The 968,461-nt window shown below is 43.1% G+C and overlaps 1 protein-coding gene and 1 long non-coding RNA gene across 8 annotated transcripts; one reads left to right on the plus strand and one right to left on the minus strand.

Annotated features, from left to right (window-relative positions):
• The first annotated feature begins 1,561 nt into the window (after window positions 1-1,561).
• Window positions 1,562-900,330, plus strand: LOC122934283. Of its 6 annotated transcripts, none has more exons than XR_006388647.1 (10): window positions 1,562-1,735; window positions 119,529-119,631; window positions 205,263-205,368; window positions 375,028-375,140; window positions 502,419-502,492; window positions 574,198-574,269; window positions 620,868-621,019; window positions 817,589-818,015; window positions 848,750-848,883; window positions 899,810-900,330. It is a non-coding gene; the product is annotated as an uncharacterized LOC122934283 (long non-coding RNA). The 6 variants fall into 6 exon arrangements; XR_006388650.1 differs by lacking the exons at window positions 817,589-818,015; window positions 848,750-848,883; window positions 899,810-900,330 and adding exons at window positions 519,571-519,733; window positions 627,267-627,418; window positions 627,996-628,715; XR_006388648.1 differs by lacking the exon at window positions 848,750-848,883.
• BCL2L11 (BCL2 like 11) lies at window positions 791,361-860,576 on the minus strand. Of its 2 annotated transcripts, XM_044289632.1 has the most exons (5): window positions 860,380-860,576; window positions 858,224-858,614; window positions 852,527-852,630; window positions 793,664-793,707; window positions 791,361-791,459 (listed from the first exon to the last, which is right to left on the minus strand). In XM_044289632.1, exons 2-4 carry the CDS (start codon window positions 858,597-858,599, stop codon window positions 793,699-793,701), a joined length of 489 nt encoding a protein of 162 aa, XP_044145567.1. In that variant the 5' UTR covers window positions 858,600-858,614; window positions 860,380-860,576; the 3' UTR covers window positions 791,361-791,459; window positions 793,664-793,698. The 2 variants fall into 2 exon arrangements, with proteins under 2 accessions (XP_044145567.1, XP_044145566.1); XM_044289631.1 differs by lacking the exons at window positions 791,361-791,459; window positions 793,664-793,707 and adding an exon at window positions 846,574-847,745.
• Window positions 900,331-968,461: the final 68,131 nt, after the last annotated feature.

Genomic DNA, 968,461 nt, shown 5'->3' on the forward strand with positions numbered 1-968,461 from the left:
TCGATGAGGGCAGCGTAGAAACACCATTTACACCTAAATTTTGGTGTAATGGTGTCTAAAAAGTCACAAATTCACAACTATGGGTAATTTTTATCCCATAGACATCCATTGGTATCTGCACAGACGGATCCGCACCTATAATGCAAACGATTGTATCCGTTCAGAACGGATCTGTTTGCACTATGAAGAACAAAGTCAAAACGGATCCGTCCTGACTTACATTGAAAGTCAATGGGGAATAGATCCGTTTTTTAATTGCACCATATTGTGTCAGTGAAAACGGATCCGCTTCCATTGACTTACATTGTAAGTCAGGACGGATCCGTTTGGCTCCGCATCGCCAGGCGGACACCAAAACGCTGCAAGCAGCGTTTTGGTGTCCGCATCCAGAGCGGAATGGCGGCTGAACGGAGCCAAACTGATGCATTCTAAACAGATCCTTATCCATTCAGAATGCATTGGGGCTGAACTGATCCGTTTTGAACCGTTTGTGAGATCCCTAAAACGGATGTCACAAACGGAATTCAAAACGCCAGTGTGAAAGTAACCTAAGAGATGTTGTTTGTAAACGTTCATTTTTTTATCAGGCACATGAAAAACGCATGAAAACTGATTGCACCCGCGCAGAAGAAATTGAAACACTGAAAGCAATCGCAGACAAAACTGACTGACCTTGCTTGCTAAATGGTACGGGTTTCACTAAACGCATCCTGACACAAGCCATATCTTTTGTGTAAAAAAGAGGTATAAAAGTCCAGCTACACAGTGACATGTGTAAGGTAACACAAAAGGGTATGGCTACATGTGTCCTAACGTGTTCTAATAGTGTCGCAATTCCACATGTTGCAACTGTGACAGTTGCAGGAAAATCCGACTTGGGTGGCTCTTTTGTAACCGTCACGTCGCAGTCACAGCATGTGCCATAGTGACAGCATTGAAATTCATTCCATGAAATGTCCCCATGTAGCCGGACGCTAAAGGGGGCACTACAATTTACTGAAAGTTAGGACAGGTGACAACATGGTAGACATTATGGATGTCACAGAGGTTGTCACTAGGGATGGGTGAACTTGTGTTTTCAAGTTCGATGTACAAGGTTCGGGTTATCTAAAAATTCCATTATGAATTCCGCTACTGCGGACCACAAGTTATGGGCTGTGGTAGCGGAATCCATAAAGGAATTCTTAGATAGCCCAAACTTTGTACGCCGAACTTGAAAACACAAGTTCGCCCATCCCTAGTTGTCACCCACTAGGGTATATACCACAGCAACAGCACCCACAGTATTACCACAGGTGCAAGCACCGGGAGACGCCAGGCTGTGCTCTTTTATAACTTAGTGCACATCATGTCCTATTTTCCATGTTACTACATTGAAAATGCAGAGTTTTAATATTTATGTATTCACTATTATCACGAACAGATTTAGTGTGGCAGACATATCGCCACAGATAGTTCTATGACCGTGCACAGCTCCTGCTTACTGCCGGCACATCCCCTCCCAGAAAAGCGCGCCATCATGCAGCGCTCGGGAGCGCGCCCCAGTGGGTGTGAGGGGGAGCGCGCCTCTGTGACAGCTCCAGGCTGCCTGTTGACAGCTCACTGCAGGGAACTGCCAGTCAGGGAACTTCCAAGCAGCTGTGCAGCTTTCCATGGCACTGGCTCTCATACAGCCTGCACTATGCACAGCTCGTCCACTGCAAGGCAGTCCTGTCACCACCCAGCCCCTGTGCAGGTAAGTACTCCAGTGGGTGATAACCATGTGGTATGTACTGCAGTGTGCTAAAGTAATGCAATCCTACTGAACGTAGAGCAGGTATTAAAGGGTGCATGATGAAAGCTCTCTCTCTATATAGCTGGGAATTGTACTGAAAAGCATTGCTGGGAGTTGTAGTCCTAGTCCTTTGGCACCTGGAGAGAAATTATGTCTATATATAGAGGGAGAGAGAACTTTCTTGTAAAGTTCACAGCTTGATGCTTCTCTCAGGTAACAGAAGTGACCTACCTGCTCCTGGATTCTCCACTAATACTTTGCAGGATATTTTGGAATATAAAATGACATAAATGTTTAATTGCTTGTAAAATCTTTTATTTCTCCACACGTTTTTCTCTCCTATTTATTACATTGCCATGACTGCTCGCCCGATACCAACGTTTGCCTGGGCTGGCGCCAGTGATAGGTTCTCTTCTTTCCTGTCGGGTTCATTTAAAATTGCTGTTTCACTTAGAGAAAAAAACTGCAAAGAGGAAGTGTATGTGCGGTAGATGGAGAGCGATCAGAGACTTGTCTGACTCTACTCAAACTTCCTGTTTCTTTTTAAAGCTTAATTCTGAAATTCAAATAAAGCTGAAGTGATGCCGGTGGGTAACCGCAGAAGGGGTTACGTGACAACCTGTTGCTGTCACGTGACCTGTTTTGGCGCCACTTACAAAGTAGACTGCTGCATCCTCTCCGTGGTACTTGCCTGTAATAGTGCCCTCTTATGTGCCACGTGCTGATGGAATGTGGTGGCTGTAAGTGGCAGCTTTGTGTATGGCTTGGGTGATGGATGTGGTGTACTGTACGGTTGTATATGACAAGCCCTCCAAAAACCCAAGGTCATATATAGAGGAGGGAAGGGATCTGACTCACTAAGAATTGACATAATAAAGGTTTGTATGAGAAACATAACTCACCCTTGTTTTCACAATATTGTATACTGTACTCTTCATAATTAGAGGGTTGACATCAAATCTGGGGATGTCCTTTCTTATATCAGTAACATTTCATAGAGAGAGGAGATTACACATACAGCACATCAGACCCTTTCACTTTTTTCTCATTTTATTATGTTGCAGCCTTGTGCAAAAATTTTAACAAAAGTTCACATTTTCCTCTTCATTCTGCCCTCAATACCCCATAATACCAAAATGAATACAGAATGTTACAAATCTTTGCTGATTTATGGAAAAGGAAAAACTAAAATCAGTATTCAGACCCACTCAGGGCTAATAGCAGCGAACACAGCCTCAAGTCTTCTTGGGTGTGATGTCACAAGGTTTACACACATGGATTTGGAGATTTTTTGCCATTCTTCTCTGCAGATCCTCTCAAGCTCTGTCAGGTTGGATGGAGACCGTCGGTGGACAGCCATTTTCAGGTCTCTACAGAGATGTTTCATTGGGTTCACATCAGGGCTCTGGCTGGGTCAGTCAAGGACTTTCACAGAGTTGTCCCTAAGCCACTCCTGTGTTGTCTTGGCTGTGTGGTTAGGGTCATTGTCTTGTTGGAGGGTAAACCACCAGCCTGTCTGAGGTCCTGAGCACTTTGGATCAGGTTTCCATTACCGTAAGTATATTTCTGTATTAACTGTGACCAGTTTCCCTGTCCCAACTGCTGAAAAACACCCCCACAGAATGATGCTGCCACCTCCATGCTTCACTCTACTGGTCAGTGCCTGGTTTCCTCCAAACATGACACTTAGAACTGAGGCCAAAACTTTCTTGGTTTCATTAGACCAGAGAGTCTTTCACAGTCTTGAGTATTTTAGGTGTTTTTTTTTTTTTGCAAACTTTCTTGTGTCCTTTCCTAAGGAAAAAAAATAAAAATTAAATATATATATATATATATATATATATATATAAAAAATACAATGCATCAGCACTCTGCAAACACAAATAACGTACAATAATGCCATAGTTATAGAAAATATTCTGGTGATAATGCTACGCTTATTTTGTAAATTTGAGATTCCATAACGGCCACTATAAAATTCAGGGAGTGCAGGTTCCGCATTCATATTGGATCCACTCTGCTTTTTATCATTTTTGGTGCCAAATGGCCTCCATTAAATTCAGGGAATGCAGGTACCAACATGCATGCTGAGCCTACTCTTTACCTCTCCTGGTGCCAGATGATAAAAAGCAGAGTGGACCCAGCATGCATGTGGAACCTGCACTCCCTGAATTGTATGGTAGCTGTCATGGCACATAACAGGTAGAATTTAGTGTTAAGTTCCCGTCTTACAGAGATCTCCTTGACGTGTGGCAGACGGGCCCAAATAATTTTGTACAAAATGTATTTGCCAAGAATCTCAAATTTACAAAATAAGCGTAGCATTAGCACCAGAATACTTTCTATAACTATGGCATTATTGTACTTTATTTGTGTTTGCAGAGTGCTGTTGCATTGTCTTTTTTGCTTTACGTTTCTAGCCATGGCAGCGTGCACCTGCGCATTGGGATGTGCTGACTGACCCCCTTTTTTCTTTTACTGAGGAGAGGCTTCTTTCTGGCCACACTGCCATAAAGCCCAGATTGGTGGAGGGCCGCAGTGATGGTTGACCTTCTGGAAGTTTCTCCCATCTGCACCCAGGATCAATCCAGAGTGACCATTTGGTTTTTCCTTACTTCTCTTACCAAGGCCCTTCTTCCCTGATTACTTAGTTTAGTGCGGAAACCAGCTTTAATAAGAGCCTTGGTTGCTCCAAACTTTTTCCATTTAAGAATTATGAATACATATGTCCATCTAAAATGTAAGTTTTTCCATTTTAATAAATTTGCAAGAAAAATCTAAAATTCTGTTTTCACAGTCTCACTATGGGGCATTGTGTGTAGATGTTCTGCAATAACTCTGGCACGAGAACTACATAGCTCTGTCCATTGCCCAGTGGATGTTGCTGGTTATACCCTTTAACTTCAGTGGGAGCAATGCAGCAGTCACCAGCTCTATCCTGTACATAAAGAACAGAGCTGTGTCATTTCAGAGCCAGAGCTACTGCAGCTACTACAGAACAGCTTGTTGCTGGGGGTGTGAGGTGTCAGATCCCCACCAATCAGATAGTGATGCCCTATCCATAGTTCCTGTCTTACCAGATGTGATGTGACACCCAAACGATAGACAAAGTTAGTCGGCATCTCCTGCAAGTATGAAGTAAATTTGCAGGTATGCCTTGCCATGGCTGAAACTTCACAAATAAAGGCAAAAGAAAACACAGGACCTTTGGTGACGTCACTGCACTCATCACATGGTCTATCACCATGGTGATGGCCATGTGATGAGCGCAGTGACGTCACCAAAGGTCCTTTTCTCCCAGATCCTCAAAGAAGAAGAAAGAAGACAAGCCGGGCTGCGTGAACAAGTGGATGAGGTGAGTTTATTTTATTCTAATTATTTTTTAACCCCTCCATCCCTAATTTACTTAGCATTCTGTATTAAGAATGCTATTATTTTCCCTTATAACCATGTTATAAGTGAAAATAATAATGATCGGGTCCCCATCCCGATCGTCACCTAGAAACCATGCGTGAAATTTTCACATAGCCCCATTCACTTCTATGGGGCCTGCGTTGCATGAAAAACACACAATATAGAGCATGCTGCGATTTTCAAGCAACGCACAAGTGGTGCGTGAAAATCACTGCTCATGTGCACAGCCCCATAGAAATAAATGGGTCCGGATTCAGTGCGGGTGCAATGCGTTCACCTCACACATTGCACCCGCGCGGAAAACTCGCCCAAACACAGAATATATGGACCAATAATATATTCCCTATATAAAATGAATATGAGGTACTTAGCAAATATATTTTGATCAAAATAATTTGTGCCAATCCACTATGGCAAGGTGACCTGATTCTGGATGGAACCTACTCTATGATATCTCTCTCTGTGGCAGCAGGCACAGCATACATGTGGAGCAGAGTGCTGTTGGATTGCATTTACTTTACTTCTACATTTTTTTATTTATTATATAGTGACTTGTACAGTGGGAGATATGATTATACATTTGTAGATGAACATGATATGTCATAGTGACTCTTTAGGTTAGGGTGTTAACATGGTTGCCTGGACAATAATCTTAGTTTTACATAGGCTTAGAATAGCATAAAAAAAAGGAAAACTCACCTCAGAGATGCTCCACTTTTGAAGCTTAGTAAGTCCCCTTTCTTTTCGCAGGCGATGCCTGTCCAGTCAGTCACTGGCCAATGGAGCGCAGCCTCTCCATTCATATCTGTGGGAGTTCTGGAGATAGCCGAGCGCAGTACTCAGCTGTCTCCAGAACTCAACAAAATGAATGGAGTGTCTGCCCGCATGACGGACTGGACGCTCCATTCATTTTGGCATGCCCCACGAGATACGGGGTTCTTGTTCTCCTGATTGGTGGAGGACACAGGACTGCCATCGATCTAATAGTTATCCCCCATGGTGTAGATAGGGGATAACGTCATATAGCCAGAATAGCAGTTTTAGACTATATTTGTAAGAAAACTGCATGTCTGCCACCTAGTGGCATCTTCATGCAAAGCATTTAGTGGTGGTTTTCACTATGGTTCTACTGCCCTTTTTATGCTAATACACCGTGGTCAGATGTTTATTTTTAAGTTAGAGATGAGCGAATCAATTTGTACAAATTGATTCGTTCATCAGAGCAGTGAGGGGCTGTCCACGCTGCTGAAGGGGCTCCTCCTGCTGTTTGATTGACATCAAATATCATGCCTTGCTCCGAGTAGCACAGAGACTCTACTGCCGCTACCGGAACAACAACTGTGCATGCGTCACTACACGTCTGGGTGCAGGGGGATATTTACCAAAATAACTGTGCCAGAATTCTGGGTCAATTTGCACCCAAAAAATGAGCATACATGGCTTCTATTGTATTGATGTGGTTCCAAGAGGGGATTGCTTGGTGTGAAGGGGCCAGGCTTAAGATGTGTCAATGTGTGACAAAAATGTTATGCAAAATAAGGCTACTTTCACACTTGCGTTCGGGGCTCTGCTTGTGAGTTCCATTTGAAGGCTCTCACAAGCGGCCCCGAACGGATCCGTCCAGCCCTAATGCATTCTGAGTGGATGCGGATCCGCTCAGAATGCATCAGTCTGGCACCGTTGGTCCTCCGCTCCGCTCAGCAGGCGGACACCGGATGTCCGCCTGGCCGTGCGGAGGCAAACGGATCCGTCCAGACTTACAATGTAAGTCAATGGGGACGGATCCGTTTGAAGTTGATACAGTATGGCTCAATTTTCAAACGGATCCGTCCCCCATTGACTTTCAATGTAAAGTCAAAAGGGATCCGTTTGCACTATCATGGTATTGCAAACGGATCCGTTCTGAACGGATCTAAGCGTTTGCATTATAGGATACCAGACGGATCCGCACCTAAACGCAGGTGTGAAAGTAGCCTAAGCCAACTAAGGCCTCATGCACACGACAGTATTTTTTCACGGTCCGCAAAAACGGGGTCCGTAGGTCCGTGATTCGTGACTGTTTTTTCGTCCGTGGGTCTTCCTTGATTTTTGGAGGATCTACGGACATGAAAAAAAAGTCGTTTTGGTGTCCGCCTGGCCTTGCGGAGCCAAATGGATCCGTCCTGAATTACAATGCAAGTCAATGGGGACGGATCCGTTTGACATTGACACAATATGGTGCAATTGCAAACAGATCCGTCCCCCATTGACTTTTAATGTAAAGTCAGGAGTCCCTTTTATACCATCGGATCGGAGTTTTCTCCAATCCGATGGTATATTTTAACTTGAAGCGTCCCCATCACCATGGGAACGCCTCTATGTTAGAATATACTGTCGGATATGAGCTAGATCGTGAAACTCAGATCCGACAGTATATTCTAACACAGAGGCGTTCCCATGGTGATGGGGACGCTTCAGGTTAGAATATACTAAAAAACTGTGTACATGAGTTAACTCATTGGTAGCCAGTGGGCCCCCCCTCCCTCCCCTGTAGTTAACTCATTGGTAGCCAGTGGGCCCCCCCCTCCCCTGTAGTTAACTCATTGGTAGCCAGTGGGCCCCCCCTCCCTCCCCTGTAGTTAACTCGTTGGTGGCCAGTGGGCCCCCCCTCCCTCCCCTGTAGTTAACTCGTTGGTGGCCAGTGGGCCCTCTCCCTCCCCTGTAGTTAACTCGTTGGTGGCCAGTGGGCCCTCTCCCCTCCCTCCCCCTCCTAATTCAAATCTCCCCCCCTATCATTGGTGGCAGTGGAGAGTACCGATCGGAGTCCCAGTTTAATCGCTGGGGCTCCGATCGGTAACCATGGCAACTGGGACGCTACTGCAGTCCCGGTTGCCATGGTTACTTAGCAATTTGTAGAAGCATCATACTTACCTGCGAGCTGCAATGCCTGTGTCCGGCCGGGAGTTCCTCCTACTGGTAAGTGACAGATCATTAAAGGGGTTGTCCCACTTTGCTTTTTTAATCTTATCAGCAGTAGATGTCCTGATAACTTCCTGGTTCTCAGGCAGTTGAGTGAAGGCCACGCCTCCTCATGACTCACCCTGCGTGCTCGTTCATGTGTATGAGTCATCCACATGGAGCCGTATGTGAGGTCCCGCCCCCCCCCCCCAGTATAATAAACATTGAGTGCGGCCCCCCCCCAGTATAATATACATTTAGTGCGCCCCCCCAGTATAATATACATTCAGTGCGGCCACCCCCCCCCCCCCAGTATAATATACATTCAGTGCGGCCACCCCCCCCCCAGTATAATATACATTCAGTGCGGCCACCCCCCCCCCCCAGTATAATATACATTCAGTGCGGACCCCCCCAGTATAATAAACATTGGTGGCGCAGTGGGAAGTGCCAATGAGGGTTAAAAAAATAAATAAATAATTAACTCACCTCCTCCAATTGATTGCGCAGCTGCCGGTCTCCTGTTCTATCTTTAGGACCTGTGAAAGGACCTTTGGTGACATCACTGTGGTCATCACATGGTACATCATATGATCCATCACCATGGTAATGGACCATGTGATTAGCTCAGTGACGTCACCACAGGTCCTGAAGATAGAACAGGAGACCGGCAGCTGTGCGATCAATTGGTGGAGGTGAGTTAATTTTTTATTTATTTTTTTAACCCTCATTGGCACTTCCCACTGCGCCACCAATGTATATTATACTGGGGGGGGCGCACTGAATGTATATTATACTGGGGGGGGGGTGGCCGCACTGAATGTATATTATACTGGGGGGGGGGGGTGGCCGCACTGAATGTATATTATACTGGGGGGGGGGGGGGGGGTGGCCGCACTGAATGTATATTATACTGGGGGGGGGGCGCACTGAATGTATATTATACTGGGGGGGGTGGCCGCACGGAATGTATATTATACTGGGGGGGGGGGGGGGCGCACTGCGCCACCAATGTTAATACAAATGCAGGAGGTGGGTGCCGGAGTGAAATAGCCGGCACCCGACCTCTATGATAGGGGGCTGCGATCAGCGGCAGTTAACCCCTAAGGTCCCGCTCCCTGTCATAGAGGTCGGGTGCCGGCTATTTGATTCCGGCACCCGCCTGCTGTATTTGCGCATGCGCGGGCGTGCGCGTACTTGTAAGAATGGAGAGGCGGCCCGAGTACTGGTTCAGCTGTTGTGCGCAGGCGCGGCACAGCGATGCGGCCGGACGAAAGAGGCCGTATCCATGGGATACAGAAAACAACAAAGGAATCGCTTTACATGATTTTTTGAATGAAAGGTAGCTTTTGGATAATAACATGGATAGGAAGATATGTTGTGTGGGGGTAAATAGATTAGATAAAACCTATTTTATGAAGTGGGACAACCCCTTTAAGCAATGCACCGCACAGACCTGTCACTTACCAGTAGGAGGAGCTCCCGGCCGGACACAGACATCGCTGCTCGCAGGTAAGTATGATGCTTCTACAAATTGCTAAGTAACCATGGCAACCGGGACTGCAGTAGCGTCCCGGTTGCCATGGTTACCGATCGGAGCCCCAGCGATTAAACTGGGACTCCGATCGGTACTCTCCACTGCCACCAATGATAGGCTGGGAGATTTTAATTAGGAGGGGGAGGGAGGGGAGAGGGCCCACTTGCCACCAACGAGTTAACTACAGGGGAGGGGGGGGCTAGCCACCAACGAGTTAACTACAGGGGAGGGAGGGGGCCCAATGGCTACCAACGAGTTAACTACAGGGGAGGGGGGGGGGGCTGGCTACCAACGAGTTAACTACAGGGGAGGGAGGGGGGGCGGCCGCACTGGCTACCAATGAGTTAACTACAGGGGAGGGAGGGAGGGGGGGGCCGGCCGCACTGGCCACCAATGTGTTAACTACAGGGGGGGAGGGGGGGCAGTCATGTACACAGTTCTTTTAGTATATTCTAACCTGAAGCGTCCCCATCACTATGGGAACGCCTCTGTGTTAGAATATACTGTCGGATCTGAAAAAGCTTTTATGCAGACGGATCTTCGGATCCGTCTATATGAAAGTAACCTACGGCCACAGATCACGGACACGGATGCCAATCTTGTGTGCATCCGTGTTCTTTCACGGACCCATTGACTTGAATGGGTCCGTGAACGTTGTCCGTCAAAAAAATAGGACAGGTCATATTTTTTTGACGGACAGGATACACGGATCACGGTCTCGGCTGCAAAATGGTGCATTTTCCGATTTTTCCACGCACCCATTGAAAGTCAATGAATCCGCAAAAAAAAACGGAAAACGGCCACGGATGCACACAACGGTCGTGTGCATAAGGCCTAATAAGTGATTTTCTATTTTCTATTATCCATCATACAGCGTGAGCCACTATAATAAATCTGGAGCATCTTTAGACTGTTCTGGTCTGCGTAAATCATTGTATTAGTAAGTTTGCCCCATAGGCCCCTTTAAGACAAGCGAGTTCCACGCTCCGGACTCGCAGCGTGAGTATGCATCAGCTCCCCTCCTGAACTCCCAGTACTGACTGGGTCGCATAGCATTATATTGATTTATGATGCTATGTAACCCCTAGAGTTTTGGAATGTATTGGATAACACTGATATGATGCTGTCAGTGTTATCCAATACATTCCAGAACTGTAAGGGCGGTTTCACACGAGCGGATGCCGTGCGTGTCATCCGCAGCGTGAAAGACAGCCAAGCCCCACTCCGGACAGCAGAGACACGGAGCAGTAACATGACTGATAATGCTCTTTGCCTCTCTGTGACCTTTTTACTACAAAGGTTCTATAATTTGCGGCCTGGCTGAACAGATGCAGACAGCAAATGGATGATGTGTGCTGTCCGTTTACTTGCAGACCCACTGAAATGAATAGGTCTGTGTGAGATTCGCAAAAAGTGTGTATCATACACAGACCAAAAATACGGTCATGTGCATGAAGCCTTAAAGGTGTTGTCCAGGTTTTTGGACTTGTTTAACTGTCAACCCCAGCCTGTTGCTCCTGATAAAAAATCCTAATTACCTTCTCCTAGCCACTCTGTCCTGGCTCCCTTCAGAGGATTTCCAGATGGACAGGATTATGTGCGCCGCCAATGTCTAGCTTGGGGACGTGTCACAGCTGAGGCCAGGGACGTAGCTATAGGGGAAGCAGGCGAAGGAGGCTGTGGGGCTCAGTCAGTTGTAGTTACGGCACTGACTGAGGCCAGTCATTGGCTGTAGTGGTGCATGTAACCCCATCCATCCAGAAGTTTACAGGATGGGAACTGGAAGACTACTGAAGTGATCCATGGATTCAGGTGAGTACCGCAGCCTGGAAATGACAAATGTCCAAAAAGCCGGATAAACCCTTTAAATCATATTAACACTTGTATGGGTGTTTGTTACAGTAAAGTTATGAAAATGGCAGGACTTTTTTTAGTTACTTTTCTGCTCGGGCTTTATTAGTATAAAGTGATTTAGAGGTTAATCTTAAAAGTAAATATTAAAGCAATCTAAGTTTACTTTTGGATTGGTCTCCCTGCACACAGCATAAAACCACATGAGAACTGTAGATTATTACTCAGGTTTCCCATGTGATATAGTTTACTTAGGGAATTGCTATTTTTCCTTACAAGGTTAGTAACATAACCTTATAGTCCTGTTATCGCTAAATGATATAATAAATATATAATAATGAAGAATAACATTTAATTCGAAACGCGTTGGAGTAACTTTGGTCCTCCTAACTATCTATACCTCAAACTGTGACGTCACACAGCGCTCCGTGCGAGCGCAAGCGAGCACATTTTTTAATTAGAGCTGTGCCGCCGGCCGGGTCAAGCTCAGTGAAAGTAATAGGGTCTAGCCTCCCGAATCCCCCTCATGTTAATGTGAGAGCAAGAGAAAAAGCATGAATATACAGTCGAATAAACAAGAACCCAGAAACAGGTAATTACCCATATGGAATTGTATAGCTATTGTATATTGTGTGTCAAAGGAACTGACAGATGAGTGGACAGGTTGTGCATCGCGCAGTACCATAGTATAATATACAGTACAGACCAAAAGTTTGGACACACCTTCTCATTCAAAGAGTTTTCTTTATTTTCGTGACTATGAAAATTGTAGATTCACACTGAAGGCATCAAAACTATGAATTAACACATGTGGAATTATATACATAACAAAAAAGTGTGAAACAACTGAAAATATGTCATATTCTAGGTCCTTCAAAGTAGCCACCTTTTGCTTTGATTACTGCTTTGCACACTCTTGGCATTCTCTTGATGAGCTTCAAGAGGTAGTCACCTGAAATGGTTTTCACTTCACAGGTGTGTCCTGTCAGGTTTAATAAGTGGGATTTCTTGCCTTATAAATGGGGTTGGGACCATCAGTTGCGTTGTGGAGAAGTTAGGTGGATACACAGCTGATAAAAAACGAGTGACCATCATTACTTTAAGAAATGAAGGTCAGTCAGTCCAAAAAATTGGGAAAACTTTAAAAGTGTCCACAAGTGCAGTCACAAAAACCATCAAGCGCTACAAAGAAACTAGCTCAGGGCTCTTTCACACTTGCGTTGTTCTGTTCCGGCATAGAGTTCCGTCGTCGGGGCTCTATGCCGGAAAAATCCTGATCAGGATTATCCCAATGCATTCTGAATGGAGAGAAATCCGTTCAGGATGCATCAGGATGTCTTCAGTTCAGGACCGGAACGTTTTTTGGCCGGAGAAAATACCGCAGCATGCTGCGCTTTTTGCTCCGGCCAAAAATCCTGAACACTTGCCGCAAGGCCGGGTCTGGAATTAATGCCCATTGAAAGGCATTAATCCGGATCCGGCCTTAAGCTAAACGTTGTTTCGGCGCATTACCAGATCCGACGTTTAGCTTTTTCTGAATGGTTACCATGGCTAACAGGACGCTAAAGTCCTGTTTGCCATGGTAAAGTGTAGTGGGGAGCGGGGGAGCAGTATACTTACTGTCCGTACGGCTCCCGGGGCGCTTCAGAGTGACGTCAGGGCGCCCCACGCGCATGGATGAAGTGATAGCATGGATCACGTCATCCATGCGCATGGGGCGCTCTGACGTCATTCTGTTTGTTTTAAAACTCTTTTTATTGTTTTATCAGCCAATAAAAATATACATATTGACACTTGGATACAAATGATACAAGTCTGAGACACAGATACAAGATGTCATAATGCGTATCAAAAATAACTGACATTTTCCATAGTCTGGTAACATATCCAAGTACGTGAAATAGGTCATCACATATATTCAGAATATTCAGTGAACATCAACATACAAAACAAATAGTAGTGGACAAACACAGGTAGGCGGAGTGAGGTAAGATAAAGGGAAAAGTAGCAGGGGGGGGGGGTAAAACAAGTAGTTGGTGCATAAGGTAATCCCATTAACCTTGGAACCTCGCCATGTTAAGGACAGTCAGATGTTATAATCTTGTTTCTTGTAAGTCTCATCCATATGAACTCAGAATTGCTCACCTTCATGCAAGGGCCGACATTCAAGTATATTTAAGTATATTTAGTAATATCCTATCCAAAGCAATCAATTTAGAGTAAATCGTCTATAAGATCTCCAGGGGTTCCAAATAGCCTCAAATTTAAGTGGGGATCCAGAGTCCCAATGTACTATCTACTCAAGTCTACATATCTGATCACATTTGACAAACCATTTCTGGATTGGAGGTATTTCCTGCTGTTTCCAGCATGTCGCAATGAGAAGTCTAGCAGAGGCCAGCAAAGCCGCACACAAAATTCTTATGTTCTTTGGACCCTTTATATCATTATACAAACCAAACAGGCAAAGTTTTGGGGTCACAGGGACGTGCATCCCACTCATTTTTGATAAAACTCCACATACTGCTTCCCAAAAGGGCACTACTTGGTCACAAGACCACCAAATGTGTGCATGAGTACCCACTTCTTTATTACACCTCCAACACAAGGGGCTTGTAGTAGCAGGAAACATACGGTCTCTGACGTCATTCTGGAATGCCCCGGGAGCCGCATGGACGGTAAGTATACTGCTCTCCCGCTCCCCACTACTACTATGGCAACAAGGACTTTAATAGCGTCCTGGCTGCTATAGTAACACTGAACGCAGTTTGAAGACAGATCAGTATTCAAATGCTTTCAGTTCACTTGTGGTGTTACGGATCCGGCGGGCACTTCCGGCAAATGGAGTACACAACGGATCCGGACAACGCAAGTGTGAAAGAGCCCTCACATGCGGACCGCCCCAGGAAAGGAAGACCAAGAGTCACCTCTGCTGCGGAGGATAAATTCATCCGAGTCACCAGCCTCAGAAATCGCAGGTTAACAGCAGCTCAGATTAGAGATCAGGTCAATGCCACACAGAGTTCTAGCAGCAGACACATCTCTAGAACGACTGTTTTTTTTGGGAAACTTTTCCATTTTAACCCATTTTCTCCAGTGATAAAGTAAGGGTTAACTGCCAAACAAAACTCAATATTGGTTGCCCTGATTCTGTAGTTTGCGAAAACACCCCATATGTGGTCCTAAACTACCGTATTTTTCGCCCCATAAGACGCACTTTCCCCCCCCCCAAAAAAAATCAGGGGGAAATGCCCCTGCGTCTTATGGGGCGAATGCTGACAATTTAACATCGCTGGATGCGATGTAGAGTGAGCGGGGGCCGGGGAGGGACTTGGAGGAGGAGCTGGGGGCCGGGAATAGCGGCGGGGCGGTGCAATCAATGTACTATAGCCCCCCTCGCCGCTCCGGTATACTAATATTATATGTCTTATTCAATTAAAATGTATTAGATATGCCCCCTCACTCCTGGGCGAGCTGATCCGTGGATGGCACAGTTAAGGGGGGGGGGGTCTGTGGATGCCACTGTTATGGGCTGGGGGCTGTGGATGGCACTGTTATGGGGTGGGGGGTCTGTGGATGGCACATATATAACAGTGCCATCCACAGATCCCCCCTGTAACAGTGCCATCCATAGATCCCCCCCTGTAACAGTGTGTCAGTCATCCACAGATCCCCCCATAACAGTGTCCGTCATCCACAGATCCCCCCCATAACAGTGTCCGTCATCCACAGATCCCCCCATAACAGTGTCCGTCATCCACAGATCCCCCCCATAACAGTGTCTGTCATCCACAGATCCCCCCCATAACAGTGTCCTTCACAGATCCCCAGTAATAGTGCCACCCACAGACCACCATTAGTTCCAAACCCACCAAAAGCACACCTTTTGGTTAAAAATATTTTTTTTCGTATTTTCCTCCGTCTTATGGGCCGGTGCGTCTTATAGGACCAAAAATACGGTACTGTTTGGTCAAACGGGAGGACATAGAAGGAGGGGAACGCCATATGGGTTTTGGAAGGCAGATTTTGCAGGACTGGTTTTGTTTATACCATGTCCCATTTCAAGCCCCCCGTTGCACCCCTAGAATAGAAATTCCAAAAAAGTCCATCTAAGAAAGTACTCCATCTAAGAAAGTACACCCCTCAACGTATTTAAAACTGGGTTTACAAACATTGTTAACCCTTTAGGTGTTCCACAAGAGTTAATGGCAGATGGAGAAACAATTTTGGAATTTCAATTTTTTAGGAAAATTTTCCATTCTAACCAATTTTTATCAGTAATAAAGTAAGGGTTCACTGCCAAACAAAACTCAATATGGGTTGCCCTGATTCTTTAGTTTGCAGAAACACCCCATATTTGGTCGTAAACTACTATTTGGCTAAACGGCAGGACATAGAAGAAGGGGAACGCCATATGGTTTTTGGAAGGCAGATTTTGCTGGACTGGTTTATTTACACCATGTACCCTTTCAAGCCCCCTGATGCACCCCTAGAGTAGAAACTCCATAAAAGTGACCCCATCTAGGAAACTATGGGATAAGGTGCTTGTTGTTTTGGGACTATTTTAGGGTAAATATGCTTTTTGGTTGCTCTATATTACACTTTTTTGAGGCAAGGTAACAAAAAAATAAAATTCTAAAATTGTTTCTACATTCGCTATTAAGTTTTGTGGAACACCTAAAGGGATAACAAAGTTTGTAAAGTAACTTTTGAATACCTTGAGGGGTGTAATTTCTTAGATGGGGTCATTTTTTTGAAGTTTCTAGTCTAGGCTACATCAGGGGGGCTTCTAATGGGACATGGTGTAAATAAACCAGTCCATCAAAATCTGCCTTCCAGAAACCATATGGCGTTCCCTTCGTTCTATGCCCTGCCGTGTGGCTATATAGCCATTTACGACCACATATGGGGTGTTTCTGCAAACTACAGAGGCAATAAATATTTAGTTTTGTTTGGCTGTTAACCCTTGCTTTATTACTGGAAAAAAAGGATTCAAATGGAAATTTTGCAAAACAATTGGTTTTTTGGCACCGTTTTTATTTTATATTTTTAACGCTGTTCATCCGAGGGGTTTGGTCAAATGTTATTTTTATAGGGCAGATTCTTACGGACGCGGCGATACCTAATACGTCTACATTCTAAAATGTATTTAGATTTTACACTATATTATCATTTTAGGAACAAAAAAAAATTATTTTTGGATCTCCATAGCCTGGGAGCTACAGTTTTTTTTTTTTTTTTTTTTTTTGGGCAACTATCTAATGTAGGGGCTCATTTTTTTCAGGATGAGATGGCGGTTTTATTGACACTAATTGGGGGTGCATATGACATTTTAATTGCTCGCTATTGCACTTTTTGTGATGTTAGGTGACAAAAAATTGCTTTTTTTTATGCTGTTCATCCGGGGAGGCGGGGGGTTCGGTTAAATGTTATTTTTATAGCTCGTTTTTACAGACGTGGTAATGCCCATTATATATAGCTCTCAGACTTTGGAGTCACTAAGCAGGCATCCTCAAACTGCGGCCCTCCAGATGTTGTAAAACTACAATCCTACCATGCCCTGCTGATAGCTGTAGGTTGTCTGGTCATGCTGGGAGTTATAGTTTTACAACATCTGGAGGGCCGCAGTTTGAGGATGCCTGCACTAAAACTAATATTTTTGGGAAAAAAAATAGTTTCCGTGTCTCCAAAGTCTGAGAGCCATAGTTTTTTGTGTTCTCTAGGGGACTGTTGAGGATTATATATGACAGCCCCCTGTAAGAGATCGGGTGGTGCCAGGCAGCAGGGGGCAGTTATGTACACAGTTCTTAGTATATTATAACTTGAAGCGTCCCCATCACCATGGGAACGCCACTGTGTTAGAATATACTGTTGGATCTGAGTTTTCACGATCTGGAAAACTCAGATCTGAAAAAGCTGTTATGCAGACGGATCCATTCTGGACGAATACCATCGTTTGCATTATTGGTGCGGATCCCTCTGTGCAGATACCAGACGGATCCACACCGGACGCAAATGTGAAAGTAGCCTAACTTATGTACCATACATTCATTCCCACGTAATTTCTGAAAATGTACTTCTATCCATTTACCTGTGAATGAGTAAATGTGTATTCTTGTCTTAGCCAGTAGTTGTTTATCTAGTCGATGCCTGGTAAGCCATGGTCTTTCACTTGCCATACCTACATTAGTCAATTGAGCTGTATTGTGTATGGCTGTGTCTGTACGTTTCATTTGTGCACCTTATTTTCTTATGCTTAGTATAGAACTAAGTTTGGCTATAATGTACAAAAATGTGCAAACTTTAGTTTGGAAGATCTTTTCCTATATGCAGAGCATGTAATGGCTGTTGTATAGGGAGAATATGGGTGGGAGCCTCGTAATGAACTTATTGCTACATTTTATGAATCAGTATTGCAGTATGACACGTTAGCTTTTACTACTGACCACAAGCAGGGACTGAAACAAGTTGACAATGAACATCCAACCACCCTGCTAAACCAAACCCACAAAACTTCAAACAGCATAAAGTAGACTGGATCTTATCTCCTCACTTCTTAATTTTCTGCTCTGAATTATAGAATCTCTCGCAATAAAGTAAAAACAAAAATTAGCTATTACCGTGTCAAGGCCAAAATATAGCTCATTGGATTGGGCGTACAAATATGTGGTTTCTTCTTTGTGCAGGTATTGTACAAAAATTGGTTGATTGTTAAGCTTTGCCATTTATCATGTAGATTGTAAGCCCTCACGGTCAGGGCCCTCTCTCCTTCTGTACCAGTCTGTAACTCGTCTCGTTTATGCTTAGTGCACTTTGTTTGTATTATGTATGTACATCCCTTATCATATGTACAGCACTATGGAATGGCGCTTTAATAATAAATAATAATAATAATTTATACTGTAGGTTTGTAGTTTCACAGTGCATTTGGTAGGTAGAGGTCACTGGAAGATGTTTGATGATGTTTTCTCGCAAGTAAAAGTTATTTGCATCTAAGTTTTATTCACTATGACTACTGGAAAGCCATGAAGGGGGGTGAACCCTGCTGGAATGTCACAGACATTGTTTTCCTGACTGTATCAATTATCAGTGTATCATATACCACAAGAGTGCTGCAGACAATCACTGGTCTTGTGTCATATACAGCTAAGTCCACTGATTGGCTGCAGTACTCAATTGCCGTATTAGGAACGTCACCGGTGGAGCCAAGAAGGTGATGTTACAGCTACAGCGCTGGGAAGAGGGTATACAAATAATCTTTTAATAAGCTCTGCCTCTAATGCCACCAGATGTAAGGCAGCTATCCTATAAGTCAATGTTTGACCTTCTGAAACGCCTTGAGACATGACTTGGATAATAATTAAGCCTGCATCTCATCTGCAGGCAGCTGTTTCCGGGTGATTGGCCCTCATCAGTGCATAGCAGAGAGTACTGGCTTAATTGGGTGAGAGGCCTAGGTCAGGATTTTGGGAATGCAATATTACCTTATGGAGAGCGCCTTAAACGGCATTAGAGGCAGAGCTTGGTAAGAGCTCATTTGCATCCCTTTCTTCCCAGAATTGACAGAGGAGCTTGTATGGCCTATAAGACTCTTTAGGCCTTTTAAGGCGCTATGCATAAGGAACTACAGCACTGGGAAGGATCAGAGGGAGGGATTGGTGAATATATATATTTTTTTATTATTCTAACTTTTTTTAACTAGGGTAACCCTTTTAACAAGGGCTTACTAGCCATAGATATTACAGGGAATTTTCCCTGTTGCAACGTTATTCTGCCTGCGATGGGGATGCAACCAAATGGAACAGAATGCATTTTGGCGCTTTCCGTTCAGTTCAGTTTTGTCCCCATTGACAATGAATGGGGACAAAACGGAAGCGTTTTCTTCCACTATGAGATCCTATGACGGAACTTAATAACGGAATTGAAAACGCTGGTGTGAAAGTAGCCTTAGAGACAATTAGGGGAGCAGCTATTGATGGCCATCACAGAAGGACAAGCTTTTTGGAAAGTATTTTGCGCTACACTATGGTATTTACCAACTTGTATTGGCCCCACTTGTGTTGCCCCTACTTCTGTCAATTTCAACCCCACCTACATCATTGGGGCCACAATTTTTATTTATTTTTTCCAGGGCTACTTTAAGTTCCCAGTCTGCCCCTGCCTTTTAAGCTCTGATTATGTGAGTTTGTCCTGGACTGGGATAGTTCTAGGTTTTCTCTATGTGAAATACTTATAAGATGCAGATTAGAGCCGTATTTGCCATAAGTCATTTTGTGTATCATTATTTCTCTTTGATCTATGCTTTAAGTTCATATAGTCTTGACTTGATACCAAGAAAGGCTGCTTTCACACTAGCGTTCGCTGGTCCGCTCGTGAGCTCCGTTTGAAGGAGCTCACGAGCGGACCCGAACGCAGCCGTCCAGCCCTGATGCAGTCTGAATGGAGGCGGATCCGCTCAGACTGCATCAGTCTGGCGGCGTTCAGCCTCCGCTCCGCTCGCCTCCGCACGGACAGGCGGACAGCTGAACGCTGCTTGCAGCGTTCGGGTGTCCGCCTGGCCGTTCGGAGGCGTGCGGATCCGTGCGGATCCGTCCAGACTTTCAATGTAAGTCAATGGGGACGGATCCGTTTGAAGATGCCACAATGTGGCTCAATCTTCAAGCGGATCCGTCCCCCATTGACTTTACATTGAAAGTCTGGACGGATCCGTACTAGGCTATTTTCACACTTAGCTGTTCTATGCTAAAAATAATGCAGACGGATCCGTTCTGAACGGAGCCTCCGTCTGCATTATTATGAGCGGATCCGTTCAGAACGGATCCGCCCGAACGCTAGTGTGAAAGTAGCCTAAAGTACATACAAATACTTGCCAGCACAACATATACTCCTATTTTAGTTTAGTTAATATTGAAAACTAAATGGGGGCAGTAAAATGAACCTCTCCTAGTTCCAGTAAGTGCTGGGGTGTATTTTTTAAAGCTCAGGAAGTGGTTGCCTATAGTACTGTATTGATAACTAGTATAGGTTCAGTTATGTAGCTTCTGTAAATCAAAAGGATTCAAACCTACCCTTACTGCAAGGTAGAGATCAGTTTACTTCCTTTTTAATATATATGATATTGGAGGGCGGCAGTCAGAATGAGGTTAGTGCTTCAATCAGATAGCAAATCTGTTCAAATGTATGTAAAAAAAATTGTGTAATTCTTGAATTTTTTTGACAAAATGATGTGTAGATACCTTTTTAGAGGGAAGTGAAAAGCATATACTACAGTAGTTGCAGGGTCGGATTGACCATAGACCTTACAGGGAAATTTCCTGGTAGGCCGATGCCCTGGGGGCCGGCCAAGCCTTCCTCACTGCAACTTGACGGGGTTCATAAGAACTCTCGGCAGTAATTAACGCTTTTAGATTTAGGCACTCATGTACCAGGCCAGTGACCGCACATGCCCTCCTAAGTTCAACTGCTCTGGCCCACATGTCACATTCACTTTAAGCCCCCTGCTCCATATCTCAATCAGAGACCGCAAAAGGAGAAGGATAGAAAATGGCAGCTATTGGTGGCCACCACAAAGGGACAACTTTTGGGGCAGTATATATACTGTAGTATATAAGCAAGCAAAAAATGACACAGCAGCACTAGTCCAATAGCACAGGTGCAAAATCCTCCCAGCTGCAGGCTCAACGGCTAACAGATAGATATACGTTCAAAAGATGAGGCAGCACTCCAGAAGTAAAGTGAAAGAATAATGGACCCTTTATTGACCCCTCTGCAACGTTTCAACCGCTCAATGCAGTCTTTATCAAGCATAAAACATGGTGTCTCACAGGGGTATATACAGGGGCGTACATAGAAATCATTGGGCCCCATAGCAAGAATCTGAATTGGGCCCCCTAATTCCACCCACTACCCATCCCTGGCCCATCCCACCACCTGCCCTTTTGTGTTTTTTTTCCGTTAAGGCGCTCACCGTACAGGTTCTTTTTTTTAATAGTGCAGACATTTTCGGCCGCGGCAATACATAATATGATTTTTTTTATTGTTTATATATTTTTATATGTAAAATTGGGGTGATTTAAATGTTTAATATAGCAGTGTTTGTTTTGTTTGTTTTTTTACTTTTTTTTTAAACTATTAATCTATACATTTTTTTACTATTAATTGATCGTGGGACCTGAGGAGTTAAATTACTAGGGGGTGGTGCACTGTCCTGAGTCCTCTGAATAATAATGAGCCTTATAGAATAGTGTTCCCCAACCCTGCAGAAACTCTGCTTTCTGCTGCCCTCTTCCCCCCACTAACCCCCCCCCCCCCCCATGACACAGTACTCCAAATTAGCAATTAAACTGCAGAGTTCATTGGGGAGGGGAAGGGGGGCGGGGGGCTGGGGCACACTGTCCTCCTAAATCCTCTATATAATAACCCTTTTAGAACAGTGCCCCCCCAAACCTGCAGGAACTCTTCTTGCTGCTGCGCTGCCCTTATCCCACAATACCCATCCCTCACCACACCCTATGAATTTTTTTAAACGTAGAGTCTGTCACTCACTGCTGTGAGTGTACAACTTACTTTGTCCTTGGTGGCAGATTTGCAGTGGCACGCAACAGGCAAGGGGCATGCCATCGATGCTGGGGGCTGGTTGTAGTTGGGATGGGACTTGGGTCTCAGTGGAACTGGTGGCAGTATGAGGCAGGTGGTGGCAGTGGCAGTGGCAGCTGCAGCGCGTGACGTGAGCGCGGTAAGCACAAGACTGCCGTCCTGCCCATCCAGCCACCTGCACAGTTCTGCTCTGATCTGCTGCTGTCTTCTGAGCCTGCGACTCGCACACTGGCCAATCAGCAACAGGAGATTTGCACCACTAAATGCTGATTGGCCAGTGCAGTGCGAGTGCCCAGCAAACAGAAGAGAATGAGCGGCATTGCAGTATGTCACTGGCTGGGTCGAGAGGGAGGGGGGGCTGAGCAGAGGGAAAGCAGGGCCCGCCCAAGCTTTAGATAGGGACGGAAGACTGTGGCAATGATGAATACAAAACTACAGACATAGGGGCGAAGCCTTCCATGCACTCCGGGCCCCCCCTTGCCATGGGCCCCATAGCAGCTGCGTGCGCTGCCTATATTGGCGGTACGCCACTGGGTATATATACCCAGAATACATAGCAGCAAATAAAGTGACAATCAATTAATAAATAATGCAATCTATAAATAAGTGTTAAAATACATACAATATATTCATACAGTGATCAGTGTATCAATAATATAGTTTACATGATTGTGTTCAAATGTGCAAATCAACAATATTCATGATTAGTACAGACATATACTATAAACTGTGTAAATTGAACTCATTAGGGCAGTGTTACATCACCTGTGCATAAGTGTCAGCAATAGCTATAATTAATAAAAAATAAAAACTCGCTCAGCGGAGACAGACTAGCGGCGCCAAAATCCGCGTCCTCCAAGTCAGATTGCGCATATCCAGAAACCTAGCAACCGCAACTCAAACGGACAGAGACAGGAAACGCCACCAGAGTCACGTGATTGATCACCTGACCATCCACATGACTCGTGCAGTCATCGCGAGACCAAGCCGAGAGCAGCGCTTGGATTCGCCACGCCAGCGGGGAAGGGCAAGCGCACACAGGCCAACAACACCAGTGATACTGGCGTCGTTGCCCCAGCAACAGCCGGCCGCACACCGCAGGCAAAGCGAATACCGGCCAGAAAAAAGGAGTCACAACTTCAAGGAGAGGGGGAAACAGAAGGCACGAAAGAAAAGAAAAGGGAGAAAACTGTACTATATGGCTATAATGAGATGGTATTTTGCGCTATGGTATTGCTAACCCCACCTACCTGTGTTGCCATGCCATCTGTCAATTTGGACCTGCCTACATGGGGCCATTTTTATTTTTTCCAGGGCCATTTTAAGCTCCCAGTCCGCCCCTGAGTAGATGGATCAAAATATTTGGGTACATGACAAAAAAGTACTTTCATTTAAAAAACTACATAAAGACATGATGCATTAAATGGACACCAGTTGTAAAGTAGTTTTTTGTCTACATATTCATACAGATTCCATTGAGTTCTATTAAAGTTCAGCTAATTTGACAGTTCTAAACTGTTGGCAGCACTAGGTAAATTCTCCTCTTGCAAATGTCCAAGGTGGGGCTTCAGTAGGGAGTGATATCTCTTAACTGAGTTGATTCATAGCTGTTCCCTTCTCAATGAAGAGAGAACTTTGCAGTGAAGTTCCATCCTGGGTACTTGCAGGAGGAGAAACTGGCAGAATAAAACTTTATATTCACACTGCTACTGATGAGAAAACCTCCATAAAGGTATGTTTGTACTGGTCTCCCCAGCCCCTACCTAGTGCTGTCAACAGTTTAGCATAGTCAAAAGTACTGACAGACTCCCTTAAAGTATAACTGTCGTATTTCTTTCTTTTTTTTTTTTTTGGAGTATTGGATTGTGGTGATTAATATCACCTTGGTGGCCCTATTTCAACTTTTCACTGTGTATTCAATTACCCCTTAATTCCACATTTTTGTTTCCTGTACTGCTTATTTTTAACTGTGCTTAAAATAGGGTTGCTAGGCATCTATCTGTTGATAGACTGAGCACGCAGCGTGCAGGGTCACATTACTGACAGCCAGATATTGTAAGTAATCGATTAAAGCCAGGTCCTCCCCAGCAGCTGATAACAGTGCCTGGGCTGTGTGCACTTCTCCCTGTCGCTGTGCTTGGCAGACGCTCCCTCACTCAGCAGAGCTGGAGAATGCAGAGTCGAAGCAGCACAGACCAGGGAAGGGAGATCTGCCATCTGCTCAGTGTATAAATGAAAGCAACATGTGGTAAGAGGACCCCTTTGTGCTGCAGGAGATTAACCCTTTAGGGGGGGGGCCTCTGGTTAGTGACACTTTTGGGGGGCTATTATTACTGGCTAGTGCATGTGAGGAGCTCAATGCATTGTGGGTAGTGAGGGCAGGCGGGATTAGCCTCAGGGCGAGGGCAGTGGCGGCCATCTTAACTGAATAGTGAAATTGCAGTTTTATGCAGACTGGTTGCTAAGGGCTGAATCTTATTAAATATGGGGTAAGTCAGTCTAATAGTAACTGATTCTGGAATATCATATTATTAGTAACTACATAGATAAAAATTAAAATTAGGGTCTAAATGTGACAGTTATCCTTTAAAACAGGAGTTGTATAAATCCATATGTAATATGCTTCTGCTAGTGTCCATTATAGCAAGTCAGAATTTTACATATGGCTGTGTGATGAGGTGCGGTGAATCAGAGCCCTATAAACGTCAAACTGAGCTCTGACCCTCTGACACCACAGAAACTTTGGCAAACCACCAAAATAAAAAACTAAATAAATAAAAAAAACTCAAAAATGTTTACCATCAAATTGCCTTTCCAACTACCACCTTCCCTGCTCTGATATTACAAGTAGTCCACTGTGTTGTCCTGGTCATAGTGATGACATGTCCGTGTGGTTGCAACAACTATTTACTGTAGGCCTTAGTGACATTCATTGCAGTAGTGTATCTATTGGATGATGACAAGACATGCAACATCATTGTGGTATTGTCTTTGCACCATAAAATGCTGCTTAGGCAGAGTGCTAAATCTACTTAAAGAGACCGTTCCTGTATGGAACTAACTTTTGAAATTACTTTTGTCCTCTCGGAAGACCCACGAGTTGGATCAAATCCTGCTATAAGCCTTCAATAGTGTTATGCCAATACTAGCAAAACCACACAAGGTGAACCTCCATTTGGAGCCTATCACATCCAGTTTATTCCCTGGACTTACTTGCCCTATGCTGCGCCCTTCTTTTGTGTTTACACCGTAAACCCTCACTTTCTCACTGATGGCGTTCCTGTATGCACACTTACTGAAAGAACACCATGGTATGGAGACTTATTGCCAATGCTCCATGGGAAATTAATATTCAGAGAGGTATGTCCCAAGGAAGAGAACCACTGCGCCAGTGCCACCTCTTGGAAGTAGCTCCTTATGAGAGCCACTTCCAATCTGTGGCGCTGGTGAGATGATTCTTTTTCTTGGGTGATATCTTTTTGCACCAGAGAATGCAGAAAATGATTGCCACAGTCTATTACCACTTTTTTCTGTACATTGAGATGGAAGGTGGTTGTAAAACCAGACAGGTCCTAGAAACTTTAGAATAAAAACTTGGAGAAACACATAATAGGGAAGGAATAGGTTTCACTTAATTTGTATTGTAGGCATGAGCGTGTGGTGAGGGAGGAATGTACTGAGACCTAGCATAGGCAGTTGCCCTGACATTGCATTCTTTACATTCTTTCCTTTTTCCCATACAATATCATAAGCCAAACAGTAAACAAGATCACTGTGCCAATAGGCAGAACCTGAATGCATTCTTGTCATACAAGGGAACTTGTGCTGCTTCTTAAAAAGAGATGGCATATATGAACTTATTGTTATACTTGTATTTTTTACATGAATGCAGAAGTTCAGCATTCTGATAGTTACATCCATTAGATATGGTGATTAAATGCATTTTCAGAAATTGATTACAAACATGTGCCTACTGAAGTTTTCCAACAGCATTTAGTACAATATATTAACGATGTATTTCCATCATCCACAGAATATTCCATAAATGCCTGCTAGGTCCTCAAAATGAACTACATCTCCTTAAAATCTCCACTACATTATGGCACCACAGCTGTTAAGGGTCTGTATGTTGGGATCAGCTTATTGCTAGGCCTTATTGAATTAAAAAGAGTTAAGGTGATGGAGCCACTTTAATGTGCCTGTCACTAGGTGATGCGCTATTATTCATGGCCAACAGGATTTGTAAAACATATGTGGACAACTGACCATAACATCTAATACGAGTATGATGGAAATCTCATTCAATAGTCATGGGAGCTGGTTCCTCGTTTCCAGCTTTAACATCCTCCACTCGTCTAGGATGGATTTCCATAAGATTTTGCAGTATTAATGTGGGAATTCGAACCCACTCGGCCAAGGAGCATTTGTGAGGTCAAGCACTGATGTTGGATGAAGTTGTGGACCGCTATTTGCAGTCCGCAGCATGGGCATGGGGCACAGACGTTTGTGTGCATGAGCCCCAAAACATGGAGCCTTCTCAGATGCTGAAGGGGCGCCATAGTCTATTTTACACAACAGACATCCACTGGCAGTGTCTCCAGTCACAGACATCTAAACCCCCCAGATATCATTGTCTCTTGGAACCATGCATCTAAAAGCTCATTTACCAGGAGTGGGTTACGGTCACCAAATGGCCCTCCCACAACTAGATCACAGGAGCTGTTTGGTTGTCCCAGGCCTGACATAGTAAAGTTCCTATTAAGCCCTTCATCAGAAGCATCACAATATTATAACAGACAGCAATAGTGAACTATTGCAGTCTATAGTATAAGTGAACTAATGATTGCATGTTCAGACCCCTATAGGGATTAAAAATAAAGTACAAAAGGAAAACAAAGCAAGTTTTTAAAACTATAAACAAAATAATAAAAAATTCAAATCACCACCTTACACATTTTTACAAATATAAATAAAAAATAAATAAACAAACATAATTGGGATTGACGCATATGAAAATGCCAGAAATAAAGAAATAAAAAGTATTTATCCAACACAATGAACACTGTATGTAAACGCTGCCGATGTTCCCCAATTTACCAATGTGGTCCCGGGCTCCGTGTTCAGCGGTGATCAGCTGCCGTGTTTCCTCATACACCGCTGCAGTCCTGGGCTCTGTCCTTGCAGGCATACACTCCACCGTTTCCTTCCAGCCCCGGGAACTGCATGCTTTCCAACCTGCTCCCTGTAGCACTTCCTTAAGGGCCGGCGCACATCACTTCCTGTGATTTATGGGTTTACCACATGTGAGCGTGCTGACCAATCCTAGCCCTCTTGCACCTATATAAGTGCTCCAGCCTCCCTCCCAGGTGCCTGAACGTCAAAGGTCCTTGTGTCCTGTAAAGGTTGCTGTTGTCCGTGCTGGTGTTCCTGGATACCTGTCCCATGCTGGTGTTAATGGATACCTGTCCCATGCTGGTGTTTCTGGACTCAGTTACCTGTTTGATCCTTGCCTGCTTTGCCTCGACTCTCCTTTATACCTGACCTGTACTTGTGCTGCCCGCTCTGACCGATTGATTGGTTGACTTCGCCACTGCCCGATCCTTAGGTCCTGCACTGTCGCACCAGGTTACGACTCAGCCTGCTGAGTATGGCTGTACCTCTGGTACATTGCACTGGTACCCCCTGGTCTACCTGGACCAGCTTCCTCATGTGCCAATCCTCCTCAAGAGGTAGCCATGGGGCATTCCCCTCAGAAAGTCTATCCCCACCTTTAGGGGTACTGCGAAGAATGAAGGGTTTACTTAGACAAATCCCTTAGAGAAGGTTGGTCACATGGCACAGTGGGTTCACACCCGCTGGTTCATGATTCACTATAATGGAAAATAAATCTAAATGCCCAGTTTGCTGTTTTTAGTAGGTTCAGCACCCAGAAAGATTAAGAAAAGGTAAGCAATAACTCATGCAAAAGGGTTTCAATAAAAACTACAACTTGCCGCCACAAAAAAAGAGCCCTTAGGCTCGTATTTTCTTTTCGTGTCAGTTCCGTTTTTTTGTGTGGACTGTATACGGAACCATTCATTTCAATGGGTCCGCAAAAAAAAGGCATTTACTCTGTGTGCATTCCGTTTCCATATGTCCTTATTTCTGTTCCGCAAAGAAATAGAACATGTCCTATTATTGTCCGCATTACGGACAGGGATAGTACTGTTCTATTAGGGGCTGGCTGTTCCGTTCTGCAAAATACGGAATGCACACGGACATCATCTGTATATTTTGCGGACTGCAAAATACATACGGTAGTGTGCATGAGGCCTTACACAGTGTCAGAATATGGCGAAAGGTAGTGATAGGTAAGGCTTTGGGTCACGAATTATGCTGAGTTGAGTGTCCTAAATATCTCTAAAAACATCTCTATTTAAACCTGTTTCTTAACTGTGACCTTCAGACTTTTTTCTGTTTGGAAAGTGATTTTGTTTTTTGTAATTGATCCTTCTTTTGATATGGAAATCTAGATCCATACAGTGTTTCTATGACAATCGTGAATTAACAAACAATGGGAAAGGAAGTCACAAGGACTCTGGAGAAGAGATACTGTTGGATTTGAACTTCAGAAATAAGAAATGTAATTTTTTTTTCTTCTGACATGTATTTGTATTCCCCATGAAATAATCCTAGATTGTCTTTTCTCATAACCTGGTGTTGTGCTGTTCCTCTGTTATTCCTCCTGCATATTTCTGAATACATTGACAGCAGAACATTAGCATTCCTCCTTGTCAGAAGGATGTGTCCCCAGTATCAGAGTAATGCCTCATTCACACATCAGTATTTGGTCAGTGATTTCCATCAGTGATTGTGAGCCAAAACCAGGATTGGAGCCTCCACAGAACCAAGGTCTAAGGGAAAGATCTGCGCCTGTTCTGTGTTTAGAGCCGCATCTGGTTTTGGCTCAAAATCACTGATGGAAATCACTGACCAAACACTGACGTGTGAACGAGGCATAAGAAGCAATGCCCCCATCCCCAAATACAAGCATTTACTAAAACAGACATGTTAGGAGAGCTGCCAGGCCCTCTTTAATGTAAATTTGAACTTATTATTGCTTATATATTTCATTGCATAGCCCTTTGGTTGGTTCTGGCGCTGTGCAGATGTCTAATATTGGTAGAAGTAACTAATGAAGGCAATCATAAACCATCATGGAAGAGAATGTCTGACGTCTCTATGACCTGACAGAAGTTTTTATCTTCAACCCCCTGACAGAAGACAGCATAAACTAGTGACGGAGACCATGAATAAAACACTGGGTCGCTTACATAATTATTTTTTTGGGATCTATCTGTTTTTATTTATTTATTTCAGTTGAGATCTCCATTGTGAGCCAGGCGCTGGAGTCCTGATACTCATGAGCTTCTAAAGATACTGTATTTAGCAATTCTCTTCCTATACCATACATAGAAGAAAGCTGCCAATTTGCAGGTGGGGGCAGTCAGAAACAAATAAAAATGAGGGTGTCTGAGTTGGTGGCACTGTACCGTGTGGACTCCAGTTCTCATCTTGTGCTCATTACAGATTTTGAGAAAACACCTGGGTCAAAACAATTAAGTGACCCAGCATTTTAATTAGAGCCTCTGGGCGGGCATCATAAACCTGGTGACATGTTCCCTTTAACAGTTCATGAACATGGCACAGCTATGTGCAGGAGGCTGTACGATGGCATATATTGATATGACTCCATATGCCTCTGTACCATGCTTTGTCCAGTGCTGTATGGTGGAAATAATCTTCCTCAGAGCAGTGACTGTATTAAATCCGAGGCTTTTGTAGGTACAGTAAGAGCTCATCTGCTTCAGTGGGTGCCGTGTTACGGTATGTCCATACGGTATGCAGGAGGCCTGTGCATAAAATTTTGAATTTACTTAGAATCTTACTCTGCATCAATGCCCTATACAACATGAAATATGAAAAGGAGGTTTTGTTTTATAGTTTCTCTATCTTAGAATTCAAGGACCAAGAAGAAGCACAGATAAGAGCGTAGCATCTGTGATCTGCTTTTTCACAGAGATGAACTGTAATAGCACTATGAAATTGATGAAGCCACCCTAAATTAGGGCATTTAAGATACACTCTGGTGTGCCAAATCAATGTACCCCCCCAGGGGTTAATAGCCACGCGTGGCCGAGAGACTAGACACTGACACAGAAGTTGGTAAAAGCAATCTCTAACTTTAATTACATGGGGGTAAGCGTATATACATTTTCAGAAGAGGGCAGTCCTCACTGAGGCTAAAACATTGTTTCATTGGTCAAAAAGGAAGAAGAGATAAGAGAGAGGAGATAGCACCCTGGCTTCTGCGCACTGGGTCCTACTTTGGAATGTGAACTAATGTAAACATCTGGTTACCATCGCCATTTTGTAATGGAGTTTATTCTAACAAGAATACTGCCTACGTCATATGTGACACTTCAAAGAGGTGCTTCTCTATAGGCAGTGAATAATATATACATATCATCAAGCCATATGATTGGCTTACGCATTCCACCACACTCTATTAGACACCTGTAGAAAGATGAGAAATCAGACACTTCCCACAGCACAGCTCTTTGCCCCCCTCTCTCTCCTCTCCAGTCTTGAAACAAAGAGGGGGGTGGGTGGGCACTTGGAAGTAGAAAAAGTTAACTCATTACAATCCTAGATATACAAAATATAGAATAAAATTCACACATCTTTAACAGTCCCCCCTTGAATTTCATTCTTTCCCTAAACCTAAACATCTCACCCAATGCACCGCCTCCTCTTCACCAGCTTCCACGACAAGCCATACCTAGCGAACAGCCTCCCGTGACACTGGATTTGAGCAAGGGGAAGTCAGATGATCTTTCCCTAACTGGCGTTGACATTATATGGGGGACTAGAGGTCGTCAGTGCTCCTGATTTTCATACAAAGTATGAAAAATTGTATGTTTTCATACAATTTTTCCATATTCTTTTGAGTCATGATCAACAGTCACACAAGGGAAAACCAGTCTCAACACTTCCTTGAAATCAATCCAATTATGCTTTTCTTTGAGCTTCACTGTGCTTGTGGTCAACAACACTCAGAATGGACCATCAAACCAGGGTTTTGGGACTTTTCTAACGTGTCTTTTTCTACCACCCAATCTCCACACACAAGTGGGTGGGTTCCTGGTACTTTATCAAAACCTGGAAGTGAAGCAAAAACTCAAAAATGTACTTTAGTCAAATGCTTATACAAAACTGATCACATAATCTGTCAGACAACCATGTTGCATCTGGAGCTGCTGTGGGAAGTAAAATCCTATTCTAGGGGCTGACCCAAAAAGGACCTTATAGGGACAAAGGCCTGTCTCACGGTTAGGCGTATACCTTACTAAAAGAGGGCTACCAGCAGGCACTCTATTAAGGCTTTGAATCTTTAACTTAGTGTCCCGTTCAGTTTCTTTTTCCTACTCTACTGCTGCTTTGTGGATGGTACAAAGCATGTAAGGCCTGTCCTACACCCAAAACCTTCGTCATCTCCTGCATCACTTCACCTGTGAAGTGAACACCTGTGTCACTTTCAATGATCTAAGGTACCCCATACTTGCACACAACTTCGGCCATAATCTTCTTTACTTCTTTGGATACGGTTTTGGCCATCCTGAAAACAAGTCATCACATATCAATACATACTCATACATGCCCACCTTGGATATTTGAAGGTAGTCTGCAAACGTTGAAACAGATACAAAAAGCAAGACGTGTTTCTTGGGTACCTTAACCACCTTGCCCACGTTGTTCTGGGCACAAACCATTTATCCTTGAGTATGTCTGACTGTTACAGTGCTGAACCCTGGGGCGTACCATATGCTACGTACTAAATCACACATAGCAGTTTTTGTCTGGTGCATCACTCCATGGGTTGCCTGTGCCATTGTGGAGTAGAGGGACCTGGGAAGGTAAAGTTTCCCTTCTTATTTGTAGTCCCCCCTTTTTCATCCACCAGTCCCTTTCCTCCTTCCCCATCTTGTTCTGTAAGGTCTTAAGAACTTTCGGGAGACAGGAGGAGTTATTTCAGGGACCTGAACTGTGGCCACTTAAGACAGGGGTCTGCTTAGGTAATTTGGCAGCCATCTTTGCCGCCTGATCTGCCGTGGCTTTCCCCTTTGCGTCCTCTGCATCTGTTTACAGTGGCCTTTCGTTGCTATCATCACCCCTCATGTTAGTGACAAGAGGGCTTCCATCAGAGACCTCACTGCTTCCCCATTTTCGATGGGTTTACCTGAAGCGATCAAGGAGTCTCTGGCTTTCCATATGGGCCCATAGTCATGGGCTATCCCAAAGCACACCTGGAATCAGTGTAAATGGTGGCTGGTTTTCCATCTGCATATCTGCAAGCCATCTCCAGAGTCTTTTAGCTCCACTTCTGAGCAGACATGTGTGGTAGTTCACGTTTAATCACCACTGCCCAACCTGTGTAGTACCTGCCATCCTGGCCATACCTCGATCCATCCACAAAGAGCACATGATCTAGAGTACCTAATGGCTGATTTACCAAATCCCACTACCTCTTGTGACATCATCTGCAAACAGTCAGGAGCCTCTTCCTTTGAATCTGAAAGAAAAGTTTAAAGTGCGGTGCCCTAACTCTTCCCTCCTCCCTTGATCCAGAGGCAACAGGGTGGCTGGGTCCAAAGTATTACACCTTTGGAGAGCAACATTGTCAGGCAACAAAATGGAACAATAATGGGCAACAAAACAATCATTTGGATTGTACGTTGATGAGGATAGATGTAATATCACCATCACTTTGTGGTTCAGAACTATCTCAGAGCTTTCATCAAGCATAGCTAGTACAACTACTACAGCTCTGATGCAGACAGGGGCACCTCTGGCCACGGGGTCAAGTCTGTGTCATGGAACCATGAACCAGACGTACAACAGAGATAGGTGGAATAAGAAGGCTTTATTGAAAATCAAGCCGTAGCTAAAGTCCAAACGGATGGCTAAACTGAAGCAGGGTCTTGCGTAGACGGAGGTCAGGAACCAGGAGGGTAGTCAGACGTAGCCAGGATCAGGAACCAACGGGGTAGTCAGACGAAGCCAGGATCGGGAACCAACGGGGTAGTCAGACGAGGCCAGGATCAGGAACCAGAAGCAGCAGCAGTCTTTGAAGCATGTGCACACAGGAGGACCAAGCAAGGAACTGAAGCCACAGACCTTCTATATATATGAGCTAGGCATCCAGCTCCTCCCAGTGGGAAGGAGGAGCCGCAGGGTGGGAGGCTACAAGAAACCCAGAAACCAAGATGGCCGCCAGCACATGTCAAACGAAGGAGAACAGTGAGAAGGTAAGACCATGACAGTACCTCCCCCTCAAGGGCCCCTCCTCCGCGGAGTAAGGAACGGTTTCAGAGGGAAGCGTGCGTGGAAGGCTCGGAGCAACGCAGGAGCATGGACATCTGTGGAGGGAACCCAGGAACGCTCCTCTGGACCATAACCACGCCAATGGACCAAAAACTGCAACCGACCGCGGACCAGGCGTGAGTCCAGGATATTGCTCACCTCATATTCCTCACGATTGCCCACTTGGACCGGACGGGGCCGAGGAACCGAGGAAGTGAAACGATTACACACCAATGGCTTCAACAGGGAGACATGAAACACGTTGGAGATCCGCATGCCAGGAGGAAGCGCAAGGGCATAGGCTACCGGGTTTACCCTGTGAAGCACTCGGAAGGGACCAACAAAGCGAGGCGCCAGCTTGGGAGTGGGCACTCGAAGGTTGAGGTTGCGGGTGGACAACCATACACGGTCTCCGACCTGGTAGGAAGGAGCGGGCGCTCGTCTGCGATTAGCCTGGAGTCTCTGGCGTTGCTCAGAGACCTCAAGGGACCTCTGGATCTGTACCCAAGAAGTACGTAGGACGGAAAGGTGATCCTCCACAGCCGGAGTATCCTGGGGAGAGAATACCTCCGGTAACACGGCAGGTTGGAACCCATAATTGGCCATGAAGGGAGACGTCCCAGAGGAAGAGTTCACCGCCGTGTTCCTGGCAAACTCAGCCCAAGGCAGGAGGTCAACCCAATTGTCTTGGTGATCGGAGACATAGCAACGAAGGAATTGCTCCAAGGCCTGATTGGATCGTTCTGCGGCCCCATTGGACTGAGGGTGGTAGGCCGAGGAGAAAGAGAGATGAATCCCCAACTGGGAGCAAAAGGCGCGCCAGAACCTGGACACAAACTGACTCCCCCGATCCGACACAATCTCCTTGGGCAAACCGTGCAACCGGAAGACCTCCCTGGCAAAAATCGAGGCCAACTCTTGTGCAGAGGGTAACTTCTTGAGAGGAACACAGTGGCACATTTTGGAAAACCGATCCACAATCATGAGAATGACCGTATGGCCTCGGGATGCAGGAAGGTCCACAATGAAATCCATCCCCAGGTGTGACCATGGACGCTCCCCGGTGGCTATGGGTTGCAAAAGGCCCAACGGAAGGTGCCGAGGGGACTTACTCTGGGCACAAACGGAGCATGCCGCTACATATGCGGCGATGTCGGAACGTAGAGAAGGCCACCAGAACAGACGTGAAACCGCCCAGGACAGCTGATTCTTTCCAGGGTGCCCCGCGGCCTTGGAGTTATGGTAGGTTCGCAACAACCGAGTGCGCAACTCCTCAGGCACAAAACATCTGCCGTTGGGTCTCCCAGAGGGAGCACCAGATTGAGCCGCCAAAATCTGCTCACCCAGAGGAGAGGTCAGGCTGGTGCGGATAGCAGCCAGGATCTGATTCGGGGGTATGACCGTAGTCGGAATCGACTCCTCCCCGGACAGCTCGGAGTACTGCCGTGATAAGGCATCCGCTCTGATGTTCTTGGAGCCGGGTAGGTAGGAGACCACGTAATTAAAACGTGACAAGAACAGAGCCCATCTGGCCTGACGTGGTGTCAATCTCTTGGCCTCAGAGAGGTAGGTCAGATTCTTGTGGTCCGTCAGGATGAGAACCGGAACCACCGAGCCCTCGAGCAAGTGCCTCCATTCTTTAAGGGCCTGCACGATGGCCAATAACTCCCTGTCACCAATCTGATAGTTGCACTCCGCGGAAGACAGTTTCCGGGAGTAAAACCCACAAGGAAGCAGAGGACCCTCTGGTGTTCTACGCTGAGACAGGAGGGCGCCTACTCCCGTCTCAGACGCGTCCACCTCGAGGACAAAAGGCAACCCAGGGTTGGGATGCGACAGAATCGGAGCCGACACAAAGGCGGACTTTAGAGCCTCAAAAGCTCGGATGGCCTCGAGCGGCCAGACCTGAGGATTACTGCCCTTCCTGGTCAGATCCGTGAGAGGCTTGGCTAGCATGGAAAAGTCCCTGATGAACTTCCGATAATAATTGGCGAAGCCCAAAAAGCGCTGCAGGGCACGAAGCCCACTGGGCTGGGGCCACTGTAAGACAGCCGAAACCTTCTCAGGATCCATGGAGAACCCCTCAGCGGAAATGATGTAACCTAAGAAGGTTACCTGGGATCGGTGAAATTCGCATTTCTCAAGCTTACCGAACAGCTTGTTCTCTCGTAAGCGTTGCAACACTCGTCTGACATCCAGAATGTGGGCCTCCATGGATGCAGAATATACCAAGATGTCATCCAAATAGACCACCACACACTGCTGCAACAGGTCACGGAAAACATCGTTGATGAATTCCTGGAAGACTGCGGGCGCATTGCACAACCCAAAGGGCATAACCAAGGATTCATAATGACCGGTCCTGGTGTTAAACGCGGTCTTCCACTCATCGCCCGCCTTGATCCTTACCAGGTTATATGCCGCCCTCAGGTCGAGTTTGGTAAAGACCGTGGCCCCTTTGAGGCGATCGAACAGCTCGGAAATCAAGGGTATCGGGTAAGCATTCTTGATCGTGATGCGATTGAGACCCCTGTAGTCGATGCAAGGCCTCAACTCACCGCCCTTCTTTTTCACAAAGAAAAATCCAGCCCCTGCCGGGGACGAGGATTTGCGAATGTGTCCGCGTGAAAGCGCCTCCCTCACGTACTCCTCCATGGCCTCATTCTCCGCTACCGACAGTGGATAGACTTTGCCACGAGGAGGAACGGCACCAGATTGTAACTCTATGGCACAATCGTATGGGCGGTGCGGAGGTAGGGCAACCGCACGCACCTTATCGAATACATCCCGGTACTCCTCGTATTCAGGAGGCAACAGAGAGTCCGAGGAAGTACACAGCAACTTGACAGGCCCATGGATGCAACTAGCCCCACACTGCGGTGACCACGAGAGGATCTCGGCCGATCTCCAATCGAAAGTCGGATTATGCTTCTGGAGCCAGGGGTACCCCAAGACCACCGAGTAGTGTGGAGACGAAATAACCTGGAGACAGACCGACTCTCTGTGAACGGCACCAATGGCCATCCCCACTGGAAGGGTCTCCTGAGTCACGTGTGGCGGCAGAAGGGGTCTGCCGTCTATCGCCTCAAGAGCCAGTGGGGAACCTCGAGGCTGCAGAGGAATGGAATTGGCGGCGGCGAACACACTATCAATGAACAAGCCACCAGCACCAGAGTCCACCAACGCCTGGGTCGTCACCGAGCCCCCGACCCAGGAGAGGACAACAGTAATCAGTGGTTTGTCAACACGGGAAACCGGGGACGAGGAGACTCCACCCAAGATCTGCCCCCGACAGGATCTCAGGTGCGAGCGTTTCCCGGACGGTTCGGACATGCCAACCGAAAATGCCCACCGAGACCACAGTACATGCATCGGCCCTCGCGTCTCCGGAGTACCCTCTCCCCCTCGGACAGGCGAGCAACCCCCAGCTGCATGGGTTGACCCCCAGACCAGTCATCCCCAGGAGGCGTGGGAGGAGAGGGAGGCACGGGTGGGACAGCAAACGTAGGCGCCAATCTGTTAGAAGGCCTCCGCAGGCTCTCCTTAAAGGAAGGTCTCTCCCTGAGTCTGGTGTCAATCAAAATCAGGAAAGAAATAAGGGACTCGAGCTCCACTGGTAGGTCCTTGGCTGCAATCTCATCCTTCAAGGCATCCGAGAGACCATGAGAGAAAGCAGCGACCAGAGCCTCATTATTCCAGCCCACCTCTGCTGCCAGGGTACGAAACTCAATGGCGTATTCAGCTACGGATCGTGAACCCTGTCTGATGGACATAAGGAGCTTCGCAGCAGAGGCAGCACGAGCCGGCACATCGAATACCTTCCGAAGAGAAGCAACAAAACCGGAAAACTCGGCAACCACCGGATTGTTGTTCTCCCATAAAGGGCTGGCCCAGGCCAAGGCCTTGTCCGAGAGCAGCGAGATCAAGAAGCCCACCTTTGATCTCTCAGTAGGAAAGGCATGTGGCAGCAACTCGAAATAAATGGCCACCTGGTTAAGGAAACCTCGGCACTGAGTTGGCTCTCCCCCAAAGCGCTGTGGAAGGGGGGCAGAACCGGTCATACCCCGAAACACCGCAGGTGCAGCAACAGGTGTCGGGGTAGACTCTGGCGCAACAACCGGAGCGGCAGTAGGAGCGGGCCCAGGAGCGACAACCGACCCATCGGCAACGGAAGCTAAATGAGCCGTGCGTTCAAGCAGGGTTTGTAACGCCACAGCGAACCGACCCAACAGGTGATCCTGCTGATCAAGTCTGGCAACCAGCGTAGGTAGCGAGGATGGCCCTGTACCGTCAGAATTCATGGCTTGGTCCTAATGTCATGGAACCATGAACCAGACGTACAACAGAGATAGGTGGAATAAGAAGGCTTTATTGAAAATCAAGCCGTAGCTAAAGTCCAAACGGATGGCTAAACTGAAGCAGGGTCTTGCGTAGACGGAGGTCAGGAACCAGGAGGGTAGTCAGACGTAGCCAGGATCAGGAACCAACGGGGTAGTCAGACGAAGCCAGGATCGGGAACCAACGGGGTAGTCAGACGAGGCCAGGATCAGGAACCAGAAGCAGCAGCAGTCTTTGAAGCATGTGCACACAGGAGGACCAAGCAAGGAACTGAAGCCACAGACCTTCTATATATATGAGCTAGGCATCCAGCTCCTCCCAGTGGGAAGGAGGAGCCGCAGGGTGGGAGGCTACAAGAAACCCAGAAACCAAGATGGCCGCCAGCACATGTCAAACGAAGGAGAACAGTGAGAAGGTAAGACCATGACAGTCTGACTGAATAATATGCTACGGGGCGTTATTGCTGGCCATGCAGTTGGGTGAGGACTGCTGAGTCATGGCCACTCACTTCATAATAATACAATCTAAATGTAATAATCTGATAGGCTCAGTGTGGGGGAACACAAAATTGCCAGTTCTAGGCATAAAAACAAACAAAAAAAAAACATCTACCACCTCATCTGTGAGGCAGTAGGGACTAAAGGACAAATCAATCACAGTGGAGTGAGTAGGGGTAATGGGAACCTGGGCCGACAAGGTGTCTGTGTGTGTTGGGCACGATGTGGGTGTTAGAAACTGTGGCTTCATTAACCATCCACTGGTGAGTGGTTTGTACCATCCAATGGTGAGTGGTTTGCTTTTCTCAGCTTCTGGGAGTACTGATACAAACATGGACCAGGGAATTTTATCACTAATGGCCAACCAACAAAGTTCTTGGTCGTTGAGGGCACCTGTAAGCGTCACAGTGCCGTCCTCCTGATGTGAGATACCAGCATGTACTTTTGCAAACAAATCTGCACCTAGGAGGCAACAAGGCGTGTTACCACTGACCAGCAAACGGGCAAGCGCATCTTGGTTAGGGGCAAATCTAATATGGATGGTTTCTGTTGAAAAAAAAAAAAAGGGGCGTACTACTTTCCCATCCACTTCTACCCAAAGGCTGGTGTCCTTGGAGAGTAAATCAGGGGAGGCCATGTTTGCTGTGCACAACTGTCTTGGCTGCTCCAGTATCAATCAAAAACGGGACTACTTCTTTATCACCCAGAGTGAGGGATATCATTGGGCCAGACTGAATCTGCTAAAAAATAAATAAAAGTAGAGCCGATACTGGATTTCCTGTTTCCTAATCTTGATCTAACTCCCCCCCCCCCCCTGTCTGTGTTCTCCTTATGACAAAAAAAACATGGGTGTCTGTGGGGACGGACAGTGATCCGGGCATGGTCAACATAGAATACAATCCTCTCGTGTGGTGTGGACGAGGAGTACGAAACACAGCACAACACTCTCTCTTCTGGGATCTGGGTCCCACAGACTCTGCAGGCCCACCATAGGGTGGCAGACTTACTTTTTCCCTCACTTCAATGAGGCGTTTGACATCAGGGCTGAAGCAATGCCAAAGGAACACTACCTATGGTTGGCACCACTGAACCACCCAATGCCGCTTGATGTTACTCTGCATTTTGGCTTACAGAAGTATCCAACTTTTCCTATCGCAGAATTAATAGACTGGAAAACAAAACAGGACTTCTCATCTTCCATGGGAGTGTCTGTAACTAGGGGATGGGCACAAGGGCTGTCGTCTGTAACGTCCGCCCCTATCCTGTCCCTCCGCTTTGAGTCATCTAAGTCCACCCCCTTCAGTCGGACGCTGTGGTCCTCCTTCTTTCTGTCATTAGTGCCCCAGCCGCTCATGAGAACAGAGCTCTGATGTGAAGCACAACACTTAACATGTAACACGTAACTTCAAACATTGAAATAAAAAGATCGGACAATACAGACATGAACACACAAAGGGCCCATAAGAAACTTTTCATTGACTTCAATTTGAAAATAAAATAAATAAATAAATATGTACAGCTTGCTGTTGGCATCAATAAAAACCCCAAAACTTCCAAGAAAAATAAAATAAAATACTCAATGCACATATTATTTTTTTTTTAAAATACCGTACTCCATACGCATTTATATTTTCATGTTTTCATGTACTCATTTTCACAAGCAGCTCATAACCACGCCCTCATACATAAAAACTGAATTGCATTCACAGCTCTGCTAAAAACCTCCATCAGTCTTCACACATATTTGCCTCAATTACAACTCAAAGCCACACCCATTCACATTCCACTGAATCATTTATGTCTTCCAACCCACATTGTTTCATCCCAAAACTTGCAGCACAGACAAACACAGCTTTCCTGGAAACAGATAGCCACACCACACCCAGGATTGCTGATGGTCTGTCGCTGTAAGACAATATACATGTTATAATCATACAGTCATTTTGTTAAAAGCTGGATTCCCACAGTACCCTGCTTGGGAAAGAAGAAAGAAAAAAAGAAAATTATTGAACAATTCTTTGTCTTGTATAATATATTACACATCACTTACTCTGCATCATTCCCTCATTCCCTCCCCCCTCTTTCCTTCGCCTGCTCCCCTCATCTCAGGAATGTTTCTGTTAAGGTGGGGGAAGTGAGTCTCTGTAGCTCACACTGGATACAACACCTATCCATTAACTGACCATCTTTTACTGCTGTAATCTCTAGGATATTCCCTATTTAAACACACACATATCATTAGGGTAACAAAACTTAACCGGTTCGTTTCGGAACATTTAACACAAGCGCCGTTCTGATTGCAGACACTGGGGCACTTTCTTTCTTTCTTGTTAATGCCATCAATTAACATCCTGACATTGCTCTGTTTTCTTCACGCATTAGAACTCCCCCCCCCCTCAAAATCACGGGAGTTCTGATGCCCACAGTCTGTAAGCTCTAACTTCACAGATTCTTACAGATCTTCATCCCTGTTGCCAGGGGGCGACCTCTGTCCGAGTCTACACTTTCTCTAACATTCTTTTTCACATTTTAACTTTCAATTTTTCCCTCGCTACTAGCTAGGGGCTGTATTTTCTCCTTCTTCATAATACTGGCACTGACCCATATCAAAACAACAGTATTTCAGACTGACACACACACAAAACAGAGGAGTGATCAGCACCTTTAACCCTTTCCTCTGCAGACAAAGGATTCACCCTCCCCTCTGGTTGGCTCAAATCTGACTATCCCGTCTGACTAGTCAGCTGGGACTCCCCGCACGTCTTCCCCAAGACCAGGGGTCAGATGGGCTCCGTCGCATCTTCCTGGGGTCAGGTCAGGTGGAGAATATCTCCGCAGTCTTCCCTTATCTCAAGGATCTAAGGGTCATACGGCTCCACGCCTCTTCCTAAGGTCAGGTCAGGTGGAGAATATCTCCGCAGTCTTCCCTTATCTCAAGGATCTAAGGATCATACGGCTCCACGCCTCTCCCTGCCAGGTCAGCCGGAGTTTACTTTGTCCTACACCTCGGCGCTACAGCGCCCCCTTCCCAACCAGGAGGTTACTGTCCCCTCCCTTTGTCTGTGGCTTTACCATCTGTGCTCAACTCACTCCTCACATAAATCACATACACACACAAAACATATACACACCAGAGTGATCTATCATTTCAGACTATTGGTTCTATAGACTCCAAGCTTTCAGCATTACAGCCGACTACTATACTTACATGGGTACCACCTCACAGCAGACTGAGCTATCTGAGCATGACGAAGTAACTAAGAGAAAGGCAGATGAGATAAAAAGTTTTCTCACCTTTCTTTGAGGTTGCAATCCTCTCTCCTCTGCCGTTCATCAAGCTCAGGGGCCCGTCTTGTCAGCTGTCTGATGCTACGTTCGCTCAGAGTCCCATCTGGGGTGCCATTTGATGAAGCCGCCCTAAATTAGGGCATTTAAGATACACTCTGGTGTGCCAAATCAATGTACCCCCCCCCAGGGGTTAATATCCACGCGTGGCTGAGAAACTAGACACTGACACAGAAGTTGGTCAAAGCAATTTCTAACTTTAATTACATGGGGGTAAGCGTATATACATTTTCAGAAGAGAGCAGTCCTCACTGAGGCTAAAACATTGTTTCATTGGTCAAAAAGGAAGAAGAGATAAGAGAGAGGAGATAGCACCCTGGCTTCTGCGCACTGGGTCCTACTTTGGAATGTGAACTAATGTAAACATCTGGTTACCATCACCATTTTGTAATGGAGTTTATTCTAACAAGAATACTGCCTACGTCATATGTGACACTTCAAAGAGGTGCTTCTCTATAGGCAGTGAATAATATATACATATCATCAAGCCATATGATTGGCTTACGCATTCCACCACACTCTATTAGACACCTGTAGAAAGATGAGAAATCAGACACTTCCCACAGCACAGCTCTTTGCCCCCCTCTCTCTCCTCTCCAGTCTTGAAACAAAGAGGGGGGTGGGTGGGCACTTGGAAGTAGAAAAAGTTAACTCATTACAATCCTAGATATACAAAATATAGAATAAAATTCACACATCTTTAACAAAATAATCATGAAATAATCACGAGCAAGAATAAAAACTGATAAAATGGGAAAAAACATTTATTGACAAATTCAGTTTCTACACATTCACTTAATTTCATAATTTAACATTTTCCTTTGAGTAATCAAATTTGCCAGAATCCTGGTTAACTACACTTTAGACCCCTTTCACACGGGCGAGTATTCCGCGCGGATGCAATGCGTGAGTTGAACACATTGCACCCGCACTGAATACCGACCCATTCATTTCTATGGGGCTGTTCACATGAGCGGTGATTTTCACGCATCACTTATGCGTTGCGTGAAAATCGCAGCATGCTCCTCTTTGTGCGTTGCGGTGCGATAATCCACGCAACGCAGGTCCCATAGAAGTGAATGAGGTTGCGTGAAAATTGCAAGTATCCGCAAGCAAGTGCGGATGCGGTGCGATTTTCACGCACAGTTGCTAGGAGACGATCTGGATGGAGACCCGATCATTATTATATTCCCTTATAACATGGTTATAAGGGAAAATAATAGCATTCTGAATACAGAATGCATAGTAAAATAGCGCTGGAGGGTTAAAAAAATAATAATAATATTTAACTCACCTTAATCCACTTGCTCGCGTAGCCGGCATCTCCTTCTGTCTTCATCTTAGCTTTTTGTAGCAACAAGGACCTTTGGTAATGTCACAGTCATCACATGATCCATCACATGATCTTTTACCATGGTTGGTGATGGATCATGTGATGATTGTGACGTCACCAAAGGTCCTTGCTGCTACAAAAAGCTAAGATGAAGACAGAAGGAGATGCCGGCTACGCGAGCAAGTGGACTAAGGTGAGTTAAATTATTTTTTATATTTTTTAACCCCTCCAGAGCTATTGTACTATGCATTCTGTATTCAGAATGCTATTATTTTCCCTTATAACCATGTTATAAGTGCATATCAGTGCATATCTGCCTGATCAGCACCTGGGGATTATTCTTTGCGCTTTTTTTTTTTTTTTTTCCACATCTGTGTTTGATTTTTTGAGTTCTCTCTCTCTCTTAGTGTCAGTTTAGATTTTTGCACGAACGTGCCATCTGCGTGCGTGCATTTTGCAGAGCACTATAGCACCATTTGCCTCACACAGTACAACAGATCTCCGTCGCATAGAGTTAATCAGGTTGTTGATTGTGGCCTGTGGAATGTTGGTCCACTCCTCTTCAAAAGCTGTGCGAAGTTGCAGAATATTGGCAGAAACTGGAATACGCTGATCCAGAGCATCCCAAACATACTCAATGGGTGACATGTCCGGTGAGTATGCTGGCCATGCAAGAACTGGGATGTTTTCAGCTTCCAGGAATTGTGTACAGATCCTTGCAAGATGGGGCCGTGCATTATCATGCTGCAACATGAGGTGATGGTCGTGGATGAATGGCACAACAATGGGCCTCAGGGTCCCATCACGGTATCTCTGTGCATTCAAAATGCCATCAATAAAATGCACCTGTTTTCATTGTCCATAACATACGCCTGCCCATACTATAACCCCACCGCCACCATGGGCCACTCAATCCACAACGTTGATGTCAGCAAACCGCTCACCCACACGACACCACACATGCTGTCTGCCATCTGCACTGAACAGTGAAAACCGGGACTCATCCGTGAACAGAACGCCTCTCCAACATGCCAGACACCATTGAATGTGAGCATTTGCCCACTCAAGTTGGTTACACAGTCAGGTCCAGACCCCGATGAGGATGACGAGCATGCAGATGAGCTTCCCTGAGACGGTTTCTGACAGTTTGTGCAGAAATTCTTTGGTTATGCAAACCGATTGTTGCTGCAGATGTCCGGGTGGCTGGTCTCAGATGATCATAGAGGTGAACATGCTGGATGTAGAGGTCCTGCGCAGGTGTGGTTACACGTGGTCTGCAGTTGTGAGGCCGGTTGGATGTACTGCCAAATTCTCTGAAACGCCTTTGGAGACAGCTTATGGTAGAGAAATGAACATTCATTGCACGGGCAACAGCTCTGGTAGACATTCCTGCAGTCAGCATGCCAATTGCACGCTCCCACAAACGTTGCGACATCTGTGGCATTGTGCTGTGTGATCAAACTGCACATTTCAGAGTGGGCTTTTATGGTGAGCAGTCTAAGGCACACCTGTGCAATATTCATGCTGTCTAATCAGCACCTTGATATGCCACACCTGTGAGGTGGGATGGATTATTTTGGCAAAGAAGAAGTGCTCACTAACACAGATTTAGACAGATTTGTGAACAATATTTGAGAGTAATGGGTCTTTTGTGTATGTAGAAAATGTTTCAGATCTTTGAGTTCAGCTCATGCAAAATGGGAGCAAAACGAAAGTGTTTTGTTTATATTTTTGGCCAGTATATATATAATATATATAATGTTTAGCATATAACTCGATAATCAAATTCCACTAAAAGCTACAAAAAAAACCTTTGCAGGTGTTGGTGGCCAAAGGTAAGACAAAGAAAACCACCCAGTGGAATTATGTTAAAAAAACTAATTCTTTGAAAATAAAACCAACAGATACAAACATCCTGCTTCTACTAATTGTGGTTAGCAATACACAACGTCGGTTAGTCTAGAGTCTAGTTTCAAACAGCGTAGGCAGAACTGTACGGTGTACAAAAAGAGCTGGCTCCAAATCTAGTATCCCATATTAAAGTACAGTGCCACTTTTCATTCACATAGACTCTGTAGCCACACAGTCTATCAATGTAAGATCTCTTATCTCATGTTGCTTCATTAGTACTATAAGGCCTCATGCACACGACCGTTGTGTGCATCTGTGGCCGTTGTGCTGTTTTCAGTTTTTTTTTTTCACGGACCCATTGAATTTCAATGGGTCAGTGGAAAAATCGGAAAATGCACCGTTTTGCAGCCGAGACCGTGATCCGTGTATCCTGCCCGTCCCAAAAATATGACCTGTCCTATTTTTTTGACGGACAACGGTTCACGGACCCATTCAAGTCAATGGGTCCGTGAAAGAACACGGATGCACACAAGATTGGCATCCGTGGCCGTAGGTTACTTTCATACAGACGGATCCGAAGATCCGTCTGCATAAAAGCTTTTTCAGAAGCTGAGTTTTCACTTCCCACATGGTGATGGGGACGCTTCTAGTTAGAATATACAGCGAACTGTGTACATGACTGCCCCCTGCTGCCTGGCAGCACCCGATCTCTTGCAGGGGGCCGTGATCCGTACAATTAACCCCTCAGGTGCTGCACCTGAAGGGGTTAATTGTGCGTATCATAGCCCCCTGTAAGAGATCCGGGGCTGCCAGGCAGCAGGGGGCAGACCCCCCTCCCTCCCCAGTTTAAATATGAGTTTTCACGATGTAACTCATATCCGACAGTATATTCTAACATAGAGGCGTTCCCATGGTGATGGGGACGCTTCAAGTTAAAATATACCATCGGATTGGAGAAAACTCCGATCAGATGGTATAAAGGGACTCCAGACTTTACATTGAAAGTCAATGGGTACGGATCCGTTTGCAATTGCACCATATTGTGTCAACGTCAAACGGATCCGTCCCCATTGACTTGCATTGTAATTCAGGACGGATCCGTTTGGCTCCGCACGGCCAGGCGGACACCAAAACAACTTTTTTTTCATGTCCGTGGATCCTCCAAAAATCAAGGAAGACCCACGGACGAAAAAACGGTCACGGATCACGGACCAACGGAACCCCGTTTTGCGGACCGTGAAAAAATACTGTTGTGTGCATGAGGCCCTAGCAAGATGTTATCGACAGATCTGCTATTCTTTTTAGGATGAGTTCTGCAGCATTTTTGTTGCGACTTTCCAGTGTCGAATTCCGCACTGAAAATCTGCAGCAGTACAGTGTAATTCAAGCTAATGGTATTTTACAAGACCCATTCGAAAAAAATAAAAGTGGAAATATGTTCAAATTTTCAACATGCTCTATGAGTTGCAATCTAAATAGTGAAATCCACAACCAAAACCCACATATAACCCATGGATTTTTCGGCAGATTTGAGACTGAAGCCGCATGCACACGACCATGGTGTGTTTTGCGGTCCGCAAATCGTGGATCTGCAAAACACGGATGGCGTCTGTGCGCGTTCTGCAATTTGCGGAATGGCACGGACAGCCTTCAATAAAAATGCCTATTCTTATCCGCAAAGCGCAGACAAGAATAGGACATGTTTTTTTTTTGCGGGGCCACGGAACGGATCAACGGATGCGGACAGCACACGGAGTGCTATCCGCATCTTTTGCGGCCCCATTGAAGTGAATGGGTCTGCACCCGAGCCGCACCTGTGTGAATGGGTCCGCACCTGTGTGAATGAGCCCTAACTGATGCAACAGGATCCGTTTTTTCACAGGTCACTATCTGTGATTTAGCCTCGCTCACGCCTGTTCTAAAATTGTGGGCGTGGCCTGGGCGGGGAAGGGGGTGGGCCGGCAGGCTCGTCTCAGTCACCATCTTCTACGCCTGTTTTAGGCATAAGAAAATAGTATAAATGGAAGACCACTTCGAAGCAGTCTTACATTTACCTAATGCCGGCAGCCTGCCACAGTAAGCAAAAGATTCATACTTACTTGTTCCCAGCCAATCCTCTTGGGCTAGTTTCACACTAGCACTATGTATCAGGCAGGCAAATATGCCGATTCTGTGCAGTGGTTATTATAGTTAATTAATGCGGAGGGAGATGTTCAAACTTCTGGCAATGCAGAGAGATTCGGCAGGGAGGGAACAGCATGTCGGATACTTAGCGCTAGTGTGAAACTAGCCTTACAGTCCCCAGCTTGTTTGCTTCTGATGCAGCATGCAGCTTGTGGACACGTCACTGCTGATGTCAGTCATTGGCTGCAGCAGAGCATGTGACCATGCACATACTGCACCATGAGTAAACAAGCCAGGGACTGGAATATGGACACATTGAAGCCATAACAGAGGAGCGGAGCGTCATGGAGCATTAATGGAGTTGTGTCACTTCAGCAAATAGCATTTATTATGTAGAGAAAGTTAATACAAGGCATTTACTATTGTATTGTTATTCTCCATATTGCCTCCTTTGCTGTTTTAAATCATTTTTCCGTCACATTGTACACTGCTTGTTTCCATGGTTACGACCACTCTGCAATCCATCAGCGGTGGCTGTACTTGCACACTATAGAAAAAAGCACCAGCCTGTGAGAGCTCCAACGGTCCCGGCCACTAGAGAGGCCGATGCTTTTTCCTATAGTGTACAAGCATGACCACTGCTGATGGATTGCAGGGTGGTCAAAACCATGGATACGAGCAGCGTATGATGTGATAAAAAAAAAAAATGAATCCAGCCAGCAAAGGAAGCAATATGGAGAATCACAATACATTAGTAAGTGGCTTCTATTAACTTTCTCTACATGATAAATGCCACTTGCTGAAGTGAGACAACCTCTTTAAGTATGAATCTTTTGGTTACTGAGTCAGGCTGCCGGCATTAGGTTAGCCCGTAATGCTGACAGCCCCTTTAAAGGTATATACACACAGTGCTCAGATTTTTTGTGGAAAATATGCAGTGTGATACAGTACTAGATTTTCTAAATCTCCTGTACAGTATACAGTGTGGACATTTTCTTTGTGGAAATTGACCTGAGCTGCAGATTTTGAAATCTGCAACATGTCATTTGTTTGTGCTGATTTTCAGTGCAGATTTCATCCTTTACAATACAAAGGGTGAGATCTAGGATGAATCCACATGAAATTTGCAGCGGAATCCTCAAATAGCACATATGGCTTTTGGTGTGTAAACACAGTGAAAAACCTCATCAAAATCTGTGCAGAAAATCTGCATAATCTATACTGCTGTGTACATATATCCTTAGACTGGTCATACACATTACCGTGGGTCCACATCACGTTTTATACCTCCATTTGACGTATACGTTAAAAAAAAAAGGATACAAAACCGCTGCACACTACGTTCTTGTATCCTACACAGTCCAGTTAAAAAAAACTTATACTTTTTTTACAATGGTAAACAGTATATATATATATATATATATATATATAATTTTTTATTTTATTTTTACAGTAGAACACTGTGTTGAACGGATGCTACTTTATGGCATTAGTCTGAGGCATCCATTTAACGTATACGTTTTTTGTATATATTAAAAGGCTGGGAAAAACGTGATGTGAACCCAGTCTCAGGCTACTTTCACACTAGCGTTCGGGTTTCCGTTCGTGAGCTCCGTTTGAAGGAGCTCACGAGCGGACCCGAACGCAGCCGTCCAGCCCTGATGCAGTCTGAATGGATGCGGATCCGCTCAGACTGCATCAGTCTGGCGGCGTTCAGCCTCCGCTCCGCTCGCCTCCGCACGGACAGGCGGACAGCTGAACGCTGCTTGCAGCGTTCGGGTGTCCGCCTGGCCGTGCGGAGGCGTGCGGATCCGTCCAGACTTACAATGTAAGTCAATGGGGACGGATCCGTTTGAAGATGCCACAATGTGGCTCAATCTTCAAGCGGATCCGTCCCCCATTGACTTTACATTGAAAGTCTGGACGGATCCGTACTAGGCTATTTTCACACTTAGCTGTTCTATGCTAAAAATAATGCAGACGGATCCGTACTGAACGGAGCCTCCGTCTGCATTATTATGGGCAGGGGCGTAACGATCGCGGTCGCAGGGAGTGCGACTGCGACCGGGCCCGGCGGGGGGAGGGGCCCGCTGTACTAACATGTAATGAAGCGCTGTGACGGGGCCCAGCATGAAGTACAGTGACAATGCCGGGCCCCCATCAGGGCGCTCCATTACATGTTTACATAGGCGTGCGCATAGGTTCGTCACCTCCGTGCTCACTGCCCTAGTCCCCTGTCTGTTATGCTGGCTGCCGCCGCCCACCGCACATAAATTAATCTACAATACCTGGCTGTGAGCTGCCGGCGGGCGGCGGCTAGTATTCACATAGGGGGGCGGAGTCCTGGACCCAGCTGACGCAGAGAGGGAGCAGTACGGGTCATGCTGTGCGGCGCAGGAGGAGTTGACGTCACGTCACGCTGCATCTGTGTGCCTGAGCCTCGCGCGCCTGCTAGCTGGTGAGGTGAGGGCATATAAAAAATAAGTATGTTCCATTGTACCCCCCTGTCCCACAGTGCTATGCCTTCTCTATTGTCCCCTGTATTACCCTGATACCCCTCAGTTATATAATATATCTGAGTGGTATCAGGGTAAATTATACAGGGGGCAATATAACTAGGGTTATCAGGGTAACATGAGGGGTAATATAACTGAGGAGGGCTAGGCTACTATCAGGCATTATACAGGGGTAATATAACTTATCTTACCCCTCACCCCTGTATTATGTCTTGATAGCCCTCCTCAGTTATATTACCACTGTATAATGTACCCTGATAGCTACCCCTCAGTTATATTACCCCAGTATAATGTACCATGATACCCCTCAGTTATATAATATAACTGAGGGGTATCAGGTTAAATTATACATTATTATACAGGGGGAATATAACTAAGGGCTATCAGGGGACATTATACAGGGGGTAATATAACTGAGGGGTATCAGGGTAAATAATACAGGGGGTAATATAACTAAGGGGTATCAGGGGATATTATTATACACGGGTAATATAACTGAGGAGGGCTATCGGGACATTATACCTGTGTATAATCTCCTTGATAGCCCTCCTCAGTTATATTACCCCTGTATAATGTACCCTGATAACCCTTAGTTATATTACCCCCTGTATTATTTACCCTGATACCCCTCAGTTATATTACCACCTGTATAATGTCCCCTGATAGCCCTTCTCAGTCATATATCATCAACAGGTCCTCCATAACAGTGTGTCATCCACAGATCCCCCATAACAGTGTGCCATCCACAGATCCCCCATAACAGTGTGCCATCCACAGATCCCCCATAACAGTGTGTCATCCACAGATCCCCCATAACAGTGTGCCATCCACAGATCCCCCATAACAGTGTGCCATCCACAGATCCCCCATAACAGTGTGCCATCCACAGATCCCCCATAACAGTGTGCCATCCACAGATCCCCCATAACAGTGTGCCATCCACAGATCCCCCATAACAGTGTGCCATCCACAGATCCCCCCATAACAGTGCGTCATCCACAGATCCCCCCATAACAGTGCGTCATCCACAGATCCCCCCATAACAGTGCGTCATCCACAGATCCCCCCATAACAGTGCGTCATCCACAGATCCCCCCATAACAGTGCGTCATCCACAGATCCTCCCATAACAGTGCGTCATCCACAGATCCTCCCATAACAGTGCGTCATCCACAGATCCTCCCATAACAGTGCGTCATCCACAGATCCCCCCATAACAGTGCACCTGCGCACTGAGGAGAGACTGAAAGGAGGGGAAGATCCGCGGAAGGAAGCAGAGGACGGCGCAGCAGACGACTGAATAGCTTTTTTTGTAAGTAAATTATTTTATTATAGTGCTGAAACTGCTTTAAACTATAAAGAAAAGTTTTGGAGAGCGTTTCTCTCTTTCTCAGGTCTGAAGCAATACCGAGGAAGAAAGGAAAACTCTTGAAAGCTTGTCTTTTAAGTATTAGGTTGGTACAATAAAAAGGTATCTCTGCGTACAGCAATACTCGTATTTTGTAATCTTATTTATATATACTTATTTTGTTTTTTTCAGTGGTATGATTAAGTGGTGAAAATTATTAGTGCCCCCCCCCCAGTTTTGACTGTGCCCCCTATATATTGTTCCTAGAGTCGCCACTGCGCAGAGGCGAGTCACAGCAACGCTAGGCTGAGGCCTGGCCTGTGTGTGTATGTATATATATATATATATATATATATATATATACATATATATATATATATATATATATATATATACACGGGCGTGTGTGTTTGTACTTTATGGTGCACACCCTAATGCAATAGGCTGCGCACGCCTATGCATGTTTAATATGAAGCAAGGTGGGGGAGGTTTGCGCAGAGGGGGGGGGAGGAGGAAGAGGGGGGACGCGCGCACTCACTCACTCACATACAGTCCGCCCGGCATTTCTTGTCACTGCCAGGCTGTATCCAGATCATCAGTGAAGCAGGCGCTGCTGGCTGTGGGAGGAGCTCTGAAGGCCCGGGAAACTGCCTTCAGCACAGCCAGCAGTGCCATGTGAGTGTGGCAGCGCAACACCAGGGAAGAGGGTAAGTATGTGTTTTTTTATTTTCTTTTCCTAACACTGCAGACTGGGGGCAAAGGGGAAGGGGGTTGATGGGCACAACTAGAGTGAGGGGGCACAAAAGTGGGCATCTCTACTGAGGGGGCACCTAATATGTCATAACTACTGTGAGGGGGGCACATATAAAGGCATAACTATGAGGGGGCACATATATCAACTACTGTGAGGGGGGCACATAATCTAGCATAACCACTGTGAGGGGCACATATGTGGGCATATTTAATGTGAGGGGCACATAATCTGGCATAACCACTGTAGGGGGGCACATATCTGGTCATAACTACTGTGAGGGGCACATAATCTGGCATAACTACTGTGAGGGGTAACATATCTGGCCATATCCACTGTGAGGGGCACATATCTGGGCATAACCACTGTGAGCGGGCACATATCTGGGCAAACCCCTGTGAGCGGGCACATATCTGGGCATATCCACTGTGAGGGGGAACTTATCTGGGCATAACTACTTTGAGGGGGCACATATCTGGCATAAATACCATGAGGGGGCACATATTTGGCATAACTACTGTGAGGGGGCACATATTTGGCATAACTACTGTGAGGGACACATATCTGGGCATAACTACTGTGACAGGAACAAAGGTAGGCATAACTGCTGTGAGGGGCCACAAGAAGGACATAACTTTTGTGAAGGGACCACAAGGTGGGCTTAATTACTGTGAAAGGCCACAAGGTGGGCATTAGTACTGTGAGGGGCCACAATGTAGACATTAGTACTGTGTGGTTGCACTTAGGGGAAATGTCCTAAATTACCCTGCTATACATTGGCATAGCTCAGTCTACCAGGCCAGCACAGCGCCCCCTGCTGGTAGTTTCATAGGGGCAGTCACCATCCCTTCCTTATGTGATTATTCTTTTTTTCTCTATCACCACAGGAACCTTGTTCTGGATCCAGCGGACATCACGCCGACGCCAGAGACACCCTGGATGAGGTAGGACCAGATTTTATTAGGACTGGGTGAGTGTAGCCATGCATTGGGCTTAGGGCTCTTTAACACGAGCGGATCCCGTGTGGCTAAACTGCTGTGTGAAAGAAAGCCAAGCCCCGCTCCGGACAGCAGAGACACGGAGCAGTAACATGACTGATAATGCTCTTTGCCTCTCTGTGATCGTTTTGCTACAAAATCACGGTGACAACTTTATCTCATTGTGATTTTGTAGTAAAAAGGTCACAGAGAGGCACGGAGCTGTCTCTGCTGTCCGGAATGGGGCTTGGCTCTCATTCACGCAGCGGACTAGCCGCACGGGAAAGAGCCCTTAGTAAGAAATTCTGCCGCTTCTTTGTATAAATGGGGGGGGGGGGGCCCCGATCCAAAGTTTGCACTGGGGCCCATAACACTCTAGTTACGCCACTGATTATGGGCGGATCCGTTCAGAACGGATCCGCCCGAACGCTAGTGTGAAAGTAGCCTCAGATGTACCCAGAAGTGAGCAGCACATGCACACCCTGTATCTGTGCTTCTCAGGTAGTAGCAGCAGAGCCGATGTGATTGCTACTCAGAGCAACGATGCAAGTACAAGATTGGCAGGCAAGATGTCTGGCCCTGTCAGTCAAGAGGGGGGGGGGGGGTAGTCTTTTGAAAGCGGGGTCAATCTGTCACTGCTCAAGGCTGATTTTTGATTTTTTTAATCAGGAGCTCGGTGCTGGGCCTGGAACAGTTTTTGTTCAGGTGAGTTTATTATTTGATTATGTCTGGCCCAGTGGAAATTACTGTCCACTCTTGGACCTTGAAGACTCTTTTTCTTTTGATGTAGTGTTTGTCCCATTCTGCTTTCTCCCCTGCCCACAAAACACCCTCCCCATGCCTCTTTTTCCTAAAATTAGGGAGGGCGGTGTAAAATGTTAACTGCGACTAGAAAAGTCAAAATTGAATTGAGAATTTGTAAATCCAATGGATGTTTTTTTACGTAAAAAAAAAACTATGGGGAGAATAAGAAATTTCATCCTATGCCCTTGGGAATTAGTAGCTATGAAGGGTTTATTAGAACTGTGAGACAGTTGCGCCACCTTCTGGTGGCTTAAGGGTATATGTCTACTTGCTTTTCCACTAACGCTTTTTGGAAATTAGGAATTTTCTGAACCAGTATGGAACATGAAGAAAAAGTGTTTTTTTACTTTATTTATTTTATTTTATAACATGATTCATAGCAATATCTACCTTTTTTATTTATTTCTATTGGTTATATTGAGTAATCTAATATGAAAATAGACTTGTTTTCCTTTATAAAAATTAATCAGACCCCCTGCCATCAGTCCCCAACACCCTTCGTTCCCCCTGTGCATCAGTAATCGAGTAATCGTTTCAGCCCTAGTGCCAACATATTCTGCTGTGCTGTACAGATATCACTATCTCAGACACAATCTACCCACACTGTAGTTTTGCCCACATTGTACCTGCCTTTTAGTAGTTATTCCCACATTGTGCCCCCAAACAGTAGTTATGCACACATAGTGCACCCTTTTAGTAGTAATCAGGGTGGATAAAAATCATTGATCGGATTTTTTTTAATTTAAATCAGATTTTTTTTATATAAAATGCTTTTTGAGGAAAATATAGAACCATCCATAGGTTATTTCATCATGAAATAAAGATTAGTTTTCTAATTATGTAGAATAAGGCTGTACGTGGACTCCCATATTGTTGAATGGATTAGGCAGTGGCTGAGGGACAAACAACAGGGGGTTGTAGTCAATGGAGTATATTCAGACCATGGTGTTGTTACCAGTGGGGTACCTCAGGGATCTGTTCTGGGGCCCATATTATTTAATATCTTTATCAGCGAAATTGCAGAAGGTCTCGATGGTAAGGTGTGTCTTTTTGCTGATGACACAAAGATTTTTAACAGGGTTGATGTTCCTAGAGGGATACACCAAATGGAAAAAGATTAAAGGACCTTAACATGTATAGCTTGGAAGAAAGACGAGACAGAGGGGATATGATAGAAACTTTTAAATACATAAAGGGAATCAACAAGGTAAAAAATGAGAGAATATTTAAAAGAAGAAAAACTGCTACAAGAGGACATAGTTTTAAGTTAGAGGGGCAAAAGTTTAAAAGTAATATCAGGAAGTATTACTTTACTGAGAGAGTAGTGGATGCATGGAATAGCCTTCCTGCAGAAGTGGTAGCTGCAAATACAGTGGAGGAGTTTAAGCATGCATGGGATAGGCATAAGGCCATCCTTCATATAAGATAGGGCCAGGGGCTATCCATAGTATTCAGTATATTGGGCAGACTAGATGGGCCAAATGGTTCTTATCTGCCTTATCTGTCATGCTCTTTCAGAGGTTTTTGTAAGATTATTGGGCAGTTTCTCGGCCTACAAGATATTATCACAGATGCTTGGTTTACTTTTGCAGTTCTCAAAACTGAATGTGACTCAGCAGAGATCACATGCCTCTTCACAGCAAAAATGTTATAACATGAACTGAGTTGAGGAAAATACCTTAATCCTAACTTCTACAAAACTATGAATGCAGAATCAACTTATTCATCTACTTGCATATTATAAGTTATACCAGCAAGAATTAGTATTTATGTAGAAAACTATGATTTATATCAAGCCTTACTGACGTGATTTAAATAGTGATTTAAATCAAATCCACCCTGGTAGTAATGCCCACATTGTGCCCCCCCTTTTAGTAGTTATGCCTTAATTGTGCCCCCTTTTAGTAATAATGCCCACATTGTGTCCCCCTTTTAGTAGTGCAACCTCTGTTAAAATAAAAAACTGTACTCACCTGGCTGTTCCCCTGATGATCTGATCACATCCTGTGCTTCTCAGCAGGCACAATGCATTCATACACACATCGTATGCCCGAGAATCAGCCTGTGCTTCTCCTACACAGCCCAGCAGAGCGATTTGTGTATGACCACATTGTGCGCAGGGAGGTCCTGCTCTCAACTATTGCATTAGGGTGTGCACCCTAAAGCACAAACACACACGCCGCTCGCACATGTGTATGTATGTATATATATATTATATACACATACACACATATATATATATATACACAAATACATGCATGCAGCCTTAAAGCCTGTAAATAACTGAAAAGTTTTCTTCTACTGCAGCTACTGCTTCTGCTCTGCATGCCCACCTTGTGTTTGACAGTGACTTTAGAGTCTTCAACTGAGTTCCCACTTCTTGAGAAATCTTCTTCATTGCAGCATTTCTCGCAGGACTTTCCTCCATGAAGGCATAGAGTCTGCATCATGCCAAAGAAGTCAAACACTGTTCTGTTTTGTCTACTTGAGGTGCATGCATCAACTAGGACAAGGTTTAAACAATGTGCATAGCAGTGAACATAGAGTATTTCATAGTTTTTTCTTTACATTTCATCTGAACACCTGCAGTGCATCCAGACATAGTAGATGCTCCATCAAAGCACACAGAGATCACTGATGACCAGTCAGTTTTAATCATTTCAAGAACATTATTTATTTGGTCAAAAATCGACTTTATCAGCAACATACTCAGGCACAGTGTTAGCCACCGAGTCTGAGGTATTGGCTTTTTTTGGTTTCTTGATAACAAACCGATGCATATTTTGGAATTCTGTAGCTCACAATTACTGTTTTAAGGATAACAGACTGTGTATATCTTCCAAGTTTAAAACGGTCAGAAAAATCTGTATTTGAATCTAAACTATCAATCAGTAGTAGGCAGTAGACATTTGACCCTTTAACCCTTTCGCTACCAGCGCCGTACATGTACCAGATGGCAGGCCAACATAAGAAATGAGCAAAATGCAAATCAATTTTCATTTTTTAATTCCTTTATAGTTCAAAATGAAAAATTTAAAAACATAATTTATAAGGTCATTTATGAGCCTTAAAATGATGATCAAAAATAAAAAAAGTAAAAAAAATATAAAAAATAAAAAATATATAAAAGTTTAAATCACCCCCCTTTCCTTATAATAAAAAAAAACTAAATAACCCTAAATATAAACATCCTGGGTATCACTGCGACTGAAAACGCCCATAATATTAAAATCTAAAATAAGGGTCAAAATGGCCGATTTGCCATTTTTTCAATGCTTCTCTTACCCAAAATAATTAAATAAAATGTGATCCAAAAGTCATGCATACTTCCTCTGCCACACATGAACAGGGCAATATACTTGATCTAGTCTTCTTCCGTCACTGCTCAGTCTCAAACTTTAGTAACTTATCCTTTATACTTTCTGACCACAATCTTCTTTCATTTACCATAAAGACCTTTCACTTTTCTCATGACAATCCTACTTTTCACACTTACAGAAACCTACACACCATTAACTGCCAGCAACTTATTAACAACCTACAACTAGCTCCCAATCACTTCTCTCCCCTGTCCAGACTTGGCTGCCAATCATTACAACCAGACCCTCAAAACCACCCTAGATGAAGTTGCTCCAATATCAATCCGACCCTCTCGACACAGAAGACAGCAACCCTGGCATACACCTGAAACACGTTTTCTCCAGCGCTGCTCCAGATGTGCAGAACGCTTATGGAGAAAATCGCGAATATCAGCAGACTTTCTCCATTATAAATTTGTGACAGTTTCATACAGCAGACACATGCAGCTAATGTCCACGATTAGCGGTAATGCTTACTGTGGATATTTAACCACTCATATGTAGTGGTCAAATGGTACCACCATCTGAGAAGGCGGGTCAGGTGAGCTTTTCCCCAGCAGAGATCGAGGAAAGCACCCTGTTTTTAGTATATCCCAGTTCAGGCCAGCAAGTGGCACCACTGAACTGGGATATAGTGATTTCTGTACAGAATAATGGAGCGAAGTCAATTTTTCTGTACAAGTTGCAATCTGATGATTGCAAGTTGTGGTCCACTTGGGGACCCAACAAAAAATATTTTTTTTTTTGAAAAACATAAAAAATATATAAAAAACTTCAATCACCCCCCCTTCCACAAAATCAAAATAGAAATAAAAATGAACTAATAAAAAAGCATCATGGGCATCGCAACGTGCGAAAACGACCATACTACTAAAATACTAAAAAGTCATCCCATACGGTGAATGGCCTGATGGAAAAAAAAAGGCAGAATCACAGTTTTTTCATCACTTTATCTCCAAAAAATGGAATAAAAAGTGATCAAAAAGTCAAACACAACCCAAAATGGTATTATCAAAAACTGCAGATCGTCCCTCAAAAATTGAGCCCCCACACATCTCCGTAGACATAATTATAAAAAAGTTTTTTTTCAGTATTAAAATGCAAGAAAAACTATACATATGTGGTATCGCTGGATTTATACTGACCTAGAGAACGAAGAGCTCAGTTTTGCTGCATACTGGATTCCGTAAAAAACAGTAAAACTGTGGCAGAATTGCTTTTTGTTCCAATTCCACCCCATCTGGAATTTTTTCCAACTTCCCAGTACATCCTATGCAATATTAAATGGTGGCAAGCTCTCATATTGTCACGACCCTTGGACATGGTCGTGACTCTTAGAGCCGCATGCAGTTGCCAGCGGCCAGGTTGGTTGTTTACCACAGGTGAGGGCTGTTAGTTGGTAGCCTCACGTGCGGTTGCCGCTGGCAACGTGGTGTTGTTGGCAGCGTAGCAGCCTGAGCTTGTTGCTAGGCGGCCCACTGTCAATGCATGCGGTTGCCTCTGGCAACGTGGTGTTGTTGGCAGTGTAGCAGCCTGAGCTTGTTGCTAGGCGGCTCACTGTCAATGCATGTGGTTGCCTCGGGCAACGTGTGTTTATATGTGTGCACATTCCCTGTTTGGTGTGCACAGGGTTTGAGTTGTATGCACTTCCCCTTTAAGTTGATGTCTTCCCTTCCCTGGTGTTGGAAGGGTTAACTTCCTTCCTAGGTGTGACCTCAGGCCTTCTTATATGTTGGTGTGGTGGAGCCTGAAGGTCAGTTTGATTTTGTTGTCAGCTTGGTGTGGAGCTCTGCTCCTGGGCTGCTTGTGATTAAGTCTGTGTGAGTCACCCTTATTTATTATTCTGTCACGGTGGGGAGTGGGGAAAACCCCCCACCGTGCAATAGCTGAGTCTGCAACGCCAGATAGCAAGGAACAGGGAGCAGGTCACCTCCTAACGTAACCCTGAGCTCTCCCTAGACTCCTGACTAACTGACCTTCAGGCTCCACCACACCAACATATAAGGAGGCCTGAGGTCACACCCACCACACCTACCAGACACACCTAGGAAGGAAGTTAACCCTTCCAACACCAGGGAAGGGAAGACATCAACTTAAAGGGGAAGTGCATACAACTCAAACCCTGTGCACACCAAACAGGGAATGTGCACACATATAAACACATGTTGCCCGAGGCAACCGCATGCATTGACAGTGAGCCGCCTAGCAACAAGCTCAGGCTGCTACACTGCCAACATCACCACGTTGCCAGAGGCAACCGCATGCATTGACAGTGGGCCGCCTAACAACAAGCTCAGGCTGCTACGCTGCCAACAACACCACGTTGCAGCAGCAACCGCACGTGAGGCTGCCAATTAACAGCCCTCACCTGTGGTAAACAACCAACCTGGCCGCTGGCAACTGCATGCGGCTCTAAGAGTCACGACCATGTCCAAGGGTCGTGACACATATAGCTATGTGAACAGAAAAATAAAAAAGTTATGGCTCTGGGAAGGCAGAAACCTTTTTAAACAAAAACAGAAAATCGCCACGTCAGGAAAGGGTTAAAGACGATACCAAAATGGCGATGGTCAGACAGGGGCAGGCAATAGTGCCTCCCTGAATACTGCTCAAATGACAATCAGAAAAAAACTAAGAGGGGCAGTGAACTAAGTAAAACATGAAACTTTATTGATTATAGGGAGATAAAACCAGCCCCTACAGACAAACAACATGTACACCATACACAGAGGTACACTGATAGGATGGCGGGAACACAGAGGCGCCAATCCTGTCTAGGTGTACTGTGTGTGGTGGGCAAGACCACTGGTGGTAGGTCGGGTATGGCTATGTTGAGGAAGGTAAACTAGCCCTGTTGCCTCCCTACTTGGCCTGGTCCGACCCTACTAGGTAATCCACGGGACGGGGTCCAAAAAAGCCCCGCAAGGGGTGGCCCCGACTGGAACTCTCGTCCTGTGTAAATGACCCTAATGAGGCCCTAGACACAGGGAGAGTGCAGGCAGTCCGAATGCTGACAGCCTGAGCCGTAGAAAAATAGACTATACACAATGTTAAACACAACATATAACCCCGCCACCAAAAACCTGATTGAGGAGTAGAGTGACGGTGGTGCTAATGCGTCCCGACGCGTTTCCTCCCAGGAAAACCCAGGATTCATCAGGGGACACTGCAGGCAGGTTGACTGAGTCTGCAGATAACATAAAACATACAAAATGTACAATAAATAGCGTGACATAAAGATAGGCCCCCATAATTTCTGTCCCAAAGGGGTATGGAAGGCTAGTCACTTACATATGCGTGGCAACGGTCGGCGTATGGCTCTGAAGGCCACCAGCAAGCTAAGATCCAGGGTGGTGGTATCTGCTGTGGTGGAGTGACCGGCAGTTGCTGGGGCGTGTGCTGCCCCTTTATAAAGGCTGTAGGGCCAAGTGAGATGCTGCAAACGTCATCCTGCGCCTCCGGATGACGTGGTTAGTGGAGAGGGTAAGTCGGACCGGAAAAAGCGCGCATGCGCAGATGCGCACGCGAAAAACGCGCGCATGCGCAAATGCGCCACAGTGCGCTCCAAGATGGAACGCACAGACGTGTCTTCACCTTGTGACCAGTGAAGAGAGTAGTCCGGTCACCTGAGGTGCGCATGCGCAAATGCACACCAGTGCGCTCCAAAGTGGAACGCACAGACGTACCTCCGCCTTACAGAAAGACTAGCTAGTCAGGCGGTATGAGCGCAAGATTTTACATGCGCATAAACGTATTCCTGCACTATAAAAGCCCACATGGGGAGCACAGGCGTCCCTCCACACAAGGTGGCCAGCACGCTGCGCCCACCATGGGAAAGCAGACTACTACAGGGGCCAATTATTGCGTGACCAGCGCAGAAGGCACTAGTCCACCCCTGATGGCGAGGTGGGCCTGATAGGGCCATTAGGTCAGGTAGTGCAGCATCACACAGGAGCATGAACAGCCGCTCCCACAGGCTGCATCCTCCCTTCTCCCACCCGCCCCCCACCCATATCGGGGTGATGGGGGCGAGGGGAGGGAATAGCCTCCAAATGATTAGTAACAGGAACACCCAGTTCACGACTTTCCTTCCTATCTTTGTTTTTAAAAACAAAGATAGGAAGGAAAGTCGTGAACTGGGTGTTCCTGTCGACATACTCAAAGACGTCCATCTCCTATTTAACCTCGATCGTATGCCACCCAATGCCGAGGGACTAGGACCCTTTACACCACTAAAAAATAAAAGTGTCAGGATGCCCCCGATGGGTGACGTCTCCTGTGTGGACGTGTTCTTACAACACGTCACCACAGAGTTATCGACCATCCACCGTCGTCTGCCCCGCTTCAATTGCAGCAGGGAGGAGAGGTTGGCAATCACAGAGTTGGAAAGCGATAAGAACATTGTTATCAAACCCTCCGATAAGGGGGGCGACATCGTTGTGATGGATGTGTTGGATTATAAAAAAATGTGCCTAGCTATCTTGGAGGATGAGACGGGGTATGAAATTCTTACCAACAACCCCACCCCCAACCTACAGGGGATCCTGAGGGACCTTCTGGGTAAGGCAAAGGGAGCCTCCTTGATCAGTGGCGAGGAATACGACTTTCTGTACCCTCTCCACCCGGTCACGGCTACCTTTTATTGCCTGCCTAAAGTGCATAAAGAGACCACCCCCATGAGGGAACGCCCGATTGTGTCAGGGGTGGGGAGTTTGTCCCAAAACTGTGGGATTTATGTGGACAAAATACTGCGCCGTTTTTTTATTTTATTTATTTTTTTTTTTTTTTGAGTTTCAAAATATTTTTATTCTGAATCATGAGCAGAAAATACAAAAGATACATAAACCCCACACTGGGGTACTTGCCATACAGCCAAAAATGAAAACACAGTTAAGTACCATCAATATAGGGGGAGGAAGGGGGAAGGGAAAAGAAAAGTAAGACGGTAAGGTAAGTAGTGGGAAGGGGTAGGGGATGGGAAGAAAAACCTACGACCCAGATACAAATACTGTATATAAACACTGTATAGCCCTAAGCACTATTAGGACGAAAAGCCTCTAAATTTTTTCCATGGGGACCATGTGGCTTCAAACACATGTGATCTCTTGGTTTCCCACCCAGCAATTTGCTCCAATCTGTAGAGCGCATCACATTTCGCAGTCCACTGGGAGATAGAAGGGGCTCTGCTACTCTTCCAGTTAAAGGCTATGAGAACCCTAGCAGCGGCTAATAATTGACCCAGCAAAGCAATGATATGTCTATTCCCTTTAAAGTCACCCATCAACCCCAACAGACACCCTTTAGCTGAAGGTAAAAACTGTATCCCACTAATCTGTGAACATATAGTACATATCCTTTTCCAGTACTTGACAATATCAGGACACGTCCACCATATATGCACTAGCGAACCTTCTGCGTTAAGACATCTCCAACATCTGGAGTCACATTCTGGGTATATAAGATGCAATCTACGGGGTGTGAAGTACCATCTTGTAATCACCTTGTAAAGCTTCTGCAATTTGACACATCTAGATACCTTTGGTGTGATTGAGCATATCTGTCTCACCTCCCTATCTGAGAAATGTATATCTAGATCTTTTTCCCATTTGCTAATGAAGCCATATGTGCCAGGTCTGATCTGGGAGACCAACACAGCATATAGCCGCGAGACTTTTTTCAAAGGAGGGACCTTAGCGAGGACCATTTGCTCAAATTGAGTTGTAGAGGCTGACGCGGAAATTTTCTTTTTTCCCAAATACTGTTTAATGTATAATTTATGAATAAATGATAACTTTTGTAATTTAGGATGGCTGTCCTAACCCTCTATTAAATGACCTGTCGGATCCAATAAGTCAACCAATTGAAATGACAACTCCGTAAGATCACCTGGCAAAGTAGAGCCAAATAGATCTCCAGAGCTCCATAGGATGTCTCTAATCTGAAGCACCGGCGACACCTCGTGGCTTGAAAGTAGCACCCCTGATAGATCGGAGCGCCACAGGTTCAAAGTGTTCTTTGTCGTGAGGCTAAGTGTTCTAATCTGCTGAGGCATATCTCTAGGGGGAGAGAGAAGAAATGATCTCAGAGGGAGTTTCCTATCACCTGCTTCTGCTAGGATGTCAAGTCTATTTTCCAGGCCTCTAATCCATTCCAAGCATCTCATCCCTTGAATCGCCCTATAGTATTCTGCCATATCCGGCAGCCCCCATCTTATTAGGCTGAATCGTCGTCGCATGTGGAATACGAGGTCTGGATTTTTTCCAAAGAAATCAGGAAAAACATTGTCTCAGCTGGACAAAAAAAAGATTTTGGCAAGTGAATTGGGAGTACTAGCATGTGATACAGGATTTTGGGGACTAACACCGATTTTATCAATGTGCGTCTTCCAAACCACGAGGTGAAGGGAATACACCACGCATCAATAGTGGCTGATATTGATCTATGGAGATTACTGAAATTCTCCTCAAATAGTTCTTCAGGATCCGAGGTCAAGTTTACTCCTAAAAATTTTATAGAACGTGTTGTCCAGCCATATGCATATTGCCTTTCCAGTGTCATCTGTAAGTCACTACCAGCTGTAACATTTAAAGCTTGGGACTTCGAGGGATTGATAAGGAAATTAGACAATTTCCCAAACCTCTGGAATAGTTCCTGTACTGCAGGAAACGCCTCCAAAGGATTGGTTAGTATGACCAAAAGGTCATCGGCGAAAGCCGCCAACTGGTGAGAGGTATTTCCCACCCTCATACCCTGGATTCTATCCTCCTGACGGATCGCCTGAAATAAGCATTCCACCACAAGGATAAAGAGCAGGGGAGACAAGGGGCATCCTTGCCGTGTGCCGTTGCCAATGGTAAAGCTGGGAGATAGGGTGCCGTTAACCATCACTCTAGCCGTGGGGGAAGCATACATAGCCATTGTGGCAGCAATGAACTGTTGCGGAATCCCAAACTTAGCCAAGGCCAGACGCATAAAAAGCCAATCAATACGATCAAATGCTTTTTCTGCGTCTGTCCCCAGGAGAACCAAAGGAATGGATTTCTCCCTAGCTTGGTGTATAACATTCACAATCCTAACAGTGTTCATCCTACCTTCCCTGCCAGCCACAAAACCCACCTGTTCAGCATTAATTAAATTGGGTAAGAAAGGTTGCAACCTAAGAGCTAGCATCTTGGCATATAGCTTCAGGTCTGCATTCAAAAGCAAGATAGGCCTGTAGCTGGCGCAGGAGGAAGGATCCTTACCCTCTTTTGGCAAGATAGTTATAAGGGCCGACAACATTTGTGATGGTAGCGGATTACCCTTGTACACCTCATTGTATACAGCCAGCATCCTAGGTAGCAACAATGTTGAGAAAGTAGCATAGTAACCCGCAGTTAATCCATCTGGCCCAGGACACTTATGTCTAGGGACCGTACTTAGTGCCTTATTCAATTCCAGCAACGTGAATGGTTGAGCCAGGGACAGGGCTTGAACATGGGAAATGACCGGGAGGCGTAACTCTGATAGCCACTTTTTAATGTCTACTGCTCTTCCAGCAATGTCCGCTTCGCTATCATTCTTCCTAAGATTATATAGGGAGCTATAATAATTGCAAAACTGTTTTGCTATAAGATCAGTAGACATAAGAGTTTTAGCTGAGGCATCCTTAATAGAGTGTATATACGATTTGACTCTACGTTTTTTCAGACTTGACATCATAAACTTCGATGCCTTGTCCCCATGTGCGTAGTATTTGAACTGCGCCGACAAAGTTTGGCCACCCGGTTATTCAGCACATTCTTAAGCTCTGCCCTCAATTTATTTAGTCTATCTAGGACTTCCGGCGTCATCCGTTTCTTGTGCAATACTTCCAGTTTTTGAATCTGGTCCTGCAACAACACAATAGAGGCTTCCCTCTTTTTTTTTATATGTGCATTCAATGCAATGAAATGCCCTCTCACAACTGCCCTGTGGGCCTCCCAGACCAGACCCGGCGACATATCCTCCGTCTCATTTAAACTGAAGTATTCTTCCAAATGTCTACTGATGCCTTTAACATATTCCTGTTTGCTCAACAAGGTCTCATCCAATCTCCAAGTGAACTGCGTTCTGGGTAGGGACTTAATCCTCATTGTCAGATATACCGGAGCATGATCCGACAGCAGGATATTGCCTATTGACGTTTGATAGCAATCACCCAAAGACCCTGGGGTGACAAACATGTAATCCAACCTCTGGTAGGACACATGTGCCACTGAATAGTAGGTATAATCCTTTGAATTAGGGTTCATAGCCCTCCATTCATCCACTAAACCTAAGTCAGCTAACTTTTTCTTAATTCTCCTGATGGTAACCTGGGACATTGCCGAGGAGCCTGTTGATGTGTCTAGCTGGGGATTTAAAGCCACATTAATATCTCCTCCTACCACTACAGTACCTTCAGCGAATTCCTGCAGTTTAGTCAATGTTTTTTCCATCCATAGTGCCTGAGCTACGTTGGGGGCATACAAATTGCCTATAGTGATTTTCTGATTACCTAATGACCCTTTCAAAAACAAATATCGACCTTCTTCTTCATCTTGGAGGGTTGAATGCACCACCAGCGGCACATTTTTGTGAATCGCTATAGAAACCCCTTTTGAGGCTCCAGAAGAAGATGTACCATGGAACCATTGATTGTATATCATATGAGAAAGGCGCGGAACATGGTCTCTCTTAAAATGGGTTTCTTGCAAGAGGGCAATGCTCACTTTTTTCCTGTTAAGAAGCTGACAAATTTGAGTACGTTTGGGTGGTGCATTCAATCCTCTCACATTATATGTACATATTTTTAATTCAGCCATAGTGTACCCATGGTAATCTTCTCTCGTTCATAGTACCTCGAGCCGGTAAACCTACTGGTTATTGCCTGGGGCGTAGGAGGGAGGGGAAGAAAAGGGAGGAAAAAAGAGAACTGGGGATCACATACAAAACATATAAAACACATTGAGATTTCCAGAGATAAAACCTCAAAAACCCACTGTCTGCTCCCAACAGTACATTCGGAACTAAGCAACGCTACTGTGGGCATCTATAGGGGGTAGAGAGGACCAAGAAACGGGTCCTATGTGTGAATAACGAGTATCATGACATAAATGGTAAAACATAGTCATAAAATAAAAAAAAATAAAAAAACATAGTGAAGTCACCTTAGTGAAATCACCCTGCAGCCGACCGGAAGAGAGCGCATGTAAGGCGGTGCTCACACTGCCGCACCATAGCTACAAATTCCTTTCCAACTGGGAAGGGTTAAACTTTAGGAGTAACTGAACTCCTAATTGGTCAATATAACAGTCAACCCACTGGATCATAGGCGACAATACCGGCCCAGATCGGCCCATTAAGAAAGTCCCATACCAGATGCATAACTTAGAAGAGACTTCTCACTCAGTGTCCATTCCTGGAGTAGCCAGCAAGGGGTCTCCGGACCTCCTCCCCCTGCGGCGTTCCTTCGGGCGGCTCACCTGGATCCACGGTTCTCCTCCTGGTAAGTCCGGTAAATCGGTCAAATCCCTGGCCGCATGCCAGTTCGGGACCTCAACCGAGCCCACTCCCAGAACATCACAGACTAAAGGAATGTCCGCAGGTGATCGCACTGTTAACTTTCTGCCGGGTGCGTTTATCAGCAGGCCAAAAGGGTGAAGCCAGCGATAGGTGATGCTCTTGTTCCTCAAGATGTCCAAGAGAGGTTTCAGCAATCTTCTTTTTTGTAGGGTAATTGGTGACAAATCCTGGAAAATCTGTACCTCCACATCCCCATAAGGAATCGATTTCTTAGCTCTGGCTGCTCTCATTATCTGGTCTTTGGACAAAAAGCTAGACAGCCGGCAAATCACATCTCTTGGGGGCTCCCCCTGTTTCGGGGGGGGGGACGCAAAGCCCTGTGAATCCTATCCATAGTGAGATCTCCCACAGAATCGGGGCCCACCAGAGCTGTGAACATCTCGGTCACCGCGTCACGCAAGGCTTCAGGCCCTATCTCTTCTGGTAGGCCTTTCAGCCTGATATTATTGCGGCGGCCGCGGTTGTCCTGATCCTCCACCATCTCATACAGGTGGTTAATATGGGCCTGTGTTCTGTCCAAACAGGTTGCCACCGCCGCGCTGTGCAGAACATGCGCCTCTTGTCGGCTTTCAACCCCTTCCACCGTCTCCTTCACTTGCCTTAGATCTTTCTTAAAGTCCTGTAGGTCTTTTCGGAGAGGGGAAATAGTGTCAGCCAGGAGTTCCTTCATAAATTTACGAGATAGCGGCAGATTGTCACCTTCCCGCTCCTGTTCATGATCGCTGTCTCTGTCAGATTCGGCCGAAGCCTCCGATGCTGCAGGAGTTTCCGCTCTCGGCGCCATCTTGGAAGCCTGCTTGCCTCCCGCCATGCTCTGCTTGCGGACAAATTTATCCATCTCTCCGTGCCTAGAGGCGGATTTGTTCGGTCCTGGTGTGTCCTTGGACCTATCTCTAAGCGTCTTGCCCATTTTCTGGCTTGGATCTGTGCAAAAGAACCTCGTTTTCACCGGACCCAGAGCAGAGCTCACAACGACATGTGTGTCTCGCTCTGCTGCCAAAGCATCCCTGCGCCCTTTTGTAACATCTCTGCCGTCCTACATCAGGGACACTGGAGACCTATTGGGGAAACTTGAAGATTTGTGTATTGAACCACACTGGTTCCTGGCCTCTGTGGATGTGGAGGCTCTTTATTCCTCCATTCCACACGAGCAGGGTCTCGCAGCAAGCCATCATTTCCTCAAGACTAGGGGCCTACAGTTTAGCCAACACAACACCTTCACTCTTGAACTGTTAAGGTTTATCTTGGAGAGTAACTTCTTTCAGTTCGATGGACGTATCTACCACCAGCTCAGGGGCACCGCGATGGGCAGCTCTTGTGCACCATCATACGCTAACTTGCTCCTGGGCTGGTGGGAGGAGTTCGTGGTGTTTGCCGAACCGCCACCATGGTTTGCCGGCAGGATCGCTCTCTGGTCACGCTACATCGACGATATCTTCGTGCTGTGGAGCGGACCAGAGAGCGATTTCGAGATTTTTGTCTCTGAACTGAACATCAACAGCTTTGGCTTGAGGTTTACCTCACTGATTGTTGAAGATTGCCTCCCGTTCCTGGACATTGTCATATGTAGGGACGGCAGGGGCGGGCTCAGTACTTCAATATACCGCAAACCCACCTCCACCAACTCCCTCCTCAGGTGGGAGAGTTACCACCCTGTGCCTCTCAAAAGGGGTATCCCAACCGGACAGTACTTGAGACTTAAACGCAACTGTTCCGAATCCAACGATTTCAGATGCCACGCAAAGGATCTGAGATCGAGATTCCGGGAAAGGGGATACCCTGACAGTACCCTGAGAGTGGCGTATGAAAAAACGAAATTGCGTACGCGGACTGAACTCCTCCACCCGCCAACGAGCGAAGCGAAGGAATCTCAAAGTACTGTCCGGTTGATTGGAACCTTTGACACAGCGGCCACCCAGGTAAGGCGGATTCTAACACGACACTGGGGGACACTCTTGATGGACCCAGACCTCTCGGAAGTGTTGAACCCCAGTGTCTCATTGTCCTTTCGGAGAGGCAGGAACCTCCGTGACAGACTAGTGCATAGCCACTTCTCTCCATCAACAAAACCGCCGACGTGGCTAAACACATCTGTGGCTGGGTGCCACAGATGTGGACATTGTAGCTTTTGTGGTAGTCTCTCACAGGGAAGGTCTTTTGTTGGTGAACCATCAAACACCGTCTATCAGATTAAGGGTTTTATGAACTGCCGCACGAGTGGCGTGATCTATCTGGCCACCTGCATATGCGGACTTCGGTATGTGGGCAAAACCTTTAGGGAATTGCGCAAACGCATGGGGGAACATCTCGGGGACATCCGAAATAATAAAGACACCCCCATAGCACATCATGTGCAGACATGCCATGACGGACGTACCTCAGCCATCTGTTTTATGGCCATAGAACGGGTGCCTAAACCTGTCCGGGGGGGAGACTGGAATAGGCGCTTGCTGCAAAGGGAGTGCTGGTGGATTTTTACCTTGAAGACAGTTGCCCCCCATGGCCTCAATGAGCAACTTAACTTCAGTTGCTTTCTCTGAATTCCCCTTGTTCCTCTTTTCTCGTCCCAATATAGGGACTTCCAGACATTTAACCCCTGTGGATTTGTGGTCCTATAGGGGAATGGCAGGCATATACTGCCACCATCCCCATTCTTAAGAGGGATGGGTTGGGTGGGCTCCCTCTGGACCCAAGAGCAGTGCTTTCTGCTCCCCTCCCCATACCCCTGACTATTACTAATACTCCTTATCATTTGGAGGCTATTCCCTCCCCTCGCCCCCGTCACCCCGATATGGGTGGGGGGCGGGTGGGAGAAGGGAGGATGCAGCCTGTGGGAGCGGCTGTTCATGCTCCTGTGTGATGCTGCACTACCTGACCTAATGGCCCTATCAGGCCCACCTCGCCATCAGGGGTGGACTAGTGCCTTCTGCGCTGGTCACGCAATAATTGGCCCCTTTAGTAGTCTGCTTTCCCATGGTGGGCGCAGCGTGCTAGCCACCTTGTGTGGAGGGACGCCTGTGCTCCCCATGTGGGCTTTTATAGTGCAGGAATACGTTTGTGCGCATGTAAAATCTTGCGCTCATACCGCCTGACTAGCTAGTCTTTCTGTAAGGCGGAGGTACGTCTGTGCGTTCCACTTTGGAGCGCACTGGTGTGCATTTGCGCATGCGCGCCTCAGGTGACCGGACTACTCTCTTCACTGGTCACAAGGTGAAGACACGTCTGTGCGTTCCATCTTGGAGCGCACTGTGGCGCATTTGCGCATGCGCGCGTTTTTGCGCATTTGCACATGCGCGCGTTTTTCGCGTGCGCATGCGCGCTTTTTCCGGTCCGACTTACCCTCTCCACTAACCACGTCATCTGGAGGCGCAGTATGACGTTTGCAGCATCTCACTTGGCCCTACAGCCTTTATAAAGGGGCAGCACACGCCCCAGCAACTGCCGGTCACTCCACCACAGCGGATACCACCACCCTGGATCTTAGCTTGCTGGTGGCCTTCAGAGCCATACGCCGACCGTTGCCACGCATATGTAAGTGACTAGCCTTCCATACCCCTTTGGGACAGAAATTATGGGGGCCTATCTTTATGTCACGCTATTTATTGTACATTTTGTATGTTTTATGTTATCTGCAGACTCAGTCAACCTGCCTGCAGTGTCCCCTGATGAATCCTGGGTTTTCCTGGGAGGAAACGCGTCGGGACGCATTAGCACCACCGTCACTCTACTCCTCAATCAGGTTTTTGGTGGCGGGGTTATATGTTGTGTTTAACATTGTGTATAGTCTATTTTTCTACGGCTCAGGCTGTCAGCATTCGGACTGCCTGCACTCTCCCTGTGTCTAGGGCCTCATTAGGGTCATTTACACAGGACGAGAGTTCCAGTCGGGGCCACCCCTTGCGGGGCTTTTTTGGACCCCGTCCCGTGGATTACCTAGTAGGGTCGGACCAGGCCAAGTAGGGAGGCAACAGGGCTAGTTTACCTTCCTCAACATAGCCATACCCGACCTACCACCAGTGGTCTTGCCCACCACACACAGTACACCTAGACGGGATTGGCACCTCTGTGTTCCCGCCATCCTATCAGTGTACCTCTGTGTATGGTGTACATGTTGTTTGTCTGTAGGGGCTGGTTTTATCTCCCTATAATCAATAAAGTTTCATGTTTTACTTAGTTCACTGCCCCTCTTAGTTTTTTTCTTAAAGACGATACCACCGACAAATATAGTTGTGTGGTGGAGAAAGGTGGACATGGTTGTCAACAGTCCATCAAGGCAACTGCAATCATCTCGTTGTGTGCTTTGAGGAAATACAGTATATAGATTTTGAGAGTGGACTTACTTTTCAAGGAGGGTAATCCTTGAATTTTTCAGGATGTTACTGTCACGCCCGTGTGTGGGAGGGAGACACCACACCGGACGAAGAAGGAGAGGGAACAAGGCCTGAAAACAAGGGAAGAAAGAAGGACACCTCCTATTCAAATCCCTAGTCACAGTCCTGACTGGCTATCAGTATGAACAGACCCCAAAGGTAGGTGAGTTCATATGCAGGAGTACCTGAAGTCCTAACTCGCCCTATAAGACCCTCGCGATAGTGACAGGACTGAGACTACCTGTTCCTCTAGTAAGGAAGGACAACCAGGAGTCTCCCTCAGGCCTACAACAAAGTGCAGGGGAAAAACAACACACAGATAAACCAAAATAAAATGCAAAAGGGAAAAGAAACACCTAACTTTTTAGTAGCTATGGCAGCAACAGGAACTCAGCTGAGAACCAAACACCAGCAGAACACAGATACCACTGAAGCTATAAACCACACAGCATTGTGGGAGAAGCAACTATAAATAAGGAAATTTAAAGAGGACCTTTCATCGGTCCAAACATTGCAAGATAATTATCAGGCTACATAGAGCAACGCCCAGGGATCTCACTGCACTTACTTTATCCCTGGGCGCTGCTCCGTTCGCCCGCTGTGTCCTCTGGTATCTTCACTGAATTGGTTTGACTAGGCGGAGTCTGCCCTGTTTCACCCTGGGCGTTCCTTCTCCCGTCCAATCGCAGCGTAGATCTCACAGCCTGGGAGTTTTTTTTTCTCCCAATTTAGTGATGATACCAGAGGACACAGCGGGCGAACGGAGCGGCGCCCAGGGATAATAGTAAGTGCAGTGAGATCCCTGGGCACAGCTCTAGGTAGCCTGATAATTATCTTGCAATGTTTGAACCGATGAAAGGTTCTCTTTAAATTACCACAATAGCAACACCTGGAGGTTAGAGGTGTATATCAGAAACAGCACAGACGTCTATTGATCCACAAGGTAACCTGTCAGACCAAAGCACGTGTTGCCAGTCTCGCAGACGTCTGTATGTTTCGATATGTCTTTGACAGTTTTTTTTTTCATTTCCAGCTTAAAACCAGATTTTTGGTCTTCCTAGTTCTGGTAATGTTGTAAAGATTTGTGCATGTAAATTAAGGTCTAAGTGGTATGTATGAACTCTGCACATGTTGAAAGTTTATTTTTAGAAGATATGGTGAATATATGGTAACTTTCTGCTTGGGTTACACTTTTGTAAGCTCTTGTGAGCAGGGCCCTCACTCCTAGTGTTTCAGTTGTATATTTGCCAGTTATGTTATGATGTCTTTTGTTTTGTACATGAACCATCTGAATTTGTAAAGTGCTGCGGAATATGGTGGCGCTATTAAAAATTAAGATTATTATTATTATTGCCCACTAACATCAACTTATTTGCAGTTTTTATGAAAAATTACATTTTTAAGGCAAAGGTACTTAAAGGTGTTTCTGAGTATAAATTGCTAAGTGCCATTTTGATAAAGCGTTTGATGTCTAAGGTCAGAAAACATATAATACGGCCGAAGTAGTCCAGGGCTGTGGAGTCGGTAGATAAATGCTCCGACTCCGACTCCTCAGTTTTTTGTACTTCCGACTCCGACTCCCCGACTCCGACTCCTCTGTATTTAATATGCGAATGTATTTTATACATTCCTTGAAGGAAAGAAAGGAAACATACATGTCATTACCAAATGACTACTGGCTGGGAAGCCAACAGTCTACTGTATTGAACAGTTTAAGCAAAAGACAAACACAATGAAAACAACAGTTTTATTCATTTTTTTTATCAAGTGGCTGGATAGTAGCAGCAGGCATAAACATCAGGAACTTTACAAGTTAAAAAATACAAACCACATTATTTGGTTGTTTTAGAACAAAAACAAAGCTTATCTATATGAACCAAAAACAAAATCTGTAAAACCTAGAAATGGTTTATATTAATCTTCTTCACATCACTGAACGCGTTTGTTTTGCGGTTACGTGAGGCACTGCATGCATTGGCCTTTATTCTTACAGTAGAGAAGTCATTAATTATAACTGTTTATGAATTCGGACATTTAAACTTGCTTTTTTTTTTTTTATTCCAATTTAAATTTAGTCGGAGTCGGTTCATTTTTTGCCGACTCCGACTCCGACTCCAGGTACCCAAAATTGACTCCGACTCCGACTCCTCGACTTTGACTCCGACTCCGACTCCACAGCCCTACGAAGTACACTGGAATATTCTACTCACAATGGGGGCCATTTATCAAAGGCTGGTGTTTTACAAGGGTCTTTGATATGCTGCCGGCTGCTGGAGGATGCACTTAATTTATGACGAGGCACAGACCTAGTCTCAGGTGCATTCTCCAGCAGTCCGTGCGCCTAGACTGAGTAAATTTCAGTTGTCATTCACACCAGTAAACTGGTGTAAATCACAGTGACTGTTCCAGGGTAGATGACCCAGTCCGAAGCACACCCCATCCACCCCCCCTTTCAGAAATTGGTTAGGGTGGTGTAGAAATGCCGTTTGTGCAAAAATTTAAAGGGAACCTGTCATCGGGATTTTGTGTATAGAGCTGAGGACATGGGTTGCTAGATGGCCACTAGCACATCCGCAATACCCAGTCCCCATAGCTCTGTGTGCTTTTATTGTGTAAAAAACCCTGATTTGATACATATGCAAATTAACCTGAGATGAGTCCTGTCCCTGACTCCTCTCACATACAGGACTCATCTCAGGTTAATTTGCATATGTATCAAATCAGGGTTTTTTACACAATAAAAGCACACAGAGCTATGGGGACTGGGTATTGCGATGTGCTAGCGGCGATCTAGCAACCCATGTCCTCAGCTCTATACACAAAATCCCGGTGACAGGTTCCCTTTAAGGGGCAATTGCGTTCAAAATGCCACAAAACTTTTATTTGTGACTTTGTTACTACAGTTTCTGGCGTAGGGGGTCGTGATAAATGACCTTAATGACGTATTTACTTCTGATGAGAGTACAGTATGAAGACTATAGATTGCTGTATAATTCATTTTTGATGGGTTTGTAACTTCAAGCTCCCCTGAGAACATGCCAGATATTTTAACGGAGCTTCCAAAATGTATTCTAGGAATTGTAACTTATTATGAAATAGGTAAATACGTAAGTGTAATAAGAGAATACTATGGATTTTATGTTTTCATGTGGTACACCCCATGTTCCCATTGTCAGATTTTATCAGATGGAAAGAAGTGAAGGAAATAACTAAATTTTTTTGAAAGTGGGGACTGTTTCTAAACAGTCATATAATAATTTATACCACTGAGCATGCAAGTATCTGGGAAACCACTTTGTTAATAACATGATACTTAGTTTATCATTAATCACATGAACTCTAATCCATGGAAGACAAACAAAATGGAGGTTGTTAATCAACGTCTACTGGGAATTACACTGGTGAAAAGGATGGCAGATTTATCATAGGAATTGAACAAAGCTTCCAGATCAAATGGCTGTCCGTAAGATACAGCACTGTTTTCAGACGGCACAGTACCAGGGGCATGCCGGGATCTCATTACCTGGAATGTCAGACCAAGACTTCTGCTGGGAGTCGTGTCCTTTCCATACAAATGTACAAATAATTTAGAAATAAAGGAACCTACTAATATACTTTATTTTTCAAAACTGTGTGGATTGTCCTATTTCAGTTCCTGTCCCGCAGTCCCAAAAGTTAGACCAACCTATAAGAAAAAACTCACATATAATGTATAGATAACACTGGAGTCTAGTATAATATACTGAGCCAACCCAAAAACACATGTTACAAAGTACATGTTACTTTGAGTGAACCTACAGTTCTCACAATTTTCATGCTGATGTATACCTAGGGCTGTGACATTTTTTTTCCCTGCCAGTTGGGTGTTTGGGAGAGAGGTTGTATCTGACCTCCTTACATGAGGTCTCCCCCCCGCTCCTGTACACTTGTGCCTTTTGTTTCATATATTGTTTGTTATGTGATCATGTCTCAATAAATTACATATATTTTATATGTGTGTCTCCCACTTTTCTTTGGGGTTATTGGTTCTGTTTTTGGGTTGGCTCCGCAGTCCCAAAAGTCCTGTGCTGATGAGCTTTGACGTCCATCTCAGATGATGCAGCGACAGAGAAAGTGGCTAGGGTAGCTAATGTACTGAGGCAGAGAAGCCAGCCTCATCATCATGTCCCCGAAACATGGGGAGAGGGAGGAAGCGCTCTGCCTGAACATCCCAGCATAACAGCAGCAGCACAGGACTTCTGGGGTCATGACACTGGCACTGAAATAGGATGATCCATGCACTTTTGAAAAATATAAGGACAGATTCATTATTCTCTTTGTACATTTATGGAATTTTAAAACCAGAAAAATGCACTTTTTATCATTAATGTTCAAAAGTGGCATAAATAGGGCATGATATTGCCCCCAAAAATATAATAATCTCCATTATTTTAAATTTAAGCCTGATTATCAATTGTTTTCAAATTCTTTTTAATTTATTTTTCTGGAGATAACTTTAGTTATCATTTTGCTGTACATGTAACTTACTGATTAAAAGGGTTATGTAAGACTTAAAAACAACTCTGAGAGTGGCTGACCTGCAATGGGGTCCATACTTACTTGGTCCCCGCTTCTGGATTCCGGCACCATTGCTCCACGGCCGTTTCTGCAGTTGACGGGCATCTCGTGATCTCTGCAGCCAATCATTGACCTAGTGACATGCTGAAGGGTTACAGGTCACCACTGCGTTGAGTGATTGGCGCAATGGAGCTGGAATCCATAGGCGGGAACGAGGTAAGTATGAACCCACATTTTCATGGAAAAATAGTTTTAATTACATATTTTTGTCTATATAAATACACTTTATTAACATTTATGGGGTCGTTTATCAAACTGGTGTAAAGTAGTTGCTCATAGCGACCAATCAGAATCCACATTCAATTTTTGGCAGCTCCTTTGGAAAATGAAAGGTGGAATCTGATTGGTTGCCATGGGCAACTAAGCCAGTTCTCCTTTACACCAGTTTGATAAATGACCCCATACATTTTTTTTTACTCTCACTAGGGAACTTAGCTTTTATATTGCAGTGGTATATATTGTCTTCCAGGGCATTGTAACAGCGACAGGCTGTCTATTAGGCTGTGTCTGTGCCAAAGTGTAATTTCGTAACCATACAGTCATGACAGACCAAAGGAATTGTGTTTGCAAGGGGGGAGGCTATATTGTGCAGGCACGACCACCACTGATGAATTTCAGGGTGGTCTGTAACCATGGAAACGAGCAGTGTATAATGTGATTGAAAAATTAATTCGGCCAGCAAAGGAGGCAATATGGATGATAACACTACATTAGTAAGTGCCTTGTATTCACTTCCTCTACATGATAAATGCTATTTGCTAAAGTGAGAAAACTCCTCCTAAATCCTGACTTAGGCCTCTCACCCAGTTAAGCCAGTACTTTCTGCTCTTTACTAATAAGGGGCAATCATCTTGAAACGGCCTTCTGCAGATGAGGTGCTGGCATATTTAATATCAGAGTCATGTCTCAAGGCCTGCTTAAAGGGCTAAACATTGCCTTATAGGATAGGTGCCTTGCCTCTGCTGGCATTAGAGGCAGAGCTCATTAAGAGCTCATTCGTATCCCTTTCTTCCCAAACTTGTTAATTGCTGTCCGCGTCCGTTGTTCCGTTCTGTGGCCCCGCAAAAAATATAGAGCATGTCCTATTTTTGTCCGCAACCGAGGACAAGAATAGGTATTCTCTATATTTCTCCAGCCATGTGCGTGTTTTGAGGATCTGCAATTTGCGGACCACAAACCACTTACAGTCGTGTGAATGTAGCCTTAGGCCTAGTTCACACTTTTGGTTTAGGCTAACAATCACTGATGGAAATAACTGAAGAGTCAACTAGGCCTTAGGCCTCCTGCACATGACTGTATCTTTTATGCAATCCATAAACTACATATCCGCAAAATACTGATACTGCCTGTGTGCATCCCCACAAAACAGTCAAGAATAGGTGAGTTCTGTAATTTGTGGATGGATGTGGGGCACCACATGGATGACTCCCATGTGTCTTGTGCATTTATTTCTGGCCCCATAGAAATGAATGGATCCACGTGTGATCAACAAATAATGCACGGTTGTGTGCATTGAGCCTTTACCAACAGGTATAGTGTATCTTAGAGCTACACAGGTTTAGTTTTCTGATGACTGTCATGTCGCTGCCTCGCAACCTTGTTCACTGCTATCGCTATAGGTGTGATGTAGTAGTGCAGTCTTATGTCACACCACCACAAGTCGCCTTATGCTACTTTCACACTAGGTTGTAATTGTGACAGCGTGTTTCTCAGTATTTCATTTGGATTCTGAATACAAAACAATGAAATATTTTTGTATTTTCATAGCACTTATTTCGTCTTCTAACTTCTTTTTCCTTATAGTGTGGAGTACACAGCATCTGCTTGATAGCTAGCACTTGGTCATGCATTGGATGTACAGTGCTAAAGTTTGTATGGTCACTTGCCAGCTTAGCTTGGCCTGTCGGGTGGCTTGGTTTACATGGGAGCTTTAGAAGGAAGGTCTGCACCATCTGGCTAGTGTTAATAGTTACAACTACAGCAGTTTTCACATAGTCAAAGAAATTGCTGACCAGCACTTTTCTTAGAGAGTGCAGGTGGCTGGTAGTTTTTTTCCTACTTTATCAAAGTGTCAGGATGCACCAGATCCACATCTGAGCTATGACTCAGAAGGCCTGAGGTCAGTTGTGGTTTTCCCTCATAGATTAGCAGTAAGAAGTGAACACTGAACAAGAAAAACAGGTGGGATATTTAGAGGCAAGGATACATTTATACCCAAAGAGATACGGTACTTAAAATAACTTTTCTAGCGTTAGTCATCCTTCACTGGTAAATTAACAAGGTCTGACCCATCAGAACTGTCATGATAATCGTTTGCACAAGTTCTCATAAATATATTAACATAAGGCCTCTTGCACACGAACATTGTGCATCTGTTCCGTGCATTGGGGACTGCAATTTGCAGTCCCCAATGCACGGGCAGCGTCCGTGCGGTGGACGGGACAGATCGAGACCCATTCAACTTGAATGGGTCCATGATCCGCCGGCACCGCAAAAAAATAGAGCAAGTTCATTTTTTTTGCAGTGCGGAGGCACGGACAGAAACCCCACAGAAGCACAACGTAGTGCTACAGTGGGGTTCCGATCCGTGCTTCGGTTCCACATCTCCATGATTGCGGACCTATTCAAGTGAAAGGGTCCGCATCCATGATGCGGAGTGCACACGGGCCAGTGCCCGTGTATTGCAGACCAGCCGTATGCGGGCCGCAATACGGCCACGGGCACACAACGTTCGTGTGCAAGAGGCCTAAAACACATACCTTAAAAAACACAATTGACAACTTCTTTTGGTTAATAAAAAGACAGCAATGTTTATTAAGGTAACCCAAGATACAACCGTATTCTAATTTAATAAATAATTGAAATCCATAAATTTCCCAAATTTTATATAACCACAAGTCCACCCAGCCATTGCTGGGCGACTATATTCCTCTAAGGGTTCATGCACACAAACGTATTTTCTTTCCGTGTCCGTTCCGTTTTTTTTGCGGACTGTATGCGGAACCATTAATTTCAATAGGTCCGCGAAAAAAAATGAAGGTACTCTGTGTGCATTCCATTTCCGCATGTCAGTATATCCGTTCCGCAAAAAATAGAACATGTTCTAATATTGTCTGCATTACGGACAAGGATAATACTGTTCTATTAGGGGCCAGCTATTCCGTTCTGCAAAATACGGAATCCACACGGATGTCATCTGTATTTTTTGCGGACCACAAAATATATAAGATCGTGTGCATGAGCTCTAACAAACATTGGGACAAGGAGCATTAAAAACAGGTAGGGAGTAGGATTGAGTGAACACCTGGAAGTTCGGGTTCGCCGGGTTCAGCCGAACTTCGCCGCAAAGTTCAGGTTCAGTACCCGAACTTGACCCCGAACCCCATTAAAGGCACTAAAATGGCTCTAAAAAAGTAATAGAAAGGGCTAGAGGGCTGCAAAAGGAAGTAAAATAGGGGTAAGAGCAGGACAATTGCCCTGCAAACAATTGTGGATAGTGAAATTAATAAAGTAAAAAATGATGATCTTGTTTCTTGAACTAGGAAGCGTAAGGTCAAAGTGGAGTAGGAGGTTGAGGAGGCAGTGGACGTGGTGGTGTAGGTTGAAGCGGTGGTATTTAAAAAAAAAAATTTTTTATAAATTTGGGAAGACCCCAAAACATTGGGAAATATAAAAAAGAAAACAAAGAGAAAGTGCGCTGGAGTATAACAATGGCTGGTGCGGCCTGTATACTTGTCTATTCTGCACAAGGTACGGACAAGTCCTGTGGGATCCATGCCTGGTTCATTTTAATGAACGTGAGCTTGTCCACATTGGCTGTGGACCGGAGGCTGCGCTTGTCTGTGATCACCCCCCCCTCCCGTGCTGAACACATGTTCGGACAATACACTGGCTGCAGGGCAGGCCAGCACCTTCAAGGCGTAAAGGGCAAGCTCAGGTCATGTGCCCAATTTGGAGACCCAGAAGTTGAATAGGGCAGACCCATTAGTCAGTACGTGTAGGCGTGTGCACACGCACTGTTCCACCATGTTGCTGAAATGCTGCCTCCTGCTAAGACGTTCCATATCAGCTGGTGGTGCTAGTTATTGTGGCGTGCTGACAAAGCTTTTCCACATTTCGACCATGCTAACCCTCCCTTCTGAGGTGCTGGCGGTGCCCTAGCTGGGTTGGCGACTTCCTCCTCCTCTGCCTTCGCCTTGTGCTTCCACTTAGTCCCCGGTATCATGTGGGAATGCCATCAGCAGCGTGTACTCGCGTATCTTCCGATCATGCTCCGGTGACGGAATTAAGGACGGCATGTTGTCCTTGTAGCGGGGATCCCGCAGGGTGGCCACCCAGTAATCAGCACTGATAATGTGGGCAACTCAGTGGTCGTTGCGCAGGCACTGCAGCATGTAGTCACTCATGTGTGCCAGGCTGCCCATAGGCAACGACAAGCTGTCCTCTGTGGGAGGTATATCGACTGTGTCCTCTTTATTCCCCTAGTCATGCTCCAGTGATGCCCATGAGCTGCTTTGGGTGCCATCCTGCTGTAAACACTGTTCCTCCTCATCATCATCCTCCTCATCGTCCTGTGCCCTGGCTGGACAATCATGTAGCTGGCCTCTGTTGGTGCACTAACCCACTTGTGAATGACTGGCCTATAACCATGGAAATTATCCCTCTTCCTCCTGTGCCACGTCCTCTTCCATCATCACCCAAAGCGTTTTTTCAAGGAGACATAGAAGTGGGATAATAACGCTGAGGACTGCGTCATCGCCACTGGCCATGGTGGTGGAGTACTCGAAACAGAGCAACACGGCACACACGTCCTGCATGGAGGCCCACTCAGTGGTGAAGTGGTGTCTGCAGAGCCACTCACCCGCGCGTGATGCAGCTGAAACTCCAATATCGCCTGCTGCTGCTCACACAGACTCTCCAGCATCTGCAAGGTGGAGTTCCACCTTGTTGGCACATCGCATATGAGGCAGTGAGCGGGAAAGCTTAAGTTATGCTGCAGCGCAGACAGGCGAGCAGCAGCTGGGTGAGAACGCCGAAAGCGCGCACAGACGGACCGCACTTTTTGCAGCAGCTCTGACATATCGGGGTAATTTTTCAGGAACCTCTGCACCACCAAATTCAGCACATGCGCCAGGCAAGGGATGTGCGTCAAACCGGCTAGGCCCAGAGCTGCTACGAGATTTTGCCCATTATCGCACACCACCAGGCCAGGCTTGAGGTTCAGTGGCACCAACCACTCATCGGTCTGTTGTTCTATGCCCGTCCACAGCTCCTGCGCGGTGTGGATTTTTCCCCCCAAACAGATGAGTTTCAAAACAGCCTGCTGTCGTTTCCCCCTGGCTGTGCTGAAGTTGGTGGTGAAGATGTTACGCTGACCAGATGAGGAGGCGGTAGAGGAGGAGGAGGCAACAGGAGGCAAAGAGGAAACATCCTGCAATCCTCGGTGGTGGAAGGACATGCGCCAAACTGCTATCCGCCTCAGGCCTCGCGCCACTGCATTTACCCAGTGTGCAGTAAGAGAGATATAACGTCCCTGCTCGTGCTTATTGATCCACATATCGGTCGTTATGTGGACCTTGCCACAGATGGTGTTGTGCAGTGTACACTTAACTTTGTCCGCCACTTGGTTGTGCAGGGCGGGGATGGCTCTCCTGGAAAAGTAGTGGCGGCTGGGAACCACGTACTGTGGGACAGCCACCGCCATAGTTTTTTTTTAAAGTCTCCGTCTCCACCAGACTGAATGACAGCATTTCAAAGGACAGGAATTTTTAAATGCTGGCATTTAGAGCCAGGGATCGCGGATGGTTAGTGGGGTACTGCCTCTTTGTCTCCAGTGTTTGGGAGATGGACAGCTGAACGCTGCCATGGGACATTGTGGAGATACTTGGTGACGGTGACGGACGTGGTGGCGTTGCTGCCACATCCTCTGTTTGCGGGGTGGCAAGTGCCACTGTCACTCCAGAGGGGGAGGAAGAGGTCGAGACTGCAGCAGAAGAGGGACCAGGAGGAGCCTGAGATCTTTAGTGTTTTTTTAGGTGTTTACTCCACTGCAGCTCGTGCTTTGCATTTAGATGCCTGGTCATGCAGGTGGTGCTCAGGTTTAGAACATTTATGCTTGTCGTCAGCACATTGTCTGAAGAACTGCCACGCCAGGGTACTCCTTGGAGCTGGCTTTGGTGTGCTCAGTCCCTGGGTGCGGTGGGCAGTAGCAGGCGTACTGACTAGGGGACAGCCACTCTGATTTTACACCCTGCTCCCTCTTTTGCTGTGCTGGTGGCTCTGTGCGACCACCAGCTCTTCCTCCGAACTGTACACGTCACTCGCATGACCTTGATTCCATGTGGGGTCTAGGACCTCATCATCCTCCACATCATCTTCCACCCACTCTTCACCCCTGCCCTCCTTGCCGGTCTGCACAGTGCAGACAGACGCAGCAGTTGGCACCTGTGTTTCGTCATAATCAGAGATGTGCTGCGGTGGTCCTCCCATGTCCACATCCTGAAACATAAGTGGTTGGGCATCAGTGCACTCAATCTCTTCTACTTATGGAGCAGGGCTATGTGGATGGCCCTGGGAAACCCTGCTAGCAGAGTCATCAAAAAGCAGAAGAGACTGCTCCATGACTTGGGGCTCAGACTGCTTGGCTGATTTGCAAGGGGGTGAGGTGAAAGACAGATGCCCATTGGCTGCAGGTGCCAATTCTGCGCTTTCAGCAGGGGACCAGGTGGGAGACAATGTGAAGGAACTGGAGGCACTGTCAGCCACCCAATCTACTACCGCCTCTACTTGATCTGGCCTCACCATTCGTACACCGGTATTCGGGCCTACAAAATAATGCTGAACGTTCTGTCGCTTACGTGCACCTGAGGAAGGTGTTTCATTTGGGCGTGTAGCTGGCACAGATTGACCACGTGCTCTCCCTGCAACAGGAGCTGCACCAACCCCAGCAGCACCACGACCAGGGCCACATCCCTTATTTGATGCTTATTTGATGCTCTCTTCATTCTTTGAGGTCACCCACTGAACTAACAGACAGATTAAAAGGGCTTCTGTCAGCCCACTAAACCGTTTTTTTTTTTTTTTGGGTTAATAATGATCCCTACACTGCGAGCTCCCTATACATAAGCTAAATATTCATTTTTGTTCAGTAGATTTTGTTAAAAAGCAATTTTTATAATATGTAAATTACCTTGCTACCAGCAAGTAGGGCGGCTACTTGCTGGTAGCAGCCGCATCCTCCTCTCATAATGACGCCCCCTCCGCTGTGTGGTTGACAGGGCCAGGGAACGGGATCGTTCTCTGCTGGCCCTGTTTGAATTCAAAATATCGCGCCTGCGCCGTACCTGTCTTTAATCGGCGCAGGCGCACTGAGAGGCGGCCGATCTCTAGGCCGCTCCATCCTCAATGCGCCTGCGCCGGGTGTAGATGTGACGTCATTGAGGATGGAGCGGCCGAGAGAGCGGCCGCCTCTCAGTGCGCCTGCGCCGATTAAAGACAGGTACGGCGCAGGCGCGATATTTTGAAATCAAACAGGGCCAGCAGAGAACGATCCCGTTCCCTGGCCCTGTCAATCACACAGCGGAGGGGGCATCATTATGAGAGGAGAATGCGGCTGCTACCAGCAAGTAGCCGCCCTACTTGCTGGTAGCAAGGTAATTTACATATTATAAAAATTGCTTTTTAACAAAATCTACTGAACAAAAATTAATATTTAGCTTATGTATAGGGAGCTCGCAGTGTAGGGATTATTATTAACCCCAAAAAAACGGTTTAGTGGGCTGACAGAAGCCCTTTAACTATATTATTTTTCCTGTCACGTATACAGTGTAGGTGTACATCACGCAATAAAATGGGTATATGACGTGCGCAAAACAAACAGACGGATTAACTATATCAAATTCCCTGTCACGTATGCAGTGCAGGTGTACTTCACGCAATAAATGGGTATATGACGTGCACCTAACTAACAGACGGATTAACTATATCAATTTCCCTGTCACGTATGCAGTGCAGGGGTGCTTCATGTAATAAATGGGTATATGAAGTGCAAATAACTAACAGATGGATTAACTATTATATTTGTGTGTCAGGGGTACAAAGTACAATGGTGTATTGAACCCACCAACAAAATCACTGTAGGTCACCCACAGAATTAACAGCCAGATTTATGATTAGCTTTCTGTGTCAGGGCTGCAAAGATGGTGTATTGCACCCACAAAAAATCACACTAACACTGTCCCTCACTTCAGCTGCCTGCTTTCTGTCCCTTCACTACGGTGCCACACATGATCCAGCTTAGGGTCCATTCACACGTCCATGGTGTGTTGCGGACCCGCAAATTGCGGATCCGCAACACACCCGGCCGGCACCCGCTATAGAAATGCCTATTTTTGTTTGCAGCTGCGGACAAGAATAGGACATGTTCTATCTTTTGCGGAGCTGCGGACCGGAAGTTCGGGGCCGAAACTCGGATGTTCGGGGCCGCGCTCCGCAAATGCGGAAGCAGAGAGCACATAGTGTGCTCTCCGCTTCACGTCCGGGCCCATAGAGAATGAATGGGTCCGCACCCGTTCTGCAAAATTGCGGAACAGGTGTGGACCCTTTTGCAGACGTGTGAATGGACCCCTTTATAGAGGCTGGGTCACATGATGCACCGGCCAATCACAGCCATGCCATTAGTAGGCATTGCTGTGATAAATTCTAAGGGCACACAGCTTAAAAGCTTGTTGACTGGCTGCCCTGCAGTCTTTCAACAAGCCTTATTAAATGCCCGAACACCGAACTCGAACCAGAACTTTTCCGGCAAAGTTCGGGTTTGCGTCCGGGTACCAAAAATCGTAAAGTTCGGTACAGTTCGGGTTTGCTCGACACTAGAAGAGAGGGGCGCTGTTCCTCAGAGCTTCTCCAACTGCCTGGCAACTCAGGCGGCAGCAGCAGGGAGGCTGTGCACAATGATAACATATAGCCCCTAACCTGGGAGCCAAACTATTTGGAGGAGAGTAAGGGAAGGAACTGTGTCATCATGAGTCCCCCAAACGATGTGCACTGGGGGCCTAGCCAGTCTTAAAGAGGACCTTTCACTAGAATAAAAAATCTAAATTAACTATACAGACATGGAGAGTGGCGCCCAGGGATCTCCCTGCACTTACTTTTATACCTGGGCGCCGCTCCGTTCTCCCGGTATAGTTAGTTTCGATTTTTTATTCTAGTGAAAGGTCCTCTTTAAATAATAGTTTCTATAAATCAAAATCCTTCAAATACAGTGCAAGGCCAATAGGGGGCGATCTAAAACTGTATATAACATCTCTAGTGTTGTGTATGAGAGAAACTAGATTTTTTATATTTATAATGCCAAGTCATGAAAGGACAATGACTCCAGCCATACATATAACCGTATTAAGTTAAAACGTCTATTTAGTGTTTTTTGTATTAAAATATATTTTAAAGGGGCTCAATACTTTTTCCACAGTAAATACAAGTAAAGAAACGGGTTAGTTCTGATGAGAAGTATTATTATTGTTACTAGTTATTTTACATTTATATTACCCATGTGGACAAGTAAATGCTCCTTCAGCCAGGCCCTTAAATGCGCCTCCAGGTTTCTGCTATTATCACCACGTAGGATATTCTCCATATAACTATAACTATATACTTCTCCATATTCTCCATATAACTATATACTTCTTCAAAGAAATCCGACTCAAAAAGAAATGAATATTTTACCACTCTGTAAGGGTTCATTCACACGTCCGTTGTTTCTTTCCTGATCTGTTCCGTTTTTTGCTGAACAGATCTGGACCAGATCTGGACCCATTCATTTTCAATGGGTCCTGAAAAAAAATCTGACATTGTGCTGTCCGTTTTTTTTCAGGACCCATTGAAAATGAATGGGTCCAGATCTGGTCCAGATCTGTTCAGCAAAAAACGGAACAGATCAGGAAACAAACAACGGACGTGTGAATGGACCCTAAAGGCTTAGTGCTATAATCTAGAGGAGCATTACACCATAGGCAGAGTCTGTATCTCAATGAAGCATCAGGGAAGTTAATTGCATTAGCATTTGAGTCTATGAGAATTTCACAATTTTCCTATGGATCCCTGCCATATATGCCACTATCTGGCTCTCCTGATCCACATGTGCTCCTGGGTACATGTATGGCGCTGGGTGGGAAAGGGTTAAATTAAATGATATCTATTATTATGCCTTGAATTTTATTCTCATAAAATGGAAGTCTTGATACCAGTATAAACCAAGCCTAGGTAATCCTGAGGATGGGCCACTGCTTTTGGGTTGCATGTTGGTCGTAACTAGGATTGAGCGAATCGAACTCCACAAAGTAGGATTGATCCGAACTTCAGGGAAAATTCGATTTGCCGCTAAGCCGAATTTCCTTGTGTTTTGTGGTAGTGAATCAATTTTCCCTGAATGGCGGTAAATTTTTTAAAAAAAATCATACTTACCTAATCCGTTTGAGCACAAAGAGCCGGCCGCCGTCATCTTGACGTCATGGCGGTCCACGCTAGATTTCGCGCTAGATCTTCAATCAAGTTGGTGGTGTCTGGCTGTTCGCAATCAAGTGGATGAGGTAAGTATGATTTTATCATTTTTTTTTATTTTGCACTGTATTATTGCTGTCAGATGAGGCATCTGAGGGGTACAATGACGGGGGGGGGACGGGGGGGGGACAGGGGGGGGGGGTGCAATCGCTCCCTGTTATTGCAACCACTACTTACAAAGAAATGTGTTTCGTGACAAAGTAATTCAAATGTTTTCATTACTTCGCTCTTCACTAGTCGTAACCATGGAAATGAACAGTGTATAATGTAATTGAAAAAGGAATCAAATCAGTAAAGAAGGCAATATGGATAACAAAATAACAGTACATTAGACAGTGCCTGTACTTGATAAATGCCATTTGCTGAAGTGAGACAACCCCTTTTAATTTAACCCCTTAAGGACATAGGACGTACCGGTACGCCCTATTTCCCGAGTCCTTAAGGACACAGGACGTACCGATACGTCCTGACTTAAAATCGTCATTCCGGCGCCGCGGGGGTTAATCGGAACGGGACGCCGGCTGAAATCATTCAGCCGCCATCCCGTAACAATGCAGGGGGGGGGGGGATATAATTTGACCCCCCCGTATCGGCGATCGCAGAAAACCGCAGGTCAATTCAGACCTGCGGTTTTCTGCGTTTCCGGTCCATTCAGGTGTCCTGTGACCCGATGAACCGGAAAAAGACTGCGATCGGTGGCGTAATTATACACCACCAATTGCAGTCCGAGGATTTGAGGAGGCGGTGCTGGCCCTGGTGCTGAACACTGCTGTCCAGGGTGCTGATTGGTGCAGGGGAGAGAGGCGCGAGATTCAAACTTCCTGCGCTCCTCTCTCCCCTCCTCTTCCTGTCCAGCTCCCTGACCGTGCAGCATCGTCCAGCACCAGCTCCTGTGTCCCCCTAATCGGCATCCATCACCCTCCTGCACCCATCGCCACCCAGGTAGGTTAGGGTCAGTGAGGGAGAGGCACCGTTAGGCAGGGAAAGAAGGGAAAAGTAAGTTAGGAAAAAAAAAAAAAAAGTACTTTTATTCCAAACTTCCATCTATCCATCTAACCCTAACCCAGACCCCCTTTCTGCCACTTGCCCCCCCCCCCCAACCAGCCCCCCCATCCGGAAATGTCTGCATTATTCCGATAATGCAGCATGTCCACCCGAGGTGATCCTGCCTATGACCGGCTGTATAAGATACGGCCGGTCATCGATCACTTTGGGGTCACATTTCAGCAGGCCTACGTACCTGGAAGGGAGGTCGCGGTTGATGAGTCTCTCGTTGCGTTCAAGGGGAGACTCAGTTTCCGCCAATATATTCCCACAAAGCGGGCGAGGTATGGCGTGAAGCTATACAAAATTTGTGAGAGTACCTCAGGGTACACTTACAAATTTCGTGTGTACGAGGGGCGAGATTCCCGTATTCAACCCCCAGAATGTCCCCCCACTCTGGGTGTTAGCGGGAAACTCGTGTGGGACCTTATGTACCCACTGCTGGATAAGGGTTACCACTTGTACGTGGATAACTTTTATACCAGCATTCCCTTGTTCAGGTCCCTTGCCGCCAGATCCACGTTCACTTGTGGGACCGTGCGGAAAAATCAACGCTGCCTCTCTGCCTACCCCCTCCAGGTACCTATCCCCAGGGGTGAGACCCGTGCACTTACCAGTGGAAACCTGTTGCTGGTCAGGTATAAGGACAAGAGGGATGTCCTTATGCTGTCCACAATCCACGGTAACAGCACCACCCCAGTCTCTGTGCGAGGTACCACGGCAACGGTCCTCAAGCCCGATTGTATCGTCGACTACAATCGGTATATGGGAGGAGTTGATCTCTCCGATCAAGTCCTCACGCCATATAACGCCATGCGCAAAACCCGGGCATGGTACAAAAAAGTTGCGGTCTACTTGGTGTAGGTTGCCATGTACAACTCTTTTGTACTATCCCGAAGCGCTGGCAGCACAGGGACATTCCTCCAATTCTATGAGGCAGTCCTCAAGGACCTGATCTTTTCGGACCAGGAAAGAGCAGGCCGGAGTACCTCGGGAACTGGAGGCGTCCGGATCGTCCCTGGCCAACACTTTCCAGGTGTGGTCCCCCATACTGGAAAGAAGGGACGAACCCCAAAAAAGTGCAGAGTGTGTCACAAGAGGGGGATACGGAAGGACACCACTACTCAATGTGACACGTGCCCCGATCATCCGGGCCTCTGCATTATCGATTGCTTCAGGGAGTATCACACTTCCATGGAGTACTAAATTTGTATAATCCCCAACAGTCCACTAGAGAACATAAAACACTATGGCTCTCAGACTTTGGAGACACAGAAACTATTTTTCTTTCCCCCAAAAATATTAGTTTTAGTGCAGGCATCCTCAAACTGCGGCCCTCCAGATGTTGTAAAACTATAACTCCCAGCATGCCCAGACAACCTACAGCCATCAGCAGGGCATGGTGGGAATTGTAGTTTTACAACATCTGGAGGGCCGCAGTTTTAGGATGCCTGCTTAGTGTCTCCAAAGTCTGAGAGCCATACATATTGGGCATCGTCGCGTGCGTAAAAGTCGTCGCTATAAAAATAACCTTTGACCAAACGCCTCGGATGAACGGTGTTAAAAATATAAAATAAAAACTGTGCCAAAACACCCATTTTTGGGCAAAATTTCAATTTGAATCCATTTTGCCGGTAATAAAGCAAGGGTTAACAGCCAAACAAAACTAAATATTTATTGCCCCGATTCTGTAGTTTGCAGAAACACCCTATATGTGGTCGTAAATGGCTATATAGCCGCACGGCAGGGCATAGAACGAAGGGAACTCCATACGGTTTCTGGAAGGCAGATTTTGATGGACAGTTTTTTTTTTGACACCATGTCCCATTAGAAGCCCCCCCTGATGTAGCCTAGACTAGAAACTCCAAAAAAGTGACCCCATCTAAGAAACTACACCCCTCAAGGTATTCAAAAGTTACTTTACAATCTATGTTAACCCTTTAGGTGTTCCACAAAACTAAATAGCGAATGTAGAAACAATTTTAGAATTTTTTGTTACATTGCCTCAAAAAAGAGTAATATAGAGCAACCAAAAATCAAATTTACCCCAAAAATAGTCCCAAAACAACAACCACCTTATCCCGTAGTTTCCTAGATTGGGTCACTTTTATGGAGTTTCTACTCATGGGGTGCATCAGGGGGCTTGAAAGGGTACATGGTGTAAATAAACCAGTCCAGCAAAATCTGCCTTCCAAAAACCATATGACGTTCCCCTTCTTCTATGTCCTACCGTTTAGCCAAATAGTAGTTTACGACCACATATGGGATGTTTCTGCAAACTACAGAATCAGGGCAACCCATTTTGAGTGTTGTTTGGCAGTTAACCCTTGTTTTACTCCTGGAAAAAATTGATTATATTGGAAAATTTTCCAAAAAATTGAAATTTCAAAATTGTTTCTCCATCTGCCATTAACTCTTGTGGAACACCTAAAGGGTTAACAAAGTTTGTAAACCCAGTTTTGAATACCTTAAGGGGTGTACTTTCTTAGATGGAGTCACTTTTTTGAAATTTCTATTCTAGGGGTGGAACAGGGGGCTTCAAATGGGACATGGTATAAACGAAACCAGTCCTGCAAAATCTGCCTTCCAAAACCCATATGGTGTTCCCCTCCCTCTATGTGCTACCGTTCGGCCAAACAGTAGTTTACGACCACATATGGGGTGTTTCTGCAAACTACAGAATCAGGGCAACCCATTTTGAGTGTTGTTTGGCAATTAACCCTTGTTTTACTCCTGGAAAAAATTGATTATATTGGAAAATTTTCCCAAAAATAGAAATTTCTAAATTGTTTCTCCATCTGCCATTAACTCTTGTGGAAGACCTAAAGGGTTAATAAAGTTTGAAAAAACTGTTTTGAATACCTTGAGGGGTGTAGTTTTTAGAATGGGGTCATTTTTGGGAGGTTTCTATTATCTAAGCCTCACAATATGACTTCAAACCTGAACTGGTCCATAAAAAGTGGGATTTTGAAGATTTCTGAAAAATTTCAAAACTTGCTTCTAAACTTCTAAGCCTTGTAACATCCCCAAAAAATAAAATATCATTCCCAAAATGCTACAAACATGAAGTAGACATATGGGGAATGTAAAGTCATCACAATTTTTGGGGGTATTACTATGTATTACAGAAGTAGAGAAACTGAAACTTTGAAATTTGCTAATTTTTTTTAAAAAATTGTAAAAATTGTATTTTTTAATGCAAAAAATTAACTTTTTGGACCCAATTTTAGCAGTGTCATGAAGTACAATATGTGACGAAAAAACAATCTCAGAATGGCCTGGATAAGTCAAAGCGTTTTAAAGTTATGAGCACTTAAAGTGACACTGGTCAGATTTGCAAAAAATGGCCTGGTCCTTAAGGTGAAAATGAGCCTGGTCCTTAAGGTGTTAATGTACTGCACAAGTGTTAGGGCTCATTCAGACGACCGTATCCATTTTGCAGTCTGTAAAACACAGATACCGGGCGTGATGCGGAATGAAACGGCCAACCCTATGATAGAAATGTCTATTCTAGTCTGCAATTGCGGACAAAAATAGGACATGTTCTATCTTTTTTCCCCATTGAAATGAATGGGTCTGCACCCATTTGGCAAAAGTACCATTAGTGGCCCATGGAGAAGAATAGTATTGTGTAAAGATACAAATAGGCATTTCTAATGCTGTAATGATTTGACCCTGTTGACCACACCATCAGTATTTACGGCCGTGAAACCACTGCACTAGGCTTCAGGGATACGTCCATGTCCAGATTTCAGTCTACAAAAAATGGATCCGCAAAATACTAATATTTTCATGTGTCTTCTGTATTTTTCTTACTCTCATCAATAGAAAAGACTATTCCTATCTACAATGCAGACAATAATAGAACATGTTCTATAATTTGTGGAACAGTCAAACCGATCCGCCAAATATATGAATATGTGCATGGCGCTATAGAAAAGAATGGGTCATTGTACTATGCTCAAAAATGTGGATAGCACATGGATGAAAAATACATTTGTGTGCATGAGGCTTTAGTGTTTAGGCTGGGTTCACACTTGAGCGTTGCGCAAACGCGCGTTTTACGCGCGTTTTTGACGCGCATTTTTATGCGCGTTTTTGTAATAGTAAACGCGCGTTTGACGCGCGTTTGTGTGATTCACTACAGTGTCCTATGGCCACAAACGCCCCAAAAGTCGCTCATGTACTTTTTGGAGCGTCGGGCGTTTTACAGCGCGATCGTACGCGCTGTAAAACGCCCAAGTGTGAACCATTCCCATAGGGAATCATTGGTTTCTCCTTGTTGAGCGTTTTACAGCGCGTAGGAACGCGCTGTAAAACGCTCAGGTGTGAACCCAGCCTGAAAGGGAACCTCTCACCTAGAAAATGCATATTAAACCGCCAGCAGTACCTTATTGCAGCCTGTAGCATGATTATAAAAGTGTCTGTGTCTTTTCTGTGCAATGCAGCAAAAGTCTGAAAGACTTTTATTCAACTGGCCACACTATGTAAATGATAGTCCTGTAGTCAAGAGGGCCCCTCCCCGTTGCTTTTGGTTGATATGATGTCCAATTCCTTCACTGCCGGACGCTTGAACGTAGTCTGGCGCATATGCAGGCTCTCGAGTGCCTGAGCATTGAGCTTTTGAAAACTACCTCACAGCGGAGTGGGACAATGTGCAGGCGCTGGCATTGCAGCGACACAGTACACGCAGAAAACTACATTCATGCGTCCAGTAGTAAAGGAAATCCTATCAATCAAAAGGAAAGGGGGCGGGCACGCTTGACTGCAGACAGAAAGACCGCTGCCCCCTTGACTTCAAGACTATCATTTACATTGTATGGCCAGTTGAATAGTTAAAAAGTCTTCTTTCAGACTTTTGCTGCATTGCACAGAAAAGACACAGAGACCTTTATAATCATGCTACAGGCTGCAATAAGGTACTGTTGGCGGTTTAATATGCATTAGACAGGTTCCCTTTAAACATAATGACAAACATTTGTAATGCGCTTTTCTCACAGGGACTCAAAGTGCAGGGATAGTTGTGTGGCTGGGGCGACTCTCTGGGAAGTTAGTGGATGCCGTATAGGCGCTCAACCCCAACACACAATTTCTTAGGAAGCAAATTTGCTATTTTTGGGGTGTGGGAGGACGCCCACGCAAACACAGTAGGAACATATAACCTAAATTTAGATGTTGTCCCTGATCGGATTTGAACTCAGGACCCCTGCGTTAACCAGATAGCCACCATGCTGCCCAGGCTTAAGATGTATTCATATACACATTGTGACTTTACAATGGAGGCCACAATGTGCCAAATCTGTCCAAACAGGGACACATTAACTTGTAGCAGTCCCTTGGGACCCTATCAAGGTTTCTGCTGTTTTATGGCAAGAAAAATGCTGCATATTGCACTATTTTTGCCATCAAAAGTGGGCAGAACATACCCTGAATGTATCACAATTTTGTGTATTGTATTTTTACAACGTTGTTTTGTTGTTTTTTTTTTTTTACTGAACCATAGAAAGCAAGTGAATCCAAAATACGGCTATAGGAAAGAAAAATATATTTAATGTATCAGTTGTCTAAACCAGGGATGGGCAAACTGCGGCTCTCCAGCTGTTGTAAAACTACAAATCCCATCATGCCTTGCTGTAGGCTGATACCTGTAGGCAGACTGGGCATACTGAGAGTTGTAGTTTTACAACAGCTGGAGAGTCACAGTTTGCCTATCCCTGGTCTAAACCTTTGTGCTTGGAATAAACCAGCCAGGTAGCAGGATGCAGCAGAGCATGTAGCACAGTCTGTTCAGAAATAATATGTACAGTTTGATAAATCTCCCCCTTTGCCCTGTGCATTTCCCATTTCTAATAACCTATAACATTTTACTTAACTAAGCAACATGCAAAGTGATTACTCCCAAATTTCCAAATGACATTTGGCTGGTGAATTGCTTTATATCACTGTGTTTCTTGGAAACAGCGGAATTATAAAGCTTAACAAAAAGAAAAATGAAGCGTAAGTCATTAAAGAAAGTCCCTGGGATGCACAGGCTTGATGTGTGAGATGATCGAACGGCCTCCTTGTTACCCTCCTCTTTTATGTCTCACATTACACATTGCTCTTTGCACGTATTGTGCTCTGTTTCAACAGCTTGTAAAAATCAATGCGTTGTGAAGATTTGAATCTTTTTCTGTGCTGGTGAAGACATGAATATTGCTAGAGCCAGGTCATCATGCACACATATTTCCTTTCCCTGGGAAAGCTGCTAATAATGTATTTCTTCCTTCTTCATAGAATGACACAGAGGGCTCATATGTCATAAAAAAATATTACACAAATCAACACTGGCTGAATATTATCTTTATTTGCATCCATTTGTGATCAGGCTTAATGTCAACATACACTACTCACAAAAAATTTGGGATATTTGGCTTGTGGGTGAAATTTTAGGATGAACCTAAATGCACTCTAACCTCTACAGGTGAACTTAATGTGACCTTCTTTTTGTATGCACATGTCCAACTGTTCAGTGTGTCAGTACTTTTTGCACAGTTTGCTTTTTCTCTAACAAGAAGCTTAATGGCAACATTCACAGCATTTGTTTGATCCATGAATCGCCCAATAAATGTGCTGGTTCAATTAGCATTGGTATTTAAACAGTCCTCCTTATCATGCTGTTACCCTTTTTGACATCATGAGACCAAGACAACACCTAACAATTGATCAACAATTACCTTGCCATTCCGAGGCTTCAAGCAGGATGTTCTCAGACAGAAGTGGTTACTGAGCTTAGAGTGTCACATAGTGTCATCAGCAGGTTGCACCAGAGATACAGAGAGACTGGAAGAGTCACAGAAAGGCATGGAAGTGGACATCCTTTGGCCACATCCCACACTGATGACCATTTCATTGTGAACAATGCCCTGTGGAACCGGATGATGAATGCATCACAACTCCAGGCACATTTAATGGAGGTGAGAGGCACCCAAGTGTCACATCAGGCCATTTGAAACCGTTTACATTAGTGTGATCTATGTGCTAGATGACCTGCAACGGTCCCTGACCTACGCTGGACGAGGGACCAGTAGGCCTCAGTGCTGTTTACTGATGAAAGTCGATTCACGCTGAGCAGAAATGATGGCCACCAACGATGTGGGAGATGTCAAGCAGAGCTCTATGCATCAGCCACTATATACCTTGGGTGGTGGTGGTGTTACAGTGTGGGCAGGTGTGTCTAGTCATTATAGAATTGCCCTACACTTTAATGATACAGTGACAAGCCTATACTACTTGACAAGCCCAGTCATTGTGCCTCTGTATGAACAACACAGGCCTAATTTCATCTTCATAGACTACAATGTGCCAGTTCTTCGAGGTTGCATCGTTAGGGTACCTCAAATTGAGTGGCCTGCACTTTCTCCATACCTAATTCCCATTGAAAACTTATGGGATAAGCTGAGTCACCGTGTAGAGGCTTGTAACTCTGTATCCCAGAACCTCAATGTCCTGAGGGCCGCCTTTCAAGAACAAGTCGGATGCCACGCCTCAGCAGACAAAAGGTCGACTTGTAAACAGCATTATATGTAGTTGTCAAGTTTTTCAGACTTTGACATTTTTTGTGGGGGTATACCCACCACTGTTGTTGGCTTTTCTTTCAATAAATTGAGATGAGGAAATCACCATTGCATGCTTCTACTTAAATGCCCTACTTTCATTATATAATATCACTGTAGAATTAACTTTTTACTTTTCCATAAATTTCATTAAAGCCAAATATCCCTAACTTTTTGTGAGTAGTGTATGTAAGTCTCCTGTCTAAAATGATCAAAACACAATTTTTTTCAGTTTATTCCTTAGGGTCCATGTGCTTGGTGTGGCCTGACCACAGAGTCGAGATGCACATCCTGCAGCCCAGGCATTGTTTATGGACATCCTTAGTCTACCAAATTTATTTTTTAAAGATTAGCAGATCTATTCTTTCATGCCATTCTCAGGACCACCATCAGGGATAAAATGTGCTCTACCTCAGCTATCAGCTCTCACCTGGCAACCAATAATTATCTAATTTTGCCTTTAATAGACAGGCCTTATATAATATGCAGTAATGTGAGAATGGGCTTTAAGTATTCTTTTCCAACCTAGTGCCCTTCCAAGTATGTAGTATGAGCCCAAAGAATGCTGTAGTAATGCTAATGCTTTGATATGCCTTGCCAGCTACGAGACCTTATATAAACAGGGTTGTACAAATCATATCCAGTTATTTGAATTTACCACAAGTGGATGCCAATTAAGGACCCCAGAACTAAATTTCAATTGTCACAGCAAAGGGTCTGAATACTTATGTCCAAAATCCGGCGCCTGCACAGTACACTGCCCATAGTAAGTTAAGTAACATCCAGGCCCGAAGGTGATGCCCCGGATTTTGGCTGCAGAAAATAAATGATGTCACAAGCATACAGGGCTGGTCGAATAATACACAGGGGAGGAGTTAGGTGTGGGGGGGGGGGGGGCCTGGGCACTTGCAGCAAACGAGCCGACCCTGGGCACTTGCGATGACTCATTTGCATATCTTTAAACCTTGATTTTTTGCACTTTGGAGACTCTCACAAATGAAACAAAGGTAACATTAGTGTTGTGTACTTGTATCACACAAAATGCCTTTTCTTGTCCGCAACGCCTGCAGCGTTTTCCTTCCGGCCGATTCTCTGCCAGGTTGGTCCTTATTATACCGGAAGTTAATGGGGCCGGATGGAGACATTCAAGCTTCCGGCAATTCCGGAATGCAGAGAGATCTGGCAGGCTGTTCCATGCTGAACCCCTAGTGCTAGTGTGAAACTAGCCTAGAGGGGATAAAGTGCAGATTGATGGGGCAAAACATGATTTAGTAAAAAAATTTTGCACAAGGCTGCAATGTAACAAAATGTGAAAAAGTGAAAGGGTCTGAATACTTTACAAATGCATTGTATACCATCTGTTGGACACATTTTATCACATACTTATATCTAGTAATAAATAAGCATTCTGTTCCGTTTTTTTTTTTTTTTGCGGATAGTTTGGGGACCCATTCATTTCAATGGGTCAGCAAAAAAATGCTGATAGTTCTTCCGTTTGTGTTCCGCATCCGTTATCTGTGTTTCCCTTCAGCAAAAAATATTTAGTGCATGTCCTACTTTTTTCACATTTGCGGACAAGGATAGGCATTTATTACAGGGAAGGGAAAAAAGGCGATAAGGCATTCTTCAGATACATAAATGAAAAAAGGAAACTAAAACAAGGAATTACACAATTAAAAACAAAAGAAGGAAGGTATATGGAAGAAGATAAAGAACTAGCTGACTGCCTCAATGAATACTTCTGTTCAGTATTTACGAAGGAAAATGAAGGAAAAGGACCTCAGTTAGGAAAGAAGACTAATTAATCTTTTGATGCATGTGTCTTTACAGAGGAAGAGGTTCTAAGTCAGCTGTCTAAAATCAATACAAATAAGTCACAGGGGCCTGATGGGATACACCCAAAGTTATTAAAAGAGCTCAGCGGTGAACTAGCAAAACCATTAACAGATTTATTTAACCAATCACTGGCAACAAGAGTCGTCCCAGAAGATTGGAAATTAGCAAATGTTGTGCCAATTCACAATAAAGGTAGTAGGGAGGAATCGGGCACTATACCATACTTAAGGAGAGGATTGTGGAACATCTGAAATCCCATGGATTGAAAGATGAAAAACAGCATGGGTTTACTTCAGGGAGATCATGTCAAACTAATCTTATTGATTTTTTTGATTGGGTGACTAAAACAATAGATGGCGGAGGTGCAGTAGACATCGCTTATCTAGACTTCAGTAAGGCTTTCGATACTGTCCCACACAGAAAGCTTATCAATAAATTGCAGTCTTTGGGCTTGGACTCCCATATTGTTGAATGGATTAGGCAGTGGCTGAGGAACAGGCAACAGAGGGTTGTAGTCAATGGAGTATATTCAGACCAAGGTCTTGTTACCAGTGGGGTACCTCAGGGATCTGTTCTGGGACCCATATTGTTTAATATCTTTATCAGCGAAATTGCAGAAGGCCTCGATGGTAAGGTGTGTCTTTTTGCTGATGACACAAAGATTTGTAACAGGGTTGATGTTCCTGGAGGGATACACCAAATGGAAAAGGATTTAGGAAAACTAGAGGAATGGTCAAAAATCTGGCAACTAGAATTTAATGTGGATAAGTGCAAAATAATGCACCTGGAGCGTAAAAACCCAAGAGCAGAATATAAAATCAGTGATACAGTCCTAACCTCAGTATCTGAGGAAAGGGATTTAGGGGTCATTATTTCAGAAGACTTAAAGGTAGGCAGACAATGTCATAGAGCAGCAGGAAATGCTAGCAGAATGCTTGGGTGTATAGGGAGAGGCATTACTAGTAGAAAGAGGGAGGTGCTCATTCCACTCTACAGAGCACTAGTGAGACCTCATTTGGAGTATTGTGCTCAGTACTGGAGACCATATCTCCAGAAGGATATTGATACTTTGGAGAGAGTTCAGAGAAGAGCTACTAAACTAGTACATGGATTGCAGGATAAAACTTACCAGGAAAGATTAAAGGACCTTAACATGTATAGCTTGGAAGAAAGACGAGACAGAGTAGATATGATAGAAACTTTTAAATACATAAAGGGAATCAACAAGGTAAAAGAGGAGAGAATATTTAAAAGAAGAAAAACTTCTACAAGAGGACATAGTTTTAAATTAGCGGGGCAAAGGTTTAAAAGTAATATCAGGAAGTATTACTTTACTGAGAGAGTAGTGGATGCATGGAATAGCCTTCATGCAGAAGTGGTAGCTGCAAATACAGTGAAGGAGTTTAAGCATGCATGAGATAGGCATAAGGCCATCCTTCATATAAGATAGGGCCAGGGGCTATCCATAGTACTTAGTATATTGGGCAGACTAGATGGGCCAAATGGTTCTTATCTGCCGACACATTCTATGTTTCTATGTTTCTATCTGTGGGAAAAAACGGATCCTCCCCAAAAAACGGATGCCGCATCCGTTTTTTTTTTTAGCGGACGCAAAAAACAACTGTCGTGTGCATAAGGCCTTAAAAGAATGGAGAGGTCAGTAAGATTTATCGTAGGTACACTTCAAGTGGGAGAGACAGAATCTAAAAAAGGCCAGAAAATCACATTGTATGATTTTTAAATAATTAATTTGCATTTTATTGCATGAAATAAGTATTTCATGCAATAAAATGTAAGACTAGGGGGCCTGGGCACTTGCAGCAAACGAGCCAACCCTGGGCACTTGCGATGACTCATTTGCTTATCTTTAAACCTTGATTTTTGGCACTTTGGAGACTCTCACAAATGAAACAAAGGTAACATTAGTGTTGTGTACTTGTGTCCAACACAGCTTTATAATCAGTTTAAGGGTCCATTCACACGTCTGTATGTGTTTTGCGGACCGCACATCGCCGCCATTCTCATAGGAAATGTATTTTCTTGTCCGTTTTCCTTCCGGCCAATTCTCAGCATATTTGCCAGGTTGGTCCTCATTATACCGGTAGTTAATGGGGCCAGATGGAGACATTCAAGCTTCCGGCAGTGCCGGAATGCAGAGAAATCTGTCAAGCTGTTCCATGCTGAACCCCTAGTGCTAGTGTGAAACTAGCCTAGGGGGGATCAAGTGCAAAGAAAAAGGGGGTCAGTCAGCACATCCCAATGCGCAGGGGCACGTTGCTATGGCTTAAAACAACACTGTAAAACAAAACATGCAATGCAACAGCTCTCTGCAAACCAAATAAGGTACAAAAATGCATAATAACTGCTAGTGCTATACTTAGAAATTAAAGATGCTTGGCAAATAATTTTGTACAAAATTATTTGTGCCCGTCTGCCGCACGTCAAGGTGATCTCCGGGTTCCTAACACTAAATTCTGCCTGTTATATGCCATGACGGCTACCATACAATTCAGGGAGTGTAGGTTCCACATGCATGCTGGGCCTGCTTTAATTGCTGTCCTCTTTGGTGCCAAAATGGCCTCCATTATATCCAAGGAATGCAGGTACCAACATGCATGAATTGTATGGTAGCCGTCATGGCACATAACAAGTATATTTTAGTGTTAGGAACCTGTCTTACAGAGATTGCCCTGACGTGCGGCAGACGGCCTCAAATAATTTTGTACAAAATCATTTGCCAAGCATCTCTAATTTATAAGTATAGCATTAGCAATTATTATGCATTTTTGTACTTTATTTGGTTTGCAGAGAGCTGTTGCATTGCATGTTTTGTTTTATAGGGGGGAGGGATAAAGTGCAGATTGATGGGGCAAAACATGATTTTAAATTTTTTTTAGCACAAGGCTGCAATATAACAAAATGTGAAAAAAGTTAAAGGGTCTGAATACTTTACAAATGCATTGTATACCATCTGTTGGACACATTTTAGCACATACTTATATCTAGTAATAAATAAGCATTTTATACACACAGTGGGGAAAATAAGTATTTCATACACTGGTGATTTAGCAAATTTTCCCACCTACAAAGAATGGAGAGGTCTGTAATTTTTATCGTAGGTACACTTCAAGTGGGAAAGACAGAATCTAAAAAAGACTATAAAATCACATTGTATGAGTTTTAAATAATTCATTAGCATTTTATTGCATGAAATAAGTATTTGATCACCTACGCTCCGGCAAGAATTCTGGCTCTCACAGACCTGTTAGTTTTTCTTTAAGAAGCCCTCCTACTCTGCACTCATTACCTGTATTAAAGGCACCTGTCCACACACTCAATCAATCACACTCCAAACCTTCCACCATGGCCAAGACCAAAGATCTGTCTAAAGGGGCCAGGGACAAAATTGTAGACCTGCACAAGGCTGGGATGGGCAACAGGACAATAGGCAAGCAGCTTGGTGAGAAGGCAACAACTGTTGGTGCAATTATTAGAAAATGGAAGAAACACAAGATGACTGTCAATCCTCCTTGGTATGGGGCTCCATGCAAGATCTTGCCTCGTGGAGTAAGGGTGATTCTGAAAAAGGTCAGGAATCAGCCCAGAACTACATGGGAGGACCTGGTCAATGACCTTAAAGAGGACCTTTCATTTATTTTATTTTTTTAGTTTAGATAAATACCTTTACTTGCTGCCACCTTGCCTGTTTTTTTCACAGCCAGGGAGAAAAAAAAAAGCTCACTTTCTCCCTGGCTGTGTCACTCTCCGCTGTGATTGGATCGCGGCACAGCCAGGGAGAAGGAGACGCCCCTTGAGAAACCCGGGCATCTCCTCCTCCCTGTACCGATGCTCAATATTAACATACTGAGCGGGAAAACTGCAGGGGGCACAGCGGGGCGTAGGAGTGATATTTGAAATAAAAACAGGCAGGGTGGCAGCATCAGCAGGGGTTACCACGCAAGTAAAGGTATTTATCTAAACTAAAAAAAAAATACATGAAAGGTCCTCTTTAAGGGAGCTGGGACCACAGACTCAAAAGCTACGGTTAGTAAGACACTACACCGTTAAGGATTAAAATATTGCAGTGCACATAAGGTCTTCCCTGCTCACACCAGCACTTGTCCAGGCCCGTTTAAAGATCAACAATGACCATCTGGATGGTCCAGGGGAGGCATAGGAGAAGTTCATGTGGTCTGATGAGACCAAAATAGAACCTTTTGGTATCAACTCCACTCGCCGTGTTTGGAGGAAGAAGAAGGATGAGTACTTGATGAGAACACCATCCCAACTGTGACTCATGAGGGTGGAAACATCATACTTTGGGGGTGCAAAAGGAACAGGACGACTTGGGAGTGGCCTAGCCAGTCTCCAGACCTGAACCCAATCAAAAATCTTTGGAGGGAGCTGAGACTCAATGTAACCCAGTGACACCCCCGAAACTTGAAAGATCTGGAGAAGATTTGTATGGACGAGTGGGCCAAAATCCATGCTGCAATGTGGGCAAACTTGGTCAAGAACTACAGGAAATGTGTTATGACCAGAGGCTGTGGATCCTCTGTGTCAGCTGATAGAGGACTGGGAATTAGTCCAATATTGCTGACTGCTGACTCTTGGAGTCGGGACCCTGGTGTCTACACCTGTTACCTTGAATGCAGCTACCTGCAGTAGTGTGAACAGAGTCCAACAAAGGCAGAATAAAGGAACAGATGGTCTTTACTGGCAGACAGTATTCAAAAGTCACTTCACAGATACAGGCAACACAAAGTTCAGAGCAATATAGCGTGCAGATATAAGCAGTCTCATAGGCAGTGCAGGATCTAGATCCCGGCAGACTTACAGGAGGAGATGGGCAGATGCCTAGTCAGGCAGTGCAGATATAAGAGGTCTCATTGTCAGGCAGTGCAGGGTCTGGATCCAGGCAGACTTACAGGAGGAGATGGGCAGACGCGTAGTCAGGCAGTGCAGAGGTCTATAATCCAGGTGATCCAATAAACAGACGGCAGGCAGATGCGTAGTCAAATGAAGCGGAGGTCAAAATCCAGGAAATCCAATAAACAGACACAGTGGGACGCTTCAGCGGGAGTCAAGAGGTACAACAACCATGCTTGGGCACTTCATGATGAGTGAAGCTGCCTTAAATACATATAGTCCCGCCTTTAGGTGGGGATGGTAATCAGGAACCAGCTGCCTACTCCTATAAAAAAGGGAGAGGTGCGCACGCGCGTGCTATAGCGCATCAGATGACACCTGGCAGAGAGGATGGATGCGGCGGTATGCTGGCGGGCACCTGCGACTCCTACAAGGTAAGCCAGTACTGGGACCCATAGTGCTGCGATGTGCAGACAGCGATCTGCCACCCTGCAGTGGAGACGCAGATCCCATACTGACAAAATGTTTATAATTGCAAATTGTTTCTGTACCAAATATTAAGTTTTGTTTTTTCTATTGTATCAAATACTTATTTCATGCAATAAAATGCTAATTAATTATGAAAAAATCGTACAGTGTGATTTTCAATTTTTTTATTTTTATTCTGTCTCTCACAGTTGAAGTGTACCTACAATAAAAATGACAGACCTTTCCATTTTTTGTAGGTGGGAAAATTTCTAATTGTTAGGAAAAATGCCTTAGGTACCTACTTATCTCTCTCTCTTTATATATATATATATATATATATATAAATATATATATATATATATTGTGGGGATTCGCTCTGGTAGACAGGACAAGCGGACGCAGTATAGAGGCAAAGACCAGTTTGTAACTCAAAAACGTAAGCGTTTTATTCACACTTATGGCAACAAAACAGTGTTCGTTCACACCTTGACAGTTCATACAGCAAAAGAGTCACCTGTTATCCTAGGTATTAGTTCACACTCGATCGGCATTATTCAGGACAGAGCAGACCTCCGAAACTCAGGCCTCCAGCCTAGCACACAGCTCAGGTCCTAATCCAGCAATTGCCAGAGCTCCTCTGTCAGAGAGAGAGGTAATTACCACCAGCTGGCACTGCTGGCTGGGTTTTTTATATAGGCCAGTCATGACCCGGCCTGGAACGTGGGGAGTAGTCACCCACCCAGCACTTTGACTACTCCCTGTAAAAGCCGTCCCGGATCAGCTACTACAGCTATACTAAATAGCAAGGTGTCAAACAGCAACTGCTGCTGACACATGAAAATTGGCTCTTACTCCAACGAGGCTAGGAACCTTGGTGACACATACATTCCATCAACGACGTTCCCTTGCGCCTTCCTACAATATATATACACTGCCTGTCCCCCAAAAAAGTCGCTACCAAAAAAAAGCCTTTAGCTTTGATTACGGCACAGATTTGCTGTGGCATTGTTTTGAGAAGCTTCTGCAATGTGACATGATTTATTTCCATCCAGTGTTGCATTCATTTTTCACCAAGATCTTGCATTGATGATGGTAGTCTGACTGCTGCGCAATGCCTTCTCCAGCACATCCCAAAGATTCTCAATGGGGTTAAGGTCTGGACTCTGTGGTGGCCAATCCATGTGTGAAAATGATGTCTCATTCTCCCTGAACAACTCTTTCACAATTTGAGCCCGATGAATCCTGGTATTGTCATCTTGGAATATGCCGATGCCATCAGGAAAGAAAAAAATCTATTAATGGAATAACCTGGTCATTCAGTATGTTCAGGTAGTCAGCTGACCTCATTCTTGAAGCACATACTGTTGCTGAACCTAGACTAGACCAACTGCAGCAACCCCAGATCATAGCACTGCCCCCACAGGCTTGTACAGTAGGCACTAGGCATGATGGGTGCATCACTTCATCTGCCTCTCTTCTTACCCTGATGCGCCTATCACTCTGGAACAGGGTAAATCTGGACTTATCAGACCACATGACCTTCTTCCATTGCTCCAGAGTCTAATCTTTAGGCTCCCTAGCAAATTGAAGCCTTTTTTTCTGATTTGCCTTACTGATTAGTGGTTTTCTTTCGGCTACACAGCTGTTTAGTCCCAGTCCCTTGAGTTCCCTTCACATTGTGCGTGTGGAAATGCTCTTACTTTCACTATTAAACATAGCTCTGAGTTCTACTGTTGTTTTTCTTCGATTTGATTTCACCAAACATTTATGTGATCCCCGGTCACGATCATTCAGGATTTTTTTCCTGCCACATTTCTTCCTCGAATACGATTGGTCCGCACTATTCTTCCAGTTTTTAATAATGCGTTGGACAGTTCTTGACCCAATTTTAGGGCTCTTTCACACCTGCGTTCTTTTCTTCCGGCATAGAGTTCCGTCGTCGGGGCTCTATGCCGGAAGAATCCTGATCAGTTTTATCCTAATGCATTCTGAATGGAGAGAAATCCGTTCAGGATGCATCAGGATGTCTTCAGTTCCGGACTGGAACGTTTTTTGGCCGGAGAAAATACCACAGCATGCTGCGCTTTTTGCTCCGGCCAAAAATCCTGAACACTTGCCGCAAGGCCGGATCCGGAATTAATGCCCATTGAAAGGCATTGATCCGGATCCAGCCTTAAGCTAAACGTCGTTTCGGCGCATTGCCGGATCCGACGTTTAGCTTTTTCTGAATGGTTACCATGGCTGCCGGGACGCTAAAGTCCTGACAGCCATGGTAAAGTGTAGTGGGGAGCGGGGGAGCAGTATACTTACCGTCCGTGCGGCTCCCGAGGCGCTTCAGAGTGACGTCAGGGCGCCCCAGGCGCATGGATGACGTGATCGCATGGCACGTCATCCATGCGCATGGGGTGCTCTGACGTCATTCTGGAGCGCCCCGGGAGCCGCACGGACTGTAAGTATACTGTTCCCCCGCTCCCCGCTACTACTATGGCAACCAGGACTTTAATAGCGTCCTGGCTGCCATAGTAACACTGAAAGCATTTGAAGACGGATCCATCTTCAAATGCTTTCAGTACACTTGCGTTTTTCCGGATCCGGCGTGTAATTCCGGCAAGTGGAGTACACGCCGGATTCGGACAACGCAAGTGTGAAAGAGGTCTTAGTAGTTTCTGCATCTCCTTAGATGTTTTCTCTGCTTGATGCATGCCAATCATTTGACCCTTCTCAAACAGACTAACATCTTTTCCACGACCACAACATGGTTGTTTAAGAAATGAGAAGCAACTCATTGCACTAGTTGGGGTTAAATAACTTATTGCCAGCTGAAAGATAATCACCCATGCAGTAATTATCCAATAAGAGGATCATAACTATTTGTATTTAAACCCAGGTGGCGACTTTGTTTTTGGACAGGCAATGTATATACATACAGTATCTCACAAAAGTTAGTACACCCTTCATATTTTTGTAAATATTTTATTATATCCTTTCGTGGGACGATGCTGAAGATATGACACTTTGATACAATGTAAAGTAGTCAGTGTACGACTTGTATAACTGTAAATTTGGTGTGCCCTCAAAATAACTCACAAAGCTATTAATGTCTAAACTGCTGGCAACAAAGGGAAGTACACCTCTTAAGTGACAATAGCCAAATTGTGCCCAATTAGTCATTTTTCCTCCCCGGTGTCATGTGACTTATTAGTGTTGCAAGGTCTCAGGTGTGAATGGGGAGCAGGTGTGTTACATTTGGTGTTATCGCTCTCACACCCACTCATACTGGTCACTGGAAGTTCAACATGGCACCTCATGGCAAAGAACTCTCTGAGGATCAGAAAAACAGAATTATTGCTCTACATAAAAATGGCCTGGGCTATAAGAAGATTGCCAACACCCTGAAACTGGGCTGCAGCACGGTGGCCAAGACCATGCTGCAGTTTAACAAGACAGGTTCCACTCAGAACAGGTTTCACCATGGTCGACCAAAGGAATTGATTACACATGCTCAGCATCATATCCAGAGGTTGTCTTTTCAAAATAGATGTATGAGTGCTGCCAGCATTTCTGCAGAGATTAAAGGGGTGGGGGTAAGCCTGTCAGTGCTCAGACCATACTCCACACACTGCATCGAATTGGTCTGCATGGCTGTCATCCCAGAAGGAAGCGTCTTCTAAACATGATGCACAAGAAAGCTTGCAAACAGTTTGCTAAAGACAAGCAGACTGAGGACATGGATTACTGGAACCGTGTCCTGGGGTCTGATGAGACCAAGATAAACGTATTTGGTTCATATGGTGTCACGTGTGTGTGGCGGCAACCAGGTGAGGAGTACACAGACAAGTGTGTCTTGCCTACAGTCAAGCATGGTGGTGGGAGTGTCATGGTTTGGGGCTGCTGGCTGTGGGGAGCTTTATTGAGGGAACCATGAATGCCAACATGTACTGTTACATACTGAAGCAGTGCATGATCCCCTCCCTTCGGAAACTGGACCGCAGGGCAATTACTCCAACATGATAACGACCTCAAACACACCTCCAAGATGACCACTGCCTTGCTAAAGAAACTGAGGATAAAGATGCTGGACTGGCCAAGCATGTCTCCATACGTAAACCCTATTAAGTATCTGTGGGGCATCCTCAAACAGAAGGTGGATGAGAGCAAGGTCTCTAACATCTACCAGCTCCATGATGTCATCATGGAGGAGTGGAAGAGGATTCCAGTGGCGACCTGTGAAGCCACACAAAATATTGACACACATGGCCTAAGGATAACTTCACAAGCGTCAGATTATTGTGGAAGAAAATTTCTGTAAACCTGTTCCATTCACCTGAAACACATGGATTTCTGCAAGCCCCATTCAGATGAATGTAACTGGGTTTTAGTCGCTGAAAATTTCTAGGGCTCATGCACACAACCGTTCTGTGTTTTGCGGTCTGCAAATTGCAGAATGAAACGGGTGGTCCATAATAGAAATGCCTATTCTTGTCCACAAAACCGACAAGAATTTTTTTTGCGGCCCCACGGAACAGAGCAACCTTTGCAGCCCCATTGAAGTCAATGGGATCGCATCTGAGCCTCAAAAAATGCGGCTTGGATGTGGAACCAAACAATGTTCGTGTGCATGTACCCAAAATCTTCAGCATGTGAACTTCCCTAATGCTGTTGAGAGTCTGAAAATAAATGTCAAATAAACATGCTTTGGACCTCTAGTACAGACGTGTTGTCTGCAGTGATGTCACCTAACCATGTTGGACAGTCCTCCTCCTGTGGCCATATCTCAAACTTTTGCACTCCACCTTATGAAATCACACATTGTGCAGATATCATAATGTAATAATTTATTGAAAGATGGAAAGTAGATTAAGATGTTATTATGCTTTAAGAGATTTTTATGAAATATCTGTACCTTATTTCCCCCTTTCTAGTTCTGTCCAGTACACAGAGTAGCAGTAACATTTTATTCAGTGCTTTATCAGAATCAAAAATACATTGCTCTGGATCGTGTTTGCACTGTTTTCACATTTTGGCTGAGATTCCCAAACTACTGGACTCAAAATGTTTTTTTTTTCTTTTACACACTGACTTCTGGCCAAAAGCAGTAAATGATGCCAGAATAATCAAGATCTGAACCGATGATAGGATGCAGCTGGAACAAGGCAGTAATTCTGACATTGGTTAACATCAGATATTTTTAGGATCAGTAGTTTTAACAGATTGTGCTTTCTTCTAACAAAAGGTGTTGCATGCTAAAAGTCATATTTATGATTCCAAGCCAGTGGTTTTATCTCCTTGTATTTGTTGTTGAAGTAATAAAACTACTGCTTATCATGTGGTCCATTTTTAACACAATGATTTAAGGTCCTATCACATGGGCAGATTATTGTTTGATAAACACTCATTAGTGATCATTTGGCAGTGTAATACTGCTGCCGATTACGCGTTTGTTCATCAAGTAATTGGGCTCTTTTAACATGTAAAAAAATCCTGGTTTGCCAGCGGCAGATCACGCTATGTAATAGGCGCTCTGCTGCCGGTTAACAATGAGATAGTAGAGGGGCAAGCAATGCATTAGTGATTGCTCATCCCTATACTGAGAAGGAGATCACTGCATGTAATAGCGGCGGTCTCCTCCTCTAGCGAGCAGGCAAAACGCCTGCTCTGTCTGCCTGTGTAAGGCTACTTTCACACTAGCGTTCGATCGGATCCGTTCTGAACGGATCCGATCATAATAATGCAGACGGAGGCTCCGTTCAGAACGGATCCGTCTGCATTATTTTTAGCATATAACAGCTAAGTGTGAAAATAGCCTCGTACGGATCCGTCCAGACTTTCAATGTAAAGTCAATGGGGGACGGATCCGCCTGAAGATTGAGCCATATTGTGGCATCTTCAAACGGATCCGTCCCCATTGACTTACATTGTAAGTCTGGGCGGATCCGCACGCCTCCGCACGGCCAGGCGGACACCCGAACGCTGCAAGCAGCGTTCAGCTGTCCGCCTGTCCGTGCGGAGGCGAGCGGAGCGGAGGCTGAACGCCGCCAGACTGATGCAGTCTGAGCGGATCCGCTCCATTCAGACTGCATCAGGGCTGGACGGCTGCGTTCGGGTCCACTCGTGAGCTCCTTCAAACGGAGCTCACGAGCGGACCGACGAACGCTAGTGTGAAAGTAGCCTAATAGGGCCCTTAAGGTCCTTTTACATGGACTGATAATCAGGCCAATTATTGAGGATGAGCATTGTATAAACACTCGTTCCTGATAATTGGTCTGTTCTAGGCAGGGTGGATTTGATTTAAATCAAACTGATTTAAATAACGATTTAAATCACTAGTCAGCAAGGCTTGATTTAAATCATAGTTTTATACATAAAGACTAATTCTTGCTGGTATAACTTATAATATGCAAGTAGATGAAGATTTTTAGAAATCATATTAGTTTGATTAGGTTGATTCTGTATTCATAGGTTTGTAGAAGTTAGGATTAAGGTATTTTTCTCAACTCTGTTCATGTTATAACATTTTTGCTGTGAAGAAGAGGCATGTGATCTCTGCTGAGTCAAATTCAGTTTTGAGAACTGCAAAGGTAAACCAAGCATCTGTGATAATATCTTGTAGGGAGAGAAACTGCCCAATAATCTCACAAAAACCTCTGGAAGAGCATGCCATTGTGAATAGATTAATGGAATTTATTTACCCAAAAAATTAAACATATACAGCCTTATTCTACATAATTAAAAAAAAGAATCTTTATTTAATGATGGAATAACCTTTGGATGGTAATATGTTTGCCTCAAAAAGCATTTTATATATAAAAAAATCTGATTTAAATAAAAAAAATCTGATTTTTTTTATAAAAAAAATAAAAAATCATAGATTTTTATCCACCCTGGTTCTAGGATTGTCTCACACTGCTGGGGTTCTGTCGGATGTTACTGGAATGCCCGTCGGCCCCATTGCTTATAATGGTGTCTGATGGACATCTGGACGCTACCCAGCAAATATGCAGGGCAAATTCCACTGCACGCAAAGAGCTCTGGCCAGAACAGCCTTCCAGATCTACTGCCATCAGTGTGAAAGAGGCCTAAAAGGTGCAGACAATTACCCAATGAACGAACAAACACTTGTTTGTCAGGTGATCATTTTGTTCGGCCGGCACCAAAACTCATTGTTTCTGTGCAGCAGATCATGCTGTGTAAACAATAATCTGCTGCATCGGAGCAATGATTTCCTATGGAGACAAGCAATCACTGTAGCTTGTCCCATGCAGCCCTCATCTCTGCTACCAATCCGGCAATTATCAGGAACGTCTGGTTTGTTCCTAAAACCTGCCTGAAATATTGGTCCATATGAAAGACCTTTTATTCAGATCGATTATCAGTCCAGTTATCATGAATAAGCATTTGTATAAACACTCGTTCCTGATAATTGTCCTGTTTAAAACGCTCCAGGAATCACCTGGTGAACAAGTAAACGCACCACAAATAATTGTTTCTGTGCAGCAGGTCATGCTGTCACAACAGCAATCTGTTGTCTAGGTACAATGTGTTCTCAATGGGAACAAGCCATCATTGTAGCAATAGCTTGTCCCCATACAGCAGAACTTATTGCTGCATGTGAATGCAGCCCTCATCTCGGCTAGTGATCAGTCAGTTATTGGGTACATCTGGTTCATTCCTGATAATTGCCTGATATGTATTAGTCTGTATAAAAGGACATTTAAAGGACCATTTTCTGCACAGAAAGAATGATTTTTTTTATTTTTTTTTGCGCTGGCAGAACAACAAGATCACCTGATGAACGAGCATCGGGTGATTGCCAGCATCTTTTACATCTTTTATCAGAAACGAGTCTTTATACAAATGTTCATCCCCGATAATCAGCCTGATTAGTGGACTGTGATAAAGCACCTTCAAATTGTGATTGGACGTTTCTAGCTATGTGACACAGGTAGATGAGAGACAACAAATAGATGGAGTAATATGTCAGTTTATGAGATCCCTGCATAGGTGTCACAGGTGCTATAAGACTCAAAGGCTATGGTTTAGTAGGGTGCATGAATGTTGTTAAACGTTGTAACGGTAAGATAGTGTCATTCTGCTATCTGACATTACTATATGGGGTTCTCCCCATATAGGAGGCATACATGACATGACTGTTGATCCCTTAGTTGGAATAATTGAGACTTCCCTAGTGGTCCAGGTTAGTGTGTGTTAATGTCATCAGTTTTGGTGGTCTAGATTAATGGAGGGGGTAATAGCCACATCCCTGGTGGTCTAGACTGGTAGATACCTTGTGGTATAGTGGTTTACATACCTTATAGGCTCCAACTAAAGATATTGCTATGTTCTGGCTCTGATAGGATGCTGCACATGATTTTCATGTCACATTCAGGTTACCTTTCTGCCCTGAACTGATTTAACACATGAGTGTCGAGCAGGGAGAGAGAAGACTGTTTGGCTATGGACAGCCATCTATGATCAGACAGAGTACTTTATGAGCTTAAAGAGGATCGGTCTTCATATTATCATGTAAATAGCTGGCAGGGTAAGGCATACTGATGGCATGTAAGAGCGCTATTTTTCCTATGTGTTGCTCCGTACCCCCGCTGTGCCCCATGTTCTGGTTTCAGTCCTGTACCACCAGTACAGGGAGGAGACTACCCTGTTTCTCAATAGGCATCTCCTTCTCCCTGGCTGTGAGCTGGTCAATTGCAGCGGAGAGTGTCACAGCCAGGGAGAAGGTGAGTTTATTTTTCTCTGGCTGTTACGCTATCTGCTGCAATTGGCCAGCTCATAGCCAGGGAGACCTGCCACCGGTCTATAAAATGTAGACACTTTTTCAGCAAAATAGTCCGGAAAGGTGCAGTTTATTCTACTGTCAGCAAGACTGTGGCCGCATAACCAACTTTGGTATAGGGTGCTTTTAATTCCAGTTGCACCTCTGGATATTTTGTTCTAACATTTTAATATAAATTACTGTATGTCAATCCTTGCATTATTTATTTGCACAGGAATAGTGAGGATGATGCAGCCTGTTTCTATGTAACATAATTAACAGTCATAGAGTGATTACAGCCTGGGCTCAGATCTGTTCAATGTCTATTTAAAATCATTGTAAATTTACATTACAAGGTAGGAAAGCTGCAGATATGCTTTTACATTTCTTAACTCCTTAACCCCTTAAGGACACAGGGCGTACAGGTACGCCCTTGTGCCCTGGTACTTAAGGACACAGGGTGTACATGTACGCCCTGTGTATTTTCGATCACCGCCGCGCGGCGGGCGGTGATCGGAACCCCGTGCCTGCTCAAATCATTGAGCAGGCACTTGGGGCAAATGCGTCGGGGGGTCCGGTGACCCCCCCATGTATGCGATCGCAGAAAACCGCAGGTCAATTCAGACCTGAGGTTTTCTGCGTTTCTGCGATAACCCGGAACAGGATGGTGATGGTGGTGTGATTTCACCCCACCAATCACCATCCAGCGATCCTCAGGCTCGCTTTCTGATTGTTCTGTGGGCGGTCCGGCGTGATATTCAAAAGAGGCAGGCGCTCCTCTCCTCCTCCTTTTGTGTTTCGGAGCCGGAGGAGAGAGGAGCTGCCTGCACGTGTCTGCCACCGCTGCCAGCACCCCGATCTGTGCCCCCAGGACCCGATCTCTGCCCCCAGCACCCCATCAGGTACATAGGGAAAGTTTGGGTTAGGCAGGGGAAAAAAAGGGAAAGGTAGTTTTTTGAACTTTGATTGCATCACCTTTTTTGGGTGCTTTTTTTTTTTTTGTGTACGCTGACTGTGGCCGGCACTTAGCTCCTGTTAGCGCATCGCACACCCCACCGCTGATCAACTTCGGACGGTTAATCAGCGGTTTTGAATTTTTTTCCCCACATTTTTTGCCCTTTTTTAGTTAGTTTATATATTTTTTTCTGTTAGTTTTAGGGTGAGTTCGTGAACACCCGTGCCCCCACACACACGACCACCAAATAAAGAGTTACACACACGCACATATACACGTAGACACACACTCCCCTATGGCCTGTCGGACGTTCTCGGCCGAGGAGGCATACGCCCAGCTTGCCTCCGACTCCGAGAGTCCCAGTGAGGATGGCCCCACATTCTAGCGATGATGATGAGCCCCCAGGGCAGCAGAGACGCCGCCAGGCGGAGCAAGGGGACCGCCATGTTAGGGACCCTGTGGCCCACACTAGTACGAGCAGCTCTGGGGCTCATACTGGTTTCCCGGCCCACCAGTTAAATCCACCGGAGCACCCTGCCGGTGAACTAGTATGGTGTAGCCCAGAGCGATACAAGCCCGTGATTCCTGATTTTGTAGGCCAATCAGGAATCCAGATTTCCACAGTAGGCTACACTGAATATGACTTTTTTTGTCATTTTTTTCAGTGACCCACTGGTAAATCTGATGGTGGAGCAGACGAATCTGTACGCCCAACAGTTCGTCGCTCAACACCCGGGCTCCTTTTTGGCCAGGCCCGGTGGCTGGACGCCGGTCAGTGCAGCCGAAATGACATTTTGGGGCCTCGTGCTGCATATGGGCCTGGTCAAGAAACCCAGTGCCAGGCTGTACTGGAGTGGGGACATCCTATACCAGACCCCACTTTACAGTACGGCCATGACACGCTCCCGGTTTGAGGCCTTCATTCCGATAATGCAGCATGTCCCCCCCCCCGAGGTGATCCTGCCCATGACCGTCTGTATAAGATACGGCCGGTCATCGATCACTTTGGGGCCAAATTCATGGAGTCCTATGTACCTGGAAGGGAGGTCGTGGTTGATGAGTCTCTCCTTGCGTTCAAGGGGAGACTCATTTTCCGCCAGTATGTGCCTTCCAAGCGGGCGAGGTATGGCGTGAAGCTATACAAAATTTGTGAGAGTACTTCAGGGTACACTTACAAATTTTGTGCATGCGAGCGGCGAGATTCCCGGATTCAACCCCCAGAATGTCCCCCCACTCTGGGTGTTACCGGGAAACTTGTGTGGGACCTTATGCACCCACTGCTGGATAAGGGTTACCACCTGTACGTGGATAACTTTTATACCAGTATCCCCTTGTTCCAGTCCCTTGCCGCCAGATCCACTTCCGCTTGTGGGACCGTGCGGAAAAATCAACGCGGCCTCCCTGCCCACCCCCTCCAGGTACCTATCCCCAGGGGTGAGACCCGTGCCCTTACCACTGGAAACCTGTTGCTGGTCAGGTATAAGGACAAGAGGGATGTCCTTATGCTGTCCACAATTCATGGTAACGGCATCACCCCTGTCCCTGTGCGAGGTACCGCGGAAACGGTCCTCAAGCCCGATTGTATCGTCGACTACAATCGGTATATGGGAGGAGTTGATCTCTCGGATCAAGTCCTCAAGCCATATAATGCCATGCGCAAAACCCGGGCATGGTGCAAAAAAGTTGCGGTCTACTTGGTACAGGTTGCCATGTACAACTCTTTTGTACTATCCCGAAGCGCTGGCAGCACAGGGACATTCCTCCAGTTCTATGAGGCAGTCCTCAAGGCCCTGATCTTTTCGGACTGGGAAAGAGCAGGCCGGAGTACCTCAGGATCTGTAGGTGCCCGGATCGTCCCTGGCCAACACTTTCCAGGTGTGATCCCCCATACTGGAAAGAAGGGATGAACCCAAAAAAGTGCAGAGTGTGTCGCAGGAGGGGGATACGAAAGGACACGATCATCCGGGCCTCTGCATTGACGGTTGCTTCAGGGAGTATCACACTTCCATGGAGTACTAAATTTATATCCCAATTTAGCACTGACATCGGATAAAAAAAAAAATGGTTCTCAGACTTGAGACACCCAAAAAAACTAAAATAATTTATTAAAAGTAGACATATTAGGTATTGCCGCGTCAGTAATAATCTCCTCTATAAAAATGCCCCATGACCTAACCCCCCAGATTAACACGGTCCAGAAAAACAAAAAAAGGTGCAAAAAAAGTTTTTTTTTGTCACCTTACATAATAAAAAGTTTAATAGCAAGCGATCAAAAAGTCATATAGCCCCCAAAATAGTGCCAATAAAACCGTCGTCTCATCCTGCAAAAAATGAGCCCCCACATAAGATAATCAGATAAAATAAAAAAAATAGAAAATGACTCTTAGACTTTAGAGATACCCAAAAAAAAATTGTATCAAAAAAGATAATATAGTCTAAAACCTAAATAATTGTAAAAAAAGTTGACTTATTAGGTATCGCCGCGTCCGTAAGAATCTCCTCTATAAAAATACCCCATGACCCAACCCCCCAGATTAACACAGTCAAAAAAAAATAATAAATAGGTGCAAAAAATTTTTTTTTTGTCACCTTACATAACAAAAAGTTTAATAGCAAGCGATCAAAAAGTCATATAGCCCCCAAAATAGTGCCAATAAAACCGTCCGCTCATCGCGCAAAAAATGAGCCCCCACATAAGATAATTGGATAAAAGAAAATAAAAAAAATTACACTTGGACTTGGACTTGGACTAGAGATACCCAAAAAAAAAATTGTATCAAAAAAGATAATATAGTCAAAAACCTAAATAATTGTAAAAAAAAAGTAGACTTATTAGGTATTGCCGCGTCCCTAAGAATCTCCTCTATAAAAATATCCCATGACCTAACTCCCCAGATTAACACGGTTAAAAAGAAAAAAAAAAAAACTGTGCCAAAACCGCTATTTTGGGAACTTTTCCATTTCAATCCGTTTTTTCCGGTAACAAAACAAGGGTTAACAACCAAACAAAAGTTAAAATGTATTACCCTGATACTGCAGTTTACAGAAACGCCACATTTGTGGTCGTAAACTGCTGTATTAGTAAAAGGGAGGCCGCAAAAGGAAAGGACCTACATGGTTTCTGGAAGGCCGATTTTGATGGCCTTTTTTATTGACACCATATTTCTTTTGAAGCCCCCCTGATGCCCCCCTAGAGTAAAAACTCCCTAAAAGTGACCCCATCTAAGAAACTACACCCCTCAAGGTATTCAAAACTGATTATACAAACTTTATTAACGCTTTAGGTGTTCCTCAACAGTTAATGGCAAATGGAGATGAAATATCAGAATTTCAATTTTTGGTAACCTTGCCTCACAAAAATGTAATATAGAGCAACCAAAAAAATGGTTGCTATATATTACAGTAGTTTACGGACACATATGGGGTGTTTCTGTAAACGGCAGAGTCAGGGCAATATAGATACAGTCTTGTTTGGCTGTTAACCCTTGCTTTGTTAGTGGAAACAATTGGTTAAAATGAAATATTAGACAAAAAAAATGAAATTCTCAAATTTCATCCCCATTTGCCAATAACTCTTGTGCAACACCTAAAGGGTTAACAACGTATGTAAAATCAGTTTTGAATACCTTTAGGGGTGTAGTTTCTTAGATGGGGTCATTTTTGGGTGGTTTCTATTATGTAAGCCTCGCAAAGCGACTTCAGACCTGAACTGGTCTCTAAAAATTGGGTTTTTGTAAATTTCTGAAAAATTTCAAGATTTGCTTCTAAACTTCTAAGCCTTATAACGTCCCCAAAAAATAAAATATAATTCCCAAAATAATTCAAACATAAAGTAGACATATGGGGAATGTAAAGTCATCACAATTTTTGGGGGTATTACTATGTATTACAGAAGTAGAGAAACTGAAACTTTGAAATTTGCTAATTTTTCCAAATTTTTGTTAAATTTTGTATTTTTGGGTGCAAAAAAAATATTTTTTTTTTACTTCATTTTACCAGTGTCATGAAGTACAATATGTGACGAAAAAACTATGTCAGAACGGCCTGGATAAGTCAAAGCGTTTTAAAGTTATCAGCACTTAAAGTGACACTGGTCAGATTTGCAAAAAATGGCCTGGTCCTAAGGTGTAATAAGGCTGTGTCCCTAAGGGGTTAAGGACCAGGCTCATTTTCACCTTAAGGACCAGGCCATTTTTTGCAAATCTGACCAGTGTCACTTTATGTGGTGATAACTTTAAAACGCTTTGACTCATCCAGGCCATTGTGAGATTGTTTTTTCATCACATATTGTACTTCATTACAAAATGGAGTAAAAAATTATAATTTTTATTTATAAAAAATTCCAAATTTACCCAAAATTTGGAAAAATTGGCAAATTTCAAAGTTTCCATTTCTCTACCTCTATAATACATAGTAATACCTACACAAATAGTTATTGATTTACATTCCCCATATGTCTACTTCATGTTTGGATCATTTTGGGAATGACATTTTATTTTTAGAAGGCTTAGAAGTTTAGAAGCAAATCTTAAAATTTTTCAGAAATTTTCAAAAATCCAGTTTTTAAGGACCAGTTCAGGTCTGAAGTCACTTTGGGAGGCTTACATAATAGAAACCCCTCAAGGTATTCAAAACTGATTTTACAAACGTCGTTAACCCTTTAGATGTTCCACAAGAGTTAATGGCAAATGGAGATAACATTTTAGAATTTCTATTTTTATGGCAAATATTATATTTTAATCCATTTTTTCCATTAACAAAGCAAGGTTTAACAGCCAAACAAAACTCAATATTTATTGCCCTGATTCTGTAGTTTGCAGAAACACCCCATATGTGGCCGTAAACTACTGTACGGCACACGGTAGGGCATAGAGGGAAAGGTGCGCCGTGTGGTTTTTGGAAGGCAGATTTTGCTGGACTGGTTTATTTACACCATGTCCCATTTGAAGCCCCCCTGATGCACCCCTAGAGTAGAAACTCCATAAAAGTGACCCCATCTAAGAAACTACACCAATCAAGTTATTCAAAACTGATTTTACAAACTTTGTTAACCCTTTTGGTGTTCGACAAGAGTTATTGGCAAATGGAGATGAAATTTCTGAATTACGATTTTTTTGTCACATTTTCCATTTTTTATCGTTTTTTTTCCAGTAACAAAGCAAGGGTTAACAGCCAAACAAAACTCAATATTTATTGCCCTGATTCTGTAGTTTGCAGAAACACCCCATATGTGGCTTTAAACTACTGTACAGGCACACGGTAGGGCATAGAGGGAAAGGTGCACCGTGTGGTTTTTGGAAGGCAGATTTTGCTGGACTGGTTTATTTACACCATGTCCCATTTGAAGCCCCCCTGATTCACCCCTAGAGTAGAAACTCCCTAAAAGTGACCCCATCTATGAAACTACACCCTTCAAGGTATTCAAAACTGATTTTACATACGTCGTTAACCCTTTAGGTGGCAGTTTTGTTGGGATTATTTTTAGAGTACATATGATTTTTGGTTGTTCTATATTACATTTTTGTGATGCAAAATTACCAAAAATAGAAATTCTGAAATGTAATCTCCATTTGCCATAAACTGTTGAGGAACACCTAAAGGGTTACATTTTTTTGTAAAATTAGTTTGGAATACCTTGAGGGGTTTAGTTTCTTAGATGGGGTCACTTTTATGGGTTTTTCAAATCGGACATGGTGCTCAAAAAAAAGGCCATCAAAATCTGCCTGCCAGAAACCATACGGTGTTCCTTTCCTTCTGCGCCCTGCCGTTTGTTCATACAGCAGTTTACGACCACACATGGGGTGTTTCTGTAAACTGCAGAATCAGTGTAATAAATATTAAGTTTCATTATTATTATGTTCATCTGAGGGGTTAGGTCATGGGATACCTAATATGTCTATATTTTTTAGTTTTACAAAATAATATTTTTGAAAAAACTATTTTTTTTCTTTTGTTGTCTCAAGTCTGAGAACCATAGTTTTTTTCCGATTGTCAGTGGCTAAATTGAATTAAAATTGGGGAAGAGGATTATAAATTTAGTACTCCATGGAAGTGTGGTACTCCCTGAAGCAACCATCAATGCGGAGGCCCGGATGATCGGGCACGTGTCACACTGAGTGGTGGTGTCCTTCCGTATCCCCTCCTGTTACACACTCTGCACTTTTTTTGGAACCGTCCCTTCTTTCCAGTATGGGGGACCACACCTGGAAAGTGTTGGCCAGGGATGATCCGGGCACCTCCAGTTCCCGAGGTACTCCGGCCTGCTCTTTCCCGGTCAGAAAAGATCAGGGCCTTGAGGACTGCCTCACAGAACTGCAGGAATTTCCTTGTGTTGCCAACGCTCCAGGACAGCACAAAAGAGTTGTACAAGGCAACCTGTACCAAGTAGACCGCAACTTTTTTGTACCATGTGTGGGTTTCGCACATGGCATTATATGGCTTGAGGACTTGATCAGAGAGATTAACTCCTCCCATATACCGATAGTAGTCGATGATACAATTGGGCTTGAGGACTATTGCCGCAGTACTTCGCACAGGGACAGGGGTAATGCAATACCGTGAATTGTGGACAGTACAAGGACATCCCTCTTGTCGTTATATCTGACCAGCAACAAGTTTCCCCTGGTAAAGGCACGGGTCTCACCCCTGGGTATAGGTACCTGGAGTGGGTGGGCAGGGAGGCCGCATTGATTTTTCCGCACGGTCCCACAAGCGGACGTGGATCTGGCGGCGAGGGATTGGAACAAGGGGATACTAGTATAAAATTTATCCACTTACAAGCGGTAACCTTTATCTAGCAGTGGGTGCATAAGGTCCCACACAAGTTTCCCGCTAACACCCAGAGTGGGGGGACATTCTGGGGGTTGAATAAGGGAATCTCGCCTCGCGTACACGCAAAACTTGTACGTGTACACTGTGGTACTCTCACAAAGTTTGTACAGCTTCACGCAATACCTAACCAGCTTAGAGGGAACATAGTGGCGGAAAATGAGTCTCCCCTTGAAAGCAATGAGAGACTCATCAACCGCGACCTCCCTTCCAGGTACATAGGCCTCCAAAAATTTTGCCCCAAAGTGATCGGTGATCGGCCTGATTTTGTACAGGTGTTCATAGGCAGGATCACCTTGGGGGGGACATGCTCCATTATATGCATAATGCAGGCATTTCCGGATGGCCTCAAACCAGGTACGTGTCATGGCCGTACTGTAAAGTGGGGTCTAGTAGAGGACGTCTCCACTCCAGTAATACCTGACACTGTTTTTTTTTGACTAGGCCCATGTGCAGCATGAGGCCCCAAAACGTCCTCATCTCGGCTGCACTGACCGGAGTACAGCCACCGGCCCTAGCCAAAAAGGAGCCCAGGTGTTGAGCAATGAACTGTTGGGCGTACAGGTTTGTTTGCTCCACCATCAGATTCACAAAGTGGTCACTGAAAAAAAGACTAAAATAGTCATAATCAGTGAAGCCCACTGTGGGAATCTGGATTCCTGCTTGGCCAGCAAAATCAGAAATCACGGGCTCAAAATGCTCTGGGGTACACCAGACAAGTTTACCGGTAGGGGGCTCAGGTGGACTTATCTGGTGGGCTGGAAAACTAGTACGAGCCCCAGAGCTGCTCGTACTAGTGTGGGCCACAGGGTTCCTGGCATGGCAGTCCCCTTGCTCCGCCTGGTGGCGTCTCTGCCGCCTTGGGGGCTCATCATCATCACTAGATGATGAGGAGAACGTGAATGACAAGAGGAAAGTGGGGTCATCCTCGTCCTCACTGGGACTCTCTCTTAAGTACCAGGACATCAGGGTGTACCTGTACGCCCTGTGTCCATAACAGGTTAATGGAGCACTCAATGTGGGTGTTAGGTGGGAAATGTCTTCTCTACCACTAATTAATTTCCAAGATTTCTTAATTTCACACTGAGTACAAAAATGTTAACACTAATTGGTAAAATTCTTTGAGTTGTTTTATATTATATTGATATTGGCCAGTTGTTGTAGAGTAGGACGATTGTCCACAGTAGTCAGATGTTCAATTGATTTGCAGAATTCAATCATTATACTGCGTACTCATTTATCTGTATCAACAAATACATTTGAATGTCATTTCTTATAGGACCCACCATGATACAGAACATGAAGCCTTTCCCGAACAAAAAACCTGATCCCTCATTAGATGGAAATACCGACAAAACCACGAAGAGAATGTTTCAGATGAGGTAATAATGACAGCAGTTTTCCCATACTTAAATTTTGAGGTTTGATGTCTGGTTATATTTCATATTCATTATTTAGAGTCTTTATATATTCATGATTCAGAAGTCTTTTTACAACTGCTTTATATTACAGTAATAGTTGATGTCAGAAACTGACTTTAACAGATAAATTACAATGTACTCATCCTGAAGTTAACTGCTATGGACACTTTTAGACCAGTTGTATACTTAATTGCATCCATTTAGAGCTAAAAATCATTTTTGGAATAGTTTCTATTAAGCATTTTGGACTGTTTCATAGTTTAACTTGTTCATAAATCTTAGCTTAGAAGTTCGTTCAGGAGAGAGAGAAAGGTTGACGACCGCCAGTGTGATGGATTTGCTAGTACATAGCGGTCAAATAGTCTAACTTTTTAGTAAAAAGATTTTTCAAAAATGATATTTGTAAAAGTATATATAAACGCATCCTTAGCCTTTAAAGTGGAATTTGTTGAGCGTTTATGATATGCTGTTGTTTCATCAATAATATATAAATTCTAAAGTATGACATTTATAGAGGTTGACCAGCATTTTACTATTGATGTCCTATCTTCAGGAAAGGGAATCAGTATCTGATCTGGTCCAACACCTCGCAGCCCCACTGATTAGCTGCTTCTAGATAGCTGTCCATTGTGTAGTGGTTGGAGCTGGTTACTATATTTACTTCAGTGAATGTTATATTGTAATAGTTACCAGGTTCATCTTCCAGCGCCATTGATCAGTTGATCAATGGGAATGTGGGTTGTTGGACCCTTGCCATTCCGTTGGCCTGTTGTGAGGATAGGCAATCAATGCTTAAATCCTGGACAGCCTCGTTAAGGCTAGTTTCACACTGCTGGCAGGAGCTCCAGCAGACTGTTATGGCAGAAAACAGCTTGCCGTAGCTCTCTGAATCCGACGTTGTCAGACGGTACCTGAATGCCTGCAGGACCCAATTATAGTAAAAAAATGCCGGGATTTGATCGCACAAATGGTGATGCCTTCTGGATTTTTTTCCGACCCTTTGGCCTACCTGGGTCCGTAGACCACGAGAATAGGACATATTCTATAATTTGTGGAACAGACATATCAATGCTGGCATACGCATGTATCGGTGTTTCACGGACCTGCGGTTTGCGGACAGCAAAACAGATACAATCATGTGCATGAGGATCTATAATCAGTGCGGTCCATCAGGTGACTTTCATTTCCATCATTTGATGGAGATGGCACTTCCATTATTGTAATTGTTCTCTTTCTAGAATGGACAGTTTTGTGATTATTATAATTTATTTTGTGGCAATTATTTTATTGTAATTGCTAAAAAAATATAAAATGTCCTGGTATGTATAGAAAAAAAGCTCCCATACAATGTATTGGTGCATATATATATATATATATATATAAATAGTAAGAAGAAACAGTAAATCACTGTAAATGAAAATTAGGTAAAAACAAGAGTTCTACATAGAAAAGAACCTACTGTTATACTATTCTCAGTTATCAAAATTCTGTAGTTTCTATAAGTTTAAAAGGGTATTCCGAGATCAGACCTCGTCTTAACAATCAACCCCTTGCCACAGAAGCTTAAAAATACTCATTGATTCCTACTCATTGCCATCACTACCTTGGGCCTTACTGACCAAGCTTTTGTCTTTCTTTTTTCATTGTTGCCTTCCAAGAGCGATAACTTTTTTTATTTTTCCGTCTATGTAGCTGTATGAGGGCTTGTATTTTATGGGACAAGTTTTTAATGGTGTCTTTTTGGGATACTCATAACTTTCTGATTAACTTTTATTAACGCTTTCTGGGAGGGAAATGGGAAAAAAACTGCAATACTGCAACTGAGTTTTTACATTATATAATTTTAGGCATTCATTTTTCGGTATAAACAACATCATATCTTTATTCTCTGGGTCAGTACATTTACAGCGATACAAAATATAGCAATTTAGCAATTCTGCCTTTTTTTCATTTTTTTTTTACGGTGTTCACCACAGGGGATAATTTACATGATATTTGTGTAGTGCAGGTTTTTACAGACGCGGCGATACCAAACATGTCGGGGACATTTTATTTTTTTTATTGAAAAACTTATTTTCAATGGAAAAAAAGCATATTTTTAAATTAGATTTTTTTGTACTTTTTTTTACCACTGGGACTTTTTTTTTTGACCACAAGGGGACTATAACAGGCAATATTTAGATTGCTTTTAAAATACAATGCACTATCCCTGTAGTTCATTGTATTTTAATGTCAGTGCTATACTGAAATTGACCAGCAGGCTGCGCCAGAGAGGCACAGCCTGCTGGAAAACACTCAAGACAAGCTTGGGGTCTATACCAGGCCCCAGCCAGCTTTTAAGGGAACCTGTGACAAGGATTTTGTGTATAGAGCTGAGGACATGGGTTGCTAGATGGCCGGTAGCACATCTGCAATATCCAGTCCCCATATCTCTATGTGCTTTTATTGTGTAAAAAACTCTGATTTGATAGATATGCAAATTACCTGAGATGTGTACTGTCCGCGAGATGAGTCCAGCGTGAAGGAGCCCAGCACCGCCCCGCATCCTCAGATTCACCTCCTTGCTCCCCGACATGAGAAAGCTAGAGCACCGTAATCTCGCGATGCACAATCTAGCACATGCGCAGTGTCATCATAGTGTTCCTTCCCTGTGCTGGCATCAGCCTCAGGGAACGAACTGCGCATGCGCCAGCTCGTGCATCGCGAGATTACGGCGCTCTAGCTTTCTGACGTGGAGGAGCAAGGAGGAGGGGACAGGACACATCTCAGGTTAATTTGCATATCTATCAAATAGTTTTTTTTGCACAATAAAAGCACATAGAGCTATGGGGACTGGATATTGTGGATGTGCTAGTGGAGATCTAGCAACCCATGTCCTCAGCTCTACACACAAAATCCCAGTGACAGGTTCCCTTTAACACACATTGGCACCCTGCAATCGCATTTTCAGGGGGCCAATGGAAGACAGAGGGAGCCCGCTCCCTCTGTCACTGCTTACATGCAGTGGGCACCATTGCCTGCGGCATGTAAGGGGTTTGTCCAGGCTGTTAGAGCAGGAGCACGGCTCTCATGTGGGAGCTGAGCCTCTGCTCTCTAACGCCATGAAAATTCAGTAGCCCAGCCTAAGGCCCCTTAGTGACCGCCGTAAAACGAAGGGGTTAAATACCCAGGGACCCCTAGCCATTGGTTTGGGAAGGATTTGGAAGCACACACACTGGCCCTTTAAGAGGCCAGAGGTGAGCGCGTGGGCATCCCAAGGGGGCAGAGGCTGGAGTACCAGGGAAAAGCATGGAGGCAGCAGCATGGTGTGTAGTGTGGTGTCTGTACCCACAGTGGAGAGCAGGGCAGCGTTGGCCATGGGCAGCTGTTCTAACAGCTGTCATCAAAGCCAAAGGGGCTACTTTGAAGAATCTAAAATAAAACTTATTCCGGTTTGTTCAATGCTTTTGTTTACTATTTAGTTCCATATGTGTCCCTTCATGGTTTTCATGTCTTCAATATGAATCTACAATGTAGAAAATAAAAATACAAGAAAAACCATGGAATGAAAAGGTGTGGGGCAGAAAACCAGTCAGTATCTGAAGTGGCCACCATTTGCCTCACGCAGTGCAACACATCTCCGTCGCATAGAGTAGATCAGGTTGTTGATTGTGACCTGTGGAATGTTGGTCCACTCCTTTTTCAATAGCTGTGCGAAGTTGCAGAATATTGACAGGAACTGGAACACCCTGTCATATACGCCAGAGCAGCCCAAACATGTTCAATGGGTTACATGTCCGGTGAGTATGCTGGCCATGCAAGAACTGAGATGTTTTCAGCTTCCAGGAATTGTGTGCAATTGTGTGCAGATCCAAGCAATATGGGGCCGTGCATTATCATGCTGCAACATGAGGTGATGGTCGTGGATGAATGGCACAATCTCTGTTCATTCAAAATGCCATCAATAAAATGCACCTGTGTTCGTTGTACATAACATACGCCTGCCCATACTATAACCCCACCGCCACCATGGCCACTCAATCCATAACGTTGACGTCAGCAAACCGCTCACCCACACGAACCCACACACGCTGTCTGTCATCTGCCCTGAACAGTGAAAACCGAAACTCATCCGTGAACAAAACGCCTCTCCAACGGCCAGACGCCATCGAATGTGAGAATTTGCCTACTTAAGTCGGTTACAATGACGAACTGCAGTCAGGTCCAGACCCCGATGAGGATGACGAGCATGCAGATGAGCTTTTCTGAGACGGTTTCTGACAGTTTGTGCAGAAATTCTTTGGTTATGCAAACCGATTGTTGCTGCAGCTGTCCGGGTGGCTGGTCTCAGATGATCATGGAGGTGAACATGCTGGATGTGGAGGTCCTAGGCTGGTGTGGTTACACTTGGTCTGCGGTTGTGAGGCCGGTTGGATGTACTGGCAAATTCTCTGAAACACCTTTGGAGACAGTTTATGGTAGAGAAATGAACATTCACTGCACGGGCAACAGCTCTGGTAGACATTCCTGTAGTCAGCATGCCAATTGCACGCTCCCTCCAACGTTTTCAACATCTGTGGCATTGTGCTGTGTGATCAAACTGCACATTTCAGAGTGGCCTTTTATGCTGTCTAATCATCACCTTTATATGCCACACCTGTGAGGTGGGATGGATTATCTTGGCAAAGGAGAAGTGCTCACTAACACAGATTTAGACAGATTTGTGAACAATATTTGAGAGTAATGGGTCTTTTTTTGTATGTAGAAAATGTTTCAGATCTTTGAATTCAGCTCATGCAAAATGGGAGAAAAACTAAAAGCGTTGCGTTTATATATTTGTTCAGTATATATCTGTATGCTAAAACTTGTAACAGCTCCTGTGCCAAAGGCATAGACAGACAACCCTGGCTGACCTGAAGGCCTTTTTTAGGCCCCCGGCTGCAATTGCAACCCATTGGCAACCCACGAATGGCCCCTGAGTGTGAACAACCCCTTTAAAGGGGTTGTGTCACTTCAGCAAATAGCATTTATTATGTAGAGAAAGTTAGTACAAGGCACTTACTAATGTATATTATGTTGATATCCATATTGCTTCCTTTGTTAGCTAGATTCACTTTTACATATCGTTATACATTGCTCGTTTCCATGTTTACGACCACCCTATAATCCAAGCTTGCACACTATAGAGAAAAGCTCTGGGCTCTCTGGTGGCTGGGACCGTGGGAGCTCACATAGGCTGGTGCTTTTTTCTATAGTTTCCAATCACGACCACCTCTGATGGATTGCACAGTGGTCATAACCATGGAAACAAGCAGCGTATAATGTGATGGAAAAATGAATCCAGCTAGCAAAGGAGGCAGTATGGACAATCACAATACATTCGTTTAGTAAGTGCCTTGTAATACCTTTCTCTACATAATAAATGCTATTTGCTGAAGTGACACAACCCCTTTAAGGCTTCCATTGCATACATACAGACATATTTGTTTGGGAACTTCGTGGATATCTGCAAATCTACTGAAGGCTCAGAAAATTTATTGTGCCTAAAATGTTTTTTATTACAGACAGACCTCACCCTGTTTTGGGAAAAGTTGATTGTGTGACTGAGACGAGCTGGCCTCAGTTTTCCCGAGCAGATCATTTAACTCATCTGGCTGTGATCTTCAGCACTTGGAAGCCGATTTTACTCGGAGGCCAGGAGTATTAAATGTGATTTCTTCTTCCAAGTATATATATCATTTTAAATGCAAAGTGTAGACTTCTCTGAGCATTTCACCTTCGCAGCTCTAATGAGGCTGTGTTTTTTATGCATGACATGAAGTGACCTTGGCAGCAGCATTTTAAACCAAGTTTGGCCTGGGTCATTGTAAATTGGATCATGTTCCTAGTGATGCCTACATTTTACAGAATGAAATGTTTAACGGGATGTTCAGTGGACTTAATGTAATTTACTACCACTGGGTAACACCTAATATTTACCTTTTTTCACTCTTGATCTTTACCTCAGTTCAAATAGAGTAAATAACTATAGTTTACCTGCTTTGTCTAATGGGAATAGAAAAAAGTCCGGAATTATGAAATAAAAAATAAAGTTACTGACTGTGAGCTATGAGGATCCCAGTGGGCCGGAAACGGAAAAGCGGAGTGATTACACATTGTCCATTACTATTGCTCTTCAGGTGTTTTAGAAGATAATAAAGAAGAACCTTTTAAACACTCTTTGAGTGCCGGTAAATACCTTTCCAGTTCTTAAGGTGGGTTTAGATGTGCTGATGGAGGGGCCGATTGTCAGCAAGGAAGCGTTCCTTTCTGACAGTCGGCTGGTCGCTCAGTGAAAGAGACCTTTGCATTTACATGCAGTGATCTCCTTCACAGTATGAGGAGGAGGGATTGCTATTATAATCCCTCATCCCCAGCTTGATCTGCTGCTCAGGAACGATGATTGGAGTGCTTTGCTCGCTCATCGGATGATCGGTGGCGCATGTAGATGGCCAGATTATCAGGAACGAGTCGTTTAAAATAATCTGGATGATTATCGGTTCTTCTAAATCCACCTTTATTTCATACTACTACAGCACTTGGGAGATTGGTGGAGACCTGTACACTATGAAGAGGTGAGCTGGCTATTTGTTTCCTATGATTCAGTGGAATTGGCTTTTATTCCTGTCCGGTTTCATCTTCTTCCCACTGCAATTCTGTTTCTTCAGATTGGCTGCTGGGAATAACACAAGCCCACCATTACAGCAATGATAGAATGATTATCTGTGGCAACCAAAGTGAGGGTCAGCTGGAACACAGACCATGGATCAGAACTAAAGAGGTTGTTCTATTTGAACATTAATGGCATATCGAAATGATATGCCATGAATGTCTGATAGGTGCTGGTCCCACAGTCGTACCTGCTAGTACACTATACGGACAAAAGTATTGGGACATATGTCTTAATTAAATTCAGGTGCTTTATTTAGTCTCATTGCACGAAGTGTATAAAATCCAGGCCCTAGCCATGCACTCTGCCTTTACAAACATTTGTGAAAGAGTGGGTTGTTCTAAAAAGCTCTCTGAAACCGAGCGTGGTCCTTTAATAGGATACTTTGTTGCAACATGTCAGTTCATGAAATTTCTTCCCTCCTAGATATTCCACAATCAACTGTGAGAGGTATTATTGCAAAGTGGAAGTGTTCAGAAAACACACCAACTCTATGTAAAGACCATGTAAAGTTATAGAGTAAGGTCATCGAATGCTGAGGAGTACATGGCATAAAATCCAGCAATGTTCTGATAACTCAGTAATTGCAGACATGCAAACTCTGTCTATCATTAGCATCAGCACAAAACTGTGTGCTGGGAGCTTCATGGCTAAGCAGCTGCATGAAAGCCTCACATCACCAAGTACAGGGTAGTGAATCGGATGGAGTGGTGTAAAAGCATTCCGCTACTGGACTATGGAGCACTATGGATGAATCACACTTCTCTATCTGGCAGTCTAATGGATAATTCTAGGTTGGGCAACTGCCAGGAGAATGTTACCTTTCTGACTGCATTGTGCCAGCTGAAAAGTTTTGTGCAGGAGGAATAATGCTATGAGGTTGTTTTTCTCACAAGTGCAGTGTAATGACGAGTACTTGTTCCATTGACTTGATTGGAGCGATTGCTTGCCATGACACTATGCCGCCGCCAGAGGAGACGACGGGTAAATGCCAGAAAGTATGGAGTGTCACCTCCTCTTCAAACAGTTGATTGGACCCCCACCGAGCAGATATTGGTGACCTGAGGATCCTCAGGATAGGTCATGAATATAAATCATTACACAACCTCTTTAAGACTTTCAATAAAAGCTATTGGGGTCATTTATCAAACTGGTGTAAAGTAGAACTGGCTTAGTTGCCCATAGCAACCAATCAGATTCCACCTTTCATTTTTGACAGCTACTTTGGAAAATGAAAAGTTGAATCTGATTGGTTGCTATGGGCAACTAAGCAAGTTGGGGGTCCTAGGTTCAAATCCAACCAAGGACAACATCTGCATGGGGTTTGTATGTTCTCTCCATGTTTGCGTCCTCCGGGTTTTCCGGTTTCCTCCCACACTCCAAATACATACTGATAGGGACCTTAGATTGTGAGCCCCATTGGGGACAGTTGGATGCTAATGTCTGTAAAGCGCTGCGGAATATGGTAGCCCTATCTAACTGTGTATAATAAATAAAATGTTTTTAAAAAAAAAGCTCAGAACAGGTACAATGCATTTGGGAGTTGTGCCACCATTAAATGGATCCACCTACTCGCCTGGGTTTTGAGGTTTTCTAGTCCCTAGTAACCAGCTAAGGTGTGATATCTTGTCTGACTACTTGTGTACCGTTGTTAGCCCAGTGGTCCTTGATAGCGCTGCTGCTCCTACTCACGGGCACAGGCGCCAGGCTCCCTCTTTGCCTCCTGCTGCCATGCTCTGTGCTGACAAGCGCAGGCAGCAGGTAGCTTAACTGTTGCATCTGTGCTACATGCCAGAGTTTACTTCCCGCTGGAGACCTGTACTGTTCTTAGGGCTTGTGCAGTACGCCGACCTGCAGGGTATTGCGATGTGAGGTCACGGTTAATAGGCATACAAGGGTTGCTCTGGGTTACTCACAGTTTGTAGTGGGACCCTGGGAAGGCGTAGAGCAGTGATGGAGAGGCTGGCACAGAAGTCCTCTGGGGCACTCTCTGTATGTAGGGACCAGGCCTGATGTTGGGTGAGGAGCCCTGGATGTTGCAGATATTTAATGTGCCGGGGGCAAGGTCCCTTTAAGATTCGTGATGCCAGTGCCTGTAACAGTGGCACACCAGTTGATAGTGGTAATAATGGAGGAACACGATGTTGTTGTGAACCAAACTTTCTTTTACTGAAACAGTTAACTTTGTACAGTTTAAGTTCAGTTCCACTTGGCAGCAGCAGTTATAAGCAGGCTTACACAATAATGGCAGGTACACTGTTCTTTGCAAGATACTCAGAGGATAAAAATAACACTTACAGACCAGGCTGCACTTTTCCTCAGAAATCCTGTGCACTATTCCTCAGAACTCCTGGCTGTCTCAATCCCAAGGCCTGTATGCCCTTATGCTGGCTTTATCCTTGGCAGAAAACTTCCTCAGGTATATATCCCTTGCTTTAGGTAAATACTCCTTCTGCCCTTCAGCCTTCAGGTGGGCTGCTTACTCTTCTGCTCTGCTCTGCACTTTGCTTTGTGGGAACTGCAGGTTACTCAAGAGGCAATCTCTTCTCTTGGTGACAATCTTCTGAGCTAACTCTGGCTCTTTATCCTCAGGCAGGCTAGAACTGCATCCACTAGCCTCCTGGTGGCAACTAGAAGCCTGGGCTGTCTAGCTGCATGTCAGGAGGATGCCCTCAGCTTCTCTCTGGCTAAGGTGCACTCTCACTTCTGTCTCTCCACAGACTCCTGACTACACAGACTGACCCCTCCCTGTCTGGGCCTCATTTTATATATTAGGGGCTCCCTATCTCCCTCTAGTGTCTAGGATGCTTAACTACACCCTAATCGGCCTGCTACACACATATCACAGGGAAGAATACACATAAAAGCATATGACTATATTAAAATGGACCATTAAATATACTGCCACTGTCCCTTAGGAGTAGGAGTACCACGTGGCCCAATTAACCCTTGTGTAGTGCCCACATTTACCTAGTGGGACACTACACTTGCATGGGTGTGTCTTTCCTCCCTTGTGAGGCAGCACATACATGCCCTCTGCCTCACCAGCCTATGGCTAGATTGAAGGAGGTATTTAAAGTCAGTTGGAGCGCAGGCGTAGATGCATGGAGACTAAACATTGACTCTAGAAGCATCTGAGTGTTTTCACATGCGCAGGAGAGAAGCGGGTCTAGCATAAGCGCAACAATCACACACCAGTACGGAATCTTCTAAGTTGGGGCGCAGGCGCAAAGAAGAATCAGGACGACTCAAAGAATAAACTAAGATCAAATACATGCGCAATCAGCACTGGAGGCTCACGTAGTGTTTAAGTCCTGTGACTGCGCAATAGAGGATATACAGAAGTTGCAATGTCCAATTCCCAGCGCCTGCGCGAGAAATACGTAAGCATTCATTGGAGGTATAGTATGCTTATAAGCCCCTCTCTGATAGGCCAATAGGAAATATAGCGATTTAATGAATACTTAGTGGCCAGTCAGACTGCAACATCATCAAAAGGAAGTTTTAAATGTTCCGGTCATGCCCCTTCCACTAGCAGACTGCCCGAACCCCTGAAGACGCCAAGTGTTTGGGGGCAGAGCGAAATAGTGCATGTGTTTTAGACAGCTTATGTCTGCATCTAACAACCAGCGATTAATATACAGTGCCATATAGACTGGGAGGCCTGTTTTAGAGAGTGTTCCCCTGAGACCGCGAGTGACTACACACTGTCAATACAACAGTGCAAGTATCAGTATCAGCTTATAGCACTCACTATAGGGAAGAAGTGAAGAGATAGCGAGGCCGGGTAGACACTTGAACCTCCAGTCAACCTTGTCGCGCTATTATGAGAATACAGTTTAAGTAATCAAATCGCATACAGAGCTGATCATTTTAAAGTGTGAGTTTAATATAGTGTTTTATTAAAAGACAATAAATGTTATGTTTTATATTAAGTAATATTCACATGTGTAAACCCAGAGACAATCATTGGTCCATGTGACCATTTGTAAATGTGCAAGTATGAAGGGTGTCTTAACAGTGTCTCACTCACAGCAGCAAAGTCTGAATGGATGTTGTAGCAGATTACCCTAGAGAGGTATTCCCAGCACAGACAAGGGGCATATCACTAGAATATGCCCCCATTGTCTGATAGGTGCGGGTCCCTTGAATGGAGCTTAACCCCGCCCACGCTAGTTGATACTTGTCGTGATGTCACTCGGCCAGTGGTAAACAGTGAGAAGGCCGCGCCGCTGCCTACTCAAACAGCTGATCGGCGGGGGTCCCAGGTGTAGGACCCCCACCGATCAGAAGCTGATCGATAGATCATCAGTTAAAACAAAGTGCAGAACCCCTTTAAGTAACAAGCTGTTTGCAGATACACCCTGATTTAAGGTACTGCACAAGCAGGGGTACTTTATAATGAGCTTGTTGTTAAGTGACCCTTCTTGCAAGTAGGGATTGTCCAAAGTGTAAAAATCCTTTAAACATTTAGAACACATTAGTATGAGCAAGTCTAAATGTCAAAAATTGCCTCCTTTTCATTTCTGTGCCTAGTGACCTAGAAAAATTAATGCTGCCACATTGCTTGACATACAGTAGCAGCCAGTACAGCGATACAGTAGTAGAAAATGCTGTTTCATGCAGTGCACAATACCTGTGGGAGTGCTTCATTTTGATGACTTGTAGTGAATTGGTTTCACTAAGAATCACATAACCACTTTGATAAATGATAAATATCTAAGCCCCCTCACACCGGGTGTAAGGCAGAGTAATTTTGAACCAAATACTGGTAGTATTTTGTGTATCATGATGTAAAAATGAAAGAGGCTGATTTCGATCATATTGTCAAAGTGAATAACAGAAATGATCTTTGCGGCACTCCTTGCTAGACATCTGTTATATTGTAATAAGGCTCTTATTAAATGGTTTTCATCTGGTTAACAGTAACCATTCGTAACTGCTACATGAACAGAGACATTCTTAATTTGTATTTTAGGCATATGGTATGCTGATTAAAGGGGTTTTACCAGATAAAAAAAAAAAGGTCACCGAGCATAAAATAAACCAAAACTCCTTTAAATTTCCCCCTGGTCGAGCAGCGATGGCATCACTGCGCACGTGACTACTTAGGCCACTGATTGGCTGCATTGGTCAATGAATAATGAATGGCACGTAATTGCTGCGGGTTCAGTAAGGACCAAAGTGGTAGGACATTTGAAGTGCCTACCTAATAAACTTTCTTAAAGTGCCTACTAATAAACTTTCTTAAAACCTATTCTAAATGTGTCCAAATGCAATTTGGAATCCGTACACTCCTACAACGTTGACATGACAGTGGTGTACTGATGCATGGATTCAAGTGGGGCCATTGCTAGGGATGTACAGGCAGGATCACACATTCCTGCTTCGTCAAACTTTATTGGAGTGGGCCAAGCTATGTGAGCTTCTGCCCTTCGCACAGCTAAAAGTACATGTGTGGTATGCAAGGCTTTGACTGAGTGGAGTGCATGCAGAACAGGAGTTCTACACATAGCATATCACTGATCCTGCCTGTACATGTAATGTATGCTCCTGTCTGTACATCATTTACAGCCCCACATAGGAATCCACACACCAAAACAAAATTAAAGTACCATAATTTTTCACCCCATAAGACGTACCCCCCCCCCCCCGCTCATTAGTACCAGAGGACCGGGAAGCAGTACTCTGTACTCTGCCGTCAGCTATGCTGTAACTGCGCACGCACAGCATGCCCCTTCTTCGTGCCCCCTGTAGATGACCCCATAGTACTCCTCTGCCCCTTCCCCATAGTACCCACCATAATGTGTCCCAGTATAAAATGCTACTGTACAGAGCCCCCCATATAAAATACCCCTCCTTTGTGGCCTCAGTAGATGCCCCTATAGTGCCCACCAATAATGTGCCAGTAAGAAGTGCCCCCAATCATGTGCCAGTAAAATGTGCCCCCATAGATGCCCCAATCATATGCCCCTGTAATGTGCCAGTAACAAGAGGCCCCCCTAATGTGCCAGTAACAAGAGGCCCCCCTAATGTGCCAGTAACAAGAGGCCCCCCTAATGTGCCAGTAACAAGAGCCCCCCCAATGTGCCAGTAACAAGAGCCCCCCAATGTGCCAGTAACAAGAGCCCCCCTAATGTGCCAGTAACAAGAGCCCCCTAATGTGCCAGTAACAAGAGGCCCCCCTAATGTTCCAGTAAAAGGAGCCCCCCAATGTGCCAGTAACAAGAGGCCCCCCCAATGTGCCAGTAACAAGAGGCCCCCCAATGTGCCAGTAACAAGAGCCCCCCTTATGTGCCAGTAACAAGAGGCCCCCTAATGTGCCAGTAACAAGAGGCCCCCCTAATGTGCCACTAACAAGAGCCCCCCTAATGTGCCAGTAACAAGAACCCCCCAATGTGCCAGTAACAAGAGCCCCCCTAATGTGCCAGTAACAAGAGCCCCCCTAATGTGCCAGTAACAAGAGGCCCCCGTAATGTGCCAGTAACAAGAGCCCCCCGTAATGTGCCAGTAACAAGAGCCCCCCTAATGTGCCAGTAACAAGAGCCCCCGTTATGTGCCAGTAACAAGAGGCCCCCCTAATGTGCCAGTAACAAGAGCCCCCCTAATGTGCCAGTAACAAGAGCCCCCCCAATGTGCCAGTAACAAGAGCACCCCAATGTGCCAGTAACAAGAGCCGCCCTAATGTGCCAGTAACAAGAGCCCCCCTAATGTGCCAGTAACAAGAGGCCCCCCTAATGTGCCAGTAACAAGAATCCCCCCTAATGTTCCAGTAACAAGAGGCCCCCCTAATGTGCCAGTAACAAGAGGCCCCCCTAATATGCCAGTAACAAGAGGCCCCCCTAATGTGCCAGTAACAAGAGGCCCCCCCAATGTGCCAGTAACAAGAGGCCCCCCCAATGTGCCAGTAACAAGAGGCCCCCCCAATGTGCCAGTAACAAGAGCCCCCCTTATGTGCCAGTAACAAGAAGCCCCCTAATGTGCCAGTAACAAGAGGCCCCCCTAATGTGCCAGTAACAAGAGCCCCCCAATGTGCCAGTAACAAGAGCCCCCCCAATGTGCCAGTAACAAGAACCCCCCCAATGTGCCAGTAACAAGAGCCCCCCTTATGTGCCAGTAACAAGAGGCCCCCTAATGTGCCAGTAACAAGAGCCCCCCCAATGTGCCAGTAACAAGAGCCCCCCTTATGTGCCAGTAACAAGAGCCCCCCCTAATGTGCCAGTAACAAGAGGCCCCCCCTATTGTGCCAGTAACAAGAGGCCCCCCAATGTGCCAGTAACAAGAGCCCCCCTAATGTGCCAGTAACAAGAGCCCCCCTAATGTGCCAGTAACAAGAGCCCCCCTTATGTGCCAGTAACAAGAGGCCCCCCTAATCTGCTAGTAACAAGAGGCCCCCCCTATTGTGCCAGTAACAAGAGGCCCCCCTATTGTGCCAGTAACAAGAGCCCCCCTAATGTTCCAGTAACAAGAGCCCCCCGTAATGTGCCAGTAACAAGAGCCCCCCTAATGTGCCAGTAACAAGAGCCCCCTTATGTGCCAGTAACAAGAGGCCCCCTAATGTGCCAGTAACAAGAGGGCCCCCCCTATTGTGCCAGTAACAAGAGGCCCCCCTAATGTGCCAGTAACAAGAGCCCCCCTAATGTGCCAGAAACAAGAGCCCCCCTAATGTGCCAGTAACAAGAGGCCCTCCTAATGTTCCAGTAACAAGAGCCCCCCTAATGTGCCAGTAACAAGAGGCCCCCCTAATGTGCCAGTAACAAGAGGCCCCCCCAATGTGCCAGTAACAAGAGGCCCCCCAATGTGCCAGTAACAAGAGGCCCCCCCAATGTGCCAGTAACAAGAGCCCCCCTTATGTGCCAGTAACAAGAGGCCCCCTAATGTGCCAGTAACAAGAGCCCCCCAAATGTGCCAGTAACAAGAGCCCCCCTTATGTGCCAGTAACAAGAGCCCCCCTAATGTGCCAGTAACAAGAGGCCCACCTATTGTGCCAGTAACAAGAGGCCCCCCAATGTGCCAGTAACAAGAGCCCCCTAATGTGCCAGTAACAAGAGCCCCCCCAATGTGCCAGTAACAAGAGCCCCCCTAATGTGCCAGTAACAAGAGCCCCCCTTATGTGCCAGTAACAAGAGGCCCCCCTAATCTGCCAGTAACAAGAGGCCCCCCCTATTGTGCCAGTAACAAGAGGCCCCCCTATTGTGCCAGTAACAAGAGCCCCCCTAATGTTCCAGTAAAAAGAGGCCCCCCAATGTGCCACTAACAAGAGCCCCCTAATGTGCCAGTAACAAGAGCCTCCCTAATGTGCCAGTAACAAGAGCCTCCCTAATGTGCCAGTAACAAGAGCCTCCCTAATGTGCCAGTAACAAGAGGCCCCCCTAATGTGCCAGTAACAAGAGGCTCCCCTAATGTGCCAGTAACAAGAGGCCCCCCTAATGCGCCAGTAACAAGAGGCCCCCCTAATGTGCCAGTAACAAGAGCCCCCCCAATGTGCCAGTAACAAGAACCCCCCCAATGTGCCAGTAACAAGAGCCCCCCTAATGTGCCAGTAACAAGAGCCCCCCTAATGTGCCAGTAACAAGAGCCCCCCTAATGTGCCAGTAACAAGATGCCCACCAATGTGCCAGTAACAAGAGCCCCCCTAATGTGCCAGTAACAAAAGCCCCCCTAATGTGCCAGTAACAAGAGCCCCCCTTATGTGCCAGTAACAAGAGGCCCCCCTAATGTGCCAGTAACAAGAGGCCCCCCTTTTGTGCCAGTAACAAGAGGCCCCCCTAATGTGCCAGTAACAAGAGGCCCCCTAATGTGCCAGTAACAAGAGGCCCCCTAATGTGCCAGTAACAAGAGCCCCCCCCCAATGTGCCAGTAACAAGAACCCCCCCCAATGTGCCAGTAACAGGAGCCCCCCTAATGTGCCAGTAACAAAAGCCCCCCTAATGTGCCAGTAACAAGAGGCCCCCCCAATGTGCCAGTAACAAGAGCCCCCCTAATGTGCCAGTAACAAGAGCCCCCCTAATGTGCCAGTAACAAGAGCCCACCTTATGTACCAGTAACAAGAGGCCCCCCTATTGTGCCAGTAACAAGAGGGCCCCCCTAATGTGCCAGTAACAAAAGCCCTTCTAATGTTCCAGTAACAAGAGGCCCCCCCAATGTGCCAGTAACAAGAGCCCCCCTAATGTGCCAGTAACAAGAGCCTCCCTAATGTGCCAGTAACAAGAGCCTCCCTAATGTGCCAGTAACAAAAGCCCACCTAATGTGCCAGTAACAAGAGGCCCCCCTAATGTGCCAGTAACAAGAGGCCCCCCTAATGTGCCAGTAACAAGAGGCCCCCCTAATGTGCCAGTAACAAGAGGCCCCTCTAATGTGCCAGTAACTAGAGGCCCCGCCTAAACGCCAGTAACACTATTGTACATATCAAAAAATAAAAAATAAACACCTATGCTTACCTCTATGTCAGCGATGCGATGCAGGCCTCTTCCGGCCTGTGTCCCGTGCTGTACGGCTCAGGCGGTGTGATGACGTCATTGCGCCGCCTGCGTCGGCCTCCGAAACACGCCTCTCCCTCCCCTGCCCTTTCGCTCTCACAGCACAGCCATCTGTATCGCTGTCCTGAGGATGGCGATACAGATGACTATGGAGGTGAGCACTTCCACAATGGAAGAGCTCATCTCCCTGTGCCCTGTGGCCGCCACCCCCAATTCTGAGCAGCTCGGGTGGGGGGGCAATTGCTCCGTTGCCCCCCCCGGATCCGCCAGTGTTCTATAAAGGGCTGGTATCTGTGTTTTGTGGACCTCAAAACAGGCTACGGTCGTGTGCATGAGCACTTAAAATAGGTTTTAATAAGGTTTATAAAAAAATTTAAGTACACTTTAAAAGTCAAACAAGTTTTTTGTGTGTGTATTATAGTCCCCTGCTTTGTGCTCTTGGAAACAAAGAATCTCCAGTATCCTTCTCCCTCCCTAGCTTTCTAGCTACTTTTAGTTTAAACCCTTCTAACCATCATGGAATTCAGATCTGCAGGCAGTGTGCTGATCCTTTAGTGGTGTTGTGATTGTCCAGCAGTTAATCGTCTGTGTACAGGCAGTACTGCAGTGTACAGTATAGGAGAGGGACAGAGCAAGAACTTGAACCCGTGATGAGACAGAAAACAGGCTACTTCAAACTCCCATTAGATGATGCCATTAAAAGGCTATTTGATGTAAATCCAGTTTCTTGAACACATGGTGATCGGCTGTTATTGCCAGGAAAGTTCGTAATTGTCCACACATCTCCCCTAGAGCATCTCCTGCAGGTGAATTGTATTATCACAAGCTGATTGGCTTATAGAGAAGGGCCAAGTAGAGCACCCTCTTTTTCACATCCATAAACCCTAATACTGCTGCAGTTATTGATCACAACTGTGCGTAACTGCAGCCAACACTGGTGGTGCTGTCACATGTTCAGGTTTTTGATGCAGTTTTTCAAGCTAAAACCAGGAGTGTATGGGTGCTGCCATGTGTTCAGGCTTTTTGATGCAGTTTTTAAAGCCAAAATCAGGTGTGGATCATAACAGGAGAGAAAGTATAAGGCTGGGTTCACACCTGAGCGTTTTACAGCGCGTTCCTACGCGCTGTAAAACGCACAACAGGCAAGAACCAATGATTCCCTATGGTCATGGATCACACCTGGGCGTTTTACAGCGCGTACGATCGCGCTGTAAAACGCCCGACGCTCAAACAAGTACAGGAGCTTTTTTTGGCGCGTTTGACGCGCGTTTGGGCCATAGACTCTTTGGACAACACTGCTGTCAATCACCCAAACGCGCGTCAAACGCGCGTTTACTATTACAAAAAACGCGCATAAAAACGCGCGACAAAATCGCGCATAAAAACGCGCGTTTGCGAAAACCTGAACGTGTAGAAGTACCTTTTTTTTCAAAAAAGAGAAGTACTATTTGTCTTTGATACTAAGGGTACAGCCAAATGTTTTTGGCTTCCAAAACTGCATCAAGATACCTGCATGCTGTACCGTTAGGCCCCTTTCACACAGGCGAGTATTCCACGCGGATGCGATGCGAGAGGTGAACGCATTGCACCCGCACTGAATACCGACCCATTCATTTCTATGGGGCTGTTCGCATGAGCGGGGATTTTCACGCATCACTTATGCGTTGCGTGGAAATCGCAGCATGCTCCTCTTTGTGCGTTGCGGTGCGATAATTCACGCAACGCAGGCCCCATAGAAGTGAATGGGGTTGCGTGAAAATCACGCACGGTTGCTAGGAGACGATCGGGATGGAGACCCGATCATTATTATTTTCCCTTATAACATGGTTATAAGGGAAAATAATAGCATTCTGAATACAGAATGCATAGTACAATAGCGCTGGAGGGGTTAAAAAATAAAATAAATGATTTAACTCACCTTAGACCACTTGTTCGCGTAGCCCGGCTTCTCCTTCTGTCTCCTTTGCTGAACAGGACCTGGGGTGAGCATTAATTACATGAGCAGGACCTGTGATGACGTCACTCCGGTCATCACATGTTCCATCACCATGGTAAAAGATCATGTGATGGACCATGTGATGACCGGAGTGACGTCATCACAGGTCCTGTTCATGTAATGAATGCTCACCCCAGGTCCTGTTCAGCAAAGGAGACAGAAGGAGATGCCGGGCTACGCGAACAAGTGGACTAAGGTGAGTTAATTAATTTTAAATTTTTTTTTAACCCCTCCAGTGCTATTTGACTATGCATTCTGTATTCAGAATTCTATTATTTTCCCTTATAACCATGTTATAAGGGAAAATAATACAATCTACAGAACACCGATCCCAGACCCGAACTTCTGTGAAGAAGTTCGGCTTTGGGTACCAAACATGCACGATTTTTTTCACGCGAGTGAAAAACGCATTACAGTGTTTTGCACTTGCGCAGAAAAATCGTGGGTATTCCCGCAAAGCACCCGCACATTTTCCCGCAACGCCCGTGTGAAAGAGGCCTAACTCTTCCTTTATGATCCACTCCTGATTTAGCTTCAAAAACTGCATAAAAAAACAAAGGGGGGGGGGGGGCACACCCTAAAAGCCCCCTGCTAATCAGCAAATAAGACCGCTGCATTTACATGCAGCGACCTCATCCACAGTATGGGGAGGAGCGATCACTAATGCCATTGCTTGACCCCATACAGAATCATTGTTTTCCAGCAGTAGACCGTGATTAGACAGCACTGCCAGCAAATGATAGTTTAGGTGACCGCTTGAACAATTCTGTTAACCGATAAATGAACACATGCAGCCTTGGCATGGCCACGCCGAAAGACCCTGCGCTCTATTTAAACCTCTTCCTGGCCATACACCAGTGCCAGTGATAGTTTCTGACTCACTAGCTGTGTTCCAGGTTCCTTGTTCCTATGCTTAGTGGATTGCTTGTTCCTCTGACCCTGGCTTGTCTTCTGAACACTTTCTGTCTCTCATTGGTACTGTATAGCTTGTCTGGTTCTAACCCATTTCATGTGGTATTGTGGTATTCTGTTTGTATGACTTTGTTAGACTGTCTCTGCATTTAAATAGCGTAGGAGTCGTCGACCAGTTCTTGTCTAGCTATCTAGGGGTTGTACTACAAGAAGGCAGGGAAAGCAGGCTTGGTTCCTGCCTTAGGGCTCATTCTCCTGATTTGTCCCTACCTACAGTCGTTACAGCAGCGAAACGTTTTTCAGAACGCTGTGCCTCAAGGCCCAAAATAGCTGTTTCCTGAAGGAATTCAACAGAGACCATAGTAGTTTAATAAATTGCAGTGATCATGACTGCAAAGATTGCATAGTGTATTTACGTACCAGTGTGCATATAGACTGCCGTAGGTAAATCTTAAAATAAAATATTTAAATACGTACATTCATAGATTTATTATATAAATGCAGCACACACAAGTTTTTTTTGTAGGCATTTTTTTTATTTATTGCAGCATGCTCTGGTTGTGGCTGTTCCCCCCTGTCATTGATGTTTCTGTCCTATAGACATCCATTGTTTTCACCTTGCTTGAAAAAACTGCAAGTACTGTATCTAGTTGTGTTTTTTATTAATAATGTTTTTGTATAGCATTTTTTGTAACAATACTTTTTTCCTTACTGATATAAAGGGGGAATTAACTTAAGAGGGAGTATACGCCTTCCTTTATTAAAATGCAAGTCATGGAAAAGAAGCCAATAAAAACACCATGTCTTCTCGCTATTTGGCAAAAAAAACACTACAAAATTGCTGCACAAATTAGGTGTCTTTGTATTCCTTTTTTGGGCCAAATATAATGCTATGACAAAAACAGTGTAGCAGCACTCTATAAACTCATGCAAATAGCCATAGCCTTTTTTGTGGTCCGCAAATGGCAGATCCGCAAAACACAGATACCGGCAGAGAGACTGCAGCCATTTTCTTTTCAATCCTTCACAAATGTCCTATCCTTGTCCACAAAACAGACACACATCATGGACGTGTGCTGTCCGTGTCCTCCACTGACAGCAAACATACCCATTGATTTTACTTTGTATGTTCACACATTGGTGGTTTTCCACTGAACGTGAGTCAGTGGAAAAATAATGGAGATATGCACCATTTTGGTCTGTGATGTGCACCAAACACGCCCATTGAAGTCTATGTGTCCATGAAAATCATTGACACACAAACAGCAAACAAAATATAGCAGTACACTGTTATACACGCAAGCAATAGAACTAGGGAATATAGATTATTCTGGTTTACTCTGGTACAGTGGGTACATTTTTGATCTTTTTTGCTTAATCTAAAAGCACTCCCCACCCATCTACCCATGGCTTCTAGGCAGACTATAAGTATAGCTGGTTCCTACACTGCCCTGAACATTGTAGGTTTAAATTAGGCCCAAGAGAGGCAGTTCTGTTAGTGTTAGATACCCACCTGCAGAAGCCACCTTGGTGTTGATAGATGGTCTCGACACATGTTTGATCAAAAATGTGCATAAAGAGCTCATGTATAGTAGGTTTAGTATCACTTTATTCCAGAATAATCCCTAATCCCTTCTTCTATTGTTTGCATTTATAAGAGTGTGCTGCCATATTTTCTTTGCTATTTGTATGTTAGCTTTATGAATGTGCACTTGTGAATTTGGATGTGCTAGTCTAAATTTTCTTGCAAAGACTGACACAACATGTACGGCATCTACCATTGGTAGATGATTCTCTTGAAATTACTTTTTATCTGAGCATGGAATACAGATGACGCATGGGAGGAAAAACAGACCCATGGACCAAACATGGGTTCTTCACGGACATCTTTACGGATGAAACACAGATTTTCCACAGACATCAAGCAGACGCAGAATGTGACCGAGGCCTTAGATTGAAGATATCATTGGCTCTACACTGAGCTGCTGGTTGTCTTTCTGGTTTGTCTATTCCTTGGCCGTAACAGCTGTTCTTGCTGGGAGAAGCTCTGTGTGGCCATTTATTTAGTATTACATGGCTCCCATTCAAATGAATAGTCAACCATTTATTGCATGATTGTGTACAATCCAACCTATCGTTACGCTCTGGCTCACAGGGTGAGGTCTCTATACCCTGTATACCCTAATAGGACATATAGAAAAGGGTTGCTGCGCAGTAATGGGGTCATTTATTGTACCCCTATATCTGGCGGTGGATCCGCTGAAGTTCTAAAGAGACGCCGGCCTCTACGCCGACGCATCCAGCACCAGTCTAAATGTAAAACAGCTTCCTTGCTGGCTTACATTTAGACCATTTTCTACGCCTAACACAGGCCCACACCACATCCACTTTTTTAGACCTGGCGTGAGCGGGGAAGAATCGCAGATTGCGGCACAAACAAACTTTGTGCCTCAATCTGCGCCAGAAATACGCCTAATATAGGCGTATTTCTGGATAATAGATGACCCCCTAAATGTTTATCTCTTAATTCTTCACCACTTGATCTAATGAGTAAATGCATTAATGTAATGCAAAGTGGTAAACACCAAACCCATCAGAACGTCTGCACATTGTGAAGTTCAAACGGGAAGGAAAAAGTACAGTGCCTTCTTATAGTACTTATATCCGTGTCCAAATCCCAGCAAGAATGCAGATGAGATTTTGTATTTTCTCCCCGTCAATAAATTACTGCACCTGCCAGATATTATTCCTGAGTGTGCCATTTATATAGCTGTATTGAGACCTCTATGTTATGCCAGCGCTGCTTTGCCTTTAACACATTTGCACAGACTGACATCAAGAACAGTGATTCGGCCACCTCGGTCACGACACAGTGCAGCTGCCTGGAGATATCTCAATAGTAAATCATGTTTCATCACACAATAGCTTTCCCTGCTGAGGATTATATTGCATGAACTATTTAACTCATTGGAGTGGAGTTTATAAAACTTTCCATAAACCTATTTAATGACTTTCAATACCTCGTCTAGGAAGTTTTACTCCTCTGAGCAACTGTCTGTCTTGTCCCTCTGAATGCCAGTGTGCACTCCCCATCGAATTGTGGACCTATTGACTTAAATGGCTACGTGATCCATATGATGCGGCGAAACATAGAACATGTTGTAACTTTCGTGGTGCGGAGGCACGGACCCTGGAGTACACTTCCGTCTGTTTCTGTGTGCTTCCGGGTCCAGCGGTCCCACAGTTGTGTGAATGGGGCTTAAAAATGAATCCGCTTACAATATGCAAACATGATTAAAATTCTTGGTAACCATTCTCCATTTTTGGTTAATACTGTATGTGCACGCCATACCCTGCTAATTGCTGTATACAGTGGCTCATCATTCCTAAAGCCGACCATACACATCACAAAACCACCAATACCTGAAGACAGCCCCGTAATCCGTAAATATTGCCATTGCTAGAATCTCTGGTCACTGCTTATCTCGGATCCTTGTTTTCGCTAGAGGCAGATGTCAGAAGATTGTTACTCTACCTATACATTTAAATTTGCTACGGTTATTGGTTTTCAATCAATGGGTTTGGCAGACGTAAATTTAATGTTATTCACTGGTGTCTACCTAGTGAGGGTCAGTTCTGTGTGTTGCCCTTGACCAGTTACACGACCCCACTCGATGATGGAAGTGAAGAGGCAGACCTGTGGCAATGAACTTGTAACAAATTTTACCAAAACAGGGGCACAGCGCTTGATGGTTGAAATCACAGTAGGTACAAGGCTTAGTAGTTATAAAGTCTATTAAAGGCACAGAGCTGGCGTGTAACTCCTGCTGTGGCAGTTTTTACAGGGCCCACACCGGGGGCTAGACAGCAGCCAGGCATGGCAGGAGGAGTCCACGGCTATTCAATATTTTCATACAGGCCTCGCCACCCGTGGAGCACTACTCCAGAAAGTGGCCGTATCCCATTATAGTCAATGGGGTCCGATGGTGACCAGCAGTATTCGGCTAGGCTGGATCAGTTGAACAGAGGTGTGGACCTACGCTTACACACTCACTCCAGTCAGATGCCACAAGCTGGAAGAAGTACCTCAGGGGAACAAAGGCTAGGTGAGTATATACAGTCAGGTCCATTAATATTGGGACATCAACACAATTGTAAATTTTTTGGCTCTATACACCGCCACAATGGATTTGAAATGAAACGAACAAGATGTGCTTTACCTGCAGACTGTCAGCTTTAATTTGAGAGTATTACATCCAAATAAGGTGAACGGTGTAGGAATTACAACAGTTTGCATATGTGCCTCCCACTTGTTAAGGAACCAAAAGTAATGGGACAATTGGCTTCTCAGCTGTTCCATGGCCAGGTGTGTGTTATTATCCCAATTACAATGAGCAGATAAAAGGTCCAGAGTACATTTCTAGTGTGCTATTTGCATTTGGAATCTGTTGCTGGCAACTCTCAATTCTTTCCCTGGTGAAGAAAACACCCTTCACAACAGTTGGCCAGATCAAGAACACTCTCCAGGAGGTAGGTGTATGTGTGTCAAAGTCAACAATCAAGAGAAGACTTCACCAGAGTGAATACAGAGGGTTCACCGCAAGATGTAAACCATTGGTAAGCCTCAAAAACAGAAAGACCAGATTAGAGTTTGCCAAACAATATCTAAAAAAGCCTACACAGTTCTGGAACAACATCCTATGGACAGATGAGACCAAGATTAACTTGTACCAGAGTGATGGGAAGAGAAGAGTATGGAGAAGGAAAGGAACTGCTCATGATCCTAAGCATACCACCTCATTAGTGAAGCATGGTGGTTGTAGTGTCACAGCATGGGCATGTATGGCTGCCAATGGAACTGGTTCTCTTGTATTTATTGATAATGTGACTGCTGACAAAAGCAGCAGGATGAATTCTAAAGTGTTTCGGGCAATATTATCTGCTCATATTCAGCCAAATGCTTCAGAACTCATTGGATGGCGCTTCACAGTGCAGATGGACAATGACCCAAGGCATACTGCAAAAGCAACCAAAGAGTTTTTTAAGGGAAAGAAATGGGATGTTATGCAATGGCCAAGTCAATCACCTGACGAGTCCGATTGAGCATTCATTTCACTTGCTGAAGGAAAAATGCCCCGAGAACAAGCAGGAACTGAAGACAGTTGCAGTAGAGGCCTGGCAGAGCATCACCAGGGATGAAACCCAGCGTCTGGTGATGTCTATGTGTTCCAGACTTCAGGCTGTAATTGACTGCATTGGATTTGCAAGCAAGTATTAAAAAGTGAAAGTTTGATTTATAATTATTATTCTGTCCCATTACTTTTGATTCCTTAACAAGTACATATGCAAACTGTTGTAATTCCTACACCGTTCACCTGATTTGGATGTAAATAACCTCAAATTAAAGCTGACAGCCTGCAGTTAAAGAACATCTTGTTAGTTTAATTTTAAATCTATTGTGGTGGTGCATAGAGACAAAAATGTTAGAATTGTGTTGATGTCCCAATATTTATGGACCTGACTGTATATATTTTAAGCCTCATCAACATTTAATTTCAGTAGTGCTTCAGGGGTCAATAATTCCTGTCCAGTCAAGGAAGAAGATTCAGTCACATTAATGTAAACGATGCATACAGGTGAGTATACATTGTATACATTGATATGTACACTGTGCGTACAGTAGCTGCTGATTTATTAGGTAGATGCTTTGCTTCCACATCTCGTTTGATATTTTGCATGTTTCTGAGTTCAGAGAGTCAGCGCGAGTAAAGTGTGTAGCATGGGATTTGTCTTTTAAATGTTCATACTCTTTGTACTGCTGGAATGGATTGAGTGTACTTTTCAATCCAAACTTTTTGGCAGCCAGTGTGGGTGCACCTGCAAATGTATTTGTCCAGCTGGCGGCATTCCATGTAATCTTCTGCATTCAGTCACAGCTTCAAAAAAAACGTTCACAGCAATAATGGCCCGAGTAAGCAGACGCTATCTTAAAAGGGGATGCTTTATTTCATTGATCACCTCCTAATGACTATGATAATGGGTTATCTGCTAGTGATATCCCTGTGCAGTTCTAGGATTGTGATTTGCAAGGAATAATAAGCCAAAACCATGTGGTCATTCTTATGTTTCAGATTCTTTTTTTTTTTTCTAACGGGGAGTGATTTGTTCAGCTACATTTAGCAGTAAAGCTGCAAATTTCACAATAACTATAAATCAGAATAAAAGCCTATTTACAATGTCCAAATGTGGAAAATGAGGGATTGCATGTTATGAGCGGGGCAGCCTTCTAGATACATGTATTTTACAACCTGCATTGGGAGGGGAATAAAGGCAAACTGTTGGGAAGCATGTATGAGGCTAAAAGGGTTCGCTGGGCTATTTATTAAAAGTGATGATTTGTTTGCATTTTCGTTTTTAACCCTCCCTGCCTTCCTGGAGCCATAACTTTTTTTATTTTTTCATTCACATTGCAGTTATGACGGCTTGTTTTTTTGGGGACAAGTTGCACTTTCTAATGGCACCATTTATTATGGCATATTATGTAGTGGGGAGCTGCAAAAAAAATCCAAAATGGACTGAAACTGGGAAAAAAAATTCCAACATAGTTTTATTTTGTTTTTTACGTGTTCACAATGCAGTAAAACTGACCCTTCATTCTACAGTTTAGTACCACATTTGTGTAATTTTTTTTTGTGTCTTAATACTTAGAAAAATATACCTGAAAAAAAAGATTTTTCCTTTGGATTGCCATATTCTGACGCCCATAACTTTGTTATATTTGCGTCTATAGAGCTGTATTAGGGCTCATTTTTTGCGGGACGATCTGTAGTTTTCAGTGATACAATTTTGGGATGTGTTGGGGTGTGTTTGCCTTTTTGTTCAATTTTTTGGGGAAGTAAAGCAACGAAAAACAGCAAATTGGCTGTTTTGATTTTTTTTCCCATTACGCCATTCACAGTATAGGATAAATAAATTTATGTGCAAATTATTTTTAATTTTAATTGATTATTTATTTTTATTATAGCGAAAAGAAGGTGATGTATATTTGTATGTATTTGTATTTTTTTTATATTTTTAAAAACCTTTTTCCCTCTTTTTAATACACTTATATTAAAGGGAACCTGTCACCGGGATTTTGTGTATAGAGCTGAGGACATGGGTTGCTAGAAGGCTGCTAGCACATCCGCAATACCCAGTCCCTATTGGTCTGTGTGCTTTTATTATATAAAAAAAAGATCTGCAAATTAACCTGAGATGAGTCCTGTACGTGAGATGAGTCAGGGACAGGACTCATCTCAGGTTAATTTGCATATGTATCAAATTGGTTTTTTTTACACAATAAAAGCACACAGAGCTATGGGGACAAGGTATTGTGGATGTGTTAGCGGCCATCTTGCAGCCCATGTTCTCAGCTCTATACACAAAATCCCGGTGACAGGTTCCCTTTAAATGTATTGTGAGTGTTCATATTGTCTCCTTTGCTGGCTTGAATTATTTTTTCATCACATAATATACTGCTCGTATCCAGTGATTACGACCAGTCCAGCAGTGGTGGCCATGCTTGTACACTATAGGAAAAACCACCAGCCTATGTACATTCCGACAGTCCCAGCCATCAGAGAGGCCGGTGCCTTTTTCTATAATGTGCAAGCTCGACCACCACTGCTGGATTGCTTGGTGGTCGTAACCCCTGGATACGAGCAGTGTATAATGTGATGGAAAAATAAATCAAGAAAGCAAAGGAAGAAATATGGACAATCACAATGTTAGTAAGTGCCTTTTATTAACTTTTTCTACAAGATAAGTTCCATTTGCTGAACTTAGCGGACTTTATCCTGCCCTCATTAGATCACTTGTCCCATAGACTGCAATGAATTACCATTGCAGCCTAGGGGACATTCAATACTTTCCTATGGAGCCTTGCCAATCAGGCCACTATTGCTGTGGTAGCCTTGGACCCTTCAGAGTGACTGAGGCTACTACAGAAAACTAATGACTTCCCCGATTGCCATGCGGGGGAAACATTTGGGCCCTGGGAGCACAGCGCTCTTGGGAAAAGCTACCTCAGATGCCATGATCACAATTGATTAAGGCATCTAAGCGGTTTAAAACAGCAAAACCCAGCGACTATGCTCCGCTCTGGAGTGGGTGCCATCTTTAAAGACCCGCCTTCTGCCATACATGTACAAAGCTAGTAGGGAAGGTGTTAAAACGTACCCGTACCTTGCTCTGCCAATTTTTACGTCCCTGCTGTACTCATTTAGGCTATTGGCTTTCCTTACCAGGCCCTGAAATGTGTGCTTCTTTTCCTGTTCAGTTTTATTAGCAGAGCGTAGGATGGGTAAAAGTGTTAACTAAGTGATCCTTATGGCCTTATAAAAAGGCCAGTTTTTGTAAATAGACCGGAGAACCCATTTCATATTTTTTTTAAATAGCTTTACCTGTGTCAGAACAATACATATTGTTTATTTTAATCTTCAAAAAGACTCTGTAAGCAGTTTTGACCATAAAAAACTGCTGACAGTGTTAGGTAGGGACTGGTAAAAGCAGGTCAATTATACCTTTAGGTGGCTTTCATTATCAGGTGTAGTGTGAATATGATCTCTTATTCTGCTGTCTGTTACTGATGCAACTGCTCAGAAGGAGGTCCCTCACTGGAAAGTACTGTCTGTAGTCAACTGCTTCACAACCTCCCCCCTCTGCGCTGAGTGACAGCTGTAGTGGTCTCCTGTATGGATGCTGCAGCTTTCACTCAGAGCATAGGCCAGGGGTTGTGAAGCAGCTAAATTCAGAGAGCACTTCACAGTAAACCACCTGGGCCCTGGCAAAAGAACATTTGCATCACTCCCAATAAATAAAAGCTGTCCTGGTCTCCTTAGCCCCTACCTAGCGCTGTCAGCAGTTTTTCATGTTCAAAACTAATGACAGACTCCCTTTAACGTACGCAGATGAGACCCCTTTATCATCCAACTTTAGCCCTACACATATAACTGCTGTAGTCATCCTTGATTCCTCAATAATCTGCAAGTTTTGGCTTTGCTTTAGATTGCAGTGCTATTTAAATTTTTTTTAAAGGAAATAGTTCCAGCGAATAAAATCCCCAAAAACTTTATTTCTTCTTTTAAAATGACAGTACAGTTTATAACGCTATATTTATGCAGGCTGAAGCATTTAGACCAGTCTTCTGACTCGTTTCAAACAGCACTCTTTTGCATCCATTGCTCCTAGATGCTCATTTGCATATACTAAAACATCATTTTTCTCAGCAATGTGGACACATATCAACATGAGGCCAACACAGATGCCTTCAGCTGCCAAACGCACATGCAACAGATCAGCCAGTTTCATAGGTACAAATCTGCTGACAGATGCCCTTTAAAGGGAACCTGTCACCGGGATTTTGTGTATAGAGCTGAGGACATGGGTTGCTAGATGGCCACTAGCACATCCGCAATACCCAGTCCCCATAGCTCTGTGTGCTTTTATTGTGTAAAAAAATTCTATCCCTGACTCATCACACGTACAGGACTCATCTCAGGTTAATTTGCATATGTATTAAACCGTCTTTTTTTTTAACAATAAAAGCACACAGAGCTATGGGGACTGGGTGTTGCGGATGTGCTAGCGGCCATCTAGCAACCCATTTCCTCAGCTCTATACACAAAATCCTGGCGACAGGTTCCCTTTAAGACAACTTATCCCCTATCTACAGGACTTAGGTAGCTTAAGTAGCCTAATTTGCATGGCAGCATGCAAAAGTATTCAGATCAGATAATACCAAACCTATAAGGTTAAGGCTTGACCACATAAAAGGGTGGCGTTGCTGCCGCAGTTCTGTATTTTCAATTGTGAACTACCATCCTTTGGAGTAAAACAAGCAGTATTATTCCATGACAGTGGACAGATAAACATTGGTCCAGGTTTAGAGTATCTGCATACGAGTGAAGAACAGAAAACAGAAGATCTGAGCAGTTTTCTGTATCAGATCCACACCAAAAACTATGTTACTTGCGGTTTTTACTGCAAATTTGAAGCAGAATTTGTGAAGTACTTACAATTGCATTGAAAGGGGTGAAATCTGCACCAAAAGTCATACAAAGAATTGACAAGAGAGTATAATTGAAGAATTAAAAATCTTTTTTAGGGAGAATAATCATTCCGCGAGTAGGTTAATCGTTTGGGATACTGCTAAAGCATACTTGAGAGGATTGCTTTTTAAAAAAGTGAACTACTGGAAAAAAACCATTAGGGAAAGGGGGACCGTACTGGAAAAAAAAGTTCAAGAAGCAGGAATAACATGCGTAAAACACCCTACTGAACATAATAAGAAAATATGGGAGGAAGAACAGGAAAAGTTAAAGTTATATCAAATGGAGAGAAGCAGGAAAGAACTACTTTTCCAAGGGATTCGGTTAGCCTCAGAGGGAGAAAAAGTTGGTAAAGTTTTGGCAAGCATAGTGAGAAATCAAAGCGGGAAATCTTGGATAGGGGCGATTAAAGATAAAATGGGCATAATAATTAATACACCAGAAGGAATTAAAGAAGTGTTCCTGGAATATTTCCAAGAGTTATATAAGTCCAAGGCACAATACTCAATACAAGATCTAGAGTTATACCTAGACCAGATTCCCCTCAGAGAGATATCCCAGGCCCAAAAAGAATTTTTAGAAAAATAAATATCGATGGCGGAAATAAATGAGGTTTTGGGGCAGGTGAAATCTGAAAAAGCACCAGGATGCGATGGGCTTCCTTTTGAAATATATAAAACTTTCTCCCAGGTGCTAGTACCCGAATTAAAAACAACATTGGATGAGGCTAAAAAAATTGGGGATCTACCAGATTCTATGAAAGAGGCAATTATTACATTAATTCCAAAAAAGGGTAAAGAACAATTACACCCTGGATCATACAGGCCAATATCTCTCTTAAACACGGATGTTAAAATTTTGGCAAAAGTTTTGGCCGATAGGTTATCAAAAGTGGTTAAAAGTGTAATAAATGAAGATCAAACTGGTTTTATACCCGGTAGAACGATACATTCAAATATAAGAAGGCTGTTTCTAAATATTGAAGCCAATAGATCAGAAGTGGGGGAGAAAGCGGTACTTTCACTAGACGCCCAAAAGGCATTTGACTGTATTGAATGGGAATATTTATGGATAGTACTAAAAAGGGTCGGTATAGGGGAGGGATTTATAAGGTGGATACAGTTAATATATCACAATCCTAGGGCCAGAGTGATGGTGGACGAGAGCTTGTCCCTGCCCCTATATCGGGGCACTAGGCAGGGATGCCCTCTCTCTCCACTATAATTCGCTATTGCGATTGAACCTTTGGCATGCATAATAAGAAGTGATAGGGAGATTAAAGGTTTTCATTATGAGGGTGGGGAGGAAAAGTTGCTAATGTATGCAGATGACATTTTGTTATTTATGCACAATACTGGGGATCAGTTCAATAGAGTTATAGATATAATAGATAACTTTTTTTTTTTTCAGGATTAAATATTAATTGGGGGAAATCACATATGCTGATGTTGGGAGATGCACAACCACAGGGGGATTTAAAGGTGCAGGTGCTTGGTAAACAGGAAAACTTTAAATATTTAGGGATACAAATTTCTGGAAATGTTGAAGAATATGAAATATTAAATGTACTCCCCCTTTTGAAAGAACTTAGGGCCAAAGTACATATCTGGCGAAGACTACCGATGTCAATACAGGGTCGTGTAAATTTAATAAAAATGGTTTTCCTCCCTAAAATACTCTATGTCCTTCAAAATGCCCCAGTTAGGTTGCCGCAGGGTACTTTTAGACTATTTGATAGCTTAATGGGAGATTTTCTTTGGAAAGGTATGATCCCCAGAATAAAGAGAGAGATACTCCAGCTTCCAGTGAGCGAAGGTGGATTAGCCGTTCCGAATTGTTTTTTTTATTATTTAATTACACAATATGGTCATATAAAAGCTAGTTTAGATGGTTTAGTGGGTAGGCAGGTACTAAATAGATTGGGGTGGAAAGAAGAATGGAATTACTTAAAGATGTTGGAATCAGGTACACTTGGTAGAAATAATATCGGAAATAGAGTTTTAAACTTATTGGAATACATATGGGTGGAAATTAAAAAAATATTAGAGATTAAAGGGATTTTGCACTATACACCTATTTGGAAAAATATCTATCTTAAGGAACTGCAAGGGATTAAGGCGTATATAGATTGGGAAAAATGGGGTGAAATACTTAAACCTGATATTTGAACAGGGTAAACTGAAAGACTTCAATATAATGGTTAGAGAGTTTGGTATACCGCAAAAGGACATATATAAATATTTCCAGCTTAGGAATGCATTGCGTACAGTTATGCAAGAGGATAAATATAAGATGGAAACATCTGATACATTGCACAATTTCACTAACGTGGGTGAAAGAGGAGGAGCAACGGCTAAAAGATATAGGATATTGATGAAGGGAAAAAAGAAACGGATTATAATACCTGCCAGAAAAAAATTGGAAAATGAACTCCGATTTTTTTCGGAAGAAAAATGGAATGATGCTTTAAAAAGCTACGCGGGAGTTTCTAATAGGGGCTCACATAAGATCTCACCATTTTTCGTAGTTCATAGGCTGCATCGATCCCCATGGATATTGAAAAGAATTGGACAGAAATAACAGATACTGTATACCTAATTTTGACGGTTCAAATATCAGAAGATCCCATGACTTGTATCTTGGGGGCAACCGAACATCTGAGGCTAAATAGAGACACACGAATGGTCTTGAGTAAGGTGCTATTTCAAGCTAGACTCCTTATACTTAAGAAATGGGTAGGGGCGGACCCTCCAACAGTGGGACAGTGGAGAAAAACAGTGGACAACCTGATTAAAGCAGAACGAGCGATGGAGGGCCATAGTAGAAAAGTAAAAAGTGTCGATGAAATATGGAAGAACTGGTTACTTTAGGGCTGGATAGATAGATTGAGTGTTTTTTTTTTTTTTGTTTTTAATTTTATCACGCGTCTCCCTCTCCCCCTCCCCATAAGGGTGGTAAGTGGGTGGGTAAATGGGGAATGAAGATATTTGTTTATGTATAGGAAAAACTGGTATGTTTTGGATATACTAAAAATGTAATTTTTTTAATGTTGAAACTTTTTCTGTTCTGTTGAGATGATGGAAATAAAGAGATATTTAAAAAAAAAAAAAATCCACACAACATGTCAATTTCCACATGGAAGAATAAAGCCAAATATACATAATCTCATACACTTTGCAGGTACTGCATTACTCTATGGTTTTCCGTGCGTAATCCGTAAGCAAAACATTCTGTAGGGACCCTCAGTTTTAGGTTTTCTCCTCCACTAGTATCAAGCCGTATTATTAGATTTGTCATAATTTAAAATGATGGGAAATTATCGCATCAACAGAATTTTCTAGGTGGATTAGTAGATTTTTCATATAAAGGTTTTGAAAACCTGAACCTTCTTTGCATAACTTGCAGATTAGTGTTGTGCCTCTCTATTCCTCCCACAGTTGTCTACCACTCCTTTATTCTCTTGACTTTGCAAATTAGTTCATATCAGCCAAACCAGAAATGCCCGTGTGTAGACAGTAGAGTTTTGGGGTTATAACCCCTCATCATTACAGAGCAGGGTACTAGTTGGCTGGATGAGATGCCTTAGATACAGCTTAAGGGGGTATGGTTTCTCACTGGGGAGACACGATGGTGTATGGAGACTGTCAGGAATATGGATTATCGTTTAATGGCAGCCATGATTTTCATTTAATTCACCTTAGTCCGTGTACATGCAAAATAAGTTCTCACTTCAACCCTCGGCTTGTCAGATAGCAGAGGTAGTGAACTCCACAGGGGTCCTGGCTTCAAGCAAGCCACTTGTTTACAAATTCACACGTCCTCCAGTCGGCTAGGAACCGAGATGATCTGACAGGAATAATCTCTCAGCATGAGGTATAAGCCATTCCCCAGGTCAATCAAATCTAGCAGACAGCATGGAACCGGCGATTTATAAGGAATTATGAATCGCCCAGTCATCACAGGCACAAACCGGATACATATTTGTGTCCCTGTGGCCACGATGAACAGGCCCGTGGTCTTAGTGTGGTGGTGGGAGGCCACGGAGGGGAGATATACATATCTCTCCACAGAAACCCAATGACTGGACCATGTTTGGTACTTGTAGCCGGAACCCAGGTGGGTCTGTTGGTCCCAGAACCATCCCCCTTTCACCTTCTGGTCTGGAGCTATGAACCCTAAAGGGTTTTGTGGGTCAGTAAGCTGCCAGAATCAGCAGGGGAGGGGGGACCCTTCCCAGAGGTGGGAAGAGGAGGGGCCTGCTACAGTCACATCGTGATTATTAGTATCTTGCTCCTGAGTAAGGGGTTTTATATAACCCCGAAACACGTAGAGCTTCATTTATTAAAGTATATGAAGAAACTTATTTCAAGATTGGATGTACTGATTTCTAATTCGGAGACCACAACAAGCAGACTCGGCCGGAGGGGTACTGTCTAAGGTAATTTACCTTACACCTGTTTGACAGCCCCCCAGTGAAGTGAGTAATAACTGCCTTACAAGATTTACTTGTTTCCTTAAGTGAATCCCAGCGATCCTGGCCAGGGGGGTATACTGTCCTAGGTACTTGCGACTACTTACCTATGTGACAGCCCCCCTAGTGAAGTGAGTAGTCCTGTTCACTTCAGGTTACAATCACCTACTTTTACTTATTTGTGCTCCTTTTCCTGGCAGCCTTACTTGGGGGGGTCACTGTCGCAGGTGCATTTATACCTGCTTGACAGCCCCCCATCGAAGTAAGTCATTACTTATCACTATTTACGGCTATTACGGATTATTCGATAATTCGTCCCTTTTAGAGATATTGTTATACCTAATTGCGCTTATATATTTTGTTAGTTTTATGTTTGTGGGGATTAGGCGCTATCTATGTGTATTTAGAAGTTTTGATGGTCATTAACACTATAGACCAAATCCTACACATATATATTTTTTTCTCTTTTGTTAATCCTGTTTGTACCATACTACCTGTATTTGTAACCTCAGACCACTGTATATATTCTTTGTGTATATTGTGTTATCTAGTGTGCCCCTGCCAGTGTTTTGCTTGGGATGGACCTGGGGCGGCCTGTGTCTAAGTACATGGCCGCTGACACCCCGAGATCCGATGCCCCAGAATGTGATGTCATGTCCACCCCTGTTGATACTGTTATTGTTCATAACATGCCTGTTGATGGGGATGTGGGGGGGGGGGGGGTGTAATGTGTCCCTCTCCCCTCAGTGGGGAGGGGGTCATTCAAGCCAGCTGTGCTGAGGCCCCAGGGTGTGACCAGCAAGCAGGCTGGGACCTGTTGTTCTCAGGTGTGGCTAGTGAGGGGACAAGCAAGGGTCGGACAGCTGCGGAGGAGGATGCCAATGAGGTAAGGGCTGTCCCAGGAGAAGTAGGGCTCCCAGGTAAAGGCTCAGTGCAGGATTCCTCCACAACCGGGATGTCAGAGGGCCAGGTTAGTCCGTCTGGACTGGCGACTTGGTCGGAAGCCAAGGGGAAACAGGCACTATAGCGGTGGCAGCAGCCATAGCTGCTGTCACGCGCAGTGGGAGTGTTGGGGCCCTCAGGGCCCCTCAGTGGTCTGATGAATTTTCCCCTTCCGACCAAGTGGCTGCCGAGTCAGATGGTGGCCGGGAGACAGGTCCCGGGCACCTGACAGAGGACGTGGCAGTTTCGTCTATTCTGGCCATGTCCGGTCAGGGGTTTCAGGTGGTGTTAGTGGCTGACGCCAGCCTAAACGCTTTCAAGGAGCAAGCGGCACTGCCTCCCTTACACTCAGACCTCGAGCGGGTGGTCAGGGACCAAGGACGGCTGTGGCAGGTCCAGCAGGGCACACCGCAGGAGACCTGCAGTTAGTAGAACTGACAGGGGAGGTGGCAGTCTCATCTATTCTGACCATGTCCCACCAGGGGTTTCAGCTGGTGTTAGGAGCTAGTGCCAGCTTCAAAGCTCTCACGGAACAGGTGGCACAGTCTCCCTTGGACTCAGACCTCCAGAGGGCGGTCTGGGACCAAGGATGGTTGTGCTGGGAAACAGTCCAGCAGGGCTCATCGGAGGTGTGGCCTAGGGACCGACAATTCGTTGTACCTTATCCGTTCAGGGCGGAGTTTTTGTGGATTGCGCACGAGATTCTGATGGCACAATACCCAGGGGCCACTAAGTCAGAGGTCTGGACGGGAGACGTAGCCACCCCTGGGGTGTCGGTCATCGAGTGTGTCATGCACTTCCAGGAAAAGGTGCAGGCCTTGTCTCGGTTAGTGCATGACAGTATAGGGCAGGCCCAGACCGACCAGGAGCGGGGGTGTGACCAGATTGCTTGTGAGAGGACCGACCAGATAGGTCAGCAAGCGTGGATGCTGGTTCCCGTACCTCAGGACAAGCTTCAAGCGGCCTGGGATGGCCCATACCTGGCGCACCAGTGGCTCAATGCCAGGATGTACCTGGTCACCCTGGACCATGCCCGGGGGAAGGCAGAAGGGCACGGAAGGCAGAAGGCCTTGCCCGTGAACCCGATGCAGGCGCATCATGAGCGGGAGGCAGGTGCCCTCCCAGAATGCCACCATCTTCCTGTGACCTTCTGGTCTGGAGCTATGAACCCTAAAGAGTTTTGTGGGTCAGTGAGCTGCCAGAATCAGCAGGGAGAGGGGGAAACCTTCCCATAGGCGAGAAGAGGAGGGGACGGCTACAGTTTAACAGGCTTGTGCCAGCAAGCGGGCACTTCTTTCTCTGAAGGAGGGTCACATCAGGCCATGTGTTTAGAGGGACCTGCAACCATGTGATCACAGGGATCACTGCCCTCCATGTGACTACAGCAAAGGACTAACTCTAGACAAAATTGTCTTTTGTAACCTGAGCCATGCTGAAACGCAAATATTATATTTATATATATTTTATAAATCAGTAATCCATGCTAACAACTGATTTGAAAGTGGCCAGCATTTTTGGTACTAATTTTCTTTGCCAATACAGATTTGGACTTTTTTTTAAATTGTAAGTGAAGCTTTTAGGAATCTCTCCTGCTAAGAATGGATTCAAAAAAGGTGTCAAAAGCAATAAAATCACCATAACCGCAAATAGTGCATACAGCATAAGGCCTCTTTCACACGACCGTATGGCTTTTTCAGTGTTTTGCGGGCCGTTTTTCACGGATCCGTTTTTTGTTTCTGTTGTGTTTCTAATCTGTTTTTCTGTATGGCATATACAGTATACAGTAATTACATAAAAAAAAATTGGGCTGGGCATAACATTATTTTTTTTTGAACAATAGGTTTTTTATTCAGTTATAGAATAGGTTACAAGTACAAAATGAGGTAGTACATGAAAGTAGGGTATGGTTCCGCAAATACTGAATAGATACAGAAGACATACGGATACATTTCCGTATGTGTTCCGTTTGTTTGCGAACTTATTGACTTGAATGGAGCCACAGAACGTGATTTGCGGGCAATAATAGGACATGTTCTATCTTTCAACGAACGGAAAAACGGAAATACTGAAACAATGCATACAGAGTACATTGTCCTTTTTTTGCAGAACCATTGAAATTAATGACTGTACCATGTTTGGACTCTACTTGTAGTCAGCCTGTAAACGGAAAAAAAAAACGGTCGTGTGAAAGAGGCCTAAAAGTGATATACTGTAGAAAGAAAGCTAGATTCTTAGCTGCCTTTCATTTTTTGGGCTTGGATTTTTAACTTTTGTGCTGCCAATGATCTTCATTTATGGATGAAAACATGGAAATCAATTCATTGCTAATAGAAAATGTGTTTAAAGTTGTGTTTTCTCCTGCAATCAAAAGCTAAAGTGCACTAAATATATTTTAATAGTTCCAAACAATGTTTCTCAGTGTTAGGCTTCATGCACATGACCCAATTGATATTTTGTTCCGTAAACCACAAATCCACAAAATACTTATACGTTCCTTGTGCATTCTGAAGTTTTTTCACTCCCATTAATAAAAATGCCCTTTCCTGTCTGAAAAATGGACCAGAATAGGACACAAATGGCCAGACGAATCTGCCAAAAACATGGATATATGTATGGACGCATAGAAATAAATACATTGTGTGCTATCTGAAAAAAAAAAAATACGTTTTAAAATAAAATTTAAATCACCCTAATTTCACAATGTTAAATATAAAAATAAATAAACAATAAAAAAATAAACATAACAGGCATTACCAGATCTGATAATGTCCAAACTATTAAAATATAAAAATAATATTCCTGCACGGTAACAGAGGAAAAATTTAAATGCAATATTTGTGGTCCCCTTGTCCTTCATTTGCATCGAGGTATCACACAAGCTAAAGCAAAGTGAATGGGGAGGAATGATCACTACCACAGTCATTCCTCCTTCATTTAGTTTTATTTAGCATTGGTATAGCCCATCCCTGATTACACAGGGAGATGTGCTGACAATAATTGTACATCTTTCATACTGATAAAATATGCAAATCAGCCAACGAGTGATTAGTTGTTTATCGGTTGATTGGCAGCACAATTATACAGGCTAGAAATAAGGAATGAGTGTTCCTATGAACACTTGTTCCCAGTAATTGTCCTGAATATTGTGAATTGTATTAGGGGCGTAAAGGGTTTTTCCGGTAAAAATGATTTTTTTTTTACAAATTCCAGAAGGATAGCCAAATGAAACTGAAGAGTTATACTTACCTTCACCTCACCGCTCCAGTCCTCCGCATTGCCACCACTGCCTTTGTCTTCCAGTCCATGCGCAGTTTTCACCTAGCAGTGCATGAACATAGTCACATGCTCCTCTCCAGTAAATGAATGGCTATAGCGGTGATGTGCCCGCAAGCATCATGTCAACCTGAAGCCAATAATTGACTGCAGTGGTGTGCATTCACTTGGGTACAAATACAGCGTTTTCTTCAACTCTATCCACAAGTGTTCGATTAGGTTGAGATATAGGGACTCTGGTGGCCAATGCAGCACCTCTACTTTATTGTCATTGAACTATTTCTTCCCCAATACTATGTCATCCTTTTCATACCCATAGTACTCGTAGGATACTCACATATAGCTCATCATTGAGACCACCATCGATCCTGGTCAAGTATCCTTTGGCTGTGAAACAACCCCATATCATCAGGCTTCCTCCAATGAAATTGACATTTCTTTTAATTTCTCAATCCATTAGCCCCCTTTTCCTTTGTTTCTTCCAGACCCACTTGCACCCAGTCTATTGACTTTCATCTAATTTCTCCAAATCACCCATTTCAAATCTTCTACTGTGCACTGTTTGTACTTTTATGCAAACTCCAGCATAACTTGAGTGGCTTCTTATGATGATATTGAAATCAAGGCTTCTTAACCTTTTTTGGGGCTACCATTCCAGACTTGTTTAATGCACACTGCACGGTGCATGTATAGACGTCTGTTCACTATTATGAAGCATACAAGCCACCTCCACTGTCATTTTTGACGCTCCAGAATTGATAGACCTTGTGATGAGGTGACGTGTTGACTCCAATATTTTACCTGGACGTCCACCTCTTGGCTTTGGAATGGATGGATGGACTTCATTTCATATTCTTCCAACTGCCCTGGCACTCATGTGATGCAGTTTGGCAATTTTCTTGGTCGAGATACCGCTATCGATGAGCTGGATGATGCTGTTTCTCTTTTCTTGAGAATTCTTCTTCATGGCTTTTCCTGGATTCGAACCAGTGACCTTTCGCTTGACAATCAACCTAATAACACATGGAGCTATTAGGGAATGTGAGAACAGGTTGTAATTAGCAATGAGTGAACTTCCGTTTTTGAAGTTCGAGTTAGCGTTCGTGTTTACGCTGAATTGCGTTATGGATTTTGTAACCACGGAACATAATACGTACCACGGAACATAATACAGCATAACAGATCTGTACGGATCCATTATGCTGGCAATAGACTTCTATTATGACAGAATGCCTCTAAAGGCATTCCGTTAAGCATTCCGCCCTTGAATTGCGTTATAGTCTGTGGTAACGGAATCCATAACGCAATTCACCATATACCCGAACCTGAACCCGAACTTCAAAACTTGACGTTTGCTCATCCCTAGTTGTAATTTGTAGTATACAAAGAAAAAGGAACTCAGATACACAGACAACCTAATACACAAGTGTCTAGGCTAGATGCTGGGGACAGGTCACCTCCTAGCACATCCCTGACTTCTCTCCCTATGCTGCTAAGCCCACATTCAGACCTTGATGGTAGGAATGAAGTGTCCTCGTGCCTGGACTGCAAACACCCTAGGATCCCTGAGATGGTGAAAGGGAAGAAGGGGCAGAAGACACACAAATAGCCTAGACCGCAAACAACGCAAACAGAAATCAAACTTATCTGAGCTGGAACAGACAATCCTTCCTTCCTTGAATCCAAGGCCAGACTGAAATCTATACCCCGCACGGCCCTCTGGGATTGAAGGCAATTTAAGCCAATGACCCCACCCAGAGCACCAGAAGGAAGGCGGATCCAGCATGATTCCAAAACAAACAAAAGGTTAGACACGTGCTGCCAATCTGACAGACCTCCGCACACCGTCTGAGCAAGGCATGACAGAATGTTCCACCACCAGGAGCAAAGCAGTAAGAATGCATTTACATGACAAGAATCTGCTTAACTAATCATATACTAAATAGTTGCAAGTCCAATTTATCTATGAGATAGCCAAGATAATTGTCTATAAAATAATGGTAGTCTCATGTTCAAAGCTGTAGTGGATGGCAAGGTATGGAGCCTGAAAGTCAAAAGTTCAAAACATTGTTACCCTTTTCCTCATCAGTGTATATTTTTGCCACATAATACAGGGAGTGCAGAATTATTAGGCAAGTTGTATTTTTGAGGATTAATTTTATTATTGAACAACAACCATGTTCTCAATGAACCCAAAAAACTCATTAATATCAAAGCTGAATATTTTTGGAAGTAGTTTTTAGTTTGTTTTCAGTTTTAGCTATTTTAGGGGGATATCTGTGTGTGCAGGTGACTATTACTGTGCATAATTATTAGACAACTTAACGAAAAACAAATATATACCCATTTCAATTATTTATTTTTACCAGTGAAACCAATATAACATCTCAACATTCACAAATATACATTTCTGACATTCAAAACCAAAACAAAAACAAATCAGTGACCAATATAGCCACCTTTCTTTGCAAGGACACTCAAAAGCCTGCCATCCATGGATTCTGTCAGTGTTTTGATCTGTTCACCATCAACATTGCGTGTAGCAGCAACCACAGCCTCCCAGACACTGTTCAGAGAGGTGTACTGTTTTCCCTCCTTGTAAATCTCACATTTGATGATGGACCACAGGTTCTCAATGGGGTTCAGATCAGGTGAACAAGGAGGCCATGTCATTAGATTTTCTTCTTTTATACCCTTTCTTGCCAGCCACGCTGTGGAGTACTTGGACACGTGTGATGGAGCATTGTCCTGCATGAAAATCATGTTTTTCTTGAAGGATGCAGACTTCTTCCTGTACCACTGCTTGAAGAAGGTGTCTTCCAGAAACTGGCAGTAGGACTGGGAGTTGAGCTTGACTCCATCCTCAACCCGAAAAGGCCCCACAAGCTCATCTTTGATGATACCAGCCCAAACCAGTACTCCACCTCCACCTTGCTGGCGTCTGAGTCGGACTGGAGCTCTCTGCCCTTTACTAATCCAGCCACGGGCCCATCCATCTGGCCCATCAAGACTCACTCTCATTTCATCAGTCCATAAAACCTTAGAAAAATCAGTCTTGAGATATTTCTTGGCCCAGTCTTGACGTTTCAGCTTGTGTGTCTTGTTCAGTGGTGGTCGTCTTTCAGCCTTTCTTACCTTGGCTATGTTTCTGAGTATTGCACACCTTGTGCTTTTGGGCACTCCAGTGATGTTGCAGCTCTGAAATATGGCCAAACTGGTGGCAAGTGGCATCTTGGCAGCTGCACGCTTGACTTTTCTCAGTTCATGGGCAGTTATTTTGCTCCTTGGTTTTTCCACACGCTTCTTGCGACCCTGTTGACTATTTTGAATGAAACGCTTGATTGTTCGATGATCACGCTTCAGAAGCTTTGCAATTTTAAGAGTGCTGCATCCCTCTGCAAGATATCTCACTATTTTTGACTTTTCTGAGCCTGTCAAGTCCTTCTTTTGACCCATTTTGCCAAAGGAAAGGAAGTTGCCTAATAATTATGCACACCTGATATAGGGTGTTGATGTCATTAGACCACACCCCTTCTCATTACAGAGATGCACATCACCTAATATGCTTAATTGGTAGTAGGCTTTCGAGCCTATACAGCTTGGAGTAAGACAACATGCATAAAGAGGATGATGTGGTCAAAATACTCATTTGCCTAATAATTCTGCACTCCCTGTATGTCCCCCAAGAGGACGAGGACTTTTTAATTTTTTAATTTAAATTTTATTGTGTTTTACATTTTTTTCATATAATTTCTGCCCAAGTGGTCACTGAAACACCTTTGGTAGACAATGAGGCTTTTTTTTGCACTATTTCCAGTGTGTGCCCCATGCCCGTGCTGCGAACCGCAAATAGCGGTCTGCAATGCCCAGGCATCGTCCCTGTGCACGCCGTGTGTGGTAGCGGACCCATTGACTTGAATGGGTCCACAATCCGCTAGAGATGGTCTGCACTGCAAAAAAACAGGACATGTTCTATTTTTTTGCGTTGCAGAGGCATGGACCGAAATTCCACGGAAGCACTTTGTAGTGCTTCCGAGGACTTTCGATTTGTGCCTCTGCTCCATTCTGTATCTTGAAGATTGCAGAGCCATCCAAGTCAATGGGTCCGCATCAATGATATGGAGTGCACACGAGCGGTGCCTGTATATTGTGGATCCGCTGTTTGTGGTCTGCAATACGAGCACAGGGCACACGCTCATGTGCATGAGCCCTTACTGGGGCATCCAAAGAAGCTCCAGTTACAGGGGACACCAGCCTGCTTGTGGGGGCTTTGTACAAGGCAGAGCTGACCAGGATCTACTGACCCTGCAGCTCCTTTTCCCCCAGGACACCTTGTGATCATGTGATTGCCGGGTTCAAACTGTATTGCGCTCATTCAGAGCTATGCCACTTATCTGAGGAGAAGGCAGAAGTGCTGGTAAAACGCTTCTGTCTTCTCTTTCGGCTCCCCTGCTGCCACTGACAGATGCGGACCTTCGGATTAGGAGCAGCAGGCTCACATATCTGCCATGAGCAACTGCGTGCCCCTCTGATCAGTCACTATTATATTCCAGACAGGTCCATAAAAAAAAAAGACATGTATTTCATGTAAATATATTTGTTGTATGTACCGTATTTTAGAAATTTGGTTCTGTAAACATGTGATCTATAGACGTACCCAGAAGAAAAACTACATATAGCTTTTCCAATAAAAGCCTATTGAGATGTTAACCACCTCAGCTCCCCTAGCTTAAACCCCCTTAATGACAGACCACTTTTCACAATTCTGCACTACACTACTTTCACGGGTTATTGCTTGGTCATACAACTTACCACCCAAATGAATTTTACCTCCTTTTCTTCTCACTAATAGAGCTTTCATTTGGTGGTATTTAATTGCTGCTGACATTTTAAATTTTTTGAATATTAATCAAAATTGACCGAATTTTTTTTTTCACTTTCTGTTTATTGTTCTGCATGTCTTTGATAAAAAAAAAATGCAATAAGTGTATATTTATTGGTTTGGGTAAAAGTTATATCGTTTACAAACTTTGGTGCAAAAATGTGAATTTACGCACTTTGACTTTCTGAGCACCTGTCAGGTTCTACAATGCCCAGACAGTAGAAACACCCCACAAATTACCCCATTTCGGAAAGTAGACACCCTAAGGTATTCGCTGATGGGCATAGTGAGTTCATGGAAGTTTTTATTTTTTGTCACAAGTTAGCGGAAAATGAATAATTTTTTTAACTTGTGACAAAAATAAAATTTTACATGAACTCACCATACCCCTCACGGAATACCTTGGGGTGTCTTCTTTCCAAAATGGGGTCACTTGTGGGGTATTTATACTGCCCTGGCATTTTAGGGGACCTAAAGCTTGAGAAGTGTTTTGGGGTGTTTTGGGGTGTATTTTTACATATACCTATGCTGGGTGAGAGAAATATCTTTGTCAAATGACAACTTTGTATAAAAAATGGTAAAAGTTGTCTTTTAGAGAGATATTTCTCTCACCCAGCATGGGTATATGTAAAAAGACACCCCAAAACACATTGCCCTACTTCTCCTGAGTACGGCGATACCACATGTGTGACACTTTTTTGCAGCCTAGGTGCGCAAAGGGCCCCAAATTCCAATGAGTACCTTTTAGGAGGGAATTTTTAGGCATTTGGATTCCAGACTTCTTCTCACGCTTTAGGGCCCCTAAAATGCCAGAACAGTATAAATACCCCACTAACTTGTGACAAAAAATAAAATCACACATGAACTCACCATACCCCTCACGGAATCCAAATGCGTAAACATTTTTAGACATTTATATTCCAGACTTCTTCTCACGCTTTAGGGCCCCTAAAATGCCAGGGCAGTATTAATACCCCATAAGTGACCCCATTTTGGAAAGAAGACACCCCAAGGTATTCCGTGAGGGGCATGGCGACTTTCTAGAATTTTTATTAAGTTAGCAGAAAATGATTTTGTAAGAGAAAAAAAAAAGCTAACTTGTGCCAAAAAAAATAATATTCTAGGAACTCGCCATGCCCCTCACGGAATACCTTAGGGTGTCTTCTTTCCAAAATGGGGTCACTTATGGGGTATTTATACTGCCCTGGCATTTTAGGGGCCCTAAAGCGTGAGAAGAAGTCTGGACTATAAATGTCTAAAAATTTTTACGCATTTGGATTCCGTGAGGGATATGGTGAGTTCATGTGAGATTTTATTTATTGTCACAAGTTAGTGGAAAATGAGACTTTGTAAGAAAAAAAAAAAATAATAATCTTCTATGAACTCGCCATGCCCCTCAAAAGTGATCTTTATAGCGCCACAGCGAATTTATGGTGTTTTTGCAGTGATCAGAAAAAAAAATTCTGTCACTGCGGTGGGGTGGACTGAACGCAAGTGTGCGCACAAGATCAGGCCTGATCGGGCGAACACTGTGTTTTTTGTAGAGCCTATAGAACATGTCCTATTCTTATCCGCAATTGCGGACAAGAAAAGGCATTTTCTATATAGTTCTGGCAATGTGCGGATCCGCAAAATGCGGAAAGCACATTGCCGGTGTCCATGTTTTGCAGATCCGCATGTCTGTGTTTTCCGGATCCGTGGATCCACGGATCCGCAAAACACATACGGACGTCTGAATGGAGCCTTACAGGGGGGTGATCAATGACTTGGGGTTAATAAGGGTTTAATAAGTGACAAGGGGGGGTGTAGTGTGTGCGCGTTCACAGGAAATCTCGCCTCTCGCGTCCAAGAGGAATAGCAGGGCCGCCGCCAGGACGCAATCCTGCGTTCGGCGGTCCTGAGGCGGTTAAATTAATTACAATAATTGTTAGCAAATGCAATGCATCTATAAAATGTATTTTGAACAAAATATTTGTTTTGTTAACCATTAATGTTTATTCTTTTTAACTTTACCCTAACTTTATGTAGAACATTTTGCCATGCTGAGGTTATATTGAAGGCAGCTACAAACCAAACAGGCAAAAGGGAGATTATAAAGCAGTAAAATACACTTCCCAGTAATTGGGCTGTAAGTCATGAACTTGAGGGTTATAAATGATTTCCACAAATTATTCTCGCTAAGTGGGGCCAAGATCAACGGCAGTTAGCCACTTAATAACAACAGGTCTATTTCCTATTATAGCTCATTGTGAAGATATCATTACATTAAATGAAGCGTTACATTTGAACTTTCCACATGCGGGGTTGCCCATTTAGATGTAATCCATCTTTTTCAAGATATTTAGTTCTGAGCTATGTCAGCTCCATTAAAGCAATCAAATGAAAAAGTAAGGATGTCCTATGTAAAGTTAAATTTTTTAAATTTTTACATTACAAATAAACACTTCAATAACTTATTAAACAAAAACTAAAATTTACACTGTTTTGGCAGTGGGTGTGTAACCACTGAGGTGACCAACAGATTTTGGCTAAACCTATGAGCGTTATCCTGGCAGTCCCTTGGTATTCATCCTTTAAGGAGCGCGCATGTACACACTAAGGGCAGAAAGGAGAGACCGAGTTGGCGATGTAGGTCAGGACCTGAAAGACAAGACAAATTGGAGAAAGCAACAGAAGACTGATGGGTCCGGTCTGCCAGGAAGCAGCAGGAGAGGTAAGTGGAACAACACCTATGCCCATCCGTCTCTTCTTTGGTCTGGACAGTTGCAGGAACATATTTAGCAGGATAGGAACATCAATATTCTCGGCAGGCTCCCAAGATCTCCCCTCAAGTCCACAGTCCTTCCAGTGAGTCCGGAAGAATGTATTACCTCTTCATGCTCAGACTATTCTTAATTTCGTACCCCCTTCCATACTGACAGGAGTAGAAGCGAAGCAGACCCTCTGGAGTACAGATTTAACATGACTGGTTTAAGGAGAGATGCATGAAAGAATTTAGAAATACATAGGGATGCAGGAAGGCATTATAGGAGACTGTATTGTATTGTTTTAACACCCTGAAAGGAGCAATGAAGCACGTCGCCAGTTTGCACGATGGCCCTTTGGGTCAAATGTTTCCTGAGGAAAGCGGAGCCCTGTCTCCAGGAGAAAATTGAGGTGGAGCCTTGTGCTTGCTATCAGTGATCTTCTTTATGTGAGCAGAGGCATGTAGCAGGGATGTTCTCATCTCAAGCCAAATTTGAGTGAAGTTGCTGACAGTAAAGTCAGCTGACTGGAACCCTAGAAGAAACAGGAAACAAAAGAGGCATCCTCAGTTGATGACCATAAAGGATGAAGAAAGTGGTCTTACTGGAGGCTCACTAGATTGGTTGTATGAAACCTCAGCCCAGGGAAGCAAGGTGGCCCAGCCATTACGACTTGCCAATGTGCAGTGTCACAGATAGTTGATCAGGATCTGATTGATCCGTTCCACCAGTCCATTGAACTGCAGGTGATAGGCAGAGAAAAAGGCCAATTCAGCTTCCATCTGCTTTTTTGGCCACAGGGACAAATGACATGTCAGACAGCATGTCTTTCCTCTGGACAGGAGCAACTGCAGGCCCGAACAGCAACTTCTTGATTGGTCAGATATGATGTAACTCAGGAAGGGCAGAGAAGTTTTTTCAAAGATTCACTTTTCAAACAAAGTGTAATGTCTCTCTAAGGCACTGAAGGACTGTGCAAACATGTTTCTGGTGTGAGATCAGTCAGGTGAAGAGACAAGATGTTATCCAAGTAGACCGCTACGTGGGTATATAAGGGATCACAGAAAAACGTCAGGAGCGTTACTAAGACCAAAGGGCATGACCAAGTATTTGTAGTGCCTGTCACAAGTGTTGAAAGTGGTCTTCCACTTATCACCTTCTTGTTGCCGGATTAGATTATAAGCTACTTGAAGAACCAACTTGGTAAATATTCATTAATTCCAAAACAAAAACCAGAGGGTGACCCATCCTACTTCTTGACAAAAAAAAAATCTAGGCCCTGCTGGCGAAGTGCAGGACGATAAGAGAGCCATAAGGGAGATGTGGTGGCAAAGTCTCTGCCTCATTTTGATCAAATATGTCAATATAATTGGTGTAGGCCCTTAAGATTCTGGGTAACTTCAGGAGCACTACCAGACAGTACAGTAGCCAGACAAGAAGTGTGACAGACAGAACCCCAACGCAGAATATGCCTAGAGTTCCAGTTGACAGGACTATGTAAATGGAGCTATGGCAGTCCTAGCCATAGGGGACAAGTAGACATTGGTAAAATATAAAAAATCCTCTCTGAATTGCATCTTCTCACTTGAAACTCCATGGGTACAGTGAGGTACTATATAGATTCCAGGAACAATGGCATTCAGTGTAGAACCACAGAGTTAACCAACAGATTTTGCTTTGGGCTAAGCCTAAGGCTACTTTCACAATTGCGGCAGAGGGATCCGAGAAGCAGTTCCATCGCTGACAGAGTGATCCGGCAATCTGCATTCAAATGGACAGCATTTGTAGACGGATCCGGATGCGGATCCGTCTTACAAATGCATTGCAAGAACAGATCCGGAGAAACTGATCCGTTATATATTTTTTTCACATTTTTCAATGTAAAATTTTCAATGTAAATTAATTCCGGCAACTGATCTGGAATTTTGGATGGAGATAATAATGCAGCATGTTGCGGTATTTCCTCCATCCAAAACGCCGTTCAGTGACTGAACTGAAGACATCCTGATGCATCCTGAACGGATTTCTCTCCATTTAGAATGCATGGGGATAAAACTGATCAGTTCTTTTCCGGTATTGAGCCCCTATGACGGAACTCGGTGCCGGAAAAGAAAAACGCTAGTGTGAAAGTTTACTAAGGGTGTTATCCTGGCAGTCCCCTGGTATTCACCCTTAAACCTCTATACAGGAACCGGAACTTCATTAGTGGGAAGGTAACAGGCTGCCACCACCTGGAGTAGTCTCTGTGTGGTTGACAGCTAATCCAGGGGGTCAGAGACACTGATGTGTAGCACTGAGGGAGCAGGCAAAATCATAGAGACAGGCCTAGGTCAGGGCAGATGGAGTATATGCAATACGGTAAACTGTTTGAGGTCAGAAAAGGCAGCAAAGGATCAATACAGAGATCAGGCATGAGTCAGGTCACATAGCAGAGGTTCATAATCCAGGAATCAGGCAGAAATTGGTACAAGGGCAGACGAACAGATGCAGCACGCTACTACAGAGAACTAGTAAGCTAGACAATCTAGTGTAAGTATCTTAAGTACCTAAAGGTGACCAGCCGTGTGCTGGGGTGAATTAGGATGCACATGCACATACCCTTTAGGTGCCAGAGGGAGCATTTGCGTGCCCTAAAAGCACAAGGGAGAAGCCTAGTTGGCAAGGGCCTGCAGGAAAAGACAAACAGGAGAGTTTCTTTGGCCGGACCCACCAGTGAGAAGTAGCAGAAGACCGAAGAGTCAGGGCCACCAGGAAGTAGCAGAAGGGGTAAGCGTAATGGCACTTATCAGGGATAGTGGCCAACAGCGGGTATGGGCCACTAATATAACAGGTAAATGTGGCTAAAATGCCTGATATTGTTTCCACCAGCATTTATCAACGCCAACATAACAAATGCCTAAAGGGAACCAGTCACCATGAATATACAGAGCAGTCAGCTGGCAACACGTTATAGAGCAGATGCTGAGCAGATTGATATATAGTTGTAAGAGGTAAAAATCTGTATAAGTTTTATTTTGTTGATTTAAATTCCTGCTCATTCTGGGCTATTGAAGTCAAGGAGGCGGTCCTATAAGTGATTGACAGCCTTCACTGTTATGATTGTGCATATAGAGACATCTCTACCAGTCTCCATTCACAACTGGGCAGCTAATCGAAAATCCACAGTGTATCAACTATGTGTAAGTATGTATCAGTTGTGGTGATGAGTACAGTATAAGTGCTGGGAGGCGTGTATATCCCACCCAGATACCTCAGCTGGGTGAGATAACTGAAATCCAGAAAGCTGCAGTGGTTTCAGTAAAGTGTAGTTTGCTGAGACAGTTTTGTCTAGATGTTGTTCTGGGCTGGATTTCATGTGGGCTGGGGGATAGGTTTAGTAGTGGGATCTGCCAGTCCACACCCTTCCACTACATGTATTGTCTTTTGCCGGAGGTGATCGCAGGTGAGGCCTGCTGCTGTAATCAAGTTGGGATAAACCAACCCTCTGTGTATGACTTGGAGAGAGAAAGGCTGAGGAAGCCTGAGAGAAAGTGGAACCTTAGAGGCTGAGGGGCCACGAGGATTTGTAAAGCCTGAAGTTTGGGGGACCCAGCGACCCCTACGGAAAGAGGGTTGCACAGTCAGAGTTGGGAGGACTTCTGGATCATCTCATCCCAAGGGTGCTGGTGTGATCACAGCCTGGAGGCTGTGTCATGGTCTTACCTTCTTGCCGTTCTCCTTCGTTTGACATGTGCTGGCGGCCATCTTGGTTTCTGGGTTTCTTGTAGCCTCCCACCCTGCGGCTTCTCCTTCCCACTGGGAGGAGCTGGATGCCTAGCTCATATATATAGCAGAGAAAAAAGGGGGTCAGTCAGCACATCCCAAAGCGCAGGGGCACGTTGCTATGGCTGAGAACAAGACTGTTAAACAAAACAAGGAATGCAACAGCTCACTGCAAACCAAATAAAGTACAAAATTGCATCATAATATCAAATGCTGAACTAATAAGTTAGAGATATTTGGCAAATCGTTTTGTACAAAATTATTTGAGCCCGTCTGCCGATCGTCAAGGCAATCTCTAGTTAGACGGGTTCCTAACACTAAATATATCTGTTATGTGCCATAGCAGCTATCATACAATTCAGAAAGTGCAGGTTCCACTTACATGCTGGATCCGCCTGAATTTCCGTCATTTTCGGTGCCAAAATGGCCTCCACTATATCCAGGGAAAGCAGTCACCAGCATGCACGCCGGGCCCACTCCACACCACCCCCGGCGCCACATGGTCACCAAGGACTGCAATGAGAGTCCACACACTATCTCTCTCCTGGTGCCATGTGGCTTCAGTGAGTGATGGGGAGTAGGCCAGGCTACATACTAACACTCATTAAAATCAACCTGTGGGACAAACGAGCTGGTCAGGAGTGCACGACTAAAGAGGCAGCCACACCTCCAGCACAAACTGCAGAGAAAAAAGGGGGTCAGTCAGCACATCCCAAAGCGCAGGGGCACGTTGCTATGGCTGAGAACAAGACTGTTAAACAAAACAAGGAATGCAACAGCTCACTGCAAACCAAATAAAGTACAAAATTGCATCATAATATCAAATGCTGAACTAATAAGTTAGAGATATTTGGCAAATCGTTTTGTACAAAATTATTTGAGCCCGTCTGCCGATCGTCAAGGCAATCTCTAGTTAGACGGGTTCCTAACACTAAATATATCTGTTATGTGCCATAGCAGCTATCATACAATTCAGAAAGTGCAGGTTCCACTTACATGCTGGATCCGCCTGAATTTCCGTCATTTTCGGTGCCAAAATGGCCTCCACTATATCCAGGGAAAGCAGTCACCAGCATGCACGCCGGGCCCACTCCACACCACCCCCGGCGCCACATGGTCACCAAGGACTGCAATGAGAGCTCATATATATAGGAGGTCTGTGGCTTCAGTTCCTTGCTTGGTCCTCCTGTGTTCACATGCTTCTAAGACTGCTGCTGCTTCTGGTTCCTGATCCTGGCTTCGTCTGACTACCCTGCTGGTTCCTGATCCAGGCTTCGTCTGACTACCCTGCTGGTTCCTGATCCAGGCTTCGTCTGACTACCCTTCTGGTTCCTGACCTCCGGCTTCGCAAGACCCTGCTTCGGTTTAGCCATCCGTTTGGACTTTTGCCTTACAGCTTGATTTTCAATAAAGCCTTCTTATTTCCACTTATCTCTTGTTATACGTCTGGTTCATGGTTCCATGACATTAGGACCAAGCCATGAATTCTGACGGTACAGGGCCATCCTCGCTACCTACGCTGGTTGCCAGACTTGATCAGCAGGATCACCTGTTGGGTCGGTTCGCTGTGGCGTTGCAAACCCTGCTTGAACGCACGGCTCATTTAGCTTCCGTTGCCGATGGGTCGGTTGTCGCTCCTGGGCCCGCTCCTACTGCCGCTCCGGTTGTTGCGCCAGAGTCTACCCCGACACCTGTTGCTGCGCCTGCGGTGTTTCGGGGTATGACCGGTTCTGCCCCCCTTCCACAGCGCTTTGGGGGAGAGCCAACTCAGTGCCGAGGTTTCCTTAACCAGGTGGGCATTTATTTCGAGTTGCTGCCACATGCCTTTCCTACTGAGAGATCAAAGGTGGGCTTCTTGATCTCGCTGCTCTCGGACAAGGCCTTGGCCTGGGCCAGCCCTTTATGGGAGAACAACAATCCGGTGGTTGCCGAGTTTTCCGGTTTTGTTGCTTCTCTTCGGAAGGTATTCGATGTGCCGGCTCGTGCTGCCTCTGCTGCGAAGCTCCTTATGTCCATCAGACAGGGTTCACGATCCGTAGCTGAATACGCCATTGAGTTTCGTACCCTGGCAGCAGAGGTGGGCTGGAATAATGAGGCTCTGGTCGCTGCTTTCTCTCATGGACTCTCGGATGCCTTGAAGGATGAGGTTGCAGCTAAGGACCTACCAGTGGAGCTCGAGTCTCTTATTTCTTTCCTGATTTTGATTGACACCAGACTCAGGGAGAGACCTTCCTTTAAGGAGAGCCTGCGGAGGTCTTCTAACAGATTGGCGCCTACGTTTGCTGTCCCACCCGTGCCTCCCTCTCCTCCCACGCCTCCTGGGGATGACTTGTCTGGGGGTGAACCCATGCAGCTGGGGTTTGCTCGCCTGTCCGAGGGGGAGAGGGTACTCCGGAGACGCGAGGGCCGATGCATGTACTGTGGTCTCGGTGGGCATTTTCGGTTGGCATGCCCGAACCGTCCGGGAAACGCTCGCACCTGAGATCCTGTCGGGGGCAGATCTTGGGTGGAGTCTCCTCGTCCCCGGTTTCCCGTGTTGACAAACCACTGATTACTGTTGTCCTCTCCTGGGTCGGGGGCTCGGTGACGACCCAGGCGTTGGTGGACTCTGGTGCTGGTGGTTTGTTCATTGATAGTGTGTTCGCTGCCGCCAATTCCATTCCTCTGCAGCCTCGAGGTTCCCCACTGGCTCTTGAGGCGATAGACGGCAGACCCCTTCTGCCGCCACACGTGACTCAGGAGACCCTTCCAGTGGGGATGGCCATTGGTGCCGTTCACAGAGAGTCGGTCTGTCTCCAGGTTATTTCGTCTCCACACTACTCGGTGGTCTTGGGGTACCCCTGGCTCCAGAAGCATAATCCGACTTTCGATTGGAGATCGGCCGAGATCCTCTCGTGGTCACCGCAGTGTGGGGCTAGTTGCATCCATGGGCCTGTCAAGTTGCTGTGTACTTCCTCGGACTCTCTGTTGCCTCCTGAATACGAGGAGTACCGGGATGTATTCGATAAGGTGCGTGCGGTTGCCCTACCTCCGCACCGCCCATACGATTGTGCCATAGAGTTACAATCTGGTGCCGTTCCTCCTCGTGGCAAAGTCTATCCACTGTCGGTAGCGGAGAATGAGGCCATGGAGGAGTACGTGAGGGAGGCGCTTTCACGCGGACACATTCGCAAATCCTCGTCCCCGGCAGGGGCTGGATTTTTCTTTGTGAAAAAGAAGGGCGGTGAGTTGAGGCCTTGCATCGATTACAGGGGTCTCAATCGCATCACGATCAAGAACGCTTACCCGATACCCTTGATTTCCGAGCTGTTCGATCGCCTCAAAGGGGCCACGGTCTTTACCAAACTCGACCTGAGGGCGGCATATAACCTGGTAAGGATCAAGGCGGGCGATGAGTGGAAGACCGCGTTTAACACCAGGACCGGTCATTATGAATCCTTGGTTATGCCCTTTGGGTTGTGCAATGCGCCCGCAGTCTTCCAGGAATTCATCAACGATGTTTTCCGTGACCTGTTGCAGCAGTGTGTGGTGGTCTATTTGGATGACATCTTGGTATATTCTGAATCCATGGAGGCCCACATTCTGGATGTCAGACGAGTGTTGCAACGATTACGAGAGAACAAGCTGTTCGGTAAGCTTGAGAAATGCGAATTTCACCGATCCCAGGTAACCTTCTTAGGTTACATCATTTCCGCTGAGGGGTTCTCCATGGATCCTGAGAAGGTTTCGGCTGTCTTACAGTGGCCCCAGCCCAGTGGTCTTCGTGCCCTGCAGCGCTTTTTGGGCTTCGCCAATTATTATCGGAAGTTCATCAGGGACTTTTCCATGCTAGCCAAGCCTCTCACGGATCTGACCAGGAAGGGCAGTAATCCCCAGGTCTGGCCGCTCTAGGCCATCCGAGCTTTTGAGGCTCTAAAGTCCGCCTTTGTGTCGGCTCCGATTCTGTCGCATCCCAACCCTGGGTTGCCTTTTGTCCTCGAGGTGGACGCGTCTGAGACGGGAGTAGGCGCTCTCCTGTCTCAGCGTAGAACACCAGAGGGTCCTCTGCTTCCTTGTGGGTTTTACTCCCGGAAACTGTCTTCCGCGGAGTGCAACTATCAGATTGGTGACAGGGAGTTATTGGCCATCGTGCAGGCCCTTAAAGAATGGAGGCACTTGCTCGAGGGCTCGGTGGTTCCGGTTCTCATCCTGACGGACCACAAGAATCTGACCTACCTCTCTGAGGCCAAGAGATTGACACCACGTCAGGCCAGATGGGCTCTGTTCTTGTCACGTTTTAATTACGTGGTCTCCTACCTACCCGGTTCCAAGAACATCAGAGCGGATGCCTTATCACGGCAGTACTCCGAGCTGTCCGGGGAGGAGTCGATTCCGACTTCGGTCATACCTCCGAATCAGATCCTGGCCGCCATTCGCACCAGCCTGACCTCTCCCCTGGGTGAGCAGATTTTGGCGGCTCAATCTGGTGCTCCCTCTGGGAGACCCAACGGCAGATGTTTTGTGCCTGAGGAGTTGCGCACTCGGTTGTTGCGAACCTACCATAACTCCAAGGCCGCGGGGCATCCTGGAAAGAATCAGCTGTCCTGGGCTGTTTCACGTCTGTTCTGGTGGCCTTCTCTACGTTCCGACATCGCCGCATATGTAGCGGCATGCTCCGTTTGTGCCCAGAGTAAGTCCCCTCGGCACCTTCCGTTGGGCCTTTTGCAACCCATAGCCACCGGGGAGCGTCCATGGTCACACCTGGGGATGGATTTCATTGTGGACCTCCCTGCATCCCGAGGCCATACGGTCATTCTCATGATTGTGGATCGGTTTTCCAAAATGTGCCACTGTGTTCCTCTCAAGAAGTTACCCTCTGCACAAGAGTTGGCCTCGATTTTTGCCAGGGAGGTCTTCCGGTTGCACGGTTTGCCCAAGGAGATTGTGTCGGATCGGGGGAGTCAGTTTGTGTCCAGGTTCTGGCGCGCCTTTTGCTCCCAGTTGGGGATTCATCTCTCTTTCTCCTCGGCCTACCACCCTCAGTCCAATGGGGCCGCAGAACGATCCAATCAGGCCTTGGAGCAATTCCTTCGTTGCTATGTCTCCGATCACCAAGACAATTAGGTTGACCTCCTGCCTTGGGCTGAGTTTGCCAGGAACACGGCGGTGAACTCTTCCTCTGGGACGTCTCCCTTCATGGCCAATTATGGGTTCCAACCTGCCGTGTTACCGGAGGTATTCTCTCCCCAGGATATTCCGGCTGTGGAGGATCACCTTTCCGTCCTACGTGCTTCTTGGGTACAGATCCAGAGGTCCCTTGAGGTCTCTGCGCAGCGCCAGAGACTCCAGGCTGATCGCAGACGAGCGCCCGCTCCTTCCTACCAGGTCGGAGACCGCGTATGGTTGTCCACCCGCAACCTCAACCTTCGAGTGCCCACTCCCAAGCTGGCGCCTCGCTTTGTTGGTCCCTTCCGAGTGCTTCGCAGGGTAAACCCGGTAGCCTATGCCCTTGCGCTTCCTCCTGGCATGCGGATCTCCAACGTGTTTCATGTCTCCCTGTTGAAGCCACTGGTGTGTAATCGTTTCACTTCCTCGGTTCCTCGGCCTCGTCCGGTCCAAGTGGGCAATCATGAGGAGTATGAGGTGAGCAATATCCTGGACTCACGCCTGGTCCGCGGTCGGGTGCAGTTTTTGGTCCATTGGCGTGGTTATGGTCCAGAGGAGCGTTCCTGGGTTCCCTCCGCAGATGTCCATGCTCCTGCCTTGCTCCGAGCCTTCCACGCACGCTTCCCTCAGAAACCGTTCTTTCCCTTGAGGGGGAGGTACTGTCATGGTCTTACCTTCTTGCTGTTCTCCTTCGTTTGACATGTGCTGGCGGCCATCTTGGTTTCTGGGTTTCTTGTAGCCTCCCACCCTGCGGCTTCTCCTTCCCACTGGGAGGAGCTGGATGCCTAGCTCATATATATAGGAGGTCTGTGGCTTCAGTTCCTTGCTTGGTCCTCCTGTGTTCACATGCTTCTAAGACTGCTGCTGCTTCTGGTTCCTGATCCTGGCTTCGTCTGACTACCCTGCTGGTTCCTGATCCAGGCTTCGTCTGACTACCCTGCTGGTTCCTGATCCAGGCTTCGTCTGACTACCCTTCTGGTTCCTGACCTCCGGCTTCGCAAGACCCTGCTTCGGTTTAGCCATCCGTTTGGACTTTTGCCTTACAGCTTGATTTTCAATAAAGCCTTCTTATTTCCACTTATCTCTTGTTATACGTCTGGTTCATGGTTCCATGACAGGCTGCTGGACCGTATATGGCTGAGGAAGCCAGATCTAATCCTGTGTGTGAATGGCGCTCTATAGGCGAGACAGAGACAACACATGTATTAAGTAGAGCCTAGAGGGGCAGATGTTTATTTTCGATGTTTGTGTGTGATGGTGCTAAAGTGCCGAAATAAAGCACCTTTTATGACTTGAACCCTGTTGCCAGAGGAGAAGTCTGTGATTGCGACTCCCTGAGAGAGAGCGATCCCTTACACAGTATATATAGTAAGTACATCCAAGCAGATAAGAAAGGCCAAAGAAAATGGCACAAAAATGAAAAAGTGCTGTGTGTGAATTCATCTTAAAAGGGCAGTTTAGACTACTTTCACATTTGCCTCACAGCTCTCCGGTAGGCTGTTCCAGCAGAGAATGCTGGGAATCAGCCGGACCAAAACCATTGTTTTTTTGTCTGGCCAAATCCTGGCATATTTGATGGGGAGTGGCCAGATCTCCTCCGGATCCCATTATAGTCAATGGGGTCCAGCAAACAGACAGCCCTATCCGACAATGCTAGATCCAGAGAACTGGAACAGCCTGCCAGAGAGCTGTGCAGCAGATGTAAAACTAGCTGTAGTTGGTGATGACATATCCCTAGAATATGACATTGGTAATTATCTGACATAGCACTCACCAAGCCTTAGAAGAAAGTGGATTTTCAGTGCACCTGAAGGGGCTGTTTTGCACAGTCCTGCACAGTCAATGGGTGGGAGAGCAGTTGTGTATGGAATAACCCAACTCATTGAAGTCCCTGGGTTCTTGTTATTGATGACGTTCATAGAGGTTGGCTTTTCTCTAAACATATTGTTGTGATATATCTTATGGATATGCCACAACCTTATTAAAAAAAGAGTAGAAGAAAATGAGATGCAGCAGCAGCACGACCAGGGTAAGTAAGTTTTCACAAATTTAGGGTCCATTCACACGACCATATGTACGGATCCGTAGCCGTTTCGCAATTTTGCGGAAGGTCTGCGGATCCAATCATTTCTATGGGCCCTCAAAAGATGTGGACAGCACACCGTGTGCTGTCCGCATCCGTTATTCCATACCGCAGCTCCGCAGAAAAGATAGAATATGTCCTATTCCCTATTCTTATCCGCAATCGCACATGGCCGGTGTCCGTGTTTTGCGGATCCGCAAATTGCGGATCCGCAAAGCACTACGGCCGTCTGAATGGGCCCTTAGATGTAAATTGATTTATTTCAAGTTGTTATTTCAACTAACGTGTTTCAGGGCCGCACCAGCCCCTCATCAGACCAAAGTTGTGTCTGGACAACTTGAAATAAATCAGTCTGAAAGTGAGAAGCTCTTCTGTAAGGACCCATCTCTGCATATGACAGCCCTACCTATGAAGTGCTCTCCTTGTCTTTAAAAAAAAAAAAAAAAAAGCACATTTAATAAGTATTCATACCAAGTGAAAAGGAAAAGTCTGCAAAGCTTTTCCTAATGTATTTTGTTAAGTGCGCCAATAGTACATATTTAATGGTTTTTAATCAGCGTTGGACTGGCTCATTAGAGTACCATAGGGCCTAGGCTCTGATACCACAGTGGGACCTAAAAAAAACTATTCCTAGCTTCCTTTGGAGCCAATAACTTGCCACTAGGGTCTATTTCTTTATATCGAAACATATTGCACTTTATTGATGGTATGGGGGATGGGCCCTGAGAATAATTTTGTCTGGTGCACCCTTGGAATCCCAGTCTGACCCAGCTTTTAAATGACAAAAAAACAACTAAGGAAACACAGTAAAAATGTCAGCAGCTTTGTGTCATTATGGGAATTTACTACAACTGCTAATGTCCACCAGAATTCTGTGGTAATATACTGTGTGCACAGCATTATTAAATAAAAGCTATGTATGTACGTTTTCATTTCCTCCTTTTTCAGTGGCTCCAATGGGAAAGATCTCGCACTGATCTATTTCCGTGAGAAAATATTTTTGTCAGAGTGCATTTGGCAAGGGTTATAAATTTCTTTTAGCAATTGCCCGTGGGAAAAATGTATTTGTTCATCTCGATTACTTAAGATAAGCGTAAGGCTATGCTGCTAGTAACATAAGTGTATTGCTACAACACATATCACTTGCCCGGATGCGCAGCAATGAAGGTAGGAATATCCTATTCTTCTATATTTTTTATGATTTTGCTAATATTATCCCTGCTTATCCTCCGATGGAACTCATACTAGTGTTTTTTTTTATATGGAAAAATGTATCTGATAATATGTAATGAACAAGTTTGATAATTTGCCTTGTTTTGTAAATTATCAAACATATTGCTCCAAAGTTGTCATTTTGGAGAAGATATGGCCACTATACTGATATGCCTGGTTTAGCAAATGCTTGTATTCCCCATAAAATAACAATGTTGGGGCACTTTTTCTTAGAACTTTGCATAGGGCTGTTCCTCTTTTATCACTCTTGGAAATGCATGCATAAACTAATAACTGGGTGCAACTCTTTAGCACTGACTGATCAGTGTCTTAGTGTGGTGGGACACAAGGGGAGTGGTAACACCTTCTTTATTTTATACATTTCCAGGAGGAATAACAGCCTAGAGTTGTAAGGAATGATGCTCCAGAATTTTATGGGGAACGCCAGTATTCACTAAAGCAGATGTTTCAGGAGAAAGGACAGGTCATTATTTAAATCATTGAAAATCATGTATGTAATGTTAGCATTACCTTCAGGAGCAGTTGGTTTGTGGACAAGTACTGACCTAGCCTTCATTACATCCTTAATGTGTTCACTAAGGGCGTAAGGAAACCTAGTTTAGTTTCCCATAGGAACCAATCAGATACCACCTTTCATTTTCCAAAGGAGTTCCGAAAAATAAAAGCTGGAATCTGATTGGTGGCTATGGGCAACTAAGCCAGTTATCTTTTACACCAGTTCTGATAAATCTCCCATAAAGGGGTTATACCATGATTGATGTAAAAAATGTAAATTTTGACATCATATAGTACAGTCGTGGCCAAAAGTTTTGAGAATGACACAAATATTAGTTTTCACAAAGTTTGCTGCTAAACTGCTTTTAGATCTTTGTTTCAGTTGTTTCTGTGATGTAGTGAAATATAATTACACGCACTTCATACGTTTCAAAGGCTTTTATCGACAATTACATGACATTTATGCAAAGAGTCAGTATTTGCAGTGTTGGCCCTTCTTTTTTAGGACCTCTGCAATTCGACTGGGCATGCTCTCAATCAACTTCTGGGCCAATTCCTGACTGATAGCAACCCATTCTTTCATAATCACTTCTTGGAGTTAGTCAGAATTAGTGGGTTTTTCTTTGTCCACCTGCCTCTTGAGTATTGACCACAAGTTCTCAATGGGATTAAGATCTGTGGAGTTTCCAGGCCATGGACCCAAAATGTCAACGTTTTGGTCCCCGAGCCACTTAGTTATCACTTTTGCCTTATGGCACGGTGCTTCATCGTGCTGGAAAATGCATTGTTCTTCACCAAACTGTTGTTTGATTGTTGGAAGGAGTTGCTGTTGGAGGGTGTTTTGGTATCATTCTTTATTCATGGCTGTGTTTTGGGGCAAAATTGTGAGTGAGCCCACTCCCATGGATGAGAAGCAACCCCACACATGAATGGTCTCAGGATGCTTTACTGTTGGCATGACACAGGACTGATGGTAGCACTCACCTTTTCTTCTCCGGACAAGCCTTTTTCCTGATGCCCCAAACAATGGGAAAGAGGCTTCAGAGGAGAATATGACTTTGCCCCAGTCCTCAGCAGTCCATTCACCATATTTTCTGCAGAGATCAATCTGTCCCTGATTTTTTTAAAAGAGATTTAAGAGAAGTGTCCTTTTACTGCCCTTCTTGACACCAGGCCATCTTCCAAAAGTCTTTGCATCACTGTGCGTACAGATGCGCTCACACCTGCCTGCTGCCATTCCTGAGCAAGCTCTGCACTGGTGGCACTCCGATCCTGTAGCTGAATCCTCTTTAAGAGACGATCCTGGCGCTTGCTGGACTTTCTTGCTTGCCCTGAAGCCTTCTTAACAAGAATTGAACCTCTTTCCTTGAAGTTCTTGATGATTCTATACATTTTTGATTGAGGTGCAATCTTAGTAGCCACAATATCCTTTCCTGTGAAGCCATTTTTATGCAATGATGGCTGCACGCGTTTCTTTGCAGGCCACCATGGTTAACAATGGAAGAACAATGATTTCAAGCATCACCCTCCTTTTAACACGTCAAGTATGCCATTTTAACCCAATCAGCCTGACATAAGTCATGGGGGGGGGGGGGGGGGTAATGGGGGGGGGGGGGGGGTTGTACCTGCACAGACTTTCTCTATCCAATCAATGCTGCCATTTTCAGTCTGTGCAGGTACACCCCCTCCCAACTTGTTAACTCCCCTCTGTAACCTTATTGAAGGCTAATAGCAATTAATTCATAACTCCTGGTACAAATAATAAAGGAATGGCACAACATAGAGACATAAGAATAGATGTTCCAGAATTATTATTAAATGGGGAATGCCTGAAGCTGTTAAAACAAGAATGTAAGGAGTGGGGACAGGTCCTCTTTAAAAGTCCCTGGATTAGCACCTGGTAGGCTCTCCATTTTTAGTCTGAAACACTAGCACACAGGAACAGAGCATATGAGCAATCAGCCCACTGCTAATCTCCCCCAGGCAGTGGAAGGGAGAAACAGAGCATTGCATCCTGTTTTTAGGGCTCTTTCACATCGGATGGCTATTTCAATGTTTTGCGGTCCGTTTTTCACGGATCCGTTGTTCCGCTTTTTTGTTTCCGTTCCGTTTTTCCATTCTGTTTTTCCGTATGGCATATAGTGTATACAGTAATTCCATAGAAAAAATTGGGCTGGGCATAACATTTCCCGCCAAAACGTTACGGATACGGAAGACATACGGATGCATTTCCGTATGTGTTCAGTTTTTTTTGCGGACCCATTGACTTGAATGGAGCCACGGAACGTGATTTGCGGGCAATAATAGAACATGTTCTATCTTTCAACGGAATGGAAAAACTGAAATACGGAAACGGAATGCATACGGAGTACATTTTGTATATGGAACGCCAAAAACGGCCCACAAAACGGGGAAAAAAAACGGTAGTGTGAAAGAGGTCTAAGGATGCTGTTGCATCACCAGGGTGGAATAGCTCAGTTGTGTGTTTCTCCCGGTGCGGCCGTGCCGAGGCTGAAGATCACATAGCTGGAGCTCAGACAGGTACGTTTATGACAGAGACATTTTACCATTTCAGTAATAAAAATTAACTCATTTAGAACTTGATGGCAGCAATGCATCTCTAAAAAGTTGGGACGTGCCATGTCTACCATTGTGCAGCATCTCCTATTATTTTAACAACAGTCTGGGAAGTGAAGAGACCAATTGCTGGAGATTTGGGAGAGGAATGTTGTCCTATTGTTGTCTGATATAGGATTCTAGCTGCTCAACAGTACTGAGTCTTCTTTGCTGGATTTTTTGTTTCATGATGTGCCAAATGTTTTCTAGTAATGAAAGGTCTAGACTGCAGACAGGCCAGTTCAGCACCCAGACTCTTCTTCTGTAAAGCCATGCTGTTGTGATGGATGCAGTATGTGGTTTAAAATTGTCTTACTGAAATATGCAAACTCTTCCCTGAAAGAGACGTCTGGATGGGAGCATACAATATGTTGTTCTAAAACCTCTGTATACTGTTCAGCATTAATAATGCTTTTCCAGATGTGTACGCTGCCCACACTGTTATGGAAGCCCAGGTTGCTTTGATAACAGCCTTCAGCTTATCTTCATTGTTGAGTCTGGTGTCTCTCATCTTCCTCTTGACAATACCCCATAAATTCTCTATGGGGTTTAGGTCAGGCAAGTTTGCTGGCCAATCAAGCACAGTGATACTGTGTTTATTAAACCAGGTATTGTTACTTTTGGCAGTGTGAGTAGGTGCAAATTTCTGCTTAAATATGAAATCAGCATCTCCATAAAGCTTGTCAGCAGAGGGAAGCATGAAATGCTTTAACATTTTCAGGTAGACAGCTGCGCTGACTTTGTAGTGGACCAACACCAGCATATGACATGGCACCCCAAACCATCACTGCCTGTGGAAACTTCACAGTGGACCAAAAGCATCTTGGATTGTGTGCCTCTCCACTCTTCCTCCAGACTCTGGGACCTTGATTTATAAGTGAAATGCAAAATTAACTTTAATCGGAAAACAAGACTATGGACCATTGGGCAGCTGTCCAGTTCTTTTTCTGCTTAGCCCAGGTAAGATGCTTCTGACATTGTCGCTGGGTCATGAGTGGCTTGACGCAATAAATGTGACAGTTGTAGCCCATGTTCTGGATAAGTCTGTGTGTGGTGGCTCTTGAAGCACTAACTCCCAACTGCAGCCAACTTCTTGGGAATCTCCTCCAAATTCTTGGATAACCTTTTCTTGACAATGCTTTCAATGCTATGGTTATCCCTGTTGCTTGTGCACCTTTTTCTACCACAATTTTTTCTTCCACTCAACTGTCCATTAATATGCTTGGGTACAGCCCTCTGTGAACAGCCAGCTTTTTTAGCAGAGACGTTTTGTGGCTTACCCTCTATGTGGAAGGAGTCAATGACTGTCTTCTGGACAACTGTCAAGTCAGCAGTCTTCACTATGATTGTGTAGCCTACTGAACCAGACTGAGGGACTATTTAAAGACTCGGGAAACCTTTGAAGGTGTTTTGTGTTGAGTAGCTGATTAGAGTGTGACACCTAGAGTCTGCAATATTGACATTTTTCACATTATTCTAATTTTCTGAGATACTTTTTTTTTTTTCCATTAGCTGTAAGTCATAATCTGGCAGAGTAAGTGTATCATAGGCCCGGGCGGTTTACCCATTTTGGGCCCCCTTACTCTATTTGCCCTGACCATCGCCTCTTTCACATTGCGCCCCATGTTTATTTTTTTCTGGTAAATATTAAAGAAAATGATGCCATTTTAATAGTGTCATTGCCCATATACCCCTGAGGACGCCAGGGATCTAGCAAAACATTTTCAGGGCAATGTATGAAGCGATTTTAGAAGACAGCTATCGTCAGTGCTGATAACTAAACTGCACAATCAATGGGATTTATAAATGAAAAGGAAGCAATAGATAAGGAATTAGTGGTGAAAGTGCACATAACTGCATCCATTTTGCAGGAGTGAACAAACAGAATATTACACTATGATAGCTAGTTGGGTTTATAGTGGTCAAAGAATTTTTAATAAAATGAAGAGTGTTTTTTTTTAAATTACAGGTTATAGGATAAATATAATTTGGGTGCTGTTAGCTGTACGGCTGACAGTTTTTTTTTAGAAGGACCTAATACCCTTCATTTATCTGGATCAGATTTGTTTAATTGATGTATATAGTATAACACCTCCAGCCCCTCATAGTGTATAATGAATAACACACCACATGCAGTGTACAGTGTACAGGGTGGGCCATTTATATGGATACACCTTAATAAAATGGGAATGGTTGGTGATATTAACTTCCTGTTTGTGGCACATTAGTATATGTGAGGGGGAAACTTTTCAAGATGGGTGGTGACCATGGCGGCCATTTTGAAGTCAGCCATTTTGAATCCAACTTTTGTTTTTTCAATAGAAAGAGGGTCATGTGACAAATCAAACTTATTGGGAATTTCCCAAGAAAAACAATGGTTTTAACGTAACTTTATTCTTTCATGAGTTATTTACAAGTTTCTGACCACTTATAAAATGTGTTCAATGTGCTGCCCATTGTGTTGGATTGTCAATGCAACCCTCTTCTCCCACTCTTCACACACTGATAGCAACACCGCAGGAGAAATGCTGTGAAGATACGAGATGTGCAGCACCTGAAACTACGGATACTGGAAGCCTGTGCTAGCATTTCTCCTGCGGTGTTGCTATCAGTGTGTGAAGAGTGGGAGAAGAGGGTTGCATTGACAATCACGTGACACAGGTGCAACTGCCAAGGGTCGATCTATTTGACGCACTAAATCTCTTGCGCCCCTACACACAGGCCTCAGATTGAGCCTCGATCACACCCTGACACAGCCTCTCATGTTCCCCAACACGCTGCCACCATCTATGGCATTTAAATCAATACACCGATTAATTAAGGGCTCATAGAAAACCCCACAGCGCCCCACTTGCAAGCAAGCAAGCAAATACACGGTAACTCAAACCGCACTCATACAATTAATAAAATGTAGGTTACTGGGCTCGTTCAGGGCACAAGTCAAAAGCATTTAATATGTGCTTTAATGTACTAAAAAGGTACAGTACTTAGTTACAAAAAGTTTAAAGAAATAAGACATACATAAACGTGCACAAAACAGTATAAAAATAAAAGGATAAAAAACAGAAAGGTTTTTACTCAACGAATTGTGTGGTCGGAGTTCCTTCTGGTTTCCGGGGACAGAAGGAAAGTGGAGCACAACCCAATGCTGATCGGATCCCCAAATTGTGTCAAAAGAAATGTTCCCAGTAGTTAATTTTTATCCCCATTCAGCAGAGGGTGGAGCTGAGAGGAGTCTCCCTCCTATTCTGTCCCAGCCTTTTGGGATGGCCCTCATTACCTGTGCATGCTCCACCTCTCTTACTCAGCTGGTAGACATAAAAAAAATATTTGTAAAACATGGTTTCCCGTCCACACTGATGGATATTCGGGACCCAACAAGTTTTAATAAAGTATATTATATCCGGCTGATTTTGATACCACACATGACCGGTGTGGTTGTCCCAGAAGGTGAGATACTGGTTATGTGGAAATTCTGGCTATCAGGAATGGGATGTTTAGACCCCCTACTATGCCCACATCACGCGGAATACAATGATCCGAATTAATAATACGTGAGTTGTATCAGAGATGAGTTATTGCTTATGAGATATTTTCTTCATACCCTGGCACTGTATTTGAAAATCTTCTGGACTCCTGCGGGGTGAGGTTCCAGGCTGTCTGAGTGGCTGCATTTCCAGGAGGAAGGGGTCACTCAAAGAACCCCGAAACGCGTATGGTCTAATACCCTGTACCTGCATGCTGGAAAAATAGCTCCCCTGGACTTCCAAGAATTCATCAGCTGTGACTAAGAGCGACGAACACCGGAGGAATCCTAATAAAGCCAACTGCTCTTCAGTTCACAATTCTTTATTCTGTCATAGTTTTTTAAGGAGGGTTTGGTTGTCATTTTATCATGAATCAGTAAAAGCTAGTCAGGCAAATTGTGACAGTCACTTAGAGATATGTAATAGACCAAAGAGTAAAACCAAGAAATAACATAATAAAAGGCTAAAACTTCCAGAAATGTCCACTCAACACTATGAATCCTATGCTTACACAGTAAATACTACCTTGGCACTTGCCTTTTACTAATTTTTGGCAAAAAATCATATTTTCTATTGGCCTTTATTAAAAAAAATATTGAGCCATACTGTCACAAAGGGTTAACAGTTTTTCTAACTGTGTGACTGGTACTTTCACGTTCACTTTGTGACGGTCATCTAATAATCTTCTCTCTAAACTACTAAGAGGTCGCAAACACTTATTTAAGCCACATTCTTATCAGTAAGATAAGAACTGAGCTATAATGAGCAGAGATAAGGAGTCCATCTGCTCCCCAGATGACGGAAAAGACCACAGGCTGCTACTACAGTATCTCAGCTCTGTAGACAAAAAAGAATTATAAACCAATAAAAAAAGATTTTTGCTCAAAATAAGCACAATGCAATAATAATAAAAATCAATGCCCCGCAAAGGTGTACATAGCCTTTAAGTGCAATAGTTAAATTGTTAATTCATTGTGATTTTAAACTATTTGTATGGGGAACTAGTAAGTTCTTTAGAAGCCCCCAAAACACCAAGATACAGAAAATACACACATACCTGATCGTTACAACAATATCTATGCTAAAGCAAAAAATACAAAGATCAGCTATAGGGGAAGCAGGGGGAAGCTGCTGCTTTGTGGCTGAACTCGGAAGGGGCCCACCCAGAATAAGGACTAAAATATTTTATTATCAGGGCCCCCTCAACAGTATTATACAATGACATTATATACAGTGACACTGTAGGAAGCAGACTTTGTTTGCAGGGCCTCGTCTGAGAGAGCAATCTTTATAAGCCACAGAAGTGAGCGTTGCACAAGCGGAGAGTTTTGCTAAGAAGTTTCTGGTGGGGGGCAGCCCTGTTCAAAAATTTGCTGCGGGGCTCAGTTATTTCTAGTTACGCCATTGACTTTTCAGTAAAATTCTGGAGAGGTCATTTGATATAGGTCTTTGGTTTGCTTTTCAGCTTTGAGGTTAACTGGCCTTGGATCTATTTGGTCTCAGTAATATATCTTCTTTAACCAGTGGCATAACTAGAAATGACTGGGTCCCACAGCAAATTTTTGAACAGCTAGTCAAAATTGCTCTCTCAGACGAGGCATTTTAGCCGCTCCATCTATTTCCTACACTGTCTATGTATATAATGTAATTTTATAATGTTGTTGAGGGGGTCCTGACAATAAAATCTTTTAGTCCTCCTCCTGGGTGGGTCCCTTCTCAGTTTGGGCCCCAAAGCAGCCGCTTCCCTTATAGCTTTGCCCCTGTCTTTAACCTATCTGGATTTACAGTATCTATTTCACTTATAGTCTCCAGTCACACGTTCGCAATTCTGTTTCGCATTTTGCGGAATGGAATTGCAGACCCATTCATTTCTATGGGGCCGTACGATGTGCTGCCCGGATCCAGAAATGCGGATCCGCACTTCCGGGGTCCGCAATTCCGTTCCTGAAAAAACATGTCCTATTGCAATTGCGGCCAAGATTAGGCTTTTTCTATTATAGTGCCGGCAATGTGCGGTCCGCAAAATGCGGAACGCACATTGCCGGTGTCCGTGTTTTGTGGATCCGCAAAACACATATGGATGTTTGAATGGAACCTTAATGTAACAGCCTATTATTTACTCAATCTGGTGCATGTTGTTAGTAAGCTGAAGCAGAAAATAAGGCATGGTTGGTGATATATATGGTCTTCTTGGCCTAGAAAGATGTTTTAGTGCTCCTTCCTTTTTTTGTTTGACAGCCCAGTACATACAGCATCCTCAATGTAGTTCACTGGAGACCTGCGGGCAGGTCTGTAGCTATGAAGTCTGCCAGTAATACACATGCATTGAGGAGAAAGTCCATCTCTTTGTCATGCTTGTATGTGCTTTGCTATATTACAGTATGTCCAGAATAAAAAAGAGGGGATAACAGTTTAAATCTATAGACTATTTACTTTGCAGAGGCTGTGTGCGCAGTGAAGCACATGACGCTGGTATGGGCTATTGTGCTCACTCACAAGCCGATCCCCGACCATACCCCCGAATAATGACACATACACCAGGTTGGAATGAATTGGCCACAGCAGCCGTGTGTTAATACATAAATTAAAACTTTCCTTGAAAATATCTAATACCCAACCCATATGCAACGGCATATGACAACATTCTCCCCCCCAACATGTATAACATATAAAACCTATTAATGACGAGGGAGGTCCTCAAAGCCCCAAAATGTTTAATATAGGAAACCTTAAACCGCGGGATACTCCATTTTTTCCCCCCAGCCGATAAGCGCCAGCTCGGAGGCACCACTGATTGACCTAAAACCCCAGTTCTGCAAATACCAACCATGGGAGTCCAGCCCCAACCATGGAGCCCTCCCATCCTCCATAACCTGTTATTCCACCAACTCCGAGGACCTTCCGCCACCTAGACTGCCGTAACTCTAAACTTGTACTCCCTTCTGCTGTGACCTGAAAAACAAAAAACAACCTCCTCCAACCACAGACAATAATAACAATGACTAGAAACAATAATTATTTAGGGAGGGTGAGTGGTAGCTGCTTGATATATTATCCCTGTCTGCCCTATCTTTTCCTAAAATGGCTGCCACCTCTCTCTTGCCACCCCTATTTAAAAGCCCCCCTTCCTTAATCCACCCCTCACTTTTGAACCCCCCAATCCTGACCTGGCAGGAGTTCGATGACGCCCCACCTGCGTCATGCCGGGCCTCCCCGCAGGCTACGCCCTCTAGTCCAGCCACACTTGACGCTGGTATGGGCTATCGTGCTCACTCACAAGCCTACCCCCCACCATACCCCCGAATAACGACACATACACCAGGTTGGAATGAACTGGCCACAGCAGCCGTTTATTAATACATAAATTAAAACTTTCCTTGAAAATATATAATAACCAATCCATATGCAACGGCATATGACAACATTCTCCCCCCAACATATGTATAACATATAAAACGTATTAATGGCGAGGGAGGTCCTCGAAGCCCCAAAATGTTTAATATACAAAACCTTAATCCGCGGGGTACTCCATCTTTTGCCCCCAGCCGATGAGCGCCAGCTCGGTGGCACCACTGATGGACCTAAAACCCCAGCCCCGCAAATACCAACCATGGGAGTCAAGCTGCAACCATGGAGCCCTCCCATCCTCCATAACCTGTTATTCCACCAATTTCGAGGACCTCCCACCGCCAAGAATGCCCGTGCTTGAGACCTTAAGCATGAGTGTCCCTCCAAATTCCTTATGCTGTTTCAATGCCTCCTTGCAAACCCAAGTTCCACAGATCCATACTGATCGTATTTAGATGCTCTCCATCACTCCGCCAAAACGCTCCAGAGCCTTGTTCCAACTCAGCATGGCGCACAACCACGGCACCATTCCTTAACATGAATCTTCCCACTGCCCGGTTGACCTTTATCCATACCACATAGCACAACCTGCTGCCCCAGTGTTGCTCCCCAAAAGGCATTTTGCTACTTTAGATAGAGTGATTGCTCCCTTTCTTTGGAACAAGTCTTCTCCCAGAATAGCGAGATCTACCCTCCAGGCGTCTTGCCTGCGGGGAGGGCTTGCCTTACCAAACCTGTATATGTATTACGTGGCGGTTCAGCTGAGCTATGCGGCATGGTGGGTAAGGGCCGACTCGGGTAATCCGGCAGTAGTGTTAGAGGCTGCTTTGTTGGGGTCTTATGAGGCACTTACGAACCTGGTGTATAGGAGGGGGGCTAGATCTACAGGACACTACACACAATCGATGGCTGCTGTGGTGCAGATGTGGGTAAAATGGGGGCAGAGATGTAACCCTGAAGAGAAGGATATCATTTGGTCACCATATTTGCCTTTGTGGAGAAACGGGATGCTTCCGGAGATGTTCTCCTTAATAGAGTTTGAATTCTGGCCTCAGAGGGGGGTGCGTTACCTTACCCAGTTATATGACAAGGGCCTCTTTAGTCCCTTTGCTAGTTTGAAACAAGAATTTAATTTGCCCCAGCGCTGTTTATTCAGATACTTTCAACTCAGACATGCCTGTCAGGCTCAGTTTGGTAGAGGACCTTTAAATCTGAAGTGTGGTCCCATTGAGGCGGCGGTTAGGAGGGTTCCTTTGGTCAAACCTGTGTCGACCCTGTATGCGTCCCTGATGTCGTTGCAGGACTCCCCCATAGATAGAGCGTTTGTTAGATGGAAAAGGGATATTGGAGATCTAGAAGATGCACATGTTAAAGAAGTTAGCTGTACATGGAGATCTACAGTGGTAGGTGCTAGGGATCAATTGATTCAGGTTAAGTGGCTCCATAGGATTTATTATACTCCTGCGAGGTTATTTAAAATGGGGAAATTGCCAAACCCTCACTGCACTAGATGTGGACATGAAAATGGTTATTTTTTACATATGGTTTGGCAGTGTCCGATTATCCATAGCTTCTGGGAGGAGGTTCATAAATATTTGAATGATAAACTGGGCTTTCCTAATGTATGTACTGAGCTCACTGGTTTGTTGGGGGTAGTTAATGAGATCGTTCCCACTAAATTTGGCAGAAAGCTGTATAGAATACTCCTATATTATGCTAGGAAGGTTATCCTTCTTAACTGGAAAATCCTAAGTTTCCTACGCTGCAACAATGGGTGCGTTTAGTTAATGCTGATCTTGAACTATATAAATTTGTGTATGAGAAAAGAGGGATCCCTGACCGCTTCATGGAGATATGGGACCCATGGATTGGAGCTCAAACTTTGGTACCATAGATGTTGGACTGTTTGTTTCCGACCAATGAAGGTGTGTGTGACTGAGTGTGTGAGTGTGCAGTACCTCTTACTAGCCTTAAAGCATAGTGTGTTGGGTATGGTTTCTCCTCAACCGGATATTTTCTTCAGACCCGAATGCGGGTCATGAGGAGCGGTCATGATTATTCCCATATCTATGATTTGTACTGGACTCGATTGATGATTGTCTGTATCGATGTGCTGTTATGCTTTTTGTTAAATCAATTAATAAAAAGATACTATTAAAAAAAAAAAAAAAAAAAACACAACCTGGCACTGTGTATAGTACAATCCTGCACCCTAAGCTTCACCCTGTCCTAATAGAGGTCAACGTCCTCCTGGAACAAACCACCCGGTCTCCGAACACTCCCGCTGACTAATTCCCCTAGACGCAGAGCCCCAAAGTAGGCCAAAGAGAAGGCCAGCCTAAATGACGCCAATTCAAAACCTGACTTGCAAACCGTCCCTGCATGTATGCCTAAATCCAACAACAATGCAAACGAAACCGGGCGCCTATCAATCTCACTATTCTTTTGATGCCTCCAGCCCTTTAATGCCTGAGCCACTAAAAAACGCTTAATGACATCCGGCAAGCCTCGTAAGCGACAACCGAAAGCCACACCTGCCACCAACCTGTTCAGCTTCGCTATGGACCAACCTTCATCCTTGAAGTGACCTAAAAACAGTAACATGGTTGGCTCTACGTCACCGCCCGCAGCATCCACATCAACACCTAATGTGTTACACCAACGTTCCCAATAGCCCCACACCCTACCGTATGCGTCCCACATATTCAGGGCCAATGAAGACCATATCAACCTTGCTACCATTCCTCCAGCAGGTCCCAAAAACAGGTCGGGCAGGAGAGGGGGAACTCCTCTGCCTCTGGCACTAGCATCTGAAAACGCTCCCACTGGAAACGAGAAAGCGCATCAGCTATGCAATTTTTAACCCCTGGAACATGACCTGCCACCACCCACGCATTCAGCGGTCTTTGAGCTCTATGTAATGGAGGACTACAAAGCACACACCCTCACTTCCTGAAAACCATCTCAGTGTCTCTGCTGCTATAGAAGGGCTTAACATAACAACCAGCAGTGGACATCAACTTAGCAGGAAGGGAGACCTCAGTGGCCAGCAATTTAAAGCATTTTTAAAAGGTTAAGACAGCATTTTTGTTACATAAAATGTTTTATATTTTTGCTGTTAAGGACATTGGTAACAGATAAACATAAGTTGTGAAAGTACAGTGACCATTTAAGCTTTATTTTGTTCAGCTTCTCCAATATTACAATTTTGTGCATATAAATATCTCACATAAGTTGGAAAATGGGATTTGCTTTTAGGTGTTTCCCTGTTTCTTTAAATGGGGTTTCCCGAGACTTTTATATTCTCCTAGGCTGCAGCGCTGGCCAATCGCAGCGCACAGCTCACAGCCTGGGAGAAAAAAACCTCCCAGGCTGTAAGCTGTGCGCTGCGATTGGCCAGCACTACAGCCTAGGAAAAGGAGACGCCCACAGGACAAGGGAAGACCCGCCTACTATAACTTAAGGAGCAAAGGTACCGGAGCATATAACGGGAGAACGGAGCGGCGCCCAGGGATAATAGTAAGTGCAGTGAGATCCCCGGGTGCCGCTCTATATGGCAGCATACTCAGTTCACATAGTTTATACAAGTGAAAGGTCCTCTTTAAGGACCAGGCCATTTTTAAAAAATCTGACCAGTGTCACTTTATGTGGTGATAACTTTAAAACGCTTTGACTTATCCAAGCCATTCTGAGATTGTTTTTTCGTCACATATAGTACCGTATTTTTCGCCCTATAAGACACACTCCCCCCCCCCCCCCAAAAGTGGGACGGAAATAGAAGTGCGTCTTATAGGGCGAATGCTGCATTTTTCTGAATTTTCAGTGATACGCCGCGATGCCGCGCGGTGGGTGTATCAGCTGAGAGGGAGGAGGGGCTGGGGACCGGCATCTGCTTTTATATTTACAGCGGGGCCCGTGCAGTGACTGTATTCTACTACACGGGCCCCGCTCACTGTATATAATCTTATCTATAATTGTAGGCATTGTTAATATATAAAAGTTCAGGGTAATCAGCGCCTGTATACTTACAAGTGCTCGTAGCAGAGAGGAGGGAGGAGGCAGGCCGGGAGGACGGGCGGCTGGCAGTGTGAGTCACAACGCCACGCGCCTGCGCCGCCCACTTTATGAATGAAGCATGCGGCGTGGACGCAAAACGTAGTGACTCACGCTGCCAGCGCCCGTCCTCCCGGCCTGCCTCCTCCCTCCTCTCTGCTAAGAGCGCTTGTAAGTACGATATACAGGCACTGATTACCTTGAACTTTTATATATTAACAATGCCTACAATTATAGATAAGATTATATACAGTGAGCGGGGCCCGTGTAGTAGAATACAGTCACTGCAAGGGCCCCGCTGTCATTACAAAAAAACCAGATGCGACCCCCACCCCCTGTACTGGGGGTCATTCACACCGCAGGGACTCTATTATGGGGGGATCTGTGGATAACACATAGCATAAGATGCTATATATGTGTCACCCACAGATCCCCCCATAACTGTGCCACCCAAAGATCCCCCATAACAGTGCCACCCACAGATCCCCCATAACAGTGCCACCCACAGATCCCCATAACAGTGCCACCCACAGATCCCCCATAACAGTGTCACCCACAGATCCCCCATAACAGTGTCACCCACAGATCCCCCATAACAGTGTCACCCACAGATCCCCCATAACAGTGTCACCCACAGATCCACCATAATAGTGTCATTCACAGACCACCATTAGTTCAAAACCCACCAAAAGCACACCTTTTGGTTCAAAATTGTTATTTTCTTATTTTCCTCCTCAAAAACCTAGGTGCGTCTTATGGGCCGGTGCGTCTTATAGGGCGAAAAATACGGTACTTCATGACACTGGTAAAATGGAGTCTAAAAAATTATTTTTTATTTATAAAAAAATTGTAAATTTCCTAGTTTCAATTTCTCTACTTCTACAATACATAATAATACCTCCAAAAATAGTTATTACTTTACAATCCCCATATGTCTACTTCATGTTTGGATCATTTTGGGAATGCCATTTAATTTTTGGGGGATGTTACAAAGCTTAGAAGTTTAGAACTGATTTTACAAATGTTGTTAACCCGTAAGGTGTTCCACAAGGGTTAATGGCAAATGGACTAAAATTTTCAGAATTTAGATTTTTGGGCAAATTTTTTATTTTAATCAATTTTTTTCAGTAACAGAGCAAGGGTTAACAGCCAAACAAAACTCAATATTTATGGCCCTGATTCTGTAGTTTGCAGAAACACCCCATATGTGGTTGTAAACTACTGTACGGGCACACAGTAGGGCGTAGAGGGAAAGGAGTGCTGTGTGGTTTTTGGAAGGCAGATTTTGCTGGACTGGTTTATTTACACCATGTCCCATTTAAAGCCACCCTGATGCACCCCTAGAGTAGAAACACCATAAAAGTAAGCCCATCTAGGAAACTACACCCCTCAAGGTATTCAAAACAGATTTTTACAAACTTTGTTAACCCTTTAGGTGTTCCACAAGAGTTATTGGCAAATGGATATGAAATTTAAGAATTAAAATTTTTGGGCACATTTTCCATTTTAATCCATTTTGTCCCATAACAAAGCAAGGGTTAACAGCCAAACAAAACTCAATATTTATTGCCCTGATTCTGTAGTTTGCAGAAACAACCCATATGGGGTCATTAACTACTGTACAGGCACACGGTAGGACGTAGAGGGAAAGGTGCACTGTGTGGTTTTTGGAAGGCAGAAATTTTGCTGAACTGGTTTATTTACACCATGTCCCATTTAAAGCCCGCTGATGCACCCCCAGAGTAGAAACTCCATAAAAGTGACCCCATTTTGGAAACTACGGGATAAGGTGGCAGTTTTTTGGGGACTATTTTAAGGGTACATATGATTTTTGGTTGCTCTACATTTTTGTGAGGCAAGGTTACCAAAAATTAAAATTCTGAAATTTCATCTCCATTTGCCATAAACTGTTGAGGAATACCTAAAGGGTTAAAAAAGTTTGTAAAATCAGTTTTGAATACCTTGAGGGGTGTAGTTTCTTAGATAGGGTCACTTTTATGGAGTTTCTACTCTAGGGGTGCATCAGGGGTTCTTCAAATGGGACATGGTGCAGAAAAAAAAGGCCATAAAAATCTGCTTTCCAGAAACCATATGGCGTTCCTTTCCTTCTGCGCCCTGCCGTTTGGTCATACAGCAGTTTACGACCACATATGGGGTGTTTCTGTAAACTGCAGGATCAGGGTAATCAATATAACGTTTTGTTTGGCTGTTAACCCTTGCTTTGTTACTGGAAAAAACTGATTTAAATTGAAAATATGGCCAAAAATAGCAGTTTTTGCATAGTTTTAATTAAGTTTTTTTTTACCCTGTTCATCTGAGGGGTTAGGTCATGGGGTATTTTTATAGAGCAGATTCTTACGGACACAGCAAAACCTAATATGTATAATTTTTTTTTTTTTTTACAAAATAATATTTTTGAGAAAACAAATCTTTCTGTTTTAGTGTCTCAAGTCTGAGAACCATAATTTTTGTCCGATTGTCAGTGGTTAAATGGAATTAAAATTGGGGAAGGGGATTAAAAATGTAGTACTTCATGGAACTCCCTGAAGCAATTGTTAATGCAGAGGCCCGGATGATTGGGGCACGTGTAACACTGAGTGGTGGTGTCCTTCCGTATCCTCCTCCTGTGACATACTCTGCACTTTTTTGGGGACAGTCCCTTCTTTCCAGTATGGGGGACCACACCTGGAAATTGTTGGCCAGGGACGATCCGGGCGCCTCCAGTTCCCGAGGTACTACTGCCTGCTCTTTCCCGGTCAGAAAAGATCAGGGCCTTGAGGACTGCCTCATAGAACTGGAGGAATTTCCCTGTGTTGCCAGCTCTCCGGGACATCACAAAAGAGTTACAAGGCAACCTGTATCAAGTAGACCGCAACTTTTTTGTACCATGCCCGCGTTTTGCACATGGCGTTATATGGCTTGAGGACTTGATCAGAGAGATCAACTCCTTGTAGTCGACGATACAATCGGGCTTGAGGACCGTTGCACAGGGACAGGGATGATGCCGTTACCGTGAATTGTGGACAGTACAAGGACATCCCTGCTGTCCTTATATCTGACCAGCAACAGGTTTTCACTGGTAAGGGCACGGGTCTAACCCCTGGGGGATAGGTACCTGGAGGGGGCGGGTAGGGAGGCCGCGTAGATTTTTCCGCACTGTCCCACAAGCGGACGTGGATCTGGCGGCGAGGGACTGGAACAAGGGGATACTAGTATCAAAGTTATCCACGTACAGGTGGTAACCCTTATCTAGCAGTGGGTACATAAGGCCTCACACAAGTTTCCCGCTAACACCCAGAGTGGGGGAACATTCTGGGGGGTTCAATACGGGAATCTTGCCCCTCGTACATACGAAACTTGTAAGTGTACCTGAGGTACTCTCACAAAGTTTGTACAGCTTCACGCCATACCTCGCCCGCTTAGAGGGAACATACTGGCAGAAAATGAGTCTCCCCTTGAAAGCAATAAGAGACTCATCAACTGCAACCTCCTTTCCAGGTACATAGGCCTCCAAAAATGTGGCCCCGAAGTGATCGATGACCTGCCTGATTTTGTACAGGCGGTCATAGGCAGGATCACCTCAGGAGGACATGCTGCATTATCTGCATAATGCAGGCATTTCCGAATGGCTTCAAACCGGGTACGTGTCATGGGCGTACTGTAAAGTGGGGTCTGGTAGAGGACGTCCCCACTCCAGTAATGCCTTCCACTGTGATCTTTGGCTAGACCCATGTGCAGCACAAGGCCCCAAAACGTCATCATCTTGGCTGCACTGACCAGGGTCCAGCCTCCGGACCTATCTAAAAAGTAGCCCGGGTGTTGAGCAATGAACTGTTGGGCGTACAAGTTTGTTTTCTCCACCATCAGATTCACAAAGTGGTTGAAAAAAATACTAAAATAGTCATATTCAGTGAAGCCCACTGTAGGAATCTGGATTCCTGATTGGCCAACAAAATCAGGAATCACAGGCTCAAAATGCTCTGGGGTACACCAGGCAAGTTCACCGGTAGGGGGCTCAGGTGGACTTATCTGGTGGGCCGGAAAACTAGTACGAGACCCAAAGCTGCTCGTACTAGGGTGGGCCACAGGGTCCCTGGCATGGCGGTCCCCTTGCTCCGCCTGGCGGCGTCTCCGCTGCCTTGGGGGCTCATCATCATCGCTAGATGATGAGGAGATCGCGGATGACAAGAAAAAAGTGGGGTCATCCTCGTCCTCACTGGGGCTCTTGGATTCGGAGGCAAGCAGGACGTATGCCTCCTCGGCCGAGAACATCCGGCGGGCCGAACGGGAGTGTGTGTGTGTGCGCGTGCGTGGGAAACTTTATTCAGTGTGCGTGTGTGTGGGGGACGGGTGTTCGCGTACTTTGCCCTACACCTAACAGAAAAAAAAAAATATTTGAAATTACCAAAAAGTTTAAAAGAAAAAAAAAAAGATTCAAACACACTGACCAGCGGTATGAAGCTGATCAGCGGTGGGGTGGGCGATTCGCTAACAGTGGCTGGACGCTAAGAGTGACAGCCACAGTCAGCTTATGAAAAAAAATAAAACACTTGCGCCCCAAGGGGGCGGGGGTACAAGCTGCAGCACCCCTAGGGGGTCTGGGGTCACACAGCTGAGTGCTGTGGATCCCAGACACCCGAACCGGGTGCTACAACACAATAAAAAAACTTTTTTTTCCCCCCAACTCTCCCTCACTATCCCTGCCTAATCTACCTCTCCCAACCTCCCAAATATGCCTATTTGTGCCTGATGGCACAGTAGTCAGAGCTCCTCTCTCTTTCCGCTCAACGGACGTGTATGAGCGGGGAGAGGAGCTCCGGCAATTCAAATTTGCCGCTGCTCCCGCCCACCTGCCAAGCTAGCCAATCAGAGGCGATGGTTGGTTGCCAGGGATGGGACTAGAAGCCTGTTGTGGCAGTGTTGTTTTATTTTTCATTTTAAATTTATTTGTTCCTTACGTTTATTTTTTATTTTACACTTTGTGTCCACCAAAAGGTCACATAAGACCCTTGAGGGACATTTAACATTACATTTTATTTTGGCTGATTTGTCCTGTAAGTGACATAGTATTCCCAGTTACAGGAGAATACAGCTCCCAGAGAGATTGTACAGGGCTGTACAATGTCACTACAGAGCTTGCGCAGCCACATGACCACTCGGACTGAAGGAAGAGGCAGCATAGCCGCTTCCTGATCGATATACACAGCGCTCGTTGACCACTATCTATAAAGCAATGGGAAAGGCAAAGACTGTGAAAAACTGTCCTTACCTTCTCTATGGGGAACCCTGCTGTCAGTAATAGCCAACCCCCCCCCCCCCCCCCCCACTCCTGCTGGTGCACAATTAGTGTGCAACTGCAATCTATGCAAGGACATTTTAAAACATCCGTGCAAAGATGAAGGACAACCGTCCAGATGTACTGTATATAGTCAACAGGCGGTCATGGGTTAACATTAGTTCTTATGGCTTAAAATAAATTTTTGAAGGCAAAAGGCTTCTCATTTTTTCTTAAATTTTTAATAATACTTGCTATAGGGAATTTACAAGGTTTAAGTGGTTGGCAGAAAAAGGGTATTTGCTACATTCATCAGATCATCTCCTCTAGTGATATAAGAGGCTTCCTGTCCCTTCAGCTTGAATTTAGTTTATATCAAAAATGAGTTGTTTCGGTTTTTACAGCTTCGTCATGCTATAGAAAATGAGCCTGTAGACTTTTGAAACGAAACCACTCTGAGGAATAAATTTAGTTTGAAACCTTACTTAAAAAGCAGGAGAAAATGTATCTCTATGCTTTATTATATATTATCTTCTATGACCAAATAATCTATATTTCAAATAAAATGGTGGTTCTTGGACTCCATGGAATCTTTAGCAGTGTAGCATAAAGTAAAACAAAATACACACTAGGGCATATTTACTAAGCCTGTAGATGTCATAAACTTAGACAAGCAATCTAGACCTGCATCAGATGATTCACAATAACTATTGGTTGGTTTACTTTGAGAAATAATTTTATGCCAGGATTGTGGTACTGTTTTTGGCACAAAACATTGCACCTTAGCCCCTGCCTTTTTCCTATGAAGCCACACACGCTTTTCCAGTAAGCCTTGTACCCTTTTTTGGCTGGGTGCAGAAATTTTCTCTGAACCTACATACCCCAACTTGCGTCACTTTTTGACAAAATTTACAGAAAAGTCTAGGTGCGCTCCTATTAATAAATCCTGTAGACAGAACTGTTCTCTTCATCTAAATTATTTCAAATTAGGTATGCAAACGAAAGATACCTGTCTGAGATGCAATTCTTCCCCCCTTGTGACCTAGTCCATATTTTGTAGCATTGCCGAAAACTATATCGAAATTGGGACTTTATAATACAATTTATATGCAAGCTACAGCTACACAAGGTTGGGATGAACATTTTTTTTTACAGCTTCCTGACTTTGCATGTGTAGCCCACCTCGGAAAATTATCCACACCGTTATCAACAATTACAGAATTTCAAATATACTGTATGTCAATCTGAAATTTAAAAAAATATATTATTTTATGCAACAGTGATATCCTATACATCAAACTTGTGAGCCCCCCCCCCCCCCCTTAGAATTTAATAACTGATTTGGCACCCTATAAATATACTTGCATACATACATTATACCTACACTCCCTCACAACATTAAATCCATCCATTTCTAGGAGTGCACAGACCATTCAGCTTGTGCACTGCCAGGAAGGGGGAGACCTGAGGCGTGGACAACACACAGCTAATTTTCCCTGCCTTTTTGCACCCTCGAAATACAAATAGATTTGTATTATCAGTACCAATACAATATTGAATTCACACTGTCTCCAAGTAGCACTTGCGCCTATATTGCAAAGTACAGGCCCTCACTCGGTTGGGAGCAAATGTTAGCATCACCACCGTTATAAATTCTTCAAATATTTTTATATATTTATAGTGTATCTCTGATTTGAAATTTTCTGTATGCTTTATACTTATATAATGCAGAAATACACAGCCTTTTCTCATCCATGGACCACATTGAACCCATTAAACTGGAATGAACCAATTCTAAGGGCCACAGAATAAAACTTGAGGGGGTATCACCATATGAGACATTAATGCTACATATATGCCATCAATGTCTAATTGCTGGTTCCACTTCCTGGACTCCTGCCTATTAGGAGAATGGGGGTACCCATTCACAATCCAGAAAGGAAGAGATCATGCATGAATGTGGCTCTTTCCATTGTCTCCCCCAAAAAATGAAACTATAATGAACATGCCACATGACTAACTCTTCACCTCATCTATGTGTTTATGGGAGTGCCACATAGGGGTTTACAGAGGATTACAGAAACGGACACACAGTGCACACACAGTACATCATTTGTACTTATCTGGCACTGCTCCCATGCTACGCAGCCACCAGACACAGAGAAGTATGTTTTTGTAACTGGATGGTTTGGAGGTGCATAGAATGGTAGTGTGGGCTGCATGTGGCCCCCAGGCTGCAGGTTGTTCATCCCTGATATAATGTATACATGGTGAACCAAGTATTTAAGTGTATGTTTCTCTTAACACTAATTAGTTAGAAAGGAGAAATAACTATAACAAGGGGGCATTCACCATATATAGAGGAAAGGTTACACCAAAATAGAAGAGGGTTCTTTACTGTAAGAACATTGAGACAATGGTACTTTCTGCCAGAGGAGATTGTCATGATGAACCTACTAGGGAAAGAAAGTTCCAGGGGAGAGCAGCACTACAATTACTTCAATAGGTGTTTTCAGAGAATTAGTCCTCAAGGGTGTAGTGGGTGCAAGCAGTGTCGAACCCTGTCCTATAGTCCCAGACAGTGAAGTTCAAAAAGTAAAACTGCAGCACTCCTACCATTCTAGGCAAAGCGGTTATTTTTTTTATTAGGCATCAATACAAGGTGATGTTTCGACTCGCCTGAGTCTTTTTCAAGCTTGAAAAAGACCCAGGAGAGATGAAATGTCGCCTTGTATTGATACCTAATTAATAAATAACCACATTGCCTTGAATTAGAGGAGTGCTGCAGTTTTACTATTTAAACATTCCTACTATGGAGGCAGACCACACAACTGGCGCTGAACTCCTTCTGTTTCGTGACATAGATCCATTGCATTTTCTACAGCTGCCAAAACAATTTTTAAGGCTTTCATTTATCTCAAAGGTAGCTGTATAAATTCCAATGCACTGAGCTCCCCCTATTGGTGACGGAAGGCAGAAAGTTTTATTATGCACTATATGAGATAAAGCAGAGGATTTCGAGTTCTGTGGGGAGATTTATTGTTGTATTTATGCCAGCTATCTGGTGTAAATACATAGAGAAATATGGTGTTCACAATGAGCTCCATATTTATAAAGCACCTGCATACTACGGTTTGCTTTGGGGCCCTATGAGATCTGTGTATGCCCATTCCAGGATACCTTATTTGAGAATAACAGTAAGTTATCATTACTAGATTTCCGTAGAAGGGTCTTGGATCCAGGAAGTTATTCTGTTTGTCAGATTTGGAAAGAAGAACCTGGAAGGAATGGTTTTCCATAATATGAAGAAAAATGACTGTAACTTTAAAGTTCTGAAGGTTTTTCTTCTGAACTTACAAGCTGTGGGGGGAATTTATTAAGTGCTGGACTCCAGAATTCTCATTCCAAAAGGATGGCATGTAAAAACTGGAGTAGCATTTCTAGACAAAAGGTAGGTTTAGAGTTACTTTAAATTCATATATATAAAAAAAAAAAAAAAAAAAAGCGTGCAGCATTTGATAAATTTCACACAAACTAAGTGATTGCAGACTTAAGCAAAACTGATTTTAAAAATTCCCCTCATGATGAATTCCCCCTATCTTTCTATTGTCACTCTTACAGTCATTATGCTTGTCAGTTCTTTTATCTCCACCATTCAGTCTATTCTATATTTCATCATGACCATAGAAGAAGGTTGCTTACTGTAAGAGCATTAAATGACCCTTTAGATGAGATGATACAGCACAGGCGTTCCTCCCCGACAATCGCCCGCTCATCAGCGGAGGAGACAGCTGCATTTAAATTTCACGCACACAATCTCTCACGCCCCTACACACAGGCCTCAGATTGAACCTAGATCACACCCTGAAACAACCTTTCATGCACGTCAACACGCTGCCACCATCTGTGACATATAAATGAATATACCAATTAATTAGGGGCTCATAGAAAACCCCATACCACCCCACTTGCAAGCAGGCTCACAGTAGCACAGGCCACACTTATAGCAAATACAAACTGGATTCCAAAAAAGTTGGGACACTAAACAAATTGTGAATAAAAACTGGTAAAAATAAAAAATTGAAATGGGTATATATTTGTTTTTTGTTAAGTTGCCTAATAATTATGTACAGTAATAGTCACCTGCACACACAGATATCCCCCTAAAATAGCTAAAACTAAAAACAAACTAAAAACTACTTCCAAAAATATTCAGCTTTGATATTAACCCCTTCACGTCTGCAATCTGTATATATACGTGATAGCTGCACATACCCCGTGCAGCTACCACGTATATAAACGTTCTGGCAGCTCTTTAATCCAAGCGCTGCAAAGCGCTTGGATTAAAGCTTCTGCCCCTGCCCTGTATGCTGTCACGGACAGCATACAGTGCAGTAATGCCGGCAAGGGACCAATCAGAGTGGCCCCTTGCCGGCAATCGATCCGATTGGTTAGTCTGTGCAGACTAACCAATCGGATCGCGGCAGTGATAAAATGCCGGTTTCAGGCTCTGATCTGCGCTCTATGCTGACACTCTCCTGTAACCCCTATAGATGCCGCGGTTGCGGCATCCATGGGGTTAACAGAGGGAGGGAGCTCCCTCTCTCCACCATCGGGGCTGCAGCGCTGTGATTGCAGCACCCGATGGTTGCCATGGCAAAGGCGTCCAGTGCTGCCACCTACAGGCAATCTGGAAGTACTATACTTTGGAATGCAAGAGCATTGCAAAGTATAGTACAACTATCAGCCCCACTGGATCTTCAAGATCCAAGAGGGAACTGATAAAAAAAGTGAAAATAATAAAAGTAAAAATAAATAAATAAATAAAATGTAAATTAGAAAAAAGAAATTGCCTTTTCCTATAAAAAAATGAAAAAATAAAATAAAATACACATATTAGGTGTCGCCGCGTCCGTAACGACCATCTCTATAAATATATCACATGATAGACCCCGTCCGATAAACACCATAAAAATAAAATTAAAAAAACAGTGCCAAAAAAGCCAATTGTCACCTTACATCACAAAAAGTGCAACAGCAAACGATCAAAAAGGCTTATGACCCCCAAAATAGTACCAATCAAACCGTCACCTCGTCCCGCAAAAAATGATACCCTATTTAAGACAATAGCCCAAAAAATAAAAAAGCTATGGCTCTCAGACTATAGAGACACTAAAACATCATTTTTTGGGTTTCAAAAATGCTATTATTGTGTAAAACTTAAATAAATAAGAAAAAGTATACATATTAGGTATTGCCACGTCCGTAACGATCTTCTCTATAAAACTATCATATGACCTAACTCCTCAGATGAATGCTGTAAAAATAAATAAATGAAAACTGTTCCAAAACAGCAAATTTTGGGGTCACCTTGCCCCATAAAGTGTAATAATGAATGATCAAAAAATCCTATGTACCCAAAAATGGTACCAATAAAAACCTCAACGCTTTCTGCAAAAAACGAGCCCCTGCACAAGATGATCGGCACAAAAATAAAAAACATATGGCGTTCAGAAAACCAATCCAGCACAATTTACCTTCCAAAAACCGTATGGCATTCCTTTCCTTCTGCGCCCTGCCGTGTGCCCGTACAGCAGTTTACGACCACATGTGGGGTGTTTATGTAAACCGCGGAATCAGGGTAATAAATTATGAGTTTTGTTTGGCTGTTAACTCTCAATGTGTTAAAGAAAAAAAAAATTATAAAATGGAAAATCTGCCAAAAATGTGAAATTTTGAAATTTCATCCCCCTTTTCCTTTAATTCTTGTGGAACGCCTAAAGGGTTAACAAATTTTTTAAAATCAGTTTTGAGTAACTTGAGGGGTGTAGTTTCTACAATGGGGTCATTTATGGGGGTTTCCACTATGTAAGCCCCACAAAGTGACTTCAGACCTGAACTGGTCCTTAAAAAGTGGGTTTTGGAAATTTTCTTAAAAATTGTAAGAATTGCTTCTAAACTTCTAAGCCTTCTAACGTCCTAAAAAAATAAAATGACATTTCCAAAATGATGCCAACATAAAGTAGACATATGGGGAATGTTAAGTAATAAATATTTTATTAGATATGACTTTCTGTTTTAGAAGCAGAGAAATTGAAATTTGGAAAATTGTGAATTTTTCCAAATTTTTGGTAAATTTGGGATTTTTTCATAAATAAAGGTGAAATATATTGACTCAAATATATGACTGTCATGAAGTACAATGTGTCACGAGAAAACAATCTCAGAATGGCATGGATAAGTAAAAGTGTTCCAAAGCTATTACCACATAAAGTGACGCATGTCCGATTTGAAAATTTTGACCTGGACATTGGGGCATCAATGACCCTTGGTCATGAAAGGGTTAATGAGTTTTTTGGGTTCATTGAGAACATGGTTGTTGTTCAATAATAAAATTAATCCTCAAAAATACAACTTGCCTAATAATTCTGCACTCCCTGTAGTGTCCCAACTTTTTTGGAATCCGGTTTGTACACGGTAACGCACACCGCACTCACACTTAAAAATGGAGGTTACTGGGATCATTCAGGGTACAAGGCAAAACCATTAAAGATGTGATTTAATGTACTAAAATGGTACAGTACTTAATTACAAATACCTAAAGAAAAAAGAGACATACATAAACGTGCACGAGACAGTTATAAAAATAAAAGGATAAAAACAGAAAGGTTCTTACTAGTGAATTGGGTGATTAGAGTCTGTTCTGATTCCGGGGACAGGAGGACGTGGAACACAACCCAATGTTAATCGGGTTCCCAAATTGTGTCAATGGAATGTTTTCAATTGTTCATTATAATCGCCATTCAGTAGAGGGTGGAGCTGAAGGGGTCTCCCTCTCATTCTCGACCCAGCCTTCTGGGCAGGCACTCATTACCTGTGCATGCTCCACCTCACTTACTCAGCTGGCAGACATTAAATATTAATAAAACATGACTTCCCATCCACACTAATGAATATTTAGGCCCAACATGTTTTAATAATGTATATTTCATAAGGCTGATCATTCTGATACCACATATGACCGATGTAGGGGTCCCAGAAGGTGAGATTATGTGGGAATGCTGGCTGTCGGGTGGAATGTTTGGACTCCCTACGATGCCCCCATTATACACAATGCAATGATTACATTAATTAATAAGCGAGTTGTACCAGAGATGAGTTATTGCTTATGTGATATTGTCTTCATCTTCTGGTACTCTATCTGAAAAGCTTCTGGACCCCTGTCGTGGAGGTGCTCTTCTCTCACAGTGTCTACATTTCCAGTGTCTAGCATCTTCATTACCATTTGCAAAGGGCTGTTTTTTTAATATTCAAGTGGAGTCACACGACATGGATATAAAAACATACACAGATGATAAAGTTATGAGAAAGGTTGTCAATTTCTCACACTTCATAAATGTGGCATAAAAGTTATCTACTCCGAAATACGGGGAAACTGTTCACTCTGCTTCTGAAAGTGGTGCAGGAAGGCACACCTCTCAAATTGTTGCAGTATTTTGCCCAAATCCCTGCATGCGATAGCACTTGCAACATTTCCACACCATAAACCTGGAGCACCCCATAATTGATAAAAGTTCCCCCACATGTGCATTTGACCAAACCACACATACATGTTATAGAGGATTATCGCTTATATGCATTTGGGAATGGTTGCTCAGCTGACAACTGTCTCCTATGCATGCGTACTTGAAGTGGGTGATAACTTTGGACAGTTTCTTTTTGTTAGAAGCATACCAGACCATATGCTAAATACAGTATCCACTTCTGGGTCAGTGATTAATCAGCTGTAATCTGTAGAGGTATTGAGCATTGAGTGTCAAATTTCTTCTGCAGTGCCACCACTGACAAAAAAAATAATGGCACTTTTCCCATATAAATGTATTAGTGGGTAGAGATGGCCAGAACACATGCGATCTGCCATCTTAACTAAAAAGTCAGGCGAGGCACAGGTAAGTCCTTACCTGTGCCTGTGCGTGAGCCGGTCTGAAATGAAATGCGGTCTCCGGGAGCAGGCAGTTCCGATCCATTTCTTGCTTTGGCTTCAAAAACTGCATTAAAAAAACTGAAAGTGGAAATCCAAGCTAATGTTACAACTGCAAGTTGCATATATGGTGCAGATTTTCAGCAGTTGAATTGCATTCCGAAAATCCAAAGCATTTATAGTGACAGCAAAGTGGATTAAAAAAAAAAAAATGTCAGCCACATGCTGCAGGGTGTGTTTATTTGGTTACTCTTTATAGTGTATTTGGTAATAAATGTTCCAACCCAAAATAAAACCTGACTTTTTATGTTTGAATGCAAGTAATGGCTTACTTTCTCCCAAGGTTTCCATCTGATTCCCCTTACAATCGACACTTTTCCATGTAGTTTTTGAGTTTACTACAGAAATCCTATGGTGTCCATATGTTTCTCTGCAACTTTAAAGGAAAAATCAATGAGTACTGTAAGCCTAATCATTATGTTGGTGACATGTGATTTTACTGTTACAACATCTAGTTAACTTTTCCACAGCTCTGTTAACATTATTTCCTTTGCATATAGAAATATTAAGGGTTTCTCTGTCTCTCTCTCTCTCTCTAGCCCACACTTGGCTGGTTACTGGAAGTGCAGAGATCCAAAAGCCATGGGAACTTGACCAGTCACAGTCAGAAGTATGACAAGAATCGTCGAGAGGAAGTGATGGTGGGTGAGTCAGCATGACTAATTTCTTTCATTATAAGTTTGATTTTTTTTTTTCCTTTTTGAGCTTGTAGGTGTAAATGCTTATTAAAAAGAAATACAGTTAGTTCTACAGCCTTGGATATCAGGATCTGCCTGTAGATTTTTGGAAATTACAGAGTTGGAGTCATCCAGTGGGTATGTAGATTTGTATGATGCTGGTGGACAGGTTGTTTTATTTGAAATGTAGTACTTTATTGCTTTGTAACTTTATTGTAGTGTTGTCCTAGTAGCTACATTGTAGCATCACATTTGTCACAGTTTGTGTCATTGATGCAATGGATATTGGATTTGAATGAAGTCTCGCTCTGACATACAAGCCTTGAACAAATATTCACACCTTGTATATAGTTTCTCAGATATACAAAGTTGCTTTATGTGTTATTTTTTGTGAACAGCTTTGTCCTGCTGGATCTACATTTCCTTATTGTGTTGTGCAGTTTGACTTCTGTGGTGATATACTAAAAGATATAAAAATTGTAAAAGTACAATGGCCCAGATTCACTGATGTGTCTGCACCAAAAATCTATCTAAAAAGTGGCACAGTATGGTGCATCTAGGTTTTTAGACAGATTTTTGGCTAAAACACATTAGTAAATCTGAGCCAATTTGTTTACGGTGGCATATGCATCATAGGAGCGAAATAGAGCCATTTTCTAGCACTTCACGTTATTGGCTGGAGGTATATACTACTGTTTGGACAATGGCAGTTGATGGTAGTGAACTTTTATTATACTGCAGTTTGGAGACCAGAAGTGCTCATATACCACCGTTGCAATGTCACCACATCATTGCTTTGGGACCATGATTCCAGGACTTTTTATTCAAGGGATCACAAAAATATGCCATATGTACTGTACACTTACAGTAGATTGTTTTTAGGACATGTAAACATGGTCTTTCTCTGTACTCTTGTGACCCACTCGAGTGTATGAGTTTTCTTTCTATTTAAGAGAAAGGGTGAATATTAAACTCTAAGAATAGACATAGCATTGACCTTCATCACTTCCCTCACAACTTTTCAAGCAGTCAGGACTTTGGTATGTGTTTTTCATGGAATGTATTCACCTTATAGCCAGACTGTGGTGACTGATGTAAGTCTCTCATCCAATGTTCCAGAATTAATCATGACTAGATCAGCAGAATACCAGATGACGGAATCCAAGAGAATTATTGTATCATTGTGATTCCTCTCATTGTAAGGCCTCATGCACATGAGGATCAGTTTTTTCCCCCCACAGATCCCTTGTAATAAATGCCTATCCTTGTCCACAAATATGAAAAAAGTAGGACATGCACTATTTTTTTTGCTGAAGGGAAACACGGACAACAGATGCGGAACACATATGGAATACCATAAGTTTAAAATGGTGGGTAGAATGAACACCATATTTATGAAGCACCTGTTCCACTTTATTGACATAGAAGCTGGATATAGTGGGTGAGGCCAAGGGTGACTTTATTACAATTAATTTGTAATTAAAATTTTGTCGGCTTAATTTAAAAAAAGGTAAATTTATCAGAAATATAGGGTTTTGCGCTTTGCATTCATCAATGATTGATGCACACATGCCTGGAAACTTTGTGGCGCAGGGAGGCCCATACTAAGTTTTGGGGCCAAAAAGTGAATCCAACACTTTAACTCTTCAAATGTGCTTTATTTTTTACATAGCAGTAACTTGCAGGTATAATCCCTCCACCATAACAGCAGTTGACGCGTTTCGAACAAGTAAGTTCTAGTTCTTAAGGTTAGCTCTTAGGTTTAGTTTTGGGGCCCTCTGCATACAGCTCACACATACTGTAATATTGACAGACGTTGCAAATATAATAAATTTTCCACATTATATAATCAGCGTCCACATGCTGTAATACTGACATACAGTGCCCTCTAAATACTGACATGCAGTTCACGCAGACTGCTACTAAGCGTAATGGTGTACACATGTACTCATGCTTTCATATGGTTTCATCCTGTTATGAGTTTCCTTACAATTGCCCGCTGGTTCATTCTGCACCTGTCATTTCACTAAATATTTCATCTGAAGTGCTGTGAGTCTATACACACACCACTGACGATCATCAACCAAGCACTGGGAAGTGGCAATGGAATATTTGAGATGTTTCCAGCTGTCAGCACTCTGGCCCACATTTACTTTGTGGCTGCACCTGAATTCTGGTTTATTGTGCTCCAAAATCTGGCACCTTTGTGGTAGAATATTTCACAGAGACATATTCATGAAGCAAATTAGCCAAAAGAATAATAGGTCTCACTTAATGAGGTGGGCATGTCTTAGCCGGAAAGGGGCATGGGAATGTAATAGGTGGTAGAAAGTTAGACAAAAGTTTTGAGCTGTACACCAGATTGGTCATTCAGCCGGAGCCACTGTGATATTTCAAGATTCTTTAAAAAGGCATTCAGAAAAATACTGAATATTTTAATATACTAAGCATCATTTAAAACTATTTTCTGGTACAGAAATTTAAGGCGGATTGGTCATAGACCTTACAGCGAAATTTTCTGGTGGGCTGATGCCCAGGGAGCCGACCAACCCCCCCATCTCTGCCTCTGGCTGGGTACATAATAAACTATCAGTGGTAATTAACTCTGTGAGAATCTGATACTTATGTACCCAGCCAGTGACATACCGTCCTGAATTGAACCGCATCTCACCTCCTAAGTGTCCTGCTCCATATCTTAATCAGAGACAGCTGGCGGAGAAGGAGAGAGAAAATGGCTGCTATTGATGGCCAACTCAGAGGGACAGTTTTTGGTCCAATATGCTGTGGTATGTAGTATTTTGCGCTATGATATTGCAGACCCCCCTACTTTTGTTGCTTGTTGCCCCGCCTCCTGTCAAGTTAGACCCTCCTACAACATGGAGCCACTTTTAGATATTTTTTTCCAGGGCCACTTTAGGTTCCCAATCCGCCCCTGGTGACAGATACCCTTAGCAAATCTACTGGATCACTTCCTTGAAGTGGGTTCTGGTATTCATGGGGTCCTGGCTCTGCCTGCCCCCTGGCGCTAATTGCAATAGGAAAAAAGCTGTCAACCAGGGGCGGAGAGGGCTGGGTTGCACACTGTATATTAAATAGCGAAAGGGCCAGTTGTGTTTAGTACAGATATTAGCAAAATGCTAGGTCACTTTCTGGAGTGGACGAGCCATTTTGCTAGTTGTATCTGTCACTAGTTTATGATGTTATTAAAGGGCAGCATAAAACTGTTGACAGATTCCCTTGAATTTAGACTGTATTAGCAGTACAATATCAGTCAATCACCATAAAAAGGGTGTTCAGAGACCTGTCCCTCAATGTCCCTGTTAAGCCCTATATTGTACACTTTATTTAGGGATACATATATACTTTAAGTTAAGGTTACACTGAATATATTTCTAAGTCGTTGTAATTTACCCCTCCTCAGTCCTCTTTATTTTGGAGCTAGTTTTGTTTAGTATTAATTCCATCTACTGTATGTGTGGATGCATTTTTTTTTTTTTTATAGTAAAGATCTTCTAGTAATAGTGATTTGCATTGCTCAAGACAAAGAATTCTGAATTGAATCTGCAAACACCTGAATTTATTCACTTAAACCTCACACCCACTCACTGAGATCGGTATTACTGGTAATATCACAGCATTTACTGGCAGAGTTTGATAGTTTCATTTCATATCATTAAAATGACTTTATTTTCTGATGATAACATTACTTGGCAAAAATACAGATTTTTTTTTTGTCCTTTACTGATGCAGCATAATGCTCAAACTGGTGTGTAAAGCAAACCATCATCGAAACAATAGGGCAGATTTAGTAAGACGCTATGTTCATGCAGCTTAATTATGCTGCATATTACAACTGATTACTATTGATTTTAATTGGCAAAAAACATGGCCATGTGCATGTGGCTGTATTTTTATGCAGCTGTTTTCAAATTTCAAAAACGACATGTTTCTTGTATAACATATTTTCACTGTGTTCCCCACTGAATGCACCGTACTCGGAGGCAGATTAGTCTACTGATTTTATTTTTAGGTCACACTGGGGCAGAGATGCTAAAGTTATTCACAGTGGTTGATGCTGGATACATTTTGCACATGTTTAGACATTTTTGTCTAACTTCATGCTCTTGAGTCACTTTTTTACACCAAAATTTTGATGCAGTGTTGTGCATTTTAAGCCATGTCTCTTTCTAATAAACCACACCCTTTGGCAATACATGATTAAAACATATGTTTTGTGATATGTATGACATATTTTTGTGCAAATTGAGCAAGAATGTTGGCACATTAAGCTTAGTAAATCTGCCCCAATGTCTTCTTTTCTGGTCATCATTACACTGGCTACAAGAACACTCCTATGATGACAAAATATAAATGACTTGCCTAAGAATCCACAACAGATGTCAACATTTTTACCACTAGCAGACGGTACATTGACTATGTACACCCTGTCGGTACACATTTAACTTTGCAAGGATGTTCCGGAACCTCTTTAATCATAAATTGAGGGCTGAAATAGGGTCGGATGAGGCCCTGTGGCAGAGTATTGGTGGTAAATTGGAATCCATCTGGACCCCACCTGAGCCCCTTAGCAGTGACAAGAAATCTTCGGGATTTATGGAGCAGGATAAGACAGCCACCACTTTAGACTTCAAAATAGAGAGCCACACACATTCATGGTCATCACTCCATCTGCCAAACAATATTTGATATGGTCAATAAATGGCTAGGAAGGATAGATGATGGAGGCCACAGTTCAACATGCCTTCAAAACAGCATGTAATCAGTTATTTTTAGTTTGTAATTGTCTTAGCAATCTGTTTAAAGTCAAATGCCTTTTCTAATTATAGCTTATATAACAAAATTACTTAAAGGCACTTAAAGTAACTAGCCTCATGATCATCTGCAGTGAGATAGAGATTGGCCTTTCCTACAGGTTGCCATTCTAGGTCGTTGGTTTATTGTGGAATTCCAATTATCAACTCAGCTTAATTGGTTGATTTTGTGTCTTAGAATTGTGTCTCAATGTGCGTTCTGCATTTGAGATGCAGTGGATGACTAGTTTTCTCATTCAACCACCCTGTTTCTTGGCTGTCTTCTTTAAGAACTCTGCAGTTCCGAAGTCAAGGTAAAGAAGTTGGGATTAAAGTGTAAGGAGCACTAAAGGTGAGTCCAAATGTTGAAATCAAATTGCTGCAAAATAATGGAACTTGGACAGTAACAGGTGAACTCCCCCTCATTCTAGGGCTTGTTTTAGACTAGCACATTCATTCCAGGAAACACGTTCCATGTGTGAGTGGTATTTCTGAGTCTGAACGCTGTTCCTGTAAAATTAACTCACAATATTATTATGTGATAACAGTTCAGTAGATTTTTGTTGAGACTGGAATTCACAACATCATAAATCATTATAATGTTGCGAGTTCACTTCACAGGAGCAGAGTACAGGCCAGGAAATACCGCTTACATACAGAGCATGTTTCCCGGAATAAATGAGCTCTGCTGAAACTAGAATATGGCCCAAGCAGATAAAAGTGTAGTTTATAAAAATAATATATTGTAAGATTTCAAAATGGGTTGTCTGCTATTACAATATATGGATGCCCTAGAGCTGTGATTGCTAATCTCCGGCACTCCAGCTGTGGTAGAACTACAACCCTCAAGATGCACACTTGCTTGGCTGTTCTTAGAACTCCATAGAAATGAATGGAGCATGCTGGGAGTCATAATTTCACCACAAATGGAGTGCCGGATGTTAGCCATCACTACCCTAGAGGTTCCCCCAACACCTTTAAAATATGTGTATAAATGTTTTTCAAGGTTCAGATGGGACTATGGGTGGAATCACGAGGACACACAGTCTCCTGGATTTCCTGTTACTAATCACATTGAAGAATTGTAAGACTGCCTCACCCAGTTTCTTAAAAGGAACAATAGATTGTATTCAACTGCACAGCAAATCATCAGACCTCAGACATAGTGCCCCTTTAAAGCAGACTTTGCCAATTTAAACAGTTTTCACAGCTGTGTCTTCAAGGGAGGGAATACTGCCAAACTGAAGCACCATTAGTCTTCTCAGAATTTCATGAAGTGGAGATAGTTTATTTGTGCATCCTGTCAAGATGCCGAATATTACTCCTGACCAACATACACTTGGTATAGTGGGGCAGAATTCTGGCACCACATTTTTTAACGGATGATTCACGCTACCATCTTTGGTCCGGCAAACACAGTCCATGTGTTGGCTGTATCTCCCAGACTGACTTTAGTTCCCCTCACCCAAACTGACTTCATCATAGTGTTTTATGATACAATCAGTTCCTATTGGATTGCAGGTCTATTGTACTGTACTCACATAACCATGTGAATACAGTACAATAGATCTTCAATCCAATAGGAACTGACTGTATCATAAAACATTATGATGCAGTCAGTGGAACCACAGTCAATAGCTGATGCTATGTGATAAATCTGCCGCTCCTTTAAACTGTGTAGTCTTAGCGCCCTATTAGACAACATGATTTTCAGGCCAGCTGCCAAGCACACATACAACAAGTCAGCCAGTTTCATAGCTATAAATCTGCTGACAGATGTCCTGTTAGTTATCACTGTCTAAATATTTCACGGCACTCCAGAGGGATTCCAATCGATTTCTTTTTATTACACCTTGTGCAGCAACGTTTCAACCTAACGGTCTTTATCAAGCTCCCAATACACAGGTAACACAGTGAACATTAAATACAGTCCCATAGCCCCGCATTGGTTCCTGCTAGGCCCTTCCCATTAACCCTCCCTTTACTTTCCTAAAACAACATTCACATATTGCCCACTCCATAATCTATCTAAAACAACATATACTTTTGTCTGTCACATTACCATGCTGCAGGAGATTCTGCCTTCTTTATTCGGGTGCATATTCATGCTTTCGTTTTCCCATGTGTTCTCGGCGTCCCTGTATGCCTACTGCGCCTGTGCGGCATCGTCACTTCCGCCCTTCCATGCGTACTTCCGCCAGGCTATGCCCAGCTTTCGAATCATGTGATTCTGTCGCTCTGGTGACGTATTATCATATGATCGTACATCGATCATTTATCTAAATGTCATTAGATGTTCAGGCTCAGTTACCCTAGATATTTAAACATTATAGGCAGGACGAGACCTGTGGTTTCATGGTGCGGGCCGTCTGGTGCATATCAAATACAAGCCGATGTTTTATCAAACTATCAGCTGTACCATTTCACTACTATTCAATTGCTATTAAGAGGCTGCAGCTATCGGGTCCATAATTACATCCCTAATGCATCAGCATTTTCTTATTACATCTCCAACACTTCAGAATGAATCTCATGGCGTTCTATTCCCAGGTTATTCTTGCAGGTTTGCCATCATTCATCCAGTGGCTGGTGTATAGAGCTAGCGTTCTAGGGGTGGTTAGCCCCCAGTCCACCGGCTCATCCAGTCCCATACTGTCATTCATTCTTATAGGAAAAGTTCCAATGGGAGCACATAGGGTAGCCCCTCCTTACGGGGAGTCACCCTCATCCTCTCATGACTTCCTGATATTTTATGGCTAATCCTGCTACATTTTTAATAACCTCCAGCGCCATTTCACTCAATTTACAGAGAAATTCTCAAATTATAGGATATCAAGGACTGGGTCCTTCTAGCTGCAGTCTCAAAAGGCATAAAAAAAGACGTTTTATATATGGTGCAAACCTTAACAGACCCGCATCACCACCAGAGGACCCGTTCAACTATTTCCCATGCTTCCTTATCAATTATAGGCCTTTCATTTAGAGGTATCGCAAGCGTCAAGAGGCGGTTCTCCCACAGCATGTATGTAGACACCATCTATAGACAAAAGAAAAGGTTTTATTAAATGAACTCTTACCATAAAAATGGAGACATAGGCAAATAAAAAGAAAAAAAAGAAAAAAGGAGTTAGATATTGTACATCTATATATGTATACATAAAACCGGCTATTCAGCCTAATGTCTTTTACGCACAACCCAGTAGAGAGTCAGAAAAGATTGAAATGGACTTGCATAATTTCTTCAGGCGTATTAAACTTAAGGTACACTTTTGCGAAATGGCGCCTGTAGATGATAAGGAGATACATAACGAGATCCTTTCACTTAAAAGCGTGGGCCTCTTTCTCAAAAGTGACTTCCAACCACCAATGTATAATAAAGCTATTGAGACCTTTGTCTCCCTTGTCAGACTGGAGATTGAAAAACTTAAGAGATCGAAAATAGATCCTAATGTCACCAATCTGACAAGGGGAGAGAAAGTAGCTTTAAAAACCCTGAAAAATAGAAGGGAAATCACTATCAAAAGGGCAGATAAGGGAGGAGCCACCGTGGTAATGGACACAGAGAAGTATAAAATGGAGGTGATGAGACAAGTGAATGACAAGGAGATATACAAACCTCTAAGTCAAGATCCAAAATGGACCATTATACGCAAGATCAGACTATTGGCGGATAATGCATTCGCGAATGACCTGATTGATGCAAATTTACATACTTACCTTGTGCCTCAGAACCCGGTGACTCCTCTCTTATATATCCTCCCTAAAATACATAAAGGGTTGATAGACCCGCCAGGTCGCCCCATTGTGTCGGGCATGGGGTCAGTCTTTTCCAATGCAGCAACTTTTTTGGATAAAGTTTTAAGATCCTATGCAATGGAAGCTAAATCTTATGTGAAAGATACCACAGATTTTCTGTTAAAAATTGATACACTGGAATTTCAAGAGGGAGATTTTTTGGTTTCATTTGATGTAACCAGCCTCTATACCAGTATCGATCATGAACTGGGATTGGAGGCAGTCAAATGGGCCCTGGAAAGGTCGGATTTTGGGTCTGACACTAAATCATTTTTAATCTCCCTACTTGAAATTCTACTGTATCATAATTATTTTTTGTTTGAGGACGTGTTTTATGAGCAATGTCGGGGCACCGCGATGGGGTCCAACGTGGCCCCGACATATGCGAATATATACATGTCGAAAATGGAGGAGACGTCTATATACCCATCCACCTTCTACAGTAATGTGAGAGGGTGGATGCGGTATATAGACGATATTTTCCTTATATGGAATGGTACAGAAGAAAAACTACAGGAATTTCATGGTTACATTAACCAGTTGCATGATCAATTGAAATTTACAAAAGTGTATTCAGTGGAATCATTACAATTTTTAGACACGTTGGTCTATGTAAGGGAAGGTAAATTAGAAACCGATCTCTTTATTAAGCCAACGGATAGGAACAGCATGTTACGCTTTGATAGTGCACACCCTAGGAGGTCGGTGGAGTCTTTACCGTTTAGCCAGTTCCTGCGAGCGAGAAGAATAGTGTCTGAAGAAAGTCTGGTAGATGATAGATTGGAAAAAATGGGACAGAGATTTAGGGAAAGGAAATATCCCAAAAAATTGATAGATAGACATTTGGAAAAAGCCAGAAACACCAATCGACAGCAATTACTAGTCAATACAACAAAGAGAGAAGGAAAAACAGGCAGGATTCCATTTGTATCAACCTACAGTAAAATAAGTAATCGCATCTCAGGCATATTAAGACACAACTGGCATATATTGACACATTCTTTCCCTAATGTAATTGAGTTCCAATCCCCCCCACTGATGTCATACAAGAGGCCTAGAAACCTCAAGGATAGCCTGACATCAGCGGATGTTAAAACTAAGAAAAAAGAGGTTGGCAGAAGGGGGTGTTACCCTTGCTTGGGTTGCTGTAATTGCGGCAACCTAATCAAGGGTGACTCCTTCTGCCACCCTAGAACAGGGAAGAAATACGACATTAGAGGACACTACACGTGTAACACAGATTTCGCTATTTATAGCTTGCAGTGTCCATGTGGCCTTCTTTATATAGGCGAGACGACGCAGCCCTGTAAGAACAGGATAAATCAACATCGGTACACTATACGCAAGCTACTAGCGAAAAAAGAAAAAGAAAAAAATCAGCTAAGTCTAGACTGTGATGAGGAAACGGAGCTACCAGTGCCTGAGCACTTTTGGAAATATAGACATAATGTCTCTCAATTGAGATATAGGATCATTGATAATGTTCCAACTTTAAGGAGGGGTGGTGATAGGGAGAAGCTGCTAAAACAAAAAGAGCTAAGGTGGATTTATGAGTTGGAAACAATGGAACCTAAGGGCCTGAATAGGGAATTTAAGGTTGGTTCCCTTTTCTGACTCTCTACTGGGTTGTGCGTAAAAGACATTAGGCTGAATAGCCGGTTTTATGTATACATATATAGATGTACAATATCTAACTCCTTTTTTCTTTTTTTTCTTTTTATTTGCCTATGTCTCCATTTTTATGGTAAGAGTTCATTTAATAAAACCTTTTCTTTTGTCTATAGATGGTGTCTACATACATGCTGTGGGAGAACCGCCTCTTGACGCTTGCGATACCTCTAAATGAAAGGCCTATAATTGATAAGGAAGCATGGGAAATAGTTGAACGGGTCCTCTGGTGGTGATGCGGGTCTGTTAAGGTTTGCACCATATATAAAACGTCTTTTTTTATGCCTTTTGAGACTGCAGCTAGAAGGACCCAGTCCTTGATATCCTATAATTTGAGAATTTCTCTGTAAATTGAGTGAAATGGCGCTGGAGGTTATTAAAAATGTAGCAGGATTAGCCATAAAATATCAGGAAGTCATGAGAGGATGAGGGTGACTCCCCGTAAGGAGGGGCTACCCTATGTGCTCCCATTGGAACTTTTCCTATAAGAATGAATGACAGTATGGGACTGGATGAGCCGGTGGACTGGGGGCTAACCACCCCTAGAACGCTAGCTCTATACACCAGCCACTGGATGAATGATGGCAAACCTGCAAGAATAACCTGGGAATAGAACGCCATGAGATTCATTCTGAAGTGTTGGAGATGTAATAAGAAAATGCTGATGCATTAGGGATGTAATTATGGACCCGATAGCTGCAGCCTCTTAATAGCAATTGAATAGTAGTGAAATGGTACAGCTGATAGTTTGATAAAACATCGGCTTGTATTTGATATGCACCAGACGGCCCGCACCATGAAACCACAGGTCTCGTCCTGCCTATAATGTTTAAATATCTAGGGTAACTGAGCCTGAACATCTAATGACATTTAGATAAATGATCGATGTACGATCATATGATAATACGTCACCAGAGCGACAGAATCACATGATTCGAAAGCTGGGCATAGCCTGGCGGAAGTACGCATGGAAGGGCGGAAGTGACGATGCCGCACAGGCGCAGTAGGCATACAGGGACGCCGAGAACACATGGGAAAACGAAAGCATGAATATGCACCCGAATAAAGAAGGCAGAATCTCCTGCAGCATGGTAATGTGACAGACAAAAGTATATGTTGTTTTAGATAGATTATGGAGTGGGCAATATGTGAATGTTGTTTTAGGAAAGTAAAGGGAGGGTTAATGGGAAGGGCCTAGCAGGAACCAATGCGGGGCTATGGGACTGTATTTAATGTTCACTGTGTTACCTGTGTATTGGGAGCTTGATAAAGACCGTTAGGTTGAAACGTTGCTGCACAAGGTGTAATAAAAAGAAATCGATTGGAATCCCTCTGGAGTGCCGTGGCTTATTCTACACTGTTAACTATTGGAATCCTAGGACCAGGATTTAATGTTGCAGGCACCACCACGTACTGGAGTAACTATAATAATAGTGAGTAGTGCTGTCTTATTGTCTATTTCTTGTCTAAATATTTCAGCACTTTTACATGGGTCAACACACTGGACAGCAATCAGAAACGATAATCTAACTCATGTAAATAGACAATATTAGTAAATCTGCCCTAATGTCTTTCAATAGAATTATAGATTGTTAATACAATGCATTTGGAAACTTCTTCAGATCTTTTTTTCAAACCCTTTTTACAGAACACTTTTTTGAACTTTCTGTTGTGTCAAAGTAAAAAAATTCAATTTATCCCCTATTACTTTGCACTCAGCCTCCTTTAATGAGAAAGTGAGAACAGAACTTAATGTTTGCAAATTAGAAATGAAAAATTAAAATTTCACATGGGCATAAGTATTTAGACCCTTTGCTGTAACACTTCAAATTTAGCTGTGGGGGCCTCCCATTTCTCTTGATCATCTTTGAGTTGTTTCTACACATTTATTGGTGTCTACTTGTGGTTCCCAAGAGCACAGTGGCCTCCATAATTCTTAAATGGAAGAAGTTTGGAACATCCAGAGCTGGCCACCCATCCAAACTAAGTAATCAGGGTAAAAGGGCCTTGGTAAAAGAGGTGACCAAGAACCCAATGGTCACTCTTGCTGAGCTCAAAAGGTCTTGTGTGCAGACAGGAGAAACTTCAAGAAAGTCCAGCATTCCACAAATCTTGGTTTTATGTCAGGGTGTCCAGAACGAAGCCTCTCCTCAATAAAAGGCACATGAAAGTTTGCAAAAAGCCCCTAAGGGTCACAGACTGTGAGAACCAAGATTCTCTGGTCTTATGAAACCAAAATTGAACTTTTTGGCCTCAATTCTAAGCGTTATGTTTGGAGGAAACCAGGCTATGCCCAATACCCTCTCTACAGTGAAGCTAAGGTCAAGGCAGCATCATGTTGTGTGGGAGTGTTTTAACACTCAGTTAGAACACAGACAATGGTCAGAGTTGAGGGAAAGTGAAATGGGGCAAAGTACCGAGATATTCTTAAAGGTGTTCTCCGGGAATTACAAAAAGGAAAATACTTGAATATTACTTTATTATAAATATCTTCCCAAATACCTTTCATTAGTTATAATGGCTTGTTTTGTCTGGGGAGCATTCGTTAGGAGAAATAAAATTGCCTCCATCCTATTAGTACACACAAAACCTGTCCTAATCACACAAGAGGACAAGCTACTTCACTGAGCTAAAGAGCTGCCTCAGCCTCCTCTCTGCTCTGCTTGTCAGGGATTATGAATACAGTTTAATATGATCTTCAGATGAATCTCTGTAGGAATGGAGTTCATGAGGAGACATGAAGTACAGAGAGGAGGGTGGGATGTGGCTGATGAGCAGCAGCACTTGTATGCAGTCTCCGTTACCACAGTCTCTCCTGTCCATCCTCTCTGTACTTCATGTCTCCTCATGAACTCCATTCCCACAGAGATTTAGCTGAAGATTATATTAAACTGTATTCAGGATCATAATCCCTGACAAGTAACTTGTCCTCCTGTGTGATTAGGACAGGTTTTGTATGTACTAATAGGATGGCGGCTATTTTATTTCTCCTGATGATTGCTCCCCAGATAAAACGGGCTGTTATAACTAATGAAAGGTATTTGGGAATATATTTATAATAAAGTAATATTTAAGTATTTTCATTTTCTTAATTCCCGGAGAACCCCTCTAATGAAAGCGTAATCCAGTGTGCTCTGGAACTCGGATTTCCTTCCAACAATGTGTCTCATGTGTCTAAACCTTGTGGCAGCATACCCAAGAATACTGGAGGGTGTAATCACTGTCAAAGTTGCTTTAACTAAGCCCTGAGTAAAAGGTCTGACTATTTATGTCAATGCAAGATTAGTTTTCCCTTTTCAATAAATTAGCGGAGATTTCGAACATTCTGGCCGTTGTTTTGGTCCGCATCCGAGCCGCAGTTTTGGCTGCTCGGATGCGGACCCATTCACTTCAATGGGGCCGCAAAAGATGCGGACAGCACTCCGTGTGCTGTCCACATCCGTTGCTCCGTTTCGTGGTCCGCAAAAAAATATATAATCTGTCATATTCTTGTCTGCGCTTTGTGGACAAGAATATGCAGTTATATTAAAGGCTGTCCGTGCCGTTCCGCAAATTGCGGACCGCAAAACACACAACGGTCGTGTGCATGTAGCCTTATTATGTGGTATTGAGTGAAAAATGATGGGTAAAAAATTACATTTTATTTTTTTACATTTTAGCACAAGATCTGAAGACTTTCCGAATGCAATGTACTGTCACTGATGACACCATTCCCTAGTTTGGGTCATTGGTGCACAGAAACTTCAACCTCTGTTTGATGGATAAAAACGCATGCATTCTAAACCTGTGAGGTCTTTAATTACTTGGCATACCTTTCAAAATGTTGGATATTCAAAGGGCTTTTGATCTTAAACACTTTATGCTCTTCACCAGTCTTTCATTTAAAATGACCACAAGAAGTTATTTGAATATATAAACTTTCATAATCAGTGTCATTTTGAGAATCGAAAAACCCAGAAGGATTATAGTAAAAAGAGTGGGACGCAAAAAAATAACAACTCATACTTCCATGAACCCACTGAATTAGATTTATCAAAACAGGTGCAAAGGAAAACTGAGTTAGTTCCCCATAGCAACCACTCAGATTGATCCTTTAAGCTCTGAGAAATGAAAGGTGGAATTTTTGCTATGGGTAGCTAAGCCAGTTTTCCTTTGCACCTTTTTTGATCAATCTCCCCCATTGTGTCCATTTTTGCTTTACTATCCTTTTCCGACCAATTTGTGTTTATGTATCAGAACGTAAGATCCTTTAACAGTCATTCAAAATTGGCAGTTAGCCTAGGGCTAGGCTATTCATGCATTGGTGGCCACTTGCAAGTGATGCTATGTAGTTCCTGTTGTCCTTAAGGCTCCATTCAGACGTCCGTAGAATGGGTCTGCATCCGTTTCACAATTATCCGGAACGGGTGCGGACCCATTCATTCTCTATGGGGGCCGGCAGAGATGCGGAGAGCGCACTATGTGCTTTCCGCATTTCCGGAGAGCGGCCCCGATCTTCAGGTCCGCAGCTCTGCAAGAAAATAGAGCATGTCCTATTCTTGTCCGCAATTCCTTCAATGTGTGCCACTGTATAGCCAGAAAACATGTCAGCTGTTTGGCATAGTGGTAACAAGAAATCCTGTATACCACGTGGTATACTTTTTTGTGGTTGCCCACTGTATGAGAAAGTGCAGTTCTCTTCACACTCCTGTGCAGTAATGAAAGGTATGCCAGAGCATACTACCCCGACAGAGGCCATAGTTAAATGGCTTTCTGTGAATATGCGACCAACTTAAAAACATTTTAGATGCCTGAATAACCCTGCACTGGTGCTTGATGCACCCAAGTTATGTACAGATGCCAGCCTCTACATAACTTAGGTGCATCCACCGCCGGCCTAAATCCCTTGCTTCCTTGGCGTAGATTTAGATAATTTTCTGTGCCTAAAACAAGCATAAAAATGATAAATGAGATGCGCTGGCCTGCCCCCTTTGCCACCCACGCCAGTCCCTCCTTTTTTTGTAACTGGTGTATGTCGCGTGGATGGGGAAGAAGTCGCAGATATGGCCGCAAATTCCCTTTGCGATCGAATCTGCATCAGATATACACCAAACATTGGCGTATATCTATTCATAAATTACCCCCTTTATATCTTAGATTAACTTAAATGGGGGGCCTACATTATGACTACATTTGGCATATATGGCAGGAGCTTATGTCAGTGCTATGTAATGGTTTTAGCCAATATTGAAACATGCATGTCATCATTGTATGCTCCTCTCCCCTCTGACTTAGAGGATGGTCCCTGCATTACTTCTATATGTCTTTCAGACAGTGGCACTCAGACCATACAACACAGAACAGCTATATATTTCATGATATGGGCTTCAGTGGTGCTGTATGGTGCCCCAGGGGGAGTTTATCAGTCACTCCCTAGCAATCAAATAAGTACTGCTGCTTAGAGAAAAGAAAGGTCCTAAGTGGACAATTCCTTTGAAGTTTATGGCTTAAAAATTAAGTTCTTACTATTTTCACACTGTGAATGAATGAGAGGATGTAATGTGGTGAGTAGTGTTCTCAGTACTGGGTCCAGCTGGCAGCATTTACATATGCTGTATAATTTGTGAACTGCGGCCTGAAGCTTTAAATTCATTTTGTCTCAATTGGCATTGGCACCTTGTGCCTGGAACTCAGCATATCCATATCCCATATTTCATTGACGACTCTAAACATTTCCTTCTGTGCATGTGTGAATGTGCGACCAACTTAAGAACGCAACGTCCTAGATGAACCTAACAGCTGCCAAGGAACTACATTCCATTTCTAGTGGATGCTGTTATTCGTCTACCTCTGTGTGTAAAGGAAGCTCCTCAAAATTGTAGACTCAAGATGAACCAAACTCAAATGGTGATATAAAAGGAATTTCTGATTCTTTTTTTTTTGTGCCAGTCACCTTGGCGATTTTGATGTTAGAATCAGATAGACACGCTCATAGGCTTTCCCTGTGAACATGTGCATGCTTAATATTTTAGTAGCGCTCAATAAATCTGTAATTTTTCATTAAAGGTACACTATAGCCACACATCCATGTTTTCTGAAGCAGTTTTTGTAGCCAAAACCAGGTGTGGATCATAAAGGGGCGGTAGTATAAATGAACGAATACTACCTCAACCCTTTTTTCTTTTTTTTTAATCTATTACCGGCCATGGCTCAAAAAACTACGTAAAAAAACCTGAACATGTAAATCCAGCCTCAGGTTTGTTATGCAGTTTTTTAAGACAAAATGAGCCTTGGACCATAAAAGAAGAGAATATATTCATGACAGATATTGCTTGTCATTTTTTTTAATCCACTCCGAGTTTTGGCTGTAAAAGCTGCATCAAAAAACCTGAACATCTGGCCATAGCCTCAGTTGCCTGGCCAGGAGATTTCAGCCTGCATACCATGTGTCAGTGTCCTGTCAGGTAAGAGACAGGTTTTTAGTTTATTTACGGTATATCAAACAAAACTTTTTAAATGTAACAGATATAACATGACATTAAAAAAACATAAACCTGGCAGCAGTGTACAAGGCAGTGATGAGCCAGCCAGATCTGCAGCTTATTGAGAGCAGTAGTGTTTTATTTCACTTTTTGACTTATTCTAGTCCCCAGGACTGAAGGGGATATTCCCATCTCAGACATTGATGGCATATCACTAGGATATGCCATCAAAGTTAGATAGGTCCAGGCCCCACCTCTGGGACCCACTTCTGTCTCCAGAAAACGCCCCTTCAAAGTGAAGGAGAAAACACTGCAAAAGTGCGACCATCCTCCATTCACCTCTATGAAAATTCTGAAAATAGCTGAGCACTGGCTTGGCTATTTCTGGCAGTCCTATAGCAGTGAATGGAGACCACACCCCATGCAAATGCATTTTGTTCTCCTTCACTTTGGGGTTGCCGTTCACTAGATAGGAGCGGGTCAGGTGGTGGGACTAACACATATCTGACATTGTTGGCAAATCCTAACAATATGGCATTAATGTCTGAGATAGGCAAACCCCTTTAAACCTGTGATCTTTTGATCGCTTGGAATACACAAAATAATACTCCTGTATTACAGTGCATAGTCATTATGGCAGACAGGTTATAGGCATGATATAACAGCGGCCAATACATGTCAGGTCCTGGGGCCTTTCAGAAGGCTACCGGTTGCCGTGCCAAGTACTTGGCACCTCATAATTGCATTTGCGGGGTCAAGTGGAGAGGGAAGGGGGATGGGAGTGGTGGCTGTAGGAATGATGGTGGTTGTAGTACTCATGGTGGCTATGGTCCTCTCTGGGGCTTCCTGGGACTAGTTCACAGTGAATGGAGAGGAGCACCCTTTATTCCCCCTGGGACACACCCTGGTGATGATCTCCTGCATAGTGGTGGATCAGGGTGCTGGGTAGATAGAACTGGCATAAGATGCAGTGTGACACTGTAGCAATACAGGTATTGGCCCATGCAAGGATGAGGCCACTTTTTTCATAAACAACAGTTCTTTACTGACAGTGACAGCAAAATGCAAATACATGTGCAATAGAGCAGGAACGGGTACACTGACACCACTTATGCAGTGGGTCAGGATATGGGTGGTTAATAGTCTATAGTTTGTTCGTGACGCCAATTGCAGCGTGCGCAGGGTACTATCACAGGGCCCTCCCAAGGTATTATAACGCACGTCCCAGGATAGGAATGCCAGAGTGGTGTGATTGGCTATAATGTCTGTGTGGTGATGATAATGGTCTCAAGAGTTTCTCCTACCTGGGTATGGCTGGACTCCTGGCTCCTAGTTCACTTGCAATAAATTGAGTGTAGTGATAGTAGAAGTAATAGAGGAATTTTGCAGCAGAAATTGATGTCCAGACCTTTAGGTGAAGTTCAAACTTTTCTTTACTGAGGATAACTTGAATCCAAACAGAATACAACTTTGGTCTTTGGTACCAGCAGGTTTTGGCAATGCTTTGGTCCTGGAACTCTGGAGATTGTCTGCTTTCTTGTAATCCAGCTGAGGCTGCAGGGCTCAGACTAGGGATGTGATCAGTGTCTCAGCCGAGACAAGATCCTTGCTTTCTTCCCTATACAGGGGGACTCCTAGACACACACCCTACCCCTAGCAGGGGGTGGGCTACACTGACTCTAACTTCCTTCTCCACCCAAGGTGCAGGATGTGGGAACAGCCCACACCTCCACAGAGGGGAAGCTAAGCTGGAATGAACCATTCCAGCCTAGATGTACTAAATTGTAACTAGTTCCTTACCAATCCATTGCTGCCACCTGCTGGTGAACATGGAAAATTACAAGGAAATTTACATTTAACATATTTTTTATTGCACAGTTGTGAAGACATGAGCAAAATCATATCAGATGACAAATGTAAAGGCTCTTAACAGATAGTAGCGGGGTAGAGGCGTGTAGTAACACAACTCTGGGGTGTTACACATGCACTCACAGTAGTCATCACAATTAAGATAACGTAAGGACCGTCAGATCCTGCACAGGTAGTGGACATGCCTGGATATTTCCCTCTCTGAGACAGTCTTCTAGTATCTGTACTTTCTCTTTTTCAGCCACAGGGGTGCAATATCTCTTGCAGCTTTCAGCTCTACACACTTTCTTTGTAAAACCATGGGGCAGCCCCCCTCTTTGACAGACTAAGTTCTGTTCCTTTTCATGTTGTTGTTCTCATAGTAAATGGTATCACAGGTTTCCTCTAAGGGATGTAGTTTCTTCATACAGATGACTAATATAGCTCTATTCCTCATAAAAAAGGACTCTTGGCATTAGCGTACTATTTAAAAACGAGATGTGCAATCTACACAATAACTTTGTCCTTGACTTGCTTGAATTTATTTTAACCAATAACTTCCTTTTCAACGCACGGTTCTACCACCAGCTCAGGGGGACGGCTATGGGGAGCCCCTGTGCCCCGAACCTATGCCAATCTCTTCCTAGGCTGGTGGGAGGATAATGTAGTGTTTCCAGATCACCAGATGTGGTGGAGCAAGAAGATATCATTTTGGATGTGCTACATTGACGACCTCTTTGTAATCCAGAAGGGAGGGGTTGATGAATTTGCAAGCCTGATTAATGAACCATAACCAAATAGGGATGAAATTTACTTACAAGATTCAGCATGAGACAATCACATTTCTGGACGTCAGTGTACACAAACAACAAGATAGGTTAATGACCACCATTTTTAGAAAAGCGACAGTCACGAACTCGATACTACACTGGGAAAGTTACCATCATTTGGCACTTAAAAGAGGTATCCATAGAGGACAATACATAACTCTGGGTGCGGAGGAATTGCTTGGATCCCAAAATGTTCTATGGGGAGGCCAGAAAACTATCCGGTAGGTTTCGGGATAGGGGCTATCCTAAACCAACCCTAAAAAAAGCCTTTAAACGCGCATCACAACAGAACCGTAGTAGTCTTCTGGTCCCCCATTTGTCTGATATCAACTTTTGATGTTGCCAACACTCAAGTGAGGGAGGTCCTGAATAGATTCTGGCCCATTTTATCTATGGACCTGGATCTATCGGATGTGGTGACAGATCATCCAAGCATCACTTACCTTAAAGGAAAGAGTCTAAAGAACAGGCTTGTTCATAGACATTATGTGCCACCAACCAAAACAGGAACTTGGCTTGATCGCACACCTATCGTTATTTTCAAATGCGGTTCTTGTAAGGCCTGTGAGTTCATTTCGACTTCGAAAGCTATCACCTGCTCTGTGACCAATCAGGTTTTTGAAGTGAGAGTCTTTGTGAACTGTTGGAGTAGAGGGGCAATCTACATCTGCCAATGTCCTTGCCCAAAGGACTATATTGGCAAGACAATTAGGGAGTTGAGGAGGATTTGTGAGCATGTGAATGATGTCCACAAAAAGAACATTACACCTGTGGCATCTCATGTTCTAGAAGCCCATGGCGGGGACTCATGATCCCTGAAATGTTCAGTGTTGGAACTTGTACCCCAGTCTCCCGGAAAATCCTCCAGAAGGAATCGGAGTGGATATACCGGTTCCAGTCCCAGTCCCCAATGGGTCTCAACGAGAGACTTACCTTTAGCTGTTTTCTGTAATGACATGCTCATTACATCAGGCTCCCCCTTTTCTTCTCCTCCCATCTATTTAGAGTTAGCCCATAGGTCTGCTCCATCTTAAATAAATGGCGTGACATTTTGACTTTTTGAGTTTCGTAACCGCGCCTGAGATGCGAGAAGCATCCAAACCTCTGTTAATAACACTGGAGGACATTATCATTTCTCTAGTCACACTATCACCCTGTATTCTAAATGGTTACATTGACGGTCTATGGTGATCCTGTGAATTATATGTTCCCTCACAGGTTGTGACACCTATATGATATATCCCATTATTGGACATCTTATGCCCCACTATATACACTAACCATATATGACCAACGTCCACTAGACAGCTCCTATCATTTTTGATACCATTAGTTTTATTTTCCATCCTTGAAGCCAAATGGAGTTGTCTATTTACCCCCTACTATGTGTGAGCCATCTTGTCCCACTCAACCAGTCGCACGTTATGGTCCCCACTTTCGGTGTCTGCGTTCCACCTGCCGGAAGTTGAGGTGAAATTCAGACATCGCGGGACCGGCTGTAATTATGACCGTTGCCTGCATGGATATACAAGCACAAAATGACTGAAGCAGGGGATTCATCCCTCCACTACCTTTGTGTACTCGTTTGGAGGGATTGGCACAATATGTCTAATGATTATTTATTTCTTTGTTGACGTTTACAGCCTGTGCGTTCTACCCACAGGAATCGGATGGTGGAGCGCATGAGGTGACCGGAAGGAGGGGGGTCGGCACCCTTAGCGGTCTAGGCAGGAATATCTGATTATAAATATGACGTTGTGAGGGCCATTTGAATGTTTTAGCATGTGAGGATACCAAGGTGTGGTTAGACAGCACTGAATGATGGCTTATGTAAGTAGTTTGGCATATATTTTTACTTGCTAAACTAGCCGTGGGTGACATTGTTAGTGTATTTACCAATATGTTTACAGACACTGTGGCAGTAATGGTACTCCTTTTGGGGTTACTTTATCTGCGTGAAATATCCTATCTGACGAGATATATACTGTATATACTATCAAGAGGAAGTATTACTCTAGGTCCCAGTGATATGCCTGTAAGTTACATTACTATTTTGGAACCTCTGCATTATTGGTGTAGCAGGACTTCAGGAATCTCTCTGTTTTTTCATTTACAGATGCACGCCCTGCTCATCGACTGGACGTTCTTGATGGGACTGTCATCTTGGTCACTCACCGGTCACAGTAGCCATCAGTGAAGCTTGACCTTATCTACAAGTTTCATTATTATACAAACATACCACCCTTGTAATATCTTTATTATCCTCCTTTTTTCATTCTTTCCATCCTTATACCTATATGGTTTTATACCCGTATCTTGAGTAGGGACTCACCTATTGTATTAACACCCTGAGGAACCCCTTCATGGGGGAAACGCATTGGGGTAGTAGCACCGTTTGGGATACTGGGACTCATGTAGGGGTTGAAATACCGGTCCTAGGCACTAGTATCCTCTTATAGGGTATTCTGGGTAAATGTAGGGTGTTGAACCCGCTAGGGAAATTCAGGGTCTGGTAGCTCAGATACGAGGACAGGGAGTCCCCACCATTAGGGGCCATCCCTGGGCTGAGGAATAGGATAGGGTCTTCTAGGGAAAGAATTCCCTACTCTCCACCTGATACTCATCCCTATTATCTGAAGTATATGAATTATATCTGATCTGAATGTGACATCACTGACCGTCACCTTATTTTTTTTTTTTTTTTTTTGGGGGGGGTATCCATTTTAATAATAATTAATAAAATATTATTATGTTTTAATGGGTTGTTTTTGCTGGAGTTCAGATGACTAATCTGTCTCACAAGTATGCCAGGATCCCAGTTCTCCCAGGGAAAGTATTATGGAGTCTAGCAGCTAGATGCAGATTTAACTCCACATTCTTTAGTCATGCACCTCTCCTCTCACAGGCTGATACACTCCAAAATTATTAATTGGTTCCTCAGAGGCTAGGTTTATGGCTTTCTCAAGCTGGCTGTATAATTTCCCCCTCCAGACTTCTTCTAGCTCTTTCCCCTCTCACTACCTTATCTCGATAGCATCCACCAATCTAAGCCAATCCCTATGGGTAGGTTGTAAGCAGACCCACCTAGCACCTGAATATCGAATGGAAATTAACCCTTTTAAAGCCTATAGAAAGGAAACATACAATACTATATTTCCCACACATTTTTAACTGTTTTAGCAGGGGAATACTGCATAGCCTCTCAAATGCTACGGTCGCATCTAGGAGTTAAACTGCTGTGATCAGAGTTATCTCTGATTCCAGCAGTGAGAGCCATTACCTGCTGCATAATACAGCTGAAACAAGCAGATTATAGCATAGGCCCAGCTACAGATCCCATGCTATTGCCATTACGTATCATTATGGCCCAAAGCATTAACTTCCAGTACTTTTTGATGTAATAGTACATCAGTGAGGTAGAAGTGGTAAATAGGTTGTCCGTAAAGGACATTTATCACCTATCCACAAGATAGGTGATACATGTCTAGTTGCTGTAAGCCCCATTACTGGGATCTCCACTTTTCATTACAACAGGGGTTCTGAACTCCTCATTCAATCCCTACCTCACAACTGCAGTTTGGAGAAGTTTATAAATCACCAGGGATATTACTAGTGGTATTATGCCAAAAAGTGTGAAGTAGAGATGTAGAAATTTGACAGTGCTTGATAGAGGCACATTATAAGATCTTTTGACAGCAGCTACTATTTCTTCCAAAAAAACATCATAGAAACAGGTCAGAAATGTATAATTTTGTAGTTGAAGGGATAGAAAGGCTGAGCTGAAACTTTGGAGGACTTTGTTTTTTTAGAACTCTCCTCACAGAGGCATGGTTAGCTACAGGCTGCTGAAAGACTGTATCTTACACTTAATGACAGTATAGCAAAATTTACTCAAAGTCTGTGCTTTACTTTTTAAGGTTTCTTCTCAATCTTTTTCAATATGCATCATGAATATATCTGTGTTGCATAGTTGAGTACAGCAAAAATCTCACAAAAACGTTTTTGCGCTAAAAATCTAGTGAAGTTTGGGGGTAATTTATTAAGACTGGTGTTTTAGACAACGGTCTTAATAAACCCCTGCGCTGGTGGTGGATCCGCCGTGTTACAGTATGTAGAGGCACTGGCCTCTCCATAACTTCGGTGCATTCAGCATCGGTCTTAATGTAAGTCAGCTTCCTTGCAGGCTTACATTAAGACCATTTTCTATGACTAAAACGGGCATAGAAAATGATGAAATGAGACAGGTCTCCCAGCCCATCCCCTTACCTGCCCATGCCACGTCAACTTTGCACCTCAATCTGCGACAGAAATGTGCCTAATGTAGCTGTATTTCTGATCATTAATGACACCTTTATCTTTAAACTACTAAGTCGGTATAATAGAGATTTACCTTTTCATGATATAGCACAAGTGGCATAGAACAAAACCCTGTATACACATAAGCATGTAACAGTGTATATCATTTTTACTCCATCTGATAATGAAGCAAAACTGCAGCTCACACGATACAGCAGTAGGAATGGCAAAAGTCTTGTAGAGGAAAAACACTCAAAGGAAAAAAAACGCCAATGGGCATACTGATAATGATGGTAAGATATGTCACTGCTTTAACCGAGTCACTAACTTTTAGTAGGCTGGAGGAAAAAGTGACAGTAATGTTGTCACAGAATTTTTTTTTGCAATACACTAGCAAAATAAGACTTGCCAAAATATACTGTGAATTAACTGATTGGACTATAGTGGTACTTTATGTGTACTACTAGGTTACTGCTACTCCCATCCCTATGTCCTAGTAAAAAACAGACCTTTGGCAACACTTCAATCAAGTCCTCTCCTTCTTCCTTTCATGTCTTCTCCAGGATAAGAAACTGTACCCCCAAAACCTACAGTAATGTCAATTGCCTCTCATGTACCTAACCAAGCACATTTTCTGTTGAAGAAAGCTCTTGGCTTGGCTAATATTCTTAGTCAAGTTATTATAAAGTGTCAGACACTGACCGTAGAGTAGCTACCTCCTTTACGTGGTACTACGGAGACAGCTGTCTTTCTTTTTGAACAGAGCTAATCTGCATATACTTTTTCCCAAGGAGCATTGCCTGGCCCATAAGACACCCTATGCCAGCTCTGGCGCTCTCCTGAAGGAGAGACACCACCCTGAGATCCTCTAAATTCTCAAATGGTAGTCCTTACTGTTAGCCCCTTCAATGACTGCTCATCACACAGAGGATGCAGTTCAAAGCCCCAACATTAAAGCTAGCCATACAGATAAGATAGAGTCTCATTCGGCCAACAGCTGTTTCTGCCGATTCCATTGTACACTTGCACACTCCGCTCAGCATGCACACTTATTTAAGTGGAGTTAGCAGAATGCTTAGCAACCGTGGCAACAAAGGCTTGGACATGTTGAAAACCTCCTCTCTTCTGCCAAACTTGTAACATGGCCTAAGGTCTGTACTCGACTGCTCTCCCATTCCCCCACCACTTTTATCTATTTAATTTTAACTATCTATTTCTTGTGTGGTCAGCTCTTTTTTTTTTTTTTTTCTATTGTCTCAGATTTGGGGCATTTACTCTTGTAAATAGTAATAGTAGTGGTAATATAATTTTAATACTGTCAGCAGAAGATGGCAATTAAATGTACTGTACTTTGAACAAATATTGCATAAATCAATACTACAAGTAAATATAACAGAACTCTTTCTCCCCCTTTCTTCTCCATAGACTTCTATGGGCTACACAGGTCTGTATCACTCTTATTGCAGCTCACACCTCCTAATCCTCCCCCTCTTCATAGACTTCTATGGGTAGCAGAGCACCGCAGCTGATCAGCAGAAATGCTAAGATTCAGACCCCATCAATCTGATATGGATGACCCATTCTCAATACTGTAGATAATCTGTATTGTACTCTCTGTACACTTTTCATAAGTTTGTGTGTGTGTATATGACTATCTGATTCCTTCTACTGCTTTTAGTTTGGTCTCATCTTGACTATCACTGATATTTTTCATCACTCAATGCTCTACTCCTCTGTTCCCCTAATTTTCTATTTATTCAAACAAATTACAAAAAAGTGTGCCAGTACAAAGAAATACCACCTTCTGTGTACCAATGCAAAAATGCTCCCTTATGTGTGCCAGTACAAAAATACACCTTTTTAGTGTCCCAGTACAACCAATGTCCCTATAGTGTTCCCTCCATTTATAATAATGCTGCCCATAGTGGCCCAACAGCATGCTGAAAAATAAAAATAATAAACTCAAATACTTCCATGCGGCTGTCAGTGATGTGGTGCAGGACACAGGTCTCTTCTGTCTTTGTCCTGAGCTTCAGACACTGCCTGTGCGAGCCTCTGATAGGGTACAGGCAAGAAAGATCGCTCCCGTGGCCTGTCGCAGCATTGAGGACGGTGATACAGTAGTTAAGCGCTTCCACAATGGAAGTGCTAATTGCCCTGCCACCTTGTCCCTAGGTGGAGCCCTCTGAGGCAGTCGCTTCACCTCACCTTGTTGGCAGTGCGCCCCTGAATGCATGCGTAATATGTCACCCTAGAACGAAAACAATGATGTTTCACTGTATTGATAAGATTAATCAGTGCTGCAAGTACAACTTCTTACAACAATGATTCTTTAAATGGCTGCCTATTCGTGTTGGCTTGTAGCCTCTTGTTATTATTTTTTATCTATCTATGGGGAGATATTACCGAGTTTCATAATGTGCGCTTGTGCGTGTATGCTGAGAGTTTGAAATTTGAGCACATTGTAAGGTTCATGCTAGTCCTGACAGAGCAATGTCTGATGACTTGGCAAATAATAACTGCTCAAATGTTTGCCAATGTTCTCAGAGTTGGCCGCAAAAGCATAATTATGTAAATGTGTGCCTATTAGGAATCTTTGTGTTGCACAACTTCACCTGCTACACCCATAGTAGTTCTAGAGGTAACCTAAAATGATATTAGACTTAAAGGGGTATTCCTGTTGGTTGAAGTTACCCCCTATCCACAGAATAGAGGACAACTATTAGATCGGTGTGGGTTCTTACTGCTGAGATCAGCCCTTAATCAGCCCTCCTGAAATGAATGGAGCGGCCAGTCGCACATGCTCATGGCCGCTCCATTCATTTCTATGAGAGTTTTTAGACTTTTTAGTAGTTCACAAGAAATCATTAGATTGCTTCTCTCATAGACCCTAATGCATTAGCATTGGAGTCTGTGAGAATTACACTATGTTCCTATGGAGCCCTGTCACAGGCAGGCCGTCCATAGGAATTTATGTGTGGCAGCCTTGGATCATTCAGGGAGGACTAAGGCTACCGCACACACTATCTGAATCCTCCGACCCTCACTAGGTGGAGCCGGTGCATGACCAGGAGCACACACTCCCAGTTTTTGGTCACATTTGACAACGGCATCTGAGGGGTTAAATGTGTGCAAACGCCATTATCATCGATCGTATACATTAGCCATGTGTGCCTGCTGTTTAAAAAAACAGCAGGCATCTGGCGGCTATGGCACCCACTGCAAACGCAAACAGGCGCATTTTTAAATACCCGACTGCCTCACATAAATTTACTTTGGCAGGTGGGATTGCAGGTGTAATCACAATTCAAAGTGCAGGTTTCAGAGCCTCTTTTCAGTGGGTGTAGGAGAGACCATAACCTTGTCTGTGGGAGGAACTGGGACCTCCTCCCCTCAGTGGTCTGCAGGTCAGTGTAAGACACCAGCCCTGGTTGGTGTACTGCAGGGAGTCTTGGGCACACAAGTAGCTTTGCAATCCACCCAAGGCCTTGTTCAGCATGGTAGACTGGTGGGCTAAAGTAGTTTCTTGCTGAGTGGCAGGAGGGTCACTAGCCGTGTCTTACCACACCTAGCACTTGGGCTCTGCTAAACAGCTGGTGCTTAGGTAAGAATTGAAAACAATCTTCCACATATACGAGTAGGAATAACTCAGTTTCAATAAATGCAGTTTGGGATTAACTCAGTCAGTGGGTTTCAATTCAGTCTAAAATAGCTCAGTCTATGGCAATTTCAGCTATTGATGGGGTGGAGTATGTTTTTAAACTTCCTTTATTGTCATTTACTTCCCACCACCTCTGCTTTAGATGGATTAAACAGAACACTGCCTTCAAATGTCACTGCCCAGAGTTCTGTCAAAGCAAAAACTTTACTAAACCCTATACGCTAAGTTTCATTGTACACTTACACATAGATATAATATTCTCAAATATTTGTTCAATACATTTGTTGACTTAACACATTAAATAAACAATGGCAATCAATATTTTTCAATGGTATTGGATGGCATTTGTCACGTGATAACAATGTAACATGTATCACATCCTTATAGTAACACATAAAATAAAAACATTTGTTTGGGTATCTTTTCATTCGTTTATATCTTCATCAATAAGAACTTTCTAACCAATAATATCAGTTTGATTATACACCCTTGATTATTGATACTAACAATTAACACCATTAATATTACACATTTATTCAGGATATACTCAGTGTTGTATATTGGTTCATACTTTCTATCCTTTGGTATTTTGTTTGCTGATGTACCCAGTTTTCCCTGTGTTATATCATTAGTTATGACACATATAATAATATATATTTACAATGCATTTGACACACATATACTGAGTGTATGTGCCATATCATGTGTATGCTGTGTGAAGACACATCCTATAAAACAAAAAAACCTTAAAGGGGTATTTCCAGCACAGACAATGGGGGAATATCGCTAGGATATGCCCACATCATCTGATAGGTGTGGGTCCCACCTCTGGGACCCGCACCTACAAAGAGAACGGAGCAGGGAGAGTTGTGGCTGGAGGACCCCAGATTTTCCCAGGGTCTGTCCACCACCAAGCGCTGCTTCCCGCTGCTCCCATAAAAGTGAATGGGAGCTCACCGCGCACGCGCATTCCCTGCTCCCATTCATTTCTATGGGGCAGAAGGATGCTCATCTATTTTTAGCGGCCCCATAGAAATGAATGGAGGGTGGTTGCGCATGCGCAGTGCACCCTCCGTTCATTTCCCGGCTCCGTTCTCATTGTATCAGACAGTGCCGGCATATCCTAGCAATATGCCCCTATTGTCTGTGATGGGAATACCCCTTTAATCTTCTTTCTTCATTGGGGTGGCTTGTATTTAAGGGAGGAGAAAAGGGGTTGTCTTTGTGTCCTGTATTGTCCACCTTTTCTCCTCCCTCCCCTCTATGTTATCTAAGTCCACCCATTTTGGTTGGGTTGTGTGATCCTTCCTCTTCCAGTCTCCTTAGCACAATATGAGGTCACACGAATGGTCCACATATAATGAGTAACAAACATAACAACCAATGTATAATTAAAGAGGACCTTTCACAAAAAAAAAAAAAATTAACTAAAGACATAGCGTTACTTACATGCCCCCCGTATTGCTTAATCATGAATTCATTTTTCTTTCTGTGACCCCGTTTGTCTGCGCTGCCCCCCGGAATATTTCCTGCCTTTTATGCTAATGAGCAGGGCGTGTCAATCTTCTCCCTGGCACGGAGCGCATCTAATCAGCGCGCTCCGCTCTTAGCCAGGGAGAAGACGTTCCAGTTTTCGCGAGATTCTCCGGCTCCGGATAGATGAAATCGCTCCAGTTCTTGAGACTCTCGCGAGAACTGGAACGTCTTCTCCCTGGCTAAGAGCGGAGCACGCTGATTGGATGTGCTCCGTGGCAGAGAGAAGAATGATGGCACGACCGGGAGAACTTTTAACGCCAGCCCATTTGAGCCGAGCTCATTAGCATACAAGGCTGGAAATATTTTGGGGGGCAGCGCGGACAAACGGGGGCACAGAAAGAAAAATGAATTCATGATGAAGCAATACCGGGGGCATGTAAGTAACGCTATGTCTTTAGTTTAATTATTTTTTTGGGGTGAAAGGTCCTCTTTAAACAGACATAGAAACAGACAAACATAAAGGGTCCAATTCACACACATCTGAGTTCTTTAAACTCATAAGGAATCCCTTGGAGCTGGAATAAAACAAAACACCCATTCACATTACATAACACATATATAACATTATAAAAATGTAAGTGGTTCCTTTACTCAATTTATACATTCAATTGTTGCTTGCTGTTAATATGCCTTATTATTGTTAGTATGCACATTCCTTTTTTGTTACATCACTCGCAGCTAAGCAGCCCCCACTGTCTGCCTGCATAGAAGTACCCAGATTTCCTGTAAATTTACATCCCATTCACACACAGCTATTCATAGCCACACCCAGAATTGGACTAAGGCCAGGCACACATGAGTGAGTTGAATGCGAGGACAGGGCAGGACTGGGGATAAAAACCAGCCCTGGAAAAAGTTGCATACCAGCCCCACAGCATTGCGTCATTATTTATTTGTTTATAATAGGAGAAAGCATTCATTTTAAAACGCGTGTGTAAACGCGAATATGAACTTTGCCCCACGATAGCTCTTTTCTAGAACCCCCATAAAAAATTACAATTACTTGGCTTGGCCCTTGGGGATCTCGGACGCCACTTCAGCACTTTGGCCGGGGGCTCGGCGGAGCTGATGTTGTGTTTTATCCTAATGACAAAGATTTCATAATAAGGATTTGGAGAAGGGGCAGAGGGATAGCAAAGCAGGGGGAGGCTGGTGCTGCTACTAGGGGGTCATACCATGGGGGAGTAATAAAGCCCACCATAATGTCCCCCCCAGTAGTAATAATTCTCCTTATAATGTGCAAAACATACCCCTTTGTAATGCCCCCAGTTGAGCTAATGTTCCCATAATGTGCCAATATAAAATACCCCTTCTCAGTGCCCCCGTAGATGACCCCCATAGTGCTCCTCCCCTTCCCCATAGTACCCGCCATAATGTGTCCCAGTATAAAATGCCCCTATACAGAGCCCCCATATAAAATACCCCTTCTTTTTTAGCCTCAGTAGATGCCCCTATAGTGCCCCCCAATAATCTGCCAGTAAGATGTGCCCCCATAGATGCCCCCATAGATGCCCCCAATCATGTGCCAGTAGCCAGAGCCCCCCCATATCATGTGTCAGTAGCCCCCCCTTATGTGTCAGTAGCCCCCCTTATGTGCCAGTAGTCACCCCTTATGTGCCAGTAGCCCCCCTTATGTGCCAGTAGCCCCCCTTATCATGTGCCAGTAGCCCCCTTATAGCCAATAGCCCCTTATGTGCCAGTAGCCCCCCTTATGTGCCAATAGCCCCCCTTATGTGCCAGTAGTCCCCCTTATGTGCCAGTAGCCCCCCTTATCATGTGCCAGCCCAGTAGTCCCCCCTTATCATGTGCCAGCCCAGTAGTCCTCTCTTATCATGTGCCAGCCCCGTAGTCCTCCCTTATCATGTGCCAGCCCAGTAGTCCCCTCTTATCATGTGCCAACCCAGCCCAGTAGTCCCCCCTTATCATGTTCCAGCCCAGACCAGTTATCATGTGCCAGGCCAGCCCAGTAGTCCCCCCTTATCATGTGCCAGGCCAGCCCAGTAGTCCCCCCTTATCATGTGCCAGGCCAGCCCAGTAGTCCCCCCTTATCATGTGCCAGGCCAGCCCAGTAGTCCCCCCTTATTATGTGCCAGCCCAGCCCAGTAGTCCCCCCTTATCATGTGCCAGCCCAGCCCAGTAGTCCCCCCTTATCATGTGCCAGCCCAGCCCAGTAGTCCCCCCTTATCATGTGCCAGCCCAGTATTGTACCTATATAAAAAAAAAAAGAAAACACTAATACTTACCTCCAGCGATGCGATTGCGATGCAGGCCTCTTCCAGCCTGTGTCCCTCGCTATACGGCTCAGGCGGCGTCACCTGCACCGGCCTCTGATAGGCTGCCAGCACTAGGCCGGCAGCCTATCAGTGGAACAGGAAGGGACACACCTCTCCCTCCCCTGCCGCAGCACAGGCATCTGTATCGCAGTTCTGAGGACGGCAATACAGATGACTATGGAGATGAGCGCTTCCACAATGGAAGCGCTCATCTCCTGCTCTGCCCTGCCGCCCCCCACTTGTCACCAGGGCCGCAGGCCAGTCCGGCCCTGTGCGAGGACCCTGCTGCGTGTGTCAGTACGAGGTCCTGTTCTAGCCTCCCCTCTTCTGACAGGATCACACAGTATTATACTGATTCAAAATGCTGTGTAACCCTTAGAGTCCTGAAATCTATTCTATTACACTGATTCAGTAGATTTCAGGACTCTCTAAAGGTTACACTGTGTTATAAATCAGTATAATGCTGTGCAATCCTGTCGGAAGAGGAGAGGCCAGAATGGGACCTTGCACTGACAGACATTGTGAGTTCCTTGCATTCACCTTTCTCATGTGTGTTTGGCCTAAGAGAGAGAGAAACATATTATAAACCCAATTGCTCATTTCTTTAAATAATGCACATTCTTATTATCTTCTCTCCTACAAACAGAAAGTTATGCAGACAGATGCAAAACCGATTATTCGAGACAAAACATAAAAAGTGCATATAAAAGAATAACAAAATCAATACACTGCCACATAGAATTAATCATTATATAAGGGATATCCCATATTATATACAGTCATCTTTAAAATCACTTATCATATAAGTACAATGGTAATACACATATATAAGTACAGTTTTCTCAATTCTTTCCCCTCTCTCTCTCTCTCTCTCTCTCTCTCTCTCTTTCTCTCTCTCATTCTCACATATCACACATAAGATCTTCACTCTGTTTAACAATGCAACATTTCAAGTCTTCATTACTTATTTAACTCATTACTGCATTTTCCCTCATATCAGCATACTTTTAGTTAGTTAACCCATGAATATTTCCATTTTTTCTCAGTCACTAGTGCAAGTCATGAATCTACTGCACTAGGGCACTGAAAGCTTAATACACAGATGCTTTTTCGTGATGTTCGCTAAATACCTAATTAGTTGGATGAACTCCAGTATCTACAGTCTGCAGATTTTCAATACCCCAATTCCTGCAGACTATCTAACTGTGTCAATGATCTCTAAGGATATATATTTAGCCACTTGTAGAGCTCCAATGTGATAGCCTATGCTGTCACTGTTCTCTTGTCTATGGATGTCCAGGTCCCAACCTCAATGACAAGAGACAATCAAACCAAACCAACTCTTTGTATCGTCTTATAAACAATAAGCATATTTTTTGCCCAAATCCCACTTCTGACACCAAATGTATTATTGTGAGATCTGAGGTTCGGGGAAAAATACAGTTAACACAATTTTGGTTCAAAAAGAGTTTGCTAAACTATGATAAAAAATATATATACAAAGATAACGTAAAGTAACAGTCACTGAAAGTAGTCAAAACAAATGAGTGAACTCCACATTAACCACCGCCCAACATGGCGCTCAGCTGATGCCTATATGATACAAAGACAGGTCATGGTAGCAAGACACATCCTACCCGGATGATTTCTTCAATGAAGCTGAGCTCTTTGTTCCATAGCTAAGTGTTTTCTAATCTCTTGCCCCCTCCTAGCCCTACCTAAAGGTCAGTACGCATTTACAGTTACTTCATACTGCAGGAATACGGCCGGGTATCAGACATCTCTAACCAACTACATTACACAAAATTAAAGGGGAAGGGCCATTATACAAATACCAACTTACATTACATACATTATCGAATAGATCTGTTAGAGCTGATGAGGCTGGTGTACTTAGTTTAAAAATCAATGTCAGAATGGCTGTATAATCCTTTTTGTAGGCTTCAAAATGAACATTTTAGAAGTTCAGCTGGAGAGTTAGAGTGCTCATGAGTCAGTGCATTCCTGGGCTAAACTCAGTCATCACCCTCCTAGCCCAACTGAGGTGCTGCAGTTTGTTCTAGCCAGAATGACTTTTCTTCAGCCGCTGGGGAGGAGGTACACTCAAAGGAGCTTGTCCATTATGTTAGGTGGTGGAAATTGAATTTATCTCATGGAAACATTTTGACTTTGTGTTATGGCAGTCAGTTATTTTCATATCAAGTGTGAACACTTTCAAAGAGCATTATGCAACCGTTGTGACCTGTATTTGCAAATTAGGTACAACAGCTTTATCAGCTCTAAGAGATCTGTTTAATAATATATGCATTTCGTAATGTGAAAACATACCATAGAGGCAGTCCATGTGGCTAATATAAGACCTTTAGGAAGAGAGGGGCAAACACTGGTTGGTACTATCCCTTTTACTGGTGAGTGGCAAATGTGCAGTTCTTCTTTGGAAGAACTGTATTGTAAGCAAATAAAGCATGAAAAATTGGCCCAAGGGTCATGTAAAGGTTGTCTTGGGGGAAAAAAAACCCCACCAGGCCCTTCTATCTTGGTTGGAAAGACACAGAAATATGGTGAGGGTCAATTTTGATCTTTGTCATGGGGTCCGCTTTCTAAACCTTCTGATGTTTAATGGTTACTTTTAAAAAAACTTCCCTACATCCAGAAAGTTTCAAAAGAACCTCTTTATTTAATATGAAAACTAGTTAAAGGGATGTGTCCCTGCTCAGGGACATGTCCTTTCTGCTGCTGCTGCTCTCTCCCTGTTACTGTTACAGCTAACAGTAGATCCAGTTGGTGGCAGTTGAAGAACGGAACTGAGCATGAGCGTCTAAAGCAGTGTTACTGATGTGAATGGAGAAATATGGAAAAGAACAAGTAGGTGACACTATACTAAATTTTGAATTACATGCAATTACAAAAGTAAGCAGATCCAGGAGCTGGTATACAAAATGTGGAATATTTTTTGTGGGATAACCCCCTTAATATATGCAACTTTTAACTTTAAGCACTGTATTTACCTTTTGATGACAACACCACATAACCTAAAGGGGTTATCCGGGCTTTTAATATTGAAGACTTATCCTGAGCATAGATTATCAATATCAGATCGGCTGGGTCCGACACCCGGCACCCCAGCCGTTCAGCTTTATGAGGAGACGGCGCCGCAGTGTGCACATGCCGTCTTCCTTCTCTCTTCCTGCTCACTGCTGCTTTGCCATAGACATAGCAGCAGCAGCTGAGGATAGGATAGGTCATCAGTATTAAAAGCCCGGAGAACCCCTTTAACTACTTGCCTTCTGACTAACAACGTTATACATTGTCGAGGTCGGCTGTTAAATGTAACCTGGCGTATAAAAGAGCCCCCTTTGCCAGTGGTGCGCCACCAAATATGTATTGCCATCCTCAGGACAATGATACAGTTAGGTCCCTGCCCCAACTTTCCATCTGATAGGCTACAGGCACTAGGCCTTGAGTCTATCAAAGCTCGGCATAGGTAGCCTGCCTGAGCCAGGCAGCTTACAGCTCAGGAACCGGACTGTAGGAGACCTGCACCGCATCTCTGACAGCCGCATGGACGTAAGTATTTGAGTTTATTGCTTTTTAATTTGAGATCATGCTTTTGGGCCACCATGGTGGGGGGGGGGGGTACCATGGGGGCATCTGCTAGGGGCACTAAATAGGGGCATTTTGTACTGGCACACATGCATGATGAGCTTGATGGCACAGTCAAACTCACCTGACTTCCCGAATTTGGAAGCACTACTTCTGCATTCAGATGCATGCTAGGGAAACCTGTGACATCATTACTGTTTCCTGTATATAGGGAGCTTGGAGGCACATAGAGAGGAATGCTTGTCTATACAAATCACTGATGTTTACATTAGATCAGTGATCAGCAGAAAAGGATATACCAGTACTTCTTGCTAACCTGTGCCCATAATATAAGTAAAGAAAAAAAACATTTAATAAAAACGGCAAAATTAAAAAAAACATTAATTCCAATAAATATGAATAAATGAAATAGGGGACAAAAATAAACAAATTGAAAAAGCCCCTCTCTTCCAAAAAAGTGCACGTCTCCGAACAAACATGCTGAAATTTTAGATATCCTGCATTACACAACCATGTATTGCATGGGCATCCAGTACTCTGGTATTAAAACGTTCTTGAATGTGTGCTATGTAAAACATAATAATTGCTGTAGAGCACCTGGTGTGTTGTCCCCAGAAAAATGTAAAATTGTACCAGGGCTTTAAGGTTTGAGACCGTTAAGGTGAAGCAAGCAATGAAGCAGGGCTTGCAGCAGAGTTTTCCTTTAATATTACATTTGTGGGCATGCCTGTGAAAATAAAGGATGGGGTTATGAAAATAGGCACTGATGCTATACCACAGTGACCATATAGTGGTAGGTACTAGTTCTACACAGGCACACCACAGCGCATATAAGTGATTACAGCACAGTTATTCCCAATGTGCTCACATACATCTAGAGTATATCTCACACAGTGCTAGAGTATATCTATTTTTTCACATTGGATCATAGACACTGGCTGGTCTGGTGTGTCTCCTTCTATGCACCCCCTGAAGCCAATTAAAGTCAATTTCCCACGTGGATTGCTATCCCTAACCCTCACCCTACAGAATGCACACAGCTGTACAAAATGCATACAACCTTAGTGAACTATTCCTATATACAAATCTCTCATGAAAACGTCCTCAGACTGTACAGAATGAACCCGATCCCTGTTAATGCATAGACGGTCCCAGGCTGTACAATCAGTTCAGCAATCCAGGTACTGATTTACCATGATCTTTTTCTTTTAACAAAAAGTACTGCAACCATTTGTGATCCCAGACTCAATGTTCTTGACTTTCTTCTCATATCCTCTTCTCTTTGGCCCAAGAGAATAAAACTTACATGAAGCAGACTCAGCCTGCTGCACCTGGGATTCACCCACGCACTCTGTTGGCCAGGAGGAGACGAAGTAGACATATGGCATCTGCCAAAACAGCATCATCTATGCATAATAGTATCCTCACTGAGATTCTTAGCCTTGACAGCAATCTTCTTTAGGATGAAAATTAATTGATATCCACTCCGGTTTTAAATAATAAGAAAACCTCATGTCTCCTGCTGCAAAGAAAAAAAAAAAAAGAATCCAAGTACTATATTTTGGGGTAGACTTAGCGTACGACCACACGGTCTGGTTTCTGCATACAGTTTTGAAGGCCAAAATCAAGAGTGGATCATAAATGGAGAATAAAGGTACTTTCACACTAGCATTTTTCTTTTCCGGCACTGAGTTCCGTCAAAAGGGCTCAATGCCAGAAAAGAACTGATCAGGCATATCCCCATGCATTCTGAATGGAGTGTTATCCGTTCAGGATGCATCAGGATGCCTTCAGTTCAGTCTTTTTGACTAATCAGGCAAAAGATAAAACAGCAGCATGCTATGGTTTTATCTCCGGCCCAAAAAACTGAAGACTTGCCTGAATGCCGAATCCGGCATTTTTTTTCCATAGGAATGTATTAGTGCCGGATCCGGTATTTAAAATACCAGAATGCCGGATCCGTCCTTCCGGTCTGCACATGCGCAGATGCCGGATCTGTTTTGCCGGATGACACCGGAAAGACGGATCCGGCATTTCAGGATCCTGATTAGTCTTACAAATGCCATCAGTTGGCATACGTTTTGCTGGGCAGGAAGTCGCCGGAACTGCTTTGCCGGATCACTCTGCCGCAAGTGTGAAAGTAGCCTTAGGCCCCTTTCACATGGGCGAGTTTTCCGTGCGGGTGCAATGCGTGCGGTGAACGCATTGCACCCGCACTGAATCCTGACCCATTCATTTCTATGGGGCTGTTCACATGAGCGGTGATTTTCACGCATCACTTGTTGAGTGAAAATCGCAGCATGCTCTATAATGTGCATTGCGATGCGATAATCCACGCAACGCAGGCCCCATAGAAGTGAATGGGGTGCGTGAAAATCGCATAGTATCCACAAGCAAGTGCGGATGCGGTGCGATTTTCACGCACGGTTGCTAGGAGACGATCGGGATGGAGACCCGATCATTAATATTTTCCCTTATAACATGGTTATAAGGGAAAATAATAGCATTCTGAATACAGAATGCACAGTAAAACAGCGCTGGAGGGGTTAAAAGATAATAATAATATTTAACTCACCTTAGTCCACTTGATCGCGAAGCCCGTCATCTCCTTGTGTCTCCTTTGTTGAATAGGACCTGTGGTGAGCATTAAATACAGGTAAAGGACCTTTGATGACGTCACTCCGGTCATCACATGGTACGTCACATGGTACGCAACGCGCCCACCTCTTATACGGGCCAAAAATAAGACGCCCGTGTGAAAGAGGCCTTACAGGTACAACTTCTCTTCTTTTTTTTTTATTCACTACTGGTTTTGCTTTCAAAACGGCATGCAAAAATGTAACCATGTGGTTGTACCCTGAGAAGCAAAAAATAATAAAAAAAATCACTGCTAGAATGAAAATTGAAATAGGTGAAATAGGCCTGAAACAACCTCAGTTATAAAAGGTGGTGCTGAGTGAATTGTAGTATGCGAAGTGGAATTTGATACGAATTTCAGGAAACATCTGATTTCTTTGCACTTCGTGGTAACGAATCAATTATCCCTGAAATGGCGGGGGAAAAAAACATTCTCACCTCATCCATTTGCACGCAAAAATGCCGCTGTGGCCATCTTGATTGAAAATACCACGTGAAATTTCTTTATGAAATTCGGCAAAGCAACTGAATCAAAGTTTTCATAATTTTGCTAATCTCTAAAGAAAGGGTTAAAAATTCTAATTATCAGAAGGCAAGAAAATTGTGGCTCTGCTTTGAAAATGAGGACATTAGTAAACCCATATTTGGAATATAATATAAAAGCAGAATGTTTATATACTGGCGACTTTTGAGGGGCTTCAAGTTATACTGATTTTTATTTAATGTTTTATGTTAATTTAGTTGAAACCTGCAGTTTTTTTTCTTTATATGAAGTCTAAATGCTAATCTAAAGACTAACGGGGTTATTAGTCTTTAGTTACTAACCGTTATTTTAGACGCGGCCTTAATAACCCCTGCGCTGGCAGTGGATCCGCTGAAGTTATGTGAAGGCGTCTACATAACTTCGGCACATCCTCCACCAGTCCTAATCTTCGCCAGCTTCCTTGCTGGTGTAGATTTAGAACATTTTCTACACCTAAAGAAAATGATACACGAGACGGGCCTGGTGGCCTGCCCCCTTCCCTGCCAGGCCCCTGTTTTCAGAACTTGCATGAGCTGTGAAAAGTCACAGATTGTGGTGCAAATAACTTTTGCACCGAAATATGCAACACATATACGCCAGGAAAGCCCAAAGGCATATGCCACCACCCCAAAAAAAGAAAAAATATATTGAAGACAGTATAGCTGTAAAAAACTTTTTCGACAACATGACAGGCTAAGAAGATACACCATTCCAGAGTGGATAGTGGATATTACGTTATAATTATTTAACTTTGTAAACCATACCACCTAACCAAATAGTAGTAGTACTAATTCTACCAGGCACTGAACAGTACAGGTAAATCTCAGTCAGGGTTCGATTATAAAACATAGTTTTTACAAACACATTTTAAAAGCTATAACAGCCATAAGGAGTAATCTGAGTGCACCATCACCAAGACAGTCCTTGCAGGAACACGTCTAAACCCGCATACAACTATAACTGATCAGTATTCGTGATAAATGGGATATGAATAAAGCCTGTATCTTAGGGTACTTTCACACTATCGTTTTTATTTTCCGGCGCTGAGTTCCATCCTAGGGGCTCAATACCGGAAAAGAACGGATCAGTTTTATCCCCATGCATTCTGAATGGTGAGCAATCCGTTCAGGATGCATCAGGATGTCATCAGTTCAGTCACTGAATGGCGTTTTGGACGGAGGAAATAAAACAGCATGCTGCACTATTATCTCTGTCCAAAATTCCAGATTAGTTGCCGGAATGCTTGATCCGGCATTCATTTACATTGAAATGTATTAGTGCCGGATCCGGCATTAAAAATACCGCAATGTCAGATCTGTTCTTGCATTGCATTTGTGAGACGGATCCGGATCCATCTCTGTTAGAAATTTGTACACGTATTTTATGAATATATAGATGCAATAGGAACCAGACAATGAAATTTGAACAGCATGTTATAGAACACAATACTATATATATACTATTATAGACTCTATAGGCACCAAGCCATGAATGTTTCTGTTTAAAGGACACCTGTCAACAGCTGAAGGCATCTGTGTTGGTCCCATGTTCATTTGTGCCCTCATCATTAGTCCTAGAGGCTCTACTCTCTCTCTGCAACTGCTGTGTCCTTTGCACTTTGATTGACTGGACCAGGTGTGAGCATATATACACTGTCTGGCCCTGGCAGTTAATGTACAGAGGGTGCTGCATTTCCTGAAACAGTAGAACCTCTAGGAGTAATGACAACGTCCCCATTGCTCCTAGAGGCTCATTTGCATATACAAAAACATAATTTTTCTAAGCAATGCTGGCACATATGAGCAAGGGGCAAACACAGATGTCTTCAACTGCCAAGTGCACATGCAACAGGTCAGCCAGTTTCATAGGTACAAAACTACTGACAGCTGGCAAAAATTGACAACTAATGTTTATTTTTTATTTTTTATATACTGAGAAAATCCATACGGTCGTGTGCAAGAGGCCTTACAGGAAATACTCTTTGGGTAACATGCATGCAAATGAGCTCTCCTCCTGCTGGTAAAAAAGCTGGCTCTAGTATAACCTAGTGGAGGTAGCTATCCGTGAAGTCCGAGTCACTCTAGTATACCCGGCCTGTTCATGTATTAAATGGTTGGCCATTAATGACCCCACGTTGTCCTGATAAGGGGCAAGAACCCTGAAGCAATTGTCTAAACATGGGTGTCTCTGCCTGCCAGACGATACTGTGGCTTGGCTTGAATGCTTAGTCATGTCTCAAAGAGAACCTGTCACCTTGAACATGGTGTCTGAGCTGAAGGCAGCATGTTATAGAACAGATTGATATATAGTTTCATGGGAAAAGATATAGTATAACTTTTAATTTGCTCATTCATTTCCATGCTCATTTCATGCTCAGTCAAGGAGGCAGCCCAATTACAGATTTACAGCCTTCCCCATATCACTGAGTATACAGAGATAGCTGTCAGTCACTGATAGGACCGCCTCCTTGACTTCAAAGTCCAGAATGAGCAGGAATTTAAATGAATGAAATACAAGTTATTCTGAATATTTTCCTTTAAAACTTTATATAAATCTTCTCAGTTCCTCCTGCTCTATAACCTGCTGCCTGCAGATTACTTTGCATGGTAACAGGTAACCTTTAAGGTTCTTTAATGGGTCAGACATTGATTTAAAACATGGCTTCCTACAGGTTGCATTACAGCAGTGTTCCTCAACTCCAGTCCTCAGAGCCCACCTGCCGATCATGATTTGAGAATATCCCACAGAATGAATACCTGTGGTAAGCCCAGATGCACTGATGCTAATTATATCACCTGCTCAATACTAAGGAAATCCTGAAACCATGACCAGTAGGTGGGCCCTGAGGACCAGAGTTGAGGAACCCTGCATTACAGAGAGCTATGTTTCATATCTTCTTACCAAGGAAGACTCCCTGCACCAGCTGGTAGTTAACATGTGTTCTGCATAACATGTAAGGCTGGTTCTCCTTGGACTTTGGAGATTCTTGAAGTCTGGCAGTGCTCCAGTGGCCTCTACAGAAAAGAAATGAATCTTGAACTGCAATGATTAGTTTTCAGTTTGATAACAGTCTTGCCTTTATCAACAAAGAGGGGGTCAGCGAGGTGTTTAGAAGCTAGTAATAATATAAAACTTGTGAAGAATTGCCAGTGAAACATTATAGTGCAGAGCTGTTCTCTGTTATTATAGCATGACATTAATAATAGAGCACAGGCATTTTTTATGTGTTACATGACACTCCAGGCATAACCTTCATGTCACAGTTAATGTTTGCCCCGGGTGACAAAGACCTTGAGTTTGATTTGGAAAACTGCTAGTAAGCAGTGGGACAGTACAAGCAGCCAATGCAAACACTTGTCTAATGCATCTCACGTTCAGTGTTTTGGTGTTTTACTATCTTGTATGTTATTGTCTCGCTATTTGGCAGTTAAAATGAAATACTCCCTCTGTTTGAGCTTTACATAAACGGTACACATTGCGGGGCTTAGTGGTTTTGGATGAATTGTAGTAACCAGATACATTAGTGTGTCAGACCAGTGCCAATAGTAACAAAACCAAAATGAGTGACACTTTGACCTCCATATTCCCCAATCTCTTTTATCTATGCTGCATGAGTCATTACTTTTGAAGTTTGTTTAATGAAAATTAACCTGTGTTTTATCAGAAAGTTAGCACACATTTCTGCAGCTGATTCTGAATTTAGGGTCTTTCGTTGTGTGTATTACTAAGGCCTCATGCACACGACCGTTGTTTTGTTCCGCATCTGAGCCACAGTTTTTGTGGCTTGGATGCGGACCCATTCACCTCAATGGGGCCGCAAAAGATGCACACAGCACTCCGTGTGCTGGCCGCATCCGTTGCTCCGTTCCGTGGTCCGCCCCAAAAATATAACCTGTCCTATTCTTGTCCGTTTAGCGGACAAGAATAGGCAGTTATATCAATGGCTGTCCGTGCCGTTCCGCAAATTGCGGAAGGCATACGGATGACATCTGTGCTTTGCGGATCCGCAATTTGCGGACCGCAAAACACACAACGGTCATGTGCATGAGGCCTTACAGTGACTGTGTATAGAAAATGCTAGACTACTGCAGTGTCAAGCTGGAGTTCCTTGGGCCCCAAATGATGTTAAGGCTCACTGTCAATGTATATAGTACATATGCTTATTCACCTTTGATCTCATTGCATAAATAATAGACATTAGTGGTAAATGATTGGCTGTAAAGACAACTTCAAGATAAAGCTGTTGGACCTTAGGTTCCTTGTTGTATTAGAAATATATTACTGTGTCATGGGCATGGCCTACCAGAAGACCCTGTGTCACGGCGGTGTCTTGGTTGTTGTAGTTCGCCGTAACACGTCTGCCATGCATGAAGTTGCCTGAGACAACGTGTTGTTCTGCATGTTTGTGCACTGCTCCCTTTATCTTTGTTCATTCCCAGTCTGGTGTGTGGGGGGTTAAGGTGTGGCTCTAGGAGTGTTCTGGGTATGGTCTTATGGCTCTACTTATTCTGGTGCTGTGAGCGTGAAGTCAGTGGTATTCCTGCCTTGGTTGGTTATGGAGCTTTACTCCTGTCTGGATATTCCATCTGTCCAGTATGAGGGCCACCTATTTAGACATTGATGTCTCTCCTATTTCCTCCCCTTGTTTCTATGTCCTTTACCCATCCTCACCTGTTTTGTTTGGTGTGTTTTATGTTCTGAGTGTGTGGTTATGTCTAGTGTTTGTCTGTGCCTTTAATGAATGATAGGGCTCCTGGGTTTCACAAGACAGTGAGCAGCTCTGCCTGGTGCCACCATGTGTCCTGTCTGCATAGGGGTCCAGGTAGTTATTGGTGTTAGTGTTCCACCCTGTTGCAGTGGCAGGTAAGTGCTTGTTGTTCCGGTGTGTTGTTGTATCACTGGGTTCTTACCTGCCAATCCAGTTGCTGTTCACTGTCTTCCCCTATCTTTGCTGCTCGGCCTGTGGAGATTCCTGTTCATCCGTGTTGTAGAGGAACAGGTCGTCTCTAGTTCCTGACCTTAATTTCAGGAATCATCAGGGGGACTCAGGGTCCGAGGTTCCTGTGTATGAGCCCTCCTACCATCTGGGTCCGCTCATACGGATAGGAGTCTGGGCTAGGATCAGGGTTGCAATAGGAGGTGACCTGCTCCCTTATCCCGGCATCCAGGCCTAGTTTCTATTCCCATCTCCCACGATGTTCGATGGAGAGTTTCCCCCACTCCCCACCATGACACCTGTGGACTACTGGCTTTGTACATTGGGCATGGATTAACATTTTATATTTACTTTGATATATTTTTGATCTATGTCTAGATGAATAGTCAGTAATTGCCAAGGTGTCATCCCCTGAATAAAACCTATCTCACAGCGCTGGTACATTTTCCCAAATAATGTACAGTAATTATCCTAGTATTTGATTTACCCAAACTAAATGGTTTATCCAAAACATTCATTACATATTTAAGATCCTCAGTGCCCCCAATATAAAATATGTAAAAGCCCCCCCCCCCCCATATTAGGGCTGAGTGATTTTTGCAAAAATAATGATAATAATCTTGATTATTTTTGCATTAAGAAGGACCTGTCGCCTCTTCTGACATGTCAGTTTTAGTAACTACTTGCATTCCCCATGTAAATAATTAGGGAGAATATTTTCTTATGCCTTTATGTTGTGCTATTCCTGCATTATTCCTGCTAGAGGTTTACAAATAAATTGCCAGCAGTCTGCAGAAAAGGTACTGCTGGGTGTTACAAGTAGCGGGTGTGTCTGACTGTGTCCATTCAGTGCAGCTGGTGTCAAACAGGCAGGGTCACACCCCCAACTGGTAACACCAATCTGTACCTTTTACTCCAAGCTGCTGACAATTCATTCATAACTTCTAGAAGAAATAACAGGAATGGCGCAACATAGAGTCATAAAAATAAATGCTCTAGAATTATTACATGGGTTATGCTAGTAGTAACTACAACAGACATGTGACGTAACAGTACGTCATGGCGGCAAGTGACTTGCCGCATTTTTACGTACTATTACGTCATGGTGATCGGGCGGGCACTGATGCGCGCCCGATCACTGCAGGGGCCCAGCAGTCCCTGATAGCCGGGCCCCTGCTGTATCTGCCGGCATTGCTGTAAAAGCCGATGCCAGTGGATTAACCCCTTCCATGCCTCGGTCAGCGCGGCATAGAAGGTGCATGCATCGGGTGAGGGAGCCCATTGGGTCCCCGTACTGCTGTGGCAGGGACCCGATGGTCGAGAAGGCAGCCCGATGCCGTACAGAGGCTGCCCAATGCCTTGCACTGCATCGAAACCTGCCTTCTACGGAGGCCGAGGAGATCCAGCCCCAGGCTGCGTTTCATAGGCAACCTGTTAGTGTATTACTCTGTGTCATACACTAACAGGCAATGCATTACAATACAGATGTATTGTAATGCATTGTATACGGGATCAGACCCTCAAAAGTTGAAGTCCCAGAGTGGGACAGAAAAAAAAAAAACATAAATAAATAAAATGCCCCTTTCCCCTGATTTTATAATAAATAAAAAGAAAAAAAAAAGAAAACACACATATCCACAGGTATCACCGCGTCCATATATCACATGATCCACCCATCCGATAAACACCATAAAAAAATAAAATAAAAACTGTCAAAAAAAGCCATTTTTGTCACCTTACATCACAAAAAGTGCAACATCAAGCGATCAAAAAGGTGAATGTCCCACAAAATGGTACCAATAAAACCGTCACCTCATCCCACAATAAAATGAGCCCCTACATAAGCTCAAAAAAATAAAAAAAACTATAGCGCTCAGAACATAGAGACATTAAAATATCTTTTTTTTCAGAAAAGGCTATTATTGTGTTAAAGTGAAATAAATAAAAAAGATTGTTAGGTGACATTTGGTTGATTAGCGAAGTGCCACACAATTTATTATTTAAAAGGCTAAGGATGGTAATCAAACATTACAGCAGCAGAATTTTCACTTATTTAATTTTGGATGATGATAATCAGCAAATTATTATATCGACAATCTAATTAGTAATTATATCAAAAGCTGAAAACCACATTGTGGCGACAGCTCAACGCTAGTCCTTGCCAGTCATTCTCTATTTACGTCCTCATGTACCTACACAGATAGCGATTGATAAAGATCTATTTAGGTTCGAAAAGTGGGATGTTATCATACTTCTTGTTCTACATGTTGAAATAAATGCACACTTGATTAAGCATCACTTGATAAATACTTTGGATTGCCTACTATTATATGAGCACAAGACATTGATGTTTTGGCACGCAGGCCTTCCACAAGTTGTAGGCCTTTCCTACTAGTATATGAATAGGTCATCAATGTATCCAATCAGCACCAATATTAATTATACAGAGTGCGGACTTTGTAAAAAATAGACTGTCAGCAGTCTGGTTTTATATCTGAAATCTCCCCTGAAGCATGGCTCACACCTGAACACTCTAAGTCTAGACTAAGTCTATAACAATGATGCCCTATCCTTAAGCTGGCTGTAGATGAAGCAGCATCATTGGCAACTGTTACCAGTCAGTAGATTGTTTCCAATACGTTGCCAGGTTGGTCTAAATTGCAGCGAGTCCCAAATGTGAAGTGGGTCCTTATTGACAAAAATCAGTACGTGTATGGGGGACTGCGCAAAGTTCAAAACCAATAAAGTTGTTGTACAATTGAGCCTTCCACCTTCTTCCAGCAAGCACACACCAGTTACCTTTGGGTGGCACTTCTTATTCAAACACCCTGTGAGACATCAAGACAGACGCATACATAGTGAAGCACTGTAGCAGCCAGTTGTACCTGCCTTTCGATGATATACTCACAAGCGTATAGATAATATAGGCGCATCAAAGATAAGCCGATCAGTAGTTCCTGTGAGGGTTTTTTTTCATCACACTCCCTGCAAACCATTCAATATACCCCTGATGGATCCATTTGGAGTGAAACCCGGGTCGGGCAGGAGCATGGATCGATGCCTATTTTACAATTGCGCATTTTATTGTGTTTAAATGTGAGTATAATAAACCATTTTTATGAATTTTAACTACGGATCTTCACTATGGGAGCAATCCTGAATGGTTTGCAGGGAGTGTGATGAAAGAAAACCCTTACAGGTACTACTCATTGGTTACTGATCGATATTTTCCATGATTTGTGGCTTAAGACGGCTATTCACATGAGAGGGTTATCAGCCAGAATGCAGACTTTGATTTGTGGGATGCAGATCTGTTGTTCGACAACTACATCACCCAAAAAACAACCATAAACTCTAAAACAGCAGATCAGCTTTCAACAGATATCTGCCGTTGGGTCGCATTTGTCATGATGGAAATAATTACACTATTTCACTATTACATATTAAAAATACAGATGCATCAGAAAAAAAGGGTCTAAAGTTGACCTTTTAGAGAGTATGTGGTTGTTTCTGAAGAGTGTTGTACAATGACATGGCTAACATTGGCCATCTGGTGCAGAGGCCCTGGATTTTTTTTTGTCATCATTGGATAAGCATCATGTTCAGGTGTATCCAGAAGTGTATAACAGGGTTAGGAGAGTATTGGACCTGCCACAATTATTGTTTGTTAGTGGCAAAGTGTTGGCACAGTTACTATCATGTTAACCTTTGCCTTGACTTGGGGCACTATCTGTTCTATACATTTTGTGCTGGCACTCTGGGGACACCATAACTCAGCAAACTATGTAATATACTTATTTAGAGGGGAACTAATTGGGCCCTGTCAAGGGAACTATAGGTGTGTCCTTTCTTACCTGTCCTCTTGACTGAGATGAGTGGCACAAGATGACCAGATTCCAAAAAAAGACTTTGCATTACTCTGTTCAATGTAGGGACTAATGTAAAAATATTTTTTATTTTTTTCAAAAGATGGTCACCTTGCGCCACTCATCTCTGAATATGTCATGCCAAGTGGAAAGATAAGGAAGGACACATCTATACCAGCATGGCACAGTTATTTCTTGGGGGAATTGTCTGGGCACAATTACATATGGGAGCACTATCTATTTGGCACAGTTTTTTTTTGGGGGGGGGGGGGGAACTATCTGCTGTGCACATTTATTATATGGGATACTTTGGAGGCACAGTTACTGTCTAGGTACTACTCTTTCACAATTACTTTCTTAATGTCATATGTGTGGCACCTCTACAGTCTGGGCCACTACCTGTTCACAATTTTCTGGTGAAATACTGTATATTTTTTATTCTATTTTCTGGGGCAGTAGGTTTTTAGGGGCATTATCTGTATGCCAATGTTATTTTTGAGAACATTATCTGTGTAGAATTGGTATTTCTGCAGAAAATGTGCATGTTGAGGGCACTAAGGCAGCACAGCAGGCAAACACTTGTGGATACACACACCCAGGCACTTACTGTGCTCCTTCAATTCAGTTGCATTGGCATTTTGTTCCTCAAGTGGCCTTGTTTACACAGTAAACCTCTGGAGCCATGATTGTATATAGGAGTGACAATGGCAGATGCTGGTGGGTGGAATAGATGTATGATCATATCGACAACCTATAGAAACTGAAACTACGTTTGTGTAGGTGGGGGATTAACACTACTATCCCAGTCAACAAGGAAACCTACATATGAACTTGTTGGGTTGCTACTACAAAAACTCCACTCATAAAGGCAAACATAGTATACAGCATTACCACCCCATCAGCTATGACTTATAGCCCAGTTAATGTACAGTAGCTTCATAGGAAAATCAAATGCTCTTCTGCATTATTTTTTAATTTATATAGATAGCTGGATCACACAGTTATACAACTTTTTACACAAACAGCCCTCAAATAGCGGCAGCACAGTGCAGACCAACAGACACAGATTCAGCACAGGACCATTTTAAGGGTGCAGCCACATGGCATGGAATTTCTGCTGAAGATTTTGCTGTGTTTCAGCAACAAAAAATGCTATTTGTTATGGATTTTTCAGTGGGCTTGGTGCTGCTCTCACCCCATGCATTGCAAAGGACAAAATCAATGTTGGACATCCGCAGCATAAATTAACATGCTGGAGACAGGTCATTTTATGCTGCAGAAGCTTTTTTTTCCGCCATGTGGGAGTGACGTTTTTCAAAATTTCACCCCCTTTGCTAGTACTATAGTAGACTGCAGATTTGGCACATATGTGGATGCACTCTTATGCTTTACACCTAGCTAATCCAGTGCCTGTGCACCCACCGGGCAGGTTGGCTGCCACAATGCTGCTTTGTCCATTATTTTCACCACCACTCCAGAATTATTCACACTAACAATTCCAAAACTTTTCTAATGAGCAGGATGTAGTTTTGTGCATGGCGCCTAGTTATAACATACTGGACTCCATATTTTGTTCCAGTATGTGGAAAAATATCAGTGCATTGCATAACAGTCATAAGCATAGACAAAAGGGTTTGGAGTGGCAAGTATACATGGGGGCTGGTTGAAGCCAGGGTGCCATTGGCACAAGCAGTTATAGTGGGTTTAAAAATGTTAATAAAACTAGGATACAAGGGCATGGATGTCATGTTATCCATCAGCCACAGTATGGGCGCGGTGCAGACTGATTATAGGCTGCTGAACTATAAATTCAAATAGAAGAATGTGTATTTTTTTTAAATTTGTGTGGGACAATCATAAAACTAAATGAGGTTTTCAGCTTAGCCTTCATTCATATCACATCTAAGGCTACTTTCACCGCTTGTGAGTTCCGTTTGAAGGCTCTCAAAAGCGGCCCTGAACGGATCCGTACAGCCCCAATGCATTCTGAGTGGATGCGGATCCGCTCAGAATGCATCAGTTTGGCACCGTTTGGCCTCCGCTCCGCTCAGCAGGCGGACACCCGAACGCAGCTTGCAGCGTTTTCGTGTCCGCCTGGCCGTGCGGAGCCAAACGGATCCGTCCAGACTTACAATGCAAGTCAATGGGGACGGATCCGTTTGACGTTGACACAATATGGTGCAATTTCAAACGGATCCGTCCCCCTTTGACTTTCAATGTAAAGTCAGGAGTCCCTATTAATATACCATCAGATCGGAGTTTTCTCCGATCCGATGGTATATTTTAACTTGAAGCGTCCCCATCACCATATAACATCGTAAACCTCAGATCCAACAGTATATTCTAACACAGAGGCGTTCCCATGGTGATGGGGACGCTTCATGTTAGAATATACTGAGAACTGTGTACATGACTGCAGACCCCCCTCCTCCTGTAATTAACTTATTAGTGGCCAGTGCGGCCCCCCCTCCCTCCCCAGTATTAATTGTAGCCAGTGCGGCCCCCCTCCGTCTATATTCATCGGTGGCCAGTGCGGATTCCCAGTATTAAATATGACCAGTGCGGCCTCCCCCTCCCTCCCTCCCCAGTATTAAATATGACCAGTGCGGCCTCCCTCCCTGTATATTCATTGGTGGCCGGCCAGTGCGGATTCCAAGTATTGTGACCAGTGCGGCCTCCCCTCTCCCCCCCCCTAATTAAAATCCCCCCCCCCAATCATTGGTGGCAGCGGAAAGTAGCGATCGGAGTCCCAGTTTAAATCGCTGGGGCTCCGATCGGTTACCATGGCAGCCAAGACGCTATTGCAGTCTTGGCTGCCATGGTTACTTAGCAATAAATACAAGCATTATACTTACCTGAAGAGCTGCGATGTCTGACCGGCCGGCGCTCCTCCTACTGGTAAGTGACAGGTCTGTGCTATAGGCAATGCGTCGCACAGACCTTTCACTTACCAGTAGGAGGAGCTCCCGGCCGGACACAGACATCGCAGCTCTTCAGCAAGTATAATGCTTGTATTTATTGCCAAGTAACCATGGCAGCCAAGACTGTAATAGCGTCTTGGCTGCCATGGTAACCGATCGGAGCCCCAGCGATTTAAACTGGGACTCCGATCGGTACTATCCGCTGCCACTAATGATGGGGGGGGGGGGATTTTAATTAGGGGGGGGGGGAGAGGGGAGGCCGCACTGGTCACAATACTTGGAATCCGCACTGGCCGGCCACCAATGAATATAGAGGGAGGGAGGCCGCACTGGTCATATTTAATACTGGGGAGGGAGGGGGAGGCCGCACTGGTCATATTTAATACTGGGAATCCGCACTGGCCACCGATGAATATAGAGGGAGGGGGGCCGCACTGGTTACAATTAATACTGGGGAGGGAGGGGGGGCCGCACTGGCCACCAATAAGTTAAATACAGGAGGGGGGGGGGGTCTGCCCCCTGCTGCCTGGCAGCATCTGCCAGGCAGCAGGGGGCAGTCATGTACACAGTTCTCAGTATATTCTAACTTGAAGCGTCCCCATCACCATGGGAACGCTTCTGTGTTTAGAATATACTGTCGGATCTGAGTTTTCCGAAGTGAAAAATCAGATCTGAAATAAACAGTTATGCAAACAGATCCGTTCTGAACGGATGCAAGCGTTTGCATTATAGGAGCGGATCCGTCTGTGCAGACATCAGACGGATCCGCTCCTAACGCAAGTGTGAAAGTAGCCTAAGCCTTGTACCAGACATTTATGTGGGACACTGACACTTGCTGCCTATACCACACAGTATAATATTGTTACAGTTGGCTCTGTAAAAATCCATGGTCTGATATGCTTTCCTACGCTTACCACCGTTGGGTGAATTAGGGCCTATTGTCAAGTATTGCATATGCACCTGTAGCTTTCCCCGCACATCCACTATATAAAAAAAAACTACTTGGACATAAGAATGCTGTCAGGATAGTATGTGTTTGTAATAGTAAAGCAAGAAAAAATGGACATACGGATATGTCATTCTGTTTGTGCAAACTGTCCAGCTACACTACAGGGTTCAAAAGGTAGGGGGCGTCTTTAACCTTAAAAGCTGCTTCCTGCTATCTGTCTGTAAAGGACTAGTTCAGTGATGGTGAACCTGTTACAGACTGAGTGCCCAAACTGTAACCCAAAACCCACTCATTTATCACAAAGTGCCAACACGGCAATTTAGCCTGAATACTACAGTCCAATAGAGTATATCTTCCATGTACTTCATCATTTAGCTTTAATAGCCTGCCTACATTCAATGCCCTGCCTGCGCTGATGAATGGCAGGAAAAGTCTAAGGCATATTGGTACACCACCGACTTTCCAGGGTGCGGGTGCCCACAGAGAGGGCTCTGAGTGCTGCCTCTGGCACCCGTGCCATAGGTTCGCCAACACTGGACTAGTTGATGAAATGTATGACTCTTAGTTATTGGTAGATTGTTTGAGAGACATAAGAGCTATCAGAGAAGAAGGGGCCGCCATACTGTTCTTTCCCTGGAGTCCTCTGCTGTCTGTGTCTGCCTCTGAGAAATACAATTTACAGTTAGATTAATACTATAAGCCTGTTATGTGCCATGCAACTATAAGTCTATAGATGGATAATTATATAGCATATTTTGACTGTACTTTGTATTTGGTTGATTTATTGTCCAGTCAAATATTTTTTCAAGGGCGTTTGTCAACAGATTTTTACCTATGAAACTGACTGACCTGTTGCATGTGCGCTTGGCAGCTGAAGGCATCTATGTTGGTCCCATGTTCATATGTGCCCGCATTGCTGAGAAAAATGAAGTTTTAATATATGCAAATGAGACTCTAGGAGCAACGGGGGCGTTGCTGTTACTCCTAGAAGCTCAGCTCTCTCTGAAACTGCCGCGCCCCCTGCACTTTGGTTAACAGGGCAGTGAAAATATCATCATGCCTTGTCCTGTCAATCAAAGTGCAGAGGGCACAGCAGTTGCATAGTGAGCTGAAACTTTAGGAGGAACGGTAACACCCTCATTGCACCTATATGCATATATAACATTTTCTCAGCTCTGCAGGCACATATGAATACGGGAGCAACACAGATGCCCTCAGCTGCCAAGGGGTTGTCGGGGCTTTTTATATTGATGACCTATCCTTAGGACACCCGACTCTGGGCACCCCCGCTGATCAGCTGTATGAAGAGATGGCGTGCACAGAGTGCATATGTCGTCTCCTGCCTCTCTTCCTGAGTACAAGAACCACTTTTTTGTCTTGCTTAGGAATGCCTGTATTTACCTAAACAGAAAAAAATCTTCACATAAATGGTATCACCAAATCTGTAATGACCCATGCAATAGGATTATCACAGTATATATCCTTATACAGTGAACACAGTAAAAAAAAAAAAAAAAATTACTGTTTTTGTTTGTTCTCTCCCCCAAAAAGTCAGTGATCAAATAGTCTTATGTACCCCTCAACTCATGCTGCATAAAAGAAGCCCTCATACTGCTTGAAGGAAAATTAAAAAAAGGTATGGGTCTTTGAATGCTGCAACACAAAAGCAAATTATTTTCAAAAACACAATTTTTTCTGTAGACAAGCATAAAATATTATATACATATGGCATTGTCATAATCGTCCTCAGCCATAGAATAAATCTATCGTGTCATTTATGCCGCACAGTGAACGCCATAAAAACAAAACCCAAATTAATTTTTGTACAAAATATGCCACATCCTTAAAAGGTTAACATTTTCATGTTATACTCATTTAAGAAAAAACTTAACTTATAGGAGTTTAGGGTTAAGTGACGGAATAAAGTAAATGTGGAGGCTGGGCCACTTTAAATGTTATTGTGGGTGGAAAACATGGAAATTCCCCATAACAAATAGCACAGCTTTAAGATAAAACCTGAGTAACCTTCCCAGATGACATATGATTTGCAGATGCGTCGATGCTGTCTTTTCAATATTTCTTACATATTTAGGGGGAGTTTTTACTGTAAAAATAAATAAAAATTTCGCAGCAATGGTGGTGATAAGATTAGATAAGACCACCATCACATATTTCCTTCCACTCTGGTTATGTGAACTTTGACTTAAAAGAGCTATACACGCCATTTGGTTTCCCTTGACCTTTCCCTGTGATTTTTTTTAAGGGTTTGAAGATGATTGAATGCTGCCATAGAGAATCGACATATCATAACATCTGTAATTTAAGTTGCATCATATAGCTTTGAGGCACCCATCGTTTTGTTTGTCAGTCTCCCAATTGTATGCCAGATATGTATATATATATATATATATATTACATAAAATCTATGCCATAACCAATACTCATATGGCATACTTCAGCCTCTTATACCCAGTTACGTTTGTGTACAGAAAAGGTTCCTGATGTATACTTCAATTATCTGTATGATAGTTTGCATGATGTTTCAATGCAGGTAGCTTAGGTAGCAATATGATCAGACTGGAAAAATACTTTTCATCCGTCCAGTCAGTTTCCCTTAAAGGGGTTATGCCATAACTGATGTAAACAATTTAAATCCGGCATCATATAGTACATGACCATTCCTTTCTAACAAAACTAGAACCAACCCTACATCGGACTTGGGTCCAGAGATGGCCACATTCACTGCTCCAATTGCTCTGCTAGATTATCTTCAGTCTGGCAGCTCAGGGAGTGTGTCCTTTCTGCTGCAGCTCTCGCCCTGTAACCTCCACAGCTTCTAACAGAACATATGGCTGGGGGCAGTTGAAGATCTCAACTGAGCACGTTCAACCAGCTCAGTGAGATGGACAAAAAATGAAAAGAACAAACAGCAGGTGCCGCTATACAGTTACAGTTTATTAAACAGCTATACTAAGTGGCTATGCAAAATTTTAAATTACGTGCAATTACAAAAGTATTTAGATACAGTTGCTGGATTGAAAAACGTAGAATATTTGTCGTGAGACAACCCATTTAACCCTTTAGCTACCAGAGCCGTACATGTACGGTGCTGGAGCCATGGGTAAACATACCTGGACGACAGGTCCCCGCTTTTTCAAAGAGTAGAGACCTGCGGCTAATTACTGTGATTGACATTAAAGCCTTTAGATGCCGTGATCAAGTGTGATAAAAAAAATCTAAATCCCGGAAGCGCGACTTCTTACCGGCATCCTCTGCAGCCAATGAGGATGACGGTAATTGAATTCAATACACTGGGTCTCTCTGAAGAGACCCAGGTTATTGAAGCTACAATTCTTATTTTGGCCAGCAGGTGGCAGGCCAACATAAGAAATTAGCAATTCTCCTCTCATCATGGATCTATAATAAAAAATAAGTTTTGTAGCCTCAAACATGAATAAAAAATTGAATACATAAATAACAAAAAATATAAACATCATGGGCATCACCACGTCCGAAAACGGCGATACCATTAAAATATGAAAACACGGCGAATGGCGTAACAGAAAAAAAGGGTAAAAATGGCAGATTCATCATTTTTTCATTGCTTCTCTTACCCCCCAAAAATGTTATGAAATGTGATCAAAAAGTCACACATAATCCAAAATGGTATCAATAAAAACTACAGATTGTCCCGCAAAAAATGAATCCCCACACAGCTAAGTAGATATAACTATAAAAAAGTCATGGGGGTTAGAATATGTTGATGTAATTTGTTTTCAAAGTTTACATTTATTTTTACATTATTTAAACATAAAAAACCTATACATATGTGGTATCGTTGTAATCATACTGACCTAGAGAATGAAGGGCACAGGTCAGTTTTGCCGCAAAAGGCACGCTGTAGGAACAAGACCCATAAAACGGTGGAGGGATATTTTTATATTTCCAATTCCGCTCCATTTTGGATTTTTTTTTCATGCTTCCCACTACATTGTATGCCATATTAAATGGTGGCATTAAAAAATACAACTTGTCCCGCAAAAAATAAACCCTTATATGGATTTGTAAGCAAAAAAATAATCAGAATAGTCATGGCTCAAGGAAGATAGGGAAGAAAAATGGAAACGCAAAAACACCTAAGGGTTAAAAAAGAAAAGCATTAATTCCAAATTCTAAAGAATGGGTGAAGGAACCAATCAAGTGACGTGCAGCATTTTTCTGTCAAGCCATGTCTCTAACCTTTCTCCCATAGAGTTTACAAGATTGTAGAGAAAGGAACTCTCAAGAGTCATTCGAGGGCCACAGGTATCTATGGTGGGCTATGTTCAAGCATGGCCACTTCTCTACTAATTTCTATCGGATGAGTGGCTGGCCTGATTTTGAGGACCTATGTTCTGGGGGTGGAAATCACCATTTTATTGTTATAGCAGCCTCCTTCTCACAGTGAACCTTCCGCTCGATTTGAGGGGTGGGGACAGGCAGTTTCATGCAGTCATATTGAAATAAGTGAGGGCAGACACTGATGTGAACTCTTCACTATTACTCCTCATGTGCATAGCAGATCTGACCTGCTGCGGGCAGGCTAACAGATAGCATATCAGCTTCCTCATCCCTTCTCCACCATCCCCACTTGTTGTCTCAATGCTGTCTTTTAAAAATCATTTTCCTGGTTCTTCTCCATCTCCCTCCTCTCCCCAGTGGGTAAATATCAAGCTGCCAGAACAGTTACACACTGCAGATCTTTCATCTATTTGCCCTTCTCCTCTCCTGTTAATTGCAGCTAATACAGTCCTTGGGATAAGTAAAGCTGATCCTCCATGACCAGAGTAGCTGTGAGTCTCAGGACATGTAGGGGAGTTTGTCCTGTGCTCCCTCTCGTTCTGCAGAAAGATATCCCTGCTGAACAGTGAGAGGGACACAAACCTCCTGGCACAGATGCTGCACCCTAAAATCTGGATCACAGTTCTGCTGGTAAGACTTTGCCTGGTTGTCAGCTCCTCCTGTGCCCACATCTTCATCTAATGGACAATGCTTTACCCCATTGCTCTCACACTCATTTTCTCAACTCTTGCTGCTTGGTGGTGAGTTGCTCTTGCTGAACCAGCTACCGATTATTGTAAATTGAGAACCTGCTACAGAAGTGACCAGGGGCATCCACCTAAGAGGCATCCTGCAGCTGGAACCCCTCAGCTCCATGACTAAACAGGACTTCATAAGCGACTCTATACTATTCAATGGACAACCCTACTATGTAGCTGAGCTCCACTTACTCACCACCCAGACGTACATAAAATATACACAGCTCTCCCAGGACAGCATCTGAACTCTGGGACTGTCACTTGGGATGCACTGTATTCTTAGTTTTATTTTGACGGCTTTGTGCAATCAGGCTTATTTTTGTGCAATCAATCAATCAATTTCTAAGGGCCCAACAGTTTAAGGCTCCATTCACACGTCTGTAATGTGTTTTGCGGCTCCGCGAATTCGCAAAACATGCATAGCGGCAATGTGCGTTCCGCATTTTGCGGACCGCACATTGCTGGCACTAATAGAATATGCCTATTCTTGTTCGCAATTGCAGACAAGAATAGGACATGTTCTAGTTTTTTCGGGAACGGAAATGCGGACCCAGAAGTGCGGGTTTCCGCTTTTCCGGAGCAGGGCGGCACATTGTGCGGCCCCATAGAAATGAATGGGTCCGCAATGCTGAACAAAATTGCGGACGTGTGAATGAACCCTAAGGGGAACTACAGGCCCCGCTTTTTCTTAGGCTACTTTCACACTTGCGCTTGATCGGATCCGTTCTGAACGGATCCGATCATATTAATGCAGACGGAGGCTCCGTTCAGTACGGATCCGTCTGCATTAATAACTCCGAAAAATTTCGCAAGTGCGCAAGTAGCCTGAGCGGATCCGTTCAGACTTTCAATGTAAAGTCAATGGGGGACGGATCCGCTTGAAGATTGAGCCATATGGTGACATCTTCAAGCGGATCCGTTCCCATTGACTTACATTGTAAGTCTGAACGGATCCGCTCGCCTCCGCACGGCCAGGCGGACACCCGAACGCTGCAAGCAGCGTTCAGCTGTCCGCCTGTCCGTGCGGAGGCGAGCGGAGCGGAGGCTGAACGCCGCCAGACTGATGCAGTCTGAGCGGATCCGCGTCCATTCAGACTGCATCAGGGCTGGACGGAGGCGTTTGGGTCCGCTCGTGAGCTCCTTCAAACGGAGCTCACGAACGGACCCATGAACGCTAGTGTGAAAGTAGCCTTATTAATGACAGACTCTCTATTGACAGACGCTTTATTTATATAGCATATCACCATATTCCACAGCGCCTTACAATTCAGAGGGTTCACTTTCAAAGCAAAAGATATCACAAAGTTACTGGCTAATATACAACTGAAACACTAGGAGTCAGGGCCCTACTCGCAAGAACTTATATGAGGAAGTAGAGGTGACACAAGAGGTAGTTGATTGTAGTTGATTGTTATATGAAAAGGTCCAGCCATCTTTGTACTGAAAGGAGTGGTGTAGGCCGATCTGCTTGTGCTGGTGCTTTGGGTTTGGAGATTACTGTCAGAAAATCGAGTTCAGATCTGAAGAGTTGGTGGAGGCGGGTTAGTGAGTCAGTTTAGGAAAATGTGATAAGCCTGCCTGAAAAGATGTGTTTTTAAAGCACCTTTGAAGGTAAGGAAGTTGGGAATTGACCTGATATTTCAGGGCACAGCATTCAAGAAAAGTCTTCAAGACAGGAGTGAGAGGTACGAATTATGGAGGATGTTAATCTTAGATCACTGGCAGTATGCTGTTTGTTGAGCACATTGTTTTTATTAGTTTGAGGTGTATGTTGTAAATCAGTGGCTTGTGTAAAAGTGACATTTATTGAATACTTGTAACTACATTTGATGAAAAGCTGGTTAGAGTGACTTGTTCTGAAAGTGATTGTAGTGACACGGCCATTTTATTACACTGCTGTAGTAATTGCTGCCAGTTGCCTCTAGGGGGAGACATTTATTAACAAATTGACTACTTTTTCACGTACACCCAGAATTCTTATATTTAATGTACAAGAACACGGCAAACATATGAACGGATCAGATCAATGTTTTGTAATGTTTGAGTTGCAGTTTCCTTTTGTACTTTCCATCCTTCATGCATAAAACGAACTATAAAAATATCTCTAATATTTGGAAATGAATGTGCTTTATATTACTATTTTGCCTGTGCATCAAGTTTTACATTAAAAGTAGACGTTATTTTATGCTGATGCTTAAAACACAATATGGGTATTTTTCTTGTGTATTTGACGCTACACAACATGCTATTACTGGCAAACAACAAATGCTTCCTGAAAAAATGAATTCATAAAGTGTATTAATTAATACATAGCTGTAAACTAAAAGCGAAAGGAGCTCTATTTGTTCTTGAACTTGGTATTTTCCCCTAGTGTTCCTTCTAATTCACCACTGTTTGTATCAGTTTAGGCAAATCATTTTACATCCACGTGTTTTATAAAGCTACTACTACAATTATTTTTTTTTTTACATTTTTAATATAGTGCTCATTGCTTATCTGTAAATAATCATGAATAGTGGCTATTAATCTATCCTGAAGTTGGCAATCTAATTTTCTAAGATTTAATAACCAAAGTGCATTTGTCATGTAATTTATGCAGCACAAAAATGCCTCTGAACTAATTAAGGACTATGTCGCCCATGAGACCACTTAAAGTAGCTATTTACCCTCATACGTGAAAATGAAAAAAATTCAAGTTTCTAAGCATATGACACATAATGATGAACATATGTTTCAACATTTCTCAATTTGAGGGATAGGGCAGTGCGCTGGACAATTAAAAATAAAATTTCCAGCTGCAGGGTTCAAAAGGACAGAGTTATGACGAATTCCAACGCTGAAAATTATGAATAGTCTACCAGCAGCTATTATTGGAACTACTTATCTATTTTCACAGAGCTTCCATAAACTACAGCCATCTTTATTTTACTAATTCAGTTTAGTTTAAATAACCAATTAAACAACAAGTTCACAGTATTATTTACCATGCCTGTTTGGCATCATTATACATCTATCCTTTCTTTGTCGTAAGTGACGTATTACGTATTATTTTACAGGCAAATGGCACAAATGTTCAGATAGGTATCATAGTATGCAGAAGAGTGAACAGTGAATTCACAAATTCAGCTCCACTACACGTTTATCGTGTTAATACTTTCCCCACGGTGAGGGAATCCTCCCGAATGCGAAGTATTGTATTTGCATGTCTGTAGAATGAGTAGATGATGCCGATCACAAGAAATTCCAACTGCTAATACCACAACCATGCACACTGCAGAAATAAACTTCTACAATAGAATGTGTCTTTGCAAGTCAGTAATTATTTAGTGTAAGATAGAAATGTGTACAGACCAGTTACTCATCTCCAGTACAGCTCAGTGTTATTCACTATGAATGCGTACAGTAGTCGGACATTACACCATATATGTGGTAAGGTAAAATCGAGTCAGTGCTCATTTTACAATGTATTCACAAATATACCATTCTAGTTTTACAAGGAAAATTCAGTTTTACGACTTTGAAGTACGAGCCAAATATTTTTTAATAGTAATTAATAATTGCAGAGAAGTAGAGAAAACATGCCTCAAGCATTAATAGTACGAATACGTTGAACGTAGTTTAGTTATCGGGAACTGGGGTACTTTATAAGAAATGTCTAAACTTTATGAGACGTATTTATGCAATTTCCACACTTCTGATAGAAATCTGTGCTTTCATATTTATTAATGGTAATTGTATATTTTTATCTGCACGAAAACGACATAAAACTAACACAATGACGAATACTTAAGTGACATTGTCCGCATACATGTAGAATATTATGTACATGCCACAAACTCTCACAGAGAAAGTGAAAAGAAAGTGGAGAGAAAGTTAGAATAAATTTTAACCTCCCAAAAATTAGTTTAAAACACATAAGTAAAAAATGCCAGTAACTTACACAGCCAATATGTTAATACAGTAAAGGATATATGACCTCACGTTAACTGTAATTATGCAACATACAGAAAAGAAACTTATCGTGTTCAAACTATCTTATCTGAAGGCTTGAAATGAGCAACAGTAGATACAGAAATCGTAATCTGTGTGATCTGTAAGGTTCAGATTAGTAATAGCACATCTCTGTATCGTTCCTGTACGTCTCATTGAAGCTATTGATATATGCATTCGGCAGTGATGATTCGGCAGTGGAATATTCTGTGCACAGGGTGAAAATATTACGAGGATTAATCATAACAATCTCACGGAAAGAGAGCCAGGTTTCATTTGACAAAATCTAAACATAATCGTAACCCTCCGTTTTGATTTTGTTGAGATATGACATCTTTTAAATATGAATATTACTGATTTTAGCACAAATTTGTCCCTTTGTTGTTGCGACACTTACATCTTGTTACCATTTAAAAAGGAATAGTGTTTTCTCATGTACACGTGGTGTCATATCTCAATACGTCTATGCAAAGTGCTTGTGGGTATACATTTCACTAGTTGTCGTAATACTAATACTTTTCACTAGTAAAAGTATTGCAAATGCTAGCGAGCGACACTTGAACAGGAAAACCTTCCCCAATATGACACGCTCATTCTACTATGTGTGAAAAATAACCTTCTAAAACAGAAGCTGAGCATTACAATATGACTCTCGTGGTATCTTCATTGCTCCAAAAAAAAAAAAAATCCATAAAATCAAGAATAAAAGTAAATCTATCAGTTCTGACAAAATGAAAAAAAAAAAAAAAAAAAAGTAAAATAGAGTGGTGATAAGAGCCGTCAGACTGGATATTCTACATACAGTGTCTGTATGTAGATAATATTAATATATATTGACACACCCCAACCATTTCTTGTCTCCTATGTTTTTTGATTTTTACAGACTTCCCATACACATTTTGTTTTGTTTTACATTTAATGTGTTCAGTCTGAGCCCCAGGAGCAGCACTCCTTTCCTTCCTGTAAAATTCCCATTAATTCTTTGACATTTGCCGTAACATATTGGTCACTTTGCATTATGTCTCTTCCATATTTTGAGGGGGCATTAGAGAAGAAGTAAGCCAAGGGCTGTATCGTATATTCAGCCTCACGATTGAGACATTCATTATATGTTTGTGAAAGGTACTGAAAATAGTGCTGTGGTTGTGTTAAAATTGGGCAAAAAATGAATATTAGTAGAATGTAAGTAACGTGTTTAAAGAGCTTTTCCCATTAGGGAATCTAATTCACTGAAAAAGGGTGTGCTGCCAGAGCTGGACAGTGTGTGTAAATCCAGGTACAACCCTCTTACGTATTTTTTTTCAAACAGTTAAGGGTGTATTAGACTTGCAGATTTTCTGGCATGTGATCACTAGCGAGCGTTCCTAAGAACTAATACTGCCTCCAAATGCTTGATGAGTTGGGCAGTTGCAATTTTTTAGCATGCTTTAAAATTATAATGATGCCAGTGGCAGATTGCACTGTGTAAAAGTGATCTGCCACCGACTCACCGTTGCCTGGATGGGGATGAACGATGGCATAATACACTCTTTAAAGTGGTTGTCCCATTAAGACAACTCATCCCCTATCCACAGGTTAGGGGATAAGTGTCTGACTGCTGGGACCCCCGCTGATCACTAGAACGTGGCCCTGTGTTTCCATGTTTGAATTGAGCAGTGAACACGCATACATGCTGCCCTTTAATACAGCTCTGTGGGTCAATTGAGGTGAATGAAGTGGCAGAGTGACTGCATGTGATTCACATGGAGGAACACGGGCCCCTGCTCTAGTAATTGCTGGGGGTCTCAGCAGTCGAATAGACTCTTAGGGTACTTTCACACTAGCGTTTTTCTTTTCCGGTATTGAGTTCCGTCCTGGGGGCTCAATAACAGAACAAAACTGATCAGTTTTATCCTAATGCATTCTGTATGGAGAGCAATCTGTTTAGTATGCATCAGTTCAGTCCCGCTTACGTTTTTTGGCTGGAGAAAATACAGCAGCATACTGCAGTTTTCTCTCCGGCCAAAAATCCTGAAATTAAATGTATTAGTGCCGGATCCGGCATTAAGTGTTCCGGCAAAACGGATCCGGTTTTCTGGTCTGCACATGCGTAGACCTTTTAAAATGCAAAAAATATATATATATATATATATACCGGATCCATTTGACAAATGCCATCCGTTTGCGTCAGGATTGCCGGATCCAGCAGGCAGTTCCAGCGACGGAACTGCCTGCCGGAATCCTCTGCCGCAAGTGTGAAAGTACCCTTATTCCCTATCCTGTGCATAGGGGATAAGTTGTTGTAATTGGACAACCCCAGTAAATATATTTCTTTAAGTAAAGGTCTAGTAGGTCTATGCAAATTGTAAGTAAGGAATCGTAAACCGATGTGATCTAAGTGCAAATAAAAAATAAATAGTGTGCCTCTTCCTCTCGCTCTATCTACATATTGTACTGATGTGAGCTATAGTGTATCCTTAAAAAAAAATAAGAAAAACTATTCTTGTCTAAAGCGACTTCTAGCTTATTACATGTATGTTGTAATACCTTGTTTTAAACTGAAGATATAGGTCATTTTGTGATTAAAATATATATGTAAAAATGATGTGAAAATGCAGCATATGTGTGTGCAACCTACTGTCTCTGCAAGGTTTTGGTCTCCATCTCAGAGGCCTGGATTTTGTTCTTTCTTCCCAGCAGATGTAGACGCACGTTCTATAAAATCCCCCATACACCGGCCGTTGATCTCTGAAGTCTTGCTGGCCTCGTGGTTCCCGAGAATTATGTGGCACTTTTCAATGTGAATTCAGAGTAGAAAATGCAGCTGGATTCCTGATAACAGTTTTATATGTTGTATATGTAAATTAGAATTTAAGACTGTGTGATAAGTAGGATGTAAGTGGGTTGCATCCCGCATGCCTTCCCTTGTGCATTTATTCCATTACCTGTGGTTAATGCACAGTAACGTTCCCCTGACTTTTCACTGATTTCGTTCTTAGTCACTGGAAAGGCTGTGACCTATACGTTGTGAGTCTCTCGATTCAGCTCTATGTATGATGCGGCTGACCATGCGCTGTTAGATCTTGCGTTACTAGTCCCCCAGGACTAGTATTGCAGGGACCTAATGCATGTGCACTGGCCAGCAGCTGGCAGGTATACGGTAAATCACATTTTTGTCTCTTTACAGTAAAATGCTTGTGGCTTTCATCAGTCTGGTATAAATACATTGTGTTTCATATTCTCGACACTGCGCGGAATACAAGCTTCCTGAATAAAAGCTTTTTTGGTTCTAGTGCCTAAATAGCTCTATGGTGACAAACACATATCTGTTCTTGATGTCTTCCTTTGCTTCATTGCTGAGATATTACATTTATAGCAAATGGTGTGGATTTCTGTACAGACAGGTCTGTTGTGAAAGTGACTGTCTTCATTACTTTCTAAAAAACTTGTAGTTTCACAGCGTTCACATCATTGGTGTAACGCTTTAACTTTATTTTCTTTTATTTTGTTTCTGTTTTGTCAAGTGCCAAAAAAATCTTATAACAGCAGGTATCAAAGTTCTGTCATAGGCACAGAGGTCCCTATTTACAGACCACGGTTTTGGTTCTGTGTCCGTGCAGTAAGCAGGGTTCTTCTACTGTATCTTGGAAGTCAACTTGGATCTATGTACTGGGATTGGTTTTCTTATCATACTTATGTACTAGGCTTGTTTCTGTAACCATACTTATGTATTGAGCTTCAACCTGTTTTAGATCTGTTTGAGACTTGGTTCTTTCATCATATCTATGCAGTAAGCTTGGTTCTGTTATTATATTCTTGGCTTTGAACGTGTACTGTAGTAGAATAATCTAAATTCTGCACTTATTGCGTTACCAAATGTACACTCTTAACTCATGTAAAGAGGGGGTTGACTAAGGCACAGGAAATGTGATTGCCATTTCCCTTGCCCTACACTCCCCCACCCCTTACCCTCGTGAGGCTTACCTTAAAGGGGTTGTCTCACAAATAATATTCTACAATTTTTAAACCAGCACTTAGATCTGAATACTTTTGTAATTGCCATAAAAAATGAGTTATTCGATGAAATCTATCTGTATAGCGCCACCTGTTGGTTGCTCTTTTTCTAATTCTTTGTCCTACTGAGATGAAAGCACATGCTCAGTTCTATCCTTCAATTGCCCCTAGCTACAGCATACAGGCTCTGAGAAAAGACGCTCCCCCTGATCTGCCAGATTGAAATAAATCTAGCAGAACAATTGGAGCAATTAATGGGGAGATCTCTGGATTCATGTGAGGTACAGGGCTGGTTCTAGCTTCATTTTTTACATTAATCATGGGATAACCCCTTTAACTGTATAGCCTGCACACCTCCAATTCCTACCAACTCATTTGTGTCAAAAACTATTCCTTCGAGCCCCCAGACACATTGCAGTTAAAGTGGGCACACATTGGTGTGAAATCAGCCTATGGCATCATGCACACAGCTGTATTATTGCTCTCTGCAAATTTGCATAAAACCATAATATAACACTCATATAAGTTTATGGAGCCATAATATACCTCCATATGCCTCTTAATTTAAACAGATGCACATAAATATACTTTTTCTGCCTGATTCTTATGAAATCTAAAAGAGACTGTGGCATGCTTAATAGGGTGCCATATTATGGAGAAATTATCTCTGTAATACTTGCAAAGGCTTCATAGAGTATTATAGAAATAGTATGGAGCTGTGCAGTCTCTATGTGCTGCTGCACATGCCCCATGGACACAGCTCTGATGTTTGCAAGATCCCTTAGACAAATACATCCTCTGAAGTTTATGAAAAGCGAAAATATTGGCCCTCCCGAAGATGTCAGAAGAGGCATGGAAGAATAGTATAATCATATGCTGGAGTCCAGCAGTACAATAAACTGTTTCTTTATGTTGTTGTTGTTATTTCAGTTATTATAACCCCAATTCTGGTTACAATGGCATGGCCCAGTCTGAACAGCACAAAACAGGAAGTGTATTTTGTGCATTCTTGTGGTCAGTGTTAATAGTGCAGCATGTCAGAACTCATCTTGTGCAGATCGCTAGAAAGGGAAATAGAAAGAGACAACAAAAATATATATATTTTTTCAAACAATGCTTGTCACACCTATTGCACTTTTCATTTTTAGTAGTTTTGATACATCTCCCTCATTGTCTCTCGCTGAGTAATCTACAAGACTTAATCTGCTGAGATAAATAGGGAAATTACGTATTTCTGTCTCAGCAAGTGGTTGTCACTTTTTACATCTATTCAACTATCAGCCTAAGAAACTAATTAGACTATATTGCCTACATCAACACTTTTTTGGAATAGAGCTCACTATGACTACATGGACTTGAATGGGTAGTAGTTTCCATGTATTTAACCCATCAGTTATTTTAAAGGGTAACTGTCATTTTTTCATCCAAAAATTTATTTTGGCATATGTTACTGCTGCAGCAGCATTATGCATAAAGCAATCTTTAGTTTCTTCACATACTACTGTTACTGTTTTCCTTGAGTGTTTCCCTTAGTTACGGCTGTTTAAACATTTACAATATGAGGACCTTCTCTAGATGGCTCCTCTGCCAGTTCTCTGAGGCGAAAACTGCTTTCCCTCACTTCCCATACACACTTGCTGTTGCCAGCAGTTACCTGACAGCCAATCAGATTGGATTACTAAGAGACACGCCTCCTCACTCTGAAGCCTAATGCAGGCATGCAGTGTGAAGGACCGCCCCTCTGTCTTCTGTTTATACTAAAAGGAAGTCCGACAAGCCCTAGCAACAGTCTTTTAACCACCTCCGGACCACCTAACGCAGATTCGTGTTCCGGAGGTGGCAGCCCTGCGCACAGTCACGCATATATGCGTCATCTCGCGAGACGCGAGATTTCCTGTGAACGCGCGCACACAGGCGCGCGCGCTCACAGGAACGGAAGGTAAGCGAGTGGATCTCCAGCCTGCCAGCGGCGATCGCTCGCTGGCAGGCTGGAGATCCGAATTTTTTAACCCCTAACAGGTATATTAGACGCTGTTTTCATAACAGCGTCTAATATACCTCCTACCTGGTCCTCTGGTGGTCCCTTTTGTTAGGATCGACCACCAGAGGACTCAGGTAGGTCAGTACAGTCGCACCAAACACCACACTACACTACACTACACCCCCCCCCGTCACTTATTAACCCCTTATAAACCCCTGATCACCCATGATCACCCCATATAAACTCCCTGATCACCCCCCTGTCATTGATCACCGCCCTGTCATTGATCACCCCCCTGTCAGGCTCCGTTCAGACGTCCGTATGATTTTTACGGATCCACGGATACATGGATCGGATCCGCAAAAAGCATACGGACGTCAGAATGGAGCCTTACAGGGGGGTGATCAATGACAGGCGGGTGATCACCCATATACACTCCCTGATCACCCCCTGTCATTGATCACCCCCCTGTCATTGATCACTCCCCTGTAAGGCTCCATTCAGACGTCCGCATGATTTTTACGGATCCACGGATACATGGATCGGATCCGCAAAAAGCATACGGACGTCAGAATGGAGCCTTACAGGGGGTGATCAATGACAGGCGGGTGATCACCCATATACACTCCCTGATCAACCCCCTGTCATTGATAACCCCCCTGTAAGGCTCCATTCAGACGTCAGCATGCGTTTTGTGGATCCGATCCATGTATCCATGGATCCGTAAAAAATCATGCGGATGTCTGAATGGAGCCTTACAGGGGGGGTGATCAGTGACAGGGGGGTGATCACCCTGATTACCCTGATCACCCCCTGTCATTGATAACCCCCCTGTAAGGCTCCATTCAGACGTCCGCATGCGTTCTGTGGATCCGATCCATGTATCCATGGATCCGTAAAAAATCATGCGGATGTCTGAATGGAGCCTTACAGGGGGGGTGATCAGTGACAGGGGGGTGATCACCCTGATTACCCTGATCACCCCCTGTCATTGATAACCCCCCTGTAAGGCTCCATTCAGACGTCCACATGTGTTTTGTGGATCCGATCCATGTATCCATGGATCCGTAAAAAATCATGCGGATGTCTGAATGGAGCCTTACAGGGGGGGTGATCAATGACAGGGGGGTGATCAGGGAGTCTATATGGGTGATCACCCCCCTGTCATTGATCACCCCCCTGTCATTGATCACCCCCCCCCCCCCCCCCCCGGTAAGGCTCCATTCAGACATTTTTTTTGGCACAAGTTAGCGGAAATTTTTTGTTTGTTTTTGTTTTTGTTTTTTCTTACTAAGTCTCATATTCCACTAACTTGTGTCAAAAAATAAAATCTCACATGGACGCACCATACCCCTCACGGAATCCAAATGCGTAAACATTTTTAGACATTTATATTCCAGACTTCTTCTCACGCTTTAGGGCCCCTAAAAAGCCAGGGCAGTATAAATACCCCACATGTGACCCCATTTCGGAAAGAAGACACCCCAAGGTATTCCGTGAGGGGCATATTGAGTCCATGAAAGATTGAAATTTTTGTCCTAAGTTAGCGGAAAGTGAGACTTTGTGAGAAAAAAACAAAAAAAAATCAATATCCGCTAACTTATGCAAAAAAAAGAAAAAATTCTAGGAACTCGCCATGCCCCTCATTAAATACCTTGGGGTGTCTTCTTTGCAAAGTGGGGTCACATGTGGGGTATTTATACTGCCCTGGCTTTTTAGGGGCCCGAAAGTGTGAGAAGAAGTCTGGGATCCAAATGTCTAAAAATGCCCTCCTAAAAGGAATTTGGGCCCCTTTGCGCATCTAGGCTGCAAAAAAGTGTCACACATGTGGTATCGCCGTACTCAGGAGAAGTTGGGGAATGTGTTTTGGGGTGTCATTTTACATATACCCATGCTGGGTGAGAAAAATATCTTGGTCAAATGCCAACTTTGTATAAAAAAATGGGAAAAGTTGTCTTTTGCCAAGATATTTCTCTCACCCAGCATGGGTATATGTAAAATGACACCCCAAAACACATTCCCCAACTTCTCCTGAGTACGGCGATACCAGATGTGTCACACTTTTTTGCTGCCAAGGTGGGCAAAGGGGCACATATTCCAAAGTGCACCTTTTGGATTTCACCGGTCATTTTTTACACATTTTGATTGCAAAGTTCTTCTCACACATTTGGGCCCCTAAATTGCCAGGGCAGTATAACTACGCCACAAGTGACCCCATTTTGGAAAGAAGACACCCCAAGGTATTCCGTGAGGGGCATGGCAAGTTTTTAGAATTTTTTATTTTTTGTCGCAAGTTAGTGGAATATGAGACTTTGTAAGAAAAAATAAAAAAAATAAAATCATCATCATTTTCCGCTAACTTGTGACAAAAAATAAAAAGTTCTATGAACTCACTATGCCCATCAGCGAATACCTTAGGGTGTCTACTTTCCGAAATGGGGTCATTTGTGGGGGTTTTCTACTGTTTGGGCATTGTAGAACCTCAGGAATCATGACAGGTGCTCAGAAAGTCAGAGCTGTTTCAAAAAGCGGAAATTCACATTTTTGTACCATAGTTTGTAAATGCTATAACTTTTACCCAAACCATTTTTTTTTTGCCCAAACATTTTTTTTTTATCAAAGACATGTAGAACAATAAATTTGGCGAAAAATGTATATATGGATGTCGTTTTTTTTGCAAAATTTTACAGCTGAAAGTGAAAAATGTCATTTTTTTGCAAAAAAATCGTTACATTTTGATTAATAACAAAAAAAGTAAAAATGTCAGCAGCAATAAAATACCACCAAATGAAAGCTCCATTAGTGAGAAGAAAAGGAGGTAAAATTCATTTGGGTGGTAAGTTGCATGACCGAGCGATAAACGGTGAAAGGAGTGTAGTGCCGAAGTGTAAAAAGTGCTCTGGTCATGAAGGGGGTTTCACCTAGCGGGGCTGAAGTGGTTAAGGTAGCAGTGGAAAGGAACAGATCTTTTGACAATCATTGAGAGACTAACTTAGGTAAACATGCCTAGCTCTAATAAACTAGCAAATAAAGAAAAATATGACAGTTACCCTTTAAGCCTTAATGAAAAGGCCAATTTTATCTATTTTATGTACATGCTGTTCCAGTGGCATCAACTTTTTCCCCCGTTAGACTACAAAAATTATTTTCCCTTTTTAGTGGCAAATAGTCTTCTCTTGGTTTCCATTGTCTTTCCTTTTTATTTCACCAGGTGTCATCCTAAATGTAAAAAAATGATTTTTTACACTGTGTTTGTTTTTCTTTATTAGAGGTTCATTTACAAGGATAAACATTCAGAATAATGTGACAATGGAGCTTTGTTAAGTTTGGTTAGACTTACAAAACCACTTGGTCATGTGAGTGCATAGTGCAGAGGTGCAAAACATTTTTTTGGGAAGAGGGCTACAATTTTATAATGTCCCTCTTCCAAGGGCCGTTAAAAAAAAACAACTTAAAGGAGTATTCCCATCTGACATGTATTGACATTATAAATAGACATCACAGATTGTAAGCTCTTTCGGGCAGGGCCCTGACTCCTAGTGTTTCAGTTGTATATTAGCCAGTTACTTTTGTTTTGTACATAAACCCTGTGAATTTGTAAAACAATGTGGAATATGTTGGCGCTATATAAATAAATATTATTATTATAATATGCCATGGAGCTTCCATTCATCTAGAGAATGGGGGTCCTTTACTACCTCATTTGGTACTCTATAGTGAGTGAGCCTAATGGGGCTTGTGAGAAACAGAAAAATGTTTAATATACCTTGTAACAAGGTTCTGCAATCTCTGGCACTCCAACTATTGTGGATGGAACATACAGGGAGTTGTAGTTTCACAATAACTGGAGTACTGGAGAATGCAGACCCTGGCCTATAAACTACATTGGGGAGAGCTACATACACAATCTTCTGTTTCTCTCTGGAGTACTGAACAGAGAAGAGTCCCAAATACGTGGGTGCCAACAGTTGCTTATTCACTATAGAGGCTAACTGTACAACTACTGAGCTTCTTCTGCTTCCTGACATGTACTGTAACCGCTTTTTTTTGCTGCCATCACTAGGGGGCCTTGGTGCAAAAAGATTTCCAAGGCATTTGTTAAGTTCAATTATATCTGTATAAGTTCTTATGCACTGAACTCACCCTAGTTTTGGCCATAGACTGCCACTTTTATTACATTATGTGAAAGGAGGCAAGTATTTTATAGCTGTATAGGGAAGCTTTATCAATGTATTTATGGTACAGAACCCTGGGGGGGAGGGATATTTTATGGGATCATATGATATCTGTGTACACCCCTGGGTGCCAAAGATGGTTCAAAACACAGAATTGCATCACCCAACATATGGCACCAGGTTGCGCACCCCTGGTCTACAGTGTAAAGATACATAAGGTTCTTGTGGGCCTTCTCTTGTAGGTGTTCAGGGTATCTGACTACAAGTAATATATACTCTAGAGTGCTATTAAAAAAATGAAACACAGCACTCTAGAAGACCCCTTAATGGTCTCTGTAAAAGAGTGTATAGGAGATTAAAGAACCATAGCAAAGCATTGTGGCACGTCATGAGTTTTACATTATTTCCTTTACCTTGTAAATGATGTTACATAGAGTCCCATGGAGTTTAAGTAGCGCTATAGAACTATACTAAACATTGTAAAGATGAAACATAAGACATTCTGCTTTGTCATTTTACTTTTCTCCTTTAGTGCAGTAATTTATGATACAAAAAAATTAAATATACTGTGCCATCATTCAGAACTGACCTTTTCTTTCGATGAAAACATAAGCATTGTTTACGGCCGTACCTAATCTGTTCACTAATCTGCCAGAAACTCCAGTCAGCATGTAACAAGTAGACAGCAGCTTAGTGTGCCCCTCTATATTTATTTTCTTGGCTTTCTTCCAAAGTTGCTGGCTCTGTTAAACATGTAACCATTAACCCTTAGCAGCACTCAGTAGCAAATAATTGCCATTCCATGGTGCTGTATATAACTTTCTTTACAAAGATTTTTTTCTCTTAAAAAACAAGAAGCAGCTAGTGTTATTTTGACTGGCCTAACGCAACAAAATCACATTTCCATAATGCTACAAATTCCATTAGAGATGAGCGAAGTTTTGAAAAATTTGATTCGGTAGCTTTGCCGAAGTTCCTCAGGAAATTTGATTAGTTGCAAATTAATTTGTGATGAATTACTATAAATCAAGTATACACAGGCCAGGCCACTCACTTTAGGATACGGCCACACAGAGTGGGCTGGTTGTGGCCATGCTGGCTGCGGTGAAGAACCGTGCAGCCAATTAGCCAGCAGCTGCCTTTCATTTAATAAACTGTATACGACTGTATAGTCGTTCTTCATTGTTAATGGCCACTGCTGGCATACCAACTTCTCCAACCCCAGCGCCCTCCTGCCCTACAGGTGAGAGCCCTTCTTCTGCCATCTTCTTTTCCATCTTTTCCACATAATCTAATATCAATGAGAATATGTCATCAGGAACATCCAGCTCCTCCTCTCTCTGTATTTTGCTGACTTTTCTAGGAAGTAATGCCAGCAAGATGAGGATGGTCATCGTTAAGACTTGGCCCCCTTAAGGCGTGCAGACTGCATGGTATTGGCTGACATGCCAGTCACTGGAATAATAAAGACTTACATCTTATTGGTATTGAATTCTTCTATTAATCATTTTAGCAACACTGTCCCTAGCACATGAGTGCTTGTCACATCTCTCCCTATGCTCAGTTCACAGGACCATGATGGAGACATCTTTACATTGATGACAGTAGGACTCGGTTGACTTGTAGGAAAAATGATGCCACATTTTTTAGGGTACAGGGTCACAGTCCAGGACCAACGCCTGAAAACTCTAAATCTTCTAGCTATCTTCCTTCACCATTCCGGATATTAGATCTAGATGTTCACCAGAGCTTGCTGCTTGGCCAGTTGGACTTGGCTGCTAGAGTCAAAAGAAGCCACATAGCAGATAAGGGGTTAAACCTGAACACAAGAAGGGGAATCAACACCAAGAGAAACAATTGCAGTCTAATTAGTATTCAAAAAGTTAATCCAAATTCTAGCTTAGTTCAGTACACAGGAAGATCAAACAAAAATGCAGCAGTGTTCTGAACACAAACAACTAACAGGAGCCAGGACAAAGCCACAGGCAAAGACAGCAATGATGGCGAAACTTATATCCCCCGCCCTGCTCTGGGATTGGATGCCGGGCCAGAGACATTAGTGGCTTGACTTTCAGGCTCACAGGTAGGTTGTCCAGTTGGAGCTTGGTTGGTCATCGTAACAACCCTTCTAAAACAGCCATGGACTGGATCATGGCTAGGTAATTTCCTGCTGATTTTAAAGTGGATTCCTGGTGCACAATGTAAGGTCTCTACCATATCTCCATAGAGGTCCAATTTCAGATGGAGGCACACAGAGTTTTTATCTGTTTTATTCAGCAAAATAAAAAAAATTGTGGAATGCTCCATTGGAGCTCTGGGTCTTGCTTTTAGGAGAGAATATCTGAGCTTACAAAGAGAGTCAGATAGGGCGTGTATGGTAGTGCACTCAGACTATACAGCTCCATACTAAATAACCGAACAGGCTCAGTACACGGCTATACAGGCTTTGTGCACAGAGAATTGTGTATGAGAAAACCCCATTGATGCAATGCGTAAAAAGTCAGTACCGATTGGTTACATAGTTACATACAGTAGTTAATACGGTTGAAAAAAGACATAAGTCCATCATGTTCAACTAAGGGATAGGTGGGGACGCGAATACTAGAAGGAAGTGAGTCTCAGATTTCTACACATTTTCATAAGCATTAATGTAATTTACTTTAAAAAATCCATCTAAGGCTACTTTCACACTAGCGTTCTGCTGTCCGCTCGTGAGCTCCGTTTGAAGGAGCTCACGACCGGAGCAGAACGCTTTCGTCCAGCCCTGATGCAGTCTGAATGGATGCGGATCCGCTCAGACTTCATCAGTCTGGCGGCGTTCAGCCTCCGCTCCGCTCGCCTCCGCACGGCCAGGCGGACAGCTGAACGCTGCTTGCAGCGTTCGGGTGTCCGCCTGGCCGTGCGGAGGCGTGCGGATCCGTCCAGACTTACAATGTAAGTCAATGGGAACGGATCCGCTTGAAGATGACACCATATGGCTCAATCTTCAAGCGGATCCGTCCCCCATTGACTTTACATTGAAAGTCTGAACGGATCCGCTCAGGCTACTCTCGCACTTAGAAATTTTTCTAAGTTATTAATGCAGACGGATCCGTACTGAACGGAGCCTCCGTCTGAATTAATATGATCGGATCCGTTCAGAACGGATCCGATCAAGCGCAAGTGTGAAAGTAGCCTAAACCCTTTTTGAAACTGTCCACTGTTCCTGCTGTGACCACGTCCTGAGGAAGTCTATTCTAGATTCACAGTTCTTACAGTAAAGAAGTTTTGACGCTTGTGGAGACTGAACTTTTTCTTCTCCAGTCGGAGGCAGTGCCCCCTTGTCTTTTGAGGACATTTGACATGGAACAGTTTTTCTCCGTATTTTTTGTATTGCCCATTTATATATTTGTATAGGTTAATCATGTCCCTCCTTAGACGTCTCCTCTCAAGACTAAATAAATGTAATTCTTTTAATCTTTCTTCATAACTAAGACCCTCCATGCCCCTTATCAGTTTAGTCGCTCTCCTCTGTACTTTTTCCAACTGCAGAGCGTCCTTTCTATGGACTGGTGCTCAGAACTGAACTGCATATTCCAGATGACGCCGCACCAATGCTTTGTAAAGTGGGAATATTACATCCCTGCCCCGTGAGTCCATGCCTCGTTTAACGCATGACAATATCCTGGTGGCCTTAGAAGCAGCTGATTGACATTGTATGCTGTTATTTAACCTACCATCTACAAGGACACCCAAATCCTTCTCTATAGGTGACTCTCCAAGTGTTACATCCCCTAGGACATATGAATCCTTTTCTATAAGTGACTCTCCCAGTGTTACATCCCCTAGGTCTAGGACATGTGATGCACAAAGATTATTACTACCAAGATGCATAACTTTACATTTATCCACATTTAACCTCATTTGTCAAGTTGATGCCCAATAACTTAGAGTGTTCAAGTCAGCTTGTATTTTATGGACATCTTCCCTAGACCGCTCAGTACTACATAGCTTAGTGTCATCTGCAAAAATAGAAATAGTGCTAATAATCCCATCCTTGATATCATTAATAAATAAATTAAATAATAGAGGACCCAGCACTGAACCTTGGGGCACACCACTTATAACCTGGAACTATTCTGAATAGGAATTATTGACCACAACTCTCTGGACATGGTCCTTCAACAAGTTTTTAGTACAATGACAAACTATACTTTTCAAGCCTATAGACCTTACTTTACCTATTAAACGTCTATGAGGGACAGTATCAAAAGCCTTTGCAATATCCAGAAACACTACATCCACAGCCACCCCTCTGTCCAGGCTACTACTCACCTCCTCATAAAAACAAATCAGGTTAGTCTGACAACTTCTGTCCTTGGTAAACCCATGTTGGTTATCACTTATAATATTATTTTGAATATGGGCACCACGTTTGCCTTGCGCCAATCACTTGACACTGTACCAGTACCTAGATAATCTTTAAAAATTATTAAGCAGGGGCACATCAATGATTGAACTAAGCTCTTTAAGAACTCTTGGGTGTAATCCATCTGGACCTGGAGCCTTGTTCACATTTAACTTATTTAACTTAGCTTGGACCATATCTAACAGTTAGCCAATTGAGTATATTACTGGATGAACTAACATCCCCAGCACCACAGATATCAGCTCCTTTCTTTTCTTTTGTATATACAGAGCCAGAAAATATAACCATCATCTTTGCAGCCCCATTCACCCAAGAATATACATCCTTTTTATGATACAGTAAAAAAATTAAAATTATTTTCAAATTTAAATAAAAAAGGATTTGAATAGTTTCCCTACCTATTCAAATCCCTTTTTCTTTAAATTAGAAAATTTCTCATACAAATTCCTCCCATTTGATTGTCTAAGCATTTTAATTTCTTTGGCCGTTATTGAAGAAAGATGGTCAGAGAGGGAGGTTACTTCATATCTATCATTCTACTGAGGTCTATCATAGTGTGACCAAAGATGAACCAATGAAAATTGGTCTCCTGAGACTCCCCAAGGCAGAAAACCGATAAATTATCCTCTGCTGATATGCTGGCTTCTTGCTTTGTTGAACAAGTGGTGAGTGTGCCGGCATACATACATAATTCCTCTGGGTAGCCATCTTATATGCTTCTGGCCTATGTAAAAAAGCTGTGAACTCTCATCTTTCTGAAGCCTGGGTCGCCTATGATATAGATGGACACTTTTATTACCACTACTCTGTAAGGCCAGCAATAAAAGGTCATAAAAGCTACACCAGGCCCAGCTCATCCTGTCCAAGATCAGCTCGCTGTCAAGCCTGGCTGGAGCGTGACGTCATTAATTTCCAGGTCTGGTTTGAGGAGAGCTAATAGCCCTTAATTAGCTCTGGGCATAAAACCAGTCCACTTTCATATTTCATTTATGAATCAACTTATGCCCTTTCTGACACCAGATCCAGGCTCTACAGAGTATTGTGGTTAATTGGGTATCAAATATGACTAGAGGATGTGATTCCTTAGCTGACCTATGGGTGGTAGAAGAACTACAGGTCCCAGCATTACAGTGTGTGGTCTCATTCTGTAGGTAAATAAATAAGGATCGCAAATATGTATTCTGTATAAAAATATGCTGATGTATCAGGGAGATACGGGCTTAAGTATAATCCTCATTGTAGGAACTGAACTTTGATGGGGTCATAAAACACTTGGAGGCCAATCCCTAGGATTGACAGTCACTCTGCTGCCATTGGCTGACAGGAGTAAGTCTCCTGCCCATGGCAGAGTTCATAAAAATCCATGCACAAGGACAGAGGAGAGAGACCCATGGAACATCACCAGACACTTAATTGGACATTGACGGCGTATCCCTGTATCAGAAGAACTTTGAGGGTCTCCCCTGATACATACTGAAAAGGGGTTTGCAAGGATTCAAAAGGACATATGAACGACCATCTGAAACCCTGCAGAGAAACTAAGTATTCTTTCATCTTTTTCCCTTTCATTTGAACTGTCGTGATTATTTATATTGTTATTATTATTCTGTAGATTTATAGTCATTTTCATTAGACTTGTCTGCACTGCTTTTTACCGCTTATTAAAGATTATAAAATCTAAATAGCCAAGTCTTCCATATTCTAAGCTGCTGAACAACGTACCTTGCCTTTGAGGAGACGTTACCAGGTAGTTAGTTAAATTGCATTTAGGAATTGTAGCTGGGGGTGATTGACTCTGGTTGGTCAGTAAGTGATATCCGGTTCATCCACTGATCTGTGTGATAGTGAATGACCCGGATAGTCGGCTCGTGGACCGGGAACCCACGTGGTGGCAGTTACCGAAGTGTAGTGGGGGGTGTTAGCCGAGTGGTAATACCCCGGTCACGTGAGGTCTCTGTGTGTGCGCAGACTCCGTCACAGACCACTACGTCACAGCTGTGGGATCCGGAGCGGTCGGATCCATAGTTCGTGACATTTTTATGGTGGCAGCTTACGGGATTCTGTATGCTTAGAATATTAGTGCATGAAGTTGTGTCCATAACTCTGTACTAAAGGATTGAAAAATTCTGGAAGACGAAGCACAGTGCATTAGTTTTGATAGAATAATAATTCACGACAGTACCCTCCCCTCTCTCTTGTTTTCTGTCCTATCTTTTATTTGGCAATAATGTCCGAATCCGTGAATTATGACGTCCTGAGCGTGGCTGATATCACAGCTCTGTGTGAGCACAAAGGCATCCAAGTATATGGGAAAAATAAGACTGTCCTCATCCAGGAGTTATGTGCACGGAGGAGTCAAGAGTCATCCCTGCAGGATTCAGAGAATGGAGGAGACTCTGGGGCCCCTGAGCCAGGTGACCCCTTCCAGAATGAGGATGATGAACTGGGAGGAGGACAGCCTGCTGGGGCTTGCAGTCCTCTAGCTGGACATAACTCTGTCTCTATGCCATCCCAAAATGGTCTGGACCAACTAATGCTTAGTAACCCGGACTTATATTTTCGGCTGCTGGAGGCACGTCGGGCAGAGCGCCAGGCTGAGCGCGAGGCTGCAGAACGGGAAGCTGTCCGCAGGCATGAACTGGACATGGCCCGAGTACAGCTTCAGGGGTCCGACCGGCATGCCACATCCACAGGCCCATCCCTGATGGTCAAGCCAAAACTGCCTGTGATGGAGTCTGAGAACTGTGACATTGATCTTTTCCTGCATGCTTTTGAAACCTCATGCCAGCAGTACCAGGTACCAGAGCCACAGTGGGCGGGACATCTAATGTCCGCACTGAAGGGCAAAGCTATGGAGGCCCTGGTCGGACTACCATTAGCAGAGCGTACCAGTTACGCGGTCATCAAAAAGGCTATTCTGGTCAAGTACCAGCTGACTCCAGAGACTTACCGTTTACGGTTCCGGTCCCTGCGGAGAGGGCCCGGAGATACTTTTATGGACCATCTGGGCAAGTTGCAGACCACCTTCCAACAGTGGTCGGATCCCCTCACAGAGGACACCAAGCAGTCCCTGGCGGATCTGATGGTCCGAGAACAGTTTGTCTCCAATTGCCCCACAGATGTGCAAAAATATGTATGTGAGCACAAGCCGAAGAGTGCGCGAGAGGCGGCTGAGCTAGCCGATGAATACGTCGCCATGCCCAGCACTCGGGCATTCAAAGACACTCTGTCCCGTCTGGGAGGAACCTCTTCATCTGCTTCTTCCTCACGGCCAGCTTTGTCGGTTCCTGTCCAGCGACCCTTTCACAGGCCTGCACAAAGACCGGAAGGAGTCAAGCCAGCACCGACAGACGCGCGCAAGTGCTATGCGTGCGGCAAGCCAGGACACCTCAGCCACTCGTGCCCGGAGAAGAAGACAGCACCTCCTGGCAAGCTTGCCCGCAACCCATCATCTGTGCTGTTAGTGAATGGAGCTGCAAGACACACCGCAGACAACCTACAGTCGGTTACTGTGGGCAACCGGTGCACCACAGGCTTCCGCGATACAGGAGCCGAAGTCACACTAGTTCGGCCTGAACTAGTGGATGACACAGACCTTATTCCCGGCAAAAGCCTCACCATCACGGGAGTTGGGGGGGTGAGCCCTAATGTTCCCCTAGCTCGTGTTTTCCTTGATTGGGGGGCTGGGAGTGGAGTAAGGGAGGTGGGAGTCTCTGCGGAGATCCCCACAAATGTTTTATTAGGCACTGACCTAGGACGATTGGTCTCGTGCTACGTACCCCCTGGAAGCACACAGGACTCACCCGTCCCTATGGAGGTCCCTGGACATCCCGAGGTACTGTGCAAGGATGTTTGCGTAACATCAGATAACCTTGGGGATGGACCGCGGGAGGTGGGAGGTGGGGTGTGTGGGAGCAGTTCTCCTATGACAGGAGATGTAGAGGGGATGGCGGGTGTATGTACACAGGTAGCGGACATGTGTTTAACTGATTCAAGTTGTGCAAATGTTAAATGTGATGACATTATTGTACCTGTGTTGCCCGTCACTCGCAGGGCTGCAAAAGCCACAGCGGAACGCTCCATTGGGGAAGAGCAAGTGGAAGTGTCCCCTTCCACCGGTTCGGACCCCGTGGACTTAACCGCGTCAGAGCCTCAGCCACTGTCCCTGTTCGCCACAGGACAGCTGGCTGGGACTTGTAGTGCCGCCTTTGAGCAGGCCCTGCGAGATGACCCTACCTTGGAGCAGCTAAGAGGGTTAGCTGCCAGCCCTCCCACTGAGGGAGACAAATACCGAGTGTGTTGGGACAATGGGAAACTGTATAAGGAGGACATCTCCCACAGTGACAGTAGGGTGGGGCCACTCAAGAGGCAGCTCATTGTACCTGTGCAGTTCAGGGAACAATTACTGCAAGTGGCTCATGAGATCCCCTTAGCTGGTCACCTGGGAATAACCAAAACAAAGTCCCGGGTGATGCAGAATTTTTTCTGGCCTGGCCTCGGGGCAGATGTCGCCAAGTACTGCAGGTCCTGCGACATCTGTCAGCGAGTTGGCAAAGCAGGAGACCGTCACCGAGCTCCATTGAATCCCTTACCAATAATTGATGAACCCTTCAGGAGGGTGGCCGTGGACATCATTGGTCCACTGGCCATCCCCAGCAGTTCGGGTAAACGGTTCATATTAACCCTGGTGGATTACGCGACGCGCTACCCGGAAGCAGTGGCGTTATCCTCCATTAGGGCGGACAAGGTTGCAGACGCCCTGCTGGGGATCTTCACGAGAGTGGGGTTCCCAGCTGAGCTTCTCAGCGACCAAGGACCTCAGTTCATGTCTGAACTAATGCAGGGGCTCTGTAGGAAAATACAGGTGAACCATATCGTAGCCAGCCCTTACCACCCACAAACAAACGGCCTCTGTGAGCGCTTCAACGGGACGTTGAAGCAGATGCTGAAGACGTTCGTGGAGGCGCAAGGGAAGGACTGGGAACGATATCTACCTCACCTGCTATTTGCCTACAGAGAGGTTCCCCAGGAGTCAACCGGGTTTTCGCCCTTCGAACTCCTGTATGGTCGACGAGTAAGAGGTCCCCTAGACCTAATCAGAGAGTCTTGGGAAGGCAGGGTTGCCGGAACTGAAGTCTCTGTAGTAGACTATGTCCTCAGGTTCCGAGACAAAATGGAGTCGCTGGTAGGTCTGGTACAGGAGAATATGGTGCAGGCCCAAAGCAAACAGAAGCAGTGGTATAACCGCACGGCCCGAGAGAGAATCTACCAGGAGGGGCAGAAGGTCTATGTCCTGCTGCCAATGCGGCAAAACAAACTGCAAGCTGCATGGGAAGGGCCGTACCCCATTGTCAAATGTCTGAGTAAGGTAAATTATGTGGTGGGCCTTGGAGAGGGAGGTAGGAGACAGAAGACGTTTCACGTCAACATGCTCAAGGAGCATCACGAGAGAACGCCACATGTTATGCCGGTTTGCAGCCTGCCCGAAAGGGAGGAGGCCGACCCCCTACTAGATCTGCTAGCTGACACTCGAGAGTTGGAGGTGGACTTAACCCTCAACCCTCAACTCTCGTCCCAGCAGAGATCTCAGCTCTTAGAAGTGTTGACGGCTCACCGTGACACTTTTACAGGGAAACCCGGGAGAACACACCTTGCAGTCCATCATGTGGACACAGGTACACATGCTCCCACAAAGCAGTCCGCCTACCGTGTCTCACTGGAGGTCCAGGCAGACCTCAGGAGAGAGATCGAGGAGATGAAGCAGCTCGGGGTCATTCAGAAATCCCACAGCGCTTGGGCCTCACCGGTGGTTCTGGTCCCGAAGAAAGATCAGACAACCAGGTTCTGTGTGGATTATCGGAAACTGAATGCCATCACAACCTCGGATGCTTACCCCATGCCCAGGATTGATGAACTGTTAGATAAGTTGGCAGGAGCCAGCTACCTGACAATCATGGACCTGAGCAGGGGGTATTGGCAGATTCCCCTGACCTCGGAGGCTCAGGAGAAGTCGGCCTTCATCACCCCTTTCGGCTTATACGAATTTACTGTAATGCCGTTTGGGATGAAGAATGCGCCAGCCACCTTTCAAAGGCTTGTGAATGACTTGCTGGAAGGACTAGAAGAATGTGCTGTCGCCTATTTAGACGACATTGCCGTGTATAGCCCCACGTGGAAGGAGCATCTGGTGCACCTGTCGCAAGTACTGGACAAACTTGCTGCGGCTGGACTAACTGTTAAGCCTAGCAAGTGCCAGCTGGGCATGAATGAGGTCACTTACTTAGGCCACAGAGTAGGAGGAGGCACACTGAGGCCGGAAATAGAGAAGGTGAAAGCCATTACGAGATGGCCAACACCTCTCACCAAGAAGCAGGTCATGTCTTTCTTGGGAACGGCCGGGTACTATAGGAAGTTCATCCCGAACTATAGCGCCCTGGCCAAGCCTCTGACAGACTTGACCAAGAAGAAGCTGCCCAGGATGGTGTCATGGACGCCGGAATGCGAGCAAGGCTTCCAGGCCCTGAAGGATGCACTAGCCAGTGCTCCTGTGCTTCAGGCCCCAGATTTCACTCGGAAGTTTGTGGTCCACACGGATGCTTCCGCCTTTGGTCTGGGTGCAGTCCTGAGTCAGGTGAACCAGGCCGGGGAGGAGCATCCTGTACTATACCTGAGCCGTAAGTTACTGGCCAGGGAGACCAGCTACTCCACAATAGAGAAGGAGTGTTTAGCTATTGTGTGGTCCCTGCAAAAGCTACAACACTACCTGTATGGACGCAATTTCACGGTGGTCACTGATCACAATCCCCTCAGCTGGTTGGCACGTCTCGCAGGAGACAATGCGAAACTGCTGAGATGGAGCCTGATTTTGCAGCAGTACAACTTCACCGTGCAGCACAGAAAAGGTAGTTTACATGGAAATGCCGACGGGTTGTCGCGGCAGGGAGAATCGGCCGGAGACGGCTGGGTTGCTGTGGAATAGGCTTGTGGCCATTTCCCCAGGCAACCTTTTAAAAGAGGGAGGTGTGCCGGCATACATACATAATTCCTCTGGGTAGCCATCTTATATGCTTCTGGCCTATGTAAAAAAGCTGTGAACTCTCATCTTTCTGAAGCCTGGGTCGCCTATGATATAGATGGACACTTTTATTACCACTACTCTGTAAGGCCAGCAATAAAAGGTCATAAAAGCTACACCAGGCCCAGCTCATCCTGTCCAAGATCAGCTCGCTGTCAAGCCTGGCTGGAGCGTGACGTCATTAATTTCCAGGTCTGGTTTGAGGAGAGCTAATAGCCCTTAATTAGCTCTGGGCATAAAACCAGTCCACTTTCATATTTCATTTATGAATCAACTTATGCCCTTTCTGACACCAGATCCAGGCTCTACAGAGTATTGTGGTTAATTGGGTATCAAATATGACTAGAGGATGTGATTCCTTAGCTGACCTATGGGTGGTAGAAGAACTACAGGTCCCAGCATTACAGTGTGTGGTCTCATTCTGTAGGTAAATAAATAAGGATCGCAAATATGTATTCTGTATAAAAATATGCTGATGTATCAGGGAGATACGGGCTTAAGTATAATCCTCATTGTAGGAACTGAACTTTGATGGGGTCATAAAACACTTGGAGGCCAATCCCTAGGATTGACAGTCACTCTGCTGCCATTGGCTGACAGGAGTAAGTCTCCTGCCCATGGCAGAGTTCATAAAAATCCATGCACAAGGACAGAGGAGAGAGACCCATGGAACATCACCAGACACTTAATTGGACATTGACGGCGTATCCCTGTATCAGAAGAACTTTGAGGGTCTCCCCTGATACATACTGAAAAGGGGTTTGCAAGGATTCAAAAGGACATATGAACGACCATCTGAAACCCTGCAGAGAAACTAAGTATTCTTTCATCTTTTTCCCTTTCATTTGAACTGTCGTGATTATTTATATTGTTATTATTATTCTGTAGATTTATAGTCATTTTCATTAGACTTGTCTGCACTGCTTTTTACCGCTTATTAAAGATTATAAAATCTAAATAGCCAAGTCTTCCATATTCTAAGCTGCTGAACAACGTACCTTGCCTTTGAGGAGACGTTACCAGGTAGTTAGTTAAATTGCATTTAGGAATTGTAGCTGGGGGTGATTGACTCTGGTTGGTCAGTAAGTGATATCCGGTTCATCCACTGATCTGTGTGATAGTGAATGACCCGGATAGTCGGCTCGTGGACCGGGAACCCACGTGGTGGCAGTTACCGAAGTGTAGTGGGGGGTGTTAGCCGAGTGGTAATACCCCGGTCACGTGAGGTCTCTGTGTGTGCGCAGACTCCGTCACAGACCACTACGTCACAGCTGTGGGATCCGGAGCGGTCGGATCCATAGTTCGTGACAGTGAGAGTTCATGGTATACCAGAAAACATTGTGTCTAAGATGGGTTCAAGGTTTGTAGGCAGGTTTTGAAAAGTTTTCTGTGATAATTTAGGCTGAGCTTCTTTACTGCCTGTCACCCACAAAATAATGGTCAGACCGAGAAGGTAAACCAGACGTTGAAGCAATATCTCCAATGTTTTGTTTCAGAGTTACATGATGAGTGGCCTCAGTTTGTGCTGTGGGCAAAGTTTGCATATAACAATTTGTAGCATGCATTCATCAATGTCTCTCTGTTTATCTGTAATTATGGTTTTCATTCCAAAGCATCTTCATTAGCTGGTAATGTGGGTTTTGTAATTTCTTAGTTGAGACAGAGGATCAAGATACTACTTTCTTTGTGTAATAAGAATTATGGGGCTATGAGTTCAACTGTTCTTTGTTCTAAATGCAAGTCTGATCACAGGCCACTTAATTTCAAGATGGGAGAGTCACATCTACGTTTTCCTTTCCGATTTTGAGATCCAGCAGAGGACCTCAAAACCAGAGGAAAACGCATCTGTTTGAATAATACAACCACTCTTGACTTACATGTTTTTTTATGCCGGATCAAGCATGTTCAGTTTCCCATGCCGAAAACAAAAGCGCTTCTTCCAGCCGTTTGTTGTCCAGCATGGGAATGCAACAAACCGGAACGGAATGTATTCTGGTGCACTTCATTCTGGTTTGTTCAATTTTGTCCCCATTGACATTGAATTGGGATAAAACTGAAGTGTTTTCCTCCAATTTTGAGATCCTCTGCAGATGTGAAAGTAGCCTACGAAAAATCAATTCAGTCTGATTTTTTTTCAGGACCCATTAAAAAAGAATGGGTCCAGATCTGGTCCAGATCTGTTCAGCAAAAAACGGAACAGATCAGGAAAGAAACAACGGACGTGTGAATGGACCCTTGTGTTGGACTTGACTTAACGCATAAGAATACCCAAGACCTTTCAGTGCTCCCTTTTTAAGCCCTCTAGTTGTTCTTATCCATGGTCAGCCTGAGTAACATCCTTGACTGTGGCGTGGCAGACAGCTCCATTGCCCTGTTGAATGGTTATGGTCTGGAGGAAAGGTCCTGGAACCAGCTAAACATTCCTGCTGATTGATGAGTCCTTCATACTGCCAATAAACCCAGGATTAAGGGCTCTTCAGCCCTCCTTGAAGGGTGGATAATATTATGAGCAACAGAAATATCCTGTTTACTAGCATTGTTGTTGCAGTTGCTATGCAGCTGCCTTATATTTGAGTCTGGGTTAAGTTATCTCCTAGCTTGGCCTGGCTAATTTAGGGTGGAGCCGTTAATTGTTTAGCCTTTATGTGTCCAGGTGTTTTGCTTCTCTGGTTAATGGGGATAGTATATGCTCTGCCCATTCATTTCCAGATTCAGTACCTTATTCTTGTTTGTGGTCTTCTATCATTGTATCCTGGAACTTGTGCTCCTCTGGTCTTTGATTGTTTTCAGCGATGAAGGTTATCTGTTTGTAAAGTTATTTTTTTCTTGGCTGTCTTGCTGTTTGTTTTGTTTTTTCAAAACAGGGCCAGTTCAGTATATCTTTATGTTTATTCACTGTCATTGATCTGCTCTAAACTTGTATTTCCTTACTATCGCCCATCTATTTCATTGTCAAACTCAAACACAAATTGCCATTCTGTGGATTACAAAATCTGCACGATGGGTCAGTTTCCACAAGGAATATTTAAGCAAATCCAGATTTAAAGTTTGCAGCAAATCTGTTAGGGTGGGATGAGCCCTAAGAGTTATAATGTGATGATAGTGGTGTATTAATATAGTGAACAATAATTCAGCTGCATTTGAAGGACATTACATATTCACTTGTCCCTTGGGAGTTTTAAACCGTTTCTGATCTGCTAATTTTCTGTTAGAAATAACTGAAATGGCACCAGACTGGTGCCATCTAGGCAACATGTCAGAATCTATATAAACTGGATGCAGGTGTCACAAAGAGGGGGAGGGGATGGTGCACCACTGATTCCACCCACACCCCTGTCCCTGCCTACTTGCACTATCTGTCCTAGGTAATGGAGCATAACAGGGCGGCATTCCCTAGCCTTGGTAAGTGCGGAGGGACAAACAATACAGACAAACATAGAATGGCCAACAAGCCGAGTCATAACCAGGAGATAACTACATTACTAGAGGATAAGCAAAGACGGGTCAAAAACAAGCCAAAGTAAAAAAACAGGAGAAGTAAGGCAGGCACAAGGAGCAAGCAAGGATGGAGACGATAAACCAGTCAGGAGTCAAAAGCCACGGAATCACAATAAGGAACACTGGATAGGACCTTATTCACAGACAGCCTGTGACCAGCAGGTTGCCTGTATATATAGTGGGGAAGAGGAGTCATGTGACGTGGCCAACGCCACATAACTCATTCCCCAGCAAGAGGATCTATGTGACGTGGCCAATGCCACATAACTCATTCCCCAGCAAGAGGATCTATGTGACGTGGTCAGCGCCACATGACTCATTCCCCTACAACGTGCCTAGTGCTCAGCTCAGCGCTCGGACTCCTTACAGTTGCCATGGGAGTGGAGGACGCCAACCGCGCTAAGGAGGTGAGTGCGGCCGGGTCCTCCCTGCCCCCTGTTGCTGTGGAGACAAGGACACAGCACACATCCTCTCTCCGTACTAGCCGCAGGGAGCGCGCGGCACTAAGGAGGGAGAACGTGAAGCTGACGCCTTGTGACAGTACCCCCCCCTTTTATGAAGAGCCACCGGACCCAAAGTCACCAGAGATTGTTTGACAGGATAATCATGATGAAACTTTTTAATCATCCTAGTCGCATGAATTCTATTCACTGGTACCCAGGACCTTTCCTCAGGTCCCTAACCATTTCAATGAATTAGGTATTGAAATGAGTTTCAAACTCTCCTGACGTCAATGATTTTAGAAATGACAAACTCATTTTGATCATTCACCTGTACCAGGGTGGGGCTGCCTGCGATGGAATTACAGGCGAAATGTACAGTATTTCTTAAGCAATGATTTGTGAAATACATGGTGAATACGGAACTAATCTGGCACAATAAGGAACACTGGATAGGACCTTATTCACAGGCAACCTGTGGCCAGCATGTTGCCTGTATATATAGTGGGGAAGAGGAGTCAGGTGACGTGGCCAGCACCACATGACTCATTCCCCAGCAAGAGGAGTCATGTGACGTGGCCAGCGTCACATGACTCATTCCCCTGCAACCAGCCGAGTGCTCAGCTCAGCGCTCAGACTCCTTACAGTTGCCATGGGAGTGGAGGATGCTGACTGCGCTAAGGAGGTGAGTGCGGCCAGGTCCTCTCTGCCCCCTGTTGCTGTGGGGACGAGGACGCAGCACACGTCCTCTCTTTATACTAGCCGCAGGGCGCCGGCGGCACTGAGGAGGGAGAACATGAAGTCGGCCTCGTGACAGCAGGAGTCCATTTTGTGTAGCGAGTTCAGAGAGAGAGCAGCAGAATAGAGAGCTATGTTGTCACGGCACTGACAGCGATACCCAATGTGTGCAGGACTCTAGACAGAACCTAGATATAGAACCTAGATACTACTCATTTAGGAAAGGTATCATTTCAATAATAAACCCGTTTTGTTTACGTTTTATGCCCTATGTCTTGTCTACAATTTTTTCTGTAAATCTTTGAAAACGCATCTTGTTATAACTGACTTTGTTCCATTAAAAATAACTATTTATTTTTAATTGTTTCCTTTCGCTCTAAAATATTAAAGGGAATCTGTCATCAGGTTTTAGCATATTAAGCTGTTACCATTGCAATGTTCAATAAACTACCTTCTTTCCAGCAAGGGTCTTTTTTCTTTAAATAAAAAAGCGATTTTTCAGTTATGTTAATGAACTTTCAAGGTGCCCAGAGGGGCGTTATTTCTCTCCTCTAGAGCCCAGTAACGCCCCCCTGCAGTGCCCAGCCCGCCTCCTCATAAATACATTTCCTCCCACAGCTGAGCTGAACGGCGCCCCCCTCCGGTACGCATATAATATATTCAACATAAGAACCTTGCTTCATCCTTTCTTGCGCATGAAATCTCACGCAGCTGCAGTATCGCCGACTGCCTGCGCCTGTCCGATCCTACAGCTCCTGAGGGCAACAGCGATATTTCATGTGCAAGAAAGGATGAAGCAAGGTTCGTATGTTGAATAAATTATATGACGTAGCAGAGGGGGCAGTGCCATTTAGTTCGCATATGGATGGAAATTTATTTATGAGGAGGCGGGCTGGACACTGCAGGGGTGGCATTACTGGGCTCTAGAGGTGAGGAATAACACCCCTCTGGGCACCTTGAAGGTTCATTAGCATAACCGAAAAATCGCTTTTGTTAATCTAAATGACAACATGAAAAAAAGAATGAAGACCCTTGCTGGAAAGAAGATAGTTTATTGAACATTGCAATGGTAACAGCTTAATATGCTAAAACCTGATGACAGATTTCCTTTAACAGCCCTGCTGAAGGCTGATTGCTTTAGGCTGTTTGGGCATGCTGGAAGTTGTAGTTTTGCAACAGCTGGAGGGCCGCAGGTTGAGCATGCCTATTCTAGTGTTATGGTTAAGATTTAATTGTATGACGATTGTATATGTATGGGGACTGTCCAATCAGATGTGGGTCATCTGAGAAGAGATTTTTGTGTCCAGGAAAGTGACCAATAGGTCTTTGGCATAGAACCCAAGTGTTACAGTAAAATAGGTCATAGGCGATCGATAAGATAGCAAGTTGATGCTTAATTGACAGAAAATTGTCAATTACAGTATCAAAATCCCTGATCCTCAGGTTTAGGCTACATGCACACGCAAAAAAACAACGGATGAAATCCGTATGCCATCCGTTTTTTTTTTTTTTTTGTGGATCCATTGTAACGATGCCTAAAACGGACAAGAATAGGACATGTCATTTTTTTTGCGGGGCTATGGAATGGACATACGGATGCGGATAGCACATGGTGTGCTGTCTGCATTTTTTGCAGACCCATTGAAATGAATGGGTCTGCATCCTATCCGCAAAAAAACACGGAACGAACACAGAAACAAACAACGTTCGTGTGCATGTAGCCTTAGTGTGGTTGTTTTTACGAACCTGGTAGCAGCAAGTAGGGTGTGGGAAGTTAATGCTTTGATTGATTCTCAACACCCATATATTGTCACAGCCGTGTTACGCAGACAGGCTCTTTCCGGCAGGCGTCGGTGTTACCAGTAGCAACTGAAGGTGGTTGCACCGGAGTTAGCTTGGCTGTGGGCGCAGTACATTACATTTTGGTGGCAGCGGTAGGATTGTTGTTTAATTGTTTCAGAGTGTCAGTCGTATGCGTTTAACACCATACAACTGAAAAAAATGAAAATTTTATTTTTTTTCCTCTTAGGCCTCTTTCACAGGGGCGTTATGTTTTGTTGCCCGGATAAGATGTGGGCACGATGCGGGAAAATGCACTATTTTTCCACGGGAGTGCAAAACATTGTAATGCGTTTTGCACGTGCGTGAGAAAAATCGGCATGTTTGGTACCGAAACCCGAACTTCTTCACGGAAGTTCGGGTTTGGGTTAGGTGTTCTATAGATTGTATTATTTTCCCTTATAACATGGTTATAAGGGAAAATAATAGCATTCTTAATACAGAATGCATAGTACAATAGGGCTGGAGGGGTTAAAAAAAATATTATATAATTTAACTAACTTAATCCACTTGATCGCGCAGCCCGGCTTCTCTTCTGTCTTCTTTCTTCAGGACCTGGGTAAAGGACCTGTGATGACGTCACTGCGCTCATCACATGATCTTTTTTTTACCATGGTGATAGATCATGTGACGGACCATGTGATGAGCGCAGTGACATCATCACAGGTCCTTTTCCCAGGTCCTGAAGAAAGAATACAGAAGAGAAGCCAGCTGCACGATCAAGTGGATTAAGGTGATTTAAATAATTTAAAAAAAATTATTTAGCCCCTCCAGCCCTATTGTACTATGCATTCTGTATTAAGAATGCTATTATTTTCCCTTATAACCATTTTATAAGGGAAAATAATAATGATCGGGTCTCCATCCCGATCATCTCCTAGCAACCGTGCGTGAAAATCGCACCGCATCCGCACTTGCTTGCGGATGCTTACGTTTTTCACGCAGTTCCATTCACTTCTATGGGGCCTGCGTCGCGTGAAAAACTCACTATAGAGCATGCTGCACCGCTCATGTGCACAGCCCCATAGAAATGAATGGGTCCGGATTCAGTGCGGGTGTCACGAGGGTGTCAAGACCCACGCCTGACTCCGTTATACCCGGGGTCAGGAAGTCGCAGCGGTTGGCTGCGCGCTCTATGTAAGATAGGGCTGTTTCCTTATGGTAGCTTTCTGGGTTTGCTTTGCAACCCTTTTTGGCTCACTCAGGGATCCGTAACTCCTTCTCCTCAGCTGTTCCTTGTCCAGCACTCCCAACCTCCTTATATTCCCCTCTCACACTTCTCTGGTTGCCAGATATAGAGCTTCCTGCCTGGACTTCTATACTGACCCACTGGAGCTGTGTTGCTGCGTTCTCTGGTTGTTGGTCCAGAACGTTTCCCTCCAGATCCCTGTTGGACCTTTGTGGACTGCTGTGGTCGCCCACCTGGGTTTATGTGTTTGTCTGTATTGTCTGTCCTCTCCCTGGTGTTTTCCTCTTAGTGTCAGTGTTGCGGACTAGCGATCCCACCGGCCCGTTCACTATCTAGGGCTCATTTTAGGGAAGAGGTTTAGGCACGTGATCGCCGCACCGGTGAGGAACCCGTCTAGGGACGTCAGGGCAGTCAGGTGCCAGCCGCAAGGTGAGTCAGGGGTCACCACCTTTCCCTCTCCCTTGGGAAGGGCTTTCCCTTTTCCCTCCCTGTGCGTGACGCCGGTCATTACAGTGGGTGCAATGCATTCACCTCACGCATTGCACCCGCGCGGAAAACTCGCCCGTGTGAAAGGGGCCTTAAAAGAACAGACACATGCGTTTATTTGAATAATACATAGCGGCTGAAATGTTCCCTTCCTTTTCTCTGTTATTCTGTCTATCTTTAATTTGGCTCTTGAGGAAAGCACACTGTAAACAGAGATGGTGCTGGCATTGTTGGGCATCGTAGCCCGCTGATCCTCCCCAATCCTGGCCCTTTGTCACACTAGGAAGCTAAGTAGCAGTGGGCTCTGACTAACCTGAAGGATTAGCTAAGGGAGGAGCGCGCTGCTGAACGAACTGCTGAACGCTCTGAACGTATTGCTGCTGAGGAACGTGCGGAACGAGCTGCTGCTCGCCAACATGAGCTGAACATGGAGCAAATGAACATGAACCAGACGATCATTAAGCCAAAGTTACCAGAAATAGATAAGAATGATGAGGATATTGAACCGTTTCTGAGAGCTTTTCAATCGGCTTGTCACAATTATGCAATCGCAGATGTACAGTACGCTGGTCACCCTATGTCTACCCTGAAAGGCAGAGCCAGAGACGCACTGCTAGAGCAACGCGGTACATTTTTGGAAATCAGAAACTGTTTAAAACTCCCAAGGGGCAAGTGAATACAGTATGTCATGTCTCTGAAATGTAGCTGAATTTAAATGGCTGTGTATGTATGTGTGTCAGCAAAATCTCACGGACATGTGCTATATTGTTTACTATATTAATACACCACTATCATTACAGTTAGGCCGTTCCGTTTTTTGTGGTCTGCGGAACGGAACAGGCGGCCCATTGTAGAAATGGACAAGAATAGGACATGTTATATTCTTTTGCGGGGCTACGTAACGGAGCAACGGATGCGGACAGCACGCGGAGTTCTGTCCGCATCTTTTGCAGCCCCATTGAAGTGAATGGGTCCACACCCGAGCCGCAAAAACTGCAGCTCGGATGCGGACCAGGACAACGGTCGGGTGCATGAGGCCTTAAGGCTACTTTCACACTCGCATTCGATGCAGATCCGTCATGGATCTGCACAAACGCTTCAGTTCAGATAATACAACCGCATGCATCCGTTCAGAACGGATCCGTTTGTATTATCTGTAACAGCCAAAACATTTCTATTGTGCCATAATGTGTCAGTGAAAACGGATCCATCCCCATTGACTTGATTGTGTGTCAGGACGGATCCGTTTGCCTCCTCATCGTCAGGCAGACACCAAAACTTCGGCCTCCAGTGCGGAATGGAGGCGGAACGGAGGCAAACTGATACATTCTGAACGGATCCTGATACATGCATTAGGGCAAACTGATCCGTTTTGGACCGCTTGTGAGAGCCCTGAATGGATCTCACAAACGGAGACCAAAACGCCAGTGTGAAAGTAGCCTAAGTCTTACTATATTTTCTTGTATGTTTAGTTTAGTCGAGCAGCAGTTTAAAGATCTGCTATCCAGTGACTTGACCTGAACAAATAACTGCTGATGAGTACGTTTTTAAACAATGTGCCTCTTGTCCCCTTTGAGTCTTACTTAGTACAATGTCATTGTAACTGACTGAATTGCCCGGGGCTACTCCTGTCAGATTACTTTTACTTTAATAGTTCATTTCCTGTGCTTATTACCTATTGCAGACATTTCCAAACTGGAACTTTTTGATTTGTACATAGAACATCTCAAACAATTCAAATGACCAATTATTTTACCTAACACAACTTTGAAATCATTTAGGCAGGTGGGAAAAATTCTGCAAAGTAAGAATGCTTTCAAAAATAAAAGGGCTACCGTAATATTTTATTTTTATTAATTAACAAAATGCAAAGAGAATGAACAAAGAGGAATATAAATCAAATTGATATTTGGTGTGACCACCCATTGCCTTTAAAACCAAATCAATTCCTCTAGGTACACTTGCACAGTCTGCACAGTTTCTGTCCAGATTTATCAAGGACGCCTCGTCATAAATTAGGAATGGCCTCTGGTAGTTTGTGCTCCTGAAGTAAAATTTCACTCTTCACTGCCAGAAAACTGGCATAAAAGCAGATAAATGTGGCAGGGCCACTAGCCCCGTCATGCCTACTTTTTGGGAAAGTGGCAAAGGCAGCAGAGAAGCGCTATTTGCACAGAAATTTTACAGTTACTTTTTCATGTTAGAATTTGTGACAATATATGATAAATTAGACCTATAGGCTGTATGTTTGCGGTTGTTGTCCTGTTGTCCCAGAATAAGGCCTCATGCACACGACAGTATTTTTTCGCAGTCCGCAAAAACTAGGTCCGTGATCCGTGACCGTTTTTTCGTCTGTGGGTCTTCCTTGATTTTTGGAGGATCCACGGACATGAAAAAAAAGTCGTTTTGGTGTCCACCTGGCCGTGCGGAGCCAAACGGATCTGTCCTGAATTACAATGCAAGTCAATGGGGACGGATCCGTTTGACATTGACACAATATGGTGCAATTGCAAACGGATCCGTCCCCCATTGTCTTTTAATGTAAAGTCAGGAGTCCCTTTATACCATCGGATTGGAGTTTTCTCCAATCCGATGGTATATTTTAACTTGAAGCGTCCCCATCACCATGGGAACGCCTCTATGTTAGAATATACTGTCGGATATGAGTTACATCGTGAAACTCAGATCCGACAGTATATTCTAACACAGAGGTGATGGGGACGCTTCAGGTTAGAATATACAAAAAAACTGTGTACATGACTGCCCCCTGCTGCCTGGCAGGTGCTGCCAGGCAGCAGGGGGCAGACCCCCCCCCCTTTTTTTAACTCATTGGTGGCTAGTGGACCCCCCCTCCCTCCCCTGTAATTAACTCGTTGGTAGCCAGCCCCCCCTCCCTCCCCTGTAGTTAACTCATTGGTGGCCAGTGGGCCCGCCCTCCCTCCCCTGTAGTTAACTCGTTGGTGGCCAGTGGGCCCTCTCCCCTCCCTCCCCCTCCTAATTAAAATCTCCCCCCCTATAATTGGTGGCAGTGGAGAGTACTGATCGGAGTCCCAGTTTAATCGCTGGGGCTCCGATCGGTAACCATGGCAACCGGGACGCTACTGCAGTCCCAGTTGCCATGGTTACTTAGCAATTTGTAGAAGCATCATACTTACCTGCGAGCTGCGATGTCTGTGTCCGGCCGGGAGCTCCTCCTACTGGTAAGTGACAGATCATTAGGCAATGCACTGCACAGACCTGTCACTTACCAGTGGGAGGAGCTCCCGGCCGGACACAGACATCGCAGCTCACAAGTAAGTATGATGCTTCTACAAATTGCTAAGTAACCATGGCAACCGGGACTGCAGTAGCGTCCCGGTTGCCATGGTTACCGATCAGAGCCCCAGCGATTAAACTGGGACTCCGATCGGTACTCTCCACTGCCACCAATGATAGGGGGGAGATTTGAATTAGCAGGGGGAGGGAGGGGAGAGGGCTCACTGGCCACCAACGAGTTAACTACAGGGGAGGGAGGGGGGGTCTGGCTACCAATGAGTTAACTACAGGGGAGGGGGGGGGCCCACTGGCTACCAATGAGTTAACTACAGGGGAGGGAGGGGGGGGGCCGGCTGCACTGGCCTCCAATCTGTTAACTACAGGGGGGCAGGGGGCAGTCATGTATACAGTTCTTTTAGTATATTCTAACCTGAAGCGTCCCCATCACTATGGGAACGCCTCTGTGTTAGAATATACTGTCGGATCTGAGTTTTCACAAGTGAAAACTCAGTTCTGAAAAAGCTTTTATGCAGACGGATCTTCGGATCCGTCTGTATGAAAGTAACCTACAGCCACGGATCACAGACACGGATGCCAATCTTGTGTGCATCCGTGTTCTTTCATGGACCCATTGACTTGAATGGGTCCGTGAACCGTTGTCCGTCAAAAAAATAGGACAGGTCATTTTTTTTGACGGACAGGATACACGGATCACAGTCTCGGCTGCAAAACGGTGCATTTTCTGATTTTTCCACGGACCCATTGAAAGTCAATGGGTCAGCGAAAAAAACAGAAAACGGCACAACGGCCACGGATGCACACAACGGTCGTGTGCATGAGGCCTAAATGTAAAGCCAGTCAGATGCCTCCCTGATAGTATAACATGATGTACTGTTCAAACTCATTTGAACAAGGGCAAAGAAATGGGCAACATTGAGGACTGCAGAGGCAGTGGTTGGCAAGGAAACTTAGTGCAGCAGATGATCATGCATTTCACAATATTATAAATTCAAGAAGTAATAAAGCCAAACATCTGACCATAACACCTCATCTATATGATTTTGTTGAACATCTCATTGCAAAAATAGGAGCATTAATATGAAGTTGAATCCCCTTTTGTGGCAATCACTGCCTGTACTCTTCTTGGAATGCTTTCTCCAAGGCCTTGGATTGAGTGTGTGTGTGTGTGTGTGTGTGTGTGTGTGTGTGTAAATTTGTGACAGTTCAGCATATGTGAGGTCTGGTACTGGTGTATGAGAAGGTTTGGCTTGCAATTCTTATAATTCATCTAAATGGTGTTCAGTGGGGTTGAGGTTAGGGCGCTATGCAGCCCTCCACAATAAACTTGTCAATCAATGTCTTTATGGATCTCTTTTTGTGGGCAGGGCACAGCTGGGACAGGAAAGAGCTTTCCCCAAACGGTTGCCAGTGGGAGCATATCACTGGAAATAAAGGCCCTAGCCTAAACCTCGAAAAACAGTTCCATGCCATTACATTAGCACTAGTCCACCAAATTTTACAATAGTCACTAAGCATTCTTGTTCTAACGACATCCACCAAATCCAGAGTCGTCCATCAGACTGCTACATGCTCCAAAGAACATGTTTCCAGAGTCCAATGGCAGTGTGCTCTACAGCATGAAAGCCAATTTGGCTAACATCTGGAGCTGGTGTTTTTGCTATAGAAAATGCTGCAAAAAACCCCAGAAAAAAACAGATGTCCACATTTTTTGTTGTATTACTTACTTACTGAATATACAGTACTGTGAAAAGCATATGTCTTTCATCTACTGCACTAAGTTTCCTTGGCTGTGGTGACTGTGTCTATGGTCCTAAGCATTGCCCGTTTATTTGTGCTTCTTGAAAGAGCTTGGACAGCACATGCAATACCACCAGGGAGGCATCTGATTGGCTCCAGAAAAATGGCACTAAAGACTATGTGTGAAACTATTCTTCAAAAGTGTATAAATAGTGTCCAGTAAAAGGAAAGGAGCCTTCTAACCTAATTCTGTAACTCAACAAGTCATTGTGAAATGGCCATGTTGAAGTGTAAGGCTGGGTTCACACCTGAGCGTTTTACAGCGCGTTCCTACGCGCTGTAAAACGCTCAACAAGGAGAAACCAATGATTCCCTATGGGAATGGTTCACACTTGGGCGTTTTACAGCGCGTACGATCGCGCTGTAAAACGCCCGACGCTCCAAAAAGTACATGAGCGACTTTTGGGGCGTTTGTGGCCATAGGACACTGTAGTGAATCACACAAACGCGCGTCAAACGCGCGTTTACTATTACAAAAACGTGCATAAAAATGCGCGTCAAAAACGCGCGTAAAACGCGCGTTTGCGCAACGCTCAAGTGTGAACCCAGCCTTAGTATGAAGCAGAGCTAACATGTTCCCACCTGTTTACCTAAGGTGGAGAACAGGCTACGTGCTATATGGCCAAGATGGTGGCTTAGGGGAGAGGGGTAGTCTTTTTAGTGTAGGAAGCAAGATCAAGGATATAAAATAAGATGAAGTATACTTTTTTTTCCCTGTTTTTTGGATGCCATAGTTTTGACCCAGGATGAAGCATCACAGTAATGATTGCAGTATACTACTGTGTATTCTTACTGCATCAAAATTTTTGGGCAAAAAAAAAATCAAGCCAGAAACACAATATGCTTGTTAACCATGTCAGTAGTTACAGTGAAGCTAGATTATATTAAGCATTTGACGTGTGATAGCGACATGAATCTTTCAACTTTAGTGTAAGCATGTATTTTCCAGCATAGCTTTACATGATCACTTTATTAAGTATGTTTTTCTTGTCAGCCCTAGATTACTACGGTTTCTGACAGTGGCAGGCGTTTTTTTTTTCGTAGCAGCAATATCCCGAAAGCCTCACATTTTCTCCTAATATATACTAGAGAACTACATAGCAACTTATGACAAAAAAACTTAACAATTGCTGCTTGACATTGCACACCTGACGTCCCTGCGAACAAGCGGATTGGCCTCTCTGATAAAAGTCAGATGCGTGTTATGATTAATGCCAATTGTTTTCACCGGAGTGTAACGCTATACTTTTTATGGCCATCTGACAAAGTATTGAATCACATGCCAGTCACCTCTGAGAGTTGGAAGGTTTCACAGAACTTTATCTTGAGTGAGTTTAAGAAAGTGCGCTATCACGTTCCCCCTCTGGGCCATTTACTGCAGCGTGAAACACTAGGAGGAAGTCAGCTGCATGAGGTGTTTAATACAAATTAGGAGGGAATTAGAGAGGATTTTAACAGTAAGACTCTACTTATGTAATTTAATAGTTGGGATTTTGCCAACTACATTAAAATGTCAGTTTCACTGCTGTCACTCATAGTGAAATAGGCACATTCTGTCAAATACGTTATCGCTTATACTGCAGGTCATGTATAAACATTTTTACCTCCAGGTCAGACTTAGGGTTCTTTCGCACAGAGATTTTTTGCTAATGTTTTTACTCTTGTGTTTTTTTGTGGATTTTTGTGCACCTGCATTTTTGGGTTCATTTCTTTTCATTAAAAAAGCCAGCTCCAGATGCTAGCTGAAAGTCAGTCCTGTTTTTCATAATTACGTGGCATGCTGTCTCCCTGGCTTCTTTTCAAAAGTGCCACTTGTTTCTTTTCAGGTGGTTTTACATAATCTTCAAAAACGCCATGATGAAAATGTACTAATGTGTCTGTGCCTAAAAGCTGTCTAAAAAGTGGCACAATTTGGCCCAACTATGGTTTGTACACATTTTCTGGCTTATCAGAAAGGGTGGAGCATCACAGGAAGGGAAACATGGCCTAGGATGCTCCACAATTATGGCCTAAAATTCTAGTTCGAAGTAAGCCAGGCAGTAGTTGGTATAGAGAAACTGTGTCACTACAATTTAGACGGCGTGCAGGTAAACATTGAAGAGGACACAGTTTTTACAGTTTTAGGTTATGTCAGTGGCGGTTAAAAGAAGAGGTATTATCCTCACAGTATGTTATTTATTATTGCCCAGATCTCGAGGAGTATATTGCCCAGTAATTCACTTGCTAGTCCTGTAGTTCTGATAAATTAGTGTTGCATTTTTTGTAATAACACATTGGTTTTGTTTCCCTAACTTGTGTCCCCGATGTCTAGCCTTGTTGATCCTTTGGCCATACCTTATTTTTGATGATCCAGTGGTTTAGTTGATCTCTAGTATCAACCTTTGACATCTAATGTGAATGAATATCTCTAGTCTTTCTTTGACAGTAGGCTAAGTATAATCAGTATGGAGCCTTCTTCATAATGAATGCATCCGTTTTTTTAAATCCAAAAGCTATTGATGTCTTACACTAGTCACTTTTATAGAAAAGTTATCATATTCCTCAGATATCTTTTTATCAGTTTGCACAGGAGATGGATTTACAACAATTTTGTGTTTAACTTTTTGAATATTTGAAACATGAATCAGAGTCTTTTACCAGAGATTGCAATTTCTAATAATACATAAGACACAGTCAACAAAAGAGCATTAGCCAAAATTATTTATTTTTCTAAATAAAACTTCATTACTTACCATGGTGAATATAAATATAGTTATAATGCAAGGATTGTGTAGATTTGAGTCTGCCAACCACAGTGTCGAAGAGGGATGCCTAGAGCTCACCAGTAAAATACATTCTGGTTGGCCACTATGTATCCACATGCAATTATCATCTCACCTCAAGCAGTTTTAGAACAAAGACATGCAAAGTTTGTGGAAATCCATAAAACTAGTCTGAATACAGGGCAGGCAGCAGAGCGTCAGATTCAGTAAACAGGCAGGGATCAATACACAGGCACACAAATAGTAAGACAATCTTAGTCACTAGTAACTAGAAAAACCTTGGGGAAGGTGCCTTAAATAAACAGAAGTGTCCAGCCATTGGCTAGAATTAACTATAGCTATAGGCATGATGGGTGCATCACTTCATCTGCCTCTCTTCTTACCCTGATGTGCCCATCACTCTGGAACAGGGTAAATCTGGACTCATCAGACCACATGACCTTTTTCCATTGCTCCAGAGTCCAATCTTTATGCTCCCTAGCAAAGTGAAGCCTTTTTTCTGGTTTGCCGCACTGATTAGTGGTTTTCTTACGGCTACACAGCTGTTCAGTCCCAATCCCTTGAGTTCCCTTTGCATCGTGTGTGTGGAAATGCTTTTACTTTCACTATTAAACATAGCCCTGAGTTCTACTGTTGTTTTTCTTAGATTTGATTTCACTAAACGTTTAAGTGATCACCAATCACGATCATTCAGGATTTTTCCCACCACATTTCTCCCTCGAATACGATGGGTCTCCACTATCCTTCCAGTTTTTAATAATGCGTTGGACAGTTCTTAACCCAATTTTAGTCGTTTCTGCAATCTCCTTAGATGTTTTCTCTGCTTGATGCATGCCAATGATTTGACCCTTCTCAAACAGACTGACATTTTTTCTACGAGATATGTCTTTCGACCTGGTTGTTTAAGAAATGAGAAGCAACTCATTGCACCAGTTGGGGTTAAATAACTTGTTGCCAGCTGAAAGATAATCGCCCATGAAAAAAAAAAAAAAAAAACTATAGCTGCTGGCCCGTTAAGAGTCGGGAAGCACCGAGAAGCATAGGAAAGGAAGACAGCTGAGACACATGGCGCCCATGCCCACCCAAAGGTGTGGGCATGGACTGCCTTTGCAACACAATAAAAGAACTAAAAATGTTTGCTATGTTTTGTAAAAGGTTGACCTTTAGGAGCAGCCTTCCACTGCAGTCACTGACTATTGTGTCATTTTACAAGAAAATTTAGACTAGCACATCAGAAGTCATAGATGCACATCCATAAAGCTAGCATGAAAACAGCAAACAAAAAACGTATGGCAGCACATCATAATTGTGTAATTTTGTCATGTGCATGCATATACACTTGTTACACCGAAATTGCGTGCTTTGGATTGCATAATCTGGCAATAAAATGAAAGATGCTAACCACATTATTCTCTAAAATGTATAGAAGTTCTGTAAATGTGTGTATATTTTTATCTACTGTAAATTGAGGGTTATAAGGAGAAGTGACTAAGGGTTGGTTGAAACATTCAATCTGCTTTCTTTTTGTCATCTACAGCTTAATTTCCAGTTATCACATTGATATATATATATATATATATATATATATATATATTAATTCTAATATAAGCATACACGTACCCACATTTTACATTAATCTTTCTTAATAACTGATCTAGCTATATGCAAATAGTTAAACAGTAATTTAATCAGTCAGATTTTATTATTTGTGCTGTATATTTGTGGACTGTAATCACTTCCGTTCTTATCGTTTTGGAATTTTTATTGCTGAGAATTATGATCTGCTTTTATTTACTTTGGTTACATATCTCAAGCCAAAAATACCGATTTGACAGATTCCTGAACTGTGTACAGTCATACTTTGGTAACCTTTGGTCTTTGTTCTCTAGATGTCATTTTTATTGAAAGCACCATTAATTTCAGGGCGCTGCACATTTAAAATGGGGTACAAATATATAATATAAAGCACCAGAAGTACAAATAGCGTGAACAGATTAATACAGATACAAACAGTAAATACCTTTCTTCATCTCTCCTTTCCCCTGTCCTCTCCTACTTGCAGCCAATTACTGACACGTCCATCTCTCTCACTATACAGAGAAGTCTCAGATTAAATCTCTGTGCACTGCTCTAGTGAGGTGTATTGCATTAAGAAAAAAAGACAATGCAGCAGCACTCTGCAAACACAAAGAAAATACAATAATGCCATAATTATAGAAAACATCCTGGTGCTAATGCAAAGCTTATTTTGCAAATTTGAGATTCTTGGCAAGTACAGAGTGCTGTTGCTTTGTCTTTTTTTCTTTGTGTTTCTAGCCATGGCAGTGTGCACCTGCACATTGGGATGTGCTGACTGACCCCCCTTTTTTTTTGCAGTTGTGTATTGTATCAAGTTACATCCACAGTAGCCAAAACCTACAACATGCAACAAGCCAGAAAGTAAAAAAAAAAAAAAAAAAAAGTGCTAAAATGCCAGTAGCAAAAGAACACTACTGACATATTTCCCATAGACCTTCAGCTAACATCTGAAGCTGACATTTTTATACCCCAAAAAATGCAAGTGTACAAAATGCGACTGAAGTGCACAAGAAGGCCAGCAAAAATTATGTATGAAAGCAGAGCAGATTTTTTAGCCAAACACAGCCGTGGAAACAGAAGTGTCATTCTTTCCTTTATATTGTACCTTTCTTTTTCAGGATGATTTTTGCTCATTAATGGAGCCAATGTAAAGGTTTTATGTTTGCTTCACCTTTCGGACATTGTTAATTGTATGTCTACACAGTCAAACATCGCAAAAACGTTATCAGTGCAGTTTTTTGACATATTAAAGAGGTCCTTTCAGCACTCCTGACATGCCTATTTTAATAGCTACATGCATTCCGCATGTTATAACAATTCTGGAACATCTATTCCTATGGCTCTGTGTTATGCCATTCCTTTATTATTTGTACTATAAGTTATGAATGAATTGCTATTAGCCTTCAGTAAGGGTACAGAGGGGTGTTACCCAGTAGGGGGTGGGTACCTGCACAGTCTGAAAATGGCAGCACCGATTAGATAGTGTCAGACTGTGCAGGTACACACCCCCAACTGGTAACCCTTACTGAAGGCTAATAGCAATTCATTCATAACATCTAGTAAAAATATTAAAGGAATAGCACAACATAGAGCCATAAGTATAGATGCTCCAGAATTGTTATTACATGGGGAATGCCTGAAGCTATTAAAACAGGCATGTCAGGAGTGGTGACAGATCCTCTTTAAGGTTTTGACTCCAGCACCCTCCCCACCTATTCCCCATTTCGTGTACAAACCTCCAATCCTGCGGTTGCCTCCAATGCTCTGACGCCTATTACTGTATCTGCTCAGTTATACTGTATATTGCCTCCAACTACTATACTATAGAAGACCAAATGAAAAACTCCAGCAACAGAATTATTGCCTCTGAAAACTTTATTCCATATATCTAGTGGTCCAATAGTGTCCCTTTTAGGCCCGACCCAGCAATGGGACAGTTTTATTAGACCATTTCCACATACCCAGAATGTCTTCTTTTTTTGTCCTGATACCTTAAATTGCTTCTACCTGTTTCCCATGTAATAATTGAAAGGGGTTGACCCATCTAGGGCATTGATGGCATATCGCTATTACATACCAGCAATGTCTGATTGGTGTGGGTCCCACCTCTGAGACACGCTCCTAATAAGAGAACAGGGCCCTCAAAGTGAAAGAGAGTGGGCCCATCTCTCCATTAACTGCTATGTGACTACAGGAACTAGCCGAGCCAGTGCTCAGTTATATTCAGAACTCCCATAGTGGCAAACAGAGGGTGACTGCACATGCAGGGCTGTTCTCTGTTCACTTTAGGGGTCCTGTTTTCAAAATAGGAGCTGGTTCCAGAGGTGGGACCAGCACCTATCTGATGTTGATGGCATATCCTAGCTAGATGCCATCGATTTCCCAGGTTAAAGTCCATATTAATTGAGATGACTTAATGTATGCAAATAGAAGGAATGTGGCATCTTTCATGTCTTTCTCTAAAATCTTTGTCGAAGTGAGCATAATTTGTTTTCAAAACCACAGAAGGTCTGTGCTTGTAATTTATGGCATGTGTTTTGAATATGAGTTTAAAATTAGCCATTCATAACATTTCTGAGAATTTTAAAAGCATTGTAGATTTATTTAAATTAATTTCTCCTGTTTCAGCTATTTTGCCCTTGCTTGTCACTAAACAGCACATGGTTATAGATTTTGCGAAAATGAAATATAAGAGAGAGATTTTGTGGTTCTTCAGATGGATATCCTTACTTGTTAAAAGAGTCCCTTGACAATGAGCTGATGACAGTGCGCCTCTCCTAGGACCCTCGTCTGTGGGGGAACCTGGCAGTAAGGCCTTAGTTACACATTGGTGTTTTGGTCAGTGTTTGATCAGTGATTTTTTTTTATCAGTGATTGTTAGCCACAACCAGGTGTGGAGCCTACACAGATAAGGTTTAATGGAAAGATTTGTACCTGTTAGATATATATTTTATTTCATTTTTTAAAGCAACTCCACATATATACAGTATATATACAGTACATCTGTAAAATATTTAAAGTATAAACTTGTGGGCACTAGCATAAGAAATCCTATAGTGCACACAACATTTATCTAACCCCGGCGCTAAATGTTCACACACAATGATGATATTGCACATGATGCCTGTCCCAATGGCACTATTCCGAAACACTACCCCAATGTTCATAAGCTATATCGTGAAGGTGTATGTAGTAGTGCAAATGTGCACTGACCTCTATGCTGTGATCACAGCTGATGGTCTATGGAATAGATGGCATGTGAAATTAGCAACAATGTTGTGCAATGCAGATATGTTTTTGAATACATTAAATAGTAGAAACAAATATAATGGGGATATAATTGAGTATAGACACATATGCCTAAGAAAAACATCCACTTTTCATCTTGTACAGGAATATAGTGATAACTTTTATACATTTCAAAATTTTTGCTGATTAAGGGTTTGAATAAGGGTGAATGTTAAAAAGAGACAAATAGGGAATTACAATCTAAGAAAGAACAACAAACCGTTAGAAATCTACAGGAGAATAATCAAATAATTTTCCACCCAACAAACAAAGGGGGAGTGATAGTGGTAATTAATAGAACTTTTTACCATGAAGAAAAAGTTAAAAGGTGACACTTTGGTACAGGGTCGGACTGACAACTCATGGGGCCCCGGGCAATAGGAGATTATGGGGCCCCTGTGTCCCCGCCCACCCTCAAGCTACACCCACACACAGCCCTACCCACATATCACGCCGCGCTGGCTCCAGGCTCATGTGGGCCCTTGGGCGATAAAGTCTCAGTGGGCCCCCCTATACAGTGATAACTCTCTGAGTACAGATAATCTAGTAGATGTCACCTGCAGTCCTATTTAACAACACAGATAACACAGCGATGGCTATCCGAGTACAGAAAATGTTGTAGTGTTACCTGCAGTCCTATGTAAAACCACAGATAACACTAGTGCAAGATAATGTGGTAGTGTTTCCTGCAGTGCTATGTAAAAACACAGATAACACTAGTCCTGGTAATGTTGTAGTGTTACCTGCAGTCCTATGTAAAACCACAGATAACACTAGTGTAGATCATGTGGTAGTGTTACATACGTCCTTAGTGTGCCTCCCTGTGTCTCTCCCATGGACTCCATGCTGGCGGCGCTGCCGTCTCTTCCATCTACTTCTTCTTGCCCCGCACAGAACGTCCTGATGCAGCTGCGTCAAGACATTGGAACACTGTGGTGACACACACAGGGAGAGACACACATACACACAGGGACAGACACACACACACACACAGGGACAGAGACACACAGGGAGAGACACACACACAGGGACAGACACACGGCTAGGCCTCACCACACTCCAGCCAGGCTCCTCTCCATACAGGAGAACACAGTGTCACTAGTGGAGAGGAGCAGGGTTACTAGTGAGATGACAGGAGGAGGGGGACCAGGGTCACTAGTGGGGTGACAGGAGGAGAGGAAGCAGGGTCACTAGGGGAGACAGGAGGAGGGGAGAGCAGGGTTACTAGTGGGGTGACAGGAGGAGGGGAAGCAGGGTCACTAGTGGGGTGACAGGAGGAGGGGGAAGCAGGGTCACTAGTGGGGTGACAGGAGGAGGTTGGAGCAGGGTCACTAGTGGGGAGACAGGAGGAGGAGGAATCAGGGTCACTAGTGGGGTGACAGGAGGAGGCGGGAGCAGGGTTACTAGTAGGGTGACAAGAGGAGAGGGGGCAGAGAACTGTGAGACTGGACGGAACCATGATTGGGGGATGGGGGAATCACTTACTTGAAGACTGACAGGCCGGCTGCCACAAAAACATGGCGGGGGGGGGGGGGGGGGTCACAGGACCAGGGTCAGCTTTTCTCTCTGACCAGTCCAGTCACATGAGTCTGCGGCTCCACCGGGTTCTTGGGCAGCACGCCCCACTCTACTTAATACTGCCACTTCCGGGAGCCGGCCCCTCCTCCTTCCAGCTCTTGCCGACTTCCCCTGCCTGACCCAATTTGTATCGCCAATACCCAACCAATAACAAAGCTCCTTGCTGTAAGGAGCTTTGTTATTGGTTATTTCAGGCACAGTTCACAGCTCTCACTGTGCTGATGAATGTGGGGAATTTTTCCAGGGAGTAAAATGTATTATTTATTAAAAGTTATTGCGACCTCTGGCTGCAGGAGTGAGCGGGCCCTCTAGTGGCCACGGGCCCTCGGTCCATGCCTGAGTGCCCGAATGGTCAGTCCGCCCCAGCTTTGGTAAAATTTATAGGAGACTTAAAATGATTGGCAAAAAAGGGTAAGGAGCAAAGCATATTGACTAAACACAAAGCTGGTTTTATTTAAAATTGTGCTCCTAAAAAAATTGATACTCATATATAGATTATAGAAGGGGTTGAGTGGAAGGGATCATATATTTTGGGGACCCTAGATGTATCATCACTGTATACCATTATTGATATGCCCAAAGGCTTGGAGGCAGTACATTTCTTTTTGGGACAAGATTTGAATTTATAAGAACTACAGGTCAGAACTAATTTATAGAGGAATTTATGTTACATTTATTTCAGAAATGCCATGTTACATTTATTTCAGAAATGCCATGGGTATCAGTTTCATGTTTGGCTATGCCAACCTGTACACATTCTGGTCCTTAGGTGGCATTTCTTGGGTGATATTTCTTTTCATTTCAGATATTATTGTTTTTTCAGTGGGGGAATTCCTAGATGATATACAGAATTTGTTTTCTCTGAAATGTAGCCCCTGTATATGTGGACTTTTGGCATTTGACTATTTTGTAGAGAACAATAGGGTATTAACTAAATGTTGCCTTAAACCAGTTGATTCGAACAGTTATATTATGTTGACTAGCTGTCATCTACTATCTTGGCTTCTCAATATTCCTAAGAGACAATTCATGCAATTTAGGAGAAATTCTGATTATTTCTGATAAACGATTATAATGAAGATCAGGTCCATAAATTGTTGAAAGAAATTGAAGAGAGAAATTGTATGAGGGTTGGAGTGCTACGTTCATTCACTTATACCTTTGAGTACATTGTTCTGTGTTTATATTCCTTTAAGAAATTGTCTACACGAGTCTTGGAGGTATTTGGTTCAGTCACAGGTAAAGAGTCCATGAACACACATAAATTACGGTACACATTATGCAACATTATAAGATTGGAAAAGTGTGAGGATTTATTTGTTTAACTATGTAATTTAGGGGTGACAGGTTCCCTTTAAGGCCTAAAATAGGCAAATTGTTAAGGAGTTACAGTTGTTTGTAAGTTATTGAACGGGCAAGAGTGTTTTTTAATGGAGAATGTTTTATATATAACTATAAGTATTACTATAGGTATTGAGACTGCAGAAAAACTTGAAAACCCTAAAAGAGGAAATAAAAGAAAGGAAACACCGTAAATACATTCGTGATAAATCAGACTTTGATACCAACCGTATATATAATTGGAGAAATAGACAGAGCTATCCTATAAGAAACACGATATATACGGATTATTCAGAATCTGAAACATCTGGCACCGAAAGTATAAATAATCAAGACTCCAAAAATAGGGGGGGAACGAAAAGAAAGGTGCGTTATAACAGATTCAGAAACCAGAAAAAAACTGGGAATCCTAAAGATAATATATCAGAATGTATTCGGCCTCAATCAAGTGGGGCGTCCTCATTTTTGGGTGGTTTTGTATTCTCCAATGCAAATATGGGGGCTCAGAACAAGACAGATCAGGTGATCTCAGTGAGATCCAAAACACCTTCCGTTATTCCGACCCCCCCCCAGAAACAACATCATCAGTACCCATACATGCAAGTATAAGTTGCACAAGTACTGTAGTACAACAAAATCAGGGCCAAATTGTGCCAGGACAATCAAATCTATTTGCCACACCACCTATAGCCCCTCTTTTTTTAGGACAGAACAATGTCCAACTCAGGGACAGGGACAAGTGGGGGTACAACATGAAATAGCCCAGAATGGGAATGTGGATTCTACCCAAATCATAAATCTTTCAGCACAGTTTCTTACAAAAGCACAAGTCACCTTATTGAAAAAAGGATTAACATTCACGCCAGTGCCGAATTTTAATAAATTCAACTGGATAAAAGATATAAATCTCTTTGCATGTAAATTAGCACTGTATAAACAATTTTCCAGTACAAACATAGAGACTGGAAAACTTATCCAGAAAAAACAACAAGCCTTAGAAATTTTGGAGAGCCTACAGTTGGAGAGTAAGGGCTTGAGTGTGGAGATCACACCTCCATTGACAGACCTAAAACCCAGATCCAAATGGACTCCCCCCTTTTCACAGTTTCAAAAGATCGAGACCTTTGTACAGTTGGTGTCTCAGGACATTAATAAATTAAAAACAAATAAGGACCTCACCCCTGGGAATTTAACAGAGGAAGAAGAAGTGCATTGAATGAACTGAGAACCAACAAGGATATAATTGTGAAATCGAGTGACAAGGGGGGTAACATAGTTATCTTGGACAGGGATGACTATGAAGGTATGGTGAATAAGTTGTTAATGGATAAGGAAGTGTACCAGACCTTACAGGAAAATCCAGCCAGGAAATACCTGGAGGATCTTAAAGGGATCTTGAAATCAGCTAGAGATAGCACTTGCGACGAGACGGAACAAGGGAGCGCACAGGATATACGTCAGCAGACGCTTCCTGTTTGCGATCGCATGTACTGACTGGAGTGAATGACTGGTGATTGGCCGTAAGGGATAGGAGGGCGGAACCTTGGAAAGCATAAAGGGAGGTCTTAGCGAGCGCGCGCATCCACATACCCCACATGCCCTGACGAAGCCACAGTACGTGGCGAAACATGTCGGGAGGGGTGGTATAGTGCGGCTACATTTTAGACAAGTGTGAATGAGAAAAGTCTAGTGGATGCCCAATGAGCAGCATAGTTGGTTAGAGTAGAACAGAGTGAGGGACAAGGTATAGAGTAGTGCCATATTGACCTCTATCAACAGAAATAGAGGAAACAGTATAGCCATATTAGGGAAACAAGTATAGTGAGCAGAGTGTTAATCTGTAGATTGTTACAAATAGTGGCAACCTCTAAGGGGTAGCAACACTGTCATTTAAATTGTAACCCTCTGTACAGGGGTTAGACAGTGGAGGCTCTCTGCAGGTCTGACGCAATCACTATTTAGGTGGTGGAGCCCTTTACAAGGGAACGCCAGAACATACTAATATGATCACAATATCAGAGTGAATACCAACCCTAGGAATAAGTTGGATGGAATAAACCAACTTGGGACCCTCACAGAATAAATGTGAACAGATCACTACGACTCCAATCGGAATAAAATGTTCCCTATGCACTCCACAGACATTTAGGTGCGAAAATTGGTTGTGGGTAGCAACCAGTAGCAATAGAAATTATCTCATATTCCACTGGTTACTGACAATTTTAATTGTTTTCCCCTTTTTGTGTGTCTTTTGGATTTTTTAAATAAACTAATAAAGATATGTTAGGGACCCCTAAAGGGATTTATAGTCCCACAGACTATTGCAGCATTAATATTGGTGTATTGGATGCAAATTCTATATATTCACATTAATAACATATTTTAAAAAAGCCTTTTATATTGTGATTTAACTCTAAATGAAGGGAAAATGAAGGGGAATCAATCTATATAACTAGTCAAAAATATGACATTTGAAATGTCACACTACATCCTTCATCTCTGGTTTAAAAAAAAAACATTTTTTTTCAGTCTGTATATGATGTAAATACCTTTTTGTAAAACCACAGAATGTTTCTCTCTTAGTATTGTTTCATAGTACCTTTGATGAAAAGATTAAAATCTTTCACTCGAGCAGATTTATTTCACAACATTTCTTAAGATTTTTGGCACAAGCTCCATGCTGTGCTGCTCTGACGTGTTCCATTTTGTATGAGGATGGATTGCTATAGGATAACATTAAGGTCTCATAATGGACTTTAGAAAAGCAGAGTCATGATGTGCTATATATAACTTTAAAGGAGTTGTCCCACTTCAGCAAATGGCATGTATCATGTAGAGAAAGTTAATACAAGGCACTTACTAATGTATAGCGATTGTCCATATTTCCTCCTTTGCTGGCTTCATTAATTTTACATCCCATTATAGACTGCTCATTTCCAGGGGTTACGACCACCATGTGATCCATCAGCAGTGGCCGTGCTTGCACATGATAGAACAGAGCTCTGGCCTATGCATACTCCTGCAGTCCCAGCTACTAGAGAGGGTGGCAACTTTTCCTATAGTGTGCAAGCACAACCACCACTGCTGGATTGCAGGATGGTCATAACCCCTGGAAACGAGCAGTGTATAATGCAATGGAAAAATGAATCCAGCCAGCAAAGGAGGCAATATGGATAAAACCAATACATTAGTAAATGCCTTGTATTAACTTTCTCTACATGATAAATGCCATTAACTGAAGTGAGACAACCCTTTAAGGATACCATTCATTTTGTAATTTTTTTTATGCCATCCATGTTCTAACAGCCATAACTTTATATTAATATTGCTGTGAGACTTTTTTCAGGGCAATAAGTAGTTTTTTTGGCCCAATTTTAGGTTGCATATTTTTTAATGGCCGAAATGCAGAAAAAAAAGCTATGTTAACATCATTTTATCAGTTGTTATGGTTATTAGCATGCCAAATATGCAAAATAATTGTAAACATTTTTTGCATTTTCAACTTTTTTTTTTCTAGCCTTACTAGATCATGTCATTTTTTGTCCCCTGACTGGCACTTTGGAAGACTGTTCTCTGGGATTTATATATTGATGATCTCTCCTCGGTATTGACCATTGATTTCTCATTGCTAGGGGTTTGACACCCTGGCTCCCCTGCCTATCAGATCTTTTCTGAGTATCTGTAGTTTCACCTGGCATTACACAGTACTGTTCGTTATGTAGTGGACAGCACCATTGAAGTGAATGAGAGTAGCGCTGAAGTTGCCAGCTCCGTTCACTATGCAGCAGAAACAGCTGTATAGTTTGCTACCAGAGATGCTGCTGAACAATTGCAGGCAGTGACTGGGATGAGCCTCCCTAGCATCGCGGGTGACATTAGGGAAGCTTGTCGTGGTCTGCTATCGGCCTCGGTGCCGGATGTTTTCATTCACGTGACAGGGAGATGCATCGGCGGCCGTGCGGGTGTCGGGGAGCAGGTAAGTACATTGTTTGTGAGGGGCCCAGGCATATGGGGGGGCCATTTCAGGGGTCGGATAACCCCTTTAAGACATCCATGATGGGCATTTTACAAAAGTGCTTTAGGGACGTTAACCAGGTCTCTGGCTCCCCATATTAAAGGAGTGATTGCTTTCTTAAAGGGAGTCTGTCACCACATTTGAGCATATTAGACTGATCAAATAGCGTTATATGTGCCACCGAGAACTTAAAACCGGTACCTTTGTTGTATCTAATGGATTTTTCTTTCAGCCAAAAATGAACTTTTAAGATTCTATAAATGCGCCCTCTCAAGTGCCCAGGGCGGCGTCTCAATCGTCCGAGCCCAAGGCAGCACCTCCTCAATGGCTCATAACCCTGCCCTCCGTGTGCTTTACTCTCCTCCTCTCTCCTTTTCCACTGCGCCCGCTAGGAATTTGACCGCGCAGCCGCAGTGGAAAAGGAGAGAGGAGGAGAATAAACGGGCGAGCAGAGGCACACGGAGGGCGGAGTTTTGAGCCGTTGAGGAGGTGCTGCCTGGGGCTCGGACGATTGAGACGCCGCCCTGGGCACTTGAGAGGGCGCATTTACAGAATCTTAAAAGTTCATTTTTGGCTGAAAGAAAACTCTGTGGTGACAGACTCCCTTTAAAGTTAATGTAAAATCAGAAAAATATATAATAATTTATTCAAATTTATACCGGTAGTGTTTATTTTTTATTTATTCATATAAAAAACTTGAATTATTTCGTATTTTACTTTGGTTTCTAAAGCACACTCAATATGCTGATGTTTCCTGCTCTCTGCAGCTCACTTCAGCTTTGCTGTGTAGACTGGGACGGTCTTTTGTAATGCTGAAGGCTTAGAAAAGGTAGGTTAAAAATACTATATACAATACATAAATAAATAAGGCTATGTGTCCCTGCTACTTCCTTGTCTCTGGGAAAGGAACCTATATACCACTTCCTGAATACTGTAATAGTCTATTGATATTTCTTTATCAACTTCTCCCTTTATTGCAGCTACAACAAAGCACACCCCAAATGACCATCATATAGACAATTCAAGAAGGGAGTGTATATTGCCAGTATATCTGCTCCAAGTACATTTTTAAAAATAAAAATTAAACACCCACATGTTTAAATAATAATAAACATTCTCTTTCATATACTTTCATTAAGTTCTGTATGACACAAAAGTTATGTAAAAACACTTCAAATATAAGGCAAACAAGTAAACTGTTCGATGATCTGTCATTATGCTTGTTTTTAAAAGACTTTTGTAACAATGTAGCGAAGATAAAAGAAGTATGCGGCACTCACCGAAGCACGTGAATATGTATCTCTTTATTCAGTCCTCAACATATGGACGAACAGGTGGGGTTATAAGGCGGACACGCTCCTGCAGATGAATGACGGCTACGGCCGTTTCGCGCAATGTATAGCGCTTCTTCTGGCCGCTACGGCCGTTTCGCGCAATGTATAGCGCTTCTTCTGGCCGCTGATCGTCAGGGCGCAATACTGCGCCATATATAAGCGACGCCCGTCAGCCGGCATTTAAAAGACTTTTGTACCATGTGATTCATAAAAGATTAATGTAATATTTTGATATTTTAACTGTGCATTGGTTCATATATAAACCCATAAACGATTACATTAAATATACTTGCCAAATATTGTATAAGTCCCTTTTGTGCTACCAAAACAGCTGTGACCTGTCAAGGCATGGGGAAATATTTTAAGACTGGTGTTTCTTCGGTGTTTATACTGTTAAGAAAAAAAACATTAAGCCTGATAGCATTGACAATCCAACACAATGGGCAGCACATTGAACACATTTTATAAGTGGTCAGAAACTTGTAAATAACTCATGAAAGAATAAAGTTACGTTAAAACCAATTGTTTTTCTTGTGGAATTCCCAATAAGTTTGATGTGTCACATGACCCTCTTCCTATTGAAAAAAACAAAAGTTAGATTCAAAATGGCCGACTTCAAAATGGCCGCCATGGTCACCACTCATCTTGAAAAGTTTCCCCCGTCACATATACTAATGTGCCACAAACAGGAAGTTAATATCACCAATCATTCCCATTTTATTAAGGTGTATCCATATACATGGCCCACCCTGTATATTAATATATGTGTAACGCCCCTGCAAGCATTTGCATGCAGTCGGAATCTGGAAGTCGATGTGCAGTGTTACGCTGGACATCTCAGTGATCCTACAAAATTTTGCAGCGTAAACCCAATATCTCATATTCAGTGAGTTATGGAATTTGGAAATCGCATAATTGTGTCACTTCCATTGCATGCAGCCTGCAAGAGGGATGCCCCAAATCCGGCTGAGCATTGCCCCACTTCTGAAGCACTGCTCCCAGGGAAACATCTGGTCTTGTACTGCCCCTACCAGGTGATCTCTAAATTTGGTATATGAAGGAGGGATCTGGATGACCTCAGCGTCCACTGCACTGTGAGGACTACCGTTGCCCAACACCAAAGAATGGCATATTACACCAGTCAGACACTCTTGTCCTAAGCCAGGGGATGGTGACCCAGACTTTTAGGGTGGCTTCTAGAAAAGACTTATGCCCTTCAGGTAACCTCTTAGTGAAAGTAATGCTCTGGGGCCCAACAGCCCAAAGAAGCTCTTCACCCTTCCCAAACCATCAAGGACAGGAAACAGGAACTAAGGTAGTAGGGGGTGTTCATCTACAAGATCTCTGAAGGTGTCCTGTGGTATGTGACATCAAGACATTAGCAGCAGATCCTTTGAGTCCTGTGAACGGCAAGGTTGGGCCTTCATGACTTTTTATTAAAGAGCATCCCACAGAACCTCGATCAGATTGAGATCTGGTGAATTTGGAGGCCAAGTCAACATTTTGAACTAATTGTCATCTTCTTCAAACCTTTCCTGAACACTGTTTGCAGTGTGGCAGGATGCATTATCCTTCCGAAAGAGGCTACTACAATTAGGGATTGATGTTGCCACAAATGGGCATTCCTGGTCTGCAACAGGGTTTTGACAGCTTGTACATGTCAGGGTAATGTCCAAGGAATCCCAGGACCCAAGGTTTTCTAACAGAACACTGCCCAGAGCATCATACTTCCTCCACTGGTGTATCTTTTTCCCATAGTGACATCCTGGTGCCATTTCTTCACCATGTAAGTGACATCATCATACCAGTCTGGATAAAACTGACCCTGGTTTAATCAAGTTTAATCTTTTGGGGAGTATGTAAAAAGAAACTGGGCCCCAGACAGGGTGACCTTATTCTATTGTACGATATAACACGATGGTTCTATCATTTAGAAAGTCTTAGCCCTTGAGGTCTCAATAAAGGCTTTACATACTCTTATTTTTTTATAAAATAAAAAAAAAGCATTAGAGATCTGCAGACATCCTTAATACATATTTATGTGAATTCATATGCCCAGCCAATTCAAAAAGTGTATTGACAATTTTTCGGGCAATCCAGCAGGATAAAGGACTCTATCAAAACTACCAATATAATCAAGATCAAATCAGAGTGCTTGTAATGTAAAGAATATGAAATTAAATATTGATCATACGAGATACACATATCTGTGTACAAATTCTAGAGAAAGTTAATGTTGTATAATGAAAACAATTAAATTGCCTTACTTACTTAAAAGTAAGTCTTATGACAGGTAGTACGATGTAGAAAAATATGTAAGAAAAGAAATTGCATGCTTACTCACAAATATCAATGTAACATTTATGTTACTGTGATCTAAATACAATCTATTACAATAAATATAACTAATACCAATGGTATAAATAAGTACGTAGGAAAGCATAGAAATTATGACAAACCTCTTTTGTTACATCTTAGCCCTAAGACGGCAATATGCGCAGAGGCGCAGAGGCGCATACGGCTATAATATTCTGATTCTAAGTCCTCAGATAAGCACAGTAGTGAATAGAAAGATTGACACTGACTTCTCAGTCCCATGACATGCGTAGTGGGGTGCGGGAATTTCACCTTGAGAATCAAATTTAAATAACAGGCGCAGTGCGTCAGCTGACAGTAAGAATCTAAGAGTCTAACTCCACTGACAGGCGCAGAAGCATCCACCCGCTTCAGAGTCTAATTTCACAGACAGGCGCAGTTACGCCTGTAAAGGAGCACGTTACGCACGTCCAGGAGCATCCCCCTGTGGGCAATACATCAGCAGTGAGGGATAGACTCGGCCAGAGCATGCTAGAGTGCAGCAGCAGGAGCTGTAATGCAGCGTTGTGCAGTGCTCCAGACAGAAAAACAACTGATCACAGGATTAGCTGTTTCTGCCCAGCAGGACAGGGGCCGCAAACCTTGGCTTTGGGGGGCCGCTGGTTGAGCACCCCTGCTCTAGCGTATTATTAGGATTGCCCATGTAGCCAACATATCACTTAAAGGGACAATTTATACAGAAAGGTGTATTATTTTAAAACTCATTATTCCCCCTAGAAAACATTTTTTATTTTTTTTGTAAATTCTTTATTTTCAGAATTTTTCAATCAAGATACAGACAAACAGTAGCCTGTTAGCCATAGATTGGAATTACACCAAGCCAATGGCACAAGTACATAAGCATTACAGATAACAATTACTTAAAGTAACATCACATAGCCATATGTGGTAGCTCATGCTATAGCAATGATTGCGGACTCCTGTATAACTCCTAGAAGCATAAGAGATTGACCAAGTGACAGCCTAGTGGAGTATCTAGGGGAGCTATGGCTGCCTGGATAATATGCACATTTATACATTATAGAGGAATGAAGAGAAAGAAAAAGGAAAATGGGGGTATAAATAGAGGAAAAAGAAGAGAAGAGGGGAGGAGTGGGGGGGGGGGGGGAGAAGAGAGACAATGTTAGAAAACAATTTTTATTTTATTTTTTAGAATGTTTGACAGTTTTTCTTTTACCATTTCTGCAGTACTATGCTATTGTAAATTAAATGCAAAATATTTTCCTTTTCTAACAGCACAAATGATAAGACCTAAATCGGTAATTTGTTGTCAGTTTACTTGTGCTACGAGAGGAAGGTGTTATTTCACTTGCTGTTCACTTGATAGGCCTTGATAAAGATGTCCACAGAAGAGCATTGCATTGATTAGTGTAAAGTGTGATGTTTTAATTGAGTCACTCACCCATTCCCTCCTGGCTGCATTGATGTTCTGAGAAAGTTAAGCCACATTGTTCACAGTGCTAAAAGTCCAAATAAAGAGGAAGTACAAGAAGTGAAATACATGGAGTTACTTTAATAAAATTATATCTGGCAAATCCTCCACCCTTTAAAAAATACTGAGAATATATACATATAGGCTGCGGTCCCTGATTCCACCACATCAACTTTGTATAACTGACTGTTCATTTGGTGCCTAATATATCCCACCCAAGGACTTCTTCTTCTGTTTAGTGTGATAGGTAGGTGCTGCCCCCCCCCCCCCCCATTATTATTAGTTTACACATTCTTAAATAGCTCAGACAAGCCCTGCAATAACTTAAAATACAAAATAATCTTTTACTCACCCATTCTTCAGCGTCATTCAAGCTGCAGTGGGGACGTGCCAGCATATGGCATATAACTTAACAGTCTAACACTGAGGACAGTGATTTGCTGTAGCAGTGATTTTCTGTATACCTGGATGTCACTCTGTGCACGTCACTGATACAGCGATGAGCCCAGTGACGTGCAGGTATACAGAATGTGGCTACTGCTGCCAAGCACTGTCCTCAGCATTAGACCACTGAGGACATTGATTGGCTGCAGCAGTCACATGCCATATGCCAGCACATCCCCTCTGCAGTTTGGGTATTAGATGATTTTTTAAGTTTAAGCTGGGCTTATCCAATATTTTTAATTATCTTGGTCAACCTCTTTCACATTGCAGTAATTTTCTAACACTGTATTTTAACCCCTTCCCGACATATGACGTTCCCGCATCTTGACGTAATAGTACGTCATGGTGATCGGGCGGGCACTGGAGTGGTGTGCGCCCGATCACTGCAGGGGCCCGACAGTCCCTGATAGCCAAGCCCCTGCTGTATCCACCGGCATCACTGTAAAAGCCGATGCCAGCGGATTAACCCCTTTTATGCCGTGGTCGTCGCTGACTGCGGCATAGAAGGGGTTTGCAGAGGGTGAGGGAGCCCATCGGGTCCCCGCGCTGCTGTGATGGGGTCCCAATGGATGACAAGGCAGCCTTGCACGACATCGGTACCTGTCTTCTATGGGGGCCGAGGAGATCCAGCCCCAGACTGAGTCTCCTAGGCTACCTGTTAGTGTATTACTCTGTGTAATACACTAACAGGTAATGCATTACAATACAGATGTATTGTAATTACAATACAGATGTATTGTAATGCATTGCAGAGGGGATCAGACCCTCAAAATTTGAAGTCCCAGAGTGGGACAAAAATAAAGCTTAAAAAAAGCTAAAAAAAAAAGTGTTTTTAATAATAAAAATTAAGTTTCACATAAAAAAATTAAAAAACAGCCCTTTCCCCTGATTTTATAATAAAAAAATAGAAAAAAAGAAAAATACACACATATTAGGTATCACAGCGTCTGTAACGACCGGTTCTATAAATGTATCACATGATCCACCCTGTCCGATAAACACCATAAAAAATAAAATAAAAACTGTCAAAAAACACCAAGTGATCAAAAATGCATATGCACCCCAAAATAGTACTAATCAAACCATCGTCCTGCAAAAATTTAGACCCTACCTAAGAAAATCGCAATATATATATATATATCTGTCAAAACATGGAGACACTAAAATATGATTTGTCTTTGTTTCAAAACTGCTATTATTGTGTTGAAGTGAAATAAAAAAATAAATAAATACACATTAGGTATTGTTGCGTCCGTCACAACCTTCTCTATAAAAATATCACATGACCTAACCCCTCAGGTAAATACCGTTAAAAAAAAAGGAGCAATGCCATTTTTTTGTCACCTAACATCCCATAAAGTGAAACACCAAGTGATCAAAAAGGCATATCCCCTCCAAAATAGTACCAAACGGTCACCTCATCCCGCAAAAAATTAGACCCTACCTTAGACAATCGGTCCCAAAATAAAAAAGCTATGGCTCTCGAACTATGGAGATGCTAAAACATCATTTTTTTTTTTAAATGCTATTATTGTGTAAACCTTAAATAAGAAAAAGTATGTATATTAGGTATTGCCACGTCCGTAACTATCTGCTCTATAAAAATATCACATGACCTAACCCCTCAGATGAACGCTGTAAAAGTAAATAAAAACTGCCAAAATTAACAATTTTTTGGTCATCTTGCCCCCATAAAGTGTGATAATGAATGATCAAAAAATCATATGTACCCAAAAATGGTACCAATAAAACTCACTTTTTGGGGGTTTCTACTGTAAGGGTACATCAGGGGGGGATTTCAAATGGGACATGGCATCTAAAAACCAGTCCAGCAAAATCTGCCTTCCAAAAACCATATAGCGCTCCTTTTCTTCTGATCCCTGCCGTGTGCCCTTACATCAGTTTACAACCACATGTGGGGTGTTTCTGTAAACCGCAGAATCAGGGTAATAAATATTGAGTTTTGTTTGGCTGTTAACACTCGATATGTTAAAGAAAAAAAATTGATTAAAATGGAAAATTGGCAAAATAGTGAAATTTAGAAATTTCATCTCCATTTTCCTTTAATTCTTGTGGAACACTTAAAGGGTTAACAAAGTTTGTAAAATCAGTTCTGAATACCTTGTGGGGTTTAGTTTCTAAAATGGGGTCATTTTTGGTCAGTTTTCTAAGACTTCTGACGTCCTAACAAAATAAAATGGCATTTACAAAATGATGCCAATATAAAGTAGACATATGGGGAATGTTAAGTATCACTTTCTGTTTTAAAAGCAGAGAAATTAAAAATTTTAAAATTGTGAATTTTCAAAAGTTTTGGTAAATTTGGTATTTATTTATAAATAAACGTGAAATATATTGACTCAAATTTATGACTATCCCGAGGTACAATATGTAACGAGAAAACAATCTCAGAATGGCTTGGATAAATAAAAGTGTTCCAAATCTATTACCACATAAAGTGACACATGACAGATTTGCAAAAAATGACCTGGGCAGAAGGGTGAAAACTGGCCTGGGGTAGAACGGGTTAAGCAAAAAATAGTCAAAATATGGGGCAACTGGTGCAGGACTGGCTGTCAATCACAGATGCCCCAACATGGGTAACATGGACACAACATAATCCAACACACATTTCCATAATGTTCATGTACACCCAGTTGCAGGAAAGAGGTTTTAAAATAAAAATGCAAGCGCAGAATACTTTTTTATGGGGCTACAGTCTGAAGCTCAACAAGAGACCAGAGCATTTAATTCTATAACCTCGGTGCTTTCATTATTTTACTTTAATGTGGTTTATTCACACAATGATTTATCATATAGGGGCTTAGTAATTGTCTTTGCTCTTGTGTGGTCTGTGATTTAACTGAACAAAGCTTAGAGTTTTATAAATGTGTCATTAAACAAGCTGGCACTAAGAGCAGAGATAAGTGAAGGAGTACAATTCTGTGGACTTCATAGATAAAAGATACCAGGAGTTATTTCACTAGGCCTTTATCTGAAAGTTCCTGTGTGGTCTTAAAACAGTGGCTAAGGCAAACTAATTGAGTAGAGACTAGTTACATGCACAGAATTAGATGATACAGTGTAGATAAGGCAGGTATTTTTAACTTTACAATTTTTCTCAACTTCAAAAGATGTGATGTGTTGGTAGGAAATTCTAAAATTCTATACAAGAGTCATCAATCCAATTCTTTGGTCAAAAATTATTTATTCTGACATTACAAATATTACAAACTTAAGACACTATTCATGGTAGGAACTTGGATAATGCGTGGTAGAAACAAAAGGCTATCAATTTCTTTGTAACAGTTATTGTAGATCAGTAGGTAGTCAGCAAGTCTTAAAGGGATTGTCTCATTTAGACAACTTATCCCCTAAATACAGAATAAGGCATAAGTGTCTGACCAATGGGGCCTTTGCCAATCACAGTAATGGGGGCCCATGCTCCCCTTTTGAATGTAGGGACAGACACGCATGTGTGCCAAACTCTCCATTTACCAATCATGGGACTGCCGGAGATTATTGAGTACATGTGCTTTGCCATCTCCCGCAGTCCTATGCAGTGGAAAGGATTGGTAGCGCATATGCGTGACTGCAGCTCCATTCAAACAGAGGAATATGGGCCCCCAAGATTGGCAGGGTCTCCAGCTGTTGGTCCCTTGCCAGTCAGACACGTAGGCCCTATAATGTGGATAGGTGATAAGTTTTGTTAATGGAACAATCCCTTTAATGATTACCATGCCAAAAACACTATTCAAACATCATTGCAAATAATTACACTGTAAAAGGCCCTAATAATACCTCCAAACATTGACCATTAACAGTATCATCATAGTGACTCAGTTATATTATCATACTGTAACTGATTAAATAACAATGTGCAAAGACCAATATGACTTCTATACTGTGGAAATATAGCAGCAGGTACCAGTTCTACACAGGCACTCTACCATGTAAGTGACTACAGTACAGTCAAATCCAGTCATTACTTGTGATGTCTTTTTTAATAGGAGCCATTTACTATTCCTGTATTTTCCATCTGGCCCAGACAGCCATGAAGACTTCTTCCAAAAATAATAGTGCCAGATGATGCAGATTATGCCCCACTCAGCAATAGTGCCATCTACAGGAGATAAAAAGTTTGTATAGAAGGAGCATAACAATCTGAAATACGTGCATCACTATTCAGCTTTACCCATGTCTATTAATCGATGTTCCTGCTTTTGCAATTGCAGGGAGGCTGACATGTGCCAGCTGCATTGTGTTTGGCTTTGCCCGGCTCAGCCTGACCTGATCAGAGAGAAAAAAAATTGTTAAAATGTAAACAAAAAAGTGAGAAACGAGAGAAAGAATTCTGGGTCCTATGGGACTTCTGAGTGTCATGTACAAAGTTGCAGGGCACTTTCAATTCAGCTAGAATAGATCCAGAATGGTCAGTTGAATCATATCCAAATCTAATTTTGAGTAATCTGCTCATCTCTAACTAGCACCCTAAGGCTGCTTCAGGTAGGAGGATTTGTGGAAAATTAATACATATCTGGAAAGAGTGTTTGAGAACTACTGCCTTTTTTATTGCACATTATTTCACACATGTATTTGAATTCCTTTTTCTGATGGATTTTTTTTAATGATTTTTGATTTCTTGATGAAACTTTGATTAGAATTTATATTTTTATGGATTAACTGTAGATGTAATTGTGGATTACAGTGTTGATGCCTCCTACTAGATCAACTGAGAAGGAAAACCAGGACATATTAACCAATTGATAACCCATGTGCTCTTAGCTTTAATCAAATTTGTCTGGATTAACTGCTGCATCCATGTAAATATTGTAACTCTTTTTTATTAACTACCTAAAATGACGCCATTTGTGCACTGCACCACAGACCTGTTTTTCACCTATAGCAATCGCATGTTCGACATCCTTACGGGTGGCACATGGCACTCGGATACCTGAAGGCCTTACAATAGGGCTGAAACGCACACTAGCTGGATGGTCGCAAAAACAATATAAAGGACATATCAATACTGGCAGAAAAAAAGATACTCCTCTGTGGATGACAGGAACTGAACACTGAGGGTCAGGGAAGGAGGAAATGATCTAGCAATGGAGTGGATGTTAGGTATGGCATACAGGTAAATGGTAGCTGAAATGGAGCAATACTGAACTAAATTTGAATACAAACCAGCAATATCCGGAACTATGCAACAGCAACTGCAAGCAAAACAACACATTACACTCTGCTTAACAAAAAATACCAGAAAACATAGAATACACACTAAACTAGAAAAAGGATGGAGTAACATAATCTGGAAGGAAAAGCACATGGCAGACAATTTTCCAGACTTGTTTGGATCTAATAAGCTCAGTTGTAGCACTCCCCGTAATAAACCAGGCAAGGCTAGATGATAACCAAAGTTAAATTCTGATACAAAACAGTTGCATATCAACTGCCCAAACAAAGTTAGTAACTAGGTTAACTTGAAGCAATAGACAGAACCCTATTTCCCTTAACACTACCATCTTTTGAACTACACATTAAAGGCCTAACTACGTACTATGTTTGCACTTTATTGGATAAACTGTTATTATAAGTACTATATTCTACTCGAGCAACTAGAAATATAAACACTTTAATATTTTTCATGTGGATTAATTGTATATTGTGCAACGTTTAATGCAAAAACAAATTTATTTTATTAACCTTTTAACACCTAATGTCATACATGCATACATGTATGGCATGATTGTGCCTGGACTTGTATGGAGCGGGCCTCTACGGGGAATCTGCTCCATACACTGCGGGTGTCAGCAGTATAATACAGCAGGCACTCGGCTACAATGACATAGAACAGCAATCACACCGAACCCTGTCATTTAACCCCTCAGATGCCGCATTCTAAAACAATCTTGGAATCTGTGAGGTTAGGTAGAGGGTTGCAGCTCACTCTGCCTTTCAATAGGAGCCCTGGCAGTAAAATTATGGGGCCCTAATCGGTTACCATGAAAGGCTGGGCCCTGCTGGAGGTTCCCAGGGCTGCCTTGATAAGCTTCCTGCTAAGCTGTGCACGAGGATCAGATGCCATTCATTCTAATAGATCTGTATTGGGGTCAATGAGACAAGGGATCAAAAGATCACAGGTTCTAGTCCCCTGAGGGGTTTTAAAGTTATTGCGAAAAAAGTTTTAAAAAAAAACATAAAAATAGTTTAAATCCCCTTTCACAATTTTACATTTAAAAATATATAAACAATAAAAAATAAAGATATCAGGTATTACCACATCCGAAAATATCTGAACTATTAAAATCTTTTCCTGTGCAGTGTATACCATAACGTAAAAAAAAGAATAAAAACGCAATTCATCATTTTTTAGTCACCTTGTCCCCGCAAAAAAGTTGAATAACAGTGATCAAATAACGGAAGTGTGAACTTGGCCTTACCATTATCTTGGACTATAATCTGCAGTAGTACATGAGTCCAGATGACCATTTTTTATTTTCCTTTTCTCCTGTTTTCCTGCTGACAGCACTCAAAGCAGCACTTAAAAATACAGTCTGGATTGCTGTACCATGCTAACATAATGGAGAGGACTCATGTGCGTGTGCATAGCAGTCTAACAATGTAAGGCTACTTTCACACTTGCGCTTGATCGGATCCGTTCTGAACGGATCCGATCATATTAATGCAGACGGAGGCTCCGTTCAGTACGGATCCGTCTGCATTAATAACTTAGAAAAATTTCTAAGTGCGAAAGTAGCCTGAGCGGATCCGTTCAGACTTTCAATGTAAAGTCAATGGGGGACGGATCCGCTTGAAGATTGAGCCATATGGTGTCATCTTCAAGCGGATCCGTTCCCATTGACTTACATTGTAAGTCTGGACGGATCCGCACGCCTCCGCACGGCCAGGCGGACAGCTGAACGCTGCAAGCAGCGTTCAGCTGTCCGCCTGGCCGTGCGGAGGCGAGCGGAGCGGAGGCTGAACGCCGCCAGACTGATGCAGTCGCTAGTGTGAAAGTAGCGGACAGCAGAACGCTAGTGTGAAAGTAGCCTAATTCAGTACAGCTTTAATCCTGACAGTGGAGAAACAGGGAGCAGTAGGAAAATTAAAACAATAGCAATCTGGGCTCCTTATGTATAGTTCTACTCATGTATTACTGCAGATAATAGTCCATGATTGTGGTGACGGATTCCATTTAAGATCTTTCTCTTTTTTTTTCTTTAGGTTGGCCAAGGGAAAAATTTAAGGCAAAATTATTTGATCTGTTCCCTCATAGAAAGGGGTATGGAGTTCAGTTTTTTTACTTTTCACAATCTCTACTAAGCAACTGTCTTGGTGGCAGTCGGCTGTCGAATAAATCTAAGAAATATGCTGATACAGTAAAGAAAATCAGGTATATTCAAATTAGAAAGGTTTGCATGTTGTTAAACCTCTGAAAGAAAAAAAAAAGTGGGCAATGAGCTTGGAATATGTTTTAACCACTTCCCATCTGGACCATTTGCCCCCTTCCTGACCAGGCCTAATTTTGCAAATATGACATATCTCACTTTATGTGGTAATAACTTTGGAATGCCTTTACTTATCCAAGTCATTCAGAGATTGTTTTCTCATGACACATTGTACTTCATGATAGTCATAAATTTGAGTCAAAACATTTCACCTTTATTTATGAAAAAATCCAAAATTTACCAAAGTATTTGAAAAATTCGCAATTTTCAGAATTTCAATTTTAAAATTGATTTTGCTAACTTTGTTAACCCTTTAGGCGTTCCACAAGAATTAAAAGAAAATGGAGATCAAATTAAAAAAATTCACTTTTTTGGCAGATTTTCCATTTTAATTAAATTTTTTCTTTAACACATTGATGGTTAACTGCCAAACAAAACTAAATATTTATTACCCAGATTCTGCGGTTTACAGAAACACATTATTTCACTTTAACACAATAATAGCATTTTTGAAACCAAAAAAATGATGTTTTAGTGTCTCCATGTTCTGAGAGCTATATATTTTTTTATTTTTTGAGAGATTTTCTTATGTAGGGGCTCATTTTGTGCGGGATGAGGTGACGATTTTATTGGCACCATTTTGTGGGACATACGCCTTTTTGATCACTTGGTATTGCACTTTTTGTGATGCAAGGTGACAAAAATAGCTTTTTTTTACAGTTATTTTTTTTGTTAATGGTATTTATCAGACTAGGTCAATCATGTGATATATTAATAGAGCCGACCGTCACGGACGCGGCAATACCAAATATGTCTATTTTATTTTTTCTATTTTTAACTTATTTTTTTTATTCCTTACTTGGGAAAAAAAAAATTAACACTTTATTTTAATATTTTTTATTTTACATTTTTTGTCCCCCATAAGGTCATACAAGACCTCTGGGGGACATTTACTTCACCTTTTTTTTTTTCTTCCCACTGTTGATTTCTCCTGTAACTGGGGCTTACATAGTAGCCCCAGTTACAGGAGAAATACACCCCCCCAGAGAGGCTGTACAGCGCAATACAGCACTGTCCAGCCTCAGTGCAGGCTGATCGAGGTCTCTGAAAGACCTCACACAGCTCCTGCACTCTCTGGTCTTGGCGATCACGACCGCCGGGCCGGAACAGGAAGCACATATGCTGTGAAGATAAGAGATGTGCAGCACCTGAAACTACGGATACTGGAAGCCTGTGCTAGCATTTCTCCTGCGGTGTTGCTATCAGTGTGTGAAGAGTGGGAGAAGAGGGTTGCATTGACAATCCAACACAATGGACAGCACAGTGAACACATTTTATAAGTGGTCAGAAACTTGAAAATAACTCATGAAAGAATAAAGTTATGTTAAAACCAAGCACACCATTGTTTTTCTTGTGAAATTCCCAATAAGTTTGACGTGTCACATGACCCTCTTCCTATTGAAAAAACAAAAGTTGGATTCAAAATGGCCGACTTCAAAATGGCCCCATGGTCACCACCCATCTTGAAAAGTTTCCCCCCTCACATATACTGATGTGCCACAAATAGGAAGTTAATATCACCAACCATCCCCATTTTATTAAGGTGTATCCATATAAATGGCCCACCCTGTAGTTTACCTGATTAAATAGCAGTTTTTCCCTTGCTGATCCAAGGCTCCATTCCCAAGTTATAATACTTTTTAATAATATGCAAATTAGACATTTGGTGCATCGCCAATATTCTCATTGCAACCAAATGTGCTCTGCCATGGACTGTCCCTGTCAATCAAACCAGTTAGTGGGGGCTGTCCACATAAAGGAGCTGAGCTTGGTTGCAATAAAGGGCAGCAGTGGCACCCTCATTGCAACAAGCAACTAATTTACATGTTAAGAAAAAGTTTCTTAACTCGGGAATGGAGCCTCAGATCAAAAATAGAAAACCAGCTTTTTAATCAGGTGAACTGCATCTATGTGTGTGGAAATTGTATATAGTGAACTACCGTATTTTTCGCCCTATAAGACGCACCTGCCCATTAGACCTCAGATCAGACCCTCAATCTGACTCCCAATGTTAATAAGACCCTCAAGCAGACCTCAGCTAAGACCCCAGTAAGACCTCAGATCAGATCCCCAATCAGACCTCAGATCAGACCCCAAAGTGAATAACCCCCAATCAGACCTCGGATCACTGGACCTTTTTTGAATTATTGACTGGGGGCAGCTTTTGAATAGCCATATGCTTTAGTGCACTCCATTAGGTCTTCATCTTTGTATCGTTAGATCCACCTCAGCGTTATACATTAGATATCATCTTTATGATACCTTATTGAGATAGTGGGGGGTCCGCCTGATTCATACTAGCCATAGGTGGTTCAATACCCCTCTCCACTCCTTTAATCTCTTTATCCCCTGGTGATTCTGGGGCTTAGTTTAACTACAGACGAAACGCGTAGGAATTATTCCTGCCCTAGGGGTCCACACCAAACTAGTGCCCTTAGACAGGGACGTCTAGGGTCTCTAATATTGTAGGGCCAGGTTCTGGACGGGTCGCCCTGGGTCGGGCCATAGGGTATTCTAGGCTTGACAGGGCTTTCTAGGGTCAGTGAGTCTCATCTGGACCCTGCCCACAAGTCAAATTGATCTCTGGAACCACATCACAACATCCGGGTGATCCCCATCCACTGGTAAGACCATTCCTTTTATTGTGTGGAATATTTACCGGATTTGGTGAAATGTGTTCCTTGCTCATGTGGGTGTGACCATGCACCTACGGTCCCCCATGACGATATTATTTGTTGTGCGTGAATTCTGTTTGTGACACATTTGTGGTGTGTACACACTTGGCACTATATGTAATGTTCGTATCTTTTTATCATAGTATTCATTAAACGTTAAGTTTTAGACTGCACTACCTCTCGTTCTCTTCTCATCATGGCACAGAACAATGGTATTGGTATATGTTTTTTGAACTACATCTATGTGTCTGTGCAAATTGAAGATGGAAATTGTAGATGGTGAACTACAATATTTTTCGCTCTATATCTGACTCCCAATGTTAATTAGACTCTCAATCAGACCTCAACTCAGACCCCAATGTTAATAAGACCCCAGTAAAGACCTCAGATCAGATCCCCAATCAGACCTCAGATCAGATCCCAAAGTGAATAACCCCCAATCAGATCAGATGCCCAATATGAATGACTCCCAGACTTCAGATAACAGCTCTATTATAAATAAACCTTCCCTTATTCAGACCTCAGATCAGTCCCCCAAATGTGATTGACCCCCACAGCTCAGATAACAGCCCCATTATAAAAAGCCTCCCCCCATTAAGACCTCAGATCACCCCCCACCCCCCGAATGTGAATGACCCCCAGACCTCAGTTTAGACTGCCTTGCACATAGCAAATAAAATACAAAATCAACATACCTCACCTGCTCCGGACGCTGCTGCCTCCGCTCATAGAATCCAGCTCTCTTCTCCTCCTGCCACACTCTCTGCTGTGACCCGACACGCACAGCGTGAAGTCACAGAGCGCTGACGTCCTCACGCTGTGCACAGTTACGACAGAGATGGAGGTAGAGGACCAGGAAGCTGTGAGTACAGAGCCTGGGAAGCACTGCATTCACCGCTACCTGGTCCTCCGGTACTAATGAGCGCTTCATTAGTATATTCACTCCATAAGATGCACTGCCATTTTCCCCACATTTTTGAGGGGGGGGGGGGTGTATCTTTTGGGGAAAAAAATATGGTAAATATATTGTGCCAGAAAATATTCACTGATGTTTGACTTTCAGATACACTGTGGAAAGAGGGTAATATGAACTTTGGTACTCAGTTGAGGGCCTTAGAAGCTGGTGTCTTTTATCTCACATGATTTTTCTAAAATAACATACCGCATGATAAAGCAGCTTGTTGATCTTTAGCAGAAATGTGATAAATTAGAGGACAAGCATAGACAGAACAATGTTAGAATAATGGGTATCCCTGAGAGGGAGGATGGTAATGATATGGTGTTTTTTTATTGAGAAACCTGGTTGTGACTTTTTTCTAAGCAACCTTTTCAACAGAGCATGCTCACAGGTTATTGGTGAGAAGTGATTCCAGGGGCAACCCCAAGACCAATCCCGTAATTATTTGAGTTATAAACCACTGCAATAATGAGACATCGTTGAGGAAGACTAGGCAAGCAGGTGACTGCAAATATATTGGTCAGAGAATTCATTTTTTCCCAAACTTCTCAGGCTCAATTCAGAAAATGAGATTTGAATATCGGGACAGTAGGAAAAGGTTAAGAGAAATGAACTTAAAGGCGTTATCCAAAGTCTTAAACATGCCCCTAATGCTGGGCCCCTCATATAGATTATATTTACACCGATCCCTGGCACCCACTTCGTTCCTGATCCACGCATGGCCGCCACTGCATCTCCTGTGCGTGGATCAAAACATCCGGCAATGGGGGGAGCAGCCAACAGCAAGTCGCACCGGGGACAAGCCTCCCTAGCATCACCCGCGAAACCAGGTAGGCTCGTCCCCGTTGCAGCCTGTTATTGGCTGCTCCTTTCTTGGCTGGATGTTTTGATCCATGCGGCGGGGAGATGCAGGGGTGGCCGTGCGGGGATCCAGAATGACGCAGGTGCCAGGTAGAAGAGTAAGTATAATCTATATGAGGGCCCTAAGCATTGGAGGGTATGTTTTAGACTTTGGATAATCCCTTTAAAATACGGTATGCATTACTCTAAAATGGTATGTTATTTCTCTTTACTGTACTAATATGGTTGGAGCTGTATAGGAACGCTATAGTGCACAGATTCAGAAGGTGTACTGCTTTGGGGGATTTGTGTAGGGAAGGAGGGGAGTTGAGTGTGTGTGGGGGAGGGAGACACATTTCCTTTTTGTTCTGTTAAATGACTTTAACTAGGATTGTTTACTGGAATCTACGTGTCTCCAGTGATAATTTAAAAAGAATGCTGACTAAACATAGCAATTAGTCCTTTTTTGCCAGTAATTAGCTGTTTGGCCGAGACTTATTGCATGAGGAAGACAGTGTCTCGTCTGAGATTTCCATGGGCAAAACGTCACTTTTGCTTCTCAACAAGTTGTATCCATATTTATTAATACAAATGGTTTCTTTTGTGTTAATCCAGAAACAAACAGACAATGAGGGGATGTGTATTGTCCTTTATAGCCTTTAAACTTGAATAACATAAAATAACATCGAAAATAACCACCAAAATGTTTAAAAAATATATGTTTACCATATAAAGGTGGAATCTGATTGGTTGCTATGGGCAACTAAGTCAGTTCTACTTTATACCAGTTTGATAAATGACCTCGAAGGTTATTTTCTGATGACACATTTCCTTAAACTGGATGCCTCGTTTAAGTGTATGAAGTTCACTGTGCAATTTCCTAATTGTGTTCTGCTTATAGGCAATTTTTTTAATTTAGCAATCATCTCAAAACTGAATGGTATGGCATTAAAAAAATAATAATGGGCTGAATGTTCTGCTAGTTTAGAGTAGTTTGATAGCAATGGTATGATTGATCTTTTATGTCATAAATTTACTAGCATAAGTCCATTATGGTGTTTTTGAGAGCCCATGGTACATTTTCTAGAATGTACTTGATCTTTGGCAATTTAATGATGGATTTCTACAATCATGTGATTCACTATAAAGTAAAGTATGAAATCGCTCTTTGTTTCTTTCAGCTCTAGGCTGAAAAGTAATAACTGGAAACTTAAAGGGTTTGGTCATTTCTGGGCTACTGTTGATCAGTGTCTTTGTGAGTAGATTATATAGCACTAAGGCTACATGCACACGACCGTATGTGTTTTGCGGTCCGCAAATTGCATCCGTATGCCATTATTATTTTTTTGCGGATCCATTGTAACAATGCCTAAAACGGACAAGAATAGGACATGTTTTATTTTTTTTGTGGGGCTACGGAACGGACATACTGATGCGGACAGCACACGATGTGTTGTCTGCTTTTTTTGCAGACCCATTGAAATGAATGGGTCCGCATCCTATCCGCAAAAACAAACAGAACGGACAAGGAAACAAACAACGTTTGTGTACATGTCAGGGCTCCAGATGGCGACTAAAATGGTCGCTAATGCGACTTAGAATTGCAAAATGGCGACAAGACTTTGTAGTCTTGTCGCCATTTGCGCCTAGACCATCTGCTGCTCTTTCATCAAACATTGCGCTTCACACATCGAATCTCTATCGCCAGCCTGGCCAGAATAGCCACAAACCTCATCCTTCAACAATCAGGTGTCCGGTCGCATGCAGGTGAAATACTTTGGCTAATCTGGCACTCCTGCATTGTGATAGGCTGTCCCCAATGGTTGGGCGGGGCTTGGCATGGCGGGCGTTTTGATGAACAGCGCAAATAGGCTGTAGTATCCGGTCACTATCAGGGCGTTTGTGTGAATGTGAGGGAGCCTCGGTGGTCACAGTTCCTGGGCTCTCAGTGCCTGGAGTGGGCAGATTTGGACGGAGCAGAGTGCTTGATCCCATGCTGAGACTTTCTAAGGCAGCCTGTAGCTGGTGCAGGTACAGGTAGTGTTCTCCTGGGCAGTGCCCTGTGCAGGGGGTGGGCAGCAGGCCTGTAGTGGCAGCACATGTCTGCCCAGTCACCATGGCAGGGGTCATTGAAGGGTATATGAAGGCAATTACCTGGCACTTTCATGGCATGCTGGCGGAAGGATCTTTAATTCTATATATCTGTGTGACCAGGCTCTGAGGCTGCTGCAGTGGCCAGTCCTCTGCCTCAGTGTGACTTGGAGGAAGTGGAGGAAGAGTACTGGACAAGCAGGTGGGGAGGAAAGCTCAGTGACATCATGTGCAATATCTCAGGGAGCGAGTCACATTACCCTGGCCTTGTGTGGAGAGCTCCATGTCTGTGCAGATGTGCCGTCACTAACTACTACTGTATACCTTATTATAGAGAAGCCATGGGGGTAATGTATCTAGTAGAGGGGCTCCTGCCAGTCACAGACCGCCTGGCCCTGACCCCCCCCCCCCCCCCACTTGTGTGTATCTTTCACCGTAGTTATGCCCCAGGTCATTGAAGGACTGGTGAAGACATCTTTATGTATAGACTGCTAGGTATCGGGGAACCCCTCCAATAATGAAAAAGTGGCCCCATACCCTATGGCAGGGATGGCCAACCTGCGTTTTCCAGAAGTTGTAAAACTACAATTGCCACCATGCCCTGCTGTAGGCTGATAGCTGTAGACTGTCTGGGCATGCGGGGAGTTGTAGTTTTGGAACAGTTGGAGAGCCTCAGGTCGGGTATCCCTGCCCTATGGAGCTCCCTGAAATAAATGCAGCAGCAGGTAGTGTATGCACGTGCCACCCGATTCATTCTCTATTGGACTGCTAGGGATAACTGAGGACAGTGCTTGGCTATTTCTGGTGGTACGACCCCCAAAGTGAACGAGGGCTCACCATGTATTGACTTTTATGGGAGTGCTGGAACTTCCATAGAGGTGAATGGAGAGGTGATCGTGCTTGCGTAGTTCACTGTCCATTCACTTCTATGGGAGTTCTGGAAATAGCCGAGAGCGCCTGCCGCACATGCGTGGTGCTCTCTTATTAATTTTGGGGGCCATGTTCTAGAGATAGGTGGGAAACTGAGTAGGCTGTAGCTTATAAAAACCCATGCTCCTTAGCATCCCAGCTATATTATATGTATTTTAAATTTGGCAACTAAATTTTTCAGGTTAGGAGCCAATGGCTCCTTGAGACTTTTTTTAGTCTGGAGCCCTGCATGTAGCCTTACTAATATAATCTTTGTTAGTATCCTGCACCACTTCCTATATTTCATAAGGTATTCCACCTTGTTGGGCAAATGTTTTGTGGTGTCCACACAGAAATCCTGTCCATAAAATGGCTGCTGATGGATGGTCATGTGACCAGGCACTATCACTCAGTCTCTTCCATTAAAATACACTGCACCTGCACTAAACTCTCAACATTGCAAATGCAGATGGTAGATGTGGTGTATTTGAGTGGGGAAGGCTGAGTGATGAGCCTGGAGTTATTTGTGCCTGGTTACTTGACCCTCCATCAGCAGCCATCTTATGGACAGGCCTCCTGGGTGGACAGCAAAGAGGTTTTGCCCAACAAGGGGACATGACTTATTAAATATAGCAAACAGAACAGAAAACCAACAAAAGCTCTATTAGTAAGTGTTTATATAGCCATCTTACATACACATGACTTGTCTGTTTTAGTAACTATTTGCATTCCCCATGTAATAACAATTCTGGAACATCTATTCTTATGCCTCTATGTTGTGCCATTACTTTATTGTTCCTGATAGAAGTTTACAAGTAAATTGTTAGCAGTCTGAGTGTTACCAGTAGTGGGTGTGTCTGACTCTGTCCAATCAGTACTTCTGGTGTCACACTGTGCAGGGACACCCAGTTGTACCTTACTTCAAGCTGCTGACCATTCATTCATAGCCTTCTAGTAGAAATAATAAAGGAATGGCGCAACATTGAGACATAAGAATAGACGTTCCAGAATTGTTATTACATGGGGGATGCAACAGACATGTCTGGAGATGTGAAAGGTCCTCTTTAACTTTAGAATTTCATTTTTTTAAAATAATAATTTGGCTCTGGTATGCGATTCATTTAAAGAGTTTTTGAAAGGCAAGTTTATTTCCTTTGCAGCAAAGATTACCCCGTAGGATACCAAACAGGGTCACAAATCCCAGCGCCGTATAGCTATGGTGCTCTTATCAGGTTTTATTATGTTCAAAAAGGTTAAACTTAACAAAAATAAAAATAATAGACTTATTGGGTATCGCTACGTCCGTAACAACCTGCTCTATAAAAATATCACATTATATGCCCCCTCAGGTTAATGCTGTAAGAAAAAAAAAATGAAAAAAAAAAACCTGTGCCATTTTTTTCACCTTGCCTCACAAAAAGTGTAATACCAAGCGATCAAAAAGTCTAATGTAAAATGGTACCAATGGAAACGTCAACTTATCCCACAAAAAATGAACCCCCACATAAGATAATCACAAAAAAAAAAACGATGGCATCCGTAAACCAATCCATCAAAATCTGCGCTGCAAAAGCAATTTGGCGAGTCCTGCCATGTGCCCCCACAGAAGTCTATGGGGTCTTGCCGTATTCAGGAGGAGGTGGGTAACAAATTATGGGGTGCGTTTTTTCCTGTTACCACTTGTGAAAATAAGAAAATTTGGGACTAAAGCAACATTTTCTTGGAAAGAAACTTTTCATTTTCACAGTCAAATGTTTCCAAATTCTGTAAAATACTTAGGGGGTTAAAGTGCTCAGTACTCCCCTTAATATATTCTTTAAGGGGCTAGTTTCCAAAATCGGGTCACTTTTTGAGGGTTTCCACTGTAGGTATACGTCAGGGTCTCTTCAAATACAAAATGATGCCTAAAAAACATTCTAGCAAAATGTGCCTCCAGAATCCATGATGCGCTTCTTTCCTTGTGACTACTGCCACAAGCCCATAGGGCAGTTTACCACCACATTTTGGATACTTCTGTAAACTGCAGAATCAGAGCAATGCATATTGAAGTTTTTTTTTGCTGTTAATCCTTGCTGTGTTGCAAGAAAAAATATTAACATAAAAAAATCTACCAAAAAAGTGAAATTTCACCTCCATTTTCCTTTAACTCTTGTGGAACAGTTTTGAATAATTTGAGAGGTGTAGTTTCTAAAATGGGGTCATTTATGGGTGGTTTCCATTACGTAAGCCCCTCAAGATTACTTTATAACTAAATGCTTCAAAAAATGGTTTTGACAATTTGGTTGAAAATTTGAAAATGGCTTCTAAACTTCTAATCTTGAAGTACAATGTGTCACGAGAAAACATTCTCAGAAATGCTTGGATAAGTAAAAGCGTGACACATGTCAGATTTGCAAAAATCAGCCTGGGATTTAAGGTGAAAAGTGGCTTGCAAACCCCCCCTCCCATCCATTCTGTCAGACCTGCTAAGGGAAGATGACTTACCTGCTTCAGACTCTTTCTCCTTCTCCTGCAAGCCTGGGCTCCATCTATGTCAACATCTGGTTTCACATCGCCACAGCCAATCACTGGCCACGGCTGTGTCTGGCTGTTGCGGTGTCAAATCGGATTTTGATAACTATGAAGCTCAGCGGAGCATTGTAGGCTTGAAGAAGGAGGAGCGGGAAGCTGGCGCCGAGAAGCAGGTCATATTCCCTTTGCATGTCTGGCAGAATGGGAGGTTTGCCAACCCTCCCCCCCATTCTTGCACAACCCTTTTAAGTCTACCTGCACACAATGCGGATTATGTGCTAATGTATTCATTGTACTAATCTTTGCACATGTATTTTTTAGGCTCATATCATTTGTTATATACAGTTGTATACTTTATATGCACTGGCGATTGCTTTATTATATATTTTTTGTCTGATTTAGGTATTTAATACTAAATAGGGGTTGATTGTGTGGAAGGTGTGAGGTGCGTACTTACTAACGATCTTTGCTGCACTCTTACCGCCTGAATTGTTTTTAATGGTTTTTCATTTTTTGTGATCATATTCTGGATATTAATACATTTTGGGACCTAATCATGTGACTTCTTGGTGTGCGCCATTTTTTTCATGTGCCCTTTATTATAACAGATTTTGGAGTGTGTATGACTTTTTTTATTCACTTTTTTGGGGAGGCAAAGTAATGAAAAAATGACAAATTGGCCAGTTTATTTTATTTTTTATTTTAGAGGGGTCAGCTCTGAACCTGGACATACCCATAATTTCACCAAGGCAGCCCCCCTGACTTGAGCATTGGAGCAGTTCATGCTTCCTATCCTGATCTCTAGTGTATTCAAATGCTTCTCTCAATATGCTAGGGATCAGGATAGGAACGAACTCCTGAATCCCAAAAATAAATCGCGTGGTCATGAAGAAAATATTATCCGTATCATCTCTACCTTTGATACAGTAAATAAGGAATTTAGAGACATTTTCAGTGAATACTGGCCTATACTGAGAATGGATTGGGCCTCTCTAATACGGTCCCTCTACGCAGGGACGGCTCCACCAGTAAGGTGACTTAGGCAGTCGCCTAGGGCGCCATTTAGCAGGGGGCGCCCGTTGAGGTAAAAAAAAAAAAAAATTGGTTATGTAGGTTTGGGCCGGCCGGCGGCGCCCCTCATGCTGCGCCTCCTGAGTGGCCGGCTCAGTGCTGCGCAGCCTGCCTGCGCCTGCTGTGTTGTTAATGTAGCGTGGCCGAGCTCTGTTCGGTCCGGGGTACAGGAGCATTTGTTTCCTGTACCCGGTCGGACTGAAAGGAAGTGCACACTAAGTGAGCACTTCCTGTCAGTCCGGCCGGGTACAGGAAACAAAAGCTCCTGTACCGCGGACCGAACAGAGCTCGGCCACGCTACATTAGAGGTGACAAGGGGGAGGAAATGAGAGTGACGGGGGGGGGAGTAGAATGAGAGTGACAAGGGAGGGGGGGTAGAATGAGAGTGACAAGGGAGGGGGGGTAGAATGAGAGTGACAAGGGGGGGTAGAATGAGAGTGACAAGGGAGGGAGGGAGAAGAGAGTGACAAGGGAGGGGGGAGAAGAGAGTGACAAGGGGGGGGGGAGAGTGACAAGGGAGTCCCCAGAGCCAGACTGCAGCCAGAGACCAGATCATCTTATTGTCCTGGTGGTAAGTAGACAAGGCAATGTGTTTAATATTTAATTATTTAATTATTAATACTACATTGGAAACTAATTTACCTCACATTTAGGGTCCATTCACACATCCGTGTGTGTTTTGCAGATCGACAAAACACGGACAGCGGCAATGTGCGTTCCGCATTTTGCGGACCGCACATTGCCGGCACTAAGAGAATATGCCTATTCTTGTCCGCTATTGGGGACAAGAATAGGACATGTACTATTTTTTTCAGGATCGGAATTGCGGATCCGGGTCCGCAATTCCGGATCTGATAAGGGAGGGGGGCGTCAATTTTTATCTTGCCTAGGGCGGCAAAAATCCTTGCACCGGCCCTGCCTCTACGTCCGTATATTACTTTTCATAAAGGAAAGAGTCTGCGGGACCGTCTTGTACATAGCCACTATTCCAGCCAAAAACAGATGGGCACTTGGCTAGACCGTAAGCCTTTGGGATGTTTAACCACTTTCCGTCAGCCCATAGGATATAAACGTCCTATGGGTGGATCTCTATTTCTGAATGGACGTTTTAAAACGTCCGTTCAGAAACTGCAGCTGCACGCTAATCGTGCAGCTGCTGATCGGGTTGCCCGCTGTCAGTGACAGCAGGGCAACCCAGAGAGAAGGCAGGGACAGTGCCCAGGTGTCCCTGCCTTCTAGATTGCTGCATACACAGCGCTCACCGAGCGCTGTGTATGCAGAGCAGGAAGCGCTATGCGCTTCCTGTTCCGGCCCGGCGGTCATGTGACCTCGATCAGCCCTGCACTGAGGCTGTACAGCGCTGTATTGCGATGTACAGCCTCTCTGGGGGGTGTATTTTTCCTGTAACTGGGGCTACTATGTCAGCCCCAGTTACAGGAGAAATCAACAGTAAAAAAAAAAGAAAAAGTGAAGTAAATGTCCCCCAGAGGTCTTGTATGACCTTATGGGGGACAAAAAGTGTAAAAAAATAAATAAATAAAGGGTTGAAAAAATAAAATAAAAAAAACTTTCACATGTAAAAAAAAAAGTCCCCAAGTAAGGAATAATTATTTTTTTTTTTAAATAGAAAAAATAAAATATTTGGTATTGCCGCGTCCGTAAAAACCAGCTCTATAAAAATATCACATGACCTAACCCCTCGGGTGAACACCGTAAAAAAAAAAAAAAAAACGCGTATGTCCCACAAAATGGTACCAATAAAACCGTCACCTCATCCCGCAAAAAATGAGCCCCTACATAAGAAAATCTCTAAAAAAAATATAAAAACTATAGCTCTTACAACATGGAGACACTAAAACATCATTTTTTTTGGTTTCAAAAATGCTATTATTGTGTTAAAGTGAAACAAATAAAAAAAAGTATACATATTAGGTATTGCCGCGTCCGTAAAAACCAGCTCTATAAAAATATCACATGAGCTAACCCCTCAGGTGAACACCGTAAAAAAAAAAAAATGTGTCAAAACAAGCAATTTTTGTCACCTTACATCACAAAAGGTGCAACACCAAGTGATCAAAAACACGTATGTCCCACAAAATGGTACCAATAAAACAGTCACCTCATCCCGTAAAAAATGAGCCCCTACATAAGAAAATCTCTAAAAAATAAAAAAAAACTATAGCTCTCAGAACATGGACACATTAAAACATAATTTTTTGTTTCAAAAATGCTATTATTGCGTAAAACTTTAATGAATGAGAAAAAGTATACATATTGGGTATTGCCACGTCCGTAACAATCTGCTCTATAAAAATGTCGCTTGACTGAACCCCTCAGGTGAACGCTGTAAAAATAAATAAATAAATAGAAACTGTGCTAAAACAACCAATTTTTGGGTCACCTTGCCCCATAAAGTGTTATAATGAATGATCAAAAAATCATATGTACCCAAAAATAGTACTAATAAAACTGGCACCTTATCCCCTAGTTTCCAAAATGGGGTCACTTCTTGGGAGTTTCTACTGTAAGGGTGCATCAGGGGGCTTCAAATGGGACATGGCATCTAAAAACCATGTGGAGTTCCTTTTCTTCTGCGCCCTGCCGTGTGGCCATACAGCAGTTTATGACCACATGTGGGGTGTTTCTGTAAACCGCAGAATCTGGGTAATAAATATTGAGTTTTGTTTGGCTGTTAACCATCGATCTGTTAAAGAAAAAATTTGATTAAAATGGAAAATCTGCCCAAAAAGTGAATTTTAAAAATTTGATCTCCATTTTCCTTTAATTCTTGTGGAACGCCTAAAGGGTTAACAAAGTTTGTAAAATCGGTTTTGAATACCTTGAGGGGTGTAGTTTCTACAATGGGGTCATTTATGGGGGTATCCACTATGTAAGCCCCACAAAGTGACTTCAGACCTGAACTGGTCCTTAAAAAGTGGGTTTTGGCAATTTTCTAAAAAATTTGAAGAATTGCTTCTAAACTTCTAAGCCTTCTAACGTCCTAAAAAAATAAAATGACATTTCCAAAATGATGCCAACATAAAGTAGACATATGGGGAATGTTGAGTAATAAATATTTTATGAGGTATCACTTTCTGTTTTAAAAGCAGAGAAATAGAAATTTAGAAAATTGCGAATTTTTCAAATTTTTGGGTAAATTTGGGATTTTTTCATAAATAAAAGTGAAATATTTTGACTCAAATTTATGACTATCATGAAGCACAATGTGTCATGAGAAAACAATCTCTGAATGACTTGGATAAATAAAGGCGTTCCAAAGTTATTACCACATAAAGTGAGATATGTCAGTTTTGCTAAATTAGGCCTGGTCAGGAAGGGGGCAAATGGCCCAGATGGGAAGTGGTTAAATGTGGCAGATGTAAGGCCTGTAGGTTCATATCCAATATCAAGATCAATACCTGTTCCACTACCGGCCAAAAGTATGTCATCAGGGATTTTGTTAACTGTAAAAGTAAGGGCGTTATCTACTTATGCCAATGTCCATGTCCAAAAGACTATATAGGCAAAACATAAGAAGAGTGTGTGAACACATTAATAATGTCATCAGAAAAAATAATACACCAGTAGCTAACCATGTGTTGAAAGTACATGGAGGTAGATCTGAGGTTCTCAGATTCTCGGCAATGGTAGCGGTTCAACAATCCCAAAGAGGAGGTCTATGCATAAGGGGCGATGAAACTGGATGTGAACAATGACGCGGTAAGCGTGATAATAGAATATCTCTGTTGAAATTGTGGTAGTCCGTAGTAACAAAGGGGCTTCCATTCACATATTATTTGCTTCATATACAATTATATTTCTTTTTATTGTTTTGGCTGCAGTACATTTAGCAGTGGGGGTAATTATGTAACACTCATACATATTAGGGATCGACCGATTATCGGTTTTACTGATATTATCGGCCGATATTAAGGATTTTTAACGTTATCGGTATCGGGATCTATTTTGCCGATATACCGATATCGTATTGGGAACAAGGATCGCGCTGCTGTCAGCGCTCTCTGTGTTCCCTCAGCAGCACAGGGGAGAAGGAAGCTGTGTCTCCCTTCCCCCTGTGCTGCTGCTGCCACCAATAAGGGGAGGGAGGTCAAGAGCAGGGGAGGGGCTGTGGCCACTGCGCCACCAATGATGATAAGTCTCTCATTAATTCATATACAGGAGGCGGGTGCTGGCTGCAGAATCACGTAGCCGGCTCCCGACCTCTATGAGCGGTAGCTGTGATCCGCGGCAGTTAACCCCTCAGGTGCCGCATGTCTGACTACTTACTAGTGGTTGGTGCACTAAGGCTACTTTCACACTTGCGGCAGTGTGATCTGGCGGGCAGTTCCGTCGTCGGAACTGCCCGCCGGATCCGCCGATCTGGGTGTGACTGAAAGCATTTGTGAGACCGATCCGGATTGTTCTCACAAATGCATTGCAAGAACGGATCCGTCTCTCCGCTTGTCATGCGGACAGACGGGTCTGTCTTGTATTTTTTTTCTCACATTTTTACCGGTCTGCGCATGTGCAGGCTGGAAGGACGGATCTGGCATTCCGGTATTTTGAATTCCTATGGGGAAAAATGCCGGCATTCAGGCAAGTCTTCAGTTTTTTTCGCTGGAGATAAAACCGTAGCATGCTACGGTTTTATCTTTTGCGTGATCAGTCAAAACGACTGATCTGAAGACATCCTGATGCATCCTGAACTGATTACTCTCCATTCAGAATGCATGGGGATATAACTGATCAGTTCTTTTCTGGTATAGAGCCCCTATGAAAAGAAAAATGCTAGTGTGAAAGTACCCTAAGTATTGTTGTAAACTTGTGACCTCACAGCACTAACACTACTGTCTCTCTCAGATCTGCAAAATACTGCATACAAGGGCTGCTGGGGAGGTTCTTATATAGTAAGGGGTAGGCAACTTTCCTATTGGTTGCTAGGGATATTGCTAAGCTCAGACAAAGACATTGCAGCCTTCTCATTGGCCCACAAGCAAGAAGGGAGGTTACTGTTGAAATCTTGAAAATTCATATATCACTATATTCTAAATATTTGCGAATTCTCGAAGTGCCGATATTCGTGATTAATATTCGCTATTCCAATATTCGAGCAAAACACTAGCACCGATTATATCAGCGCTTCTGATAAATGCTTCCACTATCTGTGGAACGCAGTTCCAGAAAGTGGAACGCATTTGCGTTCCATTGACCGGACTTCCGCCATTCAGGAGACACACGCGGAGCTGGCGTGTGCTCTATTAGCCGAAAGTACAGCGCATAAGCTAGCGGTATATGAAGGGGTAAAATTATGCTCCGGAGACACATCCATATTGGGGAAGGACCCCAGAGCAATGGACATAATAGTAACCCGCCGAACATATACGTGAGAGGTCCTTTGGACCACTATCTGTTATTTATCTATTACATATATTCTTGGACTAATCAATCACTGGCGTAGCTCTTAAGCATATTGCAATAGGGGGAGTGTACCCTTATAGTATACCAGTTCGGGAATTGGCAGGTTTGTAGAAACTTGTCTGCGATCTGAAGCCACTGTTCAGTTGTAGGATGTGGGATGTAATCCTCGTGCAGTGCCTCCTACAAGGCACGACAAGTATCACAGACTATGCTGGATATCGTTGAAATTCCCAGCGATGAATGCAACGATGACAGACTTTCTCTGGTAGCAAGAAACCTGTGACAAAATAAAAAAAATGTACATAAATATATTTTTTTTATAGAGCTGTAAAAAAACAACAATTAGGACAATCCTTACCTTATTGTCACCATTAGTCTCTCTGCAGGAGTAATTGCCCTTCTGTAGCGGGTATCCTGTCTTTCAAGGCTTGTTTCAAATGCACTGCAGTAGCTGGTCAAAACTCTCGATAGTCATGCACATATAATTGAAAAAAAATTCAGGATTACCACGAAGCTCCAAATACACGTCTGAAAATACGCCTCTGGTCACGCGTTTGGAAGTTATCGGGTGGACCCAATACCGGCGTCTTCTTCTTTCCTGGGCGCGTCTTTTCCATCTCGCTTTCAGTATAAGTAACAGCAATCGCATGTGTACGTATGTGTGCAGGCAACTTGTTCCTAATACACAAAGAGCCAAAATGGATTACCTACTTAAATACACTGTAAAAGTTGGTAGACACTCCTTCTTATTACAAAACGGATCCACTAAACGGAAGCCAAAATGGAAACAAATGTAACCAACGGATCAGACGGATCAGTTTAAACGCATCCGTCTGTAAAGAGGGATGTACTGTTCGTCTCCTTTTTGTCAGGTGTGTGACGAATCTCTTTCAAATGCATTTCAAACAGATTCGTGAAAAGTAGCCTTACAGTTGTTACCAGATGTGGAACTATGTGTATTAGGTCTGGTTGGGATTTAGAGAATAAGGTATTGTGATGTGATAACCAGGATTATTTTCACAGGGGTGGTAAAATACGTGCTGTCAAATACATCCTGGAAAATAACCATTTGCCGTATAATACTGTATGAGAAACATATTAAGAGGTATACTCTCCATTTTCCACTGGAAACATGGATATCCTGGGCCAAGATATATCACCCACATGCATGCTACTTTTTCATTTAAATGAATAAATCTAAGTATTTTTTTCTTTCTCTTCTACTGTTAACGTGTATGTCATCTCCCCTCCATATGTTGTGGAGGGTGGGCTCTGTGGTGGTGGTTGTGGTTGTAAGGCAGAAACCTGAGAAGGGGACACCTTTTTTAACTACCATATCATTTTGATATGTGTATATTATACGTTAATATTTTCTGATTTTAAACTCATGCTTTGTATTTGATATGACGTGTACATAATGAACAGAGTATTTTAACATGTACAGTCAGGCTGTAATTGACCGCAAAGGATTTGCAACCAAGTATTAAAAAGTGAAAGTTTGATTTATGATTATTATTATGTCTAGAGTTGAGCGAACACCTGGATGTTCGGGTTCGAGAAGTTCGGCCGAACATCCCGGAAATGTTCGGGTTCGGGATCCGAACCCGATCCGAACTTCGTCCCGAACCCGAACCCCATTGAAGTCAATGGGGACCCGAACTTTTCGGCACTAAAAAGGCTGTAAAACAGCCCAGGAAAGAGCTAGAGGGCTGCAAAAGGCAGCAACATGTAGGTAAATCCCCTGCAAACAAATGTGGATAGGGAAATGAATTAAAATAAAAATTAAATAAATAAAAATTAACCAAAATCAATTGGAGAGAGGTTCCATAGCAGAGAATCTGGCTTCCCGTCACCCACCACTGGAACAGTCCATTCTCAGATATTTAGGCCCCGGCACCCAGGCAGAGGAGAGAGGTCCCGTAACAGAGAATCTGTCTTCATGTCAGCAGAGAATTAGTCTGCATGTCATAGCAGAGAATGAGGCTTCACGTCAGCCACCACTGCAACAGTCCATTGGCATATATTTAGGCCCAGCACACACACAGGCAGAGGAGAGAGGTCCCGTAACAGAGAATCTGGCTTCATGTCAGCAGAGAATCAGTCTGCATGTCATAGCAGAGAATCAGGCTTCACGTCAGCCACCACTGCAACAGTCCATTGTCATAAATTTAGGCCCAGCACCCAGGCAGAGGAGAGAGGTCCCGTAACAGAGAATCTGGCTTCATGTCAGCAGAGAATCAGGCTTCACGTCACCCACCACTGTAAGAGTCAATTTTCATAAATTTAGGCCCAGAACCCAGGCAGAGGAGAAAGGTCCCGTAACAGACAATCTGGCTTCATGTCAGCAGAGAATCAGTCTTCATATCATAGCAGAGAATCAGGCTTCACGTCACCCACCACTGTAAGAGTCAATTTTCATAAATTTAGGCCCAGAACCCAGGCAGAGGAGAAAGGTCCCGTAACAGACAATCTGGCTTCATGTCAGCAGAGAATCAGTCTTCATATCATAGCAGAGAATCAGGCTTCACGTCACCCACCACTGTAAGAGTCAATTTTCATAAATTTAGGCCCAGAACCCAGGCAGAGGAGAAAGGTCCCGTAACAGACAATCTGGCTTCATGTCAGCAGAGAATCAGTCTTCATATCATAGCAGAGAATCAGGCTTCACGTCACCCACCACTGTAAGAGTCAATTTTCATAAATTTAGGCCCAGAACCCAGGCAGAGGAGAAAGGTCCCGTAACAGACAATCTGGCTTCATGTCAGCAGAGAATCAGTCTTCATATCATAGCAGAGAATCAGGCTTCACGTCACCCACCACTGTAAGAGTCAATTTTCATAAATTTAGGCCCAGAACCCAGGTAGAGGAGAAAGGTCCCGTAACAGACAATCTGGCTTCATGACAGCAGAGAATCAGTCTGCATGTCATAGCAGAGAATCAGGCTTCACGTCAGCCACCACTGCAACAGTCCATTGTCATAAATTTAGGCCCAGCACCCAGGCAGAGGAGAGAGGTCCCGTAACAGAGGATCTGGCTTCATGTCAGCAGAGAATCAGTCTGCATGTCATAGCAGAGAATGAGGCTTCACGTCAGCCACCACTGCAACAGTCCATTGGCATATATTTAGGCCCAGCACACACACAGGCAGAGGAGAGAGGTCCCGTAACAGACAATCTGGCTTCATGTCAGCAGAGAATTAGTCTGCATGTCATAGCAGAGAATGAGGCTTCACGTCACCCACCACTGCAACAGTCCATTGGCATATATTCAGGCCCAGCACCCAGGCAGAGGAGAGAGGTCCCGTAACAGAGGATCTGGCTTCATGTCAGCAGAGAATCAGTCTGCATGTCATAGCAGAGAATCAGGCTTCACGTCAGCCACCACTGCAACAGTCCATTGTCATAAATTTAGGCCCAGCACCCAGGCAGAGGAGAGAGGTCCCGTAACAGAGGATCTGGCTTCATGTCAGCAGAGAATCAGTCTGCATGTCATAGCAGAGAATCAGGCTTCACGTCAGCCACCACTGCAACAGTCCATTGTCATAAATTTAGGCCCAGCACCCAGGCAGAGGAGAGAGGTCCCGTAACAGACAATCTGGCTTCATGTCAGCAGAGAATTAGTCTGCATGTCATAGCAGAGAATCAGGCTTCATGTCAGCCACCACTGCAACAGTCCATTGGCATATATTTAGGCCTAGCACACAGGCAGAGGAGAGGTTCATTCAACTTTGGGTAGCATCGCAATATAATGGTAAAATGAAAATAAAAATAGGATTGAATGAGGAAGTGCCCTGGAGTCCAATAATATATGGTTATGGGGAGGTAGTTAATGTCTAATCTGGACAAGGGACGGACAGGTCCTGTGGGATCCATGCCTGGTTCATTTTTATGAACGTCAGCTTGTCCACATTGGCTGTAGACAGGCGGCTGCGTTTGTCTGTAATGACGCCCCCTGCCGTGCTGAATACACGTTCAGACAAAACGCTGGCTGCCGGGCAGGCCAGCACCTCCAAGGCATAAAAGGCTAGCTCTGGCCACGTGGACAATTTAGAGACCCAGAAGTTGAATGGGGCCGAACCATCAGTCAGTACGTGGAGGGGTGTGCACACGTACTGTTCCACCATGTTAGTGAAATGTTGCCTCCTGCTAACACGTTGCGTATCAGGTGGTGGTGCAGTTAGCTGTGGCGTGTTGACAAAAGTTTTCCACATCTCTGCCATGCTAACCCTGCCCTCAGAGGAGCTGGCCGTGACACAGCTGCCTTGGCGACCTCTTGCTCCTCCTCTGCCTTGGCCTTGGGCTTCCACTTGTTCCCCTGTGACATTTGGGAATGCTCTCAGTAGCGCGTCTACCAACGTGCGCTTGTACTCGCGCATCTTCCTATCACGCTCCAGTGCAGGAAGTAAGGTGGGCACATTGTCTTTGTAGCGTGGATCCAGCAGGGTGGCAACCCAGTAGTCCGCACAGGTTAAAATGTGGGCAACTCTGCTGTCGTTGCGCAGGCACTGCAGCATGTAGTCGCTCATGTGTGCCAGGCTGCCCAGGGGTAAGGACAAGCTGTCCTCTGTGGGAGGCGTATCGTCATCGTCCTGCCTTTCCCCCCAGCCACGCACCAGTGATGGACCCGAGCTGCGTTGGGTGCCACCCCGCTGTGACCATGCTTCATCCTCATCCTCCTCCACCTCCTCCTCATCCTCGTCCTCCTCGTCCTCCAGTAGTGGGCCCTGGCTGGCCACATTTGTACCTGGCCTCTGCTGTTGCAAAAAACCTCCCTCTGAGTCACTTCGAAGAGACTGGCCTGAAAGTGCTAAAAATGACCCCTCTTCCTCATCCTCCTCCTCCTCCTCCTGGGCCACCTCCTGTTCCATCATCGCCCTAAGTGTTTTCTCAAGGAGACATAGAAGTGGTATTGTAACGCTGATAACGGTGTCATCGCCACTGGCCATGTTGGTGGAGTACTCGAAACAGCGCAACAGGGCACACAGGTCTCGCATGGAGGCCCAGTCATTGGTGGTGAAGTGGTGCTGTTCTGTAGTGCGACTGACCCGTGCGTGCTGCAGCTGAAACTCCACTATGGCCTGCTGCTGCTCGCACAGTCTGTCCAGCATGTGCAAGGTGGAGTTCCACCTGGTGGGCACGTCGCATATGAGGCGGTGAGCGGGAAGGCCGAAGTTACGCTGTAGCGCAGACAGGCGAGCAGCGGCAGGATGTGAACGCCGGAAGCGCGAACAGACGGCCCGCACTTTATGCAGCAGCTCTGACATGTCGGGGTAGTTGTGAATGAACTTCTGCACCACCAAATTCAGCACATGCGCCAAGCAAGGGATGTGCGTCAAATTGGCTAGTCCCAGAGCTGCAACGAGATTTCGCCCATTATCACACACCACCAGGCCGGGCTTGAGGCTCACCGGCAGCAACCACTCGTCGGTCTGTTGTTCAATACCCCGCCACAACTCCTGTGCGGTGTGGGGCCTGTCCCCCAAACATATGAGTTTCAGAATGGCCTGCTGACGTTTACCCCGGGCTGTGCTGAAGTTGGTGGTGAAGGTGTGTGGCTGACTGGATGAGCAGGTGGAAGAAGAGGAGGAGGAAGCCGAGAAGGAGGAGGTGGCAACAGGAGGCAAAGAATGTTGCCCTGCGATCCTTGGCGGCGGCAGGACGTGCGCCAAACAGCTCTCCGCCTGGGGCCCAGCTGCCACTACATTTACCCAGTGTGCAGTTAGGGAGATATAGCGTCCCTGGCCGTGCTTACTGGTCCACGTATCTGTGGTTAGGTGGACCTTGCTACAGATGGCGTTGCGCAGTGCACACTTGATTTTATCGGATACTTGGTTGTGCAGGGAAGGCACGGCTCTCTTGGAGAAGTAGTGCCGGCTGGGAACAACATACTGTGGGACAGCAAGCGACATGAGCTGTTTGAAGCTGTCTGTGTCCACCAGCCTAAATGACAGCATTTCATAGGCCAGTAGTTTAGAAATGCTGGCATTCAGGGCCAGGGATCGAGGGTGGCTAGGTGGGAATTTACGCTTTCTATCAAATGTTTGTGAGATGGAGAGCTGAACGCTGGCGTGTGACATGGTTGAGACGCTTGGTGACGGAGGTGGTGGTGTTGGTGGTACATCCCCTGTTTGCTGGGCGGCAGGTGCCAACGTTCCTCCAGAGGCGGAGGAAGAGGCCGAGGCGGCAGCAGCAGAATAGGCCGAGGCGGCAGCAGCAGAAGAGGTAGCAGGGGGAGCCTGAGTGACTTCCTTGGTTTTAAGGTGTTTACTCCACTGCAGTTCATGCTTTGCATGCAGGTGCCTGGTCATGCAGGTTGTGCTCAGGTTCAGAACGTTAATGCCTCGCTTCAGGCTCTGATGGCACAGCGTGCAAACCACTCGGGTCTTGTCGTCAGCACATTGTTTGAAGAAGTGCCATGCCAGGGAACTCCTTGAAGCTGCCTTTGGGGTGCTCGGTCCCAGATGGCGGCGGTCAGTAGCAGGCGGAGTCTCTTGGCGGCGGGTGTTCTGCTTTTGCCCACTGCTCCCTCTTTTGCTACGCTGTTGGCTCGGTCTCACCACTGCCTCTTCCTCCGAACTGTGAAAGTCAGTGGCACGACCTTCATTCCATGTGGGGTCTAGGACCTCATCGTCCCCTGCATCGTCTTCCACCCAGTCTTGATCCCTGACCTCCTGTTCAGTCTGCACACTGCAGAAAGACGCAGCAGTTGGCACCTGTGTTTCGTCATCATCAGAGACATGCTGAGGTGGTATTCCCATGTCCTCATCATCAGGAAACATAAGTGGTTGTGCGTCAGTGCATTCTATGTCTTTCACCGCTGGGGAAGGGCTAGGTGGATGCCCTTGGGAAACCCTGCCAGCGGAGTCTTCAAACAGCATAAGAGACTGCTGCATAACTTGAGGCTGAGACAGTTTCCCTGGTATGCATGGGGGTGATGTGACAGACTGATGGGGTTGGTTTTCAGGCGCCATCTGTGCGCTTTCTGCAGAAGACTGGGTGGGAGATAATGTGAACGTGCTGGATCCACTGTCGGCCACCCAATTGACTAATGCCTGTACCTGCTCAGGCCTTACCATCCTTAGAACGGCATTGGGCCCCACCATATATCGCTGTAAATTCTGGCGGCTACTGGGACCTGAGGTAGTTGGTACACTAGGACGTGTGGATGTGGCAGAACGGCCACGTCCTCTCCCAGCACCAGAGGGTCCACTAACACCACCACGACCATGTCCACGTCCGCGTCCCTTACTAGATGTTTTTCTCATTGTTATGGTTCACCACAACAACAAATATATTATTTGGCCCAATGTATTGTATTCAAATTCAGCGGGATATAAATTTGAGGCCTAGTATTTAGGCGCTGGGTGACCGGTATGGATTTAGTGACAGAATTAGACTTGGAAATGCACAGAAGCGTGTGTGTGAAGTTATTCTGAATGACCCAATGTGCACCTTGAATATTATATACCCTTTTTGGGATAGATTTCAAATAGCTCTGATATAGCAGGAACCACTAAATTATGAAATTGCTAAATTGGGAATTGTACTTCAACCCAGAACAAAAAATGTGCTTTGACGGGCACTAAATAACTTTCCCAGCTACAACAGGACAGCGGTAACGAGAGATTTAGAGGGATTTAAATTTGAGGCCTAGTATTTAGGCGCTGGGTGACAGGTATGGGTTTAGTGACAGAATTAGACTTGGAAATACACAGTAGCGGGTGTGTGTGAAGTTATTCTGAATGACCCAATGTGCACCTTCAATATTATATACCCTTTTTGGGATAGATTTCAAATAGCTCTGATATAGCAGGAACCACTAAATTATGAAATTGCTAAATTGGGAATTGTACTTCAACCCAGAACAAAAAATGTGCTTTGACGGACACTAAATAACTTTCCCAGCTACAACAGGACAGCGGTAACGAGAGATTTAGAGGGATTTAAATTTGAGGCCTAGTATTTAGGCGCTGGGTGACAGGTATGGGTTTAGTGACAGAATTAGACTTGGAAATGCACAGAAGCGTGTGTGTGAAGTTATTCTGAATGACCCTATGTGCACCTTCAATATTATATACCCTTTTAGGGATAGATTTCAAATAGCTCTGATATAGCAGAAACCACTAAATTATGAAATTGCTAAATTGGGAATTGTACTTCAACCCAGAACAAAAAATGTGCTTTGACGGACACTAAATATCTTGCCCAGCAACAACAGTACAGCGGTGGGTAACGAGAGATTTAGAGGGATTTAAATTTGAGGCCTAGTATTTAGGCGCTGGGTCACCGGTATGGATTTAGTGACAGAATTAGACTTGGAAATGCACAGAAGCGTGTGTGTGAAGTTATTCTGAATGACCCTATGTGCACCTTCAATATTATATACCCTTTTAGGGATAGATTTCAAATAGCTCTGATATAGCAGAAACCACTAAATTATGAAATTGCTAAATTGGGAATTGTACTTCAACCCAGAACAAAAAATGTGCTTTGACGGACACTAAATATCTTGCCCAGCAACAACAGTACAGCGGTGGGTAACGAGAGATTTAGAGGGATTTAAATTTGAGGCCTAGTATTTAGGCGCTGGGTCACCGGTATGGATTTAGTGACAGAATTAGACTTGGAAATGCACAGAAGCGTGTGTGTGAAGTTATTCTGAATGACCCTATGTGCACCTTCAATATTATATACCCTTTTAGGGATAGATTTCAAATAGCTCTGATATAGCAGAAACCACTAAATTATGAAATTGCTAAATTGGGAATTGTACTTCAACCCAGAACAAAAAATGTGCTTTGACGGACACTAAATATCTTGCCCAGCAACAACAGTACAGCGGTGGGTAACGAGAGATTTAGAGGGATTTAAATTTGAGGCCTAGTATTTAGGCGCTGGGTCACCGGTATGGATTTAGTGACAGAATTAGACTTGGAAATGCACAGAAGCGTGTGTGTGAAGTTATTCTGAATGACCCTATGTGCACCTTCAATATTATATACCCTTTTAGGGATAGATTTCAAATAGCTCTGATATAGCAGAAACCACTAAATTATGAAATTGCTAAATTGGGAATTGTACTTCAACCCAGAACAAAAAATGTGCTTTGACGGACACTAAATATCTTGCCCAGCAACAACAGTACAGCGGTGGGTAACGAGAGATTTAGAGGGATTTAAATTTGAGGCCTAGTATTTAGGCGCTGGGTCACCGGTATGGATTTAGTGACAGAATTAGACTTGGAAATGCACAGAAGCGTGTGTGTGAAGTTATTCTGAATGACCCTATGTGCACCTTCAATATTATATACCCTTTTAGGGATAGATTTCAAATAGCTCTGATATAGCAGAAACCACTAAATTATGAAATTGCTAAATTGGGAATTGTACTTCAACCCAGAACAAAAAATGTGCTTTGACGGACACTAAATATCTTGCCCAGCAACAACAGTACAGCGGTGGGTAACGAGAGATTTAGAGGGATTTAAATTTGAGGCCTAGTATTTAGGCGCTGGGTCACCGGTATGGATTTAGTGACAGAATTAGACTTGGAAATGCACAGAAGCGTGTGTGTGAAGTTATTCTGAATGACCCTATGTGCACCTTCAATATTATATACCCTTTTAGGGATAGATTTCAAATAGCTCTGATATAGCAGAAACCACTAAATTATGAAATTGCTAAATTGGGAATTGTACTTCAACCCAGAACAAAAAATGTGCTTTGACGGACACTAAATATCTTGCCCAGCAACAACAGTACAGCGGTGGGTAACGAGAGATTTAGAGGGATTTAAATTTGAGGCCTAGTATTTAGGCGCTGGGTCACCGGTATGGATTTAGTGACAGAATTAGACTTGGAAATGCACAGAAGCGTGTGTGTGAAGTTATTCTGAATGACCCTATGTGCACCTTCAATATTATATACCCTTTTAGGGATAGATTTCAAATAGCTCTGATATAGCAGAAACCACTAAATTATGAAATTGCTAAATTGGGAATTGTACTTCAACCCAGAACAAAAAATGTGCTTTGACGGACACTAAATATCTTGCCCAGCAACAACAGTACAGCGGTAACGAGAGATTTAGAGGGATTTAAATTTGAGGCCTAGTATTTAGGCGCTGGGTGACAGGTATGGGTTTAGTGACAGAATTAGACTTGGAAATACACAGTAGCGGGTGTGTGTGAAGTTATTCTGAATGACCCAATGTGCACCTTCAATATTATATACCCTTTTAGGGATAGATTCCAAATAGCTCTGATATAGCAGGAACCACTAAATTATGAAATTGCTAAATTGGGAATTGTATTTCAACCCAGAACAAGAAATGTGCTTGAACGGACACTAAATAACTCGCCCAGCTACAGCACTAGGGACAGATTTAGCTGGATATAAATTTGAGGCCTAGTATTTAGGCGCTGGGTGACCGGTATGGATTTAGTGACAGAATTAGACTGGGATATGGCCAAAAAATAAACAGACTATTGCTGGTTAAATGCACTTGGTGTGACAGCTTCACCCTGATGTAGGCTTTAGCCAAAAAACAACCACACCATTGAGGGTTAAATGCACTTGGTGACAGGCGCAGCTTGCCCCTGATTTTGTATATGGCCAAAAAATGAACAGACTATTGCTGGTTAAATGCACTTGGTGTCACAGCTTCACCCTGATGTAGGCTTTAGCCAAAAAACAACCACACCATTGAGGGTTAAATGCACTTGGTGACAGGCGCAGCTTGCCCCTGATTTTGTATATGGCCAAAAAATGAACAGACTATTGCTGGTTAAATGCACTTGGTGTGACAGCTTCACCCTGATGTAGGCTTTAGCCAAAAAACAACCACACCATTGAGGGTTAAATGCACTTGGTCGCAGCTTGTGCTGGCGCACCACAAGACACAAAATGGCCGCCGATCACCCCAGAAAAATGAGACTGACAAACGGTCTGTGCAGCCTAAAAACAGTGAGCAATTGAGGATCAGCAGCTCAATGATCCACAGCTGCAGATCGATCAGTTAATCAAGTCCTTTGGAGGAGTTAATCTGCCTAATCTCGCCCTACTGTCGCAGCCGCAACCTCTCCCTACGCTAATCAGAGCAGAGTGACGGGCGGCGCTATGTGACTCCAGCTTAAATAGAGGCTGGGTCACATGGTGCTCTGGCCAATCACAGCCATGCCAATAGTAGGCATGGCTGTGATGGCCTCTTGGGGCAAGTAGTATGACGCTTGTTGATTGGCTGCTTTGCAGCCTTTCAAAAAGCGCCAAGAAAGCGTCACAAAAGCGCCAAGAAAGCGACGAACACCGAACCCGAACCCGGACTTTTACGAAAATGTCCGGGTTCGGGTCCGTGTCACGGACACCCCAAAATTCGGTACGAACCCGAACTATACAGTTCGAGTTCGCTCATCCCTAATTATGTCCCATTACTTTTGGTTCCTTAACAAGTGGGAGGCACATATGCAAACTGTTGTAATTCCTACACCGTTCCCCTGATTTGGATGTAAATACCCTCAAATTAAAGCTGACAGTCTGCAGTTAAAGTACATCTTGTTTGTTTCATTTCAAATACATTGTGGTGGTGTATAGAGCCAAAAATGTTACAATTGTGTCGATGTCCCAATATTTATGGACCTGACTGTAATTTTTTTTTTTTTTAAAGGTACCCAAGCATAGTAATAGTGATCTTCTCAGTAGCCACACACCGTAATAGTGTCCCTTTTAGGCACCATTTAGTAATAATAACCAACCTTTGTACAGTAATACCTCTTTTGTGTCCCCAGGCCATTACTCAGATTGCTACTATTCTGCCTTCCTCTTTTGTATATGTTCCTTCCCCTAACACAGATTGCTCCTAGTGCCCCTCTCTCTTACATACTACTCCCCCATCCACATAAACTGCTCCCTATGCCGCCTTACAATTGACTCTACCACCCCTAACAGGAAGCTATACACTGATTGATCAGCTTTCTCTTTTCTTTCTGCACTGATCATAAAGACGAGTGCATGGAGGATATAGGGAGATAGTTTCTGCAGCACATCCCAGTTCTAAAGGGTAAAGATTAGGAAGCCTGCAGGAGCAGACTTTTCTTGACTACAGAGAGTGAAGAGTTTTAAGCTGCTTGCGGGTGGGTTACCAAAGCCAGGGGGCTATGGCGAGTTGCCCAGTTTTTTTTATACTTGCATTTAAAGGGCTTGTCCTAGATAATTCAAAATCTCAGACAATGCCTTAAATAGCTTAAAAACCAGTGAACCCCTTTTTCCAGCAGCGTTTTCTGCAGTGTCAGCCTGGTCCTCCTCGTGCTATTTGTAGACACAGCAGTGAGCAATGCAGACAATCACTGCCCTGAGCTGTAAGCTGACTAATTGAACTATCTTTGATAATCCCTTCAACCATCTCACGGCGTGCTTCCCCGTTATTATTGTAGACTCGATAGTTTATTTTACATAAAATAAATTTTTCAACACCCACACTCCGTCATGATTATGAGCCACACATCAAGCTATAATGTTGCATCATTTTGCATACTCTCGGTAAACCATGTTTATGGTCTCTGATTATACAGAGTGAAGGGCTATTGCTATGCATTATTTCAGTGTTAGGAGCATGAAACAATAAAACAAAAAATGGCTGAGTTTTTATGTGGGTTTCATGTAACAGGCAACAGTATCTAGACTTGTTTCAGGTGTTGGCTTCAATATAATATTTCAGTTTCTAATGTGAAAAAAACTGTATTATCATTTACTTATCCAGATGCACGCTGCCTAGAGTGACAATTAAAGGTGTTGTCTTATCTCATACAGTGATGGCATATAGCTACAATTGAAAGATTTCCCTCGATTACAATTAATGAACAATTATTTTGTTAGCGATATGAGGGGGGGGGGGGGGGCAGGCCCTTCTCTTCTGTTTCCATCCATGTTTCCAGGCAAACAGTTTCTTTGGCATACACAGAGGTGCACTGGATAGTGTGCTTGCTGTGCATGCCAGGGAAGCAACATATCTTGGACAGACTTAGCAGCGGCCTGGGCCCCACAAAGTTTCTCTGGCACTGCTCCTATTCATGGGAGTCCCAAGAGAACATGTTTCAAAGTGTGCTGGGAGTCCCATCAGTAGGGCAGTGTGTTGTACCCTTTAGCAAACTAGCAGCTGGAAGGGATAGGAGTACTTCCACCAGCTTGAGCTTCCTTTAAATGGAAGTACTACCCATCCTTGGAAAATAAGACTATTTTAATGCCTTTTGGGAGAATCGCCCTTCTATGCAGGGGAATACACTTAGCAATGTATAATACACTGAATAGGAAATGAAATGTTTTTAGCAGGATATTACAGGACGAACACCACCATCAAGAGCTGCTTTTAGTAGGTTTTGCAACATTCATTTCATAAAGTTTATTACAAAAATTTGTTGGAATATATTGTACACCATGAATTTTTTTAGTAGTTATTAAAACAATATATTTCTGCTTCTATCCTTAAAAAAACAAACAAACCACTGTACAATGTACTGTCATGTAGAAATACATCGGTAGATACCAGTAAGTTATGCATGTGAAGAATTCGATTGAGCTTTTTACTCCGAGAAAACCCTTCCATTGACAACAGTTGAGCTGCTGGCTTACTACTAGTAATGTTTCTGCCATAAAGCGGGTCCTGAGTTTGAGACTTGCAGAGACAATGTGAAAGAAGAGCTCCTTTCCCAGGGCAGATTACACTATAGACATTTAGCTTATTATTCTAGGTACTGTACCTCATTAGGGCTGTTTTTCATTTTTTGTTCCTGCAATTTTTTTTATCTTATATAATCTGTTATTGGCAATGTGTATCTTCTTGCCCGGCAATATTGCAGCAGTTCCTGACTTTCTACAGTCTTTTTTTAAATATAAATGCTGTCAATAGGCCTCAATATAAAACTTTTCCTCTGGAAAGATATGATGCATATGTTAAATCAGCATTTGTGGCTTTTTTATGTCACACTAATGTCTTGAGACCTCAATTACAGAGTACTGAAAATTGAAAAATTGAAATATGAATTTATGCAGTATACGGCATTTTTATTAGTGCTATAACATGTATTAGTGTATAACAAGTTTAGTGCTATTGTATTCTTGTATGAAGAACTGGATACATTCCCCCTAATTTTGAAAGATATCATTCTGATATATTTGTTTTGAAGTAAGCGTTACTTTTCAGGAATTATTCTGTATGATGAAGTAGTGGAGAAAGTGAAGAATTTTATTACTGAGAGGTTTCTAAATGTGTCATTTTCCCCTGATACAGCCACAGATTATATACCTGTGGGCATAGTGATTTGAAGAAGAAAAATCCCTAAAAGCAAATGTTCTTTGTGTGTCACAGATTAAGCATCAAAGACGTACTGTGTATGGCTGTTAAAGAATGCCGCATAATAATGTTTCCTTTTTGAATATATTTGTATTGCAAATATTACAGCTGTAGTACAGAACAGAATGAAAACTAGTTTGGGATCTATAGACTAGAAAAGTGGTGCACCGCTTGCCAACATTAGGGAGCCTATTTGCCACTGTGCCAAATGTCAGTACTAAAGTGGAAGCCTGGAAGAGACATTCTAAGTGTTCTGTTAATCCAAAAAACAGATGCTGGTTCACAACCAAAGTAGATGATGAAATTATAATACGTTTGTGGGCCTCAAAAATAGGTGGGGCCTAAAACAAAAGGATAAAATTAATAGGTTAAAAAACTATGCAACATTATAAAGCGTTGCCTAGGTTGTTAGTAGGCCTTAGTAAGTACTTTATGTATTTGAAAGAATTACAAAAATTACAGATACAAACAAGAGGTCCCTAATCATATTGCATTCATAAATGTCATCTACAATAACTTTAGCTTGGCCTCCAAGTGCTAACATCATTGTTACAATGGCCCATATAGAAATCAAATGATGGAGCTATTTTTGTGGCCTATCTTGCAAGGTAAATAAATCTGCATGTTTGCAATATTCTGTTCGCTAAATCTGTCCAACCCTTATAAGCATCTACCTGTCATAAATGATAATTTCATAAAATATGGAAAAGAGAAAAATGCACAAAATAATTATTCCCAGTGTATCTTATCGTAAATGAAACTGTTTACTGTCATTTTTGTTGCTTTTTATAAAAAAAGATTCGAGCTACACGCCTCTTTCTCATATACTATTGTTTTTGAAAACCAAAGTTTTTGTTGAAACACGGTTTCAGTATTAATATCACACCACAAGTTTGAGGTGTCATTTAGTGTCAAAAGCATAACAAACAGATCGAAAAATATATCTCTTGTTATTCTTTTCGATGTAGGTAGCTGGTATATGAAATTAGTGTTTCAGCAGGGGGTCGAACGCCAGTCGTCTTTTTAACTAATTTAACCGTGGCGATATACAAGCACGGTATTATAATGAGCTAGTGTGTTTCTTGTTGGAGTAAATAGACTGTGCACTAATATTGATGGTGTAATATAATTGTACTGCAGTATATGCACTGTACGGTGTATTTTAAATAAACCTCAAACTTATGAATTACAAAAACTATTATTTACACAGAGCTGAACTCCTCAAACTTGCAGTGCTGAAAATGGTGGTGGAATGAAAGTATTATTATCACTTTATATACATGCACATTGATTTAGTGTTGTCAAAAATCATGTATGAGGGACCTCTTGATCGTTTAACTATGGTCAGCTATTTTTATTCTACAATTATGCAGAATTATGTAACGGAGCTGAATTTGAAGACCTTGTCAGTTGTTTTATATTTACTTTTGTTGTATGTGAAGTCGTTTTTTATTTAGCTGCAGTTGTAGAATTTGTTTTGTTTATCTGTTCGTTTCAAAAGCACAGTGGAGCACATGTATAAAGACTGCATCTGGTGGATTTTTTTGTCTCATGATGTATACAGTATATGCTACACATGCATATAAGTAACACATCTAAAAAAAATGTTTATATTTAATTCCTAGTTATAGAACAACTTGATGCCTATGGCACAAGTATATGCATAATACAGCCCCTAAGTTTTGTATACATGGGTTACTATATTTTCAACAGCTTTACAGTCAGCATCGGACTGGCCCACCAGAGTACCAGACAATGCTCCAGTGGGACCAGGCTCTGATACCATAGCGGGCCCCAAAATTCCAGAGAAAAAAAGCTATTGAAGTTGCCGTTGGAGACAATTGCCACTAGGGCTTATTATTTTGAAGGAAAACCTATTAGACTTTATTGATGATAATGAGGGTTGAGCCGTGAGAATAATTTACTCTGGTGGGCCCAAAGAACCCCAGTGTTTAACCCTGTTTCCAGTGATCGTATTAAGGAACAGAGGTTAAACACAGTTACACGCAGATATGACACACACTGGAGTCAGTATCTACAATAAGTTTCTGTGGCTTTTGCATAGGTGTATTTTTGAAAACAGAACATTTTAAGGCCCACAGAGAAGCAGATGTAGCTGATAAGAGCAGGGGCTGCATTATTATCATATAAACATTCATTATATTTATTATATTTCTGTTTTGCTGCTCCAGTTATTATTGGGTGTGTTCAGTGAGACGGAAAGGTTGTTGGTTTTTATATGTCACATAAGATAGCAACAAAAAAAAAAAAAATACTAAATGAAGAACTTTCTGTACTCTTAAAACCAGCAACATTAACTGTTTATTCTCCTTTTGAAGTGATACGTGGGCAGTGTTAACCATGAGTGACTGCAGTATTCCAGAGCTCTGAAACAGTAGTTCAGCTAGGGGATAGAGATGTTTTCTCAGATGAACACTTTTTGATGTATACTTAAGATATTTTACTGCTGCCAGCAACTGGCAGTGCAATATTTGGGGTGAATGATTAAGAAGAAGGGTAGTTATTAATTTGGTATATGGTATAAAAAGAAGTAAAATAAGTCATTAGGCTGTGGTATCCGAGCACTGGTGAGTACGTTGCATAGATTTCAGGAATACTTTAAGATAGATGTATTTACGAAGACATAATATACTGATTTGGATGAAAATGTTTTCAGATCTGGTGATCTTGTGTGGGCATTTTACTGCATCTCCTGTCAGTGACACCTACGGTCAGCGTGAGATGACTGCTAATGGAAAGAATCCATTGTAAATGACTGCCAATCAAATGAGCATAAGAATGGATGGTTGGATGCATAGGACAAATTTTAGAGGCTTTGACCAAAGGCGGCCATACACATCAACAACTATTGAATGGATGATCACCTGGTGAACAATCATTATGCCATGTACATGTTAGTTTATATTGGCAGTTAGAGATGTTTAGGCTGACCACACATATTCAGTGATCCTAGATGAGGGATCAGCAATCTTTCTGGGAATCTTCTATCATGAATTTTTTTGGGGGTGGACTACTGACTATTAGACCAAAATGTTAAACACTTCCAACTTGTTTATAATAGCGGTCTGTCCCATATTGATTGATTTTAGAGTGTTAAAGGAGTTATCCCATGATTAATATAAAAAATTAAAATCAGACATCATATAGTACATGACAATCTCTTTCTAACAAAGCTAGAACCAGCCCTGTACCTCACATGGATCCAGAAATCTCCCCATGCATTGCTCTGCTAGAGTTATATCAAGCTGGCAGCTGAAAGGGAGTGTCTTTTCAGCTGCAGCTCAGGGGGCGTGTCTCCTGTAGGACCTCTCTCCCTATCACAGCTCAAGGGGAGTGTCTTTTCTGCTGCAGCTAAGGGGGCGTGTCTCAGTTCTCCCTATCACATCTCAGGAGACAGTTGAAGAATGAAATTAAGCATGTGTGGCCATCTCAGTGAGCAGGACAAAGAAATAAGAAAAAAAACAAACAGCAGGTGGCGGTACACACATACATTTTATTGAATAACTCAGTGGCTATGCTAAATTTTTATTAAATGCAAATATAAAAGAATTCATATCCAGATGCTGGTTTGAAAACTGTAAAATATTTTTTGTGGGACAGTCCATTTAAACATCTACAGTGTTCACATAGAAGGGATGCCTGTGAAACTAATGATATATATGAACTATAAAGTGTACTGTGGACTTCGTCCTAAAATATTGTGGAAAATATTGCTCTTCAAATGGGAAGTACTGTATCTTCACCATACAACTGTTCCTCAGCTTGTGAACAAACTGTATGCCTTTAGTTCAATGTGCATAATAAATTAGGGCAATCTAGTAACTTTTTTATTTCTTGGCAGTAGCACTGAAAATATTGATTTACAGGACCCAGGCCCTAGTTTTTATGCCAACCAGGAAATGGCATTGTGTATTCACCTGTGTTCATATGGGTTTCAGCTTGGTATGTTGCTTAGTTAGGCTTGGCCTACACAACATTTTTCATGTATGTTTCCCTATATGCCAAGAAACCCTGCTGACAAATATATCTAAAGTGCCAATACACTATCATGAGCAAACAGTACACTGTTTGTAAAGAGTATTCTTTTATCATACATTTGGTGGTGAATGCAAGTATCCCTAATCTAGTCAACTCCACTTCTCAATGCATCTGTATGTGAAATTAAAAATTCTTCCACACTGTACAATTTTTCAATAGGAACCAATGGCAAATATATAGAACTGTATGCAAATATAGTTGCATTCATCTGGGTGTATGTTCAGCAAAATTCTGCTTGAACTTGCCAAATGGAGTGTTAGGCCTCATGTATCCATATTTGGATTTCCAAAATACGGATTTTGTGGATTTTGCAGGTTGTGGATTTTTCTCACTCCCATCAATAGAAAGGATAGGTTAGGATATAATATGTTCTATAAGGCTGTGTCCACCAATCTGGCAGGCTATTACATTAGCCTGTTCCATCATAAACACCAGCTGTCGGCTGGATACTGCATGCATCGGTATTTTTTGTGGCCAAAAGCCAGAAAATGTCCTGATTACCGCCAGAACCTAATATAGTCAATGGGGATCTGGTGGTAAACGGTTGTGTCTGGCAATGCCGGATACATGAGCTCCGATACCTTGACCATATTAGGCAACCGGATTCCCAATGCAACAGGCTGATTTGCATAAAAAAAATGGATCTGTTAAAAAACACTGATTTGCACATGGCCCCATAGCAATGAATAGGTCAGTGTGCAGATAGCACACGGATGAAAAATACGTTCATGTGCGCAAGGCCTTGGTTGTAAATTTAGCATTATTGATTGTGATTGTGCGTAACAATTGCTGGTCTTGGAGGCAGATACTATAGGGATGAACAAATGCTCTGTACAGTGTAATATAATGTTTTCTGTGTTATACATGTATTCGTTCCACATTACAATGAATGTAGTTAGATGTCTGAAAGCCCCATTCAGATAAATTGAACAGTAACATGAATTTCTGCACCAAATCTGCCGCGTGTGACTGTAACTGTTTCTTTTATGGACATGGTTAATTCTTTGTGTAAAGATCTGGTTTGCATGCTGTCCTATGGAAAATCACAGATAGCGCAATGAGTTGTGCTACTAACTGACAAACATGGCTGCACTGGTTTCATCTAAAATGATATTATTTACAATATTACTAATAGATTTTTGGGGTAATGCTAATTGATTTTGGGGTATTGTTTCATGTGGTGCAGTTTTGAGAAATATGTCTAATTCAACATTAGCATCTTTATAGGAGTGGACAGCTGTCCTTAAATATTATAGTGATATATAGTGCATTAGACATATGAGGATATACATACGGCAGTACTCCTTTAGTTTGTGCAGCGTTACCCCTTTGTGTGCACATGGCCACAGTGATTATTTGCATTATTTAGCCGGGAACAGTGTAAAGAATAAGACATCTACAATGACTTCCTGCCCTGTCATTACATGCTCTGTGTACAGCACTCATTGGAAGGCAGTGGCGTTTTTAGATTTTGGGTTGTCGGTGAAGCAAAATATTTGTTCCCTTCCTCTTCAAGTTAAACCAAGAAATATAGGATGACGACTTTGTTTGTGTGTTAATTTATCTTATCTCTGCCTTTCTAAATACATACAAATAGCTCAGACTGAAACTTGATGGCTTGATGGTGATAATAAAATAGCTGCAATGGGGAATTTTTTTTTCATTAAAAATGTTCTTTCACAACCCACTCAGTTTCGGTAGGAAAATTGTTTAACCTTTTCTAAAGTCACTACTGTGAAAACAGCATATGTCTTTTGAAGTGGAAGACAACTTGCTTTAACATGGACTCGCCATAAAAACATAACCATGAGTTGCAGGTTTTGCTTCTGCATGTATTTCTGTTTAGTTCACTTCAGTATATGGGAGGACATTAGAAGGAATCTACGTCCACAATCCGCTTGGTGTTTCCTATTACATTGAACAATTTTAGCAGCAAATATAGCAACGATTGGTAATGTTCAAAGTAGAGGTTTTATGAGAATGGAGTGAAATTGCAGAGGAGATGTAGGAAAGTCTAATTGTTTTTGCTGCAAATTGTTAAAAAAAATTAAAATTTACGGATTATACTTTGATTATGCAAAAACACACACACACACACACATATATATATGTACTCTGTGTATGCTCATTTTGTAATGTATCTATGTCTCTGTTTACTGTATAGCAGTTTTTATGATTGTGTGTATTGAACTATGTGTGTATATACTTGTGAGTATATATATATATGTGTGTGTGTATCTGAATGCATATTAAGTATATTTGTGTATCTATATGTACTGTATATATGGGGTGTGTGTATATATATATATATATATATATATATATTTACACTGTATATACATATACGTGTGTCCTTGTGTTAGTGAATGTACAATATGTTTGGCTGTGTTGTGCATGATGGCAAAAAACACTAAATATTCCAGTCTTTCACATACATGTGCTTTAATAACTATTTAATGATCATTTTACTTACCTTGATCCACTGATAAATTTGACTACTTTATAGATAATCATTAACCTTGTACTTATTTAAAAGGTCCTTATTTAACAATACCAGTATATAACTGACATTTACCACGGTGGACACCTTATGAACCAGTTTTTACCTAGGTATTTCCATGCATCAGTCAGATGTAGAAGTGATGAATTCGTAAGGCCACAGGTAGACCTACAAAATTGTGTCCTACACAAAAGAAACAGATGTCAATTTCAGCTCTGCTCTATACCTGTAAATATCATTATATTTGCATTTGTGTATCCTCTTATGCAAACGGCCCAATAACAGTTGTATATACCAAAATGGTAATTTATCACTATATGTAACCCAAGGGAAGCATTACTAAATTCATCTTCTGGTATTGTAGTAAAATACAGACTGCACCTTCACTTTGGAAAACTCATATTACGTTTCTTTATACCCAGTCTGCATTCTGCTTCTTTAGACATGAGCAACAATTAGTGCCTGGCAAACAAACTCGCACACGTTTCCATTTTCCTTCTGATTGGCCGCACTTATTTTTTTTACTGGCCTTTGGCTGATGACTCGACTTCCTTGCCAAGTCTCACTTTTATGACTTGTACTTAAAGCTAGCTTGAGGAGGATCCCCAGTGTAATGATATGTTAGCTCTTTCTTCCAAACGGTTAAACATTTGAAACATTTATCTGGTTATTCAAATGAGGACTTGTCGTCTTAGTTTTAGAAACTGTTTTTTCAGAAGCCAGTGCAGGCGTGGATCAGAGATCTGGGAAATAGTGTGGGCAGCTTCCTATGTCTGAAGTTACTAGTCATAATGCAGATTTCAAGGTCAACAGCAGCATTGTATGAGTAGGTTACACCTAGCCACACATTACCTCTCTGTTGCCTGTGCTGCTTGCTTTGTCTCCTTCCTATTTATGATCTGTACATTATTTTATGAGGTCGACCTAAATATTGCTAAAATTGTATTTCAACATAAAGAAGCAGAAGAGGTTTTTGTTTTCTGCTATGTCTTCTGTAGAACATTCTGTGACTTTCCCAGCTCCCTCAAATTGTTCTTGCTGGTCTTCGCAGCTTGCTTCCTGTGTGAGGTTAGCTTGTTTACCGTATAGAAGGAGCTATTTTTGATCACATTTTTTGCCAATAACTAATTTGAATCTATAAACCAGAGTTTATTCTGTTTCTCTCACTCTGAATCATTACGGACCAGCAGCAAAATATGTTTACCCCTTTTGTTCACATGCCGCCGGCACAGGCTGACAAACAAGAGCTGCAGACTCATTTTATGACTTCTCAAATGATTCATTTAACTGTAGGTTTAATAGAACTTATTACGTGTTGTTGCACGCCGCAAGTCACCTTTCTATCTCTGTGCGATGACAAAGGATCCGTCAGAGTAATAGTCTTTTAAAAGCAGTCATTTGAAAATGGCAGACAGTCAATTAGTAAATGTAGTTTACATATTGGTAATAAACGTGGCTACAGTAGGTTTGAAAAAGTACAAATATGTTTAAAAAAACCTGTTTTTGAGAATAACTGAATACGGGTTATTTTTATAATTTACTGTACATACAATGCATTTTCTATACCGTGACTCTGATTTTAGTGGTGCACATTATCTTCTGAGGGCAAGATACTTGTAAAGCAGCCAATGATAGTAATGTTTAGAACAAAAGTAGAAGAGGTTTTTTTTTTTATAAAACGAAGCCTTTGACAACAGACTGAAAAGGGTCATTTCAAAAGCTACATAATTACAGTGTGCGTGTGTATATATGTGTGTGTATATATATATATATATATTTATGGACTTTACATTTTATGCTTTAATGTTCAAGCAATGCAGTCTCCAATTAATACTACAATACAATGCCTGAATAATTCCTTTTTATAGTATCCAACAAATACTACCTTTTAATACCCAAATAAAACTGCCATTCAGTGTCCATACACTACCATACAATGTGTTAGTAATGCCTCCGTACAATATTAAAATAATGATACCATACAGTGCATTTGCAGCTAGAACTACTACCAGTGTTCTGGGAAGGCTTTCTATAAGATTTTATAGTGTGTCTGTGGGGCTTTTGGCATATTCATTCAGAAGAGCATTTGTGAGGTCAGACACTGATGTTGGACTAGAGTGCCTTGCATTCTCCATTGTAGTTCATCCCAAATATTTCTGATGGAGTCGAAGTCAGGGCTCTGTGCAGGTCGGTCAACCTTGTCTCACCCAACCTTGTCTTTATGGACCTTGCTTTGGGCACTAGGACACAGGCACAGGAACAGAAAAGAGCTTTCCCCAGACTGTTTCCACAAAGTTGGAAGCATACAATTGTCCAAAATGTCTTCATATGCTAAAGCATTAAGATTTCCCTTCAATGGAACGAAGGGGCCTAGGCCAAACACTAACTTAAAATCCCATAGCATAGACGGCACAATGCAGTCAGGCATGTAACATTCTCCTAGTATTTGCCAAAACCAGATTCATCCATTAGACTTACAGATATAGAACCATGATTTACCAACAGTCCTCCAGAGTCTAGTGGTGGTGTGCTTTACACCGCTTCATCCGTGCTTGGCTTAGTGATGTAAGACTTGTGTGCAGCTGCTCGGCCATGGAAACCGATTCCATAAGGTTCCTGGCACACGGTTTTTGTGGAGAGGTTACAAACTCTGCAGAGCCTGTTGGCTTTTGGTCACTATGCGCCTCAGCACTTGGTGACTCCGCTCTGTAACCTTACGTGGTCTGCCACCTCATGACTGAGTTTCTGTGGTTCATAACACTTCCACTTTGCAGTAATACCACTCAAAGTTGAATATGGAATATCTAGGAGGGAAGAAATTTCACAGACTGACTTGTTACAATGGTAGCATCCATTACAGCACCATTTTTTAATTCAGTGAGCTTTTTAGAACGACCAATTCTTTCACAAATGGTTGTAAACACAGACTGTATGGCCAGGACCTTTATTTTATACAGCTCTGGCAATGGGACTGAATGAAACACCTGAATTCAATTATTCAGATGTGTGTTCCAATACCTTTTGTCCACATAGTGTATGTACAGTATATATGCATTTTAGTCAGCCACCAATTGTGCAAGTTCTCCCACTTAAAAAGATGAGAGAGGCCTGTAATTTTCATCATAGGTATACCTCAACTATGAGAGAAAAAAATAATAATCCATAAAATCACATTGTCTGATTTTTAAAGAATTTATTTGCAAATTATGGTGGAAAATAAGTATTTGGTCAATAACAAAAGTTCATCTCAATACTTTGTTATATACCCTTTGTTGGCAATAACAGAGGTCAAACGTTTTCTGTAAGTCTTTAAAAGGTTTTCACACACTGTTGCTGGTATTTTGGCCCATTCCTCCATGCAGATCTCCTCTAGAGCAGTGATGTTTTGGGGCTGTTACTGGGCAACACAGACTTTCAACTTCCTCCAAAGGTTTTCTATGGGGTTATGATCTGGAGACTGGCTAGGCCACTCCAGGACCTTGAAATGCTTCTTATGAAGCCACTCCTTCGTTGCCCGGGCGGTGTGTTTGGGATCATGTTGAAAGACCCAGCCACTTTTCAGCTTCAATACCCTTGCTGATAGAAGGAGGTTTTCACTCAAAATCTCACGATGCATGGCCCCATTCATTATTTCCTTTACACGGATCAGTCGCCCTGGTCCCTTTGCAGAAAAACAGCCCCAAAGCAAGATTTTTCCACCCCCATGCTTCACAGTAGGTATGGGATTCTTTGGATGCAACTCAGCATTCTTTCTCCTCCAAACACGACGAGTTGAGTTTTTACCAAAAAGTTCTACTTTGGTTTCATCTGAACATATGACATTCTTCCAATCTTCTTCTGGATCATCCAAATGCTCTCTAGCAAACTTCAGACGGGACGGACATGTACTGGCTTAAGCAGGGGGGCACTGCCGGATTTGAGTCCCTGGCGGTATAGTGTTTTACTGATAGTAGCCTTTTTACTCTGGTCCCAGCTCTCTGCAGGTCATTCACTAGGTCCCCCTCCCCCCCCCCCCATGTGGTTCTAGGATTTTTGTGATCATTTTGACCCCATGGGGTGAGATCTTGCGTGGAGCCCCAGATCGAGGGAGATTATCAGTGGTCTTGTATGTCTTCCATTTTCTAATAATTGCTCGCACAGTTGATTTCTTCACACCGAGCTGCTTGCCTATTGCAGATTCAGTCTTCCCAGCCTGATGCAGGGCTACAATTTTGTTTCTGGTGTCCTTCGACAGCTCTTTGGGATTGGCCATAGTGGAGTTTGGAGTGTGACTGTTTGAGGTTGTGGACAGGTGTCTTTTATACTGATAACAAGTCCAAACAGGGGCCATTAATACAGGTAACGAGTGGAGGACAGAGGAGCCTCTTAAAGAAGAAGTTACAGGTCTGTGAGAGCCAGAAATCTTGTTTGTTTGTAGGTGACCAAATACTTATTTTACCAAGGCATTTACCAATTAATTCTTTAGAAATCCTACAATGTGATTTCCTGTATTCTTTCCCCCCATTCTGTCTCTCATAGTTGAAGTGTACCTATGATGAAAATTACAGGCCTCTCTCATCTTTTTAAGTGGAAAAACTTGCACAATTGGTGGCTGACTAAATACGTTTTAGCCTTTTTGCCCCACTGTGTATATATATATATATATATATATATATATATATACATATATATAAAATGATCAGTGCCAAAATCCCCAGTGGTCTAGAGCAAAGACTGCATTACTTGTAAGGCCTCATTTTTACTTGTGTAGTTTTGGCAATTAGTATTTTAAACTACAACCAGGAATAGACTATACTGAAATAAAAATTGTAAGGGAAAGATTAGTCCCTCTTTCATGTTTTAGATACACTCCTGAAAACAACTGAAAACACTGACCAATATAAACCTGCTTGACACCATAAAGAGGACCTGTCACCATTACTGGCTTGTCTGTTTTATCAAATACTGTTATTTCCAATGAAGTAACAATTCTGAAGCATTTTTCTAAGAGCTCTGTGTTGTGCTGTTCAATTGTTATTCCTCCTAGACATGTAGGACTACACTGAAAGCTGAGTGTTACCATAGAGGTCTGTCCCTACACAGTCTGATACTGTCAGAAAAGATTGTGCAAGGACACCCCCCCAACTGGTAATACCTAGTTGTCAATATATTCTTGCAGGAATAACAGAGAATCAGCACAACATGAAATTGGAACAGTGTTTCCAAAAATTTTATTTAATAGGAATGACAAGTATTTACTAAAAGAGATATACCAGGAATGGTGAGAGATACTCTTTAAAGCTCTAGCTTCCTGTCATGTCCTGTTGTAATAGGACGCTGAGTAAAATCAACATGTCTCACACTAATCAGATTCATCTGGCTCTTCCTCCCCCGTAATGATCATACAGATCATTGCAAAGCAGTAGACAGATGAGGCTGCACAGCTGTAATTTAACACCCACAGATTTCTCTTTATTGTTGGACAGATAATTCGGTGTAAATCATCGTTCTTCCTGCGTACTGGAAGATGGTGCAGCAGAATGTCTGTTCGCTCTACTCTTTTAAGTTGATCCTGGAGGAGTCCCTATGAAACAAAGGCCCTATGGCAGTATCCAGTGAGTCACTCCCAATAAAATCTTCTCATAGAGTATTCCTGGCAGCAAGAGATTCATTCGAAGAAGCTTTCCACTTACTGGTCTATGATTGGATGTACATGATAGCATCACATAGTGCATACATGTGGATAGTTTTTAGTGGGCTCACAGGTTTTAAAAATGTACCATTTTTACTTCTTCGTATCCTCTGAATTGCAGATCATTTCACTAATTGCCATTTACCATACATGAAACAATGCAAAAGTAAAACCATTGAGAATGAGATCTGTAGGTGTCACCAGGCCACCAGCATGATCCATGAGAAAAGGCATATGAAAAAAATGTCCAAGGTACATATTTCTACTAACACATGAAGACAAGTTGTCTTGTGGTGTATTTTTAATGCTAACAGCAGTAATCATCCCAGCTATCAGAACTGTGGTTACACCTACCTACCTTAAGCCTACATATACTAACACATCTGGCTGAATGTCTTATTTTGATGTCTTCTACCAGTCTTGTGTGATATGTGCATTTCTGTGAAAATTCAATGCACGTGTGAAATGTCATGTTTTCACCAGAGGAACTGTGGTACGCAGTGATAGTCTGAGGAGAGAGCAGATATCCCACCCAAAAAAAGCTTATTATTCATCCAAGCCTCCTGTGCCCTGTGCCCTACTGTCACCCTTGAAAATATTTACTAGAAAATGGAGGAGCTTCACAAAAGAGTTGATGGATGAAATTCTGCATTCTGAGAGTAACAGATAAATTATAATTTAGGAAGATGAGATGCTAGGTTATAGACAGGAGACAGTATGAAGGATGGTAAGAAGAGCAGAGCTGGATAGGCACACACCTGTGCACTAGAATGAGTCAGCCGTGCGTCAGCTGATGCAATCGTTCACAATTCACTTGTCCTTTTCTGACATGCACTCTCTATACTTCTGTGTAGGAAAACCCCATAGCAGCACTGCAATGACCAAAATTACTGCTTTTAGCTACTTTTAGTGAAGACTGATCTCATCTCTCAGAACAGATGTTGAGATCTTCTTTCTCATAGTTTTGAAATATCATGACCACATGGTCACACGTTGGAAGGCTTGAGTCTTTAAAATAGCACAATATAAATAAAGCCAATAAATGTGTCTATGTACTGACCAGTCACAAACCGTGCAGTCTACTTCAAAGTGCAGTACAATGTGTGTGAATGATGTTATAACAAACACCTTTCACTTATAACATAAAAATACATACACTAGTGTTGGAACACTTCCATATTAGGGTACTTTCACACTTGCGGCAGGATGTATCCGACAGGCTGTTCACCCTGTCGGATCTATTCTTCTGCTATTTTGCCGTGCTGCCGGACTGCCGCTCTGTCCCCATTGACTATAATGGGGACGGGGGCGGAGCTCCGATGCAGTACAGCAGTTCGCGGTGAGAGGCCACTGGATTAAAAAGTCGGACATTCAGGACTTTTAGTCCGGCGGCCTTTCGCCGTGCACTGCCGTGCTGCGCCGGAGCTCCGCCCCCGTCCCCATTATAGTCAATGGGGACGGAGCGGCGCCACGGCGAAATAGCGGAAGGACGGATCCAACAGGGTGAACAGCCTGTTGGATCCGTCCTGCCACAAGTGTGAAAGTAGCCTAAGGCCTCATGCACATGACCATGTCCGTATTTTGGTCTGCCAACCACAGATCCACGAAATACAGACCCCTTCCATACTCAAATCTCCAGAAATGACAATTCTTGTCTGCAGCACAGAGTACAATACGACATGTTCTATAATTTATGGAATGGCCACACAGATCCACCAAAAATATGGATGTGGCCCCTCAAATGAATGGGGCACTATATGTGGATAACATGTGGATGAAAAATACAAACCGGATTCCAAAAAAGTTGGGACACTAAACAAATTGTGAATAAAAACTGAATGCAATGATGTGGAGATGGCAAATGTCAATATTTTATTTGTAATAGAACATAGATGACAAATCAAACGTTTAATCCGAGTAAATGTATAATTTTAAAGGAAAAATACGTTGATTCAAGTTTTCACTGTGTCAACAAATCCCAAAAAAGTTGGGACAAGTAGCAATAAGAGGCTGGAAAAAAGTTAATTTGAGCATAACGAAGAGCTGGAAGACCAAGTAACATTAATTAGGTCAATTGGCAACATGATTGGGTATAAAAAGAGCTTCTCAAAGTGGCAGTGTCTCTCAGAAGCCAAGATGGGTAAAGGATCACCAATTCCCACAATGTTGCGCAGAAAGATAGTGAAGCAATATCAGAAAGGTCTTACCCAGCCAAAAATTGCAAAGACTTTGCATCTATCATCATCAACTGTGCATAACATCATCCGAAGATTCAGAGAATCTGGAACAATCTCTGTGCGTAAGGGTCAAGGCCGTAAAACCATACTGGATACCCGTGATCTCCGGGCCCTTAAACGACACTGCACCACAAACAGGAATGCTACTGTAAAGGAAATCACAGAATGGGCTCAGGAATACTTCCAGAAACCATTGTCAGTGAACACAATCCACCGTGCCATCCGCCGTTGCCAGCTGAAACTCTACAGTGCAAAGAAGAAGCCATTTCTAAGCAAGATCCACAAGCTCAGGTGTTTTCACTGGGCCAGGGATCATTTAAAATGGAGTGTGGCAAAATGGAAGACTGTTCTGTGGTCAGACGAGTCACGATTCGAAGTTCTTTTTGGAAATCTGGGACGCCATGTCATCCGGACCAAAGAGGACAAGGACAACCCAAGTTATTATCAACGCTCAGTTCAGAAGCCTGCATCTCTGATGGTATGGGGTTGCATGAGTGCATGTGGCATGGGCAGCTTGCATGTCTGGAAAGGCACCATCAATGCAGAAAAATATATTCAGGTTCTAGAACAACATATGCTCCCACCCAGACGTCATCTCTTTCAGGGAAGACCCTGCATTTTTTAACAAGATAACGCCAGACCACATTTTGCATCAATCACAACATCATGGCTGCGTAGGAGAAGGATCCGGGTACTGAAATGGCCAGTCTGCAGTACAGATCTTTCACCTATAGAGAACATTTGGCGCATCATAAAGAGGAAGGTGCAACAAAAAAGGCCCAAGACGATTGAACAGTTAGAGGCCTGTATTAGACAAGAATGGGAGAGCATTCCTATTTCTGAACTTGAGAAACTGGTCTCCTCGGTCCCCAGACGTCTGTTGAGTGTTGTAAGAAGAAGGGGAGATGCCACACAGTGGTGAAAATGGCCTTGTCCCAACTTTTTGGGGATTTGTTGGCACCATGAAATTCTGATTCAACATATTTTTCGATTAAAATGGTACATTTTCTCAGTTTAAACTTTTGTTCCAGGATTTATGTTCTATTCTGAATAAAATATTTGAGGTTGGCACCTCCACATCATTGCATTCAGTTTTTATTCACGATTTGTATAGTGTCCCAACTTTTTTGGAATCCGGTTTGTACATTCATGTGCATGAAGCCTTACACCTACAGGAGCTTTTATGACTTCTGATTCTAAATCCATAGGCATTGATATGTTGTTGGCCTCCTTTGCAGCTAAAACAGCTTCCATTCTTTTTGGAAAGCTTCCTACAAGATTTTGGAGTGTGACTGTAGGAATTTTTGCCCACTCATCCAAAAGAGCATTTGTGAGGTCAGAAAATGATGTTGAACAAGAGAACCTGGTTTGTAATCTCTGTTCTATTTCATTCCAATGGTGTTCAATGGGGTTGAGGTCAGGGCCTAGTGTGGGCCAGTCAAGCTCTTACACATCAAACTGACCGAACCTGGCCTTTATGGACCATGTATTTTGCACTGGGGCAGAGCTATGCTGTAACAGAAAAGGGCCTTCTCCAAACTGGTCCCAAAAAGTTGGAAGCGTACAATTGTCCAAAGTGTCTTGGTACTGTATGCTGAAGCGTTACAGTTCCCCTTCATTGAAACTAAACAATCCCATAGCATTATCCTTCCTCAGCAAAAGTTTACAGCTGGCACAATGTTGTCAGGCAGGTAACGTTCTTCTGGCATTCGCCAAACCCAGACTTGTCCATCAGACTGCCAGATAGAGAAGTGTGATTCATCACTCCGGATCATTGGCGACTTTTGTGCCCTATGCACCTCAGCACTCAACGACCCTGCTTTGTAATTGTATGTGGTCTGCCAGTACGTGGCCCATTTTTGTGGTTCCTAAATGCTTCTACTTTGCAATAATACCACTCACAGCTGAATTATCTAGGAGGGAAGAAACAATGACATCCTATTACTGTACTACAGTCGAACTTAGTGAGCTTGACCCATTCTTTGACCCATTCATATAAACTGCATGATACCTGAGGCTCCAGTTACACATCTTTATGCTGGGGTTTTGTAATTTATTATTATTACCTTTCAGATGCACCTTTTGCTAATTCTCTCTATTATTTTGCAGGTACTATGATGTTTTGTAGCAGGGAAAGGATATTGGACATATGGAGCGACAGGAAGAACACCCCAGAGTAAGAACCAACAGATAACATGGCAGTTCAGACATTCTTCTTTAAGGTAGGTACATCTGTCACATACTTCGTTAGAAGTCAGACTCTAGTATAAAGCACATCCAGTAGAAAAATTCAAGATTTATTCAACCACAGTGGCACAGTGAGGCGACGTTTCGGCTCAAATGACAGAGCCTTTCTTAAGCATCAAACATAAGTGTAACATAGAATATAAATAGGTGTACATAATTGAGGGGTGGAACAATCAATTAATACAATCAATGTGATAAAAATGTATATAAAAACATAATTTCTGATAAATAATACAAAAATATAAGTGATATAAATGGTGATACAAAGCTAGATATAAAGTATAATCAAAAATTACACAGTGATATAACATAATATCCATGTAAATATAAGTGGCGCCAATTTCTATCAGCTAATGTGTGTAAACATAATTACATTAATTTAAAAATAGGAGGAGCAAACGATGGGAAAAATGACATACCACATGTAGACAGCATATTGACCCATGTCCGCCATGGCCAACATTGGCGTCTATCACTAGGAAGTGCGCAGGCGTCAGGATGCATCTCAGCAGAGTGACATCACGCTACGTGCAAAACAGGCACGTCGCCTGAGTCGGACACAGCGAGACCGGAAGAATCCGTCAGTCTTCCAACGCGCATGCCCACATGGAATCATGTGTGGAAGCGCCACGTTGGATACTGGCAAAATGACCCAAAGTTATAAAGTATGTAATATACATGGCTCATGGGAGGCAAAGAAAGGAGCCGGACACCCCTGCCAAGGGGGTACAGTATCCTTGTATTGGGCATGCAATATAAGCATAATCGGCATTCCCATGTCAATCATGCATACAAATGCCGCCCCAGCCACACCAGTTTCCAAAAGGATCGAATGGCACTACAGCTTCAAAAAATATGTTTTACCAACTGCACCACGTGTTCACAGAATGAAGTACAGCACACCGCTGTCGCTGGTGCAGCAAAATACTTGTTAGTCGTAATCTGTAGTAGAAAAAATTGCTGCACACAGCTAGTTCAATTTGCCATTGATCAGTGAAATTTATTATTCACAATTATTTCATGTTGCATACATGATCCAGTGGATGCCCATATATCTCAGAGTCACATTGCATGAGTACCGTACGTTTCGGCCTATTTCGGTCTTCTTCAGCGGTATATGATCTGGCAGTGACGGTGGGCAGATGCGCCAGCAAAGCGCTCCGTACAGTGTTAGAATGTATTGGCTCCGACGAGCCAAAGTTATTACTTCGCGAAGTCTCGCTAGACTTCGCATAATAACTTCAGAAATGTAGTTATACTGTGAAAAACTATTTCCCAAACTCTGGTTCGGTTACAAGTAGTGCTTTGGAACTGAACCCGAGTTCGGGAAATGTTTTTTTCAGTCCGTTGGTATTAAGGATTCGTACTACCATGTATACGGTGGAAAATGTGTTATAAGTAAAAATGGAATACTGGAAATAAATGGATTGTGCATTGAGTGTACTTGTATGAGGAGGTCAGAGGATGACAACATTTTAGAGATTAAATGACTGGCAACATAGAAAATCAGACACAAATCCAAAAAGATAACAAAACATGAACTGAAAAGTATAAGCTCAAAAAGAGAAAATGCATCCAGGAGGATACTAGGGGTAATCAGAGAAGTTTGACATACAATCGTATGCCGAACCTGAACCAATTGCAGAGAAAATAATTGTCCACCTATGGACATTGGTAACCAGAAAGTAAGGAAGAGGAACCTCATTTAACTAGAGTGCAATAAAATCATAAGACATAAGGCACTAAATAAGCCCAGTGTGACAACATGAAGCAGCATAGGGTGAAACATAATTTAAACAGCCGGTGTCATAACTTTTTAAGCACATCTACCTTGATTGGAAGCACAGGACATGTCAAACCCCACTACCTCAGTAGAATCAGAGCATTCATCAACATAGACAGGTAATTTAATGTGGCCATGAGAGAACCAAAACCATGGGCACATTAAACCCAAAAAGGAGTAGAAATACTCAATTTATAGAACCTCATTCAACGATTAGGTGAGCGGCGTGGCGGCACTACTTTCCATTCCTTGGCGAGAGGAGTAGCAGACTGCAGATCCAAAGCAGGAGATGAGGGCGATGATCTGGGTAGTCTGGGATCCAAAAGCCCCCATTCATGGAGCAGCTTCAGAGCTTTTGTTGGAGAGTCCAGCATTATGGTGGAACCATATCGGTTAAAAAGGAGTTTCACCGGAAACCCCCGGCGATATGGTATACCGTCGTCACGGAGAGCTTTGGTAATTGAGGCAAACTCGTGGCGGCGAGCCAGTGTCTCTGCGGGAAGGTCAGCAAATAGCTTAATGTCACGGAATCTTTCTGGAAGATCTGGAGCTTCTCTTGCCACCTTCTCTAGAAGTGGTAAAAAGGAATCCGGAGAATGACATCCCTTGGAGATGTAGCAGAAATGGTCTTGGGCTTAGGAAGCCTATGTACCTGGTCTATGATGAAGTCAGCTGGTGAGGCAGTTGGAATGAGCGCCACGTAAAAATCTATAAGAAACTCAGCTTACGGATTCAGGAATTCTGCGAAAGTGGACATTGTTGCGGCGTGTCCTGTCTTTTATGTCAGCCAACTTAGAGTACAGCGCACTTGTTCTTCTAAGGCATTACTATGATACACAAGACTGTTGTGAGCTTCTAAAAACTCTGCCATCTTATTCTCTAAATGAGAGGTTCTGTCACCAATACCTTGAATTTATTTTTGTAAAAAAATAAGCAAAAAGCAGTTTGGATATCCAGCTGCAGGGAGGCTCTAAACTCCACAAGAAGTGCCCTCAAAGTTCCTTCAGTTACAGGCTGTGCTGTGGTATCAGAGGAGGTGGCATAGGGAAGAATAAAGCTCTAAAGGGTGGCATGTGGAGCTATGTTGTAGCAAAGGTGGTGAATGGGTTATAGCCTGTGCTTCATGTGGGAGTGGGGTTTGATCTGCAAAGCTGTCTCCCTTACCCTGCAGAGTGCCGATGGCTGCTTTGTGTGAAGCCTTGTTCTCAGGAGGGGAGCGCTCTGCAATGTTTCCCAGTAGCTGAATGCCTTCATCAAAGGGAGAGGTGTCCATGTGTTCAGGGGAGGGCATCTTGTGTTCTGGCCGACTGCACTCCTCATCAGTGCAATGTTGGAACCGTGTGGAGGGGAAAAACTCTGTCATTTTAGCAGGTTCACCTTTCTTGTTTGTCTTGCCCATGATGCCAGAGCAGGGGTAGAGCAGAACAGGGTCCTCTATGCAGGACAATAAGTTGTTTGAGCTGGGTTGTGAGGTTCTGGAGCCACAGAGCTATGCAACAAGCATCTCACTCCATGTGCTGCAGTCCACGCCTCCATTACTGTATTTTCATCAAAACTACAGTGGAACACTATGGATCCTAAAAGATCTGTTGCACATCATTGATGCAACATAGCTGTGCAGATTCATTTGTGAACAGAGCCTTCTTCATCCATTTTGAGCCTTGATACTTATTCAGGGTGTGTAAAGAATTGTTGGATCCCATACTGATGTCAAAGGGGCTCCTCAGCTCTGACAGTGGCACTACCATATGCCTACCATTGCTTATTATCTGAAATTAGAACTAGATATTGGTGCTTAGATGAGGAGTGGTTTCACAGTGCCCCTCTACTTAAGGGTCTCATAGAAAAGCCTTGCTGTGTCTGTTTGATGGATATAGCACAGATGCTATTTTTTTTTTGTTTTTATGTAATGACTTAGCAGTTGCACATGTAATTGTATATACTCTAGAGAGACTTTCATATTAGGCCATAGATCATGATGTGGAATGGTTGTAGCATAGACTCAGTCTTAACTCTGTCGCTGCCAGGGGTCTTTGGACATTTTTAACCTTTGGTTACCAGGATAATTTGTATAAATAAAAATTAAATTACAAAATTTTAAAATCATACCTCCTAACTCCCCCATACCCAAATATTTTTCAAAATACAAGTTTTTAAACACAAACACCTTCATGTAATTTTGCATAAAAAATAATAATTTGATATTATTGGGTAAAAATGTGACTCATGAGAAAGTTATAAGCACACCTAAAAAATAAAAGTTCAGCATGTGCAAAGTTCATACATACAACATGGGCTTACATTTACATGAACATATTTTCATAAAATCACCAGAAATGGGAAGAGCAAAAATCTGGTTTTAAGCTGTAAATTTGAAAAAGGCAGCAACCTATAAAATACAGGGACTACAATCCTTGAAAACTAAGTGCACTCCCAAAAAATATAGCTTTTGCTGAAAGTAAACAACCTGATGATTTTAGTTTTATTGACTTACTGCTGACAACCATGCCCGCTTCATGTATTTTGTGACAAAAGTTAACATTTGCAACTAAAGCTTGGGCTCTTAAAAAAAATCTAAAACAGAGGCCATTCAATATTTAGCAGTGATCCACAAATGTATCAAAGATATGTATACTGTACATAACCGACAGCTACTATGTTACCAAAATCGACATTTTCTGAGAGCACAAAACCTATTGTGTATACAAATATAACCCAGTGATTAATGCACACAACCACCTTCATGCAACTTGCAGCAAACTGTTATTATAAGCAAAAACTGGACAAAAATGTAAATGTACAACTAAAATGCATCATCCACTAGCAGAGACCTTTTGATAAATAAAATATACTCTGCATAAAACGCATCTATATTCAGTGCTGCAAAATGCAGAAACCACAGGAATGCACAAGCCAACATTGGGAATATGACATACTATATCATTTTCCATCTTCCTATAATAGATAAATAGATTAATAGATTAGTTAAGTTCACTTCCAGAAGCTTTATTGACACAACACATGTTCCTCCTGGAGTCCCTCAGAACATCCATTACAGTGCCATAACTGGTTCTGGGTGTGTTGCATCTACAATATGGGCACGAAAAAGCACCTGTATTATACCCATGTGTCAAGTATCCGAATACGTCTTGATCATTTATGGTGTCTAGGCTTGAGTGAATCAAGATTCATTCAAACACTTCGGTTTTAATGACTGTCAAATGGCCATTTTATTGCAGACTATGGTTGCAATTTTTTTTTAATGGGCTGTGAATAACACCCTTCAAAAAAATAGGAAGTATCCCATTTAGTACATTTTCAGGGACCGTCGACCCACATACAATTCAAGAGGCAGTTTTAATTGCCATTATTCAGAAAGACATCTATGAAATAAACATGTAACAATTATTTTTTTGCCTTTTTAGCAGCTGTTTTACTGTCATATAAATGAAGTGCAACTCCATAGTGATGCAGAATGAAAGAAACTAAAAAGTAATAGTGTTTTGTTTGGGTAACCACTGCACTTTACAAAATCTCTTCAAAATTGCTAATTTACAAATTCTGACTAACAACTAGACAAATGATCTTGGTTGTGAATAAGAGACTGATGTGATCTCTTCACTATATGTTCATTAGTATATAATCTGTTTCATAGTTACACAGCTATTGATGTTGAAGTAACACAAAAGTTCATCAAGTTCAACCCATCATTATTGATAGAGGTGAAATGTTGGAAGTCTGGCAAAGAGGTGATTCATTATTCTGGGTTTTGGAAGATAGCCTATGTAATCTATTTAATAGGACTGGTCACCATCGTTATGATAAAAAAAAACTAGCAATTGGAAAACTAATTCCTCAAGGGGTTCTTCTAGACTGGGGACTGCTTTTCATATGGCCAGTCAGGGTACAGAGACTAAGGCTGGGTTCACACCTCAGCGTTTTACAGCGCGTTCCTACGCGCTGTAAAACGCTCAACAAGGAGAAACCAATGATTCCCTATGGGAATGGTTCACACTTGGGCGTTTTACAGCGCGTACGATCGCGCTGTAAAACGCCCGACGCTCCAAAAAGTACATGAGCGACTTTTGGGGCGTTTGTGGCCATAGGACACTGTAGTGAATCACACAAACGCGCGTCAAACGCGCGTTTACTATTACAAAAACGCGCATAAAAATGCGCGTTTGCGCAACGCTCAAGTGTGAACCCAGCCTAAAAAAAGACTCACCTGTCAACAGCGCTCTGGTTCCAGCACCAATCTCCTTCTCCTTTGCTTCTGGTCCCCATTGACCCAGATGCGATGTGCCATCTACATCACAGCTGCCAGTCCATGGCCTCAGCTGTAGCTTTGGTTGGTCAGCAGCAGTGACGTGCATGTAGACAGCACCTCACACTTCCAGTGCAGCAGGAACCAGAAGCAGAGAAGGGACTGCACTGCAGCAGGACGCTGGTGACACCTAAGTCTGGACTGTAAAATCTTTAGACAATACAGCTTTGACGTATGTTAGTAATTACCTTGGGATAAAAAGTTGCACTAAGTGTCGGGCTGCAATCTAAATTCCTTTATTTATTTTCATAGCCCTGATATGTAGTTTGCAGCCTGCTTGTAGTTTCATACTTTTCTTATGTGGTGATGTCCATCACAGTAATACATGCTGGCTATGTGTACCTGTGTATGCTGTCTTCCCCAGCAAACTGATTTGTGCATGCTTTCTTCCCCTTCTCCTCTACAACCTGCATGAGCTGGCATCATAGGGTACAACCACATGGCACTATTGTGTCACAGGCCGCAGATGCCTCTAATTAAAGGGAACCTGTCACCGGGATTTTGGGTATAGAGCTGAGGACATGGGCTGCTAGATGGCCGCTAGCACATCCGCAATACCCAGTCCCCATAGCTCTGGGTGCTTTTATTGTGTATAAAACCCGATTTTATATATATGCAAATTAGGCCTCTTTCACACTGCAGTATGTCCATTTCAGTGTTTTGCGGTCCGTTTTTCACGGATCCATTGTTCAGTTTTTTTTGCTCCCGTTGTGGTTCCGTTTCTGTTCCGTTTTTCCGTATGGCATATACAGTATACAGTAATTACATAGAAAAAATTGGGCTGGGCATAACATTTTCAATAGATGGTTCAGAAAAAACGGAACGGAAACGGAAGACATACGGATGCATTTCCGTATGTGTTCCGTTTTTTTTGCGGACCCATTGACTTGAATGGATTCACGGACCGTGATTTGCGGGCAATAATAGGACATGTTCTATCTTTCAACGGAACGGAAAAACGGAAATACGGAAACAGAATGCATACGGAACACATTCAGTTTTTTTTTTGCGGAACCATTGAAATGAATGGTTCCATATACGGACCGTATACGAAACGCAAAAAACGGACCGCAAAACGAAAAAAAAAACCGGTAGTGTGAAAGAGGCCTTAACCTGAGATGAGTCAGAGCTTGAAAATATGACTCTTTTCTGGTCACACGGGTAAGATATGACTCTTTTATGTTAATTTGCATATGTATCAAATCGTTTTTTTTTTTTACACAATAAAAGCACAGAGAGCTTTGGGGACTGGGTATTGCGGATCTAGCAGCCCATGTCCTCGGCTCTATACACAAAATCCCGGTGACAGGTTCCCTTTAAACTGAAGAGACTGCACAGTACGGCTGCACGGTAAGCAAGGGGCCGCCATGCCATTAACAACGATACAGTGCGGTCTTTATTAGTTAAATAAGAGGCAACTATGATGCGATTGGCTGTGTGGTACTTGACCGCAGCACGGACATATTCTGAACGACTGTACCCTTAGTATCTTCTGTCCCTTATCCTCTATATGAACAGATCCTGCTGTCATCTCTAAGGCTACTTTCACACTGGCGTTTTGGCTTTCTGTTTCGAGATCCGTTCAGGGCTCTCACAAGCGGTCCAAAACGGATCAGTTTTGCCCTAATGCATTCTGAATGGAAAAGGATCCGCTCAGGATGCATCAGTTTGCCTCCGATCAGTCATCATTCTGCTCTGGAGGCGGACACCAAAATGCTGTCTGAGCCAAATTGATCTGTCCTAGCACACCATGTAATTTAATAGAGATGGATCAGTTTTCTCTGACACAATTTGGCACAATTGGAAAAAGGAATTGACACTGCAAATGTGTTGCAATTGTTGCTGCAGATTTGCCACATGGAAAATGTTAAATCTGCAGTGGATATTCACCACATAAATTGACATACTGCAGATTTGCATTGTTTTTGCATTTTCATTTTTCCCCCGATCTTCCTCGAGCTATAACTTTTTTAGTTTTCCATGCACATAGCTGTATAAGGGCTTATTTTTTGCGGGACAAGTTGTACTTGCTAATGTCACCATTTAATATGGCATACAATGTAGTGAGAAGTGAGAAACAAATTCAAATGAGGGGGAATTGAAAAAAAAACGCAATTCCTCCAGCGTTTTACGGGGTTCGTTCCCATGGAGTTCCGTTTTCGGCAAAAATGAGTCTGTGACCGTCATTCTCTGGGTCAGTACGATTACAACTATACTACATATATACATATATATAGTTGTTTTTTATAAATAATGTAAAAATTAATTGAAACTTGATAATTTGTTTTTATTTTTTACATCACCATATTGTGACCCCCATAACTTTTTTTATACCTATAACTACTGAGCTGTATTGGGGGCTCATTTTCTGCGGGACAAATGTTTTTTATTGATACCATTTTGGAGTGTGTGTGACTTTTTGATGACATTTTATCACTTTTTCTGGGTAAGAGAAGCAATGAAAAAATTGGCAATTTTGACCCATTTTTCCGTTACGCCATTCACCATATTGGAAAAATATTTTGTCAGTACGGGCGTTTTCAGTCGCAGTGATGTCCATGATGTTTATATTTTTTGTTATTTATGTATTTTTTTTTATTCTACAGAAAGGGGGATTTCAATTTTTTTACTTTTTTATGCTTTTGAAGCTCGTATTTGAGCCTACAAAATCATTTTTTTTTAAAATACTGAACAATTATTGGTCTTTTAGACCCATTATTTGAGCAGAATTTCTAATTTCTTATGTTGGCCTGCCACCAGGTGGCCAACGTAAGAATTGCAGATTCAATACCCTGGGTCTTTTCAGAGAGACCCAGCGCATTCAAATCAATTACTGGCATCCTCATTGGCCACAGAGGATCCTGGTACGAAGCCCTTGATCATGGCATCTAAAGGCTTTAGGCTACTTTCACACTTGCTGCAGAGTGATCAGGCAGGCAGTTCCGTCGCTGGACCTGCCTGCCAGATCCATCAAAACGTATGCCAACTAATGGCATTTGTAAGACTGATCAGGATCCTGATCCGTCTTACAAATGCATTGAAATGCCGCTTCCGTCTTTCTGGTCTCATCAGGAAAAACAAATCCGGCATTTATTTTTTTCCCCTTTTTTTTCTGGTCTTTTTTTCAAAGGACGGATCCGGCATTCCAGTTTTTTTAATACATTCCTATGGAAAAAAAAAAAAACAGAATCCGGCACTCAGACAAGTGTTCAGTTTTTTTGGCCGCAGATAAAACTGTAGCAAGCAGCAGTTTTATCTCTGTCCTGATCAGTCAAAAAGACTGAACTGAAGACATCCTAATTTGCTCTCCATTCAGAATGCATGGGGATAAAACTGATCAGTTCTTTTCCGGAATAGAGCCCCTAGGACGGAACTTTATGACGGAAAACAAGAACATAAATGTGAAAGTACCCTTAATGACATGTAATAAGGCATATAATAACAATTCTGGAGCACTTATTCTTTTGGCTTTATGTTGTGCCATTCCTTTATTATTTCTAGTAGAAGTTATGACTAAATTTCTAACAGTCCACAGTAGGGGTACAGAGGGGTGTTAACCAGTTGGGGGTGTGTACCTGACTCTATCCAATCAGTGCTGCCATTGTCAGACAGTGCAGGGACACATTCCCTGGTTACCACCCCTCTGTACCCTTACTGCTGGCAATTTATTCCTAACTTCTAGTTGAATTAATAAAGTAATGGTACAACATAGAGTCATAAGGATAGATGCTCCAGAAGTGTTATTACATGGGGAATGCATGCAGCTATTAAAACAGCCATGTCAGGAGTGGGGACAGGTCCTCTTTAAGACACTATTCATTTGCTGAACACAAATCGGTGGAGTCAGAGCTTAGAGAGCCTAGGAGGGGTGTTTTCTATGGAGCCCCTGCCTGTAGGGCTTCATAGGAAACTATTAAAATGATCATAGACTCCAACGCTAGTGCTGTATGGGAACTATAACAAAATTGTAAATAATAATAATAATAACGTTTCTTTAAATAAAAAAATATAAAAATTCAAATCACCCCCTTTCCGCAAAATAAGAATAAAAAAGTTATAAATCAATTAATAAAAGTAAACACCCGTACTACCAAAATTTAAAAGTATTAATCCCATACAGAAAAAGGCAAAAAAAAAAAAGGGGGGCCTATTTTTGGGTCGCTTCTACTCCCACAAAAAATTATATTAAAAGTTAACAAAAGTTGAACAGACTCTAGAATGTTATCAATGAATAGTACAGATCACACTGCAAAAAATGAGCCCTCATACAGCTCCACACACATAACAACTTTTTTAAACAATTTTTTTAGTAACAAATCGCAAGAAAAACTATACATATGTGGTATTGCCGGAATTCGTACTGACCTAGAAAATGAAATTACGTTATTTTTTTTCCAATTCCACCCCATTTGGATTTTTTTTCCCACTTCCTACTACATTCTATATAATATCAAATGATGGCATTAGAAAGTACATGTCTCGCAAAAAACAAGCCCTCATACAGCTATGATAATGGAAGCGCCAATCGAAAACGCGAAGACAAAAAAAACTGTGGGATACAAGGGGTTAATTATTAGCTAAGGAGGCATTTACTTTTTCACATACAGTGGGGAAGTATTTGATTAGATTACATTAGTGATTTTAAAAGTTACAGAGGTCTGTAATTTTTTATCGTACACTTCAACTGTGAGTGACAGTTAAAAAATAATAAAATTAATAAAATAAAAAAATCCTGGAAATCCCATTGTATGATTTTTAAATAATTAATTTACATTTTATTGCATGAAATAAGTATTTGATCACCTACTAACCAGCAAGAATTCGGGCTCTCACAGACCTGTTAGTTTTTCTTTAAGAAGCCTTCCTACTCTGCATTACCTGTATTAATTGCACCTGTTTGAACATGTTACCTATATAAAAGACACCTGTCCACACCCTCAATCACACTCCAACCTCTCCACAATGGCCAAGACCAAAGAGCTGTCTAAGGACACCAGGAAAAAAATTGTAGACCTGCACAAGTCTGGGATGGGCTACAGGACAAGCGGCTTGTTGAGAAGGCAGCAACTGTTTCAAATATTAGAAAATGGAAGAAACACAAGATGACTGTCAATCTTCCTCGGTCTGGGGCTCCATGCAAGATCTTGCCTCGTGGGGTAAGGATGATTCTGAGAAAGGTCAGGAATTAGCCCAGAACTACATTGGAGGACCTGGTCAATGACCTGAAGAGAGCTGGGACCACAGTCTCAAAGATTACCGTTAGTAAAACACTACACCGTCATGGAGTAAAATCCTGCAGGGCATGCAAGGTCCCCCTGCTGATACCAACACATGTCCAGGCCCATTTCAAGTTCACCAATGACCATCTGAATGATCCAGAGGAGGCATGGGAGAAGGTCATGTGGTCAGATGAGCCCAAAATAGAACTTTTTGGTATCAACTCCACTCGCCATGTTTGGAGGAAGACAAAGCATGAGTACAAACCTAAGAACACCGTCCCAACTGTGAAGCATGGGGGCGGAAACATCATACTTTGGGTGTTCTTTTCTGCAAAGGGGACAGGACGACTGCACCGTATTGAAGGGAGAATGGATGGGACCATTTATCACAAGATTTTGGCCAACAACCTCCTTCCCTCAGTAAGAGCATTAAAGAGTGGGCTAGCCAGTCTCCAGACCTGAACCCAATCGAATATTTTTGGAGGGAGCTGAAACTCAATGTAGCCCAGCAACAGCCCCGAAACCTGAAAGATCTGGAAAAGATCTGTATGGAGGAGTGGACCAACATCCTTGCTGCAGTGTGTGAAAACTTTGTCAACAACTACAGGAAACGTCTGACCTCTGTTATTGCAAACATAGATTTCTGTACCATGTATTAAGTTCTGTTTTTCTATTATATCAAATACTTGCAATCAAATGCAAATTAATTATGTAAAAATCCTACAATGTGATTTTCTCAAAAATTTTTTTTTTTATTCTGTCTCTCACAGTTCAAGTGTACCTGCGATAAAAATTACAGTCCTCTCCATTCTTTGTAGGTGGAAAAACGTGCAAAATTGCCAGTGTATCTAATACTTATTTTCCCCACTCTAGGGTATAGGCTGAGGAGCATTTTTTTCTTCAATAAATGAAATCATCATTTATAAAGAGCATCTTGGATTCACTTAGGTTATGTTTGTCTCATATTAAAAGTAGTTTAATTATCTGAAACATTCAGGTGTGACAAGTATGCAAAAATAGAAGAAATTGGGAAGAGGCAAATACTTTTTCACAGTACTGCATATATCTCCAATCCCATTATCTCCCTCTCAGTCCTATTCTATCTTATTTATTGATATGTTGCATCTTTATGTACAAGGCAATAGCAAGGGGATTACCACTAAATGCTGTGGGCACCTGTACTTGCTATTGTTTCAAGTAGCAAGTACTGGTGAAGCACAGCAGTTACTGAGATAGAGCCGTCTGTATTACCATTAGATTTTGTTACTTGTTTAAAGAGTAACTGTACTTTTGATATATCCTAGTTTAGGTGGGGATTCAAGTGCTGAAACTGTTGACTATAGTTTAACCCCTTTCCGACATCCGCCATACATGTACGGCGGATATTGGATTTTAAAAGACGGCTCCCGCCCTGGAGAGGAGTGAGCGCCTTGGCCGTTGGGTTCCTGCTGTGTCATACAGCAGACACCCGTTGCTAATGTCTGCGATCGGTGCTAATTCTGAAAGCGGACATTTAACCCCTTAGATACCTGGGCTGAAATCAGGGAAAATGTTCATTCATAGTAATGAGCCTAAGCCTGTACTAGGCTTCCAGGTTCATTACTTGTATATTACAGCTCAGGCCAGCAGGTGGCAGCACTGAGGGGTAATACTGTGATTTCTGTACAGAATAATAGGGCATATTGCATTATTCTCTACAAATTTCAATCTGATGATTGGGTCCTATTGGGGACCTAGCAAAAAGTAAAAAAAAAAAAAGGAACTTTTGAATCATAAAAAAAAATAAATCAAATCACCACACCCCCTTTCCCTAAAATAAAAATAAATAAACAATAGAAAAAATATATCATGGGCATGACAGCTTGCAAAAACACCTGTACTATTAAAATATTGAAAAAGTATCTCATACTGTGGCGTAATGGAAAAAATAATTCAAATGTCAGATTTGCCATTTTTTCATTACTTTACTTCCCCCAAAAAATAATCAAAAAGTCACCCCAAAATGGTATTACTAAAAACTATAGAACGTCCCACTAAAAATGGGCCCTCACACATCTCCGTAGACATAACTATAAAAAAAAAGTAATGTGGATCACAATACAGTGATGAAATTTTTTTTTTCAAAGGTTTTGCTGTCAGTATTAAAATGCAAGAAAAACTATACAAGTGTGGTACGTCCAAACCGCCCTCCAAAAAAAACTCTTTGTGAACCTACCCTTGAGTATGCAAAATCTAATATCTGTACAATGTGAGATTTGGCATTACGAGAATATATGCCATGGTGTACAGCAGAACATAGTAGATAGTAAGAAAAATCTATTTCATGTATTTAATTCAGCTGTTAGATTTTGTTGGCTATCATTCTGATACCATCTTACATTTTATTACTGAAGTCTTACCAGCAGTGTTACATTTGTTGACTTCAGTCACAGTGCTAAGCCTAACCAGCTGGTGTGCTTTGTTTCACGAAGACAAGCCATGAGCCAAAAGAGAAATATTAAATAAGAAACGCCCAAGGGCAAGCAGCAAGATGGTATACACTGAAGAAACCAAAAGACTAAAAAATAATAATAAAAGCATTGTGTACTGCAGCCTGGGATTACCGTCCGTGACATTATGCTCCTGGGTTTAGATGACAGAAGGATGGAAAATTTTAATACCTTTAACTGATTGTATGCTGAAAGCAACTTTAAACCAAACATCTACAGTACAGTGTAAAGACTGCTTTTTGTGGCAGTGAATATGTTAACACACGGAGGCTAGCTACAATAATCAGGAGGTTATAATCGGTTTGTGCTGACACAGAATATGCTCTGCTTGGAAATTGGAAATCTTTTTCAGTCTAGAAGTTCACAAAATTCTGTTGTTGAATAAACAGTCATAAATCTTTGGCAGGAAGAAAGACTGCTCCTACTTGAGTTACCAGCTTCTACCATGTCAGCTGAACATTTTAGTGGCAAAAGAAGTAACTTTCTTTTAAAATATGGGTCACACTGGGGATGCATGCATACAGCTCAAGATGGAAAATACTTGACTTCTGATTTCCCCAAATCCTGCTCATCTCAAAGCAGCTCTCTATAGCAGCTATCACCCTGTTTCGTATCATGCTTCTTCCTGCACATCGGGGCACCCGCTGGATGGCTCATGGTAATTATAAACAGTCTCAGACAGCCGTGAAAGGAGATTTCTGTTATTCACGATGGAGCTGGCCCGCTCACAGACTTCAGCCACGCAGCAGGCCTAATGTGGACCAGACCCGCTTCAGTCCAGTGCCCTTGATGGTCAATTATCTCTCCCCACGCTCCTAGCCTAGACCCTGATTAGCATAGCTTACAGGAGTCTATTTTCTCTGAGAGCATGAATGATTCACAGAAAACCATCTATAGCCAACAGAGCCCCTCTTCAGAGCGTGAATTTGAACCCTATTACCTAAGTACTCTCCTGACCCTATTCTCCTGGCAAGGTCTCAAGACTTACTGGCATCCAAACTGTCTAAGACTTCAACTGCTATACCTAAGTCCCTGAGAAGTAATCTTTAAGCCATTAGCAAGCACCAAGATTCCCTAGATTACAAGGTGAAGGCCACTATACGGAAAGCCAGGCAAAACTCTACAGTTGGGGTTGATCTAGGAGGGAGAACTGTAGAATTCAGGGCCTCCCTGAACATATGACCAATTTCCCACAAGTGGTGCTGAATCTACTCTAAACATTGATCCCAAATATGGAAATCAATAGGGCACACAGAGCTCTAGCTGCACCACACAAAGATGGATCCCCACGTGAGATAGTAGCGATACCTCACTTTTATTCAGTGAAGGAAAAAGTTATGCAAGCTACATGCGGCGTGACTCTATTACCATTGTGGGCCATAAGGTCCAGATTTTTGTGGATATATCGCATGGGGCTATTCAAAGATGCCAAGCTCTTAAACCTTCAATGGGCCTTCCCATTATAATTGTGTTTCTCCTACATTAACCAACCATATAAATTTTCGACCTTCTTTATTATCTAAGTTAGTATCACAGGTTATGAGGTCTTTTATTATGGGGGTGACTGTAACTTAGCATTAGGCCCCTCACTCTAAGTCTTATCCTGACTGATAATACCCTCAGCCTGGCTATCATTTCACAGAGTTACTATTCGATTAAGACTTAGTCAGTGTATTGCAAATCCCCCCCTTCCCCCACTGCAATGGATTATACCTTTTTTTTCTGCCACTCATCATATGTATTCCCAGAAAGACCATTTTTACTCATACTGTCCTGTTACCTAAACTCTTAAAAGCTAAAATTGCTTTGGCTACTTTTTCAGATCATTCTTCATACCTTATCGAATTCCTGACTTCCTTTCTTGCACTTCTCCATATATATGGTGGCTGAGTGAATCCCCCCTTTCTAGCAAGATGGTTTGCAAGAAGGCTCTCTCTTTTTTGGAAGAGCTCTTTGTGCTTAACCATCCTGTTCATACTTCTCATATCAACAATTGGGAGACTCATAGGCAGTGGCGAGGGGTAGACTCATTCAGTTCTAAAGTTAAGGCATCACATAGAGTACAGCTTCAAAAAAGAGAACACAACTACCATTCCCTCCTACAAAGTCATAAGTGAATCCGTCCTTAGACATTCTGAAGGAGATTACAGCAGATTAATATGGAAACTGAGAAACAGCTCCGGTGATCTAAATTCTGTTGTTCCGCCTTGGGCAATAAACATGGTAACTCCTAGATATACCCTAACCACGCTTCCTAAATTGTGTTTGGCTGATACTTGAGTCAGAACCCCAACTGCATTGCTCATTTTTCTGGACAGTTGTATCCTGACTTACAGTGCCTTGCAAAAGTATTCACCCCCCTTGACTTTTTCCGTATTTTGTTACATTACAGCATTAAGTTCAATGTTTTGTTAATCTGAATTTTATGTGATGGATCAGAACATGATAGTCTAAGTTGGTCAAGTGAAATGAGAAACATATATAAATTAAACTACTGTTTAGAAATAGAAAAGTTGGCATGTGCCTGTGTATTAACCCCCTTTGTTAGAAAGCCCATAAAAAGCTCAGGTGCAACCGATTACCTTCAGAAGTCACATAATTAGTTAAATGATGTCCATCTGTGTGCAATCTAAGTGTCACATGATCTGTCATTACATATACACATCTTTTTTGAAAGGCCCCAGAGGCTGCAACACCTAAGCAAGAGGCAAACACTGACATGAAGACCAAGGAACTCTCCAAACAAGTAAGGGACAATGTTATTGAGAAGTACAAGTCAGGGTTAGGTTATAAAAAAATATCCAAATCTTTGATGAATCCCAGGAGCACCATCAAATCTATCATAACCAAATGGAAAGAACATGGCACAACACAAACCTGCCAAGAGACGGGCGTCCACCAAAACTCACGGACCGGGCAAGGAGGGCATTAATCAGAGAGGCAGCACAGAAACCTAAAGTAACCCTGGAGGAGCTGCAGAGTTCCAGAGCAGAGACTGGAGTATCTGTACATAGGACGACAATAAGCCGTACGCTCCATAGAGTTGGGCTTTATGGCAGAGTGGCCAGAAGAAAGCCATTAATTCCAGCTAAAAATGAAAAGGCACATTGTGAGTTTGCGAAAAGGCATGTGAGAGACTCCCAAAATGTATGGAGGAAGGTGCTCTGGTCTGATGAGACTAAAATTGAACTTTTCGGCCATCAAATAAAACGCTATTTCTGGTGCAAACCCAACACATCACATCATCCAACGAACACCAGTGAAACATGGTGGTGGCAGCATCATGCTGTGTGGATGCTTTTCAGCAGCCGGGACTGGAAAACGAGTCAGAGTTGAGGCAAAGATGGACGGTGCTAAATACATGGATATTCTTGAGCAAAACCTGTATCACTCTGTGCGTGATTTGAGGCTAGGACGGAGGTTCGCCTTCCAGCAGGACAATGACCCCAAACACACTGCTAAAGCAACACTTGAGTGGTTTAAGGGGAAACATGTAAATGTGTTGGAATGGCCTAGTCAAAGCCCTGATCACAATCCAATAGAAAATCTGTGGTCAGACTTAAAGATTGCTGTTCACAAGCACAGACCATCCAACTTGAATGAGCTGGAGCAGTTTTACAAGACGGAATGGGCAAAAATTCCAGTGGTAATATGTGGCAAGCTCATAGAGACTTATCCAAAGTGACTTGGAGCTGTGATTGTCGCAAAAAGTGGCTCTACAAAGTATTGACTTTAGGGGGATGAATAGTTATACACATTGACTTATTTTGTCCTACTTGTTGTTTGCTTTTACAATAAAAAATAAAAAAATCTTCAAAGTTGTGGGCATGTTCTGTAAATTAAATGATGCAAATCCTCAAACAATCCATGTTAATTCCAGGTTGTGAGGCACCAAAATATGAGGCACTGTATATTCCAACACTGATGTTTTTTCCATCAATCTAGCGACTTCCCTCATAGGTGGCTTAACCAATCCACGATTACTCGCTGAATATGGAGTTTACTGGAGAGGAGGTAAGCAATTCTATCCTGGTGCTGAGACCATCTAAGTCCCCTGGCCCAGATGTTTTTTTATGTATTTTTTATTGGTATTATAAAAGATTCCAGTCTGTGCTGATGGAACCCTTGGTCAGGATTTTCATTTCTTGCAGGAAGGGGGAGACGTCTTCCTCAGTTGGCCAATGCACCCTTCATACACGTTTCCTTTCTATTCTTTGGTCCTTTTATTCTTCTCCAGCAGAGCATGTCTGCATCAGGGGATATGAATCTGCACTGATCAATATAAGGCAGGGCACGAGGCAGGGTTGCCCTATGTCACCCCTGCCTTTTGCCTTAGCTATCGAATCCCTAGCTCGACTAATCTGTTCTGATCCAAACAGGCTTTCATATAGGAGGTGAGGAACAGAAATGTGCTTTATTTGCTGATAATGTTCTTTAGTTCTTCCCCTCACTTCCTAATCTCTTTCTCTTCCTTGATTTATTTGGCAGGTTGGCAGGTTTATCGGTGAATCACTAAATCCCTGGCATGTAAGATTAATTTACCTGACCTGGTTGTTCAGCTTTTACAACAGAACTTTGACTTTCACTGGAGACCGAATAGCTTTCCCTATCTAGCAGTACATATTTCCAGAACTTTGATATTTTTTTTATATAGGGTTAATTATCCACCCCTCATATGCCGACAAGAACAGGACCTTAGACAATGGTCCTAGTTCAATTTGTCATGATTAGAGATGATTAGCGCTGTAAAATGACCCGGTTACCCCAAATCCTTTATTTGTTCCTCACACTTCCTATTCCTATCTCTTGTAGGATTTTGAATAGTCTTCAGAGCAAGCTCCTGCAGTTTATTTGGTAGGGAAAATGTCACCAGATTCCTCAAAGGAACCTTTATGCTACCCACCCCTCTGGAGGGTTAGGGGTTCTCAATCTCATCAAGTATTTTCATGCAGCCTAACTGACTCACAGCTGACTCACAGCTGTATTCTCCCATCACTATTTACCCCTATGGGCGAGTATAGAGTCTCTCTTGTGGTGTAAACCTAGTGTTCGACCTGCCATTTTATCACCTGTCCTCTCTGGTGCTTTGGATCAATGGGATAGGTTAGCAAGGAGGCATGTCATGATTTCCCCCCATGGTCCACTGTCTAATCTTTTTGGCAATCTGGCCTTTCCTCCGGGACTTAGTTCTGGGGATTTCCACTGATGGCTTTCTAAAGGGTTAACTAGAGTTATTGACTTTGTGGATAGATTAGGTTATCTCGGATGCTGGAATATTTCACTTTCAATTTTTTATTAGTTGAGTTGTGTGTAGTAGGGAGGTTTTTTTCACTGAATGGTAACTCTATTTTTTAGGTACAAAATGATATGCTAATTAAAACAGCCACAGCTTTTTTTGGGGGTTTGCAAAGTTCCTGATCACACCCTCCATCCCAACCCCCCTTACTGCCTGCAGTCTCCACTAGAGGGGACATGGATGTGGAGACTCAAAATTTAGACAAAGGCAAGCAGTGTTATAAAATAAAAAAAGATGCTTTAGGGCTCATGCACACAAACATATTTTTTCTGTGTCTGTTGTGTTTTTTTTCCAGCCCATATGCGGAACCATTCACTTCAATGCAGCTGCAAAAAAATTCAAATGAGTCTCTGTGCATTCCATGTCAGTTTGTCCACATGGCCGTTCCACAAAAAAACAGAACATGTCGTATTATTGTCCTCTATTGCAGACAAGGTTATGACTGTTCTATTAGGAGTCGGCCCTTCCATTCTGCAAAATGCTGAATGCACATGGCCAGTATAGCCGTGTTTTGCAAATTCGCATTTTGCGGACCACAAAACATCCAACGCTCGTGTGCATAAGCCCTTACTACATCTGTCTGAGCCCGATGTTCCAGTACTGCTGCTTTAGTGCTTCCTGTCTATGTTTTCTGGCACCACAGCAATCACTCGCCTCAGCAGTCATGTTACATAGTCTGGCACACAATTCCTGCAGAGAGACTGCAGTTAAGAGTAAATAAGTATGCATTTAATTGCAGTATATCATTTTAATGAATGTGGACCATTTTGTAGCTATATGTTTAACTTTTTTCTTTAACTTTGCTTTTATCAGGAAATTCGGGGGAAAATTCATAAAATTGGTAATTAATTTATTACTACAAAGGAAAAGTAGAAAAGAAAATTTAGGCCTCATGCAACATAACTTTAGCTTTTATCCGTGTGCTATGCACGGTTTTTTGAACACTGACCCATTTGTTTCTATAGGGCCATGTGCACATCCGTATTTTTTTGTCGATCCATGTGGTCATTCCGCACATTTTAGAACATGTCTGTGTCTGTATGGGAGACGAGAGTAGTTCTTTCTATTGATTGGAGTGAGACAAATGTGGAATGCGCACAGAAGATATCTGTATTATAGACACTGCCATGTACACGAAGCCTTAGGCTAATAAAAGTGGTTTTGTACTCTGTTTTATTTTGAAGCACTTATTTCCAAGTCTAAGTGCTGTTTTTTTTTTTTAACAATCAGCAAGAAGTTAACAATTATTTTCATTAGCTAACCACATGAACATGAAGTTTTAGCTCAGCTGTGCGATGGCTGATATGTGGCACACTACTATTACCATTAAAGGGGTTGTCTCACTTCAGCAAATTACATTTATCATGTAGACTAAAGTAATACAAGGCACTTACTAATGTATTGTGATTGTCCATATTGCTTCCTTTGCTAGCTTGATTCATTTTTCTGTCACATTTTACACTGTTTGTTTCCATGGTTATGACCACCCTGCAATCCAGTAGTGGATTACTGGGTGGTCATAACCATGGAAACGAGCAGTCTATAATGTGATGGAAAAATCAATCCGGCCAGCAAAGGAGACAATATGGAAAATAACAGTACATTAGTAAGTGCCTTGTAACATTCTCTACATGATAAAGGCCATTTTGCTGAAGTGAGACAACTCCTTTAACCATGTTCCCAACTCAAACACATTTAGGTATCACCCCCCTCTGCACTAGAAAACTGGTATTGAAATCTCATTGTGTAATGAATGCTGTAGTAGCACTAAATTTTGCAACTTTTTGGGGGGTTCTGGGCACTGCTCACTACTTTTCAAAGTAGCATGTGGTGGTGTGGAGCCGACTTAAGCGGCTCGTCACACTTATTGTAATCTACTCCGGGAATCTAGCATAGATTATAGCGGAAATCTACACCAACTCCCTAGCCAATGTAGTTTCGACTTTGGCGAACGGACCTGCAGAAGTGTGCCACAAATATTAATTATTATTTCTGGTGCATCTGATGAAAGTGGAGGAGAGATTAAGGACAATTTCTCATGACTGTATTCAGTCTGTGACATACGTTCCGGGTTGACAGCTGTATTCCCCAGGTTAAACACTTTTCTTGTGACATGAAGTGATTATAATGATTTATAATGCTGTGTGATCCCTCCCGACTTCGGAGCTACTGAACTTTGCTTGCAAAATGTCATGATTACAATTCAGTACAGCCGAGCTCAGGCTGAAATTCACAATCATTATAAGGCCCCTTTCACAACGGCGAGTATTCTGCGCGGGTGCAATGCGTGAGTTGAACGCATTGCACCCACACTGAATCCTGACCCATTCATTTCTATGGGGCTGTGCACACGAGCGGTGATTTTCACGCATCACTTGTGCGTTGTGTGAAAATCACGCATGGGGTGAATGGGGCGTGCGGATGCGGTGCGATTTTCACACATGGTTGCTAGGTGACGATCAGGCTGGGGACCCAATCTGTATTATTTTCCCTTATAACATGGTTATAATAGCATTCTGAATACAGAATGCAAAGTAAAATATTGATGGAGGGGTTAAAAATAAAAAATATTAACTCACCGAGTCCACTTGATCGCGTAGTTGCAGATCTCTGTCTTCTTCTGTAATGTTGAGCTGCCGGCTAATGACCTGTGGTGACGTCACATCACATGATCCAATCACATGGTCCCTCACCATGGTGAGGAACCATGTGATGGGACCATGTGATGAGCACAGTGACATCATCAAAGGTCCTATTCCTGTGCACAGCAAAGAAGAAGACAGAAGAGAAGCCAGGCTGCGCGATCAAGTGGACTAAGGCGAGTTAAATTTTTTTCATTTTTTTTAACCCCTCCAGCCTTATTGTACTATGCATGCTGTATTAAGAATGCTATTATTTTCCCTTATAACCATGTTATAAGGGAAAATAATACAATCTACAGAACACCTAACTCAAACCCGAACTTCTGTGAAGAAGTTCGGGTTTGGGTACCAAACTGTCACGGCTGGCTATGGGGAAAACCCTCAGCCGTGCGATGCCAGAAGATGTTAGGCTGCTCGGCCAGGACGACAGGATTAGGGAGCAGGTCACCTCCTAAAGCGTCCCTAACCTGACCCTAACTCCTAGGTGCATGGGCCGACCTTGAAGGTAGGAGGGCCCATACTCAGGAACCTCGGATCCCTAACTCACCCTACGACCGGTCCCTGAACTAGGAGTCAAGGTAAGACGGCCTGTTCCTTCTGAACACGGAGGAACAGGGGTCTCACTGTCCAAGCTACAAGGAATGGGGAAACACATACAACATACAGATATGACAGGTGAACAACTAGTTCCACACGTACCTGTCACAGCAACGCTGACTGGAACCCATGCATACACTACTAATGTCCACAGAACAACTAGAGGACACCGCACACATAACACACAGGTAAACAGGACATCCGTAGTTGCAATAAACAGAGACAAAAGGAAAACATCAACTGAACATCAAGACATAAACCTCACAGATAAACCTAAGAGTCACAGTTAGTTTATGACCACAAGGGTGGCCCCCACTGGCAGATGGAGAAGTAACCAGGAGGATATCTCCAGCAAGCATGGCTGAAGCACATTCTCTGACTACTGCCTTCCACTGAGGCTTTATAGGGCCAAGAAGCCACACCCACAGTCAGACACACCCAGGGTTCACACAGAAAGAAGGGAGTTAACCCTTCCTACACCAGGCAGGGTAGTGAAGCCACACAAAGGGAAAAGCACACAAACACACTCACCTCTTACCGCCGGCAACGGCATGCGTGGCAACCGTGTTCTGAAGAACAGCCAGCAGGCCAAGACACTGCCACCACATGCACACAACACCAGACGTTGCCGCGGACAACCGCAAGTGAAGGGAGGTGTCTAAGTGCATACAAAACATAACCTCGTGCACAACAAACAGACAAAGGAAGTGCACACAAACACACGTTGCCAAGGGCAACCGCACGCATGCCTGTTGTCCGCGGCAACCGCACCTGAGGCAAACCACTAAGTGCCCCCAGCTGCGGTTGACACAACACCAAACCGCGGGCAACTGCATGCAGCTCCCAAGGAGTCACGACCATGACCAAGGGTCGTGACACAAACATGCCGATTTTTCTCACGCGCGTGCAAAACGCATTACAATGTTTTGCACTCACGTGGAAAAATCGTGCATTTTCCCACAATGCACCCGCATCTTATCCGGGCAAAAAACATGACACCTGTGTGAAAGAGGCCTAACAAGCAGTGTTAAGCCTGTGAAATATAGCTGTCACACGGACTGAATACATGCATGTGAAATTATCATAAAAACGAGTATTAGACCATTGGCTTCCTGAAACTCTATATTATGCCTAGATTTTAAAAAATACTTCCATCATACATCATGAGATACAGGTCACATTTTTTTCACATCTCCAGAATTGTATGGATTCCGTATTTTCGTGATGAAAAAAGATTAAGTATAGATGACCTTAAAGTGTTAAGACTTATTTGCCATTTGTACTCCTTGGTCTCTTTCTATTTTTACCATTGAATGTATTTCTAATTGCCTGGAGTATTCGATAAGCCTAGATTTTAGACACCAAATTCAAACTTATGCTGTTTTGGATTATTTGCCATCCAGGGAAAGAAACCTTTGGAAAGTAAAGTGACATAAATATTTTTAAAAATATTCCTTAAAAATACGTAATACCCACACGCTATGGTTAACCGTGGATTTAACTGCGAACTCGGCCTTTGCACATCTTTTTATTGTACTATTGTACTTCTGTAAGTCCTGGCCCTTTTTATATGTTTACCCATTAATATTAGACAAAAGACACCCAAAAAAACTGAAAATTGCAGTATTACTAGAGATTTTTTGACAGATTCCAGAGATATAATATTATACAGACCCAAAGATTTACTCAGTTTTTCAAAAATTAGTCTTACAATTTACCATTATCAGATCAGATTTCTTTAGTCTCGATCAGATGAAAAATGTAATTTGCAAACTGCTTTACTACAGGAAAAGAAATGACATTCAAAGTTGTGGTGAATGTGTTTTGTGCAGAAGCCAGAAGATCCCTGGAGATTGGAAAATAATGCAAATGTTGAAATCAACAAAGGCCAAAAAGACAAACCAAGAAAATGTATTGGGTGAAGGGAAATGAATAATATTCCTTTGACCTCTCGCTGCTAAGAGTTATCTTAAAGGAAAAGGCACCAATTGGACTTAAGAAAATATTTATCATATCTTTATTTTTATTTTCACCAGCAAAGTGAAATATAACAATAACAAAAGGGCAAACATGCCCCGTAAATCGAGGAGGCATACATATTACAGCGTATACATGAACCGTGAGCATGTTAAACAACACACAAAGGGACAGACTATTTGATAAGCCATGAATCAGGAGAATAAGGGCGACAGCGGCTAGAGAAGGCGCAAAAAACCTAAGGCACTGAATAAACTCAATGGGAAGTGTACATTCATTACTGTCCATCCAAAATGCACAGACACAGACACACCTTATAGGCCCATAAGTATGAAAATATTAGTTGCATAGGGTAAACCTCATACAGGCGACAATCATACATAGGTCAAGTCAACTAGATCTCGACCGACACCAGTCCATCCAGGGGCCCCATGTAACCAGAAATGTATCATGTGAGAGAGTCTCCCAGCTTGATAATTCTTCAAACCTGCAGATCTCGTTTACTCTAAACATCCAATCTGAAATGGAAGGGTCTCTTTCAGAAAGCCAATTCAGAGGAACCAGTAGTTTAGCCGCAGCCAGTAAGTGGGCCAATAAAGAGCGCTTGTGAAGGGGAGAATCTGTTGAGGGAACATTAAGGAGCACCAGAGAAAGAGAGAGTTTGGGACCTGGAGGGATGATCTGTTGCAGAAGACCACCAAGCCCGGACCAAAATGGTGCAATGCCATTGCACGACCACCAAATTTGAAATAGCGTACCGACAGCCTTGTGGCATCTCCAACAAATCGGGGGTATACTCAAATCAATTTTGTGCATCACGTCTGGGGAACGGTACCATTTAGTTGTCAATTTGAAGTAATTCTCCTGAATTCTGATGCACCTAGAGAATCCATGAGAATTCCTCAGGATCAGTGAAACCTCCTCATCTGAAAAGGTAACCCCAAGCTCCTTTTCCCAATGCCCAATGAGGGGGGGTCTAGATTGAATACCCTCCAACAGTAACTTATTATAAAGCAGAGAAACTAATTTCCTCGTCGGTCTGGAGGAGACCACAAGTACATCATACCACGAGGAGACGAAGTGCTTATTGGCAGATCTCAAATATTGCTGACATATGAAAGAGAAATGTGTGTAATGTAAGGAGGTCCATCTCCTGAACGGTGGTGATGCCTGGAGGTCAGATAAGGTAGGGATCTTCCTCCCTGCGAGTATTTTACCTAAAGAAGTATTTTCGAAAGCATCCTAGATACACAGATCATCAGAGTAATTTGGGTCAAGACAGTACGGCAGCAGGCGCAAAGGCATGACAGGGGAGGAGCTAGAAGTGAATTTAAATTTGGAGGTTTGCATGTGCCAAGAGTGGAGATGACCTTTGAGTAGGGGGAAAAAATCTAAATCTTGTTAGCGATCCGACTTGACCAACCATAGCTCAGATGGCTTGAGCAAAAAACGTACGATCTGGCAAGCCAATTTCGTGACATTGGGGTTTTGCAACTCTATTAGCAAGCACAATTGGATTGCCTGATAATAAAGTTTTGCGTCTGGTAGGCCAAAACCCCCTTTATGTTTGGGAAGGATCAGCTGGGCATGTGACAATCTCGGACAAGCTTGCTTCCAGGCGAAGCCTGATATAATCTTACGTAGGGACAGAAAGAAGGAATCAGGTAAGTAAATGGTTAATGTTTGAAGAAGAAAAAGTACTTTGGGTAAAATATACGTCTTGATGATGTTCTTACGTCCCATCCAAGAAACAAAGGGAATATCTAATTTTTTTTATTGGTCTTTGATGTTAGTGAGGAAGGGGGAATAGTTGAGAGAGTAGGCCTGATCAATTCGGGCTGATATGTTCACTCCCAGGTAAGAGATGTGTGAAGTCGCCCACAGAAAAGGGGAAATCCCGGGACAAGGAGGATATAAGAGTCGGGGACTCGAATTCCCAGGGCTGTGCATTTAGAAAGGTTTATTTTGAAGTTAGATAGTTGTCCAAATGAGTCAAATAAGCTAAGCACAATTGGGAACGCCTTGGCAGGGTCAGGCAGGAGAAGTAACATATCGGCGAATGCCGCTACTTTATAGGTCAGACGTCCCACTTTCAAACCTACAATGCCATCCTCTTGTCTGATCGCCTGAAGTAATGTCTCCAAACACAAAATAAATAGACAGGGGGAAAGTGGGCACCCCTGTCTAGTGCCATTGGCAATGGGAAATGAGGAGGACAGGATCCCATTAATTCTGACCCGCGCCTGAGGCGAGGAGTAAAGGGACAGCACCGCACGGACAAAGGAAGGAGGGAAGCCAAATTTAAGCAAAGAGGATTCCATAAACCTCCAGTCTACTCGATCAAACGCCTTCTCAGCATCAGTGCTGAGAAGGGTGAGCTGTGTGTTGTTAGCTAGAGCGTATTCGATGGCGTGCAATACCCTAACAGTGCCGTCCCTACACTCCCAGACCCCAACAAAACCCGCTTGATCCAAGTGAATCAGTCTCCAGGAGAGGGCTAATACTGTGAGCGAGAATCTTTGCCCATAATTTAGTATCTGCATTAAGCAGAGAGATAGGGCGATAACTGGAAGGAAGGGACGGGTCTTTCCCCTCCTTAGGGAGCACCACAATGTGAGCCTCCAAGGACTGGACAGACATAGGGGAGCCAGAGAGTAAGGAGTTGAAATAAAGAACCAGTTGAGGACCTAGAACCGGGAGGAACTTTTTAAAATATGAAATCGGGAGCCTGTCTGGGCCGGGGCTCTTACCCGGAGGGATAGAGGATAGGACCTTCTCAACTTCTTCCAAGGAGAAAGGTGAAGTCAGGGACACCCTATCAGCATCAGACAGGACCGGTAACTTCAGGGAGGACAAAAATTCTGAGGTCTGCCGCATGCGGTCTACTATATCTACTGTGGTTTCCCCTTGACATATGTTATAAAGGGAATGATAATATGTGGTGAAGACATTAGCAATATCCCCCGTGGCAGACACCTTGTTACCGCCAATCGAGTGCATGGACTTAATATGGGCTTGCTCAGACCTTTTCTTAATCATGGCGGACATGATTTTGTTGCCCTTATCGCCATGAGCATATTGCCTATGCCTCAGTCTAACAAAAGCATTCTCAGCTTTCGCATTAAGGAGAGATTGCAAGTCATTCCGTAGGGACACAAGTTGGGCATGAGCCCTAAGGGCCAGGGATTTCTTATGTGTACATTCTAAGACCGCTATCTTAGACAGAAGAGCGTTAATGTCTGCTACTTGCTTCTTCTTAATGAATGAGCCCAACAAGATCAGTTCCCCCCGGATAACAGCTTTATGCGCCTCCTAAATTGAAGCCGGAGAGGCCTCAGAGGAGGGACTTAAGAAAATATTTACACCCCCTCCCCCCTTAAAGAGCCAAACCAATTTTGGTTGTGCCATTCTTGTTTTTTCAGCCATCCTTCAAATAGTCATATGTATTTTATCTTGGCAATGAGGATTGGACCAACTATCGGGAATGAGCTTTTGTACAGATTCTTGCTCCTGATAATTGCCCCAGGTAAATATGCCACCTATCACCCAATTTTATGCAGCACACAAAATTATTGTTTGTGGGCAGAACATTACCCTGTGTAAACTGGGATCTATATGCGGATGAATGGTCACAATAGTGTTTATACATCCCTGTACAGAGGAAATGATTGTTGCATGAAAATACAGCTATCATCTCCACTCAACAATTAGGCAATTATCAGGAATGTTCAGTTTGTTTCTGATAATTGCCTGTGCATTGACCCATGTAATATTGCTTTTACTGAAAACACAAATGGGCAGCAAAAAAACCTAAAAGATATCATTCACCTAAATGGCACCTAAATAGATATTGGTGTGAAACTCAGAGCATGGTCATTTCAACATGCTGCTTATTAAAAGTTATACACACCATTTGCACATATCTGCTCTGAAATAAGGAGATGTGAATATCTCTATAGAATAACATTAAGTCTGTATCCTGTCCCTGACCCACACGGACAGTAGATGCTGTCAGTTTATGGCGTATGCATCCAGGATCATACCAATGTTACATCACTATAATATCACTATAAAGCATAACTATAAAGTTTTAAAAAATTATTTTTACCACTTTGATCGCTCTTATTTGAATGTTGCACCCAGTAATCTTTCCTGTAACATGAGCCTACAGTCTAGCTACTCTTTCCAGCAAGGTTACAGTCTGCTTCATAAAGATGCCATGTGTTGCAATGAAAAACTTAAAAAACCTAGTAAAATGTAGAAGGTGAGATCTTGGCCTTGGCTGTCAGACAGATAACGTGCAAGACAGCTTCTTTTTGCTGAGCAGGAGGAAAGTGCCCTGTATGTTATGTGGCTCTGATGGGATTGATCAGATCTGCTTAAGCTCTCCGACTTTTGTGCATCACCACAAGCCAGTCCCTTGATTCAAACCATATGGCGAGACTAAAAATAATACAAATGATTTCTCTATCAATAGGAAGGACTAATGTTGCTTTAATTACTGCAGCAATGAGCCGGGCTCTTCCAAATAAACACTCCGCTATAAATATGCCACAGCGTTTTTGTACCTTTGCCTGACTAGCATAACAACTGGCTTACAATAAAATACACATTACACAACACACACTGCCTTCATTTTGTATATAAACTGAAGTTTTGCAAGGCAAATAAACAGATAGCGTATGATGGTTTGGTAAATGAGGCAGGCTTTGGCATCGTACAGCAGAAACTGATTGAAGGTTCTCTGGGATTGTCCTAGGGATAGGTCATCAGTGTTTGATCGATGGAGGTCTGCTACAACCTGACTTTGAGTCAATCACAAGAGAATTTTTCCCATATTACAGCTGCTGCTTGGTATGCCCACTCACTGTTGACAGCATGAAAGAGCAGCATGGAGCACTATCCTTGACATCAAAACCCTGTGGTACTGTATGTTATCCATTTAATTACTGTCTGGACTTCTTTTGACTTTTTGTGGTATTTCTTTTTTACATTACATACAATGAAAAAACAAGCTGCCGTCATTAAGTTAGAATCAAACATACAGTTACGGCTGAAAGTGTTGGCACCCCTGAAATGTTTCCAGAAAATGAAGTATTTCTCCCATATTGCAATTACACATGTTTTGTTATACACATGTTTATTTACTTTGTGTGTACTGGAACAACACAAAAAACTAACAAAGAAAAAAAGGCAAATTGGACATAATTTCACACAAAACGTCAAAAATGGGCAGGACAAAATTGTTGGCACTTTTTCAAAATTGTGGGTAAACAACTTTGTTTCAAGCATGTGATGCTCGTTCAAAGTCACCTGTGGCAAGTAACAGGTGTGGGCAATATAAAAATCACACCTGAAAAAGTGTGTCTGTGTGTGCCACACTGGGGAACAGAAAGAGGAGAAGAGAGTTGTTTGAGGACTTGAGAATCAAAATTGTTGGAGGTCTGGTTAGCTGAGATTAAGCTGTTTCATATATAGGGGTCCTACTTTGACGCACCACAAATTGGGGGGGAGGGAGGGGAGGGTTTTCTAAATGTTATGAAAAGACGAGTGGAATATATTTATATATAATTACTTGGGTCACTAAGAATTGAGAGATTGTAAAAACTTTTATATTGTAAACGTTTTGTAGTTTTCCCAATAAATTTTTTTTGGAAAAAAAAAAAAAAAAAAAAAAAAGAGAATCAAAATTGTGAAAAAATTTTACAATCTCAAACTTACAAGTCCATCTCCAGAGATCTTGATGTTCCTTTATCAATGGTACATAACATAATCAAGAAGTTTACAACCCATGGCACTGTAGCTTATCTTCCTGGATGAGGACTGGAGAGAAAAATCATGGACAGGTGGCAACGCCGCAAATAGTCCGGATGGTGGATATGGAGCCCCAGTCAAGTTCCAAAGAAATTCAAGCTTCCCTGCAGGCTCAGGGTGCATCAGGGTCAGCTCAAACTATCCGTCGACATTTGAATGAAATGAAACGCTATGGCAGGAGACCCAGGAGGACCCCACTGCTGACACAGAGACATAGAAAATCTAGACTGCAGTTTGCCAAAATGTACAGTACAGACCAAAAGTTTGGACACACCTTCTCATTCAAAGAGTTTTCTTTATTTTCATGACTATGAAAATTGTAGATTCACACTGAAGGCATCAAAACTATGAATTAACACATGTGGAATTATTTTGTAGAATGTATACAAGCCCACCCGCGCTCCCGAACTCACTCAACACTACGTATCAATCAAGGAATTGCTGCTAGGTTCACTGCCACGGTCTGCTGCTGTGACCGTTATATTGAAATGTCACCAAGGTCTGATTTGAATACAAGTCAGAATCGGAACCTGCGCTGATTCGGATACGAGCACGAATTTAAAGTGATGGGTAGATATACAAGGGAAGGGATAATCGCGATAATGTTCTAAGTGATTACCAAAATATGGGTTGGATCAGATGGGGTTAAGTACTCCTAGTGTCAATAAACTAGTAGTTGTCATGGGAACAATAGCCTATTTACTTTCAGGACTGACAAACCTTACCATCCCTGACGAAGGAGCCCGACTGGCTCAGAAACGCGTCGGATTGAACTTGTCCCCTGAAGGCTTCCATACTCAGTGCGGTGACGTCACACGCCAAGTTCCCGGACTTCAACTGGGGTTCCCTCGCGTGAGTGATTTGCTGCCGGCCGGGGCACCACCTACGCTAGAGGTTGAGCCTGAAGGTACCCGGATGCAAACTTCTCTGATCCAACAAGAAGGACACTCCATGGACACATTGCCTGTTAAAGAAGGTAATCACTTAGAACATTATCGCGAATATCCCTTCCCTTGTATATCTACCCATCACTTTAAATTCGTGCTCGTATCCGAATCAGCGCAGGTTCCGATTCTGACTTGTATTCAAATCAGACCTTGGTGACATGTGGAATTATATACATAACAAAAAAGTGTGAAACAACTGAAAATATGTCATATTCTAGGTTCTTCAAAGTAGCCACCTTTTGCTTTGATTACTGCTTTGCACACTCTTGGCATTCTCTTGATGAGCTTCAAGAGGTAGTCACCTGAAATGGTCTTCCAACAGTCTTGAAGGGGTTCCCAGAGATGCTTAGCACTTGTTGGCCCTTTTGCCTTCACTCTGTGGTCCAGCTCACCCCAAACCATCTCGATTGGGTTCAGGTCCAGTGACTGTGGAGGCCAGGTCATCTGGCGCAGCACCCCATCACTCTCCTTCATGGTCAAATAGCCCTTACACAGCCTGGAGATGTGTTTGGGGTCATTGTCCTGTTGAAAAATAAATGATGATCCAACTAAACGCAAACCGGATGGAATAGCATGCCGCTGCAAGATGCTGTGGTAGCCATGCTGGTTCAGTATGCCTTCAATTTTGAATAAATCCCCAACAGTGTCACCAGCAAAGCACCCCCACACCATCACACCTCCTTCTCCATGCTTCACGGTGGGATCCAGGCATGTAGAGTCCATCCGTTCACCTTTTCTGCGTCGCACAAAGACACGGTGGTTGGAACCAGCTGTGTATCCACCTGACTTCACAACGCAACTGGTGGTGCCAACCCCATTTATAAGGCAAGAAATCCCACTTATTAAACCTGACAGGGCACACCTGTGAAGTGAAAACCATCTCAGGTGACTACCTCTTGAAGCTCATCAAGAGAATGCCAAGAGTGTGCAAAGCAGTAATCAAAGCAAAAGGTGGCTACTTTGAAGAACCTAGAATATGACATATTTTCAGTTGTTTCACACTTTTTTGTTATGTATATAATTCCACATGTGTTAATTCATAGTTTTGATGCCTTCAGTGTGAATCTACAATTTTCATAGTCGTGAAAATAAAGAAAACTCTTTGAATGAGAAGGTGTGTCCAAACTTTTGGTCTGTACTGTATGTGAGTAAGCCAAAATCCTTCCGGGAAAATGTCTTGTGGACAGATCAGACCAAGATACAGCTTTTTGGTAAAGCACATCATTCTACTGTTTACCGAAAACGGAAAGAACACAGTACCTACAGTCAAATATGGTGGATGTTCAAAGATGTTTTGGGGTTGTTTTGCTGCCTCTGGCACTGGGTGCCTTGACTATGTGCAAGGCATAATGAAATCTGAAGATTACCAAAGGATTTTGGGTCGCAATGTAGCTCTCAGTGTCAGAAACCTGGGTTTGTGTCCTAGGTCATGGGTTTACCAGCCGGACAATGACCCCAAACAAACTTCAGGAAGCACCCAGAAATGGATGGGAACAAAGCCATGGAGAGTTCTGTATAACAAAAAAATAATTTGCTCAGTATATAAAAGTGGAATGGACCTGGACTGGACATTGTTTAGTGATTTTCTGTAATCTACCATATATCTGTGTCACACAGGTCTTTTTATAACCCCTTAAGTGGTTATCCAATGATTAATTTAAAAGGTTAAGATCAGACATCATATAGTGCATGCCTTTCTAACAAAGCTAGAACCAGCCCTATATTTCACATGGATCCAAGCTCGCAGTTTAGGAGGCATGTTCTTTTTAGGGGGCATGTTCTTTCTGAGGCAGATCTCTCCTATCACAGGAGGCAGTTGAAGGATGGAACTGAGCATGTGCATCCACGTCAGTAGGTGGACAGAGAAGTAAGAAAAATAACAAACAGTAAGTGGTGCTAGGCAGATTTATTGAATAACTCACTGGCTATACTACATTTTTTAATTACAGTGGCGTACAAAAAAGTGTGGGCACACCTGGTCAAAATTACTGTTACTGTGAAGAAGTTGGAGATGAAATGATCTCCAAAAGGTATACAGTTCAAAATGACACATTCCCTTTGTATTTTAAGCAAAAACAATTTTTATTTTCATCTTTTACATTTTTAAAATAACAAAAAAGAAAGAGCCTAAAGAAAAACTTTGGACACCCTGCGTGGTTAGTACCTAGTAGGATCCCCTTTGACAAGTATCACATCTTGTAAACGCTGCAATTTGCTTGAATACATTCTTTCCTCTACCCATGAAATGTTCCCCATGCCATTTGCTGCAACACAGTCTCAAAGCATGATTCTTCCCCCTCCATGCTTAATGGTTGGAGTGGCATTTTTTTCAGGAAATTGTGTTCCCTTTTTTCGCCAAACTTGCTTTGACCAAAGAGTTCAATTTTAACCTCACTTGTCCAAAAGGACTTGTTTCCAAAATGCATCAAACTTGTTTAGATGTTGTCTTGCAAATTTACAATGCTGAATTTTGTGGTGAGGATGTAGGAAAGGTTTTCTTCTGATGACTCTTCCATGTAGGCCATATTTGAGCAGGTACCAAAGTAAATCACTGCAAGGTGCAAAGACCACTTGCAACTTGTAATGGTGAAGATATTCTTGCTTTAATGGAAATATGCAACACACAACTAATTTCGGGGATTACACTTTCTCTTCATCACGTAAAATGCCTATATACCTATAAGCCCCATATAGCACTGCAGCCAATCACTGGCTTCACCGGTTATATGGTATGACACCATTGAGGTCAGTAATTGGCTTCAGCAGTGATAAAGTAAATTAACCATTAAATATGGCCTGTCTGACCCAGGAAGAAGTGCAGCACAGTATTAAAAAGATTAAAATAGACAGATCAAAAGGTCCCAATGGCAATAACCCCCCTCATCCTAAGATAATTAAATAATGTAATATACAGACCCTTATTTCTAATATTTAAGAAATCTGTAATGACAAGGTCTGTTCTTTCCAGCCTCTTTTTTATTGAGAAGTAAACATCAAACATAGAGTATGTAGCTCAGCCAAATGGAACAGGTGCAAACTAGAGCATCAGTGGTCTAAGCCATACAGTAGACAATGTACAGTTCTGAATCGCAAGGAGAAATATCATTTCAAGCTCAATGATATACCAGAACCATAGTAATAAAAAATAAAGGGTAAAGTGGGAAGTTTAGTGTAAGTTGAGGGAAACTGGGTGTCTCCTCCCTGGGTCAGTGCAAGCATAACATACTGAGGCAAAAGGGAGCCAAGACATTGAGCAAGTAGTATGCTATAGTCCTTAGATAACAGTTAGAAAAGAACCATATCGCCACAAAAGAATGCCTCCTCCATGGCAGCATGAAAGGAAGCATGATCCTCTCTACTACAAGTATCTCTGCAACAGGTTCTGTTCTAAGTGACTGGCGCATAGCAAATGTTAAGCCAGTATTCAAAAAGGGGTCAAAAACAGAGCCTGGAAACTATAGGCCGGTAAGTTAAGTTATTGATAGCAAACAAGTTTAAGGTTTTCTATGATATGATATCCTCTCAGTGAAAATATGTGTATAACATAGTGCACAGGTTTATGAGAGATTGGTCCCGTCAAAATAATCTAATCATTTTTTTTATGAGGAAGTAAGTTCTAGACTGGATCGGGATGGGTCACTGGATATATCTTGACTTCTCCAAAGCATTTGATACTGTGCCACATAAAAGGTTAGTATATAAAATGCGAATGATTGGGCCTAGGGGAAAATGTCTGTGTGTGGGTAAGTAACTGGCTCAGTGATAGAAAATAAAGGGTGGTTATTAACAGTACACACTCAGATTAGGACACCTAGGTCAGTATTGGGCTCTATTTAAAGGTAACTTGTCACTATGACAATGCAGTGTAATCTGCTAGCAGCATGTTATAGAGCAGGAGGAGCTGAGCAGAATCATATACATCAGGAGTGGGCAACCTGCGGCACTCCAGCTGTTGTGAAACTACAATTTCCTGTTTCACAACATGTGGAGTCCCACAGGTTGCCCACCCCTAATATATAGTTTTGTTTGAATGGATTCAGTATAATTTGTTTTTCATTTAAAGGCAACCTGTCACTGGGATTTTGTGTATAGAGCTGAGGACATGGGTTGCTAGATGACCGCTAGCACATCCACAATATCTATTCCCCATAGCTTTGTGTGCTTTTATTGTGTAAAAAAAACCGATTTGATACATATGCAAATTAACCTGAGATGAGTCCTGTCCTTTACATGAGTCAGGGACAGGACTCTTCGCAGGTTAATTTGCATATGTATAAGATATTTTTTACACAATAAAAGCACCCAGAGCTATGGGGACTGGGTATTGCGGATGTGCTAGCAGCCGTCTAGCAGCCCATGTCCTCAGCTCTATACACAAAATCCTGGTGACAGGTTCCCTTTAAATGAAAAACAAATTATACTGAATGGAGAGGATGGTGGAGATAGGTAGGTTAGCTTTAGGTCCCGTGCCACTTTGAGAGACCGCGACGAGGTGCGCGGGCTCTGGTTTGTTCTTGATATAAGAATGTATTGGTGAAAGTCTAATTTTAATATCAATGTGAGGGTTTAGCCATATATTGTCAATTGCATATACAGGGAGTGCAGAATTATTAGGCAAATGAGTATTTTGACCACATCATCCTCTTTATGCATGTTGTCTTACTCCAAGCTGTATAGGCTCGAAAGCCTACTACCAATTAAGCATATTAGGTGATGTGCATCTCTGTAATGAGAAGGGGTGTGGTCTAATGACATCAACACCCTATATCAGGTGTGCATAATTATTTTTCCTTTGGCAAAATGGGTCAAAAGAAGGACTTGACATGCTCAGAAAAGTCAAAAATAGTGAGATATCTTGCAGAGGGATGCAGCACTCTTAAAATTGCAAAGCTTCTGAAGCGTGATCATCGAACAATCAAGCGTTTCATTCAAAATAGTCAACAGGGTTGCAAGAAGCGTGTGGAAAAACCAAGGCGCAAAATAACTGCCCATGAACTGAGAAAAGTCAAGCGTGCAGCTGCCAAGATGCCACTTGCCACCAGTTTGGCCATATTTCAGAGCTGCAACATCACTGGAGTGCCCAAAAGCACAAGGTGTGCAATACTCAGAGACATGGCCAAGGTAAGAAAGGCTGAAAGACGACCACCACTGAACAAGACACACAAGCTGAAACGTCAAGACTGGGCCAAGAAATATCTCAAGACTGATTTTTCTAAGGTTTTATGGACTGATGAAATGAGAGTGAGTCTTGATGGGCCAGATGGATGGGCCCGTGGCTAGATTGGTAAAGGGCAGAGAGCTCCAGTCCGACTCAGACGCCAGCAAGGTGGAGGTGGAGTACTGGTTTGGGCTGGTATCATCAAAGATGAGCTTGTGGGGCCTTTTCGGGTTGAGGATGGAGTCAAGCTCAACTCCCAGTCCTACTGCCAGTTTCTGGAAGACACCTTCTTCAAGCAGTGGTACAGGAAGAAGTCTGCATCCTTCAAGAAAAACATGATTTTCATGCAGGACAATGTTCCATCACACACGTCCAAGTACTCCACAGCGTGGCTGGCAAGAAAGGGTATAAAAGAAGAAAATCTAATGACATGGCCTCCTTGTTCACCTGATCTGAACCCCATTGAGAACCTGTGGTCCATCATCAAATGTGAGATTTACAAGGAGGGAAAACAGTACACCTCTCTGAACAGTGTCTGGGAGGCTGTGGTTGCTGCTGCACGCAATGTTGATGGTGAACAGATCAAAACACTGACAGAATCCATGGATGGCAGGCTTTTGAGTGTCCTTGCAAAGAAAGGTGGCTATATTGGTCACTGATTTGTTTTTGTTTTGTTTTTGAATGTCAGAAATGTATATTTGTGAATGTTGAGATGTTATATTGGTTTCACTGGTAAAAATAAATAATTGAAATGGGTATATATTTGTTTTTTGTTAAGTTGCCTAAAAATTATGCACAGTAATAGTTACCTGCACACACAGATATCCCCCTAAAATAGCTAAAACTAAAAACAAACTAAAAACTACTTCCAAAAATATTCAGCTTTGATATTAATGAGTTTTTTGGGTTCATTGAGAAAATGGTTGTTGTTCAATAATAAAATTAATCCTCAAAAATACAACTTGCCTTATAATTCTGCACTCCCTGTACCTAATGCACTAATTTATGTCCACTTTTTCTTTTATATAATTAATTACATCCACACATTTGGCTATCCTGTTAAGGATGTCCTTGTGGTACATGTGGTCCGCTGCAGGCATCCTCCATTGTATGCAACTTTGCTGGGTATTGCAGTTTGCAATGGATCACACATGCAGGATTTGCTCCCCTGGTTAGGAATGTGCAACAGCATTTTTCTGCCTTTCAATACCATTTTTTTGTGTAGGATGTTTTTATGGCACATGTGGCCCCCTGCGGGCATACTCAATTGTATGCATTTTTGCTGGGGATCGCTGTTAGCTACATATCACATGTGCAGGACTTGCTCCCCCAGTTAGAAGTGTGCAACAGCATATGGGGTTTGGAACATCTCCTGCTTTGTAAGACCACTTTTTTTTTTTATTGACAATTTTTATTGTTTTGTCAAGAAATTAAATATAGCCAATATAGCCATATATTGCATAGTATCAAATAAAGTCATACAGATAGTAGCCACATATAAAGGTAATAGATACATATCATGCTCGGTGTAAACCGAAGAGCATAGGCAAGGTGGTGTATATAGACAATAACATGACAGTAACAACAGTTAAACATGGGAATCTGGAGTATTTACTATGGTAAGTGTACAACTTGTGGTAAAGCAAGTTTCCTGTATCTCAGGTGAGGTAGAGTGGAGTATAGGGGGGTGTCATGGGAAGTTCCTATAACTTTTCCAGGGCGACCATATCTGGAGGAAGGTAGGCCTTGTCCTTAATTCCCAGTGAGAGATTTCCTCAAATCTATATATCTGGTCGACCTTATTGACCCAATGATCTAACTTTGGGGTTTCAGGGGAGAGCCAGTGGGAGGGCAAGAGCAATCTGGCAGCTGCCAATAGTAAAGAGAAGAGAGAAACCTTGTGTAAGTTTGTTCCTCCCACACCGAGAGTAAGCAAGACGAGTTCAGGGGTGCAGGGAAAGAAGGTTTTGCAGATCTGATTGCTAATTTTTACTATTTCAGACCACCAGGCTTTGATAGGCTCACAAGACCACCAGACATGGAAGTAGGTACCTTTTTTCTGTGGAGTATCTCCAACAGATATCTGGAGATCCTGGTCTATAAAGGCAAGTCTTGTCAGGGGTTCTGTACCAGTGTAGAAGAATTGTATAACTGTTTTCTTGGATGCAGATGCATCTAGAGATCTGGTGTGGTGCGAGCAAGATTTTTGCTGTTTCAGAGATTGAGAAGGTCCTCTTTAAGTCCCTCTTAACAAGTAAGAGGGGAGCGCCAAAGCCCCGCTACTCGCCGAGAACCACCTCCAGACCTTCAATGTATTACGATCATGGAGTTAGGTATCGAGCTAGGTGATGGAGGTGGTCTGTCAGCCAGCAGGAGGGCCCGGGCAGGGGTGTTGAGGAAAGTGTTCTCCAAAACAATCCATGTCCATGTTTTATGGGGGGGGGGGGGGCTTCTAATCCAGTCCACTGTCCTGGAGAGCTGGATGGCCTTCATGTAGGTTTCAGGATCAGGCAAACCAATACCTCTGTGAGCTCTAGGCTTGGTAAGTGTATCAAGTCATATACGTGGGCTTTTCCCCTGCCATATAAATTTGCGGATCATCTTATTCAGGGTGATAAAATAGGAATTGGGGATTTCAATAGGGAGAACTTGCATCAGGTAGGTTAATCTTGGGATTACCAGAGGCATAAGGATGTTCTTCCTCCCGAACCAAGACATGTATAGGAAGTCCAAAGAGTCCAACTGGGCAGCCATTGAAAGTAGAAGGGGTTTGTAATTTATTTTAAATAAATCAGATAAACAGGGAGTGAGATTCATCCCTAGGTATGTTAGTTGTTGGGTGTGCCAGTAAATGGGGAGTTCTTCTGGAGGAATGAGAGAGCAGGGGGTGAGAGGCCAACATGTAGCACCTGAGATTTGGAGGGGTTCACTTTAAAGTTAGATAGAGAGCCAAAATGGCTAAGTATCGAGAGGATGGTGTTCATGGCTTTACAGGGGTTAGTTGTAAGGATCAGTAAATCATCTGCGAAAGCAGCAAGTTTAAACTCACAACCTTCCACAGATAGGCCTCTAATTTTATTTTCTTGTCTGAGAGCTTGCAAGAGGGTCTCCATCACTAGGACAAAGAGGAGAGGGGAAAGTGGGCATCCCTGTCTAGTACCATTCCTGATTGGGAATGGAGAGGATAAGATTCCATTGACCGATACGGACGCCGAAGAGTGGGTGTACATAGAGAACACTGCATTGATATAGGGTTCGGGGATCATAAATCTAGACAAGGTCAATTTGATGTAGGACCAGTCTACCCTGTCGAATGCTTTTTTCAGCGTCCGTGCCGATCAAGACCAGTGGGGTGGATTTGTGAGTAGCGTAGTATAGGGCATTTAAGACTTTTGTGGTGTTGTCTTTCCCTTCCCGACCCCTGACAAATCCCACTTGATCAAAAAGGATCAAGCTGGGTAGAAGGTCCTGTAATCTGGTGGCAAGCATCTTGGCTAACAATTTAAGGTCTACGTTGAGTAGTGAGATGGGACGGTAATTGGAACACATTGATGGGTCCTTGCCCTCTTTCGGGGTGATTGTGATGGTGGCTCTAGTCATATCAGTGGAGATGGAGTGGTTCGCTAAAGAGAGATTACATATGGGTAGAAGGAAGGGAAGGAGGGAGTTTCTGAAAGCCGAACAATATGATAAAGGGAGGTTGTCGGGGCCTGGGCATTTACCTTTAGGGGTGGAATTGACAGCCAATGTCAACTCAGAGATTGTAAATGGTTTTATTAGGGAGTCCCGCTGGGATATTGTAAGGGTCGGGAGTCTGAGGGATTTCAGGAATGAGTCGATATTGGCTTCTCTCCCCTGGGAGGGATCTGGGGGTCTAAAGGTAGGTAGATTATACAGTGACTCATAGAAAAGCTTGAATTGCTCAGCAAATTCTTCAGCTTTAAATGAAAGATCTCCCTGGGGAGATTTGATGCTCTGGATGTGACGGGATCCTCTTCTCTGTTTGATTCGCTGCATCATAAATTTTGATGTTTTGTTACCGTGGGCGAAGAACTTCTGTTGGGCAGACAGAAAATACTTGGCCGAACGTTCATTCAGAAGGTTCTTCAATTCGGTTCTAAGAGAAGAGATTTCCGCCAGCTGCTGAGCAAGTAGTGATTGCTTATGGGCTTTTACTAAAACGTGTATTCTTGACAACAGAGTTGTGTATTTTTTTTCAGTTTCCTTTTTAAGGAAAGAGCAGAGGCCAATTAACCTACCTCTAATATAGGCTTTGTGGGCATCCCACAAAACCTGGGGGGATACGTCTGGGGTGTGGTTGGTAGAGAAGAAGTCGTCTAGGAAAGCGGAGATTTGGGATTTGTGATTGGGGTTACCCAGCAAGGACTCATTGAACCTCCAATTAATATTCTTACCCGGCCTGCAAGCAGGACGAACATCACAGTATACTGGGGAGTGATCCGAGAGAGTCATATCGCCAATCTTGGCTGAGGAGCAGGATTGCAGGAGTTCTCTTGAAATAAAGATGTAGTCTATCCTGCTATATGAATTATTTGCTGAGGAATAAAAAGAGTAGTCAAGTGAGTTAGGATTGAGACAGCGCCAAGTATCCAGTACCCCCAGATTAAAAAGTTTGGTTTGTAGTAACTTGAGAGCTCTTGAGGGGATAGAAGATCTCCTGGAGAAGGTATCTATGAGAGGGTTGAGGGCCAGGTTAAAGTCACCTGCTATAATCAATATCCCTTCTCTATGAGCTTCTATTAGTGAAAAGAGGGAGGAGAGCCAAGTAACTTGGTCCTTATTTGGAGCGTATACATTAACCAGTGTGAATAAGGTATGCCCTATTAGGCCCTTTAGGAGAAGGTATCTACCTTCATGGTCCTGAATGTGTGATTTATATTAGAAGGCTAGCCCTTTATGAAAGCCAATACTAACCCCCCTCGAGGCTATCGAACACCTCTCCTTATTCAAATGTGAGAGAATTTGGCATCTCTATGATGGTGACCTCAGCCCTTTAACATTATACGAAACTATTCTAAGGTCATTCATGATGTGGGGTGAGGGTTGAGGAAAGGAATGCAGAAATTAGTCTGGCCATGTTGATATAGTCGGTTGGCGAGAGGGGGAGGAGGGTGCCATCGCGAGGAGAGGAAGGTTCGAGCAACCAACCAGGAGAGTGGTACCTCGGTCTGTTTCCAGACCACCCATGTCTAAGAACCAAAGTGAAGATATCAGAAACATTAGCGCATGACATATTAAATAGGAGCGCGTGCTGATCATAGAGTGGAGAGCAGCACAACTCCCAATGGGGGATAAACATTATACAAAACATTACAGTGATGTATTTTAAGAGTAAGGGAGGTGAGAGGCAAAAGATCAGAAAAGGTAAGGAGAGAAGGAGAAGGAGGGTGGTTATACTGTATCATGGTGTATCGCTCTTGTTTAAGATGTTTAAGGATCCAGAAAAGGATCAGAGGAGGAGTATCAGAAGAGTGAGAAGAATGGAGGAGTGACAGGAAGAGGATTAAGAGAAGGCAGCAGATGAATTTGGGGTGATATGGCCCCAATGGAGGGGTAATGAACCAGCTGAGAGGAGATCATCTCATTCTCCCATTGTGAGCCTTTTGGGTGTTGATTTGGAGTTTCCTCTTCTGCCCCTTTGAGGTTTAGGGGTTTGCTGTTTTTCCCAGAGCTCAAGAGGTGGGAGGTTAGGCAGGGTATCCAAGTCCTGGACAGGGTCCCAGTTCTGTATTTCTAGCGGTTCAATCCCCAGATGCTCAAATACTTGACCCAAGTCCTGTATAAATCTTAGACCTTGGTTGAAATGTTGCACGCTTTAGGCTAGGATTACTGTAAAAATCTCTAACTGATCTCTAGTTCACTGATTTACTACTGTACTTCCACCACACCAAAATTTCTGGTTCATCTGGTTAAAAAAAAAAAAAATTCTATTTTTCCAAACAAAAGGGAAGCTGGGTTTGAGGGAGCACAGAATGGGTAAAAGGTAGGAGGAATTGAGGGTAATATAGAGCAAAACCTACACAGTGTTATACAAAAAAAAGGAAAGAACTTGTTTCTCCCATCAGCACAGAACATGCAAACAAAAAGAATAAACAGGACTACAGAGGGACAGGCCCTAGACATCATGAAGTCTAAGTTTATCTCAATAGACATCCCAAGGAGTCCATGTCTTTGAGAATTTATCTATATTGAGTCATGGTCAAGTGCTGTGCGGTATTTCAAGAATTGTAGGTAGAGATGAGCGAATCCAACCTGACAAAGTTGAATTCAATCCAAATTTCAGGAAAACTTAGATTTGCAACGAATGCAAATTTCCTCACCCTTCGCGGTAACTAATTGCAATTTTCCTAAAATGGCGCTACACATGTGAGGACTGAGGACATGGACAGACATGTGAAGGCTCTAGGGAGACCTATTAGAATAACCTCTATGTTTGAAAAAAAAAATGAAAAAAGGATTTATAAGTGCAGGGAAAGGATAGGGAGGAATCATTTCACTGCATCTTAGTGCGGGGAGAGACGTCAGAAGGCGCTAGGGACATTGATAGGAAAGTGATTTACAAGTGCAGGGAACGATTCTTTGGGGATCCAAATAGTCATTAGACAGCTCTGTTATTCCAGCTTTTTGTTATTGGGCTGCAAGTATTATGTTGGAAAGCCTTTAGTGGCTTATATCTTAGTATGTTATTGAGTGCGACAAGAAAAATATATACGCATTTCACTTCTGCAGTTATTTCTGTTAAAAGAGTATAGGGGCGTATTACAGTAAAAAAAGAAAAATATATTCTCAGTGCATTTCTGCAGTTAATTCTGGTTAAAGCGTATAAAGGCGTATTTCAGTAAAATAAGAAAAATATACCATATTTTTCGCCCCATAAGACTGAGTTTTCTTTCTTCCAAAGTGGGGGGAAAATGCCTGTGTGTCTTATGGGGCGAATACTAATGAAGCGCTTCCATTTTGGAAGCGTTTTCTTAGTACCAGAGGACCGGGAAGCGGTGAAGGATCTGAGAAGTGATACTCACTGCTTCCTGGTCCTCCGCTCGGCTGTCTGCTGTGCAGGGCTGCGCACCATATGACCTCACTGTGCGCAGCCTTCACTGCTGACAGCCGAGAACCTGGAAGTAGAGAGAAATTGCTAGTGGTGAGGCGCAGGAGAGGAAAAAATATTTTTTTTTTTGAGCTGATGGCTGACATGGGGGGCATGATGGCTGACATGTGGCATGGTGGCTGACATGAGGGCATGATGGCTGACATGGGGGCATGATGGCTGACATGGAGACATGATGGCTGACATGGGGGGATGATGGCTGACATGGAGACATGATGGCTGACATGGGGGGCTGATGGCTTACATGGGGGGCTGATCTGAGGCATTGGGGGTCTGATCTGAGGTCTAATTAACATTGGGGGTCTGATTGGGGCTGTGAACTGAGGTCTGATTAACATTGGGGGTCTGATTGCTGGTCTGACATGAGGTGTAATGGAAAATATCCATGGTGCCACACCAACAATTTGACAAAATACACCAGTTTCTTCTGGCTATCTGCCTCACCTACTATTCTGATGCTGTTACCCGCCTGATGCCACACATCTGATGCCAAGTGCTCCTTTTTTCACCCACCATCTTCAGCAGGTACTGGTATTGCCATCCACCTCCCAGTATGTCACCTTGCCACTCTGTGGCCTCCTGATGCTGCCGCCACCTCTAGACTCTATAATTGTGTCACTCTGTGGCTTACTCTTGCTGCTGCAACCTCCAGACTCTGTCATTGTGCCGCTCTGTGGCCTCCTCCTGATGATGCTGCTGCTGCCGCCACCTTCAGACTCTGTCATTGGGCCAATCTGTGGTCTCCTCATACTGCTTTCACCTCACCACTATGTCATAGGTCCACTGTGTGGATTTCTCATGCTGTTCCCACCCTCCCCACTTCATGATTGGTCCACTATTTTGGCTTGGCTGATATCATCATTTATTTGACCTTTCTTCTGATCTGTCAGAAGGAAGGAAAAACGAGACGCACAACGGATCCTGTCTGTGTAGCAGCTTTAAGGCCTGTATGGTTCCATCAGAAATGGCTTATGATTTGGTAGCCAAAAGCAGGAGTGGGTATAAAACACAGAAGACATGTAAATATCCCATTCATGTGTCATCTCTGTTTTTTTGCCTTCGGAAATACCGATGGATTTTTTAGCAAATGCTGTCCGAGTGAAAGCGTATGCTCCACAGACAGGATCTGTTTTTACTGGGTAATTGTTCTGACGGATCAGAGAATGGGGAAAATTAATCAGTGACGACAACACAAACTTACTGCTGACAGATTGCAGCAAAAATGTTGCCTCTTTCCAGAATGGAATAATTACTGAGTATTCCCAGAAGATATGAAAAAGAGAACAGCTCCTTCAGTAGCATTGTCAACAGGTATCCAGTAGCACCTGAATAAATTATGAAGTAATTCAGGGGTGTGAAAACATGTCATCATTATCTTCATCTGATTTTCCCTAGAATTCCTGAATGCCCTGGACCAAATCTTTTTATGTGACTCTAGCTAGATAACCTCACCTAACCATTTCTTCCATAGTATATCATATAAGGCTAAATTCACATATACACTGTGAACTCTGTCAGCCTAATCCAGTAGAGAAACAAACTGATGAAGTTTACCATATCCAGCAATGACGGATAGGGCTGCACAGTGCGATTCCCATTGATTACAATGGGATCTGATGGGCATCTGGCTATTTTGTGGCATAAATGCATGCACACCTTTTCGTCTGGCTGAAAGCTGGCATTTATGCTGGGAAATGTCTGGATGCCTGTCGGATCCCATTGTAGTCTTTGGGTACCCAGCAGTGTGTGCGGCCCTATACGGCTATGCTGTAAACAGTGAACGCCATTAGTCTGTTCTTCTGCTGGATCATGCTGCTGGAGTTCACATTGCATATGTGAACTTAGCCTAAAGACTCCTTTACATGGCCCAATGTAGCAAGAGATTGTCAGTAAAGAAGCATTCCTTCCCGACAATCACCTGCTTGTTTAGGACCCTTTACACGTAGGGACACTTTCTGGTGATAATCAGCCAGTGTAAAGGTGCTGCCGATTACCCAATGAATGAGTGAAACTGTAATTTGTATCTTTCATGCAGTCACCTAAATTATTGTTTGCCAGCAGCAGAGATAGTGCTGTCCAAACAGCACTCTGCTTCCGGCAAACAATGATTCTGTATGGGTACAAGTGATGGCATTAGTAAATGCAGCTTTCTCCTTCACTGATGAGCAAACGATTGTCGGGAAGGAATGCTTCCTTCCTGACAATCATCTGCTCAATTGAGCCGTGTAAAGAGGCCTTTAGTGAAGGAGACTGTTGCATTTACATGCAGCCATCGCCTCCACAGTATGCAGAGGAGCAATTACTAATGCCATTGCTTGTCCCCGTACAGAATCATTGTTTGCCAGCAGCAGAGTGCTGCTTAGACATTACTATCTCTGCTGCAGGCGAATGATGATTTAGGTGTCCGCATAAACAATCCTATTACCCAATAAACGTGCTGCCGATTACCTGTTCATCGGGTAATAGGCAGCACCTTTACACTGGCAGATTATGGATCACAAGCGTCCGTACGAGCACTCATTAGCGATAATCTGCCTGAAAATTCGTCATTGTAAAGAGCCCTTAAGGTTGCTTTTATTTGGGGGTAAACTGATGTGTTCAGCTGTGTGAAATAAGACCTTTTGTAGAAGGGCCATGGGGGTCATTTATTATCCAGAAATATGCCTATATTAGTTGTATTTCTAGCGCAGATTGCAGCACAAAGTTTATTTGCGCCACATTCTGCAACTTTCCTCGCTCACGCCAGGAGTAAAAAAGTGGGCATGGCAGGGAAGTGGGCCCGTCTCATTCATCATTTTGCACTCTTGTTTTATACATAGTAAATGGTCAAAATGTAAGACAGCAAGGAAGCTATCTTACATTTAGACCGATGCTGGATACTCCAAAGTTATGTAGAGGCCGGCGACTCTTCATAACGTTGACGGATCAACCTCCAGCTATAGGCATTATAAAGACCAGCGTCTAAAGTGCCGGTCTTAATAAATAACCCCCATGTGTATACATATTTGTTCTAAAGAAGTAACGGAGGTCAGAGTTAAAGACCTAGACATTTGCCAATAGTAAGTTATTTGATGATAATGGAAAGTTTCATTTGGAGAGAACTAGTATTTTGTTGTGAGGTCCTTCCAAGAAAATAATCCACCGGAAGACGTATCTAACAAGTCTATTAAATGAAATAAACCCAATGTGAGCCAAGGCTTATCCAGGAATGAGGTCATACTGTCAGGGATATTAGGGGTATATAGAAAAGGTGTAAGACGAGACCAAAGAGTAGCTAATTCATTCCACACCTATTGCAAATCTCCCTAGTGAAAGCAATAGGTCCAAGTAAAGCATGTTGAGGTATATTGTGTATCGAGTAAAGGAATAAAGGCCCCTCAATGCCTGTACAAAAGGCCTCCTAAAGCCAAATTGCTTTAAGGTGCAGGACATAGAAGACCAGTCTAAACGATCAAAGGCCTTTTCTGCAAGAAGGGCCTCCAGTTCTCCCCTCTTAGCTGCATCAACAAAATCCATGACTTGATCCTTATGAAAGGTGAGGTACTCATCAACATAAGCCGTTATCTAGTAATTTGGTTTAAATCTTTTTTTAAACCTGGAGATTTTCCCCCAGGAAGCTCCTTAACCACCCCGGCCAGCTCCTTAGCTGTAACCATTTGGTTCAAGTGAGACAGTGCTTCTGTGAGTAGTATCGGTATTGAGTATTTGTATTCATCAAGCTCTCTATTTCTCTCATTCTCATCTAATGGAAGTGTAGGAGAGAGTAGAGCAATGCATGGTAAATATAATACAACTAAGCTATGTGGGAGGGTTCATAATAAAGGGAGTCCTCTGATTATCCCTTATTGAGTTCAGGATGGAGTCGGCCATGTGGTCCCTTAGTTGTCTAGCCAGTAGTGTATGTACCTTGTTGCCGAACTCAAAAATGAATTGTCTGATATATATATATATATGAGTATCATTTGTTCGACCTTGTTTAGAGATAACGTTTTTAGTTCGCTACTTAGATTAATACTGTAGCTCCTTTAAAAAGTGATCTAGAATGCCAAATACTAAATTCCCTTCCCACCTTTCACAGCTGTCTTTTACATTCCTGGTTACTACCAAAAAAGGAAAACAAAACCTTACAGTGAGGTTCTTTGGACAGACTAGAGGGAATTACCCACCCACCATTTATATAGCACATGTACATATGCATATTTAATGTCATATTTTCCGGGTTGCGACATTATAGTCAATGGGGCCGGAAGGCAATGCAGTGGCTTCTGGGAATGCCGGATCCAGACTGTCCTAAAAGTCTACCGGAGATGGTAAACGCTAGTGTGAAACTAGCCTTAAACAAAACATGTGCCAAAAGGACACACTTCTGACATGCTATACATGATCATGGACGCATCAAAGATGCACAAAAGTGTTCAGATCATGCATAGTCATTATATGTATAAATATATGCTAATTACTCTGGGTCCAGGACTCTGCCACAGAAACACCATATTATTTGCATATGTACATTGGCCAGAACCACTTATGTATCATAAACTATACAGAATAATGCTACTGTATATAGAAAAGTGCTTGGCAGATACCTAGATTCAGGTGTTCAATGCAATAGCAAATTTGCTACTGGTGTCTGCATTTTGTGGTTCTTATCTATTCGTGGGTGAGTAAGAAGTTCAATTGGCTCTTAAGGTGGACTAACAGGCTTTTAAAGATTCTCTGTCGGCATGATCAACCCCAGTAAACCAGGCATACTGCTTGGTAGGGTTGATAATACTGATTAAACTCTACCTTTCTTTTGTCTGTATTAGGACACCAGGGGCATTCTTACTCAGACACCAAAGGCCAGACATGTGACATTCATGGACATGTTCTCACACATCAGTACACCCACTGTACCTGAGTGGCTCACCCACCTTTTTACCCACTCAACCAGACACCCACCTCCCAACAATGTGTTCACTTTTCTGCCTAGTTACCCCCAGCTACTCAGTGGCTGGATAGCACTGCAAGCCAGTAAATACTGCCATCTGTTGGGGGTGGTATGCTCGATCCGTAGGATTGTTAGGGAAAAGCAGTGTGGAAAGTGACAGATCTTAACTTTACAGACACCACCTGCATGTCAATGGCAGTGTTGAGAAGACTGTATCACAAAGAATAATTGCTCTGCTCATTAAAGGGGGCTTCCAGTTAAATAATGGCAGTCAAACTTACTGCATTATAAAAGTCTGAAGATGATGTTCTGGGTGCATTTTGACTCCTGTAGTGTAATTGCGATCTGTGACCCACACACTTTGTTTACATCTCAGTGCAAGACCTTATTTATTGTTTTGGTCAGTTATTTCCATCAGTGATTGTGAGCCAAAACCAGGAGTGGAGGATACACAGAGATAAGATATAAGAGAAAGATATGCACCAGTTCTGGGTTTAGACTCACATCTGTTTTTGGCTCACAATCACTGATGGAAATCATTGACTGAACACTGGCTGTGTGAAAAAGGCCCAAAACTCATGGGAAGTGTCTGTAGCATTAGGTTTTTGCCTTTCCTTCCCCTCCCAGTTTGAACATCACAGATTCAAGTCTGCTTGAAGCTCTGCTCGTAAAACCCTGGAGAATGAGCAGAACATTGCCCTGAGAGGCAAGGTCACTTATGATGTGTCTACAGGGCAGATCCTTGCAAGCCTTGCCATGCTTCAGATGTAGACGTGATATTTTCCGCTGTGCTAGTTCCCTGTGCCAATGACATCACATGACCGCAATGGAGTACAGGAAAATAGGGCATTATATAGATAAACAATCATTATTACTAAGACCTATGTGTATTACTATGTGTGTTGTTTCCTGTCAACTGATGCTGAAAATACCCCTTTAGCAGGGCTTCCTCCCTACAAACTCTTTTGCCTTAATGTACTATGAATGCCTGAGGTGGGAATAGAGTTTCAGGCCATTGGGACTACCATATAGTTGCCCATGAATGCACAGTCACTCCTCTGTGATCATCTCCTGTTAGCAATAACAGTTCATTCAGCATAAATAGTTTAGGCAAGGAAACCTCCTAAAGCTATTGTCTATTAAAACACGTCTTGAAATGAGTCTTGTACAATTTAGGTTTGTAACATTTCATGCAAACTCCTACTTTCTCTGTTAAACCAGTGCATATTAACAGTATCCTCTGATAGAATAGTATTCAGTATAATCACGCTGACACTTTGATCTTGACATTAATTTATCTGTCACTTAGATGTGATTTTATCTTTTGTTAAAGTCTTGGAAAACATCTCAAAGTTAAATAAGAAGCTGCAGGTCGCTGGCCAAGGTCCATGACTTCAGTGCCTGGGGGGCTCTCATAAACTCTTCAAAAGTCAGACTTTTTTAATGTCATGATATTGTAGCTGTGATTATAGATATCTTTATTAAACATAAAATACAAATTTTACCATTAAATATTGTAGAATACGACACTTGAGAGTATTTATATTTGCACTTATTTTAATTAATGAAATTAATGTGCATGAGCCAGTTTTTTATCTCAGGGTATTCCCTGACATATGCCAGTAAATAAATTGTCACGGACGTACTGAGACATACGGATGTCCCCGCGACAGTGGGTGACAGAAGATCTCTGAGACTGGCAACACGTGCTTTGATCTGACAGGTTTCCTTGTGGATCAATAGACTTCTGTGCTGTTTCTGACTCTGGCCACACCTCTAACCTCCAGGTGTCGCTATTGTGGTCATTTAACTTTCTTTATTTTTAGTTGCTTCTCCCACAATGCTGTGCGGTTTATAGCTACAGTGGTATCTGTGGTCTGCTGGTATTTGGTTCTCGGCTGAGTTCCTGTTGCTGCCATAGCTACTGGAAAGTTAAGTGTTTCCTTTCCCTTTTGAATTTTGTTTTGGTTTATATGTGTTTTTTTTTTCCTGCCCTTTGTTGTAGGCCTGAGGGAGACTCCTGGTCATCCTTCTTTTCTGGAGGAACAGGTAGTCTCAGTCATGTCACTATCGCAAGGGTCTTATAGGGCGAGTTTGGACTCTAGGTACTCCTGCGTATGAACTCACCTACCTTTGGAGCCTGTTCATACTGATAGCCAGTCAGGACTGTGACTAGGGATTTGACTAGGAGTTGTCCTTCTTTCTTCCCTTGCTTTTCAGGCCTTGTTCCTTACATAGAAACATAGAATGTGTCGGCAGATAAGAACCATTTGGCCCATCTAGTCTGCCCAATATACTGAATACTATGAATAGCCCTTGGCCCTATCTTATATGAATAATGGCCCTTTGCCTATCCCATGCATGCTTAAACTCCCTCACTGTATTCGCAGCTACCACTTCTGCAGGAAGGCTATTCCATGCATCCACTACTCTCTCAGTAAAGTAATACTTCCTGATATTACTTTTAAACCTTTGCCCCTCTAATTTAAAACTATTTCCTCTTGTAGCAGTTTTTCTTCTTTTAAATATTGTCTCCTCTTTTTCCTTGTTGATTCCCTTTATATATTTAAAGTTTCTATCATATCCTCTCTGTCTCGTCTTTCTTCCAAGCTATACATGTTAAGGTCCTTTAATCTTTCCTGGTAAGTTTTATCCTGCAATCCATGTACCAGTTTAGTAGCTCTTCTCTGAACTCTCTGCAAAGTATCAATATCCTTCTGGAGATATGTTTGCCAGTACTGAGCACAATACTCCAAATGAGGTGTCACTAGTGCTCTGTAGAGCACCCCCCTCTTTCTATTGGTAATGCCTCTCCCTATACACCCAAGCATTCTGCTAGCATTTCCTGCTGCTCTATGACATTGTCTGTCTACCTTTAAGTCTTCTGAAATAATGACCCCTAAATCCTCTTCCTCAGATACTGAGGTTAGGACTGTATCACTGATTTTATATTCTGCTCTTGGCATTATCTTGCACTTATCAACATTAAATTTTAGTTGTAATAAAGAAAGAATGGGCACTCTTATAACTGGACCACAAAGTTAGCAAAACAACACTAATTTATTGATAGCAGTATAGATATATACAATCAGTAGTCCCCATACATACTGTAAGTAAAATATATCCTAAACAGATCTTAGCCCTTAAAATATGTATTAAAATAGAATATAAAAAATAATAAAATATCAGGTGGTATCAATAACTGATATAGCTAATAAAAGATTGTAGGAGGCTTGGTATTCTGGCAAAAAATGAAATATGGAGCAAGGGCTGACCAGGTTGCATACAGACTAGCAAACTGACTGAACTCAAATGGTTACAGCGGTAGCTAGTGCCGAGTATGTTTCCACAAATAAAATAAAGTACAATTGCATAAATAAATACATATAATCCAACAGTGCATAAGTGTAGGTGCCCCCCAAAAAAAAGGTGAATCGATATTCTCAGTAAATTAGTGGTAAAAAAGCTTAATAGTGCAAATAAGGTAAATAACTATACAATAGGTATCAAAAATAGCAGTGCTCAAAACATAATAGTATTCAGAACCGTGTAAGATCATACAGTGTCTCCGGAGACTCGGCAATGGTAGGAGACAGTCTCTCTCCCTAATTGTTCTATTCCTAGGGCTCAGTCTTTCTATGATGTTATAGAATATCTCCTGGGAATTGACTTAATATTTCAGTATTAAATCCAGGGAATAAAAAATTGCAGTACAGCAAATATCTGGTTAAACAGACTTCAGAATTCAGCGGCAATGGTGCGGTATATTTGAGCAGCGGTACATGCGCATATATTACTATTGTTACTCACGTACAGTCCTGGTGTGAATTCAGGGTAGACTTTCTCTTTGGGCAGCAAGTTGAGAAGCTGCCTAACTGCTGGGTACAAAACCTGTGCAGGTTAGTCTTATGATTTTGCAGTCTTGTGCAAGAGCGGATGGTTTGGTCTCACCCGTAGACAGCTGCTATATCCAAAGGGGCCGCAATTCCATTATCCTAAAAAGTGCTTTCTTAGTCCAGCATATATGATCAAACATATGATCAAACTGTTATAGTTGAAAATTAGCCGGTTTTTTGTCAGGTCCAAATTCCTCCACGCCAGACGCGTTTCGAAGTTTATCCACCTTCTTCTTCAGTGGCTTAGTTGGATCTGACTAGTTTGCCGGCTATTTATTCATTTTGGCTTCCCAAGGGACTCTATAGTAAACCCGAGATGGATCTGAAAGGCCTGGATTTCACAAGTGTGATTGTCCATATGTTGCGGTATTCGTGTGGTTCATCTGCATTTTTTTGCATACAAACTTTTTTTGTTGTATGTAATCTTAAGTTAACCAGCACCAATAATCATATCTCATTTTTGTTATAACTAGTTGCCTTTACTTTTTATATGGATAATTAAATCAGATGACATAATGCCTCATTCAATGACCCATATTCTCAAGTAGGGGTGCACCGAAATTTCGGCAGCCGAAAATATCGGCCGAAAATGCACCTAATCTGTTTCTGCCGATAGTTGTACATATCGGCCGGAAATAGCGGGGAGGGACTGGGAGGAGGAGCTGGGGGCCGGTGCGTTCACTGTGCTCCGGCCCCCAGCTCCAGTAGTTATAAAATGTGTGCAATTAATAAGCATACTATTCATGAGGCCCCCTCTGCAGTAGAACAGCCACATCCTACTCACAGGGCTGTCATCTTAATGCTGGCCGACCGGGCAGACGAGCGGCAGCGTCACGACTGACGTCACATGCCTGCGCCGCCTCCTTCATTCAGAAAGTAGGCCGGGCACATGACGTCAGTTGTGACGCTGCCGCTCCTCTGCCCAGCCGGCCAGCATTAAGATGACAGCCCTGTGAGTAGGATGTGGCTGTATTGAATGTTCTACTACAGAGGGGGCCTCATGAATAGAATGCTTATTAATTGCACACATTTTATAACTACTGGAGCTGGGGGCCGGAGAACAGTGAACGCACCGGCCCCCAGCTCCTCCTCCCAGTCCCTCCCCGCTATTTTCTATTAATTGTACACATTTTATAATAACTAGTCTGTACTGGAGCGGCAATAAGGGGGGGGGGGTTCTGTGGATGGCACTGTTATGGGGTGGGTGGGGGTCTGTGGATGGCACTGTTATGAGGTGGGGGGGTCTGTGGATGGCACTGTTATGGGGTGGGTGGGGGTCTGTGGATGGCACTGTTATGGGGTGGGTGGGGGTCTGTGGATGGCACTGTTATGGGGTCGGTGGGGGTCTGTGGATGGCACTGTTATGGGGTGGGTGGGGGTCTGTGGATGGCACTGTTATGGGGTGGGTGGGGGTCTGTGGATGGCACTGTTATGGGGTGGGTGGGGGTCTGTGGATGGCACTGTTATGGGGTGGGTGGGTAATATGATTTATTAAATTCATGAAAAAGAATTATTAATAAAATCATTTAAAAAAAAGTATTTTAAAAGTATTTGGGCAAAAAGGCAGTTTCGGTTTCGGTCAAGGGGTATCCTGAATTTTCGGTTTCGGTTTCGGACCAGAATTTTCATTTCGGTGCACCCCTATTCTCAAGAGCATATTGCTGCATTTGCTATAGAATACATACAGTTTAATACAGTCTATAAAATATGTTTACAGAAATCTGAAGCATAAAATAAAAATAAAATAATATACAGTAGGGACCCATGGTATTTTATTCCTACTAAAAAGTGTTAGACATTTCTTATATGGTTGCTCTATCAGCAAGTCTTTATTTGCACTTCAAATGAGTGGTGATATTATATTCCCTTATATGTTAAAATGGTCAAAAAGTATTTTATTAAAAATATATATTTATTAGTATGTTAAAATAAAATTAAATCCATTTGGTATAGAACGGGCATCTGTGATAGGTCTAAAATATGTAAAATATTCCAGGGTGTACACTTATATGTGGATATATAGAGTAAATTTGAGAGTGACACAGAAGCAGTTCCAAACAGAGAAATTGGATACCAATGGGGGTCATCACTTCGGATGGTTTGGGTAAGTAGAAGGTGTCGGTTAATAGATGGAATAGGGGTGGAGACCTGCAGCCCAGGAGGGGTCATAGTGCTGCTAAACAGCCCGACTAGTACCCCTCGTTGGCCGAAGGCGTCCAACCCACTATAGGAACCCAAATATTTCCAATTCGGCATTTAGCCCAGCGGGAGCCAGACTGCCGAATTCGAAAATCCTTCTGGACTCAGCCCTGGACATTCGGGCAATGTGGTTGCCTCCCCTCCAATGGCGCTCTATCTGTTCGAATGCTGCAAATGTTAGGGTCTTCGGATCTTGATTGTGTGTCAATTTAAAATGTTTGGATAGTACATGTTTTTCGTAGCCATTTTTGATATTGTTTATATGTTCCGCTATCCTAATTTTTAGGGGTCTTTTGGTCCTGCCAATATATTGTTTAGCACATGGGCATTCAATAATATAAATGACGTTTGAGCTATTACATGTAAGAAGATTCTTTATCTCGACTGAAAAAGTATTTTGTGTTGAGCTCACTCGTGTAGTCTTTTTTGCAAAAGACGTGTTCCTACAGTTAACACAGCACCCACATCTATAGAACCCGCTCCTTTTTAACCATTTATTAATGGATCCGGTTTCTCTTATCTGCTTTTTAATAGATGGCTCTATTTTCAGACCCAGGTTAGGGGCCTTCGTATAGATTATCCCCGATGTTGGAGGAATCTAGGGGCCTATAATTTTATCCTTCTGGATTAGGTGCCAATGGTTTTTAATGCTTTTCTCAATTTTCTTATGTTGTGCATTATAAGGCAATATTATGCGGAATTTGTTATCATTAATGGGCTTGTCAGCCTTCTTTTGGTTAGCTTCAAAAAACTTTTTCCTATCCATCATTCTAACTTTTTGCAGAGCATTTTCAACTACTATCTCTTTCGCCAAAAATGTGTTCTTTATAATAATAGCCTCTTCCTCAAATTCTACCTGGTTTGTGCAGTTCCTTTTGATTCTATGGAACTGGCCAATAGGTATATTCAATAGCCAGGAGGGCAGATGACAGCTAGAAAAGAGGATAAAGCTATTCTTAGCTACCTTTTTCTGAAAGGTAGTACATACATAGTGATCCTTCTGAGTCGTAATCCGTAAATCCAAAAACTCAGTATATTCTTGATTTATGTTAGAGGAGAAATTGAGATTATATTCATTCATATTGATTTCTTCCAAGAAGGTGTGGAGGCTAGATACATCCCCCTGCCAAATGAAAATGATGTCATCGATGTACCGCTGCCAGAGCACCAGATCCGACCCCAGCCTTGGTATGATGGTCTCCTGTTCCCATTGTGCCATAAAAAGGTTGGCATAGCTGGGGGCAAATCTGGTGCCCATGGCAGTGCCCCGAATCTGAAGGTAATATGCCCACTCAAAGAAAAAATAGTTGTGCGTTAGTATATGTCGCACACCCTCTGCCAAGAAATCAATTTGTTTCTCTTTGAGGTTTCCATAGTTCCTCAACTGTGATTTCATGCTGTTTGTACCCTGTTCATGGTCAATCACGGTATAGAGTGATTGAACATCCAAGGTCCCTATCAGCCAGTGTGGCTCCACCTTCAGGTTTTCCAGAATCTGGACAATCTGGGTGGTATCCTTGAGATAGGCTGGAGTACTTTTCACTGTTGGCTGAATGAGTTGGTCTATGTATTGGGACAAGTTGGATGTCAAGGACTCTATACCCGAGATTATGGGACAACCTGGCGGGTCTGTCATACTTTTGTGTATTTTAGGCAGGCAGTAGAACACGGGTAGCCTCTGCTGTGTCCCTAAAATGAAATCAGATTCCTGCTTAGAAAGTAGTCCATCCTCAAGTCCTCTATTACAGTATTGGTTCAGTATCTCTGAGAATTCTTCTGTAGGGTCCTTCCTCAATCTCTTATAAGTTGTTGTATCTGCGAGTTGTCTCAGGCACTCCACATTATATTTAGTTGTTTCTAGAAGAACAATCGCTCCGCCTTTGTCAGCGGGGCGAATGGTAAGGTTATTTAATTTTTGTAGTTCCTTAATAGCTTTAATCTCCTGTGTGGTAAAATTATTTCTCCTCCTCTGTTTGTCAGATACCTTTCTCAGGTCTGTCTACATTTCTTCTAAAGGTAGCTATCTCTGCGCCAATCTCCTGTCTTGGAAACTTTTTTGATTTTGGTTTCAAAGATGTATATTTAACCTCTTCATTCCCATACTCGTCTGCATTCGTTAGTATCAGATTTTTCAAAAAGTATTTTTTCAGACAGAGTTTCCTCACAAATTTCTCTATACCCACATAGTGTCTAAAAAATGGTTGTGATTTAATGACTCAAATCTATTATTTACCGGGATATTGTACCTGGGGGGATGGGTGTCACTATTCAGATAGCCCAAAGGTCTGATGGTTACGTCTCCCTCTTGTGAATTATTTCTATAGTTATGTCCCTCCGTTGGTTTAGTGTTAAATCTATGTTTTTTTATGAATTATTTCTGACTCCATTTTATCCAAGCTTCTGCATAGGCGTTCCTGCCATATAGCTAATTCATCGTTAGCTGGCAGTTTATCCACCACAATTTTAATTTGATTTATTCTCTCAGTTAGCTCTTCTAGTATTTTACACCTCCTTTTTATGATGAGTTATGTCAGCATTACTGATTGAGAGAGTAGCAGCGCTTCCCACTCTTGATTGAATTCCTCATTGCATAGATCCTGTGCAGGAGTTTTGGATAGCATTAGTCCCTTAGGAATTCTCTTATCCTCAATACATAGTTTCAGCGAGTTGATTTCCCACTGCTGTCTAAGTTGTTTGAGCAGCAGTGGTTCAAGTTCTCTGAATATCTCTTCTATGGATTTCTCTCCTCCAGTAGCATTTGAGTCATAGATAGTTAAATCATCAAACCTATAGGTTTCAACTTTAAGTCGTTTGCTTTCTATGTGGTTCCAGATATCCATCATTGAATCGGAGGGAGCTCTGTCCTATTTGGGTACGTCAAATAATAAGTATATAGATAAGGTAAAGGACGGCTCACCTTCTCGCTCAAGATGGCAAGGTGCACCACACTGATGTCGTACCCTAATCACCAAAGAAACAATTGTAATAAAGAAAGAATGGGCACTCTTATAACTGGTAAATTCACAGCCTGATGAACGTTTAAAAATAAGAAATAAAACCTTTATTTCAAGTTCGTTTAAAAAGGGGGCAAAAAGCCTATATGTCACAGTCTGTGACCATCAGGCAACCAGTCACCGAACGACACAGAGAAGGGTAACAAATAACTCCTCTGTATAACCGAGGGACTGGGCTAAAACACCCGACTTGTTAGCCAGTGATTGCTAATAGGTGACAAGTCAGGAATGAGGACACGGTAGCCAGTGTGAATGGATGCCGTGTGTTTAGTATAAGTGATCCTATTGGGTGTACTTGCAGATGTGGTTGTACCTCCTATTTTATAGGTTGTATAATGCTAAATGTGGTAGGTCGCACTGCCTCTACCAGAGTGGGGTCTCTATGGACTTAAATACAATCTGAAATGGTGCAGTATTAACACCAGCCTATTAATATAGCCTGACGCCAATATATAGGTCACAGCCACACACCTACAGCCAATATGTTTTGGCTACATCCAGTCACTCATAGCCAGTATATTTTGGCTCCATCCACACAGCAATAGCCAGTATATTTTGGCTCCATCCATTCATCACATGCACACTCTGAGGCTGTTGGTTAAAATCTCGCATCTAGTGCAACCCTGCCTACAGAGCCGTGTCCTAATAAATAGCAACAGCTCTACGCGTTTCCACGTGACTTGTACTTGCCACGTATCTTCAGGACCTAGTTTTGTGCTTATGTCAAGACTAACAAGCCGCACTGTAGTGTGCTATGGCTTTGGCGTTGTAATGGCCGCACGCGGCCGATAGAGCGCCGAGTTCATATGGCCGAAGCCCTGATTTTAGAGCTGCTGCATCTGACCTAAGAGGCCGATTCATGAATCGGGGTTATCCACAATTCACTTTGAAAAAAGCTTTCCATCACTCTATGAGTACAGATCGTACCTGGGTCTTGGTTCCAAAACCAAGAAGCAGTGAGGACTCCACACCCAGAATTGTTGCAACCTTTGATAAGGCTCATAAAAATGTTCGTGACATTTTACAAAATCATTGGTCCATTTTGCAATCAGACCCAGATATTGGGGAGCTAATTCCGGATTATCCCTCAATTACGTACCGATGTAGTTCTAACTTACGTGACCATTTGGTACACAGTTTATACACACAACCTAAGCCTGAGACCTGGTTGAAAAATACCTTAAAGGGCACCTTTCCCTGTGGCTCATGTATTATGTGCAGGAACATCCTGAGAGGTGGATTTTTCACTAGCCACACAACAGGTAAAAGGTATAATATGCGCTCGTTCATCAGATGTACTTCTGTAGGTATTGTGTATTTAATCAGTTGCCAATGTGGGTCACAATACGTCGGCAAAACAAGGCGCGAATTGAGACGCAGATTTGGTGAACATATGTCTGATATCCGGAACAAGCGGGACACATCAGTGGCACGACATGTATGTGAGATGCATGACGGTGACCCTGATGTGTTGAGAGTACAGGGGATTGAACAAGTGAAGATATCAATCTGTGGAGGGGACATCGATATACCCTTACTAAGAAAAGAAGCCATGTGGACATATAAGTTGCAGACAGTTCAACCACAAGGGTTAAATGAGGCCATATAATATGCCAGCTTCATCTGATGTATGAGGCTATATCATATACCAGCTTCAGTTGACGTATCAGCCCCACTTAAACAGGAAGATGTGCCTGATCCCACATGAGAGCTGCACGTTCCTGCCCCGTATACTGCTCCATGATATGATATACTTACTTTCTCCATCATTTTCGTTGCTGTGTCTGTGTATATGCAGATAGATACCTATGTATACACTTTATATGCCTGCTGCGACTTGCAGTGTAACTATAAGAACATGGATTGACTTAGGTTGCCCCTCCCCGCTGGTGCTACATGAGTCAGATGGGGAGCGGTACCTACTCGTTCGGTTAATTAATATTCTGGTGGGTGTCCATCAGCGAAGATGCTCTGTATCAAGTGACATATATGGGCCGCGATCTATATTCCCCCATGAACCGCGCTGTGCGCTATATTTGCTGGGAAGGGCTGGAATCATTACGGCATCGGCCGGTCAGAGGGCGGAACCATTGAGCCCGCCCCTACTTCTGATTGGAGGTGTTACCGGCACACCCTCCCTGCTAGGTGGGGCTTCGGCCATATGAACTCGGCGTTCTATCGGCCGCGTGCGGCCATTACAACGCCAAAGCCATAGCACACTACAGTGCGGCTTGTTAGTTTTGACATAAGCACAAAACTAGCTCCTGAAGATACGTGGCAAGTACAAGTCACGTGGAAACGCGTAGAGCTGTTGCTATTTATTAGGACACGGCTCTGTAGGTAGGGTTGCACTAGATGCGAGATTTTAACCAACAGCCTCAGAGTGTGCATGTGATGAATGGATGGAGCCAAAATATACTGGCTATTGCTGTGTGGATGGAGCCAAAATATACTGGCTATGAGTGACTGGATGTAGCCAAAACATATAGGCTGTAGGTGTGTGGCTGTGACCTATATATTGGCGTCATGCTATATTAATAGGCTGGTCTGAATACTGCACCATTTCAGAGTGTATTTAAGTCCATAGAGACCCCACTCTGGTAGAGGCAGTGCGACCTACCACATTTAGCATTATACAACCTATAAAGTAGGAGGTACAACCACATCTGCAAGTACACTCAATAGGATCACTTATACTAAACACACGGCATCCATTCACACTGGCTACCGTGTCCTCATTCCTAACTTGTCACCTATTAGCAATCACTGGCTAACAAGTCGGGTGTTTTAGCCCAGTTCCTCGACTATACAGAATAGTTATTTGTTACCCTTCTCTGTGTCGTTCGGTGACTGGTTGCCTGATGGTCACAGACTGTGACATATAGGCTTTTTGCCCCCTTTTTAAACGAACTTGAAATAAAGGTTTTATTTCTTATTTTTAAACGTTCATCAGGCTGTGAATTTACCAGTTATAAGAGTGCCCATTCTTTCTTTATTACAATTGTTTCTTTGGTGATTAGGGTACGACATCAGTGTGGTGCACCTTGCCATCTTGAGCGAGAAGGTGAGCCGTCCTTTACCTTATCTATATTAAATTTTAGTTGCCAGATTTTTGACCATTCCTCTAGTTTTCCTAAATCCTTTTCCATTTGGTGTATTCCTCCAGGAACATCAACCCTGTTACAAATCTTTGTGTCATCAGCAAAAATACACACCTACTATCGAGGCCTTCTGCGATTTCGCTGATAAAGATATTAAACAACATGGGTCCCAGAACAGATCCCTGAGGTACCCCATTGGTAAAAAGACTATGGTCTGAATATACTCCATTGACTACAACCCTCTGTTGTCTGTCCCTTAGCCACTGCCTAATCCATTCAACAATATGGGAGTCCAAGCACAAAGACTGCAATTTATTGATAAGCCTTCTATGTGGTACAGTATCAAAAGCCTTACTAAAGTCTAGATAAGCGATGTCTACTGCACCTCCGGCATCTATTATTTTAGTCACCCAATCAAAAACATCTATAAGATTAGTTTGACATGATCTTCCTGAAGTAAACCCATGCTTTTTTTCATCTTTCAATCCATGGGATTTTAGATTTTCCACAATCCTCTCATTAAGTATGGTTTCCATTAATTTCCCCATTTGATGTCAGGCTTACCTGCCTATAGTTGCCCGATTCCTCCCTACTACCTTTCTTGTGAATGGGCACAACATTTGCTAATTTCCAATCTTCTGGGATGACTCCTGTTACCAGTGATTGGTTAAATAAATCTGTTAATGATTTTGCTAGTTCACCGCTAAGCTCTTTTAATAGCTTTGGGTGTATCCCATCAGGACCCTGTGACTTATTTGTTTTCCTTTGTAAAAATTGAACAGAAGTATTCATTGAAGCAGTCAGCTAGTTCTTTATCTGCTTCCATATACCTTCCTTCTTTTGTTAATTTGTTAATTCCTTGTTTTAGTTTCCTTTTTTCATTTATGTATCTGAAGAATGTTGTATCACCTTTTTTCACTGACTGAGCTAATTTCTCTTCTGCCTGTGCTTTAGAAGCTTTTATAACTTGTTTGGCCTCTCTCTGCCGAATCTTATAAATTTGCCTGTTATCCTCATTTTTTTAAAATAATTACTAAATGCAATTTATTTATTTTTTTTATGATTTTTGCCACTTCTGTTGAGTACCACAGTGGTCTCAGTGGTCTCTTCCCTTTTTTTTTTTTTTTTGCTTTTACTGACAAGCCTAATGCAATTATCTGTTGCCTTTAATAGTGCCACTTTTAAAAAGTCCCATTTCTGCTGGACTCAATTGAAACTGTTCCAATTTGATAGGGACTCGTATACCACTAATCGAATTTTAGAAAGTCAGTTTTTTTAAAATCTAAAACTTTAGTTTTTGTGTGGTGTGATCCCAAGCTTTCCCCTACAGTAATATCAGATACCAAATTCCCATTTGTGAATATTAAATCTAAAATGGCCTCCTTCCGGGTTGGCTCCTCAACTACTTGCTGTAGAGATAATCCCAGTAGGGAATTTAGAATATCTGTACTCCTGGCAGAACTAGCTATATTTGTTTTCCAGTTTACATCAGGAAGATTAAAGTCTCCTATAGTGATAACTTCCCCTTTCAATTTCATTTTAGCTATTTGCTCAGCTAGTAGATCATCTAATTCTTCGACTTGGCTAGGTGGTCTATATATCACACCTACACAAGTTACCTTATGATTATCAAGCTGCAAGATAACCTAAACTGACTCTAAATTCGTCTCGCTAACTTGTATTAAATTAGATTTTATGCTATCTTTCACATACAGGGCCACCCCCCCTTTCTTGCCTTCTCTGTCTTTCCTATATATAGAGAACCCTGGTATTGTTATATCCCAGTCATTACTCCTATTTAACCATGTCTCAGTAACAGTCACTAAATCTATATTCTCAGATGCCATTATAGACTCAAGTTCATTGATCTTACTCCCTAAACTGCGAGCATTTGTAGACAAGACTCTGAGCTTCTCATTTCTCAAATAGTTCCTTGTTCCCTCTCCTTCTTTGTCCAGTGTGGTGTCTCCCGCCCACACACGGGCATGACTCAAATGTTTAATCATATACTTAAGAATAGTGATACATGCTGGCACTTGGCTGGTGTAGTCCCAATCAGACATAGCACTGGTTGGCATAATTGCATGTATGGCCCAGTTACAGCATTATTTTCTGTCTGTGACATTTCTGGAATTTGGCAGACATCTGTCTCTCCCGAGTCCCACATGCACATTTATGAGCTTGTTTGTGTTGTAAATATTCATTTTACCGAATCCCTCTCCACCTTGACATCATCTGTTCGGAGCTTTCCATTAGATGTCAGCTGAACCCACTGTCCTTGTTATGTTTGCCCAACAATACACTAATCTGCATGGGGGTCTTAACTAGCATGCACATTGTATGCTATATTTTCTTACTCCATTTAAAGGGGTTTTCCACAAGTTCAATATTGATGGTCTTATCCTCAAGTAAGTCATCAATACCAATGGTTGGGGGTCTGACTCCTGGAACCCCACCGACCAGCTAGACTAGTGACATCATGTTCATTGGTCACAAGGCCTATACACTGTGTAGTCCCATTAAAGTGAATGAGCCTAGTCTGCAATTCTAAGCACAACCACTATTACAATGTACAGCAGTGTGCTTGGTATGATGTCAGGTGGCTGCAGCACGGCCTCTTTAAACAGCTGTTGGTGGGGAGCAAGGAGTCATACCCCCACTGATCAGATATTGATGACTTATCCTGAGCATAGGCCATCAATACTGAACTCCTGAAAATATATATTTAATAAATATGACCTCAACTAGTTTGTTAGGCTACATTCACACGACTGTGACTGTGTAATCGGCAGTTTTTTTTTACGGCCGTCACATAGCCATTTTCAGAACCATTGCAGTCCATGGGGGCTATTCACATGGTGTTTTTTTAACACCCAGCAAATAGAGGTTGTCAAAATATAGGACATGTCCTATTTTTGTCAATTTTTACAGCCAGATGGATCCCATTGAAATTAATTGAACCATTTTAACGGCCGCTTAGACAAAAGTGCACACATCAATCGGCCATTAAAAGGATACACTAATGCAATATCGCCCTTTAGTGGGTTAAAAAAAATTACTTACCTCATCCACTTGCATGCGTAGAGGCAGTCGCTTTCTTGATTTTGAAGGACCTGCCGAAGGATCTGCGCTCAAGCTTGATTTCATCACCACGTGATCATGCTGATGACCACATTATAGCTGGGGATTACTATGGGGGACATTGGGGGTCACTATGGGGGACATTATTTCCTCTGGGGGCCACAATGGGGGACATTATTACTGCTGGGAGCCACCTTGGGGGACAATATTACTGCTGGGAGCTACTAGGGAGGATTATGTATACTGTAGGGGTTGGGATTGTATAAAAAAAAAAAAAAAGCCAATGAAATTCATCTATTTTTAACAGCCATGAAAACGGATGCAAAATGGCTAGTAAAAACGGAAAGATGGCCAGAAAATGGATTCATAGGTGGTTGAAAAATGGCCATGAAAAACTGACAGTGTGTCTGTACTTAATGTGTTATTTTTTTTACTCTCGTGTAAATGTAGCCTAAAGAGACAGTGTCTACTTTACAATAACAGAAATTTGGAACTTTTAAAAAATCACATATTGCACCATATTACAATGGTGGTTCATGGCCAATACGCATAGGTGCTGGCATCCTGTGTGTTAATTAGGGCCATTGTTCATGTATATCTCCTATGCTGCAGTACTACAAGGGTTCTCCTCCTCTTATTCTGTGAGCTGCTGCGTGGCTGTTGCCATTTGCTAATCAGCTTCTGCTATATAGCTGTGTTGCTGACCCCATTTCCTTGCTTGAACAGTTGGTCTTTACAAATCTTGCTTGGTCTCTCTAGCTTGCTGGAGCCTGTAAGAGATGTATTATCCATTTGTCTACCTGATTCCTGGTTCCTGACCTGTGCCTGTTCACCATACTGCTCCTTTGTCGCCTTCCTTGACCTTTAGACTTTTTCATGGGTTCGCAAAAACCCTGCAAGCCATGACATCTGACAGTTTCCTGACTACATATTTGTCTGTTTCCAGTGGGTCAGTGGCCAGCCACACATGACTATTCCAAGAGGTAGCGGCCTGGTGGCTGCCCTTTATCAAAGGCCAGGTCCCTATATATAGGTTAAAGGGTGAAAACCAGGGGACCGCTATGATATCGCTCTCAGAATTAGCCCAAAGTCAGATCAGTTGGCACATTGGATCCACATTCATAAATTTGGGCCATTGTATCCTTATGAACGTGCAGCCATTCCCACATAAAAAAAAATCTGCTGGTCTCCTGCCATCCCTCCACCACTATAATTCCTATTGTACTGTACATGATTTCTTTTTATTACTTGATAAAACATGTTATGTTTTCATTATGTAAACGAGGTGGCATAGCTTTTCCTTTTCCTGTCCAGTCAGACAGGATTAATTTGTATTGTCCAGGCTCACATATAAAGGTAAAGGGTATTGTGTACTTTATTTCCCTCCCTTTTCAGAGCAGATTTTATGGATGATTGAGGAAATTAAGTTTAGTTACAAATGAAATGATGTCCATAATTAGTGAACAGACTACTATTATAGTTGAAGAAATACCACAAATATCACATACAACATTTATGCAATTTTTTGTGTTTTATTTACACACACATTACCTTTCAAATGTATTCAACATAAAATAGTGTATGTACATTGGTAAAGTTTTACTAATTCTGTCTAAGGGCTCATGCACACAACCGCGTCATGTTTTGCGGTCCACAAATTGTGGATCCGCAAAACACAGATGCCTCAATTTGCGGAACAGAATAGGTAGCCCATAATAGAAATGCCTATTCTTGTCCTCAAAATGGACAAGAATAGGACATGTTTAATTTTTTTTGTAGCCCCATGGAATGGCACATGTAGTGCTGTCTGCATCTTTTGTGGCCCCATTGAAGTGAACGGGTCCGCATCTGAGCCAAACAATGTTCGTGTGCATGAGCCTTAAAATGTATAAACTCAGGCAGTCTTAAACGGCACCAGATTTATCATAGTGCCTCAGGCTGGATGATAAATCTGGTGAAGGCATAGACACTTTTCTCTAATTTTATACCACCTATTGGTTGGCCTACTTGAAAACAGAGGGACACTTTTATTAAGACGCCGATCTTTATAAACCCCTAAGCTGGTGGTGGATCTGCTGGAGTTATGAAGAGGCACCAGTTCTAAATGTTCTTCCACACCTGAAACAGGTTCCCCACCCACGCCATGCCCAATTTTTTGTTTGGTGTGAATGGGTAGAAATTGCAGATTGCGGTACAGGTAGCTGTTGCGCCACAATCCGCGGCTGAAATATGCCTAATATAGGTGTATTTGAGCTTAATAAATGGCCCCTAGAATTTTTCTGTGCAAAATGTTGCATCTTAAACCACACATTTCTTGCAGTCACACCCTTTTGAATATAATTTGACACAAAACAGATTAAATATGGTGTATTTAATGCCTTAAAGGGGTTGTGCAGCTGGTACACATTGATGACCTATCCTCAGTCCGACTCCTGGTACCCTGGTTAATCAGCTGTTTGAAGAGGAGGCTGAGATCATGCTAGTTCTTCTTCCTAATCAAGAGTACAATGCGTGTTGTCTCACTTGAAATGGTGGTGAAAAATAATTACAATGGCTGGTCCCATTCAAGTGAATGGGATGAATGCATATAATTACACTGCACCACTTAGATGAGCAAGATGATTCACGTGTAAACTTGAAGAGAAAGCAGCGCTAGCACATGTGTATCCCCCTCTTGAAACAGCTGATTCGGGGGTACCAGGAGTTGGACCCCTGCCAATTAGATGTTGATGATCTATCCTGAGGATAGGTCATCAATTTGCACCACCTGCACATCTTTAAGTGTCAAATTAATGTTTGCTATATCTGTATATTAAATAGAATTCTCCTCTGGGGCGGAGCCTAACTGTTGAACAAGACGGAGATCTGAGAGAGAGTTCCCGACTCATGGACATGTGCCTCTCATCAAATACACGCCGGAGACATTTATAAAATGGTCAAAATTCCCAAAATTTCTCAGGAGAAAATTGGCGGCATCCCCAGTTCATTCAGGCATATGGGCAGGACTCTGAGGGAGAAGAGGAGGAAGATGGAGATTGCACACAGTGCCTTGGAGAAGCTGCACAAGCAGAAGACAGCAGCGCAATTACAAAATCCTATTTCAAAGCCACCCTGTCTCAGGCCATGGCCCAGCTGATCCAAGAAATAAGGGAATTAAGGCAAGACATGAGGGCTCTGGGGCATCAGGTGGACAGATTGGAAAACAATCAGGGCCTAGTAATTGCACACAGCGCGGCTCTAGTACAATCATTTGAAGCCCAGATTAATTCGCTAAACAATGCCTACCTTATGATCGAGGATCAAGAAAACAGAAGCAGACAGAAAAACGTCGGGATAAAAGGGCTGTCCGAGTCGGTGTTGCCAGAGGAGCTGGAAACTGATGCCACAAAGCTTTTCATAGACCTCCTAGGCGAGGATAGAGCAGAAACCATTATTATTTAAAGAATTCACCGCTTTCTCCGTCCCACACCTCAACAGGGAGAACCACCCAGAGACGTTATATGTGGGTTGTTGAGCTTCAGGGACACCACAGACATTTTACAAGCTTCACGTGAAAAGGAGCTAAGGTATTAGTGCTCCTTTTTCAAGATGTAGCCTGTGACAACCACCCACCAATCCCGTTGTACTATGCCACAGTTGTCATACAGGTCTCGTCCGCTAGAGACTTCTGGAGGTGAATCCACTGTGAGCACAGTAAACGATCGATTTCATGCAGGAAACCAACTTAATGTGCTGCCACCACTCTTCGTATTAAATTGGGGCGAAGAGACTCAGGCTATCTATTCCTAAAGGTAAGAAACAGTTATTTTCAACTTAGCTAACAAATCAACAACTTATAAAAATAAGACAATTCAGTAGTATGTCTCTTCTGAGGAAAGAGTTCTTAGCATAGACCAAATAAACAGGTAACAAGGGCAAAACTGGAACGATTAAATCTTTAGTTTTATTATTAAAGCTATACACATAGAAACATAGAATGTGTCGGCAGATAAGAACCATTTGGCCCATCTAGTCTGCCCAATATACTAAATACTATGGATAGCCCCTGGCCCTATCTTATATGAAGGATGGCCTTATGCCTATCCCATGCATGCTTAAACTCCTTCACTGTATTTACAGCTACCACTTCTGCAGGAAGGCTATTCCATGCATCCACTACTCTCTCAGTAAAGTAATACTTCCTGATATTACTTTTAAACCTTTGCCCCGCTAATTTAAAACTATGTCCTCTTGTAGCAGTTTTTCTTCTTTTAAATATTCTCTCCTCTTTTACCTTGTTGATTCCCTTTATGTATTTAAAAGTTTCTATCATATCTCCTCTGTCTCGTCTTTCTTCCAAGCTATACATGTTAAGGTCCTTTAATCTTTCCTATTAAGTTTTATCCTGCAATCCATGTACCAGTTTAGTAGCTCTTCTCTGAACTCTCTCCAAAGTATCAATATCCTTCTGGAGATATGGTCTCCAGTACTGAGCACAATAAATACTCCAAATAAGGTCTCACTAGTGCTCTGTAAAGCGGCATGAGCACCTCCCTCTTTCTACTAGTAATGCCTCTCCCTATACACCCAAGCATTCTGCTAGCATTTCCTGCTGCTCTATGACATTGTCTGCCTACCTTTAAGTCTTCTGAAATAATGACCCCTAAATCCCTTTCCTCAGATACTGAGGTTAGGACTGTATCACTGATTTTATATTCTGCTCTTGGGTTTTTACGCCCTAGGTGCATTATTTTGCACTTATCCACATTAAATTTTAGTTGCCAGATTTTTGACCATTCCTCTAGTTTTCCTAAATCCTTTTCCATTTGGTGTATCCCTCCAAAAACATCAACCCTGTTACAAATCTTTTTGTCATCAGCAAAAAGACACAACTTACCATCAAGGCCTTCTGCAATTTCGCTGATAAAGATATTACCAATATGGGTCCCACAACAGATCCCTGAGGTACCCCACTGGTAACAAGACCTTGGTCTGAATATACTCCATTGACTACAACCCTCTGTTGCCTGTCCCTCAGCCACTGCCTAATCCAGTGTTTCCCAACCAGTGTGCCTCCAGCTGTTGCAAAACTACAACTCCCAGCATGCCCGCACAGCCAAAGGCTGTCAAGGCATTCTGGGAGTTGTAGTTTTGCAACAGCTGGAGGCACACTGGTTGGGAAACACTGGCCTAATCCATTCAACAATATGGGGTCGAAGCCCAAAGACTGCAATTTATTGATAAGCTTTCTGTGTGGGACAGTATCGAAAGCCTTACTGAAGTCTAGATAAGCGATGTCTACTGCACCTCCACCATCTATTGTTTTAGTCACCCAATCAAAAAAATCTATAAGATTAGTTTGACATGATCCCCCTGAAGTAAACTCATGCTGTTTTTCATCTTTCAATCCATGGGATTTTAGATGTTCCACAATCCTCTCCTTAAGTATGGTTTCCATTAATTTCCCCACTATTGATGTCAGGCTTACTGGCCTATAGTTGCCCGATTCCTCCCTACTACCTTTCTTGTGAATGGGCACAACATTTGCTAATTTCCAATCTTCTGGGACGACTCCTGTTGCCAGTGATTGGTTAAATAAATCTGTTAATGGTTTTGCTAGTTCACCGCTGAGCTCTTTTAATAGCTTTGGGTGTATCCCATCAGGCCCTTGTGACTTATTTGTATTGATTTTAGACAGCTGACTTAGAACCTCTTCCTCTGTAAAGACACATGCATCAAAAGATTAATTAGTCTTCTTTCCTAACTGAGGTCCTTTTCCTTCATTTTCCTTCGTAAATACTGAACAGAAGTATTCATTGAGGCAGTCAGCTAGTTCTTTATCTTCTTCCATATACCTTCCTTCTATTGTTTTTAATTTTGTAATTCATTGTTTTAGTTTCCTTTTTTCATTTATGTATCTGAAGAATGCCTTATCGCCTTTTTCCACTGACTGAGCTAATTTCTCTTCTGCCTGTGCTTTAGAAGCTCTTATAACTTGTTTGGCCTCTCTCTGCCTAATCTTGTAAATTAGCTTGTCATCCTAGTTTTTTTTTTTTATAATTCCTAAATGCTATCTTTTTGTTTTTAATGATTTTGGCCACTTCTGCTGAGTACTACATTGGTCTTTTCCTTTTTTTGCTTTTACTGACAAGCCTAATGCAATTTTCTGTTGCCTTCAATAGTGCCTCTTTTAAGTAGTCCCATTTCTCCTGGACTCCAATGAAACTGTTCCAATCTAATAGGGACTTGTATACCACTAATCTAATTTTAGAAAAGTCAGTTTTTCTAAAATCTAAAACTTTTGTTTTTGTGTGGTGTGACTCAGTCACTGTACTCATAGTAAACCACACTGACTGGTGATCCCCTACAGTAATATCATATACCAAATTCCCATTTGTGAATACTAAATCTAAAATGGCCTCCTTCCGGGTTGGTTCCTCAACTACTTGTTGTAGAGATAATCCCAGTAGGGAATTTAGAATATCTGTACTCCTGGCAGAACTAGCTATTTTGGTTTTCCAGTTTACATCAGGAAGATTGAAGTCTCCCATAATGATAACTTCCCCCTTCAATGTCATTTTAGCTATTTCCTCAACTAGTAGATCATCTAATTCTTTGACTTGGCTAGGTGGTCTATATATCACACCTACACAAGTTACCTTATGATTATCAAGCTGCAAGGTAACCCAAACTGACTCTAAATTGTTCTCGCTAACTTGTATCAAATTAGATTTTATGCTGTCTTTCACATACAGGGCCACCCCTCCCCCTTCTTGCCTTCTCTGTCTTTCCTGTATAGAGAGAACCCTGGTATTGATATATCCCAGTCATTACTCCCCTTGAACCACGTCTCAGTAACAGAAAGATACATTAAAATTTACAGGTAAATATACCTGCCAATTGAACAGAATGGTTGGATAGAAATAAGTAAGAGATGAAAGGGAATAGAATGTTCGTCAGATGGTAGATGAAGGACCAGGACCTGAGTGGGTCACTGTGTTTTACCCACTCTGGAGCTGGGGGTGGCTATGACACGCACAAGTCCAGCCTTGGGTAATTGGAAAAGGGGCAGTTCTTGCCCCAGAGAGAAAAAATCGAGCAGAATCCTTGCTTTGCCAGTTTCTCCATACCCATAGGTCAAATTAAGAAAAATATTTATTTTTATATTTATAATCAATAGAACTTTACGAATCATCTGATACCAAATATGACTGGAATACAATACCGTGTGCCTGAGAACCTTTATATCTCGAAGCAGGAATCTCTGATTTGCTTGCGGATTTCCTGGAAAGTGTATTAGAATAACCTCAACCATTTCGGAACAGATTGTTCATTTTGTATTTTCCTAACCCATGAAATATGAAGTAAATATAGGGAAAATATACAATCTATGGATTGGAGGTGACTTTAAGGTCATCTCCCTTCTTGTACCAACCAGCTGCGTGATAAGGATCTGTCATTCCCTCTTGAAGTTTCTGACCAGGTTTAAGGGTGTTAAGACCCCTGCTGTGCTGGGGCCGCTCAGACTAGAGAGAGGGCACTTTTATAGGGTTTTGTCAAGATAATATCAGTTTGATGGATACTTAACCTGGCAGGGGTTTCTCCTAGGGCCAGGAAGAATCTTTTTGAGATGGGAAGGTGAATTAACTTCAGGGTTGAGAGAGTTTTAACTCTTTGTGTGAATGAGAGGGCTCTTTTGATTCTGTAATTTTAAAACAGGATGCATTCGCGATTTCTTTGGTAATCAGTATTGCCGAGATTGCGAAGCGTCACATAGCCCCTTCAATATTAGCTAAACGCCGCGCCCTTAAGCCACTTGCTGACCACCTGCTGCGAAATCAAAAATTGTTATACAGGTGGCTATTTCTCTTTGGGCTCACCTTTACTAAAAATGGATGCCGCTGTGTTGTACGCATGGTCCAGGATTTGGACGCTGTTTGGAGTGTATTAGACATTCTGCCTCAGCCCATAGAGCCCTGGTTCGTGGTTGATATTACCTTATCTAAGCTACCCACCTTGGAGCCCTGGGAGGTAGTCTCCAAACACAAAGCCTCCAACAGCAAGAGACGCTTAGATTGAACTACAATCCATCTCTCTCCCCAACATAGTTTCTGAGACAGCAGAAATTGGCGGTATTAATGGAGTCCAATCATACACATCAGACCCTTATTAGTTTTATTAGTGCTATCTCTGAGGAATTTCCAAGCACCTCCAGCTATTCCCAAGTCTTTTAGCTTTGTCACCTATATACACAGCGGAATGTCCAAAAAATATACAGAGAACTTTGCGACGTTCATTTCCAGAAGAGACTTACATAAGGCACTTCATCCATCCATGCTGATGTCTGGGACCCGGGCAACTGCCTACAATGTCTATACAATTGTATAGTCTCTTCTATGCACTGCATGCAGAGTCTCACAGAGAGCTTCTGCTACCAGTAACAGAAGTTTTACCATAGTAATCTGTGAACTAAACTATCAATATTCCATCATATACGTCTCCTGCATTATCCCTTTTTCCTACTATTAATACCTGTTTTGTGTCTGTGAGATTGGATGGTGGGGGAAATATGTTTTAAAGTTGATTCTGGCATGCCTCATCCCCCCCCCCCCCCCCCTTATTTTATTGTTTCCTTTTTCTTGTATCAAACAGGAATATCTGTCTTAAAGGCATGGGAGTGAGGAACCAGGTTAGGATGATTTTCCATCACTGCAGGCCCCCACACACCCTTATACAGTGGTCTAACTCTGAGACCACTCAGGTTCTATTTCTCTTTGCGCTGTGGTATCCACTATGTAATGCGGAGCCTGGCGTTACTAGCAAACTATTAGTCTACACGTTCCAGAATGTTCTAATATGTTTTTTTGTTCCTGTTTCACTTCTCTGAAATCCAAACCGACTACTACAACTAGTCCTATATGGGGTCCATGAACAGAACTACCTTTAATGCCAGGGGCCTCAATACCCCACAAAAAAGGTCACAGATCCTCACTCTCTTGAGGAAAAACAAGACTGACATCTGTTTCCTACAAGAGACTCATATTAATGTAGGCAAAATCCCCAGAATTTCTCCCACACACTTCTCGCAGTGGTTCCATTGCACATACCAGACAGCCTCTAGAGGTGTTAGTATTGCAGTCGGAAAACAGGTACCTTTCAGCAGGATCCAGAAGGCCAATTCCTCTTTATCAAGGGGAAAATTGGACAAGCCCTAATATCGCTGGCGGGTCTTTATGCCCCCAACATTCATCAACACAGATGAATTCAATCTACTCTCTCCAGGTTCCATGATTTTGCTGAGGAAATTAAAATAATAGTAGGTGACCTTATTGTTTCGCTGAACCCTTTATAAGATTCCTCATCAGGTACCCGTCCTATAAAATCTTAGCAGGTATCCAAAGATACTGCGAGACAATCATCTACTTGACTGGAGAACACTTAATACTACTGACAAAGATTATACAGTCCATTGCTCATACTAGAGGATAGATTACATATTGATATCAGAGGCACACATAGATATGATACGCCGTTCCACAATTGGAACTATTACTGTCTCAGACCACGCCCCGGTGACCACCTCACTCTCCTTCGCCAATCTGCCAACTCGAGAGTGGATGTGGCGTTTAAAGGGAACCTGTCACCGGGATTTTGTGCATAGAGCTGAGGACATGGGCTGCTAGATGGCCGCTAGCACATCCGCAATACCCAGTCCCCATAGCTCTCTGTGCTTTTATTGTGTAAAAAAAACAATTTGATACATATGCAAATTAACCTGAGATGAGTCCTGTACATGAGATGAGTCAGGGACAGGACTCATTTCAGGGTAATTTGCATATGTATCAAATCGTTTTTTTTTACACAATAAAAGCACACAGAGCTATGGGGACTGGGTATTGCGGATGTGCTAGCGGCCATCTAGTAACCCATGTCCTCAGCTCTATGCACAAAATCCCGGTGACAGGTTCCCTTTAAATGAGACCCTTTTAGATACAGATAAACATTTAGCAGATATTTCCTATAAATTATCTCATTACTTCCAAGACAATAAACCTCTGATACCTCCCAGACCATAGTCTGGGAAGCCCACAAGGCATTCATACGTGGAGAATTTATAGCGTTAGGTTCTAAACTTAAAAAAGACAAACAAAAAAAACTTAACCCCCTATTGTGTCAAATCGCATCTATAGAAACTATTCAGAAAAGATCTAAAGTGACACTAGCCCAAAAAGAACTCCTTTCTTTAAGGCAAAAACTGAAAGAGCTTCTCAACATAAAATGCGCAAAAGTTTATCAATATGCCAAATTTAAGCAATACATGCATGGAGACAAAGGAAATAAATTGATGGCTTATTAAAAAGCGTAATGATATGGTTAACACCTTTTGGAAAGCCTTTCTCGACATGATAAAAACTAAATGGAATCTAAGGATCAAGATGGATCCGGAGGTACTATTATTTCATGCTGGGCGATCAGAGGAATCTTCAAAAATTCCGCCAGCTTTTCATGTGTTGATTTTGGCTTCCAAGAGGTGTCTATTAAGCCATTGGTACCAGTGATGGAAGAAGTAAAAAGAGAAAAGGGTCCAGCTCGATTAAAATGTTACCTTTATTTTTCAGTGAAGATAAAAGCCAGTTACACTCCAGTTACATGTTTCGGATCAGGGACAATAGCGATCCTTCCTCATGACGTCATGAGGAAGGATTGCTATTGTCCATGATCTGAAACATGAAACTGGAGTGTAACTGGCTTTTATCTGCACTGAAAAATAATTTTAATCGAGCTGGACCCTTTTCTCCTTTTACTCATGTAACGCCGTGGTTCCTGGTCTGGTCCGTGCTCGGTGTGACAGGATTTGAGCACGCCTACATTTTTTCTCTCTGCCTACCAGTGATGGAAGAAGTGGTGCAGTAAACTACAAATTGCATGATACTTGAACGAATAGAGGCAGAACAGGCTAAGAGGAAAATGACAGTACCCTTTTTCAAGAAGTGGAGACAGTACATGGAGGGGTTAATGTCAGACCAAGAAATAATAACACATGTGACGCCGTTTATACATACAGAATGGTATTTAAAGTTGAAGCCTACAGATTCTTGGTACCAGATACATAAAAAGCTCTTATCACCACTTTGAATACCATGACGATGGAAATAGACAGGATCTGTTATCGGCCGTTATCTCTAACTGATTGATATTGAAGGGAGAGACTGCCGAAAATGGGTCCTTAGACTAATAAGTGTTGATTCGGATATTTTGGGATTCAATATGCCACATCAAAAAGAAAAGAAAAATTCAAGACCATGATGTATTTGAGATGGGGGGTTAGTAAGATTTTGGGAGGGTGGGAGGGAGAATAGGAGGGAAGGTGTAAGGGGGTTAAGGAAAAAAAATCCAATTATCTTCCCCTCCTGAAGAAGATTAAAAACCAGTTACATTCTTTGGTACTGCCATGGGTGTCTTGGATAGGACGTAAAAACCTTCTACAAACGTATATTGTTCCAAAGCTTCTATACTTATTACAAATGGTTCCCATCCACCTTCCACAGTATTTTTTCACACAGGTCAGATCTACCTTCATAACCTTTCTCTGGAAGGGTAAAAACCCAGAAGAGCATATCACAAACTGATAAAGGATCGCACCCAAGGCGGTGATGGACTGCCTGATTTACGCCTCTACTATAAGGCTATACAATTGAAAAGGTGGCTTCAGCTATGTGTTCCAAAATATAGGACGTTAGGATCCAACATTGAGTTAGAGCTTTTATCGGACAGACAATGTGCAGGGCTCTGGGGTCTTGCTGACCCATCAGTAGTCCCAGAGGGCCTTACTAAAAGAATATGCTTAAATATATGCTGAAAACACCCTGACACTACCCTCTTTTCTAACCCCCCCCCCCCGAAGAACCTGCCAGCAGAATACATTCCCTATTTACTGCAACCATCTACTTCTGACACCCCTCACTTTTGGAAACATCTGAAAAATATCTCAATCTCATCACTTATGACGGACATCAAGGCTAAAAACGACATACCCCTCTTTTGTTCCCAAGTTATTAAAGATAATAACTTTTTAGCCAGACAGGAACTCAGTTGCTCATGTGAGATACTGGTCACCAAATACAATACCACTTCAGCTCCAACATGGTTCGATAAGCTTCCCCTTCAGAGACACACCATTTCTCTTTTGTACAAGTCGCTGTCACCCAAAAAAGCAGTTTGCTATGATTTCTTTTACACCTGTATTTTGATAGGGTAGATCTTGAGATATATTTATGGATGCAGTTGTTATGGACAAGGGGTACCAAATACAGTGGATATAAAAAGTCTACACACCCCTAAAATGTCAGGTTTCTGTGTTATTAAAAAATGAGACAAAGATAAATAATTTCAGAACTTTTTCCACCTTTAATGTGACCTATAAACTGTACCACTCAATTGAAAAACAAACGGATATAATTTAGGTGGAGGGAAGAAAACAAAAAAAACTAAAATAATGTGGTTGCATAAGTGTGCACACTCTCTTATAACTGGGGATGTAGCTGTGTTCAGAATGAAAATCATGTTAAATAGGAGTCAGCATACACCTGCCATTATTTAAAGTGCCTCAGATTAACCCCAAATAAAGTCCAGCTAGTGGGTCTTTCCTGAAATTTTCTTAGTCGCATCCTACAGCAAAAGCCATGGTCCACAGAGAGCTTCCAAAGCATCAGAGGGATCTCATTGTTAAAAGGTATCAGGAGAAGGATACAAAAGAATTTCCAAGGCATTAGATATACCATGGAACATATACAGTCATCATCAAGTGGAGAAAATATGGCACAACAGTGACATTACCAAGAACTGGACGTCCCTCCAAAATTGATGAAGAGAAGAAAACCGGTCTGGGAGGCTACCAAGAGGCCTAAAGCAACATTAAAGGAGCTGCAGGAATATCTGGCAAGTACTGGCTGTGCGGTACATGTGACAACAATTTCCCGTATTCTTCTTATGTCTGGGCTATGGGGTAGAGGGGCAAGACGAAAGCCTTTTCTTACAAAGAAAAACATCCAAGCCAGGCTACATTTTGCAAAAACACATCTGAAGTCTCCCAAAAGCATGTGGGAAAAGGTGTTATGGCTTGATGAAACCAAGGTTGAACTTTTTGACCATAATTCCAAAAGATATGTTTGGCCCAAAAACAGTACTGCACATCACCAAAAGAACACCATACCCACAGTGAAGCATGGTGGTGGCAGCATCATGCTTTGGGGCTGTTTGTCTTCAGCTGGAACTGGGGCCTTAGTTAAGCTAGAGGGAATTATGAACAGCTCCAAATACCAGTCAATATTGGCACAAAACCTTCAGGCTTCTGCTAGAAAGCTGAACATGAAGAGGAACTTTATCTTTCAGCATGACAACGACCCAAAGCATACATCCAAATCAACAAAGGAATGGCTTCACCAGAAGAAGATTAAAGTTTTGGAATGGCCCAGCCAGAATCAAATTTGAAAATCTGTGGGGTGATCTGAAGAGCAGTGTGCACAGGAGATGCCCTCACAATCTGACAGATTTGGATTGTTTTTGCAAAGAAGAGTGGGCAAATCTTGCCAAATCAAAATGGGCCTTGCTGACTCATACCCCAAAAGACTGAGTGCTGTAATAAAATCAAAAGGTGCTTCAACAAAGTATTATTTTATTTTTATATTTTTTTCTTCCCTCTGCCTAAAAGATTTCAGTTTGTTTTTCAATTGGTTTGTACAGTTTATAGGTCACATTAAAGGTGGAAAAGGTTGTGAAAAGATTTAGGCTACTTTCACACCTTCATTAACCACCTCCGGACCGCCTAACGCAGATTCGCGTTCCGGAGGTGGCAGCCCTGCGCACAGTCACGCATATATGCGTCATCTCGCGAGACGCGAGATTTCCTGTGAACGCGCGCACACAGGCGTGCGCGCTCACAGGAACGGAAGGTAAGCGAGTGGATCTCCAGCCTGCCAGCGGCGATCGCTCGCTGGCAGGCTGGAGATCCGAATTTTTTAACCCCTAACAGGTATATTAGACGCTGTTTTCATAACAGCGTCTAATATACCTCCTACCTGGTCCTCTGGTGGTCCCTTTTGTTAGGATCGACCACCAGAGGACTCAGGTAGGTCAGTACAGTCGCACCAAACACCACACTACACTACACTACACCCCCCCCCCCGTCACTTATTAACCCCTTATAAACCCCTGATCACCCATGATCACCCCATATAAACTCCCTGATCACCCCCCTGTCATTGATCACCGCCCTGTCATTGATCACCCCCCTGTCAGGCTCCGTTCAGACGTCCGTATGATTTTTACGGATCCACGGATACATGGATCGGATCCGCAAAACGCATACGGACGTCTAAATGGAGCCTTACAGGGGGGTGATCAATGACAGGCGGGTGATCACCCATATACACTCCCTGATCACCCCCTGTCATTGATCACCCCCCTGTCATTGATCACCCCCCTGTAAGGCTCCATTCAGACGTCCGCATGATTTTTACGGATCCATGGATACATGGACCGGATCCGCAAAACACATGCGGACGTCTGAATGGAGCCTTACAGGGGGTGATCAATGACAGGCGGGTGATCACCCATATACACTCCCTGATCACCCCCCTGTCATTTATCACCCCCCTGTAAGGCTCCATTCAGACGTCCGCATGTGTTTTGTGAATCCGATCCATGTATCCATGGATCCGTAAAAAATCATGCGGATGTCTGAATGGAGCCTTACAGGGGGGGTGATCAGTGACAGGGGGGTGATCACCCTGATCACCCCCTGTCATTGATAACCCCCCTGTAAGGCTCCATTCAGACGTCCGCATGTGTTTTGTGGATCCGATCCATGTATCCATGGATCCGTAAAAAATCATGCGGATGTCTGAATGGAGCCTTACAGGGGGGGTGATCAGTGACAGGGGGGTGATCCGGGAGTCTATATGGGTGATTACCCCCCTGTCATTGATCACCCCCCTGTCATTGATCACCCCCCTGTCATTGATCACCCCCCCTGTCATTGATCACCCCCCCCCCCCCCCCTGTAAGGCTCCATTCAGACATTTTTTTGGCACAAGTTAGCGGAAATATATATATTTTTTTGTTTGTTTTTTCTTACTAAGTCTCATATTCTACTAACTTGTGTCAAAAAATAAAATCTCACATGGACGCACCATACCCCTCACGGAATCCAAATGCGTAAACATTTTTAGACATTTATATTCCAGACTTCTTCTCACGCTTTAGGGCCCCTAAAAAGCCAGGGCAGTATAAATACCCCACATGTGACCCCATTTCGGAAAGAAGACACCCCAAGGTATTCGCTGAGAGGCATATTGAGTCCATGAAAGATTGAAATTTTTGTCCTAAGTTAGCGGAAAGTGAGACTTTGTGAGAAAAAAACCAAAAAAATCAATTTCCGCTAACTTATGCAAAAAATAAAAAATTTCTAGGAACTCGCCAGGCCCCTCATTGAATACCTTGGGGTGTCTTCTTTCCAAAGTGGGGTCACATGTGGGGTATTTATACTGCCCTGGCTTTTTAGGGGCCCGAAAGTGTGAGAAGAAGTCTGGGATCCAAATGTCTAAAAATGCCCTCCTAAAAGGAATTTGGGCCCCTTTGCGCATCTAGGCTGCAAAAAAGTGTCACACATCTGGTATCGCCGTACTCAGGAGAAGTTGGGCAATGTGTTTTGGGGTGTCATTTTACATATACCCATGCTGGGTGAGAAAAATATCTTGGTCAAATGCCAACTTTGTATAAAAAAAATGGGAAAAGTTGTCTTTTGCCAAGATATTTCTCTCATCTAGCATGGGTATATGTAAAATGACACCCCAAAACACATTCCCCAACTTCTCCTGAGTACGGCGATACCAGATGTGTCACACTTTTTTGCTGCCAAGGTGGGCAAAGGGGCACATATTCCAAAGTGCACCTTTCAGATTTTGCAGGCCATTTTTTACACATTTTGATTGCAAGGTACTTCTCACACATTTGGGCCCCTAAATTGCCAGGGCAGTATAACTACGCCACAAGTGACCCCATTTTGGAAAGAAGACACCCCAAGGTATTCCGTGAGGGGCATGGCGAGTTCCTAGAATCTTTTATTTTTTGTCGCAAGTTAGTGGAATATGAGACTATGTAAGGAAAAAAGAGAAAAAAAAAAATCATCATTTTCCGCTAACTTGTGACAAAAAATAAAAAATTCTAGGAACTCGCCATGCCCCTCACGGAATACCTTGGGGTGTCTTCTTTCCAAAATGGGGTCACTTGTGGCGTAGTTATACTGCCCTGGCAATTTAGGGGCCCAAATGTGTGAGAAGTACCTTGCAATCAAAATGTGTAAAAAATGGCCTGCAAAATCTGAAAGGTGCACTTTGGAATATGTGCCCCTTTGCCCACCTTGGCAGCAAAAAAGTGTGACACATCTGGTATCGCCGTACTCAGGAGAAGTTGGGGAATGTGTTTTGGGGTGTCATTTTACATATACCCATGCTGGATGAGAGAAATATCTTGGCAAAAGACAACTTTTCCCATTTTTTTATACAAAGTTGGCATTTGACCAAGATATTTTTCTCACCCAGCATGGGTATATGTAAAATGACACCCCAAAACACATTCCCCAACTTCTCCTGAGTACGGCGATACCAGATGTGTGACACTTTTTTGCTGCCAAGGTGGGCAAAGGGGCACATATTCCAAAGTGCACCTTTTGGATTTCACCGGTCATTTTTTACACATTTTGATTGCAAAGTTCTTCTCACACATTTGGGCCCCTAAATTGCCAGGGCAGTATAACTACGCCACAAGTGACCCCATTTTGGAAAGAAGACACCCCAAGGTATTCCGTAAGGGGCATGGCGAGTTCCTAGAATTTTTTATTTTTTGTCGCAAGTTAGTGGAATATGATACTTTGTAAGAAAAAATAAAAAAAATAAAATCATCATCATTTTCCGCTAACTTGTGACAAAAAATAAAAAGTTCTATGAACTCACTATGCCCATCAGCGAATACCTTAGGGTGTCTACTTTCCGAAATGGGGTCATTTGTGGGGGTTTTCTACTGTTTGGGCATTGTAGAACCTCAGGAATCATGACAGGTGCTCAGAAAGTCAGAGCTGTTTCAAAAAGCGGAAATTCACATTTTTGTACCATAGTTTGTAAACGCTATAACTTTTACCCAAACCATTTTTTTTTTTGCCCAAACATTTTTTTTTTATCAAAGACATGTAGAACAATAAATTTGGTGAAAAATTTATATATGGATGTCGTTTTTTTTGCAAAATTTTACAGCTGAAAGTGAAACACGTGCAGCCATCATTGCGTTGCATAAAAATGGCTTCACAGGCAAGGATATTGTGGCTACTAAGAATGCACCTCAATCAACAATTTATAGGATCATCAAGAACTTCAAGGAAAGAGGTTCAATTCTTGTTAAGAAGGCTTCACAGCGTCCAAGAAAGTCCAGCAAGCGCCAGGATCATTTCCTAAAGAGGATTCAGCTGCGGGATTGGAGTGCCACCGGTGCAGAGCTTGCTCAGGAATGGCAGCAGGCAGGTGTGAGCGCATCTGCACGTACAGTGAGGTGAAGACTTTTGGAAGATGGCCTGGTGTCAAGAAGGGCAGCAAAGAAGCCACTCCAAAAAAACATCAGGAACAGATTGATCTTCTGCAGAAAATATGGTGAATGGACTGCTGAGGACTGGGGCAAAGTCATATTCTCTGATGAAGCCTCTTTCCAATTGTTTGGGGCATCAGGAAAAAGGCTTGTCCGGAGAAGAAAAAGTGAGCGCTACCATCAGTCCTGTGTCATGCCAACAGTAAAGCATCCTGAGACCATTCATGTGTGGGGTTGCTTCTCATCCAAGGGAGTGGGCTCACTCACAATTTTGCCCAAAACACAGCCATGAATAAAGAATGGTACCAAAACACCCTCCAACAGCAACTTCTTCCAACAATTCAACAACAGTTATGTAAAAAACAATGCATTTTCCAGCACGATGGAGCACCTAGCGATAAGGCAAAAGTGATAACTAAGTGGCTCGGGGACCAAAATGTTGACATTTTGGGTCCATGGCCTGGAAACTCCCCGGATCTTAATCCCATTGAGAACTTGTGATCAATCCTCAAGAGGCAGGTGGACAAACAAAAACCCAATTCTGACTAGAAGTGATTATGAAAGAATTGGTTGCTATCAGTCAGGACTTGGCCCAGAAGTTGATTCAGAGCATGCCCAGTCGAATTGCAGAGGTCCTGAAAAAGAAGGGCCAACACTGCAAATACTGACTTTTTGCATAAATGTCATGTAATTGTCGATAAAAGCCTTTGAAACGTATGAAGTGCGTGTAATTATATTTCACTACATCACAGAAACAACTGAAACAAAGATCTAAAAGCAGTTCAGCAGCAAATTTTGTGAAAACTAATATTTGTTTCATTCTCAAAACTTTTGGCCACGACTGTACATCTACCAGAGAGGCTGAACAGCATTATACAGCACTTTTCAGTGCAGGGTTGACCATAGTCTATGGAAGGCCCGACCTCTCCCGCACTCCCCCACCTCGGCGGTCACATGACAGCCAGGCCAGAGCAGGAAGTTGCACATTACTTCCTTAGCTGTATACACGGTGCTTGTTTAGCGGTGTTCATACAGCGATCTAGAAGGCAGGATCAAACATGAACGATCCCTGCCTTCTCTATGGGATGCCCTGCTGTCATTGACAGCGGACCCCAGCACACAGCTGCATGATTAGCGTGCAGCTGTGATCCCTGAAAAGATGTGCCAGAACTTCCTTTTAGAGATAAACCTGTCTGCCCAGGACATTTATAGTCTATGGGTGGTCGGGAAGTGGTTAAGTATAATGAGGTTGGCTTTTGGATCCCCAGTCCGGCTACATTTGGCAAAAATGCTAAGAATCGGCTGGACACCAACGGTTGTGGTTTGTGTCCGGCCAATTCTCGTCATTCTCTACTGGAACTGGTGGCCGGATGGCAGTGCTTTAGATGTGAAAGTAGCCTAAGTGCAACGTTTCATATCTCTGACCTTTTTACAGGCAGATTTTTATGATTGCAATTTACTCATTTTGGGCTAAAAATAATTTTTTAATTGGTCTTTATTAACAATATTGAACCATTCTGTCACAAAGGGTTATCTGTTTGTCTAGCTGTGTGAATGGTACTTTCACTTTGTGCTGGTCATTTCAGCTCATTTAAATTACTAAAAGGACATAAACACTTATTTAAGCCACATTATCATCAGTAAGATAAGAATTTAAGTATAATGAGTGCTTCTAAGGTCAGAGATAAGGAGACGTCAGCTGAGCTGCCTGATGTAACAGAGTGGAAATTCAAAGCCTGCTACTAGAAAAACTAAAGGCTGCACAGAGACAGGGGTTGAACAGTTTTAATAACGACCAATTGAAAAAATTATTTTTAACTCAAAATGAGAATAATGCAATAATTAATATATTGCCCCCAAAGGTGTACATAGCCTTTAAGCGTTGTGGACAGTTGGTGGTTTGCAAACCTTAACGGGGTTGTCCAGGTTTTACTTATTGATGATATATCCTTGGGATAAGTTCAATTCTGACTCCCAGCAACCCTGTTGATCAACTGTTTGCATGAGCTCCGTTGCCAGAAAGTCGCACAGGATCTACATAGCTTTGTCTGTTGTGTAGTGATCAGGGTTGGTTATTAAAGTGTTGCTCCGATTCACTTGATAGTAAGCAGCACTGAGGTAACCAGATGTTGGACCCCTGCCATTCTGATATTGATGACCTAGAGATTTGTCATCAATATAAAAAACTCCCTTTAAGTGCTATATTTATTGAAGGGAAAATTCTGGTTTACTACAGAAGTATGCCGATAAAAACAGTGAATGCATGAAGCCAAGTGGACCAGCCACCTTATATCACATTCAAGCAGAATTGTGCCAACATGTGATGAAGACCAGATGTTCACATCTTCCTTTGCCTTTGAGCAAGTCCAGAGCAGAGTTAACATTTACAATTCCCGATTTAAAGAATAGGGTGTCAGATCACTGTCTACATGCTTCTACAGTTTATTGGCATGAAGTTACAATTTCCAGGTCATATATATGTATTGTTCGTAATGTATTTATGAGTTATTCCGTCTTGCCAGGCCATATACTGTATTGGATTTATAGATGTTATAGATTAATCTGAACATGTTTAAAGTTAGAAAATGATATATTACCTATGTCTGTGACAAAAACAAAACTGATATATGTTATACATTCAGAGGCGACTTAATCAGGCACGTCTTAATGTATCCCACTGTACCCTAAGAATTGGCGAAATCCTTTATAGTACAACTACAACAAGGTGCATCTGGCCCATTTTGATCTAATTTCCTCACATTGTTGCTGTACATTCGTTCTATAAATCTTCTGTTCCACTACAACCTGTTCCAGTGAGCACTGAGGCCTCATCACAGCATTGTATATGCAACGGACTGCCTCCCCCTAGGCCCCTCTACATAAAAACGTTTCCCAGGTGTAGGAATGCTGAGTGGTATAGTGCGGCCTAAATATCTCTTTATGTGTGTCACGGTTCTCCTACCTGGATACTGCTGGACCCTAGGCTTTGGCTCCAAAGCAAATAACAGGGGGAATAATTGAGGGATTGGAAAGAATAACTTGAGTTCAGACCTTGTATGTAGTTGAACAGCAGCTTTACTTTGCATAAATGTTCTCCAAAACGGTTTACAGACTTTGTCTTGGTCCTAGCAGGCTTTAGCATGAAACTGGCAGGCGAACTCCACACTGCTATATCTGTTTCTCTCTGTCTCTGCTGTACTGACAGGCTGACTGTATGACTTTGCTTCTTCTTGTATGCTGCACTTCTCTTTGTATGGTCTGTCTCTAGATTAGGCCAGGGAACTTTCCTCCTGGCTCCTGAGGCTCTAAGCTTTGGCTTCCATGGCCAGCAGAGCTGAGGGTGCTCTGGCTGGCTTGGGCATGTCCAGCAGGGAAGTGCCCCTGCACACCTGTCCCCTAGCAGGGGATAAGCTAGACTGATCTTAACCTGTCCCCTCCCTTCCTGTAAGAAATAGGACTCGCCCAGTTCTCTCCAGAGGATCGTTAGAATGGAATGGTAGGTTTAATTCTATCTAGATCAGGGGTGCACAACCTGCGGCCCGCGGGCCGCATGCGGCCCCAAGAGCCATGGTTTGCGGCCCCCACCCTGCTTGGCAGAAACCAGCTGATCCTGCAATCAGCTGTGTTTCTGCACAGAGCGCCGCACAGCAGATGGATCACAGGTTTTGCTCCTGCACTGTAGCAGGAGCAGAAAGGGTCCCCGACTATTAGTGAGAGCGGGAAAGCCAAGGAGAAGACAGAAGCGCTTTATTAGCGCTTCTGCCTTCTCCTCTATGAGCGCTCTGCAGTGTAGACCCAGGAACAGGGGAGCGCTGCCCTGGTACAAAGCCTCCGCAGCAGGCTGGCTTCCCTGTAACTGGGGCTCCTTTGGATGCTCCAGTTACAGTGGAAATAGTACAAAAAAAAGTCACTTATTGTCTCCCAAAGGTCTTTCAGTGACCTCTTGGGGACAAATTATGTGGTAAAAATATATTTAAAAAAAAAAAGTTACAAAATGATTTTAAAAATTTGAAAACAAAATAAATTAAAAAATAAAATAAAAAGGAAAAAGTGCTTAATAAAAGAGAGTGTTTACTGTCCCACCACAGTTTTTTTTATGAAAAAGTGCAAAATTTAAAAAAGTGACAGTGTCCCCCAAGGTCTTTTTATGACCTCTTGGGGGACATATTATGTAGCAGAAATTTATTAAGTTATAAAAAAAAATTATACATAAAAGAAAAAACACCCACACCAATCAAAACCGTCACCATTACCGCCCCATTCATGTGAAACTTTTTATATTATATAGCAAAATACAAAAAATAGAGAACTAATTATAATAATTTATTTTGGTGTCAGTTTGCATATTTAAAGAATAAGGAGCTATAGTTTGAAAAAATATATACTTTTTAAAAACGTTTTGTACAGTTTCCCCCAAATAAAAATTGTTGCAAAAATGATCTTGGCAGTCCAACAAATAAGATAGTTAAAACCATTTGAACCACCACGCGCACTAAATCACAAAAAAGTGTCTGGTCATTAAGGCCTTTTCGGGCCTGGTCATTCAAGCGTTAACCAATAGGCGCCTTCCCCACTAGCAAGGTAATGTTTGGGATTGGCAGGAAATGGTAATAACCAGTGACCTCCGTCCTCTGCAGTGAAGGAAAACGCTGATTTATAAATAGGAGGCAGGATGGAAGGAAATGTCACCACTTTTCTGGTAAAAATGATTTTTAACAAGTTCCTGCAGCATGGCCTCTGAAATAGAAAATTCACAATTACCTGCTCCACTCCACTCTGGTCCTCTGCGCTGCCTCCATCTTCCGGTTCCTGCTCTGTTTACACCTGACAGTGCATGGCCATGGTCACTTGCACGGCTCCAGTCAATGACTGGCTTCAGCAGTGACACGCTGCTTGTGACCACATCACCGCCTAAGCCAGTCATTGGCTGGAGTGGTGTATGACCATATCCATGCACTGCCAGGTGTAAACAGTGGGGGCAGTTCGAAGGACCAGAGCGGTGGGGAGCAGGTAAGTATAACTCTTCGGTTCCAGGGGCTATGCTGCAGCACGATATTTGGGACAATTACTGGGAACAGGTGTTCATAAGGAGCGCTCATATCTTATATCTGGCCGGTATAATCGTGCAGCTGATCAGTTGATAAACAAGGAATTGCTCATTTTTCGGCTGATTTGCATATTTTATTAGGATGAAAGATGTCCGATTATCTGCAGCACGACTGTGATCACTCCTCCCCAGTCACTTTGCACTGGCTTGCGTAATAGGCAGATGAGTGCCAATCAACATTTTTTTATTTGCGGCCCCTTGAAATAGAGCGATGTGACAATGCGGCCCCCAGACCAAAAAAGGTTGTGCACCCCTGATCTAGATACAGCTCTGCCGTGTTTGCTGCCACCTCCTGGTGAACCAGATACATTACATATTAACATAACAATTGCGTAACAAAATAGGAATGCACATTGTGGAGGACCTGGAATAAATACACAAAATGACATTTTGTTAGACCAATAAAGACAGTAGTAGGGTGCAGAAGTGGCAACACCACTCTGGGGCGTTGCATATAGAGCCTGTGCTTGCTATTACGGACAAGGTCAATTCACTTCAATAATACTGAGCAGCACCTAGGCTACGTGACTTATGAACATGACGTCCCTGTCCTAGGAAGAGGCTGCATTGCTCAATGGAAAACCACTGCCTCTTCAAACAATAGATCAGCAGTTAACACGTATGGCGTACACACATGAACTTTCCCAAATAACATTTACCTAAATAAATAATGCAGGTCCTAAATAAATTGTAAAAATTTTGCTCAGATAAGTTGTGCATGAAGTAGTGTCTGAGCACTGTATGGCATCATTTAACTGGACACTGTATGTAGTCATTATTCTGGGCACTCTATGGCTCTATTCATGTAGACCGTGCATGTACTATTAAATGTGGCACTAAGTGCACTATTTATCTACATATCAGTCTATGTCACTGCATACAGTACCCAGTTATATAATGACTAGTAGTAACCGTGTCATAAAGCATCCAGATAAATAGTGCATACATTCTTGTTTCTGGATGTTATATTACTAGTGTTACCATGTAGTTATATGCTGTTAGACATGATTTATCTGGATACTGTATGGCACTAATTTCCTGGATGCTTTGTGGTTATGATTTATCAGGTGCTGTGTGGCACTATTTATCATGACAGTGTATGCACGTTTTACTCTGTTCTACTGACAATCCCTTTACAAAAAAAAGTCACAAAAAAAAAGTCACGTGTGTTAAAAATTCTAAATTTTCTCCTATAGTAGTGATTCTTAGGTGGGTAAAAATAGGTAAGAGCACAATTCTAGCTCTCACATGGATTGTTTTACATCTCTCCAAGACCCTTGAATGGCACGTACGTGTACTGATACAGCGGTGCATCTGTAATTATCATGTATGTCTTGCATGATCATATGATGTCAGAAGAGAAAACAAATAGCCACAGTTCAGTCTTCAGAAAACATTTTGCGTAACTTTATATTGATGAATATTTTATTCGTCTTCTCTTGGATGGAGAGGTACAGTCACTTGAACGCATCAATGTAAAAGTTAGAGTGGTGTCAGTCTTATGGCACTTTCTTGCAGCCCTGTGGCACCTGCTCTGTGCCCATCTCTCAGCTCTCGCCTTTTCCTGACCTACCACAAGTCACCGCTGCCTGCATTTCCAATATAACAAGAGCCCTTGAAGTCACTGTCTGCCCAGCAACCTCAGCTTCTAGGCCTTCAAGATGGCTTTCATTACTACTACACTGTGATGGGAAAACAAATGATATCAGCCACCACACCCTAATCCCCTTCTAGTAGGGTCACATAGCCACACACCATGCTACGGTGCAGAAGCTGTCCATCTGTGGTGGCCATCAATAGCTGCACATTCTGTCCTCCACCACTTGTCTTTAATTAAGATAGGTAGCCTTCAGCTGCCATGCCCTGCTGCAGAATGCAACTGTATCACCATCCTGAGGACAGCCATACAATTGAATTTAGGAGGGCATCATGAGTACCTGATTTTTTCAGCACTACTTACTGCTGAGAGAATCAGAATATTATGAACTTGGGCAGCAGCAGTAAAGAAGGCTTGAGCGGCCACGTGGGCATCAGCCCACTGGGAAATTTTCCTGTAGGGTCTATGGCCAGTCTGCCCCTGAAAATGATGATGACTTGTTCCCATAACTAGCATGCCCAGCTCACTTTTCCAAAGTCCATCCTGTCATTCAGTCTTAAAGGAGAAATGCAATATTTTACAAAATTCCCCAGTTAAGGCCCCATGCACACGGCCGTGTTTCACGGCCGTGTGCGGGCCGTGGAACCGCGGCCTGGATCCCTCCTGAGAGCAGGAGCGCACGGCGTCACTGGTTGCTATGACGCCGTGCGCTCCCTGCTGCCGCCACAGTACAGTAATACACTGGTATGATCTATACCAGTGTATTACTGTACTGTGCCGGCAGCAGGGAGCGCACGGCGTCATAGCAACCAGTGACGCCGTGCGCTCCTGCTCTCAGGAGGGATCCAGGCCGCGGTTCCACGGCCCGCACACGGCTGTGAAACACGGCCGTGTGCATGGGGCCTTAGAGAATGTGTTACCAGGTTTGTGCTGTCCTTTCCGAGGGCAGAGAACCTGATGAAAGAGCTGGGTCCTGTACTTGTATTGACCCATTAATTTCCTAGGTTTGAACCCGACAAAGGACAACATCTGCATAGAGTTTGTATGTTCTCCCCGTGTTTGCGTGGGTTTCCTCCAACACTCCAAAGACATACTGATAGGGACCTTAGATTGTGAGCCCTATTGGGGACAGCAGGATACTAGTGTCTGTAAGGAGCTGCGGAATATGTCAGCGCTATATAAGTGTATAAAATAAATAAATAAGCACATTTTTTTTTCTTATCTGTTTCTATTTTCTAAGGGTCCATTCACACGTCCACAATATTTTTTTCCGGATTTTGCGGACCCATTCATTTTGCGGACCCATTTCATGTGCTGTCCACATCCGCATTTCCAGATCCGCACTTCCGGATCCGCAATTCTGTTCTGTCCTATTTTCTATTATAGTGCCGGCGATGTGCGGTCCGCAAATTGCAGAACGCACATTGCTGGTGTCCGTGTTTTGCGGACGTGTGAATGGACCCTAACTGTAGATTTTTTCATTCTATTTCCTGAACATGACCATGGGGGGCAGCCATCTTGCCTAAGCTGTTAACCGCATTTAGAGATATGCTTTACGGCAGCGACAATGCACAGGAGCTGACCTTACTGACTTCTACGAAAGAGTTTTCTAGACATGCTATGTGGCTTATGCAGAGGTCATTGTACAAGGAGTAGATTAGCGTTGGCAATGACCAGTTGTGAATTATAGATCCTGTGTGTTAGATCTGTATTTTAGATTCTTTGTCTTTGATGACAGCTTTGCACACTCATGCAGTAGTCAACTTGATTCTTTATCCTACAGCCTTGGAGGACTTCCCTGAAGTACTCATTGGCTGCTTATCCTTCACCTAGAGGTCCAAATAATCCAAAACCATCTCATTGGGTTAAGGTCTGGCAGTTGTGGAGGACATGTTATCTGACACAGCACTCCATTTACCTTTTTGGTCAAAGCCTTTACGTAGCCTGGAGGTGTGTTTGGGGTCATTGTCCAGTTGAAAAACAAATGATGGTCCCACTTAGTACAAATCAGATGGGAAAGCATACAATGCTGTGATAGCCATGCTGTTTAAGTGTGTCTTAAATTTTTTATAAATCACTAACAGTGTCACCTGCAAAGCACTCCCACACCATCACACCTCCTCCTTCATTCTTCACTGTGGGAACCACACATGTAGCAACCATCCGCTCACCTTTTCTGTGTCTTACAAAGACATGGGAGTTGGACCCAAAAACCTCAAATTTTGATTCATTGGACTAAAGTACAGATTTCCATTCTCTAATGTCCATTCCTTGTGTTTCTTGGTCTAAGGTTATTTTCACACTTGCGTTTGGTGCGGATCCGTCTGGTATCTGCACAGACGGATCCGCACCTGTAATGCAAACTCTTGTTTCCGTTCAGAACGGATCCGTTTGCATTATTCTTTTAAAAAAAATGATCTGCCCTGACTTAGATTGAAAGTCAATGGGGGACGATCCGTTTTTTTAACTGCATCATATTGTGTCAGTGAAAACAGATCCGTCCCCATTGTCAGGACGGATCCGTTTGGCTCCGCATCGTCAGGCGGACACCAAAACGCTGCAAGCAGCAATTGGGTGTCACATCCAGAGCGGAATGGAGGCGGAAAGCAGCCAAACTGATGCATTCTGAATGGATCCTTATCCATTCAGAATGCATTGGGGCTGAACTGATCCGTTTTGAAACGTTTGTGAGATCCCTGAAACGGATCCTGCAAACGGAATTCAAAACGCCAGTGTGAAAGTAGCCTAAGCAGTTCTCTTCTTTATCCTGTTCCCCAGTAGTGTCTTCTTTGTAGCAATTCAGCCATAAATACCTGATTCTCTCAGTCTCCTCTGAACAGTTGATGTTGAAATATGCTTGGTGCCTGATCTATGCAAAGCATTTATGTGGCCTCTAATTTGGGATGTTGTTGATTTATTGTTTCTGAGGCTTGTATCAGCTGTGAACTTACCTTCTGCAGCACAGGTAACTCTTAGGTTATTTTTACATGGGTGTGCTCACTCCAGGAAACATGCTCGGTGTGAGCGTTATTTCCTGGCCTTTACACTGCTCCTGTGAGACAGAATCATGGCGGTGCAATGTTTTATAATGCTGTGGGTTCCTGCCCAACCTCTGCTGTATTGAACTGTACTAACAGCTTTTTGTGAGTACCATTCATTGTAGCGGAGGTCAGGCAGGAACCAACAGCATTATAGATCATTATAAATCCATTTCACAGGAGCAACATTCAGGCTGGTAAATAATGTTAAAACACAGATTATGTTTCCCGGCATGACCTCTCTCATCTGAACCTAACCTTATTCTTCCTTTCTGGGGCAGTCCTCATGAGAGCCAGTTTCATCATAGCTTTCGATGGCTTTTATGATACAAAATAAGCCTCTAAGAGCTTTTTTTATTGGGCAGTGGAGGAAACACTTTTAAACCCTCTTGTGGCAAGACCCAATGTCTCCTGTGTATGGTGATAATGATGAAAGGTGACATGTACAGTGATGTGTTAGTTGATCGTTTTTAAGGCTTAGTGGCCTGTGTAAAATTGCAGAATGTTAGGATTTTTTTTTTAAATATTGTTGTCATGGTAGAGAATGGTGGAGCCCTTAACTCACCTGCACCACTGTCCATACCTAATTGCATAATCCATCCAAAGTGGACGGCCCACAACTGGACATCAGTCCCTTCCTGATTGGATGCCTCGCAAGTCCTAATGACAGGGGGCAACTAGACGGCAGTCCGTAACTTGGAGTAAGTGCAGTAAGGACAGACCAGACATACAACAGAACGTGAACGGACCGAGTCAAATACCAGGAGAGCAACGAAGTACAAATGGAGCAAGCAGAGAATAGTCAGGAGAAGCTGGGGTCAGAAATGCCAGGAGAGTCGCAAAGTACCAAAGGAGTCATCAAAGGATCGTCAAGAGGAAGCTAGGGTCAGAATACCAGGAGAGCAGCAAAAGTACACAAGGAGCAGGCAGAAGATCGTCGGATATCAGTAGTAGGTAAGTATGCCAGGTCAGACACAATTGCAGGTGGAACCTAAATAACAAGCAACCTATGGCCAGCAGGCTGCTTGTTAAATACTGAATAGCAGGGATCATGTGACGTGGCCAGCGTCACATGACTCACCCTGCTGCATACAGCTGAGCACCGAGTGCCCATCTCGGTGCTCAGACTTACTCTGATTGCTGGGGGAACCGAGGACGCCGGCCGCGCTTAGGAGACGTGCGCGGCCAGGTCTGTCCTGCCCCCTATCACCTAGGAGATGAGGACGGTGCACACGTCATCTCTCCTGCACAGAGGCAGGACGCCGCCGGCGCGGTGGAGAGTGAGCGCATCGTCAGCGCCCCATGACACCTATGAGGGAAAATATAAATGGAGAAAATAATAAACAATTACAGACAGGGAACACCAGGACTAGATCAGAATCCAGAAGCAAAGTCAAAATCGGGCCAGAGTCTAAACCAGAGAGATACGTCAAAACCAAGACAAGATACAAACACTTGCAAATGCCAGACAGGGTCAGAGCCAGGCACCCGAGGGGTTAATTGTGCGTACCATAGCCCCCTGTAAGAGATCAGGTGCTGCCAGGCAGCAGGGGCCAGACCCCCTCTCCCTCCCCATTATTAAATTCATTGGTGGCCAGTGCAACCCCCCTCCCTCCCCAGTATTAAATTCATTGGTGGCCAGTGCAGCCCCCCTCCCTCTCTCCCTCCCCAGTATTAAATTAATTGGTTGCCAGTGCGCCCCCCCCCATCCCCCCCTAATTAAAATCACCCCGATCATTGGTGGCAGCGGAGAGTTCTGATCGGAGTCCCATTTTAATCGCTGAGGCTCCGATCGGTTACCATGGCAGCCAGGACGCTACTGCAGTCCTGGCTGCCTTGGTTACTTAGCAATTTTAGAAGCATTATACTTATCTGCGCTGTCTATGGCCGGCCGTGCTCCTCCTACTGGTAAGTGACAGGTCTGTGCTATAAGCAATGCGCCACACAGACCTTTCACTTACCAGTAAGAGGAATGACCGGCCGGCCGGCCACAGACAGCGCAGGTAAGTATAATGCTTCTAAAATTGCTAAGTAACCATGGCAGCCAGGACTGCAGTAGCGTCCTGGCTGCCATGGTAACCGATCGGAGCCCCAGCGATTAAACTGGGACTCCGATTGGAACTCTCCGCTGCCATCAATGATGGGGGCGATTTTAATTGGGGGAGGGGAGGCCGCACTGGTCACCAATGAATTTAATACAGGGGAGGGAGGGAGGGGGGTCCGCACTGGCCACCAATGAATTTAATACAGGGGAGGGAGGGGGGCCACACTGGCCACCAATTCATTTAAAACTGGGGAGGGAGGGGGGTCACCTGAGGGGTTTATTGTGCTGATCACAGCCCCCTGTAAGAGATCGGGTGCTGCCAGGCAGCAGGGGGCAGTTATGTACACAGTTCTTAGTATATTCTAACTTGAAGCGTCCCCATCACCATGGGAACGCCTCTGTGTTAGAATATACTGTGAAAACTCAGATCTGAAAAAGCTGTTATGCAGACGGATCCGTTCTGAAAGGATGCAAGCGTTTGCATTATTGGTGCGGATCCGTCTGTGCAGATACCAGACAGATCCGCACCGAACACAAGTGTGAAAGTAGCCTTACTGGGGAGACGGTTATGTGGCTCGATAGAGGATGGGCCGCGCAGAAATATCATTCTACCTTTTCTAGTTTTTCTAGAGGCGTGACAGTTCTAATTCATAGTCGGATTGATTTTGTTGATTTTTGTCCTCTGTTGACAAGCAGGGCAGATATGTGTTTCTATATGGGAAGCTTACTGGAAGATTATGTATTTTGGCCTTTAATTATATTTCCCCACCCTTTTCTCTTGAAATAATTAATTCTTTGTTAACTTTTATTGATTGCTGGCCAGAGTGTCCTTCAATAGTTAATGGGGATTTTAATTGTGTTATAAACCCAGGGATTGATAGGATTTCAATGGACGTTAATGCCCAGACTCCTGTACAAGGGTCCCCCTTAGCTCGATTCTGTCAGGAATCAGGCTTTGTCTATGTATGGGGCCTTGTAGGTGGGGGGAAGAGCGTGTACTCCTGTGTAAGTGAATCTGGGAACTCCATGTTCAGGATAGATCTGGCCCTGATAAATGAAAAATTATTCTAGATGCATAAAGCGCATGAAATATGAGGCCAGGGCTCTTTCGGACCATGTACCGTTCTATCTTGAGATATCCATGGACGATAATTAAACCCTAATTGGATTTCCTTAATGCATAATCACAAAATGATTGAACAGGATATTGTCCGGATTTGGGATAGTAATTATAACTCAGCAAAATTCTATTGGTATGGGATGCATTTAAGGCTTTTATGAGGGGGGTATTTCTTAGTAATATTTCTAATTTAAGAAAGGGGTATGGTATAAAGGAGAGAGAATTAAAAGATGCAGCGGCAGATGCCTTGATGGAATTCTCCAGAAATAAAACAGGAGAAAACAGGGAAATTATGGAGAATGTAAGTCAGGAGTATTCTAACTTCCTCCTGGATAAGGCTCAGCAGAGGCTATTTTTTAAGGGAAAATATTTTTGCTTAATCAGGTCGCCCAGGGAAATTATTGGCTAGGGTGATGTCAAATCGGGATATAAAAAAATAAATAAATAAAAAATGAGATATTAAGTATTTGTTTATCTGAGTGAAAAATGGAAGATCATGTGTATAAAAAAAGGAACATTTGTTAGGCAAATCAGATAATAATATTCCAGATTAAATAATTGATGACTACTTGGATTCCATCTCCCTACCGATCCTTGCGGGATCTCAAAAATAATCTCTTGATCTTGAACTTTCCCTGCAGGAGTTAGAGGCAGCAATAAAAGCCTACTCTGGAAATTCCTCCCCTGGTTCAGATGGATTCCCATATGAACTCTATCGTAAATACATGGAGGTTATCCTCCGTTGTTTATTGAGTGTCTTTACTGAATCACTGGAGGAAGGCATCTTTCCTGAGTCAATGTTAGAAGCTGAGCTAATATTAATATTTAAAAAAGGCAGGCAAGGATCCCCTGGACATGGAGTCTTACAGGCCGATTTCACTATTAAATACGGATGTTAAGCTTTTCTCAAGGGTTCTGGCTATGAGGCTCGCTAAGGTTATTACATCAATTGTACATCTTGATCAGAATGGTTTTATTCCCAATAAAGGCACACATTACAATCTCCATTGTCTGTTTGAGAATCTACAGTATTCCGGGGATGGGGGGGGGGGGTTTGGGAAAGAAAGCGTGTAAGACTTAAACTCAAATATTTTTATAAGCCAATTGAAAAAGGAGGGCTGAACTTTCCATATTTCAAGGGCTATTTTATATCTGCACAGTTATGGCTATAGTGTCAATGGAAGAATAACTCATTATATAGGACTTTGGTCAGTAGATCTGGTTATGATAACATGTTTACGTTACTAGAATCTGGGCAGTTATCTAATGTGCGACAGGACTATGATGAGACAAGGAAACTTTTTAGTAAGTCCTGGCACACTATTAGAGGCTAGTAGAGGATCACCATTGGCAAAAAATAATATTTCTTATCTTGCACAGGTGGTGAGAAAAGGAGATATACTTTTGTTTTTGGAGTTATCACAAAGAGAGAATAAAACAAATCTATCGTGGTTTAGGTATTTTCAGATTCATTCGGCACTTTCTAGTCTTAAAGAAAAATATTTGTTAGATATAGACATCTTGACACCCTTAAATGGATTAATAGAGAATTTAGGTCACAATGTTAAGATTGTCCACGGTGTGAGTCACCTGGGGCTAATTATTTGCACATGTCTTCGTTTTGCACAGACCTAAAAGAGTATTGGAGAGTAATTGATACGGGTATTACTGAAAAATTGAAAGTAGTGATCCCTTTTAAGGTTGAATGCTGGATTTTGGGTGATCTTTCCAAGGTAAATTGCCATAAAGATAAAAAAATGCTTTGGTCAAAAGTAATGTTTTTGGAAGGACTTTTGATTACACGGGTATGGTTTTCACGGAATACGCCACGCCTAAACTCATGGTTAAACTTGGTTAATAAGATCAAGAGATATGAGAAGGTTCTGTATAAATAAAGAAATATAGAGGAAAATGGACCAGGTTATGTTGTGCGTAGAAATATTAGTCTTCCTCCCTCAACTCCTCAGTTAGAGAGACGCATCGCTTAGGGGAGGATGGGCAAGGGAGGGTATTAAATGAAGAAAAGTAATAATGATGTTGATATGTATATGTCTGTAAAATGAATTGTTGGATTCTAATAAAATATTAGAAAAAAGAAATGTTATAAGCACATGTAGCTATCAATTATATATCTGTAATGCATGAGAAAGTTGACATGACTTTTTTCATTGGTAAATTTTCTGCTGTCGTTATTGCTGTTCACAGCCCAAAATGTTGTAGTGTGAAAAAGAATAATTGAAGAACTGAGGGTCCATTGTGTACTTGTTTCCTTTGCTGTGTCCTTGGCTGAAACAAACCTGCCACATGTCAACATACCTTAATACAGACATAGGTATGAGACACAAGGGTACATGTGCTGGAATGAACCAATTGTTTTTTTTATTCAATTGTATCATCATCATCAATGTGGAATACTGGAAAAGGTAGGATTTCTGGTTTTTGTAGCAGGTGGCCTATTTTCAAACTTTAGGCAGTCACTCCTGTAGAAGTAAAGAATCTAGTCATTTCCTCATGATAGCTGCCATCTGCTTGGATTCTAAGAGTAACATCTTCACAAACTTTTTACAAGTAGGACTCATCCTGGCTGCTGCAATTCAGTGGTTTATGCAGAATAAAACAGCCTTGATAATATTTATGCCGTCATAATTATTTATGTAGAGAGGCTAGTTGAGTTTCATAGAAAATAATGGTATTTATGGTGTTGTTCCTGTGCGGTGTGGGAGGGTTCCACTTCACTGGGAGCAGCTGATAAGAAGTCAGTCTCACACAGCTGTAACAGAGTATTATATTATTTTCTCCAAAGTACTACAATGTTTTAAGGTTGAAATCACTCTCAAATCTTTGTCAGATGGAGCGATGAGTATGTTTTGTACTGAATAGTAGAGAGTTTGTTTGTTCTCCACATGTTTGTGTGGATTTCCTCCTGGCACTCCGGTTTCTCCCATACTCCAAAGACATACTGATAGGGATGTCTTTAAAACGCTATGGAATATGTCAGCTGTGACGAATACCACACCTCGTGCCCTCTTGACGTCAACTACGTTGAGCTCACGAGACGCGGTATTGTCCCTGGTTACCAAAAATGTGTCGTTACGCCCTCCGGGAGGAGCAGGTAAGGTCAGGTCGGTACAGTTTACACACACACCTCCTGTCCACGCGGACACAGAGAGGCAACGAGCTGAGAGAGCCTTTTCACTGCCGCAGTGAAAACAGCTCTGTCTCATCCCGGGAAATCTGCCACCAGCTTTTCATTTGATATAAGACCGGTCCGCTAACTGGATTATATATGGCGAGAAACCAACCCGCGGTAGCTTATAACTAGGCCAAGATTAAATTATATATTTAATCGCTGTAAGGGAACACTAGATTGAACACAATATACACAGAGAATATAAACAGTGGTCTGAGGTTACAGATACAGATTATATGGGTACAACAGGGTTAAGTAGTGTAAAAGTCAATTACTGGGTAGATTAAAGTTCCTTTGGGTCATAAAGGGGGCTTCAGTCACGTGGGGTCGGTGATGTCAGCGGTTTTCAGGTCTCTCCAAACACATTTACATGGTGTGACTCCCTTTCAGAGAAAGACACGGCCGCTTGCTGGCACAAGCCTTTTAACTTTGACACTCAGATGACTGGGAGGGTGGAAACTTATTTTGCATGTACACGGAACATGCCAAGAGGTGAATCAAATGACAATCAGGGCTGGGTCTTTGAAGCAGGGCCCTCCTGTGGAGTTCACTACCTCCACTATCTGTCAGCAAATGGGGGTGTGAGGACATGGCTAACAGTAAATATTAATCCATATTCGTCACATCAGCGCTATATAAGTGAGTAAAATAAATAAAACAGTAGTAAAAGACTCCACATTGGCAGCATCCTGGCACGCTGGGCACAATAGATGAGATGGACACATGACCTGTTCATATGCATAGACTCTTTACAATTTAAATAGTTCCTGTGGGTCCATGTTATACGAATAGGCACTCTTCTTAGGCATTGTAATATGACATGCCATGGAGCATAAACTTGAAATGACACAAAGGTATATTTTGTGGACAGTGGTATGGATCAGTATCAGTATTTTATATCTGTATATATTCTTTTAATAATACAGACCTATACATCTCTATATAAAAAATATACAGGCCTATATTATAATGAACCTATCTGGACACATTATTGTCTTCCAGCACAGAAAAAAGTAGGCATAGCGTTTTATAAGTTTGCATTCATTTTGACATTATACTATACTGTTTTAGTTTTTATTAAAGGGGTTTTCCAGGGTCTAGATATTGATGACCTATCCCCAGTCATTAATATCAGATTGATTGCAGTTGGACACCATGGACACCAGGGACCTCCACTGATCATCTTTACTATCATAACTAGGGATGAGCGAATCGACTTTGGATGAAACATCTGAAGTCGATTTGCATAAAAATCAATTTCAATGCTATACGGAGCGAGCGCACTGTACAGTATTAGAATCTATTGGCTCTGATGGACCGAAGTTATTACTTTTCGAAGTCTCGCGAGACTTCGCATAATAACTTCAGAAATTGATTTATACAGTAAAAAAAAAAATCCCGTACTCGGGTTCAGTTCCAAGTGGTACCTTGGAACCGAACCCTAGTTCAGGAAATGTTTTTTTGCAGTATAAATCAATTTCTGAAGAAACTTTGCAAAGTAATAACTTTGGGCTCATTTGAGTCAATGCATTCTTATACTGTACTGAGCTCACTCCGTACATTATTGAAGCAAAGTTTTATGCAAAATTAGCTCATCCCTAATCATAACTACCACTTTGAATAGAACTGGAAGTGGTAACTGCAGCTCAGCTCCCATTCCGGGGATTGGATTAATTTCGCAACCCTATACCTGCAATGTATTGCCCAGCAGACACGTGCCTCGTTGGGGAATATGCACCTGCTATACCAGTTCTTTATACCAATAGATTGATATGCCCAAGAGTACTGTATATGAGAACATTGCAGAACATTTAATTACAATAAGCTTTAATAAAGCTCATTGGGGACATTTATCATTTAAAATAGCTTTCATGTTTTAAAGTTTTAAAGGCTAGGTACACCTTCGGGGGACAATTTTTTTTATGATTGCATTTACTCATTTTGGCATAAAAATCCTTTTTTCAATTGGTCTTTATTAAAAATATTGAACAGTTCTGTCAAAAAGGGTTAACTGTTTTTCTAGCTGTGTGAACGGTACTTTCAGTTTCACTTTGTGCCTGTCATTTAATAACCCTTATCTCTATATTAGTAAAAAGCCACATTTAATCAGTAAGATAAGAATTATTGAGCTTTAAGGTGTGTTTATAAGGTCACAGATCAGGGATAAGGAGCCCATCATCTCCCTGCCTGACGGAGCAGAGAGAAAATCCAGATCCTGCTAGTAGATAAACTCAGAGCTATGCAGGGAAAACGGCTCATCATTTTTTAATAAAGTCTAATTGAAAAAATTATTTTTAGCTTGAAATAAAAAAAAATGCCACCAAAGATGTACATAGCCTTTAAGTCTGGTTTTGCATTGTGTGATTGACCGAATTTATGAAATAGTGCATAGTTTTCATGCATTTGGTGCAACTGCAGTATGCTAAATGACTTAATCATACAGTCCTGATCAAAAGTTTAAGACCACTTAAAAAATGGCAAGAAATCATATTTAGCATGGCTGGATCTTAACACGGTTCCAAGTAGAGCTTCAACATGCAACAAGAAGAAATAAGAGTGAGACAAATCATTTTTTTGAGCATTAAATTAATTGAAAATAACAATTAAACTGAAACAGGCTGTTTTTCAGCTGATCTAAATTTTAGGACCACATGCCTTTAAAAGGCCAAATCTGTGCAAAGATGTGGATTCATTGTCATTTTCTTTCAGGTAGTCACATGTTGTGATGGCAAAGGCAAAAAAAAACTCTCCCCTTTTGAACGTGGTTGGGTTGTTGAACTGCATAAGCAGGGTCTCTCGCAGCGCTCCATAGCTGCTGAGGTGGGACGCAGTAAGTGAGTCATTTGGAATTTCTTAAATGATCGTGAGGGTTATGGAACAAAAAAGTCAAGTGGAAGACCCCAAAAAAATTCATCAGCACTGAGCCGGAGGATCCAATTGGCTGTCAGTCAAGACACTGGCCGATCCTCGACCCAAATTAAGGCCCTTACTGGTGCTGACTGCAGCCCCATAACCATCAGATGGCATCTGAGACTGAAGGGCTTCAAAAACAAAAAACGTCTTCAAAGACCTTGTCTCCTTGAACTTCACAGAACTGCTCGTTTGGACTTTGCAAGAGAGCACCAAACATGGGACATTGAAAGGTGGAAGAAAGTTTTATTCTCTGATGAGAAAAAATTTAGCCTTGATGGTCCTGATGGTTTCCAACATTACTGGCATGACAAGCAGATCCCACCTCAAATGTTTTCTACGCGCCACAGTGAAGGGGGCGCCCTAATGGTCTGGGGTGCTTTTTCCTTCAGTGGAACAATGGAGCTTCAGGAATTGCAGGGGCGTCAAACGGCCGCTGGCTATGTGCAGATGTTGCAGAGAGCATTCCTCATGACTGAGGGCCCTCGTCAGTGTGGTAGCGACTGGGTTTTTCAACAGGACAACGCTACAGTACACAATGCCTGCAGGACAAGGGACTTCTTCCAGGAGAATAACATCACTGTTTTGGCCCATCCTGCATATTCCCCTGATCTGAATCCAATTGAGAACCTTTGGGGATGGATGGCAAGGGAAGTTTACAAAAATGGACAACATTTCCAGACAGTAGATGGCCTTCGTGCAGCCGTCTTCACCACTTGGAGAAATGTTCCCACTCACCTCATGGAAACGCTTGCATCAAGCATGCCGAAACACATTTTTGAATTGATAAACAATAACGGAGGAGCTACTCATTACTGAGTTCATGTTTGGAAGTTGGATTTCTGTTTTGGGGGGGTTTAGTTTTTTTTGGGAGGTGTGGTCCTAAACTTTTGATCAGCTAAAAACAGCCTGTTTCAGTTTATTCTTTGTTTTCATTAAATTGAATGCTCAAAAAATGTTTTGTCTCACTCCCATTTCTTCTTGTTGCATGTTGAATCTCTACTTGGAACCTTGTTAAGATCCAGCCATGCTAAATATGATTTTTTGCCATTTTTCAAGTGGTCTTAAACTTTTGATCAGGACTGTATAACAACAAGGGGCTACTTGCTGTTGGATGCAACTTTTCTGGGACATTTCAAGTGTTGCAGATAGTAAACCTGCCATAATCCAGGTCTAATCTCACACGGCTCATGCACACAACTCTATCTATTTTTACGGTACGAAAAATAAAAATCTGCAAAAAAAGATGACATCCTTGTGATGTCCGTGTTACATTCGTTTTTTGTGTGGATCCAACAATGCCTGTCTTCAAAAGGGACAAGAATATGACATGTTCTATTTTTTGGCGTAACGGACATGCGGAAATGGAATGCACACTTGGTAATTTGTTTGTGGCCCATATGCAGAACCATTAATTTCATTGGGGCCGCAAGAAAAAGGAACGGACATAGACAAAACATATGTTCGTATGCATGAGCCCTTAGGGTGCATTCAAACAACCTAATTTCTGGGTCCGCATCTATCCCACAATTTTGCATAACGACTGCGGACCCATTTATTTCAATGGGGCTGCAAAAGATGCGGACAGCACACAGACAGTTCCGCTCTGCGTCCCTGCCAAAAATATAGAAGCAAAATGCGGAATGCACATGACTGGTACCCATTTTTCGCGGCTTTACAATTTGTGGACCGCAAAACACTTACGGTCGTGTGAATGTACCATTAAACATAGGCCACTTTGAAAAATAGCATGTCTCCTAAATGTCTCAGAAATGTTTCAAATAAGTTGCAATTGGCATGTCTTGCAACCTTCGTACACCAAAAACCTGAAGTATCTTGTTTCATAAATGCCCCCCATTAACTGTAAAGTATAAATAAAAAAAATAAGAACAAATCTGTTAATTATAGAAATCAAACTTCCCAGTTTTAGCCTTTGTAATATAATGCAGGTGGTTTATGTGGTGAAAGTAAGCGAATCAATAGTTGTTATAGAGTCAGAGAAAAGTGTCTAATCCTGCACCAGATTTATTATCTTCCATCCTGAGCCCCTGTGATACATCTGGTGCAGGTCTAGACAGCCTGTCTAATCTTATGCCATTTTTAGGATTAGTTAATCTGGGCATATGTGTTAAAACTGTTTGTAGGAAAAGTGGTGACAAAAATTAAGGTGATAGCAATACATGGCAAAAACCAATTTGCTACATATGCAAATTAACCTGAGATGAGTCCTGTCCCTGAGATGAGTCAGGGACAGAACTCATCTCAGGTTAATTTGCATATGTATCAAATCAGGTTTTTTTACACAATAAAAGCACACAGAGCTATGGGGACTGGGTATTGCGCGTGTGCTATCAGCCATCTAGCAACCCATGTCCTCAGCTCTATACACAAAATCCCGGTGACAGGTTCCCTTTAAAGAAGGATTCCAGGATTTTTTTCTTTGCCTATATAGTGCAGGATAGGCCATTATTAAAGAATACGATAGAGGCTCTTAAATATGCCTTGTGTATACCAGTTTTATTTGGTGTACCATTTGTGGGTTGTCATCATGCCTGGCTGCACTGCCAGGGCAGCCATGACAGATCAGTCACACAGAACTACTGCCCCCTCACACTGCACAGCACAGTGTCAATGAGCCTGCCTGCCCTCTGTGCCCTGTTATGCCCCCCTCCTCCCAACAGCTCTTACATGCAGGATGCAGGGAAACCAGTATGAAGCTACATTTCATAGAACTACACTGGACAGTCAGCACATACAGATAGTACAGGCAGTGTGAGTATGGAGGTTTTATATAACTGCAGCTAATCACTTACTATATAGCTATACTCCTACTCTTTTAGATATGGGAGACCCGACATCTTCAACAAAATATAGAGATATACAGGGAAACATGAGGAGAGAGGCCTCACAGCTGCTAGGAGGAATTTGATAGCTAATGGAAGTGAGCTGCATGTGAGAGATCGAGTTCCTTTTGGGCTGCTGGTCAGACATGAGGTCACATGACCAGGTTCCCATAATGAAAAGGTTCAAAATCTATGTATACAACTGAATTAGGGTAAAACAAAATACACTGCTAGAATATTGGTGGAGTGCGTGGAACGCTTCGTTAATTGCTACGGACGAACCCGATTCGTTCTCATATTATCATTAATGTGGCCCAGGGAATGCCTTTACTGCGTTATTAAAATGTAGTCATTATGATGAGGGCAGATTAAGATAGCTGCTGGTATCACAAAACCATATTTTTCTCGTGCATGCACATTTAGTGGAGGTGGTGGCGCATGAGCGAATATACTTCATTACGAATTCAATCCCGGATTTTTTATGATTGTTTCCTGGTTTCGGATTCGTAATAAAGTATATTCTATCATGCTCCAGCACTCACAGTAGTAGCACATCTGCAAGATTAAGATGGTCTCACAGTACCAGTCCAGAAGTTATCTAAATTGCCCTCATTGTAATGAATACTTTCTAACAGTGTAGTAAAGGTATTGCCTGGGCCACAATCAAGGTAATCTGATGAACGATTCAGGTTTGTCCATAGCAGTAGGAACCGATTCGCTTATCACTACTTTGTACATTTGTCCACAATGTTTTATTACAGTCTGTATAAGACAAAAGTACATAACAGATGAGTACAAATAATCAAATCCTAATCATATAAGAATAATCGTTAACATGACATTGTAATGTAGTGTTAATGTCATCAATAAGAGGAACAAAATAATCATCTCACAGTTGTGATATCGTTTAATGACTTACTGATTGTCACGATCCCTACTCAATAGGTCACGTCACTGGGGTGAATTATACTAGTGAGCTCATCAAGTTACCACAGAAATTCCCACCCACGTATTTGAGATGACGGAATTATGTTAACTTACTCCCCTAGATTCTAACACCCCAATATTTTCTATCACAATAGCTGCCACCACCTATACTATAAGGCAATAGGGGCCTATACTCAGATATTCTCTCAACCCAAATTGTACACAGTAACACAGGTTATCTATATGGGACCTAAAATCTTCTGAAACACAACTGGTAACGTTATTCCCTCAGAAAGAGCAAGTTCTATAAGACCACAAGGAAGGGACTTATTAATGTTTAAATTTAATACACAATAGTGCAGTGCAATACAAAAAGAAAGTGTCAGATAAAAGATAAAAACAAAATATACATACAATAACAATGCAGTGAACAGATAAAATAAACGGGATAAAATGCTGACTATTAGCTTACTGAGATGCAGCAGTTATAGTCCGGATGTGGGGACCAGGGCCGTCTTTACCGCGGGGCAATATTTCCCCCCCTTAGGGGCTAGGATTTTTTTCATCCCTGGTCCTATTCACCCTGATAGAGCTCTATCAGGGTGAATAGGACTTCACACTGTCCCTGCTGCTCTGTGCGCACAGCATCAGGGATGTTACCATGGCAGCCAGGGCTTCAGTAGCGTCCTGGCTGCCATGGTAACCGATCGGAGCCCCAGGATTACACAGCTGGGGCTCCAATCAGAAGCTGCCACTGCACCACCAATGAGGGGGAGGGGAGGGGACCCTGTGGCCACTGCCACCAATGAGGGGGAGGGGACCCTGTGGCCACTGCCACCAATGATTTTAATACTGGGGAGGTTGGGGGGGGCGCCCTGCGCCACCAATGATAATTACCCCTTTATACAGGAGGCGGATACTGGCAGATCAGCGGCAGTTAACCCCTCAGGTGCCGCACCTAATACTTAACTAAGTCCGAACCCAGGAAAAGTAGACTTTAACACATAATACAGGAGGCGCAGCTCCCTGTAAGGGGCAGGATGTCGGCAATGCAATTCTGCTGCCGGCACCCGCCTCCTGTATTATGTGTTAAAGTCTACTTTTCCTGGGTTCGGACTTAGTTAAGTATTAGGCTACACAGAGCGGCACACAGCGATGTCCCAGCACTTACTATTAGGCCTGGGCACCGCTCCGTTCTCCTGCTGTGCCCCATTACTGTCTCCTCTCCTGCTCCACATGCTAATTATTATTGGAGCGATAGGGAGGAGACATCAGCTTCTCTAGAGAAGCTGATGTCTCCTCCCCATCGCTCCGATAGTAGTAAGCATGTGGAGCAGGAGAGGAGACAGTAATGGGACACAGCGGGCGAACGGAGCGGCGCCCAGGAATAATGGTGAGTGCTGGGCGCCGCTCTGTGTAGGAAAAGTCCTACCTCCCCCCCTCTCAACCCATTGGCAGCAGCACAGGGGGAGGGAGGACAGCTTCCTTCTCCCCTGTGCTGCTGAGGGAACATGAGTGCGCCAAGAGCAGCGCGCTCATGTTCAGAGATACTAGACTGCACAGAAGTGCAGCCCAGTATTGAAGAAATGGAAATCCCGGTATCGTATTCCCGCAACAACCCTATTACCAAGTTTGGCACATTGTGGTGCCATTTTATTACCCAAGGTAGTTCAGATGTGTTGTAGATAAATGTGCATTTGAGATTCAACCTTGTCACTGATTCAATCTTTGTCCTTCATAGTTGGATGTCTAAGTCAGTCGTAGAATATTAGCCACATAATTTATTACATCAACCAATCCTCTAGTTAAATCTGCTGAGTTTGCTGAGAAGACATAGGTGGTAAGTCTGAATGACCAGGGGTTAGTGACTATTACACTGTCAGCTGGCTGGGAAAGCACTGGATGAGCCTAATCCAGGAGCCTGGGGAATTAGGAGAAGCTGTTGTTTCTCCTAATTCCTGCAGGGGTTTACATACAGTATGGAGGAAAACCCATGTGATGCAACTGGTACCAAGTTTATCAGGAGCCTGCAACATTGATAAATCAAGAAGGTGCAGGTGCTTGATATTGGGAGGACCCACTGATAACTGTATATGAGTTTGCCACTAGACACTGATTGAAGACATGAGTAACCAGTCGAGGATAATGGGGTTTGTCACTAGGTTAGGTGACGTCATAAGCCATGTGTTTAATATAACAATCCAAATCTATAACTAGAGCACCTAACTGGTGTCTGTGGTTTGATCTGTTGTCCATTTGGTAATAGACAAGAAGAGTCACCTCTCTTGATATTTCTTTTTTAGTAAATACTTGTATTCTCCACGAAATAACAATTCTCAAGCATCTATTCTTAAAACTCTGCATAGTCCTCCTATAAATTTTTGAGTAAATAAATAGCTGGAGGCTACCAGTTGGATATAACACAACACCTGTCCATGTGTTATGTCTGGTATTCTAGCCTAACTCTATTGAAGGTAATAGGGCAGAGCTGCAATACCACACACAACCTGTGGACAGGGGTGGCCATGCGTTTGGAAGAAAGATTTTAGGATATGCTGTCACTTGGGGAGTCCATCTTCTGCAACCCCCGCAAACACAGAGTGATGGCATAATCTAGCAATATGCCATCATTTTTCCTAGAGAGGAAAAACCCTTTAAGATGTTAATAAACCAAACATGTTGATAGCCCGTGTGCAACAGCATTATGCACATTCCAAAGAACATCTATAGGACCACTTAACAAGAGGAAGCGATCTTTCAGCATCCGATTGTTGACCATTTCCACACAGGAGATTTTCTTACACTGCTCAAAGGAATACAGACTGAGAAACGTAAGCAGTATAGCCACTGTTGGTAAGGCTTCACTTTAACTACGTCAAAGTATGTAGATAATCTTGTTAAGATATGTATTTTCTTTAAGGAAAAAAAAAAAACACTTTTTCCACTACGTTTGTTGGTTTATATTCTCTCCTGTAGACTTGTCAGATTTACTGTAAAATGTAGCATTTAAAGTTCACATTCAGTTCTCTCAGCTGTAACCTGTTAAGAGCAGATGTGCCAGTGATTTCATGGAAATGGTCCCTAATGGTATATTTTTCCATGAACACTTTTTTTTTCCATTGCTTATGTTTATAATTAGTTTTCAGGAAGCTGTTCAGCATATCAAGGAAATGATTATAAGAGAGGTTAAGCCTAAAAACTATTGTAAACAATATGGCAACGTAAATATTTTTTTCCGGAGTTATAGATATTGATGGTCATCAATATCAGAATTGGTGGGGGGGACAACACCTGTAACTGTCCCTCAATCAGCTGTCACCTGCAGCTGTGGTACTAGCCAGGAAATAAATACTGTACGTATGGATCCAGAGCAACTCGGTTTCTCTCATCTATTAAGTGAGATACAGTATGAGATGCACGGGATGGGGTGAGTTCAGGATAATTTATGAACTGCAAATATGATTTCACTTTACTCAGAGTGATCTTTGTGCAGTAGAGCGGAACGTCTCATCTATTATTAAATCATTGGTAAAAGGGGTTGTCTCATCATGGACAATTGTTAGGATATGCCCCCATTGTCTTATAGGTGCGGGTCCCACCGCTGGGATTCAAACCTATATCGAGAATCGAGCCCCGCAAGTGAAGGAGGGGGCGCACTTTGCATGCGCAGCCGCCCTCCATTCATTTTCTATGGGATCGGCGAAAATAGCTCCCATTCACTTCCATGGGGAGCTGGCTTGGTGGTGGCTGGAGCTCCAGCCACCACCTTGCGGGGCTCAGTTCTCGACATAGGTGCATATCCTAGTGATACACCCCATTGTCCATGATACGACAACCCCTTTAATAAAAATTGCCATATATTTCTAAGGCTACTTTCACACCAACGTTTTTGCTGGATCCATCATAGATCAGCAAAAACGATTCCATCACGATAATACAACCGTCTGCATCCGTTATGAACGGATCCGGTTGTATTATCTTTAACATGGCCATGACGGATCCGTCATGAACACCATTGAAAGTCAATGGGGGACGGATCCGTTTTCTATTGTGTCAGAGAAAACGGATCCGTCACTATTGACTTACATTGTGATTCATGACTGATCCATCTTGCTCCGTCCTACATCGCGGACAGAGGCAGCGTTATTGTGTCCGCGATAGGGACTCAACCAAACAGAATGGAATGCTTTTCTGGTGCATTCCGTTTTGTTCAGTTCAGTTTTGTCCCTATTGACAATGAATGGAGACAAAACGGAAGAGTTTTCCTCCTCTATAGAGGTCCTATGACGGATCTCAATAGCGGAAAGGGAAAGTGCAGATGTGAAAGCCTAAATCAGAAGTTGATTGTTGCAGTGAAAGCGGAAAAGGCCTTTTTCACATCTTTGTTATCATCTCTGGCTGCCTCTTCCAGTAGAGTGCCCACTGGCCCCATTGACTATTATGGGATCCGGCAGAAATCCAGTCACCACCCAACAAATATGCCGGGATTTGGTCAGACAAAAACCGCAACAATAGCATGCCAAATGAGCATTCATACAATTTATTTTTTTACATTTATGATTTTTTTTCCCTAATACATCTCATTACAAGACTACCTCCAAACCAATACACCAGGAAAAGAGAGAAAGACGAAGAGATAGAAAAATATTAGAAACAAAGTATATATGATAAATCAGGAGATCAGGAGACATAGGACCTCCTCTGATCAGGGGTGTACCTATAGGGGAAGCAGGGGACATGGCAGACACGGGGCCCAGGAGGAGGACTCAATTTTGACTAGCCACAGGAGTGGGGGGTTGCAGAGGAGGAGGGGGTTGCGAGGAAGTTTCTGGGCAGGCCCATTCAAAATATTTGCTGTGGGGCCCAGTCATTTCTAGTTATGCCACTGGATCTGATATTGATGAACTATCCTGAGGGTAGGGCATCAGTTTTAAAATCTCAGACAACCCCTTTAAAGAGGTTGTCTCATTTTACCGTTACTAGATGAGACCTAGTCCCAACCACCAGCCGGCCGGGAAAGAGTTCTCGTGCTCACTGTTTTGTTAGCTCCTATTGCAGTGCATAGAAGTTATGGAAACAGTGTAGCATAGCAAGCTATGCTGTTTCCCTAACTTGTAGACAGTATAACTTGCTGTGCTACGTTGTTTCCGATGCTCAGCAGGGGTTATGACCACCCTGTAATCCTTCAGTGGTGGCTGTGCTTGCACAGTATAGGCAAAAAGTGCCAGCCTTTATGGTGGCTGGGACCGTGAGAGCGCATATAGGCATGCATGCACAGCAACTCCTGTCCCCAAAAATGAGTGATGTATAATGTGATAGAAAAATGAATCAAGCCAACAAAGGAGGCAATATGGGCAATCACAATACATTAGTAAGTTCCTTTGTCTACATGATAAATGGCCTTTGCTAAAGCGAGACAACCCCTTTAAGCTTTCTTTTGACCCATCATAAATCCATCAGCAATGGAAGCCTTGATGCCAGTGTAGTTATGTCTCCAGCAGTGTGTAGTTCTGAAGTGCTAAGAGACACATTGCTAGCACCTCTCATCTTCAGCTGGTAAAAAGGGGGTCCATTTGTTACCTATGTCTTTCAAAGGTATAATCGAGGGGGTGTTGAATCAAGACAGTCCCTTTAACAGATAGCCCCACTATCATGAATAATACAAAAAAATAAGCAAGACATATAAGGTAATGATTAACTGTGGTTTACTTTAGGAAAGGGACATTGTTTTATTTAAAAGACATCTATTACCTATTCCTGCAGAGAACCAGATGCTGCATATCCAATACTCATGCTGAAGATTAATGGTAGGTCATCAATTACCTCCCAGTCCACAAGTAGTAGTTGTAAAGTCAAAGTTAGACAGAATGGATGAAAAATAACTGACTTAATGTGCTGTAGATGTACCGTAAATAACAAAAGGCACTTTCCTTAGTAAAGAGGTAAAGTTTCCACTAGTTACCACTAACTTTTAAACTTTGCAGACTCATTGGCATATTGTGTCACTCTCTGTGCATCAGAATTCAAACCTTAGTATTTATAGGTGACCTACAATAAGAAATGCATGAAAGACCCTTAGTTAAAAATTTAAAGCTAGTGAATATAATTTTATAATACTTCTTTGTTGAGATATAGTCACTATATACTATGATTTTCAGATATTTGCTGTTTTGAATTTTTGTCAGGTACAGTAATGTGATGAATGAGCCTTTGTGTTGCCTAAAATCACCACAAATCATACACTGTGGGGATTACCTGGCTCCATTCCAGTAAGGCTCCATTCACACGTCCGTGATGGGTTGCGGACCCGCAAATTGCGGGTTTGCAACACACCAGCCCGGCACCCCCATAGAAATGCCTATTCTTGTCCGCAAGCTGCAGACAAGAATAGGACATGTTCTATCTTTTGCGGAGCTGCGGACCCAAAGATCGGACGTGTGAATGGAGCCTAACGACCTTCTGTCCTTGCAGACACTGGGGGAGATTTATCAAAACTGGTGTAAACGAAAACTGGTTTAGTTGCCCACAGCAACCTATCAGATTTCACCTCCTTCTCCTTCCAGGTGCTTTGTAAAATGAAAGGTCGAATCTGATTGGTTGCTTGCTATGGGCAATAAAGCCAATTTTCTTTTACACCAGTTTTGACAAATCTCCGTCAATGTATATTGTACTGCATAGCCAGCCTGGATATTTTTTCTTTCATAGAGTAACACAGAGGGGATCAATAAGTATAAGCAATATATGGCAGCTCACTGTTATACATGCAAACAATGGAAATGGGAGTTAATCTGAATTGTATCATTACTATACTTACTGTACATGAAAAAAGTTACTTGCTTACATTTCTAATCAAAATTGTATCAGCCCTATCTACCAACGACAAGGTGGCTTCTACAGATGGGTACCTACCACTAAAAGACTTGCCTCTCCTGGGCCTAACTTAAGCCTACAAAATACAGGGCGATGTAGGAACCAGCTGTGTATGTACTCACCTTAAATCCCTGGGCAGATGAACAGGAGTGTTAAAAGGAGGCACCCGCCCTTCAAACACACGGCAAGAGAGTTTAGACTGGCACACCTAAAATCACAGGTGCACATCCTAAAGCTAACATGCAGACTAGGGATGAGCGGTTTAATGCTGTATGGAGATCCGTCTCTGTTCAGCATTAAGATGTAAAGTCAGTTATTCCCGAAGTATCGCAAGACATTTGTGAATAGCTTCGGTATTTGATTTTTAAACTGGAAAACCATTTTAAAACTTTGGATCCAAGTTTTAAAATGGTTTTCCAGTTTAAAAATTAAATTATTCACTGCAAGACTTAACTAACTTAGGGAATAACTGACTTTACCTTTTTATAGGCCATACATTTTAATGCTGTACGGGCACAGCATTAATCTGAAGTTTTGAGCGAAGGGACTTCGGATTTAGAATCCGAAGCTCACTTCACTCATCCTTAATGTAGACAGCAAACAAGCAAAATTTGTCAGCACACTGTTGTACATGCAAACAATAGCAATAGAGGTTAATCTGAATTGCATCATTACTATACTCATAGTCTAAATTCTCTTGTGGTATGTTTAGTAAAAGTTTGGCCAGATAAGACTGTGCAGCACTGGACCCCATTGACTAAAATAGGATCCGGTCTGGATTTGGACAGTTTTTGGAATGAGTGTATGAAGGGCAATATCTGGCACATGAAGGGCAATATCCAGCTAGGCCAGATCTGGCCTGCTGGAGTTCCCCATATCTGGCATTGCCGCATACTGCTGTTTACAGGTGGATCCCCATAAATTGTAATGGGATCAGATGGTCCAGATCTAGCCACTTTCCAGCATAAATGCCGGGTTTCGGCCAGACAAATACTGTTGCAGTTTTTGTATGGCCAACAGCTGCCATTTATGCTGGAACAGCCTACAAAAAGGGCTGTGTGATCACCTAAATGTAGTGTGAACCTAGAGTACAAGAAGTTACACAAGACTTGAGTATGCAGAGCCGAGAATAGCACTGGGCCCTCTATCCAATGAGCCTGGTATTTGCCTAACCTTGACCCAGTTAGGATGGTGACCATGTTATATTAGCCCACCATGTTAACTGGGAACATCTGACTATCTAATGTGTATTGGGTGTCCCAACTCTCCCCAATGTCAGATTTTATCTACTAAGGATGGGCAGCAGTCGCAACCTAGGAGTCTTAGACCTGGCACAAACCTCACAAGCGGATACATATGACTGGACAGCTCTAGACAAACCTGGACACTAGTTCCTTGGTGGCACTAATGCCCGAATGCTGACTAAAAACAGAATTGTGGCATTCACCTAGCAGTCAGAGACACAAATGACCAGGGACAAACAACTTATCTTTAGGGGATTGTACTGGAGCCAAGTGTTGTCCTGCAGTAATTTTGGTCTTCAGATCGGAGGAGACCGAAGCCACAATGATACCGGCCGGCAAAATGGGTTCTGTTGGAGTATCAGGAGATTGAAAGGCACAAAAACTCCGGGATAGGGCATCCGCTTTGACATTTTTACTTCCTGGCCTGAAAGTAATGCCAAAATTAAAGCGGGTAAAGAATAATGCCCACCTAGCCTGTCTGGGATTCAAACATTTAGCAGTTTCCAAAAACATTAAATTCTTATGGTCAGTAATTGCTGTAATTCGATGTTGAGCCCCCTCCAAAAAATGCTGCCATTCCTAAAAAGCCCATTTAATAGCAAGTAACTCTGAATTACCAATGTCATAATTTCTCTCATTATATAATTTAAGGTAAGCTCAATGACACAGCAGAAACAACAGAAAGCATAGAATTAAACTGTTGTTGCTGGGCAGGAGTCTCGACCAATCACAGCCAGCCTCACACACAGCAGGAGTTTTTACCAATCACAGCCAGCCTCACACACAGATTATGTGGGAAATTCCCCTAGCAGGAGCTGCTGGAATAATTATTCACCAGAGAGAGGAGCTGAACAGACACACACTCCACTGAAAGCTGTGTTTTATGGAAGCAAGAGGCCAAAATAGGTATTTAAAACAGTTATATAATGTTCCTACTGTTAATATAGTGATTAGAACTGTATACTGAACTAGTTATATATGTGTTTACTTACAGTTCCACCAATTGCAAACTACAAAGTTGACAATTGCAACTATTTAAATTCCATATTGCAATTCAAATTGCATACAATCATACCAGATCATACTCAACCAATCTAAAAATAGTTACTGCTAACTACACACTGCAAATTGAGACCAAATTCAGCAAGTAGAACTATTAGTTAGACCTCAGATATACCTGTCAGAGAGATCATAAAGTGCTTAAATAACTTAAAGTGAGAGTACAGATGCTCAAGAAAGAAATATATCCACCATTTTATGTTGAATGACAAGATTGAACAGTTGAGCCATCATCTTATGCATATCTATTTCAACAGGTGTTATGTACATGGACTATCTGCTGCGGAGGCGGCAGTGTTATATATGAAGAAAAGTTGAAGTTAATAAAGAAGTTATTTTAAGCATTTGGTGTGCTCTTTAAACCTACTGTTTCCATAGAACGGCTCTAGAGGAATTACAGAGTAATAGACAGTCTGGTTAGACTAAAAGTCAGAGATATCAAAATTCTTTTAATGCCACAGCGCAAAAGGCACTTCAAAGTGCTGTGCCTACCACAAAAATATATCCTAAAAATGAAGATTCCTGCACTCTAAAAATACACTTCTCACTCCTTACGATGTCTAAAAATGTCATTGACAAAATTTTGGAAAACCGCCGGAGCGTTACTTAAACCAAACGTCATCACCAAATATTTATAATGACCCTCAGGGGTATTAAAGGCCATTTTCCACTCATCTCCCTCCTTAATTCGAATAAGATTATAGGCCCCCTTGAGATCAAGTTTAGTGAACCAGTTAGCTCCAAGAACTTGGTTAAACAGGTCTGGAATTAACGGCAAAGAGTACTGATTCTTAATAGTAATCTTATTTAACTCTCTATAATCAATACACAGTCTCTATTCACTGCCCTTTTTGGCAGCAAAGAAAAACCCCGCCCTCATAGGAGACACCGAGGGTCTCCTTCAAGTTGTTCCTCATAGACTTCCGTTCCGGACCAGACAAATTATAAATACGACTCCTAGGGTACTTGGATCCCGGAACAAGGTTGATGGCACAGTCATATGGTCTATGAGGGGAAAGGAAATCAGCCTCGGACATGGAAAAAACATCAGCAGTCACTAATGTATGTGGGAAGAGAGTTTGACTCCGCAGTGACTCCAGCCTGAATCACAGGTCGACAGCATGAATCACATTTCACCCCCCATTTTTCTAATTCACCCGTGTGCCAGTTGATGACTGGATTATGAACCTGGAGCCAAGGTATACCCAGAACTACTTCCACGGGTAAATTATTGAAAATCAAAAAAGAAGTACACTCCGTATGACAGACCCCCACAGTAAAGGTCACCTCCGGAATACAATATTCTACTGTCCCACCCACTAAAGGCGTGAAATCAATAGCAATAATATAAATGGGGTTAGCCAGGGAAAGAGCAAAATTATGGTCAATAAAATTAGAGACGGACCTAGAATCAATAAATGCCTTCTCAGAACCTTTACTAGAGCCAAAAGAAATAACCACAGGTAACAGTACCTTTTCTTTAACCACTTTCGGGAGTACCTTATCCTTCTGGGCGTCAGGACGTGGAGATCTCCTGGAAGGAGAAACTTTCGGACATTGCCGTAACCAGTGATCCGATTCTCGGCAATAAAAGTAGGCACCTTTTGATGTCTCAGATCCTTCCTGGTCATTCTGAGCTGCATGGGCTTTTATAGAAGATTCTCCAATTGGACTCTCAAGAGAGAGGAGTAAGGTTTCACCACCACCTGTGGAGACATCAGTTGTTCTCTTTGTCTTTCCCTAATTCGTCGGTCCAGTCTAACAGCTAAAGTTGTCGTCTGTTCTAAGGTGTCAGGGAGTGGGTAACTGACCAACATTTCCTTCAAGTCTTCAGAGAGCTTGAACTGAAATCTAAGCGCTGGATCATTCCAACCAGAGGAAACACACCATTTCCGGAATTTGGTGCAATATTCCTCCACAGGTCTGTCTCCCTGACTAAGAGACTTTAATTAAGACGTGGCTACAGTCGCCTTATCAGGTTCATCGTAGAGTACACTTAAAGCCTGAAAAAACACTTAAACAGTAGCTGGGCAAGAGGAATCCGTGGGGAGAGCGTAAGCCCATTCTTGTGGGTCTCCCTGCAACAAAGAGATAATAATGCCTACTCTCTGTTGTTCGGAAACCGAATAGTGTGGGCGTAGACGAAAATAAAGCTTGCAGCTCTCTTTAAATGTCAAAAAAAATTCTTATCCCCTGAAAAACGGTCAGGCAGCTTAACATTAGGTTCAATATTCTGAGTGGAAAAGGCAGCTACAGATGGGGCTTGAAGCAATCCCTGCTGCTGTAGCCTCTCCGTCGATTCCTGCACCATTTGGGCGAGACTATGTACCTGATCCGTAAGGCCTGTGATTCTGTCACGCAAGGTAGGGATGAGTGCAGCCCTAACCTCCACCCACAGCGCTGTCCCTGCCTACTTGCACAGCACGTCCTAACCGACGGCGTACAACTGGGAGGCAGTCCCTAGCTTACATACGTGCAGGGACCTAATAAAAGGAACAACACAGAGTGTACACAATAGAGAGACAGCTCACACAGAAGCAAGGCTTCCCAGGCCGGCACAGAATAACAATGGGCCAAGGTCAAAGATGGGAGGGTACACAAGCACACAATAAACTATAATGCCAAGTGAGTACAAGCCAAGGTCACCAGATCAGGGTCTAATACGAACCGAGGTCAGGAGCTAAGAGTTCGCATCAATACAGGTGGTAGAACCAAGTCACAGTCAAATACAAGCCGAGGTCAAAAGGTAGAAGTCGCACACACATGAATCACCAGATATGAAGTAGGTTACCTGTTTAAATAGGTCCTCTAGATGGGTCATGTGACGTGGCCAGCATCACAAGACCCATGTACCGCATCTCAGTACAGCTGAGCACCGATTCATTAACATTGGCGCTCAGTTCCCCAGCTGCTCGTTGTCTAGGGGTTGGGGGACGCCGGCCATGCTGAGAAATCGTGCACAGCCGGGTCCTCCCCACCCCATTGTCACCATGGAGACCTTACTAGCGGGATGCCGACGGTGCTGCAGGGGAAGAGCACGTCGCCGGCTCCCCGTTACAGTTAGTCTATAGAAACTAACCAATCAGAGCGCTTGGTCCCTTGCCGGCTTCCCTGGTGTCTCTGCTCTCGGGGAGAGAGGAGACTCCAGAGCTGTGACACTTTATGGTGTCACAGCCCCGGTAAGCAGTTTGGACGTGACTGTACGTCCAAATTCGCTAAGTTACTTACGATTTGGACATACAGTTATGTTCAAATGCGTGAACGGGTTAAATCTCTCGAGTGGATGTTTGTCTTTGTGGCAAAACAACATTTGAAGAATTTGTTCTGTTACCAGAATGAGTCTAGTCTTGGGATAGTGTGACAAAAGATCACAGTGTTGTAGTCTGCACCAAAGATATGTTTTCTAATCCAGCCATTAATTTACCCAGGCAAACTAGCTTTTCTGCCAGAAGTTCTATTTCCCATATATATTTTACATAGTGTTTTTAGTTATCAGAAAATAAATATGATCATTAACCAAGTGAAGATGAGGCTAAAACAAGCTTCATCAATCCTGGAATTTGAATGAAACCTCAGAGGAAATTAATCTAAAAGCTTTTGCATGGTTGGATGGCTGGCTGCCATGTTCAATTCCATTTCGGGTGAACCAAACCATGCAGGCAGTGTGATGAGTTATTGCATTACAAGTTATACTTCAATGTGTGATTGTCTTACACAGCAGTCGTGGCAAATTTCACTAACAATTACAGACAGATTTCATTTCAGATACTAATGTAGATGCTGGCCTTTTGCCTAAAGCTCATGTATATAAGAGAAAAAATATTGTATTTGTAAAGCAGCAAATGGTTATGATGAGATTGCCTTGTACCGCTGGGAATGATCGGCTTCATCGGTTTTGGGGACATTGTTGTTTCATTTTTCAGACCTCTTATAAACTTAAAAAAATGGTTATTCCAGGAAAAATGCATATTTCCATGTGGTTACTGGACGCTGAAGATCACATCCAGACTTTATTAATCACTGGGTGAGGTTTTTGTTAATTCTGAACAATAATAAAATAGGGAGTTTGTTATACCTGCTGGTTTGGGGGTCACACTGCAAATGGCCTTAGGGAGCCCTCAGAGTAAGTAAACCAAACATAAGCTAATTCCTAATAAATTATGTGGATTATATAAATGTGATTTAATTGCATTTGTGCTGCCTTCAATTATTTGCTGTGCTGCTAAGAAAAAGCTCATCCTATTACTGTTGACAGTTTTATGGTATTCTTATTATGTACTTCAAATAAAGAGGTTCTCTAGTTTTCTTTAAAGGGGTTGTCCTTAGTGTTTTATACAGACCTATCCTCAGGATAGGTCATGAGTATCTGCTTGTTTGAGGCTCCTCACCGATCAGCTGTTAAAACAGACTGCTGCACTCCAGTGATCTCCATATCGACAGACATAGCAGTACTACTAGTTTTGGAAATACAGTTGTTCAATCCATAAAGTGACGGTGCCAGCAGTGTTAGGCCCTAGCCTGCTGTCTTCCTTCGACAATAGTTCAGGTTTATTCATCATGTCTTGGTGAATAAACCTGAACTATTGTTGAAGGAAGACACAGAGGGCTGCAGCACTCCAGTGAACGCCACAGCCTCTTCCTAGGCCAGTGACATCACTCACATGGCCTAGGCACAGTCTGAAGGGGCTGAACTGCGATACCAAGCGCAGCTGCTGTCCAATGGACGGCACTGTGCTTGGTAAGCCGAGAGGTGGCCGCATCTCTCAGCTGATCGACAGAGGTGGCAGGAGTCAGACCCCCACAAATCACATACTGAGTATAGGTCTACAGTAGTGATGAGCGAAGCAAGCTTTGGATGCTACATCCGAAGTCACTTCGCTCACAACTTATGATTAATCCTGTGTGGAGATCAATCTCTGTAAAGCATTAAAATGTACTGGCTACGATGAACCGAAGTAAGTTATTCGCGAATTTGTGCGAGACTTTGTTGAATAACTTTGAGTGGAAAACCACTTTAAAACTTTGAACTGAACTCAGCTTAGGTTCCCAGGTACAAGACAATAAATATCTTTTATGACATTTCTAACGTTTTCATCAATGGACTGTATAACCAAAGGTGGATCTGTACTTTTAAACCATTATTATTCACTCAGCACCTTTACAATGAAAGAGGTTGTCCTGAGAGGAAAAAAAAAGGCAAGTTAAAAAATCAACATACCAGTCCCCTGCCATTCCTATTCAAATGTTTCCTGGGTTTCCCTCTGGTCTCTGCTTCCTGGTCCATCTTTACACGGATTGTAGACCACTTAGCCAATGACTGCCTGAGGCAAGTCACCACTGGGACCAATGATTGACTCAATAGTCACATTTCTTGTATTGAGAGAGACCAAAAAGTAAAGGGCGGTGGGGGGGACTCATAAAGTAATGGGGGCACCAGAGATAGGCAAAGAGGCAGGAGAGGATATAGCCTGAGAGCCTTTGATCAGCTCATCTGTTCTAGCCCATGAGGTGAATACAGAGGCAGAGGGGAGCTTGGATTGTGAGCGAAGCCGTTCAGTGCTCTATTTAATCTAGCTGTAGTTTTGCTCAATGCCAGTTATTGTTCATTTCCATGGTTTGTCTGTCTGTGCATTTGTGAGTTCATTTGTGTTTATGCAACTACTGTTTTACCTTCCCCATTGTATTTGCTACTGTGTATGACCTTGGACTGCTTCCTGATTATTCTCCTGTCTTTTGTTATTTTGCTATTTCTTTCTCTTGGGTTGACCCAGCTTGTCTCTGTTGTGGATACTAGTTATATTGATTTGGCTTTGACATTTTCCTCTCTGGTTCTAACCCCACGAAAACCCTACCTCTTGGCAGCTATCTTATGATTCGAACCTAGGATTCATACCAGCAGCAGGACGCACTCTGCTTGAACTACTTTAGGTTCCTGAGTGGGATTGCCCTTTATTCGGGTGGGCGTTCCACTGTGACAGGTTTATTTATAATCCCATATAACGATAGTTACACAGAGCAAAAAAAACAAAAAAAAAAAACACGATGAGTCAGAAGACTTTGTCTTTCACATCTCTACATATACAGACGTGGACAAAATTGTTGGTACCCTTTGGTCAATGAAAGAAAAAGTCACAATGGTCACAGAAATAACTTTAATCTGACAAAAGTAATAATAAATTAAAATTCTATAAATGTTAACCAATGAAAGTCAGACATTGTTTTTCAACCATGCTTCAACAGAATTATGTAAAAAAATAAACTCATGAAACAGGCATGGACAAAAATGATGGTACCCCTAGAAAACACAGAACATAATGTGACCAAAGGGACATGTTAATTCAAGGTGTGTCCACTAATTAGCATCACAGGTGTCTACAACCTTGTAATCAGCCATTGGGCCTATATATATGGCTCCAGGTAATCACTGTGTTGTTTGGTGATATGGTGTGTACCACACTCGACATGGACCAGAGGAAGCAAAGGAAAGAGCTGTCTCAAGAGATCAGAAAGAAAATTATAGACAAGCATGTTAAAGGTAAAGGCTATAAGACCATCTCCAAGCAACTAGATGTTCCTGTGAGTACAGTTGCACATATTATTCATAAGTTTAAGATCCATGGGACTGTAGCCAACCTCCCTGGACGTGGCCGCAGGAGGAAAATTGATGACAAATCTAAGAGACGGATAATCCGAATGGTAACAAAAGAGCCTAGAAAGACTTCTAAAGAGATTCAAGGTGAACTTCATGCTCAAGGAACATCAGTGTCAGATCGCACCATCCGTCGTTGTTTGAGCCAAAGTGGACTACATGGGAGACGACCAAGGAGGACACCATTGTTGAAAACGAATCATAAAAAAGCAAGACTGGAATATGCCAAACTACATGTTGACAAGCCACAAAGCTTCTGGGAGAATGTCCTGTGGACAGATGAGACAAAAATCGAAGTTTTTGCCAAGGCACATCAGCTGTATGTTCACAGACGAAAAAATGAAGCATATCAAGAAAAGAACACTGTCCCTACTGTGAAACATGGAGGAGGCTCTGTTATGTTCTGGGGCTGCTTTGCTGCGTCTGGCACAGGGTGTCTTGAATCTGTGCAGGGTACAATGAAATCTCAAGACTATCAAGGAATTCTAGAGAGAAATGTACTAGCCAGTGTCAGAAAGCTTGGTCTCAGTCGCAGGTCATGGGTCTTGCAACAGGACAATGACCCAAAACACACCGCTAAAAACACCCAAGAATGGCTAAGAGGAAAAAATTGGACTATTCTAAAGTGGCCTTCTATGAGCCCTGACCTCAATCCTATTGAGCATCTTTGGAAGGAGCTGAAACATGCAGTCTGGAAAAGGCACCCTTCAAACCGGACACAACTGGAGCAGTTTGCTCATGAGGAGTGGGCCAAAATACCTGCTGAGAGGTGCAGATGTCTCATTGACAGTTACAGGAAGCGTTTGATTGCAGTGATTGCCTCAAAAGGTTGCGCAACAAAATATTAAGTTAGGGGTACCATCATTTTTGTCCATGCCTGTTTCATGAGTTTATTTTTTTACATAATTCTGTTGAAGCATGGTTGAAAAACAATGTCTGACTTTCATTGGTTAACATTTATAGAATTTTAATTTATTATTACTTTTGTCAGATTAAAGTTATTTCTGTGACCATTGTGACTTTTTCTTTCATTGACCAAAGGGTACCAACAATTTTGTCCACGTCTGTATACTGTAGGCATATAGCAGAGAGGCAGGCAAAGTTTTTACTTCTAGCTTGGTGCCTGTAATTTTCTCACCATGGGAAATTCCTGACCCATTAAGGAAGTTGGATAAAATGATCTTCTCTGTACTGAAGTTCTCTATTGCATTTCAAGATGTTTGAAAGCTATATCTAATTTCTTTGAGAATCTATATGATAAGACAGTTTTTTTTTTACATAGCATCCGATAATGTGCAGAGAATGAGGAGATCTTTTTTGAATGCTGTTATGACAGCAGAAGTGATCTAGTGGCTGCAAAAAGTGTACATAGTAATTAGTCTATGCCTTTCACTCAACAGCTCATTACTCATGCTGTAAAACCATGTGTCATGTATCTGCTGCCCAGGGCAGCTAGAGCAAAGTCGTTTTTCTGTGCCAAACTGTATATCAGCCAGCATTTATTTGACAGTTCGTTACAAGAAAATTCAGCTTTGTTGGAGCCACGATTCAGGTTTATGTGTCTCCTTGTGAAAAAAAAAATGAAACCCTGAGACCCCGGCGTCTATACAGCTGCTCGAAACAGTTTGTATTGTGTCAACATTGTAATCGTATATCCCAAAGATTTGATTTAGAGCATGTGCCAGGAAAAAGAGATGAAAATATCATGAAAAGAAGTGGCCCTGACCATGAAAAAGCTTAATGATGCATGTGAATTGGATATTGTATGGACTATAGTAGCGGCCATACAGTCACGATGCAGCATGCTGGTGTATTTGTGGTTGTACTGTGTTCGCGTTCACCCTCTCAGCAGCACAGAAACTATTAACCTGGTGATCATTTTCTTCTCTTGGTTTACCAAAAGTTTAGATATAATGGTACTTAGCAAATAACAAAGATGCTGCCCTGGTGATCTGACTGGCTCTATATTAAATATCTGTACATTTTCAGGTGTATTGATGAGTCTACTTTGCAAGATGTATAACTAAGTTTGTTACATTTAATGTCACCGGCTACACTACTGGAAATGTGTGTTTGCATAGTGAATACAATTTCCTTTTAGATTTCCTCTTATTATGATAGATAATGTCCTGTGTTATGTTCTCATGTTGTTAGCCAGTATCATTCAGTTATGATGGTGACGGTTTTATGAGCATAGAAAGAAGAGGACAAAGAATACCAATAAATGCAAATAGGGTTGGAAGGCATTATATGGAAATGTGTAATTTATTTCATTTTGGTTTATTTTATCAGATTTTCCTGTATAGATTATAAATAACAACTATGGATTTAAAGAGCACATATTTTATATTTATAAAACCTTCTGTGGGTGGGAGCAGGTTGAAGACGCTTCCTTCCTGTATTACCTGTATAGTCAGTACAGCAAGGTATATGCGCTTAACTGTTGAAAAAATTACTGCAATTGACAGAGCAATCTCATAGATTTTTACAATCTCCAGGCAATGATGGAGTACAGAGGTTATATAGATGCTCACCTGTCTATTGTCATGTAAGGTGCTCTAAGTATGAACTGACTCACCCAGTCAGATGAAAGTGTAAAAAGGGTTAAATTGGTAGACTGGCACACTGTATCTGGCGATCAAGTGGAGGACAAACAGGCGGTAGTTGAAATAGACGATAATTTACTCCGGCGCATTGCTTATAGCATTAGCAATGCGCCGCACAGACCTATGAGAAGAAAGAGCGCCCGGCGGCCATGGCGCACGTGAGCTATAAGCATTAGCAATGTGCCGCACAGACAGAAGAAGGAGCACCCGGGCGGCCACGGCGCACGTGAGTATAATGCTGCTCACTGACATACTATGGCAGCCAGGACTTCAGTAGCGTCTTGGCTGCCATGGTAACCGATCGGAGCCCCAGCATTACACTGCTGGGACTCCGATCGGAACTGCCGTTCCATGGTCATATTGCAGTCTGGCGATATAGCCGATATGCACAAAATCCATATCGTGGCACAAATTTATATTGCATATCGCCTATATTGCCTATACCGCCCACCCCTAACACTAACCTCTACCAATCTAACCCTTTTTAATGATGGAATGCAGCTCCTCCCCCAGAGATCAGCTAGTTTCAGACAGGGCCTTAGCTGTGTGTATAGTGTTGCCATCCTGCCTTATCTAGGCCTCCAGCAGTAAAAGAGAGCCAATTAAATTCAGATACAAAAAAAGCCCTTAAAAATGGACAGATGGTCAGAAAATTCATGCACATTTGGTTTAAAAATGTCCATCAAAAACCGACACGTGTCCAATTTTCATGGCTGTTTTTTTTTTTTCACTGTCATGTGATCGTAGCCTTAGTTTCAGTGTTGGTGGCTGCTGCGGACAGCTGATCTGTGGGAGTTTCAGACTCCTCACTGATCTGATATTGATGGCCTAACCTGAGGATAGGTCATCAATATCTATAAGGGCTCATGCACAGGACCACATGTATTTTGTGGTCCGTATAACACGGGTCCTCAAAAAATACGGATGATGTCCATGTGCTTTCCGTATTTTGCAGAATGGAACAGCTGGCCCCTAATAGAATGGTCCTATCCTTGTCCATAATGCGGACAATAATAGGACACGTTCTATTTTTCTGTGGAACGGTCATTCTTTTCCGTTTTTTGTGTCCCCATTGAAGTGAATAGTTCCGCATACGGGCCGCAAAAAAAAAAAAACGGACATGGAAACAAAATATGTTCGTGTGCATGAGCCCTTAAAAAACTGATTACATTTTGTTTTACCATGCAGCAAAACTTGTTAAAACCAGATTAAATGTGGATCCAAATATGTACAGTATATTGCTTAAAATATAAAAGATTAACAGCACCAGGTCATTCATGAAATTCCCATTATAGGTTATTAAGTTTAGTTATTATACCCTAGGCCGTGTTTTTCAACGTCTGATAAACCTTACTGAAAATGAGCAAGCTACTTATTAACACTGGCTCTATGTTATTTTCATACATTTTCTTCTACTATTTATCAGTTTTACGATATATATAATCAAAGCAGTCGTATATGTGCCACTTAAAGTTACATTAATTTCAGGTGTCTTCAAACATTTTTGGATAATTTGTGTCCCTTAGGGCTCATGCACACAGCCGTAACCGTTTTTGCAGGCTGCAAATTGCCGATTCGCAAAATACGGATACCGGCCATGTGCATTCCATATTTTGCAGAACACAACGTCTGGCTCATAACAGAACAGTACTATCCTTGTCCGTAATGCAGACAATAATAGGACATGTTCAATATTTTTGCGGGTGCCATGGAACGGACAAACATTGTGATGTCTGCATCTTTTGTGGCCCTATTGAAGTGAAAGGGTCCACGTCCGACCTGCAAAAAATGTGGATCAAATTCAGACAAAAAATACGTTTGTGTGCATGCGCTCGGCCTCTTCTGCCTAGAAATGCCAACTTCAATCTTATTTTAACAGCCAGTCTATCCTGTTACATCTCTAATTGGTTAAAGGGGTTGTCCAGCCAATGCACCTTATGTGTGCCCCTTAGAAAGAAAACACTGAAATGTCTGTGGCTCCACTGTGCCCACACTGCTGCCCTGTTCCTAGCTGCTTCCAGTCCCCACAGAACCAGGAAGTGGTTTGGTCTCATAACCACTGAGGCCAGTCATAGGCCTCAGTGGTCACATCTGCTTGAACAATACACTACCCTTTACTGGAGTAAGATGGTAAAAAAAAAAAAAAAAGTGTTAGTGATAGATCTGGAGTGAAACTAATTAACATTGCCACTGAACAAAGAAAGGAAAGTGAGCACAGAAACTGGTGTAAATAATGAGTGAAATCTACAATTGCCACAAGCTGCCATAGATTTCAGTCTGGCACACAGACTGCCAAAGGAGGCATTTAATTTATGACAATGCCTGCGAATCGCAAATGAATTGCCTACTTCGGGGGTGCAGGCTCTACTAAGACTGGCGAAGCACACATTGGTCTTAATCAGGGCCAGAGTGTGAGTGAGCACGAAATAGAGCAGTACTGCTAAAATTAGGGATCGACCGTTATTGATTTTTTAGAGCCGATACCGATAATCTGTGAACTTTCAGGCTGATAGCCGATAATTTATACTGATATTCTGTGAATTTTCATTTTTGAAAAAAAAATAAAAAAATCCTACACAAATCTGCTGAAAATGAATATGTTTATTGTTAACGTGTATATTTTTATTTTTTTGTAAATCTTTCCTTTTCATGTATACTTAATATTTACTTTTTTTTTTCCTTTTTTTGATTTTTACTAACTATTAGCCCCCTTAAGGACTAGAGCCCTTGTCCTATTCACCCTGATAGAGCTCTATCAGGGTGAATAGGACCTCACACTCTCCCTGCTGCCCTGTGCATAGTACACACAGCAGCAGGGAGCAGACTATGGCAGCCAGGGCTTCAGTAGCGTCCTGGCTGCCATGGTAACCGATCAGAGTCCCAGGATTACACTGCTGGGGCTCCGATTAGAAGCTGCCACTGCTACCAATGAGGAGGAGGGGTGAGGGGACTCTGTGGCCACTGCCACCAATTATTAATACTGGGGGGCTTGGGTGGCCCAATGTCTTTAATACTGGGTTGGGGGGGGGGGGCACTGCGCCACCAATGTCTAATACTGGGGTTGGGGGTGGGGGGGCGCACTCCACCACCAATGAAGATAATTCTCTCATTAATTCATATACAGGAGGCGGGAGCTGGCTGCAGAATCACATAGCCAGCTCCCGACCTCTATGAGCGGTAGCAGCGATCCGCGGCAGTTAACCCCTCAGGTGCCGCACTTGAGGGGCTATCTGCCGCGGATCGCAGCTACTTGTCATAGAGGCCGGGAGCTGGCTATGTGATTCTGCAGCCAGCTCCCGCCTCCTGTATATGAATTAATGAGAGGGTTATCTTCGTTGGTGGTGCAGTGGCCACAGCCCCTCCTCTTCTCCTCTCATTGGTAGCAGCAGCGGCACAGGGGGGAGAGAGATGCTGCTTCCTTCTCCCCAGTGCTGCTGAGGGAACACGGATCGCGCTGTCAGCAGCGAGATCCGTATTCCCGATTCGTTATCGGAATATCAGCAAAATAGATGCTGATACTGACAACGTTCAAAATCCTGAATATCGGTCGATAATATCTGTAAAACCGATAATCGGTCGATCCTTAGCTAAAATAACTTGAATATCTTGCCCAAACAGGAGACTCAGTTCTGTTAGAGTGCTTATAGAGCAGGGCTGGCCAACCTGCAGCTCTCCAGCTGTTGTAAAACTACAATTCCCACCATGCCCTGCTGTAGGCTGATAGCTGTAGGCTGTCTGGGCATGCTGGGAGTTTTGTAAGAGCTGGAGAGCCGCAGGTTGGCCATTCCTGCTATAGAAGGAACTTGTTTATTGTCACAGCAACATGGCACCATTTCAAGCATTCAGCCTCTGTGGTGTGAGATAATTGAGGGGAAAAAGTGGCAAGAGAAATGTGAGCTAGCAGATTTGGACTGTGACCGGGCCACAAATCCACTGTATGTAGGGCATATATAACAACTTCAAATTCATGATTTAGGAAGAAGGAAATGAAAATGAACTCCTGGCGTTTTCATTTTTCTCAGGAGGTATTGTTTAAATTCCAGTTTGTCTCCCTACAAATCTCATGTCATTTTTAATGCCCTGCATTCGAAAATATTTGCAAACAAATTACATTTAAAAATGACTAAAGCCTTGATTTTACCAGAAGAATGTTTTTTTTTTTTGGTGTATAATTCATAAAACTGGAGATCCTTTCATAAAGACGGCCTTTTTATACATGCCACAGTATCGTATATGGATAGCAGAGATGGGGGTTCGACAGGCTGGCTTCAATAAAAAATAAACAGGTTGTCTTCATAAGAAAGTTTGAGGAAAGTTGTTTTAGATGGTTTAGACCAGGGATGCCCAACCTGCGGGCCTCCAGCTGTTGAAAAACTACAACTTCCATCATCTCTGGACAGCCTACAGCCATCAGGGCAGGCTGGTAGTTGTAGTTTTGCAACAGCTGGAGGGCCGCAGGTTGGGCATCCCCTGTTTAGACCATTTCTTGTTACAACACCAATTCTAAAAATGAATGACCATTCTGTGCCTTATGTTAGCCTGCAATTTATGAATGGCTGTACAAGCAACAATGCTTGCGGCTTTTTATCAGTTAAAAATGTAATTTTCAGAATATGCTTTTCATTACCATTTTGCTAAGATACCACAAAATGTCATCCTGTAATACTAGGTAACATGTTGCATTACCAATCTGGAATTACATTAATAATCCCTTTATGTGGATTACACAAAAAAGTCTTTTAAACCTCTCAGCAGAAACTAAACTTCATAAACTCCCCGGTGTTTTTCTGTTCTGATCTTGCTGTTTAATTAAAGTTAACCATTTTTTTCTTCATTGCAGATCTAGGAACCCAAGGACTGACTAGGATTATGAAGCTAGCCAAACTCACAAGCGAGAGGAAGACGGAAAACAATGTAAGTCCAGGTTCTTTGATGAGTCCCCTGTGGTTATGTCTAGCATAGCATATCCTTTTTATATAAGCTTGTTTAATGGAATTACAGAAAATACTAGTTTGTATTTTACTTCCTTTAACCTGCTTTGATGTTTGTAAATGTGTGACACAAGCAGAATCGAGCTGTTCGTGATGACCGAGTACCTCAAGTCAAGTAATAAATTTAATCGACTGTGCTGTAATGCAATGAAATTATGAGTAGTCAACTTAGCCAAGCTGTTAACTTATTCTGTTGAATTAATGACGCTTTGCAACATTGACTGTCTTCCTCTGGTGAGAGCTCATGAACACAATTTACTGGAATATATTACTGGGCAAACTGATCAAGTAGAATATTAAAGGGGCAGCATCAACCACAAGTTCCTCCTGTAATGTCTTTCATTTTGTTGATTTATTGATTTCTATAAAACATATTTCTGTGATGCCCTATTTGCAGGGCCGGTGCAAGGATTTTTGCCAACACAAGCGAAGCTACATTTTGGCGCCCCCCCCCCCCCCTCGCTTCTCCTCTCTGTGGTCCTGGTTTCTTCTCTCTGCTTCAGACAATGGCTGGTTTAAGGACAATATTTTTCGCCCTCTAAGACACACCTAGGTTTTAGAGGAGGATAATAAGAAAAAAATATTTTCCATTACACCTCAGGTCAGACCAGCAATCAGACCCCCAATGTTAATCAGACCTCAGCTCACAGCCCCAATCAGACCCTCAATGTTAATCAGACCTCAGATCAGAACGCCATGTCAGACATCAGCCCCCAATGTCAGCCATCAGACCCCATGTTACATTTCTCCCCCTTCATGTCACATTTTTCCGCCCTCCCCCAGGGTGCGCCCTAAGGCGACCGCTTGGTCTGCCTTATGGTAGCACCGGCCCTGCCTATTTGCATAATACGCAGAGTTTAAGAGTTGGATTCAGTTCATTTGGATGGCACTATGAACTAACTTAACTGAATATATCTTGAAGTGTTGACGGTGAAGCTATACCCAGTCTAATATAATAGGATAAATGTATGGGTTACCAACCAGCACCACATTGGCCATCCAATTAAAGAGTTATTCCCATTCAGACACAAATTATATCCATAGGATACACCATAAATGTCCCATAGGTGCAGGCGCCAACTTTGGGTCATGTATCTCAAGAACAGAATGGTGGCTACACATGCACGGTTTTCTCCATCCTCGTCAAAATTGCTTAATGTGCTTACTTACCTAATTTCAAGACTCCCATAAAAGTGAATGGAGGAAGCAATGCATGCGTGGCCATCTCTCTATTCACGGTGGCGCGAGACAGGAGATGGGTGTGGTTTAATCTAACTAAAACATGTCCCAGCATAACATGAAGTTTGCAGACTGTTAGCAAAAAAATCCAAGCATGGCTTATAGCAACATTTAAAGGTTTATTGCTTTATTGTTTTGTAGTAAAAGTTAAAATAAAATGTCAAATCTATGAAAAAGAATTTTTCTGAGAACAGGTGTATCTTTTTTGTTTTTGTTTGTTTGTTAATGTATGTATACTAATGCCAGAAGCCTGACTAATAAAACTGGGGAGCTGGAATTAGTGATGTGTGAGTAGAACTATTGCATAGTGGGAATAACTGAGACATGGCTGGATGATAGCTATGACTGGGCAGTTAATGTACAAGGTTGTACAGTCTGTTTAGAAAGGATCGTCAAAACTGGAGAGGGGGAGGGGTTTGCCTTTATGTAAAGTCTTGTCTAAAGCCCACACTCGGTGAAGATATAAGTGAGGGACATGAACATGTGGAGTCACTGTGGGTAGAGATACATGGAGCTAAAAACTACAATAAATTACTAATAGGAGTTTACGATAAAGCACCTAATATACCAGACACACAGAAAATCTGCTACTAAACGAGATAGACGAAGCGGCAAATCATAATGAGGTGGTTATTATGGGGGACTTCAACTTCCCAGATATAGACTGGGAAACTGAAACTTGTATATCTCATAAAGGAAACAGGTTCTTGGCAATAACCAAAGACAATTACCTCTCCCAACTGGTTCAGGACCCGACTAGAGGGACGGCCATACTGAACTTATTATTAGCCAATAGGCCCGACAGAACAACAGACGTGCAGGTTGGGGGACACCTGGGAAATAGTGACCATATCATAATAACCTTCCAATTGTCATTCAAAAGAGCGTTTCTACAGGGAGGAACAAAAATACCAAACTTCAAAAAAGCTAAATTTAGCCAACTAAGAGAGGCCATAGATCTAACTAACTGGGACAAAGTCCTCAAAAATAAAAATACAGCCACAAAATGGGATATCATTAAATTCCTAAAATCTCATTGTGAGAAGTACATACCGTATGGGAATAAAAGGTTAAAGGGATTCTGTCATCAGATTTTACCCCTATAACCTAAAGATATCCTCATGTCCGGACTAAGAAGAAGAATCCTAAGCTGGCCTTATTAAAAGTCACTGAGGCTCTATTTGTCCAAAAAACTGGTTTTTATAACCTGCCAATCACTTACTTAAGGTGCCCAAGGGGAGGTCCGTTAATACAGGGTGCCCGTCCGCACCCCTGGCCGTCCGGTGCCCAGCGCCGCCTTCCGTCTTCATCGCCGCCTTCTACAGCTCAGCGCCGCCCCTGCAATCCTCTCGTCCCTTTGCCAGATCCCGCGCCTGCGCACTAGGCTCGGCCAATCTGCAGGTCATATTAGGGTTGAGCGAAGTGCGCATAACGTCGGCACATGCGCACTTCGCTCAATGAAGCCGCTGCCAGGAGTCCGCACGGGCGCATCAGGCCGAGCCTAGTGCACAGGCGCGGGATCTGGCAAAGGGACGGGAGGATTGCAGGGGCGACGCTGAGCTGTAGAAGGCGGCGATGAAGACGGAAGGCGGCGCTGGGCACCGGACGGCCAGGGCCGGCCTTTGGGGTGTGCGGGCTGTGCGGCCGCACAGGGCGCCATAGCAACAGGGGCGCTGGGCGGCTGACAGCCCGCCGTGAACTAAGTCTCTACTCTACTCACGATTATTCTGCGACTGTCTGCGGGCGGCCGGCTAACACAGCGCTCAAAGCGCACGGTCTGGACAATTGAGGAGTGAGGAGGGGGTGGGGCCCGCGGCCGCTCTGCTGCCTGGCTGGCCTGCCTGTCTTTTTAAGAGAGCAGACCAGTGGCTGCTAGAGCGTAACTGCCGCACAGGCACGTCTTCCCTTTTGACATTGCCACTGAGCTCCGCCCCCAGAGAGAAGACTGAGCGCCAGCCAGCAGCCACAGCAAGGAAGCAGCACTACAATCTACACAGGCACAGCAAAAGAACAAGTAGGTATTTGGAGAAATGTGCCATGGGGGCTGGGGGGGGGCAGAAATGTGCCATGGGGGGGGCAGAAATGTGCCATGGGGCTGGGGGGGGGGGCAGAAATGTGCCATGAGGGCTGGGGGGCAGAAATGTGCCATGGGGGCTGGGGGGGCAGAAATGTGCCATGGGGGCTGGGGGGGCAGAAATGTGCCATGGGGGCTGGGGGGGGCAGAAATGTGCCATGGAGGCTGGGGGGGAGGCAGAGATGTGCCATAGGGGCTGAGGGGGCAGAGATGTGCCATGGGGGCTGGGGGGGGGGGCAGAGATGTGCCATGGGGGCTGGGGGGGCAGAAATGTGCCATGGGGGCTGGGGGGGGAACAGTTGTGCTGATGCTGCAGTGCCCATCTGGAGGGGAGAAATGTGCCATGGGGGAGGGGGGACAGAGATGTGCTGGTGCTGCCCATCTGGAGGGGAGAAATGTGCCATGGTGACTGGGGGGGGGGTGCTGCTGCCAGCCCACTGGCCCATGGAGTGGGAGAAGTGTGCAATGGGGGAGGGGGGGCTCAGAGAGGACTCAGGGGGGGCTCATAGAGGACAGGGGGGCAGTGTGCTTTCCTGCTACTACATCAACCCCCCCCCCAAGGAATTTTGGGGGCCATTGAGGGTTGGACTTTAACTCCTTGCTGCTGATGTTGAGTGTGCACATAGCCACCAATCATGTAACTGATGTGCTCTCCCCCAGCACATCAGTTACCTTTAGGAGGGGGAAATATGATTGGTGGCTATGTGCACACTCCGCATCATCCAACCTCTAATGCCCCCCAAAATGCCCAGTGGGGGGGGGGAGGGGTATGACAGGCAGGAGGAGCAATGTGTATACGGGCCCTTGCACTTCACTCGCTCAGCTGTGCTTGCATACATATCGTGCCCTGTGTCCACTGTCCTGTGCCCACTCTGCTAAAGCCTGGCATAGCCCAGCTATGCCCAGCTTTACCAAAGCAGACAGACAGGAACTGTGATGTGATCATATTTATTGTAGGTATGTGTGTGTGTCCGTCCCTGTGTCTGTGTGTCTCTTCCTGTGTGTCACCATCACCATGCCCACAGTGTTCCTATGTCTTGACGCAGCTGCATCAGGACGTTCTCTGCGGAGGAAGAAGGAAGAGGAGGCAGCGCCGCCAGCAGGGAGTCCATGCGATAGACACAGGAAGGCACACTAAGGACGAAGGTAACACTACCACATTATCAGCACTAGTGTTATCTGTGGTGTTACATAGGACTGCAGGTAACACATTTTTTCCTCTTTGTATGTGTTTATGCGACCAGGTGTAAGAAGGGGGGGGGGGGGGGCGCCACAAGGTTAGCTCGCACAGGGCGCCTGAAAACCTAAGGCCGGCCCTGCGGACGGCGAGGGGTGCGGACGGGCACCCTGTAAAACGGACCTCCCCTTGGGCACCTTAAGTTACTGATTGGCAGGTTATAAAGACCTGTTTTTTGGACAAATAGAGCCTCAGTGACTTTTAATAAGGCCAGCTTAGGATTCTTCTTCTTAGTCCGGACATGAGGATATCTTTAGGTTATAGGGGTAAAATCTGATGACAGAATCCCTTTAAGGAACAAAAATAAACCAATGTGGATAAATTGAACTTTAAAGAAAGCAATAAATGACAAAAAGAAAGCATATAAATCACTAAAACAGGAGTGTTACACGGAAGAACTGAAAAACTATAAGGAAAAAAATAGAACATGTAAAAAACAAATAAAAGTGGCCAAACTAGAGATCGAGAGATTAATTGCAAAAAAGAGTAAAACTAATCCTAAAATGTTCTTCAATTATGTGAATGTTAAAAAGTATAAATCTCAAGGTGTTGGCCCTTTAAAGAGTAATGAGGGGGGAGTCGCAGAGAGCGACGAGGAGAAAGAAAAGCTGTTAAATATTTTTTTCTCCAATGTATTCACTGAGGAAAATAAACTGTCAGAGGACATGCAGAATGTTAAAATAAATTCCCCTTTAAAAGTGTCCTGTCTGACCCAGGAAGAAGTACATCAGCGACTTAGCAGAGCTGGAGAAGGTCCAGAGGAGGGCAACTACATTACCCTGAAAGATTATCAAAATTAGGGTTATTCACTTTAGAAAAAAGACGACTAAGGGGAGATCTAATTAATATGTATAAATATATCAGGGGACAGTACAGAGATCTATCCCATCATCTATTCAGTCCCAGGACTGTGACTGTGACGAGGGGGCATCCTCTGCGTCTGGAGGAAAGAAGGTTTGTACACAAACATAGAAAAGGATTCTTTACGGTAAGAGCAGTGAGACTATGGAACTCTCTGCCTGAGGAGGTGGTGATGGTGAGTACAATAAAGGAATTCAAGAGGAGTCTGGATGTATTTCTGGAGTGTAATAATATTACAGGCTATAGCTACTAGAGAGGTGTCGTTGATCCAGGGAGTTATTCTGATTGCCTGATTGGAGTCAGGAAGGAATTTTTTATTCCCCTATAGTGGGGAAAGTTGGCTTCTACCTCACAGCTTTTTTTTTTTGCCTCTGGATCTAGAGTTGTTGCAATACCAAAAAAAGAAACCCAAAAAGCCACGTGCATTCCGCATTTTAAAAAATGGCGAATCGCGCATTTTTATTATTTTTTTTCTGTTCCGGCGTTCACCACCTTTTTTTTTTTTTTTTTTTTTTATATTTTAATAGTTTGGACTTTTCTGATGTGGTGATATGTAATATGTTTATTATTTATATATTTTATATGTGAAATTGGGAAAAGGGGGTGATTTATACTTAATATTTTGGTGGGGGTTTTTTTTACTTTTTTTTTTTTTTTTTTTTACACGTTTTATTTAATAACTATTTCCCCCCTTAGGGGCTAGAACCTGGGATCTTTCATCCCTTGTCCTATTCAGCCTGATAGAGATCTATCAGGGTGAATAGAACTTCACACTGTCCCTGCTGCTCTGTGCTTTGTGCACACAGCATCAGGGATGTTACCATGGCAGCCAGGGCTTCTGTAGCGTCCTGGCTGCCATGGTAACCGTTCGGAGCCCCAGGCTTACACAGCTGGGGCTCCGATCAGAAGCTGCCACTGCACCACCAATGAGGGGGAGGGGAGAGGACCCTGTGCCCACTGCCACCAATGATTTTAATACTGGGGGGTTGAGAGGGGCCAGCGCACTGTGCCACCAATGATTTTAATGGGATGGGGCGTTGATAATTACCCCTTTATACAGGAGGCGGGTACTGGCAGATCAGCGGCAGTTAAACCCTTAGGTGCCGCACCTGAGGGGTTAACTGCCGCTGATCGCAGCTCCCTGTCAGGGGCAGGGTGCCAGTAATGCGATTCTGCTGCCGGCACCTGCCTCCTGTATTGTGTTAAAGACTGACTGACTACTTTTCCTGGGTCCAGACTAAGTTTCAGGCTACACAGAGCGGCGCCCAGCGATGTCCCAGCACTCACCATTATTCCTGGGCGCCGCTCCGTTCACCCGCATCGGAGCGATGGGGAGGAGACATCAGCTTCACTAGTGGGTGTTCCTTCTCCCTGGCTGTAGCGCTGTCCAATCGCAGCGAAGGGAGAAGGAACGCCCACTAGTGAAGCTGCTGTCTCCTCCACATCGCTCCGATAGTAATCAGCAGCATGTGGAGCAGGAGAGGAGACAGTAATGGGGCACTGCGGGCGAACGGAGCGGCGCCCAGGACTTATAGTAAGTGCTGGGACATCGCTGGGTGCCGCTCTGTGTGGGAATAGTCCTATCATTGGTGGCGCAGTGCGCCCGCCCCTCTCTTCTCATTGGTGGCGCAGTGCGCCCGCCCCTCCTCCGCCCATCTCTCCTCATTGGTGGCAGCGGCAGCAGCAGCACAGGGGGGGAGGGAGGAGGACAGCTTCCTTCTCCCCGTGCTGCTGAGAGAACATGAGCGCACCGATAGCAGCGCGCTCATGTTCAGAGATACTAGGCAGCCCAGTATTGAAAAAACGGAAATCCCGGTATCGTATCAATACCGGGACAAAAGTATCGATTGGGTATAGAAATTTCGATACCCGCAACAACCCTATCTAGATCAACTTGCAGGATAACAGGCAGAACTGGATGGACAAATGTCTTTTTTCGGCCTTATGTACTATGTTACTATGTTATTATGTCCATCAAGATGGAAGTACACATTAAAACAGCATTGCATTTTCAGACATGTGTCATCTATGGGCATTAAACAGGGTCTCTAGCTCCAGGTCTTTATAGAACTCTAATCCAAAGTATTGTTTCAATGCTCACCACCCCCATTGGAATTGGCTGAGCTATGGGGATATCTTGCTCTAAATTGTTGTCAGATTCCAAGTGTCTCACTGCTGATAACTTTTTTCGGCTTGAGTGCTCAGCACCCTCGAGCATTTTAAAATTACACAGAACTAAGTGTTTTATTGTAGTATTACTATAAGTGCCAAGTCTCTGTGGCAGTCATTCCAAGTAGTATGTACTTTTACCCTTCTCCAAGGTACTGAAGCCCGGGAGTCATGACTGTTATTGATGCTGGTGGGAACAAGTTATTTGGAAACTGTGAGACTTAATGGTATTGGAACCCAACAGTATTGTTACCTACATTTGGTTTTTTTGGAATTTATTTTCAGAAAGGTCATATAATATTTGGTCAACTGCCAGAACCTTTTCAGTACGAATGGAAATATGCAATTTGAAACTAAAATAATCCATAAAATAGTATTAATGGCTCCCACAGTACCCAATAACTAAACACAGTGACTTCAGATTAAGATAGTATCAGATCTCTGTATACAAAGCATATTAAGGGTACTTTCACCCTTGCAGCAGGACGGATCCGGCAGGCTGGTCTCCCTGTCGGATCCGTCCTTCCGCTGTTTCGCCGGACCGTCGTTCTGTCCCCATTGACTATAATGGGGACAGGGGCGGAGCTCCGGCGCAGAACGGCGAAAGCCGCCGGACTAAAAAGTCGGACATGCAGGACTTTTTAGTCCGGCAGCTTTTGCCGTGCACCGCCGTGCTGCGCCAGGGCTCCGTTCCCATTATAGTCAATAGCGACGGAGTGGCGGTCCGGCGATACGGTGAAACAGCGGAAGGACGGATCTGACAGGGAGACCAGCCTGCCGGATCCGTCCTGCCGCAAGTGTGAAAGTACCCTTACTGGTATAATGGCTTTGATGAACACTGATGATTACAAAATATGGCCTAAACATTAAAGTGTAGCACTCATTACACTGGTAACGATTGTCCAGAGAAGGGGCTTTAGTGTTCTGACATCCTGCTCTGTATCGAGTTCAGGAATTGAATGACATTTTATATATATATATAAATATATATATATATATATATATATATATATATATCCATGTGTGCTGGTTTTACAGCTCAATACCTTGTATATTATTCTTCATAGGCTAAGTTTGCAGAGTTGTAACATTTCCTAGACTTCAAGCATTGCTGTTAATTACTTTGAATTTAAATTTACACTCCTCCTCACAGGTATTGGGTATCTTACAACTCGAAAACAGTGTCACGCCTGGTCACAGGTTTTTTGTGGCATAGCAGCTCGGCCCTATTCACTTCAGTGGAGCTCAGATGCAATGCTGCACACAATGGAGGGGCAGATGACATAGTAAAGGAAGGCTAAAAACCCAATGAGGAAGAAGTCAATTTTTTATTAATGCAATCAGAATAACTCCCCGGATCAACAACCCATCTGTAGTAGCTGTAACATGTAATATTATTACATTCCAGAAATACATCCAGGCCCCTCTTCAACTCTTTTAGTGAACTCACCATCACCACCTCCTCAGGGAGACAGTTCCATAGTCTCACTGCTCTTACAGTAAAGATTCCTCTTCTATGTTTGTGCACAAACCTTCTTTCCTCCAGACGCAGAGGATGTCCCCTCGTCACAGTGCTGGGGATAAATAGATGATATTTTTTACATAGTTATTAGATCTCCCCTCAGTCGTCTTTTTTTCTAAAGTGAATAACCATAATTTTGATAATCTTTCAGGGTACTGTAGTCCCACCATTCCAGTTATTACCTTAGTTGCCCTCCTCTGAACCCTCTCCAGCTCTGCTATGTCTGCCTTGTTCACAGGAGCCCAGAACTGTACACAGTACTCCATGTGTGGTCTGACTAGTGATTTGTAAAGTGGCAGAACCATGTTTTTGCCACGTGCATCTGTGTCCCTTTTGATATACCCCATGATCCTATTGGCCTTGGCAGCAGCTGCCTGACACATACATTTAGTTTGTACTGGTGACTTGCATTATTCCTTCCCATGTGCATAACTTTACATTTGTCAGTGTTAAACATCATCTGCCACTTCTCTGTCCAAGACTGCAATCTATCCAGAGCCATCTGTAGCAGTATACTGTCCTCTTCCGTGTTGATTACTTTACACAGTTTAGTGGCATCTGCAAAAAATTATATTTTACTGTTCAAGCCTTCTACAAGATCATCAATAAATATATTGAAGAGAATAGGGCCCAATACTGACCCCTGAGGTACCCCACTAGTGACAGTGACCCAATCTGAGTATGTACCGTTAATAACCACCCTCTGTTTGCTATCCTTACCCACATACAGATGTTTTCTCCCAGTCCGAGCATTCTCATTTTATATACTAACCTTTTATGCGGTACAGTGTCAAATGCTTTGGAGAAGTCCAGATATACGACATCCATTGATTCGCCGCGGTCAAGTCTAGAACTTACCTCCTCATAGAAACTAAATTAGTTTGGCATGACCGATCCCTCACGAAGCCATTCTGATATGGCGTTATTTGCTTATTTTCATTGAGATACTCCAAGATAGCATCTTTAGAAAACCTTGACAGATGTTAACACCTTAGTGACCAGCCAGTTTTGGGCCTTATTCACCAAGCATTTTTCTTCCTTTTTTTTATCTTCGCCTTCCAAGAGCGATAGCTTTTTTATTTTTCCATCTATGTAGCTGTATGAGGGCTTGTTTTTTTGTGGGACAAGTTGTAGTTAATGGTGGCATTTTGGGGTGCTTATAACTTTCTGATTAATTTTTATTAACTCTTTCTGGGAGGGAGATGATATACGGTATAAATTTTGCAGCGTTCTTTTTTTGCATAAATATATTTTTATTCTCTGGGTCAGTACCATTACAGCTATAACAAATACAATTTTTTTTTTATGTTTTACTAGAAGCATAGAATGTTTCAGCAGATAAGAACCATTTGGCCCATCTAGTCTGCCCAATATACTGAGTACTATGATTAGCCCTTGTCCCTATCTTATATGAAGGATGGACTTATGCCTATCCCATGCATGCTTGAACTCCTTCACTGTATTTGCAGTTACCAATTCTGCATAAAGGCTATCCTATTTTTGTGTAATAAAGCCCTTTTTTTTTGTTAAAGAAAACATTTTTTTTACATTGCCGCATCCCAATTCTGGCATTTTTTAAATGTTTTTTTACAGAGTTCACCATAGGGGATAATGTACGGGATATTTTTTTAGTGCAGGTTGTTACAGAAGTGGCAATATTAAACATGTATTTATAAAACAAGCGTATTTTCAATGGAAAAAATGAATTTTATTTAAGAAATGTTTTTGTAGTCCTAAAAGGGAACTTAAAATATCTTTTCATTTCATAACGCCTACATTTAGCAGCCATTTCCTGCAGCATGTAAGGGGTTAAACAGCCCGGATCGGTGCTCCTGCTGGCAAGACTGTTAGAGCAGGAGCACGGCTCTCATGTGAGAGCCAAGCCCCCGGTCTCCGGTGCACGGGGGACCTGTGCTGTGCTTAGACTATGCCACAGTGAAAAAGTGGAGGCCTAGCCTGAGGCCCCTTAGCGACCACCATAAAAAGGCATATGGGTGGTCACTAAGGGGTTAAACTTACTAGCCTATAGTTTCTGGGCTTAGTTTTTGTCCCCTTTTTGAATATTGACACCACCAGAGGTCGCAATAACGCCTGTACAAGTGTCATAGACGCCAATTCAGGCCATTTTACTCCCAGGAAAAAGATTCATGCATATTTTTACGCATGGTCGTTTTCTAGTCAGGAGCGCTGTATCAGAAGCTGCCAGGTCCGGCACACGTAAAGCCCTGCCCATCTCGCAAGAAGCCCCACCCCTCACAGACATCTCTCTTACCAGGAGCAGCTCTAGACTACATTGTGGTTACAGGACCTTTGGTGATGTCACAGTCACGTGATCAGCCATGTGTGTGGGAGAAGTTAGGGGAACACAGGCTCGTGTAGGTTTGTGTAGGACTGTGCTGGTGGAGAATTCAGAGGTACTTTATGTATGGAAGGTGTCTTTAAAGCAGGGCTATGTCAGTGTAACCAGTCTACTGTGCAGTTTTCTGTGTGTAATGTGCACACAGTAGTTCTATCTGTGTAATGGACATGTAGCAGAGCTGTGTGTGCAATGTATATATAGTAAAATATATGTGTAATGGGCATGTGGTAGAGCTGTGTATGTAATATGTATTGTAGGGATTTTTTCTGGTAGGCAGGGTAAGCGGACACAACACAGAGGCAAGACCTGATCAGTGTTTATTCACACCAAAACAAGCAGAAAAGGAAAAACAACACTTTACTTGGTGTTAATTCACACAGCAAAATTACACAAATCACCTGGCACCTGCTCTCATGCGGCTCTCAGCCTGGCAGCGTGGAAGGTCTACTCAACTCCCATAACATAGAGATTCCACAGCTCCAGTATCACTTGGCGAATCACACCACACCCAGCTGAGCTGCTGGCTGGGTTTTTAAACCCCAGCCCAAAACCTGGCCTGGACAAGGGGAACAGCCACCGACCCTGCTCTTTGGCTGCTCCCAATAAGAACTGGCCCGGATTGGCTTTACAGCCACACTAAGTAAAAACAGTGTCAGCGAGCACTAGCTGCCGCTGACACACAAAATTACTGGTTCTTATCTCACCGAGGCCAGGAACCTCGGTGACACGTACCTTCCGTCAATGACGGACCCCTGCGTCTTCCGACAGTATACAGTAGTGTCATGTGGGCGCTGTGTATGGCAGCGTCAGGTGGGCACTGTGTATGGCAGCATCAGGCGGGCGCTGTGTATGGCAGTATTAGGTGGGCGCTGTGTATGGCAGCATTAGGCGGGCGCTGTGTATGGCAGTATTAGGTGGGTGCTGTGTATGGCAGTGTCAGGTGGGCGCTGTGTATGGCAGCATTAGGTGGGCGCTGTGTATGGCAGCATCAAGTGGGCGCTGTGTATGGCAGCAGTGGTCTTATGTTTAGTGTATGATGTTGGATAAATGTAAAATTGTCTACATTTATTTCTGCATGGTAGACTAGCAATGGTTTCCCTGCAGAAATATCAGCCTCATAACGTTATGTAGGCCTATGCATTATATATATGAATTACCGCAAAATTCGTACTCCTCCTCGGCTAAAATACTCCTGAAAATTGTTAAGAGCAGTATTTTTACTCTTCTGGAAAAAATGTAGTGCGACCTCTGGGCACCACATTTGCTAAGCGCCAATCCTGTGGGACAGACCCTCTCATATTTTAAAGGGAACCTGTCACCTGGATTTTGGGTATAGAGCTGAGGACATGGGCTGCTAGATGGCCGCTAGCACATCCGCAATACCCAGTCCCCATAGCTCTGTGTGCTTTTATTGTGTCACAAAAACTATTTTATGTATATGTATATGAGGCAAGTAAGAAGCCCAAGGAGCTGTTACTAAAGTTTCTGGAGCCGAGCCACGCCCACTGTGAAGGAGACCAGCACCACCCCGCATACTCTGAATCTCCTCCTTGCTCCCCAACGTCACAATGCTAGAGAGCCGTAATCTCGCAATGTGCGAGCTAGCGCATGTGCAGTTGGCTCCCTGAGGCTGATGCCAACACGGGGAAGGAACACTATGCCGACACTGCGCATGCACTAGCTCACGAATCGCAAGATCACGGCGCTCTAGCTTTGTGATGTCAAGGAGCAAGGAGGAGAGTCGAAGAATGCGTGGTGGTGCTGGGCTCCTTCACAGTGGGTATAGCTGGGTTCAAAGTCAGAGAACGCTGGACTCATCTCTCAAGCATTGAGGAGACAGGACTTATCTAAGGTTAATTTACATGTCTATAAAATCGTTTTTTGACACAATAAAAGCACAGAGAGTTATGGGGACTGGGTACTATTGCGGATGTGCTAGCGGCGATCTAGCAGCTCATGTCCCCAGCTCTATACCCAAAATCCAGGTGACAGGTTCCCTTTAAATAAGGGTCTGTCTATTAGATTGTATGTACCAAATGACCGGCTTGATATAAAGTAAAACACTTTATTGTATTAATATTCCATATGTATTAACTCTAAAACATCATAAAAAAACCTCTTAAAATACATAAAATCAAACCATTGAAATATATTGCATATATAACTGTGTATTCATACACGGTCACGGTCCCTCTATCTTACTGCAGTGCGGAGCTCACGTACTGCTATGTTATAATATCGAAAAGTTTATCTTATAGCTTAGAGCCACATAATGATCTTCATGTTACTATGAACAATCCTCGATAGTTTTTCAAGTTGGGATACAGCTACAATGTCTCCTATTTGTATCATTGAAAGGTTTTAGGCTCTTACCGCACCTTGAATGCCCCGATGTCTCTAGGTATACATACGTGTTGGGCGGCTTTCAGTTCCTGGTATTCAAACACCCGCAGGTGTCAGTAATTTTGCAGGTGTTACTGCTCCATCCTGCGCTAGTGCCGGCACTTTCTGACGTAGCGCTCGTGGATCTTTGATGCTTATTGGAGGTATTGGAGGTAATCTGTCTTTGCAGATAATATGCTTGAAACACTGTGGTGGTCTTTTTCCAGGTTTTTAAAAAATATAAATTGATATCGCATTGAAGTATTTACCAGACGCGATTCGAAACCTAACATGGTTTCTTCCTCAGTTGTGCTAGTTGTAATCAGAAAGAGCAACAGAACCACCTTTTATACCATGGTGATTCACAAAACTGGACCGGATTAAATTTCACTGGTATGATTGCTAAAATCTGGGACCGGACCATGTGAGAATAATATATTATTCTGATATTGCGTTTTTTTTTTTTGGGAGTTTTTTTATGCAAAGATACATTACATTTAACATATTGGAAATGTGACATATATTACATATGTACTGGATCTATTGCGGTACATACTTTCCATATCACATCTCTCTGTTAAAACATTGCATGGATGCACTTTCTATTTAAGAGACCGACACCATCAGAGGCTTTTAAAGGGAATCTTGTCACCTGCTTTTACCATTTTAAGCTGTCACCATCGCTATGTTCACTAAAGTACCTTATTTCCAGCAGTCGGCAGTTTTCTGTCGGCGGCCAGAAAACTTGCGCAGGCGCAGTACCACCTGCGCCTGCACGATCATCAACCTCCTGAGGGCAACAGCCTCAAAAGTCTCACTGGGCATGCGCTGAGCCCAGTGATGTAACCTGAGCACTGTTACCCTGAGGAGGTTGATGATCCCGCAGGCGGTACTGCGCCTGTGCGAGTTTTCTGGCCGCCGACAGGAAGAAGGACGGGGCATTTCTAGAAGGTAGACTATGACTTGGGGAGGGGGCAGAACCGTTTGCCGGGGCTGTGGGAGGTTATTTGAGGATCAGGAGGCGTTCTTGGGCACTGCAGGGGGTGTCACTGGGCACCGGAGAAGGAAAAAAACGCCCCTCTGGGCACCTTGGAGCCTCATTAGCATATCATAAAAAGCGCTTTTATATCAAAAGGACAAAACAAAATAAAGTAAAAAGAAGACTGCTGGAAATTGGCAAGATTTACCCACTCTTCTTTGCAAAAACACTCCAAATCTGTCAGATTGCGAGGGCATCTCCTGTACACAGCCCATTGAGATCACCCCACAGATTTTCAATCAGATTCAGGTCTGGGCTCTGGCTGGGCCATTCCAAAACTTCTTCTGGTGAAGCCATTGCTTTGTTGATTTGGATGTATGCTTTGGGTCGTCGTCATGCTGAAAGATAAAGTTCCTCTTCATGTTCAGCTTTCTAGCAGAAGCCTGAAGGTTTTGTGCCAATATTGACTGGTATTTGGAACTGTTCATAATTTCCTCTAGCTTAACTAAGGCCCCAGTTAGAGCTGAAGAAAAACAGCCCCAAGGCATGATGCTGCCACCACCATGCTTCACTGTGGGTATGGTGTTCTTTTGGTGATGTGCAGTGTTGTTTTTGGGCCAAAAATATCTTTTGGAATTATGGCCAAAAAGTTCAACCTTGGTTTCATCAAATCATAACACCTTTTCCCACATGCTTTTGGGAGACTTCAGATGTGTTTTTGCAAAATGTAGCCTGGCTTGGATGTTTTTCTTCATAAGAAAAGGCTTTCGTCTTGCCACTCTACCCCATAGCCCAGACATAAGAAGAATACGGGAGATTGTTGTCACATGTACCACACAGCCAGTACTTGCCAGATATTCCTGCCTCTCCTTTAATGTTGCTGTAGGCCTCTTGGTAGCCTCCCAGACCAGTTTTCTTCTCGACTTTTCATCAATTTTGGAGGGACGTTCAGGTCTTGGTAATGTCACTGTTGTGCCATATTTTCTGTCTTCACTGTGTTCCATGGTATATCTAATGCCTTGGAAATTCTTTTTTTACCCTTCTCCTGACTGATACCTTTTAACAATAAGATCCCTCTGATGTTTTGGAAGCTCTCTGTGAACCATGGCTTTTGCTGTGTGATGCGACTAAAAAAATTTCAGGAAAGACCAACTAGAGCAGCTGAACTTTATTTGGGGTTAATCAGAGGCACTTTAAATGATGGCAGGTGTCTGCTGACTCCTATTTAACATGATTTTCAATGTGAATGCTTAATTCTGAACACAGCTACATGAGGGTGTGCCCAGTTATAAGAGGGTGTGCACACCTATGCAACCACATTATTTTAGTTATTTTTTTTGTTTTCTTCCCTCCACCTAAAAGATTTCAGTTTGTGTGGAAAAAGTTCTGAAATGATTTATCTTTGTCTCATTTTTTATTTATTTTTTACAGCATAGAAACCTGACATTTTAACTAGGGTGTGTAGACTTTTTATATCCACTGTATATACATACTATTTTCAAAAAAGTGAACTCTGGGAATACGAATTATACTGACATCGCTGAGAAACTTTTCTATATTATAACATAGCAGTACGTGAGCTCTGCACTGCAGTAAGATAGAGGGACCGTGACCGTGTATGAACACACATCTATATATGCAATATATGTCAATGGTTTTATTTTATGTATTGTAAGAATATCGTTTTTTATGATGTTTTAGAGGTAATGCATATGGAATATTAATGCAATAAAGTGTTTTACTTTATATCAAGCCGTTCATTTAGTACATACAAGGTATATATATATATATGTTAGGTGGACTAGCAGACTGAGCTATACTTCGGTGAGCATTCCATTGTACATACTGTCTATTACATTGCTTAATTCTCTTAGGATACAAGGGTGTATGCTATCTGGATTCGGTAATTGGTGTGATTGGTCTGTTTTTATTAGAAACCGGCTATTATTCTAATGCTAGTGAACTCCTAAATAAAGTAAATAATGGTTAAGACAAACTATATGTGCTGTGATTATGTGCACTGGTCAGTAAAAATATAGCATTACATTTTCTGTTGTAAATATGTATAAAGGCCAAAAATCATTTAGATAGATGTAGATATTAACAATGGAAATTAAACAATGAAAAATGTAATAAAGAATACATGTTACATAATTTTTAGTCTATATTGGTCTTGCAGGCTCTGACATGTATGGTTTCAGCATCCAGGAAAACAAATAAAAATGTCCAGCACTGAGATGAATTAAAAGTCTTTGTGGCAGAAATAAGTAATCAAAGCCGTCTGGTCCAAGTGAAGAGGATAAGGAAAGAGAACGTCTACATCAAAGGAGACATCACTGGATGTAAGAGGCAGACGGGGAAGATTCCCATGGTGCTGAACAGATCTGTGCTAAAGGCAGAGATCTGTTCAAAGTGTGATTGAAATACAGTGCAGTACACTATAAAGTGTACTTTACTGTATTATACAGACATCAGACCCACTGGATCTTCAAGAACCAAGTGGGTCTGGGTAAAAAAAAAAAATGTTAAAAAAGTAAATTAAAAAAAAACTTTTATCCCTGATAAAAAAAATAATAATTCCCTATTTTATATATCACCGCGTCCATAACGACCCGATCTATAAAACGGTCATGTTACATTCCCCGCACGGTGAACGCCATAAAAATAAAAACTATGATGAAATTAACATTTTGCTCGCCTTACTTCCAAGAAAAGGTAATAAAAGTGATCAAAAAAGTCGTATGTACGCCAAAATAGTACCATTCAAACCGTCGTCTCATCCCGCAAAAAAATTAGCCCCTACATGAGACAATGGCCCAAAAAATTACAAAACTATGGCTCTCAGACTATGGAGACACTAAAACAAGTTTTTTGGGTTTAAAAAATATTATTGTGTAAAACCTTAATAAATAAAAAAAAGGTACACATATTAGGTATTTCCGTGTCCGTAAGAACCTGCTCTATAAAAATATCATATGATCTAACCCCTCAGGTGAACAACATAAAAATAAAAATGGTGTCAAAAAAGCTATAATTTTGTCACCTTACATCACAAAAAGTGTAATAGCAAGCGATCAAAAAGGTATATGCAAGCCCAAAATCTTACCATGATTGCATACTCATCCTGCAAAAAATGAGACCCTAACTAAGACAATCGCCCAAAAAATAAAAAAAATATATGGCTCTCAGACTATGGAGACTCTAAAATGATTTTTTTTGTTTACAAAATGATGATATTGTGTAAAACTTAAATAAATTTTAAAAAAGTAAACATATTAGGTATCCCTGTGTCCGTAACAACGTGCTCTATAAAAATAGTACATGATCTAATCTGTCAGATGAACGTTGTAAATAGTAAAACATAAAAACAGTGCCAAAACAGGTGTTTTTTGGCAAATTTTCCATTTTAATAAATTTTTTTCCCGTAACAAAGCAAGGGTTAACAGCCAAACAAAACTCAATATTTATTGCCCTGATTCTTTAGTTTACAGAAACACCCCATATGTGGTCTTAAACCTCTGTACGGGCACACAGCAGGGCGCAGAAGGAAAGGAATGCCATATGGATTTTGGAAGGCAGTTTTTGCTGGACTTGTTTTTTTGACACCATGTTAACCCTGTAAGTGTTCCACAAGAGTCAATGGCAAATGGAGATGAAATTTCAGAATTTCAATTTTTTGTTACTTTGCTTCACAAAAAGTGTAATATAGAGCAACCAAAAATCATATGTACCCTAAAATAGTACCAAAAAAATTGCCACCTTATCCCGTAGTTTCTAAAATGGGGTCACGTTTTTGGAGTTTCTACTCTAGGGGTGCATCAGGTGACTTCAAATGGGACATGGTGTAAATAAACCAGTCCAGCGAAATCTGCCTTCCAAAAACCACACGGCGTTCCTATCCCTCTACGCCCTGACGTGGGGCCGTAGAGTGGTGTACGACCACATATCGGGTATTTCTGTAAACCGCAGAGTCAGGGCAATAAATATTGAGTTTTGTTTGGCTGTTAACCCTTCCTTTGTTAGTGGAAAAAAGGGGCTGCGTCCTTAAGGGGTTAAACCATTTTCTACTCCTAAAACAGGCGTAGAAAATGGTAAATGAGACGGGCCTGCCAGCCCACCCCCGTTTCCTGCCCTGAAATACGCATAATTTAGGCTTATTTCAGTATAGTAAATGAAACTCTATGTTACTTCAACCTACTTAAGAAATACAGGTGGTGTCCTGAGGATACAGTTATAACTTGGTTCCGGTATCTGATGAAGATTAATTAACATGCAATGGTTTTTGGGTACCACTACACATTTTGCATTGGGCCCAGGATCTTAAAGTTATGCCACTTTTCATAGATCGTCTGCTCAATTTGTAAAGATAGCAAATCACTGATTAGAGCATTTTCTTAAAGACCCTTTAGAAAAGTAATGTCTGGATGACAGGGCTGTGACTAATACTGCCCAGCTTTATAGCACTATATATTGAACAGACAGGTACCTATTGATTTGAAAGCAAACTGAAGGAAAACTAAGCAGAAATCAAATTTACTTGCTTTACCTAGAATGTGTTTCTCAAAGTTCATGTTTGGCCGGCAGAAGAGAGGGGTGAACTAAGGTCACAAGAAAAGCCTCTAACGACTGACTAAGCAGCACAATTTTATCTTTCAAAGAAGGCTTGTTGTTTTTTTTCCTTTCGAGGCAGACGACACAGTGTGTTTCTTGCTTAGCTTTACGGGATGTTCTGCAGCCTCCAGTGGACAGAAGTTTGATGTGGTTTATGACATCATTCCTGTATGTCCCAGTGTCCACAAAAGGATTTGTTGTCTGCCCTATCATATGAGATTCAATAGGAGAAAATAAAAAAAGGTTGAGTAGTTCCACCAGGGCTATAGGCCCTGGGGAAAAGGCGCCAGAGGAATGGAGAAGATGTTAGTGTAACTAGAGAAAAAAGTATAAAATATAAAATAGCACCACAATCTAAGTGCCGTTCAGTAACTATTTAGGGAAGGCAGCACAAGTGTTATAGGGAGGTGAAAAAATATTTTTCAATCCCAATAGACAAATACCAGTGATGGGTGAACCTAGTCTGGTGGTTCCAAAGCAACTAAATGGATCCAACCGGACGTGATTCAAAAAAGAGAAAACACTATAGGAGGCGCCACTCCCAAGAGTATGGAGGAGATAGGTGTGGTAGGTAGTGCCCCCTTTAACCGGAGGATGGTGATGCAACAGAATATTCTCCTAAAAGGAGATTTGTGATTCTGAGAGTTAGAGTACTCACTTCACAGGGGGGTTAGTCACAGGATAAAGCTCAAGACACCCGTGACTAACTGCCCCCCTGGCCAAACTGCATTGGTCAGATGGTATCAATGCAGTTTATTGCAATAAAATATGCCAACGCGTTTCGGAGGTCTCACAATCCTCCTTCTTCAGGGGTCTTCTAACAGAGGTCTCCAGTACTTCAAGAAGAACTTCTGTTAGAAGACCCCTGAAGAAGGAGGATTGTGAGAACTCCGAAAAGCGTTGGAATTTTATATTTCAATAAACTGCATTGATCAGAAGCCTTGTCATTGGCTGCCATGAATTGATACCATCTGACATGCGATCCTGACCAGGGGGGCAGTTAGTCACGGGTGTCTTGAGCTTTATTTTAGAATCCTCAGGATGCTGGACACTTCTTTTTCTATAGACAGGTTCCCTTTAACATGTATTTTTTGTTGGGGGGGGGGGGGGTGCAGGTAGTTGATTGTGGGGAAAAAGCAATTCTTTTGTTACTTTTTCCGTTTTTCTTTTTTACTTTGTTCACCAGGCAGTTTAAATAACATATATATATATATATATATATATATATATATATATATATATGTGTGTGTGAAACTCGAAAAATTTGATTATCGTGCAAAGTTCAATTATTTCAGTAATGCAACTTAAAAGGTGAAACTAACATATGAAATAGACTCATTACATGCAAAGCAAGATATTTCAAGTCTTTATTTGTTCTAATTTGGATGATTATGGCTTAAAGCTTATGAAACCCCAAAGTCACAATTTGGAGGTACCCTTTGCTCAGGGGTATGGATTAATTAGCTGACTAGAGTGTGACACTTTGAGCCTAGAATATTGAACCTTTTCACAAAATGTTAGCTGCATTAATGCAATTCCTTTTACTTTGCATTACTGAAATAAATGGACTTTTGAACAATATTCAAATTTTTCGAGTTTCACCTGTATGTATATATATATATATATATATATATACATATACACACAAAAGTATTTGGACAAGTACACATTACACCATAGGCATTAATATAAAGTTTGTCATCTCCTTTGAATTCAGAGCAGTCTGATTTGAAGTTATTTGGGAGCAGCACCTATGCAAGTAGACAAACAAGGCAAGTTTGTGAGCGTTCTCCTATTTGATTTCCAGTGTGTGTTTGTATTAAGTGAGTGACTTAAGATTAAGTGACTTGAGATTCAGCGACTTTAGGAAGGGACTACAGCAAGTCAGTTGCTCACAATTGCACTGTATTGTATTTTTTCTTTCTATTTTCTAGCGTAATCCCCATTAGTATGTGTTGCATTATTGACAACGCAGGGGTACAGATAGGGCGATCTGTCACAAAGACCGGGATTGTCGACCGGTGTGTTGTCTTCCAGGTGCTTGAGTTCGACATATCGTAGATCGGATTGACAGATTATTGGGAGGGGCTGGTGAACATCCAGCAGTCATGGTCCAGATTGGAACCAATGACAAAGTTAGAAGTAGGTGGAGTGTCCTTAAAAGTGATTTTAGGGATTTAGGTCACAAACTTCGGGCAAGGAGAATTGTACTGACTTCTCTGTCGGCTACAGGCTCTAAATTAGGGATGGGCTGCACCTCAATGGGGAAGGTGCAGCTGTTTTGTGGGAGAAGATGTCTAGATGGTTGGAGGAGTGTTTAAACTAGGGACTGGGGAGGGTAATTACATTATAGGAGGAGAAGATGGAGACCTCGGGCGTGGTAATGAAACTAGGGGAAGAATGGAAGGAGGGGATTGTGGGGATTCGCTCTGGTAGGCAGGTTAGCGGACGCAGTATAGAGGCAACAACAAAGTCTTTGAATTAAACCAGGCATCCTCAAACTGCGGCCCTCCAGCTGTTGTAAAACTACAACTCCCACAATGCCCTGCTGTAGGTGGATACCTGTAGGCTGTTCGGACATGCTGGGAGTTGTAGTTTTGCAACAGCTGGAGGGCCGCAGTTTGAGGATGCCTGAATTAAACAGTTCAGTGTTTATTCACACATTAGGTAAATGACAAAACAATAAGTCCGCTACAAGGAAAACAGTCACCTTGTGATTCTGGTGTTCGTTCACACCATGCGGTAAACAAGAAGTCCTTGGACAAAGCTGAATCCATCTGCTTTCAAACCAACAAGGTAGCAGGCCTTAATCCAGTCCCAAACTCCCAGGTCCCAACACAGAGACTGACAGAGCTCCACTGTCAGAGAGGAGTAATCTACTCCCAGTAAGAGCCGTCCCGGATTAGCTTTTCACGCTATGCTAACTAGTAACGTGTCAAACAGCATTAGCTACCACTGACACCTGAAAATATTTGCTCTCTCTTCACCGAGGCCAGGAACACATACCTTCCGTCAACGACGGACTCTTGCGCCTTCCTACATACGTCCCCCCTTTGTTCAACCCTGAGGGGGTGAACACTTGCCAAACGAGTTTCCCTGCAGGCGGCCTGCCCTGTGTTCCACTGAGAACTTGAAGTTCTGTAATGACAAGAACCATCTGGTGACCAGAGCATTCCTATCTTTGGCCTGGCTCATCCACTTGAGAGGGGAGTGGTCAGTCACCAGACGGAACTTTCTCCCCAACAGATAATAGCGGAGAGACTCGAGAGCCCATTTGATGACCAGGCACTCTCTCTCCACTATACTGTACCTAGTCTCGGCTGGGGTGAGTTTGCGGCTCAGGAAACCAATGGGATGTTCCTCCCCATTGATTTCCTGAGAGAGTACAGATCCGAGGCCCACTTCAGAGGCATCGGTCTGTACCACAAACCCCCTCTTTAAGTCGGATGTTACCAAAACCGGTGACCCGCACAAGACTGACTGCAATGCAGAAAAAGCCTCTTCCACCTGGTCATTCCAGTGGACCATCACTGACTTCCTTCCCTTTAAAGGCCCTGTTAACAGAGCCGTTAAGTGGCAAAATGGGGAACGAACCTCATATAATAGCCCACTATTTCCAGGAACGACCTTACTTGCCCAATGACGTACCCCAGGTACTTAGTCTCCCCTAATCCTATCGTGCATTTCTTTGGGGTTTTTTGGTTTACCTCGGTGACACATACCTTCCATCAATGACGGACCCTTGCAGATTCCTACAGTATACTAATGCCAGAAGCCTGACTAATAAAACTGGTAAACTGCAATTAGTAATGTGTGAGGAGGACTATGACATAGTGGGAATAACTTAGACATGGCTGGATGATAGCTATGACTGGGTGGTTAATGTACAGGGTTACAGTCTGTTGAGAGAGGATCATCAAAACCGGAGTGGGGGAGGGATTTGCCTTTATGTAAAGTCTTGTCTAAAGAACACACTCTGGGAAGTGAGGGACATGAGCATATTGGGTCACTGTGGGTAGAAATAAATGGTGGCAAAAACAATAATAAAATGCTGATAGGTGTTTATTATACGCCACCTAATATACCAGAGTCCACAGAAAATCTACTACTAAACGAGATAGATGAGGCAGCAAACCATTAGGTCATTATTATAGGGGACTTCAACTACCCATATATAGACTGGTAAACTTGGCAATAACCAAAGACAATTACCTTTTCCAACTAGAAGGATGGCCATACTGGACTTAGTAGTAACCAATAGACCTGAGAGAACAACAGATGTGCAGGTTGGGGGACACCTGGGAAATAGTGACCATAAAACAATAACCTTCCAATTGTCATAAAAAATATAAATAAAATAGCCAACTAACTGGGACAAAGTTCTTAAAAAATAAAAATAAAATACAGCCACAAAATGGGATATTTTTTTAAGCATCCTAAACTCTAAATGTGAGAGGTACATACCTTTATGGGAATAAAAGGGTGAGGATCAAGAAAAAAACAATGTGGCTAAATAGAATTGTAAAGAAAGCAATAAATGACAAAAATAAAGCATTTCGGTAGGAGACGCCCACAGTTCATTTCGGCCCTTAAAAATCCTGACAATAAAGTGGTCACTGACCCATCAGTAATCAGTAAAATAGTGGGAGACTATTACAAATCTTTGTATGAAGATCGGTCTACTGCTAGTTTAGTTGACACCCTTTTAGATAAGGTACAATTACCATCGCTCACACAAGAACAGGTAGCACAGCTGAATGCAGGTATAACCATAGAAGAACTCCAGGTAGTTATTCGCCATCTGGGTAACTATAAAGCCCCAGGCCCTGATGGGTTCACAGGGGAGTATTACAAAGCGCTGCTCACCCAGGTATCCCCAGTTCTTCTGAGTCTCTATAACGCGGTGCTAGAGGGAAGGGCGCTCCCTGATAGAGAGAACATGTCTTACATTAAGCTGTTGCCCAAGGCAGGTAAGGATCCACTAGACCCAGGGTCTTACAGACCCATTTCTCTCATTAATGTTGACACGAAAATACTGTCCAAGGTTATGGCTGACCGTTTGGCGTCTATGTTGCCGGCTCTGATTGCCCCTGAACAGGTAGGATTTGTGCAGGGGAGATCCTGGACAGGGTCAGCCAGGACCTGGGGGAGGGAGAGACCCCAGCCATGCTCACCATTGATGCTGAAAAAGCTTTTAGTAATGTTAGGTGGGCATGGCTGGAGGTGGTATTGGATAAAATGGAATTTGTTGGGAAGTTTAGGATTTTTTTGTCCAGACTTTACGAAAACCCCAAAGCAAGAGTATGCACACAGGGTTTCCTTTCAAATCCTTTTCCCTTACAGAAAGGCACGCGCCAGGGTTGTCCCTTATCACCCCTCCTCTTCAATTTAGCCAGTCCGACCTTTTTGAGGGGATCAGGGTGGGCAAAAAAAATCTGAAAACAGCTTTATTTGCTGATGACATTATTCTTTTTCTGGCTAGGCCAAATGAACATATAGAGTGGATATTTGAGGAATTGAAGGTGTTTGGCACATATTCAGGGTACCGAGTAAATATGGCCAAATGCGAACTATTAACTTTGTTTCCAGATACCAGGGGCTCACAGCGGTGGGTAGCGAAGCTCCCTATCACCAGGGCCAAGGCGCATATTACATATTTGGGCATCAAGGTAGGGAAGCAGCCTCACTCCCTATATCAACTGAACTTTCCATCATTGATCTCTAAGATATTGGCAGACCTAGATAGATGGATCAACCTCCCGCTTTCTCTGGTAGGGCGTTGCCATCTAATAAAAATGATGGGGATGTCCAGGTTGTTGTACCCGTTGCAAACCATCCCACTTCTGCTTAGACATGCTGATATACAACAGTTAGAAAGGGGCTTCTCAAGATTCTTGTGGAGAGGAAAAAGGCCACGTATTTCCCTGGACAAGTTGAAACTGAGAAGGGAGCATGGGGGACTGAATTTTCCTGATGTGAGGGGTTACAACTTAACGTGCCTGAGTCGCCATCTGCTAGACTGGGCTAATAAGACATCCTACTATTCTAACTTGAAAGTGGAAATGCAATTGGCCTCACCATGGGATCTCATGGCTTTGGTGCACGCTAGCGTACCCAAGCTTCCGGCCTTTGTCAAGAGGTCACTTATATTGAGAGACACGATCCTCGCGTGGAAAATGTTGAGAAAACTGTTTCAATTGCCTTATCAATTTTCCAAGCATCTCCAGCTGTCTAAAAACCCAGGATTTCAGATGGGCGGAAATAGTAGGCTATTTGACAAGTGGGTCCAGAAAGGGATAACTAAGATGGGTGACCTGTTTAGAGAAGGGGAGGATCGTTGGGCTACTCTACAGGAGCTAGGAGAAAGATGGGGATTGCAGGAACTAGATTTCCTATCCTATATGCAGGTTAGGAGCTATAGTAAAAGCCTTGTCAGCGATCTGTCCCGGGAATGGACCCGGAATGAGTTTGATCTCTTCCTCAAGACTTCGGTTAGACCCACAATTTCCTCTTTATATCAGTTACTGAGGGACAAAAGGAGATCTAAGGATAGGAAAAAATATTTGACAAATGGAAAGTTCTGTTGGGTGAGGAAAATGTATATCAGCACATATGTTCGGGTTTGGCTGACTTGTATTGTGCGGTTATAAATGAACAGTGGCATGAGACACAGTTCAAAATATTGCACCGTGCAATTTATGGCTTTAATATCCCAGGCAAAAAAGGCAATACGAACAGGTTGATGACATGTCCCAAGTGTAAGCTAGGTGGGTCGGATCTATTTCATGGGCTTTGGGCTTGCCCATCACTGGCTGATTTTTGGTCACAGATGAGTAAGATACTAGGTGATGTTAGTAGTTTCAAAGGGAAAATCTCTCCAATGTTGGCTATCACGCATACAAGTGTCCAATCCAATTTATCTACAGGGAAGGACGGGGAAGGTGGAACCTTACATTTAGTACCGTTGGGTCATAACCTCTTGATAGTAGCAAAGCGTTGTATATTGAAGTTGTGGTTGGAATCAGCAGTTCCATCACGGGACATGGTCATTTCTCAACTAAAACATGTGTTCCACCTAGATTGGCTTAAAGCCCTAAACAATAGGGAACTTCTGGGGAGAAAACTTTATCAGGGGTGGAAGAAGTTTCTGATTGTTTACATTCCTGTTTCATAGTACCCTTGATTTATGTTTCCATTCAAGTTAACATCCTGGTATCTGATGGAGGACTTAAAAGATGGCCTAGGGGTTCTGAAAGTAGACTGAGTTGGGCTGAGTACTTTAGGTAGCTAGACTTGATTTATTGGGGTAGAGGGCGTTTCAATGGGCAAAGAGCAGAGAGGGTCGGGAGAGGGGAAGGGATAGACTGAGGTAGACTTAGGGGGAAAGGGATTGGGGGGTAGGGAGGGATGGGTAACGGGATGTTCTAATTTTGTGGCACAGGCAATTGTTTCCGGTGCATATGGTTGATTATCTATTGTATGTTGATATTCTTCATATTACTGCCAAATACTGATGTAAAATTGACATGATCTATGGTATGTCGATGCTGTCATACTTATGGAGGAAAATAACGAAAAACCAATAAAGAATTGTGAGGGAAAAAAAAAGAAAGAAAGCATTTCAATCACTATGGCAGGAGGGTAGTGAGGAAGTATTGAAAAACTATAAGGAAAGAAATAGAATATGTAAAAGACAAATAAAAGCAACCAAACTGGAGACAGAGAGATTCATTGCCAAAGAAAGTAAAACTAGCCCTAAAATGTTCTTCAGTTATATAAATTGAAAAAGTATAAATCTGAAGGTGTTGGCCCTTTACAGAGTGATGAGGGTGGAGTTGCAGACAGCGATGAGGAAAAAAGCAAAGCTATTAAATATTTTTTTCCACTGTATTCACTGAGGAAAATAAACTGTCAGATGAAATCCAGAATGTAAAAGTATATTCCCCATTAAAAGTGCCCTGACTGACCCAGGAAGAAGTACAGTGGTGTCTTAAAAAGATTAAATAAACAAATCGCTGGGACCAGATGGCATATACCCCCCTCCCCCCATATCCTAACTAAACCTTTACATAAACTTTTAATATGTTGTCCATAATGCCCTAATAAAATTATCTCTAATATGCTTTAGTTCTTAATTTTCTATTTTTACTACACTTTTCCCTACCTAAAGCGCACAATTCCCTTGTGTGCTTAAAACTCTGTTCTCTGTACACCACTGAAAGCTCAGCGGTGTACGGAGAACATTTTAATCAATGGGGCCACAGCAGCGCTGTGAGTACGGGCAGGAGCAGCAATGTGCTCCCTGGACGATTACTAATTTTTGGCATAGCACATGGGTACCCTGTACCCATGTACTATGCCAGGATTAGCTGAGCGGAGCAGGCTCTTGCTTCTGCCTGCTTTGCTAAGCTAAAAAGCAGGAGTGTACAGAGAACAGAGTTTTAAGCGCACCAGGGAATGGTGCGCTTTAGGTAGGAAAAAGTGTAGTAAAAATAGAAAATGTATAAATAAAGTATATTAGAGATAGCTTTATTAGGGCATTAGGGACAACATATTAAAAGTTTATGTACAGGTTTAGTTACTCTTTAAGTAATATCATAGCCAGACCCTTATTTCTGATATTTAGGGACTCTATGTTGACAGGGAGTGTTCCACAGGATTGGCGCTTAGAAAATGTGGTGCCAATATTCAAAAAGCAATAGAATATGACGACTTGGAGCATGCAGATATTACGGTAAAATGCAGTCTAAAATTTACAAAAAATGGTGCACAACAATGGTAAATGTAATTGACAATATATGGCTAAACCCTCACACTGATATAAAAATTAGACTTTTGCCAATATATTCTCATATGAAGAACATACCGGAGCCCGTGCACCCTGTCAAGGTATCTCAAAGTGGCACGGGACCTAATGCTAATCTACCTGTGCCGTATGGGCAATTACAGGGGCATAAGGTCAGACACACAGCGAACAACTCCCAGTTACCTCCATTGTGAAATCACACATACAATGGGGGGAGGGAGGAGGCTGTGAGTTCCACCTATCACTGACTCATGTGATGCAGGCTGCACAGGTGCACCTAAATGTTACCCATAGATCAAAATCAAGGCACATTCAAACCTGGAATTGCCACACCTTCAGGCATGCATGTACAAACAGAATAACAGAATAATGTGGTCTTAAAAGGCAGAAAATTCTCAAAAAACTGTTATCAGTTTTTCTCAGGCAGGTTTATGATGGTTATATGATGAGGCATCAGACCTCCAACCCGTGAATATTTCCCTGTGCAACGAATATCCGGTTTGCTTCTGATCAGGAGTTAAATAACCCGCCCAGACTTAACATAGGTTGTTAAATATCTGACAACTTTGTATCCCCACACATACTTATAGGGCTTTTTGGGGGTGGGCGCATATTGTCTCTCAAGATCCAATTGGAACAATCCTGGTATTTCTTAGCAGGCCTTGGGAAACATGTTTGTCAAGATACAGTTGAAACTTTGTTAAACAATACTGGTATCTGCTATATACAATACATGAAAAGGGTTATTTTCCATTGAACAGGTTTACTCTACATGCTAATAAGTTGAATGACTTATCATAGGTGAGATGTTAAATAGCCTTTTGTTAAGGGAGGCTGCTACTGTGTCCAGCAACTGGCAAAGTTGTGAGATGTGCTAATTCAGGGTATTGTATTCCACAAGAGATGAGGCTTGAATAATCTATGTCTAATCTGTGATGTATCAAAAGTAAGATTAGGAAAAATCGAAAAATCCCTTTCAAACCAACCATTGATCCCAACTTTTATATGTATATAAAAACGGGATCACTGTATGTTTTCCTCCATCTAAGGCCTTGTGTGTGTGCATATATATATATATATATATATATATATATATATACAGTACAGACCAAAAGTTTGGACACACCTTCTCATTCAAAGAGTTTTCTTTATTTTTATGACTATGAAAATTGTAGATTTACACTGAAGGCATCAAAACTATGAATTAACACATGTGGAATTATATACATAACAAAAAAGTGTGAAACAACTGAAAATATGTCATATTCTAGGTTCTTCATAGTAGCCACCTTTTGCTTTGATTGCTGCTTTGCACACTCTTGGCATTCTCTTGATGAGCTTTAAGAGGTAGTCACCTTAAATGGTCTTCCAACAGTCTTGAAGGAGTTCCCAGAGATGCTTAGCACTTGTTGGCCCTTTTGCCTTCTCTCTGCGGTCCAGCTCACCCCAAACCATCTAGATTGGGTTCAGGTCCGGTGACTATGAAGGCCAGGTCATCTGGCGCAGCACCCCATCACTCTCCTTCATGGTCAAATAGCCCGTACACAGCCTGGAGGTGTGTTTGGGGTCATTGTCCTGTTGAAAAATAAATGCTGGTCCAACTAAACGCATACCGGATGGAATAGCATGCAGCTGCAAGATGCTGTGGTAGCCATGCTGGTTCAGTATGCCTTCAATTTTGAATAAATCCCCAACAGTGTCACCAGCAAAGCACCCCCACACCATCACACCTTCTCCTCCATGCTTCACGGTGGGAACCAGGCATGTAGAGTCCATCCGTTCACCTTTTCTGCGTCGCACAAAGACACGGTGGTTGGAACCAAAGATCTCAAATTTGGACTCATCAGACCAAAGCACAGTCTAATGTCCATTCCTTGTGTTCTTTAGCCCGAACAAGTCTCTTCTGCTTGTCCTTAGCAGTGGTTTCCTAGCAGACATTCTACCATGAAGGCCTGATTCACACAGTCTCCTCTTAACAGTTGTCTTAGAGATGTGTCTGCTGCTAGAACTCTGTGTGGCATTGACCTGGTCTCTAATCTGAGCTGCTGTTAACCTGCGATTTCTGAGGCTGGTGACTCGGATGAACTTATCCTCCGCAGCAGAGGTCACTCTTGGTCTTCCTTTCCTGGGGCGGTCCGCATGTGAGCCAGTTTCTTTGTAGCACTTAATGGTTTTTGTGACTGCACTTGGGGACACTTTCAAAGTTTTTCCAATTTTCCGGACTGACTGACCTTCATTTCTTAAAGTAATGATGGCCACTAGTTTTTCTTTACTTAGCTGCTTTTTTCTTGCCATAATACTTATTCTAACAGTCTATTCAGTAGGACTATCAGCTGTGTATCCACCTGACTTCTCCACAACGCAACTGATGGTCCCAACCCCATTTATAAGGCAAGAAATCCCACTTATTAAACCTGACAGGGCACACCTGTGAAGTGAAAACCATTTCAGGTGACTACCTCTTGAAGTACATCAAGAGAATGCCAAGAGTGTGCAAAGCAGTAATCAAAGCAAAAGGTGGCTACTTTGAAGAACCTAGAATATGACATATTTTCAGTTGTTTCACACTTTTTTGTTATGTATATAATTCCACATGTGTTAATTCATAGTTTTGATGCCTTCAGTGTGAATCTACAATTTTCATAGTCATGAAAATAAAGAAAACTATTTGAATGAGAAGGTGTGTCCAAACTTTTGGTCTGTACTGTATAGTTAGTGTGTGTGTGACACATGAAGACACTAAAGACTATGAAGGAGATAAAAAAAAAACTTCTGTGTAATTTGGCGCACAGTAGGAGAAAATCTCCTGCATAGTGAAAAGAGAGAGAAGAAAGAAAAGTAAGAAAAAACACAAAACATATGGCATGCAAGCTCTACACATAGGATATTCGGGTTAGACCTTTTACTGGGCTAACCCCGCCCTCCATGGCACATGGCTGCCCAGTAATATTACAGATAGGCAGGTACATTCCACCTCATGGATTGACCAATAAAAATACTTTTTAGAACTGGAAGGTACACAATCGCACATTTCCTGAGAGTGCCGGTGGGTGGTGCTCAAACTCTCACCATCCACTACCACACCCAGAACATGCGCAAATGCTCCCAAATGAATCAGCCTTTTTTTAAACAAATGTGTCCCTAATCGGACAACATCTATTTAATCTGGTACAAATATGCTACTGACCCGCAGTGAACCTCTGTTAGACATGGTTCCGAAAGGGGGGATCAGTCCCTGAGGAAGGTCTTTTAAAACAGGGTCGAACAAGAAAGGTGATATAGCATTCACATGGACACCAGTCCCACCAACCAATGTTTCATGTTGGGGCGCCCATGGTTCAGTGAGACCGGCATCAGCGTGCTATAACCCACCTTTGCTGATGAGGACCCGCTGGTAGCTTTTACTAAGAACATTGCTCTCAGAGCCAGCAGCCATTAGATCCCTCTCAAACCAACGGTGGCAGCTTTCACATGGGAAGTAGGGACCAAAGTGCTGATTTATATAATTTCGTAATCAGGTCAGACCTTACACAGGGAGGCATATACAAAATAAACCTACATACCATTCCTAAGCTAAAAAGAAAGTCCACTATAGTCATCCTATGCTTAATAAAACTTTCCACGACAGTTCTCTCCTCTCTTTAATATGTCCCCTGTGTTCTTTGAGTCTCTTGCTGAATCTTCGGTTTCCTCAGCTTGCCCTCGTCGATTGTGATACTCTTTGGGTGTCATTGCCTCCATGATGATGCTCCATCCCTCGGTTCGATTCTTCGGGGAGTTGACTCTGAGCGAGGTCCTGATGTGGTAAGGTGTGGCATGGTGATGAACGTTTAGTTGGACATCCTTTCCATCAAAGACATAGGTTGATCTGTGGTGCACTGAAGTACAGTGATCTTTTCCATATGGGCCTGGACTTTATCACTGGTATCTGCAGTCCTCTCCTATAAACTCACAGAAAACCCCCCTAAGAAGCTAAAAGATAATCCAGCGCCATCTATTCCTGTAAGATGAGGGTTGGGTTGATGCACCTGTTGGCAAGGGAAACAAGAGCGAAATATCATCATAATCAATGTTTAATTTCTCAATCAGTTTTGCCACATATTCCTCTTGTATCTGCTGCAAGTCTCTAGGCATCAGAATTAATGGACTCATTGTCCATGGGGTTGGGAAGGATCTGCCCATCCAAATACTACTCCTCCCTTTGACCATAAACCGTTAGCGTCTTTGGTCAACACTTGAATCTTTGCTGCCTTTGCATATATTGTTCTACTGGGCTGTGCAGACTGTACAATAGGCTGATTAGCATGCTCAGACAAAACCTGTTCCTCAGGTTCTGTGAAGCCAGGAACCTGTGGTAGAGTCAAGTGTGTGCATATCTCATCATCTGATTCTGTTGTTAATTTTGTTACTACAGGGTACAATGGCACATATGGGTGTGGGACAGGAGTTGGAGTCACAATTGGGGTTTTATTTTGCTGTCTTGTATTTGAACTGCACAAGTCAGTCCAAAACTTTTGCACAGATAGCCATGCTTGGCCGCAAGTTTTTATATACATTTTATTCCAGTAAGGGTCTCCTTTGTACCATGGAAAAGTGTCTATGTCATTTAGACATAGGCCCTTGATCATGGCCATATGGAAGTCTGAAAAAGACCCTTCTTTTGGGAACGGGTCAGTACATTTCATTCCTTCTGTCCATTTACACATATTATCAACCCAAGGATCAGTATAAAATGGACCTAAACACCACTGGACAAACATTTTTGGACTTTCCCCCAATTAATTTTTAGGAGACAGTTTCACCATAGAGCGATTTGCAGCAGATTTAGGAACATAATTTTCAGTTCTAAATGTAAAATTCTGTGTTTTTTTGTGATCCTCCTTACCATAAGAATTGCCAATTTTTACTTAGCTAAAATATACAGTGAGATCAGCTGAATTTGAAGGTTTATCAAAGGATGATTATGTTTGTGTTTAGTTTTTTCAAACCCCATATGCTGTTGCGCATTACTGACCGGGGAAGCAAATCCTGTACATGTGATCCGTTGCTAACAGCAATCCCCAGCAAAAATGCATACAATGGAGGATGCCCGCAGCGGACCACATATACCACAAAGACATACTACACAGGATAGCCAAATGTTTGCATGTGATTAGCTATATAAAACCGAAATGTATTTTAAAAAATGGTGCAATTGACAATATATGGCTAAACCCTCACACTGATATTAAAATGAGACTTTCGCCAATATATTCTTATATCAAGAACATACCAGAGCCAGTGCACCCCATCAAGGTATCCTTAAGTGGCTAGTGATGAGCGGCAGGGGTCATATTCGAATTTGCAATATTTTGCGATAATTTTGTAGAATATTCGTCGAATATTCACAAATTTGAATATTCGTTATATTCTACAATTTTGTTACTCAAAAAATCGGCAAGGTAATGATTGCGTAATATGCAAAAATACAAATTTTCGTAATGAAAATTTTCGGAATGCTCATTTTTATCGAAAATTTTTCAATTGCTGAGTAAAAACATGATTCCTCCCTGCTTCTTACTTGTGGGTCAATGAGTCATTGGCCCACAAGCAACTTAAGCAGGGAGGAATCATGACTTTAGATGGGAAAAATGACTAATATTCTAGAAAACGAATACATAGCACTTTATCGAATATATTCATTTTTCGAATATTCGTAATATTGTAAAACAAGAATATATAGCAATATAGCGAATATAAAAAAAAAACGAATATAGAGCAATTTTGCTAATATGGTGCTATAATCTTCTTTGTCTAATAGTTGTAATCATCTCAAGTTTAGATTGGAAAAAAAATTACAACTATTAAAAATAAAAAATTATAGCACTATATTAGCTAAATTGCTCTAGATTCGTTTTTTTTATAATATTTGCTATATTGCTATATAGTACAGAGATCTCTCCCATCATCTATTCCCCAGAACTGTGACTGTGACAAGGGGACACCCTCTGTGTCTAGAGGAAAAAAGGTTTGTACACAAACATAGAAGAGGATTCTTTACGGTAAGAGCAGTGAGACTATGGCACTCTCTGCCTGAGGAGGTGGTGATGATGAGTTCACTAAAAGAGTTCAAGAGGGGCCTGAATGTATTTCTGGAGTGTAATAATATTACAAGCTATAGCTACTAGAGATGGGTCGTTGATCCAGGTAGTTATTCTGATTGCCTGATTGAAGTCAGGAAGGTATAGTTTTTCCCCTAAAGTGAGGAAAATTGGCTTCTACCTCACAGGGTTTTTTGCCTTCCTCTGGATCAGCTTGCTGGATAAAAAGCTAGCTGAAGGACCTGGCATCGCTTGGGTATATTTAATCTATTTAATTTAATGTTTGTGTATGTCGATAAAAGATATAGACAGTATCCTCCCATAACAGTACCCCACACTTTAACACTGACCCCCCCCCCCCCACAGTGCTCCATCTCCTTAAAATGGGACCTCCACAGCACTTCACATTGACCTTCACAGAAGCCTGCCCCTTTAACAGTGAGTTTAATAGCATACCACCCCCTTGACAATGACCTCCACAGGGGCTCGCCCCCTTAACAGTGGCCTTTACAGCAATCTGCCCCTTAACACTGACCATTATAGCGGACCATCCCCTTAACTGTGACCTCCACAGCAGCCTGCCCCTAGGGTGGCCAGAGGTCCAGTTTTAGGCCGGACAGTCCGGTTTTCAGACTCCCTGTCCTCCGTCTGATGCAGGGCCTGGACTGACACAGGGATATCTTTTTGAACAGCTCATTCTCAGACAGCAGCACTGTGCTGTCTGAACGTGAGCTGCAGGGAGAAAGTCACCCTTACTCCCACCCCTTCAGCTGACAGAAGTAGATTTTTAACTTCATTTTTTCAATCTCTGTCGGCTGAGGAGTGGGAGGGTGTGTGGTCTAATTGGATCAGGGGCGTGTCCTTTTGAACAGCTCACTCCAGGACAGCAGCACTATGCTGTCTGAGTGTGAGCTGCAGGGAGAAATTCACCATCCCTCCCACCTCTGCAGCTGACAGAAGTAGATTTTTAACTTCATTTTTTCAATCTCTGTCGGCTGAGGAGTGGGAGGGTGTGTGGTCTAATTGGATCAGGGGCGTGTCCCTTTGAACAGCTCACTCTAAGACAGCAGCACTGTGCTGTCTGAGTGTGAGCTGCAAGGAGAAATTCAACCTCCCTCCAACCTCTGCAGCTGACAGAAGTAGATTTTTAACTTAATTTTTTCAATCCCTGTTGGCTGAGGAGTGGGAGGGTGCGTGGCCTACCGAATCGGAGGCGTGGCTTAGCGGGACCTAGAAGTTGATTTTTAACTCCAATTTTTCAATCCCTGTGGGAGTGGCTTAACTAGATTAGGGGCGTGTCCTTTTGAACAGCTCACTCTAAGACAGCAGCACTGTGCTGTCTGAGTGTGAGCTGCAGAGAGAAAGTCACCCTCCCTCCCACCCCTGCAGCTGACAGAAGTAGATTTTTACCTTAATTTTTTCAATCCCTGTTGGCTGAAGAGTGGGAGTGGGCGTGGCCTAATCAGATCAGGGCATGGCTTAGCGGGGACTGGGGGCGGGGTTTTAAGTTCATCTTTTGAGGGTGAACACATTGTGGCAGAGGGCGTGTCTGGGCTCCTTCCTGCAAGATTGATGCCCCTCTGGGCACCTTACTGGCTCATTTGCATACCACATAAACTGGATTTTTAGAGGATAAAAACATCTATTGCTGGAACAAAGGCACATCTTGATATAATTTACTGTGTATATAAGTGCTATTAGGCCATGGCTTTACTTCAATCGCTATTATCCTGGTGACAGATTTCCTTTAAAGCTGACCTACAGCAGTGAAGATAAATGGCTGGGTTGTTATGGAAACCTGGAGTAAAACTGTGTATGTGGAGGCTGGAGGACCTGCGAGCTTCTATTGGCTGATAAGGGTCATGTGATCAAGCTTCTATTGGCTAATGCCTTTTGGGGAATATCTCGGAACTGTACATCCTAGAGAGCTGAGACCCGCTCTAAAACCTTCCCAGACACCCGATGTACCTGTGTGCCAAATTTCGTGATTGTAAATGCGACTGTGCGGATTCCTTTAGCGGACATACATACATACACACAGTCAACTTTATATCTTATATTCTAATGCATTCTGAATGGAAAAAGTTCTGCTCAGAATGCATCAGTTCAGTCTCCATTCCGCTTTGGAGACGGACACCAAAACGCTGCCTGCATCTGTCTGATGAAACTGAGCCAATGTAAGTCAATGACACACAATGTAAGTCAATGGGGACGGATCCGTTTTCACTGACACAATCTGGCACAATAGAAAACTGATCCGTCCTCCATTGACTTTCAATAGTGTTCAAGACGGATCCGTTTTGGCTATATTAAAGATAATACAAACGTGGTCTGCCACTTCATGGCTGAGCCCTGCGGTTCCTAAATGCTTTTACTTTCAGAAATAACAATCACAGTTGATTGTAAACATCTAGGACCTCTTTAGAATTACCCATGCTTGTAAAGGCAGATTGCATGGCTAGGGGCTTCATTTTATACACAATGAGACTGAATGCTTTTCTCCACATAGTTCCACTTTATAGAGAAAAAATTGCTTTATTTTCTTACTTTTTTAAAATAAACTTCTATCCTTTTATTATTCATTTTTTCAGTCCCACTAGTGAATGTTGCAATGCAATCATTTGATTGCTTTTATAATGCATTGCTCTGCCTTGTTTACTAGTGCATTATAGCCTGTCAGACTGTACAGATATTCGGCTGCCTGTGGCACAGCCTAATAGGCAAACAGTTATGGCAGGTTTGGGGGTCTTTGTTAGGCCCCTAGCTGCTATGGCAATGCATTAGCACTCGCAAGGGAGATGGGGACGCAGGGAGCCTCCTCCCTTTGTCTAGGTGTTATATCCAATTCTGCCAATTGCAGTGAGGGCCTGGGTGTCAGTCAGTGAAATATTTAAATAATTGTATAGAGCAGTGATGGTGAACCTCTTAGAGACCGAGTGCCCAAACTGCAACCCCAAACCCACTATTTATCGCAAAGTGCCAACACGGCAATTTAACCTGAACATCAATATCATATATCTTCCATGTACGTTATCATTTAGCTATAATAACCTGCCTACATTCAATGTGCTGCCTGTGCTGTTCATAGCATGTCCTGCACTGATTAATGGCAGGAAAAGTCTATGGTATATTGGTACACTATAGACTTTCTGCAGGTTGCGGGTGCCCACAGAGAGGGCTCTGAGTGTCGCATCTGGCACCCGTGCCATAGGTTCGCCACCACTGGTATAGAGTATAAATAAGTATATATACATATTACTATGTTGCTTTTCTTTTACCAGTGTTATACTTGGATTATTTCTCATCTCTGGAATATACAGGAAATTAGGATATACATAAATAGATGAAAGGCCAGTAAAATACTATGACTCTGTTTTACCACACTTTCATACACCACATGAAAAGCGATAAATGTCTATTTTTTTAATGCAGCATGTGCCTCTAAGGAAACACATCCAGGACTATTTTGGGTGTCGTATTTAGAGGTGATGTCATTTATTTCATTAGTCTAATTTGGTATCCTGTATATTTTTTTAGCATTATTATACAGTATATTAACATCCTCCAGACCACTGCTTACTTGAAGGGTCGCTAAAACCCAAATGTAACTTTTTCCCAAATGTACTAAGGAGGTAAAATAAATTTGGTTAATCTGCAATGCTATTAAAAATAAAATTACTTCATCCTATCATTACCAACAGCCGACTCCCTAGCCACATCCTAAGTATAGTGTTGCAACAGAACAGATCAACCACCTAACATTCAAATAGAACTTATAGTGCAGGGGTACTCAAGTGCTCTTTTGGGGCTGCCATCGAGTGAAGGTCCACACTGCAAGAAAAAAAAAAAAAGTGACAGCATCAGTGGTGGGTCGGGCTCTGAATGTTATTTTCTAACATTAATCCCTGCCTCTAATCCTACTCAATCCCCTTACAATAGTGGTGCCCCTTAATGCCCCCACTAGATGGTAATGATGCCCATTTAGTAACTCCCACAGCCTATGATAGCCCCCTTAGTGCCCCCATGCAGTATGAGGCTTCTAAGTGTCCCTTTCACAGCAGAATAATTCCTTATGTGCCCCCACACCGAATGAGACCCTCTTAAATGACCAAACACAAAGTGGTGTGCTCTAAGTGACCCACACACAGTGATGTCCACTTAAGTGACTTCCACACAGTATGATGCCCTCTTAAGTGCCCTTCACAGTGATGCCCCCCTCATAGTGCATATCAATGCCCCCATAAATGCCCCCCACTGAGTGATACTCTCCATTGCCTACAATTTAACCACCTCAGCTCCCCTAGCTTAAACCCCCTTAATGACCAGACCACTTTTTACAATTCTGCACTACACTACTTTCACGGTTTTTTGCTCGGTCATACAACTTACCACCCAAATGAATTGTACCTCCTTTTCTTCTCACTAATAGATATTTCATTTGGTGGTATTTCATTGCTGCTGACATTTTAACTTTTTTTGATATTAATCAAAATTGACCAAAATTTTTGCAAAAAAATGAAATTTTTCACTTTTTCAAATAAAACTACATTTCTATATAAAATGTTCTCTAAATTTATTGTTCTACATGTCTTTGATAAAAAAAAAATGCAATAAGTGTATATTTATTGGTTTGGGTAAAAGTTATAGCGTTTACAAACTATGGTGCAAATAAATTAATTTACGCACTTTGACTTTCTGAGCACCTGTTATGTTTCCTGAGGTTCTACAATGCCCAGACAGTATAAACACCCCACAAATGACCCCATTTTGGAAAGTAGACACCCTAAGGTATTCGCTGATGGGCATAGTGAGTTCATGGAAGTTTTTATTTTTTGTCACAAGTTAGTGGAAAATGATTTTTTTTTGTATTTATTTTTTTTCTTACGCATTTGGATTCCAAACTACTTCTCACGCTTTAGGGCCCCTAAAATGCCAGGGCAGTATAAATACCCCACAAGTGACCCCATTTTGGAAAGAAGACACCCTAAGGTATTCTGTGAGGGGCATGGCAAGTTCATATAATTATTTTTATTTTTTTGGCACAAGTTAGCAGAAAATTATTATTTTTTTCTTAAAAAGTCTCATATTCCACTAACTTGTGACCAAATTTTTTTTTTTACATGAACTCGCCATGCCCCTCACGGAATACCTTGGGGTGTCTTCTTTCCAAAATGGGGTCACATCTGGCCCTGGCATTTTAGGGGCCCTAAAGCGTGAGAAGAAGTCTGGAATCCAAATGTCTAAAAATGCTCTCCAAAAAGGTACTCATTGGAATTTGGGCCCCTTTGCGCACCTAGGCTGCAAAAAAGTGTCACACATGTGGAATCACCGTACTCAGAAGAAGTAGGGCAATGTGGTTTGGGGTGTATTTTTACATATACCCATACTGTGTGTGAGAAATATCTCTGTAAATGACAACTTTTTACATTTTTTTATACAAATTTGTCATTTGACAGAGATATTTCTCTCACCCAGCATGGGTATATGTAACAATACATGCGGAAAGCACATTGCCGGTGTCAGTGTTTTGCAGATTGGATCCGCCGATCCAGGGGGGTGATCAATGACAGGGGGGTGATCAGGGAGTCTATATGGGGTGATCAGTGGTTAATAAGGGGTTAATAAGTGACAGGGAGGGGTGTAGTGTAGTGTGGTGATTGGTGCTACTTACAGAGCTGCCTGTGTCCTCTGGTGGTCGATCCAAGCAAAAGGGACCACCAGAGGACCAGGTAGCAGGTATATTAGATGCTGTTAACAAAACAGCGTCTAATATACCTTTTTGGGGTTAAAAAAAATCGCATCTACAGCCTGCCAGCGAATGATCGCTGCTGGCAGGCTGTAGATCAACTTCTCAGCTTAGCGTTGCTGTGAACGTGCGCGTTCACGCGAAATCTCACCTCTCGCGAGATGACGCGCCGATGAGTCTAGGAGGAATAACCCGGCCGCCCGCAGGACGCATCCCTGCGTTAGGCAGTCGGGAGGAGGTTAAATGCTCACCTACTCCACTGTCATCTCTCTGCTTCTCCATTGGTAGCAACTTTGTGCATTCCGCATTAAGCCACAGACAGCACAGAGCGGAGCAGACCTGCAGTTCAAAGTGTTTTCTAAGCCACTGCGCAGGGAAAACTTAGAAGGGGACACAACACTAAATCAATGCTGCAGCCCAATCATTCTCAGAATCAGTGGGGGTCCTAAAGGTTGAGCACCACCGATCATTATGCCATCATTCAACGGGAACCTTGTCAATAGGTTTTTGTTCCCTAAACCACAAACATGTTTAACTATTGGAGTTTAAGGTACTAATTGTGCCGCTGTAACTATAACTAGTGGTCAAAACATTGCCATTTCTCTGAATGTTATTCAGCTGTAACTAGGGGTCATAACATTGCATGTCTCTGTATTTCTTCAGGTAAATGGAAGTTGGGCTGCGAGAACTCTCCACAACCACTGCACAGCATATGGGGCTTTCTGCTTCCGGCTCCATCCACTGTATTTCTTCCAGCCCCAGTGGCTGCCTAGAACAGCTGATTGGTGAGGGTGCCGATCAGTGCCTAGAACCCATTTTAAAATGAAACATTGAATGTGGATGCTGTGGCTACACCTGTTTGCCAACAACAGTAGACAAAGCTGAATTCAGACCTTTCACTTTTAGTCAATATTTATAACAAAAAAATATTTAAAATGTTCTTGCACTTTAAAAAAACGTTTGCTATGTCATAGGGACATAGCAAGGTTTTCAGAGGGGTTCCTACTGCTGAGACCCCCACCAATCAGTAAAGCAAGAAGAATGAAGTGCTCACACAGAGCTCAGCAGGAGACAGACTGGAGACTCATGTTTTTTAGCCAAACACATGGAAAGTATCAGTCTTAATTGCACTTTTCTTTCCTTTTAGATCCACTCATGGCTTTGACTCAAACATGATCAAAAATTGCAACAAACATTTCACGTAAAGCTGCATTTGTGAGTACAGCCTTAAAGGGGTCATACAGCTCTTTATAAGTGATGGCCTATGCTCTGATCATGGTACATGTTTGTTATGCATCTGTCACGAGGGTGTCAAGAGCCACGTCTGACTCCGTTATACCCGGGGTCAGGAAGTCGCAGCGGGTGGCTGCGCGCTCTATGTCTAAAGATCACGTTGTTTCTTAGTGATTGTTTTCTGTGTTTGCCTTGCTATCCTTTTTGTCTCACTCAGGGATCCGTAGCTTCTCCTCCTCAGCTGTTTCTTGTCTGCCACTCCCAACCTCCTTATATTCTCCTCTCACACTTCTCTAGTTGCCAGTTATAGAGCTTCCTGCCTGGACTTCTATACTGACCCACTGGAGCTGTGAATCCTGGTTGTTGTTCCAGAGTGCTACCCTCCGGATCCCTGTTGGGCTTTTTGTTGTCTCCTGTTGTCGCCCACCTGGGATTATATGTTGAGTCTGTATTGTCTGTCCTCCCCTTGGTGTTTTTCTTTAGAGCTAGTGGTGCGGACTAGTGTTCCCACCGCCCTGTTCACTATCTAGGGCTCATCTTAGGGAAAGCCAGGGTTTTAGGCACGTGATCGGCGTACGGGTGAGGAACCCATCTAGGGACGTCAGGGCAGCCAGGTGCCAGCCGCAAGGTGAGTCAGGGGTCACCACCTTCCCTCTCACTTTGGCAGGGCCTTCCTCTTTCCCTCCCTCTGTGTCACGTATGTGATAGTCACGCCGATCATGATATTATAACTGGCCCTTATTTTTTGGGAGGAAAAAAAAAAAAAAATTTTTTTTTTCTCTCTACTTAGAATCCAATATGGATCCTATTGCTGCTTTGGCAAAACAGCTTCAAGGCCTGTCTTTGGAGGTGGCAGGATTGAAGGCGTCTGTCCTCCAACAACAGCAGCAAATGCAGCAGACCGCAAGCCCAGCGGTTGCTATGGGTAACCAGGTTGTTACAGAACCCAAGGTTGTTCTTCCTGACAGATTTTCTGGGGGAAGGGACAAATTTGTGACGTTCCGTGAGGCCTGCAAATTATATTTTAAGCTGCGCCCTTACTCCTCAGGTAATGAAGAACAGCGGGTGGGGATTGTTATTTCCCTGCTTCAGGGGGACCCGCAATCCTGGGCGTTCTCATTACCCCCTGGTTCCCAGGCTCTCCGGTCAGTGGAGGTTTTTTTTGGGGCTTTGGGTCTCATATATGATGACCCTGACCGAGTCGCCCTGGCTGAGTCGAAGTTACGGAGACTCCTACAGGGAGATCGGCCAGCAGAGGAATATTGCTCAGAGTTCCGTAGGTGGGCTACGGATACTCAGTGGAACGACCCGGCTCTCAGGAGTCAGTTCTGCTCTGGGTTATCTGAAAGGGTTAAGGATGCGCTGGCGCTGTATGAGACCCCCCTTTCCCTTGATGCTGTGATGTCCCTCTCTATCAGAATAGATAGACGTCTTAGGGAGAGATCGAAAATTCCTGAGCAATTGGTAACCTCTCCCAAGCAGCAGTTAGTCTGTACTGACTTAGATGAGCCTATGCAGCTAGGAGGAACTTCTCGTCAGGTCCGTCCTCCTGAGGTTCGCCGTAGGTGGGGGGCTTGTTTTTTCTGTGGGGGGAGGGGTCATTTCATTAATGTCTGTCCCTCCTTTCTCAAAAACAAAAGACCGTCTGAAAACTACTAACCCCAGGCTGTGCGGAGGATGTCAGCCGGGGGGTATACGTTTTCTCCATACGAACATCTCAATTTGTGTTGCCAGCGGTTATTGTTTTTGGTGTTAAGACGGAGTCTATTTCTTTTTTTCTAGACAGTGGAGCAGGGGTAAATTTGATAGATGCCCATTTTGCCCGCACTATGGGTTTGTCTCTCTGTACGCTGCAGAGACCTATTCCCATATTCGCTATTGATTCTGCTCCTCTGTCTCAGAGAAACCTCACTCACATTGTCCATAACTTACACCTTCGGGTAGGGGACCACCATAATGAGTGTCTTTCATGTTACGTTCTGGAGGGCCTTCCCTCTCCTGTGGTATTGGGTCTTCCCTGGTTAGTAGCGCACAATCCAGTGGTGGATTGGCAGGCCAGGGAGATATTGGAGTGGAGTGAGCATTGCAGAGAGAATTGCTTAAATAACAATTGCTTAATTGCCTCCATAGCTTCCCTACCTACATTTATTTCAGACTTTGAGGACGTTTTTTCTGAAAAGGGTTGTCAGAAGCTACCACCTCATCGTCCTTATGATTGCCCGGTTAACCTGATTCCCGGTGCAAAATTACCCAAGTCCAGGTTGTATAATCTTTCGGGTCCCGAGAGACAAGCCATGAAAGATTATATCTCCGAGAGTCTGGCTAAGGGACACATCAGACCCTCTTCTTCACCCGTGGCTGCAGGGTTTTTCTTTGTTAAAAAGAAAGATGGGGGCCTGCGTCCTTGCCTAGATTTCCGTGAGCTAAACCGGATAACCATCCGAGACCCATACCCTCTTCCTCTCATTCCTGACCTTTTTAATCAGATTGCGGGTGCTAGATGGTTCTCCAAACTTGATCTTAGGGGGGCCTACAATCTGATTCGTATCAAGGAAGGGGATGAGTGGAAGACAGCTTTTAACACCCCTGAGGGGCATTATGAAAATTTAGTCATGCCTTTCGGTCTGACCAATGCCCCTGCTGTCTTCCAACATTTCATTAATGATATTTTTAGTCATCTCATCGGCAGGTTTGTAGTCATATACCTAGATGATATCTTAATTTATTCGGCTGATCTGAAAACACATGAAGTACATGTCAGGCAAGTACTGCAGGTCCTACGGACGAATAAATTATATGCGAAAATTGAAAAATGTGTCTTCGCCGTTCAGGAAATACAGTTCCTGGGATATCTATTATCTGCTTCAGGTTTCCATATGGATCCTAGGAAGGTCCAGGCAATTTTAGATTGGGATCTTCCTGAGAACCTTAAAGCTCTACAACGGTTTTTGGGTTTCGCAAATTTCTATAGAAAGTTCATTAAAAATTATTCAGTGATCGTTAAACCCCTTACTGACATGACTAGGAAGGGGACTGATTTTTCTAAATGGTCTGACGCCGCTAAAATTGCATTTTCCTCTCTAAAAGAGAGATTTACCTCAGCACCTGTTCTAATTCAACCTGATGCCTCCCAGCCTTTTATTGTTGAAGTAGATGCGTCAGAGGTGGGAGTGGGGGCTGTATTGTCTCAGGGTCCGTCTCCTGGCAAATGGCGTCCTTGCGCTTTCTTTTCCAAAAAGTTATCTACAGCAGAAAAGAACTATGATATTGGAAATAGGGAACTGTTGGCGATTAAACTGGCGTTTGAAGAGTGGCGTCACTTCTTAGAGGGAGCAATCCACCCCGTCACGGTGATTACGGATCACAAAAACCTTCTGTACCTAGAATCGGCTAAGCGTCTCACCCCTAGACAAGCTAGGTGGTCGCTATTCTTTACCAGATTTAACTTTGGAATCACCTATCGTCCTGGGGCAAAAAATACCAAGGCAGACGCATTATCTCGTAGTTTCCCTCGGCCTCTTGCCCCTCAGAGAAATTGTTTGTACCGTTAAACCTGCGTCTTGAATTATTAAAGGAACATCATAATTCGGCACTTGCTGGGCACCCGGGTAGTAAAGCAACCTTGGAGCTATTGTCTCGTCGTTTTTGGTGGCCAAGGTTGCGTCAGGATGTAATGGATTTCGTGTCTACTTGTTCTACTTGTGCACGCGTGAAAGTCTCTCATACACGTCCAGCAGGGTCTTTATTGCCACTTTTCATCCCCAATAGGCCATGGACACATCTGTCAATGGATTTCATCACTGACTTACCGTTGTCTGCGGGTAAAACAGTTATCTTGGTAGTAGTAGACAGGTTTAGCAAAATGGTACACTTTATTGCGCTACCGGCACTTCCTAATGCTAAGACTCTTGCTCAGGTGTTTATCAGTGAAATCGTGAAGCTTCACGGGGTCCCTTCCGATGTGGTTTCGGATCGGGGAACCCAGTTTATTTCTAAGTTTTGGAAAGCTTTTTGTTCCCGTTTGGGGGTACACTTGTCCTTTTCCTCAGCTTTCCATCCTCAGTCGAATGGACAGACTGAGCGTACCAACCAAAACCTAGAAACATATTTAAGGTGTTTTGTGTCTGAAAACCAAGAGGTGTGGTCATCATATTTACCGTTAGCCGAGTTTGCCATAAATAATCGCTGTCAGGAATCCACTGGCAAGTCACCATTTCTTGGTGCATACTGTTTTCATCCCCAATTTTGTACTTTCAAAGAGGGGGGGTCTTCTGGGGTTCCCGAAGAGGAACGGTTTTCTTCATCTCTTTCATCGGTATGGCAGAAGGTGCAAGCTAACTTGAAAAATATGAGTGGTAAATATAAATGCATGGCCGATAAGAAACGGTCGCCAGGTCCGGACCTAGGAGTGAATGACTATGTGTGGTTGTCTACTAGGAATATTAAGTTGAAGGTTCCCTCTTGGAAACTGGGCCCTAGGTTCATTGGTCCTTATAAAATAGTAGCCGTCATTAACCCTGTGGCTTTTCGCCTGGAGCTACCTCAGACTTTTAAGATCCATAACGTCTTCCATAAGTCGTTACTCAAGAAGTATGTTCCACCTCTAGAACCATCACCGCTGCCACCTCCTCCTGTTATTGTGGATGGTAATCTGGAGTTTCAAATATCCAGAATTGTTGATTCTCGTCAGGTCCGCCGCTCTCTTCAGTATCTGGTGCATTGGAGGGGTTACGGTCCCGAGGATAGAATGTGGGTTCCAGCGTCAGAGGTAAACGCCAACAGGTTAATTCAGGCTTTCCATGCCTCTCATCCTGAGAGACCTGGTCCTGAGTGTCCGTGAAAGGGGGGCTACTGTCACGAGGGTGTCAAGAACCACGTCTGACTCCATTATACCCGGGGTCAGGAAGTCGCAGCGGGTGGCTGCGCGCTCTATGTCTAAAGATCACGTTGTTTCTTAGTGATTGTTTTCTGTGTTTGCCTTGCTATCCTTTTTGTCTCACTCAGGGATCCGTAGCTTCTCCTCCTCAGCTGTTTCTTGTTTGCCACTCCCAACCTCCTTATATTCTCCTCTCACACTTCTCTAGTTGCCAGTTATAGAGCTTCCTGCCTGGACTTCTATACTGACCCACTGGAGCTGTGAATCCTGGTTGTTGTTCCAGAGTGCTACCCTCCGGATCCCTGTTGGGCTTTTTGTTGTCTCCTGTTGTCGCCCACCTGGGATTATATGTTGAGTCTGTATTGTCTGTCCTCCCCTTGGTGTTTTCCTTTAGAGCTAGTGGTGCGGACTAGTGTTCCCACCGCCCTGTTCACTATCTAGGGCTCATCTTAGGGAAAGCCAGGGTTTTAGGCACGTGATCGGCGTACGGGTGAGGAACCTGTCTAGGGACGTCAGGGCAGCCAGGTGCCAGCCGCAAGGTGAGTCAGGGGTCACCACCTTCCCTCTCACTTGGGCCGGGCCTTCCTCTTTCCCTCCCTATGTGTCACGTATGTGATAGTCACGCCGATCGTGATATTATAACTGGGGACCAGGGTGTTTTGGGAACCCATCAGCCCAGAATTAAGTAGGTTGTGGCAGCAAATTGTGTGTTTGGGGTATGTGGACGATGTTTGGGTGTGCTAAATGCCCAATTTGCAACCTATGTGGGATATGCAGTGGCTCTCATGTTACTTGCTGTTAATGAAGCACTGACACAAAACATGTTTATTCTCTGACCTGTTAGAAAGGTACATGATGTAATCTGTAGTAAAGGTGATTTTCTTAGAAAGGACTGTGAGTTATAACCTCCCTTCTGATCCTCAATTGTGTCATCTGACCAATGCTCTGACTTTCCAAATAACATAGCATCTTAAAGGGAACCTGTCATGTGGATATTTGATTATAATCTAACTAATTATATACAATCATTAACTACTAAAAAGTGCCTTAGATGGATTCACTTACTGGTGTGACAGATGGTTACCTCATAATATACACACAAAGATGCCTCATGCTAATGAGCTGATTCGAGTCCGGCGTGATGTCATTGAGTCCAGCGTATATTTAATTCAGAGCTATAGCCACTCCCCTGCCCACCTGCTGCTGATTCCTATGGAAACAAACTGTCATTCAGCAGCAGGTGGGCGGGGAGAGTCAGGAGCTCATGAATATTCATGACTCATCATTATCAGCTGGAGCTTTTCAATACAAGATGTTGGCAGATTGACTGGGTCAATTAAAGAAAGTGACCCAGCATTGTGCTAAGAGAATCAGTCACTTATTTATGTTGCCCTTAGTTAGGACACCATAAAACTGGTATCAGGTTCCCTTTAAGTGTAAACAGAAAGTCAGTTTCTCTATGTATTCCTATGGGATCCTTAATGTCAGTGCCATAGGAATAAATAGATAAATAACTGACTTCCTGTCTTGTGTCAGTTGGAGATCAGAGAGTTTTTCACACGACACAGCTAAGAATCAGAAGGGAGGTTATAACTCACAAATTACCTTCCCTACAGTTTGCTTCATGTACCATTTGAACAGGCCAGAGAATAAACATTTTTGTGCTATCTGGCATAGACATTTCTGAGAATTCCTTTCTGTGTGCAGGGGGGAGCATTATCCAGCAGTAAAATGCAATTTTTAAGCCCTTCCACAAGAGGCAGGATGTCCTGCACCACTGAGCTGTTAGTGTCCTTCGTGTCATTACTAGGGGTGACCAACAATCTTATTATGCGATAGTTCCCCAGATCATCACCAGCAGTGAGAGCAATGTGTCACTCCACAGCAAAGGCAGGATTGACGTGCTCACCACGAGACCTCCATATTGGAACCCGACAGTCGTCGGATCCCCAACAGAACAGCAGTTAGTTCCAGATCATGGCAGTCCAGGTTTCTCGATCATCAATTCAAATGATGGCAACAGTGGTTTGCTGTCAATGTCAGAACAGATAATGGCTGCCATGACACCAAATTATCTTCTGCTTAGCGCCAGAAATGTTCCTAGCAGAGACAGGAGCCTCTCTGAAGGTGCCACCTGTGTCTGGATGGGGGGTAACAAAACTATGGGAGCTGCTCGTGCATGTATGCGGATCAAACAATCCTCTCTACTAATGGTCTTTCTCTTGTGGCAAGATACATTGTCTTATCAGACCACACTTGTAATCTTTTACCTATCTGCCTAATCTGACATTTCTATCTGGGTACCTTATTTTTGTCAGCGAGTGTATTTAGTTCTGGAATGACCATTGTAACATGAAACTGCTGTAACTTCAAACCAACTCTGTGGAAAAGTGGTTACTGTCTTATAGCCTCAAATTGTCAACCTAAAATAAGAAAAAATCAAGATTAAAGATAAATAATGAAATAACTACCAAAAAAGTCAGAAACAGTTGCAGAAAAGTGGAGCGTCTTCTGAGTATTGTATAGTATTCACAGTGACGCAGTGTACCAGAAAAATACAATAGAGCTTAAAATGTTTAAAATTGCTAAAAACAAAAGGGAAAAAAACTATTGTTTTTCTCTCTAGAAAACGGTTTGTTATGCTACAAAATAAAAATAACTGGTGTTGCTGCATTTGTAAGGAACAGTACTATAAAATAATAGTATTTAACCCACACGTTGGATGGGTTGATAAAAAAGAATCTATGCAACAATGCCAGAAATGCTGTTTTATTTTGCAAAAGTACTAAAAATTTAATAAAACTATATGTTTGGTATCGCTGTATGCATACTGACCTGCAAAATAAACCAGTTAAAACATTGTAAAAATGAAACCCTAAGGCCCCTTTCACACAAGCGAGTTTTCCACGCGGGTGCAATGCATGACGTGAATGCATAGCACCCGCACTGAATCCTGACTCATTAACCACCTCCGGACCGCCTAACGCAGATGTGCGGTCCGGAGGTGGCAGCCCTGCGCACAGTCACGCATATATGCGTCATCTCGCGAGACGCGAGATTTCCTGTGAACGCGCGCACACTGGCGCGCGCGCGCGCTCACAGGAACGGAACGCAAGCGAGTGGATCTCCAGCCTGCCACCGGCGATCGATCGCTGGCAGGCTGGAGATCCGAATTTTTTAACCCCTAACAGGTATATTAGACGCTGTTTTCATAACAGCGTCTAATATACCTCCTACCTGGTCCTCTGGTGGTCCCTTTTGTTAGGATCGACCACCAGAGGACTCAGGTAGGTCAGTACAGTCGCACCAAACACCACACTACACTACACCCCCCCCCCGTCACTTATTAACCCCTTATAAACCCCTGATCACCCATGATCACCCCATATAAACTCCCTGATCACCCCCCTGTCATTGATCACCGCCCTGTCATTGATCCCCCCCCTGTCAGGCTCCGTTCAGACGTCCGTATGATTTTTACGGATCCACGGATACATGGATCGGATCCGCAAAACGCATACGGACGTCTAAATGGAGCCTTACAGGGGGGTGATCAATGACAGGCGGGTGATCACCCATATACACTCCCTGATCACCCCCTGTCATTGATCACCCCCCTGTCATTGATCACCCCCCTGTAAGGCTCCATTCAGACGTCCGCATGATTTTTACGGATCCATGTATACATGGATCGGATCCGCAAAACACATGCGGACGTCTGAATGGAGCCTTACAGGGGGTGATCAATGACAGGCGGGTGATCACCCATATACACTCCCTGATCACCCCCCTGTCATTGATCACCCCCCTGTAAGGCTCCATTCAGACGTCCGCATGTGTTTTGTGGATCCGATCCATGTATCCATGGATCCGTAAAAATCATGCGGACGTCTGAAAGGAGCGTTACAGGGGGGTGATCAATGACAGGCGGGTGATCACCCATATACACTCCCTGATCACCCCCCCTGTAAGGCTCCATTCAGACATCCGCATGATTTTTACGGATACATGGATACATGGATCGGATCCGCAAAACACATGCGGACGTCTGAATGGAGCCTTACAGGGGGTGATCAATGACAGGCGGGTGATCACCCATATACACTCCCTGATCACCCCCCTGTCATTGATCACCCACCTGTAAGGCTCCATTCAGACGTCCGCATGTGTTTTGTGGATCCGATCCATGTATCCATGGATCCGTAAAAAATCATGCGGATGTCTGAATGGAGCCTTACAGGGGGGGTGATCAGTGACAGGGGGGTGATCACCCTGATCACCCCCTGTCATTGATAACCCCCCTGTAAGGCTCCATTCAGACGTCCGCATGTGTTTTGCGGATCCGATCCATGGATCCGTAAAAATTATACGGACGTCTGAATGGAGCCTTACCAGGGGGGTGATCAATGACAGGGGGGTGATCCGGGAGTCTATATGGGTGATTACCCCCCTGTCATTGATCACCCCCCTGTCATTGATCACCCCCCCTGTCATTGATCACCCCCCTGTCATTGATCACCCCCACCTGTAAGGCTCCATTCAGACATTTTTTTTGGCACAAGTTAGCGGAAATTTTTTGTTTGTTTTTGTTTTTTCTTACTAAGTCTCATATTCTACTAACTTGTGTCAAAAAATAAAATCTCCCATGAACTCACCATACCCCTCACGGAATCCAAATGCGTAAACATTTTTAGACATTTATATTCCAGACTTCTTCTCACGCTTTAGGGCCCCTAAAAAGCCAGGGCAGTATAAATACCCCACATGTGACCCCATTTCGGAAAGAAGACACCCCAAGGTATTCGCTGAGGGGCATATTGAGTCCATGAAAGATTGAAATTTTTGTCCTAAGTTAGCGGAAAGTGAGACTTTGTGAGAAAAAAACCAAAAAAATCAATTTCCGCTAACTTATGCAAAAAATAAAAAATTTCTAGGAACTCGCCAGGCCCCTCATTGAATACCTTGGGGTGTCTTCTTTCCAAAGTGGGGGTCACATGTGGGGTATTTATACTGCCCTGGCTTTTTAGGGGCCCGAAAGTGTGAGAAGAAGTCTGGGATCCAAATGTCTAAAAATGCCCTCCTAAAAGGAATTTGGGCCCCTTTGCGCATCTAGGCTGCAAAAAAGTGTCACACATCTGGTATCGCCGTACTCAGGAGAAGTTGGGGAATGTGTTTTGTGGTGTCATTTTACATATACCCATGCTGGGTGAGAAAAATATCTTGGTCAAATGCCAACTTTGTATAAAAAAATAGGGGAAGTTGTCTTTTGCCAAGATATTTCTCTCACCCAGCATGGTTATATGTAAAATGGCACCCCAAAACACATTCCCCAACTTCTCCTGAGTACGGCAATACCAGATGTGTGACACTTTTTTGCAGCCAAGGTGGGCAAAGGGGCGCATATTCCAAAGTGCACCTTTCGGATTTCACAGGCCATTTTTTACAGATTTTGATTGCAAGGTACTTCTTACACATTTGGGCCCCTAAATTGCCAGGGCAGTATAACTACGCCACAAGTGACCCCATTTTGGAAAGAAGACACCCCAAGGTATTCCGTGAGGGGCACGGCGAGTTCCTAGAATTTTTTATTTTTTGTCACAAGTTAGCGGAAAATGATGATTTTTCTTTTTTTTTTCTTTTTTCCTTACAAAGTCTCATATTCCACTAACTTGCGACAAAAAATAAAAGATTCTAGGAACTCGCCATGCCCCTCACGGAATACCTTGGGGTGTCTTCTTTCCAAAATGGGGTCACTTGTGGCGTAGTTATACTGCCCTGGCAATTTAGGGGCCCAAATGTGTGAGAAGAACTTTGCAATCAAAATGTGTAAAAAATGACCGGTGAAATCCAAAAGGTGCACTTTGGAATATGTGCCCCTTTGCCCACCTTGGCAGCAAAAAAGTGTCACACATCTGGTATCGCCGTACTCAGGAGAAGTTGGGGAATGTGTTTTGGGGTGTCATTTCACATATACCCATGCTGGATGAGAGAAATATCTTGGCAAAAGACAACTTTTCCCATTTTTTTATACAAAGTTGGCATTTGACCAAGATATTTTTCTCATCCAGCATGGGTATATGTAAAATGACACCCCAAAACACATTCCCCAACTTCTCCTGAGTACGACGATACCAGATGTGTAACACTTTTTTGCTGCCAAGGTGGGCAAAGGGGCACATATTCCAAAGTGCACCTTTTGGATTTCACCGGTAATTTTTTACACATTTTGATTGCAAAGTTCTTCTCACACATTTGGGCCCCTAAATTGCCAGGGCAGTATAACTACGCCACAAGTGACCCCATTTTGGAAAGAAGACACCCCAAGGTATTCCGTGAGGGGCATGGCGAGTTCCTAGAATTTTTTATTTTTTGTCGCAAGTTAGTGGAATATGAGACTTTGTAAGGAAAAAAGAGAAAAAAAAAAATCATCATTTTCCGCTAACTTGTGACAAAAAATAAAAAATTCTAGGAACTCGCCATGCCCCTCACGGAATACCTTGGGGTGTCTTCTTTCCAAAATGGGGTCACTTGTGGCGTAGTTATACTGCCCTGGCAATTTAGGGGCCCAAATGTGTGAGAAGTACCTTGCAATCAAAATGTGTAAAAAATGGCCTGCAAAATCTGAAAGGTGCACTTTGGAATATGTGCCCCTTTGCCCACCTTGGCAGCAAAAAAGTGTGACACATCTGGTATCGCCGTACTCAGGAGAAGTTGGGGAATGTGTTTTGGGGTGTCATTTTACATATACCCATGCTGGATGAGAGAAATATCTTGGCAAAAGACAACTTTTCCCATTTTTTTATACAAAGTTGGCATTTGACCAAGATATTTTTCTCACCCAGCATGGGTATATGTAAAATGACACCCCAAAACACATTCCCCAACTTCTCCTGAGTACGACGATACCAGATGTGTAACACTTTTTTGCTGCCAAGGTGGGCAAAGGGGCACATATTCCAAAGTGCACCTTTTGGATTTCACCGGTCATTTTTTACACATTTTGATTGCAAAGTTCTTCTCACACATTTGGGCCCCTAAATTGCCAGGGCAGTATAACTACGCCACAAGTGACCCCATTTTGGAAAGAAGACACCCCAAGGTATTCCGTGAGGGGCATGGCGAGTTCCTAGAATTTTTTATTTTTTGTCGCAAGTTAGTGGAATATGAGACTTTGTAAGAAAAAAAAAAAAATAATAATCATCATCATTTTCCGCTAACTTGTGACAAAAAATAAAAAGTTCTATGAACTCACTATGCCCATCAGCGAATACCTTAGGGTGTCTACTTTCCGAAATGGGGTCATTTGTGGGGGTTTTCTACTGTTTGGGCATTGTAGAACCTCAGGAATCATGACAGGTGCTCAGAAAGTCAGAGCTGTTTCAAAAAGCGGAAATTCACATTTTTGTACCATAGTTTGTAAATGCTATAACTTTTACCCAAACCATTTTTTTTTTTTGCCCAAACATTTTTTTTTATCAAAGACATGTAGAACAATAAATTTGGCGAAAAATTTATATATGGATGTCGTTTTTTTTGCAAAATTTTACAGCTGAAAGTGAAAAATGTCATTTTTTTGCAAAAAAATCGTTACATTTTGATTAATAACAAAAAAAGTAAAAATGTCAGCAGCAATAAAATACCACCAAATGAAAGCTCCATTAGTTAGAAGAAAAGGAGGTAAAATTCATTTGGGTGGTAAGTTGCATGACCGAGCGATAAACGGTGAAAGGAGTGTAGTGCCGAAGTGTAAAAAGTGCTCTGGTCATGAAGGGGGTTTCACCTAGCGGGGCTGAAGTGGTTAATTTCAATGGGTCTGTGTACATGAGCGTTTTTTTCACTCATCAGTTCTGCGTTGCGTGAAAAACACAGCATGTTTAGTTTTTCACACAGCCCTGCCCCATAGAAGTGAATGGGGCTTCAGTGAAAAACGCATTGCATCCGCGAGCAAGTGCGGATGCATTGCGTTTTTCAATGATGGTTGCTAGGAGATGATGTTTGTAAAACTTCCGTTTTTTTATCACGCGCGTGAAAAACGCATTGCACCTGCGCGGAAAAAGGTGAGCAACTTAACGCAATCGCAGGCAAAACTGAACTTGCTTGCAAAGTGGTGCGAATTTTTCTGAACGCATCTGGACCTAATCCGTCACGCTCGCGTGAAAGAGACCTAAAGATCACACCCAAATAGCAAAATTGCTGTTTTTTGCAAACCTCTACCAAAAAATGCTTAGATATGATGCAAGCAGGTTAACATTGAAGAGGACCTGGTGCTTGCACGAACGCTACGGCCTCTTCAAATAGCTTGTTGGTGGATGTGCCAGTTGTCGGACCCGGACCTATCCTGAGGATAGATCATCAGTACCTAAGCACTGCACAACCCCTTTAATCAATACATTATATGTACCTTAAATTGTTCTATTAAAAGTACATGTCATTCTGCAATAAAAAAAAATCTATCAATAACTCTACATTGAGGAAAGATAAAAAAAAAAAAAAAAAGTTAAGGCCTTTGACTTGCAAGGATGAAAAAAGACTGCCAGGTCTCTAGGGCCCAAGGTAAATGGGTCATTAAGGGGTTAAGCTCTCTTTATATTTTATCATTTTTCTGTACATATATCGTGGTTTTAAAAAGATTTTTGAGTCAAGCCCATCACCTCCTACACTAACTAAATTCTGTTTGCAAAGACATAAAAAATAAATCAGTTACTTTTTTAAGAGCTTATTTTTTGACGTTTGAAGTGGAGAGCGTGTGGTTTTTCTTTCAGCTGACTTCAACAGCTTCTCTCCATCTCTTTGGCACGAACATCCTTTTGGGTCACAGAAGACTGCTGCAGCACACCGGTACTAGGGAGAGGCTAGCAAACCAAACCAGATGATCTGTGTCTGGTCTGCAGTACCCAGCTCACAGCTATGTGCCCAGACATGTCCACGAGGTGTTAAAAGACCTGCCTTTAATCTGAACACTCGGTTATCACTTGTCGAGGTTTTACCCTTGTTCTTTGGCATTGAATAAATATCCAACCTGCTTAACTGTTTTATGCCTGAGACAAAAGCCAGATCTGACTATATATGACAGACCTACTTAACAAAGGAAAGTTTTATTGAAAACATAAGGATGAATTGGATTAAGCAGTTGAACGTCTTAGATTTCATAGCACTCACCAGAAGTAAAATATTGATGACCTATCCTCACTTCAGCTGTATGAAGTCATCAGTCACATGGCCTAGGCGCGGCTCAGTCCTCAAGGTAATAGGCCTGAGCTGCAGTACCAAACACAGCCTCTATACAATGTACGGTGTCGTCCTTAGTCTGCTGTAAGGATGCCACAGAGCTCCCGCTTTCAAACAGCTGATCAGCAGAGTTGCCAGGCGTTGGAACCCTGCTGATCTGATATTGATGAACCATTCCATGCATTGGTCATCAGTATTGTACTCCCTGAAAACACCTCTAAAGGGGGCTGTTGCTAAAGTGCTCCTGATCTTTGCCTGATAAATCATTATAGAATCAAGTATATTCCCTTTTAAATCACTGTGATTTTCTTCCCATGGCTTATACTGCAACTGTCCTGAATTTTAAGTACATATGTTAACAATGTGGCTGGTCATGACTATTCCTAAGTAGTTCCTTCCTTGTCCAGCCCTCTTGGGGTCCATTTATATGCATGGCCATAACCAGTGCCAATCAAATATATAACAAATGGATCAGGACACTTTTAAAGAGGTGTTGCAAACCAATGCATACTGCATGAAGGACAAGATTTAGATTAATCCAATTGGTCAGAGCCATCATTGTAGCTCCAGTATTTAGACTCCTGTAGACACAACCTGACTCATTCACTGACTCATTCACTTTAAGGCTGCGTTCATACCTGAGCGTTCGGGATGGAGCGCTCTTTATGCGCGATTGTATGCGCGTTTACAATCGCGGCTCCAGAACAAGCGAACGCCCATTGTCGCGCGTTCCCGGAAGTCTATGTACGGGAACGCGTGACAAGACGCCCCAAAGAAGCTCCTGTACTTCTTGGGGCGTCGGGCGTTTTACAGCGCGATCGTACGCGCTGTAGAACGCTCAGGTGAGAACCATTCCCATAGGGAATCATTGGTTCTTGCCCGTTGAGCGTTTTACATCGTGTAGGAACGCGCTGTAAAACGCTCAGGTCTGAACCCAGTCTAAGGCTGAAACTACAGAAAAATGGCATTAAAAAAAGTAAAAGCTATAAGGTGCCAGAATCTCTACAAGAGAATATATCATAAGCTAATACTGATGACACCCCAATAATTGGAGATATTCTTTAAAGGCGCGTTCACATATAACAGCTGTAACCAGGCAGTTATTTGTAGAAGGAGTCAGACACAAAATATTGATGCCACCGGACACATAGGAAACAATGATCTCAGTGGTGATCAGTTTGTCTCCAGTGCTTTTGAACTGCACTGGAGGGAAAAGACTGGACAGCCATACTTATGTGAACTGACCCTGATATAAAACTATGAATGAAGACATTATTGTGTAGGTTTATCTATACCTTCAGTTTAAACACGCTTGGGCTAAAATAATGAGCAATGGCACCATGTGCAGAGCTGAACATAAAAGTTCTCTGGCTGCCATGATGCCTGTCTACAATTACCAAATCCTATGTGTTGTGTCCTATAGGCAAGATACCGTATTTCATTCAGTAAGGGAGCTCTTATTAAATATAGTTTAAAGTGTGATCTCTACATGCAGTATACATAAAATGACATTTGCTGATTTGTCAGCTCATAAAATGTTCTAAGTTGTTTTTTATCAGTTAGCATAAGCATACTTTTTCCTGTACACATGTCACCTGTGTAAGGGTACTTTCACACTAGCGTTATTCTTTTCCGGCATTGAGTTCCGTCCTAGGGGCTCAATACCGGAAAAAATCGCTTCAGTTTTGTCCTAATGCATTCTGAATGGAAAGCAATCCGTTCAGCATGCATCAGGATGTCTTCAGTTCAGTCCCTTTACAGTATTTGGCCAGAGAAAATACTGCAGCATGCTGCGGTATTTTCTCCGGCCAACATTCCAGAACACTTGCCGGAATGCCGGATCAATTCCCATTGAAATGTATTAATGCCGGATCCGGTACCAAATGTTCTGGAAAACCGGATCCGGTTTCCCGGTGGCAGACTTTTAAAAATGCGGAAAAAATAAATACCAGATACGTTTTTCCGGATGACACCGAAGAGATGGATCCGGAATTTCAATGCATTTGTCACACGGATCCGCATCTGTCTACAAATGATACCCGTTTGCATACGGATTTCCGGATCCGGCAGGCAGTTCCGGCAACGGAACTGCCTGCCGGATCCTCACAAGGCAAGTGTGAAAGTACTTTAAGAAAAAATGGGTACCGACCGAACTGTCTCTCCGTACACTACCACATTGTGTGTGTGGGCACATATTCTGGTCGCTGCAAGCGGCCATTACTCTGCCCACTCAGAGTTGCCAATGACCAAAAGATTCAGTATAACTTGTATTTCATTCACCGAAATCCTTGCTCTTTATAGGCTCAGTAGTCCAGTGGGCGGAACTACTTAGTGATTGACAGTTATCCCTGCGTGTCATACAAGGACGCCAGTCAGTCTCTGATCAGACCGCCCCGGACTTCTAAGCATAGAAAGAGCAGGGATTTAAAGAGGATCTGTCACCTCTCCTGACATGTCTGTTTTGCATCTATTCCTATGACTCTGTACTGTACCCTTCTTCTATTATTAATGCTAGAAGTTTATTGCACACAGTAGTAATTCATTTATAAACCTCTAGTGGGAATAAAGGAATGCCACAACATAGAGTCATAAGAATTGTTGTTACATTGGGAATACAAGTAGTTACTAAACAGACAGGTCAGAGGAGGTGACAGGTCTTCTTTAAATCCCTGTTCTTTCTATGCTTAGAAGTCCAGTGGGTGGTCTTATGAGTGCTGACTGTCGTCCTTGAGTGACATACATGCAGAGATAACTGTCAGGACATATATACAGAGCGGTCCTCTTTATATAAATAAATGACTAAATCTTTTTCCCAGAAAATATTTATCAATCTGGTCAGCTCCTCCTGATAGGATTGCATGTTAAGCGTGACAGACTCACTTTAAAGAGAACCTGTCAACATAAATTGCAGTGCAATCTGCAGGCAGCATGCTATAGAGCAGGAAAAACTAAGCATATTGATATATAATTGTCATAGATTTAGTAAAACTTTGAATCTCTGCTTTTTCTGAACTTAAGACAGCCCTCATGTACACCTATCAGTGATTGGCAGCATTGTCTGTTTAAAGCCTCATTCACACGTCAGTGATTTCGAGCCAAAACCAGGTGCGGCTCTAGACACAGAAGAGGTGCAGATCTTTCCCTTATACCTTATGTCTGTGGAGGCTCCAGTCCTGGTTTTGGCTCACAATCACTGATGGAAATCACTGACCAAAACACTGACGTGTGAATGAGGCTTAAGTCTGTATACAGAGATAGTTATCAATCACTGAGAACACCTTTGCATATAACTATCAGTGACTGACAGCTATCTATGTATAAACTTACACAGCGAATGCTAGCAATCACCAATAAACATCTCCCCATGTACAACTGAAGTCAGAAATAGCAGAGATATAAATGAATAAATTACAAGTTGTACTTAATCTTTTTTTAAATAAAATTATATATCAAATTAGTCAGCTTCGCCTGCTCCATAACATGCTGCCTGCAGATAGTGCATGTAAAATGTGACAGGTTCTCTATAAGGTATCATAGTCCTTTTTTGTTCTGCATGTACCCATTGTCTAGACAGATAACATTGGATGGTAAAACAATTAGCCACTTTCTCTTATTTTTACTATAATCGTCATGATATAGCTTTGGCAGCTTTTACATTGTTTTATGTTCTACAATTATGTCTTTGGATGTAGTCTTGAGAAGTGAACTAATGTGATATAAAGTTCTGGTTTGTCAATTTGATTTGCAGGTTTAATGCTTTCCCCTGGCCCCAGGTCAGATTTTTTTGCATGTAAGAAAATATATTTTAAAACTTCTTGTTAGCAAAACAGATGTGTTTAACAGATACATTTCACTTGCCGGGAAAGAAAACAAGGAACATAAAACTGTTGTAAGAGTCTGCTGATTCCAAGTCTAACCTAACCGAGGAACTGTTTGAAGCACAATCTGCAGACAGCTCAGAAATGTTCATATCTACACACATACAGCCGTAGCAAACAATAACTTATACTCGGTGCATTAAAAGGGTTGTGTAGAGGGTTAATATTCAGGGCCGGTGTTGGGGGACAAACTAGGCAATTGCCTAGGGCTCCCAACCCTAAAGGGACACCCTGTCAGAGGTCAGAATAATGTTTCTGCACTTTAAAGGGAACCTGTCACCAGGATTTTGTGTATAGAGCTAGCACATCCGAATTACCCAGCCCTCATAGCTCTGTGTGCTTTTATTGTGTAAAAAAAAAATGATTTGATACATATGGAAATTAACCTGAGATGAGTCCTGTCCCTGAGATGGGGACTGAATATTGCGGATGTGCTAGCGGCCATCTAGCAATCCATATCCTCAGCTCTATACACAAAATCACGGTAACAGGTTCCCTTTAAAATCAGCCTCATGCATATTTCTATGCATGAAACTGTTGATCTGAAGAGGGAAGGGGGAGCAATACTAACCTTGGAAGTTTCAGCTAGTTTAAAAGCTTTGTACTCATAGCTTCAGGCTGTGAGTAGACAAGCTCCTGAATGGCTGCTCTGAGCGTATGGGGGGACTACAGGCTAGGTGTAAGTACAGTCCTGCTGTGCTGATTCAGTACAGACTTAAAGGGAATAATGTCATCAGAAAATGTATAATTGTTTAAATGACATTTTTATGTTAAACATATATTCAAATCATTGTTGATGGTGTTATTTTTAATTTGACATGTCAATATCTATATTCAAACAAAAACCATACAATCCTGCAGTTTTTTCACTGGCATTAAGCCTAATAATAGCCTCCACTTCTTGGTCTGTACAGATCCCTTTGCTATAGTTATCTTCTTATCTATCATTCTAATATGCATTTAAGGAAATCACCTCTTTGTATAGATAAGACAGGATCCACCATTCACAATAAGTGATTGTCAGAGCTTATCTATTCTATCCATGTACAGTGATCTCTGCACAGGTCACAGAACATGCCTAGAAAACTCTCCCATAGAAGTCAGTGAGGTCCCCCCTGTCTATTGAGTCTATGGCCCATGGGGCTGCCATAAAGCAATTCTTTAAATGCTTTCAAAATGGTGTTAAGAACAGTTCAGGCAAGTTTGCCACCCCCATAATCATGCCCAGGAAATTGAATAAAAAAATCTGTAATCAGAAAATAAAAAAACAGGTTAGAAAAAATAGATGTATGTTGCTATCTAGTTTTAACTGTCAGGACCCATTCCCTTTAAGTCTACTGGCGTTTTGGTTTCCGTTTGTGAGATCCGTTCATGGCTCCCACAAGCGATCAAAAACGGATCAGATTGCATTCTAATGCATTCTGAATGGAAAAGAATCAGATTAGAATGCATCAGTTTGCCTCCGTTTCATCTCCATTCCGCTTTGGAGGCGGACACCAAAACGCTACTTGCACATGTACTCGCTATGTTACAGATAATACAAATAGATCCATTCTGAACGGATGCAGACGCTTGTGTTATCTGAACGGAGCCGTCTGTGCAGATCCATGACGGATCCGCACCAAACGCGAGTGTGAAAGTAGCCTTTGCGGACAAGAATAGGAAATGTTCTATTTTTTTTGCGGAACAGAAATGCGGATCCGCAAATACGGATGCGGACAGCACATTCCGGCCCATTGAAAATGAATGGGTTCGCACCTGTTCCGCAAAATTGTGAAATGGATGCGGACCCATTTGTGTGAATGGACCCTAACCCTGGACATAGATGATATGAGGTGGTGCAAGTCATCAGCCATGTGGAGGCCAAAGGTCACCATTGTCTTCATGCGCAGCATCTGCCGTCTTCCTTTCCGAGTGATGATATCTTTCAAATGTTTATTGTGTAACAAAACTCATCTGCCAGTTTATTTTTGCAGTACAGCTACGGTAATTCTTGAGGTTACTACCTGTGGATGTACACAATGGTACAGTACAGATCCATATATAATGCCACATGTGCGTATTATTTATTGGTATATACTGCACTTGTGTGTGTAATATGTAGGTTTATATGTATTTAATCACTGTGGCTCCCTGCCTGCCATTCTCTCTATAATACCTTCTTTCTGCCCTAAAACACTAATGTGTACCTCTTTGTGTTCCCACACAATTAAAATGCTTAACTTTATTATTCCTGGGGGGGTAAAAGGGGGTATTGTATAGGGGCAGAAAGGTAGCCTTTTTACTATGTGATGGGTATAAAAGGACTATTATTATTATGCGGCGCACAAGGAGGAGCATTTTTACTGTATGAGGCCTGAACAGGGCACTATTTCTGTGTGTGAGCACTGAGAATATCACCATTACTACGTGAGGCACAATATGGGCCTCTGTCTATCTGTCCCATAGTGCACAGTGCCATATCTGATGGACTGGGATATTGATGAGCTATCCTGAGAATAGGTCATCAGTATCAAACCACTGCACATCCCCTTTAAAGGCACTACAGCTACATTACTATGAAACCAAGTATAGTGAAACAACTACATCTCTGGGAGGGGGATTATCAGCTCACCTGATTCCAACGGTGATATTCTTAGAAAAATCTGTGGCATCATTACAGATAGAATTGGCTTTTTTGGAATATAAAAATTATGCCTTTAGTGCAGTGAGGGTGGTGATGTTGCTCTCATTGCACATACAGTAAGTTTCACTCCATTCACTGGTCAGCCCCTTCTTCAGACCGTTGATTTACAGGTCCTGGCAGCAGGTACGGTACATAACCTCATCCAGCCCTATTAATCAACAGTCCAAGTGAGGAGCTGGACAATGATTGGAGTGAAGCTTCTGTGCAATTAGAGCAATGCTGCCCCTCTCATTGCACTAACTACGGTATGGAATTAGCATATTTTTAAAAAAGCCGATTTTATCTGCAAGGTAGCCAAGGATTGCTTAACTGTTTAACCCCCACAGAAGCTATCATCAGTAGCAACCATGAGACCCTATTTGTTATCCAGAATGAGGAGGTTCCCTGATCACCCCCCTTCCCCCACGGAGATGTAGTTGTGGGGTTTCAGAAAGTTGTCATGGTAGCCAGGGCCTTGTAATATTACATATTACACCTTGCCTCAGGGTGTAATAGCATACCAGTAAAATAACGATACATTGTAATACAGAAACAATTGAATATTCAAGTACCCTAAGGGGACAAAAATGTTTAACATACAAAAAAATGTAAAACACAAATATTACAACTTCAAAAAAGCTCACCTTTCCCCATTTATCATATTAAAAATATAATAAACAATAGAAAAGCAATCACCACATCTGGAAATGTCCAAAGTTCTAAAATATCATTGTCATGATCGTTATTTATCCTATATGGTGAATGGCAGTAGAGAAATTCCAAACGCAGAATTGGTATTTTATGGTCACATTTGGTCACCTCCCAAAAAATTGAACATATTTTAAAAGTTGCGTGTTCCCCATTAATAAAAACTACAGGGCACCCTGCAAAAAAAAAAAAAAAAAAAGCTTGCACACACTTCTGTCTTCTGTCATTTGTAGCGACAGCTCATCCATACATTGTGGGATATCGGGTAAGAGAGATCCAGACCTGCTCAGGGCGCAAGTGATTTTGTATATGTATGCTAGCGCACACTTCATACTGAACTGGTTATGTGTAATATAATTGCCATCTGTACCCGCTAGACTCGCATCATACATCTAGGTTTCAGGTATGGAAGATATGTTTTACTCCTGATGTATATGATGCTGAGTTCTAGGAAGCCCACAGTCTATACTATATGTGATTTCATTAAATTTCTTTGAGCTGCCGTTGTAGGCACTTTATATATTGTTTCCACTAGTTTTTACATGTGTATGTATATGTCTTCTATGTCTAATAAATTTTGATATTTTGGGTATTTTGTAGTACCAGTTCTCTTTGTTGAATGCCATTCAAAAATTGTCTCACACAAAAAAAACTTATACAACCATAGGGAAAAAAGAAAAAAGGTGAAAAGAAAAAAAAACATTGTCTCCAAAATTGGCCTGGCTGTGAAGGGGTTAAGACAGTTAAAGGGTTGATGATATAATTTCATGTGTGTTCTAGAGTTTTTTCTTTCTTTAAATAAGTGAATATTAAAAGATGTAATGATTTTTCCCATATTCCATTGTCTAATATTTCGTTATATGTCAGAAATCTGTGTGACAAATCTGCGATCTGAAGGGGGCATTTATAAGAGAGCAAATACTTTTCATAACACTGGATTTATATGTTATCTTGATGTGTCGTGTAACCCGCTACTTGTAACCTGAACTGAATTTGTTGTATATCCTCCTCAGCATATAATAAAAGTCAGATAAACTCAGAATTTGAAAAACAGACACAGAACATTAGAAAGTAATGTATACTGCTTGTTGCAGTATACATGCCCAAACAGGAAAAGAACACAAATAATAAAAGGCGCTTAAGAATATAAAAGTGGATGATGAAACACTAAAACCCCAAGTACACTTCTGCCAAACGTCAGAACGACAGAAACTAATCATGAGAATTGCCTAAGGATAATTATGTAGGGAAGCTAATATAAAGGGCTCATGCTGTACATTTTAAATCTGTATTTACAGTACAGGCTTTACAATGCTATACTATATATACTATACAATAGTAGAATGTATACTATATTGCACAGCAAAGAAACGTTACACAGTTTTCTATTAGGCCCTGTACATACTGTGGATTTTGCAAATGTTAAATCCGCCACAAGAATTACACTGAATTACAATTACGTTTGACTTGTTGGTATGATGTTTCTTATTGAGATAAGCTGTATTTACTTACAGCAGGGGTGGGGAACCTTTTTGCTGCCGAGGGCCATTTGGATATTTGTAATAATCATGCGGGGCCATCCAAAATTTCAACTTAAAGATTGGACTGCTATATTTGGTCAAACATATAACTGACTTCAATAAAAAAAAAAAATATCTAGACCACAAAAATGGCACCTGCACTATATCTATTATATACAGTACAGGTGCCATTTTGACCAAACATAGCAGTCTAATTTTTAAGTTTAGAATGTTATTTATTTAGTTCTTTATTTGGCATTAATGGCAGCCATGCTAAACCCAGGTTGGGGGGGGGGGGGGGTCCAGAGAGGGGGTTCACCCAGCTTTCACTCTGCTACTGTCCCTGCCTTTGTCACTTTCTCAGTCTCAGATTCCCCCCCCCACCTCCATCAGCCTCCGATCAGACCCCCAGCCTACATCAACCTCAGATCAGATCCTCCGTAGCCTCAGACCAACCCCTATCGGACCCCCCAGCCTCAGATCAGACCCCCATTAGACCCCCAGCTTCATATCAGACCCCTATCAGACCCTCCCTAGCCTCAGATCAGCCCCCATCAGACCCCCCAGCCTCAGATCAGACTCCCATCAGACCTCCCAGCCTCAGATCGGACCCTCATTAGACCCCCCCAGCCTCAGGTCAGACCCTCCCTACCCTCAGATCAGACCCCCCAGCCTCAGATCAGACTCCCATAAGACCCTCCAGCCTCAGATCAGACCATCCCCAGCCTTAGATCAGACCTCCCAGCCTCAGATCGCACCCCCATCAGACTCTCCCTAGCCTCACATCAGACCCTCCTTAGTCTCAGATCAGACCCTATCAGACCCCCCAGCCTCAGATCACACCCCTCCCAACATCAGATCAAACGCAATCAGACCCTCAGCCTCAGATCAGACCTTCCCCACCCTTAATTAGCCTCAGATCAGCCCCTATCAGACCTCCCAGCATCCATTCAAATCTCAGATCAGATGATAAAAATAAAAAAAATAAGCTTACCTCTCCAGTGCTGGATGGCACTGCCACTTGGCAAATTCACTTCCCCTCCCTGGTCTTCTTCCCGCCATGCTGTACTGTGACCTGACAGCACACAGCGTCAGGTCATAGTGCGCGTCTACGTGCATTACTGTCATGGAACCATGAACCAGACGTACAACAAGAGATAAGTGGAAAAGAAGGCTTTATTGAGAATCAAGCTGTAAGGCAAAAGTTTAAACGGATGGCTAAACCGAAGCAGGGTCTTGCAAAGCCAGAGGTCAGGAACCAGAAGGGTAGTCAGACGAAGCCTGGATCAGGAACCAGCAGGGTAGTCAGAAGAAGCCTGGATCAGGAACCAGCAGGGTAGTCAGACGAAGCCTGGATCAGGAACCAGCAGGGTAGTCAGACGAAGCCAGGATCAGGAACCAGAAGCAGCAGCAGTCTTAGAAGCATGTGAACACAGGAGGACCAAGCAAGGAACTGAAGCCACAGACCTCCTATATATATGAGCTAGGCATCCAGCTCCTCCCAGTGGGAAGGAGAAGCCGCAGGGTGGGAGGCTACAAGAAACCCAGAAACCAAGATGGCCGCCAGCACATGTCAAACGAAGGAGAACAGCAAGAAGGTAAGACCATGACAGTACCTCCCCCTCAAGGGCCCCTCCTCCGCGGAGTAAAGAACGGTTTCTGAGGGAAGCGTGCGTGGAAGGCTCGGAGCAAGGCAGGAGCATGGACATCTGCGGAGGGAACCCAGGAACGCTCCTCTGGACCATAACCACGCCAATGGACCAAAAACTGCACCCGACCGCGGACCAGGCGTGAGTCCAGGATATTGCTCACCTCATACTCCTCACGATTGCCCACTTGGACCGGACGAGGCCGAGGAACCGAGGAAGTGAAACGATTACACACCAGTGGCTTCAACAGGGAGACATGAAACACGTTGGAGATCCGCATGCCAGGAGGAAGCGCAAGGGCATAGGCTACCGGGTTTACCCTGCGAAGCACTCGGAAGGGACCAACAAAGCGAGGCGCCAGCTTGGGAGTGGGCACTCGAAGGTTGAGGTTGCGGGTGGACAACCATACGCGGTCTCCGACCTGGTAGGAAGGAGCGGGTGCTCGTCTGCGATCAGCCTGGAGTTTCTGGCGCTGCGCAGAGACCTCAAGGGACCTCTGGATCTGTACCCAAGAAGCACGTAGGACGGAAAGGTGATCCTCCACAGCCGGAATATCCTGGGGAGAGAATACCTCCGGTAACACGGCAGGTTGGAACCCATAATTGGCCATGAAGGGAGACGTCCCAGAGGAAGAGTTCACCGCCGTGTTCCTGGCAAACTCAGCCCAAGGCAGGAGGTCAACCCAATTGTCTTGGTGATCGGAGACATAGCAACGAAGGAATTGCTCCAAGGCCTGATTGGATCGTTCTGCGGCCCCATTGGACTGAGGGTGGTAGGCCGAGGAGAAAGAGAGATGAATCCCCAACTGGGAGCAAAAGGCGCGCCAGAACCTGGACACAAACTGACTCCCCCGATCCGACACAATCTCCTTGGGCAAACCGTGCAACCGGAAGACCTCCCTGGCAAAAATCGAGGCCAACTCTTGTGCAGAGGGTAACTTCTTGAGAGGAACACAGTGGCACATTTTGGAAAACCGATCCACAATCATGAGAATGACCGTAATGGCCTCGGGATGCAGGGAGGTCCACAATGAAATCCATCCCCAGGTGTGACCATGGACGCTCCCCGGTGACTATGGGTTGCAAAAGGCCCAACGGAAGGTGCCGAGGGGACTTACTCTGGGCACAAACGGAGCATGCCGCTACATATGCGGCGATGTCGGAACGTAGAGAAGGCCACCAGAACAGACGTGAAACAGCCCAGGACAGCTGATTCTTTCCAGGATGCCCCGCGGCCTTGGAGTTATGGTAGGTTCGCAACAACCGAGTGCGCAACTTCTCAGGCACAAAACATCTGCCGTTGGGTCTCCCAGAGGGAGCACCAGATTGAGCCGCCAAAATCTGCTCACCCAGGGGAGAGGTCAGGCTGGTGCGAATAGCGGCCAGGATCTGATTCGGAGGTATGACCGAAGTCGGAATCGACTCCTCCCCGGACAGCTCGGAGTACTGCCGTGATAAGGCATCCGCTCTGATGTTCTTGGAACCGGGTAGGTAGGAGACCACGTAATTAAAACGTGACAAGAACAGAGCCCATCTGGCCTGACGTGGTGTCAATCTCTTGGCCTCAGAGAGGTAGGTCAGATTCTTGTGGTCCGTCAGGATGAGAACCGGAACCACCGAGCCCTCGAGCAAGTGCCTCCATTCTTTAAGGGCCTGCACGATGGCCAATAACTCCCTGTCACCAATCTGATAGTTGCACTCCGCGGAAGACAGTTTCCGGGAGTAAAACCCACAAGGAAGCAGAGGACCCTCTGGTGTTCTACGCTGAGACAGAAGGGCGCCTACTCCCGTCTCAGACGCGTCCACCTCGAGGACAAAAGGCAACCCAGGGTTGGGATGCGACAGAATCGGAGCCGACACAAAGGCGGACTTTAGAGCCTCAAAAGCTCGGATGGCCTCGAGCGGCCAGACCTGGGGATTACTGCCCTTCCTGGTCAGATCCGTGAGAGGCTTGGCTAGCATGGAAAAGTCCCTGATGAACTTCCGATAATAATTGGCGAAGCCCAAAAAGCGCTGCAGGGCACGAAGACCACTGGGCTGGGGCCACTGTAAGACAGCCGAAACCTTCTCAGGATCCATGGAGAACCCCTCAGCGGAAATGATGTAACCTAAGAAGGTTACCTGGGATCGGTGAAATTCGCATTTCTCAAGCTTACCGAACAGCTTGTTCTCTCGTAACCGTTGCAACACTCGTCTGACATCCAGAATGTGGGCCTCCATGGATTCAGAATATACCAAGATGTCATCCAAATAGACCACCACACACTGCTGCAACAGGTCACGGAAAACATCGTTGATGAATTCCTGGAAGACTGCGGGCGCATTGCACAACCCAAAGGGCATAACCAAGGATTCATAATGACCGGTCCTGGTGTTAAACGCGGTCTTCCACTCATCGCCCGCCTTGATCCTTACCAGGTTATATGCCGCCCTCAGGTCGAGTTTGGTAAAGACCGTGGCCCCTTTGAGGCGATCGAACAGCTCGGAAATCAAGGGTATCGGGTAAGCGTTCTTGATCGTGATGCGATTGAGACCCCTGTAATCGATGCAAGGCCTCAACTCACCGCCCTTCTTTTTCACAAAGAAAAATCCAGCCCCTGCCGGGGACGAGGATTTGCGAATGTGTCCGCGTGAAAGCGCCTCCCTCACGTACTCCTCCATGGCCTCATTCTCCGCTACCGACAGTGGATAGACTTTGCCACGAGGAGGAACGGCACCAGATTGTAACTCTATGGCACAATCGTATGGGCGGTGCGGAGGTAGGGCAACCGCACGCACCTTATCGAATACATCCCGGTACTCCTCGTATTCAGGAGGCAACAGAGAGTCTGAGGAAGTACACAGCAACTTGACAGGCCCATGGATGCAACTAGCCCCACACTGCGGTGACCACGAGAGGATCTCGGCCGATCTCCAATCGAAAGTCGGATTATGCTTCTGGAGCCAGGGGTACCCCAAGACCACCGAGTAGTGTGGAGACGAAATAACCTGGAGACAGACCGACTCTCTGTGAACGGCACCAATGGCCATCCCCACTGGAAGGGTCTCCTGAGTCACGTGTGGCGGCAGAAGGGGTCTGCCGTCTATCGCCTCAAGAGCCAGTGGGGAACCTCGAGGCTGCAGAGGAATGGAATTGGCGGCAGCGAACACACTATCAATGAACAAACCACCAGCACCAGAGTCCACCAACGCCTGGGTCGTCACCGAGCCCCCGACCCAGGAGAGGACAACAGTAATCAGTGGTTTGTCAACACGGGAAACCGGGGACGAGGAGACTCCACCCAAGATCTGCCCCCGACAGGATCTCAGGTGCGAGCGTTTCCCGGACGGTTCGGGCATGCCAACCGAAAATGCCCACCGAGACCACAGTACATGCATCGGCCCTCGCGTCTCCGGAGTACCCTCTCCCCCTCGGACAGGCGAGCAAACCCCAGCTGCATGGGTTCACCCCCAGACAAGTCATCCCCAGGAGGCGTGGGAGGAGAGGGAGGCACGGGTGGGACAGCAAACGTAGGCGCCAATCTGTTAGAAGACCTCCGCAGGCTCTCCTTAAAGGAAGGTCTCTCCCTGAGTCTGGTGTCAATCAAAATCAGGAAAGAAATAAGAGACTCGAGCTCCACTGGTAGGTCCTTAGCTGCAATCTCATCCTTCAAGGCATCCGAGAGACCATGAGAGAAAGCAGCGACCAGAGCCTCATTATTCCAGCCCACCTCTGCTGCCAGGGTACGAAACTCAATGGCGTATTCAGCTACGGATCGTGAACCCTGTCTGATGGACATAAGGAGCTTCGCAGCAGAGGCAGCACGAGCCGGCACATCGAATACCTTCCGAAGAGAAGCAACAAAACCGGAAAACTCGGCAACCACCGGATTGTTGTTCTCCCATAAAGGGCTGGCCCACCTTTGATCTCTCAGTAGGAAAGGCATGTGGCAGCAACTCGAAATAAATGCCCACCTGGTTAAGGAAACCTCGGCACTGAGTTGGCTCTCCCCCAAAGCGCTGTGGAAGGGGGGCAGAACCGGTCATACCCCGAAACACCGCAGGCGCAGCAACAGGTGTCGGGGTAGACTCTGGCGCAACAACCGGAGCGGCAGTAGGAGCGGGCCCAGGAGCGACAACCGACCCATCGGCAACGGAAGCTAAATGAGCCGTGCGTTCAAGCAGGGTTTGCAACGCCACAACGAACCGACCCAACAGGTGATCCTGCTGATCAAGTCTGGCAACCAGCGTAGGTAGCGAGGATGGCCCTGTACCGTCAGAATTCATGGCTTGGTCCTAATGTCATGGAACCATGAACCAGACGTACAACAAGAGATAAGTGGAAAAGAAGGCTTTATTGAGAATCAAGCTGTAAGGCAAAAGTCCAAACGGATGGCTAAACCGAAGCAGGGTCTTGCAAAGCCAGAGGTCAGGAACCAGAAGGGTAGTCAGACGAAGCCTGGATCAGGAACCAGCAGGGTAGTCAGAAGAAGCCTGGATCAGGAACCAGCAGGGTAGTCAGACGAAGCCTGGATCAGGAACCAGCAGGGTAGTCAGACGAAGCCAGGATCAGGAACCAGAAGCAGCAGCAGTCTTAGAAGCATGTGAACACAGGAGGACCAAGCAAGGAACTGAAGCCACAGACCTCCTATATATATGAGCTAGGCATCCAGCTCCTCCCAGTGGGAAGGAGAAGCCGCAGGGTGGGAGGCTACAAGAAACCCAGAAACCAAGATGGCCGCCAGCACATGTCAAACGAAGGAGAACAGCAAGAAGGTAAGACCATGACAATTACATCCTGACACTGTATATGTCAGGACACAGAGCGGGGCCGGAAGAAGACCTGGGAAGGTGAGTACAACCAGTGCAGTGCTGTTATCACCTCCTTTGCCTCCCTCATGCTAATGACCGCTTCCACCGGTCATTAGAGTTTCACTATATGTTATGGCAGGGGGTCGGGGGCAACATGAATTTATCCCGGGGGCCCTATGCGGCTCGCAGACTGGAGGTTCCCCACCCTTGACTTACAGTTTTTTTTTGTTTTTTGTTTTTTTGTAAATGTGACTGACTACATAACACAGCAAATCTGATAAACATGTTCATTTTTTCCTAATTTGAAGTGTCAATTATGGGGCACATTTGTGAAAATTATCTAAAACTGTCTTTGTTGCCCCTGATCAACTACGCTAATTTTCAATATATTTTTAATGAAAGCTGCCTTTTAAAGGGACACTACCATCAACATTCTTAGCACATAACAGCCTATATGTGGAGATTCTGTATATATATTTTTTTACATAAAGCAAAATAGGTGGATGTTTCTCCAGAATATTTTTGAAGTCACTCTATGTACTATATTCTACTTCCTGTCCTGACTCTTTAACTTCCTTCTTTGTTTGGACTATCAGCACAGCAGACAGCCTCACTTGACTGTCTCACTCAGACCATTACCTGTGGCCAGAAAAGGAGAGGGATTATTGACTCAGTTAGAGCATCACACATGAGAGCTGGTACGCACGACCGGAAAACACATTCCTATCTGATGGTGGGTCTTTTGTACTGTGCTCACATGATGGTGTGAATACAGTACATTAGACCTCTGATTAGACAGTAACTGACTGTATCATTAAACACTATGATTTAGTCAGTTCGGATCAGAGGAGATATGGCTAACCGAGCACAGTCGTGTGAATCAGCCTTTACACTGATAAGCACAATGCTTCTCTGTGCGCATCTTTATCTAGGCTTTTCAAGAGAACAATAGAGCTGTAATACTGTCATATCCAATTCTACAATCTGTAATTTTACTATAATTTCACTTTTTTCAGATTGGAGTGCTGTCTTTCTCAGATTTTTATTATACTGAAGTGGTGGTCCTGAACAAGAAACTTTGTTGTCAAGTAAGTTGTTAGATACAGAGAGGGGACTCCTTCTGTCATCCAATCTATTCCCTGCCAAACAAACTTGAGATGTGCATCTTCCTATTACACCCTACCACAGCTGAAACCACTGCAATTCTGAAATATAGCCGTATTTTTACAACTGATCAAGCTTCTCATAGTAAAGTCCTCTAGTGGGATGAAAAAGAAAAGTACATTTAAAATGTAAAAAAAAAAAAAACATTAAAAGTTGGACATTTTATTCCCATTTCATAGGTAAACATATATAACATTACTTAAAAAAAATATAAACATAATTGTGGTTGCCACATCTGTAAATGTATCAACTTTTAAAATTATTTATATCCTGCATGGGGAACGCCAATCACAACAAATACGTTTTTGAAAAGTTTCATGGACCACAAAATGGTGCCAATAAGAATTAAAGTTTACACACAGCAAATAAAGTTGTGGGTGTCACAGTATACCAACACAAAGTAATATTTTTATTTTGTAAAAATGGTAAAAAATATATATATACTGTAAATTTGATTTCACCATGGAAAAAGTCAATGTCGTTTTTACCACACAGTGAACATCATAAAAACAAAAAAAAAGTTAACTGTCTCTGTATTGCGTTTTATTTTTTTCATTCCACTCCACAAATTATTTTAACTAAATACATTATGTAGTACATTAAATGGTGCCATAAGAAATACAATTCACCCTGCAAGATAACATGTTGATGGAAGAATAAAAAAATTGGCTCTTGGAAGGCAGATATGAAAAAAATAAAAAATAAATGGCTACCATGGGAAAGGATAAAATCAAATCTACCCCTAACATGTAGCATGCAACATAAATTTAAAGGCATATCCCTGATTTTGAAGAAGTTGTCCATGTTAAAAAAATATTTCCCCAGCAGTGGAAAATGTAATAAAATAACAAATGATACTTAGCACTTTTCTCCCCTGCTGCCAACCATGCACACCCCATGTCACCATAGCAGCCAATGACTGGCCTCAATGGTCACATGCCAAACGCCACTGAGGCCAGTGATTGGCTGCACAGTGATAATGTTTGTGTGGAATGTCGTCAGCACTATAGGACCAGATTGCAGCTCTGGAAGCGGTAAGGGAGAAAAGTATGACTTTTTGTTATTTTATTACATTTACTTTTGCTGGGAAAGTATTTATTTATCTTGGACTACCCCTTTAAGTATTTTTGGCATTTTTGCTCATCTCTGCTGTAACTCCCATATACTTAAATATGTGTGGAAAATGTAAACAAGGGTCACTGGACCACTGTTCTCCCAAGAAGTGAGGGCCTTAGAAAACCCTCACCTATCAGACATTTGTGGCATACCCGGCAGATATGGCGTGCTTGATGGGATTAGCCGTATTCTGAAAAGTTGTGGCTGTGGGTTTACACAGGGAAATTGTCATGCTGATTATCAGGAATGAGCGCTTATTCCCGATATGTCCATGTAAAGGTGATGCAGCTCACTCAATGAATGAGCAAAACACTCGTTCATTGGGTAAAATGACCACTTGTTTGGACACCTAAATCATCATTTCTGGGCAGCAGATTGTGCTGTGTAAACACAGATCTGCTGACCAGAAACAATTAATGTAAGTGAAGATAAGTGATTGAATTTGCCATCACTTTTCCCCACTTGTCCTCCACTGCTGAGCAGGCATTTATCGGAAAGGAACGGTTCCTTCCCGATAATTGCCTGCTCAGTTGGTGCGCGGAAATGCACCTTAGGAGTTTGGAGGTAGAGTTTTGCTTGTTTTTTAATTGGCTCAGAAGTTGTGCTGTACAACAGAATGGACACTGTTTGAAAGTTGGTACAAAGTAGAGATTTATAAAACACACTTCAGCCTATTGAGTAGCACATTCGTGTTCCAAGTTTTCAGTGAAATACAAGAGCTAAGCACTTTTAAAAGCACTAAAGATTCCTCATGCAATGTTCTCCTAAAAGTCATTTAATGAGCTTTTAATTATCCAGGATACAGATCATTAACTTCTGTTATATGTAAATGTAGAGATCACTCAATAAAACCTAATCCAAACAGATATCTGAAGTTAAAATGCAGCCAAGCTCTTAAATAGAAAGATTGAAAAGACAGATCTTGCTGAGTAAAAGAAACATCCCTTTGATTAATAATACAAGCCAGTTTGAATTAGAAAATTGTTATAAACTGTATGTAATTATTGTTGAAATGCAGCATTTTAATTATATACGGTAGCTATTGATAATGACATATATTGGTGACTTAGTGGTTGGTGATCAATCCTAGAGATTGAACTAAAACAGTGTTTTGCATACATCAACTATAACTCTGACAAGTCACTGTTAGCGTCACAGAGACCTCAGGTCAGTGTTGGTTTCACACAGTGCACTGGAACATGACATTATTAACTGTCAATTCACAGAAGAACTTTAACAAAATAACTATTTGTCTTATAGACAGGAAAAGGGTCACTACTACACCAGTCTAATTACTGAGAGCCCTTCCTCAGACCAGTACACCACAGTGGCCAACCTTCCTGGACATACTACAGGCAAACCTTCTGCTATGCACTAATACCAAGTCCTTTCCTGTCTGTTGTTTCATCAATCCCCTCTAAAGTCCAGCTGCAGCCTCCCCAGGGTTGAGTTAAACACCACCAAGCCAACCTTTGGCTCCCCTTCAAGCTGAAGTTCCAAAAAGTCTCCCCAGAAATGACTCCTCCCAAGGCTCATAGCACACTTGCAGCCTTGGCTACACTCTGCACATACCTTGCAGATTATCTCTCCCATGGCTAAAACTATCCTAGCCCTAATATAGCAAAAATTCCCACAGTCCACTCACTGTCTATTCTCTAGTGACATTCCAAAAGCCTTGTTAGGCACTACTACTACCTCTTGCCTATTGGTTCCCACCAGGTGACCCACTAGATCAGCATCTCTACAAGCTCGTTGTCACTTACTCCTGCCTTCTAGCCCCTGAGGCACCCATGGTGAACAAGCTGCTCTGGCCGCCTGTTCACTCAACAATGGCCAGGCCTAGGCCTAATAATTACAAAGACCAAACCATCTGCTCTAAGCCCTTGACACCTTTTTATCAGGTCCTCAGTGCTCCTTCTATTAGTGTTGCATGCAGCACCCTAATAATTACAAAGACCAAACCATCTGCGCTAAGCCCTTGACACCTTTTTATCAGGTCCTTAGTGCTCCTTCTATCAGTGTTGCGTGCAGCACCCTAGCATCCCATAACATACATCCACATCAGCCTCAGTCTCTTCCGGGCCTACGACCCTCCAGTTAGCTGACAGCTAAGAAATAGTCAATGTTACCATTGAATAATAGATGGATGGATGGATACGCAATGAAATACATCATAGTACAAATCCACATGTATACAAAATATAAATCTTATTGGAGCCAATAAAAACAATAAGGCCTGTATACAGATAGACTACGACATGGTCCCCAATAAGATACCCGCAATTTATAAAGATAACACTGCAAAAATACAATACAGAGAATCAAAATAGTAGAACAATATCCCCCATGACAGTAACCAATTAAACTCTAAGCATATACTGGAAATAATTATCCAACAGTATATTCTTTATTTAAAGACAGTTAAAAACTTCCACAGCCGCATGAGTGTGAAAAAACCTATGCATTTTTGATGCCTATGAATACATCTTTACTGATGGTAAAGAAGCGTTTATAGTCATCTGAAATGCATAGGTTTTTTGTTACACTCATTGCACTGTGGAAATTTTACACTATTCAGCTGTATTTGTCCAGGCAGGAAGTCAGCATTTATGGCGGAAACCCAGTGGATCCCATTATAGTCAGTGGGGATCTGGCGGTGTCCAGCTATGCCCATAGAAATGAATGGAACAGTGCCGCGCTTTTCTGATGAGCCGCTCCATCCATTTCAGCGGGGGCTCCACGGGGTACGACAGAAATGCTCACACAGTGAACCAAGGGTCACTTCTAGTGAATTCTGGCATGCAACAGTGTTCGTGAAAGCTTCTCTATCGGCAAGTATGTCTTATATCACTTCACATCTAAATAATATCTAATCTTTGCCCTGGCAATTCGCCAACCTCATTATCTTGTTTGCCGTTTGTAACAAAATGTTTGCCATGCTGCCATACACTGCCTTTTCTGGATTCTGTGGGAAGTTCTGTGGTTTCAGCCCTGCCTACTGTTAATTAAAATATATTTAAATGTTGAGCCCCTGCCCATTACTAATTAACGTATATTTAAATATTGCACATTTATGTGAATTTTATTTTTATGCGAGATTTCATGATATGTGCAAAATAAAGTTGAATTTATTAGAATTTTAATATATAGATTAGAAAATGGAGAGAAACACAGCAGTTCCAACTTTTTTATTTTTACACTTTTCTTTGAGACTGTACAGTATTATACAGGTGATAATGGTGGTATGGATACTAAGGATATCTATGCTATTATATACTGTTGATGTTTGTTAAATATTTGAAAATGTGTTTTTGGCCAGCTGTTTTATTGTTACTTTTTTTACCTGTAATGTAATGTTCTTGCTGAGTATATCTCTATATAGCTCTAAATTCCAGTACATTATGCCTATGAAGACTAATACTAAGTTAGAGATATGCTAGGGGGACATCTCCCCCATTATCCTGTGTAGGAGCAAACTACACAGAATGGGGAAAAATTCCAACTGAATGGCTGCATCCAGTAAAAAGCAATTGAAATGTATTATTAAAGGGAGTCTGTCACCAGCATATTAGACTGATCAAATAGCATTATATGTGCCACTGAGAACTAAAAAATGGTACCTTTGTTGTATCTAATGGAGTTTTCTTTCAGCCAAAAATGAACTTTTAAGATTCTGTAAATGCGCCCTCTCAAGTGCCTAGGGCGGCGTCTCAATCGTCCGAGCCCCAGGCAGCACCTCCTCAACGGCTCATAACCCCGTCCTCTGTGTGCCTCTGCCAGCCCGTTTACTCTCCTCCTCTCTCCTTTTCCACTGCGCCCGCTACGAATTTGACCGCGCAGCCGCAGTGGAAAAGGAGAGAGGAGGAGAGTAAGCGGGTGGGCAGAGGCACACGGAGGGCGGGGTTATGAGCCGTTGGGGAGGTCCGGTCTTGGGCTCGGATGATTGAGACGCCACCCTGGGCACTTGAGAGGGCGCATTTACAGAATCTTAAAAGTTGATTTTTGGCTGAAAGAAAACTCCATTAGATACAACAAAGGTACCATTTTTAAGTTCTCGGTGGCACATATAACGCTATTTGATCAGTCTAATATGCTCAAATGTGGTGACAGACTCCCTTTAACACTAATTATTCGTTTTTTGGAAAACGGCCTCTTTCACATGAGCAATACGGATTGTGTCAGGATCTGATCAGGAAAAAACTGATGGTTTTGCATGCCAATTCAATCAGTTTTGTCTGCGATTGCGTTGTGTTCTTCTAATCCGGATTGCATGCAGTTTTCACGCTCATGAAAAAACTGAAGAATAACAATCTACATCTCCCAGCAACCGTCAGTAAAAAACACATTGCACCCAGATGTCTTCCATTTTTCACTGAAGCCCCATTCACTTCTATGGAGCCAGAGCTGCATGAAAAACACACAATATAAAAAATGCTGTGATTTTTCATGAACATAGAGATGATGCATGAAAAATTACGTTCATGTGCACCGACCGATTATTTAATTTTATTTATTTTATGCACTTTTATATTGAAATTAATGGGTAAGGATTAAGTCCAGGTGCTGTGTGTTCATTACACGCTTCACATCTGAAAGGAAAACTCTTTAGTGTGAAAGAGGCCTTCATTCTTTTTTCCTTCCGAAGTAAATCAAATTCCAGCCTTATCTAATCACAGTGGCTTCATAAGCCAATAAATGGTGCCACAGACCTTTGCCCCTACAGTCTGGAAATAACTATGTAGTGCCTGAAATTCTAGAAGCTATCAAAGCTCAGCAAGCATCCAAGGCTATATCTGTATAAACAATCACTGCATAAAAAAAAAAAGCCTAAAACCAAATTATTCAATTAAAGCGCCAGTATATTTACCATGAGATATAGTTCTTGAGGACCTCTAGGAAAAAAAATGTTGGCTTCTGTAAATGTAACTTCCTGTAATTAAAAAGTATCTGTGGGAAACTGGAACTGGCCCTCAGAACACCATAAGTTGTTTTATGTGAACCTTCAGGGTACACTCAGATGGAAACGTCTTTGATGCGGTTTCCGCATCACATCTATGTTACATGCAGATTTACCTTAGGATTTGCTACAGATTCCATCTTTTACAAAGAGTAAAATCGACATATTGCTGCACATAGAGGCCAGTGTTGGAATGTAATATTTAAACATTTATTCATTGTCAATTTATACAAAACTTTCCATGAGGAATTACAGAGTAATGAACATTCTTAAGAAAATATGCTCTAAAATTGTTTTCTGGGGAAAGCAACTATTCACAAAACAATACTATAGCTTTAACTTACTTTGACTACTTGAATATTACCAAATGGAAACTCTATTTCTAAACACTGGACAGTCCTATAAATAGGGGATTGTAAAAGAAAATTTGATTGCTTCTGTGATTTTTTTTTAAGCTGGAGGAGCTTGTAGAAGTTGGCACTATACATTACTGTACAAATGTTTTATGCAGTTATAGAAAAATGCTGCAAAGTAAGAATGTTTCCAAAAATAGAACGGTTAATTGTCTAAACCCTTGTACAGCGCAGGGACCTGGTGGGAACAGGGGCTGAATTTGCCTGATCAGGGCAGGGGCCTGGCTGTCAGTAACTTCCAGCATCTGTAAAAACACTGATACTGGTGGTTTAAACCCTTAGAATCGGCGGTCAATTATGCTTTAGAGAGAGAGAGGACTCCCTCTCTCATCCCTTTTGCTCCCCAAGATGCAATCATGGGATACCGGTACTATAGTAGCCCGAGAACTTACAAAGTTCCAAAAACCTGTTCTCTTCATTAAGACTTTTGATATTGCAAATAGCAGAAATAAGAATAAAATATACATATAAGGTATTGCCACATCTGTAACAACCTGCTCTATAAAAAAAATTACATAATTTCCAAATACCCCTGAATCCCTATTACTATATGTCTTTGATTTCACCATTTCTGCATACCAAAATTCTCTCAAGTACCTCATTCAGGCAGAAAAGGCGCTTATACTGCAAAATTGGAAAGCTTCTACTCCACCTACCCTAGATGAGTGATTTGCTGAAGTGGCGCTCTATCAGAGGATGGAGGAGTTGATTATCCAAATCCCTCAGGAATCTGTTCATTTTTTCAAAAGCCTGGAGTCCTTGGGACTCCTTTCACAAATCTGGGGGCGTACTTGACCCTTCAGACATTACTTTTGCCTCCCACACCCCTCTCCCCCTTCCTCCTTTTCTATCTTTCTTTTTTCCCACTCCACTTTTTATCTTTCACAATATTCTTCAATCTAATAACTTAATGCAGTTTCAATTATTATTAACGTTTGACATTATCTTTATCTTTATGCCTTATTTCTGTTTATTGTATGAAGGTGCTCAAATTGATCATCCTGGACATAGGCATATCTTCGCGAAGCGCTATAATAATGTTTATTGTTATACAATAAAATTCTTGAATAAGAAAAACTATCACACTCTGACCATTGCCAGAAAAATTTAAGTTAAAAATATGTCTCTCAGAAAATGGATACACAAAAGCATGATTATTTTTTTTCTCCAAAAATGCTTTGTGTAAAAGTAGTGTGACACAGTGAAGGGTATGGTCTGGGAGGACAAGTATTTTCCTCCCAGTGTGTGCTGCTGGGCTGATTTGCAGCCAGGTGGGGTCAAATACCGGACTGGATTTTAAGTGGCGGTCCGGGTTTTGACAACATCTAGCTGTCCTTAAAAGACAGCTGGGCACAGCGGCAAAAGAGTCTCTGTTTTGGGATCTGAGGCATGGTGCCATGCTAAAAGGCTGAGAGTTGCACGCTGGGAAACAGGCCCCCTAAAGCCTGCTGTGGACCGCTAGGGATAAAACGGACAACAAGGTGATATTTTTGTTCTGTGGACTTTGCATTGTGTGAACTAACACCAAGACTGTACAGAGTAGTTTTACTTTTGCCTTATGTGTGAATAAACACTGAAGTTTTGCTTTACAATCTTGTTTTCGCCTCTGTACTGCGTCCGCTTACCCTGCCTACCAGAGCAAATCCCCACAGTAGCAAAACTTAAAAAAACAGCTATATAAAATTGGTATCTCTGTAATCGTGCTGGCCATCTTTTTTTCCTGCCAGCTGTAAAAATGGCAACTCATCCCCCCAAAAAAGCTCTCAAAGAGTTCCATAACGATAATTTAAAAAAAAAGTATAGTTTTCATAAAATGGCTGTTCTGATATCCAAGAGGCTGTTCAAAAGCAACATGGCACCCATAAATCAATCCATCAAAAGCCAAAAGGTGGTCTTCACTTCTGAACCCTGCAGCGTACCTCAATAAGAAGTTTACATCCACATTTATGGTATTTCTATACCTTATAGAATCTGCCTAACAATTAAGAGTATGGTGTGAAAGCATGTGTTATAGGGTGTGAAATTCCATATTTGTGGAAAACTTGCAATTTACATTTTGCTCAATCATTTCTGAAAAATACCTGTGGTGTCAAAATGCTCACTCCACCCCTTGTTAAATAACTTGAGGGTTGTAGTTTCCAAAATGGAGTAACTTTTGGGGGGCTTCCACAGTATGGGTACCTCAGGGTCTCTACAAATGTGATGTAGCACCTGAAAATCATTCTAGGAAAATCCAAGCTCTAAAAGCCAAATGGCGTTCCTTCCCTTCTGCCCGGCAGTGTGTTCAGTGACGTCAACTGCTCTGATGGGTGGGCTTTAGCGCTGCCCTAGCCGTTTTACTGTCTGGAGCCGCGGTAAAGCCCGCCCATCATTGCCGGTGACGTCACCGGGCTTCCTGGCAGCCCCATGGAGAGCCCGGGTACGTCACTGGAACTCCTAAAAATGCCTTTGCCCTGTGCAATTTAGCTCAGGGCAAAGGAGAGCATCGGAGCATGAACTGCTCCGATGCTCAAGTCAGGAGGGCTGCCAGGGTTAAAATGGAGGTATGTCCGGGTTCAACTCTGACTTTAACTATTGTGTGAGATTATGGTCTCAAAAGCAGATAAATTCTAATCTAGACAATAGCACATTTTTCCAATTTTTTCTATAAATTTGGGATTTTTTGGTAAATAAGGGTAAACCATACCAACTCAAATTTACCACTAACATCAAGTATATTGTGTAAAAAAACATTGCTTGGATAAATTTGCTAAATTTGGCTGGGTAATAAAGGTGATTGTATCCTGAATATATTGATTTTGCTTGATTATCCAATTAAATGCAGAAGAGCCATACAAACAGTAACCAGTAACATAGGGATGGCAAGGAGCTAAACCATATGCACACTTTCATAAATTGGATAGTTTCTCTCCACTTTGAGGGTGTTCCCAGTAGAGGCTGATGAAGAAAAATGTCTGAGATTATCCGAGTTATCCAACCTGCTTGTTTTTGTTTCAATTTCTGCTAGCAATCTACCTTCACAATTCCCAAAATTGTAGATCTGTTCTTTATCTCGGAAATTTTGTGGTATACAATAATGAAAACAAACATGAAAGGTTTCATAATACACTAAAAATTATTTTTTAAGTCAGCCTTGACTATGACTTCAAACACCTTAACCTAATAAAGACCACACACTATAAATCTATGGCAAGGGATGCTGGGCATTAAACCAGCACCATTGTAAGGGTACAGCCAAACTGTCAGGTTTCCTGATGCAGTTTTGGAAGCCAAAATCAGAAGTGGATTATAAAAGGAGAGAAAGTATAAAGGACAGATGTGACTTCTCTTCTTTTTCGAATTCACTCCTAGTTTTGGCTTCAAATAGTGCATCAGAAAACATGATCATGTGGCTGTGCCCTAAATGCACAGTGCATGTTTAACACTCTTTTAATCTAGCAGCAGCAGGACAAGTCCCATGCTGTCAGAGACAGCCAAGGACCCAGAGGAGAAGACAGAAGCAGTTTAGCACTGCTTTTGTCTTCTTTTTTCCAGTAAACACAGGAAGTAGCAATGAGGATTCCTTTATTGGACCTAGCGATTTTGTATAGCAGAGCTGCAGGGTCTTAGCAGACCCAAATCAGCTCTGCCCTTGACTAATGTCACCATAGGGGCTGTTTTCCTTGTAACTGAGGCTCCTTTGGATAACCAAATTACAGTGTAAAACCTCAAAATAAAGAAAGAAAAAAAAAGAGAATGCGTAAATGTTCCTTAAAGGTCTTTTATGACCTCTTTGAGGACATGTTATGTGCAAAAAATCAAAATGGAAAAAAATATCAAATGCAAATAAAAGAAAACAAAATGCCCATGCAAGCCAAAACTGTCACTGTAGCCTCCCCATTCAAGCAAGAATATTATTTATGTAAATGAATGACACAAATTAGGTAACCTCCTTTTAATAATTTATATGATTCCATTTGCAATTTTAACCACTTAATTACGAGTGTAATTACCTCCTTTAATTACCATACTAATTTTTACTTTTTTTGCAATAAGCCTATTTAACAGCAAATAACTAATTTCTGAACCAGCCTACATGAATTTAAAATCATTTTTACCAGGGCAGAACCTTTTGTGCCATTAGATGATAGATACAATATTTGTTTAAAAAATATACGGTATATTGAAAGAAAAACTAAAAAATTATGAAAAAAATATTTTACTTATGAATTTATTTTTTGTTCGAAAATAACTCATGACAAAACATTTCTAAAACCATAACGGTACGTTTGAACTGTGAAAATGGATACTGCTTGTGTAATTTATCTACTGGCAGGGCTCACCGCAAGACCTTAAATGACTTGAGCGCGCATTATGGATTTTGGAGGTGTAACTGGGAGCCGGCGACTTGCTCTCTCCCTGCAGCGCCGCTGGCATCCCATTCGTGAGGAGGAGCAAGGATGCGTCCGGCCTCCTCGTCTCCATCGTAACAAGGGGGTGGAGAGGACACCTCTTCAGCGTGGCCGGCGTCCTTCGTCCCCTAGACAACAAGCAGGGGGGAAACTGAGCGCCAATGTCAATGAGTCGGCGCTCAGGTGTACTGATGTGCTGGACATGGGTCACATGACGCTGGCCATTTGTCCTTGGCTGAATTTTAATCAAGTGAACTCGTCTACTGGTATGTCTCTCTTCTTTTGTAATCTTGGATTTCATCCACTATTTAGCTCATTCTCACCGTCTTCCTCTCAGATTCCTGAAGCTGATGTAGTAGTTAAAGAACTTTGCACAGTCTAGGCCCAGGTTCGAACCTGAAAAAAGCCCAGGAGGTTCAAAAGGTTAATGCTGACAAAAGGTGCTCTAGAGGGGTGGATTTTGAGTTGGGAGACAAGGTGTGGTTATCCACCAAGAATTTGTGTCTTAAGATACCTTTGGGTAAATTTGCAACTCGATTTATTGGCCCTTATGAGATTATTGTCATAATTAACCCTGTGTCTTTTAAGTTACTGTTACCTGACTCCTTTAGCATTCATAATGTTTTTCACAAAGCTTTACTCAAAAAGTATGTGTCGCCTGTGTCTCCTGCACAGGAATCTCCGCCGCCAGTAGAGGTTGCCAGTTAACTAGAATACGAGGTTTCTAGAATCCTTGATGTGAAGAAAGTTTGTAATTCTTTGCATTATCTAGTTCACTGAAAGGTTTTTGGTCTGGAAGAGAGGTCTTGGGTACCAGCGAGTAAAATGCATGCTACGAGGTTGGTGAGGAGATACCATTTAGCCCACCTGGAAAAACCTACTCCAGTGATTATGGGTCCCGTGGCCCCTCATGAAAAGGGGGGTACTGTAACGGGGAGCCGGTGACGCTCTCTCTTCCTGTAGCGCATCCCATTCGTGAGGAGGAACGAGTACGCGGCCGGCGTCCTCGTCTCCATGGTAACAAGGGGGTAATGAGGACCCAGCCGCGCACGCCTCTTCAGTGTGGCCGGCATCTTTTGTTCCCTAGACAACGAGCAGGGGGGAACTGAGCGCCGATGTCAATGAGTCAACGCTCAGGTGTATTGATGTGCTGGACATGGGTCACGTGAATCTGGCCACGTCACGTGACCCATCAATTAGGCCCATTTAAACAGGTTTACCACCCCTTTTAGGGAAATTTGGACATTTTGCCTTTTTTTTGTTAGTAAAAATGAATTGTTGTCACAGAGGGAAGGGAAGAGTGCAGCCCTGGACTCCAACCGCACCTCTGTTCCTTCCTACTTGCATGACCTGTCCTATCTGACGGCGTACAACTTGGTGGCGGTCCCTAGCTAAATACGTGTAGGGGCCTAAAAGCAAAGGAAAACCGTGAACAGTGTAAGGGAAGCAAAAGTAAAAAAACAGGAGGTCATGCAGTACACAGGGAAAAACACAATAGCAGGGTCACAAACAAATACGAGGTTGGAAGCCAAAAGGCTAGGTCAAATACAAATGGAGGTAGCGAGGTCAAGGTCACAAAGACGAGGTCAAAACAAACAAGGTCTGAATATGTAAAGAAGGCTGGTTAGGGTAACTAGACCAATCACAGGCAACCTGTGTTTAGCAGGCTGCCTGTTTCTAATAGCCCTGACTGGTGAGTCACATGACGTGGCCAGCATCACGTGACTCACGTTACACAGCCAAGCACCAATTCTTCATTATCTGCGCTCGGCTCCCCTGCTGCTTGTAGTCTAGGGGAACGCCAGCCGTGCTGAGGAGGCGTGCGCGGTCGGGTCCTCCCTGGTCCCCATGGAGACACCTCTATCTGAAACCACATTCTCAGGAATTCCATGTAACCGTATAACATGATCAACAAACAGAGAAGCTACAGTCTTGGCATTGGGCAGTTTTGACAGAGGGATGAAATGCACCATTTTACTAAATCTGTCCACAACTACCCATATCACCGACTTACCCCCAGACACCTGTAGGTCGGTGATAAAGTCCATGGAGATATGGGACCATGGTCTACTAGGGATGGCCAGTGGTCGTAACTCCCCCACCGGACGAGACCTAGGAGTCTTGGACCTGGCACAAACCTCACATGAAGACACATGAGTGGACATCTCTAGACAAAGTAGGCCACCAATAAAATCTGGAGACAAGTTCCTTGGTGGCATTAATACCCGGAAGTCCACTAAACACAGAATTATGGCACTCACCCAACAGTCTGAGACATAAATGACCCAGGACAAATAACTTATCTTTTGGAGATTGTACCGAGCCTAAGTGTTGCCCCGCAGTTATTTCGGTCATCAGATCAGAGGAGACCGAAGCCACAATGACACCTGCCGGTAATATTGGTTCTGGTGGAGTATCGGGAATTGAAAAGCACAAAAACTGCAGGATAAGGCGTCTGCTTTGATATTTTTACTTCCTGGCCTGAAAGTAATACAGAAAACGTGTAAAGAATAACGCCCACCTAGCCTGTCTGGGATTCAAACACTTAGCAGACTCCAAAAACATCAAAGTCTTATGATCAGCAAGTACAGTGACCTGATGGTGAGCCCCCTACAAAAAATTGCGCCATTCCTCAAAGGCCCATTTAATAGCAAGTAACTCTCAGTTCCCAATATCATAATTTCTCTCAGTAGGAGACAATTTACAAGAGAAGAACGCACAGGGCCTAAGATTAGTGAGAGTTGCTGTCCCCTGGGAGAGTTCTGCTCCTACCCTTTCCTCGGAGGCATCGACCTCAACTATAAAAGGCCTCTTTTGGTCTGGTTGGACCAATATAGGGGCATTCACAAAACACCTCTTGAGTGCTTCAAAAGCTTTAATGGCTTCCGGTGACCAATTCAGTAAATCTGCCCCTTCCTAGTTAGGTCGTTGAGAGGCTTAGCAATAACAGATTTTTTTTTTTATACATTTTCGATAATAATTTGAGAAACCCAAAAAACGTTGTAATGCTTTAAGGGAGGAAGGTCTCACCCATTCTAGAACAAACTGCACCTTTCCCGGATCCATCTTAAAGGATTGGGGTGTGAGAATGTATCTCAAGAATAAAATTTATTATACCCCAAACATTCACTTTTTCTGTTTAGTGAATAATTGACCTTCAGTACCTGCCTCATTCGGCTAATGTGAGAATCCTAGTCAGGTGAATAATTTTGCAATAAACTGTCTGAAAAGATCATTAACAAAATTTTGTAAAACTGCGGTGGCATTGCTTAACCCAAATGGCATCACAAAATATTTATAATGGCCCTCAGGGGTATTAAAACCTGTTTTTCACTCACCCCCCTCCTTAATTTGAATGAGATTATAGGCTCCCCTGAGATTGAGTTTAGTGAACCACTGAGCTCCAAGAACCTGATTGAACAGGTCCGGAAACAACTGCAAAGAATACTGTTTTTTACAGTAATTTTGTTTAACTCTCTGTAGTAAATACACGGTCTCAACCCCCCATCTTTTTTCTCAACAAAGAAAAATCCTGCCCCCATAGGAGAGACTGATGGTCTAATATGACCTTTTAGTATAATTTTCCTCAAATAATCCCTCATAGCCTTTCGTTCAGGACCGGACAAATTATAAATACGACCCCTAGGGTACTTGGATCTCGAAACCAACTCGATGGCACAATCATAAGGTCTATGAGGGGGAAGGAATTCAGCATCAGACATCAAAAAAACATCGACAAAGTCACTGATGTATGGGGGACTTCCGACCCCCAGTAGTGATTCCAGCCTGAATAACGGGTAAACAGCATGAATCACACTTAGGTCCCCATTTTTCTAATTCACCCGTGGACCAGTTGATGACTGGGTTATGATTCTGGAGCCAAGGCATGCCCAAAACTACCTCCATGGGTAAATTTTTTCATATAAAAAAAGAAAAATTTTCAGTATGACAAACCCCCATGGTCAAGGTTATCTCCGGAGTACAAAACTCCACAGTACCGCCCACCAAAGGAGTAGAATCAATAGCAATAATGTGGATAGAGTCAGAAAGATATAATATGGGTATCCTCCATGGAAATAACAAAATTATGGTCAATAAAATTAGAGGCGGACCCTGAAATGGCTACTGGTAATAATAATTTCCTTTTAACCACTTCTGGGAGTAACTTATCTTTCTGGGCGTTCGTTCCCGGTGATCTCCTGGCGGGAGGAACATTAGGGTATAGTCGTAGCCAGTGATCAGACTCTCCGCAATTTGTGGAATGGCAGGGACAGCCTTTAATATAACTGCCTATTCTTGTCCACAAAGTGCGGACAAGAATAGGACATGTTATATTGTTTTTGCAGGGCCACGGAACGGAGTAAAGGATGCGGACAGCACACAGAGTGCTGTCCACATCTTTTGCAGCCCCATTGAAGTAAATGGGTCCGCATCCGAGCCACCAAAACTGCGGCTCGGATGCGGACCAAAACAACGGCCGCGTGCATGAGGCCTTAGGCTGTGTGTATACTACTAGTGTTTGAACTCTTGATTCTGCACTTTATAGTACCTTCCTAAAAACACTTTTTGAACTTGCACTTTATTATATTTATCCTGCTGTTTGGTCACCACCATTGTGTTGGTGTTTTTAACTGTTTTTAATTTATTTGTGTAGGCCAATCATGTCTGTAATACATGTGATACTATAATCATGCTGGATGTGTGAAAAGCTTATTTACTGTTGAACCACAAATACTTCTATTGTTGTTCTATTCTATGGTGTATATGGGTTGATTATGAATGGGGATATAGGTTTGGTGTTTATTTTTCATATTTGCCATGTGGCCTTGTAAAAACACACATTTACACAAGCTCATATACTTTTGCTGTTTGCAACGATACCCTGTATGCATTTTCTATAACTTGTTTGGGCTCACCGCAAGATGACCGGAGCTCATTATAGATTGAGCCTCCCCCATCCCATCTAAGGTATTCATAACATTTAGACAGTTTAAGATTTTGGCTTTTCTAGGAAAATTTAAGGGAATTATTTGGAGAAAATGTAAAGAAATTGTCAACATTTATGAAATAAAATATCTACATGCGTCTATAAATCACACACAAAAAAAATGCTATATTATTACTGAAAGTAATATTGTTCTTTTTTATGAAAAAATAGAAAATATGTGTGTTCACACAAAAAGATATATGCGGATTGTATGAAAAAGACCGTTACACACTAATAATACTAAAGATTATTTTATATATATATATATATATATATATATAAAAATCCAGAAAAAGGACGGCACTCCGGTCAGATGAAGGTGAGGTTATTCTTTATTCAACCATACGGTGCAACGTTTCGGTTCCAACACTGAGCCTTTCTCAAGCAAATGTACAAATCAAGTGACGGCAAATATATAGGTGAGTTAATCAAAGTGCAGATCATGTGATCACGCCACACCCAGGGGGCGTGTTAAAAAAGTGACAATTACAATAACATAGGATACAAAGGTATAAGTGCAGGATAGGGCAAATGAAATAAATTACATATATCTAGTATTTACATACCTAACTGTAAGACATCGATCAGGCATATATATTAAACATATGCATGCTAAGGTGGGAGGGGCGGACCCATCGATCAGGTACATAGGCAAGTAAACAATCGATGGATGCGTCCAGTGAATATAAAAACATACCGAGGGAGGAGCAGAGGGACGATCCAGAGGACACATATTGGCGGTGAGGGATATATATACAGTACAGACCAAAAGTTTGGACACACCTTCTCATTCAAAGAGTTTTCTTTATTTTCATGACTATGAAAATTGTAGATTCACACTGAAGGCATCAAAACTATGAATTAACACATGTGGAATTATATACATAACAAAAAAGTGTGAAACAGCTGAAAATATGTCATATTCTAGGTTCTTCAAAGTAGCCACCTTTTGCTTTGATTACTGCTTTGCACACTCTTGGCCTTCTCTTGATGAGCTTCAAGAGGTAGTCACCTGTAATGGTCTTCCAACAGTCTTGAAGGAGTTCCCAGAGATGCTTAGCACTTCTTGGCCCTTTTGCCTTCACTCTGTGGTCCAGCTCACCGCAAACCATCTCGATTGGGTTCAGGTCCGGTGACTGTGGAGGCCAGGTCATCTGGCGCAGCACCCCATCACTCTCCTTCATGGTCAAATAGCCCTTACACAGCCTGGAGGTGTGTTTGGGGTCATTGTCCTGTTGAAAAATAAATGGTGGTCCAACTAAACACAAACCGGATGGAATAGCAAGATGCTGAGGTTCAATTCTTGTTAAGAATGCTTCAGGGTGTCCTAGAAAGTCCAGCAAGCACCAGGATCGTCTCCTAAAGAGGATTCAACTGCGGGATCGGAGTGCCACCAGTGCAGAGCTTGCTCAGGAATGGCAGCAGGCAGGTGTGAGCGCATCTGCACGCACAGTGAGGCGAAGACTTTTGGAAGATGGCCTGGTGTCAAGAAGGGCAGCAAAGAAGCCACTTCTCTCCCAAAAAAACATCAGGGACAGATCTTCTGCAGAAAATATGGTGACTGGAATCTGGAAAAAGGCTTGTCCGGAGAAGAAAAGGTGAGCGCTACCATCAGTCCTGTGTCATGTCAACAGTAAAGCATCCTGAGACCATTCATGTGTGGGGTTGCTTCTCATCCAAGGGAGTGGGCTCACTCACAATTTTGCCCAAAAACACAGCCATGAATAAAGAATGGTACCAAAACACCCTCCAACAGCAACTTCTTCCAACAATCCAACAACAGTTGGTGAAGAACAATGCATTTTCCAGCACGATGGAGCACCATGCCATAAGGCAAAAGTGAAAACTAAGTGGCTCGGGGACCAAAACGTTTACATTTTGGGTCCATGGCCTGGAAACTCCCCAGATCTTAATCCCATTGAGAACTTGTGGTCAATCCTCAAGAGGCGGGTGGACAAACAAAAACCCACTAATTCTGACAAGCTCCAAGAAGTGATTATGAAAGAATGGGTTGCTATCAGTCAGGAATTGGCCCAGAAGTTGATTGAGAGCATGCCCAGTCGAATTGCAGAGGTCCTGAAAAAGAAGGGCCAACACTGCAAATACTGACTCTTTGCATAAATGTCATGTAATTGTCGATAAAAGCCTTTGAAACGTGCATGTACCGTATATACCGGCGTATAAGATTTTTGAGCCCTAGAAAATATTTTCTAGAGTGGGGGGTCGTCTTATACGCCGGGATCACCGTCTTCATTGTGATCTCGCTCCCTGCTCCTGCCTCTAGGCGGATGTGACGCACAGGAGGGCGGGTCTGTTGTCACGGGGACCTTCCGACGTGTCCCCAGCTGGCGCTCCCACTGTAAGATTCGCCTCTGATCTGATCATCAGGACGATTCAATGTCATTGGCAGTGAAGGAGTACTTACTATTATCAGTTCCTGTGCAGCATCGCTTACATTGAATTTATTCCAGATATCAATGTACTATCGCAGTGTGATCTATCTTAGACATTCTGGCAGCCAGCCTGGCCGCCTCCTCATTCATATTTTTGGGACATTGATGATACTCTAGCAAAATTTTAGATCTGTATTTACATATTTATGATCCCATATGTGGTTAACCTACACATGTGGGAGGATGTATAGGACATTATGAGCACACAGGACTCGCAAATTCCTGGATGGATATGTCAGTATTTATGAATAAAAGCTGTTATATATCATTGGTATAGCTATCATTAATACGGCTGTGATGTCCTGGGATTCGCTGCCCATGACATTGAATCGCCCTGATGATCAGATCAGAGGTGAATCTGACAGCGGGAGCGCCGGCCGGGAACGCGTCGTAAGATCCCCATGACAACAGGCCCGCCCCCCTGTGCGTCACGTCCACCTAGAGGCAGGAGCAGGGAGTGAGATCACAATGAAGACTGTAATCCCGGATCCGCCCCTGCCCGCCCAGTCATGTTGACGTACATAGGAAGGGGAGGTCTTATGCCTTTAAAAGGAAGGTAATTTAGCTACTATGTTGCCACTGCCTTAGGCCTCTTTCACATGGCGTGTGCGGCCTGTTGCTGTATTGTGGGCCGCAATACACGAACGCCGTCCGTGGGGCAGCCGCAGCGGATTGCGGATCCATTCCTTGAATGGGTTCGCGATCCGGCCGTTCCGCAAAAAGATAGAACATGTCCTATCTTTTTGCGGAACGGAAGTACTGGACGAAATCCCACGGAAGCACTCCGTAGTGCTTCCGTAGGGTTCTGTTCCGTGGTTCCGTTCCGCACCATTCCGGATTTGCGGACCCATTCAAATGAATGGATCCGCATCCGTGATGCGGAATGCCCACGGAACGGCACCCGTGTATTGCGGATCTGCAAATGCGTTCCCCAATACGGCAACGGGCTGCACACGTTAGTGTGAAAGAGGCCTTGTTCTAATGCTGAGACTAGACACATCACTTCCTGAGGAGTCCTATATGATGGGCAAAACGCGTAGAAGCAATCTAGCAGAAGAATCCCAGCAAGAAATACTTTAGCAAAGAGAAAGTGAGGATTGTTATTTAGACCAGGCCCGAGGTATCCTCAGGCTGGGGGGTCGCTCTTTTCAGGGTGAGTGCTCCGACATAAGCCATGCTAGGTTTCCCTAACCTGAGACTAGGGACTGATAGGGAAAGCAGCTATAGGCTGGAATAAATCATGAAAGCCGCCAGTTATATTGACCCCCGCCTGAAGCAAAAGGAGGAGACCTGGCTATGCAACCCCATTTAGTATTTTTAGTTATTACCTTACCCAATTAATTTTCAAATTGACCTAAATAAAAGTTATATTTTATCTTTTGATAAGGCACACTCAGTTTATACTAAATAGTACATTTATATTGCTATCGAGACTCCTCAGCTAATGCCAAGTGTAATTTGTTTGCAGTCAATAAAGATTTTTATTTTATTTTTAATGATCCATAACACTAGTTCCAGTTGGCTCCAATATATAATTGTCCGTCCCTTGAATTTGAATACCGCAGGGATGGTGGTGGGATGCAGGGATGGCAGTGGTACCCAGGGATGGTGGTGGGATTCAGGGATGGCAGAGGTACCCAGGGTTGGTGGTGGGATGCAGTAATGTACTGCTGTGTGTTGAAAAAGGGGTAGTCTTATACGGCGAGTATATCCCAAACTCTATATTTTCAGTGTAAAAGTTGGGGGTCGTCTTATACGCCCAGTCGTCTTATACGCTGGCATATACGGTAATTATATTTTACTACATCACAGAAACAACTGAAACAAAGATCTAAAAGCAGTTTAGCAGCAAACTTTGTGAAAACTAATATTTGTGTCATTCTCAAAACTTTTGGCCACAACTGTACATATGTATATTTTACATACACAAAGTCTGCTATAATATTGCTAAAACTAATAACTTACCATTTTTATTCTTTTAGTTAATTTTTTTTAGTTTTTTAACTTTTTTGTATTTTTTTAAAGAAATCCCCCAAAAAATGTGAATTAAGGGGTTAATTCACAATGACAGCAGGATCACAGTTAACTTTTTAGCCAGCGCAGTCTCTCTCACACAAAGATTATCTTAACAGAAAAGGAATATTAATTAACAGCCCTAGGTGTCATGACTCCCAGGACTCCCGCCAATCAGCTGAGGCTACGGCATCGAGTGCTCAATTGAATGGGAGTTGCAATTCCAAGCACAGTCACTATTAAATGGACCACACTGTGCTTGTCGGTAAGCTGCAGGACTCAACGGCGCTCCAGTGAGCACCACAGCTATTTCAAAAAGGTGATCAGTGGAGGTATCGGGAGTTAGACCCCCACCAATCTCATATTGATGACCTAAGGATAGTTCATCAATATATGAATCCCAGATAACCTCTTTAAACACCATGTGCAGTAAATCACAGTAAATGTTACAAGTCATTAAGGGGTTAAACTAGACGTCATATTAGAACTGAAGTTGCCCTGCTGATCATCATTTCAGAGTTATTCTCATCATGGTTCTATGTCTTTGGAAGTATGGGGATTCATGTACAGTATCTCACAAAAGTAAGTACACCCATCACATTATTGTAAATATTTTATTATATATTTTCATGGGACAACACTGAGGATATAACACTTGTGCCACCTTAATAGTAGTAATGCTCATTGTGCCCCTTCACAGTAATAATTCCCATTGTGCCCCTCCACAGTAGTAATGCCCCCTGTGCCCGTCCATAGTAGAAATCCCCATTGTGCCCCCTTAATAGTAGTAATGCCCATTGTGCCCCTTCACAGTAATGATGCCCTCTGTACCCCGTTCATAGTAGTAATGTCCTATGTGCACTGTGCCCCCTCCATAGTAGAAATGCCCATCGGGCCCCCCAGAAAAGAAATTCCCATTGGGCCCCCTTCACATTAGCAATGCCCACTGTCCCCCTCCAGAGTAGAAATTTTCACTGTGCCCCCTCCAGAGTAGAAATGCCTATTGTGCCCCCTCCAGAGTAGAAATGCCCATTGTGTCCCCTTCACATTAGCAGAAATACCCATTGTGTCTCCTTCACATTTGCAATGCCCATTGTGCCCCCCTCTAGAGTAGAAATGCCCATTGTACCCTCTCAAGAGTAGAAATGCCCATTGTGTCCCCTCCAGAGTAGAAATGCCCATTGTGCCACCTCTGTGTTAATAAAAAATAAAAACACAGTAGCTACTCACCTTGTTACGTTCCTGAAGCTCACAGTCTTCTCTCCCCTGCATACACAGATTGCTCTGCAGCACAGTGTGGGCGGAGCTTATGCAGATTTCAGGGCTGCAGGCTCTGCCCACACAGGCTGGCGATCCGTGCTAAATGATGGAGCAGGGAGAAGTCTTCCTGCTTCACCATTCTGTGTGCTGCCGGCCTGAAGGAGAGGAGCGCGGGGAGCTGAGCGGTGAGTGACAGGACACAGCTCCCTGTGCTCCAGCAATGAGCGCTTCCATCTGTATTGATGGAAGCGGTCATTGCTTCTGGACTCTGGTACCCCACGGCACCCGGTTGCATGCAGGGATCCGGACAGCTGGCAAATGCGGTCCGCCGGTTGAGTACCTCTGGCCTAGGTCATCTTTATGTAGAGTATCGATTGTTTTTTTCAGATCGACAGAGAGTTCTTTGCCATGAGGTGCCATGTTGAACCTCCAGTGAACAGTATGAGTGGGTATGAGAGCAATAAGACCAAATTTAACACACCCGTTCCCCATTCACACCTGAGACCTTGTAACTCTAATAAGTCACATGACATCGAGAGGGGGATGGCTAATTGGGCACAATTTGGCCATTTTCACTTAGAGCTGACTTTTGTTTCCAGCAGTTGAGTTATTTTGAGAATTTACACTGTTATACCAGCTGTACACTGACTACTTTACATTGTATCAAAGTGTCATATCTTCAGTGTTGTCCCACAGAAGGATATAATAAAATATTTACACAAATGTGAGGGGTGTACTCACTTTTGCGAGATACTGTATGAGTGTGCTGGTTATGCAGCACATATCCTTTGCCTGGCAGGTTTCATGCAGCTGTGTTTTTGTACATGACGAGCGACGTGTGACTTTTTGTAAAGCCAGGCTGAGCTATGTAGGGTTTTAGTAAGAAAGTGTGCGTGTCGGAGCTCTGTTTTGGAACGTCCAGGTGCTGCAAGTAAACAGAAACATACTATCAGCTGTCTAGACAGCAAACACATGAACGTCTGAGTGGTTTAAGGTTGCGCTCTTGTCATCAGGCTCCTCCTTCCCTGCAATCTCGACATGATCTCTGCTCTGCTACAATATTTATACTGCAGCTAAAATGAAAGACAAGGAACTGGCTGAACGAGTATGTTGTCACAGCTATTGTTAGCTGATTTTTACCTTTGGGCGTTCCTGTTAGAAAATATATATTACTAAACTTGTGCAAACATTATCTATGATTCACTTGTGTGCAGAAAAAAAAGAACAGATTCTAATAAATTGTGTTACTGTAAACGGTTTGTATGTTGCTAGAGATGAGCGAATTTCATTTTTTAAAATTAATTCACGCTTTGTTTACTGGTATAAGCTGAATTGCGTTATGGATTCCATTACCACGGACCATAGCACAATTCTATGACGGAATGCATAACGGAATGCCGTTATTCCTTATAGAATTCTATGGGCTGCAAAACATATCCGTCCTGTTTCCGTTATGCAGGGGACCCCTTTACTGGTATATGCTGAATTGCTTTATGGATTCCGTTGCCACGGACCATAACGCAATTCAGCATATACCAGTAAACGAAGCGTGAACAAATTTCATAACCTGAAATTCGCTCATATCTAGTTGGAATTAAAAGATTATAGCTCAATGATAGAAATCAAAATTTATAGCAAACCCCACAATGGCAGTGTGTATGACCCATTAAAATGCCTTTTGATCATATTTATGAAATGTATGTAGTCAGTGTTACATTTCTGCAAAACAGAGAATATCCCATCCTCCACCTATACAGAACCTGTGCGAGTATACTTTTAATGGCATTGTAAAACTTATTGTTATTGTTACACATGCAGGACATCATCTAACTAGTTATTTGTTAATCCACCCTAGTGGTCTCTAAAGTCAGCTCCGAATGAGTTTTCTGCTGAGACCCTGTTGTGTTAGTGGCCCATTATAGAGTAAACGTGGGTCCATTGGAGGGTCCTCCTGTACGCTGGAAGGCCAGTGCAGCCTTGTGTGTGATATAGACCCTCTTTGTATGTATGGGATCAAGTTCCAAATTGTCCTCTTAAAAGGGTTGTGCCAAGTTTGCAAGTCTCTTGTACCGCTATCTCAGGCAATCCCATAGAGGATGAATGGAACAGCAGTACAGCATGCCCAACCCGCCACTCCATCAGTTCAGGGGAAGAGGATGCACATACTCAGGATCAGTGGGGGGTTCAAGTGGGCAGTCCCACAGTGATCAGTTAGTTATCCCCTATTCCGTGAATAGCGGATAACTTGTAAACTTGGCACAGACCCTTTAAGTGAAGGTATTTCACTATTTGGCCATTTCCATGTTATCTTGCTTATAACTTCTAGTGGCTGCCTTTACTGTGGCCATCAGATTTGTATTTTAACTTTTCACAGAGACCAGGTACATTGTTGCAGGTGCATTTCTGTATTCCTCTTCTGCTACTAATACAGTGGCGTACATAGAGAAGTAAGTGCCCCATAGCAAGGATCAAACCAGCCTCCCCACCCAGGACAGAGGGGTTTCTGCCTAAACCCCTTTCAATGACCCTTGGGCCATTTTTTCCACTACCTCATTTGCTAAAAGTTGTTCTTTTAGAGGGTAGAGTCCTGACCAAGTGTTCACCCCTAGTAGAAGAGGGGATGATCCCAACTGGACCCCCTCTTGCCCTGGACCCCATAGCAGTTGCATGGTCTGCCACTATGGTAGTTACGCCCCTGTGAACTATGTGTAAGAATCAGCTTTTTGTAATTTTTTTGTATTTCTGGGTTTGAATTCACAAACCAGCTCCCTGCCAGCGAGGGAAATGTAGTGTACATAGAAAACATACTGTATTTTTACTACTTGTATATTGCAGTAACATTAAAATGCTCTATGTATTGCATAATAATAGTTTTTTTGTGGAATAACCCCCATTAAACATTTCTCCTGCACTGCTACTCTCCCGGGTGACTGCAGCATAGCACCATTCATGTGAATGGGGATGTGCTGCAGCATCTTGTAGAATGGTTGACCATAGGGAATACTATGAATAGACCACAGTGCTTACCTAGGGGTGTGCGTCCTTCATTCCAATTATCGGTCAAGGTCCTGGGAATTTAACTGCAAGAGCAGTATTCTGGCAAGTCCTAAATGCACTACAGTGTTCAAACATGCGGATCAAATATTATGACCATTTTTTGGAAAAAAATTAAAAATAAATCCTAAACCTCTTTACTTTGGAACAACTTATCAGTAAAGGTGTTGGGCCCCTGTTGATCAGATATTGATGGGCTATCCTCAGTTTTGAAAAAACCCTTTAAATAAATATTTGTAGTAATCCAGAATACGATGTTCACATGGTGCAGAGCTCCGCTCTTCGGATGAAAAGATTTCCTGCATTTAGGCACAGTCACAGGTGGGGCAATAATAGCAAGATAAAACTGTTAGTTTTATGTTAAGTAAGTTATATCAGGTTTTATATTACATCAGCTCATCTAATATAAGGCACACTTTGTAAGTATATTCTTCTTTCATGGACCATCATGGTAGCTGCGATCCTATTACTGGTAATCACTAGACTCCTTGAAAGTAAATCCTCTTAAAAGCCTGCTAAGATCCTGTAGTCTTTGTACGTTTTTAGGCAGCTACTGGGAGATTTTCTGATCGTTAAGCACATTCATGTGAGGGGACAATTGCCGACTTATACCGAGGAGGGTGTTAATGCAGCTCTCTTTACACAGAAGATCAATTGTGTGTTTAGCTATGTTAAAACAGTAGATGTATGTCTGCAAAAGGGAACCAGGTTTTGAATGCAAAATAAGGAATATATGGTTTTAAAGGGGTTGTAGTTGAGAAAAATGTTAGGTACAGGGCTCTGAGAGGCCCTAAAAATAATACCAATCCCCCACTGCTCCTGTTCCAAGGCTTACCTGGTTAGCATTGGTCGCTGCTTCCTGGTCCTGTCTGACACATACATTTACTGGACTATCCTTCATAATAACACAGGTTTTATCTGGTATAAATGAGTTGTATTAGAAATAATGAGGGCACATTACAAAGCACCATTGCTGAACCTACAAAGATGTGTCTGTCCTAAGATAGCTATATCCATCTGATAATGCAAAAAGAGTGATGTCACTTCCAACTTATACACATTAGATGAACATCAGCCTAACCTACAGATAACCAACTAATGTCTACGGTGATGTCTGAATTCTTACCCTATGTCAGATTTTGCAGACAAAAAAAATGCATCAGGCTGTTGGATTTCAACCTGCCTGATCTTTTGTTCTAAAAGGACATAAGCAGATGGCAGAGTTGTTTCATAGCAGTTTAATCCTCTCACAGCAAAGCCGGGCATGAATGTGTTTGGGATGGATGGTCAGGAGAAATGGTAGTCAATTGAACAATTGTTCTATATAAGGTATATCACAAATGTGAGAGATAGCTTCCTGCTATCCAGTCAATTTATATAAATCTGCGTGACGAGTACTAGTATAACAACTTAACATAAAAATTGATTTTCAGTATATATGCTTGCAATTTTCTTATCTAGAGTGGTTGCTCAGAACTTTTAATTGATCCCTTTGAGGACAGGGCAATTTTTCATTTTTGCTTTTCCGCTTTTTACTCCCAGTCTTCCTGGAGCCATAACTTTTTATTTTTCAGCTCACATAATCATATGTTGGCTTGTTCTTTTGTGGGACAAGTTGTACTTTCTAAAGGCACCATTTACTGTTGCATACGATATATTGGGAAGCTAGAAAAAAATTCCAAATGGGGTGGAAAAAAATGCAATTCTGGCACAGTTTTGTGGGTTTTGTTTTTACGATGTTCCTTAAAATTGACCTGTACCCTTCATTCTCTAGGTCTGTACTATTATAGCAATACCATATTTGTATAGTTTTTTTATAGTTGTTTTAATACTTTAAAAAAACAAAAGCTTTAGAAAAAAAACTTTTTTTCTTTTCATTGCCCTGTTTTGACCAAATAGTTTTATGTCTACAGAACTGTGTGGGGGTTTTTGTGAGGCAATCTGTACTTTTCCATTGATACCATTTGGGGCGCATATGAATTTTTGTTACTTTTTTTTTAAAGGCGAATCGGCCATTTAAATTTTGTTTTCCCCGTTACACCCTTTGCCATATGGGATAAGTGCGTTTATATTTTAATAGCACTGGCATTTTGGGATGGTGGCTATGATGGTCATTTTATTTTCATTTTTTTAATTTGGATAAAAAGGGGTGATTTGAATTTTAATATTTTTTTTATTTTTTTTACTTTTTTTATATTTTTTTTAGCACTCTTTAAGTTACCCCAGGGAACTTGCACATGCAGTCATCAGATCACTTTTTTCTTAGGCCTCTTTCACACGAGCGTGTCCGGATAAGGTCCAGATGCGTTGTGGCAAACTTACGCGAGTAGGTACCCAATTGCAGTGAGTTTTGACTCCAATTGCGTTCCATTGTTCAGTTTTTATCACGCAGGTGCAATTCGTTTTGCACGCGCGTGATAAAAAACGGAATGTGGTACCCAGACCTGAACTTCTTCACAGAAGTTCAGGTTTGGGTTCAAGGTTGTGTAGATTGTATTATTTTCCCTTATAACATTGTTATAAGGGAAAATAATAGCATTCTGAATACCGAATGCATAGTACAATAGGGCTGGAGGGGTCAAAAAAAATAAAAAATTTATTTGCCTTAATCCACTTGTTCGTTCAGCAGGCTGCTCTTCTGTTTTGATCTGTGAGGAATAGGACCTTTTGATGACGTCGCTACGCTCATCACATGGTCCATCACCATGGTGATGGATCATGTGACGGAGCATGTGATGACCGTAGTGGCGTCATACCATGTGATGAGCGTAGTGACGTCATCAAAGGTCCTATTCCTCACAAAAGAAGACAGAAGAGATGCCGGCTGCGCAAACAGGTGGATTAAGGTGAGTTAAATTATTTTTTTATTTTTTTAACCCCTCCAGCCCTATTGTACTATGCATTCTGTATTCAGAATGCTATTATTTTCCCTTATAGCCATGTTATAAGGGAAAATAATACAATCTACACAACCTTGAACCCAAACCTGAACTTCTGTGAAGAAGTTCGGGTCTGGGTACCACATTCTGTTTTTTATCACACGAGTGCAAAATGCATTGCACCCGCGCAATAAAAACTGAACAACGGAATGCAATCGCAGTCAAAACTGACTGCAATTTCATACCTACTCGCGCGGGTTTCCCGCAATGCACCGGGACGCATCCGGACCTAATCCCGACACGCTCGTCTGCAAGGGGCCTTAGGGAATGAACAGGTCCTTAGATTACCACTAGGGGGAGCCATTCCAGCTGCAGGAGTGCAGAGCTCCCGAATCAGCGCTCAGATGCCATGATCACATTTTACCATGGCAACTGAGGGGTTAAATGTCTGCGATCATTATAAGCTGATTGGAGATATTAGCCCCAGGTGTCTGCTGCGTGAAACAGCAGACATCCAGTAGCTGTGGTGCTCACACCGCTCAGGAGCAGCCGCAATCTTTAAAGTGCGGACACCAGGGGGGCGTGGCCAAGCTGCCGAGGAAAATGGACGCATAAACCAGAGCTCCCGCTCCTGCATTGCGACTATCATTGCAAAAGCCCTTCAAAAGTGGTTGTTTTTATAGAGCACACTGACGGCCAGAACCTGGCAAACACCCTCATGATGACGCGGGGTAAAAGAGCGTCCAAAGCGCAAGGAAAGCTAGAGTTTTTCTTTAGCAAAGACCGGAGCCAAGATGATGCCAACGGGGAGGCCTCCGCCATCGCCTCGAATTTAAGCGATCCTAAAAGCGCCAACACACCATCCCCAAGACGGGCGGAGGAGGGGGTGAATGCATACCGGAGCAGAGACAAGGCAGCTGTCTCACCAGCATCGCCGTCTCAATCCCCCGGACCTATCTCTGGCGCAGGATCCCCGCTTGTAGTGCACACCAGCGGATCCAAGAATCCGGTAACCCTGGGAGCAACTTAGTGGTTTCCCCGGGGATGCTAGAATCTCCCTCCACGATTGAGGCCTTGCACTCCTTCCCCACTAATGATTTACCCGCATCCAGCAGTTTAATGAAACAAATGCTGCTAGCATTCAACCACTCTATGACTGCACATATGTCAAACCTGATAATGCCACTGCAGGCTACAGTCACAGATCTGGGTAACAGAACACAACATGTGGAGGAAAAAATGGGGGAGTTCGCCTCTTCCCACAATAATTTGATTGATGAACATGAAGCACTTGCTGCTGAAGTGTCGCATCTCAAAGCCAAAGTTGCAGATCTAGAAGATAGATCCCGCAGAAATAACATTAAACTGCGGGGGATTCCGGAAAGTGTTATCTCAGCGGATCTGTCCGATTATATCAAGAACCTACTAAAATTGTTGCTACCATCGTGCACAGATCGCGACCTGTTCATCGATAGAGCGCATAGGGTTGCCAAGCCTAAACACCTTCCTGAAGAAACCCCCAAAAGAGACGTCCTTGCAAGGATTCACTTTTATCACATAAAAGAAAGTGTGTTGGCGAATGCCAGGAAGCGGGACTGTTTGCCGGATCCATACCAGTCAGTTCAGCTTTTCGCGGATTTATCAGCAGCCACTCTGCAACTCCGCAGCACGCTACTCCCCATAATGTCTGCCTTGCGGGCGCATTCCATCGCGTACAGCTGGGGATTTCCAGTCAAGTTGCTGATCAGTAAAGAGGACTCGCTTATTGTGATTAAATCTGTGGAGGAAGGAAAGAAATTGCTTTCTACCTGGAACATCCAGACGGATCCTGCCCACGACCTGCCGTCTCGAAATAGAATCTCAACAGAGGAGGAATGGCAGTTGGTGGAAGGCAGGCGCAAGAAGAAGAACCATTGAAGGACTTGCCATCATCTTGATTCTGATGACACAGGAGTGGATGAGTATTCACTACTCTTTATTGGTTGACTATGTTAATCCCCACCATTTACAAGAGGCAATTGCACTTGCCTCTGACCTCTCAACCTGACCGCCTGAAATCAAGGGCGCCTCATATTCAGATAGTTATGTTGATCTTATGTTCTGTTTTTTCTTTTTCCTTTCCTTATCCTGTGCTTCTATTCTTGAGTAGAGATAAGCCAAAATGTGATATATTTTATATGTATGGGGCTGTGAGGTGCGGTTTCCTTCCCCTGGGATATCCAAATAAGCTATTAACTAAGCATACATACCACTACCATGGTGCTAAAATTGGGATCCCTTAATGTCAGAGGACTGAATAGCCCATTTAAGCGCCGCATGTTATGGAAGGAGGCCCTTAACCTTAAATGCAACATCTTTTGTGCGCAAGAGAGGCACATACTCGAGAAGGACGCCTATAGGCTCAAACACAATAGTTTTCCAGTGATTATACAATCGCATGATACGAAAAAGAAAAGGGGTGTCCTCCTAGCCTTTAAAAACACTGTAGCTCACACAGAAGTCTCCACCCTTATTGACCAGAGAGGTAGATATATCATCCACATTTTCTACTTGAATAATGTGTTATTCACGGTGGTGGGACTGTATGCTCCTAACAAGAAACCACATCGTTTCCTACACAAAATACTCAATAAAATACATTCCCTACAAAAAGGTAGGGTCATTATCTGTGGTGACTTCAACACCATTCCTGACATTTCTCTTGACACCACCTCCTCCACCAGAACTGCTTCGGCTAACCTTAACCAATTATTATCACATAATTCCCTTTATGACATATGGCATATATTACACGCCTCGGAAAGGGACTACTCATACTTCTCGCCCTCCCACCATTCCTATTCCCGCATTAACCTGACTTTAGTAGATGACAGATCCATCAGTCAGATTCAAAAGGCGGACATTGGGCTGATCACGTGGTCTGACCACGCACCGGTTACTGTTGAAATTTAGGAACAGTTCCAATACCCTCCTAGCCAACTTTGGAGAGCGAATGATTTCATTTTAGCTCACCCCCAATACGCAAAAGAGATTACTAAAGAACTAGAGGAATATTTTCTCTTTAATTCAGCCTCTGTTACTGACCCCTCAATCGTTTGGCTTGCGCATAAAGCGTATATACGAGGAGTTTTAATCAAATTAGGCCACATTGATAAAAAACAGAGGGAGAAAGTCCAGAGAGATCTAATAACCCAAATACAACAGTTAGAAAACGCTAATAAAGCCGCTCCAAACGAAAATACATCTAGAACTCTGAGATCTCTCAGACTTAAACTTAGGGAATGCTTGCTACACTCCTATGAATATTGCCTAAAGAAAACCAGCTAGGTACTACTCCCAAACTAATAAGGCAGGTAGCTTACTAGCGAATAGAATAAAGGCAAGATCCTCTAAATCTCGGATAGCATATTTATGGAATTCCACTAAATCCCCAAAACTATGTGATCCTAAACAAATTGCCAATAGGTTCATGGACTTTTACTCCCATCTCTATAACCTGTCAGAAGACCCTCATGTCATCCCTCCTTCTCCTGAAGAGATTGATACATTTCTAGACTCCCTTTCTCTACCTGCTCTTGACGAGACACAGAAAGACTCTCTCACCTCTCCTATAACTGTAGAACAAATCTCTTGCATAATTCGCAAACTCCCAAGTCACAAAAGCCCAGGCCCAGACGGCCTATTTAATATGTATTACAAGCTGTATGCCTCAACGTTAGTACCCCATCTCCAGGCATCCCTGTCTCGTGCTGCATCAGAGGGCAAGATGTCAAAAGAAATGTTAGAGGCGGTCATAGTGACGTTGCTGAAAACGGGAAAAGATCCAACTACCCCACAAAATTTCCATCCAATACACTCTTAAATGTGGACCTCAAAATATATGCGAAACTGATTGCAAATAGGTTGGCCCCTATTATTCCATCTTTAATCAACCCAGACCAAGTGGGCTTCTTACAGCAGAGGCAAATCACAGACAACTCGAGAAGATTTCGCTAACAGGTCCTCACAGCCGGCGCTTTTCATCACCCTAGATGCCGAGAAGGCATTCGACCGGGTCAATTGGTCGTTTGTCTTCTCGGTGCTCGATAAAATGGGTTTCCCCTCCCAATCTCCCAAATACTAAACGCTATCAAGGCACTATACAAGAACCCCTCAGCGAAGGTTTTGGCAAACGGTATACTATCTGATCCATTCTCATTGTCTAACGGCACGAGACAGGGATGCCCTCTATCTCCACTTATTTTTATTTTATCCATTGAACCTTTAGCCCAAGCTATTCGGATGGCCCCAGATTTAACGGGCATTCAAATAGGTGATAGACAACACCGTATCTCACTGTACACAGACAACATCATTCTTACACTCACTAATCCTGATACTTCATTATCTGCGGCGATGAATCTAATTCAAGCATTTGGTGCCCTTTCATACTATAAGATCAACGAGACTAAGTCACAGGTCCTCCCCTTGGGTGTACCTGCAGACGAACTAATTCATCTACAGCAGAAATTCTCCCTCGACTGGCGATCAGATAACATTTTGTATTTAGGGATCCATCTCTGCTCTACCCCTCAAAACTTGTACAAAGCTAACTTTTCTCAATTAATCCCAACACTACAATCTGAACTTAATAATATAACGAAAACGGAATTATCATGGCTTGGGCGGATAGCTGCTTTTCAGCAACACATTCTCCTGAAAATGTTATATCTGTTCCGGACCATCCCCATGCCGATCACAGACTCCTTCTTTAAACTGACCAATAAAATGCTCAAACAAATTTGTGTGGCATAAGGGCCCACCAAGGATAGCCAGGACCACAATGAATAGACACAAGAAAAAAGGTGGCCTTAGCCTGCCTAACATCTTTGACTATTATCTGGCCTTCAGAATCAATCAGCTACGGACATGGTGGGTGGGTGATAAGTCTATAAATTGGGTGCATATTGAGCAGTCCCAAACTCCCTCACACAACCTTAAAGCCTTACTATTAGCCTCTATCAGTACAAAATCACCCATCCCAACTCATTCATTTTTCATCTCATCTTCGTTAACCTTATGGAAGACATATGTAGATAAAGTGGCAAATAACCCAGTTTCGTACACAAACTTGGCCCCTATAGATTGTCTAACATTGTTAACTCCCGACCTGACATTGTCATCCTGGAAAGAGAAGGGAATTCTTACGGTGGGCGATCTGTTGGTAAACTCTTCACTCAAACCTTTTGCGGATATACAACAGACCTATGGCATTTCTGATGGAGAAGTCTTTAAGTATCTGAGAATTAAGCATATCCTGAATGATACTCCCATGTCAATTGGAAACGGGATCCTACAGTTGTTGAAACATTGGAACCTCCCCAACACTACCTCTTCAGGTATTAAAGCTATATACTCCCTCCTAGGGAACAAACTTTCCTTTATCAAATCTGCCCCATTCTTGGCCTCGGAGAATGAACTGGGTGAGTCCTTCTCTCATACCCAATGGACCACTGCCATTGGTTTTGCAACGACCCATCTTCACTGTGTTACCCACTTAGAATCATATATGAAAACTGTGCTGAGGTGGTACTTCACCCCTCTCAGACTTAGGCTAATTTACCCAGGCGCTTCTCACACGTGTTGGAGGGGGTGTGGTGGGAAAAGGTCCCTGTTTCATATCCTGTGGGATTGTCCCAACCTAAGGGAACTATGGTCCCAGATTTTTCAAACAGTTTCCCTATTGACTAAAGTCCCAATTTTGCCAGACCCTGCTCTTGCCCTTTTATTCTTAAATATAAATGAGATACCCAGGGAGGCAAGAGTGATCAGTTTACACATTTTCCTAGCTACAAAGTTACGTATAGTGTCTAACTGGAAAAGTATAAAGATACCAACCCTTTCAGAGATAATAGATTCAGGGTCTACCACTTCTGTTTATGAAAAAATGATGGCGTACAAAGATTTTAGGATATACAAGTATGAAAAAGATTGGGCCAACTGGGAGGTTGTCTAGGACCACCCTGTTAGACCTTCCTGCTAAACATAGAAGCACCCCGAGATATTCTCAATATTGCTTGTCTACAATGAATATGTTCATCTGTAATGATGTGACTCTCATGATTCCCACACTCTACTCAGGTATCCAATTTCCTCCTTTTCCCCCTCCCCCATCACCTTTCCCTCTTTTGTACCTTGTTGATCTATTATTTGATCTACTATGTAATACAAAATGTGCAGACAGAATTTATGTTATTTTTATTATTTGCTCCAGCATAATAAAAAACTATTGACAAGTAAAGTGCGGACATCTACAATACATGTTTGGCAGAAGTCCTTAAGGGATTATTATGGTCCTAGCAGACTGGCACATATTATTTGCATTAGCTAGTGACAAGTGATGATTTAGTGAGTCATTTGCATTCAAATGCATGAAATTATAATCTGTAAATGTTTTTCACTGTTTGCTCATTATTGTGATCATTGCTCATACACACCTAAAGCTTTTGCACTGTTAACAACTGATTAGATTAGATGTGGCTGTGACTAAGGCCTCATGCACATAAAATACGGATGATGTCCGTGTGCATTCCGTATTTTGTGGAACGGAACAGCTGGCCCCTAATAGAGCAGTACTATCCTTGTCTGTAATGCGGACAATAATAGGACATGTTCTATTTTTTTGCAGAACGGAAATGCGGAAATGGATTTAACACGGAGTAACTTCCGTTTTCTTGCAGATCTATTGAAATGAATGGTTCTGCATACGGTCCTTAACCCCTTAGGGACCCATGATGTACTGGTACGTCATGTATAGTACTGTGGGTGGTGATCGGAACCCGGCGCCTGATCAAATCATTGAGCAGGCACCTCAGCTAAATTCGCGGGGGGGGGGGGGGGGGGTCGAACCCATTGAAATGAATAGTTCTGTATACGGTCCACAAAAAAAAAATGGACACGGAATGAGAATACATTCGTGTGCATGAGCCTAACAATAATTTTTCAGTCAGACAGATTTGTTTAATCCATGGTAAACAAATGTTTTATGGCTCATTGTTCGATCACTGCTCTGTATTTACATGTGATGCTAGTTGGTCAAATTAAATCTATTATATTAAAATTCGAACAGTAATCACTCTAATAGGCCCTTTAGTATAGGCTAGCAACGTAGAAAACACCACTGCCCTTCTGTCACGGTCTGGAGTCAGGCTCGGAGGTCAGTAGCTATAGCAGCGGAGCAGATATTCACATTGGTCACCCTGGCTGATGACACGGGTTCACCTGAGGTGCGGGGTCTAAGTACTAACCGGTATTCGCCAGAGCTCCTGATGGTGGAGATGGACTTTGCTGCGTGTTAGTACCAGGTCGCGGTCCTCAGGATAGCCCCAGCAGGAGGTGAGCAAGCCGAGGTCCAGTAGCAGATATAGCAGACAGGGATCAAGCAGAAGCGTGGTTGAATAACAAGCCAAAGTCGGTAACAAATAGTGCAGGTTGGGATTAAGCAGGAGCGTAGTCGAGGAACAAGCCAAAAGTCAGTAACGGATGGTAGCAGAGATACAGTCGGCAGCAGTATAGACAAGAGCAAGATATTGGCTGGTAAAGGCACAATAATCTGGCAACCAGGAAGTGCAGAGACATGGCTTAAATCAGGAAGTTCATGGGAGGAGCAAGGGGTTCAAGGTTCAAGGCAAACAAGATTCAAGACAAGATCATTCAAGGAATAGTCTAAGGAACTGTCCAGCACTTCAGGTGGCTCAGCAAGTAGAGGCACGGCCAGACACAGCAGAGGTCCCAGGTTCAAGTCCAGATCCTAACAGTACTCCCGTCCTCCCAGGACATCCCCTGGATGTCTTAGGGCCAGGTTTGTGAAGAAACCTCTGGTGGAATTCCTTTGTTAATCTAGGGGCATGAACATTCTTATCCGGCTCCCAAGAGTTTTCTTCTGGCCCATATCCTTCCCATTGAACCAGATATTGTAATTTTTTCCGAAAGATCCTGGAGTCAAGAATTTTTTCCACCACAAATTCTTCTTCACCCTGTACTTCAACAGGTGGAGGAGGAGGATGAATTCTTCCAGAAAAAGTATTTTCATGAAACGTTTTAAGTAGCGATACATGAAAAACAGGGTGAATCCTCATATTGTCGGGAAGTTTTAGGCGAAAAGTGACCGGGTTGATTTGAGCAGAAATCTCAAAAGGTCCCACAAACTTTTGACCCAACTTAGCACATGGAACCTGAACCTTCAAATTTTTGGTAGATAACCAAACTTTGTCACCTACTTGAAAGGTGGGGATTGATCTCCGATGTCTGTCAGCAGCTTTCTTGTAATATTCCTGAGCCTCCTTCAATGTATCCGTCAATTTCTCCTGGATCTCCTGTAATGAAGTTAATCTGTCTGTAACAGCAGGAATTGGAGTTGAAATAGGTAGACCTGGAATAAAAACTGGATGATACCCAGTGTTTAGGAAAAAGGGGCTTTGGGAAGTGGAGCTATGTTTAGAGTTATTATAAGCAAACTCTGCCGTAGGAAGGTAGTCCACCCAATCATCCTGAAGATAACTCACAAAACATCGAAGGTATTGCTCCAAAGTTTGATTGGTCCTCTCGGTCTGACCATTAGACTGTGGATGAAAAGCTGAGGACAGATTAATTGTTACACCCAACCCTGAGCAAAAACTTCTCCAATATTTAGAGGTAAACTGTACTCCTCTGTCAGACACCACATCATCAGGAATTCCATGTAGTTTAAAAACTTCCCGGACCATTACTTCTGCAGTATGTTCGGCAGAGGGTACCCCCTTAACTGGAATAAAATGAGCCATTTTAGTGAGACGGTCCACAACTACCAGGATGGTGGTCATCCCTTTAGAAAGGGGAAGGTCGACCACAAAGTCCATCGAAATTGACCCCCATGGTCTTGATGGAACAGGCAGTGGTTGAAGTAAACCCAGAGGAGAAGATCGGGGTGTCTTATTGCGAGCACAAGTTCGACACGAAGCCACATAACTCTTGACATCTTTCTTGTACCCAGGCCACCAAAAGGAACGTGATAAGAGTTCCTCTGTCTTAGAAACTCCAAAATGACCAGCAAGTTTAGAGTCGTGAACCAACCTGAGGGCTTCTACTCGAACTGATTCAGGTACATAGAGGCAATGCGCTTGAGTCCAAAAACCGTTGCTGTACTTGAGGTTAAAGTCTTTAGGAGGATGATTAAGAAGTGGGTCATTCTCATACCCCTTCTTGAGAAGATTAAGAAAGGTCTTAGAACTCATGGCCCCTAGAAAGTTCTTTTGAGGCAGGATCGTACATTCAGAGTTGCTTTCCTGGAGAGGCCCAGACAACATCCGTGACAGGGCATCAGCCTTACCATTCCTTGACCCAGGGCGGTACGAGATAACGAAATTGAACCTCGAGAAGAATAGGGTCCAACGTGCTTGTCTAGATGACAACCTCTTGACAGAACGAATAAATTCTAAATTTTTGTGATCCGTGAGAACAGTTACAGGGTGCTTAGCCCCTTCCAGCAGATGCCTCCACTCAGAAAATGCTTGCTTAATTGCCAGCAGCTCCTTGTTTCCAATGTCATAATTCTTCTCGGTTGGAGACATCATTCGAGAGAAATAAGCACAAGGATGAAGCTGCATTTTTTCTCCAATTCGCTGAGAAAGAATAGCTCCCACAGCAGAATCTGAAGCATCAACTTCTACGATGAAAGGTAGTTCAGGATCTGGATGTACCAGTATTGGTGCAGTAGTGAAGAGAGTCTTTAGTTTACTAAAGGCAGCTTGTGACTCAGATGACCACAAAAAGGGTATTCCTTTCTTTGTCATCTGTGTAATTGGAGCTATTACCTTGGAGAAATTCCTTATAAATCTCCTGTAAAAGTTGGCAAATCCAACAAATCGTTGTATCTCCTTAACATTCCTAGGGACAGGCCAATCCACCACTGCTTTGATCTTATCGGGATCCATGCTTACCCCTTCAGAAGAAATTATGTAACCCAAGAACTGGATCTGACTTTGTTCAAACTCGCATTTCTCTAGTTTTATGTAAAGTTGATTCTGCCTTAGTCTCTTGAGGACAATACAGACATGCTTGTGGTGTTCTTCCAAATTATCAGGAAAAATTAGAATATCATCCAAATAGGCTATTACAAACTGATCCAGCAAATCTCGGAAAACATCATTAATAAAATGCTGAAAGGTTGCGGGAGCATTGCACAGTCCGAAGGGCATGACCAAAGACTCAAAATGTCCATATCTGGTTCTGAAAGCAGTTTTCCATTCATCTCCAGGACGAATGCGGACAAGGTTGTATGCCCCCCGTAAATCTAATTTGGTAAAGAGCTTGGCGGAGCGGAGTCTCTCGAGCATTTCTGGAATCAGTGGAAGTGGATAGCGATTTTTAATTGTGATCCTGTTTAAATCTCTGTATTCGATACACGGACGCAGGGTTGAGTCCTTTTTCTCCACGAAGAACAAGGCTGCCCCAGCAGGAGAGGTTGAGTGTCTGATAAAACCATTCTCATTAAGCCACTCCCGGAGCACCTTCAGCTCAGGTTCTGATAAAGAAAAAAGGCGACCAAAGGGTATTTCTGCCCCTGGAAGCAATTCAATGGGGCAATCATACGAGCGATGAGGAGGCAGCTGATCGGCGTTCTTTTTATCACAAACGTCACGAAACTCAAGATATTGTGGAGGTAGCTTGTCATATGACTGGGTAGTTACCATAACTGCTTGTGAATCCAGGGTTGGTGGAGGGCTTATTTGATAAGATTCCCTGCAATGTTTTTTGCAATGGTCAGAGGTAAAACTTAAAGAACGTGTTTCCCAGTTGATGGAGGGATTATGGATAGAGAACCAAGGAATGCCCAGGATGATAGGGAACTTGGGTGATGTGATCAGCTGAAAACTGATAGTCTCCTGATGGTCAGTCTCAATTAGGAGTTTAAGTGAAACAGTCTCATGGGTAACAGGTCCTGAAGATAAGGGTGAGCCATCCACAGTTTCCATATCAAAAGGGGTGAGTTTATTTCTTATTTGAATGTTATAATTTTGGGCAAATTCAATGTCCATGAAGTTTCCCCCGGCCCCTGAGTCCAGCATAGCAGAACAAGGTATTTCACCATCTTCAACGATAAGCTTTATAGGGATGATAAAATGAGTTGATAAAGAATTAACTTTATTTGCTTCCTGAATCAAAGGAGAGACAGACTGAGAAATTGAGTTTATTTGTTCAGATACAACATCAGTTGGCGCAATTGTTCTTCTAAATTTATTGGGACAATTAATTGTGTAGTGTCCAGCGTTTCCACAATAAAGACATAAGTTCTCTGAACGTCGTCTTTCTTTCTCCTGAGTAGTAATAGATCTTTTAATAGCATCCACCTGCATAGGTTCAGGACTGTCAAACTCTTGGACCCTTAGGAGTAAACTGGCTAGTAGAAAAACGCATGTCACCATTACTGCCTAGGATTCCCAGTCTCTCTTTTCTCCTTTCAGTAAGCCTCTGATCAATTCGAATACATAATTTAATAAAAGCCTCAAGGTCTTCAGGACTTTCTACTCTGGCTAGCTCATCTTTTACTTGTTCAGAGAGTTCTTGACGGAACTGACTCTTTTGTGCTGCTGTATTCCAATTGGTATCTGAGATCCAACGTCGGAATTCTGTGGTGTACTCTGCAACAGAGCGTCTACCCTGCCTTAATTTGTGTAATTTTGCCTCAGCAGTAGCGCAGCGGTTAGGATCATCGAAAACTTGATTCATAGCAGCCACAAAATTATTGAAATTATCCAGGATAACATCATCTTTCTCCACATAAGGGGAGGCCCAGGCTAAGGCTTCCTCAGTCAGGAGATTAATAATAAACAGCACCCTTTTCCTGTCAGAAGTAAATGCAGCTGGTTGCATCTGAAAGTATATACGACACTGATTAAGGAAACCTCTGTAATGGTGACGGTCTCCATTAAACTTGAGTGGTAGGGGCATTCGTGCATTAGTATCTACAGCAGCAGTATCACGGGAACGAAAGTCCCGCAATTGTCTATGCAGATCAAGGATGTCCTCTTGTAGCCCTTTCACTTCAATTTGTAAATCAGCAAACTTTTCCTGGTAGTTAACACCAAATGCCTGCAACTCAGAGATTTGTACCCTGAGAGGAGCCACAGAAGCTGCTACAGCGGCCTCCATGTTTTGGGCCAGATTATTCTGTCACGGTCTGGAGTCAGGCTCGGAGGCCAGTAGCTATAGCAGCGGAGCAGATATTCACACTGGTCACCCTGGCTGATGACACGGGTTCACCTGAGGTGCGGGGTCTAAGTACTAACCGGTATTCGCCAGAGCTCCTGATGGTGGAGATGGACTTTGCTGCGTGTTAGTACCAGGTCGCGGTCCTCAGGATAGCCCCAGCAGGAGGTGAGCAAGCCAAGGTCCAGTAGCAGATATAGCAGACAGGGATCAAGCAGAAGCGTGGTTGAATAACAAGCCAAAGTCGGTAACAAATAGTGCAGGTTGGGATTAAGCAGGAGCGTAGTCGAGGAACAAGCCAAAAGTCAGTAACGGATGGTAGCAGAGATACAGTCGGCAGCAGTATAGACAAGAGCAAGATATTGGCTGGTAAAGGCACAATAATCTGGCAACCAGGAAGTGCAGAGACATGGCTTAAATCAGGAAGTTCATGGGAGGAGCAAGGGGTTCAAGGTTCAAGGCAAACAAGATTCAAGACAAGATCATTCAAGGAATAGTCTAAGGAACTGTCCAGCACTTCAGGTGGCTCAGCAAGTAGAGGCACGGCCAGACACAGCAGAGGTCCCAGGTTCAAGTCCAGATCCTAACACCTTCCTTTCTATAGATCATGGGGTCTTGGGGGTCAGGTCTCCACTGTTCACACATTGGTGGCCTATCTTAAGCATAGTTGGAAGACCCAAACAACCCAATACTCATTGACTGCACCTCATGCACATGGCCGTGTTCCGCGGCCGAGAGCGGACCGTGGAAACCCAGCCGTGTGCATGAGGTGTTATTGTGCAGCTGCTGGAGCAGGGAGCACACTGTCAGTGGAATCAGGACTCTCCATAGAAATGGCGACTGTTCTGTACGCAGTGCTGTATATAGAGATCAGGAGCGACATCGCGACTTCCTGCTCTTCTCTCAGCTTTCATGTGACCACCTAGGAATCTGCAGAGCTGGCTGTGTCTAGATGGGTCAAGAATCGATAAAGCAATGATTTGGTGTTGTACTTGCACCGCAAAACGCTTGTTCATCGGGTAATTAGATTGTTTGTGTTAATACAAAAATCCTTGTTTCCCGACAGCAGATCATGCTGTGTAAACACAATCTGCTGCCAGGAATCAACATATTGTTATGGGGAAGAGTGATGGCATTAGCATTTGCTCCTCCCTAAACTCTGGAGGAGATAGCTGCAAGTAAATGCAGCGGTCTCCTCCACCAGCGAGCTACCAGTTGTCGGGAAGCAACGCTGTAATATCGTCCCGTTTAAAGGGAATGTTAGCAGAGCCAAATCCGCTCTGTAATAAGGTTCTACAACCTCTCTGCGGGGTGTATTCCCTCTGTAAATGGTTGCTACTATGTCAGCCCCAGCTACAGGAGAAATCAGCTTTAAAAAAAAGGTTACATTAAGTGCCCCCCAAAGGTCTTGTATGACCTTGTGGGGGACACAAAGTATAATAAAAATAAAAAAAAGACAAAATACTAAAAATTATTTTAAAAAAGTCACCACACACTGTAACATAGCTTCTAGCCCTGTCCCCAGTCACCATAACCCATAAATCCAATATACCAAAACGACCTTTATGGAAAGGGCAAATAATGAAAAATATATATTTTAGTTGCACAGTTATCCTTTTTACATTTTTCCTTTTTATAAAAAATAAAAACTAAAATACTAAAATAAAAGTGACATAAAAATAAAGCCCCATGTGTCACAAAAAAAGGTGCACAAAAACAATTTACATAAGTGAACAGAAAAAATCTTATGGCTTTTAAAATTGCATGTACTAAAAAAAAAAAAATTAAAATGCACCTGGTCAGGAAGGGGAGGTAAATGGCCTGGTCAGGAATTGGTTAAAGAATAAAGTAAATATAAATGTTTTTGTTTAAATCTTTTTACAGCATACCTATTTTATTTAACCCTTTTTACCCCAGGACAGTTTTCACCTTCCTGCCCAGGCCATTTTTTGAAAATCCGACATATGTCACTTTATGTGGTAATAACTTTGGAACACTTTTATTTATCCAAGCCTTTCTGAGATTGTTTTCCCGTGACACATTGTACTTCATGATAGTCATAAATTTGAGTCAATATATTACATCTTTATTTGTGAAAAAATCCCAAATTTAACAAAAAAGTTTTTATTTTAAAATAAATTTAAAATTTCAATTTCTCTGCTTTTAAAACAGAAAGTGATACCTCATAAAATATTTATTACTTAACATTCCCCATATGTCTACTTTATGTTGGCATCATTTTGTAAATGCCATTTTTTAGGACGTTAGAAGGCTTAGAATTTCAGAAGCAATTCTTCAAATTTTTTAGAACATTTCCAAAACCCACTTTTTAAGGACCAGTTCAGATCTGAAGTCACTTTGTGAGACTTACATAGTGAACCCCCCCAAAGGACCCCATTGTAGAATTTACACCCCTCAAGCTACTCAAAACTAATTTTACAGTGGTTAGGATTATTGAAACCATGCCATGAAGCTCCATTGTAAGAGCCCTAATTGTTCACAAGACTGCAGAACTAAACTTCACCTATAGTAGTCACTTTTCCCAAGGAAAATGAAGATGAAATTTCAAAATTTCACTTTTTGGGCAGATTTTCCATTTTAATCCATTTTTTCTTCAACACATCGATGGTTAACAGCCAAACAAAACTCAATGTTTATTACCCTGATTCTGTGGTTTACAGAAACACCCCACATGTGGTCATAAACGGATGTAAGGGCACACGGCAGGGCGCAGAAGGAATGGAACGCCATATGGTTTTTGGAAGTCAGATTTTGCTGGACTGGTTTTTAGATGCCATGTCCCATTAAAACCCCCCTGATGCACCCTTACATTAGAAACTCCCAAAAAGTGACCCCATTTTGGAAACTTGGCGATGAGGTGACAGTTTTATTGGTACTATTTGGGGGTACATATGATTTTTAATTGCTCTTTATTAAGTTTTTTGGCACTGTTTTTATTTTTTATTTTTTGCAGCATTCATCTGACAGGGTAGATCATGTGCTATTTTTATATAGCAGATTATTACGGACGCAATGATACCAAATATGTCTACTTTGTTTGTTTGTTTCAGATTTACATAATGAAGCATTTTTGAAAAAAAATGTCTGTCTCCATTTTCTGAACGCCTTATTTTTATTTTTTTCTGCTGATCGTATTGTGTAGGGGCTCGTTTTTTGAAGGAAGAGTTGAGGTTTTTATTTGTACCATTTTTGGGTACATATGATTTTTTGATAATTTATTATTGCACTTTATGGGGCAAGGTGACCCAAAAATTTGTAATTTTGGCATTTTTTTTTATTATTTTTTTCCAGCGTTCACCTGAGGCGTTAGGTCATGGGCTATTTTTATAGAGCAGACCGATACGGATGTTCTAATACCTAATATGTATACTTTTTCTTATTTTATTTAAGTTTTACACAATAATAGCATTTTTGAAACAAAAAAAAAAGATGTTTTAGTGCCTCCGTAGTCTGAGAGCGATAGCTTTTTTATTTTTTGACCAATTGTCTTCGGTAGGATTTTCTTTTTAGCGAGATGAAATGGAGGTTTGATTGGTACTATTTTGGGGGCATGCACCTTTTTGATCGCTTGGTGTTGCAATTTTTGTGATGTAAGGTGACAAAAATAGCTTTTTTTGATACAATATTTATTTTTTATTTTTTACAGTGTTCACCTTAGGGGTTAGTTCATGTGACATTTATATATAGCTGGTTGTTACGGACGCTGCAATACCGAATATGTATACTTTTCACTTTAACACAATAATAGCATATTTGAAACAAAAAAAATGATGTTTTAGTGTCTCCATGTTCTGAGAGCTATAGTTTTTTGTTTTTTTTTTAGCAATTTTCTAATATTGGGGCTCATTTTTTTGGGATGAGGTGATGGTTTCATTGATATCATCTTGTGGGACATATGCCTTTTTGATCGCTTGGTGTTGCACTTTTTGGGATGTAAGGTAACAAAAATTGCTTTTTTTCACAGTTTTATTTATATATTTTTTATGGTGTTTATCGGACGGGGTGGATCATGTAATATATTTATAGAGCTGGTCGTTACGGATGCAGAGATACCTGTGTGATTATGCCACTTACTCTTTGCTTTAATAAAGGGCCATCTTTCCTGAAATTTCATTTTTAGTAATTCATTGTATTCCTCAAAATAATTCTTGGAGCATTAATCAGAGTCAATGATATCAGGCAGTGGAGGAACATGGCCTTTGATATAGGGAACAGTAACACCTAGTTCTCAATTCAAATTTATTTTTTGTAGGAGTAACACAGGAACAGTACAATGTAGAATGCTAAAGAAAATCTGCTTCTGAATTTTTTCATGGGGAATACAATTACTGACTAAAGTCCGGAGAGATGTGAATTAAAGTTCCTCTTTTAATATGCAGATTACAGCTTATGCAGGGTACTAAAAACTCTCTAATATAAGTCAATGGGGTCAGCTCCGGTCCATTGTGTCTCTGGCCCATGTAGCTGCTCCCAAAAAACAGAAAGTCTTAACATATTTTAAGCCTATTGGCCAGTGTGAAATTGGCAGAATTGTATGGTACTTTTTTTTTTAACATAGCGACATGGAAAAATTAAGAAAAACACCAAAAATTCTGAAGTAAACAATGATGAGAAATGTTAAACTAAAATGTATTACTTAACCTCAGTGTGGGTGGTTTGAACTCTCAGATGCTAATTTCAGAATGTTTACTTTTAAAAAAATAAATTCAATCAACCTTTACTTCTAAAACCTAATGTACAACCTTTGTTACCACAAATCCATAGCATGCTCTGAAATTTTAAATGGTGACTCAAAGATCATGATTATTGACTCACTGTTTTACATACGATATATACAATGTATGCCTACTGTTGACCAGATGCATTGTTAATTTCAGTGCTGTAAGGGGTAGAAGAGATGTCTTGATGGACTATGTTCCTGCATGTTCTTACTTTGGCATGATAGAGGGCACTTAGGGCTGTTTCACACGAGCGGATGCCGTACGTGAAATCCACTGCGTGAATGACAGCGGGTCTTGGCATCCGCTCGTGTGAAACAGCCCTTATAGTTTAAGCTTTTTTTAAGTAGCATGACAACTCCAGTATTTGGGAGCCAATAGCATTGGAAATTCCAAATAATCAAAATGAAATCAGATGCATAAAAAGTAGATTGTATTATAGAAGCAATCAAGAAATCACCTCTTTAATTTCCCTTGTTGGACTAGTAAGTGGTTAGAAAAAAGTTTTATTAAATAAAAAAAATCTACACTTGAAAAGTTTTTTCAGTAGGGAAAAATGGCAGTTCCATATATCTGGTATCACCACATCCGTAATGACCTGCACCATACAATTATCATGTCATTTATCCTGTATGGTGAATGCTGTAAAAAACAAAAAGCAAAAGCAAAAAACAATACCAGAATTGCAGTTTTTTGTTATTATTATTTGCCACAAAAAAAGGAATAAAAAAAAGTGTTATGTACCTCAAAATGATACCAATGAAAACTACAAGTCTTCCTGCAAAAATCAAGTACTCACACAGATCTGTAGAATGAAAAAATTATGGGTCTTGGGATGCAGCGATGCAAAAACATTTTATTTTTTTTAAAGGGTTTTTATTGTGAAAGAGTAATCAAATGTAGTATTGATCCAGAGAGTAAAGTTATAATGTTACTTATGCCTAAAAATGCCACAAAATTTATAACGTATTGCTGATTTTTTTCCATCCTTCAAAAAGGGTTGATAACAGTTAGGGCTTGAATGTACGGGTTCTGTTCCGTGCATTGGGGCCACAATTTGTGGTCCGCAATGCACGGAGAACGTTTGTGAGGCCTCCGGAACGGATCCAAATCCATTCATCTTGAATGGTTCCGCATTCCTCCGTTCTGCAAAAAGATGGGACATGTTCTATCTTTGTGCGGAATGAAAGTATGGAACAGAACCCCACAGAAGCACTCCGTAGTTAATAGGTCCGCACTCCGTATCTCCGGATTTGCGGACCTATTCAAGTGAATAGGTCTGCATCCGTGATGCGGAATGCACACGGAACTGTGCCCGTTTATTGCGGATCCACATATGCGGTCCGCAATACAGCAATGGAACCTATACGCTCTTGTGAACAAGCCCTTAATCAGTAAGTTATGTGTACCCCAAAGTGGTGCCGTTAAAAATAAAAATAAAACTTGTCCTGCAAAAAACAAAGCCCTTATACAGATACAATTAAAAAGGTATAGCCCTTGGAATATGACAATGAAAAAATTGCTTGGTCACTGAGGGGGTTAGTTAAGAGAATAGTTATTTCAGCTTATTTTAAAGGGGTTCTGTAGTTTTTTTTAAACTGATGATCTATCCTTTGGATAGATCATCAGCATCTTATCGGTGGAGATCCGACACCCGGGACCCCCGCCAAATACTGTTTGAGAACGCCCAGTGACGTCACGACTAGTATCAATGGCCTGGGCGGGGATAAGCTCTGTTCACTTGAATGGAGCATAGCCCCGCCCAGGCCAGTGATACTAGTCTTGACGTCACTGGGCCTGCAGTAAACAGTGAGAGCACCGCTGCCTTCTCAAACGGCTGATTGGCGGGGGTCCCGAGTGTCGGACCCCCGACGATCAGATGCTGATTATCTATCCAGAGGAATTCAGTTTAAACAAACTGCAGAACCCCTTTAAGGAATAAAACAACTAAATTTTCTTTAGTAAATGTATAACTGTGTAAAACAATTAAATTAAATAATTTAATAATTAAATGTACAGTACATTTTTTTAACAGGACGCCAGTGAAATTCAACAGTGCCTATATGATATTGAGGACTTGTTCTTCCTATTTCTCCTTCAAAGGAATCTGATGTCAGATGACTGTGTTCATCAATAACTACTGAGGCTTCCCATAAAATTAATGTTGGATGTGGTCTAGATGAGCAGGTAAGATTGCAGGATTGTTCTTAGCTTAAGTAATGTTTACCTGCTGTACCCCTGAGTATTTAAGCAAGCGGTATAATTCACTGTACAATGTATGTTCTCCAAACTACATGCCCTAAAACATTGCAGAATCATGTTTTTGTGTTTTCTACACCAAATGCGGCATGTGTATTATTTTACCAATCTTGAATCAGCTTGATGATTATGCACCTACTGGAAATCATACATTCCTTAAATAACATATTGTTTTGCTGTTTGTGATTCATTAAAAGGACTATCCTTGTAGAACAAATGATCTTTACGCAGTATGTGGTTAAAATAGTTATACAAATTGTTAATATGCTTGAAATAAGGATGCGACTGAACTCTTAGCAAACTCTGCCTCTGATGCCACCAGGTGTAAGGCAGCTATCCTATAACTCAATGTTTGGTATTTTAAACAGTCCTTAAGACATGTTTTTGATAATAATTAAGCCAGCATCTCATCTGCAGACAGCTCTTTCGGGGGGATTGCCCCTCATCAGTGCAGAACATAGCAATGTCTTCACTGGGTGAGAGGCCTAGGTCAGGATTTGGTGCATACTATCTCACCTTACAGAGAGTGCCTTAATTCGCCTCTCACCCAGTTAAGCCAGTACTCTCTGCCCTGCACTGATGAGGAGCAATCACCCCAAAACAGCTGTTAGCAGATGAGGTGCATGCTTATTCAATATCGGAGTCATGTCTAAAGGCCTGTTTAAAGGGTCAAACATTGACTTATAGGATAGGTGCCTTACATCTCATGACATTAGAGGCAGAGCTTGTTAAGAGGTCATTTGTATCTCCTCTTCCCAGAATTTCAGAGGAGCATGTATAGCCTATAAGCCTCCTCTCAATCATTAAGGTGCTCTCCTAAGAAGAGATAGTACCCCCCAAATACTTGAATTAACAAAGGTGTGCCAATCTCCCGCTGTCAGCCCTGATTCCGACAGCTCCACTTCTGGCTTGTGTTTAACACAAAAGAGAGTTTCCTGTGTTGTTACATGACCAGTGCTGTATGTACTGGCTCTTTTCAGCAACTCAGCCAACCTTCATCTTTGTCACGGCCAATCCATAGGCAGGGAAGGGGGCAAACTTAGCTGGTAAAATGAAACATTCGGCCAACCCCCTTCATACAAATCACAAGTGAAGCGCTGACACAGGGAACTATGTATACAGGTCCTTCTAAAAAAATTAGCATATTGTGATAAAGTTCATTATTTTCTGTAATGTACTGATAAACATTAGACTTTCATATATTTTAGATTCATTACACACAACTGAAGTAGTTTAAGCCTTTTATTGTTTTAATATTGATGATTTTGGCATACAGCTCATGAAAACCCCAAATTCCTATCTAAAAAAATTAGCATATTTCATTCGACCAATAAAAGAAAAGTGTTTTTAATACAAAAAAAGTCAACCTTCAAATAATTATGTTCCGTTATGCACTCAATACTTGGTCAGGAATCCTTTTGCAGAAATGACTGCTTCAATGCGGCGTGGCATGGAGGCAATCAGCCTGTGGCACTGCTGAGGTGTTATGGCGGCCCAGGATGCTTCGATAGCGGCCTTAAGCTCATCCAGAGTGTTGGGCCTTGCGTCTCTCAACTTTCTCTTCCCAATATCCCACAGATTCTCTATGGGGTTCAGGTCAGGAGAGTTGGCAGGCCAATTGAGCACAGTAATACCATGGTCAGTAAACCATTTACCAGTGGTTTTGGCACTGTGAGCAGGTGCCAGGTCGTGCTGAAAAATGAAATCTTCATCTCCATAAAGCTTTTCAGCAGATGGAAGCATGAAGTGCTCCAAAATCTCCTGATAGCTAGCTGCATTGACCCTGCCCTTGATAAAACACCGTGGACCAACACCAGCAGCTGACATGGCACCCCAGACCATCACTGACTGTGGGTACTTGACACTGGACTTCAGGCATTTTGGCATTTCCCTCTCCCCAGTCTTCCTCCAGACTCTGGCACCTTGATTTCCGAATGACATGCAAAATTTGCTTTCATCCGAAAAAAGTACTTTGGACCACTGAGCAACAGTCCAGTGCTGCTTCTCTGTAGCCCAGGTCAGGCGCTTCTGCCTCTGTTTCTGGTTCAAAAGTGTCTTGACCTGGGGAATGCAGCACCTGTAGCCCATTTCCTGCACACGCCTGTACACGGTAGCTCTGGATGTTTCTACTCCAGACTCAGTCCACTGCTGCCACAGGTCCCTCAAGGTCTGGAATCGGTCCTTCTCCACAATCTTCCTCAGGGTCCGGTCACCTCTTCTCGTTGTGCAGCGTTTTCTGCCACACTTTTTCCTTCCCACTGAGGTGCCTTGATACAGCACTCTGGGAACAGCCTATTCTTTCAGAAATTTCTTTCTGTGTCTTACCCTCTTGCTTGAGGGTGTCAATGATGGCCTTCTGGACAGCAGTCAGGTCGGCAGTCATACCCATGATTGCGGTTTTGAGTAATGAACCAGGCTGGGAGTTTTTAAAAGCCTCAGGAATCTTTTGCAGGTGTTTAGAGTTAATTAGTTGATTCAGATGATTAGGTTAATAGCTCGTTTAGAGAACCTTTTCATGATATGCTAATTTTTTTAGATAGGAATTTGGGGTTTTCATGAGCTGTATGCCAAAATCATCAATATTAAAACAATAAAAGGCTTGAACTACTTCAGTTGTGTGTAATGAATCTAAAATATATGAAAGTCTGATTTTGGCATACAGCTCATGAAAACCCAAAATTCCTATCTAAAAAAATTAGCATATTTCATTCGACCAATAAAAGAAAAGTGTTTTTAATACAAAAAAAGTCAACCTTCAAATAATTATGTTCCGTTATGCACTCAATACTTGGTCAGGAATCCTTTTGCAGAAATAACTGCTTCAATGCGGCGTGGCATGGAGGCAATCAGCCTGTGGCACTGCTGAGGTGTTATGGCGGCCCAGGATGCTTCGATAGCGGCCTTAAGCTCATCCAGAGTGTTGGGCCTTGCGTCTCTCAACTTTCTCTTCCCAATATCCCACAGATTCTCTATGGGGTTCAGGTCAGGAGAGTTGGCAGGCCAATTGAGCACAGTAATACCATGGTCAGTAAACCATTTACCAGTGGTTTTGGCACTGTGAGCAGGTGCCAGGTCGTGCTGAAAAATGAAATCTTCATCTCCATGATTGCGGTTTTGAGTAATGAACCAGGCTGGGAGTTTTTAAAAGCCTCAGGAATCTTTTGCAGGTGTTTAGAGTTAATTAGTTGATTCAGATGATTAGGTTAATAGCTCGTTTAGAGAACCTTTTCATGATATGCTAATTTTTTTAGATAGGAATTTGGGGTTTTCATGAGCTGTATGCCAAAATCATCAATATTAAAACAATAAAAGGCTTGAACTACTTCAGTTGTGTGTAATGAATCTAAAATATATGAAAGTGTTTATCAGTACATTACAGAAAATAATGAACTTTATCACAATATGCTAATTTTTTTAGAAGGACCTGTATTAGTAATCTGTATTTCTTCTATTTTAAACACCTATAAAGAGTTTATTCTAGCTGAATAACTCCTTTAACCTCTTAGTGACCGCCAATAGACCTTTCTTACAGCGGTTGCTAAGGTGAGTTAGGCTGGGCAGCTGCCTTTTTACTGTGGCCTAGTCTAAGCACTGCTTGGGTCTCCTGTGCAGCAGAGAGCGGGGCTTCGGCTCTTATATGAGAGCTGGGCTGGCTGCTGTAATGGCCCTTATCAGCAGAAGAGCTAAGATGTTTAACCCTTTAGATGCTGCAGTCAATAGCTCCCTTTGTGTCCCATCAGCACCCAACAAATGAGATTGTGGGGTGCCAATGTCTGTGCATGGCAGGCTTGAACCCAATGAAGGCCCCAGCCTTGCCTATCATGTATCCTAGCAGGCTGGGCTCCTGCTCTAATGGCCCTTACCGGCAGAAGGGCTGGGCCGTTTAACCCTTTAGATGCTGCAGTCAATAGCTCTCTCTGTCTCCCATCAGCACCCAGCAAATAAGATTGTGGGGTGCCAATGTATGTACATAAGCAGGCTGGAAACTAATCAAGGCCCCAGCCTTGCCTACCATGTATCCTAGCAGGCTGCGCCTCTGCTAGTGGATGTCAGTGCAGCACTGACAGAATAATACATTGCGAAGCATAAAAAATTGCAATGTATTAATGTATTATAGAATTGATCAAAAGATCTCCCATTAAAGTCTCCTTATGAGACTAGTAAATAGTTTTAAAAATCCAAGTAAAAAAAATACACCTTTTTTCCATTAAAAAAGCTTTTTATAGGAAAAATTGCTAAAATAAAATCTTCCCTACATATTTGGTATCACCGCATCCATAATGATTTGCACTACACAATTATCATGTGAGGCTACTTTCACACTTGCGGCAGCAGGGTCCGGCAGGCTGCTCCGGTGCTGAAATAGCCTGCCAGATCCGTGCTAATGCTATCCCTCCGTGCCGCCAGAAGTCCATTCCGGCCCGATTCCTTATAGTAACTACAGCACGTTGCAGTTTTTGTCCGGCTTGCTCTCGACTGGTTTGCTGTGCCGTGGCTGGACCTCCAGCCTGCCCCCATTATTGTGAATGGGGCCGGAGTTGATGTCCGGCGGCACGGGGGGTTAGCATTAGCACGGATCCGGCAGGCTGTTCCCCCAGGCTGCCGCAAGTGTGAAAGTAGCCTTACATGGTAAGGGTCCATTCACACGTCCGTTGTTTCTTTCCTGATCTGTTCAGTTTCTTGCGGAACAGATCTGGACCAGATCTGGACCCATTCATTTTCAATGGGTCCTGAAAAAAAACGGACAGCACAATGTCAGATTTTTTTTCAGGATCCATTGAAAATGAATGGGTACAGATCTGGTCCAGATCTGTTCAGCAAAAAACGGAACAGATCAGGAAAGAAACAACGGACGTGTGAATGGACCCTAATTGTGTAGTGCAAATCATTATGGATGCGGTGATACTAAATATGTAGGCGATTTTATTTTAGCAATTTTCCCATTTAAAATGCTTTATTTCAATGGAAAAAAGGTGTAATTTTTAAGTTGGATTATATTTTTTTTTAAAGTGTTATGTACTCAAAATAGTACCAATGAAAAGTACAAGTCATCCTGCAAAAATCAAGCTTCCACACAAGCTCCGTAAAACAAAATATAAAAAAGGTATGGGTCTTGGGATGTGGCGAAGCAAAAACATTTTCTTTTCTTTTTAAAAAGGGGTTTTATTGTGCAAGAGTAGTAAAACGTAAAAAGCTATATGTATTTGGTATCACTGTAATCATACTGACCCAGATGATAAAGTTATATTGTTGTCTATGTCACAAAAAGATAGAATGTGTCCTATTATTGCCCACAAATAATGTTCCGTGGCTCCATTCAAGTCAATGGGTCCGCAATAAATATGGAATGCATACGGAACATATCCGTATGTCATCTGTATTTTGCGGATCCATGCTGTAGAAATGCTAGGCCCAGCCAACTTTGCCCATTAGCTGAGCGCATGTGCAGGTGCTGAAACCGGCCCCGACTCATCTGCCTTGGCTGAGAAGACAGAATGGATGTTGAGAGGAATCGCTGCGGTGTCTCATAGCTGGCCTATCATGAGCGGCTTACTAAGGAGCGGGCATGGGAGGAGGTCACTTGTGAGATGCTGGCCAAAGAGTGGGAGAGGAAGAGGAATTCTTCCAAACGTCGAAAATTAGGTAAGCCAACCCATGCAGATGTTTTTTTGCTCTGAAAATGTTTATTGTTTATGTCTACCTTTGATGCACTGGCGTATAATTAGTGGAAGCAGGGAAATTAGGCAATTTTCTGGGGAAGGGATGTTCCAAAGTAGTTATATTCCTTGTCACCTTCAACAGCACTATACATTGATATATTGCATCAGGGATGGCCACCTGCGGCTCTCCTGCTGTAGTGAAACTACAATTGCCCTGCCGTAGGCTGATCTCTTTATTAAACCTGGGCATGCTGGGAGTTGTAGTTTTGAAACAGCTGTAGAGCCGCATATTGTCCATCCCTGTATTTTAACTATATAATGTTTTCCAACTAATTTGTAAAAAGCATGTGTATAGCACTAACACAATTTTAGTACAGTACACGTAACTTTATATGGTATCAGCGTAAAAAATGATTTTTTGATGTATACATTTTGTTTAACCATTTGTACATATGTGCATTTAGATGTGTGTGTACATATACATTTAGAATGGTTCTTATGTTATATTTATACAGTGCAACGAGTGAAGACCCGCTGGCAATCATGCCGAGACCAGTTTCGGTGGGAACTGGTCATGTCACAGGGACACAGTGGTGGTAGGGTTAGAAAGAAGCCCTATCTCTACACGAAACATCTTCAGTTTTTGCGACCTGCTGGATCTTAGGCCGTGAGTACCAAATGTATTTAGTAGTTGTTATAATTTTTACATGCAAATTAAAGCTTGATTTTGGCTTTTATTTTTGGCCATACCATGCTAGAAGAAGACTTCCATCTAGCATTGTTTCTCCTGACATGACCTGCACAAATCAGTGACATCTGAAACAGATGAGAGGAGCGATAAGGAACATCCATCAGTGCAGCTCCCGTCAACAGCTCGTCAACATTGCTAGGCGGAAGTCGGTGTCTACCATAGTGTGGACACAGACAGTACATCACTGCCAGTACTGAAACATACCTCGCCCTCTGCAATGCAGTACATGACTAATGGACCAAGACATTAACAAAAAATGTACTTGCTTAGATTACATGAGATATGAAGAGTGAAGAGTTTATTTTAGGTGCCATTTTGGAACCCAAAGAACCACTTTATTAAGAGCTTCTCCATTTTGACAAGCAATACTCAAAATAGTTAATCAATATATGAAAAGGCTGCTGGACTCCTGTGTTCCAGTGTGGGTTATTAAATGTGTTATGGTCATACCCTTTACACACATTGTTTATTCACAATGATCTCTCATTCACAGCACCGTTGACAGTCTGGAAGAACAAGGGGGTAATGTGAGCAGTTCTACCAAGGAAGAGCAAGCTGCTGATCCCCTGGAATCCTCTCGTCCTGTGGTGGAATATGCAGAAAGTGTAAAGCACCTAGTTCGTTCTGAGAGGCAGGAGGAGTTATCAGCTTTGGAGAGAGATGCTGATATTCCATCCAGCCCAGAAAGACCCATCAGATAGGGGGGCTCGAGGCATTCCTTTTTCTGCCTCAAATACCCAAGCCCTGTTTGATACTCAGTATTTGAGCCAAAGAAGGAATGAAGAGAAAGAGGAGAGAATGTTAAGTGGGCTAGCTTACCTTATACAACGTTTTTTGCTTGAAAATAAAGCACATTATTTTGACACAATAATGGATTCACCTACAGATCCTATGGAACCACAACCTGGGCCCAGCATGTTATCACAACATGCTAGGCCTAGCTCATATTCGCAGCCCCTTTACTCCCATGAGCATGAATATGGCTCCCAGATGCATTCTCAAGGCTCCAGAATGCCATATCATCACTTAAGTAATGCGGCTGCCCCTCCTGCACATGGGCCAGGAACTTTCCTCAGGGATCTTATGGACTTATAAGTTGTTGTTTTTTTTTATAGTGGCTGAATGATAAGCCAATATTGTTTTTTACTTTTCATTTATGATATATAAAATTATGTCAACTAAAATGTCTGGCCCTTTACATATGTGATAACATGCAAATAATAACACCATTTACTTTTTTATTGACATGCAAACATAAAAAAAAAAAATACACATAGTTTAGATTACTTTATTTTATTAATTACAAATAGGGCTGTGCATATACTTTAAGACAACCATGCATATGCTAAATGATTTTCCAAATGTTCTAAGTGCTGGGATAACCTCCAAAGCAGGGACCTTGGACAGTGTCTTGAAGCGTTCTGCATGCCTAAAGAAACAAATTTTTTTTGTTAAACCTATCCAAACAGGTGGGCACGTAATCAAACATTAAGTAAGTCCTAAATATATCATTAAAGAGGTATTAGAGGGTTTCTGTAGGTAAAAAATAAAAACTAACATACTCACTCATGCACATTTAAAAAATGAGCATGAATTAACACAGACAGATGTTTTTAAGTTTTTCCTACAGTTAACCCCAGCTCACAAGGGTCCTCTTTTTCTTGTGAGTCGCTACACTAGCTACATATAAACCCCCCCTCAAAATAAAAAAACTCACTAGAAAACAACAAAAACTATGATGACCAGAGTCCAGAAAACGTCACAGTCTGCCATGAACTACGTCTATCTGCCATGGTAATGCTCCTTCAGGACTTGAAAAATATTCTTCATAGAGGTCCCGAACTGCAAGCCCTGCTGTTTCAGGTCGTCCATGAAGGGTCTGGTCCAATCCTCCAGATAAAGAATGTGTACCAGGTACTAATAAATCAAGTTCTGAGGGAGCATCATGCATCCTGACGAAGTTATGCCTGATCACACATGCTTGAATAACCAGGGTGGTATTCTCCGGTGCCACCTGTAAGATTGACAGTAATACTCTCCACTTGTGTGTAAGTTTGCCAAACACACACTCAACATATCGACGGCCTCTACTCGGCCGATAGTTGAAGATACATCTGCTGTTATCCAGGTTGCGTCTGGGGATGGGGCGCATGACATGTGGTGCTAAAGAAAACCTTTCATCAGCCACAATTGCAAATGGAGCCGGTGGTCCAGCAGAACCTGGCAGTCTTCTGGGTTCTGGGAGGGCACGTTGGTTGGCTTGAAGTCTCTCACATATTCTAGAAGAACTGAAAATGCGTGCATCTGCAGTGCTCCCATAGGCGCCAATATCCACAATTATAAACTGGTACCGTATTTTTTGCCTCATAAGACGCCCCTTTTCCCCCAAAAAAATGGGGGAAAATGCCCCTGCATCTTATGGGGTGAATGCTGACATTTTTACATCACAGGCTTCTATGTATGAGCAAGCGGGAAGGGACTGGGAGGAGGAGCTGGGGGCCGGCAATTGCGGCGGGGCCGGTGCAGTCACTGTACTCCGGCCCCGCCGCTCCAGTGCTGCACTATACAAATATAAAATGTCTCATTCAATTAAAAGTGATTAAACATTCCCCCCCCCCCCCCCCCAACACTTTTAATATTGCCGTTCACCCTAACAGCTTCTGTAGAATGCAGTCAGGTGGGGCAGGCATCAGCGTAACTCCCTGATGTCACGTGCCTGCGCCTCCTACTTTATGAATGAAGCAGGTGGCGCAGGCACGTGACGTCAGTGAGTGATGCGCCGGACTCCTGGCCTGCCTGCCTGCGTTGTACAGAAGCTGTTAGGATATATGGTAATATTAGGAGTGAGGGGGCATGTTTAATCACTTTTAATTAAATGAGACATTTTATATTTGTATACTGCAGCACTGGAGCGGTGGGGGGACAGTTATCATCAAAGGAAAAATGAATTCCCAAGTTTATCAAGACATTTTGCAGGAGGACTTAAGGCCATCTGTCCACCAGCTGAAGCTCAACAGAAGAAGGGTGTTACAACACAACAACGACCCAAAGCATAGAAGTAAATCAACAACAGAATGGATTAAACAGATCAAAGTACGTCTTCTGGAGTTGCCCAGTCAGAGTCCAGACCTCAACCCAATTGAGATGCTGTGGCATGACCTCAAGAAAGCGATTCACACCAGACATCCCAAGAATATTGCTGAACTGAAACAGTTCTGTAAAGAGGAATGGTCAAGAATTACTCCTGACCGTTGTGCACGTCTGATCTGCAACTACAGGAAACGTTTGGTTGAAGTTATTGATGCCAAAGGAGGTTCAACCAGTTATTAAATCCAAGGGTTCACATACTTTTTCCACCTGCACTGTGAATGTTTACATGGTGTGTTCAATAAAAACATGGTAACTCTTAATTCTTTATATGTTATTAGTTTAAGCAGACTGTGATTGTCTATTGTTATGACTTAGATGAAGATCAGATCACATTTTATGACCAATTTGTGCAGAAATCCATATCATTCCAAAGGGTTCACATACTTTTTCTTGCAACCGTATTACAGATAGCAAAAATAGTAAGATTTAAAGTTTGTACATTCACCAAAAAGAAAATAATTTACAAAACACATACATCAACGTCACGATGAGCCGTTCCTCAGGAGAAATGCAGTGCCTCATATTTGTGTCCTGGTATGTGAGGCCAGGGCGCAGAGTCGCTAACAAAAGTCAAAGCTTTTCACAGACATACAACAATACCCATGACATTTCTCAGGATGATGTCGCAGATCCATGTACAACATGTGGAAGTGACCCTTCCTGCCCCGCTGAGAGACAATTGGGTGAACCCAATGCTTCCTCCTCCTTGGTTCCACGTTCAGCATAGTGGGCTGCTGTTCCTGTTCCGAGAAAGCAGCCAGCACAAGAGAACCAGTTCCTCTGAATCGTCCACCATGATACAACAGACAACAGTAGCTAGAAACCAATGTCTGCCAAACACAGGATTCCAACTAAGCTCTCAATGCTGCAACAAGCTGCATAAAATGGAGTAACAACAATCACATGACCAAGTTATATAGGGGGCGTAAAAAAGGGGATGTGTCCAAAAATGATTACCAAGTTCCTGTTTCAATTTGCGATCTGCAAAAAAAACGGATGGCATACGGAAACCATACTGAGATTATTTAGCGGAAATACGGAATGTAAACAATACGGACACACTACGGATACAAAAAATTGAACAACGGATCCGTGAAATACGGACCGCAAAATACATACGGTCATGTGCATGAGGCCTTAGTGGTACAGCCTCTTGAATGTGTGTTCTGTGGTTTAGTATCCTAGTTTCTGATGGTGAATGGTTTTGTGCCCTAGTTCCTGGAGTCCACTGGATTTACACGTGCAGATTCTCTGACAGATTATCGGAAACAAATGTTCCTGCGAACGCTCGTTCCCGACAGTCTGCCCCAGTAAAGATGCAGCTGATCACCTAATGAACAAGCGAAATGCTTGTTCACCAGGTTAGCTGGTCATTCGTGCAGGCAGGTAAATTATCATTTCTGGTCTTTAATATGATTAGAGCACCTATTGAAAAGGGATATGCTCCAAAGAATATTGTCCAAAATCATTTTTATGTGATTTAGCGTGAATGATCAAAAACATTGGGTGAAACAAAAAAGCTATGTTGCACATCAATATATGAATGCAATTTCTATATATCAAACTGAAATTCGGTGCCACAGAAATCATGATGTATCAAAACATTTTATGTGGCGAAATAATTAAAATTAAGATGATACATTTTTGTGTGGGGTGGGGGTTGTTTCATTTTCTGCATTAGATGTCCATTTGTACGCCACTGAAATCAATGAGAAAAACTTAATTTTACAAAAAGTTGCTGTACATGCTTTTGTGTATATTTGTTTATAGTGAGAACAATAAAATATAAAATTGACAGAATTTAAATGATATGTACATTTTTCTGTGCTTTTTTCCAGTATGTATTTTTGATTATGTTACCTGATTATATTAGTAACATGCTTGAAATTGTCTTAGGTATGTTGTCTCACCAGTTATTATAACTGTAAGGCCTCATGCACACGACAGTTGTTTTTTGCGTCCGCAAATTGTGCATCCGCAAAAAAAAACTGATGCGGCATCCGTTTTTTGGGGAAGATCTGTTTTTTTCCACAGATCCCTTGTAATAAATGCCTATCCTTGTCCGCAAATGTGAAAAAAGTAGGACATGCACAATTTTTTTTGCTGAAGGGAAACACAGACAACGGATGGGGAACACAAACAGATGAACTATCAGCATTTTTTTGCTGAAACATTGAAATTAATGGGTCCCAATCCTATCTGCAAAAAAAAAAACAGAACAGAGACCACAGAACAGAGAAAAACAACTGTCGTGTGCATGAGGCCTAATCAGAATGATCTAAATTTAGTTTCTGATTAACTGTAGTTTTTGATTGCTATTTGTGGGAGAACATAGTACTTAAATAAATAGAAATGGGTGTCTTTTTGTCCACTGTCTGCAACCAAAATATTACAAAATATTCTTTGTCGCCTCTAATCAGCACAATATTAGCTTTTTGACTAAAATGTGTCCATACCTAACTCAGTTAAATAAATGTACTGTATTTTTTGTTTAGACCCTGAATGGGTCACCGAGCTTTCAAAAAACGTTTTATATATATATCATAGATGCATATCAAGAGTTTTGATCAGTAGGGTTCTGAGTGCTGAGATCCCCGCCAATCCTTCCCACCAGACCCTTTAATCTATTGGTATGTGTTTACAGCACACCTCTCAGACTGAAAATGTTGCCCTGTGCCATAGAGAAGGAGGCGCTGCATGCATATGTTTTAGGAACTGTCCTATCTCTGCTCTTTTAGACACTTATACAGGGAAGGCTGTTCATTACTGAGACAGGACAGGGGGGGCGTCCACCAGAGTCATTGAGGGGAACTCATCAACCCTGTGTATCTGTTTTTTGGTGTCAAACGTTAACATTTGTGACAATGCCACAGATTTATAATAGCCCAAAGATAAGACAAATTTACTAAGAGACCTGTGCCTCCAGGGTGCTTCTGATTAAGACTAGCATATGAAATGGCAGAACACATTTCTCTCACAGTCTTGTGAGAGACACAAATACTGTAAATGCTTGTCTCTGCGTTGCCTGCTCTATGACCTGCTACCTTCAGATAGGGCAGTTTCAGCCTGGTAGTTTTCTGGTTATCTTTAACTCCTACTTGGGCAGACTGGGAGCAGACAAGTTTTACAGTCCAGCTGGTCCTTGGTGGATCTTATTTTTGTCCTAATCATAGCTTGTGTGAATATTCCGGCAGCTCTACTAATTCATACATTATAATCCAACTAGTCTGATTAGTAAATGAATAGCTTTTTGTATGTATTAGGTAATCACAGGACCGGATTTTGTCTGACCCAGCTAGAAGGATATAAGAGAGAGAGAGAGAAAGTGTGAGGGTCAGACCGATCTGTTGGAAAGGGGTTCCACTAGATCTGAAAGACTTGAGGCGCCTCGGGTTTATAGGAGTGGAAATGGAGAGAAGGTTGGGTGTTGAATACTAAAGGCTGCTCCGGGTATAGTCAGGTCGACAAGATGTCTGCCTGTAGAGAATACAGTAGTGAGCCAAGTAAGGGGACTGGTGGGTAGAGATACCCTTCAGATCTCGCCTATTTGGAATATACCCTTTTGAGCGCCAATAGTGGTTGATTGTTACTGATTGGTATTTGGGCTTTGTGTTGGTATGAGGAGCAAGTTTTTTGGATGTAGGGGTGTGTATATATGTCTCGAGCTGTGAGATAAAAGCACATATATGTTTATGCATATATAAACGCGTATAAAAACCTGCAAAAAAGGTCAAAAGATTGTATCTATATAAAAGTCTAAAACATTTTCACACGGGTAGGATTACTGCAAACTGTCTCAGGTGCCTAAGAGACTGTGTTCTGCAGCATCGTGCGCTGTATGGTATGGTACAGTATGTAAATCAATGGGTTAAAAATCTGTGTCCAAGGATACCATTATACATATATTTAAAATAACATATATATAATATAAAATAAAAAATAATATTTGTAAAAAAATTTCAAAAAATATTTTTAAAAATAATGTAGTAACGTGGGTTCAGTTACTCACTTCACGAGGGGGGCGGTTTACCAGGATAAGCATAAAACACCTGTAAACCAAGTACCCCCCCAGCCTGGATCGCTTCTAGAGTATTAACGGATGAAGGCAGCAAATCACACGGGTGCTTCTCTTCAAAGGTCTTTATTTGCATATGTAAGTAAATCCGGCTCAACGCGTTTCGGGACAGGCACGTCCCTTCATCAGGAGCAATATTGTCCATGTCTATATTCCTGGGTATATATACCCTCAATGTCTTGTTTAATTGTTTGTTAAAATGGCCCCTAATAGGCAAAAGGGCGCCAAAAGACGAAAAATGGCGCCAAAATATCTTTGGGGGACCGCCCATGTGTGGGAGAAGGCATTTTTCAGCCTATCCCTGCGATCGGCCGAAAGTAAGGGTAACCGGCTGCGCTTTTGCGCATGACCGGAAGTGGGTGCGTTCCACGCTGGAGCGCATCGTAACGTCCGGTCTAGTCAGTGGTTTTCTTCTTCTTCTATTTCGTGCGCTGCGCATGTCCGGAAGTTCGGCCTTGCGTTCCAAGCTGGAACGCATGTTCTGCTTCCGGTATTTGCGATCCTTCTGGTCTCAAGTCTTTTGCTGTTAAGGCTACATGGGAGCGTTTGTTTTTAAGAGGATATCTGTGATGATTTCGTGTATTTGGTGGGGTGGGCTTGTACCTGGGGTGAATCGGTTGGACTTTTAGGTTAAAATTCGTGTGGGGGTTGGATTAAAAAAGGAGAAGAGAGGTCTTTTCTAATGGCAAAGAGTGGTGTGCCAAGTGTAAAAGTCCTATAGAATCTGTCTTCCTTAGTTCTGGCTCTTTTTATAGGGTTCAGGGTGGAAGCATGTGGGGCTATTGTATGGTGAGTGTCAGTGGTACTGAAGAGGGGAAGGGGGGGGGGTTAATATTTATTAGGGTGTATAATAATTTATAGATATGTAGGGCAGGTTCTATTCAGATGGGAGTAAGTGGGATTAGATGTTATTATATATCTCAAATAAATAGTAAAAAATATGTAAAATACATAACATATATTATATGAAAATAATAATGCATAATAGATAATAAACCATTAAAAATATGTAAGATGAGGAAAAAATATATAAGATGAGGAAAGGGTGTTGTATCACTTGAAGATGGTACTGATGGTGGGATTATATCTCTTGGGGTAAGGGGGGGGGGGGGGGGGTGGGTTCCGGTTAGGCGGTCAAAGACATATGTATTAAAATGTGGTAATACAATAAATACAATAAATAAATGTGGAATTGGTTTGTTCTATTTGTGTCGTTGTTTCCTTGATTCTTGTGTGTGCATATACATATACACACGTGCACATATATACATGACTGACTAGACCGGACGTTACGATGCGCTCCAGCGTGGAACGCACCCACTTCCGGTCATGCGCAAAAGCGCAGCCGGTTACCCTTACTTTCGGCCGATCGCAGGGATAGGCTGAAAAATGCCTTCTCCCACACATGGGCGGTCCCCCAAAGATATTTTGGCGCCATTTTTCGTCTTTTGGCGCCCTTTTGCCAATTAGGGGCCATTTTAACAAACAATTAAACAAGACATTGAGGGTATATATACCCAGGAATATAGACATGGACAATATTGCTCCTGATGAAGGGACGTGCCTGTCCCGAAACGCGTTGAGCCGGATTTACTTACATATGCAAATAAAGACCTTTGAAGAGAAGCACCCGTGTGATTTGCTGCCTTCATCCGTTAATACTCTAGAAGCGATCCAGGCTGGGGGGGTACTTGGTTTACAGGTGTTTTATGCTTATCCTGGTAAACCGCCCCCCTCGTGAAGTGAGTAACTGAACCCACGTTACTACATTATTTTTTAAAATATTTTTTGAAAATTTTTTAAAAATATTATTTTTTATTTTATATTATATATATGTTATTTTAAATATATGTATAATGGTATCCTTGGACACAGATTTTTAACCCATTGATTTACATACTGTACCATACCATACAGCGCACGATGCTGCAGAACACAGTCTCTTAGGCACCTGAGACAGTTTGCAGTAATCCTACCCGTGTGAAAATGTTTTAGACTTTTATATAGATACAATCTTTTGACCTTTTTTGCAGGTTTTTATACGCGTTTATATATGCATAAACATATATGTGCTTTTATCTCACAGCTCGAGACATATATACACACCCCTACATCCAAAAAACTTGCTCCTCATACCAACACAAAGCCCAAATACCAATCAGTAACAATCAACCACTATTGGCGCTCAAAAGGGTATATTCCAAATAGGCCAGCTAGAAGGAGCCAGCTGTGCTCAGTGTTGGACTGGGGTTCCTTGGGCCCACCAGAGGAACTTACTCTCAGAGACCAACCGCAATATCGTCAATAATGTCTTTGAATCAAAGAAATAGACCCTAGTGAATCCAATTTTTTTTTTCCTTGACCTTTGGCCCACCGGAGGAACGTCTGGTACTCTGGTCTGACCCAGGTCGCAAAGCCTTGTGAGTAGATTGGCTAGGATCCAATCATTGGAAGGTGTAATTCACCTCTAAAATTCTTGACTATGAAATAAGCCTATCAGATCGCTGATAGCGACATTGACTAGTAGCCGCAATAAAATAGAAATTATCGCCATCCCGCAGTTTATTCTCTGATCTTACATCCTGTACACATCAGAAAAATAAAGAGAATTTATATTGGTTAGACTGGTTGGTTATGCACACCACAGTTGCAAAGATTAGAGGAAGGGGTGGGCCAGCAGGCCCGTCTCGTTTATCATTTTCTACATCTGATTTAGGCATAGAAAATTGTCTTAAATACACGCCAGTGAGTGGGGGTGGATACGCCAAAGTTATATTGAGGCCGACGCATCTACATAAATTCGACGCATCCACCTCCACTTAAAGGGGTATTAAGACCAGCATCTAAAACACCGGTCTTAATACCCGGTCTTAATAAATGACCCCCTTTGTACTTTTGCAGTTTTAACCCCTTAAGTACCCTGCGTTTTTGTTTTTCACTCCCCGCCTTCCCATAGTCCTAACTTTGTAATTTTTCCATTCACTTAGCATTATAAGGGCTTTTTTTTTTTCGTGACAAGTTGTACTTTCTAATGGCACCATTTACAGTTGCATACCATGTAGTAGGAAGTGGAAAAAAATCCAAATGGGGGTAGAATTGGGAAAAATGCAATTCTGATAAAGGTTTTTATTTTATTTTTTCACACTGTACACTATGTGATAAAATTGACCTGTTATCTTCATTCTCCAGGTCCGTTCGGTCACAATGATGCCACACTATAATTTTTCTTGCATTTTAATACTGAAAAAAAAATTAAAACCTTTGAGGAAAAAAATAATAATTTATAACCATATTCTCACCCCTATAACTTTTTTGTAATTATGTGTACAGGGTTATGTACACTGAAAACACGATCTGTTCTTTTCAGTGATACCAATTTGAAGTGCGTGTGAGTTTTTGATCATTTTTTATGAAAAAAATAGCTGAAGGACCCGGCTTCGCTCGGGTATATTTAATCTATTTCATTTAATGTTTGTGTGCATCATAAAAAGATATCAACTCTATACACTATAACAGTGACACCTACAGCACCCTGCCCCCAAAACAGTGACCTCCACAGCCCCTCACCCCTTAACACTGCCCCCCCCCCCACAGTGTCCCGTCCCTTAAAATTGGACCTCCACAGTAGCCCACCCCCTTAACTTTTACCTTTACAGCAGCCTTTCCCTTTAACAGTGACTTTCACAGCATACCACCCCCTTGACAGTGACCTCCACAGCGGCTCGCCCCCTTAACAGTGGCCTCTACTGGATCGGGGCGTGTCCTTTTGAACAGCTCACTCTAAGACAGCAGCACTGTACTCCCACCTTTGCAGCTCACAGAAATTAATTTTTAACTTAATTTTTTCGATCTCAGTCGGCTGAGGAGTGGGATGGGACGTGGCCTAACCAGATCAGGGGTGTGGCCTTTTGAACAGTTCACTCTAAGACAGTAGCACTGTGCTTTCTGAGTGGGGCCTGGGGGTGGGGTTTTAACTTATTTGAGGGTGGACACATTGTGGCAAGGGGCGTGTTTGGGCTCCATCCTGCAAGAGTGACGCCCCTCTGGGCACCTCACTGGCTGATTTGCATACCAAATAAACTGGATTTTCAGAGGATAAACACATCTATTGCTGGGAAAAAAGCCCCATCTTGAAATAAGGTACTGAGTGCTGTTAGGCCATGGCTTTACTTCAATAGCAATTATCCTGGTGACAGATTTCCTTTAAAGCTGACCTACAGCAGTGAAGATAAATGGCTGGGTTGTTATTGAAACCTGGAGTAAAACTGTGTATGTGGAGACTGGAGGAACTGCAAGCTTCTATTGGATGATAAGGGTCACGTGACCAAGCTTCTATTGGCTAATGAATTTTTTGGGACTATCCCAGGAACGGTACGTCCTAGAGAGCTGAGATCCAAAACCTTCCCGGACACCTGATGTACCTGTGTGCCAAATTTCGTGATTGTAAATACGATGGTGCGGATTCCTGTAGCGGACATACATACATACATACATACATACATACATACACACATACATTCAGCTTTATATATTAGATTATTGGGTAGTTCAAGTGACAAAAAATGGCAAATTGGCTGTTTTTATTTTTTTCCCGTTATGCCATTAATATTGTATGGGCATTTTCGCACGCCCATGATGTTTATTTTTTTATTGGTTAAGTATTTTTATTTTAAGGCACGGGAGGTGATTTGAACTTTTATTTTTTTTTATTTATTTTTTTTATTTGTAAAAACTTTTTTTTAACTTTTTTTAAGTTACCTTGGGTGACAATAACTGTCAATCGTTAGATTCCCCATTTTGTTCATTAACCACTTAAGGAGCAGTATAAACCACAGGTTTATACCTCCCTAGTGACCAGGCCCTTTTTTACAAATCGGCACTTCACAACTTTAGCGGTTTATTGCTCGGTCATGCAACTTGGCACCCAAATGAATTTTACCTCCTTTTCTTCTAATCAAAAAAGCAATTTTCTAAAAAAAAAAGTGTATTTTTAACTTTTTCTGGTAAAATTGGTCAAATATAATTACATTTCTACACAAGTTTATGTCAGAATTTATTGTGCTACATGTCTTTGATAAAAAAAAATCCAATAAGTGTATATTTATTGGTTTGCGCAAAAGTTATAGCGTTTACTAACTATGGTACAAAAATTTGAATTTCTGCATTTTGAAGCAGCTCTGACTTTCTGAGCACCTGTCATGTTTCTTGAGGTGCTAGAATGCCAGGATAGTATAAATACCCCCCAAATGACCCCATTTTAGAAAGAAGACACCCCAAAGTATTCGCGGAGGGGCATGGTGAGTTCATGTACTGTATGATTTAATTTTTTTTTCACAAGTTAGCAGAAAATTACACTTTCTGAGAAAAAAAAAATAAAGTTACCATTTCTGCTAACTTCTGGCAAAAAAAATAAAAAATCTCCCACGGACTCACTATGCCCCTTAGTGAATACCTTGGGGTGTCTACTTTCCAAAATGGGGTCATTTGTGGGGTGTGTTTACTGTTCTGGCATTTTGGGCAGGGCTAAATTGTGAGCAACCCTGTAAAGCCTAAAGGTACTCGTTGGACTTTTGGCCCCTTTACGCACCTAGGCTGCAATATACCCATGCTGGGTGAGAGAAATATCTCTGTAAATTGACAACTTTGTATATTTTAAGTTGTCATTTACAGAGATATTTCTCACACACAGTATGGGTATATGTAAAAATACACCCCAAAACACATTGCCCTACTTCTTCTGAGTACGGCGATACCACATGTGTGACACTTTTTTGCAGCCTAGGTGCACAAAGGGGCCCAAATTCCAATGTGTACCTTTAGGATTTCACAGGGCATTTTTACGCATTTGGATTCCAAACTACTTCTCATGCTTTAGGGTCCCTAAAATGCAAGGGCAGTATAAATACCCCACAAGTGACCCTATTTTGGAAAGAAGACACCCCAAGGTATTCCGTGAGGGGTATGGTGAGTTCATGTAACATTTTATTTTTGTCACAAGTTAGTGGAATATGAGACTTTGTAAGAAAAAAAAAAAAAAAAAAAAAAAAAAACTATTTCCGCTAACTTGTGCCAAAAAAAAAAATCTTCTATGAACTCGCCATGCCCCTCAAAAGTGATCTTTATAACGCCGCAGTGATTTTACGGTGTTTTTGCAGTGATCAGAAAAAAAAAAGATTGGCGTCATCGCTTGAGACCTGAGATTTCCTGTGAATGCGCGCTCACAGGAGCGCGCGTTCACAGGATTGCGCAGTATTCAAGTTTACCTACAGCCTGCCAGCGCTGATCATTGGCTGGCAGGCTGTAGATAAAAAATAAATAAAAATCAAATAGGTATATCAGACGCTATTTTGTAAATAGCGTCTGATATACCTGCTACCTGCTCCTCTGGTGGTCCCTTTTGCTTGGATCGACCACCAGAGGTGAAGGGGCAGGGAAAGGGGGCCTGGTTATCCTGACTTGAAGCGAGGAGGCCGCTTCCCCCTTGACTTCAAGCTCTGCTCTTACATAGCGTGTGCAGGGGATTAAAGGGAACCTGTCACCGGGATTTTGTGTATAGAGCTGAGGACATGGGTTACTAGATGGCCGCTAGCACATCCGCAATACCCAGTCCCCATAGCTCTGTGTGCTTTTATTGTGTAAAAAAAACGATTTTATACATATGCAAATTAACCTGAGATGAGTCCTGTACATGAGATGAGTCAGGGACAGGACTCATCTCAGGTTAATTTGCATATGTATCAAATCGGTTTTTTTATACAATAATAGCACACAGAGCTATGGGGACTGGGTATTGCGAATGTGCTAACGGCCATCTAGCAACCCATGTCCTCAGCTCTGTGCACAAAATCCCAGTGACAGGTTCTCTTTAAAGTTCGCTTTTCAAGATTTTGGTGTATCTGGCCAGAAGAAGAAAAGGATCTTTAGGAACATACTGCTGGCTACTTTAATGTAATGCTGGCAGTTTGAGAGGCGTTTTTTAGGTGACAGGTTCCCTTTAAATGTGAACATATCCTACTACCAGAAATCCATTTAATTTTACGTTTCACTGACAATAAATATTGAAGATAAGAATGTCCTGGCTTCAAATTCTTAAATTACTGGAAACAAGCTCCGGGTAAATAGCTTGAGGCTGTTCATTATAGCATGACTGAACCTCATGAAGTTGGGAGATTATTATAATATAAACATTGTGCACCTTTTTCTTACAAATCCTCAGACATTAATCACTTAATGCAGTCAATGAGCTGATAAAATCCTGTGTACTTTAAATGGGATTAGTGTGTAAAAAGGCTTGTTATATTATCAAATGTCAAGTTTTATTCCTGATATCAAATTGGCCTACACATTATTTTCTGTTTGTTTTTTAGTGATTGAATTCTTTAACGTGTCTGGGTCTAAAGTTAGACTGATTTGAAACAGGCTTTGTCTTAAGAACATATTGTAAAGGCTCTATAAACTACTTATTCACATAAATACTGTGACTGCAGGTTAACGCTATAAAAGTTATCTTACCATATTTCCTCTCCAGTGTTCACACATGGATTTAGCTAACCCACTAGGCGTGCCGTCACAAACTGCGGATTTTGTTGCAGAAAAATCCTCAAATGAAAATCTGTTCCATTGACCTGAATAGGGCTTGCAGAAATCCATGTGCTTGCTGCCCCATTGAAATGAATGTAACCGATTTTTAGTCATGTAAAATTCTGCCACAAAATCTGCAGCGTGTGAAGGCACTTTAAGCATCCAAAAAGAATGCAATGATCTTGTTCTTTATAAGTAGCCTAGAACCAGAGTCATGGACATCTTTGCACTGTTTTTTTTTATTTTATTTTATTGTTCATTTGCTTCCTAATTTTCTTCCTAATTGTGAAATGAAGCAAATTGAATATCAGGTGGTCTGAAAAGATATTAAGGTATTAAGATTGCAGACAGTTTTTTTTTTTTTTTCAAGGTCACCACTAAATGTAAAAATATACATACAGTAGAAAAAGTACTATAAAAGACTGCAATAGGACTGCAACAGTGCCATATAACATCTGAATAATATATTATATTTAATGACATAAAAATTGTGAACAAATAGAGCTTTATTATGCCTAAGTAAAATACTATAAAGTCCCCTAATAATACCACCACTTACTTCATAAGTAACCACTGTATAAAATGTCCTGACACTGCAACTCAACCTAAGCCTATTTATACTAAACTGTCAATACTAGTTAGTGATAAAAGTTTCCATTTTTTCTAAATTTATACTGCCTCCGTTGAGTACTCAACAGGGGCCTGTCTTCATCCTGTAAAATATTTGGTGCTGACATGGTTCTGTGTAATAAAATAAAAATCATACTAGGTGTAACATGTTTGATTGCAGGGTAGAGGACGCAGAATATTGTAATCTTTATCTTATTTGTCATATGCTTTATTATTATGTATGGTATTTTAATTCAGTTTATTGCAACAGTTCTGCTTCTAACACTGTCTTGATCACTGATGGGGACTGCAGCCTTATGTAGTAGACTAAAATTAGTATAGTTCTTTTTCCTGTTTTATATAACTTGTCAAAAAGTCAGTTTTGTGTTGTTCATAAATGTTTTCTGCAGATTCTCAAACTAGTTTTTCCAGTCCTATTGATGTATTTTAATGTTTTATTCCTCATTCAGGTCACTGGAACTACGCCAATTGATATTATCATTTTATCCTCACTTGATATTGTGTGCCCAACCACTCACCATTCTGTTACTTCTAAGCCAACAGTCTGTGTTTTTTATCACCATTCCAAGGCAGTCATGAATCAAACCTAAACTCATATTGTGGGGAATTAAACCCAGTTTTCTGGTGGAAGAAATTCTCAAACCTTGTGTGTGCAACTTCTTAAACACCATTGCTCCTGAGCCTTAGTCAAGTGTTGTATCTACCCCACCTTCAACACTAACCTGAAAAGTGTGGACGAGGTCCTGCGGGCCTGGTGAATTTATCTTTGTTCTGAGAGTTGGAGATTTCAGTCTAGGCGCACAAACAGGTGTGAGCCTCATCATAAATTAGGCACATCTTCTGGCAGAGCAGGGGTCTATGATATATTCCCCCCATTGTATCTACACTGTTTTCCACAATTTATGGTCATGACAAGCTCTCAGAATATGCAGAAGTGACACTTTTACGCCAAGCTCCAGCATAGACTCAGATATCATTAGCCTACTGATACTTAAAAGCCCCTTTCACACGGGCGAGTTTTCCGTGCGGGTGCGATGCGTGCGGTGAACGTATTGCACCCGCACTGAATCCTGACCCATTCATTTCTATGGGGCTGTGCACATGAGCGGTGATTTTCACGCATCACTTGTGCGTTGAGTGAAAATCGCAGCATGCTCTATATTGTCCGATTTTCACGCGACGCAGGCCCAATAGAAGTGAATGGGAAGCGTGAAAATCACATAGCATCCGCAAGCAAGTACGGATGCGGTGCGATTTTCACGCACGGTTGCTAGGAGACGATCAGGCTGGAGACCCGATCATTATTATTTTCCCTTATAACATGGTTATAAGGGAAAATAATAGCATTCTGAATACAGAATGCATAGTAAAACAGCGCTAGAGGGGTTAAAAAAAAATTAACTCACCTTAGTCCACTTGATCGCGAAGCCGGCATCTCCTTGTGTCTCCTCTGCGCTGAACAGGACCTGGGGTGAGCATTAAATAGAGGTTAAGGACCTTTGATGACGTCATTCCGGTCATCACATGGTCTTTTACCATGGTGAATCACCATGGTAAAAGATCATGTGACGTACCATGTGATGACCGGAATGACGTCATCAAAGGTCCTTAACCTCTATTTAATGCTCACCCCAGGTCCTGTTAAGCGCAGAGGAGACACAAGGAGATGCCGGCTTCGCGATCAAGTGGACTAAGGTGAGTTAAATTTTTTTTAATTTTTTTTTAACCCCTCTAGTGCTGTTTTACTATGCATTCTGTATTCAGAATGCTATTATTTTCCCTTATAACCATGTTATAAGGGAAAATAATACAATCTTTAGAACATCAATCCCAAGCCCGAACTTGGGTGAAGAAGTTCGGGTTTGGGTACCAAACATGCGCAAAAAAACTGACGCCCGTGTGAAAGAGGCCAAAGGGGTATTCCAATTAGATTAAGTTGATGTGGATAGGGGATAATTATTAAATCAGCGGGGGTCCCAGCGGTAGGAGAACAGGAGCCCCGTACCCCCTGTAGCCTCCTGATATGAACAGATAGGCCGGTCGTACATGAGCGTGGCTGCTCCATTCATTTCTATAGGAGTTGCGGCGATAGCCAGGTACAGCGCTTGGCTATTTCCAGGAATTCATAGAAATTGTAAAGGGGGAATAATAATCACCAATATTTATGCAAATATCGATAAATTAATATTCATAAATAGGAGGAGCCATCTATTAATGACTCCGCCTATTTATACCTTTATATAACAACAATAAAATGCTTTGACTATACTTTGCCTTACACTAATCACTATGCTAGCTGCATGCGCCTTACTAAACTAACTATCGTTAATAACAACACGTTACACAGATAGTTGTACATAAAACACAGTATTTATTAAAACCTAATACACTAAGCATGCAATACACTAACAATACAGCACTAAATATACAGTACTCAACTACACTACACGTTCCCAAATTCCACCCATAAACTAACTATACAGTTCACACATACACATATTAACAGCCCACCCACCTGGTTCTATTTACTATCCCTATGGGGTACGACGAGATTTAACAGAGGTCTTACAGGGGTGTAAGCAGACCACAAACACAAGTAGATCAGGGAAGGGTTAACAATGGGGGTGATCAGGGCTGTACAGCAATGCAGGGCTTAGTACCCTGCAAGTGTACAGTGAGGGAGTGTGTGGCAGGGAAGGGCAGCATGCAGGGGTTCTGTGCTGCAGGGGTTGCCATCAGGGGTGTAGGTCAGGGGTTATTGCAATGGGATGTGTTGGTGGCAGGGAAGGGGTTATAGGGGGTATGTGAGGGGTAGATAGGGGCTAGACAGGTAGATACTTAATCCTTCCAGAGTTAGTAGGCCTTTTCCAGGTGGTCATCATGTAGCTGCTCTCTCCCATGTGTCTCTGATTTTAGTCTGGTTGCAAGAGACCCTCTTCCTTGCTTGGGGCTCCTATATTAGCCTCAGAAACAGCCCACCTCCCCCCTCGTCAGGGATGTGACATCATAGTGTGCCTTCCTCAAATCCCCAGAGTCCTCCCCCCTAGTCCCAAAATGCTGGGAGAAGCATGGCCATGGGGCAGAGGATGTCTTTAGTTAGAAAGCCCCCTGACAAACGGTGCCAGAGAGTCTGAATGTTTGGGGCCTGAACAAAAGAGGACTAGATACTAATCAGCTGTTATCCTACAGGCTATCAGCACAAGTTTTACTCTAAACATGGGGGATGAACTGTTGATAAGAGTTCATAGGGAATTGAATACACTTCCCTCTACATATATATATATCGTGAAAGAGTCCAGCGGGATCACCAACCAGGAAGCGGGTGCAGTGTCCACAGGGGCCGCGGCAACACCCCAATAGTATGACTTGTAGAAAATAGACTGCACTCCAATTAAAAGTGAAAAATAGTGAACTATTTTTCACTTTTAATTGGAGTGCAGTCCATTTTCTACAAGTTACATATATATACTTATTTGGGAGCACATATTTTCCACAGGGGCCACAATGAGTCCGTGTAGACCACTAGGGGCAGACGTGCGCAGATGCTGGGCACATCTGCGTACATCGTCCTATGACGTGGCAGTCAGTGCATGCATATATTTGCATGCATGTATGGATATATATATGCATACGTCTCAACCCTTCCTCAACAATCCCCCTGTTGTCGGTCTATAATGCGACAATATATTGGGGGAACGGGTTGAGATATATTTGCCCCCCCCCCCCTCAACCCTATCCTTGGTGGAAGTTCAGGAAGAACTGTAGTGCACACTGATCTTTAGGTACGTAGACATCCCTCATGCAGCTTCCTCCTACCTGCCCTTCACCGTAACCTACTCCTCCGTCCACAGGATACACCGTCTTCGGGAACTTTCTTGACATCTTTTGGATAGCCTTCCAGTGTCGGCCACTCCCCACTTGGAGGGAGCACACCCCCACAGTCTCTCGGTAGTTGCCGATCTTCAGGTGTCGTCGTCGTCCCCAAATCTGGAGCGGGTTCACCCTCGCAGTCTTTAACTGGCCTTTCTTTAACAGTCTTTCAGAGTCGGCCAACCCCACTTTGGAGTGACCACACCCCCACAGTCTCTCGGTAGTTCTGCCGATCTTCAGGTATGGCCCGCCTCCAAGGAATCTGGAGCGGGTTCACCCTCACAACCTCAGTCCCAACTTTCTGCAATCACAACTTTCGTCCAACATCTGTTTCCATCTTGATGGGTGCGGTTCTCCCGTGGACAGATTAATAGGTCTTTACAAGGCAGGTCAGACTTTTAAGCGGTGATGTCATAGTACCTAAATTCTAACTGCGAAGAACACCTCCGCCACACTACACATCCAGCCCTTCCCTTAAGAACTTCACAGTTCCAGGGTTCAAGGTGGCAAATGGCAAACAAAGGATGCCTGTCCCTATCGTGTCCTAACCTTATCCCCATTCACACAAAACACAGGTCACATCCCTCCCAACACCACCAAATTCCATTATATGTATGTGTACCCATAGAGACTCATGCAACCTGGCATATCTCTACACCTCCAAAGACACAGGTAGGTCGCAGACCCCTGTGTCAATGGGAAACGACTATAGGATGCAAATAACTCACCGCAGTGTGTTGGACGAGTTTCCCTGGGTGTGGGCTGTCACACATTTCTACCTAGAGTGTCTATGGGTACACCATCGACTGACAAACAAAATCAATAAATGTACAATGTGCTATGGGGTTTCAGGGTAGTACACGTTATGCGTCCCGAACCCTCATAGGAAACAAAGTGTGTCCATACAATATTTGGCTACAGGAACAATGTTTGCGTTATGTCCTGAGCCTCCTCCTTCGGTTAGTTCGATAAAGTTCTGTCTGGTTCTGGTGTATTTGGTCAATAAGTCCCTTGACCCTCCGTCTAATGTAGATGACCAGAACCAGATGAAGTTTCACTGGGTGAAACAAGCGATCGTAGAATAAGCTCTTCCACCCGAACGTCTCCAAGTCTTTCTCCAGAGCCTGAGATAATGCTCCCGCTGGATTGTGGCACAGTCCATCTCTAGAACACCTGTAGACAGAGGTCGCTTGATTGCCAAAATCCAGTGGGATCCTCTGGAGCCTCACAAGAGTGTCAGGGGGAATTGCTGGTCTCTTCTGTGGCATCTCCTGGGTTTTTTCTTCCACTCCATATAAAACACACCTATGACAGAAGAAAATACCAGGCGCTCCTGGGGGAATTTCTCCCCTCACAGTGCAATTAAATGTCATAAATTCCCAGCACCAATACCTTTGACCCATGGGTAGAGAAAGGTATTGGGCTGCCCTTTATCTCACAGGACCCCTCGTTATCCCAACACTGGTGTCTGAACACCCTACCTTCAGAGGGTCGCGTCCTCTGCTACACATCCCTCTGCACAACAGATAAGGATGGCCACCCTAATAGGTTAGGATAACTGAAGTGCTGTGGACAAAGCACCATCTTGTTATTGATGGCACCGTATCCCCGTCCACTCATGTGTACCCAGGATGATTTCCCCCTGTGATCCTGTCTTGTGGAGGCCCACAGAACCAATGGCATAGTCATGCCCTGGCTCCCCAGGACCCTACAACACAAGAACACAGTCCACACTCTGCTGCCAAACACTCTGCATCCAATCCCTATCAGAGCTGTGCTACCTGCTCGGACTAGAATTAAGTGCGCAGCACAACATTACACCAATGTTGTCTGTCCGCCCCAGTCCCCAGCGCAACACAGCCCTACCGAAAACCTTGAGCACAACAGCGTTATCTGTATAGATCTGAGACCCTGGTTGCCCAGAATAATATCACATCATCCTTTGTGCAGGATTTCCCGTGTGAAATTATCTGTTCGCGAACCTATACGTTCTCGATCCACAGTATAACACTGTTCCACTCCAATGGGACACAGAATGAAACAAAAACAGCAGACGGGACTTACAAACTACATAAATCAGCATGGTGGAACACATTCATAGACAAGGACTACCACCATCAACATCAAGAAGAACGTACAAACAGATAACAAAAACACACAACATGGACATGCACAGGGAGCAAACTGTGTAACAAATAGTACAGAGGTGTCAAATGTTGCCTAGCCTAGCTTGGCCATTCTGACCCCTCAGCGCCTGATGAGGCATGTGTCGCCGAGAGGTAACCCCTTTATGGCCAAGCTGACTAGACCCCGCAGCACGATTTGTTACCTGAATCCCATCACTGGACACATTGGAATTACTTGCACAAGGGCAATTCCTTGCAATGTGTCCTTTGTTCCCACACCTGAAGCACCTGATTGGGCTTTCTGTCTTGTGTATTTTGCAGTGCTTTGCTATATGACCCAGGCCACCACACGCAAAACATTTGATGTTTGCCCGGCATGGCTTCGGTCCGTCCACACTGCATCCGCGCTCCCTGAATTGTTCCATCCTCAGGGAGGCACTTTTCACAATCTTTCTTTTCCCCAAAGTCAGGGAAAAATCTCTGTTAGTCTGGACAGGCTTGGTCTGGTGATTTGGCCTGTCACAGACTACTCTCCCCCCTTTTTGCCCTGCATAGGGCAAAGTTTTGGGAGATTCCGACCCTGGCTTTACGGGAAAAGAAAGGGCCGGCAGCAACTTGGTGATGACCTGTTGCATGCCAGTCATTATCTTGGAGCTTACAGCAACCTGAGCCTTCAATTTGGCTACCGTCACATTAGTAGAGGCAGTCTTCTCCTTGAAGGCCTTGACCTCAGTAAAAGACTGAGTCAACTTAGCCTCAATTTCCTCCTTCTGCCTCTGCAGCTCTACTAACTGTGACTCTAACCTAGCCACCTGCTCATCTCGGTCAACAGTAGACTGCACATTCTCCGCCAGCTGTGTCCGTAATGCCGAAACCTGGTCCGAATTACTGGCACAGCACTGGCAGTGAACGGCTGGAGGAATTGTCTCTGTTGACTGAGACACCAGCGCCACTTCCTTTGGCTTACAGATGCTAGCCTCAAACGTATGAACCAGTTTGGCTAGCATCCAAAGCCGCTTGGTGGTTTTGTTCAACACCGTCCATTTCTTAACACAAAGCTTGTCATAACTACAAGCCTGTGCTAACAAATCGGACCACAGCATTTCTGCTGACTTCTATGTAGTGGGGAGGATGGGGTTAAATGTGCTGTGTCTGATCAAGTGTTGCAGTGTGGGAAAGTCCATACTCACTGTTTGATGAGCGTCCATCTTCTCATTGGGGCCGTACCTCTTCGTCCTACGCAGCTGCTTGGAAGAAGTCCATTTTCTCCCGGATCGCTTCTTCCCGACCAGCCGGACTTGTACGCTGCTCCAACGAAGATGGATCTCCTCCAGTGACGTGTCCTCTTCTCCCTTGCAATCACTTGAGCGATGCAGTGACCGTGTAAAGCAAATAGTAAAATATTAGTTCACAGATAGATTATAGATTCTCTGCTAAAGATTTTGATCTGCGTTTGGAGCTGTAAGGAAGAGTCGTGTTACCTGTCCGAATTATCAGGTCCTAGACGCTCAGACCGCTGACCATATCTCTCTTGCCTGACAATTCACAGAATAACCAACCTCTAGCCTCAAACACTATAAGGAAGAGTCGCGTTACCTGTCCGAATTATCAGGTCCTAGACGCTCAGACCGCTGACCTCGTCTCTCTTGCCTGATAATTCACAGTATAACCGACCTCTAACCTCAAAACCAAACACAGATTTCAAAATCTAAGCAGTGGGCCTGGCTCGCCATTGTAAAGGGGGAATAATAATCACCAATATTTATGCAAATATTGATAAATTAATATTCATAAATAGGAGGAGCCATCTATTAATGACTCCGCCTATTTATACCTTTTTATAACAACAATACAATGCTTTGACTATACTTTGCCTTACACTAATCACTATGCTAGCTGCATGCGCCTTACTAAACTAACTATCGTTAATAACAACACGTTACACAGATAGTTGTACATAAAACACAGTATTTATTAAAACCTAATACACTAAGCACGCAATACACTAACAATACAGCACTAAATATACAGTACTTAACTACACTACATGTTCCCAAATTCCACCCATAAACTAACTATACAGTTCACACATACAGATATTAACAGCCCACCCACCTGGTTCTATTTACTATCCCTATGGGGTAGGACGAGGGTTAACAGTGGTCTTACAGGTGTGTAAGCAGACCACAAACACAAGTAGATCAGGGAAGAATTAACAATGGGGGTGATCAGGGCTGTACAGAAATTCAGGGGATAATACCCTGCAAGTGTACAGTGAGGGTGTGTGTGGCAGGGCAGGGCAGGATGCAGGGGTTCTGTGCTGCAGGGGTTGCCATCAGGGGTGTAGGTCAGACGTTATTGCAATGGGATGTGTTGGTGGCAGGGAAGGGGTTATAGGGGGTATGTGAGGGGTAGATAGGGGCTAGACAGGTAGATACTTAATCCTTCCAGAGTTAGTAGGCCTTTTCCAGGTGGTCATCATGTAGCTGCTCTCTCCCATGTGTCTCTGATTCTAGTCTGGTTGCAAGAGACCCTCTTCCTTGCTTGGGGCTCCTATATCAGCCTCAGAAACAGCCCACCTCCCCTCTCCTCAGGGATGTGACATCATAGTGTGCCTTCCTCAAATCCCCAGAGTCCTCCCCCCTAGTCCCAAAATGCTGGGAGAAGCATGGCCATGGGGCAGAGGATGTTTTTGGTTAGAAAGCCCCCTGACAAACGGTGCCAGAGAGTCTGAATGTTTGGGGCCTGAACAAAAGAGGACTAGATACTAATCAGCTGTTATCCTACAGGCTATCAGCACAAGTTTTACTCTAAACATGGGGGATGAACTGTTGATAAGAGTTCATAGGGAATTGAATACACTTCCCTCTACATATATATATATATATATATATATATATATATATATATATACTTATTTGGGGGCACATATTTTCCACAGGGGCCACAATGAGTCCCTGTAGACCACTAGGGGCAGACGTGCGAGGATGCTGGGCACATCTGCGTACATCGTCCTATGACATGGCAGTCAGTGCATGCATATATTTGCATGCATGTATGGATATATATATGCATACGTCTCAACCCTTCCTCAACAGAAATGAATAGAGAAGCTGCAGGAGCGGATTGGGCACTTAAAGTGGCCTTGTAAAAAATACTAAAAGAAGCCCCATTTAGTAGTCGGGTCCAAATTGATGGAAGGCAGGACCAACACAAGTAGGTGGAGCCAGCAAAACCATAAACGCGGCACATTATACCACCCCAGCAGAACCAAATACCACAATCCATCACAAAATATATCCCAAAACACTTCCACTGGCCGGCCATGAGTAGTGCTCAGACGGCCCTCTTGGGCAGTGGGCCACCAGGAAATTTCCCTGTAAGGTCTATGGCCATTCCGTCCCTGGTCCTGTGGATAGGGGATAACTTAATCTAATAGTATTAACCCTTTAAGGAAGTTAACAAGAGCAGATGGAGTGATGTGGTACGAATACCAACACGACCAGCACCAGTAAAGAGGCATCCATGTTGGCATAGTTTTTTGCAGGCACCTGAGGCTAATATAGTATTTTGGTAGTATCTGTGGCTGGTATACTCTTGTAGGCCCCCCTGTGGTTGCAATACTCTTGTGGGGCCCCTATGTGGCTGGCATACTCTTTTTGGGGCCTTGGTTTCTGGCATACTATCTTGTGGGTGGCATACTATTATGTGGCATCTGTAGATGGCTCAGACTGTAACGGGGCATGTGTTGTTATAACAAACACATATATGGTGGGCACTAAGGCTGAACAATGGGTCATTTGAGACAAAATGAGTGTCCCGACACTTATTCTAAGGAATATTAGGCCATTAATTAGGCAATAAAAAATGTATGATATGTGTGATTAGCCCTGCACATATTGACCTTCTGATAGTTTGTTGTGAATGGACTCTCACTTTGTTGTGCTCCTTGGTTGTATTTGGCTGTCACTATCATCTGGCTGAGACGCAGCAAAAAGTGTCTTGCATACCAGACCAATCTGACCATTTCTAGAGAATGCCTATGTTCAATGGTCTTACCAAACTGCCCCACCCCACCCCACCCCAAAATAAATAAAAAATGTACTTATTAAATCGTCAGGGACAAATAAAAGATCAGTGCACAATGTCCGCCAGAAGTCATGCTGCTGTGATGCTGAAATTCTATGAGTTCTATTGATCAGGAAAGCTAGATAAGATAAGCTAAAAAGAAGAGAATATTAACATGACATACAGTACCGTAGCTAGCAAAGTTTGTCTACCGTTCACCATTCCAGTTAATACAGACTGTTCAGCTACTAATCATCCAATATCAAGGTAATCCAAGTACATTAGGGAATTACAGAACTATGACACTGCCTATCTTTTCATTACACCAGATATAACTTGACATAGGTGTTTTTGACCAAAACATCATTCACATTGTCTGGATATCTTATTATTATAACATATGTATATGCTGGAAGGACTGTGCATTTAGGAATTAAACGGAATGTGTCATTGGGAAATTACCTATAGTTTAAATAGCATTTTTATGTTAAGCATATATTTAGGAGTTTTGGTGAGTTTTTTTATTTTTCATATCTCGGTCTATAAAATGTGTCTAATCATACAATTATTGCGCTGACCATTAGGCCTGTTCTGCGCAGCTAGCTTTTCAGTAGGTGTCTTGTTATCAGCACAGGCAGAATTACAATGTCAAGTAATACCTCTGTATAGATAGCACAGAATCCACTATTCACAATAGGGATATCACAGCCTAGAAAAGTCTCCCTCGGAAGTCAGCGTGTTCCCTCCATTCTACGGCCCATGTGGTCTTGATATAGTGGCCAGTGAGAAAACTGCATGATTTTAGTATTGTTTTAGAAATACAGATATGTTTAACTTAAAACCTTGATTTAAACAATATATTTTTTTTAAATTGCCTTCCCTTTAATACAGGCATTAATAACCCATGATGGGATTAAATAAACTTGAATCTAATAATTATAAAAAATATTCTCAAATGTCACAATCTGTCACTTTACAGGTAAGGGTGGGTTAACAATAGCGTTAGGAATTCCGTTATGGCTTTCCATTATAACATGGTTATAACGGAAAATAATGGAATACCCAGACAGAATGCAAAACGGAAGTCTTTAAAAGGAATTCCGTTTGCTTTCCGTCCTAATAGAAGTCTATGGTAAGGCATAACGGATCCGCCTGGGTCCCGTTATGCAAGACGGATCCGTTTTGATTCCCATAGATTTCTATTAGGACGGAAAGCAAACAGAATGCCTTTTAAAGGCTTCCGTTTTGCATTCCGTCATAATATAAGTCTATAGACAAAAGAACGGATCCGTTCTTCCGTCTTATGGATTCCGTTATTGTTCGCTATAACCATGTTATAACGGAATGCCATAACACAATCCCTAACGCTAGTGTGAACCCACCCTAAGAAGGCAATTATTTATAATAGCCAAAACTGTAAAATATAGACATGATGCAAATAAGGCCTCATGCAGACGACCGTTGTGTGCATCCGTGGCCGTTGTGCCGTTTTCAGTTTTTTTGTCGTAAAATGGTCAATGGGTCAAATGGGTCAAAAGTCAATGGGTCCGCGGAAAAATCTGAAAATGCACCGTTTGGCAGCCGCATCCGTGATCCGTGATTCCTGGCCGTGAAAAAAATATGACCTGTCCTATTTTTTTCAAGTCAATGGGTCCGTGAAAAAACACGGATGCACACAAGATTGTCATCCGCGTCCGTGTCCGTGATCCGTGTCTGTTTTTTCCTATCATTTCAATGGCAAACGGTCACGGATCACGGACCTACGGACCCCGTTTTTGCGGACCTTAAAAAAAAACGGTCGTGTGCATGAGGTCTAATCATGAGGAAGCATATTTTCTATGGACAGATATGTCCGGTGTATGAAATCCATATCTGTGTTATAGAATGTGCGGCCATGTGGTACAGATATAGCTAGTGACAGTTCCTGTCATCTGTGTGATTCCTGTGACAGGTGAACGCAATATGTTTTTATGACCGTTTTACGACAAAGTATAATTCAGAGGATATTTCCTGGTCATGCATAATGTGTGGCAGTTTCCAATGTTTTGTTAAAAGTACAAATTCTTGGATTTGTAGATTATGTGCTGCTTTATTATTGTTGTAGCTGTTATGAAGTGGAACATACTGTAATTGCAGATTAGGACAACACAATATTTTTTACCTTCAAGATTTTGTGAGACAGTGACAGGAGTCATTTATGATGGGAGATATGTGTCACCCAGAGTGCTGCAGGAAGCATTCTAAAAGGGTTTTTGTTTGCATCGGGAACGTGTCACCAATGTGCCTGGCCTTGGTGGAGTAAAGGCCCCTAGATTAGGTGTCCACTAAGGTAGTTGGTGGACACCATGATAGATAGCATAGCTGGTTCCAGCTAGCCCAGGTCAGGCTTTTACTGGGAATAGGCAATGTGCTGGGTGGGTGCCTGTTCCCCATGCTCCAGTCCAGGACTTGGGGCATGCTCATGTCCAGGGATTCTATTTAATCTTGCTGCTAGACTTAGGTGTGTCTCAGTCTGGGGAAGAAAGTAGTCAGTGTGAGGTAACACTGTCAGTGGGTGCTGTGATAGTTTGACCCGGCTGTGATCCGGATTTATCGGCTGTACTTATTTGGAAAAGCCTAAATAAAGAAGACTTTGGTGAACTTTGGGGTGTTCCTGCCTCTGTACACTGGTCAAGTGAGTACGGTTACTTACATTTTGTGGAGGTAGCGGGCAAGCGACCAGTGAGGCAAACACACGTGTGCATGTCCCTGCTAAAACTGGCCAAGTTTTGCCCAAAGCCAGTGGATGAAATGGAGGCAATATTACAGCAGCTGGTCCGGGCTAATGCCCAACAAGCCAAGTGCAATGCACAACAGCAAGCATCGAACGCCCAACATCAACAGACTAACAACTTGTTGATTCAACAGATTGCGGCCCTTCAAGAGACCCTGCGAGCGTCCCAGCAAGGGACCGCACCTGCATTGACCCCGTTTCCGTCTGCCGCCCAGGATAAAGTCTGGTCAGCGCTGAGGAAAATAAGTCCTGAGGACGACGAGGAGGCCATCCTCATGGTATTTGAAAGAACGGCTGAGCAGGAAAACCAGTGGCACCCTTCCTGGTAGGAGATGCCCGGAAAGCCTACTCTGACCTGAGCCGTGAGGACGTCCAGGACTATGAGAAACTTAAAGGTGAGGCCTTGGCTTGGATGGGGGTTAACATATATGTGTAGGTGCAAAGGGTGTACCAGTGGGCCTTTTCAGAGTCCCGGCCCGCCAAGTCTCAGGCATATGACTTGTTGCACCTGGTAAAGAAGTGGCTCCAGCCTGAGACTGTGAGCCCCACCCAATTGATTGAGAGGGTGGTAGTTGACCATTTTGTGCGCATGCTGCCGGTGGCCATTCAACGCTGGGTGGGTCAAGGAGACCCAGGCAACCTTGACCAGTTGGTTAACCTGGTCGAGCGGTATATGGTGACTCAGGACTTGATGCGGGTCTCTGCTAAGATGGGGGAGTCCCGCCAGCCCCCTCCCAGCCTAAGGAGCCTGGAAAAAGGTCCCGACTTCCTATGCAGGGTAACGCAAACCAAGCTCCTGTTAAGCGAGTCCCGGGGACCCGCGAGACCACTGTGATTCGCTGCTGGCGCTTCCAAGGCCTGGGACATGTGACTGCTAACTGTCCCTTGACTTCTGAACCCATGGATTGCGGGTTCACTCGCCTGCCCTGGTGGCCGCTGAAACGCCTCCCTTGTGTCAGGGCTATGGTAACGGGTACCAGGTCAAGGCACTGCTGGATTCTGGGAGCCTGGTGACCCTCATACATGAGTCACTGATTTCAGAAGAAATCCCAGGAAAACAAATTAGTCTGTATCCATGGGGACCTCCGGGAGTATCCAACAACGAGGGTTACCCTGTCTATGTTAGGCAGGGAAGTCCAGCGGTAGTGCGAAATCTCCCATATGACACCATTTTGGGAAGAGACTTACCTATTTTCTGGACCTTGTGGAAGGACGGAATGCATTCTCTTGGAGAAGAAAATTGTGTCCTGAACCCAAAGACCCCGATTCCGGGGTACCAGCCGTAGGGGTCACCACCACAGGTCTAGAGTGTAACCCCGATAGAAAAGAAATGGTGGCTCTCTCACTGAGGAAGGGGTCCCTTTTACCCCGAAACGCGTCTGGTGAATGACAGTGAGGGACAACTAAAGAAAAGACTCTACAAACGCATATCTACATGAATTCGCGTTAAAGAAGTTTGAAAACCCCGCCTGGAAATACAGATCACGTGACCGCCCAGTAAACCACGTGGGACGCCACCTAGGTCCTGGAAGGTCAGAGCGGCAACACCAAGCTGCATCGCTACTAACGGCGTGGGGAACTTCATATACAGAGCCTACCAACAGGTCCTTACAGCTTACAGCAATACATTCTGCTGAAATCGGACGCTTATGTGGATCTACTGCAGGAGTGGTAAAGTACATTCTAACACAATTGGGAAATTCAATGTTCTTATCATCATTGCCATCTTTGGAACATTGATATTGAACCCGTACCTACCTGCTAATAGTTATAGTCCCCGGACATGAATCAGGGTCAATAGAAAATAGCTCTTGAGAGACTCCATATATTGAATTACAGAGCTAGAGGTCTTTTGTGCGGCGTTTTAAACGTATAGTATATTTTATTCATTCAATTTTTATAAAATGTTTTATGTATATTGTTTTATTTGCATAGTTTGAAGCCTATATATAATATATAAAGAATTTATATGGATACCAATCACCGTGTGTTTGCCTTATATTGAGTGACCCCCATTACAAACTTTGTAACCCCGATAGGTTTCTTCTAGAGGTGTTGGCTGGTGAGACTGTAGAGACCCCATCTATCTCAGACCTGCAGGTGTCCCGAGACACGTTCGGGACAGCCCAGCTCCAGGATCCAATGTTGGTGCGGGTGAGAGAAAGGGTAACCGTAATCAATGCGGTAGCTTAGCACCTAGGTGCAGAATCTGTGTTTCCCCACCTGGCCATTAACCAAGACCTGTTGTACAGGGTGGACAAGGTTCAACAAGAGGTAATAGAGCAGTTGGTGGTACCACAGCTCTACCGCCGGATGGTATTAGACTTGGCCCACACGCATGTACTGGGAGGTCATCTTGGGATGAAAAAGACCCAAGAGCGAATATTGCAGTTTTTTTTGCCCTGGGATATATGAGGAGGTTAAGAGGTTCTGTCAATCATGTCTGGTGTTTCAGGTAATCAGCCCCCAGCCCCACTACGGTAGTCCATTAGTACCTATGCCAATCATAGAGGTACTGTTCAAAAGGATAGCCATGGATCTGGTGGGTCCCATAAATAAGTCGGCCAAAGGTCACAAGCATATCTTAGTGGTCTTAGATTATGAAACCAGGTATTCTGAGAAGGTTCCACTGCACCATACAACAGCTAAGCTTATAGCAAAATAATTAATGAGCATGTTTTTTCGGGTAGGGATACCTAAGGAGATCTCGAAAGACCAGGTGACTCCCTTCATGTCTAAGGTCATGAATGAACTCTGACGGTTGTTAAATGTTAAACACTTACGCACATGTGTTTACCATCCCCAAACAGACGTACTGGTGGAAAGGTTTAACAAAACCTTAAAGAACATGGTCAAGAGAGCCGTGTCCAAAGATGGGAAGAACTGGGATCTTTTGCTGCCATATGTATTATTCGCTGTACGAGAAGTGCCCCAGGCGTCCACTGGGTTCTCGCCCTTTAAACAATTGTACGGCAGACATCTTCAGGAGTTGCTCGACGTTGCTAAGGAAGCAAGGAAGCAACAGCCCACCCCCACATAAGAGTGTCATCGAACATATAGAAAAAATGCAAGAAAGGATGGGGACATTTCTGCCGATTGTCCGGGAACATATGGAGGCAGCACAACTGGCCCAGAGCCAGGTATATAACCGGGCATCCCAGGTAGGGACTTTTAACCCGGGCGACCAGGTACTGGTACTTGTGCCCACAGTCAACAGTAAGTTCCTTGCAAGGTGGCAAGGATCCCACGAGGTGATGGAGAAAGTGGGGACAGTAAACTACAAGGTATATCAGCCAGGTCGGCGAGCAGGTATACCATGTTAATTTACTAAAGCCTTGGAAAGATAGGGAAAGTCTCTTTGGGGACAGCCCACTTTCTGTCTTGTCTGCCGGTAAGGTTCCGTTGCCACCGGCGGTCCCGGGGAAAGCCTCCGCCGCTTTGAAAATAGCCGATGGCCTGTCTACTAAACAGGTTCAGGAGGCCAGGGAGTTTGTGAGTCAGATTAGGGATGTATTCTCTGAACTTCCTGGATGCATCTCCGTAGTCCGGCATGACATTGTCACTGAGCCCCAAAGTTTGCTTAAAGCCATATCGGGTGCCTAAGGCTTGGCGACAAGCCATCTCTGAGGAAGTGAAGTCGATGCTGCGACTAGGGGTCATTGAAGAGTCCCGGAGTGAGTGGGCTAGTCCAATAGTCCTTATACCAAAACCAGATGGAACGTTACAGTTCTGTAACAACTTCCGGAAGCTCAATGTTATATCAAAATTTGACGCCTACACCATGTCTCGGGTCAATGAATTGATAGAGCGATTAGGGCAAGCTCAATACTTTTCGGTCTTGGACCCCACAAAAGGGTACTGGCAGGTGCCCTTAACGGAGGCTCCAAAGGAGAAAACTGCCTTTGTCACCCCCGAAGGGCCGTTTCAATATAAGGTGTTGCCCTTTGGCCTACATGGCGCTCCAGCCACATTCCAGTGGTTAATGGATATTATCCTCTGGCCCCATCGTCAGTATGCTTCGGCCTATCTCGATGATATAGTGGTAATTAGCATGGACTAGGAGAGTCACTTATCAAAGGTGCAGGCGGTGGTAGATTCTCTCCGGAAAGAGGGATTGACCGCCATCCCAAAGAAATGTACTATAGGGTTTGAAGAAGCTCTGTACCTGGGATATCTAATTGGACGGGGTGTCATCAAACCCAAGGTAAATAAAATAGAAGCCATACAGAACTGGCCCCGGCCCCTTACGACGAGGCAGGTGAAAGCCTTCCTAAGGTTAGTGGGATATTAACGGAGGTTTATTCCCAATTTTGCCACATTGTCATCTCCATTAACGGACCTCCTGAAAGGGTGGAAGTCCGTAATGGTCCGCTGGGGTGTTCAGGCAGAGGAGGCCTTCATGACATTGAAGTCGGTGTTGTGTGGGACATCTGTCCTGGTGTAAGAGGCCCTGATCATCCAGCAACATTTCCAACACATATATATATATAGCAGACTGTCATGTTTCCCTCCAGCCACCAGAGGCCACTGTGGCTGAGTAGGACAGTGAGAGGAGTTGTTTTCAGAGGACAAGGAGTTAAGTGTTTTTCCCGGGCTGAGCAGAGAGCCTGGGCTGAAGGTGTCTGAGTACACAGGAAGAAGGACGCTGTGCACTGAGAGGGAGATCCACAGGGAAGATTAGAGTGATTGCTCCCTGCCTGCTGACACAGTATCTGGGACATTAGAGTGTGTTTGCTCTCTGACTGAGCTGATGTGTCCTGGTGTAGAAGAGAGACTGCTGTAGTGTGAGGCACTTACCAGAGGAACTGTGAGTGGATTCCAGGCCCTGCCTGATTACACCTCCAGAGCTGCTGATTATCTCTAACCAGAGTTACAGAGACTACAAAGAGAGGCCAGAGCTGAGCCACGCTGAAGCAAGCAAGCAAGCAACCAGATCGGGACCCAGACTGTACCTGCCTGCATGTGCGGACACCGAACTGTGAGTGCACTGATGCTAACCTGAGCTAGGGCATAGTGGAATAGGATTTAGTTTAGTGCACCGTAGAGGTGCACCCCAGGTAGCGGGGACAGATAGGACTACCTAGAAGAGAGTAGCCTGCTATTGTCTGTACTTGTGTTTGTGATTCATTTGTGTTCTTTATGCAAATTTCCATTATCTTTATTGTGAATTCCCAAGCTGTTCATATTGTAAATCTGCTTCTCCGGCAGTTAGAGTTCTCTTTTAATAAAGCCGGTTTCTACTTCAGCCTCCTTGTCTGCTGCACTGTACTTGAGTCCTGCTCTACGGTCTCTTCCTCTGCTGACCGTTACAAGTGGCGCTGCGAGCAGGGTACAGTCACAGAGATGGAGGCGGCTGAAGGCAATGTGCATGATATTAATGTGAGTACCTCAGGCAATGGTGGAACCCTTGCAAGGGCCCTTCCTATTGGCACGTTGTTCAACTTGCTACCCAAATTTGATGGCCAGAACATGACACTGTCAGACTGGGTGACAAGGTTACAGAGTGCTGTTAGGATTTACAATGTCAGCCCAGAACTACAAGTAGAAATTGCTTTGGCCGCTCTCGAGGGTGAGGCCCGAAGAAATGTTCTCCTACAACCAGAAGCCACGCGCAATACATTGCAAGAGATGGTGAGATTCCTGGAAGAAATATATGGGGAAACAGCCAGTGCAGGGCACCTCCGGGCGAAGTTTTTTTACCGGATTCAACGGGAAGACGAAGGTGTCTCTCAGTACGCTACAGCCCTACAGGAAGTGTTGGCCGAGGTACAAAAAAAAGAGGCAAATGGGGTTACTGGCATGGGACCCATAGACCGGATACTGCGGGAACAATTTATTCTGGGGCTCTACAGCAATCCCCTGAAACAGGCTCTGCGGGAACGAGTCAGAGTAGACCCTACCCTAACCTTTCGACAAATTTTGGCAGAGGCCGTGACGCGAAACAAAGAAGACGGCTATGCTTCTGGAGTAATACGGACCCAGACCGTTACACCCCCCGGGGTTACGAGAAATGAGGAAGTCCTGGTCAGAGTGGTACAAGACTTGCAGAGCTCCCTGAGTGCCATGCACGAAAAGTTGACACACCTGGAGAAACGGATAGAGTCGCGCCATACTACTGAGGCTGCCTATCCAGCCCGACAACAAACCTATCAGGCGACGCCGTGGGTTCCTACACCCGAATGCCCTTATGCTAGTTTACCGTACCATCAAGCCCCTCATTACCCTTCAGTGGGGCCATCCAGCCAAGCTCTGAGGGCACCTCCCACTCGCAGGCAAAAAGTGGGCCGTCAAGGGGCACAGTGTTGGCGGTGTGGAGATCTAGGACATTTCGCCAGAGAGTGTTGGAATAATCCAGCTGGACGCCAAGAGCCGCCGTTAAACTACCGACCCCTGCAGTAGTGGGGCATACTGCAGGGGAGGTGGAGAGCCAAGTTACCCAGCAAAGCTCCGAACACCTGGTCGCAGGGTGCCCCACTATACGAGCTGAGTTCGAAGGTGTTCCTGTCGACTGCTTAGTGGATACTGGGTCTCAGGTGACAACTATGCCCGAGTCATTCTTCTACCGTTACTTTCAAGCGCTGGCCAAGCCAGAACGAGAGACACTGGTCCGGGTTACAGCGGCTAACCAACAACAGATTCCTGTCACAGGGGTCGTGTGGATGAATGTACGGCTATGTGGACAGGAAGTGGGGCGGAAAGGTATCTTGTTGGTCCCCGAAACGTTCAAAGAAGATGTGCCGGTGATAATGGGCATGAATATCCTGCGAGAATTGGATCAGATCATGTTCACCAAACGGGGGCCGGGTTACTGGAAACAAGCCACCCCGCACAAACCCCTTCCCCCTGGTCGGGAGACCGTGCTGACGTTACCCGTGGGAACTTTCCGTAATCTTGAAGGCATGGAGGTGTTCGTTGAACCAACAGGCCTAGGAGAGCTGGGTCAGGACGTCCTGGTGGCCCGGACACTGGGAGTGGTCCAGAATGGACGAGTACCCATAAGAGCTGTGAATGTGGGATATCTAGAAGTTCCCTTGACGCCAGGGGTGGAACTGGCTCGTGTGTACCTACATCAGGGAGAAATCCTGAGTCAGAGAGAAGTGACTCTAGCTCCGGTAGGGATGCTGGTTGGACCCTGGCAGTTACTGCCAGTGCAGAAGAGGCGCCGACCCCAGAATGGAATGGGGGAACCATCTTGGGTCAAATGGAGATAGATGTTAAGGCTCTCAGTTTAGACCAACAGCGAGCAGTTGAAACCATGCTGTGGGAGAATCAGGCTGCGTTTGCCCGCCACGCCGATGACTTTGGCTGCACGAATGCTATCACACATGATATACCGACGGGGGACACTCCACCAATTCGGGAGAGATATCGACAGATTCCGCCCAAGTTGTACCAGGAAGTGAAGACGCTATTGAAACAGATGATAGATTCCGGAGTGGTGCGGGGAAGCCAGAGCCCTTGGGCAGCCCCAGTGGTGCTTGTCAAGAAGAAGGACGGCACTATTCGATTTTGTGTGGATTACCGGCGGTTGAATGCTTGCACTGCGCGAGACTCATATCCTCTGCCACGCATCGAGGAGTCTCTGACGGCTCTAGGACGAGCCAAATACTTCTCCACCCTGGATCTAGCAAGTGGGTACTGGCAAGTACCAGTGGCTGAGCAGGACAAGGCAAAGACAGCATTCATACTCCCCATGGGGTTATTTGAATTCAACAGGATGCCATTCGGACTGACTAATGCCCCTGGAACCTTCCAGCGGCTGATGGAGAGATGCCTGGGAGACCTGAATTTTGAAGCCACTCTGATATACCTAGACGATATCATCGTATACTCTGCTACTTTTCAAGAACACTTGAATCGGCTAGGGCAGGTACTCGAGCGACTGCGATCCCATGGCCTGAAGGTAAAGCCAAAGAAGTGTCATCTCTTCAAGAGGGAGATCGAGTACCTGGGCCATAGGGTGTCCCAAGACGGAGTGCTACCGTCCCAAGACAAAGTGGCTGCAATACGACAATGGCTAGTGCCGAGAACACTGCGTGAGTTGAAGGCCTTCCTGGGACTGACTGGGTACTACCGGCGGTTCATCAAAGACTACGCAAAAATAGCGGGCCCTCTGAATGAGTTGTTGAGAGGAACGGCTGGGCAACCCAAGGGCCAAAGTATCCCCTGGGGACAGAAACAGGAAGAGGCCTTCCAGGCCCTGAAAGAAGCCCTGACATCGGCCCCCATCTTGGCTTATGCCGATTTTGATAAACCATTCATCTTAGCTACTGATGGCAGCCTCTACGGACTTGGGGCAGTCCTGTCGCAGGTACAAGATGGACATGAGAAAGTGATCGCTTATGCCAGTAGATCCTTGCGAGATACGGAGCGAAACCCCCATAACTACAGTTCCTTCCGGCTGGAACTCCTTGCCCTGGTGTGGGCTATGACGGAGAAATTTGCAGGATATCTGACAGGAGCTAAGATCTTCGTACGGACGGATAACAATCCCCTGGCCCATCTGGGTACTGCCAAGTTGGGAGCCCTGGAGCAACGCTGGGCGGCTCGCCTCGCAAAGTATGACTTCTCAATTAGCTACCGCTCCGCTACAGAGAACACTAATGCTGATGGTCTCTCGAGGGTTACTTTTGAAACTCCAGTAGGGGATATGGATGAACAAAAGGAAGAAGATGAAACTCCTGACTTCCGCAAGTTCGCTCCCCCAACAGTCGCGGCCCAGACAAGTGGGGAGGCCCGAAAGCTACCCAAAGCATTGGGGAGAACTAATGAAGAATGGGGCAGATTGCAAGATGAAGACATTGGACTGCAGCAAATGAAAAGCTGGGTAACCCAGTGCAGGAAACCCAACAAAGAAGAAAGGACTGATCTGGATGCCGAGATGAAGTCCGTTCTACATCAATGGGACAGACTGGAAGTGCATGGAGCTGTTTTGTTCCGCAAGTGGCAACAGCCTGCCGACCTAGAGGCGAGGTGGCAGGTAGTGATACCCAGAAGAATGGCACGGGAGATAGCCAGAGAGGCTCATGAGTTTGGAGCTCACTTCGGGCCAGTCAAGACATACCAGTGGCTGCAGCGTTATGTGTATTGTCCGCAACTGGAGGCCACAGTTGAAGAAGTTTGCCGACAGTGTCGAGTGTGTGAACTCACGAAGAGTACAGAACAGAGAGCACCCCTACAGTCCATCCAGACCACAGAACCGCTGGAAGTGTTGATGATAGACTATCTTCTTGTGGGACAATCGTCAAGAGGTCCACAGTATTGCCTGGTCATGATCGACCACTTCTCCAAGTTTGCAGTAGTCACCCCAACTCAGGACCAGACGGCCGAGTCCGCTGCACGAGCCATTTGTCAAGACTTCATTCGGGTCTATGGGTGTCCAAAGCGGATCCATTCAGATCAAGGGGCGTGCTTTCAAGGAAAAGTGATGGAAGAGCTATATCGACTGTACGGCATTGAAAAATCCAGGACAACTCCTTATCATCCCCAAGGAAACGGAGCCTGTGAGCGCTTTAACCGCACATTGCTGCAAATGCTGAGGACACTAGAGGAAGACAAGAGGGCACACTGGCCTGACTACCTGCCAGAATTAGTCTGGGCTTACAATAATCGTGTCCACACCACCACCGGTTACACCCCATACATGTTACTGTTCGGTAGGGCTGGTCGAGAGATCGTGGAATTAAACCTAGAACAGCCAGAAGACCTAATAGAGCGATCAACCACCTCATGGGTGAAAGAACACCGTCGGCGTCTCCAGACCATTCGCCGGTTGGCAGGTCAGCGGTTACAGGAGAGAGCTCATACAGACCGTCCTCCAGTTCAGGAGGTTCCATTGCAGCCTGGGGATCGGGTACTGGTACGAGAGAAACGTCCCAGAGGCAAGTTGAGTGAGCGTTGGGAAGTGCAGCCGTATAAAGTGATCAAGAGAGTGTACCCTAATGGTCCGGTCTACGAAGTGCAGGTTGAGAATGAGGAATTTGCTTCACGGACTCTACATAGGAATATGTTACGGCCATGCCGGTCCAAAGATCCCGCACCTGTTCAGAGGACACCTCCTCCTGCCCCATACTCAGAACTTGTTATCTCTGATGGAGATTATGGTGAAGACTGGTGGACTGCTCCCAACACTGAAGAAGCCTCCCAGGTTACAGGTGATGAAGGCACTGTCACAGAACCATTGCCAGCCCGTAATGGAGAGGGGCCCTCGGACACACCCGAACCTCCTATTGTGGTGGATGAATCCAGACTGGCAGTTCCTAGTGGAGAGAGTCAGGTCGTAACAGATAGCCAGGACCTCCGGAGATCCAGTAGGCTTACTGCAGGGGTTCCAACAAACAGGTACGCTGCTGATGAGTTCATTTGGTCCACCTGTATGTATTGTGGACAATGTTGTACTGCTGTATAAAAAGTTACATTAACCATTATTTCTATGGACTATATAGCAAGGCCGAGGACGGCCACCTTTAAGTGGGGAGGCATGTAAGAGGCAGCCCTGATCATCCAGCAACATTTCCAACACATATATATATAGCAGACTGTCATGTTTCCCTCCAGCCACCAGAGGCCACTGTGGCTGAGTAGGACAGTGAGAGGAGTTGTTTCCAGAGGAAAAGGAGTTAAGTGTTTTTCCCGGGCTGAGCAGAGAGCCTGGGCTGAAGGTGTCTGAGTACACAGGAAGAAGGACGCTGTGCACTGAGAGGGAGATCCACAGGGAAGATTAGAGTGATTGCTCCCTGCCTGCTGACACAGTATCTGGGACATTAGAGTGTGTTTGCTCTCTGACTGAGCTGATGTGTCCTGGTGTAGAAGAGAGACTGCTGTAGTGTGAGGCACTTACCAGAGGAACTGTGAGTGGATTCCAGGCCCTGCCTGATTACACCTCCAGAGCTGCTGATTATCTTTAACCAGAGTTACAGAGACTACAAAGAGAGGCCAGAGCTGAGCCACGCTGAAGCAAGCAAGCAACCAGATCGGGACCCAGACTGTACCTGCCTGCATGTGCGGACACCGAACTGTGAGTGCACTGATGCTAACCTGAGCTAGGGCATAGTGGAATAGGATTTAGTTTAGTGCACCATAGAGGTGCACCCCGGGTAGCGGGGACAGATAGGACTACCTAGAAGAGAGTAGCCTGCTATTGTCTGTACTTGTGTTTGTGATTCATTTGTGTTCTTTATGCAAATTTCCATTATCTTTATTGTGAATTCCCAAGCTGTTCATATTGTAAATCTGCTTCTCCGGCAGTTAGAGTTCTCCTTTAATAAAGCCGGTTTCTACTTCAGCCTCCTTGTCTGCTGCACTGTACTTGAGTCCTGCTCTACGGTCTCTTCCTCTGCTGACCGTTACACTGGTTACACCCGACTTCAATAAAGAGTTCATTGTACAGACAGATGCCTCTGAAGTAGGTCTAGGTGCAGTGCTGTCTCAGGAGGTAAACGGGGAGGAGCATCCCATTAGTTTCCTGATAGTATAGTGGAGAGGGAGTGCCTCGCCATCAAGTGGGCACTCAAGTCTCTCCACTATTATCTGCTGGGGAGGACATTTCCCCTGGTAACTGATCATTCACCTCTCACGTCAGGCGAAGGAGAGGAATGCTGGGGTCACCAGATGGTTCCTCTCCATGCAAAATTTTAAGTTTACAGTAGAACACAGGACAGGGACGCTGCAGAGGAATGCAGAAGCCCTGTCCAGAGTATTGCATATGTTCACTCCCACAGGTTTGAACAAAGGGGAGGAGGTATGTGAAGCAGTGACATGAGTCATTTCTGATGGGAGATATGTCTCACCCAGAATGCTGCAGGAAGCATTCTAAAAGGGGTTTTGTTTGCACCGGGAACATGTCACCAAGGTGCCCGGCCTTGGTGGAGTAAAGGCCCCTAGATTAGGTGTCCACTAAGGTAGTTGGTGGACACCATGCTAGATAGCATAGCTTGTTCCAACTAGTCCTGGTTGGGCTTTTACTGGGAACAGACAATGTGTTGGGTGGGTGCCTGTTCTCCATGCTCCAGTCTGGGACTTGGGGCATGCTCATGTCCAGGGATTCTATTTAATCTTGCTGCTGGACTTAGGTGTGTCTCAGTCTGAGGAAGAAAGTAGTCAGTGTGAGGTAACACTGTCAGTGGGTGCTGTGATAGTTTGACCCGGCTGTGATCTGGATTTATTGGCTGTAATTATTTGGAAAAGCCTAAATAAAGAAGACTTTGATGAACTTTGGGTTGTGCCTGCCTCTGTACACCGGTCAAGTGAGTACAGTTCCTTACAATTTATAATGCGAAAACGTGATTGCTCTTTGTGTCCATAGTTCACTTTAATTAATTAATGACCCTGTTGCTTGCAATGAGGGTTTATGTGTGGTCTGCCGGGGTCTTTGTTCTAGACGTCTTGAGAAGAATAGATCTCAGCGTGTTATGATGTTATTTCTATAGATGTGTTTTAATAGTCACATGGCAGCTCAGAGCATGAATAATTCCAACACAGCTGGGTCCCTTGTCACTTTCATAAAGGATTAACTGTATGATTTTTTTCCTTAATTCTATTACAGGCTGCAGCACCTAAAGTGCTAGTTCTTTTCAGCGTTCTGAGAACCTCATAAATAATATTACTGTAAATATAACATGAAATGCTGCATTTTGCATCATCTAATTATAGTGTAAAAAATAGATCTTATTTTTCACCTTTAAGTACACACCGTTGTGGCACTACATGAATATGAGATGGTGTATTCAATGAAGGTATATACTTGGCCTTACAGTAGCTATAGTCCTTAAAAAGATTTGTCCACCTTTGGAAGCCTTTCAAACCCCCTCCCCCCATGTCTCCAGGCTTGTGGAGAAAAGCATACTTACCTGTTCCCTGCCACTGGGTTCCAGCTCCTTTGGTCCCTTACTGCCATTCTCTAGTCCCTGCGGGTACATCTCCTATTTGACGGGGTTCACATGGCTGCTGCAGCCAAGGACTGGCTACAACAGCGATGTGGCTCCCATGCGCCACATGACCCAGTGATGCATGAGGGATCATGTCACTGATGTGGCCAGTCATAGGCTGTAGGTGCCATGTGAAACCCTAAAATACAAAGTGTACCAGTAGGAACTGTAGCACAGCAGTGGTGGCAGGTGACCAAAGGAGCCAGAACCTAGAGGCAGGGCGCAGGTAAGATTGCTTTCTTTTGCAAGTTTGGCAACAACCTTGTTAAGCAAGATGCCATGATGCAATTACATTTTATCAAACACCAGAGATGAAGCATAAGAGATGGTATAGGACTAAGACTAAGAGGCATAGTTAAGCACGGAGATAACATAAGTAGCTGATATCACTCACATGAATGTTAATATTTCCTGAAGTGGAGATATGTGAGATAACCTAGTGTTCATGGTCAGGGCCGGCCTTTGGGGTGTGCGGGCTGTGCGGCCGCACAGGGCGCCATAGCAACAGGGGCGCCGGGCGGCCGACAGCTCGCAATGTAATATGCGGCAGGCGAGGCGGCACTTGTGTTCTCCCCTGTATCCAGCAGGGGGCGCCCGGCGCCCGTTGCGGTTTAAAAAAAAGTTGCTTATATAAGTTCGGGCGGCCGGAGGGGCCCCTCATGCTGCGCCGCCTGAGCGGCTGAGGCTGAGCGCTTGCCGCTCTAAAGAATCCTGCCTGCGCCTGCTGTGTGCTGTTAATGTAGCATGGCCGAGCCGCGGTACAGGAGATTTTGTTTCCTGTACCCGGCCGGACTGACAGGAAGTGCTCACTTAGTGTGCACTTCCTGTCAGTCCGGCCGGGTACAGGAAACAAATGCTCCTGTACCGCGGATCGAACAGAGCTCGGCCACGCTACACTAGAGGTGGAGGTGGGAGTAGAATGAGAGTGACAAGGGGGGAGGGGGGGAGGAAATAATGAGATTGAAAAGGGGGGAGGGGGGGAGGAAATAATGAGAGTGACAAGGGGGGGGGAATAATGAGAGTGACAAGGGGGGCGGGAGGGGGGGGGGAATAATGAGAGTGACAAGGGAGAGGGGGGAATAATGAGAGTGACAAGGGAGAGGGGGGGGAATAATGAGAGTGACAAGGGAGGGGGGTGGAATAATGAGAGTGACAAGGGAGGGGGGGTGGAATAATGAGAGTGACAAGGGGGGGTGGAATAATGAGAGTGACAAGGGGGGAGGGAGGGGGGGGAATAATGAGAGTGACAAGGGAGAGGGGGGGGAATAATGAGAGTGACAAGGGAGGGGGGGTGGAATAATGAGAGTGACAAGGGAGGGGGGGGGATAATGAGAATGATAAGGGAGAGGGGGGGAATAATGAGAGTGACAAGGGAGAGGGGGGGGAATAATGAGAGTGACAAGGGAGGGGGGGGGTGGAATAATGAGAGTGACAAGGGAGGGGGGGGATAATGAGAATGATAAGGGAGAGGGGGGGAATAATGAGAGTGACAAGGGAAGGGGGTGGAGAGAGTGACAAGGAAGGGAGGGGGGAGGGAGAAGAGAGTGACAATGGAGTCCCCAGAGCCAGATTGCAGCCAGAGTCCAGATCATCTTGTCCTGGTGGTAAGTAGACAATGCAATATGTTTATTATTTAATTGTTTAGTTATTAATACTACATTGGAAACTAATTTTCTCAGCTGGACACCGGCCGACACTGCGCATGCGCTGGGAGCCTCACCAGCGGTTAGGGTAGGGAAAAAGCACTGGCCCGTACGTAATTTTTCCCTTCCCTAACCGCTGGTGAGGCTCCCGGTGCATGCGCAGTGTCGGCCGGTGTTCAGCTGAGAACATCCATCCGATCACTGCGCCTGCGCATTGGCCCATAGTTTTTCCCTACCCTAACCGCCGGCGAGGCTCCTGGCGCATGCGCACTCTGCTGTGAAATTTCTCTAACCTGCCGTTGTGCGCCTGCGCGGCGCTGCACACCTCCTCACGTCATGTCCGGTGTGACCGGAAGTGACGAGGGTAGGGAAATCTCACGAAGTAGGGAAGTATAACATTACACCGGCCTTTGGGGTGTGTGGGCTGGTAACTACTTGGTTGGATAGTCAGCCAGCCTATGCCATGATGCCAGCAACAAGCAGTGTTTTTGGTTTTTTTTGGGGGGGGGGCGCCATAAGGTTAGCTCGCACAGGGCGCCTGAACACCTAAGGCCGGCCCTGTTCATGGTGACACATTTTCCTTTACGTAGGCGCAAACCATGCACATCAGAAAGCTGTCAGCTGACAGCTATTCCTTCCAGCTCCCCATAAACATATATAACTTTTTTCAATTTAGAAAGCACAAAGAAGCTCCCCTGGCAGCTGCTTATCTACTGTCGGAAAAAAGGTTGAAATCCAACATGCCCAGTACTTCTTCCTCCCCAACATCTGCTAGCATGGTGACCAGGTACACCTCCATACACATAAAATAGTTGGCCAAGCCCTTTAAAATTGGTGGGTTAGGTCAACTTATATCCTATGTGTGTATGCACCTTTCCTGTCTCTAATCTAAATGAGGAATGCTAAAGTCTTTTCTTTTGTCAGCCTGAAGACTGATTAATCCGCAATGATCTCTTCACTACATATGCAAAATGTAAACACAACCATGAAAATAACTCTTTTATTAGGGCCCAGGCTGCCATGGCAAACCACAATCAGTAAGCTGACAGAGGGAGCCTGGCATTTAAGTAGTTAAAAGGCCAGGATCAGAGCTGGTTTGCAAGAATAACCTTCTGCCAATGCCATATATGTATGACGCAGAGCAGGAAGCGGTTAAAGGGTATTCTTCTAAATGCTTCTTCATTGTGTAATGAAAAGTTCTCCAATTTTCTAATATACTCTGTGTATCAATTCCTCTGGACTTTCAAGATCTCGGCTAGTAGTAACTGAATAGAAACCAGCATTGTTAACTTTCAGTGGATAAAAATCTGTCCTGGTCATGTGATGTATACCCTGGTGACTAATCTCAGAAAGGTTACGTCCACAAGGGTCATGAATAAATTGACTGCGGAACTGCAACAAAATTTGCATATAATTACATGTGGACTCTGTCACAGACTATGATGCAGATATTGCCCTATGCATTGCAAGCTGTGAAAATGAAAATAAATAATTGACATGCCAAGAATTTAACCTGCCAAATGTATGTTACAATACTTTAAATTAGGAGACCGAGTTGAAAGGAGTATGACAGTAGGATCAGACTACATAGGGATTGTTTGTTACCGTGAAAACCATTAGGTATGCATATCGGCTGTAGACACAAAATAATAGTAACTGTTCAAAACCTGTTGCAATGGTACATATTTTTTATTTTATTTTAGATCCACTCAGACAATACATGTGGCTGCAAAGGAGATAGCATTTAAATTTTTACTTTTAAACTGAAATTTAGTAAAAAAAATAGTGAATTTAAAAAACTATAACTGTATATACCTATCTATATTCAAAGGATACTATATCTCCTTATGGAGAGCTCCTAATTAGCATAGGGAGCCTTATAGGCCAGTCAACTCTCCTCTGGAATTCTGGGAAGAGGGTAAGCATTAAGCTATCAGCAAGCTCTGCCTCTAATACCATCAGATGTAAGGTAGCTATCCTATAAGTCAATATTCCACCTTTTTATCTATATATACTTATATATCTATTTTTAAATATATGCACTACTCACAAAAAGTTAAGTATATTTGGCTTGTGGGTGAAATTTCAGAATGAACCTAAAATGCACTATAACCTTTACAGGTGAACCGAATGTCACCTTCTCTAAACTGTTCAATGTTTCAGTACTTTTTGCACAACTTGCTGTCCTCTAACAAGGAGCTTAAACCCTTCTACCCCGGGCCAGTTTTCACCTTCCTGCCCAGGCCATGCATCACTTTAAGTGGTAATTGCTTTGGAACACTTTTACTTATCCAAGCCATTCTGAGATTGTTTTCTCGTGACATATTGTACTTCATGATAGTCATAAATTTGAGTCAGTATATTTCACCTTTATTTGTGAAAAAATCCCAAATTTACCAAACATTTTTAAAAATTCCCAAATTTCAATTTCTCTACTTTTTATAATAGATAGTGATACCTCATATAATAGTTATTACTATACATTTTCCATATGTCTACTTCATGATTTGATCATTTTGAAAATTACATTTTATTTTTTTGGGACGTTAGAGGGCTTCGAAGTTTTGATGCAAATCTCACTTTGTGAATAGAAACCACCCAAAAATGACCATTTTAGAAACTACACCCCTCAAGGTATACAAAACTGAATTTACAAACTTTGTTAACCCTTTAGGTATTTCACAAGAATTAATGGAAAATGGAGATGACATTTCAGAATTGCACTTTTTTTTTTTTGTCAATTTTTTACAGTAGCAAAGCAAGGTATAACAGCCAAACAAAAGTAATATTTATTACCCCGATTCTGCGGTTTACAGAAACACCCCAGATGTGATCATAAACTGCTGTACGGGCACGCGGCAGGGCGCAGTAGGAAAGGAACGACATATGGTTTTTGGAAGGCAGATTTAGCTGAACTGGTTTTTAGATGCCATGTCCCATTTGAAGCCCCCTTGATGCACCCCTACAGTAGAAACTCAAAAAAGTGACCACATTTTGGAAACTATGGGATAAGGTGCCAGTTTATTGGTACTATTTTGGGGTACATATGATTTTTAATTGCTCTATATTAATTATTTTTGTGAGGCAAGGTAACCCAAAAATAGATGTTTTGGCACTGTTTTTATTTTTAACAACATTCATCTGACAGGTTAGATCATGCGCTATTTTTATAGAGCAGGTTGTTACGGACGCAATGATATCCAGTATGTCTACTTTCTCCGATGTTTGTTTCAGTTTTACATAATAAAGCATTTTTGAAAACAAAAATTATGTTTTTGTATCTCCATTTTCTGAATGCCCTATTTTTTTTATGTCGACGTGCAGGGGCTCATTTTTTGCATGAAGAGTTTGCTTTTTTTTTTGTACCATTTTTGGGTACATATGATTTTTTTGATCATTCATTATTATACTTTATGGGGCAAGGTGACCAAAAAGTTTTTATATACTTATTTTTACAGCGCTTACCTGAGGGATAAGGTCATATGACTTTGTTATAGAGAAGACCGTTACGGATGTGGCAATACCTAATATGACAACTTTTTCTTATTTATTTAAGTTTTACACAATAATATCATTTTTCAAACCGAATTAATGATATTTTAGTGTATCCATAGTTTGAGAGCCATAGCTTTTTTATTTTTTAACCAATTGTCTTAGGTAAGGACTCATTTTTTGCGGGATGAGGTGACGGTTTGATTGGTACTATTTTGGGGGCATATGCCTTTTTGATCACTTGCTTTTGCAATTTTTGTTTGTTTTTTTACACAGTTTTTATTTTTATTTTTTTACGGTGTTCACTTGAGGGGTTAGGTCATGTGACATTTTTATAGAGCTGGTTGTTACGGACGTGGCGATACCTAATATGTATTTTTTTATGTATTTTACTTTAGCACAATAATAGCAGTTTTGAAACAAAAAGAAAACCCCAATGAAATGCACATCAACTAAATATAAAAACAATGAAAACATTTTATTAGGCTACAAAGATAATTAAACATTTTATACAATGATAACACGTGCTGGTACAAATGAGACCAGACACCTACCCAGCTCCCACCAAAAAACACAAATCTGGGCAAATTGTATGCTGTCCAAAATAGCAACATCCAATATAAGGACTAGCAAGGTGGGCCTGGGTGAAGAAAATAGCACCACATTTTGACATCATGAGACCAAGACGACACCTAACAATTGATCAACAATACCTCACAATTGCAAGGCTACAAGCAGGATGTCGCAGTGTAGAGGCTCGTTAATCTGTACCCCAGAACCTCAATGACCAGAGGGCTGCCTTTCAAGTAGAGTAGGTTGCCGTGCCTCAGCAGACCATAAGTCGACTTGTGAACAGCATGAGATGTAGAAGCTGTAATTGATGCTCGAGGTCACATGACAAGTTATTGAGACATTGACATTTACATTTTTTGTGGGGGTATACCAACCACTTTTGCTTCAATAAATAGTTTGAAATGAGGAAATCATCATTGCATGCTTCTATATAAATGCCCTACTTTCATGATAAAATATCACTGTAGCGTGAAGTTTTTTAATTTTCCATAAATTTCACCTGAAAGCCAACTATCCCAAACTTTTCATAAGTAGCATGTGTATATACACTCACCTAAAGAATTATTAGGAACACCTGTTCTATTTCTCATTAATGCGATTATCTAGTCAACCAATCACATGGCAGTTGCTTCAATGCATTTAGGGTTGTCGTCCTGGTCAAGACAATCTCCTGAACTCCATTTCTAGGGTTTACAAAGAATGGTGTGAAAAGGGAAAAACATCCAGTATGCGGCAGTCCTGTAGGTGAAAATGCCTTGTTGATGCTAGAGGTCAGAGGAGAATGGGCCGACTGATTCAAGCTGATAGAAGAGCAACGTTGACTGAAATAAACACTCGTTACAACCGAGGTATGCAGCAAAGCATTTGTGAAGCCACAACACGCACAACCTTGAGGCGGATGGGCTACAACAGCAGAAGACCCCACCGGGTACCACTCATCTCCACTACAAATAGGAAAAAGAGGCTACAATTTGCTTGAGCTCACCAAAATTGGACTGTTGAAGACTTGAAAAATGTTGCCTGGTCTGATGAGTCTCAATTTCTGTTGAGACATTCAAATGGTAGAGTCCGAATTTGGCGTAAACAGAATGAGAACATGTATCCATCATGCCTTGTTACCACTGTGCAGGCTGGTGGTGGTGGTGTAATGGTGTGGGGGGATAATTTCTGGGCACACTTTAGGCCCCTTCGTGCCAATTGGCCATCGTTTAAATGCCACGGGCTACCTGAGCATTGTTTCTGACCATGTCCATCCCTTCATGACCATCATGTACCCATCCTCTGATGGCTACTTCCAGCAGGATAATGCACCATGTCACAAAGCTCGAATCATTTCAAATTGGTTTCTTGAACATGACAATGAGTTCAGTGTACTAAAATGGCCCCCACAGTCACCAGATCTCAACCCAATAGAGCATCTTTGGGATGTGGTGGAACGGGAGCTTTGTGCCCTGGATGTGCATCCCTCAAATCTCCATCAACTGCAAGATGCTATCCTATCAATATGGGCCAACATTTCTAAAGAATGCTATCAGCACCTTGTTGAATTAATGCCACGTAGAATTAAGGCAGTTCTGAAGGCAAAAGGGGGTCCAACACCGTATTAGTATGGTGTTCCAAATAATTCTTTAGGTGAGTGTGTATATATATATATATATATATATATATATATAGTGTGCGTATGTAAATATATATATATATATATATATATACATAGTAAGGGATCGTCTCTTATCCGGGGGTCATTTTCACAGACTTAGCTATGGACACCAGTTTAAAGTCCAAACGATGCTTTATTTTCAAGCACAAAATAGCAACCAAAACGTAAATCAAAAACAAATCCTCAGCCATCTGGCCACTGACTAAACAGTCTTTCCCTCTCTATCGGGATCTGGGTCTACCACCCAGCTCTCAAAAACACATCACCAGTGCTTACCCCACACACAGGGTTGGAAGGTCCCGGCTCCCACAGGCCTCGACACAGCCTGCAACTTTCCCAGACAAGTCTAGGAACAGGATTAAATAGCATCCCTGGAAATGGGCATGTTTCAAAATCCCAGACTTGAGCATGGGGAACAGGCACACACCCAACACATTGCCTGTTCCCAGTAAAAGCCCGCCCTGGACTAGCTGGAGCCAGCTAAGCTAAATATCTTGGTGTCCACCAACTAACTTAGTGGCCACTTATATCTAGGGCTTTTACTTCACCATGGCTGGGCCCCTTGATGACACGCTTATGGCACACACACAGACACCTTATGCCCTCTCTTATTCTCATCTTTTAACATTTCTCTGCTTCTCCTTACTGCTGGTGATATCTCTCCAAATCCAGGACCTCCTCAGCAAATCCCCACTATCACCTCCATGTCCCACTACAAATCTGCTTCTACAAATTTCTGCAACCCCTTAAACCTAATTACCATTCCTCTGACCCCTGCTCCTTTGGTTCCTCTTGCAGGAAGATTATTGAACACGCGCTCCGTCTGTAACAAACTGTCGTACATTCATGAACTGTTCATCTCTAAAAACCTTTCCTTTCTGGGTCTCACAGAAACATGGCTGACACCCTCAGACACCTCCTCCCCTCCTCCCCTCTCTTATAGTGGATTTCAATTCACTCACACTTCCCGCCCCGGCTGCGAACATGGTGGAGGAGTTGGTCTTCTCCTAGCAGACCCCTGCTCCTACAGCCCAACTCCACTGCCACCCTCCATTACGCTCACCTCATTTGAAGTACACTCGGTTCGCTACTCTCCCTCCAACCTTCAAGTAGCAGTCATTTACCGCCCTCCAGGCCCAGCCACCATCTTTCTTGACCACTTTAACACCTGGCTACTACACTTTCTTTCTGCCGACATCCCCACTATCATCATGGGTGACTTCAACATCCCTATTGACACATGCCACTCGGCCGCCTCTAAACTCCTGTCACTCTCTTCCTCCTTCGGCCTATCACAGTGGTCTTCAGCTACCACCCACAGAGATGGTCACACTCTGGATCTGATCTTTACCCGCCTCTGCTCCCTATCTAACCTTTCTAATTTGCCTCTCCCCCTATCCGACCACAACCTACTCACCTCTTCACTGGTCTCTTCTGCAGCTCCCCCGGTCCACACACTAGCACATCCCCGCAGGAACCTCTAACATCTCGACTTTCACTTGCTTTCTTACTCTCTTCTCCCACTCTCTACCATCTGTTCCCTCCAAGACCCAGAAGCTGCTACCACCCTATATAACACTACAATAAGTACAGCTCTGGACACTGTTGCCCCCCTCACACACAGCAAAATCCGGAAAATCAACAGACAACCCTGGCACACCAACCTGACCAAAAAACTCAGACAAGCTTCCAGGGCTGCTGAGCGGCGATGGAAGAAATCCCATTCTAAAGATTATTTCACCGCATACAAGCAATCCCTTCTCATATTCAAATCCTCACTCGCTGATGCAAGACAGGCCTACTTCTCATCTCTCATATCTTCCCTGTCACACAGCCCTAAACAACTTTTTAGCACTTTTAACTCCCTTCTCTGTCCCCAGCGCCCCCACCCTCTCCTCTCTTCTCAGCTGAGGACTTTGCCAAATATTTCAAACAAAAGATAGTCCACATCAGAGAAAGCTTTACTACACAGTCCCCACAGACCCTCTACACAACTGCTCAGTCCTCTTCTCCCAAAACCCTCTTCTCCACCATTACAGAAGAAAAACTCTCCACTCTACTCTCCAAATCTCATCTGACCACCTGTGCACTTGACCCAATCCCATCCCACCTCATACCTCACTGCAGTGTTTATCCCAGCCCTAACTCATCTCTTCAACCTATCACTAAACTCTAGTGTCTTCCCCTCTGCTTTTAAACATGCTACCATTACATCCATCCTCAAAAAGCCTTCACTTGACCCATCATCCTTGTCCAGTTATCGCCCCATATCACTTCTTCCATATGCCTCAAAGCTACTTGAACAACATGTCCATTCAGAGCTGTCCTCCCACCTCTCCTCCTGCTCCCTCTTTGACCACCTACAATCCGGCTTCCGACCCCACCACTCGACCGAGACTGCCCTTAACAAAGTCACCAATGACCTACTGATAGCCAAAACCAAGAAACAATACTCTGTCCTCCTTCTCCTTGACCTGTCCTCTGCCTTCGACACTGTTGACCACTCCTTTCTGTTGCAAACTCTCTCATCTCTTGGCATCACTGACCTGGCCCTCTCCTGGATCACATCATACCTCACAGACCGGATGTTTAGCGTCTCCCACTCCCGCACCACCTCCTCGTCTCATTCCCTCTCTGTTGGTGTCCCGCAAGGCTCTGTCCTAGGACCCCTGCTCTTCTCTATCTACACTTTTTGCCTGGGACAGCTCTTATAGAGTCCCATGGCTTTCAGTATGACTCCTACGCTGACAACGCACAAATCTACCTCTCTGGTCCAGACATCACCACCTTACTATCAAGAATCCCACAATGTCTATCTTCTATATCATCCTTCTTCGCCTCTCGCTTTCTTAAACTTAACATGGATAAGACAGAATTCATAATCTTTCCCCCATCTTGTTCAACCCCCCCAACAGACCCATCTATCATGATCAATGGCTGCACACTCGCCAGTCAACAAAGCCAGTCAACAAAGCCAGTCAACAAAGCCAGTCAACAAAGCCCGCTGCCTTGAAGTGACCCTGGATTCTGCCCTTTCCTTCCGACCGTACATCCAAGCCCTTTCCACCACCTGCCGCCTCCAACTCAAACCATCTCCCGCATCCGTGCTTTCCTTAACTTTGAATCTTCGAAAATGTTTGTACATGCCCTCATTATCTCCTGACTAGACTACTGCAACATTCTCCTCTGTGGCCTTCCATCTAGCACTCTTTCACCCCTCCAATCTATCCTCAACTCTGCTGCCCGACTAATCCACCTCTCACCCTATTACTCCTCTGCCTCTGCCCTCTGCCAATCCCTTCACTGGCTCCCCATTGCCCAACGAATTCACTTCAAAGTACTAACAAATACATACAAGGCCGTCCATAACCTGTCCCCTCCCTACATCTCTGATCTACTTCCCGATACACCCCCACACGCACTCTCCGATCCTCACAAGACCTCCTTCTCTCCTCTCCTCTTATTGCCTCTTCCCACAATCGACTCCAAGATTTCTCCCGTGCATCCCCCATACTCTGGAACTCGCTACCCCAACATATCAGACTCTCACCTACAGTGGAATCCTTCAAAAGAAACCTGAAAACCCACCTCTTCAGACAAGCCTACAACCAGTGACCCTGCTGCCTCTATACCGCCATGACCAACTTAACCCGCACCTACTGTGTCCTTCTCCCATACCATGTAGAATGTCTCTCCTTCTGTACCAGTTTGTAACTCATCTTGTTTATGATTAGTGCAATTGTCTGTATTATGTATGTGCACCCCTTATCATATGTACAGCGCTATGGAATGAATGGCGCTTTAATAATAAATAATAATAATAAATAAATAATAATAATGGTGCAAACAAGACCCTTTTTTCATGCTTCCCCAGGACTTTACTGCATCCATCACTATTCACATTGCCACTATATATATATATATATATATATATATACTGTATATATATATATATATATATATATATAAAGAGAGAGAGAGAGATAAAATGGTGGCACCGACTATAAAGTCTATGAAAGGGTGCTATGTCCCAGGGTATAGGCTTATAACCCAAAAATAGTCACGAAAATCGGACAGCACTCCAAGGTATAAAAATCGTGAAAAATATATTTAACCATGTGGTACAGTGCAGCGACATTTCGGCTCATCCATAGAGCCTTTCTCAAGCAAAGAACACAAGTGAAGTGCAGCGTATATATAGCCAAATAAATACATCAATTAATCAATCACATAAATACAAAGTTGATAGCCGTGAAGGATACATGATAAAAAAAATTCATAAAAATGTCAAATTGACATAAAAGCAAGTGAATTTACATGTATGTCATGATTTAAACATAATACAAGTTAAAGTGCAACAGACCTTGTATATTTAAAAGCCGAAGTACCGGCGTATCATATATTCTAATGTGCTTGCGCCAGGTTGCGTCCAACATCAAGAGAAGAAGTAGTAACCTAAACCGCTTTTGGAGTATGCGCACTCCTGTATGCAACCATAGCGGCCAACTTTGAAGTGGTATCAATTGTCAACCATAGTGGCGCATGCGTACCTGTGAGATATTGTTTAGACGTCATCTTGGAAATTGGCATATTGCCCAATATGACTCTATTGAGAGAGGTTAAAACATAATAAGGTGAGGCCTGGGATAGGGTGAGGAAACTTCTTGTCAAAAGAGCTAAACCTCACCCATAGTGGACAAATAATGTTTACACAATCAATACGCTAATATCAAGCGCATACCATCTTCCGCCCCAAACCCAGTGTATTCACCATATAAAAAGAGGGTTCTCCTCATGCTAAACAGGCTGTGTAGAAAAAAAGATATTGACGCAACCATGGAACCATAGAAAAAAAAATATATATATAATAATGTGCACGTTGGTCACGGTAATCATCGGGTGGATACATATATCGATATCATCCAAATTCCAAGAGGTAACCAGAACACTGGGCAAACCAACCAATCATCTATTGACCCCCGGATTGTATTCAACATTAAAAGGAACCTGTCACCGGGATTTTGAATATGGAGCTGAGGACATGGGTTGCTAGATGGCCGCTAGCACATCTGCAATACCTAGTCCCCATAGCTCTGTGTGCTTTTATTGTGAAAAAAAACGATTGGATACATATGCAAATTAACCTGAGATAAGTCCTGTTCCTGACTCATCTCCAGAACAGGACTCATCTCAGGTTAATTTGCATATGTATCAAATCAGTTTTTTTACACAATAAAAACACACAGAGCTATGGGGACTGGATATTGCGGATGTGCTAGCGGCCATCTAGCAACCAATGTCCTCAGCTCTATACACAAAATCCCGGTGACAGGTTTACTTTAAGCCCATGAGGTTTAAGACAGTTAATGGCATATATCCAATGCATCTCCTCTTTCTTCAGTAAATATAGTGTTTTTTAGAATGATATAATTGTTTATTACATTCTACGAAATGTAATAATGTGATTTTCTTAGAAGACTGTACAGTATAAAATACAATATAGCAATAACTTGCTTGAGAACTTCTTTTCATGAGGTGCAAATTATGCAGTGTAAATGTATGAAATGGTTGAAATAGCATTTCCAGTCTGAGTATCATGGCTATATTTGAATTAATCCTTAGTTTGACCTAGAAAATCCAAGCGTGGGGAATGCAGTTAAGCAATGCCAGTAGTAGTAGGAATTGAACTTGTCCTCATACCTTATTGTACATGTTATGTTCAGTGTGCCGTCTCCGATCTCAGCTGTTACACATTCCATCTTGACTATTACACATAGTTCCACAAGCATTGTCAATGCTGGACAACTGCAGAATTCCATTTTGTTATCCAGAGTGTCACCAAGACACCCACTTACAGCTAGAATAAATTGCTTCAATTTGCAAAGGCTATAAATGAAGTACAGTACAAAAGTCTATGCAGTCAGCAATTTACTATACACAAGGATAAAGGGGTCACACAGGATTATGTTTTAATACTGTAAAAAAAAACTTTGAAAAAACAAATTTTTTCTTTGCCTTAGTCTGACCCCCTCATAACTTTTTTATATTTATATTTTATTTAGTTTAAAGTGTGTATGACTTTTTTATCACTTCTTCTGCCATTTTTATGATCTCAGCGCATGGGACTGTTTGTCCCCTGGAGAGCAGAACTCCAGGGAAAAGACAGCTTGTCATGGTCTTACCTTCTCACTGTTCTCCTTCGTTTGACATGTGCTGGCGGCCATCTTGGTTTCTGGGTTTCTTGTAGCCTCCCACCCTGCGGCTCCTCCTTCCCACTGGGAGGAGCTGGATGCCTAGCTCATATATATAGAAGGTCTGTGGCTTCAGTTCCTTGCTTGGTCCTCCTGTGTGCACATGCTTCAAAGACTGCTGCTGCTTCTGGTTCCTGATCCTGGCCTCGTCTGACTACCCCGTTGGTTCCCGATCCTGGCTTCGTCTGACTACCCCGTTGGTTCCTGATCCTGGCTACGTCTGACTACCCTCCTGGTTCCTGACCTCCGTCTACGCAAGACCCTGCTTCAGTTTAGCCATCCGTTTGGACTTTAGCTACGGCTTGATTTTCAATAAAGCCTTCTTATTCCACCTATCTCTGTTGTACGTCTGGTTCATGGTTCCATGACATTAGGACCAAGCCATGAATTCTGACGGTACAGGGCCATCCTCGCTACCTACGCTGGTTGCCAGACTTGATCAGCAGGATCACCTGTTGGGTCGGTTCGCTGTGGCGTTACAAACCCTGCTTGAACGCACGGCTCATTTAGCTTCCGTTGCCGATGGGTCGGTTGTCGCTCCTGGGCCCGCTCCTACTGCCGCTCCGGTTGTTGCGCCAGAGTCTACCCCGACACCTGTTGCTGCACCTGCGGTGTTTCAGGGTATGACCGGTTCTGCCCCCCTTCCACAGCGCTTTGGGGGAGAGCCAACTCAGTGCCGAGGTTTCCTTAACCAGGTGGCCATTTATTTCGAGTTGCTGCCACATGCCTTTCCTACTGAGAGATCAAAGGTGGGCTTCTTGATCTCGCTGCTCTCAGACAAGGCCTTGGCCTGGGCCAGCCCTTTATGGGAGAACAACAATCCGGTGGTTGCCGAGTTTTCCGGTTTTGTTGCTTCTCTTCGGAAGGTATTCGATGTGCCGGCTCGTGCTGCCTCTGCTGCGAAGCTCCTTATGTCCATCAGACAGGGTTCACGATCCGTAGCTGAATACGCCATTGAGTTTCGTACCCTGGCAGCAGAGGTGGGCTGGAATAATGAGGCTCTGGTCGCTGCTTTCTCTCATGGTCTCTCGGATGCCTTGAAGGATGAGATTGCAGCCAAGGACCTACCAGTGGAGCTCGAGTCCCTTATTTCTTTCCTGATTTTGATTGACACCAGACTCAGGGAGAGACCTTCCTTTAAGGAGAGCCTGCGGAGGCCTTCTAACAGATTGGCGCCTACGTTTGCTGTCCCACCCGTGCCTCCCTCTCCTCCCACGCCTCCTGGGGATGACTGGTCTGGGGGTCAACCCATGCAGCTGGGGGTTGCTCGCCTGTCCGAGGGGGAGAGGGTACTCCGGGGACGCGAGGGCCGATGCATGTACTGTGGTCTCGGTGGGCATTTTCGGTTGGCATGCCCGAACCGTCCGGGAAACGCTCGCACCTGAGATCCTGTCGGGGGCAGATCTTGGGTGGAGTCTCCTCGTCCCCGGTTTCCCGTGTTGACAAACCACTGATTACTGTTGTCCTCTCCTGGGTCGGGGGCTCGGTGACGACCCAGGCGTTGGTGGACTCTGGTGCTGGTGGCTTGTTCATTGATAGTGTGTTCGCCGCCGCCAATTCCATTCCTCTGCAGCCTCGAGGTTCCCCACTGGCTCTTGAGGCGATAGACGGCAGACCCCTTCTGCCGCCACACGTGACTCAGGAGACCCTTCCAGTGGGGATGGCCATTGGTGCCGTTCACAGAGAGTCGGTCTGTCTCCAGGTTATTTCGTCTCCACACTACTCGGTGGTCTTGGGGTACCCCTGGCTCCAGAAGCATAATCCGACTTTCGATTGGAGATCGGCCGAGATCCTCTCGTGGTCACCGCAGTGTGGGGCTAGTTGCATCCATGGGCCTGTCAAGTTGCTGTGTACTTCCTCGGACTCTCTGTTGCCTCCTGTCTCAGCGTAGAACACCAGAGGGTCCTCTGCTTCCTTGTGGGTTTTACTCCCGGAAACTGTCTTCCGCGGAGTGCAACTATCAGATTGGTGACAGGGAGTTATTGGCCATCGTGCAGGCCCTTAAAGAATGGAGGCACTTGCTCGAGGGCTCGGTGGTTCCGGTTCTCATCCTGACGGACCACAAGAATCTGACCTACCTCTCTGAGGCCAAGAGATTGACACCACGTCAGGCCAGATGGGCTCTGTTCTTGTCACGTTTTAATTACGTGGTCTCCTACCTACCCGGCTCCAAGAACATCAGAGCGGATGCCTTATCACGGCAGTACTCCGAGCTGTCCGGGGAGGAGTCGATTCCGACTACGGTCATACCCCCGAATCAGATCCTGGCCGCTATTCGCACCAGCCTGACTTCTCCTCTGGGTGAGCAGATTTTGGCGGCTCAATCTGGTGCTCCCTCTGGGAGACCCAACGGCAGATGTTTTGTGCCTGAGGAGTTGCGCACTCGGTTGTTGCGAACCTACCATAACTCCAAGGCCGCGGGGCACCCTGGAAAGAATCAGCTGTCCTGGGCGGTTTCACGTCTGTTCTGGTGGCCTTCTCTACGTTCCGACATCGCCGCATATGTAGCGGCATGCTCCGTTTGTGCCCAGAGTAAGTCCCCTCGGCACCTTCCGTTGGGCCTTTTGCAACCCATAGCCACCGGGGAGCGTCCATGGTCACACCTCGGGATGGATTTCATTGTGGACCTCCCTGCATCCCGAGGCCATACGGTCATTCTCATGATTGTGGATCGGTTTTCCAAAATGTGCCACTGTGTTCCTCTCAAGAAGTTACCCTCTGCACAAGAGTTGGCCTCGATTTTTGCCAGGGAGGTCTTCCGGTTGCACGGTTTGCCCAAGGAGATTGTGTCGGATCGGGGGAGTCAGTTTGTGTCCAGGCTCTGGCGCGCCTTTTGCTCCCAGTTGGGGATTCATCTCTCTTTCTCCTCGGCCTACCACCCTCAGTCCAATGGGGCCGCAGAACGATCCAATCAGGCCTTGGAGCAATTCCTTCGTTGCTATGTCTCCGATCACCAAGACAATTGGGTTGACCTCCTGCCTTGGGCTGAGTTTGCCAGGAACACGGCGGTGAACTCTTCCTCTGGGACGTCTCCCTTCATGGCCAATTATGGGTTCCAACCTGCCGTGTTACCGGAGGTATTCTCTCCCCAGGATATTCCGGCTGTGGAGGATCACCTTTCCGTCCTACGTGCTTCTTGGGTACAGATCCAGAGGTCCCTTGAGGTCTCTGCGCAGCGCCAGAAACTCCAGGCTGATCGCAGACGAGCGCCCGCTCCTTCCTACCAGGTCGGAGACCGCGTATGGTTGTCCACCCGCAACCTCAACCTTCGAGTGCCTACTCCCAAGCTGGCGCCTCGCTTTGTTGGTCCCTTCCGAGTGCTTCGCAGGGTAAACCCGGTAGCCTATGCCCTTGCGCTTCCTCCTGGCATGCGGATCTCCAACGTGTTTCATGTCTCCCTGTTGAAGCCATTGGTGTGTAATCGTTTCACTTCCTCGGTTCCTCGGCCCCGTCCGGTCCAAGTGGGCAATCGTGAGGAATATGAGGTGAGCAATATCCTGGACTCACGCCTGGTCCGCGGTCGGTTGCAGTTTTTGGTCCATTGGCGTGGTTATGGTCCAGAGGAGCGTTCCTGGGTTCCCTCCACAGATGTCCATGCTCCTGCGTTGCTCCGAGCCTTCCACGCACGCTTCCCTCTGAAACCGTTCCTTACTCCGCGGAGGAGGGGCCCTTGAGGGGGAGGTACTGTCATGGTCTTACCTTCTCACTGTTCTCCTTCGTTTGACATGTGCTGGCGGCCATCTTGGTTTCTGGGTTTCTTGTAGCCTCCCACCCTGCGGCTCCTCCTTCCCACTGGGAGGAGCTGGATGCCTAGCTCATATATATAGAAGGTCTGTGGCTTCAGTTCCTTGCTTGGTCCTCCTGTGTGCACATGCTTCAAAGACTGCTGCTGCTTCTGGTTCCTGATCCTGGCCTCGTCTGACTACCCCGTTGGTTCCCGATCCTGGCTTCGTCTGACTACCCCGTTGGTTCCTGATCCTGGCTACGTCTGACTACCCTCCTGGTTCCTGACCTCCGTCTACGCAAGACCCTGCTTCAGTTTAGCCATCCGTTTGGACTTTAGCTACGGCTTGATTTTCAATAAAGCCTTCTTATTCCACCTATCTCTGTTGTACGTCTGGTTCATGGTTCCATGACACAGCTCAGATGTCTTGGTCGTAAATTGACCATGGAATCTGAGGGGTTGAATGTCCATGATGGGCGTTATCATTTTTTTTTAAAATTTAATAAATGTTTGTTCCCCAGGCTGCGCAGGCTGCTGGGGAACACTCAAGACAGGCTTGGGGTCTACACCAGGTCCCAGCCAGCCTATACACATATCGGCACCCCGCAATAGCATTTGATACCATTCGATTGAAGACAGAGAAGTCCGATCCCTTTGTCACCACTTACATGCGGCGGATGCCATTGCTTATGGCATTTATGGGGTTAAACAACCCAGATCGGCAGTCCTGCCGGTTTAGTCTGTTAGAGTAGGAGTGCGGCACTCATGCGCGTGCCGTGATTAGACCAGGCCGCTGTAAAAAGGCGGAGGCCCAGCCTAAGATCTCTTAGTGGCCACTGTAAAAAGGCATATAGGTGGTCACTAAGGGGTTAATATATACCACAAGTGTGTAGATCAACAAGAGCTTGGGCTCTCATCTGCACTGAAATAGAGGCCATGTAATATTTGGCCATCATCCACAAATGTGTTAAAAATATACACTGTACACTGCAAACAACTCCTGAGTTACAAAAAACATTATTTTCCGATAACATACAGCATGTCATAAAATAAAAATGCAACATAATAATTATTGCACATAGACACCTCAATGCAACTTTGCAGAAAACAGAGGTTATAAGCAAATATTGAACGAATATTAAAATTAGCAAAATGCTTAGTCTACCAGAGTCCTTATTAAATAAATATATTCTGCAAAAAACTGTAAAGTGTAAGCAGTTCATACATGCAGCAACTTATATGGTGTCGTATATTTGTTTTGGCGTTTTGTTGTTTGTTTGTTTTTACCACTAAAAGTGCAATAGAAGCAATTTGTAGTTCTTTCCATACTGCATGCAGTTTTTATTTCAGAACGCCAAAAAAACACCAAAAGCTCCAACGTGTCGTGTTAAAAAAATTGTTAGAGACACAAAGAAGGCAGTAGAAAAAATTATGATGAAAACCTTTTATGTGTCCTGCATTTCATATTTCCCATAGAAGTTTCAGGTAATATCTGAAGCTGGCATGGTTACTGCAAAAAAAAAAAAACAGAAAACCATAGGTACAAAAAATGGCACTAAAAATGCAAAAGTGCACAGAAACGCCATTAAACAACCTACTGTATGTGTGAACCCATCCTAAATGTAAACGTCATGGCCTAATTAGGCATAGGGGTGATTAGATGAGAAAACGCTCATCTTTTCTGGAAAAAAGAACCCTTCCCCCCCAATATATGAAAATTGCTGAGTAATTATGCCCTCAAATTAAAGTCAACCCTCCCCCAGTTGTCATATGTAATTATGCAGGAAGAGGGTGATCTGTGCCTGTCTTCCTCCATGCTGCCTGTCAACAAATCCCACACTGGCGCTCCCTGTCCTCCTTCAGGCTGGCTTAGATCACAGGAGTGCTACATCAACCTGCTCTAGCTCATGCTGTGTATAGCAGCTAGAGATGTGAGCCAAGTCTTTTTTTTTTTTTTAAACTAAGAAAGTAAGCTGGTTGACGGTGCTGGGTCTTAATTTTACAGTTAATCTTTATCTTTGGCAGGGACGTTGCTAGGTTAAAACATTTGGGGCCTGGGCCCCTGATGTTTTGTTCCAGGCCCGAATGTCCTGCCTGCCAGATATATCCAACTGTATTGCCATCCTCAGGACTGCAATACAATTGAATCTAATGCCTTGCAAAAGCTGAAGGACCTGTGATGACATCAGAGTCCATGTCATCAGTTCTAAATGCAGTAACTCAAAAAGACCTGCGATGATGTCACCATCATGTGACCAGTGCAGGAGAGGACGGCTCAGCAGTGAAGAGAAGTCCTCGGAAGAAGCTGTAGTGAAGTCTACTACATGAGGAGAGATAAGTGAAGGTGTACATTACTCAATGTGAGAGGCAGAGCAATGTTGGGAGTTGTAGTTATTTAACTGGGACTGTATGTTAGGACTGAAGTTATTTACGTGGGACAGTGGGGTGGAGTGATGTTATTATTCACATGGGACTGAATAATGAGGGGTGATGTTATTTACATGGGACTGTATGTTGAAGGTGGCTGGGGAGGGGGTGATGTTATTTACGTGGGACTGTATTTTGGAGGGGGCTGTAGATAGAGAGGGATGTTATTTACATGGGACTGTATATTGGAGGGGGATGGAGAGATGGTGTGATGTTATTTACATGGGACTCTATAGTGGAGGAGGGAAATAATATTATTTTCATGGACTGTATGGTGGAGGGGCTGAGGAATTATAATTTCTGAGGACAGTAAACGGAGGAATATAACTACAGGGAGCACTGCAGGGGGCATTATAAATACTGGGGGCTCTTCAAGGCGAGCATTATAACAGGGGGAAATATAAATACTGTGGGCACTGTGTGGGCATTATAACAGTAGGGGGGATATAAATACTGGGGCACTTCAGGGTGAGTATTATACCAGTAGGGGTATTATAAATACTGGGGGCACTGTGGGGACATTTTAAATCCAGGGGACATTATAGAAATTCTTATTACTACTGGGGGCTCTATAGGAGGGACTTATAGATCCACATTATTTCTATTAAGCGCACTATGGGGGCCTTATTACTACTGAGGGGCCTGTAGAGAGCTTTATTACCAGTGGGATAACAATAGGGGGGCCTTATTTCTACTAGGGACTCTGTAAGGACATTGTTAATACCAGAGGGGTCTTATACTAATGGGGGCACTGTAGGGGACAGTATTACTAATGAGGGCATTCTAGAAGGGAATTACTATTGGTGGGACTATGAGGAGTACTATTACTATGGGGGGCACTAATTTTTCATCAGGATAGTATTTGGGGGTAGATAAAAGTGAGGAAGCTAAGATGTCTGTTTTACACTCTGCAGAGACGAGGCGCGGCTGAGATAAGTTGTCCGGACCAAATGGAGAAGATGATGACAGAGAAGATCTACATCAGAGGAGACGTCACCTGGGAGGCCCTGGATGTGAAAGGTACGTGCTGCTGTATAGCAAGTACAGTAAAATCTCTTCGATGCTAATGTCTGCAGGGGGAGGGGTTGGGGGGACAATTGGTTGAATTAAAAAATTGGGCAATATTCATTGGGGCTTGGGCCCTGGATCTTTTGAGACCCTAGCCTCGCCCCTGATCTTTGGTGATTTTATCAAAGGGGTCTTTTATACTGACCAGAGATTGAGAATAAATATTAGTTCACCTAATCATTGCTACACATAAACATGGCACAAATCACCCAAAAAAGCAAACACACTCGTTTGTCAAGTGGTCAGTTCTATCAAGCATTGTTAAGATTCACTTTGTTGGTGAATCCCAGGTGATATCTTACCGACAAATGTACACTGGTCATCCCTATTCTACAGTATGCTGTATCTGATCAGCACTGAGTTTTTACTGTATTTATCATCCTCCAGATAGGTCAACAATATCAGGTCAGGATTGGCAGTTTGTTATTCACTTGAATAGGCTACCCCTGACATCATGACGTCAGTCTGCATAAGGAGAAATGAAGGGGCTATTAAACCAACAATGCTGTCTAAAGTATAAAAGCTACCATGGTAATTCACACTGTAGTTTGTAATGTAGACATTAGTCTGATAAAACCAAATGAGTGGATAATGTAAATTTATGTTCTAATTTGTCTTACTATCCTTTCCCAAGATATGTGGTAGCTGTTAGTGGATTTGTTCATTATTTCAATTCAGATGGTGGAAACCATATTGACCTAGTGTTGTTGTACAGCTGAGGGTTTGTTATGGTGTTTCTAAAGAGGACCTGTCATCATTCTGGATGTGTATCTTAGTTGATACTTGAAATCTCAAAAAACTTAAATTCTAGAGCATCTTTTCTTGAAACTCTGCAATGTGCTGTTCCATAGTTATTGCTTTTGGGAATGTAGTCACGAATTAACAACCAGGTGTTATTTTTTCCCTTCTCAGTTTAATACATCTGTATACTTTCTGACACTGTCCAGTTAGCTGTCAGAGAAAACCAGCTGTCAATTTATTCCTACTTTTCAGGGAGGAATAACAGAGTGCTTAGAAAAAATACTCCATAATTGTTATTTTATGGAAGTTTCAAGTATCCACTAAGACAGACATGTCAGGGGGGCGGAGTTTGACCGCTGAGCGTGATGGAGGTCTGAGCGAAAGCTCCTGCTCCACAGACCCGTGCCTACCAGTTTTAAGACGCCCGAACCCCAGCTAAAATGTTCAAGATCGGGAGGGACAGACTAAGAGATCACCCTGTGACCCCCAAGTCCAAGAAGGGACAAGTAGAGATGGACCAATTTGTGAGAAAGAAGTTGGCGCTCTTACAAGAGCACAAGATGGCGCCGCGATCCTCCGTACATGACTCTGATGAGGAGGAGGATAGAGAAGATGGCGGAGCGGGCAGCATGCCTGGCCCCAGAGAAGAAACGCAAGTAGAAAACAATGATATACTTACTAAAACCTTCTTAAAAGACTCCCTCTCCCAAGCACTTGCCCCCTTACTGCAAGAAGTGAGGGATATGTGGCATGAGATCACTGGGCCACCAAGTGGAAATCGTACAGTCTAATCAAAGCCTTCGCACAGATAATGGCTCAGCTGTCTCTCATTGCCTGGAATCACAATTGGACTCCCTTAATAATGCATTTCTCCTGATCGAAGAGCAGAAAAACAGGAGCCGGAGGAAAAATATTAGGCTGAAAGGCTTGCCTGAATCTATTGAACCCAAAGCCCTGCATACTGCAGCTTTGCAGATCTTTACAGACCTCCTAGGAGACGAGAGGGCTCAGATGATTTCCATCGAACAGATTCACAGGTCCCTGCATCCAATACCGGGAAGAGATGAGCCACCACGAGACGTGGTTTTGCGGCCTACTCAGTTTCCAGAACACTGCAGCTTTACTTCAGGCAGCAAGAGGGAAAAAGGACTTCATGCACAACAGCGCTTTTGTCCAGATATTTCCAGATATAGCACCCTCTACTTTAAGTAAGCGCCATGCCCTGAAATCCCTCACAAACTACCTGAGGAACCACCAAATATTATATCGTGGAAGGAGATGCGCGGTCCGTAAACAAGTGGATCTACTAGAAGCATGGTCACAACTAGGTACTGATCCTATGCACATTGACTCCTGGTTACCGCTGGACAGTGCCATATTGCAGCTTCTCTCTCTGCCCAGAATGGAGAAACGGTCGGTGGTCGCCAGGCAGAAGTCGCCATGCAACAGAAGAAACAAGAGCTGAACCTGCTTCTTAAATATCTGAAACAGTCTCCTAGTCTTGTCCCCCTTTGATGGTGGGGCCTAAGGTGAGGGGATAGCGCCGGGATTATTTGAGGGAAATTCAGCTGCCACTCCTGGCCCTCTCGTCCCGCTCGTTTACATCTCTCCTGATGCCCTCCTTGTTTACCTTCCCTGCCATCCCCCTAAAATAGATGCTATATAGCATATTATATGGTTTTAGCACACATAGCTATGGGTGGTGGTGGAGGATGGGGGGTGAGGATTGGACTTAGTGGGAAAAGGGCTATTTGATTCCTCGAGTCCAATTTTTTTTAAATAACATGTCGTTTCTTACCTTTTGTTGCGTATTACTGTTTTCTTTGCTCCTCCTTGTTCTCTTTACCCATATGCCTGTCCCCATTGTTGTGCAACCCTCAAAATAGAATCTGCGTTCTCTGATCTCTGCAATTTCTCAATGAGGTGTGTGACCGTGGAGGATAGGCACATGGTCCTCAGGGCGTATATACATATTTTCATAACTGCCTCTCTTACTTCTCCTTCATTAGTTTTGTTTATTCTGTTTGCACTTCAAGTTAGAAGGCACTAATTACCAAGATTCTATTAAAGGGCTTCTGTCACCCCCCATTTAGCAATTTTCAGTATCGGACATTAGCTATTTGCTAATGTCAGTTGAGTCCATATATATCACTCTTACCTCTCTCTGTGCTGTAATTTCTTTAAAAATCTTACTTTTATAATATGCTAATTACTTGACTACCAGCAAGTTGGGCGGTTACTTGCTGGTAGCTGCCGCATCCTCGGACTATAAACACGCCCCCTCCTCCACTTGATAGACAGGGCCAGCGAGCGCTCTCCTCCTCCCATTGGCCCTGTCTGCCCATGAAATCCCACGCCTGCGCCGTACCGGTTCTCATTCGGCGCAGGCACTCTGAGAGAAGGACGCTCGCTTGCCCGCTCCTCCCTCAGTGCGCCTGCGCCGATGACGTCAGCCTACACCCGGAAAAGCGTCCTTCTCTCAGAGCACCTGTGCCGAATGAGGACCGGTATGGTGCAGGCGCGGGATTTCATGGGCAGACAGGGCCAACTGGAGGAGGAGAGCACTCACAAATCCCCTTTGACCATATTTGAATGCAAACAGACCGAGACGAACGTTATGTCTTCGTCAAGGGTAAAATTGGCCATGTATTGATATCCTTGGCCAGTATATATGTCCCTAACAGCAAACAACACAGCTGGCTTAAGATAATGTCATGGAACCATGAACCAGACGTACAACAAGAGATAAGTGGAAAATAAGAAGGTTTTATTGAAGAGCAAGCCGTAGCAAAGTCTGAACGGATGGCTAAACCGAAGCAGGGTCTTGCGGAGACAGAGGTCAGGAACCAGAAGGGTAGTCAGACGAAGCCAGGAACAGTAACCAACGGGGTAGTCAGACGAAGCCGGAATCAGGAACCAACGGGGTAGTCAGACAAAGCCGGAATCAGGAACCAACGGGGTAGTCAGACGAGGCCAGGATCAGGAACCAGAAGCAGCAGCAGTCTTGGAAGCATGTGAACACAGGAGGACCAAGCAAGGAACTGAAGCCACAGACCTCCTATATATATGAGCTAGGCATCCAGCTCCTCCCAGTGGGAAGGAGGAGCCGCAGGGTGGGAGGCTACAAGAAAACCCAGAAACCAAGATGGCCGCCAGCACATGTCAAACGAAGGGAACAGCAAGGAGGTAAGACCATGACAGTACCTCCCCCTCAAGGGTCCCTCCTCCGCGGAGTACGGAACGGTTTCTGAGGGAAGCGTGCGTGGAAGGCTCGGAGCAAGACAGGAGCATGGACATCTGCGGAGGGAACCCAGGAACGCTCCTCTGGACCATAACCACGCCAATGGACCAAAAACTGCACCCGGCCGCGGACCAGGCGTGAGTCCAGGATATTGCTCACCTCATACTCCTCACGATTGCCCACTTGGACCGGACGAGGCCGAGGAATCGAGGAAGTGAAACGATTACACACCAGTGGCTTCAACAGGGAGACATGAAACACGTTGGAGATCCGCATGCCAGGAGGAAGCGCAAGGGCATAGGCTACCGGGTTTACCCTGCGAAGCACTCGGAAGGGACCAACAAAGCGAGGCGCCAGCTTGGGAGTAGGCACTCGAAGGTTGAGGTTGCGGGTGGACAACCATACGCGGTCTCCGACCTGGTAGGAAGGAGCGGGCGCTCGTCTGCGATCAGCCTGGAGTTTCTGGCGCTGCGCAGAGACCTCAAGGGACCTCTGGATCTGTACCCAAGAAGCACGTAGGACGGAAAGGTGATCCTCCACAGCCGGAATATCCTGGGGAGAGAATACCTCCGGTAACACGGCAGGTTGGAACCCATAATTGGCCATGAAGGGAGACGTCCCAGAGGAAGAGTTCACCGCCGTGTTCCTGGCAAACTCAGCCCAAGGCAGGAGGTCAACCCAATTGTCTTGGTGATCGGAGACATAGCAACGAAGGAATTGCTCCAAGGCCTGATTGGATCGTTCTGCGGCCCCATTGGACTGAGGGTGGTAGGCCGAGGAGAAAGAGAGATGAATCCCCAACTGGGAGCAAAAGGCGCGCCAGAGCCTGGACACAAACTGACTCCCCCGATCCGACACAATCTCCTTGGGCAAACCGTGCAACCGGAAGACCTCCCTGGCAAAAATCGAGGCCAACTCTTGTGCAGAGGGTAACTTCTTGAGAGGAACACAGTGGCACATTTTGGAAAACCGATCCACAATCATGAGAATGACCGTATGGCCTCGGGATGCAGGGAGGTCCACAATGAAATCCATCCCGAGGTGTGACCATGGACGCTCCCCGGTGGCTATGGGTTGCAAAAGGCCCAACGGAAGGTGCCGAGGGGACTTACTCTGGGCACAAACGGAGCATGCCGCTACATATGCGGCGATGTCGGAACGTAGAGAAGGCCACCAGAACAGACGTGAAACCGCCCAGGACAGCTGATTCTTTCCAGGGTGCCCCGCGGCCTTGGAGTTATGGTAGGTTCGCAACAACCGAGTGCGCAACTCCTCAGGCACAAAACATCTGCCGTTGGGTCTCCCAGAGGGAGCACCAGATTGAGCCGCCAAAATCTGCTCACCCAGAGGAGAAGTCAGGCTGGTGCGAATAGCGGCCAGGATCTGATTCGGGGGTATGACCGTAGTCGGAATCGACTCCTCCCCGGACAGCTCGGAGTACTGCCGTGATAAGGCATCCGCTCTGATGTTCTTGGAGCCGGGTAGGTAGGAGACCACGTAATTAAAACGTGACAAGAACAGAGCCCATCTGGCCTGACGTGGTGTCAATCTCTTGGCCTCAGAGAGGTAGGTCAGATTCTTGTGGTCCGTCAGGATGAGAACCGGAACCACCGAGCCCTCGAGCAAGTGCCTCCATTCTTTAAGGGCCTGCACGATGGCCAATAACTCCCTGTCACCAATCTGATAGTTGCACTCCGCGGAAGACAGTTTCCGGGAGTAAAACCCACAAGGAAGCAGAGGACCCTCTGGTGTTCTACGCTGAGACAGGAGGGCGCCTACTCCCGTCTCAGACGCGTCCACCTCGAGGACAAAAGGCAACCCAGGGTTGGGATGCGACAGAATCGGAGCCGACACAAAGGCGGACTTTAGAGCCTCAAAAGCTCGGATGGCCTCGAGCGGCCAGACCTGAGGATTACTGCCCTTCCTGGTCAGATCCGTGAGAGGCTTGGCTAGCATGGAAAAGTCCCTGATGAACTTCCGATAATAATTGGCGAAGCCCAAAAAGCGCTGCAGGGCACGAAGCCCACTGGGCTGGGGCCACTGTAAGACAGCCGAAACCTTCTCAGGATCCATGGAGAACCCCTCAGCGGAAATGATGTAACCTAAGAAGGTTACCTGGGATCGGTGAAATTCGCATTTCTCAAGCTTACCGAACAGCTTGTTCTCTCGTAAGCGTTGCAACACTCGTCTGACATCCAGAATGTGGGCCTCCATGGATGCAGAATATACCAAGATGTCATCCAAATAGACCACCACACACTGCTGCAACAGGTCACGGAAAACATCGTTGATGAATTCCTGGAAGACTGCGGGCGCATTGCACAACCCAAAGGGCATGACCAAGGATTCATAATGACCGGTCCTGGTGTTAAACGCGGTCTTCCACTCATCGCCCGCCTTGATCCTTACCAGGTTATATGCCGCCCTCAGGTCGAGTTTGGTAAAGACCGTGGCCCTTTTGAGGCGATCGAACAGCTCGGAAATCAAGGGTATCGGGTAAGCGTTCTTGATCGTGATGCGATTGAGACCCCTGTAATCGATGCAAGGCCTCAACTCGCCGCCCTTCTTTTTCACAAAGAAAAATCCAGCCCCTGCCGGGGACGAGGATTTGCGAATGTGTCCGCGTGAAAGCGCCTCCCTCACGTACTCCTCCATGGCCTCATTCTCCGCTACCGACAGTGGATAGACTTTGCCACGAGGAGGAACGGCACCGGATTGTAACTCTATGGCACAATCGTATGGGCGGTGCGGAGGTAGGGCAACCGCGCGCACCTTATCGAATACATCCCGGTACTCTTCGTATTCAGGAGGCAACAGAGAGTCCGAGGAAGTACACAGCAACTTGACAGGCCCATGGATGCAACTAGCCCCACACTGCGGTGACCACGAGAGGATCTCGACCGATCTCCAATCGAAAGTCGGATTATGCTTCTGGAGCCAGGGGTACCCCAAGACCACCGAGTAGTGTGGAGACGAAATAACCTGGAGACAGACCGACTCTCTGTGAACGGCACCAATGGCCATCCCCACTGGAAGGGTCTCATGAGTCACGTGTGGCGGCAGAAGGGGTCTGCCGTCTATCGCCTCAAGAGCCAGTGGGGAACCTCGAGGCTGCAGAGGAATGGAATTGGCGGCAACGAACACTCTATCAATGAACAAACCACCAGCACCAGAGTCCACCAACGCCTGGGTCGTCACCGAGCCCCCGACCCAGGAGAGGACAACCGTGATCAGTGGTTTGTCAACACGGGAAACCGGGGACGAGGAGACTCCACCCAAGATCTGCCCCCGACAGGACCTCAGGTGCGAGCGTTCTCCCGGACGGTTCGGACATGCCAACCGAAAATGCCCACCGAGACCACAGTACATGCATCGGCCCTCGCGTCTCCGGAGTACCCTCTCCCCCTCAGACAGGCGAGCAAACCCCCGCTGCATGGGTTCACCCCCAGACAAGTCATCCCCAGGAGGCATGGGAGGAGAGGGAGGCACGGGGGCGAGCAAACCCCCGCTGCATGGGTTCACCCCCAGACAAGTCATCCCCAGGAGGCGTGGGAGGAGAGGGAGGCACGGGTGGGACAGCAAACGTAGGCGCCAATCTGTTAGGAGACCTCCGCAGGCTCTCCTTAAAGGAAGGTCTCTCCCTGAGTCTGGTGTCAATCAAAATCAGGAAAGAAATAAGAGACTCGAGCTCCACTGGTAGGTCCTTAGCTGCAACCTCATCCTTCAAGGCATCCGAGAGACCATGAGAGAAAGCAGCGACCAGAGCCTCATTATTCCAGCCCACCTCTGCTGCCAGGGTACGAAACTCAATGGCGTATTCAGCTACGGATCGTGAACCCTGTCTGATGGACATAAGGAGCTTCGCAGCAGAGGCAGCACGAGCCGGCACATCGAATACCTTCCGAAGAGAAGCAACAAAACCGGAAAACTCGGCAACCACCGGATTGTTGTTCTCCCATAAAGGGCTGGCCCAGGCCAAGGCCTTGTCCGAGAGCAGCGAGATCAAGAAGCCCACCCTTGATCTCTCAGTAGGAAAGGCATGTGGCAGCAACTCGAAGTAAATGCCCACCTGGTTAAGGAAACCTCGGCACTGAGTTGGCTCTCCCCCAAAGCGCTGTGGAAGGGGGGCAGAACCGGTCATACCCTGAAACACCACAGGCGCAGCAACAGGTGTCAGGGTAGACTCTGGCGCAACAACCGGAGCGGCAGTAGGAGCGGGCCCAGAAGCGACAACCGACCCATCGGCAACGGAAGCTAAATGAGCCGTGCGTTCAAGCAGGGTTTGCAACGCCACAGCGAACCGACCCAACAGGTGATCCTGCTGATCAAGTCTGGCAACCAGCGTAGGTAGCGAGGGTGGCCCTGTACTGTCAGAATTCATGGCTTGGTCCTAATGTCATGGAACCATGAACCAGACGTACAACAAGAGATAAGTGGAAAATAAGAAGGTTTTATTGAAGAGCAAGCCGTAGCAAAGTCTGAACGGATGGCTAAACCGAAGCAGGGTCTTGCGGAGACAGAGGTCAGGAACCAGAAGGGTAGTCAGACGAAGCCAGGAACAGGAACCAACGGGGTAGTCAGACGAAGCCGGAATCAGGAACCAACGGGGTAGTCAGACGAAGCCGGAATCAGGAACCAACGGGGTAGTCAGACGAGGCCAGGATCAGGAACCAGAAGCAGCAGCAGTCTTGGAAGCATGTGAACACAGGAGGACCAAGCAAGGAACTGAAGCCACAGACCTCCTATATATATGAGCTAGGCATCCAGCTCCTCCCAGTGGGAAGGAGGAGCCGCAGGGTGGGAGGCTACAAGAAAACCCAGAAACCAAGATGGCCGCCAGCACATGTCAAACGAAGGGAACAGCAAGGAGGTAAGACCATGACAGATAACACTATCTAAATTTCATTCTTTTGCGGGGGGTATACGGCTGGTGGGAGGGGATATGAATATTGCCCTAAACCCGACAAAAGATACCTCTACTGGCGCATCAGCCACCTCTAAAAAAAACTATTGGATGTATTAAAAAAATACTACGTGAACATCACCTGGTAGACTCGTGGAGGACATTGAATGTCACCACAAAGGACTTCACATTTTATTCTGCGGTACACAATACATCTCGAAGACTTGATTATATATTTATCTCTGAGAATCATTTAGATATTCTCAAAAGGTCTACTATAGGCCCAGTCACAATCTCAGATCATGCTCCAACCTCTACTCTTCTATCCTTCTCTTCTCTACCGGTCAAAGAGTGGACCTGGCGTCTGAATGAAACCCTTTTAGACCCAGAAGAAGCCTTATCTATCTCTAGATATCTCTATATTTCCAGGACAATACTCCTTCAGAGACCTCAAAAGCCATAGTTTGGGAGGCACACAAGGCCTTCATTAGGGGTGAATTCATAGCACTGGGTACCAGGGTAAAAAGGGATAGACAAAGACTGATGAACTCTTTATTAGTCCAGATAGCTTCATTAGAAACCATTCCTAAATCTATGGCAAGGAAAGTACAAGACAACAACTAAAAGAGTTACTGAACTCACATTGTGCGAAAGCATATCAATATACGAAGTTTAAATACTACGCTCATGGAGCTAAAGGAAATAAACTGATGTCCCACTTGGTCAAGACACGTAGTGACTTCCAATATATTAAATGTATCAGAACAAATTCGGATTCCCTGTCTACAGATACTAAAACTATTGCTGAAGAATTCTGTCTCTCTTATCACCAGCTTTATAATATCCCACCGCACACACAAACTTGAATGGATAGGTCTCATACTGATAAATTCCTTGCCAGTCTTAAACTTTCAGCTCTCACGGAGGAAGAATGCTCCTCACTGTTATCTCCTATTTCATTGGAAGAACTTTCCAAAATCATTACCTCTCTACCATAAGGTAAAGCCCCAGGTCCTGACGGGCTCCGTGCAGGATATTATAAAAAGTTACTACCAATACTACTCCCTCATATTACGACCAGGCACTAATGATGGGAGAAACCCTCCTGAAACAGGCATTAAAGGCGACCATCACAGTTTTGCCCAAGGAAGGCAAAGACAACACAGCTTGCGGCAATCATAGGCCTATTTCCCTTCTCAACCTAGATGTAAAAATATGGGCCAAACTCTTAGCAAATCGGTTAAGTAAAATAGTCCCCACAATAATCCACCCAGATCAAGCAGGTTTCGTGACTGGCAGGGAAGGGAACTTTCACTCATGTAGGATTTTCAATGCCATCAAATTGGCAACGGACAAGAAACTCTCCCTTATCCTTCTTAGCACGTGCGCCGAAAAGGCGTTCGACCAGGTTAACTGATCATTCATGCAACACACCTTGCATAAATTTGGTATACCTGACCCTTTTTATAACAGCAATAATGTCTTTATACTCCCACCCAAGTGCTAGAGTCCGTGTCAATGGCACACTGTCAAAAGCCTTTGACATATGCAATGGGACTCGGGAGGGATGTCCCCTATCACCAACCCTTTTTATCATCACTATGGAGACCTTATTTCAAACAATAAGAGACAACCCAAACATAGAGGGACTAAACATTGGAAAGGTAGAACATAAATGTGCTGCTTTCGCAGATAATTTATTACTTCTGCTTACAAACCCTACCCAGGCCCTACCCCTAGTGATGAACTTGTTTGACGAATTTGGAGTTCTTTCCAATTTAATTAACTATACTAAATCAGAGGCATTAAACGTCACTCTCCCGTCACAGCAAACTCTGAAATTATAACATTAATTTCCCTTTAAATGGCAACAAAATAAACTCAATTACCTGGGAATCTATTTGACTACTAAACCCTCCCAAATTTATTCTACAAATTACATTCCCCCATTAAAGCAAATTATAGACCAACTACACTCCCTTTCTCTGCCATATGTCTCATGGATGAGTCGAAAAAACCTTCTGTAGACATATATAATGCCCAAGCTTTTATACTAATTCCGAATGGTACCTGTACACTTGCCACAATCCTTCTTTCTTTCCTCTGGAAGGGTAAAAAAACAAGAATAGCTTATGAAAAGCTGGTTAACCACTTCAACCCCGCTAGCTGAAACCCCCTTAATGACCAGGCCACTTTTTACACTTCTGCACTACACTACTTTCACCGTTTATTGCTCGGTCATGCAACTTACCACCCAAATGAATTTTACCTCCTTTTCTTCTCACTAATAGAGCTTTCATTTGGTGGCATTTCATTGCTGCTGACATTTTTACTTTTTTTGTTATTAATCAAAATTTAACGTTTTTTTGCAAAAAAATGACATTTTTCACTTTCAGTTGTAAAATTTTGCAAAAAAAACGACATCCATATATAAATTTTTCACTAAATGTATTGTTCTACATGTCTTAGATAAAAAAAAATGTTTGGGTAAAAGTTATAGCATTTACAAACTATGGTACAAAAATGTGAATTTCCGCTTTTTGAAGCAGCTCTGACTTTCTGAGCACCTGTCATGTTTCCTGAGGTTCTACAATGCCCAGACAGTACAAACACCCCACAAATGACCCCATTTCGGAAAGTAGACACCCTAAGGTATTCACTGATGGGCATAGTGAGTTCATAGAACTTTTTATTTTTTGTCACAAGTTAGCGGAAAATGATGATTTTGCAATCAAAATCTGTAAAAAATGACCGGTGAAATCCGAAAGGTGCACTTTGGAATGTGTGCCCCTTTGCCCACCTAGGCTGCAAAAAAGTGTCACACATCTGGTATCGCCGTACTCAGGAGAAGTTGGGGAATGTGTTTTGGGGTGTCATTTTACATATACCCATGCTGGGTGAGATAAATATATTGGTCAACGGCCAACTTTGTATAAAAAAAATTGGAAAAGTTGTCTTTTGCCAAGATATTTCTCTCACCCAGCATGGGTATATGTAAAATGACACCCTAAAACACATTCCCCAACTTCTCCTGAGTACGGCGATACCAGATGTGTGACACTTTTTTGCAGCCAAGGTGGGCAAAGGGGCACACATTCCAGAGAGCACCTTTCGGATTTCACAGGCCATTTTTTACACATTTTGATTGCAAACTACTTACCACACATTTGGGCCCCTAGAATGCCAGGGCAGCATAACTACCCCACAAGTGACCCCATTTTGGAAAGAAGACACCCCAAGGTATTCCGTGAGGGGCATGGCGAGTTCCTAGAATTTTTTATTTTTTGTCACAAGTTAGCGGAAAATGATTATTATTTTTTTTTTCTTACAAAGTCTCATATTCCACTAACTTGTGACAAAAAATAAAAACTTCCATGATATCACTATGCCCATCACAGAATACCTTGGGGTGTCTTCTTTCCAAAATGGGGTCACTTGTGGCGTAGTTATACTGCCCTGGCATTCTAGGGGCCCAGATGTGTGAGAAGAAGTTTGCAATCAAAATCTGTAAAAAATGACCGGTGAAATCCGAAAGGTGCACTTTGGAATGTGTGCCCCTTTGCCCACCTAGGCTGCAAAAAAGTGTCACGCATCTAGTATCGCCATACTCGGGAGAAGTTGGGGAATGTGTTTTGGGGTGTCATTTTACATATACCCATGCTGGGTGAGAGAAATATCTCGGCAAAAGACAACTTTTCCCATTTTTTTATACAAAGTTGGCATTTGACCAAGATATTTATCTCACCCAGCATGGGTATATGTAAAATGACACCCCAAAACACATTCCCCAACTTCTCCTGAGTACGGCGATACCACATGTGTGACACTTTTTTGCAGACTAGATGCGCAAAGTGGCCCAAATTCCTTTTAGGAGGGCATTTTTAGACATTTGGATCCCAGACTTCTTCTCACGCTTTAGGGCCCCTAAAAATCCAGGGCAGTATAAATACCCCACATGTGACCCCACTTTGGAAAGAAGACACCCCAAGGTATTCAATGAGGGGCATGGCGAGTTCATAGAATTAATATTTTTTTGCATAAGTTAGTGGAAATTGTATTTTATTTTTTTCTCACAAAGTCTCACTTTCCGCTAACTTGGGACAAAAATTTCAATCTTTCATGGACTCAATATGCCCCTCACGGAATACCTTGGGGTGTCTTCTTTCCGAAATGGGGTCACATGTGGGGTATTTATACTGCCCTGGCATTTTAGGGGCCCTAAAGCGTGAGAAGAAGTCTGGAATATAAATGTCTAAAAAATTTTACGCATTTGGATTCCGTGAGGGGTATGGTGAGTTCATGTGAGATTTATTTTTTTGGACACAAGTTAGTGGAATATGAGACTTTGTAAGAAAAAACAAACAAAAAAAAAAATATTTCCGCTAACTTGGGCAAAAAAAATGTCTGAATGGAGCCTTTACGGATCCATGGATACATGGATCGGATACGCAAAACACATACCGACGTCTGAATGGAGCCTTACAGGGGGGTGATCAATGACAGGGGGGTGATCAATGACAGGGGGTGATCAGGGAGTGAATATGAGGTGATCACCCCCCTGTCATTGATCACCCCCCTGTAAGGCTCCATTCAGACGTCCGTATGTGTTTTGCGGATCCGATCCATGTATCCATGGATCCGTAAAAATCATACGGACATCTGAATGGAGCCTTACAGGGGGGTGATCAATGACAGGGGGTGATCAATGACAGGGAAGTGATCAGGAAGTCTATATGTGTGATCACCCCCTTGTCATTGATCACCCCCCTGTAAGGCTCCATTCAGCCGTCCGTATGTGTTTTGCGGATCCGATCCATGTATCCGTGGATCCGTAAAAATCATTACGGACGTCTGAATGGAGCCTTACAGGGGGGTGATCAATGACAGGGGGGTGATCAATGACAGGGAAGTGATCAGGGAGTCTATATGGGGTGATCACCCCCTTGTCATTGATCACCCCCCTGTAAGGCTCCATTCAGATGTCCGTATGTGTTTTGCAGATTCGATCCATGTATCCGTGGATCCGTAAAAATCATACGGACGTCTGAATGGAGCCTTACAGGGGGGTGATCAATGACAGGGGGGTGATCAATAACAGGGGGGTAATCAGGGAGTCTGTATGGGGTGATCAGGGGTGATCAGTGGTTTATAAAGGGTTAATAAGTGACAGGGGGGGTGTAGTGTAGTGTAGTGGTGTTTGGTGCTACTTTACTGAGCTGCCTGTGTCCTCTGGTGGTCGATCCAAACAAAAGGGACCACCAGAGGACCAGGTAGCAGGTATATTAGACGCTGTTATCAAAACAGCATCTAATATACCTGTTAGGGGTTAAAAAAATCACATCTCCAGCCTGCCAGCGAGCGATCGCCGCTGGCAGGCTGGAGATCCACTCGCTTACCTTCCGTTCCTGTGAGCGCGCGCGCCTGTGTGCGCGCGTTCACAGGAAATATCGGCTATCGCGGGAGGACGCGTATATGCGTCCACCCAGAAGAGCAGGGCCGCCGCCAGGACGCAATCCCGCGTACGGCGGTCCTGTAGCGGTTAAAGACCGTCCCCAGGGGACTTTGGACTCCCGGATCCCGGATGCAACAACCTATCACAGGGCTTTCCAACTGAAGAGATGGCTGCAGTTATGCATCCCAAAGTTAAGAGTACTAGGCTCAGATATAGAAATAGCAAATCTGTCAGACAAACAAATAGCAGGTCTATGGGGCATTACGGGACTTCCCCCTCCAGCAAACAGCTTGACCAAAGGCATTCATTTTATTATTAAATTCTTGCAGACAGACCAGGCTCCACTCTCTGACCCACCCAGATTTATTCCATCTTCTCTGATTACCTTTCTTCTCCACAATGACCCTAATGAACCTCCTTCATTCTGGAACCGTTTTAAAGACTTACTTATGACAGACCTGATGTTCAACACTAAAACACACACGAGCAGAGTGCCTTTACTCCTTCTTTATTAAAGGGGATAATTTTTTGAGCCGGATGGAATTTAAACGCTCCTGTAAAGCTCTACAAATCAAATATAATACTTTACCTGATGCAACATGGTTTTAAAAAATGGCTTACAACAATACAATTCCTAAACATGCTATCTCCTTTATATATAAGGCATTACAATATACAAACAACAGGGGTACTCCTGCTTATATAACACAATGGGAAAAAGACCTGGGGAAATCCTTCACAGCAGAGGTAGATCAAATACACCTGAGATCCCACAGCTTCTCAAGATGTATTAAAATCTAAGAACATTCTTACAAGGTTATGACCAGGTGGTATAATGATCCCAGCAAACTTTACCATATGAGACTGAGGGGGTCTTATGCATGTTGGCGATGCTTGCTAGGAGGTGGATCACGAGGCCATATATTCTGGTCCTGCCCACTTATTGAAGGCTATTGGATTCAGATAAAAGATAGAATAAACTCAATCTGTAAAACTTCTATAAAGCTCTCACCTATCTCCATGCTCTTGTTGCTTCCCTCGGAGGGGTGGACTCCCAAAGCATATGACCTCCCTACACTCCTGGTCCAGGCCGCCAGATCTTTGATCCCTCTCTATTGGCTTCACACAACTCCCCCCGATGTTGCCCAATGCCAGGCGAAAGTGAACTAAATTTGCCTTATGGAGGGGTGGGTTGGGCCAGCAGATCACACTCTAAGTTCATGCATATGTGGGCTCCCTGGAGGACATACAGGAACAATGTACAAACCGGATTCCAAAAAAGTTGTGACACTATACAAATCGTGAATAAAAACTGAATGCAATGATGTGGAGGTGCCAACTTCTAATATTTTATTCAGAATAGAACATAAATCACGTAACAAAAGTTTAAACTGAGAAAATGTACCATTTTAAGGGAAAAATATGTTGAATCAGAATTTCATGGTGTCAACAAATCCCCAAAAAGTTGGGACAAGGCCATTTTCACCACTGTGTGGCATCTCCCCTTCTTCTTACAACACTCAACAGACAACTGGGGACCGAGGAGACCAGTTTCTCAAGTTTAGAAATAGGAATGCTCTCCCATTCTTGTCTAATACAGGCCTCTAACTGTTCAATCGTCTTGGGCCTTCTTTGTTGCACCTTCCTCTTTATGATGCGCCAAATGTTCTCTATAGGTGAAAGATCTGGACTGCAGACTGACCATTTCAGTACCCGGATCCTTCTCCTATGCAGCCATAATGTTGTGATTGATGCAGAATGTGGTCTGGCATTATCTTGTTGAAAAATGCAGGGTCTTCCCTGAAAGAGATGACGTCTGGATGGGAGCATATGTTTTTCTGCATTGATGGTGCCTTTCCAGACATGCAAGCTGCCCATGCCACACGCACTCATGCAACCCCATGCCATCAGAGATGCAGGCTTCTGAACTAAGCGTTGATAACAACTTGGGTTGTCCTTGTCCTCTTTGGTCCGGATGACATGGCGTCCCAGATTTCCAAAAAGAACTTCGAATCGTGACTCGTCTGACCACAGAACAGTCTTCCATTTTGCCACACTCCATTTTAAATGATCCCTGGCCCAGTGAAAATGCCTGAGCTTGTGGATCTTGCTTAGAAATGGCTTCTTCTTTGCACTGTAGAGTTTCAGCTGGCAACGGCAGATGGCACGGTGGATTGTGTTCACTGACAATGGTTTCTGGAAGTATTCCTGAGCCCATTATGTGATTTCCTTTACAGTAGCATTCCTGTTTGTGGTGCAGTGTCGTTTAAGGGCCCGGAGATCACGGGCATCCAGTATGGTTTTGCAGCCTTGACCCTTACGCACAGAGATTGTTCCAGATTCTCTGAATCTTCGGATGATGTTATGCACAGTTGATGATGATAGATGCAAAGTCTTTGCAATTTTTCGCTGGGTAACACCTTTCTGATATTGCTCCACTATCTTTCTGCGCAACATTGTGGGAATTGGTGATCCTCTACCCATCTTGGCTTCTGAGAGACACTGCCACTCTGAGAAGCTCTTTTTATACCCAATCATGTTGCCAATTGACCTAATTAGTGTTACTTGGTCTTCCAGCTCTTCGTTATGCTCAAATTTATTTTTTCCAGCCTCTTATTGCTACTTGTCCCAACTTTTTGGGGATTTGTTGACACCGTGAAAATTTGAATCAACGTATTTTTCCTTTAAAATGATACATTTACTCGGATTAAACGTTTGATCTGTCATCTATGTTCTATTGCAAATAAAATATTGACATTTGCCATCTCCACATAATTGCATTCAGTTTTTATTCACAATTTGATTAGTGTCCCAACTTTTTTGGAATCCGGTTTGTATTAAACACATGATAGAACATGCTTAACGCCAGGATCATTAAAATACCCCTTGATTTATCCATAAAGCCTCTGACGTGCCTGATTGCTTGATCGTTTGACCACTCGACCTGCTTGAAGTGACTTGCTTAAAAGAGGGGTCATGGTAATTCCTGGAGATCTATCTCAGCATGACATTCTTGAATTAGTCCGTTACTCTTACTTTCTTACTCTGAATAACTATTTGCATGATACTCAATATGTACACACTCACTGGACGATACCGGGAGCGATTCCTCAATGAGCGATCCCTCAGGTGGCGAATCCTTGATTGGTAATCCCTTGCGAGGGATCACTGTTTAGCGATCTATAGTTACCAATCCTTACCTATTGATCCTCAGTTGTCACTCGCTCACTGATGGCTAGGTCTTGTTGTTATTTACTCTTTACATTTTTGTACCCCTCTTTCCCTTCCCTTCTCTTTTTATATACCCTTCCTTGACTTCCCCCCCCCCCCTTTCCTCTTACTTCCCCACTCCCCTCCCCTTAATTCTCCCTTATTTACCCCCTCTATACCTGTGATACAATATGCTATTTATGAAGGGTCTTGTCTGATAATAGTGTCCCATTCTTCGATTATGTACAGGTTTATTCTTTATTTCCTGTAATATTGACTAATATATATATATATATATATATATATATATATATATATATATATTAGTCAATATTACAGGAAATAAAGAGTATTTGACAAAAAAAATATGTCAGGAATGCTTACAGATTCCATTTAAATACTGAGCACCAATAGGCTGCCAGTCAAGGACTGTGTTCTGATACTTTACCTACACTGGTGCCTTGTATTCACTTAAATCCCACTGAAGTGAGTTGCACAGCATAGTAATTACACTGCTCGCTGCTGCAATGTCAACGCCAAGCAAGCAGGTAAACAAAGAAGAGTAGGCAGCGCACTGCGGTCTCTTCAAACAGCTCATCTGCGGAGGCTGCGGGAAGTCGGCCCCTGACGATCTGATATTGATGACCTATGCTGAGGATAAGCCATCAATATGAAAGAAGTGGACAACCCCTTAATTTCACTCCCAGCAATAAAGAGATCTTGAATATGGGGATTTTTGGGGGGAATTTATTGAGAGTGCTATTTTTAATAAGTGCACAGGAGTAAGGTTTGTCGGATTTATTCAGAGAAGCAGGTGGCTTGAATTTAGATGCATCTTTTGGCAGTAGGAAAGCACATGGTGTATCCAAGTTGGAAAACTCATTTAAGCTTTGTTAAGGCTGTATTTAGAGATGAGCAAAAATTCAATTCGGCCGGTTCGCCAAATTTTCAGAAAAGATTTGATCCAAATTTATTTGTTGTGAATCGCATTAAAAAACTGCTATTTCCTGGCTTCAGAGAGCCTGCGTAGTGGTGTAGAACACTGTGCCTTGCAGTAGCATGCATAGGGTGTCTGCTGTGGTAGTGAAATAATACTTTGAGTCAGTATGACACATACATGACAGGCGTCGCTCTAAGAATCACTGCAGACTTCACTTATTTGGGCAGTTATGGGGCCAAAACTGACCAAATAACTCACGTATGAACTCAGCCTTACAGGTTGATGTTAGCTTTAAGAAGAAGTGCATTCCTTTTACACCGTCGTCAGCTGATTCCACATAGATAGTAATGAACGAACATCTGCCGGCACGGTTTCGAACGGGATCAAATGTTCGCGAACCGTGGCGAGTCCCATTCATTTTAATGGCAGGCGAACATGAAAAACCTTCAGTTCATATTTGCAGCCAAGAAATAATTACTAGAAGTGCACAAATAGTCCCACAACATGTACAGTGACATACCAGATGTATTATTCGAATTTGCGATCTCCATTCATAATTTTTTTGAATGCGAAATATCGGCAATATAATTTTCGCGTATGCGCAAATGCACTATATAGTAACCAAATGCACTATAAAGAAAGTATATTGGTATATAACACCCCGCTTCAATCAGTTTTTTGGGGGGGCAAATGGTATATCACACCAGTAGAAATTATTTGTTCCAATAACGCTTGTCCCTCTATATACCTGCAGTATCGCAGCAGAACCGCACACAACTGCCGCACAATACAAATGCATTATAATATACTTTATAACATAGAAAGTATATTATAACATTGTACACGGAAGGCAATCCATTATAATATACATAAAGATAAAACGTAACCTTTAATAATGTTACTATGAGGGTCCATTCACACGTCCGTAAGTGTTTAGCGGATCCCACATCGCCGGCACTGTAATAGAATCTTGTCTGCAATTACATGGCTCCTGTGGCCGTGAGATGTAGGCGCCACGTCTCCAGTCCCCTGACCAGCCAGATTTACCAGCATCTGTTCCAAGATGTAAAGCAGTGGAATGACATTGTTCATCCTGTAGTCCTGGCGAATAACGTGGCATCCTCAAAGGGCCTGAGCAAACGTCAAGAACCGCTTGACAACCAGATTGAACACATGCGCCATGCAGGGCGCATGGCTCAGCCCTCCTTGACGCAGCGCCGACACCATGTTCTTCCCGTTGTTAGTGACTATGGTTCCGATTTTGAGCTGGCGCAAAGAAAGCCAGGATTAGATTTCTTGATTATAAGACGCGGAGAAGTTCCTCCCCGTGTGATTCCATTCGCCCAGGCATGAGGTGTAGAACAGCATGACGCCGCCGTGCCCTGCACATGTGGTATGCTGGAGGGGCACTGTGAATTGTCCCTGCAGTGGAGGCTGAGAACACGGTGGAGGATGAGGAGGAAGACATTGTCGCAGGACCAACGGTGTGAGAACGTGGATGCGGAAGTGGCGTCACATGGCCGAGTTGCTGGTGGGGCTGGGCAGAAACCACATTTACCCAGTGGGCAGTAAAGGACATATATTGTCTCCTTGCCCGTAGTTACAGCTCCACACATCGGCTCTTTCGTGAACTTTGGCAGACACCGACAGGCTCAAGGACTGGCCTACCTTCTGTTCTACATATGTGTGCAGGGCTGGCACAAGCCATCAGTTCTCTGAAAGGTGTCCACCACTTGGAAAGGGAGGGACTTCAACAAGAGCAACTTGGCCAGGAGCACGTTCAACTTCTGCGCCGTTGGATGAGTGCACACATACTGTTGTCTCTTGGCAGTTCCTTCAGTGATCGATTGCTAATGGAATGACTGACGAGGAGGAGCAAGAGCATCAGGACCAGCAGATGATGGGAAGGACAGACAGCTACCTTTGGCTGAGGTGGTGGAGCCTTGACTGCCTGAAATCGGGTGCATGCCACTGGGTGATGCAGTGGTTGCTGCAGCAGGCTGGACCACCACATGGGAGCCACGGTTCTCCCAGGCCTTTTTATGGTGATGCTGTATATGTTGACGCAGGGCCGTGGTGAGAACATTTGCACCCTTGCCACTCTTCACCTTCTGCCTACAGTTTCGGCAAATGGCCATGTTCACCTCCTCTGGCGGCTTAACAATAAACTGCCACACCGCCGAGTGGGGGATTTTTACCCCCAACACTCCACACTGACTGACTGCTATGGCTGCTGCCTCCGTGAAACCCTGCACCACTACTTTCCGGGCAGGTAGGCTCCTGCAAAACGGAAAGGCTTTAGAACATATAACTGCATCACTGAACCGCTAATAACACTTTATTTTACACTAATACACCCCAAAAAAGGCTGTAATTTTGTCACTTCACCGCACAACGGCAAATAAGCCCTTTTTTCCACTAATACACCCCAAAAAAAGGTTTTAAAACATATAACTGCACCGCACAAGGGCAAATAAGACGTACAAATAGTTCCCAGTAATACACCCTGTAAATGGCTGTATCACACAGCCCTTGCACCCCAATAACAAGCAAGGTGTGCTGGAATTTCAGAGGTATCATCTATTGCAAACCTAAAAGCAGCAGAATAATTCCTCACTATCCTTTCCCTAAACTTCTACTAATCTTTCCCTGAACTTGTGAATCTTTTTTTCAATGAAGTCTTTCCTAGCATTCTCCCTAGTGCCTGCTGACGTCTCTCCCTGCACTAAGTTCACTGGAAAATGGCAGCATCCAAGATGACTGAGACTATTTATAGTGCTGTGATATCACAGAGGCTGGCTTACTGCTGATTGGCTGCATGCATGGAATTTCAGGTGATCCATCGTTCCCAGAGTTCTTTGCTCCATGTCCTAACATGTGCAGCAGCCAAAAATGTGATTCGTTACCACTACGCGTGAGGAAATTCAGATTCGGTGCGAATCAAATTTTTCCTGAAATTCGGATTAAATTCCACTTTGTCAACTTCGATTCGCTCATCTCTAGCTGTATTACACTGGCGAACGCTCGTTAGCAATCATCTTACAGTGCAATACTGCCGCCGATTGCCAGATGAACGAGCAAATGCTTGTTCACTGGGGAATTCAGATTTTTATGCATGCTTAAAAATCAGCGCTTGCCGGCGGAAGATTGTGCTGTCTAGTAGCGATCTGCCGTCAGCAAACCACTAGACAGTATGAGGACGAGCAATGGCATAGCAATCACTCCTCTCCGTGCTGCGGAGGAAATCACTGCATGTGATAGCAGCATTAATCATAAAATGGTCCAAAGCACTTCACCAAGGGAAGTACAACGGTACACTCCTCAGCATACCACTATAAGAATTGGAGTGCAAAAACACCTGAATCATTAAAAATATTATTTTATTTAGTACAATATTAAAAAATAATCATCATGACATTACAATAATATAACATAATAGCAAGGGACAACAGCCGCACAACACCTCTGTAGCTCACTCAAAATGAACGTACAAAGGGATATATAGGCCAACCCGTAAGCTGAATAGAATCAGAGCATATCTCCATCTACCTAAACAGGACTCCTCCTGAGGAAGCGATCAGACGGGAAAAACGCGCGTCGAGCAGCGCCACCACCGCTGTAGCCGCTATTTTCGAATTAGGTATGTGTACCATATATTGGAACTTGATTATTTATGTGGTATATTGGGCATGTGTTTGGCCGCATATTCGTGCGGCACAGGATGAGCACCCAGTAAACTAGTAAGTGCTGATAGCACTATTTAGGTAGATTGGGATATGCTCTGATTCCATTCAGCTTACGGATTGGCCTATATATCCCTTTGTACGTTCATTTTGAGTTACAGAGGTGTTGTGCGGCTGTTGTCCCTTGCTATTATGTTATATTATTGTAATGTCATGATGATTATTTTTTTATATTGTACTAAATAAAATTATATTTTTAATGATTCAGGTGTTTTTGCACTCCAATTCTTATAGTGGTATGTTATAGTAGCAGTCTCCTCCACTCTCTAGCAAGCGATTGCCAGGAGGGAATGCTTCCCTCCCGGCAATCGCTTGCTGATCTGCCTGTCTAATACAGGCTTTACACCTAGTAAGTAAGCCCAGGCGGATTGTAAAGTTTTAACTAGTTTTAGGCTACTTTCACACTTGCGGCAGAGTGATTCGGCAAGCTGTTCCGTCACCGGAACTGCCTGCCGGATCCAGCAAAACGCATGCCAACTGATGGCATTGGTAAGACTGATTAGGATTCTGATCTGTCTTACAAATGCATTGAAATGCCGGATCCGGCATTCATTTTTTTCACATTTTTTTTGGTCTGGACAGATCCGGCATTCCGGTATTTTAAATGCACTAATACATTCCTATGGAAAAAAATTCGGCATTTAGGCAAGTGTTCAGTGTTTTTTTGTCGGCGATAAAACTGTAGCATGCTGCGGTTTTATCTCTGTCCTGATCAGTCAAAAAGACTGAACTGAAGACATCCTGATGCATCCTGAACGGATTGCTCTCCATTCAGAATGCATGGGGATAAAACTGATCAGTTCTTTTTCGGTATAGAGCCCCTGGGATGGAACTCTATGCTGGAAAAGAAAAACGCTAGTGTACTACCAGTACTTTTATCAGATCTGCCCCCTCTGATCACTAGCATAGGGTTTACTAGCCATGCGGTGAGGAGGAGTTTGACTCTAGCGACACTCGAGCACGCTCTCAGCTTTTCCTGTCAACAGCGAGATGGACTGTGGGACTCTTGACCCCTGTTCTGCTAATCGATGGGTCCCCATTTATCAGCTTGCCAGTGGATAGCTCATAACTGTCTTTTGTGGAGAATTAATTTCAGTGAATCAGAAGGTAATTTGCTGGCGTTTATCTGTGTACATCTAATCATGTGAATGTTGGAGAACAGGAAGGCATAGATTTTGCTGTTATTTTAGCTGACTAATTAACCGGTGTAATTGGATTTGATTTGTAACACATAGACAGTTTCATAACCTGCATGAAATGCCAAATGTCACAGTTATGTCATCACAGCCATCCATCAGCTTCTGCATTTATTACTCCCTTTCAGAATACACAGGGTGAAAAGGTTAACTCAGGTTAACTCCGCAGTAGTGAGACAGAGCTGATTTCAGCTACTGCTAGGATAGTCTGTAAACACGCCAAGCTCTTCTCGCAAGTGGTTTGTTTGTGTTCAAGGAGAAAGTGTCATACGGAAAAGACGGGACTTGCCACACTCCTGTCCAGTCTGTAATGACAGGTCCCAGTCTGCTGTGCTCCCATTAAATGCACAATGTTACACTAAACACAAAGGTTATCACAGTATCTGTTTGTGTATTCAGCACAAGCCTGTATTACATCTGCCGATTTTTCAGCAGAAGATCGCTAACAAGCGTTTGTATGAATGCTCGTTAGTGATCATATTGCAGTGTAAGGCTGAATGCACACAATGATCCATACGAGTGTATTACTGTAGTGCAGAGGCGGCATGAAGCGCACGGCTTCATAGCAACCAATGACACCGTGCGCTCCTGCTCTCAGCTGGATGCCAGACCGGGTTACCATGGACCGTTCACGGCCGTGTCCATTCGGCCTTATACTGTCACCGATTGCAAGATGAACTAGCAAACAAGGGCAACCCAAATCTGGTGCCTATTCACGATCTGCCACTGACAAACCACTATACAGCATGGGGACTAGTGATGGCATATCTATCGCTCCTCCTCATGCTGCAGAGGGAGGAGATAGCTGCATGTAATAGCAGCGGTCTCCTTCACTAGCGGGCAGGTGATTGCAAGGAGGGGAACGTTTCCCTCGCGACAATGGTCTGCCACATCGGGCCTTTAGGGCTGTATTACACCAACAGATTATCTGACAGATTTTCTGACCAACCATTGGTCAGGCAGCTGTTTACACACCAATTATTATTCTGATTGGACAGAAATTTGTCAGATAATCTGTTGGATTAATATAGCCCTTAGACCTAATTTACATCAGTTATTGTGAGCCAAAACCAGAAGTGAACCCTTCACAAAGATACGGTATAAAGAAAAGATCTGCACCTGTTCTGTGTTTTTGACCCGCACCTGTTTTGGTTCATGGAAATCACTGACTTTGGCATCATGCACACGGCTGTTGTTTTGGTCCGCATCCGAGCCGCCGTTTTGGCGGCTCGGATGCGGACCCATTCACTTCAATGGGGCCGCAAAAGATGTGGACAGCACTCCGTGTGCTGTCCGTATCCGTTGCTCCGTTCCGTGGCCCCACAAAAAAAAATAACATGTCCTATTCTTGTCGGCACTTTGCCGACAAGAATAGGCAGTTATATGTAAAGGCTGTCCGCGCCGTTCCACAAATTGCGGAACGCGCACAGACGCCATCCGTGTTTTGCGGATCCGCGATTTGCGGCCCGCAAAACACACCACGGTCGTGTGCATGTGGCCTTAGGCCTAAGTTTGCATTACATGATATAAGACAGTGGGGTTACAGAGACTATACCACAGGAGCTGAACCTGATGGCTGTATCGATGTCCCCTTTTTGGCAGGTTGTGAACTGAAGCTGTTTGTATGGTGTTTGTCATTTATGTTCACTGAGGAGGATCGAAGCTTTCAACACAATTGTCCATTTCAAAGCAGCCATAAAAGTCAGACTCAAAGAAAAAATACAGTTTTGGGGCAGTGCCAGGGAGCAGGACAAGGTTTTACATACCTGAATGCTGTCATTTCAGGGTTACTTACAGTCCGCTAAACCACTAAAGATAACCATGTATGTAAGTCAGTAGAGGTTTGTCACTTATCAGAATCCATCCTTGTTTTCAAACTTACAGATTTTGGTTTATATACCTTGCAGGCTGAGACTTAAAGGGAATCTGTCACCTGGATAATCGATATTAAACTAAAACTATGGGGTCATTTATCAAACTGGTGTAAAGTAGAACAGGCTTAGTTGCCCATAACAACCAACAGATTCTACCTTTCATTTTCCAAAGATGCTGTGAAAAATGAAAGGTAGAATCGGATTGGTTGCTATGGGCAACTAAGTCAGTTCTACATTACTTTCCTTGCTGCTCTGTTTCTATCTTCAGAAAATCAACTTTGATCCATATGCATAGGTGCATGGGCATTAAGGTGCACAGCGGGGCGCTATTTTCATTCATAGGAGCCCAGGAACGCCTCGATCTAAAAGCACGCCTCTCCTCTGCTCAGACACAACGACCCCAGCTGTGTCGCAGCTGCTACCCCAAAAGACATCTTCTTCCTCGCCCAGAATTTTAGACCTGGTATGAACGGGGCAAAGTGGCAGATAGCGGCGTATTTCAGTATAATATATGACCCCCATAGTTTTATTTTAACATTGATTATCCAGGTGACAGAGTCCCTTAAAAGGGACTAAAGGGGAAAATAAATTAGGGATCAAAGTGAAATAAAAAAAATAACAGGGATATTCTCCCTCACCGATCCTATTGTACCCCTTACCAGGTGCCAGCTGCTCCCTGGTCTGCCCTCGACATACAGGAAAAGCCTGGATATGCCAATCACTGGCTGAGGCAGGTCACCACTGCTGCAAGCGACTGGCCCGGGAATTCTAAATGCTGCCAGATTTAGAGTTTGGAAGGGATTTTCTGTTGCCTAAATTTAAGACAGTTGCCAACTACCACCTAAGGATGTAATATGGATAATAGGCTGGACTACATGAACCCTAACTTTTTTTTGTATCGGTATGTTAGTTGTATGTATCCAGCACATTAAGTCTGTCCATAGAGAGCCAAAATTGCCATTACAATTGAACCATCACTCTCAAAGTATGCTTAAGCCGTGACACACTATGCAAAGTAAAAGTTTTGCTGCCCTAAAAGATGAATACAATGATAAATTGGAGACACGTGCATGTGAAATATTTAGGCAACGAGAGGTGGTTTAACTCTTAACTATGGTATGTTTTTATATATTCCTTTATTTGGCAGAGAACCTCTCAAGGTGATGTCTGCAATAGTACAAAGTGTTCCAACACGTCAGGGAAGCCGCTGTAAAGATTTTTTTCCTTTTTTTTTAATTCTTATTATCCTGCAGTAGCCCATCCCAACATTGTAAACAACCCCACAAGCAGACAAGCTGAGTCATCGCTCAACCGACAGCTACAAAAACAATAAAAGAAAAATAAAATCTATGAAAGACTATGAAATAAGAAAATGCCACTAAAAAAATTAGTGTATTGGGAACCCCTCACCTGAATTTAGTGCTCAGGGAGGGATGACTCTCCGATGTTTGATGGCGCATAATCATTTTACACTAATATGAGTGACCTCAACTGAAAATAGGGAACAGGGCAGTAAAGTCTTAAAATGGTGGTAGTATCTGATGCCTGATATGAGCATTTGGCCTCATGCACACGACCGTTGTTGTGTTCCGTTCCGCAAAATGGGGTTCCGTTGTTCCGTGATCCGTTTCCGTTTTTGTTTCCGTGTGTCTTCCTTTAATTTTGGAGGACCACCAGACATAAAGGAATGTAAAAAAAAAGTCTAAGACAGGTTTGCCATGCAAATGATAGGGAAAAAACAGGCGCGGACGCGGATGACAATCTTGTGTGCCTCCGCGTTTTTTAGCGGTCTCATTGACTTGAATGGGGCTGCAAACCGTTTTCCGCGAAAATAATAGAACAGGTTATATTTTTTTGACTGACTGGAACCACAGATCACGGACGTGGATGGCAAAATCAATGGGTCCGCAGAAAATCACAAAAAAGGGCGCAACGGACATGGAATAAAACAACGGTCCTGTGCATGAGGCCTTAAATGGATAGACACCTGATGGTCTATCCTGAGAATAGTTTTTCAATAGAAAAATATTTGACAACCCCTTTGATGAATTCCCAGATCTTTGCTCATCCAATACACATTAAAAGTTGAACTTGGAATAGCTCTATGGGGGTGATTTATCAAAATTGGTGTAAAGAAAAACTGTCTTAGTTGTCCACAGCAACCAATCAGATTCTACCATGCACTTTCCAAACTAGCTCAGAAAAATGAAAGGTGGAATCTGATTGGCTGGTATGGGCAACTAAGCCAGTTTTCCTTTTTACCAGTTTTGATAAATCTATCCCTATTATTTAATATAGGTAACTGTCATCAGTTTCTTGTTGCCCTAAATTGGGCAACATTCACAGGTTTCCCTATATTGGATGACGTTTCCAATTGCACACCTGACTCTTAAAAGAAAATTAGTGATATCGTTATTAAAGATTTGCATGTTGATGACTTTTTCAGTTCAAATTTTTTTTTGCGCAAGAGGCGTTTATCCTTGGCCTTGCCAATCTCCTGAAAAGGGTTTCTGTCTGATCGAAACCCAGCACTTATGCCAGAAACTGGAATCCCCGCCAGATCCCATAATAGTTAATGAGGTCCAGTGGTGAAACAGCCTTATCTTGCTAGGCCGGATCCGGTCATCTCCTGCTGACTATTTCTCTGCTGGAACAGCCTGCTGGATACCTTTAGCACATACAGGTCCTTCTAAAAAAATTAGCATATTGTGATAAAGTTCATTATTTTCTGTAATGTACTGATAAACGTTAGACTTTCATATATTTTAGATTCATTACACATCAACTGAAGTAGTTCAAGCCTTTTATTGTTTTAATATTGATGATTTTGGCATACAGCTCATGAAAACCCAAATTTCCTATCTAAAAAAATTAGCATATTTCATCCGACCAATAAAAGAAAAGTGTTTTTAATACAAAAAAAGTCAACCTTCAAATAATTATGTTCAGTTATGCACTCAATACTTGGTCGGGAATCCTTTTGCAGAAATGACTGCTTCAATGCGGCGTGGCATGGAGGCAATCAGCCTGTGGCACTGCTGAGGTGTTATAGAGGCCCAGGATGCTTCGATAGCGGTCTTAAGCTCATCGAGAGTGTTGGGTCTTGCGTCTCTCAACTTTCTCTTCCCAATATCCCACAGATTCTCTATGGGGTTCAGGTCAGGAGAGTTGGCAGGCCAATTGAGCACAGTAATACCATGGTCAGTAAACCATTTACCAGTGGTTTTGGCACTGTGAGCAGGTGCCAGGTCGTGCTGAAAAATGAAATCTTCATCTCCATAAAGCTTTTCAGCAGATGGAAGCATGAAGTGTACCAAAATCTCCTGATAGCTAGCTGCATTGACCCTGCCCTTGATAAAACACAGTGGACCAACACCAGCAGCTGACATGGCACCCCAGACCATCACTGACTGTGGGTACTTGACACTGGACTTCAGGCATTTTGGCATTTCCCTCTCCCCAGTCTTCCTCCAGACTCTGGCACCTTGATTTCCGAATGACATGCAACAGTCCAGTGCTGCTTCTCTGTAGCCCAGGTCAGGCGCTTCTGCCGCTATTTTTGGTTCAAAAGTGGCTTGACCTGGGGAATGCGGCACCTGTAGCCCATTTCCTGCACACGCCTGTACACGGTGGCTCTGGATGTTTCTACTCCAGACTCAGTCCACTGCTTCCGCAGCTCCCCCAAGGTCTGGAATCGGTCCTTCTCCACAATCTTCCTCAGGGGTCCTGTCACCTCTTCTCGTTGTGCAGCGTTTTCTGCCACACTTTTTCCTTCCCACAGACTTTCCACTGAGGTGCCTTGATACAGCACTCTGGGAACAGCCTATTCGTTCAGAAATTTCTTTCTGTGTCTTACCCTCTTGCTTGAGGGTGTCAATGATGGCCTTCTGGACAGCAGTCAGGTTGGCAGTCTTACCCATGATTGCGGTTTTGAGTAATGAACCAGGCTGGGAGTTTTTAAAAGCCTCAGGAATCTTTTGCAGGTGTTTAGAGTTAATTAGTTGATTCAGATGATTAGGTTAATAGCTCGTTTAGAGAACCTTTTCATGATATGCTAATTTTTTGAGATAGGAATTTTGGGTTTTCATGAGCTGTATGCCAAAATCATCAATATTAAAACAATAAAAGGCTTGAACTACTTCAGTTGGTGTGTAATGAATCTAAAATATATGAAAGTCTAATGTTTATCAGTACATTACAGAAAATAATGAACTTTATCACAATATGCTAATTTTTTGAGAAGGACCTGTATATGAAAGTAGCTTTAGTTTTAGCTAAGTTCACGAAAGCAATAAAATTGTATATATTCAAGGTTGTACAAGTTTTGCAGACGTACCAAATGAAAAAAATCTGAAAAATTATGTTTTTAACACATATTCCATTTATGATGCACCTTTATTAAAATATTATTTAATTTGGTTCAAAAGATTTGTGGGGGAAAAAATTATATACCAGAAATATATATTCTGGTGTCCAGTGATATCACATACTTATTAGTCAATGATTATTAACACTGTCTCCTATAGGCGGTCATTTTTGCCTGCTTTATTTAAATCATGATAAAATGTCCACCAGTAACCATGTAGTTGTATATACAGAGCTCCTGATTGCTAGTTATTTAAAGAACATTTTTAGATACATATTCCCATAAAATTATAATATATTTCGGTTGAGATCGGGTTGCTTTCACTGGTCTTTTTCAGTTAGCTTTTTTTTTTAACCACAATTTCCCCTAGTTGATGTTGTGCACATTATCACTAAAGAATATCTGCCTATAGAGACCACAAAGCATTGAAACAAAAATAATTAAAGAATCATGCAAGTAAGAAACACAAACATATGGAAATCTGAAGTCTCTCTCTCAATTTCCAGTAGAATAAAACTTGGCTAGCCAGCTGCATTTCTGTTTTACAATATAGATTTTGCAGCTTCTACGAAACAGTCTGCCCTTAGGGCTTCTCAATATTTCTGGTTTCTCAAGCTGTGCTCAAAATAGAAATCTATTTGAGAAAATCAGCAGGACCAAAGATCAGCATATAGTTCCACAGGACATCCACATGGATAGCAATGTTCAGGCATAAGGTTCTAATGATAGATAAGCTAACCATACATCTTAGATCCTAGATGGCTGTTGGCCAATAGCTGTTCCTCTTGACCCGCCATCTGATGTTGGGAGAGAGTCAAGACTCCTATACATATTAGATGGATAGTCTGTCCTTCCAAAACCATCATGTTCAGCCAACATTCATCTAATGCAGTGTTTCCCAACCAGTGTGCCTCCAGCTGTTGCAAAACTACAACTCCCAGCATGCCTTGACAACCTTTGGCTGTGCGGGCATGCTGGGAGTTGTAGTTTTGCAACAGCTGGAGGCGCACTGGTTGGGAAACACTGATCTAATGCATATGGCTACCTTAAATTATAGAATAACATCTTCAGCTCATCTGAAATTGCTCTTCACCAATACTTTTTTGTCATCCAAAAAATTTAAACTATTTTAAGAGTTATGAATTATATTGTAGTTTTGTATTGACTTACTGTAGAAAAAACTTTTACTGATCCCTGTGTTATTCTCATAATCCATGTAAATCTTTGTAAAATCCCTAGTTCTAAGTTTCTACAGGAGTAATCATATTCTCAAAATATAATAGTATTAAATTGGTATTCTGTCGGGCAATGTGTTAGCAGTCATTGGAGCAAATTTATTGCCAGCCTGAAAAAAAAAGATTGTTGCAGAAGTGGAGAGGATGGAAGTGTTGGTAGAGGACAGATTGTGGTAGTAGTCTTTAGGGTAGTGATCCCTCTCCACCTCTCCCTAGACCTGTGCACAATAAAGGGAGGGTGCACCCTTGTTCCCTCGGGGCACACCTTGGTAGTGGTTCAGGATGCCCTTAATGTTGCTGGGTACAAGACTGGGTCCCAGTGAAGTGCACAGTAAAGGCAGATGTTGGTGGATGCAATAAAAAGGCCAGCCTTGCAACCATTCTTTACTTGTAATAAAGTTCAAATACAGTACAGAAGACATAGTCTGTATCCTGCATGGACTGGCACATCTTACATGGGTTGCAGTTTCAACAGTTCTTATGGTTTTAAGGCTGTCCTTCCCAACAATCGCCTGTTTGTTAGTTGAGGAGACTGTTGCTATTCATGCAGTGATCTCCTTCACAGTATGGGGATGAGTGATTGCTAATGCCATTGATTGTTCCCATACTGAATCATTGTTTAAAAATCTTGATTGCCTGATGAACAAGGCTGTAGTACAGTCTGTAGATTTTGCAAATGTGGTAGACAGACCAAATACTCCCTGGGTCAATCTCTGACTAAACAATGCAATCTTCCCAGTTGAACCATAGCATCCCCCAACCCATGACAAACTAAGTTTGGTTCCTTTTACAGGTTGCTTTGCCTTCAGAATAAATCCTTTATTTGTTTCCTCAGAGGTAGATGGTATAGGGGGGCATGCACACTATGCGGATTACATGTGGCATAATACAGTACCAGCAAAGTGTATGAGACTAGACCATTCTCATGTACACTTTGCAGATTTGTTCACCTCTACTGCGGGTTTCCAAATCTGCAGCATGTCAATTATGTTTGCAGTTTTAGCTGTCGATTTCACCCTTTTCAAATGAAGGGTGAGATCTGCGGCAAATTCGCACCAAAAAGTTAGAAGTTGCTGTTTTTGTTGAGGTTTGTGTGCAAAAACATGCAGAAACACATAGAAATCCGCACGTAAATTCATGCAGGTCTTTTCCACGTTAACCAGCATTGGTGTGCAGATACTCTTAAAGTGCATTTAGACGCACCAATAATCTCCCAGATGCGAACGGTCATTCCCGATCTTCTGGCCGTCTAAATGTGTCGCCGACCACCCGATGAACGAGCAAAACACTTGTTCATTGGGGGATCCTGTCACTCGGGCAGGCACCACCGATCATGCGTGGTCTCCTTCACTGAATAAACAGCCGACTGTCGGGAAGGAAAGATTCCTTGCTGACAATTGGTTGCTCAGTCGGCTCGTCTAAATCCACCTTTAGGTTCTGTCTCCCAGACTGGCTGGATGTCACAGCCTTTGCTGTGAGTGCCTTGACACTTGTGCCATGCTTGGGGTTGCCGGTGGCAATGTGTTGCTGTTTAGGTATGTGGTGGCAGTGTCTCGGCTTTGGGTGTATGCGCTGTGACATGGTTGCCACGCAATGCTGTTGCCAGTGGCAACATGTTGCGTGTTAGCTGGTGTGTGCACTTCCCCTTTAAGTTGTAGCCTTCCTCTGTCTGGTGCTGGAAGGATTAACTCCCTGACTGGGTGTGGTCACTTGGGTTTTATCTCCTGTGGCTTCCTGGCTCGAGGAAGTTGTACTCCAGCTGTCATTGGTGCTGGAGCTCTGCTCCAGTCCAGGGTGTTCTATCTGCCCAGTCCTTGAGGGCCACCTTGTAGGACATCAATGTCTTCCTTTGTCTCCCTTATCCTCTATGTACCCAACCTCACTTGTTGTATGTTTGGTGTGGGTTTATGTTCAGGGTTTGCTGTAAGTTTTGTTTGTTGTTACATGTCTGGGCTGTTGTTGGTGTTTGTCCCTGCATGTATGCAAGACGTTTTCCCTGTGTGTATTGTACCTCCGTGAGGGTGCTGGTTTCCCGGAGGGGTGAACCATAAGTCTGTATGCAGTGCTGCCTGGGGCTGCCATGCTTCTTGTGGCATGGGGTCCAAGGCAGTATCAGGAGTGCTGGATACCTGTGTGTGTGTTGTCTGTACGGTGTCTTATTTGGTGTGTGGGCACCTGAACTTATGCATGGGTTCCAGTCGTGGTGGCAGCGGCAGGTAAGTGTGTTTCGGGTGTTCTTACCTGCCGACTCTGTTGCTGCATAAGGTCTTTTCCTTTCCCTGCTACAAGGCCATTTGAGACTCCTGTTCATCTGTGTCTGGGAAGAACAGGTCGTCTCTCCCCTGCTACTATGTGAGGGATTATCATGGCGACTCAGGGCCAAAGGTATCCTGGTATGAGCTGTCCTACCATCAAGGTCCGCTCATACGGTTAGGAGTTAGGGTGAGGAGTAGGGACGCAATAGGAGGTAACCTGCTCCCTGATTCCCGCGTCCTGGCCTAGCAGCTACCCATATCCTTTACATTGTACGGTGGGGGGGTTTCCCCCCAAAACTGGACAATTTCCCAAACAATTTTTGCACAATTTTTTACTTTATGCAATAAATCTAGGCCTTTTTTTACATGGCCAGCCTTAGTAAGGACCCACCAATATAGTATAAAGATCCCCAACCAGCACTTTGAACATGGTTAAACTAGTGGCAGCTTTCTAGATAATCCAGTCAAGACCTTGTTTAGATAGCTTCTGTTCCAGAAAGGGCCCTCCCAGTCCTAAAGGCTCCTGCTGCAAAAGCGATATGTATGCCCTGTCCCCAAACTAGAAGAAGCCAAGTGTAAAGGGGTTGTTCATCCTTGGTGACTTTTTGTCAGACCCTCCAGCATGGCCAGACCTGATCCTCTGGGTTCCAGCTCCATTATTGGACTGGTGCAGTCTGCAGGTCCTGGGTCTCACCATGGATGTGTCACTCATGATCTCCACAGTTACCAGGGGTGAACAACCCATTTAACAGCTACAATAAAAATATTATAAGCAGTGTTGAGCCACAATGATGATAACTGTGTCTCTGCCAGAAAAATGACAGTAGGAGAGCAAGATTGGTTTGCCAGCTGTGTAGAGCCTGGAACTTCTCTTGCCTAGCTTAATTTGCAGGAGAAGATTCTGGTATCTGAATCCTCTTCTTGCTCTGCCTCCCAAATTCAATTTTGAACTTGTGATGTGAGAAAATAGAATAAGGATATTCCAGTTTTTATGTTTTTAGTTTATTTATATCTAAAAATATATATAGATGCCCAACCTGCGGCCTTCCAGCTGTTGCAAAACTACAACTCTGATCATGTTCGGACAGCCTACAGCTATTAGCCTACAGCAGTGCATGGTGGGAATTGTAGTTTTACAACAGCTGGAGGGCGACCGGTTGAACATCCTTGGTTTATATGATTGAGAACCATACAATTCTCTAATATATATGTACTTAAAATTCTTCTCACATACTGTATCTGCTAGTTAACCCCTGTCTGTGCAGTACAATGTATCCATGAACTAACTGAAACATGGCATCAGCATACCTACCAACAGTGTAATTGTTAAATTAGTGACACATAGAAAATACCCTCAGCAACATGTGGTACACATCCCTGCCAATTTTGGCCCGGGACAGCTCCAATTTGCAGGTACTGAATTTAAAAATTAGGGACAGTCCATGCAAATTCAGGACATTTGGCAACTATATTCCCAAAACAACTAGAGAACAGGACAGCAGTTGTATGAGACAAAGTTACAAATTTTATTAGACAAATTGGTTTTTAAAAGTTAGAATCACATATATATCAGCAGCATTACATTTCACAGGAAAAATATCCATAGGACTACCATTAATAGTGCATATAAAAACAATTACTCCCATAGGCTATGGGTATCAATAAACCCTAGCCAAATAAATAAAGTGCACAGGGCCCAAGATGAATCAATACATATAGGAGATAATGCAGTAAAGTATACAGACCAAAGCAGTCCTGAATCCCGACACGTGTTTCACGGTCGCTTTATCAAGGGACAGAAGTGGTGTGTATTCACTAGCTATATACTGTATAGTCTATCAATTAGGTTGACTAAAAACACATGGAGTGGAACATCCACCCACATTGGGGAGAAAATAGGAGGAAAGGGAAATGGTGTACGTTCCAGCGTGGAACTTTGTGTCATACAACTGCTGTCCTGTTCTCTGGTTGTTTTGGGTATATCATTGATGCTTTATCGGACAGCTTTATCGGACAGCACTATACCGGGCGTTATTTTGCTCTGTGTTTTGGGTGGGCATTTGGCAACTATGCAGCAATCATGACACCCTACATCTCATGTGGCCCCTGTAAATTATTTAAGAAAATGGGTTACATGACATACATGTACTAGGTTACCAGCCATGTAATAACTAACTAGGAATAATGGTGTAATAATGATTATTATTGTAGTTCTTACAATACAGGTGCATCTCAATAAATTAGAATATAATCGAAAAGTTTATTTATTTCAGTAATGCAATTCAAAAAGTAAAACTTATATATTATATGGATTCATTACACACAGAGTAATCAATTTCAAGCATTTATTTCTTTTAATGTTGATGATTATGGCTTACATCTAATGAAAACCCAATAGTCAGTATCTCAGAAAATTAGATTATATAAGATAGATTTTAAAAAAAATGATTTTTAATACAGAAATGTTGGCCTGCTGAAAAATATATACAGTATTTGCATTCAGTACTTGGTTGGGGCTCCTATTGCATGAATTACTGTATTAATGCAATGTGGCATGGAGGTGATCAGTCTGTGGCACTGCTGAGGTGTTATGGAAGCCCAGGTTGCTTTGATAGTGGCCTTCAGCGTATCTGCATTGTTGGGTCTGGTGTCTCTCATCTCTATGGGGTTTAGGTCAGGCAAGTTTGCTGGCCAATCAAGCACAGTGATACTTTGGTTATTAAACCAGGTATTGGTACTTTTGGCAGTGTGGGCAGGTGCCAAGTCCTGCTTGAAAATGAAATCTGCATCCTCAATCACACCTACATACTCTGCGGATTGCTGGAGGTGCGGTAGAAGCAAGGGAACCATGTACCATATATGGTGGTCTTGTCCTCTTATCACAGAATATTGGGATATGATATCTAAAGTGGTACAAGAAATTTGCCGGGTGAGTTCCCCCATTACCCCGATTGTAGCTCTCCTGAATTTGCCTGATCGCAACTATACACTTGCCAAACACTCTCTGTCGGCACAACTTATAGCTGCAGCGAAACTGCTCATACCAAAATATTAGTTATCTAAAGACACCCCCAGTCTTCAGGAGTGGGTCAATAAAGTCCAGGAGATATGCCAACTAGAGGAGCTGACCAGCTGGGAATCGTTGTCCCATGACAAATTTTCACTGACCTGGGTTAAATGGGTGGATTGGTATAAGAAGCGCAATGAGTAGGAGTGTACAATGTAGGGGACCCAGAGGTTCATCATGATGTGGTAGGGGTATGCTAAAAGTGAGGGGTTTTGTAATAAAGAAAAAATGTTGCTCACTTGGCTTTATTGGCCGGATGGATATAAGATGTAGAACATAATGTGCAATACCACAAAGTTTGTCCATGTATGCTTGACGATTTATGACTTATTATGCTGACATCCTGCATTCAATATTCAATATTGTATATCATGCTTTGATGACCATTGTTTGAATATGGAGTATTATGGTTTTTGTTCTTTGTTATTGTGAACCTGCTTGTCAAAACAATAAAATAAGATTTGACACAAAAAAAAGAAAATGAAATCAGCATCTCCACAAAGCTTGTCAGCAGAGGGATGCATGAAGTGCTCTAGACAGCTGCTCTGACTTTGGACATGATATAACACAGTGGACTAACATCAGCAGATGACATGGCTCCCCAAACCATCACTGACTGTGGAAACTTCACACTGGACCTCAAGCAACCTGGATTATGTGCCTCTCCACTCTTCCTCCAGACTCTGGCACCTTGATTTCTAAAATGAAATTCAAAATGTACTTTTATCTGAAAACAAACCAGTCCTTTTTTCCCCTAACCCAGATAAGACGTTTCTGACGTCTCGGGGTCATGGAGGGTGTCAATGACTGTCTTCTGGACAACAGTCAAGTCAGCAGTCTTCCCCATGATTGTGTAGCCTACTGAACCAGACTGAGGGTTCATTTAAAGGCCTAGGAAACCTTTTGCAGGTGATTAGAGTGTGACACCACGAATCTACAATATTGAACCTTTTCATATTATTCTAATTTTCTAAGATACTGCCTTTTGGGTTTTCATTAGCTGTAAGCCATAATCATCAACATTAAAATAAATAAACACTTGAACTAGATCACTCTGTGTGTAATTAATCTATATTATATATTAGGTTCACTTACTGAATTGAATTACTGAAATAAATTAAATTAAAGGGGTTGTGCAGGGGTTTTATATTGATGACCTATCCTCAGTCCGACACTGCAAGTCGTCTTGAAAATGCAGTGTAATTACAAGAAATTACAAGTACTCGCTCTATTCCCTTGAATCGAACGAGTATTTGTAATTACACTGCACCACCGCTACTAAGGACAACATGTGGTGTAATGAAGAGGAAGCAGCTCTTCCATGGAGCTCCGCCTCCTCTTCAAACAGTTGTTGGGTGTCAAACCCCCGCAGGTCAGATATTGATGACCTATCCTGAGGATAAGTCATCAGTATAATACACCTGCACAACCCTGATAATATACAAATTTATTTACATGGTTACCTATTTCTTGATGATATTTTCACATTCTTAAACGTGTTATCCTATGACTAATGTAAAAAATGAAATATCAGACATCATATAGTACATGACAATCTCTTTCTAACAAAGCTAGAACCAGCCCTGTACCTCACATGGATCCAGAGATCTCCACATTAATTGCTCTGCTAGATTTATATCCAGCTGGCAGCTCAGGGGAGTGTCTTTTCTGCTGCAGCTCAGGGGGCGTGTCTATGCTCTCCCTATGACAAGTTATGAGGCAGTTGATGGATTAAACTGAGCATGTGCGGCCATCTCAGTGGGTAGGTCAAAGAAATAAGAAAAAAAAACTTACAACAGGTGGCGCTATGCAAATAGATTTTATTGAATAACTCAGTGGCTATGCAAAATTTTTATTTTATTACAATCAATTACGAAAGTTTTCAGATGCAGGTGCTGGTTTGAAAACTGTAGAATATTTTTCAACGGACAACCCCTTTAATAAAGTTAACTGTGAAGAAATGTCACAGCACACAGAGAAGAAAGAGAAAACAATGTTATATGTGCTACTACACAGACACTTACAGACATGATGATGAAACTCTGCTTTGGGATGTAATATGTTCTTCTACTCAATAAACTACCAAACAACTGTTTGACACCTGGGCAGTTAGTGTGAGGGTCACTTTATGCCATGTTTAGTCTTTTTCGGCTCTCCTTTTTTTTTTAAAGGGAACCTGTCACCTGGATTTTGGGTATAGAGCTGAGGACATGAGCTGCTAGATCGCCGCTAGCACATCCACAATATCCAGTCCCCATAGCTATCTGTGCTTTTATTGTGTAAAAAACCCCCATGATTTTATATATATGTAAATGAGGCTAGTAAGAAGCCCAAGGAGCTGTTACTAACATTTCAGGAGCCCAGCAACGCCCACTGTGAAGGAGCCCAGCACCGCCCTGAATCTGAATCTCCTCCTTGCTCCCCGACGTCACAAAGCTAAAGCGCCGTAATCTCGCGATACGCAAGATAGCGCATGCGCAGTGTCGGCATAGTGTTCCTTCCCTGTGCTGGCATCAGCCTAAGGGAACGAACTGCGCACATCGCGAGATTACGACTCTCTAGCTTTGTGACGTCAGGGAGCAAGGAGGAGATTTGGAGGAGGCGGGGCGGTGCTGGGCTCCTTCACAGTGCGTGTGGCTGCACTCCGAGAGTCAGAGAATGCTGGACTCATCTCTGAAGCATGGAGGAGACAGGACTCATCTAAGGTTCATTTACATATATAGCGGGAACATTTATTTTCGTTTTTTTTTCTGAACTGATAGTTCATTTAGAATGGATTTTATTATCATTATTAATGTATTAAAAAGTTTTTAGTTTTTTTTTAAGTGAGTGGATAGGCTAAGAAAGTTATGACAGGTTTCCTTTAAGACAGAGGCTACTGTAATATAATAAAGGTCTGCAAAGCATCTATTAGTATGATGAACCCTAGTAAACCAGGCATATTGTCTGGTAGGGTTGATCATGCCTGGTATGATGACAGTTCTGTTGCAGCAATGCGAGGTGTTTCATGATGTGCTAAGAGGTGCTGGCCTAGCTACCTAAATGTTGAAAAAAACTAACTTTTGCCATTTATCATCTAAATATTATAAAAAAATAAATGTATTTGGTACTACTGCGTTCATAAAACACAGAGTGAATATACTTTTTTGGTCACCTCACCTCTCCCACCCTTCCAAAAAAAAAATGAAAATCTTGTGTACCTAAGAAAAAATCGTGTGTACCTTAAATTGGTACCAAAGTACAGCTTGCCCCACAAAAAATAAGCCCTCAAATAAACTCAACATACAAATACAATTTATTTGTTTACGTTTTTTAAATTATGTAAAACTAGTAAAACATAACCACACCAACGCCTCCCTCTCCTTGACTGACAGGACCAGGTTCCTGCATTGTCATCTCACTTGGCCCTGTCAATCAAGAAGAACAGAGAGCAACAGGAAGAGCAGGGTTTGAAGAGCTTGGGCCCATCCTCGGTGCACTTATCTGCTCTATTGTATATGGATTAAGTACTTCTTATGCAGAAAGAAGCAATCGATCACTAATAGGCATCACTACATTGAGCTAAGCTAGCCCTACAAGGCACTGTGTCGGGTTTAACCCCTTAGCGCAAAATCATGAAAAGTCTCACAAGATGCTGGGTGTCCCAGCTCCAATCTTCTTATTTGCGCTCAGCTGTTTGACAGAAAAGATTGGGGCTGGTTTATGCCCTGCTGTCTGGGCAATTACTGTTAAAAAAGTTTTAAAAATTAACCCCTTCTTGTTCCAATCCCCCCCCCCTCTTCCCCTTCGTGCCTTCGTAATTCCCCTTGTGACCCTTGTCTCTATTAATGTGAACTGACAGTTGTCAGCATTTCTTTCAATTTCCTGACAGAAACTGTTTTTTCATTGTATCTGTGAAATATAGCTTTCCTCAGGATAGGTCAATAATATCAGAAAGGTGGGGGTGCCAGGTGATCATCAGCAGTTTGAAGAGAAGGCTATGCTCCATGCGAGCGCTGCCTTCTCTTCATTGTTTACCTGCTCGCCATCGCAAACACAGCAACACAGACGGTTCTTTTCTATTCAAGTGTATACTACAGAGCCGTCCTATTGAAGTGAATGGGACGGCTTAGGTGTAATTACACCTGCTCTTTGCTGTGTTTGTGATGGCGAGCAGGTAAACAATAAAGAGAACGTAATGCTTGCACAAAGCGCGGCCTTCTCTATAAACAGCTGATCAGCGGGAGTGCCGGGAGTCGGACCCCCGCCAATCCTATATTGATGACCTATCCTGAGGATAGGTTATCAATATGAATAAAGCGGACAACCCCTTTAATAAATGAAAACAACATTAGTATTAGGTTGCTGCTAGTGTAGATTCATGTTAGGTTACGGCCAGTGCCCTTCTGACAGTGTCTGCCCCTTAGGGATATTACTATAGAAGAAAGGGTCATAAAATTAACCACTGTTGTTGTAAGAGGGAGACTCTTACAGCAGAGATTCAGTTCATTTCCTAATCTCATCTTTCTCTTCTAGTGAACTAGATAAACTTCCCCCATTGATGCGCCAGGAATAGTACTCAAGCACTGCCTGGTGGAAGTGATGACAGCTGGATTCCTACTACTAGCTATGTGCCCCATTTGCCAGAATTCACAGCTAATCCAGGTGTCCAACTGAACACAGGTGGATTTAGGGAAATCAATTTTTTTTTCTCTTTTTTTTTCTGAATTGGTTTCCACATGGTCGAACATATATGCTGACCAATTTATTATGTCTAATCCCAAAGCCGAATGCACGCAGCCGTGTTTCATGGCCGTGAGCGGTCCGTGGTAACCCGCCTGGATCCCTGAAATCCTGGATCCGTGAAACATGGCCGTGTGCATTCGGCTCAACTCCTCCTAAGCCAGACACAATAGATGGACCCTCTCCAACCCAGATGAAATGTGACAGTTTTGGGGCTTGTTACCTAACATGGGCATAATAAAAAAAAAACACACTGAGGTCCTACTGGAGCACTGATATATTACACGCTACTGTACACCACCATAATGTCCAGGACTCGCTTTGTGTCAATACTCAAATTTCTTCACTGCAATATTAATGCCCATTGGCCATGACCTAATAATCCCAGTTGCGACCGTCTGTATAAACTGTGTCCAGTAATTAGCCACTATAGTAAAAAATTTGACCAGGTGTACACCCCTGATAAAAATTTGGCAATAGACAAGGTGCCTATTGATTTTAAGAACAGGTTACATTTCTGACAATATCTACCTAACTGTTATGCTGAGCGCTCCGGGTCCCCTGCTGGCCTCGGAGCGCTCACAGCGTATGCCCCCAGGCAGCACTCCAGTGTCTCGGCGTGTGCGTCCTCGCTCTCTAGGGAGTGCGCGCGCCGGGACTCTTAGATTCAAAGGGCCAGTGCACCAGTGATTGGTGCCTGGTCCAAAGGGGTTATTAAGGGTTAAGGTTTGTGAGAGGCAGTGCTGACTTAATTAGGCTGCACCTGTGCACTGCCCATTTATACCTTCTCCTCCCACAGCTTCCTGCCGGATCTTTGTGCCTTGTGCCTCAGAGAAAGCGTTCCACTGTGTTAGTCTGCCTTGCCTGTTGCCGAACCCGTTGCTACCGTCTACTCGCCTTTGAACCTTGCCGCCTGCCCTGACCTCTGCTACGTCCGACTACACTCTTGCCTTCTCCCTGTGTACCACGCCTTATCAGCTGCCAGAGAGGTCGAGTTGTTACTAGGGGACACGACCTGGTAGTTACCGCCGCAGCAAATCCATCCCGCCTTGCGGCGGGCTCTGGTGAAGACCAGTAACTGCTTAGAACCGGTCCTTTAGTACAACCCGCGCCATCGCCTCTCTGGTCCAGAGGATCCACTACCTGTCCTGCCGGTACGTGACACTAACAAACAAGTATGACGTGAAACTCTACAAACTGTGTGAGAGCACCACGGGCTACACAAAGGTTCTGAATATATGAGGGAATGTATGCACAAATCAAGCCCCCAGACTACCCACCTTTTCTAAAAAACACTGGAAAATGTGTCTGGGATCTAATTTACCCCCATTTACATAAGGTATACATTTTCTATCTCGACAACTTTTAATACTGGCATGCCCCTATCCTGGCTTTCAGAGACACCTTTACCTGCTGAAAGTGGTCACCAAAAGCAAATCTTTAATAAAGCCCTTAGTGTACTGTTAAAGAACAACTAAATTATTAGGGATCCTCCAAATAAAAGAATAGCATGTCCTTATCACAATATAGTAAAGTGAATGGAATTAACAACGTTATGTGGCAGGACATAGTCTCAATGTCTGAAGAAAATTTGCTCTACAACCCGTCCCAAAAGAATCCTTCCCTCTCAGTAAAGCCCACAAACTAAACAGAAAATAAGATTAAATTGACTTCCTGAACATGCCCACTTCCATCCATCCTTTTTGTTATTAAATAAAAGGTGTGACAGAAGTGTCATTCTGATTGCCTTCGAACAGCCTCAGATTCAAAGGATTGTCCAAGTGCTGGGAACTCAAGCTGGAGACTCTCATCCACCTTCTCCTGAAACTCGAGAAATCTCAGCGTGCCTTGAGCCTTTTTAAATACACTTCACAAGGTAGGGTTGAAGAACCTGGTCCAAGAGGTCTGCACCTCTCCCTAACTGAAACTGTGGTGTCTACGGTGGTCAGTATGTAGACATCCTTCCTGTCCTTCTACTTCACGGCAAAAACTAGTCACTTGCAAGAGCAGAGGATGTTCCTCTCTCCAAATGCTTGGACACCAGTGGTTGTGGGAATCCCACTCTATTTTTACAGACTGTCCCACAAGCCCCTGTGTTTGCAACATGGAGAGACTTAAAGAAGAGTACACTAGTATAAAAATTATCAGTGTACTTGTGGTACCCTTTGTTCAGGAATAGCGCCAATAGGTCTCACACAATTTTGCCGGATGTCCCAACAAAAAGCATCAAACAAAACTAACAATTCTAGTGTGAGCTGTTATTGTTTTTACAGGTTTTTACAGTTAGGTCCACAGCTGGAATAGTACTGGACATTGCAAACCTGGGTGAGAGGAATGAATACAGGAGAGATGGTTTGCCACAAAGAGTCTTTTTAGCTGAGGATTAGTTTCTTTCTTGGAATTGTATTTTTATGGACTGATGGTTAGGTTGGTAGTGGGACTTGCGATTCCCCATTTCCAGATTGCCGTAAGTTGCTTCACAAACTAAAAAATCTTACTATACCTCTACATGAATACCATAGGGGAGTGTAGTTTTCAAAATAGGGTCATTTCTAGGTTTGTTACATCATTCTGCAAACTCAAAGCCTCTAATGGCATGATATCAGGCATATATTCTGTTAATATTGCACCCTAAGGCTGCGTTCACACGGGCGAGTTTTCCGCGCGGGTGCAATGCAGTAGGTGAACGTATTGCACCCGCACTGAATCCTGACCCATTCATTTCAATGGGGCTGTGCACATGAGCGTTGTTTTTCACGCATCACTTCTGCAATGCTTTAAAATCGCAGCATGCTCTATATTCTGCGTTTTTCACGCAGCCCTGGCTCCATAGAAGTGAAGGGGGCTGCGTTAATAACGCATTGCATCTGCAAGCAAGTGCGAGTGCGATGCGTTTTTCACTGATGGTTGCTAGGAGATGTTGTTTGTAAACCTTCAGTTTTTTATCATGCGCGTGAAAAACGCATCAAAACGCATTGCACCCGCGCGGAAAAAACTGAACAACTAAACGCAATTGCAGCCAAAACTGACTGAACTTGCTTGCAAAATGGTGCGAGTTTAACTGAACGCACCCTGAACGCATCCGGACCAAATCTGTCACGCTCGTGTGAACTCAGCCTAAAAGCCAAAGGGCCTCACTTTGTGATTGAGCAGCAGGTTATGGCCTTAGGCCTCTTTCACACTACCGTTTTTTTTTTCCGTTTTGCGGTCCGTTTTTTGCATTCCGTATACGGTCCGTATACGGAACCATTCATTTCAATGGTTCCGCAAAAAAACGGAATGTGTTCCGTATGCATTCCGTTTCCGTATTTCCGTTCTTCCGTTCCGTTGAAAAGATAGAACATGTCCTATATTTGGCCGCAAATCACAGTCCGTGGCTCCATTCAAGTCAATGGGTCCGCAAAAAAAACGGAACACATACGGAAATGCATCCGTATGTCTTCCGTATCCGTTCAGTTTTTTGCGGAACCATCAATTGAAAATGTTATGCCCAGCCCAATTTTTTCTATGTAATTACTGTATACTGTATATGCCATACGGAAAAACGGAACGGAACAACGGAACGGAAACGGAACCACAACGGAAGCAAAAAACGGAACAACGGATCAGTGAAAAACGGAACGCAAAACACTGAATTCAACATACTGTAGTGTGAAAGAGGCCTTAGTAGGGGGTTTTCTGAACACAGGAGAAACATGGCAATAAGGTTTGAGGAATTTGATGGTATAATTTTGCCACAAAAAATATAGTACAATATGTCATGAACAAAAACAGATTTTTTTGGGATATACAAAACCATGGCAGTTATTTTCCAAAATGTTGACACAGATGTCAGATTTTTTAAATCTGGCTTGGTTCTCAAGACCAAAACAGGCTCAGTCCTCAAGGGACTAATATTGAATTTCCTGGCGACATATTCCCTTTTAAGGGTTTAATTAATATCAAATATTATGCGCAGCAGCCAAATAACATAAGTTGTATACACAACGAGCCAGTGTCAGACTACAAATACATACTAATGTGGTCACTGATATATAACAAAGTTCCATTGGTGTTTTTATTACAGCTAAGGCAGAATTTACCTATAGGCACAGTAGGCCAAAAGGGAGAACGTACATGTGAACATGCTGCTAGTAACATAGTAACATAGTACATAAGGCCGAAAAAAAACATTTGTCCATCCAGATCAACCTGTTAGGCCTCTTTCACACGGGCGTCATGTTTTTTGCCCGGATAAGAGGCGGGTGCGTTGCGGGAAAATGCGCGATTTTTCCGCGCGAGTGCAAAACATTGTCATGCGTTTTGCACTCGCGTGAGAAAAATCACGCATGTTTGGTACCCAGACCCGAACTTCTTCACAGAAGTTCGGGCTTGGGATTGATGTTCTGAAGATTGTATTATTTTCCCTTATAACATGGTTATAAGGGAAAATAATAGCATTCTGAATACAGAATGCTTAGTATAATAGTGCTGGAAGGGTTAAAAATAATAAAAAAGTTAACTCACCTTCTCCTCTTGTTAGCGTAGATCCCGGTCTGTTCTTTAGCTGTGGACTGAATGACCTGAGGTGATGTCAGATCACATGCTCCAATCACATGGTCCATCACCATGGTGATGGAGCATGTGATCTGACGTCATCAAAGGTCCTTCAGCCACAGCTAAAGAACAGACCGGCCTCTACGCGAACAAGAGGAGAAGGTGAGTTAACTTTTTTATTATTTTTAACCCTTCCAGCACTATTATACTAAGCATTCTGTATTCAGAATGCTATTATTTTCCCTTATAACCATGTTATAAGGGAAAATAATACAGTGAATAGACTGTCACCTAGAACCCATGCGTGAAAATCGCACCGCATCCGCACTTGCTTGCGGATGCATGCGATTTTCACGCAACCCCATTCATTTCTATAGGGCCTGCGTTACGTGAAAAACGCACAAAGAGGAGCATGCTGCGATTTTCACGCAACGCATAAGTGATGCGTGAAAATCACCGCTCGTGTGCACAGCCCCATAGAAATGAATGGGTCAGGATTCAGTGCGGGTGCAATGCGTTCACCGCACGCATCGCACCCGCACGGAAAACTCGCCCGTGTGAAAGGGGCCTTATCCTGCAAGTTGATCCAGAGGAAGGCAAAAAAAGAAACTGTGAGGTAGAAGCCAATTTTCCCCACTTTAGGGGAATAAAAATTCCTTCCTGACTCCAATCAGGCAATCAGACTAACTCCCTGGATCAACGACCCCTCTCTAGTAGCTATAGCCTGTAATATTATTTCGCTCGATAAATACATCCAGGCCCCTCTTGAATTCCTTTATTGTACTCCCCATCACCACCTCCTCAGGCAGAGAGTTCCATAGTCTCACTGCTCTTACCGTAAAGAATCCTCTTCTATGTTTGTGTACAAACCTTCTTTCCTCTAAAGGATGTCCCCGCGTCACAGTCACAGTCCTGGGGATAAATAGATGATGGGATAGATCTCTGTACTGACCTCTGAAATATTTATACATATTAATTAGATCTCCTCTCAGTCATCTTTTTTCTAAAGTGAATAACCCTAATTTTGATAATCTTTCAGGGTACTGTAGTTGCCCCATTCCAGTTATTACTTTAGTTGCCCTCCTCTGGACCCTCTCCAGCTCTGCTATGTCTGCCTTGTTTACAGGAGCCCAGAACTGTACACAGTACTCCATGTGTGGTCTGACTAGCGATTTGTAAAGTGGTAGGACTATGTTCTTATCACGGGCATCTATGCCCCTTTTGATGCAACCCATTATCTTATTGGCCTTGGCAGCAGCTGCCTGACACTGTTTTTTGCAGCTTAGTTTGCTGTTTATTAAAATTCCTAGATCCTTTTCCATGTCTGTATTACCGAGTGTTTTACCATTTAGTATGTACGGGTGACTTGCATTATTCCTTCCCATGTGCATAACTTTACATTTGTCAGTGTTAAACCTCATCTGCCACTTATCTGATTTTCAGAATCCTTCCTCCTTGATAAAGGTGAAGTTATGATCATTTATATGCTTGATAGTGTTGGGGTACATGTTATTTAAAGGCTATGGACACCGTGGGGACAATTTTTTTTATCATTGCATTTTACAAATTTTTATTAAGAATTTTCAACAGTTTTTCCTCAACAGCTTTCATTTTCAGTACATTTGCAGATTATTGCATCCTGCCTTACAATGAATATGGCAGAGAGCTTTTCTGGTGGCTCAATCTGTAGCCCTTATAGCTTATAAACACTAATGTAACCACCTCCCATCTGCCCGTTGACTATAAACGTCCGGGATGTGGAGCTCTATCTCTGAATAGACGTTTCTGAACGTCCATTCAGAGATGGAAGCTGTACGCTAATCGTGCAGCTGCAGAGCGGGTTGCCTGCTGTCAGTGACAACACGGCAACCCAGAGAGAAGGCAGGGACAGTTCCCAGGTGTCCCTGCCTTCTAGATCACTGTATACACAACACTCAACGATATGCGCTTCCTGTCCCGGCCCGCCGGTCATGTGACTGTCGGGGCCTGGAGAGTGCAGGAGCTTCTACAGACCTCGATCAGCCCTGCACTGAGGCTGTACAGCATTGTGTAGTGCTGTAAAGCCTCTCTGGGGAGTGTATTTTCCCTGTAACTGGGGCTACTATGTCAGCCCCAGTTACAGGAGAAATCAATAGTGGAAAAAAATAAAAGTGAAGTTAAATGTCCCCAAGAGGTCTTGTATGACCTTATGGGGGATGCAAAGTGTAAAAAAAATAATAATAATAAAGTGAAAAAATAAAAAAAGGTTTCACATGTACCTTATGGGGGACGCAAAGTTTAAAAATAAATAAAAAATAAAGTGAAAAAATAATACACAGATTTGGTATTTCCGCATCTGTGACGGTCGGTTCTATAGATATAGCACAAAAAAATAAATAAAAACTGTGTCAAAAAAGCCATTTTTGTCACCTTACATCACAAAAAGTGCAACACCAAATGAGCAAAAAGGTGTATGTCCCACAAAATGGTACCAATAAAACAGTCACCTCATCCCGCAAAAAAACGCTCAAAACATAAGAAAATCGCTCAAAACAATTTGACACATGGACACATTAAAATGCTATTATTGTGTTAAAGTGAAATAAATAAAAAAAAGTATACATATTGGGTACCGCCATGTCCGTAACAACCAGCTCTATAAAAATATCACATGACCTAACCCCTCGGGTGAACATCGTAAAAAAAAAAAATGTGCCAAAAAAGCTATCACATAAAGTGCAACACCGAGCAATCAAAAAGGCGTATCCCCCCCCCCCCCAAATAGTATCCTAAATAGAGACCCTAACTAAGACAATCGGCAAAAATAAATTTAAAAAAAGCTATGGCTCTAAGACTATGGAGACACTAAAACATCATTTTTTGGTTTTAAAAATGCTATTATTGTGTAAAACTTAAATAAATAAGAAAAAGTATACATATTAGCTATCGCCACGTCCGTAATGATCTGCTCTATAAAAATGTTGCATGACCTAACCCCTCAGTTGAATGCTGTAAAAATAAATAAATAAAAAAACTGTGCTAAAACAACCAATTTTTTGGTCACCTTGCCACATAAAGTGTTATAATAAATGATAAAAAAAATCATATGTACCCCAAAACATCAACTCTTCCTGCAAAAAACAAGCCCCTGCACAAGATGATCGGCAGAAAAATTTAAAAAAAATGTTCAGAAAGTGGAGACACAAAGACATATTTTATTTTCAAAAATGCTTTATTATGTAAAACTGAAACAAACAAAGAAAGTAAACATATTTTATATCATTGCGTCCGTAACAACCTGCTCTATAAATTAGCACATTATCTACCCTGTCAGATGAATGTTGTAAAAAATAAAAACAGTGCCAAAACAGCCATTTTTTGGTTACCTTGCCTAAAAAAAAACATAATATACAGCAATTAAAAATCATATGTCCCCCGAAATAGTACCATTAAAACTGGCACCTTATCCCCTAGTTTCCAAAATGGGGTCACTTTTTGGGAGTTTCTACTGTAAGGGTGCAACAGGGGGGCTTCAAATGGGACATGGCATCTAAAAACCAGTTCAGCAAAATCTGCCTTCCAAAAACCATATTGTGCTCCTTTTCTTCTGCACCTTGCCGTGTGCCCTTACATCAGTTTATGACTACATGTGGGGTGTTTCTTTAAACCGCAGAATCAGGGTAATAAATATTGAGTTTTGTTTGGCTGTTAACCATCGATGTGTAAAGAAAAAAAATGGATAAAAATGGAAAATATGCCAAAAAAGTGAAATTTAAAAATGTGATCTCCATTTTCCTTTAATTCTTGTGGAACACCAAAAAGGGTTAACATAGTTTGTAAAATCAGTTTTGAGTAACTTGAGGGGTGTAGTTTCTACAATAAGGTCATTTATGGGGGGGTATCCACTATGTAAGCCCCACAAAGTGACTTCAGACCTGAACTGGTCCTTAAAAGTGGGTTTTGGCAATCTTCTTAAAAAATTTAAGAATTGCTTCTAAGATTCTAAGCCTTCTAACGTCCTAACAAACTAAAATGACATTTACAAAATGATGCCAACATAAAGTAGACATATGGGGAATGTTAAGTAATAAATATTTTATGAGGTATCACTTTCTGTTTTAAGAGCAGAGAAATGAAAATTTTGAGAATTGCGAATTTTTCAAAATTTTGGGTAAATTTGGGATTTTTCATAAAAAATGGTGAAATATATTGGCATGAAGTACAATGTGTCACGAGAAAACATCTCATCCCACCTCATTTCATGCCCTGTCGTCCTTAATTGACATGTCAGCGTTCATCTTCTCCTGATAGCCCTGTGTGCTCGGTAAGTCTTGCGCCTGTGCAGTGCCGTTTAACCAGCACACAGGGCCGGCAGGAGAAGACGAACGCTGGCCTGTCAATCAAGGACAGCAGGCCGTGGAATGAGGTGGCAGAACAGAGGCATTGCTACTGTTCCTAGAGGCTAATTTGCATATTACAAAAGTAAGAATTGTGCAGTAAGGGGGGCATCAAAAGGCATAAAAATAGCAGAGTTGGATTCTGCTGACATTAGCACATCGCTAATGTCAGACAGTTTCAGAGGGTTAATTCTGGTGACAGAATCCCTTTTAGCTAAATTCTTAGCAAACTAATAAATATCAAAGGCATAATGTGTCTGCAGATTAGTATCACATCTACTAATGAGGAGGTCTGAGGTATATACAGTCATTTGCATATGATAACTGTTCACCTGATATGACACTAGTTCCGACACCTAAAGCTGGAAGATCGCTGTAGGTGGACGCCATACAATAATAATCCAGTTCCTTGTAAAAAGGATCATTTGTAGTCACTGAGAGCTATACTGATAGATATAAACACCATACCATAATTAATCCATATAGAAGCAGTTTGAACCCTGGTAAATGAACAGGAAAGCTTATTGCACTTCTGCTGAAAATTATCATATGAATATTCTTATTAAAACCAAAACAGCAACTGGAGGTAGCAGGCTTGCTGAAAACATGGTTGTGTAATAATGGAAAGTACCTTGTCCTCAAATGACACAGAAGAAAAAAAAAACTGTAATAGTTTGGAATGGAAATGTCCATTTTAGTTAACAGATGGTTCTAATTTGACCTTCTTTTTTGTGCACCTCTGAATCCAATGTACTGCAGACCCCTCTTGTAGTTTGTAAACATGCTGAGTGTATGGGGGGGGGGGGGGGACGGGTGCGGACTGCTCTCAAAATACACAATGAATGATATTGTGTCTATCTATCGTCTATAGATCTACCTTCTACCTGTTATCCATCTATCTATCTATCTATTAAAAAAAAAAAAATGTTAGACCAGCACTTCCAAACAATATGAAATAAAGTACAGGTGCAATGAAATAAAGTACAGGTGCATGCTACCACAAAGCAAACACACTGCTCTATGCACAAAGACACATGCGACCACTGGATAATTCTGAATTGCATTACCTCTATACTTACTATATGAAAATTAGAAGCAACAGAGGAGATGAGCACTATCAGACTTGCCTTTCCTGGGCCTAAGCCTACAAAATTCTGGGCGATGTAGAATCCAGCTATATTATAATCTTAACTATATATCATCTATCTACTGTATCTATCTAAAATGAAAAAAAGAAAAACCACAGGCGGCACCACCCTTCGTATATGGGTGCAAAATCCAAGGACGGCAGCAGGTGCTTACCCAGTATTGTAGATACAAAAATTGGACTGCACTCCCAGCAATTCATGAAGAAAATCTTAGTTTATTCACCCATCTATGGCAAAGCGACGTTTCGGCTCCAACTGAGCCTTTCTCAAGCAGCCTTTCTTTACTGTATCTATCTATATATCTATCTCTTTATCCATCTATGTATCTATCTATCTTCTATTTATGTATCTATCTATCTATCTTATCTATATATCATCTATCTACTGTATCTATCTATATATCTATCTATCTATCTATCTCTTTATCTATGTATCTATCTTCTATGTGTCTAGCTATCTATCATATCTATTTATCTAATCTATCTATCTATATATCTATCTATCCATGTAATCTATCTATCCATCTCATATCTATCAATTATGTATCTATCTATGTATCTATCTTCTATCTATTTATATATCTATCTTTCTCATATCTATTTACTGTCTATCTATATATCTATCTGTCTATCTATGTAATATCTATATATATTTATAAACACTTGGCTGATAGGAACATTTTCACTTCTTCATTGCTCCACTGAATCTAGGTTGGAAAAGTAAGGGTCCTATAAGATGGGAAGATATTTTGTTAGACCAGCAGCAAGCAACTATTTAGCCAGTCATTTGTGTTTGAAAGATGTGCAAGTAGACAAGACTAAATATTTTTGCTGTTTGCTCGTTATTGCAATTGCTGCTTGTTTGCCTATAGAGCAATCACCCTGCTAATGGCAGGCAGATAACAATAATCTTTTAATCTGGTTGAAAGATCCAATCAACGGAAAATGAATGATTTTTCACTAGTTGTTTAATTGCTGCACGCTACAAGCAAGGATGATTACTTAAATTCAAACAATTGCACAGACATTAATACACTTTTATTTTCTGATGAGCACAAAGTCCATTCTGTCATTAAATTGTATTCACCAAATACACAAATCTGACTTCTCACCAAGCATTATATTTCTTCTTTATTATGATGCCATGATTTACATTTAGACACAGACAGATACAGACATTAGATAGATGGACATTAGATGGGTGGATAGTTGGATAGTTACTAGATAGAAAGTTATTAGATAGATAATATTAGATGGATGATATATATGAGATGGAGTTTAGATAGGCAGATGATAGATATTAGATAGAGTTTAGACAGATGTTAGATATTAAATAGGTGATATGTGATAGATAGCTAGATAGATAGATATTAGGCAGCTAGGAGTGAAGATAAAGGTAGTCAGCGCTTCTAAAACACAGTGAAAAATACAATAATTAGTCAGCAGCACGTCAGAGATAGGAAGGTCACACTTTCCCCTTAGCTGTGCATGGTTGTTTTTTACTATTAACTATTTAATAATACATGACATATTATGTATTAACAATATATTGTAGTTATGTAATTCTTTAATATATGTGTGTTCACAAAACTGGTAATCTGTACTTTAAAGGTGGAAGAAAGCAAAGGTTGTGGTTCCCAGTTTAAGTTTTAGGTTAGTTTCACACTAGCGCTAGGGATCCGGCAGGCTGCCCCCGTCTGCCCCTAGCACTATGGTGGCACTAGCTGTCAGGGGAGTGCCATATGCAGTGAGTACTTTCATCAATACAGATGGAATCTGTATTGATGGAAGCTCTCATTGTTAGATTGCCGAGGAGCAGGCGGTCCTTTCACTTACTGACCACTCAGCTACACGCGCTCTTTCTCTCCTCCAGGCTGGCGCACTGAATGGTGAATCAGGGAGCTGTCTGCTCCCTACTTCACCATTCACCACTGCTGGACTGTGTAGGAGCAGTATGCAGACTTGCTAATCTGCCTGTGCACTCCTTCCACACAGGAGTGCTGGAGGGGATATGATCATCAGGAACGAGTCAAGGTGAGGAGTTACAGTTTTTTTTCATTTTATTAACACTGAGGCGGCACAATGTGTGTATTACTACTGCGAAGGGGGCACAGAGAGGGCATTACTACTGTTAAGGGGCATAAAAACTGTTATGGGGGTACAGAGAGGGCATATCTACTGTGAGGGGGGGCACATTGAGGGGAGGACATAACTACTCTGAAGGCGACACAGAGAGGGCATAACTACTGTGAGGGGGGCACAATGAGGGCATAACTACTGTGAGGGGGGCACAATGAGGGCATAACTACTCTGAAGGGGGCACAGAGAGGGCATAACTACTGTGAGGGGGCACAATGAGGACATAACTACTGTGAGGAGAGCACAATGAGGGCATAACTACTGTGAAGAGGCGCATTGAAGGCATAACTACTGTAAAGGGGGCACAATGTGGGCATAACTAATGTGAGGTGGAAAAATTAAGGCATAACAACTGTGAGGGGGCACGCAGTCTAACAGGGGCTTAAATACTCATATTTCTCTGCTGACAGATTTTATGCTATTGCTATTTTCATCTTTAGATGTTGTTCTTATGTTTTATGCTTCCACATAAATCAGGATAGTAGTGCCGATAACTGCACTTTTTAGATCATTTCATTATGATACATGAAGTGACAAACATAAGTGGCCTATTTGTCATTATAGATTTATATAGCACATCTTGAAGTTCTTGGAAAGTTGTCCCTATCAGTAGAAGGAAACAGCAAGACAGAACAGGCTTGTGCTAACAACAGCTATCAAATGACTGCATCCAAAATATCTCATAAGACTGTAGGGGGTCATATATGAAACCTGAAAGCTGCTGATGAGCAGTTCAAATGTTATTCCTTTGCACATTGTGGTATCAGTCATCTCTGAAGGATTTTCACCTGAGTCTATGAATAATCAAGTTGTAGTTTGGTGGAGATCGCATGGCGTCAAGGCTTGCTCATTCTGCTGGGACAAGCTGGCAGGACAGGGTTATACCTCCTCCAGTAATCTGGAATAGGAAGAGTGATCTACATCATTCTGCAAACAACGCAAATAGATAATAGACCATGCACACCAAAGTATTGCTTTATATCTCAGAAGGTCCTAGAGAGAGGTATTTGTTATATTTGAATAAAACATTATGTATAGGATTAAACATTTCTAGTAAACTATCGATTTTAATACAAGATGCATCCAAATGTAAAGGGAGCCTACTGTCTCCAATCGGTTTCTATGTAAGCATACCGCTTTGTACGATAGACGCCCTGAAACATAATCATACCTTTCTTTTAAAAATCCAGTTCTCTAAACACAAAAAATACTTCTCTGTATTGTTATGCAAATAAGGTTTTTGGTGCATCATTAAAACCTTATTTAGGGCTCTTTCACACCTGCATTCTTTTCTTCCGGCATAGAGTTCCGTCGTCGGGGCTCTATGCCGGAAGAATCCTGATCAGTTTTATCCTAATGCATTCTGAATGGAGTGAAATCCGTTCAGGATGCATCAGGATGTCTTCAGTTCCGGAACGGAACGTTTTTTGGCCAGAGAAAATACCGCAGCATGCTGCGCTTTTTGCTCCGGCCCAAAATCCTGAAGACTTGCCGCAAGGCCGGATCCGGAATTAATGCCCATTGAAAGGCATTGATCCGGATCCGGCCTTAAGCTAAACGTTGTTTCGGCGCATTGCCGGATCCGTCTTCAAATGCTTTCAGTACACTTGCGTTTTTCCGGATCCGGCGTGTAATTCCAGCAAGTGGAGTACACGCCGGATCCGGACAACGCAAGTGTGAAAGAGGCCTAATAAAAAATTAACATTTGTCAGCATGGAGCAGATTTGGTTATGAGCAGGGCACCTACTCTGTGTGGCGGTATGCTTACTTTGAGACAGATTTTGGTGTTGACGACTCAATTTAAATGGGCTCCCTGGGTTTTAAGTATTGATGGCCTATCCTCAGGATAGATGGGTCAACTCTTGACATCTCAGACAATCAGCCTTTTGAAGGAGCTGTGGCTCTGTCACTTGCCTGCCTGCATGACAGCTACTTCGTAGCAGTGGTGCAGGGTATTGTAGCTTCATCCCAGTCATTTGAATAGTATGAAGCGGCAGAATCCTGCACCAGCACTACAGGTAGCCAGCATGCAGATAGACAAACCAAACAATGAAACAGTATAACATAATGTAACCAATAAAGAGACAATAGCAATTGCACAAGCACTAAAGGCCTCTTTAAAATGCACAATGTTCAAGCAGATTATCATTAATGAGCATTCATGCAAACACTGTTTAGTGATAATCTGCCGGTTTAAAGGTACCGCCGATTACCCAATAAACAAGCAAATCACTCACTGAATGGGTAATATGATTGTTCATGCAGTCACCTAAACCATCGTTTGGCGCTGGGGTGTACAGAGATAGCAGAGGGCCCCTGTGCAAGGAATGTACCTGCCCCAAAAACCACAAATACAAAATATACGTTCAAATAAAAAAGATCTTGTTAATATGGGTCAATATGTTTACAATATGTATATATATATATTTTCATACTAGGTCACGCCTCTAACTCTGCCTCTGCCCAAAGCACAACTGTACACATCCAGTCCCCTTAATGCCCCCACATAGTAATTATTCCCCCTTTGTACCTGCACATAGTAGTAATGCCCACAGTGTGCCCCCTTCACAATAGCTATGTCCAGATGTGCCCCCTTCACAGTAGTTATGCCCAGAGATGCCCACTTCACAGCACTTATGCCCAAATATGTATGTGCCCCCTTCACAGTAGCTATGCCCAGATATATGCACCCTTCACAGTAGCTATGCCCAGATATGTGTGCTCTTCACAGTAGTTATGGCCAGATATGTGGCCCCTTCACAGTAGCTATGCCCAGATGTGTTCTCTTCACAGTAGTTATGGACAGATATGTGCCCCCTTCACAGTAGCTATGCCCAGATATGTGTGCTCTTCACAGTAGTTATGGCCAGATATGTGCCCCCTTCACAGTAGCTATGCCCAGATATGTGCCCCATTTACAGTAGCTATGCTCAGATATATGCCCACTTTACAGTAGTTATGTCCAGATATGTGCCTCCTTCACAGTAGCTATATGCATCCTTCACAGTAGTTATGCCCAGTTATGTGCCCCTTCATAGTAATTTTGTCCAGATATGTGCTCATTACAGTAGTTATGCCCAGATATGTGCCCCCTTTACAGTAGTTATTCCCAGATATTTGCCCTCTTCACAGTAGCTATTCCGAGATATCTGCCCGCTTAACAATAGCTATACCCAGATATGTGCCCACTTCACAGTAGTTATGCCCAAATATGTGCCCCCTTCACTGTAGCTATGCCAGATATGTGCCCCTTCACAATAGTTATGTCCAGATATGAGCCTCTAAATGTAGTTATGTCTAGATATGTGCACCATTCATAATAGTTATGTCTAGATACGTGCCCCTCACAGTGGTTATGTCCAGATATGTGCCCGCTTCATAGTAGTTATGTCCAGATATGTTCCCCCTTCACAGTAGCTATGCCCAGATATGTGCCCCTTCACAATAGTTATGTCCAGATATGAGCCTCTAACAGTAGTTATGTCTAGATATGTGCACCCTTCATAATAGTTATGTCTAGATATGTGCACCATTCATAATAGTTATGTCTAGATACGTGCCCCTCACAGTGGTTATGTCCAGATATGTGCCCGCTTCATAGTAGTTATGTCCAGATATGTGCCCCTTCACAGTAGCTATGCCCAGATATGTGCCCCCTTCACAGTAGTTATGCCCAGATATGTGCCCCCTTCACAGTAGCTATGCCCAGATATGTGCCCCCTTGACAATAGCTATGCCCAGATATGTGCCCCCTTCACAGTAGTTATGCTCAAATATGTGCCCCCTTCACAGTAGCTATGCCAGATATGTGTCCCCTTCACAATAGTTATGTCCAGATATGTGCCCCCTTCACAGTAGTTATGCCCAAATATGTTTCTCTAATAGTAGTTATGTCCAGATATGTGCCCGCTTCACAATAGTTATTTCCAGATATGTGCCCCTTCACAGTAGTTATGACCAGATATGTGCTCCCTCACAGTAGTTATACCCAGGTATGCCCCCCCTCACAGTAGTTATGCCCAGATATGTGCCCCCTTCACAGTAGTTATTTCCAGATATGTGCCCCTTCACAGTAGTTATGCCCAGATATGTGCCCCTTCACAGTAGTTATGCCCAGATATGTGCTCCCTCACAGTAGTTATGCCCAGGTATGTCCCCCCTCACAATAGTTATGCCCAAATATGTGCCCCCTTCACAGTAGTTATTTCCAGATATGTGCCCCTTCACAGTAGTTATGCCCAGATATGTGCCCCTTCACAGTAGTTATGCCCAGATATGTGCTCCCTCACAGTAGTTATGCCCAGGTATGTCCCCCCCCTCACAGTAGTTATGCCCAGATATGTGCCCCCTTCACAGTAGTTATTTCCAGATATGTGCCCCTTCACAGTAGTTATGCCCAGATATGTGCCCCTTCACAGTAGTTATGCCCAGATATGTGCTCCCTCACAGTAGTTATGCCCAGGTATGTCCCCCCCCCCTCACAGTAGTTATGCCCAGATATGTGCCCCCTTCACAGTAGTTATTTCCAGATATGTGCCCCTTCACAGTAGTTATGCCCAGATATGTGCCCCTTCACAGTAGTTATGCCCAGATATGTGCTCCCTCACAGTAGTTATGCCCAGGTATGTCCCCCCCCCTCACAGTAGTTATGCCCAGATATGTGCCCCCTTCACAGTAGTTATTTCCAGATATGTGCCCCTTCACAGTAGTTATACCCAGATATGTGCCCCTTCACAGTAGTTATGCCCAGATATGTGCTCCCTCACAGTAGTTATGCCCAGGTATGTCCCCCCCTCACAGTAGTTATGCCCAGATATGTGCCCCCTTCACAGTAGTTATTTCCAGATATGTGCCCCTTCACAGTAGTTTTGCCCAGATATGTGCCCCTTCACAGTAGTTATGCCCAGATATGTGCTCCCTCACAGTAGTTATGCCCAGGTATGTCCCCCCTCACAATAGTTATGCCCAAATATGTGCCCCCTTCACAGAAGTTATGTCCAGATATGTGCCCCCTTCACAGTAGTTATGTCCAGATATGTGCCCCCTTCACAGTAGTTATGTCCAGATATGTGCCCCCTTCACAGTAGTTATGCCCAGATAAGTGCCCACTTCACAGTAGTTATGTCCGGATATGTGCCCCCTTCACAGTAGTTATGCCCTGATATTGTCCCCCCTTCACAGTAGCAGTGTGATGTCTGACACTACATTGTGTTGCTGCTGTGGAGCCAGGGCAGTATTTATATTTTATGCTGCCCTAGACACTTTAGTGCCAGCTTCCTAACCCCACTGAAGTCCATATTTTTTAGATAGCTGACAGTTAAATGCTCCCTATGCCTTCAGCTATCCCTCAGGACTCCCTCATACACTTGCACAATTAAAAGGCTGACCTGTTCCATGTGCACTTGGCAGCTGAAGGCGTCTGTGTTGGTCCCATGTTCGTATGTGCCCGCATTGCGGAGAAAAATGATGTTTTATTATATGCAAATGGAGGTGTTGCGATTACTCCTAGAGGCTCCGCTCTCTCTGTAACTGCCGCGCTCTCTGCACTTTGACATGGCCAGTTGTGATGACATTTTCACTGCCAGGCCCTGTCAAAGTAGGCAGGGAGTGGCAGTTGCAAATAAATCGGGGCCTCTAGGTATAATGTCAATGCCCCTGTTTCTCCTAGAGGCTCATTTGCATAAATTAAAACATCATTCTCAGCGATGCGGGCACATATGAACATGGCACCAACACAGATGCCTTCAGCTGCCAAGAGCACATGTAACAGTGTCATAGATTAAAAACTGCTGACAGATGCCCTTTAAAGCAGTTGTTTGGGTTCAGAGCTGAACCCGGACATATCCCCTTCTCCCCCACCTCTGACATTTCATACTCTGATGCACTACCTTGGCCTGCGCTGCAAAGCGTAGGGCAAGGGATATTTTGTTTACAGCCCTAGCAGTGTTCCCGGTGATGTCACTGGCACTGATGGGTGGTTTTACAGGCTAAGGCCGTCCATTAGTGCCGGTGACATCACCGGGCTCATTGCTAGGCGGAAGCCCCCACCACCGCCATAGTACCCCTACAGTGCCCTCAGGACTAATAAGGCACCCCTAATAGAAATAAGGCCAATCTATTAGGCACTCCTGTGGAGCCTCAAGTAGTAGTAATGCCCACCACTGTCCACAGTATTTATAATGTTCCCTGCAGTGCCCCCTGTAATTATAATATCTCCTGCCGTACCCCATGGAGTTATAATCTTCTCTGTAGTGCCCCCATAAATTATAATGCCTATCCTCTCCCTACAGTCTTCTATACCATGCAGTCCCATGTAAATAACACCAGTCCTCTCCCACCAGTCTTCTATATGATACAGTCTTCTATCTTCCTTACTGTCTTCTATAACATACAGTTCCATGTAAATAACTTAAAGGGAACCTGTCACCTCTAAAAAACATCTGAAGCTGCCAGCAGTATCTGAGAGTAGCGAGCAGTGTGTTTCTGACAATTGTTTTGTTCCTGAATGCAGATGCGTCAAAAGCTCTGAAAACATCTCTTTATCCCCTGCCAGCGCGCTTCTCTAGACATGCTTGGAGGTAAGGGGGCAGTGGCTTCCTTGCTTCAAATCAAGATAACCACGCCCCTTTTCCTGCCTCTTCGCTGTGACTGACAGTGCTTATGCCGAGAGTTCCGTAAAGCCAGCCAAACTGCCGGTTGTCAGTCACAGCAAAAGGGCAGGGAAGGGGTGCGGTTACCTTGACTTGAAGCAAGGAGGCCGCTGCCCCCTTGACTTCAAGCATGTCTAGAAAAGCATGCCGGCAGGGGATAAAACAACATTTTCAGAGCTTTTGCTGCATCTGCCTTCAGGAACAAAACAATTGTCAGAAACACACTGCTGGCTACTCTCGGGTACTGCTGGCAGCTTCAGATGGTTTTTGGAAGTGACAGGTTCCCTTCAAATCCCCTCCTTCAGCCCCTCCAACACATAGCCCCATGTAAATAAAATCACTCCTTACCCTCCAGTCCTCTATAATATCCAGTCCCATGTAAATAACACCAGTCATCTCTCCCCAATCTTCTGTAACATACTTTCCCAGTAAAATAACATATTTCCCTCCCACTAGGCACGGAGTAGGTTTAATGGGGAGAACCACATCTCCCAGCATTTCTCTAGCCCTTACATTCATTTCACGGCATCTCCACTGCTGAGCGTTGATTTTTTTCTGCACTGGTCACATGATGGTGACCCATGATGGTGACCTCATCACAGGTCCTACCACCACTTCTATTGTTGAAAAGATAACATGACTATGATGTCACCGCATTTCCTTCAGCTATGGAGTATAGGCAGAACGGGCAGCAGATTCACAGTAAGTCCTAATCAGACCCCCACTTAAACACCCCTCCCCCTCCGCCCCACGGTGACCAGGTTACCCTGGCAGAGGAAGGGAGGAAAAAAATTATAATATATAAAAAAAAACTCAGCTGGCACTGGGAAGGGCCCCCCTCCCTATCTGGGTCCCTGTATAGCGGAACCAGCTGCACAGGGTCCGCCCCTGTTTTGGTAGCAGAGGATAGACAAGACAATGACCTAAAGCACACAAGTAATCAACTAAAGAATGTTTGTAAAAGATGCTTTGTATTTTGGAATGACCAAGTCCTGAACTTGATCCTGTCTAGAGGGCTCTGCACATAATGCACCCAAGAAACAGTGATTAACTGAAACATATTTACAGGGAGGAATAATCCAAAATTCATTCTCAATGTTGTACACATCTTATTTGCAGCTCAAGCAAACATTTAGTGCAGGTGATTGCTGCTAAAGGGAATTCTACATGTTATTAAAATTCAAGGGTTCACTTACTTTTTCTCCTTGCACCGTTGATATTTAGTCAGTGTTATAATGTGTCTATAATTGTGACTTGAATAACAATCAGACCACATTTTATTATTAATCAATGCAGATTTTCAGGTAACTTCAAATTGTTCACACATTTTTTCCCCAATTCTACCACTGTAGCAGCTGCTATGGTCCTGTCATCAAAGGATTCCTAGTAGCTCAAAGACAGGACTATAAGGCAGCAGAGTGTGCAGCACTAGAGGGGGCACAGTGTGTGGCACTATAAGAGGACTATGTAAACTACTGGGGCACTATAGGGAACTATGTAAACTACTGGGGGCACTGTAGGGGACCGTGTAAACTACTGGGGGCTTTATAAGTGGACTATGTAAACTACTGGGGGCACTATATGGGACTATGTAAACTACTGGAGGCACTATAAGGGTATATGTAAACTATTGGGGCACTATAGGGGACTATGTAAATTACTGGGGGTCACTATAGGGGACCGTGTAAACTACTGGGGGCTTTATAAGTGGACTATGTAAACTACTGGGGGCACTATATGGGACTATGTAAACTACTGGAGGCACTATAAGGGTATATGTAAACTATTGGGGCACTATAGGGGCTATGTAAATTACTGGGGACACTATAGGTGACAATGTAAACTACTGGGCGCACTATGGGCTATCACTTAAACCACTGGGGGCACTATAGGAGGCTATCTAAACTAGAGTGGCATTATAATTACTGGAGGTACTATTATTGGAGCATTATAACTACAGGGGGCACTATAGAGGGCTGTATTACTTTTTGGGCACTATGGTAGTTTTATTACTACTAGAAGCACTATTGGGGTGTTTATCAATACTGGGGACAATATTAGGTACTTTATCAATACTGGGGGCATGGACTTTGAGGGCAATTTTACTGTTGGCTCACTATGGGGGTCTTTATTACTATTGAAGGCACTATGAGGAAAATTATTTCTATGATGGGCCATTATTATTACTACCGGGGTACTATTGGGGGGTGTTATCATTACAATGTGGAGGGCACTACTGTTAACAGGAGTACTTTCGGAGAGCATTATCACTAATGAGGGCACTATTACTAGTAAGGGCATTCTGGGAGAGAATTATTAGTGTTAGTGGGACTTTGGAGAGCACTGTTACTACAGGGAGACTATCTGCATGGCACTATTATTTGTACAGTATAGTATTTGGCGGCATTGGGTAACACATTATTGGGGCACCAGGATGACAATGATAGAAAAGTGAGGAACTTAAGATGTCTGTGTGCAAACTCTACAGAGAGATGTGGCTGAAAGAACTCCTAATGATAGTCCAAGCTGAATAGAGAAGATGAGGAACATCTACATCACAGGAGACATCAATGCATGTAACAGGAATGTGGTGCTGTATCCTCATGTATGTTTGGTAGTGATGAATGTAATGTTCATCCAAATATGTCTTTAAAGGGGTTGTGTAGCCTCTTTATATTGATGACCTATCCTCAGAGTGGTCGGGATGTAACAGCTGAGAATTGTGTTTACCATATGTTATTTTTAACTACTGGAAAATCACTTGTGGGGTGTTTGTGATTCAATGACATTATGCTTAGAACATTTTGACGGTGTGGGATGGGGTGTGGTCTCTAAAAGGGGTAGGGTGTATGGGCGTGAAAAATGTGGGCTGTCCATGATTTTTTGTTCAGTTGTCCAGAAGAATTGGCTGGCAACCCTTCCACTAGTTGAGAAAAATCCATACAGTATCTTATATATACAGTAATCGGAAATGTAAAAGAGAAGACATACAGACATTAAAAATATCATTCATGTTGCCTGTCTGCATGTTTAAAGCTTCATAAATAACCCTTTCTGTTTGCATCTTCCATAATTATGTCCTTCAGGCATTGACCATGCTTATCTGATAAACAGAATTCTTGTCAAGACAATGTATGTATTATCTACTACATTACATAGTAATGTAAGCATCTTTTGACAGTCATTTTATTAAGTGACCACAACACAAAGCCTGTCTGTGTGCTATAGTGAGACAGAAAATGCAAATATCACTGCTGGTCTTTGTTGGTCATGAATACTAAAATACTTAGTCAGTATGTAAAATGAAACCTATGTTTCCCATTACTATACAATATTTTTATGTAGTGTAGATTATGTGCTTGCTTGGCTATTGTATTTCATGACATACAAAGATTAGTATTGTCTGCAAGCATAATGTATTAGCAGTCAGTGGGATCTTCCAGTTATCAATGTGTGTGGGCTCCAAAAATTATATAGAGTTCAGATTTGAAGTACTGTAGGTTTGCCCAAAGAGAGTAACAATCCATATGACTGTGTAGCAGTGATTAAAAAAATAATAATATTACATGCCCCTTCTTGTAATATATTGTGGATGAGATACTATTAGCTGTACAAATAGTGCAGTGACCAGTTTGTGAGTTGCCATAAAAAAATAAAAATACATTTGAGTGCAACATTTTTCGAAACCGTTTGGTAGACAACACAGGTACTTGCAAAGCCATCTGGTTCAGATATAATTTATCAGCTATTATAGTTGGTGAAACATTGTCTGTATCAGGGATCCTCTATTTCTTGTACACAACATAGGTTGTCCACTAATCTAGCTATCGATAAGTAGTGGTTAAATTGGGTATGTCCTCAGGTAACTTTTAACCAAAGCCTATATGAGGGGTCGGGAACCTCCGGCTTGCAGGCCACATACGGGCCTGGGATCATTTCATATAGCCCCCGGCTCCCTGCCAGAGCATTCGACGATTGCTGGCTATGCACGAATTACTTCTGTCATTACATCACTTCTCGCAACGTTTGTAGAAGCGGTGCTTCTACCCGTCCATCTGCCAACTAGAAGCAGCGCTTCTACAGAAGCCATCACTTCTCGCGGCATTTGCTGAAGTGCTGCATCTAGCTGGCAGATGGCCAGGTAGGAGCAGCGCTTCTACAAATGCCGCAAGATGTGATGTAATGGCTTCTGTAGCTCTGCTCCTACCCGGCCGTCTGGTAATGCCGTGAGATGTGATGTGATGACAGTCATCACATCACCTCTCGCGGTGTTTGTAGAAGTACTACTCGTCCCCCCAATATCCTACTTTAACTGCTGAGAAAGGGACTGAAGCAGGGACAGTGGCAGGTAGAGTGGAAGCTGGGTGAATTCCCTTCTGGACCGCTCTGAGATGAGCTTGGCTGCCACTAATGCCAAATAAATAAAGAACTAAATATATATAGTGCAGGCACCATTTTGTGCTGCAAAAATACAGCGCTCTGGATTTTTTTTTTCATTGAAGCGCAATTTCTGTCGGTTGATAGCAAACCAGCCTGGTGAATTATAAACATATAAAAGTGCTATTTGTCCTGCAAGTAGCTGCACAAATGTATTCCTTGGAGAGTAAAAGTGCATTAACCCTCTGTTGATGCATTTGTTATCCCTGAGAATATAGAGCACTGGAATTTTGTATGGACCGCCAACGATGTTACAAATATCCAAATGGCCCTTGGCAGCAAAAAAGTTCCCCACCCCTGGCCTATATGGATAGGAAAAAGCTGTGGCCACAGCATTGACAACCATGACAGACATGTTTTATTGACCTCAACAGGACATTTATCTGGAACCACCCTTAGACGAAATTCAGGTTTAAATGGACAGGGTACTGTCTCACAACTTCAGATTGCCAATATCCTAAATAGTATAAATGTAAATTACTTTATTTAACAGAAATGCTGTGTTACCGCTCTAAATTGCTGGCCACTAGGGGTCTCCCTTCTTGCTAAGTTGCTGTCCACTGCTGGTTGTTATGTGAAGTCCATCTCTAGCAGCAGAGTCACTGAGATGGGTTTCAGGAAGTTTGGGTGTGTCCTTTCTACTCTTCCATTACACAGAGCTTCTAGACCATGTCCTGCCTGCCTGCTTCTACCTCTACTGTACATAGCTTTTGTAAAGTAAAGCTACTATGGATTTTATCCTCTGGTTTCTTCTTTGGGCTTACACAGTCTGTCTCGGGAGTGATGGATATGTCTAGAGAAGATGAAGGAGAGGATAAAACCCAAAAAGCATTTACTTTGCAGAGGCACTGTGTATAATAGCAGATAACAGCATAGATATTGATGATGGCACTCTTCAGAGGTTAGAGAGCTGTATAGCTAGGTGATTTCACACACCAAAAGCATAGACTGGGGAGTGATGAATGAGTGTGTGACATCACTAACCTGTGTTCCTGCTCCCCCAGATCATCTACGTCACCCCCGCTCCTGTCCTACACTGCACACACATCCCCTGCAAAGTACAGTAAATAGACTATGGCTTATCCCCTAGCAAAGCACATACAGACATGACAATGAGGTGGACTTTCTTCTCAAGGCATGAATTTAATTGGACAGTGAGCACTATGGGTAGGAAGGGCAGGAGGTCTGGGCATGTGCAGTGCTGGCAGACCTCAGAGCTGTCGGCCTGCTCCCGGAACTCCAGGGAACTGCCTTGAGGATGCTCCTGGAACAGGGCTGCAAGACAAAAAAAGAAAAGGTATGACCGCTAAAGCACCTTTGTAAGCCAAGAGGACCATATGTAGTACAAACCCATGCCTTTAGTTCACATGCTGAGGAACGTACGCTTCAAGCTTTCTTGTTATTTCTCCTTTATTGGACAAAATTGTGCTTTAATGTTTATTAGATATAAAAACAGCAGTATCCCACTTACAATCTTTGGTCAACTTCAGTGTGCACATTCATGTTTCTAATCTGTGCTGGTCTAATCTATGCTAGCTAACTCTATTTATTTATCTACTTCATGTCAGCTGCATATGTAAATATACATGTATAATACAGGGAGTGCAGAATTATTAGGCAAGTTGTATTTTTGAGGATTAATTTTATTATTGAACAACAACCATGTTCTCAATGAACCCCAAAAACTCATTAATATCAAAGCTGAATATTTTTGCAAGTAGTTTTTAGTTTTAGCTATTTTAGGGGGATATCTGTGTGTGCAGGTGACTATTAATGTGCATAATTATTAGGCAACTTAACAAAAAACAAATATATACCCATTTCAATTATTTATTTTTACCAGTGAAACCAATATAACATCTCAACATTCACAAATATACATTTCTGACATTCAAAAACAAAACAAAAACAAATCAGTGACCAATATAGCCACCTTTCTTTGCAAGGACACTCAAAAGCCTGCCATCCATGGATTCTGTCAGTGTTTTGATCTGTTCACCATCAACATTGCGTGCAGCAGCAACCACAGCCTCCCAGACACTGTTCAGAGAGGTGTACTGTTTTCCATCCTTGTAAATCTCACATTTGATGATGGACCACAGGTTCTCAATGGAGTTCAGATCAGGTGAACAAGGAGACCATGTCATTAGTTTTTCTTCTTTTATACCCTTTCTTGCCAGCCACGCTGTGGAGTACTTGGACGTGTGTGATGGAGCATTGTCCTGCATGAAAATCATGTTTTTCTTGAAGGATGCAGACTTCCTGTACCACTGCTTGAAGAAGGTGTCTTCCAGAAACTGGCAGTAGGACTGGGAGTTGAGCTTGACTCCATCCTCAACCCGAAAAGGCCCCACAAGCTCATCTTTGATGATACCAGCCCAAACCAGTACTCCACCTCCACCTTGCTGGCGTCTGAGTTGGACTGGACATCTCTGCCCTTTACCAATCCAGCCACGGGCCCATCCATCTGGCCCATCAAGACTCACTCTCATTTCATCAGTCCATAAAACCTTAGAAAAATCAGTCTTGAGATATTTCTTGGCCCAGTCTTGACGTTTCAGCTTGTGTGTCTTGTTCAGTGGTGGTCGTCTTTCAGCCTTTCTTACCTTGGCCATGTCTCTGAGTATTGCACACCTTGTGCTTTTGGGCACTCCAGTGATGTTGCAGCTCTGAAATATGGCCAAACTGGTGGCAAGTGGCATCTTGGCAGCTGCACGCTTGACTTTTCTCAGTTCATGGGCAGTTATTTTGCGCCTTGGTTTTTCCACACGCTTCTTGCGACCCTGTTGACTATTTTGAATGAAACGCTTGATTGTTCGATGATCACGCTTCAGAAGCTTTGCAATTTTAAGAGTGCTGCATCCCTCTGCAAGATATCTCACTATTTTTGACTTTTCTGAGCCTGTCAAGTCCTTCTTTTGACCCATTTTGCCAAAGGAAAGGATAATTATGCACACCTGATATAGGGTGTTGATGTCATTAGACCACACCCCTTCTCATTACAGAGATGCACATCACCTAATATGCTTAATTGGTAGTAGGCTTTCGAGCCTATACAGCTTGGAGTAAGACAACATGCATAAAGAGGATGATGTGGTCAAAATACTCATTTGCCTAATAATTCTGCACTCCCTGTATATAGAGAGGCAAAAAAAAGAAAAGTACATAATTTAAAAATGAGAAGATATCTTTATCATAATCTGTGTCATTTTAGATATTGCAAATACAAAGATCTTGCTACATACCTCCACTAGTCCTCATAAAACTTACAGTACTTAGGATAAATGTATAGTGGTACTTAAAAGTTGTGGACCCTTTATAATTTATTATATTTCTGCATGAATTTGACCTAAAAAAAAAGTTCTAAAAGTAGATAGACTTGGTAATTTATTTATTGAGAAGAATGATCCAATATCACATGTATGTGAGTGTCAAAAGTATGTAAACCTTTGCTTTCATTATCTGGTGTAATGTCCTTGGTGCAGCAGTAACTGCAGCTAAACTGGTTTTTGGTAATTGTTGATTAGTCCTGCACATCAGCTTGATGGAATTTTATGCCATTCCTCCAAATAAAACAACTTCAACTTTTTTATGTTGGTGGGTTTCCTCCCATGAACTGCTTGTTTCATGTCCTTCCACAACATTTCGATTAGATTAAAGGTCAAGACTTTAAAGGTCAATGACTAAGGTCAATGACTAAAGCCATTCCAGAATCTCAACTTTATTTATCTTTAACCATTCTATGGTAGAACGACTTGTTTGCTCTTTGGCAAATTGTAATATCTTCAGCACATGTCTTTTTTTCAACTGTGGGACTTTGCATGGGCTTCTTGCACATAGCTTGGCTTCACATAGGCGTCTTCTAATTGTAACAGTACTCAAAGGTAACTTTAGACCTTCTTTGATCTTCCTGGAGCTGATTGTTGGCTGAGTTCTTGCCATTTTGGCTATTCTTCTATCCATTCGAATGGTAGTTTTTCGCTTTCTTTCACGTTTATCAGGTTTTGGTTGCCATTTTAAAGCATTTGCGATCATTTTAGCTGAGCAGCCTATCATTTTCTGCACTTCTTTATATGTTTTCCCCTCTCCAATCAACTTTTTAATCAAGTTACGCTGTTCATCTGAACAATGTCTGTAACAACCAATTTTCCTCAGAGTTTCAGAGAGAAATGCACTGTAACCAGCATGTGCAACATTTGCTGCCTCCCTTCCTTAAATAAAGGCAATAATTGCCACCTGTTTTTCAAAGAATTAATGACCTCAGTCATTGAACTCCACACTGCTATTATTTTGAACATGCCCCTTTCAATTAGTGATTTAATTACACAGAATCAGCAGCATGCATGTCATGACTGTTGGGTCTGTTGGATTTCTATTACTCTACTACATATGCTAGTAAATTATTTGCCATGAAGAAATATCATTTCTACCAAAAACAGTGATTGATCAGGTTAGTGATGTCTGACTGCTATTATTTTAAACACAACTTGTATGTTCTCTTGAGATTCAGCTCCCAGACAGCTGTTCTAACATTTTTCTTAAAGGGTTATCCTTGAAAAGATGATGATGACTTATCCTCAGGATAGGACATCATTATCACATCAGCGGGGGTCTAAGTCCCAGCATCCCTGCCGATCAGCTGTTTCAGGGAGCCACTGCACTCACCAAAGCTCTGGTGAGCAATGAAGGCTCCAGGCAGCTTTCCAAGGACAGCGCTGTACATCATGTAGTGGCAGTGCTTGGTTGACTTGAACGGGGCTGGGCTGCAACTAGGCCATGTGACTGATGTACAGTGATAAAAAATAAAGTATTGGAATCGCACTCACCAGATCTTGCGGTCAACCGAAATGCAACAGCCCACCTGGAGTCCAAGATTCTTTAGGGCTCCCTCATGATGAATCCGAAAAAAAGCAATGGAGGCAGCATGTCCGGTAAAAAACCCTTTAATGGGCACAGCCAAGTGAACGTAACGTGCAAAAAAAGTTGTGACGTTTCGGCCGCTTCGCAGCCTTTATCAAACACACTGTGCAATTTAAAAGTACCTGCTTAAATATATTAAAACACACCCACTGTCAATGGAGTGGCCAATAACACAGGACAAGAGATACTGATGTCATACAGAGTGCGCCCACAGGTGCTCTTACAAAGTGTCTCAATCATATATGTTAGGTCCCCTATCCAACATACCTGCAGAGCACACGTGTATCACGGCGTACCCAGGTTTCTGGCGCGCATGTCGGGAGAGAGGGAGTAGCGTCACCGGCCGCTTCACTCCGAGTCAGCTGATCGCAGGCAGCTCCGCCCCTTCATCTCGCGTCATCAAAACTCTCCCTGCATGCGCGCCGTTGCCAGGGACGCCTAGGAGTCACTTCCTCCCCGTCACCTACAAGCGATCGCTCCACCGCATCACGTCCACAGCGCCAGCGGCCAAACCCTAGATCAGGTGGCACAATCGAAGTGACTCATCTAACACTTGCGCCCTCTCACGTAATGGGGGACATCCGCACATGAGCAGGCAGCAACACCACGCCTCCAGCCAAGAACCCGGCCTTGGTGACGTCGTGGCTCCGCCCTCCCCATGTCCGTCCCCCCCAGCTCTGTCAAAGCCGCAACTGCGGTCTGAACCCGCCCCTTGCTGTGACGCGCGGCGTGGGACGACCGCTTACACGTCAGGGATAAAGAATAGACCCCTCATATCATACCGTGCTCTGATCTGTGCGGACCAGGGAATAAGTGAAAAAATGTGCATAATACAGAGTACAATTAAATAAACACTACACAGAGAACAAGTTGCCATGGTCACCTTATACATTTGTTACTGAGAATTCTATGTTCATTCCGAACGGTTGCAGGGCTCTCAATTCAAAGATCCACTTAAGTTCCTTCTTACGCAGAATGCGATCCTTGTCCCCCCCTCGTCTCAGAGGGCCGACAGAATCAATGATTCTAAAGCGTAGTTGGTTGACCGAGTGTCCACGCTCCACGAAGTGTTTCGCCACCGGCTTGTCTATCTGAGCCCTACGGATATTGCTCTTATGTGAGTTGATGCGCTCCCTGGCTTCCATTGTGGTTTCCCCTATGTAAATAAGGCCACACGGGCACGTGATCAAGTATATCACGTCCCGTGACCTGCATGTGTAGAAGTTTTTTATCTTATAGGGCTTGCCACTATAGGGATGGGCAAAGGTATCTCCCTTGAGCATGTTACCACAATTGCAACAACCAAGGCAGGGAAAACATCCCAACTTCCTTGGTGCCAGATACCTCTGCCCATCCCCCTGTGGCTCACCAACTTCCGTCCTCACCAGTTTATCACGCAGGCTGGTCCCTCTCTTATATGCCATCATGGGGAAATCCACAAACTCCTCCACCCTGGGTAACCCTTTTTGTAGGATGTGCCACTCTTTGCGAATAATCCGCGCTATATCGCCACTCTTAGATCCGTATGTAGAGACAAACGGAATCCGTTTAGCGTCCCTCTCCTTCACCTTCCCTTGGAGCGTGGACTCTCGGTCAACCTCCCCCACTTTCAGTGAGATCTTCTCCACTAGTCGTCGTGGGTATCCCCTATCAAGGAATTTCCTCCCCATCTCCTCCACCCTCCTCCCGAAACGCTCCTCCCCAGATACCACCCGTCTCACCCTCAACATCTGACTCCAGGGTAACGACTCTACCATCCGTCGGGGGTGGTTACTCCTGAAGTCTAACAGATTGTTCCTGTCCGTCGGTTTGTGGAAGATATCAGTTTCAATACCTCCCTCCTTAATATGTACCATCACGTCCAGAAATTGCAGGGAAACTGTCGACATTGTCATGGTGAACCCCAACCCGGGCACCATGTTATTGAGGAACTCACAAAACAGCTGTAGTTCACCTTGGGAACCTCCCCACACCACAAAAATGTTGTCGATGTAGCGCCACCAGCACCGGGCTCTCCTAAACAAGTCAGCCTGATAAATGAGTCTGTCCTCCACCTCTGCCATGAACATGTTGGCATACGTGGGCGCCACGTTCGAGCCCATGGCCACTCCACGCAATTGTTGGTAATAGGTGTTCCCAAAGCGGAAATAATTCCGCCTTAGGACCACCTCCAAGAGATGGAGGACAAACCCACGGCCGCCCAGGGAGAGCCCGGTGCGGGCCAGGGCCACATCGACGACATTCAATCCATAGGTGTGTTCTATGGAGGTATAAAGAGAGACTACATCGAAACTGACAAGGATGGGTTCAGTAGGTAAGCTCAGCTCTCTGAGCTTCAACAAGAAGTGGCTGGTGTCCCTGATGTAGGAGGGGGCGCTGGTGGCATGAACCCGCAATACCCTATCAAGAAATATAGCTATGTTGCTGAAGATTGAATCCCTGCCCGACACAATGGGCCGGCCCGGGGGATCAACCAAGCTTTTATGTATTTTGGGAAGCACATAGAACAGGGGAGTTACCAGGTGTTGAATCAGAAGGAACTCCCTGACTTCAATATCGATGATACCCCCAACCAGGGCTTCACCGATAATTGTTTCCAAAATACGTTTGATGTCCCACTTGGGATCATTCTGAAGCTCAACATATACCTCCCGGTCACCCAGCTGTCTATGTACTTCCCGTTCATAGCTAGGTGTGTCCATCACCACCACCGCCCCTCCCTTATCAGCAGATTTAATCGTTAGAGATTTATCCTCTGTCAGTTGTTTAAGTGCCTCTTTTTCCCCCCTCGTCAGATTCGATGTAGTCCTCCCCTCCTTCAGCTCTCTCAAGGTCTCAATCTGTTTAGAAACAATGGCAATATATGCTTCCACAACGTGGTTACTACGTGGTGGAGCAAAGTCACTTTTGTTCCTCAAATCTAGTGTCTTCAAGACAAAGTCAGCGTTCGCCGCTCCATCAGAAGCTGGCACCGCCATCCTTTCCTCCTTGTCAAGAAAGAAGGCCTTCAATCTAAGCGTGCGGTAAAAACGATGGAGGTCAAGTTCCAAATCAAACCAGTCCATATCATGACCCGGACAAAAAGATAATCCACGTCCCAGGACACGTTGTTGTTCAGTGGAAAGCTGTCTCGTGGAAATGTTGACAACCAGGTTCAGGGTCAGATCTGGTTGCGTCTCGTCGCCCGTCCCCGTATGTTCTTTTGTTTTTGGAACGGTGGCGGTAAGGTTTTTCTGGGGTCTATGATATTTTCTTCCCCCCATACGGCACCTCCGTCTTGGCCGTGTAGCGGGGGGCCTAAAAAAGAGGTTTTGCCTGTATCGTCTGAGGAGTCAGATTCGCCCGTAGTAAAGCCAAATCGACTCTGCTCAAACTTTCTCCCCTTCTTTCTGCGAGGTTTATTCTGCGTCTGCTGCTGCCAATTATAGACCTGGCCCGTCTGGTAGTCATCCAGATCCCGGTGCCATTTATCTCTTTTGATTTTCTCTACTTCCATTTTATGTCGAAGTGTGTAGTTCTTGATTTTGTCAAAGAACGTAGTGGCCTCGTCACTGCTCAATAGGTGGTGAATCTGTGACTCCAAGGCTGTCATGGACACTTTCACCCCCTCGATTTCTTGGCCCAGAAAATCAATGTTAAGCAGCATCAGTTCAAACGCATGTTTGTTGTTAATTAATTCAAATTTTTTGCAGAATTCCTCATTGTTAGGGAGTAGGGTCGGTCTGAGATGGGATCTCAACCCCCGAGGTATCCGCTGTGTACGGTAATATTCTCTCAGCGTATTCAAGTGTAAGTCCAATGTGACTAATCTTTTAGACTCTTGCTCATATTAGCGTTTGAGCAAATCCGTAGAGGGGGTGCTTAAAAAAGCAACATCCCCGCTATCTCCATGATGTACAGTGATGTCACTGGCCTTGGAAGAGGCTGCAGCACTCAAGGCCTCCTCTAACAGCTGATGGCTTGGGTCCCAGGTGTTGCACCCCCGCAGATCTGATACTGATGACCTATCCTGAAGATAAGTCATAAATATCAAAAATATCCTGGATAACCACTTTAAAGGGAACCTGTCACTAAATACTTCTCAATATAAACAGCTGACATGGGCATGGGACATGTGCTATTGTCAGCTGAATCTAGTGGTATTGGTCCAATCCCACTTCATGGCCGCATTACAGAGAAAACAGTGTTTTAATAACAGGCAAATTACTCCATTGTTGTTGGACACAGAGGTTCTGCTTATTCTCCTGCTTATTCTCCTACTTCATTACATTGTGTCAAAGAGTCATATCTTCAGTGTTGTCCCATGAAAAGATATAATAAAATATTTACAAAAATGTGAGGGGTGTACTCACTTTTGTGAGATACTGTATATATATATATATATATATATATATATATCCAGAAAATGGACGGCACTCCAGTAAGATGAAAGCAAGAAATACCTTTATTCACCCATACGGTGCAACGTTTTGGCTCCAAAAATGAGCCTTTCTCAAGCAGAGAGCCGAAACGTTGCACCGTATGGGTGAATAAAGGTATTTCTTGCTTTCATCTTACTGGAGTGCCGTCCATTTTCTGGATCCATTGGTTGGGGTAAGAAGGCCATTCCCCTGGAACGTGCACCCGATTTTTTTCATCTGAGCCAGTGCCGCAATTTTTCTTTGATATATATATATACAGTTGCAAGAAAAAGTATGTGAACCCTTTGGAATTATATGGATTTCTGCACAAATTGGTCATAAAAAGTGATCTAATCTTCATCTAAGTCACAACAATAGACAATCACAGTCTGCCTAAACTAATAACACACGAAGAATTAAATGTTGCCATGTTTTTATTGAACACACCATGTATACATTCACAGTGCAGGTGGAAAAAGTATGTGAACCCCTAGACTAATGACATCTTCAAGAGCTAATTGGAGTGAGGTGGCAGGCAACTGGAGTCCAATCAATGAGATGAGATTGGAGGTGTTGGTTACAGCTGCCCTGCCCTATAAAAACACACACACCAGTTCTGGGTTTGCTTTTTACAAGAAGCATTGCCTGATGTGAATGATGCCTCGCACAAAAGAGCTCTCAGAAGACCTACGATTAAGAATTGTTGACTTGCATAAAGCTGGAAAGGGTTATAAAAGTATCTCCAAAAGCCATGCTGTTCATCAGTTCACGGTAAGACAAATTGTCTATAAATGGAGAAAGTTCAGCACTGCTGCTACTCTCCCTAGTAAATGACGTCTGGTAAAGATGACTGCAAGAGCACAGTGTAGACTGCACAATGAGGTGAAGAAGAATCCTAGAGTGTCAGCTAAAGACTTACAAAAGTATCTGGCATATGCTAACATCCCTGTTAGCGAATCTACGATATGTAAAACACTAAACAAGAATGGATTTCATGGGAGGATACCACAGAGGAAGCCACTGCTGTCCAAAAACAACATTGCTGCACGTTTACAGTTTGCACAAGAAGCACCTGGATGTTCCACAGCAGTACTGGCAAAATATTCTGTGGACAGATGAAACCAAAGTTGAGTTGTTTGGAAGAAACACACAACACTATGTGTGGAGAAAAAGAGGCACAGCACATCAACATCAAAACCTCATCCTAACTGTGAAGTATGGTGGTGGGGGCATCATGGTTTGGGGCTGCTTTGCTGCGTCAGGGCCTGGATGGATTGCTATCATCGAAGGAAAAATGAATTCCCAAGTTTATCAAGACATTTTGCAGGAGAACTTAAGGCCATCTGTCCACCAATTGAAGCTCAACAGAAGATGGGTGTTGCAACAGGACAACGACCCAAAGCATTGAAGTAAATCAACAACAGAATGGCTTAAACAGAAGAAAATACGCCTTCTGGAGTGGCCCAGTCAGAGTCCTGACCTCAATCCAATTGAGATGCTGTGGCATGACCTCAAGAAAGCGATTCACACCAGATATCCCAAGAATATTGCTAAACTAAAACAGTTCTGTAAAGAGGAATGGTCAAGAATTACTCCTGACCGTTGTGCACGTCTGATCTGCAACTACAGGAAACATTTGGTTGAAGTTATTGCTGCCAAAGGAGGTTCAACCAGTTATTAAATCCAAGGGTTCACATACTTTTTCCACCTGCACTGTGAATGTTTACATGGTGTGTTCGATAAAAACATGGTAACATTTAATTCTTTGTGTGTTATTAGTTTAAGCAGACTGTGATTGTCTATTGTTGTGACATAGATGAAGATCAGATCACATTTTAAGACCAATTTGTGCACAAATCCATATAATTCCAAAGGGTTCACATACTTTTTCTTGCAACTGTATGTATATATGTATATATACACAGTATCTCACAAAAGCGAGTACACCCCTCAAATTTTTGTAAATATTTTATTATATCTTTTCATGGGACAACATTGAAGATATGACTCTTTGACACAATGTAATGTAGTCAATGTACAGCTTGTAAAACAATGTAAATGTGGTGTGTCCTCAAAATAACTTGCCACACAGCCTTAAATGTCTAAACTGCTGGCAACAAAAGTGAGTACACCTCTAAGTAAAAATGGCAAAATTGTGCCCAAAGTTTCAGTATTTTGTGTGGTCACCATTATTTTCCAGACTGCCTTAACTTTCTTGGGCATGGAGTTCACTAGAGCTTCAAATGTTGCCACTGGAATCCTCTTTCACTCCTCCATGATAACATCACAGAGCTGATGGATGTGAGTCCTTGTACTCCTCCACCTTCTGTTTGAGGATGCCCCACAGATGCTCAATAGGGTTTAGGTCTGGAGACATGCTTGGCCAATCCAGCACCTTTACCCTCAGTTTCTTTAGCAATGCAGTGGTCATCTTGGATGTGTATTTGGGGTCGTTATCATGTTGGAATACTGCCCTGCGGCCCAGTTTCTGAAGGGAGGGGATCTTGCTCTGCTTCAGTATGTCACAGTACCTGTTGGCATTCAAATATGTTTATTTTAGTCTCATCAGACCACATACATGGTTCCAGTAATCCATGTCCTTAGTCTGCTTGTCTTCAGCAAACTGTTTGCGGGTTTCCTTGTGCATCATCTTTATGAGAGGCTTCCTTTTGGGACGACAGCCATGCAGACCAATTTGATGCAGTCTGCGGCGTATGGTCTGAGCACTTACAGGCTGATCCCTTGAACATCTGCAGCAATGCTGGCAGCACTTATACGTCTATTTTGAAAAGACAACCTCTGGATATGACGCCGAGCACGTGCACTCAACTTCTTTGGTCGGCCATGGCGAGGCCTCTTCTGAGTGGAACCTGTCTTGTTAAACTGCTGTATGGTCTTGGCCACCGTGATGCAGCTCAGTTTCAGGGTGTTGGCAATCTTCTTATAGCCCAGGCAATCTTTATGTAAAGCAACAATTCTTTTTTTTCAGATCCTCAGATAGTTCTTTGCCATGAGGTGCCATGTTGAACGTCCAGTGACCAGTGTGAGAGAGTGTGAGAGCGATAACACCAAATTTACACACCTGTCCCCATTCACACCTGAGACTTTGTAACACTAACGAGTCACATAACATTGGGGAGGGAAAATGCCTAATTGGGCACCATTTGGCCATTTTCACTTAGGGGTGGACTCACTTTTGTTGCCAGCGGTTTAGACATTAATGGCTGTGTGTTCAGTTATTTTGAGGGATATATATATCCTGTAAAGATCCTGTCAAGACTTTCTGATTTTTATTAAATTGGCTCTAGTGTGTTTGCACTGTGGAATGTTTGTATTCTGTAAGAAATGAAAGGACTTGTGTCATAGGGCTAGGATATGCCCCCAATGTATGAGGTGGCCCAACCACTTTAAGTCACCATTGATTTTTTTCTTAACCCTCTATACACTGGCTTGGTGGTTGTAATTTGTCAACATTCACACATAGAGGAATTTGCATAACTATTTGGATGTACTATTGATGGGAAGAAAGTCTAGGACCATGTAACCCAAGAGGTTTTGTGTTGATGGTGCTACATGTCCTTTCTACAGGTTAATAAATATGTGTTTTTCCTCCTCTGTGTTTTGCATAGGTTATTTGTGTTTTGTATGTTCTTTTTTAGTGTTCTGATGTGAACTTGTACTTTCAATGGCTTGTGTTAGAGTATTTACAATTAGTATCTCTCATCTCTATTTTCCAATAGTAACAGGTTTCTTGCCGTTCTTCTCAGCTCATACTTAACCACATCTATTGTATCTGTAGTGAAACTACTAAAACAAAGGCCAGACCACACACATTTTCCCTTTCTGTGCCTTAAGCAAAACTACTTGATCACAAAGCTTTCTATGTGAGATGCCGCTCAAGTGCAAAACACATGGTCATTCCTTTCTTTCTCTGTTTGTGTTATGACCAGGCTCTTATGCTGTCTCATCCTGAACTTTGCACAGTTTTTTTGTTTCATTCCCTAACCAAAGACCACCAAATAATTTGTCTATCCATTAAGACTTTGATGAGGAGGGTGGTAAAAGAAAAAACATGAGAAGGGGTTTTTATGTCATGAAAGGACGTTTTGTTTTCATAATTCCTCACAGTCCAGTAATCCTTACAGTTACACTTTCATACAGAAGTCTCTGAGATGAAGTTCTGGCTAGCACTGCACTGTCTAGTGCTAGCAAGGAATGATTCATTCCTTGCTAGCACTAAGCTAAAATGGACAAAGTGTAAGAACACTGTCAGAGATTCAAACATGCCAGACTGAAGTAACAAAGCCCAACAATCTACATTCATGCAAATGGAAAACATTTTTTTATCTAACTGATGAGGAAAAGGACCTTATGATTTATTTAATACAGCACATGTCTGCTAGTAGGGTTCACAAAGTTCTCAGAACTCATGTACATTGTCCCATGGAGTAGGTGCAACTGTTAAAACCTAGAGTTGTCCATTATTAAGTTCAGGCACTGCATCCGTGTGGCAAATCATACCAGAGTTAGCTCACCAGTTCAAGGTTACAGTCTTAGTACATCCTGTTCTCTTCTAAGTTAAATTATAGAATGGATAACCATAATTGACAATGTTGCACTGAATAGTAAAAATGGACAAACAGAAGATTGGCAACATCCTCCATAAAAACATAGCCAGCAATTAAACTAGGAAATAGTAACATCACCATTTTTCTGCAAATACTGTATACTAATGAATGATTGAATCATTCTACTATATCTTCATGAGTACCTACATTTGACAGAAGCTGTGTGAGTCTGAAAATTAATAAAAATAAAACTACCAAATAAAATCAAATGTACTCCCAAGTAGGTACAATGCAAAAAAAAAACAAGAAATATCAGTTGAAGGCAATGTGTCAGGAGTTTTATGCTGTCCCAACCAAGGAAATATTGACAGGCCCCTTCATTACAAACAGCCATTTCTTACTCTGAAATACTTTAGTATTTAGCCCACTAAGGACAAGGCTTATGTTGGGCTTCTCCTACAAATTTCAAAAGCCTTAACCTATTTATTTTTGCATTAACATACCCCTATTAGGATTTTTTGTAGGAGCTATATTTTTTTATGGTACCATTTTGAGAAACATCTAATGTATGAAGTGTATTTTATTTTAGTTTGTGTCAGTAAGATTATGTTAAAATATATCAGTCAGGAGAAGGGTACAAAAGATATTCAATGGAACACAGTGAAGACAGTTATCATCAAGTGGAGAAAATATGGCACAACAGTGACATTACCAAGAATTGGACGTCTCTCCAAAATTGATGAAAAGACGAGAAGAAAACTGGTCTGGGAGGCTACAAAGAGGCCTACAGCAACATTAAAGGAGCTGCAGGAATATCTGGCAAGTACTGGCTGTGTGGTACATGTGACAACAATCTCCCGTATTCTTCATATGTCTGGGCTATGGGGTGGAGTGGCAAGACAAAAGCCTTTTCTCACGAAGAAAAACATCAAAGCCAGGCTACATTTTTCAAAAACACATCTGAAGTCTCCCAAAAGCATGTGGAAAAAGGTGTTATGGTCTGATGAAACCAAGGTTGAACTTTTTAGCCATAATTCCAAAAGATATGTTTGGCTCAAAAACAACACTGCACATCGCCAAGAGAACACCATACCCACAGTGTGGGGTGATCTGAAGAGGGCTGTGCACAGGAGATGCCCTCACAATCTGACAGATTTGGAGTGTTTTTGCAAAGAAGAGTGGGCAAATCTTGCTAAGTCAAAATATGCCATGCTGATAGACTCATACCCAAAAAGACTGATTGCTGCAATAAAATCAAAAGGTGCTTCAACAAAGTATTAGTTTAACCTCTTCAGGACACATAACATACCGGTACGCCATGTTGTCCTGGTACTTAAGGACACATGACGTACCGGTACATCATGTATGGTTCCGATCACCGCCGCCCGGCAGGCGGTGATCGGAACCCGATGCCTTCTCAGAGCTCATTGAGCAGGCACCTTGGCTAGATGCGCCGGGGGGTCCTGTGACCCCCCCCCCCATGTCGGCGATCACTGCAAACCGCAGGTCAATTCAGACCTGCGGTGTGCTGCGCTTTCTGCAGTTTATGATCCGGATCAGAAACTTTAAAATGCCAGAAATATTGAATTTTACACCCCCCTGCACCCCTGAATGATTATTATGCCGGCGGGTGGTGCAGGCGGTACGGGAGGTGGGCGGTGCGGCAGGCGGGATCGCAATTCACGCCCGCTTCCTCTTGAATATTCATTGGTGTCCAGTGGTTATAACAGAGTGTCAGCACATTGCTGACACTCTGGTATAAACGGCTGACATCTGTGCTGCGATGTCAGCCGTTTATCCCTTTTCATACCGCGGTCCGTACGGACCGCGGTATGGAAAAGGTTAACAGTCAGGGAGCTCCCTCCCTCTCCCATCGGGGGCTGCTGTGCCTTTGCAGCCCCCAGACAGGATGGGGTCACAGAGGGAGGGAGCTCCCCTCCTTCCCATTCCCCGTCTGCTCAGTTGTGGCAGACGGGGAAGGTTCCCATGGCAACAGGACGCCTTCTCAGGCATCCTGCTGTCCATGGTGCTGAACAGATCTGTGCTAAAGGCATAGATCTGTTCAGACAAAGTGTAAGTAAAATAAAGTACAATACCCTATATAGTGTACTGTACTGTATTATACAGACATCAGACCCACTGGATCTTCAAGAACCAAGTGGGTCTGGGTAAAAAAAAAGTAAAAATCAAAAAAACACATTGATCACTGATTAAAAATGAAAAAAATAAAATTCCCTACACATGTTTGATATCACCGCGTCCGTAACGACCTGATCTATTACTTTACCCGAACGGTGAACGCCATGAAAAAAAAAACTATGATGAAATTGAAATTTTGCCCACCTTACTTCCCCAAAAAGGTGATAAAAGTGATCAAAAAAGTCGTGTGTACGCCAAAATAGTACCAATCAAACGGTCACCTCATCCTGGAAAAAATGAGACCCTACCTAAGATAATCGCCCAAAAACTGAAAAAACTATGGCTCTCAGAATATGGAGACACTAAAACTAGATTTTTTTGTTTTTGTTTCAAAAATGAAATAATTGTGTAAAACTTACATAAATAAAAAAAAGTATACATATTAAGTATCGCCACGTCAGTAATAACCTGGTCTATAAAAATATCACATGACCTAACCCCTCAGGTGAATACCGTAAAAAAAAAAAAGTGTCTTTTTTGTCACCTTACATCACAAAAAGTGTAATAGCAAGCGATCAAAAATTCATACGCACCCCAAAATAGTGCCAATCAAACCGACATCTCATCCCGCAAAAATTATACTCTACCCAAGATATTTGCCCAAAAAATGAAAAAACTATGGCTCTCAGACTATGGAGACACTAAAACGTGATTTTTTTTGTTTAAAAAAAATGAAATCATTGTGTAAAACTTACATAAATAAAAAAAATAGTATACATTCCTTTTATTCTGCACCCTGCCGTGTACCCGTACAGCGGGTTTACGACCACATATGGGGTGTTTCTGTAAACTACAGAATCAGAGCCATAAATATTGAGTTTTGTTTGGCTGTTAACCCTTGCTTTGTAACTGGAAAAAAATTATTAAAATGGAAAATCTGCCAAAAAAGTGAAATTTTGAAATTGTATCTCTATTTTCCATTAAATCTTGTGGAACACCTAAAGGGTTAACAAAGTTTGTAAAATCAGTTTTGAATACCTTGAGGGGTGTAGTTTCTTAGATGGGGTCACTTTTATGGAGTTTCTACTCTAGGGGTGCATCAGGGGGGCTTCAAATGGGACATGGTGTAAAAAAAAACAGTCCAGCAAAATCTGCCTTCCAAAAACCATACGGCGCACCTTTCCCTCTACGCCCTACTGTGTGCCCGTACAGTAGTTTACGGCCACATATGGGGTGTTTCTGCAAACTAAAGAATCGGGGCAATAAATATAGCATTTTGTTTGGCTGTTAACCCTTGCTTTGTTACTGGGAAAAATGGATTAAAATGGAAAATTTGCCCAAAAATTGAAATTCTCAAATTTCATCTCCATTTGCCAATAACTCTTGTGCAACACCTAAAGGGTTAACAAAGTTTGTAAAATCAGTTTTGAATACCTTGAGGGGTGTAGTTTATAGAATGGGGTCATTTTTGGGTGGTTTCTATTATGTAAGCCTCACAAAGTGACTTCAGACCTGAACTGGTCCCTAAAAAGTGGGTTTTTGAAAATTTCTGAAAAATTTCAAGATTTGCTTCTAAACTTCTAAGCCGTGTAACATCCCCCAAAAATAAAATATAATTCCCAAATTGATCCAAACATGAAGTAGACATATGGGGAATGTAAAGTAATAACAATTTTTGTAGGTATTACTATGTATTATAGAAGTAGAGAAATTGAAACTTGGAAATTTGCTATTTTTTTATAAATATTTGGTAAATTTGGTATTTTTTTATAAATACAAATTTATTTATTTTACTTCATTTTACCAGTGTCATGAAATACAATATGTGACAAAAAAACCTATCTCAGAATGGCCTGGATAAGTCAAAGCGTTTTAAATTTCTCAGCACTTAAAGTGACACTGGTCAGATTTGCAAAAAATGGCCTGGTCCTTAAGGTGAAATATGGCTGTGTCCTAAAGGGGTTAAGGGTGTGCACACTTATGCAACCATATTATTTTATTTTTATATTTTTCCTTCCCTCTACCTAAAAGATTTCAGTTTGTTTTTCAATTGAGTTGTACAGTTTATAGGTCACATTAAAGGTGGAAAAAGTTCTGAAATGATTCATCTTTGTCTCATTTTATTACATCACAGAAAACTGACATTTTAACAGGGATGTGTAAACTTTTTATATATATATATATAAACACACATTGGCATGGAAACATTTGGGCACCCCTGGTCAAAATTACAGTTTTTTTGAAGAGTTAAAAAAGTTTAAGATGAAATGATCTCCAAAAGGTGTAAAGTTAAACATGTATTTTAAGCAAAAAAATATTTTTATATTTTCAAAATAACTAACAAGGAAAACTTTGGGCATCCTGCATGGTTAGTACCTAGGACAGATTGCATTTCACATTTTTGCAGACCCATAAACTTCAATGGGACCACTTCCTGATTTTCACTGACAAGTATAGGGCATGTTTTATTTGTTTTGTGGAGCCATGGAATGGACGAAAAGGGCCCCATAGAAGTAAATGGGTCTGTATCTTATCTGCAAAATTGCAGTTCAGATCCTGAAAGCAACATACGGCCATCCGAATGAGCCCTTAACCTTTATGGGTCCATAGGACTTGTTTCCAAAATGCATCAGGCTTGTTTAGATGTTCTTTTGCAAATTTTTGATGCAGAATTTTGTGGTGAGGATGCAGGAGAGATTTTCTTCTGATGGCTCTTCCATCAATGCCTTATTTGTGCAGGCATCACTAAACAGTAATACAATGTACTCCAGAGTCTGCTAAATCTTCCTAAACATCTTTTGCAGTCAAGCGGGGGTTCTGACCTTCGCTTCCAGACCTTCACTTGACCTCCACTGTTCCTGTTAACTGCTATTTCTTAAATACTTTTCAAAATGAGGAAATGGCAACCTGAAAATGCTTTGCTATCTTATAGCTTTCTCCTGCTTTGCGGGCCTCAAACATTTAAATTTTCAGAGAGTTAGGCAGATGCGTAGAAGAAACCATGGCTGCCGTTTTAGAGGACTTTGGGTATTTATAAAGCTTTGAAATCCTTTGTCCTTTCCTAACAATGATTGTGAACAAGCCTTAACCCTATTTACGGTTTGAGTGTTATCTAAGCACTAAAATTTTCTTGGGTTCTCATAAATTTGCAAGGTACTACTTTTCTTTTTTCACTCTTATTGTACAAAACCAAAATAATACACTAATATTGTGTACCATGCTGAAAAGTGTGTTTCATCTTTAACTTTCTGCCTTTTGGAGATCATCTCATCTTCAACTTGCTTAAAGATTCACAGTAACAGTAATTTTTACCAGGGGTGCCCAAACTTTTGCATGTCACTGTATATATATATCTCCACGCATCCTGGTTACTGGACATGCGCATTGACAGACCGGGGACGCTGAGGTTGGCGCCATCCAAGTACACTGCTGTGTAAGTTGTTTCTTTTATATATACATATATATATATATATATATATATATGTATACATACAGTCGTGGCCAAAAGTTTTGAGAATTACATAAATATTGGAAATTGGAAAAGTTGCTGCTTAAGTTTTTATAATAGCAATTTGCATATACTCCAGAATGTTATGAAGAGCGATCAGATGAATTGCATAGTCCTTCTTTGCCATGAAAATTAACTTAATCCCCCCCAAAAATTGTCACTGCATTTCATTGCTGTCATTAAAGGACCTGCTGAGATCATTTCAGTAATCGTCTTAACTCAGTTAAGAATGTTGACGAGCACAAGGCTGGAGATCACTATGTCAGGCTGATTGGGTTAAAATGGCAGACTTGACCATTGTTCTTTCATTGTTAACCATGGTGACCTGCAAAGAAACACGTGCAGCCATCATTGCGTTGCATAAAAATGGCTTCACAGGCAAGCATATTGTGGCTACTAAGATTGCACCTCAATCAACAATGTATAGGATCATCAAGGACTTCAAGGAAAGAGGTTCAGTTCTTGTTAAGAAGGCTTCAGGGCATCCAAGAAAGTCCAGCAAGTGCCAGGGTCATCTCCTAAAGAGGATTCAGCTGTGGGATCGGAGTGCCAGCAGTGCAGAGCTTGCTCAGGAATGGCAGCAGGCAGGTGTGAGCGCATCTGCACGCACAGTGAGGCGAAGACTTTTGGAAGATGGCCTGCGGTCAAGAAGGGCACCAAATAAGCCACTTCTCTCCCCAAAAAAACCTGATTGATCTTCTGCAGAAAATATGGTGAATGGACTGTTGAGGACTGGGGCAAAGTCATATTCTCCGATGAAGCCTCTTTCTGATTGTTTGGGGCATCAGGAAAAAGGCTTGTCCGGAGAAGAAAAGGTGAGCGCTACCATCAGTTCTGTGTCATGCCAACAGTAAAGCATCCTGAGACCATTCATGTGTGGGGTTGCTTCTCAACCAAGGGAGTGGGCTCACTCACAAGTTTGCCCAAAAACACAGCCATGAATAAAGAATGGTACCAAAACACCCTCCAACAGCAACTTCTTCCACCAATCCAACAACAGTTTGGTGAAGAACAATGCATTTTCCAGCACGATGGAGCACCGTGCCATAAGGCAAAAGTGATAACTAAGTGGCTCGGGGACCAAAACGTTGACATTTTGGGTCCATGGCCTGGAAACTACCCAGATCTTAATCCCATTGAGAACTTGTGGTCAATCCTCAAGAGGCGGGTGGACAAACAAAAACCCACTAATTCTGGCAAACTCCAAAAAGTGATTATGAAAGAATGGGTTGCTATCAGTCAGGAATTGGCCCAGAAGTTGATTGAGAGTGTAACGGACCATTTCAGCAGATATGCCCCTTTCTGAGAGACAGGCACAGCTACTGCAGAACACCAAACTCCCGAACTGGATACAAAATAGCACTCCAAACTGGAACCTTGCGAATAGCTGCTAGCAGACGAACAGGAAAAGCATACAATCAGCTTACACTCCTGGCAATCAGTCTCTAACAGCATACAGGGAATCCCCCCAATAATGAGACAAGGCTCCGTGTTGAGGGTCAAGCAGTGGTCTGTCACCTTACTGTCCTGCTGAGCCTTCCCAATGGAGTGGAAGAGATCTCGGTAGTCCTGCTCCAGTTCCCACTCCAGGGTTGCTAGGAGAGCCAGGTCTTGCTCTACCTCATGGGGGTCATCCCACTCATGCCTAGCCTCCCTCTCATAGAAAATGTCCTGAAGTCTGTCCTGTTGTCTCCACATGTGTATTGGCGATTTCCCTTTGTCCTGAGAGATAATTGGATTACTTCTCGGTTGTCTCCGGGACAGAGAGGAGGAAACCATGATGCATTGTGGGGATGTGTTGTATCTGTCCTGTATTTGCAACAACTAATAAAAACCAGGCTGGGTGTGCCAGCACGTCAGACCACTGCTTGACCCTCAACACGGAGCCTTGTCTCTTTATTGGGGGGATTCCCTATATGCTGTTAGAGACTGATTGCCAGGAGTGTAAGCTGACTGTATGCTTTTCCTGTTCGTCTGCTAGCAGCTATTCGCGAGGTTCCAGTTTGGAGTGCTATTTCGTATCCAGTTCGGGAGTTTGGTGTTCTGCAGTAGCTGTGCCTGTCTCTCAGAAAGGGGCATATCGCCTAAACGGATTTTAACCCCTTGTCTGCGGAAACGGTCCGTTACAGAGAGAATGCCCAGTCGAATTGCAGAGGTCCTGAAAAAGAAGGGCCAACACTGCAAATACTGACTCTCTGCATAAATGTCATGTAATTGTCGATAAAAGCCTTTGAAACGTATGAAGTGCGTATAATTCTATTTCACTACATCACAGAAACAACTGAAACAAAGATCTAAAAGCAGTTTAGCAGCAAACCTTGTGAAAACTAATATTTGTGTAATTCTCAAAACTTTTTGCCACGACTGTATATATATAAGCAGAAGGACCCCTTTAAAAGTGAGTTCCACAGCACCCCACCCCCTTGACAGTGACCTCCACAGTGGCCCGCCCCCTTAACAGTGACTTCTACAGCACCCCGCCCCTTATCATTGACCATAGTTTACAGTCCCCTTAACTGTGACCTCCACCATTCCCTGTCCCCTTAACCCCTTAAGGACCAGGCTCATTTTCACCTTAAGGACCAGGCCATTTTTTGCAAATCTGACCAGTGTCACTTTAAGTGCTGATAACTTTAAAACGCTTTTACTTATACAGGCCATTCTGAGATTGTTTTTTCGTCACATATTGTACTTCATGACACTGGTAAAATAAAGTCAAAAAAATTAATTTTTTTGCATAATAAAATACCTAATTTACCAAAAATTTGGAAAAATTTGAAAATGTCAAAGTTTCAGTTTCTCTACTTCTGTAATACATAGTAATACCCCCAAAAATTGTGATGACTTAACATTCCCCATATGTCTACTTCATGTTTGAATTATTTTGGGAATGATATTTTATTTTTTGGGGATGTTACAAGGCTTAGAAGTTTAGAAGCAAATCTTTAAATTTTTCAGAAATTTACAAAAACCCAATTTTTAGGGACCACTACAGCTCTGAAGTCACTTTGCGAGGCTTACATAATAGAAACCGCCCAAAAATGACCCCATTCTATAAACTACACCCCTCAAGGTATTCAAAACTGATTTTACAAACTCCGTTAACCCTTTAGGTGTTGCACAAGAGTTATTGGCAAATGGGGATGAAATTTGAGAATTTCATTTTTTTGCCTAATTTTCCATTTTAACCCATTTTTTCCACTAACAAAGCAAGGGTTAACAGCCAAACAAGACTGTATCTTTATTGCCCTGACTCTGCCGTTTACAGAAACACCCCATATGTGGCCGTAAACTACTGTACGGCCACACAGCGGGGCGTAGAGTGAAAGGTGCGCCGTATGGTTTTTGGAAGCCAGATTTTGCTGGACAGTTTTTTTGACACCATGTCCCATTTGAAGCCCCCTGATGCACCCCTAGAGTAGAAACTCCATAAAAGTGACCCCATCTAAGAAACTACACCCCTCAAGGTATTCAAAACTGATTTTACAAACTTCGTTAACCCTTTAGGTGTTGCACAAGAGTTATTGGCAAATGGGGATGAAATTTGAGAATTTCATTTTTTTGCCTAATTTTCCATTTTAACCCATTTTTTCCACTAACAAAGCAAGGGTTAACAGCCAAACAAGACTGTATCTTTATTGCCCTGACTCTGCCATTTACAGAAACACCCAATATGTGGCCGTAAACTACTGTACGGCCACACAGCGGGGCGTAGAGTGAAAGGTGCGCCGTATGGTTTTTGGAAGCCAGATTTTGCTGGACAGTTTTTTTGACACCATGTCCCATTTGAAGCCCCCTGATGCACCCCTAGAGTAGAAACTCCATAAAAGTGACCCCATCTAAGAAACTACACCCCTCAAGGTATTCAAAACTGATTTTACAAACTTCGTTAACCCTTTAGGTGTTGCACAAGAGTTATTGGCAAATGGGGATGAAATTTGAGAATTTCATTTTTTTGCCTAATTTTCCATTTTAACCCATTTTTTCCACTAAGAAAGCAAGGGTTAACAGCCAAACAAGACTGTATCTTTATTGCCCTGACTCTGCCATTTACAGAAACACCCAATATGTGGCCGTAAACTACTGTACGGCCACACAGCGGGGCGTAGAGTGAAAGGTGCGCCGTATGGTTTTTGGAAGCCAGATTTTGCTGGACAGTTTTTTTGACACCATGTCCCATTTGAAGCCCCCCTGATGCACCCCTAGAGTAGAAACTCCATAAAAGTGACCCCATCTAAGAAACTACACCTCTCAAGGTATTCAAAACTGATTTTACAAACTTTGTTAACCCTTTAGGTGTTGCACAAGATTTAATGGAAAATAGAGATACAATTTCAAAATTTCACTTTTTTGGCAGATTTTCCATTTTAATATTTTTTTTCCAGTTACAAAGCAAGGGTTAACAGCCAAACAAAACTCATTATTTATGGCCCTGATTCTGTAGTTTACAGAAACACCCCATATGTGGTCGTAAACCACTGTACGGGCACACGGCAGGGCGCAGAAGGAAAGGAATGCCATACGGTTTTTGGAAGGCAGATTTTGCTGGACTGGTTTTTTGACACCATGTCCCATTTGAAGCCCCCCTGATGCACCCCTAGAGTAGAAACTCCAAAAAAGTGACCCCATTTTAGAAAGTACGGAATAGGGTGGCAGTATTGTTGGTACTAGTTCAGGGTAGATATGATTTTTGGTTGCTCTATATTACACTTTTTGTGCGGCAAGGTAACAAGAAATAGCTTTTTTGGCACGTTTTTTTTTTTGTTATTTACAACATTCATCTGACAGGTTAGATCATGTGGTAATTTTATAGAGCAGGTTGTCACGGACGCAGCGATACCCAATATGTATACAATTTTTTTTTATTTATGTAAGTTTTATAAAATAACTTCGTTTTTAAAACCAAAAAATTGTTTAGTGTCTCCATAGTCTGAGAGCCATAGTTTTTTCAGTTTTTGGGCAATTATCTTGAGTAGGGTCTAATTTTTTGCGGGATGAGATGACAGTTTGATTGGCACTATTTTGGGGTGCATATGACTTTTTGATCGCTTGCTATTACACTTTTTGTGACGTAAGATGGCAAAAAATAGCTTTTTTTACACCGTTTTTTTTTTTTTTTTACGGTGGTCACCTGAGGGGTTAGGTCATGTGATATTTATATAGAGCCGGTCGATACGGACGCGGCAATACCTAATATGTATACTTTATTTTTATTTATGTAGGTTTTACACAATGATTTTATTTTTGAAACAAAAAAAATGATGTTTTAGTGTTTCCATAGTCTAAGAGCCATAGTTTTTTCAGTTTTTGGGCGATTATCTTAAGTAGGGTCTCATTTTTTGCGGGATGAGATGACGGTTTGATTGGTACTATTTTGGCGTACATGCGACTTTTTTGATCACTTTTATTACCTTTTTTGGGAAGTAAGGTGGGCAAAATTTAAATTTTCTCATAGTTTTTATTTTTTTATTTTTATGGCGTTCACTGTGCGGGGAAAGTAACATGGCCGTTTTATAGATCAGGTCGTTACGGACGCGGCGATACCTAATATGTGTAGTTTATTTTATTTTTTTAATTTTTATTCAGTGATAAATGTTTTTTTTTTTTATCTTAACTTTTTTCACTTATTCTTTTTATTTTTTGACCCAGACCCACTTGGTTCTTGAAGATCCAGTGGGTCTGATGTCTGTAAAATACAGTACAGAAACTATATAGGTTTCTGTACTGTATTTTACTTACACTGAACAGATCTATGCTTTCAGCACAGATCTGTTCAGCACCATGGACAGCAGGACGCCTGAGCAGGCGTCCTGTTGCCATGGGAACCTTCCCCGTCTGCTCAGTTATGGTCAGAACTTCGCAGACGGGGAAGGGTGAGGACGGGGCTTCGGGGGGCTCTCTGGGGGCTCTCTCCCTCTCCATCGGGGGGCTGCAAAGGCACAGCAGCCCCCCGATCGGAGAGGGAGGGAGCTCCCTCTTACTGTTAACCTTTTCCATACAGCGGTCCGTACGGACCGCTGTATGGAAAGGGTTAAACGGCTGACATCGCATCAACGATGTCAGCCGTTTATACCAGGGTGCCAGCAATGTGCTGGCACCCTGGTATACCCACTGTACACCAACGATTACGCAATAGGAGGCGGGCGGGGGATCGCGATCCCGCCTGCCGCACCGCCCGCCTCCCGCAACGCCCCCACCGCCTGCGACACCCCCCCTGCACCACCCGCCGCCATCAAATCATGCAGGGGTGCAGGGGGGGTGTACTATATTGATTTTAGGCACTCTAAAGTTTCTGATCCCCGCGGTCAGGGACCGCGGGGATCAGAAACTGCAAAAAGCGCAGCAAACCGCAGGTCTGAATTGACCTGCGGTTTTCTGCGATCGTCGATGCGGGGGGGGTCAAATGACCCCCCCCCTGCATTGTTACAGGATGCCGGCTGAATGATTTCAGCCGGCATCCCGTTCCGATTAACCCCCGCGGCGCCGGCATCGCTATTTAAAGCCATGACGTACCGGTACGTCATGTGTCCTTAAGGACTCGGGAAACATGCCGTACCGGTACGTCATGTGTCCTTAAGGGGTTAACAGTGAGACCTCACAGCACCTGCCCCTTTAACAGTGACTGCTACAGTACTCTGCTCCGTTAACAGTGACTGCCACAGTACCCCGCTCCCTTAGCAGTGACCTCCACTGTACCCCGCTCCCTTAACAGTGACCTGACAGTACCCCACTGCCTTAACAGTGACCTCAACAGCAGCTGCCCCTTTAATAGTGGCCTCCACAGTCCCCTGTCTTGTTAACAGTGATTTCCACAATAACCCGCCCCCTTAACAATGACTTCCACAGAACTCTGTTCCCTCAAAATGTGACCTACACAACACCCCACCCCCTCAACAGTGACCTCTACAGCACCCCACCCCTTAACACTGACCTTCATACTGGACCGTCCCCTTAACTGTGACCTCCACCATTCTCTGCCCCCTTAAGAGAGTTCTCCACAGCCCCTTTAACAGTGACTTCCACAGTACCCCTCTGCCTTAAAAGTGACCCTCAGAGCAGCTGCCCCTTTAACCACTTCCAGACCGGGCCATTTGCCCACTTCCTGACCAGGCTTAATTTTGCAAATCTGACATATGTCACTTTATGTGGTAATAACTTTGGAACGATTTTACTTATCCAAGCCATTCTGAGATTGTTTTCTCGTGACACATTGTACTTCATGTTAATGTTAAATTTGAGTCAATATGTTTTACTTTTTTATGTTGGCATCATTTTGTAAATGTCATTTTATTTTTTTAAGACGTTAGAAGCAATTCTTAAATTTTTTAAGGAAATTTCCAAAACCTACTTTTTAAGGACCTTTCATAGTGGAAACCCCCTAAAAAATGACCCCATTGTAAAAACTAAACCCCTCAAGTTACTCAAAACTGATTTTACAAACTTTGTTAACCCTTTAGGTGTTCCACAAGAATTAAAGGAAAATGGAGATAACATTTAAAAATTTATTTTACGATTTTCCATTTTAATCCATTTTTTTCTTTAACACATCGAGGGTTAACAGCCAAACAAAACTCAATATTTATTACCCTGATTCTGCGGTTTACATAAACACCCGACATATGGTCGTAAACTGATGTAAGGGCACACGGCAGGGAGCAGAAGAAAAGGAGCGCCATATGGTTTTTGGAAGAGAGATTTTCCTGAACTGGTTTTTAGATGCCATGCACCCTTATAGGCGTGGCAATACCTAATATGCATGCTTTTTCTTATTTATTTAAGTTTTACACAATAATAGCATTTTTGAAACAAAAAAATATATTTTAGTGTCTCTATAGTCTGAGAGCCATAGCTTTTTTTTATTTATTAACCGATTGTCTTAGTTAGGGTCTCACTTTTTTGCGGTATGAGGTGACAGTTTGATTGGTACTATTTAAGGGGGCATACGCCTTTTTGATCGCTTGGTGTTGAACTTTATGTGGTGTTAGGTGACAAAAAATTGCTTTTTTGGCACTGTTTTTATTTTATTTTTATTACAGTGTTCACGTGAGGGGTTAGGTCATGTGATATTTTTATAGACTTGGTTGTTATGGACACGGCGATACCTAATATAAATACTTTTATTTATTTCACTTTAACACAGTACTAGCATTTTTGAAACAAAAAATGATGTTTTAATGCCTCCATGTTCTAAGAGCTATATATTATTATTTTTTTGAGAGAGATTTTCTTATGTAGGGGCTCATTTTTTGCGAGATGCGGTGACGGTTTTATTGGTACCTTTTTGTAGGACATATGCCTTTTTGATCACTTGGTGTTGCACTTTTTGTGATGTAAGGTGACAAAAATGGCTTTTTTTTACACAGTTTTTATTTTTTTATTTTTATTGGTGTTTATCAGACGGGGTGGATTATGTGATATATTTATGATATATTTATAGAGCCGGCCATCATGGACGCTGCAATATCAAATATGTCTGTTTCATTACTGTTATATTATTTCTATTTTTTTATTTTTTTTTACATGTGAAACCTTTTTTATTTTATTTTTTATAAAACACTTTATCTTTTTTTATTTTACACTTTGCGTCCCTCATAAGGTCATACAAGACCTCTGGGGGACATTTACCATATTTTTCGCTTTATAAGATGCACTTTCCCCCAAAAAAAGTGGAGGGAAAATGTCCGTGTGTCTTATAAAATGAATACTAGTAAGCGTTTCCATTATTGAAGCGCTTACTAGTATGTATTAGGAGCGGGGAGCGAAGCACCACAAGCGCAGGTAATACTTACATTCCCTGGTCTGCGCCGCGGCTCCTCTTCAGCTGTTGCGCTCCCATCTTCCCGACCTGCGCTGCACTGTCCTGACCCCGTACACCGTCAGGATGTAGTGCACGCACTATGACCAAATGCTGCACGCAGTCATGTGACAGAGCAGCGCAGGCCAGGAAGATGGGAGCGTGACAGCTGAAGTGGAGCCGCAGCACAGGACAGGTAAGATAATTTTTTATTTTAGTTTGATCTGAGGTCTGATGGGTGTACTGAGGGGCTATTCTGAGGTCTGATGAGGTACCGATGGGCTTTTCTAAGCTCTGGGGGTACTGATAAGCTATTCTGAGGTCTGGGGGTACTGATGGGTTGATCTGAGGTCTGGGGGTACTGATGGGCTAATCTGAGGTCTGATTAGGGGTACTGATGGGCTAATCTGAGGTCTGGGGGTACTGATGAACTAATCTGGGGTCTGATTAGGGATACTGATGGGCTAATCTGAGGTCTGATTAGGGGTACTGATGGGCTAATCTGAGGTCTGATTAGGGGTACTGATGGGCTAATCTTGGGTCTGATGGGCTAAAATGAGGTCTGATGGGCTAATCTGAGGTCTGATGGGCTAATCTGAGGCCTGATGGGCTAATCTGAGGTCTTATAAGGGTCTGATGGGATAATCTGAGGTCTGATAAGGCTCTGAGTGGGCTGATATGAGTTCTGATGGTGGTCTGAGTGGGCTGATATGAGGTCTGATGAAAAATATATTTTTCTTATTTTCCTCCTCTAAAATCTGGGTTGCGTCTTATCATTGGGTGCGTCTTATAAAGCTACGGTAAAAAATACGGTAACTTCATATATATATTTTTTTTTTCACTATTGATTTCTCCTGTAACTGTGGCTGACATAGTAGCCCCAGATACAGGGGAAATACACCCCCTAGAGATGCTGTACAGCAGAGTACAGTGTTGTACAGCCTCAGTGCAGGGCTGATCGAGGTCTGTGGAAGACCCGACAGCTCCTGCACTCTCAGCGGTCACATGACCACCGGGCCGAGACACAAAGCGCATAGCATCACTGAGCGCTGTCTATACCGCGATTTAGAAGGCAGGGACAGCTGTGAACTGTCCCTGCCTTCTGTCTGGGTTGCCCTGCTGTCACTGACAGCGGGCCACCCGCTCGGCAGCTGCACTAATCGTGCAGCTGCCATCTCTGAATGGACGTTTTAGAACTTCCATTTACAGATGAACAACCGCCCATAGGACGTTTATATCCTATGGGCGGTCAGAAAGTGGTTAATAGTGACCTCCACAGTCCCCTGCCTCCTTAACAGTAACCTCTACAGTGGCTGCCCCTTTATTAGTGATCTCCACAATACCCCTGCCCCCGTAACAGTGGCCTCTACAGCAATCTGCCCCTAACACTGACCTCTATAGAGGACTGTCCCCTTAACTGTGACCTCCACAGCAGCCTGCCCCCTTAACTGTGATCTCCACAGCACTCCGCTCCCTTAACAGTGCCCTTCCCCATTTAAGCTGACCTACAGCAGTGAAGAAAATTGGCTGGGTTATTATGGAAACCTGGTGTAAAACTGTGTGTATTTCGAGACTAAGGGCCTACGAGCTTCTATTGGCTGATAAGGGTCATGTGACCGTGTGTATGGTAGTTGGGATATGAGTGAAAGACCTGCAGGCTTCTATTGGCTAGTGCAGGTCATGTGATGGTACCATATTTTCATTTTTTGGGGAATATCTCAGGAAAGGTATGTCCTAGAGAGCTAGACACTATGTGCCAAATTTGGTGCAGATTGGTCCAGTCGTTTGGTTGTGCAAAAAGAACAGACAGACAGAAACTCATTTCTATAAGTATAATATATATATATATACTGCAAGGAATTTAAAGTGATGCCTCTTTTCTTCTGGCTCCCACCTCAAAAGAACTTAAACGCAAGTATATAACTTTATCTAGACATTTAAGAACCATGAAATTACACATGGCCACATTGGGACAATATTACAAAGAAAAGAAGATACCTAGAGGGATGCGCTCCAACTTGCATCCCAACCTTTTTCCCAACAATGATATATTTTGTAAACGGTTTGAAACACTGTCTAATAGATATTCACTGGACTACATCTTGCTAAACATTGAATTTTTGCAATTAGAGGTGGTTACACTCACTAAGAACTTGATGGAGGTGGAATGTATATTGCAGACACAAATGTCAGAGGATGAATTTACACAATACAAGGAAGAAATGAAAAGCCAACTATGTAAATTACAGAAAGAATTGGAGGAAGGGAAAAGGAACAAATGGGTACGTGATACTGAAGATTATAAAAGGGGTAACATATACACGTGGCAATCAGAATTTTCCTATATGGGTTTCAACCGGGATAACAAGAAAAAGAGGAAAAATACACAGACATCTACTGATGAGGAAAAAGTTTTTTTAGGGAACAACTTGGATGTAAAGAAAAGAAAGGAACAAGAACCAGAAGAGGAGGCCACAGATACAGAAGGAAAAGGAAAACAGCGATACAACAGAACCAGATTACAGTCGATGAAGGGATCCACACAAAGAAAGAGACAATAGTCTTTAATTTGTCCTCAGTGGAATTGACTGAAGCCCAATATAGCATTTTGTCTAAGGGACTTACATTCTGTCCGAGCTCCAAGGTAAATTGGTTTAATTTTGAAATGGATTTAAATGATTTTTTCCGTTCTATTAAGTTAAAAACGTTTTTTAGGGATTCAACTGTTAATATGCAAACATGCTCTAGTGAATTGTCGCTTAAAAAATTGGGATTGACTAACAAAAGTGATTTTACTCCCATCATTGATGAGCCTGCGGTAGATGCCTACATTTCTGCGGTTAAAAGAGATATAAGGAATTTAAAATCCTCTATAGGAGAATCAGATATACTAAGAAGTCCAAATTTGACTTCCGCAGAGATGGAGGCTTTATCACAGCTCAAAAAAAAAAAAAACATTTGACGATCAAACCCGCCGATAAGGGCGGGGGGGGTGGGGTGGTTGTACTTGATAACTCTAATTACATCAAGGAGATTCAACGTCAATTGAAAGACACAAATGTATATGGTATTCTTCAGGGTGATCTCAAATTTCACATTATGAAAACAATTAAGAAGAATCTGTCTGATGCGGTGGTGGCAGGCATTATAGACGAGGGGTTAAGGGAATATTTGTTGGTACCTTTTCCCATTACTCCAGTAATATATATATATTACCTAAGATCCATAAAAGTCTTGTGGACCCTCCTGGCCGCCCCATCGTATCAGGCACAGACTCTATATTTAGCAGAATAGCTATTTTCCTTGACAAGATGCTTAGGGACTTCTCGACAGCCGGACAATCTTACATCAAAGACACAGGGGATTTTTTGCAACAATTGAGAGGAGTTGATACTAGTAGTGTGGAATCCATAACTCTTGTATCTTTTGATGTGGTATCCTTATATACATCAATAGGTCATGAAAAAGGTATTGCTGCAGTCAATAAATATCTGGATGGCTCTCACATAACCTCTGATACAAAATACTTTGTCATTACTCTTCTGAAACTGATACTTGAGAATAATGACTTCTTGTTCTTTAATCAAAAACGGGGCGCAATATATATATATGCGCCACATGGAGGAGGACTTTATCTATGTATCCCACCACTTTCAATATGTTTTGAGGTGGTGGAGATACATAGATGACGTCTTGCTCCTGTGGACGGGGACTGAAACACAATTAAATTAATTTCAGCAATACCTTAATAGCGTGGATGGTGATCTCCAATATACAGTGTCTTGTTCTAAAACAAATTTGTCATTTTTGGATACCAATGTCAAACTGGTTGATGGCTCAATCTGTACGGGCTTGTTTGTCAAGCCCACAGACAGAAACACGATTTTACGGTTTGCGAGTAACCATCCATGTAGTATGATCAAACATCTCCCTTACTCGCAATTTTTGAGGGCAAAACGCATTGTATCCAATGGGGCGGAGTTGACCACCACATTGGATATGATGGAAGGTAAATTTAAAGAGCGTGGTTACCCCCGCAAACTGTTAAATAAACAAAAATGTAAAGTTCTTCACACAAATACGGAAAGTACCCAACATATTTCCCAAAAAGTCCAAAGGATACAGTTTATTTCGACATATTCTGATTGTAGTTTGGAGATAGGACAGATTCTGAAAAATAATTGGAGTATTCTCAATAGATGTATCAAAGATGTCCCTGAGTTTAAAATTCCTCCTCTTTTGTAATACCGTAAGAACAGGAATATTAGAGACCAATTGGTCAGAGCAGACATAGGTCCTAAAAAGGTATGGTACAGCGAACATTGACGCAGCCGGGTCTGGGATGTTTCCCGTGCCTTAACTGCGTCAATTGTCGCCATATTTGTAATCCAAATCCTTTGTACACCCACATACAGGGAAAGAGTATCCTATCAGATTTCATCTCACATGTTCCTCATCATATGTGATCTATGTGTTATCATGTCCATGTAACCTAATACTTGTTGGTGAAACATCAACTGAATTGAAATTAAGGTTAAACAATCACAGAAATTCCATAAGGAAAAACCGCATTGATCTACCTGTTTCCAGACATTTTGGATCCCTTCAACATACAGAACGGGATCTAAGATGCTGGATCTTAGATCACATTGCGTTACCCAGAAGAGGCGGTGACCGAATAGCAATTTTAAAAAAAAAGAGAACTACAATGGATATATACTCTGGATAGTCTATACCCTTGATTTGGGGTTCAGCCTGATTTTCCTTGTGTTGGTGGTCTTCCTGCTGCAATTGTGTATAATAGTGCCAAGGAATGGTGAAAGTATAATTTGTAACTTACATCAAATATATTATCCTACTTGAAACTAATTTGTAATTTCTCTCTTGCCTTTTAGAAATTTTAATATTCACACGACCGGATGAAGATCCTTGGACCAAACCTCTTTGAATGTGATGACGCCCAGCAATAGTACCTGCTCTTTCAACTGTTGCACAATTCCAGATACTCAATTTATGTGCAGTGCCTTCCTTAAAATCTAAGGGAGAATCCCCCCTAGGGCTGCACAAGTACCGGCATTGTGGTTGTCAGTGCCAGTGGGGTACATTGACGTGTCCCCTTCTGACATGGGCAACTCATTGGGTTGGGTTCCATCTCGGCAGATTTGGAGCTCTCCCTATATGCTGGATAACGTAAGATTCACCTACGGCGGCCTGTAAACTGTTGAGGATGCACTTCGCACTTTAAATATCCCTATAACAAACACTTATAGAACAATGGGGCAGTTTGCCTTCAAACAACATGGTGGTTTTAGGATAATTGCGAAGAGCGCATGCGCTCTATCAATGTGCTACGCCATACATGACGATGTTAGTCTGGACATGCGCAATGAGTTATCTAAGACGCTCAATGGAGCGTGATGGTCTCTGCGGGCGCCATTACTTATTGAGGTAGGATCTTTATGATCTTCATCCGGCACATTAAGTCACCTTGTTTATTACAGTCTTATAAAAGATGTATTTTATATATACCTGATGTATTTTATACCATATGGTTATTTGATTTATACACAAGGATACTGTTTATGTATTTTTATTTTATGGCACATGTCACTTTACGCACATGCACTTTGTTTATTCTTTTGCACATGTATCAGATGCATTTAATCAAACAATGATTGGAATTACACTGTGATTGGTTGGTCACTTATGACATGCCTTTATATACTCTCAGTTTCACTGTTTCTATGCTTGAGGAAGGCTCATGTGAGCCGAAACATTGCAAGCTTGCCACAATATGGGTGAATAAAGTTTTTATTGTTTTCACTACAATTCAGGAGTGCAGTCCAACTTTTTTTCCTTTTATATACTGTATATATATAAAATATATTATACAGGTATGGGATAACTAATGTGAATAAGTTATTATCAGCGGTGTAACTAGAGTGTTAAACTTTGGATCTGCCCTCCCCCCCCCCCCCCCCCCCAATTTTTACAAAGAGGTGGCAGATTTTCTTTACCCTAAGGGCTCTTTCACACGAGTGGATGCTGTGTGGGTAATTCACTGCGTTAAAGAGAGCCAAGCCCCGTTCCGGACAGCAGAGACACGGAGCATTAACATGATTGATAATGCTCTTTGCCTCTCTGTGATCTTTTTACTACAAAAAGACAGTGAGATTAAGTTGTTACCGTGATTTTGTAGTAAAAAGATCACAGAGAGGCACGGAGCATTATCAATCATGTTAATGCTCCATGTCTCTGCTGTCCGGAACGGGGCTTGGCTCACTTTCACGCAGTGGATTACCTGCCCAGGATCCACCCGTGTTAAAGAGCCCTAAGCTCAATGCATGGCTACACTCACCCAGTCCTAATAAAATCTGGTCCTACCTCATCCAGGGTGTCTCTGGCGTCGGCGTAATGTCCGCTGGATCCAGAACAAGATCCCTGTGGTGACTGCCCATGTGAAATCACCAGCAGTGGGCGCTGTGCTGGCTTGTAAGACTGAGCCATGCCAATGTATAGCAGGGTAATCTAGGATATTTTCCCTAAATGCTACTACACAGTACTAATGCCCACATTGTGGCCCCTCACAGTACTAATTCCCACCTTGTGGCCCCTCACAGTACTAATTTCCACCTTGTGGCCCCTCACAGTAATCAAGCCCACCTTGTGGTCCCTTCAAAATAGTTATGTTCTCCTTGTGGCCCCATTACAGCAGTTATGTCCATTTTTGTTCCTGTCACAGTAGTTATGCCTACTTTTGTGTCCCCTCACAGTCGTTATGCTCAGATATGTGCCCCCTCACAGTAGTTATGCCCAGATATGTGCCCCCTCACAGTCGTTATGCCCAGATATGTGTCCCCTCACAGTAGTTATGCCAGATATGTGCCCCTCACAGTGGTTACACCAGATATGTGCCCCGTCACAGTGGTTATGCCAGATATGTGCCCCGTCACAGTGGTTATGCCAGATATGTGCCCCGTCACAGTGGTTATGCCAGATATGTGCCCCCTCACAGAAGTTATGCCAGATATGTGCCCCCTCAAAGTAGTTATACCCAAATATATGCCCCTTACAGTGGTTATTCTCTTTTGTGCCCCCTCACTCTAGTTGTCCCCTTTTTGCAGCTTTATGGAAAAAAAAACACATACTTACCCTCTTCCCTGATGGCGTGCTCCCACACACGATTTCCGGGCCTTCAGCGCTCCTCCCACAGCCAGCAGCGCAATGTGCGGCCTGCAGGGGGAGCACCTGAGCTCTCAAGAATAGTGAAGCAGGGAGCGGAGAGGTCTTCCTGCTTCACTCTTGAAAACAAACAGCCTGGCAGTGACAAGAACTGCCGGGCCGAGTGAGCCCTCCTCCCCTCCTTGCCTCTGCGCCCCCTCAGGTTTGAAGAGCGCTCTGATGGGGTCCGGCATTCTCACTGTACTTCATGCTGGCCCGGTCAGAGAGCTCCCATTATACGTGAGTGCAGTGGGCCCCCTCCCTCCGCCAGGCCCGTTCGCGGTCACACCCTCTGCATATGTGGCATACCTGAAGGCCATTGTTAGGGATCAGGCTTTGATGGCAAGCCCTGGAGCATGGGGTTGGACCATGAGGTGAGAAAGAGAGCTCCATCTTTTCTCAAACAACGTAGATGCCAGGGTCAGCACTGATCATGGTATCTATGGAATGAATGACCGAGATCTTAGTTATTTTTTAATGCTGCACACCTTCTGCACACAGTTCTACTGTGAAAAATCTGTGGCCATTAGATTGTTTGCTATTAAATTGTTTATTAAATATTTTATTACTAACCAGTAACAAAGTCAAGTCAGTTCCCAGTATGGCTACTAAAGTTTACAATTATAAAAAACATTTTGTGTTTCTCTCTGCAAGGTTTACTCACACTGCGCATGCGTGGCTGCTTTACATTCACTTTGTTGGCCCCATTCTGAAGATAGGAGCTGGTCCTAGCGATATGCCATCAGTGTCTGAGATGAGACAACCCCTTTAATAGTAGCACTCAGTGTGTACATTAAAGGTTGTCAATCCCAGTTTAGTTTGTTTTCTCATCAAAGTCATTGGTCCAGATTTACTAAAGTGTCTGTGCCAAAAAAATCTGTCTAAAAAGTCACGATTTGGCGCATCGTGAGTTTCTACACTGTTTTCCAACATGCTCAACAGGCGGCATGGCTTAGCTGAAATGGTTGGAGCTACATGGGAAAGTAGCGGGCCTAATATGCATTTTGTCAAAGTTGCGCCACAGTTCTGGCATAAAGTAGTAAGCCATTCAGTAGTTGTTATTGAGTTAAAAGTGTCTATCCCTGCACCAAACTTATCAGCCTGCCTGAGCCCCTGTGATAAATCTGGTGCAGGTCTAGACAGGTTATCTAAGTTTACGCCATCTTTATAATTATTAAATCTGGGCATTTGATTAAATGCAATTTGTGTTCTGTTGCTAGCTGTGAATCAGCATATGTACAAATGACAAGGAAAGTAAAACATTAATCTGTTTAATTTTATGTAATAGAATTACTGATTTTAGGGATGATTTGTTGGCATCATTTCACAAAACTAATATACATATAATTCATCAAGGCGTGCCATATTCAGTCACAGCAAAGAGGCCTCCGTTAACAATAACTTAATGACTGAATTAACTTCAAAATTAGCCCTCTAACGTCTTTATAGGTATTTGCTAACAAAAGAATTCTGGCAACATTAAAAGAACGCTGGCAGCTCCAGTTAGGAGATCAACAAGCTGACACTTGAAGAAGTATCGTCTTAAAAACACTAGATGCCCTCAAGCAAGATATGATAACCATCTTAATGAAGCTGTGTATTATTCCCTCTTGTCATTATACAGCTTCCCTGTCTGATTTCCTGTGTGAACCATTTGTTATGATCGGGTACCTATATAGTATTTAGTATATACAAACAACAGCACCACAAATTTATATCGTTATTAACTTTTATTCACAAGGCAACTTTACATTCCAGTGACGTTTCGGTCAAAGAACCTTTTTCAAACTCTGTGTGTCAAAATAAACAGTACAAAGGATCATATTAATATGACATCAAGTGTGAGTACATATAGTAAGATGCGTGAACAATTGACAACTTATAGGTTACAGCGTCTGAAAATCCACATCTGGACATTCAATTCATGTCTACAATGTATTGGCTAGACATACTTGCATGGGGTACAGAATAAAGGAAATACAAAACAAGCACAACGTAAAAGTTTTAGAACATAGTCAATTCTTCTTATATAGATAATATAGGCACAATAATAGGAAGTGCAATAATAGCGGGTTGACTGGGCCGCAACATGTTATGAGGTCTCCAGTCACAGATGAACAGAGGATTCTGATCCACATATCTATTTGAGATAGTAAAGGACAGATTATGGGCCTTTATTTGCCTATATAGCTATCAAATTAGACTAGACTCGTCAATACATAAGACACAGGGCCGTCTTTACCAAGGGGCAAAAGGGGCAGCTGCCCCGGGCCCAGTTGCTCCTGGGGGGCCCAAGGCAGCTGCCTCTTGAGCCCTGCTAGCCACTGCCCCGGGTGTCAGGCTGTCAGCTCTACCAGGAGTCCAGGCATCATGATCGTACTGTGTTAAAGTTGTTATTTAGGACCTTAATGACATCATCACCATGTGACCAGTAACCTAGCAATTACTGGTCACATGGCTATGAGGTCATCACAGGTCCTGTGGAGTGTTGCAGAAGTTAGCTGTGGAGCTTTTTTGTGTGAAGATTACATCAGAAAAAGGTGACAGGGGCTGTTATGTTAATATACTGTAAACTACTGTATAGTGGGGTGCTGTATACTGTGTGGGACTGTATACTGTGTGGTGGGCTGTATACTGTGTGGTGGGCTATATACTGTGTTGGACTGTATACTGTGTGGGACTGTATACTGTGTGGGACTGTATACTGTGTGGGGGCCTGTATACTGTGTGGTGGGATGTATACTGTGTGGTGGGCTGTATACTGTGTGGGGGGCTGTATACTGTGTGGGGGCTGTATACTGTGTGGTGGGCTGTATACTGTGTGGGGCTGTATACTGTGTGGGACTGTATACTGTATGGTGGGCTGTATACTGTGTGGTGGGCTGTATACTGTGTGGTGGGCTGTATACTGTGGGGGGCTGTATACTGTGTGGGACTGTATACTGTGTGGTGGGCTGTATACTGTGTGGGGGGCCTGTATACTGTGTGGGGGGCCTGTATACTGTGTGGGGGGCCTGTATACTGTGTGGGGGCCTGTATACTGTGTGGGGGCTGTATACTGTGGGGGGGCCTGTATAGTGGGGGGGGGGCTATACTGCTGTACTGTATACTGTGGGGGTCTGTATAATGTATACTGAGGGTGCGGTATAGTGTGGAGTGCTATACTGCTGTACTGTATAGTGTGGGGGGCTGTATCGTGTATTGTTTGGGGTGCTGTATACTGTGAGGTGTTGTATACTGTGGGGTGCTATACTGCTCTACTATATACTGTGAGGTACTGTATAGTGTGGGGTGCTAAACTGTATACTGTGTGGTGCTGTATACTATAGGGTGCTATACTGCATACTGTGGGTTGCTGTATACTATAGGGTGCTATACTGCATACTGTGGGGTGCTGGGGTGCACTGGAACACTAGGGTGAGCCGAGCCCTGGTCTCCTTCCTGCAGAGCGGTGCCCACTTCCAGCCTGAGCCCAGCTGCCCAGAGCACTGATCCGGAGCCGCTGGAGTCTTCAGAACTGGAAGTATTTACAGTCATTCACTGTACTCTACCAGATGTGTGGATTTTTTGTGTGTATGTTGTGGTGGAGGGTGTGATTGCCTGCTAAGGTGTGGGAAGGCGGGATCCAGGGGGCCCAAGTAAATTTTTGCCCATTGTCCAATCAATATTAAAGACGGCCCTGATAAGACATATACAAACTCAAGAGAGGAACCGGGTGCCACAAGAGGGGTTAGACTTACCAAGTTGCCGAACAGATAAGTAAGTAGTAGATGGTGCATATAGAGAAAACGAGCTGGTATATGGTGTATCCACACCCATGTGTAAGCTGTCTCTAATGGTATGTTGCTCCCTTAAATGTCCCGGGCACCGAAAGTGAAGTCCGAAACTGGAAATGCGAGTGCGTTCCAGCGTGGAACACGCGCTCTCCTCCAATACTGATAGGTAAGGTCCCATCACAATAGCTGCCGCATCCGTGTGGCTATGTTTACTTGTGTGGTACGAAATAAGGGGACTACAAGCAATGTATATATTGTTCCCGCACTTCCGATGTGTTTCACTGCGGCTGGTAGTTAGTAGGAGGAGGTGTATGTGAGGTGCGATGCGTTCCACTGTGGAACGTATTGCTAGTGAAGGAGGAGGAGGAGTATACAGAAGGGGATGGTGTTACCCTGATGGGACTCCCCAAAACACAATATTACTAATCAGAATATATCGAAAATATGAAAAACATATGTTAGGGATGTTACTAAGATATAGGAAATGAAAATCCATAAAAGATTGACACTAAAATGGCATGTCTCAGTAATCATTATGTAGATGGACAGAAAATTGTATAAAGGATACATTGAATTGTGGCAAATGAGGTGGTGGTCCGGTTCCTAATGTATCTGAAAAACCAAAAATAAATCATTAGTATCTCAGTATTGTATAGTCAGTGAATGTAATCAAATGAAATCTGACAATTCATATTCCCTATTGAGACCCCTGGGTTCTAGACTTTGTAGTCTATGTATCCAATAAGCTTCTCGTTTTTTCAGTATGCGATTGCCCCCATGTCTGGGCATGCTTAAGGGTACTTATAGTAATTATAAAGATCTTAGGTTGATACATAGAACAATGAAAGGAAGGTGTGGAAAATCACAAAGCATAACTTTTAATGAACCATTTAAAATATATGATTGCACTGTCCAAAATCAGGTTACACGGTTATGGGGAACCAAGAGAAGAATATCCCAGCAAGTACTATAAGACTCACGGATTTGGAGGAGAAAAATTAGAAAAAAATATTTTCCATCATACCTTAGATCAGACCCTCATCACACCCCTGTTCTTCATCAGACCTCAGAACAGACCCCAAAATCAGACCCTCAAGCTCCATCAGCCTCAGATGAGACCCCCGATTCTATATCGGAGATCAGATCAGATCCTCATCAGACTCCCAAATCAAACCCCCATTCTTCATCAGACCTCAGATCAGACCTCCATCAGACCCCCAGCCTCCATCAGCCTCAGATCAGCCCCCCATTAGACACCTTAGCCTCCATTAGCCTCAGATCAGCCCCTCATCAGAGCCCCAGCCGACCTCAGATTAGATGTTTAAAAAAATTATAAACTTAGCTTGCTTGCTTCAAACAGCGCTGTAGATCCAGGACTCACTGCTCACCTCACCTGACATCGGACAGCATCAGGTAATAGTGCGTGCCTACCTGCACCATGTCTTGAAGCTGTGCATGGTTAGGACGCAGTGCATAGCGGGACCCGGAAGAAGACCAGGGAGGTTGAGTACAGCGTAGCGCTGCCCTCACCTCCCCATTCCTCCCGCATGCTGATGACTGATTTCCATAAGGGAATCAGTGATTAACATTTGGATATAAGACACACTGCCACTTTTGGGGGAATAAAGTGCATCCTAAAGTCTGAAAAATACAGTAAATCATTCAGCGGGTGTTACCGGCTTATTCTGAATATACACAAACAAAGACAGTTCTTACTCTCATCTCAGTAGCCCATACAGGTCATTGTCAGGTGCTGTACATGAAAATGTACTCATAACAATATAAATCTCATCAATGGATGCCCAGGCTAGAACACATATCTTGCACACACACATCATTCATCAGCGAATTGTCATTCTAACCTATGACATGTGGCATTAAATCTTCACAGACTAACCATGAACGATAGGTCTTTTGAACTGCGTAAAAACTAGTCTTAGGGCCCATTGAGACGGCCGTAGTGCTTTGTGGATCCGCAAAACACAGATACCGGCCATGTGCGTTCCGAAATTTGTGGACCACACATGGCCGCAACAATAAAAGAAAATGCCTATTCTTGTCTGCGATTGCGGACAAGAATAGGACATGTTCTATTTTTTCTGTCATTTAAATATTAAAGGGAATTGGTCGCCCTGATTTTGAACTATTACCATCTACAGTAATTCAAGGGTAGTACTGCAGGTAAGGAGTCAGGGTCACAATTTTTTATTTTACTACTTCCCCTGGTGACCCTGCTGTCAGCGCTCAGTGCTGCACTGAAATACAGAGTCAGGACTGCTGTGCCAGGCTAGTATAATGAAAATGATTAATGTGCACATGCATAGCAATCCTGACCATGTATTTCAATGCAGCTCTAAGCACTGACAGGGGGGAAGGGGGCATTATTTTTATTTTTATTTTTTTATCTGGACTCCTTATGCAGTACTACACATATATTATTGTAGATAGTGGTACAAAATAGGGGTAATAGATTCCCTTTAAATGGGTCTAAAATAACAAACAAAGCTAAGTATTGAAGCATTTACTACTATTGCTACTACTGTTACTGAGAAATGCAGTAAGTGTAACTAAACTTTCAAATAATTTGCTGTGACATGGCAGAAGTTTTGATTGATGGGGGTCTGACTGCTAAAGGCTTCTTAACACAGCTCAATTGAGCAGGCGATTCTCAGGAAGGAAGCGTTCATTCCCGACAATTGCATGTTCATAATTAAAGGACACCTCTGCATTTACACACAGCCATCTCCTCCACAGTATGGGGAGCAGCGATCACTAATGCAATTGCTCGTCCCCATACAGAATCATTGTTTGCCAGCAGCAGAGTGCTGTTTAGACAGTACTGTCTCTGCTGCCGACAAATTATGATTTAGGCTAGGGCTACCCGACATTATGTGTAGCGCGACAATTTTTATAATGATAGTCTATGGTGTTGCACTGCGACATGCAACATGCTGCTACTGCGACACAACAGTAGCAAAAAATCCATCCAAGATGGATTTTTCTGCGACTGTCGCGTCACTGTCGCAGTGCAACACCATAGACTATCATTATAAAAATTATAAAATGTCATGCGACACATGTTGCAGTGTAGTTGTGCCCTATGTGTCGCGCCGCCCTAGCCTTAGGTGACCGCATGAAAGATGCAAATACCTGATAAGCGCTTGTTAGTGATGATCTGCCTGATGGTCAGGCAGTATAAAGGGGCCCTAAGACCAACACTAAAATGAAGGAGAATTAGCACTTCGCTGTGATTAGTGAACAATATACAGACTCCCTGCTCTGTACAGGGCTGAATAAAGCCAATTCGCCACAGCGCTCCGATGAGTGCTTTAAACCCTTGGCTGTGATTTGTGAGCAGATTGCACTGCATTTCATGGCAACAGCTTCTCTTTGAAACTCCAGGGTTGATAGGAATACATTGCCCTGCAATCAGCTTAGGGTACTTTCACACTTACAGCAGAGGATTCCGGAAGGCAGTTCCGTCGCCGGAACTGCCTGCCCGATCCGTCAAAACGCATGCAAACTAATGGCATTTGTCAGACGGATCAGGATCCTGATCCGTATGACAAATGCATTGAATTGCCGGATCTGTCTCCGGTGTCATCTGGAAAAACAGATCCGTCATTTATTTTTTCACATTTTTTGCGGTCTGAGCATGCACAGACTGCAATGCAGAATCCATTTTTCCGGAACACTCAGGGCCTAATCCGGCATGAATGCATGTCAATGGGAAAAAATGCCGGATCCTGCATTCCGGCAAGTGTTTCAGAATTTTGGACGCAGATAATACCGCAGCATGCTGTGGTATTATCTCTGTCCTGAAAAGTCAAAAAGACTGAACTGAAGACATCCTGATGCATCCTGAACGGATTGCTCTCCATTCAGAATGCATTAGGATAAAATTGATCAGTTCTTTTCTGGTATTGAGCCCCTAGGACGGAACTCAATGCCGTAAAAGAATAACGCTGGTGTGAAAGTACCCTAACACAGTTTTTTGTGTAAAACGACCCCCAAAAACATGCAAACTGTGCAAAAAATTATACTACTTACGATGTGCTTGCCAAAAAGTGAAAAAACTGGGCATCAGGAGGAGATTTGGCCTAAAACTTTTGGAATTATTAATACTAAAACCAAAGTTTTGGCACAAATCTATGTAAAAAAAATCTGCAAATTTATTAAGGTATGTGCCCTTTATTCAATTTGGTACAATTCCCTCCATCTTTCTGTGTATAATACCAGCATTTAACGAGGTTGTCCAACCTCAGAGCCGACAGCCCCAAACCTGTGCCTCATGAAAAAACAACTAACCTGTTCATGGTCTCATCGTGTCCGTGCCGCTGCCCTGTTCCCAGACACTTATGCTCCCCGCAGGCTTGGTCCCGTGTTGTTAATCAGATGGAAAAAACAAAGGCAAAGCATTGTCTTAGGCACTGGATGTTCAGTGTCGATGTGATGTGTCAAATGTTGATGTGTCAAATGTGTCTGAGTGACAAGCTATACCACTACCACACCATAAACAGCTTTAGGAAAATGTGGGATCAGATTGTGGAAAATTGCTAAAAACACTCAAATAAGCCAAAACATATATGACAATGATGCAGCAGGTCTTGAAAGTAGCATAGTTTTAAAAACACTTTGTAAATGGGATTTCACAAAATCCCATTTACTTAAAGGGGTTATCCTATGACTAATGTAAAAAGTGAAAATTAGACATCATATAGTACTTGACAACCTCTTGCTAACAAAGCTAGAACCACACATGTACCTCACATGGATCCAGAGATGGTGTACTAGATTTATATCAAGCTGACAACTCAAGTGGGGTGTCTTTTCTGCTGCAGCTAAGGAGGCGTGTTCATGCTCTCCCTATCATAGCTCAGGAGGCAGTTAAAGGATCAACTGAGCATGTGCGTCCTTCTCAGTGAGCTGGTCAAAAAAAAGAAACTGCAGGTGGTGCTATAAAGATACATTTTATTGAATAACTCAGTCACTATGCAAAATTATTTTTTGTGGGACAGCCCCTTTAAGTGCAATATCTGCCCAATGTGGTAATTTATTTTTAACATGTTTTTATGGTATGTGAAGCCATGTATTTACCAAGCGTAGCTACAGCTTAATACTTCTAGATAACTGGTCACAGCATGGTCTTTGAGTTGATTTCCTTTAATTTAAAAGGGATTTGGATGCCCTTCTTTAAAAAAATGTATTTCTAGTTATTACTATTTGATCTTATGGAAAAGGCTGATTGATACAGAGAATTAATCTTATTGTCACTTATAGAATCAAGAAGGAATGTTTCCCCTGCCATGAACTTAAATTGGTGATTTCTTTGCAAGGGGTCTTTCTTCATTTGGAACAACTGAGTGAAAAATGATAAAGTATGAATGTAATGGACTTGTGTAGCTTTATGTAATTTAATTATATAGTGATAACGTTTTGCGGTCCTGTATAATTGAAGAACTTTATTGAAACAGAGAAGTCCATGCATAGCATCTCGTTTTCGTGCCAGACATGCATACTTTGTGAAAAGCCTATTAAACTTCTAGAACGGTTATGAGTAGAGCTGTCCCGTAGATAACTATTTAGGTTTTTATTGATAGTGCTAGCTTGTAAAGGTATTTTATTGCAAATGTCCATATTTTCCCACCACTTTCATGACAGCACCCTGAGATACCAGTTCAGTGCCGGTCCGGAAACAGGAACACCTTTAAAATGTTTTTAGGGAGAATACCACTTTGCTCCTCACTTCCTGTTTCCTGTACCATAGGATGAAGGTCTTCAGGATGCCTCTGGATTGTTCAGTTGCTGGGTTATCTTATGGTGTTAGTCTCCATCTACGAGCCACCTTAATTCTGTATTATGGACTGCTCCTGCTCATCTGTGAAAGATGTCTGAAGCGAGGCTGGGCTGGTTCCTCTGGGGGTGGATGGGCCCAGAGGTTCCTCTGCGTTCACCTGTGTAGGACGCCAAGTTCTGCATGCATAGCTTTCTCCTTCCCTCTCCTAGCGTATGTTTCTGTGTCCTTCTGCCCTTCCTCATTGGCCTGAAGCAAGCAGGATATGATGTTGGGTGAGACATGCCCATCTTGGTGGGTCCTGGTGCATGGAGGGGAAAAGAAAAGGGGGTGGCCTCGCTACACAGGTTGTATGTTTTCCAGAAGGCATTTTTAAGCCACCAGCAGCAACTGCATCGCAGTGTATGCAGAATCCTTGGTTGTTTTGCTGAGGGACTCAGGAGTGTGTCCTGGAGGAGGAGATCCAGCCAGCCTGCCATGTCTTACAACATTGATCTTAAAGGGGTTGTCATATGAAAAATATTCTACCGTTTTAAAACCAGCACCTATATCTGAATACTTTTGTAATTGAATGTAACTTAAAATTTAGCATAGCCACTGATGATGCTATACAGATAAAATGTATTTGTATAGCACCACCTGCTGTTTGTTCTTTTTCTTTGACCTGCTTACTGAGGCCACACATGCTCAGTTTTATCCTTCAACTGCCTCCTTAGCTGTGATAGAGAGAGAATGGACATGCCCCTTTAGCTGTAACAGAAAAGACACTCCCCTTGAGCTTTCATATTGATATAAATCTAGCAGAGCAGTGATTGGAGATCTCTGGATCCATGTGAGGTACTGGGCTGATTCTAGCTTTGTTAGAAAGAAATTGCCATGTACTATCTGATGTCTGATTTTCATTTTTTACATTAGTCATGGGATAACCCCTTTAAGCGGAATCCCAGAAATCCAGATTATGGAGGAAGAGAGAGGTGAGTGTGCAGTTGTCTGAAGTAGTATGTGTGTAAGAGGGGTGAATACCCCACCATTTTCTTTAGACTTCCCCAAATTTGGTATTTAGGCCTCTTCAGACTTGCGTTGTCCGGATCCGTCGTGTACTCCATTTGCCGGAATTACACGCCGGATCCGGAAAAACGCAAGTGAACTGAAAGCATTTGAAGACGGATCCGTCTTCAAAATGCGTTCAGTGTTACTATGGCAGCCAGGACGCTATTAAAGTCTTGCTTGCCATAGTAGTAGTGGGGAGTGGGGGAGCAGTATACTTAACGTCCGTGCGGCTCCCGGGGCGCTCCAGAATGACGTTAGAGCGCCCCATGCGCATGGATGACGTGTCCATGCGATCACGTCATCCATGCGCGTGGGGCGCCCTGACGTCACCCTACCGTCCGTGGGGCGGGAGCCACACGGACGGTAAGTATACTGCTCCCCCGCTCCCCACTACACTTTACCATGGCTGCCAGGACTTTAGCCATGGCAACCATTCAGAAAAAGCTAAACGTCGGATCCGGTAATGCGCCGAAACGACGTTTAGCTTAAGGCCGGATCCGGATTAATGCCTTTCAATGGGCATTAATTCCGGATCCGGCCTTGCGGCAAGTGTTGCGGTATTTTCTCCGGCCAAAAAACGTTCCGGTCCTGAACTGAAGACATCCTGATGCATCCGGAATTGATTTCTCTCCATTCAGAATGCATGGGGATAATCCTGATCAGGATTCTTCCGGCATAGAGCCGGATGACAGAACTCTATGCGGAACAAAAGAACGCAAGTGTGAAAGAGCCCTTATTAGTTGTTTTTAGGAAAACAAGCCCCCCCCCTCCCCCGCTCATGAAGGCTTCCTATAATTCTAAAGGGAGGAAGTTGAAAGTAATCTCTGCAGCCAAGTTATGCTAAGCTGTTATGTCAGACTTGCTTAGACAGAATTATTCAAGAGGAATCTCCCTCAGTGGTTCAGAGTATTAAAGACATTGTAAAGGAGGTGGTCCATAGTTTCCTCATGTCCTTAAAGTGAGGACAACCTAGTTCTGCTAATACAATTGATCTGAAGTGAGGAAGATTTTTTTCAAAGTAGAGGAGGGAGAATTTGATTGCCAATCCGATTTTTCATCAGCAGGGGAATCCTCATGGAAGCCTTTGTTTCCGTTTAAGATACAGACTGTCTTAACGCTGTTAGAGCTACCATGGGTCTGGCAGAATCTATATAGACTTTTTCAATTGAGGATCAGATGTTTTGGGACCTAGCAGCCAGAAGATCTAGAATTTTTTATATGAATAAAAACACAGAGACCTTAATTTAAAAAGCAATGGAAGAAACCAGATATGAAGTTTTGTATTCCAGGTAGTGTGAAATGATTTCTAAAAATAAAACTAAAAATTCTGCCATTTGATGATATGGGGACACTTAGAGATCCCATGAATGAGAGGGCAGATATTTATTTTAACAAAGCTTGGGGGTGTCAGCTGCAGCATTCAAACCCAATGCTGCTGCTAAGGTGGCTAGATCCTTTAAGGTCTGGGTTGATCTGTTGGGCTAGTATATTCCGAATAAAACATCCAGAGATCAGCTTTTATCCACTATGCCCACGATTTCAAAAGCTACTGGCTTTATTTCGAATGCCTGAGCTGATGCATTATGTCTTTCTGCCAGTCAGCTGCTTATGCAGCTCAGCAAAAAGGCCATCTGGCTCAAGGGTTGGAGGGGAGTTACAGGTTCCAAATCTAAATTGTGTGGTATCCTTGCCAGGAGAATTTATGTTTGGTACTTGATGAGGAGTTAGAGAAAACCACAGACAGGAAAAAAGGCTTTCCAATGGTTTAGTTCCCCAAGCAAAAAAAGACCATTTCGTCCAAAGGGTAGAAGGGAGTATGGTAAAAACTCCAAAAAGAATAGTTCTTGGAGGGGCCAGCAATCCAAAAAGAGAAACTTATTTTTAAGTAATCATCAAGATTCCTCTAAGAAATCTGTCAGACAATGATACAAAAATCCAGTTGGGGGGTCGTCTGTCTCTTTTCTACCCAGACTGGGCGAAAATTTCTGTAAATTTCTGGGGTATCACAAGAGTAAAATTTTGAATTGATTTTTCCTCCCCCCCCCCCACCAGAAAGATTCAAGTTACTGGTAACAAACATAAAAGTAAATTATGATTTAACTCGAAAAAGACATTCTCCTATAATACAGAGCCTTACTGTTCAGGATCTCCCAAGCGCCAAGATTGTTTACAAAAATGGTGGCAGATATAATGGCTCATATTAGAGAGGAAGACATGGGGAGGGGGAATTTATCATTTCACCCACACCAGTTTTCTGGAAGAAAAAAGGTCCAAATGTTATTTTGGGGATTTTTTTAAACCCACTTGTACAAAATTATTTGTGCAAGTTCCCTTTTTTTTTGCTGTCTTTGTCACTTTCCTGAAAAGGGGCATGGAAAGGGTGTGAAGGGGCAGGTCCAGTGGCCCGACATATTTATCTTCTTTTATGCCAGTTTTCTGACCTAGATAGCGTGGATTCCAGTGTTGATGTGACAGACTGTCAGAGCTACACTTAATTTATGACAATGCATAGGGATAGGCATAAAACTCTGGTCTATGATACATTTCCCCCTTTGTAATTATTCCATAATTCGATTTCCTGAAACTGGCTCAAACAGTGGAGATTACCTTCAGATTACCCTATCCATTCTACTAAAATTGGAATGGACCATCAACTGGGAAAAATTGAATTTGTCCCCGTCTCACCAGTGTTTTTTCCTTGGGGGTTCTGCTAGACTCCTGTGTGAGCCAGTGAGCCCATGAGAAAAATAGATTATCTAAGGCAAAGGTCCTCTTCCTCACCTCAGCAAAAGTAGTATTTCTGTGGGAGGCTATGTTAGTATTGGGGAATCTAACTGCTTGTATTCTGGTGGTCAGTTGGCCCAATATCATATGAGAGCTCTTCAGTGGGCAGCCCTATCAGCTTGGGATGTGCACCTTCTTCCCTTAACTCCCTTATTCTCCTTTGACTAGAGGTTCTAAGGCCCCTAAGATGGTGGTTCTATCAAATATTAGGAGACGAGTTCTTTAGGTCAGAAAGGATACTGGTCAGCACAGTTGAAGACTCGAGGTTCCTACCTTAAAACGCAACACGACTTAAAACAGTTCTTTGTGCATTAAAGGAAAGATGGGTTCTCTAAGCAACTGCCATATAAAGTGTTTTTATTTTTCAAAAACACTACTACCCCTACACAGATTCAAGGGTGAGTTGGCTCAAGTTGAGTTCCCTCAACTTTTAGAACATGCTTTTTATGTTGATATTACACAGAAACAAATGGAGGGCCTTTTACTAGAATTCCCTACGGTGGCTTTGTGTTATATGTTGCCAACATTTTATAAACAAGCAAGACATCTTTCTGGCTGCCTAATTGTTTCTGACACTAATAGTTTATGCCAAGCTATTTGCAGACTGATTGACTACCATATGTGCCCATTGGTGGAGACCCTTCCCTTGTACATTAAGGACACTAATGACATCCTTCTGAAGATGGATGGCATCCAGATGGAACCTGGCACATTTTTGGTCAAATGCAACATTGAATCGTTTTACACTTCGATCAGGCATGAGGATGGTGTGGAGGCCTCCCAATACTTCCTTCTAGTGTCCAACCTGGAACACCAGTTTTGTTAGTTTTTCTTGAGACTTTCAGAAGTCGCATACAGTCATGTGAAAAAATTAGGACACCCTTTGAAAGCATGTGGTTTTTTGTAACATTTTTAATAAAAGGTTATTTCATCTCCGTTTCAACAATACAGAGAGATTAAAGTAATCCGACTAAACAAAGAAAACTGAAGAAAAGTCTTTTCAAGATCTTCTGTAAATGTCATTCTACAAAAATGCCTATTCTAACTGAGGAAAAAGATAGGACACCCTTGCCCCTAATAGCGAGTGTTACCTCCTTTGGCTGAAATAACTGCAGTGAGACGGTTCTTGTAGCCATCTACCAGTCTTCGACATCGGTCTGAGGAAATTTTACCCCACTCCTCAATGCAGAACTTTTTCAGCTGTGAGATGTTTGAGGGGTTTCTTGCACGTACAGCCCTTTTCAAGTCACCCCACAGCATCTCAATGGGATTCAAATCTGGACTTTGACTTGGCCATTCCAGGACTCTCCATTTCTTCTTTTTCAGCCAATCTTTGGTTGATTTACTAGTATGTTTTGGGTCATTGTCATGTTGCATGGTCCAGTTCCGCTTCAGCTTTAATTTTCTAACTGATGGTCTCACATGTTCTTCAAGCACCTTCTGATACACAGTAGAATTCATCGTGGATTCTATGATGGTGAGCTGACCAGGTCCTGCTGCAGCAAAGCAGCCCCAAACCATGACACTTCCACCTCCATGCTTCACAGTTGGTATGAGGTTCTTTTCTTGGAATGCTGTGTTTGGTTTACGCCAAACATGTCCTCTGCTGTTGTGTCCAAATAATTCAATTTTGGACTCATCTGTCCAAAGAACATTATTCCAGAAGTCCTGGTCTTTGTCAACTTTATCTCTGGCAAATGTCAGTCTGGCCTCGATGTTTCTCTTGGAAAGCAAAGGTTTCCTCCTTGCACACCTCCCATGCAAGTTAAACTTGTACAGTCTCTTTCTGATTGTAGAGGCATGTACTTCTACATCAACAGTAGCCAGAGCCTGCTGTAGTTCTCGAGATTACACTTTAGGGTTTTTGGAGACCTCTTTTAGCATCTTGCGGTCTGCTCTTGGGGTGAACTTGCTGGGGCGACCAGTCCTGGGCATGTTGGCAGTTGTTTTGAAAGCCCTCCACTTGTAGACTATCTTCCGGACAGTGGAATGGCTGATTTCAAAATCTTTTGAGATCTTTTTAAATCCCTTCCCAGACTCATAGGCTGCTACAATCTTTTTTCTGAAGTCCTCTGACAGCTCTTTTGCTCTCACCATGGTGCTCACTCTCACTTCAACAGTCAGGAGCACACCAAACTAAATGTCTGAGGTTTAAATAGGGCAAGCCTCATTCAACATGCAGAGTAACGATCTACTAATTATGTGCACCTGGTGTGATATACCTGTGTGAGATCTGAGCCAATTTAAGAGGGAATACATGTGAGGGTGTCCTATCTTTTTCCTCAGTTAGAATAGGCATTTTTGTAGAATGACATTTACAGAAGATCTTGAAAAGACTTTTCTTCAGTTTTCTTTGTTTAGTTGGATTACTTTAATCTCTCTGTATTGTTGAAACGGAGATGAAATAACCTTTTATTAAAAATGTTACAAAAAACCACATGCTTTCAAAGGGTGTCCTAATTTTTTCACATGACTGTACATATATTTCTTCTGCTCTTGAAGAAGAGGACCTATTTACTTCCCCGAAACTCGTCAAGCTTATTTTTATTGGAATTAAAAACCTCTACTACATTCCACGAAGTCCCTGTGATTATCTTTGGGATACAGGCATCCACTACATCTGTGAAGCGACCTCGGCAAGAGAGGATAGGGTTTAAGTGTTTTGAGTTTATCTTGCACCCCCCCTCCCTGGTGAAGTAAGTTATTATTTCTACTGATATAGCTATTGACATCACTGGGTATCATCTAAATTTCTGGCAGTTTTGTGGCGACTCCACCACACTTCCCTACATATGGGTGTAGTCTTTTTTTCTTTTCTCTCATGATCTAATGCAGTTCACCCACGACCAATGATTGAATTGATATCTGTGGGTGCAGCCTACTGACCGTTAAGACATTTTTTCTAGTCTTTTACCCATATGACATTCTAAGTCCCCTAGTCCCTTGGAGCTCCTTCCGTTCCTTTCCCCCTTATCTTATTCATCCCCCACCCCTCTTTTTAGTACTAACTCAATTTTCTCCTTTATTTGATGTATTGATGATTTGGCATGGAACTGTGGATGAATTACATCAGTTCATGGGGGACCTGAATCAGAATGAATACATCAAACATACATATAAAGTAGGACTGAGGAATATTGAATTTTTGGATGTAGAGTTTTGGGTGGATGATCATGGTTGTGTGTCCTCCAATTTATTTAGAAAATAAACTTCTGTAAATGCATTCCTACATGCCAACTCCGCAGACCCGAAGTCCCTTTACTCAAGCATACCAGTAGACCAATTCCTAAGAGCCCAGCGCATTTGTTCCACCGAAGCCTTCTTTGACCAACAGACACAAGAGTTATAGGAGAAGAGCAGTTCTGAGCACGCGGTTATGGGAAGGGATGTATTTTGAGGGGTATGCGACCGCCGAATAAAACTAAGAGAGAGACCTTACTAAATCCCCCAGCTTTCAAACAAGACCTGGAAAGGAAATGTTCCGCTTCATCTAAACATACAACTCTTGGTCCAAAGACATTATGGCAGCATTATACAAACATTGAGATATTTTGAGGCTGGATCCCACTCTTTTCAAGCACTTACCGAATCGACTGTCCATAACATACAGGAGATCAAAAAATGTTAAAGACTAATTGGTATATAGCCATCACCTTGGACCACAACCAGGACACATGTTTGGATCAGGTAAACCTGCGTGGGGTTTCAAACCTTGCAAAAAGTGTGTAGCCTGCACCAATGTGAACCGGGCGACACATTTAGATAATTTGGGGGTATGAAACTATAAAAAATTAGCCATACTACTGATTGCTGCAGCACAGGAATCATCTATAAAGCAACGTGCCCATGTAATCTCTTTTATGTGGGTCTTACCGCACAAGAATTAAAAAAATGCATCTGAGAACATATTCTTGGGATTGAGGTGGCCAAAGAGACTGAAGATGTGACGATCCTACAACACTTCCAGGAGCATCATGACTGTGACAGCAGCTTGCTCAAGTTCGTGGGAATAGATTGGGTCTTTGTGTCTGCGGGGGGGGGAATCATTGGAAAAACTTACTCTCCCAAAAGGAGACATTTTGGATTTACACCTTGAATATGGTTACCCCCTTGGGGCTCAATGAGAAATTGTGTTATGCACCGTTCCTGTGACAACCCTGCTTGTTCTACCATGCCACATTTTGCTGATGTAACTTTATTTGATAACATCCTGTTATATTTTGTGTGTCTGTAATCCGGGATGGATGAAGCAGACTCGTTGGTTTTAAAATGTGTTTTTAACAGTTTTTATTTAGTATTGTCTCACAACTTTTCTGTTATACCCATTAGGAGCCGACTTTGAACATCTGTGCTTTTGGTGACATGTGATCTTACTTTTAATCTCACGGCAGGTAGAATTTTACCGGATTCCAGTGACACCAGCTGTCCTATCTGAAATCCACAGGCAGCGACCTATGAACTATCCACTCCATTGGACCTAAGGGCGGGGCCCCACTACCAAGGTGGTTGTTTTGATGAACGACACCTGTTTTTTCACTATACACCATTTTGTTTGCTTTTTCCACCACATTTTTTCCACAGTCTTCCCCCTCTTTTTGCACTTTGTATGGCGGGGTCTTTTTGTTTTCTTTTTCAAAGAAGATTTTTTTCTTAATAAACATTTATGTACTTATACCATCCTATATCATATTAATCTGATATATATTTATACGGTCGCTAAGTATTATCTACACATATCCATCAAAAATTCTTGTATCCTGTTTACTATGTTTATCACTTATGAAACGATGTGCACTCCAATCATGCATTTTATATTTATATGTACGTATACATGTATTTTTTTTTTTACTTCACCTCCCCTCCGCCCCTCCCATCTCTACCATTACAGGTTTTACCTGCTTTTATTCAGCATCTTACTTCCTTTTATATTATTTATTTATCTATAGGTATGCCTTCATTCTATGACAGCCTGGAGAGGCACAATATAGACGACATGCTCATCCTGTGGTGGGCGTGCCCTAGGAAATGGGCCTCAGCCTGTTCTGTTTACAAGTTTCCACGACAACCCGGTCATGTGACCGCCACAGGATGATGCGATGTCATGTGATAACCACAGGATGATGTGATGTCATGTGATAATCGTAGCTTTTGAAAATACTGATAATAATGACTATGTGTACTCTTAGCACCGCACCCGTAACTCTGTTTGAGCGCCCACCCCGTGATGATATGACAATAACATGACCAGCCAGCATCTGGTAGTCTAATGGTTGTAATTAGTAAATGCACTGGTTTTCTTTGGACTTGAATATTCATTTGTTATACAGCAGCTGTGTCGCCATGATTCTGTTGGCAGGTCTTGTTATAAAAGAGGTATGTGCTCCTTATTCTTTCTGTCCCCCAGAGGAAGCAACGTGAAACACGTGTTAGGGCTGGTGTTTGTGGCGCCTACTAGGACTGTATATCTCCATTGTGGCCTTGTTACTTATGGTACCTGCATTATATGACATATCTGCAATGGTCCAACTGTGTTATTTTTGACCCTAGTAGGTTTCTTGTCATGTGGTGTTCTTTGTCTCAAAGTTGTGTGATTTTTACTTATAATGTACAATAAAGCTGATATTTTTAACCATATAGTGTTCACAGAGTGCGCTTTTCCTCTCCAGTGTTCTCTACTACCGTGGTTAATAATTGTCAGGGAGGTACAAGGTCTCACTTTCTTATGTCTCTAACTGAAGAAATGTTCTTCTTCACAGGTTTACCATCTTTCCTTTCCACCTAAAGAGATCAGAAAACGTCTAGGCAGATTTTTTTGTGTCGCCATACTTTAGAGAGTGGTGCTTAAACCAAGAAGTTTTTCTTCAGATATTCAGTCTGTGAGGATTTCTGCTGATAGACCAGTTCACTTCAAAGCTAAATTAAAAATCCCAAAAATGATTTCTGACATCCATCAGATACTTCCTGGGGAATAGATGCCCTGTTCCATTCTTGACCAAAAGTCCTGTGTTATGCCTTCCCTCTCCTCGCCCTTCTTCTCAAAGTCACCCAGAAGCTGACAGAGGGAACCAGGATAATCCTAATTGCCCCCTTTTGGTCAAGGCAAACCTGGTTTACTTGGTTGAGGAAACTGTCAATTTCAGACCCTTGGGTTCTACCGGAGAGGCAGGACTTACTCTGTCAGGGTCCAGAGTATTGCTTCTGGAGTTGACAAACTGCCAGCTTGGAATCTGATGGTGGCATTTTGAGAGCTTAAAAGTTTGAATCCTTCAGAATTTTCTATATTTCTGCATAAATTTTACCTAAAATGTCTGGTCACACAAATCTTAAAAGTAGATAAAGATGATCAAATCAAACAAATTAATTTATTGAGGAGAATGATCCAATATCACATGTCTGTGAGTGTTAAAAGTATGTAAACCTTTGCTTTCAGTATTGTTGATTAGTCCTGCACATTGGCTTGGAGGAATTTTATCTCATTCCTCCAAACAAAACTCTATTATGTTGTTGGTTTTTCCCCATGAACTGCTCGCTTCAGGACCTTCCACAACATTTATATTGGATAAAGGTCAGAACTTTGACTTGTTCATTCCAAAACTTTAACTTTGATCTTCTTTAACTGTTCTTTGGTAGAACAACTTGAGTGCCTAGAGTTGTTGCCTTACTGCATGACCCATGTTCTCAGATGTCCTGACATTTTCCTTTAGAATTTGCTGGTATAATTAAGAGTTATTTTATCCGTCAATAACTGCAAACCATTCTGACGCAAATGTAGCAAAACAGGCCCAAACTACAGTGTTTCACATATGAGAAGAGTTTTTTATGCTGGAATGCAGTGTTTTATTTTCTCTAAACATAACGCCTCTCAGTTAAACAAAAAAGTTATATTTTGGTCTCATCTTCAAAACGTTGTTCCAGTATTATATGGGCATTACTCAGAACAACAAACTCTGGGGTGGGGTGCAAGATTGTATAAAAAGGAATCACTCAGCCTAAGACTTGTCCTAATAATAATACCAAGAGCTGAGAAAATAACATGGTAAAGGTTATAAGACAGCTCAGGCTCATGCACACAGCCACTCCACAAAATCACAAAATCCCTATAGCTTTGGACGGTTTGTATTCTGGATTTTTCTCACTACCATCAGTAGAAAAGGCTGCTGTTTTTCACACATATGAATAGGAATAGGACCTGCTCTATAATTTGCAGAGTAGACATATGGATCTGCAAAAAAATACAGACTGGTGCATGGCCCCATAGAAATGAGCTAGACGCCAAAAAATATTATGATGGTTGTATGCATGAGCCTGTATATGACATGATGTGGGACACCCTCTTTTAGCAAACCTTTTCCCAATGACAAGAGCTTCTCCAGACAGGATTACCTTCTTAACCTACCTTTGTCTCCTTCTTTATGTACTTGAAACGAATAGGTTCAAGAATAGTTTAGCACTAGAACTCTTACTACTCAGCTGCTAAATTTAGGGCATCATGTTCTGGGGAATTTACAGACAAACCTCAAACATCAGGCGTTATGTACTACCTATGTGCAATTACTGTTTTACCAATGAGACTAACCACCATACTGGAAACCAGAAAAACAGTCGCATGTTTACTCTACAGTTCGGCTGCTATTTTAGTTTCACTGTTTTACTCTATAATTTCCTGCAATTTTGAACACTTTGGAAGTCCATTTTTGGGTACTGCATGTGTCATATCTTGTGAAAAAAATAAAAATACAGATGTTATTTTGCCAGCATCGCTGTCCTCATATGCCACACTAGAGTTAGTCACTAAGGGCATATAAAGGGGATTGCCAAACGTAAGATGAGCAAGTGCTAATCAAAGGTCGCAGAACAGTTGCAGACTTTAATCCAAAGTCACTGTACTGGAGACTGTTAATGCTGAACTGTGTCCATATGAAACCAAGTTTATACTGACATGGAAAAGTCTGCTTCACATCTGATAGACACATGTACTTAATTAACCTTAAAGGGGTTTTCCAGTTTGCATCAACACACTTTAAAATAATCATTTATGCAGGTAGCTGTCATTTTGTAATGTATTTCTTCTACCTTTTGCTCCTATCTTCTGTTCTGGGCTGCATGTCCGTGCAGGAACTGAGACAGTAATGGGGGAGTGTCTATGTAGCGGGGGGGGGGGGGGTTGCGCTATAAACTAGCTGGACGTTGTTAGGGGCGGTGCTGGAGCTGTGGTAGAGAAAGAAGTGCATCATGGGTTTGGTTGGAAACAGGAACAGTAAGTTCTACATACAGGATGTGAGCGACAACATTAGCATTTCTGTTAAAAACTATAGCAATCTCTGAAAACTCCTTTAACCTCCTAACGCTCATATTACAATTCTACTATATAAAAGTAACATTTTTGGGAGTGTATTCCCAGTTTTAATGTTTATCTGAAGTAAATATTGTTGGTACAACTTAGGAGACACAATTGCATTTTTAACCCCTTAGTGCCACAAAAACTGAAAAATGTCCAGACAGGAAGGGGCTAATTCTGCCCCATTAGGCAACTAATGTCTATGAAGCTCTTAGCTATCAGATGTGATTCAAGAGAAGGAATCAATGAGATCAGTCACACTCACGAGGAACAGTAGGGCTAATTTCTAACAGCTGATGTACAATGGACAGCGTCCGGACTGAACACTGACACATTAAAGTTAAAGGGAGAAATCTATCAGCCAGTTTAAAGAGAACCTGTCCCTGCAAAATGTAGCACAATCTTCAGGCAACATGTTATGGAGCTGGAGGAGCTGAGCAGACTGATGGGTAAAGATTCAGCAAAACATATTTTTATACATTTAGGCTCCATTCACACGTCCGTGATGTGTTGCGGACCCGCAAATTGCGGGTCCGCAACACACCAGCCCGGCACCCCCATAGAAATGCCTATTCTTGTCCACAAGCTGCGGACAAGAATAGGACATGTTCTATCTTTTGTGGAGCTGCGGACCCGAAGATCGGGCTGTCCGCATCCATTCCGTCCCTATAGAGAATGAATGGGTCCGCACCCGTTCCGCAATTTTGCGGACCCATTCTGCGGACGTGTGAATGGAGCCTTAATCCTCTGCACTTTCTAAACTTATTGAAAATATATATAATTAGCAGGCACTCACCATCTGGATTTCATATAAAGCAAATTTTAATAGATATTGGAATAATAATAATGAATATAATGATAAAATTATAGTGATAAAAATATTCAAACACACAGCTTAAATACGTACCATATAGTAAGACAATAAGTAAAAACAATATAGTATCGATTATATAATGACAATTACAAAATGCATAAATTGGTATATAAAATTATGGTGAAAATTGTGCAAGTTGTAAAAATAAAGTCTTGGTAGGATTCAAATAAAATAAAAGTTGAATAAAAATCCAATAAAAAAATCGAATAAAAGTCAAGTGAGGATTCCTTGCTGGTGGAAATTAATTAAGAAACAATACGATGAGTAAATATGATGTTAAGATCCATACAGTGCGCCAATGGCGAGTCCTGTATTTTCGTATATATGATCGTTATTGCCCTTGTAGTTATTCTTGTATAAAGGTGTATAAGGTATATAACATCTTCCAGATATGCTATACGTGTAGTAATGAAAACTCTGTCTTTTAATTCAATGGTATAGCAGAGTGGATCAAGAGGTATGGGACTTCTCGATAAACCCTTCAAATTATACAGTCCCTGACAAAAGTCTTATCGCTTCTCTATTTTGTAGAAACTCCTGCTAGTAACCTGACTTTGAATTAATCAATTGGTGTTAGAAATAGCTCAGATGAAAAGCTAGAGCCTTCCGAAATGATGTTTAATGCACTGAAATAAATTAGTTACACTAAAAAAAGATTTATCATTTAATCAAGACAGAAAGGTCAGATTTTGGCAAGACAAAAGTTTTGTCTCCTATACAGAAATTTAACAACTTTACTGCAAATCCCAAAATATGTCAGCAAATCAAGTAGTGGTGCTGTGAGATCCAAATTTAATATCTTGTATGACTTCCATGAGCTTGAAGGACAGCATCCATGCGGTTTGGCAAGGATTCATACAATTTATTGATGAAGTCATCAGGAATAGCTAAGAAAACAGTCTTGCATGCCTCCCAGAGTTCATCAATATTCTTTGGTTTCGTCTTCGATGCTTCCTCTTTCATCCTACACCACATATGCTCAATAATGTTCATGTCTGGTGACTGGGCTGGCCAATCCTGGAGCATCTTGATCTTATTCGCCTTAAGGAACTTTGATGTGGAGATGGAAGTATGCGATGGAGCACCATCCTGCTGCAGAATTTGGCCTTTTTTTATGGTTGGGAATATAAGAGGTAGCTAAGATTTCTTGGTATTTTAGACTATTAATGTTGCGTTCCACCCTGCAGATCCCTCGCACACCCCAATACTGGATGTAACCCAGTGAATTATACTAACATAACTGGGTAGCTTATTTAAGTTAAGACTTAACATTTAATATGATATTTGAAATAAAATAATAGGCCCTTAAATATTGAACACACAATTATTGTAACCACTGGTCACACTAATCTCCTAATAGATGGCGGAGGTGGGAGAGGACCGTATATAGGGATAGCAATATGACAGGCAGGATAAGGGTATTTAGATAGAGAAATACAATGCTGGGACGAAACCCTAATACGTCCCTTCAATCTGTTAAATTGAACCCGGCTGATGCTCTAACCCTAATGTCGCCCTCCCTAAACGTGGACTGCCCAGCTTTGCCCAAAAGACAGAATAACGGTCATATTAATAAACGGCCAAATTGGGTTACAAAGGGGACATATGGACTGGTTTAATACGTGCAGTGAGTATGGTCCAATATGGATCTCCTAAAAATAAAGGGCAACCTTGACGCGATACTCAATTTAAATCTCGCACGTATTAATCAATATAGGTAAATATACCTGAGCATATTCGTTCTCGTCCTTTTGAACAATGTGGCGTAAGCAGGACGGTGTAATATACACAAATATATGCACCCTAAAAAAAGTGTTTTTGAGGTGTCCCAAAAAGTGTTTTTGAGGTGTCCCTGTTTAATATAGGTAAATATACCTGAGCATATTCGTTCTCGTCCTTTTAAACAATGTGGCGTATGCAGGACGGTGTAAATATACACAAATATATGCACCCTAAAAGAGTTTTTTTGAGGTGTCCCAAAAAATGTTTTTGAGGTGTCCCTGTTTTTGAGGTGTCCCGACGCGTTTCCTCAGTGATGTCTGATTCATCAGGGGACAAAAAAGAAAAAACAAAAAACATCAAATTGCAGGAGTTCCTTTTTGTTTAAGGTCTATAACTCCAGTCACAGGGGTGGAGTCACGAGGCTTATATTGCAGTGTGAAAAAGCACGTCAAAAAGAGCATGGTATTGGCTCTAAATAACATTAAGAGATGTAACCCAGTGCTTCTCAAATAGTGGGGCGCGCCCCCCAGGGGGGGCGCCAGGCTCCGTAAAGGGGGGCTCGTTCAGGGCCGGCCTTTGGCGTGTGCGGCAGTGTAATATGCGGCAGGTAGATGAGCCCTTCCATTGTGGAAGCGCTCATCTCCCTTCCTCTGATCAGAGGCCAGTGCAGTACGGAGCGGGGGCCGGGGGAGGGACTGGGAGGAGGAGCTGGGGGCTGGCAATAGCGGTGGGGCGGGGCGGTCACTGTACTATAGCCCCGCCCCACTGCTCCCTCCGGTATACTAATATAAAATGTATTATTGAATTAAAAGTTATTAAAAATGCCCCCCTCACTCCTAATAGTACCGTATATCCGAATTTCTTCTGTATAATGCCGGCAGGTAGGCCGGGCGGCCGGCGCATCCCTCAGTGATGTCACGTGCCTGCACCGCCTGCTTTATGAATGAAGCAGGCGGCGCAGACAAGTGACGTCACTGAGGGACGCGCCGGCCCGATACAGAAGAAATTCGGATATACGGTATTATTAGGAGTGAGGGGGGCATGTTTAATAACTTTAAACGGTGGCGGGCACACGGAATCTGTGGATGGCACAGTTAAGGGGTGGGGGTCTGTGGATGGCACTATTATGGGCTGGGGGGGGGCACTGGATGGCACTGTTATGGGGTGGGGGGTCTGTGGATGGCACATATCTAACAGTGCCAGCCACAGATCCCCCTGTAACAGTGCCAGCCACAGATCCCCCCCATAAGTGTCCATCATCCACAGATCCCACCATAAGTGTCCGTCATCCACAGTTCCCCCCATAAGTGTCCGTCATCCACAGATCCCCCCATAAGTGTCCGTCATCCACAGATCCCCCATAAGTGTCCGTCATCCACAGATCCCCCCATAACAGTGTCCGTCATCCACAGATCCCCCCATAACAGTGTCTGTCATCCACAGATCCCCCCATAACATTACTGGCAAAGGGGGGGCTGTTATTACTGGCAAAGGGGGGGGGGCTGTTATTACTGACACAGAGGGGCTCTTATTACTGGGGGCTGTACTTATAACAATTTTATAGACAAATGATACTATTTACAGTCGCGCGGGGGGGGGAAGGGGCGCAAAATGTTTTCTTCTTCCTGGGGGGGCATGACAGAAAATAACTGAGAAGCACTGATGTAACCCCAGACCATGATTTTGCCTCCACCAAACTTCACTCTTTTCTGGGTAAATCTTGGCTCCATGCGGGTTCCAGTAGGTCTGCTGCAATATTTGCTGCAACTGTGGTGTAATTCAACAGAAGATTCATCTGAAAAATCCACCTTCTGCCACTTTTCCAGCGTCCATCCTTTTAGCAGGCTGTGGCCAAATGCCACACGGTTTTTCAATTGTCTTTTGTTTAGTGCTGGCTTATGGGCACTGATTCGACCATGGAGGCCATTTCGAGACAGAATCCGACAAACTGTTCTGGTTGACACAGGGACTTCAGGTGACCAGGTCTCGCGGAGCTCTGCTGCAGTGGAAAATGGGCTGGCCTTGGATTTTCGAGCCAACAAACGGTCCTCTCGAGCAGTTGTCTTCCAAAACGTCTCCAGTCTCTTCAAATCTTTTTTTTATCCTCTGAACTTGACGCTGAGACACATTGAAGGTGTCTGCCACATCAGCAGTGGATCTGGTCTTCAGCCTCTTGATAATCAACACTTTAGTCTCTGGGTGAATCTTAGGCATGTTTGCAGAGGTCTAGTTGCAGTTGATGTGAAGGTCTAGTGTACTAGGGTTCTTTTTATACACACCTGAGACCTAATTGATCCATTATTAGTCACAGGTGAAGCTCATACAACAAGGCGACAACACTTATGTCTTGGAAAAAATTGACTCAATGGGCTTTACCAAGCTGTGAATATTAGAATACTTTTTGTCAGTTTCATTTTGCACTGAAACATTATTACAAAAGCTGTTGATTACATTAAAATGACCCATTTCTTGTAACAAAATCTTGATTAGAAATATATTTTAGCAGCACTTCAGGCCAATTTGTACACAAGCGACAAGACTTTTGTCAGGGACTGTATACAATTTTACTTGCAGATTACATTTATATATTCGATTGTCTCTACTTATTGAAAGACTTTGGTGTTGCTTACTGCAGGGGTGTCCCACCTGCAGTACAGCTACTCACCCAATCGAGGGCTGCTTTTTCCTGTCTTTTTTCTTTCGCAGTGCTTTTTAGTTGCGCTCGAATGTTGGCGCCCCCCTACGTGGTGTTCTGTAATCACAGGATTTTTAGGTGTAGACTGAAGACAAATGAGGGTATTCTTTTCGAAATTAACTTTTCGGATGTGCACTTTTGGATCCTGACGGACATATGTTCAGTAGTTTCCTTAGCCCGCCAGACGTGTTTCAAGGTGACCTCACCTCTTCATCAGTGGCATTGAATGGAAACTCGAACTACTTACTCTTTATATAGTGTCGATGGTTGCATTGAAAACTTGGTTATTCAGAGTATTATAAACTCTGGTAGGGAATCTTAATAGCAGCATGTTTCGGACTACAAAATGCATATTGTTTCTTCCAAATATGATTGGATCAACATTCCACTGTATATGTTCAATAAATAATCAAAAAATCCCAAAAAGGCCAAAAAACGCATCTGCATTTTTTTTATTGCATTTTTTCTTTAAAATGCGTTTTATGGTATTTTTCGGTCCTGGTCTTAGGTTGATCATGCTCTACATGCTTCACCTGGCTATGTATATATACACTGGAACTTTCTTTCATAATTATGTCTTCAAATAATTGGTCCTTAACAATACAATATAATAATATAAAAATATAGTATATAACTATAGTAATTAAAAATCTTTAATAATATAACAGTAATATTTAATAAAATATATATAACATATAATATATAATATAATCAAGATCAAAGATATACACATACGTTAAGAATGTAAAATAAAATTGAGAAATTCAGAAAACGCATATGCGTTTTAAATGCGTTTTTTTTTTAAACCTATTTTTCCTATGGGATACATTGCTTTCTTAGATGGATGTAGTTAGATGGGAGCCTTGCCCCGAAGGGGGGTCGTGGTGCTAGTAAAACAGCCTGACACATGATCCCACATCAGGAGAAGGCACACCACTCTATATAAAACCCCATAGCTCAAATTCTAGATTCAAACCTCCTGGTTTTAGTGAATTAAAATCATATATATATATTGATTCTATTCGTGACATCTTTGAAATGTGATTTCCCCCTCTCCACAAGGATCTTTATTTGTGCACCTGCTTAAAAATGCATTGATAAAGGGTGTTTTCGTTTTCTTTCTTTATATTCGATATATGTTCAGAAATTCTTATTTTAAGACTCCTTTGTGTTCTACCAATGTGCTGTTTTTTACATGGACATTCAATAACATAAATTACACTATTTGTATTACAGGTTAAAAGATCCTTAATTTCCCATGAGAAAGTGCTATTGCCGTACCTCCACATACCAGCAGGCGTTCAAGTGATTTCTATATACGCCTGCCATCTAAGCAGTCTTTCCAGCGGCACCAGTCTGATGAAGGCCGGATTGTGGCCGAAACGTCACGTATATGATATGCCACATTGCAAATTAAATGAATTCTATTGCACCGCATAAACTGGAGTTTGTATTCTTCTTGTATACTGTATACGCCATACGGAAACACGGAACGGAAAAACGGAATGGAATCGGAAACACTACTGAAACAAAAAACTGATCCATTGAAAACGGCCTGCAAAACACAGAAAAAGCCATACGGTCATGTGAACAAGCCCTTACACAGAGGATGCCATTCATCACTGATAACACCTGCCCCGTGTTCAACTGAAAGAACAGAGATGTAAGTGTATAAATTCCTGCATTGCATTCCATGGTGACAGGTTCCCTTTAATGATTAGTTTTTACTACAATAATAATAATTTAATTTTAGCCACAAACTGGCTTGAATTGCGGCACAATAAATATATAAATTAGCTTTTCCTTATATTAGTGGGTCTGCAGCAGGTTTGAAGAACACAGCACAGCAGTTGACGCACTGAGAGCAGATCGGATCTCATCACACTGTGATTTTAAGTGGAATTATGGGGAATTTGGAGTGCCTCTGGGAATGAGGGGATTAGAAATCTTTGCTATCTGGAAGGAGAACACAAGAATGAATGAACCAGGCCTGCCATGTAATAACAGAAGTATTAGCTGTCTTCTGCGGTCAGTAGTTGCTATTATATATGGGATGTAGCAGGCTGCAATGCGACTCCTGTTCACTTTGGTGCTGACCTGGGCTCAGATGCCACTTTCCAAGCTATCTGAAAGAAGATGGACCTCAAGGGGTGTACATCTATGTCTGGCAGGGGGATATAGGTAAGCTTTCCAACCACCATCTCATCTCAACACTGATAGATCACTCTTACTAGTGCCCACCTACAGATGTCCATAGTGACAGAAGTGCTGTATGAGATGGTATTTGAAGTACCGCAGGTCACCTGAAAAGCATATTTAGATCCCCCTGCCAGATGTCCTACATCTTTCTGAACAGTGTAGCTGCACACCCCTTCTTGTGTGTTTCTTTTTTTTTTTTGGCCTGGTGCAGCATTTTGCACTGCATTGTGGTATTTGGCTCTGCTAGGGAGGTATTTTGTGCTGCATTAAGGCATTATTGGCCCCGCCTCCTTCTGTTGTCCCTATTCTTGTTGCGGGCAAAATTAGGCATATGTAACAGTGCAGGACCTGCGAAAGATCCGCGGGTTGCGGACCACAAAACACGGTTGTGTACGTGAGGCCTTAAACTAAGCTAACAAATAGGTGCTTTAAAGTTAGACATAAGTGTCTAAAGTTGCGCTAGATTTATCATAAAGGGTGAACCATTGTAGTAAATCTGGTACAATTTCAGACTGGATGTCTAAAGTTTACACAGCATTAGTAAATGTGGACCAGTGGTTGTGTTAGTGATGCAGATGGTGGCACACAATTTAAAGGGAACCTGTAACCTGGATTTTGGGTATAGAGCTGAGGACATGGGCTGCTAGATCGCCGCTAGCACATCCACCAACGTTAATAACAGTTCCTTGGGCTTCTTACTAGCCTCATTTACATATCTATAAAATCGTGGGGTTTTTTTACACAATAAAAGCACAGATAGCTATGGGGACTGGATATTGCGGATGGCGATCTAGCAGCCCATGTCCTCAGCTCTATACCCAAAATCCAGGTGACAGGTTCCCTTTAACAACTTTAAACTGTTTTTATTTATTTGCTCTATTTTCATAGATGAGTATGAGTGATGAAAGAAGCTTCTCTTGTAAGCCACACTTTTACAAGCACTCGTCTTTGGGACAATTATGAGGAACATAGGATGTCATTTAAGGCAAAATATAGAAACATAGAATGTGTCGGCAGATAAGAACCATTTGGCCCATCTAGTCTGCCCAATATACTGAGTACTATGGATAGCCCCTGGCCCTATCTTATATGAAGGATGGCCTTATGCCTAGCCCATGCATGCTTAAACTCCTTCACTGTATTTACAGCTACCACTTCTGCAGGAAGGCTATTCCATGCATCCACTACTCTCTCAGTAAAGTAATACTTCCTGATATTACTTTTAAACCTTTGCCCCTCTAATTTAAAACTATGTCCTCTTGTAGCGGTTTTTCTTCTTTTAAATATTGTCTCCTCTTTTACCTTGTTGATTCCCTTGTTGTATTTAAAAGTTTCTATCATATCCCCTCTGTCTCGTCTTTCTTCTCAGCTATACATGTTAAGGTCCTTTAATCTTTCCTGGTAAGTTTTATCCTGCAATCCATGTACTAGTTTAGTAGCTCTTCTCTGAACTCTCTCCAAAGTATCAATATCCTTCTGGAGATATGGTCTCCAGTACTGCACACAATACTCCAAGTGAGGTCTCACTAGTGCTCTGTAGAGCCGCATGAGCACCTCCCTCTTTCTACTGGTAATGCCTCTCCCTATACACCCAAGCATTCTGCTAGCATTTCCTGCTGCTCTATGACATTGTCTATATAGTTTTGAAAGGCAGAAGAGTCGAAATTTTGGAATAAAACATTATGGATGCACATGTAATAGTAAATAGAACTAAACCCAATCAAGAACAGAATCTTTTTTTGCATGTTTTTCTGGTTGTGTATTTTTGTAGACATTTCCCTCTTTCTGCTGTAACATGGAAATTACAGGTTTGCATGTAGCATATAATTTGATGTTTCCTGTTGTAGAGTACATCTCTTGCTATCATGTGCATATAAGTCATCGTGTAAGGAGAAGGGATATAAAAATGTTCTTCCCTACAGGTCATTGTAATATGCACTTTTGTTGTATTTGGTGTTGGGTTATGCACATCTTTTTATGGCATGTCTGGATAATTTCCTGCCTATATACAACTGACTCCTTACAGGAATGATGAGATGTTCATTTGCATTTAAGGAACCAACAGTTCTAGAGTTTATATAACAGGCTTATTTTAATTCACTGTCCCCTAGTATAGTCCCTTTAATTTTTGCCTACACCCCAGCACTATACCCAATGTATAAACATCTATGAAAAGGGGCTGAATGCTCATTCACTACAGTGGGAGAGATCTCAATTGGCCAGTAGGGTTCAGGGCTGGTTCAGGCAGCACCCTCACAGGACTGCAGGAGGCCACAATGGAAGAGACATGTCTGTTATGTCTGTTTAGGTTACCACTTGCATTCCCAATGTAATGCCAATTCTGGATTATCTACTCTGTGCTGTGCCATTGTCTATTATTCCTGCTTGAAGTTTATGAAGGAATTTGCAAAAAAGTCCAACTGGGTGTTATCAGTCTGACACTGGCAGCAGAATGTGCAGGGACACCCCCCACTACTAGTAATACCTAGATGAACCTTATATTGTAGACTGTGGGCAATTAATTCATAAACGTTTAGTAGGAATAATAAAGGAATGGTACAACATAGAATCATAAGAAAAGATGCTCCAGAATTGTTATTAAAGGGTGCAAGTAGTATAAAAAGAATACGTCAGGAAAAGTAATAAAGTCCTCTTTAAGCGTCCAACCCTGCACAGCATTGCATACATCTGTTGCTGTGGGTAATAATTGATATTTTGGCTCCCTCTGCCAAAAAAAGGAGAAGAAAATAAATAAATAAATAAAAATACAATGTAGAAAAAACCTGGACAAAGATACATGCTGGAGCCCCTGTCAGGAACCTTGATATTTGTGTGGCTTAAAGGGGTTTTCCGGGAATTAATCTCATCAGATTGTGCGGTCTCTTCACACATTACTGAGTACAGCACCATACACTGTAATTATGGAGATTATTGAAATAATTGTCACAACTTGGCCTATGTCTCTCCAGTAGATATGTGAAAGTAAAGTGATCTTGTTGCCTTTCCTCTATAGATTACATTGAACGCCCCTTTTTCTCGCCATACAGCTACCCCAAGTTTTGATACAGTAGCATCTCCATTATTTCATGCTTCAAAAACATAAAACTAGTTGGCGTTAGTAGGCCTAGGGCAGGGTCTCGACATGTCATTCTGGATCTTTTCACCCATATAATGTTGCTTCTCCAGCTGTAAGCTCACTGATACTTGTGAAGCCGTTTTAGGCTAGGGTTCATTCTGTGCTTATATTTCTGCTCTGTTATAGCGACAGAAAAACTAAAATAACAGCAGAGCTGGATTATTTCCATGATGGGCGCAAATGGCGTCTGATGGACCACATTTGCTATAATGAGGTTCTTCGGTTTTCTTGTCACGGTGTCACGGTTTTTCAGCTTTCTTTGATGGAGTCTGCAAGGGACGTAGATGTGAAACCCAACTCCTAACTCCGTAACAAAATGTCCAACAAAGCCAATGGGACTCAATATTTAGAAATATATATATATATATATATATATATATATAGTAAAGGAAAAAAGTCCAGTGGGAGCACCAACCAGAGTGCGGGTGCACGGTCCAACACAGGGCAGCGGCAAACCCCAAAATTGTACAAAGCGAAGAAGTAGGACTGCACTCCAAATGTGGTAAAAAATAGCAGTGGTTTATTCACCCATAATATGGCAGGTCTTGCGACGTTTCGGCTCACAAGAGCCTTCCTCGAGCTTGAGGAAGGCTCTTGTGAGCCGAAACGTCGCAAGACTTGCCATATTATGGGTGAATAAACCACTGCTATTTTTACCACATTTGGAGTGCAGTCCTACTTCTTCGCTTTATATATATATATATATATATATATATGCCTTTATTAATATACATTACGTAATTTACACAATAAATAGTTAAAGAAAAGGAGAGTGGCACGATGGAAAGAAAAATACAGAGAACTCAGCAAGAGGCAATGTTCCGTAAAACAGCGATGATATTTATTATCATAGAATATATTAGTGGTATCTCTGACTGTCACTGGCATCATACCATCAATAACCAAGATCAGTCAATAAAATCACAGTATTATCAACAATTTAGAACAAGAGAACACAAAAAAAGAGTCCCTTTAAAATCACACGTGACTATTCCACAGTACTGCTAGTAGAAAAGTATAGTCAAAAGTGCGAGCAGTATATTCACAAGAGTATACAAAATAAATCAAAATACCATATTCGCATCAGAGGAAACACATAAGCATCCTATATAAGCATACCCTGTGATATAGCTCTCTATTAGTCTGGAACCCTTTGGGATGAAACGCGCGTCAAGGTGCTTGTGCTGGTAGATATTACGAAATGTATGAAATTCCCAACCTGCAAAATGATTTGTTTCTAAGCGATGGCCTCCATGATCAAATATATGTAGGGCCTCTGTTAAATTTCCTTCTTGGGCAAATTTGTTCAGTGAAGGGATCATAATAAAGTCATTCATACTGCATGTTGTGCCATATCTAGAAATGCCAAGAGTGGATGTGTTGTTTTTTTTTAGCATGGTACACATGTATGACCCCTAATAACAGTCATATGTGTGCAATACTATGCATGTACAGTATATGGTGCATAAGGCTGTTTAGGGCAAAATTTGCTCAGAGGACTTTTTCCTTATATGTACCCTTCTTTCATACTGCATTTCTAGTGATCTACAAATAAATCATGGCTACATGCACACGGCCGTATGTATTTTACGGTCCGCAAAAAAAAAAAACGGATGACATCTGTATTCCATCAGTTTTTTTTTGGTTTTTTTTGAGGATCCATTGTAACAATGCCTAAAACGGACAAGAATAGGACATGTTTTTGGCGGGGCTACGGAACGGACATACTGATGCAGACAGCACACGGTGCGCTGTCCGCATTTTTTTCGGACCCATTGAAATGAATGGGTCCGCATCCTATTCGCAAAAAAAATTGAATGGACACGGAAACAAACAACGTTCGCGTGCATGTAGCCTATAGAAGAGGATGATGATAACTGCTGATACAATTAGAAAATCCCAATGTTTTATACTGTACTTCTTAGTGATCAGAATGTTACATTCATGTTTTATATTGGGATTTAAAGTGCATTTTATTATAACAGCAAACAGAAAGTGTAGAAAGAGGGTAATAATAGCCGATTATACAGTTAGTTAATTCTATGGGAGTTGAACAGTAGAGTCCTGGGACATTATTAAAAACAGGAAATGTCCGGGAACACTCGAACACTGAAAGCAAAACACAATAGAAGGATCACCCGGCAATAACATGAATGAGTTCACCTTCTACCTAATTCTGCAAAAAGAAAACAATTCAATAAATGCATAGGCAGAGACAATTGAAAAAATAATCTGTTCAGGTATAAATCCTGAAAACGGCAAAGAAATGATCTACATGGAAGATCTAAGGTCTAAGAGAAGTATGGCATACATAATTTTACATAATTAAATGGAATCTGCTGTTTTGACCATGCTAAACTGCTGACAGCACTAGGTAGCATATGGGAAGAGTAGTACAAACATATCTTTTGTGGAGCTTTTATCATCAGGGGTAGTGTGAATATGAAGTTTAATCAGCTAGATTCTATTCTTGAAATTGCCCAGAGTGTGGCATCATGATGATGTGCTCTCTGCACCTCCCCTCAGCTCTGGTGGCAGCTGTATTGGTTGGATGCTACAGCTGTCACTCAGAGCAGAGAGGAGTGGCTTTGATGCAGAGAGCACTTCAGAGTGAAGCCCTGCCCTAGCAAGAACAGTACAAGGTAGAATAGAACTTCATATTCACACCACCACTGTGCTGCTCTCTCGAGCCCCTACCTACTGCTGGCAGCAGTTTACCATGGTCAGAAGCACTCACAGACGCACTTTAAATCTATTCAAAGAAAGCCTAAATAGATAAACTAAATGGCATCTGTCAGCAGATTTGTACCTATGAACCTGAAGTTTTAATATATGCAAATAAGCCTCTAGGAGCAAAGGGGGCGTTGCCATCACACCTAGAGGTTCTGCTCTCTCTCTGCAACTGCAGCATCCTCTCCAATTTGGCTGACAGGGTAAGCCGTGATGACATTTACACTGCCTGGCGCTGTCAATCAAAGTGCAGAGTGCAATGCAGGTTCAGATAGAACAGTGCCTCTAGGTGTAACAGCGACGTCCCCCTTGCTCCTAGAGGCTCATTTGCATATATTCAAACATTTTTCTCAGCAATGCGGACACATATGAACATGGAACTAACATAGATGCTTTCAGCTGCCAAGCGCACATGCAACAGGCCAGCCAGATTCATAGGTACAAATCTGCTGACAGGTGCCCTTTAAGAATATACTGTATTTTAAATAATAATGTAAGTACACAAAATAATAATACTAATGTATGTACACAAAACCTACAAAAAGTTACACACAAAGCAAATCTTATGTAATCTAGATTACTTTATTAGAATAGTACATTTAAAACTATAAGATTATATACGTGGAGCTACAAAATATAACGCATAATAAAAAAATGCAGGCGCCAGCCAGATCCACAGAAGCTGATCCTTGTACAAGATATTGTGAGACTGCTACCCTGTGTACATATCACAATTACTACTGTGTATTAACAGGTTATATGTTGGTATGCTGCATTTATACATTGTTATATAGCTGGGTAGCTGCTGCTTTTTTAATTGTGTGTTGTTTTTTAGCTCCTCATATACTCCTCTTTGTAATATTTTATATGCATAGAGCTAATACAGTTATTAATACGAAATCGCTTCTGCATGTGCCTTTTTGTAAGATTGGTCTAAGTACATTCTTATTTATATAGGTGATGTTTGCTGGCTAAGTATACAGTATATTAAATAATAATAGTTTTAAAAGACTATAACATATGATGTGAATGGTTACTGAAAGTGTTAAATGGTGGAATAGTGCCATGCTCTGCAAAGACTGCTGATACAGCATGTTGGGGCAACATGAAATATTATCCTTTTTTTTTACTTTTGCTTTGGAAAAACAAGGGCTTATGAGACCTGCCTGTCCCATGCCAACATCTGGAAAATCCGTGCCAGCATACAGAGGATTTAAATGTCAACTTCATGCTCAAGTACTTGGATTATAACGGGTTGACTGTGTAACCCTTCCTTAGGCTACTTTCACACTCGTGTTTCGGCTTTCCGTTTCTGAGATCCGTTCAGGGCTCTCACAAGCGGTCCAAAACTGATCATTTTTGCCCTAATGCATTCTGAATGGAAAAGGATCCGCTCAGAATGCATCCGTTTGCCTCCGATCAGTCTCCATTTGGCTCTGGAGGCAGACACCAAAACGCAGCTTGGCAAACCGATCTGTTCTGACACACAATGTAAGTCAATGGGGACGAATCAATTTTCTATTACACAATGTTCTAGATGGCTATGTTAAAGATAATACAAACAGATCCATTCTGAATGGATGCAGACGGTTGTATCTGAACAGATCCATCTGTGCAGATCCATGACAGATCCGCACCAAACGTGAGTGCTATTACGTAAGGCTATTACCTATTCCTGAAAACAATATGACTGAACTTGAACTCAACTTTACAATGTGCAGCATGCAAAGATGGCAAACTGTGAATGTCTAGTGGTCAAGGCTGAGAGTGCATTAATAGCTGTATCATTTAGGCTACTTTCACGCTCGCGTTTGGTGCGGATCCGTCATGGATCTGCACAGATGGCTCCGTTCAGATAATACAACCATCTGCATCCATTCAGAACGGATCGGTTTGTATTATCTTTAACATAGCCAAGACGGATCCGTCCTGATCACCACTGAAAGTCAATGGAAGACGGATGCGTTTTCTAGTGTGCCAGATTGTGCAATAAAAAACGGATCCGTCCCCATTGACTTACATTGTGTGTCAGAACGGATCCGTTTGGCTCAGTTTCGTCAGACGGACACCAAAACGCTGCAAGCAGCGTTTTGATGTCCGCCTCCAAAGCGCAACGGAGACGGAACGGAGGCAAACTGATGCATTCTGAGCGGATACTTTTACATTCAGAATGCGTAAGGGCAAAACTAATCAGTTTTGGGCAGCTTGTGGGAGCCCTGAACGGATCTCACAAACGGAAAGCCAAACCGCGAGTGTGAAAGTAGCCTTAGATACGCTAGGTGACATTGGCGCCACACACACAACACAAATGCCCTGAATAAAAGATACCAGGTCTGAATAAACTGATTAAACTGGCATTTAATTAAATGGTGCAATAGCTAAACTGAGCCAAAGGCATGTCAGAGACTGAGAACCATTAAAGGGTTATACCCATCTCAGACACTGATGGCATATCGCTAGGATATGCCATCAGTGTCAGGTATGGGTCCTACCTCTGGGAAAATAGTGCCCCCACCATTGACGGGTGTTGTTTTCAGCACTGCAGGGAGAGGAAGAGCTGACCCAGGAGCAAGTATGATCGCCACCATGGGTCGGCCACTCTGAGAGGTCTTTATTAGCCTTAAATGCTGTTTTCTTTCCACTGTCATGTGAATATAGTCTAAGAATATATTTGCACTTTGCTCCTTTAAGCTGATCAGTCTCCCTGTCCCAGTTGCTGAAAAACACCCTCACCACATGATGCTGATGGTGCCTCCACCATACTTTACTGTGAGGATGGTATTGGGCAGTGCCTGGTCTCCTCTAAACACAATGCTTAGAACTGAGCCCAAAAAGTTCAATCTTGTTTCTCATAGTCAGAGTCCTTTAGACCTTTCATGTGTCTTAAAGCCTGTATTGGAGGAAAGCTGCAGTGATGGTTGACCTCCCGGAAGTTTCTCCCATCTACACACAGGGTCTTTGGAGCTCATCCAGAGTGACCATTAGATTCTTGTTGACCTCTCTTACCAAGGCTCTTCTCCCCCAATTACTTAGTTTGGTGGGGTGACCAGCTCTAGAAAGAGCCCTGGTTTTTCACACTTCTTCCATTTAAAAATGATGGAAGCCATAATGCTCTTGGGAATGTTCAATGCAGCAGACATTTTTTTGTACCCTTCTACAAGCTGTGCATCCACACAATCGTGTCTCTGAGCGGTATAGGCAGTTGGTTCCTTCTCATGGCTTGTTTTTGCTTTGATATGTATTGTCAGCCGTGAGAACTTATATAGACAGAGGTGTGCCTTTCCAAATCATGTTCAATCAGCTGAATTTACCACAGGTGGACTACAATCATGGTATTAAAACATCTCAAAGTTGATCAGGAGAAATGGGAGGCCCTCAAAGCTAAATTTTAAGTGTCATAGCAAAAGGTCTGAATACTATCCATGCAAAAGTTTAGTTTTTCCTTTTTAATAAAATTGAGTTTTCACTTTCTCATTATGGGGTACTAAGTGCAGATTGATGGGGGAAAACTAGATTTATTTATTTATTTTTTAGCACAAGGCCGCAACATAAAATGTGAAAAAAGTGAAGGGGTCTTAAAACTTTCAGAATGGCTGAAGAGCAAATGCACCAGGTAACACCTCTGAAAAACCAGTTGGCATACATCTGCTCCATGGATAAGTTTAGATACCTATTTTGTGGTGCCAGATGTATCCAGCCAACTGTATATAAACAGTGTGAATAATTATTCACCTAGGATAAGTACACTCATGCCTAAATGATAGTTTTGAGAAGTGTACTTCTTGTTGAGAGATCGTTGACTGGTAGACATGCCTTTATGGCACACTTAAAGACATTTTGCCCAATTGACAGACTTTGAGAGGGGGCACATCATTGGACTGAGAGAAGTAGGATGGTAATTTTGCTGAATTTCCTACCATCTAGGCCAATTAGACCAATTTTAGCTGTTAAGAGGTGTTGGAAGGAGTGGTTACGTTAGGGCACACACAGCCCAGTAGAGAGGATCGTTTGATCTGCCAACAAGCTTGCAGTTTTGTTGTCTACCATGCAGACATGGGTGGCACCTTCATTACACACAGATGTCTCTGCCCCCAACCATTTCCAGGCATATAGCAGACATCCAGCCGCCATCACCTTTGTTTGCAGTGGTGTCGTGAATGAGAAACCTGGTCTGCTATAGACTGGAATGTTCCATTTTTAGCAACGAATCCAGGTTCTGTTTTGGATCCCATGACAGTTGGGTTCCAGTAGGGAGGACTGTTGCTGAGCGCTTCAAACCTGCCTTTGCTGTGGAGTGACACACTGACCCAACTGCTGGTGTGATGATCTGCGGAGCCATGGAATATGACAGTTGGCCACCCCTAGTAGTGACACCAGGGACACTAATAGCATAGTTGCATGAGTTGCCTCTCATGGCAGGGCTTATAGCTGCCATTTTGTATGCCAATACGAACAGTCTGACCAGATAGATTCTTGACAACCATACTCAGGTGGCTGTAAATGGCACGTTAAGTTTTAAAAATTGGCTGTAATTTTCAGTCATGATAACTAGGCATAGATCCGAAGCAGATTTGTTCAAACACTTTGTTTTAATGCTGTCGGAAAATACATACAGCATTAAACAATGTATTGCCTTCGTGGAGGGAAAAGACAGGCAAGACAGGTGAAAAATTTTGGTATTCATTTCTGCATCTATAAAAACATTTAAAATGAGCTGTTCGATGCACCAAAACTGACTTTGTATTGCTATTTTAAAATGTTTTTAAAGATTCAGAATTGATTACCAAATTCATTCATTGAAGTCTTTGCGCGACTTCAGCTGAAACAATTTTTTTTAATGTTGTACAAAGACAGCATTAAAATCGAAGTGTTTGACTGAATTGACTTCCGATCTATGATCCAAAGCTCAATTCACTCAACATTAATGATAACATTATATAAATGTGATCGTTAATGACATTTATATTTTTTATACTGCATGAGCTTCATGCTGTATAACAACCTTGAAACCAAACCTAGTATCTATGTAACATAGTAACATAGTACATAAGGCCGAAAAAAGACATTTGTCCATCCAGTTCGGCCTGTTATCCTGCAAGTTGATCCAGAGGAAGGAAAAAAAAAACAAAAAACCCTGTGAGGTAGAAGCCAATTTTCTCCACTTTAGGGGACTATAAACTTCCTTCCCGACTCCAATCAGGCCATCAGAATAACTCCCTGGATCAACGACCCCTCTCTAGTAGCTATAGCCTGTATATTATTAAGCTCCAGAAATACGTCCAGGCCCCTCTTGAATTCCTTTATTGTACTCACCATCACCACCTCCTCAGGCAGAGAGTTCCATAGTCTCACTGCTCTTACCGTAAAGAATCCTTTTCTATGTTTGTGTACAAACCTTCTTTCCTCCAGACGCAGAGGATGCCCCCTCGTCACAGTCACAGTCCTGGGGATAAATAGCTGATGGGATAGATCTCTGTACTGACCCCTGATATATTTATACATATTAATTAGATCTCCCATCAGTCGTCTTTTTTCTAAAGTGAATAACCCTAATTTTGATAATCTTTCAGGGTACTGTAGTTGCCCCATTCCAGTTATTACTTTAGATGCCCTCCTCTGGACCTTCTCCAGCTCTGCTATGTCTGCCTTGTTTACAGGAGCCCAGAACTGTACACAGTACTCCATGTGTGGTCTGACTAGCGATTTGTAAAGTGGTAGGACTATGTTCTTATCACGGGAATCTATGCCCCTTCTGATGCAACCCATTATCTTGTTGGCCTTGGCAGCAGCTGCCTGACACTGGTTTTTGCAGCTTAGTTTGCTGTTTATTAAAATTCCTAGATCCGTTTCCATGTCAGTGTTACTGAGCGTTTTACCATTTAGTATGTACGGGTGACTTGCATTTTTCCTTCCCATGTGCATAACTTTACATTTATCAGTGTTAAACCCCATCTGCCACTTATCTGCCCAAGCCTCCAATCTATCCAGATCCCTCTGTAGTAGTATACTGTCCTCATCAGTGTAAATTACTTTACACAGTTTAGTGTCATCTGCGAAAATTGATACTTTACTATGCAAGCCTTCTACAAGATCATTAATAAATATATTGAAGAGAATAGGGCCCAATACTGACCCCTGAGGTACCCCACTAGTGACAGTGACCCAATCTGAGTGTGTACCGTTAATAACCACCCTCTGTTTTCTATCACTGAGCCAGTTACTTACCCACATACAGATGTTTTCTCCCAGTCCGAGCATTCTCATTTTATATACTAACCTTTTATGTGGTACAGTGTCAAATGCTTTGGAGAAGTCCAGATATACAACATCCATTGATTCGCCGCTGTCAAGTCTAGAACTTACCTCCTCATAGAAACTGATTAAATTAGTCTGACATGACCGATCCCTCACGAAGCCATGCTGATATGGCGTTATTTGCTTATTTCTGTTGAGAAGCTCTAATATAGCATCTCTCAGAAAACCTTCAAACAGTTTACCCACAACAGATGTTACCGGCCTATAGTTTCCAGGCTCTGTTTTTGGCCCCTTTTTGAATATTGGCACCACATATGCCATGCACCAATCCTGTGGGACATTCCCTGTCAGTATAGAGTCTGCAAATATCAGAAATAAGGGTCTGGCTATGACATTACTTAATTCCTTTAGGATACGGGGGTGTATGTCATCCGGTCCTGGCGATTTGTCTATTTTAATCTTTTTAAGTCGCTGATGTACTTCTTCCTGGGTCAGACAGGACACTTTTAATGGGGAATTTATTTTTGCATTCTGCATGTCATCTGACAATTTATTTTCCTCAGTGAATACATTGGAGAAAAAAATATTTAACAGCTTTGCTTTCTCCTCATCGCTCTCTGCGACTTCCCCCTCATTACTCTTTAAAGGGCCGACACCTTCAGATTTATACTTTTTAACATTTATATAATTGAAGAACATTTTAGGGTTAGTTTTACTCTCTTTGGCAATTAATCTCTCGGTCTCTAGATTGGCCGCTTTTATTTGTTTTTTACATGTTCTATTTTTTTCCTTATAGTTTTTCAGTGCTTCCGTGCTCCCCTCCTGTTTCAGTGAATGATATGCTTTCTTTTTGTCATTTATTGCTTTCGTTACAGTTCTATTTATCCACATTGGTTTCTTTTTGTTCCTTAACCTTTTATTACCATACGGTATGTACCTCTCACAATGAGATTTTAGGATGTTTTTAAAGATATCCCATTTTGTGGCTGTATTTTTATTTTTGAGGACTTTGTCCCAGTTAGTTTGGTCTATGGCCTCTTCTAGTTGGCTAAATTTAGCTTTTTTGAAGTTTGGTATTTTTGTTCCTCCCTGTAGAAACGCTCTTTTGAATGATAATTGGAAGGTTATTACTTTGTGGTCACTATTTCCCAGGTGTCCCCCAACCTGCACGTCTGTTGTTCTGTCCGGCCTATTGGTTAATACTAAGTCCAGTAAGGCCGTCCCTCTAGTCGGGTCCTGAACCAGTTGGGAGAGGTAATTGTCTTTGGTTATTGCCAAGAACCTGTTTCCTTTATGAGATATACAAGTTTCAGTTTCCCAGTCTATATCTGGGTAGTTGAAGTCCCCCATAATAACCACCTCATTATGATTTGCCACCTCGTCTATCTCGTTTAGTAATAGATTTTCTGTGGACTCTGGTATATTAGGTGGTTTATAGTAAACTCCTATTAGTAATTTATTGTTGTTTTTAGCTCCATGTATCTCTACCCACACTGACTCCACATGTTCATGTCCCTCACTTATATCTTCGCGGAGTGTGGGCTTTAGACCGGACTTTACATAAAGGCAGACCCCTCCCCCCTCTCCGGTTTTGACGATCCTTTCTAAACAGACTGTAACCCTGTACATTAACCGCCCAGTCATAGCTATCATCCAGCCATGTCTCAGTTATTCCCACTATATCCTCACACATCACTAATTCCAGTTCACCAGTTTTATTAGTCAGGCTTCTGGCATTAGTATACATACATTTGAGAGGTTTATGTATATTTTTTACCCTACACCTTTCCTTCTGAACTGTTCTAGTCCCTCCTTCCATTCCTCCCCCAGTCCCATTACCTTGCCCCCGGTCTCTATCTGCGCTATCTTCCCGTCCTATAACGTAATTACCCCCCCCCCCCCCCCAGGATTCCCTAGTTTAAACACTCCTCCAACCTTCTAGCCATCTTTCTCCCCAGCACAGCTGCCCCTTCCCCATTGAGGTGCAGCCCGTCCCTACGATAGAGCCTGTAGCCGATAGAAAAATCGGCCCAGTTCTCCAGGAACCCAAACCCCTCCTTCCTACACCAGTTCTTGAGCCACTTGTTAATCTCCCTAATCTCCCGTTGCCTTTCTTGTGTGGCTCGTGGTACAGGCAGTATTTCGGAAAATACTACTATGTAGTAGCAACATCACAATCCTAGCATCATCCAACATTAACTGCTGACCATTGTGCCCTACAGCACTAGAAACTGTGAGTTAAAATTCATCCAAGTCACATTTCAAAAAGATTTTTTTAGGACATTATAAAACAATACATATAAAAGGAAAGGATCCAAAATCCACACAAAAAGCATAGTCCTGAGAAAAATAAGCCTGCAGATTATGAGCACCATTTACAAGTCCTCTGGTGATGAACAAGAAAAGATGCTAGTGTGCAACAGAATTGTGTTGGGCCTGAGACTAAAGGTAGGTCCAAGACAGACCAGAACTTGGTGCTCTTAGCATAATCAAAACAAGCAAGCATGTAATGCTACATTGTGTAGGGTCATTTTCAGATAAGGCTGGGTTCACATCACGTTTTTGCCATCCATTTAACTTATACAAAACACGTATACGTTAAACGCAGCCCATAATCAAGGAGTGAAAGAGTAGAGCAGTGGTAGCAAAGCAATAAAAAGAGTTACCTGGGACCACAGAGGGGCGAATTCCATAAAATAACAGGATCCTAAAAAATGTTATGTACCATATTATTCACCCTATAAGGGTCCATTCAGACGTCCGTAGTGTTTTGCGGACGCCGCACATCGCCGGCACTTAATAGAAGATTCCTATTCTTGTCCGCAGCTGCGGACAAGAATAAGACATGCTCTATTTTTTGGCGGAGCCGTGGATCGGAAATGCGGATGCGGACAGCACACTGTGTTTTGTCTGCATCTTTTCTGGCCCCATTGAAAATGAATGGATCTGCACCTGTTCTGCATAATTGCGGAACGGATCCGGACCCATTCTACGGACGTCTGAATGGACCCTTAGATGCATTTGCCCATGAGACGCATCTAGGTTTTACAGGAGGAAAATAAGAAAACATTTTTTTTCATCAGACCTCAGACTCCCAATATTAATCAGGCCCCCAAACAGACCTCAGATGAGACCCCCAATGATAATTGGAATGCAGCTCAGACCCCTAAAAAGACCTCAGACCAGAACAGACACCCAATGTTAATCAGACCTCCAGCGCCCTTCTGCAGCGATGTGACCTGACAACGCACGGTGTGAGGTCATAGAGCATGTGTGTCCTCACGTTGTGTGCAGATCACAGCACAGCATGCGGCGCCTGCAGACGAAGACTAGGGAGCGTTGAATACAGAACCAGCACAGAGAGTGCTCATTAGTATTCGCCCTATAAAACGCACAGACATTATTCCCCCCACTTTTGGGATTTAAAAAAAAAGTTGGTTTTAGAGCATAAAATATGGTAATTGTGTAAATCTTGTCTAGTCTCATATAGAGCACACTAGTGTACCTGTCAGCTTTTCCTGAATCTTCACTTTAATCTCCATTCTCCTGCTGCGCTCAATTGTTTACAACCCGAACTTCCAGGTTGTGGGTGTAGATGAGCTGCAGCCACAACACTTCCCATAGAGCTGTGTGCTGCTAGATGAGGCAAGAATCTAAATGCCAACTACACCCTTTTCTGGGCCGAAAATTCCACCCACTACACCCTCCATCATCCCTTTGCTGCCTCCTAAAGTTTCCCTCCACAAAGCCTCAATATGACGAACAGTGGACTCTGCCTACCCGCTTGTGGATAAAGACCACATGGGTCTGATATCACAACCATTCTGACAGAGGGCATCATCGGAGTGAGACAGAAAAGGTAGTGCAAGTACATTACTAAGTTTCACAGCCTGGCAGGGGAAGCACATGGAAAGGGAAAATTGATCCCTGGGTAACCCCTTTTAAAGGGGTTCTCTGGGAAATAAGAAAATTAAAATACTCAGATATTACTTCATTATAAATATATTCTGAAATACCTTACATTCGTTATAATGGCTCGTTTTGTCTGGGGAGCAATCATTAGGAAAAACAAAATGGCCGCCATCCTATTAGTACACACAAAACCTGTCCTAATCACACAGGAGGACAAGTTACTTCACAACGCTGAGCTAAACAGCTGCCTCATTCTCCTCTCTGCTTATCAGGGATTATGATCCTGAATACAGTTTAATATGGTCATCAGCTGAACCTCTGTAGGAATGGAGTTCATGAGCAGACGTGGCTAATGAGCAGCAGCACTTGTATGCAGTCTCCATTACCACAGCCCCACATTACCACAGTCTGTCCTGTCCCTCCTCTCTGTACTTCATGTCTCCTCATGAACGCCGTTCCTACAGAGATTCAGTTAAACATCATATTAAACTGTATTCAGAATCATAATCCCTGACAAGCATAGCAGAGAGAAGGATGAGGCAGCTCTTTAGCTCAGTGTTGTGAAGTAACTTGTCCTGCTGTGTGATTAGGGCAGGTTTTGTGTGTAATAATAGAACAGCGGCCATTTTGTTTCTCCTAATCATTGCTCCCCAGACAAAATGAGCCATTATAACTAATGAAAGGCATTTGGGAATACATCATAAATTAATACTTAAACATTTTCCTTTTCTTAAGAGAACCTCTTTAAGGCAACTGTGTTTTGATCTCTGCATTTCTAAAGCCTTAACATTAGAATTTTTCACTTGACATAGACATATGAGACAGAGAGCTTGTTTTAAATGCGTAGTAAGTTGTATTTTTTTTTAATGGCACCATTTTGGGATACATCAGTTGTATTGTGTATAATTTTAAAAACATTTTCTAGAGGACAGTTTGCAAAAATAACACAATTCCACCATTGCTTTAGGGTTCCGTTTTTATAGTATTCACTACGCAGTAATAATGACATTTTAACTATAGTCTGCGAGCCATTACGATTATGGAGATACCAAACATATTTTTTGTTTTACTACTTAAAAAAACAAACTATATATATATATTTTTTTTTTAAAGATTGCTTTGTCACGATATTCTGAAAGCCATAACTATTTTCATTTTCTATGATCAGCGCCGCTCCACGGATAATTTTGCGGGATGAGCTATAGTATTTTTAATACGACTTTGGGGCTTTTTCATCATTTTTTGGTCAATTTTTTTTGGAAGAAGGCAAGGTGACCAAAAAACAATTCCATCATAGGGGATTTTTTAAATGTCATTCACCTTGTGGTTTCTCCCCCCTCCGTCCGATGTTTTGATCCACATGACGGGGAGATGCAGCAGTGCCATGCAGGGATATGGGGCAAAGCGGGTATCAGGTAAGTATAATCTATACGAGTAGCCCAGGTATTCTGGGAATGCTCAGAGAAGATCTTTTAAACAATAAAAAATATTTCTTCTGACGAATAATTTAAACACAGCCAACTTCTTTCCTAATGACAGTGCGTTATCAGCCCACTAAAACAAATCTGTCACCTGGTGACCATTCATTGAGATTGATATTGTCCATTTTATTCAACTGTTATTTCCTTCCAGTTTTATAACTGAGGTGTTGTTACCTTTCATTGTAATCCTGCCCGGTAAAGATAGTGGGATGACTGGTGACCCTGCCCCGGTCAGTCATGGATCCGCACCGATAATACAACCGCATGCATCCATTCAGAACAGACCCATTTGTATTATCTTTAACATTGCCAAAACGGATCAGTCTTGAATACCATTGAAAGTCAATGGGGGGCGGATCCGTTTTCTATTGTGCTATATTGTGTCAGTGAAAACAGATCTGTCCCCATTGACTTACATTGTGTGTCAGGACGGATCCGTTTGCCTCTGCATCATCAGGCAGTGTTTTGGTGTCCGCCTCCAGAGCAGAATGGCAACTGGTAGAAGGTAAACTGATGCATTCTGAACGCATCCTTATCCATTCAGAATGCATTAGGACAAAACTGTTACGTTTTTGGACCGCTTGTGTGAAAGTAGCCTTTTCCAGGTCCCGGCTGCAAGGATTGGAAAGCTGGTTCTCAGCAAGCACTTCTTTTAAGCTCATGAGAGCCCGCTGAAATCAGTGTGTCTGTCACTACTTTGTCCTTAATGGGGGTGGCGTAAAGTTGATGTCAGGTTCCTTTTAAAAGGTCAACACTACCTGAATTTTGTGTTTCTCATATGCTGGACCAACACAAAGTGAACGGATCCCTTTGTGCTTTTTCTATGTCACGTTACATTGTGAATATGCGATGTATGATGTGGCCACACAAGCCTCTTATCAGCTGTCCGATATGGCAATGAAAACCACCTTTGTTCTCACAACCGACGTCACAGCAGGCCCTAGTGAGGGGAATAGTAGTACTGTTTGCAGTTCCCTTACCCAGCACACAAGGAAACATATGTAGCCTTTAGAGGAAGTGGTCTTTTTAGCGACTTTTAAATCCTCATGAGATTCTCAACATCTTAGATGGCATGGTCAACAACGTACATAGACTGCTACACCACGGTATGTTCCCAGACATCTCTAGTGCATGTGCCAATTAACGTGGTTAACTTCCTAAGCGGCCACATAACTGCATGAAAATACAAACCATATGAAATGTTGAACATAAGCTTATTATTTTATGGATAATTCAATATATTTCATTGCGTACCAGGTTTAGATATGAATCTCTTACAAATTATTGAAAATCGTGGCCATTTGCTAATTCTGCGCTGGACTTGATATCTCCTGCGTTTCTTTTGCCGGACCGCTCTGCCTCAGGATTAACAGATTCCACATTTGAAACCAGTCAAATAATCACGAACATGAGAAAGCATACAGGCCAAACGAAAACCGGGTTTATTATACTCACAATACACAGGTAAAAACGAGCAGTGTACAAAACAATCAACCTTCCGTACACTGCTCGTTTTTTCCTGTGTATTGCGAGTATAATAAACCCTGTTTTACTCCAATTCATGTGACGGTATTTCCCTATTGGCTGCATCCTTGGTGTTCCATAGAAGCCTGGAAGGGAGAGGAAAGGTTTTGTTTGGCCTGTATGCTTTCCCACGTTCGTGATTATCTGACTGGTTTCGAATGTGAAATCTCAATCCTGACGCAGCACGGTCCAACAAAAGAAAAGCATCTGTGTGAACTGTACCCACTTCACCATCGAGACCTGCGACGCACTTAGGCAACGTACTTTTTTTTTTTTTATTAATATCTCCTGCACTGTTGGAAGATGCACCACATTTAGGGTGCATTCACACGACTGTCTAAATGGATCTGCATCCGGTCTGCAAGTTTGCAGAATGGGTGTGGACCCATTCATTTCAATGGGGCCGCAAAAGATGCAGACAGCACACAGGGTGGTGTCCGCATCAGTTGCCCCTCAAAAAATATAGAGCATGTCCTATGACAAGCTTAGGCATTCTCTATAGAGCGCTGGCCATGTGCAGTCTGAAAATTGCGGAACGCACACAGCTGGTATCAGTGTTTTGCAGACCGCAAAACACTTATGGCTGTGTGAACGCACCCTTAGGGTGCATTCACAAGACATGTATTTTGCAAAAAATACAAATGATGTTTGTTACATCCTTTTTTTGCAGATCCATTGTAACAATGCCTTGGCATGGGAAGGGAAAAGGGCGAACCGGCAGGCCCGGCTCATTTATCATTTTCTATGCCTGTTTTAGGCTTAGAAAACGGTCTAAAGCTATACCAGCAAAGGAGCTGGCGTAGGTTTAGACAAGTGTAAAGTCTTCTTAAGTTAGGATGAACCACCAGCGCAGGAGGGACGAAGCTCAGTGTCTAAATCCCCGGTCTTCATAAATGTCTCCCTATGTTACTATTAGTAGGCTTACTTTGGGACAGAATTTTGGAGTAAAGATGGCGCATCTTCACACACATTGCCTCTGCAGGTAAGGATCAGAGTTTCTCTTTGTGGCTAAAATATGAGATGTGCCACACTTGGCCAGAATTGAAGAAGTGCAGCCCCAACGGTCAATATGATCCATAAAGATTTAGTTCTAGACACCTAATAGGGAGCATTGTGTTTAAGCATACCTACACATTCAGATAACTTTTCAGAACTAGTTGCCGTGTGTGTGCGCGCAAGTAAAATGGGGGAGGGGTGTTTATCATATCCCCTGTGCTGCTGAAGTGAAGCCTATGCCAGCTCGGGCAACGTACACAATGCTATATCAGGATCTCAAAGGGGTTGTCCAGAGTGCAAATGATTACATCCATGACAAGCTTACTGGTGGGGACTGAGGTGTACTGGAGACAGAATGCTTCCCTCAATAGGACCCACTGGTTGGACAGGTATTTAAATAAACTGGATTAAGCTGAACAACCCCTTTAAAGTGCATAGAGAGGTTTGCGCCGACTGCCATCCTGTAGTCTGGATAGCAATAAATAAACCACAATGTGCAAGTTTAAAACATTTATTCATATAAAATTTATTTACAAAGAGCATTAAAAATATCTGCATTATTTACAGCCATATTGCACAAGGAAAGTGGCAATTACCCTGTCTAAAGTAATCAGTGCAAAACACAATTAAGCCAGGGACAATTGCATGACATTAAAATGCTACATATACGCTGGGTCCTATGTAAAAGACATTAGTGATCATTCAGAACAAGGCTCTCTCTGAAATTCTGTGTCCTAAACATACTGGGGACGGAGAGAAACCATTAAGTTACAATTGGAGGGAATCGCCCACTAGTGTTGGAGAAGCCCCTTTATTTCTCTGAACAGTACATGGGGGGTGCACAAGAGGCATCTTCTCAGCTCTATACTTCCAATAAGAGAAGCAGATTTCCTGGTGGGAAATTGCAGTTTTTAATGCTGTAGACGTTAACCATAAAGAGTGCCAAACCAAATGCCACTACTGCATCATAGATACTGTGGCAATATCATGGATTATCACCCACAACATGCCCTATATATGTAATACAAGTACTAGGAGGGTGACCTCTTGTCTGTAAACCCAGCATGTAGGTGCTTAACAGTCAAAACTAGGGAAACAAAAAAAAGAGTCACTTCATATATTGTGTCACTGAAGGTTTCCAAGACTAAAATCTTCTGATGTGCACGATACAATTTACAGGATTAGGATTCTACACCAAACTCCATTCTCTTGGCAGAAGACCTTTTGACAAGAAGCAGGTAGCGCTTCAGTCAGACCTCAGCTTTGCTCCCCAACAAACTCCAACCTACGTAGCAAGGACTGACATCTGCTCTGTGAAATCCCAAGTCAAAGAGTCACCCTTCAAGAGATGGCACTCGGCCTAGAATTTGAGATCTTGAAATTTACTGGAAAATTCACTTTCTGCTTTTACTTTGAAGACTAATAAGACGCTCCTCAGTACTGTGCGCGGACATAACATTTTTCTCAAATATGAAAGTGCTGCTAAATACTATAATACTGGTGGAGTTAAGAAAATGATGAAAATACTGATACCCTGTTATGTACACTAAGGATTAAAATGGTTGTCTAGGATTAGAAAACCACAGCTGATTTCATCTAGACACGGCTTGTCCATGGCAGCTCAGGCCCATTCACAGACAATCACCAGACTGTTGGAGTGCCGTTTCTGGAGGAAAGTTGCCGTGTTTTTCTCATTTTGGATACCCCATTGGTTCTTACCGTGTTCACCAGATCTGCTCTGCTGTCAACCATTTGATCATTTTAGAGAACTTTCCTCTCCCTTGTGCTGGATGTATTCCAGTTTTTCTCTTCTATGATAAACCAGACAGCAGAACCAATCTCCCACATGCAATATAAACGGAGCCCAACAGAGGTGGAAACCAGTAGTGGTTTCAAATAATGATTGGGGGGGGGGGGGGGGGGGGGATCATAATCTATAAAGAATAGGGATCTTTGGTATAGGCTTCTTCGTAATGTGCTGTAAATCAATTCATGCTGCTTTAACAAATAGTAAACCTTTATTCAAACATAAAAAGTGCAAATAAAATCTAAGTAGTCAGGACTGATCTCAGCAATCCACAACAGTATAAGGAAAGAAGAAATGGAGTGATAGGCGACTTGATGAAAGAGCAATGCTCTGCTGACATGGTAGTGCAAATAAGAAATGCCAGAAGAGCAACACCGGATTCAGATGGTATTGTACTCCTTGCTCCTGAGAAGGGGCAAGGACATTCGGTATTTGCCTCAACACCGCTTCCAAGCTATAGAAAGCTACCTGGACTTTACCTTCCACAAGATCTACATGTCAGCTTCCATACATCTTGTGAAAGAAGCCGTGTGCGAGAGGCTGGCCAAAATCCCACAAAGATTTACTCATACTCTTAGAATGGCAAAAGTGCAATGGGCATTAAAAAAAAAAAAAAAAAAAACAATAGGAGGAAATAGTATAAGCTGAGACTCAATCATGAAGTAAAAGCAAGTCAGTGGTAAAAGACAGCAGTAGATTCAGATTGTAGAATTAAGGGAGATGACCACTTTATGTGCAATGTTAACCAATGTGAGATGAAATATCATTTTGCAAAGTTCCTTAAATTTTTTAAGCCACACCCCTCGTCTGCCATCCCACTCTTGCTAAGCTTACATCCATTAGGTGGCCGGTGATGGAGGGGCAAACAAGTCAGGACATGCATGGTCACATAACCCCTTTTGGGTGCGGATGGGACAGCAGGCCTGTGTATAAGGGGGTGTGGTTTCAAAAATTAGGAGAACTGTAGAACCTAGAAAACGGAAATACTATAGTCATCTTAAACACACATTGCTTAACAGTGCACATGTGGCCTACCCTTTTAATGACAAAATAGTAAAAAAAAGTAAATTAAATAATGTGAATGACATAAATACACAACCAATTTAAAAGTACAAAGTAAATGTAATTACAGGAAATCTACAGTATGTACAATTTCTTCAACTAATATTTCCCTGTCAGGAGACGACATCTTCTATCGTCTCAAAACAGGAAAACGTTAGTCTTTCACTTACATTTATTGTTACGTTTAACGTCAAGTAGGCTCTGTTCATTAGAATGGAATCCATGACACCAGTGGTGAATCATGCGATGGACACCACCAGCAGTGACTTATGGGGTCCATTGAGGTTTCGTCATGATGTCCATGGTTTGACAGAAATAGCGCACAGCTGCCAATGGAGGTGCCGAACCTTGACCCTGCTAAGCGCGGTCAATAAATGTACAAGGGGATGTGTGCCCTCCAAAAAAAAAAAAAAAAAAAAAAAAAATTCTGGAAGGGTCTCAAATCATGGACTATCACCTTACATTAAAATGATCTCAGAAGGAACGTCCCCCTTTAAGTAAAAGAAGGCTGAACAGAAGGTGGCTCCGTTTCCGCCAGAATTATATACATTATTTACAGCAACAGGTTTTAGAAGCTGAAAATCTCAGGAATCACAGGATAAACGTTTAGAATTTCCCTGAAAAATGGGAAGACTTACTTGTATACAGAACTATACATCATAACGAGGAAGGAGAAAGCAAAGCTTTGCAAGAATATGGAACCCCCATCTTTTTTGGACAGATCCAGTATTCTCAATGTCCACAACCATAAATGTATGGTCTCTATCGGATCTGTACAGATTGCTTTCAGATTTATGTAACATGGTACACCGTCTTCCATGCTGCCCAGATACAGTTCCCTGGCTTGTCTTTCAACCCAATCATTTGTCAACGGACAAATCTTACAGTTTTGGCAATATAACGTAACCGCTACAACTTGTGCTGCCATATAACAGTACTGCGCGTCTCCACAGCAAGCAATACTGGTTAAGGCATTATGAGGAGACTCACAAAATGTCAAAATGATTATCCTTTTCAGGCATCAAGAGGTACAATATGATTGCCCTACTCATCTACTTCTACTACTATACAAAAAAAATGCATGGGAAGAAGGGCAGGGGGCAATGCCAGCTCACCTAATCCTTGTCTACTGTAGGTCAGGTCTTCACACTGAAAGGTCTAAGTACATATACATGTATAAAAGGTGGCTCACCAAGCATTTCCAGACTGTGCCATGTTTACTAGTGAAGAATGGAGGTAATGAGGTTCTTGGCACTTTTTTCTTTGTTTTAAGGCACTCAGAAAAGTCCATAGAGAAGACCTGATCTGAAGGGTTAGCATGGAGTGCTATTCAACGTGTGCAGATCCCAGGTATTGCTCTACAACCTGGGTGGACAAAAGTGTTGCTTGCAGAAGCCATAATGATGACCTCAGTAGAAAACAGTATTTAAGTGTTTTTTCTCCCCAACCAGTCAAGCTAACAGGGCTGCTGGGACCTGTCCAAGCCAGTATACTATATGCGCCAATGTCATAAGCAGAGAATAGCAGAACACAAGTGCCTTGGGAATCTGAATCCCAAGTTAGATGAGGTAATGCACAACTTCAAGAAGATCTTTGGCTAGAAGCAGGTTTTAAAAAAGGCACATAATTCAATAAAAGCAGTGATATCAGCAAAACCAAATCCCGGACCATCCTCGCAAGCCCACAACAACCAAGCGCACATGTTAGCAGCTGCTGAAGCCACAAGATGCAGGGCAGGTTTTTAACCCCAAAAGAAGAATAGTTTGTGCTGCCCAAAGTGATCACATTGCAGATTTCATTTTTCTAGATCACTATAATAAACTAAAGCTGTAATGTGATTGGTTGCTTTCGTTCTGACAGTTTCTTAAGTCTGCCCCACAGATTATTGCCTTTGGATGAAAAAGCTAAATTGCAGACTACAGCGACACACTAAAACCTGAAGCCAGCAGTCACATTGATGCGTGTTAACACTGCAGAGTGGCAGAAGTGTTAGTACACATGGCTCTAACATTTAGGGTACTTTCACACTAGCGTTTTTTTCCCGGCATAGAGTTCCGTCCTAGGGGCTCAATACAGGAAAATAACTGATCAGTTTTATCCTAATGCATTCTGAATAGAGAGCAATCCGTTCAGGATGTCTTCAGTTCAGTCTTTGACTTTTCAGGACGGAGATAATACCGCAGTATGCTACGGTTTTAGCTCCGTCCAAAATTCTGGAACACTTGCCTGAATGCTGGATCTGCCATTTTTCCCATTGAAATGCATTAATGCCTGATCCGGTTCGGAGTGTTCTGGCAAAACGGATCCAGCATTGCAGTCGGCGCATGCTCAGACCGGAAAAAATAAATGCCGGATCTGTTTTTCCGGATGACACCATGGAGACGGATCCAGCATTTCAATGCATTTGCCATACGGATCAGGATCCTGATCAGTCTGACAAATGCCATCAGTTTGCATACGTTTTGACGGATCCAGCAGGCAGTTCTGGCGACTGAACTTCCTGCCGGAATCCTCTGCCGCAAGTGTGAAAGTACCCTTAAAGAGATCATTTTTTGTAAAACTCCATCTGCGGGAGTCCAGCTGCTGAGATTCCCTACCAGTCACTGTGGCCCTTCAGCTCTGATCGACGTGCTTAGCTCTCCTCAGGCAGTTAATATCCCCGAGAGGAACCAAGCAAAGCCTCATTACAGCAATTGGAGGCTTTCAAAACTTAGGTACATTTAAAGAGGACCTGTCACCACAAAACGCAGTCCTATCTGCAGGCAGCATGTTCTAGTGCAGGAGATGCTGAGCAGATTATATAGTTTTATACATTTATATCTCTGCCTCCAGGTGTACACGGGGAGATTTCATCAGTGACTGACGGCATTCTCTGTGTATTCTCTGTTTCCCATAAAACTATATATAATCTGCTCGGCTCATCCTGCTTTATAACATGCTACCTGCAGATTGCGCCACTTTTCATGGTGACAGGTCCTCTTCAAGCAGGACCTGTTTTGGTGCAAATTGCATCAAACGTCTAATGGTAACGTGTCCGAAAAAAATTGCACTTGCCAAATGTGGACAAAGATGGTCAAAGTGGGACTAGTCTTCATATTTAGAGGAACAGCAGAACAGGTTTCCTGCTCAGCTTACAATGTGCTAAAATTTGAAAAAAAGGGCACCTTTTAATAAACTTGGCGCAGACGGCACCAACTATATCTCAGAAAGCCCACCCGTAGTAAACGGGGGCCAATGTGCTTTCTGCCTTTACCATTCTGTCTTTCAGGCATGTAGGATTTCACTGGTCATGTAGCATGTTAAGGTTTCTGTATGTACAGTCATCTCTTCACAGTAATGAATAGCAGGGCCGCTACAGAACACCAGACAGGGCCTCTAACTGTAGACCAATTTGACCCTCACATTTGAGTAGAATAATTATAAAAAGCACCTTTAACACCCGTCTCCTACTCTTTTGAAGGCTTAGAAAAATAAAATGCACACCTACCAAATCAATAAGAACATGGTTCTTACTGAAATGGCTGTAAAATGTCAACCACCACCGTCGGATTAGAGAAGCTCCTATGCGTCTCCATGGTAACAGACTACAAACAAGCCCTGTGTAGTCTGATTGCACAGGCATAGTTCCATCCATTTCCTACACTTACTAACATATATATTGGTGGAGGACAGATGGATGGCAATACTACTACAAGACCAGATGATATAGATTTGGCTACTAGTCTAATACCAAGGAGATGCATAGATCCGTATACAAGCTGCAGACAAAAAAAATAAAAAAAAATATAAAAATATATAATTTTTTATTTATTTATTCCATTACAACTATATGCAGAGTGAAAGTTAATACAATGCGTTTACTAATGTTGCCTCCATTGCTTGATTCATTTTCAATCACATTATGCATTGGTTGTAACCATGGAAACGACCACCCAGTAATCCAGCAGCGTTTGCACAATATAGGGAAAAGCACTGGCCTCCCTGGTGGTTGGGACCGTGGGAGCTCTCACAGGCTTTTTCCTATAGTGTGCAAGCACAACCACCACTGATGGATTGCAGAGTGGTCTTAACCATGAAAATAAACAATGTATAACGTGATGGAAAAATGAATCCAGCCAGCAAAGGAAGCAAAATGGACAATTACAATACATTAGTAAGTGCCTTGTATTAACTTTCTCTACATGATAGATGATATTTGCTGAGGTGACAACCCTTTTGAGAAAACAAAAACAAAAAGGTAGGTGGACTTTCTGAAGCAGTTGGAGAGATCTGAAACTTATTTTAAAAGGCTCTTCTTACTGGTTACTAAAATCTGAACATATATTCCACTGAAGACTGACAATACTGATCAGTGGTGTCAGTAAGGAGCCCAAAAGGTGTGCAACCTATAACAGAAGTATCTGCTCAAAGACATTTAGATGCAAATGTGTGCAATGTTGATTGCCCTTTCAAGGCTTCTTCATAAACCTGATAGAACAGTGTGCTTTTGCAGGATGTCAATCCATGCTCTGGTAGCACTACCCATACAATAAGTAACAGTAGCTACTGCAGACAAGACACATTGGAGCTTTGGCATATGAAACGTGGATAGATTAGTAAACCTACTACCAAACAAAGTTATAGCGCAGACAGATATAGTAAAGGAATGCATATACTGAGCTAGGTACAGACCAGATCTACATAGAGCCTTAGGGCTCATGTACACAAACATGGGTGGACCACAGAGTGGTCCACAATGCACGGGCATCGCCCGCTTTCCCGCAGTTTGTGGACTCATCGACTTGAATGGGTCAGCAATCTGCATGAGATGCGGCCTAGACCGAAATCCCGTGGAAGCGCTTTTATAGTTCTTCCATGGGCATCTGATCCGTGCCTTTGCTCAGTATCTTACGGATTGTAGACCTACTCAAGTCAATGGTACCGCATCATGATACGCAGTGCACAGGGGCACTGCCCATATATTGCAGACCCACTGTTTGATGTCCACAATACGGGCACAGGACACACACGTTTGCGTGTATGAGCCCTTAAATGCAATCTGGTAGCTTCCTACTAACACCCTGCAACATAACGGGATTTCATAGAGGCCGACCTCAGATTACACAGAGAAATAAACGGCGGTGGAAGACCTGATTTTATAGGATGTATATCAAGGGCCACTAAAACTAAAAAAACAAGTTGCTTTACATCAGTTTCAAATAATCCTAAAATACATCTACCGATAGTATACAACACATAGCCAACATACAGAGAAGCATGTTGGTCTTCAGCGTTAGCAGGTTTGAGGCCAAAAGTTGCAAAATAATGAAGTAGAGTGGGAACAGGCCACATTTCCAAAATATCTATTAAAACTCCTATTCACATGTATTTTAGGTTTAGTAATCCACTAGGAATCAACTGGTCCCACACAAAACACACGATTCCTTTCCACCCCTTTTCATGTGTTTGCACATACATAATTATCTTATGCAACGATGGAAACAAGCAAGTTATTAGAACCATTGGTTCAGTTACAATGTGTTTTGCACCAGAAGAAAAACTAGAAGATTTGTATAAACAGGGCTCGAAGAGAGTATCTGATATGGGAAATGGTTATATTGAAAATTGTGAAAGAAGCCATCCTTTCCAGCAATCCATCCTTCCGAAGAGTGGGTGTTGTCATGGTCATCCAATCCAAACTCATAATAAACATCCTTCCCATGAAAGGAAAAAAATGAATCATAACAATCCTTAAAATAACGTAACTGGAAGACAGGCGTACCAAGAAGGTCACTATAAACTGAATTGCTTTGACTTCACCCCCTCGTGTCACATTTGCTTTATATACATACGTAAGGCAGCAAAGTGTATCCAAAAGCTCCATTTCCACAATATCCACAGGTCTTTGGGGATGGATCAGTAAAGTATCAGTAGATATGGAAGTCTGATGATTTATTCTCTTATTTACAGAAAATAGAACATTTGTATTTTTTTATAAAATTGCAGAAAAAAATAATCCACAGAACGTAGTAATCCTTAGAAGTCCATTCCGAACCCAATTAGTCTGATGCAACAAGGGGTGTTCCTGGAGGCTTCTCAGAATGCGGAAGACGGCTAAAGCTCTGCAGATGATTTGGATTGCATAGTATATGATGAACACAAGCCAAGTGCTAGAATCCTTCATTTGTGAATTCATTCTTCCGTCCAGGGCAGAAGGCGCAGTCACTGCATTCTCCATATGAGTCGGATGATATAATGTAGCACACGCAGGATTATTACATTGTTCACAAACCCTTGTCGATTGTGAAAACCCTGTAATCATAGATTACAACATTAATCGTCACGTTCATTTCCTTTATCTGTCAAGAAGTAAACATAACCTCTCGATTAATAGCCAATAACTGGTAAAAGGTAACCGCTGAAATTAAAAGCTATGAATATCTTTATTCTGACTTTCGTATTGTTTATTTGCCTTTAAACTGTAAAATTCAGCCACCTGAATATTCTTAGCTAAAAACTTCCTACCATTTTGCTTCTGCAGAGTGTGTGCAGATCCTTCACCTAGCTAGTAGTGCTACCAAATATGGCAAATCCGACAAAGCACTGATCCCGATTCTGTTAGCCCTTTTTGCTCTACCCTCCCTTCGTGTTAGAAATGGCAGCAGGGATGGGGAGGGGGTTGTAGGTGGCAGATCAGAGAGTGGGCGGGGGTTGCAAGCATCCAAGGAGGGCAGTTGACAAAGGCTGTAGATAGGGAGGATAGCACACACAAGGCAGTTTGCAGGAGGAGTCTCTGTGTACAAGTGTAGAAAGGCAGAAAATCACCCACAGCAAACTGCATTGTGAGGAGGAATCATACACTCATCAGCATCAGAGTCTGTCAACCCAAGGAGTTCCCACATGCGTTGGTGTAGAAGGAAAAGCAACTTCAGGAATAAATATGTGCTGCTAGTGAAGACAGCAGCATCCTAGACAGAGCACCCATCCATTACCGAGGAAGGGGGTGGGGGTGTCCGGGAAATATAGATCATCAATATATCAGGGACACATGCATGTGAGAAAAACCTGTAACAGTATTCTGTAAGCTGAATATCAAGGGGTCTGAAGATGAATAAAATTTAAATTGCAGACTAAAATGTAGCCTTAATGAGACAACCCCTTTAACAAAGCTGTAACGTAGATCTAGCCATTAATTATAACACTTAGAAAACAAAGGATTTTAGTGCATTTTATGTGGTAAACGTGCAATATTCACGATACTTCATATTCTCAGTTACCTAGTGAAATACTGAAATGTATTAAACTGCTCTTTTCAGGAAGGAAGTGGAACATATGGTTGTCATGAGAATAGTATGAAGTACTAATACAGACATCTCCCAAAGCGTATCTGTCCTACAGACATCATGAAGAGACCTCTATCAGAAAACATACCTTCAACATGAAGGGCACAGTAAGGCGACTTATTTAATATCTATGGGTTTGTCACGTTATTTTTTTATCTGTACACAATGGCACTTCAGTATTTAAGGAGGGAATGTTCATACAGTGGATTTTGTTCACTTTGGATTCCGCGAACCCATGTGAGTTAGCTCCCTTCAATGGAGCTAAACCACGACTGGAGACGCTGGATGTTGTCTGCACACCGCACAAATAAAGGACATGCCCCTTCTCGAGGTGGCTGCAGCTTTAAATGGCAGGCAGCACAGACAACGGGAGGCAGACAGCACCAGAATGTTGGCAGCATAAACCTCTGCGTGAACATCCCCTAATGATGTACACCGATTCAGAATGTAAATAGGAAAAGGTCCAGTTGTCAAATTATTTATTTTCAATTCTATATTAAACTTGAGCCTCTTGGGAATCTTCACATTTGTGAGGTCTGTTGTATTGTCTTGCGGTTCCTTATTGCCTTAAGATTTACATAGTGAGATTTATACTGTTTGATGTGGAAAATAATGCAGTACTTTCTAGTATCAACGCTTAGTATGGTGGGGTACTCTGCCTGGGAGATATAACTGACGTGGTATGCATCCAGTGAACAGCCCTAGGCATACTAGAGATTGATTCCTAGGCCATGTGAAATCACAGTACATCGGTCACGTGGCCTAGTTGCAGATCAACCCCATTCAAGTCAATAGGGATGAGCTGCAATACCAAGCAATGCTGTTCTACAATGTAAGGAGCTGTGTTTGCAAAGTTCCCTGAAACTGCTTATCGACAAGGGTGCCAGGACTCTAACTTCTACCCATGTGATAACGATGACCTATCCTGAGGATAGGGCAACAATATCAATTCATGGAAAAACCCTTTAAGCTTATTTCCATAAACTTCATTAAAATCAGAAAATGCTTTATTGTAAAGGGACTGTGCCTAATATGAAAGTTAGGCCCCATGCACACGGCCGTGTTCCACAGCCGTGTGCGGGCCGTGGAACCGCGGCCTGGATCCCTCCTGAGAGCAGGAGCGCACGGCGTCATTGGTTGCTATGACGCCGTGCGCTCCCTGCTGCCGCAATACAGTAATACACTGGTATGATCTATACCAGTGTATTACTGTACTGTGCCGGCAGCAGGGAGCGCACGGCGTCATAGCAACCAGTGACGCCGTGCGCTCCTGCTCTCAGGAGGGATCCAGGCCGCGGTTCCACGGCCCGCACACGGCTGTGAAACACGGCCGTGTGCATGGGGCCTTATCCCGTAACCACAGGATAGAGCACAACTAGCTGGTCTGCAGCTGCTGGGACCCCCAACCGATCCAGAGAACGGTTGTTCCATGTTCCTAATTGAGCTGCTAGAATGAATGGTGCAGCAAGGCACATGATCCATCAGGACCAGATCCCTGTTCTCAGAATCAGTGGTTGTCCAGAAACACCAGACCCCCCCCCCCCCCAAATCAGTTGCTGCCTATCTTGTGCTTAGGGGATTACTTAACAACCCCTTTAAATACAACTTCACTTCAAAGCTTATTTATGTTAAATGAAAAGGTACACATTAAGGACACCTGCCCAAGGGTGTAGGTTTAAAAACAGAAAATCCACACGTTTCCGCACCAAAAAACATGTTACTTTTTGTAACAGATTTGATGGGTGCATATATCAACCTTGCATTGCAAAGAGGGAAATTAAAACCCCCAACCCCCATTATTTTTTATATTTATGTCTATGGAGCTGTGCAAGGGCTTACTTTTTGTGGGGTGATATGTAGTTTTTATCTATGCCATTTTGGAGTGTGCATAACTTTTTGGTCACTTTGAATTGACCATTTTGCGTTTTTCCCATTATGGTGTTCACTTTACTGGATAAGTTTTTATTTTAATAGTACAGGCATTTAGGGACATGAAGATGCTTTTTTTTATTGATTGATTATTTTGAATATATGAGGAAAGGAAGATTTAAATATATATATTTAATTAATTTCGCCTAGAGGAGTTGGAAGTTACAATCTTCAGATCGCTTCTCCTACAGATTGCAATGAATTGCCATTGTGTAAAACAGCAGGCACCCGATGGCAAAGGTGCCCGCCAGGGTTCTGAGCCAATTTGTGAGAAGGGGTTAAGGCTCTACAATTTCAGAATTTATGTAAAATTCCTTGTACTGCTGACAAGAATTTGCCTGGAGTTTCACTTTAAACAAGAGGTTTGCACAGTAAATGTAACCGCTTAAATAAAAAAGTGCTACAGAGCCTGAATGTCCACCTTTATACTATAGCAGTTTGCATCTAATCTGAGGATTAAAAGGGTGGGTTGTCTCATGGACAGTGGGGACATAGCGCTAGGATTTGCCCCCATTGTCTTATAGGTGCAGGTTCCTCTGCCTGGGACCCACACCTATATCGAGAATGGAGCCCCGCAAGGTGGTGTGGCTGGAGGACTCTGGTCCGGCCACCACCAAGCCGGCTCCTCATAGAAGTGAACGGGAGCGTACCGCCCGCTCCCATTCATTTCTATGGGCCGTCGGAAATAATCGAGTCTCGCCAGCCCTCTAGAAAACGAATGAAGGGCAGGTGTGCATGCTCCCTCCTTCACTTACAGGGCTCCGTTCTCGATATAGGTGCGGGTCCCAGCAGTGGGACCTGCACCTACAAGACAATGGGAGCACATCCTAGCGATATGCAACCATTGTCCATTATGAGACAACCCCCCCCTTTAATTTTGGGTTTTCATTCAGGAACAGTCAAAACAGAATCTTTTTCCTTCAGAAGTTGGAGTGGATTTCTAGCAGGGACAGCTGCACTGGGAGCAGCACAGCACCTATCATAGCCCTGTGCCAGGGACTGTAATTCAAGTCATCATTTTCCTATTCCAAAACAAATCCTGATACCTTGTGCAAAAAGTCTATTTCGACAGGTGGGAGAGGTATTTCTCTCTGGAAAAGTTCCCAATTCTGGCACAGAAAAGGGTTTATTTTCTTCCTTCTAGGCTAAGCAACTTGAATTCTTAGAGTATGGGCACACATTCGGGTTTTCGGATGCAGCTCTGGAAGCCCAAATCAGGAGCGAATGAAATGAGCAGTAATATCTGTCCTTAACACTTTCTCATCTGTTATGATCCACTCCAAATTTTGGCTTCAAAAACTGCATTAATAATAAAATAAACTAAACTGAATGTGTGGCCATACCCTTACAGTCTTCTTTCCGATAATGATTTGGCATGATCTATGCAAGGCCATCCCAACCTACTCCAGCAGGATGTCACAGCAAAATGCCTCCCTCTAACACACGACTTCCAGATGAGTGCGTCCCTCAGATGTGAGTACTGGAGAAGTGCTAGCCAGAGTCCGTAATCAGCTTTTTCAGCATTTTCTCCACCATCTACTCCATTTTCATCACGTGGCAAAAACAGGAGGTACAACATTACTATTAGGAAACAGTAACCATACAAACGTGACCGAAAAGTGAAAAATAAATGAGGAACTGCCAGCTGAAGTACGAGATACATAAACCTCATTATGTACTCGGATTAATGGCTTTTAATATGGGTCATAGGGTTCCTTCCCTTTTAGACTTGTGCGTGCTCATAAGGATTTTGTAGATGTCAAAACAGACATGTACGCAGAGGGCTGGTATGGTCTGCCAGGACACAGTGCGCGCACTTACCCCAGGATTGTGCAATGCATTAAATTCATCTCCAATACGGCGGAGCTCATGTGCAATCGCGATTTCTGGCCGAGTTTCTTCACGGTGATTAATAGGTCTGGCAGCTGGCAAAAGCAAAATAATCAAACTTTAATTTTATTCCATCATAGTATGTAGTCTCTATAGACAGCGGCGTAAAAATTAATAAGATTACTTCTAGTATAACCTCAACCCCACAGTCAAAATAAATATACATAATCAAATATTTTTTGGGCGGAACTCAATACAACATGAAACAAGTCACAGAAAAGATGATCAGATTTACTTCAGATCAGTAAACAGGTCAAACTCGTGTTCACTTCTGCATCGGAGGCTCCTTAGGGGTCTCAGTCTTGGATTCCATAAAAAAGAAAAATACAGGACAAAATGGCACATATGGCATTATTTTGTCTGGTAAAATGCAGGACTTCCAAACAGAAACCAGATAGACCCCAATTGTCATCAATGGGCTCCGTCCAATGCATTTGTATCTGCTATGTTCCTTCTTCTGCGCCTAGAACTGCAGAAACAGAAATAATTTGCGCCAATGAAGATAAACCATTATGTTATTAGGCAAAGCAATTGTGATCCCATTTTCTGTGCCGTGTTTTTCACGTTCTTGTAGGGACTTGCAAGGCAACGAGGCCCCTTTTGTGCATTTTTGCAGGATGTAGCCTAGTCTTGTGCTGTTGGGGGAAGAATGGGTACATAAAAGGGGCTATGCAGCCCATCTTATCTAATAGCATGTGTGGACCAAGCATGGTGCCCCAGATGTGTAACTGGCACCTCTTTACTGCTCTCGCAAACTGTAGATATGCAAGAGGATGCTGGGCAATGTCTACTCCCTCATGTTATGCTTCCACCATAGCTTTCCATTGACAGTATTTGAGGAATATCTTGTTGTGGGACAGGAATACAAAGGAGCCCATGTCCAGATCAAAGTCACACAAGAGCTGCTATCATGACTGTTACAGACATGCATATCTTGAGCATGAGTAAAACCCAAGCTTGTCTGGCACTCAGCAGTCCTTCTGCTAACGCTGGAGCAAAGGCCACCGTGAGTTGGCTGGAGCTGTCTGATCGGATGGACGACCTGAGCTGACCAGTCTGAGGTTACATCAGGCTCCGGTGTCATGTGCTTCTCTATTACCAACAGCCAAAATTCATTCAGCGAAGCAGTGAAACATTCTGAAAGTTCAGAAAGCAATTCAGGTGCAGGGAAAGGAAAGCACAAAAAAAACAGCACATAGAAACTCATACGTGAGCTCAGCAGAGCGAGGAAAGCCTCGTTCCCCACCCGACAGCAAACTCCCCACTCACACGTCTGAAAGGAAGTCCTGGCATTAACGTCTTAATCTGAAGTGTAGTCCCTGACATCCCAGACTGTACGCTCAATCCCTAATGCTACAATCCCCAGGTATCGGAACAGAGCAGCCACTCAGGAAATTAAAGTCGTGGTTAAGTGGTTGATAGTGAAAATCAATCTGAGGCTTTCAGAAAGGACTTTCTGTGGTGCCACCAGCAAGTGCTCAGGCAAAATGAGATCAAAGCCATTGCTGCACAGGCTGTGCGCCTTCACAGCTAAACCAGTGTGTAATGACACTGGAACCAGTTTATTTACTACATAATTCAAGAAGCTGGAACTTTACTATCATACTATGGCCGTAGGTGGTTCAGCATTTTACTGTTCTATAGGGAACCTGTCACTAGATACCACCTAAACATGCCCCCATTAACAATGGCCTTTTGACTATGCAGGGTAACTTGTCGAAAATGGGTTAGCCCATGAAAACATTTATCACCCACTGGAACCACGGATGACCCGGTTCCTCCTCAGTGTAATCTCTAACAGGCCAAATAAGACCAGATGAAGCAGTGGGTGGCCAGGGAGTGGAGGGTCGAGGCTAGTTTCAGAGATGGGGGTCGGCTGCTCTAGTTAACTTCTGGATTATTTTCCATTAGTTAAAAGTAGGCCTGCACAATATATCGCCAAAGCAATCGACATTTCGAATCGAATTTATAAGACAAACTTTTTTTTTGGGGGGGGGGGGGGGGGAATTGCAGTGCGTCTTATAAAGCGATGGTCGACTTTTGACGTGGCTGACACGGATGTATCGCCGCCCGCTATGCTGCACAGCGCGGCCGGCAATACATCAGTTACAGTATGGCGAGGGATGAGGGGCTGGAGGCAAGTCGTTATTTAAATGAACGAATGTTCTTCTATTTATTTATTTTATTTATCTGTTCTGTACAGTGCTATTAAGAGAATGGCAAGTTTTGTATTTTGTACTTTTGCAGTAATGCAAATGTTATTTAATTTAGTAAAAGATGTTTTATTTTGAAAAACACTGTGCATTTCAGTTCTTGAGTTAAAGGGAGTCTGTCACCACATTTGAGCATATTAGACAGATCCAATAGCGTTATATGTGCCACCCAGAAGTAAAAAACGGTACCTTTGTTGCATATACCGGAGTCTTCTTTCAGCCAGAAATGAACTTTGAAGCTTCTGTAAATGCGCCCTCTCAAGTGCCCAGGGCGGCGTCTCAATCTTCCGAGCCCAAGACGGGACCTCCCCGACGGCTCATAACCCCGCCCTCCGTGTGCCTGTGCCCGCCTGTTTACACTCCTCCTCTCTCCTTTTCCACTGCGGCTGCGCGGTCAAATTCATAGCGGGCGCAGTGGAAAAGGAGAGTAAACGGGCGGGCACAGGCACACGGAGGGCAGGGTTATGAGCCGTTGGGGAGGTTCGGTCTTGGGCTCGGAAGATTGACACGCTGCCCTGGGCACTTGAGAGGACTCATTTACAGAAGCGTCAAAGTTCATTTTTGGCTGAAAGAAGACTCCGGTATATGCAACAAAGGTACCGTTTTTTACTTCTGGGTGGCACATATAACGCTATTGGATCTGTCTAATATGCTCAAATGTGGTGACAGACTCCCTTTAAGCATAACTACATTTCTGCATTACCAGTAATTCCTGTGTGCTTTTGCCTTGAAAATCCAAGCAAATACACCTCTAGCACAATTCCCTTAAAATATTGCATCGCATATCGTTATCGCAATTTTTAGGGCCCTAATCGCAGTCGCACAAAATTCCCATATCGTGCAGCCCTAGTTAAAAGCAGTTTCCCTGTATTTGCTCAATGATTTGTATATTCCAGCCTTCCTAAAATGCTGTTCAAAAATTGATGGTCTACCCTATCTTCAGATCGATGGGGGCCTGGCACCCAACACCCCTGCTGCTCAGCTGCAAAGTCAGTGCACGCATTATGTAGTGGACAGAGCTGACTACTGCAGTGCTGGCCTAATTCACTTTAATGGGAGCAGGGCTGCAGTTACCAGCTCTGTCCACTACACAATGGATGGCGCTGTACCACCAGCTACAAGAAGACGACGTATCCTCCAGGAAGTCAGACCTCTGCGATCAGATATTGAGGGCCTATCCTGAGGCCTAAGTGTCTTTTACAAAAATTCAGGATGTAGTTGTAAGCCTCCAGTATAACGAGTGACACAGTATTTATCCAAAGTAACCGACAAAAAAAAAGGTGACTATTTTATCAACCAATCATAGGGGAGCTTTCAACTTTACAGTGGTTGCTATGGCAACAATCTAGGAAGCTATTTACTACAGCTTTCCTTCATCTATACAGAAAAGGGCAAGGCTAGCTTGTGGCGATAAGCAGCACTTGATCCGGGCCAGGCCGTACACGACCTCTGCAGAGCTGCCAAGTGCATAGTTAGCAGGGAAATTCAAGTAAGTGCATCCAAGTACATTTCCCTGGCACTGGCGCACAACAGGAGCGCTGAAAGTTCTCTCACTGCACGTGTGCGTGACAAGCCCGGGCAGACAGAAATTCAGGGACCTCACTCAGAAGCAGCTGCTGGAAAATAGAATACCACATGTAATAAATCTTCATGACTAGCTGCCAGCAGCTGTACACCGGCCCGTGCCCCTCCTCACTAACAATATAAGGTCCAGGGCATGAAAGCAGCTTACCCGGAAAGCCCTCAGTGAACGTAACGAGACATCAACATTACCGAGTGCAGACACTTGGGACAGAGCTGGAAAGTCAGTGAAAACAGGAAAAGGACTTGACACTTTTTTTTTTTACACAATGTCTGAATTTCTAGTTCACCCCACAACTGCTCAGCCAAGCATGCATGTGTACTGAGCAGGGACAGGAGAGAACGCCGCTGCCCAGACACCCGGCTCAGCTCCCCTCACCCCTCAAAAATGGCAGTTGAAATCCGACAACCCCAGACATCTTCCGTAGGGAGAGAGCGAGTGCCTGCCCCCCCCCCCCCCCCACATTAAGCGTTCGACTGGTCCGACAAAATTGGCTGATTGAGCTGGCATTTATTTAAAGTGACCCTGTCAGCGGAACATTGCTGCCCTCACTGTGTGACTTTAGCGTGCTGGCATGACGAGTAGTTTTATAGTACTGACAGACCAAAGCTTGCAGAAACATTGTGAGAGACAAGTCCAATACTGCTTGCCGCCCCCAACTCAAGATTGTCAGGTCCTCTTCATGCTGTGCAGGGGCAGCAAGCAGCTTTGGACATCTCTCTCATAGCGCTGTTTCAGGCTTCACAGGTCAGTACTATAAAACTACTGAGTGCCAGCAGGGCAGTGACAGACTGCAGCTGGCAGGTGCCCTCATGTGTGGAGAGAAGGCACTGGTGTGAAGCTTATATTGCTTGTTTTGGGTGTTGGCTTTCCAGGCTTCCTTCAAAAGAAAAACTTAAATGTACATAAAAGCATCAAGTAAAGTGGAATCTGAGGTCGCTGGAGTCCAGGCAGCAGCAGAAACTGGCACCTCATGTGGGCAAGCATCACATGCCAGGTAGGGTCTGCTTATTTTTTAAATGTCTGACAAACTAGTACTTTTCCCCCAAATTAAGGGTGTTCCTGATGAAACTAAATCTACAGTAGGATAGCAGTCATGGCTTTATCAGTCACACTTACATTGGGCAGTGTGATCAGAGCACAATATTTCACTGCTGACCGCTTGGCCTTCAAATACACATCTGTCAACGCAAATACTACACACCAAAATTATAGCACTAGCGCCGAGTCCAGAAAAAGCTCCCTGCAATCAAGATAAACCAGCTTCATGTGTTTTATTGACGCCACCTGTGCCAAAAATAGCAGTTTGGCAGTATATGGCTAGGATTAAATGATTTTAGTGTGAAAACCATGGAGATTTATCAATTCACTATACAAACAGTGTGCCAGCCTCCCCATGCAGCAGTTAAAAGGGCACTGGTAGGGTGGAAAAGCAGAAAACAGAGTCTCCATCTGCGGAGCATTCATACGTGTTGTATAGCACTGAAAAACCTGACCCAAACTACCCAGTGGGAGCAGACGCATCGGTGTGAAACACCCACCCCCACAAAACATCAGAACTACTTGAATGGTAAGCACGTTTTATGAAGACATGGATCTCTATGAAGCAGGACCGTCCATGCCAAGATATGTACAACCCCACAGAGACCATGGAACTGCCATAGAGACAAGCGTCCAGACCATGACATTTCTACAGATTCAGAAGAGGCCCACCGGCCTGTAATGGCTTCATACAGGTCACCTTCCCATCCTCATGCCCAGGAGAAGAGCACCATCCCTTCAATAAATGAGCCCACACCTATACAGCATACAGTAAGTGAGCATCTTACTTACCCATAACGGAGAGAAAGTGGTTAAACGCTTGACAGGGAGGGCTTGGTGTCTGAGTGGCTTTGTCACAATATACAGGAGCAGGACTCACTTCAAATGAAAAATATCCACTTGAAGTTTTGGAGACAAGGGAGGACCCCCTTACTAACATACAAAGTGGGGATCTGTTGGCAAAAGAACTGGGGCTGTATGGTGATAAACTATGGCCCCAAGGAGTACTAGGGCAGCACCCTCCCTCATCAGAATGGGGGCTTGGAAAAGGGCTGGCAAGGGATGTAGGAGCCCCTGTCCTGAGGGGTCTGTGTGGAGTGCGTCTGCTGGCTGGCTGGCTCTGATCTCCTCCACTGCACCCCAAATTTAATGGTGGTTGTTTGGCCATTTGGTCTTCTTATTGCTGTAAAAGTTTAATGAAAAAAAAAAAGACAGTCAGAAACGTAACATTGCACTCTATTCACTTATAACATCTGTGACAGCATATACACCCCCATCATGAAATTCTAGGTGCAAACCCTGCTCCATAGGGCACCACAGGCTGAGCTCCAGCACTGCAAATGAGGTGGAGATCGTGGTCGTCAAAGTCACTAACAGTCCTACAAATAACTATCAAGTCAGTAGTAAGCCGGTCACAATACTATTAGTCTTAACTCACCAAGCGGCTTCTGAATATTACTGGTTACTAGACATGAGCATTGCCATTAAACACGATAACCTGAACGAAGGAAGGGGGGCTCTGATCTACACAGATTCACAGATCAAGACCATCCAGAAGCACAAAGGCTCCTCTAAGATACAATTTGCTGTCTTGGTGCAGGTCACACTTGCCCGGCACAGCTTCTCCAGCAGAAGATCTCACATCTTCTACAGAAGGCACTCTAGGCTTCTACAGAATCGGATCTGCAGAGCGTTGCATCCAGGGACTCCACCTTTGGGTTAGAGGAGGACAGAATGACAAACCTGAGACACTGAAAACTGCACTTTTCTAAACACATTTTAGTCATCAGAAGCCACTGAGAGTGCAATATGAACACAGCCCTGCCAAAAGTGAGTCCTGACATGATGCTCATCGCCGCGATCAGCCCCGGGCAGCTTCCCAAGACTCCCGTCCAATGTAAACGTCTTGTAAAGCTCAGGACAGGACGCATTTCCCAACCATCTAATCCTCGAATGCTAAACACATCGACTCTGGATCCGGACATTTTACATGGAGTTTTCATTTGCATGCATACAAGTTGCTTCAAAATTCCTATATTTTTTTTAAAGTGGGTTTTATTCTGATAGTTTTTTTCTTCCAACCCATCAATTTTAATGTGAACTCTGGATACTGATCCTACGACAATTTACTTTTTTTCTTTCTTCTGTATAAATTAAGAAGCAATGTTTACATTGTAATCAATGGATGGGTCATTGCAAGCAGTTTCTCTGCTAAATCTGCAATGAAAAACACTCAGTGTGAACGCGGCTAGACACAGCTATTGAGAAGGGGTTAAATGCACTGCAGGGGGTCAATGGGTGCGCCTCATCCCAGAGAATCCCTCTATGGCAAGTGTAGACCCTGACATAGCGGTATATGACAACAATGCTGCATTTACTGCCATATAATGTCAATCCAGCCAGATGTATACAGAGCTCAGGAAAGTCCCCTTCTAGGCAATGGCATCTAGGGTGCCAGTCTGGGCAGCACCGGCCATGCTCATTACTGCAGGGATCCTCTGGCAGGCCTCCCGGCCCTATTGTTCTCCCTGTGTGAAGTGCTGAGCACAGCAAGTCTGGAGAGGCGTCTGCCAGGAGCCTGTAGTAAGTGCGTCACAATAGGCTTGTATTCTGCTGGACGAGCTCACTTCCCATTTCCCTGGCGGGGAGGAGATTCCAACTTTCTACTCTCTCGGCTCCATACACACAAAGCCTCCAGAACCGCAACAAGCAGGTGACGAGCAGCCAGTCCTGTAGGATTCCACGGCAGGACTGTACAGTCGCCGAGGTGTCCAGCAGTGTGTCAGGCAGTCAGCCCGCCGCCCCGGGGAGCGTCACAGCGCGGACATGTACAGCCGAGGGGAACCTCACGTCCCAAAAAGTCCCGGCCCCGGCATATTCCTCCGAGTCAGCTGGGGTCACGGCTCCACAGGGAACAGACATGGCCTGAGAAGGACGACAACACTTACATTACAGCCCGGGAGTCATGGCCGCCCTCCTCACGGAGCTGGTAAACACCGCACTGACAGGATCACAGTAAGCGGTCAGTGTCGGGTACGATAGTCGGCGCGCAGCTCCCAATAACACGATCCTTCCCGCGGCCGTCTGTCAGGATACTAATGTTTCTGTACAGCGCTCGCCGCTCGCTAACCATTGTGACGTCACCGGCTCCGCCCCTCTCCCGTTCATTTGCCAAACGCTGTGATTGATAGTCTAGCGAGCCAATGGCGAACAGAGTCGCGTCCTCGCTGGGAAAGTCCCCCTCCTCCTATGTCACTGGAGTAAGTCGCAGCCCCGCCCTGACCATGACGCGCAGATCTGTTTACATGCCGCCCCTCCCCCCTTGACTGTTGTCTCGGCAGGACTAGCGGCTCACGCTTGCACTCGTGCGGGCTGGTCACGTGCTCCTCCCGGCACTCTTTCGCTGCTGGATTCCCTCTGGGCCGAAGTAACCTGGAGTGACCGCGGTAACCTCCCCTCGTTACGAGACACAATTATCCAAGACTTAGAGAGCAGCGGCGGCGTGACGCCTCTAACCAATGCTAGAGACAGCTTCACCCCGACTAACTCCAATTAGGAGAGGGGCCAGGACACAGCTCTCTGTGTAGTACGTGAGCGCCCCCATATTATCTAAACGGGCATAGACGGAGCTCTGTACCTGAAGCAGGTGTAAGAGCGCCCCTAGTGGCTGCCTTCAGACGTACAGACTCCCCGGAATACAGAATAGCCTGTCTCTGGAGGAGGATTCCCTCCTCTCCCTTTATGTGGAATAGGATAAAAACAGCGCCACTCTTTTCTATTGACCATATCTGCTATTTCAGCTCAGCCCCAAGAAAGTTAAATACCTTTTCTTCTTCTGCCTTTCTGTATTAAGATGCCCACGCACCTATGGCTCATCTCCCAGGAGAACAGGTAAAATACAGAGGGCTGTATCTTACCTACAGTGGAACCCTTCCACCTCTTCAGACAAGCCTGATGACTCTATACCGCCATGACCAGCTTCACCCGCACCTACTGTGTCCTTCTCCCATACCATGTAGATTGTGGGCCCTCCTTCTGTACCAGTCTGTAACTCGTCTTGTTTATGCTTAGTACAATTGTCTGTATTATGTATGTGCACCCCTTATATGTACAGCGCTATCGAATGAATGGCGCTTTAATAATAATTTCACACTTTCGATCCCGAAAAAATAGAACATGTCCTATTCTTGTCCGCAATTGCAGACAGAAATAGGCATTTTCTATTAAGTGCCGGAGATGTGCGGTCTGCAAAATGCGGAACGCACATAGCCGGAGTCAGTGTTTTGTGGATTCGCAAAACACAGACGGATTTGTGAATGGACCCTAGTGATCTACCCTGAAATCCTGACCCAATTTTCACTCCACAACTGGAGGAAGGCACAGAGTGCCCAAAAATTCATAACATTTTTTTAAGCAAGTGACCCCAAAAAGTTGCAGAGCACCTATATTGATTACAACAAAATAGATTATTGTGGATGGCCACAGTCACTGCAACACCGCGCAATGAAGACAGGTTCTGATTAATGTGATGGTGCGACTTGTGCAGACACGGGCCGTGCCCTGACCATGTGACAGATTCTCATTTATAGGTACGGGTGCACTGCAGCCTCAGACCTCTCCTGCTCGGGATTGCTGTACCACCCACTATCTGACATTTATCACCAATCCTGTGGAAGGGTTATCAATACTTATTATGGTGTCACATCTTTACAGGGCCTCTGTCAGCAGATTTGTACCTATGAAACTGGCTGCATTGCTGAAACAAATTATGTTTTACTATATGCAAATTAGCCTCTAGGAGCAACAGGGGCGTTGCCGTTACACCCAGAGGCTCTGCTCTCTCTGTACTTTAATTGGACCATGTGTGATCGCTTTTACACTGCCTGGTCTGTCAAAGTGCAGAGGGCACAGCAGTTGCAGAGAGAGAGCCGAGTCTCTAGGAGTAACGGCAACACCCTAGTTGCTCCTGGAGTCTTATTTGCATATATTAAAACCATTTTTCTCAGCACCGTTGCACATATGAACTTGGGACCAACACAGATGTCTTCAGCTGCCAAGCGCACATGTAACAGGTCAGCCAGTTTCATAGGTGCAAATCTGTCTTTAATCAGGATCAGCCCTATTAACCCCCCATACACACACTAAAGCTGAAGAGCCGGGATGCACGGAGGGGCCTTGCCCCCACGCCTCAGAGCACTGAAGCCCTTATTGCATAAAGAGTAAAAGTATTTTTCCTGAGGAATGCCACTACTGATTGTCACAACATAGCTATCATTTTTAACCAGTATGCCTGGACATCTTAGCGCTAAAAATAATTTTTTCAATTAGTCTTTATTAAACATTTTCAACGGTTTCTCCTCTACAGCTTTCACTATCTACAGATTATTGCTCTGTTTTACACTGAATCAGTCAGAAAGCTGCTCTGATGGCTCCATCTGTAGCCCTCATCTCTGAACTCCTGACAGCTCATAAACACTAGCTACACATTACAGCTTTATCAAACTGATGAGAATACGGCTCAAGTCAGTGTTTTTTCATCTGTGCCTTAAGAAATCCCCAACATGTCAATTGTTCGTGCGGATTTCACCCTTTGTAAAGCAAAGGAAGATCGGGGCAAAATTGCATCAAAATCAACAGGTAACATGTGGATTTTGGTGGAAACGCAGAGAAATCTTCAAATCTGAGTGGAGTTTCTGTTTTGGAACCCGCACCTTATATGTAAGGTGAGACCTGGTCCTACCGCGGTAAAGCATTGGTCTAGTGCTTAGTATCATCAGGGTTGGAGCCCAATACCTGCTGCTCTACACGCGACTTCTATTAGCCTCTCAGCCAGTGTTGATCCAGAAGACAAGCTGCCTCTGCCTATGTATTGGGGCATAGTAATGGCTCATGTGTTGAAGCACATTGTACCACTGAGATAATGCTAATACCTCAGTCATCAAATACGCAGGGAAATAACAGGTATCTAGACTGATAACGTGCATGGAAATGCTGATTCACAGACCACAGCTCAACAAGTCGTGCAGCGAGGCCTCGTGCTTTACCTCTCCGTCACACTGCCAGGAAGAGCTTTCATAGGGTCACAGGTTGCACTGGGCAGTTGGAGCTGGCAGGGTCTTGGTGAGCGATCAAATTGGCTGCACCCGTCCAGGGACCCCCAGCAGAGGATCTCTCACTGGACGAGTGATTCTTTTATGGTCCATGTTCTGGATGAACATTTAAAGATGACCGACTTTGGTCTGTCATCGGTTGGCCAACATGGTGATTTTAAGTTTCATCTGACAAGTGAACATTCTGGTTGAAATCAGCTTTATTTATTATAAACTTTGGACTGTCTGCAGCCTTTAGAATCATCTAGCACGTCAGCGCCCCCGCTATTATCCTTATGATGGCAATGAAACATGTCAGGGCAATAGTCTACGGACCAGAAGATTGGTCTCCTGTGCTTTAGGCTATGCTGAAAAAAGGTAGAAAAAGAACAAAAAACAACCCTCTGTGTTGTGGTCCTGTCCAGGGGAGGGCAGAGGTGAGGGATCTTGTGGCAGCCATGCCTGCCCTGCGGTGGACAGGGTGATGCGCTGCTGCCCTCCTCCAATCCAGTGAGATCATAGGTCAGGATACAGACACCAGAAATCCCCTCTACACGGGTAACCGGTAGAAGCCCTGTCACAGGAAGTGGACCATCCGAGTACCTACATCATTGAGCAATGGTATTAGTCACAGCCTGGACTAGACTAAGACAAAGCAACGAAAGCCAGCGGTGCCGAGCAGCACACACGGATGTGAGTCAGAGTGCAGATAGCCCCGCAGGCTTCACAGGACCGCCATCACATTCCTCCCTGGGGCTCTGCGCCTCACTGATCAGAGCTAACTGGCGTGCGACACTTGTCACAGTGAGGGCTGAAATCCGCGCCTCACCGACCCCTATGATACGCATTATAAGACGCGCTCCCGTGTGGTCCGCGCTACGTTCTCCCTGGTGATGCACATGACCATACTGCCACCAATCACAGGTGACCAAACGAGCCGGGCACTTACTTGCACATTGTGTCCTTCGCCGCTGTCCGCGCCATGCTAAGCTGTCACTCTTCAGACTACTACTGCGCCGTGCTGTCACTCACCCGGGCACCTCTTGTAATCTCTGGTGCCTGCGCCTCGTCTAGTACGTACGCCCTGGGAGCCAATCACAGGACGCCGAGCGTGCGGCAAGTTTTCTGATTGGCTCCCCTTTTTCTCAAGCGCTGCCCGTGAAGGGAGGGGCTTGTAGGCGCGAGGTGCTATGTGACGTCAGTAGGGCGAGGTGTGCCCGGAGCCCCTGCTGAGCTCGTGTGGACCCTTCTGCTCATTTCCCTCACTAGACAAGGGAACCTGATGTCACCCTCAGTGATAAAACATTGCTGGATAATCCTCCTCTCCTCAGCCTGAAGTGGCTGACAACAGAGGACAGTGCATGGGACAGGGCGCGTTTTTACGGGGGTGACTGTTCACTTCTCCAATGCACACACATCTCTTCCTGCGGTCTGGGAGGTAAATCCGTCTCCTTCACCTGAGCGCCGCCATATCCGTATAATAAGCGGCTCGGTGCTCGGGATTCACTGTAATTGGAGACAACCCGACACTCTTCGTGTGGAAAGTGGCATTTTCATTATTCTGAGATTCTTCTAAAAAAAAAGACAAAAATAATAGTAATAATAGATACTAATAAGTGGTAATAATAATAGTAATAATATATACTAATAAGTGGTAATAATAATAGTAATAATATATACTAATAAGTGGTAATAATAATAGATACTAATAAGTGGTAATAATAATAGTAATAATATACTAATAAGTGGTAAAAATAAAGAGATACTAATAAGTGGTAGTAATAATAATAGAGATACTAATAAGTGGTAAAAATAATAACCGTGTATATATCTGCGCCGTGTACACAAGGCGAACATATATATAGAGAGCGGGATATAGACGTTTACACCTATGACAGAAATAAATACCTCGGTAGATACAAATATATGTGGAATTAATAGTGTGTGTATATATATATACACACACACACACTATATCTCTACGATACATAAAATCACACAAATACTAGAGATACAATATAGACGGGTATAGAATTGCTGTCTGCACAGATAATAGATCTATATCTATGCACACATCGCTGTCCTTCCCCGGCGGCGGGGTGCACGCAGACAAGTCTCAGTATAGTCCGTATAGCCTCGGTTTTCGCGGATGCCGGAGATTTGCCTCTATCTTGGCAGTTGCCTCCCTGCTCACTGTTCTGCCGAATACGCGACATTCCTGAGACATTTTACCTCAGGTGATGGAGCAGCGGTGTTCCGATGCCAGTAAGTACCCGTATGTGCCGCCTCCTCTGCTTTGCGTCCAGGACTGAAGCGCGGGAATTACTAAGGAATTCATTTTTAACCAGGACTGTTTTTTGCCATAAGTCCCCCCCCCCTTCTTTTCCTGTCACATTCACTTGCTTATTGGCAAGATGTATTTTTACTGCCGCCTTTTTGAGGTAATGATTGAAAAACTTGTATTAATTGTTTGGATGGTTTTTTTTTCTTTTCTTTTTGTGGTCTTAATGCAAAGTAAAAAAAAACAACAACTATACCTTTGCAAATGTTTTAACAGTGTTCACCATGTGATATCTATGGCAGCACGGCCATATCAAATGTCTTTTTTTATGTTTTTATGCCTTCAGGTAGCCTTACTTTTTAATTTCCCTGCCAGCGGAGATATGTGATGGTGTGATTGGTATCATTTGGGAGGACAGATGAGATCTTGATCACTTTTTCAGAGGCGAGATGAACAAAACTACAGCAAATCTGACATTGTAGTTTTTAGTTTTTTTGTGTTTTAATTTTTCTAATTTTCATGGCGTTCTCCATACAACACAAATGACATATAACTTTATTCCGTGGATAGGTGGGACTATGGCGATACCAAATTTATGTAGATTTTTAGGTTTTGCCTTCTTTGCACAATAAATACAGTTTCAGCACATTTCTTCTGGTGACAGTGGTGTGAGGATTTTTTATTTTATTATATTTTTTTTTTTCTAGAATAATCTGTTGTTTTCATTGGTACCATCTTGGTGTCCATATGACATTTTTAGTGCTTCTTATTAATTATATTTTTTTATTTTTTATTTTAAGCAGAATAAGTTGATATTGTCTTTTTTACAAGGTTCACCATAAATGAAGATAATATAATATAACATTATAAGGTAGTTTTGGCTTGTTACAGATTCGGTGATCTCATAGGGCCCATGCGCACAAACGTATTTTCTTTCCACGTCTGTTCCATTTTTTTTGGCGGACTGTATGCAGAACCATTCATTTAAATGGATCCACAAAAAACGGAAGTTACTCTATGTGCATTTGGTTTCCGAATTTCTGTGTGTCTGTTCCACAAAAAAATAGAACATGTCCTATTATTGTCCGCATTACAGACAAGGACAGTACTGTTCTATTAGGGGCCAGCTGTTCCGTTCCGCAAAATACTGAATGCACACGGACGTCATCCATATTTTTTGCAGATTTGTTTTTTTGCGGATCGCAATATACATACTTTTTTATATTTAGTTACATAGTAAGGCAGAAAAAGTCTTTTTGCATTTTTCTTTTTTTTTGTATTTTTTTAAGCTTTCTTAATATTTTACAGTCACGTCTGCAGGACAATCGTATAGATGCTGTGTGTGGGAAGATTCCACTGGTGTATGATGATGGCGGTACTTGTAGATATAACGGTTACTGATAGTGAGAAGATATGCCGGAAAAACAGTGGCTGGATTGTAATAGAAATGAGGAAAAAATCCATTCTGTGCACAATCACTTACGTTATTACGGTCATCAGCTAGTGTTCACACGTGGCAGATTTGTTACAGAAATGTCTTCATACATCTTAATGGGGTTTGTAAGATCCATGCACTTCCTGCAGAAACAACCCACTCGGATGAATGGCGTGATTTTCAGTCGCAAAGATTTCTACCTGCTAGGAGTGAACATGGTCGTCGAGCAGCAGTCTACAGGACTTAACACTATTAGGAAGCATTCACACACGGCAGATTTTGTGGCAGAAAATTCCCAGACAGAAAATCAGTTCCGTTCTCTGGGGTTTGCAGAAATCCATGTGCTCGCTGCCACATTCAGGTGAATGATTTTCTGCCACAAATCTGCCCTGTGTGAAGGCAGCCTTAGCACAGGTTTCTCCTGGGTTCTCTGCTTTCTTTTCATTCTCCAAAACATACAAATGATGAGAGTCTGCGTACAGCGCTGCGGAATATGTTGGCACTATATAAATCAAGGACATAAATAAAGTCCACTTTCCCTTTAGAAAATAAAAAAAATCTTGTCCATCAGATAAAACAGGTGATGTCTGTGCAGCCGTATGCCCCAGGTGCACCTTTTTCATGACGGTACACTCCACCTGGTCTGTGTTTTTATTTTTTATTTTTATTTTTTTTAAGTTGTATTTTTTTGGGGGGAAACAAAACACCTAACCATGTTGTGAAACTAGCCTTAATTGTTTATGGACTAAACATGTAAAAATTCTTCCCTAAATGCCATCATTCATACATAGTGCAACGGACATGCGGAAACGGATTGCACACAGAGTCATTTCATAGTTTTTTGGGGGGACCCATTGAAATGAATGTTTCCACGTACGACCTGTTAAAAAAACAAACAAAAAAACAGAAAAAGAATATGTTCATCATGTGCATGAGCCCTAAGGGTGAAAAAAAACCTGTTTGTCCTGCATTTAATATTTCTAACAGACTTTCATGGAACATCTCGAACCGCAGTTTCTAAACAATGCTTTTAAGTAAAATACACAAAATGCTAGCAAAAGAAAAATTCACCAAAAACTGTAAAAGCCCTCAAAAACTCCACAAAAAACACCAGGCTTTTTTTATTGGCGTCTTTGAGGGGTTCTGCATTTTTTTGGTGGCTTGTTTTTATTCTTATTTTTTAGGGCAAAACGACATCTGTTGTATGGAAATCTATTATAAATTTTTGGTAGTGGTATTTTTTGGTCAAGTTGAATTTTTCCAGTTGCAGTACGCTCAAAGTTTTGTGTTTTGTCTCATAGACATCTATTGTCTTTTTTTTCTTTGCCCTGCTTGAAAGAACACAGGGGCCAATGTGCTGTTTTTAAGGGCTCATGCACATGAATGCATTTTCTTTCCGTGTCCGTTCCGTATTTTTTGCGTGTGCATGAGCCTTAAAGGGAGTCTTTCACCTAATCTGAGCGTTTTAGACCGCTCAGATCAGGTTATAGACTCTTTAACCCTCATTGCGATCATACCTTTCTCTTATGTGTCCCTCGCCCAGATAATGAAAATAACACTTTTTAAACTTATGCAAATTACCTTCTGAAGGTGCCCAGGGGCGGCGTTACTGGGCGATGTGCCCAGAAAAACACCTCCAGCCGGCGGACGTCACGAGCGGCACCAGAGGACGGCGGGCTGGGAACTGGCCGGCACCTGCGCACTGCTCTGCCCATTATGGGCAGATGAACAGCTTTTCATATTGCGCATGCGCCGGCCAACTAAAGACGGCCGGCCGGTGCATGCGCAATATGAAAGAAATCTGAAAAGCATAAGTTTAAAAAGTGTTATTTTCATTATCTGGGCGAGGGACACATAAGAGAAAGGTATGATCGTAATGAGGGTTAAAGAGTCTATAACCTGATCTGAGCGGTCTAAAACGCTCAGATTAGGTGAAAGACTCCCTTTAAGGGTAGACTCACACGTTGGGAAAAAATCTGCTAGACAGGGCTGACCATTATCTATCGCTGCGTTAGGTTCCACTCTGGAGTTTACATTCCTCAGCGTAAATAATGTTCTGTATGAGATTCTCTACATTCAGTGCAAAACGCTGCTGGAAAATCGGACACAAAATCCACGCAGTTTCTTGTGGATTTTCCAGCAGCGTTTTCCACTGCAGAATCAGTTTCCCAGTGAACTGAATGGAGAGAATCTCATACAGGACATCTGCTCAAGGCAAAAATATGCACCATAATTCACCCCAAAAAATCCATATTTTTCTGGCGGAATTTTTCGCCACTTATGAGTGCACCCTTAAGGCTACTTTCACACTGGCGTTTCTGGGTCCACTTGTGAGATCCGTTTCAGGGCTCTCACAAGTGGTCCAAAACGGATCAGTTTAGCTCCAATGCATTCTGAATGGATAAGGATCCGTTCAGAATGCATCAGTTTGCCTCCTTTCAGCCTCCATTCCGCTCTGGAGGCGAACACCAAAATGCAGCTTGCAGCGTTTTGATGTCCGTCTGGCGATGCGGAGCCAAACGGATCCGTCCTGACTTACAATGTAAGTCAATGGGGACGGATCCGTTTTCACTGACACAATATGGTGCAATTGAAAACGGATCCGCCTCCCATTGACTTTCAATGTAAGTAAAAACAGATCCGTTTGCATTATCATGAAAAAAAAAAAAAGATTTTTTGGGTTCTTTTTTTTTTGTTTTTTTTGTTCATGATAATGCAAACGGATCCGTTCTGAACGGATACAGTCATTTGCATTATAGGTGCGGATCCGTCTGTGCAGATACTAGACCGATTTGCACCTAACGCAGATGTGAAAGTAGCCTAACCCTGGGTTCACACCTGAGCGTTTTACAGCGCGTTCAAACGCGCTGTAAAACGCTTAAGACATGAAAACCAATGCTTCCCTATGGGAAGGGTTCACACCTGGGCGTTTTACAGCGCGTACGAACGCGCTGTAAAACGCCCGACGCTCAAACAAGTACTTGAGCTTCTTTGGGGCGTTTTGACGCGCGTTTGTGGCCATAGGACACTGCAGTCAATGACACAAACGCGCGTCAAACGCGCGTTTACTATTACAAAAAACGCGCGACAAAAACGCGCGTAAAACGCGCGTTTGAGGAACGCTCAGGTGTGAACCCAGGGTAAGGCTCCTTGCAGATGAGCATTCCTCAGGGGCATACATAGAAATCATTGGGCCCCATAGCAAGAATCTGACTTGGGCTCCCTAACCCCGCCCACTGCCCTGGCTCCACCCCCACCACACCCCCATTTGCTAATAAAGAAATGTATACTTGACCTACTGAAACCGTTTTTTTATTAACTCTCATACACTGCTAATATGACAGTGCTGTATGGGAGTAAGGATTTCACTGGGGCTGCAGTGAGCCATGTACGGCACACATCACTGCTCCTGCCTGTCTGCTTTGGTAAAGCCAGGCATAGGTGGGCTATGTGAACTTTTGCAGAGTGGGCACAAGACAGTAGACACAGATTGCAATATGTATGCGGGCACAGCTGAACGAGTGCCTGTGTTCACTGTGCTAAAGCCTGACATAGCCCATCCCCCACATCTTAACCCCTTTGCTACCAGCGCCATTTTTTTTTTCACTTCTCTAACCCCCAAAAATGTGATAAAAAAGTAACACACATTCCAAAATGGTATCAATAAAAACTACAGTTCATAAAAACTATACATATGTGGTATCATTGTAATCGTACTGACTCAGAGAATGAAGGGCACAGGTCAGTTTTGCCGCAAAGAGAACACTGTAGGAACAAAATCCATAAAACGGTGGAGAAATTGTATTTTTTTCCACCCCATTTGGACATTTTCTTGCCCGCTTCCCACTACATTGTATGCCATATAAAAGTACAACTTCTCCCGCAAAAATTAGGCCCTCATATATCTATGTGAATGGAAAAATAAAAAAAGTTATGGCTGAAGGGAGAAAAAAGAAAATGCAAAAGCGAAAGAAAAAAAAACCTCCAGTATCCTAAGGGTTAAAGGGGCTATCTAACCCCTATTATGCCCCCCCAAATTCCCAGGCACCGCATACAGATAATACTTATGCCCAGTGGGGGGGTGCAGCCAATAGCAGGCCGTGTCGGAAATTAGCCTCCCTAGCGTCACCCACAATACTAGGGAGGCTTGTTCCCATTGTGGCCTGCTATTGACTGCCTTCCCCCATGTCGCTGGATGTTTTCATCTGCGTGACGGGAGGAAGGCAGTGGCGGCTGTGCGGGCATCAGGAACAATGTGGGTGTCGGGGAATGAGGTAAATACAGTGCCCTGGCATTTTGGGGGGCATTATAGGGGTTAGATAGCACAGTGTGCACATAGCCACTAATCATATCCCCCCCTTTCCCCTACAAGATGACTAATGTGCTGTGGAGGGGGGGCCCTGTGGGCTTATAGAGGACTCAGGAGGACAGTGTGCTCCCCCCGGGGGAAGGGGGAGGATTAGGAGGAAACCACACTGTCCTCCTGAGTCCTCTATGATCCTACAGGCCCCCCCCCCCCCCCCAAAAAAAATGCTTGCTGCTGCCCTCCCCCCATCAAGAATACCCATCCAACCATACATGAACTTTAACTTTTTATTAAGTCTGACTGCTGTCTTCTTACTGTGGCAGGCACACTATGGAGCGGTCCCTCAGTCTGTGTCGGGGAGGCTGCACTCACTGACTGGTGGACAGATGGCAGGCAGCTCGTAAGCGCAGAGCGGAGGACAACTACGAGCGCACCCTGTTTGTGATTGTTGAGCCTGCTCCTGCTGCGATACACTGGCCAATCAGCAGCAGGATCATTGCGCTGCTAAATGCTGATTGGCCAGGGTGAAATGCAGCAGACGCTGGGAGTCCGCAGCTGGAGCTTGTAGCCAGGTCAGAAAGGAAGCAGGCGCGTGAACCAAGGGGAGTCAGGGGGGTGGGAATAACACAAGTGGGCGGGCCACGGCAGTCTGAGCGCCTCAATTAACTATGAATAAAAACTGTCTTGTGAAGAGTAGAATTAGGGGGCGGGGCCTTCCATGCGCTCCGGGTCCCCCTGTGCCGCGGGCCCCATAGCAACTGCGTGGTCTGCCTATATTGGCCGTACGCCACTGGCGTTCCTCCCACAGCGAGTCGAGTCTGCATCCCAGCACCCGGCATGACCTCCCAGCACTGACGGGGTCACATAGCATTATATTGATATATCATGCTATGTAACCCTTACAGTTCTGGAATGTACTGGATAACACTGGCAGCATTATGTGTTTAGTGAAACTCGTGCCATTTTTCAAGCAAGTTCAGTCAGTTTTTTCTGTGAGTGCATTCAGTTTTTTCTGCACGGGTGCAATGCGTTTTTCATTCGCGTGATAAAAAACTGAAGGTTTACAAACAATATGGCCCCTTTCACACAGGCGAGTTTTCCGCGCAGGTGCAATGCGGGAGGCGAACCCATTGCACCCGCACTGAATCAGGACCCATTAATTTCTATGGGGCTGTTCACATGAGCGGTGATTTTCACGCATCACTTGTGCGTTGCGTGAAAATCACAGCAAGCTCTATTTTGTGCGTTTTTTCACGCAACACAGGCTCCATACAAGTGAATGGGGCTGCGTAAAAATCGCAAGCAAGTGCGGATGCGGTGCGATTTTCAAGCAAGGTTGTTAGGAGACGATGGGGATGGAGACCCGATCTTTATTATTTTCCCTTATAACATGGTTATAAGGGAAAATAATAGCATTCTGAATACAGAATGCATAGTACAATAGCCTGGAGGGGTTAAAATAATAATAATTTAACTCACCTTAATCCACTTCTCTTCTGTGCTGTGTACAGGAACAGGACCTGTGGTGATGTCACTCCGGTCATCACATGATCCATCACCATGGTAAAAGATCATGTGATGACCGGAGTGACATCACCACAGGTCCTTTTCCTGCAATCAGCAAAGCAGAAGACAGAAAGAGATGCTGGGCTGCACGAGCAAGTGGATTAAGGTGAGTAAAATTTTTATTTATTTTTTTAACCCCGCCAGCGCTATTGTACTATGCATTCTGTTTTCAGCAGGGCTGTGGAGTCGGAGTCGAGGAGTCGGAGTCGGAGTCAATTTTGGGTACCTGGAGTCGGAGTCGGCAAAAAATGAACCGACTCCGACTCCGACTCCTACTAAATTTAAATTGGAATAAAAAAAAAAAAAAGCAAGTTTAAATGTCCGAATTCATAAACAGTTATAATTAATGACTTCTCTACTGTAAGAATAAAGGCCAATGCATGCCTCATGTAACCGCAAAACAAACGCGTTCAGTGATGTGAAGAAGCATGCTTTTCATATGCTTCACTATATGGCACGCAATGCACAATTTGGAGTGGCAATACATATACTTTCCATTGTGTTGTGTTCTGATGTTACAGGGAACACAATGCCCATGGTTAGCCTAGCCTCTCACTGATAAGGGATTAAGTAAATATGTGTTTTGCAGGACTAGAGACACTTGTATAAGTGAAGGGAATGGAGGGTCAATAGTTTAAGACTGAAGCTGTAAACCATTGGAAAAACTGCTGTCATTCAGCTAAGGCCCCATGCACACGGCCGTGTTTCACGGCCGTGTGCGGGCCGTGGAACCGCGGCCTGGATCCCTCCTGAGAGCAGGAGCGCACGGCGTCACTGGTTGCTATGACGCCGTGCGCTCCCTGCTGCCGGCACAGTACAGTAATACACTGGTATGATCTATACCAGTGTATTACTGTACTGTGCCGGCAGCAGGGAGCGCACGGCGTCATAGCAACCAGTGACGCCGTGCGCTCCTGCTCTCAGGAGGGATCCAGGCCGCGGTTCCACGGCCCGCACACGGCCGTGTGCATGGGGCCTAAGGCTATAAAACGTGTAAACTCAGAATGTTATCTTAAACTTTAAACATGACTATGGGATTATTCTAGGGAAATCATGTTTTAAAATAAATGTCCCTTCCTGGATCCTCCCACTGCCCTATCTTCAGCAGAAGATCAGCACACAAAGGAGAAGGTAGCAGCTTCTGCCCAACTACCTCTCTGTGCTAGAAGAGCTTAGAAGAACTTCTTTCTTTCCTTCAAGGAATGTATAAAATACATTTGCATATTAAATACAGAGGAGTCGGAGTCGAGGAGTCGGAGTCGGAGTCGGAAGTACAAAATACTGAGGAGTCGGAGTCGGAGCATTTATCTACCGACTCCACAGCCCTGGTTTTCAGAATGCTATTATTTTCCCTTAGAACCATATTTATAAGGGAAAATAATACAATCTACAGAACACCGATCCCAAGCCCGAACTTCTGTCAAAAAGTTCGGGTTTGGGTACCAAACATGGCGATTTTTCTCAAGCGCGTGCAAAACGCATTACAATGTTTTGCACTCGCGCGGAAAAATCGCGCATGTTCCCGCAACGCCCGTGTGAAAGAGGCCTATCTCTTAGCAGCCATCAGTGAAAAATGCATTGCGTCCGCACCTGGTTCTATGGGGCCAGGGTTGCGTGAAAAACTCAGAATATAGAACACGCTATGTTTTTCACGCAAAGCAGAACTGATGCTTTGTACACAGACCCATTCAAATGATGGGTCCGGATAGCAGGTGCTATGCGTTCACGTACGTCATGCATTGCACCCGCGCGGAAAACTCGCTCGTGTGAAAGGGGCCTAAGGATTACATAGCATCAATATAATGTTATGTGACCCACAGCAGCCCTGGGAGGTCAGGCCGGGTGCTGTGTTGCAGACTCGCTGCGGGAGGAACGCTCGTCTGCAAGGGGCCTTAGGGTACCTGGACACATTACAGATTACGTGCTTTTCTTCCAAACAGATTTTTACGTGGAAAAACTGCGAATCTATTGTAATAATACCTATCTTTGTCCGCAAACTAGAAAAAAATAGGACATGCACATTTTTTTTTGCGGGGCAACAGAATGGACATACTGATGCAGACCCATTTAAATGAATGGGTCCGCATCCTATCCGCAAAAAAAAAACTTTAGCGCTCCATGCCTGTGCTGCGGACCACAAATTGCGGTCCTCAATGCACGGGCACAGACTGTGGTGCAGCTGCATGAGGATTGCGGACCCATTCACTTGAATGGGGTTCGCGATCCGCATCTGATGGTCCGGACCGTAAAAAAGTAGTGCATGCGCTACTTTTGTGCGGTGTGGAGGTACGACCAGAAACACCATGAAAGCACTCCATAGTGGGGTTCCGATCTTGGTGATTGCGGACCCATTCAAGGACCCACTGCCTCATGCACACAACCTTTGTGTGTTTTGTGGTCCGCAAATTGCGGATCTGCAAAACACGGATGCGTCCGTGTGCGTTCCGCAATTTTTGGAACGGCACGGACAGCCATTAATATAACTGCCTATTCTTGTCCACAAAACGCGGACAAGAATAGGACATGTTATTTTTTTTTTTGTGGACCACGGAACGGATGCGGACAGCACACGGAGTCCTGTCTGCATCTTTTGTGGCCCCATTGAAGTGAATGGGTCCGCATCCGAGCCGCCAAAACTGTGGCTCGGATGCGGATCAAAACAACGGCCGTGTGCATGAGGCCTAAGACAACCTGCACATGTTGCCAAATATGTGAGGTTTTTCTGTGCGGACTCCCATGCAGAAGAACCACATCATAGTACAGTACCAGTAAAGTGTATGGGATTACATAAATGTCATGTACACTTTGCAGTTTTATTCCGTGAGGAAATTTACCTGCATTGCGGATTTCAAAATCTGCAGCATGTCAATTACTGGTATTTTGCAGTTTTAGCTGCAGATTTCACCCATTTTAATGGAAGGTGAGATCTTTGGCAAATCCATACAAAATAATGCTGTTAGACATTGTGGGTTTTGGTGCAGGTATGCTGCAGAAAGGCACATGGATCCTGTGTGCGTTCACCTATACCCTTGTGCAGGTGGCCTAATACAGTGCCAGCAAAGTGAAAGAGATCAGACAAATCTCAGCGTTTTTCTTCCATGTCGAAATTGATCTGTTGGGCTGATTTTATTTTCCAAAACAAATCAATTATCTGTGTGATTCTGCACCTTCTGTAGATGTGGTTTCCCCCATAGGCTTCAGTGGGGTTGTTAATATACACAAAAAAATCTAAACTAAAATCGCAAAGAAAAGCTTGAAAAACGCAGCAAAACTGTAATAAATAGCAGATTTCATGTGGATTTTCTGCATACAAATCTGCACTGTGTGCAGGGACCCTAGGGGTCCATTCACACATCCGTGTGTGTTTTGCGGATCCGCAAAACACGGACAGTGACCATGTGCATTCCGTATTTTGCGGACCGCACACTGCCGGCACTAATGGAATATTACTATTCTAGTCCGCAATTGCGGACAAGAATAGGACATGTTCTATTTTTTTCGGGAACGGAATTGCGGACCCGCAATTCCGGATCCGGGCAGCACATCTGGGCTGCCCCATAGAAATGAATGGGTCCGCAATTCCGTTCTGCAAAATGCGGAACGAAATTGCGGACGTGTGAATGGACCTTAAGGGAGTTTTTGCATGGCGTTTGGTGTGCAAATGTATTTTCCTCATACTACAAGTGTGAATGTCTGCCTGACTGCGGGTCTGCTGTATTGTGTTCACAGCAGTGGTTGGACATTAAGGCTGGGTTCACACCTGAGCGTTTTACAGCGCGTTCAAACGCGCTGTAAAACGCTCAACACATGAAAACCAATGCTTCCCTATGGGAATGGTTCTCACCTGGGCGTTTTACAGCGCGTACGATCGCGCTGTAAAACTCCTGACGCATAATCAAGTACTTGAGCTTCTTTTGGGCGTTTTGACGCGCGTTTGTGGCCATAGGACACTGCAGTCAATCACACAAACGCGCGTCAAACGCGCGTTTACTATTACAAAAAACTCGCATAAAAACACGCGACAAAAATGCGCGTAAAACGCGCGTTTGAGAAACGCTCAGGTGTGAACCCAGCCTAAGACCCCCACACACATTAGTGTATTGCCGCCCAAACCTGTCAAGGACAGTGGTTAGGCTGAGTTCACACTTCCATGATTTGGTCAGTTATTTCCATTAATTCCTGTGAGCCAAAACCCAGTCCAGGTCAAAAACACAGAACAGGTGCCAATCTTTTCCTTCTACTTTACTTCTATGAAGTATGGTTTTGGCTCACAATCACTGATGGAAATCACTGACCAAATGATTTAAGTGTGAACTAGGACTAGTACTTTTGCAACTTTTATGAGCCACATCTCATTTTGGCTTCATAAACTGCATTAGAAACCTGGCAGCACCCTCAGGCCTCATGCACACAAACATGTTTTTACTTCACATCCAATCTGAATTTTTTTGCTGATCTATTCCAAACCCATTTATTTCTACGAGGCCGCAAGTTTTTGAACAGGTCCTATTCATGTTTTTTTTGTTTTTTTTACGGACAACCATAGTTATTTGTACAATGGGCATGTGATTTGCGGACAGCAAAAAGAATACAGTCCTGTGCAGGAGCCCTTAAAGATGAGTCTTTACACCTTGCAATTTGTAGCCAGTTGTCGGGAGGGAAGCGTTCCTTCCTGACAATCAGCTGCTCGCTCGGTGAAGGAGAGTGCTGAATTTAGATGCAGTGATGTCTAGCAATCACTATAAATGACTGGGCCCCACACCAAATTCTTGAACGCCCCCCTCCCCCCCAACAATTTCTCTGCAACCCCACTTCTGTGGCTAGTAAAGATGGCTCTCTCAGACGAGGCCAGGCAACCTTTCTGTCCATTTCCTACATGTATATACTGTATATCCTGTCACTGTATAATACTGTTGAAGGCCCCTGACAATAAAATCTTTTAGTCCTCCTCCTGAGGGGGCCCCTTGTGAGTTCGGGCCCCAAAGCAGCTGCTTTTGGGGCCCCCCCCCCCCCCCCAACGAGGGATGACTATTGTGATCCCTCATCCTCATACAATCTGCTGCCCAGAAACCATTATTGGTGTGCCTGCGCGAACGACACAATTTCCAATGAACTAGCGTTTTTGTTTCGGGTGATCGGTGGCACATTTAGATGGGCGGATTGTTGGGAAATCCGATAATCTGCCCGACACCTTTAGGGCTCATGCACACAGCAGTTGCCCGGCCGTGCCCATATTGCAGACGCAAACAGTGGGTCTGCAATATACGGGAACCGGCCATGTGCACCCCGCATCACGGATGCGGACCTATTCACTTGAATGGGTCCGCAATCCAGAAGGTTCGGTGCCTTTTTTTTTTTTGCCGTGCTTACGGAACACGGACCAATTCAAGTTAAATGGGCTTGGATCCGTTTGCACAATCTGCACAGATCTTGACCGTGCATTGGAGACTGCAAATTACGGTCCCCAATTCAATGAACGGCTGAGCAACTGCCGTGTGCATGAACCCTTAGGCCCCTTGCAGACGAGCGAGGCGCAACGTGTGATGCGAACGCACGGAATCCGGACCCATTCATTTCAATGGGGCTGTGTACATGTGCGGTTTTTCACGCATCACTTGTGCCTTGCGTGAAAATGGCAGCATGTTCTATATTCTACGAGTTTCACGCAGCACTGGCCCATAAAACTGAATGGGGCTGCGTGAAAATCACATCCGCACTTGCGTTTTTCACAAATGGTTTCTAAAAGATGCTGTTTGTAAACCTTCAGGTTTTTATCACGCGCGTGCAAAATACATTAAATCGCGTTGCACCTGCGCGATAAACTGAACAACCGATCACAGACAAAACTGAACACATACGCAACGCATCCGGACCTAATCCTAACGCGATCGTCTGCAAGGGGCCCAGCCCAAGTAATCTGTGCCAGGTGTGTCTGTAGGACAGCCATCCAACTAGCTGTATGTTGTAACATTAGCAGATGGTTCAGTGCATTTGCAATAGCCAAATGAAAAGGACACCAGAGTTGTTGTCAATGGTGCGCATTCTGAGGAGACATATGTTACAAGTGGTGGACCTCTATATGAGTCAGCTTTTTCCGGATGGCATTCCTGCTCACAGAAACATAAAATACATACAAAGTTAGGCGTCCGCTATGTGGAGTGGAAAAAACAGAAATGACTACAAGCCATGAAAATGTCAGCAAATCCCCAGGGTTGTGCCACAATTCACAATTTATTACATTTTCTAGGGATGGCGGAAATGAGAGCTGCATCAAAAATTCATCATAATTAAAGGATTTATCCAACTTGTATAACAAAATATCTAAACAGCTGCAAATGTTCACCAGATCTGGTACTTCAGGAAGAAAAAAACAAAAACACCTTGTCAGTGTGTCCCAGTTCTAGTGGAGATGTAAATGACTGCTGCCGGCCAGTCCGTGGTCTCAGTGGTGCTGTGTGCATGAATGGAAAATGACCGCTAAGTGTGTCACTACTTCTGGCCCAGCAGGGGCAGGAGTTACGGCACTAGAACTGAGATCCTCTGAGAAGGTGTGTTTTTCTTACATGTTGTCCAGTCCCCCTGAAATTTGTTATTCAGTGTAGAACAGGGGTGCACTGTAGCAGGAGCGGAAAGTGTCCCCAGCTGTTATTGAGAGCGGGGAAGCCGAGGAGAAAACAGAAGCGCTTTATCAGTTCATTTATTTCAGTAATGCAACTTAAAAGGAATTGCATAAATACAACTCAAAATTAGAATATTGTAAAAAGGTTCAATATTCTAGGCTCTAATCAGCTAATTAATCCATTTCCCCGGAGCAAAGGTTACCTCAAAATTGTGACTTTGTGGTTTTTATAAGCTGTAAGCCGTAATCCTCCAAATTATAACAAATAAAGGCTTGAAATATCTTGCTTTGCATGTAATGAGTCTATCTCATAGATTAGTTTCACCTTTTTAAGTTGCATTACTGAAATAAATGAACTTTGCACGATATTCAAATTTTTCGAGTTTCACCTGTATTATGTGGCAAAAATATATTTAAAAAAATTGAAAATTAAAAAAAAATGCAAATAGAAAAAATAAAAAGCAAATAATAAATTACAAATAAAAAAAATAAAAAGGAAAAAGTGCAAAATAAGTGCTCATTGTCCTCCTACAGTCTTTTTATGACCTCTTGTGGGACATATTATGTGAGAAAAAAATAAATAAATATATATATATATGTATGGCAGGCTGGATTCCCAGCCTGCATTTGTGGGAGGGGCTTAGGGTATTTAGCCGGCCCCACGCTCTCCTCCCAGGTGTCGGCATCGCGGCTCGTGCAGTGTGACGTCTTACCTGTGCGACTTCCGGTTCCGGCTCCCAGCTCCTGCGTGTAGCGGAGACCGCGTCTCCCGGCTCCGTCCATCTCCTCTGCGGCGTTGGTAAGTAGGCTCCGTGCCTTCGGTTCCTTTACAGGTCGGGTGTTTGCGCGGCCGCAGGCTGCCGCGCGCCTCCACGCTTTCCTCCGGGCCTGAGGGGTCCGCCGCTCACTGCCGCCCGCATCGCGCATGACCGCCCGCTGCCTCACTTTCAAAACCGGCCGGAACGCCACGCCTCTTTCTCCGCCCATCTCCCGCCCGCTCCTGCGCCGCTTCTCGGGACCGGTCCCTTTCATCACTCCCCCCGCTCGGGCGTGGGGGTCCGGTCTTGGGATCACGTGGCAGGACGGGCTGGGTGCCCATGGTGGGTCTGTGGCACACAATTGACCCGTGCATATGTGCTTCAAAAATAAATTCCCAGATTGGCAGACCCTGAAGCGGCGGGGAATGTCAGCAGACATGAACTCTGTCCGGCACAGATATTCGGACGGCTGGGCGTCCCTGAGCCGTTCGTCAGGAGGCGCACCGTCTCTACCATATTTAACCCCTGCAGCGCCTTTTTTCTCTCGGGGGACCAACTGCGCATTCCGACGCCCGGGAGCACCCCACTGGGAGCCCGGATGCATTCCCCTAAGTCACGCCCTCCGGCCTTGTGGGGATTGCAGCCGGGCTCCGCTCCGGGGCGTGTAAAATATCCGTGTCCGTCCCCTGATATGTTTCTCTTTCGTGTCCTGTCACCTGAGTAAGTTCTCGTCATGTCTTTTTCACTCTTTACGTCCTGTCACCTGATACGTTCAGGTCCGTTTTTCCTGTCTTATCACCTGATACGTTCAGGTTCGTTCCTGTCTTGTCACCTGATACGTTCAGGTTCGTTTCGTGTCTGGTCACCTGATACGTTCAGGTTCGTTTCGTGTTCAGTCACCTGACACGTTCAGGTCCGTTTCGTGTTCAGTCACCTGATACGTTCAGGTTCGTTTCGTGTTCAGTCACCTGATACGTTCAGGTTCTTTTTCGTGTCTGGTCACCCACCATGTCAGGTTCTCCTCGTTTCATCACCTGATACGTTCAGGCCCGTCTTCATGTCCCGTCTCCTGATACGTTCAGGTTCATTTTCGTGTGCTGTCACCTGACTCGCTCAGGTTTTCCTCTTGTCCAGTCACCTTGAATCCAGGCTCCCTTCCTGTCCGGTCACTCTTCATGTCCGGCCACCTGATACGTTCAGGTTCGCTTCATGTCCTGTCTCCTGTCACGTTCGGTTTCACTTCATGTCCTGTCACCTGATACGTTCAGGTTCTTGTCGTTTTCCGTCACTGTTCATGTCCTGTTCACCTGGCACGTTCAGGTTTCATGTCCACCTGCCCTGTCAGGCCCCGTTCTCGTCTCCTTCCCATCACGCACGGATTTTCAGGGCAGGTTGCCTGACACTCCCACACTCACTCACTTCCATGGCCTTCCCCGTTAGGGCCTTCACCTGTCTTTGTCACACCCACGTTTCAACTCGTCTCTCACCATCCTGTCACGCCTTCTCTCCTGCCTAGTATACGTATCACGGTCAGGCTCTTCACCTCCCACACGCGGGTCCCGTGTGTCTCTCCGTTGCCGCCATGCGCGGGTCATGTCGCCTCACTGGCCGTCGCTCTGGTAGGAGTCCACTTTGGCACATTTGAGGCCTCATCACCAGAGGCATCTCGGCCTTCGGTTTGTTTCACGGGACCCAACTCCTTCCAGTCACCTGTCAAACAGCTCTTGCTTCTTCTTTTCCTCACGCGCAGGCCTTTTTGTCTTTCATGTTTCATCTTTCACTCACCTCCATTCTCGTTTTTATCTTGCCATCACGGCTTCACAAGGGCCACTCGGCCATGGCACCGTCTTCTTCTTCTCCAGCAACCATCTCCTGGCACACCATGGGGTCTTCAGTCCGATCATCCGGCACGTTCCATCACTCTCGTGTAATTCCTGACCCGCTCAGGTTGTCATTTCTTTCTTTCCCCATTCAGGTCTCGTTCTTTTCCTGATCGTCATCCGCGTAAGTTCCATTTTCAGAAATGTTGTTGGTACACCTCTCCACGCAGGTACCTGTTAAATTTCCACCTCACTCACCAATCCCAGGTTACGAGGTGCAAGTCTCACCCTCCCTGCGGACCTTCCCGGGTTCTTTCTTGCTCATTCCCAGGTTCCCCTTTTCCACCCCAAGTTCCGCTGGGCCCAAGGTAAGAATATATATATTTTTTTTTTTAAATTCCTGTTTTCCCCCCTTCTGGGGGTTCTCTTGCATGAGTTTGTCTTTTCAATTCAGATCCTCCCAACAGGGTCCGAATCAAACGGCGTGCCCTCTCCCCGAGACCATGTCCCACGTTTCGGACATTGAGGACTCAATGTCCATCCCAGAATCAGCGGTCTCCGAGGCAGCCAGCCGCGCGTCCTACAGACACTGGACCATCCCCAGGCTGGTCGCCGAGCTCAAAAGGAAAGGGATCCGCCACTCGGCATCAGCGCGAAAGGCGGAATTGTATCGCCTGCTCTTTCCCCAGTCACCCAGGGCTCCCGAACCACCCGGAGCCGCTGAAGACCTGGTCTCCATGTCAACTATTCAGCTCTCCTTAACCCAACTCCATGCAACCATCAACAACCTGGCATCTTCCATATCGCACATCGACTCCAGGCTCCAGGCCGTCGAGAACACGATTGCCACGCCTCCTCCTCCCGCAGAGGCTGAAGCTGTTCCGTCTCCTACGCTAACACCCCAGGTACGAGCCTTGCTTCGCCCGACATCGCCCCCGCTTTCTTCATACCAGAAAACATCAGGCGGGATATCCTGGCAGGGAAGGACATCAATTTGGCCGCCATCCTGATCTCCACCCATGACACGGTCGAAAACCGGACAATCGCCTGCGGTGATGTGTCAGTGGTACTGAGGTCCAAAGACGTCCGCCTCAACAAGAAGCTAACCATCCCTGAGTTTATGCTGACCTTCAGCCTGTACCGGGACATCGTGTGTTCCATTCATCCCCACCGCAGGGAGGAACTGGACATATACATGTACAAGGTCACTGAGTTGGGATACAAATATGGCGGTTCCGCATTTTATGAATATCACCGGTCCTTCTCCGCCAAAGCGGCAGCAGCGTTCCTCCAGCACCAGCATGTCACCAACTGGGCGGTTTTGGACATGGAGATCTTTTGCAGGCATTTCGCCGGGCTGAAATCCCCTGCTTGTGCCGGTTGCCAGTCAGTTCTCCATTCTTCTGACTGGTGCCCCCATGTCCCTAACCCATCCCCTGCCAGGCCATTGTTCAGCTCCGGAGCGCAGAAACCCAACCCCGCCACGGACAAACTAGGTCGTCCCATCACCTTCCTAGGGAAGAATCAGATCTGCAATAATTTCAACCTGGGTTTCTGCAGTTTCGATAAGTGCAAAGCCTTGCACATCTGCTCCATTTGTTTTAGGGCCCACCCTCAGTCCTCTTGTTCCCAACGCACGGCCAAACGCCCGTGACTAGGCGGGGTCAACATTGACCTGTTACTCTCCCTCCTCCAGCAACATCATGACCCCAGTTTTGTCCTGTTCCTCAAACAGGGTTTTACGGAGGGGTTCCATACAGGGCTAGTCACCCTTCCACAGTCCACTCATGAGTGCCCCAACCTTCTCTCTTCTCTTGCGGATCCCGGGGCGGTGGATGAACTGCTGGAGGCGGAGTTACAGAAGGGCTTCATGATCGGTCCATTTGCTGAGTCCCCTTTCCCTGTGTACCGAGTCAGCCCCATAGGTTTGGTGACCAAAAAATCATCTAATAAAAAGAGATTGATCTACGACCTGTCCGCTCCTCATGCGTCCAGCATCCCCAGCCTAAATTCCCTGGTCCCGTCGGACGAATTCTCTATGCAGTACTCTTCACTGGACGAGGCCGTGGAGCTCATCTTACAGGTCGGGGCAGGAGCTTGGTTGTCAAAAGCGGACATCTCCGATGCCTTCAAGTTGCTGCCTATCCTGCCCCACCTGTGGAAGTTCTACGGCATCAAATGGAGGGCAAAATATTATTTTGCCACCCGCTTGACATTCGGGTCAAAGAGCAGTCCTTGGCTCTTTGACCAGTTCGCCCAAGCTCTTCACTGGGTCCTGGTCAATCACGTCCACTGCCCGAGGGTCATCCACTATCTGGACGACTTCTTGCTCATCGAGCAGCCTGAGCATGCCCCGGACAGGCTGGTCAGCCTCCTCAGCCTGTTCGATCGCCTGAAAGTTCCAGTGGCCCCAGCGAAGGTGGAAGGCCCCTCCAGGGTAATCACCTTTCTGGGCATCACCCTGGACACAGTCAAAATGGAGGCCAGCCTTCCCCTGGACAAACTAAGTAGGCTAAAGGACTCGGCCAGGCTTGTGGGTACCCACACGGTGTCAAAGTTGGAACTCCAGTCTCTGTTGGGGTCCTTCAACTTTGCCGCCAGGATCATGCCACAGGGCAGATCATTCACCGCCGGCCTGCTCAGACTCCTCCCAACAGCCTCTGATCAGCATGCCCTCATTTACCTCGGACGCGATGCGTTGGCAGATCTGGCCATGTGGTCCCTATTCTTGTCCAGTTGGAATGGCATCTCCCTTTTCGTTCCTCAGTGGGACGATGCCTCCCCCTTGGTTTTCTCCGATGCTGCGGCTTCTCTCGGTTTCGGGGCCATCTGCGGGGACCAATGGTTTGCGGGCCCTTGGCCCACGCAGGTCTCTTCGGACCAGGAGGCTGCCAGGTCCTCTCCCCTACTCGAGGTCTACCCCATAGTCGCAGCCGCTCTCATCTGGGGGCAGTCATGGAGTAACAGGCCGGTGTGTTTCATGACCGACAACCAGGCAGTCGTCGACATCCTCGCCAGGGGTAGGTCCAGTTCACCGAAGGTCATGCGTCTGGTCCGTAAGCTCACCTGGCTGTCTCTCCAGAACAATTTTCATGTCACCTGCAGACACATAGAGGGAAAGAAAAATACCGCAGCCGATGCTCTGTCCCGTTTAAATTTCAATTTGTTTTTTCAGGTCATGCCAGGAGCACGGAGAGTCGGGATCAACCCACCAGGGTTCGAAGCCCTGATCATGGACTAGAGGAGTACATTTCCGCAGCCCACGGTCTCATCCGCAGGTCACTCTCGGTCAATTCAGCCCGCAACTATCTCACGGGGTGGAACACCTTCAGGCGGTTCGCACACCTTCATCCCAGGGGGGACAGGGACAGAGTCTCTTTCATCCTGGCCTTCCTGGCATACTGCCACAAAGAGCTCCGATTGTCCCACAACACCATCAGACTTTACCTAGCGGGCATCCAGCACCACCACATGATTAGTCACCCCAGTCACACCTCTTTCTTTTCCTCCCAGGCGGTCAAGGCGGCCTTGAGAGGCATCCAGAAGCTCTCTTCTCCTTCCACTCCCTCCAGACAACCAGTCACAGGGGATTTATTCCCAAAAATTTCTGCCGCCCTAGATGGCAGTCCTTTTGGCCCTTTCCGAAGTCTGATCCTCAAAGCTGCCCTCTATCTCAGCTTCTATGGGTTCCTCAGGCCTGGGGAATTCTGCTGCACCTCAGCCCAGAACCCAGGGCCAGCAATCGGTCAGCTACGCCGTAGTTCAGACCACTTCACCTTCTCTCTACTTTCCTCCAAAACCTCCCAAGTCGGTCCACCGGTTCAGATCGAGTATTTCAATTCGTCCAATCCTTGGTGCCCAGTGTCGGTATTCAATCAGCTACTCTCCATTCTCCACGAGAGAACTCCCGACAGCCCCTTACTGCCTTTCCCCGTGCTTCCAATGACATCCGCGCAATTCATCAGGCACATTCGCTCCATAGTTTCAGGTCTGGGGTTCCATGCTGCCTCCATCTCCGGGCACTCTTTCCGGATAGGGGCCGCATCCGCAGCTTCCAAACATGGCGTTCCCGCTCACGTCATACGAAAGATGGGACGATGGCAATCTTCATGTTTCTCCCGTTACATCCCACATCCACGGGTCGAGATCGCCAAAGCTTTCTCCAGTTTGGTCTTATAAATTCTCAAATCATAAACTGCCTAAATCCATGTTTTGCCCCCTTTTTTGGCTACCCGTGTCACATGGCTAAAGGCACACCACTAGCCAGTTAGGTCCCACCACGTCCGGTGTCTCCTCCTTCGTTCCCACACTCCCCCCGGAGCCTTGACCACAAATATATATATACAGGTCCTTCTCAAAAAATTTGCATATTGTGATAAAGTTCATTATTTTCTGTAATGTACTGATAAACATTAGACTTTCATATATTTTAGATTCATTACACACCAACTGAAGTAGTTCAAGCCTTTTATTGTTTTAATATTGATGATTTTGGCATAAAGCTCATGAAAATCCAAATATTCTATCGAAAAAAATTTGCATATTTAATCCGACCAATAAAAGAAAAGTGTTTTTAATACAAAAAAAGTCAACCTTCAAATAATTATGTTCAGTTATGCACTCAATACTTTTGCAGAAATGACTGCTTCAATGCGGCGTGGCATGGAGGCAATCAGCCTGTGGCACTGCTGAGGTGTTATGGAGGCCCAGGATGCTTCGATAGCGGCCTTAAGCTCATCCAGAGTGTTGGGTCTTGCGTCTCTCAACTTTCTCTTCCCAATTTCCCACAGATTCTCTATGGGGTTCAGGTCAGGAGAGTTGGCAGGCCAATTGAGCACAGTAATACCATGGTCAGTAAACCATTTACCAGTGGTTTTGGCACTGTGAGCAGGTGCCAGGTCGTGCTGAAAAATGAAATCTTCATTTCCATAAAGCTTTTCAGCAGATGGAAGCATGAAGTGCTCCAAAATCTCCTGATAGCTATCTGCATTGACCCTGCCCTTGATAAAACACAGTGGACCAACACCAGCAGCTGACATGGCACCCCAGACCTTCACTGACTGTGGGTACTTGACACTGGACTTCAGGCATTTTGGCATTTCCCTCTTCCCAGTCTTCCTCCAGACTCTGGCACCTTGATTTCCGAATGACATGCAAAATTTGCTTTCATCCGAAAAAAGCACTTTGGACCACTGAGCAACAGTCCAGTGCTGCTTCTCTGTAGCCCAGGTCAGGCGCTTCTGCCGCTGTTTCTGGTTCAAAAGTGGCTTGACCTGGGGAATGCGGCACCTGTAGCCCATTTCCTGCACACGGTGGCTCTGGATGTTTCTACTCCAGACTCAGTCCACTGCTTCCGCAGGTCCCCCAAGGTCTGGAATCGGTCCTTCTCCACAATCTTCCTCAGGGTCCGGTCACCTCTTCTCGTTGTGCAGCGTTTTCTGCCACACTTTTTCCTTCCCACAGACTTCCCACTGAGGTGCCTTGATACAGCACTCTGGGAACAGCCTATTCGTTCAGAAATTTCTTTCCGTGTCTTACCCTCTAGCTTGAGGGTGTCAATGATGGCCTTCTGGACAGCAGTCAGGTCGGCAGTCTTACCCATGATTGCGGTTTTGAGTAATGAACCAGACTGGGAGTTTTTAAAAGCCTCAGGAATCTTTTGCAGGTGTTTAGAGTTAATTAGTTGATTCAGATGATTAGGTTAATAGCTCGTTTAGAGAACCTTTTCATGATATGCTAATTTTTTGAGATAGGAATTTTGGGTTTTCATGAGCTGTATGCCAAAATCATCAATATTAAAACAATAAAAGGCTTGAACTCCTTCAGTTGGTGTGTAATGAATCTAAAATATATGAAAGTCTAATGTTTATCAGTACATTACAGAAAATAATGAACTTTTTTTTAGAAGGACCTGTATATACAGTGGAATGCGAAAGTTTGGGCAACCTTGTTAATCGTCATGATTTTCCTGTATAAATCGTTGGTTGTTACGATAAAAAACGTCAGTTAAATATATCATATGGGAGACACACACAGTGATATCTGAGAAGTGAAATGAAGTTTATTGGATTTACAGAAAGTGTGCTATAATTGTTTAAACAAAATTAGGCAGGTGCATAAATTTGGGCACTGTTGTCATTTTATTGATTCCAAAACCTTTAGAACTAATTATTGGCTTGGTAAGCTCAGTGACCCCTGACCTACATACACAGGTGAATCCAATTATGAGAAAGAGTATTTAAGGGGGTCAATTGTAAGTTTCCCTCCTCTTTTAATTTTCTCTGAAGAGTAGCAACATGGGGGTCTCAAAACAACTCTCAAATAACCTGAAGACAAAGATTGTTCACCATCATGGTTTAGGGGAAGGATACAGAATGCTGCCTCAGAGATTTCAGCTGTCTGTTTCCACAGTGAGGAACATATTGAGGAAATGGAAGACCACAGGCTCAGTTCAAGTTAAGGCTCGAAGTGGCAGACCAAGAAAAATCTCGGCTAGACAGAAGCGACGAATGGTGAGAACAGTCAGAGTCAACCCACAGACCAGCACCAAAGACCTACAACATCATCTTGCTGCAGATGGAGTCACTGTGCATCGTTCAACCATTCAGCACACTTTACACAAGGAGATGCTGTATGCGAGAGTGATGCAGAGGAAGCCTTTTCTCCACCCACAGCACAAAAAGTGCCGCTTGAGGTGGGCTAAAGCACATTTGGAATAAGGTGCTATAGACTGATGAAACTAAAATTGAGTTATTTGGCCATAACAAGGGGCGTTATGCATGGAGGAAAAAGAACACAACATTCCAAGAAAAACACCTGCTACCTACAGTAAAATATGGTGGTGGTTCCATCATGCTGTGGGGCTGTGTGGCCAGTGCAGGGACTGGGAATCTTGTCAAAGTTGAGGGACGCATGGATTCCACTCAGTATCAGCAGATTCTGGAGACCAATGTCCAGGAATCAGTGACAAAGCTGAAGCTGCCCCGGGGCTGGATCTTTCAACAAGACAACGACCCTAAACACTGCTCAAAATCCACTAAGGCATTTATGCAGGGGAACAAGTACAACGTTCTGGAATGGCCATCTCAGTCCCCAGACCTGAATATAATTGAAAATCTGTGGTGTGAAGATAGCTGTCCATGCTCGGAAGCCATCAAACCTGAATGAACTAAAGATGTTTTGTAAAGAGGAATGGTCCAAAATACCTTCAACCAGAATCCAGACTCTTATTGGAACCTACAGGAAGCGTTTAGCGGCTGTAATTTCTGCAAAAGGAGGATCTACTAAATATTGATTTCATTTCATTTTTGTGGTGCCCAAATTTATGGACCTGCCTAATTTTGTTTAAACAAATATAGCACACTTTCTGTAAATCCAATAAACTTCATTTCACTTCTCAAATATCACTGTGTGTGTCTCCTATATGATATATTTAACTGACGTTTTTTATCGTAACAACCAACGATTTATACTGGAAAATCATGGCGATTAACAAGGTTGCCCAAACTTTCTCATCCCACTGTATATATAAAAAAGTAATAAACCAATTATAAAAAAATACAATAAAATACAAATAAAAGTAAAAAATATGACCTCTTGGGGGACATATTATGTATCAGAAATACAGTACAGACCAAAAGTTTGGACACACCTTCTCATTCAAAGAGTTTTCTTTATTTTCATGACTATGAAAATTGTAGATTCACACTGAAGGCATCAAAACTATGAATTAACACATGTGGAATTATATACATAACAAAAAAGTGTGAAACAACTGAAAATATGTCATATTCTAAGTTCTTCAAAGTAGCCACCTTTTGCTTTGATTACTGCTTTGCACACGCTTGGCATTCTCTTGATGAGCTTCAAGAGGTAGTCACCTGAAACAGTCTTGAAGAAGTTCCCAGAGATCCTTAGCACTTGTTGGCCCTTTTCCCTTCACTCTGCGGTCCAGCTCACGCCAAACCATCTTGATTGGGTTCAGGTCCAGTGACTGTGGAGGCCAGGTCATCTGGCGCAGCACCCCATCACTCTCCTTCATGGTCAAATAGCCCTTACACAGCCTGGAGGTGTGTTTGGGGTCATTGTCCTGTTGAAAAATAAATGATGGTCCAACTAAACGCAAACCGGATGGAATAGCATGCCGCTGCAAGATGCTGTGGTAGCCATGCTGGTTCAGTATGCCTTCAATTTAGAATAAATCCCCAACAGTGTCACCAGCAAAGCACCCCCACACCATCACACCTCCTCCATGCTTCACAGTGGGAACCAGGCATGTAGAGTCCATCCATTCACCTTTTCTGTGTCGCACAAAGACACGGTGGTTGGAACCAAAGATCTCAAATTTTGACTCATTAGACCAAAGCACAGATTTCCACTGGCCTAATGTCCATTCCTTGTGTTCTTTAGCCCAAACAAGTCTCTTCTGCTTGTTGCCTGTCCTTAGCAGTGGTTTCATAGCAGATATTCTACCATGAAGGCCTGATTCACACAGTCTCCTCTTAACAGTTGTTCTAGAGATGTGTCTGCTGCTAGAACTCTGTGTGGCATTTACCTGGTCTCTAATCTGAGCTGCTGTTAACCTGCGATTTCTGAGGCTGGTGACTCGGATGAATTTATCCTCCACAGCAGAGGTGACTCTTGGTCTTCCTTTCCTGGGGCGGTCCGCATGTGAGCCAGTTTCTTTGTAGCGCTTGATGGTTTTTGTGACTGCACTTGGGGACACTTTCAAAGTTTTCCCAATTTTTCGGACTGACTGACCTTCATTTCTTAAAGTAATGATGGCCACTCGTTTTTTCTTGCCATAATACAAATTCTAACAGTCTATTCAGTAGGACTATCAGCTGTGGATCCACCTGACTTCTCCACAAGGCAACTGATGGTCCCAACCCCATTTATAAGGCAAGAAATACCACTTATTAAACCTGACAGGGCACACCTGTGAAGTGAAAACCATTTCAGGTGACTACCTATTGAAGCTCATCAAGAGAATGCCAAGAGTGTGCAAAGCAGTAATCAAAGCAAAAGGTGGCTACTTTGAAGAACCTAGAATATGACATATTTTCTGTTGTTTCACACTTTTTTGTTATGTATATAATTCCACATGTGTTAATTCATAGTTTTGATGCCTTCAGTGTGAATCTACAATTTTCATAGTCATGAAAATAAAGAAAACTCTTTGAATGAGAAGGTGTGTCCAAACTTTTGGTCTGTAATGTATATTAAAAATTAAGTTAAAAAAATAATAATTTAAAAACAAACACCCACACCAACCAAAACTGTCACCATTACCACCCTATTCACGTGAAACTATACATAGTATATAACAAAATGACCTACACAAAATAGGGAATGAATTATAATAATTTATTTTGTTGTCAGTTTGCATATTTAAAGAAGGAGCTATAGTTTGAAAAAATATATACTTTTTAAAACAGTTTTGTACAGTTTACCCCAAATAAAACTACAAAAAATTTAATAAAATGTCATAAAAAGTTGTTGCAAAAATGATTTTGGTAGTCTAACAAATAAGATAGTTACAACTGTTTGAACCACTACATGCGCTAAATCACAAAAAAGTGTCTGGTCATTGAGCCTTTTCAGGCCTGGTCATTAAAGCGTTAACCAATGAGTGTTTTCCCCACTAGCAGGGTAAAGTGCTTAGTGGTTACTGCAGGGCACCTGTAACTGGGGGGCAGGAGGAGGTAATAACCGGCGAGTTCCATCCTCTGCACTGATTTAGGAATAGGAGGCAGAATGTTGCCACTTTTTTTTAAACAACTTCATGCTGCATGGCCCCTGAAATAGAAGATTCATGATTTCCTGCTCCATGACTCTCCGGTCCTCTGCCCTGCCCCTGCTGCCTCCATTTTCTGGATCCCACGCTGTTTACACCTGGCAGTGCATGGCCATGGTCACATACACCTCTCTAGTCAATGACTGGCTTCAGTGGTGACATGCTGCGTCTGGCCACATTACCGCTGAAGCCAGTCATTGGCTGGAGTGGTGTATGACCATGTCCATGCACTCCCAGGTGTAAACAGCACGGGGACTAGAAGATGGGGGCAGTTCGGAGGGCCAGAGCGGCGGGGGATGGTAAGTATAACTCTTTGGTTCCAGGGGCTATGCTGCAGCACGATATTCAGGACAATTGCTGGGAACAAGTGTTCATAGGAGCGCTCATATCTGTCCTGTATAATCGTACAGCTGATCAGTCAATAAACAAGGAATCACTCGTTTGTTGGCTAATTTGCATATTTTATCGGCATGAAAGATGTACGATTATCTGCAGCACATCTCCCTGTGTAAACAGGAATTGGTTACCAATAATCAATATAACTAAATTAAGGAGGAATGACTATAACAGCGATCATCGTCGATAACAGTCACTTTGCACGTGTTTTTGTAAAAGGCCAATGCAATTGCGGCCCCTTGAAATATAGTGATGTGACAATACGGCCCTCAGACCAAAAAAGGTTGTGCAACCCTGGTGTAGAACAACCCCTTTTAAAAAGTGGCTAACATGTGACTACTGCACAGTCAGTGGCCACAGCTGTCATATGCCATACATTACATTCTTTTTAGGGCTGAGTCTAGACACTACAGAAAAACACTAAGTAATCCTGGTCCATAGGCAAGCATTAATCCTTTTATGACCAGGCCTGAAAAGGCCCTAAAGGGGTTGTTCGCTTTATTATGTTGACCTATCCTCTCATAGGGCCCCATAGCAAATTTTCGTATAAGCCCGTCTGCCCCACAGTTTCCCAGTATGTGGGCAATAAGCACTCTCAGGCAGATGTAAACCTCTGAAGTCTGAATATTTATGTAAAATGTGATATTTTTACATGCTGTCACCATTGTGCTGCGCCATCGCACAGTTTCTGAGCCTGCTCGTCTACCTGTATGTCATGCCTAAGGGGTTAAATGGGTTACCCCCCCCCCCCCCCCAAACCAAGTTTAAGACCACTTAAAAAATGGCAAAAATCATATTTAGCATGGCTGGATCTTAACAAGGTTCCAAGTAGAGCTTCAACATGCAACAAGAAGAAATGGGAGTGAGACAAAACATTTTTTGTGCATTCAATTTAATGAAAACAACGAATAAACTGAAACAGGCTGTTTTTCAGCTGATCAAAAGTTTAGGACCACATGCCTTTAAAAGGCCAAATCTGTGCAAAGATGTGGATTCATTGTAATTTTCTGTCAGGTAGTCACACGTTGTGATGGCAAAGTAAAAAAAACTCTCCCTTTTTGAACATGGTCGGGTTGTTGAACTGCATAAGCAGGGTCTCTCGCAGCGCGCCATCGCTGCTGAGGTGGGACGCAGTAAGATGGTCATTAGGAATTTCTTAAATGATCGTGAGGGTTATGGAACAAAAAAGTCATGTGGAAGACCCAAAAAAATTTCACCAGCAATGAGCCGGAGGATCCAATTGGCTGTCCGTCAAGACATTGGACGATCCTTGACCCAAATTAAGGCCCTTACTAGTGCTGACTGCAGCCCCATAACCATCAGACTGCATCTGAGACTGAAGGGCTTCAAAAACAAAAAACGTCTTCAAAGATCTTGTCTCCTTGAATGCCACAGAACTGCTCATTTGGACTTTGCAAGAGAGCACCAAACATGGCATATTCAAAGGTGGAAGAAAGTTTTATTATCTGATGAGAAAAAATGTAACCTTGATGGTTTTGATGGTTTCCAACGTTACTGGCATGACAAGCAGATCCCACCTGAGATGTTTTCTACGCGCCACAGTGGAGGTGGCGCCATAATGGTCTGGGGTGCTTTTTCCTTCAGTGGAACAATAGAGCTTCAGGAAGTGCAGGGTCGTCAAAAGGCCGCTGGCTATGTCCAGATGTTGCAGAGAGCATTCCTCATGACTGAGGGCCCTCGTCTGTGTGGTAACGACTGGCTTTTTCAACAGCATAACACTACAGTACACAATGCCCGCAGGACAAGGGACTTCTTCCAGGAGAATAACATCACTCTTTTGGCCCATCCTGTGTGTTCCCTTGATCTAAATCCAATTGAGAACCTTTGGGTATGGATGGCAAGTGAAGTTTACAAAATGGACAACAGTTCCAGACAGTAGATGGCCTTCGTGCGGCCGTCTTGACCACTTGGAGAAATGTTCCCACTCACCTCATGGAAACGCTTGCATCAAGCATGCCGAAACACATTTTTTAAGTGATAAACAATAACGGCGGAGCTACTCATTACTGATTTCATGTTTGGAAGTTGGATTTCTGTTTTGGGGGGGTTTCCTTTTTTTTTTTTTTTTTTTTTTTTTTTTTTTGGGAGGTGTGGTCCTAAACTTTTGATCAGCTGAAAAACAGCCTATTTCAGTTTATTCTTTGTTTTCATTAAATTGAATGCTCAAAAAATGTTTTGTCTCACTCCCATTTCTTTTTGTTGCATGTTGAAGCTCTACTTGGAACCTTGTTAAGATCCAGCCATGCTAAATATGATATTTTGACATTTTTTCAAGTGGTCTTAGGCCCCTTTCACACGGGCGAGTATTCCAGCATGAGTTGAACGCATTGCACCCGCACTGAATCCCGACCCATTCATTTCTATGGGGCTGTTCACATGAGCTGTGATTTTCACGCATCACTTGTGAGTTGTGTGAAAATCGCAGCATGTTCTATTTTGTGCGTTTTTCACGTAACGCAGGCCCCATAGAAATGAATGGGGTTGCGTGAAAATCGCAAGCATCCGCAAGCAAGTGCGGATGCGGTGCGATTTTCACGCACGGTTGCTAGGAGACTATCTTGATGGAGACCCAATCATTATTATTTTCCCTTATAACATGGTTATAAGGGAAAATAATAGTATTCTGAATACAGAATGCATAGTACAATAGCGCTGGAGGGGAAAAAATAAATAAATAATACAAACCGGATTCCAAAAAAGTTGGGACAATTTACAAATCGTGAATAAAAACTGAATGCAATGATGTGGAGATGCCAACTTCTAATATTTTATTCAGAATAGAACATAAATCACGGAACAAAAGTTTAAACTGTGAAAATGTACCATTTTAAAGAGGACCTTTCACTAGTGTACAAACTAAAAACTAACTACACCTGTGGGAAGAGCGGCGCCCAGGGGTCCCCCTGCACTTACTAGTATGCCTGGGCGCTGCTCCGTTCGCCCGGTATAGGCTCCGGTGTCTCAGCTCCGTCTGTTGTACTGGACAGATTTTTTTGTAGGAGGCGTGTCCCTTGCTGCAGTGCTGGCAAATCGCAGCGCACAGCTCATAGCCTGGCTATGAGCTGTGCGCTGCGATTGGCCAGTGCTGCAGTAAGGGACACGCCTCCTACAAAAAAATCAGTCCAGTACAACAGACGGAGCTGAGACACCGGAGCCTATACCGGGCGAACGGAGCGGCGCCCAGGCATACTAGTAAGTGCAGGGGGACCCCTGGGCGCCGCTCTGCCCACAGGTATAGTTCGTTTTTAGTTTGTATACTAGTGAAAGGTCCTCTTTAAGGGAAAAATATGTTGAATCAGAATTTCATGGTGTCAACAAATCCCCAAAAAGTTGGGACAAGGCCATTTTCACCACTGTGTGGCATCTCCCCTTCTTCTTACAACACTCAACAGACGTCTGGGGACCGAGGAGACCAGTTTCTCAAGTTTAGAAATAGGAATGCTCTCCCATTCTTGTCTAATACAGGCCTCTAACTGTTCAATCGTCTTGGGCCTTCTTTGTTGCACCTTCCTCTCTATGATGCGCCAAATGTTCTCTATAGGTGAAAGATCTGGACTGCAGACTGGCCATTTCAGTACCCGGATCCTTCTCCTACGCATCCATGATGTTGTGATTGATGCAGAATGTGGTCTGGCATTATCTTGTTGAAAAATGCAGGGTCTTCCCTGAAAGAGATGACGTCTGGATGGGAGCATATGTTGTTCTAGAACCTGAATATATTTTTCTGCATTGATGGTGCCTTTCCAGACATGCAAGCTGCCCATGCCACACGCACTCATGCAACCCCATACCATCAGAGATGCAGGCTTCTGAACTGAGCGTTGATAACAACTTGGGTTGTCCTTGTCCTCTTTGGTCCGGATGATATGGAGTCCCAGATTTCCAAAAAGAACTTCGAATTGTGACTCGTCTGACCACAGAACAGTCTACTATTTTGCCACACTCCATTTTAAATGATCCCTGGCCCAGTGAAAACGCCTGAGCTTGTGGATCTTGCTTAGAAATGGCTTCTTCTTTGCACTGTAGAGTTTCAGCTGGCAACGGCGGATGGCACAGTGAATTGTGTTCACTGACAATGGTTTCTGGAAGTATTCCTGAGCCCATTCTGTGATTTCCTTTACAGTAGCATTCCTGTTTGTGGTGCAGTGTCGTTTAAGGGCCCGGAGATCACGGGCATCCAGTATGGTTTAATGGCCTTGACCCTTACGCACAGAGATTGTTCCAGATTCTCTGAATCTTCGGATGATGTTATGCACAGTTGATGATGATAGATGCAAAGTCTTTGCGATTTTTCGATGGGTAACACCTTTCTGATATTGATCCACTATCTTTCTGCGCAACATTGTGGGAATTGGTGATCCTCTATCCAATCATGTTGCCAATTGACCTAATTAGTGTTAATTGGTCTTCCAGCTCTTCGTTATGCTCAAATTTACTTTTTCCAGCCTCTTATTGCTACTTGTCCCAACTTTTTGGGGATTTGTTGACACCGTGAAAATTTGAATCAACGTATTTTTCCTTTAAAATTATACATTTACTGGGATTAAAACGTTTGATCTGTCATCTACGTTCTATTACAAATAAAATATTGACATTTGCCATCTCCACATCATTGCATTCAGTTTTTATTCACAATTTGTTTAGTGTCCCAACTTTTTTGGAATCTGGTTTGTAATTTAACTGACCTTAATCCACTTGATCGCGCAGCCAGCATCTCTTCTGTCTTCTTTCTTTGCTTTGTGCAGGAACAGGACCTGTGGTGACGTCACTTTGGTCATCACATGATCCATCACATGATCTTTTACCATGGTGATGGATCATGTGATGGACCATGACCGGAGTGACGTCACCACAGGTCCTGTTCCTGCACAAAGCAAAGAAAGAAGAGATGTCGGCTGCGCGATCAAGTGAATTAAGGTGAGTTACATTTAAAAATAAAATAAAATTTAACCCCTCCAGCGCTATTTTACTATGCATTCTGTATAACCATGTTATAAGAGAAAATAATACAATCTACAGAACACCGATCCCAAGCCCGAACTTCTGTGAAGAAGTTCGGGTTTAGGTACCAAACATGCCAATTTTTCTCACGCGAGTGCAAAACGCATTACAATGTTTTGCACTTGCGCTGAAAAATTGCGTATGTTCCCGCAACGCACCCATACTTTTTCTCGCAACGCCCGTCTGAAAGAGGCCTTAAACTTTTGATCAGAACTGTATCACCTATTCACAGGGTAAATGTATGATTCCTGGTGGTTGGACTACAGGCATACCCAGCAATCGCAAGAACGGGGATCCCTGAGTACACAATGTTCTGTTAGAACCCATGGACAGTGGACTGACATGTGCACTACTGTTCCATTCACACAGAAGACCCAGCTCTAATTTTCATCTGATAATATTGCATATGAGCTTTGGTTTGCAAGACATGAGTGTTGTTATGCCTAGTTCACGCTTCAGTGATTTTTCCATCAGTGATTGTGAGCCAAAACCAAGTGCTGGTCCAGAACAGAAAGCTATGCAAATCATTTTATTATGCCTTATCTTTGTGTAGGCTTCACTTCTGGTTTTGGCTCACAATCCCTGATGGAAATCACTGAAGTGTGAACTAGGCCTTAGTAACCTTCAGCACATGCTGATGTGTCTGGATCCAGTCAGCACATTAAAAATCCTACAGTTTGATGGTAAAAGCTGCAGTCCTTCCACAGGGAGGGACTTTCAGAGCCCAAGTAAAGCCTCATTCACACATCAGTGTGTTGGTCAGTGATTTCCATCAGTGATTGTGAGCCCAAACCAGGACTGGAGCCTCCACAGACATAAGGTATAAGGGAAAGATCTGCACCTGTTCTGTGTTTAGAGCCGCACCTGGTTTTGGCTCACAATTACTGACATGTGAATGGAGGCCTACAGTAAGGGCTCATGCACACGTGAGGTGAACGCATTGCACCCGCACTGAATCCGGACCCATTTATTTCTATGGGGAGGTGCACATGAGCAATGATTTTCACGCATCACTTGTGCGTTGCGTGAAAATCGCAGCAAGCTCTATTTTGTGCGTTTTTCATGCAACACAGGCCCCATAGAAGTGAATAGGGCTGCGTGAAAATCACAAGCAAGTGCGGATGCGGTGCGATTTTCACACACGGTTGCTATGAAACGATCGGGATGGCGACCCGATCATTATTATTTTCCCTTATAACATGGTTATAAGTGAAAATAATAGCATTCTGAATACAACTCGCCTTAATCCACTTGTTCTCGCAGCCGGCATCTCTTCTGTCTTCTTCTTTGAGGAATAGGACCTTTGATGACGTCACTGCGCTCATCCCACAAACCATTACCATGGTGGTGGATAATGTGACGGACCATGTGATGAGCGCCGGTACGTCATTAAAGGTCCTATTCCTCAAAGAAGAAGACAGAAGAGATGCCGGCTGCGCAAACAAGTGGATTAAGGTGAGTTAAATTTTTTTTATTTTTTTTAGCCCCTCCAGCCCTATTGTACTATGCATTCTGTATTCAGAATGCTATTATTTTTCCTTATAACCATGTTATAAGGTGAAACAATACAATCTACACAACCTTGAACCCAAACTGAACTTCTGTGTAGAAGTTCGGGTCTAAGTACCACAGTCAGTTTTTTATCACGCGCGTGCAAAACACATTGCACCCGCGCGATAAAAACTGAACAAAGGAACGCAATCACAGTCAAAACTGACTGCAATTGGGTACCTATTCGCGCAGGTTTTCCTCAACGCATCAGGACCTTATCCGGACACGCTCGTGTGAAAGAGGCCTAAGGGCTCATGCACACGGTTGTGTGCCAGCTGGGCCTGTGCTCTGGACCTCAAATTGAAGTCTGCAATGCACAAACAATGACTGTAGAACCATCGCATGCGGACCCATTCTTTTGAATTGAGTCAGAGTTCTGCATCCGACAGTCCGCACCGCAAAAAAGTAGTGCATGCACTACTTTTTTGCAGTGCAGAGGCACGGACAGAAACCCCACAGAAGCACTCTATAGTGCTTTTGTGGGGTTCCGTGCCTCCGTTCTGCACCAGACCTTCCGGATTGCTGACCCATTCAAGTGAATTGGTCTGCATCTGTGATGCGGTGCAAAATGGTCGGGCTCGTATATGCGTGTGTTTGCATCTGTAATGCGGTGCCGGCACACTGTTGTGTGACTTATCCCTAAGTCTGTTTAGAAAATGACAATTGCACTGAGATCAGATTCAATATAGTGGTTAATTAATAATTTACTGTGTGTTTCTCTTATTTATTTGTGTTGCAGGTGACAAGTCATAAGACTCAGGACTATGAATGTCCTCAACTCAATGTATAAGAACATTAATGTATGACCCTTAATGAAGGGGACAAGAAATCATTGCCAAAAGGACAGGTATCCTGTGATTCCAGATCTCTTCAGACACTGAACATCATGCTCCACATTTGGGAGACACACGTGTCACACAACCAAGGTCACCTTCCCAGGAGTACAGGTGGTACTGCTGTAAGGAGCCCTAACAAATAAAGGGTCCAGTCAGACACCAACCGTTAATGCAGTAGGAAAATGGCCCTATTCTGTAGGCACTGATTGACAAACTGCTTGCCGCCATTCTTCCCTTTATTTCACATAAGTGTATGCACATTTCCCAATTTTCCTTTTCTTTTTGGACCGATTAAACATATTGTTTGATTCAGAGAGGATGTTTTAAGGGCTTATTATAATAGCATAACATTGTGTACTATATAGGTATAATGTGGAAGTGTATTGCCATATTTATGAATTAGGTGATTTTTAAAGTGTAACTGCTGTTTACATTTTTCTAATAAACTTTATTTAGAGAAAACATTTATTTATTGTAGAAAACTTGGCCTGAAATTTCACCTCCGTCTTCTATCAACATAGGAGAGACTGTCTGTGCGGGAGCTGCGGGCCTCTTCCTCTCTGAAAATACAGTCCTGATCAAAAGTTTAAGACCACTTGAAAAATGGCAATAAATCCTATTTTACATTGTTGGATCTTAACCACTTCCCATCTGGGCCATTTGCCCCCTTCCTGACCAGGCCTAATTTTGCAAAACTGACATATCTCACTTCATGTGGTAATAACTTTGGAACGCCTTTATTTATCCAAGTCATTCCGAGATTGTTTTCTCGTGACACATTGTACTTCATGATAGTCATAAATTTGAGTCAAAATATTTCACCTTTATTTATGAAAACATCCCAAATTTACCCAAAAATTTGAAAAATTTGCAATTTTCTAAATTTCTATTTCTCTGCTTTTAAAACAGAAAGTGATACCTCATAAAATATTTATTACTTAACATTCCCCATATGTCTACTTTATGTTGGCATCATTTTGGAAGTGTCATTTTATTTTTTTAGGACGTTAGAAGGCTTAGAAGTTTAGAAGAAATTCTTCAAATTTTTTAGAAAATTGCCAAAACCCACTTTATAAGGACCAGTTCAGGTCTGAAGTCACTTTGTGGGGCCTACATAGTGGATACCCCCATAAATGACCCCATTGTAGAAACTACACCCCTCAAGTTACTCAAAACTGATTTTACAAACTTTGTTAACCCTTTATGCGTTCCACAAGAATTAAAGGAAAATGGAGATCAAATTTTTAAATTTCACTTTTTGAGCAGATTTTCCATTTTAATCCAATTTTTTCTTTAACACATCGATGGTTAACAGCCAAACAAAACTGAATATTTATTACCCAGATTCTGTGGTTTACAGAAACACCCCACATGTGGTCATAAACTGCTGTATGGGCACACGGCAGGGCGCAGAAGAAAAGGAACTCCACATGGTTTTTAGATGCCATGTCCCATTTGAAGCCCCCTGATGCACCCTTACAGTAGAAACTCCCAAGAAGTGACCCCATTTTTGAAATTAGGGGATAAGGTGCCAGTTTTATTAGTACTATTTTTGGGTACATATGATTTTTTGATCATTCATTATAACACTTTATGGGGCAAGGTGACCAAAAAATTGGTTGTTTTAGCACAGTTTCTATTTATTTATTTTTACATCGTTCACCTGAGGGGTTCAGTCAAGTGACATTTTTATAGAGCAGATTGTTACGGACGTGGCGATACCTAATATGTATACTTTTTCTCATTTATTAAAGTTTTACACAATAATAGCATTTTTGAAACAAAAAAATTATGTTTTAATGTGTCCATGTTCTGATAGCTATAGTTTTTTTATTTTTTGAGAGATTTTCTTATGTAGGGGCTCATTTTTTGCGGGATGAGGTGACTGTTTTATTGGTACCATTTTGTGGGACATACGCGTTTTTGATCACTTGGTGTTGCAGCTTTTGTGATGCAAGGTGACAAAAATTGCTTGTTTTGACACAGTTTTTTTTTTTTTTTTTTTTTACTTTACGGTGTTCATCTGAGGGGTTAGCTCATGTGATATTTTTATAGAGCTGGTTTTTACGTACGCGGCAATACCTAATATGTATACTTTTTTTATTTGTTTCACTTTAACACAATAATAGCATTTTTGAAACCAAAAAATGATGTTTTTGTGTCTCCATGTTCTAAGAGCTATATTTTTTTTATTTTTTGAGAGATTTCTTATGTAGGGGCTCATTTTTTGCGGGATGAGGTGACGGTTTTATTGGTACCATTTTGTGGGACATACGCATTTTTGATCACTTGGTGTTGCATATTTTGTGATGCAAGGTGACAAAAATTGCTTGTTTTGACACAGTTTTTTTTTTTTTTTTACAGTGTTCACCCGAGGGGTTAGCTCATGTGATATTTTTATAGAGCTGGTTTTTACGGACGTGGCAATACCAAATATGTCTATTTTATTTTATTTTTTCATTCCTTACTTGGGGACATTTTTATTTTTACATGTGAAACTTTTTTTTATTTTATTTTTTTCAACCCTTTATTTTTTTTATATTTTTTTTTACACTTTTCGTCCCCCATAAGGTCATACAAGACCTCTGGGGGACATTTGCTTCACTTTTTCTTTTTTTTCCCACTATTGATTTCTCCTGTAACTGGGGCTGACATAGTAGCCCCAGTTACAGAAGAAATGCACCCCCCAGAGAGACTGTACAGCGTGATTCTGCGCTGTACAGCCTCAGAGCAGGGCTGATCGAGGTCTGTGAGAGACCTCACACAGCTCCTGCAGCTCCGGTCCCGGCGGTCACATGACCGCCGGGCCGGAACAGGAAGCGCACAGCGCTTCCTGCTCTGCAGACACAGCGCTCGGTGAGCGCTGTGTCTGCAGCGATCCGGAAGGCAGGGACACCTGGGCACTGTCCCTGCCTTATCTCTGGGTTGCCCTGCTGTCACTGACAGCGGGCAACCCGATCAGCAGCTGCACGATTAGCGTGCAGCTGCTGTTTCTGAAAGGACGTTCAGAAACGTCCGTTCAGAAATAGAGGTCCACCCATAGGACGTTTATATCCTATGGGCGGACTTAAAGCGGTTAACAAGGTTCCAAGTAGAGCTTCAACATGCAACAAGAAGAAATGAGAGTGAGACAAAACATTTTTTGAGCATTAAATTTAATGAAAACAACGAATAAACCGAAACAGGCTGTTTTTCAGCTGATCCAAATTTTATGACCACATGCCTTTTAAAAGGCCAAATCAGTGCAAAGATGTGTATTCATTGTCATTTTCTGTCAGGTAGTCACACGTTTGCAAAGGCAAAAAAACTCTCCCTTTTTGAACGTGGTTGGGTTGTAGAAACTGCATAAGCAGGGTCTCTCACAGCGCGCCATCGCTGCTGAGGTGGAACGCAGTAAGACAGTCATTTGGAATTTCTTAAATGATCCTGAGGGTTATGGAACAAAAAAGTCAAGTGGAAGACCCCAAAAAATTTCACCAGCACTGAGCCAGAGGATCCAATTGGCTGTCTGTCAAGACACTGGACGATCCTCGACCCAAATTTAAGGCCCTTACTGGTGCTGACTGCAGCCCCATAACCATCAGATGGCATCTGAGACTGAAGGGCTTCAAAAACAAAAAACGTCTTCAAAGACCTCGTCTCCTTGAACGCTACAGAACTGCTCGTTTTTACTTTGCAAGAGAGCACCAAACATGGGATATTCAAAGGTGGAAGAAAGTTTTATTCTCTGATGAGAAAAAATGTAACCTTGATGGTCCTGATGGTTTCCAACGTTACTGGTATGACAGGCAGATCCCACCTTAGATGTTTTCTATGCGCCACAGTGGAGGGGGGGCGCCATAATGGTCTGTGGTTCTGTTTCATTTAGTGGAACAATGGAGCTTCAGTAAGTGCAGGGGCGTCAAACGGCCGCTGGCTATGTCCAGATTTGCAGAGAGCATTCCTCATGACTGAGGGCCCTCGTCTGTGTGGTAACAACTGGGTTTTTCAACAGGACAAAGCTACAGTACACAATACCCGCAGGACAAGGGACTTCTTCCAGGAGAATAACATCACTCTTTTGGCCCATCCTGCATGTTCCCCTGATCTAAATCCAATTGAGAACCTTTGGGTATGGATGGCAAGGGAAGTTTACAAAAATGGACAACAGTTCCAGACAGTAGATGGCCTTCGTGCGGCCGTCTTCACCACTTGGAGAAATGTTCCCACTCACTTCATGGAAATGCTTGCATCAAGCATGCCGAAACAAATTTTCTAAGTGATAAACAATAACGGCGGAGCTACTCATTACTGAGTTCATGTTTGGAAGTTGGATTTCAGTTTTTTTTTTTGGGAGGGGGGGGTATTTTTTTATTTTTTTTGGGAGGTGTAGTCCTAAACTTTTGATCCGCTGAAAAACAGCCTGTTTCAGTTTATTCATTGTTTTCAAAAATTGAATGCTCAAAAAATGTTTTGTCTCACTACCATTTCTTCTTGTTGCATGTTGAAGCTCTACTTGGAACCTTGTCAAGATCCAGCCATGCTAAATATGATTTTTTGCCATTTTTCAAGTGGTCTTAAACTTTTGATCAGTACTGTACTTAAATATTACTTTATTATTAATATATTCACAAATACCTTTCATTAGACATAAGAACTCGTTTTGTCTAGGTAGCAATCATTAGGAGAAATAAAATGGCCACCCTCCTATTAATACAGACAAAACCTGTCCTAATCACACAGCAGGACAATTTACTTCACAACACTGAGATAAAGAGCTGCCTCATCCTCCTCTCTGCTCTGCTCATCAGGGATTATGATCCTGAATACAGTTGAATCTCTGTAGAATGGAGTTCATGAGGAGAAATGAAGTACAGAGAGGAAGTAGGGATGTGGATAATGAGCAGCAGCACTTGTATGCAGTCTCCCTTACCACAGTCTGTCCTGTCCATCCTCTCTGTACTTCATGTCTCCTCATGAACTCCGTTCCTACAGAGATTCAGCTGAAGATCTTATCATCTATATTCAGGATCGTAACCCCTGACAAGTAGAACAGAGAGGAAGATGAGGCAGCATTTTATCTCAGTGTTCTAAAGTAACTTGTCCTCCTGTGTGATTAGGACAGGTTTTGTGTGTTCTAATAGGACTGTAGCTGGCCAGCTAAAACCTGTCCTAGGTTGCTAATATAGCTTATGTGTTTATACAGCTAGACCTGCAGTTCCTACGTTTGTGTGTTAAAGACAAGGCAGAGTTATTTACAGTGACTTAGTGTTCGGATGTCATATAACTGTTATATATTGTGTTCACAGAAGCAGAAAAGATACTATGTCTCTAATATTCATTATATGGATGTGAGCTCAATGACACAGCAGAAACAACAGAAAGCATAGAGTTAAACTGTTGTGGCTGGGCAGTAGTCTAGACCAATCACAGCCAGCCTCACACACAGCAGCAGTTTTGACCAATCACAGCTAGCCTCACACAGCCCAGGAGTTTTAACCAATCACAGCCAGCCTCACACACAGCTTGCTGCTGGAATCATTATTCACCAGGAGAGAAGCTGAACAGACATTCAGTCCACTAAGAGCTGTGTTTTATGGAAGCAGAGAGGCCAAAATAGGTATTTAAAACAGTTATATAATGTTCCTACTGTTAATATAGTGATTAGAATTGTATACTGAACCAGTTATGTGTGTGTTCACAATTCAAATTCCATATTGCAATCCAAATTGCATACAACCACACCAGATCATACTCAACCAATCTGCAAATAGTTACTGCATACTGCAAATTGCTACCAAATACAGCAAGTGAACTATTAGTTAGACCTCGGATATACCTCTCAGACAGATCATAAAGTGCTTAAATAACTTAAAGCGAGAGTACAGATACTTAAGAGAGAAATATATCCACAATTTTATGTTGAATGACAAGATTGAACAGTTGAACCACCATCTTATGCATGCCGCCATTTTGTGATATCTTTTCAACACGTGTTATGTACATGGACTATCTGCTGCGGAGGCTGCAGTGTTATAAACTAAGAAAAAGTTGAAGTTAATAAAGAGGTTATTTTAAGCATTTGGTGTGCTCTTTAAACCTACTGTTTCCATAGAACTGCACTAGAGGAATTACAGAGTAATAGAGAGTCTGGTTAGACTAAAAGTCTGAGATATCAAAATTCTTATAATGCCACAGCGCAAAAGGCAGTTCATAGTGCTGCACCTGCCACAAGGACGGCGGCCATTTTATTTCTCCTGATTATTGCTCGCTAGACCAAATGAGCATTACAACTAATGAAAGGTATTTGGGAATATATTTATAATAAAGCAATATTTAAGTATTTTCATTTTCTTAATTCCCAGAGAACCCCTTTAAGTGTTTAAATTATACATACGGTACATCTCCCCCCTTATTAATTATAAGCTTACAGTATACACTAACTTTATGCTCACTGACCAAAGTGGCCAGTGCTGTCAGTGAGCTGATTAAGGAACCAGCCGCCGGGAGCAATGCCTGACCTAGCTGTAAGCTCTCACTAAAGGCAGTGCAGGGAGGCAGTGGGAAGCTGCTATACAGTAAATAGTACAACCTATTAAAACAACGACCAGTTGGTAAGATGTATGTCATCATATAGAAACCCAAAAAAGTAATCCCTTACGCTGGGTTCAGACCTGAGCGTTCTGAAACGAGCGCTCTGTATGCGCGATTGTACGGGCGTTTACAATCGCGCATACAGAGATAGGGGTGCACACATTGTCGCGCGTTCCCGAATATCTATGTGCGGGAACGCGCGACAAACGCCCAAAAAGAAGCTCAAGCACTTGTTTGAGCGTCGGGCGTTTTACAGCGCGATCGTACGCGCTGTAAAACGCCCAGGTGAGAACCATTCCCATAGGGAATCATTTGCTCTTTCCTGTTGTGCGTTTTACAGCGCGTAGGAACGCGCTGTAAAACGCTCAGGTGTGAACCCAGCGTTAGGGATACACATACATACACAAAATATAAATTTTTATTGAATAATTACATACAGATAATTACAAGACCATGATAAACAAAAATATAAAAAATGTCAAGCAGCAATACAGGCAATGTTGCAAATGGTAGCTCACATGCTGACCGGCATGGTATAAGATCCCAAAAGCCCAAATGAACTAGGCACCAAGACTAGTAGCAGCAGTGTCAGAAGAAATAATATCTATGTACCAAAAATTGCCCTAAAAACCTATCTGATGTTCCAAAAAAGTCCTGTATCAAAGAGCATCCACAGGTAACCAAAAGTGGGAATACAGACAGCAATCGACTAAAGGAAAAAACAGACAATACCTGGGCTATGGTACAAAACAGGGATCCAACCTCCGGTCAGCTGTGAGCGCACCCCGACGTACGTTTTGCTTCGCTTTCTCAATATTATTTCTTATGGCACTGCTGCTACTAGTCTTGGTGCCTAGTTCATTTGGGCTTTTGGGATCTTATACCATGCCGGTCAGCATGTGAGCTACCATTTGCAACATCGCCTGTATTGCTGCTTGACATTTTTGTTTATCATGGTCTTGTAATTATCTGTATGCAATTATTCAATAAAATTTCATATTTTGTGTATGTATGTGTATCCCTTACTTTTATTACTTTTTGGGGTTTCTATACAGTATTTAGCAGGGGTAGTCAAGTACTTTTTGTAAAGTTTCACATACCTGAGTCTGCTGTAGGGTGAAGGGCCGAGCTGCAAAACAAAAAAAAATATATAAGGAGGGAAAACACCATTGGCGTGTAGCGCTGCATTTGTTTTTCTTACAATAATCCACATCTCCATGGCCACCTAATCTCCTTTCTGCTGACCAAACAGTAAGAATGTCCTTTCATTGCCCCCTAACAATAATAATGTCCCTCAGACAGTACGATATCCCTTTAGTGATCCACAGAGTATGATACCCCTAAGGCCCCTTTCACACGAGCAAGTTTTCCGCGCGGGTGCAATGTGTGAGTTGAACGCATTGCACCCGCACTGAATCCGGACCCATTAATTTCTATGGGGCTGTGAACATGAGCGGTGATTTTCACGCATCACTTGTGCATTGCGTGAAAATCGCAGCAAGCTCTATTTTGTGCGTTTTTTCAGGCAACGCATGCCGCATAGAAGTGAATGGGGCTGCGTGAAAATCGCAAGCAAGTGCGGATGCGGTGAGATTTTCATGCACGGTTGCTAGGAGACGATCGGGATGGGGACCCGATCTTTATTATTTCCCCTTATAACATGGTTATAAGGGAAAATAATAGCACTCTGAATACAGAATGCATAGTACAATAGGGCTGGAGGGGTAAAAAAAATAAATATATAATTTAACTCACCTTAATTCACTTGTTCGCGCAGCCGGCATCTCTTCTGTCTTCTTCTTTGAGGAATAGGACCTTTGATGACGTCACTACGTTCATCACATGGTCCGTCACATGATCCATCACTATGGTAAAAGATCATGTGATGAGCGCAGTGTTGTCATCAAAGGTCCTATTCCTCAAAGAAGAAGACAGAAGAAATGCCGGCTGCGCGAACAAGTGGATTAAGGTGAGTTAAATTATTTTATATATATTTTTAACCCCTCCAGCCCTACTGTACTATGAATTCTGTATTCAGAATACTATTATATTCCCTTATAACCATGTTATAAGGGGAAATAATACAATCTACACAACCTTGAACCCAAACCTGAACTTCTGTGAAGAAATTCGGGTCTGGATACCACATTCAGTTTTTTATTGCGCGCGTGCAAAACGCATTGCACCTGCGCGATAAAAACTGAACAAAGGAACGCAATCGCAGTCAAAACTGACTGCAATTGCGTACCTACTCACGCGGGTTTGACTCAACGCATCCACCCAGTTATGCCCCATAGATGGCCCCACACACACAGTTATGCCCACTTTAGTGGACCCCCCACAGAGTTACACACCTTCAGACGCCTTCCCACAAAGTTATGCCCCCACAGTGCTGCCCTCTCCAGTGCCTCCACAAATAGTGATGCCCCTTTAGGTGGCCCCCCCAAACACAGTGATGACCCCCCTCATAAATGATGTCCCCCAAACAAAGTTATGCCCCTTTTAGTAAGTGCCCCCCTTCCCCACAGAGTTATATCTCCTTTAGTGAACCCCTCACAGTTTTGCCACTTAGATGTCCTCCTTCAAAGGATTATTATTATTATGTTTTTATTTTATTTTGTATAGCAATTTAACAATACAAAAAAATTTGGATTCCTTAATATACAATCTGCCAAAACAGTCAATATAGTGAAATACAATAATCAAAAACATTACAACAATAGTAAACAATCGACTTTTGTTTTGGGAGATTTTCATGGCTCCCAATTCGGTTTCACCTCACATTTAGCCCGGATTATTTGTCACCCATATTAAATAGATCTCACCCCCACCCCCCCTCGGTTGTCGTCTCGGTTCATATCACTAATAACAGTTACTCTCCTCTCTCGCCTATCATATGTTCCTCTGACCAACAGAGCCACTCTGCTCTGTGCTCTGCTGTTTCTGGCAGAGTGCAGCAGGCGTGATGTCAGTACATGGCGCCGGTATGCACTGGACTACCAGCAGCACGGGAATGGTGAAGCAGGAAGCTAACTGCTCTCTGCTTCACCATTCTATTCAACTGGATCTGATAGAGTTGAAAGTGGGACATGCAGGCAGTGGCATGCCTAGGTTGTTAGGACCCACTCCAGGTGCCATTCTCTTGCACCCCCCTAAAAAAATTGTACCCCCTCACAGTAGTATTGCCCTCATTGAACAACCTTCACAGTAGTTTTGTACAGATGTGTGCCCCCTAACAGTACTTATGCCCACATTGTGCCCCCTTAAAGTACTTATCCCTTCATTGTGCCCCCTTCACAGTAGTTGTGCCCTCACCACAGTAGTTATGCCCTCTCTGTGCCACTTTCACAGTAGTAATGCCCTCTCGGTGCTCCTTCACAGTTGTAATGCCCTCTTTTGCACCCTTCACAGTAATAACCCCATTGTGCCCATTTAACAGTAATAATATTCCTCCTCACATTCTGACCCCACTATGATTTGGAGAGCGCACAAAGCCTTTTCAAGAGGGATAATAATCCAACAGACGGCCAGATTTAATAAATCTCATAAAAGAGAACTTACAAATACATTAAAAGACTTGGAATATCTTGAGGGTAAACACAAATCAGACAACTCTTTCTCTACATTAGAGGCCCTAACTAAGACTAGGTTGAAACTTCACAACATTTTACTTAAAAACAACGAAAAGAATAGAAGCACACTATTATAGGGACTTTAATAAACCAACAAAATTAATGGCCAGACAATCCAAAAATATCAGAACTCAGTTCAGAATACAATACTTAATAGATGAAATTACAAAAGAAAAAATAACAAATCCAATAGAAATAGCTAACTCGATAGCCAAATATTATGAAAAACTTTACAACCTAAAAAGAGATATAAATACTCACCAACCAACTAAAGAACAAATCTCTGAATACCTAAAAGAATGCAAACTCCCAAATATTAACCCAGAAATTAAAAAGTCGCTTGAATCTCCTATCACTGAAAAAGAAACAGAGTTAGCAATCAGTTCTTTAAAACAAGGGAAAGCGCCGGGCCCAGACGGTTTTTCATCTGAATATTATAAAATCTTTAATGACATTTTGATCCCTCACATGACTAAAACTTTTAATAAAGCAATGGAACAAGGAGAATTCCCTCAAGAAATGTTATCAGCCAACATAATTACACTCCCTAAACAAGGTAAGGACCCCACTAGCCCAGGAAACTTTCGCCCGATCTCATTGATAAACGTGGACGTTAAGATTTACGCAAAAATACTAGCACACAGGCTGAAAGATCTAATACCGTCTCTGATCGACTTAGACCAAGTAGGCTTCACCAAAAATAGACAGCCTTATGATGGTACCAGAAAGATCATTGATCTAGCTTTCTGGGCAAAAACCAGGGAAATGCCTTCTCTGCTACTTTCCCTGGACGCGGAGAAGGCGTTTGATAGAATCCAATGGGACTATGCCAAACTGGTCCTATCTCAATACGACTTCCCGGATTCATTGATTAAAGCGATATTCGCATTATACAAAAACCCGTCTGCAAGAGTCCAATGTAATGGAATACACTCAGATACCTTCTTTATCAACAATGGAACCAGACAGGGGTGCCCACTTTCCCCAACTATATTCATCCTTGCAATTGAACCATTGATAACACACATAAGAATGAATCCGAATATAAAAGCCATTAAAATAACTGACAAGTCATATAAAACTACATTATTCGCAGATGATATGATACTAACACTGACTGACCCACTCAGGTCCATTAGGGAAACCCAGATAGAATTAAATAGATTTGGAAAAATCTCCTACCATAAAGTAAACCAAAACAAATCTCATATATTGGGGATCCACATTAATGAAGACACCAGAACCAAGATTATGAAAGAATTCAACTATATATGGAATCACAAAACAATAACCTTTTTAGGATCAGAAATAGCACCTGATAGAAACCTCTTATTAAAGGAAAATTTCCATGCCTTGCTTAAAAATCTCAAGAAAGATATGGATACGTTAACGTTAAGAGAATGGAGTTGGTTTGGAAGACCAAATTCAGAACAATACCCGTTTCTATACCAAAATACATACTAAGAAACTTCCAAACACAAGCTAACAACTTTATATGGAACAAACGGAAACCTAGAATCCCAATGCAAATTATTACAAAAAAGATACAATTTGGTGGAATCTCCCTTCCTAACATAGAAGCTTATCACAATACCAATATGTTGCAACAATCAATGGACTGGATAAGACATATAAAGGAACCAAAAACTTGGGTGGAAATAGAGTCTGAGGCAACTCAGATTAAAAATTGGACACATCTCATACTAAACTCCAACAAATTCCCTGAACTTACAAGGAATATTCTGCCTACCGTAAAAAGCACCGCAGAGATTTGGAACAGTCAAATCTCCAAACATAAAAAACCATCAAACGTAATTAAGCACCCTTTGGAGATTATATCACTAAAACACTTTATCACACTTAAAAACATTGAAAACTGGACCTCTAAAGGATTAGTCCACGTAAGACAATTAATTGAGGACAATAACTTTAAAACATATGAGTCGCTTAAAGAAAAATACGACCTAACGGATTCAGATAGGGATATACACAAAAAGTTAAAAATCATTTGGGAAAAATACCCTTCAACAGAAATAGAGATGCCACAACAACTTTCGGACCTCTTGGTTTAAGGGACAACAACTTTAAAAAGATCTATGATTATTGCAATAACGACACAATGCAGGAAAGTATCTCATATCACAAGAAGTGGGAAGTAGATCTAAGCAGAAATATAACACTAAATAATTGGAACAAGGCGACAAAATTGTTCAAAAAAGCCACCATTTGTACGAATCACAGGGAACAATTTTTTAAAATGTATAGCAGATGGTACTATACTCCGGTTAAGTTCCACGAATTCTATAACACCTGCTCAGATAAATGCTGGAGAAAATGCAACCAAAGGGGCACCTTAATGCATACCTTTTGGTCATGCCCAAAACTTACCAAACTTAAAAAGGATCTAGAGATTCTAATCAGTATGATAATAGGGAAACCTTTTAAAACAACCCCTGAATTGGTGCTGCTGAACCTGGAAATGGATGTTATAGCTTCAGAAGCTCAATACCCTCTTACACACATCTGCATTGCATACAGATCTCTGATTGCCAAAAATTGGAAATCAATCATTATCCCTAAGATAGAGAATGTGATTGAGATGGTTTCAAAGAACTACTTAAATGAAAAAATGTATGGGATATGTTCAGGGAAAAGCAATTACACAAAACTAAAGTGGGACACCTGGTTGAAACACTTTCCAGAAAAATAACAGAAGATGAGACATTGGTAAGAGCCGATCAACCCTAAGTTATTATTGTTGTATGTATGGTTACATACAGTTAGGTATTATAGGTCATATAAACCTGTATTAATCTGTGTGAATATATAACACTTTTATATGTCAAAAAATGACAAAGAAAAATTTATAACAGCAAATGTTGAGATGTTTTGGTAGGCTAACTGTACTCTACCTTCCTTAAAAATAAAATATACCGCCAAGACATGATATCAAATGCGCTACAATGTGGGTACACTAATGTTATGCAAATAATAACATGTGATGAATATTCCACATTTAATTTGTATCATTGATGTCGAAGTTGATATCTACTTGTGATATTTCAATAAAAATCATTTTGACTAACAGTAATAATGCCCTCTGTGCCCCATCCATAGTCCCCCATTGTGCCCCCTTAATAGTAGTAATGACCTCTGTGCTAGTAATGCCCATTGTGCCTCCTTCACCGTTATAATGCCCTAAGTGCCCCCTTCAAAGTAGTAATACCCACTGTGCACCTTCCACATTAGCAATTCCCATTGTGGCCCCTCCATAGTAGAAATGCCCTCTGTGCCCACTCCACATTAACAATTCTCATTGTGCCCCCTCCAGAGTAGAAATGCCCATTGTGCCCCTTCATATTTGCAATGCCCATTGTGCCCCCTCTGTGTTAAAAACAAAACAAAAAACAACACCGTAACTACTCATCTTGTCCCGTTCCTGAAGCGCACAGTCCTTCCCTGCAGACACAGATCACACTGCAGCACTGTGTAGGCAGAGTTTATGCAGATTTCTGGGCTGCAGGCTTGGCCCACACATGACGGCAGCTCGATTTGTGCTTGCAGGCTGAATGGTGGAGCAGGGAGAAGTGGGGAGCTGAGCGGTGAGTGACAGGACCCAGCTCCCTGCGCTCCAGCAATGAGTGCTTCCATCTGTATTGATGGAAGCACTCATTGCTTCTGAATTCTGGGACCCCTTGAGAGCCATCACCCGGGGTGGACCGCTCACCCTACCTTAACACACCACTGCATTCAGGAGTCCGGACAGTCCAGGAGTCCAGATTGGGACTGCTGTCCGCCAGTTGAGTACCCCTGGTATATAGGGACATACAGTTGTGTTCAAAATAATAGCAGTCAGATATCACTAACCTGATCAATCACTGTTTTTGGTAGAAATTATATTTTTTTAAATGGCAAATAATTTACTAGCAGGTGTAGTAGAGTAATAGAAACCTGTCGTTCCAGACATTGTTCAGAAGAACAGCGTACCTTGATTAACCCCTTAAGGATCAGGCTCATTTTCACCTTAAGGACCAGGCCATTTTTTTGCTAATCTGACCAGTGTCACTTTATGTGTGAATAACTTTAAAACACTTTTACTTATCCAGGCCATTCTGAGATAGTTTTTTCGTCACATATTGTACTTCATGACACTGGTAAAATGGAGTAAAAAATAAATAAATATTTTTTATTGATAAAAAAAAATACCAAATTTACCAAAAATGTGATAGCATTTGAACATTTCCAAGCTTCAATTTCTCTACTTCTATAATACATAGTAATGCCTCCCAAAATAGCTATTACTTTACATTCCCCATATGTCTACTACATGTTTGGATCATTTGGGGAATGCCATTTTATTTTTTGGGAACGTTACAAGGCTTAGAAGTTTAGAAGCAAATCTTGAACTTTTTCAGAAAATTTCCAAAACTCACTTTTTAAGGACCAGTTCAGGTCTGAAGTCACTTTGTGAGGCTTACATAATAGAAACCACCCAAAAATGACCCCATTCTATAAACTACACCCCTCAAGGTATTCCACAAACTGTGTTAACCTTTTAGGTGTTCCACAAGAATTAATGGAAAATAGAGATACAATTTCAAAATTTAACTTTTTTGGCAGATTTTCCATTTTAATAATTTTTTCCAGTTACAAAGCAAGGGTTAACAGCCAAACCAAACTCAATATTTATGGCCCTGATTCTGTAGTTTACAGAAACACCCCATATGTGGTCGTAAACCGCTGTACGGGCACACGGCAGGGCGCAGAAGGAAAGGAATGCCATGCGGTGTTTGGAAGGCAGGTTTTTCTGGACTGGTTTTTTTACCACATTTTAGAAACTACACCCCTCAAAATATTCAAAACTGATTTGACTAACTTTGTTAACCCTTTAGATGTTCCACAAGAGTTATTGGGAAATGAAGATTACATTTTCCATTTTATTTTATTTTTTTATAATCTTTATAAAAAAAAATTAATACAGCATATATAGGTATTTTTCTCATTTTCTTATTATTACAATGTAAATGGTAAACAACAGTGTACAGTTACATACCCCATTGTGCAATCCCCGTTGCTTAGTCTTCTTCTGGAGGAGGTAAAAGGGAGAAAAAAATAAAAATTCCTTTCACCCTGCTCACTTCTGTTGGAGTAGGCATCCATATATCCTGGAAACCAGTTTCTTCCCTGCAACTAAGGCTACTTTCACACTAGCGTTCGATCGGATCCGTTCTGAACGGATCCGATCATAATAATGCAGACGGAGGCTCCGTTCAGAACGGATCCGTCTGCATTATATTAGCATATAAAAGCTAAGTGTGAAAATAGCCTCGGATGGATCCGTCCAGACTTTCAATGTAAAGTCAATGGGGGACGGATCCGCCTGAAGATTGAGCCATATTGTGGCATCTTCAAACGGATCCGTCCCCATTGACTTACATTGTAAGTCTGGACGGATCCGCACGCCTCCGCACGGCCAGGCGGACACCCAAACGCTGCAAGCAGCGTTCAGCTGTCCGCCTGTCCGTGCGGAGGCGAGCGGAGCGGAGGCTGAACGCCACCAGACTGATGCAGTCTGAGCGGATCCGCATCCATTCAGACTGCATCAGGGCTGGACGGAAGCGTTCGGGTCCGCTCGTGAGCCCCTTCAAACGGAGCTCACGAGCCGACCGACGAACGCTAGTGTGAAAGTAGCCTAACTTGGTAATATTAACTAAGGGGAATGGGAGGGGGACAATTTGCGTTCCCTTTTTTATCTCTGCTCGTACAGCTTGTTTTAATTGATGATAAAAACAACCTCAAATCTTTATTTCCAAATGAATATTCATTCTTAAGATCTTGATAAGAAATTATATCCCCCTCTTTCCATGTCTGTCCCAATTTAAAAATTCCATATTTCCACCAAACGTTTTGTTCTATTGATTTAAATTCCTGTAGATGGGTATTATCCCATAGCAACATATCTGAATGTAGACCCTCCTGGGACCACAATCCCTTTACCCTATTCCAGGATTTAATCCACAACTCAAATAGGGGTAATTTAATAACTTGTTGTTGTAAAAGGATGTCTGCTTCTAGTAATTGAAAAATGCTACAGTTTTCCGAGTTTTTATTAACCCCTGCTATCATACTCTTATAGCTATGTGACTTGCTCCACATTATCATGTTTTTAATCTGTCCAGCCATAAAGTATAGGTCCAAATCAGGAACTGATAGTCCATCCTCTTTCTCATGCATATACAATATCTGTGCTCTTATTCTCGTTTTTCCTCTCCATACCAAATCAGTTATTAAAGTAGCTATTAATTTAAAAATGCCCAGGTACTTAACCGGTTCCTGCCTCTGGTTATTTTTTTGGTGCCGCCGAGCACCTCTTACTATCTAAATGTGTTCTGGTTACTGAGTACCATTATCACTTGTGTGGTGACCCTCCGCATTGTCTCCTTTATTGTATTTTCTTTATTGTTATCTATTTATCTTTGGGGCCAATTTTCTATGCTTACCCTATTAAAAGTTAAGTTTTAAATAATTGATCACTTATCTTAAATTTCTGTTTGACTCAGGTGGTCTCGAATCATTATCTATACTGTTATATACCGGTTCCTGCCTCTCTTTAATTTCGAGCGCACCCGGTAAAAAAACATTCAAGGGATCAATCGGGATACAGGCTGATTTTGACCAGTTTATATTCAATCCCGCATAGTTACTATAATCTTTAAATACTTGAAAAATCTTCCTAAGTGAACCATGCGATTTTACAAACAGCATGATATAATCTGCATATAGGGAAATTTTTTCCTCATGGCCCCCATACCTGAAATCCACAATTTCTTTATCTTGTCTGATCAGATCAACTAAATGTTTGATAGCTATGGCAAATAGCAAGGGGGGTAGGGGGCAACCCTGCCTAACACCCTTACAAATATGTATTTTATTCGAGTACTCACCATTCAATATTACCCTTGCAGAAGTCTCAGCTTGACCCAATTTATGAAATTATCTCCAAATCTCATTCTCATTAATGTGGTAAACATAAAGGGCCATTCTATCGTATGAAAGATTTTGGATGTGTCTATAGTTACAATCATGCGTTCTCCACCATTTGAGGGTTCCAATTGGATACCTATAAGGTATCTCATTATATTATCAGTTGTAGTTTTACCTGGCATAAAGCCCAACTGATACTCATGAATAATCCCAGGAACTACTCTACCAAGTCTATTTGCTAAGACCCTTGCTAATAATTTATTATCGGTGTTCATTAATGAAATGGGACGGTATGAGTCCGGTACTGTTGAATCTTTTCCTGGTTTTAGAATAAGTGTTATCAAGGCTTCTCTCACAGAATCCGGGAGTTTTCCTATTTCCCGCGAAGCGGTCCACATTATAAGGAGTTTCTGGATAAGTAACTCTTTATATTGTACATAGATTTCAAATGGAATCCCATCTATTCCTGGGGTCTTATTCTTGGTTATCCTTGACAATATTGCCTCCACCTCTGTCAGATTTATAGGAGCTTCTAAAGTTTCTCTTTGATCAACCGTTAACATAGAGATAGGAATTTTACCTAAAAACTGTTGTAATTTCCCCCCCCCGCTCTTATTTATCTTACTGCTATATGTGTCTTCAAAGTATTCCTTAACCCCTTAAGAACTTATGACGTACCAGTACGGCATGTTTACCGAGTCCTTAAGGACCCATGACATACCGATACGTCATAACTTTAAAACTAGATTGCGGCGCGGCGGAGGTTAATAGGAACAGGATGTCTGCTGAAATCATTCAGCGGGCATCCTGTCACAACACCGAGGGTCATGTGACCCCCCCCATATCGGCGATCCTCGCATCACGCTGCCTTCTGGTGAAAAGCCTGTGAGATCCAGCTCCCTGGATCTCACAGGCCGGAAGCTGTATGAGTAATACACACAGTATTACTCATACAGCCAATGCATTACAATACAGAAGTATTGGAATGCATTGTAAAGGATTAGACCTCCAAAAGTCCTAAACTGGGACAAAAAATAAAGTGAATTTTTTTATTTTTAAAAAAATAAAGTTCCCCCCACAAAAAAATTAAAATTTTCAAGTAAAAATGAACAAAAATGTAATTTTCCCCAAATAAAGCTAAAAAAAAATGTGTAAAAAATAGGGTGGGGGGGGGGAAGTATACATATTAGGTATCACCGCGTCCGTATCGACCGGCTCTATAAACATATCACATGACCTAACCCCTCAGATGAACACCATAAAAAATTAAAAATAAACTGTGCTAAATAAACCATTTTTTTTGGTCACCTTACATCACAAAAAGTACAACAGCAAGCGATCAAAAAGGCATTTGCCCACCAAAATAGCATCAATCTAACCGTCACCTCATCCTGCAAAAAATGAGCCCCTACCTGAGACAATCGCCCAAAAAATAAAAATAAAATATGGCTCAGAATATGGAGACACTAAAACATAATTTTTTTTGTTTTGAAAAAAGCTGTTATTGTGTAAAACTTACATAAATAAAATAAAAAGTATACATGTTGGGTATCGCCGCGTCCGTATCGACCAAATCTATAAAAATATCACATGACCTAACTCCCTCAGATGAACACCGTAAAAAAAAAAAAAAAAACTGTGCTAAATAAACAATTTTTTGTCACCTTGCATCACAAAAATTGTACTAGCAAGCGATTAAAAAGTCACAAGCACCCCAAAATAGTGCCAATAAAACCGTCATCTTATCCCGCAAAAATCATACCCTACACAAGGTAATCGCCCAAAAACTGAAAAAATTATGGCTCTCAGACTATGGAAACACTAAAACATGATTTTTTTTGTTTCAAAAAAGAAATCATTGTGTAAAACTTACATAAATAAAAAAAGTATACATATTAGGTATCGCCGCATCCGTGACAACCTGGTCTATAAAAATATCACATGATCTAACCTGTCAGATGAATGTTGTAAATAACAAAAAATTAAAACGGTGCCAAAACAGATTATTTTTTGTTACCTTGCCTCACAAAAAGTGTAATATAGAGCAACCAAAAATCATATGTACCCTAAACTAGTACCAACAATACTGCCACCCTATCCCGTAGTTTCTAAAATGGGGTCACTATTTTGGGAGTTTCTACTCTAGGGGTGCATCGGGGGGGCTTCAAATGGGACATGGTGTAAAAAAAAACAGTCCAACTAAATCTGCCTTCCAAAAACCGTATGGCATTCCTTTCCTACTGCACCCTGCCGTGTGCCCGTACAGCAGTTTACAACCACATATAGGGTGTTTCTGTAAACTACAGAATCAGGGCCATAAATATTGAGTTTTGTTTGGCTGTTAACCCTTGCTTTGTTACTGGGAAAAATGGATTAAAATGGAAAATCTGACAAAAAAGTGAAATTTTGAAATTGTATCTCTATTTTCCATTAATTCTTGTGGAACACCTAAAGGGTTAACGATGTTTGTAAAATCAGTTTTGAGTACCTAGAGGGGTGTAGTTTATAGAATGGAGTTTCTATTATGTAAACCTCGCAAAGTGACTTCAGACCTGAACTGGTCCCTAAAAATTGTGTTTTTGAAAATTTCTGAAAAATTTCAAGATTTGCTTCTAAACTTCTAAGCCTTGTAACATCCCCAAAAAAATAAAATATAATTCCCAAAATTATCCAAACATGAAGTAGACATAGGGGGAATGTAAAGTAATAATTATTTTTTGAGGTATTACTATGTATTATAGAAGTAGAGAAAATGAAGCTTGGAAATTTGCAATTTAAAAAAAAAAATTGGTAAATTTGTCATTTTTTTATAAATTAAAAAGATTTTTTTTTAATTCATTTTACCAGTGTCATAAAGTACAATATGTGACGAAAAAACTATCTCAGAATGGCCTGGATAAGTCAAAGCATTAATGGCCTGGATAAGTCAAAGCGTTTTAAAGTTATCAGCACTTAAAGTGACACTTAAGGGGTTAAGGAGAATTATTTTAGCTGATTGTTCCGTTATTTTTATGACCTGATTTATCTATCAGGAAATTAATGTATTTGTTTTTGATGGGGGTTGTCACCAGGGCTGCCAACTTTTTACCGGTTATCCCCTACATAGTTCTCTTTCTGTTGTTCCGCCATTAAAAGCAGCTCCATTTCAAATTTGGCCGCTTTATCTGTCCACTTTTTATAATTTTAGACTATAGGGTCATCTATATATTTCTTTTCGAGTTTTTCCACCTCACTTTCTAAATCCATAATCTTTTTCTTTATGCTCTACCTATATATCATAGTATATTTAGTGACGATCCCTCCTATAAAGGCCTTTGCTGCATCCCATACTATATTATTTTATTCCCTTTATTAATCTCAAAATATTCCCTAATCTCTTTTAGTATCTTATTGTGTGTACCCATTATATTAATCCATCCTATACTTACATTCATCCCTCAATTTTTTTTATATATTTTTTTATCTTTATAATAATTGAATTGTGATCCGAAATCCCTCATCCTCCATACTTAACCTGTTCAATATCCTGTGCACCTTTATTATCAGTAAAAACTAGGAGGGGGTAGGGGGGGAGGGGGTATATATACATTCGCTATAATCCATGGTTTGCTTTCTAAAATCGACCATTCTCATCTATAGCTGTATTTACTATTTTAATGTCTATATTTCAGTGGATTAATTTACTCACTCCTCTCGCATATGATGAAAAAACCGAGTGAAAGGCATATTGTACCCATGGCTTATTAAGCCCTGATAGCGTCTCACCTGTCAGATGTGTTTCTTGCAGGCAAACTATGGCTGGTAGCATCCTATGTATTAAATAAAAAAACGCAACTCTCTTAATTCCCCTACTAAATCCCCTGATATTCCATGAGATTTGTCTCATCTAATCTCTTTATGGCGGTTATCTATTTCCTGTCTATCATATGAACCCAAGAAAGGGGGGGAAGGGGGAACACCAGATGGAGCGCAGAGGGGTGAAGCCGAGCGAGAGGGGGAAAGGAGGGAAAAAAAAAACACCTCCCCTTTGTGGTACCTCCTTCCCAGAAGTGGACGCCTCAAAAGGTTGCAAACCCCTCTCTAACCCACCCTACCTGAATGGCCCAGGATAACCTGACCCTCTCTCTTGCATTACTCCCTCCCAACCAAGACCTAGTCCTATTTCCTCAAATTTTTATTTTTTCTTTAATCCATACTTGCGCCACTTCAACTGTGTCAAAGAACCAAGTCTTATTTTCCCATTCAACTCTCAGCCTAGCCGGAAACATAATTGAATACTTAACATTTTTTGAGCGCAGCGTTTTTTTATGTCAATAAAATGACTTATTTTTCTTATTGTTTCTTGTGCATAGTCAGAAAACAACATTATTACCGTACCCACATGTTCTAATTTACCCTTGGTTCTTGACGTACGTATTACCTCCTCCTTATCTCTAACCGACATAAAATGAATTATGATTGGTCGGGGGCTCGTTCCCGGAGGAGGCATCTTTGCTGACACTCTATGAACATGCTGTATAAAATTTTTATGATCTGAAATATCCTGGCCCAGTTGCTCCCTTAACCAGGTCTGTATAAATCTGCAAGGATCCCGCCCTTCCACACCCTCCGGGAACCCCAAACATCTCAGGTTGGACCTTCTGGATCTATTTTCAAGATCCAATCTTTTTTTTTAAAGTTCTTTATTTTCTTCCTTTAATACACCTTTGCTATTGTATGTAACAGGTCCTCTACCTCAGATGTTTTCTTTTCTACTTCTGCCAACCTGTCTTAATATTTTTGTAAGTCTGTCCTCAGGAGTCCCACCGTTTCCTTAATATTTCCAGTCTGGAGGGAGAGATCCTGTATTGCCAGGTTAAATTTTTTTATTTCTTGAAATATATCCTGCAAACTTGGCCCCTGCAACTCATGAGCAGAGGTGGTTCTCTCCACCTCTTTTAACTGGTTATTACTACTCCCTCCAGACTGGAATTCGCCCACCAGTGGTGTCACCTTAAATTTATCTATTAGACAGGTGGGTTCCCCCTCGGGAATTTGTTCTATATTATCCTTTTTCCTCCTGGGGGTACTAATCTGTCCGCATGTATTAATCAGCATTTGTTGTTTCAGTCAATCTGCTCTCTTGAGTGCAGGAGAGATCAAAGTATTTAACTCTAGTTGGGTTCTCTGCTTTTTGCCCACCCCGTCTAGACATTGTCGTTTTTCCTTTCCTTTTCTATCCCCCCCCCCCTTTCTTTTCTCCCTCTCTCCCCTCTTCTCCCCCCTTCTCCTCCCTTCTAATATCAATATTCAATATCTAAACATCCCTCCTGCCCAATTATCCCAATTTTTCTCAATATCAGGGTAATGTCTCGCCTAATTGTTCAGGCCCAATGTGACAGCACGTCCACAGGCATTGAAAGTGCTATAGTCAATTAATAAAAAATACTCCTGTTGCCTGTGGGGCAACCAATCTGAAAAGGGCCAGAAGTTTACCAACACAGACTACTAGGAGATTCTATCCATACATATATGCACAGTCCAAGAAAGGGAAAGAGAAAAAAAAAAGTGGGGGAGAAAACCTCTTGAAGTTGTATAAAATTTTACAGTTATTACTTAAGCAGTCCGTTAGTAAATCACTCCATGCCGCCTCATTAATATAGTTAATACAAGTAGGGTCACAGTCTTGTTAGTATAATCAGTACAAATAAAGGCCCCCTCCAATTAACAAAGATGCATAATTAAATCATCCCAAATGCTCTCAGGTGATAAAACGTAGCAACTTTCAAATTGAATACCGGACAAACAATAGGTTGTATAGACCACAGACAGTTATCATGCCATTAATATAGTCAGCCCAGCTGAACGCTCGCGTCGGTTAGAGTGGCCATTACCACTTCGCCACCAACCAGTTAATATGATTGGCTCCGTTAGATAGTCCCTGATGTCTCTGTACTCATAAAAAAATGGCAAAAAATATGTGGTTAGTCGGATTAATTTGTGCCGCAGTTTTTTCTTCTTCCATCCTCCGTCTCTAACCGGTTGCTGTATACCACTTTTCCAGATAACAATATGGATCCCCTCCAAACACTCCAACTCCCCATCAGCCAGGGACAATCTGCACCATAGATAGATCTCCTATTTACGCTAGGTTAAAAAGGAGTAGTTATTCTAGTTGTACCACCACCAGCAAGCGTCCAAAATTGCTGAATAGCAGCCAAAGTAGGCAAAAATAATAGGGGAGGGTTCAAGGAGCTCAAAGGGGGGATTTACCCCGCACCCTCAGGTTCCAATCACAGGAAAAACCAGCCTGGGCTTCTGGACAGGGGTACCAATATATATCCCTCGCCTGCGACTGTAAGTTACCACTCCGATTGCCCGCTGACCTGGGAGGGGGAAGGGGAGCCGCCCAATACTCTCACCTTAAAGCAGTTGCCTTACCATGCCATTCCCAGTCCCCCACTCCTGATCGCTGGGTTGCTCCTGGCACAGCAACCACGGCTCCAAACGACCTCCAGTAGAAATCCGGTCCCATGCGTCTCACCTCTGCGCCGGCTCCAATTCACAGTTTACTGAAACGCCAAGCAGCTCGACATCCATAACAAACAGCACCAACCCAACAACATCAGGGCATCAGGGGGACCGTACAACAGGGCAACAAGACGGCAGGGCACGAGCAGCGATCCAGGACGGCAGGGAGGCGATGGGCTAGAGCGGCATCAGCTGCATCATTACCAACGCAGTACGGGCTGGAGCTCACAGTGTGGAGGGAGGTGCGCACGCTACCAGCGTGCATCCGCACGCATGCCGCTGGTCAGTCCACCACGCAAATTTTCCATTTTAATCCATTTTCCCAGTAACAAAGCAAGGGTTAACAGCCAAACAAAACTCAATATTTATTGCCCTGATTCTGTAGTTTATAGAAACACCCCATATGTGGACGTAAACTACTGTACGGGCACACGGCAGGGCACAGAAGGAAAGGAACACCATATGGTTTCTGGAAGGCAGATTTTGCTGGACTGGTTTATTTACACCATATCCCATTTGAAGCCCCCGTAATGCAGCCCTAGAGTAGAAACTCCAAAAAAGTGACCACCCAAAAATGACCCCATTTTGGAAACTACACCCCTCAAGGGATTTAAAACTGATTTTACAAACTTTGTTAACCCTTTTGGTGTTCCACAAAAGTTACTGGCAAATGGAGATGAATTTCAGAATTGCAATTTTTGGGGCAAATTTTCCATTTTAATCAATTATTTTTTCAGTAACAAAGCAAGAGTTCACAGCCAAACAAAACTCAATATTTATTGCCTTGATTCTGTAGTTTATAGAAACACATTTTGGAAACTACGGGATAAGGTGGCAGTTTTGTTGGCACTATTTTTAGGGTACACATGATTGCTCTATATTACATTTTTGTGAGGCAAGGTTACAAAAAATTGAAATTCTGAAATTTCATCTCCATTTGCCAGTAACTCTCGTGGTACACCTAAAGGGTAAACAAAGTTTTAAATACCTTGAGGGGTGTAGTTTCTTAGATGGGGTCACTTTTATTGAGTTTCTACTCTAGGGGTGCATCAGAAGGGGCTTCAAATGGGACATGGTGTCAAAAAACCAGTCCAGCAAAATCTGCCTTTTAAAAACCGTATGGCGTTCCTTTTCTTGTGCGCCCTGCCGTTTGGCCATACAGCATTTTACGACCACATATGGGGTGTTTCTGTAAACTACAGAATAGGGGCAATAAATATGGGTTTTGTTTGACTGTTAACCCTTGCTTTGTTAACGGAAAAAATGGATTAAAATGGAAAATTTGGCAAAAAATAGCTGTTTTGGCACCGTTTTTATTTTCATTTTTTGACTGTGTTCATCTGAGGGGTTAGGTCATGTGTTATTTTTATAGAGAAGATTCTTACGGACGCAGCAATACCTTAATATGTCTACTAAATTTATTTAGGTTTCACACTATAATATCCTTTTCTAAACCAAAAAAAAACATTTTAGTATCTCCATAGTCTGAGTCAGTTTTTGTTGTTGTTTTTATCCCGATTGTCTTAGGTAGGGGCTCATTTTTTAGAGGACTGTTTTATTGGCACTATTTTGGGGTGCATATGACTTTTTGATCGCTTGCTATTACACTTTTTGTGATGTAAGGTGACAAAAAAATTGCTTTTTTTACACCGTTTTATTTTTTTACTGTGTTCATCTGAGGGCTTAGGTCATGTGTGTATTTTTATAGTTCAGGTTCTTACGGATGCGGCGATACCTAATATGTATACTTTTTTATTTATTTTAGTTTTACAAAATAATATAATTTTTGAAAAAAAATAAAAAATTGGTTTTAGTGTCTGAGAGCCATATTTTTTTTTTTCTGGGCGATTGTCTGTGGCCAAATAGAATACAAATTGGGGAAGGGGATTATAAATTTAGTACACCATGGAAGTGTGGTACTCCCTGAAGCAACCGTCAAAGCAGATGCCTGGATGATCGGGGCACGTGTCACACTGAGTGGTGGTGTCCTTCCGTATCCCCCTCCTGTGACACACTCTGCACTTTTTTTGGGACCGTCCTTCTTTCCAGTATGGGGGACTACACCTGGAAAGTGTTGGCCAGGGACGATTCGTGCGCCTCCAGTTCCCGAGGTACTCCGGCCTGCTCTTTCCCGGTCAGAAAAGATCAGGGCCTTGAGGACTGCCTCATAGAACTTCAGGAATTTCCCTGTGTTACCAGCGCTCCGGGACTGCACAAAAGAGTTGTACAAGGCAACCTGTACCAAGTAGACCGCAATTTTTTTGTACCATGCCCAGGTTTTGCGCATGGCGTTATATGGCTTGAGGACTTGATCAAAGAGATCAACTCCTCCCATATACTGATTGTAGTCCACGATACAATCGGGCTTGAGAACAGTTGCCGCGGTACACCGCACAGGGACAGGGGTGATGCCGTTACCGTGTATTGTGGACAATACAAGGACATCCCTCTTGTCCTTATATCTGACTAGCAACAGGTTTCCACTGGTAAAGGGCACGGGTCTCACCCCTGGGGATAGGTACCTGGAGGGGGTCGGTAGGGAGGCCGCGTTGATTTTTCCACACGGTCCCACGGACGTGGATCTGGCGGCGAGGGACTGGAACAAGGTGATACTAGTATAAAAGTAATCCACGTACAGGTAAAGGTCCCACACAAGTTTCCTGCTAACACCCAGAGTGGGGGGACAATCTGGGGGTTGAATACGGGAATCTTGCCCCTCATACACACGAAACTTGTAAGTGTGTGCTGGGGTCCTATCACAAAGTTTGTACAGCTTCACGACATACCTCGCCAGCTTTGAGGAAACATACTGGCGGAAAATGAGTCTCCCCTTGAAGTCAATGAGAGACTCGTCAACCGCGACCTCCCTTCCAGGTACATAGGCCTGTGCAAATGTGGCCCCAAAGTGATCGATGAGCGGCCGTATCTTATACAGACGGTCATAGGCGGGATCACCTCGGGCGGGGGTGACATGCTGCATTATCTGAATAATGCAGGCGTTTCCGGATGGCCTCAAACTGGGAGCATGTCATGGCCGTACTGTAAAGTGGGGTCTGGTAGAGGATGTCCCCACTCCAGTAATGCCTGACACTGGGTTTCTTGACTAGGCCCATATGCACCACGAGGCCCCAAAATGTCCTCATCTCGGCTGCACTAACCGGCGTCCAGCCACCGGGCCTAGCCAAAAAGGAGTAGTAAAAGAATATACTTAATCACCAGTCCGTAAAAATGCTGCAGGTCCGTGGAGTGTTGTGGGGTAGGTTACACTTTCAAGGAATGTACATAAAAAGTCCGGACCGCGTGTATCATAAATATAAGGTATAAAACTGTTTTTTTTCTTCTTCCTCCTTTCAAAAAGTTACCAAGGTCTGCAGATCTCCTACTGATGGATATCCTGCAACTTACAAAGAAAAACAATAGGGTAGATCCTTATGTTTGTTCTGCCCTGTGATGCACAGGTTGTACTTACACGGCACTCCTCCAATATTGAGCGTATCACAGGTTTCCTCTGCAATTTAGTTTGTTCTCTGCAGGGAAGGTGCACGTTCACACAATATTACACAGGGTTCAACCACGGACTTGATTACAGCATACACCTGGTGAGTCTACTGGGGTTCCTAACTTCTTTAAGTTCAAAATTTTCTCTCGTCTGGTTCTCTCATGGATCCACTTCCAGTTCCTGGTTTCAGGATAGAGTGTGATGGGGTGATGCTCCACACGTGCAGGCAGCGCTCCTCTCTCCCGCCGGCCCACCCTCCTACCAATCAGAGGCGATCCTGAGAGGTGATGTCACTGTCACTTCTCAGGATCGCAGGATGGTGATTGGTGGGGTAAAATCACTCCACCGATTACCATCCTGTTCCGGGTTATCGGGTCCTCAGAGACCCGAATAACCCGGAAACGCAGAAAACTGCAGGTCTGAATTGACCTGAGGTTTTCTGCGATCGCCGACATGGGGGGTCACAGGACCCCCCGGCGCATCTAGCCAAGGTTCCTGCTCAATGATTTGAGCAGGCATCGGGTTCCGATCACCGTCCGCCGGTGATCGGAACTATACATGACCTACCGGTACGTCATGTGTCCTTAAGTACCAGGACAACATGCCGTACCGGTACGTCGTGTGTCCTGAAGAGGTTAAGTTCTCCTGCAAAATGTCTTGATAAACTTGGGAATTCATTTTTCCTTCGATGATAGCAATCCATTCAGGCCCTGATGCGGCAAAGCAGCCCCAAACCATGATGCCCCCACCACCATACTTCACAGTTGGGATGAGGTTTTGATGTTGGTGTTCTGTGCATCTTTTTCTCCACACATAGTGTTGTGAGTTTCTTCCAAACAACTCAACTTGGGTTTCAGCTGTCCACAGAATATTTTGCCAGTACTGCTGTGGAACATCCAGGTGCTCTTGGGCAAACTGTAAACGTGCAGCAATGTTTTTTTTGGACAGCAGTGGCTTCTTCTGTAGTATCCTCCTATGAAATCCATTCTTGTTTAGTGTTTTATGTATCATAGATGCGCTAAGAGGGATGTTAGCATATGCCAGAGACTTTTGTAAGTCTTTAGCTGACACTCTAGGATTCTTCTTCACCTCATTGAGCAGTCTGCGCTGTGCTCTTGCAGTCATCTCTATAGGATGGCCACTCCTAGGGAGAGTAGCAGCAGTACTGAACTTTCTACATTTATAGACAATTTGTCTTACTGTGGACTGATGAACAGCAAGGCTTTTGGAGATACTTTTATAACCCTTTCCAGCTTTATGCAAGTCAACAATTCTAAATCGTAGGTCTTCTGAGAGCTCTTTTGTGCGATGCATCATTCACATCAGGCAATGCTTCTTGTGAAAAGCAAACCCAGAACTGGTGTGTGTTTTTTATAGGGCAGAAAGGAAAAGAGACAAAAGAGACAGGAGGCCGTGCCTCGTGTGTGTGGCTGTATTACAGTCTAAATGCACTTTATACAAGAAGCGCTTGCCAATTGTTGTTGTGTAGAGCCACAACAACTATATGATGCTTTTGCTGGTATTCTCCCGTCCAGCATGCGGGGTCCTGTACTGCTGCCAAGGTTCCTTTTCTCTGCCCCAGGTGTGGCAAGAGAGAAAGTGTTGGAGATAAAAATTGTGATTTTTCTGAACCTTTTTTTCGGCGCTGAAAACAGGAGGCGGAATTCTTGCGTGATATTTTTTAAAAAGAAAGTGGATTTTTATTCTTTTGTCAACGCATTTCAAGGGCGCACAGCCCTCTTCATCAGGACAATAAAAGTATATACTGAGAAATGACACAACATCGTCTTTTAAACAGTATTTTGGCACGCAGGCCAGTGGTTTTTTGGGGCGGGGAGCTGGTATCTATGACGCTACCCGTGATGTCAGGTAGATACGCCCACATCTGCCTGACTGTCACCGGGAGTAAAGAGCTGATTGTTGTATGATAGATAATTGCTATCTATACAGTTTGTGTATTTGTTGCAGAGCTTTGTTTGTGTGTGCTGGCCATCTTTATGTGTCAAAGTTTTGTTCATATTTTTTATTTTATTCCGATCTCGTGCTGTGTGTTTCTTGTGCTGCTACCAGCACGGTAGAGCAGGTGGATCAGACTTGGGTAGCGCTGCAACCTGCTGCAGGTAGCAGACTGTAGTCTGCTAGTAGATCTAGACGTGGATCGTATTATCATTTGTGCACAGATCTGGAACTAGCAGGCGGTGGGGGGAGGGGGGGCTGTTTTTACAAAACCCTGTGGATGGTAACCTTGTTGAAAAATGTGTATAAAACAATGCTTGCATGTTCAAATAAAGAGTTCCTGTTTTACCCTTTGCCAAGTTGAGGCTGGTGTTTGGGTAACTGATCGACACTGGGGGATTGCTATACGCTGAAGATTTGCTATACTCCCCTGGCATAACTACTAGCTCTTGTAAGAGCTGTTCCTGCTCTCTGGATGTAGGAGAGGTTCACCCACTGGAGCCTTGTCGTAGGTCCAGGGTGGGTAGGAGACGGTGAGACCTCAACCAAGCTTCGGCGGTTCGTGGGGTCTGCAGTGCATACGGTGTCAAGTGGAGTGCTTGGAGTCCTCAGGAAGCACTAGGGGCATCTATCAATGGAGGTACCCGGTCGGGGTGCCAGGAGATCCGTTACACTATCTATACAGTTTGTGTATTTGCAGGGCTTTGTTTGTGTGTGCTGGCCATCTTTATGTGTCAAAGTTTTGTTCTGGCCGTCATATTTTTTATTTTATTACGATCTTGTGCTGTGTGTTTCTTGTGCTGCTACCAGCACGGTAGAGCAGGGGGGTCAGACTTTGGTAGCGCTGCAACCTGCTGCAGGTAGCAGACTGTAGTCTGCTAGTGGAGCTAGACGTGAATCGTATTATCATTTGTGCACAGATCTGGAACTAGCAGGCAGGGGGAAAGAACGCACCACAGGTCGCAGCATTGTTTGTGGACGCGGCAATATTCCAGTGCTTATATCCTTGACGAGAATGAATAGTGTATCCTTTGGAACTGTTTTTAGGATTATTGATTAGTTTGAGCAGGGGTTGCGGTGGCTATTTTGGGTAGGGGTTGTATGGTTTGTCCCGTGATATAGCACCATCTCGCATCTTTTAGCAATGGGTGCTGGAGTGGGTAATGTCAGGGGGATCCAAAGGAGGAGGGATGGTGTTGTTACTAGCATTCAGTTTTTTTTTTTTTTATGTAACGATCGGAACGGTGTGGACCCATACAGTGACCGGAGGACATACACTGTCCAAACAAGCAGAGAGGAGGCCCAGCAGCCAGTGGAACCATACAACAAAGACTGAAAAATTGACTATTTTCCGCAAAGGATCCAACAACGAAAGTCTATGGTATCCCGCTATACATCAAAGAAAGACTGCCTGCAACAAGACACACCAACAGGTGAAAATTACAATATGCCGAATTTTTCCCCTGATGACACAAAATATATGTGTAAACTGTTCAACAATCTAGAGGATAATTTAAAGTCTGAACTTTTCCACTCTCTGGACATTATGTTTCTAAATATCTATCTGCAAGAGAATATAGCCCCTAGAGGTCTTAGGATAGATATCCCCCCCACTTTTCCTGAAGATAAGAATATTGTGTATGAATGGAATGAATACCTTGACCAATGCGCAGCAGGCCTAATGAAAAATCATCACTAACAAAAGCAAAGCCCTGGCTGATCACCACACAAACAGAATAGATGAAAAAATAAAAATGCTACAGGATTTCACATCCCATCCAGAATTCTCAATGATAAATCATAATCTTACAAACAGAATATATCATAATGAGCAAAACATCATAGCCAACAAAGCCAATAAATTACAAAGAGATAGAGCAGACAAGGAGCACAACAGATACAGAATACCCAAAAATAGAAATCCCTATACCCCTGAAGGGACACAAGAACCCACAACAATCCCGCCCAGCAACAATATGGTGCAAAGAACAAATGTACACAACCCAAGACCTAAACCACCATATAACACCAAAACCTGTTCATTCACAAACAATCTCTGCAGAAAACCCAGCAATCAGGGCTCCAAAAAAACAGCAAATGGTCAAACCACAAGTAGGGATCCACGCTACACATATACCAACCCAGCAGCACTCACCACTACCAGCAGGACGGCACCATCCCTACCATCACCCCTACTGCCCACACCTTTCTCAGCTAAAGAGACTACCACCAAGCCGCCCCCCTGCACATACACACAAAGATGTTTTAAAGTCCTCATCCTACCACCCTGATACCAGCATTCACAGTGCACCCACCACTATTACACCTGACAACACTGACCATTCCTCCTCAGACGAATTCCTAACGAAATTCAGAGCCCTCAGAACCAAATACCTTGAATATAAATCCAAGCACAATGTACCATCCAGGATCCCCTCTGACACTAAAAATAACCCCCTCATTCCAATCCATTCGCCTGAAGAAAAGAGCAACACCCAAACCAGCTACTGCAACACAAAACCACACAACGTCGCCTCTGTCTTAGAAGAAACTAACCTTTTACTGGACACCTCAATCACTAATATAACTGTACACGAGACATCATTACATAACATTACTAATACAGCCGGCCACACCATCATTGACAATACCATCCCGGGAGCAACCGCCCTGCTTCCTTTTTTAGGCTCTGCAAGAACTTTACCTCCTACACACATACTACCCAACCAACAAGTACCAAGGAAGTCCCCCCCAAAAAATCACCCCATCCCTCATCACCCAGTATTACAAACCCAACCCGGGAAAAAGAAAATTTGAACACGAGGATGTAGGGGAGGCAAACAAAAAAGGGAAGTCGTTTTAGACAAAACAAGACATAACAAACCCTCTCCCGAGGAAAAAGAAATACCCTAAAACAAAACAGCTACCACAGAAAAAATATTCAACCTTTCATCACACACTCTTTCCACATCTGAGAATGTATTATTACAGAAAGGTCTATCCTTTTGTCCATATAACCCGTTTGACCCATTCGAATTATATCTAGACATACAAAAATTCTGAAAAAAATCTCACAATTAAAAGGCACTTTGAATCAATAAAAATAAAAAAATACAGAAACCCCAGTGCAAAACTCTGAAATCACCCATGACCCCTTGATGTATATACACCAGGAGGTACACCCGAAGTCAAACTTCTTCCCCCTGCAAAGCCAGGGATATTTCATACCAACCTTCTTTGATCTAATATCAACAGATATAAAAAAAGATGACAGCAAAAACAAAAAGATCCATGTATACAGAAAATTTAAACAGACAAGAAAAAACTGCCCTTAAAAAACTAAAAGACAATAAGGAGATCATAATTCGTCCTGCTGACAAGGGAGGTGGCATCGTCCTACAAAATTATATAGACTATGAGGATGAGGCACAGAACATCCTTAACCACTTCAGCCCCGCTAGGTGAAACCCCCTTCATGACCAGGCCACTTTTTACACTTCGGCACTACACTCCTTTCACCGTTTATCGCTCGGTCATGCAACTTACCACCCAAATGAATTTTACCTCCTTTTCTTCTCACTAATGGAGCTTTCATTTGGTGGTATTTTATTGCTGCTGACATTTTTACTTTTTTTGTTATTAATCCAAATATAACGATTTTTTTGCAAAAAAATGACATTTTTCACTTTCAGCTGTGAAATTTTGCAAAAAAAACGACATCCATATATAAATTTTTCGCTAAATTTATAGTTCTACATGTCTTTGATAAAAAAAAAATGTTTGGGCAAAAAAAAAATGGTTTGGGTAAAAGTTATAGCATTTACAAACTATGGTACAAAAATGTGAATTTCCGCTTTTTGAAACGGCTCTGATTTTCTGAGCACCTGTCATGTTTCCTGAGGTTCTACAATGCCCAAACAGTATAACTACCCCACAAATGACCCCATTTCGGAAAGTAGACACCCTAAGGTATTCGCTGATGGGCATAGTGAGTTCATAGAACTTTTTATTTTTTGTCACAAGTTAGCGGAAAATGATGATGATTTTTTTTTTTTTTTTTTTTCTTACAAAGTCTCATATTCCACTAACTTGCGACAAAAAATAAAAAATTCTAGGAACTCACCATGCCCCTCACAGAATACCTTGGGGTGTCTTCTTTCCAAAATGGGGTCACTTGTGGGGTAGTTATACTGCCCTGGCAATTTAGGGGCCCAAATGTGTGAGAAGAACTTTGCAATCAAAATGTGTAAGAAATGACCGGTGAAATCCGAAAGGTGCACTTTGGAATATGCGCCCCTTTGCCCACCTTGGCAGCAAAAAAGTGTCACACATGTGGTATCGCCGTACTCAGGAGAAGTTGGGGAATGTGTTTTGGGGTGTCATTTTACATATACCCATGCTGGGTGAGAAATATATCTTGGCAAAAGACAACTTTTCCCATTTTTTTTATACAAAGTTGGCATTTGACCAAGATATTTTTCTCACCCAGCATGGGTATATGTAAAATGACACCCCAAAACACATTCCCCAACTTCTCCTGAGTACGGCGATACCAGATGTGTCACACTTTTTTGCTGCCAAGGTGGGCAAAGGGGCACATATTCCAAAGTGCACCTTTCGGATTTTGCAGGGCATTTTTTACACATTTTGATTGCAAGGTACTTCTCACACATTTGGGCCCCTAAATTGCCAGGGCAGTATAACTACGCCACAAGTGACCCCATTTTGGAAAGAAGACACCCTAAGGTATTCCGTGAGGGGCATGGCGAGTTCCTAGAATTTTTTATTTTTTGTCACAAGTTAGCGGAAAATGATGATTTTTTTTTTTTCTCTTTTTTCCTTACAAAGTCTCATATTCCACTAACTTGCGACAAAAAATAAAAAATTCTAGGAACTCGCCATGCCCCTCACGGAATACCTTGGGGTGTCTTCTTTCCAAAATGGGGTCACTTGTGGCGTAGTTATACTGCCCTGGCAATTTAGGGGCCCAAATGTGTGAGAAGAACTTTGCAATCAAAATGTGTAAGAAATGACCGGTGAAATCCGAAAGGTGCACTTTGGAATATGCGCCCCTTTGCCCACCTTGGCAGCAAAAAAGTGTCACACATGTGGTATCGCCGTACTCAGGAGAAGTTGGGGAATGTGTTTTGGGGTGTCATTTTACATATACCCATGCTGGGTGAGAGAAATATCTTGGCAAAAGACAACTTTTCCCATTTTTTTTATACAAAGTTGGCATTTGACCAAGATATTTTTCTCACCCAGCATGGGTATATGTAAAATGACACCCCAAAACACATTCCCCAACTTCTCCTGAGTACGGCGATACCAGATGTGTCACACTTTTTTGCTGCCAAGGTGGGCAAAGGGGCACATATTCCAAAGTGCACCTTTCGGATTTTGCAGGGCATTTTTTACACATTTTGATTGCAAGGTACTTCTCACACATTTGGGCCCCTAAATTGCCAGGGCAGTATAACTACGCCACAAGTGACCCCATTTTGGAAAGAAGACACCCTAAGGTATTCTGTGAGGGGCATGGCGAGTTCCTAGAATTTTTTATTTTTTGTCACAAGTTAGCGGAAAATGGTGATTTTTTTTTTTTTCTCTTTTTTCCTTACAAAGTCTCATATTCCACTAACTTGCGACAAAAAATAAAAAATTCTAGGAACTCGCCATGCCCCTCACGGAATACCTTGGGGTGTCTTCTTTCCAAAATGGGGTCACTTGTGGCGTAGTTATACTGCCCTGGCAATTTAGGGGCCCATATGTGTGAGAAGTACTTTGCAATCAAAATCTGTAAAAAAATGACCGGTGAAATACGAAAGGTGCACTTTGGAATATGCGCCCCTTTGCCCACCTTGGCATCAAAAAAGTGTCACACATCTGGTATCGCCGTACTCAGGAGAAGTTGGGGAATGTGTTTTGGGGTGTCATTTTACATATACCCATGCTGGGTGAGAGAAATATCTTGGCAAACGACAACTTTTCCCATTTTTTTATACAAAGTTGGCATTTGACAAAGATATTTTTCTCACCCAGCATGGGTATATGTAAAATGACACCCCAAAACACATTCCCCAACTTCTCCTGAGTACGGCGATACCAGATGTGTCACACTTTTTTGCTGCCAAGGTGGGCAAAGGGGCACATATTCCAAAGTGCACCTTTCGGATTTTGCAGGGCATTTTTTACACATTTTGATTGCAAGGTACTTCTCACACATTTGGGCCCCTAAATTGCCAGGGCAGTATAACTACGCCACAAGTGACCCCATTTTAGAAAGAAGACACCCTAAGGTATTCCGTGAGGGGCACTGCGAGTTCCTAGAATTTTTTTTTTTTGTCACAAGTTAGCGGAAAATGATGATTTTTTTTTTTTTCTTACAAAGTCTCATATTCCACTAACTTGCGACAAAAAATAAAAAATTCTAGGAACTCACCATGCCCCTCACAGAATACCTTGGGGTGTCTTCTTTCCAAAATGGGGTCACTTGTGGGGTAGTTATACTGCCCTGGCAATTTAGGGGCCCATATGTGTGAGAAGTACTTTGCAATCAAAATGTGTAAAAAATGGCCTGCAAAATCCGAAAGGTGCACTTTGGAATATGTGCCCCTTTGCCCACCTTGGCAGCAAAAAAGTGTGACACATCTGGTATCGCCGTACTCAGGAGAAGTTGGGGAATGTGTTTTGGGGTGCCATTTTACATATACCCATGCTGGGTGAGAGAAATATCTTGGCAAACGACAACTTTTCCCATTTTTTTATACAAAGTTGGCATTTGACCAAGATATTTTTCTCACCCAGCATGGGTATATGTAAAATGACACCCCAAAACACATTCCCCAACTTCTTCTGAGTACGGCGATACCAGATGTGTCACACTTTTTTGCAGCCTAGATGCGCAAAGGGGCCCAAATTCCTTTTAGGAGGGCATTTTTAGACATTTGGATCCCAGACTTCTTCTCACGCTTTAGGGCCCCTAAAAAGCCAGGGCAGTATAAATACCCCACATGTGACCCCACTTTGGAAAGAAGACACCCCAAGGTATCCAATGAGGGGCCTGGCAAGTTCATAGAATATTTTTTTTTTTCGCATAAGTTAGCGGAAATAGATTTTTTTTTGTTTTTTCTCACAAAGTCTCACTTTCCGCTAACTTAGGACAAAAATTTCAATCTTTCATGGACTCAATATGCCCCTCAGCAAATACCTTGGGGTGTCTTCTTTCCAAAATGGGGTCAGTTGTGGGGTGTTTGTACTGCCCTGGCATTTGAGGGTCTCCGCAATCATTACATGTATGGCCAGCATTAGGAGTTTCTGCTATTCTCCTTATATTGAGCATACAGGTAATGAGATTTTTTTTTCCGTTCAGCCTCTGGGCTGAAAGAAAAAAATGAACGGCACAGATTTCTTCATTCGCATCGATCAATGTGGATGAAAAAATCTCTGCCAAAAAAAAAAAATGGAGGGGAAAGGCGTCTGCCAGGACATAGGAGCTCCGCCCTACATCCATACCCACTTAGCTCGTATGCCCTGGCAAACCAGATTTCTCCATTCGCATCAATCGATGTGGATGAATAAATCATTGCCGGGATTTTTTTTTTTATATATATATATATATATATACAAAGTGCTTGCCAAAGCATAGGAACGCCGCCTCCTCCTCAGCTCGTATGCCTCGGCAAACGTATCTGTCACTGCAGAGGAGAAAATCCCGTCTTGCAGCGCCGCATACACCGACTTGCGTGTAATCTGACAGCAGCGCAATGCTTCTGTCAGAATGCACATCGGTGCTGCAGCTAGTAGATCGGTTGGTCCACCTGGAAGGTAAAAAGACAAAAAAAAAAAAAAAGAAAAAACCAGGCCACAACGCAATAATTTTATTAACTTTGGAACAGAACATGTAACTTTAACTTTTGGAACTAAACATTAACCTGTTTGCTTACCTGTTTTTTTTTTGTTTTTTTGTTTTTTTTGTTTTTTTACCTTTATAGAACAAACCTCTCCTTCCCCATGGGTCAATGTGCAAAGCGCAAATCGCCCAAAGATGTGGCGAAGTGCGTTATGCACTTTGTCCCATGTGAAAGGAGACGTTTGCAGCAGCTGTGAGTGAATGGGCCCTAATAGCCCTGTGTGCCTATCCTGGTGAGATGTGATCCCTATGCTAGGTGTACCTGTGTGTGGTACTTTCGGAAACACTCCCCTAAGCATAGGGCAGGGTGGTCGGGACAGTCAGGACAGAAATAGCGGGTGTCACGCCTTATTCCACTCCTGCTACAGACACAACATTTTTTTCGGGGTGGCGGTCGGTTTGAGGTACCAGCAACGACACTGGGGAAGTGTCGCTCGTGTAGACGGCTAACTACACTGGTGGATGGGGCCACGGAACCTCCTGGATACAGGAGGTTCGCGATGATCTCTTCCTGAAATTTGAGGAAGGATCCAGTTCTCCCAGCCTTACTGTAGAGAACAAAACTATTGTACAGAGCCAATTGAATTAAATATACAGACACCTTCTTATACCAGCGTCTGGTGCGTCGGGAAACTAAATACGGAGCCAACATCTGGTCATTGAAGTCGACCCCTCCCATGTGGAGGTTATAGTCGTGGACTGAGAGGGGCTTTTCAATGACACGGGTTGCTCGCTCAATTTGTATTGTCGTGTCTGCGTGAATGGAGGAGAGCATGTAAACGTCACGCTTGTCTCTCCATTTCACCGCGAGCAGTTCTTCGTTACACAGTGCGGCCCTCTGCCCCCTTGCAAGACGGGTGCTAACGAGCCGTTGGGGGAAGCCCACGCGACTAGTTCGCGCGGTACCACAGGCGCCAATCCGTTCTAGAAACAAATGCCTAAAGAGGGCCACACTTGTGTAGAAATTGTCCACATAAAGATGGTACCCCTTGCCGAATAAGGGTGACACCAAGTCCCAAACTGTCTTCCCACTGCTCCCCAGGTAGTCAGGGCAACCGACCGGCTCCAGGGTCTGATCTTTTCCCTCATAGACCCGAAATTTGTGGGTATAGCCTGTGGCCCTTTCACAGAGCTTATACAATTTGACCCCATACCGGGCGCGCTTGCTTGGGATGTATTGTTTGAAGCCAAGGCGCCCGGTAAAATGTATTAGGGACTCGTCTATGCAGATGTTTTGCTCAGGGGTATACAAATCTGCAAATTTCTGGTTGAAATGGTCTATGAGGGGCCGAATTTTGTGGAGCCGGTCAAAAGCAGGGTGGCCCCTGGGACGGGAGGCGGTGTTGTCGCTAAAGTGCAGGAAACGCAGGATGACCTCAAATCGTGTCCTGGACATAGCAGCAGAGAACATGGGCATGTGATGAATCGGGTTCGTGGACCAATATGACCTCAATTCATGCTTTTTTGTCAGGCCCATGTTGAGGAGGAGGCCCAGAAAAGTTTTAAATTCGGAAACTTGGACTGGTTTCCACCGGAAAGGCTGGGCATAAAAGCTTTCCGGGTTAGCGGTGATAAATTGTGTGGCATACCTGTTTGTCTCTGCCACGACTAAGTCTAAAAGCTCCGCAGTCAAGAACAGCTCAAAAAATCCCAGGGCCGAATCGATCTGAGCTGTCTCAACCCGAACTCCAGACTGGGCGGTGAAAGGGAAAACTACGGGTGCGGCTGAAGTTGGGGACTGCCAATCAGGGTTTGCCAGCACCTCTGGGATTCTAGGGGCTCTACGGGCACGTCTTTGCGGTGGCTGCGACGGGGTCACTACTGCACGTGCCACCGTACCAGCTTCAACTGCCCTTCTGGTGCTCGCTACTTCACCAGGTTGTACGGCAGTGCTGGTACTAGGTCCAGGAAGGGCTGGGCTGCTGGTGTATGCCTCACCACGTAATCCGACAGCACCAGCCCCACTCTGCTGCTCTTGAAGCGGATCCTGCGCAACCTGCGGTCTAGCGACACGGGGCCGGGTACGCCTGGTGCTATCAGGGACCTCAGCCTCCTCGTCCGAACTTTGGGTCAGAGAGCCACTGCTTTCTACAGGTTCGTATTCTGACCCGCTGGATTCATCAGATGAGGGTTCCCACTCCTCATCCGACTGGGTCAGAAGCCTGTAGGCCTCTTCAGAAGAATACCCCCTGTTAGACATGTGGGCAACTAAATTTCGGGGTATTCCCTGAGACTACCCAAGAAAAACAAATGGGAGGCTAGCGAAGTACCGGAGGCCGCTGCGGTTGATAAAAAATATCAAAACTGATTTTTTTATCGCCGCAGTGCGTGTAAAGTGAATGTGCAGTGATCAAAAAAAAAAAATTTTTTTGTCACTGCGGTGGGGCGGGCGTGGGCAAACGCACGTGTGGGCGACCGATCAGGCCTGATCGGGCAAACACTGCGTTTTGGGTGGAGGGCGAACTAAAGTGACACTAGTACTATTATAGATCTGACCGTGATCAGTTTTGATCACTTTCAGATACTATAAAAGTACAAATGCTGATTAGCGATACGCTTATCAGCGAATAACGGACTGCGGTGCGGTGGGCTGGGCGCTAACTGATCGCTAACTACCTAACCAAGGGACCTAAACTATACCTAAAACCTAACGGTCAATAACAGTGAAAAAAAAAAGTGACAGTTTGCACTGATCACTTTTTTCCTTTCACAAGTGATTGACAGGGGGGGATAAAAGGGGTGATCAAAGGGTTAATTGGGGTGATCTGGGGGCTAAATGTGGTGTGGTGGGTACTCACAGTAATGATGTTCTCCTCTGCTGGAACCAACCGACCAAAAGAAGGAGCAGAGGAGCACAGCAGCCATATAACCCCATATTTACTAATATGTGGGGTTATATGGCTGCTGATTGTTTTTTTTAAAAATCAGCAGCCTGCCAGCCAATGATCGTGGCCGGCAGGCTGCTGACGAAATACTCTTCTGCGAAATGCCGGCCCGCGATGCGCATGCGCGGGCCGGCTGTGACGTAATCTCGCGTCTCGCGAGAGGACGCGCCGATGCGTCCAGGAGGAACTAAACAACCACCTCCCGGACGCATCGGTGCGTACAGCGGTCGGGAGGTGGTTAAAGACCCAATCTACTATCAAACAGTCCAAGAAAACCCCTTTCCAGCCCTCAATAAAGAGCTGACTAATCAAATAAAAAGGGCATATGAACAACATCTTATAAATAAATTAAAAAAAAAAAAATTTATACCAAAATCCCCATACATTCCATATTTCTACCATCTCCCAAAAATCCACAAAAATCCTGATAAACCTCCAGGTTGACCAATCGTATCTAACACCAAATCAGCCACCAGCAAACTGTCTCATTACCTAGATCTGTTCTTGCAACCATATGTCCGCTCACTCCCCAGCTATTTACATGATTCTTGCCAACTGATCCGAGAATTGAGCGAAATTCCATATAAAGACACATACGCTTTGTTCACCATGGATGTCACTGCACTTTATTCCAATATACAACACGACCTAGGGATAAAATGCATAAATACAGTACTATCCAAGGATGGGAAACTAAAACCACCACAGGTAACTTTCCTCTTAGAAAACTTGAAATGCATTCTAGAAAATAACTTCTTCATCTACAATAACACTACGTATCACCAATGCAGGGGGACCGCGATGAGGACGAAAGTGGTGCACCGTCTTTCGCTAATCTATTCATGGGCGAATTCGAAAAGAAATACATTACAAACATATCAAAACCAAACAAACACATCGTCTATTATAAAAGATACATAGATTACCTGTTCATCATCTGGGATGGGAATGAAGACCAGGCCCAAGATTTCTGCACCCAGCAAAATGCCACAGATTGGGGAATACAGAAAGATTTCCTTGATATCACAATCACCAGTGTAGACAACCATCTCATAACCAAAACATATTTTAAAACAGTGGACACAAACGGCTATATACATTTCACAAGCTTCCACCACAAAAAATGGCTCCAGAATATACCTTATAGCCAATACAAACGAATCAGACAAAACTGCACACAAAGGGAAGATTTTGTCCTACAGGCCAAAATAATACAAAAAAGATTCAGTGACAAAGGATACCCAAAGAAATTCATAAAAGATGCATATGAAAAAAACACGCATATATCACAAAAGACCTGCCTAGAAAGAGTAAACAAGAATGAACAAAAATCTGAAATGCATCTAAGCCTAATCACCCAATACAACAGATCCAACAATACCATCCGTTCAATATTAGCCAAACATTGGCATATCTTACAACAAGACCCCCACCTTGACAAATTCCTTCCAACACAACCGAGAATAATCTAATGAAGAGCCTCCACTATAAAAAACATGTTAGCCCCCAGCAAACCAAAACAACATGAAAAAAACTCAGAAAGGGACAAGCCAGGCCGGAAAGGTAGTTTTAAATGCGGAACAAAAACCTGTCTATGCTGTAAGGTTATCACACATAGCCGCACACAATTCACCTCAAGCAAAAATGGGTCCACCTTCATGATTAGGCACCATATGACCTGCCAAACGTGCTATGTGATATACCTCATCGAGTGTAAATGTGGCCTCCAGTACGTTGGACCCACGACCCAGGCCCTACACAACCGTGTAAACCAACACAGATATAACATACGCAGACAATATCTCAAACACAGCCTTTCCAGACACTGTGCGTCCACAGTAGAAAAATAAAAACATCCCCTAACCATAACCCCAATTGATTTTATACCAGAAAATCCTTTTAATAGATTCAATACTCTACAGAAGAGAGAGGTATACTGGACACCCTCGCACCATATGGGCTCAATTAAATCTCAGAAACCATACTATAAAGAAAACAAATCAAATCACACCCACTATTATCAATATGAATTACTAATAATTGTCATCAATAACCAAAAATTATGCACACCACTCCTTCCATCGCAACAAATCAATATACATGTATAGACCCGCTTATCCTTCGCCCTTCTATATATATAACATTTTCACATAGGTATCTTTAAGCATTCAGTATTACCCACACCTCCTCCTATGCAAAACAATTTTACATATATAAATAAACATAAATATAAAAAACCTTTGTCCCAACCAATAATATCTCAACTTTTATCTATTCTATTATCATCTATCACCAATCTTTTCATTTTAATTAAGTATATATTTTTTATTATTATTTTTATTATATATATATTTTTTATTTATTATTTTTTATATATACATTTTTATTTTTTTTATTTCTATTTTACTTTTATATTTTTATTTTGTTCTAATTTTTGTTCTATTTTTATCTATCAATTTCATGATCAAAACATAACTAAAAGAGTCACCCAATCTAACATTAAAACATATAAACATGCTGTAACAAAAATGTTGCTACGTCGGAATATACCAAGAGAATATAACCTTTTCTGCCCAGTAGCAACATAATAACGCCAATACATCGACTACCGCCTGCAGACTACAGGTCCATTACCTGTAGTCTTTAAACCGGAATGCTAGTAATAAAACCATCCCCCGTGGATCCCTCTAATATCGTCCACTCTAGTACCTACAAAGAGATGCAGGCCGGTGCCATGCTAAAGAAAAAATTATGTAACCCCTATCAGAAATAGCCACTACAATGCCTACCAAAACCAACCAGTTTTTCAAAACGATCCCAAAGGATACATCTTTCATCCCTTTCAGGGATATGAGCACTGGGACATCGTCGCGTCCATATCCAACACTGTGACCTGTGGTATGCTCCCCTCCGCTGTCTGTCAACGCCAAATCTGTACAGTAATGAGAATACTATACAGGTACTTTGCCGGGTTTTTTAATTTTAAAAAAACGGAATGCTAGTAACAACACCATCCCTCCTCCTTTGGATCCCCCTGACATTACCCACTCCAGCACCCATTAAAAGATGCGAGCCGGCGCTATATTACGGGACAAACCATACAACCCCTACCCAAAATAGCCACCGCAAGCCCTGCTCAAACTAATCAATAATCCTAAAAACAGTTCCAAAGGATACACTATTCATTCTCGTCAAGGATATAAGCACTGGAATATTGCCGCGTCCACAAACAATGCTGCGACCTGTGGTGCGTTCTATCCCCCCTGCCTGCTAGTTCCAGATCTGTGCACAAATGATAATACGATCCACGTCTAGCTCCACTAGCAGACTACAGTCTGCTACCTGCAGCAGGTTGCAGCGCTACCAAAGTCTGACTCCCCCCCTGCTCTACCGTGCTGGTAGCAGCACAAGAAACACACAGCACAAGATCGTAATAAAATAAAAAATATTACGGCCAGAACAAAACTTTGACACATAAAGATGGCCAGCGCACACAAACAAAGCTCTGCAAATACACAAACTGTATAGATAGTGTAACGGATCTCCTGGCACCCCGACCGGGTACCTCCATTGATGCCCCTAGTGCTTCCTGAGGACTCCAAGCACTCCACTTGACACCGTATGCACTGCAGACCCCACGAACCGCCGAAGCTTGGTTGAGGTCTCACCGTCTCCTACCCACCCTGGACCTACGACAAGGCTCCAGTGGGTGAACCTCTCCTACATCCAGAGAGCAGGAACAGCTCTTACAAGAGCTAGTAGTTATGCCAGGGGAGTATAGCAAATCTTCAGCGTATAGCAATCCCCCAGTGTCGATCAGTTACCCAAACACCAGCCTCAACTTGGTAAAGGGTAAAACAGGAACTCTTTATTTGAACACGCAAGCATTGTTTTATACACATTTTTCAACAAGGTTACCATCCACAGGGTTTTGTAAAAACAGCCAATAACCACGTACAATACACTCAGACACTCCCACACACAAAATCCTCCCCTCTGCCTGTGATCCAATTACCTCACACTGGGTTGATGTAATCATCACAGGCAGGAGCATACACACTGTCTGAGACGCAATTAACTAACACACTGGCATTGTCTGAGACGCAATCAACAAAATGCAATTACCAAACGTAATGGGCTAACTTAATCACTCACAGACAGAGAACACACATTTTTCCAAAAACACAGAGAGACAATGGAACAGACCTCACTACTCAACGTATACAATGTCCCACCCTTTTCAATACACATAGACATTTAACATCCCAAAATGGCACGAATTAGACCAGGGGTTCAAGTTAGTCCAAGTCCTTTGTGAACAAAGGAGGCCTGGCTGATGAGAGGGCCCATAATCCTGGGGCAAGAGGCTGGTAGGCAGGCCCCTCCAAAACCCAGTGGCTAGGTTGGTTTCGCCACAGATAGCAATTAGCTATTATACAACAGCTCTTTACTCCCGGTGACAGTCAGGCAGATGTGGGCGTATCTACCTGGCATCACAGGTAGCATCATAGATACCAGCTCCCCGGCCCAAAAAACACTGGCCTGCGCGCCAAAATACTGTTTAAAAGACAATGTTGTGCCATTTCTCAGTATATACTTTTATTGTCCTGATGAAGAGGGCTGTGCGCCCTTGAAATGCGTTGACAAAAGAATAAAAATACACTTTCTTTTTTAAAAATGTCACGCAAGAATTCCGCCTCCTATTTTCAGCGCCGAAAAAAAGGTTCAGAAAAATCACCATTTTTATCTCCAATTTTTTTATAGGGCAGGGCAGCTGTAACCAACACCTCCAATCTCATCTCGTTGATTGGACTCCAGTTAGCTGAAACCTCACTCCAATTAACTTTTGGAGATGTCATTAGTCTAGGGCAGCAGTCAGCAACCTTTGGCACTCCAGATGTGTTGAAACTACGACTCCCAGCATGCTCCATTCACTTTTTTGGGAGTTCTGAAAATAGCTAAGCAAGTGTGCATGCTGGGAGTCGTAGTTTTACCACAGCTGGAGTGCTGAAGGTTGCTAATCCCTGGTCTAGGGGTTCACATACTTTTTCCACCTGCACTGTGAATGTTTACATGGTGTGTTCAATAAAAACATGGTAACATTTAATTCTTTGTGTGTTATTAGTTTAAGCAGACTGTGATTGTCTATTGTTGTGACTTAGATGAGGATCAGATCCTATTTTATGACCAATTTGAAATCCATATCATTCCAAAGGGTTCACATACTTTTTCTTGCAACTGTAGTCTACAAATCTAATGTGTCTTATATACCATATTTTTCGCCCCATAAAAAGCATTTTTTCCCTCCAAAAGTAGGGGGGGAATGTCCCTGCGTCTTATGCGGTAAATATTAACGAGCGCTTCCATTATGGAAGTGCTTATTAGTACCGGAGGACCGGGAAGTGATGAAGGCTCAGTACTGATCTGAGGTCTCATTAGGGGGTCATTCACATTGAGGTCTGAGCTGAGATCTGATTGTGGGTCTGATCTGAGGTCTTATTGGGGGTCTTATTAACATTGTGGGTCTGAATGGTGGTCTGATCTGACATCTAATGAAAAGTATTTTTTTCTTATTGTCCTCCTCTAAAACCTAGGTGTGTAGGGATTTCCGGTTCCGTAAGGCAAGAGAGAAATGGCGCTTCGTGCCCTCAGTCCCTAACATCGGGGACCCTGCATCACATAGGGGCTCAGAACACCCCTGTTTTCTTGCAATACCCTCATAAAAGAGGCAGCATATGGATAAATATCTGGTGTGGTGTGGATCCCAGACATTAAACCGACTGCTCCCGCAAAGAGAGGAAAAGCAGACGCGAGGCAAGATGGCGGCTGCTGAAAAGTCCAACAGACTTACGAGATCCTTGTTGCAGCATCCGCAGCGCCTGAAGACCTCTGTTAATTGCGAGATGGGGGAAGGGGAGACCTTCCAGACTCAGAGCCAGGATCTGCAGATCCCATGCCGAACCATGGCGATGGATGTGGCAAAATTACTGGCCCCTGATATTAAGGCTACTCTCGAAGCCACAGTGTCCTCTGTGCTTCAGGAGATACAGAGGGAAGTGGCCCAGCATACGATCCAGATATCTGACCTAAAACAAAGAGTGGGCCTGGTGGTGGAGGAGGAGTTGGAAAAAGCACAGATCCAGGTGCGTGAGGTGCTCCAAAATAACCAAACCCTGAGAGACCAGGTGAAGGACCTTGAAAATCGCTCCAGAAGGAGCAAATTGAGAATAATTGGCCTCACAGAATCCATTCCACGGAGCCAACTGGCTCAGATTTGCACAATTGAAATTCCACAAGCACTGGGACTCCAGGGCACATTCACCGTGGAAAGGGATCATCGCTTAATGTGCATCAGGAGGCAGGAGCAACAAGGCTGAGACCAGTCATAGTAAAATACTTGAACTACTCGGCGAAGGAAGCGATCATAATCAAATATAGACGCAGTACACAACCGCTTCTCGTGAGGGGGGCAGAAAATATTACTTTTCAGCGATTACTCTGCAGAGGTTGCCAGACGCAGGAGAGCCTTCACCAACATATGCTCCACGCTGGTTCTAAAAAAAAATCCAGTTTGCCTTGATTTCCCCACTATATTAAGAGTATTTCGGCCCAATGGCTGTACAGACACTTACTGTATCTAACACCAAAAGATAGCGGTGGAGGCTCTGGAGATGGATCAAGATCTTCCTCCTGGTCAAGGAAGCCCTTCATGACGTGGAGGATCATCACAAAGAGGAGGTCGTGGAACCGGAGGCATGAAAAGCAGACCCCAAGGCTCCCATTTTGCTCGAGACGGATAAAAAGACCCTCACGACCCTGGACACAATTGGGGCAGAGAAATTGCACAAGACCAGTTGTGATACTTGAGAACTCACAATAGACTCGGTTTTATAATTTTTTCAATATACAGTACAGACCAAAAGTTTGGACACACATTCTCATTCAAAGAGTTTTCTTTATTTTCATGTCTATGAAAATTGTAGATTCACACTGAAGGCATCAAAAACTATAAATTAACACATGTGGAATTATATACATAACAAAAAAGTGTGAAACAACTGAAAATATGTCATATTCTAGGTTCTTCAAAGTAGCCACCTTTTGCTTTGATTACTGCTTTGCACACTCTTGGCATTCTCTTGATGAGCTTCAAGAGGTAGTCACCTGAAATGTTTTTCACTTCACAGGTGTGCCCTGTCAGGTTTAATAAGTGTGATTTCTTGCCTTATAAATGGGGTTGGGACCATCAGTTGCGTTGTAGAGAAGTTAGTAGGATACACAGCTGATAGTCCTACTGAATAGACTGTTAGAATTTGTATTATGGCAAGAAAAAAGCAGCTAAGTAAAGAAAAACGAGTGGCCATCATTACCCCATTCAGTCTACCAAAAGAAGAAACTATAATGGAATGATTTGCACCTTTTCTGTGTTTTGGAGACCCATTCTTATTTTGGCTACAAATAATGATACAAAATACTGATCAAAATATGCAAGTGTAAAATTGGTCCTAAATAACAGAAACCCTTTTAACCCAAACACTACGTATTTGATGCCTGTATCTGTGTGAACAAGACATAAAGCGTAGCAGGGGAAGAACATTTTGGGAATATTCCTAAAAATATTGCAAGGAGATAAGATAGTTCAGATCTACCTCATCTAAGCAGTAAAGTAAGTAGCATTTCTACTCTTTTTCTTCTATAATGCAACTTTGAAAACCCACACATATGAAAATGATGTGAAGTACCGACTGTGTGTTCACCCACACAGTATAGAAACCTTATGTAGGCAATATGTCACACATCAATTCAAGTTCAGTGTGTTACCTCTGATAAAATGTAAGATAATCCTAAAATAAAAGGCAGTGTGCCGAAAGTCGCCATGTCTAGTTCTCTGACCATTGCAAGGCTCTGCTAAGAAAGGTAGTAGTGAAGGACCCATTGAACAGATTCACATAGAGCAATTTGGGTGCAGTTTGGACTAAAACCAGGAGGGGATCATAAAAGAGGATTTATACTGTATGTCTCTCATTTTGTATCCACTGAAAAAACTGCTTCAAGGGCTCTAAAATTGACATGTATGAAAGCAGCTTTCAGGTCTGGGCCACACAGCGCAGCTCAGTGCAATTTTTACGCTTTTTTTTTGCCTAAATACAAAGATATTCTATATACAGTACAGACCAAAAGTTTGGACACACCTTCTCATTCAAAGAGTTTTCATTATTTTCATGACTATGAAAATTGTAGATTCACACTGAAGGCATCAAAACTATGAATTAACACATGTGAAATTATATACATAACAAAAAAGTGTGAAACAACTGAAAATATGTCATATTCTAGGTTCTTCAAAGTAGCCACCTTTTGCTTTGATTAATGCTTTGCACACTCTTGATGAGCTTCAAGAGGTAGTCACCTGAAATGGTTTTCACTTCACAGGTGTGCCCTGTCAGGTTTAATAAGTGGGATTTCTTGCCTTATAAATGGGGTTGGGACCATCAGTTGTGTTGTGGAGAAGTCAGGTGGATACACAGCTGATAGTCCTACTGAATAGACTGTTAGAATTTGTATTATGGCAAGAAAAAAGCAGCTAAGTAACAAAAAAACGAGTGGCCATCATTACTTTAAGAAATAAAGTTCAGTCAGTCCTAAAAATTGGGAAAACTTTGAAAGTGTCCCCAAGTGCAGTCACAAAAACCATCAAGCGCTACAAAGAAACGGGCTCACATGCGGACCGCCCCAGGAAAGGAAGACCAAGAGTCACCTCTGCTGCGGAGGATAAGTTCATCCGAGTCACCAGTCTCAGAAATCGCAGGTTAACAGCAGCTCAGATTAGAGACCAGGTCAATGCCACACAGAGTTCTAGCAGCAGACACATCTCTAGAACAACTGTTAAGAGGAGACTGTGTGAATCAGGCCTTCATGGTAGAATATCTGCTCGGAAACCATTGCTAAGGACAGGCAACAAGCAGAAGAGACTTGTTTGGGCTAAAGAACACAAGGAATGGACATTAGACCAGTGGAAATCTGTGCGTTGGTATGATGAGTCCAAATTTGAGATCTTTGGTTCCAACCACCGTGTCTTTGTGCGACGCAGAAAAGGTGAACGGATGGACTCTACATGCCTGGGTCCCACCGTGAAGCATGGAGGAGGAGGTGTGATGGTGTGGGGGTGCTTTGCTGGTGACACTGTTGGGGATTTATTCAAAATTGAAGGCATACTGAACCAGCATGGCTACCACAGCATCTTGCAGCATCATGCTATTCCATCCGGTTTGCGTTTAGTTGGACCATCATTTATTTTTCAACAGGACAATGACCCCAAACACACCTCCAGGCTGTGTAAGGCCTATTTGACCATGAAGGAGAGTGATGGGGTGCTGCGCCAGATGACCTGGCCTTCACAGTCACCGGACCTGAACCCAATCAAGATGGTTTGGGGTGAGCTGGACCGCAGAGTGAAGGCAAAAGGGCCAACAAGTGCTAAGCATCTCTGGGAACTCCTTTAAGACTGTTGGAAGACCATTTCAGGTGACTACCTCTTGAAGCTCATCAAGAGAATGCCAAGAGTGTGCAAAGCAGTAATCAAAGCAAAAGGTGTCTACTTTGAAGAATATGACATATTTTCAGTTGTTTCACACTTTTTTGTTATGTATATAATTTCACATGTGTTAATGCATAGTTTTGATGCCTTCAGTGTGAATCTACAATTTTCATAGTCATGAAAATAAAGAAAACTCTTTGAATGAGAAGGTGTGTCCAAACTTTTGGTCTGTACTGTATATATATTTTTCTTTTGCTTATATGTACAGTTGTGTTCAAAATTATTCAACCCCCACTGAAATTGAGTGTTTTGGCCAGTTTGACGTTGATTTTGATCATTTCAGTCATCTTGTTTACAATTAAATCAAAGAGGCTCTTGTCAGTCCCTTGTCAGACAAATATCACATACCATTTATAATTAAATAACCACAAATGTATTTTCTGTGCTCACATCATTATCAGTTTTTATTCAACCCCCAAGTGACATTCAATCTTAGTACTTAGTACAACATCCTTTTCCAGTTATACCAGCTTTTAAACGTGAAGCATAGCTTGACACAAGTGTCTTGCAGCAATCTACGGGTATCTTCGCCCATTCTTCATGGGCAAAAGCCTCCAGTTCAGTCACATTCTTAGGCTTGCGCGCTGCAACTGCTTTCTTCAAGTCCCACCAGAGGTTCTCAATCGGATTTAAGTCTGGTGACTGTGATGGCCACTTCAAAATGTTCCAGCCTTTAATCTGCTGCCTTTAAACCATGCTGTAGTGGACTTGGAGGTATGCTTGGGATCATTGTCCTGTTGAAAGGTCCAACGTCTCCCAAGCCTCAGGTTTGTGACGGACTGCATCACATTTTCATCCAATATCTCCTGGTACTGAAGAGAATTCATGGTACCTTGCACACGCTGAAGCGTCCCTGTACCTGTAGAAGCAAAACAGCCCCAAAGCATGATTGACCCCCCGCCATGCTTCACAGTAGGCAAGGTGTTCTTTTCTTCATAGGCCTTGTTCTTCCTCCTCCAAACATAGCGTTGATCCATGGGCCCAAACAGTTCTAATTTTGCTTCATCAGTCCACAGAACACTATCCCAAAACTTTTGTGGTTTGTCCACATGACTTTTGGCATACTGCAGTCGACTCTTCTTATTCTTTGGAGACAGCAAGGGGGTGCGCCTAGGAGTTCTGGCATGGAGGCCTTCATTACACAGTGTGTGCCTTATTGTCTGAGCTGAAACTTCAGTACCCACATCTGACAAATCTTTTTTCGGTTCCTCAGCAGTCACACAGAGACTTTTCTCCACTTTGCGCTTCAGGTAGCGCACAGCAGTCGAAGTCAGCATCTTCTTTCTGCCACGACTAGGTAGCGTTTCAACAGTGCCATTTGCCTTGAATTTGCAAATGATGCTTCCTATGGTGTCTCTTGGTATGTTTAACATCTTTGCAATCTTCTTATAGCCATTGCCCTTCCTGTGAAGAGAAATCACCTCTTCTCTTGTCTTCCTGGACCATTTTCTTGACTTCACCATGTTTGTAAACACACCAGAAAATGTCTTTTAAATCTGCCTAATTGGTGCTTATTATGCTTGATTGCTGCTCCTTGACATCCACAGGTGTTTTCAATACCTGATTGAAAACACTTGAATGAGTTCAACACTCTGTTCTTAAGAGTGGTAGTCTTTAAGGGGTTGAATAATTGTGTCAATGAAGAAATCACAAAAAAAAACATTTAATACTGTATTACAAAAACAATTGATGTCATTTTAGTTGCATTTGGTTCTTTAAAAAGTCCTTGTAAAATTTCATTCTGAACACAATTACAAATGTACACTAAATTCTCTAAAACCCTTTACAGCATTGGGGGTTGAATAATTTTGAACACAACTGTATATTATAGAGGACCAGACATCCTCTTTGGAACTTAGCACTCCCCGCCCATTCCCCAGCCCTTGGTGTTTTTAAATCAGAGTGAAAATGGAGCTGGACCCTCCATGTTAGAGTAGGTCCCACCTGATAAGAAGCTACCTTGTCGTCTGGTAGGTGGGCCCGACATATTTTTGATCAATAATATGCGCTAAGAGCTTCTTCTAGAGCCTTTGTCTAGCTGAGTAACATGTGAAAAATCACATACATAAATAGTGGCAGTGATTAACAGGGTAATAACTGAATTCATAATACAATAAAGTGCAAGTACATGAGAATACATAAAAATACAATGGCTTTGGTGATAAAATTCATCTATAATCAGATTGTAGGTCTGCTATACTATAAATACTATCATAAAAATCCATAATAAAATTCATACAGTGTAGAAAAATCATCTAAGTTTACATGATTGGTAATCAGTGTGAAACGTGAACAGGTGAGATCAATACATATCTTAATAGAAAATCCAATTAAAAACCTTTGAATGGATCAATGCTGGTTGAAGAGGCATGGTGGAGACTGCTGGCGTCCGGAAAGAGCAACAGCGCATGCGCCGCTCTATCTACTATCGCGAGATTCATACTAGTTCTGAGCAGCCTGAAGACCATATCAAAGATGGCTGCTGTGGACACAATACATCAGGGCGCATGTGCGAACCGGCACTGCCGCCCATGTAGAGTTGATGACACATAAGTGTCAAAAAAGCACCGCAGTACATAGCAGACAAGGCTGGTCCATAGATCGGGGGCCAGCAGATCAATGCCGGTCACCGAAAGGACATCTGTGTGAGCAGGAGGGTGCGGCTGTCACACCACCACTCCCCAGAGTGTTCAGCATAACCGCTCCGTGTCCCATAACACCCCAACGTAAATGGGATCCATATTAATGAATCAACCACATACAGTAGTGGAAGGTGCACGGATACACTGCTTCGGTGCACATAGTATCACAATTGGTAGACAGAATTAATAAACATGGCAGCCACCCCGTCTGTCTGAAGCCACTCAAGTCCCAAAAGGAAAGGGGGGCTGGAGTCACATCATATTCAGACAGGGGTTGCCACAAAACTGCTCAGCAAAATATAATAATACACTTAAATATGAAAGGATCGCCGACACAGTTCCTCCATTCTTCACCATATATGTCCATTCATAGTTTATATTCTTAATACTGTCCTATACAGGAAAAGAAGAAAAAAGGAGAAATTATTGTAAAGCACATGCTGTTTTCCATATACACAATCCGAAGAGAAAAGGGCGTGCAAGACCAGTAATTAGACAACCCTAAATTCCACATTTAAACCCTGTGGCTTCAGAGTACCAAGGGTATAAATCCAGTAGAGTTCACGTCTCTTTAATAATTTAATTCGATCTCCACCTCGTCTTGGGGGGGATATTTGCTCCAGAATTCTAAACCTAAGATCATTTTGTGTATGTTTCGCCTCCGTGAAGTGTTTAGACACAGGAAGATCCATTTTTTGTTTTCTAATAGAATATCGATGTTGATTGAGACGGGTTTTGACGTCCCAAGTAAAGAAAATTGTGCAAGATCCAGCAAAAATAGATGATAGGTTGCAAGAAATGGGTTTCAAATTCCAGACATGCGGATACCCAAAAAAACTGATCCGAAAACACATTAATCGAGTTAAACCACTTACTAAAGAGATTATCAAGGGGGGACTAGGTGACCCTAAACGGTCCCAGTCTCGGATTCCATTTGTCTCAGAATTCAGCACTAACAGTACAAGTATCGCAGCCATAATTAAAAAACATTGGCGAATTTTAACTAGCAACTTTGAAAAGGTTGAGGAATTTAAATCCCCACCCCTTTGTTCATATCGACGGAGCCGTAATCTGGGTGACAGATTGGTGAAGTCTGATATCGGTACATCCAGGGAGACATGTGAGACATATTTTGGGTCGACCAGGAAGGGTTGTTACCCTTGCTACAACTGTGTTAACTGTAAGCTAATGTTGAGAGGCGATTCATTCGCTCATTCGGTATCAGGACAGAGGGTGAAAATCAGACAATACCTAACATGCGATTTTTCGTTTGTTATCTATTTGCTAATTTGTCACTGCAATCTTCTTTACATCGGTGAGACTACTTGGGACGTCAAAACCCGTCTCAATCAACATCGATATTCTATTAGAAAACAAAAAATGGATCTTCCTGTGTCTAAACACTTCACGGAGGCGAAACATACACAAAATGATCTTAGGTTTAGAATTCTGGAGCAAATATCCCCCCCCAAGACGAGGTGGAGATCGAATTAAATTATTAAAGAGACGTGAACTCTACTGGATTTATACCCTTGGTACTCTGAAGCCACAGGGTTTAAATGTGGAATTTAGGGTTGTCTAATTACTGGTCTTGCACGCCCGTTTTCTCTTCGGATTGTGTATATGGAAAACAGCATGTGCTTTACAATAATTTCTCCTTTTTTCTTATTTTCCTGTATAGGACAGTATTAAGAATATAAACTATGAATGGACATATATGGTGAAGAATGAAGGAACTGTGTCGGCGATCCTTTCATATTTAAGTGTATTATTATATTTTGCTGAGCAGTTTTGTGGCAACCCCTGTCTGAATATGATGCGACTCCAGCCCCCCTTTCCTTTTGGGACTTGAGTGGCTTCAGACAGACGGGGTGGCTGCCATGTTTATTAATTCTGTCTACCAATTGTGATACTATGTGCACCGAAGCAGTGTATCCGTGCACCTTCCACTACTGTATGTGGTTGATTCATTAATATGGATCCCATTTACGTTGGGGTGTTATGGGACACGGAGTGGTTATGCTGAACACTCTGGGGAGCGGGGTGGTGGTGGTGTGACAGCCGCACCCCCCTGCTCACACAGATGTCCTTTCGGTGACCGGCATTGATCTGCTGGCCGCCGATCTATGGACCAGCCTTGTCTGCTATGTACTGCAGTGCTTTTTTGACACTTATACACTTGACAACTCTACATGGGCGGCAGCGCCGGTTCGTGCATGCGCCCTGATGTATTGTGTCCACAGCAGCCATCTTTGATATGGTCTTCAGGCTGCTCAGAACTAGTATGAATCTCGCGATAATAGATAGAGCGGCGCATGCACCGTTGATCTTTCCGGGCGCCAGCAGCCTCCACCATGCCTCTTCAACCAGCATTGATCCGTTCAAAGGTTTTTAATTGGATTTTCTATTAAGATATGTATTGATCTCACCTGTTCACGTTTCACACTGATTACCAATCATGTAAACTTAGATGATTTTTCTACACTGTATGAATTTTATTATGGATTTTTATGATAGTATTTATACTATAGCAGACCTACAATCTGATTATAGATGAATTTTATCACCAAAGCGATTGTATTTTTATGTATTCTCATGTACTTGCACTTTATTGTATTATGAATTCAGTTATTACCCTGTTAATCACTGCCACTATTTATGTATGTGATTTTGCACATGTTACTCAGCTAGACAAAGGCTCCATAGAGAGAGCTGAAATGTTGCTGCTGGTTGGGTGAATAAACCGTCCACTTTTTCACTATTTGGAGTGCTGCCTTCTTATTCGTTTTTTATCTACACCAGGGGCCTTGGTCTCAGGTCCCTTAGGAGGATTTGCACCCACACATATTTTTGTGTGCTGCTTCTTTTCTTTTTTCTTCTATTTATATATATATATATATATATATATAATCCCAAATACCACAGCAGCACAGTCAGACCGTATGCACTGTTCCTCACAGAGACAGGCTTCTCCTCCACAATACGTACTTTCCAACTAACGAGGCAGCACTTCCAGAATTCGGTGACAGGGTGAAGACCCCAAAACTTTATCCCCAGCAACATTTCGGCCTACTCAATGAGGTCTTTGTCAAGCTATGACAAAGACCTCATTGAATAGGCCGAAACGTTGCTGGGAATAAAGTTTTGGGGTCTTCACCCTGTCACCGAATTCTGGAAGAGAGAGGGAGAGAGAGAATAAATATTGGGTTCTTCTAATTAAATTGCATAAGAACTGCAGTCATGTTATGAGGGTCTATTTTCAGGTCAAATGCAACAGAGTATTAAAAAATGAGGGTAGGGTGGTGAAAGTGTGATCTCCTGACACAGGAAAGTCCAGAAGTCATGTGACACTGGGTCACACCGTCTGTTGATGTGGTGTTGGTGCCACGCCAATTAAAGTAGGTACCCATTCGTAGGGACAACCATCCCTGGTGGGTGGGATTATGCATTTTGACAAAACATATGCTAATGCATCATGTACAGTATGTAGATTATGGGGCTGTATACTATTAATTGTGCTGAGAAGCTATGTGCGATCCATGCTTTTCTCTTTTTTGGATACTTCATGTGATGCTGGTGGGTTGTTTGTGTCTCTTGACCCTTTAGGCTATCTGTATACTTTGCGAATTATGTGCGTTTTTTTTCATGTGGAAAAACTGCAGCGTAATACAGCAAAGTGAATAACATTTCACAAATCTCATGTACACTTTGCCTTTTTTCCCCGGGTGGAAATTGATCTGCTGTGCGAATTTCTAAATTCGCACCATGCCAATTGTGATTTTTTGTTTGCAGATTTCACCCTTTGCAATGCTAAGGATGAGTTCAGGATAAAACCGCATCAAAATCCACAAATAATATATGCAGATTTTGGTGTGGAAATCCAAACAAATCTGTGCAGAATTTCTGTTTGGAAACCCACCCCTGTGTGGTAGACTTAGATTACTCTGGAAATGAACTATGCATTACTAGTGATCTGCTTTTGGTAGAAACTTGGTGACATTGGTTGTCTATGTCTCAAAATCATCCCCACGAGTCGCCCACTCCAGTGATGAAAATAGAGTGCAATACCGAAAGTGGTAAGGTTAGCAAACCCTTTCACGTGCTTCTTTAGATACCTATATTTGCTCATACTGAAAGCATGTGGTTTATACAGAAAACAGAAAGATACATAAAGCTTCTTTAAAATAACTAAAATCATTATAAACGTATATATGACACACATTACAATATCACATAATATCCACTGCAGGTGCTAAACAGGTTCTATGCATACATGGATGAAATAATATACTACATATAATAACAGTAGACACAAAAGCAGTGCACACAAATTTCCTTCCAGTATATATAAAACTTCTTAGGTGCCCAGAATGATGCCAGGCACAGTGCTGCTCCTAATCAGATGAATCCATGTGTTCCCCCGAATTCTGCTATAATCAGCATTTTTCCCCTTTGCAATACCACCAATGGGATGATCTCCAATGTGGTCAATAGGGGATCACAGTATTTTCTAATAATTGATATAATATACAGTATGTACACCCATTTAATGGTGCAGGTTTTAAAGCATTATATTCTAGTTAGCCTTACTAATTTGCTTAGTCCCTTAAGGACATGGACAATTTTCACTTATTCTTCCTGCCTTCCAAGAACCATAACTTTTTTTAAATTTTTCTGTTTACATAGCTATATGAGGGCTTGTTTTTGCAGGACAAGTCGTACTTTCTAATGGAACCATTTTATATTCTATATAATCAGTATCGGACTGGGCTACCTAGGGCCCACCAGTAAAATTTATTTTGGGGGCCCACCATACGGATACATTCAAATATAATAATCTAACAAGATTTTTATATGAACATAGGCTGGTTGAGGTGCTGTACATTGAATGTATGTATGTATGTAGTGCAGTAAGTCTACTGTGTTATGTGCCACTTGTGCAAGGGGTGGGAGACTAGGGGCCCACTTTGCTCAGGGGCCCACCAGGGGATTCCCCTGTACCCCTGTGGGCCAGTCCGAGCCTGCATATAATGTATTGGGAAGGTGGAAAAATGCAATGCCTTCGTTGCTTTAAGGCCTCATGCACACGACCGTTATTGTGTCCCGTGTCCGTTGTTCCGTTTTCCGTGATTTTCTGTGGACCCATTGACTTTCAACGGGTCCGTGGAAAATGCGTAAAATGCACCGTTTGTCATCCGCATCCGTGATCCGTGTTTCCAGCCTGTGAAAAAAATTCCTGTCCTATTTTTTTCACGCACAACGGTTCGCGGACCCATTCAAGTCAATGGGTCCATGAAAAAACACGGATGCACACAAGATTGTCATCCGCGTCCGTGATCCATGTCCGTTTTTCTCCCTATCATTTGCAAGGCAAACTTGACTTTTTTTTTCACTTTCCTTCATGTCTGGTGATCCTCCAAAAATCAAGGAAGACACATGGAAACAAAAACAGATCACGGAACAACGGAACCCTGTTTTGCGGACCATGAAAAAATACTGTCGTGTGCATGAGGCCTAAGGGTTTTTTATTCACAGTGTGGTTAAAATGACATTACCTTTATTGGTTAAAGCAATACCAAATTTCTATAGCTTTTTTTATGTTTTAATGCTTTAAAAAAATATTTCTTTGCATTTTCATATTCTGACACCCATCATTTTTTTTAGATTTCTGTCTAAGATGCTGTGTAAGGGCTCATATTTTGCAGGGTGATCTGTAGTTTTTATCGGTGCGCTTGTCTTATTTTGGGATATGTATTACTCTTTGATCAGTTTTTATTTTGATCATCTGTAAAGTTACCGGTATAGTTTACAAGATCCAAAACCCAGATTTATCTGTCTTTCATGCCTGTTTACATCACTAAAGGGGCCCATACAACAGGGAAAGTCTGCAAAGGACATTCAGACTGGGATGTCACAAACACTAGGGGAGAAGTGTCCTTAGTGTGAATGTCCTTTTGGCCTCATGCACACGACAGTGGTGTGTTTTGCGGTCCGCAAAACACTGTAGGCGTCTGTCCGCATTCCGCAATTTGCGGAACAGCACGGACAGCCTTCAATATAAATGCCTATTCTTGTCCGCAAAGCACAGACAAGAATAGGACATGTTATATTTTTTTAGCGGGGCCACGGAACGGAGCAATGGATGCGGACAGCACACAGAGTGCTGTCCGCATCTTTTGCGGCTCCATTGAAGTGAATGTGTCCGCATCCGAGCCGCCAAAACAGCGGCTCGGATGCGGACCAAAACAACGGCCATGTGCATGAGGCCTTCCTTGTAGAAACAAAAACTTCATTACGGTCCATAACTCTACAGACGTGAAATTTCCTTGTGCTTCTGCCATCTCAGGTTCTACCTGAAATTAAAAATAGTTATAACAATTCTAAACATCTGGTATTTGCACAGTTACATAACAAGATATCAAGCTTTAATTTTTAAATACCAACTGGAAGGGTGCAAAGCCAGGAACTTCTCAGCATCCCCTCGTATATTCCATCAGTAAAGCGGAGAATGTCCCTGCCAGACACCTCTGACAGTTGAATATCTCCTGGGAGAACAAAAGGATAAGGCTTTGCAATTTCACATGCCCGATCCTTCTCTCCCCCAACATCATCTGTCAGGCTAGAGTCAGGGACTTCCCATTGACAGACTGTTGGGCAGACCTGGTGAAAATGGTGGGTTTGGCCATCAGTGCTGGTAGCCTTAAAAGAAATGTGTTACCAAAAATGTTATCTGCCAGTTAAAACCAGATAGTAACACATCCTTTTTTTCTAATCTGCTTTTATTTTCTGATTGCAGATGTTTTTCTTCTGTTTCCTGAACATGATTAGGGGGCGGTGATCTTGACTGAGCTTTTCTTAACAGAATTTACAAAGCATTAACCCCTTAAGGGCTCTGCCCAATTTCACCTTAAGGGCTTGGCCATTTTTTGCAAATTTGACCAGTGTCACTTTAAGTGCTGATAACTTTAAAACGCTTTGACTTATCCATACTTCATGACACTTGTAAAATGAAGTAAAAAATAATAATTTTTATTTATAAAAAATACCAAATTTACCAATAATTTGTAAAGAAATAGCAAATTTCCAAGTTTCAATTTCTCTACTTCTATAATACATAGTAATACCTCCAAAATAGTTATTACTTTACATTCCCCATATGTCTACTTCATGTTTGGATTAGTTTGGAAATAATATTTTATTTTTGGGGGATGTTACAAGGCTTAGAAGTTTAGAAGCAAATCTTGAAATTTTTCAGAAATTTTCAAAAACCCACTTTTTAGGGACCAGTTCAGGTCTGAAGTCACTTTGTGAGGCTTACATAATAGAAACCACCCAAAAATGACCCCATTCTAGAAACTAAACCCCTCAAGGTATTCAAAACTGATTTTACAATCGTCATTAACCCTTTAGGTGTTCCACAAGAGTTAATGGCAAATGGTGATAAAATTTCAGAATTTTGATTTTTTGGCAAATTTTCCATTTTAATAATTTTTCTCCAGTAACAAAGCAAGGGTTAACAGCCAAACAAAATGCTATATTTATTGCCTCGATTCTGTACTTTGCAGAAACACCCCATATGTGGCCGTAAACTACTTTACTGGCACACAGTAGGGCGTAGAGGGAAGGGTGCGCCGTATGGTTTTTGGAAGGCAGATTTTGCTGGACTAGTTTATTTACACCATATCCCATTTGAAGCCCCCCTGATGCACCCCTAGAGTACAAACTCCATAAAAGTGACCCCATCTAAGAAACTACACCCCTCAAGGTATTCAAAACTGATTTTACAAGCGTCATTAACCCTTTAGGTGTTGCACAAGAGTTATTGGCAAATGGAGATGAAATTTGAGAATTTCAATTTCAATTTTTTGCCAAATTTTCCATTTTAATCTATTTTTTTCCAGTAACAAAGCAAGGGTTAACAGCCAAACAAAAGCTACATTTATTGCCCCGATTCTGTAGTTTGCAAAAACACCCGATATGTGGCCGTAAACTACTGTACGGGCACACAGTAGGGCGTAGAGGGAAAGGTGCGCCATATGGTTTTTGGAAGGCAGATTTTGCTGGACAGTTTTTTTTTTACACCATGTCCCTGATGCACCCCTAGAGTAGAAACTCCATAAAAGTGACCCCATCTAAGAAACTACACCCCTCGAGGTATTCAAAACTGATTTGACAAACTTTGTTAACCCTTTAGGTGTTGCACAAGATTTAATGGAAAATAGAGATACAATGTCAAAATTCCACTTTTTTGGCAGATTTTCCATTTTAATATTTTTTTTTCCAGTTACAAAGCAAGGGTTAATAGCCAAACAAAACTCATTATTTATGGCCCTGATTCTGTAGTTTAGAGAAACACCCCATATGTGGTCGTAAACTGCTGTACGGGCACATGGCAGGGCGCAGAAGGAAAGGAATGCCATACGGTTTTTGGAAGGCAGATTTTGCTAGACTGTTTTTTTGGACACCATGTCCCATTTGAAGCCCCCCTGATGCACCCCAGAGTAAAAAAGTGACCCCATTTTAGAAACTATGGGATAGGGTGGAAGTTTTGTTGGTACTAGTTTAGGGTACATATGATTTTTGATTGCTCTATATTACACTTTTTGTGAGGCAAGGTAACAAGAAATAGCTTTTCTGGCACCATTTTTTTTTATTTTTGTTATTTACAACATTCATCTGACAGGTTAGATCATGTGGTATTTTTATAGAGCAGTTTGTCACGGATGCGGCAATACCTAATATGTATACAATTGTTTTATTTATGTAAGTTTTACACAATGATTTCATTTTTGAAAAAATAAATAAATCATGTTTTAGTGTCTCCATAGTCTGAGAGCCATAGTTTTTTCAGTTTTTGGGCGATTATCTTAGGTAGGGTCTCATTATTTTGGGGATGAGATGGAACTATTTTGGGGTGCATATGACTTTTTGATTGCTTTTATTACCTTTTTGGGGAAGAAAGGTGGGCAAAATTTCAATTTCCTCTTAGTTTAATTTATTTTTATTTTTATGGCGTTCACCGTGCGGGGAAAGTAACATGACCGTTTTATAGATCAGGTTGTTACGGACGCGACGATACCTAATATGTATAGTGTATTTTTTTTATTCAGTGATAAATGTGTGTTTATCTTTACTTTTTTCACTTTGTTTTTACTTTTTTTTACTCAGATCCACTTGGTTCTTGAAGATCCAGTGGGTCTGATGTCTGTATAATACAGTACAGTACACTATATAGTGTATTGTACTATATTTTACTTACACTTTGTCTGAACAGATCTATGCCTTTAGCACAGATCTTTTCAGTACCATGGACAGCAGGATGCCTGAGAAGGCGTCCTGTTGCCATGGGAACCTTCCCTGTCTGCCACAACTGAGCAGACGGGGAAGGCGAAGGATGGGAGCTCCCTCTCTCTGTGACACCATCCTGTCTGGGGGCTGCAAAGGCACAGCAGCCCTCCGATGGGAGAGGGAGCTCCCTGACTGTTAACCCTTTCCATACAGAAGTCCGTACAGACCGCGGTATGAAAAGGGTTAAACGGCTGACATCACAGCACAAATGCTGACACTCTGGTATACCCACTGGACACCAATGAATATTCAAGAGGAGGTGGGCGGGGGATTGCGATCCCGCCTGCCGCACCGCCCGCCTCCCACACCGCCTGCAACCCCCCCCCCCCTTGCACCCCCCGCCGGCATAAAATCATTCAGGGGTGCAGGGGGGGGGGGTTAAAAATGATTTATCTTGGGCATTTTAAAGTTTATGATCCCCGCGGTCCGCAGGTCTGAATTGATCTGCGGTTTGCTGCGATCGCCGATACGGGGGGCTCATATGACCCCCCCGGCGTTGTGACAGGATGCCTGCTGAATGATTTCAGCGGGCATCCTGTTCCAATTAACCCCCGCAGCGCAGCAATCTCGTTTTAAACTCATGACTTACCGGTACGTCATGGGTCCTTAAGGACTCGGGAAACATGCCGTATCGGTACGTCATGCGTCCCTAAGGGGTAAAAAAATTGCTTTATGGCAGCCCCATGGGCCATAGACAGAATGGACAGGAGGGGACCTCATTGACTTCTATGGGAGAGTTTGCACAAAGAAAGAATAGATAAGCTTTGAGTATCACCTATTGTGAATGGTGGATCCTGTCTTATCTATACACCGAGGTGATATCATTACAGGCAGGTTTAGAATGGTATATAACTGCAGTACAGTGATCTGTACAAACCAAGAAGTGGCGCCAATAGTGGTCAGTGCAAAAACATTTTCTGATGACACATTACCTTTATGGGTCACATTCAGGTACGTTGTACAATGCTCTCTGTCATACACAGTACCTAGGTTCTGGGGATCACTCATATTACTTGATAGTAAAAACCAGACAGCTTGGAAGCATCGCAAGCATGAGACCTGCATATCTCCATGATTCTAAAACATTTTGGTTATGTTTCACTGCATTTCTTGCACTTACATTTATGATAAACTAGCAGAATTACCTGGCTTCTCACGGGTCTGTTTTGTTTGTGCATGTGGTTAGAACAGGGTTTCTCAACTCCGGTTCTCAGGACCCACCTACCGGTCAGGATTTGAAAATATCCCACAGAATGAATACCTGTGGTAAGTCCTGATGCATGGACACGAATTATATCACCTTCTCAATACTAAGGAAATCCTGAAAACATGACTGGTAGGCAGGTCCCAAGGACCAGAGTTGAAAAACCCTGGGTTAGAAGAGTTACCCTTTAACAGTGCTATCAATAGTGCCCCCATAACAGTGACATCCACAGTGCCCCCATAGTGCCCCCACAACAGTGACATCCTCAGTGCCCCCATAACAATGGCATCCACATTTTCTTGAATAAAATGACATCCACAGTGCCCCCACAACAGTGACATCCACACTGACCCTATAAGAGTGACATTCACAGTGCCTCCACAACAGTGACATCCACAGTGCACCCATGTTAGTGACATCCACAGTGGCCCCATAACAGTGACATTCTCATCATATGAAACAAATGGCATCATCATGATAACAATGACATCCACAGTGCCCCCACAACAGTGACAACCACAGTGCCCCCATAACAGTGACATGCACAGCATTCCCATAACAGTAACATCCACCGTGACCTTTAACATCCTATAACAGTGATATCCACAGTACTCTAATAGTGACGTGCACAGTGCCCCCTTAACCTCTTAAGGACACATGACGTACCGGTACGTCATGATGTCCTGGTACTTAAGGACACATGACGTACCGGTACGTCATGAATGGTTCCGATCACCGCCGCTCGGCGGGCGGTGATCGGAACCCGGTGCCTGCTCAAATCATTGAGCAGGCACCTGGGGCAAATGCGCCGGGGGGTCCTGTGACCCCCCCATGTCGGCGATCGCAGAAAACCGCAGGTCAATTCAGACCTGCGGTTTTCTGCGTTTCCGGGTTATTCGGGTCTCTGAAGACCCGATAACCCGGAACAGGATGGTGATGGTGGTGTGATTTCACTCCACCAATCACCATCCAGCGATCCTGAGTGGTGATGGTGACATCACCACTCAGGATCGCTTTCTGATTGGTCAGTGGGCGGTCCGGCGGCAGATTCAAAAGAGGCAGGCGCTCCTCTCCTCCTCCTTTTGTGTTCCGGAGCCGGAGGAGAGAGGAGCTGCCTGCACGTGTCTGCTGCCGCTGCCTGCACCCGATCTGTGCCCCCAGGACCCGATCTCTGCCACCAGCACCCCCCATCAGGTACATAGGGACAGCTAGGGAAAGTTTGGGTTAGGCAGGGAAAAAAAGGGAAAGTTAGTTTTTTTCACTTTTCATTGCATCACCCTGTGTGACCCTAGACCCCCCAGGGGTGCTGCCACTTGCCCCCCCCCCCCCACTTTTTTGGGGTGCAGGATTTTTTTTTTTTTTTTTGTGTACGCTGACTGTGGCCGGCACTCTTAGTGTCCGGCCACTGTTAGCGCATCGCACACCCCACCGCTGATCAACTTCGGACGGTTGATCAGCGGTTTTGAATTTTTTTGAATTTTTTTTGAATTTTTTTTCCCACATTTTTTGGCCTTTTTTTTAGTCAGTTTATTTTTTTAGTTTTAGGGTGAGTTCGTGAACACCCGTGCCCCCACACACACGCACACAAAATAAAGAGTTACACACACGCACATATACACGCAGACACACACTCCCCTATGGCCCGCCGGACGTTCTCGGCCGAGGAGGCATACGCCCAGCTTGCCTCCGAATCCGAGAGTCCCAGTGAGGATGAGGATGACCCCACATTCCTGTTGTCATCCGCATCCTCCTCATCATCTAGCGATGATGATGAGCCCCCAAGGCGGCGGAGACGCCGCCAGGCGGAGCAAGGGGACCGCCATGTTAGGGACCCTGTGGCCCAGCCTAGTACGAGCAGCTCTGGGGCTCGTACTGGTTTCCCGGCCCACCAGTTAAATCCACCGGAGCACCCTGCCGGTGAATTTGTCTGGTGTAGCCCAGAGCGATACGAGCCCGTGATTCCTGATTTTGTAGGCCAATCAGGAATCCAGATTTCCACAGTGGGCTACACTGAATATGACTTTTTTCGTCATTTTTTCAGTGACCCACTGGTAAATCGGATGGTGGAGCAGACGAATCTGTACACCCAACAGTTCGTCGCTCAACACCCGGGCTCCTTTTTGGCCAGGCCCGGTGGCTGGACGCCGGTCAGTGCAGCCGAAATGAGGACATTTTGGGGCCTCGTGCTGCATATGGGCCTGGTCAAGAAACCCAGTGTCAGGCTGTACTGGAGTGGGGACGTCCTATACCAGACCCCACTTTACAGTACAGCCATGACACGCTCCCGGTTTGAGGCCATTCGGAAATGTCTGCATTATTCCGATAATGCAGCATGTCCCCCCCGAGGTGATCCTGCCCATGACCGTCTGTACAAGATACGGCCGGTCATCGATCACTTTGGGGCCAAATTCATGGAGGCCTATGTACCTGGAAGAGAGGTCGCGGTTGATGAGTCTCTCATTGCGTTCAAGGGGAGACTCATTTTCCGCCAGTATGTGCCCACCAAGCGAGCGAGGTATGGCGTGAAGCTATACAAAATTTGTGAGAGTACCTCAGGGTACACTTACAAATTTCGTATATACGAGGGGCGAGATTCCCGGATTCAACCCCCAGAATGTCCCCCCACTCTGGGTGTTACCGGGAAACTTGTGTGGGACCTTATGTTCCCACTGCTGGATAAGGGTTACCACCTTTACGTGGATAACTTTTATACCAGTATCCCCTTGTTCCAGTCCCTTGCCGCCAGATCCACGTTCGCTTGTGGGACCGTGCGGAAAAATCAACGCGGCCTCCCTGCCCTCCCCCTCCAGGTACCTATCCCCAGGGGTGAGACCTGTGCCCTTACCACTGGAAACCTGTTGCTGGTCAGGTATAAGGACAAGAGGGATGTCCTTATGCTGTCCACAATTCATGGTAACGGCATCACCCCTGTCCCTGTGCGAGGTACCGCGGCAACGGTCCTCAAGCCCGATTGTATCGTCGCCTACAATCGGTATATGGGAGGAGTTGATCTCTCTGATCAAGTCCTCAAGCCATATAACGCCATGCGCAAAACCCGGGCATGGTACAAAAAAGTTGCGGTCTACTTGGTGCAGGTTGCCATGTACAACTCTTTTGTACTATCCCGAAGCGCTGGCAGCACAGGGACATTCCTCCAATTCTATGAGGCAGTCCTCAAAGACCTGATCTTTTCGGACCGGGAAAGAGCAGGCCGGAGTACCTCGGGAACTGGAGGCGCCCGGATCGTCCCTGGCCAACACTTTCCAGGTGTGGTCCCCCATACTGGAAAGAAGGGACGAACCCAAAAAAGGTGCAGAGTGTGTCACAGGAGGGGGATACGGAAGGACACCACAACTCAATGTGACACGTGCCCCGATCATCCGGGCCTCTGCATTATTGGTTGCTTCAGGGAGTATCACACTTCCATGGAGTACTAAATTTATATCCCAATTTAGGACTGACATGGGATAAAAAAAAAAAGGGTTCTCAGACTTGAGACACCCAAAAAAACTATAATTTATTAAAAGTAGACATATTAGGTATCGCCGCGTCGGTAATAATCTCCTCTATAAAAATACCCCATGATCCAACCCCCCCAGATTAACACGGTCCAAAAAAAAAAAAAAAAGTGCAAAAAAAGATTTTTTTTTGTCACCAAACATAACAAAAAATTTTATAGCAAGCGATCAAAAAGTCATATAGCCCCCAAAATAGTGCCAGAAAAACCGTCCGCTCGTCCCGCAAAAAATGAGCCCCCACATAAGATAATCAGATAAAAAATAAATAAAAAAAATGACACCTAGACTTTAGAGATACCAAAAAAATGTTTGGGTATCAAAAAGGATAATATAGTCAAAAACCTAAATAATTATAAAAAAAAGTAGACTTATTAGGTATCGCCGCGTCCGTAAGAATCTCCTCTATAAAAATATCCCATGACCCAACCCCCCAGATTAACACGGTTAAAAAAAAAAAATGAAAACGGTGCCAAAAACTCAATTTTTGGCACTTTTTCATTTCAATCCGTTTTTTTCGGTAACAAAACAAGGGTTAACAACCAAACAAAAGTTAATATTTATTACCCTGATACTGCAGTTTACAGAAATGCCATATTTGTGGTCGTAAACTGCTGTATCAGTAAAAGGGAGGCCGCAAAAGGAAAGGACCGACATGGTTTCTGGAAGGCCGATTTTGATGGCCTTTTTTATTGACACCATGTCCCTTTTGAAGCCCCCCTAGAGTAAAAACTCCCTAAAAGTGACCCCATCTAAGAAACTACACCCCTCAAGGTATTCAAAACTGATTATACAAACTTTATTAACCCTTTAGGTGTTCCTCAACAGTTAATGGCAAATGGAGATGAAATTTCAGAATCTCAATTTTTGGTAACCTTGCCTCACAAAAATGTAATATAGAGCAACCAAAAATCATATGTACCCTAAAAATAGTCCCCCAAATAATGCCACCTTATCCCATAGTTTCCAAAATGGGGTCACTTTTAGGGAGTTTCTACTCCAGGGGTGCATCAGGGGGGTTGAAACAGGACACGGTGTAAATAAACCGGTCCATAAAAATCAGCCCTCCAAAAACCAAACGGCGCACCTTTCCCTCTACGCCCCGCTGTGTGGCCGTACAGTAGTTTACGGCCACATATTGGGTGTTTCTGTAAACGGCAGAGTCAGGGCAATAAAGATACAGTCTTGTTTGGCTGTTAACCCTTGCTTTGTTAGTGGAAAAAATGGGTTAAAATGGAAAATTAGACAAAAAAATCTAATTCTCAAATTTCATCCCCATTTGTCAATAACTCTTGCGCAACACCTAAAGGGTTAACGACGTATATAAAATCAGTTTTGAATACCTTGAGGGGTGTACTTTCTTAGATGGGGTCACTTTTAGGGAGTTTCTACTCCAGGGGTGCATCAGGGGGGTTGAAACAGGACACGGTGTAAATAAACCAGTCCATAAAAATCAGCCTTCCAAAAACCAAACGGCGCACCTTTCACTCTATGCCCCGCTGTGTGGCCGTACAGTAGTTTACGGCCACATATTGGGTGTTTCTGTAAACGGCAGAGTCAGGGCAATAAAGATACAGTCTTGTTTGGCTGTTAACCCTTGCTTTGTTAGTGGAAAAAATGGGTTAAAATGGAAAATTAGACAAAAAAATCTAATTCTCAAATTTCATCCCCATTTGTCAATAACTCTTGCGCAACACCTAAAGGGTTAACGACGTATATAAAATCAGTTTTGAATACCTTGAGGGGTGTACTTTCTTAGATGGGGTCACTTTTAGGGAGTTTCTACTCCAGGGGTGCATCAGGGGGCTTCAAATGGGACATGGTGTAAATAAACCAGTCCATAAAAATCAGCCTTCCAAAAACCATACGGCGCACCTTTCACTCTACGCCCCGCTGTGTGGCCGTACAGTAGTTTACGGCCACATATTGGGTGTTTCTGTAAACGGCAGAGTCAGGGCAATAAAGATACAGTCTTGTTTGGCTGTTAACCCTTGCTTTGTTAGTGGAAAAAATGGGTTAAAATGGAAAATTAGACAAAAAAATCTAATTCTCAAATTTCATCCCCATTTGTCAATAACTCTTGCGCAACACCTAAAGGGTTAACGACGTATATAAAATCAGTTTTGAATACCTTGAGGGGTGTACTTTCTTAGATGGGGTCACTTTTAGGGAGTTTCTACTCCAGGGGTGCATCAGGGGGCTTCAAATGGGACATGGTGTAAATAAACCAGTCCATAAAAATCAGCCTTCCAAAAACCATACGGCGCACCTTTCACTCTACGCCCCGCTGTGTGGCC

Source organism: Bufo gargarizans, chromosome 4 (assembly GCF_014858855.1).
Source record: "Bufo gargarizans isolate SCDJY-AF-19 chromosome 4, ASM1485885v1, whole genome shotgun sequence".
NCBI classification, from domain to species: domain Eukaryota; kingdom Metazoa; phylum Chordata; class Amphibia; order Anura; family Bufonidae; genus Bufo; species Bufo gargarizans.

Bases quoted from the DNA above. Each gene is read 5' to 3' on its own strand.
- BCL2L11 (XM_044289631.1), bottom strand. From the start codon at position 858,599: ATGGCCAAACAACCACCATTAAATTTGGGGTGCAGTGGAGGAGATCAG. The intron at 852,631-858,223 runs GTAAGTAAGATG...TGCTTTTGCCAG, and splicing joins CCACTTTCTCTCCGTTATGG to CTGCCAGACCTATTAATCAC. The intron at 847,746-852,526 runs GTAAGTGCGCGC...CTATGATTACAG, and splicing joins ATGCATTGCACAATCCTGGG to GGTTTTCACAATCGACAAGG.